The sequence below is a fragment of the Lissotriton helveticus genome, chromosome 11 (assembly GCF_964261635.1).
Source record: "Lissotriton helveticus chromosome 11, aLisHel1.1, whole genome shotgun sequence".
Classification (NCBI taxonomy): domain Eukaryota; kingdom Metazoa; phylum Chordata; class Amphibia; order Caudata; family Salamandridae; genus Lissotriton; species Lissotriton helveticus.
In genome coordinates this window covers 12,867,099-14,020,531 of record NC_136072.1, presented here as the reverse complement: position 1 = coordinate 14,020,531, position 1,153,433 = coordinate 12,867,099, and the positions used below count along the sequence as shown (strand labels likewise).

Sequence of the window (1,153,433 nt, the reverse complement as noted above, 5' to 3'; positions counted from 1 at the left end):
CCTAAACTTACTACTATTTTGGTATTCACAGAATGCATTTACTACTTTTGGCATTCACAGAATGAACTTACTACTTTTGGTATTCACAGAAGTTAGGATTTTGTCTTAAGTCTGTCTTAAGTCTGTCTTAAGTTTGTCTTAAGACAAACTTAAGACAAAATCCTAACTTCTGTGAATACCAAAAGTAGTACGTTCATTCTGTGAATACCAAAAGTAGTAAGTGCATTCTGTGAATACCAAAATAGTAGTAAGTTTAGGATTGAGTCTTAAGTTCATTCTGTGAATCGGGCCCTACGACATTACGTTTCAGTGGGGTGAAGAGCACCGGCAGTGAATAGGTTAACCCCCGATGCAGGGAGGGCTGGTGTTTTCCAAGCTGCACCATGCCGCCCCTGACACTCCCTGGAAGGCCAATCCGAAGGGCTGTCACAGCTGCTCCCAGCTGAGACAGACAACTCGCCAATGGCTGAAGTGGGTTCACACAGAGGCCAACTGTGGGGCGAGAAAAATGTGACTGACAGTTCAAGCCAGCAATTGTGGAAGAGGGCGGGCCTTGAGCTCCTCTGTGCATGTTATCTTTCTGATCTGGATTGACAGTGCAGCTGTGGCTAGACTATTATGTGTGAATAAGTACATTTTTATTTACATAGTTAATAACAACCATTGCAATACAAACATCAAGACTTAAAAGCAGACCTACATGCATTAATAAAACCAATATGTGAGGTTCAAGAGGAATTGTGGCGAGGGTATCAGAGTGCTTTACAAGACATAGTTGGGCTTATTTATAAGCCCTTGCGTCACTTTTGTGCCGTCGGTGCGTCACTTTCTGTGAGCCTCGTTGCGCCATATTTACAAAGTGACGCATCTAGGTAGATGCGTCACATTGCAACCTCCTGCGCCACATTATACCTGCCCCAGGTGTAATTTTTGCATGGGGGGTGTTCCAACGCAAGAAAGGGTCGTAATATTGCACTGCTCCACTTCTAGGACACAAATGCGTCAATATCTTACGCCTGTCTCATGGTAGGCGTAAGACTATGCAGGCCCTTTCACATGGAACTTGCCGTTCTTGCCCATGTGTAAATGACCCATTTGCTGGAGTTGCATCACTTTTGTAACACACTCCAGCAATGAGTCATTTTTGAACCTACAGATACGTCAGAAATACTGAGGTATCTGTAACTCCTTGCGACATGGTGCGTCATACTGTAAATATGACGCATCGTTGTAAATCAGCCCCTAGGTGTTCAATTTCATGAAAACCGATAATAGTGCAGCTTAACAAATTAGCCACTGGGTGGCAGTAAAACTGCACAAATTATACGAGATTGACTTTGTGACCATACTACATTAGTAATAACCGGATGCAGGTATTAATAATTATTTATTTGCCAGCCTAGGTTCGCTCAGACAAAATCACAGTAACGGTTGGAAGCTGTTTTGTGACTCATGACTCTGTGAGGCCACAACGATGATTATGCCCTATATAAATAGGTATAAACTAGTTAAAAGTTATGAGATTATTTACAGGTCTTCGGGCGGGAAGGTCTGGATTTTGGCTTCCCTCTGCTGCTTTTCCATATTTTTCTTTCCCCATTTTTATCGGGAGACCTCGGGGTACGCTGGGTGGTAGGAAATTTGTGTCAGCCCGATGATCCACAACTTTACCACACAGACACTTGAGAAATGTTTATTTTTTTCAGTTAAATTTGAGGGTTGCAAGGGATTCTGGGTAGGAAAATGTTGGGGGTCCACACAAAACATATCACCAAAGACTCCCCCGGATGTCTCATTTTCAGAAATGTGTGGGATTGGTAGGTTTCCCTTGATGGCCACTGAGCCCGGGGCCAAAAACGCAGGTGACCCCTCCATGCAAAACCAGGTCATTTTGTGATAGGTAATTTTGATGTCTCCAAAATATGTTTTGGGCCCTTTCCTATCATGGGTACTTGGTCCACCCACACAATTGAGGCACCACATTTATCAGGAGACCTGGGGAAATACTGGGTGGTGGAAAATGTGTGTCAGCCCAATGATCCCACAACTTTTCCACACAGAAATTTGGGAACATTTGATTTTTTTAGCTGAATTTGAGGTTTGCAAGGGATACTGGGTAAGAAAAAGTTGAGTGATCCACGCAAGTCATACCTCCTTGGACTCCCCCTGGTGTCTAGCTTTCAGAAATGTGTGGTTTTGGTATGTTTCCTTAGATGGCCCCTGAGTTCAGGGCCAAAAAGCCAGGTGAGCCCTCCTTGCAAAACCAGGTTGTTTTGTGATAGATAATTTTGATGTCTCCACAATATGTTTTAGGCCCTTCCTTGCCGCAGGCACTTGGCCCACAAACACAGGTGAGGTACCATTTTATTCAGGAGGCTTTGGGGAATGCGGGGTGGGTGTACGTTTGTTGATCCACGCAGAGTCCAGAACCTTCCAACACAGAAATATGAGAAAAATGTGGGTTTTTTTTACAAAGTTTGAGGTTTGCAAGGGATTCTGGGTAATATAACCTGGTTAAAGCCACACAAATCATCCCATACCGAATTCCCCTGGGTGTATAGTTTTAAAAAATGCATTGGTTTGTTATGTTTCCATAAGTGAAGCTAGGTTTGAAAAATCTACAGCTAGGCACATTGCAAAATAAAACGCCAGTTTTCCCTGGAAGAACGTGATGTGTCCACGTTGCGTTTTTGCCCATTTCCTGTTGCAAGCATTAGGCCTACCTACACAAGTGAGGTACCATTTTATTCAGGAGACTTGGGAGAATGCGTGGTCGGTGGAAGTTTGTGGCTCCACGCAGATTCCAGAACTTTCCATCACAGAAATATGACAAAAATGTTTTTATTTTCACAAAACTTGAGGTTTGCATGGGATTCTGGGTACCAGAACCTGGTGAGAGCCACATAAGTCGCCCCATCCTGGATTTTTCTAAAATGTATAGGTTGCTATGTTTCCCTAGTTGCTGGCTGAACTAGGGTTCAAAGTCCACAGCAAAGCTCATTGCAAAAAAGGGGTCCGTTTTCATTGGAAGAATGTGATGTGTCCACGTTGCGTTTTGGGCAGTTTCCTGTTGCGGACACTAGCATTTTTATTGGGAGACTTTGGGAAACTCAGAATAGTAGAACAAATGTTATTAGCAGTTGACTTTCTTTGCATTTCTGTCTTCAAATGTAAGACAATTTGTAAAAAAAGAATTCATTTTGAAAAATGACCTCTAATGCACATGCATGTAAGTGTTCCCACAGTTTTGGAGATGTGCAAATAACCACTGCTTGTAAACTCAATATTTTGTTCATATTTCGGAAATATATTGTTTTCCTCAGTTTGGGAGGGGTGAGATGGAGTGAATGGAAGCCTCTTAGAACATGCGTTTTACTCGCTCCCAATAGTTTATTCTATAAATAATTAGTGGCAAAGGCTTAGTGGATGATACAGGCTCTCTTAAACATTCATCTTCCTTCTGATTGCCAAGTACAACACTGCAAATATTATGTAAATCCGCCACTGAGACTCAAACCTGTGGTCTTTGTATTAATTTCATTATGCGGTCTCTGTCACACCGGTACTTCATCATCATTTGCTTTATTTCGATAAATGTTATCATTAACCCCTCCCATGCTGGTGACGGAACCGCTCCGTCACCAGCCTCGGTCGCGCTGTGCTGGTGACGGAGCGGTTCCGTTACGGCCCGCTCGGCGCACATGCGTGGGGCTGATTTCGCGCCTGTGCGGCACGTTCTACTGAGCGGGCGGGGCCGTGACGGAACCGCTCCGTCACAAGCACAGCGCGCCCGAGGCTCGTGACGGAGCGGTTCCGTCGCGAACATGGGAGCGCCGCGCGGCCCCCCTCCCCCCTAGCGCTGCGGCGGAATTGCCGCCGCAGCAAAGGGGTTAAAGCATCAAACCGCATTTTGAAACAATTTAAAAACATGCAAATTAACAAGCGATACAAAGATAGACCAAAGAATGTGACAGCCAGAACATAAAAGTGCACTATTTCACCGCAAAAGGTAAAACGGTTGTCAAAAACTACACAATAAAATTTTAAAAGTTCATTAATAAAACCGTAGATAATTGCGATAATAACAGTTAAAAAGTAAAATTATAACTGACCACCCAATATGGACATCTCACAAAAAAGCAAAATGTGGAACCCGCCGTGCTTTCCTAATGAATGGACATGTTTGGGCTCTTTTTCGGGGGGGCAGGTAGGCTAATATAAAGCGCCAGTGCATATGGTGAAGCTTTAATAATGGACTGGACATTCATCTTGGGCTGGAGTAATTTCTCAACAGCTCCTAAGATGTGGTGTTAAACCATCCCACCCAAGGCTTTTTGCCTACCTATCCAGGCGTGGCTAAGGAACTTGACTACACCGCAATCAAAGATCGCTTCTGCATAAGACGTCAGAATGCGCAGAGCAACCCGGTGATCCGGCATACCCAGTTGTCTGTAGATTGGTTTTAACCAGTTGGACCTAGCTGCTTTATACGCCGAAAAAACAAACATAACATGTTGGTACTTAAATCACCCACACAACACAACAACTCTATTCACAGCTACCCTACCTCTAAGCACTTTAAATTATTATTTTCCTGTTTCACTGGGTTTTCCCCTTGGTACGCTCCCCGGTACGCTCCCCGGTGCACGTACCGGGCGCTCCCCCCGCGAAAATCGAATTTTTTTGATGGCCCCCACATCAAACCTAGGGGCTCTCGGGTGTCTGTCAACATTCCAAACAGTCCGGAGCGGCCGCCATCTTGTGTCTCGGTAGGATCGAGACACAAGAGGTGGCAAAAACAAAGGGGAAAATTACCAATAGGGGGCAACGCACTCCAACGGGGCTCTGCAGCAAGGGCAGTCTTCTGTTGTCTGTTTGAAAGGATGCAATTCTTTGGTTAATGCAGGAAGCGTACCAAACCTAAAATGACAGCATCCTGTCTCGTGGTACCTGCATTATATCTAGCTATGGCTCAAGACTTCTGCTCTGCTTGAGGTAATATAATTCTTCCGTTAATCTTCCTACGTTTGGCTTGCTGAGCTCCTGGCTATCTACCCAGTCCCAGTACGATCGTTAAGCTCCACTTTGCTGAGGGGATTTTGCCTATTCCAGAATTCTTTGAGTCCCAGAGCTGTAAATTTTCTCCTGATGCTTGATATCCAGCTAACTCTGTGGTCAACATCTAAACTCACTGCCTCAGTTACTGCTTTGTCATATTTAGAAAGTTCAGAGGTCCACCTTATACGGGCCCAAAAAAGCAGTGGGCGCAACTTAGCAATGTCTCGTATTAAGGGTGTTAATGGGACATAACAGGGAAACATCACCAAGTACCTCAGAAACTTGTGCGCAGATCTACAAATGCCTTCCAAATTATCAGACCCCCATAACTCAGCTCTGTAGAGGGCTGAGCTAACTGCTTTAGCATCATAAACCATAAGGGCCGGGGCAACTGGTCTGCTTTGCGAGGAACGATGTTCTTTACCTAGTACCCAGACAACATATTTATGGCTCATAAGCATCTTAGCTAAATGGGGCCTCCGTGACATTTTATCGGAGAGTCGAATGCCAAGGTAGTCAAAGGTACTGACTCTCCAGGCGAGTCCCCTCCAGCATTCCTACCTGCCATGAAGGAAACGGCACTGTCCTGACCCAGCCCGCCGTGAGTGGAACGGCTTCTCTAGTCCTGCCATTGCCGTGAGGGGAACGGCCATGCCATTACCGCTATTGCCATGAGGGGAACGGCTTTCACAAAAACTACATCCCCCAGCAACCCCGGGCCGGCACACTGACATCACCTGCTGGCGCCGGAGCACCACATAAGCACTGTCAGTTCCCCACAGCGCGGGACGTGCACGGGTGGCGCCTGGGTGAAGCCCGGGCCAAGGGCGGACCCGTCCTTGCCCGTCATCACCAGGAAGAGGCAGGGCAGGGCCACCCCCTTTTCATCTACTATTGCGGTCCTTCCTACAGGTACTGTTGTCACTGTTCTGTGCTATTTGATCATTATTTCCGGGCAGTAGAGGTGCTAGCCGGAGCCTTGTAAATCTAGAACGTTCCTCGCCACGCTGGGTGAATCATGAACTGCCCATTTTACACTAAACTTTGTAAACTATATTGGGCTACAGACTTTGTCCTGAGTGCTTGGACTTTGCACTGTACTGTGCACTTTTGGGTTATTCTACTGATTAATTGTTTTTTATTAAATGCTGTTGCCTATTATATAAGCACTTTGGACTTTTCTGAGGATTGCACCTCCAGCTCTGAGGAGTCATTTTAGCATATTGTGTTTTAGCTTTGAATTGTATATTTGCACATTATCGGTTGCACTTTGCACTTTGAACGTTACATTAAGCAATTGCCCAATAATTGCAGATCTGTATTTCTTGAGGGATTGGTGTATTTTCTACAGGGTGTCCATAGATCAACAGTAATGAGTAAGCGGAAAGTAAATACGGGGAACAGTGTGGTCGGCACGTTAAATGCCTTCATTTTGAGGGCAGAATCTGCCCTCATTCATGACATACAATTGACAGAATGAAGTTTATCTCTTGATCCACAATCCCCGCTAGGTAGACTTTCCCTAACCCCTGCCTTTCCTGACTCTTCGTTGGCAATAAGCCAGGATGTTCCAACAGTCAGGTTGAGTTCATCCACACCTGTACCCTCAGCTATATTGATAAATTCTGGTTCTTGTCCCTCTAAGGAGCACAAACCCACTCCTGTGAAAATCAAGGTGACTACTAGAGTTAGACGGCCAAGCTTAAACCCGCCTGTAATAACGATTCTTCCACTACAAAAAGAAAGGGCTGAGGGTGTATAAAACCAAAATCTGTTCAGGGAACTCTTGGAGGGTCCGCTTTATCTGTCCTCCCCCAAGTGACGATAATGAGGGTAACCCAACTTCCATGAATCAGACTATGGCAGGGCAACCAATCGATAGTTCTGAGGAGGGGAACTTCTGGATAAGATTAGAAACCATGTTATCAACCCTATTAGACCCCATCTTCCAAAAAATAAGTATGATAGAAGCCAGGTTAGTTCAAGTAGAGGGGACCATTTGCTGTAACCCTTCAGCCATCCCGGCACTTAGTCCATCCATTAACACAGCTGACACAGTCATGAGGGGTAAAAGAGATGTGCGGGAGGGGATGGAGCGTGGGTCTACGGTAAGGTCTACAGTTAATGGTGAGGTACAAGACAAGAATAGTCTTATTAGCACTAGACCTAGAGGCCCAGATGCTAGGGCTACTCCCTGCCAGCCCCTCAGTAGAGCAGGATTACCGGGGTCCCATAGGGAAAGGGGCCTGGAGGGTAGGGACCACCAATCATTGAGCCTTCCGACTATAGACCTTCCACCTGAATCTACCTCATATGTAGTGGTACTGGGGAATGTACCTCTCCTCCCCACCGGGGAAAAGGAAGATTATGCGCAACTAAGAAACAAACTAATCCACTGGTTCTCACACAATGCCACCCTGGGCCATCGTGTATCTAAAAACATTTTAATGGCACGCAAGGTTAGCTGGAGAGGGAACTCACGCAAATCGGACAGTGGAGACTGTGTTATTGTAAATTTTGACAACCCCTTTACCGCCGGGCACATTTTAGCTAGAGACATCAGTCTCACCCCCAGACTTCAAGTGCTAAGGCCGTGAAGCTTGTAGATGTGAGGCCCAACAATTTCTTATCTTGGAATATTGCTGGGCTGGCTAACAATTTCCAAGATCCACGGTGGGTACGCTATGTGAAGCAATACACCGTAATTAGTCTACAAGAAATGTGGTCGGTGAACTGCAGTTTTTTCCAAGAAGGCTATAAGGCATTCTTTGTCCTGGCCACTCCATTGGTGAGTGGAAGACCAAGGGGTGGTTTAGTTACTTACATTTCTGTGGCCGTTGATTGTAAGATGCAGGGGATCACCAACTCCATATTGGGGAATTTTGGCATTGTCTGCAACTAGGGGGGATACTAGATGGGGAATTCTTAATTTTTATAACTCGTGGCTTGCTGCCCGCAAGAGGAGTGTAGTATCACCAATTTTGGAGGATTTATAAAAAACTCAATGGGCCCCGGATCTTATAACCTTCTGGTTTCTGGCGATTTTTATATACACCCCTGTGGTAATCCTTCAACATCCTGCATTTCAGAGTTGGGCTGCCCCCGGGTGACGGGTTTTCACTGTGAACACCATCCTCAAGGGGAATTGTTGAATAATATGCTGAATGAACTAGATATGGTGGTTATGATGTCTTTAACTGACCCATTCACCAAGTTCTCTGTACCAACATTTAAAGGAAACGGAAGAGGATCATCCATTGATTTTATTCTAATTTCTGTGTTGTTGCAATCCTTTTTTCAGTGACCATAATCCTGTAACAGTTAATATGTCTGGCTCTTTAGCGATAAAAATAGGTAAGGCCCCCAATAAAGGTACCCTGAAACTGACGGATGGAAAGCGCAGAATAAAGTGGTCCCAAGTATCTCCTGATAGTTTTTTTAACAACATGAAATCATCTTGTGCCCCTGAACTGGAATTATGTACGTCTGAGTGGTCTACCTCTAACGAGATTCTTGGTGCCTATGAAGCATTAGCGCAAAAAGTAGGGGAACTGTTAAGTGTTCCGGCTAGTGTCACCACTGCACAGGGCCCTAGATGGTTTGAGTCCCCTTGCTCCAAATCAGCTTAGCAGCTGAGGAAAGCTCTGTCAGCCAAACCAAGAAATCAACTTGAGGTCCGAACATGCCGATCGGAATATAAGTTAGCCCTGGCCAAACGTAAGGGAGCCCTGAAGGAAGACGCATGGAAGGAGTTATTATTATTATTATTATTATTATTAAAAGGCTCTTCTATAGCGCATGGCTACTCGGAAGCATCCCAGCGCTTAGGACTGACCAGATGGTTTTAAAGAATACAGAGGGCCTATGTTATCTAGATTTTGGGGAACAGGACATTTTTTAGTTTTTTTCGAAAAACGAGTAGGTTAGGTTCTTGTCGGAGAGATGGAGGAAGAGCATTCCATAGCCTAGCCGCATTATGCGAAAAAAGACGACCCCCTGTACGGGCCCTGTGGATCCTGCGAGTTACCAGAAGGTTTTGTTGATTCGAGCGAAGGTTCCTAGATGGTTTATATGGCCTGATCATGTCGTCTAAAATGGGGGGGCCTTTCCCAAAAAGTGTTTTATGGACCGTGCAAAGGGTTTTGAAGTGAACCCGCTCCTTTATGGGAAGCCAATGCAAGGTCTGGCTGATGTGCGATGGCTGATACCCATAAGTAGCCTTGCTGCAGAGTTCTGGGCAACCTGGAGTTGTCGAATAACCGAGACAGGGGCTCCAAGATAGAGTGCATTTCCATAGTCCAGCCTAGATAGAATAAGGGACTGGACTATGGTTTTCTTGGCTGTTTCGGGTAGCGTTGATTGACTCCAGTACCCTGAGGAACAGCTCGAGATTTTGGAGCATTGTAAATGGGTCCTTGCTTGACAAAGAAGGGTGGGCATGGTGGCTCACATAACAGAGGAGGATTGAGTACTCCACTTCAAAACCATGTTTGATTGCCCGTTTGATCTTAACTGTAGTGAACCCCGGAATAGGAAGGATGCTGTGATCAGCTTTGATAGGAGTGAGATTATGGAAGGGATTCTTGAGCTAACTATCAACAAAGCCCCTGGGCCCAGATAGGAACCCCCCTGATCTATTTAAGTCAGACCACTTGTTCTGGGTCCCAATTCTTGAGTCTCTATTTAACACTGCAGCAAAGATTGGGTGTCCCCAGTCCTGGGCTTCTTCTACTATAGTTCCAGTTTTTAAAAAGGGCAATAGAAATAGCACTCACTGCTACAGACCATTTTCGCTAATCGGCTCATTAGTCAAAGTGGTGGGTAGGGTCCTTTTACAAAGATTAACTACATGGGCAGATGAGAATAGGATCATGTCGGACGCCCAGTACGGCTTTCGGCCGGGGCGTTCCACTATTGCCCAGTGTCTCAATCTTTATATGATATTAAGCAAATACTCTGTTGCTCATCCTGGATCCATCCACCTTGCTTTCATGGATCTGTCATCCGCTTTTGATTGTGTCAATAGGGCAAAGCTGTGGCAGTCCATGGAGGCAATGGGGTGGAAGATAGCATCGTTAACTTTCTTGAGGACCTGCACTCATCGAACAAAGCTAATGTCAGGTTCTCACAGTATTTGCGGGCCACTAAGGATATTGAGATTAAGAAAGGAGTCCGGCAAGGCTGTATTCTGGTGCCGTTTTTATTTAATATTTATATTAATGAATTAGAAAGCGTGCTGCTGGCAACCGGAGCTGATTTCCTTTATGTAGGACGGTGGGGCATTCCTGTGTTGCTTTACGCAGATGACGCCATCCTAATTTCCAGAACTGAATTGGGTTTACAAACCCTTTTAACTGCTTTCCAGGGATTTATGACAGATTGGGACTTAACTATTAATAATTGAAAGTCCTATGTCATGAAAGTAGGGAAACACATGAAAAGAAGTTGTCAGTTTAGATCCGGTAATGATACAATTCCTCGTACGACTGTTTTTTTCTTATCTTGGGGTCTTATTTGACTATCAATTAAAATAGGACCCCCTGATTCAGAGGACAAATGGGGATGTGGCCAGGGTTAATCCAGCAAGTTTTTATTTTGCCTCTAAAGTGGGGAAGAATCCGACAGGAGCCATGTTACAAGTTTACCAAGCTCAAAGTTTAGCCGTAGCCACTTATGGTAGTGAGATCTGGGGGCACTCGGTTACACAACCCCTCCAGGTCGTGGAAAATGGTTTTTTAAAAAGATTATTGTGTCCCTCCCAGAAACCACCCTGTTCCCTCCATCAACCCCGTGCTCTACCGTGAGAGGGAAACAATGGTCTGCGGTGGAAAGACTTTCCCAGAAACCACAGTGTTCACTCCAACCCCCCCGTGCTTCACCCAGAGAGTCAAACAATGGTGTGGAGTGGGGAGACACTGCCCTGTTTTGGGGAAATCACATTTTGCAGTAAGGTTCAAGGGTTCAGATGTTGCAAAACACTTTCAAATATACGTCAGCAATGACGTCAGTCGGACTTGGCAACCTATAATTGGAAAGAAGGATGGCATTTCCTTTTCAATGCATCAGCTTCCCTGTAACTTCTTCCTTGACATAGGGAAGGATCCGGGCACTATCACCCTTGTAATAATCAGGGAAAAGACACATTCACATTGAAGTCAAAGCCCGCGCTGGCTAAAGGCCTTGTCCAGCTCTCTGCAGGGGTTCATAGATGTCTTTTGTCGTCTGATCACAGTCGATTCTTGCCATAATATCATGGGTGTCCGCTGGAAAGGGGGGAGGACATTTTCTTCCCCCAGGATTTTTAGGTCTCAGCCTGGCGAAAGCAGCGCATGCGCTCCACTGCCATGAGAGGCCTTTTGGAATCAATATGATTCCAGCGTGCATGCGGCGAGACAAACAAGACAGAAGATGTGCACGCGGGTATTGGCCCCTTTACTGGCGGCGCAATATACTGTGTTGACTTTTTTTTCTCACCGTCAATAAAGGCAGTCCCCGCGTGCCCATCTTCTGTCCCTGGCGGCACCACGTCCGTGACCTGTGGGCCCAAGCTTTCTGGTACGCTTTACAAGTGTGGACAAAATGAACATTCTTTTGTTGTCTTTATCAGGCGGGCTTGGTTTTAGAAGAGAGAGGCATTGGCACGCCGTACCAAACAGAGAAAAAGGAAATCACGTGCTTCAGAAACGCATGCCTCTTGTCACAATTGTTACCCTCCGAGACACTTCCCTCATCACATGTTGCTTTTTGGCAGCTACATCATTTCAGACTCTTAGCACCTTCGCGCCTGGCATGTGACTCTCTCACCCCTAGCTCTGCCGACCTGGTGAAGGTTCCAGATGGTCATGAAGTCTGTCGACGGTTTCCTACTATCGTCCCGCCTCGGGTTGTTTTCATGCTTCGTCACATTTTCGCAATGTATTTTGAATTTTTTTTAAATGAAAGTGTTTAGGGTTTCATAATTGTTCCTAAAATGATCTTGTAAAATGGATGCTTCTGTCGTAATATAAGTTAAATGGCAGCTCTTGGGGCTGGAGACTTTGAACACAGCTTTGAATTGGGAATATCAATGACGTCTCTCTTGTGCTCCGATGTTCTTGTCATGTTCTTGAGAGGTTTGGAGGTTGTGGTGAGGTTATCTGCGCGTTATGAGCTTTGTAGATTTTCTGGCGGTGAACTGCAAGCTTTGGTGACGTCACTGAATGTGGGTAAGTATTCGTGACAAACGATGGTTATCAGTGACACTTGTGTGTAATGACGTATTGGTGTTTGAAATTCCGGAACACTGTTTAATTGGAGCGTTGGTTGTGCCGGTTATGAAGAAGATCTCGTTATATATATGAATTGGAAATGTTGCTGATGCCACACAAGTAAACCGAAATTTTTTTTGAAAACACATTTGTGAATTTAAAGTATTTTGGGGCATATTTACATGGGCTTTATCTCTGTTTTTTTAACTTAAAAAGCCAGAAAAGCAGAGATTAAACCATCACCCTATTTACAAGAGAGTGCTAATATGCATAATTGCATGTTAGCACCCTTTTTCCCAACGCCTCCCTTTGCATCTCTAACGAGATGCAAAGTGGGCATCACAGGGTGTACCCCGGATGGACTAGCTTGCAAATATCGCTGCTGTTCACATTGCGATATTTACAAGGCAGCCCCAGCATTTTAGCACACGCTAGGTTTTGGAGAAAACAGTTGTTTTCTCCAAAAACTAACGTCTTCTAAAATGCAGACTTACCTATCCCTAACATTGGGGTGGATTATGCTGATACGACCCTCTGGGTCGTATCAGCAAGGTTATCGCCCTTTTGCAAGGAATATCGCTGGAAAACCAGCGATGTTCCCTGCAAAACAGTTTTAACCTTGCTATCTCTGGAATTTTTATCGCCCTGGTGTAACACGTTGTTAATAATGTGCTACCATGGTGATAAATTCCAGAGATAGCCTGAGAAAAATAAAATGATCACTAAGCACAGCCAACGATAATTATCGCTGGCCGTTGATAATATGCCCCTTGGTCTCACGCCTATGAAGTGAAAGCTTTTCAGATGGAAAGGAATTCGAAACTTTTGTGTTGTCACTCGAGTGAACTCGGATCTTACATGAAGTCACTCCTGTGCATTCAAAGCTCTTGTGATCTCACACGTAAGTAAACATTTTTTATAGATATCACTCATTTGAATTAGTAGATTTATTTAAAGTATTACGTGATTTCAATGCTTTTGCAATGTCAGACATATTAGATTTTTTTTATGCCACATGTCCGTGCAGGTAACAGTGGTGCGGCCGCATGGAGGGATTTTGAGGGACGATGCCGAGGCAAAATTAAATAAATAATGAACTTTCCCACAGCATCGTCCTCCGAAATCCCCCTCCACGGCGCCCCACCGCTGTTACCTGCACGGACCACGGTTGTAAGTTAGGAACAGAGGGGCTTATTAGCAAGAACTTTGTTAAAATTATCACAGTTTTAGCGGCAGGAAACTGCCGCTAAAACGGCGATAATGGGCTTGCTAATATGCGTTATAGAATTCCAATAGAAGCCCAGGTTAGATGTGCAGGACTTCTAACCTGGGCTTCTATTGAAATTCTATCATGCTTATTAGCAAGCCCAGTATCGCCGTTTAACTGCAGTTTCCTGCCGCTAAAATGGCGACAATTTTAACGAGGTTCTTGCTTATGTGCCCCACAATAAGTAAGGAGATACAACGCCTGTGGCATGGAAGTTTGAGGACACAATGGTGAGATAGAAGTTCGGGTTAAGTCACACCAGTGGTGTGAGTTGTGTGTGAATTGGGATCTTAAGGGGTGTTAATGCTGTGAATTAGAAGTCCTGGTGATGTGCCAGTCGTGAAAATGAACCTCTGGGGATAGAGTGCACGTGTAGTTAGCAGCTTGAGTGATGCTGGAGTAGGCTCTCCCTCGACCAATGAGAAGCGCTACGTTCCCACGCTTAGAGACAGAAAGCGCTATACAGCTGCTACAATGCAATACATAGTTGTGAATTGGGAGCTTGGAAGACCTCACCCTTGTGAATTGGGAGCTGTGGTTATAATGTCGCAACTCTGAGTTGAGAGCTCTGTTGCTGTCACGTTTGACAGAGGCCTGACCAGCCTTTGGTCTTAAGCCGCCGACACTTGGAGGCAGATTTACAAGCCCCTTGCGCCACTTTTGAGTCACTTTTAACATGGGGAAAGTGACGCAAAAGTGGTGCAAGGGGCTTGCAAATCTGCCTCTTGGAGTGCAGCTGCAAACTCTCCTGCAAGATTGCAAACATTTGTAATTCCTTTTTGTCCGTCCATTCCAAAGTGCTGCACATTTAATTGAAACCGACTTCAAGAGGCTCAGTGCCGGAGATGTACTTTGTTGATGGATTAACCTCGGAGGAGCTGCTGCTTGGCCACCCTGCCCTCCTGTCCTCTTGCATACAAATGTAATGTAATAAACGCCCTCTACTGGCAAAACGTTATATATGAAATTTAGATACATTGGGCCTCATTTATGAGGCCATGTGTCACTTTTACGACGCTGGTGCGTCACTTTTTGTGAAGCACCAGCAGCGTACAAAATGCGCCTTGTTGCACCATATTTACAAAGTGACGCATCTAGGTAGATGTGTCACTTTGTAAACCCCTGCGCTACATTATACCTACGCCAGGTATAATGTATGCAGGGGGGCGTTCTGACGCAAGAAAATGTCATAGAAGTGACGCAGTGAAATCTATAAGATTTCACTGCGCCACTTCTAGGACACAAATGCGTCAATTTCTTACGCCTGCCTCACAGCAGGCGTAAGACTGACGCAGGCCCTTTCACATCGGGCTTGCCCATGTGAAAGGACACATTGCTGGAGTTGCGTCACTTTTGTGACATACTCCAGCAGTGCGTCACTTTTGCGCCTACAGATACGTCAGAAATACTGACGTATCTGTAACTCCTTGCGACATGATGCGTCATAGTGTAAATATGATGCATCATTGGTGTCGCAAGGAGGGCGCAGTGAAAAGTGACGCATCGCTGTTTTCACGCAGCGGTGCGTCACTTTTCATAAATGAGGCCCAGTGTATTGAATACTAATACAACTACATCATGTTGGGACAGTAATTATGCTAGAAATGACATCGATCTGTGCTCTCTATGTCTAGACAAAGTTAAAGAAAACAATCTGCATATTCTATTTTTTTGTACTTCATATGCTAAGCTCAGGAAAAAATCGATTAAACCTCTTAGTTTAAATTTAGGAATAAGATCATGTAAAGAGGCGGAAAGAATATTAAAGACTGATACAGCACAAGTAATTGTTTTTGGTGTAAGTCAATTTTTATTAGCTGTAAACCTCTTAATGCCCAAAGCAGGATTGAAGTGATAGTGAACTCGTTCGAGTATTCCAGAGAAACTTTTTAAAGAATTTAGGGCTAGATGTAGGTAAATAGGTTTTACTGATTCTAAAATACCGAATTTTACCGATTCGGTGTTTTAGAATCGGTAAATCCTATGTAGGTAATTAATCGGTAAAAAATACCGAATCGTTAAGATTCGGTATATTACCGATTCGGTATTTGCCATTCATTCCTATGGGCCTGGAGGCCCATAGGAATGAATGTCAATTACCGAATCGGTAATTACCGATTCGGTAAAATTGGGAAAAATTCAAGGGTGGCAGGGTGTCATTTGACACCCTGTTGCACCCCTGATTAGTGCTGATGTGCACATGTGGCATACATACATGCCCTAAGGGCATGTATGTCTGTCACATGGCACATGTGTAAATGCACATTTATGCATTTACATAGGAATTCCTTATTTACCACCAACTAATAGTTGGTGGTAAATAACGAATTCCTAAAGCCCAGAAGCACTGTTTACAGTGCTTCCTACATCTCATTTACCGATTCGGTAAATACTGAATCGGTAAATGATGATTCGGTAAATACCTAATCGGTAAATACCGATTCATTATTTACCGAATCGGTAAAATAGCCTCCTACATTGGAAAAGGGTTTTACCGGTCGGTAACGGTCGATTTCGGCTGTTACCGACCGGTAAAAGCCTACCTACATCTGGCCCCAAGCAAGTTGTGTATGTTGAATGAAACACGGAATTTCATTGTACAATTTATTATTTAGGAAACGTTAATAACGGTTTTTATATCCTTTAAGTATGGAAGTACAATCAAATAGTTGCTGAATTAGGGTTTTAAACCCTGAGTTATCCTCTTATTAATTTTCGATGCTTTTTTAACATATTTATATATGTATTTATGTTCTTAACAAAAGGGCGATAGGAACATACAAACCCCTTTCCATTATATTCCTTATGTAAAATTGTTTGTAATGTTTTTACTGCACTGCTTGTATTTGGATTTGGAATTGTATGTGTTTTTATATATCTTTTGTGATTTAAAGGAACGGAAATAAAGATTTTGAAATGAAATAAAATATGCTAATTGTGCAGTTCAGTTGATACAGCCGTGTCAAACAAAATGACATATAAGCGCATTGACGCCTTGTTAGAGGTAGTAAGAGCTATATAAATGCAATTACAATTCAATAAGTGTGCTTGAACCTACTAGGTGGCATTGAGTCATGGCAGGGTTGCATTTAACCCTTTGTTGCTCGGACTCTATAGGGGAAGTTAATACCTCTACAGCTGGGTCCTATCTGGGCACTAGAGAGGCGTATCACTTACATAAATAAACAAGCATTGAAAATGCAATAGGCCTCGCCTTTTATTAAGTTAAATCCATTTGCTTTGCTATACAATACCATTAGCAAAGCAAATCAAAGGCGGGACCTGTTGCATTTTCAATGCTTGTTTCACTTGCCCTTGCCCTTTAATAAAAATTCAAGCAGTGCAAACGAGTCACTCCGATCTTCAAAGAGAGACAGAGAGAAGAGGTCAGAAATCAGAGAGCGCGGGTCCGCCCTTGGGTTATCCATCTCACAATTTCACACCAGTGAATCAAAGAACCCCACCCACATGACAGCCGCAGAGAAATCTAACATTGACTTTCTTTAATATTTGCTTGCAAGAATAATTCAATGTTTGACTAACTTCCTTGCATAATTAACAAGTGGGAAAGATGCAAACCGCAGGACCGGCTCCTTTGCTTTTGCGGAAATACAGGGGAAGGCACTTGGACTGATACACTGTGGCGCAGATCTACAAGAAAGTGCCGCAGCGCGGCACCGCTAGACCTTTTGCGGCTCCACGCTGCTGCACTTTCAGAGCACAGGAATGCGTATTCCTGTGCTCTCCCCTCCGCTAGCGCAGAAACAGCTGCCATCGGCCAGCGCAGGCACCCTTGCACCATGGCGCAAGGATGCCTGCGCCATGGGGAGATTGTTTTTGTGCAGGAAGGGGCACCTTCCTGCACAAAAGCAATCACTGCAGGTATTTTCCTATTTCAGTGCGCGCTGTAGAATGCAGCACGCATTGAAAGAGGAAAAGGAAAAATGAAAACATTTCTCCTCGCTTCGCTTGGCTACGCCACCCCTATGGTGGCGCGGCAAAGTGATGCATTTCCAGGTGTCACAGGGATTCTGCTCCGACACAGAACTGTGCAGAGAGACTTGGACCCTCAGTACATTAGGGTGTACCAAAACTCACCTTAGTATCCAAAATCCCCTACCAGACTAGCAATCAGTGTCTCATTGGTTCTTCCGTACCCCCAATGATTAGACAACCCAGAACATGGACTTAGAACACCTCAAGAAACATGGTACGCATGAACACTCTTTCATAAATGAAGACACGTGCAAGTTTGAAATATGTATTTCTAATGCCGTGTTCTCAGGCGCAGTATCGTAGCTAATACAAGCAGACATATTATAAGCAACAAGATTATCAGCATAGTTACTATTCCATAAAATACAAAGGGAGAAATCATGTTAGAATGCTAAATGGAAGAAGGCTAGATTACACCTAAATTACACCTTGATATTCTAATTGTTCAAGGATTTCCGCAACAGAAGCCTTAGCTTCACGTCGGATGGGATATTGATGTTGAGGCTGTGGCATAGACCGTAAGGGAATCTCGAGGTGTGGTGAAAATGTATCCCACCCACAGTGTGTACGGTACAGAGCCGGTGCAAGGGCTTTAGCTCACTCTTCTGCAAAATTCAGCGCATGCTCCTTGGAGAAAGTGTGCGCAAAACCAGGGAAGATCATCTCCTCTCCTCTCAGAGTTGCACGAACAAAAGGTGGGGGCCAGTCATAGGTAGTTGTAAGATTTTCCCAAAATACCCCTTTTATGGTACGTTGTATGTCACCTTCTATTAAAAGGACAATTTCATAAAGTCTATCAGGGGGAGCTACTCTGGTATCAGCTGTCTCCACAACAACATATTGGTTAGTCACTGTCACCATCAGTAGTGGACGCAGGGCCTCCCTCACTATGGTAATCTCTGCCGCGCTGTCCAAAGTCAGCGCCCATGTCTGATTCCGATGCTGCGTTCTCACTATCTGTGGCATATCCCGCTGTTAAAGCGGCAACTTTCTTTTTCTGAAACTGGGGTTTCTTCTGTGAAGAATCTCCCTGCTTGAATTTTCCGTCTTTCGGGCAGGGCTGGTCGCGACTCTGCTGGCCACCCTGACCTCTGCCGCCGCCTCCACCACCGGACGATGAAGCCGATGTGTCCTGTAAAGAACAAGGAGAGCGTTCATCGGGAACCTGAAACCTGTCTGGTGACTTAATCGTAGTGCGGTCGCGCAAATCATATACGAGCTCAGCAGATGCAGGCACAGGTGACGGGGGACGGGAATCCTGTTTCTTTTGTTGTTTCCCCTGTTTTTTGTTTCTGTTCCAATTTTTCTTTGGAGCTGAGGGTTGAAGGTCTGTTTCAGACTTCGCACCCTGGGTTTGCTTTTTATCTTTAGCAGTAAAGGGCTTGACACCTAAACTATTGCGGCCAATGGTTTTATACGCAGCCGTAATAATTCTCGGTAACTGTTGGGATTTGTCGGCATTGGGGACATCGTGTAAGGCATTAGCCACCAGAAAAATCACTGCATCTCCCTTTAAATTAGAAAGGACGAGATCAGCTACTACATCAAATGTGCCAACGAGTCTCATTCCCAATTCAACCGCAGCCTCAGGTCCGTGTTCGTCCTAAACATGCTTAATGTCTGTTGGAAGGACAGCCATTGACGGAGTGCCAAAGCACCTCATGTACACGGCCGCAAAAATTCTCCCCCATGACTCACAGTCACCGGCTTCTGGTACCAAGTATTTGGGTAAACTAATTGTAAGAATCCTGTGTTTTTCAACGGGAGTCGAATTGGGAAACACTGCTTCCAGCTGGTCAAACTTCTCGGCGAACCAAAAAGGCATATCATCCTTATCTTGGAGACGCTTGCCCATAACCGCATTAACCATCACGGGACTAAGCTTCATTCATGCTGGTCCAGCTGAAAGGGCCCCAACACCAGGGGTCCCGCCCTGGAAATTGCGGGTAATATATTGAAATAGGGCCCGAATAACACTAATAGAAGAGTTAAACAGGATCCGTAATTCAGCAATGGCAACTTGCCCCGAACGAGGGTGTGGGGTGAATCCAGCCAAAACTGGCCAAGAAGCGCCTGGAATGGACAAAGGACCCAATCTAGCAGCCGTTACCACGTGGGAAAGGGCACCATCAAACCAAACACATTGCAGCAATCGGAATCTCCTGTGTCTTATAAGGAAAATATTCCTGGGGCACAGCTGAGTGTGTAAGTGTGAAAAACCTGCATGTTCGCATCTGCCGCAGGAAACGTCACCTAAGAGTAGAAAATCTCAAACGGTTAAGCAACCTCAGCACTTACAACCAAAATCACTGCCATGCCCTCCAAACCAACATTATATGCTTGCAAATGATTGCGAACCGCAATACGACTATGTTGCGGTATAACAATGTCAGCCATAGCGACACAGAGAAGAAAAAGGTACAATGTAAAACGAAGTAGCACAACTGGGTAGTAATTCAAAAGGAAACCGTTTGAAAAGATTCAAGCTTGAAAGACCTATGTAACTATAGGTAGGTTTGTCCGACACTATTATTATCCGGAAACAAAAGTGAAGGGGTTAAGGACTGATAGAAGTACTACTCAAGTGTCATGTAATAAGACCACCATCGTTAGGGCGCCCTGTCACAGGGATTCTGCTCCTACACAGAACTGTGCATAGAGACTTGGAACTTCAGTAAATTAGGGTGTACCAAAACTCACCTTAGTATCCGAAATCCCCTACCAGACTAGCAATCAGTGTCTCATTGGTTCGTCCATACCCCCAATGATTAGACAACCCAGAACATGAAACTTAGAACACCTCAGGAAACGTGGAACACATGAACACTCTTTCGTTATACTCTCATAACAGTCCAAAACGAGGAGTAAATGAAGACACGTGCAAGTTTGAAATATTTATTTCTAATGCCGTGTTCTCAGGCGCAGTATCTTAGCTAATACAAGCAGACATATTATAAGCAACAAGATTATCAGCATAGTTACTATTCCGTAACATAAAAAGGGAGAAAGCATGTTAGAATGCTAAATGGAAAAAGGCTAGATTACACCTAAATGTTACCCTCCCTTGCTAGTATATTATTTTATATCTATAGAAGGTCTCTTGGGATTACAAGGGCAGCCCCATACCTCTGGTCCTAGTAGAAATGGATCACATCATTTTCTACACCAGCTCTCTGCATGTGAATGTTCTCCAAAGTGTGTTTGCATGCCCTGCGCAGTGAATTATTAAACGCACCAAAATCAGAGATGGCCACAGCTGCATATATGTTATGTCTAGAACGTGCGCTGATCAGACCAAACAACAACCACTGTGTTGAAATAACCTTGAAGGCCTCGGCACTCACTGTTCAGAAAAGGCTTACCAAGCAAGGCTGATACTATAGGAAAACATATTATTCTCGTGTGAAGCAAAACAGTCTGCTAGACTCTAAACATTTATAATAATGTGTGCCGTGTGCAGAAGCAGCAGAAAGGAAAAATGCTGTTTAAACTTCTAATAAGCTCATGCTACCTTAACACAGTGTAAAGGCAAGGCCCATCTCCATGACACAGGTTTCCGATGTCTCGTAAATCTGGAAATGCATCAGTGGACATGGGTGTTGCGTGGAACACCCACAGCAACAGGCATGTCCCGCCATGAACATGCAAAGTTTTGCGTGAACAGGGGCGATATTTACAAGCACAGGTTAAGTCACGCAGGGTGTCTTTACCTGTGCTTGTAAATATTCCTTAGCAGGCTGCGCCACCAGTGCGTCATGCAACGTGATGCACCGGCGGCGCATGGGGCTTGTAAATCTGCCCCTTTGACTTTTGAAACCCTGCCTGGAGCCACAGAAGCAAAGCCGAGGGTTGTGATTCTGGATTTGTGGAAACAGTTTGAGCCGCATTTGAAAAAAGCCTCCTATTAGCTCCATTCCTGGTCCCCTTCTACTTATTACATGAATGCGACTAATGCAACAATCATTTTGTGAGAGGATGGCAAGTGAATGACGTGAAAGTTATGCCCCCCCCAAAAAAACATTTCTACGATGCCCATGCATAGAATATATTATTTTCTTTAGTTAGACTCTTAAAGCCACTTCATTAGCTGAGTGGCACATTTCTAAGTTGTCTCCCACCACATAACTGAACTGGAAAGCAGGTCCTTGGGTATGCATACTTTCACCTCTTCATTGTACACTGATGGTATGCGGCCATCATTACTGCTGGACTCCACCTGCACAGCTTTAATGTTGAGATCTCTGAGACTTAGTACATGGGCCAGTCACTTTCTCAGAAAGCTTAGTACATGGGCCAGTCACTTTCTCAGAAAGCTTACTCTTTCTCCAATTTAGCAATCTCCAACTTAAGCATTCTTTATTACCTCCTGTTCTCCAACTCCTGGAAGACTCACTTCTCCCTACAGGGAGAGGGGTTTTTAGTCCTGGTAGTAGATTACCCCCTCCTCATTAGACTGCCTCCAAGGTTCTCCTGTTGGTCTTGCTCCAATTCCTCTTCATCCAACTCTTCCTCCTCATCAACTGTTGGGGTTCGATGGACCTCTGCCCTTAAGGTCTTTTGGTGCTGTGCCTTCTTAGTGCTCAGCTTAGCAGCCCACCCTCTCTGCTGATGAAACTCCTAGAGATGGGCCAGGGTGTAGCTCTCTAGGTTAGCCAGCTCAAACTCCATCTTTTTCTTCTGAGGTCACAGACTCAACAGTCAGATAGGGTGAGAGTAAATATGGAAAAAGGGAAAAGGCCATCCAGGGGGACCTTACTTGAATTGGTCTTTGATATGGGATGGTCGTGTACACCAAATAACTGCATGGCACTTCGCAAACACAAGTTCCATCCTCACTGCTGATCACCAAAGTTAGAAAATGGGTTACTGGTTGACTGTTGTGTGAGCCCTGGTCAAACAGCAACCACAATCCTAGTCACGGGAAGGCACCAGCAAACCCCAAATTAATCTGTGCTGTCCCTCTGGTATCTTGTAAAGTATTTGTGCAAACGTTAAACAGTAAAACCTTGAAAACATCCCAAAAAGTGATCCAATATAAGGTTTACACCACACCAGGTTTACAAAAATTGAACATATTTTAATAAATAAAACAGAGCTATCACGAAAAAAATCCAATCAGTGAAACCGGAGATATTGAATTTTAAAGTTTCAAGGTAAAATAGCTCCAAAAAGCACAAAGCTCTAACACTGGATATCTGTTAGAAGTGGGTGGGGACCAAGTTGCAAGCTCAGGACAACCGTGATTGCGCATGGGCTGGCTACAGGGAAAATGTTAGTCCAGCTTAACAAAGTACATTATATCCTGGTTGGGGAGCATCATCCGAGGCGAGGATGTGTTGCACAGTTGAAGTTATGCGTTATTTCTGAGTTGTGGTGAGGCTGTGGTTGAAGTCCTGTTGTATTATCGTCAAGCATCTTATCGACGGGGCTTAAAAAGCAAAGTCCGGACATCAAGAATGCAGCATGCAGCCAAGGTGATGCATCGGTTCTGATGGGCAGCGAGGCTGAGATACAGAGGCCTGCATCGTCGTCGAGCTGCAGTCGACGAGAGATGTGAGGACGCGGGACATAGATGTGCCACACCACCGACAAAGCATTGGTTCCAAAAATGTGAAGGTGATAAAGAAGACCTTCTGTGCTGGCCCAATCCTTGCAGCTGCAGAAGCAATGCATTGGTTCCACTCAAATATGCACCGCTCAGCAGAGAAAATGCATCTGTTCTGCTGGTAAGCATTTAATTGCCCACTAACAAGGGTACAGAACTGGGTTGGCACCACTTGGCAGGGTAGGCTCTCAGAGGGCAGAGTCCAGCTGTAGATGCCAGATTGTTGGTAGCCGGATATGCCGCTGAGGCTTCATATCTGGAGGCCAGCCTATTAGCCCTTGGGGACAATCTAGGATATAGGGCCAAGTGATGCAGATCCAGTCCTTCTCATTCAGGAAATAAGGTCAGCAGGTCAGCACAGAAGGGCAGCAGCTCTTCCAGAGCAGCAGTCCAGCAGCGTGGCAGTCGTTCGGCAGAGCAGCAGTCCTTCTTCCTGGCAGAGTATCCACAGGTCCCAAGGTGTACTGAACTGATGGTGTCTGAGGTACAGTACTTATACCCAGTAGGGCCTTTGAAGTGAGGGAGACATCAAAGACAAGTCTTCAATTGCACAGATGCCTTGCCAGCACTGGCTGCAGACTAACTACATGGGGTATGCAGCCTTTTGTGTGGGGACAGGACACAACCTATTCAAGTGCATGACAGTTGCAACTTATGTCCTAACAGCTTGGGTGTGGTAGCCATGAGGGTGAGGACAGCACTGGTAAAGGCCAGCAAACTGGTGAGTGTAGCTCTCCCCTGTCCAACCATGCTCCGTGGGCGCACCAAGGACATGAGCCTGATCAGGGTGACCCTTGGGGTGGAGCACGCCATTGTGCCATCTTTAGAGAAATGTAGGGCCGTATTTAATTTGTCCATTAAGTCTCTGCTCAAGAGGTTAGTCGGTGATGAGGGGTGATACAGCAGTTGCCCCTTCACTCTGCTCCCTCCCACATCTAATTCTAAGGGTTTTGTGAAGGGGACCCTTACAACCACACCTAAGAATCCTTGTGTGTCCATGCAGTCCATAGACAGGGGCACAAACCCTTCCTTTAGACAGGACTTTGTTGGGCTGGTGTTAATCAGGAAACTGTGAGGGGTGCCATTTATCAGGATGGTCACAGTGAGTTCCTCGTTGGATTGGCGTGCCACGGACAGCATGGGACACGTGAGAGTGGGGGTGTCTTTCTCGCCAGATAGGTGCGGGATTCGCCATTTGCCTGGGTTTGCGGGAATGAAGGAGGAGATGTCCTGGCCCTTGCTTGGTTGATTTTCTGTACAACTTCCTCATCCTTAGTGACTACAAGCTTCTTGAACCCCTCTGGCGGCATCCCCATTGGGACCCCTGCCTTCTGTGCCGTGACGGCTACAGCTGTCCCGACCGGTGTTGCCTTTCCCCTGTGCAGGATTTCAGTGGCAACCACGTATTGTCCCCTTTCTACTTGCTCTTCGCGCTACACATTTCTCTACCTGCGTCCGTTCCCATTTTGTGAGGTGTTGCTGCATGTAAGGGTAGGGCCAGGGTTTCCTTTCCTATATCTGACCCAATCCTCCACTATTGCCATGTCGTCTGACTCAAATGACCCCCCGTGGGACCAGGACAGATTAAACTGGCTCCCTTCTTCTATACATTACATTAGGAGGTCCCAAAAGGTTTGAGCAAGCCTTTCCCAATCTTTCCTGGCTATCATTTCTCTAGGGGTGAGCTGGCCTTATTCGCGGCTCTGGGGTCCATGAAAGTTAACTTGGTTATTGGCTTGTTTTTGTCCTCTGCATCTGACATGGGTGCGTTTGATGGTGTTGGTACCAAATGCCCCCCCACTCCGGCTAAGGAAATGTGTTTGTTTTGGTGTGGGCATGCCACTGGCAGCACTGTCTCTCTAGCCTCCTAGCATCGGTAGGGAACTTTCCTTGCATGTGGCCTAGTAGAGTCTCCATGATGGATTGGGAAGCTTGTCTGATTTAAGGTCTCTGCAGAGTTTTGATTCTCTCAAGATGTTTAAACAACCACACATTCTACTCTAACTTTGGGGATCTGTGTACACGGGGTGGTACTAAAAACCAATCTACTTGGTCTTGAGCTCGAAAAATATTGACACATCAAAAGAATTATTGTACATTAAATGGAGACAAAAAATGCAATTAAATGATAACAACCTAACTTCTTTTAGATGCTGTCAGCGTGGAGTCGATAGCACTAGGAAAATGTCTGTGATTAAAAAATAAGATTGAGATGTTAGCTCTCTATAGCAACAAGATCCATAAGTGTACCAACTTGCCTTATTGCCCAGCAGTCCAAGCTATCCCCTATTGTCACCCATAGACTAGGCGTATCCTCTGTTCCATGCCCAATTGTACAAGCTATCCCTTACTAACTCCAAGGAACAAGTCGTACCCTCTTCAACTCCCAATGGTACACGCAAATCCCTTACTAACTCCTAGGGATGGGGCGCACCTCGTGATCCATGCCCAAGGTCAGATACAAAACCATAGCTACATTTGCCTTCTTCTAGAGTGCTGACTATGAGAAAAAGTGATCTAGGCACTTGTTCTAGTTTCCAGTACACCAGATGCTGGGACTGAGGATCAGATGTAGCCTCTTACTCTACCATGGCTGTCGCCAGATGAACCTCCGTCATGTGGATTCAGCAGAACTTCTGCTCACCGACTTTTTGCGCAGTAGCAAATCGGTTTGGACTGGGGTCCTTCCTTCAACAGCAGTCAGACTCGATGAACCACTTGCTTGCCAAAATGTTGCTCAGATATGAGTTTACCTTAAATAAATGAAAAGACGAGGGGCATATTATCAAGTAAGGGCGTTACATTATCGCCGCTTTTATCGGCAGGAAACTGCCGATAAAGCGGCGATAATGGACTTGATAATATGCTCTATGAATTCCAATTGAAGCCCATGTTAGATGTGAAGACATCTAACATGGGCTTCGATTGGAATTCATAGAGCATATTATCAAGCCCATTATCGCCGCTTTATCTGCAGTTTCCTGCCGATAAAAGCGGCGATAATGTAATATGCCCCTCGTCTTTTCATTTATTTAAGGTAAACTCAAGTGTCTTCACATCTAACATGGGCTTCGATTGGAATTCATAGAGCATATTATCAAGTCCATTATAGCCGCTTTATGGACAGTTTCCTGCCGATAAAAGCGGCGATAATGTAACGCCCTTACTTGATAATATGCCCCAAGATGCATTTGGCAAAACAGGAACAAGTTGGTTAATTTGAAAGCTGCGCCCGGGAGAGCCTCCACAGAGTGAGTCTGCTCAAAGTCTCTCAGTGTACAAAGTTTTGGCCGCAGTTATATACAGTTCATGAGGTAAAATAAAGCAATTTCTACATTCCAAAAAGCATTTAAGTCATAAATCAACAAGTGCTGTCATCTGGTACGGACATAGGCGGCTCGGGTAGTTTATGCATGATTAGATAAGTGCAATCATGAGTAGTGCCTTGGTGATTCAATGAGTTCATGAGTAGGGCCTGGATGATTGGATGAGTGCATGAGTAGGGCCTGGATGATTGGATGAGTGTATGAGTAGTGGCTAGGTGATTGGATGAGTGCATGAGTAGGGCCTGGATGATTGGATGAGTGTATGAGTAGGGCCTGGATGATTGGATGAGTGTATGAGTAGTGGCTAGGTGATTGGATGAGTGCATGAGTAGGGCCTGGATGATTGGATGAGTGCATGAGTAGGGCCTGGATGATTGGATGAGTGCATGAGTAGGGCCTGGATGATTGGATGAGTGCATGAGTAGGGCCTGGATGATTGGATGAGTGTATGAGTAGGGCCTGGATGATTGGATGAGTGTATGAGTAGTGGCTAGGTGATTGGATGAGTGCATGAGTAGGGCCTGGATGATTGGATGAGTGCATGAGTAGGGCCTGGATGATTGGATGAGTGCATGAGTAGGGCCTGGATGATTGGATGAGTGCATGAGTAGTGCCTGGGTGATTGGAAGAGTGGATGGGTACTGCGTGAGTTATTGTACGAGTGCAAGTGCAGTGCCTGGATGATTGCATGGCAATTTAGGAATCGCAATTCCTTATGCATGTAGGAAGCGCAAAAAAAAATTGATTCCTACACATTCCTTAATTGCGACTCGCTAATTGCCATTCTCAATTAACAAAGGGCTTCCCATTCATTCCTATGAGCCTAGAGGCCTCTAGGAATGAATGGGATTGTGCATGTGCAATTTACGAGTACCAAATAGGTACTCGCAAATTGCGCATGCAATTTGAAGGGTGAAAGGGGGCTAAAAGGACCCCCTGATGCACCCCCAAAAAAGGCAGCTTTGCACTTGTGGTGCACACACATGCCCTAACCACAATGCACTTTGAGAATTCATTTTTTTGCATTTTTCAAAGGAATTGCAAATTACCACCAACTTGAAGTTGGTGGTAGTGTACGATTCCAAATTGTGAAAATGCACTTTGCAAATGGGGAACCACAAAAAATTGTGATTTCCTTAATTGCGAATTGCAAAAAAGGTACATGCATCGGAAAAGGCCATTTTGGGATCACAAACGGACACAGGTTGCAATTCTCACTGTTTGGAATCGCAAAATGGTTTGATGCATGTACCCCTAAAAGAGTACATATTCCTCACTAAAACTTATAAATACATGTGTTTGTGCTTGAGTACTTGAGTACACAAATACTCCCTGGATGATTGAATGAGTGCATAGGTAGTGGCTAGGTGATTCCCTGAGAATATAGGTAGAGCCGGGGTGATTCCCTGAGTATGTGGGAACTACATCAATAGTTCCATATCTCAATAGTTACTGCCTGTGTTTTTCCATGAGTATATTCTAATATCTCGGTGTTTGGATGAGTGCATGAGTACTGTCTGAATGATTAGATAAGTGCATAACTAATGCCTCATTGATTCAATACATGCAAAGATATTGGATAGATGATTAAATGAGTACTACTCTAGTCCCAGGTTATAACAGGAATACTTGTGTAGTATATATGTGATTTATTGAGTGCATGCATAGTGCATACATGATTGTTTAACCCCTTCGCTGCGGGGGTTATTCCCCCACTGTGCTGGGGGAGAGGGGCGCCCACGGCGCCCCCATGCTCATGACGAGCTCAGCTCGTCATGAGCTACGGCGCTCCTGTGCTCATGACCAGCTGAGCTCGTCACAGGTGTATTGCCTCCCGTGGAACGCTCAGCACAGCAGGGGAATTCTCCCCGCACCTGAGCGTTTCACGGGCCATGACGAGCTCATGAGCACCGGAGCGCAGTGGCTCATGACGAGATCAGCTCGTCATGAGCGTCCTAGGTGTTAAGGGCATGCATATCACCTGGCAGATTAAATGAGTACATGAGTGGTGTTCAGTGATTGGATGACTATATGGCTGCAGCTCATGTGTGTTTGGATCAGTGAACAGGTAGTGCCTGGGTGTTTAAATTACTACATGGGTAGTGCCTGGATAATTCAATGAGTACACCAGTAGTTCCAGGCTGATTGAATGGGCGCATGACTAGTGTCTGAGTGATTGCATGACTCCATTGTTAAAGCTTGTGTGAGTGGGTGAAAGAATGTGTACTGCTGGGGTGATTGTATTAGTGAAAGAATATTGCCTCTGTAATTGGATGACTGCATAGATACTAGATGGGTGATTGGTTCACTGCAACTGTACTTCCTGTGTAAGTGGTTGAGTGCATGACTTGTGCCTGAGTGTCTGGAGGGGTGCACGGTTTGTGCCTCAGAATTTGGATGAGTGACTGGGTTATAAGTGGGATTTTGAATGAGTGCATGGGTTGTGCCTGTATGTTGAATGATTGCGTAGGTACAGTTTTGGTGACTGTATATGTAAATGTTTAGTGCCTGGGTGTTTAGATGAATGCATAGATAGGGCCTTCATAGTTCAATGAGTACATAATTAGTGCCTGAGTGATTGGAAGTTTGCAGGTGGAGTGCCTGGGTGATGGAATAAGTGTGCAAATAGTGCATGACTGATTCGATAACTGCCTGAGTAGTGGCTGAGTGATATGATGAGTGCCTGAGTAGTGCCTGGGTGACTGTAAAGTATCTCTAGTGCTGTTAGATACATAACAGGTGTGGCTATATCTGTCACTCATTGTTTAACTCCTTCGATCTGTATCAAACTATCTGTTTTAGTGTATCTTTCATTTTCTAATGAGCTATGTGTCAGAAAAGTCTAGAGATCACACTTCATATATAATTGGATGCTTGCCTCTCTATGGGCATACATTGCTCTGTTACTCAACATGCACATGCATCAGTAAGCTTTTAAAACTGAAAACTATAATTCTCAGTACAAAACCTTTTCTTAATTGCATACCTACATCATTTCTCAAATATTTATTCTCTGTTTAAAACATATATTCAGCATTTCTTAAACAAAAGTTACACGCCAAGTGAAGCTAGGACAAGAACTCTCAACAAACATTCTGCACTATTAGCCCTCCTCAATTCTAAACAGAGCATATTCAAAGAAAGTCACCACCCGTTCCATATACATGAAATTTTCATTAACGTTAAAGAACTTAGATCACAATGTAAACATACAAGTGATTTCATAATGGATATACACCTTCAAGCCATCTTCCCAAAAGTATATAGCTCTCTGCATCTTCAAATAAACTCAAGAGTCCCACCGCACATATAACTAGTTGCAACCACCAAAAACATATCTCACCATCTAAGCATATGCAAACCGATCATAGCGCGGAGGTACCCCTTCGGGAGTGATTCCAGCGCTATATAAGCACATAATTAATTAATTAATATAAGTAAACAAGCATTTGCAATACAATAGGTCTCGCATTTGCAAGAGTTGGAGGTATTGACATTGTAAATGGCAATGCCTTTTATGTATGTGTTTTGAAAATCTGTATGCAGTGCGTAAACACGCACTTTGTACTTATAGTTGTTGCTTACGAGAAGCAATGCTGGCAGTAACTGTGCCTCTTTTAATGAAAGCTTTGCTTCTAATAAGCAAGGTCTATAAGTACAAAGTGCTTGTTTACGCACCGCTTGCAGGTTTTCAAAACATGTAAATAAAAGCCAGTGTCATTTAATATGCCAATAGCTCAAACTCTTACAAATGCGAGACCTATTGCATTGCAGATGCTTTTTTTGTGAAGCACACAACTCCAGTAACACCAAAACGTAATCATGGCTCTGAAAATGACGGCCGAGCCGTACCCCTCTTCGAGTTACACCGACACTGAGCATGTGGCTGATGAAAGAGCAACACCAGGGGGCAGGTGGAAACTGTGCACTCATGAGTGCTTGAATATTAAGAGAAGTAGTTCCTTAAAAGTGAACAGTTCAGGCTATGTTTAGGGGAAGGACCAACACGAGAAAGTAAAACAAGCTATTGAAGAAGTAAAAAGATGAGTGAAAAAGCCAACCAACAGTAGGGAATGGGTCAGCTTTCACTGCCTGGTAGGCACGACCTAAACAAAATACAAAAAAAAAAACAGTATCATTGTAGTGGTGAAAGCATCCCTATTTACACCAAGTGTGAATTGTAACTGATCACTGTTAAAAATATTGAAAAGGCCAATATACATTTTGACCCTTTGTATTACTTGCTTTTCTAATGCCATTAAAACTTATGCTTTTATCATAAGTTTTAGAGACATGGACCAATGAAGTAGAAATCATCATTCTGAGAAGCAGACAATATTCATAATCCATTTTGTTGTTGAAATGCCCAACAAATGCCTATTGTGTGCACACAAAAACATTCTGAAATTAACTGGCACAACCACTGAATTCTAAAATAATACAAGAAAAAAAAGCTTCATATCTGCTAATTTACTGACAGCATAGGGTTGTCTGTTGTTCTTCCGCAAGTTAGTTTGAACAAAAGTTCAAAATATCTGGATTAATATGAGCCTTGAACACAGTAGGCAAGGTGAAATTTTTTTCCCGATACCTTCCCCTTTGAAGAGGGGACAGGTGCAGGCCTGAAGGATAAAGAAATTCTGCATTAATTGAGCTCAGTGTATTAGGGATCCACGTAAACACTTTGGGGAAAATTTATAATAACTGGCGCATCCCTGCATATCAGCAGGGATGCGCCTTTCCCAGTTCGTACCCTCTTGCTGAAGGCAAGAGGGAACTAACTGCAAGATTCGTGCACCCAGCGTGAATTTCAGGGGCCAACTAGGCCTTCAGGTACCTCCAGTATGCGCCAGGGAGCTGTGTTGCAGAGAGGTGGTCTAGGCCATGCCCCTTTTTACACCTCTCTGCAACGCAGCTCTGCAACGCTTACTGGAGGAACCTAGTGGGCTATTTGGACCCTAGGGACCCTCAGGATTGAAGGGCACTTAATCTCCTAACTTAAAACAGCCACAGGGCATGTTTACACAGTGGTGAAGGGAGGGGACGGGGCTTGAGGTGACATGTGCAAACACGCCCTGTGACACGTTTTAAGTTGGGGTATTAAGTCCCCTTTAATCCTGAAAGTCCCTGGGTCCAACTAGTCCACCATGTACCTCCAGTAAGCACAACAGAGCTGTGTTGCAGAGAGGTGGTCCGAGGCCATGCCTCATTTTACATCTCTCTGCAGTGCAACTCTGTGGTACTTACTGGAACCTCAGGATTCAAGGGGACTTTATCCCCCGTACTTAAAACACCCACTGGGCGTGTTTGCAAACATGTTACCCCAGTCCCCCCTCCCTTCACCAGTGTGCAAACGCACCCTGTGGCACATTTTAATAGGTAGTTATAATCCCCCTGCCCTATTATGTACTAGGGGCTTACAGAGGAGGTCATGCTAATTACAGGGGTACCCCAACGCATAGTGTTCCCTAGTGTATGTAGGTATTTTCACTGTATTCTAAGTGTTTTTTAGCATAGCACTGGCTCTAGGCCTGGTTAGTCAGAGTCAGTTAACACCAGTACCCATCTGAAAAACTTGTGGGCACAGGATGATTTTGTAACAATGCCTCTTTTAGCTCCTCTGTTGGTTCTTTCAGCACATGTCTTGCTTCTTCCAGCACTTTTCTTCGTCTTTGAGGACTTCTGTTTCTTCTTTCTTCATTTCATTTGCTTCTTTCAGTGTGTTTTTTCTTCTTTCTTCACATGTCATACCTCTGTAGGCATGGTTATAAACTAGCATTTAAAAAACCTTAAAAATTCACTTAAAAAAACATTGGATTCACTGAACTTTATAGTTAGGAACTAGCATTTAAAAAACCTTGAAAATTCACTGAAAAAACATAGGTTTCAGGCACATTATAATTAGTAATTAGCATTCAAAAAACCTTAGAAATTCCCTGAAAAAAAACATAGGTTTCAGTGGGGTGATAGTTAGTTGGACATTGCACTCGTACAAAACGATAGAAATTCCCCCGTTATAGTTAGTTCAGCTAACTATAACTCTCGCGCCCGCACTGCACTGCTGATGATGTCACATATTACATCACTCATGACATGGTCAGTGACATCACTCATGACATCACTCATGACATCTCAAATGACATCACTGATGACATCACTAATGACATCATCCTTGTGATTGAGTGCTAGAACTCCTCTCACCCTAATATAACCTTTGATACACACACTCAAAAATAGAAACTAACATCTTCACAAAAATGGATATACCAATATCCATTACAACACACCTATGCAGTAATTCCAAGATCTACACGCATCCACTAATTCAGCAACAGTCCTATACAGTCACTCATACATGTACTCACTCATCATATGCACGCATACACCTATACATCCTGTTACACACCGGCACTCATCCATAGAGTTACTCACACACATAATCAACCATGCAAATAAAGTATCAAACATCCATTTACTTGCTTATACAGCTATTCACAGACCACAACATTTACTTCTACAGAAACTTACACATACTTACTCTCTTAAACAATCACTTATAGAAAGACATATTTCTTTATAAAGAAACTCTTCCAATCTCTCACTCTCACATATACTCACTTATATACACAAATACTCACATATACTAGTTTAAAACATATGTAGTTACTCAGAAAGACACTATTGAGACAGTCATTCACTCACTAACACACCCATAGACACACTCATCCACCCATACAGTCCTACACACATGCTGTCTTCAACTGTCTTCAACATATACAAACAATGAGTCACTCATTCATGCATCTATGCGCTAATACCCCCCACCGAACCATACAGACACTCACACACTCATACTGATACTAAAAAAAACAACTAAGAAACCATATAGACACTCATGTAGCTACTCATCAACCCATGCAGTAACTTATACACAAAGTGAGAGACTGATACAGATATGTACATATTAAACATTACTTGCTAACCCATGTATTCACCAAGATACGATACACTTAATCAGTCAGTTATACAATCAATACAAAAAATCATCCATTTAGGCACTTTTATACCCATTTATTTTTCCATCAACCTTGAGGTACACATATATAAAACATATATTTAGTTTTCAGAGAAACACACATTCACTTAATGATGTCATCAGTGATGTCATCAGTGATGTCATTTGAGATATCATTAGTGATATCATGAGTGATGTCACTGAACATGTCATGAGTGATGTAATATGTGACATCATCAGCAGTGCATTGCGGGCGCGCGAGTTATAGTTAGCTGAACTAACTATAACGGGAGAATTTCTATGGTTTTGTACGAGTGAAATGGCCAACTAACTATAACGACCCTGAAACCTATGTGTTTTTCAGTGAATATATATATATCTATATATATATCTCGCTCCACTGCCAAGAAATTGACCAGACCAGCACTCTCAGTAGATTAAATCTCCTTCGATTTATTGCACAGTGAACAAACGCATTTCAGCTTTTGCCTTCGTCAGTGTATATATATATATTACCTACTGGCGGTCGCCAGTAGGTATATATAGTTAGGATTTTTTCTCTATGGGTTTTTTGAAAATTCTATGTCTAATAACTTTGGCGTTTGTGGACGGAATTGGCTGAAATTTTCAGGAAAATGGCACATTTTGTTTCTGAGCAGCCCTTGAAAATTTGGGGGGGGTTCGTCCAGTGGGGGCCGAGAAAAAAGGGGGGTCCCAAAACGTGTTTTTAACATTGAGTTTTCCATAGGGCGGTTGGCCTCACTTTTAGCCCGAACGGCTGAATGGATTTGCACGAAACTTGGCAAAATTGTAGGGACTGGTAGCCCGATGTGCCTTTTGTAGGTCTCAATATATGTGCTCCAGTGGATTTTGAGAAATTAACGTTTAAAAAAAGATATATATCTGTAACAGCGGACCGGTTAGCGCTCTGGTTCGCGGACTTTTCGCGCAACGGAGCTTTGTGAAGCGAAGCTGATTGGTTCTCCGGCGTCTGTCAACATTCCAAACAGTCCGTAGCGGCCGCCATCTTGTCTCTCGGTAGGATCGAGAGACAAGAGGAGGTCAAAACAAAGGGGGAAATAACTATAAGGGGGCATAGTAGATCCTCGCTGACCCCCTAGGTTTGATGTGGAGGTTTTAAAAGGGCCCCGCGGGGCAAAAAAAAATAATAAAAATAATAATTGAACGGCTGAATGGATTTGCACGAAACTTGGCAAAATATTAGGGACTGGTAGGCCGATGTGCCTTTGCTAGGTCTCAATATATGTGCTCCAGTGGATTTTGAGAAATTAACGTTCAAAAAAAGATATATATCTGTAACAGCGCTCCGCTTCGCGTAACGGAGGTTTGCGAAGCTGATTGGTCATTCTGTCACTGGGCTATAGTTGGGCTACATCTGGCTGATATTTGGGCTACATTTGTTTTTTTGTGTGTCTGGTGGCCATCTTTGGGCTACATTGGGCTACATTGGGCTTCATTGGGCTACATTCGGCTAATTAGCAAATAGCTCATCGCAAACTAGGAATGGTAAAGAATCGCTATTTATTCCTTAAAGTTCGCTATTTAGGAAATGCAAATAACTTTGATGATACATATGGCGGTTCATCTCTAACAAGATAAGAAGCATAGGGATAGATTTATGATGACTGGCGCATCACCAGGGATGTGTTAGTCATTCTGTGCCACTGTTCCGTCACCTATGGTGTGCTGCATTTACAATGCGGCGCATCATGGGGCAAAAACAGCACAGATGCGTGATGTATCTGTGCCGTAAAGGTGGCGCATTGCTGGAGTTGTATCGCAAGTGTGATGAAGGTCCAGCAAGGGTCGGGGGTGCCCCTGTCGCAGGGTTTCTGTTCTCACACAGAACTGTGGACAGAGGATTGGAACCTCGGCGAATTAGGGTGTCCCAAAACTCACGTTAGTAATCAAAAACTATTTAGCAAGCTAGGTACAGTGTCACATTGGATATAACAAACTCTCAATGTTTAGACAATCCAGAATATGAACTTATAGTACCTCAGGATACGTGGAACTCATGAACAGTCGGTCGTTATATATTTCTTAGAAACAAGAACATGGAGTTAAGAAGAACACATGTGTATTTGAAATGTTTATTTACTAATGCCGTCTTCTCAGGCGTAGTACCTTAGATAATAAAAGTACACATATTATCAGTAGCAAAATTACCAGCATAGTTACTAGTACATAAAAAGTGAATGGTGATAGTATGTTAACATGCTGTAAATGAATAAGAGTTAGCAACACTTATAAGCAGCCGCTGGCCGTGGAGGGAGTTACGGTGAGGCAGGGAGGCGGGGAGGGGGAGAAGCAGGGTGGAGAATACAAGTACACATATTATCAGTAGCAAAATTACCAGCATAGTTACTAGTACATAAAAAGCGAATGGTGACAGTATGTTAACATGCTGTAAATGAATAAGAGTTAGCAACACTTATAAGCAGCCGCGGGCCGTGGAGGGAGTTACGGTGGGGCAGGGAGGCGGGGAGGGGGAGGGGCAAGGTAGAGAGGGCTCCACCCTGCTTCTCCCCCTCCCCGCCTCCCTGCCTCACCGTAACTCCCTCCACGGCCCGCGGCTGCTTATATCTCACCCTCCCTAATACACATATTATATTATTTGCTAAGAAGGTCTCTTTGTGTTGGTTTAGGGCGTGCCCATACTTTAGTGTCTTAGATTTGAAGGAATCACATCAGCATACACCAGCTCTCTCTTCATGTGAACCGCATCAACTGTTGTGTATGTGTGTTCGGCAAAGCAATATAAAACCCGCCTCATGCCCAGAATTGGCAGAAGTTGCACTTATGTTATGAGTATGAAGTCGTGGAGATCAGACCTCATAACAATTCTGTATCGTGTTGTTCTTGAAACTTTAGCACTCGCTGTACAGATATAGTTTAACAAGTAAAGCAGATAGTAGACCAATAACATATTATTCTCATGTAAACCACGATGAACTACTAGGTGGAAAGCTAAAGCAACAACTAAGTGTCGTGTGCAGAAGTTGCAAAAAAGGAAAAATGGCGTTTAAACCGGTAATGAGCCCATGCTAACTTAACACGGTGTAAAGATATCCAGGACCTAGATGACACCTCCTCATGATCCGGAAACGAACTGAATAAGATAATAGAAGTGCCATCTCATGAGAGCAGATTGCAAGTTTATATGTGGACGGTCCGCAAGGTAAAGCATTAAAAACTAGGAAAATTCAATGCTAAAGAAAAATAAAACAGCCAAGTACTTTATCGAGTCTTAAGCCAATAGGCAAGGTAAATAATAAAAACTTGACAAATAAGTCAATGAATTGTCAATGAAATGCTAGTACTCAGCATATGAAACATGAAAAAGGTCTATGACATAACTGTGTATGCAAAATAAGCTGCAACAGCCTCCAATAGGAAGTCACCGTCTTCATCCGAAAACAGTTCAGCCATCCAATTTAAAAGCGGAAAAGAACATACGTGCTCTCCCAGCACCGGATCCTCTATCACCATCAGAGGACAGCTCGGTGGGTTTTCAAGAAAGCTGTGTTCCAAGAAAGACTGTGCTGCCGCCAGTAAATTCCAGGGACCAAGTAGTCCATGCATCAATGCCACAGCCATAATCCTTTCGCCAGGACAAATCAACTCGTGAGTAATGATAGGAGTCATCAGCTGATTAAAGTCGACGTCAGGAGAAACCGGTCCGCAGAGACACAAATCAATGGCCCAATCGAAATCACAGGTCAGGCAGTGAAATACAGGTTGGACACAGGTGAAGTAGGAGAACCGAAAAGATAATCCATATGCCGTGCTTAATATCGCCAACGGCATTGTGCCATAATATTCTAGCATGCGATTGCGGAACAGTGTCAGCAGCTGCAGGGTCGGAGGTTGCATAGGAGGGACATCCATATTTAAAAATGTAAAAAAGCACAAGAGCGTCCGCTGGTAATGCAAGTAAAAATGCAATCCACGAACCAGAGTGGAGAAAATGGAATGAAAGGGAGCAGGGATGACTCCAAAGATTTTCTCAAATGAAGTCACGAGACCACTGGTAACAACTTTAAAAAAGTGTGCCAGGGATTTTGTGGAGGATGCGTTAAAGATAGTCGGAAACATGTTGCTGAAATTGAAAGGCAAACCTGTGTACGGGTGTTCGCTATGTGAAGTACGAAAGTTTCACGGGCCGAACTCAAGGCCACCTCTCTCTGAGACAAAAGAGCTCTTATTCTTGTCATGCCGTTGAAACGTGTCCCAAGGTTGGTATTTGTGGCCAGATTGAAAACTCCCTATGTTCATGTGTGGGAGGAAATAGAACATTTCTGCAGCAAATAACCCGTTCACTTACTGTTACGATAAAAGGAATACTTTTAATTAACTCAGAACAATCTTCATTATTGAGCATCAAATAACTACCATTTTCCAACAACTTGAACGTGGGGATGATAGCAGGAACTGGCGTGCCTTGCAACACGCAAGCCATATTTGGTCGGTGTTTGTTGCATGAATCGTGTAACTGTATGTGCCTACACATTAGTGAATGATCTGGCGTCTCAGTGCATTCCTCTCCATTCAGATAAACTTCTTGATCATCTTTGAAACATCTGTATGTGTATGGAAGCGACCAGACCTCATGAACAAAAGCACTACCTAAAGGTTCATAAAGACCTATTGGTATATATTTCATACAATTTGAAAACGTATATAAAGCAAAAGGCAGCGTTATTAAACCGTGGATAAGGCATGTTGCCAAAAAACCCGCAATCCTCTGCTGATGATGTCACTGAGCATGTCATGAATGATGTAATATGTGACATCATCAGTAGTGGATTATGGGTAATAGTATCTCTAGTTTACTCCCCTATAGCTGTCTTTCTTTTAACATAAGTGTGTGTTTCCTTCCCTTATACTTACTGTTTTTGGTTCGCTTCCAGTTCGCGTACCAGCGAGCGAACTAGGAAGCGAACTAAGAGAAATAGAGGTTGGCACAGTTCCAAATATTGTACCAATTTTTTAATAACGGGGAGGTAGTTCTGAAAAGAACTTTTTTTTTATTTTTCTGAACATTTTTTTACTGTTTTTGAATTTTTCGGAACAGTTTTATATTTTTTTGGGTTTTTCTTGGAGGGGGCAATGAAAACGATTCATTGTAAAGGGCTCAACAGGAGCAACAAAACAAAAAAAAGAAGTATTTATTATTTTGGGCGTTTCGGACAAACTTGCATATGATAGTCAATAGCTCTGTTGATCAGAGTGATGCTTCTTTCTCCGTAGGAAATGAATCCATCGCAAAATACGCAGGTGTGTTTTACTTCACCAAATCTCATTTGTATATTTGGCACCATCTCCCTGCCCTCTGGTCCCGTTACTTCCGGTACAACAGATCTTCTGGCCATAATAGGGAGATTATCTAGGTCGTTCCGAAACTGTGCAGCACTGTAGTTGTTAGGATGCCACCTAGTCATATGGCGATGCATTGTGTAGTTTCCGAAACTGTATTTTTTGTCGGTCCCTCTGGACAGTCTATCTTGACATATAAGGCAAGTTACGTATCTTGCATTTACTTTTTTCTGACCTTTGGGAATTTTAAAAAATTGCCAAATGAAGTTTTCTTTCCGGTGAGACGTCTTGGGCTGCTCAGGCAAAAACTGCCTCTCTTCGTGCTCGTCCTCCTGTTCCTCTTCTTCTTCTTCTTGTTGAATTACAACTTGAGCAGGTGGTCCACTCTTCCTTGGATGTGGTGGAGGTGGTGGGGAAGCACCAGCTGAAGCTACTAAAGAAGCCATTGCTCAGTGATCACAAAGGGTCTTTCTCTCACAATGATGAAAGTCAGAGTGAGGAAAGAAGGAGGTATTTTCATCATTTGGGAAAAACAAGAGTTCTCAACCAATCAAAAGTGTTCATTTTAGATTATATGACCTAGTCTTACATCATTAGGAAACCAAAAGTGAAATGAACCAATGAAAAGTGTTATTACCAAGTCACATGACTTGCTGTGTTTACGTTAAGCGCTTTGCAGGGCCTCCCTGTTTGCTTCCAGAAACCTGCGCTTTGGCACTCGCTTCGCGTACCAGTTCGCTAACGTAGCACGTCATATGACGTATCAAGCGACAACGTGGAACGTCATGCGGACGGGAGGCGTCACGATGTTGTTTTCTAACGCGGCACTTGCGGTAAAGAAACGTTTACCGGCTCGCGGTCTATTTCGCGGCATCAAGGTCAGCTAACGGGAAGCTTCCTGATTCGCGAAGCGGGAACGAAGAAAAAAAAATATTTAAAAAAAAAAATATTCATAAACATATAAAATATATTTTTGGATTTAAAGAAGAATACATTTTACAGCTACAGATATTAGCTGTTAAAAAACCAATGAAATTCACAGAAAAAACCATAGGTTATAGACCATATATAGTTAGGAATTAGCATTTACAAAACCTTGAAAATTCACTGAAAAAACCATAGGTTATAGACCATATATAGTTAGGAAATAGCATTTAGAAAACCTTATTTTACTCACACAAAACCATTGAAATTCCATATATAGTTAGTTGCACTAACTATATATGGCACACCTGCAATCCACTGCTGATGATGTCACATATTACATCATTCATGACATGGTCAGTGACATCACTGATGACATCACTGATGACATCTCAAATGACATCACTGATGACATCACTGATGACAACATCCAGTGACTGTATGCTTCTGTAAAGTTAAAATATGTCTTACATATTGAAGAATGAGTGGATGTATAAGTGTCTGGATGAAGGATTTAGTAGGTGCATGACTGACTGTATAAGTGAGTGATTAAATGTGTCTCACTGAGTGCATGGGTTAGTGACTAAACTGTTTTAAATTGTGCATCATTGTGTCTGTTGTTTTGTAATCTGATGCATGTGTTGATCATTAGCTATATGACTAACTATATGGGTTATTGATTAGTTGCCCAAGTATTTGTATGGGAGACTGAGTGTGTGTGTGGGTGTCTGGGAGGTGTATGACTCTGTGCATAGATGTGTGAGCAGTTGATTCACTAGATGTATGGGTTCAAAAGTGCATGTGGAAACATCTGTATGGGCGGTTGACTGTGTGCATGAGTGTATTGGTGAGTGAATGGATATCTCAGTGCTACATGTCAAAGTAAGTACATATGTAAAACACAGTACATGTGATAGTTGACATATATAAATAACTGTGCATAAGAGCCAGTGAATGTGTGAGTGGCTGTATGGATTATTGTGAACTTGTATCAGGGATTGTATAACAGAGTAAATATGTGTTATTATATGTTCCAATAAGTAAGGTGTGTATAACTATATAGTTGAGGAAATCGAGGTGTGATTGATTCTTTGCAAGACTGACTAGGTGTGTGAGTAACTCCATGGATGAGTGACAGTCTGTGAGTGTCTGTTTACACTGAGTGTATCTAAGGTTATATTAGAGTCTGAAGAGGTTCATTGTATCATCACATGAATGATGTCATCAGTGATGTGATCAGTAATGTCAAATGAGATGTCATCAGTGATGTCATCAGTGATGTCATTTGAGATGTCATCAGTGATGTCATCAGTGATGTCACTGACCATGTCATGAATGATGTAATATGTGACATCATCAGCAGTGGATTGCAGGTGCGCGATATATAGTTAGTGCAACTAACTATATATGGAATTTCAATGGTTTTGTGTGAGTAAAATAAGGTTTTCTAAATGCTATTTCCTAACTATATATGGTCTATAACCTATGGTTTTTTCAGTGAATTTTCAAGGTTTTGTAAATGCTAATTCCTAACTATATATGGTCTATAACCTATGGTTTTTTCTGTGAATATATATATATATGAACCAAACAATCCACCTCCCACAGTGACACCATGGAAGGAAGCACGGACACAAAGTGGTTCAGGATTCGGCCTCTATTTATTCGTTGATGTCGCCCACAATCCCGAGCACAAGGAGAGACGCGTTTCAGCCACAAAGTGGCCTTTGTCAATCTAGTTTGGCAGTACTTTTCACGTGTTATATAGCCTCACCCACTGGATTCGTAAATAAACATGGAAAACACACTATCGTGTATGCCCTCCTATTACAACAGAGTTACCTCATGTGCAAGCTATCTACAGCAAAAGGTCATCAATAGTGCAGGTAAATCAAAGCATCACAAGATCTTGCGCACAATGCTTGAATATAATTGTGCTCGCATGATATACCTTAGAACCTGCTCTAAGGGAGGCATCCCTGGACGTCCCGCGTTTCGGAGAAACTGTTATCCCGGTTCTCCTTTACGCGGACGACGCCGTCCTTCTGGCTCGCTCAGGGGTGGGCTTGAAAAAATTATTGGACTCTTTTGGCAATTTTATGGAGTCTTTGAACCTGAAATTTAATACACAAAAATATCAGGTGATGATTGTGGGGGATTACAGTAGAAAGAAAAGGGTGAAAACCTTTTTCTGCTGTGGAGATGAGGTTAAAAGGGTGCCCATTTTTACATACTTGGGGCTCCTCTTTGACGAAAGAGGGTCCTGGGGCCCCCAACAGAAATATAAAAGGAAAGCTCTGGCAAGATCCACCTCTGCCCTCATGGGTTTCACAAAACGACTGGGGGCCAGACCTATGGAGGCTATCTTAAAGGTGTATAAATCTAAGTGCATAGCAATCGGTACTTATGGATCGGCTATTTGGGGCTACACGTCACAAGAGCAAATTCAAATGGCCGAAAATAAATTTTTAAGATCTTTACTTTCTGTGCCACAGTCCTCCCCTACTTTTTCTATCCATATGGAGCTGGGGCTGGGGTATGTAACTGACACACTGAAAATTGCCCCAGTGACTTGTTGGCTTAAGACCTGGTTAAACCAGGAATTATCGTTCAATCATTTGATCCTAAAAGATTGCCTTATCCAGGATAGAGCCAAAAAAATCCCATGGCTGGCTTACATAAAATCCTCACTTTTAAAACTGGGTCGATCTGAGCTCTACTCCTCACCTGAGCTTATAAAGAAAGAAGACGTAAACCAGATAAAAATTGCTATGGTAAACCTCCTTTCACTCGAGAGGGAGGAAAGAGAAATGAGACAGCCTACTGCAAGAACTAACTATGTTCTAGCTAGTACCCCGGGACTTGAGCCCTATCTGAATCTAGTAACACGTCCCTTTCACCGGTACTTGTTAACCAGATTTCTTTTTAATCTAATCCATTTTTCTTTGGGTACCTTTGTAAAATGGGGCACACCTGATAATTCTGTCCCCTGCAACTGCGACAATTTCTCCGCACAAGACACCTTACATTTTTTTATGTTCTGCGAGCACTACTCATAAATTAGGAAAAGGTACTTATTGCCAATTTTAAGGGAGGCGAGGTTCATAGAGGTTAGGCCTGCCCTCTTGTTTCTGCAACCGCTGAGTAGTGCTCGTGTCACATTTCAAGTCGCTTGCTTTTTAGTAGGTGGAGTGCGAATCAATAAGAAGAGGTTAGGTGCCCCTAGTTTGTTAGTTTGATTAGGAGGGCACTTGAGGTGTTGTAAACGTATCTAGGACACTATTTAAATATTCCCGATTCATGCCCTTATGTGGTTATAACAAATCATATCCTTATAAAGGCATAAGAATCATATCCATATTTAGTCATAGCCAATGCAGTCCAAATACGGCAAGGCTACTCCCATAGACTCCTAGAAAGTACAACGCGTTCTTTAAACAAACCAAGCCTCCAGCAGCCCAGGTATTCCCCCTGCTTTTGTTTTGATTTGTACAAGAACTCCTGGAGTCCAGAAAGAACTGTAAGTTCTTAGTGACGTCTTATGTCCAACCTTACGTCAAACTCGGCACCTTCCAGGTATAAATATACCAGCATCTGCCTAAAGCAAACACACAGTGGTTTGGAGCAGATCGGCTATCTGCTTACCCGAAGCCCAGCTGTAGCGAGTGCCGAAGGAAGCCGACCCTCCCATTTACGCACTGATAGAGACGCTGTCTTTTCTCCTGCCGAGAAATCCAGCTACAGCGTTTCCAGTCACCCTTGCGGGTTGCTGGGAGATCGAGTCCTGAGAAAGAGATACAAGACCTCCTTCATTATATAACCAAGGTACGGATCTGATTAGATCCTTGGAGAATTCTTGATTCAGATTCTTGGCAAAAACGAACTTAACTTCAACTGCAGCTCACTTACTCCTTCCCACGTACTAGGCTTAGGTTAGGTACACCGGGGTAGGCGTATCGTAGAAGCACCTGTTGAGTACGTTTAGTCAATGATTTTATGTATGTATATATTTTATCCGTTTTAAGTATCATATGGCTTAGAAACCATATAAATGCTTTTACAGTATTATTTCATAATACTCCTTTTACTGTACGCACTTTACTCCATGATAATTATTGCAATTGTGGCAGTTCACTTCTCTTGCATGAGAAAGAGGACTGCTCAATAAATAACAACTTTTATTGAGAACGCCCGTCTCTCTATTTTTCTGCACTCTTGGTGAAACTAAGCATGCACGATTGACTGAGTGAAATAGGTGTCTATTGTTTTCACACGACTCTGGAGATATAGTCCTTGTTCTGAAGGGAGCAAAGTTGTCATGTTTATGCGGTTGTCAGAAACTAATCCCTTCTTGTCTAATCAGGAAAGTTAACTCCTTCCTGTTCATTCGAGAAAGTTTCTAGTGACCTCTGAGCTAGCTGGCATTCATAATTAAGTCTAACATATTCAGTAGAGACCTAGTCAACCTTAGTCCTACGTCTAAACTATCGTTTATGTTATTCCAATGCGCAGAGCCTATTGGGAACATAGGAACTACACTACATGGCGCCCAACGTTTGGTAAGGCGATAATCTAATACTAGATACTAGAGTAACTCAGTCGTGCTTTTCGCACAGACCCCTTTTTCCCGTAAAAACTCCAATAGACGTCTGGAGTGGGTAAAAGGTTAATATCCGCCAGAACTTAGTAGGATGAGAATCCTATGTATTAGTTTTTGGTTTAGTCAACGTTGAAGGATACAGTGTTCCAAAATATTGTGCACCTAATCTTTGTTTCCTTGAAACTTGCTCTGCAACAAAAAACTTTCTGTCAGTAAAATGGGAGAAAGTGAAGCCGAAAGGGAGAGAGCTAGAATAGCAGCTCAACTCCTAGCGGATGACATAAGTCTCCGAGAAGAAGACCCGAATGCTATAATCATTCCGGTAAATGTAAGAAAAACAATTACTAATAAACTTATAGGAAATGGACTATCATCAAGAGGTGGTACAGTCATATTTGTAGTAGAGGCCCATGAATATCGGCAGACTGAGGTATTCTATTCATGGATACATTTTCCTGAAGCAAATCCAATAACACACGATTTCCACTATTACAAAATAGAGGAATCTCCAATGGAATACGCCCATTTCGAGGATGTTGAAATTCCATTAACATACCAAGAGCACCTGCTCTGGTTTAATGGCGCCCTAAAACATCAAAATCACATTACCAGGCTCGGTCCACTAGGTAGACCAGGAGCCATATGGCCGGTTCTAGCCAGCTACACACCACATCCCGACATTGAAAAAATGTCAAGCGAAGAACTTTTAGTTAAACAAAAAAAATTAACAAAGGCATATAGAGAATTAGTTCAATTGGCAATTGACGGTACAAACTGCCGCCAGAAATTGAAAGAAACAGATATAGCAGAACAACGTTTTGAACTTGCCAGAATCATAGAAAAATCCTATGAAGAACTAGGTAGAGATAGTTTGGGTGGGAAACCACTAAAACCACAACTAACTGAAAATCCTGAAAAAACTTATTAAATAATCTGAATACTCCAAAAAAGAGATGGGAGGGTAATAAACAAACCACTCCCAGAGAAAAACTATTTCAGTCCAGAGGAATGTCTCCTCAACGGAGAGATATATCTCCAGAACGAGGGAGCAAGTCTCCCCAAAGGGAGCCCGCTGAGAAAAGATACAACCTTAGAGATAGGGATAAATTGAGAAAACCTAACAGATATCAAGATATTGATACACGTCCCTCTCGATCTTTTCGGACTTCCTCACAGAAATCGGAAAGAAGAGGACGGTCAGAACACAAAGGAGAGCACGTCAAGTCCAAAGACAAGGAACCTGCTCATCAAAGTAAAAAATTACAATTTACAAAAAAGAAGGTAGCCAGTATTAAAATAAAACATGCTGAGGATTCTGAGGACACAACTGAAAAACGGAGAGTGGGCTCAGACAATGCTAGACAGCGCAGCAGAAGTGACCAGAGCTCACAATATTCTAATGAATCTTCTGGAGACAGTGGACACGAATGAATACATTCAAGTGGAAACTGCAGACACCAGCGTTAGCAAACCCCATAAATTATATGAAATAACATTGCGTATAGAGGGGGACAAAACTAGGAAAATAAGAGGTCTCTTTTGGGATAACTTATCTAAAGGCTATGATATCCTGCTAGCTGAGAAAGACTGGCCACCAGAGTTTGTCATGGAGTGCCCACATGGCGAAGAAATGATTATGTCTGCCTTCTCAAATCAAATTCCAATTCATAAAAAATACACATTTGCTAGAAAATGGGCAGTGGCCCAAGCCCCTGCATTATATTAAAAATCATGTAGGATGGGATGAGGATTCTCCTCACCACAAAATTCAGTTAAAAAATCAACCTACTGCACATAGGCAGTATACTGTTAAGCAAGAAGCTAAAAAACAAGTCAGGGAGATCGTAGATCAACTTGAATACCAGGGGGTGATTGAAACAGGCACCTCACAAATGAACAATCCTTTGTTTCCTGTCTCCAAGCCAGACGATTCATATCGTCTAGTTTTGAACTACAGACACCTAAACTCCTGCTGCAAAACATTTGCAGTACAAAACTCACACAGTGCAGCACTAATGAATAACATCGTGCGCAAAAAATATAAAATGATATTAGATATCTCAAATGATTTCTTCTGTCAAAACATAGCACCAGAATGCAGGTATTTGACCGCTTTCTCCTGTATGGGGGCCAAAAAACAATTTTGTCGTCTCCCACAGGGATTCAAGAATAGCCCAGGATTATTCTCAGCAAGAGTAACAGAGTTACTACAAATGTATGATGATGAGGCATTATCTTATGTCGATGACATCTATCTTACAGACGAGGACCTGGAGACACACTTGAAAAGAGTGAACACCATAATAATTGGGTTCGCAGCTGACGGGTACAAATTCAACTTTAAAAATTCACGAATTGCTCACCTAACTGTCCTGTTTTTAGGATATGAATTATCAAGTGAAGGCAAAAGCCTAGCAGACAACTTCTTAGAGAAGTGTGCAGTACTCCAAGCACCAAAAACGCTGAAGAACTTCCAATCAATACTAGGTTTCCTGAATTTCGGAAGACCATATATTCTAAATTATGCAGAGAGGGTTAAACCTCTCTATGAATTAATAAAACCTGATTTCAAACCAATTAATTGGACTCAGAAACACACAGAAATTTTAAGATCATTACAAACAGACATGTTAACTAAAACAAAACTGCAAACACGCGCAAACGAACGCAACCTTGTAATCCGAGTCATCCCAGGAAGATGCGGATTCACATACCTGACCTCTAATGAGGGAGAAACGGTACCAATAGCTTATAAATCACACTTGTACGCACAAGCTGAAATAAAATTCAGTTCTACTGAAGAAATTCTGACAGCGGTTCAAACTGCTGTAGCAAAAGAAAGAGCCCTCGCCCAAGGCAAGAGCATATCTGTTTTAACAGCAGTATCAGCCCTTGAGGCAGTAACAAGACCACGCATTCTGAATGCTGTGGCATTAGATCCAAAATGGATACAATGGGAAAATTCTCTTGCTGCAGAAGACGTGAAACACACATTTGATCCGAAAATGAAAAAACTAGAAAATCTGGAATACGAAGATGAATGTCCTCTGCCGATCGAAATTCTGCCTCTCAAACAGTACACCTGTGTAATCTACACGGACAGATTTGCACAACACTACGTTGTGGATAAAAAATCTTACAATGCAGCGTGCGCGATTGTTAAAGGTCGCTGGCGCTTAGGTAAATTCAGACCGATAATCACCAAAACTGAATCACTCAGAAACTGTACAGCTCAGCGAGCTGAAATAAGATCTTTAAAGATGGCGCTTGAAAATACCGATCGCGAATTCCCCACACTAATAGTGTGCGATTTATATTACTGCGTCCAGTCTTACAATGAATACATGCAGACATGGATCAAAAACGGTTACAAAGATGAGACTGGTGCCACAATAAAGCATAAAAAGCTCTGGAAACAAGTAGTTCTTTTACAGAAAGAACTACGAAAGACTCACGTGATACATACACTGAGTCATCAACATGATGGCGTTCACGTTGCGGGGAATTCATTGGCTAACAGAGCCACGGCGGCAGCTGTTCAACCGGCTTCCGTAGCTACAAAAAAGCGTACTAAAAAACAAATAGACGGTGAAACGCTACTCGCAGTAAAAGCCTCAATGAAAGGCCACTATGCGGCGTTACCTCTAAATTATCCACTCGGAAATAAATACATAATTGATGCGAACTCCGTTCCTTTTGCTCAAATCCCTGAAGTGGGGGATAGAGTAATTCCAAACACGAACCGGAGAGCTTACTTGATTCAAGAAGCACACATGGAAATGGGTCTGAGGCACCAAGAGATCTTGAAATCTCTAATAGAATTACAATCACAATACTGGTGGCCGGGGATGAGCTGCAAATTTATAACTTTGCAACTGATTGTCAGAACTGCAATAGAGAATCGCAGTTTTGAACCGGACCAGACAATTTCCAGGACACCTTTATTAGAAAGTATTAGGCTATCTATACGCAGAAATCCCGTCGGAGAAATGCGGTCCCATAATTATTAAGATGAGATTCAATTAGATGTAGACCCCAGCGCTCGGCTGACGCCAGAACTGTTATAAAAGATTTGCGAGTCTTTATCGGCACATACGCAATTGACATGCTACATTCTGACCAGGGTCCTGCGTTTAGCTCTCGAGCTTACAAGGAGGCCATGGCCAGCATGGGCATTGCATTGCGGTAATCTAGTCCATTCCATCCCGAGGGAAATGCGGTAGTGGAGAGAAAAAACCGTGACATAAAGCAATCTATAACGGCGAGGGTATTAGGTTCGGGTGATGGGTGGGTCAAACATCTAACAAGTGTCCAACGTAGTCTTAACAATCTGCCAAGAAATTCTCTAAGAGGTATCACTCCATACGAACTATTGTTCGGTACTAGAATGATAATCCAGGATTTAGATTGTCAGACTTCAGTGGTGAAAGAAAAATCCTTTGATATCAAAGATTGTTTGGCTGTTTTACAGGACTTAAATGAAGCAAGAAGAAGTCTAAGTAACACAAAGTTAAAGCCAACAGCCACTGAAGAAAAACAACCTGTCCCGGCAAGACCTGTCTGGATTCCAAAGATTGGGGATCTAGTAAGAGAAAATATCGCTGTGAAGAAGGAATTTGGGCCTTCTTACAGAAAAGCAGTACCTGTCTTAGCTGTCAGCGGAACAAGATCAGTAGTACTACCGCCCCTTGCTGGTAAAAAGGAGAACAGAGTTGTATCAATCGACCTGGTAAAACCACAATCATGTGGCCAATAATAAGTAGTAGGCCCAGTGGACTCCCAAGAAGTAGCAGAAGACCAAACCTTGCTACAATCCAAGAGGTTCAAACTGAGAGACTAAACACTTTTGATAAACCTGCAGTAAATAAAAAAGGACTATACAACAAAGCCATGGAACTTGTGCCTCTTGAAACCCAAATTGCAACAAAGACTAAAGGAAATCCGGAAGCAATTCCAACAATTGACAGAACTGCATCTGTCTACTTCATCAATTTCGATGACTTTTCTGATCATCCAAGTGAACATGAAGAAATGCCAGCAACAAAAACTTTCAAAGAAAAAATGACTGAACTCTTTCATCAACTCAAAGAAACATATCTGATTTCACCATGGATTGAATTATGGATTGTGTTAGGTGTACTACTTTGGCTCATCTTGGTTTTATGTTTGGGTAGATTTATTGATGGAAAATATAGTACAATGGACACAGCAAGTCAGAACATCAACTTGGTCCTAAAGCCACACAGATCCTCTCACATCGAAAAAAGAGAACTGTCATCAGTGAACATCACAGCCATTCCAATGCCTGTCGGTGTAGCATGGGAAAAAACGGATTACGAAATCTATGGCCCGATTGAGCTCTTGAAATATCTACACCAGTTCAAGGTTAGGTTTCATTAACCACTTGGCTGCTAAGGCACCTCTGGCCCCTCAATGTAATTTCCATTGAAATCAATGGAAACTCCATGACGAGTTACCCTTGTCATTAGCACTGAAGGGGTTAAGTGACTTTGTAAAACCAAGTACTTTCTCTGATGATTGGAACTTTGAAAATATTATTAATATGATGTCAGATTTAGAATTGTCAGCAAAATTCAACAAACATGATTATTTGCAGGGTTCATCAAATTATGAAGAAATGTATTGCTATAATCATTATGGTCATCACTATTTGCATAAATCTGCTAATCCTAGAAATGCTTTTACTTACAACCAATGGGAACATTGTCCAACACTGCCAAAAGGCAGTTCAAAAACATTTTATGAGAAATTACCATACTTCTCAGGGTTTAACACAACTGATCCAGAAACGTTTTATTTCAAAATGTTAAAGAAGACAGGAATGAAAAATATGTTGACAAATACTAAATTGATTTATTCTGAAAAAGTTTATGAAAGAATGTCTACATTTGGTTTAGAATTTTGGAAAAACAACATTGAAACAAAAACCATCTGGGGTACAAAAGACTGGCAGGTACAAGGTTTAGAATCATTATTCAGAGCCTGCATGATCCCAGAACAGATAATATTCCTGAATGACACCATTCAACATAAAACCTGTCTCGGCCTAGCCAAGATAAAAGACTTAAACAAACCGTCTATTCCAAAGCACATACCTGATAGTAATAGCACTACAGATGTGGAGATAGACGTATCCCATATTTTACACCAAAACAGAACAAATCTTGATTGGAAAAAATGGTTGATCTGGCCCACAGACACAAATAACTGTCAAGATAGATTCCTGAACAAAACACAGGGATTCAAACAGACCAGGCCAGACCCAAGATATTCCCAGAGACAACATCCAGGATAGTTACAACATACAGTGTAGGGAAACTATGCCTCGATTGGCTACAGAAATCCACACTGGCTGAAATTAAGTAACACTTGACTTTACTTAAAGAAGGTGCTAACTTGCAAGATTTCATACTGGGAACTCGCAAACAGAGTCAAAAACGTTTTCATATACGCCGGTATATACGCTGCTTACAACGAAGCTTGGAAAGTAATGCAAATTGAAACTGCTGAAAAAATACGTGAAATTGATCGTATTAATATGGAAAAATCGCTGTCTGTAGTGGACAATGGGTTAACGACTCTGTCCTCCAGAATTTATTCACTGGACAGCATTGTATCCTCTGCTATTGATATAATAGAACAGGACCTGCTAATGTTGCAACATGGCCAGTCCCAATTGCGTTCTATTGTACAGCTAGGCTGGACGTTACAAAAACTGCGTTCAGGCTACGTGCCATGGCGTCTACTAAACATAACGTCATTATTTTCTATCTTTAACCTTACTGATAAACATATCAGTTTGGCACAAAAAGGAGCAGACTATGCGATTCTGAGCATTGAAAAACTTGAGAGATTACCATTGACAATGTCAGAGAGGCCTGTCATTGAATGGATAATACATGGTACAATTACAATTACAATAACAACTTTTCAGTTTCAGTATTGCCAAAAGTATATACCAGCAGGCCTATATGAAAGGTTGGGTAAAGGATACATCAAGTCAACCTGGAATTTACCTTATACACATAAATGTTACAGTGAAGGGAAAAAATAGGTATTTTTTAGTGGTAACAATTGTAAAAAATCACTAAGCGGTACACTTCTGTGTCAAGGTATTAACTTGCATGGAGCCTGCGAAGGTTCATCAAACAACCTTTCATGTCACCTGCACGGCACTCCTGCAACACAGACAGAGCCTTTTTTCGGGCAGCTTTCCAACGGCAGCTACGTTATAATAAGTGACCGCAGCTGTTGTGGCATGGTGCCAGGAAAAGCCTATCTCGTTAGCGTTACTTCCATGGTCACTTGTTGTATGCAAGTATTATATCCAAACAGCAATCCAGACATGGAGGCGGCAATACGGCCTTCTTTGAATATCTCTTCTATTCGAATTGATACTTTAAGTAGAATGAAGTCTATTCTTTTACAGACAACTGTGCCTTTAACCTCGTCCAAAGAGACGTATGATCTGCAAGTTGCAAGGACAGCAGCAGAGATACATACTCTATTATCGAAAAACTGCCCCGTGCATTTCGTAGAAATGTTAAGCCAAATCTTAAACATGTCAGATAGCAGTGGCATCGCACATGTATTTAAGACAATTTTTTCGGGACTGTTAGCACCCTTTGAGACAGTTCTTGGCATCTTCCCGAATTTTGTGCATTCTGTATTCGGTGGACTGCCTCATCTTTTGGGACTCGTAGCAGGAATTTTATTTTTGTTCCTTCTGCTCTGATATGGCAAGTCAAGCAACAGACAAAACTCAGGCTACAATGGAAGAAACGATCTTAGCTACACGATACCGAGAACGAATCACTAATGTCCTCGGCTTTGCCCGGCTAAGAGATCTGAATACTACCTGGTTTCTTTCATTCAGACCAATCTGTCAAAATTGAATCTTACCTGTGCTTCGATGTCTGCTATGCGGAGAAGAATGCGCGTTGGACCCGAAGCCCAGCTGTAGCGAGTGCCCAAGGAAGCCGACCCTCCCATTGACGCACTGAGAGAGACGCTGTCTTTTCTCCTGCAGAGAAATCCAGCTCCAGTGTTTCCAGTCACCCTTGCGGGTTGCTGGGAGATCGAGTACTGAGAAAGAGATACAAGACTTCCTTCATTCTATAACCAAGGTACGGAGCTGATTAGATCCTTAGAGAATTCTTGATTCAGATTCTTGGCAAAAACAAACTTAACTTAAACTGCAGCTCACTTACTCCTTCCCACGTACTAGGCTTAGGTTAGGTACACCGGGGTAGGCGTATCTTAGAAGCACCAGTTGAGTACGTTTAGTCAATGATTTTATGTATGTATATATTTTATCCGTTTTAAGTATCATATGGCTTAGAAACAATATAAATGCTTTTACAGTATTATTTCGTAATACTCCTTTTACTGTACGCACTTTACTTCATGATAAGTATTGCAATTGTGGCAATTCACTTCTCTTGCATGAGAAAGAGGACTGCTCAATAAATAACAACTTTTACTGAAAACGGCTGTCTCTCTATTTCTCTGCACCTCTGGTGAACCTAAGCATGCACGATTGACTTAGTGAAATAGGTGTCTATTGTTTTCACACAACTCTGGAGATATACTCCTTGTTCTGGAGGGAGCAAAGTTGTCATGTATATGCGGTTGTCAGAAACTAATCCCTTCTTGTCTAATCGGGAAAGTTAACTCCTTCCTGTTCATTCAAGAACGTTTCTAGTGACCTCTGAGTTAGCTGGCATTCATAATTAAGTCTAACATATTCAGTAGAGACCTAGTCGACCTCAGTCCTACGTCTAAACTATTGTTTATGTTATTCCAATGCGCAGAGCCTATTGGGAATATAGGAACTACACTACAGAGGGCTATTTTATGATGCACTATATAAATGAATTGGTAAACTATTTTATGTTTTAACTGATTTCTGAAGCTTTTTAAAAATCCTTAATTGAGGAAAATTTTAAATTCTGAAGTGTGTAATGGACTTTATTTACATATGTATTGTATTGTATCTGTGTCTTTTTAAGATATTTATTTATGGAATAAAAGCATGTTGACTGACTGACTGACTGGCATACCGTGCAGACGTTCATGCCCGAAAATCACTTCAGACATCTAGCACTGTGGGATTAAGTGTGGACATAATACATACTTAGCCAAACATTACATCCTGTGTTGCCTTAATAATATAAAATCATCAGTTTAAAAGTCAATGCTGCTAAACACTTCAATACGTGACTCATAGTTGCTGTCATTGTCCATGAAAGCTCACCCGAACTGAAGATAGATACGTATCAATCCACCTTCTCACCCCGACTCCCCATGTTCATAGACGCAATGTTAATGTCACATTACTAATATCACCTGGCATGGGGCCCGGGTAAACACATTCTGGCAGATGCATCAAGCAAAATACCTCCCAGTAAATTTGCGATTCGGTAAAACAGGCTGATACCAAACGCAAAACATGAAAATGCAATGCATCAACCCAAATCCCTTTAAAAATAAAGAATCGCTAAATAACCCCTGCGGTAAATTACCGATTAGCAAAATAGCCAATCGGTATTACCGAGAGAGGAATCAGCATCCGGAAATACCGAATCGCTATTAAATAATCGCAACGAAATGCATCAAAACTCGCAAATACCGAAAATTCCCAAAATCGCTATTTTGCATGAGCAAAATAAGGGGAATCATAAACTGGAGGTAAAGTTATTGGAAGGAAGAATTTTTTTTTTTTTTTTAACACAGGTGCAGATAATCAGAAACCCTTCAAATATGCCTCTGGAGACCCTGTATGTCTACCAAAATGGCTGCCCCCTACGTGCTTGTTAGGAGGAGGAGAATCAACGCCCTTGCACAGAGCAGGATAATGATCCCAGACAGAGTCTTCAGGGTGCGCATCACATTGCTGGGCCAGATAGAGGAACTGATCTACGACAAGTACAGGCTGAACCGGGCTATGATCATGCGCCTCATTGCCGACCTGGAACCAGTACTTCAGCACCAGACCCACAGGACCAACGCCATCCCAGCCCATGTCCAGGTCCTATGCAGCCTGCACGTGCTGGCGTCAGGAAGATTCCGGGGGATCATAGCAGAAGCTGGAGGCGTGTCGCAAAGCACACTTTCACGCTTCTTCCACAAATTCCTAGATGCCATGCTGACATTAATACATCACCACATCACCTTTCCCACAACCCCACAGCAGTTGAACCGCACCAAACAGGAGTTCTACCAGGTGGCACAATTTCCACATGTGATAGGATGCGTTAACTGCACCCATGTCCCCATCTGCCCCCCCTCAGCCAACGAATACATCTTCCGCAACCGGAAGTCATACCATTCCATCAACGTGCAGGTTGTGTGCAATGCCAACCACATCATAACGGACATCATAGCCCAATTTCCAGGAAGCACACCCAACACATACATATTCAGACACAGTGGCATTCCACAGGCGTCTGTTCAACATTGAATTTGGAGGGGGACACTTACTAGGTACATATAAATGCCTCAAAATAAACTCCATCCTCACATATGTATATGTATTCATGCAGCTAACCCTTTGCTCCCCACCCTGCAGGTGACAGCGCCTACGCCTTGCGTGAATATCTCCTCACTCCCTACCTCAACCCTGCAACACCTCATGAGCAGCGCTACAACACAGCACACATCAGCACCAGGAATGTGGTAGAGCGAACCTTTGGCATCCTCAAGAGTCGCTTCCGGATACTAAACAAGACAGGAGGAGCCTTGAGGTATGACCCAGTTACCTGCTGCCGGATAATAGCAGTCTGCGCCATGCTGCATAACATTGCCACAAGAAGGGGGATACCAACAGAGGTGGACGGAGAGGACGACTTACGTGTACAGCAACTCCCCCCCCAACACCAACAGGCACACATGCCTAACACAGCTGAGGGACAAAGGAGGCGGACATACATCACACAACATCACTTCTGAGACAGGTATGAATGAGCCATCACAACATGTTCTGGTTTGCAAATTTGTAATGCACATGAGCACCTGTCAGGTGCATATGAATGATACGACAAAATGACGCAGAATCAAAATAATAATGGGATACATGGCCGTTGTCATCACGGGTGTATCATGTTGCAGTATAGTTGGCCCATGGTTACGTCACCATGGCCAGGGAGCCAAAGGAACATGGCTATTTGCGCTTGCCCCGTACCCCTAGCCTCCTGTCCCGTGACTCATCCACATCGCCGCGATGTGTTTCTGTGGCTTTGGTGCTGCGCGCACTGCGCCTCCTCTCGCTGGTCTCCGGAACAGAGATGCTGCTCACGCTTGAAGCGGCCTCACTCCCTTCCTCCCCTCCCAAACTGCTGGCACTGAAAGTCCCAGACTGCAGATGCTCCACTGCAGTGGTCACTCTCTCTAAGGACTTTGCCACATCTCCGCAATAATAGCCCAGGTCGACCTGCAGGGACACAGACCTGCGCTAAAGCACAGCTGTGCTGTTGCACAGCTTAGTGATGGCCCTACTGGAAGCATTGGAACGGAGCATGTTCTGCCGATGCCTCCGGCGCTCGCTCTGTTGGCCTGCAATTACAGCACCTGTGAGTTCCTGCAGGCACTGTTTGATGTCCCTGTTGCCCTCAGCAACGGCTGTGGTCATCTCACACATAGCGTCAGTCATGGTGCCAATTTTGTTTGTCAATTTTGTGATGTTAATGTTAATAGCACCCATGTGTCTCCCCTGCAGGCGCTGGACACGCAGCATCCGTGTCTCAACTACTCCGTATCCGTGTGTTGGATCATCAGATCTCTCTGCAGCTCTACCCAGGGGCCTTGCCCGCTGTTGGACTCGGACACGTGCTGATGCTTGAGCGGTCGGAGTAACGACTGTCTGTTGTTTGACATTTGTGGCTGCTGGCCACTGCTCTGTCTCCATCACCTGCAGGGAGGGGACATTTGCCCTTCGGCTTTGTGTAGTTGTCCGCCGTGGTGGTGGTGGTGGGGTTGTCCGCGGTGCTGTTGGTGGTGGGGTTGTCTGTGGTGGTGGTGGTGGTGGTGGGGTTGGTGGTGATGGTTGTGGCGGTGGTGATGGTGGTGTTGTGGGTTCACGTCCCTGCGGGGTCTCAGCATCGGTCACCACTGGGGTTTCAGAGATGACGAGGCGTCCGCTGCTTCTCTGGCACCTTTAGGGACAGCTAGCCAAAAAGCCTGTCTTGTTTGCTGCTCACCCCCTCAATGAGCAGTTCAAGTTCTTTGTCCGAAAACGTTTGCTTTCTCTTCCTGGGCATATTCTTGTCCTGGGGTGCATCCTTCTCCATCCTGGTTGTCAGGTCAATAGCTGGTTTGTGCTGTCACTGTCTCACTCCTCAGCTCCTGTGCTCTGCCTCCTCCTCTGAGCTCCTCAGGGCACTGAATGAAGCATGGGCTGTGCTACTTCCTGGTTGTGATGTCATCAACCTGCTTCCGATGTGACTTTTCTTTTTTAGCGAATTCGCTAATACCGAAATCGCAAATACTGATTCGGTATTTGCTAATCTTTGATTTGGAGTCTCGCAAATGTGTTTTCCGAATTATTTAACGATTTTTACCGATTCGGTATTCAATACCGAATCTGTTGATGCATTGCGATATGCGACTCCTTATTAGCAATTCCTTATTTTTCGCTAATAAGAAGTTGTTTTACCGAATTTTGATGCATATACCCAATTGTCTTCTCTGGGTTATATTTCATGACTGAAAGTAAATGTAAAACCCAAAGTCAGAATCAGTTGAGCACTTGCTCCAACCCCCTCAGGACTACCGATCCCACATTGCCACTGAAAATGTTATTGCTTAGTAAACATAATCATTAGGAGTTTGTTGCTGCAGGGTAAATGTCACAGGTATTTCTTACCGGGGCAGAGACGCATGATTTTCAAATAACGTTAGCCGACAGCATTAAAAATAAAATCCAAACTTGGCACAACCTAGGGGTTGAGGGGGGCTCATCCTCAAAATCGATGACACCAAAACCACCTCACTGCTTCTGCATTTTGCGTCTGCGGTGCCCAATTACCACCTGGTGTCAGTCTTCGGGGAAAGGCATTTCTTGCTGGTAAAAACACAGATCCCATGCTGTATGGAAAAACACTTAAAGCACTTAAAACATAAAACCATTAATACATACATATTCTTACCTTTAAAAATGTTAGAACAAATATGCCTTTACCATGTATATGGTTTTCAGCGAAATTCTTTGTAAAGGCATACTTGGTAAAGGCATTTTTGTTGTAAAATCCTGTGTTGTAAAACTTGCATGGTAGTGTCGCCTGTGTGGTTAAGCCTGCATGTTAAAGGCATCAGGAGTTCCGGCATTGTGGTAAAGTCTGTTTCCCAAGTGCTGTTCCTGAAGTCCTGGGAGCCGCGATTGCATCTAGCTGGACTTTTCCTACCACCGTTGAAAACCTGTGAACCTTTCTGGCCATAGGAATTCCAGAGGACCAGGACAAACATTCCAAGCCGATCTGACGGAGAAGCATTGCTGCTGGGCTGAGGATTCATGGTTCTCCCACTCTGAGCTTTTCCACAGTAGAAAATGTAGGTCAATGAGACCTAACACAAAAGGAATCCACCCTCCTAGAGGCCTCTTCAGCTAGAGCCAGCAGCCTTTTTTGTGACGGATCCCAAGATCCCCAAAGTGAGTGCACCACCTCAGCATCAGTGCAGCACCACTTCAGCACCACTTCAGCACCACCCAGCACCACCTCAGAATGACTCAGAACCACCACAGTATCACTCAACCCCACCTCAGTATCACTCAACCCAACCTTATCACCCCTTCAGCACTAACTCAGCACCAGTACAGCACCATCTCAGCATCAGGGCAGCACCACTGCATCACCACCCCAGCATCTATCAGCACCACATCTGCACCACCTCTGCATCATTGCAGCACCAGTATGGAAAAGCAATGCCGGTTCACGCTGGAGGCTGGAAGCCGGCTGGGACCGTGGGGGCATTTGGGCTCTCCCCAAGGTCCCCAACGAAAGGCCAGGCCCCAGGGGATGGGGGTCCCTGGGGCAAGGAGTAGCCCAGGAAGGGTGCCACGCGGCCCCCCTCCCCATAGTTAAAATATTTTTTTTAAAAGTAAACATGCAAAGGCCGGCCTCAGTGGATGGGGTTCCCGGTGCCAGAAATAGCCTGAGGAGGGGGGCCATGCAGCCCCCCTCAAAAGATATTAAATAAATAATAAACACTGGCCCCGGGGGATGGGGTCCCCAGGGCATGATATGGCCTCGGGAAGGGGGTCACACTGCCCCCTTCCATTTTAAAAAAAAACAAAAAAAATAGGGGTCAGGCCCTGGGGGATGGGGTCCCCAGGGCCAATAAAATAGGAAAGGAAGGGGGACCACACATCTCCCCTTCTTAAACTTTTTTTTTTTTAAAAGACCAGCATCGCCGAGGGCCCGCCCCCTCTTGGCAACACTCTGCAAACACACCCAGTGGCGTGTTTCAAGTTGGGGAAATAATTCCCTTTAATACGGGGGGTCCCTGGGTGCCAACTAGCCCACCAGGTACCTCCAGTAAGCGCCACAGGGCTGCGTTGCAGAGAGGTGGTCCAGGTCACGCCCCTTTTTACACCTCTCTGCAACATAGCTCTGTGGTGCTTACTGGAGGTACCTGATTGGCTAGTTGGACCCCAGAGACCCTCAGGATTCAAGGGGACTTTATCCCCTACTTACAACACGCCACGGGGCACGTTTGCACAGTGGTGAAGGGAGGGGGAGGGGGCTGAGGTGACATGTGTGCAAACACGCCCTGTGGCGCGTTTTAAGTTGGGGGATTAAGTACCCTTGAATCCTGAGGGTCCCTGGGACCAACTAGCCCACCAGGTATCTCCAGTAAGCGCCACAGGCCTGCTTTGCAGAGAGGTGGTCCAGGCCACGCCCCTTTTTACACCTCTCTGAAACGCAGCTCTGTGGCGCTTACTGAAGGTACCTGGTGGGCTAGTTGGACCCCAGGCACCCTCAGGATTCAAGGGAACTTAATCCCCAAATTTAAACACGGGGTGCGTTTGCACAGTGGTGAAGTGAGGGGGTGGGGCCTAAGGTTTTAAGTTGGGGAATTCATTTATGTTCAATCCTGAGGGTCCCTGGGGGTCAACTAGCCATTACTATATATAATTTGTTTTCGCAGTGATTTGACATATTTGAGGAAGACCTTTCTTTCTTTCTTCACTTAGATTGTAGGAAATGTGTTGAGTCTGTGAAAGAATTGTTAAGTGGGGATGCCTCTGAGTTAACTGGCTGCTTCTTGAAACTCATGGATAGAGTTTTAAATAGGATAAACCTGGCCTAGAGGGCAAACAGGCAGTGCCCAATGAGCCCCTCTGTCAGGTCATATATGGGTGGTTTTGGACCTCTTTTTATGGTCTGCTGAGCGGTGTTTGTTGTTGATTTTCGTGATAATATTACAAACTTTGCCTGCAGCTAGACCAAGTCCATGCAGTCTTCCAAACCTTGCAAAACAAGTATACATCATGTTGTTTAATTAGGAAAGGCTTGCACTGCCGAACCATCACTTTTTCTGACGCTCCGTTTGTGCAAACCTCTCAACCATATCTAATGCCCACATGCATCAAACTGAATTGCATTCGCAAACGGTGCGAATCGCAAAATTCGGCCGTTTGCGAATGCAATTCATTGCTTTGGGATGCATTAAGCTTTTTTGCTTTTTTCGCAATTTAAGAAATCGCAATTTATTTGCGATTTCTTAAATTGCTATTGCATTTAAGAAATCGCAATTTTGCGATTTCTTAAACGCAATGCATGATTTTTTTAAAATTGCTAAATTGCAAATAGGAAGTGGTAAATTAACATGAAGTTAAACTTCATGGTGATTTACGAAAACTCAAAAATGCACAAAAGTGCATTTTTCAGTTTCATTTTACACACACACATGCCCTTGGGGCATGTGTGTGTGTGTAAAAAGTACTTGAAGGTACATTTCAGGGGTGCAGGGGGGGTCCTTTGGACCCCCCTGTACCCTTGAAATTGCATTCTCATTTTGCGATTCCTTAATTGCGAATCGCAAAATGAGAATGCCTTCACATTCATTCCTATGGGCCTCTAGACCCATAGGAATCAATGAAAAGGGTTTCCTTAATTGCAATTCGCAAATTGTGAATGGCAATTAAGGAAAATTAAGAAATCGCAAAAGAAATTGTGATTTCTTAATGCATAGCTGTTTGCGAATTCTTAATTGCGATTCCTTAATTTTCGCAATTAAGAATTCGCAAACGGGAACATTGATGCATGTGGCCGTAAGAGACCAAGCAAAAGCCCGCTTTGAATGACCGCATAGATCTGCAGCAAGACGAAGAAGCGCAGGTCGCTGCGTTGCCTGACTCTGTCCCAGGGAGGCGTTCCATGGGTGTAGCGGTGGGTTTTCCCGTGCGACACCTATGGATTTTGATGCTGCCCCATTTTTACCTAATCTCGTAAACCTGGGGAAGCGCAAAAATCTCTCGCCTCTCCAGAGCAGGCAGAACGAGTGCAGGAAATCTTTTCATTTCTCCTTGTTTATTCCTCTGGCCATGAGTGCTGCATTCTGCAGCACACATAGAAAGAAGCAACCCCTCTCTGGATTGTTTTTGTGCAGGAAGGCGTCCCTGCCTCGCAAAACAAATCCTGCATGCAACGCAGACACATTTGCACCTTACTGCGAGGGTGCCTACATTGGCGCTCGACTGCCATAAAGGTGCCAGCGCAGGCAGAAAGGACAGGAATGCATTGTATTGTTTAGGTGAGGTGAACTCCTTACCTTTCACTTTGGCATAGGGCAGCACAGCAGGGGGGCTTGCTGGGCTGCCCTAAGCACAATGCCATAAGTGAGGGCCTATGGGCCCGATTCACAGAACTAACTTGAGACAAAATCCTAAACGTACTACTTTTGGTATTCACAGAAGTTAGGATTTTGTCTTAAGTTTGTCTTAAGACAGACTTAAGAGACTTAAGACAGACTTAAGACAAAATCCTAACTTCTGTGAATACCAAAAGTAGTACGTTTAGGATTTTGTCTCAAGTTAGTTCTGTGAATCGGACCCTATGTGTTTACAGCCTCAAAACTGCCTCTATTTGTAAACATGGCCGCTTGTTTATCTATCTGATTTGCCAATATGGGACAGTTTCATTTTGGTGCTTGGGTCTATTTTCTTTTATAGTCCAGCCCTGGTTTTAAATAGAATATTTTTTTATCCGAGTTCTAGGGTTTGATTTCTGTTCTGGTGATTTCATCAGTTGCTTTATTCTTTGTGCCTTGGAACAGCAACGCTTTAAAAGAATTGTCCAATACAATGATTCGATTCTATTCCTACAGAATCTATACACTCCACCGAACCGGTGCCACAGGTTTTCGACCTTCCTGAGAAAGTGAACCAGGTCAGGGGTCAGGGGTCAAGGCCCTGCGGTGACGTGGAGATCAAGCAGTTTTCATTTTTTAATTCTAGTGCCTCCTTCAGTGTCTGGGGCGGTGCCCGCTGGTTCAGTCACATGCCACAACCACTGCAGGCACACAGGGCTGCGGACACAACCCCTGGAGGGGAGGGAGGGGTGTGCACGGGGCAGGGGGAGTGTCTGGGAGCAGCACGAGGCAGGGACAGTCACATCATACATTCCCCCTCACCTCAGCAGCACTCCAGAGCTCCCACTCGACTGCTGCAGGAGAGACAGGCAGCTGCAAGAAGAGACAGGCAGCTGCAGGAGAGGCAGGCAGCTGGAGGAGAGGCAGGCAGCTGCAGGAGAGGCAGGCAGCTGCAGGAGAGGCAGGCAGCTGGAGGAGAGGCAGGCAGCTGGAGGCGGCAGAGACAGGCAGCTGCAGGAGAGGCAGGCAGCTGGAGGAGGCAGATACAGGATGGACGAGACGGAGACAGGCAGATGAAGCAGGCAGAGACAGGCAGCTGGAGGAGGCAGAGACAGGCTGCTGCAGGAGAGACAGGCAGCTGCTGCAAGAAGAGACAGGCAGCTGCAGGCAGAGACAGGCAGCTGAATCAGGAAGAGACAGGCAGCTAAAGCAGGCAGAGACAGGATGGACGAGACGGAGACAGGCAGATGAAGCAGGCAGAGACAGGCAGCTGGAGGAGGCAGAGACAGGCAGCTGAAACAGTCAGAGACTGGCATTTTGCTACAGAAAGAGACTGGCAGCTGAAGCAGGCAGAGAAAGGCAGCTGCTGCAGGAAGAGGCAGGCAGCGACAGGCAGTGACAGGCAGCGACAGGCAGCTGAAGCAGGCAGAGACAGGCAGCTGAAGCAGGCAGAGACAGGTTTACCTGCTGCAGTAGACAGGCAGCTGCTGCAGGCAGAGAAAGGCAGCTGAAGCAGGCAGAGACAGGCTTACCTGCTGCAGGCAGAGACAGGCAGCTACTGCCGGAGAGACACGCAGCTGCTGCAGGAAGACAGGCAGCTGAAGCAGGCGTACAGTGATGGGCAAACCGAGGTCAAAGAAGGAGCGCCGGGCACTCCTCAGTGAAGGGGAGGAGAACGAGATGGTGAGTTTTAATTTCACTGCCACAAAGAAACTTTATTTGAATCTGTGTCGCGTGCTTGTGCAGTGAGCCCGTGCTTGTGCAGTGAGCCCGTGCTTGTGCAGTGAGCCTGTGCTCGTGCAGTGAGCCTGTGTTTGTGCAGTGAGCCCGTGCTTGTGCAGTGAGCCCGTGCGTGTGCAGTGAGCTCGTGCTTGTGCAGTGAGCCCGTGCTTGTGCAGTTAGCCCGTGCTTGTGCAATGAGCCCGTGCTTGTGCAGTGAGCCCGTGCTTGTGCAGTAAGCCTGTGCTTGTGCAGTGAGCCTGTGCTTGTGCAGTGATCCTGTGCTTGTGCAGTGAGCCCGTGCTTGTGCAGTGAGGCCGTGCTTGTGCAGTGAGCCTGTGCTTGTGCAGTGAGCCCGTGCTTGTGCAGTGAGCCAGTTCTTGTGCAGTGATCCTGTGCTTGTGCAGTGAGCCCGTGCTCATGCAGTGAGCCCGTGCTTTTACAGTGAGCCCGTGCTTGTGCAGTGAGCTCGTGCTTGTGCAGTGAGCCCGTGCTTGTGCAGTGAGCCCGTTCTTGTGCAGTGAGCCCATGCTCGTGCAGTGAGCCCGTGCTTGTGCAGTGAGCCCGTGCTTGTGCAGTGAGCCTGTGCTTGTGCAGTGACCCCGTGCTTGTGCAGTGAGCCGGTGCTTGTGCAGTGAGCCCGTGCTCGTGCAGTGAGCCTGTGCTTGTGCAGTGAACCCATGCTCGTGCAGTGAGCCCGTGCTTGTGCAGTGAGCCCGTGCTTGTGCAGTGAGCCCGTGCTTGTGCAGTGAACCCATGCTCGTGCAGTGAGCCCGTGCTTGTGCAGTGAGCCCGTGCTTGTGCAGTGAGCCCGTGCTTGTGCTGCTTTGGTAACACATTTGTATGTTTTTGTTCAGTAAGGACCTTGTGTTACAGATAAACCCTGCTGAAGCCTAAACTATCTCTAACCAGCTGTGTCCAGAGAGACCGTTTGGAAAGAAACCTTTAAGTACAATCTGCAGCAACAAGGAATCTGAGCAAATGACTCCTGGCCTGCACAGGAATGATCCCACACGCTTATAACCGTTTTATTTGTGGTTCTTCTTGTTTGTTAAAGTGACCCCCGTTGGAGAGGTCTCCGTTTCAAGTGTCTTTCCTCCCCAGGGTTTGTCATCCAGTGGCTGCCTGCAGGTGGACTGTGGGGAGGGAGCACCCAGGTGTGATCTGAAGACAAGAGTCAAGGTAGAGATTCACTAAAGAGACACAAACAATGACAGCAGGGTGCACTTTAAATGCCACCAGTCAGCAGTGACAAGGAATGATGGAATGTGATGAATCTTTTAAGTCTGTAAATAAACAAGATTTATAATAAGGATGGGGAAGTTTAAAATATGTGTAAAACCGAGGATGAGAGAGAAGTGGAAGCAGCAGTGATGGGGCGAGGTTTGGAAATAAAAGGTGGTCTGAAGCAAAACACATGCATAGTGAATAAAATAACAGTGTATTATACAGAATAAAGTATCCCGACATGTTGATAACCCGCTAGAAGGCCACCTTTTAAATGCGTAGGCATTGGTGGGGCGCTCTGCAGTTGGTGAGAAAGGGCAAATGTTGCCTGGTTAAAGGGGAATTGAAGTGCATGTCAAAGACACCACCCTGAGCCAGCATTCCTAGATGTATATAGGGGCAGATCTACAAGAAACGAACGCAGCGCGATGCAGCAAATCATTTTGCTGTGCCTCGCTGCGCTAGTCCCGAAGCACAGGGATGCAACATATTTACAACAATATGACACATCTCTAAGCTTCCCCCTGCGCTCGCGCACAAACTGCCGCCATTCGCCGGCGCAGGCACCCGTGCACCTTGGTGCAAGGATACATGCATCGTGGGGAGATTGTTTTTGTGCAGGAAGGGGCACCTTCCTGCACAAAAACAATCAATTGAGGTGATTTCCTCTTCCAATGTGTTTTGCAGAATGCAGCTCGCATTGAAAGAGGAAAAAACAAGGAGAAATGAAAACATTTCTCCTCGTTGTACCTTGCTACGCCACCCATAGGGTGGCGTAGCATTCTGACGCATTTCCAGATTTACGATTTCTCTTAAATCTGGAACTGCATCAGTGGACATGGGTGTTGCATGGGAACACCCACAGCAACACCCATGTCCCGCCGCTAACACGCAAAGTGTTTCGTGAACAGGGGCGATATTTACAAGCAAAGCTTAAGTCATACAGGGTGAATTTACCAGTGCTTGTAAATATCACTCAGCATGCTACGCCACCTTTGCGTCACACAACGTGATGCACCAGCGGCACAAGGGGCTTGTAATTCTGCCCCATTGTGTCTAAACTGGAGAAAGGGTACACATGGAAATTAGATTTAAATAAGTCTCTGGTGAAAAGGCCGATATTTATAAATTGCATTTTGTGCAACTACCTTTGGTAGCCCTGACCAGGTGGGTAGATAGACGCAGTTACTAAAGTAGCCGCAGGTGCTTGTATGTCCATGCCTGTGGGTGTGTGTGTGTGTGCATGTGTGCATATTTCCATCCATGCATTAGTGTGTTAGTATGAGAATGGTTAACCCCTTAGCTGCTGAGGATTTTCTACCCCCTAGTGCTGAGTCAATTCTCTGATATTTGGAGTACTCTCTGCTTAGCACTCCATAACATTTTTTCTTTATAAGGTATCCACGCCTACTTTGAGCCCTTTTTTCTAACATCCTGGGGATTATAAATGTACCTAGGGTATGTGAATTCCCTTGGAAGGGACAGAAAAAATGGGCTCAATATATTTAAAGTTACATTTTCAGGAGAAAAAAAGTGTGCTGTTTTCTTTTTTAAAATTGGCATCAACAAAAGTTTACAGAGTTAAAGTCACAACTTTCCAGCTTTCAATATCATGCAGAGTGGAATAAACACAAATATTGTTACCAGAGTTTTGGCATTTTTCAACGATGTAACCCATTTTTCATATTTTTTATACGTCTAACGTATTTCCAGGTTGTGGTAAAAACCAATGTGAAACCCAAGGGTGATCCTGGAAAACTATAGATTTTTTAATTCTGCAAGGGGTCATATGTGTAGATTTTTCCAGGAAACTAACTGTTGAAATAAAGAAATATTGAAAATGATGAGGAAAAAAAGCGATTTGTGTTAACTTTTTGATCTGTAACTTTTTGTGACACTGGACGATTTACAAATGCAATATAAAGAACATCTGCTAGACCCTTTTGGTGTAGATGATATATAGGGTTTGTAGGTTCACCAAGAACCTTAAAAAAACCTAGCTGCACTATCCAATGATTATTCATTATGTATGCACCAATTCATATAGTATGGTTTTGACTAGCCGTTGGGTTAGTCCAATCATGCACTTTTCACTCGGTGCTTTCCTACACCTGATCAGTTTCTAACAGATAATCAATTCTCAATACCATCAGAGTTCATTCTGTTTAATTTTCTTAGTTTAAACCATTTTTCATTTTTTGATTCGAGCACAATTACTTTTTCAAAGTTACATCAGCATTGTAAATTACGTGTTCATTCACAATTGTACATAGCTTTATATTCAATATTACATTTCAAAGATAAATCAACATTGAAATTTCACACGCCCGATGCATTTCGGTACTGAGTACCTTCCTCAGGGGCATAGACTACAAAACAAGAAAGATAATAATATGTACATTAATACATGTGCCCACAGTAGTTCTATGTTTATCAATTTCTTCATTGTATTTATGCATACCTTTTTGTGAGTGATGTTTATGATGAGTCCCTATGAAATGGAAGGATTGCTGAATGTTACTTGTGTATTTGGAAGGCCCTGGATAAGTGAAAAAGGTGCTATTGTTATTTATCTCTTACCTAAAGCTGATGTTAGAAAGACCGATTTTGCAATAAAATAATGGATGCATAATTTTTAGTTACTCATGTCTACTGGTGAGATTCCCATATGGGTGATAAAAAATGATGATAATAGTTCATCCTACCTGTATTGGGCGGTTACTACGACGACCTGTGTTGTTGTGAGATAAAAAGCAACGCGGAGTTACTTTAATGCTCAAATCTTATAATTGGTGTGTTCAGTAGAAACGCCACTAATCCTACCTTTAACTATATATATATATACTACTATATCTCATTCTGTCCCATTAGGGATTTCTCTCTGCTAGATATTGAGTCTCTTTTATAAGTAGCATGATAAATCATATCGACATGTGACTCGTGCTCTATGAAAAAAACACAGACATGCACAATTTAACCCGTGATACTCCACAGTTACACATAAGCTGGTGGTCATCATAGAGACCCATTCGCTTGTGCTGTTTGAACAGAGAAACGTACCTAATATTGAAGACGCTGTCGGCTCTAAACACGAACGCCAAATAATCCCGGATCGCCATCTTCCTAGAGTACTTAGTATAAGTACACGCCTGCAGCGTGATCATAAAAAACGGACTCGTCTGGGTGTATAATGGGCGCCATCTTTAAGTGTAGTACCGTATGTTAAATAGACTTTTGATGACTTAACCTATGTGTTTATAGTCTATGTATTTAGTCAATATGAACTTTGCCTATTTTGAAAAACGGAAGTATGCCGGATCTCGTAACAGGGTCAGATTATCTATGAACTCAATTATATAGATAATCGTAATTCGTAGTTCTCCATCATGGAGCTATATGGTATGCCTGTATAATCAGCACTCCGGTTTCCTGTTTAGTTTATAATTGATTATGTTGTACGTTTACGTGTTATTATGATAAGGAGCATAGCTTAATGTTATGCCTAAATGAGTACCAAAATATGGAGGTAGTGCGTTTGCATAAAATTAGTATCTCACTTTTGAGTGGTACTTGTAGCAGAAGCAATCCAATAGTACAATGAACAGTGCTAATATGCAATCTAACATCACTACTATATAATACATGACGCAATATACTAAAAATTACTAAAAATTATACATCGTTTGTTACTTAATGGTACTAGCTTGTGGCAGAAACATGAATTTCAACGAGACAATAAACAACGTTATTCTACCATCTAACCCTAGTGTGTAATACCTAAATACACGTTCCAACTTTATAGTTTTCAATTATATCTTCAGTGACTACTATATCTCATTCCGTCCCATTAGGGATTTCTCTCTGCTAGATATTGAGTCTCTTTTATAAGTAGCATGATAAATCATATCGATCATTTAACCCGATTGGAGACATTGTTTGTAATGTTTTGATCCAAAACAATTCTCGTTGCAGTAATTTTCGTCTATTGTCAACTCCTTGTTGGGTTTCAACCTTCTCTATCACAAAAAAACGTAGTTGGGATATAGAATGATGCGATTCCTGCCAGTGTTGTGCTAGAGGTGATGCTGTTGTGACATTTCTTATCTTGCTCTTATGTTCCATTATTCGTATTTTAAGTTTCCTTTCAGTCTTACCCACATACATCTTTCCGCATGGGCATTTGATCGCATAGACTACATTCTGAACGTTGCAATCACTTGTATGTCTCAATGGTATCTTTTTTCCTGTTGTTGGATGGTTAAACGTATCTCCTGTAATCACATTATTACAGTGTATACAATTCCGACAACGAGTTGTTCCTTTATGTACCCTTGCTTCAGTAGTTTGTGGTTTCCGATGCTTCAAAATCTCCTTTAGATTTCTCCCTCTGGTATATGCATGAAGTGGCACATCTTTAAACAGACCTTTGAAATCTGGTTCTGTAGCTAGTAGTTCCCATCTTTTGTTAATTATTGTTTTGATTTTTTTGGACTGTGTGGTATATTTAGAAACAAAAACCATTCTGTCCTTAGTTGTCTTTTCTTTAGTTTCTAGTAAAACCTTTCTCTCTATTTTCATGGCTTTTTCCTTGTTTTGTTGTAGCATGTTTGGTGGGTACCCTCTTTGTTTATATTTTGCCAGGTATTCATCCATCTTAATTACGCCTGTCTGCGTTTCTGAACATATCCGTTTTATCCTTAAGCATTGGGAGTATGGTAGATTGTCAATCAAGCTTCTCGGGTGGATGCTGTCGTATGCCAATGCATTATTCCGATCAGTGGGTTTGGAGTATAATTCAATTCGAAAACATGTTGCCCCCTTGATAATCCTTACATCCAGAAATTCTATACTTTGGTGATTGATTTTATGTGTCACTTTGATTCTGGGGTCTACGGTGTTCAATTCCATGATCATTCTTTCAAGTTCTTGGATAGGAGCCTTCCAAATCACAAAGATGTCGTCGATGAATCGACAGTACAACCTGATGTTTTGCCAATGAGATGTATTCATTAGATTTTCTGATTCAAACTGAGCCATAAAGATGTTTGCATATGATGGTGCCCCCGAAAATCTCATGGATGTCCCTGTTAGTTGGGCAAAATGTTGATCATTCCATTTGAAATAGCTGTTTTGTAAACAAAATTTTAACAATGTCAAAATCAAGATCTTTTCAGCATGTATTTCTCCCATCTGGAGCAGTGCCCATTCAACAGAGTCTAATCCAGCTGTGTGCGAAATGGAAGTATAATGAGCGACCACATCGATGGTGCATAGTATCCACGATTCATTGTAGTCCTTATCCAAACTGGCCAGTTTGTTTAAAAAATCGGTGGTGTCTTTGACGTATGAGCTCCATTTTTTAACAAATTGCTGTAAGAAATGATCAAGATATCTTCCAATAGGATCAAATATAGATCCACAACCCGAGACTATTGGTCTGAATGGTGGGTCCTGCTGATTCTTATGAATTTTCGGAATCATGTATAATTCGGGGCATCTGGGGTGTGTAGAGTACAAATAAGCCCGAGTTGTTGTGTCTATCCATTGTTGGTCTTCTGGTTCTTGTAATAATTGATTAAGCAATGATTGTACTTGCACCGTTGGTTCGCTGTTCAATGGCATATAGGTGTCACTGTCATTAACATGTGTGTTGACCTTATGTTTGTAATAGTGAGTGTCCATTACTACGATGGCTCCTCCTTTGTCTGCTGGGTGTATAGTCAGACGTTCATTGTTGGTCAAATTTTGTAGTGTATATCGTTCCTGTTTAGTTAAGTTTTGGTGTGGCATTCTTTTGGAGTCCAATGATTCAATATCCTTTTTTACCATAATCTCAAATGTGTCTAACATTTTGTGCGAAATCGGTGGTTGGTAAGTACTCCTAGGTTTGAATATTGTGCCCTGATCTGTCTTGTAGTGTAGTTCCTATTATCCCAATAGGCTCTGCGCATTGGAATAATACCTTCAATAGTATAGGCCTAGACCAGACGTTAACTAGGTCTTCTATTGTCGATATTAGACTTAAAGTTTTGGGTTTGCCAGCTAGCTCAGAGTTCACTAGAAACTTTCTCGAATAGGCAAGGAGGAGTTGAACCTCCCTGGATAGACAAGAAGGGATTTAGTTTCTGACAACCATAGAACATGACAACTTTGCTCTCCCCTAATCAAGAGTGTATCTCTAGAGTTGTGTGAAAACAAAAGACAACTTATTTTACTCAGTCAGTATGTGCATTCTTAGTCTCACCAGATTGTAGAGAAAAGGAAGAGACGGGCGTGTTCAATAAAAGATGTTATTTATTGATCAGTCTCTTTTCTCATACAAGAGAAATGGATCGATATTATCGCAATACTTATGGTTAAGTAAAGTGCATACAATAAAAGCAGAAGTATAAAATAATACTGTAAAAACATTTATATGGTTTCTAAGCCATAAGGTGGTTTAAAATGGATAAAATAGATACATACACATATACATTTGACTAATCGTACTTAACTGGTGTTTCTAACTACGCCTACCCCGGTGTACCTGACCTAAGCCTAATACGTGGGCGGGAATAGAAAGTAGCAGTTTAAGTTAAGTTTGTTTTGCCAAGTGACTGACTCAAGAATTCTCTGCAAGGGGTTATTCAGTTCTGTACCTTGAATCTAGGATGAATGAGGGATGGTATCTCTCGTCTCTGGTCTCGATATTCCAGGCTGCCTGCGAGGGCTACCCGGAAGCGCCGGAGCTGGATTTCTCGGCAGGAGAAAGCAGCATCTCGTTCTCAGCGCGTCAGGAAGGCGGGACTGCGCCAGCGGGGTCTGCTCTGCTCTGGGCTTCGGCAAGTCTGGCTGCTCCGATCTCGTCACCACCGCGTGTGTTTGCTTAAGGCAATACCGGTAATATTTATACCTGTAAGGTGCCGAGATTGACGTAAGGATGGACATAGATACGTCAATAAGGATGTCATACGACTTGGTCGTTAGCACATTCTTTTGCTGAAGTTCTCTATGAAATCAAAACAATGGCCGCAGGGTTTTTCCCAGGTTGTCATAGGTTTGATTAGTTTTGAGAACTCCGTATGCCTTATCAGGGGCTGGAGGAATATCGCTTGTCTAATTAGATGGCAAGCGTTATGACCTAATCAGATAACACGTTCCTGTGCCGTAGTGTGGCTTAATCAGATAACGGTTTCTGCATCATGGGATGGCTGCTAGTTAACTTGTTAACCAGAACAGGGTCAGGAATAGGGGGATCGATACAGAACCTATAAGAATACATCACACCCACTCCACGCTAACTATGGCCATGTTTACGAATCTAGGCATAGTAAAACATACTGTAGAGTATTGTGTATACCTTACCACCCCAAAATACATATAATGCATTTCGAATAATGTAATGTAATAATGTAATATACGGAAAAAAATATTCCCATGTACTATATGCACTCAAGCTGTAGAATAATGCTAAAGTAATCACGCATATGTATACATTATTGCTAATTGGTATATGAGAATTTACACATGAAATGGCTCTTAATACAGAAGAAAAAGGTTCGAGACCATTTCATCACAGAATAAAAATAATTATGAACATACCAGCGGGCAGCTAATGACTATAAAGTTTCTAAAAATAGAAATTTTAGTTCTCTAAGAATAGTTCTTACTTTAAGCAGAAGGTAAGTGCCCCGAAAAATCGTAAAAATATGTTGGGGCTGCTGAAAAAATCGCTGTCCGTGAACTGGAGGGAAAATTGTTCATGTTATTTTGCTATTAAGTTGAAGGCCAAATTCAGGGTGTTGGGAACGCCGTGTGCTAGCTTGCTAAAAAGTCTCTATTTCTGCTCTGGTGAGAACATCATATCATTTAGACTGTCAAAAAAGCTGTCAACAGCTTCCTGGGAGAGTTCCACTAACTCGGAAAAAGGTGTAACCATGCATTCGTGCGCATGATTGTCTCCATTGACGTTTTGATTAGTATTGCTGACAGAAGGTCGTACCTGATCGATGCTGCTTTCATCTTGAACTCCACTACCCCTTAATCGTAGTGGTGAAGTTTCCACGAATGCCGTCATCAGGATTGGCAGCCGTTGAGGGCAGCACAAAGCATGAGCCTTTATCGGACCCAACAATGTTTCTGCATCCATAGGCGCATCCGATTGTAGCGTCAGACAGGTGTCCAACACGCATTCTTCTCCACACAGCAGGCACCTTAATACAGGTAAAACACATCGATGCCACATTGGTCGAAATGAAAGAAACCAAGTCATGTTCAGGTCTCTAAGCCGGGATAGTCCCAGGATTTTTGATATCCGGTCCCGGTATCCAATGGCTCGGATTGTTTCTTCCCTTGTCGCAGGTGTTTTGTCTGTGACATGGTTTGCCATAACGAAATATTAGGACCAGGAATAGGATTCCTGCAATTAGTCCCAAAATGAGGGGAAGTCCGCCAAAAATCGAATGGACGAAATCTGGAAAAATACCCAGTATGGCTTTGAATGGTGTTAATGCCATCGAAAATACTGTCTTAAATACCTTTGAGACTCCACTGGTATCAGAAATATTTAAGATTTCATTCAGGATTTCCGCGAAATGTATGGGGGAATTAGTTGATAACAATGAGTGAATCTCTGCAGTCGTCCTTGCGACTAGGAGATCATACGTTTCTTTTGATGACGTGAGTCTGGTCGGCGTCTGAAGAAGCACTGTTTTCATTCTGCTTAAAGTATCTATTCGAATAGAAGTAATTTTCAAGTTAGGCCATGCCCTTGCCTCCCTGTCTGGAAAGGAGCTGGGGAACAATGAGTGTCCACAGCACATGACCTTCGCAGTCGTAGTTACGAGATAAGGAGTCCCGGGCATAAGACTACAACATCTGCGATCCACAATTAGAATGTAACTCCCGTTATAGAGTCTTTTAAGGAATGGTTCTATCTCTGTTGCAGGTGCGCCTAGCAGGTGACATGAAAGGTTATTTGAGTTCCCTTCACAGGCTCCATGCAAACTAATTCCATTACACAGAAGTGTACCGCTTAGTGACATCGCACAATTATTGCCACTAAGAAACATTTTCTGTCCCTTATTACTGACACATGCATGTGAATAGGGCAAGTTCCATGTTGTCTTAATGTACCCTTTTCCCAATTTTTCGTACATGCCAGCCTGTATATATTTTTGGCAGTATTGAAACCTGAAGGTTGATATTGGAATATTAATTATCCCATGTATTATCCATTCACTTACAGGTCGTTCTGACATTGTCATTGGTAATCTCTCTAGTTTCTCAATGCTCAGGATTGTATAATCAGCACCCTTCTGTGCCATACTGATTTGTTTATCAGTAAGGTTAAAGATATTGAATAGTGACGTTGTGTTGATTAAACGCCAAGGCACATAGCCTGAACGTAGATTTTGTAACGTCCAGCCAAGCTGTACAATAGAACGCAATTGAGACTGACCGTGTTGTAACAACAGTAAGTCTTGCGATATTATGTCGATTGCTGAAGACACAATGCTGTCCAAAGAAAAAATTCTGGAGGACAGAGTCATTAACCCATTGTCCACTACAGAAAGTGATTTTTCCAAATTAATACGGTCAATTTCCCGTATACTTTCTGCTGTCTCAATTTGAGTTACCTTCCAGGCCTCATTGTAAGCTGCATATACAGAGGCTGCTATGAAGCGTTTTTGACGCTATTTGCGCGGTCCCATAATGAAATCACGCAAGTCAGCACCATCAGTAAGTAAAGTTAGGTGTTGCTTAATTTCTGTCAGTGTGGAAGTTTGTAGCCATTGAAGGCATAATTTGCCCACACTGTAGGTGGTTATTATCCCTGGGTGTTGTCTTTGGGAATATCTAGGGTCTGGCCTGGTCAATTTGAACCCCTGTTTTTTGTTCAGGAATCTGTCTTGACAGTTATTAGTATCTTTGGGCCAGATCAACCACTGTTTCCAATCAGGATGTGTTCTGTTTTGGATTAATATATAGTTTACGTCTATCTCTTCATCTGTAGAGCTATTGCTGTCCATTGTTGGCTTTTGAATAGACGGTTTATTTAAGTCTTTGATTTTGGCTAAGCCAAGACAGGTGGTTTGTTGAACAGTGTCATTTAAAAATATAATTTGTTCTGGGATCATGCAGGCTCTAAACAATGATTCTATACCTTGTACTTGCCATTCTTTTGTACCCCAAACACTTTTAACTTCAACATTTTTGTCCCAATAATCAAAACCAAAAGTATTCATTTGTTCAAAAAATGAGTCTGAATATATCAATTTCGTGTTTGTTAGCATGGTCTTTGTCCCTGTCTTATTTGACAATTTGAAATAAAATGTTTTAGCATTACTTGTGTTGAACCCTGAAAAGTATGAATATTTGTCGTAAAAGGTTCTTGAGCTTCCTTTTGGAGGGGTTGCACAATGTTCCCATTGATTATAATTTAAAACATTTCTAGGTTGTACAGATTTATGTAGAAAATGGTTACCATAGTGGTTGTAACAGTACATACTATCATAATTAGTCGAACCCTGCAAATAATCATGTTTGGTAAATTTAGCAGACATCACTAAGTCAGACATCATATTATTTATACTTTCAAAGTCCCAATCATCAGCAAATGAGCTTGGTTTTACAAAGTCACTCAACGAGATCTTAATCTGGTGTAGATATTTCAGGATCTCAACCGGACCATAAATTTCGTAGTCAGTATTGTCCCATGCTACCCCACCCGGTATAGGATTGGCTGTGAAGTTGACTGAAGAAAGTTCTCTTTTCTCGACGTGTGAAGATGTGTGTGGCTTGAGGATCAAGTTGATTTTCTGACTTGCTGTGTCCATTTTAGCATATTTTCCCTCAATGAAGCGTCCCAAAGTTAGTACCATGATGAGCCAAAGTATGAGGATAAATGCACCAAAGCCCACCCAAAATTCAATCCATGGAGAAATCAGATAGGTTTCTTTCAGTTGTTTCAAAAGTTCTTTAGCTTTATCTTTAAAGGTTTTTGTTGATGGCTGTGTTTTTGATTCACTTAGGTCTTCAGAGGAATCATCGAAGTTTATGAAGTAGCCGGATGCAGTTCTGTCAATTGTTCCAATTGCTTCAGGATTACTGTTTCTTGCATATTCGTTTGTTACTTCATTGTAGGTTGGTGTGTCTCTACTAAATGTTTTTATTTGGGTTTTCAGAGGTTTAAGTTCCAATGCATTGTTGCATAGTCCTTGTTGTTCTTCTGTAGGCGTTTCGAATGTGATTAGCCTCTTAGTTTGGACCTCTGTATTATTAGCAAATCTTGGTGTTCTACTGTTATCGGCCACATGATTGTGGTTTTACCAGGTCGATGGATACAACTCGGTTCTCCTTTTTACCAGCAAGCGGCGGTAGTACAACTGATCTTGTCCCGTTGATAGACAAGACAGGAACTGCTTTTCTGTAAGAAGGCCCAAATTCCTTCTTTACCGCGATCTTTTCTCTGACTAGATCCCCGACTTTTGGAATCCAGACAGGTCTTGCTGGGACAGGTGGTGGTTCTTCAGTGGTTGTTGGCTGCTGTTTCAACTTTATGTTGCTCAGGTCTTTTCTTGTTTTGTTTAAGTCCTGCAAAATAGCCAAACGATCTTTGATATCAAAGCTTTTTTCCTTTACCACTGAAGTCTGACTGTCAAGATCTAAGATTAACATCCTAGTTCCAAACAATAATTCGTACGGACTGAATCCCTTCAGAGAATTTCTTGGCAGGTTATTTAGACTACGTTGGACACTTATTAGATGTTTGACCCACCCAGCTCCCGAACCTAATACCTTTGCTGTTATAGATTGCTTTATGTCACGGTTTTTTCTTTCTACAATTCCGTTCCCCTCAGGGTGAAATGGACAAGAGTACCGCAATGCAATGCCCATGCTGGTCATGGCCTCCTTATAAGCTCGAGAGCTAAAAGCAGGACCCTGGTCAGAATGCAGCATGCCAATTGCGTATGTGCCGATAAAGACCCGCAAATCTTTTATAACAGTTCTGGCGTCAGCCGAGCGCTGGGGCCACATCCATATGAATCTCGTGCATGAATCCACTGCGACCAGGATATATTTATAGTTACCATCCCTTTGTAAGGGACCACAGTGGTCCAGATAGACACAGGCTAATGGTTTATCTGAGATTAAAAGGGGCGTCTGCGCTGGTCGTCTCACCGTTGATACTTTCATTCTTTGACATATTTCCTTGTTTGTCTTCTCATTTGTGGCCACCAGTATCTCTGTTTTAACAATGATACTGTGGCTGAGACGCCAGCATGTACAGAAGCGAGCCCTTCGTGTGCCGCTATTATTAGTCCTAACCTATGTTCCATGTTTGGAATTGCCCTATTCCCCACTCCAGGGATTCGAGCAAAAGGAACATTGTTTGCATCAGTTATGTATGAGTATTTTACTGGAAAGCCTTTCGGGAGTGTTTCTATCGAATCCTTTTCTGTAGCGCTGACAGCCTGTAATATTTCGCTGTCTATTTTTGTTTTTGACCGTGTGATGGCAGCTACGGAAGCCGTTTGCACAGCTGCCTTCGCGGCCTCATCAGCCAATGAATTCCCTGCAACGTGAACGCCATCACGTTGATGACTCAGTGTATGTATCACGTGAGTCTTTGGTAGTTCTTTCTGTAAAAGAACTACTTGTTCCCAGAGCAATTTATGCTTGATTGTGCCTCCTTTTGCATCCTTAAAACCATTCTGAAGCCAGATCTGCAAGTATTCATTGTAAGACTGAACGCAATAATACGAATCGCACACTATGAGTGTGGGGAATTCTCGATCGGTATTTTCAAGCGCCATCTTGAATGCTAGCAGTTCAGCTCGCTGAGCTGTACAGTCTCCCAGAGATTGTGTTTTGGTGATAGCTGGTTTAAATTTTCCTTCGTGCCAGCGACCTTTAACAATCGCGCACGCAGCACTGTAAGCTTGTTTACCCCCCACTGCGGGTTGTGCTGATCCGTCTGTATATATTATACAGCCGTAATGATCTAGAGGCAGAATTTCGGTTGGCGGAGGACATTCGAATTCGTATTGGAGAAATTCTTGTGTTTTTAAATTGGGATCAAATTCGTATACCACGTCTGTTGCAGCAAGAGAATTAGCCCACTGTATCCACCTTGGATGTAGTGCTTTAGCATTCGGAATGCTTGCCTTTGTTACCGCCTCCAAGGCTGGTATCGGTGTCACGATTATTATTCGTTTACCTTGTGCCAGGGCTCGTTCTTTTGCTATAGCTGTCTGTGTTGCAGTAAGAATTTTTTCCGTTGGGCTAAATTTCATTTCAGCTTTAGTGTATAAGTGTGATTTGAATGCAATTGGTACCTTTTCTCCCTCGTTAAAGGTCAGGTATGTGAATCCGCATCTTCCTGGGATGACTCGAATCACAAGATTGCGTGTGTTATCACGTGTTTCTAATTTTGTTTTAATTAATATGTCTGTTTGTAAGGATCTCAAAATTTCTGTGTGTTTTTGAGTCCAATTTGTTCTTTTAAAATCTGGTTTTATTAGATCATAAAGGGGCTTGACCCTTTCTGCGTAATTTGCAATGTATGTTCTCCCGAAATTTAGGAAGCCTAGAATTGACTGTAAGTTTTTTAGTGTTCTAGGTGCTTGGAGTACGGCACATTTCTCTAGGAAATTGTCAGCCAGGCTTTTGCCTTCACTTGATAATTCATATCCTAAGAACAGGACTGTTAGATGGGCAATTCTAGATTTTTTAAAGTTGAATTTGTAACCCTCTGCTGCGAACCCAAGTATTATGGTGTTCACTCTCTTCAAGTGAGTATCCAAGTCATCATCTGTTAGGTATATGTCGTCGACATACGATAATGCTTCGTCATCATATGTTTGTAGTAACTCTGTTACTCTTGCTGAGAATAATCCTGGGCTGTTCTTGAACCCTTGGGGTAACCGACAGAATTGTTTTTGAGCGCCATTTATTGAGAACGCGGACAAATATCTGCTCTCTGGTGCTATATTTTGACAAAAGAATCCATTAGAGATGTCTAATGTTGTTTTGTATTTTTTGCGCACTATGTTATTCATTAGCGCTGCATTATGCGAGTTTTGCACTGCAAAAGTTTTGCAACATGAGTTAAGGTGTCTGTAATCCAAAACTAGACGATATGAATTGTCTGGTTTGGAGACAGGAAACAAAGGGTTGTTCATTTGTGAGGTGCAAGTTTCAATCACCCCCTGGTATTCTAATTGGTCTAGTATTTCTTTTACCTGTTTTTTAGCTTCTTGCTTAATTGGGTACTGTCTTTGTGCAGTAGGTTGTGATTTTAACTGGATTTTGTGAGGAGGAGAGTCCTCATCCCATCCTACGTGATTTTTATATAAAGCAGGAGCTTGAGCTACTGCCCACTTTCTGGCAAGTGTGTATTTTTTATGAATTGGGATATGATTTGAGAAGGCAGGCATAATTATTTCTTCGCCATGAGGGCAGTCCCTGGCAAACTCTGGTGGCCAGTCTTTTTCAGCTAGAAGGATGTCATAGCCCTTGGAGAGATTATCCCAAAATAGTCCCCTTATTTTTCTAGTCTTATCCCCTTCTATACGTAAAGTTATTTCATATATTTTGTGAGGTTTGCTAACTCAAGTGTCTGCAGTTTCCACTTGAAGATATTCATTCGTGTCCACTGTCTCCAGATGATTCATAAGGACTTTGCGAGCTATGCTCACTTCTGCTGCGCTGTCTAGCATTGTCTGAGCCCATTCTCCGTTTTTCAGTTGTGTCCTCAGTATTCTCGGCATTGTTAACTACTTTAATACTGGCTACCTTCTTTTTTGGAAATTGTAATTTCTTATTTGGATGAGCAGGTTCCTTGTCTTTGGACTTGACGTGCCCTTCCCTGGGTTCCGATCGTCCTCTTCTTTCCGATTTCTGCGAGGAAGTCTGAAAAGATTGAGAGGGACGTGTATCAAAATCTTGATATCTATCCGGTTTCTTTATATTATCCCTATTTCTAAGGTTGTATTTTTTCACAGAGGGCTCACTTTGGGGAGACTTGGGTCCTTGGTCCGGAGATCTTTCTCTCCGCCGAGGAGACCTTCCTCTGGACTGGAATCTCTTTTCTTTTGGATTGGATTGTTTGTTTCCATCCCAGTTCTTCTTTTGACTGTTTAGATGATTTTTAATAAATATTTTTTCAGGACTTTCAATCAGTTGGGGTTTTACTGGTATTCCACCCAAACTATCTCTACCTAGTTCCTCATAGGATTTTTCTATAATTCTGGCAATTTCAGCTGGTTGGTCTGCTATATCTGTTTCTTTTAACCTTTGGCGGATCGCCACGTTTGCTGCTTCTCCCTTTATATTGGCTAGTAATATAGCCGAGACCTGCTTGAAGTCTTTCAGTAATTTCATACCAAGAGTTAAAGCGGGTTCTGGACCGTATTCGTCTTGAATTTGTTTTAGCACATCTGGTATTACCGAAATGGATGGAACACCATGCGTTTTTGTGTAGATGGAAGCAAAGACTGTACCTCAAGTGTCACAGTCCTCCACGTGTGGTGCCATTCCCATTGGAAGACAGATAGTCAGAATCCTGTGTTTATCCACAGGGGTGGTGTCTGGAAACACCGCCTCTATTTGGGTGATTTTGTGTGCTAACCAGAATGGTATTTGTTCCCTTTTAGCTGGTACTTTACCTAGGCAGGACTGTATGTTCTGTGGTGTAATTTTATTTGTGTTCCCCTGATGAGGGGTCAGCTGTGGAATTTTAATTGCTGGTTGGATTGTTGAAGTCCGCATTACATATTGGACTAATTGTCTATGTACTTTTATTAATTGTTTTAGTTGTATTAGAAGATCTGCTGCAGACATTCTTTCGATGTCTGGATGTGGTGTGTATCCGGCTAGGACCGGCCACGTTGCTCCTGGTCTACCTAATGGACCGAGCCTGGTGATGTGATTGTTGTGTTTTAGGGCGCCATTAAACAAGAGCAGGTGCTCTTGAAATTTAAGTGGTACTTCCACCTCCTCGAAAGGAGTGTACTCTTCAGGAGGTTCCTCTGTTTTGTAATGGTGGAAGTGCTTTGTTACAGCGTTTGCTGCTGGAAAGTTTATCCATGAATAGAATACCTCTGTCTGCCGATATTCGTGTGCCTCTATTACGAATATGACTGTGCCACCTCTAGGTGTCAGTCCATTTTCTATAAGTTTTAAAGTTATAGATTTCCTTATGTTGACCGGGATGAGTATTAAATCCGGGTCTGCTTCTTGCATAGTATTATCAGCTGCTACGAGTTCAGCTGCTACTCTAGCTATCTCTCTTTCTTCTTCAGTGTCTGACATTCTACTGTCAGGAAGGTTATTTTGTTTGTTTGCCGATCAGGTTTCTTATGGGAACAAAGATTAGATGCACAATATTTTGGAACAGTGTATCCTTCAACGTTGACTATACCAAGAACCATACATAGGAGTTTCCTCCTGTGAGGTTTGGCGGATATGACCTTTCACCCACTCCAGACGTCTTTGGAGTATTATGGGAAAAAAGGGGTCTGAGTGAAAAAGCACGACTGAGTTACTCTAATGTCTTGCGTTAGTTTTATCGCCTTTCCAAACGTTGGGCGCCATGTAGTGTAGTTCCTATTATCCCAATAGGCTCTGCGCATTGGAATAATACCTTCAATAGTATAGGTCTAGACCAGACGTTAACTAGGTCTTCTATTGTCGATATTAGACTTAAAGTTTTGGGTTTGCCAGCTAGCTCAGAGTTCACTAGAAACTTTCTCGAATAGGCAAGGAGGAGTTGAACCTCCCTGGATAGACAAGAAGGGATTTAGTTTCTGACAACCATAGAACATGACAACTTTGCTCTCCCCTAATCAAGAGTGTATCTCTAGAGTCGTGTGAAAACAAAAGACAACTTATTTTACTCAGTCAGTACGTGCATTCTTAGTCTCACCAGATTGTAGAGAAAAGGAAGAGACGGGCGTGTTCAATAAAAGATGTTATTTATTGATCAGTCTCTTTTCTCATACAAGAGAAATGGATCGATATTATCGCAATACTTATGGTTAAGTAAAGTGCATACAATAAAAGCAGAAGTATAAAATAATACTGTAAAAACATTTATATGGTTTCTAAGCCATAAGGTGGTTTAAAATGGATAAAATAGATACATACACATATACATTTGACTAATCGTACTCAACTGGTGTTTCTAACTACGCCTACCCCGGTGTACCTGACCTAAGCCTAATACGTGGGCGGGAATAGAAAGTTTGTTTTGCCAAGTGACTGACTCAAGAATTCTCTGCAAGGGGTTATTCAGTTCTGTACCTTGAATCTAGGATGAATGAGGGATGGTATCTCTCGTCTCTGGTCTCGATATTCCAGGCTGCCTGCGAGGGCTACCCGGAAGCGCCGGAGCTGGATTTCTCGGCAGGAGAAAGCAGCGTCTCGTTCTCAGCGCATCAGGAAGGCGGGGCTGCGCCAGCGGGGTCTGCTCTGCTCTGGGCTTCGGCAAGTCTGGCTGCTCCGATCTCGTCACCACCGCGTGTGTTTGCTTAAGGCAATACCGGTAATATTTATACCTGTAAGGTGCCGAGATTGACGTAAGGATGGACATAGATACGTCAATAAGGATGTCATCCGACTTGGTCGTTAGCACATTCTTTTGCTGAAGTTCTCTATGAAATCAAAACAATGGCCGCAGGGTTTTTCCCAGGTTGTCATAGGTTTGATTTGTTTTGAGAACTCCGTATGCCTTATCAGGGGCTGGAGGAATATCGCTTGTCTAATTAGATGGCAAGCGTTATGACCTAATTAGATAACACGTTCCTGTGCCGTAGTGTGGCTTAATCAGATAACGGTTTCTGCATCATGGGATGGCTGCTAGTTAACTTGTTAACCAGAACAGGGTCAGGAATAGGGGGATCGATACAGAACCTATAAGAATACATCACAGTCTGAGTGGAAGTGTTAGGCTCCAACACATTTGTGAAGAAATGTCGTAATCTTAGTGTCCTCATGAATCGATATAGAGCTGCCTCAGTTTCTATTTCATTGGCTCTAGTCGTGGGGACAAATGACAGTCCATTATTCAATACTCTGATCTGAAGTTTGTTTAAGTTTACCGTTGAAATGTTGATGACTAAATCACTGTCCTCCCGCTTCTCAATGCTTTGCCCGCCCCTTCCTCGCCTGGTCGGGCTGTGTCGCTGGATCCTCCTGGCTGTGACGTCGGTTGTAATCCTTTGTTCTGGGTCTGTGACAAAAAAGCCACGCTGCTGGTTGAGGGTTGTGCATCCGTAGGTTGATTCAAAGGTCTGTTGGTATCTGATGGTATGTTGACTGGACCTCTATTAATTGTTGTTTCCTTATCAGTGACTAAACTTTCTTCAGAAGAGTGGGTTGTTGCTGTTGCTTTCTTAGGTTCAAATCTTCGACGAGTGTAAATGTCAGCCCATGTATACACTTCGTTTAGTTTATAATCTATGGTGTCACGTTTGTATTTGAGTAACTTTCCTTCCTGCAGCTCTTTGCTGTATTTGTCCAGTTTTTGTTTAATTCCCTCTAGATTCATTTGCCATGTGTCAGTTTCCAGTCTACTTTCCAGATCTGTTTTAAGCATGTTGATTTCCTCCTCAAGTTCTCTAATGGTCTTGGACAACTCTTCTACTATAAGAAGTATAAGATTCAGGGAGCATTTATTAAGTATACTATACCATTTCTCCATGAATTTGGCATTAAGGTTGAAACAAAATAACATCGGTTTAATAGCAAGTCTAAGTCCTCTGGGGATTCGTTGTGCTTTGTGATATTGCACTAGCGTGGAAGCATGCATTTTCTGATTAAGTTGACGACGAGTTAGGTATTCCAATTGCTTAAGTTGTTGGCTGATGGAACTGCCATGGGCATCTTGAGTGCGAACTTCTTGTATTAATGAGTATATTTTGTTAGCCTGATCCGCTGTGTATGCCAATGTTGCTGCTCTGTTGTCCGTAATTCCTGTGATTTGGTCGAACTGCATTTTCTCAATGGGTGCTACCTCGCTGTTTTGACAATTTATTGAAAGGTAAGAGATAAATAACAATAGCACCTTTTTCACTTATCCAGGGCCTTCCAAATACACAAGTAACATTCAGCAATCCTTCCATTTCATAGGGACTCATCATAAACATCACTCACAAAAAGGTATGCATAAATACAATGAAGAAATTGATAAACATGGAACTACTGTGGGCACATGTATTAATGTACATATTATTATCTTTCTTGTTTTGTAGTCTATGCCCCTGAGGAAGGTACTCAGTACCGAAATGCATCGGGCGTGTGAAATTTCAATGTTGATTTATCTTTGAAATGTAATATTGAATATAAAGCTATGTACAATTGTGAATGAACACGTAATTTACAATGCTGATGTAACTTTGAAAAAGTAATTGTGCTCGAATCAAAAATGAAAAATGGTTTAAACTAAGAAAATTAAACAGAATGAACTTTGATGGTATTGAGAATTGATTATCTGTTAGAAACTGATCAGGTGTAGGAAAGCACCGAGTGAAAAGTGCATGATTGGACTAACCCAACGGCTAGTCAAAACCATAGTTTGATTTAGGAGTGACTATCCTTACAATCATAGCACCAACCAAAGAGTGACTTTAATCTTTAAACAGAGAGTGCTCCCCGCGCACCCCACGCTAACTTTCCAATTCATATAGTGAAATATCTGGAGTGAAAAATGGTTATGAAGGAGACCCATGTATTTCCGAAATGGGCACAAGGTATGGAGTTTAGGAGCAGTGTTATTTGTGCATCTCCGAATTTGTGTGTACCTAAACTAACTTGATTCACCGGTCACTGTACCTAGATTTGGAGGGCAGAAATGCAGTGAAATCCAATCAGTAATAACAACTGTTCTACTATTCTGTGTTCCCACATGTCTTCCAATAAAAATGGTACCTCACGTGTGTCTAGTGCCTGCAACAGGAAATGGGACAAAATTCAACTTGGACACATACAATTTTTCCACTGAAGGGGAGATGGGAAAGCTCCCATACAATCTTCCAACTAACCCCTAACATGGAAGGACAAGCTGTAGTATTTATTCCCTGTCTGTACAGATAACTAACCCTGGGCGTAGTACTTCGCTACGCCCACGGAGTGGGCGTAGTGTTGCCTACTTCGCCATTTGCAAAGTAGGCGTAGCAGGCAACACTACGCCCACTCCGTGGGAGTAGCGAAGTTGCCCGCCACCCGCCTCCCTCCCGCCCTCCCTAAATACTTAAATAACCTTTTTAAAAAGAATCAAAAGCACTTACCTTGTCGGCTGCGTCCCCGGGGCTCCCTCTCGTAATCGCGCCGCCGTCTCGGACACTAATGCGGATGCGCGGCCGCCCGTGCATGCGCATTTCTCACGAGAAATGTGCATGCGCGGGCGGCCGCGCATGTGCATTAGTATCCAAGATGGCGGCGCGATTACAAGAGGGAGCCCCGGAGACGCAGCGGACAAGGTAAGTGGTTTTGATTCTTTTTATAAAGGTTATTTAAGTATTTAGGGAGGGCGGGAGGGAGGCAGGTAGTATTTAAGGAAGGCGGTAGGGAGGCGGGTGGCGCGTAGTGGGGCTACGCGAAGTGCGTAGGTGGACGTAGTTTCTTGCCCACTTCGCGTAGCTTCGCGTAGCTTCGCGTAGCCCCACTACGCCTACTACGCCCAGGGTTACAGATAACCAGTAGAGCTCTCACACAACATATATATCTTGATACCATAACAGCTCTTTTACTGGGTGGGAACTGCATGAAAATCAGTCAACCTTTGTACAATACCAATGACTTAACTACTATATTCTTTCCAGCTGTATACACCTCTTCAACTCTTTGGCCGCGGAGCTAATTCCCCCGCTGCGCTGGGGGGCGCACGCAGCGCCCCAGTGCTCATGACGAGCTGAGCTCATCATGCAGCACGGTGGTGCTGTGCTAATGACGAGCTGAGCTCATCATGACCACGCCCATTTTTTGGAATGCTCAGCACAGCGGGGGAATAAGCCCCGCGTGTGAACGCCGTGTGTGTCATGACTAGCTCAGCTCGTCATCAGCACACGGCTACCGTGGCTCATGACGAGCATGAGAGGGGTTAAACTTGGCAGACAAATGTTCAACGACAGGGGGTATTTAGAATAACCTGTCATGGTTTGGGTGGTCCCAGGGCAATGCACTTGAATGGTCATTAAACTGCAGCATATGCCGCAAAATCAAAAACTTGTCTCAGCTCATGACCGTCGACGGTGTGAAACAGGGTGTTACCCAAAGTTCACGTGCAAACCAGTAGGGCTGTACGGTTGGTTTGTGGACTATTGCCCTCTTCATCATTAGGCCCAGTAGGTTTTTCAGTTCCCACAGTGAAGTGGAAGCCTATAGCTGTGCCCTAAAGTGCAGTCCCACTGTTCCTCCATGCTCCCTCATAAACTGTTTAGTATACAAAAAAAGCTGGAAGTAGTCAATAGACAACATATTTGCTGTATATATCATACACCCAGCATCTCCAGTGAATGAGGCAACTACTGGCTGAACTAAATTAGGAGTCTGTTAAGCGGGTTTTTTGTCAGTGCTTTGCACCCTGTCTGCCTGCACTCCACACTGGTCTGCACAGTCACTGGCTCTTTGCCTAATAGTTAGTGCTTGTCAAGGGACCAAATACCGAATACCAGGGTCCTGTTTCTCTGAATCACTGGAAGAGGAGTCATCATCGGAAAGACTCCAACTGTAAAATCACTCCCAGATCCTGATCCTTGGCCCTGTCCTTTTGATGGCATCTCATTTTCAGACCCTGCCTCAAGGCTCCCCCTCATTATTCAAGCCTCAGAAGCAGTCATCCAACAAGATGCCATCTCTGTCTTCTAAAAAAAACTTTCTGTCCTAGGACTAATGCAGAAATATTTGTGGAAAGGGGCGTGAAAAGTTGTGCTTTGAAGTGAAAGACTATAATTCTGTGCGAGTGTAGTACAGTGTGATCACAGCAACAACAGTCTCAAACTCCCAGTCATCTGACACAACGAACATCTCCAAAGATTCAACCCTGCCAACATTTTCTCCAACGATCCAACATTGCCAAAACCTTCTCCAACAAAACAAGGAGAAGGCAATAAGAAAAAAAATTGTTCATGTTGCAACATAAACAATAAGACAAAAACTCATTATGGTACATTTGTCCCGGACGTCTGTAGAAAATTCTTTGTTGGACATGCTCCTTGTGAAAGAGCTGAATACGGGTGACTCACAGTGAAGTGACCCACGTGCACCATATGTCCCCCTGCTTCCACTGACCACAGCCCAGGTCAGGCCCTGATCAGTTCTTATGTCATTCATATTTGATCTTCCCCCTGCACAGCATATTTCATTGCAGAAATGTGTGAGCACTTTTTAGCCATTTATCAGTTATTGTGCTGGTCACATGGTAAGCCTAGCCATCATGGCGGCATCCACCTCAGCAGCTGCTCAGTTAATCTGCCGTACACATTTTGCTTCCACCCACAACAGCATAGGGCAATGCTTCAGCTTACCCTTCATGGCTTCCCAAAATACCTTGGCTGTGCTAAAATGAATGACTGAATAACTGGCCACTGTCTGAAGTGGGCTCACGACTTCCCCGTAATCTCTGCAGTATGGAAATAAAATGTGAATGTCGTTTATCAGAGAAGAGAGAGAGGACTAGGTAGCTAGTCCGTATCCCCAGGGTTTTATATGTTTAATCAATAAGGACTAGCCAATTTGTGAAGTACATTAGTAGGACTCAAAGCAGTATGGCGAGGTATAAACCATTGTTTTTTTTCTTGAAGCCCTCACCCACCAACCTAGTTGGTGGCATGCTTCATCATCGGGCCCACCCAGTGACACCGAGTGTGTCCCGGGTGTGCTTCTACGTCTGGATACAGCGGATCAGGTATGTTACTGAGTGTGCAGTGTAGTGACGTGAATAGTGAAAGTTAAAAGCTATACAGTGGTCCCAGTACCCGAATTTTAATTAAACTTTAATAACTGGGCCTCTGTTAGCGTTTAAAAAGGCTGATGGATGTGATAGGTGTATATATTAGGGCCTCCTGCATCCAGGTGTGGTCTACATGTTTCAGCCAGGCCTTTAGGTTTAAAACTGGCTTTCCTCAGGACCATGAAATAAGTGAAGCCGCAATCTTAAATTAAGTGAATGTATTGATTGGAAAATGTGAAGCACTCTCTAAGGTGCTCTACGTGTGCGAGGGGGATCCCTCACAGAGCATCAGCTGGCGTTTTGCCGCAATTGCCCCATGGAGTAGTTCGGCAGAGGTTTTGACCGATACTTGAGGTCGAGACCTGTGGTGAACCTGTTGTTCTGTTACGGTAACAGAGGATTAGCAGGGGATGAAAAACCCAGCAGACATGCAATGAGCCTAAGAGAGAGATTGTTTCACATGTGGGAAGTCCATCATTTCCTCTTACTGTAATCCTAAAATAGCTTGCACTAAAATATAGGTTTAATATTCTTCAAAGTCCATTTCACATGCTGATGTTCAAACTGTATCTTTTTTTTCTTTTTCACATGGAACAATAATGATGATATTGATCCTATCAGAACTTCTTGATTTTAATTGTCTTGCATTCAAACACTTCCAGTTAACCCATCCAAATTAGGCCCCATGTATCTATAAATATCAATTGTGTACCATATTTCATGTGGAAGGAATCTCATCAACCTACCTAAAATAGGCCTGAGTGAAACTTCTATTATACTTAAACAATAGGAGTAATTTTGGTAATCTTACATTACTCCTTTGACGTGAAATTACTGAAAATAATGTGATTAACCCGTTCACATAATTATATGTAATTTGGCACAAAAATGTGACCACAGAAACAAGCAACTTAGTAAGTTGGAGCCTGCTCGCTGTTTCTGTTTGTGTTCTCTTGCATTAAGCGCTATTTTCTTTGTTCAAAAAGCATGCTCAGGTACATTTTTGAATGCAAGAGTGCATTTTGCCCGGTATTCAGTCAAAATATCAAAGTTAAAATATCGTCATACCAAAATATTGTTTCCAAAATACGAGATATGGAAATATCTTCAAGAATATCGTTGTCAAGAATATCGATTTTAAGGTAAATAATATCAATTTTTAAAATATTGAAGTCAATATTATCGTTTACAAAAATATAGGTGTTTATACTATAGTTTTTTATTATTGCTATGTATTTTAGCTTAGATTTTAAATGTGTATGATGTGATTTGTGTTTACATTTATTGTTTATGTTTTGGAATATATACAAGCTATAGTACATTTTTAGTAGTTATGAAATGTAATTAAATTATTTTTTCAGATTTTTAGTACTGTAGTGGGTTGTGTGTTTATAGGGGTAAAGGGTGGGAAATAGTTTATCTATAACAAATCAATAATTCGTTTTTAATTAATAATATTTATTCAAATGGTAATTAATTATGTTAATTGCACCTTTGCATATTTTTTTCATTTTAGTAGCAGGAGCAGGTTTTAGGGTTTATAGGGGTACATGGTGGGGAATAATTGAAATGTAATTAATTAATAATTAGATGTTAATTAATTGCATTTATTTAATCGATAATTAATTATGCTAATTGTTTAATAACATTTTGTATTTTTTATTTTATGTGCAGGTTGTGAGGTTTATAGGGGTACAGGGTGGGAGGTAAATTAATTATAAGCTATTAATATTTAACTTTTTATTAATAATAATGATTTTATTGATAGTTATGTAAATTGTGCAATTACATTTTTTGTGTGGGTTGTGGGTTTTGTAGGGGCATAGGGTGGGAAGTAAAGTATTTATAAGTAATTATAAGTAAGTTATAATAACATTTTAATTGAGATTAATTATTAATTGAGATTAATTAATTGAAAATGATTATTACATTGATTACTAATTATGATAATTGCGTAATTCATTTTTAATAAGTTACATTTTAGGAGTGTATTGTTTGTTTTGGTGGGGTATGTGTGGAAAGTAAATTACTTATAATTAAGTTATATTTAATTGTTAACTACTGATACTTTTTATATTGATAAATATTTATGTTCATAGTGTAAAATATTCGTTTTTTAAAGTTACATTTTACGTTGCATATTAATAACTAATAATCACTAGGGGTTACTATTAAGTCAGATGCGCCAAAACTTTGTTATGATTTAATTAAGTATTTGGCACATATTTGTGACATAGAACTTTTCACTTTAATCAAGCCCAGTGGCCCCCAGCTAGGTTCACAGCATATCACTACCCAAATACATACAGGCATAGACAACCTCAAGAATTACTGCTTGGAAGGTGATGTAACCACAGCACCGAGACCACGGTCCTCGCCGCCAATGATGACATCCGCTCCATCCTCGACCGGGCCAAAACCACTGCCCTCATCCTACTGGACCGGCTACAACGTTGTCTCCCACCGCACCCTAATCATGAAACTCCATGACACTGACATCCACTACAAAGCCCTGGACTGGATTCACTCCTTCCTAACTGGCCGAACACAGTGAGCCACACTACCCCGGTTCCTACCAGAGCCTGCAGAGATCAGCTACTGAGTACCCCACAGCTCCTCCCTCAACCACACCCGCTTCAACATCTACATGTCCTCCCTTTCAGCCAATTTCAGAAGCCACAGACTCAATATCTTCTCCTACACTGCCGACCCTCAGCTGATCACCAATGAACTCGCAGCCACCAGAATCAACTTTCAAACAGAATGAAGGTCGTCGCTAACTGGATGAAAAACAGCTGCCTCAAGCGCACCAAGGAAAAGACCGAAGTACTCATCCTGGGACCCACTCGTTCAGGCTGGGATGACTCCTGGTGGCCCGCAGCGCTAGGAACCCCTCCCACCCCTTCAGACCACGCACGCAACCTCAGCATCACACTGGACTCCTTGCTCTCAATGAAACGCCAAATCAACGCAGTATCCTCATCCTATTTCCACACACTCCGCCTGCGTCAAAAGATTTTCAGATGGCTCCCCACAGAATCCAGAAGGAGGGTCCCCCAATTAACTCATCACTAGAAGAGATGACTATGGCAACACACTCTACTCCAGTGTCACCCAGAAACAGCTCAGGAAACTAAAGAACATCCATAACGCTGCAGCCCGACTGGTCCTCGCCATCTCCCGCCGCAGCCACATGCCCAAAAACCTCTGACAACTCTACTGGCTCCCAATCAACCACAGAATCACCTTTAAGCTCCTCACACATGCATGCAAGGCACTCCATAATGCAGTACCATAATATCTGAACCACCGCTTAGGTTTCCACACACCAGCCAGACAACTCCATTCCGCCCAACTCGCCCTGGCCTTCGTTCCATGGATCCACAAGACCAGAACCAGAGAAAGATCCTTCTCCTACCTCGCGGCTAAGACCTGAAACACCCTGCTCCTCCACAATCAGGCCATCTGCGTCATTGGCGCAATTCAGGAAGGACCTCAAGACGTGGCTCTTCGACTGAACTTCCACACCTAGACGGATCAGCAGTTCCCCCTTGAAAAAGCTTCCAAGGCACATCAAGGTTTTTTCAGATGACAAATCTCTCCAGAGAAATCAGTCATTGCATTGTGGCGTCTAGTGAAGTTTCAATGACACCATTCAGTGGGAGTAAATTATTTAATTTAAGAGCCCTGAACACCATTCAGATTCTCATAGAAACTGAGGTTCCTCTGACTGATGAAGCAGGATAGTTTTTGTTGTGTATGCTTGCTAGTTTCATAGGCTAATCTGTCACAGGTTTTACTAACTTTGACCTCCAAACTGGTTGAACACCAAACGCTGATTCAAATCAGTGCTTCACGGATACAGAGCAGGATTCTAGTAGAATATACCGAAGGTGCTGTTAGATGTGAAATGACCAGTGTGGTACATGGTGTCAGTGGATGCTGACAGGGTCATTATTTGACTGATCCTAGCAAACTGAGATTCCCAAAAGGCGACTTTAGCGTCATGCAAACAGGGTTTGCCGTCTGTCAGAATATCTTAGAAAACATTTCTTATAGGCTTTCTAATATTAGCTCCAATGGAGCAATTTTTTTTAGACACAATAATGAAATCAGATGAGATTCTGACAAAATTAATCTAGAACCACTTCCCCACATCTAGCCCTTTTTGGCAATCTCCACTTTGGTGACAGTTTCAAACTGTTTGTCCTGTGAAAATGTTAAAAGAGTCAATGTATTGACCAGTTTCAGCAAGAGCGATCCAATATCAGTCCTACCTAACATTTCCAGCAAGGTTAGAACCTTGATCAGATAGGGTGTATGATTCAATAACTTACCTTTGCATAGCGTTTGGACACCTTCATTACCCTGTACTCATAGGCTGTGCACCTACTACACCTTGTACATTGTGGCTCAAAGAGAAGAGTAGAGGGCATCAAGAGGAGACAGCATAGGTACAATGGCCTGAAGTAAATTAGAAAGCCAACTTTGCCAGATCTGGAAAGCTAAGCTTTAGTTTAGAGAGGATCCTAGTTTGGCTGGCTTCTTCAATGGAATATCTTTTCTCCCATGCACCTACACTGCTTGTTGGCATGATGGATGCTGTTGCTCAGTTAGGGATGGCTGTTAGTGGTCAGACAGGTTCAATTTAATTGGCTTGCATTGCACATTGAGCTTTCCTCAACCAGTCTTCCATTTATTAATGCAAAAAACAGCTGCTATGACCAATCAGGAGTCATTGATCCTCCTCTGACTCTTTCTCTTCTTCTCACTCATGAACATAGAAAGAGCTTCCAGTTCATCCTTCATTGTTCAGCCATTGGATTTATGTACAAGTTGCAGCTCTGGTCAGAAAATGACTGGACCTCTTGTGCATCCCCAAACCTTCACCTACCTGGATCTTCCAAACGCAAGTCCATTACCTCTGCATTCTTTGTCATTTGTCAAGAGGCCACAGTCCTAGTGTGTGTTTCGCCTGCAAACAACATTATTAATCAAATGAACTCTCTTTGTGGCACAAGGAAACTCCTTTCTTCGATTGTGGTTATTTCATGACAATTGTGAACACCTTTAATGCCTTACATTTATAGAATTATATATGAAAGCTGCCCAAGCATGTATGAGGAGTACAACCTACTCTTCCAAGTTGTGAGTTCCTAATCTGATTGATCTGTGCACTTTGGGCAAGATAATTCTGCTATCCTGTTTGAGAGTTCATCACCAACAATAATCCATAGTTTTATCACATAATGTTTAAAACTTGCTTTGGTTTTGCTTCAGTATCCCTTATTTTTCATCCTTAGGAGCTCTTCGGCTTCAGGACACAGACGTGCCGCAGCATCGCCTGCCTCCTTGGGTACCTCTTCTCTCTGGGGTTCCTGAAGCTCCCAACAGAAATATAAAAGGAACGCTCTGGCAAGATCCACCTCTGCCCTCATGGGTTTCACAAAACGACTGGGGGCCAGACCTATGGAGGCTATCTTAAAGGTGTATAAATCTAAGTGCATAGCAATCGCTGCTTATGGATCGGCTATTTGGGGCTACACGTCACAAGAGCAAATTCAAATGGCCGAAAATAAATTTTTAAGATCTTTACTTTCTGTGCCACAGTCCTCCCCTACTTTTTCTATCCATATGGAGCTGGGGCTGGGGTATGTAACTGACACACTGAAAATTGCCCCAGTGACTTGTTGGCTTAAGACCTGGTTAAACCAGGAATTATCGTTCAATCATTTGATCCTAAAAGATTGCCTTATCCAGGATAGAGCCAAAAAAATCCCATGGCTGGCTTACATAAAATCCTCACTTTTAAAACTGGGTCGATCTGAGCTCTACTCCTCACCTGAGCTTATAAAGAAAGAAGATGTAAACCAGATAAAAATTGCTATGGTAAACCTCCTTTCACTCGAGAGGGAGGAAAGAGAAATGAGAAAGCCTACTGTAAGAACTAACTATGTTCTAGCTAGTACCCCGGGACTTGAGCCCTATCTGAATCTAGTAACACGTCCCTTTCACCGGTACTTGTTAACCAGATTTCTTTTTAATCTAATCCATTTTTCTTTGGGTACCTTTGTAAAATGGGGCACACCTGATAATTCTGTCCCCTGCAACTGCGACAATTTCTCCGCACAAGACACCTTACATTTTTTTATGTTCTGCGAGCACTACTCATAAATTAGGAAAAGGTACTTATTGCCAATTTTAAGGGAGGCGAGGTTCATAGAGGTTAGGCCTGCCCTCTTGTTTCTGCAACCGCTGAGTAGTGCTCGTGTCACATTTCAAGTCGCTAGCTTTTTAGTAGGTGGAGTGCGAATCAATAGGAAGAGGTTAGGTGCCCCTAGTTTGTTAGTTTGATTAGGAGGGCACTTGAGGTGTTGTAAACGTATCTAGGACCCTATTTAAATATTCCCGATTCATGCCCTTATGTGGTTATAACAAATCATATCCTTATAAAGGCATAAGAATCATATCCATATTTAGTCATAGCCAATGCAGTCCAAATACGGCAAGGCTACTCCCATAGACTCCTAGAAAGTACAACGCGTTCTTTAAACAAACCAAGCCTCCAGCAGCCCAGGTATTCCCCCTGCTTTTGTTTTGATTTGTACAAGAACTCCTGGAGTCCAGAAAGAACTGTAAGTTCTTAGTGACGTCTTATGTCCAACCTTACGTCAATCTCGGCACCTTCCAGGTATAAATATACCAGCATCTGCCTAAAGCAAACACACAGTGGTTTGGAGCAGATCGGCTATCTGCTTACCCGAAGCCCAGCTGTAGCGAGTGCCGAAGGAAGCCGACCCTCCCATTTACGCACTGATAGAGACGCTGTCTTTTCTCCTGCCGAGAAATCCAGCTACAGCGTTTCCAGTCACCCTTGCGGGTTGCTGGGAGATCGAGTCCTGAGAAAGAGATACAAGACCTCCTTCATTATATAACCAAGGTACGGAGCTGATTAGATCCTTGGAGAATTCTTGATTCAGATTCTTGACAAAAACGACCTTAACTTCAACTGCAGCTCACTTACTCCTTCCCACGTACTAGGCTTAGGTTAGGTACACCGGGGTAGGCGTATCTTAGAAGCACCAGTTGAGTACGTTTAGTCAATGATTTTATGTATGTATATATTTTATCCGTTTTAAGTATCATATGGCTTAGAAACCATATAAATGCTTTTACAGTATTATTTCATAATACTCCTTTTACTGTACGCACTTTACTCCATGATAATTATTGCAATTGTGGCAGTTCACTTCTCTTGCATGAGAAAGAGGACTGCTCAATAAATAACAACTTTTATTGAGAACGCCCGTCTCTCTATTTTTCTGCACTCTTGGTGAAACTAAGCATGCACGATTGACTGAGTGAAATGGGTGTCTATTGTTTTCACACAATTCTGGAGATATAGTCCTTGTTCTGAAGGGAGGAAAGTTGTCATGTTTATGTGGTTGTCAGAAACTAATCCCTTCTTGTCTAATCAGGAAAGTTAACTCCTTCCTGTTCCTTCGAGAAAGTTTCTAGTGACCTCTGAGCTAGCTGGCATTCATAATTAAGTCTAACATATTCAGTAGAGACCTAGTCAACCTTAGTCCTACGTCTAAACTATCGTTTATGTTATTCCAATGCGCAGAGCCTATTGGGAACATAGGAACTACACTACATGGCGCCCAGCGTTTGGTAAGGCGATAATCTAATACTAGATACTAGAGTAACTCAGTCGTGCTTTTCGCACAGACCCCTTTTTCCCTTAAAAACTCCAATAGACGTCTGGAGTGGGTAAAAGGTTAATATCCGCCAGAACTTAGTAGGATGAGAATCCTATGTATTAGTTTTTGGTTTAGTCAACGTTGAAGGATACAGTGTTCCAAAATATTGTGCACCTAATCTTTGTTTCCTTGAAACTTGCTCTGCAACAAAAAACTTTCTGTCAGTAAAATGGGAGAAAGTGAAGACGAAAGGGAGAGAGCTAGAATAGCAGCTCAACTCCTAGCGGATGACATAAGTCTCCGAGAAGAAGACCCGAATGCTATAATCATTCCGGTAAATGTAAGAAAAACTATTACTAATAAACTTATAGGAAATGGACTATCATCAAGAGGTGGTACAGTCATATTTGTAGTAGAGGCCCATGAATATCGGCAGACTGAGGTATTCTATTCATGGATACATTTTCCTGAAGCAAATCCAATAACACACGATTTCCACTATTACAAAATAGAGGAATCTCCAATGGAATACGCCCATTTCGAGGATGTTGAAATTCCACTAACATACCAAGAGCACCTGCTCTGGTTTAATGGCGCCCTAAAACATCAAAATCACATTACCAGGCTCGGTCCACTAGGTAGACCAGGAGCCATATGGCCGGTTCTAGCCAGCTACACACCACATCCCGACATTGAAAAAATGTCAAGCGAAGAACTTTTAGTTAAACTAAAAAAATTAAAAAAGGCTTATAGAGAATTAGTTCAATTGGCAATTGACGGTACAAACTGCCGCCAGAAATTGAAAGAAACAGATATAGCAGAACAACGTTTTGAACTTGCCAGAATCATAGAAAAATCCTATGAAGAACTAGGTAGAGATAGTTTGGGTGGGAAACCACTAAAACCACAACTAACTGAAAATCCTGAAAAAACTTATTAAATAATCTGAATACTCCAAAAAAGAGATGGGAGGGTAATAAACAAACCACTCCCAGAGAAAAACAGTTTCAGTCCAGAGGAATGTCTCCTCAACGGAGAGATATATCTCCAGAACGAGGGAGCAAGTCTCCCCAAAGGGAGCCCGCTGAGAAAAGATACAACCTTAGAGATAGGGATAAATTGAGAAAACCTAACAGATATCAAGATATTGATACACGTCCCTCTCGATCTTTTCAGACTTCCTCACAGAAATCGGAAAGAAGAAGACGGTCAGAACACAAAGGAGAGCACGTCAAGTCCAAAGACAAGGAACCTGCTCATCAAAGTAAAAAATTACAATTTACAAAAAAGAAGGTAGCCAGTATTAAAATAAAACATGCTGAGGATTCTGAGGACACAACTGAAAAACGGAGAGTGGGCTCAGACAATGCTAGACAGCGCAGCAGAAGTGACCATAGCTCACAATATTCTAATGAATCTTCTGGAGACAGTGGACACGAATGAATACATTCAAGTGGAAACTGCAGACACCAGCGTTAGCAAACCCCATAAATTATATGAAATAACATTGCATATAGAGGGGGACAAAACTAGGAAAATAAGAGGTCTCTTTTGGGATAACTTATCTAAAGGCTATGATATCCTGCTAGCTGAGAAAGACTGGCCACCAGAGTTTGTCAGGGAGTGCCCACATGGCGAAGAAATGATTATGTCTGCCTTCTCAAATCAAATTCATAAAAAATACACATTTGCTAGAAAATGGGCAGTGGCCCAAACCCCTGCATTATATTAAAAATCATGTAGGATGGGATGAGGATTCTCCTCACCACAAAATTCAGTTAAAAAATCAACCTACTGCACATAGGCAGTATACTGTTAAGCAAGAAGCTAAAAAACAAGTCAGGGAGATCGTAGATCAACTTAAATACCAGGGGGTGATTGAAACAGGCACCTCACAAATGAACAATCCTTTGTTTCCTGTCTCCAAGCCAGACGATTCATATCGTCTAGTTTTGAACTACAGACACCTAAACTCCTGCTGCAAAACATTTGCAGTAAAAAACTCACACAGTGCAGCACTAATGAATAACATCGTGCGCAAAAAATATAAAACGATATTAGATATCTCAAATGATTTCTTCTGTCAAAACATAGCACCAGAATGCAGGTATTTGACCGCTTTCTCCTGTATGGGGGCCCAAAAACAATTTTGTCGTCTCCCACAGGGATTCAAGAATAGCCCAGGATTATTCTCAGCAAGGGTAACAGAGTTACTACAAATGTATGATGATGAGGCATTATCTTATGTCGATGACATCTATCTTACAGACGAGGACCTGGAGACACACTTGAAAAGAGTGAACACCATAATAATTGGGTTCGCAGCTGACGGGTACAAATTCAACTTTAAAAATTCACGAATTGCTCACCTAACTGTCCTGTTTTTAGGATATGAATTATCAAGTGAAGGCAAAAGCCTAGCAGACAACTTCTTAGAGAAGTGTGCAGTACTCCAAGCACCAAAAACGCTGAAGAACTTCCAATCAATACTAGGTTTCCTGAATTTCGGAAGACCATATATTCTAAATTATGCAGAGAGGGTTAAACCTCTCTATGAATTAATAAAACCTGATTTCAAACCAATGAATTGGACTCAGAAACACACAGAAATTTTAAGATCATTACAAACAGACATGTTAACTAAAACAAAACTGCAAACACGCGCAAACGAACGCAACCTTGTAATCCGAGTCATCCCAGGAAGATGCGGATTCACATACCTGACCTCTAATGAGGGAGAAACGGTACCAATAGCTTATAAATCACACTTGTACGCACAAGCTGAAATAAAATTCAGTTCTACTGAAAAAATTCTGACTGCGGTTCAAACTGCTGTAGCAAAAGAAAGAGCCCTCGCCCAAGGCAAGAGCATATCTGTTTTAACAGCAGTATCAGCCCTTGAGGCAGTAACAAGACCAGGCATTCTGAATGCTGTGGCATTAGATCCAAAATGGATACAATGGGAAAATTCTCTTGTTGCAGAAGACGTGAAACACACATTTGATCCGAAAATGAAAAAACTAGAAAATCTGGAATACGAAGATGAATGTCCTCTGCCGATCGAAATTCTGCCTCTCGAACAGTACACCTGTGTAATCTACACGGACAGATTTGCACAACACTACGTTGTGGATAAAAAATCTTACAATGCAGCGTGCGAGATTGTTAAAGGTCGCTGGCGCTTAGGTAAATTCAGACCGATAATCACCAAAACTGAATCACTCAGAAACTGTACAGCTCAGCGAGCTGAAATAAGATCTTTAAAGATGGCGCTTGAAAATACCGATCGCGAATCCCCCACACTAATAGTGTGCGATTTATATTACTGCGTCCAGTCTTACAATGAATACATGCAGACATGGATCAAAAACGGTTACAAAGATGAGACTGGTGCCACGATAAAGCATAAAAAGCTCTGGAAACAAGTAGTTCTTTTACAGAAAGAACTACGAAAGACTCATGTGATACATACACTGAGTCATCAACATGATGGCGTTCACGTTGCAGGGAATTCATTGGCTAACAGAGCCACGGCGGCAGCTGTTCAACCGGCTTCCGTAGCTACAAAAAAGCGTACTAAAAAACAAATAGACGGTGAAACGCTACTCGCAGTAAAAGCCTCAATGAAAGGCCACTATGCGGCGTTACCTCTAAATTATCCACTCGGAAATAAATACATAATTGATGCGAACTCCGTTCCTTTTGCTCAAATCCCTGAAGTGGGGTATAGAGTAATTCCAAACACGAACCGGAGAGCTTACTTGATTCAAGAAGCACACATGGAAATGGGTCTGAGGCACCAAGAGATCTTGAAATCTCTAATAGAATTACAATCACAATACTGGTGGCCGGGGATGAACTGCAAATCTATAACTTTGCAACTGATTGTCAGAACTGCAATAGAGAATCGCAGTTTTGAACCGGACCAGACAATTGCCAGGACACCTTTATTAGAAAGCATTAGGCTATCTATACGCAGAAATCCCGTCGGAGAAATGCGGTCCCATAATTATTAAGATGAGATTCAATTAGATGTAGACCTCAGCGCTCGGCTGACGCCAGAACTGTTATAAAAGATTTGCGAGTCTTTATCGGCACATACGCAATTGACATGCTACATTCTGACCAGGGTCCTGCGTTTAGCTCTCGAGCTTACAAGGAGGCCATGGCCATCATGGGCATTGCATTGCGGTACTCTAGTCCATTCCATCCCGAGGGAAATGCGGTAGTGGAGAGAAAAAAACGTGACATAAAGCAATCTATAACGGCGAGGGTATTAGGTTCGGGTGATGGGTGGGTCAAACATCTAACAAGTGTCCAACGTAGTCTTAACAATCTGCCAAGAAATTCTCTAAGAGGTATCACTCCATACGAACTATTGTTCGGTACTAGAATGATAATCCAGGATTTCGATTGTCAGACTTCAGTGGTGAAAGAAAAATCCTTTGATATCAAAGATTGTTTGGCTGTTTTACAGGACTTAAATGAAACAAGAAGAAGTCTAAGTAACACAAAGTTAAAGCCAACAGCCACTGAAGAAAAACAACCTGTCCCGGCAAGACCTGTCTGGATTCCAAAGATTGGGGATCTAATAAGAGAAAAGATCGCTGTGAAGAAGGAATTTGGGCCTTCTTACAGAAAAGCAGTACCTGTCTTAGCTGTCAGCGGAGCAAGATCAGTAGTACTACCGCCCCTTGCTGGTAAAAAGGAGAACAGAGTTGTATCAATCGACCTGGTAAAACCACAATCATGTGGCCAATAATAAGTAGTAGGCCCAGTGGACTCCCAAGAAGTAGCAGAAGACCAAACCTTGCCACAATCCAAGAGGTTCAAACTGAGAGACTAAACACTTTTGATAAACCTGCAGTAAATAAAAAAGGACTATACAACAAAGCCATGGAACTTGTGCCTCTTGAAACCCAAATTGCAACAGTTCGTCAAGAAAAACCTGTCTACAATGATGTAGCTTCAGACTATACTAATATAACAAATGAAGATCCAAAGACTAAAGGAAATCCGGAAGCAATTCCAACAATTGACAGAACTGCATCTCTCTACTTCATCAATTTCGATGACTTTTCTGATCATCCAAGTGAACATGAAGAAATGCCAGCAACAAAAACTTTCAAAGAAAAAATGACTGAACTCTTTCATCAACTCAAAGAAACATATCTGATTTCACCATGGATTGAATTATGGATTGTGTTAGGTGTACTACTTTGGCTCATCTTGGTTTTATGTTTGGGTAGATTTATTGATGGAAAATATAGTACAATGGACACAGCAAGTCAGAACATCAACTTGGTCCTAAAGCCACACAGATCCTCTCACATCGAAAAAAGAGAACTGTCATCAGTGAACATCACAGCCATTCCAATGCCTGTCGGTGTAGCATGGGAAAAAACGGATTACGAAATCTATGGCCCGATTGAGCTCTTGAAATATCTACACCAGTTCAAGGTTAGGTTTCATTAAGTGACTTTGTAAAACCAAGTACTTTCTCTGATGATTCGAACTTTGAAAATATTATTAATATGATGTCAGATTTAGAATTGTCAGCAAAATTCAACAAACATGATTATTTGCAGGGTTCATCAAATTATGAAGAAATGTATTGCTATAATCATTATGGTCATCACTATTTGCATAAATCTGCTAATCCTAGAAATGCTTTTACTTACAACCAATGGGAACATTGTCCAACACTGCCAAAAGGCAGTTCAAAAACATTTTATGAGAAATTACCATACTTCTCAGGGTTTAACACAACTGATCCAGAAACGTTTTATTTCAAAATGTTAAATAAGACAGGAATGAAAAATATGTTGACAAATACTAAATTGATTTATTCTGAAAAAGTTTATGAAAGAATGTCTACATTTGGTTTTGAATTTTGGAAAAACAACATTGAAATAAAAAACATCTGGGGTACAAAAGACTGGCAGGTACAAGGTTTAGAATCATTATTCAGAGCCTGCATGATCCCAGAACAGATAATATTCCTGAATGACACCATTCAACATAAAACCTGTCTTGGCCTAGCCAAGATAAAAGACTTAAACAAACCGTCTATTCCAAAGCACATACCTGATAGTAATAGCACTACAGATGTGGAGATAGACGTATCCCATATTTTACACCAAAACAGAACAAATCTTGATTGGAAAAAATGGTTGATCTGGCCCACAGACACAAATAACTGTCAAGATAGATTCCTGAACAAAACACCTGAATTCAAACAGACCAGGCCAGACCCAAGATATTCCCAGAGACAACATCCAGGATAGTTACAACATACAGTGTAGGGAAACTATGCCTCGATTGGCTACAGAAATCCACACTGGTTGAAATTAGGTAACACTTGACTTTACTTAAAGAAGGTGCTAACTTGCAATATTTCATACTGGGACCTCGCAAACAGCGTCAAAAACGTTTTCATATACGCCGGTATATACGCTGCTTACAACGAAGCTTGGAAAGTAATGCAAATTGAAACTGCTGAAAAAATACGTGAAATTGATCGTATTAATATGGAAAAATCGCTGTCTGTAGTGGACAATGGGTTAACGACTCTGTCCTCCAGAATTTATTCACTGGACAGCATTGTATCCTCTGCTATTGATATAATAGAACAGGACCTGCTAATGTTACAACATGGCCAGTCCCAATTGCGTTCTATTGTACAGCTAGGCTGGACGTTACAAAAACTGCGTTCAGGCTACGTGCCATGGCGTCTACTAAACATAACGTCATTATTTTCTATCTTTAACCTTACTGATAAACATATCAGTTTGGCACAAAAAGGAGCAGACTATGCGATTCTGAGCATTGAAAAACTTGAGAGATTACCATTGACAATGTCAGAGAGGTCTGTCATTGAATGGATAATACATGGTACAATTACAATTCCAATAACAACTTTTCAGTTTCAGTATTGCCAAAAGTATATACCAGCAGGCCTATATGAAAGGTTGGGTAACGGATACATCAAGTCAACCTGGAATTTACCTTATACACATAAATGTTATAGTGAAGGGAAAAAATAGGTATTTTTTAGTGGTAACAATTGTAAAAAATCACTAAGCGGTACACTTCTGTGTCAAGGTATTAACTTGCATGGAGCATGCGAAGGTTCATCAAACAACCTTTCATGTCACCTGCACGGCACTCCTGCAACACAGACAGAGCCTTTTTTCGGGCAGCTTTCCAACGGCAGCTACGTTATAATAAGTGACCGCAGCTGTTGTGGCATGGTGCCAGGAAAAGCCTATCTCGTTAGCGTTACTTCCATGGTCACTTGTTGTATGCAAGTATTATATCCAAACAGCAATCCAGACATGGAGGCGGCAATACGGCCTTCTTTGAATATCTCTTCTATTCGAATTGATACTTTAAGTAGAATGAAGTCTATTCTTTTACAGACAACTGTGCCTTTAACCTCGTCCAAAGAGACGTATGATCTGCAAGTTGCAAGGACAGCAGCAGAGATACATACCCTATTATCGAAAAACTGCCCCGTGCATTTCGTAGAAATGTTAAGCCAAATCTTAAACATGTCAGATAGCAGTGGCATCGCACATGTATTTAAGACAATTTTTTCGGGACTGTTAGCACCCTTTGAGACAGTTCTTGGCATCCTCCCGAATTTTGTGCATTCTGTATTCGGTGGACTGCCTCATCTTTTGGGACTCGTAGCAGGAATTTTATTTTTGTTCCTTCTGCTCCGATATGGCAAGTCAAGCAACAGACAAAACTCAGGCTACAATGGAAGAAACGATCTTAGCTACACGATACCGAGAACGAATCACTAATGTCCTCGGCTTTGCCCGGCTAAGAGATCTGAATACTACCTGGTTTCTTTCATTCAAACCAATCTGTCAAAATTGAATCTTACCTGTGCTTCGATGTCTGCTATGCGGAGAAGAATGCGTGTTGGACCCGAAGCCCAGCTGTAGCGAGTGCCCAAGGAAGCCGACCCTCCCATTGACACACTGAGAGAGACGCTGTCTTTTCTCCTGCCGAGAAATCCAGCTCCAGTGTTTTCAGTCACCCTTGCGGGTTGCTGGGAGATCGAGTACTGAGAAAGAGATACAAGACTTCCTTCATTCTATAACCAAGGTACGGAGCTGATTAGATCCTTAGAGAATTCTTGATTCAGATTCTTGGCAAAAACAAACTTAACTTAAACTGCAGCTCACTTACTCCTTCCCACGTACTAAGCTTAGGTTAGGTACACCGGGGTAGGCGTATCTTAGAAGCACCAGTTGAGTACGTTTAGTCAATGATTTTATGTATGTATATATTTTATCCGTTTTAAGTATCATATGGCTTAGAAACAATATAAATGCTTTTACAGTATTATTTCATAATACTCCTTTTACTGTTCGCACTTTACTTCATGATAAGTATTGCAATTGTGGCAATTCACTTCTCTTGCATGAGAAAGAGGACTGCTCAATAAATAACAACTTTTACTGAAAACGCCTGTCTCTCTATTTCTCTGCACCTCTGGTGAAACTAAGCATGCACGATTGACTTAGTGAAATAGGTGTCTATTGTTTTCACACAACTCTGGAGATATACTCCTTGTTCTGGAGGGAGCAAAGTTGTCATGTATATGCGGTTGTCAGAAACTAATCCCTTCTTGTCTAATCGGGAAAGTTAACTCCTTCCTGTTCATTCAAGAACGTTTCTAGTGACCTCTGAGTTAGCTGGCATTCATAATTAAGTCTAACATATTCAGTAGAGACCTAGTCGACCTCAGTCCTACGTCTAAACTATTGTTTATGTTATTCCAATGCGCAGAGCCTATTGGGAATATAGGAACTACACTACAGAGGGCTATTTTATGATGCACTATATAAATGAATTGGTAAACTATTTTATGTTTTAACTGATTTCTGAAGCTTTTTAAAAATCCTTAATTGAGGAAAATTTTAAATTCTGAAGTGTGTAATGGACTTTATTTACATATGTATTGTATTGTATCTGTATCTTTTTATGATATTTATTTATCGAATAAAAGCATGTTGACTGACTGACTGACTGGCATACCGTGCAGACGTTCAAGCCCGAAAATCACTTAAGACATCTAGCACTGTGGGATTAAGTGTGGACATAATACATACTTAGCCAAACATTACATCCTGTGTTGCCTTAATAATATAAAATCATCAGTTTAAAAGTCAATGCTGCTAAACACTTCAATACGTGACTCATAGTTGCTGTGATTGTCCATGAAAGCTCACCCGAACTGAAGATAGATACGTATCAATCCACCTTCTCACCCCGACTCCCCATGTTCATAGACGCAATGTTAATGTCACATTACTAATATCACCTGGCATGGGGCCCGGGTAAACACATTCTGGCAGATGCATCAAGCAAAATACCTCCCAGTAAATTTGCGATTCGGTAAAACAGGCTGATACCAAACGCAAAACATGAAAATGCAATGCATCAACCCAAATCCCTTTAAAAATAAAGAATCGCTAAATAACCCCTGCGGTAAATTACCGATTAGCAAAATAGCCAATTGGTAATACGAGAGAGGAATCAGCCTCCGGAAATACTGAATCGCTATTAAATAATCGCAACGCAATGCATCAAAACTCGCAAATACCAAAAATTCCCAAAATCGCTATTTTGCATGAGCAAAATAAGGGGAATCATAAACTGGAGGTAAAGTTATTGGAAGGAAGAATTTTTTTTTTTTTTAACACAGGTGCAGATAATCAGAAACCCTTCAAATATGCCTCTGGAGACCCTGTATGTCTACCAAAATGGCTGCCCCCTACGTGCTTGTTAGGAGGAGGAGAATCAACGCCCTTGCACAGCACAGGAGAATGATCCCAGACAGAGTCTTCAGGGTGCGCATCACATTGCTGGGCCAGACAGAGGAAGTGATCTACGACAAGTACAGGCTGAACCGGGCTATGATCATGCGCCTCATTGCCGACCTGGAACCAGTACTGCAGCACCAGACCCACAGGACCAACGCCATCCCAGCCCATGTCCAGGTCCTATGCAGCCTGCACGTGCTGGCGTCAGGAAGATTCCGGGGGATCATAGCAGAAGCTGGAGGCGTGTCGCAAAGCACACTTTCACGCTTCTTCCACAAATTCCTAGATGCCATGCTGACATTGATACATCACCACATCACCTTTCCCACAACCCCACAGCAGTTGAACCGCACCAAACAGGAGTTCTACCAGGTGGCACAATTTCCACATGTGATAGGATGCGTTGACTGCACCCATGTCCCCATCTGCCCCCCCTCAGCCAACGAATACATCTTCCGCAACCGGAAGTCATACCATTCCATCAACGTGCAGGTTGTGTGCAATGCCAACCACATCATAACGGACATCATAGCCCAATTTCCAGGAAGCACACCCAACACATACATATTCAGACACAGTGGCATCCACAGGCGTCTGTTCAGCAGTGAATTTGGAGGGGGACACTTACTAGGTACATATAAATGCCTCAAAATAAACTCCATCCTCACATATGTATATGTATTCATGCAGCTAACCCTTTGCTCCCCACCCTGCAGGTGACAGCGCCTACGCCTTGCGTGAATATCTCCTCACTCCCTACCTCAACCCTGCAACACCTCATGAGCAGCGCTACAACACAGCACACATCAGCACCAGGAATGTGGTAGAGCGAACCTTTGGCATCCTCAAGAGTCGCTTCCGGATACTAAACAAGACAGGAGGAGCCTTGAGGTATGACCCAGTTACCTGCTGCCGGATAATAGCAGTCTGCGCCATGCTGCACAACATTGCCACAAGAAGGGGGATACCAACAGAGGTGGACGGAGAGGACGACTTACGTGTACAGCAACTCCCCCCCCCAACACCAACAGGCACACATGCCTAACACAGCTGAGGGACAAAGGAGGCGGACATACATCACACAACATCACTTCTGAGACAGGTATGAATGAGCCATCACAACATGTTCTGGTTTGCAAATTTGTAATGCACATGAACACCTGTCAGGTGCATATGAATGATACGACAAAATGACGCAGAATCAAAATAATAATGGGATACATGGCCGTTGTCATCACGGGTGTATCATGTTGCAGTATAGTTGGCCCATGGTTACGTCACCATGGCCAGGGAGCCAAAGGAACATGGCTATTTGCGCTTGCCCCGTACCCCTAGCCTCCTGTCCCGTGACTCATCCACATCGCCGCGATGTGTTTCTGTGGCTTTGGTGCTGCGCGCACTGCGCCTCCTCTCGCTGGCCTCCGGAACAGAAATGCTGCTCACGCTTGAAGCAGCCTCACTCCCCTCCTCCCCTCCCAAACTGCTGGCACTGAAAGTCCCAGACTGCAGATGCTCCACTGCAGTGGTCACTCTCTCTAAGGACTTTGCCACATCTCCGCAATAATAGCCCAGGTCGACCTGCAGGGACACAGACCTGCGCTAAAGCACAGCTGTGCTGTTGCACAGCTTAGTGATGGCCCTACTGGAAGCATTGGAACGGAGCATGTTCTGCCGATGCCTCCGGCGCTCGCTCTGTTGGCCTGCAATTACAGCACGTGTGAGTTCCTGCAGGCACTGTTTGATGTCTCTGTTGCCCTCAGCAACAGCTGTGGTCATCTCACACATAGCGTCAGTCATGGTGCCAATTTTGTTTGTCAATTTTGTGATGTTAATGTTAATAGCACCCATGTGTCTCCCCTGCAGGCGCTGGACACGCAGCATCCGTGTCTCAACTACTCCGTATCCGTGTGTTGGATCATCAGATCTCTCTGCAGCTCTACCCAGGGGCCTTGCCCGCTGTTGGACTCGGACACGTGCTGATGCTTGAGCGGTCGGAGTAACGACTGTCTGTTGTTTGACATTTGTGGCTGCTGGCCACTGCTCTGTCTCCATCACCTGCAGGGAGGGGACATTTGCCCTTCGGCTTTGTGTAGTTGTCCGCCGTGGTGGTGGTGGTGGGGTTGTCCGCGGTGCTGTTGGTGGTGGGGTTGTCTGTGGTGGTGGTGGTGGTGGTGGGGTTGGTGGTGATGGTTGTGGCGGTGGTGATGGTGGTGTTGTGGGTTCACGTCCCTGCGGGGTCTCAGCATCGGTCACCACTGGGGTTTCAGAGATGACGAGGCGTCCGCTGCTTCTCTGGCACCTTTAGGGACAGCTAGCCAAAAAGCCTGTCTTGTTTGCTGCTCACCCCCTCAATGAGCAGTTCAAGTTCTTTGTCCGAAAACGTTTGCTTTCTCTTCCTGGGCGTCTCCTTGTCCTGGGGTGCATCCTTCTCCATCCTGGTTGTCAGGTCAATAGCTGGTTTGTGCTGTCACTGTCTCACTCCTCAGCTCCTGTGCTCTGCCTCCTCCTCTGAGCTCCTCAGGGCACTGAATGAAGCATGGGCTGTGCTACTTCCTGGTTGTGATGTCATCAACCTGCTTCCGATGTGACTTTTCTTTTTTAGCGGATTCGCTAATACCGAAATCGCAAATACTGATTCGGTATTTGCTACTTCGGTATTTGCTAATCTTTGATTTGGAGTCTCGCAAATGTGTTTTCCGAATTATTTAACGATTTTTACCGATTTGGTATTTAATACCGAATCTGTTGATGCATTGCGATATGCGACTCCTTATTAGCAATTCCTTATTTTTCGCTAATAAGAAGTTGTTTTACCGAATTTTGATGCATATACCCAATTGTCTTCTCTGAGTTATATTTCATGACTGAAAGTAAATGTAAAACCCAAAGTCAGAATCAGTTGAGCACTTGCTCCAACCCCCTCAGGACTACCGATCCCACATTGCCACTGAAAATGTTATTGCTTAGTAAACATAATCATTAGGAGTTTGTTGCTGCAGGGTAAATGTCACAGGTATTTCTTACCGGGGCAGAGACGCATGATTTTCAAATAACGTTAGACACCAGCATTAAAAATAAAATCCAAACTTGGCACAACCTAGGGGTTGAGGGGGGCTCATCCTCAAAATCGATGACACCAAAACCACCTCACTGCTTCTGCATTTTGCGTCTGCGGTGCCCAATTACCACCTGGTGTCAGTCTTCGGGGCAAGGCATTTCTTGCTGGTAAAAACACAGATCCCATGCTGTATGGAAAAACACTTAAAGCACTTAAATCATAAAACCATTAATACATACTCATTCTTACCTTTAAAAAATTTAGAACAAATATGCCTTTACCATATATGTGGTTTTCAACGAAATTCTTTGCAAAGGCTTGCTTGGTAAAGGCATTTTTGTTGTAAAATCCTGTGTTGTAAAACTTGCATGGTAGTGTTGCCTGTGTGGTTCAGCCAACATGGTAAAGGCATCAGGAGTTCCGATATTGTGGTAAAGTCTGTTTTCCGTCCTGGACCCTTCTCTTTGCCTCTGTTGCAGTAAATCTTGACCTTGACCATCCCACAGGGAAAGCCAGGACGGGTTCCCCAGTGGTATACCGCGCCAGGATACTCCGGTAGTAATTGAGCGCGTTACAAAACAGCCTAAAAAAAACAAGTGCTGTTCCTGAAGTCCTGGGAGCCGCGATTGCATCTAGCTGGACTTTTCCTACCAACGTTGAAAACCTGTGAACCTTTCTGGCCATAGGAATTCCAGAGGACCAGGACAAACATTCCAAGCTGATCTGACGGAGGAGCATTGCTGCTGGGCTGAGGATTCATGATTCTCCCACTCTGAACTTTTCCACAGTAGCAAATCTAGGTCAATGAGACCTAACGCAAAAGGAATCCACCCTCCTAGAGGCCTCTTCAGCTAGAGCCAGCAGCCTTTTTTTGGGAAGGATCCCAAGATCCCCAAAAGTTAGTGCACCACCTCAGCAGCATCATTTCAGCATCAGTGCAGCAACACTTCAGCATCACCCAGCACCTCCTCAGAATGACTCAGAACCACCACAGTATCACTCAACCCCACCTCAGTATCACTCAACCCAACCTTATCACCCCTTCAGCACTAACTCAGCACCAGTACAGCACCATCTCAGCATCAGGGCAGCACCACCGCATCACCACCCAAGCATCTATCAGCACCACATCCGCACCACCTCTGCGTCATTGCAGCACCAGTGTGGAAAAGCAATGCCGGCTCACGCTGGAGGCTGGAAGCCGGCTGGGACCGTGGGGGCATTTGGGCTCTCCCCAAGGTCCCCAACGAGAGGCCAGGCCCCAGGGGATGGGGGTCCCTGGGGCAAGGAGTAGCCCAGGAAGGGTGCCACGCGGCCCCCTCCCCATAATTAAAATTATTTTTAAAAAAGTAAACACGCAAAGGCCGGCCTCAGTGGATGGGGTTCCCAGGGCCAGAAATAGCCTGAGGAGAAGAGCAACGCATCCCCCTCCAAAGATATTAAATAAATAATAATAAGCACTGGCCCCGGGGGATGGGGTCCCCGGGGTAGGATGTGACCTCGGGAAGGGGGGCACACTGCCCCCTTCCATTTTAAAACAAAAAACAAAAATAGGGGTCAGGCCCTGGGGGATGGGGTCCCCAGGGCCAATAAAATAGGAAAGGAAGGGGGACCACACATTTCCCCTTCTTAAACTTTTTTTTTTTTTAAAGACCAGCATCGCCAAGACCCCGCCCCCTCTTGGCAACACTCTGCAAACACGCCCAGTGGCGGTTTCAAGTTGGTGAATTAATTCCCCTTTAATACGGGGGGTCCCTGGGTGCCAACTAGCCCACTAGGTACCTCCAGTAAGCGCCACAGGGCTGCGTTGCAGAGAGGTGGTCCAGGTCACGCCCCTTTTTACACCTCTCTGCAACACAGCTCTGTGGTGCTTACTGGAGGTACCTGATTGGCTAGTTGGACCCCAGAGACCCTCAGGATTCAAGGGGACTTTATCCCCAACTTACAACACGCCACGGGGCACGTTTGCACAGTGGTGAAGGGAGGGGGACGGGGCTGAGGTGACATGTGTGCAAACACGCCCTGTGGCGCGTTTTAAGTTGGGGGATAAAGTACCCTTGAATCTCGACGGTCCCTGGGATCAACTAGCCCACCAGGTACCTCCAATAAGCGCCACAGGCCTGCGTTGCAGAGAGGTGGTCCAGGCCACGCCCCTTTTTACACCTCTCTGAAACGCAGCTCTGTGGCGCTTACTGAAGGTACCTGGTGGGCTAGTTGGACCCCAGGCACCCTCAGGATTCAAGGGAACTTAATCCCCAAATTTAAACACGGGGTGCGTTTGCACAGTGGTGAAGTGAGGGGGTGGGGCCTAAGGTTTTAAGTTGGGGAATTCATTTATGTTCAATCCTGAGGGTCCCTGGGGGTCAACTAGCCATTACTATATATAATTTGTTTTCGCAGTGATTTGACATATTTGAGGAAGACCTTTCTTTCTTTCTTCACTTAGATTGTAGGAAATGTGTTGAGTCTGTGAAAGAATTGTTAAGTGGGGATGCCTCTGGGTTAACTGGCTGCTTCTTGAAACTCATGGATAGAGTTTTAAATAGGATAAACCTGGCCTAGAGGGCAAACAGGCAGTGCCCAATGAGCCCCTCTGTCAGGTCATATATGGGCGGTTTTGGACCTCTTTTTATGGTCTGCTGAGCGGTGTTTGTTGTTGATTTTCGTGATAATATTACAAACTTTGCCTGCAGCAAGACCAAGTTCATGCAGTCGTCCAAACCTTGCAAAACAAGTATACATCATGTTGTTTAATTAGGAAAGGCTCGCACTGCCGAACCATCAATTTTTCTGACGCTCCGTTTGTGCAAACCTCTCAACCATATCTAATGCCCACATGCATCAAACTGAATTGCATTCGCAAACGGTGCGAATCGCAAAATTCGGCCGTTTGCGAATGCAATTCATTGCTTTGGGATGCATTAAGCTTTTTTGCTTTTTTCGCAATTTAAGAAATCACAATTTATTTGCGATTTCTTAAATTGCTATTGCATTTAAGAAATCGCAATTTTGCGATTTCTTAAACGCAATGCATGATTTTTTTAAAATTGCTAAATTGCAAATAGGAAGTGGTAAATTAACATGAAGTTAAACTTCATGGTGATTTACGAAAACTCAAAAATGCACAAAAGTGCATTTTTCAGTTTCATTTTACACACACACATGCCCTTGGGGCATGTGTGTGTGTGTAAAAAGTACTTGAAGGTACATTTCAGGGGTGCAGGGGGGGTCCTTTGGACCCCCCTGTACCCTTGAAATTGCATTCTCATTTTGCGATTCCTTAATTGCGAATCGCAAAATGAGAATGCCTTCACATTCATTCCTATGGGCCTCTAGACCCATAGGAATCAATGAAAAGGGTTTCCTTAATTGCAATTCGCAAATTGTGAATGGCAATTAAGGAAAATTAAGAAATCGCAAAAGAAATTGTGATTTCTTAATGCAAAGCTGTTTGCGAATTCTTAATTGCGATTCCTTAATTTTCGCAATTAAGAATTCGCAAACGGGAACATTGATGCATGTGGCCGTAAGAGACCAAGCAAAAGCCCGCTTTGAATGACCGCATAGATCTGCAGCAAGACGAAGAAGCGCAGGTCGCTGCGTTGCCTGACTCTGTCCCAGGGAGGCGTTCCATGGGTGTGGCGGTGGGTTTTCCCGTGCGACACCTATGGATTTTGATGCTGCCCCATTTTTACCTAATCACGTAAACCTGGGGAAGCGCAAAAATCTCCCGCCTCCCCAGAGCAGGCAGAACGAGTGCAGGAAATCTTTTCATGTCTCCTTGTTTATTCCTCTTTCCATGAGTGCTGCATTCTGCAGCACACATAGAAAGAAACAACCCCTCTCTGGATTGTTTTTGTGCAGGAAGGCGTCCCTGCCTCGCAACAAATCCTGCAGGCACCGCAGACACATTTGCACCATACGGTGAGGGTGCCTACATTGACGCTCGGCTGGCATAAAGGTGCCAGCGCAGGCAGAAAGGACAGGAATGCATTGTATTGTTCAAGTGAGGTGGTCTCCTTCCCTTTCACTTTGGCATAGGGCAGCACAGCAGGGGGGCTTGCTGTGCTGCCCTGTGCACAGTGCCATGAATGAGGCCTATGTGTTTACTGCCTCAAAACTGCCTCTATTTGTAAACATGGCCGCTTGTTTATCTATCTGATTTGCCAACATGGGCCAATTTCATTTTGGTGCCTGGGTCTATTTTCTGTCCCAGTCCAACCCTTGTTTTAAATAGAATATTTTTTTATCCGAGTTCTAGGGTTTGATTTCTGTTCTGGTGATTTCATCAGTTGCTTTATTTTGTGTTCCTTGGAACAGCAACGCTTTAAAAGAATTGTCCAATACAATGATTCGATTCTATTCCTACAGAATCTATACACTCCACAGAACCGGTGCCACAGGTTTCCTGAGAAAGTGAACCGGGTCAGGGGTCAGGGGTCAAGGCCCTGCGGTGACGTGGAGATCAAGCAGTTTTCTTTTTTTTAATTCTAGTGCCTCCTTCAGTGTCTGGGGCGTTGCCTGCTGGTTCAGTCACATGCCACAACCACTGCAGGCACACAGGGCTGCGGACACAACCCCTGGAGGGGAGGGAGGGGTGTGCACGGGGCAGGGGGAGTGTCTGGGAGCAGCACGAGGCAGGGACAGTCACATCATACACTCACCCTCACCTCAGAATCAGTAGCACTCCCGAGCTCCCACTCGACTGCTGCAGGAGAGACAGGCAGCTGCAAGAAGAGACAGGCAGCTGGAGGAGAGGCAGGCATCTGGAGGAGGCAGAGACAGGCAGCTGCAGGAGAGACAGGCAGCTGCAGGAGAGGCAGGCAGCTGGAGGAGGCAGATACAGGCAGCTGCAGGAGAGACAGGCAGCTGGAGGAGAGGCAGGCATCTGGAGGAGGCAGAGACAGGCAGCTGCAGGAGAGACAGGCAGCTGCAGGAGAGGCAGGCAGCTGGAGGAGGCAGATACAGGCAGCTGCAGGAGAGACAGGCAGCTGCAGGAGAGGCAGGCAGCTGCAGGAGAGGCAGGCAGCTGGAGGAGAGGCAGGCAGCTGCAGCAGAGACAGGCAGCTGCAGGAGAGGCAGGCAGCTGCAGGAGAGGCAGGCAGCTGGAGGAGAGGCAGGCAGCTGCAGGAGAGGCAGGCAGCTGCAGGAGAGGCAGGCAGCTGCAGGAGAGGCAGGCAGCTGCAGGAGAGGCAGGCAGCTGCAGGAGAGGCAGGCAGCCGGAGGAGAGGCAGGCAGCTGGAGGAGAGGCAGGCAGCTGGAGGCGGCAGAGACAGGCAGCTGCAGGAGAGGCAGGCAGCTGGAGGAGGCAGATACAGGATGGACGAGACGGAGACAGGCAGATGAAGCAGGCAGAGACAGGCAGCTGGAGGAGGCAGAGACAGGCTGCTGCAGGAGAGACAGGCAGCTGCTGCAAGAAGAGACAGGCAGCTGCAGGCAGAGACAGGCAGCTGAATCAGGAAGAGACAGGCAGCTAAAGCAGGCAGAGACAGGATGGACGAGACGGAGACAGGCAGATGAAGCAGGCAGAGACAGGCAGCTGGAGGAGGCAGAGACAGGCAGCTGAAACAGTCAGAGACTGGCATTTTGCTACAGAAAGAGACTGGCAGCTGAAGCAGGCAGAGAAAGGCAGCTGCTGCAGGAAGAGGCAGGCAGCGACAGGCAGCGACAGGCAGCGACAGGCAGCTGAAGCAGGCAGAGACAGGCAGCTGAAGCAGGCAGAGACAGGTTTACCTGCTGCAGTAGACAGGCAGCTGCTGCAGGCAGAGAAAGGCAGCTGAAGCAGGCAGAGACAGGCTTACCTGCTGCAGGCAGAGACAGGCAGCTACTGCCGGAGAGACACGCAGCTGCTGCAGGAAGACAGGCAGCTGAAGCAGGCGTACAGTGATGGGCAAACCGAGGTCAAAGAAGGAGCGCCGGGCACTCCTCAGTGAAGGGGAGGAGAACGAGATGGTGAGTTTTAATTTCACTGCCACAAAGAAACTTTATTTGAATCTGTGTCGCGTGCTTGTGCAGTGAGCTTGTGCTTGTGCAGTGACCCCGTGCGTGTGCAGTGAGCCCGTGCTTGTGCAGTGAGCCCGTGCTTGTGCAGTGAGCCCGTGCTTGTGCAGTGAGCCTGTGCTTGTGCAGTGAGCCCGTGCTTGTGCAGTGAGCCCGTGCTTGTGCAGTGAGCCTGTGCTCGTGCAGTGAGCCTGTGTTTGTGCAGTGAGCCCGTGCTTGTGCAGTGAGCCCGTGCGTGTGCAGTGAGCTCGTGCTTGTGCAGTGAGCCCGTGCTTGTGCAGTTAGCCCGTGCTTGTGCAGTGAGCCCGTGCTTGTGCAGTGAGCCTGTGCTTGTGCAGTAAGCCTGTGCTTGTGCAGTGAGCCTGTGCTTGTGCAGTGATCCTGTGCTTGTGCAGTGAGCCCGTGCTTGTGCAGTGAGGCCATGCTTGTGCAGTGAGCCTGTGCTTGTGCAGTGAGCCCGTGCTTGTGCAGTGAGCCCGTTCTTGTGCAGTGATCCTGTGCTTGTGCAGTGATCCTGTGCTTGTGCAGTGAGCCCGTGCGTGTGCAGTGAGCTCGTGCTTGTGCAGTGAGCCCTTGCGTGTGCAGTTAGCCCGTGCTTGTGCAGTGAGCCCGTGCTTGTGCAGTGAGCCCGTGCTTGTGCAGTAAGCCTGTGCTTGTGCAGTGAGCCTGTGCTTGTGCAGTGATCCTGTGCTTGTGCAGTGAGCCCGTGCTTGTGCAGTGAGCCTGTGCTTGTGCAGTGAGCCTGTGCTTGTGCAGTGAGCCTGTGCTTGTGCAGTGAGCCCGTGCTTGTGCAGTGAGGCCGTGCTTGTGCAGTGAGCCTGTGCTTGTGCAGTGAGCCCGTGCTTGTGCAGTGAGCCCGTTCTTGTGCAGTGAACCCATGCTCGTGCAGTGAGCCCGTGCTTGTGCAGTGAGCCCGTGCTTGTGCAGTGAGCCCGTGCTTGTGCAGTGAGCCCGTGCTTGTGCTGCTTTGGTAACACATTTGTATGTTTTTGTTCAGTAAGGACCTTGTGTTACAGATAAACCCTGCTGAAGCCTAAACTATCTCTAACCAGCTGTGTCCAGAGAGACCGTTTGGAAAGAAACCTTTAAGTACAATCTGCAGCAACAAGGAATCTGAGCAAATGACTCCTGGCCTGCACAGGAATGATCCCACACGCTTATAACCGTTTTATTTGTGGTTCTTCTTGTTTGTTAAAGTGACCCCCGTTGGAGAGGTCTCCGTTTCAAGTGTCTTTCCTCCCCAGGGTTTGTCATCCAGTGGCTGTTTGCAGGTGGACTGTGGGGAGGGAGCACCCAGGTGTGATCTGAAGACAAGAGTCAAGGTAGAGATTCACTAAAGAGACACAAACAATGACAGCAGGGTGCACTTTAAATGCCACCAGTCAGCAGTGACAAGGAATGATGGAATGTGATGAATCTTTTAAGTCTGTAAATAAACAAGATTTATAATAAGGATGGGGAAGTTTAAAATATGTGTAAAACCGAGGATGAGAGAGAAGTGGAAGCAGCAGTGATGGGGCGAGTTTTGGAAATAAAAGGTGGTTTGAAGCAAAACACGTGCATAGTGAATGAAATAACAGTGTATTATACAGAATAAAGTATCCCAACATGTTCATAACCCGCTAGAAGGCCACCTTTTAAATGCGTAGGCATTGGTGGGGCGCTCTGCAGTTGGTGAGAAAGGCAAATGTTGCCTGGTTAAAGGGGAATTGAAGTGCATGTCAAAGATACCACCCTGAGCCAGCATTCCTAGATGTATATAGGGGCAGATCTACAAGAAACGAACGCAGCGCGAGGCAGCAAATCATTTTGCTGTGCCTCGCTGCGCTAGTCCCGAAGCACAGGGATGCAACATATTTACAGCAATAGGACGCATCTCTGAGCCTCCCCCTGCACTGGCGCACAAACTGCTGCCATTCGCCGGCGCAGGCCCCCGTGCACCATGGTGCAAGGATACATGCATCGTGGGGAGATTGTTTTTGTGCAGGAAGGGGCACCTTCCTGCACAAAAACAATCAATTGAGGTGATTTCCTCTTCCAATGTGTTTTGCAGAATGCAGCTCGCATTGAAAGAGGAAAAAACAAGGAGAAATGAAAACCTTTCTCCTCGTTGCACCTCGCTACGCCACCCCTGGTGCGGCATAGCATTCAGACGCATCTCCAGATTCACGATTTCGCTGAAATCTGGAACTGCATCAGTGGACATGGGTGTTGCGTGGGAACACCCACATTAACACCCATGTCCTTGCCCTAACACGTAAAGTGTTGCATGAACAGAAGCGATATTTACAAGCACAGGTTAAGTCATGCAGCGTGACATTACCTGTGGTTGTAAATATCACCCAGCAGGCTGTGCTACCGGTGCATCACGCAACGTGATGCACCGGCGGCGCATGGGGCTTGTAATTCTACCCCATTGAGTCTAAACTTGAGAAAGGGTACACATGGAAATTAGATTTAAAGACGTCTCTGCGGAAAAGGCTGATATTTATAAATTGCATTTTGTGCAACTACCTTTGGTAGATAGAAGCAGTTACTAAAGCAGCAGCAGGTGCTTGTATGTCCATGCATGTGGATGCACGGGTGTAAATGTGTGTGTATGTGTGCATATTTCCATCCATGCATTAGTGTGTTAGTGTGAGCATGGTTAACCCCTTACCTGCTGAGGATTTTCTACCCCCTCTGATATTTGGAGTAGTTTGTGCTTAGCACTCCATAAAATGTTTTCTTCATAAGGTATCCTACGCCTAATTTGCATCCTTTTTTCTAACATCCTGGGGATTCTAAATGTACCTAGGGTATGTGAATTCCCTTGGAAGGGACAGAAAAAATTGGCACAATATATTTAAGCTTCTTGAGGAGGGTGTTGACTTCGGCGTGCTTCCAGCTTTCCTGGAATGTCGCTGTTTCAAAGGAGATGTTGATGACCTTCAGTGATGGGGTGCGATAGCTGCGTCTGCTATGATGAATATGTGGTGTGGGCATGGGTCTAACTGAGAGCCTGAGTGGATGAAGTTCTTGACCTTGCGTGTCTCGTCGTCGTTGACATTAGACCAGGAGGTCAGGCGGTTAGCGCTGGTGGTGTTCACAGGGGAGGTGGCGTCTGGCGTAGTCGGGGCGGTCGTGGTGTTGAAGCTGTCGTGGATGTCAGCGATCTTGTGGTGGAAGAAGATGGCTAGTGAGTCGCACAGTTCTTGTGAGGGTGGGATGTCGTTGGCGCTGGGGTTGGAGAGTTCCTGTACAATGCTGAAGGACTCTTTGCTGTTGTGTGCATTGTTGTCCAAACGGTTTTTGAAGGAGGATCTCTTGGCTAATCTGATGAGGTGGTGATGTCTGTGGGTGGTGTCCTTGTGGGCTGCGTGGTTGTCCAGTGTGCGTTTGTAGAGCCATATCTTCTCCAGTTTCCAGCATGCGATTTTGGAGGTCTGGAGCTCTTCGGTGAACCAGGTGGCTCTCTTGCTGGCGTGGCTGTTGGAGGGTTTCTTGAGCGGGACGAGGGTGTTGGCGCAGCCGTCGATCCACTGTCTGAGGTTGCAGGCTGCGGCGTCTGGGTTGGTGGGGTTGGTGGGTGGGTTCTGGGCGAGGGTGGTGATCAGCTGGTCATCAGTGACTTTGCTCCAGCAGCGGCGAGGTAGCTGTTGGGTGCGGTGGTACGTGGTTGGTTTCTTGAAGGTGAAATGGATGCAGCGGTGGTGGGTTCTGTGGAGTTCGGTGGTGTGGTCGAAGGTGATGTGGGAGCCTGTGGAGAAGACGGGGTCCAGCGTGTGGCCAGCGGCGTGGGTGGGTGCGGTGACGAGTTGTCTAAGGCCGAGGCTGGCAGTCAGGGTGGTGGAGTTGGTGTCCTTGTAGTTCTAGAGGTGGAAGTTCAGGTCCCCGAGGAGGATGTAGTCCGTGGAGGCAAGTGCATGGGTGCTGGTGAGGTCGGTGATGTTGAGGGTGTCGTCTGCGTGGGTGGTCACAACTTTCCAGCTTTCAATATCATGCAGAGTGGAATAAAAAAACTATTTTTACCAGAGTTTTTGCCATTTTTTAAAGATGTAACCTATTTTTCATATTTTGTATAGTTCTAACCTATTTCCAGGTTGTGGTGAAAACCAATGTGAAACCCATGGGTGATCCTTGAAAACTATAGATTTTTTAATTCAGCAACGGGTCATATGTGTAGATCCCTTAAGGTTTTTCCAGGAAACTAACTGTTGAAAGAAAGAAATATTGAAAATGATTAGGAAGAAAAGCGATTTGTGTTAACGTTTTGATCTGTAACTTTTTGTCACACTCGGTGATTTACAAAAGCAATATAAAGCAACATAAAGAACATCTGCTAGACCCTTCTGGTGTAGATGATATATAGGGTTTGTAGGTTGAAATACCCAGACCCAACAATTAAGCTGCACTATACAATGATTTTTCATTATGTATGGACCAATTCATATAGCGAAATATCTATAGTGAAACATGGTTATCAAGGAGACCCATGTATTTACGAAATGGGCACAAGGTATGGAGTTTAGGAGCAGTGGTTATTTGTACATCTCCAAATATGTGTGTACCTAAACTAACTTGATTCACCGGGCAGTGTGCCTAGATTTGGAGGGCACAAATGCAGTGAAATCCAATCAGTAATAACAACTGTTCTACTATTCTGTGTTCCCACATGTCTTCCAATAAAAATGGTACCTCACTTGTGTGGGTAGGTTTAGTGCCTGCAACAGGAAACGGGACAAAATTCAACTTGGACACATAACATTTTTCCACTGAAGGGGAGATGGGAAAGCTCCCATACAATCTTCTCACTAACCCCTAACATGGAAGGACAAGCTGTAGTATGTATTCCCTGTCTGTACAGATAACCAGTAGAGCTCTCACACAACATGTACATCTTGATACCATAACAGCTCTTTTACTGGGTATGTACTGCATGAAAATCAGTCAACCTTTGTACAATACCAATGACTCAACTACTATATTCTTTCCAGGTGTATACACCTCTTTAACCCCTTGGCCGCGGGGCTAATTCCCCCGCGGCGCTGGGGGGCGCACGCAGCACCCCAGTGCTCATGACGAGCTCAGCTCATCATGCAGGACGGTGGCGCTGTGCTAATAACGAGCTGAGCTCATCATGACCACGCCCATTTTTCGGAACGCTCAGCACAGCTGGGGAATAAGCCCCGCGTGTGAACGCCGTGTGTGTCATGACTAGCTCAGCTCGTCATCAGCACACGGCTACCGTGGCTCATGACGAGCATGAGAGGGGTTAAACTTGGCAGACAAATGTTCAACGACAGGGGGAATTTAGAATAACCTGTCATGGTTTGGGTGGTCCCAGGGCAATGCACTTGAATTGTCATTAAAATGCAGCATATGCCGCAAAATCAAAAACTTGTCTCAGCGCATGACCGCCGACGGTGTGAAACAGGGTGTTACCCAAAGTTCACGTGCAAACTAGTAGGGCTTTACGGTTGGTTTGTGGACTATTGCCGTCTTCATCATTAGGCCCAGTAGGTTTTTCAGTTCCCACAGTGAAGTGGAAGCCTAAAGCTGTGCCCTAAAGTGCAGTCCCACTGTTCCTCCATGCTCCCTCATAAACTGTTTAGTATACAAAAAAAGCTGGAAGTAGTCAATAGACAACATATTTGCTGTATATATCATACACCCAGCATCTCCAGTGAATGAGGCAACTACTGGCTGAACTAAATTAGGAGTCTGATAAGCGGGTTTTTTGTCAGTGCTTTGCACCCTGTCTGCCTGCACTCCACACTGGTCTGCACAGTCACTGGCTCTTTGCCTAATAGTTAGTGCTTGTCAAGGGACCAAATACCGAATACCAGGGTCCTGTTTCTCTGAATCACTGGAAGAGGAGTCATCATCGGAAAGACTCCAACTGTAAAATCACTCCCAGATCCTGATCCTTGGCCCTGTCCTTTTGATGGCATCTCATTTTCAGACCCTGCCTCAAGGCTCCCCCTCATTATTCAAGCCTCAGAAGCAGTCATCCAACAAGATGCCATCTCTGTCTTCTAAAAAAAACTTTCTGTCCTAGGACTAATGCAGAAATATTTGTGGAAAGGGGCGTGAAAAGTTGTGCTTTGAAGTGAAAGAATGTAATTCTGTGCGAGTGTAGTACAGTGTGATCACAGCAACAACAGTCTCAAACTCCCAGTCATCTGACACAACGAACATCTCCAAAGATTCAACCCTGCCAACATTTTCTCCAACGATCCAACATTGCCAAAACCTTCTCCAACAAAACAAGGAGAAGGCAATAAGAAAAAAAATTGTTCATGTTGCAACATAAACAATAAGACAAAAACTCATTATGGTACATTTGTCCCGGACGTCTGTAGAAAATTATTTGTTGGACATGCTCCTTGTGAAAGAGCTGAATACGGGTGACTCACAGTGAAGTGACCCACGTGCACCATATGTCCCCCTGCTTCCACTGACCACAGCCCAGGTCAGGCCCTGATCAGTTCTTATGTCATTCATATTTGATCTTCCCCCTGCACAGCATATTTCATTGCAGAAATGTGTGAGCACTTTTTAGCCATTTATCAGTTATTGTGCTGGTCACATGGTAAGCCTAGCCATCATGGCGGCATCCACCTCAGCAGCTGCTCAGTTAATCTGCCGTACACATTTTGCTTCCACCCACAACAGCATAGGGCAATGCTTCAGCTTACCCTTCATGGCTTCCCAAAATACCTTGGCTGTGCTAAAATGAATGACTGAATAACTGGCCACTGTCTGAAGTGGGCTCACGACTTCCCCGTAATCTCTGCTGTATGGAAATAAAATGTGAATGTCGTTTATCAGAGAAGAGAGAGAGGACTAGGTAGCTAGTCCGTATCCCCAGGGTTTGATATGTTTAATCAATAAGGACTAGCCAATTTGTGAAGTACATTAGTAGGACTCAAAGCAGTATGGCGAGGTATAAACCATTGGCTTTTTTCTTGAAGCCCTCACCCACCAACCTAGTTGGTGGCATGCTTCATCATCGGGCCCACCCAGTGACACCGAGTGTGTCCCGGGTGTGCTTCTACGTCTGGATACAGCGGATCAGGTATGTTACTGAGTGTGCAGTGTAGTGACGTGAATAGTGAAAGTTAAAAGCTATACAGTGGTCCCAGTACCCGAGGATTAATTAAACTTTAATAACTGGGCATCTGCTAGTGTTTAAAAAGGCTGGTGGATGTGATAGGAGTATGTATTAGGGCCTCCTGCATCCAGGTGTGGTCTACATGTTTCAGCCAGGCCTTTAGGTTTAAAACTGGCTTTCCTCAGGACCATGAAATAAGTGAAGGTGCAATCTTAAATTAAGTGAGTGTATTGATTGGAAAATGTGAAGCACTCTCTAAGGTGCTCTATGTGTGCGAGGGGGATTCCCTCACAGAGCATCAGCTGGCGTTTTGCCGCAATTGCCCCATGGAGTAGTTCGGCAGAGGTTTTGACCGATACTTGAGGTCGAGACCTGTGATGAACCTGTTGTTCTGTTACGGTAACAGAGGATTAGCAGAGGATGAGAAAGCCAGCAGACATGCAAGGAGCTTAAGAGAGGGATTGTTTCACATGTGGGAAGTCCATCATATCCTCTTACTGTAATCCTAAAATAGCTTGCACTAAAATATAGGTTTAATATTCTTCAAAGTCCATTTCACATGCTGATGTTCAAACTGTATCTTTTTTTTCTTTTTCACATGGAACAATAATGATGATATTGATCCTATCAGAACTTCTTGATTTTAATTGTCTTGCATTCAAACACTTCCAGTTAACCCATCCAAATTAGGCCCCATGTATCTATAAATATCAATTGTGTACCATATTTCATGTGGAAGGAATCTCATCAACCTACCTAAAATAGGCCTGAGTGAAACTTCTATTATACTTAAACAATAGGAGTAATTTTGGTAATCTTACATTACTCCTTTGACGTGAAATTACTGAAAATAATGTGATTAACCCGTTCACATAATTATATGTAATTTGGCACAAAAATGTGACCACAGAAACAAGCAACTTAGTAAGTTGGAGCCTGCTCGCTGTTTCTGATGTGTTCTCTTGCATTAAGCGCTATTTTCTTTGTTCAAAAAGCATGCTCAGGTACATTTTTGAATGCAAGAGTGCATTTTGCCCGGTATTCAGTCAAAATATCAAAGTTAAAATATCGTCATACCAAAATATTGTTTCCAAAATACGAGATATGGAAATATCTTCAAGAATATCGTTGTCAAGAATATCGATTTTAAGGTAAATAATATCAATTTTTAAAATATTGAAGTCAATAATATCGTTTACAAAAATATAGGTGTTTATACTATAGTTTTTTATTATTGCTATGTATTTTAGCTTAGATTTTAAATGTGTATGATGTGATTTGTGTTTACATTTATTGTTTATGTTTTGGAATATATACAAGCTATAGTACATTTTTAGTAGTTATGAAATGTAATTAAATTATTTTTTCAGATTTTTAGTACTGTAGTGGGTTGTGTGTTTATAGGGGTAAAGGGTGGGAAATAGTTTATCTATAACAAATCAATAATTCGTTTTTAATTAATAATATTTATTCAAATGGTAATTAATTATGTTAATTGCACCTTTCCATATTTTTTTCATTTTAGGAGCAGGAGCAGGTTTTAGGGTTTATAGGGGTACATGGTGGGGAATAATTGAAATGTAATTAATTAATAATTAGATGTTAATGAATTGCATTTATTTAATCGATAATTAATTATGCTAATTGTTTAATAACATTTTGTATTTTTTATTTTATGTGCAGGTTGTGAGGTTTATAGGGGTACAGGGTGGGAGGTAAATTAATTATAAGCTATTAATATTTAACTTTTTATTAATAATAATGATTTTATTGATAGTTATGTAAATTGTGCAATTACATTTTTTGTGTGGGTTGTGGGTTTTGTAGGGGCATAGGGTGGGAAGTAAAGTATTTATAAGTAATTATAAGTAAGTTATAATAACATTTTAATTGAGATTAATTATTAATTGAGATTAATTAATTGAAAATGATTATTACATTGATTACTAATTATGATAATTGCGTAATTCATTTTTAATAAGTTACATTTTAGGAGTGTATTGTGTGTTTTGGTGGGGTATGTGTGAAAAGTAAATTACTTATAATTAAGTTATATTTAATTGTTAACTACTGATACTTTTTATATTGATAAATATTTATGTTCATAGTGTAAAATATTCGTTTTTTAAAGTTACATTTTACGTTGCATATTAATAACTAATAATCACTAGGGGTTACTATTAAGTCAGATGCGCCAAAACTTTGTTATGATTTAATTAAGTATTTGGCACATATTTGTGACATAGAACTTTTCACTTTAATCAAGCCCAGTGGCCCCCAGCTAGGTTCACAGCATATCACTACCCAAATACATACAGGCATAGACAACCTCAAGAATTACTGCTTGGAAGGTGATGTAACCACAGCACCGAGACCACGGTCCTCGCCGCCAATGATGACATCCGCTCCATCCTCGACCGGGCCAAAACCACTGCCCTCATCCTACTGGACCGGCTACAACGTTGTCTCCCACCGCACCCTAATCATGAAACTCCATGACACTGACATCCACTACAAAGCCCTGGACTGGATTCACTCCTTCCTAACTGGCCGAACACAGTGAGCCACACTACCCCGGTTCCTACCAGAGCCTGCAGAGATCAGCTACTGAGTACCCCACAGCTCCTCCCTCAACCACACCCGCTTCAACATCTACATGTCCTCCCTTTCAGCCAATTTCAGAAGCCACAGACTCAATATCTTCTCCTACACTGCCGACCCTCAGCTGATCACCAATGAACTCGCAGCCACCAGAATCAACTTTCAAACAGAATGAAGGTCGTCGCTAACTGGATGAAAAACAGCTGCCTCAAGCTCACCAAGGAAAAGACCGAAGTACTCATCCTGGGACCCACTCGTTCAGGCTGGGATGACTCCTGGTGGCCCGCAGCGCTAGGAACCCCTCCCACCCCTTCAGACCACGCACGCAACCTCAGCATCACACTGGACTCCTTGCTCTCAATGAAACACCAAATCAACGCAGTATCCTCATCCTATTTCCACACACTCCGCCTGCGTCAAAAGATTTTCAGATGGCTCCCCACAGAATCCAGAAGGAGGGTCCCCCAATTAACTCATCACTAGAAGAGATGACTATGGCAACACACTCTACTCCAGTGTCACCCAGAAACAGCTCAGGAAACTAAAGAACATCCATAACGCTGCAGCCCGACTGGTCCTCGCCATCTCCCGCCGCAGCCACATGCCCAAAAACCTCTGACAACTCTACTGGCTCCCAATCAACCACAGAATCACCTTTAAGCTCCTCACACATGCATGCAAGGCACTCCATAATGCAGTACCATAATATCTGAACCACCGCTTAGGTTTCCACACACCAGCCAGACAACTCCGTTCCGCCCAACTCGCCCTGGCCTTCGTTCCATGGATCCACAAGACCAGAACCAGAGAAAGATCCTTCTCCTACCTCGCGGCTAAGACCTGAAACACCCTGCTCCTCCACAATCAGGCCATCTGCGTCATTGGCGCAATTCAGGAAGGACCTCAAGACGTGGCTCTTCGACTGAACTTCCACACCTAGACGGATCAGCAGTTCCCCCTTGAAAAAGCTTCCAAGGCACATCAAGGTTTTTTCAGATGACAAATCTCTCCAGAGAAATCAGTCATTGCATTGTGGCGTCTAGTGAAGTTTCAATGACACCATTCAGTGGGAGTAAATTATTTAATTTAAGAGCCCTGAACACCATTCAGATTCTCATAGAAACTGAGGTTCCTCTGACTGATGAAGCAGGATAGTTTTTGTTGTGTATGCTTGCTAGTTTCATAGGCTAATCTGTCACAGGTTTTACTAACTTTGACCTCCAAACTGGTTGAACACCAAACGCTGATTCAAATCAGTGCTTCACGGATACAGAGCAGGATTCTAGTAGAATATACCGAAGGTGCTGTTAGATGTGAAATGACCAGTGTGGTACATGGTGTCAGTGGATGCTGACAGGGTCATTATTTGACTGATCCTAGCAAACTGAGATTCCCAAAAGGCGACTTTAGCGTCATGCAAACAGGGTTTGCCGTCTGTCAGAATATCTTAGAAAACATTTCTTATAGGCTTTCTAATATTAGCTCCAATGGAGCAATTTTTTTTAGACACAATAATGAAATCAGATGAGATTCTGACAAAATTAATCTAGAACCACTTCCCCACATCTAGCCCTTTTTGGCAATCTCCACTTTGGTGACAGTTTCAAACTGTTTGTCCTGTGAAAATGTTAAAAGAGTCAATGTATTGACCAGTTTCAGCAAGAGCGATCCAATATCAGTCCTACCTAACATTTCCAGCAAGGTTAGAACCTTGATCAGATAGGGTGTATGATTCAATAACTTACCTTTGCATAGCGTTTGGACACCTTCATTACCCTGTACTCATAGGCTGTGCACCTACTACACCTTGTACATTGTGGCTCAAAGAGAAGAGTAGAGGGCATCAAGAGGAGACAGCATAGGTACAATGGCCTGAAGTAAATTAGAAAGCCAACTTTGCCAGATCTGGAAAGCTAAGCTTTAGTTTAGAGAGGATCCTAGTTTGGCTGGCTTCTTCAATGGAATATCTTTTCTCCCATGCACCTACACTGCTTGTTGGCATGATGGATGCTGTTGCTCAGTTAGGGATGGCTGTTAGTGGTCAGACAGGTTCAATTTAATTGGCTTGCATTGCACATTGAGCTTTCCTCAACCAGTCTTCCATTTATTAATGCAAAAAAGAGCTGCTATGACCAATCAGGAGTCATTGATCCTCCTCTGACTCTTTCTCTTCTTCTCACTCATGAACATAGAAAGAGCTTCCAGTTCATCCTTCATTGTTCAGCCATTGGATTTATGTACAAGTTGCAGCTCTGGTCAGAAAATGACTGGACCTCTTGTGCATCCCCAAACCTTCACCTACCTGGATCTTCCAAACGCAAGTCCATTACCTCTGCATTCTTTGTCATTTGTCAAGAGGCCACAGTCCTAGTGTGTGTTTCGCCTGCAAACAACATTATTAATCAAATGAACTCTCTTTGTGGCACAAGGAAACTCCTTTCTTCGATTGTGGTTATTTCATGACAATTGTGAACACCTTTAATGCCTTACATTTATAGAATTATATATGAAAGCTGCCCAAGCATGTATGAGGAGTACAACCTACTCTTCCAAGTTGTGAGTTCCTAATCTGATTGATCTGTGCACTTTGGGCAAGATAATTCTGCTATCCTGTTTGAGAGTTCATCACCAACAATAATCCATAGTTTTATCACATAATGTTTAAAACTTGCTTTGGTTTTGCTTCAGTATCCCTTATTTTTCATCCTTAGGAGCTCTTCGGCTTCAGGACACAGACGTGCCGCAGCATCGCCTGCCTCCTTGGGTACCTCTTCTCTCTGGGGTTCCTGAAGCTGCTCTTCTATTGGAAGACGGAGTGGGATGTCTGGGCTCACTGCACCCCCTGCACCTTGGAAGAAGCTGAAGTTATTTTACTTCGAACCACAGTATGTTTGTTTTCATCTTAAACACTAATTTCTAAATTGTTGGGATGAGAGGTGAGGTGGCTTTTAAAAACTTGGTGGCGGCTTTGTAGATGATTCACCTAGGTGTGAAACATATTCAGAATTTGTAAGAACAACATTTTACTATGTCTATCTCAGTCTAGTCTGTTTGGTGTGTCCTGCACCAGCTGGAGCCAATAAAGGATGTTTACATTGGCAGCCACAGGTTACAGCTGGCTGGAGATGATTGGGCATACCTTAAGGGTGACCCACTTATAGTTGTGAGGACAGGGACATGGTCAGCTCCTTCAAGAACTGCAGTGTGTGCTGGTAAAAGTGTGACCTGTCTAGTTGAATGATTAAGTGTTTATCTTTATGAAGAGCAGTGATGTTGAGCCATGGATCTTAGACAACTCACAGAGGTTGGATGAAGAAACCATGGTAAACAAGGCATGTGTTAAGAGTCTTTGTGTAAGGATCTAATAGCATCAGGGGTCCAGTGGTACATTCACACATCCTGGTGCTCACCATCATGTTTGTAATATAATGAATAATATGGAATGGATGAGATTCCACAATTTGAGTGACCATGTCAAGTGCTGTGGTGGATGAGAGTTGGTTTTGTGATAGGCCTGCCCTATGTCCATTAAAGGGGCATTAGGCAACATTTAACATACTTATGGTGGCCCTTTGCACTCAGTCTTGAGGACCAGGTCAAGGAGGGTCTTGCAGGAAAGCAAGTGCTCTTTTGAATGATTGGGAAATATGAATGGATTGGCTGCAAGTGCCTAAGGGATTTGACATCCAAAAGTTGTTATGGGAGAGGTGGAGTGAATCAGTGTGTGATTGAGTTGTGTACTGTGCATGCATTGATATGTTAGAAGTACTGACCAGATTTACTGACGATGGCCAACTGATGAGTATAAACACTGGCAGCAGCACATGCCACCCTCACCTTCTCCGCCCTCCCTCCACCACCGCCATCCAAAACAAGGGGCCTTCAAAATCACCAGAACCAACTAATCACTTATTTACTTATTTTCTTTTTTATCTGGCATGGCTTCTAGTGTAGTAAAGGTAGAATACCTTATTAGGGGAAAAATGATTGCCATGGAGCAGTGAAGGTGTCTGTTCTGCCAAACCAGCGACTGGACGCGCAGCTGCCAAACCTTCAATCATCCCTGAGGGATATAACATAAAGCAAAGCTAAATAAAATTCTCACTGGTGTCCTGGAAAGGAAATTTATGGGAACTTCAAAAGACCATTAGGTTATGCATTTGTGTGTTTACTCTTATTTAAGAAAATAAAATCAGAACTAAGCTAAAATTAGCAAATGTTACTCAAAATATTGAACATACAAGCAAAAAAGCAGAAATATATTTATTTATTTAAGGTTATTTTTGCAAAATATTCTGTGTCACAATTTGTTAATTGTTAATTTCAGAGTGCCAAGGCTTTACATAAAATTCTAAATGAAGGAATACAGGAGGTAAACATGTTTCTTAATGGATAGGTTTATTTATTTATTTATTTAGATCAAGTTACTATAGTACAAACTTGGCCCGATGGCATCAGACCGGTTTGCAAGGGATGCATCAATAGTGATTACAGTAGATATAAAACAATAGGATGGATACAGGAGATATAATATAGGTAGCACACACGCATTTTATAATGGGTGAAATTTACAATGGGGAAGGAGAGGATTGCCAATATAGTTCTGAGGTATTTAAAAGTGATTGTGGCATGAGGCATAGCATCGTGGGTCAGGTAGGATAGCTTATTCCAAGGACGGCATGTGTAGCTTGTTTGGAAGATTTGATTTAGGGGGAACTGTTTGAGTATTTGTAGAGAAACGTCTGAGGTTTTTCCTGAGGTGTAGGTAGGATCGGTTGTCACATACTTCTTTTGGAAGGGCATTAAAAATTCTGGAAGAGTTCCTGGAGAATGAGAAGGCGAGTGATTTGTTAGTCGAGAATTTGAGTGGAATCAGAAGCTTCGTTGGGGTCTCTTTTAGACTAATCTTTATGGTTTGTTGGTGAGTTAGGTTTAGCTGTCCAGAATAGATGGCTTTGGTGGTTATGCAAGTGGTTTTCAATATATCTTGCTTCAATTTCTCTCTAGAGACAAGTCTCGCTGCTGTGTTGAGTATGGACTTCATTGGTAGGGGGCGGATCTTTAGGGTGCTGTTGATTGTTACGTTGCCATAGTGCGGTTTGGAGAGGTCTAGGATTGTGGGACTTTCTTCAATTCATGGAGGAGGATAAATAGTCTACTCTTTTAAAGTGTTTTAGTGTGTAGGATGTGCTTTTTGCTGAGGCGCTGATGTGGTCTTCCATGTTGTGGTTCTTGTCGAGAGTGATCCTAAGAGATTTAAGTGAATTGGAGGTGAATAGTTTACAGCTCAGTGCCATTATGTTCTCAAGCCAGTTATGAATAGGAAGCAGACTAATGTTTGGCTGGATAAGCAAAATTTCAGTATTGTTGGGGTTGAGCTTTAGGCGGTTGTTGGTCAGCCAGGTTTGTATCAGAGAGAGCAAGGTATTTAGGTCTATAGGTGACAAGATTTTGATGAATGGTTAAACCACTGGCAGTATTGAAAAGATCATTTGGTATGGATCGTACCTCTAATGCAGATAACACCCAAATTGTTGTCACTCTGTCCTTCCCCATAATTTTGCGGGTGCAAACTTCTATGACTATATGAAAGCAATTGCAAAGTGGATGGAATAATATTAATTGCAACTCAACTAGGGGAACACAGAAGTCATCTGGTTTGGAACTAACACTTCCCTGTGGTACCCATCGTGGTGGGCTGAGGAAACAGGCACCCTTCTGGCTTCAGTGAGGAAGGTGAAAATACTTGGTGTGTTATGGATAACAAGCTGACATTTGGGCTACTGGCTACACAATTACATCTTCTGCTTGTTTAAAACTCAGGATGCTTAAAAAAAGTATTTTGTTTCATTCTTTTAAGTTCCCCAAAAACTTTCATTACGGATTTAGTTTTAGCCACATTAGATTATTGAAATGCCATTTTCTTAATATGCAGCATTAAACATCTAAACGGGTAACAGGTATTATAGAATGTGCTGCCAGATCCCTGTTGGCACACATCCCTACACACAAGACACATTGCACAGATCGTCACTAAGCTCTACTGGTTTCCTGTCAGGCAACATAATACATTGAAGGCCCTATGCCTGGCCCATGTGGCCCTGACTTTCTGCAGCATTCCTTTAAATGGTATTGACTGGGGAGAAATCTCTGATCTATGGGTGCTCAGCAATTGGTGGTCAACAGATTTAGGCTCGCAAATTAGGGGGTGGGGTGAAAATGTATGACTTCAACTGCAAAAGATTGTAATCTACTCCCTCCCCACATCAGAACCATAATATAACATGCAGATTTGGGTGTCATTAGCTTAAAGTTGGTAGCGTATCTTGCCTTGTTTTAAGATCCCAGTAAGCGGTTTCATGTAGAGTTTCAGCAAGGTAGGAGGTAGGATTGAGCCTTGGGGAATTTCTTGTTTGACTAGTGCCACTGGTAATGTGGAATTATTTTTTTTTACTTGTTGTATAACTTTATTCGATATACAATATCATAAAAGTATAAAAGTGTTTTTTTTTAAAAAAAGGGTGAAGGGAAAGAACTTCTCCCGTTAAAAACATGACACAATATTTACCAAGGTACGATATATAGCAAAGTCCATATATAAAACATAGTACATGCATTGATAGACAAATTGGTCATATATTAAATTTGCGGTTAAAAATGGTTTATCATAAAAAGGCGAAATACACATTATTACATGGTGGCAAAAGGCAAACGGCAGTTCCACAGCCTGTGCTGGAATCGTCCTAGAAAGTTTCATCCTCCTCAGCCAGGCACAGCCTAGGAATTTGGCCACCCCACTGATTAGGCTGGAATTATTTATCTCGATTAGGTGGGATCTTTCATTTAAGTATGATGCAAACCATTGCAGGCAGTACCAATGATCCCAGCATGTTGTGAGAGGGTGTTTAGAAGAAAGTTGTGGTTGATGGTATCAAAGGACGATGAGAGGTCTAAGAGGATTAGGAGACAGGCATCGCCATCATCACGGAATCTATGCAGATCATCAATGATGTTCAGGATTGTGGTCTCCGTACTGCAGCCTTCCCGAATCCAGATTGGAAGGTGTCACGTAAGTTGAATTTTTTGATCTGCTTGTTTAGCTGAGAGAGCACACATTTTCCATAGTTTTGGCAAGGAGAGGGAGGTTGGTTATAGATCTGTAACTCTTGAGGTCACTGCCTTGTGTGACATCCTTTTTGAGAAGGGGTATGATTTGGCAGAGTTTAAGAGAACCTGGAATATAGCTGCTGGATAGGGAGGAGTCGATGATTTTGGTCCAAGTTGGAGAGATGATGTGTCTGAGATGTTTGACAAATCAGGAAGGAAAAAGTTTGGAAAGGTGGGAGGATGGCTTAAAGCATGATAGTATTTTGAGGACTTACTTTTCAGAGATGGTTTCAAAGTTGGACTACGTTGTGTAGTTTTTTAGATGTAAGTGATTGGTGATAGTGGGTTTGGGTTCTCTGCACGGGGGGAGTTGGGAGGTCCAGGGGCGCATATTTGGGAGAGGGTTTGCTTTAGTAGTACGACAGGGGTAAGAGGGTCCAGCTAGAGTTAAATTTTTGTTATTTTGTTGGAGAAGAATTTAGAGAACTCTTTACAGTGCTTGCTGGCACTATCAATAGGATATTTGGGGATCAAGGAAGTTTGGTGTATGATGATATTGAAGAGGTCCTTGGCTCTGTTTATTGACCAGTCCAGCTGGGTTCAGAATAAAGAAGTTTTTTTCAGCTGATGTGTTTTTTGAGAGCGATGCGCTAGTGAGGGTTTTTTCCAGTTTCTTTCAATCAGTCTAAGTTGTCGTCTCTCCTTGATAAGGTGTGAGTTGAACCAGGATCTGGTGGGGATGCTTCTTGATTTTCTGAGTTTAGGAGAGCGATGGTGTCAAGCAGTTCAGTAATTTTTGTGTTATAGTAGGATGTTGAGGTCGAAAAGAATTGGGTGGTGGTCGGTTCATTTGAAGGGAACGATAAAGTGGAGAGATATGCCATTGTGGTTGGAGATGATTGCATCAAGGGTAGAACCTTTATTGTGGGTTTGTTTTTTACAGTGTTGAGTTAGAACTTTCAGTTCAAGGAGGGTGGATAGGTCTTGTGCTGTTATCTAGTTGGCATCATTCAGGTGCAAGTTTGGGTTCCTAGGTCTGTGGAAACCTTCATGGAGTTTAGTGCCTTGAGACACTCACGGGTGAATGATCATGCTTTATAAACAATTGATTGATTGATTGATGTAGTGTTATAAGGCCTGCCAGTGCTTCAAGAAATAATTGCTTTTCACCTGGGGGTGATAGATGATGTGGAGTTTGATGGGATTAGAGTTTTCAGAGAGGACATCAACTCCTAGGTATACAAAAATTGAGTATTCAATTGTGTGGAAGGGTTTTATGCAGAGGTCCTTTTTGTTTATGAGAGCTGGTACACCACCAGTATTGTTTTTGTGGTTTCGAAGAATGATTGAGAAACCCGAGGGGTAGGAAGGTTGATAATGGCTGAGGAGCGGTTGTTTAGCCAGGTTTCAGTCAGGAAGCATAAGTTGATTTCATGGAGAACGATAGTCCCAACTACTTCAGTGGCGTGCTTGGCTGCTGACCGGCAGTTTAGAAGCATGCACTTTAATGTGGGTGAGGATTTCAGTTTACAATGTGTGGATTGGATTGATGTGAGTTGGGCTGTTGGTCTTGGAGCGATTGGAGGGAAGGAACCTGCTCATGCTGAGGATGACCAGGATCTTGTAGTGGGAGCATTCACTGGAGCCATTATTTGGTATTCTATAGTCATGCCCATTTATGTGCATTGAGTGTTAAGAATCTCAAGGTTTAGCTTCAACTGGTTCCACAGACTGGTGCTCCGGGCTCCTCTACCAGCATACTGCTTCTTGGTGGTAATATCCACTTTGCAGAGTTGACACTGGAGCAAAACCTTATCTGATAATAAATACTTAATCTCAGGAGTAATTGTATTACCTTATATCTGGTAATGAATTACTTAATTCTCGAGCATTAGCAGTACCACTATCAATCGCCACTGACCAAATCAGATAGAAATGCACCCCAAAACAAAATCCTCTTCAAACTAATCTTAAAAGAGGCACAACCTACAAGAAGCTCATGCACCCTGGAGCTTTGTGTTTTTTGTGGTCACAAAATACTGAAGCACAAGGGTTTTGCCTTACATGGAAAGTTTACCAGAGTTGTCACTGTCCTGCAGTAGGTTTTGTTTCTGGAGGTTTTTGTTTAGTAGCTGAAAGCTTGTGATTGTGTTCCTCAAGATATTTTTTTACAGCCCCTGGAGAATTATGCTAAGCATTATTTTTGCTCAGTTCTAATCCCTTCTGTCTTCCGTGTGCACATATGCAGTAATGGTAGGTTCTAATACCAATAGACGGTTATCTAACCAGAGGTGACAATTGTTGTTGATGGAATAAAGATTGAGATGTTATTAAAAAAAATAATTCCTTATGTTCTGATCCCTAACTGTTTTTGAGGCTCTAATCTTCCCTTACCCCCAATTAAATACATTGACCCAGATTTGGAGTTTGGCGGATAGGTTACTCCTTCACAAACATGACAGATATATCATCCGCCATATTACAAGCAACCCCGGGTGGGTAACTCTGCTCCGCCAGCAGAGTTTACAGAGTTTTGACTACTCTGCGCTCCGTTGCGAACTCGGAGTTTAGGAAAACTCTGACTCCGTGGTGGAGAGGAGTTAGCCAGCCCCTCCATCCTCCCTAATTAATTGTAATTTTTTTGAAAAAGGCACTTACCTGCTGTGGCTGCCTCCTGCTCACCGTGGCCACTCTCCTTCCTCGTCCTCACTGTCCTTGTCTATTTTAAACTACTAGGTTGTACATCTTGCTCGTGCACTTGCATATGTGCCAGACGTACAACATAGGGGTCTCCAATAGAAACAGACAGAGAAGACGAGGAAGGAGAGCGGCCACGGAGAGGAGGAAGCAGCCACAGCAAATAAGTGCCTTTAAAAAAAAATATATAATTAGTTATGAAGGAGGAGGGAGTGGAGTTTCACTGAGGCTTTTTCCAGCTCCGTGGAACTCCGCACAGAGGCACTACGCCAGCTCCACCCAGACTTAATTACAAATACCATTTATTTCTTTTGTCGGTTTTGTGTAGTGTGGGTCCACTGGCGGTTTTTTGTGTTTTACACAGAAGATAACCCTAAACTGGTGAGGGGCACTGACAACTTCACACCCTGTCTTTAAATAAGCAATAGTTTCTGGTGGGGATGCCAAGCTTCAAATAGGTGAGGCCACTGCTCCTCCTATCTTGAGTCTAATAATTGCTGCTGGAATAAAGTTTCTCAGGCACAGTGATTGCCTCCACCATGGCCTCTCATCCTGGTCAACACTCCCTTTCTGTAGAGGACCTTGAAGAGGGTGTTTTTAAAGGTAACAAAGACAGGAGAAAGTATTTCCAGTTAAATATGTCTTGGAGGTGTATAGCTGTGATACCTACATTGTTTTTACCCATATGTTTTTTTTTCAACAAAGGGGTCAAAGACAATATATAGGAAAATATAAGACCATTATGAAAAAATCCAACAGGCGTGTTATGGAAATATAGATTGATGCAAATTTTGTCTCAAAAATATTGTGATGTCAGAAATGTCGTGGGGCAGAATACTCCAGGTAAGAATGTCATTTTGTTTATAAATATTTTATATTGTTATTAAATATAGTTGAACATATCATTTGTTATTATTTTGTTGAGTTCTTTTTAGTTTTTGTATTGAGTTCTTTTTAGTTTTTGTATTGCAAAATGTTATTAATATATATATTGAAGTTTTATGTAGCAAACTCAACCCAAAGGCATTAAAGAGTTTTACACGAGCAGCAGTTACATTACATTATACTAGGATACATTTATTTTTGTAGGCAGAGGGAGATTAAGTGAACTACCCAGAATCACAGGATGTTGAGCCAACACTGAGACTAGAACCTGGTTCTCCAGTTCTAAATTTGGCAGCTCTGGCTGTTACCCCACATCCTCACCATCATTATATTAAAATTAATTATGTATTATTATTTTTTTGTCTTTGATTTGGTAATACATTAAAAGTTTAGCATTTGTTAATGCATTTTTTTTATTGGGAGTAATTGGGTTTGTAATGGGACTCTTAAATGTCACCCCTTCAAGTCCAACCCTTTACCCTTCTGTGGGTCAGGTTTTATTTTACAAGAATTTAAAAAAAGATAGTTCTTTGTGATTGAATTTTAAAAATTACTCTCATTTATATAGTTATTATTATATTTATTTGGATGTTTTTACTATTGTCTATGCATATTATTTTAATATTTTTAAATACTAGGGGTTTGTTATTCTAACTATAAATATTCATAATTTTATCTTATGATTTGTGTTTTATTAATAGATGATTTATTTAAATGTTGTAGGATATTGGGTTATTATTGGTTGTGCAGGATGTTGTACCTACTCAAATATTAGAACTGCAATTTCCCCTTACCAAGCACCCCATTGTCTTTTTTGATTCTTACAGGGTAGTGTAACATTCCAAGGCCTACTCATGGGAGGTGTTGTGAGCTAGTAATTACCATTTGCTGGCCAAAATAAATATCCAGTCAGTTCATTTATTATACACATACTACTAAATACTACACATTAGTTTGCAAATAAACACATCAGGGCGATTGAAAATACCTTAGATGACATTCTGCAATCAAATTTGATCCCTAAGGGGTCATGATCTCGAAAATCCCACTACCCCCTACCTATACTAGAGTGACATCAAAATATAGGAGTTGATTAGGATTGCGGTGAATCCGCATCCTCCGGGCCGGCGTGCGGATTCACCGCTGTGGTAATTGAAAAGACCCCCGCCACATTAGGATGGCTGGGGGTCATCGGCGGACGGGAAAACCGTCCGCCACTTTTCTGCCGCGGTCGACTTCCGACCGTGGCGGAAAAGCTCTAATATGGTGGCGGTGTCTAGCATATCGTGCATTTTTAACTTTGCGGCGGGTGCTGCTTAAAGCAGCACCCGCCGCAATGTAAAATATACGGCATGTGACCGCCAGGTTGGAGGTCACATCCTAATTCCACCGGAGGGACCGCCGCTGCCCCTGCGGACGGTCCCTCCACCTCAGGGGTGCATCCTAATAGGTGCCATAGGGAGGTTATCACTTTAAAAACAACAAGCCTATTACCATTATCAAGGGTCTTCACAATGTATAAAGTAAGCTTATTGGCAATATCAAAAGTACACCACAAAGCAATTGTCGAAACTCATCAACATTTCACTACAGTCATTAATCACGTGTCAATACAATCCTTAATGTCAAAACGCATTTCCACATTGATCAAAAAATCATTGTCAGTGTAATGAATAATAAAGTACTGAAAATAAACTATGTGGCTGTATCATTTTTTTATACTTTCAGGCCTCATAAAATGCAGCCAGAGAACCAGCCCTCTGAGATGGCTGCACTCCGAGCTGAAGAGCAACAGCTTCAAACTCGAGAGTGCTTTAAAAATATGCAAAAATCCTCGGGGTTCCCAAATGTTAGGACGTGAGTCACTTTTAAATTGTGTTCTGGGGGGTGCTGCAACTCTAGCTGCCCCTGCAGCACTTCCTTGTTGGTGGTGCTCCTGCCCTCCTGAGGTGACCACAAGAAGAAGAACAATATGGAAATGTGCATCCTTTGAGGCAGCTAGGGGCACTGAATATTTTAACAGTGGGTCTCCATTGTGGTCAGGATCCCTTCTGCCTTTTTCCTTGGTGTTTTTCCTCTTCATCCTGAGGTGTCTGGTCCCACCTGAGACACTCCCAAAGTAACAGGAGTGACGGGGGCTGTGGGGGTGGAGCAAGGCCCTGACACCCTGACCAGCCTCCTCAAACTCAGCCACCTCCCTAATCCCACATCGGGTCAGCATGGCCTTCTTTTCCCACTTGTGCTCAATGTGGACAAGACCCAGCCTGCTGTGTGGCCTCTGACCCACAGATACATGTATGGGATAGAGGGGGCACTCTCAGCCCTTTCCTTTGCTGGGGGACCCTGGACTGGGGTTCCTGACCCAAAAATGTTCTTTATGCTGGCCCCGGGGGAGATGGGGATCCCCAAGGACAAAGAGTGGAACACTCCTCCCTTGAAATTATTAATTAAACCTCATGCTGACCATCCAGTATTGCCCACCCTGGAGGTAATATCTAAGAACACTGCAAAACCCCTAGTCTTCCATTTTCAAAGGTGGTCAAAAGTCCTTTTTTATGCTGGTGGCGAGCTCTAACCAACAGGAGCAGATGTAGCAGACGCTCTCACCTCCAAAGGGGCACATTCCTTGACAGCTTTCCTCCTTTCCATTCTCTCTGGTGCTCCTGCCCTCCTGCTGGGACACAGAAGTACAGATCTTCATTCAATTGGTCCTTAGAGGAAGTAAGGGGTCCATCCTCACTGGCCCTTGGAGAATCCCACTGGTCTGGGGGTCAACTGGGGGTAGACTCCTTATTCCTTTAGGGCATCCTCCCAGCTGTCCATGCATACTGCTGCAGTCATGGAAAGTTCTAGAAGCCAGGCATGCCTGGCCAATTGTAGGATGCCACATCAACTCTCGACTTCTGCCGCATCCCTCCTGCACTGCATGCTGGGACAGTCCAAGATGGCACAGCTCAGAAGTCACTGGTCACATCTCCTCTGAGAGCATCAGCTCCACGCCTCACAGACATCTCTGCCAGGGCTTTTCCCAACAAAACATCAAACAGGTGTCCCCGCCTGTGTTGGCTCCAGTTGTCTGGGCTTCCTCCTTTGTTCAGTAGCCCTGGGCTGTTTTCAGCCCTGATATAGTGTGCCGGCTGATTAACACTAACAGATTTTATTCCCAAAGCCTTCCTCCTCAGGATCTGAGGATGCACTTTTAATGACTTCTTTTTGTGTAGGAGGCCTTTGTTCCTTCTGCTGGGGAGCAGCGTAATTCACTTGCACCAGCAGGGTAACAAAAACCCTGGGCTCTGATCATGAGCTGAGCCAGAGAAATATGAAAATTCTGTATGCCCCATAAAGTATACTTGTATGATCCTCACACTTATGTATTTGAACAGGATGCACACTTTTCACTCCTGTTTGATATCATGTTGGACTTTCTGAGCCAAAAATAAGTGACCCTGCACTCTAAGGAAGATTACCCCCTATGTGTGTAATACAGTGTCAGTTCAGAAAAACAGTTAACAATACTGACTTTACTTATGGGTGCCTACTAATATTTTAAGGTCTATCCCAGGTCACAACTAGCCTTGCAGAGTCTACGCAGTGTTTGGCTATATGTGTGTAGTTACAGAGCGGCGCATGATGGAAGTCTCATAGTCCCAGCCCTCACATGTGTGCACATGCATGTGCACATGTGTTGACATGTAACCAGCTAAGTACCCCTTACCCTAGATGCATTGCAGTGTCCTTATCTTAAAGGGTGGACACTGGCGGTAAACACATGCAGTCCATGAGCCAATTCATTGCTGTGGGTGAGACACATATAGTAAAACTCACCTACAATAAGTACAAAACCTTGTGATTCAAAAAGCAAAAAAATAAATCTGGGCGCACTGAATGGACAGAAACCAACAAGGAATATATCTTGTACAAACTCAGCATATTCAGTACATGATTCTGGTAAAAATATAACTAACCAATTCTGGTAAATCTATAACTAACCCATAATCAACAAATATATTTCTTTACAATAAGAATCCAACATCTGTAAACTAAATTTATATTATTGTGCCAGACCAAATGACAAGCCACTATTTTGGTGAACTGTTGATTCTACTTATGGTTGATTTCTGGACTGTTTATTGGAACTCTAGATCTAAATGGAACAGTTCAGTTTTTCTAAACTCTCTTTCTAAAACCAGAAGACTTTGAATGCCACTACACAAAGTAGGGTAAAAGTAAGGTAAAAGTCAGTGTTCCCGAATCGACCTAGGCCGTAGTACCTGTTGAACGTTGTCTAGGCACACTAGTCTGCAATAGTAAGAGTACTTACCTCATCCCTGTAGCATGCTAAGAAGAGGATGACCAGCGTGATGAACAAGTAAACCCTCCAAAGGGTGGGAACGCAGATGAGTCGTTGAAGAAAAAATTAACACCTTTGTATTAGTTTCCTACTGTGTCCATTTACCATGGTATTATCATGGGTGAGACGCAGGTAGTGAGACTCACCACGGTACAAAATCCAAACCGGTCTCACCCACGGTATTATCGTGGGTGAGACGCAGGTAGTGAGACTCACCCACGGTACAAAATCCAAACCGGTCTCACCCACGGTATTATCGTGGGTGAGACACAGGTAGTGAGACTCACCCACGGTACAAAATCCAAACCGGTCTCACCCACGGTATTATCGTGGGTGGGACGCAGGTAGTGAGACTCACCACGGTACAAAATCCAAACCGGTTGATCAAAAAGCAAATAATCTTGGTATACTAAATGGGGGGGGGGAATCCCTTTGGCAACAAATGTAATGTTTATTTTTGTATGTTTTCAAAAGTACATATTATTTGGTGAGTTATGATAATTTTTTTACATTATATATACTTTTTTTAAACTGTAATGTCTGTTTTAAACATGACATATATTTTGAAAGTTAATATAACATTTAACACTTAAAATTCAAAATAATTACCTAGTCAATATTTTTTACTGTAAGTGCAAAGTGTGTAAATTCTTCAATATTTTTTAATGATATTTTTGTTGTGAATAATCTGTCATACAACTGGTGTCATATGCGTAGAAACACACGTGTATAGCTTAACTGTCAACCAACAGAGGGACCTTTCTCTTTATCCTGTATTCTTCAATAATGTAGGGCAAGAATACTTCTTTATATCACACCATACCTACGTAATAACAATTATTAAAACAACAATAACAAAAATAACAATATTAATATTATTAATAATATTGATGATTGATTATTGTAATAGTAATAAGAATAATACATAAAAATAAGAATAATAGCAAAATAAAAATGAAAATGATAATGAGGAGAAGGAGAAGAAGAAAAAGGAGAAGACGAAAAAGAAGAAGAAGAGGAAGAAGAAGAAGATAAAGAAGAAGAAGAAGGAGAAGAAGAAGTTACTAGGGAGATGGGGTGTTGAAAATGTCTGTATTTGTTTTCACCTAATTACATTAAGGGGTCGATTCCGATTCGGGAAAAAAAACCGTCCGTACGGTTTGTATCCGGAGCCCTCTCCGTATGAATCGTACCCGTCCGTCCGAGTCTCGAAGTACGATTCATATTCTGTGAATCCGTCCGAATCGTCGCGATCCGTACGTATTGCAAGGCTGAAACCGTGAACCGTACGACTCGTACACATACCGTATGACTCGTACACATGCCGTACGACCCGTCGACCCCTAAATGTTATGGAAACTTTGCAAAACTATGTGTAAATATGTGAAATGTGAATCCATATTTTACCGCTATATTTCAGTATTAAATGAATCCTCACATCAATTTGGGCCCATTGTGAAGCCAATTACTTGTTAAGTGTGCCAATTCCAAATTTGAACTGTCATTATTTCGGGTGGGGTTGCAAGCAAATCAATATAGCCTGAATGGGACAACTAAATGGAAATGTCAAAAGTGAAGACCCAATGACCTTACACACATTATGGGGCATATTTATCAATGTGTGGCGTCGCCCTTGTGCCGCACAAGCGAGACACAACACTAAAGTCAGATTTATCAAGCCACAAAGGCCATCTTGCCTGGCCCCGCTTTGCTTGATAAATCTGGAGTAACCCAAGGTAGTATAAATCGCTGCATTGTAAAACTCTGCCCCAGGGAGACCTTCCATGGGTGGAGCGTGGGTGGAGCATGGGAGGAGCATGGGTGGAGCGTGGGTGGAGCATAGGTGGAGCATGGGTGGAGCATGGGTGGAGCATGGGTGGAGCGTGGGTGGAGCATGGGTGGAGCGTGGGTGGAGCATGGGTGGAGCGTAGGTGGAGCATGGGTGGAGCATGGGTGGAGCATGGGTGGAGCGTGGGTGGAGCATGGGTGGAACATGGGTGAAGCATGGGTGGAGCATGGGTGGAGCATGGGTGGAGCATGGGTGGAGCATGGGTGGAGCGTGGGTGGAGCATGAGTGGAGCATGGGTGGAGAGTGGGTGGAGCGTGGGTGGAGCGTGGGTGGAGCATGGGTGGAGCATGGGTGGAGCGTGGGTGGAGCATGGGTGGAGCATGGGTGGAGCGTGGGTGGAGCGTGGGTGGAGCTTGGGTGGAGCATGGGTGGAGCGTGGGTGGAGCATGGGTGGAGCGTGGGAGGAGCGTGGGTGGAGCGTGGGTGGAGCATGGGTGGAGCGTGGGTGGAGCATGGGTGGAGCATGGGTGGAGCGTGGGTGGAGCGTGGGTGGAGCATGGGTGGAGCATGGGTGGAGCTTGGGTGGAGCATGGGTGGAGCGTGGGTGGAGCATGGGTGGAGCATGGGTGGAGCATGGGTGGAGCATGGGTGGAGCATGGGTGGAGCATGGGTGGAGCGTGGGTGGAGCATGGGTGGAGCATGGGTGTTCCCACTCATCCAATCATGGATTTTGGTGCATTCACTTATTTACCAAAAGTGGTAAACCTGGGAAAGCATCAAAATGATACTCCTTCCCAGAGGGGATTTGCAACAAGAATAAATATATGTATTTATCCTCAGTGTTTCCAATTTTTCAGTGTCCTACATTCTGCAGCCCACATAGACAGAGGTTAATGCCTCTGTGGATTGTTTTTGTGCAGGAAGGTGCCCCTTCTTGCACAAAAACAAATCTGCCTGCAATGCCGGCACCCTTGCTCCATGATGCAAGGGTACCTGAGTTGGCTCAAGCAGCATATTGTGAGCCAGTGCAAGGAAAGGAAAGGACTGGTATGCAGCGTATTATGCTAAATATGGCGCATTACCGCCCTGTCACGCAGCACAGCAAGGTGGCCTGCTGCGCTGCATGGAATAATCATAATATTCCACTATGAATTTATGTCCGGTGAAAAAGGTAATGGTGATAAAATATATTAAAAATTGTGTTTGTTGAAGCCGGGCTAAATTATGTTATACGGGCAATAGCACTGGACCTACTGTCTGATCCAGAAGCAATTACTGTTGCTCTGTTTTTTATACTTGAAGGAAAATTAAATAGAGTCTTTTCTAAAGTCGACGTTTGACTAAGATGCATTTCTTTTAAGTAATATCCTTTTAAGGTATTGTTGTTAAAAAAAGGTTATACATATGCAAAAAGTTATTACCTAGTTTGCAATTTGTGTATAGGCTCAGTTTTGTTAATATGGACAGAAAAGTCTAAAACAGCGGATGTATTACTATTATTAATATTATTATTATTATTATTATTAATATTATTTTTACTAATAATAATATTATTATTATATTATTAGTGTCTTAGTTGAATACTTTAAAAATGACCCTAGGCCCAGCTGTTAGTGGCTTGGTCTGTCCTACACAAATACCACACCATACTTACACAGGATCTGGCACTCTGTGTCAATAATAATATTAATACGATTATTGTTATTATTATTATTAGTAATAGTAGTAGCAGTAGTAGTAGCATTAGATGTTGAATACTTTAAAAATGAACCTCAGCTCAGATGCTAGTGGCTCTGTCTGTTCTATACAAATACCACACCATACTTTCACTGGGTCTGGCACTCGGTGCCCTAAACTGGACACTGTAGCCTAGAGGATCCAGGGACAAGTGCTACTGCAGCCTTCTGAAGATGAGAAGAAGCAGATGAGTTACTCTTTCACCAGTTCTAACAAACACTGTATACTAGTAGGTAGTTAAGGTCTCCATGGATCTGTTCTATATCAAGCCTAGAGTATTCTCGAATGTTGGACATTCTCTGGCTATTTCACTATAAAAAAGATGGAGGTGTCTTCACAAGATTGAGAAGTTATGTCATAGAACAGGATGTCCATTGCTGTTACCACACCACCTTAAAAGACATAATATACATTCACAAGTACTCACGTGTCACAAAATGGAGCAGGCAAGCTGTGCCCAAAGATATGACTCTGAGTCAAGCCCCTCTGTGAGAAACAAGGTAGAAGGTCCAATTAGAGGTAGGACCAGGGGCCCTGCAGGATAAAAGGAGTCTGTACCTAAAAACTAACAGAATCTACACCTAGAAACTAAAGGAGAATATACCTAGAAACTAACATATTATACACCTAGAAACTAACAGAGTCTGCACCCAGAAACTAACAGACACTACACCTAGAAACTAACAGAGTGTAAACCTAGAAACTAAAGGAGACTATACCTAGAAACTAACAGAGTCTACACCTAGAAACTAACAGAGTCTACACCTAGAAGCTAACAGAGTCAGCACCTAGAAACTAACAGAATCTACACCTAGAAACTAACAGAGTCAGCACCTAGAAACTAACAGAATCTACACCTAGAAACTAACAGAGACTACACCTAGAAACAGAGTGTAAACCTAGAAACTAAAGGAGTCTACACCTAGAAACTAACAGAGTCTACACCTAGAAACTAACAGAGTTAGCACCTAGAAACTAACAGAATCTACACCTAGAAACTAACGGCGACTACACCTAGAAACAGAGTGTAAATCTAGAAACTAAAGGAGACTATACCTAGAAACTAACAGAGTCTACACCTAGAAACTAACAGAGTCAGCACCTAGAAACTAACAGAATCTACACCCAGAAACTAACAGAGACTACACCTAGCAACAGAGTGTAAACCTAGAAACTAAGGGAGACTATACCTAGAAATTGACAGATTCTACACCTCGAAACTAATGGAGTCTACACCTAGAAACTAACAGAGTCAGCACCTAGAAACTAACAGAATCTACACCCAGAAACTAACAGAGACTACACCTAGAAACAGAGTGTAAACTTAGAAACTAAGGGAGACTATACCTAGAAATTGACTGATTCTACACCTAGAAACTAATGGAGTCTACACCTACAAACTAACAGAACTAATGGAGTCTACACCTAGAAACTATCAGAAACTAATGGAGTCTACACCTAGAAACTAACAGGTGTACACCTAGAACCTAGAAGAAGAAAACCACTGCAATGAGTGGACAGTATAAAAAGAGGGACATTACAATCCACAGATCCAGCTATGGGTTACGAGGTATTTTGGTCTTGCCTTGTTTCGTTCTATTTTGGCATGCATTCATATTGCATTAGGATACTTTTGTTTTTGTTGTGTGGCCAAGATTTCCCATCATTCTTGGCACCAACATTTTCCAAGCCTTGATAGAGGCATTGAAAAATTGTCACCGCTCAAGGTCTGGTCAGAATGGACGAGCTGGTCAGAAGCTCAAATGTTTGTATTATTGTCTCATGTGAGTGCATGTAAAGTACATGGACTTAATAAGTTGCACGTATGTGAGTAGGAGGATTCATAAATATAGCTGCATATTGCCTTGGCTAAATGTAGGCGTATGTTAATAAAAAGGAATGAGAAATGTTGCTGCGCATTACTTTGGCTAAATGTACGTGTTCTGCCTTATTTTGTGTTAGGATACTTTCCAACAATACATCAAGAAGAAGGTCACCTGGACATACCTATATGAGCAGACATACATGAGCACCAGGGAACAAGGTCACATGATAAGAACGGATGAATCATGCATTGTAAACAGAGTGATCATGAAGCCAGAACTCAAAGTAAGTGGTATTGCAAGTCTACATTTGAGAAAGATAATTTTATAAAAGTATTAATCGATCTTCACTATTTCATAAACAATAAATAGCTTTTTAAGTGCACAGAAATCATTGTTTCTCGTACATGTAGTCAAATATTTCAAAAACAGGGACATGTGTCTAGTATGTGTTGCCTTTGAACCTTTAGCACTTGCTTCTCATGTTCTCTTGGGCACTTGACCCAAAGTGTGTGACTTTGCTGCATCTCTTTCCACCCTCACACCTGACATGACCTGCACTCACACACATATTGATGTTTGTGCAGCAGCTCACTTTGAAACACTGCAGTTGGAATAAAAATATTCTCTGTAAAGTGTTCTGTTACTTCTGGGTTATCAAATACCACGGTGAGATAACAAGCATTGGCACTGACGAGGCAGCTATAATTCACAGATAACTAACCACTGAACCTCTCCTAAGGTGTGGTAATTAAAGAAATACACCAAATCACTGACAGGTATCTCGCAAACTATTAAAAGGAAATCTGGAATATAGTTCACAAGTTACCCAACAACCATATGCCTCAAGAGTCAACAAAAGTGATCTTACTGTTCTTGGCTCAGCTTCAATAGAATGTCTTGAGGTTCATTCTCTGTGCAGACATGTTGAAAGACCAAAGTATTTAGGAAGCAATTCAGCCAGATCTAACTGCAATGGTTAAAATTAAAGAAGGAAACTAGATTCAAAATATAAACATTAAGGGGTGATACCCCCTATGCAGCAGTGAGTACAGCCCTCAGACACTCCTAAACAAGAGTAACCTTGGGCGTAGTTCGCGTAGCAGCGCTACGCATAGCTACGCGAAGTACACGACGCATGCTATGTGTAGCTACACGAGCTGCGTAGTGCGGTAGGGAAAATGCTGTTCGCAATGATTGCACAGTGCCAGATGCTTGTCCGCACTGTGCAATCATTGCAAACGGGTTCATGCACAGTGCAAGCGATCGTGTTTCTGGCGCTCAAGCAGATTAGTACTCGAGTGGCAGCTTTCTCAACGTGGACTGGTAGTTTCTCATCGTGAGTGGTCGCGAGCATACACAACCAATTGCAATGAGAAACCTGACCTCCCCTAATTGAGAATCTAGTCAGGAGGGTTATTTTCCACGCTCCTGATTGGCAACTTGATGTTGCCGATTGCGAAGGAGGATAAAGTCTCGCAAGGATGTTAATTTTCCTCGCTCGCGGTCACCAACTTGACGTTGAGGACCGCGAGCGAGTAAACAATGCCCGCTAAGCGTTTTTGCACTGTGCTAAGTGCAGTGCGCGTAGCGCATAATTGCGCAAACTCCGCGCACTCCGCGAGCATAGCGTAGTTTTCCACCCAGGCCTACACAAGTGTAAAATAATATCACCAAATCAAGTTTAGCTCAACTTTCTGGTATTGCCTAGAATGTGGGTGTGATAAATACATATTGATGTCAACAAGAAGCATTTAATCTTACCATTCAGTAACTGGTGGCAGCTTCTGGTTTTGAAGTTACAGGCAGTAAACTAGGGGCCATATTTACAAAGAGTTTTTGTGTTTTGCTAATTTGCCGATTCACAGAACTGGGAATCGCAAAATATGTTAAACACACATTTCTTCACAGGTGTTTGCAATTACAAAATAACAAATTGCAAAACAAATGCTATTTGGTAATCACAAACATTTACATTTGTACATGTTGCCGTAGGTGAGCATCAGCCTCAGAAAAAAACTATGTGACAGGTAATAATTAGTTTGACACTCAGCATAACTAAGATTCCACCCTTAGGTGTTTGAAGCGCAAGGGCCTGAATGAATGTATGACATATACCACCCAAAAACTGACTAACCTGTCAAATGAGGATGATTTGTCACCATGTTAAACAGGTTCCCATACTTGTGAGGCAAGAAATAGAGTAACCCACCATATGGGTGTGCTACATCTTGTGTTTAGAAGCTACTAGAGTCATGCTAAGCAGTAGGGAGGTTAAGACAATCTTGGATAAGAACTGATTCCTTCTCATCCAGAAAAGGAGTCTGTCCATATTTTAAAATTGTCCAGACACATACAGAGATGGAGCTCATAAACTTTATAAAATACAAGGAATAAGAGATCAGAGAGATAGATTGTTTAAGAGATGTGTCAAAAACATGAATTTGTAAATATTTAAAATTCAATGCCTTGGGAAAATTGCTGCATAGTGGAAGGGATAGACATAGGTTTATATAGACAACATAATTCATAAGTTATGACTTGGCAGGAGAAATTTGGAACTTCTTTTAGTATTAGCTCTAAAGTTCTTCTTGCTGGTATCTTTTCCAAAGCTAAGCTGGCTTACCCAATACTGTCACATTAACATACTGAGTTGAGTAACCAAATCTTTCTTGTATTTATACAAACTACAACAGCTTAGAATGAGAACCGCCCTGCATCCATTTTGTCTGTGGTCTCTCTGCATTTCAGTGGGCCTCCACTCCTAGCTCCTGGAAGTAGTCAGCCTGACCTCACCGCTGAGTTTGCAGTTTGTGACTGTTGCTGGTGTAATATCTGAGAGAGATGACACTACACGCCCTTTGCCTATAATGAAAGTACTGGTCGATTATTGTGATGGGTTTTTCAGGGGATCTGATGGTGTATGTTGCTGTTTATGTTCTGTAGCTCATCTAGATATGTGAGATAAAGTAGGGGTGCCTTAAGTGAAATTGTGACTGGTGCCTCCAGGAGGGTATCCTTTTGAGGCGCCGCAAAGTTAATCTATGGATTTGTGAGAGTGGGCTAGGGGTTTATGCAAAGGGTCTGCAGAGGCTAAAATGCATTGATACACTAGTTGTGTTTTTTGTTATTCCATTTGTAGGATTTGATGTAATCAGAGATTAATGTAAGTGGCTATGAATGATTGCCCTCATACCATCACCCTTCTCACATCATTTCATGTATTGCATTTAAACATTTATACAGTGTTTCAAGTGCCTAGGTGGGGGACTGAAGCACCTTCTTGAGCATGTGGCACGCTACACAATAGGGGTATTCTTACTTGGAAGGGTGCTACATTCATAGTGATCTCCAGTACTTTCATATCTTGCCCCTGAGTGGTTTGTTTCACTATCTTGGCAATGATATTCTGATGGTGGTCCTACCCTGCAGTGGTTTAGTTCTGGTATTGGAGCTTCATCTGGGCTGCTTAGGTTTGTGCTTACTCCACAGTCTGCACTGGTTAAAGTTGGCTGATGTGGTATCCAGTTGTAATGCCTCTTCTGCAATTTGTGCACCATTGCTGTCAACTGAAGAGGATCCTGGAGAGGGTGCCCAGAGAATATGGTCATTCATGGTCAAAAAGTGGTGTGTTACTCAGATCAGATCATACATGTAGTGATCATGAGACTTTGGCTGTTCTATTGCTGAGCGCTCCAAGTGGTTTAATGCTGAAATCAGAGGATCCAATTGTGCGGGTTCATTATTTTGGGAATAGACATGCTCATACTTCATCCCTTATTTTTGAGTGGTTGTGAATTTTCAGAGGTTGGATGGCAAGGATTTCCTATTGAACAATAGCTCAAGGCACTAATGTTAAAAAAAAGGTCCATGTTTTGCAATTTTAGAGGAATTGTTGCATTAGGTATTGCAGGATTTTCCCTTGAAAGACTTTGTAGATAATACAGTGCCTTAAAAATCAACAATCTTGCAACTGTTAGCCAAAGATATGCTTAAAGTACAGTGGTGTTGAGCAACAGTGAAGCAACAGTTTTGCTGCAGTGTCTTGGAACCTTTTTAGTTACTGTCATACAAAAGAAGAGGTGACAAGTAGCAGCCTATTGGCAGTGTTGGTTATTGATATTATAAGGGCGAGATTAGATTCTGGTCATGACATTACCCTAAATAGGGAAATATGTACCTTAGTGGGATTTTCATAATATTGCAGTTAAAACAAATCCATAATCAAGAGCCATGGGAAAGCATTGAAAAACTTTGGAATAAAACTTCTGGGATTTAATAATTGACTATCCTCTGGCTATTTATATGATTAACTACACATTATGTGTGCGTCTGTATCATTAATATTCTAATCTTGAATTGCATAACCTTGGTTTAAGATTGATCTACACCTTGCTGGGAGCAGGGTGTTTTGATACTATGAGATCCCTGGCTTCGATCTCTGTGGATCCCTACAGATACATGACCCAAGGTTTAAAGGTTTTAGATGTGAATATTCAAAGTACATAGTTAGATGGCTTTTAAACAATCCATCGATGATCCAAAGTGCTCAACAACAGTGATGAAGTTTTTGTGTCATGGCTCCATACCAGCAGTATGTTCACAGTCTGCAGTCACAGTCAGTGTCAAGACTCCATGCCAACATGCTGTCTTTCGGGGAAGCACCAATTCCCTTATTTAGGATTTTACTGGAACATTCCATACACCTCTACCTGTTGCCTGACACCAAAGTCAAAATTGACATACACCAGCCCTTGTTGGCCTTTAAGATGGCAGGAGATCCTTTTTGATGGATGCTCAGGAATTTTAAGTTTCTAAAGTCTCATTAAGAGACTTTGATGGTGGACGGTGTTGAGTGTAGTGGATATATCTAATAACGGTCATGATATTTCCTCATAGTTGGATAATGATAATGACTTTGTGCCTTTATTCTCCTCCTTCATTTGTTGGTAGTTTTGCAATTACGCTATTGCTTCTGTAATGTTGTGTAAGTGTATTGATATAAGGTGTCAGTGCCTCAGGGTTCTCTTTGTTGTCTGTCATTCAGAATGTTGCACTTTATGAAATTCCTAATCAAACAAACCTGTGATGCACTAAAGAAAACCTCAAGCAGCACAGATTCAGCACTAGGCCTAAGACCAACATTTTGTCCCATTTCTCCATCTTAACCAATGCTCAAGTTCTCTCATCTGAGATTCATTGGGCCTGCAGTAGGTTTATTAGGAGTATTCTTATCAGTCAATTCTTTATTTGCATACTTGAGCTTGTTTTACTCTGCAGGTGAGGTGCATCCAGGTACAGAAAATTCGCTACGTCTGGGACAGTTCCAAGAAGCAGTTCCAGAAAATTGGGTGAGTTAAACCTGCTGTTCATTCACATGTGTCTCCATAGTCAGACATCCTCTTACAAATGCTCTCTAACCTGGCAAATGTTACTTTACACATTGCAGGGTTCTGGAAGACAAATACTCCTGCTCAGAGATACACTCAAAATTTGGATCAGGATTTACAAGCAAAGAGCACCTCATCCGGTGAGCTCCTGCATGCAAAGCTGCTTTATAGTGGTCTTGTAAAACAAATCAGTGGTACCCTTTCACTAAGAACTTTTAAAACAATGTCGGCCCATACTCCTCTTGGTCTCACTCACATTTATTTTATTTATTTATGTATTTAAATTTATATACCAGCCCACAGCTACCCACAATGGTTTCCCGGAGCCATCAAGAAAACAGCAAAGGGAGGAGAGACTGTGTAGTAGGTGCTTTGTAACAGTTAAAAGTGATGAATGCAAACAATGAACTTCTGTATGCAATGTGAGTAAGTACTATGGAGGGGGACGAGTTAAGCAAAATGTTTTCTGCCCCTCTGCATATCTGCACATGTTGGTGTGAACTCCAGGCTTTCTATATAGGTCTTTAATAACTGCTCACTTACCTGCTTCAATTGGTTTTCTGACACTCACATAAACACCTTGATCCTTAATGTATGTGTTTAGATTTACTCATGTGTATATTTACCCTTACACTTTTCGGTAACTGTAAAGTAAAGTGTAAAGTTACTCCAAAATGTAGACTTACATTTCCCTACTCCCAGAAACAAGGGGCCTTATTTATGAAGAGTGACGCATCGCTGCGTGAAAACAGCGATGCGTCACTTTTCACTGTGCTCTCCCTGCAACATGATTGATACGTCATATTTATAATATGACGCATCATGTCGCAAGGAGTTACAGATAAATCAGTATTTCTGACGTATCTGTAAGCGCAAAAGACACGCATTGCTGGAGAGTGTCACAAAAGTGACGCAACTCCAGCAATGCGTCCTTTCACATGGGGAAAGCCCCATGTGAAAAGGCCTGCGTCAGTCTTACGCCTGCTGTGAGGCAGACGCTAGATTTTGACGCAACAGCGTCCTAAAAGTGACGCAGTGAAATCTCATAGATTTCACTGCGTCACTATTACGAGGCTACTTGCGGGGAACGCCCACTCTGCATACATTATACCTGACGCAGGTATAATGTAGCGCAGGGGTTTACAAAGTGACGCATCTACCTAGATGCGTCACTTTGTAAATATGGCGCAACAAGGCGCACCGGCAGCTTAAAAGGCACGCACGGCCTCATAAATGAGGCCCAAGGAAGTGAAGCCAAATGCGTGAGTAAATAGTACCTATTTACACATAGGTGAAGCCGTCTACCACATGGGCGGAGATCGCTGTCAGGCAAAGTACAGGGAAAACTCAAAATATAATGTAAAGTGAGAATACGCTCACTTTATTCTTTGATATATGGATATCACTGAGGAGACGAAGATCGTCTCCTTACAAGAAAGAATTTCTTCCTTTACCTTGCCCCAATTTTGTTTGAGCCTACATATCAAGCAGTTCATGTTCTAGATCAGATACTTTCTAATTTAATATTGGAAGTAGATACTCCCACACTGTTAGTTTGGACGGACCACTATCTGATTAAATTTAGGTGGACATGTGTAGGGAGGACCCAACCACTAGGTGGGTCAATGTCTCGGGTGTCGAGAGCTTTTCACAAGATTCAGTCAGAGGCCTTTTGTAAGGCTTTGGAAGGGTAAATGCCTGCTTTCTCGGTTGCTGTGGTTGGTGATGCTGGCCTCTTGGAGAATTGGATTGGCTCCTCTACCTGTGAACTTGTGGCCAAACGTTTGTGGCGGTTACGCCGACCTAAGTCTTCCTGTTCCACGCACTCAGACTCCCTCAAAGAGGTTAAGAGCAACTGTAAACATCTTGAAAGACTGTACAGGTTATCCTATAACCTGACTGCTAAAACTAGATCTAAAGCTGCAATAAAAAAATATTATTAAGAGGTCAAAATTACAAAAAAAAAATCTATTTTGATGACTCAATTATAAAAGCAGGCATCAACTCTAGAGAAATGTTAAAGTTGTGAATACCTCCACATCCCTGGCGGCCTGTGTAGGTGGTTAGGAACCCACTGTGGATTGGTGCGAACAATTGGCTCACTATTTTCAGAATAAGATTGTAAATATTCAAGCCGGTCTCCTCCCTTCTATGCAGGTGGAGGAGATTATGGGGGCCAATCTGCAGTCTAGCCTAATACATGATTTATGATTCATGGTTCAACCCTTTCACTTGATAGGTTTGATCAGATCTCATTGGAAAGATCACTATTAGCAATGTGTAGCCTTCAGTCTGGCTCTCTCTCTGATCCATGACCTGGGCCTTTTGGGTTAAGGGTAGGTGTCATTAATTAACTGGCCAATAAACTTTTGAATGCCTCTCTTTCATCAGCCATAGTACCCCGTGACTGGAAACAGGCTAACATCTTGCCTCTGGTGAAGCAACCCCAGCCTGACTCTGGTGATCCATCCAACCACAGACTTATTTCTCTGCTTCTTGTTCTCTCGAAAGTTCTGGAGACGCATGTCAACCAGCAGCTGTTCCATATATATATGTAAAGTGCAAAATAAAAAGTATAGCTCTATTATCTTATCTTGAAACTATTTTTTAAAATTATTTAATCAAAAATGTTTTTCTTAATAAACAATTATACATTTAAATATTGATTAAAATCCCTCCTACTGTAGAATGTTTACTTTTATTCAATCTGTGTTAAAACAGTCAGAACTAAGCTCATGCCTCCGTAAGGTGACCTTCAGGAATCCTCGGTTCTAACTGAACCTTTTCCTGGTCTCTTCCGGATTTCCTGCATCATCTAGGACTGGGGAACAGAAATCTTCCAAGATCCACCAGCTTGTCCTTTGGATACAGGGCCAATGAGCAGCACCTTAGGCCAGGGCAAGAACACCATCATTTTACATGTTCACGTTTTAAACTTGATGGGCCCGATTCACAGAACTAATTTAAGACAAAATCCTAAACTTACTACTTTTGGTATTCACAGAAGTTAGGATTTTGTCTTAAGTTTGTCTTAAAACAGACTTAAGACAAAATCCTAACTTAAGTCTGTCCTAAAGTCTGTCTCAAGTCTGTCTTAAGACAAACTTAAGACAAAATCCTAACTTCTGTGACTACCAAAAGTAGTAAGTTTAGGATTTTGTCTTAAATTAGTTCTGTGAATCAGGCCAGACATCTTTCTTGTACATAGACATTTGCTACACATTTACTTGCATGCCTTCATAGGATAATATTCTCTGAACTGGCTTCGCTTAGATTCACAATTCTTCATTGGCATTTTTATCATAAACCTTGAACATTCAGTACAAGGGCTAAGTTCAGTGTGCAAAATATTGTCATTTGTTCTTGTACGGATGGCGGACATATAATCAATAATGGCAGCCTAACTGGAGCTTCAGCATGGGAAATGGATGAGGTTTATTATATAAATGGCATCCCTCCTGTGTTTAGTTGGAGGAGCATTTTCCTGACACTTCTGGTGTTACCCATGTCGGAATTCCATCCCAGTCGATTTCTGTTTACCTCCTGAGAGGGACAGAACCCCTCTCTACACCAAGACAGGTTTCTTGATGACACTTACCCACAGATAACAGGGGAGTGAGATCACCCTTCAAAGATTCTGGCAGATTTACCCGCCGTAAGTACATTAGGTTAGGGAGCGCTAGGTACAAGCACAAATTATAAATGCCTTTACTTACAAGCATACAATCGATGTAATAGTACAATGGTTGAACTCGTTATCTTCTTCACCATTCTCGTAATGCTGATTACTCTATTCTGTTTCCTCCCATTAATAATCGCAGCACATGTGTTTCACCAAAGAATCATAATGCCTCAATAAATACTGAAATGCCACTTTGCGTTTTTCTTGTGTATCAATTTGAATATGCATGAGTTGCCAAATGAAAGAGTTCTAGATCAGTTACCATGATTTCTTTGTATAGTCAGGGTTGCCATATTCTTAGGTTACATATTCCATCTATCACCTTACCAGGTTAAGGGTACAGATGGTGCACAGCAAGCTAGTAGGACTAACGCAAACATATCCTGATGGTGTTTTTAAAATCGGTCTTGCACAGTTTTGGTGTTTATGTTCTCTGACAAATGCGCAGGTTTTACCTAAAAAGTATGAGCTCTATGACAGTTGATGATGTGTTGTGAAGCCAAGAGATGCATTGATTCTGAGATGTGGCAAGGCTGCAGTGCGAGGGCCTGCATTGTAATCGAGGATCCCGTTGACAAATCCTGAGATGTGAAGTCCAATTTTGAAGATACAGCGTGAAGTCGAGGTGATGCATTGGTTCCTAAGAACTGCAAGGTTGCGATGTGGAGTTCAGTGTTGGAGTCAAGGCTGCCATCAATGACAGATGCGAGGGCCTGCACTGAGATTGCATCACAGTCAGGGCAATGCTGCGATTCCAAAGAGCTGCAATGTGATGTGGGTCTTTGTGACGGATACAATCCATGGAGCAGTGACGATGCAGTGGTTCAGCTTGGGATTGTGACGTGCAGCAGAGGAGATGCATTGGTTTTGCTGTGTCCACAGAGACTGGCAGAGCACCTTCAGCTCAAGAATCTAGGACTAGGATCTACTTGACAGGGTAGCCTATTATGTCTCTGAGGCTTCAGATCAGGAGGCCAGCGAATTAGCCTTTGGAGTCGCTCTGAGTTCTGGGTTCAAGAGATGCAGGTCAATCCCAGGCAAGAGGGCAGGAGGTCAGTACAGCAAAGCAGCAGTTCCTTGAGAGCAGCAGTCCAGCAGAGTGGCAGTCCTTGTAGCAGCACAGCAGTCCTTCTTTTCTGATAGAGCATCTACAGGTCCAGAAGTGTACTGAAGTGGTGTTGTCCATTATTTAAACCCAGTCAGTTGTACCTTTTTTAAAGTTTGAAACACTCTTTAGGAGGAAAACATGAGCAAAACAAATAAAAAAACAGGTCATCGCAAAACAATGCAAACACACTAGGAGAACCATAAGGCAGTGTGGAGGGTTGGGCGTTCAACCAGAAGGGTGCATTCTCATGTCTTCGGCAAAGGTCAAGAGCTGGAGAAACCCTGGAAGGACCTGTCAGGCCTTTGAATCACCATGGCAGTAGGTGTGATCAGCTGGGGAAGGAAAAGGCTGGGGAGGGGAGGGAAGAATACGGGGAGGCGGGGGAGGAGTAATAGACCAGCCTCTACCTGGAATGAGCATGAAAAGGAAGGTAGAGAGGGGGAAAGAAAAGGGGAGGGGTGCATAATGTGGGCCGTCCATACTACTGTAGGGTATCCCTAAGGAGAAGGGAGTGGTGCCCAAGAGTAAAGAGTGGCGGCACAAGCAGGGGTTGGTGGAGGAAAGCCTGGGGGCACACAGAAAGGGGGGCAGTAGTCCAATCTGTGCATCAGCCATGAAGCAAAATGACATGGATTTATAAAGTTCACAATAACCACAAGACATCAAGGTGCTCAAGAAGGGAGAACTCCAACGAAAAAGACCAAAGAAAAACAAGTATCGCTAGGAAAATTGCTGGCCATAAATTAAATAATGAAAAGCCATAATTTCAATGCTTTCCGAGTACTCTGCCACTGCTGATCAGATTTAAAAGTACATATGTTTCTCCTCTAAACATGACAAAAGTGGTGTTTATCTGATTGGCATATTTTTGGTACTTGTAAGTCCCTTATAGAATGGTATACCATATACCCAGAGCCTGTACTTCACGTGCTACTAGTGGGCCTGCAGCACTCATTGTGCCACCCACACAAGTAGCCTTTCAAACCTGCCTCAGGCCTGCCACTGCAGTGCGTGTGTGTGCAGTTTGCATTGAAGAATTTTTTTTTACGAAAACATAAATATATGAATAAAGATATTTCTATGTAACTAATACATGAAGTCTGTGCGTCATGTCTAATAGTAAATTGAATTCTGTGAAATCATACAATTTGTACTTTTAAATGTTGTGCCGACCATGGAAGATTTATAGGAAGCTAACAACACTCATGAGCAATTATATGCCAACTGCAGGACTTAAGCTGAGCACCCCTCAAAGTCTCCATCCACTTCTAAAATCCTTAGGCACAACAGAGACTTGCACGGTTCAGACCACTGTTCAGGTCTATGGCTATTCCAGCACAAAGAGTTGAGCTTTACCAATTCCATAAAACAATGCACAGCTGCAACCATATTACAGAGGTGTGGAGCAAATTATGTAGGGGTAAGATGCAGTTTGGGAAAGGGAGAGGTGATTTGATAGCAAGCTACAAAGAGGGGTTCTCTCCATTGACAGAACTCAGAATAAGAAAGTATTTAGAAAAAGTAAGCAGTTTTTACAAATCTGAATTACATTGAGTGAGGAGTTCAACAGAGTAAAGTATAATCTATTAATTTACAAATACACATTGAACAATATATTTATTTAATTAGATTTATGTTTATTTATTTTAGTGAGAAGTCATCAGATAGGATATTTTAGTTGTGTTCTTGCACAATAGGGTGTAGCCATGCAATAGTTCATTTCTCAACTTAGCATAGTCCACAATAGTGCCTTCCTTGATCCCAATCATACATTCCGTGCCTTCACCGCATACCCCGCCTCTACTTGATGGTCTGGCTTTGGTTGTGTCCTCCTATCTACAGTTGCAGATGAGCCCACATGGCAGCATCATCATAGAAACTCAGGGCCTCCAAGCATCAGGACCACCACCATGCAAATGAGAAAATTCACTTATTTCTAAGCTCCCCGGGAGTTGTTGTGATACTTAACCCCTCCCATGCTTATGACGAGTTCAGCTCATCATGAGCCACGGTGCTCGTGTGCTCATGGCCATTAGAACGCTCACACACGGGGCTAATTCCCCTGCTGTGCTGAGCATTCTAAGGAAACGGGTGTGGCCGTGCACACGAGCACCGTGGCTCATGACGAGCTGAGCTCATCACGAGCACTGGGGCGCTGTGCGCGCCCCTCCGCCCGCCCAGCAGAGCAGGGGAATTAGCCCGCGCAGCCAAAGGGTTAATTTAGTACCATGTTAGTCAACGTACTGCCCTGTTTGTAATACCCAAAGGAGCCCTAAGCCCAAAAGATACCAGAAATCCAAAGCTTTGGCAGATATGCTCCACATGTGTTTCCTGCATCATATCTATCTTCTATCTATATATATATAAAAACAAATGTATGTCTGTCGGTCTGTCTGTCTGTCTGTTTGTCCTTTATGCATTACTACACCATTCATCCGATCGCCATGAAACTTTGGGAAGTTGTTGAGTACACTCCCGCAAAGGTTTCTGGTATAACATTTTTTGAAATATCGGCCCCCCAGGGCCCTCATAATCTTTCGAATACTGATATACGCACCAGAAGGAAAAACAACAAATCCAAATCGTGTATCCACAAGCAGTCAAATAAATAAATAGAATTAAATCGACACTTTGAAATGTTTTCCATATTAAAATGGATAAGTTTCAATAAAAATGACACAATGTAAATTGAATGTTATCATGACGAGTTTCCTTGAGTTTCCTTTCTTTGGAGATCGCAGCAAAGCTAGTGTGTAATAAGAAAGTGACCAAGTGTTAGTGAACCTGCCTGCATTAGCATATGAGTCTGTAATTGAAGGATTGGTTAACGAGAATAACACTGTCAATCAACAATCTATCTTAGGGAAAAGATCTGTGGACCAAATACCATTGAAGTGGACATCATCCCCATTTGGAAACTACTTTTCAAAGAGGTATGCTGGAGCTGGAGGGAAAGGGGTGTTATTTGGATGTTAAAACACATTGTATAATTACAAAGTATGCTGATGAATGTATACTTCATGAAAAGATAACACCTCTTGTGAAACTCCTTCTAAGAGGGGGTCTCTTTCTTGACATAATGACCGTAAGTGGAATTATACTTTTAAAAATCATGACCATGAACTAAGACGTCCACACTTACGCTAGGTTACACACTAAAGCCTGTGAAGATTGCCAAATGTAATAACTGTTTAAAATGTTGTCAGATTTCACTTTTATTTTTTCTGAGAAAAACCTGCATATGTGAAAATAACTTTACATACGTGCTTTTCTAGAAAATATCTTACCAGTAAAAAGTGAAATTTGATTAGGTTTTCTGATAAAGAAACTTTACCGTCTTCTCATCTGTGTTGTAAGGTACATTTAACATGGTCTGACAAATTTTCTGTCGCAAAGCCCTTCTCCGCCACTGAGACCCTTATGGGTGAGTAGCCACACTTTACGAACCCCTGATTGATTGATTGACAAATTCTGAACGGTACAAGGTGAGAAAGCAATCAAAGGTGAAGGCATAGTCAGTATGAGATATGCATTGATCACAGAAACGTAACCCATGTTATGCATTTGTTGCAGGTCCTAAATCCATTCTATTGGTTTCAAGCTGCCAGCATCAGCCTCTGGGTGGCCTATGCTTACTATGAATATTCATTTGCAATATTGACACTTACAATTATATCCATCGGTGTCACGGTGCATGATCTCAGGAAGGTGAGTGTCTTGGACAAGTGGATTTCATTCACATGTGGGTCCTATCTTTGGGAAATTTATTTTAAGCTAATGCCAATATGTTCATGACTACAGACAGCTTTAATACTCTGACACAGATCAGGTAACCCATACAGAAATAGCAATGTTAAAATTCTGGATTGTTACCTTGGAAATAATTGGAGATAAACTTCTCTCATGGCTTGAGAAATGGATATTTCCTATGGCAAGTATATTTTCTCAGTGGCAAATAACAGAAAAAAATTAATGGATCCAAATATGTTATCAGGTGCATTTGTACCTTCTGTACAATTAAGTATGCATAAACCCAACCATATGCATGCAAGCAGAAGTTCACAAAACATTTCATGAAGCACTAGTGGAAACGTGTCCTTGTTTCAGGTTTCCAAAAGTAGTTTACAACACATTTGTGAATTCTTAAAATTCAGAAAATTGCACTCTTACAAGCAAGTAAACTTGCAGGTTAAGATTTACTTTTTTTTTTAATGGGTCCTTCAACTTTTATGTATGATTACACATCTAACCTCTAAAAAGAGTATAAAGCACGTTTTATGACATAGTAATGTTTTGTCATTCAGACAAAACATTCTGAATGACATTCACTTTTTCCGGCAGCAAGTGATGTTCTGGTTCTAGAAAAACTGGATTTAACTGCAGTATATTTTTGCATCAATTATCCGAACTACCTGCTCTGGATCATAATCTGAAAATGCCCATATTTTATTCTGTTTGAAAAAATCTATGTGTAGGAAGTTGGGTCCCTATATTGTGTCCTAAAATGAAGAATACTGTGCAGAGAGTCGAGTGTTTCCCATATTGGTACACAGGGACAAAAGTAGATAATACTAATGATCTCGTTGTAGTAGTGTGGGTGAGAAGCTAGGCTTATCAGAGTGTAGTGCTAAGTATTTGCTGAACTCACAGAGGCAATAGAGGAAACATACACTCAAGAATAAATCTAAGAGCAGTTTGTAAAAATAACATTTATGTTTATATAATTTTTAAGACCAAGAACTTCCTTCACAAGTAAGTACATTTTAAGCTAGGAATATGATGTTTTAAACTATTTTTTAGGTGAAATAAGGTTAGGGAGAGTTAGTAGAGATGTATTAAGAGTACACAGTTTGTTATTTTAAATTTTATTGTGTAGTGTCGCGTAGTTTTGGTAGTGTAGTATTCAGTGTTAATATTGTAATTCGTTATTGATGGATAGTGTAGTAGTTTATTAGTTATGTGTTATCAATTATGTGGGAATGTTTTTGTTTTTACGGAAGGGCATTGTGTTAATTTTTTGCAGAATTAAGTTGTGGAGTTATGGTGGGGATGAAGATGCATTTTATTTTTTATTTTAAAAGGGAATAATATATCGTTTCATTGAAACTACTATTTTTGACTTCATTTTCTAGAGTGGGTCTTTTTTTTAATCTATTTTTCGTGTTTTTGGTGTTTCGACTAAAGAGAGAATTTCGTTGTTTGATCTCAATTTTTACTTTTGCATTTTTTTCAGGAATAATATTTGGATCGTTGTTGTTTGCGATTTCTACTGGTTTGAGGACAATCTATTGCAACACAATTGTCAGCTGTTTTAATTTTTTTTATATATGGGTGGGATATTATGTATTTTTTATGTGCTTTGCTGTTAATACATTTTGGGCCTAATTACAATGTGGCTTGGAAATCCTCCAACCGCTTGTTGGAGTCTTTCCGACCAACATTGTAATTTTAAACTCCAACCACCGCTTTAGGATGGTGGCGGGTGACTGCAACTTAGTTCCAACATGTTCAAGGAGCCAGTCGGTCAGTCAGAACTGCATCATAATTTCCTTAAGGACGGCGTTTCCGCCGTCTGGATTATGATGTTGGTTTCCGACAGCCAATCCATGTCAGCCTTTACAACATGAATTGGTTGTCATAAACTGACTATGGGGGCCCTTTGAATGGCCCCCTCCCCTCTGGCCCTCTGCATTTGGACCTGGGGGACACCTATAGTGTCCCCCCCTGTGAAGTGCCTGCAAAACTGTGCAGGGATGTTTACAAACTTCCATTTTTCAATGGAAGCTTGAGATGCATGCCGTTCTTTCCCCAAAACGATGTCAGTCAGTGGCAACTCCAACCAACATCGTAATTAGGCCCTTTATGTACTAATTTATGTGCAATGATTTATTTGATGGTTTATTAACTTTGTTTAATTTTTTCAGTTAATTGGTAGTAATATATTTTTGTTTACTTATATTATACGTCAAGTATTATGGTTAAAATATTATTTTATTTTTTACATAATAAATATATTCAAAATGTAAAAGAATTGTTGTTAGTGTATCTTGGTTATTGTTTTAGGTCATTTTTGTGTACGTAATAATGTTAAAGTATAGATCTTGCTATTGCTTGTAGGTATGCTTGTCCTTGGGTGTTTGGTATAGTATTATTCTATATTGCAAATGTTCATACATTGTGTTGGTTTGCTTATTTAGTTTAGGCCCATTTTAGTTACAGATTGGTCTAGTCTAGGTTCCTGGTAGCTTTGTTCTTTTTAAATAGTTTTCAGACGTTTGGCTATGGTTGGTTGTGTTCTTTGTAATGTGGATTGGAATGTGTTATGCCATCCTTCCAGTAGCTTGTTGGGCTAGGGCAATGAGGGCAACCTTTTTTTTTGGATATATTTTAATGTGTGTATTTTATTGTTAGAATATTATTTGATTTCTTAACAATATTTATGTTGTTGATATCGTGTGTTTCAATATTTTTTGTTACATTCTATGTTTTATTTTGTTTACAATATTTTTGTATTCCATATTAATTAAATTGAATTTTTAACAGCAATTTTTGTATTGGTATTTTTGTATTTTTGAATGGTAAGTATATGTTGTCGATACTTTTGTATGAGATATTACTGTCTCCATAAGTTTGTAAACCAATATTTTAGGTGTCAATATTGCATCAGTGACCCGAATAGTGATGGATCCTTCATTGAATACCTATAACAATGACAGTTCACCTGTCCTTACCTGTTGCCTCTTTGCACCCAAATCCTTCTAAATACACACTCACTTCTGGTAATGCATTATTCAGTAGAATTCTTGAATTGAGAGATGTAAGGATTTGGGCAGGTGACAGTACCAGGAGTGTGGAAATATTTGGCTTTACAATTTGCCAAGTGGTGTTATCCAGTGGTTGGGATTGGGACACTGTGGAGTTATGATCAAAACGAGGGCTCGACAGAGGTGTCTGTGCCATATGAGACGGGACAGACAAACCCCATTCTGTCACTTACCCTTCTGACATCCCAGGACTTCCCAGCTTAACCTCTGCTTCAGCAAAGGGAGGGTTCCATTGGTCGTAGGGGTGCCGTCTAGCAGAATCCTATTATTAGACCTGGCAACCTTACTATGGTCTTACTCCAACTTTTTGTGGTCTCCCTCCATTTTTCTGAACTTGTTTTTGCTAGTTTTAGAACTCTGCTCACTATATCACTGCTGACCAGTGATAAAGGGCTTCTGCTCTCTCCCCTAAACATGGTTACATTGGCTTAACCCAAATTGGAATATGTAATTTAGTTATAAGCCCCTAGTAAAGAACACTACATATGTCCAGGGCATGTAGTAGAAGTGTGGCTCAGGGGTTAGAGGTGGCAGACCCGGAAGCTGAGATCGGTCCTGGACCAGGGTTCAATTCCCCGCCTCGGCGGGTCTTGGGCTAAAAATTCCACGGACTCGATAATTCTCGCCCCGGTGCCTCCTCGACTCACAGGTTCACACTCTGCGACTCTGGGCAATAGCTTGCTTAATCTCCACAACGGCCCCTCGCGGCGGGATGCCTGACTTTCACCTTGTGGATACCCTGCAATCTCACAGGGGAATATCAGGAAGGGTTCCCTAAGCAAGCGCCGGGAAACCCACTGCGGGTAGCTGTGCGCTATATAAGCTCAACTACATTTACATACATACATACATACATGTAAATTAAATGCTCCTAGTGGGCCTGAAACACTCATTGTGCCAACCAATTAAGTATGCCCTTTAACCATGACTCAGGCCTGCCACTGCAGATCCTGTACGTGCAGTTTAAAATTGCCTCTTCGACCTGACAAGGTATCCCCCTTGCCAGGCCTAAACTTTCCCTTTTTTGTTATACATGTAAGTCACCCCTCAAGTAGGCCCTGTCTAACATACGGGGCAGGTTGCCATATATTTAATAGAGAAAGACATGTACTTTTAGTGTTTTTCATGTCCTGGTACTTTTCCAATACTGCAAGGCCTAGCTCTCCCATATGGTATAATTGGATTTAACATATTAAATCTTTTAGGTGTAATTTCCAATTGTAAAGAGATTGACATTTCAAATTTGGCCTCACTGAAGTTGCAATTTAAAATCACAACTTATGATGAAGTTAGATTTGAAATTCCAGTTCAGCAAATGCCACATCTACGAAGTTGATATTTGCTTACTTTAGCCATTTGGTGGCTTCTGCCTGTCTCTGGAATACATGTCTGAGGTGGGTGACAGCTGGCTTCCTGCATTCCCTCTAGACAACCACACACACTGGAAGGGTAGGTGTGACTGAGTGGCCATCTGCATACTGGTGGACCATTTTGAGCAGCATGGCAGGCAGGAGCTGACACTTACACATGAAAGAGCTCTGTCCTGTCCCCACACAAAGTATTGCATACCCCCCTGTAGGGAGTCTGAAGTCAGGTATGGATGGGAAGGGACTCCGTGCCCTGCAAAGCTTTCTTTGAAGTCTCCCCCACTTCAAGGGCACAACTGGGTACAAGTACTGTCCCTCTGACATCACCAAATCAGTACAATTCTGGACCTGTGACTACTCTATCTGGAGGATGAACTAATGTGCTACTGAAAGGACTGCTACTCTGCTGAACTGCTGCTTTAGTGGACTCTGCTTGCTGTGCTTTTGCTGAACTACCCTGCTGCCAGCTGTTGTCATGACTGGGTGAGAAGGACTGGGCCTGTATGACTTGAAGCCAGAGTGACTCCAAGGGCTTGCTGGCTTGCCTGCTGTTCCAAGTCTCATGGATATCAAAAAGTTAAACTACCTGCATGTGCTCCTTGACTCTGCAAAGTGTGAATCTGCTTCATGGTTGCAGCTTTTGTGGAGTGGTCCCGGCATCTCTCCCTTGGAACCAGTGCATTGGCTTTGGGATTGACGCATCACCTGCTTCATGAGTATCAGCTGCGCCTCTCATCAAGAGCAGTGCTCGCATCTGGAACTGAACCATCACGACAGTTGAGCGGAGAAAACTTATGCATTTCGTGCACTGTGTGACTCCACACTGACACATCGCCTATGCTTCACCTTGCATCCTTGTCAACGATAATGAATATTGAATAAAGGTACCATGGATCAGCGGGCCAAAGTGGGTCCCTATATCCAGCCTGCACTCCATCGCAGTTGGCCTGAACTTTTTACTTTGCCCAGGTCTAGCAGGACCGAATCACCCATATAAGCCCTTATTGCTTCTATGTGTTATTTTATCATTTATTCTTCATAAATTCAACTTCTACTTGTTGGAGTTTTGTTGTTTTGGTCTTGTTTTATTTATAAAATCCTAATATATTTTTCGAACCTGGTGTGGAGTCTTTTGTGGTGTTTTTACTGGGTTATTGTTCAATATGTTGCTCATATACTTTACAAATTGTCTCTTAAGTTAAGCCTGCCTGCTCTGTGACAAGCTACCAGAGCGTGAGCACAGGATAACTTAGGGTGTGTTGTGACGTGCCCTGACCAGGATTGTGGGTCCTGCTTGGATGGGATGCATACTTCTGCCAACCAGGAACACAGTTTCTAATACTTACGGTAGGTAGAGCTTTAGTAGGCTGAGTAGCCAGTACTTTATGAGATTTGTATTTGAATTTTGTATTTGGTATTTGTTAGGCGCGTGTATCACCCGTAGGTCTTGCAGCACCAGCGGATACTCAAAGAACCATGGCAGCTGTCTTTATCAGAGCTGGAAAAGCCAGGTTTTATGAGTTTTGCAGAACCTCTTATGATCTTGTTCCAATCAGAGATTAAGCGGTAGGGCGTTCCACGTTTCAGGGACTATTTTGGAGAAAGCTCTGCCTCCGTTCCTTACTGTGCGCATTTTAGGTACTGCTAGGAATTGTTTACTGGTGGAGCGCAGGATTCTAGCTGGTTGGTATTTTATTAGTTTTTTGGCTTGATATTTTGGCCCCTTGCCATTCAGGGTCTTGTGGACTGGGCAATATATTTTGAAGTTGATCCTCTTTTTTATGGGTAGCCAGTGGAGGGTCTTCAGGCTGGGCACGGAAGGGGTGCGGGGAGGGAGGTTTAGGACTAATCTTACTGCAGTATAATGAGGAGCAGTTTTGACAACTGCTCCTCGTTAATGGAGGCCAGCAGCGCATTTCCGTAATCTAAATGGTTAATCATTTGTCCCTGTACTAGGGGCATGCGGGACGACAGGGGAATCCATTTAAAGATTTTTCTGAGGGTTCGCATTAGACCATAGCTGGTGCGTACCACACTGTTTATGTCGTCCGCCATGGAAAGTTTATCATCTATTGTTATGTCCAGGTTTCATGATATGGATTTGGGTGGAGAGCAGGGTCCCAGAGACAGCGGCCACCAATCATCTGTCCATATTTTCTGAGTGTGCCAAAGAGCAAGATTTCAGTCTTGCTAGCGTTGACTAGTAGGTGGTTGCTCGCCATCCAGTTGTTAATGGACAACATGCACTGTTTAAACCTGGATTTGGTTTCGGTGGGATCTGATCCAAGGGTGATCAGTAACTACGTGTCATCGGCATATGCCACTGTGTCGAACCCATGTGCTCAGATTATCTTTGCCAATGGTGACACATACAAGTTAAAGAGTATGGGGCTCAGTATGGATCCCTGGGGAACTCCCTTGTCAATTATCTGATTTTTAGAGGAGAAGTCACCTATTTGAACCTTGGAGGACCTGTCAGTCAGGTAGCTCTTGATCCAGCCTAACGCTGGGCACCCGACACCATACTCCAACAGGCGCTCCAGGAGGACGCTCTGTGAGATGGCGTCGAAGGCCGCTGACGAATCAAGTAGGATCAGGATGGCAGATTGTCTTGCATCGAGAGAGAGCCTGATGTTGTCGACTATCTCGAGCTGGGCGGTTTTGATGCTGTGGAACGCCCGAAACTCTGACTGAGATGGATACAGCAGATTGTTGTTTTCTAGATGTTTATATAGCTGACCGTTGACCTGTGATTCTATGATTTTACCAAATAGGGCCAGGAGGGAAATTTGTCAGTAATTGGCAAGCTGTTTAGGGTCGGCTGTAGGTTTTTTCAGGATTGGTCTGAATATGGCCTCCTTCCAGTGTGTGGGAACAATAGATTGTGATAATGAGGGGTTACAAATTCAAGTTAAGTTTGGGAGGATGCTGGGTTGGCTGGAGATCATGATTTGATTTTGTTTAGGGTGAGGGCTACTTCTTCCTCTGTAACTGTGAAAAATTATTTGAGTGTGGTAAAGAGTGAGGGGGGATTTTGTTACACGCCTGTTTAGATGGTGTGTCGGCCGGAAAACGCTTGTATATGTCGTTTATTTTGTCTACAAAAAACACAGAAACGGAGTCGACCCACTCTTGAGAAGCAGTGAACCGTTGTTGGAACGAGGGAGGATTGGTAAATTCTTTTACTATTTTGTAAACTTATTTATGGGACTTGGAGGCCTGATTTATTCTGTTTGCTAAGTTTTTGGCTGTAGCTATTTGGTCCATATAGAGCTGATACATTGTTTTGTAGGACTGTTTGTCTATTTTGTTTTTTGTGTGTTGACATTTAGATTCCGCTTTTCTGGTGGTGAGTTTGTCAGTTTTTAAGTCTGAAGTGAACCAGTGGGAGAGTTTTTCCGGGCACCTAATGGCCTTTTTCAGCGCGATTGTGTCTAAGGTCTTACTGATGGTGAGTTCCAGATCTCTAGCTGCCTTGTTAGTATGAGTTATCTCAGGCGGGAAGCGGAGAGTGAAGTGAGTGGTGAAAGATTCTATTTTTATCTTGTTCCAAGATCTGCTTAGCTTTGTTTCTTTCTTGGGATGAGGTTTGGTCGGCATCCAGTGTATTAAGAACCTTATTACATGGTGATCGGACCATAGGACTGGGAGTAGCTGGTCGATCACTACATTGGGGGAGTTTTTTAATAAAAGGTTTAGGGAGTGGCCGGCGATGTGTGTGGGTCCCTTCACCAATTGCTTTAGGCCCAATGTACTCAATCTGGTGGTGAGATCTATTGTGTGGGGATCCATTGAGAGTTCAGCGTGGTAGTTAAAATCCCCTAATAGGAGGAAATTGTCTGTAGCCAGAACGTTTGGCGCGATTATTTCTGCTAGATTGTTGGTGAAACGCGCTTTGTTTCCGGGTGGTCTGCAGAGGAGGGCGCCTTTCCAGGATTCCTTGTTGGCATGCTTTATTTTGAAGATGCATATTTCGCCTCATTCTGCCAGATGGGTTTCTACAGTGTGCATTTTAATATTTTCCCCGAAGGCAATCACTATTCCGCCACCTCTTTTGTCTTTCCAGTCTAGTCTTATTAGTTGGTAGTCAAGGGGAAGTGCTGTAGCTAGGTCAGGTGAAGATGATTCTTGAAGCCAGGTTTCTGTGATGAAAAATAGATCAGGGTTTTCTGAGTCCAATAAGGACTAGATTTCTAGTGCGTGTTTTGGGAGGGAGAGTGCATTGCAGTATAGACTGGTCAGATGCTTGGGCTTTGATGTTGTGAAGTTGATTAGGGAGCATTTGCTGCTACTGAAGGTTGTTTATTGAGCGAAGAGTACTCGTGCGTTATGTGTCCCGTCATTATTGGCAGGGAGGTGGTGCTTTCAGGTTTCCCATGGGGTACTTTATTAAGAAGGTGAAGTTCAAGGCTGGTGTATTTAAGGATAACCATCCTATACTAGCAAGATGTGTTTTGCTGGTGGAAAAAGGGCAGAGTGTCGGGAGTCTGGCCGCGGTCGGGCGCGGACGTGCGCGGACGGGCTTGCCTTTAGCGCGCCTTCGGTATGCGTCCACTCAGCTCACTTCCTATTTTGCCAGGAAGTGGGCGGGACCGTGACAGCCTGTCGGGTGTGCTGACCGGCATCAGGGGGGAAGTGAGTGGCATCAAGAGGAATAGAGAATCAGAATTGCTGGTGGTGCTAATCCCACTGCACAAACGGCACAAGCTGCGGCGGACCAGGGGGACACAAAGTACACAGGTGAGCAAGCGAGAAATGAGCAATTTTAAAATATTAAAAAGATTTAGCAGCGTCAATTAAAGTCCTAACCAGCTTAGGTTTGCTTTCCTGAAGTTTATTAGGGATCCGCTGTGCGTCTGCTCGCCGCACTTCCTTTTATGCCAGGAAGTGGACGGGACCCCGATAGTGTGTCTGGTGCGCTGACTGGCGTCAGGGGAGAGTGAGTGGCGTCAAGAAAAACTGAGTATCAGGATTGTTGGTGGTGCTTATAATTTTTTGGGTTTTCACAAAGTATGAATTTAATTTCACTTATAGTAATTTTACTGCTGCAGAGACTTTAAAGTAGTGGCAGAGAACTCCGCACATAAAAAGAAAGGACAGGACTATCTTTTTATGTGTGGAGTCCCCACCACAAGTGCAAATTCTCTGAGTAATAACATTTCTATTAATAAAATTAAATTCATGCTTTGTTGTGCCAAAGTAAAAAGTAAACTTACTCAAAAGTGTAAGTTTACCAATGTGGATCAGGCCCTAGGACCATAGCAACTGTTTCCATTTTCCTCATGCTAATTTCATTGTCTGTTGATGATTGATAGTTTGTAAGGTATGCGTACATATGTAGCACTTCAGAATGCTGCTTTATGCAAAGGCTTCTCTTTATCTTCCATCTTGCCTTTGCATTACTTTAGGGCATATATACAACCCAGATCTTTTGACTGGGTGTGAGTGCTTGATTGATTCAGATGCTCCGTCCATCACCACACCCTTTTGTACCGCTTTTGGCCGCCATAAGTGTGGCAGGGTATGCTCAGACGTGAGTCCCTTGCTCACTTTGCCACTGGATTCAAGCAAGCTGGGCTGAAGACGGCTGGAATGCCAGAAACCGCTCCTCGGAAGCTTGTTTCCGGTCCAGGGAAGACTTGGCTTGGCAGTTCGGGCTGAACTGTTCCCATGAGGCACAGGGTCAGACTGATTTGCATATAGCCATGTCTGAACTGGGGTGGCAATGTGGACTAAAGAACGGTGATGGATTCAACCCAGATCTTTTTACTGGGTGTGAGTGTTTGATTGATTCAGATGCTCCGTCCATCACCACCCCCTTTTGTACCACTTTTGGCCGCCATAAGTGTGGCAGGGTATGCTCAGACGTGAGTCCCTTGCTCACCTTGCCACTGGATTCAAGCAAGCTGGGCTGAAGACGGCTGGAATGCCAGAAACCGGTCCTCGGAAGCTTGTTTCCGGTCCAGGGAAGACATGGCTTGGCAGTTCGGGCTGAACTGTTCCCATGAGGCACAGGGTCAGACTGATTTGCATATAGCCATGTCTGAACTGGGGCGGCAATGTGGACTAAAGAACGGTGATGGATTCAACCCAGATCTTTTTACTGGGTGTGAGTGTTTGATTGATTCAGATGCTCCGTCCATCACCACCCCCTTTTGTACCACTTTTGGCCGCCATAAGTGTGGCAGGGTATGCTCAGACGTGAGTCCCTTGCTCACCTTGCCACTGGATTCAAGCAAGCTGGGCTGAAGACGGCTGGAATGCCAGAAACCGGTCCTCGGAAGCTTGTTTCCGGTCCAGGGAAGACATGGCTTGGCAGTTCGGGCTGGACTGTTCCCATGAGGCACAGGGTCAGACTGATTTGCATACAGCCGTGTCTGAACTGGGGTGGCAGAGTGGGCTAAAGAACGGTGATGGATTCATCCCAGATATTTTGACTGGGTGTGAGTGTTTGATTGATTCAGATGCTCTGTCCATCACCACCCCCTTTTATACCGCTTTTGGCTGCCACAAGTGTGGCAGGGTATGCTCAGACGTGAGTCCCTTGCTCACTTTGCCACTGGATTAAAGCAAGCTGGGCTGAAGACGGCTGGAATGCCAGAAACCGGTCTTCGGAAGCTTGTTTCCGGTCCAGGGAAGACATGGCTTGGCAGTTCGGGCTGGACTGTTCCCATGAGGCACAGGGTCAGACTAATTTGCATATAGCCATGTCTGAACTGGGGTGGCAGAGTGGGCTAAAGAACGGTGATGGATTCAACCCAGATCTTTTGACTGGTTGTGAGTGTTAGATTGATTCAGATGCTCCGTCCATCACCACCCCATTTTGTACCCCTAATGTCACTGGAGCATCACTTTTTTTGACACTCAGGTGGCGTTGCGCGATTCCCCATATATACAAGGTAGGGCTAAGCTCCTTAACGTGGCTTAAGGCCACCTTGTAAATATGCCCCTTTTCATCGCAGTCCACTGAGGAAAAGGGTCTGGCAGTGGGTGTTGCTGTGGGCGTTTCTCTGCTACATCCATTGCTTTTTGACTTTGCCCCAGATTTACAAGACTGGGGCAGCACCAAAAACCAAGGCCTGGTAATACATTGTCTTAGGATGGCAATACAAAGAGAAATTATTAATATCTCCTTCCTTTTTGCTCTTTCTTTGTGTGTTGCTTTCTGCAGAACATATCGAAGTAGCAAATTGCCATTAAGGATTGATTATTCTAGGAAAGTGTCCCTTTCTGCACATAAACAACCACCCCTGCTGCACAGGCACCCTTGCCACAAGGCTAGGCAGCTTTTCTGGCACCACGCTGGGAGAAATGCAGGGCTGTGAAGTATTTTTGCAAATTCGCACAAACTTCCATTTTGAAAATGTCAGAGCGCAGTATTGCCAAATTTGGCATAATACCGCTCTCTGGCATTTTGTTGTAAATATTCCCCTTCATGTCTGTTTCACAAGAGGGTAACAGGCAAGTGTTTTCAGACATTAAATATTTCTATTGTTGTCTGAATGAACTGCCTGCAAGAATTCTCCGAAGTACAAAGATATTTACTTTGTTATGTCAGTTTAATACACAAGCTGCCCTTCCTGGCCCTATATCCTGGTCTAGATAGACACAACAACAACAACTCCTACAACTTGGTCCCTATATTAAATCTCTTTTTTTCAGATTGTTCATTCACACTCAAACCCAATGAGGTCTGCTGGCTCTTGAAATCTAGTATGGCAAAAACAACTAGGGGGGCGATTACGATGGCAGACAGACTTCATTCTGTTCTCCATTATATCGGGATGTGGGACCACCCGCCTACAAGGTGACGGTCCCACGGCAGTCGCACTTCCCATATTTTACATTGCGGTGGGTGCTGCTGGCCGCAATGTTAAAATGGCACATTTCACATTTCCTGCACCACATGGTGGGCACTATGTGGTGCCTGCCACATAGTGCAGGAAAATGTAGGGGGGCACAATAGGTGCCCCCAAACCCAAAACCAAGGTGCCCATGGGGAAGGGGGCCCACTACGGGCCCCCAAACTCCATCCCTGCCAGCCTTTCCATGGTGGGTGAACCGCTATGGAAAGGCTGACGGGGATGCACCATCGTAATCCCTATGGCAGTGCCTGGTAGGCCGCCATTTCAGGAATAGGACGGCCCTCCTATGTGTGATGGTTGGAGTTTCCGCCCGCCATAATAATATGACAGGCGGAAAATGGCCTCACAATGGCAGTGAATCCGCAACCGGCAGCCAGTTGCTAGTGGGTTCAGCGCCATTGTAATCATCCCCTAAATTCAGTAGTTAACTGCTCAGGGTCACAGTTGAAAAATATTTTATTGAAATGAAATGGTTTATTAATCTCTTAGAGACTTTGAAAGTGTATTTCACAACCCTAAAGGGGTTGGCAGCCTTAGACACAACCAGGAGTCTGTGGGAAGCTGAGAGTGTACAAAAACTCTTCTTGAAGGGAACTCAATACAATGATCTAATCCTATCAGTGTTGGATACTGTGGAGTCCAAAAAATGTGTTTACAGTAGGTGCTGATGTAAACCTCTTTACAATAATCAGTTCAAAGTGCACATAAGCACCTGTAGCTCACTCCATATTGACCATAGACAGAAGGTGAAGGCCTGTGATTACAGAAAGGAAGGCTCTATCAATCTTCTTCTGAGGCCCAGGAGAATTGTGTAGATGATTGAAATTTATTAAATCTGAGTTGGAGGGTTTGGGCCTTTTGAAACTGTGGTCTGATCCCTTATCTACCTGCCAACTATTCCCCAAAAAGACACTGGCAAAGGTATACTATGATAGCAAATTAATGACACTGTACCGTTGCCAAAATCAAGGGACATTGACAGAGACATTTTTAGGCACCAAGGATATCTACAGCTTTGAGCCAATGTTAGATAACTTATATCCCTCCTTGCTTAGGAAACTCTATCTACAATGGAGACATGGGTCCCTCCCACTCCGACTATTTACAAGTAAGTGGAGCAAACATGTGAATGGCCTTTGTCCAGCTTGTAAACTGGCCGAGGAGTCTGAGCTCCACATAATCTTTTTTTGTCCAGCTTATCGTGAGGCACGCAAGAAATGGATCGTCCCTTTGTGCAGAAACCTGGGATTTGTAGACTGTATAGTCGCTTTTAGAGTCCTCAAAACAGACTTGTCGAAACATATTGTATTTGCAGTAGCTAAGTACTTAGGAGCTCTGTGGTTTCTGAGGACAAAATGTATTAAGGCCGCCCAATGACCATAACATGTAATAACGTGATGGACTTCTTTGAATGAACTGAACGAATCTGTAAAGTATAATTATGTTATAATTATGTTTTAACTGTTTTAATGGATTATTGTACTGTCTTTTATGGTGATAACATTTTACCGAAATAAAGAATAAAAGAAAAAAGAAGATTGGACATTTGATAGATAGTGGATAAAACATTGAATATATCTAAATTTTTTCTTAATTTGAAAACCACCTGAATTGTGCATTCTTTACATTACAGAGGTCTTCCAGCCATGTTAGTTGAAGCTTTACAATAAATGTATGATATTTGGGGATACCACATGCAATGAACATGTTAGGTCCTGGTAGCACGGCTCATCCACACTGTGGTCAGGTTTCTGTAAATATGTGCTGGTTCCTGCAGTGTGTGGATGAAAGGGTTGAATGAGTCTGTTATTTTCAGTGAGTTGGGAAACTGGTGGACAAGTCCTGGTGCTGTGTAGTGTGAAGGTCTGTAACTCTGCTCCTTCTTACTCTTAACTCCACAGCAATCCATCAACCTTCATAACCTTGTTGAGGTCCACAACAGCGTCATTGTTACTGTGTGTCAAAAAGATGGAGGTGAGTTGCAATTAAGTTAGAGTTTATTAATTTATCTTGCAAGTTCATGTCCTAATTTGTAACTATTTGCAGCTGAAGGGAAGCAAACATTCAAACTCATGAAACAGAGGAGAGTGAAGTTATCTGTTACAACTCGTGGCAGGAAGCAGTGCATTCCTTAAAGAGAGGTTGTTTGACTTAATTTCTGAAGGTTTTGGATTCTAAACAGTGTCATTCTACCTGTCTTGTTTTTTTTGTGCTTGTCAGAGTGGAGTAGTAATACCAGAGGCCTCCCCCTGCAAGGCACACACTTAGCCCACTCCCCATCGGGGTCTCCTTTACCTCAATTAAATTCACATAAAGCAATCTAAAAATGAATTTCTGTGGCACTTAATGTTACAGCACTTAGAAAATTAAGAAGCTGCAACAGTAAGTGCTACTCAAAAGAAACAATGTATTATTAGAATTGCTTTGCAAATTAACAGTTAGGAGAATGACTGCATGCCCATTGTCTCACAGAAATCTATAGGGCAAATAATAATCTGTATATTTTCGAAGCAGAAATATTGAAATTTTCTGAGATATATACAATACTTTGATTATGTTAAAGCTCCTAATTCCAGACCATTTGTGTACAAATGAACACCCTCCATATACCCTCCACATACAAATACACCCCCACACACACACCCTATCTGTGCCATGGGTGTGCAAATAAATGTGGCCAAATATTATGTTATTTAGAGCAACTGAAGTAGTCAACACATATTCACACATGTGTTACAACAGTGCAAGGTTCAAACAGCACAGTGAAGCTACAGGAGAAAAACATTATTTGTTGCCTCACAGATGGTCTGGTTCAAATACTTTACACTGGGAAATAAAGCTAATAGTCATCAGGTCTCTTCAATGTGATTGTACACACATTTACCCCCTTGCATCCTGGTTTGGTTAAATGTATTTTATTAAATAAAATACTAATTTTAAATACCATTGCATAAATCATGTATGTGGTGTGGAGAGTCTGATCTTGACAGCAAGCTCACCATGAAAAATCAGACCAATGCAGTCTCTGCTGCATGTTTCTTCACTCTTTTCATGCTTCATTAGATTTTCAAAAGGCTCCCCATCAACAACAGACAAACCATCACTCAAGCCCTTGTCACTAGCCGCCTTGACCACGGCAATGCTCTCTACATAGGAATCACCCCTAACCTCCTGAAGAGACAGCAAACCATACAGAATTCAGTGTCCAGACTCAACATCACCTCCTGAAGTGGACAGACATCATCACCCCCACCTCATGAAGCTCCACTGGCTCCCTATCCAAAAGAGATATCAATTCAAGATGCTGATCCACACCTACTGAGCCCCATAATACCAGGGAACAGCATACATCAAGTACTGCCTGAACTTCCACCAACCCTCTAGACACCTGCTCTCTGCCTCCCTATGCCTCAATCACACACCCCGGATCTGAAGAAGCAACCATGGCGTGGTGAGATATAATTGCCTGCCAATACTTAAACCAAGAAGAGTTGGCAGCCATCTTGTGACTCAGACTCAGCCGGTCGTGGGTGTTGCACCTGCTTGATGGGTTAACTCTTCCTTTCCTTTCACGTAGCTCTGTGTGAGGGGTAACCGTGCCATCTAATATTGTTGATTTGAGACAAATTGATGTGATATAAAAGCCCACATTAGAATAGAGGAGCGTGGTTAAAACCAGGACTGGCACAGAATGGGGAAGGGAGGTTTTCAACACCGTTTAATCCACAAACCAAGGAGAGATATACTGTTACATTTTAGTTCTGCAAACATGCTGGTGCCCTTAAAAGCTTCTGCATTATATATCAAGGGCAGTGAGTTGTGCCTGACCACAGCTCTGTTGTTGAGAGCCTACCCACTGCAGGGGGCATTGGCTCTGAAATAAACATTAGAAAATACATAAATTCTCAGGGGCTTATTTACAATCCATGGCGCCCGCGGTGCATCAGTCTTATTGACACACCGGCAGGGCAATGGGCTTCCCCATATTTACAAGGCTATGCAAAGTCACCCTGCTTGACGTTTCATGGCCTTGTAAATCTGTTTCCCTTTCAAGCATCACTCTTCATGAAAGGGGCATTTACATGGATTTCGCTTTGGATGTTCCTAAGCAACATCCAAGGACTTTTTATACAGTGATGTCATTTGAGTTGTCATCAGTGATGTTATCAGTGATGTCACTGACCATGTCATGAGTGATGTAATATGAGACATCACCAGCAGTGCATTGCGGGGGCGAGAGTTATAGTTAGCTGAACTAACTATAACGGGGGAATTTTTCTGGTTTTGTATGAGTGAAATGTCCAACTAACTATAACTTCCCCTAACACCCATGTTTTTTTCGGTGAATTTCCCAGGTTTTTTAAATGCTAATTTTTAACTATAACATGCCTGAAACCTATGTTGCTTCCAGTAAGTGCCACTGCGCTGCATTGCAGAGAGGTGGTCCAGACAATGCCCCTTTTTACACCTTTCTGGAACGTCGCACTGTGGCGCCTAATGGAGGTGCCTGGTAGGCTAGATGGCCCCTATGGGCCCTCAGGATTGAAGGGGACTTTATCCTTCAAGTTAAAACGTGCCACAGGGTGCGTTTGCACAGTGGTGAAGGGAGGGGGGCCTGAGGTGACATATGTGCAAACACGCCCTGTGGCCATATTAAGTTGGGAGATTAAGTCTCCTTGAATCCAGACGGTCCCTGGGGGCCAACTAGTCTACCAGGTACTTCCAGTAATCGCCACAGAGCTAGGTTGCAGAGAGGTGTAAAAAGGGGCATGGCCTTGGCCACCTCTGTGCAGCACATCGCAGTGGCACTTACTGGAAGCATCTGGTGGGCTAGTTGGCCCCCAGGGGCCCTAAGGATTGAAAGGAAATTAATTCCCAAACATTAAACGCGCCACAGGGCGTGTTTGCAAACATGCAACCTCAGGCCCCAGACCTCTCCCTTCACCACTGTGCAAACGCACCCCCTGGTGCATTTTAAGTTGGGAGATTAGGTCCCCTTGAAACCTAAGGGTCCCTGGGGTCCAACTAGCCCACCAGCTACCTCCAGTAAGCGAAACAGAGCTTTGTTGCAGAGAGGTGTAAAAAGGGGTGTGGCCTCTGAACACCTCTCTGCAACGCAGCTCCCTGGCGCATACTGGAGGTACCAGGTGGGCTAGTTGGCCCCCAGGGACCCTCAGTATTCAAGGGGAATTAATTCCCCAACTTATAACGCATCAGGGGGTTGCGTTTGCACAGTGGTGAAGGAAAGGGGGCGAGCCTGAGGTGATATGTCTGCAAACACGCCCTGTGGCGTGTTTTAAGTTGGGGAAGTAATTCCTCTTCAATCCTGAGGGTCAACTAGCCCACCAGGTACCTCCAGTACGCGCCACTGCGCTGCGTTGCTGAGAAGTGGCCCTGGCCACGCCCCTTTTTATGTCGCTTTTGTGGTACAGGGCAGCACAGCAATTCACCTTGCTGCACTTTCCTGTGTCACATTTTGGCAGCCTAACACCAACACAGGCACCCTTGCACCATGGTGCAAGGGTGCCTGTGTTGTAGACAAGATTGTTTTTGTGCATGAAGGGGCACCTTCCTGAATCAAAACACTCCAGAGAGACTTTTTCTTCTTTGTATGTATGCTGCTGAATTCAGCACACATAGAAAGAGAAAAAAACTAGGAGAAATGAAGATCTTTGTGCTTGTTATGCCTCTCCTGGGGAGGTGTATCTTTTTTCGCCATTTCCACTTTTAACTGCTTTGTAGATTTGGGAATGTGTCAAAATCCTTGGATGTTGAGTGGGAACACGTATGCAACGCCCATGGAAATGTCTCCCTGGTGTACAGTAAAGCAAAGACACATTTTTTTGCTTTGTTACATTGCTCAAGATTTATGAAGTCTCGCAGGGTGGCTTTGCGTGGCTTCATAAATCTCATTTTACATTAGCTTCGCTCCTGCACCATGTTGCGTGGTGCAAGAGTGACTCAAAGAGGCTCATAAATATGGCCCTAAATCCTCACTAAAATTAAGTTGGTTTGTAGCTGTGACCTTTGGAAAATTTTGCAGATAATTCTATTTCATGACATACCTGATAATAATGTTTTAAATGAGCTTGAAAGCATTGATTTATGGTAAAAAAACATACATTTTCAGTTGGAAAAGAGGGGCAAGATTTAATGTCCAAAGCTGTACTCAAGGTGTAGCTCAGTTGGATCCCTGGCCATGCTTAACATAGCTTAAACCATACTATAAATATTTTCTATAAAACTATATATTTATCTAAACGTTTATCTGTTTTATTTATTTCTTACAAAGGATTTGAACTTTTATTTCAAGGCTTCTAACAATAATGTTGTCATTATTTGAATGTTAATGTATTAAAATATAATTGTGGTTCCATTTCCATATAAATATTTTGCTCACAGATTGCAAAGAGGTAGAATCACGCCATTTGGTCCCAGGAGATGTCATCCTATTACCTGGCAAGAAACTTTACCTTCCATGTGATGCCATACTCATTAATGGGAGCTGCATTGTCGACGAGGGCATGCTTACAGGTAATATGCTGATTAGGTACATCATTACAGATACTGTATTGTCACAGGGATTCTGCTCCGACACAGAACTGTGCACGGAGACTTGGAACCTCAGTGAATTAGGGTGTGCAAAACTCGCCTTAGTACCCAAAATCCCCTACCAGACTAGCAACAATTTCTCATTGGTTCTTACACACTTCCAATGTTTAGACAAACCAGAAGATGGACACCTCAGGTAACGTGGAACACATGAACACTCTTTCGTTATACAATCATATCAATCCAGAACAAGGAGTAAATGAGGACGCGTGCACATTTGAAATGTTTATTTTCTAATGCAGTGTTCTCAAGCTCAAGTAATCAGCATAGTTACTAGTCCTTAGAATACAAAGGGTGAAAGCATGTTAAAAGTCTAGAGGGAAGAAGGCTAAAAGACACCTAATTCTCACTCTCCCTTGCTAGCATATTATATTATATCTAAGAAGGTCTCTTTGGGTTTTAGCAGGGCGGCCCCATACCTCTGATCCTAGTGGTAAGGGATCACATCATCTTCCACCAGCTCTCTGCATGCGAAGCACCATCAAATGTATGTGTATGCTCTGTGCAGTGCAATATAAAATGCGCCTAAAGCCAGAATTTGGCCGCAGCTGCATGTATGTAATGTCTAGAACGTGCGAAGATCAAACCTCACAACAACCACTGTGTTGAACTAACCTTGAAGGCCTCGGCACTCACTGTACAGACATAGCTTACCAAGCAAAGCTGATACTAAGAGCAAAACAGTCAGTCAGTCAGTCAAAAATCTTTGTTTCGATAAATGAATATAAAAAAAAGGCACGGTACAGATAGAAATATGCAATACCATATAAAAACAGACTTTGTACAATATTAAAAAAAATGTAAAATCATATCTAATTTCATAAAAATTTCATAAAATGTTTAAAAATGTTCATTCCTCCAACAGCCAAATTCCTGATATAAAGTACAGTTTTAACCAGTATAGTGCAAAGTGTAAAACAGAACCATGTGACCAATTACCCGTTCCCCGTAAGTCTTTTCTTTGTGCGCACCGCACACACTAAATAATTGGCCACATGAGAGACAATGCTAGGGTTGTTTAATAACTGCAGATAGAGAAGTGCTGGTCTAACTTGCAGAAACCCTGCCTTATTAAGAATTGGCACAAGGTATTTCCTCCTTTCAACTATAAAGTGCCCACAAAACATAATAAAATGCATTGTATCTTGAGTAGAAAAACTATCACAAGAACAAGGTAAAAAATCATCTGGTTTACACCACGTAGTATACTGACCTAGTATCAGGTGGATCATGTTTAGGCGAAAACGAGTTAATAAAAACCTATGAAAAGGGTGATTAACCAAAGTAAGATAAAATTCTGGGCCAGGCGGGTTTGCAACCAAAAGGAGCGCTCTAGCAGATCGTTTTATAACCTCCTTTTCCTCTCTTGTTAAGGACAGCCTCATGTGCATGTCAGTTTTTTTTTTATGTTTGAAAGCTTTATTGAAGTAAATAATCAATCCAACAAGGTAACACCAGCATATATAAATGAGGAAGAGGGAATATGAGGAAAGGATAAAAATAAAGCTGATGGTACAAATGAGGAACAAAGCATTTTAAGCGTTTTAAAGAGGGGGAGGAAAGGAGGGAGGGAAAAAAGGGGGGGGGGGAGTAAGAAAAAATCCAGCAATAAGTCATAAACGGAAAATTGCAGTAATTATGAACAACAAGCATAAGAAAGTACAGTAAAAGCACCAATGACTATAAATAACGATAAATATATTGTCTAAAAGGCAGTTAATAACATATTATGAAGTATAAAACGGCATAAGCGAGAGAGTAAGTAAAGTGAGTAGGTATCGGAGTACACTTATTCAAGGGGGCTTAAAGTTGGCAGAGGAAAATGTACAGGGTTTTGTCTTGGCAGCTTGATCCAAATGTAAAGTTAAGGGCAACCAGTATAAATCAACATTACGAGAGGGTTTGCACAAGGCTGCGAAGGCTACGTCAAGCCTATGGGAGTGACAGAGTAAGTTCCACCAACAGGCCAGGGAAAGTTTGTGTAGAGACTTCCAGTTGGAAGAAATGTGTTGGAGGGCAAGGGCAAGCATGAGGTCAAAGAGACCTCTCGAGTGTGGTGGGAGGTCAAGAGAATCAGACAGACTGCCTAGAAACACCAAGGAAGCTGAGAAAGGGAGAGAGAAGTGAAAGATATGAGAAATACGGGTCCACACCTGTGTCCAAAAAAGGCGGACGGAAGGACAGAGAAAGAAAAGGTGAAAGGAATCTGCATTGGGGGCTTTGCAAGTCCAGCAAACAGCACTAGAAGAGGATATAAAACGGGATAAGGAAAGTGGAGAAAAGTAGAGTTTATGATAAAAGAAGAATAGAGATTGAGTCAGAGAGGCATTGCGGGAGGTTTTGAGAGATTTAGCCCAAATTTTATCCCAAAGAGAAATCGGCCATACAGAATCGAGATCTTTCTCCCAAGAAAGTTCTAATTTCGATTTGGGGCGATCAGGGTCAGAAGCAGAGAAAAATCGGTAGATAAGGGAGGCCTTAGGGACAGTAGAAAGAAGGGTAAGTAAAGAAGAAGATGACGGGGGTGAGGTGGCAGAATCAAGAGAGTAGTATCGTTCAAGGACGGTTTCCATAAGAATGAAGTATTTCTTCGCGAAGGAAGAAGGGCATTGGAAGGAGGACTGAAATTGAGGGAAGGAGCGAGGGGACAAGCCATCGAAAAGATGATGAACCCAGATAACACCCTTCGATCTCCAGGTAGGCCAGGCAATGGGTCTATTCCGTATGAGAATAAGTGAATTATACCAAATGGGCATAAGGAGAAAGAACTCACGAGAAATAGGAGCAGATGAGGTCAGGGGTCGCAAAAGAGATGAAGTGTGTCGAAAAATAGGGGAGACAAGACATGGAGCTTTAGCGGTGAAGAGGAGAACTTCTTTAAAGGAATGTGGAAGTAAGAGATCACGCTCAACAGAAAGCCAAAGTGGGGACAGAAAGGAAATGTCCTGTGATAACCAACGAGAAGCTTGACGGAGGGAAAAGGATTTGTGATAGAGACGGAAATCCGGAAAATTAGTACCACCATTCACTTTGGGTTTACGAAGGGATGAGAGTGAGATGCGCGCTTTTTTCTGTTTCCAGAGGAATTTGGACAAGACAGAGTCAATACGACGAAAGTAAAGAGTCGGAATATGAATCGGGAGCATGGAAAGTAAATAAATTAAGATTGGAGCAATCATCATTTTAATGGAGTCAAGACGCCCCCACCATGAGAGGAAAAGGGGATTCCAGGAGGAGAGGAGGGCATCTATTCTAGAAACAACGGCGTTCATAGTAAGACGAACAGATGATGAGGGAGAGTTGGAAAAAAGTACACCTAGATATTTAAGTTTCTTACTCTGCCAAGCAAAGCCAGTGGAAGAAAAGAAGTGCGGAAGACAGAATTTAGTGAGGGGAAGAATCTCAGTCTTATCTGAGTTGATTTTATACCCGGAGACCAAAGAAAAATGTTCAAATTCAGCCAATAGGGCGGGGACTGAGGTAATAGGGTCAGAAATAAAAAGAAGGATGTCATCAGCATATGCAGATAATTTAAGTTGATTGGATCCATATGGAAAGCCAGAGATGGAAGAATTATTACGGATAGAGGTCAAAAAGGGTTCAAGAGCTAGGATGAACAAAAGAGGGAAAAGAGGACAACCCTGGCGGACACCGCGTTTAAGAGTAAAGGATGAGGAAAGTTTACCATTGACTAAAACAGAGGCTTTGGGCATGGAATAGATTAAGGAGACATAGGAAATGAATTTTGGGCCAAAACCATGCCATTTCAGGGAAGCCATAAGAAACGACCAATCAACTCGGTCGAAAGCTTTTTCAGCATCCACTGAGATGGCCGCAAGAGGGATGGATAAGGAAGGGGCTTTACTGAGGACATTAAGGAACAGTCTAGAGTTGTCCGAAGTGAGGCGACCTTTAACAAAGCCACATTGCTCTTTCCCTATGAGGTGAGGTAGAAGGGGATCAAGGCGAAGAGCGAGAAGTTGTGCATGTCAGTTTTAACTTTAACAATATCGTTCCGGGTTATTAAGCCTGGTGAAGAAAAGAGGTCTGGTCTACCCAAGGCGCTAAAGCCATTTTTAATGTAATTTATCCACTTTATTTTGTGGGCATTGTCAAGTAAAAGACAGTCCTTCAGGATGGCCTGATTTAAAGATAGTTCATTATTCAGCCAAATTTTAAGCCACATAATTAAAGGTGCCACTCGAATTTTATCGGTTATAAAAGCTGCCCCAAGCTCAGAATGAACAGAGTAAGAAGGAGTAGACTGGGGCACAGACAGGACTGATCTGAAAAATTTATTTTCTGAAACTTGAAGACAGTCTATCGGTCCATATCCCCATAAGGAGCAGCCATAGGTGGCAACAGACAAGCACTTGGCATTTTAAATTGACATGAGGGCTGGAATTGGTCTTGCCCCAACCTTCTGCTAAAACTTAAGATGGCAGAGGATGATCTTACTAGGGCACTATTTCGATTTCTTATTTGAGGGCCCCAACTACCTTTGTCTTCAAAAATGACCCCCAAATATGGGAAAGTTGATGCTCTTTGCACTTCAGTTTTACTACAATAGAAGGTTTTAACTTTCTTAGAGCGTGCGCCTTTACCTACTACCATCACTTGTGACTTTTTGGCATTTATTTTAAGATCTAATGAGGTCATAAAGAGGCCAAATGCGTCTAATAAACGCTGAAGCCCTAGCCCTGTACGGGACAGAAGCACCGCGTCATTCGCGTATAGGAGTCCAGGTACACAAGTCTCCCCTACACGCGGTATGTCTGGTGTCGCTGTCTTTAATTCAGATTCGTGGGCGTTGATGTAAACTGTAAAGAGCAGGGGTGCCAAGATGCACCCCTGTCTCACCCCTCTCTTAGACTTAAAACGACTAGTTCGTTGCCCCCCTGTATCAACCCTAACGGATGCCTGGAGGTCCGAATGGAGATCAGCAAGAAGATTTACCAGTGTCAAATCAAGACCCAAATCGACCAAGATGTGCCATAATTTAGTGCGATTAACAAGGTCAAAGGCCGAAGATAGGTCCATGAACCCTAAATATAACGATCCATCTTTTGCCCTAGTATATTTATCTACTAACAGCTGCAGATTAAGGCACTGGTCCATAGTACCTCGTTTAGATCTGAAGCCGTATTGTAGATTAGATAGGACCCCCCTATCGTCAAGCCATGTCTGGAGTCTATGTAAAATGACCCTGCCCAAAATTTTTACTGAAGAATCAATAAGAGATATAGGGCGATAACAAGCTGGGTCAACCCTACTACCCTTCTTAAAGACGGGAATAATTACAGACTCCTTCCAGGATACAGGAATACTGTTCCTGGTTAGTGCATTAAAAACCCCACACAGCACCCTCGACCAGAGTTTTGGATCAGTTTTGAAAAAGCCCGCAGGGACTCCATCCGGCCCCGGGGCCTTGTTTTTTGAGGTCTGATCGATGGCCTTTTCAACTTCCCAGGCCTCAAAAACAATACCCTGCTGTTCCTGGAAAAAATGCAAACTGAGTGACAGATCATCCTCTAAACCACTTGAGTATATTACCTCAAAGTGATTAATCCAATCACTATCCGGAATGTTTAATTCAAGGGAGACTTGGTCCTTGTCTGAAAAGAAAGGCTGGTTAACTACCCTCCAGAAGTCAGCACTGTTTTTAACGACCTCAGGATCGGACAGTTGTAACCAGGCAATTTCCCTGATCTCCTTTTTTCTATTTTATATGGCTTTTTTATATAGGGATCTTAGTGATGTTATTAGTGCGCAATCTTTAGGGATCGCTTTAAGGGCCTTGAGCAAATCTGTATGTGCTCTTGAACAAACATGGTCAAACCATTTTTTCTCTTTGGGCCTTGACAATTTTTTATTGGTTGTTAAGGTAATGTCGATGGATTACAAATATTATCAAAAGCAGACATTACTTCAGGGTTTGATGCCCTTGTGTCCAAGCAAATTAATACATCATTTTCAGTGCTTTCAAGAACGTCATGAAGAACGTTCTCAGGGACAATGCTAGACCATTTCAGTCTGCGACCTTGGTCCTTTAAGACCACTTCTAGACTTCTATTCCCTCCTGGACCACCATGATTTAAAAAGACAGTTGACAAAATCTCTACAACTACGGGGTTATGGTCACTAAATACTGAGACCATAGTACCATAGTGAATCACCCTCTCTAAAATCTGATAAGACATAAATATGTAATCAATTACAGTACCGTCACCATTGCCCTTAAAGGTAGGAGTTCTACCATCAACTTCTCCACAACTAGATTCGTACAAATTCCATGCATCCAGGTAAGATTCGAGTGCCTCCCCCCTGTTTGAATACTCAAAGTGTGTAATTAATGAGTTGGGAAGCCCCTCTTCTGAGGGACTTGTGCATGGCTGGTTGCAGGGATGTATATTAAAATCACCTAGAAGGATGATTTCATACTCTTTTACCTTTTTTCTATAGACTGACAGAAAAGAATCAATAATAACCAAATTCTGCCTAGTATCATCATTAGGACTGGAATTGTAAAAATTAATGAACAAAATATTTGAAAAAGAAGGGGGACTGAATTCAATTATCATACAGTTTTGAGAGCCCACGTTATGTTGAATTAACACCCCTTTCAAGGATGTTTTAAACAAAGTTAACAAACCCCCATTTGGTCTACCAGTCCCACCACTGGTAGCAGGGACAAAGAAGTGGGTATAACCATCCAAGGAAAAACTGTCAGTTAAGTCCCAAGTTTCCTGGAACGCAAGAACATCAAAGGACTTCAGGAGTTTAATCCAATCATCATTCCCCGCTTTGGCCTTGATACCTGCAATGTTCCAGGTCATTATTCGACAGTATTGGTTTGATACGCCCTCAGTGGTAGATAGTCAATCATTCTCACTTAACGATGATAGCGGTGAGAACCTGTTAAACAAGGGCAAAATTGGAACAGATTGTGGATTAGGCCTACACAGGTTGTAGCTATATGAATCCATATTCACGGGCAGTTGATGTTCTTGTGGCATCCTAAGAAAGGGGGTCTGCCTTTGTATAGGATAGGTTGGAGTCAGATGGCCAGAATGAGGGCTTGGACTAGGGATCACACTGAGATGATTATAAAAATACCCCAGTGGGCGAACAGATATATTATCCTCAGTGGCCGGTAGGGAGGCTGCCCTTAATAATGTGGTTGCGACGTGCTGTGGGTGTCTTAGATTTACGATAACACAGTCACCTCCACATGATTTTCTTGAGGAGCCTATCCAATCAACCCTACGGACTGACACTATATCATTCCAGAAAGCAATGGGAAACCCACAGTATTTATTGAGCCATGCAATGACTTTGTTACCTAGAGAGCTACTTAGCTCTTCACGGCCTTCAAAGGAGTTTGGGTCAACCTTCGGGACATTAGTCAGCACTACCGTGTATGGAGCACAATCAGGGGGTAAGTTGACTACAGGTTTTTTCCTCCCCTCAACCCTTTTTTCACCTGGCTTATTGGCTACAATCTTCTCCTGTAAAATGGGGGCTATAGAATCAGGCTTTGACAGAGGTCGGGCAGTGCTAACAGATGACCCCATAGATGGCCCCATAGGTGGCCTCATAGTTTTTCCGTTAGCTACCCTGCTACTGTTTGAGCCCGAAGCTGCTACCAAAGCAGCTGTCCCAGGTTTGATTGTCTCCGGGGGTTTAGACCTAGACAGATGTGTAGATAAAAGGCACCCAAGTTTGGAGATTTCCTTAGAGACTTGGTTTAGTTTGTCCTCAACCCCCCTGCCATTAACTACGGCACCCTCAGAGGAATCCCTTAGATTTGTATTCATGCTATTATCTGCATCGACCTGTGCAGGAGGGGTAATAAATGTACTTAATCTAGCTACCTCTTCCATCACTTTATCAACTTTTGCCATTAGAGGTTTAATTATTGATTCCAATTTGATGGTCAACGTATCTACAAGTAGCTGAAAGTGATCCCTATTAACAGTTTCGGGGTCCCCCTCGTTGCTGTTCTCGTTTGTCGTCTCCGCCCGCATAGGCTGAGAGGTCACAGTTTTCTTTATTTTATGTTGCCCACGCTTATTTATCATTCTTCTGCATGCCCTAACTGGGCGGTGGACCAAAGATGGAACTGTCGTGGGAGAAGGTGGCGGTAAGTCTGAGCTAGAAATGTCCACTGGAGTAGAAACAATATCTAGGTTTAAATCCTCCACGGGAACAACAGGTGGGACAATCTCACTCACATTGTCAATATCATCCAGGTCAAGAAGATTAGTTGAAGATGAAGCAGGGGGGCTGGCCATGCCAAGTGACAGACGTCGTGCAGAATTAATTTTCGTGACCATTTTGACCATGTAGTTATCCAAGGGCCCAGGTAGGGCAGATGTTTTAGCTGAACGTAATTTGGCCATTATCACGGGGAGGGATTCAATTGGAAACAATGAGAACACACACTAAACAAGATATAGGGTACCCACTATGAAATGAATACGTCCAAAGGCAACACTGCAGAATATGAGGACCAGGGATCGTGGCCCTGCCCTGCCTCTCCCTGCCCCGGACGGCCACAGACGGCCCGCCCTCTGCCCGGGCTCAGCCCGCGCGCGTCCCGCGACGCGGGAGGTGTTCCGCGCTGTTAAGCGCTAGCGAGGGGTGGTGAGGGACAGAGTCTCTGAATTAAGCAGAATACTCTCACCCAGTCAAGAGATCAGGGCTAGATCCAACACCGTTTTTTAGCTCACTGCACCATCCCAGTTTCAGAACCTGGCTGTATGCAAATTAGTATGTTCCTCTCCCAGTGCATGATGGGAACAGGGCAAACCAAACTACAAAAGCCAATTCTTACACTGGGAAGGAAACAAGCTTCCGGGGACCGGTTTCTGGCATTACAGCGTCTTCGGCCCGGCTTTCTTGAATCCTGATGGTGCAATGAGCAAGGGACTCATGTCTGAGTATACCCTTCCACGCTTAGGGTGGACAAAAATATTTACAACAAGGGGTGGTGAGGGACAGAGTCTCTGAATTAAGCAGAATACTCTCACCCAGTCAAGAGATCAGGGCTAGATCCAACACCGTTTTTTAGCTTACTGCACCATCCCAGTTTCAGAACCTGGCTGTATGCAAATTAGTCTGTTCCTGTCCCAGTGCATGATGGGAACAGGGCAAACCAAACTACAAAAGCCAATTCTTACACTGGGAAGGAAACAAGCTTCCGGGGACCGGTTTCTGGCATTACAGCCGTCTTCGGCCCGGCTTTCTTGAATCCTGATGGTGCAATGAGCAAGGGACTCATGTCTGAGTATACCCTTCCACGCTTAGGGTGGACAAAAATATTTACAACAAGGGGTGGTGAGGGACAGAGTCTCTGAATTAAGCAGAATACTCTCACCCAGTCAAGAGATCAGGGCTAGATCCAACACCGTTTTTTAGCTCACTGCACCATCCCAGTTTCAGAATCTGGCTGTATGCAAATTAGTCTGTTCCTGTCCCAGTGCATGATGGGAACAGGGCAAACCAAACTACAAAAGCCAATTCTTACACTGGGAAGGAAACAAGCTTCCGAGGACCGGTTTCTGGCATTACAGCCGTCTTCGGCCCGGCTTTCTTGAATCCTGATGGTGCAATGAGCAAGGGACTCATGTCTGAGTATACCCTTCCACGCTTAGGGTGGACAAAAATATTTACAACAAGGGGTGGTGAGGGACAGAGTCTCTTAATTAAGCAGAATACTCTCACCCAGTCAAGAGATCAGGGCTAGATCCAACACCGTTTTTGGGATGGGATGGTGCAATGAGCTAAAAACGGTGTTGGATCTAGCCGGGCCGGGCCGAAGACGCCTGAAATGGCAGAAACCGGTCCCTGGAAGCTTGTTTCCTTCCCAGTGTAAGAATTGGCTTTTGTAGTCTGATCTGCCCTGTTCCCATGATGCACTGGGCCAGGGACAGACTAATTTGCATACAGCCAGGTTCTGAAACTGGGATGGTGCAATGAGCTAAAAAACGGTGTTGGATCTAGCCCTGATCTCTTGACTGGGTGAGAGTACTCTGCTTAATTCAGAGACTCTGTCCATCACCACCCCTTGTTGTAAATAATTTTGTCCACCCTAAGCGTGGAAGGGTATACTCAGATGTGAGTCCCTTGCTCATTGCACCATCAGGATTCAAGCAAGCCGGGCCGAAGACGCCTGAAATGGCAGAAACCGGTCCCCGGAAGCTTGTTTCCTTCCCAGTGTAAGAATGGGCTTTTGTAGTCTGGTTTGCCCTGTTCCCATGATGCACTGGGCCAGGGACAGACTAATTTGCATACAGCCAGGTTCTGAAACTGGGATGGTGCAATGAGCTAAAAAACGGTGTTGGATCTAGCCCTGATCTCTTGACTGGGTGAGAGTACTCTGCTTAATTCAGAGACTCTGTCCATCACCACCCCTTGTTGTAAATAATTTTGTCTACCCTAAGCGTGGAAGGGTATACTCAGATGTGAGTCCCTTGCTCATTGCACCATCAGGATTCAAGCAAGCTGGGCCGAAGACGCCTGAAATGGCAGAAACCGGTCCCCGGAAGCTTGTTTCCTTCCCAGTGTAAGAATTGGCTTTTGTAGTCTGGTCTGCCCTGTTCCCATGATGCACTGGGCCAGGGACAGACTAATTTGCATACAGCCAGGTTCTGAAACTGGGATGGTGCAATGAGCTAAAAAACGGTGTTGGATCTAGCCCTGATCTCTTGACTGGGTGAGAGTACTCTGCTTAATTCAGAGACTCTGTCCATCACCACCCCTTGTTGTAAATAGTTAAGCGCTAGCGGGCGCTGCAGGAGCGTCACAGGAGCGCAGAGGTGCCGGGGCTGCTGGGGAGTGTAGTGCAACGTTGGCCGTTCCCCTCACGGCAATGGAAAACTGATGCTGGCCGTTCCCCTCACGGCTGAAAAGACCTGGGCGTCGGCCGTTCCCCTCACGGCAAGCAGGTAAGTCTGTGTGGCGTCCCCAAACAAACATATTATTCTCGTGTGAAGCAAAATATTCCACTGAGCTAAAAGCTCTAATAACAATATGTGTTGTGTGCAGAAGCAGCAGAAAGGTAAAATTGTGTTTAAACCCCTAATAAGCTCATGCTAACTTAACACAGTGCAAAGGCAAAGCATATCAATATGACAGTATTAATGAGGGCATGACTACAGATATCCAAATGAATGGTAGCTGTATTGTCAACAAGTACCAAATCTTTAAGAATCATATTCTTATGCGGAAATTCCCAAGCATTCTCCAATTTTACACAATTTTTAATGCATCTATTGTTGTCAGGACAGTATCTTTATGCTTCTGTTAAAATGGAAAAAACAGTCACCTCATTACAGCAAAGCAGTTAGCAAGTATGAAGCCCAGTACATGGTGGACCTGTGCATATGGACATTAGCACATCTTATATCTTACAGTATTAACCATTCTTAGGATTGTTTGAATGGTAGGTGCCTCTCATTGTTTTGCAAAGGGTTAAAAAACTGTAGATTCAGTTTACACCAATCCAGACCACGCTGCTAAAATATACGCATTGAATAGCCAATCCCCAAAAAAGGAAGGAATACTCTAGTGTCTTGTTGCCACAAAATGGCTTCTTGCAATTTTGACAAGGAAACCAGATGGCAGGATTTGGAAAAAAGGAGATGTGCAGTCCTTTGTCTAACATTATTACATTTGTTCCCTTAGGTGAGAGTGTGCCGGTTAAAAAGATCCCCCTGCCAAACATCAACAACTCAGTTCCATGGAAAATCCATAGTAAAGAGGATTACAAAAAACACATCTTGTTCTGTGGGACTGAGCTCATACAGTCAAAAACATCAAGGATGGAACCCGCAAAAGCAGTTGTACTTCAGACCGGTGAGTTCTTATAGTCCATTAACATTACTTCAACCATATAACAATGGAAGACTGTACTACTCAATGTCACAAGACATTTTAGGTATTTTTAGAATGACAAGGTATACTATGGATACTACAGCAATCTAAATATGTTTCCTAAAATTTTTAAATCATCTACTCCATAAATAAATGGAAAAGTTTTGTCATTCTTTGTTGCAAGGATGAGTAAGTGGCAGGTTGAGTGGGTGTTTGGTTTGTGAGTGGCAATATTTGAGAGTGAGTGTCTGTGTGAATGGCTGTATGGGTGAGTGGGCAGATTTGTGAATGTTTGTATGGATGTGTGAATGGGTATGTAAGTGGCTGTGTTGTCATGTGAGTGAGTGTGTGAGTGCTTGTACGGGTGAGTAAGTGGGTGTGTGAGTAACTGTGTAGGTAAATAAAAGGTTGTGTGAGTAGCTGTGTGGGTATGTGACTTTGTGACTGGCTGTCTGCGTGAGAGACTTGCTGTATGAGTGGCTGTATGGATGAGTGAATGGTTGTTTGAGTGGTAGCACGAGTGAGTGAGTGGGTGTGTGAGTGGCTCTATGGAGGAGTGAGTGGATGTGTGAGTACTGGTATGTGTTTATGAATGGGTATGTGAGTGATTGTGTGGATATGTGAGTGGACATATGAGAGGTTGTATGTGGGTTTGTGAGTGGTTCTGTGGATTATGTCATCAGTGATGTAATTTGATATGTCATCAGTGATTTTACTAACCATGTCATGAGTGATGTAATAAGTGAGGTCATAAGCAGGGCAATTGCGGGGTTGTAAGTTATAGTTAGCTGCTTAATTTCTATGGTTTTATGCAAGTAAATTCTGAGCTTATCTATATTGTCCTTGTAACCTTTTTTTTGGTGTGAATTTCTAACTTTTTTATATTCCATTTCCTAACTATAAGGCCCCTGAACCTTTGGTTTTTCAGTAAATTTCAAATGTTTTTCAAATTCTCTAGCTTAACTATAACATCCCTGTAAATTGTGTGTTTTTAAGTGAATTTCCGTTTTTTAACTAGTAGTCATGTTTGGACAATAGCTCTCAGGAATCCTGCTGTGTCAGACTTACTGGAGATCTTCTTGGTCTCCATGGACCCTCAGCATCCAAGAGGACCTCATCCCCCAACCAGTAGTGTGCTAGGAGGTGCATTTGCAGAGTGGTGGAGAAAGGGGGTCGGGTTTTCGGCCAGCATACAGCAATCACTCTATGTGGGACTTAGTGAAGGTAGCAAGAGTAGTTCTTGGCCCCCAAAAGATGCTCAGCATCCAATTGTTCATCCCCAAACAATAGTACGCTAGGAGTGTTTGCAGAGTTATGGAGAAAGGGGTCAGGACCTCCGGCAACTTGCTAGGACTGGTTTTTTAAACATATTTTGTTGCTTTATTAGGGAAGGGGGGGCCATGCCACCATACTTCCCAGGCCTAGATTTTGGCCCCGGGGAGCCCATTCCCTGGGGTCCAGTTATTTTTTTTAACTATTTGGAGGAAGGGGGCGCTCAGCCCCCCTCCCCAGACTGATATGGGCCCTGGGGACCCCATCCCTCATGTTCCAGCAAACCTATAATAGGGGAGGGGGCACGGGGCCCCCATCATGGTCCAATTTCAGTCCCGTGGACCCCATTCCCTGAGGCCTTGCCATGTCTGCTGGTTGCCTCCACTGGGACCATATGGGAGCATCAATGCCCCTGCGGTCTTTGCCAGCTCCCATTATTTTTTATGATCTCACTTTTCAAAAACAGAGTGTTTGCTGTGGCTTGGCTGGTGTGGCAAACCTCCCGCCAAGCCACAGCAAACTTTGTGCCAGGGTTTGGCACCCTGGGACATAGCAGTAGGAAGGGGGTCCCCATTACTGTCTAAGACTCCAAGAGGGAAGACGCATGGCCCCTCCTTTCTTAATAGTGAGCCTCTCCTGGGGGGGGGGGGGTTCCCTGAGGGTCTCCCACGGCAAATTGATCATGGCCCCAGTAGGTGGTGTTCCCGGGGGCCAGGGTGGGGGGGGGTCCTTGAGGCCCTCCAAAAGAATGTATTTGTTGAACTATTACATTTTCATAATATTAATTAGAATGATTAGTTTAATAATATTTTTAAATTAAATGTATGTAAAAACATATATGCAAATCTTAATATATATATGTGTGTGTGTTTTATTTTTGTAAATAAGTATAATAGGTATGCATATTTTTAAATGAAATAAAGATATTTAATTTCTCTTATATTACTGTTACTTTTTAATATATCTATATTTACTATTTATGTTTATATATTAAAATAAAATATTTTTGACAACTATATTAGTGACAATATTATTATATTATCAATATTTTTGTCATTTACAACACAAGTATAGAAAATCAAAATTTTTGGTTAGATGTTTTTGATACAATATTTTTGTATCAGAATATTATTGTTGTTGATATTCTGTCAGTGAACCGGTTGATAAGGTCTAGCCTACCTACAAAAGCTAACCCCACAATGCATCTCTTTCACAAACCTTCAATCTGTCTCTCAACACCATATCAATAAATGTCCATGCAAGAGCCTGGAACATGGGGACCTACCCATGGCAGCATTGGGCTGCAAGCTGTGGCATAGCCTGGATACACAAATCAGAGCTGAATCCTCCTTTCAGGAAATATCTTAAAATGGAAGTTAAGTCTTCGAGAATTTGTTTGTCTAAATCCACTTCTCCTGGATCATGACGCAGGATGATGGACCCCACCTCTATCTTCTGAATCTTATGTCTTATTGCACGTTGGTCAGTTTGCTATTCCGCCTTAAGAAGAAAAGCATTTGAGAGTTATTAGAAGGTGATCACTGACACCAAAATACATTAAAAAGCAGTGAACAAAAATCACTGAAATTAAGGAAAATATGTGTATTGAGAACCTGTAAGCTAGAGACTTTTCAAACATGTTCTCAGACAAAACATGTACACAAGATAATGGTTCCTGAATGAATAGTCAGGGAACATCACCATGTCAAGAAAAGGTGAAGATATAGGGGAGGACAAATGACAAAAAGAAACACTTGCACATCTATCCAGAGAGTGGACCCACTCACAGGCTAACCTGCTAGTGGTCCTGATTTCAGCTTCACCCATCAATTGGGTGGATGGTGAAGACGCCTAATACGCCCAGCTGCCAGTAGGTTATTCTGGTGCTTTGTTAGGCCATCGACAGACCTCCATGTTTGGTCTGTGGATTAGAGCGAGAGAGTAAAAAAATGGTTATTTCACCTCATTCTTGAAGGAGGGAAAGGAAAGTGTGCAGACGAGCATATCAAAGCATTTGACACCTTGTGTGAATCAATGATTACCAGTATATTTGTATGGCCTGCACAGGCTAATTAATTCTACGTTAGTAACAAACAAAGGGCTGGCTCTAATCAGTAAGGCTGAGCCTAATATAATTAACCAACAAAAGAGAATGCCAATACTGATACTATATTCGAAACAAGTTAATTAACACAAATGCAAAAACCACAGTTCAATGCATCCGGGTGCTATTCAATAGCTGTTTATTTCAAAGATTTTTTAAGATAAATAGTTTGAGATTCAAAATACAGTTCCGACAAGATTATGTAACAACTATTAAAATGGACACAAAAATAAGCCAAAGGATCACATATGTCGTCATTCATAAATCTTCAATCATATCACAATCATACCTCACACATTCATTCAAACAGGTACTCAAACAAATGGAGAGTGTATAAACCAATTTGTAGAGTACTGGGTCTGCCAGCAAAGAAATAATGAATGAATTACAATGTGTACTGTTCGAAAAAATACACCATATGAAATTGAATTAAGTCACTAAATTCATTCAAAATGCAACACAATTCAGTGTGTTATTGCCAACAGAATTGCAAAAACAAATTAGCAAAAGGGCAAGAAAGGGGCAGACCCAAAGGCCTACGCGTTTCGAATCCCTATAGATCTTGGGATTTTCTTCAGGACCAACCAGAGTCTGTGGAAAGAATAAAAAGAGAGACTGTGTTTCTAGCCAATGTTAAATCAAAAACCGAAGAGCACCACAACACCATAAACGCACTCCAGCTTACCAGTGGATATCAATCCAGCCTTAGTAATGATAAGCAAAATTTGTCAAATCCTCCTGTAAAGAAATAGAGAAAAGGAAAGACAAAAGAAGAAATGGGAAAAACCAATGAGTGCACCCATATCAAAGCCTTCTATCAACTAAGTTCTCAAAATGGCCAACCAGAGCTTACCTAGTGGAAGTCAAAAAAGGTGTCATAGCAGGACAAAATATTCAAAAGGGCGCGGATTACTTGCCCACTAGGGGGTAGAGGTAGCCTGTCGACAAACAACAACAGGAAGGGAATATGATTTAAGATTGGCTAGAAGCACAGTCTCTCTTTTTATTCTTTCCACAGACTCTGGTTGGTCCTGAAGAGAATCCCAAGATCTATAGGGATTCGAAACGCATAGGCCTTTGGGTCTGCCCCTTTCTTGCCCTTTTGCTAATTTGTTTTTGCAATTCTGTTGGCAATAACACACTGAATTGTGTTGCATTTTGAATGAATTTAGTGACTTAATTCAATTTCATATGGTGTATTTTTTCGAACAGTACACATTGTAATTCATTCATTATTTCTTTGCTGGCAGACCCAGTACTCTACAAATTGGTTTATACACTCTCCATTTGTTTGAGTACCTGGTTGAATGAATGTGTGAGGTATGATTGTGATATGATTGAAGATTTATGAATGAAGGCATGTGTGATCCTTTGCTTATTTTTGTGTCCATTTTCATAGTTGTTACATAATCTTGTCGGAACTGTATTTTGAATCTGAAACTATTTATCTTAAAAAATCTTTGAAATAAACAGCTATTCAATAGCACCCGGATGCATTGAACTGTGGTTTTTGCATTTGTGTTAATTAACTTGTTTCGAATAGAGTATCAGTATTGACATTCTCTTTTGTTGGTTAATTAATCCTACAGCAACATATGGCAGAGCATGGGCTTCAACTTAATCTTAAGACAACAAATACTTTGTTTGCTACCAAATGACAAAGCCCTCCACACACGTTCTATCTAGAAGGTCCATCCTTGGGATAAGCGAAAGAGTAGAAGTACTTGGGGGTCATTTATGACTCAAGCGGTACATTCACCAGCCACTGCCCTTCAATCCTAAGGGAAAGTAATTCTCTAATGTCAGCTTTCTGCTCCCTGAGGGTCACCTCAAAGGGCAATCCTCACAGTGACAGGACACCACTTTTTTTGCTAATGTGCTGTGCCTATTCTTTAATTTGTAAGAACAATCAGTTTACTGTCAAAGCATTGATTTCACTGGGCTCTAGTGGCAAGATATCATCTTTTTATTGCTGCTACTCACCTTGTAGTTTGCAAAAACAAATAGTTTATTGACAAAGCCCTGATAGCACTTTCCTCTAGGTACAGGATATAATCTTTTTATACCAAAGCCCTGATAGCACTTTCCTCTATGTACAGGACATGATCTTTTTACACCAAAGCCCTGATAGCACTTTTCTCTAGGTACAGGACATAATCTTTTTACACCAAAACCCTGCTAGCACTTTCCTATATATACAGGGCATAATATTTATACAGCAAAGCCCTGAAAGCACTTTCCTCTAGATACAGGACATAATCATTATACACCAAAGCCCTGATAGCACTTTCATCTAGGTACAGGACATAATCTCTTTACACCAATGCACTGATTGCACTTTGCTTATCTTTGGACTTCATTATGCAACAGCAATCAGCGCTCTCCTATGTTATATTGCCAAATGGACTGACAGCACTTAGTTTAAGTTCACCTTTCTATTGAGACATTTCCAGTTGTATCCTGCGTTTTATTTATTTAGTCAGCTACAGACTGTGGGCCCGATTCACAGAACTAACTTAAGACAAAATCCTAAACTTACTACTTTTGGTATTCACAGAAGTTAGGATTTTGTCTTAAGTTCGTCTTAAGACAGACTTAAGACAAACTTAAGACAAAATCCTAACTTCTGTGAATACCAAAAGTAGTAAGTTTAGGATTTTGTCTTAAGTTAGTTCCTTGAATCGGGCCCATCATGAATGCAACAATACACAGTTAACTGCCAGCTCCCAGACAATACTTACCTTTTTATGCTGCGGACCATAACCAGGTCCTCTCAGGCAACAAACTACCAGGAGCCTACAACAAGTAACGCTAACAGGGTCACGGGTCCGGACACTTTTCAGTCAGTTGCTGTTGTTCCGTGTCCTAATACTTTAGCCTTTAAACACACTTTTATGTAATAATGTAATGATTGTGTACTCTCATTGTATATGGGTTTTAAATTGTAATTTTTAATTAACTGTACAATGAAGTTTCCTTCATTTATTCACAGTGCACTTGTTGTTGAGTTTTGCCTATGGAACCACAAAACAAACCCCATTATTAGAATTAGATATCAATCAGTTGAGAAACAATTGATGTGAGATTTGGCAATGGAAATGTTCTATTTAAGACAGTTAACACTCTCATAAGAAACACAAAATTACCCACACACAGCCCATGCATGCATAGTCCTCATACCAAGCGTCAAAGTACATAATGTGGGCCATGAATATGTAGTAACATACTCCATGAATTGTCCTACCATTTGTTTTAGATTGGTTAGCATGTCACTTCCTTGCACCTTTTTCATCGTCAACAAGGTTTATTTGGCTTTTAAAAATAAAACCATAAAAGTCAAACAACCTACAATATTCCATCATTCAGGTTACAGGTTGTCAAAAATGAAAAAATCCAGATAATCAAAATACAGCTTAAAAGTACATGATTTGCCATGCAAATGTTAGTTACAGCTTGTCCTAAGTCTGTTGGCGACCTGTAAAAAACTTAAGAGTGTACAAGACGGTATCACTAGTGAAAAGTTGTAAAAAGATAAATGTTGGTCCCACCCTCCTAAAACCCATTTTTTTTAAATGGGAATAATAAATAACTTTCTAGGTACAATATAAAAAGTACAAAAAATTAAAATGTGCAACATGTCCTGAGGAGACGCTCCGTCGCAGCCACAGGGCATGAGGCACTGGCCTCTATAGGAACCTTGGGGATGTACTAATAAGTAGTGAAAGCGTTTGATCCGAAACCTTGTCGATAAGAAATGGTCTTGAATACTTTTAAGCCCTAAAAGGTAAGGCTCAGTAGTAGGCACAGTTTTCAATACGGCATACTTTCGCACACTAGCTTTACACAGCTCTTTACCCTCTCTATCACAATGACGTTTTCTTAAATAAACCTCCTTGGCCCAAACAAGGTCCCTTTTTTGAATTCCCTCAGGTTTCATGTAAAGATCCGCTCTTCCTACCCTGGCGAGGCCAATTCTTATGTACTGGAGCCAGCAAATACGTGAGGCATGATCAAGAGAAAGACAATCCCGTATCACAGCTTTGCTAAGTGTATTCTTTTGCTTCGGCCAAATCTTAGGCCACAGGGTCAAAGGGCGGAAGGCCAGATCATCAGCAAGAAAAGACATCCCCAGTTCCTCATGGACAACATACAATGGCGTGCCTTGCGGGACAGAGAGAACTCTTCGCAAGAATGAGTTCTCAGTGCTCTGCACAACCCAAAGCTCGGTATGACCCCATATCTCACTCCTGTATCTAACGTTTGAGATACATTTTGCCTGATAAAACTTCAGGATGGCCTCTTAGTTTCCCTCCTACTCTACTGGCAAAGTTAAAAACAGCTGCAGAGGCTTTCACTAGGTCCACTTTCTTGCGCTTAAGCAAGGGGCGCCAGCTCAAGGAGTCCTCGAACACTATTCCCAAATAGGAGTAAATATTTACTTTAAGTATTGGAGAGCATCTCAATTTAAAAGTGGGCTGCTTTGCCTTTGCCTTGCCGGGGCCCACCTGCATAATATATGATTTAGAATGATTCACTAACAAGTCCAGTTCCTCAATGAATGAGGCAAAAGAATTGAGGAGAAGTTGTAAGCCCCTTGCAGTCCTTGGCAGGAGGACTGCGTCATCCGCATATAAGAGGACCAGGAGGCTGCGCTTGCCTACCTGAGAGGTGTCTGCTTTAGTTGCTTGTAGGGCCTTCTCTAAAGAATTGATGTATACATTAAAAAGGAAGGGTGTGAGTATACACCCCTGGCGCAAACCCCCTCTTAATGTTAAACTGGCGGGACACTTTCAAGTCCTTTGAGTAACGTACTACTGCCCTGGAATCTCGATGGAGATCCCTCAAAAACAAAATGAAGTTATTATTGATGCCGATGGATGACCTCAGCCGCCATAGCTTGGACTTTTTTACACAGTCAAAGGCTGAGGACAGGTCCATAAAGGCTAGAGATATAGGGCAGGCACGAGCCACCGTGTACTTATTCAGGGCAAGATACACATTGAGACACTGCTCCACTGCAGATCGACTGGGGCGAAAGCTGTATTGGATCTCAGATAAAAAATTGCTTTTATCCCCCCAGGATACCAGTCTATCAAGAATCATGCGACCCACCACCTTCACCACAGAGTCCAGGAGGGAGATGGGCCTATAACATGAAGTACAGTCGCAGTCACCCTTTTTAAATATCGGGACTGTAGTTGATAAAGCCCAATAATCAGGCAATGTAGAGGTCAGGCGGAATCCCTTCTGACCCCGGGGCCTTTCTATTGATCAGGCTTAGTATACCCACTCTCATCTCTGATTCGGAAAAAAGAAGATCCGCCTTACCTTCCACTCAGTCCTGCCCCTTATTAGGCAAGGAGTTTGCCTGAAAAATACCATTGAAATGATGGACCCAGTTATCCTCTATAATATAGGTGTGGGGTGAATGAGCATTCTCTTCTCAGAGGAATGGGCTATTAATAATAGCCCAAAACATGGAGCTGTTACGCAGTGTACTTGCCTCTACTAGGTCAGATCAGGCCTCCTTAAAAGTGAGCAGGTGAGATGCCAGTGCAGCCTTATAAGCTCTGCGAAGACCTTTAACAGCCACCGTGTCTCAAGGCTCGTCGCTCAAGCCTGTCTCAACTTCCTAGAGGCATGGGAACACACAGAATCAAACCATCTTGGACCTGCTGGCTCCCTGCCCCATCCGGGGCTTGCAGAAGCGTCCGTATGACTGTGGACATGGTGCCAAAAGCACCCAGGATGTCAGAGGCACTGGCCTCGCTGTCGAGACAGGTGGCAACCTCCCTACGACACTGCGTTTCAAGTGACTTGTGAAATAACTCTGGTTCTCCACACCCCCATTTTAAGCTCCTCCCTGCCTTGCCCACTTTAAGAGGGACTCCTCCCCCACCCACCTTGGAACGTCCATATGCACGGGACCAGCCTGTTATTATACAGCTAGGATTATGGTCACTGAATTCACTTGTCTGGAGAGAAAAATCTGTGACCAAGGAAAAGAAGGGGGTAGATACAAAGCTAAAATCTAAAAAAGTCTCACACCCTCTACTGATAAAAGTGGGATTCATGTCTGTTTTCCTTGGAGGCAGCTTATTCATGACTGGAGTTAAGTCCATTTCTAAAAGGAGTAAATTAAGCTCAATTCCCTGAGAGGTATGTTCCATATGCAGGCCTGATTGTCCTGCGCAACCCATAGCTTCCACTCCTCTTAATCTAATATCTCCACACATGTGGATATTAAAATCCCCTGTTAAGAAGATATGATGACAATTCTGGACATTCAGGATGCAACCCCGCAATACTGACCCCAACTGTGTTATAAATACACCCACTCTTGTGTGTAGCTCCTGCATTGTAAAATATTAACAAAAGGAGTCCACTCTAGCCACTAGGCAGCAACACCACTTGTACGTTGGGCGACGCATGGAGTACAGATGCTGAAAGGTCAAGGACGGCTAAAGAGACAAATATAATAAGCCCCCTTTTTGCTCTCCATGACAAGAACAGGATAGCTGGGACAAAGAGGGTTTTATAGTCATCCAGGTGGTATTTGTTCTCAATTGACCAGGTTTCCTGGAGACTTCTTACCGCAAATCTTTTCACAAGGGCCAGCCACCCAGGGTTGTCGATCTTACTTGCCAACCCGTGATGTTCCAAGAAAGGAACTTACCCCCACCGTTCTTACTCGTTACCTGCTCCGGGGGTGGGATCTTTCCCCTTTGTGACAAGGATCACGGGGTCCGAAGGACCTGCACGGAGTCAATCACAATCTTCCAACGTACTCAATGGAGCAAATCTGTTTACAGTGCTAACCCCTGTAATCCCTTCCACGTGACCCCGATAACCCTCCTCAAAAGGCCACTCACATTGGGGTCCCAAATAGGGAGTACTGAGTCGATAAAAAAAAGCAACAGGAATGCCAGAATTTCAGAGTTCCCACACCTATAATCAAACTGCACTACTGAGCTTAAAATGTGATTTACAATAGATGAATTGTTAAAATTAACAATGATACAATCCGCCTGCCAAGATTTGTTTGTGACACCAACCCACGATGTCTGGCATACCATACAAATTTGATTTTCCACCTTAGGACCAAGGGCAATGTTAGAATTGAACCAATGCACAACCCAGTTCTTTAGCTGAAAAACGTCTTCCTTGGTCCCGGGTTCAAGACGCAGTACGTTGGCTAGCACCACAACAAGTGGGGTGGACTCAGAAGGAAGGTGAACAGAGCCCACACTGCAGGAAGGGGGCATACCGTCAGGACCATTTTGCCTGTCAGCAAAACGAAACAGACCGCCAACATTTACACTCTGAGATTGGCGAGGTTGGGAGGAGGAAGAGCTTCGGATGTTGACCCCCTACTAGTAATTGGGCGATTGGGTGGTGCAGGCCTTGTTATGGTTGGTACTGTGGTAACTGCTTCCGCAAGGTTTGACCGCTGTGCTGCTGTAGACACCACTACGTTCCAACCCCCGTACCGCTGCCGCTGGAGCTGGGGATAGCAGTACAAGATAAAGGCCTTGCAGGGGGAAGATTTGCAGTAGGAGAAGCACGGTCCCCTTGCAAGGAGGCTGCTAGTTCACTGAGGTTCTTTTTCAGTGCAATGAGACTGTGTAGAATGGGGTCCAATTTGGTGTCCAGAGCTGACAATAAGACTGCTTGAAGCGTACATAGTGTAGTTGCATCCAAGATGGGCGTTGCTGGGTGTGCTACTGGAGTTGACAGGGGTCCTGTTTTCTTACTTCGGTTCCAAGGTACCCCCACTGATCGGCGCTTCCTCAGTGCGCCTCCTGCACTCAAGCCATTACCAGGAAGCTTTCCTGGTCTGGACTCAGAAGCTGGAATTAGAACTGGCGAGAGCGCGCCGCACAGGGCAATGACTGTTCGAGTGAGATGAACAGTGCCACCCACCTTAGATGGCGACAAAAAAACCCGGCCTACCAAAGAGTACTGGAGTTGGGATTGAGTGTCAACAAGATAGGCAATTTATGCTGTTCTTGGGAATGCAAATGTTGGATTATACTGCAAGCTCAATGAAATGTCTAGTACCTCTTTTTTAGAATTTAAATTGCATGGGGTAGTGGAGTCAAACAGTCAGGATTTACTCTCAAAGGAAGGTGTTGCTTAGGAATTCTGCATGTTTAAGGATGTTATAGAGCTGCCTATTTCTTTGGACCACATTGCAGGCTGTTATTTTTTGCGCTACTACAGAAATAGACCAACCATAAGTCCATATTGCCCCTTTTCCCACTAAAAGCATAAAATGCCACAGGATGGTTGGGGAGATCAGAGCAGAACGGTGAACTGGTGAACGAGATAGGCGTCAGACAACCAGTTCCATCTCCTTGTCCAGGACCCCAGCTGCATGCTGAAAAAAAGCATCCGTAGTGCTGCCAATGTGTGAAGGCTCTTTGCTTGTAGGGCCCGCCACCACCCTGCGTCTCCCCATTATGGGTATACCTGATGTTTTAGAAATAAGGGTAAGGGCGCCTGGGTCGATGCTGCACCTGGCACACGTGAAAGTAACATTTACAGGTTGGAAACAGTGAGCAGTTCTAACCACTAGAGGGATACAAATTCCAGACTGGTTTAATCAACTCCTTAGCCGGTAAGATGCTGCACTGCTCTGCTTCCTCCCAGTTTTCAGAGTGCTCTTTCCTGGTTTGCCTCATTTAAAAAAAAATGATTTCCCCTTCCTTTTCCCCCATTTGTCTGAGTGTCTTCTCTAGCTTTAGCTGTGTTTTCTACTGCTTGCTCCTTTCTTTCCCACATTTTTATGAGTGCTTTCGTCTGCTTTTGCCTTGGTTTTTTTACTGCTTTCTCCTTCCTCTCTGCCATTTGTCTTAGTGCCTTCTCTTCCCTGTTTTTTTACTGCTTTTTCCTTCTTTTCCCACATCTTTCTGGGTGCTTTCTCCTGCTATTGCCTCCTCCTTCACTGCTTTTTTGCCCAAGCAGCTAGCAACTCCACCGCATTGAAAGCCTCACAGGTGGTTTGCCATTCTTTATAAATCTTGTTGATTGATTCAATGAAATTCCCAATGTGCTGTTCATATTTGTGACAATCTGTTTCTCTAGGTTTCAACACAGCGAAGGGTGATTTGGTGAGGTCTATTCTTTATTCAAAGCCAGTTGATGCCAAGCTCTACAGGGATGCAGTCAGATTCATCCTTAGTCTTCTGATCGTTTCCCTTATAGGATTTTTCTATTCCGTGATTGTGCTTAAAAGTAATGGGGTAAGTAGGATCTCAGATGTACATGGAAACCATAACAACACTTACATGCAATTCTTTCTTTCGGTCTTGCTTTATTCTACCTTTATGCCCTACCTTTATCTCGGCTGATGGAATACTCCATCTAAAAAATGACGGATATCCCGTCCTCCGTATTACGACCTCCAAAGAATATAATGGAATTGTAATACACGGACGAGATACCCATCACGTTTGCACTGATTTATTCCCCTCTGCCAAGATCTAAATTGGGCCCTTTGTCTTCTTGATGGGCAACAACTGTTTGGTTCCTACTTGAATCATTCTTCCTTCTCCAACATTGCTATCAATAAGTACTGAGGAGTAGTCACCATGGAAAGGATCTCATCCTATCTATAAATAGTTTTTAGAAAGTGATATATCTTAGAACCTTGTTACAATCTGTCTGCTCTGGTTCTGACAAAGTAGATCATATAATAAGATCCCTATTTTCTACCACTCACCAACAAGTTAATTTGTCAATCCTTGACATTTCTAACTCGCCACTAAATTGGAACCCCAGACTGCAAGGGTCCTGATTTTATGCTACCTGCCTCACAACTAAGTCAATCAATAAATATGGGCCTTATAAAATGTGTGTGCAATCCTACCTTTATTTAAAAAACACTAATACCCCTATAACAAATATAACTCAGGAGACAAACACCCGACAGCACACAGGACAATAAACAATAATATACCACTAAAACACACACAAATGACTTAATTGACACAACTAGGACAGCAGACACAATGCAAAAACAACAAACACTCCAAAACAACTCTCCAGCTCATTCAATACACCACCACTGCAAAGCACAGACACTAAAACGTTGACTTATTGTGAAAGTAACTTTACAGTTCCTGATTTGCAGCATGCAGGATCCATTACATCACTTCCCCTCATCCATTACTTCACTTTCTGGGTGGATGTGGCACGTTTTCAGACTATGTGTTGTTATTTTTTGTACGCTATCGCTCAATGGGTCTATTTCACTGAAGGCCTAACAATGGAATGCTTTTTTAAGGGGGGTAAAGCACTATCTATCACCTATGCGGCGGCAGCAATATTTCATGCTGAATGGAGTAGCGCCATTTTTTGGGGATGCGAGAGATCTACATTGTGTTTTGTTATGTTTTGAGATGTGCAGTTCATGTAAATATTAACAGTGCATGTTGTTTTGTGTGTGATGGGTAGAGGTGAACTGTTTACACTGTTTGCACTTGTGGCATATGTGTTTATTTAAGTGTACATATGTGTGTGATCATCTGGTTCATGGATCACACTAAGGATAGTGCACAAACACCAGTGGTTGCATAATGGTGCACCTTCCCAGAGGTGCTCTGTGTGCTAGGTTATTAATGTCACCCATTTGCATTGCATCAGCTTCCCTCAGGGATGTCAGTGACTACCACTTCCATGGGGTCAGTGAAACCACATCAATGACAACTCAGCCTCCAGCCAAAAAACACAGTGGAGGCGTCAGGTTGTAGTCAATATGTTAAAGCGTGCAGCTATTGCCAGAACACACCTGGAAGGGGATGTATGGATTGTGCTATCCAATTGTTTACATAAGTGATATTTGTATCCCCGGCTCATACCATAAAGGACAATGTGATTGTGGTCTGGTAGGTCACCATTCATTGTTTGGTGTGTCCTTCAATATATTGCTGCATAAATTACTCCATACCTACACTATGCATCAAGACAGTGTTGCTTGTGCATAGCAGTGGGTGTACACATGCAGCACTGTGCCATTGGCAAAATATGATATGTAGATTTAGATTTTGTATGTGTTAATTGAGACAACTTTCTGAATGTGACATGGGGGTAAGTTAGTTGTTATAGCATATGTAGACTATAGTTTTGGTAGTGTGTTCCCATACTCATCCCATGTGGAACCCTGCTGATGCACCATACAAAGAGTGGCCTCTACTGTCAGGCACAAGTTTGAGGCCTAACACATGACTTGCATCAGGAGAGACACATACACAGCCTTTGCCCACCATCAACACTACCACACCAGGGCCATTGTAGCTGACAATGAAGGACTATCCGCTACAGGTAGTTGGCATGCACTCTATTTTACGTGTTCCAGAGGATGTTCAAGGCTGTTTTGTACACAGTGCTACATACATAATCTCTGTGACATATTAGAGGACAAATGTGGCATTTTAGTGGCTTAGTGTGAGTATGGAATTCAGGTGCTTACACAGTGTTAGTTCTCTGACATTTTATTTACAGATAGATGTACAATGTCTAATTTTTCATCAATGTTTCCTATGATGTTGGACAATCATGCTTCAGTAAAGACATCTATGATGATGTTGCCCCTTTGCCTTATTGCGGCAACTGATGCTCCAGGTTGTTGAGGCTCCTTATCGTCCTCCTCATCCTCATCCCCAGTATCATCTGGCCATGGCACATTGAAATGAGAGAAAATTAAAATGAAGAGTTAACTGTGCCTCTCGAGGCCGGGTCACCCCCTTGCTCCCTCGCCTGCTGACCTGATAGCCAGCCAGCCTCCTTGCCAGCCAGCCTCCTTGCCTGCCTGCCTGCCGACACCGTCGCCCCCCAGCACCCCCGAGCGGCCCAGCCTCTGCTGAGCCGCCCGCTCGCCACTTTTTCCCGCCGCTGGCCCCCTGCGGCCCCGCCCACCACCGGCCCATTGGCCCAGCCGATCGCCCAGACCAGCAGACCCGCCCTCCCGTCCCCCTTCTTATGATGCCCCCGGAGCGACCGCGCAGCGGACGCGCGCAGCGGGAGCACCGATTGAGCGCCGAAGGTGCGCCAAAGGTAAGCCCGTCTGCGACCATCCGCGCCTGGACCGCGCCCAGCGCCAGGACCCCTGGCCCCCACCGACGGAAGCCGCCCCGACGGACCTACGACGCCACCGAACTCAACGCACTCAACACCGGCCGAACCCCGGGCTGCTGCCGAGCCACACCGAGACGCACCCACGGACCCTTCAGCTGCCACTCCTGCAACTTCACCTGCAACCGGACCCACGCCACACCAGCACCCACCAAGCCGAACTCCAGCAGCACCCACCTGAGGTGCATCCTGCTCAACACCCGCTCCATCCACAGACACGCCGTCGAGCTCTGGAACCTGCTCGACACCACAGACCCAGACGTCGCCTTCCTCACGGAAACCTGGATGAACGCCTTCTCAGCGCCCGACATCGCCATCGCCATCCCGGACGGCTACAAGATCATCCGGAGGGACCGCGTCAACCAGACAGGAGGAGGCATCGCCATCATCCACAGGAACACCATCTGCATCACCACCAACACCGACGACAACCTCGCACCCGCCGAACACCTGCACTTCCAGATCCACGTCAACCCCAAGACCACCGTCAGAGGCACCCTCATCTACAGACCCCCGGGCCCACGCACACAATTCAGCGAGGACATCGCCGACTTCGTCAGCCCGCTCGCCCTCCCCTCCGCCGACTACATCCTCCTCGGGGACCTCAACTTCCACCTGGAGAACAACAACGACCGCAACACCACCACCCTGCTGGACAACCTCGCCAACCTCGGACTCAAGCAACTGGTGACCACCCCCACCCACTACGCCGGACACACACTCGACCCGATCTTCTCTTCCAGCAAGGACATCGCCTTCAGCCACGCCACGGGACTCCACTGGACGGACCACAGCTGCGTCCACTTCAGCTTCAGAAGAACCACGCTCCACCATCACCAGCAACAGGTTCCCCGCAGAAGCTGGAACAAGATCACTGCAGACCAGCTCGTTACCTCCCTGAGCAAGAACCCTCCCACCAGCACAACGAACCCCAGCCAAGCGGCCACCAACCTCACGAAATGGATCAGCGACTGCGCAGACGACCTCGCCCCTCTGAAGACCCAGCCGAGCAGACCCGGCAGCAAGAAAGCCCCATGGTTTAACGACGAACTCAAGAGCTCCAAGAAGAACTGCAGAGCACTCCAGAAAACCTGGCGCAGAGACCCAACACCGGACAACATGACTACCCTCAAGCTCGCCACCCGAAAACACCACCAACTGATCCGCGCCACCAAGAAAACCGCATTCAAGGAACGACTGGACAACAACGCACACAACAGCAAGGAACTCTTCAACATCGTGAAAGAGCTCTCCAACCCCAACGCCGGAAACAACGACATCACCCCTTCGCAAGACCTCTGCAACTCCCTCGCCTCCTACTTCCACAACAAGATCGTAGACATACACAACAGCTTCAGCACTCAACCGACGCACGCCACGACCGAACCACCGCCCCCCTCCACCACCCTCCGCGCCTGGACCCCGATCAGCACCGAAGACACCATCCGCACGATGAACTCCATTCACTCCGGATCTCCGACAGACCCCTGCCCTCACCACGTCTTCAACAAGGCCGACGCTGTCATCGCACCCCACCTGCGGGACATCATCAACACCTCCTTCGACATCGCCACCTTCCCGGAGAGCTGGAAGCACGCCGAACTCAGCGCTCTACTCAAGAAACCATCAGCAGACCCTACCGACCTCAAGAACTACCGCCCCATCTCGCTGCTCCCGTTTCCGGCCAAAGTCATCGAGAAGACCGTCAACAAGCAACTGGCCGCCTTCCTCGAGACGAACGGCTCCCTCGACCTCTCGCAGTCTGGCTTCCGGGCCAACCACAGCACCGAGACCGCCCTGATCGCAGCTACAGATGACATCCGAGCCCTGCTCGACAGCGGAGAAACAGCGGCCCTCATCCTCCTGGACCTCTCCGCGGCCTTCGACACTGTCTGCCACCGTACCCTAGTACAGCGCCTCAGCAACGTCGGAATCCAGGAGAAGGCACTGGAGTGGATCACCTCCTTCCTCGCCGGAAGGACACAGAGAGTCCGCCTCCCCCCGTTCAGATCAGAGGCCACCGAAGTCATCTGCGGCGTTCCTCAAGGCTCCTCGCTCAGCCCAACACTCTTCAACGTCTACATGAGCCCCCTCGCAGCCATCGCACGCCAGCACAACCGGAACATCATCTCCTACGCCGACGACACCCAGCTGATCCTCTCCCTCACTAACGACCCCGCCACCGCCAGAGCCAACCTGCACGAAGGGATGACAGACGTTGCCACATGAATGTCGAACAGCCGTCTTAAACTGAACTCGGACAAGACGGAAGTCCTCATCCTGGGATCCTCACCCTCCGCCTGGGACGACTCCTGGTGGCCCCCCGCCCTGGGCAGCGCACCCAAACCCACAGACCACGCACGCAACCTGGGCTTCATCCTGGACTCCTCCCTCTCCATGACCAGACAAGTCAACGCCGTCTCCTCGTCATGCTTCAACATCCTGCGCATGCTACGCAAGATCTTCCGTTGGATCCCCACCGAGACCAGGAAGACGGTCACCCAGGCCCTCGTCACCAGCCGTCTGGACTACGGCAACTCCCTCTACGCCGGAAACACCGCCAAACTCCAGAAGAGACTCCAGCGGATCCAGAACACCTCAGCACGACTCATCCTGGACATCCCCCGCCGCAGCCACATCTCCGGACACCTGAGAGACCTGCACTGGCTCCCGGTCAACAAGAGAATCACCTTCCGGCTCCTCACCCACGCACACAAAGCCCTACACAACCAAGGACCAGGATACCTAAACAGCCGTCTCAACTTCTACGCTCCCAAACGCAAGCTTCGATCGACCAGCCACGCCCTCGCCGCCGTCCCCCGCATCCGAAGAGCCACCACAGGAGGAAGGTCCTTCTCCTACCTGGCCGCCAAGACTTGGAACTCCCTTCCGACCCACCTCCGCCTCACCCAGGACCACCGCGCCTTCAGGAAGCAGCTCAAGACCTGGCTGTTCGAGCAGTAGCGGACTCCCTCCCCCCAGCGCCTTGAGACCCTCCGGGTGAGTAGTGCGCTATACAAATGCTCTGATTGATTGATTGATTGATTGATTGATTGAACTTAATCATTAAAGTACCTTTTCGTTTTCATTTTCTATGATTTAAAAGCATCCAGAAACATAATTTTGCTCTCACAATTCAATATTAATTTGACGAGGACTTATTTCAGAGTTAACCTCTTGGATGCTCATGATGAGCTGAGCTCGTCATGAGCGACGGCGCTCCGGTGCTCACGACGAGCTGAGCTCGTCATGACCGCGCCCGTTCCGTGGAACGCTCGCACGCTGGGCTGATTCCACTGCTGTGCTGAACGTTCCATTGGAATGGGAGCGGTCATGACGAGCTCATGAGCACCGGAGCACCGTGGCTCATGACGAGCTGACCTCGTCATGAGCATGGGGGCGCTGTCCCCCCCCACCCCGCCCCCCAGCACAGCGGGGGAATCCCCCCAGCTGCGAAAGGGGTTAAATACCTCAGTGCTTCATTTCTTCACCTCTGTATTCTGGGTCATAAATCTGACTGAGCACTGATCATCATCAGGCCTTGTGATCTGCAGTCTAAAGATAATAGTGTGAAATAAACACAGATTTCCCTTAACTTTAAAATACAAATATGACCCTGAACTTATTTAAAAATGAACTTAAGCCTGTGAGCTACTCTGAATGTGCCAATGAGCTTCGGATAGCTTGGTATCGACTGGCTGGAGGCATCTGTTCTAAAGTGTACTTCATCCACAACAAGTTAATGAATCACAAATCAAATTTCCTTTAGGGAAGAGAGCTGAATTAAAAAAGTATATTGGTCGTGACACATATATTATGCAAAGTGCAGCACACCAAGATAATTTTTCAGACCATAGGTGGGAGGTAAAGCGATCTGCCCCCAGTACAGCAAGGCTGCGGAAACATGATTTCAGTACTCCGAATGTCTGCTCAGTGATGGATCAGGTACAGTATAGGGCATGATTGTAGGTCTACTGGGCTTCTGTTTGCAGGATCTTTACAGGAATCATGCCCTTGGCATCAGAGAGTAACCTTGGTCTGCTGCAAAGAAAGGAGGTGTTGTATTAGTCAAGACTCATGATAAGGGTTAGCCCAACATTCATTTCCAATCTGGTCTATGTGCAGCTTGCATCAGACACCTTGAAAAACTGTCATGAACATGGTATGACATTGTGTGGAATACAGGCATGCTGGAATTGGCAATGGCTAACACTGAGCTAAACACACAAGTGTGATGTTCTCTGAGATACACTTCCTATTTGTCATTCACATGAGTGCCAATGCCATGCAGGTGAAGATTTGTCACCAGTGAGGTTAGTATCTTTGCGGTTGAGTAGGCACATGTCTCACAATCATCTATTCTGTCAATTTATGGCCACAAGTGTTAATAGACATATGGTAATGATGCACTCTACACTGCAACAGATTCACTGCGTACACTTCAGTGCCACACATCTTGAGGAGAATGTAAGCCATATCTTTCACATGATTCCGTGTCCATGGTTGTACTTCTGTGCCGAAGCCGTGCAGCATATCTCCATGACAGATACATTATGTTCCAGAAAAAAGTATTGGTGGCTGTTATGGGGATGTAGTTTGTGCATGAGGGGGCACCTTGCTGCACAATCTGCCACCTTCGATGACTGCTGTAGTGGTGGCTTCACCAAGAATGTATACATGTTGTGCACATTGGAGGTGATGTATGCATGTGATGTGTGATGTAGTGTAGCGAGGTTGAGTTGATCCCGTGAGGTTAATATATGCCTACCTATTCCAGTTTCAAATGTGTGGGATAGATCTTCATGCCGCCTGCCTGTGGAATTGACATGTGATACACAGATTCGAGACAAGGATTGCCTTGCTTCAAACATTTTTGGGAAAGCCTCATTTAACTATTGGTTTAGCTATGTGAGGGTCCTTGACATAATTGCTTACGCACTAGGCTTCATTTGGCATTTGTAGCCACTAGGCCTCACTGGATGAAACATCTTTTACAACGCAACTTTTACCACGCAGTGCCTTTACGACACATCTTTTACAATGCAAAGCATTACAACGCATTGCGCTGGGGGGCGCTCTAGGATAGGGAATACGTTTAATTTACTGTCCAACACCTTCCCTAGTGTCCACGGGGACTGGAGTTGGAATAGTAAATTAAACTATTCACTATCCAGCACCCCAAAGCGCTATGCGTTGTAAAGGTATGCGATGTAAAAACCGCGTTGTAAAGGCATGCGATGTAAAAGTACGCGTTGTAACGTCATACATCCCATCACTGGACATGAAAAGGTGGAGCTAACCTACATTCAACATCTAGTGACGGAATATGCCTTTCAGTTGACATGCAGCACATCCATGGTTTGTCCACATTCACAAACTCACACAATAGTGAATAGTGGCAACATGTCACCCTTGCACCATGGTGCACATGTGTCAGCTTAGTTTCCAGACGTGACGTATTGTTTTAAGGGACAGATTCCAGCACCAATTCCATACAAACTGTACTATTCCGTCCTTCAATGTGTCATGCAGAATGCTGAACACATTGCAATTAGACATGAGAATGAGACAAGTGATTATGTATCCTCTTTTCACCTATCCTTGGGATGTGTGTAAACGTGTATGATCTTCATTGATGTTGGATGGAAAAAGGCCAACGCAAGGCCCATGATAGAACTCCTGAACGTAGGGTGAATGAAAGATGCACGTAATTTTTGGCTTCCATCAGTGCATACCTGCGAGGCCTTGCAATGTCATGCAAACATACTTAGCCTTGTCACATTGACAGAGCATCATGATTGATGAACTCCATCAGCCCGTTTGACTTGTACATCTGGGCTACAGTGGTGTAGGCAGTGTCGGCTTGTGTGACTTGTAGGAAATGTGCTGCACATATGTCATGTAGTATGGGACAAGTATATGGGGCCACACCAACCATATATGGACTGTCTCATTCAACCCAAGACTGATATGTCATAGTAATCCTACATGATTGAGTGCCTTGTGGTCTGTCATTTTCATTAGATGTACTTACCGACAAGCAGTCCATTCTCATAGGTCCCATTATGGAAAAGCTCATTGATGGCGGAATGCCGGAAGATAAATGAGTCATGTGCACTGCCCGCGTACTTGGCAGGGACAAAATGCCCAGATGGTCAATGATTACCTGCATGTTCACTGAATAGGTGGTTTTCCTGTTGAAGTCAATATGGGATGTAGCAGTAGAAGGCTCAAGTTGCACATGTGTGCAGCCCATTGTCCCCAACACATGTGAACTGAGAACCATGTTCTGTTCAGCACCTCCAAAACGGAATTCCTGGTCATCTCCCCTCTGAACCACACCCCCAAGCTTGACCTCTGGTTGTATCACCTCACTGCCTTCAACTGCACTCCTCTCATCATAGACTCAGCCAAATCGCTCAGAGTCATCTTGGATAAGCACCTGAATGTGAAAAATCACATCAGTAAGGTATGCAAGGGTGCAAACCACTTGATGAGGACACTCAGAAACATCAAACCTTTCCTTCCACAAAACGATATCAAGCAGGTGGTGCAAGCGTTTGTCCTGCCTAGGCTGGACTACAGCAGTGCAACCCTTTGTGGCCTTCCCAAATACTCCCTGGCTCCACTAAGAGCATCACTGAATTCAGCGGCTCGACTGGTTAGAGGCACTAAGGGGAAAAAGCACATTTCCCCATCCTAAAATTTCTGAAATGGTTGCCCTATAAAGCACGTATTCAGTTAAAGATTATCGTTCTGGCGCACAAAGCCCTTCACTTCAATACTCCCACGTACCTGGCGCAAAAACTGGAGCTCTCTTGTGGTGTAAGAGCCTCAAGAAGCGCCAAGACATTCCTCTTGAAACCACTCATCTTTAGGAAAAAGAAAACCTGTCACAGAGCCTTTTTTGGCTCTGCCCCAAAGCTATGAAACTCTCTTCCACCGGAAGTACGCTGAATCTCTTCAACAACGGCATTCAAATTAGAAGCCAAAAAATTATTTATGAATAAATTCTTAACCTAATTGGGCTAGGCACACCCGCTCGAACACATCGTTCTTAGTTCCATTGGACTATCACTTGTTATGAGTTTTTGTGCAGTTGTCCCTGAATATTCGAAAATTCCTGTTTTTTTACTTGTACTTGATGTCGATTTTGCATCTATGTCCTTGCTCCCATCCTATTGCAAAGCGCTCTGATATCCCTCGGAGTCATGTTCATGCTTTATAAAACATTATAAATAAATAAATGTACAAATCCAGCAATGGCATACAAGCCTTGCTTGATGTACTGTTGTTGCTGCACTGTGTTGGGGAAGTGGAGCCACTGGGACGTGAGGCTTAAGATGGCCTCCTAGACAGTGGGGAGGAACCTGGGGAAGAATTCCTGGGATAATAGTGCTACTCTGTCAGTAGTGGGTTGAAAAGATCAAGCCGCAGCTTCATAAAAGTAACGCTGCAACAGCATAAGATCCTTGTAATATGTCCCAGAGTTCCTTAATCCTCTTTGGTGGAGAAATCAGAGGTTTTAAAAATATATTTGTTATAATTGATCCTTTTAATTTTAGAGGTTAGTGGAAATTAAAAAGATTAAGGGGCCAATTACGATGGCGGGCGGACTTTGTCCGCCCACCACTGCATCGGGGAACAAGACCGACCTCCCATGTCGTGGCGGTCCTGCCATGCGAATTAGGATGCGCCTGCCACAGCAGCTGTGGCATCGTGTATTTTTAACATTGTGGCGGGCTGTGCTGTAAGCAGCACCAGCCGCAAAGTCAAAAATACATGTTGCGCATTTGCATGCACAACAAGACAGGCACCGTGCGGTGTCACCCACCTCATGCATGCACCCCATGTGCACCCCCCACCACTGAACACCCAGGGGGCCCGCCACAGGCCCCCAACAGCAAAGACCACAAGCCTTTCCATGGCGGTAACGCTGCCATGGAAATGCTGCTCACCGCCCGCATCATAATATGGATGGCGGTGTCTTGCAGACATTGCCACCATATTGTTCCAGGTCTTGGTGGCGAGGTGGGAGAATGATGTGTAAAAGGCGGTCATTCTTCGGATGCGCTGGACGGTGGCGAGGGCGAGGTCAGCAGAGCAAAGCAGGTGGTTTGGGGTGTAGAAGGTGAGTTGTTTGTTGAGGTATGCTGGTCCAGTGTTGTAGAGTGCCTTGTGGGCATGCGTGAAGAGCTTGAAGGTGATCCTCTTGTTCACAGGGAGCCAGTGCAGGTCCCGCAGGTGATCTGTGATGTGGCTGTGGTGAGGGATGTCGAGGATGAGGCATGCCGAGGTGTTCTGTATGCTTTGAGTCGTTTCTGGAGTTTGGCGGTGGTTCCCGCGTAGAGGATGTTGCCGTTGTCCAGTCTGCTGCTGACGAGGGCCCGGGTGACTGTCTTTCTTGTTCCGGTGGGGATCCATCTGTAGATCTTGCTGAGGGTGTTGAAGCAGGAGGATGAAACGGCATTGACTTGCTGGGTCATTGATAGTGATGAGTCTAGGATGACTCCCAGGTTGAATGCGTGGTTGGTGGGTGTAGGTGCGGCTCCCAGCTTGGCCGGCCACCAGGAGTCATCTCAGGCGGAGGAGGTGGGGCCAAGGATGAGGACCTCCATCATGTCTGAGTTCAGTTTCAGCAGCTGTTCTTTGTCCATTCGGGGACGGCCATCATTCCTTCGTGGAGGCTGGTTTTGGCGGTGTTGGGGTCCTTGGTGATGGAGAGGATCAGCTGGGTGTCATCAGCGTATGAGATGATGTTGAGGTCGTGCGATCGTACGAGGTTGGTGAGCGGTACCATGTAGACGTTGAAGAGGTTCGGGTTGAGGGATGATCCTTGGGGAATGCCGCAGATGATCTAGGTGGCTTTATTTATTTATGGTTTTGTATAGCGCCTGATTCAATTCCCGAAGGGATATCTCTGCGCTTGTGCTTCTACTGGTAATCTCTAACAAAATATTGTGGTTGGTTGGTTATGGCTGTGGTATGGGGAGACTATTCCTATGGCATGGTGTAAAGGTAGGTTTTTAGATTTTTCCTAAAGGATTCAAGGCTTGTGATTTGTTTCAGCACAGGTGGTAGAGAGTTCCAGAGGGCAGGGCCCTTATAGGAGAGGGACCGTCCTCCCTGTCTGGCTCTTCTGTACTTTGGAACCAGGAGTAGGTGATGGCTGCTGGAACGTAGCGTGCGTCCGGGAGTGTATGGAATAAATTTTTCCTTTAAATATCTGGGACCAGAGCCAAACAGGCATTTATGTATAGTAACACATATCTTGAATTTTATGCGTTGCTTTACTGGGAGCCAGTGAAGTTGGTGAAGAAGGGGGCGGGAGGGGGTTCTGGGAGGGCCATTGAGAACTAACCTAGCTGCAGTGTTTTGCACTATTTGCAATTTCTTCAGTTGTTCCTCATTGGCTGATAAATAGAGGCCATTGCAATAATCCATCCTACTTATTATTAGGGTCTGTACAAGCGTTTTTCTGTGGTTGTCTGGTAGAAATGGGAAGACACGTCGGAGCAGCCCAACCACACGGAAACCTGCTCCTGTGACTTGGGTAGTGTGTTCCTTAAGCAGGAGAGCCTGATCCAGGCGGATGCCAAGATTTTTAACTGTTTGTTTCGGGGTTGGGACAGGTCCCAGCTCTAAAGGCCACCAGTCAGGGGACCACGTTAGAGTTGCCCCTCCAAACAGCATAACCTCAGTTTTGGACACGTTGCATTGTAGGTAGTTTTGTGCCATCCAATGTGCCACTGCTCTCATACCGTCCGCAAATGATTTTTGGACTTCAGGTGTGAGTGTGTGGAAAGGAAATAAAAGCTGTGTGTCATCAGCGTATGACACCGGGGTGAAACCATATTTTTTTTTTTTTTTTTTTTTTTTTTGAACTTTTACCGCACACAGCTACCCACAGTGGGTTTCCCGGCGCTAGGGACAGACTGGAGAAGAAGATGTCAAATAAGCCAGCATACTGGTACCAGCTACTTATGTGAACAACAGCGTTTTCAGTGCTCTACGAAAGCGAAGAAGACTGGTCTCTAATTTAATGGCTGTGGGCAGGGCATTCCAATATTTGGGACCAAGGTAGGAAAAAGAACGTCCCCCCATCCTTACCAACTTAAATCTTGGTATGATGAAGTTCCCAATTTCCGAAGATCTTAAGGTACGTTTGGGCCTGTAAGGTTGCACCAGCTTTTGTAGGTATGTGGGTGCAATGCCTTGCTTGATTCTAAACATGTAGCACAGTGTCTTAAACTTTATGCGGCTAAAGATCTTAAGCCAATGAAGATCATGCAAGTCAGATAATGCCGAAGTTCTTCTAGGAACATTCTTCAGAAGTCGCGCAGCTGCATTTTGTACAACCTGTAATACTTTAATAGTGGCTACATCAGCACCCAGATATAGTATATTGCCATAGTCCAGGCGAGATGTTATCAATGCCTGGACAACCGTCCTACGGGAGGAAATGGGAAGCATCCATAAGATCTTTTGTAGCCACCTAAGAGTAGAAAAACAGGTTGCTGCGACCTTAGTGGCTTGCTGCTTCATTGTTAGCTTGTCGTCAATTTGGACACCCAAATTACGTACAGCATGTGTGGGTACAGGGAGTGAACCCATCTCATTTGGCCAGTGCTGAGGGCCCCAGAGGTTCTTATTTTTACCCAGAATGACCACCTCTGTCTTCTCCCCATTCAGTTTGAGACAGTTCCTCTGCATCCAGTCAGCCACAAGAGTGAGGCCCGACTTTAGTGCAGAGGGGTTATTCTCTTCTCGCCCTGATAGGGAAAAGACGATCTGGGTGTCATCCGCGTAAGAGAACAGAGTCAGCCCCGCCTGCTCTACGATGTTAGCCAAGGGTTTTACATAAAGATTGAACAATAGGGGGCTGAGTATTGACCCTTGGGGGACACCCCGCGCTGATGGACAGACCGCTGATGCAGCCTTAGGGGAGAACACTTGAAAGGTTCGCTCACCAAGGAAGGAGGCCACCCAGGCTAAGGCCATACCAGTCACACCAAGAGACCGCAGAGAGTCGAGAAGGATGGAATGTGACACGGTGTCGAAAGCTGCGCTCAAATCCAACAGGATGAGCGCCATAGTTTCACCCTGATCGACACCGTGTCGGAGACTCTCTGTTACTCCAAGAAGGGCAGTCTCGGTCGAGTGGCGGGACCGGAAACCCGACTGGGATGAGTGTAAGAAGCCAGAACTTTCCACCAGTTCAGTAAGCTGGGTATTAATGTGTCTCTCTAACACTTTAGAAAAGATGGGTAACAAGGATATGGGGCGAAAGTTAGCAGGATTCAAAATATCAGCACCAGTCTTCTTTAACAGGGGCACTACCATAGCGTGTTTCCATGGCTGGGGGACATATGCCTCAGTAAGTGAGGTATTTAATAATTTGACAAAGATCTGATGGATGGAGGAATCTAGTTGTTTCAGTATTTTCACTGGAAGTGCATCGCACCGAGAACCAGACCGCACACTATTTAGACAAGAAGAAAAAGAAACATTGTCTAGTGGCTGCCATACAGAGAGTTTGGCGCCGTCATCGACACTAGCAGATGACTGAACAGAGCCAGATGCAGAAGATGTTACCACCGATGACGGGGTGAAAAGATCATAAATCATGTCGACTTTCTTGATGAAGAAGTCAGCTAAGGATTGACATTGAACCGCATCAAGCGCGGGGGGCGCAGGAATAGAGTCTGCTCCTGTCAGTTTTTTTACAACTGAGAAGAGCACCTTAGGGCAGTTTTGTGCATCTGCAACTATTTTTTTAGTAAAATCTGCTCTGGCTGTTTTGCAGCTTTTATGATAGCCCTTCAGAGCTTCTCTATATGCTACTATAATGTTTGCCAAGGGGGCCACATACACGTTGAAGAGCGTGGGGCTTAGGCATGAGCCCTGTGGCACTCCCTTGGTGAGCTCCCTGAAGATGGAGGAATGGGAGCCTAGCTTGACCCCTTGTGATAGACCCGAGAGAAAGCTTTCCAACCATGACATAGCCACCCCCCCTATGCCCACATCTTTCAGTCGGCCGAGAAGGAGTTCATGTGACACCGTGTCGAAGGCAGCGGATAGATCTAACAGCACCAGAATCATTGGGCCTCCTTCATCAAGTGACATCCTGATGTTATCAGTCACTGAGAGGAGGGCTGATTCGGTGCTGTGATTCGGCCTGAACCCAGATTTAGAATGGTCCAGGCCCTCCGCTGCCTCGATGTAGTTTGACAGGTGTGTGTTCACATGTTTCTCGGTTAATTTACTGAGGTATGGCAAAAGGGAGATGGGACGGAGATTGGAAAGGTCTGACCATGGTAGTGCGGCATTCTTTCGGATGGGGTTGACCACTGATTTTTTCCATTCTACTGGTACATGTCCTTCTCTGAGGGAGTGATTTATGACTGTTTGGATATGAGGTCCTAATAGGGTGCTCAAGGGGGCCATCATTTTTGCAGGTACTAGATCATTGGGGGAGCCTGATTTTATATGGCTGGTGAGGAGAGGGAGATCTGCAACAGTTACTGGTGGAAAAGTCAGCAGGGAGGTTTTCCTTTGGGTGGATGTTGAGGAGGGAATGATGTTGCAATTGAAGTTTGGGTTTTTCAGAATTTTTTCATAAATTGAGTTTATTTTGTTTTCGAAGAACAGTGACATTTCATTGCAAAGGGATGAAGAGAAGTCGTCTGGGCTAGCACAGACTGTGGGTTTAGTGAATGCTTCCAGTATTTTGTATAGTTCTTTCGAAGAGTTACCTGCGTCTGCAAGTTGCTGGGCAAGACTGTTCTTTCGGGCCTTTTTTATATTTTTATAATAGTTAGTCTGTGCTTCATAGTGTGCCTTCCTGTTCTCTTCAGTCCGTGTCTTTCTCCATATTTTTCTAACCTCCTACACCTCTGTTTCTCAGCTCTCAGTGCCTCGGTGTACCACTTCTCCTGTTTGTTTATAGGAAATTGTTTGTGTAGCTTCATGGGGGCAAGTCTGTCTATTGCCTCTGTTAGGGATTTGTTAAATTTAGCTAATGCGACCTCCATATTATCTTCGTCCGTTAGAGTGGGTGTTTCCCAAACCCTTTGCAGACCTTCCACAGTTAGCTTGTGCCACTGACGACGCCATATTGGTGGGAGTTTTTTTTTGTGAGGACGTATATTGATAATAGGTAAACAAAATTCCACCAAGTAATGGTCAGTCCAGTCCAGGCTTCCGAGAGGAAAGGAGGGAGGCGGACACTCTGCGTTCTGTCGGTGTGGAGGGAGGTGGTCCAGTCCAGGACTATGTAGCAGATCCCTGCATTGTGAGGGCATGTGCATAGGGTGTGGTGGCAGACGGTGTTGAAGGCGGCTGATAGATCTAGGAAGATGAGGGCCGCGGTTGCTCCGTTGTCTAGTAGGGTCCTGACATGGTCGGTGGCGGCGATGAGGGACGTTTTGGTGCTGTGGTTGCTGCAGAATCCCGATTGGGACGGGTCCAATGCATTGTACTCTTCGAGGAAGCATGTCATTTGCATGTTGACAATCTTCTCGATGACTTTCACCAGGAACGGGAGCAGGGTGATGGGCATGAAGTTCTTGCGGTCCTTAGGGTCCCCCTTGGGTTTCTTGAGTAGGGCGTTGAACTCGGTGTGCTTCCAGCTCTCTGGGAAGGTGGCCGCCTCGAAGAAGGTGTTGATGATCTTCCGTAGATGGGGTGCGATGATGGGGCTTGCTTTGTTGAAGATGTTGTGCGGGCAGGGGTCGGATGATGAGCTGGAGTGTATGGTGTTCATAGTTTTGATGGTGTCGTCGTCGTTGACGTGGGTCCAGGAGAGCAGGAGGTCAGTGTGCCTGGGGGGTGCTGAGTCTGAGGTGTCGGTGGCTGTGTGGGGGGTCTGGTTGTTGAAGCGTACATGGATGTCTGCGATCTTGCGGTGGAAGAAGGAGGCTAGAGAGTTGCAGAGTTCTTGCAATGGCGGGATGTTGTTGGAGTCCGCGCTGGAGTTGGAGAGTTCCTTCACGATGTTGAAGAGCTCTTTGCTGTGGGTAATGTAATGTGCTGAGGTGCAGAAGTAGGTGGTGCAGAATTTACTAAATTTACTTTTGCATGATTAATTAAAATGGCAGCAACATGAAAGTGCAAAATGGATCCTCATAACAATTTTTGGCACATGAGTGCATTGGAACAAAAGCATTGCGATCAACAGCTGCTCGCTTTTCATTGTTCCAGTGTGTCTGGGTAAACCTTTACAACAAAATTCTTTGTCACTGTAAAGTTTTACAGAGATTGGCATGTAGCTATAAAATGTGGAGTCGTGGTGTAAGTTTGGAGAACTTCATGTTCCAAATTTCACAAAAAATCCACACAATTAGCGAATTACGCTAGCGTAATTCAATTATTGGAAAGACCTATGCAGGTTATCTTCAACTGAGGATAATTTTAGGTAACTTCAGATTCCAATGGATAGAGACCCCCAACTTTCCTTCAAAATACTCATTCCTTCAAAATACTCATCCCTGGAGAAGTCGGACACAGTATCGAGGGACCTGACACTTCAAAACTGGTCTAAGGTGTCCTATCCCATCTTCTTTATGAATGGTGTTCTGTTGGACTAGAAGGAGCTGCTTGGGAGTGTCAAGAGCAAGAAAAGACTCCCACACTTTAAGGTTTCAATTACTGTGAAACCTAGCATTGGCAAAGCAATTAGGTCTCGTTTCATCATAGTATTGTAATGGGTAAATGTGTTTTCAAATATTTAATTGCAATAATATGCTAGGAAAATAAAATAAACAGACCGCCACCTAAATGTGAGCTCCAAATGCTTGTTGTGGCTGTTTAAAAGTGGAAACACAACACAAGCAAAATCCCTAACCAATTTGAGAAAAATAGGATGCATTTATATACATTATCTGACACCAAAACAACAGAAATCCTATCAGTAGAAGTAGAGTTATGAATTTTAAAAGTTTTTAGTAAAAACTAGTGCTTAAAAGATCAAAGCACCAACCACGGACATCCAGTTGCATGAGACCGGGCCCGAGTCGAAAAATATGGGCGAAAGCAATGGAGCATGGTTCGGATACATGAAGTGGATTGGGCCCGGTCAGCACTTACCTTCAGATTTAGAGAAAATAGTGAGTAAAAGAGTCTGAGAAGTTAAGTTCAGTGAGGCAAGGCTGCAGGAGGTGTCCGTGAAGGGAGTATTGGTGTTGGATAGCCCTTGGGATGAAGCCACAGTGAAGAGTTCTAAGTTTGGACTTTGTCTGTGAAATGGAAGTAAAAAATCTTCAGCTAGATGAGGCAGAGGGCGGTAGCTGAAGACAGTTAACACAAGGCTGGATACTCCTTGGCTGAAGGACTGCTAAAAAGGGATTTGCCACTGTGGAGAAGAATGTAGCAGGAGAAGCAGCAAATACAATCCAACCAGTGATACATCTTGTGTGGATAGGCGAGCAGGTTTCTCCCTGTCTCCTTTTGGTTCTTTGAGCACTTTTGGGCCAAAATGTGTTCGTCCTGAGCTTTAGATTTTGGCCATCCTGGCACCTTTTGCACCCCTCAAGGGTCTTCGTCTGGAGGGGCACCACTTGGGGGAGGGGGTCAAGACTCACAAAGACTGTGTTCAGATGTGGGCTCAAGATAGAGGAAACCTTTTGTGTCCCTTTGGCTCTTAACAGGAGGCCAGCAAACTAGCCCTTGTGAGTCACTCTGGAGGTCCTGCGACAGATGAAGATCCAGCCCATGTACCCGGGCAGAAGGTAGTAGAGCAGCAGTACAACAGGGTTGCAATCCAGAAGGGCAGCAGCCCTTCAGGGCAGCAGACCAGCGAGTGGCAGTCCTTCCAGCAGCACAGCAGGCCTTCTTCCCGGAAGAGTATCCATAGAACCAGAAGTGTACTGAAGAGATGGTGTCTTGAGGTCCCCTTTTTATAGCATGGTGTCCTCCTTCTGGATGGTAGGAGAAGCTTCTATACAGTGACTTTGAAAAGCATGGAATGGAATGACTCCCCAATCCTGGCTCCCAGCTAAATGCAATGACGGTGTGAGGTGTGAGACCCTTTATGTGAAGACAGAACATATGTTATTCTTTTGCAGGTGTAGCTATGCTCAGCTCCGCAACCACCCATCCTGCCAGCAGTTGGCTCATTGAGGCACACCTACTCCCCCCTATGTGTGACTCTCTGGTGGGAATTCATAAAGGCAAACTGTCAGTTACATACAGTCATGTGATCCAGGTCATGCTATAGGAACAAAAGCGCGAAGGGCAGACCAATGCCAACTTTCTGCCAACTGTAATATGTCAAAATTGATTTACTGGTCATGTTTATTAAGTAGAATCATCTTGTGAAAAAAAAATTAAAAAACAAAAAGAAACACAACCACCTATTATATTCAGTTTATTTGCTTGTAGATAGAGGCCCATTTTGGTTGTAGACAGGGGCCCAACCCCCAATTGTTGTCTTTTTCAACTTTAAAATTATACTAACAAATGTGAATTTTCCATTAAATGGGGCATTTCTCTTCAATTCAAAAGATATATAACTTCATGTAGCTACTTTCTCCCAATGTGGAAAGTACAGCTTATTAAATGAAATAAAGAATCCCCAATGTTATCCGGTGGGAGGGGTAAGCATCAGTAAAAGGCAACAAGTTTCGGGGTGAGCCTGCAGAGAGGGCCATGTCCAACACACCCATAGCCCTACATGCTTGCTGTAGCACAGGGACCCTTATAAAATACTACTCAGTTTACAGGCTTTGTAGCTTGAGAAGCTCTCCTAGTTTCAAAACAATGAAGGGTCAGGATTATTCACCTTCACCCACCCCCAGTGACACTTCAATTATGAACATTTTTAAAGATTTATTTATTTCTATTTTAATTATTTCATTTGTAGACCGCTTGGTTACACCAAACGGTGTCCCCCCGCGCTAAGGCTCAATTAGATGAGATACTGCTGTAGCACGAAGGTCTTACACTTTCCCCTCAAAAGTATTGGAGAACAGCCAAGTCTTTAGCTGTCATTTTCCTGTAAAACAATGTAAATAGAATGTCTGTTTCCATTTTCTGCTGTTCTGTTTTATTTCTAATCTCATACACACATTTCATTGCAGATAGTATAATTCTGTATAGCTGAGCTTAGGTCTGATGTTTACATCATATGAAGGTGTTTGAAAGTTATTTGCGGTAGTCGCAGTGTCTGAAATGAATGCTCTTTTCCCTAGGTATCTGTGGGGGACATAGTGGTACATGGACTTTTTATAGTGACCGGTATGGTTCCTCCTGCCCTCCCAGCCGGTCTGGCAGTGGGAATCATGTATGCCCAGAAGAGGCTGAAAAAGAGTGGAATTTTCTGCATCAGCCCTAAGAAGATAAGCCTTTTGGGCTGGTTCAATCTCGTCTGCTTTGACAAGGTATGTAGTTCTTTTCATCATGGTTTGTGTTCATCTACTCACATGGTTTAATATTCTCTGTGCCTGATTAAGCAGGCAATAGCCCTAGCCCCCGGGACGTACCTGTGGCCGTAGTTAATGACCTTGTGGCCACTGCTCCAGTTCCTCAAGGCTCCTGACTCCATCCTTTCTCTCTATGTTACCAAATCTCTCTCTCTCACGCTCCATCTCTCACGCTCTCTCTCTCACTCCTTTCACACTGCTCTCACTTTCTTTCTTGTGCCACTGTTCTGTTGTGACTTTGCCACTGTTTGCTCTTTTGCGCTTTTGCTTTACCACATTTTTCTGTTTCTCTTCATGACTTGTTAATGTTTTTGCAAAACACTTGCTTTGGAGCTTGGATCAAGTAGAGCGTCCTACCTGCGTCCAGTGTCCTTTTAATAACAGCAGACTCCTGTTGGTACTCTTTTTGCACTTTTTAACATGCACTCTAATAGAATGCATGTCTCCACAGTCCCTCCCATTTCCCTATACCCTCTGTTATTGCTCCTTTGTGTTGCTTTCAACTCCCTCCTCCTCTTCCTTTAAGTTTCTAATATCTTCTACCATACCCAGCTCGAAAATTAGCTCTCCACCAAGATCCTCTATGTGCTTCTCCATGTACTTTCATATAGCATTAAAGTGCTTGTAGGGTTTTTACTCAAGACCAAAGACTGCATACTTGAGCCCACATAGGTCCATATCTGTCTTTTGCAGCTAGTTGTAAAAAGTACTTAATTATCAGTTAGGTCTCCCTCTCCATAGATGGTTTGCAGAACACTACCAGTGCACTGTTGATTTCAATAAGCCTGGTCAGATCAGCCATCTTGGGCTCCTAGGGATCACTAGATATCTGACGCCCGCTGTACCGGTCGACATCTTAGGGAAGGCAATTGGAAAGTTCTTCATTTGTTCCAGTTTGAGATCCATAATATTACACAATGTTTTCCCTGTTTTCTACACATTTTTCACAAAGCTATTATCTTGAATAGATGCAGTTGTTGTTGTTTGGATTTTGGGGAACTCCTGAATCTCTTCCATTTTTGGGGGGAAAAAGAGCCTACAGGTGTGTAGTCCAACAATCAGAGAGAAGAGAAACATATTGGCCATGCTAAACAAGACCTCCTCTTGCGAACTGCTGCCATCATCTGAGGGTCCTATGTTTGGGTCTATTCCGGGATTCACCATTATCATCTGTGATACTTCAGTACTTGGCAGCAGCACTTATCTGCCTATCTTTTCTGTGGTCACTCCAGGCAGACCTCCTCCTGCGGTCCGTGAGTTATCTTCCCACTGCTCATGGTTTCCCAGACCCCACCCACCCCACATTGCCTTGCCCAGACCAACCATTACCCCGCTGCATTACTCCAAGACCTCAATCAATGCCGACACTTGCCACTGTGCTGCTGCTCCGCACAACACTGAAGGAGCCTTCGCTTGCACCATCACACCCACTTCTTCCAACACCACTACGACCACACAAACAGCAACAGACACTCCACTCACTCAAACACCATTGAACCAAAACCTACCTGCACAGCACTCCTTGTTTTCATGCTTGCTTCTCAACACAAGCTCACTCAATGAACACACCATGGAGATCTGGTACTTGATGGCTGATGCTGCATCAGACCTCCTGCTGACCACAACCACAACCTCAACACCAGACATCACCACAACCACCCCTGCTGGATACTCTGGGCCCGATTCACAAAACTAATCTGAGACAAAATTCTAACTTTACTTCTACTAAATGTCTTTTGTGAATACCGAAAGTTGTAAAGTTACTATTTTTTTCAGTTTAGTAGTAATAAAGTTAGGAATCCTAACTTTACTACTAATAAATGCTGTTTGTGAATTCCAAAAGTCATAAAGTTAGGATTTTTGTCTCAGATTAATTTTATGAATAAAGCCCAAGATTATCAGACAAGACAGCCAACACTGACCTGAGGAAGGAATCACCATCATCTTAAAGAACATCATTAGATGCACCAACTTGATTGAAACTGGAACTGACTTCATCGAAAGCTTCAACTTCAAATTGCAAATTACATCCAACTTTACCCTGGGTGGAACCCTGGTCTGCCGTCCCCCAAGACCCTGCTCTAACTTAACCAGCAATATAATGGACTTCATCACTTCATCAACAATACAAACCTAACAGAGCTCTACGATCAGCCACCCTCAATCAACTGGTCATTCCTCGCACTAAAACCGTCACCTGGGGCGACCGGCGCTTTTTGGTGGCCGCCCCAAGGCTCTGGAACACGCTTCCCCCAAACATCAGGGATAGCCCCTCTCTTCTCCAGTTCCGCAAACTTTTAAAGACCTGGCTGTTTGCCCAATGATCATCCCTTCCTTATGTTGACCGTCACAGATAAATGGTTTTTATCAGCGCCAAGACGCCCAAGGGTAAATGATGCGCTTTACAAATATCAAAAATAAATAAATAAATAAATCACTCCACTCCAGGGCGTCCATTTTTCTAGGAGACCTCAACTTTCACCGAGAAGACTGGACTGACTCCAACTCAGTTGCACTAACCCTGGCGTAGTACGCGAAGTAGCGCTATCTGTGTCTACGCGAAGTGCACTTTGCACTACGTAAGCTACGCTTAGCTACGCAAACTCCGTAGTGCGCTGTGCAAAAATGCTGTTTGCACTGATTGCACAGTGCCGGATGCTTGTCTGCACTGTGCAATCAGTGCAAACCGCATCTTAAACAGTGGCGCTCAAGTAGATTTGTACTCAAGCAGCAACTTTTTCAACGCGGACTGGTAGTTTCTCATCGGAGCGGTCGTGAGCATTCAAGACCACTCGCAATGAGAAACCTGACATCTCCACATTTAGAATCTCGCTGGGAAGTTTATTTTCCACGCTTGCGAGCAGCAACTTGATGTTGCTGATCGTGAATGAGAAAAAAGTCTCGCCGGGATGTTAGCTTGCTCGCTCGCGGTCGCCAACTTGACATTGAGGACCGCAGGCAAGCAAAAAATGCCTGTTACACGGGTTTGCACTGTGCTATGTGCAATTCTGCTAGCGCCTAGTTGCACAAACTACGCATGCTCCGTGAGCGTAGCGTACTCCTACGCCCAGGGTTAAGTCACACTACTCGAAAACCTCAAAAACCTTAGACTCACCCAACAGAATGCAGTGCCCAGTCATGCCACCAGACACAAATGGGCCTGTTGGCTTTACTTCATTTAACAACATCATGATCAACACACCCAGATCCATCACCTGGACAGACCATGCCATTGTCAGCCTCACAATCAATAGCCCTCACCAGAGAAGAACTACTTTGACAGCCCCAACTCACCAATGCTGGAACAACATAAGAGTAGATTGGGTTTTCACCCTCCACTAGAACCAGCCAGAGATCCCAGGCCACCTATCAAGCTACACTAACAAATTTAACGACTTGCTCTCAATGACCGCTAAAGGACTCAGTATTAATTATCAAAAGTACAGAAATCCATCCTGGTGAGCAGCCTTATGGAAATTATTCTAAAATTAAAGTATTGTATTTTAGAAAAACCTGGAAACAAACCTCATGGAACATTGGGAATGTGGTGATCAATAAAGGCAGCACATGCAAGTATATAGGTATTGTCATTAATGAGAAACTATCCTGGGCTCAGAATATCAATTAACTGCTTCGCTGCGGCCAGAATTCCCCAGTGGTGGTGAGGAATTTGACGCATGCGTGGAACGGACGGCCCGCGGCCGTCCTCCGCACACGCCCACCTGGGGCCGCCCGACGCATGGAAGAGGTTAAAGAAATAAAAGCCAGGGTATTTACCAAAGCCGTCAAAACATTTCCCAGGATGTATGGAGGAACAGCCACAGGACCCAACACCAAGGCTCTAAATGTAAAACTGATTCCTTCACTTTTTCATGCATCACATGTATTTTCAAATAGGATAATAACAAAAATTAGCACAATCTACATGCAGAATATTAGATCTCTGTTCAAACTTCAATCATCAATACCACACAGTAAACTTCATCTCAAACTAAACTTACTCACTAGTAGTTCTCCATATTTAAATTATGTCAATTGCAAGGCTAAATTGGTTCTCTCAGGGGCCCTCTTCTGTACTTGTAGTAAGGCTAATGCCAACACTCTAAAGTGGCTAATCCTGGAGGAGTTACAAGAAGCCCTTTAGTGAAGTTGGGCTTAATACTTAAGAACTTAAGAAGGAAAACATTACTGATTATCCATTGTCGAAAAGATCCCAATCCGTCTGAATTTTTAACTTGTTTTTATATTTATTGTAATCATTGATCAATACCGAAACATATTTTTACATAACTGAAGAGCAGCGTACATTTCCATCAACCCCTAAGACACATCCACTCCGCTATACTTTCACTAGCAAATGTCTTAGGCGTACACAAAAGCAGGTCAGGGGGTTGTGTTACATTGGTCCTGCAAATTGAATATGACTGTGGAGTGCATCAACAAAATATAGAGACAGAGGGCCCGATTCACAGAACTAACTTAAGACAAAATCCTAAACTTACTACTTTTGGTATTCACAGAAGTTAGGATTTTGTCTTAAGACAGACTTAAGACAGACTTAAGATAGACTTAAGACAGAATCCTAACTTAAGTCTGTCTTAAGTCTGTCTTAAGTCTGTCTTAAGTCTGTCTTAAGACAAAATCCTAACTTCTGTGAATACCAAAAGTAGTAAGTTTAGGATTTTGTCTTAAGTTAGTTCTGTGAATCGGGCCCCGGGTCTTCTTAGATCATCAGTAAATGTTGGTTAGGCTATCTCACAGTAACACATCTAATCCTCCAAAGTTATAGATGCTGTCTTCAATCTCTAACATGACCCCTCCTATTCCCAAGTAACATGTAAAAAAAAGATATAACCCTTTTTTTTCTCACTTTTGCATGTCCAAGGTTCCACAAAGAGAAGAGACAATAATATATTTTCAAATTTTTATTGAAAAGATCTAATCCTTCTAAGTAAAATATGAAGTGTGATAATTAGACAGACAAGACAAATCATTGTTATTCGCATTATTAGAATGGTGAAATATAGAGCCAATTCAACCATGTTGATTAGGCCTAATATTACACCCATCTATAACTAGTGCCCTAACACTAGAGAGCATGATGGGTGTACCCTTCTGCCAGAACCAGTTGGAATGATCTAACCCTGGTATAATGTCTCATGAATTCAACCTCAGTGCATTAATGAATGCACTTCATCTGTGAGCAAACTTACACACATTGGCCTAGGAATCTATCTTTCTTCATAGGATAATGGCAGGATCTGCGGAGAAGCCTCTCCTTCACAACTCTCAGCAGTTTTCATGATAACTCTGGTGTGAAGTGCCTCTCACTGAATTCAAAATGGACACTGTTTAAATGGTAGAACACCAGCCTTATCTCATTCTGCCAGAGGCAAAGAAAAACATATTTTCTTAGTCTGAGTTAAAGAGCCATCGTCTACGAACAGAAAATAAAGAAAGAGTGTTGCGTTCTAGCATGTGTACCCGAAACTATCAGAGCAGGTTTCAGAACAATGCCTAACCATAGTAAATGCATGCTTGGCATTTTGTTGTGCTAGTGAAATAACATGTTGAAACCACTATCTCAAGATGCTAAGTTAAGAAGGGAAAACTGGAATGTAGACAAAAATGAATCCATTTAACAGTGGAGCCTTCTCATACATCACTCCTAAAGTATGGAAGGACACCACATTAAACCCCCCTCCTTTTCTCTTCTTAGATTCCACAAGAAGCTGAAGATCTGTGTCTTCAAGTAAGTTCCTTTGAGGCTACCCTCACACCTGAAAAAGTAGCAGGATACACTCACAGGTGATAGGAGGCTATACAAATTACATAACATGACATGGCATGACATAACACTCAACCTTCATGCTTCCATGCATCCTTAGAACTACCCTTAACACTTTGGGCAGTATGACACAATTTCCTTTGCCATTTGACCTCATTATGCAACTCCACCATAAGAGCTAGAGCTGCACTGACATCAGGAAGTAGCTTACAGGAAATGGATACTTATAGTCAAGGGTCATTGCTGATATGGTGCACCAATCAGCATACTCACATCAGCCAATGACAGTCATTGAAATATACATGCTGACTCATTGAAAAATAGGTGTGAATTAAGATTAAATCTGTGTGTTTTCATTCAAGGGTCTTCTTCACACTGATGGTGATGCTGACAACTTTGGCTTAGCAGGGTTGTTAAAAGTTACAAAAGGCTATTGTGGATGTCTGCCACTCTTGAGCACGTGGATGTGGTATTCTTTCCTTGGGGTGGGTACTCATGCTGAAAACTAATTCTTGCTAATGGTAGGAGACGTGATAGGTAACCTCTTCTTAACATGAGATACTGCACACTTAGGCTCTGATTTTTAAAGCCTTTGCATCAGGTTTGGATTACTATTTTTAATGCAGACCTGATACAAAGTCTACTGATGGGATGTACAACTCAACGCAACTCATGATTTGTGTTTGATTGTAACCTGAGTAAAGCAATGCAGTGCAATGTAGTGCTTTGAATTATTTTGCATCAAGTTGGCATTACATTAGTGGGGTATGGGTGTTCCCATGAAGCCACCCATAAGTTTTGATGCAACACCCGGACTACAAAGAATTGTAGACAGGATTGTGTGTCAAAAATATGTGCCTCTGTAAGGCAGGTGTAACTAGAAGAAATGTTTTCAGTTCTCCTCCTTTTTATTTCTCTATGCATGATGCTAAATTCTAAGGAACACATACCTAAGAAAATGTCTTAAAGCATAGCATTTATGTTGCATCCAGTAAATAATCTGCAGAGATCCATTAAGTGGTAAAAGTGAACTTTTATTCTTATAAGAGATACAGGGCTCCTGATCAAACAGAGTGTATCCCTTGTTCAGCATTCACTCTCCAACTGCAGACTGGAGCTAACAAGAGAGTAACATTCTATGCTGCTAGGTAACAGATACAATAAAAAATGCAGACTTAACCTACTCAATGAATGACTAAACCTATATATATATATATATATATATATGTATATATATATATATATATATATCCAAAGCTCGCAGCTCCCAACTTCTGAAAGAACCAGTGGAGACCCAATTTGATGGCAGCAGATTTATTAGAAAGCGGTGGCCTGCCTGCAGAGGCTCCCTTGACAAACGAAAAAATATCACCATGAGTCCCAGCCAAACGCGTTTCGAGAGTTGATCTCTTCATTAGTGGCTTACTGGAATGGCGAGGGGAAAGCTGCTTACAGGCACCTCCTATGACTTCTACCTGCCCGAGTGGGCGTGGCCCTCGGGCCTTCTGGGAGATGTAGTTCGTGCCAAAATTCAAACCCCAGTGGGTGCGCTTTCACCTGGTCCAAAATGTCCTTGCAAATTCGGTGCATTGTCAAGGGATCCCTGCTCCGCTTTGATGCCGTCGCTCCCGCTGAGAGCAGAGACCTTACTGCATAGGTGTGTGCTCTGACTCCAACCGCTCGTGAGCTCCAACCGCGGGCGGCTCTTTCACCGACCTGGGCAGGCCGTTTTAAACATCCAAAGCTCGCAGCTCCCAACTTCTGAAAGAACCAGTGGAGACCCAATATATATATATATACACAAGGAATGTAATAATTTGGAGAAGAAAGGAGTCCATTCCTGCACAAAATCTATGCTGACAACAATGCAGACACCATTGAACAATAGAGCAAGGAAGCCTGCATTGGCTCTTGGCTGCCAAAATGCACCAGCGCAGGAAAGAGCAATTCTTCACCACTTCTTAGTAGATATGGTGCAGTTCTGCCCTCTCCAGGTTATGCATTGCAGCTACGCTTCATTGCTTGAACTCTTTGTACGTACTGGCCTTTTTGTACACCAATAGTCTCCCAGGATTCTGCATCATTAGCTATTAATTTTGAATCATATGTTTCTTTGAAAACCTGCTCGATAAACATGAACAAATTAATGTATAGGCCCAAAATAATTATTCACCTTTGCTGGTTCAATTAGAGGAGATGCTGTAAGCTAAGTGGAAAAGGGATCTGAAAAGGTTCAATCAGATGAGTGTGTGTGTCTGTGTGGGTGATCGTCTGTATATATATATAATAAGAGTTCCACGAGGATTAAGGGTTTTGGTTGCACCTACTTATGAGGACCCGGATCCAAAAATGCTTGAAATGTGGGCAGACAATAGTGCCAAATCCTCTGAAAATATGTTGAGAATCCTCATCCAGTTTGCAATAAGTGACAGAGAAAAAATGATCAATCGCATAGAGGAAATATTAAAAGAACTAGATACTAAAGAGAACATCGACTATATTGCAGAGCGAATGACAGAAATAAAAATCAGAGTGGAAAAACATGAAAATGAAATTAAAGAAAGGAAAGCGATAAAATTCCAGAGGGATCGGAATGATTACTTGAACGGTAGAATTTACACGTTTGCAAGGAAATTCGACCAAATCAGACGGCAACCATTGGTAACGGCGGGACAAGCAGTGCCAACAGAGCAAAGTGAAAATGAATTAAGCTCAGAATATGAGACGGATGAGAGTAATCAAAGCACGGAAAGATCTGGTCCGACACCAACTCCGGCTCAGGAATTGGCTTTTTTACGTACACAGCGCCTCAGAACATTGCGCCCACGGATTCCGCCAAATCAAGAAGATGGAGGGGGAAGGAATCGACCGAACGAAAAACGCCAACAAAAAGCAGGAGGAGAAAAAACAGGAGATGGGGGAAATCAAGTACAAAAAGCAAACAAGCAAACATACAGACGCAACAGACGCCGATGATAGACAAAACTAACAACAACACAGTTATAAATCTATCAGACTTGACATTATCACCAGAAGAAATGGAAATTTTATCGCTAGGTCTAACGTTCTGCAGAAACACGAACTTTGATTATGCGCAAACACGCATTGACCTGTTCTTATATATTCGCAAACTGAAACTACAAAAATATTTCACCAATTCTAATCAAAAAAGTCCTGAAATGCCGGAAACGACTAACACAGATCGAATGCTGAGTGTGGCACATATGGAAACCTTACAAGTCATGATAGACCTAGAAGACCTAACTGAGGACACGAATGATGCAGTCACACCAAGTGGGGCAGCCATGAGATCAGACATAAACATTTATCAAAAAATTGAAACAGATTTCAAACCGAAATCAACCTTTATGCCAGCAATGCCCAAAGATGGACTAGACCTGTTTTCAGAGTGCGTAACCAAAGATCTGAAAGACTTATCAATATTGAGCACAAAACAACGAAATCTCCAAAATCAAGACCACACACGGAAATACAGTGAAGTACTTACAAAAATTAAGGCAAGATCAGACATTGTAGTAAGGTGGTCCGATAAAGGGGGCAACGTGGTCCTGTGGCCCTTGGAAATGTATAACAAAGAAGCTCAAAACCAATTACAAGACCGCGAATGCTACGCAAGGATAACCCCAACGAACATGATAGGTATACAAGAGAAATACCATCACGAACTGTACAAGTGGCGTGGAAAAGGCTTGCTAAGCAAAAAAGAGTTTGAGTTCCTAAAAAACGATTACCCTGTGACAGCGCAATTGTACCTTATTCCCAAGATACACAAAAACGACAAAACACCCCCTGGAAGACCAATAATATCGGCGATTGGGAGTTTGTTTGAGAACACCAATATTTTTGTGGATCACTTTTTGCAACCGGAGGTTAAAAAACTTCCTGCATACATAAGGGATACAGGGGACTTCCTCCAAAAAGTATATGATGTCAAGTGGAAAGAACAGTATCTCTTCATGACTATGGATGTGCAATCCCTCTACACCAGCATTAGACACAGCGACGGCCTCAACGCTATCAAGTACTATCTGGGTAAAAGACCAATACATTTGTTTGAACATACAAGAATGATACTTGAAATGACTGAACAATACATTCATTTTTGATAGATTACACTACAAGCAGGTTCAAGGATCGGCCATGGGTACTTGCTTCTCCCCCAGCTATGCGAATCTACATATGGGCTGGTGGGAGGAGCAGGTACTATGGGCACTACACCCAGAAATTATGACCAACAATGTGATCATATACAAAAGATTTATTGATGACATTTTCATTTTGTGGGAGGGAAGTGTGGAGAGTGCGATGGAATTTGCTGAAAGCTTAAATGAAAATGCTTTGAATTTGAAGTTTACCTGCAGCAGTAGCAGAGATAGCATCCAGTTTTTAGACCTAGAACTGTATGTTGAAAATGATAAAATTCAAACCCGTACTTACCGTAAGCCAACAGCAGGTAATGCAATTTTGCACGCCCACAGTTTTCACCCAACTCCACTAAAACAATCAATCCCCTATGCAGAATGTCTGAGAATGACACGTAACTGTAGCACAAATGAGGGATTAAAGGAAGCCAAACAGAACCTGTTTTCGAGACTACTGCAAAGGGGATACACATCCAAAACGTGCAAGAGTGCAGAAGCTAAATGTAACAAAAAGACCCGAAATGAATTGTTGTTCCCGAAGGTAACGGAGAAAGTGCATGACAAACAAGAGAGGCAACCACCGAGGTTGATAACAGGATTCAACCGGTATCATGCTAATCTCCGCAAAATCTTAACTAGGCACTGGCCGCTTATCCGTAATGACCCTACAATAGGTCATATGGTGGGCAAAACACCCTTAGTATCATTCAGAAAAGCCAAGTCAATGCGTAGCGAATTAGTCTGTAATGCCCCTGCTGTAAAATCCAAAAAACCCAGGGACTGGTTCCAAGCACAGAAAGGATTCAGAAAATGCAGCAAGTGCAAAGCCTGCAACCATGGTAAAAACACGACGAGTGTAGATGTACCTTTTAGAAGTTTCCCTTACAAAATTAGGGAAGCCTACACATGCAAAACTGAGTATGCAGTATACGTGCTCACCTGTGAATGTGGGAAAAGATATGTGGGATCAACTATCCACCCTGCTCACGTAAGAATTCTGCAGCACTTGCGTGCAATTACAAATGAAGATCCAGCTTACCCAGTAGCTAGACACATACACGAGAACCATGGTGGCAATGCAACAGGCCTTACGTATTTTGTCATTGACAGCATACCCAGGAATGTCAGAGGCGGAAATCGCAAATTGGCTTTACGCCGCCTGGAGTCTAGGTACAGTATTCTCCTAAACTCAAAAATCCCGTCAGGTTTGAACGCGGATGAGGCTTTAAGTGTCCATATTTAATTAGTAAATCGATTTGTTCTTCCTTCTTTCCCTTCCCCCAGTACCACTCATACCCATCTGATGCTCTAAGCATTATACACTCACGTTCTATACTGTACATGTTAACAGTGCCAATGAGGGTACACATTCTACGGTACCACACCCAACAGCCTCCCGCCGCTATAGTTTTACATGTCCCCTTGTCTGTATAAGCACGACTCCGGTCAAATCCCAGCTAATATCCTCCCCCCTCCCGATTAGGACAGGTATTCCGCACGGTCTCATAATTGGGGCCTAAGGAAATATCACGGTGATAAATCGCTATAGGCACTTGTCTGGTAATACTTTAATACAATGAGTGACTCGCTAGGACGGCCATAAACAATGAATAGTGAGAGTATACAGGCCGCATGTCCGAGCGTTCATACCAGCAGACACGATGACACAAATCAAACACTCACCTCGAGTATACGTGTCATGGAAAGGTTCAGCGGTAAGGTTGTGAAAAGACTAATCACCGGCTTCCTAAACCAGAGAAACCTTTGTGTCAGGAGCGCGAATGTGCGCATCCAATTACAGAGCGACACATGTCGTATTGTGGGCTAAGGTTAACATGGGTGGATGGGATAGGCCCATGCAGTGACTCATGGGATGAGTATGCAGAAACGTAAAAATATATATAAAAAACAGACTCAGACTAGGAGGTATAACGTGAAAAATGACATCTTTTAAGGGGCAATATCAATTGTGTTTATTTGGTTAAAATTGTTTATTTTGAAAAATTGTGGCAATGGGAAGGTGTACTTTAATTTATTGTAATATATAATTTATAAATTTACAAAGGGTTGTTTTTTCAAATGTTAAATACAACTAGTGAAGAAAGACTAACATGCAACAATGAAATGTGCAAGTCATTAACTAAGTTATGGTAATTCACAGGGTGGGTCCATGTCTAACATAGTAACAGCCAGTCAAATGGCAGATAAATGTATCACATGACTTAATTAACATGTATAAAGAGGCTAAGATTTAGCAATACAGATGTTAGTGAGCAAGGCGGGAGCAAGCCGCCGAAACGCGTCTGAGCAGCAACTGAACATGGAATAAACGTTTTGAACTAAGATTCACGGAGTCAGCGCCTTCTTTGAATGGAAAAGTTTGGTGTGGTAAAGAATATATATATATATATATATAAATCAGGAATTTTTTTGTATCTGTGGGATTGCAAAGTGTGTAGTGAGACTGCTTTTGTCTCCATGTTTAATTTCTACTAATGGTGATGCTGTGTGTTTGTTGTGTATGTGTGTGTGTGTGTGTGTGTGTGTGTGTGTGTGTGTGAGGGAGTGTCAGTGTGTTTGTGGGTATTAAATGGTTCTGTAAGTGTTCCTGGAGAGTGTGTTATGTACACCTATGTAAGTGTTTGTACATTCATCCTGTGTGTGTAGTGCTTGTTGTTTGTGGGTATGTGTCTTTCAATGTTGTGTGTATGGTGTATGCTCTGTAAAGTGCAAGTGTGTGCTTGGTGTATGTTGTATATCTGCATGTGTACCTGTATAGTTTGTGGTTCCCATTGTATATGTAGGGTGTGTGCTTGGTGTGTACACTATTGAATGTGTGAACAATTTGTTGTCTGTCCTGTATAGTCAATGCTGTGTGTGCGTTATATGTTTGTGAGCGTTTGCATGTGCAAGTGTGTGTGCATGGGAATAGTGGTGTATTTGTATTGTGGGATTGTAAGTGTGTTGAATGTTTGTGTGTCTATGCAGTGTGTGTTAATGTTTGTGTGGGTGTTCAAAACATTTATGTTCATGGTATGGTTTTGTGTGTGTGGTTTGTATATGCATGCATTCATACCTGGTATGTGTGTCCTTTATGGTGTATTCAGTGGTTGAAGTGTATGTATGTTTATATGTGTTTCAATGTGTGTGTTACATGATCATAGCTGTGTTTGTGTGTTCTAGGAATAAAATGAGTCTCTGTCTTCATCTGTGTGAGTGTGGTCTATGGTTGTTGATATCACTGCAGCCAATGTAATGCTATCCCTGCAATCCCGAGTCCTTTTTGTATTTTGGTGTTTTGATTTGCTCAAATAAGTAATTTTAGGCATACCAGAAAAATTTGGGACTGATTTACAAAGGCAAATGTATACTTTTGTATAGGTTCACAAATTTCTGCAATTCACAAAGGAATTTTACCAGTATCATCTTTACGACTACGGAATCTGGGCACTCGCGACAGAGGATCCGCACATAAAAAGATTGGCAGTCATAAAGATTGTACTCGTAAAATCAGCACTGATTAACCATGAAGCTGCAGGTAGATGTTATATCAATTAACCATGACATCCAGGGGATGCAAGTGGCCTTTATCAGCTAGTAAATGCATTAAATGCAGTTGTAATGGTGATAATCATATTTTCAATGTATTCTAATGCGGTGTCATGAAATATACAAATGTTTAAAAGCCTCTATTAAAATACTGTTATTCAACATAACCATGCCCTAGGTTAAAACTAAATTGAATAGAAATGCTGATACTCTAACTGGGCACATTGGATACGCTGCTCATGACAGGAGGTGACGGCTCATGCTGACACTTGGCTAACTGCTTAAACTCCACTCCACCTCATGTGATATAATATAATGATTCAGGAGGACATTTGCACAAAGACAGGGTTAGGAGTGATGTGGAATGTCTGTTTCCAATGTCTGAATTATCAAACATCCCAGTATAGAACACTCAGTGCACTTTAACTGTTTGACTCTAAAGGAGATGGCTCACAGCGGAGACAAATGAACTGTCATGAGGCTCATGTCCAATATTTCACTACTTCTGGGTTTCTTTGATACAAGACCAACTCAGGTTTTATTCAGCCTCAATAGATTTGATGACTTTCTGAGGCTACTCCCAGATGTGGGTCTCCTCTGCATTCCCTCATCTGAAGTTCTCTTCCTTGGTACAACTCCATAGGAACTCCTCAACATTCCACTACATCAGGGTCCTTGATATTATCCTGCCTGATGGTCTTCTCTATACCCAATCACCTGAGGTTCTCAATATGCTGTTGCCTATGGTTCCCCTCCACTCCTCACCTGAGGGTCTTACGAGCTCTTCTGTATGCAACCACCTGTGGTTTTAATCAATATACCATCACCAAAGGATCTACCTAGAATTGTATTTAGTACTCCATTCTCACATGATAACTTCTTCAGTAACTCACTACATGAAGTGCTCTCATTATTCCATTTAAACCCTCAACACCACTTGAGGTTCTCTTCAGGAGGCCACCATCTGATGGCCTCCTCAATCTACCAGTTGAGCCCCCAGTCACGGTTTGAGGGTCTTCTCGATATCCAACAATAGATGTCCCACGGTTAGCATTTGTCTGAGTTTCGAGTTGCCTAAGAGGATTGTGGAAAAGTAAATTTTGCCATGTTCTGTGTCCCTACGTGTCATCCATCATATGTTATGTGTGCATGATCAATATGCATATGTACTCCTCATATCTGATTAATGACGCAATTATAGTTGTGTCCACCTCTGATCTGCCATTTCCAGGCCTCGTGAATACTACGAATATCAGGCCTATGTAAAGCTACGTTGCCACGTTTCTCAGTGTGCACGTTATTCCATTATAAAGTCCCCGTTTCCAGGCCTCAACAGGGCCCGGACACTAGATTCAGCTCCTGTCTCCTGAAGTCCTCGCTGAGGAGCGATACAGCCCCCACCTGTATCCTCGACCCTTCACTTACTTCCTGCCTCGCAGTGCCCGGTGCAGCTTGGCTCTGCCTCTGAGTCTGCCAAAAGTATGTTATAGTTCCAGTTATCAGTTCAGTCCTCCTTCTCTGCATTCCTAAGCTACTGAACTGCATCAATAGTTTCCGTCATTGTCTAGCCTTCAGGGCTCCATGTTAGAGAATACTGTATTTAATGGTCATTTAATATTCTTCATCACGCACTACATGTAGAATAAATGCATGCTCTAGACTTAGAGTCAGTTAGCCTCTCCCCTCCTGACTCTTAGTTTATATCAACATGTTCCCTAAACATTAGATACCAGATAGGGTTTAGGTACATGTCGCTCCGACCCTCCAGACTTCAGTCTCTGCTCCTAGCACAGAGTTCATAGCCCCCAGCTTCTCCTAGTAACACGTCATTGCCAGTTTGCGCGCACCATCAGGTTAGAGGTCCCGGCTCCTTAGGTAGCCCCCTCCTATGTTTCCGCCCCATTCATGACATATTCTGTTACGTCTGCACCACATGTCTATGTATACGCCCAGTTACACCTACTTTTACTCTTATCTTTCGCGACTGCTACGCGTCACGCCTTCTGCTCCACCCACTGCTACGCCTACTGCAATGTAATGCTATGTGTTCGCGCTATGTATATATGCTCGTGTATTGTTATCAAAAGTTAGCGCGCTCATCCCAGACCCAGCCCCGGCAGCTGCCGGGCCCTGCCATTCTATTCCCGTGCAGGTTGTCCTGTTCCTGTCCTTATGCTGTATTAAACCTGCAAAAACTCCTACTACCTCGAATCTTGACTCTTATTTATTGAGCTATCTGTTATGATATATGCCTAGTCAAAAATAGGGTATTATTTATTTATTTACCACATAATGGCGCCCGAACAGGGACTTGCCCTTTCCCCACGCGTCGGTGAAGCCACGCCGACCCCCTGACCCTCTGCAGCCGTGACGGAACCATACCGGCCACGTGCAGATATTTCTGCTTCAAGTATCCCTCAGGCCCACGGAGGAGACGGAGGAGGCGGTCCAGCATCCAAACGAGACGGTGGAGGAACGCGGCGAGTCCCGACCAGAGCCCAAGCCAAGAGTCCAAGGTCCGAGGTATCCGGAGGCCCACCCGTAACTGAAGTCCGAAGTTCGTCGTCCGCCCAGTCCAGTCCGAGGCCTTCCGTTCTTGCTGCCCGGTGAGTACCATTGCTGGGGTAGTATCTAGACAGGGTCAATCTAAATTGACTCTGGTCCGTGGGTAGGTGGTACCCAGGCCCACAAACGAAGTGTTCACCTAGGTGGATACGGGTCTTGATGCGTCCCTTTATGGGACCGGTATGTTCCGTACTGTTTCAGCAGTGCATCCAGTAACTCTAGTCTGTTCCGTTCTCGAGAAATTCTTGTGTTTCTGTTCTTAGTATTCCAGGTAATATTTCTGTCCGAACTGTAATGTTATGATGTTGTTCAATGTATTTCCAATGTCGTGGTATGCCTGAATTGTTCTCCCAATTGTTATTGTTCCTCGTCTATTGTATTGTGTTCCGATTCAAGTTTACAATGTCTCTCTTTTCGAGATTACGTCAGTTAAAAACTAGAAAGGGTCTGTTAGAAGAAGCAGTTCCTGTCCCGCCTAGGGACAGTCCAGGTCACTTTATGTATCAGAAACATGGCATAAGCGCCATATTATATCTAGATTTATGGGTAGATTATACCAAACAGTTAGAAGAAAAGTATAGATGGCCCGTATCGGGTACATGGGATGCCGAATGTATCATGCGAGTAGAAGAAGCATTATGGAAAAAGAAAGCCAGACAGTCACAGAAAGATGCCATCGAGTTATGGCGCAAGGAAGCTCATAAAAGAACCGAAAAAGAAATCAGAAAGTCAGAGTTAAGTAGAGAATCCCAAGAACGAGCTCAAGAAAGAGAATTAATCGAGATAGGTGAACAAGTCAAAGCCGAACAGTCAGACAGACAGAGGCATGCCCTTATTAAGGGTATGTATCCTCTTCTTGCTGAGGGCTTGCCAAAAGCGACCCCAGAGGCATCCAGTAATTTCCCGCCACCACTAGTTCCGACCAAGCTACGTCACAAACAGACCGCAGCTGATATTTTTATTTCGTCCTATCTGGACGACACAGTCCCCGAATATGCAAATCCTGTTCACGCTCCGCCAGTCCCTGTAAATCAGGTAATTCCTGCTCCTCCAGACACCGGGGTGCCCTTAACAGCCCCCCCGGGTCAGCCCGCAATACAAGTCCAGCCCACGTTACAATTACCGACCCTGCCAGGACGAAAAGCATCAGTTGATGATTCCAGTTTAGGGGCCGCAGGGGGAGGTCTTCCTCAAACCCCGCCGCCATACAAGCGTTTATCAGCACTCGAATTACATGCTCAAGCATCACAGCGTACTCCTAAAAGTAATAAGTCTGTTGCAGAAATCAGGCAAACCCTTGGCGAATGTGTCTATGACCCAGTTCCAGGCGAATTTAATATGGTTTTATATTCCGTACGCGTAAGGAGGGTGACCGAGTATCTAGTCACCTTGCCGAATATGAAAGAAGATCTAGACAGAATATATCGTTTCATCCGTACAGGGGATGATCCAGAAAGTATTAGTGATGCCATGTCTCAAAGGAAAGCCGAGATTCAGCGTATGATATTAAAATTCTTAATTAACTGTCTAATAAGAGAACAAGATTACCCGTCTAAAGATCCAGCCGAAATGAAAATTCTGACAAAGTGGAGTGATAATATAGCCGAAGGAAAGCACAATACTATTAGTGCCATGGAAAGTATGTACAAGAAAATTCGTAGAGAGATAATAAAGATACACGAACAGCGTAAAGCAGCACAAGTAAGTGAGAAAGAAAGTACCTCTGATCCTGAAGAGGAAGACGACGAGAATACCGCCAGAATAGCGTATGTAGGGAAACCTAGATTTCCAGATCGCCATTTACGTCTAGAACACAAGTCTATTTTCCATCATCCAGCACCAGAACAAGGTTCCCTAGAACAAGTATTCCAAGCTACCGATCACATTCTAAAATCACGAATTGGTTATAGTGAGTTAAGTACTATGCATGAACAAGAAATAGCCCGATCAGCAGTCAGATGGATTACTGATTCTACCACTTTTCCAGACGAAATAGTGGCACAAATGTTTCTGAAAATGCCCCCAACCGAACAGCGACTGGTGGGTATGTATATGATCCAGCATCTCATTACTCTGTATGAGGGTCAACATTCTGATCCAGGCCCGTTACATGATATCCTGAACGAGTTACTCCAGTATAAATGGAGAGGTCTAGGTACCGATTTAATTAGTGTCATTCTAGAACAGCGTCACAAATATAGAACGTTTTTGAACCCGCATTTTGTTCATGTCTCACCCCCAGAAAGTAAATCATTCTACATGGACAGACAGAATCCGCTACGAGAAGTCCACCCAGTCAGAGGAACGGGTGGCGAAATGCAACGAGTGTTTGTATACACTCCAATCACAAAGATGGAACTCCTTGAAATGAAGAAATTAATTCCCTGTCATGACAAAGATCCAGCAGGGTTCCATAGAGAATTAAAAGACATGCTCCGTATGGGAGAATACACTTACCCAGATATCATTAAAATGTTAAAGGTCCTGTTGCCTGCAGGGGTGTATGAAAAGCGAAAGGAAAAAGAATGGGAGGTGGGAGAGAAAAAGATCGATTGGACAGTTCTAGAAGCTGAAGACAAGGCACGAGTACCAGGTACCGGTCTTGGAGATAAATGTAAAGAATTACCAGAATTATTGATTCAAGTTTTACCCAGATTATTGACAACTAGAAAAGAAGACTGGGATGCAATCTCAGCCTGTAAACAGAAGCAAGATGAAGATATTAGTGATTTTTATTCTAGATTTGAAAAATGTTTCAGTATCAACAGTGGTCTCAAGACAAGTAGTGAGTCATACCCTCACCTTTTTGTTACTAAATTAGTCGAGAATTCAAGCCCACCAATTAAAAATCGAGTTTTGAAAGTCGAAAGCACCTGGCAAGCTAATACTCCGTCCCAGATGCTCCAGATGCTCCAGTATCACCAGAATAGAATCAGGGAAGAGCAAGAACACGAAAGAAAACGTATGAAAGATACGAAAATGAAAGTACTAGTTGCACAATCTGTTCCTCAAGACAGTCAGAAGAGGGGTCCGAATCAAGCCAGTCATCCTGCAGCTCCCGTTAAAGGGAACTGCAATTATTGTAAACAGCCAGGTCATTTTATATATGAGTGTGCAGTTCTGAAACACAACATAGCTACTGGTAAGACTAAAGAAAGACCACGCCCGCCTAGACAAGAACAAGTTTCACAGACTCCTCAGTCACAGAATGCACCACAGACAGTTACAGTACCGCAGCCTATTGCTGCAACGCAGCATGTCACATCACAGATGTACCAGTATGCGCAGTCTGAGTATCCAGAGTACCAGCCATATTCATGAAACAGCCTAGAGAGGGAGGTAGGCTTGCCTCTCATCGAGATACCTGTAGATCAAGAAGGTCCCTATGTTCACAGTCAAGTATTAGGGAAAGACAGAAAGTTTTTGATTGATACAGGGGCAAGTAGGACCACAATTAGTCATGCCGAGGTTCCAGGGGCTCCGCTCTCAGGCTCAAGAAATGTTTCCCTTGGATTTTCAGGAAAGCCTATCGTTAATGAGATTTCACAGCCAGTTACTCTAGAAGTAGGTCCATTGTCCCGCACTACTGATCTGTTACTTACTAAGTCATGTCCAGAAAATCTATTAGGCATTAAAACACTGAAAGAGTTAGGTGCAGTCATATGCTGTTCCCCAGAGGGAATACGTCTGTTCCTACGTGACTTTAAGGGTCACTATGTATTACGAGATTTTGATTCAAGACTGTCTAAAGTTCCGCAGCATCTATGGGCACAAGGTCCAACTGATGTAGGTTACATGCAAATCACACCCTATCGTGTGACTCTCAAGCCGGGTGTAGTGTTACCCCGAATCAGACAGTATAGATTGCCACCCGAGGCTGTAGCAGCCTTATCCAAAATTATTGACGAGCTCATCGCTCAAGGAGTAGTTGTAGAAACTGACTCCAACGTATGCAATTCTCCGATCATTCCAGTCATGAAACGTACTGATCCAAATGCACCCCCAGTATATCGATTAGTGATTGATTTACGAGAACTTAATAAATGTATTATTCCGCAGTACCCAGTTGTCCCAGACATCTCTTCCCTATTGACAGCCATTGATTCCGAAGCCACGTTCTTCACAGTCATAGACCTCAAGAACGCATTTTTTAGTGTTCCTATTCATCCAGACAGCCAGTTTCTTTTCGGATTTTGTTTAAATGGAAGGAGCTATATGTTCACACGCGCTCCTCAAGGTTTCACAGAAAGCCCTAGTATTTACAGTCAAGCACTTAAGAGACAACTAGACAATATTCACATGCCAATTGACACTGCCCTGCTCCAGTATGTCGATGATCTACTGATCACAGCCCGTTCTGAACGTGATTGCGAGCGAGCGTCACTGACGGTTCTGTATTTCCTAGCCGAGATGGGGCACAAGGTGTCCCCTTCGAAGCTTCAATTCTGTGTCCAGCAAGTGGTATACTTAGGACACTTGCTGTCCAAGAGGGGTAGGCAGTTGACACCAGACCGTATCCAGTTAATAGCGAGTCTTCCCCAGCCCAGAACCCAGAAGGAGGTACGTGCCTTTATCGGCCTTACTTCTTATTGTAGACAATGGATTCCTCAGTATGCATTTCTAGCCAAGCCACTGATACAGTTAACGACACAGGAGGCAGCCGTATCGACTGTTCTCCCTTGGACATCTGAACATACACTTAGTTTCAACGAGTTAAAGAAAGCCCTATGCCAAGCTCCAGTTCTAGCTACACCGAACTACAGTAAGCCTTTTACACTTTTCGTTACTGAACGCGAAGGTACAGCATTATCTGTTCTTACACAAGATCAAGCAGGACAATACAAGCCCTGTGCTTATTTTTCTAGCACATTAGATCCAGTCGCCCAGGCGTTGCCTGCGTGCCTCAAGTCAGTTGCCGCCACAGCATTAGCTATCAGACAAAGTGATTCTATAGTCTTAGGACATACCTTGACAGTACAAGTCCCACATTCAGTAGAAGTTCTTTTAAACCGAACACAAACACAGCACTTGACAATTGCACGTTTAACAGGTTATGAATTGACACTGTTCCAGCCACACATAGATATTAGACGCTGCAACGTCCTGAATCCTGCTACACTGTTACCATCAGTTAGTTCAAATTCTGCCACACACGACTGTGTGGAAGTAGTCAACATTACGACAAAGCCAAGACAAGACCTGACAGACATTCCGTTACCAGATCCTGACCTGACACTTTATGTGGATGGTTCATGTATGAGAACTAGTACAGGAGAACTAGTCGCCGCGTATGCAGTGACTACTGACACCGAAGTTATTGAAACACACCGTATTGATACCCTGTCCGCTCAAGCAGCAGAGCTAGTTGCTCTGACACAAGCCTGCATACATGCCAAGAACCTGAAAGTTAATGTTTACACAGATTCACGTTACGCATTTGGAGTTGTACACGACTTTGGAGTGCTCTGGCAGGAGAGAGGTTTCATGACTTCTCATGGAACCAAGATTCAGCATTGTCTCCTCATTCAAGCTCTGTTAGATGCCATACACTTACCGACATCCATTGCTATCATGAAATGCAAAGCACATACGAAAGTCACTGACATTATTTCTCAAGGTAATGATCTAGCAGATCGCACAGCCAAGCTTACAGCACAGACTCCAGACAGTCCAGTTAACCTGACACATACTCTAGATCCGGCTACATGTATGACAGTTAAGGACCCTACACAAGATGTCATAGATATCCAGTTACATGCTACTCCCGATGAAATCAAGAAATGGTCCGAACAAGGAGGGGTCCAGACAGATCAAGGATGGTTAACGAAGGGTAGAGCCACATGGTTTCTCCCCGACTCTATGGTTCAAGTCATCATTAATACCGCACATAGTCCAGCACATTTAGGAGAAAAAGCTATGTTAGACAGTATCCAGAACATTTGGTTCAACAAGCATTTACGAGCTGCAGCCAAGCAAAAAGTCCGTATCTGTATGATATGTTGTCAGTTTAATCCAGGTAAAAGTGTCCCGGTGGAACAAGGTGGTTTCCAGCCCCCTGACCACCCTTTTGAAGTCCTCCAGATGGATTATATTCAGATGGAGCGATGTCGAGGTTTCAAGTATGTCCTTGTAGTAGTATGCGCTTTGTCCAGATGGACAGAAGCATATCCAGTCCCAGATTACACAGCCGCGACCACTGCCAAGCAGTTGGTTCGTGAATTCTTCCCTCGATATGGACTCCCTAGAGTCGTATATTCTGATAACGGTCAGCCATTCTCCTCAGAACTCATGAAGCACGTTTCCCTGTTGTTGGGGTACCAGTGGAAGTTTCATTGTGTACGCCATCCTGAAGCAGCCGGTCTAGTCGAGAGACATAATCAGACTCTGAAAATCCGTATTGCCAAAGTATGCAAAGATAAGGGTGTGGACTGGCTAGTAGCTCTGCCAGTCGCTTTGTTTTACATGCGCATGGTCGCACATTCCAGATCAGGTCTGTCCCCGTATGAGGTCGTATTCGGCCGCCCCCCTAACATGTGGGGTACTCCTAGACCCCGAAGTATTACTGATGTTTCATGTAATATGTTGACAGATTACCTAGCTTCCTTGATGTCTGCCCTCAACTCATGTCGTTCACAGGTTGCTGCCGCATTTCCAGACAATACCGAGGTGGCACCGCATGAAATCGTTCCAGGTTCCATGGTGATGGTCCGGAACTTTGACAGATCAAGTCCGCTGGAGCCTCGATGGAAGGAGCCCCGTCAGGTCCTCCTCACCACCCGTACAGCCGTGAAATTGGAAGGCCGAAAAGGATGGATACACCTTTCTCACGTTAAACTTTTTAAAGGACTGAAACCTGTCTTTAAAAACATTTCCCAGGATATCAAGACTTGTCAAAACATTGTTCCTAAGGACTGTCCCGCAAAAGACATTGACACAACCCCTCCCTTGGTAGAGAAAACTCCACAGCAGGAGTATAAGCAAAAACTACGGTCTAGTAAAATAAGTCAGTCAGTTTGATTGTATAAGTCCTCCCCTAGGTGAAACGGTTAGACTGTTTCTGACATGTATAAAATAGACCCCCATAGTGAGAGAGTTAGCAAGAACTCAATTCAATGTATCGTTTTTCTAAGTTTCATACTATTCATCAGCATTTTGATTTCCTGCACCAGTTATGCCTTTTTCCTATATTTTCCAGTTCTTCATGTAAATAAGTCCTCTAATGTTACGGCAGAGCACACGTTTAGTGATCTGCCTCCTCATGAACTCTCTTACCGCCTCGCTATGCGTAATAATTCTTTCATCCGCATGTTACATTACTCACACCAGACCAGCAATGCCACTAATTGTTGGGTGTGTGGTCGACTCCCCCCTTTCCAGACACCGAAGGGAGTTCTGCCACTTTTTCCTTATCCATTCTCACATAATGGTTCATGTGGAGCATGGTCCACGTTAACGTCATCCTCAACAGATATGTCTTTTCTTAACAGTGCATGTTTCCCAGACAAGCAAGGTCTCCCCCACAGAACAGGTTTAGATCTAGAAAATGAAGTGTATAATTTAGGTAATTATTCGTCGAATTTTATGGTCCTGAATGTTCAGTCTGATACTACTCCAGACTTACCTGCTATTTCAGTACTACCAGTCAAAGGCGAATTATGTGTCCGAAATAAGGGTTCTGTACATGTAGGACATAGTGATTGTACTACTGTTGTCAAGTATAGTGACAGTGGGAAATCTATTTTCAAAGCTTCACGTCATTCATATTTTGTTTGTGGTCAGACCGCATATGTTCGTCTGCCCCTCGATTGGGAGGGAACCTGTTATATTGCTTTCCTACTGCCACCTGTTTTTCTAGCCCCACCTGACTACCATAGAAATACACATCTAGTACATACTAGACACAAGAGAAACCTCCCGATTGTCGATTATACTGAAACTGCTGCAGAACAATTCATTGATATTGATAAAGGTGTTTTCCCTTATTTAGGTACAGTTGTAAACAGTAAGCTAATCCGTAGGTTAACAAGAACCCTTGAAGCTGTAGTAGATGAGACTGCCTCTGCTCTAGGTAACTTAACCGAAGAGCAATCCTTTATGAGAATTGTCGTTTTACAGAATCGTCTCGTCCTTGACGTCATACTGGCAGATAGGGGCGGGGCCTGTAGAGTCATCGGATCTAGTTGCTGCATTTTCATTCCAAATAACGCGCCGTCTGTTTATTCAGCTATAACCAGACTCCATAAAATTGCCCATCTGTTACACCAAGATCCAGGCACCTGGACATGGTCCGGTTGGTTCTGGAATATAATTTCCGCCTGGGGATGGAAAGTCCTGTCCTTTCTAGGCATTGCAGTAGCGATCATATTTAGCTGCTGTCTCTGTATACAATGTGGCCCTGCGATTTGCGGCATTTGTGCTACCTCTTGTATTCCTAGTCCCAAGCCCCGTTCTAAATCCCGTTCCAAGACAATTCGAGACGAGCAAATGATACTGTATGAAATGATAGATGGTATCATGAATATTGATGTTTCCTGATGGAAACGTAGTGACAAGGAGGGAATGTGGAAAAGTAAATTTTGCCATGTTCTGTGTCCCTACGTGTCATCCATCATATGTTATGTGTGCATGATCAATATGCATATGTACTCCTCATGTCTGATTAATGACGCAATTATAGTTGTGTCCACCTCTGATCTGCCATTTCCAGGCCTCGTGAATACTACGAATATCAGGCCTATGTAAAGCTACGTTGCCACGTTTCTCAGTGTGCACGTTATTCCATTATAAAGTCCCCGTTTCCAGGCCTCAACAGGGCCCGGACACTAGATTCAGCTCCTGTCTCCTGAAGTCCTCGCTGAGGAGCGATACAGCCCCCACCTGTATCCTCGACCCTTCACTTACTTCCTGCCTCGCAGTGCCCGGTGCAGCTTGGCTCTGCCTCTGAGTCTGCCAAAAGTATGTTATAGTTCCAGTTATCAGTTCAGTCCTCCTTCTCTGCATTCCTAAGCTACTGAACTGCATCAATAGTTTCCGTCATTGTCTAGCCTTCAGGGCTCCATGTTAGAGAATACTGTATTTAATGGTCATTTAATATTCTTCATCACGCACTACATGTAGAATAAATGCATGCTCTAGACTTAGAGTCAGTTAGCCTCTCCCCTCCTGACTCTTAGTTTATATCAACATGTTCCCTAAACATTAGATACCAGATAGGGTTTAGGTACATGTCGCTCCGACCCTCCAGACTTCAGTCTCTGCTCCTAGCACAGAGTTCATAGCCCCCAGCTTCTCCTAGTAACACGTCATTGCCAGTTTGCGCGCACCATCAGGTTAGAGGTCCCGGCTCCTTAGGTAGCCCCCTCCTATGTTTCCGCCCCATTCATGACATATTCTGTTACGTCTGCACCACATGTCTATGTATACGCCCAGTTACACCTACTTTTACTCTTATCTTTCGCGACTGCTACGCGTCACGCCTTCTGCTCCACCCACTGCTACGCCTACTGCAATGTAATGCTATGTGTTCGCGCTATGTATATATGCTCGTGTATTGTTATCAAAAGTTAGCGCGCTCATCCCAGACCCAGCCCCGGCAGCTGCCGGGCCCTGCCATTCTATTCCCGTGCAGGTTGTCCTGTTCCTGTCCTTATGCTGTATTAAACCTGCAAAAACTCCTACTACCTCGAATCTTGACTCTTATTTATTGAGCTATCTGTTATGATATATGCCTAGTCAAAAATAGGGTATTATTTATTTATTTACCACAGGATACTCAGAACTACACTCGAGCTCTACCACACCGCCAGAATCCCTCAGTATCCCACCATCCTGAAAGTGTCCTTAGTATTTGACTTGAGCGCTCTAAGGGTGGTACACGAGGAGGACTTCATAAACACAAGGACTGGTGCAGACAAGCCTTAATAACACTCCATGAACTGCCAGGGTTAAATGGTCAATTAACACATTGTAGATAGGAAAATGCAAGTATTTAATTTGTTTGAGGCTTGAATATATTTATTGTTTCATACCATAATTACATGGTGACTTTAGAATGAGTTGTTGCTGTTTTTCATGTGTTGATGTCCATTTAAACCTAGACTGGCACCCTAACGGAAGAAGGCCTGGACCTCTGGGGGCTGATTCCATCCAAGGGGCAAAGGTATGACTGGGAAATAATTATATTGACACCTGTATTCAAAGGGTACATGTTTGTCCACGCAGATAATGACAATGAGAACTGAATATGTGTTATCAATGTACTAAGTTAAAGACAGTATTGGCACGTCCCATCATGCTTTCAGGTACAATACAAAGTTCAGGCTGATAAAGAAAAGTTGTCCAGAATGCCACATCCATCGTTAACAATCTGCTACTGAACAATCTTGACTAGTATAATATCTTGTTGTTGGCCCCCTGTGTACCTCTACCCCCTTTAACAGTCATAGATTTACAACAGCTTCCTAAATCAGACTCTCTGTACATATACCTGCTCCCCCTACCACCATCCATGCATCTGGTAGTCTGCTATGATATTAACTGGCAGTGTCACAGCTGTGTTGTTTGTACACTGCATGCAGGGTCAGAAGCAAGTGTGCTGCCATTGTCCTTTCAAGTCTCTACAAACACATAATGATCTCAAATATGTAGACACATAATGAGAATTTTAAGTTTTTTTAAATGTTGAATCCTAATATGTTCCTAAACCAAATCTAGTGAAAAAGCTGCAAATGATAAGTTTAGTTAAGGACAGGTAAGACAATGTGGCCAAACAAATTTAGGAGGGATGCCCCAGGGTCCCATTAGTGTTCCAAAACCTACAAAGATGATTTTATGTATTACAATGAGTCAAGAGTCTGGCACGATTGATAGCCAAAGGCATTTCATTTCTTTTAGTTCCGACTATTGGGCTTTTTCCAGTGATTTTGGGGAATGGTAGCAGGCACTGAAGCCTCAGCAAAGCATTCACTAGTTCACATATTTTCACCCTGTACAAAGCCGGTTAACAGGGAATATTTAACCAGTGACAAGTTCTCATCTTTGTGTAGGACCTTATCAACCTCCAGTACACAAATTTCAAGAAATCTTGTTTTCCAGCAGAGAATCCTGGCTGCCCAGTGCAGTCCACTGCCCATTTGTGCCTGGGGTCAGTCCAGAAAGAATGTATTTACAGTACTTAAAACATGTTCTTGAAGCATGTTCCAAGGGGTTTAGCAGCCATCCATGTTTCTTAACATCAGGAATGTTTTTACCTTCTCACTTTATCCTTTAAAATGGTCTCTGTTTCTTTCATTTCTCAGAGTATAAGCTCAGCATGCGTTTCATTTTCTATATCATAAATCAAACCTAGATGCCCACAGAATGTTCCCCCTTCCCATCTACCCAACAATATGATGTATTTTCTATTGCAGTGGAGTGCCTCATGGAAGAAAAAAATCCTCACGAGGCCTTTTCAAACAAAATCCAAAATGTGTGACTTATTACAAGTCACTTTTTGACTCTCCAGCAGTGCAAAGAGCAGACCCATATCTATGAGACCACACAAAGCCACCCTGTGTGGCTTTTCATTGCTTCTTAGATATGGTGTAAGGCAGCACAGTGCAATTCGCTGCGTTGCCTCACACTGCATCAGGGAGGTGTGCCATGGGCATTCGATGGGTGTTCCAAAGCAACGCCCATGAATTTTGACACATTTCCAGATTTACAACATAGTGGACATTTGTGAATGTGTAAAAAATGTGTGCATCCCCAGGGGTGGCGTAACAAAGAGACATACCTTTATTTCTCCTTGTTTTTTCCTCTCTCATTCTGCAGCACACATAGACAGAGGAACACACCTCCATTGATTGTTTTTGTGCAGGAAGGTGTCCCTTCCTGCACAAAAAACAATCAGTCCTACAACACGGATGCCCTTGTACAGTGGCGCAAGGGTGCTTGCATTGGAGCACGGTAGCCATCTGTGCCCCAGCGCAGTAAAAGAGGACAGGAATGCGCTGTATATCATAGATACATTGCATTCCTGCCTTTTTCTTTTGATGTAGAGCAGCACAGCATGAAGCCTTGCGATGCTGCCCTTTGCCAAAATGTTGTGAATGAGGCCCTGTCCAGGACAGAAACACTGCATCTTCAAGTACAACCATCACTAACAGAGAAGCAAGCCAGAGAAGCAAGCCAGAGTTTGAGTTTAAGTTTAAATTATTTTTAAAGCAAGCCAGAGAATCTGCAAAGACAATACAGGATGCATGACTAAATAAGGCACAATGGTAGATGTTCCTATGATTTACAATTTCAATTATTTTTGCCAACTATTAATTACAATTTAATTATACAAGAGTTTTAAACTCCAGGTTCATCTTAATGTAGTTCTGTTTCTTTCCTGCAAATTTCTTTTCACATCATTGGTTTACCAGATCACTAATTTCCAAAAGAACCGATTGTCCTTGCTTCATAGTGACAGGTTGGTCATTAGTTTCCTGCTTTCAGATATATTTAGTAAATAGAGTAATTTCAGTTTTTGACACACTTGCATACCTATGAAGGAGAAGCAACTTTGCAATTAATGGAAATGCAACAAGGGGGTAAGAGAGTTACACAAATAAAAAAAATGTATTACATTAATTTGAGTGCAGTCATTAATTCATTCTACACTGATTCCAAAAAGAACATGCTCTGGAAAGTATCTCATCTTGGAGGAAAGTAATTTCAGAATCATCCAATAAAATTACTTGTACTTGTCATACCATGACAATGAGAGACCCTGATGCATATTCAAAGCAGATTCAAAATACAATTTAAAAATGAGTTGTTAGTAGCGAGATATTGTTGATTTACTAATAGTCATCATTGCCAGTGAATGGTTTTACTTTTGCTATCTTGTAAAAGAACATGGTCACTGTAACTATAGTAATATTCACTGAGACTGAAAGAGATGCATCTTAAATTACATTTATGAAATTTAAGAAAAATATTAGTATTAAGTTAATTAAAATGTCACATATTCCATCATATTAGATATTCTTTTAGCATGTGTTGTAAAAGGAAAGCATAAATATAATTCTCAGATACATTTTTGAATATATTGATATTGGTATGAAGAGAGTAACTGATTTAGTTTAGAGGCTATTTTGTGATTCTATTTTAAATGGTTTAATTTCTTAATACTATGTAGAATATAGTACATTTGGAGGTGAAACATCTCATCCAACAAAGATTTACTAATTGTTCGATCAAGGTGACTATGACTAAAACGTCAGGGGTTCTCGGAGAGCCTTGAGATTGGTATATCTTTGTTTTTCAATAGAAGCATTAAATAACTCTGAAAAATCATTGATTTCATCAATTATTTGAATACAAGACTTTAAAAAAAAAAAAATTATCAAAGATTGCTTTTGCATTCAGTTTCACTTCTAGCAGGCACCTTTTAAATCACTAGACAGATGTTATAATTAGCAAGATTTTCAAGTGCATGTTTGCTCTTTGTTTCATGCTTTTTTGCAATGGATGCAAAGTTGTTAAACACATGCCTCTGGCTTCTTTTTTGTCTCAGTTTTCAGACTGTTCACAGGTTCACTCATAGTGATGCATTACCTTGGAGCCCACTATTAGCTGCCCTGGCCAGCTGTCACTCACTCATCTTTCTGGATGGTAAACTGCAGGGAGATCCACTGGACCTCAAGATGTTTGAAGGAACTGCCTGGGTAAAGCAGAATAATTAAATAATGGCTAGAAATATTGGGTAACAGTGTGATCACACATCTAACTATGACAAATAGTTGGACAGTGTGTCTGTGCTTTTTATGTACCTCATGAATGCAAGAGATTTAGCTAGGATACATCCTATTGCTTACATGCAGCAGGTATTTGGTGCAAATAAAAAAAGAAATGTACCTCACATTGCAAAAGTGGCATATAATTTCAGGAATTCTGATAAAAAATGCCATTATTCAGATGGAACCTAATTCTCTTTAGGATACCTCACTAATTGAGTAGGTGCAGGAAAAGAAGTGGACAGAGTTAGAAAAGTGGTGTGGTGGCCTAGCACAACAAAATGTTTCCATGAATCTTCCTCTTCTGCAATGGTCAAGAGATCAAAATATATTGCTTTCAAAATGCTTTGGTGAGCCTAAACCTAAAACTAGACAATTGAAAGCAAACAGACAATACACCAAGCATAAAGGAGGGAAGAACAATTCCTCCAGAAAAATTACAGTTCTTGTTTTTGATAGATTTGTCAAAAGCTGTTGGCAGTTTTGTGATTTGTCATTAATACATTGTGCAGTGTCAAATCTTGGCATCAATTTGGATAGTAAATTGTTTTTTTTTGCTTTTTTTGAAAATTGTACAAATTAAAAAAAAAAAAAAAATTGTACAAATTGAAGTGCCAATGACAGCTGGTAATATATATAAATTAGGCTTGGTTAGAGTTCACTGCACTCCGTGAAGTGCCAGAAAAACTCCGCCGTGCTGCTCACACTGATTTTTAGTGCTGGGACTTTGTCCCACATGGTAAAATGAGCCCGATCGGCACTACATGTCTCACCAGAGGGCACTGCTGCTTTCTGATGCGCCAATAGACATTCTACTTGACCGGCAGCTTCCTCAATGCGAATGGCAGAAATATGCCCAGGTAATCTAGGACTCACTTTTTTGTGAACTGCAAAACAAACACAATTTGATACAGACAACGTAAATTAACAACCACAAATTGCAATATGTTCTTAAAAATTGGGCCTCTTCATAGTTTCACCATCATGGAACGGTTTTCCTTATGTGCAATAACCAGGTATATATATCGGTAAAAGAACAAAGTCAAAGGTTCTGTTTTTAAAGTTTGTGGCCAGTAGTTCGAACTTCATATGTTTTATAGAAGATTTGCATTGATTTCACGAATAAGGTACTACTGTGGTAACACATGAGCCAAAACTGTGTTAAGTGTTTTTATAAACCTCAAAATAGCAAAATAATACTGACACAGAATGTAGTTCATTGGTTAGCACATTTTAGGCCATATGTATGCCAACTTCAAGTTGGTGGTAATTTGCTAATTCCTTGAAAAATACACATTTTTGCATTTTTCAAAGTGCCATGTGACACACATACTTGCCCTTAGGGCATGTATGTGCGCCACATGTGCACCCACACTTATTTCAGGGGTGCAACAGGGTGTCCTTTGGACACCCCTGCACCCTTGAAATTATTCTCAACTTGCAATTTTCAAATTGCGAATCGCAAAATTGAGAATACCTTCCCATTCATTCCTATGGGCCTCCTGGCCCATAGAAATGAATGGGAAAGTATTCCTTAACTGCGATTCACAATTTGCTAATCGCAATTAAGGAACACTTAGAATTCGCAAAAAAAATTGCGAATTTGTACATACATACCAATTTGCGATTCTGAAATAGCGATTTCTTAAAAATTTCTATTTCAGAATCGCAAATGGGTACCTTGATACATATGGCCCTTAGCCTTTTCTTGCCACATAATTTCGTCAACTTTTCCATCTGCCCTGTTTATGAGTGATCTGCTTGTCGGTGAATGTGTATGACCTTACCATTTATTTGATTGGCCTAGGAAGTCAGATGGCACAGCTGGTCGATAACTACATTGCTAGAACCAAATATCTTCATTCTCAATGAAGTTCTGCTGCATTTTTATATTCTATACATTGCTGAGTCTTTTTCATTTTTCCCAGATTATTGAGAACTGTTGTCTAGATAAACACATGGACACCCAATCCTCAAGCATGGCGATCAAACCAGGACCCGGAGCTGGAAAGGTATTCTGTTTTTTTACCAAATATGGATTTTGTTCCTCTTAGCACCCTCTGTGAAATGCAGTGGCTGGCTCAGCCAAACAGAGGGGCATATTATCAAGGGGGTTTATCTCCGCTTTTCTGGCTTTAAAAGCCAAGAAAGCGGAGATAAAATGATCTCCCTATTACCTAGCTGTCGCTAACACCAGTTAGTGACAGCTAGTAGGAGATAGCGACCATCTTGGGCCCCACTTTGCATGTCAGAGAAATTTATCACTAATGACATGCAAAGTGGGCGTGCCAAGATGTTAGCGACTGGAAACAGTCGCTAACATCGCTATCTCCTATTACCAACTTTTGGAGATATTCGCGCTAAGCGCGAATATCTCCAAAAGCTAACGCCTGCCCAGAGCTGTTCTTAGCCATGTTATCCAATGGGAGGTGGATAACATGGCTAAGAGCATTAGCTCGCTAATGCATGAATATCGCTGACTTTTCAGCGATATTCATGCATTGCGGCTGATTTTTATCGCATTTGCGATAAACCTTGGTAATACCAAGCTTTATCTGCGATAAAAATCACCGCAGGTTGGCGATACATTTTTGTATCTAACCAAGCAATAGCGATAATTATCGCTATTGCTTGGTAATATGCTCCAGAATGCCTTGGCACTGACTACCGATGTTTATCCACATTCAGCAGTTGTAATCAGTTGGATTACTCCATGCTTTATATTGTGAGTGAGCATTCATAGTGTAGGTCCGCAGTGCTCACTGAAAGGCAGCATTACACCTTCTGGGTAAAATTTGTGCCATTGCAAAACAATGCCATATTACTAAGACTGTGGATACCGGTTAGGTATGACTATTAGGGTAAATATAGACGGAAAGATCAGATCTGTTGTCACTGTTGTGATAGCTGTACTCCTTATTGCACTTTAAAAAAATTCATATTTCACTGTCTCAGCCATATTCAGATTCCAGGCCTTTGTCCCCCCTTCTAGGTCTGCTGGAAGCAGGAGGAACAAAGGGCTATCCACATAATAGAGCATTTAACAGTGGCTGGCCTAGCTTCTGGGAAAAGAATGGGTGGGAAGGAAATCTACCTGACGCTTTCCGTGGCTGAGAGGAGGAGTACCTTTGCACGCTGCTTTCCCTTGCTGGGCTTGCCTTTCTTTTGCTGAACTTTTTGTAACACCTCGCGGTCCCCGCTGCGCGGGTCCCGCTTCGCCTTCGTGTCAAGGCGCTAATCGTCTGGATTCCATCACCGGGGGCAGGAGGAGGAAGCACAGGGCTGCGAGCGCCAGGTGAGGAACAGGGACTCCATTGCCCAGGAGTCCCTGCGCTGTAATCACCTACACCTGGTCGCTCTCCCTGTTTGCCCCGCCCTGAACACCTCCCTTCTTTATTAGGAGTAGTCCCTGCCGCTTCGCGTGAGCGCGCGGGAGCGCGCCGGGAGAAGCCCGGGACAAGGGCGGGACCGTCTGTGGCCGTCCGGGGCCGCTGGAGGCCGGGCTGGGCCACCCCATTAACATCTACGGGCCAGGTATTGATCATACGCACTGTTGTTGGAAAGGCTTTGTGACCTATTTCCCTATAGGTGGGTAGAAAGGGGGTCCCTTGTATTATGGCTAGCTCAATAAGTACTTCTACTCTGCTGCCTCCCCTGGGGGAAGCTGAGCCTGCTATCATGGGCCCCCTTGACTCCTACTTCAAGCGTCTGCCGCAGGATATCGATAAAGAGATCGCCTTGGCAGAAAGGCGAGCCGGGCGTAGGCTTTCGATTGAGCTTCTGAAAAATCCACTGGAGAAAAACCAATGCTTGAACTATCCTGCGCTGGTTACACCATTATCATCCATTGTTTTACCAGCCCCCCAGGACTTATTACTTGACGTACCACTGCTTACTGAGTTAGTAGCTAACCCCCAATTAGACATTGTTACAACAAACTTATCTGTTGTGCATTCTGAGGCACCTAGCCAAATAGTAACAGGGGAAGGAGCCTCAGAAAATTACTGTGTACTAACAGAAGCGGGCAAACTTAAGCCTGGTGTCAAAAGGAAATGGGGAGCTACTGTAAAAAAACCACAACCAATAAAACCTGCTAGAAAACACAGGAAGCTAGGTACTAAATCGATTTTGACTCATGTCCCTCCAAAGCATGATGCATTAATGACAATAGGGGAGGCTGAAGTAGCTCCAGTTGTAGTGGAGCCTATAAGTATGGTGCACCCGACAATAAGGGCGGTGCCTGTCCCAGATCCATCTGTCATAGTTCCCCCTGGTTCGCAACCCTCCAACCACGATCTTCTGATAGAAGTGGAAAAAATAATGCGTTCCCTCCTTAATCCAGTGGAAATAAGACTTAAAAAGCTAGCTGAGCAACTTGACCATCTAGAACAAGCTAGCCTAGATAACTTTTTTTCTATTAAATCTTTAATTAAGTCTGGCAAAAAAATGGGTGAGGTTGGGAACAACCAACAGAAGGGTGATAAAGTACAAGGAGCCATGTTGGTTGACCTACAATCTCCGCCTGTAAGTGGTATTCCTGCACAGGTCAATAATGAAGGGGAGAATAGCAAGAATGTACCTGATCCAGTGTCTAGCAAAACTAGTAGTAATTGCGGGAAACCGAAGTCCAATAACACTAGAGACAAGGGAAGCAAGGACAGTGTAAAAAACCCACCTACATCAACTAGCAAAAATGCCACACCCTTGACGACCGGATCGGGAATAACTTTGGCCCAACGGCCAGGAAATGATAAAATTCACCCTAGTAATGGGCATGGGAATAATACCTGTGTGACAGTGGTAAAACCTCCCACACAGAGCCATGTTCCCCCACAACAAGTCCATACACAGGCAGTTAAAATTCACCCGAGTAATGGGAATGGGATTAATTCCTGTGTGACAGTGGCAAAACCTCCCTCACAGAGTTATGTTCCCCCACAACAAGTCCAAACAAAGACCCAAATAACCAAACTGCCAACTAGAATCCCGCCAGTACAGCTCACCCCTGACTCCTTCCCATATGTGGCCGTACTTACTAACGTCCCACCCCTAACGGAGGGCCAAAGAGAAACCTACGACATGTTAAAAAACAAGGCCATGCATTGGCTTTCAGTCAATAGACCGCTCCCAGGGGGGGTGGATGGCCTGATAATCGGGGCTAGAAGGGTCCTTTGGATAGGGAATACTATAAAAAAACAGGGGGGTGAGTGTATTATAATCAATTTCCAGGATCCAAGGGTTGTGGGGCTGATTACGGGACAGGGTTGGAACACTAACATTGGAGGTATTGGGGTTGTTGACCTCACTTTCTTTTACCCAAGACCGGCGATCTATCTAGGGGGCTCCAATGAGCAACCGAGACCCAGTTTTTGCACCTGGGTAGAGGCTGTCCCACCTGCTGCTCCTACATTTAGATCGACTAACTGTTATACTGAGGCATTTAACCCCTATAAAGGGCAGGGGCAGATGAGGTGGGGTTGCTGACAGAGACCAATTGAGCAATTACGACAGGATGAGGTCTTGGTTAGTGGGAAGTTCCCTGATGTAATATTAAGACCCCACGATGAAATGACCGGAAAACTCGTAGTGGAATATGTGAGGGATGTGGACAATATTGAATGCTCGGGGGGGTGTGTGGGTGAACCGAGTTTGCAAACTATTGACTGCTCCAAAGATGGTACAGATGTTAATTGTATAAATACTGCTCTAAGTGAGGTTTGTTATTGTGGGAAGCAGGATGATATTCCGCCTATGACACCTAATGACAAGGGGATTTGTGTAGAAAATATCCTGGAGAGATTTTTGTCATGGAATGTTGCGGGGTTGGGGGCAAGAATGATGTCGCAGGATTGGATTGACTTCGTAACCGGGTTTGAAATGTGCCTATTTCAGGAGACATGGGCATGTGAGCCAATCCACTTCCAGGGTTACTTAAACTTCTGCATACCGGCAACGAGAGGCCACAGGGGTAGACCTATGGGAGGCCTTGCAGTCTGGATTAAACAAAACTCAAATGTAAAGGCAAAAACGATTGATCTAGGTTGTAAGGATATCCAGTTACTGAGATTATCTGTAGCCAAGGGTTCAACAATAGATATCTATAATATATATGCCAGGGGCACGAGTCCAGGGAATTCTGTTACCCTGGAAGTACTATCCGCTTCCCTTGAATCCCGGTCACTTGGAAACAGTGTAATTTTGGCAGGTGACTTGAATAGGACATTCGAGCCCCTAGAACATACTGCATTCCCAATAGGACTAGAGGAAGATGCCCTTTGGGACATCCCCAATCTAGACCTCCTACCAGTGAAGCGGTGGACTAACGACATCTTGTTGTTGAATGCATTATGTTTGGAATACGGTTTGAGGGCCCTCAATGGCAGGACAAAAAGTGATCAAGGTGGTAGTTGCACATATGATAATGGACATAATAAAAGCAGGATTGACTATGTCATCTGCAGTCTTGAGTTATGGTGTGGCGTGGGTGACATGGAAATTGTGGCCAGAATAGAAAGCGACCACAATCCTCTCTGTGTCTCCCACTCATGGTGGAAGGCCGCACGAGCCAACTCAGTGTCAGGTAGTGGGAGCGTACCTGTTATGGCCAATGACTCAAGAAGGGTGAAATGGCCATATGTCCTGGCTAATTTGACCACCTTGGAGTCTATTAATTTGGAGGTTGACAATGCCATTGCCGCCATGGAAAGAGTAGACCCTGTACTACCAGGCTCTGTCCAAATAACTGACATACATGAGACATTTTTTTCTCTGTTAAAACCGCATTTCACTAAACCTTTGAAGGCTAATAGGAAAGTACCAATCACAATTCCAACCTGGTTCAACAAACAATGTAGGGTAGCTAGGCTGGAGTTGGGTAGAGCACTCAAAAGCAGGGACAAGGCCTCGATTAAAGCTACAAGGAAATGTTATAATGACAGTATTCGAAAGGCTAAGAAGCAGTGGGATGAGGAGTACTGGGAGGAGCTACTGGAGGCCTCAGGTCAAAGGGACTCCAGAATGTTCTGGAAAATCGTGAAATGGGGAAGAGGGGGCGCCCCCAATAATCCCGACAACAATGTCGATGAGACATTGTGGGTCGAGTATTTTAAACCCCAGTATGCTGAGTGTAGGGATATAGTGGCTAAAGAACCTATCCCTATGGTATTTTGCAAGGGTGATTTTTTTAACACTAAGGATGCGGAAATTGTAATCTCAACACTGCAGGGGGGAAAAGCCCCTGGGCTGGATGGAATCCCTTCAGACATTTTTAAGCATGACAAGGCTAAGTGGGCAAAGTATGCGACTTTGGTGGGAAATGGCTTGGCTAAAGGGGCAAAAATCCCCAATATATGGAAGGGGGCCATAATTATACCGATTTTTAAAAAAGGCGATCGGTCACTCCCAGCAAACTATAGACCAATAAGTTTGCTGGCTACTATACAAAAAGTAGTGGGGAAGATGCTTGTCGACAAACTTATGGCCTGGGTAGATGACAATAATGCCCTATCCCCTTACCAGGCAGGATTCAGACGTGCAACCAGTACGGTCGACCAAATTTTCCGCTTTACCATGCTGCGGTGGGGGACTGTACTCCTGGGTAAAGGCAGCCTTTATGTAGCATTTGTAGATCTAAGGGCTGCCTTTGACTTGGTGCCCAGGTGCACGCTGTGGGAGGTTTTATCCAAAATTGGGGTTCCCCTTGAATTGCTCTCGCTGATAATGCGTCTCCACGAGAGCAATTATGCCAAGGTCCAGTGGGGGAGGAATGGGGAATCCACTACTAATTTCCCGGTTGAGCGGGGAGTGCGGCAGGGTTGTGCAATGGCACCCCTGCTGTTCTCCCTGTTCATCAATGGCATCGTGGACAGGATGTTGGACGCAATGGTTGACGCACCTTCGTTAGCGGGCATCAGAGTCCCAATTCTGATGTTCGCGGACGATACCTTGATTGTGTCCAAGACTCCGTCAGGCCTGCAGAGAGCCCTGAACATTTTTGACGCATTTTGCAAAGAACGGGGTCTTGAGGTGAATGTAAATAAAACCAAGTTGATGGCCTTTGGGCATAAGCGTCAATCTCAACCTAGGGTATTTTTGAATAATGTTAAGTTGGAGCTAGTAAATGTTTTTACATACCTCGGGGTTGAGATCTCAAGCAAACTTGGTTGGGCAAGACACATAGAGAAGGCGCTGTTGAAGCATCGGCAAATTTCAGGAGCCCTCAGGCTTGAGCAAGTAAAATCTAAGACCAGGCCCATAAAACCAGTTCTTATGGTTTATGACGCCAAAGCCTTGGGCGCAACCCTTTATGGGGCCGAAGTCTGGGGCTTTGAGAGTCTTATCAACATTCAAAAATCTGAGAACAAGTTTTTGAGAGGGATAACTAGTCTTCCCCAAAGCACCCCCTTAATACCGCTTGTCCTTGATTTAGGTAGAAAACTTAGGCCAATCCTTTATTGGAGACGGCTTTGGACAACCATGGAAATAAGGCACTATGCCGAGGGCTTCCTAGCATTAGCCAAATTAGATGTTTTTCGCAAAATTAAATGGCTAAAAACGCTCAAGGACGTTCTTGCGGAACTTGGGCTCTCCAAATTATGGGAAAACCCTCTCGGGGAAGTATTCCCCAGTAAAACCAACATTAAAGAAATATATTGGGATTACATAGATCAGAAATTATGGAGGAGCGCAACCTCGGATTCAATGGGGGGAAGATTCCTGGAAATTAAACAAAGCCCATCCCTGGAAAAGTATTGGGACAGCATAACTGTCCCATTAGATAGGAAATTATTTTTCCAGCTAAGGGCGGGCTCTCTCCCCCTGAGGTGCCTGACATCCGGCTGGAGAACTAGTGGTGGTTTGTGCTGCCCGTCATGTGGGGCCCCCAATGAGAATATTGCACACTTCCTGTTTATATGTGAGTCCTATGCAATCCCAAGGAAATCATGGTTGGCTCCAGTATGTAGGAATCTTGGTGTCCGAAGCGGTGTGGAGGGGCTGAGAATTATCTGTTCCTCCACTGAAATGCCCATCGTAGTTGGAACAGCTAAATACCTGGGGTGGGCATGGTCCATAAGGAGGCGGGCTCTACTCCCCGATGTGTTTTGATTTTCACATTTTTATATTTGTTTGACTAAACCTTGCAAATATCTACTGGGTGTTGTATATGAATTTTAACTTCAAAAAATGCGGGCAATATGTATGGTATGAGTTTTAATTTGTCCAAACTTTGGGAATGGTCTGTAACGCGGAGGTTCCCATACCTCAGCATGCATTTAGTATTCGCATAGCATGAAAAAGCTTATTTTATTCCAATTGGTAAAAATTTTAATGCTTTGGTATTATGTATTTTCAATTATAAATTGTTGTTATAGAATGCTTGATGTTTTAAAATGTATGAATTTATATGCCAGTGCTTTTATGAGTGTATAACTCGAATAAAGCTTTTTCAATCAATCGAAATCTACCTGCATTAATTAGCCCTTACAAATAAACTTGGCCTTGGCAAGCCCACAGAAAACAAAATAGGAAGGTTGACCCCCAGGACTCAAAACAGAAGTTGCTTGCCTTTGCAGCTTTGGTGGGAATGGATAAGATAGCTGCATCACTTGGGGGGTATGGGTGAGGCTTCCAGGGAAGGCCTTTCCTTAGACCGCTTAAAGTCGCCCTCTATAAGTGTCCCAGACCGCTATGGAATAGAGGGACAAGGGCAGAGTGACCAAGATTGGGTATAGGTGCTCGTCTTCCAGACCATTTTATCCCTATTTAAAAACCACTACACGAGGGAGTAAGACGATTGAGAAGAATGGCACCTGGGGCTGTGATATCAGAATGATGGCCAGCCAGAAAGAAGAAGACACATGAACATCTATAAGGAAGGTCTTTGCTACTTTGACTTCAGCTGGCTCCCAGGATTAGGATGAGTCCCTTCAAGCCAGTCACACTGGCCTCCTTATGCCCCATGATGAGAAATGGGGGGAATGGATCTTCTGGGGAATGCTGGACAGTTTCCCTGAGACTTCTGTGGACTCGTCCTTGAATCCACTGACACAGGTGATCTGCAAGTATCCAGGAGACTGAGGAACCTGGGGAGTGTGGCAGTAAAGGTGTTCTGCTTGCTTGCCTCTGAGGGGCTATCGACGATGCGCTGTAAGCACATGAGAGCATCAGGAGTCCTGCCAGAGGGTGGCTATGGTGAAGGTTACAACAAAGATCATGTCCGCAACCAAAGTACTCTTTATAGACCAGGAGGCCTGATGGAAAAGCTCCTAAATCAAAAAGCTAGTCCCCAGGAGAAAACCAACACCTTCTTTGTGAAAGGTGGGCTAAGTGGGCTGGACAAAGCACCCTGAAAATGTTTGTTCCCCTGGGGGGACCAGGGCATCACCACAGCATACATTTTCAGTTTGTATGGGAAAGGTGTGTGTGGGGCCCTCTCCCCAAACAATCCTTGGCCTCAGGGATCCTATCTTCCTGCAATAGAAGCATAGATGAGTTTCACACCTGTCCAAGCAGCTGGCTGGGCTTCCTCTCAACTGTCTCAGGGAAGGGGGGCAGGGAGGCACATCCCTACTGGAACCCATCCCGCAGTCCACACGGGTAGGAGAGAGAATGCCAGTTCCCCCACAGGCACAGTAAGGTGTTTGTCACCACGGGTGCTGGCCAGTCAACATAGGAATGGCCTCTAAGGGCTGCCCCAATAAAAAGTCTTTGCTGGGAGCCTCTTTGAAGGGAAGGGGCACAAAGCCTAAAAATAATTAAGAAGTGCAGCGATGCCGCATATGAAAAAAAAAACATGAAAAGTAGCTGAAGCAATATTCACTGGTCTGATTAAGTGAGCTTTAGGAGCACCCCATACGCCTTTGCACAGGTTTAGAATGTGTATATTCCTCTCCTGATTAGTGCAGCAGTAAGGGAGGGTACTACCAATGGGTTTAGGGTGGTTTGGGTTGGATGAGGCAGCAAATACAGGTGCTCCTCAGAACATGGCCCAGAAAACTTACCCTTAGTCTCCCAGGGATTACGTTAATGCCCCAGAGAGATGAATGTCCCAATGAGATGCTTTGTGGATATTAAAACTCACCTGAGACCTGTAGTTTTGTACATGGGATGAGGAGTTTCGAAGCCCTAGCTGAGTCTGCTATGTGCTGCAGGGGCAGCACAGTGAAGGTCGAAGTAAGATTCTACGACTTTACTTTTTTATTTAAAGCTTTATCGACAATGTTGATAATTGACAATATAAGGTTTTAAAATCCATTCTATGGAATGGAAGGTTTATATTATCTCCATTGATTCCAGTGATGCTGTAATGGAGGACATGCTTTTCTCATTTACTTCATGTAACACAATTAGTGATTCTGAAAGTCAAAGTCATTCAAGATCAGAAAAAATAATAATCTCCCAAGAAAAAATCATTAGAAACTCCAATTGCTTTATGAAACGCTTTTTTCTTCTTTATTTCATACTAGCGGCCCGTCCTGACGTTGTCCGGGTATGACAGAAATGTCTGCAATTAGAAAGCGCCCCAGCGATATGTGCCTCTTGCCGTCCTGCCGTGCACATCGTGCCCTAGCTCTGCATCCGCTGATTAAGGCGCCGACGCGTGTGTACCTGCTCTGAAGTTCTGGCCTCACAATGCGGCACAGCCGTCCTGCCGTGCTCATCGTGCCTGGGTGTCTTGTGTTTGGCCTCTTCACGCACTTCACGGCGCATACTAAACAACACAGCATGGTGCACTGAGACGCCACACGCCGTGTCAACGTCATCCGATGGCGTACTCAGCCGCCACACATTTCTAATGCGATAGAACGGTATTCTCATGCTCCACGGCGTACTCAGCCGCCACACATTTCCAACGCGATAGAACGCTATTCTCACGCTCCAAACGTACGCACACGCTCACCTCAGAGCTGGTGCTACTTCCAACGGACTACTTTGTCCCACAACCTGCTTTGTCCCTTCCAAACTATATGTTACGCTGGTGTATAGCCTATGCCCATCTCCTTTGCCTCACCTTTCCAATGCTGTATGCGGTGTTCTGGTTGGCGCAGTGGTTCCGGAGCTTACCCGCCTCAAAGGTTTGGCCTCTCTCTTTATATTATTAGTATGGATTTGATAGATGATGATTCATTCGATTATTTTAAAAACACAGAACAGAATCATAGCCATCACTGCCGACGTGGCGTGTTTCGTCTCCACGAGACTTCTTTGCGTTTTTATTTATTCTTTAATCGAATCCGAATCAAGTTCAAAAAGCTAAAATCTCCAATGGTTAAATGAGATGTTCTTATTAAAAGTTAGATTGTGTCATCAAAAACACCACTTTATTTTCCTTTGTAGGTCTTATTATTAATTTGTAAATGTTCTCCCAAGGCGGTACAGTTGCCCCTAATTGTGATGTACAGGACGAGACGTTCGGTATGATATTCAAATATGTTGGGAAAATGAACCAAGCGTTTTCCCGAATGGCAGGCTTTAAGTTGGGGGATTTATTCCCCTTGAATCCTGAGGGTCCCTGGGGGCCAACTAGCCCACCAGGTACCTCCAGTAAGTGCCACTGAGCTGCGTTGCAGAGAGGTATAAAAAGGGCCATGGGCTTGGATCACCTCTCCGCAACGCAGCTCTGTCGCACTTACTGGAGGTACCTGGTGGACTAGTTGGACCCCAGTGACCCTCAGGATTCAAGGGGAATAAATCCTCCAACTTAAAACCTGCCAGGGGGCACATTTGCAGAGTGGTGAAGGGAGGGGAGGGGGCGTGACTGATGTGAAATGTGTGTACCAATGCACTCATGCAATGACCCATGCTCTGACTCCTGCACTGCTACACTATCCTGAGCACTACCCATGCAGTCCAGCCATCACCCTGTCAGTACCCATGCACTCCTTCAATCACCCAGCCAGCACCATGTACTTATCCAATCACTCCACCAAAACCCAAGCACTTATAAATTCACCATGCACTCTCCTTACAGTACTCTAATCTTCCAGTCAGTACCCATGTCCTCATGGAATGGCCCAGGCACTAACACATGCACTGCTACAATCACCTAAGCACTTCCTAATGCAGACCTCTAACCACCTACACACTACTGAATCACTCCTCCAATTACCCAGGTAGTACCCACGCACTCCAGAAATCCCTCTGTTACTACCCACGCACTCCTCCAATCATCCAGCCAGCACTATGTACTTTTCCAATCACTCCGCCAAAATCCAAGCAGTTATAAAATCACCATGTACTGTCCTTGCAGCACTCTAATCATCCAGTCACCACCCATGTAGTCATGCAATGACCCAGTCACTAACTCATACACTGCTGCAATCCATTGATGACTACCTATGCAGTCCAGTAATCTCCAAGGTACTACCTGTGCAGTCCTTCAATTACCCAGCCAGTCGTTTGTCCTTATCCAGTCAGTGGGCCAAAACCCAAGCATTTATAAATTTACCATGCACTCTCCTTGTAGCACTCTAATCGTCCAGTCACTACTCATGTACTCATGCAATGACCCAGGCATTAACTCATGACAAATACAGAGGAGGTCATGCTAATCACAGGGGTACCCCAAGGCATAGTGTTCCCTAGTGTATGTAGGTGTTTTTACTGTATTCTAAGTGTCTTTTAGCAGAGCACTGTCTCTAGGACTCATTAGTCTGAGTCAGTTATCACAAGTACCCATCAGCAAGTTGCTCCTCTGTTGGTTCTTTCTGAACATCTCTTCTTCTTCCTGTACTTTTCTTTGTCTTTCTGGTCTTCTGTTGCCTCTTTCTGCATTTGTCTTGCTTCTTTCTGTGCTTTTCTTCCTCTTTCTGCACATGTCCTACCTTTGCAGGCTTAGTTATAAATTAGCATTCAAAAAACCCTTAGAAATTCACTGAGAAAACCATAGGTTTCAGGGACGTTATAGTTAGAAATTAGCATTCAAAAAACCTTACAAATTCACTGGAAAAAACATAGGTTTCAGGGACGTTATAGTTAGTTGGGCATTTCACTCGTACAAAACCAGAGAAATGTGGCCATTATAGTTAGTTGAGCTAAATGTAACTTGTGCCCCCGCAATGCACTGCGGATGACTTCACATATTACATCATTCATGACATGGTCAGTGACATCACTGATGACATCACTGATGACAACTGAAATTACATCACTGATGACAAAATCTGTGTGATAATCTGATGCACCCCCTCACACCCTAATATAACCATTGATACACCCACTGTAAAATCCAGACTACCATTTTCGAATCCAGAGACACACCAATACCAGTTACTAAATACCCACTCACTGATTCCCAGGGCTACACACATATCCACACCTTCACCCATACAGTCACTCATTTATGCAGTCACTCATCAAATACAGCACTCTAATATGCACTCATACCTATACAGAGACTCACACACCGCCACTCATCCATAGAGTTCCTCACACACCTATTCAGTCAAGCAAAGAATCAATCACACTCCCATGTACTCAAGTATACACTGATACACACTCTACCTCAATGATTAATACAGATACTAACACATACTTATTCTCCTATACAATCACTGATAAAAGCTCACAATCATCCATACAGCCACTCACACAATCACTTACTCTCACATATAGTCATTTATATATTCCAACACTCACATATACTGCCTTTTACATGTGTAGTTACTCACACATGTAAAAGGCAGTCACCAACACACTCATACAAACACTCAACCTACCCATACAGGCCTTCACAGATGCAGTATTGAACCCATACACCCAGTGAATCACCCACTCACACGTCTATGCAGAGTCACTCAAACCCACCCTCCTACACAGACACTTAGGCACCCATACAGATACTCAGACAACCAATAAATAACCCATATAGACACGCATGTAGCTACTTACCAACCCATGCAGCCACTTACACACCAACTGACAGACTGATACAAACATTCACACAGTTTAGTCACTAATCCATGCATTCAGTAAGACACGTTTATTCACTCACTTATACAGTCACACACCTACTAAATCATCCATTCAGACACTTATACACCAACTCATTCCACAATACACCTTGGCATATATATATAAAACATATTTAAACTTTACAGAAACACACAGTCACTGGATGATGTCATCAGTGATGTCATTTGAGATGAGAATGGTCCGAGGCAACGCAGTTGCAAAACGTACAACTTAGTGTTTTTTCAATGAGGAAGGAACCGAGAGGATCAGTAAGGAGAGTGGCTAGACAGGGGAGACAGCAGAAACGCAGGCAAGTGCCTTTTATAATTTCTAAAGAATTTGGTAGGGGGGAGGGAGCAGCTCACTTCGCTCTGCCACAGAGGCGGAGTTTTGCCTACTCCGAGTTCGCAACAGAGCGTGGACTAGGCAAATCCCCACAAACTCTGCTGGCGGAGCGGAGTTACCCGCCTAGGGTTAATAATTATACAATTTAATATGCAATTTGATATGCTACAGATGTTTGTATTGCATCATAAGTTTTGTTTATGTGACATTTTATATGCAGTATTGACTATCTTTCAAATAAGTACTCTAAATAACTCTATGGGGCCGATTACGATGTTGGTCGGAAAACTCAGTCCGCTAGTCGGAAGCTTTCCGACCATGGTTGCAGGCTTTCTGACCAACACAGTCAATTTGCAGTCTGAACGCCCGATTACGATGTTGGCGGGCAGATCATAAACCGGACGGTCATTATGACTCGGTTCAGACTGGCTCTCTGAGTCTTTCAGCCAGTTGGAACTGTACCGTAATCCCCTACGGACAGCGTTTCCGCCGTCGTGATTACGGTGTCCATTTCCCACAGCCTGTTCATGCCAGGCTTTCGGCCAAGGAAAGGCTGCCAGAAAGCGTCTTTATGGACCCCTAGCAGTGCCCCATTCACCCTTCAGCCTACTGTTGGTAGATGAGAGGGTACCTAGGGTACCTTCCTGTAAAATCCTGTACTGTATGTAAGGCACCATGGGGTGCCCACTGTGTGCAAGGCACCATGGGGTGCCTTCCACAGGCACAGGGTTTTACACACACACGTGTTTCTCTATAAGAGCCTGTATTACGGTCGGTTAACAGCCATGACATAAGCTCCCATAGAGAAAAGTGAGTATGCGACCAAACTGTGATCGGTCGCATCGTAATCAGGCGGTCAGAACCGCATAACTGAAGTCGGTCCGAGCCGTGTCAGAGACAGAGGCAGTCGGAGGCAACTCCAACCGACATCGTGATAAGCCCCTTTATGTTTGTGAAAGGAATCATTGTTGTTTTCATTTCCTTATCTAGAATGTAGATGGATGTAAATGTTTACAGCTGCATGCATTCCACAATGCTCTGCATCCTCCGACATGCAGCATAAAAGGGAGAATCTAAACTACCTATTTGTATGAGAAATGTTTCACTGAAAGTAATCATGTCAGTTTTCGTTAGACTGCAAATTAACCAGACCGGCATTATATCTTTTTTATTAATGCTTCAATGTATTGTTTTATGCTTTCCTCAAAGGTGCCAGTTGATGGAGTTGTCGTTATGCAACAATTTCCATTCTCCTCCAGTCTGCAGCGGATGTCTGTCGTTACCCAGGTCATCGGATCGAATGAGTTGATGGGTTTTATGAAAGGAGCACCGGAAATGGTCGTCAGGTTTTGCCGGCCACAGACAGGTAGGTAGACTTTCTGTGATGCAACAGTCTGCATAAATGCCAAAACCATAGCAAGTTATGTGCTTTAGCCACAGGTTTAAACATATTGGTAATACATGGTCACCACTTAGTGAGGCTGACTAACGCAAAGGAATTGTGGGAGTAACACTGCCTCTGAGAAACCACATCTACAAAGTAAGTGAATTCTCCCTATTGGTGGCCATGAATACACCCCCACTTCATAAGAGAATCTACCCCCACTCTAGAAGAGAATACAGCCCCTACTCCAAGAGTAAATTCACCCATGCTCTAGAAGAGAATGTACCTGTGCTCCCGAAGAAAATACACCCCTTGCTTCAGAAGTGAATACACCCCACTCCAGAAAACATTCCACCCCTGCTCTAGAAGAGAATTCACCCCTGCTCCAGAAGAGAATATACACTTGCTTTAGAAGAGAATTAACCTCTGCTCCAGAAAAGAATACATCCCTGCTCTAAAAGAGAATGACACCCCCTGCCCCAGAAGAGAATTCACCACTACTCTAGAAGAGAATATAACCCTGCTCCAGAGGAGAATTCTTCCCTGCTCCAAAATACACTCCCACTCTAGAAGAGGATACCCTCCCTCCTCCAGAAAAACATTCACCTCCTGCTCCAGAAACTACTCTATTAAGAATTGTGAGGGAACTGCATATAGGGAGGAAACCACTTCCTTGTAGCGACTATCCTCAGGCAGTAGCCTGGTTACCTTGAGATGCAGAGTCATGGAGGTTAATTTATTAACAATGGCAGCAGGATTGGACAATGGTTGGGACTGAGAGGCCTAGTGCGAAGTATGACTATAATATTGCTGTGTTACCTGTATTGATATTTTCAAGACGTCACATGGTGCACAGGCCGTGCGGATCCTTGGGCACCAAAGTATTCAAGCCATACCTTGCTATAGAGATTGAAAGAAACGGAGGCCAATAAAATCTGCCACAACTCCCGTAAATTAGTGGACATTTCCTCCCTCTGCGTTGGGATTTGAGAGATGGTGCCTAGAAGAATAGGGGCAGATCACCCCTCACCGGCTACGAAAACGGTTTATACCCCAGGGTATCTGACCTGAGATTAATGTTCCTATTAATCAGAGACTGATGATCGAACTCCACAATGCGGCACTAAGCGGGCACATGCAGACTGGGACTTTTATGGTGAGATCCAAGTAATAACCAAAACAAAAGACTTATGGTGAAGCCATGGGGTCCCAAGGGGACAGCAGGCCCACCAAATATTGAAGAGGGCCCATCACAGGGCTCCACTATTAACATGGAAGCAACCCTTTCTGAACTTTCAGGTAAATGTGATGCTATCTTGCAGGCTATTCTCAATGTTGATCCTACACTTGAATCTGAAATTTAAGCTATGGCCCTATAGGCATGTCTGCTCAGAGCACATTGCTAAAAGCTCACGGAAAGGGTAGCAATAATTGAATTGACTTTAGTGATGAAGCACCCATCAGTCAAAGAGATGCAGAAACTTCTCACAGGTACCCTCATGCAGAAGCAATGTGCACATCATAGGTTTGCCAGAGCATGTGAACGGCTCCATTGGGGAATTGTTTCATGAGACATAGCTTGGTGGCTCGGTCCTAGATGGCAACCATTTAACTTTTCTTTCTGTGGAAGAATCTCATAGGGTCCTGAATAGATGGCAAAGCATATTATGAGTTCCCTCAATGCCCTCATTTTTATGGTGGCGAGACTGCCATGAAAAGGATGGCGGTGAGGAAACTTAGGGGGTTCTACAGGGCCCCCTGGTGACTCGGTGCAAGGGAAGTGTATGCATGGGGGGCACAGGGTGTGTCCCCTGTCTTTCTGCACCTCCAGTTCCAGCACAGCATTGACTTTACAGGCCATGCCATCCTGGAAAGTGCTGTGGTTATCCTTTCTAAGGCTCTCCTACAAGCTTTTGAAAGGCAGTGTGAGACAAGCAAAATTGTTGAAGGGCACAACCAGAGACTCCCCTGTCATTCAATCCCTGCAACTACTGCCAACCACCAAGCCCTGTTCAGAAAGAAAGGGAAGGAATGTAAGGTGTGCCAGTGAAGGGGTGGACTGTTGCCATCAGCAAGAAGAGTCCTTGTGGAGTTTTGAATTACAGGTAAGATGAATGAAAACAGCTATCCTCAGGCCAAGACTTACTGAAGACTACAAAGGAGAAAAGGCATCCGGACCTGCCCCACAAAAAAAAATTATCTTGGCTGTCCTGTTTCTTCTTTTGGTGATTCTTGTCGACCTTCTCAATGACTTGGTCTAAGACAGTTATCAGGAGTCCTTAAAGAGCTCAGTACACTGAGGTAGGACATTGTGGGTTGGGTGCAAACCACACATTTCGGAAGAAACGTTTCAGGAAAGTAAATGAAGGATCAAGCAGAGAGGTACAGAAACAAACTACAACTAAAATCTGAATGCAAATGTAATTTTTGAAGACTCTTTTTTTGTTCTGCAACTATTTAGACAGGTTCTCTATGTTTTTGGAATTGACATAGGAAGTATCTTCCAAATTATCTGCAGGGTTTTTAGCATTAGAAGCAAGAGAACGATGGAGCAAAGCACACCTTACCTCTCCGAAGACATGCTCTGCACAGTCGACTGCACATTATACTTCTGAACGACATCATCGCTAACAATCATTCAGACAGTACACTTGTAACTAAAGAAAGTACAAATCAATGTGTTGGAAGGTGCAGAGACCATAATAATAAGAGATGTGTGTGAGGAGGAAACAGGTATTGACATGAAGGCCCAATTCAAGTGACTGGGGAAGAGAGTATTTCTATAACTTTTTTCTATTTATTAATAAATACAGGAACTGTAGTTTGTTGTAGGATTACCTTTTTTAGGCATTAAATTAAGACTATTGTTTACATACATCTTTTCTTTTTTTCTACACAGATTTTGTTTTTACACCCAGAAAAAAAAAATATATATATATATATGTATGTTCATGTAGATTATCCTTATACCTCCCTGAAGATGTTTGGTCCCCTAGGTATAGGATGGACTTAGGACCTGACTACCATCTTGGCTGATAGGATACTCCGTCACAAACATAATGGATATCCCATTCGCCGTATTACAAGTTCCATAGGATGCAACGGAATAGTAATATGTTGGACGGTATATCCGTCGCTTTTGTGATGGAATATCCCTGTCCACCAAGATCCTAATAGGGCCCTTAGTCTGAACATGAGAACATTGACATTTTATAGAAATGCAGTGCTTCCTTGCAGTTACTGGGAAAACATGTTGAATTCCTTTTCATTACAAAAATTGCTTCTTAAACAACTTTAGCCACAAAGGACATGAAATATTTTAGCAACCATGAACTATTACAACATTGATGAACTTTGGGGAATTAAGTCGTTATACAACTGTGTACTTGCCTTTTGCCTTGTTTCATGAAGAATTGTTCTTGATAAAGATATTGCTTGCTATATTGATTATTGATTAATAAAACACAGAATGTAAATTGAATTCAGTGGTATACACTAGTGATTAGAATCTTGCTTATCCTTTCCCAAACAGTGCCTTTAAATTTCTTAAGTGAGCTTGAATATTACACTTTGCAAGGGTTCCGGGTGATCGGACTGGCATATAAAACACTGGCTCTGAGGATAGATGTTGGAGTGGACACTTTCCAGAGGTAAGCCACAGGGCTGTAACTATGATCTGATGGTTAAAATTGTCACTTACATGGAAATATATTCTAATACTGATCCTAAGTCAGCCTTCTTCATGGATCAGAAATAGAGAATGCCGTTTGTTTTAAACCTTCACCAACTTTGCAAACTTCACAAGATCTTTCTTCAAAAATTGTTGATAGGAAATCCTACAAATTGAGTGGATTTTTGTGATAAAGAAAGTGCAAAATTCACTTGTGAAATCTCCCAGAACAAAAGAGAAAATAATTGTGTTAAATTGTTAAACAGCAGCCTATCAGCACCCAAATCACCACAACCCAGTTCACCATTTCCGCATGAACCTGTCCTCCGTCACCATCATCCCAGGTTCTCCACCAACAAGGACCCTATCTGTCCAGCCACTCAGGGGCCAGGCTTCAGCCTGAGCTTGGGAAGACTGATTAACCCAAAGCAGACTAGGCAGGTTATGAAAGCCAACTAACCTCCAAACGCATACTACTCCCCCCATTAACAAGCACCAGTGTAAACTCCTCTGTGCTGATGAGGAAAATTGAGGTGTTAGTATTGTGTTTACCTAGATGAATGTAGTAGAGAGGTGTTGCAGCAAAGTCTATGGTGTGTAAAACTCTTGTTCAGCAATACCCTTTTATTTAGTCGCTGTTCTCAATGCTGAAAAGCACTTTGACTTGGTGAAGGCAAATATCACATACGTTTCTCCTGATGAGGGCCAAGGGATGGGTGGTGATCATATGCTTCGGTGAACTTTCTGGCCAGATGAGGACCAAGGGAGGGATGATGATCACGTGCTGTGATGCTTTCCTAAATTAATAGGGTGGAGGACCTGAAGGCAATTTAAAGAATAATCCTATCATGTAATTAATTTAAAGGTTTTCTGGACAGTCACCTCCTGCACATGCATCGACCCATATCATGAAGGTCATTGGCTTCGTATAATATTATTATAATTCTTTCTTTATTTAGAAGCAAAAACGTCCATAAAAGATATAGCCATACATAAAAAAAGAAATGCACTGTATGGGATAAAAGAAACAACTAAAACTAATGCATCATCAGTTTTAAAAATCATTCAAATAAAAAAAAAATAAAGAATCGTAAACAATACACACCATCAAACTAAAAGGAGCCTCATGTGTGCTGGCCATGCACAGATTAATCAATACTAGAGAGCCTGGATCTGTAAGCAGCCCGCCGAAAACCTGTCACTGCACATAGGGTATAAGCATTTGGCAGTAACTGTAAATACAAAAGTGCCACTTTAGCATGCCTAAACTTCAGGATCTTTGGAAGGGGTCGGAGAAACCACCTTTTTGGCAAGGGGAGAAATTAGCACAGTAGTACGAAGTGTAGAGTGTCCGAAGGGGATCTAGAATTGCACCCACAGGGTCCTATTTGATTTAGAGGGAAACATCCAGCCGGGGATGCAAAAAGAAAATGTAGATAGTTAATTCTAAAATGAGTGAGCGCTATTTAAGGAAAGAAGATAATGTTCCTTACCCAGAATGGACTTTAACATGACATAAGCCCTCACTGAGGGTTTTCTCTGCTTGAAAGTTTCACAATGAACAGTAGAGAATTCACAATTTGAGTCTTTTACAGTATTAGCATCCCGGGGCTTAAAGTGACTGTTTGCAGAGTGGTAGCGAAAGGGTGCATGGTCTCCTACGAAGTCTCAGCAATCTTGTTCTTTGGGACTTAATTTGAGGCAACAGGAGGGGTAGTTGGCCCCCAAGAACATCCTTCGGTGCCAAATACCCCTCTTGTTATCTCCAATAAGTTCCACAAAGCTGGATTGCTAAGAGGTCTTTGGGGGCCATGCCCCCTTTTGCCACCACTCTACAAACACTACTACTAATTTAAAAAAAACTTAGAAATACACTGGGAAAAACCAAAGTTTATACAGATGTTATAGTTAGGAATTAGCATTTAAAAAGACCTTGGAAATTCACTGAAGAAACTAAAGGTTACAGAGACGTTATAGTTAGGAAATGGGATTAAAGAAAAAGCCTAGAAATTCAGTGAAAAAAACAAAGGCTACAGAGACGTTATGATTAGACTCAGCTGTCACTCATACAAAACCAGAGCAATTCAGCTGTTATAGTTAGTGAGCTAAGTATACCTTGCGCCCCTGCAATGCCCTGCTTATAACCTCACATATTTCAACACTCATGACATGGTCAGAAAAATCACTGATGACATGTCAAATGACATCACTGATGACATCAACCAGTGACTGTGAGTGTTTTTCGCATTTTTATTACTGTTTTATATAAATATATATATATACAAAGGTGTATTGGTGAATAGATGTCATCCACTGTTGGGCTGCTCTGGTGTCACTGAACGTACTGCTTATTGGTTACACACCTGAATTTATTGCTGAGTTTCTTGATGTTTACAAACCGAATGATAATCTCTGTGAAGTGGGCTGCTCACCATCTTGGTCCCGCTCCAGTGTCACTGCATCTACTGCATCATGGTTATGCACCTGAATTTATTGCTGCTGTTACTTGATATTTGCAAAACTAATGCTAATGTCTGTGTTGTGGTCTGCTTGCCCTCTTCTTCCCACTCCAGTCTCACTGCACCTTCTGCACCATGGCCATGCATCTAAGTTTATTGGTGCGGTTGTTTCATATTAAGAGAATTTGCAGAATTTGCTTTTTATTATGTATTTTGAGAATTGCAAATCTATTGCGATCCACCCCAATATGTATAATCCAGTATCGCAGAAGTTCACAAAACCAGCGTGTTTTTTGACAGTACTTGAAAACATATATAGAGTATTTAAAATTAATGTTTTAGGTAAGTGATTAACACAAATATTAAAGAAATGTATATATTAATTAGGAAATGAAGTTTAAAACATTTGTTTAAATATATTTTCTGGACTCATGATGACGTTGCACTGTCATCGTGACAACATCCCAGGTAACACAGGAACAAATGGATTTTACTTGTTAAAACAGCTTTAAATCTTTTATACAGAAAGTCCCCTCCCAGTGTTCATCCTTTATGTGTTGCAGTAAAAATTCACACCTGTACATCCACATCAAGAGTTTTGTTTCATTGTTGGTGTTTTTTGCTTACTTATAAAAAACAATGGCGTCTCCTGCTCAAGATCCTACGTAGCAGCTTGGAAGATCCTCAAAAAAAATTATCATTGAGTGGAATTTTGTTACAATTCCCAGTGGAGAAAGAAGGTAGTGGCCCAGAAGGTAAAGTGCACTTCGTGCGGAACAACATAAACGTATTCTTATGTCACGACAAGCATGCTCAGGAATTTGTAAAAATCCACTCACACCATCTTGCTTGGTCAGAAAGGGAGCACAATGGAAGTACTCTGTCCACATCCTCATGTGTGCGTCATCTGGCACCAGGAGATACACTACCAAGTAAGGCTGCAGTACACCAATGATCCCGGCAGGAGCTCCATAGCTTGCGAGCATCAGCACTCATTGCACAATCTGCAATAAAGTACTGTTGGCCAACAATCCATCCCTGCCATTCTTGATCCTGCAAAAAATCACAAGTGCTAATTTGTTTTTGGTTGAAGACTTGCTGCACAAGTTTTGCAAATTCTCTTTCTATATTTTTTTAATAGTTTTTATTGTTGAAATGTTAACAATAAAAAGCAACAAAACCCCCTTTTTAAAAAAAAAAAAAAGCCACAAAACTAAAAAAAGGGGTCGCTGTTGGAACTACCTTTTCTGGTTAAAAGAATGGCAAACTATATGTTACATGTTTATTACTGCATGAGTGTCTTGTATGTGAGTGAGTGAGAGTCTCAATGAGTGTATCGGTAAGATATTGGGTGTGTGAGTGGGTGTATGACTGAGTGAGGGAGTGTGCTAATAGCTATATGGTTGAGTGACTGGGTGTCTGAGTGACTGTGTGGGTGAGTTAGTGGTTGTGTGAGTAGCTGTATGAGTGAGTGAGTGTCTCTGTGAGTATCCGTGTGGGTGAGTGAGGGGGTTTCAGTGGCAGTATAAGTGAGTGACTGGGTATGTGAGTGGATGTATAGAAGAGTAACTGGCTATGTGAGTGGAAGTATAGATGAGTTACCAGCTATGTGAGTGGCTCTATGAGTAAATGACTGGATGTGTGAGTGACTATATGAGTGAATTAGTGGATGTATTAGAGGCTGTATGGGAAAGTGAATGGATGTGTAAGTGCCTGTTTGGGTTAGTGACTGGCTGTGTGAGTGGCTGTATGGGTGAGTTAGTGGGTTTGTGAATGACTTCAAGTGAACACTCTTGCAGATGTTGCACAGTTGGGGGAAAATTGTGCTTTGCCATTCATTTATCTGCTAAAATACTTGTTGCACTTTACCTGACTCAACCTCCTCATTTCTTGGGAGCCAACACCATGCCACCATTTTCTTTTTGTGCATTCTAGTCTTTGTATTGGCCATCCACTATATTAACCGACCGATGCTGCCGATACACAGTAGATGTACAATTGGCAAAGGCAAGCCCATCTGTGCCCGCCTGCATACGGATTGCAGCTAGCGTCAGCTATGCTGCCGGTGAGCCAGCCATAATGCACTCTATTGTACTTACTCAGGGCCAAATTATTAGCTTTATGTACTGTATCATGTGGTCCTGCATGTGAGTTCACTGGAGATTACCCATGAGTGGGATTTAACTGTCCTGGGTGAGGTTTCTCAGTTGAAGCTCCTAGATCATGCAGCTCCTTAATAGACAAGGATTATGGATTATTGCCAAATGGTTTGCCTGGTGTTTCTGCTTTACACCAGGAGCCTCCTTCTCAACCTGCCTTATAAATTGTCACTCTCTACCCCGACATGCACCAGACATTTTCAATTTGCTAATGAAGAACCGCTGGGATTGGATGTTTCTTACAGAAATCTGGCTTAAAGACAGTTTGGCTACCGATATTGTTATGGCAATTCCCCCAGACTTCTCCATCAAGCAACTTTATAGAACTGACACACATGAGAGAGGGGCGGCTATTTTACACCTTTCCGCCTACTCCTGCTCTGTAACAAAACAAATAACATTGAAGGGATGTCCTTTGCCGTTATATTAGCCCGTACCTTCGGAGTATCTGGCATGCCCATCTTTCATCCTCCTGATGCTTTGACTGCCGCTCTGCAACTTTTTATTGACACATTAGGTCAAATAACCCATCTCCATGCCTACTATTTGGTATTGGGTGATTTTAACCTTAATGTGGGTGACCTTGTCAATAAACCTGCACAGCAATTTCTGACCTCCTTGGAAGTCTTTAACTTAGATCAGCTTATTAAGGTACCCTCTTAACACAAAGCAGGCCATACACTTGACCTTGTCTTAGAAAACCCCGCGCCTGTTGGGGTACAACCAGATCTGAAATTAATTTGTCTGACCATGTTCTGGTCTCTTTTTACATAGTTTGCCCAGATCCTAGCGGTTCACAAGGACCAACAGGACTGCATCCAGACAATTGCATAAAAATTCAGACTCCCTACTTATAGAGTCTTCTGTCCCCTACCTGTCATGGGTTAGGCGATTTAGAGAAGGATGCATCATGCTTTAATGACTGGGGACCAGATGCTATAGATACCATTGTGCCTTTGAAATCCTACTTTTTAAAGAGACTTAAACCTTCTGCGCCTTGATTCCCTTAAGTCAGAGAAATCAGCATGCATTGGAGATACAAATATGACAAGGGCACCAAAACTATTTACCAGGCTACCCTGAAAAAATACCATGCCACTGTTCAAACGGGCCAAAAAAACCTTTATTTCCTAATTCATCTTTGAGGCTGCAAACAAAACTTGAGTGTTGTTCAAACTCCCACAGCAACATAAACTACCCTCTCTTGGCACAATTAACCAAGGACCAATGTCTTACTTCTATTCCAGCCAATCACTTGCTAGATTCGTCTTTATAACTGTAGAAGAATCAGCAGCTGAACTTGCAAGTTGCAAATCTAGCTCCAATATGGGTCCCTGGTGCCAGCCAGCCACAACCTTGCTGCACCCATGGTGAATCCTATCTTGAACAGACTGCTAAAATGAATCCCTTGAACAGGCACTGGTTCCTTCCAGCTGGTAACAAACTCTACTTCTACCCCTGCTTAGGAAGCCATCAGCTGACCCTAAACTTTCAGTAAATTTTGATCAATTTCACTCCTTCCTACATTTGCTAAACTACTTGAGAAAAATATAAACTGGTAGATATCATATTTTCTGGAGTCTAATCAGCTGCTTGAAGTCTCAGAATATATTTTAAAAAATTGGGTTTCAGGCACATCAGTCATGTTAATGCTTCCAGGCCTCTCCTCTGCATTTGATATGGTCTCTCATGCTATTTTGCTTGAGAGACTTGAAACCATCGGTATTGAAGACCAAGCCTTGTTATGGTTGAAAGCCGTCATTATTGAATGATCCCAAGCTGTTTTCCTTCCACCTTTTATCTCAGTGTTGAAGCTGCTTGATTGTGGAGCCCCTCAGGGTTCGGCTCTTAGCCTCACCATTTTTAATGTATATCTGGAGCCTCTGGCGAAGTTAGTCGAGTCTTGGGGAGTGAGAGTTGTATCTTATGCAGATAACACACAGCTCGTCCTTATCTTCGAGGAAAAAAACACCCACTACCTTGGACTCTTTCAAACTCTTGCAAATCCGTTGTGGACTTGATGTAAGAAAAGCTGTCTAAAGCTTAGCTCAGATGAGACTGAGAATATTTTCTATTGAAGCCAAGACTTTCACTAAATCCAACCTTTGGTGGCCTTAAGAAGTGGGCTAATGCCCCCCCTCCTTCTGACTTCTGTGGTAAGAAACCTTGGGGCGAAATTTGACTCTGACCTTACATTTGAGCCCCAATTCCAGGCACTATCCTACACTTGCTTCTTCACTCTTAGATCCCTTAGGAGGATGCTGCATCTCATCCAAGTGGAGTTTGAATTACACCAACAGCTTGAATTAGAGTCTTCAAATCTTCCAGAATGCTGCTGTCCGGCAAATTCTCGATTTCCCCTCCGTGCATCGATGTCAAGTCATTTACATTATCGATACTATCTTCCAGTGAATAAAAGGATCTAATTCGAGGCACTGATCTTTGCCAATAGAACCTACTCCCATAAAGGTCCACTCTATCTCATGCACTGCTTTAAGCTGAATGTCCAGGAGAGATCATTGAAATCTAACAAACACAATCTCTTCCAAATCCCACAAATTCATAAGGCTAAAAGAGGAGGTAGATCATTTGTTTTCATGGCCTCCAAATTGTGGAATGCACTTCCTCTTGGTTTGAGAAGTAATCCGTTAGAAATGGTTTTTAGAAAGAGCCCAAAAACTTTACTCTTGCACTTCTGCCTTGGTGCCATTTAGAATCTTTCTGCTATGTTTTCTGTAGGTGATCCTTTCCGCTAGCGCCGGGACGCCTCTTGAGAGGTATTTGTGCTCTCTACAAATGCATTGTATTGTATGCTATTGCAAATCTTTCTAAAGAGTACTAAAATCAATCCCTCCAGACAACCACGCCCATCTGGGGTTGCCAAGCCCCTACTATGCACAATAATGGTCCTATGGACAGCTTTTGGTGGGGAGCCCACTACCTACACACTCATAATCCCGATTCAGAAAAGGGGGTGGTGATGAACAGAGTGCCTGAATTAAGCAGACCACTCTTACCCAGTCCAAAGATCAGGGCTTGATCCATCACCATTTTTTAGCTCACTGCACCATCCCAGCTCAGAACTTGGCTATATGCAAATTAGTCTGTTCCTGTCCCAGTGCATGATGGGCACAGGGCAAACCAAACTACCAAGCCAATTCTTGTACTGGGAAGGAAACAAGCTTCCGGGGACTCATGATCCCTGCTAGGTGGTGAAGGCTCTTTGCAGTTCTTTATAGGTTCCTGTAGGTTCTATACAAGATCTTTCAAAATGTCGGAAATGTTATCTATTTAAATTGTAATACGTTCAATAGAATTGTTGATAAAGCACCCCAATATTCTTTGGTGCAGTAATAGTATTTAAAACTGTAAATAAATACAAGAATAAGTAAATGATATCTTATAATAAATATAATGCATGCACCATGGCACATTATATATGATCATGTTCAAAAGACTGTTTCACAAAGCTGTACTCTGAGTGGTAATTTCTCTGTCTTTGATATTTTCTTTTTCCCTTGCCTTTTCTTCCAGGGAAGAAGTAGAATCAGATCTGGAATTTCTTGGACTTCTTGTAATGGAAAATAAAGTCAAGGCTGAGACCAAGCCGGCATTAAGGGAGCTAATGAATGCTCAAATTAGGGCGGTTATGATCACAGGTATATGAAGCAGTCATTACTTCATTATGCTGGCAGGTTAGGTATTGTGGTAGTCAGTTTTATGGTGGTGATAATGCTGAAGACATTCCAGCCGGTTGTGTAACTGAGCGCTTTTTTTTTTTAGAGAGTTTTATATAGTGCAAACTAGACCCGAGAAATTGGGTATCAGAGCACTTTACATGAGCACCAGTTTTGTTACAAATGGACACATTCTTTTTTGTTAGGCACGGGGAGATTAGGTGATTTGCCCAGAATCACAGGATGTTGAGCGTCGTTGTCGAGACTCAAACCCAGTTCTCCAGCTTCGAGGTCGATCGCTCGCGCCGTAAGGCTACATCCTCTCCCCAAGCTTGATTTACTTGATATGATCAGAGATATAAATATTAGTGCATGAAAAAGAACCACTGTTAGAGCTCAGTATTCTTTATCAGGGATTACTCAACACATTCATTTATGACTCTCATAAATATGAGCAATCCCCTTATGTGACTTAGTGGTGCTGGATTTTCAGGTGTGTAACTAGTAATACAAGTAGAAAAAAAGGTAACTGTTGCCAATAAGCTTTTGCAAAGTTGCTAAACTTTGTACTTTGAACTTTGTTTAATTTTGACTGCTTTTAACATGCCTACAATTGTTTTTTTGCAAGGGATTGATTCCAATAAAACTGGGTTTTTGTGTCGGGATCAAAACAATTCCACCTTGCCGGCATAGTTCGCAGAGTTTTGCCCACTCCACGTTCTGTTTAGAACGCGGAGTTCTGGCAAAACTCCGCTAACCGCTGTATGACAGAGTTTTTTCTTTTGCACAGCTCCCCAACCATAAGTTGACGAGTGCGAACGAGAATTTGCATCCCATAGCCCAATTTTCGGGTGCTAAAATGCCTCCTGATGAGATTTCTCAATGTAGGAAGTCACAGAAGTACACAACTGTTTGTGTTGAGAAAGCTACCTCTTAAGTAGAAAATCTGTTCGAGCGGCAGAAAGAAGCAGTGCCCTCTGGCACACCTTGTGGTGCTGTTCATGCTGATTTTTCACTGCTGAAAAAGCCCCCGGCTCTAAAAATCAGCATGAGCAGTGCGACATGCTGAAATCCACACACGTGTGGAACTCCGAAGAATCTCGCAGAGATTTTATGTAACGCTGTGAGTTCCACCCACCTCTATTCTTGTCTTGATTTTTCTGCGTAAGATAAAATTATCTACGTTTGATATTTTTGACAAGGACGATTGTGATAAAGCTGAAAGCTGCACCATTTGAGTGCGCCACAATGTCAGCTTGGCTTTGGGGTAGGCTAGAGCAAACTCCTTTTACATTAAAAGAAAAGCTGAGAGTGAGACAATCTGATGTAGCAATCTGATGAATTAGGTCCATTGCTGGATAGGTGTTTCTGCTTTTGCCCTGCAAATTATAAACATATCCTGCATACTGAAGTTTTATAAGTAAACTCATCTTTCTGTATATTTGCGATATTGTTTCTCCCTGAGTTGGCCTTAGGCATCCTTTTCCTCTTAGAATGAGATATTTATAGGACTCGCCTTACCACTAGTGCAGGCCTTCCTGCAAACTTGTGATTACTAAAGAGTCCCCTTTGCTGCTGGAGTTTGCAAAACCCTCTGAACTCTATGATCTATCTAAATGTTCTTTATGTTTTGAGATGTATCATGAACCTTATTCATGATATGTTGTTTGGGATAGCTTTAAACCATTGTTGCAGTTTTTGTTTTGGTTGGATGTTTCGTATTGCAATGTTCATTTGTAATATATTGTATGCATTCACCTCGGGTAAATTCTTCATATTCAGGGTAACACCTTTCAAGGTGGCACCCATCCTGGATAACAAATGTCCTCATTTCCTTTTTTTATTTTTTACTGCCTTCGATACTACTAATTAGGATTGGGCACTCAATTTGTGTCCATGTGTTGTTTTATGGATTTTCCTTCACACTTCCTTCTGGACACAGAGAACATGCTCTCTAATAACATTTAAGACACATGCACGCCAGGCACTCACAGAGAGTTCTATGAAGCTTATGCACATGAGGATTTCAAGTACCTTTCACTACCTTCCTAATTGTTTTACATATGCTGTATGTAGTAACTAATAATAATTGCGTATTGAGCAGGAGTGGATGGACCCTTGGTGACTGTTGACTACTGAAGACATTTTGTATGGGGATCTGTCACGGGCCAAAACCAGTATACAACCCCATACATTACTAGTTTCTTTGAGATTTGTGTTATGTTGTTGAGACTCACAGTATTTTGAACTGAGGCTCTTTGACTTTGATAGTGTTGAACACAATAGGCAGTGAGCTCAAGTAGTATTAGCCTAAGCATGATTGTTACCATTACATGCATCATGAGGTTGCATGATTAAAATTCGCTCATGTGTCTAGATACTTCTATCATGAGCGTGTTCTTACACAGTTGGTCAGATTGCTGTATTTGTAATCATGTTTCACGAGGTGTGGCACATAGTTTTCCAATACCTTGCATTGTTTTACTGGTAAAGTTTTGTAATTTTTGCCCCTAGCTTCCCTGATGAAGGGTCACTCTGACCCAAAATGCATTGGGATTTTGATCTTTGAACCGTGGAATGTATTTGAATTGCTTTGAACATTCATTTTCCACAATGAATTATGAACTTGAAGAGAATATATCACAGTGAGGCAATTATTTTATTATGCATTAAATAATTTATGTTTGGAATTTGGAAGTTATTATGTCTAATCTTGCTCAAATGGATTCAGCCTTCAGGCTCATCTGACACAGTGTGCCTTGGGACTGGTCAGCAGTTTTCTGCTAACATCATTATTTAAACTCTTGAAATATGAACATGACTTGAGTGGCAAATTGTTTAGTGAGTTTCCAGAATGGGCTCTGGTAAGCCTAAAAACTGGTGAATAAAAGGTCAATCTTCTCTGTCTAATATTGCCTGTAGTCCTGAGTATCGAATTCAAAACTATTGACCAAAATATAGGGATCAAATTATTGACTAAAATATTGTAGCCATATAATATAATTAAAAGAACAAAAATATTGATTGCATAATATATTTCTACAAAAACATGTCAAGTTAAACAAATCGTAATACAAAAATATAGATTACAATAATAGTCTTTTATAAAGGTAACACTAGAATTAACAAAAACGTTTAATGTCAAAATGCAGTGAAACATCAATAATATCATTTAACATGTGAAAACTATTTATTTACAATGTTTTTAACATTTTAAAAAATTACAATACTCTTAAAAACTATGTTTTAATAAATTAAAATGAATGTATTTTCTTGTTATGTAGATGTATTTTTATAGCGCACTCATGAAGCTGTCATGGTGCTAGCAAGAAAATAAGGCTAGCCTCCAGGGACTTACTTGAAGAGCTAAATCTTCAAGTTCTAGTAGAATGTAAGAAGAGATGAGGAGGATCTAATGTGTGAGAGGTCGTTATGTATTTTAAATGACATATAAAGTATAATATTTTTGTTCTAAAGCATATTTAATTGACAAAAGTATAGTTCAATAAAACAATTATAATAATATCTATAAACATCTATTTGCCTGAAAACAAAAATAGAACTAGATTTTGTCACAAATAAAGTTATTTTTGTAAGTTATCAATATTAATAAAATATTTCCTAAAAGATCAACACTAAATTCATACATTGAAAATTAATAATATAATCCTGTATTTAGGAAAGACTAACAACGCTTCAGTATATTTGTGTCAACCTGAATTCTTCATACACTTAAGTTTAGATTGTAAAGGATCGACACAAAATAACATTTGATATCTTACTTCAATTTTACTTTGTAAAGTCTATCTATTTTTAAGTGATTAAGGTATCAATTTAATGTTTAAACACATATTAAGAATAACATAGGTACCAGTCTTAGAAATTTACATTGATTAGTGAGGCTAAACCATTCTTGCTTCTACATATGTTTGAATCCCTTAAAGTATTACAGTTTGAATTGGAATTTTTTTATTTTATATTTAATACTTTAAATGTACATTTAACACTAAGGGCCTATTACGATGTCAGTCATCTGACCTTAGCGGGATGGAATCCGCCCGACTATTAGTCGGCTGCTCCACTCACCGAATTAGTATGCGACTACCGTAGGACGGGCAGAAACATCCACTTTTCCATTGCAGCTTGTGTGGTGGCCAGAAAAGGCCAGCAGCACAAGCTGCAATAGAAACATTTATGTTTTCAAACATTCATGCACCTTGTGCCAGGCACCATGGGGTGCCTGCCAAACACTGCATGGAGGATGGGGGGTATCAGAGGTGCCCCCCAGGCCCCATAATGGTTGGACCGCAATAGAAAGGCAGACGGAATGATACATTGTAATCCCTATAGCCTTTATTGAAGGTATTACATTTCCACCACTGCTTCCAACGAGACAGTCGGAACATCAGCAGTCAGTCCCCCAGATGCTTCATACCGCTGGATCATAATCCAGTGGTTGGATCGCTTCAATGGATGTTGGTGGGTCCGTCACCATTTACCTGCCGGTGCCGGGCCCATTCAATGTACCTGGACATGATGAACTGATCAGCAGTAAAAGAAAATAATTAATTTGTAGTTACTGAGAGGGAAAAAGGAAAGGAGGGAAAAAGGAAAGGAAAGAAAAATGGTTCCTATATGAGAGAGGAAATGGTGGAATATGTGTCAGGATGTGCACCAAAGACCTGTCAGCCCTCCCTGTTCTGTGATTCTATGAATATGGCCTGCATTTAACAATGGTGACATCGAAAAAAATATTGGATATAAAAACCTGCTATATAAGGAAGGACTTTGGAGAATATGGAGTTTTTGACCTTGTGCTGTTATAGGGGTAAGACATTTTTCTCAAATACTAAGATATCACAGTTTGAATGTACTTAAGATAAAAAAACTCAACAGTCAAATGAATCAAGCTTAAGAAAAAAGTGACCCATACATTTTTCTTTTTTGTTTTTTAACATGAATCAATGTGCCCAATTGCAGCTGACTGGACATCTGAGAAAGCTCAGACTTATTTTGAGAGATGTTTTAATATAGTTGTTGCAATTCACCCGAAAGACATAGATTATGAATAAAATGTAATGTAAATATGACTTATAATACGCAAACTCATGCCCTAAGGCATCTTGGCGCTGGTGGGTGCCTGATTTAGGCTGCAGCAATATCATTGTTGGATCAAGAAGGTGGGTCAATATCTTCTACTCCTCTGTGAAAAGCCAGGTCTTTAAGGCTTTTCTGAAGGAAAGTAGAGAGGGAGCAGCTTTTGGTGTCAGTGGGAGACAATTCCAGAGCATGGCAGTGGCCCTAAAGAAGCTCTTTCCACCCCAGGTAGTTTTCCTGAAAGGGGGGACAGTCAGGTACCTAGCAGAGCCTGGCGAAGTGTCCTTGCTGGGATATACCATTTTAATGTTTTCTTAAAATGGTCTGAAGCGAGTCCATGCAGTGATTTATAGGCCAGACAGAGAGCCTTCAAGCTACAGCGTTGCTTGACTGGCAACCGGTGTAATTTCCTAATGGCTCCACCGGCCGACTCATGTTTCTGAATTTTTAACAGAAAATGGGCCGCAATGTTTTGCAGTGTCTTAAGCCTCTTAAGAAGACCCATTGCTAAAGGAAGATACAGACTGTTGCAGTAATCAACCCTTGTGAGAACCGATGCCATTGTTACTGTTTTCAGAAGTTCAGGGGGCTAAACATTTGTAGTCTTTTTTATTAGTCTTAGACAGCAAAAAGAAGCTAGTGTTATTTTGTTTACTTGGTCCTTACATTTTAATTCTTTGTTTACCAAGAAACCTAAGTTTCTTACTTTATTTGAGGGTTCAGGTAATGAGTCCAGCTCTGGTGACCACCAGTCCAGTGTCCAGAAAGAAGGATTATTGCTGAAGATGATGAGTTCAGTTGTTTTGGCATTTCGTTTAAGACAATTGCGATTCATCCAGTTGCTCACCTTACTCATACATGAGCTGAAATCCGCACCCAGATTATTTTGAGACTTTGCGAATGATGCCACAAATTGGGTGTCATCAGCATATGATACCTGGGAGAGACCAACATTTTTAATAGTTGCCGCAAGTGGCGTAACGTATGGGTAAAACAGAGTTGGTCTCTGTGCTGAGCCCTGGGGAACACCGCAGGGCAGGGAGAAAGACCTGGAGACAAACTTTCCCATCATCAGGTTATTTTGTCTTTTTGCCAGGAAAGATTACAGGAGGTCAAAGGTTGTTCCCTCTATCCCTTGCCTATGCATACGGTCAGCCAAGATCTCATGGCTAACTGTATCAAAAGCTGCGGAAATTTCCAACAGAATCAACGTTATTGTTCCCCCCCCCTATCGAGTACTTCTCATATATCCTCTGCTGCTACCACCAGGGTAGACTCTATGCTGTGGTTTTTTTTTCTAAAACAATGCTGTGTGTTGTCCAGCAGAGAATTTTCCTCAAATTGTTCAGAGAATTGTTAGTTCATTACTTTTTTTACCAGATTGGTAGCAAAAGGAAGTCTTGATATTGGACGATAGTTATTCGGGTCCTGGATGTTCAAATTATCTTTTTTTAGGTAGGGGAGAATCAAGGCTAGTTTCCAGGGAGAGGGAAACAATCCTTCTGCAAACATATTATCAAATATCTGCCCTAAATATTGTGCTATTTGAGCAGGGATCATGTGCATTATATTAGGGGGGCAGGAGTCTTGTGGCACACCTGATTTGATAAGTGGGATTAACTCTATGAGTTGGTCTTCTGCTTCAAGCAATACACGTATTGCTATTTTTGAGGGGGTTGTTTATTTTCTGGTGCTCAATTGTTTTTTAATATTTTTATCTGTGTGGGAGAATTATGGGTTGACTTATTTGCTTTCTGTTAGTGAAACCATTACATTTAACTTAAACTAATGATTATGTGTTCAGAACACTGAAGTTATACATGCTGATGTGGATTTGCTGTGGTTATTTATTATTATTCTTGAACAACAATTTCAATGGCAAACACCAAGGCCATTAATACATCAATAAATTGATTAACATAGCTTAGAGTATTAATGCTACCTCGTACCTATTGATGCATGTTTGAACCCTGTCAAACTATATAATTTCCCGAAGTTGATACAAAGAGTACCCTTGATTAGCCCATTGCTGACCACCACCAGTTTGTAGGATTGTGATGCTCATTCCAACCTAGAAAATTGTATAATTTTAAACAATGTTTATGTAAGGCTAATTTCCTGTAGGCATTATTATGCTTAATGGCCCATCATTTCTTTGTATGGTAAATGGTTCACAGTGATGTATAACAGTAGTTTTCATTGTTCCACAACAAGTTTACTTAGATCAATCTTTTTCTTTTTCACAGGTGACAACCTCCAGACGGCTCTTACTGTTGCCAAACATTCAGGGATGGTCCCAAAAAGAAGCAAGGTGATTGTGGTCGAGGCCAATGAGCCAAAAGGATCCATACCCGCCTCGCTTACATTTCAAACCCAGAAGGATGGTGTGAGGAATGGGCAGGTGATCAATGTAACTATCTCTTCCTACTTTGTTTATCTTCTTTGGGATATATTAGGATGAATAACTTGGGAGAGACATTAGCAGTTAAGGGTGGACCTGATATGTTAAATGTAAGATGAAGTCAAACAGAATTTGGAATTCCAGAGGAATTTTAATCAAATGTTCTTGTACCCAAATTTACCTGCAATGAAATTCAGAAGCATCCATAACACGTCTTGGCCTGAAGCAATGTTCATGCCAGTCTGAGCAGAGCCACACAACTGTTTTAAACGTACTGTGCCAATTAACCGTTTGGGTTTTGGGTTAACTACATTGACTTACCCTATGTCGCTAACAATCTTAGAGGCTGATTTATATTGTGGCTCTATCAATACACCATCACAACAGAGTGTCTATACCACCAAGATAATGGTCTACCCGCCCAATCTTTATGTGGGCAGACCTTAGGTTTACTCACAGGGGAGACTACTACATCTCCAACAACCCTCCAGAGTAAGGGCCATCAGAGGCAGACCTCTAATTCCACCCACCTATATTAGATGGATGGAACTAGAGGTTAGATTTCACTGCCCATCACTGCTAGAAAAATCCTGGTGTTAATGGGAAGTGGAAACTGCTAAATGCTTCCCTCGCCATGGAAGAGGACTCCCATGGCTACGGGAGCATTTTCTATTTGCTTCTTCCACAGTAAACTAGAAAAGATTTACAGCAACATTGAACCACAATCAGACCTTAAGATCTCATCGCTAACCTGACCAACACCAAACGAGGCAAACACCTGACTTAATGCAAAAGACACATAGAAAACACCGCAGTGAACATGAAACCTGTTCACTCAGGAGCCCAAACGGACCCATGCCTCACCAAATCTACAACATGGGAAGACCACCAACCAGTACCACCCTCACCCACATCAACACCTACATGAAATCTACCACCTTCCCTGAAGACTGGAAACATGAAGCAGTCAACACGTCCTCATAAAGCCATCAGCTGACCCCAGAGAGCTGAGCAACTTCTGACCCATCTCTCTACACCCATACCCAGCCAAAGTGATAGAGAAGGCCATCAACAAACAACTCACCAACCCCCTTGAACTCCACAATCTACTGGACCACGCACAAGCAGGATTGTGGAGCAGCCACAGAACAGAAACTGCACTCATTGCGTCCTCCACCATACAGTACAATAGAGAAACTGCAGAGCTCATCCTATGCAACTTTTTTGCTGCCCTGGTACAGTCTCCCATCCCACCCTTGTCAGAAGACTGCACAACAGAGGCATCTAAGGACTGTTACCATACACATTTGAATACTAGAATGTGATCTGCTGAGCACTCCAGGAATCATCGCTTAGCTCAACCCTGTCCAACATCTACATGACACCAGTTGCCAAAATCATCAGATCACAAGACATTGTCATCATATTGTACACCATTAACCCACAACTCATCCTTTATCTGACCAGAAAATCCACCACCAACAGAACCTACTTCTCCATCTGCATGATCAACGTAGCAGACTGGATAAGATCATTGGGCCTCTTTTATGAAAAGTGATGCATTGCTGCGTGAAAACAGCGATGCGTCACTTTTCACTGCGCCCTCCTTGCGATACCAATGATGCGTCATATTTGCAGTATGACGCATCATTGCGCAAGGAATTACAGATACGTCAGTATTTCTGATGTATCTGTATGGCACAAAAGTGGCACATTGCTGGAGTGTGTCACAAAAGTGACGCAACTCCAGCAATGCGTCCTTTCACATGGGGCAAGCCCCATGTGAAAGGGCCCGCGTCAGTCTTACGCCTGCTGTGAGACAGGCATAAGAAATTGACGCATTTGTGTCCTAGAAGTAGCGCAATGAAATCTCATAGATTTCACTGCGTCACTTCTACGACCCTTTCTTGCGTCAAAACACCCTCCTTGCATACATTATACCTGGCGCAGGTATAATGTAGCGCAGGGGTTTACAAAGTGACACATCTACCTAGATGCGTCACTTTGTAAATATGGCACAACAAGGCGCATTTTGTACGCCACTGGTGCGTCACAAAAAGTGACGCACCAGCGGCGTAAAAGTGACGCACAGCCTCATAAATGAGGCCCCAAGTGTCTGAAACTCAACTCTGACAAGACAGAAGTGCTAATCTTAGGAAACCAGAACTCTCCTTCCGACTCCACCTGGTGGCCATCAGAGTTTGGACCCACACCAAATGACCACTCCAGAAACTTGGCAATCATTCTGGATGACAAGCTCAACATGCCAGCACAAGTCAATGCAATGAGCACCTCCCGTTTCATATTCTCTGCATGCTCGTTAAGATCTTCAAATGACTTCCCTTGAATGCTAGACACAGTGACATGCAAACCCTCATCACAAGCAGATTAGACTACTGCAATATACTTTACGAAGGGATCTCTGACCATCTCCCCCACTGTCTAAAGACCATCCAGAACGCTGCAGCAAGACTCATCTTTAACCTCTTATGATGCACCACAGCTCAGAGAACTTTATGGCTCCCCAGACTCAAATGCAGTCAATTCACACTACTCAAGCATGCATACAAAGCACTGTAGAACATCGAACCAACAACTGGCTTCCCTTTCACCATCCCACCAGACACCTATGCTCAGTTCCAATCTCACTTGTGCACCCCCTGCTTCCATAAAAGCTAAGCCAGAGGTTTGGAATTCTTCTACTTGAAGTCAAGACATGAAAGGACCTACCTCAACACATCAGGGTCTCCTCCTAACTTCCTGAATTTGGTAAGAAGCTACAGACCTGGCTCATTGACTAAGTATGTGGGACGGACACCGAACACCTTCAGTCTTAGAACTCCAAGTTTGCTCCATCACCTGGATAACCTCACATATGATTAGTTGCACTCCAGATTCCAGATTCCAGATTACATAACACAATATACCATTTTCAAAAAGAACATCCTGTTTTGGGACTCTCTATATGAAAATAAAAAGAAAACTGGTATAGGGCTCTGTCACATTGACAGAGTCCTGCACAAAATAATGGAACTGCCTTAAAAGTGGATCCTGCCAATACCACCAGCTTCATGGTCATTAATGAACCTAGCAAGTGGAACCGCTCCTAGGGCGATCAAGTAGCTTACTCAGTCACCCTGGCGGACAACAGGCGATTGGCCAGGTTATACATAATACCATTAATCCCTCATTGTAAAAGGCTGAGTCAATGCAGTTTTCCACACTACCTAAGTGACTATCATTTCTCACAACAGTTATACAAGTATAGTGTAGAGCCCAACTGTACTGTCCTGAAAGGGAAATTGTAAAAAGGTGAGTTACTAATTGGAATAGATCTGAGTCTACCCAAAAAAAGCCACAGGCCCTGATTCATTAGGGGCCCCCACGCTCATAGCGGAAGCCCCACAGCCAAGGGAGAGTCTGGACCAGGGACAGAATCTCCACAATGAGAATTCTCATTGTGGAGATTCCACTCCGAGTGCCGAGACCCCCCCACAACTGCAGGGCCTCCACCATGAGTGGGGAGGCCTTTTGTAAATCAGGCCCACACTCTTGTGGTAATTGTAAAATAGAGCCCTTGGCCATCTCCTTAAAAGGTGAATTTTGCTTGTTTAGAGGTTTTACTGCTAATTTCTCCCACACCTACAGTAATTTCCCACATTAATTCCATCAATTGTAAATTATGCATGCATCATTAATTTTGTGTATCCACCCCTGTCTATGATACAAGCTTTATGATATAAATAGACTCCCATATTTACAATGGTTTTGCATGTGTATTGCATTACTTTTGCAACACAGATTTGAAGCAACATTGTTTTTGGTTGCCACAAAGCAAAGCAAATGGCTGTTTATATTGCCTTGTAAAAATACAAAAAAACACATTACACTGCTTTTCATTACTTTGCATCTATGGGGCATTCAGTGGGGGTTGCACTGGCATTCCTGTGGGCCCAGACATGTATTGTGGTGCAAACCCACATGTACAATGACTTATAGGTCTTGATTCGCCCCACAATCTTGTGCCTTGCCGATGCTGGCATAACAAGAAGAAATATCTTTATTTATCCTTGCTATTTCCTCTTTGCATTCTGCAGCACACATACAAAAAAGAAATAGCCTCTGTTACACCTGCCAGCCTCAGGGTGGTCTTCCCTCTGAAAGTTTGCCATTCGCACCTCCAGTTTTGTGCTGTAATTCGTTTTTGTTGACCTTAGGACTGTGTACAATTTACCACTGGAACCAGTGATAAAGTGCTAAAGTGCATGTGCTCACGCCCTTAAACATTGTTTGATTAGCTTACACCTGATTGACATATCTAATTTACTTACAAGTCCCTTGTACAGTGGTGTACCATACACCCAGGGCCTGTAAACTAAATGCTACGAGTGATCCTGTGGCACTTATTGTGCCACCCACTTAAGTAGTTGTTTGTTTTGTTTGAAAAACTTTATTGTGGTTATTTATAACCATAAAAGCACATTTATTTACAACAATTAAGGATTTCTCAAAACATTAAGGTAGTATTTCGCTACATACATCGGAATTACAGGCATAGTACGATGGTGATAATTAAAAGTAGTAGTACTTTAAATCATTTCCCAGGCCTGCCATTCGAGTCAGAATGCAGTTTTAAACTGCCAATTTGACTGGCAAAATAACCCCTTTGCCACGCCTTAAACTCCCCTTTTATTGCATATCAAGTACCTCTAAGGTAAGCCCTAGGTAGCCCATAGGGCAGGGTGAATTGTAAATAAATGGTTGGATATACACTTTTACATTTTACATGTCCTGTTAGTGATAAACTCCTACACTAATTTTTCACTACTGTGATGCCTACCTGTCCCATAGGATAACATTGGGTTAATTTAATACATTCTATTGAGTGCTTGATTTTGATTGGGACCAGATCTACAGTTCATGTTTGGTATCTATGAACCCATAAGGAAAAAACCTCTCTAATGGTAAAGTCAGATGTTTAATTGCAATTTTTTAAAATGCCACTTTCAGAAAGTTAATAGAATAGATGATGGACAGAATGATGATCAAGCAAAACATTCACCCCAACACAATTCCATTGTTTCTTTGCTTGCCATGCCATTCCAGTTTGCACACAGCCATATGAAAACCTGTCTGGACCCTGCTTTCCATGATAACAGTCCAGCCCGGAGTGCTAGGCCCTCCCTGGGCAAGAAACAAGAATCCTGGGACCTGTTTCAGGATATTACCCCTAATCAGCCAGGCTAGTTTGAATCTGGTGGCAGGGGACCCACTTAGAGTGACAAATGCAAAAAGAACTGATGATGGGAGGAATGATGAATAAATCAAACATGCACCACCAGTCACGATATGAATTATATCATAGTTTATTTTGATTGCCATGCCATTCTAATTTGCACTCAGCCATATGCAAATCAATCTTGAACCTGCTCCCCAAGGGTATTCCCAGACATGGGCCCTTGCTTGCTGTGCCACCGGATTGAAACTAATCTGGCTGATGAGGGGTGATACCCCAAAACCGGTCCCAGGATGCTTTTTTCTGGTCCATGGAAGACCGACCTGACAGTTTAGGCTGGATTGTTCCAATGAGGAGCAGGGTCAAGATTGATTTGCATATGGCTGGGTCCAGACAGGGGTGACATAGTGAGCAAACAAAAAAAATGATGGATTAAATCCATATCTTTTGACTTGGGGTGAATGGTTGAAAGTTTCATCACAGTGTCCATCATCTTGTTGTGTTGCTACTTTCAGAAAGTAAGTATGTTCCTGTCCTTAGCCTTTTGTGCCTGAAGTCTGTCTTGGATTATATGACTGGGTGTAGCTGGCAGTTAGACTTTGTAAACTCCTTCCATACCGTCAGACATTAGAGGAATTAGGTGTGCCTCAGTGGGCCATTTGCTGGCAGGATATGTGCACAGCCTAACTTGCAACTGAATAGGGTGCGCTCTGTCTTCACATACAGGACCTAACACCTTCACATGTTCACTGAAAGCCAGGGCAGAGGAGGTAGGAAACTCCATGCTCTTTAAAGAACCTTTCTAGAAGTTTCTCCCACCGTCCACAAGAAGGGTACCATGGTATAAAAGTAGAACCTTCAGACACACTTTCTGTTTACTCCTGCACCTGCAGAAAGACTCTCAGTGGACTGCCTGCTTTTGTGGCCTTCTGAGTGCTCTTCACAACAGCTTTTCAGTAGCTGGAATGACTGCTTTTCTGCTTGGAGACTCCCTTAAGCCCTCAAAGCGTGGCCTACTGTTGAGCCCTGCATCTTCACCTGTACCCAGGACTACCGTAGTAACTTCAATGGATAGTTTGATGGCGTCTAGTTCAGAGTCACAGGGACACAAAAGTTTTTCACCCTCTTGAACCTGCAGCTGGACCCAGCCTGAGTAAGTCCTGAACCACCTGGAGGTGTCCTGCCAGTCCTAGACCCTTAGTTGTACGACTAAGGGTACCCAGGTGGCCAAATCCCATAACTAAGGATTTAGAAAATCTGTGGTCAAAAACTTCTCTGAGAACCAGTAGGAGAACAATACCAACCTGCTCACCTATCCTCCTGAGGTACATTACTGACTGGATGCGGCTTCTTCCGCTACATTCTTCGCAGCAAAAACAAATCCTTTTCAGCAGTCCTTCACTAAAGGGGTACAGTCCTCTGCCTCCCCCTGCTGGAGCTTTTTGACTTCCATTTCAGAGACTGCGTCCAAAAGTAGAGCTCTTCAATGTGGCTTCCAATCAAGGCTATCCGACGACTACACTTCATCCTCAGAATCCTCCTGGAGCCCTGCCCGCTAAATTGTACCTTCTCTGAACATTTTTCTCAGAAATTATGTTGTGTAATCTCTTAACAGACCCAATTCACTACTAGTTTCCGAACTATGCTCCATTGCGGTAGGCCTTATTTTTTTACTTTGATCCAGTCTGCGGTAGGTACTTTGATCTTTTAGGAGATGTTTTGTACAAAAAACTTAAAAATTAATATCTCCCATTCTAGTATGTGGAGTTCTGTCATTTTGGTGTCAAATGATTTATTAAAATGTACGCTATTTTCCAAAATTGGTGTGGGATTTTCTTGTATTATGTTTTTCTTTATTACTGTTTTAATGCTTCAAAAAGACTTTACACATTGCCTCTAAGTTAAGCATGACTGCTTTTTGTACCAAGCTTCGCCAGGGTTAATCACAGATTAATTTTGTGACTTTTTCAGGTTTATCTTACAAGGGATTGTGGCTGTTGTTTGACCAGGGTTCTCACCAAAGTCAGCCAACAACCTGATTTCTCACAGCCTCCATGGTTAGTTTATTGTAGAGGAAGATACTCCTTCCTGCACAAAAACTATCCTGATCACAACACAGCTACCCTTGTACTATGGTGCGAGGGTATCTGTGTTGGTGCTGAGCATCACAAACTGTGCCAACACATGGAGAGAAAAGAACTGCCCTGTTTCTTTGAAGATGTGACACAGTTCTGCCCTCTTCAGGTGACGCAGTGCTGCTCAGCAACTTTGTTTGCCGCACTGTTGTGCACCACTTGTTAGTACATTACCCCATTAACACAAGTGCAGCTGTTTCTACCACAATAATGAGTATTTTGCACATTTGCTGTTGCAATAGAAGCACCTGCCTGGGAGAGTGAATTAAGGGATGAGTGAGGTGTGAGAACTCTTGTTGGATTCTGTCAAAGGTCCCACCAAGATGTACTCCAACATGTGCCAAGGAAAAGCAAAACATGTTTTCTTGTTTTGTGCTTTGTTTGGGCTCTGAAAGTATCCTGCTTTTTTTCAACAAAATATTAAAATATTATTCTCTTTAACATATATGAAAATATCTCTTGCCTTGTTAACAGGACATATTCATAAAGATGGATGAAAAACCCACCCCTAAACAAGCAGCAAATGAAATTTATTTTGCCATGAGTGGGAAATCCTATCAGGTCATAATGCAGCATTTCTACATCATGCTACCAAAAGTAAGTGCTGCAGGTGAGCAATATATTCCAAAGTACAGTGTTGTGTCTTTATGTAAAGGATCATTTTTGGAATAGGTCATGCATTATTCTTTGTAAAGGTCTGTGATGACTGTCACAAAAATATGAATTCAATTTACTGATTGACTATATTAATCAGGTTTACCACAGAAACAATAAATGTAAATGTGATGATTTTTTGCCTTCAGAAGAGGGGAGGTTATACAATGTTGTCCCATATAAATGTACAGGTTAATAAAAGATTGTCAAAACTCATTGAGCCACCACTGGTCCCTTCCAAGGGATTCCAGGTGTTGTGTCCTCATCAGACCAAGGTCATGCCCAGAGGGTTGGTATGGACGGAAATCAGGAGGGGAAGCTGGCAGTGCCTAGTAGTGTCACCAAAGAAGCCAGTCATGACTAATGGAAGAGACAGTGAGAGTAAAATATATGTGGCACAGAAAGACCTTCATCCTTGAGCTCCAGGCTGGACACCTTGAAGGTGCATGTGTAGGTTAAACTAATTTATAGGGGTTCTGCTGTGCTGCTTACAGTTCCCTTATGCAGCTAGCATAAGAAAGGAAGACATAGGGCTAGATGTGGGTAATTCTATTTTACCACTTCTTAAATACAGAATTTTACCGATTCGGTATTTAAGAAGTGGTAAAATAGAGGGGGGGGATGTAGGTATTTCAGATTCGGTAAATACCGAATCGTTAAGATTCGGTATTTACCGATTCTGTAAATACCGACTCGGTAATGCCCATTGATTCCTATGGGCCCTGAAGCCCATAGGAATCAATGGGCATTACTGAATCGGTATTTACAGATTCGGTAAATACCGATTCCAGCAAGGGTGCAGGGGGTGTCACTTTGACACCCTCTAGCACCCCAAATACAGGCATGTGTGCCATGTGGCACACAGACATGCCCTAAGGGCATGTCTGTCTGTCACATGGCTAGGTGTGCATGCACACATGTGCATGCACACCTGGATTCGGTATTTTACCACCCAATTGGATTGGATGGTAAAATACCGAATCTGTAAGGCCTTTGGGACACAGAAGAGTCCCACCTACATCTGGCAGTTACCGATTCGGTAAATTTACCGAATCGGCCAAATTGGCCACCTACATCACAAATACCCATTTACCGGTCAGTAAATGGCCTCCTACATCTGGCCCTATAGATCTGTGCAACCTGTTGAGCAGGAAGGTGTGGGAGCCTGTGGGTCTAAGGCCTGGTGGAGTGAAGAAGGCAGCAAACTAGTCACTTAGCTTGAGCATGCCTGCTGATGCTTTTAGGTTTGAAATTGTTCTAGAGAGAAGGAAACAAGAGAGGGTGTGATGCATGTAGCCTTGGAAATGCCAGAGTTTACTCTCTAAAAGACATGACAGAGGGTGATTGCATCAATCAGGACAACACACTGAAATCATCTGAGTGGAAGAGAGGAACAATAATAAAGAGTGCCTTCCTGAGAAGAGTCCATTCCACAGAATGATGGGTCCCTGTCCTTCTCTAGTAAAGACCCAGCTGAGGAGTCCTTTGCTGGACAGACAGTGAATTACATCAGTGAAAAAATGCCTTAGAATACTCAAGGAGACTTGGGATCATAATTTGATATCAGTGCAACAACTGATCTGTGTTGGGGCACTTAAAGGAAAGTCTGGCGAGGAAGGGGCAGACATTAAAATCTCAAGGAGAAAGAGGTCAGGACTAGAAAAGGGAGTGGAAGATATTAGCATGGTCCAGTTCAAATATAGGACCTGATCTATACCTTGGCGGTCTTTACATTCGCCACCCTGACCCGCATGACCACCATGTATAGAGATCACCCCTGGCCCTAGCTGTGATCTCTGTGTCTTCAGAGCAAGTGGTGTCATGGTGGTTCCCCTGATGGCACTGCTAGTTTGGTGTGTTACTGCCAACTTTCAGGTAGCTGTGCTCCAAACATTGGTGTTTACTCCTAAAGTGGCAGTTTTATATAAAAAAAGAAAACACTAATGGCACCCACACCTGTGGAGTTTTCTCTGAGGATGTTGGGTCATTTTGTTCGGTTTCAGACTGCCAGGATTCATACAGAAACAAACACATCAGATCATTTGCTCAAATTAGTCCTTACTCTGACTGCTCCAACTCTTTTGGCTACTTGGAGGAAGCTTTCAGACAGCAGAACCAACAGGAGAAATATAGTCTGAAAGATTACAGGGCACTTGCCTGTATATAGAGCAGGTGTTCTGCCATTTTCATTTAGACACTGACTCCTGCCCTATCTAAGTCAGGCCCCAAATGTGGGGAGCTGCTAATGTGGTGGGTCCTTAGTAGACCCCCAAAGCAATGTCAAAAAGCTAGAGAAACTACATGTGGTGTTGCTTCCTGTGTGGTTTTTGGGACTAAAGGTATTTGATGTCACCTTTGCTCTACATGGCACTTTGATAAATATACATTCATGTGTGAATCAGCATGTACTCTCTTTGAGTCACACATATCCGAATATGTTATTGCCCAGCAGGAGGCAAATAGCAGAGCAACACATCATGGACTTAAAGGTGTATCAAAAGTACAATGAAAAGGTTTGCTCTTCTTCATTAATGTGCTGCAGATTTCCAGAGGATGGGATGTTTGTGAACCCCAGAACATTCTGAATTACAGTAAATATGGAAATGCATCTAAATGTGTAAATGTCAGACTTTTTCACAGGGCTTTGCTCAATGGACTAATGATGATGTAATTTTTAGTTTTGTGTCTGTAATCAAGGGAGTAAGTTGGATGTGTAACCAGGGGACCTGGGTTCTGGGCCTGCCTACTTTGTATTACCTAAATTGTGTGATCCATAACAAATCACTTTAGCCTCATTTCCCAGTGTTGCTTGAAGTTATTTTGAGGAGACTCAGTTCACAGATTCAAAACTGACTTCTCTGAGTCATAGCAAACCAGTTGACAAATATTACATTTGAATCGGTCATATAATTGAGTTCACATCAAGCATTACAATGATAAAATATAAAATCTGAATATGTCTTCTTCTGTAGAACCCTAGCTTTAATAATAGTTCAGGTTGTTTCCCTTTATTTCCTCCTGCTTTTGAGTCCCTGATGCAGTATGTATTGTTTTTGTCTTTGCAGTTACTTCTGAATGGGGTTGTTTTTGCCAGAATGTCCCCACAACAGAAAACCAGCCTGATTGAAGAATTCCAAAAACTAGAGTATGCTATGATTTTCTTCCTTTTAAGCTGAGTTGATTGTTATGTTGAAATAAAAATAATCCTTATGCCGCACAATCAATCAATCAATCAATTACGGTTGGTAAAGAGCAACTACTCACCTGTGTGGGTCGCAAGGTGCTATAGGGTAAGGGGTGGCTCATTTGAGTGCTGGGGTCTTTCAAAGAGCCAGGTCTTACAAAACTGGAGCAATGTGGGAGATTGCCTGAGGGGGTTGTTCGTTCCAAGCTTTGGCTGCGAGGTAGGAGAAGGACTTTGCTCCTGTTCTAGTCTTGTTGAGACATGGGATTGTGGCCAGAGAGAGCTGGGTGGATCGGAGGTGTCTTTTGGGTGCATGGAAGGAGAGAAGACTGTACAGGTAGGCAGGTCCAGTGTTGTCCAGTGAAGGGCCTTGTATGCATGGGTGAGGAGTTTTAAGGTTATTCTGCTTTCAGCTGGAAGCCAGTGGAGATCGCAGAGGTGTTGGGGTATGCGACTGCAAAGAGGATTGTCGAGGATCTACCAGGAATCGTCACATGCGGAGGGGTAAAGCCAAGGATGAGGATTTCTGTCTTTTCTGAGTTGTTCTTCATCCAGGTGGTGATGACTTTCATCCCTTCTTGGAAGTTGCATTTGGTGATTTTGGGTTTGTTGGTAAAGGAGAGGATCAGATGGGTGTTGTCGGCATAGCCCGTCATTCCTGATGATGGTTGCGAGGGGGACCATGTAGACGTTGAAAAGGGTGGGGCCGAGGGAGGAGTCCTGGGGCACTCCACAATTTGTCTCTGTCAGTTCTGAGAGGTAGGGAGTGAGTCTGACGTGCTGGGTTCTGTTGGTGAGGAAGTTGTGTATGCAGTAGAGGGGCTTGCAATGGATGCAGGCATCATGGAGTCTGGTGGTCAGGGTGCGGTGGGAGATGATGTTGAATGCAGGTGTGAAGTTCAGGAGGATGAGGGCTGCCACTTTGCCCTGGTCAAGGAAGGAGCGGATGTCATCAGTGGCGGTGAGTAGGGCAGTCTCAGTGTGATGTGTGCTTCAGAATCCGGTTCCTGAGATGCCAGGACGTTGTTAGCTTCAATTAAGTTTGCTAGCATGTATTGACGGTATTAACAGCCTTTTTAGATGACCTTGGCTGCGAGATTGGCCTGAAGTTCTTGAGGTCCGTGGGGTTTGCAGAGGGTTTCTTCAGGTGGGGATTGACTTTGGCATGCTCCCAGTCATCAGGGAAGTTGGCGGTCTCTAAGGAGCAGTTGATCATCCAACGTAGGTCAGGTGCGATGGCAGAGGTGGCTCTGTGGAAGATGTGGTGTGGACAGGGGTCTGATGGTGTTCGGGAGTGGATGCTTTTCATGGTCATGAGTGGGATCCATTTGAGCAGGGTTTGTTGGGTGGCATTGCATGAGGGGGAAGCTGGAGCAGAGTTTCAAAGGTCTTGGGAGGGTGGGACATCTGTTGTTTCTCTGCAGAGTTTGGCGAATTCCATGATGATGGAGAAGAGGTCTTGGAGGGATTTCTTCCGTGTGGATTTGATGAGTTGTTGGTGTGCAGTGGTGGATGATTTGTAGGCAGCGTGTGTTTCCGGGGATATGCTGTTCCTCCATGTCTTTTCGAGTTGTCTGCAGGAGCATCTGGATTCTTGTAGAGCAAGGGTGAACCAGCTTGCTTTCTTAATGTGTCTTCCGGTGGCTTATTTGAGGGGGGCAAGTGTGTCAGGACAGTTCATGATCCAGAGGTGGTTGTTACACGCTGCGGTGTTTGCGTCTGATGTAATCACTGATGGGGTGATTACATCAAGGCAAGGGCAGAGGTGAGCTGGTCTTCATTACTTTGTTCCAGATTCTGTGGGGGAGTTGGTGGGCGTGCTTGTATATCGTGTTTTTTTTAAGGAGAAGTGGATGCAGTGGTGTTCTGTACAGAGGTGTTCTGTGGCGTGGCTGTAGGAGATGCTGTTTCCTTCGGTGAAGATGGGGTCTTGTTTGTGTCCCAATGTGTGCATGGGAGCAGTGACTAGTTATTTCTTATGTTGGCGTGGCTCTCTAGGAGAGAAGCACTGTTTTAGTTGTCATGGTTGTCCAGGTGGAAGTGTAGGTCTCCCACTAGGATGCAGTCTGTGGATGAGAGGGAGTGGGGTGCAATGAGGTTGATGATGGCATTGGTAAATGGAGCGGGTTGGGTCACCTGTAGATGAGGGCTCTGCTGAGAGTTATTTTGGGGTTGGTCTGGATCAGGACTGGAGTTGCTGCATGAGGGCCATTGTGTCATCTGAGATGATGGTCATGCGGAGGGTGCTTGGGTAGATGACGGTGATGGACGGATGGGGTGGTCCTTGCGCAATCTTGTATCTGTCGGGAATGGTGGTGGTGATTTCGGGTGCAGAGTTGGCATTGGTCCAGGTTTCTATGAGGAATGAGACGTTGGGCGAGTAGGTGTTGAGAAGGTCCTAGATTTAGATTTCTGTGGCGTGCTTGTGTGGGGAACATACCTTGAGGAGGATGCAGTTGAGTTGTTTGTGAGCAATGATGTCCAGAAAGCTCAGAGATGCTTCCAGGGAGAGGTGGTGGGTGATGGTGCAGCGGCAGTGTAGACAGGAGAGAGTGCCGTGGGTGTTGGTTGGCATCAAGAGCTGGCAGTTCTTGTTGCTTTTGGGGTTGAAATCATGGGGGGTGCTTGAGTTGTAGCTGAGGCAGGTCAGAGCACCAGGGTCCCTGGGTCCCTGGTGCTGGTCGCAGTCGGTTCGCGGATAGATGCCTTTGGATCGCCGACAGAGAGCTCACTGTGTGCATCCACTGCGCAGCCATGCAGTGGCTGCCATTAAGTAGTGATCGGTTGAAGAGCGGGTCAGCTGAGAGGCAGGAGTGGGAAGGACACACTGGATGGGGGAGAGCCTGTGGCGACAGCAGCAGTGTGGAAAAGAAGGTAAAAACAAAGGAAAAACAAAGAAAAAGAGAAAAGTGACAGAAGGGCAACAAAGGAAGAGAAAGAAAGAGAAGGAAATGAAAGGAAAGAGCAAAGGAGGGAACAAAAGGAAAGAGTTAAGAGCGACAGAGGCAGGACAGCAGAAGAGAAGAGGGCTATCCCATTGAACCACCAGGGATGAGGCACAGGCAGGAGCCTGCGGTGGAGGAGGGGTTCAAACATCCTTCAACTGTGAGCTCAGAGGCCAAATTTAGTGATGGAGCTGCATGGGGTAGAGCAGTCAAACTGACCAGGTCACAGAGATGTACAGCATCAGTACAGGTAACTATTTTACAAGTATTTTGGGTGCACAAGTAGCAATGCAAGCATCTCATCTGAGCATTACCTCACCTCTAAGGACAAGGTATTATTGATGCCACTTGTAGCCATATGGAGCCATCATGTGGCCTCTTGTGGAAGTGTTGTATGGGTAGATGCCTCTAGTCACCTTAATTCTACACCTACCCTGACTCTGTCAGTGTGTCACATAGGTTCATGGTATGTGCTTGTATCCCACTCATATATATATATATTTTTTTACCTGTTTGTGGGCACCTTTGTTGACTCGAATATATCTGTAATTATCTGCTCTTCCAACCGATATTCTGGTTTTTTTTTACTTTTTCATATATTTAGGTATTATAATTTTTTGCACTTTTTGTAATCATTTTACACTTTGATTGGTACAGCGTGTTGATATGTATTTATTTGCGGAGATTTGCACATTTAATTGCACATGATTGCTATTTGCACATTGATTATAGCCCACTTGGGCCGTACAACTTAGGTAAATGCAATTAAATGAATGGACTGATGGGACACAACAGGCCTGATGGTGGAAAATGAACATAATAGGGTTCTTTTCATTTATCTAATTTGTGCGTGGTTTTTACAGTTGTCCTTGGCGAGCTTTTTTGTATGGGAATTTTTAGCAGTATCAATTTGAATGGACATGTGCATAGGAAGATGACTAAAGATCATTTTAATTCTTGTACTTATTTAAGATCTTTTTACATGTTTTTATTCATTGTACTGTTGGATATATACATTTTGCTCTGCTATTTATTGTATTTTACATTTATTTTTGTGGTCTATGCATTGCAATTATCCATATGTTTTTGACCGCAAACAAGGAGACATTAGTCTGTCTTCTGTGTTCATGTAACTTTGTCAGCACGCTAGCACTTTAAAAGGTCACTCCGCCTTCTCAGCGATGTCATGTGATCAAGGCCCTTCGCGGGCTGAAACGCGTCATGGCGCATTTGGTGTTTGGGTTTTAAATAAGTTAATATTTGCACCAGTTGCGGGTTCGTCTCGTCTTGTCCTATCGACCTTTGAAGACGTTGTATGCCATATATATATATATATATATATATATATCAGGAATGGATCCAGCTGTCTTACGCCCACCTTAACAAAATCAGAATCAAACTACAGATATTAAAATGCTGATACGTTCTGAGTATCATATGCTTACATACATTGAAGGGTCGCAATCATTGGTAAAATATTGGATTATAATTGCATTTATATAGCAAAAGGCTTTGAAGTACTATAGGGCATATCAGTGGCATCGCAGGCTGTGAGAAATTAGGTTACTGGCTGAGGGGGGTGAAACCCTTCTCAAGCAACAATCACAATTCTTCTCAGTATGAAGCCACAACGAAAACCCAAATTAACCGGTGCTCAAACCCCAGGTAGTTTGGAACAGAGTAGTCAGGCATACCGTAAAGGAAATGTGTAAAGTATTTGTGCAACACTTCAAACCGTAACACAGTAAAACAAGCATTGGCATAGCCAATAGGTCTCTCCTTTGGGACCTAATAAGTAAAAAGCGAGACCTATTGGCTATGCCAATGCTTGTTTGTTCCAGTGGTTACTGAAATGAGCCTGATGTTTTACTCGTCTGCAGTTTGCCCTGAGCTGGCGTGGGGAGAAGTCACGCCTGACCATGAAGCTTAATAAAGCCTTTTAATTACAAGCTTATTAGTCCCAGAGCTTCATATTACAACATAATTTTGGCAACGACTTGCAGGCTCATTGACAAAGTCGCAGCGTGAACTTCAAGATCCTGTGAAAGCAGTCAGGAAAACAAACCCATGAAGGAAGGTTGAGAGGAGCACTTGACACCCCCATGAGGATTGTCAAAGACAGTCTGTGGATTTGGTGTCAATGTGCAAGTGCAACAGAAACTGAATGTGGAGCATCGCTGAAAGAAAGAGGAACTAGCGTGATATGCTGTAAAGTGAAAGAGACACCATGTTTAAGTGTAGCAGGAGGATTGTTTTTTAATAGCGGAAAAAAGCAAACTTGTGAAAGCGATTAGTTGAGGCGAGCGCAAGATATCTCTAAAAGTACATTTTTGATATAAAGACCACTGTCACATTGACGCAGTTCGATATTGTGTGTTGCAGCGGAGGCACAGCGCAAGGTAATCAGATACAGTGGGGGAGAGATAAAACAAGAGCGGCCGGGAAACTGAAAGTACGGCCGGCCAGCCATGATTAATTAGGAGAGGAGAAGCCGCAGAGCGCACGCTGGGCGAAGCCCTTTGATGTGCTGTGCGGCCGTGAAAAAATGCAATTAGGAGGGAGGCTGATGCGCGTGCTTGTTTGGTCACATGATTCACGTGAACTCAAAGAAAACCGCAGCAAAAAGCCCTTGGTTTGATGAGCTTTTTGAGCACTTGAATTCTCGCTCCGCTCAATGTGCTTGCGCGCATTGATAGGTCGCGAGACCTAAAAAACAATACAGAAGATTCTCACTCCAGGTAAGAAAAATAGAGCAATTGTAAATAAATTTAATAAGACAAAAACGCGAACAATCTAATCAGTAGACCTGGAGATTTTCAGGTTTAAAGTGTTTAGTAAAAATAGCATGAAAAGGCACAAAGCACCAATTGTGGATATCTGGTCGCAGGGGACCAGAATAAAATCACAAGTTGAGTCTGAACACAATGGAGCATGAGCCGGCTACAGGGACCGAGTTAAATCCGCTCAACAAAGTTCCTTAAATCCTGGTTTGTGGAGCATTGCGCGGGTCCATGTCGAAGACGCACTGCATAGCTGAAGCAATGCATCGGATTTGAGATGTGGCGTTGTGAGGTCCTGCATCGTCATCGAGGATCCCCTTGATGAAGACTTGTGATGAGAATTTAAGAATGTGTAGTGCAGTCAGGGGGATTAGTCAGTTCCAAGGAGCTATGAGGCTGAGATGCAGAGTAAAGGCATCAGTGTTGAGGCTGCTGTCAATGAGGGATGCTAGGGCCTGTGGCAAGGAGGCATTGCACAACAGCGGTTCAGATGAGGCGACAGGCTGCGAACCATGCAGCTGCAGTGATTCGTTGATTTTGCTAAGGGTTGCACTGCGAAGCAGGGAAGATGCATCAGTTAAGCTGGATCAACTGAGGCTGGAAAAGTACCTTAGGCCCACTACTGTGGGTCCAGGACTGGGGTGGTATCACTTGGCAAGGTAGATTCACAGATGGCACAATCCAGGTGCAGAAGTAGGGTTGTTGCATTCTGTAGATTCATATCAGGAGGCCAACCAACTACCCATTGGAGTTACTATGGGGTTCTGGGTTCAAGAGACGCAGGTCCTGACCTTCTCACCCAGGAAAAAGAGCAGCAAGCAGCAGGTCAGCACAGCATGTCAGCATTCCCTTATGGTCTTCAGTCCAGCAGAGTGGAAGTTGTTTCAGTAGCACAGCAGTGCTATACCTGGCAGTGTAGCCACAGGTCCAGAAGTGTACGGCGGCAGTGTAGACAAGAGATTGTGTGGACAGTGTATTGAAGGGTTTGTGTTTGAGGTCCAATATTTATACCATTTGTGCCTTCTAGAGCCTTCCTTTGGAGGTGTACAGGTGCCCTGCCTCCACTGCACTGGCTCCTACTAACTACATAGTATATGCATCCTTTTGTGTGGAGGCAGGACATAGTCTATTCAAGTGAAGGTAGGGCTGTGCCCAGCTCCTCCCTCCCATCCTGTCAGCGATGGCCCATCCAGGTGCACCTAAGCTCTCTGTGGTGCGTGGCTGCCTGGAAGGGATACACAAAGGCCAACTGTCAACTACACCCAGTCATGTGACCCAGAGACAGGCTGCAGGCACTTAATGGCTTAGGCAGGAAAAAGCCATCTTTTTAAACGTAGCATTTAAAGAATGTGTAATTTAAAATCAGACTTCAACATAAGTTAGGATTTCTTGTTGCAATTCCAAAGAGACTAAACATGAACTGGTTACCTGTTTTAATTTGTAAATTACAGCTTAATAAATGTAATAAGGTAACCCCACTTTATCCTATGGGTGAAGTAAGCCTTGTAGTAGTGATTATCAGGACATGTAAAGCTCAAGTATACATGTCCTACTTTTTAAATACATTGCACCCTGCCATCTTCACTGTCCAGGGCCTACTCTATGGGTGCCTTACATGTATTACAATGGAAGATTTGGGCCAGGAATTATTTTTATTTTGTCATTGTTGAAATGGCAGTTTAAAGCTGCACATACAGGTTGCAAGGTCAGCATGGGGCATGTTTAAAGTGCTACTTAAGTGGGTGGCACAATTAGTGCTGCAGGACAACTAGTAGCATTTAATTTACAGTGAGTGCATGCACTTTAGCACTGGGTATCTGTGTAGCTGTGGTTGAGAGCCGAAAGTCCTAAGGCCAGCAAAAACACAATCTGCAAAAATAGTAAGGATGAAGGCAAAATGTTTGTGGGAAAACCACTATAAGGCTGATAGGTGTAACATTTTCCATATCACATAATGCTTTTCCACTTCACACTACACCACACAATGTCATTCCACACCATGCCACACTATGCCATTCTACCCTACTCCACTCCATGCCACACAATGTATACACTGCCCCACTCTACATCGTTCAACTCCACACACTTCCACTCTGCTCCATGCCACATAATTCCATTCCAAACCACACAGTTCATGCTGCACAATTTCACTCCACTCCAAGCCCCAAAATTCCACACCACATAATGCCGTTCAGTTCAATGCCACACAATTCTTCAGTCCATACCACAATTCAATGCCACAAAATTCCACCCCACAGCACTCCATGCCACACAATTCAACTTCACACCACACAATTCCACCTCACACCACCCAATTTCATGCCACACAATTCCACTGCATCTCAGACAATTTCACTCCACTCAATGCCTCACATTTCCACTCCACACCACAAAATTCTACTCCACAGACAATTGCACTTCAAAGCACTCCACTACATTCCACTTCATGCTACACAATTCTGCTCTGCTTCATGCCACATAATTCCTCTCCTCCATGCCAAACAATGCTATTCGATTCCACGCCGCACAATTCCAAGTCACTCCTCTCCACACAATTGCATGTCATGACACACAATTGCATTCCAGGCCAAACAATTCCAATCCACAACACGCAATTCCATACCACACAGTTCTACTGTACGCCACATAATTCTTCTCTACAGCACACAATTCCACTTCATTCCACTTCACACAATTCCACTCCATTCCACACTGTTCCATGCCGCAGACTTTCACTCAACACAATTTCACACCACTCCACTCAATTCAACTCCTCATAATGCCACACCTCACATTTCCACTCCGCACCACACAATTCACTACATCTCACCTTACACAATTCCACTCCATGCCACAGCACACAATTCCACTCCATTCTACACAATTGAACTCCATATCACACAATTCTACTCCACACCATGCCACAAAATTCAACTCCTCACTACACAAATTCAATCCATGCTACACAATTCCACGCCACTTCACACAATTTTACTCCTCTCCACTCTACTACCCCCACACCATGCCACTCCATTCCACATGATTCCATGCCACACAAATCCACTCTGCTCGACACAATTCCCCACCACACCACACAATTCCATTGCACAAAACCGAATTCCACTTTGCAGTTCCATCCCACCCCAGACAATTCAACTGCACTCCACACAAACCAATGTCACAAAATTCCACTGCATGACACCCAATTCTACCCTGTGCCACACAGTTTCACTTCAGCCCACACAATTCCACAACACTCCACTTCACACAATTCCACTCCATGCCACAGATTTCCATGCCACACATTTCTACACACCACCACACAACTCCACTCCACACCACACATTTGTACTCTACTGTACACTGTACATTTGCACTTCATGCCACAAATTTCCACATCAGGTAATTCCACTTCACACCACACAATTTCTCTCAACTGTGTTTTGTATGGCACCACTCCACTCCATTCAATGCCACTCCACTCTATTCCACAACGCTCCACTCGACTTCATGCCACCTAATGCCACTTCACTTCACTTTACTCCACTCCACTCAATTGCACTCCACTCCACATATGACACTCCACTCCACTCCATACCACACAATGCCACTATACTCCATGACATATGTCACTCTTCTCTACTCCACACAATGCCACTTTTATTTATTTATTTTATTTATCCATTTATAGAGTACATGGTTACCCCAATGGTGTGTCCCCGCACTAGTAGCAGACTTTCAGATGGCAGGAATTGAAAGTAAAGCATTTCCACTCAGCTGATCGGCAAATGACAGGAGGTATCCAGAGTATATTCTGATTTATTGCTGGGGAAAATCCATGTCTTCAACGGTTTGCGGAAGGTGGCCACTCAATGCTGCACAATGACACTGCAGGCCACACAATGTCACTTAACACCATGCCACACAATTCCACTTCATTCCACGCAATTCAACTCCATGACACACAATTCCATACCAAACAATTCCTCCCCACTCCGTGCCACACAATTCAACTCCTATCAGTTCCACTCCACTACACACAATTTAACTGCACTCCTCTCCATGCCACACAATTCCGCTTCCCTTTTCTTGACACCACACAATGCCAGTCCATGTCACACAATGAAAACTTCACTCCACAGTTCCCCATGCCACTCCATTCCACGCAGCAAAATGCCTCTCCTCTCCACGCAACCCAATGTCACTTCACGTCATGCTTTGCCACTCCACTACACTCCACTCCAATAAAAACAACAGATCTCATATACGCAAGACCTATTGGCTTTGTCAATGCTTTTTTATTCTGTCAGCATGACAAAAATATTTGTCTGCAGATATTTCTCTGTTGTGTGCTGATGTGAGTATGACTTTAAACCACTATGCAATTGATTGGGAATTATAATTCCAGGAGGTGCATCTAGTTCAAGCTCAGAGAAGGGTCAGAAGTGCTACCCACATATTCATTTATGTCTCCAGAATGCCTTTGCTTGTTTTTACCCTATTTCTTAACTTATCTTACAGTTGCACTCTATGCAGGAGTAGACAAACCCTTTTATGTTTAACTTCCAGTACCGCCACAGCAGTACTATCAGTGAAACCATGAGCAAACAGCCCTTCCATGGCAGGACATGTAGCTGTCTGATTTGAACAAGATCTTGTGGCAATACTCATTTGCAATGAAAGAATGTTAAACACAGTCATTCTTAATAAATCTAGCTTAGAGGCTGCTTGATGCATCAAAATATGTATATGTTTGTACATTTCTTGGAAGTGCACCACACACACCAAGATATCAGAGCAGTTAACAGAGACAGACTGAGTAATTAATGCACATTTGAGTACATATGGGCAAAGTGATGAAAAACTCACACATCAATTTTGAAAATGCCACTTTTAGAAAGTTGTTATTTTCCTATCCTTAGCCCTTTTCTGCCTGTCGCCTGTCTTGGGTCACATGATGGTTTGACTTTGCAAATTCCTCACAGACAGTCATACAATTGATGGATTAGGTGGTGTGCTTGAATGAGCAGGATAAGGATAAGGGACGGTGGTGAGGGAGCCCCACTTGCAACTGGATAGGGTGTTTTTTGCTTTCTCCCAGAAAGACTTTTCAACTCCACATTGTCACTGCAGCTAGCTTGGTGCCAGGGCGGGGGAGTCAGGAAATTCAATGAACTTCAAAGAACCTTTCTTGAAGCTTCCGACACCTTCCAGAGAGAGAGCACCAGGGTATAAAAAAAGGACCACCAAACTCACTCTTCAGTTCTGGACCCGCATAAGGACTCACAGAGGACTGCCTACTACTATGACCTCCTGTGCACTCTACAAGACTGATTTGCTGTACCTGGAAGGACTGTTTTGATGCCTGGAACCAGCCTTGAACCCTCAGATACCAGCTTCTTACCCAACGGCTCGGGACGCTTGGCTGCACCCTTGACTCTCGGGGCCACCATCTTGCCACTCTTGCTGCATTTCACCCTAGTTGGAATCCCAGTACCAGGGTGCACCAGTTGCCGGGTTTTGCTGGTGGCTTCACGGGGGAGGTGTGGCCAATGCCCTCAAAGCGCTGCCTCTTACCCTGCAGCATGGGATGTGCCCGGGCAAATCCCAGGCCAAGGGTGGGCCCAGCCTGCGACCATCATTGATAAGAGGAGGCGGAGCCACCCCCCTTGACTGTGGATTTTGACTCTCTGCACTGCTCTAGCTTTCGCTGGGCTTTGTACCTTATCAAAAGGTATTTTTCTGTTTTAGCCTTGATACCATTAAGCTCCTCCTCTATCCATGCCTCTAATTGCAACTGGTTGGAATGCTGCAAATCAAGGAGTTAACTAAACCACAGTAGTGAGACTTTGAATAAGCGAGAAGGTGAACAATCCTCTGGAACATTTTCGGAGCCCTTGAGGTCTTTTCCTGATTAAGAAAACTGTAAATGATTGGATTTGGTTCTGTGCATCAGTTATGTTTTTTTTGTGGTTGTTTTTATTGTCTAGTAATAGTTAACCCCTTGTGTGCTTCAGACGTCCCCAATCGTCCGACGTCACGGTGGGCGTGTGCAGACGACGGCTGGGGGCCGTCCGAATCCCGCTTACTCAATAAAACCCCTGCGTAGCGAGAAAATTCACACAGCGTGGAAGGGGTTAAAGGGAAAGTTCAGGATAAAGCTGAGGGTGCCTTACTTTCAAAGAAAATGTCCATTGGTGATATTTGCTCCATTGAGATAGATAGGATAGAGGCTTTACACATGGAATGCCAAGAAAGTGCTCACACAACGACCACCCCTCCTTCTGGTCTATTTGCTAACCCTGATAACCCTGATAGTTTTTCACCAGCAAAAGAGTTATTTCCTGTTCCTCCCCCTGCTAAGAAGGTTTAAAAACAAATTCCACAGATGATTAGTAAACCCCGAATGGGTAACAGGAATAGTCTATGAAGTAGAAATACAGAACCACCTGTGAGCAGCACTTGGACACTTTCGCAGAAGTTCAGGTAGATTAAGTTGACTATCACAATAGATACGCGGCTCTCTCAGAGGTGGTTGATGGAGCAAAAGTGTGTGTAAATTTTGGATTGGATGATACAAGTAATGAAGGCTTGTCCCTATTGCAGAGTGTAAAAGACACAATTAAGGGGCATATGTATGAAAATCAGTTTTTGCGATTCTCAAATAGTGATTTTTTGAGAATCGCTATTTGAGAATAGCAAAACAGGATGTATTTAAAAATTCGCAAATGTTTTGCGATTTCTTAGTATTCCTTAATTGCGATTAGCAAATTGCAAAATCGCAATTAAGAAATACCTTACCATTCATTCCTATGGGCTAGGAGGCCCATAGGAATGAATGGGAAGTCATTCTCAATTTGCGATTCGCAATTTGAGAATTGCAAATTGAGAATAATTTTAAGGGTGCAGGGTGTCATAAGGAACCCTGATGCACCCCTGAAATGAACATGTGTGTGCATATGGTGCACATACATGCCCTAAGGGCATGTATGTGCTCCACATGGCACCTTGACAAATGCCAAAAAGTGCATTTGTGAAAGAAATCTCAAATTACCACCAATTTGAAGTTGGTGGTAATTTGCGATTTCTTGAGGAGAAATCGCACAACTTGGGTGCTTGTTGCATAGCATTTAAGGAATTGCAATGTGCGATTCCTTAAATGCTTACGCAAAATTAAGGAATCGTAAATTTAGCGATTCCTTAATATTGCGATGCAATTTTCCTCATACATCACGTTTTGCGAATTTTTTGTTGCAAATGCTGCTTTTTTTTGATTCACAGTATTTGCGGCTAAAAATGTGTTTAATACATATGCCTCCTAGTGCCTAAGGGATGATTTTGCATCACCAAGAAAGGTGGTTCCTGATTTTGAAGGGAGGGTGAGGATTGGAAGGGCTGAATCCCCAGTGACTCAAACAAAAGTGCTATTTAACCCCTCCCCTGCTGGTGACGGAACCACTCCGTCATCAGCTGCGGTCGAGCTGTGCTGATGACGGAGCGGGTCCGTCATGGCCCGCTCGGCGAATTCCGCGCCTGAGCTGGACGTTCCATTAAGCGGGCGGGGCCGTGACGGAACCGCTCCGTCATGAGCACAGCTCAACCGCGGCTGGAGACGGAGCGGTTCCGTCACCAGCATGCGGCCTCCGCGCGGCCGCCCGCCCCTTTAGCACTGCGGCGGAATAGCCGCTGCAGTGAAGGGGTTAAAGACGCTGAGGGCCCTCCCCACGTCCAATCTGGCTCAGAAAGGACGCATGATAGTGATGCAGTTGTCCCCAATACTCAGCAGACTCACAGAATTCCCATCCAGCCATACGGTTGAGTTCCTACTAACCACTCAAGATGCCGCATGGGCTACAATGGCTATAGTGGTAGACGGGATATATATCGAGGTCCACCCCAGGGCACGGGGGTGGGATGAGAACACGATATAGGAGAGTAGGTATTCGATAAGGGGTGCTTCCTTATGACTAGCTTGGCTCGACCATTTATAAGAGGGGTAGTTAGAGATGGCTTTTACACTAAAACTTGTGTCCAGAGGAATGAAGTGGCAATCTATCTTGTGCAGGTCCCAAAACTCCCCAGTGATAGACGAGAGGACCCTGAATCACTGAATAAAATAACCTTTTTGTTGAGGGAAACACAACACTGCTACTCTATTATAAGGGAAGACATGAAGCATATGGAAAGGATAAACTTACCAGGGATGCAAAATGATTTACTGAAATTTAGCTTTTTCAATAGAGCCATAGTCGATGGCCTGATGGCAATTGTTTCTCGTACCATCCCCCTTGCTAATGCCTCTATTATTATGAAATATAGACTACCCTTTGACACGTGCCCTACGCTAAATGGTTCAACCCAGATGGGAGGGGAAATAGCAAAAATGGAAACTGTGGGGGGCAAGGGATGACTTCAGAAAGGAGGATTGTTGTGCCTAGAGGGCAATCAAATGACTCCTAGCTTGACTCGGGCAAAACCAAAACTAAGGCACTCTCCCTTGTCTTGGTCTCCTGCTAAACCCCAGGTCGCATGGGCTCCCACAGCTGTAGGTTTGGTAGGGGGTAAAGAGTGGTGGTGTTCATGAGGAGGATAGGGGTGTAACCTTAGAGCATAGGCTTGATTCTTTCCTCACTGCTGTACCCCATGAGCAATGAAGAGTTCTGGTATGAAATGTTGCGGGGATAGCTAGAATGCAAGTAGAACCAGAATGGGGCAACTTTGTGAATTCTTGAGATGTAATCCTATTCCAAGAGAACTGGAGTCTGTATACCCCCTATAGGCGTGGGTATTCCTCTTATAGTATCAATGCAATAAGGAAACGGAAGGGGAGGGGAGACCCTCAGGTGGTTTAGCAATTTGGGTGAAAATTGCACTTTGGTGCAAAGTCAAACTAGTCGCCATCAACTCCATGGACATCTTGGCAATTTATCTTGCTTTGCACACAGGCTTAAAAATCTGAATTTTTAATGTACATAATTGGGTGGGCCTGGGTACAGAGGGTACTAATACTACAGGAATTTTAGATCATGTCCTGACTGAACGCTCTGGAAATACCTCTCTCTTGGTAGCCAGGGATTTTAATTGTGCATGTGAACCCCTTGCACATGCCCCTTTAGATTTGACTGAGGATTGGGACATCTCTTGGCAAATGCTGCAGCTAGATCTCCCAATGGTTCGATGGACCAAGAGAGGAGGACAAGTGTTGGCCTTTACGCTGCAGTATGATTTAAGGGCCACAAATGGGAGAACGAAATCAGACCCTAATGTTGAAATGACCTTCAATAGACCTGGCCATGCCAGCAGAATTGATTACTGTTTGGTTGATCTTAGCGTGTGGCCCATTGTGTCTGATATGAGTGTGGTTGAAAGATCCAACAGTGACCACAATGCCTTGAGTCTTTACTTAACTAATCATGGAGAGTACAAACCCGATATTAGGGGCTGGACTTACTCAGGCAAGCTATCCATTACAAATAACCTGAGAGTAATTAGGTTGGATTGGGTGGAGGAACACCATGGGGTTTTGGAAGTTGTTCAGTCCAAAGTGCTTGAGGATGTGGCAGTGCTGTCCAAACTTTCCAGAGCGGAAAACACAGAGAAGTTGAGTAATCAGCATGAGATACTCTATACGTGGGGAAACACTGGGCCAATTGAAAAAAGTGAGGGATTCTCGTGGGAAAAAGGAGGGAAAAGGAGGGCCCTTATGGCAGACTGGTATATTCAGGAATGTAGAAAAGCCAAGGGTGAGCTCCTACAGGCAATTATATCTAAGATCCGCCGAGTTATGGTGGCTACAGAGCCAGATATAGAGAAGCATTAGATTATCCTAAAAAAAAAATGTGAATGTTCCCTCTGGTCTTTTCTACATAGTTTATTGGTAGCCAAAGAAAATAAGTCCTTCTGGAGGAAACCAGCCCTATGTTTCAATGGACCAAAGTCTACCTTAGTGTTTACAGTTTAGTTGGAAGAGTGGGTATCCCACTTTGGGGACCTGTGTGCTCTAGGAACCAAGGAGGAAGAGAAGATTATAGGCACAAGGGAAATTGTTCCATCTGGCACTGTAGAAGCTTTAGAAATATCTCTTGAGGAAGCCCAAGTAGCTATAAGCTCCTGTATTCCAGCCACAGCTCCCAGCCCTGATCAAATCCCTAATGACCTATAAAAAGAAGATTTAGAAGTGTGGGTCCCCTACATTAATAAGTTAACCAATGTTGGGGCATATTACCAAGCAATAGCGATAATTATCGCTATTGCTTGGTTAGAGACAAAATTTTACCGCTGAGCTGCGGCGATTTTTATCTTACCAAGCAAATGCGATAAAAAACGGCCGCAATGCATGAATATCGCTGAAAAGTCAGCGATATTCATGCATTACCGAGCTAATGCTCTTAGCCATGTTATCCACCTCCCATTGGATAACATGGCTAAGAACTGCTCAGGGCAGGCGTTAGCTTTTGGAGATATTGGCGCTTAGCGCGAATATCTCCAAAAGTTGGTAATAGGAGATAGCGATGTTAGCGACTGTTTCCAGTCGCTAACATCTTGGCACGCCCACTTTGCATGTCATTAGTGATGAATATCACTGACATGCAAAGTGGGGCCCAAGATGGTCGCTATCTCCTACTAGCTGTCGCTAACTGGGGTTAGCGACAGCTAGGTAATAGGGAGATAATTTTATCTCCGCTTTCTTGGCTTTTAAAGCCAAAAAAGCGGAGATAAACCCCCTTGATAATATGCCCCGTTGTTCTTTCGGCTATGGAAATCCCTCCTTCCTGGAATTTAACAGGGATGATGCCTATTTATAAGAAAGGAGATAGGGCTAACCCGGTCAGCTACAGACCTATTATTTCAATTGACTCTGTGTAGAAAATGTTCTGTAAGCAGTTATTGGCCCGTATCCAGGATTGGATTTTAGAAAAAAATATCCTGTCCAATTACCAGTTAGGTTTTTGTGCCAAAATTAGTACCCTGGATCAGGTCTTTTGCTTCCTCTGCATTTATTTGAAAGAAGTCTTTATTAAAGGAGGGAAGCTGAACATAGCCTTTGTGGATCTGTATATGGCCCTTGATTTGGTCCCCTTATCTAAACTTTGGAAGGGGGTGGCAGATATGGGACCTTGAGATTTTGAGATTAGCAGTATTTACCCCCATAGCATCTTTTTGTATGTTGGGAAAGCACAACAAGTGAGAATGTGGCATGAAGTGCTTACTGAGGTTAAGTTTAACATTAATAAGGTATAGTAAAGCGAAAATGAAGAAATTCCAAAATGTGCCTTGTGGATGATTATCTAATATCTGGAACCAGTCAATATGAAGACATCTAGCCAATCTTGCTCTCGCTCAGCCGTTATCTGATAGAGGTGCGAAGTCTTTTCAAATTTGTTTGCATTGTTCATGAGGTTAAACATGATATTTCAATGAATGAGTATGAGAGTGAGTATAGATGAGTGAAAGCGGGGTGTAAAGCACTTGACTGAATTAAGAGTGAGTGAGTGAGTGAGTGAGTGAGCGAGTGAGCGAGCGAGTGAGTTAGTGAGTGAGTGAGTGGGAGAATGTGAAAAGGAGTGTGAGTCAGGAGTGTCACTGTTAATGGTGCAGTAAGTGCAGTTGCACTAGGAAACAGACGCCTGAGGAGTTGCTGAAACTTATTTATTAAAGCAGATCATCTGTCCCCCCGGGAGTTCAAATCAGAGCCTCTGTACGCCAGCTGTTGGAGTCAGTGATTGTGAAAGAGTGAGTGTAAGTGAATGTGTGAGTCAAATTAGCAGTGCACATCAGTGAGTGTGAGTGTATGGGTACATGTGTGTGTGAATGAGTGAGTGGAAGTGAATATGAATCAGAATGTGTGAGAGAGTGTGAGTCAGCAGAAGAGAGAGTGAGTGAGACAGAGAGTAATTATGAGTGAGTGTGGGTAGGAGTGTGTGTTTGTTAGCATGTTTTCTAGTTGTGAGTCTGCTGCTGGTCAGGGCATACCCAAGATAATTCTTGGCTTATGGGGACACTCAATACAGCTTGTTTTCACTGACACATTTAATGTTATTCTTGGCATAAGAGTGGGCTCCTGTTGTAAAATGTGGGCCCTGGACATACTGGTTGTAATTCATGTATTGGGAGAAGGGGCAGCTAGGGCAAAATGAAGGTACTGGCATACTGGAGGTAGTACTTGGAGACCATGGCACATTGGGAGTGGAGGTCTGGCGGGGGTAAGCAAACCATGAGAAAATCCTTACTTTGACATTTGGGTAACATAAGAGATATGGGTCACCCATGCCATGTGGCTGGTATCAATGGCAACATTCTGCTACTGTGATCTTGCATGATACTCACTGCATAAGGGATTACCATTAAGGGTGGGCGTAGTTCGTGAAGTAGCGCAACACGAAGCTACGCGAAGTGCACTACGCGAACTTCACGTAGCACTACGCGAGCTGCGTAGTAGCATGTTCGCACTGTGCAAGATGCGTTTTCAATGATTGCACAGTGCGGACACTGTGCAAGCATTGAAAACGGCATCTTGCACAATGCGAGCTGTAGTTTTGTGCTGTTCGAGTAGATTATTACTCGAGCGGCATCTTTCTCAACGCGAACAGGTAGTTTCTCATTGAGAGCGGTCGCGAGCATGCGCAACCACTCACAATGAGAAACCTGTCCTCCTCGCGTTATCTCGCCGGGATGTCATTTTGCTTGCTTGCGGTCACGAACATGACGTTCAGGACCGCGAACAAGCAAAAAATGACTGCTGCACTACGCTACGCTGCACTACGCATGTTCGCACTGTGCTACGTGCAGCTCGCGTAGTGCGAAGTTGCGAAAACTTCGCAAACTCCGCGAACGTAGCGTAGTGCTTCGCCCAGGGTTAATTACCATGAAATTATTCTGGCAATGTCACACTGGAATAAAAGATATAGGGGACACAGAAGGCAAATGGGGAAAACAATAAGGTGAACCTGTGTCAAATATTATGTGCCACCACTTTATGGGATCACCAGCCACCAATGCCTTGAAGAAACCAACAACTCTGAACCAAACCTTATCATGGAGTGGTCAAAGAGCCTGAAATTTCATTTCACTCTCTATTAACATTCTTTTACTACCTTCAACAGGGGCTCAGTATCCTACTCTTTCAACACCATTTCTAACTGGAATATTTACAGGAGGGGCCACCTCCAACGTGAATAATGATTAAAGCCCAAAGCTCCACTGCTCTAACCTTGTGATATTTGTAGTACTTTGCCCATATTTGCTCAAATGTGCATTCATTACTCCGCCTGTCTTTGTAAGGTGTCCTGGTGGGTGTGGTCCACTTCCTAGAAAACTATAAATAAATGCTCTAGTGCCATCAAGTTATTTAAAGCAGCCTCTAAGCTACAAAACTTAATACACAGCTAAAGTTTATTTTACATGCTTTAATTAGAAGTTATATTCCCCCTTTCTTGATTAAATTAAAGAGCTGCATGTCCTGCCAAGGATAGGGCTGTTTGCACAAGGGCTCACTGCTGTGGCTGCACCCGGATGAAAGCATAGACTTTTGAAAGTGAAACATACAAGGGTTTGGATAATGCTACATATAGTGTAACCCTGAGATAAGTCAGGAAATAGGGTTAAAATAAGCAAAACATTCTGAGGAGCCATAATGGATAGGTGAATAGCAATATACCAAGGGGCATTGTTATGAAATCTTCACGCTGCGCAGCGAGTCAACTTGCTGCGCAGCGTGCTAGGGAAAGTGCAGGAATGCTCTGTCTTCAACCCCTTCCACGCTGATGACGAGCTGGGCTCGTCATGAGGTAGCCTCCTGCTACGCTGATGACGAGCCCAGCTCGTCACGTACAATGCGGTTTCGCAAAACTCCGCGTACGAGCGGAATTCCGCCCGCACGCATGCGGTTAACATAATATAGCGCATTCCTGTCTTTTCATAGCGCTGGCATACAATGTGCTGTCTAGCGCCAATGCAGTAGCCCTTGCACTATGGTGGAAGGGTGCCTGCATTTTATTTATTTATTTTTATTTTTTTAAACTCTTTTTATTAGCAAACATCGACTACAAATATGCATAGGAGTAATATTATCTTTCTGGTCAGGCATTTTCAAATTTGACAATAAAAGTAGTGCACATTATACACATTTGGAACATATCAGGGAGAAGGCAAGTCATCGTGGGCAAGATTTTGTGGTGGGGCACAAATGTTACCTCTGTAGGAGTTCCAGGGCCCCCATTTCCGGGACCACTTCTTAGGGCAGCCTCGAGTTACATATACAGATTTTTCACGGAACATGCACCAATCCATGCTCGTCCTCCATGCATCCAAAGTAGAAGGGGCAGCTGCTCCCCAGGTCTGGGCTATGTTCCTTTTTGCCACCATAAACCCAAGTGTGGCCCACTGTGTTTGGTGTGTGTTTAGGTCGGTTGGTTCCCATATATTCAATAAGCACCTGTGCGCCTCCAAGATTAGAGGCACTACCAGAACCATCCCCATAACTCCATGTATCTCCCTCCAGTATGACTGGAAGAGAGGGCATTCCCAAATGATGTGCAGGAATGTGCCCAGCTGTCCACATCGCCTTCGACAGTCCCCAGTAGTTGCCCTTCCCATTTGTACCAGTCTAGGCCCTGTCATGTATATCCTGTGGAGGATTTTAAGTTGGACCAGTCATAGTCTTGCTGGTATAGCTATCACCCTGGGAGATGACACAACCTCCTGCCAGTCTTCATCATACAATTCAATCCCGTCCGCCTCTCATTTGTGTTGTAGCTGTGTAAGCGGGTCGTCCATGTTATGAATTAGTTTATTGTAAATCAGGGAAATAGTCTTTTCTGGAAGGTGCCCATCCCAGTTTCTACTTTCCAGTGGAGAGGACTCAGGGGGGAGGAGCCTGAGGGGAAGACTGAGCGCAAGGCATGTCGTATTTGCATGTAGTGGAAGAGTTCCGTGTCAGCCAGTTCATGGTGATCCTGGAAGGGTGCTTGCATTTTAAGCAGGACTATGCAACTCCTACATAAATATGCCCACGATTGTTCTCTGAACGCAAATAGCTCCTCCTCCTTGGGTTACATTTGTCATTCAATAGCATAGAGGTTCAAGGGTATTCCTCATTCAGTACACAACAGAGAAATATCTTTGTGAGAAATTGGGTTGTTGGTTGACGGGGCTGGGAGCACTGGTCAAGCAGCGGACACAATACTTGGTAAGGTGAACCACAAAAAATCACTACATTAACCTGTGCTTAAGTTCTGAGTAGCTTGGCACACAAAACAGACAGGATAACATTATAAGCAATATGTAAAGTATTTATTCAGCACACAAACATTAATAGAGTAAAAACACAACACAAGAAAATCCCCACACTGACTTAGAACAATAGAGTACATTTTGATAAATTGTTTGACACCAAAATTACGATAATTCAATCAGTAGAACCAAAGATTTGAATTTATATAGTTTTTATTAAAAACTACTAACTAAAAGATCAAAACATCAACCGTTTTCAGCTAGTTGCGCAAGACAGCGTCAAAGTTAAACAATATGTCCAACAGCGGTGGAGTGCGGTTCATATACAGGAAGTGAATCGGGCCGGGTCAGCGCTTGCCTTCTTAGAAGAAATTTTGAGGAAAACTTTTCTGAGAAAGCAAGATCTGAGGCCAAGGATGTGTCAAGGAGGGAGTGTCAGAGGGCCATATGTATGAAACTTTGGTTTTGCGATTCTCAAATAGCGATTTTTTGCAAATCACTATTTGAGAATCGCAAAATGCTATGTATGTAGGATTTGCAAATAATTTTGCGAATCCTACATATTCCATAATTGCAAATTGCAAATTGCGATTTGCAATTAAAGAATACATCCCCATTCATTCCTATGGGCCTAGAGGCCCATAGGAATGAAAGGGAAGACATTCTCAATTTGCAATTCTGAATTAGAGAATCGCAAATTGAGAATGCAATTTCAAGGGTGCCAGGGTGTCAAAAGGACACTCTGTTGCATCCCTGAAATGTGCCATGTGTGCACATGTATGTGTGCCACATGGCACTTTGAGAAATGCAAAAAAGTGCATTTTTCAAAGAAATTACAAATTACCACCAACTTGAAGTTGGTGGTAACTTGTGATTTCTTATGGCCAAAGTGCACTTTGCCTCTTATATTGCATTTAAGGAATTGCAAATTTGCGATTCCTTATTTTGTGAGGCTGTTTTCCATTCATACATCCCACTTAGCTAAATTGCGATCGCAAACGCCGAAATTCCAGGAATTTCATTGTTTGCGATCACAATTTTGAATGATACATGTGGCCCAGAGTCTGTAAGCCTTGGGTCAATGCCATAGTAAAGGTTTCTTCATTCAGACTTGGGCCAGATTTAGTAGGGGATTGGGTTGCCCTTGCGTCATGTGCCTCAAAGGCAACACATTCCATAAGTAACATTTACCAAGCAAAGCAAAGTCACCTTGTATGGCCCTGTGTTGCTAAGTAAATCTAGAGTAGTGAAAGGCAGCACCATTTGCTGCCTTGCGGTACTCTACCCCAGGGAGGCATTTAATGGGTGTTGCGTAGGTGTTGCCAAACATTCACCCATCTATTTTGGCACATTCCCACACTTACCATTAGTGGTAGTCCTTGGAAAGAGACAAAATGCTAGGCAATTCCAGGGGAGGCATAATTAGTAGAAATATGTTTATTTCTCCTAGCGTGTTTCCTTTTCTATGTGTTTTGTAGCACACATGGAATGAGAATGAGAAAAAAAGCTGCAGCCGGTTTTCTTGTGCAAACAATACTGCCTACAATGCAGACACCCTTGCACCATGGTACAAGGGCACCAGAGTTGGCACTAGGCAACAGCTTGTTCACCAGTGCAGGCAGAGAGCAGAAAAGTGCTGTATAATGTTAAAATACAGCGCATTCCTGCCCTCTCCCTTTCATGCAGCATAGCAAGGTGTCCTGCTGTGTTGCGGTGTGTGAATGTGTGAAAAATCTGACCCTTAGTCTCTATTTTGAAAAGTCGAAAATCTCCACCGAGTTGAGGAAGAGGGCTGTAGCTGAAGACAGTTCCAGGGGCTGGGGTACTCTTTTGGCAAAGGACTCCTGAACAGGATTTGCTGCTGTGGAAAAGAACACAGCAGGAGAAGCCACAATCTGACCGGCCATTCACCCCGCGCTTCTTTGCAAGCAGGTTGGTCCTCGACTCCTCCTGGTTCTCAGAGAAGATTTTGCTCAAAAACCAACAGGCCCAGAACTGATGAGACACCACTCATTACAAAACATTCATACATACACGCACAAACGCACCAAATATTAACAAAAAAAACACTTACCTGCATCTCTGCCTCAGAGGTCCCGGGAGCTTGGAACTGCTGCCTTCCCTCATTGGCTGACCTAAGGTCAGGGTACTGCCAGAGGCACCCCCATATACTGGGACCATGTGATGACCTTTGACTACCATTGTTTTAATTGACTTTTGGTGTTTTACTTTTTCCTAGCTTGAATGTATGATATCATTTTTCCTGCATGTGCACTTTCCCTTGTGATTTCTTTCATGTCTCCTTGTAGCTGCAGAGAGGGAGTGCTTTCACAGAGTGGAACAGCCTTGCCAGGAACAGTCCGAGTGGGATGTGCATTTGAAAGCATGTGAAAGAGAGAGAGAGAGAAAGGAAGAGAAAAAAAGAGAGAGAGAGAGAGAGAGAGAGAGAGAGAGAGAGAGAGAGAGAGAGAGAGAGAGAGAGAGAGAGAGAGAGAGAGAGAGAGAGAAATGTACTTCTCGGTCTCGGAGTGAAGTGTTATAAGCTGTGGTGCTCAAATGTGCATTGTGTTGTACATTGGGAAGCATTATGAAATTCTTACTATTGCCTTTGATATGCCTTCATGCCATCATGAATTCTGAATCTGTCTAGCTTGAACTGTGTGCACACGACAGGCCCCCATATCACTCAAGTTGTTTAGGCTATTCACGTTTAAGGTTGTTTTCTGTACTATTGGAGATTGTTTTCTGTACTCTTGGAGACTTTCGTAAGTTTTGCAAAGATAAGGGGCTGGAAAATGTGGGAGCTCAGAAGGATACGTGAGAACTCCTTTGCCTTTGGAATGCTGGCATGGAGAGTGGCCAACTCCAGTATATTTCCTTGGCACAGACGAAGTCCTCTCGGAAACTTCTAGTGCTTTGAGATTATAAAACTGGGTTTGTTGACTTGGAAAGCGGGATTTGGACCTAAATGGAGGCGGATGCATCTACTTCAGTGTAGGAGTGCCCGGCTTGCTGAGTCTCTTGCCCCCGGCTGTGAATACCCCAGTCAGTATTGGGCTAAGGTGCAGTGTTTGAAGCCGGTGATGTGTCCTTTTTGAATGTAATGGTATTGTGAAGTATGAGTATGTCTGTGTGCACATTCAAGTCTCCAGTGCTTATAATTATCTGATGTATTTAGTGTATGTATCTTTCTGGTTTCCTACAGTGGACGTCCATTATTATTATCTGCTTATTTTGAAAACAGTGTTTTGAATGCATCATTTTATGAGAGTGAAATCCCTTTCCAGCTGTTTTTATTGCTTCGCCGTGTTTCTGCCTCCGTGAGGGAGGGTGGTATTTTGCATTATTTGGGAGGCCAAAGCCATACAGTCAGCCAATGAGGGAAGGCAGCAGTCCTAACATCATCACAGAGTGGGATGGGGTCAGTGAGACTGCTGACCTCATCCCACTCTGTGATGAAGTGTCACTGATTGACACTGAACTCTGGGCGCTTCAGGGCTTAAGACAATCAGTGACATTACCATTCATCACTGAGGGGAGGGCCTCAGAGACCTTTGCTGAGCTGAAGAGGTCACGCCCACAGGAGCTGTGACTTTCTCAGCCCAGTAAAGTTCAACTCTGGCAGCCAGGAGCCGGCACATTTAGCGCATGTCTAGCTCCTGACCTGAAAATGATCAGTGTCGGTCAGGCTGACCTTTAATCAGCCTGACAGACACTGTTTGTGAATGGGCAAAAGGTGAGGGGCATGGCCCTAAAAGACTAGCCACGGCTGTCCAAACCCTTGTATGTTTCAATTTCAAAAGGCTATGCTCTCCTCTTGGAGCAGCACTAGCAGTGCCAGCAGTGAGACCTTGTGCAAACATCCCTGTCCTTGGCAGGGCATGCAACCCTATGATTTGTTCAAGAAAGGGTGGGAAGAATAACTTCAAATTAAAACATGTAAAACACACTTTAGCTTTGTATTATGTTTTGTAGCTTAGAGGCTTCTTTTATTTGTAGTTTTCTAGGAAGTGAACCACACCCACCAGGACACCTTACGGAGACAGGTGGAGTAATTAATGCACATTTGAACAAATATGGACAAAGTATTACAAATATCACAAGTCTAAAGCAGTGGGTGACTAGGTTTAAATCATTATTCAAGTTGAAGGTGTCCCCCGTACATAATCCGGTTAGAAATGGTTTTGAGGGGGCGTGGCTTGGACGGCAATGTGGACGGTCGTCTGAGTCCGTCGGCTCCGCATCCCTGAGGGAAAACCAACCAGCCAAACTAGCCAGATCCTGTCCCAAAGCACACAAACAGGCAGGGGAAGCAACAGGCAACAGGAAACGGACGGAAGAAGAAGGAAGAGCAGCCACAACAACAAGAAATAAGCTCCTACACCCATCGCGGACTACAACAACAGAGAGTGCAAGATGGCGCCCTGAGGCCAGGGGTAACCACTGAGAGGGGAAGCAACGAAGAGCGACCAGAGGAGACACCCCCGCACCGCGCCGTCTCCCCCGACGAGTGGAGAGGAGACACACAACAAACGTGGTAAACTCACGCCACACCGGAATCCGGGGAGCAGTGCCGGGGATCGACACTGGTGCAGCGAGGCGCGGCAAGCAGACAACCGCAATACAGGAGACAGCTCAGCAATCCAGCGACCCAGTGACCCAGTGAGCCAAACGAAGGGGAGACCGACTAAACGGGCAAGTTTTAAAACCGGAAGGAGCTGCAGGAGAGAGCGCCATTGCCGGAAGTCTTCTCCAACTCCAGGCGGAAGCTGCAGACCGGAAACCCCAAAAGCGGAAGAGCGGCCATCACCGGAAGCTCCAACACGAACAAGGAAGGCTACGGGAATCGGTACCTGAGGCAAGTGCACAGGGGACCAGGCGGTAAAGCTAGCGGAAAGGAAGCGCATTGCGGAGCAGCAGAGCCACAGTCGCTTGAGCAAGAGGCCAAAGTGCAGAAAAGAGGTGCAGAGTTGGTACAGTCGAGAACAGGAGGCGGAAGCCGGAAGTCCGAAGGGGGTGTGCCAGGAGACCAACAATCTGACTAGCAATGAGATAAACCAAGCGAGCGCTGGCAATTGTAAGCAAACCCCACACACAGCCCCGAGCACCGGTGACCACCGCCGAGCATATCCGCACCCTCCTGGGGGGGTAAAAGGAACAACAACACACCACCCTCCGCCCAGACAGCAAGCAAGACACCGGAAGCTCCCGCACGAGCAAGAGGGCTGCAGGGGACCAACACAGGAGATTTGCGAGCAGATCCCCCTCCCGAGCGGAACCCAGCGGTGAGAGAGCGCGAACGCAGCTGAAGGCAGCACTGACCCAGCGGGTCGGAGGGGGCGGGATCAGAGCGGTGAGACGCGAGAGAGCGAGAGAGCCGGCAACAAAAGTCAGAGAGGTATGGGGCGAGCGCCTAAGGTATTCTGGGCAGCATAGGGAAGGCACGCACCCAACCCCGAGCAGCAGCCGGCCAGGTGACGAGAACTTGCACCCCAGCAACAATGCACCGCTCTCTGCTCAAGCGGTGCGCACGGCCATAAAACCCCACGACCGCAAGTAAGGCGGCAAGCTAAAGGCCGGCAGGAGACACAGACGCTGCATCACAAGGGCGAGCACTCAAGAAAAGAGCTAGCGCCAAGACCTACCACAACGTCAAACATCTCCTCACGAAAGACTGCTGAATAAAGGAGCAGCGGCCTGTAAAGCCGCGAACGAGACAAAGCACACGCTGGCAGGGCCTAAAGCAAAGACCAGAACAAGGCACATCAGAGAGCCAAGCAGATATAGATCGCAAGGCATCCACTCACCAGCGCCAAAGGCAATAAACCTACCAAAGGTGGTCCAAGCAGGGGGGCGGCTGGTCAACATTCTATAAAGAAGGGGCATCGGAACAATGCCAGGCAACGATGGGAAGATGGTGGGAGAGCAGAAAAAGCCCAAAATAGACAACCAAGGATCCCCATCGAAAACAAGGGGCGAAACAGTCACTCCGGAGACCATTTTAAGAAGAGTAAACGAAGGCAATGAAGTGGGGAGAGAGACGAAACTCAAGGTGGAGAACATGCAACTGGAGATGGCGGCTATAAGAGCGGACCTTCACAAAACAAACACAAGAATGGAAGCTGCAGAAAGCCAAATAAGCTCAGTGGAAGACGAAACAAGTAAGAACACCAGGGCCATCCCAGAACTGCGAACAGCCACAAAAGCCATACAAAAGCAGCTAGCGGAGAAGGACGACAGGGCAAGAAGAGGCAACGTAAGGATCCTGGGTGTACCGGAAGGGGCAGAGGACAAGGCGGGTTCGTGTGCCGCCATGCTAGAGGAGATGATCCCCCAACTCACAGGCATCACTTTCGAGAGAGGCTTCGAGGTACAAAAGGCCTACAGAGTACCATCAGGAAAACCAACTACAGGCAGGGGGCCGAGAGCAATATTATGCAACCCACTGAGACTAAGTCAAACGGAAGCCATCTTTGCCTTTGCCAGGTAAAACCAGAATCTGACGTGGGCTGGAAACAAGATAGTGCTGACCCAGGACTACTCGAAGCCAACGGTGGAGTTAAGAAAGGGATTTTTGGCCCTAAGAGAAACCCTGCGTAAAAGAGGCGCCACCTTCAGCTTCGTTAGTCCTACAAGGTTCAAAGTAACAGACAAATGGAAAACAATGTTTTTTGAATGCCCAGGTGATCTAAGGCGCTACCTGCAAGGACCACCGGTGGAAGAGATGGAGGAAAACAAAAGCCCTGGAGCAGCGAAAAGAAGCGCCTCACCAGACGTGAGCGAACAATCTGAGTAAGACGCACTACGAACTCCAGCAAACGAAACACAAGACATCATATCTACCTCAATACACGACACCCAGATAAAAGGAAGCTAGAGCAAGAACCAGACATAATAGCCAGGCAGCAGACCCAAGCAGAGGCTCACGCAGAGACAAACAAGGCTCACCAACAGCCAGGCGGAGATCGAGCCTTTTTTCTCTCCAGCCTCAAGGCTACACCAAAGGAAGGAAACAAACTCTACCTCAGGGATGATGCGGGCAGAGGAACTTTGTCATCGCACACCCACTCAGCAAGTAAGGGAGGGAGGGGGGTGGGAGGGGGGGAGGAGGGAGGGGGGCAGGGGGAGCGAGGGGGGGGCGGGGAGTATATACATGGGCTTACTTACTATCATCTTCTCTTCCACTACTATTTCTCTCTCTATACACTCATATCTAGAAGGAGCAAGCGCAGGCGTAGAGACATGGATCCACACACAACCCTGAGACCAGAAGCACACAGAGAAGGGCCACTTGTGCCGCGAAATACAAAGCAGCATAAATGACACACAGCAGCCAGAGCAGCATTGCGTCTGACATCAAGATAGTGTCCCTAAACGTCAAGGGTCTCAACAGCCCGGTGAAAAGGCGGAAGGTGCTCGAGCACCTTAAGAAACTTAAAAGTGACATATATGTGCTCCAAGAAACAAGACTAGAAGAAGCGGACATTAGACGCTTAAGTGCCAACTGGATAGGTGAGGTGGTGGGTTCACCAGCTCAGAATAAGAAAAACGGGGTAGTAACAATAATCAGCAAAAGCTCCAACCTAGCAGTGGTAGACTCTCAAGCTGACACCCAAGGAAGAACTCTTGTGACCACTCTTAGAAGAGCGGGAGAGACATATCACGTGGCAAACATATATGGTCCCAACAGCGAGGACAAACCATTCTGGGAGGGGGTAGGAGCCCAACTACACACCCTGCCGCTGGATGACCTGCTGATCGTTGCAGGAGATACGAACCAAGTTCTTGACCCAGCCATTGACAAGCACCCTAGTAGACAACGCCAATCAACAAACAACCCCAACATCCTGAAGAACCTCTGCTCCAAACTGAGACTGAGAGACCCATGGCGCCTAAGCAACCCAGATGCCAGGGAATACACATTCTACTCTAACCCACACAACTCATACAGCCGAATAGACTACATACTAATGTCAGGAACACACACCCACCTCATAGACCACACGGAGATAGGACCTAGATCAGTATCAGACCACGCGCACATAAGCCTAACCCTGTCAGGCAAGCACAACGAAAAGCCAACCCGCAGATGGCGGTTCGATGACAGCCTACTCCAACACACCTCTGCGAAAGCACAGATAGAGGGGGCGATTAAAGAATACCTGCTAATGAATGATGCACCAGAGACAAGCAGAGACAAGCAGGGAAGTGCTATGGGACGCCCTAAAAGTCACTATCCGGGGAACAGTCATGACAGTTAAGGGCAGGATGAACAAAGAAAGGAACAAGAAAATCGCAGATCTAGAAAAAGAGATTAAAAAGCTGGAGAACAGCCACATAGCCAGATTGGAAGATAATAACACACTCACGAATCTGACCAAACGGAATTACGAACTTAATAGAATACTGAGTGAGAGAGCAGGGACCTGGATTAATAAATACAAATCGATTAACCTATGCACTGCAAACAAAGCGGGCAAAAACCTAGCATCCTATCTAAGGGGGAAACAAAAACAGCACACGATAGGGGCCATCAAAGACAAACACAGCAAGTCCCAGACTGCCAACAAGGATATCCTAGAGGTCTTCAGAGACTTCTATGAGGACCTGTACACCAAGGATGATACGCTAAAGGAAGATGGGGGCGAAGAGCTGCTGGGAAGCATCACCACACCCACACTATCAGGCCGAGAATGTGACATCCTAGAGCTGACCATAACGGAAGATGAGATAGGGAAAGCCACAGCAAGCCTCAAGGACAATAGGGCACCGGGGCCGGATGGGTTCACAGCTGGCTTCTACAAGCAGTACCTTCACACTCTCAAACTCACAATGAAACAGCTATTCGAGGAATCTGTCCACACGGGACGCATGACTCCCTCAATGGCTGAGGCAAACATAATTGTCATACCAAAGGAAGGGAAGGATACAACAGAGGCGAAGAATTTTAGGCCGATCTCCCTCATAAATGTAGACTGTAAGATATACGCGAAAATACTTGCTAATAGACTCAACGCATACCTACCCAAGCTTATACACAACTCCCAGGTAGGCTACCTCAAAAACCATATGTCCCACGACAACACGAGACTACTATGCCATATAATTAACCACTCCTCCCGAAGTAGCAATGCAGCAGTCATGATAGCCCTGGACGCTGAGAAATCCTTCGACAGGGTCTCATGGCCCTTTTTAGATCGATGCATGGGGAAATTCGGGCTAGGGCCTAACTACAGGAGGATGGTGATGGCTCTATACAATAGCCCAAAAGCGCGGGTGGTAGTCAACGGAGGCACATCGAACATACTCAACCTGGGCAGGGGAACGAGACAAGGCTGCCCACTCTCACCAGCCCTTTTCCTATTAGCCATAGAACCGCTCCTGACGATGATCAGAACGAACGAAGACATAGCGGGGATACCAATAGGGGGGGAAACCTTCAAGCTAGCGGCATACGCGGACGACGTACTAATATTCACAGAAGATCCATTAAAGCACTGACGGACACCATCGAAAAATACGCCCAGGTCTCGGGGTACAAACTTAACAAAGATAAATCAGAGTGTAAACCCTTAAACATCCACACAACAAGAACGGTACTAGGGACGTTAGGCCTGTCATGGCAGCAGAAGCCCATAAAGTATTTAGGCATCCTCTTTGAGAGAGACCTAAGAACGACACTAGAACACAATGAACAAGCAACAATCCAGAAGATTAAGGATAAAGTAGATGGGTGGTCCCCCAAATTCACAACATGGTGGGGAAGGGTAGAAGCCATAAAAATGATGCTCACACCGATGGTCAACTATATGCTAACCATGCTCCCACTGACTAACACAGAAGACTTCCACAAGAGAGTAGACAAGATACTGAACAACTTCTTGTGGAGAGGGAAGAAGCCCAGAATAAGCCTACACAAGCTGAGACTCTCAAAAGAGCAGGGCGGTCTGAACATAACAAACTTCAAACGATTCCAGGTAGCGTGTATAGCCAGACAGGGGCTACATTGGCTGGACCCAAGACAGGAATACACCCCACCTTGGCTAACACTCGAGAGAGGGCTACTAAAAGGCATGAACCCCATCACCCTCCTCACTGCCACCCGACACCCAGCAGTCAAGGACAACCCCGTCCTGAGGAACACGAAAACAGCTCTCCTGAAGGTAGACAAACTACTGACAACAAGTATCAGGGGAAGTCAATTTGAATCCATCTGGCACAACCCCACTTTAAGATACAGGGATAAGGTTCTAGACATGCACGAATGGTACGGCCATGGTATCTCCATCGCCCAAGACCTTCAGAAACAGGGTGCAGACATAACCTTTGACACCCTAAAGGAAGCACACAACCTACACAGCATAGAACTCTACAACTTCCTGAAAATCAAAGTAGCAATAAGGAAGGCAAACCTCAACAGCCGGACACCATCGCTCATACAACTTGCAGCCAGTCTCAACACACTAGGACACCAAGTAGCACACCTATACAAAGCCCTCCGCCCCAAAAACACCAAACTCAACGATAAGGTCACAAATTTCTGGGGAGCTTTAGCAGGGAAGGAACTAAGTGAGGACGAGAAAGCAGAACTATGGAGATCTACCTCTAGGAAAAAGATAACGGCAACGCTAAACCAGACCAAATTTTGGCTAGTGCACAAGGCATACTGGACACCGGCCCGCCTGGCCTCCTTGGGAATCCGAGAGAGTGATGCATGCTGGAATTGTGACAAAGGGAGGGGAGACTTAGAACACCTTCTGTTCAGTTGCCCTAAGATTAGGGATTTCTGGGAAAGAATTGGAACACTCATCAATGAGATCACAGGAGTAGCCATACAAATAGACTTCCCAAGTCTAGCCCTAGGCTTTACATCCTCTTCCATCACAACGACAGAGGATCGTGACCTCATTGACCTATTGTTGACGGCCGCAGCCAAAATAGTCCTAAGTAATTGGAAGGACACGTCGAAAGCTGCGCCCCAGGCATGGCTCAACTGGGTCACGTTCCTAAGGGGGGCAGATAACATCACTGCGAAACACTCGCCGAAAACTCACAGGCAGTCAAACATGTGGGGACCCCTAGACCTCTACATATCATCGCACAAACCACCATAGGCGCAGAACCTAGACAACGACGAGGGGCACACTCTGCGGATCCACGCGCTAACAAAAAGGGAACCAGTTTGCAAGGCGCTTCACCTCTTTCATTTCTGACTTCTATGGTCCGGGGCGAGGACAGGAAACCAACCTAGCATCGAGAAGGGGGGCAGCAGGATACAACGACAAGCAGGACTTGGGAATCTGACATCCGAACTATTCGAACTCGACCTATCAAACTATCGAACTACCTCAAAGACACAGAAGACCAGCGGCCAAACAACCCCCCCCCCCCCACCCCCCCCCCCCCCCCCACGGCGCCCTTTTTTCCTTTCTTCTTTCCTTTTCCTTTTTCTCTTCCTTCTTCCTTCTTCCTCCACTCATGTATATTCCATGCTCCATGTAAATATATATTTTTATACACAATAAAGAAATACAGAAATCAAAAAAAAAAAAAAAGAAATGGTTTTGAAAGAGTAGTAAACTGAACCCCTCTTAAAAGGGTTAAAATAATTTGAATAGAGAGTGGAATGAATTTCAGACTCTTTGACTACTCCATGATAAAGCATGGTAAAGAGTTGTTGATTTCTTCAAGGCAGTGGCGACTCATGATCCCGTAAGGCTGTGTCATCTCCTAGGGTGATAGCTATACCAGCTAGACTATGACTGGTCCAACTTAAAATCCTCCACAGGATATACATGACAGGGCCTAGACTGGTACAAAGGGGAAGGGCAACTACTGGGGACTGTTGAAGGCGATGTGGACAGATGGGCACATTCCTGCACATCATTTGGGAACGCCCTCTCATCCAGTCATACTGGAGGGAGATACATGAGTTATGGGGATGGTTCTGGGAGTGCCTCTACTCTTGGAGGCGCACAGGTGCTTATTGAATATATGGGAACCAACCGACCTAAACACACACCAAACACAGTGGGCTACACTTGGGTTTATGGTGGAAAAAAGGAACATAGCCCAGACCTGGGGAGCAGCTGCCCCTCCTACTTTGGATGCATGGAGGACGAGCATGGATTGGTGCATGTTCCGTGAAAGATCTGTATATGTAACTCGAGGCTGCCCTAAGAAGTGGTCCCTGATATGGGGATCCTGGAACTCCTACAGAGGTAACAATTGTGCCCCACCACAAAATCTTGCCCACGATGACTTGCCTTCTCCCTGATATGTTCCAAATGTGTATAATGTGCATTACTTTTATTGTCAAATTTGAAAATGCCTGACCAGAAAGATAATATCACTCCTATGCATATTTGTAGTCGATGTTTGTTAATAAAAAGAGTTTAAAAATAAATAAATAAAATGCAGGCACCCTTCCACCATAATGCAAGGGCTACTGCATTGGCGCTAGACCGCACATTGTATGCCAGTGCTATGAGAAGACGGGAACGCGCTGTATTATGTTAAAGACAGAGCATTCCTGCCCTATTATGCAGCACAGCGAGTAGACTTGCTGCGCTGTGTGATGATTTCGTAAATATGCCCCTTGGTATATTGCTATTCACTTATCCCTTATGGCTCCCCAGAATGTTTTGCTTATTTTAACCCTATTTCCTGACTTATCTCAGGGTTACACTATATGTAGCATTATCCAAACCCTTGTATGTTTCACTTTCTAAAGTCTATGCTCTCATCCAGGTGCAGCCACAGCAGTGAGCCCTTGTGCAAACAGCCCTATCCTTGGCAGGACATGCAGCTCTTTAATTTAATCAAGAAAGGGGGAATGTAACTTCCAATTAAAGCATGTAAAATACACTGTAGCTGTGTATTAAGTTTTGTAGCTTAGAGGCTGCTTTAAATAACTTGATGGCACTAGATCATTTATTTGTAGTTTTCTAGGAAGTGGACCACACCCACCAGGACACCTTACAGAGACAGGCTGAGTAATGAATGCACATTTGAGCAAATATGGGCAAAGTACTACAAATATCACAAGGTTAGAGCAGTGGAGCTTTGGGCTTTAATCATTATTCACGTTGGAGGTGGCCCCTCCTGTAAATATTCCAGTTAGAAATGGTGTTGAAAGAGTAGGATACTGAGCCCCTGTTGAAGGTAGTAAAAGAATGTTAATAGAGAGTGAAATGAAATTTCAGGCTCTTTGACCACTCCATGATAAGGTTTGGTTGAGAGTTGTTGGTTTCTTCAAGGCATTGGTGGCTGGTGATCCTTTAAAGTGGGGCCACATAATATTTGACACAGGTTCAACTTATTGTTTTCCACATCTGCTTTCTGTGTCCCCTATATCTTAAGAATTCATACCAGTGTGACAATACCAGAATGTGTTCATGGTAATCTCTTATGCAATGAGCTACACGTAAAATCACTGTGCCAGAATTTTGCTATTGATGCCAGCCACATGGCATGGGTGAACCATATGTCTTATATCACCCACATGTCAAAGCCAGGATTTTCTGGTAGTTTGCTCCCCCTGCCAGACCTCCCCTCCCAAGTACTACCTCCAGTTTGCCAGCACAATCAGTTTGCACTAGAAACAATGGCATTAATTAAAACCAGTACGTCCAGGGCCCACATTTTAGAACAGGAGCCCACTCATATGCCAAGAATAACATTAAATCAATGAATTGTCAATGGAAGCAAGCTATCTTAAGTGTCCTCATAAGCCAAGAATTATCTTGAGTATGCCCTGACCAGCAGCAGACTTACTAGTAGAAAACATGTTAACAAACACACTGTTACCCACTCTCACTCATAAAAAGGAAGAGCAATAATGATCTATGCTTTTTAGTTGCTCTCACCTGATTAATAGGAGTTGTTGTTTTGTTATGAATTGTTTTGTTGAATCAATTTATACATTCTTTCATGACATTTTGCATTAGATTCAAGGAGATAATTTTTGTCTCTAACTTGTTTAGAGACAAAAATTATCGCCGCAAATCGGCGATTTTTATCGCAGATAAACCTTGCTATTAGCAAGGTTTATCGCAAATGCGATAAAAAACGGCCGCAATGCATGAATATCGCTGAAAAGTCAGCGATATTCATGCATTACCGAGCAAATGCTCTTAGCCATGTTATCCACCTCCCATTGGATAACATGGCTAAGAACTGCTCAGGGCAGGTGTTAGCTTTTGGAGATATTCGCGCTTAGCGTGAATATCTCCAAAAGTTGGTAATAGGAGATAGCGATGTTAGCGACTGTTTCCAGTCGCTAACATCTTGGCACGCCCACTTTGCATGTCATTAGTGATAAATATCACTGACATGCAAAGCGGGGCCCAAGATGGTCGCTATCTCCTATTAGCTGTCGCTAACTGGTGTTAGCGACAGCTTGGTAATAGGGAGATAATTTTATCTCCGCTTTCTTGGCTTTTAAAGCCAAAAAAGCGGAGATAAACCCCCTTGATAATATGCCCCAAGATTCTATGTATCCCCTTTATTGAATTTGTAATTAAATACAGAATATATATTTTTCATATACATAGGCTCTCCCGTGTGTTACTTTTGCTTTAAGAAATTCAAAAGTGTTGCATTTACAATGCAGCACGCTGTGGCGCACGGATAGGAAGATGCGTGTCGTATCTACTGGCGTAAGGTTGGTGCAATGCTAGAGTCGTGTCGCGGGCACGACGCCACTCCAGCACTGTTCCAACCCGGCCTATCTCCAACATGCTGCGTCTCGCCTTACGCCTGCTTCAAGCAGGCACAAGGTTTTGACGTAGCAGCGTTGTAAAAGTGACTGAGTGAAATCTTGTAGATTTCACACAGGCACTTTTCCGAGGCGTTACTGCGATGGCCCGCCCACACTGCAACAGTATGCCCACATTATACCTGATGCAGGCATAATGTGGCGTAGGGGGTTACGGCGTGATGCATCTCCCTAGATGCGTCACATTGTAATTTCGTTGCAGCATGGCGCTTGCTTTACGCCGCCGCTGCATCGCAGAAGTGACTCGGCAGTGGCGCAAATGCGTCGCAAGTGCCTCATAAATCTGCCCCTTAGTGTCTTACTTAACATGTGAAAGAGATAACATGGTTGCCGACACAAACAAAATTACAGAATCTGTATAGGTCACAATGTGTAGTAATACACAAGGAGATTCTTTCTTTCCAAAATTTTACTCTGTGGAGAAAAAATAAACAGATTGCCATAAACCTCTCCTTCTTTCCGATCACTTTTCATTTTACAAAAAAAGTGTCATATTGAGGAAATTCTGTTTTTGTTTTCACTGTGACTGCTGGCTCTAATGGTAGGCATTATGATTGCACAACTCAACTGTAATAAATTATTACCATTGAACAGCTGTATCATTTTCCAAATGCATATGAGTGGAGATGTCACAAAACAACTGTAATAAGGAAATTAGAGACAGGTTTTTATTCTGGTGTTGCAGGCTTTTTATATGTTATTTATGAGATAAAGTACCCTGTGCCGTACATTATTGAGATATTGGAAGAAACCAAGGAATATCATTTCCATATAGAATAATGTAACCAAAAACTGAGGGGTATATTATCAACAACTAGCGATAATTTTTGTCTCTAACTTGTTTAGAGACAAAAATTATCGCCGCACATCGGCGATTTTTATCGCAGATAAACCTTGCTATTAGCAAGGTTTATCGCAAATGCGATAAAAAACGCCCGCAATGCATGAATATCGCTGAAAAGTCAGCGATATTCATGCATTATCGAGCAAATGCTCTTAGCCATGTTATCCACCTCCCATTTGATAACATGGCTAAGAACTGCTCAGGGCAGGTGTTAGCTTTTGGAGATATTCGCCCTTAGCGCAAATATCTCCAAAAGTTGGTAATAGGAGATAGCGATGTTAGCGACTGTTTCCAGTCGCTAACATCTTGGCACGCCCACTTTGCATATCATTAGTGATAAATATCACTGACATGCAAAGTGGGGCCCATGATGGTCGCTATCTTCTATTAGCTGTCGCTAACTGGTGTTAGCGACAGCTTGGTAATAGGGAGATAATTTTATCTCCGCTTTCTTGGCTTTTACAGCCAAAAAAGCGGAGATAAAACCCCTTGATAATATACCCCAGAGTACCTTGATAAGATCATGAAACACCTATTGGCTTGCAATATTCTTTTAAAATATTGCAGAGAGTATTTTGGGGCATATTACCAACAACTAGCGATAATTTTTGTCTCTAACTTGTTTAGAGACAAAAATTATCGCCGCACATCGGCGATTTTTATCGCAGATAAACCTTGGGGCATATTACCAACAACTAGAGATAATTTTTGTCTCTAACTTGTTTAGAGACAAAAATTATCGCCGCACATCGGTGATTTTTATCGCAGATAAACCTTGCTATTAGCAAGGTTTATCGCAAATGCGATAAAAAACGGCCGCAATGCATGAATATCGCTGAAAAGTCAGCGATATTCATGCATTATCGAGCAAATGCTCTTAGCCATGTTATCCACCTCCCATTGGATAACATGGTGAAGAACTGCTCAGGGCAGGTGTTAGCTTTTGGAGATATTCGCGCTTAGCGCGAATATCTCCAAAAGTTGGTAATAGGAGATAGCGATGTTAGCGACTGTTTCCAGTCGCTAACATCTTGGCACGCCCACTTTGCATGTCATTAGTGATAAATATCACTGACATGCAAAGCGGGGCCCAAGATGGTCGCTATCTCCTATTAGCTGTCACTAACTGGTGTTAGCGACAGCTTGGTAATAGGGAGATAATTTTATCTCCGCTTTCTTGGCTTTTAAAGCCAAAAAAGCGGAGATAAACCCCTTGATAATATACCCCCTTGCTATTAGCAAGGTTTATCGCAAATGCGATAAAAAACGGCCGCAATGCATGAATATCGCTGAAAAGTCAGCGATATTCATGCATTATCGAGCAAATGCTCTTAGCCATGTTATCCACCTCCCATTGGATAACATGGTGAAGAACTGCTCAGGGCAGGTGTTAGCTTTTGGAGATATTCGCGCTTAGCGCGAATATCTCCAAAAGTTGGTAATAGGAGATAGCGATGTTAGCGACTGTTTCCAGTCGCTAACATCTTGGCACGCCCACTTTGCATGTCATTAGTGATAAATATCACTGACATGCAAAGCGGGGCCCAAGATGGTCGCTATCTCCTATTAGCTGTCACTAACTGGTGTTAGCGACAGCTTGGTAATAGGGAGATAATTTTATCTCCGCTTTCTTGGCTTTTAAAGCCAAAAAAGCGGAGATAAACCCCTTGATAATATACCCCCTTGCTATTAGCAAGGTTTATCGCAAATGCGATAAAAAACGGCCGCAATGCATGAATATCGCTGAAAAGTCAGCGATATTCATGCATTATCGAGCAAATGCTCTTAGCCATGTTATCCACCTCCCATTGGATAACATGGCTAAGAACTGCTCAGGGCAGGTGTTAGCTTTTGGAGATATTCGCGCTTAGCGCGAATATCTCCAAAAGTTGGTAATAGGAGATAGCGATGTTAGCGACTGTTTCCAGTCGCTAACATCTTGGCACGCCCACTTTGCATGTCATTAGTGATAAATATCACTGACATGCAAAGCGGGGCCCAAGATGGTCGCTATCTCCTATTAGCTGTCACTAACTGGTGTTAGCGACAGCTTGTTAATAGGGAGATAATTTTATCTCCGCTTTCTTGGCTTTTAAAGCCAAAAAAGCGGAGATAAACCCCTTGATAATATACCCCTTTATTCCTTAAAGTACATTATTACTCCATCGCCAGTCCCAAATTAAAGCGATAGTAAGGTTGGAGACTAAGAGAATAAAAGCGTAATCTGTAGTGTGAAATTAAACACAACAAAAAAGCGTTTGGAGATCACTGTTAATTAAAAAAAATATATATCACAAGAATAATCAGCCAGTTCTTTTTTGGTGGTTTAAACTGTAGCTGTGATTTTCCTCTGTGACCTACCTTTCAACTTGGCTACTGACAGGGAGCATTATGATGTCAAAGATCAACTGTAATAATCTTATTACAACTGAGCAGCTAAGCCATTTCATTATTACAGGTGACTGGAGACATCAAACCTGAACTGTAATTACAAAGTAGGAGACTGGCTTCCATATAAGGGATTGCAGGCTCCCATGTGTTATAATGTAAATGAACACATAAAGCAAACCTTGTTCCAGACAACAATGTCATTTATTTATTTTTTTACAGTTACTATGTTGGAATGTGTGGAGATGGAGCTAATGATTGTGGGGTGAGTAAAAGTACCTGTTTGTTTTTCTTTCTAATATATTATTTACTAGGGAACTTAAGGGTTATTTTAGTAGTGTACATTTAAGACTGCCTACTTACCTGCCTCTTGAGGTTAAACATATTTCACTGTTAAGAAAAATAGAACATTTTGTAGATACAGGATCAGTGGGTGGTATACCATTCGCTCCATTTTATATGAGGTGGCCACGCCCCTTTTGAGATAAGCCCTCCCTCTAAGCCTGGCCTTTGCCCACTGTCCCTTTATTAAACCAAACAATGAAACTGAGCTGGTGGTGCACCCAGTAGATGGATAGAGAGAGCACATGTTAGAAAACACAGCCCGCGGGCTCTATACTCATTGGCTGTGTTTAGACCCTACTGGTTTCTAGCCGACTAATTATCCGCAAGTGTCAATCAAAGCAGCAGCAGGTCAAATCCTCAACCATATTCACACAGACTACTATACAGTCCAGTCATGCTGACTTTTCCTAAGCAATGGTCCTTGAAAAAAAGGGGGTCCCATCTGATCCTTATGCCAATATACCATGTGGTGAAGGTGAACATGGCTGGGATGAGTACTTATCATCATGATGCTTTGATGCCAAGGTTCCTTTCATGGGTCTGTAGTGCAATGTTTTGAAGGGAAGATTAAGCTTTACATGGAGAGGGTCCAGAGCCTGCTAAGTTTAGCCCCCCATCTTTGCCTGCACAACAGCCCCCCCATCCTGGCTGTATCATGCAATATAGAGAACAGTTTTCATTGGTGCTCATCATTACAAGCCTTGACGTGCTGTACCACACATAATGACATGGATTGCTGCAAAATAAAAATGCATGTGCTATGCATGTTTTTTTGTTTCCATCCAATACAATTGTTCTTAACCGGGGTCCGGGACCCCTGGGGGTCTGCAAAGCCTACTCAGGGGTGGCGACTGCTTCAAAAATGACATAACATAAACCGATTAATAAAGGGAAGTAGCAAAATGTAAATGTCAAGGAATTTCAAATTAGAGGTTAAAAATGAGGGCAATATCCTCAGATTGAATAGTGGGAGCATAGCAAGAGCATTAAACAGAATACAGATTTGGATGATGAGTGGCCTAAATTGAATTTGAAAAAGTTTCAACCTTTCCATTAAAAAATTTATTATTTTAATTATTGTTTTTGAATTATATAAAATATTTCATCATTTGCATATTTGTTTGATGAAAGGTTGTGTCTGTATTTTTCTGTGTATTGTTTTGTCGTTGAAATAAAAAGCCAGGGTCCCTGGCACCCAGCAAGAACTCAGTGGGAGTCCCCGGATTCTAATAATTATTCAGTGAGGGTCCCCGTGTTTCCTTTATTGATTAATTGGGTGTGAGACATTGGGTTGTTGGTTGAGGTGGGTGAAAGCCCTTCTCATGCAACAGCCACAATCCTTGTAAGGGTGAACCAAAAAAGCCATTAAATAAACCTGTGCTTAACCCTCTGGTACGATGGCACAAAAGCAGTCAGACTTAATTTAGAGGCAATGTGTAATGTATTTATTCAGCATGTAAACAATAATAAAGTAATAACACAACACAAGAAAAATCCCACACCAATTTAGAAAAATAGAGTACATAATAATAAATAAAATGATGCCAGAATCCATTCAGTAGAATGATAGATATTGACATTTAACCGCTTAACTTCCGCGGCAATTCCGCCGCAGTGCGGCGGTTTAGCGCAGTGGGCGGGGCGACGCTGGCCAACGGACGTGGGAAGCACTACGGAGGTAGTGCGCACAACAGCCGTTGGCCGACGCACGCAGTGATGGGGCTAAAGCTTTTAGTGGAAATGGGGAAAAAATCAGAAAGCAACACTCATGGATATCTGTTTGCTCTGGGCTAGGGGAAAGACGTACCTTCAGGCAGTCCATGATGGAGTGCAGGCCAGAAACAGGATCCAGGTTAGTCCAGCTGAAAAGTAACCTTCTCAAGTCCAGTGCAAAGCTTTCTGTTCACATTAGGAGGGGGTTGTGAGGCGAAGCCTTTTAGCGTGAAGATGCGTGAAGATGGGGGTGACCAGGCCTCCTGGCCTGGCCTGGTCACCCCCACGCTCCTGTGCCTGCCTGCTCAGCCCCAGCCACCGAGGGCCGCCGAGCCCACCAGCCTCCCGCCACCCGAGGCCCGCCGAGGCCGCGCCAGATTTTCCCGACACCCCAGCCACCCGAGGCCCGCCGAGGCCGCGCCAGATTTTCCCGCCGCCCTAGCCCGCGGCCCCGCCCCCCCGCCAGCCGATTGGCTCCCGCTCCCGCCCTCCCGCAGACCCTCCCGACCGGCTCCCTTTTTAAGGGGAGCCCGACCAGAGCCAGGGAGTGACCACTGCGCCTCCAGGCCTGGTCACCCCCACGCTCCTGTGCCTGCCTGCTCAGCCCCAGCCACCGAGGGCCGCCGAGCCCACCAGCCTCCCGCCACCCGAGGCCCGCCGAGGCCGCGCCAGATTTTCCCGCCACCCCAGCCACCCGAGGCCCGCCGAGGCCGCGCCAGATTTTCCCGCCGCCCTAGCCCGCGGCCCCGCCCCCCCGCCAGCCGATTGGCTCCCGCTCCCGCCCTCCCGCAGACCCTCCCGACCGGCTCCCTTTTTAAGGGGAGCCCGACCAGAGCCAGGGAGTGACCACTGCGCCTCCTGGCCTGGTCACCCCCACGCTCCTGTGCCTGCCTGCTCAGTCCCAGCCACCGAGGGCCGCCGAGCCCACCAGCCTCCCGCCACCCGAGGCCCGCCGAGGCCGCGCCAGATTTTCCCGCCACCCCAGCCACCCGAGGCCCGCCGAGGCCGCGCCAGATTTTCCCGCCGCCCTAGCCCGCGGCCCCGCCCCCCCCGCCAGCCGATTGGCTCCCGCTCCCGCCCTCCCGCAGACCCTCCCGACCGGCTCCCTTTTTAAGGGGAGCCCGACCAGAGCCAGGGAGTGACCACTGCGCCTCCTGGCCTGGTCACCCCCACGCTCCTGTGCCTGCCTGCTCAGCCCCAGCCACCGAGGGCCGCCGAGCCCACCAGCCTCCCGCCACCCGAGGCCCGCCGAGGCCGCGCCAGATTTTCCCGCCACCCCAGCCACCCGAGGCCCGCCGAGGCCGCGCCAGATTTTCCCGCCGCCCTAGCCCGCGGCCCCGCCCCCCCGCCAGCCGATTGGCTCCCGCTCCCGCCCTCCCGCAGACCCTCCCGACCGGCTCCCTTTTTAAGGGGAGCCCGACCAGAGCCAGGGAGTGACCACTGCGCCTCCTGGCCTGGTCACCCCCACGCTCCTGTGCCTGCCTGCTCAGCCCCAGCCACCGAGGGCCGCCGAGCCCACCAGCCTCCCGCCACCCGAGGCCCGCCGAGGCCGCGCCAGATTTTCCCGCCACCCCAGCCACCCGAGGCCCGCCGAGGCCGCGCCAGATTTTCCCGCCGCCCTAGCCCGCGGCCCCGCCCCCCCGCCAGCCGATTGGCTCCCGCTCCCGCCCTCCCGCAGACCCTCCCGACCGGCTCCCTTTTTAAGGGGAGCCCGACCAGAGCCAGGGAGTGACCACTGCGCCTCCTGGCCTGGTCACCCCCACGCTCCTGTGCCTGCCTGCTCAGCCCCAGCCACCGAGGGCTGCCGAGCCCACCAGCCTCCCGCCACCCGAGGCCCGCCGAGGCCGCGCCAGATTTTCCCGCCACCCCAGCCACCCGAGGCCTGCCCAGGCCGCGCCAGATTTTCCCGCCGCCCTAGCCCGCGGCCCCGCCCCCCCCGCCAGCCGATTGGCTCCCGCCCTCCCGCAGACACTCCCGACCGGCTCCCTTTTTATGACGCCCCCAGAGCGACCGCGCAGCGGACGCGCGCAGCGGGAGCACCGACTGAGCGCCGAAGGTGCGCCAAAGGTAAGCCCGTCTGCGCCCGTCCGTGCCTGGACCGCGCCCAGGGCCAAGACCCCTGGCCCCCGCCGGACATACGACGCCGCCACCCTCAACGCACTCAACACCGGCCGAATCCCAGGATGCTACCGAGCCACCCCGAGACGAACCCACGGACCCTTCAGCTGCCACGCCTGCAAGTTCACCTGCATCCGGACCTGCCCCGCACCAGCGCCCGCCAAGCCGAACACCAGCAGCAACCACCTCAAGTGCATCCTACTCAACACCCGCTCCGTCCACAGACACGCCATCGAACTCTGGAACCTCCTCGACACCACAGCTCCTGACGTCGCCTTCCTCACGGAAACCTGGATGAACGACTCCTCAGCGCCCGACATCGCCATCGCCATCCCAGAGGGCTACAAGATCACCCGAAGAGACCGCGGCAACCAGACTGGAGGAGGCATCGCCATCATCTACAGAGACACCATCCGTATCGCGACCAACACCGACGACACCCTGACAACCGCCGAACACCTGCACTTCCAGATCTACACGGACCCCAAAACCACCCTCAGAGGCACCCTCATCTACCGACCCCCGGGACCACGCACACAATTCAGCGAAGACATCGCCGACTTCATCAGCCCGCACGCCCTCCCCTCCGCTGACTTCATCCTCCTGGGGGACATCAACTTCTACCTGGAGAACAACAATGACCGCAACACCACCACCCTGCTTGACAACCTCGCCATCCTCGGACTCAAGCAGCTGGTGACCACCCCCACCCACCTCGCCGGACACACACTCGACGCTGTCTTCTCTTCCAGCAAGGACATCGTCTTCAGCCACGCCACCGGACTCCACTGGACGGACCACAGCTGCGTCCACTTCACCTTCAGAAGATCCACGATCCACCACCACCAGCAACAGGTTGCTCGAAGAAACTGGAACAAGATCACAGCAAACCAGCTCAGCGAACCCCAGCCAGGCCGCCGACAACCTCACGAAGTGGATCAGCAACTGCGCAGATGACCTCGCCCCACTGAGGACCCAGCCTAGCAGACCCGGCAGCAAGAAGGCCCCATGGTTCACCGACGAACTCAAGAGCTCCAAGAAGAACTGCCGAGCCCTCGAGAAAGCCTGGAGAAGGGAGCCAACGACGTACAACATGACCACCCTCAAGCTCGCCACCCGGAAGCACCATCAACTGATCCACGCCACCAAGAAATCAGCATTCAAGGACCGGCTGGACAACAACGCACACAACTGCAAGGAACTCTTCAACATCGTGAAAGAGCTCTCCAACCCCAACGCCGGAATCAACGACATCACCCCGTCGCAAGACCTCTGCAACTCCCTCGCCTCCTACTTCCACAACAAGATCGCTGACATACACAACAGCTTCAGCCCACAAACAACGCTCCCCACGACCGCACCAACGCCCCCCACCACCACCCTCAGCGCCTGGACCCAGATCAACACAGAAGACACCATCTGCACGATGAACTCTATCCACTCCGGATCTCCGACAGACCCCTGCCCTCACCACGTCTTCAACAAGGCCGACGCTGTCATCGCACCCCACCTGCGGGACATCATCAACACCTCCTTCGACACCGCCACCTTCCCTGAGAGCTGGAAGCACGCCGAAATCAGCGCTCTACTAAAGAAACCAACAGCGGACCCCACCGAACTCAAGAATTACCGCCCCATCTCGCTCCTCCCGTTTCCAGCCAAAGTCATCGAGAAGACCGTCAACAAGCAGCTGGCCGCCTTCCTCGAGACGAATGGATCCCTCGACCCCTCACAGTCTGGCTTCCGAGCCAACCACAGCACCGAGACCGCCCTCATCGCTGCCACCGATGACATCCGAGCCCTGCTGGACAACGGCGAAACAGCAGCCCTCATCCTCCTAGACCTCTCCGCGGCGTTCGACACTGTTTGCCACCGCACCCTAGTGCAGCGCCTCAGCAACATCGGAATCCAGGAAAAGGCTCTGGAGTGGATCATCTCCTTCCTCGCTGGAAGGACACAGAGAGTACGCCTGCCATCTGCAGCCACGGAAGTCATCTGCGGCGTTCCTCAGGGCTCCTCGCTCAGCCCCACCCTCTTCAACGTCTACATGAGCCCCCTTGCGGCCATCGCACGCCAACACAACCTCAACATCATCTCCTACGCCGACGACACCCAGCTGATCCTCTCCCTGACCAACGACCCCGCCGCCGCCAGAACCAACCTCCACGAAGGGATGAAAGACGTAGCCGAGTGGATGACGACCAGCCGCCTGAAACTGAACTCAGACAAGACGGAAGTCCTCATCCTAGGCTCCTCGCCCTCCGCCTGGGACGACTCCTGGTGGCCCCCCGCCCTGGGCACCGCACCCAAACCGACAGACCACGCACGCAACCTGGGCTTCATCCTGGACTCCTCCCTCTCCATGACCAGACAACATCCTGCGCATGCTACGGAAGATCTTCCGGTGGATCCCCACCGAGACCAGGAAGACGGTCACCCAGGCCCTCGTCACCAGCCGACTGGACTACGGCAACGCCCTCTACGCCGGAACCACCGCCAAGCTCCAGAAGAGACTCCAGCGGATCCAGAACGCCTCAGCCAGACTCATCCTCGACATCCCCCGACGCAGCCACATCTCCGGACATCTGAGAGACCTGCACTGGCTCCCCGTCAACAAGAGAATCACCTTCCGTCTCCTCACCCACGCACACAAAGCCCTACACGACCATGGCCCGAGCTACCTCAACAACCGCCTCAACTTCTACGCTCCCAAACGCCACCTCCGATCGACCAACCACGCCCTCGCCGCCGTCCCCCGCATCCGAAGAGCGACAACAGGAGGAAGGTCCTTCTCCTACCTGACCGCCAAGACCTGGAACACCCTCCTGACCGACCTTCGCCTGACCCAAGACCACCTCTCCTTCAGGAAGAAGCTCAAGACCTGGCTGTTCGAGCAGTAGCGCCCCCCCCCCCCCCCCCCCAAGCGCCTTGAGACCCTCCGGGTGAGTAGTGCGCTCTATAAATGCCTTGATTGATTGATTGATGTTTGGACCGGTTTTTCCTTTAGCACAAAGAGCTGGTCATCACTGGACCTTCACTTTGGTGGGTCATTGCAGACAGTCACTGTCGGCACAAAATGCACAGCTTGTGTTGGCGGTCGTTGCGAGTGTCGCTGTTGGTGCAAAGAGCAGGTCCCACTGTTACCTCGCATGGGCAGCTCTCGCAGACTGCAGAATCTTGGTGCAAATGGGACCATTTGAGGTTGTGAAGAGCGAGCACTTACAGTATTTTCACCTTTTACTTCAGGAGGGGCTCTGACTGATGCCAGACCATGGTCAAGGACCTGTGGTACAACTCCTGGGGATCAAGACTCACTTCAGCAGAGGCTCAGGCAGGTCCATGCAGTTCCAGTTGGTGTTGGGCAGTTGCAGGGAGGCCTCTGGAAAGTTGTTGTTTCTCTGTAGCTCACACAGGAGGTCAGCCAACTGACCCTTTGGTCACCCTGGGTAGCCTGCATTCAAACCAATCAGGCCAAATCCTCAGGCCAAATCCTCCTTCTTCAGATATCAAGTGAGTCCTTCCAGTAGCACGGCAGCCCTTCTGGCAGTAGGACAGTTTTTTTCTGAATCTTCCACAGGCCCAGGAGCATTATGTGAAGTAGTGTGGCTCACTGGTTAGAGGCGGCAGACCCGAGAGCAGAGGACGGCCCGGGACCAGGGTTCGATTCCCGGCGCGGCAGGTTTCTGGACCAGGGTCAGCGGACTCGATAATTCTCTCGCCTCGGTGCCCACTCTGATCAGCGTTCACACTCGGCAACTCTGGGCATTAGCTTGCCTCATCTTCACTAACGGCCCCACCAGACCGCCGGGGATGCCTGGTCTCACCCTGGAGATACCCATTAAGGGACCATCTCTCAGGGAAGCCAGGAAGGGTTTCGCAGCGGTCGAAGCGCCTTGGGACCCTACGGGTAAGTAGTGCGCTATATAAATGCCTATACACATACATTTATGATGGTGGATTCTGAAGGTCCTACATGTATACTTGGTGCCTCTGTGTGGGAAATTCCGTGATCTACATCCAAAACACGTTCTGGTCAGTTCTTTCCCTACACCTGGTCCTGGATCCAAATTGTCTAGGGTGACAATAGTCAGGGAAGGCTTGTTGTCAAGGATGATTAAGTGTGCTGTAGGCAGAGCCCTTTGAAATGTAATCAGGGCAGGGGGCAGCTTTTCACAGGGATTGTTGTGGGGGATACAGCACCGGTAATCTATGCGGTCCTCAAGTACTGTTCTATTGTGTTGAATTACTTCAAGTCCACAAATCCTGTAGGCTGCTGTTCCAATGATTGAATAGTGTCATCAGTGATGCCATCAATGATGTCATTTGGGATGTCATATGTGATGTAATCAAATATGTATTTTAACATATCATGAGTGATGTAATATGTGATGTCATTCTCTGCAGAGTCAGGGGCATAATTTATTGTTAGTTCAGTTAACTATATCTCACAAATCTCAGAGTTTTTTCTTTTTTTAAACATTCATTTTTATCTCATTTTAACATCTAACTACAACCTGTGGCGGCACCTACGCTAAGGTGGAGGAGCATCGCCCCACTGCTCAAAAGGCAAAATAAAATGATGATAACTTAATGCTATTATCATTATTATCATTTATTTATTTATTTATTTATTTATTTGATTTATATAGCGCATTATAACCCAGGGGTCTCTAAGCGCTTTGTCAGGGTCCGCATGGCGGTTCAGAAAGATACAGCTGGTCATGAATCAGGGGCAACCCCACGCTTGCTGAAAGAGCACAGTTTTTAATTTCTTTCGGAAGGGCAGCAGCTTGGTTTCTTTCCGCAGTTCCAGTGGCAATTTATTCCAGAGAGCTGGGAGTGTGTAAGAGAAAGCACGACCTCCCACAGTAGCCAGCCTACAGCATGGTTGAACAAGGAGGGTAGCTTCTGCAGATCTTAACGCCCTACCCGGCCTGTAGAGAGTCAGGCGTGATTTCATGTAGCTTGGTGCCCTACCATAAAGGGCTTTATGGACTATGCACATTGTATTTTTCCCATTGAAGTCAGTGGCTCTTGGGGTGGGGCGGAGCTGGCCAGAGCAGGGGGAGGAGTGGTTTGCACTCCCTAAGTGCTCATGACTGTTTGGCCAGCCCTCTTGGGCCGGACAAACATTCATGCGCACTTTGCATGTTCCCCACAAGATTGCATTACACAGCCTGATGAGGAACATTCACAGACTCCCTGTCCCCATCTGAGCGCCAAACCACGGCACTCAGACCAATCACAACGCTGCATTGCAGTGTTGTGATTGGCTCAGGGGAGCCTGTGTGCCCGGGTGCTTCCTGCTGGAGACAGAATTAAGGAAGATGAAGAGTTCAAAGACGGAGGAGAGGCGGTGACAGGCTATTGCAGGTAAGTAATTTTCTTTTTTTTTCCATTCACCCCCTCCCCCATCGCCCCCCACCCTGTCCGGTTCCAGCCTGTACTGACTATAACAACACTTTAGCCCTTGGCTTTCCAGTGAACATCTTGTGTTTAAATGTAAGCTAAGATCTTATTATGATACCTAACTATAACATCAGTTTAACATTTTATTTTTCAGTTCATTTCTGTGGTGTATTTGATCACAATGAGTACACACCCAACTCCCCCATGCAACCAGCTGTGAATCATGGCACATGCTCAGCCTTTGATGTGAGCAGTGAGGGGGGACTGAACACAGGGCCTGGCCTCCCCCCAAGTTCTGAGGCCAGCCCCCCGCTGGCACTTTGGCCATTCACAAATGACGTTGTAGACGAGACCTCATCCCCCAGCACAGCCTTCAGCCGTGTTTAAAGGGTTGTGGGGAGACACAAACTCTACCAATGTAAGAAAGTGGGTTATTAGTTGAGAAAGATGCAAGCCCTCCTCAAGCAATAAATACACAACCTTCCATCTATTAGGAATCAAGTACTTTGTTGTAGCACTTGACTTTCTGAGTGTAGGGAATCAGGGCAGCCAAGGCATACTCAAGGGAGGTGGTGTGGGCTAGTGCCCCAGTTGCCAGGTAAACAACAAACCAGTATATCATTGTCCAGCCAGTGCTTTTACTTATAAAAAGGGAAAGTACTTTACTATGCATTAATTTACAAATATTTATAAGTAGGCGGGTTACACTCTCCTAACAGTGCACACCCCTAACGACCTGAACCCTCACGCCAAGATTTCTCCACATATACTAGACACAATATGAAGGGTAAAGTTATTGAAATATGGACCTACTGGCTTTGTCTGGGTGTCACCACATTCATAAAAGCAGATCGTATCCTCACAGATTGCTACAACACCATTCAAATGGGTATGGTCAATACCACCTTAAGAGGACATTCATTAAAGCTGGTATTGACTATTGATCTGGTGATAATCTAAACAATATCTTTCTGACTTTCATTAAAACATTGAATAAATCATTGTCACCTTTATTATTCATTACAATTTCAATAAAATAGGATGTAGTTCTTCCACTTTTAACATGCTGCAAGCACAGCATTAGTATCCACTAGCAAAGGTCCCTACACTCTAGCAAAATCCCAAGCTGTAGGAGTGCTTGAAAGTGTGTGGAAACTCTCATGTGGGTCACCCATTTAATACCCTAGGAGAGTTAGTGCAACTTTGAGAACACTTTAGTGGGGCTTTTGTGGGGACTGTCAAACACCTTGCAGCCCCACATACCTTTAGCAACACATTTGTAGTGTCTCTGCCCTTTGTCTGGGGATCATGGAGTGCTCCATTCCCCAGCCAATCAGGGCCCTGCGGCAGCTCTTTGATGCGACTGATGAGTGAAAAATTACTTTTGTCCTCCTTTTGATGTTATTATAATAGATATCCCTGTTTCACTCTGGGCACAAACTGCATTTTTGTCCATGCTGGGATACAGGGGGAGTCCCAAAGCCACTGTTGTCCCTTCCGGCTTCCTGCATCCATGGCACACCTCTGTGCCAGACGTGAGCCGCCAACCTTCCCTGCTCCTGCCGTGGTGACTTCAGGTGGAAACAGAAACACAGCACTCTTTCGGCCTGTGGTCAGTAAAAGTGGGAGACTCATGGCCGGGGTCTTCCCCCAAACCCCTTAGGAATTAATTGAACAAACTGATCTATTTGTTGAACATGGACAAGATATGCTGTGATCTCTGCTTCATTCTGGGCAGCCCTAGTGAGGTCTTCACACCTGAGAATTCCAAAACTCTAAGCTTTGGGAATAAGAAATATCAAAGCCAAAAGAAACAGTGGGGGCTTCTGGAGAAAGCAATTATGCAGATTTAGTCAAAGAACAGCTATACAAAGCTTTAGCCTGGTCTAGTTTACCAACCTGACCACTGGCTGGATGCCCCCCAGCACAGTGGTAAATCACATAGAAGACACTTACGCAAATGGCCTATAGAATAGGATCTGAAGTCCTCAAGATCTAAACAACTCCATGAGTGGTCCAACAATGGTCTGAAAATGGTGGAAATAATGCATGCCTTTCTTGAAAAGTTGCTTTAGTGACTCTTAGATGAGTTCCTCAAATTCCTCAAATATGTGCTTTTCTTTCAGGCCTTGAAAATGGCCCATGCTGGGATCTCCCTGTCGGAGCAGGAGGCGTCAGTGGCCTCACCCTTCACTTCCAAAACTCCCAACATTCAGTGTGTCCCAAAGTTAATCAAGTAAGTTTTCCAATCTGTTATCAATTAAAGTCTTCCCTATAATGTGGTCAAATTGTTTATGAGATGAAGGACCCCTGCTGCACAGGCTGAGGATATTACAAGTCACCAAGGAGATCCATGACCTTTCAAAAGAACACGGCCCTAGGTCTTGTTTCTCTATATGATAATGGAACTTCTCAATGACTTACAATACCCTTAGAAGGTACTGCAGGGGGTATTCTATCCCGTATATAGTGCAACTTTAATATCAGGGTGTATTGCACCTTCATTGAAAGAAAGTGCAAAACTGCATCCCCTTCATATGTAACAATAGATTCTGTTGTACATGTGAACTAATGCACTGTAAATGGATGAGCATTGCTTTACCGCTAAAGTATGGGTCAAATGTCCGCTGATAGCTTGAATATTGAGAAACGTTTAAATCCATGTTTTAATCTTTTTCAATCTGGTTATGTGCTTGCCTTCTATTCTTGAATTCACTTTGTAGTAGAATCAGTGTATAATCAAGAAGTGCTCAGTCCTGTTCTTCTAAAACACAACAGCAAACATGATTTCTCACAAAGTATGGCAAACACCTAATGCCAACACCATTCTAGCTTAACCTACAAACTTGTGTATTCTGTTTTCTAATATCTGACACACCAACCCCTCAGCTGACTCTTATTCTAAACTCAAGGTACCTTCAAAGTTTTTAAGAGTGGGGATATGTTTGCCTTCAGAGTATTCTGGCCTAGCAGTAGAGCACCCTCCTTGGTATTGGCCCAGTGTCAGCTTACCAGATCCAAATGACCAACTAAGGGCAGGAAGTCATGTGTCCCTTGTTAGATCTGGCTCGAGAGTCCATCTGAATTAGACTTTTTGTTACTGATTATTTAAAATAGACATAGAATGGGCTTTGGCTCTGCCCTGAGGACAATTCCCCCTAATCTAAAACTATTAGCTCCATCTTATGGAAATTGCCTCTATTGGTATATATGAGGAACTATTTTACAGTCAATCTGTTGTATTTCTATCTAGGACCCTAATCAATATTCCTAATTTATGCCCTTGTATGGCTATAATAAATAATATCCTTATAAAGGGCATAAGAATCATATCCATATTTAGTAATAGCCCATGCAGTCCAAATACGGCAAGGCTACTCCCCTAGACTCCTAGAAAGTACAACGCGTTCTTTAAACAAACCAAGCCTCCAGCAGCCCGGGAATTCCCCTTGCTTTTGTTTTGATTTGTCCAAGAACTCCTGTGAGCACTGAAAGAACGGCCAGTTCTTAGTGACATCTTTAATGACGTCTTATGTCCAACCTTACGTCAAACCCGGCACCTTTCAGGTATAAATATACCAACGTTGCCTTAAGCAAACACACGGTGGTTTGGAGCAGAGCGGCTATCTACTTACCCGAGAGCCCAGCTGATGCGAGAGCCCAAGGACGCCGCCCCTCCCTTTTGACGCACTGAGAAAGACGCTGTCTTTTTTCTCCAGCCGAGAAAATCCAGCTCTGGTGTTTTCAGCCGCCCTTACGGGTTGCTGGGATATCGAGTCCTGAGAGAGAGATACCAGACCTCCTGCTTTCTATTACCCAGGTACGGAGCTGACTAAACCCTTAAAGAGAATTCTTGATTCAGATTCTTGGCAAAACCAACTTAACTTAAACTGCTACTTACTTACTCCTTCCCATGTATTAGGCTTAGGTCAGGTACACCGGGGTAGGCGTATTTAGAAGCACCAGTTGAGTACGTTAGTCAATGTATTTATGTATGTATATATTTTATCTATTTTAAAGTATCATATGGCTAAGAAAATATATCAATGCTTTTACAGTATTATTTTATAATACTCCTTTTACTGTACACACTTTACTTTATACTAAGTATTGCAATTGTGGCAATTCATTTCTCTTGCATGAGAAAGAAGACTGCTCAATAAATAACACCTTTTATTGAAATTGCCGTCTCTATTCTCTGCACTCTGGTGAAACTAAGTATGCATGGTTGACTGAGTAAAATAGCTGTCTATTGTTTTTACACGACTCTAGAGATACATTCTTATTCTGAGGGAGCAAAGTTGTCATGTTTATGGTTGTCAGAAGCTAATCCCTTCTTGTCTATCCAGGGAAGTTAAACTCCTCCTTGTTTATTCGAGAAAGTTTCTAGTGACCTCTGAGCTAGCTGGCAAAACTAATTAAGTTTAATATAGTCAGTAGAGACCTAGTCGACCTCAGTCCTACGTCTACACTGCTGTTTATATTATTCCAATGCGCAGAGCCTATTGGGAATATAGGAACTACACTACAAATCATCACACTGTTTGACACATCAGTTCTTTATCTCCAATATTCTTTCCATACTGAAAGAAATGTTAATTAACTTTTTCCCAGCATAGGTGAGTGCAAGGAAAAGGGGTGCATTATATGGTGTGGTTGTGCCACCTTACTGTGTAGTGCACTTACCAATCCTTTTAGGGCCCTCGAGTTTCGGTTGTCAAACCTTCAGCTCAACTCTGTGTAGCGGTGGCTTTGAGAAGCAAGGTTTAAACAAAGGAACATGTGTGAAGCATTTAAACAGCACCAAAACTATTGAAGGAGAAATTGACAAGACAGCAAAGAAAGACGACACCAATTTATAAAAATATACACCACCATGAGAAAGATCCACTGGAGGGTTCCAGAGATAAAGAAACGGCAAAGAATAGTTGAATCAAAGCATTTCACTCAACTGTAAACATGCATTGTCAAATTCCACAAATGTAAAGCTTTTTCAGCAAAACGTTTGGGCTAGCTATAATGAAGTCACTTAGGGTCTGATTACGATGTCAGGCAAGCCGTCACTGACAGGTTGTCGGTGGCGGTCACAGCGACGTGGGCGGGGGAAGAGCGACATCTTTGTCATGCTCAAGGAGCCCGTTGATGCAGCATTTGGAGCCTAATCACTACAATGGAGGCCGAGCTCATGGACGGAACACTGTAGGGATTGGGGGCAGATGTACCACTCACCAATTAGTGGGTCGCAAATTGCGTCGCATTTGCAACTCACAATTTGCGACTCGCTAATTGGAATGCACAACAGTGTCTCAGACACTGTTTGCGATTCCTAATGGGGTCGCAAATTGCATGCCTCATTAATATTAAATTCCGACATTTATTTACATTTAATGAGGCAGGCGCAATTTGCGACCCCATTAGGAATGGCTAGCATTCACAGGGATGGTGGCCTGCTGGGGTCAGCAGAACACATAGGGACCGATTCACAGAACTAAATTAAGACAAAATCCTAAACTTACTACATTTGGTATTCACAGAAGTTGGGATTTTGTCTTAAGTCAGTCTTAAGTCTGTCTTAAGACAAACTTAAGACAAAATCCTAACTACTGTGAATACCAAAAGTAGTAAGTTTAGGATTTTGTCTTAAGTTAGTTCTGTGAATCGGATCCATAGTCTGTGACTGCTTTTTCAATAAAGAAGATTTGTTTTAAATGCAGCCTGTTTTTCTTAAAGAAAAACTGGATGCATTTAAGAAAGAAAAATGTAACTTTTCAATTTCATTTCTTAAAGCCAGGTCTCTGGGACCACTGCCTGCTCTTATAAAATATTTTCTCAGCCATTCACAAAGTTTTAAATGCTTAAAGGTGATAAACTGCAAGTGTTTTGTGGCAGGAAATGCGGTTGCAAAACATTGGTACATAGCATGGTGACTCGCTATTAGGAATGGATGCCCCTTCCTAATAGCAAGAGATGCAAATGCTATTTTGCGAGTCACTGATTCGCAAAATAGCATTTGTACATGCTATTACCCTTTTTTACAGAAGGATCTCCCATTTGTGGCCACAAAAAAGGGTCATACATCTGACCCTAGGATGTCAGTTTCCCACTGCCTATTCTTTTTTTTCAAAGCATTTTATTGGTTTTTCAAAGTGCCTGTGTTGCATCAACAAATTACATCCGTGTTTACATTCCTGTTTCATTTATGCAAGTTTTGTGTACAGTATTATGCAATAAAAACAGATCCGTCTAAGGGGCTAAGGCAATAGTCATACATTATAGGCAAGTATGTATTGTTACAAAGTGATAGAAACTTTCCCAAACAAGAAAACAAACTCCTTAACCCTCCCTCCTGAAATCAGTTTGTGCGGTTGTGTCTTAGGTAAGGGTGCATGCGGTTGGGGGCGCATGAGGGGCCTAGGTATGTCAATGCATTGGAAAGTGCCCAATGTGCTTGACTGTTAGCTGGGAAGAATAGTTGTTCCTTATACCTTTCAGGCTTTGGGTATGTAATGTGTGCACTGAATCACTCCAGCAGGAAAGCCCAATCTATTGATATTGGCTTCATATGGAGCCCTCTGTATTCCTCTTGCCTCAGTGCCGCACCCTCCGCGGCAACCCAAGACCCCCTCTTGAGGAGATCGTTGTGACTTCCAGCATTATGTTAACATTCTTTTCGCCAGTAGTAATGAAAGGTTAGTAAAGTGCCGGAGCACTTTAGTTGTTTTAGGCAGTAGGGTAAGACCCAATAGACAGGAGACCAAGGATGACCAGGAATTTATTCCCGACAGGTGCGAGAGGCCTTCCGAGACTTGCCCCAAAATCTTGACAGTTATGGGCATGACCAGATCATATGAAAGTACATCAGGTGGCTAGGTCTCGCCGCCAGGAGCAAGAGAAGCCATGGGCAGTCGAATTTGGACCAGCGGGACCCAAGATATCCTCATTAAAAGTGTTGTTATCTTTTGCCTTTTGTGGGACACCAGCGATGAAGCTAGGGCTCCCCAGCCATTTTCAGCAGCAGTGGCTCAGGGTGGGACAGGGCCCTGGGGCTGCCCCAAGAGTGAAGGAGTTGAAGGGGAAGAGCCGTTGTGCTTTCCCCCAACAGGGAGGAGGCACCCATAACCCCATGCCTGGGCCCTGAGAAGTTAAAGATGAGGGGAGTGCCAACACGCTTCCCCCTGCCAAAGTCAAATGGGGCCCAGGACCCCATCCCTGGGGCCCAGCAAAAAAACTGATCCAAGGGAGCGCCGTTGCACTCCCTAGGTTCAGAGAAAGGGGCTAGGACCCCATCGCTGAGCCCAGAGAAGCGCAGTGCTGCAGGAACCGCCATCACGCTCCCCCAGGAAAGCGGGTCACCACCAAAATGGTGCTACCCGATTGGGTGAGCTGCAGGAGCAGTGCAGCCTCCCCCTAAAAAGATTGCCAGAGTACCCATGGTAAGCTAGGTGGAACTCCAAGAGAATCATGAACCCCAGATTTGCAAATATTTTCAAGTCTTCCCTTGGCTGGAGTTCAGCCTCTACAGCTAGGTTGTCTGTGCACTCTAGGGGCAATGATTATGGTTGCAAAGTTAGTGACCAAAAGTTGCTCAATGTGAGCTTTCATATTCGATTGTTGACACCCTGTAGGGGTGAAGTCTTTAATTACATGTGTAGTAATTACAGATGTGGTATTATTTAAGGACTATGGGCCCGATTCACAGAACTAACTTAAGACAAAATCCTAAACTTACTACCATTTTGGTATTCACAGAAGGCACTCACTCATTTCGGTATTCACAGAAGTTATGAGTCCTCACTTTAGGACTCCTAAATGCCTTCTGTGAATACTGAAAGTCTTAAAATTAGGATTTTTCTCAGTTTAGGAGTCCTAAGGTTAGGAGTCCTAACTTTACTACTCCTAAACTGAGAAAATCCTAACTCTAAGACTTTCCGTATTCACAGAAGGCATTTAGGAGTCCTAAAGTTAGTAGTCCTAACTTTACTACTCCTAAACTGAGAAAAATCTCAACTGTAAGACTTTCGGTATTCACAGAAGGCATTTAGGAGTCCTAAAGTTAGGACTCATAACTTCTGAGAATACCGAAATGAGTAAGTGCCTTCTGTGAATACCAAAATGAGTAAGTGCCTTCTGTGAATACCAAAATGAGTAAGTGCCTTCTGTGAATACCACAATGGTAGAAAGTTTAGGATTTTGTCTTAAGTTAGTTCTGTGAATCAGGCCCTAAGTTTAAAATGCAGTATTATATGTTGAACATTTTCAAAGTGTATCCTGCAAGCGCCTTCTAGGTGACTAATTATAATTGCACAGTATTGTAATTATATGAGATCAACTTGTGTTATTCATATTGACAGTTATAATGAGTACATCGCACTTCCAGTCATGCATATACATTGATTCTTGCTAATGCTTTATTTGAACAATGACACCGACTGCCACTCAAGATTAAGGTTCGCACACTTTATCACCAGTATTAGGTGCCCTCAGTCATGGTTATATGTACTTATTGCATGTATTTCTATGGTGAAATGCTTATTGAAATATTGAGGTGGACAGCAACTCGCTTTGGTGCCAGTATTAAGTGCTCTTCCTCCAAGTTATTTTCAACTCGTGGCATTTAGGAACAAGTTATTGTTTAGACATGTGAGTTGTGGTACTAGCCCCCCCCCCCTTTGGGTAACATTATGCAATGTTAACCAAAAGTAATTTCATCAGCTTGTGTAAATTTGAAAATTCTTGCATAGTTGAGTAATGTGCGTGTAAAAAAATTAATTTTCCGTTTTCTAAAGAAAAAGTACAGTTTGCAGAATCATTTATTGAATGTTATTATTGTCTATCTGTGAATGGTGATTACTAGCCCACACCACCTCCCTTGAGTTGGTGTTAGACTGCCCTGAAGCGTTACTCTATGAGAGTCAAGTGCTCGAATTGGATGTTTGGTTTACAAAGGAGGACATATGTTGTCCCATTACTTTTGTGGGCCACTCAACTAATGCCTCATTTTCAACATCTACCTCAATATGTTTGGGCCAGGAAAGGCTTACAGTACCTGGGGGGCATGATTGTATGAAATGTAGAGGAACTGAATGTCTTGCCCTATCCTTTATTGTTTATAGGTCTAGATAAGTATCTTCAAAATTTAGTACAGCTCTTCATTTCATGGCTGGTAGGAAAGCAGCTGTCAAAATGAATATTTCTATCCAGGTGATAAATTGGCAATCAAGGTGCCGCAGGTAGATATTTCCACAAGTAAACATTGATCTAAGGGAAGACAAGACAGACTATCTAAGAGATTTTTAATGCTGTCCTAGTAAAAGGGAGGCTTTCCCTCTTATTCATCCGTGGGTTCATGAAACTGACAGATTATACAAACTCTAACTCCTACAATGGATAGCTTCCAATGTTTCTTCAACATTTTCCTTGGTTAGGTTTATCACTTCCCCCTCAGCTACTGTGGGTAAATGACCTAAACAAATAGACCAATTCAGAATTATGTGGCAAGATGTGTGCCAGAATCTATGTTTCATTAATCTGTGTACAATATGGAGAAGTGAGATGAGTTGGTTCTACTTGCCGTTTAGACTAAACAGCGATTTATCAGACATAAGAAATTATTTTTACATAGGGATGTTGATTAAAAAGGTTGATGTTTCATACACTTTGTAATGAATTACAGTCTAAGAAATATGGGAGATTGCTTGGTCATCAATTAAAGACATATTATGTTTCTCAATCATAAATAACCCATACTACATTTTAGGGTATTATGCTAATAGCTTTTAATGAACACCCAACTGGTGATTATTGCCAATTGGGGCACAGATGAGCTCCCCACATATAACATGTAGCTATAATTATGGAATCAAATGGCTATGGGATAAGTTAGATACTAAGTTAGAAATCACTACAGCGTATGTGGGAATGTCCATGAGCTCATGGTCAAATGCAACAGGCTAATGTTTCGCTCAAGATAACCACCGGATAATTAATCTCACATTGATTTACCTCCATAACGCGACCTATTAATGAACACATTTGAATAGGTACTGTAGAGCCTTATAACAACCCATTATGCTTTTTTACTATTACAGAAGGGTGATTATTCTGGATATGGGCAGTAATTATGTAGATGGTGGGCAGGCATACATTAATATTATGTTCTTTGAAGCCCCATTGATGTTATTTAAAAATAATTCTCCTTTGATAAAATCCAATGAAAAATGTTTCAATGAAATTATCGAAATGTGTCCTAACATATTGACCGAACTTCTTGCTTTTCACTTACAGAGAAGGACGTTGTGCTCTAGTTTCTTCCTTCTGTGTCATCAAATACATCATCATCACCAACCTAATTGCCTGCAATGGCCTTCTTTTGCTTTATTGGGTAAGGATAAAATTATTAAATAACTATGAGTTGAACACATTAATCAGTACCCACATATTAATTTACTCATTATGACACTTTTTAATAATGTATTTAAAAAAATTGATTTCTAGCACTTCCAATGATCAGTTTGATAGTGAATGGTTAACTAAATTATCTCTTTACATTTGCATATAGTTGTTTGTACTTTCACAATATATGTAGGACCAAATATGCCTCATGTTGTTCTTTTATGTGCCTTTCTTTACACATAGCTAAACATTATTCATAAATAAATTAGTATTTGAAATAATTTACTTCTTGGCGTAGCCTTGTTATTGCAAGTGGAGACTTGTTGAGCACTAATGCCAACACAGAATTATAGCAAGACAAAAATTGTGGATTAAAGAAATCTACATTGAATAAAATTATTTGGTCGACAAAAGTGAAAACAGTTTTATACTTAGCAGATCATCAATAATGAATTTGAACCAGTAACTACCCATATTAGGGCTTGATAGCAAGCTAGGGCAGTTCCTCTTCTACAAGTGTAAAAGAAGCCTGAGAAGCAGCTCAACAGAAAAAATTATTGAAAGATGACTGTATAAAAAGTCCCTAAAATTTGGTAAGAACTTATTGGAGAGGATAAATTGGCGGGATCCTTTATACGGAGCAAAACTCTGCTACCTAGAGAAGACAGATGATCCAGTAGAAAGGTTTAATGGTAAAAACCTTGAAATCAATGCTCAACATAATAAACGGTAACCCAAACTCCACACTGGACCCTAATATGACCACTAAATTGAATTTTGTGTTGTGTTATGTTGATTTGTACAGTGCTCTAGAAGTAGAGGGTGTTCAGGCACTGAGCAGGATTGTAAGAGTGCTGTCACAGCCAAATTATTCCACGAGCCAAGTCTTCAGCTTCTTGCAAAACTCAAGTAGCGAGGAGGAGGTTCTGATATGTTGTGGGAGGTTGTTTCATGTTTTTGGTGTGCAGTATGAGGACAAGTGACATTCTGTACTGCTTTTGTGAATGCAGTGAGTGTGTGCACTCAAGAGTGCGACAGAGCTAAGGTGTATGGGGTGATTGTTAAAGTGTATGGGTCTAATGTGGTGTAGGGCTTTGTTGATGTGCATGAAGAGCTTGAACTGGCTGTGCTTGTGATTGGGAGCCAGTGAAGCCCCCTGAGGTGAGGTGAGATGGTGGTGTAGCAGAGAAGGATGATCATGAGTCTAGCGGTGGCGTTCCAAATGGTCTGAAGTCTGTTCAGGACCTGCTTGGAGATTCTGTCAGAGAGAGTGTGCGTGCAGAAAGCGTCTGCATGAGCCTGACACAATAGATTTCTGTGCTTGATTTTAGTTGACAATTGCTGCTGAGACATAGACAATCCATTGGTCAGCTCATGTGGAAAAGAGACCTATGAAGATTGCTGCCCCGTTCAATATAAGAAAAATTACCCACCCCTCATCTGGATGGCTTGCTTTCAGAGAGGCTTTGTGGAGTGAGGCAGTAGCAAACACGAGGAAAAATAGCACATCTAAGGAGTAGAGGAACTAAAGAGCTTGAAGAGCTCAATGCTACAACTATGAAATTGTTATTAAAGGAGGCAGTGCAATAGAAACAAAGCCACGGGCCCTAATGTCAGCAAGACAATTGATCCTCTCTTCTTCCCGTCTGGGTAACAGATGACCGCTCTTATTGGGGTAAAAGGCTCAAATTCCCTTGAGCATCCTACTTTATACAACTTCAAATTACAATATATTTTAGCACCTTTTCTCACTAATTAGAATTGGGTAATCAATCCAGGACACAATAGTGTAAGGGTAGTTGAGTAAAATCAATTATCTATCCCACAGTGCTGCCATCACATTCTTCACTGGATTACAATCTCGGAATTTACCTCTGCTTTTGCCCAGCTGACCATGTGCCCCTGACACAATGGATCACTAACAATATCGAGGTAAACAATATTGGTTGACACGAATATCATGTCAAAACTATAGTTTCTCCAAATATTGTGTCCTTATACTTCTAATGGTAAGTACAGAATTATCAGAAATAAAATATAGCTTAACACTAATGTCACCCAAAAAGGTACAAAAATATTTGTTTTCTAGTATATAGTTCAAGTAGTAAATTGAAACTATTTTAGTATATAACAGTCATATAATGGATATTACGTACATTCCACTAATATTTAACACTATGAATAAACTGTGAAGGACAAGCAATGTGTGAGTTTGTTTTATTTGTTGCTCTGAGGTTAATTGCACTGTGGTATATACTAGCACATAAAATGGTACCTCACTATCAGTGAACAAATTTGCAAGACAGCCAAAATTAATCTGGTGGTACTTTGGTGGCATGTAAAAACATAAATTTCACAACTGAAGAACTAACCAGATTTCAAGTATCGCCTTGAATCTTCAACGCCTTTGCAGAAATGTGAAACGGATTGGAGGAGAGACACATATATATATATATATATATATAGCCCGAACTGCTGAGCGGAATTACACCAAATTTGACAAAAAGGTAGCCCTTGGTTCAGAGAGAGCCCTTTTTGTTAAATGGTGCAAATCCGTTCAGTAATTTTTCAACAATTGATGGAAAAAGAAATATATATATCTGGACGGAGACTAACCACACATCTCATCGTGAGATCTGATTGGCTGTCAGCACTTCATCCAAGAAGCGTTGGCAGCCACCTTGGGACCAATATACATTATAGCATCTCATTAAAAAGCATTGTAGTTAATAGAGGGTTTTAGGACTTTAGTTACATTATAAGTCATTTGTTGATTGTATTATACTCATTTTCAGAATTGTGTTGTGTTCTAAGGTGATTTTACCCTGTGAAAAACCTTCTGCTGGGATATCATGAATCATGTTTGAGAGAAAACTATTTTCTCATGCTTGTCCCATAGAGGTTTGGAAGGTGCTCCAGAAGCTAAAATGAGAGCATATTTTCTGTAAATTCACATTATCTTTCTCACCCATGTGAAAATGAAGTCTGACATTTTCAGTAAAACATGTACATCCAACAAAGGCAGAGACTGTCTGTTGATTCCTTTCTGTTCTACTGCAGCTTCCCAGAGTGTTCTAAAGAACAACTAGAACGCTAACAGTCCTGCTTATGACAAACGTATTGCACACCTGAAGCCATCTTGATTGGAATAAAGTGGTAACTCTTAAAAAATTTAATTTAAAAAGGAACAAAATGAGGGGGTTCATTTTGCCATAGAACGTATGATTAGTGCTGCAGAAAGGACAATTACGGCACATTTTGAGTGACTTCTCAAATCCTCTTCTATTTCTTAAAAAAATTCTGACATGCAGACTGAAACATGCACTTTCAATACCAGCAGCAGACTTCCCTGGTGAGCAGTAGCTTTACTACAGTGATCTAATAAGCAACTAGAGTGCTAACATTCTGAATTCATGGCAAATATGTGACACATCTGAATGCCTTCTTGATGGAATCAAAGTAAAACACTGAAAGTATTTCCTACTGAGGAGACTGTAGTAAATGAGGAAATTAGGAAACTTCATAACAAATAAGTTTCCCAAGATGGCCACCAGAGACAAAAGAGCCCAAATGTAGCACAAATATCACCCAGATGTAGCCCAAGTATAGTCCAATGACAGAATCTCCCAGGGTGTTCTAAAGAACAACTAGAGCGCTAACAGTCTTACTTATGACAAAAGTGTGGCACACCTGGAGCCATCTTGATTGGAATAAAGTGGTAACACTTAAAACATTTAATTTGCGAAGGAACAAAATGAGGGGGTTCATTTTGCAATAGAAATTATGATTAGTGCTGCAGAAAGAAAAATTAGGACACATTTTGACTTCTCAAATCCTCTTCTATTTCATTAAGAAATTCTGACATGCAGACTGAAACATGCACTTTGAATACCAGCAACAGGCTTCCCTGGTGAGCAGTAGCTTTACTACAGTGATCTAATGAGCAACTAGAGTGCTAATATTCACAATTTATGGGAAATGTGTGACACATCTGAATGCCTTCTTGATGGAACCAAAGTAAAACACTGAAAGTATGTCCTACTGAAGAGACTGTAGTAATTGAGGAAATAAGGAAACTTCATAACAAATAAGTCTCCTAAGATGGCCACCAGAGACAAAAGAGCCCAAATGTAGCACAAATATCAATCAGATGTAGCCCTCGTATAGCTCAATGACAGAATGTCCCTGGGTGTTCTTAAGAACAATTAGAGCGCTTACTGCCTTACTTATGACAAAAGTATGGCACACCTGAAGCCATCTTGGTTGGAATAAACTGGTAACACTTAAAACATTTAATTTAAAAAAGAACACAATAAGGGGGTTCATTTTGTCATAGAAATTATGATTAGTGCTGAAGAAAGAAAAATGGGGCACATTTTGAGTGACTTCTCAATTCCTCTTCTATTTCATTAAAAAATTCAGAAATGCATACTGAAACATGCACTTTCACTACCAGCAGCACACTTCCGTGGTGAGCAGTAGTTTTACTAAAGTGATCTAATGAGCAACTAGAGTGCTAACATGCATATTTTATGGCAAATGTGTGACATATCTAAATACCTTCTTGATGGAATCAAAGTAAAAAACTGAAAGCATTTCCTACTGGGGAGACTGCAATAAATGAGGAAATTAGGAAACTTCATAACAAATAAATCACCCAAGATGGCTACCGCGACAAAATAGCCCAAATGTAGCACAAACATCACCCATATGTAGCCCACATGTAGCCCAATGACAGAAGTGTGCAAAACACTTTTTATTTTTTGTGTTTTTGCAGTTTTATATAGTGCAGACTTATCAAGTAATGGAGTGCTTTACATGAGCATTGGTTACATCACAAAGGAACAAATTCATTTGGTTTTAGACATGGGGAGATGAAGTGATTTGACCAGAATCACAGAATGTCGAGCTGAAGCAGAAACTCCAACCTGGTTCCCCAGTTGCAAAACCTGCAGCTCGGGAAGTAACACCACATCCTCTCCCCTAAGTGCAACATTTAATCAAGTGGTCAACTGGATAAAAAAAACATAAAGATAATAAATAATTTAGAAGTGCTTTGTCGCTATTTGAAAACTCAGAAAATATGTCCTCATTTTAGTTTTTTAAAGCACTAACCGTAATTTTGATGCAAATAATACCCTCTCATATATGTAATTCCTAAAGGAAATGCTCTTGGTATTACAGTTTTGATTACATCAAGATGACGTCAGGCGTTCCACACTTTTGTAAAAATATAGAATGTTAGCAATCTAGTTGTTCATACTGTTGAGAGGCAGAGGCCAGGGGCACAGACTCTGAAAATTGAAGGCAGGTAGAAGGGTGCAGAGACAACAATCTGACCACACTGGGCATGCAGGAAGGTCAGTGGAAGCACAACAAACTATGGAGGGCAGTGGAAAGGGGGACAGGGCAACAAATCAACAATACAGGACTGGCAAGAGAGGCTGTGGCAATGTAATATACCATTGTGGGCAGAAGGAAGAGGCAGTGGTAGTATAGTCATACATGCCAACAGACCCGATTCAGCCAGGAAACCTCCAATGTTTTTAAGCCCAAATGGGCTTTATTTGATCTGTCTCCTGTCTACAATTTCCTCTTTTTCAATGTAAGTCAAAGGGGAAAATCAATATCCCGTGTTTTATCCTTCAAAATCTCCCTCTTATCAAGTTCAAAATGTTAGCAAGTATGGTAGATTGGATCATGGAAGGCAGGAGGAATTGGGGTAGGGACATAGACTCGGATAATAGAGGACAGTGGGACATGGAGAGGTGCACCAAACTGACCCTACAGGGCAGGCATCAGGGTTTGCAGCAGCACCATACTCCACACAGGGCATGCGGGATGGGAGTGCTGCACAACAATCCATAGAAAGCAACAGAGAGGGGACAGGACCATGCACATGGAAAACAGAGAACAGAGGGGAAAGAGGCAATGGTAGCTAGCTGACCACAATGGACAGACAGGAGAGAAAGCTGCAGCATAACGGATCATAAAGGGCAGGAGGAACGGATCAGGGGCATTACAATGGAACAGACAAGCCCGGAGGGAGGGACTAGGGGTCTGCACATGGAAGCAGGGCAGGGGGCAAGGGGGCAGGGCAAGAGCAGCAAGATGACCATGGAGGTCAGGCAGAATGGGCACTAGAAGCAAGACACACCATGGAGAGCAACAGTGAGACTATAATGGCATACACACAGACCATGGAGGGAAGATGGGAGGAGGTCAGGGGCAGCTAGCTGACCACACAGGGGAGATGGGAGGGGCCGTGGCAGCACAGAAGACCATGCATGGCAAGTAGGAGGGTTAGTGGCAGCACAATGGATTTGATGGGCAAGAAGGAGGGTGCAGGGGCATTCACAAAGGACCATGGAGGATAGAAGGGAGGGTCAGGACCTGGGCACAAACAAGAGAGTTCAGGGGAAGGGGCCTCACAACAGACCACGTGGGAAAGGCAGGAGGAGCATTTGCAGCACAACGGACCGGAGAGGGCAGACAGGTGTGGCAGTAAAATGGACCATGGGGGACAGGAGGAAGGGGATAGGGGCATGTAATGTGGACAGGCAGGGTGGAGGTGGCAGGGACAGGTTACAATCACCTGACAATGCGAGGCAGGTGGGAGGTGAGTGGCAGCTCAACAGAACACTCAGAGTAGATAGGAGTGGCAGGTCCATGGAACATGGTGGGCAAAAAGGATGGAGCAGGCGAATGCACACAGACATCGGAGGGCAGGGGGAAGGGGAATAGGGGCAGCAAGTTAAGAACAGAGGCTAAGCAGGAGGTCAATGATGGGGCATAGAATTGGGCAATGGGGGGCAGGAGGAGTGGACTGGTACATCATGCTAAACGGAGGGCAGTGGCAGCACATCAGACCATGCATGGCAGGAGGGAGGAGGCTAATCCATGGATTCAGACAACAGAGTATATGGAAGAGGTGGATGGGGCAGCAAGCTAACTGTTAAGAGAAGGCAGGAAGGCCAGTGGCAGAACAACGGCCACACAGGGCTGTAATAAGGGAGCGGGACATGGACTTGGACGATGGATGGCTTGGAGGAGGGGAGGCAGGAGCAACAAGCTTGGGTGGGGACAGCACAATGCCAGGCCCTGCTTCCAACCCCCCACCATCCATTGTGATATGCATCTTACTTAACGTTACAGAAAAACCTATAAATTTGCTGAGAAAAACAAAGATTACAGGGACGGTATAGTTAGATTCAGATCTCACTCATACACAACCAGTGAAATTCAGCCGTTATAGTTACCTGAGCTAACTATAACTTGTTATAACTCATTGTCGACACATTAAACTCTTCCTTGGAACTCTCTATAGTTCCCACACTTTGGAAACACGCCATGGTGAGCCCATTACTGAAGAAACCCACAGCAGACCCCGAAATATTGTTAAATTACAGACCCATCTCACTTCTCCCTGCCTTTTCGAAACTTCTGGAAAGACACGTTCACTCCGCCCTCACTCATTTCACTGAAGAAAATTCTCTCCTCCACCCGTCACAATCAGGCTTCCGAGCAGGTTTCTCCACGGAAACTGCTCTGCTGGGAGTCACCGAAACCATCCGGAAATTCCTTGACGACGGTCAAACGGTTGCCCTCATTCTCCTCGACTTGAGTGCGGCCTTCGATACCGTGTCGCACGAAAGGCTACTAACCACGCTAGGAAAAAATGGGATCTGTGGCGCTGCTCTTGAGTGGATCAGGTCCTTTCTGCAACAACGGACGTTTCAAATTACATCGTCCATAGCATGCTCTGGATTGTTCAGCACCCCCCACGGAGTGCCTCAGGGCTCTATCCTGAGCCCATTGTTCTTTAATCTTTATCTTAGACCGCTGGCCGACTTAGTGGATAGATCTGGACTTACCCTCATGACCTACGCTGACGACTCACAGATCATTTTCTCTCTGTCAGAATCCAGTCCACTATCCCCGTCTCTCCTTAAACAAGGTCTCCACAACATCTTCAGCTGGATGACCAACAACCAGCTAAAATTAAATGGAGAAAAGACAGAGATCCTCCTTCTGGGTAAACAACGAGACCTGTGGAACGCCTCACACTGGCCTTCCCAGATGGGAAACCTCCCAACACCAGTCACCCAAACACGTAACTTGGGGATCATTGTGGACAGCTCCCTCTCCATGAAACAACAGGCCAGTAAAGTCGTAGGCCTTTGTTTTACCATCTTGATGTGGCTTAAAAAAATCCTATGGATGCTGCCCATCTCCACCCAAAAAACCATAGTCAATGCCCTCATCACATCTCGGCTTGACTACGGGAACATCTTATACCTGGGTGCAAATAAAGCGGTCACACGGCGGTTACAGCTTGTCCAGAACTCAGCTGCCAGGCTTCTATGCAAAAATTCCCAAAACCGCCAGTGTTTCATCTCACCTGCGTGATCTGCACTGGCTCAGGGTAGAAAACCAGATCAGATTTAAAGCCCTGAGCTATATGTTCAGGATAAAAGCAGGCACCGCACCTAAATACCTGCAGGCATTAGTTCATCCCTACACTCCCAAAAGAAACCTACGGTCACAATCTACTGCCAACTTCTGTGTGCCTAGGTTCAAACTTTCTAGAATGGGAGGCAGATCCTTTTCACATCAGGATCCTACCCTTTGGAATGCACTCCCGCCCCACATTCGCAAGGAGGTCAGTTACTCTAGGTTCAGGAAAAACATTAAAACCTGGCTTTTCGAACAATAAACAAGAGCGACCCCGCGAACCCTTACCACTCTTCTGTGCTGTGTCTCGGCACCGGGAAACCCTTTTTGGGTAGCTGTTTGCGCCTTACAAGTTTAAAAAATAAAATAATAAAATAAATGACTTACGCCCCGCAATGTACTGCTAATGACCTCAGACATTACATCATTTATGACATGGTGAGTTACATCACTAATGACATCATTCATGACATCTCAAATTAGCTGTGAATGGAATGGAACTATAATCGCTAGAACTTTATTTAGAGATAGTGTGTGTATATTAACACCCCTTTTTTTTATATTTTCTTTCGTGTAAAAACCATTATAATACGCAACGTGCCCAGATTAATATCGCCGATAGCCTTTCACTTTAAAGTAATGTATAGTCCATTGTTTATGTTGATGTTTGCAATCCTTAGTATGTTTATTATGAATAAATCATGTTGACGAACATACAGGTATGGTGGTCACAGGGCAAGATTTGCTGAAATGACATTGTGTGCATATTAACACTTGTTTTCTTTTCTTTATTGTATCAATTCCCAAATTTTCACATCGTGACCAGGTCAATATGGCCACTAGCTTTTTGGATTAAAGTAATATGTAGTCCTTTGTTAATGTTGGCAACTTTAGGCATTTGTACATTTAAATAAGGATGCTACGATGATGTCTTGGATCGTTATCAAGGTTCGGACAAGCCGAAACGCGTGAATCACTTCCTTCGCCGATTAAATACTTCCAAACTACAACCTGAGTGATGATTCCTTCCTTGTAAGAGTGAGAGGAGATTAAATACATATATATAAAATTTACTGAAAAAACCACAAGTTTCAGGGACATTATAGTTAGAAATTAGCATTTAAAAAACCTCGGAAATTCATTGAAAAAACCACAGGTTTCAGGGACGTCATAGTTAGTTGGACATTTCACTCGTACAAAACAAGAGAAATTCGGCCGTTAAAGTTAGTTGTGCTAACTATAACTCGCACCCCCGCAATGCACTGCTGATGACGTCACATATTACATCACTCATGATATGGTCAGTGACATCACTCATGACATCACTGATGACATCTCAAATAACATCACTGATGACATCATCCAGTTGATTGACTAGGTGTATAGGTTTAAGAGTGCATGTGTAAACAGTTGTTTGGGTGACTGAGTGCATTTGTTTGTGTGTTGGTGAGCGAATATATGTTTTAGTTGTACATCTTCAACAAAGTAAAAGAATACAAGGCATTGTATGTGAGCGTGTGTGTATATAAATGAGTATATGTATGAGTCAGTGATTGTGCGAGTAACTATATGAATGAGTGTACAATTGTAAAGGTGATATTTTAACATATTACCTATGAGTTACTATGTTTTTGAATAAATGAGGTGCTGTGTGTATGATTGTGTAAGTGAGTAAATGTAAGTGTGATTAATTTTTTTCATGCGTGAGTAGGATGACTGCATAACTGACTAAGATTACTGCTGATGTGTCAATGTCTATATATGTGTATAAGTGCACTTGATAGTGTTCTATTAATTAGTAAGTATGGGCGAAATTTGCGAATTCGCGTTCTGCGTATTCACGCGAAATCGAATTCGCAATCCGCAAAATCGGCGAATTCGTGCGAATTTGCGGATTTTTTGTTATTGCGTGTTCGCGGCCCACTTGCATGGCGAAGTTACTCATGCGGTCGTGTATGGGCACATCACCCTCTGGTTCACCATTGCCTCCCTCTGTTTCATCACTGCCACCCTCTGGTTCACCACTGCCACCCTCTGGTTCACTCCTGCACCCTCTGGTTCACCCCTGCCACCCTCTGGTTCACCACTGCCACCCTCTGGTTCAGCACTGCCACTCTCTGGTTCACACCTGCCACCCTCTGGTTCACCACTGCCACCCTCTGGTTCAGCACTGCCACTCTCTGGTTCACACCTGCCACCCTCTGGTTCAGCACTGTCACCCTCTGGTTCACCACTGTCACCCTCTGGTTCACGACTGCCACCCTCTGGTTCATCACAGCACCTCTGGTTCACCACTGCCACCCTCTGGTTAACCACTGTCACCCTCTGGTTCAGCACAGCCACCCTCTGGTTCACCACTGCCACCTTCTGGTTCACCCCTGCCACCCTCTGGTTCACCACTGCCACCCTCTGGTTCATCACAGCACCCTCTGGTTCACCCCTGCCACCCTCTGGTACAGCACTGTCACCCTCTGGTTCACCACTGCCACCCTCTGGTTCACGACTGCCACCCTCTGGTTCATCACAGCACCTCTGGTTCACCCCTGCCACCCTCTGGTACAGCACTGTCACCCTCTGGTTCACCACTGCCACCCTCTGGTTCACGACTGCCACCCTCCGGTTCATCACAGCACCTCTGGTTCACCACTGCCACCCTCTGGTTAACCACTGTCACCCTTTGGTTCAGCACTGCCACCCTCTGGTTCACCACTGCCACCCTCTGGTTCACCCCTGCCATCCTCTGGTTCATCCCTGCCACCCTCTGGTTCACCACTGCCACCCTCTGGTTCATCATAGCATCCTCTGGTTCACCCCTGCCACCCTCTGGTACAGCACTGTCACCCTCTGGTTCACCACTGCCACCCTCTGGTTCACAACTGCCACCCTCTGGTTCATCACAGCACCTCTGGTTCACCACTGCCACCCTCTGGTTAACCACTGTCACCCTCTGGGTCAGCACTGCCACCCTCTGGTTCACCACTGCCACTCTCTGGTTCACTACTGCCACCCTCTGGTTCACCCATGCCACCCTCTGGTTCACCACTGCCACCCTCTGGTTCACCCCTGCCACCATCTGGTTCAGCACTGCCACCCTCTGGTTCAGCACTGTCACCCTCTGGTTCACCACTGCCACCCTCTGGTTCACCACTGCCACCCTCTACCGAGACCTCTTGTGACGCAGCAGCAGCACAAAAGATGTGCCATGGTGCTGGGTATTAACAACATGACGCATCTGAGAGATGCGTCACATTGTAAAGCCCTGCGCCACCAGGAGGCGTTCTGGGAGAACGCCTCCTAAAAGTGGCTGAGTGAAATCTACAAGATTTCACTCAGTCACTTTTAGGCCAATGCTGCGTCAAAACCATGCGCCTGCTTGAAGCAGGCGCAAGGTTTGATGCTTGATGCAGCATTGGGAAGATAGGGGCCCCCAGAGCATTGCTTTTACGGCACAGATGCGTGACACATCTGTGCGGTTTTTGCCACATGATGCACCGCATTGTAAATGCGGCGCGCCATGGGTGGCGGAGCTGTGGCGCACAATAACTGGCGCATTCCTGGGGATGCGCCAGTTATTGTAAATCTGCCCCTATATATTTAGCCAATGAGGGAGCACTTACTGATTAAACAGTAGAAGTACTCCAGTTGAGTAGAGGTATTGCACAAAAAGGTGGCATCTTCGAGACAGCCCTCCTGAAAGTGGTAGAGGAGGCCAGATGCATCTTCGATTCAGGGGGATCGGTCTTACTGATCCTCCTGGATCTAAGCGCTGCATTTGACACGGTGGACCACAAGATCCTAATACAGAGACTGTCTGAACTAGGAGTGAGAAGCACGGCACTAAGTTGGCTCTCCTCCTTCTTAGAAAACCGTAACTTCCAGGTCTGTGAAGGGAACGTCCGTTCAGATACCCTTTCCCTCCAGTGTGGGGTCCCCCAGGGCTCTTCATTGAGCCCTACTCTGTTTAATACATATATGGCCCCCCTGGAAGATGTGGTCACCCCATTTGGGATAAAAGCCGTCACCTACGCTGACGACACCCAAATGATCGTATCTTTTTCACTCGAGGAAGAAAAAATCAAAAACCTTTATGACTGCCTAGAAGGTATACATGCCTGGATGTCCAACTCAAGGCTTAAGCTCAATGGCTCAAAGACCGAGCTTATGCTTCTGGGACACCAACCACCATCCCTCCCCACTGCTATGTGGCCTTCTTGCCTAGGACCCATCCCCCAGCCTAAAACTGAAATCAAAAGTCTAGGCTTCTGGCTGGAACAGAATCTTTCCATGACGACACAAGCCAATAAAACAGCCGGCACCTGTGTTGGTCTACTCCGATCAACTAGGAAGGTTCTTCCACTACTCCCCGTATCCTCCCAAAAAATGCTTATGCAAGGTCTAATACTATCAAGATTAGACTATTGCAATGCCCTTTTTTTAGATGCCCCTGAAGCCACGCTCAATGTCCTGCAGCGAACACAAAATGCAGCTGCACGGATACTTACTGGCACCCCTCGTAGAGTTTCAGCCAAACCTGCTCTTAAGACACTGCACTGGTTGCCGATCCGCGAAAGGGTCAAATTCAAGTCCCTATGTACCACCCATAGAGCCATGCAAAACCAAGGACCCTCAATGCTCAAATCTATGCTCTACCCATACACACCGAACAGACCCTTACGATCAGCGCAAGGCAACCTGGCCAAGGTCCACCGAACTAAAAGAGCTCGTACTGGTGGACGCCGTTTCTCGGTGGTCGCCGCAACCCTCTGGAACTCCCTCCCAATCCAACTCCGGTCTGAAGCTAATCATATGAAATTCTGAAAGCTTCTCAAAACTCACCTCTTCCCACAATAATTTTTCCCTTCCCCCTCAGCTCCTATCCTCAGTTGTATGTCTGCAATCACAGCGCTGGGACGCTTCCGGGCAGCCATGCGCTATACAAATCCCAAATTCATAAAAAAAAAAGACAAACACGCAGGGCGGGATTCATTCTGCCCCCTGTTAGACTCGTTTTTTGTGCCCTTCTGCCCTCTGTTAGACTCGTTTTACCCTTGTTTTTGTGCCCTTCTGCCCTCTGTTAGACTTGTTTTTCTCTTGTTTTTCTGCCCTTCTGCCCCCTGTTAGACTCGTTTTTTGTGCCCTTCTGTCCTCTGTTAGACTCATTTTTCCCTTGTTTTTCTGCCCTTCTGCCCTCTGTTATTCCCTTGTTTTTGTGCCCTTCTGCCTTCTGTTAGACTCGTTTTTAGTGCCCTTCTGCCCTCTGTTAGACTCGTTTTTCCCTTGTATTTCTGCCCTTCTGTCCTCTGCTAGACTGGTTTTTTGTGCCCTTCTGCCCTCTGTTAGACTAGTTTTTCCCTTGTTTTTCTGCCCTTCTGCTCTTTGTTAGACTGCTTTTTGTGCCTTTGTGCCCTCTGCATCACCACATCATCACTCAGCGCTACCCCAGCATCACTCAGCACCACCACATTATCACTCAGCACCACCACATTATCACTCAGCACCACCACAGCACCACTCAGCACCACCACCACCACAACACCACTCAGCACCACCACAGCATCACTCAGCACCACCACAGCATCACTCAGCACCACCACAGCACCAATCAGCACCACCACAGTATCACTCAGCACCACCACAGCACTACTCAGCATCACCACAGCACCACTCAGCACCACTACAGCACCACTCAGCGCCACCCCAGCATCAATCTGCGCAACCATTCAACAACAACTGGTTCAAATATGTTCTCTCAATGTTTCAAACTTTATTACAAATGTCACAAAAATATGTTAATATTTCACTTCTGTTCTTGGATTTTCGTCACAATAAAATACACTGAACATAATCTTCACAAAAGTTATTTACAAAAGTTTAAGCTATTGCCATTATAAATTAAAATCACTTTTATTTAAGTATTAATTATTTTTAAAAAATTAAAAGCCATTGTAATTTGTAATATCAATACAGCTAAGTCACGTATATACAAAACATGTTGCATTACAAATGCTATTGGTGTCACATTTGCGAAAGTTATAACTATTGGCATTGTAAATGACAAAGCTATTAATTTAGCTATTTTCAAAACCAACACATAAATAAAAAAAATTGTCATTTACAAGATCAATAGCTCAAACTTTCCTAATGCGAGACCTATTGCATTGCAAATGCTTGTTTTTATATCTGTCAGTGCTTCCTGTTGAGGTTTAATTTTCGTGACAGGCGCCTCATTGCCTACTTGTAACTATTCTCTGACCCTGCTTTAAGGGTGAGAGCAGGGTCAGAGAATAGCTGCAAGTAGGCAACGAGGCGCCAGGAAGCACTTACAGGCTTACAGCAGCAGGTGCTCAAGTTGAAGTTAATTTCTTTGTAACCCTTTTGTAAAAGGTTACAAAAAATTAGCTTCAACGTTTGCACCTGCTGCTGTAACCCTGTAAGTGCTTGGCTGAAAATTCTTCCCCTCTGATTCGCGGATTTTACAGCGATTTCGCGAGATTCGCAGATCGTTAAATCGCAAAAAATCCACAAATTCCGCAAGCGGAACGAATTTTCAGCCCATGCTTAATAATTAGTGACTGCATGTATAAGTGTTCTATTGTTGAATGGGTAGTTGTGTGGGTAGACTTAGGAATCAGTGAGTGGGTATGTAGTAACTGGTATTGGTGTGTCAATGGTATCAAATATGGTACTATGTATTTTACAGTGAGTGATGAAAGGTTATACTAGTGTATGATGAGGTGTATCAGATTGTCACGTGGATGATGTCATCAGTGATGTGATCAGTGATGTCATTTGAGATGTCATCAGTGATGTCAGTGATCATGTCATGAATGATGTAATATGTGACATCATTAGCAGTGCATTGCGGGGGCGCGAGTTATAGTTAGCAGAACTAACTATAACAGAGGAATTTCTATGGTGTTGTATGAGTGAAATGTTCAGCTAACTATAACACCCCTGAAAACCAATGTTTTTTTCTGTAAATTTCTAAAGTTTTTTTAAATGCTAATTTCTAACTATAACGTCTCTGAAACCTATAGCTTTTCAGTGAATTTCAAAGGTTTTTTAAATTCTAACTTTGTAGTGTAATAGTAGTAATACCTGTGTTTTTGTACTGATTTTCTACAGTTTTTTAATAGTTTATTTATAAATATTTTATTCATCAAATACCATTATATATTTTTCAGAAAATTGCAAAAAAAAGATTTTTTAAATATTCAAACAAATATTGTTTAATTTTTTTGTTTTATTTTTTTATTTTACTATATTTATATTATTTTCTTTTTTCCCAATTTTTTTTAGAGTCGCGCACCCAAAACGTACACATCACGGTGGGTGCGTGGATACTAGCCGCCATTTTAGAAAAGTTGTGAAGGATCCGCGTATGGTGTGCGACGGCTGCGTGTTTTTCAGTTACATCATATACATTTAATATTCGTGATGTGCGCGATTGGTATGCGGCCAGTCCGCGACTCCTGCTCCCATGCATTTGCGACACATGCGCGTTACGGTACGCAAAGCTTTTGCGGTGGCAGGTCCTGCGTCACATCATATACGGGCTGGGGCATGCTGGGTGCACGAATCCCGCAAAAAACTTTTATGTTCTAAAATGATATGCATGTGTCTTTAATATAGATATTAGGGCAAGAGATTATCTAAGATATTCATAAAAATAATATATTTGTACTTATAATAAACGTATATTATTTTTAAATATATTTTCGCGAAGTCGCATCGGGTGCATGCTTCGGGAGCGCAGGGTGCGCGGATCCCATGTGACCTAAAATAAAAGATTTCATTGGTTCATAACATTTCCCACTGTAACTATTGAAGGACCCCACCCATTTTAATCATGCTTGTTGGAGCATCTTTAGAAAGACATCTCTTTTCCTACAAGAACGCTTTTTGCTTGTTTTTTGTGTTTTTCAAAAAACATCAAACAAAATAGCATCTGGACAGCAGCAGGAGGAAGTATCTTCTGGTCCAGCTTTGTTTGATAATTATCCTGAGGCTGAAATGGAGGTGTTGTGTTGTAAATGTTGATTTCCTTCTTTTGGTGTCTCTGGGTTACACAGAGGCTAATTATTGGTATGTGAATGAGGACTTAACAACAATATACTGACAACAGATCATGAGCATTCAGTCAACTTACAATAAAATGTGAGTTTTGCTAGTTCTATTATCTGTTTCTGGCTGGTTGGAAAGGAGGGATGCCATTTCCTTGTGGTCAGCCATGTGATCGAATTTAAAGATGGTGGCAGCAGCATTAGGAAACATTTTGTGCCATCATTGATAAATAAAGGCGTCCTAGTGCACACTGCATGGCACTGGTGGCATGGTGATGATGGTTTTGACTGGTTATGGTGTCATGACATGTCTTCTTTTGGATTGTTTGCACTCTTTTGTCACATATTCTACCTAAATTATGTCTTTACTTCATTGCTAAATTGACCATCTTATTTTTTCGGTATGTTTTTTAGGAAAACAGACTTTTTGGAAATTACCACTTTCTCCTTCAAGATATGGTCATCGCCTTTCCCACTTACTTGACAAGTAAGGCTCAATACCTGTGTGTTGTATTAAATTCAAAAGCATCCACTCAACACAGTGCAGCAACTTGCCTGGAGCATTGCATTATGTGAAATATAATCAATATGCCCCTTTATGTGTTTTCTGTGGATGTTGCAAGATCACATCTCAACTGGGTACTTTTCAATAATAATTCACAATCATCCATTATAAGACACTATCACAAGGTTTAATGAATACGTTTTATATTTAACAACATTTCATTCACTTCTTCACAGGTGACACCAGGGAAGTTGTGTTGACAATGACTGGAAATATATATGCATTCTACAGTGTGCGGCCTGGGGGCCAATTCATTTATTATATCTCATCAAACAATCCCCTTATAAAGAATACACTGTACAAAATGAACACTCCTCCTGCATGATGTTGTCTAACAAACCTCATACATCTATCAAACATTCTGCACATACATATGAACATACATACTTGTACATGTCTATTTATAAAAATCCTCGAAACATCTAAAACACTTTTTTGTTTACCCCCAATCTTCTCTCCCAGGGGGGAGAAAGACCACTAGACACCTGGGTAATTAATTGAAAAAAATAGACTAGGGTTGGTTGGGGTGTGAATCATCTTGGTCTCAGGAATGACTTCACAGTATACAGTCTTTTGCATTCCTGGGTGGCAGACTGCTGGATTAACCCCAGTCTGTCATGTTTTGGGGGGCATAAAGTACACTAAACACCATGGATTGACACTTATTCAAAATGTTAAAAACAATGATGGGAGCCTGCATCTCCTAGCACAATAGATGTATTTATTTATTTACAGAATGAGTTTGGGGTTGTCCCCTCATGGTACGTGACTGTACAGTCCACCCCTAAAGCACATGCAGACTCTCCTTCTCCTGGAGGTCATAGAGTTGGTGCACAGTTGGTTCCTGAGTGTGTCCCTTGGGCCAGTTGGCCTCCAGTGACAAACAAAGCTGGGGTTTCAACATGTTCCCATATGTGCTCTCTTAGCACTAGCATTAAATATCACAGTTCACTCCAGCAGTGAGGACTGGGGTCTTTTTCCTATCCAGTGCACTATGGAAAGTGCATGGTATGTCAAATTCAGGATCATATTTCTTTTTAAAAGTAGTGGGGGTTGGTTGAGCCACATTTCCCACTTCTGGAGCCCAAACAGTCATCTGCCACCTGGGGCTAGAATCTAAATATTGTAGCCATAAAATAGAACAAGCAATAGAACTTTGGATTCTTCTGGGCATAGTTTTGATATATAAGTTGACAGAGAGGCAGCAACTCGTCTCATTCTGCCACTCTGGGGCAACATAAAGACTAACTGGTGTCTGGGGATAGACCCCAAGTTCAAGACAAACTGACATCCCCCACTTTTTTTAAAGCAATTCCTGGTGCCTAGGATCTGCAGTTCAGTTCCAGGATGAGCAACACTTGCACCCCATTCTGTTTTTAACTTTTTTCCCTGATAGACTGGTAGGCCTCCTGGCCACACCTGAGGAAGGGCAGATAGTGGGTAAAAGCCCTAATCTGCCGACACAGAGGAGCTAAAACCTACCAAACTACATGTAAAAAGTATGCAAAAAGTATTAGGGTAGAGCACCGGAGCATGTGGCACAGACAGTATTTTTTGTCCTAGGGTGAACACGTAATAGTAGTTTACTCCTTCTATGCCAGCCAATATGTCAACAATACTGCCAAAGAAATCAATATTTCCTTTCACTTGCAATGGGGAATGGCTACAGTATTCAGGCAGTGGGTCAGCTGGCACCTGGGAAATCCTACTAAGCATGGGCATTTCCAAAAACCAGCAACACAGGGTGGTGTGACTTGTTTTAATGTGTTCTGGCCCAGCATGCCCTGCAAACCTCAGAAACATGCCAAATGCACCCTATTGTCCCTCTCTTTTCAGGGAGATCTCTGCAGCAGTTTGGCCTGGGTCTCAACACCCTGCGGTCTTACACCTGTCCTAACTGAAATTCCTGCACCTTGTGTTTATGGATCTCATACACATCATAGAAAAAGACCAAAACTGTAACCATATGAACCCCTCAATAACAAAACATTGCTCACCCACACAAGCAGGCTACGGATTTATCAGGAGACGGGTGTGGTCACGAGTAGTAGGGCATTTGTTTCTCACTGCAAATTCCAAAACTTTCCCAAAAGAAATGTGAAACAAAACTGTAATTTTATCCAAAATGTGATATTTATGGGACAGTCTGGGTGTCAACAAGTGGAGAGATCCATATAACAAACACAAATTTAGGGTTACTGTTCCTGGAGAGGGAGAGAATGCATAGGCAGGTTGTATGAGACTGAAGCAAGGACACGGGGGCAGTCAGCAAGACTGTCTCATGTTGCCCTCATATAACCCCAGGGGTATGTCTTACTTCATCATAGGGTATTTGCACCTCATTGGGCTGGCGCTGCAATGCCCAACGGGTCCCCCAAAGGGTCACTTTAACACTGATTTTATTGAAATGACATGTGATGAGTGTAAGGTAGAGTATAAGTAGGGTGTTTTTTTGAGTATAAAGAAGTGAGTTGAAACTGAAGAGGAAGGTCTCTAACTATTCTTTAATAACTGGACAGCCATGTCAGATTAAAACCCTTTATAGGTAAATGCTACCAATGGGGTCATAATGTACCCCAGTAGTCTGGACACTATGATGGGATCAGAAAGTACCCTAGTAGTTACATGTGAGTACCCTCCCTAAGGCCTCACTCTGAATCATCAGTAGTGAGTACCCACCCTATGGTCTCACTCTGAATCTTCAGTATTGAGTACCCCCCCTATGGTCTCACTCTGAATCATCAGTCAACATGTTCAGTGTCCAGTGGTCAGATCTACCATTGGCCTCTGCATTCCCAAGAGAACGAGGGTAGGTGCGACTGCACTCAACTTACCTCTAGCACAACAGAGCCCAACACATCTGCTAAATCCCAGGAGTTACCTAGATCTGGAATTTTAGGTTCGATAGTTAACCTCAGTAAAGTAGGTATCACTTATGGGGCACCACCTTTTGAGACACTTGTTGGGTTGAATAATTGCTCCTTTTCCTGTCCTTACGAAGAGCCATGTATTTTCCTGACCACTAGGGGCACAAAACATGTTGACTGACGATTCAAAGTGAGACCGTAGGGAGGGTACTCACAACTGACGATTCAGAGTGAGAGCTATGGAAGGTACTCAAATGTAACTACTAGGGTACTTTATGACCCCGTTGGTAGCATTTACCTATAAAGCCTTTCAATCTGACACAGCGGTCCAGTTATTAAAGAATAGTTGGAGACCTCCCTCATCAGTTTTAACTCACATCTTTACATTTAAGAAACCACCCCACTTATACTCTACCTTGCACTCAACATACAGAATTTCAATAAATGATCTCCATTAAAATGACCCTTTGGGGAAACCATTGGGCATTGCAGCGCCGGCCCAACAATGAGCAAATGCCATATGACGAAGCATGACAACCCCTGGGGATGTGTGAGGGCAACAAGAAACAGTTTTGCCGACTGCCCCTTAGTCCTTGTTCCCGACTAATACAAGCTGCCTATTTATTCTCTCCCTTTCCAGGAACAGTAGCCCTAAATTTATGTTTGTGGTATAAGCTAAGGAGCCCAGGCACTGGACCTTTAATTCAACTCCCAGTCCCCCCTTCCTCTACTCAGGAACTGTTTGAGGCAGGATCCATGTAAGCCACACCATCCTGGACCTATCTGGGTTTCTATTTTACAAAAATATCATTGATGGTCAACCTTGGGCTCAAATACTGCAGCTACCCACATTGCTGTTAAGAATATCATTCCAAAGGATAAAACTTGATGTCTCCATTTAACATTTGGGAGGCATTCATGTCGATGGTGTTTGGCCAAGTACACAAATAGGTTTACCAGTGTTATCTGGAGATCCCCCAGATTACAGTGCTTTCCCTCTTGGAAAGGTGGAAAATAGATAAATTACCCAACATAGAGGGCCCGATTCACAGAACTAACTTAAGACAAAATCCTAAACTTACTACTTTTGGTATTCACAGAAGTTAGGATTTTGTCTTAAGTTTGTCTTAAGACAAACTTAAGACAGACTTAAGACAGACTTAAGTTATGATTTTGTCTTAAGTCTGTCTTAAGTCTGTCTTAAGACAAACTTAAGACAAAATCCTAACTTCTGTGAATACCAAAAGTAGTACGTTTAGGATTTTGTCTTAAGTTAGTTCTGTGAATCGGTCCCTTAGTGTCTATGAAACATTTTTTTAAGAAATGTCGGTTGGATCCATGAAAGCCATAACATCTTGGATTACACTGCGTGTCTATTTATTTGAAATGCGGTTGGCAAGATTCCTTGGCAGCTTCATGTTCTGAGAAACAAATACTACAGATACTCACAGCTCCATTATGAGAGAAGTCCAAAGAAACATCCTGATGCCTCCATATCCCATTTTTTTTTTTTGCAGGTACTGGTGGTTGACATGTGTCATGCATGTACCACTTTGAGGGGTGTAAACGTGATGCAAGCCTCCCATAAATATGCCCCTAAGTGTCTTTAGCTCGACAACATTCCCTACAGGACAAAGTATCTTTATCTCAAGCTTGCCTTATTCTCTATGAGATATTTAATGTAGGTGACACGTTTATTTCAGTGTTACAAAATCTAGTACCTGCCACTTTCATTAAAGATTTAAAGGATGAGAAATGTACCCAAAGACTTGAAAATTGAGACCGTTCGAGATCTCCTAAACAATTTGAAAATTCAAAGGAGACAGGTGGCGGTCCATATTAATAAATTTCTATTATTAAGAGTCTATCAATGATTTTAAAGACATTGGTGTTCCATTAATTAAGGAGGCTAGTTTAGTAGACAGTAGAAATAGTTTATGGCCACTTTACAGTGTCAACACAACACTATAAGTAGTATTCTTACTCTCATTACTGCAAGCGCTTTCACCTATGGACACCCACAAACCCACTGATCCTGATACACTCACACACCAACACTCATCTGATGATGTTCACTCTTGTCATGGATAGCCAATCAATCAATCAATCAAATAAATTTGTAGAGCCCGCTACTCACCCGTTAGGGTCTCAAGGCGCTGGGAGGAGGGGGAGCCACTACTGCTCAAACAGCCAGGTCTTGAGTTGTTTCCTGAATGAGGGATGGTCCTGTGTCAGCCGTAGGTGGGTGGGGAGGAAGTTCCATGTCTTGGCCGCCAGGTAGGAGATGGATCTTCCTCCGGCGGTGGCTCTGCGAATTCTTGGGACGGTGGCGAGGGCGAGGCTGGCGGATTGGAGCTGGCGGGTGGGTGTGTAGAATGTGAGACGGCTGTTGAGGTATTTTGGGCCCATGTCGTGGAAAACCTTGTGCGCGTGGGTGAGGAGTCTGAACGTGATCCTCTTGCTGACGGGTAGCCAGTGCAGGTCTCTCAGATGGGCAGAGATGTGACTGTGACGGGGATGTCCAGGATGAGTCATGCAGAAGCGTTCTGTATGCGCTAGAGTCTTTTCTGGAGTTTGGCTGTGGTTCCCGTGTAGAGGGTGTTCCCGTAGTCCAGTACTTTTCAGATATTCAGTGGAGTTGGGATATGTTGTTTGGCATCACCTGTCACTTCGTTCATTTCATCTATGAGGGCAGGATTTGCAATGCAGGACTTTTTAACAAGAATATCCATTTATGAGACAGCACCATAACTGTGAATACTAATGTTCAACTAAACGTCATTGGCATATAAACACATGCATGTTTTACTTGCCTTTCAGTAACTTTAAACAGAGCATCCCCAGAGCTATCTCCCATCAGACCTATGAGGCACCTGGTGTCCCTTCCTGTTGTGATCTCCACTGTGGTTAATTCTCTTTGCAACCTGATCGCTGTGGTATGTGCCTATGTCCTGGTCCGGAAACAGTCATGGTACAGCAGCACTGATGTCTTCAGGTATATTTATTTTTAGATTATCTGTGTGGCATTCTTAAAAAATAACTCCTTAATGTGAAACCACCTTCTGAACACCCACAATCACCTCATGTACACACCGCTCAATGTGCATCTACCACCTGGTAGCTCTACATCACCTCATATACACTTCCACTTAATGTGCACCTACCGCTTGTAGTTGTGCATCTCCTCATATACAGTGCTAGTCATTGTGCACCTAAAACCTGGTAGTTATGCATCCCCTCATACACACTCCCATGAAAGGTGTACCTTCTGCCTGTAGTTCTGTGTCACCTCATATATACTTCGACTTAATGTGTACACACCACCTGGTAGTTCTGCATCACATCATATATGCTCCCACTTAATGTATACACACCACCTGGTAGCTCTGCATCACCTCATATACACTCCAAATCAATGTGCACCGACCAACTGGTAGTTCTGCATCTCCTCATATACACTCACACTCAATGTGCACACACTACCTGGTGGTTCTGCCAGTCCTCATACACACTCCCACTCAATGTGTAGACCTCGTCTGGTAGTTCTGCATCATCTCATACACATTCTCACTTTATGTGTACAGATCACCTGTTAGTTCTGCATCTGCTCATATACACTCCCACTCAATGTGTACACACCACCTGGTAGTTCTGCATGTCCTCATGTACACTCCCACTAAATGTGTACACCCGTCTGGTAGTTCTGCATCACCTAATATACACTCCCACTCAATGTGTGCACACCACTTGGTAGTTCTGCATGTCCTCATACACACTCCCACTCAATGTGTACACCCCGCTTGGTAGTTCTGCATGTCCTCATATACATTCCCACGCAATGTGTACACCCCGCCTGGTAGTTGTGCATCACCTCATAAATACTCCCACTCAATGTGTACACACCGCCTGGTAGTTGTGCATTACATCATATACAATCCCACTTAATTAATACATCCCCCTGGTAGTTCGGCATCACATAATATACATTCTGATTCAATGTGTACACCCTGCCTGGTAGTTCTGCAGCACCTCATATACACTCCCACTCAATGTGTACACCCTGTCTGGTAGTTCTTCATCACCTCATATGCACTCCCACTCAATGTGTACACCCCACCTGGTATTTCTGCATCACATTATATACACTCCCACTCAATGTGTACAAACCACCTGGTAGTTCTGCATCTCCTGATATACACTCCCAATCAAAGTGCACTTACCAACTGGTAGTTTTGCATCACCTCATATATACTCCCACTCAATGTGTACACCCTGTCTGGTAGTTATGCATCACTTCATATACACTCCCATTCAATGTGTATACCCCCCCCTGGTAGTTCTGCATCACCTCCTATACTCTCCCACTCAATGTGTACACACCACCTGGTAGTTTTGCATCACTTCATATACACTCCCACTCAATGTGTACACCCTGTCTGGTAGTTATGCATCACTTCATATACACTCCCATTCAATGTGTACACCCCACCTGGTAGTTTTGCATCACTTCATATACACTCCCACTCAATGGTTACACCCCGTCTGGTATTTATGCATCACTTCATTTACACTCCCAATCAATGCGCACACACCACCTGATAGTTTTGCATCACCTCATATATACTCCCACTCAATGTGTACACCCCGTCTGGTAGTTATGCATCACTTCATATACACTCCCATTCAATGTGTACACCCTCCCTGGTAGTTCTGCATCACCTCATATACACCCCCAATCAATGCGCACACACCACCTGGCAGTTCTGCATGTCCTCATATACACTCCCACTCAATGTGTATATACCACCTGGTAGTTCTGCATCACCTCATATACACTCCCACTCAATGTGTACACACCACCTGGTAGTTCTGCATGTCCTCATATACACTCCCACTCAATGTGTACACACCACCTGGTAGTTCTGCATCACCTGATGTACACTCCCACTCAATGTGTACACCCCACCTGGTAGTTCTGCATGTCCTCATATACACTCCCACTCAATGTGTACACCCTGTCTGGTAGATCTGCATCACCTGATATACACTCCCTCTCTATGTGTACACCCCACCTGGTAGTTCTGCATCAACCAGTGATTAGTTTGTAAAACACTAAGTGCCAGGGCCTTTGATATGAGGCCACTGCAGCTTGCACCACTCATTGTTCTTGGTAGGGCTACCAACAACAGTACAAACACAAGTGTTAACCATTACACTCCAACAAGCTTCAGACTACTACAGGGCCCCAAAGCTTCAAGAATGACATGGGAGGCAGCTACTAGTCATTTTAAATGGAGGATGAATTAATACACAGCTGTTGTTGTACTCAACAATATAAATTAGACAAGCAGCACCACCATATGGTAGACTGTTATAAGTGCCAGTGTTAACAGTTATGTGCCGGTGCTGGGCACTGGAAAACACCAGCTCAAATTAAGAACTGTGCATCACCTCATGAGCTTTCCTACTGGATGTGAACACGCCTGCTGGCGGCCATTCATCACCTCATTCACACCTATGTGGAATGTGCACCCGCCCAGGCTAATCTTCATTTATACCGGCATAATATTGTGTCGTTTCCAGCACTTCACTTTACAATTGTTACATGAAATGCTTAGAATATGCAGTTAGGCTCATCGCCTGGTTGCACTTCGTTCTGGTAAAGTTCCTACAGCGGGTGCACAGGAAGAGCATAAACAAACCAAATGTAAGCGTATGTTGTGTGTGTTATGTGCAATGTTGTGTTTTTTAAGCCCAAAATGTGTTTGTGTGCACAAAATGGAAAAAAGGATGCATTTCATGCTAAAACATTATGCAAAATACCAAATCCGGCATTTTGCATAATAATGAGTAATTTTGACAAAATTGTTTGCTCATTCCATGCATGTTCCACAAAGGAAATGAAGTGGATATCACCCAGACTTGGTGTGCACATATCAGGTGTTCTTTCTTCACCTCACTCACACTTACGTGTGGTGTGGACACACCTCCTGATGTTCATTCATCAATGCATTCACAGGTCTGGGTCCTTTGTCTGCACCTCCTGGAGGTCAATCACTTCCATATTCACAATCCTGATAAATGTGTACACACTGCCCGGCAGTCCAGCATCACTTCATTCACAATCATACTTGGTGTGTACCAACCTCATGGTGGCCATTCATTCCCTCATTCACATATATGGGGTGGGCACACACCTGCTGGTGGCCATTCCCCAGCTGGTTCACACTGTTGTGTAGTGTGCATGCACCTCCCGGTGTCAACACCACATTCACACTTCTGTATGGTTTACACACACCCCTGGTAGTAATTTAGTACCACATTCACACTCAGGAACGCTGCCAGTGCCGGCCAATATCTACGAGGCCAAGCAGAGCCACTTTGCGTGGCTTGTCATGGCCTCGTGCATATGGTGTAAGTCAATTAACATAAGAATGGGACCCCCTCTCTATTTACTTCAATGGTCAGGGAAAGAGAGGAAAGACAAAAAACACAATAAGAAATATTCCCCCACGACCTCTACAGTTCTGGCGGTAACAACTCCAATACTTTAACTGTTATACTTTAACACATAGTGACAACATCAATTTTTTTTTTTTTTTTTTGGTTTATAGTTTTATTATTTTTTTAGTTATATTTTATAGAACAAAATTATCACTTATCAATTTATCATTTCAATTTGTACATTCACAAAAGCTCATTTCATAAAACACATAGTACTACATTAAAGACAATAAAAAACATAACCATTCCATGCAGAGAAAACAATGTGAAAATAGACCATTCTTACAATTGCATACACCAAACTCTCATCATACATACTACATTCACTCCTTATTCTGCGTCTGAGGGATCGCAGATTGAAGTGCGAGTTTATACGCAAGGTCGACGCGTTTCGGTGGTATAAAACCACCTTCCTCAGGACCTTTCTTGCAGAATACTCAAATATTCAAAAAGATGCTTTATAACCCCTGCATGGTCGGGTATCTTAGATTTTTTGGTGGACTGGAACCCTGCTTCGTTCACAAATTCAAACCTTCTCAGATTTAACTTTGGGGAATTCCAAATATGTCAGTTAGCTATTCTTCGGGCGATTACTGATACGAGGGTTTTGTGTGGATATATTATCTTCCTTCAATAAAGTAAGGGTTTATCTTCCTTGGGTTCTTTAAAACCCTCCATGAGAGGGACTTCTGCTGTCGGATAGTTTGATAGAAATAAATCACATCCGCCTCCCGTAATATTTTGTTGCGAAGTAGTTTATCGTGAGTTTATCATCTTCACAATAGATTTTGTACGTCTCCCGTCAGTATACCTTCGTAACGCCCTGTTAGCCTGAGGCTAACAGGGCGTTACGAAGGTATACTGACGGGAGAAGTCCGCCCTGTTAGCCTGAGGCTAACAGGGCGTTACGAAGGTATACTGACGGGAGACGTACAAAATCTATTGTGAAGATGATAAACTCACGATAAACTACTTCGCAACAAAATATTACGGGAGGCGGATGTGATTTATTTCTATCAAACTATCCGACAGCAGAAGTCCCTCTCATGGAGGGTTTTAAAGAACCCAAGGAAGATAAACCCTTACTTTATTGAAGGAAGATAATATATCCACACAAAACCCTCGTATCAGTAATCGCCCGAAGAATAGCTAACTGACATATTTGGATATATATATTGTTCTGCATTCTGTCCATCAATTGTTGTTTTGTACAGGCTACAGACCAATGGGATTGAAAATAAGGGATGCAGGCATGACATGAGGTTGGTGCAGATCAAGCAGCATGGGAGGGAGAGTGAAACTTATCATGTGAAGGGTAGCACTGAGGTCCTGCCACTTTAAGAACAGTGAGTAGGAGTGAGAATGAAGTAATGCAGGAGACTGATGAGCTGAAATGTTGACCAAAATGAGTGCAAAATGAGGATATGCAGGGCCAGCATGAGGTGGGTTCACATGAGGAAGCTGATTATGATTCTGCAAGACAACCGAGTCATCAGTAAGCACTGAAGGCCTCATTTATGGGTGTCTGATGAAGGGCTGTGCGGCAAGTCGCCTTGCAGCCCCGCCCTGTTCAAAAGGAAAGGCAGGAATGCCCCATACTTATTAAATACAGTGCCTTCCTGTCCTTTCCCCGTGTGCCGGTGCGAACTTGGCAGCCACAGGCACCCTTGTGTTGTTGGCAGGATTGTTTTTGTGCAGTGAGGAACACCTGCCTGCACGAAAACAATAAATAGAGGAAAGAACGAGGAGAAACACACATATTTCTCCTTATTATGCCTGCCCTGGGGTGGCTGAGGCTAACAGGGCGTTACGAAGGTATACTGACGGGAGACGTACAAAATCTATTGTGAAGATGATAAACTCACGATAAACTACTTCGCAACAAAATATTACGGGAGGCGGATGTGATTTATTTCTATCAAACTATCCGACAGCAGAAGTCCCTCTCATGGAGGGTTTTAAAGAACCCAAGGAAGATAAACCCTTACTTTATTGAAGGAAGATAATATATCCACACAAAACCCTCGTATCAGTAATCGCCCGAAGAATAGCTAACTGACATATTTGGAATTCCCCAAAGTTAAATCTGAGAAGGTTTGAATTTGTGAACGAAGCAGGGTTCCAGTCCACCAAAAAATCTAAGATACCCGACCATGCAGGGGTTATAAAGCATCTTTTTGAATATTTGAGTATTCTGCAAGAAAGGTCCTGAGGAAGGTGGTTTTATACCACCGAAACGCGTCGACCTTGCGTATAAACTCGCACTTCAATCTGCGATCCCTCAGACGCAGAATAAGGAGTGAATGTAGTATGTATGATGAGAGTTTGGTGTATGCAATCGTAAGAATGGTCTATTTTCACATTGTTTTCTCTGCATGGAATGGTTATGTTTTTTATTGTCTTTAATGTAGTACTATGTGTTTTATGAAATGAGCTTTTGTGAATGTACAAATTGAAATGATAAATTGATAAGTGATAATTTTGTACTATAAAATATAACTAAAAAAATAATAAAACTATAAACCAAAAAAAAAAAATTGATGTTGTCACTATGGCCCACATGCATCATTGTGTCTTTTTGCATTTCTTAATTTGCGAAAAATAAGGAATCGCAAATTAAGAAATGCAAAATGATATGCATCAATATTTTCGGTATTCTTTTGGGATTCGGTAAAAATCGCAATTTTTACTGAATCCCAAAGAAATACCGATTTCTTAACTTAATTTTCGCAATTCCCATTGATTCCTATGGGCCAAAAGGCCCATAAGAGTCAATGGAAATTGCGAGTGGCACTTAGAAAATTTCATGGGTGCATGGCCCCCATGCACCCCTGAAATGTATTTTTCGCATCATGTTGCACACACACATGTCCTAAGGACATGTGTGTCCGTAACATGAATGTTGAAAAAAAAACATTTTACACATTTTACACACTTTTTCCAAATTTACCGAGTGGTTCAACCACTCGGTAAATTTGGCACCCTATTTGCGAATTTTCACTTTTTAAAAAAATGATGCATTGCTTTTAAGAAATCGCACATCTGCGACTTCTTAAAAGCACCCGCAATTTTAGAATTCGCACACATGTTACGAATTCTAAAATTGCTTCATGCATCCCAAAAAGCACTTTTGCATTCGCAAACGGCCGATTTTAAGGAATCGCACCGTTTGCGAATACAAAAATGGTTGATGCATGTGGGCCTATGTGTTAAAGTATAACAGTTAAAGTATTGGAGTTGTTACCGCCAGAACTGTAGAGGTCGTGGGGGAATATTTCTTATTATGGTGTAAGTCAAACCAGTGCACGTTGCTGCGTTGCCTTACACTGCGTCAGGGAGGCATTCCATGGGCACTGCGGTGGGTGCTCCCACGCAATACCCCTGGGTTTGGACGGTTCCCGAGATTCACAAGGATCTGTAAACCTGGGAATGCATCAAACTGTACGCCACCCCAGGGCAGGCATAATAAGGAGAAATATGTGTGTTTCTCCTCGTTCTTTCCTCTATTTATTGTTTTCGTGCAGGCAGGTGTTCCTCACTGCACAAAAACAATCCTGCCAACAACACAAGGGTGCCTGTGGCTGCCAAGTTCGCACCGGCACAGGGGGAAAGGACAGGAAGGCACTGTATTTAATAAGTATGGGGCATTCCTGCCTTTCCTTTTGAACAGGGCGGGGCTGCAAGGCGACTTGCCGCACAGCCCTTCATCAGACACCCATAAATGAGGCCTTCAGTGCTTACTGATGACTCGGTTGTCTTGCAGAATCAAAATCAGCTTCCTCATGTGAACCCACCTCATGCTGGCCCTGCATATCCTCATTTTGCACTCATTTTGGTCAACATTTCAGCTCATCAGTCTCCTGCATTACTTCATTCTCACTCCTACTCACTGTTCTTAAAGTGGCAGGACCTCAGTGCTACCCTTCACATGATAAGTTTCACTCTCCCTACCATGCTGCTTGATCTGCACCAACCTCTTGTCATGCCTGCATCCCTTATTTTCAATCCCATTGGTCTGTAGCCTGTACAAAACAACAATTGATGGACAGAATGCAGAACAATGTTATACATTCACCCCAGTACAGAGATCTGGGCCTAAACCCATCGTTTGTTTGCCCACCATGCCATCCCAGTTTGGACCCAGCCATATGCAAATCAGTCTTGACCCTGCGCCCAATGGGAGCAGTCCAGCCCGAACTGCCAGGCCAGGTCCTCCCTGGACTGGAAACAAGCATCCTAGGACCGGTTTCGGGGTTTCACCCTTCATCAGCCAGGCTAGCTTGAATCCAGTGGTATGGTGAGCACGGCACCCATGTCTGGGCATACCCCTCCCACTCGGGGTTACAAATGCAAAAAGAACAATTGATGGACAGAATGCAGAACAATGTCAAACACTCACCCCAGTACAGAGATCTGGGCCTAAATCCATCGTTTTTTTTTGCTCACCATGCCATTCCAGTTTGGCCCCAGCCATATGCAAATCAGTCTCGACCCTGCGCCCAATGGGAACAGTCCAGCCCAAAATGCTAGGCCAGGTCCTCCGTGGACTGGATCAAGCATCCTAGGACCGGTTTCTGACTGGAAATGGCATCCCAATGGACATCTTTCCCACTCGCTTCCATGTTTTGTTCACCCCTTGCCCACAACACCACCATCCTCAGCGTGCGTACACATCATAGCAGCTGTTAACTCTTTCTATACACTGTTACTTAGTTTGTAGTTCTACATCATGTCATTAGAACTGAATACAGTCTTTCTATAGATCGTTGAATGAACCTTAACTACGGAGAACTAAGCGGAGGAAAGGATCTTCTCCCTTCCACGGACCTGCTCTGCCCCGCTTGCCAAAACTCCTGAAAACTGTTTGCCGGACCCGCTCCGCGGGTCCAGCTTCACAGGGCACCTAGCAGGGGCTGCGGCGGCTCAACAGGGCTGCGAGCGTGACGGCAGGGACTCCATTGACCAGGAGTCCCTGCGAGGCCAATTCCTGACACCTGGCCCGCTCTCGCCGGAAGCCACGCCCACAGCGCACCGGACCAGTGAAAATCAGCCCTTCTCTCTCCAACTGGTGGGACTCTAACCTTAACTACGGAGAACTAAGCGGAGGAAAGGATCTTCTTCCTTCCACGACCTGCTCTGCCCCGCTTGCCAAAACACCTGAAAACTGTTCGCCGGACCCGCTCCGCGGGTCCCGCTTCACAGGCCACCTAGCAGGGGCTGTGGCGGCTCAACGGGGCTGCGAGCATGACGGCAGGGACTCCATTGACCAGGAGTCCCTGCGAGGCCAATTCCTGACACCTGGCCCGCTCTCCCCGGAAGCCACGCCCACAGCGCACACGTATATAGTCAGAATCATAACCACGCACGTGGGACGCACGCGGAACGAAGCCCAGGCAAAGGGCTGGCCCTCTGAGGCCCTCAGAGACCAAGTGAGGCCGGGCAGGGCCTACTCTCTTCCATCTATTGATTCCTACTGTTATTTGGTCCACTTATCTACAATGGCCCAAAGTCCGGGCCAACCACTTTCTGAGAAGGCTGGGTGTAGTTTTAACGGCCCCCTTGACAATTATTTCACAAAGGCTCTCACCGATCCAGATAGGGAGAAGACTCTGGCAGAGCGTAGGGCAGAGCGCCGTCACTCTGTCGAAAGTATGAAGAATAAGTTTTCCGCCAATTCCCAGCTCAACGCCCTTCCCCTTACTGTTGGATGTACTCCCAGCAATGAAGATCTTTTATCCTTGTAAAGTTTCCCATTTTTGTTACGAGACTGCACCCCAACACCCTTGGTCCATATAGACCAGCCCGCAAGTGAGATTCCTCCCTCTAGTCCGATACTGTTCGATGCTGACTTGACTACCCGGACCTTGGCCCAGGCTAAACATGCTCAAAATAAATTGAAAAAACCAGTGCAGGCAAAGATTCATGGCCCACCACCTGCAAAAAGAAAACCTTCTAAGCCAATCATGAGAACTGCTCTGGTCCCAGTGGCCGCTCAAGTTAACACGCCAAATCCGGCTCCTTTTCCACCATTGGTACCAGTTGTACAATTTGTGAACACTAATGTCCCAACTGATATTCCTGATGACCCCCCCCTAATGGATGTTTCTACCACCACCTCACTGGATAACATGGAACACCTAATAAGGTCTTTCATCTTACCCATTATAGAGAGGTTGAGGAGGGTGGAGAAAAAGCTTGAAGACATTGAGGCTGTAGTTAATAATCACCAGGGACCATCCAAGGCATTGGTGAGTGGGGTTCCTGTACCACCAGCCGTAGTGACTTTGTGCACTCTCGGCGCTTCTAAAGAAACTTCCCAATCCATTAAACTAATGAACCCCAAGCAACAGAAGGTTCCTTCCCCCAAGCAGAATAACAACTCAGTTTCCAAACCAGTTAGTGTAGCCATGACGGGACCTGGAAAATCTTCTGCTGGGAATCCACAGCAGACCACAAGGGGTTCCACCAGACATACCAGGTCACCCTCTCGCAAAAGCCCCTAAGCAGAATTGCCCCCCGAAGCTGCCCCGTATGTGGTTGTTCTGACGGGGGTCCCTAGCTTGCCAGTTAATAAGAGGGAGGGGTTTTTTCAGCTCAAAAACAAAATTATGCACTGGCTTGCCCAATTTAGACCATTCACATATAACATCAATGGTGATATTGTGCATGTTAGACGACTCTCTTGGCTGGGTAGTAGGGTCAAGGACATCGATGGAGATCTAGTTGTCGTAAATTTTAGAGACCCTCGAGCAGTCAATTATATATTAAAATGGCCCCAGGGTGGAGGCAGCAACTCCATTGTTCCGCGCCCCTTGACCTATTTCTACCCCAGATCCCTGGTGTTTCCCCCCACCAACGTCCCCCTGATGTCCTACAACACTGGGTATCCGTCACAAGCCCCACACTATCATCATGTTGCTGACCCCTTCGGGTGGAATACGGTACCTCCTAGGTCTAATAGAAACCCTAATAGGAGAATGGAACACCTGAGACCTTTCACACTACTGGAGTCAGTAAACAGGTTTGATGTCTTCTCTGGTCTGGACGACTGCGATTGAAGCTTACAGTCTGACCAGTGCACGGGTGGCCAAATAAATGTAATGGGCGAGGGTGTGATCGGTGGGGAAGTCCAATTTACTGAACCCCTTCCCGAGTTGTCAGCTATCACTGTGGCTGCGTTAACTGATTCCCCTGCGACGTCTTCCGGCAAGCGTATATCCTGTTTGTCTATTCTCTCCTGGAATTTAGCCGGACTCCAGGGCAAATTAGACTCCCCAGACTGGGGGTCTTTTATTGACACTCAGGATATATGCATGTTTCAGGAGACATGGGTGCGGGAAGACAAATGGCGGTCAGGCTATGCAACCCTCTCAATTCCAGCCAAATGGGAAGGGAGAGGACGGCCCTCGGGGCTCTTTGCATTTGGGTGGCATCCCATCTGGGATGCATGGCTAGGGCCCTTAAAACCAACTCACTGGATGTTCAGTGCGTGCTGTTGGAATGGTCGAACCATAGACAACTCGCCCTGATAAACGTATACTCCAGACCGGTGGGTATAACAAGGCCATCACCCACTTTTGATGAGCTCTCCTTATTCTTGCCCACACTACCCAAGGGTGCTAGGATCCTGGTGGGGGGAGATTTTAATTGCCAGTTCGAGCCGTTAACCCTGACTATTCAATTCAATTCAAAAAATTGATATAGCGCGCTACATACCCAGAGGGTCTCAAGGCGCTTGGAGAAGGGTGGGGAGTTATTTGTCGAATATCCAGGTTTTAAGTTGCTTTCTGAAAGCTAGGTGGTTCTGAGTAAGGCGAAGGTGAGTGGGGAGTGAGTTCCAGGTTTTAGCCGCCAGGTAGGAGAAGGATCTTCCACCCATGATGGTTTTGTTGATGCGAGGTACAGCAGCAAGGGCTTGGTTGGAGGAGCGTAGCTGGCGGGAGGGGGTGTAGAAGGAAAGTCGTGTATTTAGGCATTCGGGTACAAGTTCGTAAAGTGCTTTGTGTGCGTGGGTTAGGAGGCGGAATGTTATCCTCTTATTGACGGGGAGCCAGTGGAGGTTTTTCAGGTGGTCAGAAATGTGTTCATTACGCGGGATGTCTAGTATGAGTCTGGCTGAAGCGTTCTGGATGCGTTGGAGTTTTTTCTGAATTTTTGCGGTGGTGCCGGCGTATAGGGTGTTTCCGTAGTCCAGTCGGCTAGTGACCAGTGCGTGGGTGACCGTTTTTCTAGTTTCGGTGGGGATCCAGCTAAATGTTTTTTTGAGCATGCGAAGTGTGGTATATAAATAAATAATACCGGATCTAGGTTTGACTAGGCATAGCAATAACAGATAGCTCAATAAATAAGAGTCAAGATTCGAGGTAGTAGGAGTTTGCAGGTTTATTACAGCATAAAGGACAGGAACAGGACAACCTGCATAGGAATAGGATGGCAGGGCCCGGCAGCTGCCGGGGCTGGATCTGGGATGAGCGCGCTAGCATTTAATAACAATACACAAGTATATATAGTAAAACAGTTGCATTACAGTACATATGATAGGCGGAGCAGTGGGTGGAGCAAAGGGTGTGACGCGTAGCAGTCGCGAAAGATAAGGGTGAAAGTAGGTGTAACAGGGCGTATACATAGACATGTGATGCAAACGTAACAGAATATGTCATGAATGGGGCGGAAACATGGAGGGGGCTACCTAAGGAGCCGGGACCTCTAACCTAATGGTGCGCGCAAACTGGCAATGACGTGTTACTAGGAGAAGCTGGGGGCTACGAACTCTGTGCTAGGAGCAGAGACTGAAGTCTGGAGAGTCAGGGCGACATGTACCTAAGCAGTATCTAGTATCTGATGTTTAGAGAACATGTTGATAGAATCCAAAAGTTATCGGGGTAAAGGCTAACAGACTCTAAGACTGGAGCATGCATTATTCTACATGTAGTGCGTGATGAAGAATATTAAATGATCATTAATACAGTATTTCTCTTACATGGAGACGTAGAGGCTAGATAATGACGGAAACTATTGATGCGATTCAGTAGCTTTAGGAATGCAGAGATGGAGGGCTGGACTGATAACTAGAATCATAACATACTCTTGGCAGACTCAGAGGCAGAGCCAGGCTGAACCGGGCACTGCGAGGCAGGAAGTGAGTGAAGGGTCAGAAATACAGGTGGGGGCTGTATCGCTCCTCAGCGAAGCTCAGGAGACAGAAGCTGAATCTGGTGTCCGGGCCCTTTTGAGGCCTAGAAACGGGGACTTTATAATGAAATAACGTGCACACTGAGAAACGTGGCAATGTAGCTTTACATAGGCCTGATATTCGTAGTATTCGCGAGAACTGGAAATTGACATACTAGAGATGGACACAACTGTAATTGCGTCTTTTAATCGAACATGGGGAATACATATGCATATTAATCATGCACAGATAACATATGATGGAGGACGCGTAGGGACACAGAACATGGCAGAATTTACTTTTCCACATTCCCTCCTTGTCACTACGTTTCCATCAGGAAACATCAATATTCATGATACCATCTATCATTTCATACAGTATCATTTGCTCGTCTCGAATTTTCTTGGAACGGGATTTAGAACGGGGCTTGGGACTAGGAATACAAGAGGTAGCACAAATGCCGCAAATCGCAGGGCCACATTGTATACAGAGGCAGCAACTGAATATGATCGCTACTGCAATACCTAGAAAGGACAATACTTTCCATCCCCAGGCGGAAATTATATTCCAGAACCAACCGGACCATGTCCAGGTGCCTGGATCTTGGTGTAAAGGATGGGCAATTTTATGGAGTCTGGTTATAGCTGTCTTTTGCGGGACAGTCCTTAAGAATAGTACTTTGGCAGTCCTTTAAATCCTCGGAAATGTTCTTTGAAACTGGTTTCAATCCATAAAACTTTTTGATATGCGAAAGATGCACCCAGCCTTTGCGTCCCTCCAACTTCACGGCTGTGCGGGTGGCCAGGAGGACCTGTCGGGGCTCCTTCCAGCGAGGCTCCAGCGGACTTGAACGATCAAAATTTCTCACTAAGACCATGGATCCGGGAACGATTTCATGCGGTGCCACCTCGGTATTGTCTGGAAATGCGGCGGCAACCTGTGAACGACAAGAGTTGAGGGCAGACATCAAGGAAGCTAGGTAATCTGTCAGCATATTACTTGAAACATCGGTAATACTTCGAGGTCTAGGAGTACCCCACATGTTAGGGGGGCGGCCGAAAACGACCTCATATGGGGACAGACCTGATCTGGAATGTGCGACCATGCGCATATAGAACAGGGCGACCGGCAGAGCTACTAGCCAGTCCACACCTTTCTCTTGACATACTTTGGCGATGCGAATTTTCAGGGTCTGATTATGTCTCTCTACGAGACCGGCTGCTTCAGGATGGCGTACACAATGGAACTTCCACTGGTACCCTAACAACAGGGAAACGTGTTTCATCAACTCAGATGAGAATGGCTGGCCGTTATCAGAATATACGACTCTAGGGAGTCCATAACGGGGGAAGAACTCACGAACCAACTGCTTGGCAGTAGTCGTGGCTGTGTAATCTGGGACTGGATATGCTTCTGTCCACCTGGACAAAGCGCATACAACTACAAGGACATACTTGAAACCTCGACATCGCTCCATCTGAATGTAATCCATCTGGAGGACTTCAAAAGGGTGGTCAGGAGGCTGGAATCCACCTTGTTCCACCGGGACACTTTTACCTGGATTAAACTGGCAACATATCATACAGGTACGGACTTTCTGCTTGGCTGCAGCTCGTAAATGCTTGTTGAACCAAATGTTCTGGATACTGTCTAACATTGCTTTTTCCCCTAAATGTGCTGGACTATGTGCGGTATTGATAATGACTTGAACCATAGAGTCGGGGAGAAACCATGTGGCTCTACCCTTCGTTACCCATCCCTGATCTGTCTGGACCCCTCCTTGTTCGGACCATTTCTTGTATTCTTCAGGAGTAGCATGTAACTGTATGTCTATGACATCTTGTGTAGGGTCCTTAACTGTCATACAGGTAGTCGGATCTGGAGTAAGTGTCTGTGTTGGCTTAACTGAAATGTCTGGAGCCTGTGCTGTAAGCTTAGCTGTGCGATCTGCTAGATCATTACCCTGGGAAATAGTGTCAGTAACTTTCGTATGTGCTTTGCATTTCATGATAGCAATGGATGTCGGTAAATGTATTGCATCTAACAGAGCTTGAATAAGGAGACCATGCTGAATCTTGGTTCCATGAGAAGTCATGAAACCTCTCTCCTGCCAGAGCACTCCAAAGTCGTGTACGACTCCAAATGCGTAACGTGAATCTGTGTAAACATTAACTTTCAGGTTCTTGGCGTGTATGCAGGCTTGAGTCAGAGCAACTAGCTCTGCTGCTTGAGCAGACAGGGTGTCAATACGGTGTGTTTCAATAACTTCAGTGTCAGTAGTCACTGCATACGCGGCTACTAGTTCACCTGTACTTGTTCTCATGCATGAACCATCCACATAAAGAGTCAGGTGGGGATCTGGTAATGGAATATCTGTCAGATCTTGTCTTGGCTTTGTCATGATGTTAACTACTTCCACACAATCGTGTGTGGCAGGATTTGGATTAGCTGATGGTAACAGTGTAGCAGGATTTAGGACGTTGCAACGTCTGATTTCTATGTGTGGCTGAAACAGTGTCAATTCATAACCTGTTAAACGTGCAATTGTCAAGTGCTGAGTTTGTGTTCGGTTTAAAAGAACTTCCACGGAGTGTGGAACTTGTACTGTCAGAGAGTGTCATAACACTGTGGAATCACTTTGCCTGATAGCTAGTGCTGTGGCTGCAACTGACTTGAGGCACGCAGGCAGAGCCTGGGCTACAGGATCTAATGTGCTCGAAAAATAAGCACAGGGCTTGTATTGTCCTGCTTGATCTTGTGTGAGAACAGATAATGCTGTACCTTCACGTTCAGTGACGAAAAGTGTAAAAGGCTTACTGTAGTTCGGTGTAGCTAGAACTGGAGCTTGGCATAGAGCTGTCTTTAACTCATTGAAACTAAGTGTATGTTCAGATGTCCAAGGGAGGACAGTCGATACGGCTGCCTCCTGTGTCGTTAACTGTATCAGTGGTTTAGCTAGAAATGCATACTGAGGAATCCATTGTCTGCAATAAGAAGTAAGGCCGATAAAAGCACGTACCTCCTTCTGGGTCTTGGGCTGAGGAAGACTCGCTATTAACTGGATACGATCTGGTGTCAACTGCCTACCCCTCTTGGACAGTAAGTGGCCTAAATAGATCACTTGCTGGACACAGAATTGAAGCTTAGAAGGGGACACCTTGTGCCCCATCTCGGCAAGAAAATACAAGACTGTAAGTGAGGCTTGCTCGCAGGCACGTTCAGAACGGGCTGTGATCAGTAGATCATCGACATACTGGAGCAGGGCAGTGTCAGTTGGCATGTGAATGTTGTCTAGTTGTCTCTTGAGTGCTTGACTGTAAATACTAGGACTTTCTGTGAAACCTTGAGGAGCGCGTGTGAACATATAGCTCCTTCCATTTAAACAAAATCCGAAAAGAAACTGACTGTCTGGATGAATGGGGACACTGAAAAACGCGTTCTTGAGGTCTATGACCGTAAAAAATGAAGCTTCGGAATCAATGGCTGTCAATAGGGAAGAGATATCTGGGACAACTGGGTACTGGGGAATAATACATTTATTAAGTTCTCGGAGGTCAATTACTAATCGATATACTGGAGGTGCATTTGGATCAGTACGTTTCATGACTGGAATGATCGGAGAATTACATACATTGGAGTCGGTTTCTACCACTACTCCTTGAGCCATGAGCTCGTCAATAATTTTGGATAAGGCTGCTACAGCCTCAGGTGGCAATCTGTACTGTCTGATTCGTGGCAGGACTACACCTGGCTTGAGAGTCACACGATGGGGTGTGATTTGCATATAGCCAACATCAGTTGGGCCTTGCGCCCATAGATGCTGCGGGACATTAGACAATCTCGGATCAAAATCTCGTAATACATAGTGACCCTTGAAGTCACGTAGGAACAATCGTATTCCCTCGGGGGAACAGCATATAACTGCACCTAACTCTTTCAGTGTTTTAATGCCTAATAGATTTTCTGGACATGACTTAGTAAGTAACAGATCAGTAGTACGGGACAATGGACCTACTTCTAGAGTAACTGGCTTTGAAATTTCATTTACGATAGGTTTTCCTGAAAATCCAAGGGAAACATTTCTAGAGCCTGAGAGCGGAGCCCCTGGAACTTCGGCGTGACTTATAGTGGTCCTACTTGCCCCTGTATCAATCAGAAACTTTCTGTCTTTCCCTAGTATTTGACTGTGAACATAGGGACCCTCTTGATCTACAGGTATCTCGATGAGAGGCAAGCCTACCTCCCTCTCTAGGCTGTTTCATGAATATGGCTGATACTCTGGATACTCTGACTGAGCATACTGGTACATCTGCTGTGTAACATGCTGTGTTGCAGCGATGGGCTGCGGTACAGTAACTGTCTGTTGTGCATTCTGTGGCTGAGGAGTCTGTGAAACTTGCTCTTGTCTAGGCGGACGTGGTCTTTCTTTGGTCTTACCGGTAGCTATGTTGTGTTTCAGAACTGCACACTCGTTTATAAAATGACCTGGCTGTTTACAATAATTGCAGTTCCCTTTAACGGGAGCTGCGGGATGACTGGCTTGATTCGGACCCCTCTTCTGACTGTCTTGAGGAACAGATTGTGCAACTAGCACTTTCATTTTCGTGTCTTTCATACGTTTTCTCTCGTGCTCTTGCTCTTCTCTGATTCTATTCTGGTGATATTGAAGCATCTGTAACATCTGGGACGGGGTATTAGCTTGCCAGGTACTTTCGACTTTCAAAACTCGATTCTTAACTTGTGGACTTGAATTCTCGACTAATTTAGTAACAAAAAGATGAGGGTATGACTCGCTACTTGTCTTGAGGCCACTGTTGATGCTAAAACATTTCTCAAATCTAGAATAAAAATCACTAGTGTCTTCATCTTGTTTCTGTTTACAGGCTGAGATTGCATCCCAGTCTTCTTTTTTAGTTGCTAATAATCTGGGCAAAACTTGTATTAATAATTCTGGTAATTCTTTACATTTGTCTCCAAGACCGGTACCTGGTACTCGTGCCTTGTCTTCAGCTTCTAGAACTGCCCAATCGATCTTTTTCTCTCCCACCTCCCATTCTTTTTCTTTGAGTTTCTCATATACCCCTGCGGGCAATAGGACTTTTAACATTTTAATAATATCTGGATACGTGTATTCTCCCATACGGAGCATGTCTTTTAATTCTCGGTGGAACCCTGCTGGATCTTTATCATGACAGGGAATTCATTTCTTCATCTCTAAGAGTTCCATCTTTGTAATCGGGGTGTAAACAAACACTCGTTGCATTTCACCACCCTCTGTCTTAACTGGATGCACTTCTCGTAACGGATTCTGTCTGTCTATGTAAAAGGGTTTACTTTCTGGGGGTGAGACATGAACAAAATGCGGGTTCAAGAACGTTCTATATTTGTGGCGCTGTTCTAGAATGACACTAATTAAATCGGTACCTAAACCTTTCCATTTATACTGGAGTAACTCGTCCAGGACATCGTGTAACGGACCTGGATCAGAATGTTGACCCTCATACAAAGTAATGAGGTGTTGAATCATATACATACCCGCCAGTCGTTGCTCGGCTGGGGGCAATTTCAGAAACATTTGTGCCACTATTTCGTCTGGAAAAGTGGTAGAATCAGTAATCCATCGGACTGCTGATCGGACTAGTTTTTGTTCATGCATAGTACTTAACTCGCTATAACCGATTCGTGATTTCAGAATATGATCGGTAGCTTGGAATACTTGTTCTAGAGAACCTTGTTCTGGTGCCGGATGATGGAAAGTTGGCTTGTGTTCTAGGCGTAAATGGCGATATGGAAATCTAGATTTTCCTACATACGCTATTCTGGCGGGATTCTCGTCCTCTACCTCTTCCGCAGAGTCATTTTCTTTCTCGCTTACTTGTGCTGCCTTACGTTGATCATGTAACCTTATTATTTCCTTACGAATTTTCTTGTACATACTCTCTATACTACCGATAGTTCTATGCTTACCGTCGGCTATATTATCACTCCACCTTGTCAGGGTTCTCATTTCGGCTTGATCTTTGGTCGGATAATCTTGTTCTCTTATTAGACAATTAATCAGAAACTTTAATATCATGAGCTGAATTTCAGCTTTCCTTTGAGACATGGCGTCACTAATACTTTCTGGATCATTCCCTGTACGGATGAAACGATATATTCTGTCTAGATCTTCTTTCATATCTGGTAGGGTGTCTAAAAACCCGAGCACCCGTCTTACACGTATGGAATATAAAATCATACTATCATCACCTGTGACTGGGTCATAGCGACATTCTGTAAGGACTCGTCGGATATCTGCAGCGGACTGATATTTGGGCGTACGCTGTGACGCACATTCATGTAACTCGGCCAACGTTTTACGTTGGTGCGGTGGCGGGGTACCAGGAGGACCTCCTCCTGCGGCCCCTAAACTGGAATCATCGACTGATGCTCTTCGTACTAGCGCGGCGGGAAATTGAAATGCGGGCTGAACTTGTATGGCGGGCTGAACCTGGGGTACCGTAGCAGGTACTGCAAGGGGTGCCCCGGTGTCTGGAGGAGCAGGAAGTGCCTGATTTACAGGGACTGGCGGAGCGGGATTTGCATATTCTGGGACCGTGTCGTCCAAATAGGACGAAATGAAAATATCAGCTGCGGTCGGTTTGTGACGTAGCTTGGTCGGAACTAAGGGTGGCGGAAAATTACTGGATGCCTCCGGGGTCGCTTTTGGCAAGCCCTCGGCAAGAAGAGGATACATACCCTTAATGAGGGCGTTCCTCTGTCTATCTGACTGTTCGGTTTTAACTCGTTCACCTATCTCGATTAATTCCTTTTCCTGGGCTCGTTCTAAGGATTCTCGACTTATTTCTGACTTTCTGATTTCTTTTTCGGTTCTTTTATGAGATTCTTTGCGCCATAACTCGATGGCATCTTTCTGTGACTGTCTGGCCTTCTTTTTCCATAATGCCTCTTCTACTCTCATGATGCACTCGGCATCCCACGTACCTGATACGGGCCATCTATACTTTTCCTCTAACTCCTTGGTATACTCTACCCATAAATCTAGATACAATATGGCGCTTATGCCATGTTTCTGATACATAAAATGACCTGGACTGTCCCTAGGCGGGACAGGAACTGCTGCTTCTAGCAGACCTTTTCTAGTTTTTAACTGACGTAATTTCGAAAATAACGGCATGACTGAACTGTAACTTAGACACAATACGTAATTACAATACACAATGAACACGATAATTACTCCACATTCATACCACGACATTAAAATACATGAAGAACATTTAAAATAACAGTTCGAACAGAATACTACCTAGAATACGGAAAACAGAATACATGAATTTTCTCGAGAACAGAACTGACTAGAACAGAAACTGGATGCACTGCTGAAACAGTACGAAACTCACCGGTCTCATAAAGAGACACGTCAGGACCCGCATCCACCGAAGTGGACACTTCGTTTTGTGGGTCTGTGTACCACCAACCCACGGACCAGAGTCAATTAGATTGACCCTGTCTAGATACTACCCCAGCAACGGTACTCACCGGGCAGCAAGAACGGAAGGCCTCGAACTGGACTGGACTGCTTCGACGCCGGACGGACGAACTTCGGACTTCTGTTACGGGTGGGCCTCCGGATACCTCGGACCTTGGACTCTCGGCTTGGGCTCTGGTCGGGACTCGCCGCGTTCCTCCACCGTCTCGTCTGGATGCTGGACCGCCTCCTCCGTCTCCTCCGTGGGCCTGAGGGATACTTGAAGCAGAAATATCTGCCGGTGCGCAGAAGAGTTCCGTCACGACTGCAGAGGGTCAGGGGGCCGGCGTGGCTTCACCGACGCGTGGGGAAAGGGCAAGTCCCTATTCGGGCGCCATTATGTGGTATATAAATAAATAATACCGGATCTAGGTTTGACTAGGCATAGCAATAACAGATAGCTCAATAAATAAGAGTCAAGATTCGAGGTAGTAGGAGTTTGCAGGTTTATTACAGCATAAAGGACAGGAACAGGACAACCTGCATAGGAATAGGATGGCAGGGCCCGGCAGCTGCCGGGGCTGGATCTGGGATGAGCGCGCTAGCATTTAATAACAATACACAAGTATATATAGTAAAACAGTTGCATTACAGTACATATGATAGGCGGAGCAGTGGGTGGAGCAAAGGGTGTGACGCGTAGCAGTCGCGAAAGATAAGGGTGAAAGTAGGTGTAACAGGGCGTATACATAGACATGTGATGCAAACGTAACAGAATATGTCATGAATGGGGCGGAAACATGGAGGGGGCTACCTAAGGAGCCGGGACCTCTAACCTAATGGTGCGCGCAAACTGGCAATGACGTGTTACTAGGAGAAGCTGGGGGCTACGAACTCTGTGCTAGGAGCAGAGACTGAAGTCTGGAGAGTCAGGGCGACATGTACCTAAGCAGTATCTAGTATCTGATGTTTAGAGAACATGTTGATAGAATCCAAAAGTTATCGGGGTAAAGGCTAACAGACTCTAAGACTGGAGCATGCATTATTCTACATGTAGTGCGTGATGAAGAATATTAAATGATCATTAATACAGTATTTCTCTTACATGGAGACGTAGAGGCTAGATAATGACGGAAACTATTGATGCGATTCAGTAGCTTTAGGAATGCAGAGAAGGAGGGCTGGACTGATAACTAGAATCATAACATACTCTTATCAGACTCAGAGGCAGAGCCAGGCTGAACCGGGCACTGCGAGGCAGGAAGTGAGTGAAGGGTCAGAAATACAGGTGGGGGCTGTATCGCTCCTCAGCGAAGCTCAGGAGACAGAAGCTGAATCTGGTGTCCGGGCCCTTTTGAGGCCTAGAAACGGGGACTTTATAATGAAATAACGTGCACACTGAGAAACGTGGCAACGTAGCTTTATATAGGCCTGATATTCGTAGTATTCACGAGAACTGGAAATTGACATACTAGAGATGGACACAACTGTAATTGCGTCTTTTAATCGAACATGGGGAATACATATGCATATTAATCATGCACAGATAACATATGATGGAGGACGCGTAGGGACACAGAACATGGCAGAATTTACTTTTCCACAGAAGAATGTTGAAGCAAGAAGATGAAACGGCGTTGACTTGTTTGGTCATCGAGAGTGAGGAGTCCAGAATGACGCCCAGGTTCCGTGCGTGGTCTGTCGGGATGGGTGCTTTTCCAAGGGATACTGGCCACCAAGAGTCGTCCCAGGCAGAGGGGGAGGTGCCTAAGATAAGGACTTCTGTTTTGTCGGAATTCAGTTTCAGACGGCTGTGCTTCATCCACTCGGCTACTTCATTCATTCCTTCATGCAGGTTGGTTTTGGCGGTGTTAGGGTCTTTGGTGAGTGATAGGATCAGTTGAGTGTCATCAGAGTAGGAGATGATGTTGAGGTTGTGTTGGCGTGCGATGGCCGCGAGGGGGCTCATGTATACGTTGAAGAGAGTGGGACTGAGTGAGGATCCTTGTGGCACGCCGCAGATGACTTCATTGGCCTTTGACTTGAATGGTGGGAGGCGGACTCTCTGGGTTCTCCCGGCGAGGAACGAGATGATCCAGTCCAAGGCTTTCCCTTGTATTCCGACGTTGCTGAGGCGTTGTTTGAGGGTGCTATGACAGACTGTGTTGAAGGCTGCGGAGAGGTCGAGGAGGATAAGGGCGACTGTGTCTCCATTGTCCAGTAGAGTTCGGATGTCGTCCGTTGCTGCGATGAGTGCGGTCTCAGTGCTGTGTTTGGCTCGGAAGCCGGACTGTGAGAAGTCGAGGGATTTGTTGGTTTCGAGGAAGGCGGAGAGCTGGTTGTTGACAGCTTTCTCGTTGACTTTGGCCGGGAATGGAAGGAGCGAGATGGGGCGGTAGTTTTTGGGTTCGGTGGGGTCTGCTGTTGTTTTTTTTAGAAGGGCGCTGAGTTCGGCGTGTTTCCAGCTTTCCGGGAAGGTGGCGGAGTTGAGGGAGCAGTTGATGACGTCTCGGAGGTGTGGTGCTATGAAGGAATCTGCTTTGTTGAAGATGTGGTGAGGGCATGGGTCTGTGGGGGATCCTGAGTGGATGGAATTCATCAGGCGGATGGTGTCCTCAGTGGAGATTGGGTTCCAGTCATTAAGGATGTTCAAGGGGGGGTGAAGGTACGGCAGAAGGTTGGGTGGGTTGGTCTTCGGGTTGGTTGTCGAAACTGTTGTGGATGTCTGCGATTTTGTTGTGGAAGAACGAAGCTAGGGAGTCACAGAGGACTTGAGAGGGAGTGATGTTGTTGGAGTTGGCAGTGGGGTTGGTAAACTCTTTGACGATGTTGAATAATTCCTTGCTATTGTGGGCGTTGTTGTCAAGTCGGTCTTTGAAAGCGGCTTTCTTGGCAGTCCGGATCAGTTGGTGGTGTATGAGGGTGGCGTTTTTTAAGGCGTCCCTGGTGTTGGTGTTTGGGTCTTTTTTCCAGGCCTTCTCAAGTGAGCGACAGAGTTTCTTGGATTTCTTAAGTTCATCGTTGAACCAGGGGGCGTTTTTGTTGCTTAGTTTAATTTGACGTTTTTTCAGGGGTGCCAGGTTGTCGGCGCAGTTGGTTAGCCATTGAGTGAGGTTAAAGGCTGCTTTGTTGGGGTTCGAAGAGTGGGCAGGAGGGTTTTGAAGAAGCGATGAGGAGATCTGGTCGATGGTGATTTTGTTCCAGTTTCTTCGCAGGGTAGGTTGAGGGTGGTTGTTGGTTGTGGTTTTTTTGTAGATAAAGTGAACGCAGCTGTGGTCCGTCCAATGGAGGGCTGTGGTGTGACTGAAGGAAATATGTTTGCTGGAGGTGAAGATAGGGTCGAGTGTGTGACCTGCATTGTGGGTGGGGGTATTAACAAGTTGTTTGAGTCCGAGGTTGGCGAGATTGTCCAGAAGGGTGGTGGTGTTGCTGTCGTTGCTCTTTTCCAGGTGAAAATTGAGGTCTCCCAATAGAATGTAGTCCTCGGAGGGGAGGGCGTGAGGGGTGATAAAGTCAGTGATGTCTTCACAGAATTGTGCACGGGGTCCTGGTGGCCTGTAGAGGAGGGTGCCTCTGAGTGTGGTCTTAGGGTCGGTGTGGATCTGGAAGTGAAGGTGCTCGGCGGTAGCGAGGTTGACGTCTGGGCTGGTTGAGATGCGGATGGAGTTCTTGTGGACGATAGCGATGCCTCCTCCTGTTTGCTTGTAGCGGTCTTTTCGGATGATCTTGTAGCCTTCCGGGATGGCAATGGTGATGTCTGGGGCTGAGGAGGCATTCATCCATGTTTCAGTTAGGAAGGCGACGTCCGGAGAGATGGTGTCTAGTAGATTCCAGAGGTCGATGGCGTGTCTGTGGATCGAGCGGGTGTTGAGCAGGATGCATTTTAGGTGGTTGGTGACAGGTCTCTGTTTGGTGTTAGTGGGTGAGGAGTTGGTCTTGGTGACGTCAAATTTGCAGGAGATGCATGTGAAGGGTCCATGGGTGTGTCCAGGAGCGGCTTGTGCGCAGCTGGGGAGTCGGCCGGGGTTAAGGGCTAAGAGGGTGGATGATTTGTATGTAATGCGGGAGGGGTGGGGGCTGCGGGGACCAGGGGGTCTGGCACTTCTGGAGGAGGATGACCAGTGGGGAATTCCGCAATTAGTTGGCCCCCCAGCTAAACCATGGACTCCCCTAGCAACACAAATTCTGGCACTTACTCTCAGTAACTCTCTGAGGGCTTGTAATGGCCGATCTAGGAGTGACATCCCCTCAAAACCTACTTTTAACAAACCCGGGCAGGAGTCTCATTTGGATTACATCCTTGTTCAGACTTCGGACTGGAACAAGGTCTCGGACTTTGAAGTAGTCCAAAGAGTTGACAGCGACCACAATGCGCTGATTCTCTCGCTGGTTTTGCCCAGTGGTTCTACGGACTACCAGCCGGTTGAGGCACCTCCAGATCATAATTTAATTTTAACTAACGATAGGCGCAGAGTCTGATGGACTAAGCTCTTGGATAACCCTGCCCACATCTCCAAGCTTTATGCACGGATACTCCCCACATTTGAACGCGTAGGGGCCCTCATTAATCAATCCTCCTTAGAAGAACTCTTCCCCAAGTTGGGTACCCTCCATACGGATTTGGTGGATAACCTTGTGGAATTTTTAAATCCAGTTGCGAGGAAAGGGCCCCGTAGGGGGCAAAGACCCTCATGGTTCAATTCAGCTTGTAGGAAGTCAAAGGCCAAACTGCTCGCTGCATTGAAGCCCCCCAGGGATATAGAGGTAGTTAAGTTGAGGAGGGCGGAGCTGAAGCAAGCTATCCACCATGCAAAGGTGGATTGGGACTATTCCAACTGGGAAAATATGCTGGCCTCCCTTCAGGCTAGAGACGCTCGTAAATTTTGGCAGATAGTGAGAACAGGATCTGCCGAGCCGACTCAAGCTGTGGAGGCCAACATAGCGGCTTCGGTGTGGGAAGATCACTTCCGCAGTCTTTATGAAGAGGTTGGCCCGGGCCTGCACAAGCCCCAAGCTGGGTCATCGTTTGAACACCTTTTTTCCACCGGCGGGTCAACTGCGCAAGATTTAATTTTGGAAGGCGCGGAGCCATTGCAATTTTCTTTAGGGGAGGTCTCTAACGCAATATCTAAACTGCCATCAGGAAAAGCCCCCGGATTAGATAAGATCCCGGGTGATCTATTTAAGCACCAACCTAGGGTTTGGGCTCCCTACTTGTTAGTAGTTTTTAATGCAATCCTTGGGGGAATGGCGGTCCCCAGTACTTGCTGGGAGCAGAGATTGTACCTATCTTTAAGAAGGGCTCTCCTCTGCTCCCAGCCAACTACAGGCCAATCAGCCTCATTGGTGTTTCACAAAAAGTTTTTGTGAGGTTGATTCTTGACCGCCTGCAGGAACGGATGATGGACCACTCAATTTTAAGCACATTCCAGGCGGGGTTTAGGAGTAAGGTGTCAACCACGGATCAAATCTTTCGGCTGGCCCTTCTCTTCTGGAAGACGGTGCGGGTGGAGGGGGGGTATATTGTATACCGTCTTTGTCGACCTCCGTGCGGCATTTGACCTGGTTCCGCGGAGCAAACTTTGGACGGTACTTGCCGAACTCGGTATTCCCCCGCTCTCCTAGACATCATTGTTCGCCTACATACACATAATTATGCACAGGTTAGGTGCGGGAGGATGGGTTGCCTCTCTAAAAGATTTCCCGTTGGCAGAGGGGTAAGGCAGGGCTGTGTTCTTGCACCGACCCTGTTTTGCCTCTCTGTCAACGGGGTAATCGACTTTTTAAACAAAGTTACCAACACAGATGCACCTAGGCTCGGCGGCAACAGGGTGCCCGCAATCATGTTTGCGGACGACACCCTGCTGCTGTCGAAATCCCCTATGGGGATTCAGCGTATCCTGGAGGGGTTTGAGGCATTCTGTGGAGAGCACGGTCTCGAAATAAATGCCATGAAAACTAAGTATATGATCTTTAATCCCCCCCAAAAAACACGACCCAATCCATCTATAGGCCTGAATAGATTAGAAAGAGTTTTTACGTTTGAGTACCTTGGGCGTGACCATTAATGATAAACTGGAATGGGGTGCTCACCAGGTTAAGTCCCAGCTCAGATTGGCTCAATTAACAGGGGGAATATTCAGGCTAGTAAATTCTAATAGATCATCTGTTAGGCCGCTAGCCCCCTCGTTGGAGATTTATAGACTCCAGGCCAGAGTAGCCATCCTCTATGGTAGCGAACTCTGGGGATATGCCTGTAAAAAAGAGTTGGTCAGTCTAGAAAACAAGTTTCTTAGACAACTCCTAAAGTTACCAGTAAGCACACCACTCCTGCCTCCCAGGCTGGACCTAGATCTGAAGCCCTTGGACGAAGTGTGGGTGTGAAACCTTTAACTTTTTGGAGAAGACTATGGTCCATTCCAGAGTTAGCCAATTATAGGCAGGAATTGCAGGAAATCCTTTCTCTTCCTGCTATAGAGAACATCCTGTGGTTCAAATACATAAAAACTGAATCTGCCCGGCTGGGCCTTCCGTCCCTGTGGAGCGATCCTGAAGTGGCATGCCAAGGTTTGTCCCGTAAACATCTGGTGGCAACCTTTTATGCATGCAACCTGGCATCCCACACACAGGGTACACGTCCAGACTCTTTGGCTAACATTTTTCTCGGGGTGAAAGACTTCTATAAGTTCGAGTCAGTTTTCGATGACATCTTTCCAAATTTGGCCAGGAAGTTATACCTCCAATGGCGGTACAGTACTCTTCCGCTAAGAGCATTCACCAGTAAATGGAAGCAGCAGTCCCTGGAAAACTGTCCTGGTTGCAATTATAGGCTTGAAGATGAACTGCATCTAGTCTTCTTCTGTCCCGCCTACACTGCGGCCAGAAGGTGTTGGGTAATTCCTTTATGTAAAAATCTAGGGTTTCGCAAATGCTCTGAGGCCTTCAGAATTCTTAAAACTGACCTATCAAAAGTAACTGTTTTCGCAATGGCCAAATTTTTAGAAGCAGCATGGCATAAGAGATTGCTCCTAATTCCTAGGGTACCTTATTCCTGAGCCTCTGTTTGTGCTATTTTGTGCTAAAATTCTGTGTTAGATTACTATATGTAAGATTTTAGTTTTACTATTACATTGTTTTTTTGCTAATTTGTAATATTTTAGACTGTCCTAAAGAATCAGTAGTGGCTTACTGGATCGTTATATAGAATAGGTGACGCATTCTCGCTTTGTACTTATGTGCTATTTCGTTATTGATGTAACAATGATGTCTCATTTTGTTTGTATTCATTTTATGCTTATCTTTTATGGCAAATCGCCGAAATAAAGATCAATGATGATGATGAATGAAAGATACCCTTTGTTAGGCACACACTACCTTCAATGAGGTTTCTAGGTGCCAATCTTACTCTGAGTATTACAATTAATGGGTGTTTTGGCTGATGTGAAGCTTGTGAATGAGGGTAACACTCTGTTTTGCTGGAAGGAAATTCAGGAGAATGGGTGTGTGATTGAAAAGGTTCTACAGCCCCTGGCTTTGAGTGCATTCTTTGAGATGATTGGTAGAACTTGATCCTGACTATAAAAGTAAAACTCCCAGATTAAAGAGAGACTCTCTGTTTAAGATACCCAGGTCCTAAATGATGGTAGTGTTAGTACATACAGCATGCTAAATGTGATCTGATTCTTAAGCTTGGGCTGAAAATTCGTTTTGCTCGCGGAATTTGCCAATTTTTGGCAATTTCGCAGTCCGCGAATCGCGCAAAATTGCCAAACAATTGGCAATTTGCAAGTTCGCGAATTTTTTTTGCTTGTTCGCGCTTCAAAAATACAATCTCGCACGCGCTGCCTTGACTTACCTTGATTCTGAGTTTGCCAAGTTGTTTTCCTCCCGTGAACAAGATGGCCACGCCCAAAAACTATGGCATGGGTAAGTTTGCGGTAGCCGCGCTGAAATAAAACCCCGTGAACACGCAAAAATAAAAAAATCCACAAGTTCGCAGAAATTCGCGGATTTTGTGGACCGCAAATTCACTTTCGCACGAATTTGCGTACCTCGAATTCGCAAATTTTGCCCATACTTACTGATTCTGCCAGAGGATGGGAGCCAGTGTAATGTCTTCCTTGCCAGCGTGATGTGATCCCTTTTCTAGAGGCACCCGCTGCCCATACATGGCCTCTCTGTAGTTGTCCTACTGATGCTGCAGAAAGACCCCCATATGTACACTGCAGTATTCCAACCCAGCGGTATCCATGACACCTACCACCGGGTTTATATGTTCCTAAGACAGAAGAGGAAGAGTAGGGTTTAGGCTGTTCAGTTGGTGAAACCCATAACCCATTACCTTACCAATTTGGGGTTCCAGAGACTTTCTGCTGTTAAGAGTAAAGCATAGATGTTTTATCCTAGAAGCCCGCCTTGGGGTTGGGCCAAGGGAACGCTTGGATATGGGATATATATATAAAAAACATAAATTCACTGAAAAAAAGCAAAGGTCAAAGTGAAGTTATGTTTGGCTTTGATTACAACACTAGAACACATGCTTAAAAATACCACAGAAATTCGTCCCACAAAAATACACTTGGGGGTCGATTCCGATTCGGGAAAAAAACTGTCCGTACGATTTGTATCCGGAGCCCTCTCCGTACGAATTGTACCCGTCCTTCCGAGTCGCGAAGTACGATCCGTATTCCGTGAATCCGTCCGAATCGTCGCGATCCGTACGTATTGCAAGGCTGAAACCGTGAACCGTACGACTCGTACACATGCCGTACGACCCGACGAGTACGATCAGGACCGGGGTATGAGGACGCTATTCGTACGGTCCACATGTACGATCGGTGTACGAGCCGTACCCCCATTGTACGATCGGTGTGCGAGCCGTACCCCATGTACGATCGGTGTACGAGACGTACCCCATTTACGATCGGTGTACGAGCCGTACCCCCATTGTACGATCGGTGTACGAGCGGTGTACGAGCCGTACCCCATGTACGATCGGTGTACGAGCCGTATACCGATTGTACAATGGGGGTACGGCTCGTACACCGATTGTACAATGGGGGTATGGCTCATACACCCCATGATCGCAGGGGTACGCACCGTACCCCTGCGATCATGGGGGGTACGCACCGTACCCGGGGGGGCATTCCGTACCTGTTTTGGTGCGAACTCTGCTTTTACGGCTGTTTTCAGCTCCCGTAGAAAAAGGGTTGTACTGTGCGTACCCGACACGTATCGTACTTGCTGGGTCGTAAAAACCTGCCGCGAACTGTACAGATCTCACGTACAGCGGGTTCCGAGGGAGAATCGTACGGAGATTAGAGACGTACGGTGTCTTGTACGACTCGTACGGAGTACGGCTCCTGGTACGAATCGTACTTCGTCGTACGTGCGGGATGTTTACAGGTACGATTCGTACGGGGAAAAACGCTCCGTACGACGATTCGGAGCGCTTTTTACCGGATCGGAATCGACCCCTGAATGTGCAGTAATGGTTACGAATTAACAAAGGGACTTACGACTCGTAAAGTTATGAGTGAGGGGTCTCCGCACCCATGTGGGATTCTCCACATTCATTTAAATGAATCAAAACATTTGTAAGTCCAACAGTTTGATTAAGGGGAGAGGAGTTGGCCTAAGGACAAGGGCAGTCAACCTCGAATCTGGGGAACTGGGTTCGAGTCTCAGCACTGATCCTGAACATCCTGTGATTCTGGGCAAATCACTTAATCTCCCCGTGCCTAGAAAACAAAAATTAATGTGTCCTCATGTAATGCAACTGGTGCTATGTAAAGCGCTCTGAATCCCGATTTGGGTCAAGTTCGCGCTATATAAAACTCTGTAAAAAAAATCAAAAAGAAACAGTGAGGTTATGAGCATTGCATTTGGTGTGTAAGTTATGGTTTGCATGGCTACAGTGTGAGTTGCGGACTGTGGCGATAACTGTAATTGAGCTTGAAATTGAAAATGCTGAAAACTTTACAATGTTCTGCACTAAATTCACATCAAATATTTACTTTGGGGAATCCTGTACTAAAAACACTGATGCTTTTCTTGGCAGTGCTTGCATCTCTGAAAATGAAAGCATGTCCGGTTTACTAAATGGTACCCAGAGAGAAGCATCTTTACTGCAAAGTTTTGAAACAACATCTGTATGGGTGATTACTAGTTTCGGCTGCATCATAACTGCATTTGTGGTCTCAAAGGGGAAGCCCTTCAGGATGCCCCTGTACACAAACTGTGAGTATGTTTCCTATGTTTGAAGTATTGTTTATGTACACATTACATAGACGTAAGTAAATAAAGTTTATTCACGCATAGTTATTTAAGACCGTAGCAGTTAAATTACATTTGATAAAGACATTCTTATCATACAATAATTCCAAATATTGATTTTGAAACAAAAAATATATTACACTGTCAATGCAATTCTTTCTGTCTTGCTATGCACAGAGTTAAAAACACATTATATTTTAAAAATATTGATAAAATATGATACGTGCATTAAAGACAGGTCCAGAGCACTATTTCAAAACCGTAGAGTCCTGTATCTGATCCTAAAGTGCAGATGTGCTGTACAATGTTTCTTCATAAAGTGCACAAATTTCGCCATAGTATGTGCCAAAACAGTAGAGAGTTATATTAGAAAAGTTTATCTACAAATGTCACTTTTAATAGCTGTTAAGGTTGCTTTTTTGACAAGTAGTGCTCAGGAGTGGTTAACTGTTTTTTCCCTGCACTTTTTAAAAATGTGTGAATCAACAGTTTATCTTCGAGTCTGAGGGCCCGATTCACAGAACTAACTTAAGACAAAATCCTAAACTTACTACCATTTTGATATTCACAGAAGGCACTTACTCATTTTGGTATTCACAGAAGGCACTTACTCATTTCGGTATTCACAGAAGTTAGGAGTCCTAACTTTAGGACTCCTAAATGCCTTCTGTGAATACTGAAATTCTTAAAGTTAGGATGTTTTTCAGTTTAGGAGTAGTAAAGTTAGGACTCCTAACTTTAGGACTCCTAAATGCCTTCTGTGAATACCGAAAGTCTTAAAGTTACGATTTTTCTCAGTTTAGTAGTCCTAAAGTTAGGAGTCCTAACTTTACTACTCCTAAACTGATAAAAATCCTAACTATAAGACTTTTGGTATTCACAGAAGGCATTTAGGAGTCCTAAAGTTAGGAGTCCTAACTTTACTACTCCTAAACTGAGAAAAATCCTAACTTTAAGACTTTCGGTATTCACCGAAGCCATTTAGGAGTCCTAAAGTTAGGAGTCCTAACTTTGGGAATACCGAAATGAGTAAATGCCTTCTGTGAATACCAAAATGGTAGTACGTTTAGGATTTCGTCTTAAATTAGTTCTGTGAATCGGGTCCAGTGGCACTAAACCTTGTAATGACAGCCTGCCTTCGGGTATGTATTCCCCACTTGTTAAATGGAACTCTGAGCAAATGTCTTCTTTATTTCTTGTAATAACCCCAGGCATACACGTGTGATGTGTACTATATTTTCTACTCCCTTAATACACAGCCTACCAGGCACTTCCATGGGTGCCTTGTTCCAATTTTTCCTTATGTTTCTACAGTTCAAGCTTCCTGACCATCCAGGTTCCATATATGGTTGAGACTTTAGTATTTTTTATTCATTGACCATGGACCAGGCATGCGATCTACTGGCTAAGTTCTCTAATGACTATTTTTTTTTTAAGCAGCTGGAGAAGGGAATTTGCCCATATTGTTTGAATTCCAAGTTCTTTATTTGCTGATTCCAATTAGAGGTGTGCTGGTGCTATTTCATTCCTTTGCATCTCCTGCCACAGAGCTTGGCATAATTGGCTTTTGGAGGCTGACCTTATTCGGTTCCAGGTTTTTACATAGGCCCCTTGACTCACTGGCCCAAACTCCAGTCTTATCCGGACTGGGCATGCTTTTTCAGGAAGGTGGAACAGTGATCTAAATACTTTCAAAGAGATTAGATTTAAAAGTTCAGCATCTCTGCCCTGAAGTACTTCACTACCGTATGTAACGGTCGACAAGAGTCAAATCAAAACAAATCAAAATCAGCTTTATTCGGTGCAACACATCTCACCATAAAAGCATACTATTATGAAAACAGTCCTATATTTACATTGTCATCTCTAATTCATACAAATACAGGAAAGAGAATGTATCAAATACATTTTCAAGTGGTTGAAATCCATAAGGCAGTCATTAGACCTTTTTTTTGGGGGTTGCTAGATGCAATAATGCAAAAGTCTAGGCATCTGGCTCGACCAGGACCTTAACTTTAAAACCCAGGCCAGAAAAACCTCAGGGACCTGCTTTGGCCTCATTCGCATGACCCGAAAGATCCTACACCTGATCCCCCTCCAGTCCAGGAAACTACTGATGCAGGGGTTGGTTAACTCCAGGTTAGACTATGGTAACGTCCTGTACCTGGGAGCCCCAGCATCGGTCATTCAGAGACTTCAGGTGGCTCAGAACGCGACTGCCAGAGTACTTACAGGAACCAAAGCAAGATGCTCGGTGAAACCAGCCCTCAGGAGCCTACACTGGCTCCCAGTTAAGGAGCGCATCACCGTCAAGACGCTATGCATCTCGCACAAAATTTTGCATGACAAAGGCCCTCCAATCCCCAGACCCCTGATGAAGCCCCACCAGTCTATAAAAAACCTAAGATCCGACGCACTTGCCCTTGCCAGCATCCCAAGAATAAAAAAGTCAAGATCCGGCGGCCGTCTGTTCGCCTACAACGCGCCGAAACTCTGGAACACCCTCCCAGTAGCCATGAGGAGAGAACCTAACCTCCTCTACTTCCGGAAACAACTAAAAACCTGGCTCTTCCCTTAAAACCCTGTTTTTCCGATTGTCCCCCTCCCCTCTGGAAATACCAGGTCCTCTTAGAGCTGGGATGCCCAAGGGTAACTATGCGCTCTACAAATCCCTATCCAAATCCAAATCCAAATTATAAGCTAATCAAGGGACATTGCATTCATCTTAAGAGGTAAAGTGCTGGTGCGTAAAGATGCACTCTAATACCTAGAGCGCAGAGAGTCATATCTTATCAAGGGTATACGATTAAAAACAGTACTAAAAGTAGTCTTTAAGATTTTCATATATCAGTGCATTCACGTTTGAATAATCTTTTCTTTTCCTCATTGCAAGTTGTACAAAACAAATTACAGAATTTATGTTTTTCACATTTTCCAGACTACATACAAAGTTAAAAGCATATTTATAATTAAAAAGCATTTTAGATAAAAAGAGCAGTTTTAAAACTGATTTCCGGAAGCCTTGTAAAAACTACAAAAAAGAATAAAGTGCATGGCGGATTGTATAGATTTACCGTCACATGGGCAATTTGGCAGTTTGTGACACCATTTTTCCACCTGGGGGAAAGCAACTAAATAGTATAGTGTACCCATCCTTAACCTTGTTAGGTAAAATCTCTGTTGTACATTTCTCACCAATATTAAATATGGCTGTGTGCCCCTCACAAGCGGTCATTCACAATATGAAATAATGCTATGTTTTTGGCTAGCAGTCCGTTCTCTTTCATTTTCCATTCTTTTTAAATATTTCAACTTAACTTCATTTTTCCTGAACTCCTGTATATAGAGAGGGTCTTTCCCGTTAATGTAGATTTTACAATTTTTTAGAAGGTTGAAAATGTACTCCAGCCATGATATCTTTCTACTTAAATCGAGAGCTAAACAGTCCATGATTAAGTCTTACGTACACCATGCCAAAAGGTGAGGCCGGCAGCATTTATTATATCACTAATGTACGGGGCTGATAGTTCTTTATGGATTATATAGTTTGCAGTCGCACTGGGGACTGTCAACAATCTTTTTAAGAACTTGTTTACTTGAGTCTGTATGAAGACGGTGTTAGATCTCCCCCAAATTGCTGCCCCACAACAACCCCCTGAGATAGATTTGCTCTGGTAAAGTGCTAACATTTCTCGGATGGGTTTGTTACCTATTTTTCCTGAAAATCTGAAAATGCTCTCTATGGATCTTAAAAATGTCACATTGCTTAATTTGATATGGGTGTTCTATGTACCATTCTTGTTAAAAAGCATCCCCAGATAGTAGAAAGATGAGACTCTGTTAATTACAAATCCATCTACATGATGTTGTTTGTTTTTAGACCTGCAGCTCCCACATGACTTCACTGCACAGCCAAATTTCTGCAGATTGGCTGTAATCTTGAATTTATGCCCCTCTACGCCTTAATTCATGCTGGAGATGCCGCTATTGGTTCTGGGTCATTCATATTGGATTTGGCCCCTCCTCAGACCACCAATATTCAGGCAGGAGCAAAGGCTACTCCTTGTAAGTGCGCTGTTACTGCGCTTCTCGCACACTTCTGCCCATATCCTCTTGTTTCGGATCACCCTCACTCACTCGCGTATAGTCGGTTGCCCTTAGGTCAATTATCATGTTCACTTGGTTTTTAGACCACTTTGCTCCAAACACTTTCTTGTTCTGCTCCTACTTTTGATAAGTTTATAAAGAGCAACCCTCTATCCACTCTATCAGCACTTTGGTCTAGGCTCACTTGAGTTTTTCAATTCTCACATTGTGAAGTTCAATGTCATCATCACCTCACCCAACCACAGATTTGGGTTGTATAGCTACCCTTGACATATGCAAAACTTTAATCGCCGAACACGCCCTAACTTGTTCTTTTCTTTTTGTCCCCTTATCTTTCTTGTCCTTTTCCCTCTCCCCTTCCCCCACCCTTCCTTATTAATGTCTGGCCTTATACAGGCTAACTCTCAGGCATATACCTTGCTGTCCTCGTAATGATCCCCCTAATCTAGCCAGGATCGAAATGCTGCCGACAGCCAGATCTTTATACAGATTTATTTATGGGGAATCATGTGGAGCATAGGATGTTTTTTACAATTGTGACTGTTGTAAATATGTATGTGAAGTCACTATGGACGTAAATGCCTGAGGTCTGGAAATCTGGTGATTTCCAACCCCGTTCTCACCCACTGCACTTTATTTATACCTTGTTTTCTTTCGGATTATTTGATTAATAAACCTGTTTGTCCACTTGGAGAAAACGTACACAGTTCACAATGTAGTTCTGTGTAAACCTTACTTTATATATTTGTTTTTGTAAGGGACCAGTGTCTCTAAAAATATTTTATTTTGGAAGCAAAGAATCATCAATCTTGCTTTCAAACGTATGCATATATGTGCATCTAATCAGAGAGCATTCTGGGAGCATTATACATAGCCTTATATTGTTAAACTTTGCAAACGTGTGTGCACATTTTTATACTGGTACTACTGTCAGTAGTGCAGTCTGAGCTTACAGCATTTCCTTAGAGCACTCACCCTTATCATAACGCTTTGTATTAATGACCCATAAATACAAGTTCAAACAGTATTAACATTTGGACACAAATGTTATCATAACTGCAGACAGTGCCCTTCCCTGATCTATAATGTGGTGGTGTAATCTGGCAATCAAAAGCTTTGGGCTGCAGGGGGTTGGACCTGCTTGTCCCAAGGAGAAAATAAAAATGAAAACTTCTTGTCCTTGACCCCAAACAATATGTTCTGGGCGTTGGGCTATAGGAATTCCACACCCCTGTTAAACATAATGTAATAGTGTAAATAGGTGTTCACCTATGGAAGAGCCAGCCTTGCCACAGTGAAAAACATCATTGCAGCTTTTCCACTGCCAGGACATGTAAAACATTAAATAGACATGATCCACTTTTAAATGCCAAGGGGCTTATTTATGAGCCACCGCTGCGTCACTTTTTGTGACAGAGCAGTGGTGTAAAATATTTGACAACATTGCGCCCTATTTACAAAGTGACGCATCTAGGCAGATGGGTCACTTTGTAAATCCCTGCGCCACATTATACCTGCATCAGGTATAATGCATGCAGGGTGGGTGTTCCCATGCAGTAAAGCATCGTAGAAGTGACGCAGTGAAATCTACACGATTTCACTGTGCCACTTCTAGGACGCCACTGCGTCCAAACCTGACACCTGCTTGGAGCAGGCGTGAGGAGTGACTCAGCACAATAAGTATAGGCCTCAACAAGCATTGCTGGAGTTTCGTCATACTTGTGAGACAACTCCAGCAATGCGTGACCTTTGCACCAATAGGTGCGTCAGAATTTCTAACGTATCTGTCAATCCTTGCGCCATGGTGCACCGTACTGTAAATATAACACATCCATTGTAGCGCAAGAGGTTTGTGAGCAGGGAAACTGATGCATCTCTACTCTAATGCAGAGATCCGTCAGTTTCTTGTAAATCTGCCCCCATGCATCTGTTGATGGATTTTGAAGGCCTACCTTAGGGAGGACTTATAAGTATTAAAAAGGAAGGTTTAGGCCTGGGGAGAAGGGTTATTTCGCCAGGTCCAAAATACAGTTTTAAAGCTTCCCAGCCAGGCTGAAGTGCAGGCTGGAGACATGTTTTATAGTGAATGTTGTACAGTGCTACTTTAGTGAGTGGCACAACGGTGCTGCAACCCACAGGTAGAGTTACAGAGCCTGGTACATGTGGTACCATATACTAAGGACTTACAAGTAGATTTAAATTTGGAAAGGTGGGCAATTTTTATATGTTTATAAAGGAGAGCACAAGCAATATACCACTGGTTAGCAGGAGTGAAGTGTGCAGAGTCCTATGTTCAGCAGAAATGGGTTTAGCATAAGAAGGCAAAAAATGAGGCTGAATGCCATAGAAAAGATGGTGATCTCCTACACGTATGTAGGGTCAAACTATTGCAATCTTAAAAGACACATGTGTAGATAGGGTCGCAAGAGAACAATATTGTCAACAGAGACATGCATTTTTGCTGAAAGATCAATTTTCTTTTAACAGCCTAGCTCTTCAGAAAAGGATAAGGATTGCAAATAGAACTTCTGACTTGGAATGCTTTAAGCTGAAATTTACTATTTTGTTGCATCCGCTGTTATGTCAATATTACATTTTGAATACAAAATATGACATCCAGGCCTATCACAGTCAGCCACACAAAAGGTGGTGGGAGGATGCTTGTAATAAGTATAACCACTGGCACTCAGAGATGGATCCAACTTATTGTTCTTTTCCCACCCTGACACCTAAGAATGGACCCAGCCGTATGCCAAAGGGTCTTAGTTGAGTGATTGCAGAAGATTAGACTTATTGTAAAGCGGTTTTATTTGCTTTCACAATCTGTAATAAATATAAAAAATATATGAAGACACACAAAGCACAAGTTTCGCAAATGCAAGCTCACTTGATATACAAATCAGTTGTAGTATATGTAGTAAAAGTCAAATGCAACACTAAACTTGGGCTCTTAGTGCTGGGTGTGTTAGGGACTGTCATTGGGAAATAACTACTCTCCTCCCATATGTAACACTAACATTCAGTTTGAAGCAGGCGCAGCGTCCACAACAAACCAGGGCAAAGATGTCCGCTAGGACAAAAGCAGAGTCCTGTTGCACCCATACAGGGGAGACACAAGAATTGCACTGGCATCCTGTGTGCCACCTTTCTAGTGCACCAGTGTTTTACATGTGCTTCAGGCAGAGCTGTCAGTCAGGATTTGACACTGGTGTAACAACAGGATGACACAGTCCAACACGTGATATTTTGCCGCCCTCAGAAGTGTCCTCCCTGCCTATTCAGGTTGATCTGTTGATCAAGCTGACCTATTGTGTATTTCCTGAAGGAATCTCACACTTCGTTCACACCTCATCCAGGCCACGCACAGGCATGGAGTTGATAGAACCTAATGCTAACTAGCCCTCTGAAAGCTCAGGAAGGTAAAGGGTATAGTCCTAAAAGCTACTTTTCCAAAATATTTAATAAAAAACAGACTTCACTGTTAGGTTGGACTTTTATTAAATATAAAAATACATCTTTGAATGGCATCTATAGCTGCTACAGGCCAAATGTTGTAGATTAAAGTGTATAATCAATACTTACAATGTTCCTTTGTGTCAGTTTTAACCCGACCAGTGGCAAAGTCGTTTTGAGCTTAGTCCCTGGGGGAATCTACCTTTTGTGATGTCACACATGTTCCATTTTTAATTATTTTGCACCCTACCATGTGGGTAGCAAGGTTCACCTAGGGGAGACTTCCTTAGTATTTAAAATCAGGTTTTCCTACCCGTCAAAAGATTGATTTTAACAGGTCTGTGCAAGTTTAAGATCCTAAAATTAGGCTATACAGGGTAGGCCTTACGCCTTTCTTCTACGGCCACTGTATTGGATGGTACAGACCACAAGTAGTATTTAACTTTCAAGACCATAGATATTTTCAAAGAAGTATTCTTCGGTTACATGGACGGTAAATATGCCAATCATTCTTAAACCAATCTAACTAAACTTAAAGGAGGAGCAGGGTCAATTTACTCCTGTTCTGTAGGGTAACAGTGCATAGAGTTTTAAGTCTAGCAGAAAAAGGAAAGAATCTGCGCTGACCAATGCAGAAAAGGCAGATTTATTACAGGCGCATACTGGGGATTGCACATGCGTGTTTGCTAAAGCACATGTATGATGGATGGGTCAAGGTCTTGCTTTCAACACAAAAATCTCAACATGGACCAACTGAACGTTCTAAACTCACACAAGGAAATGTTGGCTTGTCATGTTCAAAGATTTTGGCATTCAGATTTGTGTGGTGAACATAACTCAATGCTGCAGGTTACCAGCAAATATAACAATCTGCAGCTCTGCATCCATGGTGCCTTTTTTGTTTCAGATGTACATTCCTTTCTGTTGGTCGCACAGATTGCAGTCTTCCTCTTCCTGACGTTTACGAACAGTGGAGATGTTGAGACTGCATTGGAGGTAAGAGAGGGTCTCTTACATGCTTTACTCTCATATGAGAAGGGGTGGTTCATTAATGCGTAACTCAGTGAGCGCCCTCTGGTGCTCAGAAATGTCATTACAACTTTGAATATGGAGTTCATAAAATATTATCAATGATCATAACAGACGCATTTCAGTTTCTTACGAAAAGTACACTTTTCAGTATTTCTTTCATTACTCTGTTACATTTTAGGACTACAGTTATGGAAACCTAAATTATTTAACAGAGGGCCGGGTTTAGCGCTTGTGGTGCCCAGTGCAACGGTCTTTGTTTTTGCTCCCCAAATCCTCCTTTTCTACGAATTGCCTCACTAGCACACAGGAGAGGCCTGTGCAGGTATGAGCGGTGAGGTGTGGTGGGGGGATTTTAAAAACAACGACAAGGAAACATTTTCAAAATGATTAATTTTCTCTCGTCGTCATCTGTTGAATCCCCACCGCACCCTGCCTCACCACCCCACTGCTCCTAACTACATGGGCCACTACTGCTACCCCATTCCACCAGTGACCCTCAACTCTCCATAGCTCCTCTTTGACATACATTGCATTTGTTTTATAGCGCTTCTAATACCATTATAGGGTGTCAGAGCACTTTACATCACACGCACTTTATACAGAGTCGAAAAATCCTACTTCTATAAATTAGTCCATAAGAAATCTTACATTAGACTTTGAATGCTACATGGTGTAGGAATCACAGATACTAGTGGGCAGGATATTTTAGGAGTGTTTGGTCTGGAGAAGCACAAACTCAGGATTTAAAATGTACCACAGTGATTGGCGTTACTAATTAAAATGGACCGAAATGAACCCTTTTTAGCAACATTAGGCTAATGAAAGACTGTGGTAAAAAAGGAAGGGTTGTAAATTATGCCATGCAGCTCTTTGATGACAGTTCATAGCTCAATGCGCTGTATTTGGGCTGTATCTTATGAACCGGAAAAAGGATCTCCGTGATAAAAGCAGTAACCTGCTAAGATAGCCGCATACAATGCAGTACCGTCAATTGCGTTGTACATGTTCTTTGCTGCAGGCACATTAACCCTCTGTGCTAATTTATCATGAGGGGAAACTGCCACTAGACAAAACTTCATGGCTCTCCAGCAGCAACATTAGTTATCAGTTATTTTGACATTTTTATTCTTGACTCGAAACCTACAGGATGCATAAGGAACTCCGAAGCAGGTGCTATTTCTAAACACTGCCCCCCAAAAGCTGGTGCCAGGTGCGGTTGCACTGTTCGCACTGCCCTAAGGCTGGCCCCGATTTGAAATAAAGAGGCTTATTTATGGGCCCTTGCGTCACTTTTGCACCGCTGGTGCGTCACTTTTTTGGATGCACCAGCGGTGTAGTAAATGAGCCATGTTGATCCATATGTACAAAGTGAAGCATCTAGGGAGATGCTTGACTTTGTAAACCCCTGCGCCACATTATACCTGTGCCACTTATAATGTATGCAGGGGGTGCATTCCGACGCAAGAAAGGGTCGTAGAAGTAACGCAGTGAAATCTATGAGATTTCACTGCGCCACTTCTAGGATGCAAATGTGTCAATATCTTACGCCTGCCTCATGGCAGGCGTAAGACTGACGCAGGCACATTTATCATTGAACTTGCCCATGTGTAAATGACCAATTGCTGGAGTTGCGTCACTTTTGTGACACACTCCAGCAGTGCGTCATTTTTGCATCTACAGATACGCAGGAATTCAGACGTATCTGTAACTCCTTGCGCCATGATGCGTCATACTGTAAATATGATGCATCATTGATGTCGCAAGGAGGGCGCAATGAAAAGTGACGCATATCTGTTTTCTCACAGTGATGCGTCACTTTTCATAAATGAGGGCCAAAGTTTTTACAAACTTATTTTTTCGAATAACTGTGGCAGAAAAACTGACTTTCCTTCAATAGGTTTAATGAAAAGTATGTCACCTTTATTGTCGCAAACCGTTAACCAGAGCTCTACCCTGGAGCAATGACAATCTATTGGCACTTTACAAAGTATTAGTGGTGCGACATGTAGAGTTCTTCTCCATGTGTGTATTCAAGAGCATAAATTGTAAAACACATATCACAGTATGTATGTAACAGAATGTATTGCCATAGCATGTTCCATTGTGGCATGTATTCGACGAACAAAATATTGAAATAGTGGGTCCTGTTTTAGAATACGTACTAAAGTAGCTTGTTGTAATATCATATATTGTAATAGTATGCATTGTAGTAGCATGCATTCTAATAGTGTGTATTCGTGAAATCTTTTTTGCAATCAAATGTATTGTTCTAACAGTTGTTGAAGTAGCTTTTATTGTAACATCATGTACTGTAGTAGCATATAATACAGAAGGATGTACTGTAGTAGCATGTACTCAAAGTACACGTATTGTCACATAATATATATTGTAGCAGCATGTTTTAAAATGGCATGGACTGTATGAACAAGTACACCACACAGCTGTGTGTTGTCCATTGCACTACAACCAGCCTAAACAAATATAGGATGTTAGATCCCCCTGGTTGGCAGGAGCTGCTGTTCAAAGACAGGAAACATGCAGTAACAGGGATTCCACTCCATCCAGCTGATCCCAAGAGATTCTTGGTGAAAGTATAAGAATCCTGAACATTCGTTGGCAGGAGAGTGCAATATGCATGCCTCCAGAGTGTTATATAACACTATGTTTAGACTTTTCCAATACCGTCATGAGGGGATGTGGAGGGGTAAGAGACAAAAGAATAGCAAAACACATGTGTAAAGTGCATCAAATGAGATGAGTTGTTTTATACTGAGATCTCAGTGCATGAAAAAGGGAGCACGTTCAAGACCATCTGTGGTGAGGTCATTGGTGGGATCAATGCCTTTGTGTTGGATCCACTTGGAACAGTCTTAAATCAGATGGAATGTTAGGGTTGTATGATGTCACAACACGATCTTTAAGATCGCGATACATCACAACGCATCTTTTACAACGCAAGTCGTTACCACAATTTGCGCTGTAGGGTGCTGGACTTAGGAATAGTAAGATTTACTATTCCAACTCCAGCCTATGTACAGTAGGGAAGGTGTTGGAATAGTAAATCTACTATTCCTTAGTCTAGAGCCCCCTCCCGCGCAAGTCGTGGTAACGAGTCGACTTGTGTTGTAAAAGACGCGTGGTAATGGCAGCGCGGTGTTTTGACCGCGTTGTCATGGATGTTCCCCAAATGTTAGATATAGCTTGCTGAGTCTTTGGGTATCTGATCAATTACTGTGATTTGGATAGAACAATGATTTGAAAAGTAGGCAATGGTTTGAATCTAATTCAGACCCAATCCTCTGAGGAGTCCTTTTAACATTTAGTTTAAAATTGTGCTCCTAAAAAGAAGACGCATACAATATAGTCTTAAATTCTATATTTGCCTGAGCTTCCCTTTATCCTAACTAAGATATTACAGGGTGCCTGGTCCAGGCTCATTCCTCAAACTTCTTGAATCATCAATAATTATTCCAGGTCCAGGTGGGGCCATCCCACTCCATGTCATTGTGGACAATGCTTGAAGTCCTGGGCATCGCTGAATGAACCTACTGCAATGTGTGTCGGTGTAGTGTTGGTTTGTTTCCATTGAACTAGTTAAACCAACACACTGTAGTTAAAAAAGATCAGGAATGAAAGCAGTGTCACAAATGACGTGGTGTGAGGTGGCCTCCCCATGTGGGGCTTATTCTACTACATGCCATTAAATCCACATAGTATATTCTCACACTGGATTTCGTTGTCATTCCTGATTCAAGCTTTATGAAAACACTGTAAAGTTCTGAGTTACTAGACCATTTTTGAAATGGTGAAATTCAATACTGTGTTGGTCCTTCTTATTTCTATCTAGTAATACATTATGAATTAAGTATTGTCTGTTTTTGTGGGGTTCAGGGGAGTCATCTCTGACCATTATGGTGAGCCTTCTGAGGCATTCCAGCACCCTTTCACACCTTTTCAAGGGTAATTAGTAGCTGGGAGAAGCCAATGCAAATTAGCCTTCAGGAACATCAGGCAGAGAAAAGGTAATGTTCTAAAAGTTGCTTTTGCCAAATATGTGTTGTGAATCTGACATCACTGACTTATCATTTAGCATTTTGACTGTTTTAGTACTGCATTCATACTTTACAAATTTCCCTAAATTAAGCCTATCATTTCCCTGACATGACTAGCACGGGCTTGAGATCAGATTAATTTAGTGATTTTGAGGGTTCATTCCGACAAGGGCTGAGTTTATCCCTTGAGGTGAGTTGTCATTTACCCCAAATAATAATCACATTTCTTAGAGTCAAGATCTGGTGAGAGCAGGGGGATCTGAATGACCCTTGTTCCACCCCTCATATATATTTGTGTATGTGTTCACCCCATTATTTACCCCTGAAGTTGAGCTCTGGCTCAATCAGTGCAGATCCCCTCCTCTGACCTCTAGCACTACTTCCTTATCAACATAAATATTTAATGTACTATGCCATAGCACACTTCTGCCATTTAAAAAGAGTGTCATTAACACATGTTATTATTGCCCATGTGAAAATATTTATCCACCTTGTGAGGCTGTCTTTATTACCAGGATTGGAACTCATGATCTCCAAAGCACAACATTTGTCAGTGTGCAAGCATTCACTCGGTGACCCATCCTCTCGACATTATCTGCAATGGAGAGAGTGAGCATGTCTAAATCCTGGAAGATACAGTAGGTCTAATGAGCTATCATAATAGGTAATACTTATTATGAAGGAACAGGATAGTTGATACCTAGTGGTTATCTAAGAAAACACAGGAGAGCAATCAGAACAGTCTCAACTCATGAGTGAAGAAACCCATCAGCACACCGATCGGTGGAGCCTCATCATCTGGGTTTTGTAGCTGCGAATGATGCCCGTAAGGCAACTCCTCAATTAGTTCAATGAGGGTTGTAAAGTGCGGATCATCAAACGCGCAAGGAACAAACCATCACACAGAAGACGGGTGTTATAGAGAGCTGATAGGGAAAATTGCAGTGCCCAAAAGAAAACAATAGTGGTGAAAAAGTTAAAAATACCTGTCGCGATGACTAAGAAATAATTTTATTAAGGGTGACCATCAGGACGGTATGTTTTAAAAGCAGCGTGGGTATAGTATTTTGAAAAATATTACTAACCATCAAAGATATACAGTGGTCAACATGTTTCAGCCCTTTCGGGCTTTCGTCAGGACCTATGAAGTACACTACTGCAATTGTAGAGAAGGACCTACCAGTGGTATGGTCTCTTCAGTCCAAGGACTCTCCCATCATTGAAGGGAGGAACAGCCTCACCTCTCCTGGCGCTCGCTCAGTTAAACGACCGAGGCAACGACGGACAGAGCGTGGCCTCTTTCTTCCTGAGCGAGCGCCAGGAGAGGTGAGGCTGTTCCTCCCTTCAAGTTTTGGGTGGGGAGCAAGATAGGGTAAAAAAAAAAAAAAAAAAAAATGTCCTCAAAAATACTTAGAAAACAAAAGAAGGAGAAATTGGGGGGGTGGCAATACAGAAAAGAAAAAAAAGAAATGATTCAGAAGATGAAAAAAATTAAGATAACCTCCTGGAATGTAAATGGGCTACGTACAAAGTGTAGACGGAGAAAGATCTTCGAATACCTAAAATCAATAGATAGTGAGATAATAATACTTCAGGAGACACACCTTTTGAAGAAAGAGTGGGAGGAGATAGCAAAAAATCTGAGGTGGGTGGATTCATATGTATGTACAAATCAAGATTGTGTAACAAAGGGAGTTGCTATTTTATTCAAGAATTCCTTAAAAGTTAGGTTAGAATCCGTAAAAACAGACCCTAAAGGAAGGTGGGCGATAGCTAACATCAGATTGCTCAATCATCTTCTGTCAGTGGTGGGTTATTATGGTCCGAACCTAGATGACCCTGATCCACTGCAGACCCTGTTTAACCATTTAATCTCTTTACCAGGTTCGCTTATTATGGGAGGGGATTTTAATATTATCCCAGACCCGAAAGCCAATAGGTACCCAAGGGGGAAACAAGCAAACCTGCCAAAAATGAGAGAATGGCTGAAAATGTATAAAAGGGATCTAAATCTGATTGACATTTGGAAAGAGAAGGGAGATAAGATAGAAAACTTTACTTTTAAGAACAAAAAACTAGGGATACAATCTAGAATAGACTTTTTTCTAGTAGACCAAGGCCTGTTGGAAAAGACCAAACAAGTGGCCCATCTACCAGCACATCTCTCAGACCACTCTGCGGTACAATTGACAATATCATTAGAAGAAGTAAGGAAACCCCCAAGGTGGACATTGGATCGTACGACTCTCCTAAATCTTGACATCGTCACAAAACTTGGGCAAGAAACAATAAGCTTCTTTGAGATAAATAACGAGAGGGCCCCACCCCACATAGTTTGGGACTCTTATAAAGCAATGATCAGAGGAGCAATTTTGGGTCTTGCTTCACATAAATCAAAAGAGCTTAACAAAGAGATCCAAAGGATAGAAGATAAGATTATAGCAATAGACCAACAGATCTTAAAAAACTCTGGAGGGAAAGATTTAGAATTAGAAAGAAGTAAGCTAAAAGATACACTTTCTGAGACCCTGGAAGTCAAAATTAGAGAAAGATGGGATTGTAGTAAGTTGGCTCATTATGAATACGGGGAAGGTTGCGGAAAACTACTAGCGTGGAAGACAAGAACAGAAAGGTCTAGAAATAAAATCGCCTATATAGACCCTAGTAACCCAGAGCAAAATGGAGCAGAAGAAGAAATAATAAGGCACGAATTTACAACTTTCTTCAGGGAACTCTACTCTGAGGAATGTAATCCAACAGAGGAAGAGATAAAAACATTTTTAGACACACAAAACCTTCCTAACTTATCACAAGCAATGAAAGATGAATTAAATACTAAAATCACAACTGAAGAAGTAAAGGGAATTATAAGAAATCTAAAAAGAGGCAAGGCTGCAGGTCCAGACGCCCTTCCGAATGAGCTATATATCAAACTTAAGGACATCTTAGTGATACCACTTACTTCATTATTTAATAAAATCTTCCTTGAAAACTGCTGTCTCCCAGAGTCATGGAATGATGCAAATATAACAGTCCTCCTAAAACCAGGCAAAAATCCCAAGAAATGCGAGTCATATCACCCCATCTCGATTTTAAATTGTGATTACAAAATTTTCACTCAAATAATGGCAAAGAGACTTGGGCGAGTAGTGGGCACTCTGATTAACTCTAATCAAAAAGGGTTTGTGGCAGGAAGGAGTTTACAAGAACTAACTCATGAGCTCATTGGAGCAGTGGACATAGCCACAAGTGAGAAATTACCCTTGTCCATAATTACTGTCGACGCAGCAAAAGCGTTCAACAGAGTTAATTGGTTTTATCTAAGTGAGGTGTTGAAAAAATTTGATGTAGGAACAAATTTCTCAAAGATGGTAGATAATATCTATAATGCACCTAAGGCCAGAATATTAATAAATGGGGACCTGACTGATCAAATATCGATCAAGAGAGGAACACGCCAGGGGTGTCCCTTATCCCCATTACTATTTAATCTATATATTGAGCCTGTACCGGAATGTCTTAGGAACCATCCAGATATTGCCCCATTTTCATACCAAGATTGGCATAAAAAAGTGTCTCTTTATGCCGACGACCTCATGATATTCACTTCTGATTTAAAGGAGGCCCTCAAAGCTACTGAGGAAACTCTAACGAAGTTTGGGAAAATCTCGGGCTATCTAATAAACAAGTCCAAGACTGAAACCATGACTTGGAACGAGAATTATCAAAAGTACTTATAATAAGGAAAAAATAAGATACTTGGGTATCGACGTTATTAAAGATCTAGATAAGGTAGCACAGGCTAATCTCCAGAGGGTACATGTGGAAGTTAAAAGATTGTTGAATGTATGGAAAGCCCTACCCCTGACGATTTTGTGGAAATCAAACATCTTAAAAATGTCAATCTTGCCTAAGTTTACTTTTATCTTTGGTGCGATCCCACTGGAATTCAATAGGGAGCACATAAAGAAAATCCAGGGAGAGTTATCAAGCTTTATCTGGTCTTCTAAAAAACCCAGAATTGCTTGGACTAAAATAAGGAGAAGGAAAATCCAGGGAGGGCTAGCTACCCCAGATATTCTAGAATATTGCAGAGCATTTCATTTTAAAAACATAAGAATTTTGCTAGGCCCATATGAAGAATACCCAATTTATCTACAGAAGCTAACCAAGAACACCAGCCACTTCCTTTTTAAATTCGGTCACCCAAAATGTTTCAAAAAAATTAAACTGAAGACCCTGAGGGCAGCTGCCAAAACGTGGTACTGTATTAGATCTACTGTGAATATCCCACTACACAGTGATAAAGCCCCAATTTGGAACTCCCCTTCTACACCTGAATGCCTCAAGGACTCCCTCTCAATTCCTCTAGAAACAGCAGGAATAACAACATGGGGACAACTGCTATATCAGAACAAAATGATGGAGTGGGAGATTCTAAATCAGACCATGAACTTTTCACTATCCAAATTTAAGTATTACCAACTTTTGAGCATGACAAAATCCGTAAAGGAAACCAAGACTGGTAATATACTCTTGGAAAAGAAAATGCTGGAAAAACCCTTTAAGAAGGAAATATCATTCTGGTACTGGGCTCTCATAACTGCAGGGGAAGAGGAATTTCAGATACCGGAGAGAATTTGGGGGAAAGATCTGCCAATGTTGGATACGACCACCTTATGGCAAGTATCAATGAACAAATGCTGGTCAATAGTAACATCTGCGGCATTAAAAAGAAACCACTTATATACCACCCACAGAGCTTACTGGACGCCAGAAAAATTATCCAAATTCAGCGGATCTACGGTGAAGTCCTGCCCAAAATGTGGTTTAATAAAGGCCAACCACCTGCATATGTTCTGGCAGTGCCCCCATCTCGACGGCTTCTGGAAGGAAGTGGGTAAGACTATCGAAGAGGTACTGGGAAAGCAGCTAACTGTGATTATTGATCTAGTTCTATTTGGGGTATTTGGCTCTCCATCAGTAGTCAAGCTAACAAAACACGAAGAAAATCTGGTGTTTATTTTGATTCTCGTGGCTAGGAGAGAGATTTGCTTAAAATGGATCAGCCCATCTCCACCGAATAGGGGTGAGTGGCTAAAGACAATTTTAAAAATATATAGCATGGATAAAAAGAAGAAACCCTTTCCTAAAAAATATAGATTTTGGGAGATATGGGAAAATCATCATATTGGCAGCTAAAGATCTTGGGGAAGTGGGGTTGTCCGCTCTGATCCGGTGGTGTGTGTGTGTTTTTTTTTCTTCTTTTTCCTCTCCTTAAGTCCGATGATTAGTGCAAGCAACAACCCAATTGGGTGAAGGCCAAATAGAGTAGCCAACATGGCTAGCTCAACCAACCCCGAAAAGTAACCTTCATAAATAAGTAATTGGAAGTAAGGGGCCCCACAATTTCCCGGAATGAAAATCTCTCGGGATCCATCGGGGGGAAAAGTGGGACCCTGATATCTCCTTACTTAAATGTTGCACAAATGAGGACTAAAAAAAAAAAAAAAAAAAAAAAAAAGATAACCACTAGGTATCAACTATCCTGTTCCTTCATAATAAGTATTACCTATTATGATAGCTCATTAGACCTACTGTATCTTCCGTGTTTTTTGATAATTGAGTTGGGGGACAAGATACCAATAGGTCTTTAAACTTTTCCCCTAGGACCCCCCTCACTTTTTTGTTTGTATTTTATCATGTCTAAATCCTGTCTTTTTGAAGTATTAGAGGCAGAATCTCTCCTGTACTCTTGGCACACAGAAGTTTGCCGTGATGAGGGATTATGTTTAATAATATTGAGAAGTACTGCGTTGAGTTCAGTTGACCAACATGTACATTGTGCGCTTTATGCCAGGGCAGTACGACAAGCAGGGAAGAACTTAGGTAAAGAAGATCCTGTTTATTGGAATTCTGAATGTTTTGTGAGATGTTTCCACTTCAGAGCTGGTGGAACAGAAGTCCAAGATAGTATCACAGTTAAACACCTGCTGCAGCCCATGGAGGGAAAGCGGGAAGGAGCTGAATGGAGTGGTCTAAAGCCTGTATGTATTAAGGTTCTGTTTGACTGGAGTCACTATTAAGTAAAGTCACATGAATTTGTGTATATTCCAGTATATTGTGATGGGCATTTTTAATGCACAGGGTCCTCTAGCCCAAGCCAGTAGAGGTATTTTCTGCCTGGAGACATGAGCCATGTCTTTTACGACTCAATATGAGGTCCTCTTATGCATATGATGCTGCTAGAAGGTTCTTTGTTACAGCCTGGGCATAGTGAATGTTTGTGGACAATCATTGCATGTCCTATAGATCCAAATGGTGAACAACCTTTACAACGAAACTATTACAACGCACTACCATTACAACGCGGTCATTACAACGCAAACCATTACCACGCATTGCGCTGGGGGCGCTCTAGGATAGGGAATAAGTTTAATTTTCTATCCAACACCTTCCCTAGTGTCCACGGGGACTGGAGTTGGAATAGAAAATTATACTTACCACTACCAGCACCTCTAAGCGCTATGCGTTGTAATGGTTTCCGATGTAAAAACCGTGTTGTAAAGGCAGGCGTTGTAATAGCCTGCGTTGTAACGTCATACATCCGATCCAAATGTCAAAGAATTCAGTGAATTATCCTCCTTAAGGATTAAAAACTCAACCAGTGTGTTTTTCTCTTGTAGCTTGTCTGCACTCCCACTTACTGGAGGATTTCACTGATCCTAATGGTGGTTGTGAGTTTCATTGCAGCCTACACTGTGGAGGTAAAGTATTTACCATTTTTCTGTTGCTGATCCAAAAAACATACCTGTGATGTAAGGTTATGAGATTTTAATGAGAAGGATCTTTCCCATCTTTTGGAACTATTGATGGTGCATTGAGGCAGTTTCATTATAATTGTTTGTGAAACCAAGGGGTTTCCAGAAGGCACAAGAACCTGCTGGGATGTTTCACCTCCTATGTTGGCACTGGAAAGGTGTAGCCTACCGCACATTTGGCCAGATTCACAAACTGAGTTTCCTTTGAGTTTTGTTTTACTTCTGTCTTTGGTGTAAAATACCCCTAAGTTCTGGACATGTTTCACTGTACATTTTTGGGAGTGGCTGTGCCTTCCCCATCGCATTGGTGTGAATTATTCCTTAGGATCAGAAGTATGATTGGCAGCTTTGTGAAACCGTTTTGGAAATTCTTGTGTAATTCACACTTAATTCAGATGAGGGACATAAATACACACCACATATTTGTGATTCAGGCATGTTATCCTCTATCCCACAGAATTCCAGATTATTGCTCCTTCTGTGAGTTAGGGGTTGTCAAGCAAAGGTAGAATAGGTATCAAGCATATAAACATCTAAGGTGGGCCTTGGGAAGGGAGTAACCTCCATTTTATCATGGACGATGCATAGTGACTGAAGACCAGTCACCAGGGCTAATTGACGCTAACTGCTGCAGCAAAAAAACCTACATATCAGATAGGCTGTCGCTGATACACGAGGATGTTCATGTCTGAGATTTGGTGAAACACAAACAGCAGCACATATATATATCACCTAGAGGCAGTGGGTTGAGCAAACAACAGTGCCTGCCCACCCAAGTGAACTTCTCAGGCAGGAGCAACTTCCAGGCATCACACATATTAAGCATTGACATGAGTACATCTGTGTATGAGACCCCCCCCTCCAAGAAGAAGCCATGCTCGAGATATGAGGAAGCCAGCACTCAACACAAACCTCTTCTGAATTCCAAGCTTGTGCATTTCTTCCATCTCTAGGCAGATTTCTGGAGACCTTGCTGATCACCTTTTCCCAGGATACCTCTTTTGAAGATCCTTAAACATGTTTTGTGCTAATTAGATCAGATAGCTACTTTTCAAATGTCCATGGACGGTCATCAGCCTATGTTTGTCTACATCTGTCACATCTATATCATGAGACATATTGTAATATTTATGAACTTGGGGTACTAGATTTCATCGTTTGGACTACTAGACTGTCAATGGCTATGATTGATAAGTTGATTCCTGTCTCAGAGGGGTTCATTTTAGGGCAGTTTCGCTGGCTTGGTGAAAACTGAAGTTTTGTAGGTTCACGTCTCATCCTTATATTGAAATTTAATTATTACGGAGGCTTTTATTTGGTGGCCTTTAGATAGGGTACTGGCCAAGGAATCTGAGGACTTTATGTCAATAAATATTACCCATTTATTTAAGAGAGCACACAGTTGAATATTAACGGCACATTTAATTCAAATGTATTTTTGATGCAGGATGTTTGCACTAATGGACAAGCTTGAGAGACTGTCAAGTGACTGGTAGATTGTACGTAAGATGTTTGGAGGCACAGACTCCTTCCCAAGCAGCTTTCGGTGACTTTTGTCCAAAGCTTCATGCTTTATGGGAAAATGTTTTTTAAAAAAAAATACTTTTATTAAGGGTCTAAGGGTAGGACGTGATGCTTGTCTTGTAATATTTAGGAAAAGTTCCAGAATGAGTTATGTTTCTTTTTGCTTTCACCCAAGCATGACCTTCATTTAAGTCTTGTTCACTCCCTAAAACTCAATTACTTACCTTACTAAAAAGTTTATTAATCAGTATTTCTCTTTGCTGTCTAACCGGATAATGTTGATTGCTACCACTTCATTCATTGAAAACAATAAAATAATAACACAACTTTTGTCCGGAAATGGAATTCAAGAACCAGAAAAATACATTTGTGTATTTATGGCTCTTGATATGCATCAATTGTGTTCTCCTGTGTGAGGAGTTTACTGTTACTGGGTCAGAACAAAGAAGCCCCCTCATTTTTGGAGGAAAACAAATTGACACTGTGACTTTGTTGGTGTCTGAACAAAGGTTACAGGTTTTTCAGAAGGCTTTTGGAAGTCTGGAAAACTCATTGTGCATGCAATTACATACAAATATTGTACTGACTTTATTAATAATCTGTCAAATTTGAATCTTAGTATCCAAATATTTTTAAAAGATGAGTATTAAATGTGTTTGATTTTGCTATTGCTTGATTGTAAACCTGTATTTTGTTTTTTAGCTAACGCTTGCTTTTTATCTTCTAGACATACATTGCTGATAATCGGAGGTTCTGGATCACCATGAAGACCTTATTTAAGTACAAATCTAAAAGTAAATATAGGATATTGCAGAAATCGTTGGAGAATGACCCAAACTGGCCACCGCTAAATGTCACACAATTTTCAGAGCCGATCAATGTCGATCTTGAAAGCAAAATAGGTCTGTTGGATCTCAATGTGTGAGAATAATGGAAGAAAGCTCAGCTTGACCCAGGGTCTCCTGGCATATCTGCCATCTGCACAACCTGCAGGGAATTACTGAGCAAAAGGACAATTTGTTTACATAGAACTCAAAGTTTCCAATATAAGTGTCATTGTCTTGGCTCCACCTACTCTGAAGGTTTATCTGCTGAACTCAAAGCTGCTGTTGAGCTACAATTCAACAGAGAAACAGAAAACAGCCTTATTACTATGAAACCATTTGGCCAAGTCATTTAATCTCAACCCCCTTGAACAGCCATCACTTCACTTCAGACCAACATGGAAACCCAACACCTGGCCACACTCAAGGTATGGAGAGATGGTGTTTCACTAGCCCCGGTGTTCATCTCTCAGATCACTTGCTCCCCGCCCTCGCCTACAGCTCCATGTTGAGTAGAATGTGTCTCACAGGGGCTGTGAACTAGAATGCTTTGGAGCTGCCCCACTAATGTTCAACATTAGGTTCTGTTGGAAAACAAACTGAGCAGTTCTATTGAAGAAATAACTTGCATACAGCTTCCATGTAGAGAACCGCCCAAACACATTTCAAGTACTACGCAATTTTGTTTTTAAAATTAGATGGAAAAAATAAAAAATAAATTCTACAAATCACAACCTAAGCTAGAACACAGTGCAAACTCTAAACTCCATGACGTAATTGCTTACTGGTGCTGGGAGACTACCCTCTCTCTTGTCAATGGGGTTCCCAACTCTCCACTTACCAAGCTTCTGTCCATCCATCAATCTCACATCACCTCTGGATTATCGATTACAATGGAAGATATACAAATGTACTCTGTAATTTTCAGACGTTGTGAAAGATCCATTAGCAGTCAAAGGCAACTGATGAACATGGTCACTCCACTGGCAGGAGTCTCCATGAGAGGTTTATATGAGTTGCAACCAGACTTCTCCCCAACTCAGGAAAATTTTATCAAAGATCGACCCAATATTGAATAAGTTTCCCCGTGTTCCAAAACATTCCACATTATTTAATACAATTTCTTGTTGCGGGAAAGATCTCAGAAGCAGACGTTTTCTCCAAGTGGAAGACTTTGACTTCAGGGAAACACTCAACCTCCTACTTTCAGAAGACATGTCAAAACCCACTTTTCTGTCAGTTCATTAACTGCTTTCCTTCTTCCGCCATTACTTTGACTTGCACTGTTCACTCCAAAGTAATATCTCTTCCTGTTAACATGGATCTTTGTTATATGTGTCTGATCTGTATTACAGGATATGGTTCTACATTGTTGTTAGATGTAAAGCACCCAAATGCCTCACAGTCTTTGTACACAACATAAAGATTTTAAATGAATAAAAAATAGATAAAAAACAGCACCTAATTATCTCCTTCAAGAAGAGTCGAGTCTGAGAAGAGAGAGTGAGACTATGGTGCGACTGTATGTGGAAACAATGGAAGGTTAAACAAACTCAGACTTGTTGGACTAGGTTAGAGAATTCACTGAGACCGACCTTTCATAATGATAAAAGTTATATCACAATCTGAAATCAAAGTGTATCTTTCAAGATATTGAGAATGAGAAATTCATTGACCTACAAAGTCATTAGTAATTTAGTTAACTATTCTCCACCAGTCAAACATAGAACCTGCCTGTTTTCTACTTGTCAATGTTGAGAGTTTACTGTGTTTGTGTATTTCTGTGTTCCCTTCTTCAGTCTGTAGAAAGTCAACTCTACTCTAGCTGTCACACACAGACTCTGCTGCTGTCATTAGAATCACTGATCAAGATAAAGATTCCACTGTGTTCGATTGTCAGGATGAATGTGTGAATAAGGTCTCCACCACCTTGTTCTCCAGGCAGCTTCACTTATGTGGGAGTCGTTCAGGCTTGTATGAGCAGAATTTTCTGGGAACTGTGAGTGGCCCCAGGGAACATCCATTACACAACTAGTTCACTAGAGTTAGGAATTCTATTAGGGAGAGTGCAGCTGCCACCTTCTCAGGGTGGCCAAGCTGACCTAAAACAGGATGCTAAAGACCATACACACACATCTGCTCAGAGTAATAAGCTATTTATTGAGTCAATTGAAGAAGGGTGGGTTATTGTGGCTCACACAAGGCTTTACCTCTTGTAAATCATTGCTCCACCAGGAACTCTGTTTCCACAACTTTTATTCGATTATAAAAATTTACATAATCATAAAAAGTACATTTGAGAAAAATTTTTGCACACAGATAACAATTTTAAAATAAAATGAAATTCTGTAAATATGAGATCATTGCAAAAGAGATACTTTGGGGTTATAAAATCATCTTTACAGTTCTTTGGCAAGACATGTTCATTTAGCTAACAATATTTCGACGAACTCTTACAGTTGCTTTAAGAAAAGACGCTATGAATTTGGCTTCATGTGGAGATTTTGGTGATTGTAAGTAGAAGAGAGCTGGATAAGATTGTCTAAGTCCGCTGTCCCGGAGGATCGGAATGATCCATCTTTTCCTTGCGAGATTATAGTACTTGCAAAAAAGGACAACGTGAATCGTGGACTGTGTAGAGACTCCATCACAGGGGCATTTCATCATATTAGAGGACCAGTTCTGTATTTCCGGGAATGTAACCAAACGGAAAAAAACATCAAAACGCAGCCTGGTAATTAAAAACTTTTCATAGTTTGATAAAAAGAATGTCAGATAAGGCTGGATTACTTTTCCTATCTGTAATGAACAGATTTTCTCGTTTTTTGGTTTAATGATCTCGGCCTGGTTTCGAAGATCTCTCAGATGGGCTAACGCCATCTGCTTTAGTTGTTTTCTTGAGATGTCTTCGACTGAAGGGGGATCAAGGAAGTATTGTTCACGGTCCAGATCTTTAAAGAAGTTGTATATGAATTTCAGCCACGGGATTTTTCGCCAATTTGTTAGTTTCAGACAATCAAGGATTAGGGAGCGGGTTAAATGGCTTTCAGGGTTACACCAAACTCGGTGCCACAATAAAATGGGCTGACATCGGATGGTATCGATGATGTACTCGATCCCAAGCTCCCTGTGTGAGGCCAATATCGGGGAGCTTTGGGGAAGACCCAAAATGTACTTGATGAACACATTTTCCGTGATCTGGAGCTGGTCAATACGGCTGTAACCCCAGATTTCCGCTCCATAGGTAGCCACACTGTGGCATTTAGCGTAGTATATGGATAGCAGGTCAGACGGGGCAGGTTTGCCAAGTTTCCTCGAAAAAGATTTTAAAGCTGAGGTAGCTCGGCGAAAATGTAGATTCCTCGCCTCCACTGCCTTATTCCAATTCATCTTGTCATCTACTAAAATGCCCAGGTATGGGTACACTGAAGTTTTGTCTAGTCTATGGTTGCTGATGGAAATGGTTTTAGAAACTTTCATCCTGGGGCCAATATTCATTGTGAACGTCTTTTTGGTGTTAACTTTAAGGCCAAGTGAGTCCATGAAAGATACATACTTATCAAGCTGAAGCTGGAGTTCGTTCAAAGTCCGTGCTATGATGACTGAATCGTCAGCATATAAGAGGGTAGGAATCGGGCGATGGTTTATCTGTGGTAGGTCCTGGCTCCCTCCCAACATCACCTGTTCGAGCCCGTTTGTGTAAAGGTTGAACAGGAAGGGAGCCAGTACACAGCCCTGCCTTACTCCTCTAGTTATCTGAAAAGAGCGCGAAAGTTCTCCACTGGTGCCAAATCGCACTCGACCTTCTGCATTTGTATACAGTTCTTTTAAAAACGTTAGTATTGGGGGGTCCACACCAAGGTCCGCTAAGATTTCCCAAAGCTTCGCGTGCTGAACACAGTCGAATGCCGCGCTTAAATCTACGTATACAAGGAAGATGTTTCCACCCTTGGCACGGACATATTTGTCAGTCAGGAGTACAAGATTGAGGGCCTGCTCCACAGTCCCAAGCCCCTTCTGGAACCCATATTGCAAGTCAGTTATGATTTTGTTCGCCCGGGCCCAAGATTGTAATCGGTCCAGGAGTAAGCGACCCGCAATTTTCCCCATGGAGTCCAGGAGGGAGATGGGTCTGTAACAAGATGGATCGTTACGGTCACCTTTCTTAAAAATGGGTAACAGTGTTGAGGTAGACCATGAGGGGAAGAGGCCCGTAGATGCTACTGCTGACATAACCCGCGTGATTATTTTAGACCAGTAGTCTACGTCATATAGAAACAAATCCATTGGGACTCCGTCCGGGCCAGGGGCCTTTCCACTTTTGGAGGCCTTGATTGCTTTTATGACTTCATTGAGAGAAAAGTGAATATTAATAGGGTAAATAGTGATTTTCGCCGGATCAGCTTCTTGACCTTGATTGTTTGGTATGACAGTTTTTGGCGTTCCAAATATTTTTGAAAAATGGGCGACCCAATCCTCTTCTGAGATCGCTACATCGAGGTGATTTGGGTCATTACTGTTGGCCAAGAAGGGTGATCTAACAGTCTGCCAGAATACGGTGCTGTTTTTGCTTAGAGCACTTTCACGTAGGCGCAGCCATAGATCGTGTTTGATCTGCTTCTTACGATCCTGGCGGACGGTGTTGTAGTGTTTCCTCAGTTGGGAGACTTCCTGTGGATCCCTTGGTTGTTTGCGAAGGGCTTCTTTAAGGGCGGTGAGAGCTTTTCGGCAAGAGATGTCAAACCATCTCTCCGAGGGGAGCTTGGGCTTGTTGTTTGGCTTGACGAATAGGTTGTCTCTAACCACTTGCTGTATGTTTTGAAAGGAATCAATGAGTGACTCTGGTGAGGTCTCAGAAGACATACATTTTTGAAGCCAAGGTTGGGCGCTTACAAGGATTCTCTGCGTTGTCTCTACTGGATCAATTTTAGCCCATTTGATTGAATACCCATTCTGTTTGTGCATGGAAATCAGGTGTTGGTCAAGGGTGCCGGACTTAGTAGGGTGCAGGCCGGTTTGTTTCATGATAATTGACACAGAAAGTGGGTAATGATCGCTTATTGGGTTAAGTCCGATCTCGTATTTCATTATTTCCCCTTTATAGCAATTCGAGGCCATTATGTAGTCAATGGTTGTGGAGCAGCCTCGCCCATGGAAGGTGGGTAGAAAGTCCTGCTGTGGGACAACTAATTCGTTCACGAAATCCATGTCTAGCGAGAAAAGCAGTTCATTTAGCTTATTGCCGCATGGTGTATGCACAAAGTGGGGTATCGAGTTCCCTGAGTCATCTAGTAGCCCGCATGTCCCATTTTTGTGCTTGGGGCACAGCGCAAGATTGAAGTCACCCCCCCAGATCAAATAGATTGGAATTTTACTATTCTCATTTTGAATACTTGTTAGGTATGCGCCTATTTCCTCTAGGTGTAGGCAACACTCCAGGGTGCCTGAGTTATTATAATAGTTAATAATTATGTGACTTCTTTCCTTGGTTGATATTAACTGGATAATTTGGTAAGTGGGTGACTCCTTTAGTAGCTTGACTCTGACGGGGAGAATGTTGGCAATGTAGGTCGTAAGCCCCCCCTTTGGCCTACCCATGTTTCCTGGTACTGCTGTAGTGAAAAGAGTTTTATATCCCGCCAGATGTAATGGGGCGGTGCACCAGGTTTCTTGCAAGCACAGTATTTGGTGAGGCTTCACTGTGTCTAGCCATGGGGAAGATGTTAGTTTTGACGTCAGGCCGGCAATGTTCCAAAAAATGATGGAAACGGTCAAGTTTTCAGAGTCCGTCGTGGGACAAGATAATTCTGCCCGGTGGACATTGGCCTCAGATGTTAATGGTTGTCGTAGACTGGCCTGCGGGGATCTGACTGGAGCGCTGATAGGAGCAGTTGATCGATAGCACTGACCGTGGGGATTTATTGCTTCTGATGACGGAATAAAAGGAGAAAGTGTTTTTGTAGCATTAAATGGGGAATGTGACATTTCTCGATGTGTCTCTTTGCGATTATCAGTGGGGGACTCTGGAAGTAATGAGTTTTGTGTGGAATTGACTGGTTGTGTTATTGTGTCAGGTCTTATATCTCTCGAGCTACTCTCTGGTGGTCAATCGACCATCTCCAGACAGTCGAATCGATTTTGCATTGGAATTCCCTGCCAGCTCTCATAGGTTGGGCAGGGTCTTTCGTGCCAGTAGTGTCTTGGTCGTTCTCTCGGACGTTCCCTCGGGCCGCTCCAGGCTGAGCGATCTCGTGAATACTCCACGTAGTTCCATGGTATTTGGTTCCATGGTTCTGTAGGGAATTGATGCCAAGACCATGGTGGAGTGTTGCGGTTCTGTCTCACTGGAGGGTAGAAATAGGAGAGATGCCGAGCATCAATCCCCCCTTTCTTTTCCAGTGAGGGCCACGCGCAGATGTAGTCCACCACAGTGGGATCTTTACATGTTACTACAATACAGTCTCCTCGTAATGATTTAGTTGTTTTACCTACCCAGGCTACCCTACGGACTGTATTGATACCCCCCGATAGATGGGACTCAAGGGGTCTATTGACACTTAGCCACTGCATGACCTTGTTTTTAAGCGACCATGCAGTTTCCGGGGTGTCGTCAGTTAGTTCTGGGACGCCTGTGAGAACTATCGTGTAGGGGGTAGCCTCCGGCGGCAAGTGAACCGGACGGCCAGTTGATGGCGTTTTTTGTTTGTCGGTGTTTTTAGAAGGAGGTTGAGAGGTCATGGGTTTCACGACGGTGGGTGCTGGATTTTTTTCCGGGTGGACTCTGGAAGTATCATTAGTTGGAGATAAACCTGGAGTATTGTTAGTAGACATTGGAGTATTGTCCCGCTGCTGCCTGGAGACAGCCGGGGTTTTATTCGACTGGATTTGGGGCACTTTGGTTGGAGGGTTCTGGTTTGGGACATTTTGCGTGCAGTTTTTTTGAGCTACGGATACTGGATTAGTGCGTGCATCAACTTTTTGGGGTTTTACTTGAGGTCGTTGTTTTGACGGCTGTGGTGGATTTCGTTGGCCCCTTGTTTCGATGCGCGTACTAGTATCGAGGAGAGTAGCAGAGATTATGTTAAGCTGAGCTTCTAAGTTTCTGATGGTAAGTTGAATGGGTTTTAGATGTTGGAACAAAAGATCTTTAATGGTAATGAGAACCTGCGATGTAATTTTACAGGTTTTGCAAAGGTGGTCGCTAGGCTCATTTAGTGTTGTCTGATGCGATATGGATACTATGGGGAGTAAAGTAGTTTGTGAAGTTGTGTTAGTCAGTTGAATTATGTCATGGTCAACGGGCTGGGCCGTGATTATTTCCCCAGCTGGCGGGATAAATCGTTTAGGGATTGCTCCTTCCCTTATGCCTTGCTGGGACGGGTTAACGGTCGTCAGCGATTCATCCTGTGTGTGACAAATCGCCAAATCAGGGGTTACTTCCAGATCCTCTGAGTTAAAAGATGGATCTGACTCAGACTGGGTTACAGAGAGATTTACTGTAGATGGCACAGTAATTGTGTCTGACGTTAGTAGAGACAGTGGGAGAGAACAGTTATGAGTGGTAAGGTGAATGGGAGAGGTGGCATTTGCAATAGGACCTAGTGAGGAGCGTTTAGCGTTCGCAATCATGAGGTCTAGAGACACTCTCTTTTCCATTAGTGCAATGCTCTGGTTTATTTTTTCGTGAGCCCGCGAGATAAAAAGGTCAATTGGACCCGTTATTTGGGCTACCTCTTGTGCGTGCTTAGATTTGGCCTTGGTATTGCTCCTAGTTTTAGCTGGCATGCTGGCAACTTACTTTAGTACCGTAGATGGAAAAGGGATGGCCCGGTCCGGTCCCTATCGGGCACTAACGGGCAACAACGGGCCCGCCCTTTGGCCCGGGCTTCGCCCCGGGCTCCGACCCGCGCGCGTCCCGCGATGCGCGTGGTGGGTAAAAGTTATGTAGTTCCGGGTGAAGGGAGGGCGTGGCACTGGGAGGGGGCGCGGCACTCACGGGAAGAGGACCAGCTGCAGGTGGTGAATGCTGGTCCTCGCAGTCCCGGGGCCGGCGCCTCTCCCTCCTCTGCGGCCACAGCAGCAAAGTAGTCCTTGGTGATTTGGTGAGCTGCAACAGCGCTGGGTACAGGCTACTCCAGTAGCGCGGTCAGGGGGAAAAACACTTCTCAGGGTTTGCGAGCGGCGCCCGCGAAGCGGGAGCCGCGAGTAGTTGAGCACTTTCTTGCAGGGCGTGGCACTGGGAGGGGGCGCGGCACTCACGGGAAGAGGACCAGCTGCAGGTGGTGAATGCTGGTCCTCGCAGTCCCGGGGCCGGCGCCTCTCCCTCCTCTGCGGCCACAGCAGCAAAGTAGTCCTTGGTGATTTGGTGAGCTGCAACAGCGCTGGGTACAGGCTACTCCAGTAGCGCGGTCAGGGGGAAAAACACTTCTCAGGGTTTGCGAGCGGCGCCCGCGAAGCGGGAGCCGCGAGTAGTTGAGCACTTTCTTGCAGGGCGTGGCACTGGGAGGGGGCGCGGCACTCACGGGAAGAGGACCAGCTGCAGGTGGTGAATGCTGGTCCTCGCAGTCCCGGGGCCGGCGCCTCTCCCTCCTCTGCGGCCACAGCAGCAAAGTAGTCCTTGGTGATTTGGTGAGCTGCAACAGCGCTGGGTACAGGCTACTCCAGTAGCGCGGTCAGGGGGAAAAACACTTCTCAGGGTTTGCGAGCGGCGCCCGCGAAGCGGGAGCCGCGAGTAGTTGAGCACTTTCTTGCAGGGCGTGGCACTGGGAGGGGGCGCGGCACTCACGGGAAGAGGACCAGCTGCAGGTGGTGAATGCTGGTCCTCGCAGTCCCGGGGCCGGCGCCTCTCCCTCCTCTGCGGCCACAGCAGCAAAGTAGTCCTTGGTGATTTGGTGAGCTGCAACAGCGCTGGGTACAGGCTACTCCAGTAGCGCGGTCAGGGGGAAAAACACTTCTCAGGGTTTGCGAGCGGCGCCCGCGAAGCGGGAGCCGCGAGTAGTTGAGCACTTTCTTGCAGGGCGTGGCACTGGGAGGGGGCGCGGCACTCACGGGAAGAGGACCAGCTGCAGGTGGTGAATGCTGGTCCTCGCAGTCCCGGGGCCGGCGCCTCTCCCTCCTCTGCGGCCACAGCAGCAAAGTAGTCCTTGGTGATTTGGTGAGCTGCAACAGCGCTGGGTACAGGCTACTCCAGTAGCGCGGTCAGGGGGAAAAACACTTCTCAGGGTTTGCGAGCGGCGCCCGCGAAGCGGGAGCCGCGAGTAGTTGAGCACTTTCTTGCAGGGCGTGGCACTGGGAGGGGGCGCGGCACTCACGGGAAGAGGACCAGCTGCAGGTGGTGAATGCTGGTCCTCGCAGTCCCGGGGCCGGCGCCTCTCCCTCCTCTGCGGCCACAGCAGCAAAGTAGTCCTTGGTGATTTGGTGAGCTGCAACAGCGCTGGGTACAGGCTACTCCAGTAGCGCGGTCAGGGGGAAAAACACTTCTCAGGGTTTGCGAGCGGCCAGGAACTCAACAGTGATAATAACTTGCATGTTACATTCTCTGAAAATCTTCACCCATGCTGGCATCTAGATGAATGATATGGGTAGCCAATGTTAGTGTCCAAAATCAAAAATAATCAATTACAAGTGGAGTGAGGACTTGTGCAGGATAATGCAAGAAGGGGGCAACTCAAAGTATAATGAAAAGGTCAAACATGATTTATTCATTAAGGATATTCACTCTTGCACTCCTCAGTCAAATCATTCCAGATTTATAAAGTGTGGCCAAATCCCTTGTGAGCGTCTCAAGGTGCTGGAGTTCGTGGTGCTCAGGTAATTAAAACAACCATGTCTTCAATCTTTTTACTATTAATATTAAACACTGAAAGAATCAAAACTGTAAATAAACTTTAAAATGATTGTTTTTGTTGCAGTGGGATGTGCTTTTGTGTTCCATTGGTACCTCCTCAATCACAATCCATGACTATTGTTGTCATGAATTGACCAGAAATAGCCATGGTAAAGCATGTGCTGCTTCTTGCAGGGAAAGAAAATTGACAGAATTTGGCCAACACATCCTTGCATTCTGAAATTAATAAGGCTAAAGGGCTAGCAGACTGATTTCCATGTAGTCAATTCTAATCCACAATCTTAAAAATCACAGAATATTATCAAGTGCTGTGTGCTCTGCTTCAAGAGGCCATCACAGGGGAAATGGATCATGTCTAGCAATCGTTTTTTCATTTTGGGGTAGGAGACCTGGGGACATATTAGCAAGAACCTCGTTAAAATGATCGCCGTTTTAGCGGCAGGAAACTGCCGCTAAAACGGGGATAATGGGCTTGCTAATATGTGTTATAGAATTCCAATAGAAGCCCAGGTTAGATGTGCTGGACATCTAACCTAGGCTTCTATTGGAATTCTATAACGCATATTAGCAAGCCCATTATCGTCGTTGTAGAGGCAGTTTGCTGCCGCTAAAACAGCGATAATTTTAACGAGGTTCTTGCTAATATGCTCATAAGTGATGTACCATGTCCAACCGTAACCTGGTCAAAACAAAAGAATGTTGGATATAAGTCACCAAGGACAAATAAAGTTGCCATCCCTCCTGCAAATCGTCCAACAAATATGAGATGACTGTAGGCTTCCTTGATTCTATGCTCATTCTATATTCCTGTCTATAATTATAAAAAGAAGCCTTAATTATTCTAAAGTTCTATGGAGGTCTTGCAGTACTGGTTTGTTGAAATAGAAATTTAAAGATTTCATTTATCTAGGAAAGGAATGGAAATTTAAGAAAGTTATCGAGAGCTAGCGTTCTAAAATAACAGATTTTGTACAGCATGTTTCGGCTTTCGGCCAAATAGAAAATCGAAGTAATAGAGGGTTCCCTTACCATATACCATTATGAAAACTTCTGATTCCAACAATACTATTTATGTGCACTGGTATATGCAGATTATGCCACCTTTATTCTCAGACATACCAGTTCACTCTTTAATGATCTTCCCTTCAGGTATATTCCTAGCCAAGATTTCCATCTTAAAGTCATTCACCAAAATGCTCTATGTATGGAGAGCAAATTGCAAATCTGCCTCATAAAGATATCTCAGGTCGTCCACAAATAAAACAATATTTTTTTCAAACCCCAAAAAAGAGAAACATATAATATTAATCTCTCATCTGATTTGTTGGGTGAGCAGTTGAATATACAAGTTAAATAACAAAGGAAATAATGGACATATTTTGTCTAGTCCCTCTCCTTATGTTGAATTGCGTGGTCAAATTTCCATTAATTAAGCTCTTGCTTCCTGAATGTACCACTCTATCAAGCTATTTTCCTAAACTATAATGAGTGAGAAAACTCTACCAAATGCTTTTGTTGAGTCGTGTGCTAATACCGCTAATAGTGCTTTAAGTGCCGCAGACAGATCTATAGCTCTAGAAGACTACATGTTAGCTTGTGAAGATATCTGCTCAGTAGAAAGCTATTTTGATTCTTGTGTATCAAAACTCATGCAGCCTTGCTTATCTGCCTGCTAGAATACTAGAAATCACTTTGTAGTCACAACTTAGCAACAAACAGATTTATATCATGTAGATAGCAGCTGGGTTACTTCCATAAAAATAGGATTGAATTGTTGTGTGGCGTTTTAGGTTCCGATTGAATTTTCCACATTCATGCCCTTCTATAGGAACAATTCACTTTGCCCTAATATAGGCATAGAAATCATTCCCTTATTTAGACATAGCCCATGCAGACCAAATACAGGCATGGCTACTTCCACTCTTATCAAACGTCACAACGATTTCTAGGAAAAACGGCTTAAGCAGTAAGGGACCTTCCCCTTGTTGAATATTGATTTGTCCAAGAAATCATGTACTTTGCAAAGAACTACTATTCCATAGGGGTTCTTTCCTGATGTTATCATGCCTGACTTTACGTCAAATTAGACCCCTTCAAGGTATAAATATGCCTTCACTTGCTCTAGCAAGACACAGTGGTTTGGAGCAGTTCAACTATCTAGTTGCCCGACGGAACTCGCTACAGCAAGTGCCGAAGGAAGCCGACCCTCCAGCTGACTCACTGATCGAGAAACGGTCCTTTCTCTCACCGAGAATCCAGCTCCAGTGTTTCCAAGCTTCCCTTGCGGGGTGTTGGGAAATCAAATCCCGAGACAGGGATATCAGACCTCCTTCATTCTAAACTAAAGGTACGGAGCTGATTAGAACCTAAGAGAAACCTTGGATAGATTCTTGGCAAAGAAAACTAAACCTATGCTACACCACACTTACTTCTTTCCTCGTACTAGACTTAGGTTAGGTACATTGGGGGAGGCATATTTTAGAAGCACCAGTTGAGTATTTTAGCTAATGTTATTTATGTATGTATTTGTATATGGTTTAGAAACCATACAATGCTTTTTACAGTATTATTTTATTATACTATTCTTGCTGTACGCATTATACTTTGCAGTCTGCCTAACAATTGTAGCAATTCACTTTACTTGCATGAGAAAGAAGACTGTTCAATAAACCCTCTATTTCTCTGCACCTCTGTAGAAACAAAGCATGCACGATTGACTGAGTGAAATACTTATCTATTGTGTCCGCGACTCTAGAGATACATTTCTTATTCTTGGGAAACAAAGTTGTCATGTTTATGCGGTTGTCAGAAACTAATTCCTTCTTGTGAATTCGAGAAAGTTTCTAGTGACCTCTGAGCTAGCTGGCATTCACTATTAAGTTTAATACATTCGATAGAGACCTAGTCGACCTCAGTCCTATGTCTAAACTATAGGATACATTATTCCAATGCGCAGAGCCTATTGGGAATATAGGACCTACACTACAGAATAGCTTTTTCCAAATTGAGATGATCTGATAACTTAATTTTAACTCATTTGTGTGCATTCTGGGTCTGGTGTTTCACCCTTCTTAATTTTCCTAACTACTGTCTTAATTGGGTCTCATATAACTTTGTTGACCCAATTGTAGCATCGGGAAACAAATGTTTTGTTTTCACCTATTTAGTTCTACTTTATCCAGTTTGTTTTCTTTTGTGTATAGCTTTTGATGGAATTTGAAAATAATGTCTTCAAGCTCTTTATCATCGCTTTACATTAAGCATGAATATTTGTTGCATACTTCTTTTATGATTGTCCTTGGTTTGTGTACCCTAAATTTCCAGGCCAACAACTTCTCACGCTTCTCACCATACTCAAAATGGCATATTCTGACATGTTCCCATTCTTTATGATCTTTTTCTTTCAAGTTAACTTTAAGGTCTTTCTGCAGACTCGATGGTGTGTGCACAAATGTATGTCTCTCTTCTTCTAATTCTTGACTTTTTAATAGTCTTTCAGTATCCACCATCTTTATTTCTATCTAGAGGCATTCCTTTCTCTTGTTCCTGCTACTGTACAAAAACATTCTGCTTATCCTTCCTCAGAAATGCCTTCTACAAGTCCCGTACTATAATAATCAGTGCTGACTCTTCATTCCTCTTGTGAGATCTGGAGCTTAGCTTGTTATAACAGCAGGTTGGTTCTGGTCTCCTCTCAATTCTCAAAGAAGTTTTTAACCTAATCATTTCCATCTAAAGTTTTAGATTTTCTCTATCTGGGCACCTTTATCACCACTTTCATAGGTCCAGGAATGGAGATGTACCATTCAGAGCATTAGAACTCACTCAGGCCTGGTCCAGGTGTGGGTGCTAGACGAGGAAGCCTATTGTGACCCAGAGGCTCAGATCAAGAGGCCAGTCAAGTAGCCTTGGAGTCACTCTGGTATTCTTAGATGCAAGACGTGGAGCATGGCTCAATCAGCAGGGAAGGTCTCTGAGGGTTCAAGGCAGGCTTCAGACAGCAGAGCAATACTTCCAGGTGTAGCAAAGCAGTCTTCTGAAGTACACCGCAGACCACAGCAGTAGGCAGTCCTCTGACAGCCCTTCTGCAGGTCCTGAAAATGAAGTCTTTTTGAAATTCTTGTAATTGTCTGCCTATAGCCTGGCTGCAGCCACAATGCGTATACACGAAGAGGGGTGTAGAGTACACATATAAAGACCACAAGACAAACGCAGGAAAATCCATAAATTGGAAAAAACTGCCCTCACTCACATACTGAAGTATGTGACATGCTTCATCATTGGGCCTGCTTACAATACGCCCTGGTGTAGCCACACTCAGGGCGGAGCATAAGGGAGGGGAAAAATAATAAATTCCACACAACACTACAAGTAACCATAAAACACAAACAACACGTAACATGTAATGTGATGAAGCCTATAAATAGTGCGACAATAGTGCAGTTAATAGGAAGTGCTAAAACTGATTTAGGGTGCCAACTGAAAGAATTACTTTATTAGACTTTACTTGGTACCCATATCAGGATTAAAACGTGGAAGAATAGGATGGGAAATGTCTTGCTAGAGACTAAAGGATCTCTCAATACTTCCCTCCAAACACTGCTGTGGTCAACATGTTTCGACCGATTTAATCGTGCCAAAAGTGGTCACCCCGGTCTTCGTCAGGACTGTCGCCTTTTATTTCACTTATGGCCCTACCGTAATCCGGTTTTGTGGGGCCCCCAGATATGAGCCGGTCAATTAAGATCCGCTCCCTTATCGTTGCGTGTTGAGGCTTGTCCCAAAGTACGGGAACACATTCACTGAGGGAAAAAAGAAAATGTTGTAGTGTAATATTATCCCATTAACACCTTCTCCTTCCCCCAATTTTCTCTGTCTGCCATCTCATTCTGTGCTATGGTCTCTGTGGTCACAACGTGGAAGCGCGTCACTCTGTGACTTCTGCTACGTGCTCCCACAGCGTATCCTGGGAATTGTAGTCGGATCTTCACCCCCCACGTCGGAGAATGTGTATTGGTGATAACTACCATAATTTTTCCGTAACGGGGTGTTCCTTATCCCCGAATTAGGGGAAGGAAGCAGTGGCATCCCAGTTCTTGTATCTTAATGGGGAATTATTATGTGATGTTACCGATCTGTGTGGCAGTGATACTGGGGTTCTGTTAACTTGGTTCTGCCCAGTTATCCGATGTCTCCAGTAATTACTAGGGGTCCCAGTATCATTTTCAGCGTGACTCGGGGACAAAAGCACTAAATTGCATCATTAAAAGAAACTTGCAATCAATGGATAAAATAAGCTAAGAACAGGTAGACCCATCTCCTCTATTGCAGGGAGACACTACCAACTGCCCTAGATGTAGCAAGATTCACAAATCCAATTACTAAATCAAATAATACATCAAATATTATTCTGTGATCTTATCAAGCCGAAACTATGAGAGCCTAATAATTGTCAGATGGGTACCCATGGGTCTATTGTCTAGCCAGAGCCTGCCATGGTATATCATCGTTCAATCCAAGTTGATGGCTCTTAAGACAGAAGACCCATATTTGTTCAAATTGTAGCAGGATTCTCTGTTCATCCCTTTGGTTCCTGGCTTCTGGTACTTTTTCTATGATAGTCCACGTGAGGTCCTCAACACTGTGGCCTTGTTCCAAAAAGTGTGCGGTAAGTTTGGTGTTTGATTTCCCGCACCTTATTGTACTACAGTGTTCTGTTATTCTCACAATGCACCATTGCCAAGTCCTTTGTGTGAAGGCAGGGCATAGCCTATCGAATTGCAAATGGGGCTCAGCCCAGCTACACCCTCTCATCCTGCCAGGGATGGCCCATCTGGGCACACCTAATCCCTCTATTATGTGTCTGTGCGAACTACACCCCCTCATATGACCCAGCAAGAGGCAGCAGTCACCAAATAGTGAGGGCAGGATATTGCCAACTTTGTAAAAGTGTAATTTTCAAAATTGCAACTTAAAATCCAACTGTACCATGAAAGTGGATTTTAAATCCCAATAAAAAGTTACCACTTATTAAATGAAATTAGGCAACCCAGTATTATCTAATGGGAGAGGTAGGCATCACTGCAGTGAAATACAAATGTGGGTGTTTTTCATTACCAGGACTTTTAAAACTTAGTAATACATGTCCAACCCTTTAATTACAGAGCATCCTGCCCTATGGGGTACCTCGGGCCTACCTTAGAGCTGACTTATATGTTTTAAAATGGGAGCTTAAGGCTTGGCAAGGGAGTTAGTTTGCCAAGTCAAATTGTCAGTTAAAAAAACTGAAATCAGGGTTCAATGGCATGCCTGGGCACGTTTTGAAGAGGGTACTTAAGTGGGTGGCACAATAAGTGCTGCAGTCCAACTAGTAGCATTTAATTTACCATCCCTGGTTATATCAATTTGCTAGAGACTTCCAAGTAAAATAAAGTTACCAATCAGATGTTAACCAATTTGCCATGTTTGAGGGAGTGAGCACAGCACATTAGCACTCTTTAGCAGTGGTAAAGTGCACAGAGCCATAAGGCCAACTAAACGGTTTCAGCACAAATAGGAGGGGTGAAGTCTAAATGTGTGGAGTGAAGGAAGTGACCCGCTTGGGGCCACCCTGGTCACTGATGACCACCTCTCCGCCTTCCGTACCAAAATGAAGAGTCGGTCAGACAGTGGAGAATATAAAAAAAAATAACTATTTTATTCATTGAGTGGTGCCCCATCTCTACAGTCGCTGGGACTGCTACAGAGGAAACTAAAAACAGCCAGAATAGAGATACTTTATGTACGTTTCATAGCTGGGCAAAGACAAGGCCATCCAAGCGGATGCAGCTGAACAGTGAAATACAAAAAGGTTTCACTTCTCGTATCTAGGACAAACTTGCAGAGTCCACAGCCGTTTCACCCTGTGCCCGCCACCAGACAAGTGGGAGAGGGCCTCTATCTAGAGAGAAAGCTATGGGCTATCCATTACCAAAACAAAACCTATTATTTCAGAAACAAAACTTAGCAAAGGGAAATTCTCAGAAATTGACGAGATCAGTTTCAAATAGCCTAAAATGGCGCCTGCAAAGAAAATGGCGTACCGAATGCTAACTAAAACATGACACTGCATGAGCACTTATGGGCCTAATCTAACAGGGGTGACTCTGCAGAGAGGGCCAGGTCCAGCAGCAGTGAAATAGTTTATCCCAGAGCACCAATCCTGTCATCAGTCAGAGATGTTTTAAGGAATGAGCGAAGTGAGCTCTGGCCAATATGCCCACATGTCAAGGGGTGTTCCCATCTCATCAGGATGGTCACACTGTAATAACTATTTGAAAAAGGTCACTTCTTTCTTTATGAACGTTGTGTTGTTTTAGAGTGATCAGACCCAGCCTCACCAAAACTTGAAAGTTGAGCAAGAGTTAATAATGACATTATGGAAGTTACGTCCTGAGTGGTTTTGGCAAGCATCTGTCAAGATACATGCCCATCTCAACCTCATGATCCTTTCATTGTCCCCACAAAGTCAACTGGAGGAAGGTTTGTGCAACAGGTTCCCTTGTGCCAACAATTCCAGCCCCCTAAAAAGTAACCCTGGGCGGTGAAGTCTGCTCGTGGAGTTTCCCGCACTCCGCATTGTGGAGCTCGCGGAGTACTGAAAAACATCGCTTCGCGGAGCGCAGTTTTTTTCCTTGCTCGCGTCCACCAACATCAAGTTGCTGAGCGTAAGTGTGGAAAATCCACCTGGAGTGATTTTTCCTCATTCCCGATTGCCAACATCAAGTTGTCCGCGAGCGTGGAAAATAAACCTCTCGTGAGATTTCTCAACGCGGGGGGGTCAGGTTTCTCACTGCGAGTGGGCGCGACCGATCGCATTGAGAAACTGACGGTTTGCGTTGAGAAAGCTTCTGCTGGAGTAAAATCTGCTCGAGCAGCAGAAAAGGTAAGCTTGCACCGTGCATGGTGCTGTTTGCAATGAATGCACAGTGCGGACAAGCATCCGGCACTCTGCAATCACCGCGAACAGCATTTTTCTAACGTACTCTGCCACTTGCGGAGTTTTTGCGTAGTGCGACAGAGTTTATTTTGCACTTCGCGTAGCTTCGCATAGTGCAACTCCGCGAACTCCGCCCAGTGTTATTAAAAAGTTGCCCAGTGCCATGTATTTGTAGTCTACAGCTAATAAACAAACTTATGTCCAAAAAAGGTGATGCAGGTAGGAGGGTATGTCGACTATCACTATTTGCGTTGCTCACTGGTTGGGATTTACCATACGATGAGGCTGTGCCCAGGCCAGTTTACACCACGGGGTGCTCCCTGTCCCACAAGTTATGGTATCGATGGGAGTGCAGACTGCCATCCTTTTCTCAAGTGGCTGTTAAGCTTCTCTCTCCGATCTGGTCCGTCCACACTGAGAGCCACTAGAGATGAAGCTTAAGGTGTTCTCATAAACACTGTTCTCTTCAAACTCCCCTTGATGCTCATGAGTTCTGCACCATTGTTCATCTGGTCTTCAGAATTCCTCATTTTAATCTGTGCACTGCAGTGTGGGGTTCGGATGAAGGGTGCACAGAGACGTGGCCACCTCAGCAGCCAGTGCATGTAATGGAAATATAAATGTGCAGGTACTCATTATCCCAGGCCATCTGGTCACTAGTGAGAAGTCTCTGTACTTTTGCATTAAAAGGATGAAGAATGCTGGTGCTCTCCCTTTCAAATTGCAGCAGTGCCACTAATCCGTACTGGACAGTGCCTGCCCATTAAACCACTGCCAGCAAGAAGTAAACTCTTCCCTGCTCCATACCTGGTACATCTCTGCAGCAGGGCAAAGCTTGCGGAGGAGACCAGGGACATCTGAGTGGGATCAACAAGACTTTAAAGATCTCGCTAAAGGGCATAGGTACAAGGGGCTTGTGCCACTCAAACATCACTTTTACTGACTGATTTGTAAACATGGTACCCTTTCATGCAGGTAACTATTTGAAAGGGGGTGCAATGGGTGTTGCTGTGAGTGTTCCACCACAACACTCATTGCTTTTTGACTCTGCACCAGATTTAAAAGGATCTGTAAATTTGAACCAGCCCCAAAAAATAACGCAGCTGAATCGCAGGTGTTATATTGGCGCAACAAGAAGAATTTTTTTTACTTCTCCTTGTTTCGCCTTTTCTATATGTGCCGCATTCTGCACACATAGACGTATCAAATCACCATTATTGATTGTTTATGTTCAAGATGGAACACCTTTCTGCACATAAAAAATCATCCCTGCAATGCATGCACCCTTGCACTATGGTGGAAGGGTGTCTGCGTAGGTGCTAGGCAGCTATTTTTAGTACCAGCGCTAGGGAAAAGACAGGGGTGCGTCGTAATCTTGTAAATATGGTGTATCCCTGTGTGTTGGAATTGCCACAGTGTTTAATTTCCTAGTACGTATGCCCCTGACTGAGAGCAAGAGGTGATAAGTCCTGTTCAGAAGTGCTGTAGAGAAGCCAACACAACACACTGACATGGCCTCACTGCCCAAAGCCCATGGCTGACTAAGCAAGGTGGGAAGGGGCAAAACAGAAGGGACAGTCAGTGACTGGCTGCCCAAAGCATGTGACAATCTTTCCAGCCACAAAACATATCTATAAACAGCATGGGGCAGATTTACAATCCCCCAGCTCCACCAGTACATCACTTTTCATGATGTGCTGGTGGCGCAGCGGGCTCCTCCATATTTACAAGCCACCCTGTGTGACTTTTCCTCTCCTTGTAAATAGGGCCCCTTCACACGCAGCATTTTGCGTTGAAGGTGCGTTCCATGGGTGTTGCTGTGGGTGTTACCACACAACACCCATGGAATAAGACACATCTCCAGATTTACGAGAAATCGTAAATCTGGAGATGCGCCTGAATGCTACACCAACCTAGAGGTGGCGTAGGGAGACGCAAGGAGGAGAAATGTGACAGTTTTTGCCACAAAAGTCTACGACTCACACTATCAAAAGCAGATTTAGGGGAAGATTTCCAAGCCCTTTGCGCTGCCAGTACGTCACTTTTTGTGATACACTGGCAGCGCATTTCTGTGCCCCATATTTACAAGGACAGGAATAGCCACCCTGCGTGGCTTTTTCTGTCCTTGTGAATATTGCCCCTTTGCACGCAGCACTTTGGGTTGAAGGTGCGTTCCATGGGTGTTGCTGTGGGTGTTCACACGCAACACCCATGGAACAAGACACATCTCCAGATTTATGAGAAATCATAAACCTGGAAACACATCAGTTTGCTACAACACCCTAGGGGTGGCACAGCCAGGCGCAACAAGGAGAAATGTTTTATTTCTTTCAATGTGTGCTGCATTCTACAGCACGCATTGAAAGAGGAACAAGCCTTTAGTGATTGTTTTTGTGCGGAAGGTGCCCCTTCCTGCACAAAAACAATCTCCCCATGATGCAGGCATCCTTGCAACATGGTGTATGGATGCTGCACTGTGCAACAGACATAAAAAGAGGCGGTGGTTTTAACCCCTCCCTTGCGGGTGACGGAACCGCTCCGTCACCAGCCTCGGTCGCGCTGTGCTGGCGACAGAGCGGTTCCGTCACGGCCCGCTAGGTGCGCCTGCGCGGTGCTGATTTCGTGCCTGCGCGGAGCGTTCTATTGAGCGGGCGGGGCCGTGACGGAACCGCTCCGTCACAAGCACAGCGCACCCGAGGCTCGTGACGGAGCGGTTCCGTCACCAGCATGGGAGCGCCACGCGCCCCCCCTAGCGCTGCGGCGGAATTGCCGCCGCAGCAAAGGGGTAAAATTGGGAATAAGAATAGTGTTTTGTACTGAATTGGACCCTTCCAGTACAAACCCTACCGTAGGCTTGCTCCACGATAAACTTCTGGTCATCTTTTTGGAATATCAAGACTTGATACGTGGACTCAGGACCACCAACCATACCTGCTTATTGCCCACTTTCACGAAAGCAGGAAGTTTGCCCACTTCATCCTCTTTGTCCTGAAGAAGACCCGCTCTGTAAGGGTTACTGTCCTTACCCTGTTTAGGGTCGAAACGTAGACTACCCACCTTCGCAATACCAGCTTCTAATTCTAGCCAGACTAACACAGCTGTACATAGAAGTCTGGACATCAAAGATTGTTGGTTTTTGTTTACCATAATTATGTGGCCCCTATGAGGGGTGCCACTGTGACATAGTACAAATTTGGTTTGTTAAAAAATGATGTTTTGTTTGTCTCGAATATCACCTTCCCCTCACTGCACATCCCCCCATCACTTATGTGGGCACAAATCTTTTTGATCTTTGTGATGTACAATTGGTATAACTAATAAGAAGTTTTTGAGTACTCAGTGAATAAAAAAAAGGTACTTTGATTCATCTCCTGTTCGTGATTTGATTTTGTAAAGTTAAAGATTTCTCTTTATCTGTCTGGGACCCCTATGTCCATACCTACCGTAGGCTCAGGCACACACACTAGCTCTGTTGTGCTAAGAACGTGGTTGAGGCTCAATCAGCACATTATAATATTCATTTTGTACTTATCAAGCAGAGTAACTGCTGGAGTGTGTAAGCGTTTACAATGTCAGCATCATTCAGTGGGGCTCTTCTGACATCCAGTGGTGATTTGAGGGAAGTGCAGTTGAAATCATGCAGAGGCAGGTTTGGATTCAATTTCATACTTCCAGACGCCAATGTTGTTGGTGATGAGGCTGTATTAGTGATTATGTATCTGTATTTTCTTGTGATACTTATCACATGGAGGGTGCAGGGATATTTAGAGGCTCCATTTAAAGGCTCCATTGAGATCCTCTGGAAGGAATGCTGGTGTTTTGCAAGTGCTTGAGCAAAAATTATTGGAAACAGTCACTAATCTTAATAGGTTGAACAACATTTATCTTGCTAATATGTTTTTATAAGGGGCATATTTTGCCCTGGGTGTGGTCTCGGAGTGCTAATGGGGGTCAGTCCCCTTTGCCCTGTTCTTAAGGTTTCCATCACTGACCAGCATCTGATTTTCTCTGTAAGTTGTAACTTGTAGAACGAAATATGAAAATGGATGATTTGAAATTCATAAATGTGTTGTAAGTTTGAGTTCTTTTTAAAAATTAAGGGTCGTATGTATCAAATAGTCATTTTGCGATTCTCAAATAGCGATTTTTTGGGAATCGCTATTTGAGAATCGCAAAATGCCATGTATGTAGGATTTGCAATACATTTTGCGAATCCTACATATTCCTTAATTGCGAATCGCAAATTGCGATTCACAATTAAGAAATACCTCCCCATTCATTCCTATATGCCTAGAGGCCCGTAGGAATGAATGGGAAGATATTCTCAATTTTTGATTAGTAATTTGCGAATTGCAAATTGAGAATGCGATTTCAAGGGTGCAGGGGTGTCCAAAGGACACCCTTTTGCACCCCTGAAATTAGCATGGGTGCACATGTGGCGCACATACATCCCCTAAGGGCATGTCTGTGCTTCACATAGCACTTTGAAAAATGCAAAAAATGCAAAAAAGTGCATTTTTCAAAGAAATTGCAAATTACCACCAACTTGGAGTTGGTGGTATTTTGCGATTCCTTATACCTTTTAGCAAAAATGCGCTCGCAAACGCCGAAATTCAGCGAATTTCGGCGTTTGTGCTTGATACATATGGCCCAATGTGAGTTCATCGTTAACCTTTACATTCTTCTTTTCTGGTGCTTGGAAAATCTGCCAGGCCTGTGCATTCTTCATGATAATATTTCTGCTCGATATATTGTCTGCAACTCCAAGGAGCTCAGCAGAAGATTAATTTAGCAGATCAATGGCAAAAGCTCATTTTAAAACTCTATGTAAAGGGTGTTAAATAAAAATCCCTTTTATGTGAAGGGAAAAATGCCAGAAAAAATGAAACAGGCTTTGGCTTTTGCTGGCAGTGCACACCTATTGGCTTTGTGTCTGTGTGTGTTTGTAGACACTTAAAAAGACTTATTCTGGACAGATCATTGAAACTGACTCCAAAAAGGCCTACTTTAATTTTTAATCAGGGAGGTCTGGGACAGAAAATTGTCTAGGGCACCAAAATAAAAGTAGCCCCTCTAGTGATTTAGATAGGTAACAAAGTGCACATTTGCAAATTATGGCCGTTTTGAACTTGTAAATAAAAGCTTCATTAGTGTTTTCCAAGGGATGGAAGACTGCATGGGTTTGAGCTTGCTGCTAGCAATGTTTGTTTTATTGTCAAGGAAATAAACAGTAAAAACCAGTTCAGGAGACCTTAAACCCAGCTCGCAAACAGCCAAAGAAGCAAACACACACTGGCCTGTCAGGCCATCCTATCAGGCACTGTCTGACTGCCCTGTAGGCCAGTCCAACCCTATGTAATGGCAGTAATGGAGATACCACGAGCAGTTTCTTACACACACACACACACACACCTTTAACCCCCCGAACAAGCTGCTCGCTGCAGCCAAGCGCCAGAAGTGCAGCTTAAACCAATCGCCTCAAATCCATTTGCCTGAGCGCCCACCCCCACCCCCTCCCCCCCAGAGACTCCATCTGCATGCTTCCCATATATTCTGGCCATGAGCACTAATGGTAAATTCGGTTGTATGTCAGCACAACGTGGGCTATTACCACGCGTGCCATTACAACGCTGTTTTTACAACGCAAGTCGTTACAACGACTTGCGCTGCAAGCGCTGGATAGTGGAATAGTTTAATTTTGTATTCCAACTCCAGCCCACGTTACAGTAGGGAAGGTGTTGGAATAGAAAATTAAACTATTCCTTGTCCAACAGCGCCCTCCAGCGCAAGTCGTTGAAACGACTTGTGTTGTAAAAGCAGCGTAGTAATGGCAGCGCGTGGTAATGCCCGCGTTGTAAAGGCTGTTCCCCGGAAAATTCATATGTTGGCGATATCAACGTTGCTCCATGACCCGGGACATGTCTGAGTAGTAAAAAGACACAAATATCGAAGTACAGGGGGCCCTTGGAGCCTGGTGCTACTGCACCTGCTGCACAAGCCATTTTACAGACAAAACACCACCACTACATACGCACTTATACAGGCTATCATTACCTCGACCAGGGATGCCCAATCTGCACACCCTGCTCAAAAACCTGACAATTCCCCCGGCAGACAACATAATATTAGATAACTCACGCCTAAACATAGGTGGTCCTAAGATGGCCGCCAGGTCTTATACAACAGGTTCAGGAGCTGCTTGTGAGACTCCCTTTTATTATCTCCTTTGGCGCGACTCCCGCACCCAGGGTAGGTACAATGTTGTGTCGGGGGGCACACTACACACACCATCAACTGTAATGCTGCTGCCATGCTTCCATGTTTAGCATTAGAAGGTTTTGAGTCTTAGAGATGGGTGAGGGCTGCATAATAAGCTATATTTCCCTCACCTCACCCAGCTCTTCAGGAGGAGTCATTTTGTGGGGTCTTCTGGATTACCTCTAGGGGCCGTGTTACACATGATCAATGTTTGTGCCCCATTATGGGGTATGTCCTGTCCCCATGGCAGCCGCGACCTCGCGCTGCCCTGAGGGCAATGTATTCATGTGAAAAGCTGCTCCGTGTTTTCACAGTACAGGCGGCACCCACCTGCACTTTCAAAGGGGTTTAGAGATCCCCTTGTAGGGGAGTTCAGTCAGTGACTGCACCCACCTGCAAGGGGACACCTGGGAGTCCATGGGACCCCCTTTGCCCCCTGCAGAGGATTGCTGTTAGGAGGTGCACTGACAGTGTGCCACCTTTTAAATGGTGCACCTCCTGAGGGCTTCTTTGACTCTACGCCCACTTCTGTAATATGGCGCGGGCGCAGAGTCAAAGGAATTCCCTCATTTGCATAGGGCACTCCACTATGCAAATGAGGGAACACCCTCTATTGACAGTGCTGACACTTTAACCCCTTCGCTGCAGCAGCAATTCTGCCGCAGCACTAGGGGGAGGGGGGGCCGCGCGGCGCTCCCATGCTCATGACGGAACCGCTCCGTCACGAGCCTCGGTGGGCTGTGCTTGTGGAGAAGTGTGGCTCACCGGTTAGAAGCGGCAGACCCTGAAACAGAGATCGGCCCAGGACCAGGGTTCAATTCCTGACACGGCAGGGTCTTGGGTCAATGTCCGCGGACTCGATAATTCTCGCCGAGGTGCCTACGCTAACCATGGGTCCCACTCTGCAACTTTGGGCAATAGCTTGCTTAATCTCCACTACGGCCCCATCAACGCCGGGGATGCCTGGCTTCACCTTGGAGGTGATTAGAAAAAAGGGGACCCCTATATGTAATCTTAGCACCTGCTATACATAGGGAACAAACAGAGTTAGGGAAAGTCTATAGCTAAGTGACACATACCAATTGTACTTAAGTTAATACAGTCTAGATATATAATTGAAAATAGAAAGTCCAACTGTATAATAATAGTCTCCAAACATTGGAAATTTCTGTTATAATTTTATTAGTATGTATTATTCATATCAATCAATTTTTTTGGGAGAAATTACATATTTTATATAGTTTTTTGGTGTATTTCTCTTTTGTTTTTGTTTTTTTAGGATTATATTTCAATATAACAAATAGTCAATTAAAAACATATTAGAAAAAGGACAAAACCAATAGACATAAAGCTGAATGCATTGTTGAAGGCAAAGCGGTAGATGTCACACAACGCGCGTTTCGGCTCTTGAGCCTTCCTCAGGTTACCGTCTACTGCTCTATGGATTATAAAAAACATATCTTAATATTTTTACATCACAAAACCAAAATATTTACAGTGGACTTAAATATATACACATAATATATACATTCTTGTTTAGCTAAGTGTCTTCATATGAACAGCAAGGAAAAGACATGAATTGGATAATATAACTTCATCTATATGGCAGAGGCAGAAGCATATAACACATTTGACTCGTGTATACATCTGTTGCACAAATTTCATACAATTATATCCTCAAGAGTGTTATTTCTCTTCTTAATTATTCAAACAGTCTATGCATCCGAGGAGGAAGGTTATATATTTCATAACTGTAGCAGGTACATAAGGATCTCAGGTTCTTATATGTTCAGATAACATTCAGTAATTTGATATTTGAAAAAAACCTTGTCATAGAAACTGTAACACTAGCGTTAAGGTCTCAATGTCTGTTATGTAACATAGACCCTCTATGATGTAACAGTTTGAATAATCACTGTCATAGACACTCAAAACACCCTCAAATATAATCTAATGACTGACTCGCTGTAGAGTAAGTTTTTGATACCCGTTGATATTCCAGTAGTGACATAGTTGCATAAGCATAGTATATTATTTTTAATTGGGTCTATAGTCGATTTTACATACTAAACTGTTGGTGTCATATGCAAAGCGCTGATCCAGATAACTAGGCGCTTATATATAGATGTCCAACTTTGGAATTCAACTTGTTACGAGATCTATACTATAGCTATTTTGAAAAAGACAGTACCATACTTATGGTTGTTGCTAATAATTTTATTCATACTTACAAAATAAGGGCGAACTCTGATCTGGTTGTTAACTCAGATGTAATTGGTGCATCTTTATTGAAAATCTCTGTTATCTATAAAATTAGAGTTGTAGCGTATTCATTAGTATATTAATAATTAGACATCCAAATTTGATATTACAATGAGCACTTGGTGATTAGTTACAGCCTATTCCATAAGCAGTTATCATGCCTATACTTAAATAAGGGAACATTTTATTGAAAAAGATTCCTTATACCTTGAGGAAATAGTAGATGTCATAAATCTAGTTGATGGATAACGATGATGGCTACAAATCACTAGTGTGGATCCTGTTCGTTTTATACAGTATTTATGATACTCAATATAGTGTAGATATGGACTGTCTGGATAGAAGAGAATAGAAATAAGAAGTATTTAGAAAGGCATTAATTTCAAGAACATAGGTCGATATAAAAATAAAAATATACAGCGTGTTTAAGTTGTAAATAAAGCTTACTAAAGGTTCTATACCTTATCTGGAGGTTTATAGTAAATGACGATAGTGATGATACATGATAAAATCAGCAAACAAGACCAGTCAAGTTCTGTAATTAAAGCATATATATACAAAAGTATATTAGCAGGGATGCTCAGACTAAGCGACATTTGTGTCTATGAAGTACGATGTTATAATGTTGATTCAAACCATAAACTTCTTCGTTTACCTGGTCTTATATGGAAAAACGATTTCCAGGAGTAGGATCTGTCTAACTGATGACATTCATGTAGTCATATCTAAAAATGAAGATATATACAAGGAGAGTTTAATAAACTACCCGTTTTCCATGATTCTGTGAAGAAAGAAGTGTCTCATTGTATGATGGACCGTTTAGTGTAACAAGAGCTTCTTAATCTCTAATTGCGTAATTTTCCTTTTACAAAAGGTCCCGGAATTGTAGTAGCTTAATCAGTATGGTACTCCCATTGTGTATTTAAGCACAATTGTATTTGGATATGCCCTTAGTAACATTAGATTGAAAGTTAGTAGGGCGCACCTTTGCAGGTTGAGACCAATACCATGAGTCAGCGAGATATGCGACCGTAGATGTTAGGCGTCTCCTAAGGGGAGGGGCTAGAGGTTTCTACCCCTCAATATATAATCATTTCTTTAAGCGTCCTAGATTGAAAGACGGAAACGCACCGTGCCGTGTTCAAGCCGGCATTACGAAACTGAGAAAACTCGGCCCCTTTAAAGTATTCTCTCACTTCTTTAAACGTCCCAGATTAAAAGAAGGAAGCGCACCGTGCCGTGTTAAAACCGGCATTACGAAACTAAGAAAACTCGGCCCCTTTATAGTATTCTCTCACCTGTGATGACACGCTGATAGTGTTCAACTCCCGGTATTTACACGAATTGGCCGTCTGTGCGTTAGATCGCTCAGAGTTATCAGCCGCTTCATCGGAGTTGGCTGCTTTATGTGGTCCAGCTGGCTTCAATTGGAGGGCATAGACCGATGGATATAAAGATAGGACTGAGAACTAAGTAGCAGAAATAGTAGATTCACTACGTTAGTATCTGGAGATGGAAATAGACATGGGACTCTAAATAACCCGAGGTAACGAGAATGGTGGACACATTTCGCTGGTATTTAGGAATATAACTGTTAAACTATATGTGATCAGCGATTGACGATAAATGAAAGAAAACTGAGAATTAGATTTGAATTAAAGTTTTAGTAAATGGGAAAATTGGAAAAGGATAAATAAATAAAAATAAGAAATATATATATATATATATATTAGCAATGTTATTGATATAAGATGTTTAAGGAATAGTGGATATTCGATATTCAGTATTACTTAAAGGAAACAAGTAACTTTCAAATAATTACTAACCCGGAATATAGAAAAAAATAATAACAGACATGAAAATCTTATGTAGGAATTGGTTAAAAGGTGATTAGATTACCCAGGGATAAGGTTACAGATGTAAGACAACCAGAGGTATGCTTCCAATGGAATCGCTGTTCTAGTATGTTTTTATTTAACACGAGTCCTATATTCCCAGTATGTCACCATGTTACTTGTGTGGTGTAGTTTTAGATATTTAGCTGAGCATGTGCTCTAAATTATTTATACCACAGGTAAAGATCTCTTAATATAGGGGCCATCATGTTCAATGTGTGAATAATCCATATTTAGAATTCCATTTTATTATATGATCGCTTGATCCCAAGGGATCTCAGAGTTTAATCCATTATTCACAGTATTAAGCATGAATATATGGTAGACTTCTCGCTTTTTTCTTATTTTGTCACAGCAGAGCCCTGCTGTGGATACACTTTTTTCCAGTATATACCAACGTATCTCATCTGGTGAGTGTCGTTTTTCTACATAGTGACTTACCAAAGGAGCAGTCATTTTTTGTGTGCGAATAGCTGATCTGTGCTCAGTTAATCTAGTATTCATACAACGAGAGGTTTCCCCTACATATGCCTTTTGGCATGGGCATAAGAGCACATAAATCAAGTTTTTGGTTTTACAGTTTGTCATGCCCTTATTTGCAACAGTAATTCCATTGTAGCAGAAAGAACTGCTCTCTATAGCGAGTGGGCACGACTTGCACATTCCGCATTTAAAATTTCCACTAACTGGCTGTGAATCAGTAATGCTTCGTTGGAGGAATGGTTTGTCTTGTGGCATTCGGGATTTCACTACTATGTCTTTGAGGTTTCTATTTTTGCGGTAGGCAAACATTGGTTTTTGTAAAGCTTCTGTAGTTTGTTTATTAATGTTTAGTAAGTACCAGTTAGAGCAGATAATTTGTCTTATCCTCTCATTAAGGACAGAATGTCTTGTTACAAACACCATATTTTGATCAGTGGTATTTGAGTTTCCCGCAAGTAGATGCTGCCTATCATAAAACCGTGCTCGCTTGTATGCATGTCGAATGATGCGATGAGGGTATCCACGGTTTTTAAATTTGATCTTCATATCTTCAGCTTGCCGATCATAATCTGAGATTTTTGTGCAATTTCTGCGCAATCTCAGAAATTGTCCGAAGGGGATTGCATTTTTTTGAGTGAGTGGGTGGAAGCTTGTATGGTGGAGAATGGTGTTACGTGCAGTAGGTTTTGTGTATAGATCTACATACAAATGTCTGTTCTCGTGTTTAATCATGATATCCAAAAATTCTATCTCTACATTACTGTGGCGAGATGTAAATTGCAGGTTATTATCACAAAGATTGAGCCATTGTATAAATTCTAATAGGACTGGTAGATCATCATTCCAAATAAAAATAATGTCATCGATATATCGTGACCAGCATTGGACTGTTTCAAAGAAAGGGGCTTCCTCTTTAAAGATGTATAAATGTTCAAAAAATGCTACATAAATATTAGCAATAGTGGGAGCACAAGAGGCTCCCATGCTTACTCCTTTAGATTGTTTATATAGGGTCCCCCGAAATTCAAAAATATTTTCTTTGAGTATAATAGATAAACAGTCAAGAATGAATCTGCTATCACAGTCCACTTGATAGGTTTCTACGAACCACTCTACTGCATGGAGAGCTCCTTCATATGGTATATTCGAATATAAGCTTTCCACGTCCAGGGTGACTAGCCATTGTGTTTCTGCATTGTAGGGCTTGTCTTCTAAAAGGCTAATTATTTGACTAGTATCTTTGATGTAGCCTGGTATCAATTGTATATAGGGGCGTAAAATGGCATCCAGATATTTTGAGATTGGCTCGGTGACAGAGCCAATAGTATTAACAATAGGTCTTAGCGGAGGATTTAGCGCGTCTTTATGAACCTTAGGGGTTCCATAGATGCATGCTAGTTTCGGCGATTCCACATTAAGGTATTCAAATTCTTTGCGGCAGATAATATTATCATTGTATGCTTTAGTAGTGAGACGTCCAATTTTAGATTTAATAGCACCAGTTGTATTTCTGGTTATTTTGGTGTAGTATCGTGTATCACTAAGCATACTTTCAATTTTGGCAATATAATTATCAGTATCTAGAATCGCTATCCCACCACCTTTATCACAACATTTCACAGTAACTTTGATGTTGTTTTTCAGTGTATCCATAGCTAAATGTTCATCATGAGTGATATTAAAAGGTGTTTTGGGAATATATTTAGTGGCCTTTATGAAGTTGTTATATACCACTTTTTCAAATATGCCCACTTCAGGTGGTACCTGGTCTAGTGTAGGGGTAAAGACTGATCTTGGAGCTAGCCCTGATTTATTATTTTCCTGATCAGTGGTATGGTTGTCTTGAAAAAAGAACTTTAATCTCACCTTACGTAGGAATGTCATGAGGTCAGTAAAAAGTTCAAATTTATTTATACCGGCATGGGGAACAAAAGATAATCCCCTTGATAGCAAAGATATAGTAGATGGATTCAATATACTTTTACTTAAGTTAAAGATGGGAATAGTCTCTATTGTCTCCAGTATTTTGCATTCCTTGTTTCCAGGAATTGATTGGAATTCCCTTGAGGTCCCTGGAATTGATTGGGATTCCCTTGAGGTCCCTGGAATTGATGGGGATATGATGCCTCTGGCTGGTATTGATTGGAGCTCCCTTGAGGTCCCTGAAATTGTTGAGGATACACAATTTGTGGTTGGTAAGATATTGGTTGTTGGAAGGGTTGTTGATATTGTTGTTGATTGTAACCCTGATATCGGGGCCTCCAATTGTTTCTGTAGTTGGAGCGTCTCCCTAAAAAAGGACGTCTATTTTGTCTTCCTGTATATCCATGACCTCTAAGATCAGGAGAGAACAGACCATCATCACTTCCAGAGCTAGATGTATTGGAGAATGTTGTGAATTTTCTATTGGGGTTAGGATTAGTTTGATTTGGAATAGGATCATTATTTTCATCTGTTTGTGTGTAAAACCCATCTGCAAGATAGGGATATACACGTTCTTTGCTAAAATATCGGATATCTTTTTGTAGCTTGTCTGCTTTACGTTTGATCAGATAGTCGCTATATGAATTTAGTTCTTTTTCAATTTCATCCAGTGCTTTTTTGGCGTCTGATAGTGCTGGAGAGGATTTAATTGTTGATTCTAGCTCTTCTATGTCTTTGAGTAACTCCAAGATAAGATGTTTTGCCGTCTCTACAATCAGCATCATTAGGTCTCTTGAGCATCGGTTCGCGATGCGAGACCACTTCTCTAAGAATTCCTTAACATGGGCAAATAGGCCAGGTATGTTTTTTATTTGAAGACCCTGTGGAATAATGCCAGCTTTTAGATAATGTAGCATGTATTCGCCATGAAGCTCAATGCGTTTAGTTTTTTTCTTCAAAGCAAGTAGTTTGATTAGTTCCGAGTTATTACCCATATCATTTGTTGATCTTTTATCGAATGAGGCCGATGATCCTACCATGGACATAAAGTCCGCATCAGTGAAACCAAAGGTTTCTAAAGATGCCATATTTTAGTAGATAATAAGATAGTATCAGATATATTTGACAGTGAATGAATCTATGACAGTGCTAAACTATAGTCTAAGCTATAGTGAGTGCAATACTTACATGTGCTGCCTTAAAATACCTTGCTGTAACATTAGACACAACATTTTATGTACTGTGAAACACACATAAAGTTAAAATACATATATTGTTACATACTTACTAGCACATCCCCTCATAGACCAGGCTATGAGTTTACAAATGATTAGAAAAAAGGGGACCCCTATATGTAATCTTAGCACCTGCTATACATAGGGAACAAACAGAGTTAGGGAAAGTCTATAGCTAAGTGACACATACCAATTGTACTTAAGTTAATACAGTCTAGATATATAATTGAAAATAGAAAGTCCAACTGTATAATAATAGTCTCCAAACATTGGAAATTTCTGTTATAATTTTATTAGTATGTATTATTCATATCAATCAATTTTTTGGGGAGAAATTACATATTTTATATAGTTTTTTGGTGTATTTCTCTTTTGTTTTTGTTTTTTTAGGATTATATTTCAATATAACAAATAGTCAATTAAAAACATATTAGAAAAAGGAGAAAACCAATAGACATAAAGCTGAATGCATTGTTGAAGGCAAAGCGGTAGATGTCACACAACGCGCGTTTCGGCTCTTGAGCCTTCCTCAGGTTACCGTCTACTGCTCTATGGATTATAAAAAACATATCTTAATATTTTTACATCACAAAACCAAAATATTTACAGTGGACTTAAATATATACACATAATATATACATTCTTGTTTAGCTAAGTGTCTTCATATGAACAGCAAGGAAAAGACATGAATTGGATAATATAACTTCATCTATATGGCAGAGGCAGAAGCATATAACACATTTGACTCGTGTATACATCTGTTGCACAAATTTCATACAATTATATCCTCAAGAGTGTTATTTCTCTTCTTAATTATTCAAACAGTCTATGCATCCGAGGAGGAAGGTTATATATTTCATAACTGTAGCAGGTACATAAGGATCTCAGGTTCTTATATGTTCAGATAACATTCAGTAATTTGATATTTGAAAAAAACCTTGTCATAGAAACTGTAACACTAGCGTTAAGGTCTCAATGTCTGTTATGTAACATAGACCCTCTATGATGTAACAGTTTGAATAATCACTGTCATAGACACTCAAAACACCCTCAAATATAATCTAATGACTGACTCGCTGTAGAGTAAGTTTTTGATACCCGTTGATATTCCAGTAGTGACATAGTTGCATAAGCATAGTATATTATTTTTAATTGGGTCTATAGTCGATTTTACATACTAAACTGTTGGTGTCATATGCAAAGCGCTGATCCAGATAACTAGGCGCTTATATATAGATGTCCAACTTTGGAATTCAACTTGTTACGAGATCTATACTATAGCTATTTTGAAAAAGACAGTACCATACTTATGGTTGTTGCTAATAATTTTATTCATACTTACAAAATAAGGGCGAACTCTGATCTGGTTGTTAACTCAGATGTAATTGGTGCATCTTTATTGAAAATCTCTGTTATCTATAAAATTAGAGTTGTAGCGTATTCATTAGTATATTAATAATTAGACATCCAAATTTGATATTACAATGAGCACTTGGTGATTAGTTACAGCCTATTCCATAAGCAGTTATCATGCCTATACTTAAATAAGGGAACATTTTATTGAAAAAGATTCCTTATACCTTGAGGAAATAGTAGATGTCATAAATCTAGTTGATGGATAACGATGATGGCTACAAATCACTAGTGTGGATCCTGTTCGTTTTATACAGTATTTATGATACTCAATATAGTGTAGATATGGACTGTCTGGATAGAAGAGAATAGAAATAAGAAGTATTTAGAAAGGCATTAATTTCAAGAACATAGGTCGATATAAAAATAAAAATATACAGCGTGTTTAAGTTGTAAATAAAGCTTACTAAAGGTTCTATACCTTATCTGGAGGTTTATAGTAAATGACGATAGTGATGATACATGATAAAATCAGCAAACAAGACCAGTCAAGTTCTGTAATTAAAGCATATATATACAAAAGTATATTAGCAGGGATGCTCAGACTAAGCGACATTTGTGTCTATGAAGTACGATTTTATAATGTTGATTCAAACCATAAACTTCTTCGTTTACCTGGTCTTATATGGAAAAACGATTTCCAGGAGTAGGATCTGTCTAACTGATGACATTCATGTAGTCATATCTAAAAATGAAGATATATACAAGGAGAGTTTAATAAACTACCCGTTTTCCATGATTCTGTGAAGAAAGAAGTGTCTCATTGTATGATGGACCGTTTAGTGTAACAAGAGCTTCTTAATCTCTAATTGCGTAATTTTCCTTTTACAAAAGGTCCCGGAATTGTAGTAGCTTAATCAGTATGGTACTCCCATTGTGTATTTAAGCACATTTGTATTTGGATATGCCCTTAGTAACATTAGATTGAAAGTTAGTAGGGCGCACCTTTGCAGGTTGAGACCAATACCATGAGTCAGCGAGATATGCGACCGTAGATGGAGGTGCCCAGGAGGGACCATCTCACAGGGAAAGCCAGGACGGGTTCCCCAGCGGTATACAGCGCCAGGACACTCCGAGTTGGAGTAACAGTGAGCTTTACAAGTATACTTACCTTACCTTACCTTACCTTGTGACGGAGCGGTTCCGTCACGGCCCCGCCCGCTCAATAGAACGTGCCGCGCAGGCGCGTAATCAGCGCCGCGCAGGTGCACTGAGCGGGCCGTGACGGAACCTCTCCATCACCAGCACAGCCCACCCCAGGCTCGTGACAGAGCGGTTCCATCACGAGCATGGGAGGGGTTCAGTGCATCCGCCCTATTGTTAATATAGAAGCGTCTGCGTCCCCTTCTATAATACCAAAGTGGCTCTGGGGTGTGCATAGAGGGGACATGTAATACAGTCCCAGGTTGGTTAGTTTGGCTAGCTGGAGGAGTTGCTGCTGGGGTCTTCAGCTGCTCATGACTCATCAACACACTCCAGGCATGGCCTCTGTTTGTGGCCCATCCCTGTATGGTTGGGTTATTTTCTTGCACGGTGACACATTTGGATTGTTGTGTCCATGGTGCCTCGGATGGCCACCACTTTCCGGGGATTGCATTCAGAAGGGACCCTGAATTTGCTTCTCAATGGCCTGTCTTATAGGAGCCCCATTCCCCCATATATATTTAGTTGTGTCTGACCCTTGGCACATAGCTGGCGCGTGCACTGTTGCGTAGCTTCCTCCAGTGTGGTCTCTGCACATTGAGCAGTCACTGCAAGAACTCCCCGTTCTGCTCTCCCAAACTAGAGGAATGCAGTAGGGGGACTCTGAGTATATACACTCCTAGGAATTTGTGTATCTCTCTTTCAATGTTAGCTTGTTGTTCTTTCCTTAATCCTATAGTTTAACTCAGGAAGCTTCTCTTCCGCGGATGCCTAGGTTAGCCTTGTTTGCTTTATGATCAACTTCTTATATAGATGGACTTTTATCTGTTTTTATTTTCCCCAGTATGCCATAAGCTGCAAATATTTCTCCCAGTTGTGGGTGGATATGCTCAAATGTATTTTAGTTTAAAATTTCTAGCACCAGATGTGTAGGGGCATCAATGACCATCACCAGGGGTCTCACCTCTGGAAGAGGAGCACAGTCTGCACCGGTTGGGAGCCAGAGATTGAAGAGGGCTTCTTCTGTGATTACAGGACTTGGTGGGTCTAGGCTCAGGCTGCTGAAAGTTTTGGACATGACATTCAATGGTGTGTCAGTGTCTATGAGTGTGTGTACTCTGCCTTACTGGATTTTGAGCCTCACATGTCCGCCCCAGTGACTTGCCTTTATTTGAACGATATATGAATGAAATTATAAAAATGTCTTTATCGTCTTCATAATCATCAACATATTTGGGGCCCCATTAGGATGACAGACGGACTTTGTCCGCCCGCCATCCCGTTGTGGAAATGGACCGCCCACCATAAGGGCGGGGGTCCCGTGGGTAGTATTAGGATGCACCCGCCACAGTGGGCGGCGCATCCTGCATCCCTAACATTGTGGCGGGCGGTCACAATGTTAGGGAGGCATGTTGTGCGCTTCTATGCACAGCATGGCAGGCACTGCGTGGTTCCTGCCATGTTGTGCATAGAACTGCAGGGGGGTACCATAGGTACCCCCCATGTGCCCCCCCACCCCCCAGAGTCCTTGGGGGCCCGCAACGGGCCCCCCTAGCAGACTCCGCATGCCTTTCCATAGTAATATGGCGGGGTCTTTTCTACTGGGATGGCGGGCGGATTGCCCCCGCCCGGGCCAGCGGTGTCCACCGCCAGCCCAGCGGGGGCAATACGCCCGCCATCCTAATAGGGTCCTTGGTATTTCACCTCCTTGTGCTTTTCCAGATCTGGGCCTGCTCTTGTTCAGGAAGACTGATTAATTTGCCTCTGGCCAGACCTAAACAGACCTCTTCGAAAGGGTGAGAGGTGTGATGTGCTGTATGTACGTTTGTTCTTCACTACAACACTCTAAAGCTTCCATCACTTTCCCATCCAGTAAATGGACTTACTGGCAGAGATGGAACATTTTACTTTTATATGGGAAAAATAGAAGAGGTATACCGACGTTGCAGATATGTGTTCGATTTATGAACTACTAACAATTTTTAGATGGTAGCACACAAGGGCTGTTACACATGCTGCTTTTCACCACAGCTTTGGGAAAAGGGGCTTCTTTAGGAAAGATGCACCTGTAAACTGAGGCATTTAAACAGTTTTCTGGCTCTGTGCTTGAGCTGAGGCCAACACAATATATCAGTATTCTGATGACTCCCAACTGCTAAAGACGCTTTTAGAATGCCAGTATCAGTCCGTGGAGTAATGGTGACACCCAGTGGTTATTTTATAGGACTGCAGGTGAAACCAAACAAGCCTTGATACAGCTGACAAGATATGTGTCAGAACACCTTTCATAGGGCTGTGGGTGTTGAAGCCTTTCATTCCTGACATCCCAGGGCCTGACCTACTATGGAACTTGAGCAACTGGGCCAAGTACCTCTTCTGCACTTGACTATCAGTGGTAGCTGTGGTCGAGCAGTCAAAGGCTCCCTCGGAGGGGAAGTGTACATAAAAGTAAGTGAACGCGACTCATAACCCAAAGTGCAAAAAGTATGAACAATAAATCAATATCCAGTCAAATACTTGTTTTTATATGAAAAAGAAGTATTTTCTTCCTAACTCTACACATGGTAAAGCATACAGCATTTACAAGAAACAACACGAGCCCCCTTGAGATTGGGACTTTAGTAGTTCCACCCTCTTTTGTTGAATGTTTTCAGGGTTATTCCACATTCAGTGGTGGCCCCATCCAGAGAATGCACATTATTAGGCCATACGCAAGAGTTCCCCTGTGATACTTCAGTATTTTAGTCAATTGTGTCTATATTGCTGCAGCACCATCAGCAGTAAGTCCCTCTGAGCCCAACGGGCCCAATGAATGTCTTATCACTCTGGCCGCACAGAGGTGATCTGCGAAGCAGTCAGTACCCTTGGAGCAAGAACTAATGAGTCCTGCTCAGTGTGGAGAATTAAGGATGCTCACAGTCCACAGGTCAGCACCCAGCAGCACAGGATCTCTCTCCTGAGTGAAGCTGCTGGAGTCCTTCCAGTTTTTGGAGCAGCCACCAGCTCAAGAAGACACAGTAAGTTTGCTTTGCCTTATCAGCCCCATCTCCCTTCCTGAGATGAGTCCAGCTCCTTCCTTGAGATCTACCACTGAATCTAAGACCACTCTTTAGAAGTGTAAAGGGAGTCTCTTGCCTTAAGTGTGTCCCACCCAACTCTTGCAGAAATACACAAATCTGCCTGAGGAAATCCTTTCCTCCTCATATTTTCACCAGGCACGCTTGAGCTTTCGAAAATGGATAAGTAGTTAGTAATGTACCTTTGGAGGCATCCTTAATCAGTGTACTTTCAAGCGCACTTATTGTCCAGCACTGGTACCTTCATGCATTGTACACTTACATGCACACATGATTTCAGCACACACACTAAGGGCCAGATTTTCAACAAATAGATGCAACACAAATGCATTGTGTGACGGGGGAATAATAGAGTGCAATATCTACAGAGATATCTCTCTTTCCTCTCCTCTCCCTTGCGCTGGCACTGATTTCAACTGCTGAGTGCCACACACACACCTTGGCACCATTGCACTAGGCTGTGTGCTTGAGTCTAGCATAGGTTTTGAACAGGAAGGCTACCCTTGCTGTACACTCTTCCATGCCTGGACAAGTTTAAAAGCTTTCCCAACTTTGCATGTTTGGGGCACAAAAGAAAAGAAAGGAGAAATAAAAACAAAAAGGCCTTGCTGATTTCATCATCGAAGAAAGTCGAGATTTTTTCACATAGTGCCAGAGAGGGTTTTGGAATCAATTAACAGTTCACGGAGTTAGAGGAAGGAGTTGACCACCTAGAAAGTAGCCTTGCCTGGCTCTTTGAAATATGATCTCTCCTGACCTCCTTCATGGATTTGTGCAGTGCCTTCAAAGAACTCTTATATGTCATTTTGGCAGAAGCATCATAATCCACCCTCCACTGTCATTCGAAGCGCTTACACTTGCTTTTCATATCCCTGAGTGCCTCGGAGAACCATGGAGCAAAGGGTGATTTTCTCAAGGATTTAGTAATTCTAGCTGGTGCTGTAGATTCTATGGCAGCAGCAATCCAATTATGTAGAGCCAAAGTATTAGCATTAGGGTCTAGAGATGGAGGCGCATGACAGGCTAACAAAATTGGACTCAAGCATTCAGCTGTCAGCATCTTCCAATTTCTCTTTAGGAAGCATCTGGCACTCTCATGCCACACAGGTTTTGCCAAGTTAAAAGTGAAAGGAATAAGAAAGTGGTCTGACCAAACCACCTGGTTTGGCACTTCTGTTTTCATGGACGATATATTTGAGAATATCAGGTCAAGTGTATGCCCTGCTTTGTGGGAATTTAACAAGTTGGAGCAGATTCGCGCCTTCCAGTGAGGAGACCATCTGCATAGCCTAAGCACAAGTGGAATCGTTTACATGCAGAGTAAAGTCCCCCAATGCAGTATAATTAGAGGATAGGAGGGATTTCTGTGCAATATAATTGCATAGTTCCAGGTGTATGTTGGGTAGGCAGTCTGGAGGCCTATATACCAACAGACCTGAGAAAGAAGTTGTACTGCTAGTCTTGATACAGAAATGTAGGCCCTCGATCACGCCCCTATTCAATAATACTGAGGATACTATGTCCCAGTAATCCTGGAAGATGATCCCTACCCCCCTCCTCTTTTGTCTCCCTCCCTATTTCCACAGCGTATTGTAAAGCCAGAAGGCATAGCTAATGCCACTGCGGCCAGGGTATCGTCCTTCAGCCAAGTTTCGGTCAGAAACATGACCTCATATTCATTTCCTGCCAATACCAACCACAGAACCTCTGCATGCTTTGACAAGGATCTGCAATCAATTAGGCATGCCCTAATCTGTTCAATTGGCTCACTCTGCTCCCTTTAACATCCCTTAAGCCAGGGACGCCTGGTGCCCAGTTGCAATCAGAGCAAAAACCAAGAGGGGTGTTTGTCATCGGGTCACAGCCGTGAGACTCTGGGCAGGTAGTGGCATTCAGGGCCAAGAGGTCCGCTCTAGACCATTGGGTTACCTTATTTGCCTGAAAACAGGCAGCATGGCTGGCGCTGGTTGCGATCCGGCCGCAGAGTAGCGCAGACTGGCTTGCCTTTGGCGTTCCTTCGGCTCGCCGGCGGTGCGTCTGCTGCGCAGCCGGTCACCCATACTGTTTAAGTAATGCCCCTGGTAGCGGAAATGAAGGGGAAAAGGGCAAAGCCACGTCCCTCCACTCAAACAGCACAAACTGCGGCGCAACGGGGACCGGTGGGAGAAGAAGTGTAAATCCGCAAGTAAGCTTTGTTTTCTTTAAAAAGTACTATTTTAAAATGCTCTACATTTAAAACACAGCTAAAAACACAGAGCAGCATAAAAGTAAGTACAGGCTGAGAAAAAAAAACAGTGGTGACCTTGCCGTGCGGTGTGCTGTCATCTGTCCCTACACGGACGGGCACCCATGCTGTTTATGTTATGCCCCCGGTAGCGGAAATGAAGGGGAAAAGGGTGGAGCCACGTCCCTCAACTCAAACAGCACAAGCTGTGGTGGAACGGGGACCGGCGGGAGAAGAAGTGCAAATGTGCAAGTAAGCTTTCCTTTCTTTAAAAAGTAATATGTTTAAAGTGCTCTACGTTTAAATCACAGCTAAAAACACATAGCATATGTGGTGCCCAATGTGAAGTAGGAAAAGTTTCTAGAGGTTTCCACCTCCTAGAATTGCTTGAAATTTCCTGCCACCTTGCCATGGTTGCAGCTTGTCTGGGGTCACAATAGACTAATGTCAAACTTCTTTTGTGAGAGTGCTCAGGCAGGGCCTTTGTGATGTGCAAGTGTGGTAGGTGACAGCCCTTCATCCGTGTTAACTCAGAGTCTCCAATTCTACTAAAACCCTGCTTCCCTTTAGCTCAGGGTCTAGGAGCATTCAAAAAGACCAACTGAAAACAACACTTTGTCATGTGACCCAAGATAGAGTCTGCAGGCACTAATGGTTGGGACAAAAATGGCAACTTTATAAAGGTGGCATTTTCAGAATTGGGACAAAAAACCTGACTTTATCATTGAAGAGGGCTTTTACTTACAATTAATTACAATTCTTTAGACACCAAACTCCAGATGTATCCCTGTTCCCAATTAAAAGTTATCACTTATTAAATGTAAAAAGGCAGCCCAAACGTATCCTATGGGAGAGTCAGGTCTTGCAGTAGGGGAAACAAATTAAGGAGTTTTTCGCCACCAGGACATGCACAACTTAATAATACATGCCCACTTTTTAAACACACAGTACCCTTTGATCTGGCTGTATTGGGCCTACCTTAGGGTTGAAAAGGAAGGTGTGGGCCTGGCAGGAGGCTTATCTTGCAAGCAGTGGCATAACGAAACTTGAGGGGGCACCCCTGCAAACTACATGAAAGGGCCCCCTCCCATCCTCTGTGCCAGTCTAGAGCTCTCAGGCCAGCGACCCACCATACTGCAGGGGATGCGGGGCTATTGTTACGCAATTGTCACCAATCCAGCCTTTATAAGTAACACTGGATGGTGGAGTCAAAGGTTGGGCTTAGTCTGCCCGCAGGGTATCATAGGTGGTGGTCCATTCATTACAGGCTCCCTGCCATCAGTAGGCCGGGGAAGTTTGCCTGAGTTTAGGTGGGTTTCCTGATGCAGACTCCAGTCATGATATACAACAGTGGGCCCACTCATCGTTCAGTTTTGACAAAAGTGCATCCACTGCTCCTTCTTGTTTCCGTTTTAAAACATTAGACAATGCGACAATGCAGTATTTCAAAAGCAGATGTAACTACAAAGAGCAAGAGTCAGTCTCTCTCTCTCTGTCAATCTCTCTATCTCTCTCTTTCTGTCAGTCTGTCAGTCTCTCTCTCTCAGTCAGTTTCTCAGCCAGTCAGTCTCTCGGTCAGTCAGTATTCAGTTTCTGAGTCAGTCAGTCTCTACTCTCTCTCCACTCTATCTCTCCATTCTCTCTCTCAACTCTGTCCACTCTATCTCCACTGTCTCTTTTCCACTTTCTCTCTCTCTCTACTCTCTCTCCACTCTCTCTCTCTGTCTACTCTCTCTCCACTCTCTCTTCACTGTCTCCCTCCACTATCTCTCCCCTCTATCTCTCTCTTCTCTCTCTCTACTCTCTCTCCACTCCCTCTCTCTCTCTCCACTCTCTCTCTCTCTCACTCTCTCTCTCTCTCTCTACTCTCTCTCCACTCTCTCTCCTCTCTCTCTCTTCTCTCTCTCCACTCTCCCTCCACTCTCTCTCTCTCTCCACCCTCTCTCTCCTCTCTCTCTCTCTCCACTCTCTCTCCACTCTCTCTCCTCTCTCTCTCCTCTCTCTCTCCTCTCCCTCTCCACTCTCTCTCCACTCTCCCTCTACTCTCCACTCTCTCCACTCTCTCCACTCTCTCTCCACTCTCTCTCCAAACTCTTTCTCTCTCTCTCCACTCTCTCTCTCCACTCTCTCTGCACTCTGTCTTCACTCTCTCCTCTCTCTCTCTCGACTGTCTCTTTCTATCCACTCTCTCTCCACTCTCTCTCTCCACTCTCTCTCCACTCTCTCTCTGTCTCTCTCCACTCTCTCTCCACTCTCTCTCCACTTTCTCTCCTCTCTCTCTCCACTCTCTCTCTCCACTCTCTCTCTCCACTCTCCCCTCTCTCTCCCCACTCTGTCTCCACTCTCCACTCTCTCTCCACTCTCTCTCCTCTCTCTCTCCTCACTCTCTCCACTCTATCTCCACTCTCTCTCCACTCTCACCACTCTCTCCACTCTCTCTCCACTCTCTCGCCACTCTCCAGTCTCTCTCCACTCTATCCACTCTATCCACTCTCTCTCTCCCTCTCTCTCCACTCTCTCCCCACTCTCGTTCTACTCTTTTCTCTCTCTCTCTCTCTCTACTCTCTCTCCACTCTCTCTCTGTCTACTCTCTCTCCACTCTCTCTCCACTGTCTCCCTCCACTATATCTCCCCTCTATCTGTCTCCTCTCTCTCTCTACTCTCTCTCCACTCCCTCTCTCTCTATCCACTCTCTCTCTCTCTCTCCACTCTCTCTCCACTCTCTATCCTCTCTTCTCTCTCTCCACTCTCTCTCTACCCTCTCTCTCCACTCTCTCTCTCTCTCCACTCTCTCTCCACTCTCTCTCCTCTCTCTCTCCTCTCTCTCTCACCTCTCCCTCTCCACTCTCTCTCCACTCTCTTTCCAAACACTCTCTCTATCTCTCCACTCTCTCTCTCCACTCTCTCTCCACTCTCTCTTCACTCTCTCTCCTCTCTCTTGACTGTCTCTTTCTATCCACTCTCTCTCTCCACTCTCTCTCCACTCTCTCTCCACTCTCTCTCTGTCTCTCTCCACTCTCTCTCTCCACTCTCTCTCCTCTCTCTCTCCTCTCTCTCTCCACTCTCTCTCTCCACTCTCTCCACTCTCCCGACTCTCTCTCCACTCTGTCTCCACTCTCCACTCTCTCTCCACTCTCTCTCCTCTCTCTCTCCTCTCTCTCTCCACTCTATCTCTACTCTCTCTCCACTCTCGCCACTCTCTCCACTCTCTCGCCACTCTCCACTCTCTTTCCACTCTATCCACTCTCTCCACTCTCTCCACTCTCTCTCTACTCTCTTCTCTCTCTCTCTTTCTCTACTCTCTCTCCACTCTCTTTCTCTCCAATCTCTCCACTCTCTCTCCACTCTCGCCACTCTTTCTCCACTCTCTCTCTCCACTCTCTCTCCACTCTCTCTCCACTGTCTCCCTCCACTCTCTCGCAACTCTCTCTCTCTCCACTCTCTCTTTCCACTTTCTCTCTCTCTACTCTCTCTACTCTCTCTCCACTCTCTCTCCACTCTCTCTCCACTCTCTCCACTCTTTCTCTCCACTCTCTCTCCACTCTCTCTCCACTCTCTCTCCTCTCCCTCTCCACTCTCACTCCTCTCTCTCTCCTGACTCTCTCCACTCTCTCTCCACTCTCTCCACTCTCTCTCCTCTCTCTCTTCTCTCTCTCTCCACTCTATCTCCACTCTCTCTCCACTCTCTCTACTCTTTCTCTCCACTCTCTCTCCACTCTCTCTACACTCTCTCTCCTCTCCCTCTCCACTCTCACTCCTCTCTCTCTCCATTCTCTCTCCACTCTCCCTCCACTCTCTCCACTCTCTCTCCTCTCTCTCTTCTCTCTCTCTCCACTCTATCTCCACTCTCTCTCCACTCTTTCCACCCTCTCCACTCTCTCTCCACTCTCTCTCTCATGAATAGACAAATAGCTGAATACATCGAACAAAATAACCTCCTGGACGACTCTCAGTTTGGGTTCCGGAAACTACATGGAACAGAGACTGCTCTTATAAAAGCTGCTGACGATATCAGGACCATCAGGGACCAGGGAGGAACAGCGATACTGGTCCTGCTGGATCTCTCTGCAGCCTTCGACACGGTCAATCATTCCATCTTGATTGACCGTGTCGAAGAAATGGGCATACACTCAAGGGCCAAGGATCTTCTGTCTTCTTTTCTGTCTAACAGAACACAGGCAGTGACCTGGGGATCAATACAATCTACTGATCTTGCCCTCCCATGTGGCGTTCCGCAAGGCTCATCCCTAAGTCCGACACTTTTTAACATCTATGTGTCGGACTTAGCTAGGGTGATTAAGTACTACCGGATGAGCCTGACCTCATACGCCGACGACACCCAGTTGGTGATCGCCATTAAGAACGATGGCGAGGAAGTATCCGCCCGGTTTCAGGAGGGTATGCTGGCAATCAAGGGATGGATGGCCGAGAACTGTCTACGTCTTAACTCGGATAAAACCGAGGTAATGATTTTTGGAAAACTATCTCCACAGTGGTCTACCACATGGTGGCCGACTGCACTTGGAGCTCCTCCAGAACCTGTGCAGAAGGTTAGGAATCTTGGAATCATCTTCGATGATAAACTCAACTTCTCTAGCCACGCCAATCAGGTAGCCTCATCGGCCTTTTACAAGCTTAAGATCATCAAAAAAATCCTGCCCTTTCTTCCTGAGAACACAAGGAAAACAGTGGTGAGCTCCTTGGTAATATCCTCCCTGGATTATTGCAATGGATTATTTGCAAATGCACAAGCACGGGTGGTGGCCAAACTGCAACTCATTCAAAATGCTGCGGCAAGGCTACTATCCGGTACTCCGAAATTCCAGTCTATCAAGCATGTAATCAGGAACTACCACTGGTTAACGGTGAGAAATCGCATTAGATTCAAGACCTTGTGCCTCACCTTCAAAGCCCTTAATGGTCATGGCCCGGCGTTTCTCAAACAGAAACTAGTCCACTATCTACCTAAAAGATCTTTAAGATCTGAACAGAGGCACCTATTAACAGTGCCGCGTACCAGGACGGTCACTTGGGGCGACATATGCTTCACTAACTCCGCGGCCGGACTCTGGAATACTCTTCCAGAGATAATCAAATCTTCACCCTCGTTATTTCAGTTTAGGAAACTGCTGAAAACATGGTTGTTTGACCAATAACTGTCCAGGGACCACTTCCTAAGGTAGATAAATGCTCAGTCAGAGAATTTTAGCAGAGTCACAGCGCCAAGACACCTACGGGTATATGCTGCGCTTTATAAATTTTTAAAATAAATAAAATAAAATAAAATAAATCTCACCACTCTCCACTCTCTCTCCACTCTCTCTCCACTCTCTCTCTACTCTCTTCTCCCTCTCTCTCTCTACTCTCTCTCCACACTCTCTCTCTCCAATCTCTCTACTCTCTCCACTCTTTCTCCCTCCACTCTCGCCACTCTCTCTCTCCACTCTCTCTCCACTCTCTCTCAACTCCCTCTCCACACTCTCTCCCTCTCTCACTATCCAATCTCTCGTTCCACTCTCTCTCTCCACTCTCTCCACTCTCTCTCCACTGTCTCTCCACTCACTCTCCACTCTCTCTCCTCTCCCTTTCCTCTCCCTCTCCAATCTCTCTCTCCTCTCTCTCTCCTGACTCTCTCCACTCTCTCCTGACTCTCTCTACTCTCTCTCCACTCTCCACTCTCTCTCCACTCTCTCTCCTCTCTCTCTCCACTCTATCTCCCCTCTCTCTCCACTCTTTCCAATCTCTCCACTCTCTCTCCACTCTCTCTCTACTCTCTCTCCACTCTCTTGCCACTCTCCACTCTCTCTCCACTCTCTCTCCACTATCTGTCTCTTCTCTCTCTCTACTCTCTTCTCTCTCTCTCTACTCTCTCTCCATTCCCTCTCTCTCCAATCTCTCCACTCTATCTCTCCACTGTCTCTCTCCACTGTCTCACCACTCTCTCTACTCACTCTCCACTCTCTCTCACTCTCTCTCCATTCTCTCTCCAATCTTTCTCCACTGTCTATCTCTTCTCTCTCTCCACTCTCTCTCTCTCCACTCTCTCTCTCCACTGTCTCTCCACTCTCTCCACTCTCTCTCCACTCTCTCACCACTGTCTCTCTCTACTCTCTCTCTCCACTCTCCCTCCACTCTATCCACTCTCTCCACTCTCTCCACTCTCTCTCTCTCCACTCTCTCTCCACTCTTGTTCTACTCTCTTCTCTCCCTCTCTCTCTCTCCACTCTCTCCACTCTCTCTCCACTCTCTCCACTCTCTCTCCACTCTCGCCACTCTCTCTCCACTCTCTCTCTCCACTTTCTCTCCACTCTCTCTCCACTGTCTCCCTGCACTCTCTCGCAACTCTCTCTCTCTCCATTCTCTCTTTCCACTCTCTCTCTCTCTACTCTCTCTACTCTCACTCCACTCTCTCTCCACTCTCTCACTCTCTCCACTTGTTCTCTCCACTCTCTCTCCACTCTCTCTCCACTCTCTCTCCTCTCCACTCTCTCTCCTCTCTCTCTCCTGACTCTCTCCACTCTCTCTCCACTCTCTCCACTCTCTCTCCATTCTCTCTCCACTCTCCACTCTCTCTCTTCTCTCTCTCCTCTCTCTCTCTCCACTCTATCTCTACTCTTTCCACCCTCTCCACTCTCTCTCCACTCTCTCTCCACTCTCTTGCCACTCTCCACTCTCTCCACTCTCTCTCCTCTCCCTCTCCTCTCCCTCTCCACTCTCTCTACTCTCTCTCTCCTCTCTCTCTCCACTCTATCTCCTCTCTCTCTCCACTCTCTCCACTCTCTCCACTCTCTCTCCACTCTCCACTCTCTCTCCACTCTCTCCACTCTCTCTACTCTCTCTCTCCACTCTCTCTCCACTCTCTCTCCACTCTCTCTCTACTCTCTTCTCCCTCTCTCTCTCTACTCTCTCTCCACACTCTCTCTCTCCAATCTCTCCACTCTCTCCACTCTCTCTCTCCACTCTCGCTACTCTCTCTCTCCACTCTCTCTCCACTGTCTCTCTCTACTCCCTCTCCACACTCTCTCTATCTCTCACTATCCAATCTCTCATTCCACTCTCTCTCTCCACTCTCTCCACTCTCTCTCCACTGTCTCTCCACTCACTCTCCACTCTCTCTCCTCACCCTCTCCTCTCCCTCTCCAATCTCTCCCTCCTCTCTCTCTCCTGACTCTCTCCACTCTCTCTCCACTCTCTCCTGACTCTCTCCACTCTGTCTCCACTCTCCACTCTCTCTCCACTCTCTCTCCACTCTATCTCCACTCTCTCTCCACTCTTTCTAATCTCTCCACTCTCTCTCCACTCTCTCTCTACTCCCTCTCTCTCCAATCGCTCTACTCTATCTCTCTACTGTCTATCTCCACTGTCTCACCACTCTCTCTGCTCACTCTCCACTCTCTCTCACTCTGTCTCCATTCTCTCTCCAATCTTTCTCCACTATCTGTCTCTTCTCTCTCTCTACTCTCTTCTCTCTCTCTCTACTCTCTCTCCACTCCCTCTCTCTCCAATCGCTCTACTCTATCTCTCTACTGTCTATCTCCACTGTCTCACCACTCTCTCTGCTCACTCTCCACTCTCTCTCACTCTGTCTCCATTCTCTCTCCAATCTTTCTCCACTGTCTATCTCTACTCTCTCTCCACTCTCTCTCTCTCCACTGTCTCTCTCCACTGTCTCTCCACTCTCTCTACTCTCTCTCCACTCTCTCTCCACTCTCTCACCACTGTCTCTCTCTACTCTCTCTCTCCACTCTCCCTCCACTCTCTCTCCACTCTCTCTCTCCCTCTACTCTCTCTCTCTCTCCACTCTCTCTCCACTGTCTCCCTGCACGCTCTCTCTCCACTGTCTCTCTCTACTATCTCTCTACTCTCTCTCTCTCTACTCTCTCTCCACTGTCTCTCTCCTCTCTCTCTCTGTCCACTCTCTCTCTCCACTCTCTCTGTCCACTCTCTCTCTCTCCACTCTCTCTCTCTCCACTCTCTCTCACTCCACTCTCTCTCACTCCACTCTTTCTCTCACTCCACTCTCTCTCTCTCACTCCACTCTCTCTCCACTCTCTCCCACTCTCTCTCACAAAGTAGTGTGCGTTGTCATGGGCGTCATCAGAAATATTTGCGGGGGGGCACATTTTTAACTTCATCACCATCCCCCTTGCACCCTTCTCCCCTCTGCCTTGATCCCTACTCGCCCTCCCCATGCACCCTTCTCCCACTTCCCCTTGCACCCTTCTCCCCCTCCGCCTTGCACCCTTTTCTACCTTGCACTATTGTCCCCTCTGCCTTGCACCATTCTCCCTCTGCCTTGCACTCTTTTCCCCTCTGCCTTGCACCCTTCTCTTTTCTGCCTTGCACCCTTCTCCCCTCTGCCTTGCACCCTTCTCCTCTCTGACTTGCACCCTTCTCTCCTCTGCCTTGCACCCTTCTCCCCCTTCGCCCTGCACCCTTCTCTACCTTGCACCCTTCTCCCCTCTGCCTTGTACCCTTCGCCCCTCTGCCGTGCACCCATCTCCCCTCTGCCGTGCACCCTTTTCCCCTCTGCCTTGCACCCTTCTCCCCTCTGCCATGCACCCTTTTCCTCTCTACCTTGCACCCTTCTCCCCTCTGCCTTGCACCCTTCTCCCCTCTGCCTTTCACCCTTCTCCTCTCTGCCTTGCACGCTTCTCTTCTCTGCCTCGCACCCTTCTCCCCCTCCGCCTTGCACCCTTCTCTACCTTGCACCCTTCTCCCCTCTGCCTTGCACCCTTCTCCCCTCTGCCGTGCACCCTTCTCCTCTCTACCTTGCACCCTTCTCCTCTCTGCCTTGCACCCTTCTCCCCTCTGCCTTGCACCCTTCTCCTCTCTGCCTTGCACCCTTCTCCCCTCTGCCTTGCACCCTTCTCCTCTCTGCCTAGCACCCTTCTCCCCTCTGCCTTGCACCCTTCTCCCCTCCGCCTTGCACCCTTCTCCCCTCTGCCTTGCACCGTTCTCCCCTCTGCCTTGCACCCTTCTCCCCTCTGAATTTCACCCTTCTCCTCTCTGCCTTGCACCCTTTTCCCCTCTGCCTTGCACCCTTCTCCCCTCTGCCTTGCACCCTACTCCACCTCCGCCTTGCACCCTTTTCTACCTTGCACCATTCTCCCCTCTACCTTGCACCATTCTCCCCTCTGCCTTGCACCTTTCTCCCCTCTGCTTTGCACCCTTCTCCCCTCTGTCTTGCACCCTTCTCCTCTCTCTCTTGCACCATTCTCCCCTCTGCCTTGTACCCTTCTCCCCTCTGCCTTGCACCCTTCTCCCCTCTGCCTTGCACCTTTCTCCCCTCTGCTTTGCACCCTTCTCCCCTCTGTCTTGCACCCTTCTCCTCTCTCTCTTGCACCATTCTCCCCTCTGCCTTACACCCTTTTCCTCTCTGCCTTGCACCCTTCTCCCCTCTGCCTTGCACCCTTCTACCCTCCGCCTTGCACCCTTCGCCTATCTAACTTGACCCCTTCTGCCCTCTGCCTTGCACCCTTCTCCCCTCCACCTTGCACCCTTCTCCTCTCCGCCTTGCACCCTTCTCCCCTCTGCCTGGCACCCTTCTCCCCTCCCCCTTGAACTCTTCTCCCCTCTGCCTTGCACCCTTCTCCTCTCTACCTTGCACCCTTCTCCCCTCTGCCTTGCACCCTTCTCCTCTCGACCTTGGACCCTTCTACTCTCTGTCTTGCACCCGTCTCCCCTCTGCCTTGCACCCTTCGCCCCTCTGCCTTGCACCCTTCTCTACCTTGCACCCTTCTCCTCTCTGCCTTGAACCCATCTCCTCTCTACCTTGCACCCATCTCCGCTCTACCTTGCACCCTTCTCCTCTCTACCTTGCGCCCTTCTCCCCTCTGCCTTGCACCCTTCTCCCCTCTGACTTACACCCTTCTCCTTTCTACCTTGCACCCTTCTCCCTCCACCTTGCACCCATCTCCTCTCTGCCTTGCACCCATCTCCTCTCTACCCTGCACTCTTCTCCTCTCTGCCTTGCACCCTTCTCTCCCTCTTTGCACCCTTCTCCCCTCTACATTGCACCCATCTCCCCTCCGCCTTGCACCCTTCTCCTCTCTGCCTTGCACCCTTCTCCCCTCTACCTTGCACCTTTCTCCCCACCGCCTTGCACCCTTCTCCTCTCTACCTTGCACCCTTCTCCCCTCCGCCTTGCACCCATCTCCTATCTGCCTTGCACCCATCTCCTCTCTGCCTTGCACCCATCTCCTCTCTACCTTGCACCCTTCTCCTCTCTACCGTGCACCCTTCTCCTCTCTACCTTGTACCCTTCTCCCCTCTAGCTTGCACCATTCTCCCCTCCGCCTTGCACCCTTCTCCTCTCTACTTTGCACCCTTCTCCCCTCTGCCTTGCACCCTTCTCCCCTCTGCCTTGCACCCTTCTCCTCCCTGCCTTGCACCCATCTCCTCTCTGCCTTGCACCCATCTCCTCTCTGCCTTGCACCCATCTCCTTTCTACCTTGCACCCTTCTCCTCTCTACCTTGCGCCCTTCTCCTCTTTACCTTGTGCCCTTCACCCCTCTACCTTGCGCCCTTCTCCCCTCCGCCTTGCACCCTTCTCCCCTCCGCCTTGCACCATTCTCCTCTCTGCCTTGCACCCTTCGCCCCTCTGCCTTGCACCCTTCTCCTCTCCGCCTTGCACCCTTCTCCCCTCTGCCTTGCACCCTTCTCCCCTCTGCCTAGCACCCTACTCCACCTCCACCTTGCACCCTTTTCTACCTTGCACCACTCTCCCCACTGCCTTGCACTATTCTACCCTCTACCTTACACCCTTCTCCCCTCTGCTTTGCACCCTTTTCCCCTCTGCCTTGCACCCTTCCCCCTCTGCCTTGCACTCTACTCCACCTCTGCCTTGCACCCTTTTCTACCTTGCACCATTCTCCCCTCTGCCTTGCACTATTCTCCCCTCTGCCTTGCACCCTTCTCCCCTCTGCCTTGCACCCTTCTCCCCTCTGCTTTGCACCCTTCTCCACTCTGCCTTGCACCCTTCTCCCCTCTGCCTTGCACCCTTCTCCCCTCTGCCTTGCACCCTCCTCCCCTCTGCTTTGGACCCTACTCCCCTTTGCCTTGCACCCTTCTCCTCTCTGCATTGCACCCTTCTCCCCTCTGACTTGCACCCTTCTCCCCTCCGCCTTGCACCCTTCTCCTCTCTTCCTTGAACCCTTCTGCCCTCAGCCTTGCACCCTTCTCCCCTCCACCTTGCACCCTTCTCCTCTCTGCCTTGCACCCTTCTCCCCTCTGCCTGGCACCCTTCTCCCCTCCCCCTTGAACTCTTCTCCCCTATGCCTTGCACCCTTCTGCTCTCTACCTTGCACCCTTTTCCCCTCTGCCTTGCACCCTTCTCCACTCTGCTTTGGACCGTTCTCCTCTCTGTCTTGCACCCTTCTCCCCTCTGCCGTGCACCCTTCTCCCCTCTGCCTTGCACCCTTCTCTACCTTGCACCCTTCTCCTCTCTGCCTTGCACCCATCTCCTCTCTGCCTTGCACCCATCTCCTCTCTACCTTGCACCCTTCTCCTCTCTACCTTGCGCCCTTCTCCCCTCTGCCTTTAATTCTTCTCCCCTCTGACTTACACCCTTCTCCTTTCTACCTTGCACCCTTTTCCCTCTACCATGCACCCATCTACTCTCTGCCTTGCATCCATCTCCTCTCTACCTTGCACCCTTCTCCTCTCTGCCTTGCACCCTTCTCTCCTCTACCTTGCACGCTTCTCCTCTCTACCTTGCACCCTTTTCCCCTCCGCCTTGCACCCATCTCCTATCTGCCTTGCACCCATTTCCTCTCTGCCTAGCACCCATATCCTCTCTACCTTGCACCCTTCTCCTCTCTACCGTGCACCCGTCTCCTCTCTACTTTGCGCCCTTCTCCCCTCTAGCTTGCACCCTTCTCCCCTCCGCCTTGCACCCTTCTCCTCTCTGCTTTGCACCCTTCTCCCCTCTGCCTTGCACCCTTCTCCCCTCTGCCTTGCACCCTTCTCCTCCCTGCCTTGCACACATCTCCTCTCTGCCTTGCACCCATCTCCTTTCTACCTTGCACATTTCTCCTCGCTACCTTGCACCCTTCTCCTCTCTGCCTTGCACCCTTCTCCCCTCTACCTTACACCCTTCTTCCCTCCCCCTTGCACCCTTCATCCCTCCGCCTTGCACCCTTCTCCCCTCCGCCTTGCACCATTCTCCTCTCTGCCTTGCACCCTTCGCCCCTCTGCCTTGCACCCTTTTCCCCTCTACTTTGCACCCTTCTCCCCTCCACCTTGCACCCTTCTACCATCCGCCTTGCACCCTTCTCCCCTCCGCCTTGCACCATTCTCCTCTCTGCCTTGCACCCTTCTCCCCTCCGCCTTGCACCCTTCTCCGCCTTGCACCCTTCTCCTCCCTACCTTGCACCCTTCTCCCCTCTGCCTTGCACCCTTCTCCCCTCCGCCTTGCACCCTTCTCCCCTCCGCCTTGCACCCTTCTCCTCTCTGCCTTGCACCCTTCTCCTCTGCCTTGCACCCTTCTCCCCTCCACCTTGCACCATTCTCCCCTCCGCCTTGCACCCTTCTCCCCTCCGCCTTGCACCCTTCTCCTCTCTACTTTGCCCCCTTCTCCCCTTTGCCTTGCACCCTTCTCGGCCCCCCTTGCCCCCCCTGCAGACGCCCATGGTGCGTTCTAACAAGAGTGCTTACCTGAGGACACCATTTTGCTGCCTCATCCCTTCTCATAAAAGAGCTTTGCCCTGGAAAATTCTCTCTGGGGGCCCCCACTCCCACCCTTGTCAGCGACCTGAGCAGTGGTCTGTGCTGCCTCCTACTCTCTGAGGCCCCCACCCCATCCTCTTTCCGGGTCTCCCGCACTCTGACTGAAGAGAAACAACGTAACTTCAGTCAGCCCGGAGCTCAGAGCAGGCTGCAGACAACCTGCACCTGCTTTGGAGGGAGAGAGGCTTGCTTTAGCGCAAGCCTCTCTCACAGCTCTCAGAAGAGCTGAGGTGGCCCGGGGTCCACTTCATTTACTGAAGAGAGTGCCCCCCCCCGCACAGCGGGGCCTGCGGGGGTGTTTGTTACACCCCTGCTTGCAAGGTCAAAATGGCAGTTTAAAAATGCACACATTTGCTGAAATGGCAGGCCTGAGACATGCTTAGAAAGGCTACTTAAGTGGGTGGCACAATCAAAGCTGCCGACCCACTAGTAGCATTTAGCATTTACAGGCCCTAGGTATAGGTGATACCAATTTACAGAGACCTATATGTGAATTAAATAAGCCAGTTGTGTATAGTCCAATTCTGCAGTGGTTAACAGTGGTAAAGTGAACAGTGTCCTAAAGCCCAAAAAAACAAGATTAACAAAAATAGGAGGGGTGAAGGCAAAACGTTTTGTGGGAAACCTCTCCAAGGCTGACAGGTCTGATAACAGTGAAGCCTCATCAGAACTCACTGACCCCGCTGCTGGATGACCACTGTAGTGAAATGCTTCACCGTAAAATGAATATATTATCGGAATAAGGTAATGTCCACAAGAATATAATTATTTATAAGTTTAATTATAAAGAAAGGAGCTTGTGCGGCAGTGACTGCGCAGAGTCACGGAATAACCATAGCACCGGGTGAAGTCAGATTTATACATACTTTGCATATCTATTAGCGCGTGCCTGACAACCAATGGGAGGGAATTCCTGATCACAACAACTAGACCATAACATCTCCTTTTCTTAAGGGAAAAACAAAGGTTGAACATCAGAAAGCTGTAGGAAACAATAATAAAGAGATGTCTAACCTAACTGGAAGTTAGGTTTACTGTACGAAATGAATTATGCACAACATATGGCAATTACTGTATAAGTATAATCAACAGAAATAAGAGCTGACACACTTCCTATTTGACAAAAAAATAAATATATATATATATATAATACTTCATTATAAGAAAGCTACATGTTAAAATCAATAATGACATACAATGGCAGTATGAATAAAAGGTAATGTAACGTTGAAAAGTTCCATGACTGTAAATAGTCCATAATATGAGTGGTAGACAGATGGTTCAACTGGAATGGAGCTCCACAAATTGGGATGGTAATAATGTCCTTGCAAAAAAATACATAAGAAGATACTGCGGAGTGGAAAACCGAAGACTGGAGTCACATACAAATGTATATTATTAATGGTAGCTTGAATGCTGATATATGAGTAATTACATGCTCGAAAAACACACTTCAATAGCTGCTATAAAATATATGTAAGAAAACTTAACATATTTTGCATAAAACTACTGTATGTGAGTAGTAACGATAATTGACACTTTATAGAATGACATACTATATTATGTAGAGCCAATCCAGTAAGCGAAATAAGTAACGATAGATGGATCCCGCCCTTATGTACCTAATTCTTTAGGTCGAACATTTGAACCGTGAACATACTTACTCAACAAAATGACTAATCCAGCTTCTAATAATAAAAAAAAAAATTAAATATTGTCAGAAATATGAGAACTTCAGAATTGAGATTCCCTTCAATACATTCTCGGATGAACTGCAAGTAAAATGAGGTTCAACTAAACCTAACTACCTATACAACAAAATAATATTAATGAAAGGGGAGGAAAATATGAAGTGACTTACTACTTATATGCAGGGGAAAGAGTTTAGATCACATGAACTTCAATAACTCACATTGAATATATATAACATGTATGCAACATCTGAACTGTATACTTACTATGTGATGGCTTCTAGTTGAAAATCCTATAGGAAAGAGATAAAAGACCAAGGAAACATACCCTACTACCCAATAGTACTGTGTAAGTCACCTTTAAATCCCTTTAATGACAGATGAAAGGTGTGAACTATGTAGATGAATATATTAGATAACAATATTAAAGCACGTATCCTCCTCTAACTCATCCACCATATTAATCCTTGCATCATCGTTACGCCACTTATAAAAATTTCCACAGACCTTAGGAAAATGCCCTATTTTTTTGCATTTGGTGCATCTATTTCCTATGGCTGGACAATATGTGGAATCGGCCTTATGATTCGGGGAACCACACCTGAAGCATATTACAGGGGAAGGATTAGAATCATAGTTAGGGTTATCATTTTTTCTAATATTACTATTTATCCTTCTTCTGTCATTTACCAACGCTATATTTGAATTGACTGATTGATTTGCTTTTGCCAATTCCCTTCTACTTTCGAGTGAACGTTCGATACCCTTGGCGATATCGACAACCTCTGCCAAAGTAGGTTTCTTGCAGGCCAATAAACGTTCCTGGATCTTGTGCTCAAAACAATGGAACACAAATTGATCTCGGATGTAGATATCTGTCATGTCACCAAAATCGCATTTCATTGCTAACACCCTTAGATTTCCTATGTACTCTTCAACACTCTCGGACTCTAATTGTTTTCTTAAGGCAAAACGATGTCTGCCCACCATAATGTTTTCGTCTTCATCAAATTGTCTCTCCAACCTCTTAACTGCCTCCTGGAATTCATCCAGCGGAATAAATTGACCGGGATCTGGTTCATATTCAGGAAGACTTACAAACATTTCCTGACCAGCCACTCCCAACAAACCAAACAGAATAGCTTTTTTTCTTTCTGCATCAAATTTCTTGCCATTGATGGCCACTATATAATTCTCGAATGCCATATACCAGCTCTTCCACTTCATACTTGGTTTACCAGGAATTTCCAGGAAGTGGGCAGGAGCATTGAATATATTTTCATTAGACATGACTTCAACTTTGACCTCCTCCTCTTTCTTAATATATAAATTAATGGTGATGCAGACACAACTAACAAAACTGAAATGAACCGACAAATGCCAGGCTCAATAATGTGAGATAATGTTAAAATGTTAAATATCGCACCTGAATCATAAAATAATCATAAAACACTCTCTATAACATACTTATAACATACTTGTGATATGAAAATTTAATTAAATAAAATCAATGTCGGAAGGTATTTCTACACGATAAGTTCATGTAAATTTCCTTAGTGATCCTGTGAACTGAACCGGCGCCAGAGAGCTCAGTGAATACACCGCTAATCAGTACTTGAGAGAATCTCTGACGAGAATTGAAAAAAACCTGTTGCACAAAATGGCGGCACGTACTTACGTCAATGACGTATCGACGCGCTATGACCAGCTGTACAAACTGAAGCGGATAACTGAATGCGGATGAGGTATGCGTCAACTCCAGCTGACAGTTGAAAGTAACTGTCAATTTCGCTTAACGAACGAATTCCCTCAAACGCCTCTCAAACTATTCTTGATGTTTTTTTCTGAAAAACACATCGAAATCTTTGTAATGCCGAAATTTTTAAACACAAAAACTTCACGAACATCCGCACTTGCCTTTTAGTTATCTTTCAGACGCCGCCCGACAATGACCTCATGTCAATATCACGAAACCGCTTTTCCTTCGGCAATCCTGTGATAACAACTCGAAATGTAGAAAAGAAGAATTACCGATCAGCCTTGAATTAGCTTAAGAAAGAAATGCCTTAACTTGCCTTGAAATGAAATGTAGAAATCCTGAAGAAATTCGAAACGAACTGTAGAACCTCTGAAGAACTTTCCACACAAGCTCCTAGTGAAATCGTATCCCGTACCTCGTCGCCATTGTGGTGAAATGCTTCACCGTAAAATGAATATATTATCGGAATAAGGTAATGTCCACAAGAATATAATTATTTATAAGTTTAATTATAAAGAAAGGAGCTTGTGCGGCAGTGACTGCGCAGAGTCACGGAATAACCATAGCACCGGGTGAAGTCAGCTTTATACATACTTTGCATATCTATTAGCGCGTGCCTGACAACCAATGGGAGGGAATTCCTGATCACAACAACTAGACCATAACAACCACCTTATGGCAGGGAAGGCAGTTTAATGGGATTATCCAATAAGCTAGCTTTGCTGAGATGGCACAATCTAAGGTGAGCAGGAGTATAAACAAACCCAAACTGGGGAGACCACTTTCAATCATCAAGGGCACTCAAGAAGATGATGTTGAGCCTAGTCACATACTGGCTTATTTTACTATACCCACTATATGCCCTGATGTAGGAGTGATCATGACCTGTCCTTATGACTAGGACTGGGAGGGCACACTCACGAGCCTGACATAAGAAGGCTCATCAAGTGAGGTGATGCTTGTGACAACGAAAGGCCATTCTGCCCACAGTGTTGAGTTTATCACAGGGTTTTGAAGCATGTGACCTGAGAATGACAAGGTCATAGGTCCTTGTAAACTTGTATCATAAGTTCCATTCTGTGGTGCTGCACCAGTGCTATTAAACTGGAAATGGCCTGAGGGAGCTCAGCTGGAACTCCCTAAAGTTCAATATGGTCTGGAAGAAAGTGGATCAGGTAATCAAATCAGTTTCTCAGTTAGCATTAGTCACAGAATGAACGTTTGGAAGAATCGACCATGGGGGCACAAAACCAAGGGCTGGGAAGATGAAGACCAACCAGGCACTGGATGGATATATTTTCAGAAAGGGGAATGTAAGAGGCACACATCCACTGTTGTCTTTCTTTTGGATTATTTAAGGGTGTTACAAAAAGGACATTGTGAACCTGGCATAGGCTTAAAGAAAGACTTTTGAATGAAGGTATAAAACAAACAATATTTAAACTGTACCTGGGTTGAATGTGCAGCTGGTGGAATTGAAAAGAATTATTTTAATGTATGTATTTATTTGAAGGTTTTGTAAAGGGCCAACATGTAGACTCCGCACACCACTTCGCAGTGCTGTAGGTCTGAGGCACCTTGTTCTCTCGGCCCAAGTTCAAAAGATTATTTTCTACAGCGGTTTGGGCCTCAGGGCCTGGTGCCTTCTTAAGGAGGAGGGTAGTCCTGACAGTTCAGTGACAGCCAAAGGCTTGCTGGAACATGTTGAACAAACATCTCATCTCCAATTCCATCTCAGACTGAAAAGACTTATTTGCAGTTTGAATCAAAAGGACCGTAGGGTGATGCCACGCTTTGCAAAGGTTCAGTTTCACAAGATCAGGATGTTGCATAAATGTTCTAGGCCTTACTCTGCTTGAGCAAATACTCTTTGTGCCTCTATTTGTGCTCTCTACTCATAGAAGAGCTGCCTTGTGACATTTATAATTAAATCTTCTCACAGTAGAAGTGTCTTATGTCACTTTTGAGGGCCCGGTTTCAGACAGCAGTCTGATGGCAAAGCTCTTGTTTCTGATACATAACATATACTTAGTGGGGCTTTGGGCCAGCCACTTGTCCCTGACTGGATGTCTATATTGGTCTACCTCAGTTGTCCGCTCCTGATGCAGTGGGTTTCCATCCAATTCTGTTTGTTTCAGCCTGGGGTATCTCTCACACAGCGTTCTACTGAGTTGCACCCTTCCAAGCAGACTTGGGGGCGTACTTTTATAATTTCTTAATAAGTACTCTGAGGGAGAGTCTGTTATTCTTTACTCTCTTCCCCTCTTTCCTCTTTATCCCCAACTCACATGTCCGTAAGATGTCATTTCATCCCCCCATCCCCAATGCTTCCCACATGTAGGAGAGTAGGATCTGCGTACTACGGTTACCCCCACTTTTTGCTGGTGTTTCACTGTTTCTTGACTTTAGTCTGGCTGGAGCCCTGCTAACCAGGACCCCAGCGTAGCTGCTTCCTCTCTAAATTGATTGCATGTACATTAGGTACCCTCCAGATTGTTTACTGATTTACCCTTGTGAGTCCCTAGTATGTGGTACCTTAAGTACCAAGGGCATGGGTACCCCAGAGGTCTCCCAGGGGCTGAAGCATGTATTATGCCACCCCTGGGAAGCCTTCCAAAATAGCACCACAGGTCTGCCACTGTAGCCTGGGTAAGGTGGTGCATGCATCCCTTTCTAAGCTATAGGCTACCCTTTCTATCTTTCACCTTCCTGCACCTCTGCTCTTTTGTGCCTTATTGTTGCCCATTTTCCCTTTCTCTCCCTCTGCTCCTTCACCCGTTTTCACTCGTTTTTTTACCCTTTCTATCTTTCTCCTTTCTGCTCTTTTCTGCATCTCTGCTCTTTTGTGCCTTATTTCTGCTTATTTTCCCTTTTTTCTTCATCCCTTCTTTCCTCCCTTTACCTTTCCCCGCCGCTGCTGCCCCCGCGGCCCCTCCCCCCCCCAGCACGACCGGCCCAATCCAGCTCCCCTCCCCGCTCCCGCCTCCCAGCTGTCCAGCCCTCCCCGACCCCTACTTAATGGCGGCCACTGCGGGGACAGGCGAGCAAGACCACTGACTCATTGTCAGTGAAATTGCTCTCCCACCCTCGCAGCTCCACCATTAAGTGAGGTGCCCCTGCCCCTGCACTCTTGAGTGTTGGTGATCGAGGCCCTCCTCCACCCGCAGGTTTCCCTGCGCCTCATCCCTGGTGGTCCAGTGGACCTCTGTCTCCTTTCTTTCTTTCTGCTCCTTCACTCCTTTTTCTCCCCTTTCTATCTTTCACCTTTCTGCACCTCTGCTCTTTTGCGCCTTATTTCTGCCCATTTCCCTTTCTCTCCCTCTGCTCCTTCACTCGTTTTCACTCGTTTTTTCCCTTTCTATCTTTCACCTTCCTGCACCTCTGCTCTTTTGTGCCTTATTTTTGCCCATTTTCCCTTTCTCTCCCTCTGCTCCTTCACCCGTTTTCACTCGTTTTTTTACCCTTTCTATCTTTCTCCTTTCTGCTCTTTTCTGCATCTCTGCTCTTTTGTGCCTTATTTCTGCTTATTTTCCCTTTTTTCTTCATCCCTTCTTTCCTCCCTTTACCTTTCCCCGCCGCTGCTGCCCCCGCGGCCCCTCCCCCCCCCAGCACGACCGGCCCAATCCAGCTCCCCTCCCCGCTCCCGCCTCCCAGCTGTCCAGCCCTCCCCGACCCCTACTTAATGGCGGCCACTGCGCGGCCGCTGCGCGGCCGCGGGCTGCGGGCGCGCCGCTGGTGCACCGAAGGCGCGTCAAAGGCAAGCACGTCTGCGCCCGTCTGCGACCCGTCCGCGACCAGCACCAGGAACCCTGGACCTCCGCCCCGCCAACGCTACGACCCAGCAGCACTCCACGCACTCAACCCAGGCTGCAACAACAACTGCAAGCTAGCATCACCAGCCGACACCCATGGACCCTTCAGCTGTCACCGCTGCCGGCACACCTGCAGCACCGCCAAGAACACGGATCCAGCACAACCCGCCCACAAGAACACAACCGAACCGAAGACCCTACAATGCATCCTCCTCAACGTCCGATCCCTCCACAAACACGCCACAGAAATCTGGGACCTCCTCGACAGCACAACCCCAGACGTAGCATTCTTCACCGAAACCTGGACCAACACCACCTCAGGACCGGACATCGCCATCGCCATCCCCCAAGGATACAAGATCTCCAGGAAGGACCGCCCCATCCACCCAGGAGGAGGAATCGCCATCGTCCACAAATCCAGCCTCCGCCTGAGCACACTCCCTGACGAGTCCACAGAACTGATGGAACACCTTCACTTCAAGATACTGGCCAGCCCCACCGCCGCCCTCCGAGGAACCCTCATCTACCGACCCCCTGGACCCCGCGGAGCCTTCGCCAACTCCATTACGGACATTATCTCCCCGCAGGCCATCGCATCCACCAACTACACCTTGCTGGGAGACCTCAACTTCCACCTCGACAATCAACTGGACCCCAACACCACATCCCTCCTGGACAACCTCCACAACATTGGACTCCGCCAGATCATGACCGAGCCCACGCACTCAGCAGGACACACCCTCGACCCCCTCTTCACTACAGGAAACTCCATCACCTTCAGCCACACCACCGAACTCCCATGGACCGACCATCGTTGCGTCCACTTCACCTTCAGAACACCCACCATCCACAGACACCAGCACCTGCTTCCACAAAGAAACTGGACCAAAATCACTGATGACCAGCTCACCTCCTCACTCAACAACTCCACCCCAACCATCGCGGAAAACGACGACCCCAACACCGCAGCCCGAACCCTGCATAGATGGATCTCGGACAGCACCAACACCATAGCCCCCCTCAAGAAAAACAACAATACCCGTGCCAAGAAAGCCAGATGGTTTACCACCGAACTTCGAGAGTCCAGGCGCACATGCCGCCGCCTCGAAAAGGCCTGGAGAAACACCAAATCCACAGAAGCCCACAACAACTTCAGAGCCGCCACCAACGCCCACCATCAACTCATCAGAGAAACGAGGAAAAAAGCGATTGAAGACAGAATCTCCACCCACGCACACAACAGCAAGGAACTCTTCAGCATCATCAAGGAGTTCGCCCAACCCACCAGCGAGTCTGCCGACATCCCTCCCTCACAAGACCTCTGCGACAAACTCAGCATCTTTTTCCACCACAAAATCAAGAGCATCTACGACAACTTCGACGAAGACAACCAACACACTGAACCCTCACCAACCACCCCCGACACCCGGAAACCAGCGATTGATGACTGGACAGCCCTCACCACCGAAGACACACTGAAGACAATGAAGTCAATCCACTCAGGGGCCCCCACGGACCCCTGCCCCCACCACATCTTCAACAGAGCCGCCAACACCATCGCACCCATGCTCCGCCAAACCATCAACCGCTCCCTGGCGACCGCCTCATTCCCCGACGACTGGAAACACGCCGAGGTCAACCCCCTCCTAAAGAAACCCTCAGCGGACCCCACCGACCTCAAAAACTACAGACCCATCTCCCTGCTCCCGTTCCCAGCGAAAGTCATCGAGAAAGCCATCAACAGCCAACTCGCCACATTCATTGAAGAACACAACATCCTCGACTCCTCCCAATCCGGCTTCAGAAAAAACCACAGTACGGAAACCGCCCTCCTCGCCGCAACAGACGACATCCGCACCTTACTGGACAAAGGAGAAACAGTAGCCCTCATCCTCCTCGACCTATCAGCGGCGTTCGACACAGTCTCCCACCGCACCCTAATACGCAGACTCTACGATGCAGGAATCCAGGACAAGGCCCCCGACTGGATCTGCTCCTTCCTCTCCAGCAGGACGCAGCGGGTCAGACTCCCCCCTTTCCTCTCGGACCCCACACCTATCATCTGCGGAGTCCCCCAGGGCTCCTCCCTCAGCCCGACGCTCTTCAACGTCTACATGGCTCCACTTGCCCCCATCGTCAGAACCTACGGACTCAACATCGTGTCATATGCAGACGACACCCAGCTCATCCTCTCCCTATCCAACAAGCCCAACACCGCCAGACGCAACTTTCGAGAAGGCATGGAAGCCGTCGCCAAATGGATGAAAAACAGCTGCCTACAACTAAACACCAACAAAACAGAAGTACTCATCATGGGCCCAAACCCCGACACCTGGAGTGACACCTGGTGGCCCACCGCCCTCGGAAACCCGCCAACCCCCACAGACCACGCACGCAACCTGGGAATCATCCTGGACTCCGAGCTCAAAATGGACCGCCAGATCAACTCTGTCTCATCTTCCTGCTTCCACACCCTCCGCCTCCTTCGTAAGACCTTCAAATGGATCCCCCTCGAACACCGAAAGACAGTCACTCACGCCCTGGTCACCAGCAGACTAGACTACGGCAACGCACTCTACGCCGGAATAAACAAAAACCTAATCCGCAAGCTACAGAACATCCAGAACGCCGCCGCAAGACTGGTCCTCAACCTGCCAAAACACTACCACATCTCCCAGCACCTGCGCACACTCCACTGGCTCCCCGTCGAGGCGAGAATCACCTTTAAGATGCTCACCCACGCACACAAGGCCCTCCACGGCACCGGACCAGCATACCTGAACAGCCGACTCAAATTCCACGCACCCCAAAGGACCCTACGATCAGCCCAGCTTTCCTACGCTGTGGTCCCCCGCACCAGAAAGACCAGATCGGGAGGCCGCTCCTTCTCCTTCCTCGCGGCCAGGGCATGGAACGCCCTTCCCTCCACCTCAGACAGACAACATCGCTCCCCATCTTCGCAAGAAACCTCAAAACCTGGCTCTTCGACAGACCCCCTCCTTGATGGAATGGAACCTGCACCCCCCTAATCCCCCCCCCACCCCTAGCGCCTTGAGACCCTTACGGGTGAGTAGTCGCGCTTTAACAAACTCCTGATTGATTGATTGACTATATCTACCTTCAATCACTGACACATATAAACCTTTAAGTCACTCCTATGGCGGACCTTATCAATCCTGAAGGCAGAGTGCTTGGTTTTGTGTGAGAGGGTGCCCATGCATGAGCTCTGCAGCTTTCAGAATCTATTCTCTGTAGCTGTTCTGTGATGCAGCCAGACCATATACTCTTAAGTGCATTATAATCTTGCGGTACATGCTAACTTTGGAATGGCTGCATGGAAACATGTTGTGTTTGGTGTTAAACACTTTGGAATACAACCCCCCCCCCTCTCCAGTCCTGGCGGCGGGGGTAGAATTCCACCCTTCTAGAGGGAGAAGACATGTTCACACTTAACTGACCGGTAATAGTTTAAAAAGCCCCAGCATCACAAAATGGATGCTGTAGCCACAGACACGATTCTGACCTCCTGCTGCTGGATGAAACTCCAGCAGGGAAGGCCTGGACAATAGTTTTCCTGTCACAGGGAGGTGTAACCGCCTCCCCAGACAGGCTTTAGTGTATTGGGGCTGGGTGGGTGCATTCAGTGAATGCTTTTCAGACAGTGCTGGGGGCACACTTAGTCTCCCTAGGCATATCCCAGTTCAAACCGGTTGCAGGAGCACTCGGCCCCTGCTCTGGTGTGAAACTGGACAAAGGGGAAGGGGTGTAACCACCCCCACCCTGGATCCACCCACAGGTGGGTCCCTAGAGTAAGTCCAACCCCTAAACTTAGTATAAGATTAGGAACCCAGTTCTTAGGACTTTAGATTACCCTGGACAAAACTCTGCAACATATATCCTGGAACTTCGACATTCTATTTCGACTAGAAGATGGAAGAATCTCCCTTGGGGTCAAGGAGTGACTCCCCTGTTCAAACAGGCACCAAAGAAGCATCTTGCCAGTCTCCATTTCCAAGGCTCCCACCGGATCCCGATGGATTTGTGACACAGTACACAGACTTCCAGACATCTCTGTGGCAAAACACCAGATCCCAACAAAGCTGGGACCCGCAGCCATCACAAGAGATGTGGGACCATAACTCCTGGACACCGTGCACATTTGCAAGTGCATTGACTTCCTGAGCATTCCCGAAGTTCTGCATTGGGCTACTCATAGTCCAAGCCCCGAGCACCATTTGCACTGAAGATTGTAGGCCTACACTCCATGAGTGTTCCGTGGGCCCGCTTCTAGCATTTCCGCTCGAGGCTCCTTCGTGATCCCTGGTCCATCAACTGGTGGGTCCCCACGAAGGTAACTCTTCTGTTTCTTGGGCTTTCCTGGTTGCTCCAGAAGTTCCCTGACGCACCTCCGAAGGGTGAGCATCTGAAACCTTGCTGGTCTGCACCGAAGCCAATCTCTGCTTTCTGCGTGGGTTGCTGTTGCCAAGGATTGTTGGGTACCATCCAGAATCCAACACAGCAGCACTCGACATCCTTCTTGGGACAGCTCGAATCCAGCTCCTGGTTGTCATCAACACCTCCTGCTCCTCGTGGCTGAAGAGTCAAGCTTCACCTTCTTCACCTGAAATCACCTTTGGTTGGCATCATCTCCTCCCCTTCCTGGTCACTGGCTAGTGACCCAGACTCTGTCCCCTCTGATTTTAAGTTCTTCTTGACTTCAATCCAGGCTTGGATCCATCCGGACACTTTCGACCTGGTCACCTGGAGCTTTTTTCTTCAGCTCACCATTGAAAACGACGACGAAACCCGACATCAAAAGACACCTATGCACCCGGCTTCCCTGGGTAAGGTAACTCGAGTACTCTGGTGCTCCCGTGGGTATTGACTCCAGAACTGCCTAGTTCTAAAGGGGTTTGCTCCAAGTCCTCTTCTAAGTGTCCTTCCTTTGTAATTTTCCAACCGCGACTTTCCACATAGAAGTTAATGGTGATTCGCGGCTGTGTTTAGACACTGCACGCGTCCCCGTGGGTCCACTGTGTCACTACCTTGGGTGGTTCCTGGTGGCCCCAGCAATTCTAAAGGCTCTAGGCATTGTATCTATGACAGTTGTGGTTCTTATACCACTTTCTTAGTATGTGGTTTGTGAGGCACCTAGGGCTAAACGTATACTGTGCTAATTTCCTGTGTGCTAAATAAGTTTAACTGATGTACTTTTGCCTCTAGCCTCATAAAGAGACTAGAGGAGTGTGTTTAGAATAAATACATATATTTTATATATGTATACCTGGTGTGGTTCTCCTTTCATTTGGTCATTCACAAGATTATAGATTGGTAAAACAAGCTGCTTTACTTTCCTTCAAGACTTAGCCTGAAGGCTGCTCTCCAGAGCTACCACTAGGATAGCTTTCTATAAGGTTGTCTTTAACCTACCATTAATAAGGGTAATTTGGACTGGTGCAAGGTGCCCACTAGAATAGTGGACAGAATATGCCAGGCCAATATCTCACACCACCATGCTCCCTGTTCTGCTCTGTCCCACTTCCCATACCGTGGACATGTAATTTATTTTTTCATTTAATTTTTAAGAGTGCTGAAAAATGCAAAAAGCTGCCGGGCCAATCACTACCTTTATAATTTAATACTGATGCCTGACATGTTAAAGCGGCAAATAAAAAATGCCCACCAAGCCCCTTGATTCATGTGTGTGGAGCAGCTAACAATGGTCCCTAGTCAATACATCAATCTATCATAGGTTTCTTAAGTGCAGCTGCTCACCCGAGTGGGTCTCAAGGCACTGAGGGGGTGCCAGTTACAGGATGTTCAAGGAGATCTATTGAAGAGCCAGGTCTTGATGTCCTTCCTGAGCTTGGAGAGTATTTGCGTTTGTCTGAGGTGGAGCGGGAGGGTTTTCCATTCCTTGGCCCCGAGGAGGGAGAAGGAACAACCTCCTGTTCTGGTCTTCTTGATGCAAGGCACCGAAGCAAGGGAGAGCTGGGCTGAGCGAAGTGTTCTTTGGGGTGCGTGGAATGTGAGGCAGTAGTTCAAGTATTCAGGTCTGGTGTTGTGGAAGGCTTTGTGGGCGTGGGTGAGAAGCTTTACGGTGATTCTCTTCTTGATGGGTAGCCAGTGTAGTGTACGTAGGTATTCGATGATGTGGCCGTGTAGTGGTAAGTTGAGTACTAGTCTGGCAGAAGTGTCCTGAACTTTCTGGAGTTGACGGTTGAGGTTCTTGTTGATTGCGGCACAGAGAGCGTTGCTGTAGTCGAGTCTGCTGCTGATGAGGGTGTGGGCGACAGTCTTTCTGTGTTCAAGGGGGATCCATTTGAAGGGCTTTTGTAAGAGTGAGAGGGTGTGAAAACAGAAGGATGAGATAGCGTTGATTTAGCGGTCCATCTTGAGTTAAGAGTTCAGGATGATTCTGTGGTTACATGCGTGGTCTGTGGGTTTGGGCGTATTCCCGAGGGTGGGGGACCACCAGGTGTAGTTCCAGGCGTCGGGGTATGGGCCCATGATGAGTACCTTGGTTTTGCCCGTGTTGAGTTGTAAGCAGCTGCTCTTCATCCAATTGGCGACTGCTTCCATTCCTTCTCGAAAGTTATGTTTGGAAATGTTGGGTTCGTGGGCTAGGAAGAGGATGAGTTGGGTGTTATCTGCGTAGGATAAAATGTTGAGTCCGTGGGATCTGGAGATGGGGGTGAGCGGGCCATGTAGAAATTGAACAAGGTGGGGCTGATGGAGGATCCTTGGGGAACTCTGCAGGTCTTCTCTGTAGGTTCCGAGAGGAAGGGTGGAAGTCTTACCCAGTGCGTTCTGGTGGAGAGGAATGAGCCAATCCAGTCGATGGCTTTGTCCCGGAACTCAGCGTCATGGAGTCTGCATGTTAGAGTGTGTTGAGAAACTGTGTAAAAGGCTGCAGAGAGGTCCAGGAGGATGTTGGTCACAGTCTCCCCTCTGACGAGGAGGGAGCGGTCATCTGTTGTGGCAAGGAGGGCAGTTTTAGTGCTGTGGTTTTTCCTGAAGCCAAAATGGGAGGTGCCGCGGATGTTGTTTTCTTCAATGAAGGAGAAGAGCTGGCTGTTTCGATTACTTTTGACAGAAACTGGAGTAAAAAGACGGGTCTGAAGTTTTTGAGGTCAGTGGGGTCCACAAAGGGTTTCTTCAGGAGAGGGTTGATCTCTGCGTGTTTCCAGTCGTCCGGGAAGGAGGCGGTCTTGAGGGAGTGGTTGATGGTTTGGCGAAGCTCAGGGGTGCTGGTGTCGACGGCTCTGTGGTAGATGTGATGAAGGCATGGGTCAATGGACACCCCAGAGTGGATTGACTTCATCGTCTTCAGGGTGTCTTCGGTGGTGAGAGCGGTCCAGCTGTCAGGTGTTGACTGCGTGGTGTCGGGAGTGGGAGGAGTAGGTTCCACATGTTGCCCCAACCATTTTGCCACATGAGCCGGTGGTGGGCGGTGGTGGCTGCTTTGATGTTGTCATGGGCTACTGTTGTTTTGGAGTTTCTCAAGATCTTTTCAAGGTGTTTGGAGGTTCATCTGGATTCTCTGGTTTCAGTGGAGAACCAGCTTACTCTCTTGGTGTGTGTGTGTTCGTGTTTTTCAGGAGAGTGGTGATGGTGTTGGCACAGTCAGTGATCCATTTGTGCAAGGTTTGAGCTGCAGTGTTTGGGTCGTTGTCCGTGGTGGTTGGAGGGGAGCTGTAGAGGGAGGTGGTGAGCTGGTCATTGGAGATCTTGTTCCAGTTTCAGCATGGGAGCTGGTGTGGAGGTTTACTGGTGATGGTTGTTATGAAGGTGAAGTGGATGCAACGATGGTCTGTCCATGGTAGTTCGGAGGTGTGGCTGAAGGTGATGGAGTTTCCAGCTGTGAAGATGGAGGCTAGGATGTGTCCTGCCTAGTGCATGGGTTCTGGAACAATCTGTTTGAGTCTGATGTTGAGGAGGTCACAAATGAAGTCCAATGAGGATTTCTAATTTAACAAATGTTTGAAACAAAATAGGAAGCGCAGTGAGTGCCAGTGCGAAACAACGTGCTTGGTGCACATAAGTGCAACACACATCTGTGGTGAAAGTGATCATCTCATCAGGGGCCATACTGAGAACCCAAAGCAGCCCTAGCAAATGTTTTCAGACCAGCCCCCATAAGGTGCATAGTGAGCGAATTATTGCAGCAAAGGACCCCGCCCACTATAAGGGGGTTTGAGGGGGTTCACGTCCAAGAAACTGTGAAGAAAAATTGCAAAAAAGGTGCATTTTACATCAAATTTGTTTATTATATATTCAATTGTATTTGTTTTTAAATCATAGTAAATGATGACCATACTGTGCACCAGGATACAACAATCTTTGTTGGGGCTGTTCAATGATTCCCTCACTATCACTCTCAAACAGTGCCTCTCATCTCTTCAAAGCCCCTCTCTGACATGTATTTAATTTGTTTTAAAGCACCTCTCATAACAGTGTAAGGTGTCACAGCATTTTACACCACAAACACATACAGAGACAATCACACATGCATGAATCATTGTATAGAAAATGTTACATGAAACAAAGGGGACTACCGGGTCTAGGATTCACATGTCATCCATACTGGTAGCATTTTTTGAGAGGGCTTGGTCTGGGGAAGCACAAACTCAGGATTCAAAACAGTGGTTATGCTTGACTTTACTAATAGGAACTTATTTCTACACAAACAAACTCTGTTTAGCAGAATTAAAATAATGAAAGACGGGGAAAAAACATAACTTTCTAACCTAGGTTATAATTGTAACTTATGAACTGCACATTAAAAAAAGGATCTTTGACACAAAAGTGATAAACCACTGAGCCATGCACATTAAATACTGTTCTGTATTCTGCATGCTCTTTGCAGCAGGCATACTATCCCTCTGTGCTACCTTAGATGAGCCAACACAGACACCAGACAAAACTCTGATCTCTCTCCATCAGGTACATTAATCATCAGAGTTATCTTGGCACTTTTATTGTTTGGGCTATTCAGTGCTGAAGCAAATATAATAACTAATACGGGTGATTTATAGGACCTAAATTTGACACATTCTACTTTTTGTCAGGCGATCAATAAAGCAGTTAAAACTAATTCGCTAGTCTAAGATAAAAACATACACCTAGATTCATCATCGGCATGTTTTGCGAGTCTGTAATAGCGATTATTAAGGAATCGCTATTACAGACTCGCAAAACGGGATTCAAGTAGAAATCGCAATATTTATTGCGATTCCTACAGCTTCCTTATTTGCAATTAGCTAATTGCTAATCGCAAATAAGGAATAACTCCCCATGGGAAGACATATCAATGTGCGATTCGCTATTAGCGAATCGCATGTTGATTTTGCCATTTCAAGGGTGCAGGGGTGTCCAAAGGACACCCTGTTTCACCCCTGAAATGATATTGGATGCTGGTGTTACGCACACACATGTCCCAAGGACATGTGTGTGTGTAACATACAACTTAGAAAAATGCACTTAAGAGCATTTTTCTTAGTTTCCGCTATTTACCACGATGTTTGACTTTGCGATAAATAGCGGCCCAAAATTGCGAATTCACAATTTTTAAATGTTTCATGAATTGCATTTAAGGAATCTCAAATAGAGATTCCTTAAACGCTATTCCTCGCAAATTTGCGAATTCTATAATTGCGATTTTTGCATTTGGGATGATGAATCACAAATGCAAAAATTGCACTCGCGAAGGGCCAGATTCTCAGAATCTGGCCCTTTGCGAGCCCATTTAACAATGATGAATCTAACTGTATATCTCTTGGCGATCCCATGCCTGGTGACAATTCAAACATACGTCACATTGTAAGCTGCAGTATATCTACAACTGACCTATCTGGCATATCTCAAGGAAAAGCTATTGGCTATACGCTTAGGTGAATTGCCATCCTTAGCAGATAAACCGCCATAGAGATATTAAGGCCCAAAAACGTGCAGGTTATGTGGCGATCCTGAAGAGGATCTCTTGTATTTGGTTTCCATATGACCCATACTAAATAATGTACGACTTATACTCCTAAAGCACCTATTTAACATGAGGGCGATTCGTACATGCAGAAGAGCTTTCATGAGGAGCCTCGGCTCCACAGACCCCTAACTAAATTGTAAACTTTTGAAGTTTTTACGATCACACGATAAAGCAATCATACAGAATTCCAAGGAGATTACATCAGTATAAGGAACTGCCTAAACTAACAGCTGACTGTGAGCAAAAGACACTAATACAACATCAACACACACAAGTATGGGACTTTGATACTCTCATGCTTTGATACTTTAATAAATAAAACTAGTATTTAATTTTATACCGATGCATATGCCACTTTACAACATTCAAGATGATTATGATTGGTTAGAATTAAAGGGAATGTTATAACAACATGCTGTGAAGAAGAACACTATATTATCCTGTATTCTTGCATTATCAACTAGGGCATATTAGAAAACTGATTATTTTAAAAAGTATTAATTTTAAACATGTCTTATTAACTTATAATAATTATAAAAAAATGTGCAGAGATCATTTACAAAGGCGATGCATCTCAAAGCAAGCACATTTATTTAGTGTTAATTGCAAAATGTGACGATATTTATTCATTTATAACAATAAATAAACATTATACAATGGACATTGGAAAATGTTAGAATATGTGCAAAGTTTGGTAAATTTCTTATTAAATTGGCCACTTATATCTTACTGACGATATCAGAGAATTGACAAGTCTAAGGGGCATATTATCAAGTGGGTTTATCTCCGCTTTTTTGGCTTTAAAAGCCAAGAAAGCGGAGATAAAATTATCTAACACCAGTTAGCGACAGCTAGTAGGAGATAGCGACCATCTTGGGCCCCACTTTGCATGTCAGTGATATTTATCACTAATGACATGCAAAGTGGGCGTGCCAAGATGTTAGCGACTGGAAACAGTCGCTAACATCGCTATCACCTATTACCAACTTTTGGAGATATTCGCGCTAAGCGCGAATATCTCCAAAAGCTAACACCTGCCCCTGAGCAGTTCTTAGCCATGTTATGCAATGGGAGGTGGATAACATGGCTAAGAGCATTAGCTCGGTAATGCATGAATATCGCAGACTTTTCAGCGATATTCATTCATTGGGGCCATTTTTTATCGCATTTGCGATAAACCTTGGTAATACCAAGGTTTATCTGCGGTAAAAATCGCCGCATCTTAGCGGTAAAATTTTCTCTCTAACCAAGCAATAGCGATAATTATCGCTATTGCTTGGTAATATGCCCCTAAGTTACTTACAACCACCTGACTTTAGAGATGAAAGCTTGCTTTCAGAGCTCGTAACGACTTCTACACTTGTTGAAACTGCTTGGATTGCCCACTGGGTTTTAAATGAAAAAGTTGAGTTTTGTTATAACCATAGGAAAGATGTTTCTTCAGACATTTCATTAATTTTCAGACAACATATTTAATCTATGCATTTATTTGTAGATATGAGAACATTTATATGGGAGCACAAGCAGACAATCAAGGCTTTGGATTTTGGAACATGCTAGAACCTGTCAAAGTGAAGAACAAACCTATCCTTAAGTCACACATATCTTCCCCAAAGCCAGTGACAATGAAACATTACTATTTCATGGAATTGGCCACATTTCCGCTATTCCCACAGGGTCAACCGGACCTCATCCTTATACTCATGGAAGCTAGGTGGATCTGCTGCCTTCAGGCGGCAGACAGAGGACAAAACAAGGAAAATGAGCGACAATATTTGTTACGTAGCCCGACATTTATCAGTCCATGGCTAGAGCATAACAACCACTTTAGGATGTGGAATGATGTCAGCGGGGTATAATATGTATTGGTCATGGATTCTTAGATATGGGTGGTTTAACATATCCAGTGCTTGTTATCTGCTCAATGTTATGTTATGCTAAAATTTACTTCTAAAGAACGCGTTCACCAGACAGTTTCTTGGCGCTATGGGCAGAACGGTCGCTGTACCAGGCAGTGAGTGGGTGTCAATTGTAAGCGTGGGAGAAGATCCAAGTTTTAAGTAATTTCCTAAATTGAGTAAAGGAATCTGCCGTGCGCAAATAGGAAGGGAGGGTGTTCCAGAATTGAGGGGCCAAGGTCGTGTATCTAAGGCCACCATGTTTCTTCCGTTTAAAAGAGTGGAAAACTAGCAAGTTCTTTTTGGAAGAGCGTAGATCGCGAGAGAGAAGATACCGCTGAATGTTTAGAGCGATAAAAGCAGGGCCACGTCCTGACAGGGCTTTGTGGATGGTACAGCCCAGCTTGAACAGACAGCGTTGAGGAATGGGGAGCCAATGAAGGCTATTCAGCAGTCGTTTCACGTGGGAGTGCTTAAACTGTCCAAGAATGAGTCTAGCTGCCTGGTTCTGGACCCGTTGCAAGAAATGTGCTTTGTACGCATGTATGCCTGCGTACAGCGAATTGGCATAATCAATACACAAGATGACCAGGGCGAGAACAACTTGGGTCAAGGCTTCGATGGAGAGTAATCTGCTGATTTTCCGGATTCTGCGCAGCTGGAAGAAGCATGCTGAGATCACCGAGCTAACCTGGACCTTCATGGTAAGATCGTTGCTAATCATGATTCCCAGGCTTTTTACTGACGAGACCGGGGCTGGGGAGCTCCCTAAAGATGGAGGCCAGAAGCTGGAATTCCACGGGTTAGCCACGCCACCAGTAAGAATCAACTCTGTTTTATCTGGATTTAGTTTGAGTTGGTTAGCATTCATCGAGTCACTAATGAAGTTCATTATAGATTGAAAGTTGGTGATAGATGAGGTTGATGGATCGATGTTAAAGATTAGCTGAAGGTCATTAGCATAATTAAACCCCACCACCTTTCTCTTACGCAAGGCTTGAATCAGGGGGAAAATGTACAGATTGGAAAAGTAGAGGTGATAGGGAGGAGCCCTGTGGGACCCCACAGGTCAGTTTTGTTTGTTCTGCCCTGAAGCTAGCGAGGCGAAAGGATTGGGGGCTATTACTAAGGAAGGAGGTAATCCATTTCAGTGGTAGATCCTGGAGCCAAGCGCTGCCGACACGATCAACCAAAATCTGATGGTCGACCGTATCGAAAGCAACCGACAGGTCAAGGAGCACCAGGGCCTGGGTGATACCCTAGTCCGCTTCCTTTATTAGTTCGTCCGAAACTGCCAGGACAACTGTTTTGGTGGAATGTTCAGGTCTAAATCCTGCTTGGTGAGGGTCCAGATAGTGGGTCTGTTCTACAAAGGAACTGAGGCTGTTGGCAACATGGGCTTCCATGACCTTGCTCAGGTAAGAATTTGAAGCAAGAACTGACAAGAGGGAATTTTATGCGCAATGAATAGTGTTTACTAATCTAATCCGACTTATTAGGTAATCTAGTTAATGCTCTAAGGTGGAGATACAACCCTTGTCAACAGTTGTAATTAAACAGGCATACAAAGTATGACTATTAAACTTATAATTCAACAATTCTCAACTTGAGCAAATCTAGTAAAAAAGTCAATAGAGTCCAATCAAGAAGTGCTGATTTGCAGTCAAGTATTTTCAAAAATATAATCTTCTTTATTTCTTCAATGGTTGATATGCAGTCACAACGCACAGTGGTATTTATCTACTCTAGATATTGTTCACATTAATGCATTTATTAATCAGTTGTTTGTGCAATATCTAGAATCTTCTCAGTGATAATAAAACCTATGATCTTTCTTATATTGTTTTGTACACTTAAGATGGCACATCTTTCAGTAGACTCTCAGTAAAGCCTATTCAGTGAATTGTAACACTGGTTTGTTCAATGCCACATGTATTAGGGATGGATTTTTGTATATGAAAGATTTAGCATGCTGAGTGCTTGGTATGAGCTCAGACCACGCTTACATTAATGATTTTATTTATCATTTGTTTGTGCACTGTACAGACTATCCTCAGTGATCATACAGTTCAATAACTTTGTTATACAAACCTATCCGACAAGCAGTAACTTTGTCCATCAGTGCTAAGAGCGTATTTGACCTGCACCTGGTTATTTGTTTCTGATTTTGGATTGGTTTGTTTGATTAACAGGTTATGAGGACAATAATAACTAGATTTTCTGGCTGTACTCTCTCAATTTGTGACCATTCTTACATCCTGAGAGTGACTGTCATATATTAACCTTGAAGGCGAAACTGAGAATTCTAAGAAGAATATAAACAAATGGAGTATAAGAAGTAGTAGCATATGAGTTAGTCATCAGATATCATTATTACTAGACAAAGTCTCTGTCTTTGGCTTTCTTTAAGTGAATTTCTCCTGATCGCTTTATCGAAACCAGACTGGGCTCGCTTATTTTGCACAAAAAAACAATGGGGCATATTACCAACGTTAAGCGATATTTATCGCTAACGATGCTTAGCAACGAATTTTTTAACGCTAAGCATCGTCAGAAATTATCGCAGATAAACCTTGCTATTATCAAGGTTTATCTCAAATGCGATAAAAAACAGCCGCAATGCATGAATATCGCTGAAAAGTCAGCGATATTCATGCATTACCGAGCTAATGCTCTTAGCCATGTTATCCACCTCCCATTGGATAACATGGCTAAGAACTGCTCAGGGCAGGTGTTAGTTTTTGGAGATATTCGCGCTTAGCGCGAATATCTCCAAAAGTTGGTAATAGGAGATAGCGATGTTAGCGACTGTTTCCAGTGGCTAACATCTTGGCACGCCCACTTTGCATGTCATTAGTGATAAATATCACTGACATGCAAAGTGGGGCCCAAGATGGTCGCTATCTCCTACTAGCTGTCGCTAACTGGTGTTAGCGACAGCTAGGTAATAGGGAGATAATTTTATCTCCGCTTTCTTGGCTTTTAAAGCCAAAAAAGCGGAGATAGACCCCCTTGATAATATGCCCCAATATTTTTCCTACTTCAGTCTCAGTATATTATGAAACTTGGCGTAATGAAAATCTAAAAACTGTACCAGGGTGTATAAACACGATGGAAATGCTTGCAGTATTATTTGTCACATGTGTGACTTATTTGTATTTAGGGTTATAAAGGACTGTTGTGAAAATGTGTTGGCAGTGTTTGGTCTGTGTGCTTTTAATATTTGTAATATGTAATTCATTTTAATTAAGATGCATTGTTTTGATTTACAGCCTTGAGGTACGAAACACGTTTGAAATGACTGCGTTTTGGATGTCTTTGATGAGACAAATAAAGAATAACTTTTAAGACTATTGAAATGTGTTGAAGAATTAATTACATTTATTCACATGAAGAGAAAATATATTTATGAAGACACTACTGAAGACAGCAATATTTAATGAGGGAATTCATAATGAGAGTGCCTCTCTCACACATTAGCAATAATATCATGAACATGTTGCCCTAGTGTCAGTAGGATATGACTACAATATGGGTGTTCCAGGTCTCTTTGATAAATAAACAATCCCCCATCAATATTTAGATTCACACTATCCTGAGTGTGGCATACAGCAGAGAGGACATTGTTCATAAAGCTTTCAATGTAGAAATTGGGCAACTTTCTGTCTTTATTGCCTGCACCCTCTGGAGAGGCTTCATTGTCACGCACTCACCTGGTCCCAAACATGGAGACGACACTGGAGCCGATGCTGGACCTCCTATCCCTCCCAGGCCCTCACAAAGCATGGTCCTCACTGACGAATGGGGGTTGGGATAAAATAAAATAAGAGAGTTTTGCAGTTGCTTCAAAGACCTTGTGCCTGCGAGGTAGAAACACACGGGACCAGAACCTCTGGTTTTACAGTGACACAATACACTGGAAATAACAAGAGGAAGCAGTTACCATCAGTACACTAACAGGTCACTATATACAGTGACCATACATTAACTTTTTTTTGGGGGGGAGGGACTTCAGTGACATACACTTACAGGTTTCATCAGCAGCATGACATGAGAGGAAAAATAAGCAAAATCACAGGTTGGAATTTGGAACTCTCCCAAGGATTAAACCCGAAACACAGATTTTGTTGCAAGTTTCATACATATATCAATGACTCTGAAGCGCTTTCTCTAGGCACTACTGTTCATCAGAGAAACAAGGAGCACAAGTCTTTAATCCTTTCACAAACAGTTCTAGCGCCAAGGTTGCAGGAAGAGTTTGGAGAATAAACACACAAGAAGCGCTGGAGTAAATCACAGAGAGGGCATGGAGGAAAAGGCAATAGTCTTTGGAGACGTGGATACTCAGTCCTGCTTACTACAATAGTAGGATTAGTGTGCCCTAGCCTGATTTCAAGTACTTAGTCTAGTTCTTCTACTTGACTGAAGTTCTAAGAAGATCTTGAGGCTTTAACTCAGGGTGTCGCAAGGGGTCCAGAACAGCTGTGCAGAAGGAGGAGAGGAGGAACACGCCAAGGGAGCTGGAGCCCTGGAAACCACAGGTTCAGATGGACTTGAAGGAGACTGGAGCGCTTCTAAGTTTTGGCAGGATGCTTCAGGTGAGTGGGAAAGGTGAAGCTTGTTACTCGGGGAGGGAGGCCAAGCCACTATCAGGGGTTAGGTAGACTTAATATACGCTCTTGAAGACTTAACAGATGCAGCTAGATCACGTGGGGCACATGGCTGTCTGGAAGGTTCTCAAACCTTGAAGCAAACATGTATTAATGCACTCGCTTTGACCTTAGAGAAAATTACCCTTCCCCCCCAAAACCCATACCGACCCTAAAACCTAAAATTGCCCTTGCTACCCCAAAGCTTCTACACACCCTAAAACCTAAAATTACTCCTGCCACCCCAAAACTAATACTCACCCTAAAATCTAAAATTACCCTAGTCACGCTCAAACCCATACCCACCCTAAACCCTAAAATTATCCTTGCCACTCCAAACCCCATACCCACCCTAAATCTTAAAATTACCTTTCGCACCTCAAAACCCATACCCACCCTGAAATCTAAAATTACCTTTGCCACTCCAAAACCCCTATCCACCCTGAACCCTAAAATTTCCATTGTCATCCCAAACCCCCTACCCAACCTGACCCCAAAATTTACCATTGCCACCCCAAAACCCCTACCCACCCATCCTAACCCTGAAATTACCCTTGCCACCCCAAAACCCATACCCACTCTAAACACTAAAATTACCCTTGCCACCCAAAAGCGCATTCCCACTCTAAACCCTAAAATTACCCTGGCCACCTTAAAAACCCTTTACACCCTAAACCCTAAAATTACCCTTGCCACCCCAAAACCCCTATCTACCCTAAACCCTCAAATTACCCTTTCCACGCCAAAACCCATACCCACCCTAAACCCTAAAGTTACCCTTGCCACCCCAAACCCATAACCACCCTAAACCCTAAAATTACCCTTGCCACCCCAAAGCCCATACCCACCATAAACCCTAAAGACCAAACTAGTACTTACATTTGAAATGCATATCCCTCTATATTCATGCCTTTACAATGAAATTCATCGTAAATGCATTCATTGTAAAGGCATAAGCGTGGTAAAAATGTGAGTTGTGATGGTCATGGGTTGTAACAGCATTTGTATTGTTACAACCACGTTGTAATGGTAACACGTTGTAAAGACTGCATTTTAATGGTTGTTTCCCATTTCTAGTCGAACAGCAAGAGAAAAAGGGTCAGATAGTCACTCTTATACCCCTTAAATAATGTTTATCAGACAACAAAAGAGTGACACACTAGGTGCAATATAACCCAAGGAAAAAAGGCTAATTAACCTTGTAACTCAAGTCCAAAGTGATTAGGTGATAAAACTATGATTCAAAAAGAACCCTCATGCACCAACAGAGTTGGTGACTAGCTTCATCATTGGGTTCATTTTTGAGGGCTTTGTGAATTCGTACCCAAGTGTGTAACAGTGAGTTAAAAGAAGAGTCAGCTATTCCCTGTACCCATTTTAATAAAGGGAAGGCGGCTTTCAATAAAAACAAAGTGCGAGCGGACAAAATAGTGGTTGAGTGAATTTGAACCACTGTGTCCTATATCCTTATCGTGGTCAACATGTTTCTGCTATAATGAGATATCTATGCTCAGCATTCATCAGGACCATAATCCAACCCCCAGTGGTGCACGCACACTAAGATGTGACCACTCTATAGGGATTGATTAATATTTCTATAAACTCACGGAATTCCCGTGTAGACTCTCCTTGTGTTGCCAAGGGTCTGTGATTATCCGAGTTGGTCGACGTTTTACCCTAGGCTCATGGTGGGTGAAACCTTCACGCCCAATTTTTTGTGGTCAGACGACTGCCCGCTGTGTACCTATTCTGAAACACATCCACGGCCCCATTTCTAACATCTGTCTGCACCTCACATTAGTTGTGCTCAGTCTCTACCTCGTACTGTTGCACTTTTTACCATATAAATGTTACGATACTCAATCAAACTTGACTCCAGGACTAAACTGTTTGTATTTGATGGATGCCCACCTTTGCATACAGTCAATGTATGCTGTATATGTTTGTGGGCCTTTTAATGGTTACTTTATTCTCTGAAATGATGAGGTAGTTTATAAAGTAATTTGAGCAGCAGTAGCTGGATGATACCATCAGAGATGCCAATCAATTATGTCATTTGTGATGCTATTAGCAATGTCATCAATAATGTCTTTTAAAATGTTATGAATTATCTACTATGCGAGGTGGTAAGCAGAGTATGGAGGAAGTTCAAGTTATAATTAGCTCACTAAAGTATAACTGGTGATTTTCAGTGTTTCAACACTTAACTATAACGTTACTTTAAGATATGTTTTTTCAGTGAATTTTATTTTAACGTGAGCTAATATCTTATTACCATACCTAAATATAATGTCACTTTATCCTTTGGTTTTTCAGTGAATTTCAGTTTTTTTTTTATGTTTAGGAAGATCATATTACCGTACCTGATTAGAACATCTATTTAACTTTTTTATTTTTGAGTTAACTTCTAGGGTTGTTGAACATATTCAATCAATATCACCACGACACATGGCCTTTGGCCATATGCAGCAGGTTGTTAGCACACGCCCACGCTATACGGGTGACCAACCCACTGCAGACTGCCCTCCATGGTCAGCTTGTTGTCCCTAACCCATGCTCCCCTCAGTTCTCCATGTCCCTGTTGCCATCACCCTCACTCCACTGTAAGCATGTTGCCCCTGCCCCCTCCTGCCTACCCTCTGTCCTCTGTCTGTAACGCTTGGGACCTTCTGTGCTCAACCTATTGCCCCTGTCCCTTCTCTCCTGCCTTCCGCAGTCTATTGTGCTGCCTTGCCTATGCCAGCTGGCTATCTGTGGTAATCTCCCTATCCCGGCCTCTGTCCCCCACCCTGCAACCCTCTGTTCGCAATGTGAATGCCCCTGTCACTCCCTCCTACCCTCCATTGTCCAGTGTGCTGACCCTGGTCATTCTGGCCTGCTTACGTAGTCAGATAGATGCTCTGCCCCTGACCCCTTTCTGCCTGCCTCTGTTCCTTATCTGCATGCCCCTGCCTGAGACCTGCCAGCCTTCTGTGGACGGCTGGCTTCCACAGCCCATGGCAGCCTGCCCTACATGGTCAGCGTCCTGCTCCTGTTATTACCTCTCTCCTCTCTGCCCTCCATTCTTCATGTGGTTATCCCTGCCCCTGCATGTTCAATTGTGCCACCACTGCCCTTTCTACCTGCCTGCATCGTTAGCTTGCTGCCCGCTCTCCCTGACCTCTGTTGCGTGAGTTTTTCTGCCCTCTTTCCTGACATGTATGGTCTGTTGCCTTGCTACATCCCCTCCAATTGCACTCTGTGATTATATAGCTGCCACCCTCTCTACTGCCCTCCGATGTATGAATCCTTGTCTCTGCCCTCTGCCTGCCCTGTATGTCCCTTTTTGCTGCTCCTGCTCCTCCCGCTTGTCCTCCATGGTTAGCTTGATGCCCTTGCCTTCCTTGCCCCCTGACTATATTGATGGTACACTGTACTGCAACTGCCTTTCCTGCTTGTACTCTGTGGTTAGTCTATTGCCCATACCCCTGCAACCTCCCCCTGCCCTATGATGTCCGAGTCCATGCCCCTACATGTATTAACTGATGTATATATTTCACAAACACCTCTTCCCTGTCCTTCACCCACACGTTATCACTTGACTACCAACCTTTCCCTTTTCCTCTCAAGAACACTGTAAATACGTACCGGACTGTGATATGCTTGAGCAACTGTGTTGCCATTAACAACTAATACTTTGAATTTAAATTTTATTAGATGCCTATGTTCCAGAAAATAAATTGGATTTATGCATTATATGAAAGGAAAGACTAGTGAATGCTACATTATTTACTTTCCACTACAAGTGTTGCTACCGCGACTAGGGGTGGGTGGAATTTGCATAATCACGTTACGCAAATCTCCGCGAAACAATAAAAAATATCAGCGAACGCGCAGAAATTCTGCAAACGTGCGGAATTTCTTGTTCGCGATGCTTTTTTCCTGTTTGCAATCTCTGTTTGCGTGCTCGGGGGGAAATATCTCGCAAACACGCATTTTGAGAACGCGAACAAGCAAAAAAGTTCGCGGAGTCGCGGAACGCTGAATTTTGGGCAATTTTGCATTCTCTGCGGAACGCAAAATTACCCAAATTCCGAGAGCGGAATGGAATTTACCGCCCAGGCCTAACCGCGACCACTTACCTATTTGTACTGCAATCCTGACCCAGGTTGGATAGTTTTTTGTTGGTTACCCCCTTAATATTTAATTCCCTGCGTGGTCAGCTTGCTATATAAGGGTAAATATACACATTTAGGAACAGAATAAATGAGGTGGACCTATAAATTTTGAACTAACAAATATGATAAGCACAAAACATCAGTTGCAACTTGAGGTGATAGATATATGAAAAAATCTTTTAATTCACTTTTTTATAAATATATTTCAAAGACAATAAATATACAATCATTCAGAAAAATGCATCAAGAGGATATTGGTACTAAAACAAATCAATGAATATCAGGTCAAGGGAATAACTGGTCAAAACAAAATACAGGATTATTAGGCCACAATGATAAAGGGCATGGCTAGGGAATGTGTTCCTACGCGCAATGCGGCTAAAAAGCCTTCATCAGGAAGCCATGTTTCCAAGGGCAAAGATATATGACCTAAGATAAATGAGCTACAATCCCAGTAGGTTGAACAGTCATGGCCATGAAGGTTGATTATAGGGTATTAATTAAAAATGTATCTTTTTGATGTAACAGATTATCTGTGCATGGGGCGCCAGGCAGATGAGCTGGGTCCCGTGGCTCTCATCAGGAGGAGCTGCGATGTCTCACAGAAGGATTTAAAAAGATACCAGCTCCAAATAATGTAGAGGGGCGGCCTATTCTGTGAAGCCTAGATGTACAACATAAAAAGACCTATAGTATCCGGGCAGGGGCGTGGATGTCATCAAGAGGGGTGACAGGCAGCTTATAACGCGGTCATGGGCACGGGCTGCTAGCGTGATTAATTTGTCAAAATAGAAGCATGAAGCGTCCTCTCATATCAGGGCAAAAATTCGGATATCATCCAATAGAGTGACCGGCAAATTGTAACGCGATCAGGGGCAAGGGCTGATGGCGTGCTTAATTTGTCACAAATATGATAGCGGCGTCAGGAAGAGGCGTGTAGTACGCTGACTGCTCGGTAGCCCTCTGCTGCACGACTGAACTCTTCCGATTTGAATGTTAAATAAGTGCCCAACCAACATTGGTAGTGCCATGTCTTGTAGTTCCTATAAACCTATGAAGGATCTGCACGTTTAGACAACAGGATTGGTGTCCGGACTGATTCTAGACAGCCCTACTGAGTATGTTAGCCTGTAGACCAGCTAGCTCACAGTGCCACTAGAAACCCCTCTTACCAAGGAGAGAATAGTTCTTGGCAACTATCGAACATGACAACCCTGATCCCTCAGAATCATGGAAACAGTGCAATACTTTTCGCTCAGTTACTCTTGCTCACTTTTATCTCAGAGAGACACACTGAATAAACAGTGGGGATGTTTTTCAATAAGCATTTATTGAGCCAGCGCCATTCTAGTGTTAAATAGGTGTGCTGAAACAACCATCAGACAGTAACAGATATAAATGACTATAAGCAATAACAGTAAAAGGATGGTATATTTCTACCATTGTGCTAAAACAATGAATACAGGCAAGTATATAAAATACATGACAGTAGTAAATGCGTACTCCTACGATACAGCCCGAAATGGATTGGTGTCACTATATCGCGGATTATTACAACGCATTCCGTTACATCGGAATTTTTACAACGCAGGATCTATTACATCGGATGCCATTACAACGCATGGCATTACATCGCAGATGCTATTACAACGCATGGCATTACATCGTAAGTATAGGTAAGTATACTTTTTAAAAAAAATGTAATTAATTTAATTTAATTAATTTAATTTATTTAATTTAATTAAAATACATTTTAAAATAGTAGTTAATTTAATTTAATAAATTTAAATCTATTTATTTAATTTAATTTTAATAAAAATTGTAATTAATTTTAATTAATTAATATAATGAAATTATTTTAATTTAAATATGTTTAAAATTGTAATGAAATTAAATTAATTAAAATAATTTTTTTAATTTAATTAATTTAATTAAAAATGTAATTAATATAATATAATTAAATTAATTAAATAAATATATTTTAATTAATTTATAAATGGTAACTATAATTTATTTAGCCCTAATCACAAACCCAACCCTTAACCCTAAAAACACCCCTGTACCCCAAAACCCAAACCCTACCCTGAAACCTAAAAACACCCCTGTACCCCAAAACCCAAACCCTACCCTGAAACCTAAAAACACCCCTGTACCCCAAAACCCAAACCCTACCCTGAAACCTAAAAACACCCCTGTACCCCAAAACCCAAACCCTACCCTGAAACCTAAAAACACCCCTGTACCTCAAAACCCAAACCCTACCCTGAAACCTAAAAACACCCCTTTACCCCAAAACCCAAACCCTACCCTGAAACCTAAAAACACCCCTGTACCCCAAAACCCAAACCCTACCCTGAAACCTAAAAACACCCCTGTACCCCAAAACCCAAACCCTACCCTGAAACCTAAAAACACCCTTGTACCCCAAAACCCAAACCCTACCCTGTAACCTAAAAACACCCCTGTACCCCAAAACCCAAACCTAGCCCTGAAACCTAAAAACACCCCTGTACCCCAAAACCCAAACCCTGCCCTAAAACCAAAAAATACCCAAACACCCCAAAACATATACCTCAGTACACCAAAACATATACTCCTATACTCATACTTATTTAAAAAATTACTTAAATTAATAAATTTAATTTATAATATTTAAAAACATAAATAAATATTTTTATTTATTTTTATTTATAATTAATAATAATTAAATCAATTATATAATATTAAATAAAATAAAAAAAATGTATATACTTACCAATACTTACGATGTAATGGTGTGCGTTGTAATAGCATATGCGATGTAATGCCATGCGTTGTAATGGCATCCGATGTAATGGATCCTGCGTTGTAATAGCTGCGTTGTAACAGCATTACGACGTAAAAGTTGCGTTGTAAGTGTGCATCACCCCCTAACTAGATGTACCTAAGCGTACCTAGCATGCATGAGTGTGTAAAGCCAAGAATCCCTCAAGGATAAAGTTAACGCCATTACCTGAAGTGAGAGACTGTGGGACCCCATCTTGGTCTTGAGATGGACACCCCGCAAGGGATGTCAGACCACTGCGAGCTGGAGTGTGTGCGTGCAGTAACCTCAGTGTCTCGCATCAGTGTGTCGGCATGGATGTCCTTTTATCCTCTTACTACCTCAGCAAGATAGGGTGTTTATATACGCAAAGTGGTACCCTCATGGGTACTACCTTGCTGTGTCATGTTGGACCTAGGATGACTGAAGGAATGACATTGATATGTAGTTATTATGCAGGAGATGGTAGTCCTGCTGAGTTTCCAAGAATCCTCATGCATCATAGATGAGGCTAGTTTTCAGGGAAAAGAAAGCAGTGAGCAGTACCATAACTGGGTAAAAGGTCAGTCCCAAGAGCAGTTATATAGTGTAATGGTAGGGGAGAATATAGGTGAAAGGTTAGGTGACAACTTGAGCCGATATTGTGGAACCTACATGGAACATAACACAGCTGTTGGACCCTGCGTCGAACCTGGCTGGTGCACCACATACACCAGCACCCTCTCCCAGTGCAGCCGATGCTCCCACAGGGGGTATCCACTGCCTGGTCCGCCACCTGCTACCAGCATGAAAGGGAGGTGTGGCACAAAAAAATAAGTACTGCCATCTCCTCCTTCCCAAAGATCACCCGTTATTGCACCCTTAGACGGGTGTGCAGCCCGCTAGGAAGTTGTCCATTTGCCATTGCATTGGTTGGAGTAAAAAAGAAGGAAAAGGAAGGGAAAGAATAAATAAGGAAGGAAGGAAGGTCCACCTCCTTAGCAAGCTCCCTGGGGTCAGAGAACTTACTATCAACAAGGTAGTGGCGCAGATTGGGAAAACAGAGACTAAACATGTCCTCCGATGCAAACTAATTAAACATCCCCTGGTAATCCTTTACCTCACTGTCCTGCAGCTAAGCATCCAGTGCCTTGCAAAATTATTCAACATAATCTACCCATGTCTATTGGGAAAGCTTTTAAGCGTCCCTAAACTTTGGTCTGTACATTTTTGGAGTCAAACCAAAATTCTTCGTTAACACTCCAACATGAAGGAATACTTCATCATGTCACTCGCCTTTAAGGCCAGTAGAGTGTCCCTCACCTCACTAGGGCTATACCTCCACAGAGTAGTTCCAATTTAAAGAGAAAATGAAATACAATTCTGAATGAGGATCAGAGACAATTAATTCAAATTGGTCTTAGATGTAGATAGTAGTCTACACCAAAATACAGGATGGTACTGCACGAACACAAGTCCTATCCTCACCTGCTGATCACCAATGTTAGAAATTGGGGGCCTCCTGTATGTTTTGTCTCTGTTCTTTCATTCATGACATTGAGGGGCTTATTTATGGGATTTTGGCAGAGGGCAGAACAGCAGGGCAACTTACGGCACTGCCCTATGGTAAAGTGAAAGGGCAGGAAGGCACCGTATTTAGGTAATATGGTGCATTCCTGTCCCTTCTGTCAGAGCAACCAACATAGGCACCCTTGACCCATGGCACTCTTGCAGATCTCACTCCCATCAGGAATGAAGCTTTGGTTGCAGTGCAGGAGATGCTCAGTGGTAAAGAAGTGGAAGAAGGTCCGTCAGGGGCGTAGCTATCAATAGTGCAGCATGTGCAGTTTCACCAGGACACAAGGGGCTTCATTTATGAAAAGTGACGCATCGCTGCGTGAAAACAGCGATGCGTCACTTTTCATTGCACCCTCCTTGCGACACCAATGATGCGTCATATTTACAGTATAACGCATCATTGCGCAAGGAGTTACAGATACATCAGTATTTCTGACGTATCTGTATGGTGCAAAAGTGACGCATTGCTGGAGTGTGTCACAAAAGTGACGCAACTCTAGCAATACGTCCTTTCACATGGGGCAAGCCCCATGTGAAAGAGCCTGCGTCAGTCTTACACCTGCTGTGAGGCAGGTGTAAGATATTGACGCAACAGCGTCCTAGAAGTGGCGCAGTGAAAACTTATAGATTTCACTGCGTCACTTCTACGACCCTTTCTTGCATCAATACACCCCCCTTGCATACATTATACCTGGCGCAGGTATAATGTGGTGCAGGGGTTTACAAAGTGACGCATCTACTTTATGCGTCACTTTGTAAATATGGCGCAACAAGGCGCATTTTTTTCGCCACTGGTGCGTCACAAAAAGTGACGCACCAGCGGCGTAAAAGTGACGCACAGCCTCATAAATGAGGCCCAAGGGCTTTAAGGGCCCACTGTGCCCTAACTCTGACTGACATTTACTTTCCAGCCAGAGGATGGAGGTCTCATCCTTCTTGCTTTCATTAGGGCCCGTGACACCCTTTGTACACCAGGTATTTTGGCGTTTATTTCGTTTTCTTGCTTCCTTAGATCATAAACACGCCGCCAAGGCAGACAAGAGAACGAGAAAAGTAAATAAACACCAGAGGGAGGCTCATTCTTTAATTTTTCAGCCTGGAGCATTAGTACCATACTACTACCTTCCAGTCGGCCTCTTACCTACCCGCGACGTCCTGTCTGGCACAGATGAGCGCAGCAGGTGTTGTCACAGGGTGATGGGGATGGCATGACCAGAAATGCCCTCTTATTAACCTCCTTCCCCACTGCTGGCTGTGGCTCTTTACATTATGAAATGATGAAAGGCGGAGAACTCGAGGCTTTTCTTTTTTTTAATCCTTGCAGTATATTTATTTACTTGGCAAGTTAAAATGCACATGTAAAATCCGAACAACCAACAGTTGTTTGCCACCGTGTCAAAGCGAGGTGAGGTGGCCTAACTGTTGAACTGGTATCAGGGACTGTCTGGGACTATGTCTGGAACACAGTCAGGTACCTGGGCATGGAATGGTGACTGGGTAGAAAACTGAAGCAGAAAGAGGAGTACAGTGCTGCCCAGGATCACACAGGAAGTCAGAGGAGAAAAGGGATCCAAAGGGGAAGTCTGTACAAGAGGACAAGATGGCTAAGACTCAGAAAGGACAGACACTCAATTTATCATTCATAGTAACTACACGCAGAACATATATGCAAGACCTATATATGCACATAGCAACAATAATAATAAAGGGAATGTGGGTAAAGCACTCAGGAAGTCCACAAGGTAAGACTGAAGCTCAGTAAGTTCCTCACCCACATTGCTGTTACAGATAGTGACTGCAAATAACCACATACAGGAAATACATGCAAAGGCAGGGTCTGTGGAGCTGATACCTGTGGTGGGGAAACAACCTTTACAACACAACTTTTACAACGCACTACCATTACAACGAAACTTTTACAACGCAAAAACTTTTACAACGCATGTATTTACAACGCATGTTTTTACAACGTAGGTACCTTTACAACGCATACCATTACAATGTAAGTATTGGTAAGTATATAATTATATTTAAAATGTTATATGTTTGGGTTTTTTGGTAAAGGGGTATTTTTAGGGTTCAGGGTCAGTTTTGGGTTTTTGGGTAAAGAGGTATTTTTAGGGTTCAGGGTCAGTTTTGGGTTTTTGGGTAAAGGGGTATTTTTAGGGTTCAGGGTCAGTTTTGGGTTTTTGGGTAAAGGGGTATTTTTAGGGTTCAGGGTCAGTTTTGGGTTTTTGGGTAAAGGGGTATTTTTAGGGTTCAGGGTCAGTTTTGAGTTTTTGGGTAAAGGGGTATTTTTAGGGTTCAGGGTCAGTTTTGGGTTTTTGGGTAAAGGGGTATTTTTAGGGTTCAGGGTCAGTTTTTGGGTAAAGGGGTATTTTTAGGGTTCAGGGTCAGTTTTGGGTTTTTGGGGTACAGGGTAAAAATAAAGTAAAATTAAATTTAAATTAAATTAATTAAATTAAATTAAATTATATTAATTTCAATTAATTTACATGAAAAAAATTAATATATACTTACCAATATTTACGTTGTAATGGCATGCGTTGTAAAGGTACCTGCGTTGTAAAAACATGCGTTGTAAATACATGCGTTGTAATCGTTTTTGCGTTGTAAAAATTTCGTTGTAAAGGTATGCATTGTAAAAGTATGCGTTGTAACGTCATACATCCCTGTGGTGATGTCATAAATGTAACTCAAAGACAATTGTCACAGTAGACAAGAAACACCAGGTAGGTTTTTAGGTATGCCCACGGATCGTGTCGATAGGATAGGATAGGATGAAGATTTATAAAGCACACTAATACCCGTAGGTGCCAAGGCACTGGGCAGTAGAGAAAATGAGAGAAGAGTGCAGAGCTGCGGACTAAACTGACAAAAGCCAAGTCTTCAGCAGCTTTTTGAACACCAGAAGCGATTCTACATGAGAGATCGAAGAAGTTAGGGTATTCCAGAGTTTTATGGCCACCACGGAGAAGGAGTGACCTCCCCATCTGGCTTTGTGGACTCTAGGGGGGATCAGCTTACTCTGGGAGGAAGATCTCAAGGCCCTCCCAGGCATGTACCATTTAAACATGGTTTTCAGCTGCTGTGAGCCTTTGTTATGCAAGGCCTTGTGAACGGTACAGAGGGCTTTGAAAGAGATTTGCTACCTAATAGGGAGCCAATGCAAAGTACGAAGCCCCTCCTTTGCTGAGTGCCATTTGGGGATATTAAGGATCAGCCTGGAAGCCGCATTTTGTACAACGTGAAGCCTGTTCAGGGAGGCTGTGCTGATGTTTATATACAGGGAATTGCAGTACTCAAGCCGGGAGGTGACTATGGTAATGATCGTGGGCGTTGCAGGGCTGATAGAATATACGGGAGCAGCTTTCTGAGAGTTTTAAGAATGTAGGAGCAAGTGCTGACAGTGCAGCTGACCTGACACTCAAAGGTCAGGCCCACGTCAAAAAAGATCCCCAGGTTTTTGCCTGTCTTAGCTGGAGCAGTAAGGTGACCGCAATCTACCGGCCACCATGCATTCAACCAGATTGAGGTCAGTGGACCAAAAACTAGGAACTCAGTTCTCTGCATTGATCATAAGGGAGTAATTCTGCATTCATCGGATAATGCTGGCCATGCACTGGTTAAATTTCCCTGCTACCGACTGCAGATCATGGGAGATAGAAACAATGATCTGTGTGTCATCAGCATAGGGAATCACCTGGACCAGCTTGGCCAGCGGGGACACATACAGGTTACAGAAGGTAGGACTCAGGGATGAGCCCTGGGGAACACCACAGGATAGGCTGAATGCCTTTGAACTAAAACCTCTACAGCTAACCATATTAGTTCTCTTTATCAGGTAGAAGTGGAGGAGCGGCAGGGCCTTACCCGAAATTCCCCCCTCTTGTAGAAGTTGAACCATCCGATTGGAGGAGACGGTGTCAAAAGCAGTCGACAGATCGAGCATAATCAGCACTACGGAGCAACCTTTGTCGACCTGCATGCAGATGTGATCAGTGGCAGCAATAATGGAGGACTCAGTGCTGTAGTCGGCGCGAAAACCATGTTCAGACTTATCTAAAATCTAACGAGAATCCAAATAGTTCATCAACTCAATGTTGATGAACTTCCCCAGGATTTTTGCGGGGGCAGGGAGAAGTGAGATGGGCGAATATTTTTCAAATCAGAGGGGTCAGCATTGGGTTTGTTAAGTAGAGAAGTAACAATAGCCTCTTTCCAAGTGTCCGGATAGCAGCCGTATCGGAGAATGTTGTTAAACACCTTGCATAGAAAGTCCGCCATCGGGTTGTGGACCAGCTTGAGGGTGAGGGGCATGCATGGGTCAGAGGAAGAGCCAGACTTAAGGCCCCTGAGAAGAGTCAGAGTTTGTTGAACAGTGATCTGCGGAAAAGTTACAAGGGTAGCAGGGGGACTCCCCATCACTTGGTTCTGCGTGACCACCTCAACCGCCAATTCTTCAGTTTTCATGTGGTCGAGCTCCCGCAAAATTTTAAGGACCTTGTCCTCGAAATAGGCAGCTATTCTGTCAAAGAGATCTTGAGAAGGGGGCAACAATTGTGTCCCAGAAGGTTTATAGATCTCCTTGATCACCTTGAAGAGCATGCTAGAAGAATTGTCTGCAGCGAGGATATTATTAGTAAGGAAGAGAGATTTAGCTTGAATGATGGCTAGTTTAGACCTTTCTGCTTGGTTTTCTCCCTAGTACAAGGATCCTGCTGCCATCTACGTTCCTGTCTATGACACGTCCTTCTAAGTGATCTGTGTTTGTCAGAAAACCAAGGTGATGCTGGTTTGGCTCTCTTAAAAATGCAGTCTTTGAAAGGGGCAGCTGTAGGAGAGTAGGATATGCTTACTATGGTTACCCCCACTTTTTGCTAGTGTTTCACAGTTTTTCGACTTTGGTCTGGCTGGGGCCCTGCTATCCAGGACCCCAGCCTAGCTGCTTCCTCTCTAAATTGATTCCATGTACAATAGGTACATTCCAGTTTGGTTTCTGGGGTACCCTTATGAGTCCCTAGTATATGGTACCTTAGGTACCTAGGGCAGAGGTACTCCAGAGGCCTACCAGGGGCTGAAGCATGTATTGTGCCATCCCTGGGAAGCCTTCCAAATTGACACCACAGGACTGCTATTGCAGCCTGGTAAGGTGGTGCATGCACCCCTTACTGAGATATAGGTTACCTATAGCTACCTTTATTCACTGACACATATAAACCTATCAGTCACTCCTATGGCAGGCCTTATCAATCCTGAAGGCAGAGTGCTTGGTTTTGTGTGAGAGGGTGCCCATGCATGAACTGGGCACCTTTGCAGCTTTTGGAGAATATTCTGTGAGGCTGTTCTGTAATGCAGCCAGACCATATACTCTTAAGGTGCAATATAACCTCGCGGTAAATGCTAACTTTGCAATGGCTGCATGGAAACATGTTGTGTTTGGGTTTGGTGTCAAACACTTTGGAATCCTACCCCCCCCCCCCGCTAGTCCTGGTGGCGGGGTTAGAATTCCACCCTTCTAGAGGGAGGGACATGTACACACTGGTGTAACCGGTAATAGTTTTAAAGAGCCCCGGCATCACAAAATGGATTCTGCAGCCACAGACACAAGTCTCACCTCCTGCTGCTGACCAAAACCAAAACTCCTGCAGGGGAGGACTGGACAATAGGTTTCCTGCCAGACAGGCATTAGTGTATTGGGGCTGGGTGGGTGCACTCTGACAGTGCTTTGAAGTCTGCACTGGGGGCACATTTGGTGTCCCTGTGCATGGTCCAGTTCAATCCGGTTGCAGGGGCTACCAGCCCCTGCTCTGGTGCGAAACTGGACAAAGGAAATGAGTGTAGCCACTGCTCTTTCCAGACCCTCCCATAGGTGGATCCCCAAAGTATGTCCAACCCCTTTTCTTAGTATAAGTAAGGGACCCCTGGCAACAGGACTTTAGATTACACCTGGACGAAATTCTGAAACTGAATCCTGGAACTTCGACGCTCCACTAAAGACTAGAGCATGGAAGAATCTCCCCTGGGGTCAAGGAGTGACTCCCTGCTCAAGCAGGCACCAATGAAGCATCTTGCCAGTCTGCATTTCCGAAGCTCCCGCCGGACTCCGAAGTATTTGCAACACAGGAACAGGATTCCCTGACTTCTCAGAGGCTGACCCGAGTCCCCAGCAAAGCTGAGACCAGCAGCCACCATGAGTGATGTGGAACCGGAACGCCTGGATACTTTTCACATTTGGCTGGCCCATTGACTTCTCGACGTCTCCTGAAGTAGTGCTTTGGGTTATTTCTAGCCCAAGCACCAATAACTATCTGCACTGAAGATTGTGGGCCTATACTCCAAGTGTTCCGTGAGCCCGCTTCTTGCATTTCAGCTTGAGCCTCCTTTGCAATCCCAGGTCCATCGACTGGTGGGTCCCTGTGAAGAAAACTCTGATTTTCCTTGGGCTTGCCTGATCGCTCCGGATGTGCACTGACTCTCTACTAAGTGGTGAGTCCCTTGGTCCTTGCTGGTCCTCACCAAAGCATTTCTTTGATTCCTGCGTGGGTTGCTGCTGCCAAGGCTTGTTGGGTCCAATCCGGGCGCCGATACCGCAGCACTCGACATCCTTTGTGGGAAAGCTCAATTCCAGCTCCTGGTCATCGTAGACACCTCCTGGTCCACCTGACTGAAGAGTCAAGCTTCACCTTCTTCACCTGATATCACCCGACATCGGTGGGTATTCGACTGTCGTACCCCTGGTCACTGGCTAGTGACCCAGACTCTGTCCCCTCTGCTTTCAGGTTCTTCTCATCTTTGATCCAGGCTTGAATCACCCTGGACACTTTCCACTTCTTCGGCAGCAGCACTTTGAAGCAGAACGCCATTGAAAATTACGACAAAACCCAACACCAAAAGACACCTATGCACCTGGCTGCCCTGGGTGAGGTAACTTGAGTTCTCCGATGCTCCAGTGGGTGTTGGCCCTAGAAACCCTTAAGTCTAAAGGGGTTGCTCAAAGTCATCTCCTAAGTGTCCTTAATCTTTAAACTTCCAACCGCGACTTTCCCCATAGAAGTTAATTGTGATTTGTGGCTGTGTTTAGACACTGCACGCGTCCCCCGTGGGTCCCCTGTGTCACTACCATGGGTGGTTCCTGGTGGCTCCAGCGGTTCTACAGGCTCTAGGCCTTGTGTCTATGCAAGTCGTGGTTCTTATACCACTTTCTTAATATATGGTTTGGTATGCCCCTAGGGCTCAACGTCTATTGTGCTAATTTACTGTGTGTTATTAAGTTTACTCAATGTACTTTTGCCTCTAGCGGCTAGCCTCATAAAGCGACTAGTGGGATGTGTTTAGAATAAATACATATATTTTGTATATATACCTGGTGTGGATCTCCTTTCATTTGGTCATTCATGAGATTATAGACTGGTAAAACAAGCTGCTTTACATTCGTCCAAGACTTAGCCTGAAGGCTGCTCTCCACAGCTACCACTAGGATAGCTTTCTATAAGGTTGTCTTTAACCTACCATCAATAAAAGGTCGGTTGGACTGGTGCAAGGTGCCCAGTAGAATAGTGGACAGCATATGCCAGGCCAACTTCCCACAGCAGCAATATCTAAGGCTTGAGTAATCCAGTTGCGAAAGCCCTCTGCAGTAGGGGGGAATGACTATGCCTCCCAACCACAGCTGAGGACAGAGCAGCCTCCCGTTTTGGGGGCTGATAGCTTGTTCAGTCCCCTGTAGTGGATAAGCCTTGGGGTGAAACTTTCCTCCACAATAGTGGGGGGATTCTGACCGACCTGAAACATAATCAGGGCTCCCGGTTTTATGGTATTTAGTTTTTTTAACATTTCCGTCTGTATTTATCCATATTTATTTTTATGTCATTTTATCTGTATATATCCGCATTTATTTTTGTCGCAAGCAAAAAAAGAGGTTGCAGCTAGTATTTTTCCACATTTATTTAAATAGACAGAGCACATGGGTGTTATAGGTTTAGCTATATGTTTATATACGCCAAATTAAGTAATCACAATACAGTCATCTGAAAACTTTGCCATTGTAATACTGGTCACAGTGGTGTCACAGAGATTACTTGCAGTAATATCAGTGAGCTGCCGCTGTGTGACAATATTGAAAACACTGTCACTAGCCATGATTATTAGATGTAAACACAATTTGAATTTAGACGAGTGCACCAGAGCACTTTCAGTGACCTGGCTAAGGAAGCCATGAAAGAGCTGTCACCTTTCCTGATATTGTAGTTCCACGCTCCTCCCTGCAGCATGCTTTGTAGTGCGTGTTGACTATCCACAACTGAGAGAGCAAACAACCTCCTCTGAAGCAGCTAGCTCTCATTTCAGAAATAAATTAAAGTTCCTTGCATTAGTCTTGCTTGGCGCCATTTCCCTCGCATGTTGGATATTCCAACAACACCCACGTGAGCTCGCAGCTTTTAACCCCTTCGCTGCTGCCGTCGGCCGTTGGACGTCACGCGAGCTACCTCCCTGGTGCTGCGCACGTGCAACGGCCGACGCGGCCGCACCCGTTTCTTCGAACGTTCATCACTGGCGCTGAACGTTCGAAGCAGCAAATGGGTTAATTCACATTTTTTTAAATTAAGTCCTTTGCTAAGGTAAAACACATTTGTAGAGTAGAACAATCATAGTTTCTGAGATCACGGAAAAAGTGAAATACTTCAGGTTGCCGAGGCTGGGAGTTTCAGGCCCCCTCTGAACACTTGCTCAGTTCCAGTTGACACAATACCGTTTTCTTTTTTGTTTTAGAGTTATTGTACTTTTTATTTAAGATTCTGGTTTTATCATTATTTTAGTAAAGGATAATTTGAATCAATCGCTTTGTATGAATGGTACAGTTTAAAGAATGAAGTTCAATCTCAATGGTGTGGAGATTTGTGAAAGCTTGAGCTTTGTAATAAAGGAACCGCCGGTATTGCTGACCTTTTTGGTTAACTCTCATTTTCCTGCCCCCTATCAAAGATTAATGGCCCAGCAGGTGTTAAAGTGGCCAGGTATACACTGCATCAGGAAGCGGGGCGAGGCGAGGCAACCATGGGCTGGAGCACGGATTGACAAACAATTCTCAGAATCCGAGAATCCGATTTGGTCGTATTTTTCCGTTTCTATTTATAAATACAGATGGAAGAAAAATATTTTTCCGCCTGTATTTATATGTAAAAATCTGTTTAAACGGAACACCGGGACCCTTAAACATAATCAACGAATGGTCAACCCAGCTAAGAGGCTGTACATCTTGAATCATTAAATTGCAGTCATTGGTAAAAATGCCGTCTAAGGTATGGCCGGCGATGTGGGTGGGGTATAGAACAAGTTGCTCAAAACCCAGGGATGACATAAATTTAAGGAAGTGCCGTGAGTCATTGTCCTGATCCTTCTCAAGGTGGTGGTTAAAATCCCTGAGAATAGTGGTATGAGAAGTAGTGACTAATGTCTCCAAAGTTTTGCACCATGATTCCAAAAACTTGGGTCTAGGGCCCGGCGGATGGTACACTGTGACTTTTGGACAATATAATCCTAAAAGAGGCAGCTTCCACTGGATGTATGACGTTACTACGCGATCAAAATGATCGCGGTACATCACAACGCGGGCTTTTACAATGCAAGTCGTTACCACGACTTGCGCTGTAGGGTGCTGGACTTAGGAATAGTATAATTTACTATTCCAACTCCAGCCTACGTACAGTAGGGAAGGTGTTGGAATAGTAAATCACACTATTCCTTAGTCTAGAGCGCCCTCCAGTGCAAGTCGTGGTAACGACTTGCGTTGTAAAATCTGCGTTGTGAAGGTATTGCGGTGTTTTGACCGCGTAGTAAAGGTTGTTTCCCTTTCCACTGGTTAAGCAAAGTCCTTTTCCACCATGGACAGGGTGCATTTAAGAGAGTCACGGGCCACCAAAACAGGACCAACCCCCTTCTCTCAGTGAGGGCACATCTGAGGATAGTATATCCAGGGGGGACAGCATCCACCAAGTCAGGGCCCGAGTTGTCATTGGCCGATGTCTCTGTGACAAAGAGACAATCCAGATTATGAGTCTGGATACTCAGTGCAATTTAGCCTTATGTTTAATCACGGAGCAGGCGTTCAGCAGCACCCCCCTAATAGACCTAGGTTTAGGACCAGGGGGGATGTTAGTCCTAATGCTAGACTTGTAACCACCTATTACTCGGGGCGCTATGTAGGGGCTGGAGCCAGCCACCAGACCATTGGTAAGACTGAGGTTACAATGATGACAATTCACTAGACCTCCAAAATAAGGGCCCAGTTTGGCTACACATTCCCTGGGATGACATTTGAGACGTAGCTCAAGGAGCTCTGACCTGGAGTAGGCTCTAACATGGTTGCCTTTGTTGCCTGGCCCCTGGCGTTGTTCAAACAGGAGCACACAAGGCAGTAACAACAAGGGTGTAGAACTAAATATACAGCCACAACAGCCACAATAGACAAGGAGCTAGCAAGGAGGAAGGGAACCAAGGACACGCCTGGTGTAACACAAGTAACAAGCATACAAGGAAACTAGAACTCGCTGATATGTGTAAGGGTTGTAAGAGATTAGAACAGATATGGAGAAGAGACTTCAGCCCAAGATATCTATCATGGGGCAATTAAAAGATATCATAAGGCCATATATCAGGCATGCGCAGTTTTTATCTCCAACCAAATACGCGAGAGTGCTAATCCCTCTAAGAGTACATTCTCTATTCTTGCCAGTCTGCAATCTCAGCAAACCTCTGCTGGGTCAACCATTAAGTCCAACAAACAGTGGGAGGACCTTGCCATCTTTTTCTTCGAAAACGTGGATGCCATCTGTAGGTCCTTCCCGACCACTCATAGTAACGTTCAGGAGTCATGCGGTTGTCAATAGGTTAATACCCTCTACACTTTTCCATCAATCACGGCAGATCAATTTTCTGCTCTCCGCTATAAGATCAAGTCAGGATCTCCTGTCGACCCACTAAAACAAGACCAATTTAAGAAAGTGCTGTTGACAATTTTACCTTCCCTGAATCAGCTGATAAATGGGTCCCTCAGAACAGTTACGGTGCCCAGGGCCTGGAAACAGGCTAAATTGATTCCATTACTCAAGAAACCTGCGCTCAACCCAGCCAAACCAGAGAACTACCGTCCTATTTCCTTGCTTCCGTGGGTGGCTAAGATTACAGAGGCTTATGTGAACTCCCTTTTATCGGATTTTGTGACCTTTAATAACCTACTGGATCCCTCTCAGAATGGTTTTAGACCTGTATATCACAAGATGAGAGGTACCCCTTGGAGAAATCAAGGGAAATGAGGTATCAAAGCCTAAAGAAATTAGATCCCCTTGATCAAATAACAATTATATGGTACATGTAATCATCAATCATACAATCACAACTGAATATAAAAAGACATCAAGTTTATTCAATATGTAATAAAAGTTAGAAGCCATATTAAAAGTGCAATAAATAAAAGGGCAGGAGTTCCTATTTTGATAATTCTATTTAATAACGGTTGTCCCCCTTTATATTCCTATTGTTGGTTGGTGGAAAAAAGGGCTCCCTTGGTGGTCCCCTTCATGCTAGAATGCCAGGAATTCTGGCTTTATCAATATTACGGCTCTACTAGTCCCCATTGGTACATGAATTAATGGTCCGCACGTCTCCAGTGAGACACAAAGGCCAGTGCGATGCGTCACTCACTTGGGCTGATAACTGGCCAGATAGTAAATGTAATGCGTCACCAGCTATCTACAATTTACATAAAAATAAAAATAAAATACCCGTCTGCTACTTGATTATCTATGGAGTCGACAGTAACTGCTATTTCTAAATTCTTACTCTGCTGTAGATTAGAGTTGTGTGGTGAAGTGGGCGCTCCCAATTTTGTGGTCTAAAATCAGGGATATTTGTGGTTTTAAAAGAGTCCAACACACAGGGGACCGGATCTGTTTAAAGAAGGAAAAATCTATGTAACCTAAATAGGCTCCATAGACATTAGTGGTCTAGGCCTACTGACGCCCACTCAGTGTTATATGGGGCCTTGACCAAAATGTACCTTTAAATTTTTGTATTAGCGTCCAGACTTATTAGTGTAGGTTTAAGATACTGTCCATTCCTTTCCCGGTTATGATTAGGCACAGGGAGGTGGATCCAAAAAGAATTTAAAATCTGCATGTGAGAACAGAACAGAAACCATGCCAGGGACACATTTTAGTTGTTTGGTCTCTTAGTGAAAAACGTATTGAATTTAAACAATAAGTATTGGTTAGACTGCACTAGATTGATAAATATAATTTACCAGAGATAACTGGAAAAAGATCCCTTCAAGTGATAGGGTCTGTGCTGGGTCTCTGCTTCCAATAAAATGTTCAGCTACAATAGTGATATGCAGGTCCAAGGTATCCCAATTGGTTTCTAAGTGTAACAAAAGGAGGCACATGGTATCAGTTTCTTAAGTGAAGTGCATGCTCCATAAAGTGAGCATGCCTACTAGACGCATGGCTCCTAGACCCCTGGCAGCCCTTACCTCCTTGTTCTGGATCTGACGTGCACGTGTTGGCTTCTGAGTAGAATCGCAATAGTTGCGTCTAACTCAGCGGTATTTAAACTTCCCCCCGCCTATTCTATTGGCTAATGTTACTTTTAGGGGCCTATCAGGCATCTCCTTTCTGACGCCGTATCTGAATATATTAACTAGCTGCAGCCTAGATTCCTATTGGTTTAATGCGTGCGAATGGGCGTAGCTAGGACGTGGTTTTCTATCTGGTCCGTGCGAGCAACTGTCCAGACAGAAGGAATTCCTAAGCCAGTTAAGGCTCGAGTTCATGCCGGTCGTGCTCTAATTGGAGCATGGGATGCCACCAATCCCCGTGCCTCTAGCCGTAAACTACCCTCACAGCGTGTCCTGAGTGCGTTTGTACCCGAAATCGGAAACACGCATAGCAGCTCTGTCGAAGCAAGTGGCCATTTAATCGGTTAACTGAGCAGATAAGTGCTCACGTCAACAAGTAAAGTTCAGATCAGAATTTGGTGTAACGATGGCACCTCCCCACACCCGCGTTCGTGAGGGGGGCGGTAACAACAAGAATCCTCCCATTCCTAACGACAAATAGGTGCGAACGTTGGATCGTGCAAGGGAGAAATATTTCCCTCACAAATGCAGCAACCCAGAAGATTGTATTGAGAAAAAAGCTGTGCTTCAACAATATTTTACCTAATATTTGTGGCAAAATGGGGGAGGAGAGGAGGAAAACACAGACAGGGTGTATATCGCAATCCTGCGCATTAAGTAATTTTAGTCCAGTCCTCCTTGGAATTTAGGCCCTTATTGACAGTGTTTGAGTAGCACATAAACCACTGTTCTCTCCTCTTTCTCAAATTGTCAATGTCACCGCCTTGTCTATTGATACTGATTTTCTCCAATATAAACCACCTGATATCATTACAGTCATGGTTATTGTTCTCATAATGTTCTCTGAGGGGGCATTGACCTTCTTAGTGAGTATGGCCGACTTATGTTCGAGAACCCGGGTATGTAGTTCTCTGCCTGTCTCGCCTACATACCCTAAATTGCATGGGCATATTAAAAGATACACCGCGTTTTTGCTGCGGCAGTTATTCAATGTATTGGTATTCAAATGTCTGCCGGCAAAAGTCAGTTCCTTACTCTCAATGCAATGTGGGCATGCTGAACAAGTCCCACATTTGTGGTTTCCTCTTGCTTCAGTACCCAACATAGTGGTTTGTATGTCTCTGGGATTTTTGTATGTATGTTCCAGGGCGTTTCTAACAGTTTTATTTCTTCAAAAAGAAAAGAGAAGTTTGTCTAACTTGGTCTCTACATCGTAATTAAGGATTTTCCAATTTCTATTTACAATGTTCTTCCCCTGATTGCTAATGTGCGAGTACTGCGTGACGAAAACTACTCTGTCCATGGCGTTATTCTTTCTGATTTTATTTTGGTTTAAAAGGCTGTCCCTATCGTAAAAACATGCCCTTTTTAATGAGTGCTTGATCAGTTTGTTCGGATACCCCCTCGCTTTAAGTTTCGTCTTGGTATTTACAGCATGCACATAAAAGTCCTTCAAATTGGTACAATTCCTTCGGAGCCTTAAAAATTCCCCGAATGGAATATTGTCCCTTTGTGCTTTGAGATGGTTACTTGTATAAAGGAGTAAAGAGTTCTTGTCCGTAGGCTTGGTGTACAGCTCTACTTTCAACTGACCCTCCTCATTCTTGATAGAAATGTCGAGAAACTCGACTCGCTCATTGCTATAGTGCCCCGTGAATTTCAAATTGGGGTCTCCCAAATTGAGCCATTCCAAGAAGGCATCAAGTTTACTGCTGGCATGGCTCCAGATGAAAATAATGTTATAATGAACAAAGGTCCTTAGCTTATTTGAGAATCAAAAACAATACTGTATAGGAACACAATGGAAAGCTATACGATATAAAGTTTCCAAACCCAGCCGGGAAAGGAGTTTATTATCAAGAAACAATGTTCAATCTTACAATACAAACGTAATAACAAGACACAAGCCTGTGCCGTACAAAAAAGAGGAATAGGATAAGGTGAAAGCGGTGTCTATCAGGCAAAGGAAGAGAGCAAGGACAGGGCACTGAAACTTAGTAAAAGATCACTAACAGTGTCGCCTGGAGTGGAGTATACACAATCTCATTTGACAATATTGTAAATGTAACCCCACTCATGGGTGTCGACGTTTCGATCCCTATTGCTCAACTAGATACATGGGATCATCATCAGGACTTTTGTAATGAACAAAGCATGCCTGAATGGGAGAAAGCCTGTTAGGAGAAACGAAGAGAAAAAGAATTTTTCAAACACTTAAGAGTAGTTTGCAGATGTAAGCCCACTATGTAACGGACTCGCAGTGTGTGACCAAGTGCACGGTGTTTGTGCCCTAATCAAACACATAATAACAACATTTACATATTCCTCGGAATCGCAGTGACGTGCGCGAAAAGCTGCGACAACAAGTTGTGCCGTGATAGTGAGCAATTCAGTTTATAGTATACTAGGGAACCGGGATTTCCATTGTGAAGTGACGGTGCAGGTTCAATAGTTGCGTGGCTAGGGGTGAATGTGTGATGGGGGATAGCCCTGTGGATTCTAGGTAACAATTAGTGTTATCATACCTCAGTAAATCTAAGCAGGAAGCCTCACATGGGAGGTATACTTCAATTCGAGGTTTTTGGCCGAAGAGGTCGTGCTAAAATAGAGGTAGATTTAAACAAGGAGGTTATGACTTCACTGGTTCACAACAACAGTGAAACGTGATGTTAATTTAAACACATACCACGTAATTAGGTGTCGTGGAGGTCTTATATGGGGGTCCAGACGAATTGTTAGTTAAGAAGATTCTTGGTACAATTCGTAGTTCGTTTCCAACTGCATCCGATGGCAGCACTGAAAACAAAAACGGGAATTCTGTGTCAAGGTGCAAGACCCGCGGGCTCCGAACTAAGGTGGTAAAATATAGAAGGACCTACCTTACTTAGCTCATCAGGGGAGCGGGGTAACGATTTTAACGTGTAGGCAGCAGTGGCCGTACACGGGGGTTGCCAACAATGTGGCGTTCGGACGCTGTAACAAAAACAAGGGGTGCATATCAGCACATAGCCTGAGAACGGGCCAGAACCGGACAGGACTGATATTTAAGGGTTACTTACAAAGTCAAGGTGAAGACTCGTCTCTCCCGTGGCTGCTCGGTCAATGCCGGTTGCAAGGCAGCGGTCTGAGAGTGCGCGCGGAGTTGTCTAAAACCACGCTGGTCACGTGACCGTCACTGCCGGGGCCATTGTCGAACGGCGAATTGTCTTGGTGGGGGCCATCTTGGAGTGGGTGGTTGCGCGGGCTAATGCTACCAGTGTGGGGGAGTGCACGGACAAATAGACAGTGATGGTGACAATGTGACATTAAAAACTGTGGAAGGTATAGAAAATAAATAACACACAACGTTTTGCTCCCAAATGTACAGTTTTCCGGTCTTCCAACCACTTATGCATTCCATCATAGTGTATTTCTCTGAGACCACAAACGTTTTTGAACAAAGCGCTCAATCCGTTACTGTTTCATGATATAGTCTCATCGGTCATAGGTTCAATCACAGTAGCGTAGTCCAGTCCTCACTGCGATTGAGCCCTGTGTGAATGGTATTGAATTGAATGATGGATTTCAATTCCTCACGGTTTAGTAACTGCTGTAAGTTGCCACCTCTCTGTGGTAATTTGATGGACTTCAGGACGGTCCACTGGAGGTCATCTGCTGTATGGTCCATGCTGGCAAAATGTTCAACCAAAGGGGCGTTGGGTGTTCCGCACCTTATGCGACTCCGATGTTGACTGATTCTAGTCCTTATTTTTTGTGTCGTCTGTCCCACATACATAAGAGGGCAAGGACATAGAATTGCATAAATCACATTGTGACTGTTACAGTTTGTGAAATCTCTCATATCAATTGTGATGTTATTGTGACTAAACGTGCGCCCCTCAAATGTCAGATCACACACAATACAATGTCCACATTTAACGTGACCTCTCAGCGGGGGCAAGCCCCAGTTTGACTCAATCGTATTTGCAGGAGGTGGTGCTGGTAGGGCAGCACGAACCAGATGGTCTTTTATATTTCTACTTTTTTTGAAAGCAAACAAGGGTTTGTCAAAAGTTAGTTGGCCTGAATTTAGGGTTGGCCAATGCCGTAAAATTGTTTTGCGGATTTTGTCAGAGATAGGGGAAAAGGTTGTGACACAGGCAATTCTCTCTGAGCTGGGCCTTGTCTTGGGTTGGAGCAGGACCTCCCTAGGACAATACCATGCCCGTTTCGAGGCATTCCTCACTATTCTACTTGGATAGCCTCTTGCTTTCAGTTTTGAACCCAAAATGCCTGCCTCTCTGAAATAATCAGTTTTCGAGGAGCAATTTCGTCTGATCCGTAGGTACTGCGAATAGGGAAGTGAATCCTTTAGAGCTTTGGGGTGGTTACTGTTGTATCTGAGTAGAGTATTACGCTCAGTCGGTTTCCTATATAGGCGAGTAAGTAACTCCCCTGACTCATGATAAATCATGAGATCCAAGAATGGTATCTCTGTTTTGTGATGCGAGAGAGTGAACTGTAGATTGTCACAGTTATTGTTCAGCCAATGTAGGAACGAATTCAGACTTTCTCTCTCTGAATTCCAAATTAGAAAAATATCATCTATGTACCGGCGCCAAACCCCTATGCTGGTTCTGAATGGATTTGTGTCAGCTAGGATTGTGCCGGTCTCAAGAGCATCCATGTACATAATGGCCAGATGGGGAGCAAAAATCGCTCCCATCGAGCAACCTTTTATCTGTTGGTAGAAGGTCCCGTCAAAGATAAAAAAGTTTTTCGTGAGACATAGCTCTAGTAATTGCAATATGAACAATGTCGGTACTCTATGCGGTCTGGGTCTGGAATCAAGTATTCTTTGAATGACTAGTAGAGCCGCTCCCTGGGGTATATTAGTGTAGAGCGACTCTACGTCCAGTGTACATAGTGTTTGAATGTTGGGATCAAAGGGCTGGTGTTCAACAAGATTGATCATTTCCATGCTGTCACGGACATAACAGCACGTGGAAGGCACAAAGTCCTTAATGAAAAAATCCACATAGGACCCTAATGGTTCCAAAATTGAACCACAAGCCGATACTATCGGTCGGCCTGGCGGGTTCTCACTGTTTTTATGAACCTTAGGGAGGGTGTAGATGACTGGAAGCCGAGGACACTTAACATTAAGGAAATTGTATTCCTTCTTGCTAAGAAAACCTTCGTCCCGGGCACTCGTGGTAATCTTTTTGATCAGGGCTTGGATTTCAATCGTTGGATTACGACCAAGTCTCAAGTAGTGTTCCCTGTTATTTAGCTGTCGGTTGATTTCGCTCTTGTAGGTGTCAATATTTTGCAGGACAATGCCCCCACCCTTATCCGCGCTCTTAATAATTAAGGCAGTGTTAGATTTGAGTGAGTCTATCGCCTCCTTTTCAATTTTGGAGATATTGTACGGAATATACAATCTCTTCTTTTCGAGAATCTCAAGTTCTTTGAGAATAAGTTTCTCAAACGTGATAATCTCTGGCGGAATCATGTTCGCCGTTGGTAGGAAAGTGGAAGGGGGGGCGAAAGGGGTGTTACGATTTAGTTCAGGCGCTGGGTGCAATTGGAAAAATGCTTTCAGCCGAACCAGTCTGAAAAAACGAAGTAACTCTGTTTGTAATTCCATATAATTTGGGCGCACCGTAGGGACAAAAGAAAGTCCTTTCTTCAAAAGTTCTAATTCAGAATGCTGTAAAATGTGGTTTGATAAATTAAAAATCGGTAATGTTTCAGTCAAATTCGCTGTTGTGGGTATTACCACTGATAAAAGTTGTTGCGGGTCCTCCGCTCCCCTGGGGCGTTGAACCATATCCTGGGTTTCTTGGCCCTCCCTCTCTGTGGGGTTCCTGGCTGGCCTCTGGCTAAAAAATTGCTTTGTGCTCCACCACGCCCTCTTCCCCGGTTGCTTCCTCCCTCACCTGGATCTGAGTTGTCAGATGAGTCTTCTGAGGTGTCTGAAAATCCCACTATGTTTTGTCGTTTGTTAAAACGACCCCAGGGTCTATTCTGTGGGTTGAAGTATGGTCTGTTAGTGTAAAAATCTTTATTCAGATATGGATAAGTAGTCTCGGCGCTATAATTTCTGATATCCTTTTTAATTTTATTGGACTTTTTGTTCTGTTCAATACGATAATAATCAGCTATTGTTTTCTCTACTTGTTCCAGTAATTTTTTACACTCAGCTGTGGGGTCGGAATCATTAATTTGTTTAAGCAAGTCAGCAATTTCTATCTCAAGTGTTTTTAATGTCTCTGTAGCAATATCAATGCCAAGTGCCAACCACTGCCTTGAGCATGTGGTCCCAATATGACTGAAGTTAGTGATATATTTGGGATTATCCGTAAAAATCCCGGGGATATTACGCACTTGTAAACCAAGTGGGATTACTCCGGATTTGAGATAATCAGTTAGCATTAATATCATCAGTTTTAATCTAACCTGTTTTTTCTGAAGCTTTTCTAACTGTTCTGGAAAACTGGACACTGCAGTTGTTGGAGCATCTGGGGTTTCTGATAAAAGTGACCGTAATGTGCATAAATGCTTAATATGGTCTATCGTATACAAAGGGGCATGGTCTGACATCTCCTAAGGCTAAAAAAAGAAGAGAAAAGTAATTTTGGGGAATATACAAGTGTGTGTACAGAGGCACTAGGAAGGTCGGCCTCGGTGCCGAGGTAAATTGAGTTTAGAACAACCCTGCAATCCTGGTGATTGCGCTAAAGCTTTTTTTAAGACACAAGGGGAACCCAACGGATAGCTAAGTACCATGGGTATAACAGCGTTATAATGAACAAAGGTCCTTAGCTTATTTGAGAATCAAAAACAATACTGTATAGGAACACAATGGAAAGCTATACGATATAAAGACAAGGCCCAGCTCAGAGAGAATTGCCTGTGTCACAACCTTTTCCCCTATCTCTGACAAAATCCGCAAAACAATTTTACGGCATTGGCCAACCCTAAATTCAGGCCAACTAACTTTTGACAAACCCTTGTTTGCTTTCAAAAAAAGTAGAAATATAAAAGACCATCTGGTTCGTGCTGCCCTACCAGCACCACCTCCTGCAAATACGATTGAGTCAAACTGGGGCTTGCCCCCGCTGAGAGGTCACGTTAAATGTGGACATTGTATTGTGTGTGATCTGACATTTGAGGGGCGCACGTTTAGTCACAATAACATCACAATTGATATGAGAGATTTCACAAACTGTAACAGTCACAATGTGATTTATGCAATTCTATGTCCTTGCCCTCTTATGTATGTGGGACAGACGACACAAAAAATAAGGACTAGAATCAGTCAACATCGGAGTCGCATAAGGTGCGGAACACCCAACGCCCCTTTGGTTGAACATTTTGCCAGCATGGACCATACAGCAGATGACCTCCAGTGGACCGTCCTGAAGTCCATCAAATTACCACAGAGAGGTGGCAACTTACAGCAGTTACTAAACCGTGAGGAATTGAAATCCATCATTCAATTCAATACCATTCACACAGGGCTCAATCGCAGTGAGGACTGGACTACGCTACTGTGATTGAACCTATGACCGATGAGACTATATCATGAAACAGTAACGGATTGAGCGCTTTGTTCAAAAACATTTGTGGTCTCAGAGAAATACACTATGATGGAATGCATAAGTGGTTGGAAGACCGGAAAACTGTACATTTGGGAGCAAAACGTTGTGTGTTATTTATTTTCTATACCTGCCACAGTTTTTAATGTCACATTGTCACCATCACTGTCTATTTGTCCGTGCACTCCCCCAAACTGGTAGCATTAGCCCGCGCAACCACCCACTCCAAGATGGCCCCCACCAAGACAATTCGCCGTTCGACAATGGCCCCGGCAGTGACGGTCACGTGACCAGCGTGGTTTTAGACAACTCCGCGCGCACTCTCAGACCGCTGCCTTGCAACCGGCATTGACCGAGCAGCCACGGGAGAGACGAGTCTTCACCTTGACTTTGTAAGTAACCCTTAAATATCAGTCCTGTCCGGTTCTGGCCCGTTCTCAGGCTATGTGCTGATATGCACCCCTTGTTTTTGTTACAGCGTCCGAACGCCACATTGTTGGCAACCCCCGTGTACGGCCACTGCTGCCTACACGTTAAAATCTTTACCCCGCTCCCCTGATGAGCTAAGTAAGGTAGGTCCTTCTATATTTTACCACCTTAGTTCGGAGCCCGCGGGTCTTGCACCTTGACACAGAATTCACGTTTTTGTTTTCAGTGCTGCCATCGGATGCAGTTGGAAACGAACTACGAATTGTACCAAGAATCTTCTTAACTAACAATTCGTCTGGACCCCCATATAAGACCTCCACGACACCTAATTACGTGGTATGTGTTTAAATTAACATCACGTTTCACTGTTGTTGTGAACCAGTGAAGTCATAACCTCCTTGTTTAAATCTACCTCTATTTTAGCACGACCTCTTCGGCCAAAAACATCGAATTGAAGTATACCTCCCATGTGAGGCTTCCTGCTTAGATTTACTGAGGTATGATAACACTAATTGTTACCTAGAATCCACAGGGCTATCCCCCATCACACATTCACCCCTAGCCACGCAACTATTGAACCTGCACCGTCACTTCACAATGGAAATCCCGGTTCCCTAGTATACTATAAACTGAATTGCTCACTATCACGGCACAACTTGTTGTCGCAGCTTTTCGCGCACGTCACTGCGATTCCGAGGAATATGTAAATGTTGTTATTATGTGTTTGATTAGGGCACAAACACCGTGCACTTGGTCACACACTGCGAGTCCGTTACATAGTGGGCTTACATCTGCAAACTACTCTTAAGTGTTTGAAAAATTCTTTTTCTCTTCGTTTCTCCTAACAGGCTTTCTCCCATTCAGGCATGCTTTGTTCATTACAAAAGTCCTGATGATGATCCCATGTATCTAGTTGAGCAATAGGGATCGAAACGTCGACACCCATGAGTGGGGTTACATTTACAATATTGTCAAATGAGATTGTGTATACTCCACTCCAGGCGACACTGTTAGTGATCTTTTACTAAGTTTCAGTGCCCTGTCCTTGCTCTCTTCCTTTGCCTGATAGACACCGCTTTCACCTTATCCTATTTTTCCTTTTCCTTTTTTTTTGTACGGCACAGGCTTGTGTCTTGTTATTACGTTTGTATTGTAAGATTGAACATTGTTTCTTGATAATAAACTCCTTTCCCGGCTGGGTTTGGAAACTTTATATCGTATAGCTTTCCATTGTGTTCCTATACAGTATTGTTTTTGATTCTCAAATAAGCTAAGGACCTTTGTTCATTATAACGCTGTTATACCCATGGTACTTAGCTATCCGTTGGGTTCCCCTTGTGTCTTAAAAAAAGCTTTAGCGCAATCACCAGGATTGCAGGGTTGTTCTAAACTCAATTTACCTCGGCACCGAGGCCGACCTTCCTAGTGCCTCTATACACACACTTGTATATTCCCCAAAATTACTTTTCTCTTCTTTTTTTAGCCTTAGGAGATGTCAGACCATGCCCCTTTGTATACGATAGACCATATTAAGCATTTATGCACATTACCGTCACTTTTATCAGAAACCCCAGATGCTCCAACAACTGCAGTGTCCAGTTTTCCAGAACAGTTAGAAAAGCTTCAGAAAAAACAGGTTAGATTAAAACTGATGATATTAATGCTAACTGATTATCTCAAATCCGGAGTAATCCCACTTGGTTTACAAGTGCGTAATATCCCCGGGATTTTTACGGATAATCCCAAATATATCACTAACTTCAGTCATATTGGGACCACATGCTCAAGGCAGTGGTTGGCACTTGGCATTGATATTGCTACAGAGACATTAAAAACACTTGAGATAGAAATTGCTGACTTGCTTAAACAAATTAATGATTCCGACCCCACAGCTGAGTGTAAAAAATTACTGGAACAAGTAGAGAAAACAATAGCTGATTATTATCGTATTGAACAGAACAAAAAGTCCAATAAAATTAAAAAGGATATCAGAAATTATAGCGCCGAGACTACTTATCCATATCTGAATAAAGATTTTTACACTAACAGACCATACTTCAACCCACAGAATAGACCCTGGGGTCGTTTTAACAAACGACAAAACATAGTGGGATTTTCAGACACCTCAGAAGACTCATCTGACAACTCAGATCCAGGTGAGGGAGGAAGCAACCGGGGAAGAGGGCGTGGTGGAGCACAAAGCAATTTTTTAGCCAGAGGCCAGCCAGGAACCCCACAGAGAGGGAGGGCCAAGAAACCCAGGATATGGTTCAACGCCCCAGGGGAGCGGAGGACCCGCAACAACTTTTATCAGTGGTAATACCCACAACAGCGAATTTGACTGAAACATTACCGATTTTTAATTTATCAAACCACATTTTACAGCATTCTGAATTAGAACTTTTGAAGAAAGGACTTTCTTTTGTCCCTACGGTGCGCCCAAATTATATGGAATTACAAACAGAGTTACTTCGTTTTTTCAGACTGGTTCGGCTGAAAGCATTTTTCCAATTGCACCCAGCGCCTGAACTAAATCGTAACACCCCTTTCGCCCCCCCTTCCACTTTCCTACCAACGGCGAACATGATTCCGCCAGAGATTATCACGTTTGAGAAACTTATTCTCAAAGAACTTGAGATTCTCGAAAAGAAGAGATTGTATATTCCGTACAATATCTCCAAAATTGAAAAGGAGGCGATAGACTCACTCAAATCTAACACTGCCTTAATTATTAAGAGCGCGGATAAGGGTGGGGGCATTGTCCTGCAAAATATTGACACCTACAAGAGCGAAATCAACCGACAGCTGAATAACAGGGAACACTACTTGAGACTTGGTCGTAATCCAACGATTGAAATCCAAGCCCTGATCAAAAAGATTACCACGAGTGCCCGGGACGAAGGTTTTCTTAGCAAGAAGGAATACAATTTCCTTAATGTTAAGTGTCCTCGGCTTCCAGTCATCTACACCCTCCCTAAGGTTCATAAAAACAGTGAGAACCCGCCAGGCCGACCGATAGTATCGGCTTGTGGTTCAATTTTGGAACCATTAGGGTCCTATGTGGATTTTTTCATTAAGGACTTTGTGCCTTCCACGTGCTGTTATGTCCGTGACAGCATGGAAATGATCAATCTTGTTGAACACCAGCCCTTTGATCCCAACATTCAAACACTATGTACACTGGACGTAGAGTCGCTCTACACTAATATACCCCAGGGAGCGGCTCTACTAGTCATTCAAAGAATACTTGATTCCAGACCCAGACCGCATAGAGTACCGACATTGTTCATATTGCAATTACTAGAGCTATGTCTCACGAAAAACTTTTTTATCTTTGACGGGACCTTCTACCAACAGATAAAAGGTTGCTCGATGGGAGCGATTTTTGCTCCCCATCTGGCCATTATGTACATGGATGCTCTTGAGACCGGCACAATCCTAGCTGACACAAATCCATTCAGAACCAGCATAGGGGTTTGGCGCCGGTACATAGATGATATTTTTCTAATTTGGAATTCAGAGAGAGAAAGTCTGAATTCGTTCCTACATTGGCTGAACAATAACTGTGACAATCTACAGTTCACTCTCTCGCATCACAAAACAGAGATACCATTCTTGGATCTCATGATTTATCATGAGTCAGGGGAGTTACTTACTCGCCTATATAGGAAACCGACTGAGCGTAATACTCTACTCAGATACAACAGTAACCACCCCAAAGCTCTAAAGGATTCACTTCCCTATTCGCAGTACCTACGGATCAGACGAAATTGCTCCTCGAAAACTGATTATTTCAGAGAGGCAGGCATTTTGGGTTCAAAACTGAAAGCAAGAGGCTATCCAAGTAGAATAGTGAGGAATGCCTCGAAACGGGCATGGTATTGTCCTAGGGAGGTCCTGCTCCAACCCAAGACAAGGCCCAGCTCAGAGAGAATTGCCTGTGTCACAACCTTTTCCCCTATCTCTGACAAAATCCGCAAAACAATTTTACGGCATTGGCCAACCCTAAATTCAGGCCAACTAACTTTTGACAAACCCTTGTTTGCTTTCAAAAAAAGTAGAAATATAAAAGACCATCTGGTTCGTGCTGCCCTACCAGCACCACCTCCTGCAAATACGATTGAGTCAAACTGGGGCTTGCCCCCGCTGAGAGGTCACGTTAAATGTGGACATTGTATTGTGTGTGATCTGACATTTGAGGGGCGCACGTTTAGTCACAATAACATCACAATTGATATGAGAGATTTCACAAACTGTAACAGTCACAATGTGATTTATGCAATTCTATGTCCTTGCCCTCTTATGTATGTGGGACAGACGACACAAAAAATAAGGACTAGAATCAGTCAACATCGGAGTCGCATAAGGTGCGGAACACCCAACGCCCCTTTGGTTGAACATTTTGCCAGCATGGACCATACAGCAGATGACCTCCAGTGGACCGTCCTGAAGTCCATCAAATTACCACAGAGAGGTGGCAACTTACAGCAGTTACTAAACCGTGTGGAATTGAAATCCATCATTCAATTCAATACCATTCACACAGGGCTCAATCGCAGTGAGGACTGGACTACGCTACTGTGATTGAACCTATGACCGATGAGACTATATCATGAAACAGTAACGGATTGAGCGCTTTGTTCAAAAACGTTTGTGGTCTCAGAGAAATACACTATGATGGAATGCATAAGTGGTTGGAAGACCGGAAAACTGTACATTTGGGAGCAAAACGTTGTGTGTTATTTATTTTCTATACCTGCCACAGTTTTTAATGTCACATTGTCACCATCACTGTCTATTTGTCCGTGCACTCCCCCACACTGGTAGCATTAGCCCGCGCAACCACCCACTCCAAGATGGCCCCCACCAAGACAATTCGCCGTTCGACAATGGCCCCGGCAGTGACGGTCACGTGACCAGCGTGGTTTTAGACAACTCCGCGCGCACTCTCAGACCGCTGCCTTGCAACCGGCATTGACCGAGCAGCCACGGGAGAGACGAGTCTTCACCTTGACTTTGTAAGTAACCCTTAAATATCAGTCCTGTCCGGTTCTGGCCCGTTCTCAGGCTATGTGCTGATATGCACCCCTTGTTTTTGTTACAGCGTCCGAACGCCACATTGTTGGCAACCCCCGTGTACGGCCACTGCTGCCTACACGTTAAAATCTTTACCCCGCTCCCCTGATGAGCTAAGTAAGGTAGGTCCTTCTATATTTTACCACCTTAGTTCGGAGCCCGCGGGTCTTGCACCTTGACACAGAATTCCCGTTTTTGTTTTCAGTGCTGCCATCGGATGCAGTTGGAAACGAACTACGAATTGTACCAAGAATCTTCTTAACTAACAATTCGTCTGGACCCCCATATAAGACCTCCACGACACCTAATTACGTGGTATGTGTTTAAATTAACATCACGTTTCACTGTTGTTGTGAACCAGTGAAGTCATAACCTCCTTGTTTAAATCTACCTCTATTTTAGCACGACCTCTTCGGCCAAAAACCTCGAATTGAAGTATACCTCCCATGTGAGGCTTCCTGCTTAGATTTACTGAGGTATGATAACACTAATTGTTACCTAGAATCCACAGGGCTATCCACCATCACACATTCACCCCTAGCCACGCAACTATTGAACCTGCACCGTCACTTCACAATGGAAATCCCGGTTCCCTAGTATACTATAAACTGAATTGCTCACTATCACGGCACAACTTGTTGTCGCAGCTTTTCGCGCACGTCACTGCGATTCCGAGGAATATGTAAATGTTGTTATTATGTGTTTGATTAGGGCACAAACACCGTGCACTTGGTCACACACTGCGAGTCCGTTACATAGTGGGCTTACATCTGCAAACTACTCTTAAGTGTTTGAAAAATTCTTTTTCTCTTCGTTTCTCCTAACAGGCTTTCTCCCATTCAGGCATGCTTTGTTCATTACAAAAGTCCTGATGATGATCCCATGTATCTAGTTGAGCAATAGGGATCGAAACGTCGACACCCATGAGTGGGGTTACATTTACAATATTGTCAAATGAGATTGTGTATACTCCACTCCAGGCGACACTGTTAGTGATCTTTTACTAAGTTTCAGTGCCCTGTCCTTGCTCTCTTCCTTTGCCTGATAGACACCGCTTTCACCTTATCCTATTTTTCCTTTTCCTTTTTTTTTGTACGGCACAGGCTTGTGTCTTGTTATTACGTTTGTATTGTAAGATTGAACATTGTTTCTTGATAATAAACTCCTTTCCCGGCTGGGTTTGGAAACTTTATATCGTATAGCTTTCCATTGTGTTCCTATACAGTATTGTTTTTGATTCTCAAATAAGCTAAGGACCTTTGTTCATTATAACGCTGTTATACCCATGGTACTTAGCTATCCGTTGGGTTCCCCTTGTGTCTTAAAAAAAACCAGATGAAAATAATATCATCAATATAGCGGTGCCAGCTCGTGATGTTCTCAAAAAAGGGGGCCATTTCATGAAATATATGTTTTGATTCAAACATACCTACATAAAGGCAGGCCAGACTGGGGGCTCATGTGGCCCCCATGCTGGTCCCCTTGATTTGCAGATATAGTTCATCTTTGAAGAGAAAGAAATTCCTCTTCAAGATGAGATGAATGCAGGATATAATGAATTGTTTATTGCCTCCTGCTAGGTCCACTGTATCTAGGATGGCAGAAATAACTTCAATAGTATCATTTTGGGGTATGTTGGTATACAGAGCTTCAATATCCAGGGTGACCCAAAATTGGGTCACCCTGTTGAAGCTCTGTCCCTCAAATGTGGCAATGGCGTAGGATGTGTCTTTTAAATAGGATCTTTGTTGTTGGACAATGGGTTTGAGAAAGAAGTCTACGTAGCGACTCAAAGGTTCTAACATTGACCCTATACTGCTGATAATTGGTCTCATAGGAGGGTCTTCCACATTCTTGTGGATCTTAGGTAGACCGAAAATTACGGGGATAACTGGGTGAGTGTTAAACAGGAATTTAAATTCATTATCGCAAATTAGTCCTTCTTCCTTACCTAATTTTAAGAGATTTCTCACTTCGGTTTTGAGTTTACCAATTTCTGAAAATTTGGAGCGTTGGTAATGTTCCCTTACATTGAGAAGTTGAAGTAGTTTATTATCATAGTTCAGGGTGTCAAATATGAGTACCCCGCCCGCCTTTATCAGCAGGTTTTATTGTTATTTCACTGTTTCCTTGCAAAGAAACCAGAGCTAGTCTTTGTTCCTTAGATAAGTTGTTCTTATGTATGATGGTGCTCTTATTATTATAGAGGGTTTTAATCTCCATATCAACCATACTTTCAAAGATTTCCAAATTTTTGTCCAGTTGGTATAGATTGGGAAGGAAAGTGGACTTGGGTTTAAAACCTGTTAAGTTCGGTTCTGGAGAATACTCTCTATTTTCGAAAAATTGAGTTAGTCGTATCTTTCTAAAGATTTTTTTTAGGTCACTCTCCAAATCAAAGAGACATTGGGGCAGATTTATGAAGGCCTTGCGCCGCCGGTGCGTCATTTTTAACATGGGAAAATGTGACGCACCGGCGGCGCAAGGCCTTCATAAATCTGCCCCTCTGTTTGTTCGTCGGGGCAAAACTAAAGCCCTTTTTAAGAACTTCTTGCTGGTCTGAAGAGAGTATCTTTTGGTAAAGATTGATGATAGGGAAATTATCTATCTCCAATATTGTTTACACAGTGTGTTGTATTTAGAGGGAGACTAGGATACAGAGTGTACCAGCTGTATTACACAAATTCTAATGTCTTACTTGTTTCTGTCCTTTCATGTGATTATGCGGGCCATAATCCTTGGTGTCTGTTATTGAATCGTATTTGAATTGTACAATTCTTTTGTATCTTTCAAGTGACTTGTGTCTATTTTATTTGCCCTTTTATTTATTGTACTTTTAATATGGCTTCTAACTTTTATTACATATTGAATAAACTTGATGTCTTTTTATATTCAGTTGTGATTGTATGATTGATGATTACATGTACCATATAATTGTTATTTGATCAAGGAGATCTAATTTCTTTTGGTTTTAGCCCTGGCCACAGCCCGGAGTCAGCACTCCTAGCAGTCACAGAACACCTCTGGTCAGCTGTGGATGAGGGTCAAACGTCGGCGCTGAATTAATTAGTTCTGAGCGCCGCGTTTGATGCAGTGTTGCATGATATACTGCTGAGACGTCTTGCGGAGGCTGGAATTACGGGCTTGGCTTTGGAGTGGCTGGGTTCATTTGTTCATGAGAGGTCATTTACGGTAATAGGCCCCCCGTTTTCCTCTGGCCAACATCAAGTTAAACAAGGGGTGCCTCACGGCTCCTCCCTTAGTCCCCTGTTGTTCAATATTTATGTCCAACCATTAGCGGCAGTTGCCAGCTTCAGGGGTTTGACCATGGTCTCCTACGCCGACGATACTCAGTTGGTAGTGGCACTCTCTAATAACATTGAGCGGGACACCCTTCAGTTTCAGGGCGACCTTGCGGCAGTGGACGAGTGGATGACCAGCAACTGCCTCCAACTGAATTTCAACAAATCAGAGGTACTGTAAGTAGGTAGGGACTAGGGTCGGTGGAGTGATCTCTGGTGGCCAACCAGCCTTGGTAAACCCCCTTCCCCCAAACAGGCAGTAAAAAACGTAGGGGTTTGGCTAGACTCTTCTTTAAGTTATCGAGTCCAAACAAAAAAAATAGCCAGAACCTGTCCTGGACTCCTCCGGGGGCTCAGACCCCTGTTGGGATTTTTTGATGCTTCCATGCATCAGGTCATCATTCAGGCGACAGTTCTGTCGAGAATCGACTGTGCCTGTTCCCTTTATCTAGGGTCCAATAAGGAGGAGGTCTCGAGGTTGCAAAGGGTACAGAATGCAGCTGCTAGAACACTCTTTTGCTCTGTGTTAAATAATGCTATTCACCGTCTGCACTGGTTACCAGTGGCCAGACCCATTGAATTCAAAACCTTATGCATCACTTTAAGGTTTTGAGGCTGGCCAGGCCTCCCATTCTGGCTGATCTCCTGTTGCCTTATGGCCCTACATGGTCCCTCCGCTCACAGGGTCAGCACTTGGTGGAGGTTCCCCGGCCCCGTAGAGTCCAGGCTGGTGGCCACTTCTTTTGCTACAGAGCCGCCACCCTTTTGAATTCACTCCCTGTGCAGATTCGTGACCTTGACAATTATCGTGTACTTAGAATGGCCATTAAGACCTATCTTTTCCCTGCATCCTAGTCTCCCACTTGCCTCTTGCTGTGTTTGTCTTTCCTGCATCAGCGCCGGGACGTCCCTTTGCTCGGGTAGCTATCGCGCTCTACAAGTCAAGATAACATAACATAACAAGCAGTGCTAGTCAGGGACATTAAAGAGCTACATCTTAGGAATTAAGAGAGAACTGCAAACTGTGAAAATCAGGAACGCGGAATAGCTGCAACTTAGGAACAGGAACAAGGAATAACTATAGCTCAGGAATGAAGGAATATCAAAAGCTCAGGAAACAAGGAGTGGTCTCAATGGAAAACAGCTACAATGACCAAAGTTGGACTGAATGGAGCATGATCTTAGAAGAGCTCACAGAAATCATGCGCATCAGGTGTGAGCAGGCTAGCAGTGCCAGCCACAGGTATGCTGAATTCCTCCACCCATCCTTGGCCTGCAGGGGTGTAAATGGAGCAGTGAGCAGGGGATTATAGGTATTGGAGTTTCCAGCATGAGCAGAATGGCTCCCACAAAACCCTGCATGGATTGGGAATGGATGTCATTTCCCAAATAGTGTCCAAATGGCTGGAGGTCAGGATATGCATGCAGGGTAGTGTCTGGAAGCTTATTAGAACACTGGAAAGTCCTACTATGTGTCCCCATGGTGGTGGGCATGAGAGTGAAGTGAGCGAATCGTGACAACTGGGGAACAAGGTTTGAGGTCCTAGCTTCAGCTCATTATATTGTCATTCTGGTAAAATCACTTAATCTCCCTGCGCCTAAAAAAATTAATCTGACCCTGTGTAATGTAATCTTGTGCTCATGTGAAGAACTCTAGCGCACTGGGGGTTAGTTGGCACTATATAGAACTGAGTGGATGTATTCTGGTGTTCATCCTCAGTTATGGCCCAGATGGGGGGCAGTGTGTGCAAGTGAAAGAAAGGGGCAGCTCAGCCAGGTAGGCTAAGGGCCAACCTGGGTGCTCGCCATCCATGAATGTGCACAGGGGTCAGAGAGGCATGAAGGACTTCACCAACCTGCACAAGTGTTAGAGAGACAGGAAACAAGGCTGGTGAAAGAACGACACACACACTTTAGAATCAAGATCAGGCAGATTGCTACTCAGCAACAGCATTAGTGGACTCCCACGAATACCCCCAAACCCATGTACTTATTTATTTATTTAGTTATTGCTGGTGGGTTTTTTTCTCGTCCCTCCCTTTCTTCAGCACAAACAACAACAGAACTAGACTATGCCACAGTAAGGGGTGGGTACCAATGGCATGCCCTGTTTGGCTCTCTGATTGTACAACTGCACCCAGCTTCCTGAATGTCCAAACACATGTGTGCTGTTTTACAGGGGCTACACCACATCCATCACCATAGCTGGCTCCGGCTGGTAGGTCTTGCCCTGCTTTTCCACCACTGTAACTGTGCGATTAGAATTGAACCAGAAATCTAGGGACACAATAGGACACCGCAGAGGTGGGCAAGCCAACAAATCAGCACGGGGAGGAGAGCCAGTGAACTGGCCTGGCTGCACCAGAGCAGGGAAAACATTTTACATTTAAATCCAGCAACACACATCATGTAAAAATATACTAATGCCTGTCCAAAATTTTTAAAAAAAGTGTCTTTCTTTAACCTGCTCAAACATTTCATCTTGAGGCAAAAAATTATATTAACAAGAATTTATTCAAAGTAATAGTTTTTAAACTTGAACTTAAACACATTGTAGCCTCCCCGCCAATGCCAAATATTGAGCTAAGAAGATTATGGAGAAACATTATAAGGTATTAAATCAAGCAGAAGACAGGTGATTATACAGCACACACCCTGCATTCACATATTTAAGTTGTTCTCATATGTGATAATGAATAAAAATGAGGTTCTGTGAAATAAAGTATTTGCCTAGAAACACAGAATTTGGAGAAGCCGCGGTAGCCACAACTGATCGCAGGTCTTCGGGTTTCGCACAGTGCTATTCCATCCACTATGTGAGTATCTCTTTCTCATATCAAGGGATAATGCTTTGTCTTTAAAGACAGATGCTACTTTTATATTTTGCAGTTATTCTTAGCTTGGACTTGTCTCAAGGACATAAGAGCATTCACAAATGGCCCAGACTACTTTATCCATTTTCAGCAAGGGGAGATTAAGAGATTTTCCTTTGATTCACAGGATGTTAGTTGAGCATGGCTGGGATTTGAACCTGGTTCTCAACATGGCTGGGTCAGTAGCTCTTACCCCTAGACCACATCTCATACAGTCAATGCTTGGCTCATTTTGTGCTTGAGGTTCCAAAGGGACATTGAGCTGCACCAAAGCCAGGCATCTGGCTCGCGTCTTAGTGACCCACCCGCCTCCAGGATGCTGTGCTTGCCGGTTTATTATTCTTACCTTCGCAGCATATCTCTGTGTCACGCTGGAATATCCTGTGGAGATGAAGCCCCAACACCAGTCCAACCTTTGGGTCCGCTTTAGATCTTGGCAGGTGGGTTCCTCCATCACACCAGTAACGGGTATCCTGCCCGTCGAAATATAAATCTCATTATATCCTATCGGATTTATATTTTGGCAGATGGCAAATTGGTCATCTTCAGGACAGAATAACCCATCTACCAAGATCTAAGTCAGGCCCTTTGTTAAATAGCTCAGCGGCTCAGCATATACTATGGGAAGGTGTTAAACTTTGTGTCCATGGCTTGTTCTGTTTTACTTGTGCTGTCACTCTCATCCTTCAAAATGGGTCATATTTTTTTTAACTACTAACCTGTGGCTGTTGACTTCAAACTGCATGTTTGCCTGATCTCGCAGTGAGGCTCTAAACAGTTTTTGTAAAGTGCCTGAGGAAGGCGATATGATATAGTCAGGATCACTAAAATTACGCAATTCTGTGGCAGCATCATTTTTCACAAATGTATGGATTTTCCGCTTGCAGCTAAGCATGCTGGCACTTTGCAAAGGTTGACTGTTCACCTTTCAGATGCATATTGCTGTAATTGGGTGTTAAACCAGTACTAATAAAATGAAACCTTGGCCCACTGATAATACTACCACAAAATGTGCCGCATAATTTGCATTGAGTGTCACATAATTTAGCAACTCCTGCCACATAATTTGGTCCGCCCTTAAGGCATAATTCCAGTGGTCCAGGGTAAAACTATCTTTTTTTTTTCAACGGTGATCAGAAATACGACGTGGGACACTGAGAAGATTGATTATATTTACCACAATTGATGTGGTTATCGAGATCCTGAGACTTTTGGAGGGCTGGTCAGACCCCAGCAAAACATCCCGGAATCGGACCTTAAATTCTAAAGATATATGTTTGTCTTATGTGATTTGTCTTTCCATTGGTAGAATACTGATAGTCCCATTGGAATTACGCTCTAGAGCGCAGGAGTGTAGGAGGGTGTGTCCATGTAATACTCTTGCAACAATCAAGTGTGACCTATCTATATTAACATTAGAAGGCCAGGCCTCCAGCATCTATGTGAACATCAAAATAAAAAAGAGTTTTATCTCAGCGAAGACCAGATTGCGTGACGGTCAATAGCTTGCCTCACCTGAATAATAACAAAAAGTTGACAAACACTGCATACTTGCTTTGAGAGATAAAGATTATCGTTGTCCCGAAGAAGGTGGTTCTATACTGTATATCCAACGTGATAGTTGATTTCTCCAAAAGATTTCATTTGTTGATACATTGTTGTATAAGGAACCCGGGGACATATTATCAAGAAAGGCAATAAAACGATCGCCATTTTAGCGGCATGTTGCTCTGAAGCTACACTGCACGTTGGCTACTACTTCTAGAAACAAACATGTTGTTCTGTAGCCACGCTGCACATCGCCTAAGTCTCCTTGAAGCAAACTTTGCCCTGAAGTCATGCTGCACATTGCCTAAGACTCCTAGAAACAAACATTTTGTTCTGAAGTCATGCTGCACATTGCCTAAGACTCCTAGAAGCAAACATTTTGTTCTGAAGTCATGCTGCACATTGCCTAAGACTCCTAGAAACAAACATTTTGTTCTGAAACCATTCTGCACATCGCCTGAGTCTCCTTGAGGCAAACATTGCCCTGAAATCATGCTGCACATTGCCTAATACTCCTAGAAACAAACATTTTGTGCTGAAGCTTTGCTGTACATCTCCTGAGTCTCCTTGTTGCAAATGTTGTTCTGACGCTACACAGAATGTCGCCTGAGTCTCCTTGTGTCAAATGTTGTTCTGTAGCCATGCTGCACATCACCTAAGTTTCCTTGAAGCAAACATTGCCCTGAAATCATGCTGCACATTGCAGGTGGTTCTATACTGTATATCCAACGTGATAGTTGATTTCTCCAAAAGATTTCTTTTGTTGATACATTATTGTATAAGGAACCCGGGGACATATTATCAAGAAAGGCAATAAAACGATCGCCATTTTAGCGGCGCATTGCCTAAGACTCCTAGAAACAAACATTTTGTTCTGAAACCATTCTGCACATCACCTGAGTCTCCTTGAGGCAAACATTGCCCTGAAATCATGCTGCACATTGCCTAATACTCCTAGAAACAAACATTTTGTTCTGAAGCTTTGCTGTACATCGCCTGAGTATCCTTGAGGCAAATGTTGTTCTGACGCTACACAGAATGTCGCCTGAGTCTCCTTGTATCAAATGTTGTTCTGTAGCCATGCTGCACATCGCCTAAGTTTCCTTGAAGCAAACATTGCCCTGAAATCATGCTGCACATTGCAGGTGGTTCTATACTGTATATCCAACGTGATAGTTGATTTCTCCAAAAGATTTCTTTTGTTGATACATTATTGTATAAGGAACCCGGGGACATATTATCAAGAAAGGCAATAAAACGATCGCCATTTTAGCGGCGCATTGCCTAAGACTCCTAGAAACAAACATTTTGTTCTGAAACCATTCTGCACATCACCTGAGTCTCCTAGAAACAAACATTTTGTTCTGAAGTCATGCTGCACATTGCCTAAGACTCCTAGAAACAAACATTTTGTTCTGAAGCCATGCTGCACATTACCTAAGACTCCTAGAAACAAACATTTTGTTCTGAAATCATGCTGCACATTGCCTAAGACTCCTAGAAACAAACATTTTGTTCTGAAGACATGCTACACATTGCCTAATACTCCTAGAAACAAACATTTTGTTCTGAAGCTTTGCTGTACATCGCCTGAGTCTCCTTGTTGCAAATGTTGTTCTGACGCTACACAGAATGTCGCCTGAGTCTCCTTGTATCAAATGTTGTTCTGTAGCTAAGCTGCACATCGCCTAAGTCTCCTTGAAGCAAACATTGCCCTGAAATCATGCTGCACATTGCAGGTGGTTCTATACTGTATTTCCAATGTGATAGTTGATTTCTCCAAAAGATTTCTTTTGTTGATACATTGTTGTATAAGGAACCCGGGGGCATATTATCAAGAAAGGCAATAAAATGATCGCCATTTTAGCGGCGAATTGCCTAAGACTCCTAGAAACAAACATTTTGTTCTGAAGTCATGCTGCACATTGCCTAAGACTCCTAGAAACAAACATTTTGTTCTGAAGCCATGCTGCACATTACCTAAGACTCCTAGAAACAAACATTTTGTTCTGAAATCATGCTGCACATTGCCTAAGACTCCTAGAAACAAACATTTTGTTCTGAAGCCATGCTACACATTGCCTAATACTCCTAGAAACAAACATTTTGTTCTGAAGCTTTGCTGTACATCGCCTGAGTCTCCTTGTTGCAAATGTTGTTCTGAAGCTACACAGAATGTCGCCTGAGTCTCCTTGTATCAAATGTTGTTCTGTAGCTAAGCTGCACATCGCCTAAGTCTCCTTGAAGCAAACATTGCCCTGAAATCATGCTGCACATTGCCTAAAACTTCTAGAAACAGACATTTTGTTCTGAAGCTTTGTTGTACATCGCCTGAGTCTCCTTGTATCAAATGTTGTTCTGTAGCCACGCTGCACGTCGCCTAAGTCTCCTTGAAGCAAACGTTGCCCTGAAATCATGCTGCACATTGCCTAAGACTCCTATAAACAAACATCTTGTTCTGTAGCCACGCTGCAAATCGCCTAAGTCTCCTTGCAGCAAACCTTGCCCTGAAATCATGCTGCACATTGCCTAAGACTCCTAGAAACAAACATGTTGTTCTGAAGCCATGCTGCACATCTCCTGAGTCTTCTTGTTGCAAATGTTGTTCTGTAGCCACGCTGCACATTGCCTAAGTCTCCTTGTATCAAATCTGTTGTGCTCTGTTCCATGTCAAGTGGTATCAAACAAGGATCAGCCATGTAACAACTCTTAACCCAGCTCCCATATCTCTTATGCCAACCCCACCAGGAGCAGCCTGCCTTGCTGCTCAGCCCATCTCCAACTGTCACCACTCATCCACACAGGCACCCTGGCATTCCACGCATCACAGTTAGGGGTGGGCGGAATTTGGGTAATTGCGTTACGCAAATCTCCGCGAAAAGGTAAAAAATCTCCACAAACACACAGAAATTCCACGAAATGAGGAATTGCTTGTTCACAATGCTTTTTTACTGTTCGCAATCGCTGTTTGCGTTCTCGGGGGAAATATCTCGCGAAGACGCATTTGAGAACGCGAACAAGCAAAAAATTTCGTAAAGTCGCGGATTGCAGATTTTGAGACAATTTTGCGTCCTCCGCGGAACTCGAACTTACACAAATTCCGCAAATTCCGCGAGTGGAACGGAATATACCCCCCAGGCCTAATCAGAGTCACATCAACATTCCGTCACCATCTCTCACTCTGGCTGAGCAGCTAGGAGGACCTAGGCTGATTCACATATGAATGTAAACCTTAGCATACAACAAAATGTTGCTCTGAATTCATTGTGCACTTCACATAAGTCTACTTGAAACTTTGTTCAGTCACATGCCACAACCACTGCAGGCACACAAGGCTGTGGACACAATCCCTGGAGGGGAGGGAGGGATGTACTGAGCTGTGCGGTGCAAGGGGCAGGGGGAGTGTCTGGGAGCAGCACGAGGCAGGGACAGTCACATCATACACTCACCCTCACCTCAGCAGCACTCCAGAGCTCCCACTCGACTGCTGCAGGAGAGACAGGCAGCTGCTACAAGAAGAGGCAGGCAGCCAGAGGTGGGCAGAGACAGGCTGCTGGTGCAGGCAGATACAAGCAGCTGAAGCAGGCAGAGACAGGCAGCTACTGCCGGAGAGACAGGCAGCTGCTGCAGGTAGATACAGGCAGCTGGAGCAGGCAGAGACAGGCAGCTGCTGTAGGACGAGACAATCAGCAGATGCAGGCATAGACAGGCAGCTGGAGGAGCCAGACAGGCAGCTGAAGCAGGTAGACAGGCAGCTAAAGTAGGCTGAGGCAGGCAGCTGGAGGAGGAAGAGACAGACAGCTGCTGCAGAAAGAAACAGGCAGCGGAAGCAGGCAGAGACAGGCAGTTGAAGCAGGCAGAGACAGGCAGCGGAAGCAGGCAGAGACAGGCAGCTGCTGCAGGAGGACACAGGCAGGAGCTGCAGGAAGAAACAGACAGCTGCTGCGGGAAGAGGCAGGTACTGAAGCAGGCAGAGACAGGATGGACGAGGCAGAGACAGGCAGCTGAAGCAGGCAGAGACTGGCATTTGCTACAGAAAGAGACAGGCAGCTGAAGCAGGGAAAGACGGGCAGCTGCTGCAGGAAGAGGCAAGCAGCGACAGGCAGCTGAAGCAGGCAGAGACTGGCAGCGGAAGCAGGCAGATACAGGCTTACCTGCTGCAGTAGAGACGGTCAGCTGCTGCAGGCAGAGACAAGCAGTTGAAGCGGGCAGAGAGAGGCAGCTGCTGCAGGCAGAGACAGAAACAGACAGGGAGCTGCTGCAGGCAGAGACAGGCGGCTGAAGCAGGCAGAGAAAGGCAGCTGCTGCAGGAAGAGGCAGGCAGCGACAGGCAGCTGAAGCAGGCAGAGACAGGCAGCTGAAGCAGGCAGAGACAGGCTTACCTGCTGCAGTAGACAGGCAGCTGCTGCAGGCAGAGACAGGCAGCTAAAGCAGGCAGAGACAGACAGCCACTGCAGGAAGACAGGCAGCTGAAGCAGGCATACAGTGATGGGCAAACTGAGGCCAAAGAAGGAGCGCCGGGCACTCATCAGTGAAGGGGAGGAGAACGAGATGGTGAGTTTTACTTTTACTGCCACAAAGAAACTTTATTTGAATTTGTGTGCGTGCTTGTGCAGTGAGCTTGTGCTTGTGCAGTGAGCCCGTGCTTGTGCAGGGAGCCTGTGCTTGTGCCTGTGCTTGAGCAGTGAGCCTGTGCTTGTGCTGTGAGCCTGTGCTTGTGCAGTGAGCCTGTGCTCTTGCAGTGAGCCCGTGCTTGTGCAGTGAGCCGTGCTTGTGCAGTGAGCCCGTGCTCGTGCAGTGAGCCTGTGCTCGTGCAGTTAGCCTGTGCCTGTGCAGTGAGCCTGTGCTTGTGCAGTGAGCCTGTGCTTGTGCAGTGAGCCCGTGCTTGTGCAGTGAGTTGGTGCTTGTGCAGTGAGCTTGTCCTTGTGCAGTGAGCCCGTGCTTGTGCAGTGAGCCGGTGCTTGTGCAGTGAGCCCGTGCTTGTGCAGTGAGCCCGTGCTTGTGCAGTGAGCCTGTGCTTGTGCAGTGAGCCCGTGCTTGTGCAGTGAGCCCGTGCTTGTGCAGTGAGCCCGTGCTTGTGCAGTGAGCCTGTGATTGTGCAGTGAGCCCCTGCTTGTGCAGTGAGCCCGTGCTTGTGCAGTGAGCCCGTGCTTGTGCAGTGAGCCTGTGCTTGTGCAGTGAGTCTGTGCTTGTGCAGTGAGCCTGTGCTTGTGCAATGAGCCCGTGCTTGTGCAGTGAGCCTGTGCTTGTGCAGTGAGCCCGTGCTTGTGCAGTGAGCCCGTGCTTGTGCAGTGAGCCTGTGCTTGTGCAGTGAGCCCGTGCTTGTGCAGTGAGCCCGTGCTTGTGCAGTGAGCCCGTGCTTGTGCAGTGAGCCTGTGCTTGTGTAGTGAGTCTGTGCTTGTGCCGTGACCCCGTGCTTGTGCAGTGAGCCTGTCCTTGTGCAGTGACCCCGTGCTTGTGCAGTGAGCCCTTGCTTGTGCAGTGAGCCCGTGCTCGTGCAGTGAGCCTGTGCTTGTGCAGTGAGCCCGTGCTCGTGCAGTGAGCCTGTGCTCGTGCAGTGAGCCCGTGCTTGTGCAGTGAGCCTGTGCTTGTGCAGTGAGCCCGTGCTTGTGCAGTGAGCCTGTGCTTGTGCAGTGAGCCCGTGCTTGTGCAGTGAGCCCGTGCTTGAGCAGTGAGCTCATGCTTGTGCAGTGAGCCTGTGCTTGTGTAGTGAGTCTGTGCTTGTGCCGTGACCCCGTGTTTGTGCAGTGAGCCTGTCCTTGTGCAGTGAGCCTGTGCTTGTGCAGTGAGACTGTGCTTGTGCAGTGAGCCTGTGCTTGTGCAGTGAGCCCGTGCTTGTGCAGTGAGCCCGTGCTTGTGCAGTGACCCCGTGCTTGTGCAGTGAGCCCTTGCTTGTGCAGTGAGCCCGTGCTCGTGCAGTGAGCCTGTGCTTGTGCAGTGAGCCCGTGCTCGTGCAGTGAGCCTGTGCTCGTGCAGTGAGCCCGTGCTTGTGCAGTGAGCCTGTGCTTGTGCAGTGAGCCTGTGCTTGTACAGTGAGCCCGTGCTTGTGCAGTGAGCCCGTGCTCGTGCAGTGAGCCCGTGCTTGTGCAGTGAGCCTGTGCTTGTGCAGTGAGCCTGTGCTTGTACAGTGAGCCCGTGCTTGTGCAGTGAGCCCGTGCTCGTGCAGTGAGCCTGTGCTCGTGCAGTGAGCCCGTGCTTGTGCAGTGAGCCTGTGCTTGTGCAGTGAGCCCGTGCTTGTGCAGTGAGCCCGTGCTTGTGCAGTGAGCCCGTGCTTGTGCAGTGAGCCTGTGATTGTGCAGTGAGCCTGTGCTTGTGCAGTGAGCCCATGATTGTGCAGTGAGCCCGTGCTTGTGCAGTGAGCCTGTGCTTGTGCAGTGAGTCTGTGCTTGTGCAGTGAGCCTGTGCTTGTGCAGTGAGCCTGTGCTTGTGCAGTGAGCCCGTGCTTGTGCAGTGAGCCCGTGCTTGTGCAGTGAGCCCGTGCTTGTGCAGTGAGCCCGTGCTTGTGCAGTGAGCCTGTGCTTGTGTAGTGAGTCTGTGCTTGTGCCGTGACCCCGTGCTTGTGCAGTGAGCCTGTCCTTGTGCAGTGAGCCTGTGCTTGTGCAGTGAGACTGTGCTTGTGCAGTGAGCCTGTGCTTGTGCAGTGAGCCTGTGCTTGTGCAGTGAGCCCGTGCTTGTGCAGTGACCCCGTGCTTGTGCAGTGAGCCCTTGCTTGTGCAGTGAGCCCGTGCTCGTGCAGTGAGCCTGTGCTTGTGCAGTGAGCCCGTGCTCGTGCAGTGAGCCTGTGCTCGTGCAGTGAGCCCGTGCTTGTGCAGTGAGCCTGTGCTTGTGCAGTGAGCCCGTGCTTGTGCAGTGAGCCTGTGCTTGTGCAGTGAGCCCGTGCTTGTGCAGTGAGCCCGTGCTTGAGCAGTGAGCTCATGCTTGTGCAGTGAGCCTGTGCTTGTATAGTGAGTCTGTGCTTGTGCCGTGACCCCGTGCTTGTGCAGTGAGCCTGTCCTTGTGCAGTGAGCCTGTGCTTGTGCAGTGAGACTGTGCTTGTGCAGTGAGCCTGTGCTTGTGCAGTGAGCCCGTGCTTGTGCAGTGAGCCCGTGCTTGTGCAGTGACCCCGTGCTTGTGCAGTGAGCCCTTGCTTGTGCAGTGAGCCCGTGCTCGTGCAGTGAGCCTGTGCTTGTGCAGTGAGCCCGTGCTCGTGCAGTGAGCCTGTGCTCGTGCAGTGAGCCCGTGCTTGTGCAGTGAGCCTGTGCTTGTGCAGTGAGCCTGTGCTTGTACAGTGAGCCCGTGCTTGTGCAGTGAGCCCGTGCTCGTGCAGTGAGCCCGTGCTTGTGCAGTGAGCCTGTGCTTGTGCAGTGAGCCTGTGCTTGTACAGTGAGCCCGTGCTTGTGCAGTGAGCCCGTGCTCGTGCAGTGAGCCTGTGCTCGTGCAGTGAGCCTGTGCTTGTACAGTGAGCCCGTGCTTGTGCAGTGAGCCCGTGCTCGTGCAGTGAGCCTGTGCTCGTGCAGTGAGCCCGTGCTTGTGCAGTGAGCCCGTGCTTGTGCAGTGAGCCCGTGCTTGTGCAGTGAGCCCGTGCTTGTGCAGTGAGTCCGTGCTTGTGCAGTGAGCCCATGCTTGTGCAGTGAGCCTGTGCACTTGTGTGTTCTTGCTGCTTTGGTAACACAATTGTATGTTTTTGTTCAGCAAGGACCTTGTGTTACAGATAAACCCTGCTGAAGCCTAAACTATCTCTAACCAGCTGTGTCCAGAGAGACCGTTTGGAAAGAAACCTTTAAATACAATCTGCAGCAACAAGGAATCTGAGCTAATGACTCCTGGCCTGCACAGGAATGACTCCACAGGCTTAGAATAGTTGTATTTGTGGTGCTTGTTTGTTAAAGTGACCCCGGTTGGAGAGGTCTCCGTTTCAAGGGTCTTTCCTCCCCAGGGTTTGTCATCCGGTGGCTGCTTGCAGGTGGACTCTGGGGAGTGAGCACCCAGGTGTGATCTGAAGACAAGAGTCAAGGTAGAGATTCACTAAAGAGACACAAACAATGACAGCAGGGTGCACTTTAAGGGGCAGATGACAATGGTGGATAACATCTTAATTAATAAAGTCCATATTACCATCAGGCAAAATGGGTTGATAAAAGGATTCGCCCACAAAAAAATCCAAATCCAAATACAGTCAAAAGTCCAAGTCTGTGGACTGTAGAATAAGACGAAACATATACAAATTGTTTTAAAAAAAAGATTACTAGGCTTTGATATTGTTAAGATAAATCCATCAGATAAAATCTCACTTTAAAACAGCATTTTATATTAGATAACCTTTTTACTAGAGCCATTCGACCTTATGAATGTAATCCTCAGGCAAGAGCCTCACTATGTTTGCATGGGCCTCACTATGTTTGCATGTGCCTCACTATGTTTGCATGGGCCTCACTATGTTTGCATAGGTCTCACTATGTTTGCATAGGTCTCACTATGTTTGCATGGGCCTCACTATGTTTGCTTGGGCCTCACTATGTTTGCATGGGCCTCACTATGTGTGCATGGGCCTCACTATGTGTGCATGGGCCTCACTATGTTTGCATGGGCCTCACTATGTTTGCTTGGGCCTCACTATGTTTGCTTGGGCCTCACTATGTGTGCATGGGCCTCACTATGTGTGCATGGGCCTCACTATGTTTGCATGGGCCTCACTATGTGTGCATGGGCCTCACTATGTTTGCATGGGCCTCACTATGTTTGCATGGGCCTCACTATGTTTGCATGGGCCTCACTATGTTTGCATAGGTCTCACTATGTTTGCATGGGCCTCACTATGTTTGCTTAGGCCTCACTATGTTTGCATGGGCCTCACTATGTTTGCATAGGCCTCACTATGTTTGCATGGGCGTCACTATGTTTGCTTGGGCCTCACTATGTTTGCTTGGGCCTCACTATGTGTGCATGGGCCTCACTATGTGTGCATGGGCCTCACTATGTTTGCATGGGCCTCACTATGTTTGCATGGGCCTCACTATGTTTGCATGGGCCTCACTATGTTTGCATGGGCCTCACTATGTTTGCATGGGCCTCACTATGTGTGCATGGGCCTCACTATGTGTGCATGGGCCTCACTATGTTTGCATGGGCCTCACTATGTTTGCATGGGCCTCACTATGTGTGCATGGGCCTCACTATGTTTGCATAGGTCTCACTATGTTTGCATAGGCCTCACTATGTTTGCATGGGCCTCACTATGTTTGCTTGGGCCTCACTATGTTTGCATGGGCCTCACTATGTTTGCATGGGCCTCACTATGTGTGCATGGGCCTCACTATGTGTGCATGGGCCTCACTATGTTTGCATGGGCCTCACTATGTTTGCATGGGCCTCACTATGTGTGCATGGGCCTCACTATGTGTGCATGGGCCTCACTATGTTTGCATGGGCCTCACTATGTTTGCATGGGCCACACTATGTTTGCATGGGCCTCACTATGTTTGCATGGGCCTCACTATGTTTGCATAGACCGCACTATGTTTGCATAGGCCGCACTATGTTTGCATGGGCCCCACTATGTTTGCATGGGCCGCACTATGTTTGCATAGACCGCACTATGTTTGCATAGGCCGCACTATGTTTGCATGGGCCCCACTATGTTTGCATGGGCCGCACTATGTTTGCATGGGCATCCTATGTTTGCATAGGCCTCACTATGTTTGCATGGGCCTCACTATGTTTGCATGGGCCTCACTATGTTTGCATGGGCCTCACTATGTTTGCTTGGGCCTCACTATGTTTGCATGGGCCTCACTATGTTTGCATGGGCCTCACTATGTTTGCATAGGCCGCACTATGTTTGCATAGGCCTCACTATGTTTGCATAGGCCGCACTATGTTTGCATAGGCCTCACTATGTTTGCATAGGTCTCACTATGTTTGCATAGGCCTCAATATGTTTGCATAGGCCTCACTATGTTTGCATAGGCCTCAATATGTTTGCATAGGCCTCACTATGTTTGCATGGGCCTCCTATGTGTGCATGGGCCTCACTATGTTTGCATAGACCGCACTATGTTTGCATAGGCCTCAATATGTTTGCATGGGCCTCACTACGTTTGCATAGGTCTCACTATGTTTGCATGGGCCTCACTATGTTTGCATGGGCCTCACTATGTTTGCATAGGTCTCACTATGTTTGCATAGGCCGCACTATGTTTGCATAGGCCTCACTATGTTTGCATAGGTCTCACTATGTTTGCATGGGCCTCACTATGTTTGCTTGGGCCTCACTATGTTTGCATGGGCCTCACCATGTTTGCATGGGCCTCACTATGTTTGCATGAGCCTCACTATGTTTGCATGGGCCTCACTATGTTTGCATGGGCCTCACTATGTTTGCATAGACCGCACTATGTTTGCATAGGCCGCACTATGTTTGCATGGGCCCCACTATGTTTGCATGGGCCGCACTATGTTTGCATAGACCGCACTATGTTTGCATAGGCCGCACTATGTTTGCATGGGCCCCACTATGTTTGCATGGGCCGCACTATGTTTGCATGGGCATCCTATGTTTGCATAGGCCTCACTATGTTTGCATGGGCCACACTATGTTTGCATGGGCCTCACTATGTTTGCATGGGCCTCACTATGTTTGCTTGGGCCTCACTATGTTTGCATGGGCCTCACTATGTTTGCATGGGCCTCACTATGTTTGCATAGGCCGCACTATGTTTGCATAGGCCTCACTATGTTTGCATAGGCCGCACTATGTTTGCATAGGCCTCACTATGTTTGCATAGGTCTCACTATGTTTGCATAGGCCTCAATATGTTTGCATAGGCCTCACTATGTTTGCATAGGCCTCAATATGTTTGCATAGGCCTCACTATGTTTGCATGGGCCTCCTATGTGTGCATGGGCCTCACTATGTTTGCATAGACCGCACTATGTTTGCATGGGCCTCAATATGTTTGCATGGGCCTCACTATGTTTGCATAGGTCTCACTATGTTTGCTTGGGCCTCACTATTTTTGCATGGGCCTCACTATGTTTGCATAGGTCTCACTATGTTTGCATAGGCCGCACTATGTTTGCATAGGCCGCACTATGTTTGCATAGGTCTCACTATGTTTGCATGGGCCTCACTATGTTTGCTTGGGCCTCACTATGTTTGCATGGGCCTCACTATGTTTGCATGGGCCTCACTATGTTTGCTTGGGCCTCACTATGTTTGCATGGGCCTCACTATGTTTGCATGGGCCTCACTATGTTTGCATGGGCCTCACTATGTTTGCTTGGGCCTCACTATGTTTGCATGGGCCTCACTATGTTTGCATGGGCCTCACTATGTTTGCATGGGCCTCACTATGTTTGCATAGACCGCACTATGTTTGCATAGGCCGCACTATGTTTGCATGGGCCCCACTATGTTTGCATGGGCTGCACTATGTCTGCATGGGCATCCTATGTTTGCATAGGCCTCACTATGTTTGCATAGGCCTCAATATGTTTGCATGGGCCTCACTATGTTTGCATGGGCCTCACTATGTTTGCATGGGCCTCACTATGTTTGCTTGGGCCTGACTATGTTTGCATGGGCCTCACTATGTTTGCATGGGCCTCACTATGTTTGCATAGGCCGCACTATGTTTGCATAGGCCTCACTATGTCTGCATAGGCCGCACTATGTTTGCATGGGCCTCACTATGTTTGCTTGGGCCTCACTATGTTTGCATGGGCCTCACTATGTTTGCATGGGCCTCACTATGTTTGCTTGGGCCTCACTATGTTTGCATGGGCCTCACTATGTTTGCATGGGCCTCACTATGTTTGCATGGGCCTCACTATGTTTGCATGGGCCTCACTATGTTTGCATGGGCCTCACTATGTTTGCATGGGCCTCACTATGTTTGCTTGGGCCTCACTATGTTTGCTTGGGCCTCACTATGTGTGCATGGGCCTCACTATGTGTGCATGGGCCTCACTATGTTTGCATGGGCCTCACTATGTTTGCATGGGCCTCACTATGTTTGCTTGGGCCTCACTATGTTTGCATGGGCCTCACTATGTTTGTATGGGCCTCACTATGTGTGCATGGGCCTCACTATGTGTGCATGGGCCTCACTATGTTTGCATGGGCCTCACTATGTTTGCATGGGCCTCACTATGTGTGCATGGGCCTCACTATGTGTGCATGGGCCTCACTATGTTTGCATGGGCCTCACTATGTTTGCATGGGCCTCACTATGTTTGCATGGGCCTCACTATGTTTGCATGGGCCTCACTATGTTTGCATAGACCGCACTATGTTTGCATAGGCCGCACTATGTTTGCATGGGCCCCACTATGTTTGCATGGGCCGCACTATGTTTGCATAGACCGCACTATGTTTGCATAGGCCGCACTATGTTTGCATGGGCCCCACTATGTTTGCATGGGCCGCACTATGTTTGCATGGGCATCCTATGTTTGCATAGGCCTCACTATGTTTGCATGGGCCTCACTATGTTTGCATGTGCCTCACTATGTTTGCATGGGCCTCACTATGTTTGCTTGGGCCTCACTATGTTTGCATGGGCCTCACTATGTTTGCATGGGCCTCACTATGTTTGCATAGGCCACACTATGTTTGCATAGGCCTCACTATGTTTGCATAGGCCGCACTATGTTTGCATAGGCCTCACTATGTTTGCATAGGTCTCACTATGTTTGCATAGGCCTCAATATATTTGCATAGGCCTCACTATGTTTGCATAGGCCTCAATATGTTTGCATAGGCCTCACTATGTTTGCATGGGCCTCCTATGTGTGCATGGGCCTCACTATGTTTGCATAGACCGCACTATGTTTGCATAGGCCTCAATATGTTTGCATGGGCCTCACTATGTTTGCATAGGTCTCACTATGTTTGCATGGGCCTCACTATGTTTGCATGGGCCTCACTATGTTTGCATAGGTCTCACTATGTTTGCATAGGCCGCACTATGTTTGCATAGGCCTCACTATGTTTGCATAGGTCTCACTATGTTTGCATGGGCCTCACTATGTTTGCTTGGGCCTCACTATGTTTGCATGGGCCTCACTATGTTTGCATGGGCCTCACTATGTTTGCATGGGCCTCACTATGTTTGCATGGGCCTCACTATGTTTGCATAGACCGCAATATGTTTGCATAGGCCGCACTATGTTTGCATGGGCCCCACTATGTTTGCATGGGCCGCACTATGTTTGCATAGACCGCACTATGTTTGCATAGGCCGCACTATGTTTGCATGGGCCCCACTATGTTTGCATGGGCCGCACTATGTTTGCATGGGCATCCTATGTTTGCATAGGCCTCACTATGTTTGCATGGGCCACACTATGTTTGCATGGGCCTCACTATGTTTGCATGGGCCTCACTATGTTTGCTTGGGCCTCACTATGTTTGCATGGGCCTCACTATGTTTGCATGGGCCTCACTATGTTTGCATAGGCCGCACTATGTTTGCATAGGCCTCACTATGTTTGCATAGGCCGCACTATGTTTGCATAGGCCTCACTATGTTTGCATAGGTCTCACTATGTTTGCATAGGCCTCAATATGTTTGCATAGGCCTCACTATGTTTGCATAGGCCTCAATATGTTTGCATAGGCCTCACTATGTTTGCATGGGCCTCCTATGTGTGCATGGGCCTCACTATGTTTGCATAGACCGCACTATGTTTGCATAGGCCTCAATATGTTTGCATGGGCCTCACTATGTTTGCATAGGTCTCACTATGTTTGCATGGGCCTCACTATGTTTGCATGGGCCTCACTATGTTTGCATAGGTCTCACTATGTTTGCATAGGCCGCACTATGTTTGCATAGGCCTCACTATGTTTGCATAGGTCTCACTATGTTTGCATGGGCCTCACTATGTTTGCTTGGGCCTCACTATGTTTGCATGGGCCTCACTATGTTTGCATGGGCCTCACTATGTTTGCTTGGGCCTCACTATGTTTGCATGGGCCTCACTATGTTTGCATGGGCCTCACTATGTTTGCATGGGCCTCACTATGTTTGCTTGGGCCTCACTATGTTTGCATGGGCCTCACTATGTTTGCATGGGCCTCACTATGTTTGCATGGGCCTCACTATGTTTGCATAGACCGCACTATGTTTGCATAGGCCGCACTATGTTTGCATGGGCCCCACTATGTTTGCATGGGCCGCACTATGTTTGCATGGGCATCCTATGTTTGCATAGGCCTCACTATGTTTGCATAGGCCTCAATATGTTTGCATGGGCCTCACTATGTTTGCATGGGCCTCACTATGTTTGCATGGGCCTCACTATGTTTGCTTGGGCCTCACTATGTTTGCATGGGCCTCACTATGTTTGCATGGGCCTCACTATGTTTGCATAGGCCGCACTATGTTTGCATAGGCCTCACTATGTTTGCATAGGCCGCACTATGTTTGCATAGGCCTCACTATGTTTGCATAGGTCTCACTATGTTTGCATAGGCCTCAATATGTTTGCATAGGCCTCACTATGTTTGCATAGGCCTCAATATGTTTGCATAGGCCTCACTATGTTTGCATGGGCCTCCTATGTGTGCATGGGCCTCACTATGTTTGCATAGACCGCACTATGTTTGCATAGGCCTCAATATGTTTGCATGGGCCTCACTATGTTTGCATAGGTCTCACTATGTTTGCATGGGCCTCACTATGTTTGCATGGGCCTCACTATGTTTGCATAGGTCTCACTATGTTTGCATAGGCCGCACTATGTTTGCATAGGCCTCACTATGTTTGCATAGGTCTCACTATGTTTGCATGGGCCTCACTATGTTTGCTTGGGCCTCACTATGTTTGCATGGGCCTCACTATGTTTGCATGGGCCTCACTATGTTTGCTTGGGCCTCACTATGTTTTCATGGGCCTCACTATGTTTGCATGGGCCTCACTATGTTTGCTTGGGCCTCACTATGTTTGCATGGGCCTCACTATGTTTGCATGGGCCTCACTATGTTTGCATGGGCCTCACTATGTTTGCATAGACCGCACTATGTTTGCATAGGCCTCACTATGTTTGCATAGGCCGCACTATGTTTGCATAGGCCTCAATATGTTTGCATGGGCCTCCTATGTGTGCATGGGCCTCACTATGTTTGCATAGACCGCACTATGTTTGCATAGGCCTCAATATGTTTGCATGGGCCTCACTATGTGTGCATGGGCCTCACTATGTTTGCATAGACCGCACTATGTTTGCATAGGCCTCACTATGTTTGCATAGGCCTCACCATGTTTGCATAGGTCTTACTATGTTTGCATGGGCCTCACTATGTTTGCATGGGCCTCACTATGTTTGCATAGGCCTCAATTTGTTTGCATGGGCCTCACTATGTTTGCATAGGCCTCACCATGTTTGCATAGGCCTCAATTTGTTTGCATGGGTCTCCTATGTTTGCATGGGCCTCACTGTGACGCACCTTTCCCTGAGAGGAACATTGGGATGCACTCTTAGGGACAGAACTGTAGAATTTAAACTATGAAGATAGATTCAAGTCCCAGCTTCTGCTCAACATCCTGTGATTGTGGGCAAATTACTTAATTGCCCAAGACCTAAAATAAAAATGAGTTTGATCTTCTAAAATAACCTTTTGCTAGCTCATATTTTAAGAGTCTGCAAAGGCTGAAACATAATAATCAAAGTAGATTCTTTATACTCTAATTAAAACGTCTGTATTCCTTCTTAACTAGGCTATTCTGCCTTAGTTTAGTTTAACTGCCATCCATGGATCATTTAGACCATATTTTAAACTGCTTTCACTTTACACATACTGATTAATGAACATATATTGATCAGAGGAGGACATACCAGCTTTAGGTGACTTTCTTCATTTTCATACCATCCAGGGCATTTAAATACCGATAATGCCAGTTACGAAAATAGCCTGGTGACAAGCACAGCCTGAGCAGGAGTAGTGGCCTTTGGCTAAAATGTAGTGCTTCTAGTTTTCACCTATGTTTCTGGTGCTATGAGCTTTAAAATTCATAATTTATTGAACATTTCCCTAAAAGTGAGCCCAGTGAGACTAGCCAAATGCTGTTTAATCAACGTACGTGATCGGGGAATGTGGGCCACCTATTTTGGGGGTGCCCGGGCCGAATTGTGCTCTCAATCCTTCCCTGTCCCAAATGAAGTCACCAGTGTGCCCACCCTAAGCCACAAAGACCAGGGGGGGTCAGATTTGAGAGATCCCACTGCACCCCAGGTATGCCTATCTTTTTGTTATTGAACCCAAGGGCATGAGAGCCCTTTTCCCTTGCTTGCATTTGGGTTGGTTCATTATTGGAAACTTCATGGAAACAGGCCATCACTGCAATTCCTTCAGCCCCTTCAGAGGCTCAGATTTAGGCCACATTCCTGCAACTGACCTTGTCTCATTAAACCCATCTTATGCCTTGGAAATGCCTTTGAGAACTGCTGCTATCTTGGCAGTTTCATGCACACAGTGGAAATAGGCAGAAGCAGCCTTTCAGACTCTCTGGGCCAAGTTCATGAAGATATTTAAATGTGTAGCTTGAATTTACACCTGCGACTGCCAGGACTGTATTAAGAAACCATCACTTTACAACTGCCCATCCACTCATGTACTATTAGCCACAGCACAGCCAAATATTAGTTTGAAGCATTAAAATGCGTTACTTATATCCTTGAGGCGTGGTGCCTGGCAGGGCTGCACATACTGCTTGTGTTCTGTGCATTTCAGAGTAGCATGTATTACCTTCTCAACCAAATTCCTTGTCCCATTCCTTACTAATGCAAATATCTCAGAGCAAACCAAATGTATACATGTGAACTAGTGAGGAGAATTTGTGCAACAATATAATTGGTAAATACCTAACAGCCAGATTCATGAAAGGAAATCCGGCTCACAAAGGGCCAGATTCTGAGAATCTGGCCCTTTGCGAGCGCAATTTTTGCATTTGGGATTCATCATCCCAAATGCAAAAATCGCAAAATGCGAAATCGCTATATTGCGAGGAATTGCATTTAAGGAATCTCTATTTGAGATTCCTTAAATGCAATTCATGAACCATTTCGGAATTGCGAATTCGCAATTTTTGGCCGCTATTTACCGCGAAGTCTGACTTCGTGGTAAATAGCAAAAACTTAGAAAAATGCACTTTAGTGCATTTTTATTAGTTGTATGTTACACACACACATGTCCTTTGGACATGTGTGTGCGCAACACCAGTGTACATGACCATTTCAGGGGTGCTACAGGGTGTCCTTTGGACACCCCTGGCACCCTTGAAATCGCATCCTTATTTACGATTAGCAAATTGCTAATCGCAAATAAGGAATGACTCCCCATTCATTCCTATGGGCCTTTAGGCCCATAGGAATGAATGGGGAGTTATTCCTTATTTGCGATTAGAAAATTGCTAATTGCAAATAAGGAAGCTGTAGGAAGCGCAATTTGTTTGCGATTTCTACATTAATCCCGTTTTGCGAGTCTTTAATAGCGATTCCTTAATAATCGCCTTTAAGGACTCGCAAAACAGGACTATGATGAATCTGGCCGTAAATCTCTTATCACTTCACAAAAATTCATGGCTGGCATGGTCTGTGAATACAAAACTTTTGTACCAAACTACAATCCATTCCCTTGGACTAAATTGAATCTGTAGTGTTTCACAAAGGTAGGGGTTTTACCCAAGCCGCTGCTCCACACGTGCCTGTAATGACCACTTCGTCCCATTTCACCCATGGGGCTGTCATCCTTTTGCAGTCAGAAAGTTTTGTAAAGATTCATCAATTGGCAACAAACTTATTAGTAAAATAAAGATATATAAACATGTATATTAACTACAAGCGGTCACCAGTAGGTAGTTCTAGTTAGGACTTAGTTTCCGTAGGAAAAACTTTTTTTGACTTGGCCATAACTTTGGCATTGTTTAATCAATATTCATGAAATGTTCCCAAAAGTGTCAAGGTGGGTTCTATTGTTATGGAAAGCTTTGGGGGGATGTGTGAAATGGGGACCAAAAATTTAGGGTTTGAAATAAGGATGCTTTTGTAATGATTATTCCCATAGGAGCATTTAGCCACAGCTACAGCCTGAACCGCTGAACGGACTTACACCAAATTTGGGAGGGAGGTAGATGTGGTTAAAGGAAATGCAGTTTGCTTTTTTGGTGTCAATCCGTTCAGTAGTTGTTGAGTAATAGAGGTTTAAAATTATAGTGATATCTCTGGCAGCGGATATTTCACAGTGGTTTCACGATGGATTGTCAATGCACGTGCAAACTGGAACGCTCTGATTGGCTGGACGCAACCTGAACAGGAAGTTGCTGGCCATTTTATCAATCAACATATTCCTGTGGCTGAAACTTTCTAAAAAAGATAACATAAGGGGTCAGAGTGGAGGTATTCTGATCCCATCTTTGAGAAATGGGGGTGTTAGTGACACAAATTATGTGTCCAAAATTGTTTTGTTTTTTTATTGTGTGCTATATTCATGTACCAACGCGGGCACATCGCGACTATCAATGTTGGTGCAAATATTGGTGAACAAAATATATCACCGAATGATTAATATGCATTTTTATAGAGTTATTTTTACAAATATTTTTATAGAGTTATTCATATAGTGAGTTCTCCACTGCGATGGTTAGAATTAATTAAGAAAGTTAAAAAAATGTTATGTGTTGGTGAATATTGAATTCCTGTTTTTGCTTTCCTCTTTCACGATGTAACCACGGGGTTCACGACAACCAACGTCATTGCGATCTCTGATAAAAAACGGAAAATAGGTTTTAGAGATGGTTGCTCTAGAAATACCATAGAGAAACATGAGTTTGATGTGCACAGTAAAAAAACCCTAGTGTTTAAAATTCTGTATTATGCATGCATATATGTGTTTTCACTTTATGGAAAAGACACAACTGTGGTGGTTAACAGCAACAATGCGATGTCCCAAGTAACCGCAAAAATGGAAAATCAGTCAGAAAGATAGAAAGAAACTTAGTAATAAAATATAAGTTTAAATATGTTTAAAAGTATGTGTATAGTAATATGTGTTGGGTAATGTTCAGGCATGGATGTTTTTACATATTATTTTTGGATGTATTAGGCATTATTGAATGTCTGATTTTGTCATGTTTTTTTGCGACATGCCCACGGGGATCGCAATGTCATCACAAATATATAAAACTTTAAAAAAAACAATGCTCACTAATCCAGCGAAGAAAATACAAGCTAATAAAAATACCTCTTATAGAGCCATTTTAGATGGAAAATACAATTGAAAAACCATAAAAATTAATTTTAAAAGTCATAAGTTACTTGGATGTTATAGTTGGGAAATAGAATTTGAAAAACCTCATAAATACACTGTAAAATCCAAAGAGTACAGGGATATAGTAATGAGGATTCAGCATGTAAAAGTCCTTAGAAATTTAGTTAAAAAAAAGGTTACAGGGACATTATAGTTAGGCTGACATTTCACTCGTAGCAAGACAGAGAAATTCAGCAACTCGCGCCCCCGCAATGTACTGCTTATGACCTCACATATTACATCACTCAGGACATGGTCAGTGACATCAGTGATGACATCTCAAATGACATCACTGATTACCTCAGCCACAGAATCTCTGATGCACCCACTGACACCCCATGTCATCTTTCATACACCCACTCCAACTCCCACACTACCATTCTGGAAACCATTGACACATCCATACCAGTACTTTCACATCCACTCACAGATTCATAGGCGTACACACACAGCCACTCAGTCACCCATACAGCCACTCACATACCAACTCCCTCACTAATACAGCCCCTGAAATATCTACTCACACACCCATACAGCCACTCTCACACTGTCAGTCACGTATAGAACTACTCACACAACTACTCACTCACCTAGAGAGTCACTCACACAACTATTTACTCACCTTTACAGTTATACACACTTATTCCAACAGCTGCTAATACATACTCACTCACCTATATAGTCACTGATGCAAGCATGCAATCAGCAATACAGCCACTATCACAATCCCTCATTCACACATACAGTCACTCGTATACTACAACACTTACCTATACTGGCTTTCACATATCCAATTACTCACCCATATACCACTTACACATTCATTCACTCACCGACACACCATACGCTCACCTATCTAGCCCCTCACTTATACTAACCCATTCGGCCACTGACTCACCCACTCACTCTTCCATGCAGGCAGTCACACACCCTCTCCCCCAGCCATACAGACACTCATTCACCCATACAGGTACTCAGACACCCATTCAATCACCCATTCAGCCACTCACATACCCACTCAGCAACTCATACATCCACTAGGACACCATCGGACAGACTGATACAGACATACTCAAAACCTAGTCACTCACCCATACATTCACTGAGACACCTAATCACTCACTTATACAGTTAGTCACTAACCCACTGAATCATCCATACAGGCACTCCTACAGCCACTGATTCATCACTACACCTTGTTGTATGTAGTTAACACATAAACATGTTATAAAAACTCACAGTCACTGGATGATGTCATCAGTGATGTCATTTGAGCTATCATGAGTGATGCCATCAGTGATGTTGCAGACTCTATCATGAGTGATGTAATATGTGAGGTCATAAGCACTGCATTGCAGTGACACAAGTTATAGTTGGCTAAGCTAACTATAACTGCGGAATTTCTCTCTCTGCTTCGCCAATTTGGTGATGAGCTGGTGGGAGAAGCAGGTCGCCTGGGTGGATGACAACCAAAGGTTTGTACAGAATGTTTTAATATGGACCCGCTATATTGATGATTTGTTTCTACTTTGGAATTGTACACCGGAAAGAGCATGCCAATATGCTCATAGACTAAACAACAATCCTTTTCATCTAAGGTTTACGGTCTCTATGAGTTCAGAAGAAAATATGTTCTTAGAAATAACATTGAAGAAGCAGGAAGGTAAGGTTCACAACTCTATACAGCGTAAGGACACGGCAGGAAATAGCACTCTGCACTTTAGAAGTCAACCCCCTAAGAGTCTCAGAGAAAGTATCCCTTATGAGGAAACCCTCAGATTGAAGAAAATATATAGCCAGGATGAAGAACTCTCTAAACATATATTATATGTGAGAGGGAGGTTTATGAAAAGAGGCTACACACGTAAAGTATTAAATACAGCAGCTAAGAAAGCAGAAATGTTGACTAGGGATCAACTGTACCTGCACTGTAAGCCAGATAAAGAGGACCAAAAGATACGATTCATGACAGGTTATAATTCTGTGTCATACAAAGTAAGGCATGTGATGGGCAAGCATTGGCTGATAGTAAAGAGTGACTTGGAGATAGGACAAGAAATGCTGATTATTCCCCCTATAACATACAGGAAAGAGAAGACTCTCAGTGATGAATTGACACATATCTATTTTACCACAGCCCAACAGCCAGAGACATGGCAATCCGAAACCAAAGTTTTTTTTTAAGTGAAGTCATTTTAAGGCTTGTAAGACAGTACCCAATACAATGGAATATACTACCTCAGATGGATACAAGAGGAGAATAAGCAGTTTATATAATTGTAGTTCCAATCACTGTGTGTATGTATTGACTTGCCTGTGTGTCTTCATTTATGTGGGGAGCCCTGTGGGGCTGATTACGATGATGGTGGGATCTTCGGTGGCAATCCCACGGACATAAGAACCATGTATTCCACCCACAATAATACCATGGTGGATGGATGGTTGGCAGTCAGGGATAATGATGTCCCTTTCCGCCCACCTTTTCATGGCTGTTAACCCGCCATTGAAAGGCAGGTGGAAAGGGAGTTTGGAGGCCTGTAGAGGGACCCCCTTACTCCTGGCCCTAAGCTGCACCATGCGGCAGACAGCACATGGTGCCTGCCACGTAGTGCAGGGATAACTAAAGAGTGCTCATTACAGCGTGTGCTGCAGCCAGCAGCACCTGCCACAATGCAAAACATAGGCATTGCGATGGCCGTGGTGGCGGTCGCATCCTAATGCTTCTGTCGGGACTGCTGATGGCCTGTCGGGCGGTCCCATTTACGATAGGCTGGCTCTTTTAATGAACTTCTACACCTAGAAGGATCAGCAGCTCCCCTCCCCCCAGCACCTTGAGACCCTCACAGGTGATTAGCCGTCATTTACAAATCCCTGATTAATAGATTGATTGATGTTGTCTGCAATTGTAATCATATAAAAAAGCCAGACAGTACATTTAATAAAAACAAGTGTATGAAAACAGTAGAAAAGTGTTACTATAGCTACAAAAAAAAAGGAAATGGTAAAATGTTAAATAGAGCCATTTTCAAGAGACCGCAATAGGGCCAATTGTGACCAGAGGAGTCACTAGGAGCAAATGCAAGCCCATGGGAAATGAGAAAGTTGTCAACAAAATCTATTTTTGTGAATGATTTTAGTGGAGTGGAATGAAAGGTAAGACAGGCTCATCAGTGTCAAGGTCAGACTCCTTTTGGGGAGGAGGCCTTTTTGAAAAAGCTTCTGAGGCACATCAAGGTTTTTTTAGAGGACAAATCTTCCCTGAGAAATCAGTCATTGGACTGTGGCATCTAGTGAAGTTTAAAGGACATCATTCAGTGGGAGTAAATTATTTCATTGAAGAGCCCTGAACACCAGGCAGATTCTCATGGAAACTGAGGTTCCTCTGACTGATGAAGCAGAACAGTTTTTGTTGTGTATGCTTGCTAGCTTCATAGGTTAATCTAACACTGGTTTTACAAACTTTGACCTCCTAACCAATTGAACACCTAACACTGATTCCAATCAGTGGTTCACGGATACAGAGCAGGATTCTAGTAGAATATGCTGAAGTCGCTGTGAGATTTGAAATGTACAGTGCAGGACATGGTGTCAGTGGATGCTGACAGGGTCATTATTTGACTGATCCTAGCAAACTTAGATCCCCAAAAGGCGACTTTAGCGTCATGCAAACTGGGTTTGCTGTCAATCCGAATATCTTAGAAAAAATATTTTCTAGCATGAATTTTTGTATCCTAAATTTCAATTACAAATGTATTGCCCCATTTATTATAGACTTTCTAATATTATCTCCACTGGAGCAATGTTTTTAGATAATGTTTAAGACACAATATGTAAATCAGATGAGATTCTGGCAAAATTACTCTAGAACCACTGTGAGAAGTTAGCCTGGCATATGATGTCCAATATTCTAGTGGGCACCTTGCACCAGTCTAAATTACCCTTATTGATGGTGGTTGTAAAGTCAACCTTATAGACAAGCTATCCTAGTGGTAGCATGGACCAGCAGTCTTAGGCTAAAACTTCAGAGAGCATGTGAAGCAAGTTGTTTTACAAATTATAATCCCTTGAATACCAAATGAAAGGACACCACACAAGGTATATATCAAATATATATATATATATATATATATATATATATATTTATTGCTAACACAACCCCTCTAAACTCTTTATGCGGTCAGAGATGGAAATCCATCACAAGTTACTCATTAAGCATACTATAAGTTGCACAAATACAGTTTTACCCTAGAGGCCTCACAAACCATATACTAAGTAAGTGGTATAAGAGCCACTTCAGGAATAGTGAATAGGTCTAGGGCCTAGGGAATCACTGGGGCTACACTACAGAACCAAAGGTTAGGAAGTAGGAGACCCACGGGACGCACGTGCAGTGTGGGAACACAGTCGCGAGTTACCATTGAGTTATAATGGAGAACGAAGAAGTTACAAACTTACTGTTTTAGGGCACTTCCGATTGGACTACGACAAAACCCCTTTAAACTAGGACACTTGGATAGTCAATACCCACGGAAGCACCGGAGTACTCGAGTTACCTCACCCAGGGAAGCCGGGTGCATAGGTGTCTTTTCGTGTCGGGTTTCATCGATGCTTTCAATGGAGACCTGCAAAAGAAGTGCTGCAGGCGGCCGAAGGAAGAGTGTCCGGGTGGATCCAAGGGTGGATCGAAGAACTGAAGAACCTGTAAGCAGAGGGGACAGAGTCTGGGTCACTAGGCAGTGACCAGGAAAGAACCAGGAAGGAACCAGGAAGGAACTAGGCGATGTCGTGATGTAATCAGGTGAAGAGGTGAAGCTTGTCTCTGCAACCACGAGGACCAAGAGGTGTCAACGACAACCAGCAGCTGGATTCGAGCTGTCCCACAAAGGATCTAGTTGACTGCAGTGTCGGTATCCAGATTGGACCCAACAAGACTTGGCAAACGCAATCCACGCAGAAGTTGAAGATTGGCTTCAGGTCAGACCAGCAAGGTATGGGGTGCTTCTCCTTTGTAGGGAAGCTGGGGCAAGCCTGAAGCAACCAGGCAAGCAGTGTAGATTCAAAGGTTCGTCTTCGGAGGGTTCACTAGCCAATGGGCTAGCAACCGGGAAGATGCGTCAAGCTGAAATGCAGGAGCAGGCCCCATGCGGCACTCGTGGAGTGTGGAGGGCTAAGCTTTGGTGCAAATGGCGCTCAGATCTGGGGCTTCTCGTACCCCAATGCACAACTGCGAGGGTCCCTCGATAGTTGCACAGTTAGCAAGATGCAGGATGTCCAGGGTGTCCGGTCCCACGTCTCTCGTGTCTGCCACGGGTCTCAGCTTTGCTGTGGATGTGGGTCGGAGTCAGAAAAGTCTGAGAGTGTAGTTCCTGAGTTGCTGAGTCTTCGGGATCCGTCAAGAGTGTCGACAAAACAGACTGGCAAGTTACTGGTGGTACCTGTTTGCACACGGTAGTCACTCCTTGACCACAAGGGAGATGTCTTCAGTCTTCTAGTCGGTATAAAATGTCGAAGGTCCAAGAGTTTCATTTAAGAGTTTTGTTCCAGGATAAACTGATGTCTCTAGACACAGCTCCTATCTTTATATTGATTCTAGGGGCTGGATTACCTGCTAGGTCTCTCCTATGGGTGGACCTGAGAAGGGGGAGGTTACACCCCTTTCTCTTTGTCCAGCTTCGCGCCAGAGCAGGGCTGGAGTGCCCCAGCAACTGGTTTGAACCGGGCTATGCATGGAGCACCTTGTGTGCCCCAGGCAGTGTCTGGAAAAGTATCTTCCCATTCAACCCACCCTGCGCAAAGTCCAGCCTACTCCAAGGAATTCATTGTTCAAACAGAGGCTTCTGAATGGGGTCTGGGTGCTGTTCTTTCACAATTGAATGAAGATGGTCAAGACCAGCCAATAGCTTTTATTAGCAGAAGGCTGAGCCCTAGAGCGAAACGTTGTATTGGGATGAAGGGCTCCTGTATTCAGAGGCTAGAGACCCCAAGCCTGGTGCTTCCAGGAGGATGGTCATACCTTTGGCATTCAGAGGCTTCCTTCTCACATTAGCCCATGATATTCCCTTAGCAGGACATCTTGGCCAGAAGAAGACTTAGGACATGCTTGTCCCTCACTTTCACTGGCCCCACATGTCAGAAGACACCAAGGAGGTTTGTCGCTCCTGTGTCACCTGCCAAGCCAGTGGCAAATCAGGTGGCACAACAAAGGCCCCCCTAATACCACTACCTGTGGTGGGGGTTCCCTTTGAGAGAGTTGGGATAGACATTGTTGGACCTATGGATCGCCAAACAGCATCTGGGCACACGTTTATTCTGGTGGTAGTGGATCATGCCACCAGATACCCAGAAGCTATTTTCCTAAGGACCATAACAGCACCTGTTGTGGCATGAGCCCTCCTGGGATTTTTCTCAAGAGTGGGTTTTTCGAAGGAGGTTGTCTCAGACAGAGGTGCAAACTTTATGTCTGGATATTTGACTGCTATGTGGAAGGAGTGTGGAGTGAACTACAAGTTCACCACACCTTATCATCCACAGTGCAATGGTCTGGTGGAGCGATTCAACAAGACCTTAAAGGGCATGATTAAGGGTTTACCTGAAAAGCTTAGGCAAAGATGGGACATCATTCTGCCTTGCCTTTTGTTTGCTTACATAGAGGTCCCACAGAAAGGGGTTGGCTACAGCCCTTTTGAACTTCTGTTTGGGCACCCTGTAAGACGGCCCCTTTGTCTGGTGAAGGAAGGATGGGAGTTACCTCTCAAAAAGCCTAAACAAGACATTGTGGATTATGTACTTGATCTCCGCTCCAGGATGGCTGAGTATATGAAAAATGCATCCAAAAACCTTGAGGCTAGCCAGTAACTCTAAAAAGCCTGGCATGACCAAAAGGCTGTGCTGACTGTTTACCAGCAAGGGCAGAAAGTGTGGATTTTGGAGCCAGTGGCCCCAGCAGCACTCCAAGACAAATGGTCTGGAGTGCTGAACAGAAGGGAGAGGTAACCTATTTGGTTGATCTTGGAACTCCCAGGAGCCCCCAAAGGGTGCTTCATGTCAACAGACTGAAACCATATGTTGACAGGGCAGACATGGGCTTGCTCATGGCTACAGATGAGGGACAGGAGGAGGAGAGTGATCCTCTCCCAGACCTGCTTTCTCAGAACCCTGATGATGGATCAGTTGATGGTGTAGCCTTGGCAAGCTGAGTGATAAGCCTGTGGTGTCAGTTTGGATGGCCAGCCAGGGGTGGCATAATACATGCTGCAGCCCCTGGTAGGCCTTGGATGCACCTGTGCCCTGGGTACCTATGATACACTGTACAGGGGCTCACAAAGGTGACCCAATACCCAATCAGTTATGTACCTAAAGTACATGGTGTCAATTTAGAGAGAGAACAGCTGGGCTGTGGGTCTGATTAGCAGGCCCAGAGCCACACTAAATTCGAAAAACCAGAGAATCACAGCAAAAACTGGGGGTGACCATAGGAAGCAGACCCTACTCTCCTACAACCACTTCCCCACATCTAGCCCTTTTTGGCTATCTCCACATTCATGAAAGTTTCAAACTGTCTGTCCTGTGAATATGTTAAAAGGTACAATGTATTGACCAGTTTCAGCAAGAGTTATCCAATATCAGTCCTTCCTAACATATCCAGCAAGGTTAGAACCTTGATCAGACAGGGTCAATGATTCAATAACTTATATTTGCCTCGCATTTGGACTCCATCATTACCCTGTACTCATAGACTGTGCAACTACAACACCTTGCATGTTGCGGCTCTAAGAGCAGGGGTGCAGGGCATCAACAGAAGACAGTATACCTACTATGGACTAAAGTAAATTAGGAAGCCATCTTTGGCAGATCTGAAAAGCAATGCTTTAGTGCAGAGACTATCCTAGTCTGGCCTGCTTCTTATATGGTTAATTTTCTCCCATGCAGCTGCAAGTCTTGTTGGCATTATGGATGTTGTTACTCAATTAGAGATGGCTGGTGGTGGTCAGACAGGTTCAATTTAATTGGCTTGCTTTGCACATTGAGCTTTCCTTAACCAGTCTTCCATTTAATACTGCAAAAACAGCTGCTATGACCTATCAGGAGTCATTGATCCTCCTCTGACTCTTTCTCTTCTCCTCACTCTTCAGCATAGAAAGAGCTTCCAGTTAATCCTTCAACTTTCAGCCTTGGATTATGGACCTGCTGCAGCTCTGGTCAGAAAACGACCGGACCTCGTGTGCGTCCCCAAACCTTCACCTACCTGAATCTTCCAAATGCAAGTCCCTTAACTGTGCATTATTCGTCATTTGCCAAGAGACCACAGTCCTAGTGTTTGTTTTGCCTGCAAACAGCATTAAAAATTAAATGAACTCTTTGTGGCACACGTTAACTCCTTTTGGTGATTTCATGATATGTGTGAACGCCTTTAATGCCTTACATTTATATAATTATATATGATAGCTGCCTGAGCCTGTGTGAGTAGCACAACCTACTCTTTCAAGTTGTGAGTTCTTATTCTGATTGACCTGAGCACTGTGGGCAAGAACATTCTGCCATCCTACTTGAGCATTAAACACCACCAATGATCCATTGTTTTATTAGATAATCTTAAATGACTTGCTTTGGTTTTGCTTCAGTATCTTTTATTTGTCATCCTCAGGAGCTCTTGGGCTTCAGGACACAGACGTGCCGCGTCATCGCCTGCCTCCTTGGGTACCTCTTCTCTCTGGGGTTCCTGAAGCTGCTCTTCTATTGGAAGCCAGAGTGGGATGTCTGGGCTCACTGCACCCCCTGCACCTTGGAAGATGCTGATGTCATTTTACTTCAAACCACAGTATGTTAGTTTTATTGTAAACGCTAACTTCAACTAATTGGATATTCGAGCTGCTCAGTGGGATCCTAGCCACTCGCTTGACTCGCGTTGTGCTCTGCGCCTCCTGCGCATTTTATTAACATTTTAATGTTTGTGTTTGTTAATAACTTTTTTGTTGTGCAGGTATTACCTCTACTGCGCGCTGGGCAGTATTAATTGCCGCATTTGCTGTCCACTGTCTTCTCGCCACTACTCGTCCCTTGCAGGAGATTAATTCCTGCCGGGACTCGCAGTTGGCCGCCATTTTGGGTGAGGAGGTTGAGTAGGTGAGCGGTCCAGCGCTCGGCCCCTCATGACCTCAGCCCTATAAAATGGCGCCCTTTTACAGGGAGCGCAGCGGACGGGCGCAGCGGGCACGCCGTCAGTGCGCCAAAGTCGCGCCAAAGTCCAGCCCGTCTGCGCCCGTCCGCGGCCAGACGGGCCCAGGGCCCAGAGATGCCGCCCCTTCCATCACTTACTCCTCTGCTTCGCTCAGAAGCCTCCAGTGCCCCCCTTGTTCCCTTCCATCCACAACTTGGGATCGTCTGGTGTCTCTTGGCATCTCCGCCGACCTGCCTTCTTCTAGACTCATCCGGGCATCCGTGTCTGTCCCCACCCCGCCCGAGACCTGCATTCGTATATTTTATCTTAATACACGGTCTCTTCCTCAACATCATGCCGATATCTTTCTTTTGTTGACAGCTGAGAATCTCGATATTCTGCTGCTCACTGAGACCTGGCTGTCTGATCTCTCCCTTCCTGACATCCTGGCTGCTCTACCCCCTAATTATTACATGCTGAACGCCAATCGGCCTATTGGCCGTCGTGGCGGTGGGGTGGCGGCAGTCATACACAAAGTTTTGCCTTTCATCGCGTCCTCCTCACTATGTCTCCCTGATGCCGAGAATCTCGTCATCAGCCTGGCAACTGAAGCTGGCGCTCTGACCCTCATTGTCTTATACCGTCCCCCTTCCCCCATGCCCCTGTTCCCTGCCGCTCTTTGCGAGCAGCTCTCTGCCTTGATGACTTCTTCAGCCCGCATTGCTATGTTCGGAGACTTTAACTATTGGTTTAATCACGCTGACGCTGGCCCTCATGCCATCGAATTGTTCGAGGCACTCCTTAGCCTCAACCTGACTCAGCACGTCACCTCCCCTACTCAAATCGGGGGTCATATCCTAGACCACATCTGGACACAGGGGGTGTCGCTTTCTTGTCCGATTATCTCCCCCTGTGTCTGGTCCGATCATTTATTGATCGAGTCTTCCATTCTTGTAAAGGGTCTGGTTAGGCCTCCTCCTTTGGAGGGAGGGACCGCTCGGAAATGGAAGGCCCTTGATTCATCTGCCTTCCTTTTCTCCCTTGCTGAGACCCAGCCTCTAACTACTGACATCTCAGACGTTAACATCATGGACGCTAATATCTCCCATTGGCTCACGACGGCTAGCGACCTATTTGCACCCCTGTCCTGCTTCCCTCGAACACGCCTCAACAACTCCCATAAATGGTACAACTCTGCTCTGAAACAACAACATCTTGAGCTGCGCCAACTGGAGCGTAGATGGAGGCGTAATTATCTTAGCTCCGACAGGGAGGCGTACGTGTCCGCACGGAAAGCTTATAAAAAAGCTATCATCACAACCAAGTCTGCTTTCGTCTCCGAGAGAATTTTAACAGCTCCCAACAAATCCAAAGAGATTTTCAAGGTCCTTGGCGAATTAACATCGGACGCCAGGACACTCCCGAATTTGCCTCCCTCTGCAGAGTCATGCAATGCTTTAAACTCCTTTTTTATTGACAAGATTGCCATAATTAAAAATTCTATTCCCCATTCCCCCTCTCTAGCCACAGCAGTATCCCCCCCCGCCAATACCTCTACTTTGTCCCGGTTTCCTACACTTGATCCGGATTCCCTTGCCAAATTGTCCACCCGTGTGAAATCTGGTTCCCCCAAGGACTGCTGTCCCCCCTCTGTGCTTCGCGACATCTGTCACACCCTTCCACATTGCATCCTACCCTTACTTAATTTTTCCCTCAACTCTGGCATAGTCCTCGGGTCATTTAAGGAGGCCGTACTGGTGCCCCTGTTAAAGAAACCCGGCGCGGACCCAGCGGTCCTCGCTAACTATCGGCCCATCTCCCTCTTGCCTTTCCTGTCTAAAATCTTGGAGGCACATGTCACTACTTGCCTGTCGCAATTCATTGAGGAGTCCAACTTCCTGGCAATCAACCAGGCCGGTTTCAGACCAGCCCATTCTACAGAGGCTGTGATTCTTGCCGTGTTGGACAACCTCAGAAGCAACGCCGACAGAGGACTACCCCAGGCATTAGTCCTACTTGACTTATCGGTGGCATTCGACACGGTGGACCACAACATCTTACTCCACCGTGTCGAGTCCGCCGGAGTCCATGGGCCTGCATTGTCCTGGGTTAAATCTTTTTTAGAGGGGAGATCTCAGGCAGTTAGTTTAGGTCCTTTCAGCGCCACCAGCGTTTCGTCATCTTGCGGGGTCCCTCAGGGATCTTCCTTGTCCCCCCTTCTTTTTAATTTGTACCTTCAACCCCATCTCCACTCTTTAGGTAGGTGGGACGTCACCGTGTTTAATTACGCGGATGATTTGCAAATTATTTTCCCCCTCACCTCCCCTGACGCTGTCACCAACTTTCAGAAGGCCATGACACACATCCAGCACTGGATGAACAAAATCAATTAAAGCTCAACCCTGGCAAGACTGAGCTTCTCCTCCCTGGGAGAAGTGCCCCTTATTGGGGCCCCCAGTACTGGCCCATTGAGCTTGGTACACCTCCCTCTCCTGCTGGCTGCGTAAAGAGCCTCGGAGTCATTATTGACTCTGGGCTCACTCTCAAGGCCCAGGTGAGTGCAGTAACATCCTCCTGTATGTTCCAGCTATACAGGATACGGAAAGTTGCCCACCTCCTGACTCCTGAAGCCTTGCTACAAGTCTTAATAGCCTTGGTGATGTCCCGTCTGGACTTCTCTAATTCGATATATCACGGCCTTCCCAAATCTCAGCTGTCCAGGCTACAGATTGTTCAGAACCAGGCTGCCAGACTTGCATTCAAAATCCCCAGATGGCAGTCGGCCCAACCTTTATTACATCAACTCCACTGGCTACCAGTCAGTGAAAGAATAGCTTTTAAGGTCCACTGCCTGGTCTTCAAGGCTCTCACTGGTCCTTCCCCTGCTTTCCTGAAGTCCCTGATCACTCCCTATTGTCCCTCTCGCACCCTGAGGTCCACCCACCTCCAGCTCCTAGTCGTTCCCCGTTTCAAACTTACTAAATCTGGTGGTCGCAGCTTCTCTCACCTGGCCCCTAAGCTGTGGAACTCTCTCCCACTCTCACTCAAGACCTCTTGTTCCCTTCTTTCTTTTAGGAAATCCTTAAAAACTCTGCTCTTCTCCCATCCCCACTAAATTCCTTCTGTCCAATCTCAGTATCCTATCAGCGCCAGGAAACTCATGGTGACAGTGCGCTAAATAAATGACTCTTAACATTAACATTAACATTAACAAAATTGTTGTGATAAGAGATGAGGTGAGGTGGCTTTTCAGTCAGGTGGCTTTTCAAACCTTGGTGGGGCTTTGCAGATGATTCATTTAAGTGTGAAAGGTATTCAGAATTTGTAAGCATAACATGTTGCTGTGTCTGTCTCAGTCTAGTCTGTTTTTGTGTCCTGCACCACCTGGAGCCAATAAAGGATGTTTACATTTGCAGCCATATGTTACAGCTGGCTGGAGATGATGGGGCAGATCCTGAAATCTAAAATTCACTTATAATTGTGAGGACAGGGACAAGGTCAGCTCCTCAACAGCCTCAGTGTGTGCTGGTAAACAGTGTGACCTTTCTGGTTGTGAGATTATGGGGGAGGTTTACAAGCCCCTTGCGTCATTTTTGCGCCGCTGATGCGTCACTGTTTGTAATGCAGAAGCAGCATAAAAACGCGGCCCATTTTAAACGTGACGGATCTAGGGAGATGCGTCACGTTGTAAAGCCCTGCGTCAAGTATAATGTATGCAGGGTGGGCGTTCCAACGCAAAAAAGCCTCGTAGAAGTGACGCAGTGAAATGTACAAGATTTCACTGCGCCACTTCTAGGACGCCACTGCGTCAAATTCTTACGCCTGCTTGAAGCAGACGTAAGGAGTGACGCAGTTCAATGAGGATAGGCCTCCCCCTGCATTGTTGGAGTTGCGTTGTGCTTGTGACACAACTCCAGCAATGCGTCAGAATTTTTGACGCATCTGTCAATCCTTGTGCCGTGGTGCGCCGTATTGTAAATATGGCGCATCCATAGTGACGCAAGGGTTTCTCACAGTGGCGCAGGGAAAGTGCCGCATCTTTGCCGAAGCATCACTTTCTTGTAAATCTGCCCCTAAGTGTTTATCTTTATGAAGAGCAGTGATGTTGTGCCATGGATCTTAGACAACTTACAGAGGTTGAAGGAAGGCACCGTGGTAAAAAAGGCATGTGTTAAGAGTCTTTGTGTGAGAATCAAATAGCATCAGGAGTCCAGTGGTGCATTCACACATCCAGGTGCTCACCATCCAGTTTGAAAGATTTGAATGGATGAGATTCCACAATTTGAGCGATCATGTTAAATGCTGTAGCGGGTTAGAGAATTCTGCTCTGTCCTTTGACAGAGTTGAGTTTGTGGTATCCCTGCCCTATGTCCATTAATGGGCATTAGGCAACATTTAATGTATTTATGGTGGCCCTCTGCACCAAGTCGTGAGGACCAGGTCAAGGAGGGTCTGGCAGGCGAGCGAGAGCTCCTTTGTATGACTGGGACATATGAATGGATTAGTTGCAAGTGCAGAAGAGATTTGACATCTACAAGTTGTGATGGGAGAGGTGGAGTGAATCAGTGTGTGACTGAGTTGTGTCCTGTGCATGCGTTGATATGTTAGAGGTACTGATCAGACTCACTGACGATGGACAACTGATGAGTATAGGAGTCAGGCAGCTCTGTCCAATCTGTATGGAGACAATGAAGAACAAAGGGTCTTTCCAGGGGTTGAGCAATAGAAGTCAATATGAAGATTTGCCCCCAGTGAAGATTATTTAGTTAGAAGGACAAGAACCTGTCAAGATCTTCAGCCCAGCATGGGCGTTGAGTCACTAAAATGGCAGAGGTAGCTGAAGTGACATCCTACACCCTTTTACTGTATTGACAACACAGGAAGTGATGTCACATAACCTTAGACCTGATAACCTCAAGAAATTTCTTCTCACTCTTTCTCTTACTCACTAATTCATACTCTCTTGCTCCCTCTGACTTTCTTCTTCTTTCTAGCACACACACACCCAATACCACTATCCCACATGCTAACATACATGCTCATATGTTTACATTGGGTCTGGGTGGCAAATTCCGTTCTGCTAGCAGAATTTGCGGAATTTTAGTAATTTCACATTCTGCGGAGAACGCGGAATTGGCAACAATTTTTTGCCTGTTCTCGCTTTCAAAATGCGTGTTTGCGAAGTATTTCTCCCCGAGCACGCAAACAGCATTCACGAACAGGAAAAAAGCATCGTGAACGGGCGGAACAAGCAATTCCGCGTGTTCGCTGAACTTTTGCGTGCTCGCTGAGATTTGTTACCGTTTCGCTGAGCTTAGCGTTGCGCGACTATGCAAATTCCGCTCACCCCTAGTTTACATGCACTCTTATGCACACTCTAACTCACCCACATGCACGCATATGCGATACATTGAAAAGTATTTTAGTTTATTTACCTAAGATGCCAGTGAAGGTCCCTCCCCAGACCCTGCTGCTATACTTTGTATTACATTAATAGTGAACTGCAGATTATTATTCAGTATCAGCGTAAAACAAAGTGAGTGGAAATACAGGTTGGAGCCTCATGCTGGGGACGTGAGACGCTAATGTGTTCTTGCCACTGACTTTGACAGCTTTAAGGTCAAAGGTCACAAAGGCAGTGCCAGGGGTTGCAAGGGGCAAACCAGGGGTCTCAGCTGTGACCCATACCTGATATGCATGCAGACCAATGCTCTGAGTATGTCCTAGGGAAGGTGTTCTCTTCAAACGAGCCAATGGATGCTCGGGGGCCCCTCACCAGTAACCTGGGATGGGCAGAAATATTAGTAGAAACTGGAAACTGGTACCTAGATGAACAAGATGATATTATTCTATTGGGCAAGGCATTTTGTAGGTTCATTAGAGTTATGATGGGACCCTTTTCAACATTTTGTTTGCATTTTTTAATTCTAGCCTGGGGAGGGGGTCTGAAAGGGCTCTGCTAAGACTTCACGGGTAAATTGAACGCTCTCAAATGATACTTTAAGAGCAAAATATGATTTGTCAATATCTTGCATTATATTTCATTTACCTAAGCAGTCTACCATAAAAAACAAACCTAGTGAGATACCGATCAGAAACTAGCTTTAGTAAATTATATGTCATGCCTAGTAGAAAATGTCTCTTACCATGACATTTTCTGTGTGAACCAGTCTTCCACTGGTATCTCTTGAGACTTTTGAGTCCAAGATGCACCCTCAAATAAAAAAAAAACTTTCAAAAACTGCATAATATAACAATTTCACATATTTTGAAATAATCAAGCAAGGTGACAGTTTTCTTGAAGCTTGTTTCGTAAGACACGTGTGATATCTCCTGATTGGAGATTGAAGGAATTAGCAGTGCAAATTTTTAATAGTTGATAAAAGCAATGACATTTTATAGCATGGTACAATGTAACAGCAGGAGCAAACAGCCAATGAATTATAATGTCATTAGCTATGGAGATGACAGATAACCTCAAAACCTAACAATAGTGGGAAATTGTTCCCACTATTGTTAGGTTTTGAGGTTATCTGTCAAATGTTGCTTGGAAGTTTATAGAATTGGCTGGCTATTTCAAAATCTTGAGTTGCTTTGCAGGATACTGAAAGTTGTCAGAAGAGTCTTTGGGTGTGATTTAAATCTCATTGGATGGGTTACGACGTCACAACGGTGATAGATAACCCCTCCACCATAATATAAATCCCATTATATCTTCTGGGATTTTTGGCAGATGGGATATCCGTCACCGTTGTGACGGAGTAACACGTCCGCCAAGATCTAAATCAGGCGTTCTGTTATGACAACTTTTATCCATTGACCTACTGATGGATCTCAAGAGATGTAGCCAATCATCTTGAGAAAGTGATTTGGGTAAGAAGGTTTAACATGTTGGTGATGTTGGAACATACACATGTAAATGTACCATTAATTGTTTTGAGGCTTTTCCATAAGGTATTTTGGAGCATATAAATTAGTCTTCCTGTACTACTCTTTTACGGATTTTTACAATCCTTTGTCAATTGGTTTCAGATCACAGAAAACAGGAATAAAATGGGAATATTCAGTGAATAATCTTATGCAAAGAGTAGTAATAGAAAGCGCTGTTCCTTTTTTGCATTATTACTTTTAAGGAGTTAGAAGTTTGGTGGTTGATCCACAAATTCACTATGAGTATTAATTAGTACACTTGAAGCATCCCATCCTGTACCCTGATTTGCCTTCGGGAACCGGTCCCAAAATGTAGAGACGGGCGGGACTTCTAATTTGCTAGTAGTGAGCACTGCTTTCTTATATCTGGATGTCAATGAAATAGGGAAGTTTGATTCAACCCATCATAATCCTATTCTGCAGTTTTGGGTGTTTATAAGTTATAAACCAACTCAAACAGAAATCATCACACTTTTCTCTTAACCCCGTTCATTAACTTGTTTAAACGCATTGGCCTCTGAATGCTGAGAAAATTCAAGAAAAACCTTATGTCGCAAATGACCAATTACATTAAATATACTGTGGACGTCCTGTCAAACAAACCACAGCAGAAACCCTGCCATACTGGGTACCATGTAACCACAAATGAGAGATGAATTCACCCTAACATTAAGAGAATGACACATAAACCAGCTATTCCCCTAATTATGAGTGGTCTGGAGATGCATTCACCCTACCACTCCACTCCTTCCAACATTCCTGGTGCCTCTGGGTCTGTTATTACTGAGTATGAACAGGTCTGAACTGATAAATACATAGTGAAGACACTTGGCCCAAAGTCTTGAGCTAAACACACAATGAAGGGAGGAGCACATCCCCTTACCTTCCGCGCCATCCCTCCACCACCGCCATCCACACCAGGGGCCTTCAAAATAATCAGGACCCACTAATCACTTATTTACTTATTCGCTTTTTTGTCTCGCACGGCTTTACCCTGGGAAAAAAGGTACCAGAGAACTTCTTCTATTGGTCCTTCATATTATTACAGTACAAGATATTGACCCAGGCAGGAGGTGAGAGGGTATGAGTCAGGAGCAAATCCGGGCCTTCTTCAATGTATGTTTCACAACAGCAAAGGCTTGAAGTCAGGAGGAGCATGTTTTTGATTTTCCAGGCTGATGCTAAACAATATGATGGAGACAGGTGGGTGCATCTTAGTTGGGCGGGAGTTCCAAATGTGCTAAAGAAATGCTTGCTTCACAGTGGAGGTTTGTCTAATATTGGGAGGTTTCATATGTAGGGAGTGCTTTCTGCTTAGGTCTTTTCTTTCTCCAGCTAAGGTCAGGTTCTTAAGTCTGGTGGTCCTATATGTCTGTCTAAAGAGGCAGGCAGTTCAATGATTTCCAAACTGGAGTAATGTGCTTGTTCTGGACATGTGAGAAGCCTAAATGGAGGCAAAGGAAATACAGTGATGGGGGACTATGAATAAAGCACTTCCATAATCCATTCTAGATAAGATCATGGCCTGCACTAAACTTCACTGATCAGATTTGGACAGGAAATGTCTGATCTTACAGTCTACTTGTGAGCACATCTCCAGTTTCCATGTCTATAATGGGGACACATGATGGCCATGGAGCAGAGAAGGAGTTTGTTCTGTCAAACCAGTGACTGTATGCTCAGCTGCCAAACTTTGAATCATCCCTAGGGGATATAACCTAAAGCAAAGCTAAATGAAATTCTTGGTGGCGCCCTGCCATAAAAATCTATGGGGACTTCAACAGTCCATTAGTTTATGCATTTGGTTGTTTACTCTTATTTAAAAACAAATGTAATCAGAACTAAGCCAAACTTAACTAATGTTAATCAAAAACTTGAACATACAACTGAAATAATGTTATTTACTTAAGGGTTTTTTTGCAAAATATTCTGTGTCGCATTTTGTTCATTTCAGAGTGCCAGGGCTTCACATAAAATTCTAAATGAAGGAATACACGGGGTAAAAATCTCTCCTAATGGATATGTTTATTTATTTAGATCAAGTTTGTATAGCACAAGAGCGCTTTATGAGGGATGCATAAATAGTGATTACAGGAGATATAAAACAATAGGATGCGTTCAGGAGATATAATACAGGTAGCAAGCATACAGTAAAACGCAAGATATAAGGAGAGAAATTTACAATGGGGAAGGAGAGGAATGACAATGTAGTTCTGATGTATTTAAAGTAGATAGTGGCATGGGGCATAGCATTGTGGGTCAGGTAGGATAGTTTATTCCAAGGACGGCATGAGTAGCTTGGTAGGAAGATTTGATTTAGGAGGAAGGGTTTAGGAATTTGTTAAGAAAAGATAGTCTGAAGTTTTTCCTGAGGTGTAGCCAGGATCAGTTGTCACTTAGTACTTTTGGAAGGGTGTTCCAAATTCTGGAAACATTCATGGAGAATGAACTGGTGAGAGATTTGTTAGTCTTGAAATTGGGTGGAATTAGAAGCAGTTTTGGCCCAATTTTGAGAGTTTGTTGGTGAGGTAGGTGTGGCTGTCCTGAGTAGATGGCTGTGTGGGTTATGCAAATTGTTTTGAATATACATCTTGCTTCAGTTGGTAGTCAATTGCGTTTTTAAGTGTGGGAGTGATTTGGTAGTATTATTTCTTTTCAGAGAGATGTCTGACTGTGGTGTTGAGTGTGGACTTCATTGGTAGGAGGTGTTTTTTTGGGGTGCCGTTGGTTGTTGTGTTGCTATAGTCCAGTTTGGAGAGGACTAGGGATTGTGTGACGGTCTTCAGGTCATTAAGGCGGATGAATGGTTTAATGATTTAACACCTCCCATGCTAGTGACGGAACTGCTCCGTCATCAGCCTCAGTCGCGCTGTGCTGATGACGGAGCGATTCCGTCATGGCCCGCTCGGCGCGCCTGCGCGGCGCTGATTTTGCGCCTGCGCTGCGCGTTCTATTGAGCAGGCAGGGCCGTGATGGAACTGCTCCGTCATCAGCAGAGCGCCCCCGAGGCTCGTGACGGAGCGGTTCCGTCACGAGCATGGGAGCGCCGCCGCAGCCAAGGGGTTAAGGTGTTTTAGCGTGTAGGATGCTCTTTCTGCTGATGCACTGATGTGGTCTTCCATGTTGTGGTTCTTATTGAGAGTGACCCTAAGAGATTTAACTGAATTGGAGACTAATAGTTTACAGCTCAGTGCCATTAGGTTGTCGAGCCAGTTATGGATAGGGAGCAGCCTAATGTTTGGCTGGATGAGGAGAAGTTCAGTTTTGTTGGGATTGAGCTTTAGGCGATTGTTGGTCAGCTAGGTTTGTATCAGAGAGAGCATGTTATTTAGGTGTTGGATGTCTATAGGTGACATGATTTTTACGAATGGTTAAACCACTAGCAGCTTTACACCCAAATTGTTGACTATGCACACGCCATGGTGGAGCGAAGTAGCCTGCCACCCGCCTCCCTCCCGCCCCCTTGTAAATGCCCTGGCAACTATTTAAAACATTGTTAAATAAATTAAGACGACTTACCTTACATGCGGCGTCCCGGGGCTCCCTCTTCCTAGTTTCTCGCCACGTCTTCCTGACAAATGCGCAATTTTTTTAATGATCTTTCTGTCGGGAATAATCTGTCATGTCATATGATTAGAAATTCACATGGATAGCTTAAATGTCAACCAACAGAGGGACCTTTCTTTTCATCCTGTGTTCGTTCAAGTAATGTAGGACTAGAATACGTCTCTATATCACACCATACCCACACAATGCTGCTCCTGAGTGCACCATCTACATAAAAGTAGTTATTACAACACCAAATAATAATATGAATATTATTAATGATTGAATATTGTAATCATTATAATAAGAATAAGAATAATAAATAAGAATACGAATATTAGAAAAGATAATAACAAAATAATAAAAAAATTGATGGAAATTGTGCAAAACTATGCATAAGTATATGAAATGCATATCCATAATTTAGCGCTATATCTCAGTATCAAATCCATCCTCACATAAAAAAAAATTGCAAGGACACCTTCTGAAGCCAATTACTTGTTAAGTGTACCAATTCCAAATTTGAACTTCCATTATTTTGGGTAGAGTTCCAAACAAATAAATATAGCCTGAATAGGGCCAGCTAAATGTAGATGACAACAGTGAAGACCCACTGACCTTGTACACATAATGGGGCATATTTATCATAGTGTTGCGTCGCCCTTGTGCCGCACAAGCGAGACACAACACTAAAGTCAGATTTATCAAGCCACGTAAGGCCATCTTGCGTGTCCCTGCATTGCTTGATACATATAGACTAACGTAAGGTTCTGCAAATCACTGCAATGTATTACTCTGCCCCAGGGAGACCTTCCATGGGTGGAGCTTGGCTGTTCCCACGCATCCAATCATGGATTTTGGTGCATTCGCAGATTTACCAACAGCAGTAAACATGTGAAAGCATCAAAATGCTACACCCTCTCAGAGGGGATTTGCAACCAGGATACATATCTTTACTTCTCCTCATTGTTTCCAATTTATCAGTGTCCTACATTCTGAGGCACACATAGAAGGAGGTAAATGCCTCTGAGTATTGTTTTTGTGGCAGACGGTGTCCCTTCCTGCACAAAAAAAATCCTGCCTGCAATGCCGGCATCCTTGATCCATGATGCAAGGGTACCTGAATTGGCTCAAGCAGCATATTGTGAGCCAGTGCAAGGAAAGGAAAGGTATGCAGTGTATTATGCTAAACATGGCTCATTACAGCCCTGTCACGTAGCACAGCAAGGTGGCTTGCTGCGCAACATGGAATAATGATAAATCTTCCACTATGTATTGATGTCCAGTGAAGAAGGCAATGGGGATAAAAGATCTGAATATTGTGGCTGTTAAAGCCAAGCTAATTATGTTATATGGGCAGTAGCATTGAACCTACAGCCTGATCTACTGAAACAGAGTCTACACCTAGAAAATAACAGAGTAAACACCTAGAAACTAATGGAGTCTACAGCTAAAAACTGACAGAGTCTACACCTAAAAACTAACAGAGTCCACACCTAGAAACTAACAGAGTCTACACCTAGAAACTAATGGAGTCTACAGCTAGAAACCAACCAAGTCTACACCTAAAAACTAACAGAGTCTACATCTAGAAAATAACAGAGTAAACACCTATAAACTAATGGAGTCTACAGCTAGAAACCGACAGAGTCTACACCTAAAAACTAACAGAGTCTACACCTAGAAACTAACAGAGTCTACACCTAGAAACTAATGGAGTCTACAGCTAGAAACCAACCAAGTCTACACCTAAAAACTAACAGACTCTACATCTAGATATTAACCGAGTCTACACCTAGAAACTTATGGAGTCTACACCAAGAAACTAACCGAGTCTACACCTAGAAAGTAAACGGGTCTTCACCTATAAACTAAAAGAGTCTACACCTAGAATCTAACGGAGTCTATACCTAGAAACTAACAGAGTCCATACCTAGAAAGTAACCAAGTCTACACCTAGAAACTAATGGAGTCTACACCTAGAAAGTAGCAGAGTATACACCAAGAAACTAACCAAGTCTACATCTAGAAACTAACGGAGTCTACACCTAGAAACTAACAGAGTCTGCACCTAGAAACTAACTGAGTCTACACCTAGAAACTAACAGAGTCTACACCTGGAAACTAACTAAGTGTACACCTAGAAAAGAAATCTACACCAAGAAACGAACAGAGTCTACATCTAGGAACTAACCGAGTCTACACTTAGAAACTAGAAGAAGAAAACCACACAGTGAGTGGGCAGTATAGAAAGCAAGACATTCCAATCCATGGATCCAGCTTTGGATTAAGGAGAAATTTTTGTTTTGCCTTGTTTTGTTCTATTTTGGCTTGCATTCATATTGCATTATGATACTTTTGTTTGTGTTGTGTGGCTATGATTTGTCATAATTTTTGGCACCACCAGTTTCCAAGCCTTGATAGAGGAATTGAGAATTGTCACCGCTCAAGGTCCTAACAGAATGGACAAGCTGGTCAGTAGTTCAAATGTATGTGTTCATGTCTCATGAAGGTTCAAATAAAATACACTGACTTCATGTGTTTCATGAATGTGTATGTCAGCAGGAGGATTCATTAAAGTTGCTGCACATTGACTTGACTACAAATATGTGTTTTGCCTTCTCTTTTCTTAGGATGCTTTCCAACAATACACCAAGAAGAAAGTCACCTGGATATACCTATATGAACCCATATACATGTGCACTCGGAAACAAGGTCCCTTGATCAGTACAGATGAATCATCGTTAGTAAACAGAGTGATCATGAAGCCAGAACTCAAAGTAAGTTCTTTTAAAAATGTACATTGGACAAGTGTCATTATATGAAAGAATTAATTGATCTTAATAATTTCATAAACAAGCATCTTAAGTGCACAGAAATCATTGTTTCTGTTACATATAGTCAAATGTGCCAAAAACAGGGACAGGTGTCTAGTATTTATTCCCTTTGAGCCTGTAGCACTTGCTTCTCATGTTCTCTTGGGCACTTGACCCAAAGTGTGTGATTTTGCTACATCTCTTTTCACCCTCATACCTGACCTGACATGACCTCCTTCACTCTCAACCATATGGATGTTTGTGCAGCACCTCACTTTGAAACACTGCTGTTGGAATTAAGACATTCTCTGCAAAGGGTTCAGTTACTTCTGGAACCAGGCTTTGGTTAGCAAATAACACAGAGAGATAACAAGCATTGGCACTGAAGAGGCAGAGAACTAACCTCTGAACCTCTTCTTAGGTGAGGTAATCAAAGTTATACATCAAATCACTGACAAGTATCTTACAAACTTGTTGTAAAATAGTAATGACGATGTTACACGGGATGTCAATTTAGTAAAGGAGTTTATTCAGTTAGAGCGCAGAAAGACCCGACCAACAGGACCGGGATCCAACGGGCAATAACAGCCGTTAGAATGGAACACTGGCCACGTAATGTAAGCGGGCAGCTCGAGCGCAGCACGAGATGCACGCTGAGGACAGGGGAAAATATAACACATCTCCTTTCCTTAAACAGTGGAAAGGGAAAGCACCTTAAAGTAAATTAAGCAAAACACAGCAGAACACAAAATGAAGATATTGCTTATAACACGTAGTTTTCAGTTTAAGAACAAAAGAAACAATTAAACCATGACCATGTAAATAGCATTGTAAATGGCACTGCTCAGAACATAAGCTTTTCAAGTAACATAAAGCTATGTAACCCCACACCCTTCCTTGGATGAGCAAAATGTACACAAAATCTTTTAAGTAAGCAGGAGCAACTCTTTTGCGAATTGGTCTGCAAGCCTCTTCAGCAATAACCTTTTTGGTGACAGGCACATGAGTGGTTGGCTTTTTCCCTTTTCTGGTAAAGCGCTACCCTGCGCAAATTCCAAGTTTGCCCATTCTGCAGCCTAACGTAATTACCAGCCACGGACTTCACCTGGTAAGGTCCTCTAAACTTGTTAAACATACTCTGATTCCCGCCAGGTTTTACCTTTACCAAATCCCCTTCAGCAATGTTAGTGGGGGCACAATTCCTTGACTTACAGTGACTATCTTTCTCTACTTTCCCATGTAGCCAAGTGGGAATCAATTTCGTACCCGCAGGCCTCCCTCTCATGAGTTCAAAAGGTGTAATAGACATGTTACTATGAACAGTTGTACGGTATGCCCACAACATTTCTTTAATCTCCTTCTGCACAGACCGACCAGCGGCCAAGGCAAGTTGCATAGTGCCTTTTACAAGTCTATTCACCCTCTCGCACAATCCGTTCCCTTGAGGGTTGTAGAGTGACGTGCGCAGGTGCTTTAAACCCAAAAACACAAAATAATTCTCCATGATTGCCGAGGTAAGTTGTGTGCCATTGTCTGTTAAAACTACCGAAGGGATCCCTTCACGCCTAAATATCTCATCTAGAACCTTAACCGTGGATTCAGCAGTGATGCTCTTCATAAAGGCAACCTCCACCCACCTTGAAGCCGAGTCCACTAACACCAAAGCAAACCTCTCTGAATCCAGCAGGTCATGAAAAGGTCCTATGAAGTCAACACAGACCTTCTGCCACGCACCATCGTCCGAGACGATCTGTCCCGTAGTACCCTTACTGGCACGGACCTGTAGCCTCTTTTCCGACTCTTTGCATGACTGACATTGCTCAACCCAACTCTTCACCTGTACATCAACTCCCGGCCACCAAAAGTCAGCCTTAACACGTTTGCCAGTAAGGGTCTGTCCTAGGTGGCCCTCATGCGCCAAAGCAATGATACGGGGTCTAAGGGAAACAGGTGGTATGTATTTCTCACCCCGCACAAGGATGAACTCAGTCAGTAAAGAAATTTCATCCTGTAACTGTACGTAGGGCCTGAGGGCGGGTGAGACCGTACTTTGCCTAGATACACCCTCCTTGCACATCCTGATCAAACCTTCCATCACAAGATCCTTTTTCATTTCCTGCATCCATTCTGCCTTGGATATGGAAGAAGGTAAGTCACTCTCTAGGTCATCTAAAAACGCGACCACACTCTCAGTCACCAACTCTCTAGGTAGTACCTTAGTGTCAGGTAACCTCGATAAGCAATCAGCAACACTGTTGCACCAACCTGGTAGATATTCCACATTGCACGTAAACTCTTGGACGCTGACAGCTAACCTCGCTAATTGCCCTGAGCAATTCCTAATACCCCCAGGGGCCAAAACTTTCAAGAGTGGCTTGTGGTCCGTTCTGAGTGTGAATGTGATCCCCCACAGATACACACGGAAGTACCGAGTGGCCCAAGCAGCCGCCAATGCTTCACGCTCTATGACCGAGTAGTTCCTTTCGGTCTCAGTCAAGGAACGCGAAGCAAACGCAACAGTGTTCTGTCTACCATTACCTTTTTGAGTAAGGACAGCTCCGATCCCAACCGAACTGGCGTCTACAGTGAGAATGGTGTGAAATGACTGTACAAAACTAGAGAGAATGTTAGCATCCACAATATTTTGTTTGATCATTAAAAAGGCGTTCTTTTGGTCAGCTCCCCATGTAAAACCTTTTCCTTTTCTCATGATGGCACGCAAGGGTTCTACTTTTTCTGCAAAATTTTTAACAAATTTAGCATAGTACTCTACCATGCCCATGAAGGATCTTAGCTTGTCTTTGTCATCAGGTTCAGCCACATTGCATATTGTGCTTACTAGATCCTTCTTTGGCTGAATCCCAAGGTCAGACACATGATACCCCAAATAGTCTACCTCCCCAACAGCAAAAACACATTTCTCCCTATGCAAGGTCATACCAGCCCTTGAAAGAGCAGTGAGAACTTTGTCAAGAATGGCATTATGATCATCAACGTCTAAACCATAAATCAGGATATCGTCCTGAAAAATTACCACTCTTTTAATGTCTTTCAGGACGTCAGTGATGATTCTTTGAAATGCGCTTGCCGCAGAGCAAAGGCCGAAGGGAAGTCTTTTGAATTGGTATGTTCCTTCCGGGGTGATGAACGATGTAAACTGCTTTGAGTCCGGGTGAAGTTTCACCTGGTGGTATGCACTGCGAAGATCCAACTTCGAAAAAACCTTGCCTCCACCCAAACTTAGAACAATTTCATTTATGTTGGGGAGTGGAAAGTTGTCCATTATCACAGCCTTGTTTAGACTTCGCATGTCCACACAGAAACGCAAAGAATTGTCCGGTTTCTGTGTGATAACTACAGGACTTAACCATTGTGTGGCCTCCACAGGTTCTATTATGTCATCATCCAATAGCTGTTTGATAATCTTTCTGACCTCATCTCTGGCGGACAAAGGTATTTTCCTCGCAGTGTGTTTTACAGGTGCAACACACCTCTTTGTTTTGATAATATGCTGATAGCCAACAGCTTCCCCCAATTTCTCACTGAAGATGCTCTCATGCCTTTTAAGAATAGCCTCTAAGTCTCCATGAACACTATTACACTCGTTGTCACTATCTATACACATCACAGGTGGGTCTGCTCTCGGGTTCACCCTTATGTTTAACTCGTACTGATGTAACCATCCCAATATAGCAGGGCCGTGTGGTGATACATAAACCTTCCCTCGGGTAATTCTTCCTTTAAACTTAATGGTGGCCTCAAAGAACCCAAGGACACCGATGCTCACCCCTTGATAACCTCTCAAGGTGATGTCGGATTTGACAAGAGTCGACTCTTTACAAGAGGAGTTAAACAAACTCTTTGGAATAATTGTGTATAATGACCCAGTATCCACCATCAAATTTATTACACACCCATTTAATTCAAAGTCTGCTTTTGGGCGAGATAAAATAACACCTTCCATCAATTCCTGGCTCCCAGCAGAAATCATCATTACCTCCGCCTCATCATCAGTGGTTTCACTCTCCACTATGGTAATCTTTTTTGAACTATTTGTTCTACACATGCGTGCATAATGTCCTTTCTTTCCACACTTCAAACAATCTCTGGACAAGGCTGTACAATTTTTTGAGTCAGCCAAGTGAAAAGGGCTACCACACCTGTTGCATGAGCGCGTGACCTGTCTGAATTTGTTTGGTTGCCCACCCCTATTAAACGAGGTTGTAGCCTTCCCCCCTCTATTTGTCTGTCTCCCTTGTAGTAGGTTAATGCTCTCTGAACTATCTGTTTGCAGGACTGCAACATCTTGCCCGCTGGCATGCCCATGTTGTATTCTTTTAAGCTCCCTCATACATCTGTCGCTCTCTTCAGCAACCTTAGCAATTGTAATTGCCTCGGTGAGAGTGGGGTTCTTAGCTGCCCACAGCTTTTCTTGTGTTTTTTTGCTAAGACACTGCACAATTAACTGATCACGGATCATTTCATCCTGAATATTGCCAAATTGGCACTTCACGGAAAGCTCCCTCAACCTAGACACGAATTCATCAATTGTCTCATTTTCTCTTTGGGGAGCAGTGTAAAACTTATGTCTGCGCATTACAACATTTTCTTGTTTTGCAAATCTAGTGTACAATCTAAACAAAGCATCCTTATATACATCATCAATATCTAAGGGGGGATTCGGTAAATATTTGAAAATTCTTTGCCCCTCCTTCCCTAAGGCACCCAGTAACAAAGCCTTTTTCCTGATGGCAGAAAACTTTGTGCCATCTAGGGCTATGATGTAATTTTCAAATGCTTCACACCAATCATCCCATTCCATGGATGGCTCACCCGGGGCACTAAAGAAAGGGACGGGGGCTTGGATGGTATTGCTTACATTCATGGCTAAACACAGGTTATATCAAGATAAACAATTTATACACTAAATGGTAGATGTTACCCCCATTTAAGTGTGTGTGCCACTGCAGTTTTCATTGGTAATGTGTATGACACACTGTGTTTTAAAGTGAGTGTGTCACTGTTGTCTGGATTTCATGCGATCTTTCGTATAAGTGTGTGTGTCACTGTTGTTTCAACCCGCAAATATATGACACACTGTATTTTAAAGTGAGTGTGTCACTGTTGTCTGTATTTTGCAAATGTCGTTTCAAATAGTTGTCTGTGTTGGTTCTAAATGCACTTCACCGCGAGTGCGCTATCCTTTCCTGTTAGCCAAAGTACTCCACTTCTTTGTGCTGGTTTTAAATGCACTTCATCTCGAGTGCGCTATCTTTTTTAATTTGTTATAAGTGCTCCACCTCCTTGAGCGCGTTGCCCTTTTAATTGGTCCCAGTGGTGGGGCTCACCAATGCTGCCTTTTGCTTCAGCAAGTGATTTCCCTTTTTAACCACGACGACACTGGGGCGCTGTTGCTTGCGTTGACGGGCTAAGAGCTTAAAGTTACTGCTCCGTCACGCTTCACCAAAAGCTGTATTCTTCCCCGGTGAGTTATTTTCCCACATACCTTCTAATGAGGCTTACGGTATTTTCAACACTTTGAGCGATCCCTCTCACCGGATCGCGGGGATTCTCCTTCGGTCGGGTCTTCCGTTATTTTTCTTCCTTAACATGGACGTCCGTCGTTGGTTGTCTCTCCCGTCTTCGTCCTCGATCACAAGTCGCCAAAATGTTGTAAAATAGTAATGACGATGTTACACGGGATGTCAATTTAGTAAAGGAGTTTATTCAGTTAGAGCGCAGAAAGACCCGACCAACAGGACCGGGATCCAACGGGCAATAACAGCCGTTAGAATGGAACACTGGCCACGTAATGTAAGCGGGCAGCTCGAGCGCAACACGAGATGCACGCTGAGGACAGGGGAAAATATAACAAAACTATTAGCAAGAAACCTGGAATATAGTTCACAAGTTATCCAACAAACCTTTACCTCAAGAGTCAACAAAAGTGATCTTACTGTCCTGGGCCCTGCTTGGCTGAGCTTCATTAAAATGTCTTGAGGATCATTCTCTGTGCAGACATGTAGAAAGACAGGAGCACATAAGAAGCATTTCAGCCAGATCTTACTCCAAAGGTTAAAAGTAAAGAAGGAAACGATATTCATAGAATGAAGAGTGAGGGGTGATACACCCCACCAAGCGGTTTGAGTACAGCCCTCACTAACATCTGCACAAGTGTGAAATAATAACACTAGATCAGGTGCAGCTCAACTTTCTGACATTAGCAAGAATGTGGGTGTGTTTAATACATATTGATGTCAACAGAGAAGCATTTCATGACACCATTCAGTAACTGCTGGCAGCTTCTGAGATTTAAAATACAGGAAGTGAACTAAGTGAGCAACAGCCTCAGCTAAAAACGAATTTACAGGTAACAATCTAGTTGACACTCAGCATAATTAAGATGCCATCTATAGGTGTTTGAAGAATAAGGGCCCGAATGAGAGTTTGAAGTATTCCACCACGAAAACTGTTCAACCTGTCACATGAGGAGGACATAAAAGCCATGGTTAGCAATTGTAACATCACACTGTGGATGATTTGTCACCACGTTAAACAGTCCCCCCCACTTGTGAGGCATGACATAGAAGTCACACAGCATCTGCTTATGTTTCATCTTGTGTTTAGAAACTGCTGGAGTCACACTAAGCAGCGAGAGGTGAAGAAAAGCTTGGATATGAGCTAATTCCTTCCCATCCAGAACAGTTTTATCATATTTGAAAACTTTCCAGACACACAGAGAGATGACATTCATACAGTTGATAAAATCCTAGGAATAAAATATCAAAGAGATGTGTTGATTAAGAGATTTATAGAGACTGTAGAACACATCTAAAAAAGGTGTGACAAAAAAATATTTAAAATTCAAGTTAGGGTAACATGTTTTTTGTGGAAGGGATAGAAATATGTTTATTTAGGTAACATAATTCATAAATTATGATTTGCCAGGAGAAATTTGGAACTTCTTTTAGGATTAGCTCTGTAGTTCTTGCTGGTAGGTTTTTCAAAGCTAAGCTGGCTTACCCTATACTGTCACATTAACATACTGAGTTGAGTAACCAAATCTTTCTTGTATTTATACAAACAACAACAGCTAAGAATGAGAACTGACATGCATCCATTGTGTCTGTGGTCTCTATGCATTTCAGTGAGCCTCCACGCCTAGCGCCTGGAAGTAGTCTGCCTGACCTCACCGCTGAGTTTGCAGTCTGTGACTGTTGCTGGTGTAGTCTCTGAGAGGGATGACACTACACACCCCTTGTCTATAATGAAAGTACTCGTCAATTATTGTGGTGGGGGTTTCAGGGGATCTGGTGGTGTATGTTGCAGTTTATGTTCTGTAGCTCATCTGGATATGTGAGATTAGGTAAGGGTGCCTTACGTGAAGTCACTGGCACCTCTATGGGTTTATCCTTTTTAGGCTATGCAAAGTTAATCTATGGATTTGTGCAAGCGGGCAGGGGTTATTGCAGAGGTTCTGCAGCGGCTGAAATGGATTGACGCACTGATTGTGTGTTTGTTATTCCTTTTTTATGATTTGATATAATAAGAGATTAGTGTAAATAGCAATGAATATATGCCCTCACACCATCACCCTTCTCACATCATTTCATGTATTGCATTGTAGCATTTATATAGTGCTTCTAGTGCCTAGGTGGGGCACTGAAGCACATGCTTTAGCGTGTGGCACGCTACCCGTTAGGGGTGTTTGTTCTTGGAAAACTGCTGCATTCATAGTTATCTCCAGTCCTTCAATGTCCTGCCCTTGAGTGGTCTGTTTCAGGATATTGGCAATGATTTTCTGATAGTGGACCTACCCTGCAGTGTTTTAGTTTTATTATTGGAGCTTCATCTGGACTGCTTAGGTGTGTGCTTGCTCCACAGTCTGCACTGGTTACAGTTGGCTGATGTGGTATCCAGTTGTAATGCCTCCTCTGCAATTTGTACCATTGCTGTCAACCGAAGAGGATCCTGGAGAGGGTGACCAGAGTATATAGTCATTCCTGGTCAGAAGGGGGGTGTGTTCCTCTGATCTGATCATGGACGTAGTGATCATGAGACTTTGGGCATTCTGTTGCTGAGCGCTCCAAGTGGTTTAATGCTGGAATCAGAGGATCCAACTGTGCGGATTCATTATCTTGGGAAGAGGCATGTTTGTACTTCTTTCCTGAATTTTAAGTGGTCTTGTGAATTTCAGAGGCAAGGATTTCTTCCTGAACAATAGCTCAAGGTGCTAACCTTAAGAAAAGATTCATGTTTTGCAATATCAGTGGAATTGTTGTAGGTCTTGCAGGATTTTTTTCCTGAATGCTTTTTGGATAATGCAGAGTTACTTAGAAATCAAGAGTCTTGCATCTAGTAGCCAAAGATATGCTTAAAGTACTGTGATAATGAGCCCACTGCAGTAGGTGAAGCAACAGTTTTGCTGCAGTGTTTTGGAACCTTTTTAGTTGCTGTCATAGGAAACAAGATGTGACATGTAACAGCCTATTGGAATTGTTGGTTATTGATATTATAAAGGTGAGATCAGCCTCTGTTCTTGACTTTAGGCTAAACAGGGATCAATATCCCTCAGTGTCATTTTCATAATATTGCTGTTGTAGACAAACCATAATCAAGAGTGAAAGCATGGAACAACTTTGGAGTCAAACATCTGGGATTTAAGAATTGGCTTTCCTCTGATTATTTATATAATGAACTGCAGATTATGTGTGCTTCTGTATCCTTTATCTTCTATTCTTGAATTGTATAACCTTGGTTTAAGATTGACCTACACCTTGCTGGTAGCAGTGTGTTTTAATACCATGTGAGTACTGTCTTCAATCAATGTGGACCACCACAGGTTTCAGAGTGTGATTATTCAACTACAGCTACCAATGTGTTATTGTTTGACACAAAACAAATATATTTTACACATTATCCTCTCAGATTACTAGGTTTGCCACTGCAGTTAGCCCCTCATCAGTAGTTCAAGGTTTTTATTTGATTTAATTTAAACCTCTACTGAGGCCAACAAATAAAAAAATACATGAATTTAAAACAATTCTTAGTACATACTTTAATGCAACTTTGAAAAACTCTTTAAAAACTTCATCAAATTATGACAGACAAATTCATCAGAAAGCGACTTGCATAACATGATTTAATCTTGAGCAGATGGGACATTGTTTCTAAAAGAAATGGGCTTTATAAACCGGCTGACAAAACATGAGTTAGATCTTGTACTCCTCCATTACACAAATCACAGATACCTGATATGTTTTTTGAAAGTAATTTTTAATTACGAACAGTCTTTACATCCAATTTGAGGCCTATTCTTGGTGTCAAGTTCTTAAGAAAGAGTTTCAAATGTGCTGGTGTCCAGGATTGTAACAGTGCTAGTGTGCAGTGAGAAGCATTAGAGCTATACTAAGATTCCTATTAAAAATTTACTGCGATTAACCATTTCTAAAAGTCTCCAATTTTGAAATTTGCCTTAGAGATCCTAGGTCAGCGTGTAAAAGGTTATTAGCCCATCTTATTATGTTAAAGATAGCTCTAGCATATGTACTTCCTAAAGAGAACTCTAAGTGTAATGTTTAGCCCTCCTCAATAGGCATCCATAAGGATTATGTGGTTGATTACGAGTCTGGCAGTAACAATCAATCCATTAAATGCTGTTTGGCATGCCCAAGATCAATATTAGCATTCCATACTAGTAGTGTAAAATTGTAAAAGTCCATAGTTAGAAGTTTTTTAAACAATCCATCAGTAATCCAAAGTGCTCAAAGTGCTTGACAACAGCAATCAAGTTTTTGTGTCACAGCTCCATACGTTTAGCATGTTCACAGTTTGCACTCACTGTCAGTGTGAAGACTCCATGCCAACATGCTGTGTTTCAGGAAGCAGCCATATCCTTATTCAGGGTATTACTGAAACATTAAATACATGTTTACTGGGAGGCTGACATCAAATTCAAGATTGACTTATACCGGCCATTGTCAGCCTTTAAGTTAGCAGGAGGCCCCTTTTGATGGTCGTTCAGGAATCTTGAGTTTTTTAAGTCTCCATAAAAGTCTTTGATGGTGGTCGGTGTTGAGTGTAGTGGATATAGGGGCTGTGATGCAACTACATTCCTACACACGGTTAGTTGTAGGTCATCCTAGTTGGATAATGGTGAAATTACCCTATTGCTTCATTTCATTGATGATGTAATATTGTATTGATGTGCATTTTCAGTGCCTCAGAGGGCTCTGTATTGTCTGTCATGCAGAATGTTGCAATTCCTAATCAAACAAACCTGTTCTGGACTGAGGGTCCATGAACTAAAGCAAACCTCGTGTGGCACAGGTACAGCACTAGGCCTAAGATCAACATTTTGCCCCATTGCTCCAACCTAACCAGTGCTCAAGTTCTCTCATATGCATACAGGGATTCATTGGACCTACAGCAGGATTATTAAGAATATCCTCAGTAGTCAAGACTTTATTTGCATACTTGAACTTGTTTTACTCTACAGGTGAGGTGCATCCAGGTACAGAAAATTTGCTATGGCTGACACAGTTCAGAGAAGCAGTTCCAGAAAATTGGGTGAGTTAAAGCTACTGTTTACCTGTGTCTCCATAGTTAGATATCCTCTTACAAATGCTCTCTAACCTGGCAGATGTTGCTTTACACATTGCAGGGTTCTGGAAGACAAATACTCCTGCTCAGAGATACATTCAAAGTTTGGATCAGGATTTACAAGCGAAGAACACATCATCCGGTGAGGTCCTGCATGCAAAGCTGCTTTGTAGTGGTCTTGTACAGCAAATCAGTGGTACCCTTTCATTAATCGCCTTTGAAACAAAGTCGGCCTATACTCCTCTTGGTCTCACTCACATTCATGTGTGGTAGGTGCTTTGCAACAGTTAAAAGTGGTGAATGCAAACACTGAATTTCTTGAAGCAATGTGAGCAGGTATTATGGAGGGAGACAAATTAAGCAAAATGTTTTCAGACTCTGCACATGTTGTGAACTCCAGGCTTTCTATTGAGATCTGAACAACCACTCACTTACCTGGTTGAACTGGTTTTCTGAAACTCACCACAACACCTTGATCCTTAATTTAAATATGTAGATTTATTCATGTGTATATTTATCCTCACACTTTTTGGTAACTTTACTGCTTTTGTCAATTCACCATTTCTGAGCATAACTTTACTCCATAATGTGGACTTACATGTCCCTACTCCCAGAAACCATTGGGTTAAGGCAAATTTGTGAGCATTTAGGGCCAGATGTAGGTAGCCCAATACCGGTCGGTAACCCGCCGAAATTATAGAATTTCGGTCGTTACCGACCTGTATTTAGGGTTTGAGATGTAGGAGGCAGGTTTAAGGATTCAGTAATTTACCGAATGGTAATTTAAATACCAATTCAGTAAATCTCCAAATCCTTAATGTAGGGAGCACTCAAGTGAGTGCATTTTTCATTTAAGGATTTGTTATTTACCACCAACTATAAGTTGGTGGTAAATACCGAATACGTTTCAAAAAGTAATTATTTGCTTTTTTGAAAGTGCCATGTGGCAGACATACATGCCCTTAGGGCATGTATGTGTGCCACATGTGCTCCCATGCACTATTTAGGGGTGCAACGGGGTGTCAATGTGACACCCTGCCACCCTTGAAAATTTTCCCACTATTACCGATTCAGTATTTACCGAATCGGTAATAGTGAACGGCTTCCCATTCATTCCTATGGGCCTCCAGGCCCATAGGAATGAATGGGAATTACCGAATCGGTAAATACCGATTCTTAAATATCGAATATTACCGATTCGGTAATATTTACCGAATTTTTATCTGCATACCATTTACCGATTCTGAAATACCAAATCGGTAAAATTCGGTATTTTAGAATCGGTAAATGTAGATTACCTACATATGGCCCTAAGTACCTATTTACACATAGGGTGAGACGCCTACTACCTGGGCAGAGATATCTGTGAGGCAAAGTACAGGGACAGCTAAAAACATGATGAAAAGCGAGAATATACTCACTATACTCTTTAGGGAGACTTTAATCTCCATATGGATATCACTGAGGAGAAGAAGGTAGTCTCCCCCCAGGAAAACATTTCTTCCTTCACCTTGTCCAAATTTGTGTTTGAGCCTATGTAACGAGCAGGTTATGTTTTAGATCCTATATTTTCTAATATAATATTGGAAGTGCATGCTCCCACCCGTTAGTCTGGTCAGACCACTATCTGATTACATTTAGGTGGACGTGTGTAGGGAGGACCCAAACACAAGGTGGATCAATGTCTCGGGTGTCGAGGGCTTTTCACAAGATTCAGTCAGAGGCCTCTTGTAGGGCACTGGAGAGAAGAATGCCTGCTCTCTCAGGTGATGTGGTTACTGATGCTCAATGGATTGGCTCCTCTACCTGTCAACTGGTGTCCAAACTATTGTGGCGGTCATGGTGAGCTAAGCGTGGATATATGTCATTACAATGCGGTCTTTACACCGCGCTACCATTGCAACACAGCCATCACAACGCAAGTTGTTACAACGACTTGCGCTAGTGGCGCTGGACTTAGGAATAGTATGATTTACTATTCTAACTCCACCCACGTAACAGTAGGGAAGGTGTTGGACTAGTAAATCATACTATTCCTTAGTTTATAGCCCACCCAGTGCAAGTAGTTGTAACGACTTGCGTTGTGATGACCGCGTCGTAATGGTAGCGCGGTGTAAAGACGGCGTTGTAATGGTCGTCTCCCGATAAGCGTTCCTGTCCCTGGTACACAGACTCCCTCTAAGAGGTTAATGGTCAGTGTAAACATCTTGAAAGGTGGTGGAAGTTATCATAAAAACTAACTGTCAAATTTAGGTATAGAGCTACTTTGAAAATATATCATAAAGAGATCAAAATTGCAAAAAAAGCCTATCTTGATGACATACTTATAAAAGCCATCAACAAGTCTTAAGAAAAGATTATAGTTGTGACAACCTTTACGTCCCGAGAGGCCTGTTTAGGGTTTTAGGAACACATTGTGGAATGGCGTAAACAATTGGCTCACTACTTTCAGAATAAGATTGTAAATATTCAAGCCTGTTTCTTCCCTTCTATGCAGGTGGAGGAGATTATGGGGGAAAATCAGCAGCCTAGCCTAATTCAGGATTCAATCCTTTCACTTGATAGGTTTGATCCGATCAAAGATTCTGTCCCTCTGATTGCAGCCCAGAGGAAAACACATCAGGTACGGCCGTCCAACGCAGTACAACGGTGTTTCCTAAAGACGCGGGTTCAGTTCCATGTATTTTTTATTTCATATGCACCAGGTGGTACAGACAACTGTCCGCCCCAGACGCGTTTCGATCACCACAGTGATCTTGATCGTATTGTGTATATATATATATATTACCTACTGGCGGTCGCCAGTAGGTAGTCATAGTTAGGATCTAGCTACCATAGGAAAATCGCAACATTCTATTCCCAATAACTTTTTTTTAAAACTTATTGCCCGTTCCGGTCAGCTCCTATCTTGAAAGTTTTGGGGTGATTCGTCAAGGGGGGCCTAGAAAAAAGGGGGTCCCAAAATGTGTTTTCCCCATGCAATTTCCCATAGCAAACTTTAGCCGCGGCTACAGCCCGAACTGCTGAACGGAATTCCATTAAATTTGGCAAAAAAGTAGCCCTTGGTTCAGAAAGAACTCTTTTTGTTAAAGGGTGTAAATCCGTTTAGCAGTTCCTGAAAAATATTGATATCTGGGCAGAGCCTAACCTCACATGTCATCGTGAGATCTGATTGGCTGTCAGAACTTCATCCTGGAATTGCTCGCAGCCATCTTGAGACCAATATACATGATAGTACCCCATTGAAATGCATTGTAGTGAATCGAAGATTTTGAGGGTTACCAAAAGGAGAACTATAAAGGTTGATAACAGACTTTAGTTACATTACAATTCATTTGTTGATGGTACCATACTAATTTCAGGAATTGTGGTGTGTTCTAAGGTGATTTTACCCTGTGAAAAACCTTCTGCTGGGATATCATGAATCATGTTTGAGAGAAAACTATTTTCAGATGCTTGTCCCATAGAGTTTTGGAAGGTGCTCCAGAAGCTAAAATAAGAGCATATTCTCTGTAAATTCACATTATCTTTCTCAGTCATGTGAGAATGAAGTCTGACATTCTCAGTAAAACATGTACATCCAACAAGGACAGAGACTGTCAGTCGATTCCTTTGTGTTCTACTGCAGCTTCCCAGAGTGTTCTAAAGAACAACTAGAGCGCTAACAGTCTTACTTATGACACAATTATGGCACACCTGAAGCTATCTTGATTGGAATAAACTGGTAACACTTAAAACATTAGACAATTTAGGACATGTTTTAAGTAAGAGCTCAAATCCTCTTATATTTCATTAGAAAATTCTGACATGCAGACTGAAACAATCACTGTCAATACCAGCAGTAGACTTCCAGTTAACTCCCTGGTGAGCAGTAGCTTTACTACAGTGATCTAATTAACAACTAACATTCTGAATTTATCGCAAATGTGTGACACATCTGAATGCCTTCTTGATGGAATCAGAAGTAAAAAACTGAAAGCATTTCCTACTGAGGAGACTGCAGTAAATGAGGAAATTAGGAAACGTCATAAAAAATAATTCTCCCAAGATGGCCACCAGAGAAAAAAGAGCCCAAAAGTAGCAAAAAAATCACCCAGATGTAGCCCACATATAGCCCAATGACAGAAGTGTGCAAAACACTTTTTATTTTTATTTTCATATAGTGCAGACTGGTCAGGTATTGGAGCGTTACATCTTACTTGGACCCCTTATTGCGTATTTTGCATGAAGTACATGAGATTGATCTTGCGAAACATTGAACTTTACGATTCTGTTAACCTGAAGTTGCTCTGAACTGGGCTTTGTAACACCCATTTTTACCTACTGGTTTTAATTAATTCTCACTGTATTTTATTACGTAAGAGGATTGACTGTTTTTATGTACACTTTTATGATCTATGTTTCAGAATACTATGGCAGGAAGGAGGCGAGGATTATGCATATCTTTCCTCACTTTATTTGCATAGCAGTTCAAAGAAAACGTAACACAACAATCATTAAACAAAAGACTACACGACCCATGAACAATTAGGGGGGTAGTCTCCAAGGCAACTATAGTCCAATCATATCACAGTCCATCGTATATAATATCACGACATCCCTGCCGCATCCTCTTTCTTCACTGCTTGTCAGTTAAGAGCATTCCTACATTCCTTGCTTAATCTGACGTTGTTGCTGTTTGTATAGCGGTTTCTTGTGCAGTTTATTAGCATTATTGCCTTGGTATTGTTTCATAATTCCTGCGCAGCAGGCTCTTGCCCGAGCACGTTCTCCCCCTCGCAGTTTCTCCCGCTGTGCGCTCTGGGCGCGGTGAGATCCTGTCAGGCGTGTCTGGTCCGAGCGAGGCAGCTCTGTCGAGCGCTCCCACTGGTCTTTACGCGCGATTGGAATCTGGTCACTCCTTTAGTGTCCGCTTGATTTCCGACCAACCCTCACCTAATTTTGACACAACTACGCAGTAATTTCCACACATGGCCATGTTAGTGATTGCGCCTCAGTCTATTCTTATTCGAAGCTGGGCTTCGGGGAAAGCAAGCTGTTGGAGCACCGACGAGGGGGCTGCCTTAATGATTTTAAGGCCTCAATCCCTCTGCTATCATGTCTTCTCCAGAAGACCATTTTTACTCCTCCTACCAGGAAATGAGAGGAGGAATGGCCCCCCAACTTCTCCCTCCAGCAGTGGACCAAGGCCTCTCTCTGGCTATTTCTTGGGCGCTGTTTCCTCTTAGGGATCAGGTTGATAAGCTGGCGAAAAGCATCCCATGGGTGTTCAGTGACCCTGATCTGGTGGTGGCGATCCCGGTTGCTCCCAGATGGGGAATAAAAGGGCCGTTAAGCATAATGCGAGGCACTTGGAAGGATTTGATAAACTTACGGAGACCTTCCTCAAGAGTGCGCAAACTCTAAAACATGTACCCTGCCGAGAGAAGGAGCCCGGAAAAAATTGTGACGCTGTCACCACTATTGTAGACCCCAATTGTGGGTTTCCCTTAGAGGGAGAGGTTGTATCAGAGGATAATTTCTCCTCCGTTGAAGATAAGGACTCGGATGTCCCTTGTGTCCAGAGTCCCACTCCTCCCAGTTCCCTGGTTGGGGACGGGGTCCACTCGGACATGTTCGAGGCTACGCAAATTTACCATACTGGGTCAGCGGAGTGGCCCCTGACGCCAAAGTGGCTGAGGATGTGGTGGGAAAATTCCATCAACCCCTTGAAAGGGAGGTCAGGAATAGGATGAGGGGAGAATGACCCAGGCCCTGACTGAAGGGGAAGGTGGCACACACGCCTGAAATTGATGAGAAACTATGTACTTTTTTCTCCAAGTATATGATGGATTCCAAGAAAGGAAGTGATAGGTCTTGGACGTGGTAGGGCCCTTGACCCAAATTATTCAGTTGGCGGAGCCTTTAAAAGAGTCAGGATCCCCTTTGTCCACGGATATTGTGGCTGGTTGGGCGCGCTACCCTAAACCTTAAAACACTACCCCCAGCATGACACCCTACACTACCCAAACATAACTGCACTACCCTAAACCCTAAAACACTACCACCAGCACGACTCCCTACACTACCCAAACACCACTGCACTACCCTAAACCCACCCCAGCACAACCCCCTACACTATACAAACACTACTGCACTACCCTATACCCTAAAACACGACCCCCTACACTGCACAAACATGACTGCACTACCCTAAACCCTAAAACACTACCCACAGCATGACCCCATACACTACACAAACACCACTGCACTACCCTAAACACCCCTACACTATACAAACACCACTGCACTATGCTTACCCTAAAACACTACCCCCAGCACAACCCCCTACACTATACAAACACTACTGCACTACCCTATACCCTAAAACACGACCCCCTACACTACACAAACACCACTGCACTGCCTTAAACCCTAAAACATTACCCCCAGCATTACCCCCTATACTACACAAACACCACTGCACTACCCTAAACCCTAAAACACTACCCCCAGCACGACCCCCTTCACTTCCTAAACACAACTGCACTACCCTAAACCCTAAAATACTACCCCCAGCACGACCTCCTTCACTACCCAAACACAACTGCACTACCTTAAACCCAAAAACACTACCCCCAGCATGACCCCTACACTATCCAAACACCACTGCACGACTCAAAACCCTAAAACACGACCCCCTACAGTACACAAACACCACTGCACTACCCTAAACCACTACCCCTACACTACACAAACACCACTGCACTACCCTATACCCTAAAACACAACCCCAACATGACCCCCTACACTACACAAACACCACTGCACTACCGTAAACCCAAAACACTACCCCAGCACTACCCCTACACAACCCAAACACCACTGCACTACCCTAAAACCTAAAACACTACCCCCAGCATGACTCCCTACACTACACAAACACCACTGGACTACCCTAAACCCTAAAGCTCTACACCCAGCACAACTCCCTACACTACCCAACTGTCATGCTTGTAGCAATCATCGGAAAACATTGCGCATAATGGTTGGCAAAAAGGCTCTTACAGAGAAGGGCGCATGCGCAATGGAGGAGTTGTGTATTTAGTCCCTCCTTAGTGTTTCCTCAACGCTTCGCGTTCGGTTCTGTTTCCGGGGCTTAGCTGTTTCCGACCGGGTCACGGTGGTGGCGAAAGCGGGCTCGTCGGGTTTTCGGCGTCTACGGTACGTTTAAAGGCAAGAAGTAATTGTCTCAGTTTTCTCATGTCCTATTAGGTTTCTTTTTGCCTAGTCTTGGAGGCATTGTCCCTTCCCTTCCTGATTAGTATTTGGTAGGCATTATTCAGAGTCAGACGAGTTAAGTCTTCATGATTCCTTAATTTTGTATGTAGAGAGATTACGAGGTCAGAAGGAAGTTGGCACATTGTGTGCAAGTGTGTTGTAGATTAATTACGCTGGCCGGCGCTTCCCCGGGTAACCAGCTAGCAGAAAGGAAAAGTCGTGCAGTAACTTTTCCTTCCATGTTTTTTGTAAACGGAGAATGGCTATATGAAGGTGCAGTGTTTTACACTATAAGCAGGGGCACAGTAAGACTTTCCTACCAATTCCCGGTATATGTGTTGTACGACGATATTAGGTAAAAAGATTACCTGTTATCATATAAGGACTTATCATTTGTTCAGTAAACAGTCTTTGCATGATCATTTCTGTGTTCAGATACAATATCCTAGGGTTGATGGTAGATGCGTGAAGAATACATGGATGATACAGAATAAAGCCAACCCTGCTTTCCTTCCAGGTAGTAAACATGAGAATTACTTCAGAATAAGCTGAGAGGCATGACTGTGCAGAACGTAGTAATTTATGTTGTTTATTTCCACTAATGCCCTGATATCCAGATCGTATGACCTCTTGAAAATACGTGTCAGATAAGAAGACGAATTATCTGCTGTATCTCTCTATTCCCCACCTATCCTTGTTTTGTTCCCCTGTTTTCCCTTTCGGGCACCACTCTATCTTACCAGTTGTAAGATTACTATCTGGTGTAGGGTGGACCTGGGAGGGGAAGTTGTGGGTCTGGCTTCGGATCCAGGATACTCCTGCGGCAACATTTGGTATTTCACGACACCAACCACCACTGCACTACACTGAACCCTAAATCTACCCCCAGCATGACCTCCCACACTACACAAACACCACTGCAATACCCTAAATCCTAAAACACTACCCCGCACGACCCCCTACACTACCAAAACACTACTGCACTACCCTATACCCTAAATTATGACACCCTACACTACACAAACATGACTCCACTACCCTAAACCACTGCCATACCCTAAACCCTAAAAGCCACCCCCAGCATCGACTCCTACACTACACAAACACCACTGCTCTACCCTAAACCCTAAAACACTACCCCCAGCAATACCCCCTATACTACACAAGCACCACTGCACTACCCTAAACCCTAAACACTACCTTAGCACTACCCCCTACACTACCCAAACACCACTGCTCTACCCTAAACCCTAAAACACTACCCCCAGCAAAACCCCCTACACTACACAAACACCACTGCACTACCCTAAACCCTAAAACACTACCTCAGCACTACCCCCTACACTACCCAAACACCACAGCACTACCATAAACCCTAAAAGACTACCCCATTACAACCCCCTACACTGCACAAACACCACTGCACTACCCTAAACCATAAAACACTACCCCAGCATGACCTCCTATACTACACAAAAGACAGCTGCACTACCCTAAACCCTAAAACATTACCACCAGCATGATCCTCTACACTACTCAAACAACACTGCACTACCCTAGACCCTAAAACACTTCCCCAGCCCGACCCACTACACTACCCATACACCACTCCACTACCCTAAACCCTAAAACACTACCACCAGCATGACCCCCTACACTACTGCACTACTCTAAACACTAAAACACTACCCCCAGCACGACCCCCTACACTACCTAAACACTACTGCACTACCCTAAACCCAGAAGAGAAACCCCCACCCCACCCCACGCCCAATCCCACTTACCTCTCACCCCTCATTGTTCCTCTCTCCTCATGGTTCCTGCTTCAAGTCGTCTCTGAGGGGTGGTGCCCGTTGTTGTGAGGAAACGTCTATATGTTTTTTAATACGCATTGTCATATACCATAACAATGTGTGTGTATCAAAGGTTATATTAGGGTGAGAGGAGGTCTGCCGCTCTATCACAAGGATGATGTCATCAGTGATGTAATGTGGGATGTCATAAGTGATGTCATGAGTGATGTCACTGACCATGTTATGAGTGATGTAATATGTGACGTCATCAGCAGTGCATTGCGGGCGCGCGAGTTATAGTTAGCTGAACTAACTATAACCAGGGGATTTCTATGGTTTTGTAAGAGTGAAGAGTCCAACTAACTATAACACACCTGAAACCTATGGATTTTTCAGTGAATATATATATATATATATATATATATATATATATATATATATATATATATATACACGCACGTTTCCGTATCCAAATGCTGGGTTCCAGAAAGAAGAATGGCTGGCACAAAAAAAAAAAAATATATATATATATATATATATTCACTGAAAAAACCACAGGTTATAGACCATATATAGTTAGGAATTAGCATTTAGAAAACCTTATTTTACTCACACAAAACCATTGAAATTCCATATATAGTTAGTTGCACTAACTATATATCGTGCACCCGCAATCCACTGCTGATGATGTCACATATTACATCATTCATGACATGGTCAGTGACATCACTGATGACATCACTGATGACATCATCCAGTGACTGTGTGTTTCTATAAAGTTTAAATATGTCTTACATATTGAAGAATGAGTGGATGTGTAAGTGTCTGGACGAAGGATTTAGTAGGTGCATGACTGACTGTATGAGTGAGTGATTAAATGTGTCTCACTGACTGCATGGGTTAGTGACTAAACTGTCTTAATTTGTGCATCATTATGTCTGTTGTTCTGTAAACTGCTGCATGTGTTGATCAGTAGCTATATGAGTAACTATATGGGTTATTGATTGATTGCCCAAGTATTTGTATGGGAGACTGAGTGTGTGTGTGGCTAGCTGGGAGGTGTGTGACTCTGTGCAGATCAATCTGTACTTGTATCAATGATTGTATAAGAAGGTAAGTATGTGTTAGTATATGTTTGAAAATGTAAGGTGCTCTATGTTTAACTGTATAGACAAGAAAATGGAAGTGTCATTGATTCTTTACAGGACTGACTAGGTGTGTGAGTAACTCCATGGATGAGTGGCAGACTGTGAGTGTCTGTATAGGTGTATGAGTGCATATGATAGTGTTGTAAAGATGAGTGATTGTATGTATGAATGATTGTATGGGTGAATGAGTGAAGGTGTGTGTAGACGTAGCAATCAGTGAGTGCGTATGTAGTAACTAGTATTGGTGTGTCAATGGTTTCAAAAATTATACTCTCTTTTTAACACTGGGTGAAACAGAGGTTATATTAAAATGTGAGGAGATGCATTGTATTGTCACATGAATGATATCATCAGTGATGTGGTCATTGATGTCAAATGAGATGTCATCAGTGATGTCATCAGTGATGTCATTTGAGATGTCATCAGTGATGTCATCAGTGATGTCACTGACCATGTCATGAATGATGTAATATGTGACATCATCAGCAGTGGATTGCGGGTGCACGATATATAGTTAGTGCAACTAACTATATATGGAATTTCAATGGTTTTGTGTGAGTAAAATAAGGTTTTCTAAATGCTAATTCCTAACTATATATGGTCTATAACCTGTGGTTTTTTCAGTGAATTTTCAAGGTTTTGTAAATGCTAATTCCTAACTATATATGGTCTATAACATATGGTTTTTTCTGTGAATTTCATTGGTTTTTTAACAGCTAATATCTGTAGCTGTAAAATGTATTCTTCTTTAAATCCAAAAATATATTTTATATGTTTATGAATAATTTTTTTTTTTAATATTTTTTTTTCTTCGTTCCCGCTTCGCGAATCGGGAAGCTTCCCGTTAGCTGACCTTGATGCCGCGAAATAGACCGCGAGCCGGTAAACGTTTCTTTACCGCAAGTGCCGCGTTAGAAAACAACACCGTGACGCCTCCCGTCCGCATGACGTTTCACGTTGTCGCGTGATACGTCATATGACGTGCTACGTTAGCGAGATGGTACGCGAAGCGAGTCGCAAAGCGCAGGTTTCTGGAAGCAAACCGGGAGGCCCTGCAAAGCGCTTAACGTAAACACAGCAAGTCATGTGACTTGGTAATAACACTTTTCATTGGTTCATTTCACTTTTGGTTTCCTAATGATGTAAGACTAGGTCATATAATCTAAAATGAACACTTTTGATTGGTTGAGAACTCTTGTTTTTCTCAAATGATGAAAATCCCTCCTTCTTTCCTCACTCTGACTTTCATCATTGTGAGAGAAAGACCCTTTGTGATCACTGAGCAATGGCTTCTTTAGTAGCTTCAGCTGGTGCTTCCCCACCACCTCCACCACATCCAAGGAAGAGTGGACCACCTGCTCAAGTTATAATTCAACAAGAAGAAGAAGAAGAGGAACAGGACGACGAGCACGAAGAGAGGCAGTTTTTGCCTGAGCAGCCCAGGACGTCTCACCGGAAAGAAAACTTCATTTGGCAATTTTTTAAAATTCCCAAAGGTCAGAAAAAAGTAAATGCAAGATACGTAACTTGCCTTATATGTCAAGATAGACTGTCCAGAGGAACCGAGAAAAAATACAGTTTCGGAAACTACACAATGCATCGCCATATGACTAGGTGGCATCCTAACAACTACAGTGCTGCACAGTTTCGGAACGACCTAGATAATCTCCCTATTATGGCCAGAAGATCTGTTGTACCGGAAGTAACGGGACCAGAGGGCAGGGAGATGGTGCCAAATATACAAATGAAATTTGGTGAAGTAAAACACACCTGCGTATTTTGCGATGGATTCATTTCCTATGGAGAAAAAAGCATCACTCTGATCAACAGAGCTATTGACTATCATATGCAAGTTTGTACGAAACGCCCAAAATAATAAATACTTCTTTTTTTGTTTTGTTGCTCCTGTTGAGCCCTTTACAATGAATCGTTTTCATTGCCCCCTCCAAGAAAAACCCAAAAAAATATAAAACTTCAGAAAAATTCAAAAAAAGTAAAAAAATGTTCCGAAAAATAATAAAAAAAATATAAAACAACAAAAACAATAAAAAAAAAAGTTCTTTTCAGAACTACCTCCCCGTTATTAAAAAATTGGTACAATATTTGGAACTGTGCCAACCTCTATTTCTCTTAGTTCGCTTCCCAGTTCGCTCGCCGGTACGCGAACTAGAAGCGAACCAAAAACAGTAAGTATAAGGGAAGGAAACAGACACTTATGTTAAAAGAAAGACAGCTATAGGGGAGTAAACTAGAGATACTATTACCCGTAATCCACTGCTGATGATGTCACATATTACATCATTCATGACATGCTCAGTGACATCATCAGCAGAGGATTGCGGGTTTTTTGGCAACGTGCCTTATCCACGGTTTAATAACGCTGCCTTTTGCTTTATATAAGTTTTCAAATTGTATGAAATATATACCAATAGGTCGTTATGAACCTTTAGGTAGTGCTTTTCTTCATGAGGTCTGGTCGCTTCCATACACATACAGATGTTTCAAAGATGATCAAGAAGTTTATCTGAATGGAGAGGAATGCACTGAGACGCCAGATCATTCACTAATGTGTAGGCACATACAGTTACACGGTTCATGCAACAAACACCGACCAAATATGGCTTGCGTGTTGCAAGGCACGCCAGTTCCTGCTATCATCCCCACGTTCAAGTTGTTGGAAAATGGTAGTTATTTGATGCTCAATAATGAAGATTGTTCTGAGTTAATTGAAAAGGGTCTGCACCTCTGTACGGGTGTTCGCTATGTGAAGCACGAAAGTTTCACGGGCCGAACTCAAGGCCACCTCTCTCTGAGACAAAAGAGCTCTTATTCTTGCCATGCCGTTGAAATCTGTCCCAAGGTTGGTATTTGTGGCCAGATTGAAAACTCCCTATGTTCATGTGTGGGAGGAAATAGAACATTTCTGCAGCAAATAACCCGTTCACTTACTGTTACGATAAAAGGAATACTTTTAATTCAGATTTGCCTTTCAATTTCAGCAAGATGGTTCCGACTATCTTTAACGCATCCTCCACAAAGACCCTGGCGCACTTTTTTAAAGTTGTTACCAGTGGTCTCGTGACTTCATTTGAGAAAATCTTTGGAGTCATCCCTGCTTCCTTTCATTCCATTTTCTCCACTCCGGTTCGTAGATTGGCATTTTTACTTGCATTACCAGCGGACGCTCTTGTGCTTTTTTACATTTTTAAATATGGATGTCCCTCCTATGCAACCTCACACCCTGCAGCTGCTGACACTGTTCCGCAATCGCATGCTAGAATATTATGGCACAATGCCGTTGGCGATATTAAGCACGGCATATGGATTATCTTTTCGATTCTCCTACTTCACCTGTGTCCAGCCTGTATTTCACTGCCTGACCTGTGATTTCGATTGGGCCATTGATTTGTGTCTCTGCGGACCGGTTTCTCCTGACGTCGACTTTAATCAGCTGATGACTCCTATCATTACTCACGAGTTGGTTTGTCCTGGCGAAAGGATTATGGCTGTGGCATTGATGCATGGACTACTTGGTCCCTGGAATTTACTGGCGGCAGCACAGTCTTTCTTGGAACAGAGCTTTCTTGAAAACCCACCGAGCTGTCCTCTGATGGTGATAGAGGATCCGGTGCTGGGAGAGCACGTATGTTCTTTTCCGCTTTTAAATTGGATGGCTGAACTGTTTTCGGATGAAGACGGTGACTTCCTATTGGAGGCTGTTGCAGCTTATTTTGCATACACAGTTATGTCATAGACCTTTTTCATGTTTGATATGCTGAGTACTAGCATTTCATTGACAATTCATTGACTTATTTGTCAAGTTTTTATTATTTACCTTGCCTATTGGCTTAAGACTCGATAAAGTACTTGGCTGTTTTATTTTTCTTTAGCATTAAATTTTCCTAGTTTTTAATGCTTTACCTTGCGGACCGTCCACATATAAACTTGCAATCTGCTCTCATGAGATGGCACTTCTATTATCTTATTCAGTTCGTTTCCGGATCATGGGGAGGTGTCATCTAGGTCCTGGATATCTTTACACCGTGTTAAGTTAGCATGGGCTCATTACCGGTTTAAACGCCATTTTTCCTTTTTTGCAACTTCTGCACACGACACTTAGTTGTTGCTTTAGCTTTCCACCTAGTAGTTCATCGTGGTTTACATGAGAATAATATGTTATTGCTCTACTATCTGCTTTGCTTGTTAAACTTTATCTGTACAGCGAGTGCTAAAGTTTCAAGAACAACACGATACAGAATTGTTATGAGGTCTGATCTCCACGACTTCATACTCATAACATAAGTGCAACTTCTGCCAATTCTGGGCATGAGGCGAGTTTTATATTGCTTTGCCGAACACACATACACAACAGTTGATGCGGTTCACATGAAGAGAGAGCTGGTGTATGCTGATGTGATTCCTTCAAATCTAAGACACTAAAGTATGGGCACGCCCTAAACCAACACAAAGAGACCTTCTTAGCAAATAATATAATATGTGTATTAGGGAGGGTGAGATATAAGCAGCCGCGGGCCGTGGAGGGAGTTACGGTGGGGCAGGGAGGCGGGGAGGGGGAGAAGCAGGGTGGAGCCCTCTCTACCTTGCCCCTCCCCCTCCCCGCCTCCCTGCCCCACCGTAACTCCCTCCACGGCCCGCGGCTGCTTATAAGTGTTGCTAACTCTTATTCATTTACTGCATGTTAACATACTGTCACCATTCGCTTTTTATGTACTAGTAACTATGCTGGTAATTTTGCTACTGATAATATGTGTACTTCTATTATCTAAGATACTACGCCTGAGAAGACGGCATTAGTAAATAAACATTTCAAATACACATGTGTTCTTCTTAACTCCATGTTCTGGTTTCTAAGAAATATATAACGACCGACTGTTCATGAGTTCCACGTATCCTGAGGTACTATAAGTTCATATTCTGGATTGTCTAAACATTGAGAGTTTGTTATATCCAATGTGACACTGTACCTAGCTTGCTAAGGAGTTTTTGATTACTAACGTGAGTTTTGGGACACCCTAATTCGCCGAGGTTCCAATCCTCTGTCCACAGTTCTGTGTGAGAACAGAAACCCTGCGACAGGGGCACCCCCGACCCTTGCTGGAGCTTCATCACACTTGCGATACAACTCCAGCAATGCGCCACCTTTACGGCACAGATACATCACGCATCTGTGCTGTTTTTGCCCCATGATGCGCCGCATTGTAAATGCAGCACACCATAGGTGACGGAACAGCGGCACAGAATGACTAACACATCCCTGGTGATGCGCCAGTCATCATAAATGTATCCCTATGCTTCTTATCTTGTTAGAGATGAACCGCCATATGTATCATCAAAGTTTTTTGCATTTCCTAAATAGCGAACTTTAAGGAATAAATAGCGATTCTTTACCATTCCTAGTTTGCGATTAGCTATTTGCTAATTACAAATTACCCATTCATTTCCTTCATTTCCATAGGGCGGTTGGACTCACTTTTAGCTCGAACGGCTGAATGGATTTCCACGAAACTTGGCAAAATTGTAGGGACTGGTAGCCCGATGTGCCTTTGCTATGTCTCAAGATATATGCTCCAGTGGTTTTTACGAAAATTAACTTTGAAAAATATATATTGGGCTACATTGGCCTATATATATGTTGGAGCCCAAATGTAGCCCAATGTAGCCCAATGAAGCCCAATGTAGCCCAATGTAGCCCAAAGATGGCCGCCAGACACACAAAAAAACAAATGTAGCCCAAATATCAGCCAGATGTAGCCCAACTATAGCCCAGTGACAGAATGACCAATCAGCTTCGCAAACCTCCGTTACGCGAAGCGGAGCGCTGTTACAGATATATATCTTTTTTTGAACGTTAATTTCTCAAAATCCACTGGAGCACATATATTGAGACCTAGCAAAGGCACATCGGGCTACCAGTCCCTAATATTTTGCCAAGTTTCGTGCAAATCCATTCAGCCGTTCGATTATTATTATTATTATTTTTTTTTGCCCCGCGGGGCCCTTTTAAAACCTCCACATCAAACCTAGGGGGTCAGCGTGGATCTACTATGCCCCCTTATAGTTATTTCCCCCTTTGTTTTGACCTCCTCTTGTCTCTCGATCCTACCGAGAGACAAGATGGCGGCCGCTACGGACTTTTTGGAATGTTGACAGACGCCGGAGAACCAATCAGCTTCGCTTCACAAAGCTCCGTTGCGCGTAAAGTACGCGAACCGGAGCGCTGCCTGGTCCGCTGTTACAGATATATATCTTTTTTTAAACGTTAATTTCTCAAAATCCACTGGAGCACATATATTGAGACCTACAAAAGGCACATCGGGCTACCAGTCCCTACAATTTTGCCAAGTTTCGTGCAAATCCATTCAGCCGTTCGGGCTAAAAGTGAGGCCAACCGCCCTATGGAAAACTCAATGTTAAAAACACGTTTTGGGACCCCCCTTTTTTCTCGGCCCCCCCTTGACGAACCCCCCCCAAATTTTCAAGGGCTGCTCAGAAACAAAATGTGCCATTTTCCTGAAAATTTCAGCCAATTCCGTCCACAAACGCCAAAGTTATTAGACATAGAATTTTCAAAAAACCCATAGAGAAAAAATCCTAACTATATATACCTACTGGCGACCGCCAGTAGGTAATGTATATATATATATATATATATATATAGACACACACACACACTCACACATATATATCTCGGGAAGGGACTCCAACGGGGGGATCCCAGATGGACACCCTAGCTTTCATAGATCTAGGATTTAAAAAATATATATATATTGGGTCACTGTCATTGTGGTACTCCTGTGGCACCCAGAGCAGACCTCCCATCAAGTTCCTCAGTAATCCTGCGGTACCAAGACTCACTGGGAGGAGAGGTTTGAGAGGCAGTACTTCAGAAGTATGTTGGTACTGGCAAACCTTTTTTAAAAAAGAAAAATTAATTAATGAAATATGGGGTAGAGGATGAGTGTCCATGGGGGTTTGGGAGCAAGGCCTGGCCTGAATCCAGCTCTGCAGGCCACCCCTGCTGCACGAGGCTGAAAGCAATACCCAGCAGGGGGTCTGCCATCCTTGAGGGTTGGCCGCATGCTGTGGGGTGGCTGGGTGGAAGTGGCCAGGCCCTTGCTTGGCCCAGTCAAAGGCAGAGTGCAGGAGGTGGTTGGCCGGCTTCACTTTCTCTCCATGCTTCTGTAAGGTGGTTGACCACATGGAGTGGGGAGGGCCTGGCTGTATGACCTGGCTGCAGGATAGCCCTGCTGTGAACCACTAGCTGCATACGTCCGAAGGCCACGAGCAGTGCGGGTTGGCCACCGAGGGGGAGATTGGGCACTTGCAGTCTATGGCTCTGTGCAGTAGGGTTGTGGCCACATGGGATGTATACTGGCCAGGCACTGTGGCCAAAAGCCCTTTCCCCCCGATGTACATGATGTCCGCGTTGGGGGTTATAATCATATAATATATGTGGACTCCAGCCGCCATTTTAGGTGTCAGGGATTCAAGAGCCGGAAATGGGACTTGTGAATCCTGTAACTTTTGTCAACAAAGGGGGGCCAACCGTGGGGTTTGGGGCAATGTGAGCCCACCCTGCCTCTTTATTGGACATTTATTAAACTGCTGGCCACTGGGGCTACTGCAGGAGACATGTCTGTTGTGTGTCAATCACACCTCAGAATGACCATTTCCGGTGACCAGGCCCCCTCGTCCAATTAATGGCATCGACAGATTCACAAACTATTTTTAAGTCCCAAAGGACTGAGGTATACCAAACTGTTAACTCTTTAACAGCTGCTCAGTAACTTTTGTAAATGATAATCTCTTACAGACAACGGATTATATTTACACCAAACCAGTGAAAGCTGATTTCTGAGCAATGTTCTAGGTTCCTGCCAAGGGAAATGCAAATCCCTTCAGCGGTTCAGTTTGTAGGGTTCAGCAAAATGTCCTATTGGATGTAAAATGGGAGAATTGTTTATTTTCAACTCCCCCTTAACTTGGCATGCCCAAGCTAAGCAGGGTACCCCAGCAAACTACCAAAAGTGCGACAATGCTTAGACAGGGTCACTAGAGCTCGTGCAGTTATGGTTAGGTCAGAGTTTTCATTAAAAAGGCATTATTTTTTGTTTTACTTATTACATGGTGTGGTTTGACGAATCAGCACCAACATTTCCCAATAAAGTATATCCATTTTGGGTTGTTCATGGTAAGTTTCATCAAACGGGGGCCAAAATAAAGGGGGGTCCCAAATGTGATCTCTCTCACTGTAAGGCGCTTCAGAAATAATGTTTAGATAGTTAGGTGTTTGGTTTACAGATGTTTTAATTCAGGCCCTCATGTGGTTTTCGAAGCTGTGGAACTGAGATGTGGTTTAGCATCAATTACAGACTACGGGGGTGGGTTAGAGATGGGTGCTAATGAAGACAGCGGGTGTGCCCAGGGGCTGGTCTGTGTTTACACACCATGAACCACCTGCAAGTCACAATACTACTTCTAAAGAGCTTTGTTTACAAAGCATTCATTATACATTCCTTTCTGCATCTGGCAATGGAAATCTGTGTGATGGAAACTGGGGAGGTTGTGTTTGCGGCTGCCTTAGGCCCTGTTGTGATGAGTGTGAGGTGCTCACAGATTTCAAAGCCGGACTGAGGCTGTGGCATAGCCAGGGAGCAATGGGCCCTAATGCAGGCAAGGAAGCACAGTCACTCACCATTCAAAGTAGACCATTCGCACCGCTGGCCCTGGTGCCACTGCACCTGCTGCACTCTTGATAGCTCCGCCCCTTTACTCAAGGCACTTCCATGGCACGCAGAGTGGTTGAAACATACCTTTGTGGAGGCGCTTTGTTCCATTCATGTTTGGGGTTGCGGGTGCTTAAGGGTCAGGCACACTTAAGAGTGAATGATAGCACACTACCAATGGATGCTTTCATTACATTAAAACAGTTCTCCTGCTTCATGTCCATTAAAGCCAGGTGTGGTGTGAAAGTTGTCATTCTACACATTGGGTTGTGGTTCTGAAAGGCTGGGGAAACCCTGATCAAGAGTCTAGCCAAGCCCAGCGTCCGAGTCAGGACTTTTGCCCGTTTTCAATGGTATGAGAGTTGAGCCAGACCTGGGGAATGACAACGCTCCAAGCTTGTTAGACTTGTCTGCAGCGTTAAACACTGTAGACTACAAATTCACTGGAACGGCTCAAAGCAGCAGGAATTAAGGGCTAGGCCTTGAAATGTTTTTTATCTTTCACAACGGACGTGACATCGAAGTTTAATTAAATACTTGGTACCTGAGGGTTCAGCCCCTTCCCTCAGCCAGTAACTAAGATGGGACAAGTGGAAGACAAGAAGAAATGGGGCCTACTCCATGGGAGGGAACATACAACAAAAAAGGAGGGACACATAGGAAAAATAACCAATTAGAAGCAAGGGTTTTTAAAGGACACTGAAACTAACAAATGAAAAGCAGTGGGTGGGCTGTAAGCACACAGAGTGAATACAGGATGTCCTGAAGTGACAGCGCAAGCGCTGTCCAGGCATGACCTAGAAATGAGTGCTCCGCTCCAGGACCTGCCTGCTCCCAGGTGCAGAATATGTTCAGGATAAGGGTCTCTGTACCCACAGTGCTTTCCGGTCAGCACCCAGGCCCACCCCGAGCATGTCCGTACATCCAACATGTAGTCACAATAGGGCGACCAGATGTCCCGGATTTAACCGAACAGTCCTACTTTTCGAAGGCTGTCCTGACACTTTTGGGTTAAAAAAATGCACGCCCTGTTTTTTGTGGGAGGGTCGGGTGAACACCCACGTTACATACAGGTTTCCACAACCCCCTCACGGCACCATGGACAGAAGCAGCATCTTCAAAGAGTCACCTGCTGCGAAGCCACACCTCATTTCCACAGTACCACAGGTTCAACAGGGGTAAGTACATGTCCCCCAAGGTTAGGCCTGCTCCGGGGCTCATCAGGGCATGGTGAAGGGAGAGGTTTTTATTTGTAGTTTCATCTAACAGAGCTTTGCACATCTCTCTTTATCAGCGGGGCACACATTTCTTTTTTAAACCCATTGCTGAATTCAAAATAAATCACAACATCCCTACGCCCTCCACACTCCTTGTAGAAACACCCATCAAAACCTCTCCAGTCCTCTTTTTCATGAGCTTTCTGCTACTTGTAATCTTGTTTTTACCATTATTATACTGTTTTTTGCCTTTGGTTGTAGTCATTTTATATATGTGTGGGGTGTGGCATTATAGTCCTGTGATGGTAGGTTCTGCATTGTTGCCCTCCTGCATCAGTCATCAAGGCCAACATTTAGTCCTACCTCTATGTCTGCAGACGCCTTAGTTTTTGGTACTAAAATTATGGTCACCCCAAGTCACTTGCATTTCATTTCAAGCTGAGCTTTTGATTGGACAGAAATTACTGCACAGATCATGTTATGTAGGATACGTTATGGGCCAGATCTTTTGGGGTTTTACCACAGATGCTGCCTTCTTCTCTATCAATTTGCTACACGTTCTGGGCGTACTCTACTTTTCAGCTTTAACTCTTTGCTGCTTCTGTTTTAAATGCCGAAGATCCATAATGTCAATTTCTGTGTCCTACGGTTGCCTTAGGGTTGATTTTGACTTCACTTTAATATTTTAATAATCCTTCACTGTTTTCATACTTTTCTGATCCTGAGCTCCTTTTGGAGGCAGTCTCAGTTACAGACTGTACTTTGAGATGCTGCTTTAAATCTAACCCTCAGGGTCACTTTACCTCATCTATTCTTGCAGACAGCGCGGTCCGGACCCCACAATGTGCGCTTCTATCAGGCAGATTATATAAGAGATTCTGGAGCAAATAAGAAGGCCTGAGTTCACAAAGATGGACAGTGAGATGGATTTTTATGGGCATCAACTACGTCCTCCCAGACTTAACTTAGACAAATAAGTAGCTCTTTATGATGTTACCCACTGTCAATATCCACTCACTGGCCTTCTGTATAGAAATCTCCTACCATGGGAGTTCTCCAACTGGTAAACCCAGGGAAAAATAAATAGCGGCAATGCCGTCCCCACTTACCTGGACATCAGACAGAGAATGGCATCTGACTGAAGACAGTCGAAGGACTTAAGGGAGCCTTCAGTCACTGACTTAACATTAGTCATTGAGTTAGCATAACATTAAGGGTTCCTGCCCCTTGGGAACCTTGAATTGTTGAGTTGTCGATAATTCAGTGGCTTTCACCCAATGGAAACCTAGAACATTTAGTTCTCATCAATTTAATGGCTCCCACCTGCTGGGAAACATCAACCATTGATTGGACATTCTTTGACTAAGCCTTGCCCCATTTGAAACTTGTCACTGATTTGACATCTCTTTAGAGGTTACCGTCCCCTGGGAATGTGCAATTATTGATGTGACATCACTCCATTAGCACAAACCTCAATACAGAGTTTCACTACTTGAAAGGGTGGTATTCCGGAAGGTGAAGGTCTCATGTCTGGTTTATTTTCACTTAGTAGGTTTATGTCTTTCTTCAAGAGACATTATTATTAAGTATGGACGAAATTTGCACGCAATCGTAACCGCGATTTGCAAATTTTGCAAATTCCGCAAACTCGCTGATTTTTTTTTGCCAGTTCGCGATCGTTTTTTACAAGTCCGGGAACGCGAACTTACTTGTGTGGTCGCAACGATCGTGACCATGTTGTTTCCACGTGTCCAGCCTGTTTGCGACCCTGTGGTTCATCACGGCCACCCTCTGGTTCACTACTGTCACCCTCTGGTTCATCACTGCCACCCTCTGGTTCATCACAGCACCCTCTGGTTCATCACAGCACCCTCTGGTTCACCACTGCCACCCTCTGGTTCATCACTGCCACCCTCTGGTTCACTACTGTCACCCTCTGGTTCATCACTGTCACCCTCTGGTTCATCACAGCACCCTGGTTCATCACAGCACCCCCTGGTTCACCACTGCCACCCTCTGGTTCATCACTGCCACCATCTGGTTCACCACTGCCACCCTCTGGTTCACCACTGTCACCCTCTGGCTCACCACTGCCACCCTCTGGTTCATCACTGCAACCCTCTGGTTCATCACAGCACCCTCTGGTTCATCACATCACCCTCTGCTTCACCACTGTCACCCTCTGGTTCATCACTGCCACCATCTGGTTCACCACTGTCACCCTCTGGTTCACCACTGTCACCCCCTGGCTCACCAATGCCACCCTCTGGTTCATCACTGCCACCCTCTGGTTCATCACAGCCCCCTCTGGTTCATCACAGCGCCGACTAGTTCATCACTGCCACCCTCTGGTTCATCAATGCCACCCCCTGGCTCACCAATGCCACCCTCTGGTTCATCACTGCCACCCTCTGGTTCATCACAGCCCCCTCTGGTTCATCACAGCGCCGTCTAGTTCACCACTGTCACCCTCTGGTTCATCACTGCCACCCTCTGGTTCATCACTGCCACCCTCTGGTTCACCACTGTCACCCTCTGGTTCATCACTGCCACACTCTGGTTCATCACTGCCACCCTCTGGTTCACCACTGCCACCCTCTGGTTCACCACTGCCACCCTCTGGTTCACCACTGTCACCCTCTGGTTCATCACTGCCACCCTCTGGTTCATCACAGCACCCGCTGGTTCATGACAGCACCCTCTGGTTCATCACTGCCACCCTCTGGTTCATCAATGTCACCCTCTGGTTCACCACTGTCACGCTCCGGTTCATCACTGCCATCCTCTGGTTCATTATAGCACCCTCTGGTACATCACAGCACCCTCTGGTTCATCACTGCCACCCTCGGATTCATCACTGCCACCCTCTGGTTCACCACTGCCACCCTCTGGTTCATCACTGCCACCCTCTGGTTCATCACAGCATCCTCTGGTTCATCACAGCACCCTCTGGTTCACCACTGCCACCCTCTGGTTCATCACTGCCACCCTCTAGTTCACCACTGTCATCCTCTGGTTCATCACTGCCACCCTCTGGTTCATCACAGACCCTCTGGTTCATCACAGTACCCTCTGGTTCACCACTGCCACCCTCTGGTTCATCACTGCCACCATCTGGTTCATCACTGCCACCCTCTGGTTCATCACTGCCACCCTCTGGTTCACCACTGTCACCCTCTGGTTCATCACTGCCACCCTCTGGTTCATCACTGCCATCCTCTGGTTCACAACTGCCACCCTCTGGTTCATCACAGCACCCACTGGTTCACCACTGCACCTTCTGGTTCATCACTGCCATCCTCTGGTTCATCACAGCACCCTCTGGTTCATCACAGCACCCTCTGGTTCACCACTGCCACCCTCTGGTTCACCACTGCCACCCTATGGTTAATCACAGCACCCTCTGGTTCACCACTGCCACCCTCTGGTTCATCACTGCCACTCTCTGGTTCACCACTGTCACCCTCTGGTTCATCACTGCCACCCTCTGGTTCATCACTGCCACACTCTGGTTTACCACTGCCACCCTCTGGTTCATCACAGCACCCACTGGTTCACCACTGCACCTTTTGGTTCATCACAGCACCCTCTGGTTCACCACTGCACCTTCTCGTTCATCACAGCACCCTCTGGTTCACCACTGTACATTATGGGGAGAAAGCACACCTGCCCAGCCTCAACCGAGACAAATTAATTTGGGGCTGGTTAATGTGTTACTGAATTTGAGCTTCAAGTCCGGCACCTGCTTCCTTATCTGTGAGTGCTTCCTGTTGTGGTTTAATTTTTGTGACAGGAGCATTGTGCCATACTTGTAACTATTCTCTGACCCTGCTTGGAGGGTCAGAGCAGGGTCAGAGAATAGTTTGAAGTAGGCAACTAACTCTGGAGGCGCCGCTCAGGAAGCACTTACAGGGTTACAGCAGGTGCCCAAGTTGAAGTTAATTTCTTTGTAACCATTTTGTAAATGGTTACAACGAAATTAGCTTCAACTTGGGCACCTGCTGTAACCCTGTAAATGCTTCTTGTACTTCAGTTTTGGAAAATCCGGTCCGCTCGCGGATTCGCGGATTTTTCTGCAATTTCGCGAGATTCGCGGATCGCGAAATCGCAGAAAATCCGCAAAGTCCGCGAGCGGAATGAATTTTCCGCCCAATGTTAATTATTATCAATTTACAATGGTGTTGCCACCTTCACACTAATACAAACCCTAGTTGTGCTACTAAAACTAGAAACACCAGGTAAACTGTAAAAGTGACTACACCCTGGTCACCTCAACTATATTGTCTTTCTTTGAACTAAGACAACTGCCAATATTCGGGGGTGGTAGTCTCAGTAGAAGCAGAGGATGAGAATTTGCTTTTTAAAGCACCACAAATGGCCAAATACATAATAATCTGTTATTTATATTTATGCAAAACACTTCAGATCTTAAATAAGTATACACTTGTTACCAATTAAATCAAATAAAAAAATTAACAGTACTTTGATTTTAAAGAATTGTACAAAATTCTTCTCTTTCTTCCATTAGAGCTGCGGAAAACAGGTATATTTGCCTTGGTAATATCCAAACTGGATTATTGTAATGCCTTACATATAGGCTCTCATATTCTGCAACAAAACAGACCGCAGTGCCTTCAAAACCCAGCAGCCTGTGTGTTGATGAATTTCCTTAAATATTCCGGAATTTCTCAAACAATCTACGACCTACATTGGCGACATAGCTAGGAGCGAATCTAGTTTAGTGCCGTCTCTCGGGCTCCTAAGGCTGTCCACCAGGAAGGCCCTCTCTCATTTTTTTTAGAAAATGAAACAGCATATACCAACGTGTACCCTGCGATCTAGTGCAACGAGGCCGGTAATCATTCCCAGAGTAAAGAAGCATTGGCATAGCCAATAGTTCCCGCCTTTGGGACCTTATAATTGTTTCGCCACACAACAGTTGATGTTGTTGCACCAAGGATATTGTGCTGCATAACTAAATACTTATAAGGTCCCAAAGGCGAGACCTATTGGCTATGCCAATGCTAGTTAAACTTGGTAACACTGCCTGGGCATTGGTTACACCTCAATAGTACAATTTTAATATCCAGATATAGCACTAAGGAACAAAAACATTAACTCCAGCACAACACAAAAACACTGCCCTCATAGGAGTAAAACAAAAGAAGCACACACCTTACAAGATGCAGCGTGCTACCCATGTAGGCAAGCGCTTTAAAGGCCCTCATACCTAGTAAGTGCTATACAAATATTGAAATCTGATCCAATCAATGTGAGGCAGAAACTGAAGTAATAGGTAGCAAAAGCAAGAGGAGATTGATGAAGATAAAGCAGGACAAGGAGAATAAAGGAGGAATCAAGTGATATGCATAAATGGGAATAGGTAGAGGAAATCTTAAGAATACAAGTGTTACAGAAATTGAAATGAAATTGAATAGACTAGCTTGGTGTGGCAGGGTATAGAGAAAGGTACAGAGTAATGGATGGATGGAAGGGCACAGAAGGGCATCGAAGGTACAAAAGAGGGGTATTTTATTTGTGAATGCCATACATTAAATGATTGTGCTATATGAATAATCTAGGTAGGAAATCAATTGCCAAAATAGACCTCAGTTAAGTATGAATAGCTGCGTATAGATTAAATATGCTTAATTCAAAATCCATACACTTTGAGACACCCTCCAATGAAGCCCCATAGTGATGGTTGCTCTCCCTCACTACGCTTGCTCGTACAGTCTAATTCAGGATTAAGCCTTCCGACTCACCACTTTCAAAATCCACCAGCCGCCACTGCAAGCTACCCAAAATAAGCTATTTCTCTTTGACAAAAACATACAAAGAGGTATCAAACTGACTTCCGACCATCCCCGCAAATTATATTATGCATTACCTACAACACAGTGAGAGTTAAGTAGAACCTCCAGATCAGTGAGAGTTGACGATTCTAAAAGAGTAGGCTATGGAAGCAAATTTGTGAAACAATCAAATATAAAACTTTACATTTATAGCTGCTCGTGGTTTACAGACAAAATATTTACAACAGGAGCAGCAACAAGCATGCAGAAGGAACACATGCAGAAACCCTAAAAAATGTATCAACATTTCAGGTTTACCACTCCAGTGTCAGCCAAAGAAAATAACAGAATCAGTTGCCGATCCAAAGAAAGGACTATTATGATAACGCTTGCGGAATTTAGCAATATGTCGAAAGTTCGGAGAGCAGCCATTTTGGAATGGATATATTTACAAAATCGTTGAATATTCTACTGCAATGCTTGTGATGTTATGGAGCTATCACTAAGCAAAATTTTGAAATCAAGTCGTGTCTACGTATTCAGATGTTCAGATAATTTTACTCTTATTGGTTTAATGTTCCAGGATGGCCACTTGGTATTCCAGTTATCGTGTGCTTCTTTTGCTACGAAGTGCTTGAAAACGTATTACTAGCAGTGGTGCACCTAGGCAAGGTGTTTCCAATGTTAGGTGGCAGAGTCAAACAACTGGCAATGCTAGGCGACAACAGTGTCGGTAAGTGCTTAAGTCGAACATCATGGCCTGATACACGTGGGGCTGAGACAGCGATGAGGCGGAAGAAAAGAGGGTGTCCGCACGTATCACATTAGCTGTGACACGCTGCCGGCTTTGCTACTGGAGTGCTGCTCTAAGCTGATGCAATGTGCTTTGAGTTCAGGGTTCGAGCTGTGCTGACAGTGAGTTAAGGGCCGGCGATCCACGTTGTTGCACTGCATATGGCATCACCAGGCAAAGAGCTGACCATTTCGTTGCCATCAGGCTGCTGATGATCCCAGTGAGCGTTGAAACGTCTTAAATAAGGTGAGTTTAAAGCTGTGCTATTTGTTACTGCTGTTTGTGTATCGACCATCTCCAAATGATGACTCTTAGTGTTTAACTTTGTCAGGGTGTGTACTGCCTCATTCTGTTTGAGAATTTCTAGAACTTGGATAACCACACAACCTAGGGTGTGCATGAATTTTGCTTCAAAGCTCGAGTAGGCTTAGCGAGGTGTACAGTTGTGTTTTGGTGTTGTGGGCAGAGCGTACAAGGAAGGGGTTCAACTGCCCTTGGAACAAGCACACGCCTCGCGCTGACGGGGGAAAAAAGATGAGAAGAGGAGGAGGAAGCAGGGGGAGGGGAGAGAGGAGGGGGTCTGCACCTGTTTCCCTTGCGGGAGTGAGCAGGAACCATATGTTTGTAATTAACACATGGTTTGAAAGCTCGCTCCCGCAAGAGAATCGCCAAACGTGCATGCGTTGCATTCAAAGCAATGCTAAAGGTCTTTTCCTAGGCAGCGCATGCAGGCTGCATAGGCGAGACCTAAAAAGGCATAATGGGGATAAAGACGCTTCTCTTACTCTACATGAAACTGGTGTAATAGATGCCTAACCACCCCAGTGGACAGCCAAACCTCCGAGGATTCAGGAAACATCTGAAAACCCGACTACCTCCAATGCTTAATTAGCTCCCTCTGTTCCCTCTTTTTAAGGTGTTTGCTTGTCACTAGTGCCAAGACACCGATTGGCATCCTCATGCATTATAAATACATTAACATGACAGATGAAACTGGTGGAACCTACTATAACAGGCAAATGTAATGATTGCCTCCACGCACATGTAGGTGTGAGTGGAAAATACATATATATATTTAATGAAATAACCATAGGTTTCAGAGACGTTATAGTTAGTTGGACATGTCACTCATACAAAAACAGTAAAATTCCCCCGTTATAGTTAGTTCATCTAACTATAACTTGCGCGCCCGCAATGCATTGCTGATGATGTCATATATTACATCACCCATGACATGGTCAGTGACATCACTCATAACATCATTGATGACATCTCAAATGACATCGCTGATGGTGGGGGTTTCTGTTTGATTTCGTACGGTTAAGCAAGGGTGGGGAAGGTGGGTATTTTGGTGATTAAAACACAGACTTTAGTAACATGCAGATGTCTAGCTACTAAAGGTGATGTAGTACCACTGGGACCATTTATAAAGCGCCATATGGCATGGTATATGTTTTACCGGCACATTTGCATATTTTAATACATTTTGTTGATAAGGTTAAGGTTAAACAAGGGCAGGGGTGGGGGTGGGGGAGGTGGGTATGTTGCTGATAATAACATGGACATTTGTAACATGCACATGTGTAGCTAGTAAAGGTGATGTAGTGCCACTGGAACTATTTATAAACCGCTCAATGGCATGGTGTATGTTTCATCTGGAAATTTGCATGTTTTAATAACTTTTGTTGCTGAGCGTTCCAGCAGACACTTGTTGAAATTAAGTTCCTGTAATGCTAAAGCGCTCTAACAGGTTTATTGGGGCTCTTTCTTTGATTTTGTAAGGTTAAGTGGCAGTGGGCCCATTTATAAACTGCTTTATGGTATGGTATATGTTTTACTCACATATTTGCTAAGCAGGGTACCCCAGCAAACTACCAAAAGTGCGACAATGCTTAGACAGGGTCACTAGAGCTCGTGCAGTTATGGTTAGGTCAGAGTTTTCATTAAAAAGGCATTATTTTTTGTTTTACTTATTACATGGTGTGGTTTGACGAATCAGCACCAACATTTCCCAATAAAGTATATCCATTTTGGGTTGTTCATGGTAAGTTTCATCAAACGGGGGCCAAAATAAAGGGGGGTCCCAAATGTGATCTCTCTCACTGTAAGGCGCTTCAGAAATAATGTTTAGATAGTTAGGTGTTTGGTTTACAGATGTTTTAATTCAGGCCCTCATGTGGTTTTCGAAGCTGTGGAACTGAGATGTGGTTTAGCATCAATTACAGACTACGGGGGTGGGTTAGAGATGGGTGCTAATGAAGACAGCGGGTGTGCCCAGGGGCTGGTCTGTGTTTACACACCATGAACCACCTGCAAGTCACAATACTACTTCTAAAGAGCTTTGTTTACAAAGCATTCATTATACATTCCTTTCTGCATCTGGCAATGGAAATCTGTGTGATGGAAACTGGGGAGGTTGTGTTTGCGGCTGCCTTAGGCCCTGTTGTGATGAGTGTGAGGTGCTCACAGATTTCAAAGCCGGACTGAGGCTGTGGCATAGCCAGGGAGCAATGGGCCCTAATGCAGGCAAGGAAGCACAGTCACTCACCATTCAAAGTAGACCATTCGCACCGCTGGCCCTGGTGCCACTGCACCTGCTGCACTCTTGATAGCTCCGCCCCTTTACTCAAGGCACTTCCATGGCACGCAGAGTGGTTGAAACATACCTTTGTGGAGGCGCTTTGTTCCATTCATGTTTGGGGTTGCGGGTGCTTAAGGGTCAGGCACACTTAAGAGTGAATGATAGCACACTACCAATGGATGCTTTCATTACATTAAAACAGTTCTCCTGCTTCATGTCCATTAAAGCCAGGTGTGGTGTGAAAGTTGTCATTCTACACATTGGGTTGTGGTTCTGAAAGGCTGGGGAAACCCTGATCAAGAGTCTAGCCAAGCCCAGCGTCCGAGTCAGGACTTTTGCCCGTTTTCAATGGTATGAGAGTTGAGCCAGACCTGGGGAATGACAACGCTCCAAGCTTGTTAGACTTGTCTGCAGCGTTAAACACTGTAGACTACAAATTCACTGGAACGGCTCAAAGCAGCAGGAATTAAGGGCTAGGCCTTGAAATGTTTTTTATCTTTCACAACGGACGTGACATCGAAGTTTAATTAAATACTTGGTACCTGAGGGTTCAGCCCCTTCCCTCAGCCAGTAACTAAGATGGGACAAGTGGAAGACAAGAAGAAATGGGGCCTACTCCATGGGAGGGAACATACAACAAAAAAGGAGGGACACATAGGAAAAATAACCAATTAGAAGCAAGGGTTTTTAAAGGACACTGAAACTAACAAATGAAAAGCAGTGGGTGGGCTGTAAGCACACAGAGTGAATACAGGATGTCCTGAAGTGACAGCGCAAGCGCTGTCCAGGCATGACCTAGAAATGAGTGCTCCGCTCCAGGACCTGCCTGCTCCCAGGTGCAGAATATGTTCAGGATAAGGGTCTCTGTACCCACAGTGCTTTCCGGTCAGCACCCAGGCCCACCCCGAGCATGTCCGTACATCCAACATGTAGTCACAATAGGGCGACCAGATGTCCCGGATTTAACCGAACAGTCCTACTTTTCGAAGGCTGTCCTGACACTTTTGGGTTAAAAAAATGCACGCCCTGTTTTTTGTGGGAGGGTCGGGTGAACACCCACGTTACATACAGGTTTCCACAACCCCCTCACGGCACCATGGACAGAAGCAGCATCTTCAAAGAGTCACCTGCTGCGAAGCCACACCTCATTTCCACAGTACCACAGGTTCAACAGGGGTAAGTACATGTCCCCCAAGGTTAGGCCTGCTCCGGGGCTCATCAGGGCATGGTGAAGGGAGAGGTTTTTATTTGTAGTTTCATCTAACAGAGCTTTGCACATCTCTCTTTATCAGCGGGGCACACATTTCTTTTTTAAACCCATTGCTGAATTCAAAATAAATCACAACATCCCTACGCCCTCCACACTCCTTGTAGAAACACCCATCAAAACCTCTCCAGTCCTCTTTTTCATGAGCTTTCTGCTACTTGTAATCTTGTTTTTACCATTATTATACTGTTTTTTGCCTTTGGTTGTAGTCATTTTATATATGTGTGGGGTGTGGCATTATAGTCCTGTGATGGTAGGTTCTGCATTGTTGCCCTCCTGCATCAGTCATCAAGGCCAACATTTAGTCCTACCTCTATGTCTGCAGACGCCTTAGTTTTTGGTACTAAAATTATGGTCACCCCAAGTCACTTGCATTTCATTTCAAGCTGAGCTTTTGATTGGACAGAAATTACTGCACAGATCATGTTATGTAGGATACGTTATGGGCCAGATCTTTTGGGGTTTTACCACAGATGCTGCCTTCTTCTCTATCAATTTGCTACACGTTCTGGGCGTACTCTACTTTTCAGCTTTAACTCTTTGCTGCTTCTGTTTTAAATGCCGAAGATCCATAATGTCAATTTCTGTGTCCTACGGTTGCCTTAGGGTTGATTTTGACTTCACTTTAATATTTTAATAATCCTTCACTGTTTTCATACTTTTCTGATCCTGAGCTCCTTTTGGAGGCAGTCTCAGTTACAGACTGTACTTTGAGATGCTGCTTTAAATCTAACCCTCAGGGTCACTTTACCTCATCTATTCTTGCAGACAGCGCGGTCCGGACCCCACAATGTGCGCTTCTATCAGGCAGATTATATAAGAGATTCTGGAGCAAATAAGAAGGCCTGAGTTCACAAAGATGGACAGTGAGATGGATTTTTATGGGCATCAACTACGTCCTCCCAGACTTAACTTAGACAAATAAGTAGCTCTTTATGATGTTACCCACTGTCAATATCCACTCACTGGCCTTCTGTATAGAAATCTCCTACCATGGGAGTTCTCCAACTGGTAAACCCAGGGAAAAATAAATAGCGGCAATGCCGTCCCCACTTACCTGGACATCAGACAGAGAATGGCATCTGACTGAAGACAGTCGAAGGACTTAAGGGAGCCTTCAGTCACTGACTTAACATTAGTCATTGAGTTAGCATAACATTAAGGGTTCCTGCCCCTTGGGAACCTTGAATTGTTGAGTTGTCGATAATTCAGTGGCTTTCACCCAATGGAAACCTAGAACATTTAGTTCTCATCAATTTAATGGCTCCCACCTGCTGGGAAACATCAACCATTGATTGGACATTCTTTGACTAAGCCTTGCCCCATTTGAAACTTGTCACTGATTTGACATCTCTTTAGAGGTTACCGTCCCCTGGGAATGTGCAATTATTGATGTGACATCACTCCATTAGCACAAACCTCAATACAGAGTTTCACTACTTGAAAGGGTGGTATTCCGGAAGGTGAAGGTCTCATGTCTGGTTTATTTTCACTTAGTAGGTTTATGTCTTTCTTCAAGAGACATTATTATTAAGTATGGACGAAATTTGCACGCAATCGTAACCGCGATTTGCAAATTTTGCAAATTCCGCAAACTCGCTGATTTTTTTTTGCCAGTTCGCGATCGTTTTTTACAAGTCCGGGAACGCGAACTTACTTGTGTGGTCGCAACGATCGTGACCATGTTGTTTCCACGTGTCCAGCCTGTTTGCGACCCTGTGGTTCATCACGGCCACCCTCTGGTTCACTACTGTCACCCTCTGGTTCATCACTGCCACCCTCTGGTTCATCACAGCACCCTCTGGTTCATCACAGCACCCTCTGGTTCACCACTGCCACCCTCTGGTTCATCACTGCCACCCTCTGGTTCACTACTGTCACCCTCTGGTTCATCACTGTCACCCTCTGGTTCATCACAGCACCCTGGTTCATCACAGCACCCCCTGGTTCACCACTGCCACCCTCTGGTTCATCACTGCCACCATCTGGTTCACCACTGCCACCCTCTGGTTCACCACTGTCACCCTCTGGCTCACCACTGCCACCCTCTGGTTCATCACAGCACCCTCTGGTTCATCACAGCACCCTCTGGTTCACCACTGCCACCCTCTGGTTCACCACTGCCACCCTATGGTTAATCACAGCACCCTCTGGTTCACCACTGCCACCCTCTGGTTCATCACTGCCACTCTCTGGTTCACCACTGTCACCCTCTGGTTCATCACTGCCACCCTCTGGTTCATCACTGCCACACTCTGGTTTACCACTGCCACCCTCTGGTTCATCACAGCACCCACTGGTTCACCACTGCACCTTTTGGTTCATCACAGCACCCTCTGGTTCACCACTGCACCTTCTCGTTCATCACAGCACCCTCTGGTTCACCACTGTACATTATGGGGAGAAAGCACACCTGCCCAGCCTCAACCGAGACAAATTAATTTGGGGCTGGTTAATGTGTTACTGAATTTGAGCTTCAAGTCCGGCACCTGCTTCCTTATCTGTGAGTGCTTCCTGTTGTGGTTTAATTTTTGTGACAGGAGCATTGTGCCATACTTGTAACTATTCTCTGACCCTGCTTGGAGGGTCAGAGCAGGGTCAGAGAATAGTTTGAAGTAGGCAACTAACTCTGGAGGCGCCGCTCAGGAAGCACTTACAGGGTTACAGCAGGTGCCCAAGTTGAAGTTAATTTCTTTGTAACCATTTTGTAAATGGTTACAACGAAATTAGCTTCAACTTGGGCACCTGCTGTAACCCTGTAAATGCTTCTTGTACTTCAGTTTTGGAAAATCCGGTCCGCTCGCGGATTCGCGGATTTTTCTGCAATTTCGCGAGATTCGCGGATCGCGAAATCGCAGAAAATCCGCAAAGTCCGCGAGCGGAATGAATTTTCCGCCCAATGTTAATTATTATCAATTTACAATGGTGTTGCCACCTTCACACTAATACAAACCCTAGTTGTGCTACTAAAACTAGAAACACCAGGTAAACTGTAAAAGTGACTACACCCTGGTCACCTCAACTATATTGTCTTTCTTTGAACTAAGACAACTGCCAATATTCGGGGGTGGTAGTCTCAGTAGAAGCAGAGGATGAGAATTTGCTTTTTAAAGCACCACAAATGGCCAAATACATAATAATCTGTTATTTATATTTATGCAAAACACTTCAGATCTTAAATAAGTATACACTTGTTACCAATTAAATCAAATAAAAAAATTAACAGTACTTTGATTTTAAAGAATTGTACAAAATTCTTCTCTTTCTTCCATTAGAGCTGCGGAAAACAGGTATATTTGCCTTGGTAATATCCAAACTGGATTATTGTAATGCCTTACATATAGGCTCTCATATTCTGCAACAAAACAGACCGCAGTGCCTTCAAAACCCAGCAGCCTGTGTGTTGATGAATTTCCTTAAATATTCCGGAATTTCTCAAACAATCTACGACCTACATTGGCGACATAGCTAGGAGCGAATCTAGTTTAGTGCCGTCTCTCGGGCTCCTAAGGCTGTCCACCAGGAAGGCCCTCTCTCATTTTTTTTAGAAAATGAAACAGCATATACCAACGTGTACCCTGCGATCTAGTGCAACGAGGCCGGTAATCATTCCCAGAGTAAAGAAGCATTGGCATAGCCAATAGTTCCCGCCTTTGGGACCTTATAATTGTTTCGCCACACAACAGTTGATGTTGTTGCACCAAGGATATTGTGCTGCATAACTAAATACTTATAAGGTCCCAAAGGCGAGACCTATTGGCTATGCCAATGCTAGTTAAACTTGGTAACACTGCCTGGGCATTGGTTACACCTCAATAGTACAATTTTAATATCCAGATATAGCACTAAGGAACAAAAACATTAACTCCAGCACAACACAAAAACACTGCCCTCATAGGAGTAAAACAAAAGAAGCACACACCTTACAAGATGCAGCGTGCTACCCATGTAGGCAAGCGCTTTAAAGGCCCTCATACCTAGTAAGTGCTATACAAATATTGAAATCTGATCCAATCAATGTGAGGCAGAAACTGAAGTAATAGGTAGCAAAAGCAAGAGGAGATTGATGAAGATAAAGCAGGACAAGGAGAATAAAGGAGGAATCAAGTGATATGCATAAATGGGAATAGGTAGAGGAAATCTTAAGAATACAAGTGTTACAGAAATTGAAATGAAATTGAATAGACTAGCTTGGTGTGGCAGGGTATAGAGAAAGGTACAGAGTAATGGATGGATGGAAGGGCACAGAAGGGCATCGAAGGTACAAAAGAGGGGTATTTTATTTGTGAATGCCATACATTAAATGATTGTGCTATATGAATAATCTAGGTAGGAAATCAATTGCCAAAATAGACCTCAGTTAAGTATGAATAGCTGCGTATAGATTAAATATGCTTAATTCAAAATCCATACACTTTGAGACACCCTCCAATGAAGCCCCATAGTGATGGTTGCTCTCCCTCACTACGCTTGCTCGTACAGTCTAATTCAGGATTAAGCCTTCCGACTCACCACTTTCAAAATCCACCAGCCGCCACTGCAAGCTACCCAAAATAAGCTATTTCTCTTTGACAAAAACATACAAAGAGGTATCAAACTGACTTCCGACCATCCCCGCAAATTATATTATGCATTACCTACAACACAGTGAGAGTTAAGTAGAACCTCCAGATCAGTGAGAGTTGACGATTCTAAAAGAGTAGGCTATGGAAGCAAATTTGTGAAACAATCAAATATAAAACTTTACATTTATAGCTGCTCGTGGTTTACAGACAAAATATTTACAACAGGAGCAGCAACAAGCATGCAGAAGGAACACATGCAGAAACCCTAAAAAATGTATCAACATTTCAGGTTTACCACTCCAGTGTCAGCCAAAGAAAATAACAGAATCAGTTGCCGATCCAAAGAAAGGACTATTATGATAACGCTTGCGGAATTTAGCAATATGTCGAAAGTTCGGAGAGCAGCCATTTTGGAATGGATATATTTACAAAATCGTTGAATATTCTACTGCAATGCTTGTGATGTTATGGAGCTATCACTAAGCAAAATTTTGAAATCAAGTCGTGTCTACGTATTCAGATGTTCAGATAATTTTACTCTTATTGGTTTAATGTTCCAGGATGGCCACTTGGTATTCCAGTTATCGTGTGCTTCTTTTGCTACGAAGTGCTTGAAAACGTATTACTAGCAGTGGTGCACCTAGGCAAGGTGTTTCCAATGTTAGGTGGCAGAGTCAAACAACTGGCAATGCTAGGCGACAACAGTGTCGGTAAGTGCTTAAGTCGAACATCATGGCCTGATACACGTGGGGCTGAGACAGCGATGAGGCGGAAGAAAAGAGGGTGTCCGCACGTATCACATTAGCTGTGACACGCTGCCGGCTTTGCTACTGGAGTGCTGCTCTAAGCTGATGCAATGTGCTTTGAGTTCAGGGTTCGAGCTGTGCTGACAGTGAGTTAAGGGCCGGCGATCCACGTTGTTGCACTGCATATGGCATCACCAGGCAAAGAGCTGACCATTTCGTTGCCATCAGGCTGCTGATGATCCCAGTGAGCGTTGAAACGTCTTAAATAAGGTGAGTTTAAAGCTGTGCTATTTGTTACTGCTGTTTGTGTATCGACCATCTCCAAATGATGACTCTTAGTGTTTAACTTTGTCAGGGTGTGTACTGCCTCATTCTGTTTGAGAATTTCTAGAACTTGGATAACCACACAACCTAGGGTGTGCATGAATTTTGCTTCAAAGCTCGAGTAGGCTTAGCGAGGTGTACAGTTGTGTTTTGGTGTTGTGGGCAGAGCGTACAAGGAAGGGGTTCAACTGCCCTTGGAACAAGCACACGCCTCGCGCTGACGGGGGAAAAAAGATGAGAAGAGGAGGAGGAAGCAGGGGGAGGGGAGAGAGGAGGGGGTCTGCACCTGTTTCCCTTGCGGGAGTGAGCAGGAACCATATGTTTGTAATTAACACATGGTTTGAAAGCTCGCTCCCGCAAGAGAATCGCCAAACGTGCATGCGTTGCATTCAAAGCAATGCTAAAGGTCTTTTCCTAGGCAGCGCATGCAGGCTGCATAGGCGAGACCTAAAAAGGCATAATGGGGATAAAGACGCTTCTCTTACTCTACATGAAACTGGTGTAATAGATGCCTAACCACCCCAGTGGACAGCCAAACCTCCGAGGATTCAGGAAACATCTGAAAACCCGACTACCTCCAATGCTTAATTAGCTCCCTCTGTTCCCTCTTTTTAAGGTGTTTGCTTGTCACTAGTGCCAAGACACCGATTGGCATCCTCATGCATTATAAATACATTAACATGACAGATGAAACTGGTGGAACCTACTATAACAGGCAAATGTAATGATTGCCTCCACGCACATGTAGGTGTGAGTGGAAAATACATATATATATTTAATGAAATAACCATAGGTTTCAGAGACGTTATAGTTAGTTGGACATGTCACTCATACAAAAACAGTAAAATTCCCCCGTTATAGTTAGTTCATCTAACTATAACTTGCGCGCCCGCAATGCATTGCTGATGATGTCATATATTACATCACCCATGACATGGTCAGTGACATCACTCATAACATCATTGATGACATCTCAAATGACATCGCTGATGGTGGGGGTTTCTGTTTGATTTCGTACGGTTAAGCAAGGGTGGGGAAGGTGGGTATTTTGGTGATTAAAACACAGACTTTAGTAACATGCAGATGTCTAGCTACTAAAGGTGATGTAGTACCACTGGGACCATTTATAAAGCGCCATATGGCATGGTATATGTTTTACCGGCACATTTGCATATTTTAATACATTTTGTTGATAAGGTTAAGGTTAAACAAGGGCAGGGGTGGGGGTGGGGGAGGTGGGTATGTTGCTGATAATAACATGGACATTTGTAACATGCACATGTGTAGCTAGTAAAGGTGATGTAGTGCCACTGGAACTATTTATAAACCGCTCAATGGCATGGTGTATGTTTCATCTGGAAATTTGCATGTTTTAATAACTTTTGTTGCTGAGCGTTCCAGCAGACACTTGTTGAAATTAAGTTCCTGTAATGCTAAAGCGCTCTAACAGGTTTATTGGGGCTCTTTCTTTGATTTTGTAAGGTTAAGTGGCAGTGGGCCCATTTATAAACTGCTTTATGGTATGGTATATGTTTTACTCACATATTTGCATGTTTTAATACCTTTTGGTGATGAGTGTTCCAGTAGACAGCTACACAAATCACACAACATTTTTGAGGATAACAAATCTTTGTGCTGATAGACACTCTCTCACTGTGGTAGAAGGCTGCCAGTGTTGATGGCAAATTAAGAAACTTGGTGCCATTGAAGAATTAAGTGGGAGCTTGGACCATATCTTTGTTACTATGGTGCAGCCAGGGTTTTAAGTGGGAAAAAAATAACTGTGGGTGCTCTAAAAGGGGCAGGGTAAACCTCTTAGAGGGGTATGGGCTATCCAAGTAGGAGCATGGTCTAAAACAAGATAAGTAGCATTGTGTGCTTAAGAAAATCCCCTCCAATTATCCTACGTTCAGAAAACACACTCTTTAAAGGATTTCTCTTCCTCCTACAATGTGGCTCACCTAGCTTGATGTCTCCACTTCTCAGTAGTGAGCAAAATGAGCATGCGTACATGCTCTCACTGCAGTCCAATAAAAAAAAAAAGAAAAGTGACTACCTTTACGAGGGCCGAAAATAGAGGCTGATAGAGACCCGTTTCGAGGCTCCCTGGAAAGAACTGTCTGTGCTCAGACCCGGCCCACTTAAAGCCCTGCATCCATCAATCCTAAGCACTGTGCCATCCAACCATCTTTCAATTCATCTATACATTTCTACCTACATACATACATCTGTCCCTGCACTTATCTTAAGCACCTATAAGCCAACTCGCCTATCGTAAGCACTGTGCCATCCATCCAGTAATACGCCCATATATCCATACATACATCTGTACCAGAACCAATCCTAAGCATCTATCAGCCCACCCGTCTATCCTAAGTACTGGTCCATGCATCCGTGCATCCTTCCATCCATCCATATATCCACACATCCATCCATTTAGCTATCCATTTATCCATCTGACCATCCATCCACTCGCCCTTTATTCAACTATCCATCCTTATTTCCGTGCACCCTCCACCCCGATCATAAATACCACGCATTATACTCATCCTCTCAGCCTCCTAAGGGGCTGAAAAGGCTGGTAATAAGCATTGACAGGCAGATGTTTCTCAAGAAAGCTTTGAGTTGCTCTTTGTGGAGCATAGTTCACCACCCTTCTCTGGTGGTGTTTTAAACAAAGGTAGATCCAGCGCAAACAATGTAAAGCAGCTTTTTAGTGTAATACGTTATTTTAGAAACATAACATTTTGTCCATTTCTATATAGGAACACTGCTTTAAACTGGCCATGACTGACATATTCTGAATACCTGTTGTTCTTCCATTTGAGAGAGTATACCAGACAGCTAATTTGGGGTGGTGGGAACCTGCACTTCTATATTTCCATGTGAAGCACAGTATAGGAATATCAAGGTAATTCCTAAGCTACTATCTTCATATTAAAGAGGGGTTGTGAGAACTAAGTGAGCCAGGCAAAGTGTATGTTTTCGTAGCTCTAAAACAAGACACTAAAAAAGGTCATAGCAGGGTCGTGCTGGAGTTCGCTGCCTGTGGTCGTCTCCAGAGGCACAACCATTGCAACATTTTGGGGGTGGCTATTTGTTTCAGCAAAAGGCAGAGTGAGGATGTAAGGGCTCTAAAAAGGGGTAAAAAAGAACAGAGCCTCATTTACAAGCAAATGGTCTTTTGAAGACCTGTCAAGTATTCGGGTGTGGCTTCCTGTGTGCGCCCAGGAAGCTGTCTCGGGGAGTCCGGGGCAATGGATGGTGAGCGCCTGGTGGTCTCTCTGCTAATCACCCCATGATGATGTTGCTCCTGCGCTGTAAAACGAGAAGAGAAAATGGCTCTCCTTAAAGGATTTCCCTTCTCCTACAACACAACTCACCTGACATGATGTCTGCACTTCTTAGTAATGAGCAATGTGCATGCTCTCACAGTCTCACTGCAGTGCAATGTAAAAAAAAAAAACAGACTACCTTTACGAGGTCCGAAAATAGAGCCCCATAGAGACTCGTTTTGTGGCCCCTAAAAATAATCTGCTGGTGCTCATACCCTCACAGACCCCTCCCACTTACAGTGTTATGTTTGCGAAGTTTTAGATAAAATAGTTAGGCTAATAATGGTCATTTTTGTCTGTGCCGTTTGGTTGATAATATGATCCTAAGTACATAGATTACAATTTAAAAAAATACTATCTACAAAGTTGTCTGCGGTGGGTTGCATAGGGAGTGTTGTGGGGTTGTGGGGTGCGGCAGAGAGGTGAAAAGTATGAGTTTTGCTGTTACATACAAATTATAAAGGTGTATGTAAATAAGTGAATACATACTTGCTGTATGTTCTATGGTACTACCCGTCATCCTACTGCTCCCGTGCCGTGCTCCATCACGTTGCAGCAGTGCCTCTGGAAGCCATCAGTAGAACGTATGTAATTGTATGTTATTATTTTAACATATTGAACAGATGTAAAAAATAATTGAATCTATTTTTTGTTTTTCAGAAAATGATTTCGTTTGGATTAAAATTTGAAAATGCCTAGAAGAACTGAAAAAAAGTAAAGAGAAAAAATATATATATATTTGAACAAAAGGAAATATTTTGAGTTAGAAAAAATGAGAGTACTTCATAACAGTTTCTTCTAGTAAAAATACTAGACAATTTCTGAAAATATTACGAACATTTAATGAAAAAAAATCACACAAAGCAAAAAGAAGTATTTTTCAAGTAAATGGAAGCAGACTTCAATTTCAAATAGCAGGAAAAGGAAACATGTTAAAGAAATAGTATATTTTACTCAGAGACAAAAACAATTTCAATAAATTAGTCAGAGACTTTTTCGATCTAGAGTGATTTAGAATTTAATGAAACATGCTGCATATATAAAAAGAAAGTGCTGCAATTCAAAGAAAAGCAGCATATTGAAAGTATAGTGGGTACTGCTTTCAATTTAAAACAGAAGTTATTAATTTTTATTTTGAAGAGAATCAAAGTGTTAGATAAAATAGTCAAAGTGTTGAAAGACAAAAGTAGAAGAAAAAGACTTGTGAACAGAACCAACTTTTGCAAAATCTTTAGTGGACATTGAAAACATACTTATACTAGTGAGCCTTTTTGTAATGAGGAATGTTACTTCCAAGAAAATAGTTTACCATTTGCAGTTGATACTGGAGGTCGTTGCTATGAAATTCAGAATGGTTGTCCTCTTCGAAAAGAGGAAATGGTTGGTAAAAGTGCAGAAGAGTTAACAGCTGAAGAAGTGCAAGGGAAACGTACACAAGCTCCTTTGTATAAGTGGGGTTGTAGCAGTATTTGTGGTATTCAACAGGAATCTATTGGTATAATGCAAAATTTGCTATGAGAATATATACAAAAAAGTATTAAACAGAAGATTAAGTTGTTACAAGGACTAGATCCATGTAATGTAAGAAAATGTACTGAGAAGTATGGGCATTCTCCAGCTTGTCTTTCAAGAAAAGTGTGTAAAAGTGTTTTTCATCACTTGAGGATGTTAGCAGTACACCATTCAGAAATGCGGAGGTTTGTAAGGAAACTACTATGTGAAATGCCCTGCATTATATTTAAGTGAACTGAATACAGGTCTTTTACATGGTTCTTTATCAGATGTTCAAAAAAAGAGTGATGATATTGAAATGCGATATTTTCGTTCAGAAGAGCAGTCCATAACAAGTAAAAGTTTGAAAACTGCAGATGTTGAAGGAGATGGGAACGTTATTAGCACTGATAAGATTGAAGAAGGAATTGGAAATTTAATGTAGTGTGCTCTGAAATACCAAACTATGCTTGTGTTTGTTGTCGACATACTCATTAAAAGTCAAACTAGGAATGTTGATTTGTATTTGAAAAGTGAAAAGGAGAACAATGGTAAGTGGGAAGAATTTGCAACTTAATTGTTGGTGGAAGGTCGATTTGAGATGGGTAGTGATCAACGTATATGTAAATATTGTTACAACAAATTAGAAGAGAACAAAATGCATGCTAGAGCAGTGCATAATAACCTAGAATTAGTAGCTATTCCAGAGGAACTGGCAGAATTGAATACATATGATTCTGTTCTAATTCAATCTGTTCATCCTTTTCAAACTATAATTCGTATGGAGCCTAAAACAGGTAAACTGCCGTCAAAAAGACTTGCAAAGAGGGCTGAAAGGAAGAGTGCTGTACTTACCTTTGTTGGAGGGAAAGAGGAAAATGAGGCAGTAGGCATTCTAGTAAATGGTGTACCAACAAAGAAAATATGACAAGAATTTGTAGATGCTAATAAAGTTGAAAAGGCTACCTTATATCTTATAGAGAACAATATTTATTACAAAACTGTAAATGTGGATGAATAGGTAATAAGTTTAGAAGATGAATCTGAAATTTCAAGTGGTCAAATAGAGAAAGTGGACAAGTCAAGGACTGAAGAGATTTATGAACATTACACAATATGTCCCTTGCATTCAAAAGAAGTGATAGGAAGTAGCATTGATTTATTTCAAATGAAAAAAGCACAGGGAACACCAATGAGTGTATGGGAGATAAGCTTGGAAGCTCGCTGTTTTCCACAGCTGTTTCCTACTGGAGAAGGTGGATGATATGATGACTGACCTGTACGGATTCCAGCTTCAGAATATCGGTCAACAAGATTATATTCTGAAGATTTTGACAGTGCATTCCATACATAATTTACCTTTTGTTTGAAAGTGATCTGTCTTCTCACTCGAATGCAGTGAACCACATACTTAAAACTGGAGTTCATCAATCACTTCTTTCTGCAAAAGAATTTGTGGAGAAAGTTTAAGAAACAGATGAAAATTTAGAAGCACAGTTAATCAATTTGATGGCTTGTCAACGGGGAACAAATGAGTATTGGTATTGTTGTCATTGAGAACTCAAGTGTATGTTACGGAACTTAGGTACACCAACATGGTTTGTCGGATGTATGACATTACAACGCATGCTTTTACAACGCGGTTTTTACAACTCATACCATTACAACGCATAGTGCTTTTAGGCGCTGGATAGTGAATTGTTTAATTTACTATTCCAACTCCAGTCCCCGTGGATAGTAGGGAAGGTGTTGGATAGTACATTAAACCTATTCCCTATCCTAGAGCGCCCCCCCCAGTGCAATGCATTGTAATAGTTTGCGTTGTAAAAGTTGCGTTGTAAAGGCACTGCGAGGTAAAAGTTGCGTTGTAAAGGTTGTTTACCTGGTTGGTCACACTTAGTTGTGCAGAACATGGATTGGAAGATTTGCTTGAGTTTCTAAGAGAAGCGAATTCCAATATAAAAAATGCTGAAAAAAGACTCCTGGTGAACTGTGTTCATTGGATCCTGTAAATGTGTGCATATATTTTAATCAAATGTTTCAAGCTATGATGTCTTTTATCTGCAATAAAAGAATCCACCTCTTGGAGAAGTTACCGATTACTTTTGGAGAAAGGAGTACCAAGCAAGAGGTTCACCTCATATACATATGTGACTATGGATCAAGGATGCCCCTAAATTTGGAACTGATTCTGATGAAACAGCATTGTCTTTCATCGTACAGTATGTGATATGTGAGACTCCAAGAGAAGAAGGAGATAAAAGTTTGAGATAGCAAGTTTTATGTTTTCAAACTCACCGTTGTGTAAAATACTGCAGAACAAAATACAAGTCTAAAGGAAAATTGTCGGTTTGGTTTTCCACGTCCAGTCATTTGTAAAGAAAGAGTACCTTCTTTTTTTTTCTTCTGTAAGGCTCACAATAACTCGGAAATCTCCAAAGAATACCTACAACTTAAAAAGAACAGAAGTGTAAAAGTATATCAATGACTACAATCCAGTCATTTTAAAAATGTAGAATGCGAACATGGACATCCAGTATGTTGCAGATAACTTAATTGATGTTGCATGTTATGTTACATCGTACATAACAAAATCAGAAAAAAAAGAAATGAAACAAATGTGGGAAGAAATTGCACAAGAGAAAAGCCTTGGCAAAACATTGTATAGCTTTACTTTGAAAATGCTTTCCCACTGAGAAATTGGATCGTATGAATGTTCAGACTGCTTGTGCTCTTCAAGTTCAATATTCAAAGTCACAAGGAATCATTTGGGCAAGTTTAGGTCTTGTCTGCAAACGAAATAGAGTGTTGAAATCATTTGAAGAAATTGAAGAATTAGCAGCAAATGAACCAGACAGTACAGACATTCTTAAAACAAATATGTTGGACTCATACTATCCGAAAAGGAGTCAACATCTGGAACAGCTATGTCTGTATGAAGAACTTCAACATTACAGTTTCAAAAGAAATGTTAAACAGAACTTAAAAGAAGGAAAATATGCAGTAGTTGGCTGTCATGATTGTTTAGTAAAACATGCAAAGGGTAATCCTATAAACCACAAGAAACTCAGTTGTGAAACTCCAGAAAAGCGAGAGTTTTACTATTTAGCACTTCTCCACCTATTTAAACGATGGCATAGCAAAAGTGAATTACTGGAAACTTTGAATGCTACGAAGATTCTTTTAATGCATGTAAAGATAACATTGCATGTACAATTTTCCCTACATATTTAAAAATGTTGAATGATGAAGTTGAACAGGAAAAGACTATTACAGCTGAAATAGCTAATGAAAGTTCTCAAGGTAGCCAAAGTAGTGGTCCATGTAGTCAAGATCCTCTTGGACAAACAATACTGGAAAATGAAGCAGCGATTGCTATGCATAAAGTCGAAATTACAATGCAACAAGCAGACAAGTAGAATATTACATTGAAAAGCTTATAAGAACAACTAAATGTTGAACAGAAAGAAATATATGTACAAGTGAGAGAACGGATAGAACATGGTTTGTTGCATGAAAAAAAAGAATGTGTGTGTTCATCTTTGAAAGCTCTTCTGATGTACATCAGTGGTCAAGATGGGACAGGTAAATGTTTTTTAATTAAAGTTTTGACCAGTTATCTTAAAAATACTACTGGTTCACATTTATGTTGGGTGGTAACAGCTCCAACTGGATTACACAATGTTAAATGAGTTACTTTGCATAGATTACTGATGTTACAAGTTGAGCATGATAATACATTAGAATATCAGAAGCTGTCTGGAGAAGCTTCTTATGAAGTGTCAAGAGTGCTGAAGAAAATGAAACTTTTAAATATTGATGAGGTGAGCATGGTCTTAAACTTAATGCTTGCTTTTGTACACTTAATAATGCAACAGGTATTAAAACAGATTACAACGTTCTCTTTGGAGGAAAACATTTCAATGTATTTGGAGATCTGCTACAACTAACCCCTGTAAAAGGAGAACCAGTGTTTAAAACTCTTCTACATAAAGACACTAAGAAATCTTTGGGAAGTATTGGAAATGTACAAGAAAATGAAAGAAAACAATTCTATTGTTTGCTTAATGCCTAGAGTCTAATAGAGAGCTTATGAAATTAGAAAATCAAGAAATAGTTCATATTGAAGCTATTGATAAAATAGAGCATCAAGGAATAAGAATTCTTCTTTTAGAAAATCTACAGACTAAATTGTATTCTTTAGAAAAGTCTGTATCAAAAACTGCTGGCTTAGAAAAAAAATTAGATGTATGTTTAATCTGTCGGGTAATTTTGAAGCGTAATCTGAATGTAGAAGAAGGTTTAGTGAATAGAGCAATGGGGAAAAATGTTGATTTTGTGAAAAATCAAAATAGAAATGGAATTGAATTCTTGAAATTTCAATTTGATCATATTACAGAGGTAAGATAGATTGCGTGTTCTGCTGCACGTTTCTTGCTTGTAAAAGACTCTTATGTTTGTAGAAAACAGTTTCCCTTCTGTTTAGCATATGCAATAACTATTCATAAATCATTAATCAAAAAGGATCAATGCTGCAGCCTGCCCTGTATCAACCACAGATCTGATATTATTGACAGCTGAGACTAATGCAGTTTCTGTCCCAAGATTGGTTCTGAAACCAAATTGAGATGGATCAAGCAGTTTATACTTCTCCAAATAAGCAACCTGTTATGAATTGAGGAGCTTCTCCAAGATTTTTTAGATTTGTGGGATTCACGTTTGGCATAATCTAGGGCAATAGCCCACAGGGTGTAGAAAATAGGGGAAAGGGAGCACAATGGGCATGTGACGAATATAGGGGGTGAAAGGAAGGGCCAAGACAGGTATGGGCAAAGAACGGCAGATTGTGCAAGTGTGTGGGGGTCATCTGTTAAAAAAAAGACCCTGGTGTAGAGGAGGCCATGTAGAGGTGGGTCATGGTCAGGTCTTTTGAAGAAAGAGCTCCCAAGTGTCTATGAAATTATGATAATGGTCGGAAAGTCTGGCTATGATTCGCTCACAGGCGGACACATGGAGCAACTCACAGAACTAGTCCTGCGGAGTAGGGCAAGTGGGAGTCCTCCAAAGCCTCAGGATGCATATCTTAGTAGTGGCCTGAGCCAAGGACATCTACCTGGATTCTTGGTTTGTGGAGGCCAGTCATGTAGCAGGACAGTGCCTCTGAGTTAGACCTATCATCCTTAGAATGGCATTTCCCCCAATGGTTAGCCTTTTGCCTTCCATTTCTGCTGATACTATTTGTTGGCCTTAGGACTTTGAGCACTCTACCACTGCTGATGAGAGCTAAAGTGGATGTGTTTCTCCCCATAACATGACACCATTGGTGTTTATCTGATTGGCATATTGTTGGGAGACTGGTGCCCCTTTTAAAATGGTATACCATATACCCAGGGCCTGTACTTCAAATGCTACTAGTGGGCCTGCAGCACTCATTGTGCCACCCACACAAGTAGCCTTTCAAAGCTGTTTCAGGCCTGCTACTGCAGGGCCTGTGTTTGCAGTTTGCCTTAAATGAAAGTGATTGCAGTTTGCATTAAATGAAAATCATTTTTAAGAAGACAGAAATAGATGAATAAAGAAATGTCTACGTAACTAATCCATGGAGTCTGTGCGTTGTGTTTATTAATTACTTGAATTGTGTGGAATTGTACAATTTGCGCTTCAAAATGTTGTACTGGACCACAGAATATGTATTGGAAGCTAACAACAACCATGAGCAATTCCATGCCACCTGTGGGACTTAAGCTTATTGAACTTTTGATTTTCCTTGACACGGGCACCGCTCAAAGTCTCACTCTGCTAAAAGAATCCTTGGGCACGCCAACTATCCATAGCCTCATCACAGAGGACAGGCCACAAGGATACTCAAAGGTCTGGAATTGCAGGTTCTCGATGCAGACCTGCAGTGTTCAGACCAGTGTCCGAATCTGTGTTTATTCCAGCGCAAAGAGTTGGGTGTTACCAATTCCATAAAGCAATGCACAGCAACAGCTATATTGCAGAGGTGTAGAGCAAATTATGTAGGGACAAGGAAGCAGTTTGGAAGAGGTCATTTGAAAGCAAGCTACAAAGCGTGTTTCTCCCCATTGACAGTACTCAGAATGACAATTTATTTAGAAAAATTAAGCAGTGTTTAAAAATCTGTATTACAAAGAGTAAGGATTTCAACAGAGTAAAGTATATTCCATTAATTTTCAAATACACATTAAATAATATATTTATTTTATTAGATTTTTCTTCATACATTTTAATGAGAGGCCATCAGATAGAATCTTCTAATCTTCTTCTTGCTCAATAGGCTGTAACAATATAATAGTTTGTTTCTCAACTTAGCATAGTCCACAACAGTGCCTTCCTCGAACCCAATCATACATTCTGTGTCTACTCCACGTGCCCCTCCTTGATGGTCTGGCTTGGATTGTGTCCTCCTACCTACAGTTGCAGATGAGCTCACATGGAAGCATCATCATAGAAAGTCAGGACCACCACCATGCAAATGAGAAAATTCACCTACTTCTACGCTCCCTGTGAATTGTTGTGATGGTTAATTGAGTACCACGTTAGTCAACGTAGTGCCCGTCTGTAATACCCAAAGGAGCCTTAAGCCCAAAAGATACAAAAAATCCAAAGCTTTGGCAGATTTGCTCCACATGTGTTACCTGCTTAAAACGTGTAATAGGAAAGTGTCTGAGTGTTAGTGGACCTGCCTTTGTTAGCATACTGAGTCTGGAATTGAAGAATTGGTTGAAGAGATTAACACTGTCAATCAACAATCTATTTTAGGGAAAAGATCTGTGGGCCAAATACCATTGAAGTGGACATCATCCCCATTTGGAAACTACTTTTCAAGGAGGTATGCTTGTGCTGGGGAGAAAGGGGTGTTATTTGAATGTTAAAGCACATTGTATAATTACAAAGTATACTGATGAATGTATACTGCATGAAAAGATAACACCTCTTGTGAAACTCCTTCTAAGAGGGGGTCTCTTTATTGACATAATGACCATAAGTGGAATTATACTTTTAAAAATCAAGACCATGCACTAAGACGTCCACACTTACGCTAGGTTACACACCAAAGCCTAAGAAGATTGTACAATGTAATAACTTCAGCGTGGTGCAATGTTAACAATTTTGTCAAATTTCACTTTAATTGTATCTGAGCAAAGCCTGCATATGTGAAAATAGCTGTGCATACTTGCTTTTCTAGGAAATATCACACCAGTAAAACAAGAGCACTGTGTCTAGTTTTTCTGATAAAGAAACTTGACGTTTTCCCATCTGTGCTGTAAGGGATTTTTAACATGATCCGACACATTTTTTTGTCACAAAGCTCAATGCCTTGAGGCCCTTACTGGCGAGTAGCCATGCTTTACAAACCCCTGATTGATTGATTGATTGATTGATTGACTAATTTATTGATTGATTAATTGACAAAATCAGAATGGTACAAGATGAGAGAGCAATCAAAGGTGGAGGCATAATTAATATGAGATATGCATTGATCACAGAAACTTAACCCATGTTATGCATTTGTTGCAGGTCTTAAATCCATTCTATTGGTTTCAAGCTGCCAGCACCATCCTCTGGGTGGCCTACGCTTACTATGAATATTCATTAGCAATATTGGCACTCACAATCATATCCATCGGTGTCACGGTGCATGATCTCAGAAAGGTGAGTGTCTTGGCCAAGTGGATTTCATTCACATGTGGGTCCTATCCTTGGGGAAATGTATTTTAAACTAATACCATTATGTTCATGACTACAGACAGCTTTAATACTCTGACACAGATCAGGTAACCCACAGGTAACACACACAGAAATAGCAATGTTAACATTCTGGATTGTTTATTTTGTTTTGAAGGTTTTATATAGCACGAACAAGACCCTTGGGGGTATCAGAGCGCTTTACAAGGTCAGTATAGGAAACAAACAGGCAAATAGGCATATAGCGAATAACAAAATGTTCCATACAATTCAAAAATCGTATAACCACATATAAACATAGCTCATGTGAATTTAGACATGAGAAGGGATCTCACTTCTTTTTTGAAAGATGCAGTAGAGGAATTCTGTCTAGTTTCTGGGGGTAGTGCATTCCAAATCCTGGGTGCCATCCCCGAGAATGCTCAGTTGTTTGTTTTATTCTTGATGAATCTTTGGGGTTTCAGTAAAAGGTTACTGGCACTTCTGGAGGATCTGTTACCACATGAAGGCACCAGTTTATGTGCCAGATAGCTAGGAGTGTTGTGATGTCTGGATTTATGCATCAAACATGCAATGCGATTTTTAGTTGAATTCCGGCTTCAAAAGCCATCTGAGGTCTGGGTAGATGTGAGAGTTTCTTTTGGAGTCAGTAATAAGTCTAGCTGCTGTGTTGATTCAAGCTCTTAGAGGGGCCGTCGAGGATCTGGGAAGACCACAAAGAGAGACACTCCCATATTCTACTCTGGGGATAACTAGTGCTTGAATTGCCACTTTAAAGTCCTTTGCGAGCAGGAAGGGTTTTAGTTTTCTCAAGGTGTTCATCTTAAAATGTGCTCCTTTTGTTGCGACGCTGATGTGTTCCTGCATATTTAGATTTCTGTCCAGAGTTACTGTCAGCGATTTAAATGAGTCGATAATAAGAGGTTGGCAGTTGAGTGCTGTTAGATGTTTCAGCCAGTCTTGGATCATGGTTACTTGGGAGGGAGGAGCGATTAGGAGGAATTCAGTTTTGAGGGTATTTAGTTTTAGATTGTTTTCGGGCAGCCAGGTCTGAGTTTTTCCTAGCATTGAGTTGAGAGATTTAAGGTCTTCTAGTGAGTGGATCTTTAAATATAGTTGTTTATTATCTGCGTACATATGATACTGTACGTTAGAGGAGTTGATAATTTTGGTGAGTGGTTCCATGAATACATTAAAAAGTGTAGGAGAGAGGGATGATCCCTGTGGGACTCCTAAAGTGACTGGGACGGGTTTGGACAGGGAATGATTAACCTTGAATCGTTTAGATCTGTTTTGCAGGAACAAGGTGAACCAATTTAGAACAGCTCTAGATAATCCCATTCTGTGTTTCAGTAGGTCTAGCAAGTTGTCATGTTTGACGGTGTCAAAAGCCGAAGAGAGGTCAAGCAAGATTACCAAACAGGCTTTTTTTGGTCAAGGATGTGTAGTGCATCATCTATTTTGTGGGTCATGGCTGATTCGGTACTGTGCCCTGCCCGGAAGCAGGATTGGTATTATTTGAGAAGGTTGAAATGATCTATGTGTTTGCAAAGCTGAATGTGTACACATTTATCTAAGAGATTGGCCACAGTAGGCATGTGGATATTGGGCGGTAATTATTTAAGTCTGCGGGGTCAACCGTTAGCTTCTTTAGGATGGGGATACCTTCCCAGATTTCAGGGATGATTCCTTGAAGGAGAGAGGTATTTATAATCTTGGTCCATAGAGGCCGTAGCAATGGAATGAAGTCTTTTATGCATGGTCTGTGAAGTGATTGGTGGGATTCAAAGCCATGAGCATTTTGAGTATAGAGTCTTCACCGTAAGCGATGAAGGAGGACCAGGACGCATTATTTGTAAGGTCGAACTTTGGTGAACCTCTGGTTGGGACTCCTGGGAGGGATGATTAAGTGTCCATGTGTGTGTCAGTGTGCGTTATTAAATAATTGAGTAGGTCCTTCATTATGTTTTGGTCTTCATAGTGAAGAAGGAGGCAAATGCTTCACAATTGGGTCGTGTGCCTGTGTTGGCGTGGGGGGGGGGGGTGATGTGCACCCTTACACTGAATAGTTTTTGGGACGATTCTTGGCTTGGTCTAATTGATTACTGAAAAAGTCTGCTTTAGATCATCTGATCTTTCTGTAGTAGGAGTTTCTCTTCGTTCTTAGCAGCTTGAGGTGGTTTGCGGATGGTGCGGATCTCCATCTTCGTTCAATTGATCTTAGGGATCATTTGTCCTTATTCAGTCTTCCATCGTACCAGGGTTTTGAGTCTTTCGTGGTGACTCTCTTCAATTGTAGGGGGGGCTACCTTGTCTAATATCATGCTCATGGAGTGGAAGTATTGGTTGGTAAGATCTTGAACATCAGATAGTCCCACTGGAGAAAGAAGGATGTTGGTGCTGGAGGTTGTGATTAGGTCAGCACCAATATTTTTTAGGTTCTTCTTCCATATTGAAGTTCTCGTGGGTTGAGCAGAGTTAACTTTTACTGTTTTGTTGATGAAGACGGTGATGATGTGATGGTCAGGCCAATCATATCGTAGGATCGTATAGAGTTAAATTGATTCGACCTTAGAAATGACTAGGTCAAGGATTGAGCCTCTATCATGTGTGGAGTAAACTGGGCGTAGTTTGTGTAGCAGCACTACACATAGTTTCACGTAGTATACTTTAAACTTCACGTAGTACACATAGTACTGCGTAGCGTAGCTGATGACACTGTGTACTTGGCTGCACTGTGAAAGACTTGCAAAATAATTGTTAATGGCATCCTGCTAAGTGCCAGTTATGATAAAATAAGTATCTCTATCTTTATATGCTAAAGAGCATATAGTACTTTCACAAAAGTGAAACTGGAAAATTAGCAAGCAGTGAGAGAGGTGATGGTTTTGGGATCCTCCCTAACCTAGGGGGAGTACCACACAGATGTCTTGAAAACAAAAAGCACATCTACTATTGGGTGGTAGTCCCATACTCTTAGGACCACCCCAAGCACAGTTATTGGCAAAAAAACTCCCAACCAAAGGCCCTGCATAGCATCATGGGATGAGATTAGCAGTAGGCAGTGAATATTATATAGTATCCAATATCAAAATACCTCTACAAAGAGCTACAGTTCAACAGGTGGTTACTATTTTTTAAATAAACTAAAATAAAAAAAAAAGCAAGGGGATGAGATCAGCCCTACCAACCTTCCAGGACCTACACAAAAAGAGAAATCCCTGTGACCAGGGCCTCAGCACTGCCAAGAAAGTTTCAGCACAGGCGGAGCACTTCTCTGTGTCTCTGACCTCTCCTACCCTCGAGCGATGGTCCCACGAGAGGGAGACAGCAACTGAGGCATTATATCCCTGTCGAGGATGTCTCCATTGACAAAGATCAACGATACGGTGGGTTCAACGAAATCAGCTTTCCTCCTCCCAAACCGTAGAGGAATGGGGGACCCAGCTCCAGGATCTGAGTCCAGCCCACCAAAGAGCAGAGCAGAGTGAGGTGAGAGACAGGATTGCCTCTGTTATTTGAGATCCAAGATGCGGGGGTAAATATACTAGTTGCTTCAGTGCGGCACAGAATTTCCTTTCTCTCATTCTGTGTTCGGTTCCGAGGCCGCTGTCGCTAACAGGGATATCTAGTAAATTCCGATCCCAAGCGCATGGACCTCCCTTTGTGAGCTCCTCACCAGTAGGCCTTGGAAATTTTTGGAGAATCACTTCTGTCATGGCTTGAGAAATGGGTATTCCCCAAAGCGAATATATTTTCTCAGTGGTGAGATCCAAATAACTTGTCCGGTGCATTTGTACCGTATGCACAATTAAGCATGCAGAAATCCCACCGTCTGCATGCGAGCAGAAGTTCTCAAAACATTTCTAGAAGCACTAGTGGAAACCTTTCCATGATCCAGGTTTTCAAGAGTACTTTACAACACTTTACAAATTCTTAAAATTAGGAAATCTGCACTCTTACAAGCAAGTAAATTTTCAGATTTAGATTTATTTATTTTTTTCAATGAGTTCTTCACATTTTATGTATTATTACAAATCTAATCTCTAAACAAAGAGAATAAATAAAGCTCTATGATTTAGTAATGTTTTGTGAATTCCATTCAGACTTCAGATCTTCTAGTCTATCAGTTTGTCTGGCAGGATGTGATGTTCTGTTTCTAGAAAAACTGGATCTGACTGCTGTATATTTTTGCACTTATTAGCAGAACTCTATGCTGTGGACGATGATCTGAAAATGCCAATATTTTATTATGTTTGAAAAAAACTATGAGTAGGAAGCTGGCTCTCAATATAGTGTACTAAAATGACGTACACTTTATAGAGAGTCCAGTGTGTCCTATATTGGTACACAGAGGCAAAAGCAGACAATACTAATGAGCTCTAGTTGTAGAAGTGTGGGTGAGGAGTTAGGCTTATCAGAGGATAGTGCGAAGCATTTGTTATGCTCACAGAGTCAATAAATGAGACAGACTCAAAAATAAATCCAAGAACAGTTTGTAAAAATATCATTGATTTTTATATCATTTTTAAGACCAAGAACTACATACACAGGTAAGTACTTTTTACATTAGGAAAATAACTCCTAGTTTTGTACAATAGAATTCTATGGGGGAAAAATAGAAAAAAACATTGAAAATCATACAGGTGGTTCTCTGAGTCTACCTGTACTCTTCGTCCCGGTTGCAGGTGGTCCGGTACCTCAGATATTGCTACAGCACGGCCCAGGAGGTCCTGGCATCCTCTCATTTGGTGGGGGAACAGATATGACCCTCTGAAACTGGTGTACCTCTTCTTGCTTGGCTGGTGTATCCGTGTTTTTGAATTGCCTTTTGGTTTTGTGGGCCATCCTTCACCTTTCCAGGTAATGAATGGCTGCTGAGGCTTCCCTTGTGACTTGCTAATTAACACAATGTGGCACAGATACCTTCCTGTTATTCATGTCCATTACAGACCAGGGCTTTACTTTCATGCTTGTTTCGAGGTAGGGAGATGGGGGAGTCTATTTAGGTGCCTTTTTATCATGTGAATAGTAAGGTGTTGAGACAGGCTATCAAATTGTTGAGTGACATTATGATCGAGTGAAGAATATTGTGATAGCAAACTATCGAGGTAAGTAATATTGATGTTTAAAATATCAAAAATAGGTTTAGATTAAAATATTGATTTTAAAAATATCAGTGTTAAAATTTGAGTTGTAAAAAATATGTATTTCTTTTTTCAATGGTATTTTAAATGTTTAAATATTTTTATTTTCATAAAAAATTGATGTAATTTAAATTATGTTTTAAAGTAATGTTTGTATTGTATTCTCACTAAAATGTTATTAATAATAATATAATTACTTTTTTTTAATATATTTTTAGTAGCGTGATATTGGTGGAGAGTATAATTAAAAACAACAAATATTTTGTATAATTAAATCTGTTATATTATTGTATTTATTAATGTATATACATTTTAAAATGGTAATAGTTTTAGTAGCGGGAAGTAATTTAAAAATGACTTTCATATTTCATATAATTTTTAAGGAATTTTTATTATTTATGTAAGATTTTTAGAATATGAAAATATTTAGTAGTCGAATATTGGATTCTGAGAGGTTATTGGTGGGGAGTAATTAAACAAAAATATATTTTTGTATCTGTTATAAAAAAAATATTTAATACATTTGTTCTGAAATGTTTAGTTTTTTACATATTTAAAAAAAAATTAAAGGTATAATTTTAATAATTTAAGATGATTTAATAAAATAGTAGAATTTAGAAATGCTAAGTACTTGGTTGTAGTATTTGTAGGAGATATTGTTGGGCAATGTATGAATATGTAAAATATTTAGAAAGTGTAAAACATTGCTACAAATAGTTTTTTTAATTTTGTTATTGTTTTTTATATTTTATATTTTTGTTTACATTCAGAAAAATTGTATGTATATGTTTGCCTTTGATACATTTGAGGAACATATTTTTTGTATTATTTTAATAAAATTAATGCTTTTTTTAAAAACGTCATATGTTTATAGTTGAATTTCAATAGTGTTTTTCTGTTGTGGAATTTGTAACTGAAATGTATTTTTGTATATATTTTTTTAAATCATAAAGTTATAATATCAGATTATTAATTTAGAATTTTAAGGGGTCCATTACGATGGCGGGTGGATTTTGTCGGCCCGCCATGTAACGGCAAACGGAACAGAACTCCAGGGGTGCGACGGTCCCGCCATGACAATTAAGATGCCGCAGTCACAGTGGTGGTGGCATCCCTCATATATTACATTGCGGCGGGCGGTGCTGTAAGCAGCACCCGCAACAATGCAATATATGCATGTTGTGCATTGGCATGCACAACTTGACAGGCACTGCGCGGTGCCTGCCACCTTGTGTCTTTCAATGTTGGGGGGTACCATGGGTACCCTCAAGTGCAGCCCCCCAACCCCCCCACCCCACTGGGGACCTGCAATGGGCCACCAAAGAGAACTCTGCATGGCTTTCCATGGCGGAGTCTCCGCCATGGAAAGGCCCTAAAAATGGCACTTCCTAATATGGATGCCGTTGCGTGAAAGGCACCGCCACCATATTGGAGGGCTTTTCCGCCTGGCCAGGATTCCGACTTGCAAAAAAGCTGCGGACAGTCTTTCCGTCCACTGCGGAGCCCCTTGCAATGCTAATATGGCGAGGGGAAAAGATGGGTCATTTGGCGAGCGGATAGCCACCGCCGGGATGGCAGTGGCGATCCGCCCGCTATGCTAATGGGCCCCTAAATCTTTAAGATATGTTTTTTAAAATTAAAATATTAAAGGCCCCATTACGATGTCGGGTGGAAAGCCACCGACCAGCTGTCAGAGGCTTTGCTCCTGACATCGTTGATTTCACTCTGACCGCTCTATTATGATGACGGAGGTTGGCGGGAAACCTGCGAGTGATTCTGCTGGGCTTCCTAAGGATCCAAGCCAACATTATCCCATAATGACGGCGGAGCCAGCCTCAGCTCTGCTGTCAGGATTATGATGGCACTTTCAGACAGCCTTTCTTTCCGAAATGCAAAGGGTGTAAGAAAGTGACTTACCTTGGCCCCCTTCCACACTGACCCTCTGCTACGTGCCTGGTGGGCACCTATGGTGCCACCCTAAACATCCCTGCACCATGTGGCAGGCACCGAAGATTAAATTTGTAGGGTTCAATGTCCAGCACTTTCCCTAAATATAGTTATATTGAAGTAGAAATATTTAATTTGTAGGGTTTAGCGTCCAACCCTCTCCCTGAATTTGGTGATATTGGAGAAAAAATAGTAATTTTTAAGGTTTAGTGTCTAGCACTTTCCCTGAATTTATTTAGATTGGGTTATGAATATTTAGTGTATAGGAATTTTTGTGAATGTAGTTTTAATTGTAGTGTGTTGAATTTTGTGTTACGTATGCTTTATTATAGTATATAATACAAAAGATTGGTGTATATAAAATGTTTATTTTTTTATTTTGAGGAGTTTTATATAACGCAAACTAGACCCGAGAAATTGGGTATCAGAGCGCTTTATATGAACACCAGTTTCAATACAGACGGACACATTCAATGTGATTAGGCACTGGGAGATTTAGAGACTTGCCCAGAATCACAGGATGTTGTGTGACCCTGCCGAGACTCGAACCCGGTAACCCACATTTGAGGTCAACCGCTCTAGCCGTAGGGTTACATATCTTTGTTAAACAAAGAGGAGCTGATTTGGATTTCGGTAGGAAAGCCTTCTACCACAGGTCGGAAACTTTCGGACCGACCTGCATGGTTTAAAGTCCGACCACTTTATTACAAAGAAGGCGGTCAGAGTTTAAACCGGCCGGTCAAACCGACTGGCTTCTGCTAGGCTCAAAGTGCCCGTCTACCACTCGGAATGCGTCACATAATGCCTTACGTACGGCATTTCCGCCATAGGGATTATGATGTCAGTTTCCGACAGGCTTTCGATGTTTGGCTTTTCGACAGAGAAAGCCTGTCAGTAAGCAACTTGGGGGCCCCTAGTAGGGCCCCCTTTCCTCCGCCGCCTAGGGTTAAATCCCTGCACCATGCCTGGCACACGGTGCAGGGATTTACACAAAGTCTCATTCCTCTCCGACCACCACTTTAGGATGACGGCGGGAGTTTAAACAGGCGGGGACTCCGACTCAGTTCCGATGGTCAGTCAGAACTGCACCATAATCCTTTAAGGATTGCATTTATGCCATTGGGATTATGATGTCTGTTACCAACAGTCAATCTATGATGGCCTTTCCAACATAAATTGGCTGTTGGAAACTAACTTTGGGGGCCCCTAGCAGTGCTACCTTCCCCCTGGCACTCTGCAGTTTGGCTTGGGGGGCACCTATGATGCCCCCTAAACATCCCTGCACCATGTTGCAGGCACCACACAATGTCTGCCAAATGGTGCAGGGATGTTTACAGACTTCTATTTTTCAATAGAAGCTGTTCTGGGGGTGGTTCCTTCCCTGAATCGGTGTCAGTCACAGGCAACTCCGAATTACATTGTAATTAGACCCTTTATGTACTAATTTATGTGACATTAATCTATTTGATGGTTTATTTACTTGGTTAAATTTTTTAGTTAGTTCAGTTCATTGATAGTAAAACATGTTTTAATTTTAGTTATATTACATGTCAATTATTATGGTTAAAATAGTATTTTATTTTTGACATAATAAATATATTCAAAATGTTTAAAAAAGTTGAGTATGTCTTCGATATTGTGGTAGATAGTTTCTGTGTACGTAATTAATTTAAAGTATTGATTTTGCTATTGTTTCAAGTTATTCCAGCACTTGGTGTTTGGGTATAGTCTTGTTTTATGTTGCAAATGTTCATACATTGTTTTGGTCTGTTTAGTAAGTTTGGGGCCCATTTTAGTTACAGATTGGTCTAGTGTATATTCCTGAGAGCTTTGTTCTTTTGGTATAGTTTTCAGTACTTTGTCTATGGTTGGCTGTGTTCTTTCTAAAGTAGATTGGAATGTGTTATGCCATCCTTTCAGTGCATATTTAGTTTTAGATTGTTGGGCTAGGGTACTGTCTTACATATTCTACTATGGAATGCGGACATTTGGTTGTCGTCTGTTTCCTGATCTGTGTAGTCTCCCTAACCATGTGTATTTCAGGGAAGGGGGTAATTTTATTTCATTTGTTTGATGGAAGAGGCTTTCTATTAGTAGTTTGTAGTGGTGTAAATAAAACCTAGAGCAAATTTTTTTATTTGATAGGCAAAACTACTATTTATTCTACACTAAAGGTAGACTTTTAGTAGCAGGCTTGTATTGCTATGTTTGGGTACATTTATAAAATAGCTTGTATCATTAGATGTTCGAAGTCGATGATTATTTTTTGAGGGTAGAAAATATTAGTTAATTCTTTAATTTGTGTAGGAGTATTCTTTAAGTTGTAGATTATTCATTAGTGTGCATAGTTGGTCAAAAGGTTGGGGCATATTTTAAATGTCTCATCCGTCATTCATGTTTCGCATTGTACCAGATTTTTTATATTAGTAGGGGTTACAAAGACAATAATGCTTTTTTCATGACTTTTGTTGTCATAAAGAAGGAATCGTTCTTTGTAATTATATATTTAGATAGTAGTTATACTACTCTAAGGGGCACATTAGGATGTCGTGATGTTCACCACTGCCGTGCCGGTGGTGGCAACCGCCACAACATTGTATCGAGTGAAACTCCCCGCCATATTACAATGCTGGGGTATTTTGCGGCGGATGCAAAGTGTGTCCACCCCTTTTCAGCTGGCTGGCAATTGTTCCGATTGCCGGCAGGGCAGAATTGGCCTCTAATATGGTGGCGGTGCCTAGCAGCCACGTCATCCATATTAGGATGGTGTGATGTGAAGGCCTTTCCATGGCGTCTTTGCCACCATGGAAAGGCTAGCGGAAATTGCTTTGTGGGCCCGTTGCTGGCCCCCTGGGGGTCTGGGGGGTCTGAGGATGGGGGGGCTATGCTTGGGGGGTAACTATGGTACCCCCCTCATTGCCATTCACATGGGGGCAGGAACCGCGTGGTGCCTGCCACGTTTTGCATGGCAGTGCGCAACATATATTTTGGGCATTGCTGCAGGTGCTGCGCCCACCAGGGTTGCGGTCGCATCCTAATTAGTGGTGCGAGACCGCGGCACCGCTGGCAGCTTGTCCCAACACCGCTAGGGTGGCGGGCGGACTGAAGATCGCCTGCCAGCCTAATGGGTCCCTTTAAGGGTCTATATGGATGGTGGGTGGATCGCTGCCACCGGGCTGGCAGTGGCGATCCACCTGCCAAATGACCCCGGTTCACCCTCGCCATATTAGTATGGCAAGGGGCACCGCAGTAGATGGAAAGACCGTGTGCCGCTTTTCCACCAGTCGGATTGCTGGCCGGGCGGAAAAGGGAGTCAATATGGTGGTGGTGCCTTGCAGGCACTGCCATCCATATTAGTATGCCTGGCTTTCCATGGCAGAGAATCCGCCATGGAAAGGCATGCAGTGTCATCTTTGGGGGCCCGTTGCGGATCCCCAGGGGGGAAGGGGGAGGGGGCTGCACTTTAAACATTGGCATGCACTAGATGGTAGGCACTGCACGGTGCCTGTCACGTTGTGCATGCCAATGCCCAACATACGTATGTTGCATTGTGGCTAGTGCTGCTTACAGCTCTGCCCGCTACAATGTAATATATGCAAGATTCCACCGCCACTGTGGCGGTGGCATCCTAATCACCATGGTGGGACCGCCGCATACCGTTACAATGGCGGTCCCATCGTAATGATGCCCTAAGTGTTTTTGCGGCTGCTGATGTTGGGCTGGTGGATTTTTGGGTTCAGACTATTAGTTATTTCAGTGTTGGGATGGCAGGGAACTGGCCAGTAACGTGCTCTGGAACATGGGTTAAGATATTTTTACATTTGAGTACTTGCTTGTTGGGAACTCGTGCTTATCACTGTAGTTTCCCTAGTTGTTGCCTCCCATTGCGGGAATTAGAGTAGTATTTGGTATATTTCCAATTAATATGGTTAGAAGATGTTCTTTCCTGGCTGTAAGTGCATAGCACATGTAACAGAGAAAAATATTCCCTTTTTGAGAGGATATGACTTTAGTCCCTTCTGTCATTTTCTGGGTTATACTGTAAATATAAATGTGTAAATGCAATGGCTGTACTTACACTGATACATTTGTATTTCTTTAAATACTTACAGATATGTTAGGCTTGTATTTTAATTAAAATTATTTGTTGATTTTTCTTGCTTTCACGTTGCTGTTTGGACCTGTTGGGCGGCGGAATATATGTATTATTCAGAGTTAAATGTTATTAAGGTTTAGTTTAGTTGAGGGCAGGTGGTGGTTAAATGCTTTTATTTTGTTTATTTTAAAAAATATTTACTATTTTAGGTGGATATTTCTGTTTATTTAAAGTAATTTGATTTTTTGCAGTTGATGAAGTCTGTAGAAGAATGGAAAAAGTCAGAAATTGTTTATTAGTTTTATTTGTTAAGACATTTTGTTTTGCAGATTAGTTAGCTACATTTCAAAATTAATTAGTGGTCATACTTTGTTTAATAAATGATTTGTTTATTTTCTTGTGTTGATAATATGATGTTTATTTTCTCTGCAGTGTTTCTCTATGGTTAGGTTTGTTAGTTTAAGGTGTTTATATCTGTAGAAACGAGAAAAAATGGGCATTTAGGGGCATATGTAGGTAATTCACATTTTGCGATTCTCAAATAGCGATTTTTAAGGACTCGCTATTTGAGAATCGCAAAATGAAATGTAGGTAAAAAATCTTAATTTTTTTGCGAATCTCTTAAATTCCTTAATTGCGATTAGTAAATTGCGAATCGCAATTAAGGAATGAGTGTTCCATTCATTCCTATGGGCCAAGAGGCACATAGGAATGAATAGGGATACATTCTCAAATTGTGATTTTCTATGAGAAAATCGCAATTTGAGAATCGCAATTCCAAGGATGCCAGGGTCTCCAAAGGACACCTTTTGCACCCCTGGAATGTGCCTGTAAGTACATGTGGCACACATACATGCCCTAAGGGCATGTCTGTGCGCCACATGGCACTTTGAATTTTTAAAAAAAATGCATTGTGACAGATAATCGCAAAATACCATCTACTTGGAGCAGGTGGTATTTTGCGATTCCTTAGGCCAAAATCGCAATGTCTAAGGCACCCCTACATAGCATTTAAGGAATCGCAAAATTGCGATTCCTTAAATGCTTGAACAAAATAAGCAATCGCAATTTTTGGGATTCCTTATTTTGATATGTGGCACCTACATACCAAAAGGCCGTTTGCGATTCGCAAACGCCGGAATTCTGCGAATCCCGACGATTTCGAACCGCAAAAGCCTTCCTACATATGCCTCTAGCTTATTTATATAATTTAGTACATTTCGCATTTTTTAAGTTCAGTAAGAGCGTTGTTTAGATATATTAGATTTTGTACTTCCTTTGTGTTCAGGTTTTTTTTGATGTAGAGTTTTTCATGATCTTCATTTGGGGAAGCAATCCTGCAGAGTTTTGTCTTTTTACAATCTTTTTAAGTTGTGAGGTAATTTTTTTGATAATTAATTGGCTTATTTTATATTGTTGTTTTAATTAGCTGAATGTTTCTCTTGGTTTTTGATGTTTATACTTTAATTTTATTGGTTGTTATGGCATCTGTTTAATTATTTTGGCAGGTATGTGTGTGTTTAGTGAACAAATCTATTATTTAATAAAAGGAGTATTTCATATTACATGTGTATATGTTAAGTCATATACATATTTTAATATGTTTGAACATTAGATATTTGTCTTTGATATATGTGTACTGTGTTTTTAATGGTAGTAAATGTTATTTGTAAAAAAGTTTTTAATTGATAAATATGGGTGTTTTTGCTTATTTGCTAATCATTTATATTTTAAAATATAAATGCGACACATTTTTTTATATGTTTTCTTTTGTTCAATTGAAATTATTTTATGTGTGGTATGTTTTAGTAGATTTCCATATATATTTGAAGCTGTGTATTTTATGTTTAGATATTTATTAGATTTTTTTACTAATATTTATGTTGTCGATATCGTGAGTTTCAATATGTTAAATTCAATGTATAAGTTTTGCAATATTTTGGTATTCGATATTCGTTACTTTGATTTTTTCAACAACGCTATTTTTTATTGATATTTGTGTACTTTTAATGGTAAATATATGTAGTTGATATTTTTGTATGAGATATTAGCGTCAAGAAAAAATTGAAGTCAATATTGTGTCAGTTAACCAAATAGGGATGGATCCTTCATTAAATACCTATAGCAATGACATTTCACCTGTTCTCACTGGTTACCACTTTGCACCCAAATGCTTCTAATACACACTCACTTCTGGTGAACCATTATTTGGCAGATTTCTTGAAATGAGTGGTGGAAGGATTTGTTCAGGTGACAGTGACAGGAGGGTCAAAATATTTGGGGGCACATTTAGCCAAGTGGTTTTATCCAGTGGTTGGGATCTAGACAATGTGGAGTTATGATCAAAACTATGGATAGACAGAGGTGTATGTGCCATATGAGATGGGACAGACAAACCCGTTCTGTCACTTCCCCTTCTGACATTCCGGTACTTCCCAGGTTAACTGGGTGTTCACTCTATTTAAATGCTTTAGCCAAGGGAGGGTTTTGATGGCCGTAGGGGTACCCTCTTGTATAATCTTATAGTTAGAAATGGCAGCCTTACGGTGGCCTTACTCCAGGTTTTTGCCTGTCTGACTCAATTTTTCTGAACTGGTTTTTGTTAGTTTTAGGACTCTGCACACTTTCCCACTGCTGACCAGTGATATAAGGCTTTTGCTCTCTCCCCTAAACATGGTTACATTGTCTTAACACCAATTGGCATTATATAATTTACTTATAAGCCCCTAGTAAAGAACACTACATGTGCACAGGTCATGTAAATTAAATGCTCCTAGTGGGACTGAAGCACTCATTGTGCCAACAACTTAGGTAGCGATCTAATCAAGGCTCAGGTCTGCCAATGCAGAGCCTGTCTGTACAGTTTTAACGCTGCCACTTTGACCTGACAAGGTAACCCTCTTGTCAGGCCTAAACCTTCCCTTTTTTGTAGTATACTTGTAAAGCGCACAGCTGCCCCAGCAACGGGGCGTCCCGGCGCTGTATAACTCTGGGGAACCCGTCCTGGCTTTTCCCTGTGGGATGGTCCCTTGCTGGGAGTCCCCAAGGTGGAGCCAGGCATCCCCGGAATTGGTGGGGCCGTTGTGGAGATTAGGCAAGCTAATGCCCAGAGTTGCCGAGTGGAACCCCTGATTAGAGTAAGCACCGAAGCGAGAATTATCGAGTCCGCTGACCAAGGACCACGACCCTGCCGCGTCGGGAATTGAACCCTGGTCCCAGGCTGACTTCTGCTCTCAGGCCTGCCGCCTCTAACCAGTGAGCCACACTACTCCACATACATGTAAGTCACCTCTCAAGTAGGCCCTTTCTAACCTACAAGGCAGGGCTACATGCATTTAGTAGAGAAGTACATGTAATTTTAGTGTACAACAACACTAAGCGATGAGAGTCATCTACTTGAATACTTGGAGGAATCAACATTTTTATATAATGGTCTAGTTCTATCTGGGACCAATTGTTCAGACACTCAACTTGGAATGGCCCACCGCCACAGCCACTAACACTACAAATTATATACACAACCCAAGGAGTATCTTATTTCATCACTATAATAATTCAATAGTCATAGGTTAGACATAATCAATCCAAACAACATAAACTCTTCAATGCAGGCTTGCTTCTTCCTTCTTTGGTTTATTTTCACAATTCAAGTGATTTCTTCAGTGATGTTTCAAAATATATCCATACAATTCAAATGATAGAAAAAATATATAACCACAGTTCAAATGATGGTCAAAATACAGCCAGTTCAAATGATGATCACAATACAGCCTACGCGTTTCGTCCCACATGGGACATCATCAGGGCGTTATGAAAAGTCAAGGCTAATTTGTCTTCTTGATTCAAACTGTCCTGTGTTTTATCTCTCCACTTCACTTCTATCAATTTATGGAAACGTATCTAGTTATTAAATGTAATTCCAATCAAAAAGTATTTCCTAGATGCGGAAGAAGGATCTCCCAATTAGTGATACTGTTCACTATGTAAGTAATTCAATCTCTTCAATTTGCCAATATTACTGTCTCAGTCAGCTTGCCACTTAGTTGCTAGGTGAATTGCCCACGCTTTCATCTGAAGAATATTGCTCAGTCCAATATTCCTTCATCAAAGTATAGTCTGATTCTGCTGCATCTCTCCTTCGGATGACCCGCTCGATAAACCGTCGAATTGCATACCCACCCGTAGTGGGTCTGGAGCCCGGTCTGGACGGGCAGGGACTCCGTTACCTTCAAAGCATTCATTGAAGTCTCCCCCAGTTCAAGGGCACAACTGTGTAAAAGTACGGGAGCTCTGTCAATACACAAACAAGTACACTTCTGGACCTGTGACTACTCTACCTGGAGGAAGCACTTCTGTGCTACTGAATGGACAGCCACTCTGCTGAACTACTGCTTTGCTGGACACTGCTTGCTGTGCCATTGCTGAACTGCCCTGCTGCCACCTGTTCTCATGACTGGGTGAGAAGGACTTGACCTGTATCTCTTGAACCTAGAGAGACACCATAGGCTTGCTGGCTTGCCTGCTGTTCCGAATCTCAGGGATAATCAAAAACGTACACTTCCTGCATCTGCTCCTTGACTCTGCAAACTGTGAGTCTGCTTCATGGTTGAAGTTGTGTGGAGCGGTCCCAACATCTCGCCCTTGGAACCCGTGCATTGGCTTCAGGATTTACGCATCGTCTACTTCATGAGCATCAGCCACACCTCTTATTAAGAGCAAGTGCTGGTACTCCGGGCAGACCCATTGCAGCAGTTGTGTGGAGAAAATGTACGCATTTCGTCCACTTCGTGGCTCGACACATTGCCTCGGCTTCACCTCGACAACAATAACGCATATTGGATAAAGATATCATAGAATAGATCAGTGGGTCAACGTGGGTTCCTATATCTAGCCTGCACTCCATTGCGGTTGGCCTAAACCTTTTACTTTGCCCCGGTCTAGCATGACCAAATCACCCATATGAGCCCTTATTGTTTCTAGGTGTTATTTTAACATTTATTCTTCAGAAGTTCAACTTCTACTTGTTGGAGTGTTGTTGTGTTGGTCTTGTTTTATTTATAAAATCATAATATATTTTTCTAACCTGATGTGGTGTCTTTTGCAGTGTTTTCACTGTGTTATTGTTCGAACAGTTGCACAAATACTTTACACATTGCTTCTTAAAATAAGATGGCCTGCTGTGTGCCAAGCCACCTGAGGGTGATCACAGGATAACGTAGGGGGTGTTGTGACTTACCCTGACCAGGATTGTGTTTCCTGCTTGAATGGGGTGCATACTTCTGCCAACCAGAAACCCAGTTTCTATAACATTTATGCTAGTTAGAGCTGAGCAGCCAGTGCTTTTTGCAATTTTAAATGAGGGAAGAATGACGCCTGAACCAGTGTGAAAATTTCAAAGAAGAAAGTTTGGGCATGATTCACAAAGTTAAACTTACACTTTTATATAAGTGTATATTTTTGGGGGTATTCACAAAGTATGAGTTTAATTTTACTTATAGTAATTTTAGGTCTGCAGAGACTTTGCAGTCAGGGCAGAAAAATCCACACATAAAAAGAGAGGACAGGGCGATCTTTTTATGTGATGAGTCTCCACCACAAGTGTAAATTCTCAGAGTCATAAAATTACTATTAGTAAAATTGAATTCATGATTTGGTATGCTAAAGTAAAAAGTAAACTAACTAAAAAAAATTATGTTTACCATTGTGGAGCAGGCCCTGGGACTGTAGCAGCTTATCTTCATGCTAATTTGATTGTCTGTTGATAATTGATAGCTCATTAGCTTTGTGTGCATCTGTGGCACTGCAGAATGCTTCTTTATGCAAAGGCTTATGTTTATCTTACATCTTGCCTTTGCAACAATTTAGGGCACGTATACAAGCCCTTAACACCACTGGAGTGACACTCCTGTGGTGTTTCAGCATTCCTCATATGCCCCTTTTCACTGCAGTCCACTGCAGAAAAGGAACTGGTAGTGGGTGTTGCTGTGGGTGTTCCGCTGCAACACCCATTGCTTTTTGACATTGCCCCAGTTTTACAAGACTGGGGCAGCACCAAAACCCAAGGCCAGGTAACCCCTAGATGGTGATACAAGGAGAAGTTATCAATTTCTCCTTGTTTTTTTGCTCTTTCTTTGTGTGCTGTATTCTGCAGCACATATCGAAGGAGCAAATTTCCATTAAGGATTGATTATTTTCAGGAGGGTGTCCCTTCCAGCACATAAACAATCACCCGTGCACCACAGGCACCTTTGCCACAAGGCTAGGCAGCTTTATTAGTGCCTGCGCTTGGGGAAATCCAGGGATGCACTGTGTTTGTGCAAACACAGTGTATCCCTGTGCTTTGGAAATGTCAGAGTGCAGCGTTGCAGAATTTGGCATAAAATTGTGGTCCGGCATGTTGTTTTAAATATCCCTCTTCATGACTGTTTCCTAAGAGGGTAACGGGCATTCTGAGGTTGTAGAAGAGAATTCTGACATGATATGTTTCTGTTGCCGTTTGAATGAACTTGCCTGCTAGAATTCTCCTAAGTGCAAAGATAGTTACTTTGCTATGCTAGTTTAATACACGTGCTAAACACACCCTGGTCCTAGATCCTGGTCTAGACAGAAACAACAGCAGCAAATCTTAGACATTTTGGAATATTTTTTTTTGTACATTTAAATCAGTCCTTATATTAAATCTCTGTTCTAGAGATTGTCAACCCTCACTCTTTACCTACATGGAAATTTATGAAGCATTTATCACAGAAACCCAATGAGGTCTCCTGGAATTGGTGAGCCGGTATGGCAAAAACACCTATAATCAGTAGCGAACTGCTCAGGTTCACCGTTGAAAAGCAAAATATTGACAGCTACGAGTGATTTTAAAATTGTATATCTTGTGTTTTTTATTATTTACCTGCTCCCTGCACTTTGCTACATTCTCTCCCAGCACATCTCCCCGCGCAGCCGATTTGGACGCTGCCGCGGGTCGCTCTAAGGATTGACGCCATTCGGGGGAATCCCTCTGTCCATGCCACGCCCCCTTTACGCTAGGCCACGCCCCTTCCCTTTTCCCCATTTAATCATGTGTCTTTCCCGGCCGCGCAGCGTACGGGCGCAGTGGGCGCGCCGGCGACGCGCCGTAGGCGCGCCAAAGGCAAGCCCGTCTGCGCCCGTCCACGCCAGGCCGGGCCCCGGGGCCCGTCACCCTGCCGGTCCCCTCTCCTACCTGCCTAACCAACTTTTGGCATACCGTGACGACTGGCCTATTAGCCCTTCAACTCAAACCTGTATTGTTTCTCTTGAAATCACCCGTAAAGATTACCCTGACCCCGCACGTTGTTATTCTAGCCCCCACAAGGAACTGCCTTGTTCAGCCTCTCCTTATATCTGCCCTAGACCTACGACCGACCTTCCTTCCATAGCCTCAGTCGCCCTTCTCAATACCCGATCCGTGGTCAAGCATCAACTGGAACTCTTCGACCTCCTTGATACTCTTAAACCTGAGATTTTATGTCTCACTGAAACCTGGTACACGGCCGCCTCTATGCCTGATATCCTCACCTCCCTTCCTGATGCTTATTACATCCTTCGCGCCGACTGTCCGGAAGGCAAGACCGGCGGCGGAGTAGCAATGATGTTACGCTCAAACCTTCAATTTCAAATTCTCCCTCACCACCCCATTATTTGAACTGATTTTTTAGTGGCTCGCTTCCCGAATTTAGTCTCCCCTCTCACTATTGTGCTTTTCTACCATCCCCCTCAACTCATGCCCAACTTCCTCCCAGCTATACAAGATCTGCTAGCCACCATGGTAGTCAATAACTCAGCGGTTCTCCTGTTGGGTGACTTCAATTTTTGGCCAGGTGATCCTTATGAGAACACCATGTCCAAGGATTTTTCTGATACCCTTCATTCCCTTAATTTCATGCCACATATACCTGTCCCCACCCATACTCACGGGCATACCCTTGACCAGGTTTGGTCAGCCAATCTGTTAATTTCCACACCCATTATATCCCCCTGCGCCTGGTCTGATCATTCACTGATCACATTCTCGGCCCCCTTGAGGGAGACCAACATCCCTCTTCGTCCCAAAAATATTTACGCCCGTAACTGGAACAGGGTCGACCTAGGTCATTCCTTAGCTTCCTCTGCCCCTACCCTGATAGATCTACCCCCTAATAGGCAGGTAGAAGCTCTGAATAACTGGCTTTCAGAGGCCTGTAACCCTGTCGCCCCACTCAGGCTAATCAGAACACGTCGTCCTTACGACGCAAATAGGTGGTTTACCAATGCCCTGAAAAACCAGAAGCTGGCATTGCGACAAGCTGAGCGCCACTGGCGCTGTAGATACTGCCCTGACCTCAAGATGTCCTATTTGATCCTCTTACGGGCCTACAAAAAAGCGATACTCACCGCCAAGCAAGAGTATTTCTCTCAGAAAATCAATCAGGCAGCAAATCACAACAAATCCAAAGAGATTTTTTCTATAGTACATGATCTGGCCGATTCTAATAGAGTGGTGTCCAGACCCATCCCTTCCCAATCCCTCTGTAACATTCTCAATGATTATTTCATTGAGAAAATCATTATCATAAAACAAAATATTTCTTCAGCACCCCCCCTGTTTGTTTGTCCTCCACTCCCTCCGTCCCCTTCCTCTCTTGCCCAATTTCCGCTGATTTCAGAAGAAGCGTTCCGCATCCTCCTGGGCAAAGTTAAGACGGGTTCTCCCGCTGACTTCTGCCCAGCACATGTCTTGAGGGAGCTCTTGTCTTGCTGCCCAGTCCTCCTATCACTTTGCTTAACACTTCTATCACTTCAGGAATTGTACCTGATGCTTTTAAATCAGCCACGGTCATCCCCATCATAAAGAAACCTGGTGCCGACCCTACTGTTTCTTCCAACTTTCGTCCTATCTCCCTCCTTTCTCTTCTGAGCAAGATCTTAGAAAGTCACATCACCTCCTCGTTCTCTACTTATGTTGAAGCTCATCACCTTCCGGCTGACCACCAGGCTGGCTTCCGTCCGGTACACTCGACGGAAATGGTGGTCCTCTCAGTGATTGATGAGCTCAGACGTGGGGCTGACACCAACTTCCCCCAGGCCTTAGTCTTACTTGATCTATCAGCGGCCTTTGACACGGTCGATCACTCCATCTTACTCGACCGTGTCAGGGGTGCCGGCCTACGGTGGACAGCCTTGTCCTGGCTCACCTCCTTTTTAACAGGCCGAACTCAGGCTGTTAGGCTGGAGGACTTTCTTGCACCTACCTGCCCTGTCACCTGTGGGGTACCCAAAGGTTCGTCCCTTTCCCCTCTTTTGTTTAACCTTTACATATATCCTATGATTGTTGCTCTACAGGATATGGAGGTCACAGCGTTTAATTACGCCGATGACCTCCAGCTCATCTTCAAACTCTCCCCCTCTTCTGATTCAGTCCCTAGGGTTCATTCCACTCTTACCTTCATTTATGATTGGATGAACCTCAATCATCTAAAATTGAACCCCGATAAAACGGAGTTGGTTCTTATCGGTGGTCCCTCCAACCCTTGGTCCCCTGTTTTTTGGCCCCCCATCCTTGTTTCCCCCCGTCTACCTCCACCTCTGTCAAAACCCTCGGCATCAAGGTCAGCCAGGACCTCTCGCTACATCCCCAGATAAGCGCAGTAGTTTCCTCTTGCTTCCTTTCCCTCAGAATTATCCGGAAAGTCTCACGCTACTTTTCGGCTGATGCTCTCAAACTTGTGATCTTGGCAATGATTCTTTCCCGACTAGATTATGGTAATGCCCTTAATGTGGGCATTCCAGCCTATGAATGTCGCCGGCTGCAGCTTATACAAAACCAGGCAGCGCGCCTCATTTTTAGGCTCCCCAAATCTAGTCACACCACCCCCCTACTTAAAACTCTCCACTGGCTCCCTATAAACGAGCGCTCACTCTTCAAGTTGGGTTGCCTGACCTACATGTCATTATCTGGCACCGCTCCTGCCTTCATTAGATCAAAGATCACTGCATATGTCCCGGCTAGACACCTGCGGTCTTCCACACAGTTTCTTCTTTTAGTTCCCCGATTTCGTAAGAAGAAATCGGGTGGCTCCACATTTTCGACACTTGCCCCCCTCTTTTGGAACTCACTTCCCCATGACACTCAGATCTATTTCTTCTTACCTGGATTTTCGGGCTGCTTTGAAAACCCATCTCTTTTCCTCTGCTTATACTCTCTAATTCCTACTCCTCTTCTTCTGAGGAAAATGAAATTTTACATGACCAATATGTCCCCTGCGTGTACCCTATGTTTAATGTATGTGCATGTCACCCATGCATTTTCCCTTAGTGGCCTGAATAACGAGGCCTCTGCATTTACGTCCTGCATTAGGATGCCAGTCATCAAGTCTCCCATGTAAGAAACGTTAATTTTGCATTGAGGCCCATGTGTTTGCATTTTGCACTCTTAAATCAAGATGAACCCATTTTTGTGGCTCAGCCTGAGCCAGTCTCTGAATTAGGGTTTCATGACTCCAGACACTCTGAGAGCTGCAGTTACGTATCCCTGACCTCGCATACTTCTGGCTCAGCCGAAAGAGGCCCAGCACGGGGTGCCAAGACAGTATTTTGCACAACAGTTATCTGCTTGCTCTACAGAATCACATTCCTGCCTGGTGAAGAAGGTAAACAGAACCCGTCTGCAGAGATAGGGCCTAGCCTTTCTGTCTCCGTTTAAGTGAATTACAGAGCTTGCATCCGTAGAAAGCCCACGGCCCCCACGCAATGAACGGAGAAATATATGCCCTCTCTGGCTCTTAGTGATGAGCGACCTTTGTTTCAGATAATACATCCCCGGACTCAAGATATCAGATAATACCAGACGTGCTGATCGCCCTGACACTGAAGGCCTCCCTACTAGACTGAATGTCAGCTCCCCCCAGTTACACGTCAGTTGCACCTCATGATCAAGTTACGCACACAAGTAGGGCAAAGTTCTAGCTGGCCATGCAACCCCCTCCATGTATCCACCCACCTATGACTCACCTATGACTCCTCAAATGCACGCCCACATGCTCTTATCTCTCTTTCTCTTGCTCTGCCTGGAGCGTTCCTCCCTATGTACGAGATTAAAAGTATAAATACTGTACTCAGTAAATAAGGTTTAGAAGACCCTTCCTGAACCTTAGTGGTGATGGAACTGATTCTCCCCTAACTCGAGTTATGGAAATAAAGCCCTTTTGAATTGGACACCACGGACTCTGCCTCTCATTTAATGCATGACACTTTGTTTATTTATAGAAATTATGACAGGGTAATATTTTATTTACCACATAAATCTGGTGCCCGAATAGGACTAATCCCTTTCCCCACGCGCCGGAGACGTAGGTCCAGCCTTTGCCCCCTTCTACAGCCGTGACGGACTTCAAAGTGTACACGCCAGCGGGACTTCCTGCTTACTCCCTCAGGCCCACGGAGGAGACGGACTGCGACCAGGCGTCCACACGAGGCGGTGAGGATCGCGGATCATCCCAACCAGAGCCCAACCCGTGAGAGAGCAAGGTCCGAGGTTTCCGAAGGCCCACCTGTTCCGAGGCCCATGCGCAGTATGAAGTTCCCGAGGCCTTCAAGTTCTGCTTCCCGGTGAGTACCACTATTGGGAACGCATAAAGTTCAAGACGGGTTCATTTATTTGAACACGGTCAAAACGGGTCCACGGTAAACATGGGCACGGTAAAGACGTGTCTCATTTCTGGGACCGGTATGGTTGTACTGTATTCCAGTGCATAAAGTTAACTGTTTTCAAGTGCATGTTTTATTCCATGTATCAGGTTAGACTGTATCTGTTTTAGTGTTTTAGTGTTGTAGTGTGAATGATTGTTTCAGTCAGTCTATTCTGTGTGTATTGTGTTTCCATTGTGTTGGTTTCAACATGCCACTGTTTTCGAAATTACGTCAGATAGGGACCAGGAAAGGTATACTAGAAGAGTCAGTTAACATCCCACCTAGAGACAGACCTGGTCATTATATGTATAATAAGCACGGGCTAGACGCTATTTTGTTTTTAGACTTATGGGTAGATTACACGAAGGATCTGTAGGAGAAATATAGATGGCCTGTCTCAGGAACATGGGATTCTGAATGCATTGTGAGAGTAGAGGAAGCGCTATGGAAAAGGAAATCAAGACCCTCTCAGAAAGATGCCATTGAGTTATGGCGCAAAGAGTCACATAGGAGAACAGAGAAAGAATTGAACAAAGCAGAGAGAAGTAAACAAGCAGCGGAAAAAGCCAAAGAAAAAGAACTGCGGGAGGAGGGGGAACGGGTCAAGGCAGAACAGGCTGATAGAGAAAGAAATGCCGTTGTTACTGGTATTTATCCCGTCCTCTCAGAAGAACTAGCTAGAGTGACCCCCTCAGAAACACCCTGTAGGTCGCGAACGCCACCACCTGTACCCTTTAGAGTATGTAGAAAGAAGCCGACAGCATCAGAGGCTTTTATTTCCTCCTATCTAGAAGAGTCCTCACCGGACTACGCAAACGCAGATTTCCCTCCGCCCCCACCAGCGGATCAGCTCCAGCAGCTCGTAAAAGAAGACGCGGGGCCCGGGGCAGTAGGAAGAGGGGTGTCTACTGTAGATGTAGCAATTCCACATTGTGTATATGATCCAGAACCAGGAAAGGGTTCAATGCTCGTGATTTCACTAAGACTAAGACAAGCCGTCTCATATTTAGACAAATTACCAGACATGAAAGAGCACCTAGATAAAATGTACCGTTTCATTAGAACAGGGGAGGAACCCGATTGTATAGTACAAGCCATGCTACACAGAAAGGCTGGGGTTAAGAATTATATCCTACGTTTTATTATTAACTGCCTGATCAGGGAACAAGACGAAGGAGACGGAGATGTAAAACCTGGTTTGATAGAATGGAGTGATCACATAGATGCCGGTCGGCATGATAAACAGGGACAGACAGATAGCATGTACAAGAAAATACGAAAGGAAATATTAGCAATACACAGAGTAGGGTCTGACGAGAAGAGTGAGTCATCAACGGAAGAGGTAGAGTCAGAAAACAAGGCAAAGGACAAAATGAATTATGTAGGCAATGCACGACAGTTTGACAGGCCCAAGTGCCTCGACTACCGTAAACAGGGGCCAGCTATAAAAGAAAGATATTCCCTTGAAAATCTGTTCCAAGCTACTGAAAAAGCCCTGAAACAACGGATAGGGAGCGAGCGATCTCACACCCCACACGAAATGGAGTTGGCCCGGTCAGCCACCCAGTGGGTGTCAAATTCTAATATATATAGCAGTGATATAGTGGCCCAGACTTTCTTGAGCCTTCCACCGAACGAACTGCGTTTGGCTGGTATTTACATGGTCCAACATTTAATAACGCTGTATGAGAATCAATATTCCGATCCCGGTCAATTGTATAAATTATTGGACGACATGCTTCTAGACAGATGGACAGGCCTGGGTACTGAATTAATTAATGTCATCCTGGATCAACGACATAAGTACCTGAATTCTCTGACCACGTGCATGCTTCCCGCCCCACACCACGACAGAAAGCACCTATACGTAGACAGACAGAACCCCCTACGAGAGGTACATCCCGTCAAAAATGCAAACAATGAGTTACAACGGGTGTATGTTTACACCCCCTTGACGAAATTAGAAATACTGGAAATGAAAAAGATGTTGCCCTGCCATGATAAAGACCCGGGGGGGTTTCACCGAGAATTAAAAGACATCCTCCGCATAGGAGATTATACGTACACTGACATTCTGAAATTATTGAACGTACTGTTGCCTGCAGGTATTTATGAAAAACTTAAGGAAAAAGACTGGGAGGTGGGCGAGAAAAAGTTAAGTTGGAATGCACTGGAAACAGAAGAAAAAGGCAGGCCCCCGGGGGTTGGTCTTGGGGACAAAGTTAGGGAACTGCCTGAACTCCTGATACAGGTTTTACCGAGACTATTGATTACTAAAAAGGAAGACTGGGATGCTATTTCAGCCTGTAAACAAAAACAAGAAGAGGACACAAGTGATTTCTATTCTAGATTTGAGAAATGCTTTACTATTAATAGTGGCCTTAAGCCAGGTAGCGAATCATATCCACATCTTTTCGTGAGCAAATTAGTAGAGAATTCCTTACCCCAGATCAAGAATAGAGTACTGAAGGTTGAGAGTACTTGGCAAGCAAACAGCCCTTCACAAATGTTACAGATGCTACAATATCACCAGAACAGGATTAGAGAAGAGCAGGATCAGGAAAAGAGACGCATGAAAGAGACAAAAATGAAGGTGCTGGTTGCCCAAACGGTACCGGCAAATACGAACAAAAATAGCACGACACCTGTCAAGGGGAACTGTAATTATTGCAAACAACCAGGTCACTATGTAAAGGAATGTGCTGTCCTGAAACACAATATAGCTACAGGCAAGACAAAAGAACGACAATACACTCCTAGGCAAAATAGCACCCAACAGAACACACAGCAGACAGTAGCGAATTTTCCACCTCCACCACCGCCTGTTCATGCCACACCACAAATGTATCAGTACACACAGTAAGACTATCCAGAATATCAACAGTTCTCATGAAACAGCCTTGAGAGGGAAGTTGGCTTGCCCCTTATTGAGGTTCCTGTAGATCAAGAGGGTCCGTATGTACATAGTCGTGTACTAGGACAGGACCGAAAGTTTCTGATTGACACAGGGGCGAGCAGAACTACCATCAGCCATGACGAGGTTCCAGGGGCACCTCTCTCGGGCTCACAGAATGTTTCCCTGGGATTTTCAGGAAAGCCTATTGTTAATGAAGTATCGAAACCAGTCTCCCTCGGGGTTGGTCCACTGTCACGTACCACAGACTTGCTACTTACTAAATCATGTCCAGAAAACTTACTTGCTATGAAGACATTAAAAGAACTAGGAGCAGTTATCTGTTGTTCTCCAGAGGGAGTGCGACTGTTCTTACGTGATTTTAAGGGACATTATGTGCTGACTGATTTTGACCACAGACTCCAGAATGTGCCACAGCTCCTATGGGCACAAGGACCGACTGACGTAGGTTACATGAACATAACACCACACCATGTCACTCTCAAAGCAGGAGTAGTACTACCACGTATTAGACAATACAAGTTACCACCTGATGCCGAAGTAGCCTTATTGAAAATCGTTGACGAGCTCATTTCACGAGGGGTAGTGGTGGAGACTGACTCGAATGTATGTAACTCACCTGTCATTCCTATCCTTAAACGATCAGACCCTAGTGTACTACCAGTGTACAGACTAGTTGTTGACCTTCGAGAATTGAATAAATGTGTAGTACCACAATATCCAGTGGTTCCAGACATTTCTTCATTACTGACTGCTATTGATTCTGAGGCAACGTTCTTTACTGTCATTGACTTGAAGAATGCTTTCTTTAGTGTTCCCATTCATCCAGATAGCCAATATCTTTTCGGATTTAGTTTAAAAGGACGAAGCTTTAAATTTACGAGAGCTCCACAAGGTTTTACAGAAAGCCCTAGCATTTACAGTCAGGCATTAAAAAGACAGCTGGACAGTATTAGCATGCCTACCAACACTGCACTACTCCAGTACGTAGACGACATCCTAATTACAGCACGATTAGAACCAGACTGCGAAAATGCATCACTGACAGTTTTACACTTTCTGGCAGACAAGGGGCACAAAGTGTCCCCTTCAAAGTTACAATTCTGTGAACAGCAAGTGGTGTACATTGGACACTTGCTGTCCAAGGAGGGTAGACAGCTAACACAAGAACGTATACAGCTCATTTCTAACCTTTCACAGCCCAAGACACAAAAGAAAGTACGGGCCTTCATTGGCCTCACTTCATACTGTAGGCAATGGATTCCCCAGTATGCCTATCTAGCCAAACCACTCATACAATTGACAACACAGGAGGCAGCGTCTTCAACTGTCCTCCCTTGGACATAAGAACATACCTTGGCATTTGAGGAATTAAAAAGAGCATTATGTCAAGCGCCAGTTCTAGCGACTCCTAGTTACAGTAAACCTTTTATGCTTTTCGTAACTGAACGGGATGGAACAGCGTTATCTGTCCTCACACAAGATCAAGCGGGAAAACACAAGCCTTGTGCCTATTTTTCTAGTACACTGGACCCAGTGGCCCAGGCTCTGCCTGCGTGCCTGAAATCGGTTGCGGCAACAGCCCTAGCCATAAGACAAAGTGACTCGATAGTGCTGGGACACCCCCTGACAGTACAGGTACCACATGCAGTGGAGGTTCTCTTAAACAGGACACAGACACAACATTTGACTGTAGCGAGACTGACAGGATATGAACTGACATTATTTCAACCACACATAGAGATCAGACGATGTAACATTCTGAGCCCTGCTACACTTTTGCCCTCAAGTACAGTAAATGCACCACCACATGACTGTGTGGAAGTAATGAATATAGTGACGAAACCGAGACAAGACCTGACAGATATTGCACTTCCAGACCCTGACCTAACACTCTATGTAGATGGATCATGCATGAGAACGAGTGCAGGAGAGTTAGTAGCAGCATATGCCGTGACCATTGCTACTGAAGTCATAGAGACACAAAGAATAGACACACTGTCAGCACAAGCAGCAGAGCTCATCGCTCTGACACAAGCCTGCATAAGAGCTAAGTACTTGAGAGTGAACATTTATACAGATTCACAATATGCTTTTGGCGTAGTTCATGATTTCGGAGTACTGTGGAGGGAGAGAGGTTTCTTGACCTCTCATGGGGCCAAAATTCAGCACGGCCCGCTTATTCAGGCCCTGTTGGAAGCAATACATTTACCTACAGCCATAGCTATCCTGAAATGCAAAGCTCACACCAAAGTTACAGACACCATTTCCCAGGGTAATGACCTGGCAGACCGAACTGCTAAACTTACAGCCCAGACACCAACAGACACGACAAGGACAGAGGTACCATTACTGACAAAAAGTATGACAGTCAGGGATCCTTCTCAAGATGTACTCGACATACAGACACATGCCACTACAGATGAAATAAAGAAATGGACTGAACAAGGAGGGGTCCAGACTGACCAAGGTTGGATGACTAAGGGAAAAGGCACATGGTTTCTTCCAGATTCCATGGTACAAGTAATCATAAACACAACACATAGTCCAGCACACTTGGGAGAGAAGGCAATGATAGACAGCTTACAGAATATCTGGTTAAACAAGCACCTGCGTGCAGCAGCGAAACAGAAAGTACGAACATGTATGATCTGTTGCCAGTTCAATCCAGGTAAAGGCATCCCGGTGAAACAAGGCGGATTTCATCCTCCTGACCACCCTTTTGAGGTCCTCCAGATGGATTATATCCAAATGGACAGATGTAGAGGTTACAAGTATGTCTTGGTAGTTGTGTGTGCACTAACTAGATGGACAGAAGCGTATCCAGTTCCAGATTATACTGCTGTGACAACCGGCAGGCAATTGGTGCGCAAATTCTTTCCCAGATACGGATTGCCCCGTGTCGTCTACTCAGACAATGGTCAGCCATTTTCCTCTGAATTAATGAAACAAGTGTCTCTTCTGTTGGGATATAATTGGAAGTTCCATTGTGTACGACATCCTGAAGCAGCAGGCCTTGTAGAAAGACATAATCAGACAATCAAGACGAAACTAGCAAAGATCTGTGCAGAAAAGGGCGTGGATTGGATGGTAGCCTTGCCGGTTGCCCTCTTTTACATGCGTATGGTAGCTCATTCCAGAACAGGCCTATCTCCGTATGAAGTAGTTTTCGGTAGACCGCCAAATATGTGGGGTACGCCTATGCCTAAGAAAATAACTGATATTGACAGTAACATGCTGACAGATTACCTGGCTTCCTTGATGTCTGCACTACTCTCTTGTCATTCACAGGTTGCTGCCGCCTTCCCTGACAACACTCAGGTCAAGGAACACGCCATAGTCCCTGGTGATTTCGTCTTCGTGCGGAACTTTGATCGATCAAGCCCCCTTGAGCCGCGTTGGAAGGCGCCGAAGTTAGTGTTACTGACGACGAGGACAGCTATCAAGGTCGAAGGAAGAAAGGGATGGCTTCATGCCCATCATTGTAAACGGTACTTTGGACAATCTGGAACTTTGGTAAAGAATAAAGACATTAAAGACATTACAGACTTTGCGCCGCCTTTGCTAGAAAAGACTCCACAGCAAGAGTATAGGTCTAAGTTATGATCTAGTAAGTCAGACGAAGTTTAATTGTTTAAGTCCACTAGGTGGTGAATCGGTTAGACTAGATTTCTGACATGTATAAGATCACATACGAGAATAGTAAGAAGAGGAAAATGAAAGAGAAATACTGCAAGATATTACGTAGTAGATGTATAGTTTCTTTGATTATTCTTTTTTTCTGTGCATCGTTATTATCTGTGTTAGTTTAATACTACATGTTTTCTTTCCTCCTATTGCCTCACATATGCACTCTTCCATTAACAACACCGTAGAGCATACATTCAGTGAACTGCCACCCCATGAACTGTCATATCGACTTGCCCTGCGTAACAATACTTTCATTCGAATGTTACACCGTTCTCATCAGACCAGCAATGCGACTGATTGCTGGGTATGTGGCCAACTCCCACCTTATCAAAAGACGAAGGGAGTTCTGCCCTTCTTCCCTTTACCGTTCTCCCACAATGGTTCGTGCGGAGCATGATTTGCCTTAATGACTTCACTAGACAGAAAGTCCATAGTTTACCAGGGTGACTGGATATATGGAAACTTGAATAAAGTAATGAATGAGGCATGTTTTCCAGACGAAGACGGACTTCCCCAAAGGAAGGGAACCGATCTAGAAAATGAAGAGTACGAGCAAGGAAATGCATCCGTTAGTTCTATAATGCTGAATGTTCAGCCCATGCAAAATATAGGTCCACCGTTTATTTCAGTCCTACCGGTAAAAGGTGATTTGTGTGTTAGAAAGAAAGGCTCAGTACATATGGGACACAGCGAGTGTAAAGCTGTAGTAGAGTTTAACGATAAAGGACAGTCTTCTTTCAAAGCATCACGCCATACCTATTTCATTTGCGGTCAGACAGCCTATGTACATCTGCCCTCAGACTGGGGTGGGATGTGTTATATAGCGTTCCTGCTGCCACCCGTCTTTCTGGCCCCATCCCATTACCATCGAGATTCACAACTAGAGCATGTTAGACAAAGGAGAGAGACCGATGTCTCAGAGATCGATCAGACTGAAACAGCTTGGGAGCAATATACATATTTCAACAAAGGATTCTTTTTCTTCATTGGTCCCGTCCAAAACAGTAAACTGATACGCAAGTTAACAAGAACTCTGGAAGCAGTTGTGAATGTGACTGCTTCTGCTCTGGCGAACTTGACCCAGGAGCAGTCTGCCATGAGACATGTTGTTCTTCAGAACCGCCTTGTTCTTGACGTCATCCTGGCGGATAGGGGCGGGGCCTGTAGAGTGATCGGCTCCAGTTGCTGCGTTTTCATTCCTAATAACGCGCCATCTGTGTACGCAGCAATAACAAGGCTCCACAAGATTGCTCATGATATACATCAAGACCCAGGCACATGGACTTGGTCCAGTTGGCTCTGGGGTGTAATATCGGCTTGGGGATGGAAAGTGTTGTCGTTCCTAGGAATGATACTGCTTATGATATTCGGCTGCTGTCTCTGTCTGCAGTGTGGCCTGGCCATTTGCGGCCTGTGTGCGACTGCCTGTGTTCCACATCCACGTATACAAAGGATCAAAGATGAACAAATGATGCTGTATGATCAAATATACGGTCTCATGAATATAGATGTGTCCTGAAGGGTAAAGTAGGGGACAAGGAGGGAATGAGGAAAATTAAATTTTACATGACCAATATGTCCCCTGCGTGTACCCTATGTTTAATGTATATGCATGTCACCCATGCATTTCCCCTTAGTGGCCTGAATAACGAGGCCTCTGCATTTACGTCCTGCATTAGGATGCCAGTCATCAAGTCTCCCATGTAAGAAACGTTAATTTTGCATTGAGGCCCATGTGTTTGCATTTTGCACTCTTAAATCAAGATGAACCCATTTTTGTGGCTCAGCCTGAGCCAGTCTCTGAATTAGGGTTTCATGACTCCAGACACTCTGAGAGCTGCAGTTACGTATCCCTGACCTCGCAAACTTCTGGCTCAGCTGAAAGAGGCCCAGCACGGGGTGCCAAGACAGTATTTTGCACAACAGTTATCTGCTTGCTCTACAGAACCACATTCCTGCCTGGTGAAGAAGGTAAACAGAACCCGTCTGCAGAGATAGGGCCTAGCCTTTCTGTCTCCGTTTAAGTGAATTACAGAGCTTGCATCCGTAGAAAGCCCACGGCCCCCACGCAATGAACGAAGAAATATATGCCCTCTCTGGCTCTTAGTGATGAGCGACCTTTGTTTCGTATAATACATCCCCGGACTCAAGATATCAGATAATACCAGACGTGCTGATCGCCCTGACACTGAAGGCCTCCCTACTAGACTGAATGTCAGCTCCCCCCAGTTACACATCAGTTGCACGTCATGATCAAGTTACGCACACAAGTAGGGCAAAGTTCCAGCTGGCCATGCAACCCCCTCCATGTATCCACCCACCTATGACTCACCTATGACTCCTCAAATGCACGCCCACATGCTCTTATCTCTCTTTCTCTTGCTCTGCCTGGAGCGTTCCTCCCTATGTACGAGATTAAAAGTATAAATACTATACTCAGTAAATAAGGTTTAGAAGACCCTTCCTGAACCTTAGTGGTGATGGAACTGATTCTCCCCTAACTCGAGTTATGGAAATAAAGCCCTTTTGAATTGGACACCATGGACTCTGCCTCTCATTTAATGCATGACACTTTGTTTATTTATAGAAATTATGACAGGGTAATATTTTATTTACCACACTTCCTCAGTTTTAGTTTCTGTCTTCAGCGCCAAGAAACCGTTTGGTAGTAGAGCGCTATACAAATCCTTTTCAACTTTTCAACTTTCAACTTTACATTCAATCGTTTATTAATCTCTGAGAGACTTTGAAAGTTTATTTTAAAAACTTTAAGGTCCTGGCTCCCTTAGAGACAACCAGGAGTCTGTGGAAGGCTGAGAGTTATTTAGGAGTAGAGTTATTGGGGTTAAAGTCTACAGAGCTCTATTTGAAGGGACACCACTAGAATGATCTAACCCCATCAGTGATATGGTATGTTGGATACTCTGGAGTGTAGACAATGTCTTTAGATTAGGTGCTGATCTAAATAGCTTCTCAGTAATCAATGCCATAGTGCATTGAAGCATCTGTAGCTCACTCCATACAGACCATGGAGAGAAGGTGAAGGCCTGTGATTAGGGAAATGAAAGATTTATCAATGTGCTGAGGCCCAGGAGGATTGAACAGGTGATTGGACATTTGATAGACAGTGGATACAGCAGGGAATATGTCTAATTCTTTTCCTAATGTGAAACTCTCCTGCATTGTTGTATTCTTAACATAGTAGAGGTCTTCCAACCATGTTAGTTCAAGCTTTATAATAAATGTATGATATTTGGGGAGACCACATGCATTGCACATGTTAGGTCCTGGTAGCACGGCTGGTCCGTCACACCGTGGTCAGGTGTTTGGAAATATGTGCTGGTTGCGGTAGTGTTTGAGTGACCGGGAGGAATGAGTTGGGATACTGGTGGACATGTCCTGGTGCTGTGTAGTTTTCAGGTCTGTAACTCAACTCCTTCTAACTCTTACTTCCACAGCAATCCATCAACCTACATAACCTCGTTGAGGCCCACAACAGCGTCATCGTTACTGTGTGTCAAAAAGATGGAGGTGAGTTACAATGAAGTTACAGTTTATGAATTCAGCTTGTATGTTCATGTCCTAATTTGTAACCATTTGCAGCTGAAGAGAAACATTCAAACTCATGAAACATAAGGGGAGTGAAGTTATCCGCATCAACGTTTGGCAGCAAGCGGTGCATTCCCTAAGGAGTGGGGGTTTGGCTTAATTTCTGAAGGTTTTGGATTCTAAACAATGTCCTTCTGCCTGACTTGGGTTTCTTTGTGCTTGTCACAGTGGAATCCTAATACCAGAGGGGTCCCCGTGCCCGGCACACAGTTAGGGTCCCCCCAATCCAGGTCCCCTTTACTTCAATTAAGTTCACAAAAAGCAATCTAAAAATGAATTGTTTCTTTTCTGTGGCACTTAATGTTCCAGCACTTAGAAATTAGGAAAGTGTAACAATAAGTGCTACTCAATAGTAACAATGCACTATTTGATCTGCTTTGCACATTAACGGTTAGGAGAATGACTGCATACCCCTCGCCTCACAGACATCTGCAAGGCAAACCATAATCTGTATAAATTTGAAGCAGAAATATTGCAATTAACATAATTTTCTGAGATATATACAATTCTTTGATTATCTAAAAGCTCCTAATTGCAGACTGTTTGTGCACAAATAAACACCCTCCATCTACCCTCCACACACACACACACACTATCTGTGCCATGGGTGTGAAAGTAAATGTGGCCAAATATTATGTTATTTAGAGCAACTTTACTAATAAAAACACATTCACACATTTGTTACAACAGTGCAGTGCAAGGTTCAAACAGTACAGTGAAGCAGACAGGAGATAAACACTTTTTTTGCCTTACAGGTGGTCTGGTTCAATTACTTTACTAGTGAAACAAAACTAATAGTCACCAGGACTCTTCAATGTGATTTTACCACACTGCATTCATTTACCCTCTTGCATCCTTGTTCAGTCAAATGTATTTTGTTAAATAAAATACTAATTATAAATACCATTGCATAAACCATGTATGTGGTGTGGAGAGTGGGATCTTGACAGCAAGCTCACCATGAAAAATCAGATCAATGCAGTCTTCCCTGCCTGTTTCTTCACCCTTTGCATGCTCCATAAGATTTTCAAATCGGTCCCCATTAACACCAGTCAAACTATTACTCGAGTCCTTGTCACCAGCCGGCTGGTCTAGGGCAATGTAATCTTCATTGGAATCAACTCTCACCTCCTGAAGAGACTACAAACCATACAGAGTTCAGTGGCCAGACTCAACATCACCTCCTGAAATGGACAGATGTCACCCCCCACCTCATGAAGCTCCACTGGCTCCCTATCCGGGAGAGTTGTCAATTAACCCCTCCCATGCTCGTGACGGAACCGTTCCGTCATGAGCCTCGGGTGGGCTGTGCTGGTGACGGAACATTTCTGTCACGGCCCGCTCGTCGCGCCTGCGCTGACGTTCTAATGGCCGGGCGGGTCCGTGACGGAACCGTTCCGTCACAAGCACAGCTCACCTTAGGGCCGTGACGGAGCGGTTCCGTCACGAGCACGGGACCGCTGCGCAGCCCCGCCACCCCCTTAGCGCTGCGGCGGAATAGCCACCGCAGCAAAGGGGTTAAAGATGCTGTTCCACACCTAGAGAGCCCTACACTGCCAGGCAACAGCATACATCAACTACTGCCTGAACTTCCACCAACCGTCCAGACACCTGCTCTCCCTATCTCTCAATCACACACCCCACATCTGCCGAACTGTGGATGATGCTTCATCTCCTACCAGGCCATGGTGAGATCTAATTGGCTGCCAACACTTCAACCAGGAAGTGTTGGCCATGTAAAGTCACCCTTTGTGACCTTTCATGGCATTATAAATATAGTTCCCTTTCACACACAACTCTTCGTGAAAGGGGCGTTCCATGGGTGTTGCTCTGGGTGTTTCTATGAATCATCCATGGAACTTGACACATTCCCGGATTTACAACATTCTGTAAACCTGGGACTGCATCAGAGTCCTACGGAGGCACAATGAGGAGAAATACCTTTATTTCCCCTTTTTGTTTCCTCTTTCTGTGAGTAGTGTATTTTGCATCATGCATAGAAAGAGGAAAATGCCTTCAATGATTGTTTTTGTGCAGGAAGGTGTCCCTTCCCAGACAAAAAAATGTATCCCCTCAGTCCAGGCACTCTTGCAAAATGATGTAAGGGTGCCTGTGCCATGCATGACTGATGCTTGTGCGCCGGCACAGGGGAGAAGCACAGGAATGTGCCATATCTTGTAGATACAAAAGGAACAATTGATGGACAAGTTCAGAACAATGTAAATTCAATCTTTATTTGGATATAAGACATCCATAAAAGAACACGTCAAAAGTACCAGCAAAAATACAGATTATTATAAAAGAAGCAAAACATAAAAACAGTGAATAGATAAGAACTTCCAAATTACATTAGGGGACTTCAATAGCATACATATGTTAAAAAGGCATGATGTGCAAAACAACAGTGTCAACAATGGCATTAAAAATTAGAGAGTTTGTGGCCCTGACAAATAGCAATATAGTGCTGGTAGATACAATCAAGACTTCGACGAATAGCAGCGGGTTATGGTAAAGTGCAGTTCGAGGGTGACGTAGGTGGACTACGGGTGCCGAGCGTCAAGGGCGGTGTGCCGAATACGCTTCCACCCCCCTCCTGAGACCCATGGTGTTTATTCACAACACCCAAAAAGTGCAGAAACGATCAGTAGAAGCCTCCTAAACCAGGAGTAATTAGGAATAAGTCTCTATTCCTAATTTTTTTGCACTTTTTCACCTTTTTAAATTTTTCACACTCACGTCCCCAGGTAAGGGTGGGCCTTAGCGTGCCCATACCGCCGGGGTTTTTTCACACCCAGTCCTGATGAATTGCCGGGTAAATTAACACCGTTTCAATGGCAAGAAACATGTCGACCACTCTGTAGGAACCCACCACTCAATTATAGTGGACTGGTCCCTCACATTTTTTAAATCCATTGTCTTTAGTGATCATTTAATAAAGTATTATCTCAGATACACTACTGACATTTTTAAACCTCCATCACTCACTAATTTTCATTTGCACGCAACACGCCCTCTACTCACCATCCCGCTCCGCAGTAATTTTGGCGTTGCAGCACACCAAAGAGACACTCGGTCTCTTTGGTGGGGCCCGATGATGAAGCATGTCATCACTAGGTGGTGAGTGAGGGCCTTCCTTAACATCCCAGTGTGGTTGTTCTGGTGCTCCCGTGAACGGCTCAGTCCTTTCTTCATGGACACTCTTCTTTTTGTTTATTGAATATGGTAAAGTGCAATCAGATGTAAACAGTTTTAGCAGCATAAAATAAAGTGCGATTTGATATAGACTGTTTCTTTAAGACAAAAAGCATTGACAGGCCCTTCCTGTTACTGACTAAAATTACGGTATGCATAGCGTATAAAAATTGCAAGGCCTATATTTAAAGCTGTATTTTCAGGAGTCAGAGCTGCGATAATTGCCTGTCTACGGGTCCGGATTCCCAGCCTATTCCACTCAGTTTTCAGTTTTCGTCTGCGCTGTGGCATAAGAGCGGGGCAAAGACATACTACATGCTCCAATGTTTCAGCCATCTTGCCACACCCTCTGCACAGTAAATCCTCTGACGTTCGATGCCAGGAGGGTACATCTTTTAAAATTTGCCAGTCACCCAATCTAAGAGCCATAAAGCTAAGTTTTAAATACAAGGGATAAGTGCAGGACAGATAAGAGGAAGGAGAGGCCAGCCAATAAGAATTCATTATTGCCCATGCGTGTCTACGTTTAGCGAAATGAGCTTTATCAATGATTAGGGACCTCACTCAAATACCTTTCTTAATGCTGATTTTAAAAACTGCCTTGCTGGGGTTGAGATCCCATAGCTCGCCTGCAGACATTTGCTGAACGGAGTCCTTAAAAAATCGGCCATAAAAGCCACCTGGGTTTTTCTGAGAAATGTCTCACCAAAGTAATGACTCCAATGAACCAGGATCTGCTTGCCTAAGTTTGTGGCACAGAACAATGTCATACATTCACCCCAGTACAGAGATCTGGGCCTTAATCCATCATTTTTTTTACTCCCCATGCCATTCCAGTTTGAACCCCGACATATGCAAATCAGTCTTGACTCTGCACTCAATGGGAACAGTCCAGTCCGAACTGCCAGGCCAGAACATCCCTGGACTGGAAACAAGCATCCTCGGACCAGTTTCAGGGTTTCACCCCTCATCAGCCAGGTTAGCTTGACTCCAGTGGCACGAAGAGCACGGTACCCACGCCTGGGCATACCCGACCTACTTGGGGTGACAAATGCAAAAAGAACAATTGATGGGCAGAATGTGGAACAATGTCATACATTCACCCCAGTATAGAGATCTGGGCCTAAATCTGTTGTTTTTCATTTTTTTTCAAGCTAGCCTGGTTGATGAGAGGTGTTACCCCAAAACCATTCCCAGGAGGCTTGTTTCGAGTCCAGGGAAGAACTGGCATGGCACTTCGGCTGGACTGTCCCCAGAGGTACAGGGTCAAGACTGATTTGCATATAGCTGGGTCTGAACTGGGTGGTAAAGTGAGCTAAAGAACAATGATGTTTTCAACCCAGATCTGTGACTGGGGTGAGTGTCTGAAAGCTTTAACCCTCTGTCCATCATCTCCTTGCGTTTGCTTTCTATCTTGTAGATACAGCGCATTCCAGTCCTTTTATTTTGACACATGGCAGCATTGCAGGAAGGCCTGCTGTGCTGCTGTTCATCAACAAATGAGGCCCTCAGTGTCCTGGGGTTAGCTGATGGATGCAGCAGTAGGGAGGGACTGTGCAAGAATTCCGGCCCTCACACAACAATGTGATGAATTCTCCTCCATGAGTGAGGTATGGGGAGAGGGGTTTGAGACTGAGGAGTAAAGTAGGGGAGAAAGAAAAAGATAGTTGCATGCTTTGTGCTGTTGCAAATTGAATAAAAGTCTCTCATGGAGTAGCTGGGCATAGAGAATTACTTGAAACATCGGTTCCCTGGGAGCACACGCCAATAAAATAGCTCAGTGGGTTGCACACCTGCTGCAGAAACGGGAAATAACCTTTACAACGCAACTTTTACAACGCACTACCATTACAACAAAACTTTTACAACGCAACAACCATTACAACGCATGCATTTACAACGCAACAATTACAACGCATGACACTACAACGCACACCACTACAACGCATGTCATTACAACGCAGTCTTTACAACGCATACCATTACAACGCATAGCATTACAACACATAGTACCCCTACACTATCCAACACTTACCCTACTGTTGCACCCTCTGGAGTTAGAATAGTAATTTTTACCCCTACACTATCCAACACTTACCCTACTGTTGCACCCCCTGGAGTTAGAATAGTAATTATTACCCCTACACTATCCAATACTTACTTTACATGCAAAGTCATATTATGCGTTGTAATGGTATGCGTTGTAAAGGTAGTATTGGATGTAAGGGAATGCGTTGTAAAGGTAGTTTTTAAAAGTTCGTTGTAAATGCATGCGTTGTAATGGAATGCGTTGTAAAGGATGTTGCGTTGTAAAAAATGCGTTGTAAATGTAGGCATTGTAAAAGTATGCGTTGTAACGTCATACATCCGCAGAAACATGTGTTTCTAATACACTGGTCACATGCTTGATTCCCACCAGGCCTGCCTAAGACGTTCATTCTTTCTAGGTCTATCCTTGTGAAGTTAGAACATCCGTTATTCAGAGTGCCAGGAGGCCATTCACTTTACTGCTGTGTGCTGTGTCAAAAGGCCAGAACAGTACCATCTCTAATGCGGGGTTAGGGTCTGAAAGACTGGTTCTGCTGAGCATAAGTTGTGGTTGTGGACGTTCATATAAACAGCTGTTGCATTGTGGGAGTTGTAGTTTCAATGCTTCAAAAATGAACGACCTGCAGTACATGTGTGGTGTGATACAAATTAAAATCTGAGTCTGGCAATGGGCAGTGGAGTGGTGTGGCTCACTGGTTAGAGGTGGCAGACCCGGAAGCAGAGAGCGGCCCAGGACCAGGGTTCAATTCCCGACGCGGCAGAGTCGTGGACCAGGGTCAGCGGACAGGATAATTCTCGCCTCGGAGCCTACTCTAACCAGGGATCACACTCGGCAACTCTGGGCATTAGCTTGCCTCATCTCTACAACGCCCCCCACATTCGCCGGGGATGCCTGGTTTCACCTTGGAGATACCCAGTAGGGACCATCTCACAGGGATAGCCAGGACGGGTTCCCCAGCGGTCTACAGCGCCACGACGCCTCAGGGCAGCAGTGCGCTTTACAAGACACATACATTACATTACATTAAACCGTTATTGTAATTGAGCAGTTGATGTGGCTGCAGATTCCTGTGAAACTCTTGAATGCGGCGGGAGGGTTGAGGGCGGAGACAGCAGGTCACCGCCAGGGGGCACCTGATGCTCAGGTGTCCAGAAGCAGGCACTCTCTATGACAGGTAAGGGTTAGAGGGACACAGGGACATTCTCAGAGCAAGGACCTGATATAGAAATGGGTGGTAATGAAAAATGCTCTAATGTCTAGAGAAAATACTAATTATGAAGTTGATGTTACTGGTGGTTTATCCTCCACCATAACCATGCAACTTTTAAACAGGCCCAGTGTGGGAAAGGGTCAAGCAGAGTCTGTTATGGGATTGAATATGCCCCAATGCCCATCTCCCATCATAGGCATCCCCAGAGTTTTTCAGAGATACCTGCCTGAATGTTGTCTACCTGAACAAGTTCTTTGCCTGTATCTGCTCCAGCCTGACTGGTCTTTCAGATGCAGTGGTGTAGCACAAGATGAAGTCCTCCCCCACCCCCTGCAGGATGTGATGAGGGGGCTCTGAGTCTACTGTGTCTTGCAGATTTGATTGAGTAGGAGCAGCATTGAAGGTTTGGAGACTGCCTGGAAGGGTCAGGCCCCCCTGTGCTGCAAGGGCCTGTGTTATGCCCTCATTCAGATGTACTGTTCTAACATGTGACTGTCTGCCCCAGCTGTAAAGCTGGTCAGAAGAACTGGTCAGAATGTGACTGACTTTACCTAAGCCTATCTCATCTTTAAGTGGGCCTGGCACATGGATACCAATGGGGGGCAGAGACAGATGACACCTGAAGGAATGAATCAAGGTTTTTGTTTTGTGCATGATATTCACTTCCTTTGGTGTCTCTTGTCTCAGGAGACAAGGGTTCAACTCTATGGTGTCATGTGGGAAGGGGTGAGTGCTGGCACGTCCACTAAGGCAGGTATTTTGGTGACTTGATGCCCATCCACTGCCCTGACATGCCCAACCACTATCAGAGGCACTTTAGCCTGACTCTTTGCCACAGACCTACCATCCTCTTTGTAATCCATCTTATTTACATATAGACCAATATAGCAAATGTTTAACTGCATCCCTGTGCAAGGCTGATGCGATGAAGTGGGCATCACACCTGGCTTCCAGGTATTTTGTGTCAGGCCTATCAAGTGTCTATTCAAAGCAACACTGTTCAAAATTGTATCATGTGAGTTTCCACCCAGCCAGTAACACTAGGACCAGTCATCCTTGTGAAAACAGCTTCAAGAAAGTGGGTATTTGGAAGTTTGGGCATCAAGCTATCCCACACCCAGTCCTGGGGTTCATGTTGCATTCTGGTATTTGCCAACCCACATTTATAAAAGAGGAAGTAAAATGACAAACTGTAGTGCAAACACTAAGGGGCAGATTTATGTTGGACTTGCGCCACGTTTACGCCGCCGTTGCGTCACGCAACAGTGCGGAAACGTGGCGCATCCCTGCGACCTATTTACAACATGACGCATCTAGGCAGATGCGTCGCGTTGTAAAGCCCTGCGCCACATGAAACCTGTGTCAGGTTTCATGTGGGCGTTCTGTCGCAGGGTGGGCGTTCCCTCGTAGGAAAGCCCCGTAAAACTGACGCAGTGAAATCTACAAGATTTCACTGAGTCAGTTTTACGACGCTGCTGGGTCAAATCCTTACGCCTGCTTGAAGCAGGCGTAAGGAGTGACGCACCATGTTATGTATGGTTGGCCTCTGTACATTGCAGGAGTTGCGTCGCACTTGCGACGCTACTCCAGTAATGCGCCACCCGTACACCACAAGATGCGTCACGCATCTGCCCTTCCTTGCACCATGGTGAATGTAAATGCGGCGCATCTGTGGTGCCGCAAGGAGGAAATGCGTGACGCATCAGTTCTGGGGCATCCCTGCTGATTTGCAGAGATGCGCCAGAACTCATAAATATGGCCCTGAGTTTGACTGGATAACATGGAGTACATGGCGTGCAGTTTTGGGGTGATTCGTCAAGCAGGGACTGAGAAAATGGAGGGGGGAGGTCCCAAAATGCATTTTTCCTATTCAACTTACCAGAGGGCTTTTAGACATGACTACAGCCCAAATGACTGAACTGACTTTCGACAAATTAGGCAGAAAGGTAGATTTTGGTCCTGAAAGATCTTTGTTTGTAATTTAGTATAAATCTTTCCAGTAGTTTTGGAGATTTTTAAGGAAAAATATTTATATATATCTATATATCTAGGGATTGTGGATCAGCAGGTCCATGTGCCAAAATGCCGAAATTGGTTCCCGGAGGCAAAAATACCTCAGAAAATTGAGGGCCAAATGTAGGTATCCAAATACCAGTCGGTAACGGCCGAAAATACCGATTTTTGGGCGTTACCGACCGGTATTTGGATACTGAGATGTAGGGCATTTCAAAATACAGATTCGTTAATTTTACCGAATCGGTAATTTTACCGATTCTGTAAATTTACTGATTCGGTAAAATTACCGAATCGGTATTTTGAAATGTAGGTAGCACTGTAAACAGTGCCACAGGGCTTTAAGGATTCATTATTTACCACCAACTACAAGTTGGTGGTAAATAATGAAAACCTTGGAAAAAGCATTTTTTTTGCTTTTCCAACAGTGCCATGTTGCAGAAATACATCCCCTAAGGGCATGTATGTCCGCAACATGTGCACCCATACACAATTGAGGGGTGCAACAGGGTGTCAAAGAGACACCCTGCCACCCTTCAATGTTTCCCCCTTTTACCGAATTGGTAAATAACGATTCGGTAATTGGCATTCATTTCTATGGGCCTCCAGGCCCATTGGAATGAATGGCAATTACCGAAGCAGTATTTACAGATTCAGTAATTACCGAATCTTAACGATTCGGTAATTTTTTACCTACATACCAATTCTGGTTTTAAAATACCGAATCGGTATGATTCGGTATTTTAGAGTCGTAAAATGGAATTACCTACATCTGGCCCTGAATGACTGGTTCAGGGTAGAAGCACCCTGACTTCATTGGAGTGATGAGGGATCTATGAGAGACCACACATAGGCAAGAATTGCACATTTTCTTTTTACGCATGTGAGGATTTACTGCAGTGCTCAGTGTGGCCTGCATGTGAATCCACAATGGATCCATGGATCTAAAACCATGACAAATCTGTGGATCCAGACCCAAATTAAAATAAAATACACCCACTCACACATTCTCACACCCCCGTACAACCACTCCAACACCTACTCACACATCCATATACCCACTCACACACCTATAAGGTCACTCACACACCCTCTCACACATCCATATGCCCTTTTTATATATCCACTCAGAGACCCAGAGAACCATAAAACCACTGGCTCAGCCATGCACACACCTATACAGCCACTCACACATCACATATCACACCCTCACATGCTTGCTTTCATACCCACACAACCACTCACACATCTATACAACCACTCCCACACCCACTCAGAGACCCAGAAAACCACTCACATGCCCATTCACACACTCATACAGCCACTCACATACATTTCCATACACCAACACAGTCACTGATACATCCTCTCAGAGAACCACTCACACACCCACTCACAGACCTACACAGGCACTCACACAACCACACAACCACTGACACTCATGCACACAACCATGCTGCCATTCCCACACCCACACAGCGAGTCACAAACACACTGACACACACACACATTGACTCATACATTCATATAATCATACAGGCACTTACACACCCACTCAGACATGCATAAACCACTGATACCACACTCACATACTAACACAGCAACTCATACACCCACCCGCACACAACCACTGACATACCAGCTCAAACACCTATATAGCCACTGACACAGCCATTCACAGACACAGAAGCCCACTCACACACCCACTCACAGATTTACTCAGGCCCTCACATACACACTCACACACATACAGTAACTCACACACACATATATAGACCCACAAAATACTAACAAACCCACTCACAGACCAGCACAGCTACTCCCACACCCACTTAGAGACTCAGTTACACACCCACACAGACATTTTCATCCCTAACACACCCATACAGTCACTCCCACTGCTGCTGACACACTCAGACAGCTGCTCAGACACCCAGTCACATAGTCATACTACCACTCCACACTCACAAACCAACCCACACAGCCACTCACACACCCAGTCACACACTGACACATCCACTTACAGACATTTGCATCCCCACTAACACCCTCATAGAGTCACTCACACAGGTATTGAGAAACCCACACAAGCATTCAAATACCCACCCATACTTCCATACAGTCACTCACACACCCTTTTAAGCATGCAGAGGCCCACTCATGAAGACGCATACACCCATTCCCACATTCAGACACTCCCACACATTTACATGTACATACATCCACTTGATCTCAATGCATTTCGAGCTGAGAAAAGCCCTTCATTATGGGAATATTCAGCATCAGCATCCGTGGGTAAATCAAAACTACAACATTGTGGTTGTAACGGACCAGGCAACGAGCTCGGCTGTGATATAGAAAAAAGTAATAACCACGACGTTGTACTTTTGATGCATTGGGATCAATGATCCATCAATAACTCAGGAGTTGAATGAAAAAATTCTTGACATCACAAACAGAACAATGTAAATCAAACCCAGGATATCAGTAATATTGCTAAGAATAATTTATGATGATACTATAAATTCCAACCAATGAGGAATGGGAATGGACAACTTTTTTTAAATTATGAATGAAGTTGAATTACTCCATTTTATTGGGAACCCTGTGGTGCATTCATGGGACACCGCCCCTGGACTGGTGCTTCAGCAAATAAATCCTACAATTTTACCCAGAGCCTTTTTTCTTATGATGGTTTGGAGAAATGCTTCTAAACCTTGGACTCCTTTTACAGAGGTGGAAAGTATTCCTCCTCTTCATCACAGTGTTCTCATTCTGCTCTGCTTTCCAAACAAAACATGTTGGTTTTGAACATATCCTTCTTTGCACGAAGGCGAAAAGATCAATGGAACTCCGGTTTTCATTGTTCTCTAAAGAGAGGTGAAAGCTAAGAAACTGACTCGGTGTAGTGTGCAATGTGAGTGGGTGGGAACTTACTATAGCCAATAAGAAACTGATGTTTGGGTGTATCCCTGGAATCATGTCAGATCTGCAGTAGCATTCAATCAATCAATCATAGGCATTTATACCGCGCACTACTCACCCGGAGGGTCTCAAGGCGCTAGGGGGGGGGTCCGCTACTGCTCGAACAGCCAGGTCTTGAGCTTCTTCCTGAAGGAGAGGTGGTCTTGGGTCAAGCGTAGGTCGGTCGGGAGGGAGTTCCAGGACTTGGCGGCCAGGTGGGAGAAGGACCTTCCTCCTGTTGTCGCTCTTCGGATGCGGGGGACGGCGGCAAGGGCGTGACTGGTCGAGCGGAGATGGCGTTTGGGAGCGTAGAAGTTGAGGCGGCTGTTGAGGTAAGTCGGGCCTTGGTTGTGCAGGGCTTTGTGTGCATGGGTGAGGAGCCGGAAGGTGATTCTCTTGTTGTCTCTCAGGTGTCTGGAGATGTGGCTTCGTCTGGGGACGTCGAGGATGAGTCTCGCCGAGGCGTTCTGGATATGCTGGAGTCTCTTCTGGAGCTTGGCGGTGGTTCCGGCGTAGAGGGCGTTGCCGTAGTCCAGACGGCTGGTGACGAGGGCCTGGGTGACCATTGGGGCAGATCCGCAGAATCACTGAACTCATAAAATAAATAAAAAAGTTGTTGTAAAACACAAAGAGCCCTATTACGATGTTAGACAGACCTGAGTCCGTCCGACATCGTTTGGGAACTCGGACCGACCGACCATCTGTCGGCAGTCCCAACTGAGCAAGTAGGATGGGACCGAACACTGTTCGGTCGCTCTCCTGTTCTTTACAATGGGAGCATGCATTCCATCCCAAATGCATGCTTTCAGTATAAGGATAAGAGGTGAAGTTCATTCCTGCTGGCGGCACGTAAGTCAATTTCCAATAGATTTTCTTTGTCAGAAAAGCCGGCACAGAAAGGCTGTCAGAATCCAACAATGTAATCTTCTAGCAGAAAAAACTGCCTCGGAATTACAGGTGGCTTTCCAAGTGGCAGACAGGCTTTTTGAGCCCGTCGGAAGCCATGCAGAAATCCGGTTCGGATTAATTTCCAACTAACTCAATCCAAATGGGTCAGTCTGAGATGAATCTGAACAGGAGATTACGATGCCATAGGAATGTCTCCAACCGCTACGCATCGTAATCGGGCCCTTAGAGTATACTAAATATCCGTGTATAGATATGGATTTTTTGATGTCAAGTTTAACATTTGAAGAGCATGTATATGACATATGTTTTTATTTTTAAAACACTTTATAGAATCCACTGATTCGCTGGGATTGCGTCGGAAGAACTAGTAAGCATTGAGTGCTTCATGCGGGCTCCCCTTCAAAAGTCGAGGTGGATCGCGGTTCCATAAAATGATTTTAAAATAATACAAAAATTTGGTGCAATGAATTTATGAAAAGATACGTTACCTTACCTTAATTTATTAATTGTTACTTTAAAAATATCCAACTTAAATAAAAGTTTGAACCAAAATGTATTTTTAAACTTCTGAAAATGTATATTGTTAATTTGTACTTATGAGTGAAGTTGTAGTATGATTTATATTGCAAAAAACCCTGTGAAATTCACTAAAAAACCAAAGGTTACAGCGACGTTATAATTAAGAGATGCATTAAAAAACATAGAAATTTCCTGAAAAACCCTCAAAGTTTCAGGGAGGGTATAGTCAGGGCCCCTTGAATCATGTGATTGTGCGGCTGTGGCTATTTTTGCATAAATATATATTTGCCGCATTTACTACATTGTTAATCATCTGCCACATGATCTGCAGATTATAACTCCCAAAAAATTGTTTCAAGTTCAAATGGGTCAATAGTTGTGAAACATGCAGTGACACATGTTGCAGTGTAGTGGAACACCCTTTCCAAAGCTGGACTTGTCACCTTTCAGTGCTTTCTGCTATATTTGGGTGTTAAACAGGTACTAATGAAGTGCAACCAATGCCTACGCAGTGTTACCAAGTTTAAAAATGGCAAAATAATGAAGTAACACTATTATGAAATGTGTTGCATTAGACCACATAATTTAGCTTTTCTTTTCACATAATTTACCCAACCCTGCCACATAATTTGGTCATCTAATGCCACATAATTCCAGTGCCCTAGTTATGCTTAGGAAATAGAATTGAAAAATGTTAGAAATTCACAGAAAAAAAACAAAGGTTACAGGACCTTATAATTAGGCTCAGATTTTACACACAAAAAAACATACAAATTTAACAGTTATGGTTACCTGACCTAACTATAATTTATGCGGCCTGCAATGCATTGCTTATGAGCTCACATATGAACTCACTCACAACATGGGTAGTGACATCACTCATGACATCACTGATGATGTTTGTATGTATATATATATATATATATATTACCTACTGGCGGTCGCCAGTAGGTATATATAGTTAGGATTTTTTCTCTATGGGATTTTTGAAAATTCTATATCTAATAACTTTGGCGTTTGTGGATGGAATTGTTTCTGAGCAGCCCCTGAAAATTTGGGGGGAGTTCGTCAAAGGGGGGCCGAGAAAAAAGGAGGGTCCCAAAACGTGTTTTTCCCATGCAATTTTCCATAGGGCGGTTGGACTCACTTTTAGCTCGAACGGCTGAATGGATTTCCACGAAACTTGGCAAAATTGGAGATATTGTTTGCCCGATGTGCCTTTGCTAGGTCTCAATATATGTGCTTCAGTGGATTTTGAGAAATTAACATTCCAAAAAATATATATATCTGTAACAGCGCTCCGGTTAGCGCTCCGGTTCGCGTACCTGACGCGTAACGGAACTTCGCGAAGCGAAGCTGATTGGCTCTCCGGTGTCTGTCAACATTCTAAACAGTCCGGAGCGGCCGCCATCTTGTCTCTCGGTAGGATCGAGAGACAAGAGGAGGCCAAAACTAAGGGGGGAAATGACCATAAGGGGGTATAGTAGATACTCCCTGACCCCCTAAGTTTGATGTAGAGGCTTTAAAAGGGCCCCGCGGGGCAAAAAATAAATAAATAAATAATTTCGTTTTTTTTGCGTGGGGAGCGCCCGGTACGCACACCGGGAAGCGGTCCGGGGAGCGTACTATGAGGAAAAAAGAATGATAGACTTTTGAAATATTGTATCTTTATTGATTGTTCTTTTTGTTGTTCTTTTGTTGTTTTTTTTATTTAAGTAGCAGTATTTATGATTATTAAATATAAATTTATTTTTGTGATTGTTTTTCAAAATTTAATAGAATGTCTAACATTTGACTGTCCGAAATGTCGTCATTTTCAGTGTCCGAAATGTCATTATTTTGAGTGAACATAACTTGCAACATGTGAGTGTCTGAAATGTTATTATTATTATTATTAAATGGGTTTTGTTAAGCGCAGACTACCCGGAGGCCTCGTAGCGCTGAGTATGACTGGGGGGCAAGTGAGGCAAATGTCCTCATTTTGAAGGAGTAAATCTACAGATTGTACACATTGTAGTAGTTCATGGTCCCGTGATTCATCCATGAATTCAATGTCATTTGGTTCAATGTTTTCTTGATTGGTGTCAGCAAGGACAATTTCAAATGATACTTTTTGTTCTCCTTCCATTTTGCCTGAAAATTGCATAAAAAAATATATATATCAGTAGAGATAGGGCACTGTTGGGATTAATTTTAGATAGGTAGTTTTTAACAGTGAATTTATCTTTGGGCAGTGTATGGCATCAGACTAGAAGCAGAAATTTAAAAAAGTGTATGTGATGAAACCTAAGTAAATTCATAATTATACAAGAGAAGCCTAAATCCATCCATAACTATAACAGAAGTCTATCTAAATCACTTTACTTTAATTAGTCTTTATTCGATATATTTCAATCATCAAAGACATTTTACAAAATAAAAATGTGTTGTTTTTTGTCCCACCCCTCCCCCCCACCCCACAGGAATACAGGATCCACATGAGTTAATACAATAAATAAACAAAAAATAATAAAGATCTTCCTATCTCATACTATTTACACTATTACACAATCTTAAAATATCCTACTTACATCTTTACACAATCTTAAAATATCCTATTTACATCTTTATATAATCTTAAGATATCCAGCTAAGTTCATTAGATTCCAATCGAAAGAAAATAAAAAGTAACAACTACTTGTTGTGGTTTGCATAGTTTATCACATAAAAATATATACTAAAAAGAAATTTAAATAAATGCAAACTGTACGACATGAAATAACAATCCTAAACTTATTCCAAACAGATTTTGCGTGCCCGAATTATCCACATCCAGTGGAGGAATTTTGCCATAGCTATAACAACAGGCTGAGAGGAATCTGTTCTTAAGATCCTAACAGCCTCGTTTGACGTCTTTAAACCTAACTGGATGCAAATTGGTTTAAGCCATGATTGTCTAGGTATTCTATATTCAGGGCAAGCAAATAACACATGTCCGATGTTTTCGTTATGGTCCGGACAGAAGGGGCACCTAGGAGTTTGTACCTTATTCCATTTCACTATTAGGGCATTTAACGGAAGTGTCCCCACCCTCAACTGATGGTACCTCTTCCGGTCCCCTGGGACCGTGATCCAATCCCAGTAGGATTCGAGGGCCGGTGAGTGCTTGAGCTCCAAATAATCATATGTAAAGGAACGGTCAATATGATTCCTAAAGCACTTAATCTCCACCATACTCCAGTAGAGTTCACGAAGTGTCTTTTTCGGTGGAAAAACACTATTTAAGGGATCATCCCACATTTGGGATAAACCCAGTGCCCTATATAGAAGTTTAGCCTCTTTCAACCAGACTATCTTATTAGCAGTATCTAGGGTTCTCACCTCCAGGAAGCCTTGGGCATACTGGAAGAGTTCAGGAGTTACCCATAACCTTCTCCAGTAGGCCACAATTCTATACCTGGCTATGTCCCTAAAGCTATAGAATCCCAAATCATACTTTAAAGGTATCAATGGGGTTGACATTGGTAACCCAGTAATGTTGCGGAGAAATTTGTTCTGTGCTACCGTCAACTTGTTAAGATTACTGGACCCCCAGAGTTCTGCTCCGTAAAGAACAGCTGCTCCGACCTTAGCATTGTAGATTTTTAAGACAGGTCTAATTGGTTTGGTATAAGATGAAAAAAGCTCCTTTGTGAGAACTCCTGCAAGTTGAGCATGTTTTGTGTCTAATTCATTTATATGATGTTTCCAATCTAGATTGTATGACAGATTGATACCAAGGTACTTGAAGACCTGGGTCTGCTCGAGCTGGACCCCATCCATAATGACTCTACCTCTAATGTGTTTCCGTTTGTGCATAACCATAAATTTAGTTTTGCTGGTGTTGATTACAAGACCATGATCAGTGCAAAATCCTTCAAACACCCTAATGGCCTTTTGAAGTCCCTGCTGGGTCTTTGATATCAGCAAGGTATCGTCCGCAAACATCAACAGGGGGATCGGCCTTCCTGCCAACCTTGGGGCATCCGTGGGCTGATGTTCAAAATAACTAAATCTATAACTATTATAGAGGGATAGTATATAACTATCAGAATAAGTTTTTCATATTAACTTAAAGTGCACAATATACTTCAGTTTTCAAAATAACGTCTTACCTTTTAAAAACAAGTTTAAGTTGTCAGTGAAAATGCTCTTGCAATGTACTTCAGGAAGTAGTAGTCAACATGGCTGTGTTTCTCTCTCTTTCTTTATATATATTCAGGTACATAACCAATCAAATGTCAGGTAAAAAAAGTAGAAAATGAAGGTAACATTTTAATTGGTTGTCAATTCCAACACTTCAGATGTGTTTTGTGAAGTAATTTACCTCAGGGTATTTAGAGAGGTGTACAGGCTAAATGGCTAAATGGAATTCCAACCAAATTTGTGAAAATGGTAGGGATTGGTATGCAGTATGAGCTCATCTATATTTGGTGAAATTGTCTCCAGTGGTTTTTCTGTAAATTACTTTCCCACCTTTTTTAATTGAGCGCTTCCCGGTGAGTGCCCCGGTACGCGAACCGGCAGTCCTCAATTTTGTGTTTCGGTAGAATTGAGATACAAGATGGAGGGCAAATAATGTTCAGAATGGGTAGAAGGGGGCACGGTAGACGTATCCTGACCCCCTAGGTTTTCTGAGGGTTGCTGAGGAGGCCCATATGTGCGAAAAAAAACATTTTTTTTCATATTTTCGCGCGGTTAGCGTCCGGTGCGCGTACCGGGTAGCGCTCCGGAAAGCGTAAATTGTGAAAATTAGTTAAAAAAAAGTTACATTTAAAATTTGTTTATAGTGATCATAGTTAGGGTAGCTCTGAGAGGAGCTTTTGGGTCTGTGGTAGATTTAGGTACTTATAAGTAGGTACCAATACATAGTCTTAAATTCAGGATGAAAATTCTGTTCCCCTCATCTGAGAAGTGAACTCCATCTCCTCTGTAGATATCTTGCATGTAGTAACGCAAGTTATTGTTGTACATGGAGCCCATTCCATGGTCTCTCATGTAAGCTGAAACAGACTTATTTACATGCTTCCTCGATTTCTCAATTTGTGGACAAAATTGGTTCGACCACCTCCATTTTTGTCTTTGGCATATATTTGAATATACGAAGGCAGTTTGAGGAAAAAGTGCCATCAATTGGCCAAAGGTGTCCTTTAAAAGCATTTCCAGACCTACCCCAGTCAAAGTGCCCAAGTCATTTCCTCCACAGTGCACAATTAACAGGTCAGGTTTTGGCAAATGCAAAAAGGTTTTCACCAATGGTATCAATTGGTGACATCTTAATCCTCTGTGGCCAATCCACTTGATTTCCACATTTTGTAAATTGAGGTTGTGTAAATTTCTGTTATCAGCATACCTTTCAGCCCAGTGGATGTAACTATGTCCAACAATCCAGACAGAAAACATGGTGAGAGGAGGTTCTGCTGCAGTCAGATGAAGTGTGGGTATGAAATGGCAGTTGAAAATATAAGAGTTTATAATGAAAAAAAATGTGGAGTTTCTGTGCTAATGATTCAGTAGCAGTGATTGGTGGATTTTGATTGCTGAAAACAGAAAGTTAGGGTGCATGGATAAGTCTTTGAAAGATGTAATTTGAATGGTCAAGAAAAAATCATTTTATGAAAGATTGCACTGGATACGCAGGTGTACTGAGAGTTCAGAGTTCAATTGAAACATTGTTGTGTGAGCTTGTAAACATGAGAGGTCTTTCAGGAGGTGGTTGCTATGGAAAAAAAGCAGAAAGGGCAGAGGGGGGAAGGGTGTTGATTTGAAAAAAGTGAGGGAAGAGTTTTGATTGGGTGACATGAGAGATATGTGTGATGAATTACAGCATTTCTGTGCCATTGTTGGTTGCAGCCTCTGGAGTGCATACCTTTTGCTCTGCTAAAGAAAGATTGGTGTGTGTCTGAGACTGTTTTGAAACTCAAAAAGTATTTGCTAAGGTGAGAAAAGATTCATGTAATTTAGATAGAGAATAGTATGCTTTAGGGAGAAAATTATGAAGAAAGTTGTGTATTTAAAATGTTGCTTTGTGTCAAGTGTTTTACAAATAGATTTTGTTTCTTTGAGTTACATAGCCATGTTAAAAGTGACGCAAAAATGATGCAAGGGCCTTAAAAATATGCTTTCATGTGTGTTAGGGCATTTTAAGTAACTTCCCCATGAATGTGGGTAATTAATTGTTTTATTTGATGTGTTTAAAAACGTTTTTTGAAATCAAGTAGGTTTCTTCATATGTAGTGCTAGAGTGTCATAGGTTGCTTGGGGCATATTTACAAGGCCTTTGAGTCCCTTTGATGTTATTTTCCCCATTTTAATTTAAGACATTTACCCTTGGTGCAAGGTCCTTGTAAATACGCCCCCATGTGTGTTTGACAAATTTAGATTTTGTTTCTTTGAGTTACATAGCCATGTTAAAAGTGATACAAAAATGGTGCTAGGGCCTTAAAAATACGCTTTAATGTGTGATAGGGCATTTTAAGTCACTTCCCCATGAATGTGGTTGAATAATTAATTTACTTGATGTGTTTAAGAACAATTCTTGAAGTCATTTAGGTTTTCTTGATATGTACTGCTAAAGTTTCATAGGTTGTTTAGGGCATATTTACAAGGCCTTTGAGTACCTTTGATGTTATTTTCCCCATTTTAATTTAAGTCATTTCCCCGTGGTGCAAGGTCCTTGTAAATACGCCCCCATGTGTGCTTAGCAAATTTAGATTTTGTTTCTTTGAGTTACATGCCCATGTTAAAAGTGATGCAAAAATGGTGCAAGGGCTTTAAAAATACGCTTTCATGTGTGTTAGGGCATTTTAAGTCACTTCCTCATGAATGTGGTTGAATAATTAATTTATTTGATGTGTTTAAAAACGTTTCTTGAAATCATTTAGCTTTCTTGATATGTACTGCTAGAGTTTCATAGGCTGCTTGGGGCATATTTACAAGGCCTTTGAGTCCCTTTGATGTTATTTTCCTCATTTTAATTTAAGTCATCTCCCGGTGGTGCATGGTCCTTGTAAATACGCCCCCATGTGTGCTTGGCTAATTTAAGTACTGACAGGGTGTGCTTCTACATAGGACCTGTGTTGTGTTTTCAAATTATGACCAGAAAATCGTTTTTTTTTTAAAAACGCTTTTCACATTTATGAGAAGGTCATATTGGTGTCTGTTTCTTTAAATAAATATTTCAGTTTCCACCATGAATCTGTGAGAATAATATTCCTTGTTTGCCGGTTTAATTACACGTTTCTTGAACTCATTAAGGTTTCACAATATGTTGTGCAAGAGTTTCATAGTCACTATGATGATAATGATATATATTTAGAACTGTGTAGGAGGCATGGAGAATCTGAGGCTTCTGTAAGTGTCAAGGGAGGTGAGTAATGTACATTGCTCTGTTGCATACATTCCTCATCTTCTGCGTACTCTTGGATATGCTAGACTACATCTGCGCAATGAGATACCTAAGCAAAGGAAACACAAGTGATGTAATTGTGAAATGAGCAAAAAAAATTCCACGTTTTTCAATTACATCACCTGTGTTTGCTAACATTACGAATCACATTGTGCAGATGAGGTTTTGGCGTGTCCAGGGAGACAGAGGAGGTCTGGCCTTTGTTCAAGAGTGCAGTGAACATGACTCACTTCATTGGTAGGGCTGCACATGTATTATCTCCTTTGTACTCTTTAACAAGCCTAAATTTCATCTGCATCCCTGAGTATGCCTCACCTCAAACAAACCTCTGGATAGGCCACACCTTATCGTCATCCTGAATCAATCATTTAAAATGTTAGGGGCAGATTTATGATGGCCGTGCGCCTCTTTTGTGCCACTCTTGCGTCAGTTTTGTGACGCAGCAGTGATGCAAAAGATGCACCATGTTGCAAGATAGGCCTCACTTCATCTGCAACAACATACTGTCAGTTTAAACTGTAAACATTTAGGACTGTGTAGGGGGCATGGAGAAGCTGAATCATCTGTTAGTGTCAAAATTGATGCATACCGTGGTCACCTTCTGCGTACTCTTTGATATGGTAGACTACATCTGCACAATGAGATACCTAAGCAAAGGAAAGACAAGTGATGTGATTGTGAAATGAGGAAAAGAAATTGCATATTTTTCAATTACATCACCTGTGTTTCCTAACATTACAAATCACATTGTGCAGATGAGGTTTAGGCCTGGTCAGGGACACAGAGGAGGTCTGGCCTTTGTTCAAGAGTGTAGTGGACATGACTCACTTCATTGGTAGGCCTGCACATGTACTATCTCCTCTGTACTGTTTAACAAGCCTAAATTTCATCTGTAAACCTGAGTAGGCCTCACCTCAAACAAACCTCTGGATAGGCCACACCTTATCGTCATCCTGAATCAATCATTTAAAATGTTAGGGGCAGATTTATGATGACCGTGCGCCTCTTTTGTGCCACTCTTGCGTCAGTTTTGTGACGCAGCAGTGATGCAAAAGATGCACCATGTTGCAAGATAGGCCTCACTTCATGTGCAACAAGATACTGTCAGTTTAAACTGTAAACATTTAGGACTGTGTAGGGGGCATGGAGAAGCTGAATCTTCTGTTAGTGTCAAAATTGATGCATAACGTGCTCACCTTCTGCGTACACTTTGATATGCTAGACTACATCTGCACAATGAGATACCTAAGCAAAGGAAACACAAGTGATGTGATTGTGAAATGAGCAAAAGAAATTGCATATTTTTCAATTACATCATCTGTGTTTCCTAACATTACAAATCACATTGTGCAGATGAGGTTTAGGCCTGGTCAGGGACACAGAGGAGGTCTGGCCTTTGTTCAAGAGTGCAGTGAACATGACTCACTTCATTGGTAGGCCTCCACATGTATTATCTCCTTTGTACTCTTCAACAAGCCTAAATTTCATCTGTAAACCTGAGTAGGCCTCACCTCAAACAAACCTCTGGATAGGCCACACCTTATCGTCATCCTGAATCAATCATTTAAAATGTTAGGGGCAGATTTATGATGGCCGTGCGCCTCTTTTGTGCCGCTCTTGCATCAGTTTTGTGACGCAGCAGTGATGCAAAAGATGCACCATGTTGCAAGATAGGCCTCACTTCATCTGCAACAACATATTGTCAGTTTAAACTGTAAACAATTAGGACTGTGTAGGGGGCATGGAGAAGCTGAATCTTCTGTTAGTGTCAAAATTGATGCATACCGTGCTCACCTTCTGCGTACTCTTTGATATGCTAAACTACATCTGCACAATAAGATACCTAAGCAAAGGAAACACAAGTGATGTGATTGTGAAATGAGTAAAAGAAATTGCATATTTTTCAATTACATCACCTGTGTTTCCTAACATTACAAATCACATTGTGCAGATGAGGTTTAGGCCTGGTCAGGGACACAGAGGAGGTGTGGCTTTTGTTCAAGAGTGTAGTGGACATGACTCACTTCATTGGTAGGCCTGCACATGTACTATCTCCTCTGTACTGTTTAACAAGCCTAAATTTCATCTGTAAACCTGAGTAGGCCTTACCTCAAACAAACCTCTGGATAGGCTACACCTTATCGGCATCCTGAATCAATCATTTAAAATGTTAGGGGCAGATTTATGATGGCCATGCAACTCTTTTGCGCCGCTGTGCGTCACTTTTGTGACGCAGCGGCGGCACAAAAGATGTGCTATGTTGCGACATATTTACAACTTGATGCATCTAGGCAGATGTGTCACGCTGTAAAGTCCTGTGCCACATGAAACCTGCGTTAGGTTTCATGTGGGTGTTTTGTTGCAGGGTGGGCAGTCATTTGCATGAAAGCCCTGTAAAAGTAACACAGTAAAATTAAGAAGATTTCACTGAGTCAGCTTTATGGCATTGCTGAATCAAATCCTTACGCCTGTTTGAAACAGGCATAAGGAGTGATGCACCATGCAATGTGTGGCTTGCCCCTGTGCATTGCAGTAGATATGTCGCGCTTATGACGTGATTCCTGCTATGCGCCGCTTTTGTGGAACAGATGCGTGACGCATATGTGCTGTTTTTGCTCAATGGTGCTCCGCATTGTAAATGCGGCACATCATGGGTGGCAGAGCAGTGGCGCACATTAACTGGTGCATCCCTGGGGAATGAAAAGTAACCATGTAAACCGTTTCATTTAAAATTAAATACAACTTCAAAAACAGCTTGTGTGAAGTGTGTTTAATAAAATAGTGAAATATGCTCATAAAATTAGTTCAGATTCACATATAAAAGAGCACAGGTCAAATGTAGAAGCATTCCATTTATTTGCTACTATTTGTGAGTTTTAAATTTGTAAATGCACTAAAAATTATTGTATTTAGAATTGACAACTAGTATGTTAATTTTTTGACTACTGTTATTGATTTACTGTTTGGTAATAGTGGTTAATAACATTTTTTATTATATTTTACCACAGATTCAACTGCAGATAATTTGAAAACTACAATATGCCATCTAAAGAGAGAACAAGAAAGGCTACAAAATGTCAAAGACAGCAGCTTAGTACATGCTTGCAGCAGTCCTCTACAATAAAAACTCGTCAAGTCACCAAGAAAGCTCCGGGTAAGAGAACGAAATCATTCCTAAGAAATATTTTCAGAAAAAAAAATATTACTACAGAACATGTTTTAGTCCAGAAAAAGAGAGCCAATTTAAACGGAAAGGAAAGGCCAATCAAAAATGTTACTGCTAGAGCAGGAGACTCTGCATGGTAGTAGAAGGAAAAATCAGTTTAGGGACATTCGTAGACGAATGTTCCGCAACAGGATAATTGGCAATTTGTTAAAAAATATTAAGAAAGGTCAACAGAAAGTGGCTTTTATAAAAGAAAAAAAAATATTGAGAAAGGTATTGATGAGGCATTCGAAATTAAGCGAAAGTTATTTATTTTGATAAACAATAGAATTAGGAAACTAAACAAGGCAATTTATGATTTCAAATCAAATAGTAGATAGAAGAAAACAGTTAATCGTAGTAATTTTTGTGAAGTATTTTCAGGAGAATGGATGCATAGTTCAAGTTGTGAGGCATTTTTTAATGAGGAGAGTTATTTCCAGGATAATGATTTGGTGCATGCAGTTGACACCAGTGGTCGAGCTTATGAGGTGAAAGATGGTAGTCCGGTTGAAAAAGAAAAACTTATGACAACAGAGGCAGAAGAGATGTTAGGTAATGAGGTTTTAGGAAAACATCCTAAGGGACCAGTGTATACCTGGAAGTGTAGTAGTATTTGCGTGTGCAACAGGATTCCATCAATTTGCTTTGTGATTTTGTATGGACATTTAATAGGAAAAGTTTGAAACAGAAGATGAAGTTGTTGCAAGAATTAGATCCTTGCAGAGTGAGAGAAGTGACAGGTTTGCATGGTCATTCATTGGCTTGTCTTTCCAGGAGAGTATGCCAGAGTGTTTTTCATCATTTCAGGATGCTAGCAGTGCATCATAATAAAGTGAGGAAATTAGTTAGAATGTTGTATTATGCTAAGAGTCCAGCAATTATGCTTAAACAATTATGCACTGCTCTTTTGCATGGTTCAGAAGTAGATGTGAAGAATATTTGTGCAGAAATTGAGTTTTGTTACTTTACAAGTAAAGAGGAGAATGTTGAAATTAACCCAGAAAAAGAAGGTAATGTGGAAGAGAGTGTACTGGTTTCCAGTACAGATAATTTTCAGAAGGAAATTGCCACGTTTGAGGTGAAATCAAGTGAGAGGCCTAATTTCACTTGTGTGTGTTGTCGACGCACTTATTATAAGAATCAGACTAAGTTAGTGGATTTATATGCAAAAAGTGAAAGGGAAAATAATAGTGAATGGAAGGATTTCGCAACATACTTGATGGTAGAAAATTGTTTTGATTTGGGATTGGATCAACGTGTGTGTACTTATTGTTGTAACAAATTAAATCAAAACCAGATGCCTGCTAGAGCGGTTCATAATAATCTGGAATTGGTTGACATTCCTTTTGAATTGAAGGATTTAAATACTTATGAATCTATTTTGATTCAAAGTGTCCATCCCTTTCAGGCGATTGTACGATTGGAGCCAAAGACTGGGAAATTGCCTCCATCAGATTTACAGAGAAGATTAAAGGGAAGAGTTGTTTATTTGCCTCTAGATTTGAAGAAAAACATTAATACAATTGGAGTAGAGAAAGTGGAAGAGGAACCTCTGGTTATCTTAGTTAATGGGGTTCCGACAAAGAGTAAGAAAATCTGGCAAGATTTATTGGATGTTAGGAAAGTCAAAAAGGCAACATTGTATTTGAAGAAAAACAATAAGTACTACAAGAATGTATATGTAGCAGAAGAGGAAGTAAGTGAAGAAGAGGATAGCGATTTGTGTGCTGGTCAAATTGAGAAAGTAGAAGCCTCTAAAAATGAAGAAATATATGAACATTATAGTGTTCATCCTTTGCATTCCAAGGAAGTCATGGGGAATGCTATTGAGTTGTTTCAAATGAAACAAGCCAAAGGGAGTCCCATTAGTGTTTGGGAGGAAAGTTTGGAAGCTCGGTGTTTCCCACAACTATTTCCAACAGGTCAAGGAGGAAGATATGATGAGCTACCTGATCAAATTCCTGCTTCTGAATACCGGACTTTACGATTGCATGCAGAAGATCCTAGGTTTCGTCAATGCATTCCCTATTTGTTTCATCTACTGTTTGAAAGCGATCTGTCTGGACTGTCATATGCAGTGAACCACATCTTGAAAAGTGGTGTACAGATGCAAAATATCTCGGCAAGGGACTTTATGGATAAAGTCAATGTGCAAGACAGTATTTTGGATTCTCACCTGATTAATCTCATGGCGTGTCAGCGTGGTACTAATGAGTACTGGTACCGTCGTCATGGCGATTTAAAATGTATGCTGAGGTGTAGTGAATGAGCCACTTTAGTGGTCTGATGATCTGTGATGACCGTCGATCACCACCATTGTGTACTGACTTTAGTGTGCTATGTTCCTTTAGCCCTAATGTAGGGTGGTCTTGCAATAGAATAATCTTGCCAAAGAATAGAAGGTGTGGGATGTCGAGGTGCAGTGTTGTTGGTGATGGTGCACACATGTGCTCCATAGGGGATACTGAGGGATTAAGTGCATAGTGTTATTTGAGTTAGGTGAATTATGACTTTAGCCTATTGGCTTTGACAGGGTATAATATCATTCTGCTTTCCAAGTAGTAGAGGCCTATGCTTGAGCAACTCCATTTTCTAAACTGCAGCCATCTTCTGAGCCTCTGTAGGTGAGAGGTGATATTTGAGATTACATGTGTTGTTCACCGGCAGTGAACCAGAGCAGACCAGTTCTTATCAGGAGGAATGTGCCTTCTTCGCATTGGCGCCATAACAAACGGCTTGGCCAGCTGCTGTTGGGTGCCTGGTGTGGAAGGGTACAGGAATCTTGTGAGAAAGGTAGGCGGGTTCTTCCAGAAGCTTCGATAGAGGATAGAGTTCTATATTAGAGAAAGGGGGTCCGAGAGATTCAGAGAGATTCAGAGAGTTTCTGAGAGGCAGAGATGCTGAGATGCTGGTCTGGTGTTTTGGCGGTCTGATGATACATCGCGGTGCAGACGTGCAGATGTGTGTGTACCACAGAGAGTCCGGACACAACCAGAGAGAGGGAAAGAGAGACGGACCCTTCTTCAGATGACAAGACGCCTAAGATTATGGTGAGGTGTTCGATGTATATCTAACTTTATCTAACTATGCTTTTATTTTCAGGCTCTATGGATATCTATGATTGCTGCTAATGTTTACTGTGATGTTTAGTTATTTCTTTCTTTTGTCATCCTATTATCATGTAATAAAGAAACCCTAGAGCATATCATTTGTTGGTATTCCTTGTGAGGGATGGTTGAGACCCCTTTTTTACCAAGTACTTACAGAGGGATGGGCGATTCCCCTCTAATGGGTAATTGTTGATACGGAAGGGAAATGCCTCCCATCAGGGATGTCTAAATTACATTGCTAGGAGGAGCATGCGCTGTGTACCCTCTTAGATTAGGAGGTGTTGTGAATTTCTGCGTACTCTCTTGGATTGGGAGGTGTTGTGACTTGTTGTTATTTGCGAGCTCCTCAGCAATGGTCTTATATGTTGTTAGTGTTTATTCCTTTCTTGGGTAAGTATTGTGAAATGTGGTGTCTTTCTGTAACCTGAGAAAGGGTGTGGTAAGTAATGACCTGGTGACTGACAGAAGCACCAAAACATAAGGAGAAACACGTCATTACATGAGGAACTTAGGAACTCCCACATGGTTCCTCACTCTCAGCTGTGCCGAGTATGGCTGGGAAGACTTACTTGAATTTCTACGAGAGGCAAATGGAAACATTGAAAATATCGAACTCAAGACACCCGGAGAACTGTGCTCTTTGCATCCAGTGAATGTATACAGGTACTTCAATCATAGATTTGAAGCTATGATGTCTTTCATCATGAACAAGAAGAATCCACCTCTTGGAGAGGTGTTGGATTTCTTCTGGAGAAAGGAGTACCCAACAAGAGGTGCTCCTCATATACATATGCTGCTATGGATCAAAGATGCACCCAAATTTGGAACAGATCCAGATGAATTAGTGATGAGTTTAATAGAACAGTATTCTACATGTGCTGTTCCAAAGACAAAGGAAGACAAAAGCCTAGGAGAACAAGTTTTACGCTTCCAAAGCCATCGTTATGGAAAGTACTGTCGTCGTAAATTCAGAAACAAGGACAAGTTCTACACAAAATGTCGTTTCGCCTTTCCACGACCGGTGATTTCCAAAGGAAGAGTGAACAGTTTGATGTCTTCGCTGCGACATAATATGATGAGGAAATCACCCAAAAATACATACAATTTGAAAAGAAACGAAGAGTCCAAGTACATCAACGACTACAACCCAGTGATTTTGTCCATGTAGAATGCTAACATGGATATACAGTTTGTGGCTGATAACTGTATGGCTGTGGCTCGGTATGTGACATCTTACATCACCAAAAAAGAAAAGACAGAATTGAAGGATATGTGGGAGGACATTTCCCATGAAAAGAGCCTCAGTAAGAAGTTGTACAGTTTCAGTCTGAAAATGTTGTCGCATCGAGAAATCGGAGCTTACGAATGTTCTGACCGGTTGTCTTCAGCAAGTCTCTATGCCAAATCTAGGAGTATCATTTGGGCGAGTCTTGGTCTTGCTGCAACGCGTAATCGAGTTCTGAAACCTGTGCGGGAAATTGAGTATTTGGCGGAAAAGGAGCCAAACAGTACCGATATTTTGAAGACCAACATGTTGGATACATATTATCCAAATAGAAGCAGTCACCTCGAGAATGTTTGTCTGTATGAGGTTCTACAAAATTACATATTCAAGAGGAACATCAAAGAAGATATTGATAAAGGAGTGTATGCTGTAATTGGAAGTGAGGGATGTCTGGTCAAGCAAAGAAAATGCCACTTGGTAAACCATCGAAAATTGAGTGGCGAATCTCCTGAAAGAAAAGAGTTTTTCTATTTAGCACTTTTGCAACTTTTCAAGCCTTGGCGTGGAGAAGAGGAACTGCTTGGAGATTTCCTCTGTTACGAAGATTCTTTCAATGCCGCCAAGGAGACCGTAGAATGTCCTGTTTTTCCCAAATATCTAGAAATGTTGAATGCGGAAATCGAGCAGGAAGCAACGATTGCAGCAGAGATTGCTAGAGACAGTTCTCAGGACAGTCAGAGTTCTGTTTCATTGAGTCAGGATCCACTAGGAGGACCAGTTATCGAAAATGAAGCTGCCACTGCCATGATTGAAGTGGAAAGAGCCATGGCACATGCTCAGGAGGATGCGGTTAACTTAGAAGACTAGGAAAGACAACTCAACGTTGAGCAGGGGAAAATATATGACGAAGTTACCAACCAAATTGATCATGGATTAAGTCATGAGAAGAAAGAGTGCTCATGTACGTCGTTGAAGCCTGTCCGACTGTACGCGAGTGGAGAAGCGGGAACTGGAAAAAGTTTCCTCATTAAAGCAATTTCATGTTATTTGCAGAAAAGGACTGAGTCATCGCTGTCTTGTGTTGTCACCACTCCAACTGGACTGGCAGCACATAACATTAAAGGTATTACTTTGCATCGTCTACTGATGCTGCCAGTGGAGCATGATAACAAATTACAATACCACAAGTTATCTGGAGATGCTTGTTGTGAAGTTTCCAGAGTCCTGAAGAAGATGAAACTTCTTATCATTGATGAAGTAAGCATGGTTTCCAATGTCATGCTTGCCTTTGTGCATTTGAGAATGCAAGAAGTTCTCAAAACAGAGTATGATGTGTTATTTGGTGGCAAACACATCATTGTTTTCGGTGATCTTCTGCAGCTGAAACCAGTGAAAGGACAACCTGTGTTCAAAATGCTCACGCATGAAGATACCAGGAAGTGCCTAGGGAGCATTGGCAACGTTAATATATGGTTAAACTTGAATTATGCTGAACTGCGTGAAAATATGCGTCAAGCGAAGGATGAAGATTATAAGAATATTCTACAAGATGTTAGAATCGGAAAAGTGACCGAGCATGGGAAAGAAGCTTTACATGCACGATTACTGTCAAATTTGTATCCAGAAGAAGACGTTGTGCCTGAGAATATTTTTCGGAAAATTACTGAGAAGAAATCTGGAATATGTTTGATGCCAACTCTTGCAGAATGTGCCATCTTCAACAACAAAATGTTGAATTTAGAAAACCAAGAGATTGTGAAACTTGAAGCTATTGACAGAATAGAGCATATAGGAGCAACAATTATTTTGTCTGAGAATTTGAAATCAAAATTGGATTAATTAGAGAAGACTATATCTAAAACTGCTGGTTTTGAAAAGACTCTGAATGTGTGCTTAAATTGCCGTATAATTTTAAGAAGGAATTTACATGTTGAAAGAGGTCTGGTAAATGGATCAATGGGTAATGTTGTCGATTTTGAGAAATACAGAAATAGAGATGGAATTGAATTTTAAAAAATTAAATTTGATGGCATTGAGGAAGTACAGCTAATTGGTCGTTGCTCTGCTAGGTTTTTGCTTGTAAAAGACTTATGTGTTCGCCGTAAGCAGTTTCCTGTTTGCTTGGCATATGCGGTGACAATCCATAAATCGCAATGTTTAAGTGTAGACAGTGCATTGGTGAATATTGGCAGTTCTGTGTTCAAGGAGGGTATGGCATATGTGGCATTGTCACGAGTCAGAACTTTATCGGGATTGTACTTGATTGAGTGTGATGTCACAAACATTTGTGCGGATCTAGATTGTGTTAAGGAATACAATAGGTTAAGAAGAGAGTATGCGCCACATTTGCCTCAATATCCTTTGTTTGAGAAACTTGTGGTAGGCCGGAAACGAAGAAATGTGACCAATAGTAGGGAGGTTGTAGCAAAAAGATGAAAAGTTGATGAACCCAAAATTATAAGCAGTAAAAAAATAGATTCTGTTGAAGATGTTGTTGGTTTTCAATTTGAAAATAGTTCTGGTGTCAACTGCTATGCTAATGTAGTGGTTAATGTTGTCTTTTCTCTAGAAAGTTTAAAAGAAGAGATTGTGGTCAATTCGGATCAAAGATTTTGCAGTTTGTTGAATTCTGTGTTAGAGAAATGTAGCACTGATAGAACAAAAATAGAAAGTGTGTCTGAAGTTCGAAATCTGTTAGACAAATGTTCAGGTCAAACACAATTCTCTCAAAATATTCAGCAAGATTGTCAGGAGTTTTTAATGTATATGCTTGATGTATTGCAAGATGAAGGTGTAGATGTAGATCATCTGTTTGGCCTTTCTTATCAATGGCAGCATGACTGCGAGAACTGTAGGGTATCAAGTACTACTAGTGTAGACTCAGAAAGATATATATATATTTAACTTTGCCAGACAGTAAATCAGTGTCCTTTAATAAGCTAGTAAAAGCAGCTGATCACAACATGGAGTGTAGCCAATGTAAGTCTGCAATGTTGTTTACATTATTTATACAAACATATGGCCAGTATGTCATTTTAATGTTCCAACGATGTAGGCCTGATGGAACAAAATTGACAACTTTAATTAAAAATGTTGTGGCTTCGCAGTTGTCAATATCAGGAAGGACTTTTGTAACTGCAGCAATTATATATCATGACGGTCCTTCAACAACATCAGGACATTACACAGCTTATTTGAAGTCTAGAAACGGCTGGTCATTCTGCAAGGATTCTGTTTTAACTTTTTTTAAAAATTGCCTTTTGACCTTAAAAATTCTTACCTGGTGTTTTTACAACCAAAGTTTTAGGGAAAGAATCTCGGGATTTGCTCTGAGGAATTTCAAGAGGTTCTAATGGCTCCTACACTATTTGGCCTTGAGGATAAGTGTAGTACAGAGTAAAAAGTTATTTTTGAGTTTTAAGTATTTCCTGAAAAAATAGAAGGTTTTCTTACAGAAAGTGGTGGGCACGGATTAGTTAAAGGACAACAGAGTATTTCCCAAAGCAAACGGTGTTCTTACCATAACACTTGACGTCATGGAAAAATAACTGCACTTTCAATGAGTTCAGAAAAACTGTTTCTTTTAATAAGCTAATTCAAGCAGCCAATCAAAACATGGAGTAGAGGTAATGTAAGTCTGCAATGCTGTCGACATATTTTGAACAAACTTTTGGTTATAATGTCATTTAAAAATTCCAACTATATAAACCTGATGAAAATAAGTTTTCAACTTTAATTACAAATGTTGTGGCTACACAGTCGTTGATTTTAGGAAGAACATTTCTAACTGCAGCTATTATATGACATGATGGTCCTTTGACAACATCCACTTATTACACAGCTTATTAAAAATGTAAAAAAAAGCTGCTGTTCCGGAAATGATTCAGATTTGACTATGAAACAATGTTGCCTTTTTTTAAAAAAAATATTCTTACTTTCTGTTTTTAGAAGAAATAATTTTGGGTAGGTAACTTGCTTATAATGATTCTAGGAGTTGATATAATTTTATGTACTGTTTTAAATTGCTTTGTGATTAAAAGTGATGTAGAGAATTAAATAATTGTAGTAGTCATAGAGGTAGTGTAAGTCTGCCTCATAGTAAGCAGTATCAGTGTCATAGGAAATGTGGAACATGAGTCAGCAAGAAGGGTAAAATATTACTAGTACAGGATTGTGAAAGTGATCTTGAATGTTTTCTTTCTGAAAGTTGCGGAAAAAGAACATGACGGAATTTGCTTAGAAGAATTCCAAGAGTTATAAATGGCTCTTACACGATTTGGCCTTGAGGAAAAGTGCGGTAGAGAGCGAGAAGTCATTTATTGTATGTAACATATTTGTCAAAACGATGGAGCTTTTCTTTCAGAAAGTGGCGGGCTGAAAATAATAACAGCACAACAGAGTGTAAGCTGTTCATAGGACATCCTTTGACGACATGGAAAGTAAGTTACTTTTAAGGTGTTCTGATTTTTGATTGGTTATTTTATATGGGTTTTTTAAACACAATCATTTTTTTCCCCGCTGTTATATGATGAATACCTTCAAGTCACTGTTTTTAGTGAAATTTCTCTGAGAACAGCAAAAATAAACCATTTAACATGTATAATTAATTCTGTACTTTTGTATTTATGATATACATTTAGAACTGTGTAGGAGGCATGGAGAAGCTGAGGCTTCTGTAAGTGTCAAAGTTGTTACATACAGTGCTCACCTTCTGCGTAGTCTTTCATATGATAGACTACATCTGCACAATGAGATACCTAAGCAAAGGAAACACAGGTGATGTGATTGTGGAATGAGCAAACACGTTTTTCAATTACATTACTTGTGTTTCCTAACATTACGAATCACATTGTGTAGATGAGGTTTAGGCCTGTCCCAGGAGACAGAGGAGGTCTGACGTTTGTTCAAGAGTGCAGTGGACATGACTCACTTCGTTGGTAGGCCTGCATATGTATTATCTCCTCTGTACTCATCAACAACTTAAATTTCATCTGTAACCCTGAGTAGGACTCACCTGAAACAAATCTGTGGATAGGCCACACCTTATCAGCATCTAGAAACAATCATTTAAAATGTTAGGGGCAGATTTATGATGGCCGTGCGCCTCTTTTGCGCCGCTGTTCCGTCACTTTTGTGACGCAGCAGCAGTGCAAAAAATGCACCATGTTGCAAGATAGGCCTCACTTCATCTGCAACAAGATACCGTAAGTTTAAAATGTATATAATTAGGACTGTGTAGGGGGCATGGAGAAGCTGAGGCTTCAGTAAGTGTCAAAGTTGTTGCATACAGTGCTGACCTTCTGCGTACTCTTTCATATGCTGGACTACATCTGCACAATGAGATATCTAAGCAAAGGAAACACAGGTAATGTGATTGTGAAATGAGGGAAAAAAATACAGGTTTTTCAATTACATCACCTGTGTTTTCTAACATTACGAATCACATTGTGCAGATGAGGTTTAGGCCTGTCCAGGGAGACAGAGGAGGTCTGGCCTTTGTTCAAGAGTGCAGTGGACATGACTCACTTCGTTGGTAGGCTTGCACATGTATTATCTCCTCTGTACTCTTCAACAAGCCTAAATTTAATCTGTAACTCTGAGTAGACCTCACCTCAAACAAATCTCTGGATAGGTAAGGCCACACCTTATCGGCATCCTGAAACAATCATTTAAAATGTTAGGGGTAATTTTATGATGGCCGTGCACCTCTTTTGCGCTGCCGTTGCGTCACTTTTGTGACACAGCAGCAGTGCAAAAGATGCACCATGTTGCAAGATAGGCCTCATTTCATCTGCAACAAGATACTGTTAGTTTAAAATGTATATATTTAGGACTGTGTAGGGGGCATGGAGAAGCAGAGGCTTCTGTAAGTGTCAAAGTTGTTGCATACAGTGGTCACCTTCTGCGTAGTCTGCGTAATCACAAGTGATGTGATTGTGGAATGAGCAAAAAAAATTTAACGTTTTTCAATTACATTACCTGTGTTTCCTAACATTATGAATCACATTGTGTAGATGCCTCACTCAGTCTGTATCTGACACTCTTTCCTTCACTTCCTCTGTCTCCTCTCTCCCTCACTCTCTTTTCCTTATTCATCCTTTCTTATATAGTTTACCTTACTCAGTTTCTTTTAGTAGCTTTCACAACTTCAATTTAGTTTTCTCTTCTATCCTTCTTTTCTGTCACTGAAAGTATCTTCTCTTTTTTCTCTTAGTAATTTACTCTATTTCAATTTCTTTTTGTCTCTGACTGTCTATCACCGTTTCTTTCTCTTTTTTTCTGCATGTTTATCTGTAACTTTATTTCTTTGTAAAATTGGATGATTGTCAATCTTTTCCCTTGTCTTTTCTAATTTTTAAATACATGTTTTAATATTTTTCAAATTTTTGTTCTTTCTTTCACAGATTGAAAGTATAAAAATAACAAGTGACTAAGTTAACGACAATTATAAGGTAAATGTTTTGTACTCTTTTCGTTACATTTCTATCACATTTAACTTCTATTAGTTCCACTGCTTCATTTCTTTAACCCTCAGTTTCCTGCCTTTGCTACATCCCTCATTCCTTTCTCTATTACTTACTTACTCTACTCCTTCCACTCCTTTTCTCAGTCCCTCTGTTCTCATAGTTCCTCACTCCTGTTCACTCACTCCGTCTCTATTACTCTCACTGTCTCTGACTGATCACTCTTTCACTACTTGTTCATTATGCTTTCTCCCTGTAGTTCAAGCACACTAAGGGGCATATTATCAACACTGGCGATAAAATTATCGCTGCTTTTATCGGCAGAAAACTGCCGCAAAAGCGGCTTTAGCGGCAGTTTTCTTTACATTTCTTGCTGTTTCAATCATTCCTTTTCTGTTACTTCTTCTTTTCTGCTTTCTGTTTTTTCTCTCTGTTATTCCACATGTTTTAATCTTATTTTGAACATTCACTCACATTCTCTAAGAAACTCTTGTTTATTATTCTTCTACTCTCCTTTTTTTCTTTCACTTCCTTATCTATTTTGTTTTTCACAATTATACCCTCTTCCATCTTTTCTTCGGTAAATAGATCTATTAAACAGTATCTCTGTGTTACTCCCTATAGCTGTCTTTCTTTTAACATTACTCTCTGTTTCCTTCCCTTATACTTACTCTTCTTTTTTTTTTGGGGTTTGCTTCCGGTTCGCGTACCGGCGCGCGAACCAGGAAGCGAATCAAAATAAATAGAGGTTGCCAGAGTGCTAAACATTCTAGCATTTTTTTATAAAGGGGCGGTAGTTCTGAAAAGAACTTTTTTTTAATTATTTTTGTTGTTTTATATATTTTTTATTTTTTTTCAGAATTTTTTTTAACTTTTTTTGTATTTTTTTAACGGTTTTATGTTTTTTTTGGGGGGGGAAACGAAAATGATTCATTGTAAAGGGCTCAACAGGAGCAACAAAAAAAAAAGATAATTTATTTTTGGGGCGTTTTGGACAATCATGATTGTCAATTGCTACGTTGATTAAATTGATGCTACTTTCCCTGTAGCAAATCAACTGACCGCAATGCACGCACACTTGTTTGACTGTCCCGAACTTCATCTGTATATTTGGGACTGTCTCCCTCGCCTCTGGTCCAGTCACTGCCTCTACATTTGATCTTCTGGCCACAAGAGGAGGGTTATCCTGCAGGTCACGTACCTGCGCAGCACTATAATTAATAGGGTGCCACCTCTCCATATGGCGATGCATGGTGTAATTGCCATACTATATTTCTTGTCTGTCCCTCTGGACAGATCTTTCTTACAGATAAGGCAAGTTACATAGCGGGCATTAACTTTTTTTTGGCCCCGGGGATATTTGAAAAATTGCCAAATGAAATGTTCCTTGACATGGGACCTCCTAGGCTCTTCAGGCAAAAACTGCCTCTCTTGCTGCTCTTCCTCTTCTTCGTCTTCTTCCTCCTCTTGCTGAATGATAACCTGAGCAGGTGGTCCTCTCTTCCTAGGAGATGGTGGTGGTGGTGGGGGTGCACCAGCTGCAGCTACAAGACTTGCCATTTCTAAGTAATGAAAAAGGGTCTTCCTCTCACAAAGTTGAAAGTCAGAGTGAGGAAAGAAGGAGGGGTTTTCATCAATTGGGAAAAACAATAGTTCTAAACCAACGAAAAGTGTTATTTTTAGGTCACATGACCTAGCCTTACATCATTAGGAAACCAAAAGTGAAATGAACCAATGAAAAGTTTTATTAAGAAGTCACATGACCTGTTGTGCTTACGTTACGCGCTCTGCGCCGCGTCCCGGATCGCTTCAGGGAAGCTGTGCTTCGCGCCTCGCTTCGCGTACCGGAGCACTTCCGGGTGCGCTAACGCGACAACGCGATACGTCGCGCTTACGCGGCGCATCACGATGTTGTTTTCTAACGCGACAGTTGCGCAAACGGAACGTTTACTGGTTCGCGGACCGGATCGCGGCACCAAATTGAGCTAACGGGAAGCTAACGGGTTCGCGGACCGGGAGCGAAACAAAAATGTTTTTTTTTTTTTAAATGTATTAATAAACATATAAAATATATTTTTTGATTTAAAGAAGAATACATTTTAAAGCTTTTGATATTTGCTATTAAAAAACCATTGTCATTTGAGATGTCATCAGTGATGTCATCAGTGATGTCATTTGAGATGTCATCAGTGATATCATCAGTGATGTCACTGACCATGTCATGAATGATGTAATATGTGACATGATCAGCAGTGGATTGCGGGTGCGCGATATATAGTTAGTACAACTAACTATATATGCAAATTTCAATGGTTTTGTGTGAGTAAAATAAGGTTTTTTAAATGCTAATTCCTAACTATATATGGTCTATAACCTATGGTTTTTTCAGTGAATTTTCAAGGTTTTGTAAATGCTAATTCCTAACTATATATGGTCTATAACCTATGGTTTTTTCAGTGAATATATATATATTCACTGAAAAAACCATAGGTTATAGACCATATATAGTTAGGAATTAGCATTTACAAAACCTTTTTTTACTCACACAAAACCATTGAAATTCCATATATAGTTAGTAGTACTAACTATATATCGCGCACCCGCAATCCACTGCTGATCATGTCACATATTACATCATTCATGACATGGTCAGTGACATCACTGATGACATCACTGATGACATCTCAAATGACATCACTGATGACATCACTGATGACATCATCCAGTGACTGTGTGTTTCTGTAAAGTTAAAATATGTCTTACATATTGAAGAATGAGTGGATGTAGAAGTGTCTGGATGAAGGATTTAGTAGGTGCATGACTGACTGTATGAGTGAGTGGTTAAATGTGTGTCACTGAGTGCATGGGTTAGTGACTGAACTGTGTTAATTTGTGCATCATTATGTTTGTTGTTCTGTAAACTGCTGCATGTGTTGATCAGTAGCTATATGAGTAAGTATATGGGTTATTGATTGGTTGCTCAAGTATTTGTATGGGAGACTGAGTGTGTGTGTGGGTGGCTGGGAGGTGTATGACTCTGTGCATTGGTGAGTGAATGGTTATCTCAGTGCTACATGTCAAAGTAAGTACATATGTAAAACACAGTACATGTGAGAGTTGGCATATATAAATAACTGTGCATAAGAGCCAGTGAATGTGTGAGTGGCTGTATGGATGATTGTGAACTTGTATCAGGGATTGTAAAAGAGAGTAAATATGTGTTAGTATATGTTTGAATAAGTAAGGTGTGTATAACGGTATAGTTGAGGAAATGGAGGTGTGATTGATTCTTTGCATGACTGACTAGGTGTGTAAGTAACTCCATGGATGAGTGACAGTCTGTGAGTGTCTGTTTAAACTGAGTGTATCTAAGGTTATATTAGAGTCTGAAGAGGTTCATCGTATTATCACATGAATGATGTCATCAGTGATGTGATCAGTAATGTCAAATGAGATGTCATCAGTGATGTCATCAGTGATGTCATTTGAGATGTCATCAGTGATGTCATCAGTGATGTCATTTGAGATGTCATCAGTGATGTCATCAGTGATGTCATTTGAGATGTCATCAGTGATGTCATCAGTGATGTCACTGACCATGTCATGAATGATGTAATATGTGACATGATCAGCAGTGGATTGCGGGTGCGCGATATATAGTTAGTACTACTAACTATATATGGAATTTCAATGGTTTTGTGTGAGTAAAAAAAGGTTTTGTAAATGCTAATTCCTAACTATATATGGTCTATAACCTATGGTTTTTTCAGTGAATTTCAATGGTTTTTTAATAGCAAATATCATAAGCTGTCGAAAGTCAAGTACGTGGTAAGAAAAAACATTTTCGTGTTTATGCACACTGATCTGCTTTGAATGCTGCCCCCCCCTTCATTTCTATTAGGAGTACTCTCTCTTTGCAGATAGTGAAGGGTAGTTAACGCAGGCCTTTGCCCCCGTTGTAATCCGTCGTGCCTGCTTCTCTCTCCATTTGATTGATTGTTATCCAAGCATTTACTGTTTTAGAATTGGTTCTCTTTGGTTCATTCTCTATTTACAAACAAGCACAGAGTCGCAATACTCTGTTTAGTCTTTGCAGATAGCGAAAAATCGTGTAAAAAAACAAAAGGAATCGAGCAAAATCAGTAGGCCACTAATGGGATCTCTTTTTGACCTCGCTAAAATAGAAACATTAGGAACAACCCCTCATGACAAATACGAAACTAGTGAGATGAACTGAACTCCACACCATGATGGCTGCAAGACAGCTCGGCTCCGCCACCCACCCCGCCCAAAATAATGATAAACTCTATGCAAATATATACAACACACCAGCAAAGTAACAGGGTAAAACATTTTATTAAACAACTATTTACATAACTATTTTAAACTTTTTGTTGCCCGATCGGGCTAGCTCAATCGATCGAGCATGAAACTCATGCACTCTGATGATTCAAAGTTTTGAAGAGTGCTTGTAACACTGTCTGAAGCCTATTTGCACTTGCTTCATCTTCACTATTCTAAAAGTAAGTGGGGGCTGTTTGAGTACGTTACTGCATTTGTAAACAATGTGATGCGGTGCCACCCTGAACCGCTTAACGGAGGCCCCCGAGGGACGGTGTGATGGCGCGGACTCGGAGGGGGCGCTTGGCTCCGGCCCCCTCCCCAAGTCGTGTTCTCCTGGTGTGGCCTGAGATCGCCCCCGACATAGGTGGCCGGCTCCCGGGATCAAGCGGAACTTTTTGCCTTTTGGTAACTCTTCCATTCTTGACCTTGTCCCACAATCCGTTTCACCTAAAGACACGCTGTAGTGGGGCGCCCCTTTACCATTTCAGTTGCCATTCCGCCCTCTTTTGCTACACTGTGCCTCTTCCGCTATTCAGCTGTTTACCGCCCGCTCTTTCGACTACAACGTCTCGCTCACCATGTAGTTGAGTTGCTCCCGCTCTTGTGGTGCAGCGATAGGCGGCTGCCACAGGACTCTCAAAATGGCGGCCGGCTCTTCAGATTTGGGCGTGGTCCACTAAAATGGCCCTGCGACACCTTGGAACTCGGACGCTTGTCTGCTAGAGCTTGGGCTCCATTCTCGAAAGCGTCCCCTCAGCCTTGAAGATTCTACAAAAGTCTTGGGGGCCCCCGACTCCCGCAGGCTTCTGGTGGGGAGTGGCTAGCATGATTGCTCGTGGAATGGCCACGACGGAGCTACGAAATGGTGGTGCTCTCATGCTACTGCCAGCTTCAGTCTGAAACATCCAGAAACTCTGTAGACTACCAATTCGATCAGTTCCGGTAGCGCCCCAACGTGACCCGGTAGAGAAGAACTTGCCCTCCCCTCTTTGACTGATGGTTCTTGTTGCCTGTCCCTTCTGTTGTCATTTAACAGAACTATTTAGCCTGCTGAAAGGGGTTGTGTTCCGACGCTGGTTGGTGGAGACATTTTGACTATATTCTGGACCTGCGTTGTCGCGTAATGCGTCATATGACGCGCCGCGTTAGCGCATCCGGAAGTGATCCGGGGCGCGGCGCGCAGCGCGTAACGTAAGCATAACAGATCATGTAACTTGTTAATAAAACTTTTCATTGGTTCATTTTACTTTTCTTATTCTAATGATGAAAGGCTTGGTCATATGACCTAAAAATTACGCTTTTTATTACTTTCGAACATTATTTTTTCTTAAACATATCTTATAATGTTCCAGGCTAATGTACTTTCCCGGAAAATTTACAACTGTCCTGCAAGTAAAATATATTCCTTTTTCGAGAAAAAGGGCGTTTCTTCGTCCCATGACGGAGCCGTTGAGCAAAAGAGGGTCGGCCTGCTGTCTTAGTCGCCGATACGCCAGAATATCAGATTCTTATCGATCACTTTATGTTGCAGGAGTAGAAAACACAACAACCCTTGACCATTTATCTTTACTGCGTTCCTGCGTATTATACCTTTTACCCTTCATGTAATTTGAATGCTTTATTTCACTTGCCTTTTACTGGTTCTAAAACAGTGACTATTATTAAAAACTTTACCAATGTAAATACTACTACCATGTTTTCTTTTAAAAACCTTTATTGTGAAAATGTCAGTATACAAATACGGGTCTATAACCACGTGGGCCGGCCACGGAGCAAACTGTAATCGTATATAATGAGTAGACATTTACACTGTAGAGGAACGTAACGGGTGGGCCATTAGGTTGCAAGAACTAAGGTGTCTAACAGTTGCGGAATCGTGGACGTACATTTTATAATTAAAATACGACAGGGCCAGTTACAATAAAATTATCTAGATATACATTTGCGGGCAAGTACCATGGGTGACGTTAATTCGAACTTTCAATAGTACAGTAATCAATAACACATCAGAACTTAATATCAATAGGGATGTCGAAATATTCAATCAATTCTCGTCCCCGCACGCCATGTGCTTCAAAACTGCATACGTATCTCGTGATTTCAATGTTCTGCAACCAGTACACAACAAGGAGTTACGACTCCCATTTATTCTGGCGCCATTTTGGGCGAGGACGGGCAGGTCCATGATATAGTCAAAATGTCTCTACCAACCATCGACTATGATGATGTTCATATGCTGTATTTATTAGAGTAACACTCATCTGTCCACATGAAATTAATTTGCCACAATCTAAACATGTCATTTTAATCTTTCCAAAGTTCTTCTAAATATTTGGGACCGTTTCCCTTGCCTCTAATGCTGTCAGTGCCAGTTCTTTGATGAATGTACTGGCAGGTCGGGGGTTCTCCTCCAAATCTCTCTTTTATGCAGCACTATAATTAATCGGTGCCACCTCTCCATATGACGATGCATGGTATAGTTACCATAACTATATTTTTTTCGGTTCCTCTGGAGAGTACATCGTGGCAGATGAAGCGCGTAACGTACCGGGAATTTACCTTTTTTGCATGTAGAGGAAAGGAAAACAAAATTCGAGCGTCCGAGTTCTAAGGTGTCCCAGGGCCATTTTAGTGGACCAGGCCCAAATCCAAAGGACAGGCCGCCATTTTGAGAGTCCTGTTGCAGCCGCCTGTCGCTGTAGCATCAAGAGCGGCCGAAACTCAGCTGAATGGCAACTGAAACGGTAAAGGGGCGCCCCACTACAGCAGACGAGCCTCCACCTGGGAAGGCCCGTTCACGCCGCCTCCCCCCCCCCCTTCGGGCACCCCACGCCGTTATTCGGAGCAGGATTGTAGGATGGCCAAACCAATGCGGCAACTTGCTAGACACCACCTCGGTGCCAACCGAATCTCAGCGCCTTGTGGTGTCTTCTATTCAGAAAACATTGTTGTGCTGCCTTCGACCTATTCGCCGCAAGTGCGCACGCAACTCAGCTGCATAGCTTGCTAGACACCACCTCGGTGCCATCCGGATCTTGGCGCGTTGCGCTGCCTTTGGCCCCATTCGCACATCGGTCCGCTACTGACGCCACCTCACAGGCCAACGAGGCGCCCCACGCCGACTTTCAGCATTGTAGGATGGCCACACCAGTGCGGCAACTTGCTAGACACCACCTCGGTGCCATCCAGATCTTGGCGCGTAGTGAAGCTGCAGCAGCTGCAAATAAGCTTCAGACAGTGTTACAACCGCTGCTCAGAACTCTCAACTATGACACCACCTCGGTGCCATCCGGATCTTGGCGCGTTGCGCTGCCTTTGGCCCCATTCGCACATCGGTCCGCTACTGACGCCACCTCACAGGCCAACGGGGCGCCCCACGCACACTTTCAGCATTGTACGATGGCCACACCAGTGTGGCAACTTGCTAGACACCACCTCGGTGCCATCCGGATCTTGGCGCGTTGTGCTGCCTTCGGCCTATTCGCACATCGGTCCGCTACTGACGCTGCCTCACGTGCCAACGGATTTTCTACGCTTTTTATACCCTATGCCGCATAACAGGTCATGTGACTTGTTTATAAAACTTTTCATTGGTTCATTTTACTTTTGGTTTCCTAATGATGGAAGGCTTGATCATATGACCTAAAAATAACACTTTTCATTGGATGAAAACTTTTTTTTTTCCCAAACGATGAAAGCCCCACATTGTTTCTGGATGTTTCAGACTGAAGCTGGCGTCAGCATGAAAGCACCACCATCTCGTGGCTCCGTCGTGGTCATTCCGCGAGCAATCATGGCAGCCGCTCCCCACCGGAAGCCTGCAGGAGTCGGGGCCCCCAAGACTTTTGTACAATCCTCAAGGCTGAGGGAACGCTTTCGAGAATGGGGTCCAAGACCTAGCAGACTAGCGTCCGATTTCCAAGGTGTCCCAGGGCCATTTCAGTGGACCAGGCCCAAAAAGGAAAGAGCCTGCCGCCATTTTGAGAGTCCTGTGGCAGCCGCCTATCGCTGCACCGCAAGAGTGGGCGCAACTCAGCTGAATGGCGGATTTTGACACAGTGGACCAAAAGCGGACGGAATAGCAACTGAAACGGTAAAGGGGCGCCCCACTACAGCAGACGAGCCTCCACCTGGGGAGGCCCGTTCATGCCGCCTCACCCCCCCGCCCCCGGGGCGCCCCACGCCGTTATTCGGAGGGCGGCAACTTACTGGACATCACCTTGGTGCCATCGTTCTGCTGCCTTGAAACTATTCGCACAACAGACCGCTACTGATGACCCACCCCCCGCGACGCCCCACGCCGGATACCGAAATCAGTGCGGCACCCAGGCAACATCACCTGGGTGCCGTCCAGAAATCTGGACGTTGTGCTGCGTTGGGACTATTCGCACAACCGACCGCTACTTCCTTCTTTTTCCCTAAAAATGTTTAAATGTTTTCACTGTTTTTGTTTTGTTGTATATATTTATAAGTTATTAAAGTTTTATAATCCTACTACTTTGTTGGAGTGCTATATATTTTTAATGTGACACATAATTGTAAAAACTTTGATGTACAAAGAGGCATCCCTGGAATCTTCCGCTTCAGGCTCGGTCCCCTCCCCAATCACAATACAGAATGGTTTTCAGATAGTAGGAACGCGTGTGGTGTGACGGATCTCATCGGGTGTGGGCCTTGATCTACTATAACTCCTTTGAAGAGGGGTGAATCTTTACAGCTGGGACCATAAACTACATCTGCAGGGCAAGCTGATAGCCTGGGACCGGCCTGGACAATCGGACACAGAGGAAGAGGAGTGTCAGAGGGTGCGGTAGTGAATAGGGCGAAAGGGAGGTGTCGGACAGGCACAGGGTGTGATTCTCAGGGAAGAGCAGCGCAGATGGGGGGAGGTTTATTGCCCATGCGTAAGACAGAGAGCGGGGGTGACCAGTGCCTGGGGGAGATGCTTGCGAGGGTGGGGAGCCATGCTAAGGATCGACAGCGTGCAGAGAGTGGGTCTGGTCAAGGCATCTAAAATGGCTGCCGTGCACGACAAAAGTGTGGCATTTGAAAAAAGGCAAGATGGCGCAAACAATGTTTATCAACACTTCCTGATTTCCTTCGAATCGAACGTTAACAGACGTTATCTCTACCACACACCCGGTCCCCTGGGCTTAAACGCCGAGATGGTAGGGACTGCATTTTATACTACAATCACTTCGCTACAACCTCATAAATTAAAAATAAAAAAATGAATAATGTCTCAAACAATTTTTGATTTCTAAATATAAATTTATTCTTCTGAATTTTCATAATTTGAAAGAACTAGTAACATGTCCCCATCAGGAATTTCCTCTTCAATCATCTCATCAGGAATCTCCTCATGAAAAGTCTGCAATGATGATTCTTGTAACTCTATGGTCTCCAAACATTCGATAAATTCGCCGTCAAGAGATTGATCAAAAAAATCATTCAAGTCATCTCCTCCTTGTGAGAATATTTCATTATTGGTGCTGTCAATTTCAATAAATGTAGTGGATAATTCAAAAGAAATTGCCACGGTCTCTTCATTGTGATCCATTTTATTTTTAAATTTCTTGCTTTAAATTGCAGAAAAAAATAATCACTTTCATTTATCGTTTTTAGTAATACATAATATAAAACTAACTTTATCAAGTATTTAGTATAACAGAAGGACTGTAAATAAATAACAGAAAACATTTTTCAAATTATCTTAAAGTGTACAACATTGTTCCCCTTACAAATTAACAACTCACCTTTTTGAAAGTAGGAGAAGCGTTAGTACTGTGTAAATCAAACACCAGAAATTGAGCACCAAAAATTCCTCACAAATGTACCTCAGACAGTAGTATCACAAAATGGCTGTGGTTTCCTCTCATTTTAGATATATACATAACCAATTAACTTTCATCACACACAAATACAAAACCAAAGTAACATTTTAATTGGTTCTAAATTTCAACACTTTCAAATGTGTTTTCCCCATGCAATTTTCCATAGGACATTTAGATACATCTACAGCCTGAATGGCTGAACGGAATTACACCAAACTTGGCAAAATGGTACATCAAACCTAGGGGGTCAGGGAGGATCTACTATGCCCCCTTATGGTCATTTGCCCCTTCGCTTTGGCCTCCTCTTGTCTCTCGATCCTACCGAGAGACAAGATGGCGGCCGCTACGGACTGTTTGGAATGTTTACAGACGCCGGAGAACCAATCAGCTTCGCTTCACAAAGCTCCGTAACGCGAAAAGTACATGAAGCGGAGCGCTGCCCGGTCCGCTGTCACAGATATATATCTTTTTTTGAACGTTAATTTCTCAAAATCCACTGGAGCACATATATTGAGACATAGCAAAGGCACATCGGGCTACCAGTACCTACAATTTTGCCAAGTTTCGTGCAAATCCATTCAGCCGTTCGATTATTATTTTTTTTTTGCCCCGCGGGGCCCTTTTAAAACCTCCACATCAAACCTAGGGGGTCAGGGAGGATCTACTATGCCCCCTTATGGTCATTTGCACCTTCGCTTTGGCCTCCTCTTGTCTCTCGATCCTACCGAGAGACAAGATGGCGGCCGCTACGGACTGTTTGGAATGTTTACAGACGCCGGAGAACCAATCAGCTTCGCTTCACAAAGCTCCGTAACGCGAAAAGTACGCGAACCGGAGCACTGCCCGGTCCGCTGTTACAGATATATATCTTTTTTTGAACGTTAATTTCTCAAAATCCACTGGAGCACATATATTGAGACCTAGCAAAGGCACATCGGGCTACCAGTCCCTACAATTTTGCCAAGTTTCGTGCAAATCCATTCAGCCGTTCGGGCTAAAAGTGAGGCCAACCGCCCTATGGAAATTAACATTGGAAAAACGCGTTTTGGGACCCCCCTTTTTTCTCGGCCCCCCCTTGACGAACCCCCCCCAAATTTCCAGGGGCTGCTCAGAAACAAAATGTTCCATTTTCCTGAAAATTTCTGCCAATTCCGTCCACAAACGCCAAAGTTATTAGACATAGAATTTTCAAAAATCCCATTGAGAAAAAATCCTAACTATATATACCTACTGGCGACCGCCAGTAGGTAATATATATATATATATTCACTGAAAAAACCATAGGTTATAGACCATATATAGTTAGGAATTAGCATTTACAAAACCTTATTTTACTCACACAAAACCATTGAAATTCCATATATAGTTAGTTGCACTAACTATATATCGCGCACCCGCAATCCACTGCTGATGATGTCACATATTACATCATTCATGACATGGTCAGTGACATCACTGATGACATCACTGATGACATCTCAAATGACATCACTGATGACATCACTGACGACATCTCAAATGACATCACTGATAACATCTCAAATGACATCACTGATGACATCACTGATGACATCTCAAATGACATCACTGATGACATCACTGATGACATCATCCAGTGACTGTGTGTTTCTGTAAAGTTAAAATGTGTCTTACATATTGAAGAATGAGTGGAAGTATAAGTGTCTGGACAAAGGATTTAGTAGGTGCATGACTGAATGTATGAGTGAGTGATTAAATGTGTCTCACTGAGTGCATGGGTTAGTGACTAAACTATCTTAATTTGAGCATCATTATGTCTGTTGTTCTGTAAACTGCTGCACGTGTTGATCAGTAGCTATATGATTAACTATATGGGTTACTGATTGATTGTCCAAGTATTTGTATGGGAGACTGAGTGTGTGTGTGGCTGGCTGGCTGGGAGGTGTGTGACTCTGTGCAGATCAATGTGTACTTGTATCAATGATTCTATAAGAAGGTAAGTATGTGTTAGTATATGTTTGAAAATGTAAGGTGCTCTATGTTTAACTGTATAGACAAGAAAATGGAAGTGTCATTGATTCTTTAACAGGACTGACTACGTGTGTGAGTAACTCCATGGATGAGTGGCAGACTGTGAGTGTCTGTATAGGTGTATGAGTGCATATGATAGTGTTGTAAAGATGAGTGATTGTATGTATGAATGATTGTATGGGTGAATGAGTGAATGTGTGTGTAGACATAGGAATCAGTGAGTGCGTATGTAGTAACTAGTATTGGTGTGTCAATGGTTTCAAAAATTATACTCTGTATTTAACACTGGGTGAAACAGAGGTTATATTAAAATTTGAGGAGATGCATTGTATTGTCACATGAATGATATCATCAGTGATGTGGTCATTGATGTCAAATCACATGTCATCAGTGATGTCATCAGTGATGTCATTTGAGATGTCATCAGTGATGTCATCAGTGATGTCACTGACCATGTCATGAATGATGTAATATGTGACATCATCAGCAGTGGATTGCGGGTGCGCGATATATAGTTAGTGCAACTAACTATATATGGAATTTCAATGGTTTTGTGTGAGTAAAATAAGGTTTTGTAAATGCTAATTCCTAACTATATATGGTCTATAACCTATGGTTTTTTCAGTGAATTTTCAAGGTTTTGTAAATGCTAATTCCTAACTATATATGGTCTATAACCTATGGTTTTTTCAGTGAATTTCATTGGTTTTTTAACAGCTAATATCTGTAGCTGTAAAATGTATTCTTCTTTAAATCCAAAAATATATTTTATATGTTTATGAATAATTTTTTTTTTAAATATTTTTTTTTCTTCGTTCCCGCTTCGCGAATCGGGAAGCTTCCCGTTAGCTGACCTTGATGCCGCGAAATAGACCGCGAGCCGGTAAACGTTTCTTTACCGCAACTGCCGCGTTACAAAACAACATCGTGACGCCTCCCGTCCGCATGACGTTTCACGTTGTCGCGTGATACGTCATATGACGTGCTACGTTAGCGAACTGGTACGCGAAGCGAGTCGCAAAGCGCAGGTTTCTGGAAGCAAACCGGGAGGCCCTGCAAAGCGCTTAACGTAAACACAGCAGGTCATGTGACTTGGTAATAACACTTTTCATTGGTTCATTTCACTTTTGGTTTCCTAATGATGTAAGACTAGGTCATATAATCTAAAATGAACACTTTTCATTGGTTGAGAACTCTTGTTTTTCCCAAATGATGAAAATCCCTCCTTCTTTCCTCACTCTGACTTTCATCATTGTGAGAGAAAGACCCTTTGTGATCACTGAGCAATGGCTTCTTTAGTAGCTTTAATAGAGCGCGCGAGGCCACCCGACCAATAGTTTTCGCCGTTTCCGGCTTCAGGGCCCATATACTTTCAAATCACCATATACATCGATCAGGTGACTTCACGAGCTCTACCAATTTGTGTGTGTGTTCCCTACTATTATTTCTCAGTGCACCCGACTTACCATCCACCGATGCGAGTACCTAATGAGCACAATGAATCAGGGAGCTAGCTGTAAAAAGAAAGGCAGCAAAATACAAACCCAACCAATAACATTCAAAATACTGTTGAAATGACCACGGACAACTGGAAGTTTTAAAAATGTTTATCTAAAGTTCATTTGCTTCGTGCATAAGGTACAGTAAAATAAGGCAATCAATAACCAAGATAACGTAAATGATATAACTGTAAAGAAAACAATGACAGAGTAATCATTGAAATACTGATATAAAGTATAACGAGAAGATACTATGCTAATCAGAATTATTTGAGCAGGGGCAGACTATGTAGGTATAACTACAGGAGGGCCTATAAAGAGTAACACGCTTCACTTAAGGTGAACGGGCCTTTGAACAATCTAGGCAATGAGGTTCTAGACCATATCAGAAAATGACAAACTGCAATGCAAAATATAATTTCTAACAAGTGTGAAGACATAGGAACAAACTTATGGGAAAAATGCAAATGACTTTCAATATTTGTGGAAAGACATGGAAAAATAACATATGCAATGGTGAACTTTATTAAAGCAAAAGTTAGAAATTCAGAAGGTGCAAGATTTTAAGAGGTTCAGAGCAATATTTACCTAGAAAGGTGTGGAAACCAAACCCTGGCCACGGGTCAGTTAAGGACAGGAAACCCTCAAGGAAGGATACCCTTCAAAGGACAGCAGGTGCAGAATGGACACCCCGGATAGGACAGGATACCCTCGGATTAGGAATCAGGACAGGACCTCAGGACAGGACAGCAAACCCTCAGGACAGGACCGCTCAGGACAGGACCGGAACCCACAGTTCGGAAGCAACGCCTGCGCTCCACCCGCTCTGCAGCTATCGATCAAGACCCCGATTGGGTCAGCGAACTCCCAGCAAAGTGCTTCGCCAGCACTTTAAGGTTCAGTAGAACCTTAGTCTATGGTCAATTTCGGACAGAGTGCTCCGCAGCGCTCTGTATCTTCAGTCACCTATTGAGTACGATGGGTCAGTGACAGGTCAGCTAAACCAGACAAGTCGGACGGCTCCCTAGGTGAACCCAGGGTAGATATACAGTTTGGGGACAGTGTACCACCCCCCAATGTTGCAAAGTGTCAGAATCCCTCAATTTCGATTGGTCTTAAAGTAGGATTTGGGTAACACACCAATCACAATACAAGATTTTAAGCCTTCATTAGCATACTTGGGTACCGCCTAGCAAGTTTGGGGTTCCCAGGAGAAACTGTGCAGAAACACAATGACAATTTAACAATGTAACATAGTAGGGTCATGTGACTCCGTTCAGCCGAGCTTGCAGGTCAGTTCTCAGGAGCATCTTGCCCACTACTGCCAGCTGGCTAAGTTCCATCAGCCAAGGTTGTCAGGTCCCCGGAAAGTCGCATCTGCGCAGAAGGGACCTCCAAGATGGCTCTCAGTACAGACAGACCCCCATTCCCCGCGGTACATGAAAAGTAAGCGAAAACAAATTAATACATAATAATGTCATCATGAAAACACATCACAGGGTTTGTACTTTTAACTCATCATCAAGAAATAAACTTATGCATTCTAAATGTTAGCTACATTGATACGGGCACAAGAGCAGTGGCACGAGCAGTACCACATGATGAGCACAGCTATGAATTACGCATGCGCATAAATTTCCCTCCACTTCTGCAGACGCGTCAGGACACGTGAGTGTGGCTGACGCATGCGCAGTAACTAAAATACAAGCGACGGCCATGTTAAAGTACACGGGGTAAGTGTATTAGAAATACACGTAGGCAAGCTTCATAAACTTTGCCTAAACAAAAATAAACGTTAGTAAAACATACTTATGTTACCTTATTACACATAAACGAGGTTTTTGACTTCGGCAAGCCGCAAAATATGCGAAGCTTTGCTTCATCAATCCCCTCTTTGATGATATTTACTATCATCACAAAAAATGGAACCAGATGCCAACTTTCTTTCACACCTTATAAAGTTCTATCTCTTCCAGCAATCGTTCTAACTTTTCTCTCTCAGTTCTAGTAGGGTGAGAAGTCTTCACCTTTTTGTATATCTGATCATTCACTTCCTCCAATTCAATCTCATCCACACTCCGTTTCAACCCTCTTGCATTTACCTCGTGCTTCTTGGTGCGCTTGCGGCATTTACAACAGATAAAAATGAGAAATATAATAAGACCTATAATACCAATTGGCATCAGTATCTTGAACAATAAGCTTTTACCTACGCTAGCAAGCCAATGACCTACATTTGAGAGACCATCTACCAGTCTCTTCCAGGCACTATCAACCTCGAGTGGTTTGAGTTCCTTTGTCAAATTAGTAATGTTTTTCACATATCTTTTGATCTGTACACTTTTATCCGGAATATAAGTGCAACAATGTTGCGCCTTCAACATCCGGCAGACTCCGCCCTCTTTCGCTAATAAGGTGTCAAGAGCAAGTCGATTCTGTAAAACCATCGATCTGATCGCAACCATTTCGGTATTGACCAGCAGAAATCCATGAGCTGTTTCAGTAGACAGCACATCCACTATAGTAGACAATTTGCAAATTCTGTGAGTGTTCAGAACCACTCCCACTCCAGGTATCAGTGCACTGAAAATACTACCCATAATTTCACCTATACTTTCTCTTTTACTACGCACTAAGCCATTAGTATCTTCATTGCTTCCAGCTTTTCCATTCACATGGTATATTTTCGGGAAGACAATGCCAAAATAGCAGCTTCCATACCAGTGATCCGGCAATTTGAAATAAGCCTTGTCCCCACAAATATAATAAATTCCAGGAAACACAGGCTCTGACCCATTTTTGAAACCCCAACCTCCAATTACCTTGTAATTATGTTCGCATTCACTGGAACCAATGAAAACATTATTATAATAGCTAGTCTTCTCGCGGTGAAGACATAGCTTGCCTCTCTTTTCAAAATCCAGCAACAGAGCAGGTCCCGGCCCACCATTTGAGGTGCCTTCCATGTTCTCTGCCCATTTTGGCTTTTTCTGACTTTCGTCATTAGCCTTCTTTTGTATTTTAATTCTTCTTTTCTCTGCCATGTTCAGGAACATCTTTTCCTGTTCACGCAAAGAACAAGTCAAGTTATCTCTGTGTGCATCAGCTATGTCAATGTTACCTATAGTCAAGAAGTAGTCTCCCATATATCTTATGGTGTCACTTTTGGTATGTACAGGATTCAAGTTCCCACGTATAGGAAGTTCAGAAAAGATTACGTCATTATTAGAGTAATAGTACTGTAACGGTCCTCTTTTGTAAAATAAACTAGCTAAAATGCTACAGGAGATTCCATATGTTAATGGCAAGTGATGGTATGTCACGCCTTCAGCCACAGAAGTAGGTAGCTTCATGCAGACATAGCAATCTTCAATTTCCATAGTCTCTACATAGTGTATTAACAAGTTTGCAAAAACATTTAAGTGTGTCCTGTTCTTCATTCCATGATAATGTAGTCCTCCCTCATCTGATGCTTCTAAGTCTCGTTTTGTTTGTCTCAGTGCTCTCTCATGTCTCGCTACACTCTGGGTTGTCAACTCCTCACTGTCAGTATTTACAATTTCAGTAGGGACAATGTTAGTATCTTTACTTACAGTAAAGGGTATAAAGATTGTTAGTCCTATCCAGATTACTATCAGTACTACTATACTACATATACACACCTTGCAGCACGTCTTGAAACGACTGCAACTAGGTCTACCATTCACAGTTGAATCAGACATTTCGGCTCAGAAGAAGTTTCTCGACCCCTCTTTGTGTCTTTACACAGCTAGCTTACTTTGTGCAAATTCACGGTGGTTCGTCTTCTTCTTCAGCAGAGTACTCAGGGACGGGCTCTCCGTCGCTTACGTCAGTTATATCAAGATCTTCAAGTTCTTCCAAAACGAGTGTCCATTCAGGAGACTTGTACTTCTTGTTTTGTCTTTTTATTCGTTCACTCCTTCTTTTGGAAGAGTTTTCTTCTTGCTCTGCTATCCGTGCACTTCTCCTTGCTTCTGCACGTTTTTCTTCCACTGTCTTTATCCTTATCCTCAATCTCTTTACGAACCTAGGCTCAAGGTTGTTTCTTTTCTTTAGTCTCTTAGTTGGTACTTGGACTTTGCTTTCTTCTCTTATCCTCTTATTCTCTTTAGCTTGTGGCAATTCTGCTTCACTTTCTTCTTCTTCTTCTCTTATCTCGCTAGTTCCAGGGCTAGCATCAAATTCTTCTTCCTGGTTACTAATCTGGCCCTGTTCAGGAATATTTTGTTTTTGGCTTTCGATTGTCTCTGTTTCTGTTTCTGTTTCTGTTTCTGTTTCCTGAACCCGTTCTTCTAACCCTATCTGATCCTGTTCAAGCACTTCGATCTCTTGATTTTCTTCTGCTCGAACTATTACTCTATTTCTAAGCTGTCCCTTATCCACATCAGGAGTTAGTGGAGGTGTATCGAACACCTGTTCTGTCCCTGTCTGACCTTCTCCTTCCTCAGTTTTGATGTGAATCTCAGGCGGCTGAGGTTCTTCGCCTGTGCCTTGCTTTTCCTGACTAGTCCACTCTCTACCTTCACTAAGTCGCTCTCTTGTTCTGATAGGATCTTCGGTCAGATCAATCATCGGTATCCATTCTTCTGGCCATATGCTTGGCAGCTCGTCATCAGCTACTCCTGGCTCAGCTTCCTGGACCTCTTCAGCAGGCTGGATTCTTGGCAGTTCGTAGTCAACTACTCCTGGGCCAACATCTGCTGTTCCTGCAGCCTGACTGGTGCTGGGCTGTTCGTTGTCAGCTGCTTCTGGTCTGGCTCCTGCAGAGTCCTCTGCTGGATGCCCTTCTTCTGCAAATTCTTTGTCTGGTAATACCTTCTGGGTGTGGCCAGCGTGGATCCACTGGGGAATACCTGCGACCTTCACTGCAGTGGTTGTTACCAGGATTACTTGGCGTTTCTTTCCCCACCTTGGTGCCAGACAGCTTGATCGAGTGTGCTTCTTTATTTTGACCCAGTCTCCTGGAACCAAGCTGTGGAGAGGAGTCGTTGGATTGAGGATGCCGTCGTCTCCAATCTGGCGAGAGATAGAACGCACTTGGTCACCCAATCTTCTGCAGTATTCAAGCACCAAATCATCAGTAATACTCAACAGTTTGCTTCCTGGCACCCATGCTTGTCTCATCACTCTTCCCATAATGATTTCATGGGGACTTAGGCCTGTCTTGCGGTCAGGAACACTACTCAGTCCCATCAGGACCAGGGGCAGGGCCTTCACCCAGGTCATGCCAGTTGCATCAGTCAGCTTTGCTAGTCTGTTTTTGATAGTTCCATTTACTTGTTCCACTATTCCAGAAGCCTCTGGGTGGTATGCACAATGAAGTTTCTGCCTTATTCCAAAGGCCTTACAGAGTTCAGCCAGTATTTCATTCTGGAAATGTCCACCCTTATCTGATTCAATAATGAATGGCACCCCGAATCTAGGTATCAGTTCTTTTAGTAAACACTTCGCTACTGTCAGTGCTTCACTTTGGGGAGTAGGGTAAGCTTCTACCCATTTTGAAAATACGCAAACAATGACAAGGACATATCGCTTCCCTTCACAACGGGGCATGGTGATGAAATCAATCTGTATCCTTACAAAGGGACCCCCTGATCTCCCAATTTTGCTCAGTTCAACCATTGTCCTCTTGCCTGGGTTCATCTGTTGACATGACAGGCACCTCTGGCAGAGGGACTCTGCTACCTTCCTGAACTTTTTACTGTACCAAGTCTGTTGAAATACCAGAATCATGGCATCCCTACCAATGTGTGACCCTTCGTGTATTAATCTTGCCATTGTGCCAAGCAAGTGTCGGGGTAATACAGGCATACCAGTTGGGCCCAAGATGACACCATCCACACGTCTCGGTCTACACCCATCTTCCTTCCATTTCTCTCTTTCTTGCCAAGGAGCCGACTCCTGCCACTCTCTCACTTCATCCCAAGTAGGCACTTCCTCAAACACCTGAAGTTGGCAGCTGGTTCCTGGCCCCCCTCGTTTTGGATTTACGATATACCGATCTCTGGCGCACCATTGGGCCACTCGATCAGCATAATCGTTTCCCAGTGATACTTTGTCCATGCTCTTCTTATGAGCACCGCATTTTACCACTGCCAGTTCCTTGGGTAACTGGATGGCCTTTAAAAGGTCATGAACAACTTTTGCATTCCGAATGGGAGTACCTGAGGAAGTCAGGAATTCCCTCTGTAGCCACAATTGGCCAAAGTCATGCACAACTCCATAACAGTACTGACTGTCAGTATACACTGTTATGCGTATGTTCTTCCCAATTTTGCAAGCTTTTATCATAGCAATCAATTCGGCTACTTGTGCAGACTTGATGTTGTATAGGTAACCTGCTTCTTCAATTTTTGTTAAAGAGACTACTGCATAAGCAGCACTCAGGCCTCCTAGTTCATGTCTTAGACAGGAACCATCTACAAACAGCTCTTTATCATGCTCAGGCAATGGCGTTTCTTTTATGTCTGGGCGTGGTTTGGTGCTGAACTCTGTCAGATCAATGCAATCATGTTCATCATCATCCCCACCTTCCATGTCCATGGGGTCGGGGAGTAAAGTGGCAGGGTTCAGAATACCGCACCTAACAATGCTTACATTTGCTGCACCCACAAGAATCCTCTTGTATTTAGTCAGCCGACTAGGGGTGAGATACTGCGTTTTAGTTCTGGTCAATAGAATTACCACTCCATGTGAAACATACACAGTCACAGGATGTCCCATGACTATGGACTCACTCTGTTCCAAACTTGCACAGGTAACAGCTACTGCTTTCAGACAGCCTGGTAACCCAGCAGCTACTGGGTCCAAGGTGGCAGAGAAATAGGCCACAGGCCTTCTGGTCGTGCCATGTTCTTGAGTCAGGACTGACAATGCGCAATTATCGCGAGTGTCACAGAATAGGGCAAACTCTTTGGAATAATCTGGCATTCCCAGCGCAGGGGCTGTACACAGACAGTTTTTCAGTCTTGTGAAAGCCATTAGGCTTTCATCGTCCCATTCTACAATGTCTGGCATTCCTTTCGTGGTCATTTTTATCAAAGGCCTGGCTAAGACTGCAAATCCCAGAATCCACTGCCTGCATTATCCTAGTACACCCAGGAACATTCTGACGTCTTTTTGAGTGCGGGGCAACTGCATCTTTTGAATTATTCTCACTCTTTCTGATGTGACTTTTCTGACACCCTTTTCTATCTGGTGTCCTAGATATTTCACTGATTTTGCACAGAACTGTAGTTTGTCAGGGGCCACTTTATGCCCTTTCTCACACAGATGATTTAGGAGGGCAATGGTGTCAACTACACAGTCCCTATGACTTTTAGACGCCAGTAGAAGGTCGTCTATGTACTGCACCAAGACAGAATTCCCAGGTAAGATCAAAGTCTCTAGACATTTTTTCAAGATCTGATTAAAGATAGAGGGGCTCTCTGTATACCCCTGAGGGACCCGGTTCCAGCAATACACGTGACCTTCGAAGGCAAACGAGAAAAGAAATTTGCTGTCGGGATGCAGGGGTATCGAAAAGAATGCATGACACAAATCAATCACAGTGAACCACTCAGCATCCCAAGGAATCTGGTACAATATCACTGCTGGGTTCGGGACAATAGGGCAGCAAGGAACTACAATTTTGTTTACCTTTCTCAGGTCTTGCACTACCCTATACTTGCCACTAGGCTTCTTGATGCCCATAATCGGTGAGTTGCATGGGCTGCTCATCACTTCCTGTATGATGTCTCCTTCTAATAATTTTTGTATTTCCAGAGTGACACCTGCTTTCACTTCAGCATTCATTCGATAGGGCTTAGTGTTAGGATATACTGCATTGTCCTTGATGGCTATCTGTATGGGGTCCACATCTTTCATTAGTCCCACATCTTTTCCAGTGAAATCCCACACCTCTGGCTTTACCGCTTCCTGGAGTTCTTGGGGCAAGTCCTGCAGGGTCAATCTCTTAATTTCTGAGTCAGGTCTAAGTAACAATAGTTTATAAATGCCATCTTCATCCGGGGTCTGTATTTCAACACCTTTTGGTGTGCAAAAGATGGTACAGTTCATTTTGCACAGCAAATCACGACCCAGTAGATTCACTGGACTGGTGTCACAGACGACAAACCTATGCATTTGTTTAAAATTTCCAATTGAAATCTCCATTGGTTCGGTAACAGGAGTACTAATCAATTGATTAGATACACCCACTACTTGGATATTTTCTCCCGAGAGGGGTAGGTTTGGAACGTCCACTGTTCTTACAGTAGAACGGGTAGCTCCAGTGTCCAACAGAAAGGTGACATCATTTCCGTCAACCTTTCCTTCAATGTATGGTCCAGACTGGTCTACCGGCAAGGAAGCGCCAAGTACGCACTCCTCGTCCTCCCCTCTCAGGCCCCGTCAGTCCTGATCATTACAAAGGAAGGTATCGTTTAGCAGATACTGCGAAGTTGCTGTATTTCTGTTCTCACCGCTTTCCCAAACTTCTATTTCCTCACCCTCTCCCTGTTTTCCTCTGTATACCTGCTTGGGTGCTCGAGGCACCTGAACTGTTTTTACCTGAGGTTGAGTCTTTCTTGGTCTTTCTTTCTGCGTCTGTGGATTTAAATCAGGTGTTTTTGCATTATCATCTATTAATTGGGGACACTCGTTTCGCCAGTGTCCAATTTCGCCGCACTGATGGCAGGGAAATTTCTTCATAGCTTCTTCCCTGCTAAATTTTGTCCGGGGCTTTCCTCCACCCCCTCCCCCAGGACTTTTGTTCTCAGCATTTTTAACCATGTTACTCAATTGTTTTTCCTGCTGTTCTGCGAGCTTCACTTGAGCCCACATCACTTTTTCCTTAAGGGCCTTTTTCTTTTCTGCCATCTCGTCCTCGCAGTACTTAGCGTACCGCAGGACCTCATCCATTTTCTTGGTATGCCAACAGATTTTATTATCCTTTATCCACTGACAAATTTCAGGTCTTAACCCATTTACAAACCTGTAAATATAGTGCGTCATGTCCTTCAAATCGATGTTATCAATACCACTGTATGTTTTAAATACCTGCAATAACCTCTCATAGAAGGAGTGCACTGTCTCGTCCCTTTCCTGTGTTGTTCTATCTATTTTTGTCCAATCAGTTTCCTTTGCGGGCACCTTTTCTTTCAAATGCTGAATTACCTGCTCATATTTTCGCATGACATCTTTTGAAGGCTCCCCTGTTTCCTTATTTCTTGGGTACTCTTCACTGGGCCAGTCTATGGCTATTTTACACTGGGTCCATAAATCTACCGGAACCACAATGTCGAAAAACCCATCCAGGCCTTTCCACAGACATTTCTGCACCTTCACGAACCTTTCCACCTGCCTGTACCAGTCTACTGGTTTCTCTCGTAATTTTGGAAAATCGTTCGTAAAGGACACAATATCCTGTCTAGACCATGGGACATGCACATATTTCCCTCCAGGTACTTCGCGCATGGGGCATAACTGTTCAGGTTTCTCCACCTCCCTTAAAGCAAATTCAGGAGTCACTTGTCGGGAGCGAGCCTCTTCCCTCTTTTTCGCCCACCTGCTTCTCCATCTTTCCACATCTCCCCATTTCTGCAGTACTCCCAATAATTCTTTAATCTGCAGCTTTTTCCCTGCCACATTCAAGTGCTCTATATCTTTGTCTGAGAAGTCTGCTCTGTACGGTTTCTGTAAGGGCTTGGATTTTGAGATATCTACCCCCATACTAACTGCTGTTTCGGTCAGTTTTTCGTGGAGCACTCTGGTGTTCCTTGTAAAGCTTTTACATATAAACGACAATTCTTCTTCAGAGTAGGTATTCAATCGATCCAACCCCACATTTCCTGCCATTAATTCTTCTATTTCTACCCTCAGCTTGTAGAGGTCTAAAGGTTTCGTTTGCGGAGTCTGTTTCTCTAATTCACGACTCCAACTCTCAATTTCATCTGGAGTTACCAGAGAGACATTCCTAGTGCCTGTTGCTGATTCTAATTTAATCTCTTTCGTATTAAAAGGGTTATGCCTCTGCTGCATTCCCTTTCCGGTCGGTTTGTTTGGCAAGTCCAAGAACGCAACTTCAGACTCGCACTCACTGGACTGATCGTCTATGATTATCGGTTCCTGTCTCGGGGTTGCCATGACTGGGGTCATAACTGGAGTAATCGGATTTCCCTGACCATTTCCATATAACGGGACTACTGGTCCAATAGTTACTGGAATAGTCAATGCCTCAGGACTGGTATTTAACTGGGAGATTTTCTGAATTATTTCTGTCCTTTGTCTAGCTAGAGCCTCTTGCTCCTTTTCCACTAGTATCCTTCTTATAGTTGTATCATGTAATATCTGTGGGGTCAAGGGAGGAGTAAAACTCGGGGCAGTAGGATGCGTTTCACTTGGTCCCCCACCATAATTTGGTTTCGGGAATAAAGTTCCAGTGTTAAAGGACCTGCGTTCTTCCTCATATGGAGGTTGAACAAAAGGCAGTCCTGAATTCGATGGTTTCTCTTCTTTTTCATACAGGGGTCTGGGAAAGAAAACTTTCGTACGTGAATATTTTTCTTCCTGGCTTGCGGGCACTTTGGGATATATATCCCTTGTTTCCGCCGGTTCGGGTTTCTCAGAATAGGGCAATACTTGACCACCCCCTCCCAGTCCTAGGAATCTGTCTTCTTCCTTGAGGAAGTGGCGTCGGGGAGCATCTCCTACACTGGAAGGTCGGGTTCCCTCATTATAAGGTGGCGGACTTCTGGTACAGATGTCATCTATCAATTCATCATCTGACTCCCCAGGGGCCCCCCAATGCTTACACTTTTCGGTATTTTTCTCACCCGCTGCAGGGTTATGACATGCCGGCATCATGGGAAACAGACCCTCAACAATCATGCTCTGCCTCCACTGTTTCATCCTTTTATCCCTGGACTCCTGTTTCAGCCTGGGGTACCACTTGGTCAAACCCTTGTCCATTCGGGGTCTTTCTCTTTCAAAAGCCTCAATCTCCCATTCCTCTAATGCCTCATACTGCGTTAGTCTCGGTCTGGGATGCAGTTCATTCATCCGAGTTCTTAAATTAAATAAGATCCTACCATTGAAAGTACCATCTAACGGAAAAGCCAATACTCCGTCATCTTTTGTGTACTTCACCCAATTCTCCAACCACACACAGGTATTGTACCCTCGGTCAAACATCATGAATGAGGCAGGAGTATTGGGTGGTGGGACAAGAACACCTTCTCTAGATTTAATCGGTTTGTCCGTTTTAAAATTATTTTTCACCTTACTTACAAGAGACATTTTTCTCTTGGTTCCGTACATAATATCGTATCTATTAGTCTTCCACTGATCCCTTTCAAACCCTAGGTGCCTTGGATCAGGTCGAGGGCCTGTAGTCTGCGAGTGCCACATACGACTTTGCGCTAAACTTTGTTTACAAACTACCTCCAATCAGAACGCGCTTCAAAAATCCGTGCAACCAATGGGTGCGCGATTCTGAATAATCTCCGCCAATGGGTGCGCGGCCCCTTCGTGAGACAGTTCCCACGCTCTGGCGCTCACCCTTCCTTTACAATTCCAGCTCCGCTACCCGCCCGCTGCTTCTACCAATCCCAGCGCGGCACAGAGTGACGTCAGAGGCGCTTCGCGACTGACTCCCTCCCTTCACAAGGTAACGGAAACTTTCTTTCTTTTAAAGTGCTCAGTGCTTGGTTATTTTACAACAAATACACATTCGCCACAGTGCTCAAGTGTCTAGACAGAGAAAGAATTATCTTACTGCAAGTAAACTACTTCCATTTACTTTTCACTCGCTGCGGGTAGATCTCTTCCGCCTACCCTTCACTTTAGCATCGGTGAACCTGTTATTCCCCTAAACTCATCCACTTCTTTCCGGGATATATTCCGAGTTTAAGGTTTCCCAGCGGACCCCTCTGCTTTCACGCTAGCTCCGAGGAACCTGCTACTTTTCCAATGTGACCCTTACTAGGTTACGCCACTATGGGAATTTTGCCAATGAACCTCGTTACTGACATTTATTCACACATGTATTCAGAAAACCCTAGTTAGTGCTTCCCGGTTATCTTAACCTGCACCTAACTTTCCTCGAGCCTGTGACCTCAGGACAATGGATTCTATTCACCACTTGCCCTTTCAATTCCCCGGGGAGTTCGGACAACAAGAAACAATACGGTTTACAAATGCATGGATTAGTACATATAACAATATAAGAACAAGAATAATAACAATACAGCAATTCATGAATTCCAAAACAGCGTATTCACAAGAGAATGATCAGGTCTCTTAGAACAGCCGCTCTTCTAGCAGCATCAATACACTAGCAGCTTCCGACTCAACTAGTCCAACTAATCCCTGCCTTACTCTCAACTAGTCCCTAACCATCCTCTGCCTACCAGTAAAACTGATAGAGCGCGCGAGGCCACCCGACCAATAGTTTTCGCCGTTTCCGGCTTCAGGGCCCATATACTTTCAAATCACCATATACATCGATCAGGTGACTTCACGAGCTCTACCAATTTGTGTGTGTGTTCCCTACTATTATTTCTCAGTGCACCCGACTTACCATCCACCGATGCGAGTACCTAATGACCACAATGAATCAGGGAGCTAGCTGTAAAAAGAAAGGCAGCAAAATACAAACCCAACCAATAACATTCAAAATACTGTTGAAATGACCACGGACAACTGGAAGTTTTAAAAATGTTTATGTAAAGTTCATTTGCTTCGTGCATAAGGTACAGTAAAATAAGGCAATCAATAACCAAGATAACGTAAATGATATAACTGTAAAGAAAACAATGACAGAGTAATCATTGAAATACTGATATAAAGTATAACGAGAAGATACTATGCTAATCAGAATTATTTGAGCAGGGGCAGACTATGTAGGTATAACTACAGGAGGGCCTATAAAGAGTAACACGCTTCACTTAAGGTGAACGGGCCTTTGAACAATCTAGGCAATGAGGTTCTAGACCATATCAGAAAATGACAAACTGCAATGCAAAATATAATTTCTAACAAGTGTGAAGACATAGGAACAAACTTATGGGAAAAATGCAAATGACTTTCAATATTTGCGGAAAGACATGGAAAAATAACATATGCAATGGTGAACTTTATTAAAGCAAAAGTTAGAAATTCAGAAGGTGCAAGATTTTAAGAGGTTCAGAGCAATATTTACCTAGAAAGGTGTGGAAACCAAACCCTGGCCACGGGTCAGTTAAGGACAGGAAACCCTCAAGGAAGGATACCCTTCAAAGGACAGCAGGTGCAGAATGGACACCCCGGATAGGACAGGATACCCTCGGATTAGGAATCAGGACAGGACCTCAGGACAGGACAGCAAACCCTCAGGACAGGACCGCTCAGGACAGGACCGGAACCCACAGTTCGGAAGCAACGCCTGCGCTCCACCCGCTCTGCAGCTATCGATCAAGACCCCGATTGGGTCAGCGAACTCCCAGCAAAGTGCTTCGCCAGCACTTTAAGGTTCAGTAGAACCTTAGTCTATGGTCAATTTCGGACAGAGTGCTCCGCAGCGCTCTGTATCTTCAGTCACCTATTGAGTACGATGGTTCAGTGACAGGTCAGCTAAACCAGACAAGTCGGACGGCTCCCTAGGTGAACCCAGGGTAGATATACAGTTTGGGGACAGTGTACCACCCCCCAATGTTGCAAAGTGTCAGAATCCCTCAATTTCGATTGGTCTTAAAGTAGGATTTGGGTAACACACCAATCACAATACAAGATTTTAAGCCTTCATTAGCATACTTGGGTACCGCCTAGCAAGTTTGGGGTTCCCAGGAGAAACTGTGCAGAAACACAATGACAATTTAACAATGTAACATAGTAGGGTCATGTGACTCCGTTCAGCCGAGCTTGCAGGTCAGTTCTCAGGAGCATCTTGCCCACTACTGCCAGCTGGCTAAGTTCCATCAGCCAAGGTTGTCAGGTCCCCGGAAAGTCGCATCTGCGCAGAAGGGACCTCCAAGATGGCTCTCAGTACAGACAGACCCCCATTCCCCGCGGTACATGAAAAGTAAGCGAAAACAAATTAATACATAATAATGTCATCATGAAAACACATCACAGGGTTTGTACTTTTAACTCATCATCAAGAAATAAACTTATGCATTCTAAATGTTAGCTACATTGATACGGGCACAAGAGCAGTGGCACGAGCAGTACCACATGATGAGCACAGCTATGAATTACGCATGCGCATAAATTTCCCTCCACTTCTGCAGACGCGTCAGGACACGTGAGTGTGGCTGACGCATGCGCAGTAACTAAAATACAAGCGACGGCCATGTTAAAGTACACGGGGTAAGTGTATTAGAAATACACGTGGGCAAGCTTCATAAACTTTGCCTAAACAAAAATAAACGTTAGTAAAACATACTTATGTTACCTTATTACACATAAACGAGGTTTTTGACTTCGGCAAGCCGCAAAATATGCGAAGCTTTGCTTCATCAGCTTCAGCTGGTGCTTCCCCACCACCTCCACCACATCCAAGGAAGAGTGGACCACCTGCTCAAGTTATAATTCAACAAGAAGAGGAAGAAGAGGAACAGGACGACGAGCACGAAGAGAGGCAGTTTTTGCCTGAGGAGCCCAGGACGTCTCACCGGAAAGAAAACTTCATTTGGCAATTTTTTTAAATTCCCAAAGGTCAGAAAAAAGTAAATGCAAGAAACGTAACTTGCCTTATATGTCAAGATAGACTGTCCAGAGGAACCGAGAAAAAATACAGTTTCGGAAACTACACAATGCATCGCCATATGACTAGGTGGCATCCTAACAACTACAGTGCTGCACAGTTTCGGAACGACCTAGATAATCTCCCTATTATGGCCAGAAGATCTGTTGTACCGGAAGTAACGGGACCAGAGGGCAGGGAGATGGTGCCAAATATACAAATGAGATTTGGTGAAGTAAAACACATCTGCGTATTTTGCGATGGATTCATTTGCTACGGAGAAAGAAGCATCACTCTGATCAACAGAGCTATTGACTATCATATGCAAGTTTGTACGAAACGCCCAAAATAATAAATACTTTTTTTTTGTTTTGTTGCTCCTGTTGAGCCCTTTACAATGAATCGTTTTCATTGCCCCCTCCAAGAAAAACCCAAAAAAATATAAAACTGTTCAGAAAAATTCAAAAAAAGTAAAAAAATGTTCCGAAAAATAATAAAAAAAATATAAAACAACAAAAACAATAAAAAAAAAGTTCTTTTCAGAACTACCTCCCCGTTATTAAAAAATTGGTACAATATTTGGAACTGTGCCAACCTCTATTTCTCTTAGTTCGCTTCCCAGTTCGCTCGCGGGTACGCGAACCGGAAGCGAACCAAAAACAGTAAGTATAAGGGAAGGAAACAGACACTGATGTTAAAAGAAAGACAGCTATAGGGGAGTAAACTAGAGATACTATTACCCGTAATCCACTGCTGATGATGTCACATATTACATCATTCATGACATGCTCAGTGACATCATCAGCAGAGGATTGCGGGTTTTTTGGCAACGTGCCTTATCCACGGTTTAATAACGCTGCCTTTTGCTTTATATAAGTTTTCAAATTGTATGAAATATATACCAATAGGTCGTTATCAACCTTTAGGTAGTGCTTTTCTTCATGAGGTCTGGTCGCTTCCATACACATACAGATGTTTCAAAGATGATCAAGAAGTTTATCTGAATGGAGAGGAATGCACTGAGACGCCAGATCATTCACTAATGTGTAGGCACATACAGTTACACGGTTCATGCAACAAACACCGACCAAATATGGCTTGCGTGTTGCAAGGCACGCCAGTTCCTGCTATCATCCCCACGTTCAAGTTGTTGGAAAATGGTAGTTATTTGATGCTCAATAATGAAGATTGTTCTGGGTTAATTAAAAGTATTCCTTTTATCGTAACAGTAAGTGAACGGGTTATTTGCTGCAGAAATGTTCTATTTCCTCCCACACATGAACATAGGGAGTTTTCAATCTCGCCACAAATACCAACCTTGGGAGCAGATTTCAACGGCATGGCAAGAATAAGAGCTCTTTTGTCTCAGAGAGAGGTGGCCTTGAGTTCGGCCCGTGAAACTTTCGTGCTTCACATAGCGAACACCCGTACAGAGGTGCAGACCCTTTTCAATTCAGATTTGCCTTTCCATTTCAGCAAGATGGTTCGGACTATCTTTAACGCATCCTCCACAAAGGCCCTGGCGCACTTTTTTAAAGTTGTTACCAGTGGTCTCGTGACTTCATTTGAGAAAATCTTTGGAGTCATCCCTGCTTTCTTTCATTCTATTTTTTCCACTCTGCTTCGTGGATTGCCATTTTTACTTGCATTACCAGCGGACGCTCTTGTGCTTTTTTACATTTTTAAATATGGATGTCCCTCCTATGCAACCTCCCGCCCTGCAGCTGCTGACACTGTTCCGCAATCGCATGCTAGAATATTATGGCACAATGCCGTTGGCGATATTAAGCACGGCATATGGATTATCTTTTCGATTCTCCTACTTCACCTGTGTCCAGCCTGTATTTCACTGCCTGACCTGTGATTTCGATTGGGCCATTGATTTGTGTCTCTGCGGACCGGTTTCTCCTGACGTCGACTTTAATCAGCTGATGACTCCTATCATTACTCACAAGTTGGTTTGTCCTGGCGAAAGGATTATGGCTGTGGCATTGATGCATGGACTAATTGGTCCCTGGAATTTACTGGCGGCAACACAGTCTTTCTTGGAACAGAGCTTTCTTGAAAACCCACCGAGCTGTCCTCTGATGGTGATAGAGGATCCGGTGCTGGGAGAGCACGTATGTTCTTTTCCGCTTTTAAATTGGATGGCTGAACTGTTTTCGGATGAAGACGGTGACTTCCTATTGGAGGCTGTTGCAGCTTATTTTGCATACACAGTTATGTCATAGACCTTTTTCATGTTTGATATGCTGAGTACTAGCATTTAATTGACAATTCATTGACTTATTTGTCAAGTTTTTATTATTTACCTTGCCTATTGGCTTAAGACTCGATAAAGTACTTGGCTGTTTTATTTTTCTTTAGCATTAAATTTTCCTAGTTTTTAATGCTTTACCTTGCGGACCGTCCACATATAAACTTGCAATCTGCTCTCATGAGATGGCACTTCTATTATCTTATTCAGTTCGTTTCCGGATCATGGGGAGGTGTCATCTAGGTCCTGGATATCTTTACACCGTGTTAAGTTAGCATGGGCTCATTACCGGTTTAAACGCCATTTTTCCTTTTTTGCAACTTCTGCACACGACACTTAGTTGTTGCTTTAGCTTTCAACCTAGTAGTTCATCGTGGTTTACATGAGAATAATATGTTATTGCTCTACTATCTGCTTTGCTTGTTAAACTATATCTGTACAGCGAGTGCTAAAGTTTCAAGAACAACACAATACAGAATTGTTATGAGGTCTGATCTCCACGACTTCATACTCATAACATAAGTGCAACTTCTGCCAATTCTGGGCATGAGGCGGGTTTTATATTGCTTTGCCGAACACACATACACAACACTTGATGCGGTTCACATGAAGAGAGAGCTGGTGTATGCTGATGTGATTCCTTCAAATCTAAGACACTAAAGTATGGGCACGCCCTAAACCAACACAAAGAGACCTTCTTAGCAAATAATATAATATGTGTATTAGGGAGGGTGAGATATAAGCAGCCGCGGGCCGTGGAGGGAGTTACAGTGAGGCAGGGAGGCGGGGAGGGGGAGAAGCAGGGTGGAGCCCTCTCCACCCTGCCCCTCCCCCTCCCCGCCTCCCTGCCCCACCGTAACTCCCTCCACGGCCCGCGGCTGCTTATAAGTGTTGCTAACTCTTATTCATTTACAGCATGTTAACATACTGTCACCATTCGCTTTTTATGTACTAGTAACTATGCTGGTAATTTTGCTACTGATAATATGTGTACTTGTATTATCTAAGATACTACGCCTGAGAAGACGGCATTAGTAAATAAACATTACAAATACACATGTGTTCTTCTTAACTCCATGTTCTGGTTTCTAAGAAATATATAACGACCGACTGTTCATGAGTTCCACGTATCCTGAGGTACTATAAGTTCATATTCTGGATTGTCTAAACATTGAGAGTTTGTTATATCCAATGTGACACTGTACCTAGCTTGCTAAGGGGTTTTTGATTACTAAGGTGAGTTTTGGGACACCCTAATTCGCCAAGGTTCCAATCCTCTGTCCACAGTTCTGTGTGAGAACAGAAACCCTGCGACAGGGGCACCCCCGACCCTTGCTGGAGCTTCATCACACTTGCGATACAACTCCAGCAATGCGCCACCTTTACGGCACAGATACATCACGCATCTGTGCTGTTTTTGCCCCATGATGCGCCGCATTGTAAATGCAGCACACCATAGGTGACGGAACAGCGGCACAGAATGACTAACACATCCCTGGTGATGCGCCAGTCATCATAAATCTATCCCTATGCTTCTTATCTTGTTAGAGATGAACCGCCATATGTATCATCAAAGTTTTTTGCATTTCCTAAATAGCGAACTTTAAGGAATAAATAGCGATTCTTTACCATTCCTAGTTTGCGATGAGCTATTTGCTAATTACAAATTACCCATTCATTTCCTTCATTTCCATAGGGCGGTTGGACTCACTTTTAGCTCGAACGGCTGAATGGATTTCCACGAAACTTGGCAAAATTGTAGGGACTGGTAGCCCGATGTGCCTTTGCTATGTCTCAAGATATATGCTCCAGTGGTTTTTACGAAAATTAACTTTGAAAAATATATATTGGGCTACATTGGCCTATATATATGTTGGAGCCCAAATGTAGCCCAATGTAGCCCAATGAAGCCCAATGTAGCCCAAAGATGGCCGCCAGAGACGAAAAAAAACAAATGTAGCCCAAATATCAGCCAGATGTAGCCCAACTATAGCCCAGTGACAGAATGACCAATCAGCTTCGCAAACCTCCGTTACGCGAAGCGGAGCGCTGTTACAGATATATATCTTTTTTTGAACGTTAATTTCTCAAAATCCACTGGAGCACATATATTGAGACCTAGCAAAGGCACATCGGGCTACCAGTCCCTAATATTTTACCAAGTTTCGTGCAAATCCATTCAGCCGTTCGATTATTATTATTATTTTTTTTTTTTGCCCCGCGGGGCCCTTTTAAAACCTCCACATCAAACCTAGGGGGTCAGCGAGGATCTACTATTCCCCCTTATGGTCATTTGCCCCTTCGCTTTCGCCTCCTCTTGTCTCTCGATCCTACCGAGAGACAAGATGGCGGCCGCTACGGACTGTTTGGAATGTTGACAGACGCCGGAGAACCAATCAGCTTCGCTTCACAAAGCTCCGTTGCGCGAAAAGTACGCGTCCTGGAGCGCTGCCCGGTCCGCTGTTACAGATATATATCTTTTTTTAAACGTTAATTTCTCAAAATCCACTGTAGCACATATATTGAGACCTACAAAAGGCACATCGGGCTACCAGTCCCTACAATTTTGCCAAGTTTCGTGCAAATCCATTCAGCCGTTCGGGCTAAAAGTGAGGCCAACCGCCCTATGGAAAACTCAATGTTAAAAACACGTTTTGGGACCCCCCTTTTTTCTCGGCCCCCCCTTGACGAACCCCCCCCCAAATTTTCAAGGGCTGCTCAGAAACAAAATGTGCCATTTTCCTGAAAATTTCAGCCAATTCCGTCCACAAACGCCAAAGTTATTAGACATAGAATTTTCAAAAATCCCATAGAGAAAAAATCCTAACTATATATACCTACTGGCGACCGCCAGTAGGTAATATATATATATACACACACACACACACACATATATTTACATGTATATATATCTACTTATATATTTTTTAATTTTTGCTAATAACTTTGGGGCTGTTTGATAAATCTTCATGAAATTTAATTTACCACTCACTTCAGCTGCTGTCTTGAACGTTTCAGACTGATTCCTAAAGCGGGGATTGAGAAAAAAGTGGGGTTCCAAAACGCACTTTCCCCATCTTAATTCTCAAAGGGACTTTCGGTATGACTACAGCCCAAACTGTTAGACGGATTTGCACAACATGTAGCAGACAGCTAGATCTTTATCCAGAGTAGTGCCTTTTGGTAGTTTGGTGTAAATATGTTCATTAGTTTTAGAGATTTTAACAAACATCCAAATTTGCATAGTGCAGATCCAACAGTCCCTGTGCTGAAATCTAATTGGCTTCCAACACACTTCAACCAGGAAGTGTTGGCAGCCACCTTGGGACTCAGCTTTAACCAAGTCCCACTAAAAATATATAAAAGGGGGCAGGGTAGGAATACCCTAACCCTCTAGATGTTGCTTGGGGTTTACAGACTTTTTTTTTACTAACAAATTGCAGTTGGGTTGGCAAATTCACTGCAAATTCTTTTAAAAACCACAAGTGTGGTCTTCGGTCATTGTTTTGAAATGGGCCCCCTAGGTGGCCAGGTTCCTGGGGCATTGTTTTAATAAAGGAAGGGGGGCTTTATTTACATAATGGAGGAGGGATGCCAGGACCCTCTCCTTAGATTTTCTAGAGCCCTGTGAACCACCACCTCCCTGAGGGCTTCCATTTTAATTATGGACCGGGCTGCGCAGACCCCCCTCCTGGGCTTATTACAAGCTTTGAGACCACTGCCTCCCTGGTGCTAAACTTAAAAGGAATGGGGGGACAATGTGAGCCCCTCCGGGCCCTAGGGACCTCCACCCCCCAGGGCCAAATCACTTAACTAACTAGAAGGGGCTGGGGCGCCCCCTCCTGGGCCATGTACAGCCCTGGGGGCCACCACCTTCCTGGGGTCAGCCCAAGCAAACAGAAGGAGGGGGCCATCTTGAAGGACGGGGCCCTCTAGGGCCACGCAGGTTACTCACAACCACCTGCTATGCCTTCCCAAAATGAAGAGTCGCTCAGACAGTAGAAAATGCAAACTTACATGCTTATTGCCAATACTCTGCAGAGGAGCCCATTCAGACCTGCACACTAGGTTGTCTGCCGAGAGACTGACCCCCCAACCGACAGTGGTGGATAATCATTCCTATCATGAGGCCCTCAGCCATGCCCATAATGGAAAACTACCGGCCAGAGCCGAACATGTACAAAGAGGCACAGTAGAATGAGCTCACACCTGCCAGTTGGGTAGATGCTATCCAGGCCTCAAGGCCACTGTGCTGGGTCTCAGCATCTCCTAACGTGGGAGCAGAAGCTACACATTCAGATAAGCATTGTCAGGGCAAAATGGCCGATTCATTAGCTGGTTAGAAAACAGCCCTAAGCAACAGAGAAAAATAATAATGAAATACAGTATTCTGCTGATGCAAGCAATATGAGAAACAGCGCCTAACTCAGGCCCAGTTTAAGCAGCCAAATAGGAATCACAAAATACAAAATGGAGTCACACTTGCTAACTGAAGCCTACACATTACGGGGATAACTCAGCGGATTGTAGAAGGTGAATGCAAATGGCGTCTATTTAGCCACCACTGCTAACCTGATATGGAATATAACAAGTGCATTGCTAAAATGGGGATTTCAAATCTAACAGACCCTCCTTTTAGCACAAGTGGCTAAATGCTTCATTTTGCTATCCGGTAGGGTCTTTACAATTCTAAGGGACGAAAGAAAATGCATAGATACTCATATGATGAACATGCAACAATGCAGGAAACAATATATTCAATTGTGTAACCTATCTAATACTTCATCAATGAGCATTAGGATCTGGATACCCTGCATCATCATAGTGGAGACTTTAATATCATGTCCTGAGAATCTAGGAGGAGGGGTAAGCTTAGTCACACATTAAGTACAGCACACCAGGAGCAATGAATACATAGACAAAAGGTAAAGCTGACACCTGCAATACCTATTAAGACAAGTAGTATCTTCCAACCCCATGATGTCCATAGACCCCAGAGCGATCCTGTGAGGGACCATGACCCGTTGTCTCTGTGAATTTCTGAGGCAAGGTTGTGTAAATTTTGTATTGCTGAGTAGACAGTGGGGCATTATGAGGTGTTTAAACACAGCAGCGGCTGCCGATGATGTGACAGGCGCCACCCCAATCAGCCAAGATGATGTCTAAAACCACCCAATTTTGAAGAGCAACGAGCCTCGTAGCCTGAAGCTCGACTGTAATATTTGTCAGTATACCTGCAGTAGCAATAATAACTAGATTACTCTGGCCAGACGTGGAATATTGCGGCTATTGAACATGGGACCCCAGAACGGCAGGATGCCCTTCATTATGTCGGTAAACTGCTGCAGGTAAGTATCTGTTTGATCAATATTGTCTGGATTGATAACACTCTTAACCCGGGAAACTGGGACATCCCAACACAGCAATCAATGAGTTTTGTGGTAGTTGGATGGAGCTATAGATACTAGGGGAAGGAGGTAATAAAAGTAGCATCACCCAGACCATCCCTCAGAGAGCCACACATAGCCACGAGCACCACAAACAATATAAACATTGGGTGGCGGGATCAGTGGTGGACTCTTGGGCTTTCTCATTATGGAAGTGTGTGTTGCATCTACTGTCCCCCACCTCTATGTCCCCTGTCCCTTGAACACAGAAGGGAGCGGGTACATCTACCACTACGCGGGGTATGGGCTTATCTTCAGTGATGTTGCGGGCTTGGAAGGATTGGTAATATTCAGATACATTGCACTGCGAAAAGCTTTCTCTATCCATCCCTATTCTGTTTACCTGTCTACCTCTAATTACTGCTGTGAGGCAAGAACTCAAAAACACTCGTTACAAAATATAATTCTTTTAAAAAGCTGGGATGCAGCATGTGGGTGACTGTTCATCTTCTTTGAGTCAATGGGGATGGATCTTGACTGTCCAAGGTTGGTGAGAAGTTTTCAAGAAAGTCTTGGGACTGGTATAGTACAGGAAATTGGACCTGACTTTAGATAAGGTTGATAGAGCAAATAATCCTTCAAAGATTATGTTGGTCATTAATTGAATTAGCAAGACTAGGTATACTAGATTCAGTACATTTTGGGTGATTAGTAATTGAGCAGGCCCTGCTGATTTATTTCACCCCCTTGCATCTTTTATCTTGTTAAATCTTTAAGGCACTAAGGGGCTTATTTATGGCTTTTGTGGTACAGGCAGCACATCAGGTCACCTTGCTGTGATTTCCTGTGCCACAGAGAAAGGGTAGGAAAGCACCATATGTCGTGTATTTCTATAGGTTCTGAATCGATCCCCCTATTCCTGACCCTATTCTGGTTAAACTACCTAGCTAGTTAACTAACAGTCAGCCCATGAGGCAAGAAAACCCCCATGATGCAGATACCGTTATCTGACGCAGTCACACTACGGCACAGGAACGTGTTATCTGATTAGGTCATAACGCTTGAGATCTAATTAGACAAGCGACATTCCTCCAGCCCCTGATAAGGCATACGACGTTCTCATAACAAATCAAACCTATGACAACCTGGATAATCCGTGCGGCCATTGTTTTGATTTCACAGAGAACTTTAGTAAAGAATGTGCTAACGAGCAAGTCGTATGACATCTTTATTGACGTACCTATGTCCATCCTTACGTCAATCCCGGCACCTTTAAGGTATAAATATTGCCGACCTTGCCCTATGCAAACACACGCGTGGTGACAAGACGGAGCAGCCATACTTGCCGAAGCCGAGAGCAGAAGCAGACCCCGCAGGCAACAGCCCTGCCTTCCTGACGCGCTGAGAGACGCGCTGCTATCTCAAGCCGAGAGACCCAGCACCGGCGCTTCTGGGCAGCCCTCGCAGGCAGCCTGGAATATCGAGAGCAGAGAAAGAGATACCATTCCTCATTCATCCTAAATTCCAGGTACAGAACTGAATAACCCCTCACAGAGAATTCTTTAGTTATTCACTTGGCAAAAACAAACTTAACTTAAACTGTAACTTTCTATTCCCGCCCACGCATTAGACTTAGGTCAGGTACACGGGGTAGGCGTATTTAGAAACACCAGTTGAGTACGTTTAGTCAAATGTATATGTGTATGTAAATATATTTTAATCATTTTAAACATCATATGGCTCAGAAACCATATCAATGTTTTTACAGTATTATTTTATACTATTGCTTCTAATTTATGCACTTTACTTAACAATAAGTATTGCAATAATATCGATCCATTTCTCTTGTACGAGAAAAGAGACTGATCAATAAATAATACCTTTTATTGAACACGCCCGTCTCTTCCTTTTCTCTACATTCTGATGAGACTAAGAATGCACGTACTGACTGAGTAAAATAATTGCCTTGTGCTCACACGACTCTTGAGATTGACTCTTGATTAGGGGAGAGCAAAGTTGTCATGTTCTATGGTTGTCAGAAACTAAATCCCTTCTTGTCTAATCAGGGGAGTTAATCCTTCCTTGAACATTCGAGAAAGTTTCTAGCGAACTCTGAGCTTAGCTGGCAAACCCAAAAATTAAGTCTAGTATCGACAGTAGTAGACCTAGTTAACGTCTGGCCTAGGCCTTTACTGCTGTAGGTACTATTCCAATGCGCAGAGCCTATTGGGAAAATAGGAGCTACACTACATGGCGCCCAACGCGTTTGGAAAGGGCGATAAAACTAACGTAAGACATTTAGAGTAACTCAGTCGTGCTTTCTCACTCAGACCCCTTTTCCCAAATACTCCAAAGACGTCTGGAGTGGGTGAAAGGTTATTATATCCTCCAAAACCTTGCAGGAGGGAACTCCTATGTATGGTTCTTGGTCTAGTCAACGTTGAAGGATAAAACAGTTCCAGAATATTGTGCATCTAATCTCTGTTTCCATAAAGAAACCTGATCTGCAAATAAAAATATTACCATCCTGTCAGTAAAATGGGAGACAGTGATGGAGAAAGAGAGGCAATTAGATTAGCTACTGAAATAGCAGATGCTGATGCTACCATGCAAACAGCAGACCCGGATATAATACTCATCCAGGTCGCCAAAAGGAGATCTATAACCTTAAAACTTATAGAAAATGGACTGACACCTAGAGGTGGCACAGTCATATTCGTAATTGAGGCACACGAATATCGGCAGACAGAGGTATACTATACATGGATACATTTTCCAGCAGCAAATGCTGTAACAAAGTACTTCCACTATTACAAAGTAGAGGAACCTCCTGAAACGTACACTCCTTTCGAGGAGGTGGAAGTACCACTCAAATTCCAAGAGCATTTGCTCTTATTTGATGGCGCCCTAATACATAACAATCACATTACAAGGCTCGGTCCTTTAGGAAGACCAGGAGCAACGTGGCCGGTCTTAGCCGGATACACACCACATCCAGACATCGAAAGAATGCCTGCAGCAGAGCTATTAATACAGCTAAAACAACTACTAAAAATTCACAGACAATTAGTTCAGTATGTAATGCGGACTTCAACAATTCAGCCAGCGATTAAACTTCCACAGCTGACCCCTCACCAGGGGAACACAAATAAAATTACACCACAGAACATCCAATCCTGCCTAGGTAAAGTTCCAGCTAAACGGGAACAGATACCATTCTGGTTGGCACAGAAAATTACCCAAATAGAGGCGGTGTTTCCTGACACCACCCCGCTGGAAAAACACAGGATTCTGACTATATGTCTCCCAATGGGAATCGCACCACACATTGAGGACTGTGACACTTGGGGTACAGTCTTTGCTTCCATCTATACAAAAACGCACGGTGTTCCATCCATTTCGGTAATACCAGATGTGCTAAAACAAATTCAAGATGAATACGGTCCAGAACCTGCTTTAACTCTTGGTATGAAATTACTGAAAGACTTCAAGCACGTCTCGGCTATATTATTAGCCAACATAAAAGGTGAAGCAGCAAACGTGGCGATCCGCCAGAGGTTAAAAGAGACAGATATAGCAGACCAACCAGCTGAAATTGCCAGAATCATAGAAAAATCCTATGAAGAACTAGGCAGAGATAGTCTAGGTGGAATACCAGTAAAACCGCAACTGACTACAAGTCCAGAAAAAATGTTTTTTAATAATAATAATAATTCACCAAAAAAGAACTGGGATGGAAATAAACAATCCAATCCTAAAGAAAAGAAATTCCAGTCCAGAGGAAGGTCTCCTAGGCGAAGAGAGAAATCTCCAAACCCGAGACAAAGGTCACCCCAGAGGGACCCCTCTGGGAATAGATATAACCTTAGAAATAGGGATAATATTAAAAAACCTGATAGATATCAAGACATTGATACACGTCCCTCTCAATCTTTCCAGAATTCCTCGCAGAAATCGGAAAGAAGAGGACGATCAGAAGAGCACGCCAAGTCCAAAGACAAGGAACCTGCTCAACTGAAAAAGAAATCACAATTTCCAAAAAAGAAGGTAGCCAGTATCAAGGTAGTTAAAAATGCCGAGAATACTGAGGACACAACTGAAAAACGGAGAGTGGGCTCAGACAATGCTAGACAGCGCAGCAGAGGTGAGCATAGCTCGCAAAGTCCTTATGAATCATCTGGAGACAGTGGACACGAATGAATACCTTCAAGTGGAAACTGCAGATACCAGAGTTAGCAAGCCCCACAAAATATACGAGATAACATTACGTATAGAGGGAGATAAGACTAGGAAAATTAGGGGACTATTTTGGGATAACCTCTCCAAAGGCTATGACATCCTTCTAGCTGAAAAAGACTGGCCACCAGAGTTTGTCAGGGAGTGCCCTCATGGCGAAGAAGTAATTATGCCTGTCTTCTCGAATCAAATACCGATTAATAAAAAATATACACTTGCTAGAAAGTGGGCAGTGGCCTTAGCACCTGCTTTATATAAAAATCATGTAGGATGGGATGAGGATTCTCCTCCTCACAAAGTCCAGTTAAAATCACAACCAACTGCACAAAGGCAGTACCCAATTAAGCAAGAAGCTAAAAAACAAGTAAATGAAATACTAGATCAGCTAGAATACCAGGGGGTGATTGAAACTTGCACCTCACAAATGAACAATCCTTTGTTTCCGGTCGCCAAACCAGACAACTCATATCGTCTAGTTTTGGATTACCGACACCTTAACACATGTTGCAAAACCTTTGCAGTGCAAAACTCACACAGTGCTGCACTAATGAATAACATAGTGCGCAAAAAATACAAAACAACCTTGGACATCTCCAATGGATTCTTTTGTCAAAACATAGCACCAGAGAGCAGATATTTAACAGCTTTCTCAGTAAATGGCACTCAAAAACAATTCTGTCGGTTAGCCCAGGGGTACAAGAACAGCCCGGGGGTATTCTCAGCGAGAGTAACAGAATTACTACAACTATATGATGATGAAGCATTATCTTATGTCGATGACATTTACTTAACAGATGATGACTTGGAGACTCACTTGAAAAGAGTGAACACCATAATACTTGGTTTCGCTGCAGAGGGTTACAAATTCAACTTCAAAAAGTCCAGAATTGCCCATCTGACGGTCCTATTCTTAGGATATGAGTTATCAAGTGAAGGTAAAAGCCTGGCAGACAATTTCCTAGAGAAATGTGCCGTAATCCAAGCTCCTAAAACACTAAAAAACCTACAGTCAATTCTAGGCTTCCTAAATTTCGGAAGAACATATATTGCAAATTACGCAGAAAGGGTCAAACCCCTTTATGATCTAATTAAACCAGACTTTAAAAGATCCAGTTGGACTCAAGCACACACAGAAATTTTGAGATCCTTACAAACAGACATGCTAATTAAAACAAAATTAGAAACCCGTGATAATACACGCAACCTTGTGATCCGAGTCATCCCAGGGAGATGCGGATTCACATACCTAACCTCTAATGAGGGAGATAAGGTACCAATTGCATTCAAATCACACTTGTACACTAAGGCTGAAATGAAATTTAGCCCAACGGAAATAATTCTTACAGCAACACAGACAGCTATAGCAAAAGAACGAGCCCTGGCACAAGGTAAACGAATAGTAATCGTGACACCAATACCAGCCTTAGAGGCGGTAACAAAGGCAAGCATTCCAAATGCTAAAGCACTCCATCCAAGATGGATACAATGGGCTAACTCTCTTGCTGCAACAGACGTGGTGTACGAATTTGATCCTTACTTAAAAACACAAGAATTTCTCCAATATGAATTTGAATGTCCTCCGCCAACCGAAATTCTGCCTCTAGAGCACTACGGCTGTATAATATATACAGACGGATCAGCACAACCCGCAGTAGGGGGTAAACAAGCTTACAGTGCTGCGTGCGCGATTGTTAAAGGTCGTTGGCACGAAGGGAAATTTAAACCAACCCTCACTAAAACACAATCTCTAGGAGATTGCACAGCTCAGCGAGCTGAACTACTAGCATTCAAGATGGCGCTTGAAAATACCGATCGAGAATTCCCCACACTTATAGTGTGCGATTCGTATTATTGCGTTCAGTCTTATAATGAATACTTGCAGATCTGGCTTCAGAACGGTTTCAAGGATGCGAAAGGTGGCACAATCAAGCATAAAATGCTCTGGGAACAAGTAGCTCTTTTACAAAAAGAACTACCAAAGACTCACGTGATACATACACTGAGTCATCAACGTGATGGCGTTCACGTTGCAGGGAATTCATTGGCTGATGAGGCCGCGAAAGCAGCTGTGCAAACGGCTTCCGTAGCAGCCGTCACCCGGTCAAAAACAAAAATAGACAGCGAAATATTACAAGCTGTCAGCGCTTCAGAAAAGGATTCGATAGAACCACTCCCTAAAGGCTTTCCAGTAAAATACTCATACATAACTGATGAAAACAATGTTCCTTTTGCTCGAATCCCTGGAGTGGGGGATAGGGCAATTCCAAACATGGAACACAGATTAGGACTAATAATAGCGGCACACGAAGGGCTTGCTTCTACCCATGCTGGCGTCTCAGCCACAGTATCATTATTAAAACAGAGATACTGGTGGCCACAAATGAGAAGACAAACAAGGAACTATGTTCTAGCATGTGAAATATGTCAAAAAATGAAAGTATCAACTGTGAGACGTCCAGCACAGACGCCCCTTCTAATCTCGGATAAACCATTAGCATGTGTTTATCTAGACCACTGCGGTCCCTTACAAAGGGATGGTAACTATAAATATATCTTGGTCGCAGTGGACTCATGCACGAGATTCATATGGATGTGGCCCCAGCGAACGGCTGACGCCAGAACTGTTATAAAAGATTTGCGGGTCTTTATCGGCACATACGCAATTGGCATTCTGCATTCGGACAATGGTCCTGCTTTTAGCTCTCGGGCTTATAAGGAGGCCATGGTCAGCATGGGCGTGCAATTGCGGTACTCTTGTCCATTTCACCCTGAGGGGAACGGAATTGTTGAAAGAAAAAACCGTGACATAAAGCAATCTATAACGGCAAAGGTATTAGGTTCGGGAGCTGGGTGGGTCAAACATCTAATAAGTGTCCAACGTAGTCTAAATAACTTGCCAAGAAATTCTCTGAAGGGATTCAGTCCGTACGAATTATTATTCGGAACTAGGATGTTGATCTCTGACCTTGATAGTCAGACTTCAGTGGTAATAGAAAAAACCTTTGATGTCAAAGACCGTTTGGCTATTTTGCAGGACTTAAACAAAACAAGAAAAGACCTGAGCAACATACAGTTGAAACAACAGCCAACGACCACTGAAGATTCACCACCTGTCCCAGCAAGACCTGTCTGGATTCCAAAAGTCGGGGATCTAGTCAGGGAGAAGATCGCGGTAAAGAAGGAATTTGGGCCTTCTTACAGAAAAGCAGTTCCTGTCTTGTCTGTCAACGGGACAAGATCAGTTGTACTACCGCCACTTGCTGGAAAAAAGGAGAACCGAGTTGTATCCATCGACCTGGTAAAACCACAACATGTGGCCGATAACAAACAGTAGGCCAAGTGGACTCCCAATAAGTAGCAGAACACCAAGGTTTGCTACCAGTACAGAGGTCCTAACAAAGAGGCTCATCACATTCGAAACGCCTAAAGAAGAACAACAAGGACTATGCAACAATGCAATAGAACTCAGACCTCTGAAAACCCAAATAAAGACATTTAGCAGAGACACACCAATCTACAATGAAGTTCCAAGTGAAAATGCAAGAAACAAAAATCCTGAACCAATTGGAACAATTGACAGAACTGCATCTGGTTACTTCATCAACTTCGATGATTCCTCTGAAGGTTTCAGCGAACAAAAGACACAGCCATCATCAAAATCCTTTAAAGACAAAGCTAAAGAACTTTTGAAACAACTGAAAGAAACATATCTGATTTCTCCATGGATTGAATTTTGGGTGGGTTTTGGTGCATTTATCCTCATACTTTGGCTCATCATGGTATTTACCTTGGGACGCTTTATTGAGGGAAAATATGCTAAAATGGACACAGCAAGTCAGAACATCAACTTGGTCCTCAAACCACACACATCTTCACACGTCAAGAAACGAGAACTTTCTTCAGAACTTTCTTCAGCCAACTTCACAGCAATTCCAATACCTGGTGGGGTAGCCTGGGACAACACTGACTATGAAATTTATGGTCCGGTCGAGATCCTGAAATATCCACACCAAATCAAGATCTCCTTGAGTGATTTTGCAAAACCAAACTCATTTGCTGATGATTGGGACTTTGAAAGTATAAATAATATGATGTCTGACTTAGTAATGTCTGCTAAATTTACAAAACATGATTATTTGCAGGGTTCTACAAATTATGATAGTATGTATTGCTATAACCATTATGGTAACCATTTCTTGCATAAATCTGCACAACCTAGAAATGTTTTAAATTATAATCAATGGGAACATTGTGCTACACCTCCAAAAGGGAGCTCTAGAACCGTTTATGACAAATATTCATATTTTTCAGGTTTTAACATAACTAATGCTGAAACATTTTATTACAAATTGTCAAACAAGACAGGGATGAAAACCATGATAACCAACACAAAATTGATTTATTCTGATTCGTTCTTTGAAAAAATGAATACTTTTGGATTTGATTATTGGGACAAAAATGTTGATTTGAAAAGTGTTTGGGGTACAAAAGAATGGCAAGTACAGGGTTTAGAAGCTTTGTTTAGAGCCTGCATGATCCCAGAACAAATGATATTTTTAAATGACACTGTTCAACAAACCACCTGTCTTGGCTTAGCCAAAATCAAAGATTTAAATAACCTGTCTATTCCAAAGCCAACAATGTTTAGCAATAGCTCTGAAACAGATGAAGAAATAGACATAAACCATATACTTAACCAAAACAGAACACATCCTGATTGGAAACAATGGTTGATCTGGCCCACAGATACAAATAACTGTCAAGATAGATTCCTGAATAAAACACAGGGTTTCAAAATGACCAGGCCAGACCCTAGATATCCCCAAAGACATCACCCAGGGATAATAACAACCTACAGTGTGGGCAAATTATGCCTTCAATGGCTACAAACTTCCACACTGCCTGAAATTAAGCAACACCTAACTTTACTTACTGATGGTGCTGACTTGCGTGATTTCATACTGGGACCACGCAAACAGCGTCATAAGCGTTTCATAGCAGCCTCTGTATATGCAGCATACAATGAGGCCTGGAAGGTTACTCAAATTGAGACAGCAGAGAGAATACGTGAAATTGATCGTATTAATTTGGAAAAATCACTTTCTATAGTGGACAATGGGTTAATGACTCTGTCCTCCAGAATTTTTTCATTGGACAGCATTGTGTCTTCAGCAATCGATATATTATCGCAAGACTTACTGTTATTACAACATGGACAGTCACAATTGCGTTCTATTGTACAGCTTGGCTGGACGTTACAAAATCTGCGTTCAGGCTACGTGCCTTGGCGTTTAATCAACACAACGTCACTATTCCAAATCTTTAACCTTACTGATAGACAAATCGGTATGGCGCAGAAGGGTGCTGATTATACAATCTTGAGCATTGAAAAACTAGAAAGATTACCAATGACAATGTCAGAACGACCTGTCAGTGAATGGATAATCCACGGAATCATAAATATTCCAATCTCAACCTTCAGGTTTCAATACTGCCAAAAATATATACAGGCTGGCATGTACGAGAAATTGGGAAAGGGGTACCTTAAAACAACTTGGAACCTGCCCTATTCACATGCATGTGTCAGTAACAAAGGACAGAAAGTGTTTCTTAGTGGCAACAATTGTGCTATGTCACTAAGCGGCACACTTCTGTGTAATGGTATTAGTTTGCACGGAGCCTGTGAAGGGAATTCATACAACCTTTCATGTCACCAGCAAGGCGCACCTGCAACTGAAATAGAACCATTCTTTCAAAGACTCTATAATGGGAGTTACATTCTTATTGTAGACCGCAGATGTTGTAGTCTTATGCCCGGGACTCCTTATCTCGTCACTACGACGGCGAAGGTCAAGTGCTGTGGACGTTCTTTGTTCCCCAGCTCCTTTCCAGACAGGGAGGCAAGGGCATGGCCCGGTTTGAAAATTACTTCTATTCGAATAGATACTTTAAGCAGAATGAAAACAGTGCTTCTTCAGACGCCTACAAGGCTCACGTCATCTAAAGAAACGTATGATCTACAAGTCGCAAGGACGACTGCAGAGATACATACATTATTATCAACTAATTCCCCCGTACATTTCGCGGAAATCCTGAGCGAAATCTTAAATATTTCTGATACCACTGGGGTCTCAAAGGTATTTAAGACAGTATTTTCGATGGCATTAACACCATTCAAAGCCATACTGGGTATTTTTCCAGATTTCGTCCATTCGATTTTTGGCGGACTTCCCCTGATCCTAGGACTAATTGCAGGAATCCTATTCCTAGTCCTTATTTTCCGTTATGGCAACCCATGTCACAGATCAAACTCTCGCGACAATGGAAGATACGATCCTAGCCATTGGATACCGGGACCGGATATAAAAAATCCTGGGACTCTCCCGGCTTAGAGACCTAAACATGACTTGGTTTCTATCATTTCGACCAATGTGGCAAAGGTGTGTTTTACCTGTACTAAGGTGTCTGCTATGCGGAGAAGAATGCGTGTTAGACACCTGTCTGACGCTACAATCGGATGCGCCGGTGGATGCAGATACACTGTTGGTTCCTACCAAGGTTCACGCACTGTGCTGCCCTCAAAGGCTGCCAATTCTGATGACGGCATTCCTGGAATCTTCACCACTGCGATTGAAGAGTAGTGAAGTTCAAGATGAAAGCAGCATCGAACAGGTACGACCTTCTGTCAGCAATGCAAATCAGAATGTCAATGGAGACAATCATGCGCACGAATGCATGGTTACCCCTATTTCCGACTTAGAGGAACTTTCCCATGAAGCTGTTGACAGTTTTTTCGAAAGCCTGAATGATATGATGTTCTCTCCGGAACAGAAATAGAGACTTTTGGGGAAACTCGCACACGGCGTTCCCTGAATTCGGCCTTCAACTTTAAAAATAAAGTCACATGAACAATTACAATCCAGTTCACGGACAGCAACCTTTTTCAGCAAGCCCTTAAAAAAAATTTCTATATATTTTTTCCCCGGGACACTGATCTTCTGCTTAAAGTAAGAAACTATTCCTAGAGAACTAAGATTTCTATTTTTAGATACTTTATATAGACTTTAGCTGCCCGCTGGTATGTTCACAAAATATATTATGTGATGAAATGGTTTCGACTTTTCTTTCTGTATAGCCATATTAAGAGCCATTTCATGTGTATTTCTCATATACCAACAAGCAATAATGCATAAAATGCGTGCTTACTTTTGCATTTAATTCATAGCTTAAGTGCATACAATATATGACTGCAATTTTTCAGTATATTTGAAAATTTCAAAATGCATTTATGTATTTTGGGGTGGTAAGGTATACACTATACTCTATAGTATGTTGTACTATGTTATACTATGCATAGATTAGTAGATATGACCATAGTTAGCGTGGAGTGGGTGTCGTGTATTTCTAAAGGTTCTGAATCGATCCCCCTATTCCTGACCCTATTCTGGTTAAACTACCTAGCTAGTTAACTAACAGTCAGCCCATGAGGCAAGAAAACCCCCATGATGCAGATACCGTTATCTGACGCAGTCACACTACGGCACAGGAACGTGTTATCTGATTAGGTCATAACGCTTGAGATCTAATTAGACAAGCGACATTCCTCCAGCCCCTGATAAGGCATACGACGTTCTCATAACAAATCAAACCTATGACAACCTGGATAATCCGTGCGGCCATTGTTTTGATTTCACAGAGAACTTTAGTAAAGAAAGTGCTAACGAGCAAGTCGTATGACATCTTTATTGACGTACCTATGTCCATCCTTACGTCAATCCCGGCACCTTTAAGGTATAAATATTGCCGACCTTGCCCTATGCATACACACGCGTGGTGACAAGACGGAGCAGCCATACTTGCCGAAGCCGAGAGCAGAAGCAGACCCCGCAGGCAACAGCCCCGCCTTCCTGACGCGCTGAGAGACGCGCTGCTATCTCAAGCCGAGAGACCCAGCACCGGCGCTTCTGGGCAGCCCTCGCAGGCAGCCTGGAATATCGAGAGCAGAGAAAGAGATACCATTCCTCATTCATCCTAAATTCCAGGTACAGAACTGAATAACCCCTCACAGAGAATTCTTTAGTTATTCACTTGGCAAAAACAAACTTAACTTAAACTGTAACTTTCTATTCCCGCCCACGCATTAGACTTAGGTCAGGTACACGGGGTAGGCGTATTTAGAAACACCAGTTGAGTACGTTTAGTCAAATGTATATGTGTATGTAAATATATTTTAATCATTTTAAACATCATATGGCTCAGAAACCATATCAATGTTTTTACAGTATTATTTTATACTATTGCTTCTAATGTATGCACTTTACTTAACAATAAGTATTGCAATAATATCGATCCATTTCTCTTGTACGAGAAAAGAGACTGATCAATAAATAACACCTTTTATTGAACACGCCCGTCTCTTCCTTTTCTCTACATTCTGATGAGACTAAGAATGCACGTACTGACTGAGTAAAATAATTGCCTTGTGCTCACACGATTCTTGAGATTGACTCTTGATTAGGGGAGAGCAAAGTTGTCATGTTCTATGGTTGTCAGAAACTAAATCCCTTCTTGTCTAATCAGGGGAGTTAATCCTTCCTTGAACATTCGAGAAAGTTTCTAGCGAACTCTGAGCTTAGCTGGCAAACCCAAAAATTAAGTCTAGTATCGACAGTAGTAGACCTAGTTAACGTCTGGCCTAGGCCTTTACTGCTGTAGGTACTATTCCAATGCGCAGAGCCTATTGGGAAAATAGGAGCTACACTACACATATTTATCCAATACAGTGCATTCCTGTCCTTATCCCTTGAACTAGTGCCATTTTGGCAGCCGAACGCCAACACATGCACCCTTGCACCATGGTGTAAGGGTGCCTGTGTTGTAGGCAAGATTGTTTTGTGAAGGAAGGGGCACTTTGCTGCACAAAAACAGTCCTGAGAGGCTTTTTTCTCTTTGTATGTGTGCTGCAGAGTGCAACACTCATAGAAAGAGAAATAAACTAGGAGAAATCAAGATATTTCTCCTTGGTACGCCTCTCCTGTGAAGGTGCATTTCCAGTTTAACCAGTTTTTGTAAATTTGGGAATGGGTCAAAATCTTTAGATGTTGCGTGGGAACACCCGAGCAACACCCATGTGCATGCCTCCCTGATGCAGAGTAATGCAATGCGGCAGTTTTTGCTACTCGAAATTCATGAAGCTTTGCACGGCTAAATCAATCTCATTTTACATTAGCTTCGCTCTTGCACCACGGTGGTGCAAGAGTGAATCAAAGGGGTTCATACATATTTCCCTAAATCTTTACTAAAATGAACTTGGTCTGTAATTTTGAGCTTTGGAACATTTTTGCTGATACTTCTTTTTTATGACACACCTAACATTAATGTTTAAATTAAACATAAAAGCATTGCTTTAAGGTAAAAAAACTTGTTGTTTTCACTTGGAAAACTAGGACAAGATTTAATATCCAAAGCTGGACTTAAGGTGTAGCTCAGTTGGATCCATGGCCATGCTCAACTAAGCTTAAACCATTGTATAAATATTTTCTATAAAAATATATATTTATCTGAACGTTTATGTGTTTTATTTATTTCTTACAAAGGATTTGCACTTTCATTTCTAGTCTTTTTATAACAATTTTGTCATTATTTGAATGTTAATTTAATAAAAGAGAAATGTGGTTCCATTTCCATATAAATATTTTGCTCACAGATTGCAAAGAGGTAGAATCACGCCATTTGGTCCCAGGAGATGTCATCCTATTACCTGGAAAGAAGCTTTACCTTCCATGTGATGCCATACTCATTAATGGGAGCTGTAGTGTCAACGAGGGCACGCTTACAGGTAATATGCTGATTAGGGAATCATTGCAGATACTGTATTATTGAGGGCATGACTACAAGTATCCAAGTGAATAGGTAATAATAATAATAAAAACCTTTTATATAGCCCCTAGTTACACTAGGGAAACAGTGTGTCCCCGCGCTTTTTGAACAAGGACTGTGTTGATGGTCGTAAACTGGGGGAGACATTTATGGAGGGAAACTGAAAAGAGGCTCATACTTTCGGGAACAGGTGGGTTTTTAATTTTTGACGAAAGATTTTTTCTGAAGGTTCCATTCTGAGCTCAGAGGGAAGTGAATTCCATTGTTTGCTGGCCAGGTATTTGAAGGATCAACCCCCCATGCGTGCCCGAAAGATTCTGGGCACTTGGAATAGCATACATCCCTGAGATCTTAAGAGTCGTCTGGGTTGATACTTGGTCAGTAATTTTTGAAGGTATTTTGGTCCTTTTCCTTGTGCGATACGGTGAGTCATACACATTGTTTTGAATGTAATGCGCTCACGTATAGGGAGCCAGTGAAGAGTGGCTAGAGCAATTTTCCCTGACGATCTTCTTGATAGATTGAGTGCCAGGCGGGCAGCTGCGTTTTGGACACATTGCAAACGCTGAAGACCTTTTTTACTCAAGCCCATGTACAGTGAGTTACTGTAATCAAGGTGGGGTGTTACTAGAGCATGGATTAGGGTTTTCCTATTTGTAGCAGGAATGGAATCCAGAGTTTTACGTATGGTTTTAAGTATTCCGTAGCATTTGCCAGCAATCCCCCTAGTGTGGTGTTTGCGGGATAGAGTAGAATCTAGTCTGACTCCTAGGTTTTTCACCTGTTCAGATTGCTTTGGTATAGCACCCAGTTCAAGTGGCCACCATGCAGACGACCAGATTGATGGAGTTTTCCCCAACACAAGGAGCTCTGTTTTATTTGCATTGAGGCATAGGTAGCCGTATTGTCAAGTACCAGATCTTTAAAAATTGCATTTTAATGCGGAAATTCCCAATCATTCTCCAATGTTTAAATCATTTTTAATGCATCTATATTTGTCAGGACAGTATCTTTATGCTTCTGTTAAAATATAAAAAACCAATCACTTCATTACAGTAAAGCTAATAGCAAGTATGAATTCCAGTACATGGCAGACTTGTGCATATGGACATCAGAACATCTTATATCTAACAATGTTACACATTCTGTGGATTGGTGGTATGCTAGGTGCTTCTCATTGTTTTGCAAAGGGTACAAAAACAGTAGATTCAGTTTACATCAATCCAGACCATGCTCCTAAAATATATTTATTGAATAGCCAATCCCAAATAAAATGTCTAAATACTCTAGTGTTTCTTTGCCACAAAGTGGCTTCTAGCAGTTTTGACGAGGAGACCAGCATCACAGGGTATGGAAAAAAGGTGATATGCAGTACTCTGTCTAACATTATAATAATTGTTCCCTTAGGTGAGAGTGTGCCGGTTAAAAAGATCCCCCTGCCAAACATCAACAACTCAGTTCCATGGAAAATCCATAGTGAAGAGGATTACAAAAAACACATCTTGTTCTGTGGGACTGAGCTCATACAGTCAAAACCATCAAGGATGGAACCAGCAAAAGCAGTTGTACTTCAGACTGGTGAGTTCATACAGTTTATTAACATTCCTTCATCCATATTGCTATAAAAGACTACTACTGAATGTCACTAGACATTTTAGGTTTGTTTAGAAAGAAAAGGTATACAATGGATACTAAAGCAATCAAAACATGTTTGCTAAAATTTAAAGTCATCTACTCCATAAAGGTATGGAACATTTACTTCATTTTTTACTGTATGGGTGAATAAGTAGCTGGGTGAGTGGGTGCTTGGTTAAGGGAGGGGGTGTGTGAATGGCTGTATTGGAGAGTAAGTGTATGTGTGAATGACTGTATGGGTGAGTGCATGAGCAGATGTGTGAGTGCTTGTATGGATGTGTGAATGGCTATATAAGTGGTTTATGGTCATGTGAGTGAGTGTGCGAGTGCTTGTATGGGTGAGTGAGTGGCAGTGGTGAAAGTCTGTATGGGTGAGTGAGTGGGTGAGTGACTGTGTAGGTAAATAAGAGGGTATGCTAGTAGCTGTGTATATGAGTGTGTGGCTGTGTGAGTGGCTGTACGAGTGGCTGTATGAGTGAGTGGCTGGTCTTATGAGTGGCTGTGTGGGTGAGGAGCGGATGTGTGTGTACTGATATGTGTTTGTGAATGGGTATATGAGTGTTTGTGAGGCTATGTGATTGGACGTGCAAGAGGGTGTATGTGGGTGTGAGTAGATTTGTGAGTGGTTCTGTATATGATGACATCAGTGATGTAATTTGATATGTCATCAGTGATGTCATCAGTGGTGTCACTGACCATGTAATCAGTGATGAAATATTTGAGGTCATAAACAGTGGATTGCGGGTGCGTAAGATATAGTAAGCTCAGGTAACTATAACAGCTGAATTTTTATGGTTTTATACAAGTAAAATCTGAGCTATAATGTCCCTGTAAGATTTTTTTAGTGATTTTCCAAGTTTTTCTTAATTCCATTTCCTAACTATAAAGTCCCACTGACCTTTGATTTTTTCAGTGAATTTCTAAGGTTTTTCAAATCCTATATCTTAACTATAACGGGGCCGATTCACAGAACTAATTTAAGACAAAATCCTAAACGTACTACTTTTGGTATTCACAGAAGTTAGGATTTTGTCTTAAGTTTGTCTTAAGACAGACTTAAGACAGACTTAAGACAAAATCCTAACTTAAGTCTGTCTTAAGTCTGTCTTAAGACAAAATCCTAACTTCTGTGAATACCAAAAGTAGTAAGTTTAGGATTTTGTCTTAAGTTAGTTCTGTGAATCGGGCCCAACATCCCTGTAACATTTGTTTTTTTAAAGTGAATTTCCAGGGTTTTTTAACTAATTGTCATGTTTGCACAGTGCTGGAGAAAGGTGGCATGGCCTCAACCAGCTCGCAGGAATCCTGCTGTGGTGGACTTACTGGAGGTAGCAGGAGAGCTTCTTGGCCCCCAAGAACCCTCAGCATCCTAGAGTACTTCATCCCCAAACCAGATGTGTGACAGGAGGTGCATTTGTAGAGTGATGGAAAAAGGGGACGGGGCTTGCGACCAGCTCTCAGAAATCAAGCTGTGTGGGACTTAGTGAAGGTAATAGGAGAGGTTTTTGACCCCAAAAGACCCTCAGCACCCAAGGGGACTTCATCCCCCAAACCGTAGTGCGCTCTGAGGAGCGTTTGCAGAGTGATGGAGAAAAGGGGCGGAACCTCAGAGAACTACCCAAGGCTGGCTTTTAAAAAAAAAGTCCTATTAGGGAAGGGGAGCCGTGCAGCCGTACTTCCCTTGGCCAATTTTGGCCCTAGGCACCCCATACCCCGGGCCCAGTCTTTTTTTATTAATGTTTTGAATTAGAGGAGTTTCAAATTGGGTTCCTGCGTCGATGGATGTGTAGCGGCCACTCCTGGTCGCGAACCGAGCTCACCGCTGTGCTGCGGGTCATTGGCGGCTCCACGATGGGGCTGCTTAACATGAACGAGGAAGAAGTTGTTCCCTTGCAGGGAGGGACCCATTTCCATTAGCTCAGCTGGCAACCACAAAGCGGGGCAGGTCCCGCCTCGGAAATGCATATTAACATTTTGCATATTAAAGACAGTGAAAGCGAGCCCACTGGGGACTACAAATAAAGAACACTACATCGCCCGTAATTCCATGTGAGAGGCCACGCCCACCGAAGCAGGTGATGTAATCACGGAGTGTATCTTTAAACAACGCTCACACTGTTAGTTTGCAAATTTCGCCACTGAAGAGAGGAGTACCTTGAAACGTGTCTGGCGGTTTTTATTTGAACACTGCTGTTCCTTGGAAGGGTCCTGCTGGCAGGTTGCTTCCTCCACTCATGAGCTTTCATTTGACCCTCGTGAGGCTCAGTTTCAAATTGGGTTCCTGAGTCGATGGATATATATATATATATATATATATATATATATATATATATATATATATATATATATATATATATATATATATATATATATATATATATATATATATATATATATAATATATATATATATATATATTACCTACTGGCGGTCGCCAGTAGGTATATATAGTTAGAATTTTTTCCCTATGGGTTTTTTGAAAATTCTATGTCTAATAACTTTGGCGTTTGTGGACGGAATTGGCTGAAATTTTCAGCAAAATGGAACATTTTGTTTCTGAGCAGCCACTGGAAATTTGGGGGGAGTTGGTCCAGGGGGGGCCGAGAAAAAAGGGGGGTCCCAAAACGTGTTTTTAACATTGAGTTTTCCATAGGGCGGTTAGCCTCATTTTTAGCCCGAACGGCTGAATGGATTTGCACGAAACTTGGCAAAATTGTAGGGACTGGTAGCCCGATGTGCCTTTTGTAGGTCTCAATATATGTGCTGCAGTGGATTTTGAGAAAATAACGTTCAAAAAAAGATATATATCTGTAAGCGCGGACCAGGCAGCGCCCCGGTACGCGTACTTGACGCGTAACGGAACTTCGCGTAGCGAAGTTGATTGGCTCTCCGGTGTCTGTCAACATTCTAAACAGTCCGGAGCGGCCGCCATCTTGTCTCTCGGTAGGATCGAGAGACAAGAGGAGGCAAAAGCGAAGGGGCAAATGACCATAAGGGGGCATAGTAGATACTCCCTGACCCCCTAGGTTTGATATGGAGGCTTTAAAGGGGCCCCGCTGAGCAAAAAAAAAAAAATTTTTTTTAGTTTTTTTTCGTGGTTAGCGCCCGGTACGCGAACCGGGAAGCGTACTGGGGAGCGTATCACAATAAAAAAGCTGTCTTTCTTTTAACATAACTGTGTATTTCCTTCCCTTATAGTTACTGTTCTTTTTTAAAAAATATTTTTTTGGTTAGCTTCCGGTACGCGTACCGGGTAGCGCTCCGGGAGCGAACTAAGAGAAATAGAGGTTGGCAGAGTTCCAAATATTCTACCAATTTTTTTATAATGGGGAGTTAGTTCTGAAAAGAACTTTTTTTTTTATGTTTTTGTTGTTTTATATTTTTTTTAGTATTTTTTGAACATTTTTTTACTTTTTTTGTATTTTCTGAACGTTTTTAAAAATTTTTTGGTTTTTTTGGGGGGGGGGGAAACAAAAACGATCCATTATAAAGGGCTCAACAGGAGCAAAAAAAAAAAAAGAATTTATTTTTTGGTGCGTCTTGTGCAAACATTAATATGATTTTGAATTGCTCGCAAAATCAAAGTGATGCTACTTTCTCTGTAGCAGATGAAAGCGCCACATTCCACGCACACTTGTTTTACGTGCCCAAACAACATTTGGATGTTTGCAATCACCTCCCTCGCCTCTGGTCCCGACACCTCTGGAACCACCGATCTTCTTGCCATTTGTAGGGGATTTTGTTGTTGGTCACGTAGCTGGGCAGCACTATAGTTATTTGGGTGCCACCTACTCATATGCCGATGCATAGTATGATTGCCATAACTATATTTTTTATCAGTGCCCCTTGACAATCTATCACCGCATATGCGGCAAAACACGTAACGAGCATTCACTTTCTTTTGCCCCTCAGGAATTCTGTAGAATTGCCAGATATAATTCTCCTGTCGATTGTACCTCCTGGGCTCCTCTGGCAAAAACTCATGCTCTTCCTCCTCTTCCTCCTCTTCCTGTTCTTCCTCTTCTTGCAGAATTACTTCTGCAGGTGGTCCTCTCTTTCTTGGATTTGGTGGAGGTGGTGGGCTAGCACCAGCTGAAGCTACTAATGAAGCCATCACAAAGTCTCAATAAAGGGTCTTTCTCTCACCAAGATGAAAGTCAGAGTGATGAAAGAAGGAGGGGTTTTCATCATTTGGGAAAAACAAAAGTTCTAAACCAATGAAAAGTGTCCATTTTAGATCACATGACCTTGTATTACATCATTAGGAAACCAAAAGTGAAATGAACCAATGAAAAGTGTTATTATCGAGTCACATGACCTGCTATGTTTACATTACGCGGTCGGCGCCGCGCCGCGGATCGCTTCCGGTTCGCGTACCGCTCCGCTTCCGGGTACGCGAACGTAGCACGTAATATGACGTATTACGCGAGAACGCGAAACGTCATGCTGACGCGAAGCGTCGCGATGTTGTTTTGTAACGCGAGAGGTGCGCTAAAGGAACGTTTACCAGTTCGCGTACCGGGTCGCGCCTCCGGATTGAGCTAACGGGAAGCTAACCGGTACGCGTACTGGGAGCGAAACAAAAAAAAATAAAAAAAAAATTGTATAAAAAACATGTAAAAAATATTTTTCTTTTTAAAGAATAATACATTGTAAAGGTTTTGATATTAGCTATTAAAAAACCAATGAAATTCACTGAAAAAACCATAGGTTATAGACCATATATAGTTAGGAATTAGCATTTACAAAACCTTAAAAATTCACTGAAAAAACCATAGGTTATAGACCATATATAGTTAGGGATTAGCATTTAAAAAACCTTATTTTACTCACACAAAACCATTGAAATTCCATATATAGTTAGTTGTACTAACTATATATCACGCACCCGCAATCCACTGCTGATGATGTCACATATTACATCATTCATGACATGGTCAGTGACATCACTGATGACATCACTGATGACATCTCAAATGACATCACTGATGACATCACTGATGACATCTCAAATGACATCACTGATGACATCACTGATGACATCTCAAATGACATTACTGATGACATCACTGTTGTGATAATACGATGAACCTCTTCAGACTCTAATATAACCTTAGATACACTCAGTGTAAACACAGACTCACAGATTGTCACTCATCCATGAAGTTACACACACACCTAGACAGTCATGCAAACAATCAATCACACCTCCATTTCCTTAACTATACAGTTAAACACACCTTACTTACTTATTCAAACAAATACTAAAACATATTTACTCACTTATACAATCCTGGATACAAGTTCACAATGATCCATACAGCCACTCACACATTCACTGGCTCTTATGCACAGTTATTTATATATGTCAACTCTCACATGTACTGTATTTTACATATGTACTTATTTTGACATGTAGCACTGAGATATCTATTCACTCACCAATACAGTCATGCACACAGTCAACCGCCCATACAGCTGTTTCCAACATGCACTTTTGAACCCATACATCTATGCACAGAGTCATACACTTCCCAGCCACTCACACACACACTCAGTCTCCCATACAAATGCTTGGGCAACCAATCAATAACCTATATAGTTACTCATATAGCTACTGATCAACACATGCAGCAGTTTACAGAACAACAGACATAATGATGCACAAATTAAGACAGTTTAGTCACTAACCCATGCACTCAGTGAGACACATTTAATCACTCACTCATACAGTCAGTCACGCACCTACTAAATCCTTCATCCAGACACTTCTACATCTACTCATTCTTCAATATGTAAAACATATTTAAACTTTACAGAAACACACAGTCACTGGATGATGTCATCAGTGATGTCATCAGTGATGTAATTTGAGATGTCATCAGTGATGTCATCAGTGATGTCACTGACCATGTCATGAATGATGTAATATGTGACATCATCAGCAGTGGATTGCGGGTGCGTGATATATAGTTAGTACAACTAACTATATATGGAATTTCAATGGTTTTGTGTGAGTAAAATAAGGTTTTTTAAATGCTAATCCCTAACTATATATGGTCTATAACCTATGGTTTTTTCAGTGAATATATATATATACAACAACGTTTCCAGAAGCACACAATTAAGCCGCAACACCAGCGATTTTCCTTTGGGTTAATTTATTCTCAAATCCATTAGTCAACCAGCACAGTTTGACCCACGCCTTCCGGTAGTCCTGTCTACATTGCTCACGGTCAATATGCTCAAGATATATATATATATATATATATATATATATATATATATATATATATATATATATATCTTTACTAAAACACAATATTTTTGACAATGATATTACAGCCAATCACTTTTATTTTTTATATTTTTGTCAATTACATTATAAATATAGGAAAAGAAAATTTTTGGTTTGATATTCCACCTTAAGACGAAAATCATTTCAGAGTTATTAGAAGGTACCAAAAGAAATAAAAAAGCAGTGAACAAAAATAAATGAAATAAAGGATATCATAATCGTATTGAATACAAAGCATTACTTCAATGCTCATTGTGCTTCTGGTTGAAAACCTGTAAGCTAGGGCCTTTTTAAACATGTTCTCAGACAAAACATGTGTACAATACAGGGTTTCATGAATGAATAGGCAGGGCACATCAACAAGTAGAAAAAAGGTGAAGACATAGGGGAGGATAGAAGACAAATAGAAAACACTTGCACATCTATCCTGAGAGTGAACCCACTCCCAGACTAATCAGCTAGTGGTCTTGATTTCAGCTTCACCCAACACTAGGGGGGATGGTGAAGTTGGGGGAGAAGTCCCCCTACCAGACGGTTATTCTGGTGCAACAAAGGGACCGGATACTTAACTCAAGTAACACTAACAGGAAGTTGCTGTTTCCTGTCCTAATACTTTAGCCTTTAACAGCAGTTTGATATGCAATAGGCAATTATATGTAATAATGTGATGATTTTTTTAATTTGTTTTAATTGTAAGTTTTAATTAACTGAACAATGAAGTTCCCTTCATTCACTCACAGTACATTGGTTGTTGAGATTTGCCCACAGAACCACAAAACAAGCCCCATTATTAGACTTAAATATCACTCAGCTGAGAAACAATTGCTGTAAGATATGGCAATGGAAATGTTCTTTATGAGACACTTAACACTCTCATAAGAAACACAAGATTACCTACAAGCAGGTCATGTGATAGTCCTCTTACCAAGCGTCAAATTGGATAATATGGGCCATGAAAATGTAGCAACATACTCCAGGAATTTTCATACCAGGGGCCTCATTTATGAGGCCTTGCGTGAGTTTTGCGCTTCCGATGCGTCACTTTTTGTGACGCATCGGCGGCGTAAAACATGCCTCCTGTTGCGCACTATTTACAAAGTGACGCATCTAGGCAGATGCGTCACTTTGTAAACCCCTGCGCTATGCAGGGGGGGTGTTCCCCCGCAAAAAGCCTCGTAGAAGTGACGCAGTGAAATCTATGAGATTTCACTGCGTCACTTCTAAGACGCCCTTGCGTCAAAATCTTGCGCCTGACTGACAGCAGGCATAAGACTGACGCAGGCCCTTTCACATGGGGCTTTCCCCATGTGAAAGGAAGCATTGCTGGAGTTGCGTCACTTTTGTGACAAACTCCAGCAATGCGTCACTTTTGCGCTTACAGATACGTCAGAAATTCTGACGTATCTGTAATTCCTTGCGACATGATGCGTCATACTGTAAATATGACGCATCTGGTATGTCGCAAGGAGTGCGCACTGAGAAGTGACGCATCGCTGCTTTCACGCAGCGATGCGTCATTTCTCATAAATGAGGCCCCATGTGTTTTAGATTGGTTAGCATGTAATTTAATTACAGCTGATTTTGATGTTCTCAGTCTGGATATACTAAAAGAAGTACTGTGCAGCAACAAATGGAAGTATTTAAAATGATAGTTAAGCTTTCAAAGCAGATTTTACATATGAAATGTATTCCCTATGCCCAGCTTACCCAGCTCTGCCGTCCCTTGCTGTTGCAACTGCTCTGCTTCATCTCTGTTTTTCCTAGTTTTTTCTCTTGCTTTTGCTTTATTTCTTTACTGATTTCTCATTCCTTTCCCCCGCTTTCTCCTGCTTTTCCTCATTTTTCACTGCTTTCTCCTTGCTTTCCCTGTTTTTGAGAGCCTTCTACCGCATTTGTGTGATTTTTTGTGTTTTATCTTTCCGCGCCCACATTTTTTTGAGTGCTTTCTCCTGCTTTATCTCCATTTTGTACTGCCTTCTCCTTCCTCTTCACCAATTTCTGAGTGCTTTCTCCTGCTTTTCCCTTGATTTTCAATGCTTCTCCTTGTTTTTCCCCTCATTTGATGCTCTCACCTGCTCCATGTTTTCCCACCTACCCCCTAGGTCTACCAAGCACCTCCCAGCACCCCTAACTCATCCCAGGACCTACTTAATGGAGGCCGCAGTGCGACCTATTGAGCAGGATCCAAGCCCAGCTCTCCTGGACTGCTGCACTGGTTTTGCTTCCCCCAGTTTCAGAGGGCTTTCTCCTGGTTTCCCTCATTTTTTTAAATTGCTTTCCCCCCATTTTCTTCTGAGTGTTTTCTCCTGCTTTAGCTCTGTTTTTTACTGCTTTCTCCTTCCATTCTCTCATTTGTCTGAGTGCTTTCTCTTGCCTCTTTTTTTTACTGCTTTATCATTTTTCTCCCTTTTTTCTGGGTGCTTTCTCCTGATTTTCCCTCGTCTTTCAGTCCTTTTTTTTCGAAGCAGCTAGCAACTCCATCGCCTTGAGACTCCAAATGTGATATATGTCATATTCATGACAATCTGTCCCTCTAGGTTTCAACACAGCGAAGGGTGATTTGGTGAGGTCTATTCTTTACTCAAAGCCGGTTGATGCCAAGCTCTACAGAGATGCACTCAGATTCATCTTCGGTCTTCTGGTCATTTCCCTTATAGGATTTACCTATTTGGCAATTGTGCTCACAAGTAATGGGGTAAGTAGGATCTCAGATGTACATGGAATCCATAACAACACACACATGCAGTTCTTTCTTTTGGTCTTGCTTTATGCTACCTGTATGCCCTACCTTTATCTCGGCTGATGGAATACTCCATCACAAAAATGACGGATATCCCGTCTGCCGTATTACGACCTCCAAAGAATATAATGGAATTATAATACATGGACGGGTTATCAACAATGTTTCAGATTAAGTATTCCCCTCTACCGAGATCTAAATTGGGCCCTTAGTCTTCTTGACGGGCAACACCTGTTTGGTTCCTACTTGAATCATTGTTCCTTTTCCAATATCAGAAAAACTCAAAAAATGCATGAAGCATCCTGTTGTACAACCCAGGTCAAAGCACTCAAAAAGCAAATTCCAAATAGAGGGTATCCAAATAATCAATTATCAATTTGTTACCCCACAATTTAATGCTGTAAGCAGCCATCATTTTTACAGAGAAATCCTGCACATTCTTAGTATGAACATTGCTATCAATAAGTACAATGGAGTAGTCACCATAGAAAAGATCTTACCCTATCTCTAAGTACTTAGAAAGTGATATATCTTGGAACCGTGTTACAATATGTCATCTCTGGTTGTGACAATGTAGATCCGATAAGAGATACCTATTTTCCACCAATCACCAATAAGTTAATTTGTCAACCCTTGACATTTTTAACTGGCCACGAAGTTGGAACCCCAGACTTCAAGGGTCCTGGTTTTATGCTACCTGGTTCACAGCTCAGTCAATCAATTAATCAATCAGGGGCTTATGAAACGTGGCTACTCACCCATGTGGGTCTCAAGGGGCGGAAGGCTGCTGGTCCCTCTGGGTGGAGGATCATTCGAAGAGCCAGGTCTCGGTGTGGTTCATGGCACCTGCCTACACAGCGGACTGCTCAGTTTCAAGAGAGATGGGTGAAATGGTTGAATTAATCATAGCCATGTGTTATTAGAAGAGAATGTGACCAGGCAATCTAGGCATCTAGGGCCAGATGTAGGTAGCCCAATACCGGTCGGTAACGGCCGAAAATCGATATTTTCGGCCGTTACCGACCGGTATTGAGCATTTGGGATGTAGGAGTCGAAAATCGTCCGAATCGGTAAATTTACCGAATCGGTAAAGTTACCGAATCGGATAATTTACCGAATCGGTAAATTTACTGAATCGCAATGGTTTGCGAATCGGTAAATTTACCGAATCGGTATATTTCCGAATTGGTAAAAAATACAGATTTTTTCCCTGCATCTCATTTACCGATTTTTGAATACCGAATCGGTAAAATTCGGTATTTAAGAATCGGTAAATTACATTTACCTACATCTGGCCCCTAGTGGGAAATGGGGCAATATGGACTTATGGTTGATCTATTTCTGTAATAGCACAGTGAGAAGAAATGACAGACTGCATTGTGGCCTAAAGAAATAGGTAGTTCTATAAAAAGAGATGCATCCTTACACTTGCTAAATTCCTATGCCATACCCCCTTTTGAGAGTAAATCCTGACTGTTTGACTCTACTAGTCTATGACATTTAGGACCAGATTTACAAGCTCCCTCCTCCACCAGTTTGTCACTTTTCATGACGTACTGGTGGCTCAGGGGGCTCCTCCATATTTACAAGGAGAGGAAAAGCCACCCTGCGTGACTTTTCCTCTCCTTGTCAATACGGCCCCTTTTAACGCAGCACTTTGCGTTAGAGGGGCGTTCCATGGGTGTTGCTGTGGGTGTACCCACGCCACACCCATGGAACAAGACACATCTCCACATTTACGAGAAATCATAAATCTGGAGATGCGTCTGAATGCTACGCCACCCTAGAGGTCGTGTAGTGAGGCGCAACAAGGAGAAATGTTTTAATTTCTCCTGGTTTTTTCCACTTTCAATGCGTGCTGCGTTCTATAGCACTCATTGAAAAAGGAAAATGCCTCTAATGATTATATTTGTGCAGGAAGGTGCCCCTTCCTGCACAAAACAATCTCCCCACGATGCAGGCATCATTGCACCATGGAGATAACTGTGCTGGAAGGTCAGCAGTGTTATCCTTACTGTTTAGATTAGAAATGTAGTCTTACTGACTTCTCGACATTTTAGGATTGCATAATGCATAATTATGACCCTGCTGACAAATATGTTTTTTTTTACAGCAATGTCAAATGTGCATTATTTGATTTATGTTTTATATCATGGCATTTTTATACTGTAATTTTATCTGACGTTTATGGGGAATTTTTTTATGATTTTAATTAACTATAATAAACTTACTTGTGTACGATGCATTAATTGAATTGTGTTTTATATCATGACATTTTTATACTGTTATTTTCTCTGACGCTTATGGGGAATTTGTTATGGTTTTAATTCACTAAACAATAAACTTACTTGTGTGTGAAGGGTAGAGTTGAACTGTTTACACTGTTCGCACATGTGGCATATGTGTTTACTTAAGTGTACACATGTATGAGATCATCAGGTTCATAGATCATACTATGCACAGTGCACAAACACTGGTGGTAGCACAAAGGTGCACCTTCCCAGAGGTTCTCTCTGTGCTAGGTTATTAATGTCAACCATTAGCATTGCATCAGCTTCCCCCAGGGATGCCAGAGACTACCACTTCCATGGGGTCAGTGAAACCACATCAATGACAACTCAGCATCTAGCCAAATAACACTGAGTCGCAAAGTGGAGGCATCAGGTTGTAGTCAAAATGTTAAAGTCTGCAGCTATTGCCTGAACACACCTGGAAGAGGATGAATGGATTGTGCTATTCACTTGTTTGGATAACTGCTATTCATATCCAAAGGTCATAACACACAGGACAATGACAGTTTCATGATTTGTGCCCACCATGTTTCTCATTCATGGTGTTTGGGGTATGGTAGGTCACCATTTATCCCTTGGTGTGTCCTCCAACTTATTGCTGCATATGTGACTCTCTACCGACACTATGCATCAAGACAGTATTGTTTGGGTATAGTAATAGGTGTACACATGCAACAATGTGGCACTAGCTAACATATTATATGTAGATTTAGACTTTGTATGTGCTAATTGAGTAAGCCTGGGCAGAGTTCGCGGAGTGCCGCTACGCAGAACTCAGTGAAGTGCAAAAGAAACTCTGTCCCGCTAAGCGGCGCTCCGCAAGCAGCGGAGTGCATTATATAAATGCCGTCCGCTGTGATTTTCATTGCCAGGTATTTGTCTGCACTGTGCAATCATTGCGAACGGCATCCATGTGCAGCGCAAGCAGGTGCTTCTTCCTTTCTGCCGCTCGAGTAGAATTTTACTCGAGCAGCAGCCTTCTGAACACAAACTGACAGTTTCTCAACGCGAGCGGTCGCAAGCTTATGCGACCACTCGCAATGAGAGATCTGACCGCCCGTGTTGAGAAATTTCGCCAGTATGGTGCTATTCCATGCTCAAGCTCGCCAACTTGAATTGGATGATCACAAATGAGGAAAATCTCACTGGGAAGTGGATTTTCATCGCTCATGCTTGCCAACTTTACAAATGCGAGCAAGGAAAAAAATTCCTCCACGCTGAGTGGAGTTTTTCAGAACGCAGCGAGTTCCACGTGATGCGGAAAACTCTGCAAACTCCCCGAGGGGAGCGGAGTTCACCGCCCAGAATGGTAATTACGGCAACTTTCTGAATGTAACATGTGGGTAAGTTAGTTGTTATAGCATATGTAGACTGTAGTTTTTATAGTGTTTTCCCATACACATCCTATGTGAACACTGCAGAGTCATCATACAAAGAGTGGCCTCTACTGTCAGCCACAAGTATAAGACCTAAAACATGGCTTGCAGCAGGAGAGACACACACACAGCCTTTGGCCCCCTTCTACACTACCACACCATGATCATTGTGGCTGGCATTAAAGGACTATCTGCTACAGGTAGTTGGCAGGCACTCTATTTTACTTCTACCAGATGATGTTCAAGGCTGTTTCGCACACCTTGCTACATACATAATCTTTGTGGCATATATTAGTGGACCGAGCGTGGAATTTTAGAGGTTCACAGTGAGTATGGAATACTGATGCTTACACAGTATTGCAATGGAATTTTACTTACAGATAGATTTACAGTGTGTAATTTTTCATTAATGTTTCCTATGATGTGGGACAATCATGCTTCAGTAAAGACATTTTTCCCTCTGTTCCAAGTTGCTGAGACTCCCCATCCTCCTCTGCATCTTCATCTGGCATTTCCCATCCCTAATTTAAATATTGAAAGACCTATGCAGCATATCTTTAACTGAGGATAATTTTAGGTACCTTCAGATAATAATGGATAGGGACCCCCAATTTCCCATCAAGATTCTCAAATGCTCCCTGGAGAAGTTGAACAACAAAGCGACAGACCAGACACTTCACAAACCGGTCTAAGGTGTCCTATCCCATCTTCTTTATGAACAGTTTTCTGTTGGACTAGAAGGAGCTGCTTGTGAGTGTCAAGAACAAGAAAAGGCTCCCAAACTTTAAAGTTTCAATGACTGTGAAACCAAGCATTGGCAAAGCCATCACGTCTAGCTTCATCATATTGTTGTAATGATTACATGTGTTTTAAAATATTCAATTACGTTAATATGCTAGGAAAATAAAATAGAACAGACCGCCACCTAAATGTGGGCACAGGAAGCTTGTTGTGGTTGTTTTAAAGAGAGGTTTTGATTCTAACAAAAAAGCATTGTAGTTGTGTTGTGCATTTTACCAATATGTTTGTGCTGGTGACAAGATGAAATCATCACTGGAAGTAGAAGATGGTTTCTGTAAATCAAGAAAATGAATGGACCTGGGAGACCAGGAATTTCATCAGATGTGGGGGTCATGTTTTATTTTGTTCTCATTGGGACTGCCAGACTTTTATTGGCACACGTACTAGAAACATGGTTCACATGGGGCTCGGTTACAGTGCAATAGCATTGTTGAGTGGAATATAACACTGAAGACATCAAATGAGACAAAAGATGTATTTGATTTAACCTTAAAAACTAAATATTAGTACATTCCTCAAACCACAAAAGGGTTTCTATTCTTACAGAAAACATTTCATATTTGCCATGGAGAAAATGACAACAGCAGTGACTTGTAAACACACAGATAAAAGAGAAAAGAATGTACTTAAAGAACACACATTACAAAGCTATTATTTATTTTGTTGACAATCTTTCAAAACTTGTTTGAATTGTTAAGGTTTCATCAGGCCAAACAAGATCTGGAACCCCTTGAGTCAACTGGGCGAGTATTCTCTGTGGAACGCTGCGATTGGCTCACTGAATTAGAGGGTTTAGAGTGTAGGCATTAACTACTGCATTTGTATACCAGCATTCACATTTATGTTTCAATGGACATAAAGCAGACAGGAAGTCTTTCTGCCCCTTGAAGATGAGATAGGGTGGACAAAGCTAATAGATATATTGTTCTCATGTACTTCAACAGGAGTTTGAAAGTTATTGCAGTTTCTGAAATGAATGCTCTTTCCCCTAGGTATCTGTTGGGGACATAGTGGTACATGGACTTTTTTTAGTGACCAGTATGGTTCCTCCTTCCCTCCCGGCTGCTCTGGCAGTTGGAACCATGTATGCCCAGAAGAGGCTGAAAAAGAGTGGAATTTTCTGTACCAGCCCTAAGAAGATCAGTGTTTTAGGCTGGTTCAATCTCGTCTGCTTTGACAAGGTACGTAGATGGTTTCATCATGGGTTGTGTTCATCTGCTCACTTGGTTTACTTTACTGTGCTTTTTTTTTTACTCCCACGCTATTGGTCTTTGCATGCTTCTTTCTAAGAAAATTGGCCAAAGGAGGAAGCATGTCCCGCCTTCTCTCTCCCCTGGACTTGGGACCTCGGGAGCGAGCAGCAGTGTGGCCGAGTGTCAGCTGCATACCTCACATTACTTGCAGTGTGCGCGCACCTCGCTTGTTTTTCTATTGCCATGGAGGCCTACAGATTTCAAAGGGAAAGGCAAAACCAGGAGTCGGTGAGCAACTCAAGCATGAAATGTGACAACTGGAAATATCTAATTAGAATGGAGCATGCATCGTTCATGCATACCCTACCTATCTAAAAAGTTATTCACATTGTCTAGAAACAGAAACTATATCCAGACACGCTCACTTAAGAAATTCTCCATCCGTGTTACGCGGAAATATAGCTCAGTGGGTTAGAGCATCTACCGAAGCGATCCTTATGCTACCTCCTTGCCACGTGTGGTTTTGAAACCTTGTAGGGCTGATTTAGTCTTTAATTTTTCCAAGGTTAATACATTTAACCAGATAAAAGAAACAATTGATATTAACAGGTCTGTGATGTTTCAAGACTTTGGCTACAATCGCTACAGAAATTCAAATTAGAAGGATCAACTGTTTTTCGAAAATGTCACAGCTATACATTACATAGTCCACGAAAAAATTGTAGGACGTGCCATGTTCCTGAAATGTCCATGCGATATGTCAGATGTGAAAACATCCTACATTTTATTAAACAACTGTAATTTTCAGTTATGATTAGGCCTGGGCGGTAAATTCCGTTCCGCATACGTAATTTGCGGTATTGGGTAATTCCGCGTTCCGCTGAGAAAGCAAAATTGCCCAAAATGCAGCGTTCCGCAATTTCGCGAAATTGTTTGCTTGTTCCCGTTCTCAAATGTGTGTTCGCAAGATATTTCCCCCCGAGCACGCAAACAGCAATTGTAAACAGTAAAAAAGCATTGCAAACAAGCGATTCCGCGTGTTCGCGGAATTTCTGTGTGTTTGCGGAGACTTTTTTACCATTTCGCGGAGATTTGCGTAACGCGATTACGCAAATTCCGCCCACCCCTAGTTATGATGGAAATGAGCGAAGGCTGTCTCCTGCAGCCAGAATGTTTGTTTCAGAGACTGCGAGTAGGGTCTCAGAGCACAGACTGAGGGGGTGTGCATATTTAAGTAACCGTCTCCTGAAGCACGCCATACACTCTTGCTGTGCCGGGCTGAGTGAATGAAGGAATGTGTGCTACCTGTTTCCCGCCATCCCCCGGGAAGTGCTGCTTTCATGAATAAACTATAATCTCCCCTGCTTGAAATTGCGAAAGGATAAAGCCGCTGCCAGCTGGTCACACCACATCTTTATTTGCTCTGGTCAGCAGACCCTCCGCCTCCAGATTAAAAATAACCCCTAGAATTCGGAGGATGAACTTCATCGACATTCAATTCGGACATCAAATAAGCATTGTTTCGGTAATCTTAAATTGTCCCATGCCAAGTGCGATGTAGCTGCCCCCGTTCTAGTGACTACCTTGCTATTGCATTTATAATACTGCTTTTTATATGGGAAACACACACAAGTTAGTACTTGTCTGCAAAGAAAATACCAGGACTGGGCGAACTGGCAAGAGCAATTTAAGATTAGTTCAATGTGTCTCCTGAATATTTTTTGCCCTTCTTCCCACTTTCTCCCCCACCCATAAACAGAATATTGCAACCACGCTCTGCCCCCGCTAAAAAACAGAATTATCAGCCAGATTCATGAAACAAGAATCGGCTCGCAAAGCGCTTTTGTTGCATTTGGGATTCATCATCCCAAATGCAAAAATCGCTAGTTTTAAAATTGCTAAATTGCGAGGAATTGCATTTAAGGAATCTCTATTTGAGATTCCTTAATTGCAATTCATGAACCAATTTAGAATTGCGAATTTGCAATTTTTGGCCGCTATTTGCCGCGAAGTCTGACTTCGTTGTAAATAGCCAAAACTTAGAAAAATGCACTTTAGTGCATTTTTCCAAGTTGTACGTTACACACACACATGTCCTTTGGACATGTGTGTGCGCAACATCAGTCTACATTTACATTTCAGGGGTGCTACAGGGTGTCCTTTGGACACCCCTGGCACCCTTGAAATCGCATCCTTATTTGCGATTAGCAAATTACTAATCGCAAATAAGGAATGACTCCCCATTCATTCCTATGGGCCTTTAGGCCCATAGGAATGAATGGGGAGTTATTCCTTATTTGCGATTAGCAATTTGCTAATCGCAAATAAGGAAGCTGTAGGAATCATGAACATGAATCCTGTTTTGCGAGTCTTTAATAGCGATTCCTTAATAATCGCTATTAAGGACTCGCAAAACGGGACATTGATGAATCTGGCTGAATGAAACTAGAAGTGGCAGCACAGTCGGTAGCCCTGAAAAGGTTAGGCTTGAACACCAGATTAACTCCATGTCACCAGGACACTGTGTTCCAGTCCTAACACCAGAACACATCCTGACATTTGTAGTAGTGGTTTACTTCCATGGAAGCAGTTGAACGAAGCTCCAGTGTAATACTACAATCAGGGCACCAATCATAAAAAAGTGGGGGGGCTAATTAATCTAAGCAGTATGCAAGTGACATCATAGCGCATGACATCACGGCGCGTGAGATCATGCATGGCATCACATGAAGTGACATCAGATCTCAACAGACATGTGTTTAGCAGTTCTATCATGAGTATATTGGAGTGCATTGCAAGATTTAGCAACTGTGATTTTGCGTCTGCGTTGTGCGCAAAAACGTGACGCAGCCCTGACACAAAGTTTGGGCCTCAATGTATGCATTTTGTTTAGCAAACTCTTCCACAGAGAAATAGGCAGCAAGGAGAAATATGTTTATGTTCATGGTGCATGTCTGTGTGTGTGGTTTGTATATGCATACATGCATACCTGGTGTGTGTGTCCTTTATGTTGTATTCAGTGTTTGAAGTGTGTGCATTTATGTGTTTCACTGTGTGTGTAATATGACCACAGCTGTGTTTGTGTGTTCTAGGAATACAATGTGTCTTAGTCATTATCTGTGTGAGTGTGTTCTATGGTTGTCGATATCACTGCAACCATTGTAATGCTATCCCTGCAATCCTGAGTCCTTTTTGGTGTTTTGACTTTCTCAAAAAAGATATTTTAAGCATAACTATAACAATTTGGGACTGATTCACAAAGTCAAACTTACACTTTTGTGTGAGTTTACAATTTTTTGCAATTTACAAAGGAATATTGCCAGTATTTTCTTTATGATTGTGGAATCTGTGGGCTTGTGGCGGTGGATCCACACATAAAAATAAAGGTAGTCTTAAAGATACTACGTAAAGATACTACTCATAATATAAGGCACTGAGTAACCATGAAATTACATGTAGATGTTGTATCAATCAGCCATGTCCAGGGGATACAAGTTTGCAAGTGGATAGTATTAGCTAGTAAATGCATTTGTAATGGTCATAATGATATTTTCAATGTGTTGTATTGAAGGTGTAATGAAATATGCAAATGTTTGGAAGCATCTGTTTAAATACTTTTATTCAACATACCCACACACTACATGAAAACATAATTGAAGAGAAAGATGATACTCTAACTAGGCACAGTGGATACGCTGCTCATGACAGGAGGTGACGGCTCCGCTGACACACTTTACTGACTGCTTAAACTCTACTCCACCTCATGAGATGTAATATAATGATGCAGGATGGCATTTGCACAAACATCATTTTTAGGATTTTTGTGGAATGGCGGTTTCCATTGTTTGATGCTAAAAATGTGGACCATGGCACACACATGAATTGTCAAACATCCCAGAATACAACACTCAGTGCACTTTAACTGTTTGACTCTAAAGGAGATGACACACAGTGGAGACAAATGAACTGTAATGAGGCTCATGTTAAATATTTCACTACTTTTAAATTTCCTTGATACCAGACCACCTCAGGGTTTTTTCAGCCTCAATGGATTTGAAGCCCTTTTGAGGATACTCCCAGATGTGGGTCTCCTCTGTATTACCTCATCTTAAGTTCTCTTCATTCGTGCACCACCTGGGGAACTTCTCAATATTCCCAGACATCAGCGTCCTTAATATTCCGCTTCCTGATGGTCTTCTCTATACCCAATCACCTGAGGTTCTCAATATCCTGTTGCCTAAAGTTCCCTTCAACTCCCCACCTAAGGGTCTTCCGTGCTCTTCTGTATGCAACAACCTGTGGTTTTCTTCACTATCCCATCACCAAAGGATCTACCTAGAGTTCTAATTTAGCTCTCCGTTCTCACCTGATAATTTCTTCAGTACCTCACTACATGAAGTGCTTTTATTATTCAATGTCAATGATCTTTATTTCGATTCAAAAATACATAAAGGATTTCATTCAATTGATATAAAAGACATCATATAATTTTCAAAGGGTACCCCACCTGACAGATATGCATTTGTTAAGAATCAATGTCCCAATACTAGACCTTTCTTAAATATTAAAAAGACCAATAAATATAAATAAAATCCAGTCAATAGATACATGTATTAATAGGATGGCATTTTAACAATAATTAAATTCATACATTCATACAACAAGTACATATTATGATCTAATATATCAATGGCTCTGCCAAAAATATGCAAGGTTCCATGGCATACACCTCAGATAATACATAATAGGGAATTGCCCCTCTCGTGCAAAACCAGCAAAGTATAAGGCTAAGTATGAATTCAAATAAAACACACAGGTTCCTACAAATTTCTATAATTTCAGTCCTATTCTCTTTCTTGTTAAGTCAACCCCAAAGAGGTATCTACTCACACTAAAAACTACTGCTTGTGTCGTATCTGATCACAGTATTCTTGCCGCTTCATAACAGGATCGAATGCCCAGAAGCTGACAAATGGGTTTAATCCATTTCTTCCTGGAATATATATAAGCTGGGCAGGAGAATAACACATGCACTTTGTTCTCTTTTGCACCTGTGTGGCAAATAGCACAACAACCATTGCTTACATCCCCATCGCTACGTGCCCATTTTACTGTATTTGCATTTATCTGTAGAACACCGTAGCGGAATTTCAGATAAAGAGGTTTAGCAAGCTGTGGTTGTACCTCATCTAAAAAAGGACTCAAATTTCCCATGTGGTTTTATCAAAAGAAACCTTGTAGATAAAATGCCTATTTTTAGGCTGTGGGATGAAGTATCTTGATTAAAAGCCTAAAAAGTCTGTTTCAACAGTTTTTTTGAGCCCATCGGCAATCCCCGAAGGTCGTCCCAGAAGTGCTTTAGTCTTAGTTTATAAAACCAATCACGAACATGGTTTAACCATGGCAGCCTTGTACCATTTTTAATTCTAAAAACTTCCTCCAGGCCTTCTCTATAATGAACAAGTTCATCTGTTGACCACAGGCGGACCCAAAACAGTAGTAGCCGTAAAATTGCCTGCACATCAGTGCGACGGATATTTAAATCCATCACTACTGGCAGTAATGGTGTACGCATAGGTAAGCTTGGCAGTTTCCTAAAGAATTTATTCTCGACCACCATAAAAGTATTCTTTGTTACCTGGCCCCACAGTTCAGCCCCATAAAGGCATGCAGATTGCACCCTATATTTATTTAACTCAAGTGCAGGCGAGACGCTTTTTACAAACTATTCTCATGCTTCCTTATTATTGGTACTGAGTTTTGGATTAATATAGTTTTGTTTTTTCAACTTTGATCTCCAATTCATTTTAGAATCCAATGTAATGACCAAGTCATTAAAATGTAGCACATATTCTATTTTCTCATTTTTGACAGTTAAGTTTATTAAAAAGATTTGTGTGGATTAACTGCCATATAGTTCGTTTTGGTAGAATTTATTTCCAAGCCCTTAGTTTCACAGTAAATTTTGAAAGTATTTAATTGGCTTTGCAGACCTTTGGGGGTTTGTGATATTAAAATTGTATCATCGGCGAATAAAATTGCCGGTACTGGCACCCCCCCCTAACTTGGAGAGAATCATGTTCACAGCTCAAGAAATATTCAGGGATGTCATTAACATACATTGAAAATAAGGTAGGGGCCAACACACATCCCTGCCTTACCCCCCTTTTTACTTGTATGCGATCTGTAAGTTCACCATTTAGACCCCATCGAACCCTTGCAAAGTTATACTCATGTAGTCTTATGATCTGCACGAGGATTTCCCAAGGAACACCCTGTTCTCTTAGTGATTTCCACAGGAGGTTTCTGGGGATGAGTTCAAAGGCTGCCTTAAGGTCCACAAAGGCAATATACAAATGGGCTTTCTTAACTGTGATATACTTCCAAATTATACAAAGAAATCAAAAAACCTGGTCAATTGTGCTAGTTTTGACTCTAAATCCTGCCTGATAGTTGGATAAAATACTATACTCCTCAATCCAGTGTCTCAGTTTATTTAAAAGTTGATGTGCATATATCTTTTGTAAAACATCAATTAAACTAATCAGTCAATAATGCGGCAGGTCATGGCGGTAACCCTTTTTAAAAATAGATGCAATCTCTGCCCCTCCACATTTCAGAAATCAGTGCACCTGCTGCAACTGAATTACATACAAGAATAATATAAGGAGGCCAAACCTCTTTTTCATGCCTCCATATGTCACCTGGTATCTTGTCTGGTCTAGGTGCCTTGCCTGCTTTTACTGCGTCTAATGCTAGTATAGTTTACTTCCTTCTGAAATATAATGGGGCACTCTTTGGACAAATTTCATAGTCTTCTTGATTATAATCAGAATCATTGTTAGAGGATGAATAGAGTTGTGAAAAATGGGTTACCCAGGTGTTTGCATCTAAGGAAAGGTCCTTGTTACATTTTCCCTTTTTATTACCCTTAGATATCAAACGTCAAAAGGTTGATTGATCATTTGTTTTGCCTCCAATAATTAGCTTAGTAGAAATGTTATCTGCCCAGTTCTTTCTAGCCTGGGTTAGTACCCTCTTGTAACAGATCGTTTTATCCCTTAGGGTTGGTATATCTTTGACATTTGTTGCCTGGATTAAATCTTTTTTTGCATCACAGCATTCATTATTATACCATGGGATCCGTAATGTGGCTACCTCAGAAATTCCTTTTTTGGATTCCTTTGGAGCCTTACTTAGTATTGGTCCTAATTCTTCCATCAGTCTGTCATGCATCTCCATAGTTGGAATCTCTGATATTGGTAGGTTTACGTACTGGGAAACTATTTCTACATAAATATCATAGATCTTTTTATTCGTCATTTCATTTCCCATTACCAAGGGCCATCTAAGTGCTCTACGATTATTCGTTAATAATGGCCCAATTGGACTAGAACTGGAATCGCTTTTCCTTTAGAGAGCTCAACTGAAAGAAGGAGGCTGCAAGTGTCAGACATAATAGATAGTGATCACTCTCTGTTCTATCCTCAATTACTAGGTCACATACCATGGGCCAGAAGGGGATGGATACCAATATATAGTCTACACAGCTTTTAAATCTACCCTGTGTGAATATCAGAAGGCAATCACCCATTACAGCCATGTAGACCGTGGCCTGAGACCAGCCTTAACAACTGTGCAACGGCACATGTGCAAGATAATACCGGGCTACTGTCCAGTTGTGGAATGGTATTGGCCGAGTCCTCATCCTCAAAAATATTTAAAAATCCAACCACAGGTTCAAATTTGCGGTTGAAGTCACCCCCCACAATTATCAAAGTACTCTGGTTAACCATGGTTAAAAGTTGATCCAGATGTTCAATAACTTCAGATTCCCTACTTGCTACTTTCGGTCTACTATATATGTTAAAAATGTAGACTTCCCTTTTATCACATGCTAAAAACTGTATTCCCAAGATATCTTGGCAAGGGGAGTCAATTTGCTTAATATCGACACCTAGAGTAGTTTTTATCCAAATAAAAGACCTCCTGAGGGCCTTCCTCTTACTGAGGGAATAGCAGCTATACTAAAGGTTTTATGACGTACGCTGTGAAGGCTTTCCAAGGCCCAAGTTTCTTGGAATAGGACTATTTCGCAGTATCCAATATAATCCTGCCATGCTGCATCTCTTAGGTTTCTCCTTATCCCTGCAATGTTCCATGAAATCAGTTTTATCTCTGTTTTACATTCTTCCATATTTTGATCACAGTTTATTCCCTCAGCTTCATTTTCTAATCTTGGGACTTCCTCACAGTCATTAACAAAGTTACAGGTAAAATTACCAATTATGAAATCCTCCTCGCTACACTGAGCTATTGGATCTGTCTCAGTGTGCAGACTACTTGTGTCTGCCCTGTATATCAATATTCCTTCAGAGTTCCTACACACTGTGTCATTCTGACTATTATTATTAAAGTTGCCTATCTGATCCCTTTGGCAGATATTCATGCTTTGCTTTCCTGGCTCTCTTTTTAGAATACTAGTGAGAGTTCCTACGGCTACCTTGTCAGTAACTATAGGTCCCAAATCACTAGGGGCAGTTATAATACTGGTGTGAGTTCCTGCAGCTACCTTATCAGTAACTCTAGGTCCCAAATCTTTGGGGACAGTTAACATTATCCTTCCCTGCTGGACTTTATGTAATTGTCAGTCCAGGAAATCCAAATCTGACAATGCTTGAAACCTATTAGATGTCATAATTGGTGGAAATCTAATAACTTTGTCCTAGAGGGAGTTCACTGATCCCAGTGTTAGGGGAAGAATTTGAATCACGGTGATGTAAAAGATAATGAACCATCTTTGGCCTACGGAAATTAACCACAATGCAGTCACCCCTTATGCTCTTAGTAGATTGCCCTATCCACCCTACCCTACGAACCATTAGAAACTCCTCAATGTCCGAAGGATGAAAGTTCTATTTTTCGTCAACCAGTCTACAGTTTTATTCCTTAAGTCATTCCATTTCTCTTTCTACCCAACCCTTAGTGCAGTGACCACAGCCAAAATCAAAACATAAGGACACAAAGCCGGAGGAAGAAGTAGTAGCTTCATATTAGAAACCGAAGTGCCGCTGGGTGCCTCGTCTCTCGGGCTCCCAACAGGGGCACTCACACCTTCTCCCCCGACTTGAGGTGTTAGGCTTCCACTTTGAGGACCCTGCAAACCTGCCAGATTCAGTCCTTCAGATAATGCCCCCAAGCAATGTTTTCCCTATTGTTAGGAGTGGGGCTATTCACATAATTTTTGGCAATTTTCCCATCATGCATAAGCGATGGGCGACTACCCACCATTAACCTTGTATCATCCCTTTCCAATCTAGGCAGTTGGTAACCCACATTAGTGCAGCTTAAGGTTTTTATTGCAGACTTTAGAAGGCTAATTTTTCCCCAAAGTAAAGCAACATTTTTTTCAAGCAAATCACGGCCACAAGCTAGAGGTGCTCCCAGCCCTTGGTCATTTAACCCTGCACATTACCCGGTCATGACTCCCTTGGTGTTAATAACGTTTGATGCTAGTAAAGGCGGGATCATCTTGGTTTGTGTGCCAACTGAAGTGGTTTTCGCAGGGGAAGGAGTACCATTATGGTTACAATTAGCACAGGCTTTACCTTGATCGACCTTACCACCATTGCCACCCTTATCCTTAGTTTTTCTTATCCCAACCCCCCGCTCTCCTTTATCTGAAAGGGCCTTGGTTTTTCCAGTCCCCACATTTTTTGAGTCTCTAGTCTTAGTAGCTCTGCTCGATACTACTGGAGAGTTTAAGGCTCTTCTGAGAGAGGTGGCGAAGGGGTAAGTGGGACACTTGTCACAGTGCTGGACACACTCTCTTGAACAGTAACCCCCAGTGCAGGTGAAGGAGTACCGGGTATTAAATGTCTCTGCAATGTAGATGGGTCCAAGGAAAGGCATCGCTCAGTCAGTTGGATTTCATGGGTTAGAAGTGACTCTGCCCTAACCAAGAAAGCGTCTAACGTGCCAGCAACCCCCTTACGTTTTTCCATTCTAACACTACTTGATGAATTCAACAAACCAGGTGTTCTCAATATGTTAACACAGTACCTTGGGTCTTCAATAGGTTGCAGAGTTTTGCAGAAACGAAAAATAGGATCCACGCTTTTCAGGGGGATGGCCCAGCCCAGCCTTTTCCTGTCTCTGACGGGTTCAGACAGGCCAGCCCTTGGCCCGGGCTTTGCCCGGGCAGGTCCGCGAGCGTCCAGCCTCTCGGGAGGCCAGTGCCCCTTTTGAGCGCCTCCTGGCGAGCTCGTGACAGTACGCGGAATGGAGCGCCACAAGGGTTGCTTGGAATCGTGGTTTCGGGCCTCCGGTCAGCAAGAACAGCAACAGGCATCCCCGGCTCTCCCCAGGTCTCCACGGTGACAGTGGTGTCAGGCAGGCAGGTTGGAGGTACAAAGATACTGGGCTTTCAAACCCTCTGCCATCATTTGAGGCTCTCCTCAGGAGGCCACCAACTGATGATCTCCTCAATCTACCAGTTGAGCCCCCGTCATGGTTTGAGGGTCTTCTGTATATACAGCAATATCTCGCCTACAGTGCCTGTCTGTCTGAGTTGCTAGCTGCCTAAGAGAATTCACAGAACTACACTTGAGTTCTACCACACCGCCAGAATCCCTCAGTATCCCACCATCCTGAAAGTGTCCTATGCGTTTGACTTGAGCTCTTTAAGGGTGGTGCAGGAGGAGGCCTTTTAAAGATGAGGACTGGTGCAGCCAAGCCTTTAGAGCACTCCATACACTGTCTTCCTTAAATGGTCAATGAATACATTGTAATTCGGAAGTTAATGCATTTTATTTGTTTGAGGCTTGAATACATCATACCACAATTACATGGTGACTTTATAATGAGTTGTTGCTGTTTTTCATGTGCTGATGTCCATTTAAACCTAGACTGGCACCCTAACAGAAGAAGGCCTGGACCTCTGGGGGCTGATTCCATGCAAGGGGCAAAGGTATGACTGGGAAATAATTAAATTGACACCTGCATTCAAAGGGTACATGTTTGTCCATGCAGATAATGGCAATGAGAACTGAATATGTGTTATCAATGTACTAAGTTAAAGGCAGTATTGGCACCTCACATCAGGCTTTCAGGTACAATACAAAGTTCAGGCTGATAAAGAAAAGTTGTCCAGAATGCCACATCCATGCTTAACAATCTGGTATTGAGCAATCTTGACTAGTAAAACAGCTCCTTGTTGGCCCCTATGTATCTCTGTCCCTTTACAAAGTCATAGATTTGCAACAGTTTCTTAATTCAGCCTCTTTGTACACATACCTACCATCCCCACCACCATCGAGCCACCTGTTTTTCTGCTATGATATTAACTCACAGTGTTACAGCCATGTTGTTTGTACAATGCATGCAGGGTCAGAAGGACACCAAGGTTGCTGTTGTTGTCCTTTCAAGCCTATACAGGCACATAAATATCTCTAAGATGTAGATTTGCAATGAGTATTTAAAGTTTTTTTTAAAATGCTGAACCCTAATATGTTCCTAAACCAAATTCATTGAAAAAGCTGTAAAGTTAAGTTTGTTTCAGTAAAGTTGCAGGGGCCTCAGTAAAGCTTGCACAGGTTCACATATGTTATTATATACATATACACAGCTGGTAAACAGGGAATATGTAACCAGTGATCAGTTTTCTTCATGTTATAGGACCTTTTCAACTTCTAGTACTCACATTTCAAGGGATAATGTTTTCCAGCAGGCAAAGCTGGCTGTCCATTACAGTCCAATGTCCATTGGTGCCTGGGGGTCTTTCTAGAAAGCATTTCTTCACTGTACTTAGAACCTGTCCTTGAAGCATGTACTAAGGGGCTTAGTGGCTGTCCCTGTTTCTCAACAGCAGGAATACTTTTACCTTCCACTTTATCTCTGTTTTTTTCATTTCTCAAAGTATAAGCTAGCATGCCATGGTAAATCAAACCGAGCTCTCTATAGAGTGTTCCCTCTCCCACTCAGCCCAACAATATGATGTATTCTCTATTGCAGTAGAGTGCCTCATTCAAAAAAAGATCTTCAGGAGACCATTTCAAACAGAATCCAAAGTGTGGCACTTATTTACAAGCCGTGTGCATTGCTGGAGCATCACTTTGTTGACGCTCCACAGATGCAAACAGTATACCCATATCTATGAGGCAATACAAAGCCACCCTGTGTGCCTTTTCATAGCTTCATAGATATGCAGTAAAGTAATGCTGCATAATTCGCTGCTTTGCCTCACTTCGTCATGGTGGCGTGTCATGGGCGTTGCGGTGGGTGCTCCCACGCAACGCATATGGATTCTGACACATTCCCAGATTTACAACAGAGCGTAGCTCAGGGAGTGTGTCAAAATGCCTCACTTATCTCCTTAGGGACAGATTAACAAGGACAAATAACTTTATTTTTCCTTTCTTTTCCTCTTTCTATCTGTGATGCATTCTGCAGCACACATAGAAACAGGAAAAGACCTCCATTGTTTGTCCCTTCCTACACAGAAACAATCATTCCTACAACGCGGACACCCTTATATCTTGCCGCAAGGCAGCCATTTGTGCACCAGCGCAGTAAAAGAGGACCGGAATGTGCCATATTTCATAGATACAGCACATCACTGCCCTTTTCTTTTTATGCAGGGCAGTGCAGCAAGAAGCCTTGCTGTTCTGCCCTGAATGAAGCCCTGGGTTTCCAAAGAAGGCAGAAATTATCAGCCAGGACAAAAAATCAGCACCTTCAAGTAAAACCATCACTAACCGGCCATTCAACAGAGACACACGCCAGAGATTCAATAAAGCCTGTACGGGATGCGTGACTGAATAAGGCACAATGGTAGATGTTCCTATGATTTATATTTTCAATTATTGTACTACCAAGCCCTGGGCACTCACATACAAGAGTAATTAGAACAATTCACTGAATGTAAGTCCATGGGAAAAATCTATTAAATAAAAATTGCAGAGGAGTTTTCTTGTTTCCATTTATTTTCCTTGGTTTGTCAATCAATCAGCATAAAACAACCAGCTGACACGTGTTTCGTCAGGGTAAGGTGGACCCCAACTCTTCAGGGCTGGGAATGATACAAAAGTGGCGTGAACACAACATACGGGGTGATGGTAACAGGAGAGGATGCAAACTCCTCTATCAGATGACATTGGTGCATATCACCCATTAAAAGTGGAAACCCTAAAAATCAACCAAACCGTTTCATAGGTGAAAAAGGGAAGGTGGAAATATCCGCGCCTAAACCAAAATAAATTTAAATGGCGCCGTGCACAGTGACTCAGAGTGCTATGTTTACAAATTGCTGGCAGTAAAAATGACAATGCCTAGTTTCAGAGCCTTGATTGACAGTATATTTGGAGAATTTAATCTAGATATCATTGACAATAATAAGGACAAGAAGTGACTGTTGGTAGTGTGCTAATAATCACATGGGTTATTCACAGTACTGAATGGAACAAAGAAATACCTCAAGAGGAACTAACTAGAGTGCGGGGTGACAAAAGTACAGAGTACTAGAGTATCAGGGAACAAGGCACAAGAAAAGGATGGTCGTGCGGGGAGATAAGATTTAGGACCACAGTAAGGGAGCAGGACCACCAGGTGTAAGAATCAAGGAAAACTAGGCACACAACAAGACCTGTGCTGGTGTAAGCAAGGCGGCGTAATCTGAAAGGGATACAATTGGAAGGAGGTATCAGTACTCATGATACAGACCACAACTGTCCAGTCCGGTCAAGTAAAAAAGGTAAAATGATGATCGGGGCATTGTATATCGTGAAGCGACACTCACCGAGGTGACGGTGATAATTCCAACCCGGCAGGTCTGTACCGCTGGGTGTGTGGGAACTGGCCGAATCCGTAGGGTGATCTATAGTAGCGACAGAAGGGAATATTGAAACCATATGTGCCAGGAAATGAAAAGCTCACACTCTTAAAAGCACCATGTCATACCTGAATCCACTGTTGCAGGATTTATATGGAGCCAAGGTAGTACACACAGGTATGTGTTCCAAAGTGTTAAATCTGAAAAGAAGTAATGAATACTCAGCGGACAATTCTGCTAGAACGGTCAGATGTTGTGCTGGGTAATGAAGGGGAACAGATACAGGATTAGGAGACTGTTCCTGCTTCCATCCAGACCTTGGTTAACATGGAGACAAAACAAATGCAGATAATGCAGGTAACGCTGGGGGACGGGGAGGTACACTATAATGCAGAGTTAGTATTAGAGGGTATGGAGGAGTTAGGAGCTACAATACAAGTGAATAATGATACGATCCTTGTAGAAGAAACTATTGGGATAGAGGAACAAGACAAAATGGGGGTGATAACGACCATATCAACAGGGTCACAGATTGATAAACCGGTATTGGTTTTGGTCTCTAATCCTAGGAGTGTTAATTTACAGTCTCCTATACACCCAGGTTCACCAAGTGACGATTGTTTCTTTTCACTTAACCCCTTCCACGCTCATGACGAGCTGGGCTCGTCATGGTGTAGCCTCCTCGCACGCTCATGACGAGCCCAGCTCGTCATGAATAATGGAAAATGGGCAATCCCAGCACCGGGGGGGAAAACGCATAGCAGCCAAGTGGTTAATGAGGGCGGTGATGAAGAGGAAGAAGGAGCGGTGGGAGGGACTGAACTTGGCTCAAGCTCAGAGTCAACTAATGCCTCAAAAGATTCTGATACTGATGTTGAAGTGGAACTACACCCATCCGGATTAGAATCTGATCTCTCAGATAGTTCGGAATTGAGGGAAGAAACAGCTCATAAACCCCCCTCCAGACGTATATCAAAGACCCTAGCGAGAAAAAGGAGGAGTAGATCTAAAAGTGGTGTAAGTCAAGTAAAGGTTGTAAAAAGACTTGATTGGGACTACTCTGCGACATCACAGTTGTACCAAGAGACAACGGGTATTGCACCAGCTCAAGATATGCCACAGAGGCAGACTCCAGGTCAAGGCCAAGACCCGCTTGGATTTGAAACAATGTACTCTATGTTGAAACAGATTCAAGTGGAGGCTAGAGTGGAGAGCCGCAGAGCGAGACAAGAGAGTAAGAAGATACAAGGCTCTCTAAGGAAAGTTAATAAACTATATACAGACCTTGTGGGGAGGGTTACTGAAGTTGAGGAGAGAACCGGAAATTTGGAAGATGAGGTTAACAAGTGGCAAGATTTTAAACAAGATCAAGAAAAAACTACGCCAGATGTGTTGTGGAAACTCGAGGATTTTGAGAATAGACAGAGAAGAAATAACATACGATTACTGGGTGCGGCAGAGGGGAAGGAGGGCCAAGACGTGAGGGCATATGTAATTGAATTGCTTAGAGGTGCACTGCCGGATATAACAGGTTGGAACTGGGAAAGTGAAATACAACGTGCACATAGATTCCCGTTTGTACAGAGTAAGGGCAATATGTCTGCTAAACCTAGGGCAATACTTATATGTGTTGGGAACTATTTACTAAGGGAAGAAATCATGGCAAAGGCAAAACCCCAGGCTAAATGCAGATATAAAGATGTCGAATTTTTTGCGAGGCCTGATTTCTGCCACACAACAGTTGAGAGGAGATGGAGGATGAGAGAGTTAATAACTCCATTTCAAAAATTAGGATATGAGGCATATTTGATGTTTCCTAGTAGACTAAAGGTAGTTAAAAATGGACAATTTAAAGTATTTTACTCGGAGATAAAGGCCCAAGAATACCTGGTGTGGTTGAGAGAAAACAGAACTCAGGATGGTACAGTGGCTTTGATTTCTCATGGAAACCAGAAAATTTAAATAATAGAATCTGAAAAGAGGACTACGAGACTGATATATTCAAGAGTCCGAGGGAAAAACACATGAAGAAGGGTAGTGCAGGGGGGTAATGAAGGGGATAGTGGTGTGCTTTATGGGTGGTATAGGGGAAATGGAGATGGGAGAGAGAGTGCGCCACCCTTGGGGGTCACAGTCGCCACATATAGGTCTCATGGACCTATTTGCCAGTAGGGGGGGAGGGATAGACGGGGGGCTCTCAGGGGGGGAAGGGTTTGGGGGTAAGAGGCACAGTACGGAAAAACTATATATAAAAAAGCAAAGAAATCAAAGGAAAATAAACAATAAGAAAAGGTGGAGGCTATATTTGTTGAAACAAGCATTTGATTTGAAATGGCTAAAAAGGATTGGATATGTGCTTGATGTTTATTAATGGCTGTACGAATAATGACATGGAATATATGCGGCCTGAATGATAGGCAGAAGAGGCAGAAGGTATCTCTTTTGTTAAAAAATACGAGAGTTGATTTTTTACTTTTACAAGAAACACACATTATGGCATCTGAAATATATTTATTGGAACAACTGGGGTTCGTAACCTTAGCTTTCTCGAGACAAGGATCTAGAAATAGGGGGGTGGCAATACTATCAAGGCGCAGGGATATTGTCACGAGGAAGAAATTAGAGGATGTTTGGGGGAGATGGGCATTGGTAGAGTGTATGGTTGGGGGGGAAAGGATAACTTTAGGCTCTATCTATGGTTCTACAGGGGATGATCCTGAAACTTTTTAATACCTGGACATAGAGCTAGCTGCATGGGGACCTTGTATTATTCTTGGAGGTGACTTTAATATCAATGGTGCAGGGGGATTAGGATTAAGGGCAGGATCTTATACAGGATTTTATACAACATATAAAGGTAGGAAGAAAAGAGTTTTCCGAGCAATTTGCTCTTTGGCTAAGAACAATGCCTTAATAGATCTATGGGATAGTTTAAACCCGCAAGACAAGGGATTTACATATTATTCTGCCCCACATAGGGTCAGTGTAAGGCTAGATTACTTCTTGATATCAAGTAACTGTTTATCTAAATCTCAGATTGAGAGGATGCCACGCTTACTGTCTGATCATAATCCGTTAATTTTAAATTACACTGCCAAGTTGAGTTCTAGGGGGGGTACAAGATGGACGTTTGAAAGAGTGCTTTTGGAGGATGAGGTTTATATTCAACATATGATGCAATGGATTGGGGAGTATTTGTCAATAAATAGAGGCACTGCATCAGATGGTATTGTATGGGATAGCTTCAAGGCGGGGGTAAGGGGGGAGACTCTCAGTTATAGTGCGAATAAACGTAAACAGGAACAACATAGAATTCAAATAGTAAAATCACAAATGCTCCTTGCTGAGGTAGAGCTAAATGAATGTATAGTAACAGGAAAATCACTGGAGGCTTCGCTTATTAAATTAGCAAAGATAAGGAGTGAGGCAGAGGAAAATATAGCAACCAAGGCGGCAAAAATATACGTAGCAAATAGAGAGAAGTGCTATGAAGCTAGTGAAAGGGTGGGACGAACGTTAGCAGTACGAGCAAGGCAAAAAAGAGCGATAGGAGAGATTAGGGCAATTAAAGATAGTTTAGGGATTGAGGTAACAGATACGCAGGAGATTAGAGAAGTTTTTAGACATTTCTATATGAAATTATACGAAGAGCAGCAAGAAAAAGATCCTGGGGAAATTGCACTTTATTTAGTGAGTATTGAAAAAGTGATGTTAGTAGAGGAAGAACGACAGAGATTAGACTTGCCATTAGATTCTAAGGAGATTGAAGCCGGCCTCATGAGTTTACCCTCTGGAAAGGCAGCAGGGCCTGATCAAATACCTATGGAGTTCTTTAACCACTTGGCTGCTAAGGGGTGTGGGAGTGGGTCCATTGACTTTCCATTGAAATCAATGGAAACTCCATGACGAGTTACCCTTGTCATTAGCACTGAAGGGGTTAAAGTATTTTGGAAAGCACTAGGAAAGGATATGGTGAAGACCCTGCAACAAGCACAGATAGGGGTATCTGTACCAGGCTCCTGGTCAGGTGCTGAAATTGTGGTTATATTAAAAAAAGGTAAATCATCAAGTGAACCTGGCTCCTACAGACCTATCTCACTCATGAATGCTGATACAAAGGTCTATTCTAAGGCACTAGCGGTAAGGTTTGCAAATGTGATAACACCATTAGTCTCCATTAATCAACATGGATTCATACCAGGACGCGGAACGACCCACCATACTCGGAAACTTATTACTTTATTGGACACCATGGAAGTCTCAGGGGGCCCGATGGCGGCATTGTTTCTAGATGCCGAGAAGGCTTTTGATCGGGTTTCCTGGGACTATCTATGGTGTGTTTTAAAAAGAGTGGGGTTTGGCGAGGGATTCGTGAATGCAATAAAAACACTCTATAGGAATCCGGTAGCTGCTGTAAGGGTAAATTTGGGGTTAACTAGGGAGATCCAAATTAAGAGGGGGACAAGACAGGGGTGCCCGTGCTCTCCTTTATTGTTTGCTATGTACTTGGACCCCTTGATTCGGAGAATGGATGGAAATGAAGACATAGTTCCACTGAATACGCATAGGGGGAATGCAAGATACTTGCTTATGCTGACGATGTGGCAGTTCTTACATCATCACCCACGGAGGCTATTCGACATGTGGAAATAGAGGCAAAAAGTTTTGGAAGGGTCTCAGGCTATTCCCTTAATACTAATAAAACGCAAATAGTTAAGAACAATAATGTAGTCTGTCAGGATCATAGGGTAGTACAAACAGGCGTTTATCTCGGTATAACAATTACCTCAGAATTGGACAAGGTAGTGGAATTGAATATTGCCCCTATTATAGCTAAGGTTCGAAGGGACCTAGACAGGTTGCACAATCTCCACCTATCAATAGTTGGCAGAATAAATATTATAAAGATGTTAGTGGTACCAAAGTTTTTATATATATTTAGGGCGATCCCATTGATGTTTGACAATTCCTGGTTCAAAAAGTTAGAAGTTTTGATTAATAGGTTTATATGGTCTAAAGGAAAGACTAGAAGAGCACTACGTTTTATGGCACTACCAAGAGAACGAGGAGGCTGGGCATTACCTGATTTGAAACTTTATTATTGGGCAGCTGCCCTGCAATACATGGTGGGGCTAATTGGTGGTGCAGAGAGGGAGGGGGATGATGAACTAGAAACCCTGGCAATATATGGTCTCCTGTTGGGAGAAGATGTCAATAATGTACTCCTTAGATATTTTGATTCAGTATACTATAAGAGGACACGTTTTAAGACACTGATGGCAGCATATAATATCTGGAAGGCTTTTAGTAAGAGATATGGCTTGGGTAAAAATAATAGATACACAAGAATGAAGAATAATTCTAATGTTCCTAATGAAATCTTTTCCGATCTAGTATTTACGGATTGGGTTAAAAAAGGAATTATTAAAATTGGTGATTTGATGGGAACTGAGGGCCTCATGCAGTTCTCAGAGATACAAGCAAAATATGGGATAGAAACAAGGTCTTTTTTTAAGTACTTGCAAGTGAGAAGTTTTTTGTTAAACAAAAGAGGGGGAACTGCTGCGTTTGAGAAAAATAATATTTTGGAGTTGGTACAGGAAGGAACTGATTGTAGTATTAAAAGGTTTTACTATGAACTAATAGAATCAAAACAAGATGATTTGGAAAAATGGGGGGAAAGTTGGGTAACTAAATTAAATGTTGAAATGGATTGCTTTAATATATCAGTAGAGTTGGGTCAGAATGTTTTGTGTTCTGCAGCCTTACAGGCGCAACATTATAAGACATTGTATCGGCTATATTACACCCCGGCAAAAATTGCACAGTGGGGGGCTACAACAGGTATTAACTGTGCAAGATGTGGAAGTTTACAAGCAGATATTGTACATGTATTCGCAATATGCCCACAATTATGCACAACTTTGAGTGAAATAGAGACCTATATGCAAAGGGCATTGAAACTAACAGTTACTTTAACCCCCTCTTCAATCTTATTGGGTGTAAAATCAGATGGTACTCAGGGGGAAGAATGTTATTTTATTTTTGTGGCTATGGCGATTTTTAGGTTATGTATTGCTTCAGCCTGGCTCGACCCAACTCCACCGACATTTCAACATTGGCTGGCAAGGATTTTGAATGTATATAATTTGGAAAAAGCAATCTATGCTAGAAGGGGAAAGAAAGGGAGGAAACTGGGACTGAAAATATGGGGACCAATAACTAGATGGAAGGAAGAGATGTAGGATAATAGAATTACATATAGAGGTGTATCGATTTATTAACCATTGAGATAAGATGAAGTATTTATGATGTATTTAAGTTATCACCTTTTGATTTTCTAATATTTTTTTTTTCTTTTCTTTTTTTTTTGAATTATTTATATTATATGCCTTTTGGATTCATGTATGCTATACTTTACCTGTACAAAGAAAATTTTATTTTATGATATGTTGTGCCTCTTACCCTCGGTTAGGGGGTAAAATATTCTAAAATAATAAAAAATATTTAAGATTTTGCATATTTTTTTAGAAGATATCTTCCTTGCATTAGACTTTTTATTAGCATATGTTGGAAAAGGAAACCATAACTATTATTCTCAGATATATGAAAGGAAATATTGATATTTGTATGAATAGTGTAACTGATTTAGTTTAGACGCTGGGTTATTATTCTATTTTAGATAGTTTAATTTATTAATACTATGCAGAATATATTACATTTGTAAGTGAAACATCTCTTCCAATAAACATTTCCTAATTGTTCAATTCCAGGTGACTATGGGCCCGATTCACAGAATGAACTTAAGACTAAATCCTAAACTTACTACTTTTGGGATTCACAGAATGAACTTACTGCTTTCGGTATTCACAGAATAGATTTAAGACTACTAACTTTACATCCGCACTCGGGCCGGAAATTCCGGCCCGGAGGTGGAGTTTCCGGCCCGGAGGCGGAGCTGCGGCTTGGGGGCGGAGTTTGCTGTCCCGAGGTGGAGCTCCGCCTCTGGGCTGCAAGTTCCGCCCCTGTTGGAAATGGGATCCCCGGCTGGCCAGGGCTTTCGCCAAAGTCAGTCAGAGACCACCACTCCCAAGTCAGGGCAAGGGAGTTACACGCCAAGATAACCCCTGCTCACCCTCTAGGTAACGTGGCGCGAGCAGCAAGGCTAAACTTGGAGGCGATGTAAGTTAAGTATTTGCGCACGAACCCCAGCAACAACACCCAGGCCCACCACAAAGGAAACTCCACACAAGGTTATATAAAAATAGCCTTTGTATTACACCAAAACACATTAGATAAAACACACACTTTACAATGTGCCAGAGGCACGGGCAGAATTTACAGGGGATATTTACAAGACAGGGCCACCTGGACCACTGTCAGGAATCAGAAGTAGCACTTTCAAAAATAGCACTTTGAATATAAAATTACTTTAGCACAAAATAGCACACAACCAGTAATCACTGGTAACCAGGACCTCACTAGCACCACCTGTACTAGGGAGAAAACAACCACCTACACATCACAATACCTGTGGGGGTGGAAGCACATAACACATGATGCAATGCATAACATTCATTCAGAGGTGTAAGGGAGGAAAACACATGATGCATCACAATACATTCAGAGGTGTAAGGCACATGACGCATAAAAACACATTCAGAGGTGCAGAAAAAGTACAGTTGCGCCAAACTCACGTAAGTCACCACCTGTGACTGTCCCTAGGCCAACTGGCCTCTCTGGGGCTAGGACGCCCTGTGTCCAGTGTCCAGGGTCCTAAACGTGGCAGCTGCCCACAAAGTGCTGGGCAGCTGGGTGAAGATGGGGCAACACGATGGAGCCTTGTGGGCTCAAGCACAACAGTGGGGCCAATGGGGGAGCCTCTCTGGGCTCTTCAACACAACTTTGGCGCCTGGAGCCTCTCTCCGGGCCCTAAGAAATGACTGTGGCCCTCCAGAGCCTCACTGGGCTCTAAGAACAAATGGACTGCCCCTAAACCTCTCTGGGCTCCTTAACACTGGGGCGCCTTGAGCCTCTCAGGGCTCGTGAAATAATTGCTCCCTTTGAGCCTCGGGGCTCGCAACCAGAAAATGCCCCCGAGCCTCTCCGGGCTCAAAGCAACAATGGCCCTCCCAGAGCCTCTCAGGGCTCAAAGAAGGAATGCCCCCGGGGCCCCACTCACCGGCTTCCTGTGGCGGAGGGAGGGGCTCCTCCTCTTCACTGGGGACACACGAGAGCTCCCGCTCCTCGGGGCTCTCTCCTTGCACTTCGCTTGGACTCCTCTGAGTCCAGGGTGTCCCTCGAGGCGGCGGTCTTCTTTCACGAGAGCTCCCGCTCCTAGGGGCTCTCTGCAGACTTCTCCCTTCTCTCCTGGGCTCTCCCTCGCTTTGGGAGCCTGGGGGGAACAAGGAAAGACGCCGGCTTCTCCTCTTACCGGAGCACAGGGTGGCCTCCTGTCTGCTTCCGGTTGTCTCTCTGTCCTGCCCCCGGCCTGCCTGACTTCCGGGTCGTGGCTGCGGGGGCGGGACTTCCGTCGGGCCGCTCACTGATTGGCCGGCCGGCCAACCACTTCCGGGTCGCACTTGGCAGCGGCCCGGCAACGTTTTAAAAACACTCCGGGCTGCGGCGGTGAATCTCGAGGGGCAATGCCGGGTGGGCACCGGCCTTAATTACCATAAAGCCCGGTGGGCACGCGCTCGAAAGGCGGCAATGTCCCCGGCAGAGTGGGCACCTGCCAGGGGGCTCAAGACTCGTCACGGAGCGGGGCCAACGCCGGGTGGGCTCCGGCTTCCAAAAGTAAAGCGCCCCTCAGCGCTAAATGCAAAATAAAGCGCTCTTAGCGCTAGGAGGGAAAAGAAAAGCGCTCCCAGCACTATCAATCCAATTCAGCGCCCCCAGGCGCTATAGGACAACAGAGTCCAGCAAAGGTCCTTCAGCAAGGCAGGGGGGGCAAGGCTGGGCCCAGAGCCAGCTCACTGGGTCTCCAGGCAGGGAGACAGCCCAAGTGGCGGTCCTCTGGACCAGCAGCAGCAACAGTCCCCTCAGGATCCTGGAAGAGAACAACTTCTGTGGGGACACAGCCCCATCTTTATACACCATTTCCCTTTGTCTGAAGGTGCAGGGTGGGGCGGAACCAGTCGCAGCTGGTTCTTGAGTACTCTGTTTACCTCAACCACCCTCTCTATTCACTGGCAGGGCTAGGGTCGTTAGACACACCACAGGGGGGCGGAGCCAGCATTGTGTGGGGAAAACCCAGCCCATCCAGGACACAGGTACACTCCTCCCACACATCACTCATGCTAATCTCCCACTCACCACCGGGCAGACCCATCCAGACTTCCTGGAGCCTGGCATGCCAGCCAGCTCCAGCCAATCACACTCCAGCACCCTCACTGCACACGTACAGCCATGTCTAGAAATGGCGCTTCCCTACTAGACACATACATGCTGCATACACCATCTCGCAGCATTCACTCTCACGAGTTCACACATACCAGACTCAAGCCTGTACACCCCACGCATCAGGAACTACCAGGGACACATACATTCCCCATGCATTCCTATGGGCGGGCAGGCCTAGCTCAGCACATGCACTCAGAGAGCGCACGCACTTTCCACTGGGACACAGTGAAAGTGCGCAGAACCCAAAAAATCACCATTGCCAGGTCACCATTTCAAGCAAAAAGTCTCGGGTGAACCTGCCCTAAGGCCCAAGTCCAACAGCCCACAAGCCGGAAGCTCCGCCCCTGGGCGGAATTTCCGTCCCGAGTGCGGACGTAAAGTTAGTAGTCTTAAATCTATTCTGTGAATACGGAAAGTAGTAAGTTCATTCTGTGAATCCCAAAAGTAGTAAGTTCACTCTGTGAACCCCGAAAGTAGTAAGTGCATTCTGTGAATATCAAATAGTAGTAAGTTTAGGATTTAGTCTTAAGTTCATTCTGTGAATCGGGCCCACTGACTTTAAAATGTCAGGTGCTCTTGGAGAGCCTTGAAATTGGAATATCTTTTATTTTCATTAGGAGCAATAAAAAACTCTGATAAAATATTGATCTCATTGTAGTATTTGGAAACCAGACTTTAAAAAAAATAAGATTATCAAAGACTGCTTTCGAGCAGACTAGCCTTTAGATCACTGGCCAGATGTTATAAATAGCAAGATTTTCAAGTGAATGTTTGCTCTTTGTTTCATGCTTTTTTGCAATGGATAAAACATTGTTAAATCTCATGCCTCTGGCTTCTTTTTTGTCTCAGTTTTCAGACTGTTCACAGGTTCACTCATGCTGATGCATTACCTTGGACTCCACTATTAGCTGCCCTGGCCAGCTGTCACTCACTCATCTTTCTGGATGGTAAACTGCAGGGAGATCCACTGGACCTGACAATGTTTGAAGGAACCAATTGGGTAATGCAGAATAATTAACTAATGGCTAGAAATAATTTGGTAACAGTGTGATCATACATCCAACCATGACAACTAGTTGGGCAGTGTTTCCGCGATTTTTATGTGCCTCATGAAGGCAACCAATTGAGTAAGGATAAATCGTATTGCTTACATAGAGCAGGCAAAAGGCACAACTAAAAGAAGAAGTGTTCTTCAATTTGTAAAAGTGTCATACAATTTTTGGAATTCAGATCAAACATGCCCATATTCAGATGGAACCTGGTCCTCTCTGGCATACCTCAGTAATTGAGTAAGTGCAGGAAAAGAAGTGGAAGATGTAGAAAAGTGGGGCCCGATTCACAGAACTAACTTAAGACAAAATCTTAAACTTACTACTTTTGGTATTCACAGAAGTTAGAATTTTGTCTTACATCTGTCTTAAGACAAACTTAAGACAAAATCCTAACTTCTGTGAATACCAAAAGTAGTAAGTTTAGGATTTTGTCTTAAGTTATTTCTGTGAATCGGGCCCAAAGTATGTGGTTGCCTAGCACAACAAATGTTGGTTTGAAGGTTCCTGCATGTTAGAAAGGGGAATCATCCTCTTCCCCAAGGTTCAATAAGCGATGAGGCATATCCATAAGGAAATCACTTTCTCTGTGAAGAGATCAGGATATATTGCAATGAAAATGCTTTGGTGCGCCTAGACCTAAAACCAGAGGATTGTAAGCAAGTAGACAACACACCAAGCCCAGGGAGGGAAGGACACTTGTCAGTGATAAAAGCTGTAATAAGGGAACACCTGAGCTGAAACATTGTTAGGTGTTTTGTTAAATATTCATTGGTTACCATATTTTGTCTTTTTTTGCCACATAATTTAGTCACATTTTTCATCTTCCCGGTTTACGGTTGTGCATGCCCTCACCACTTAGTTCCTTGGCTTGGGAAGTCAGATAGCACAGCTGTTCTATAACTACATTCTTAGAAGCAAATATCTTCCTTATCAAAGCACTTCTGCTGCAATTGTATAGTCTGTACATTGCTGAGTCTCTTTTTTTATTTTTCCTAGACCATTGAGAACTGCAACCCTGATAAACACAAGGACGACCAATCCTCAAGCATGGTGATCAAACCAGGACCCAGAGCTGGAAAGGTATTCTGCTTTTACCAAATATGGATTTTGCTCCTCTTAGCACCCTCTGTGGAATGCAGTGGCTGGCTCAGCCAATCAGAATGCCTTGGCAGTGACTACTGATTTTTGTTCACTTTCAGCGGTTGGATTATACCACGGTGTAGGCCTTTTATTGTGAGTGAGTACTGACAGTGTAGGTCTGCAGTGCTTACTGAAAGGCTGTGTGACCACTGCATTTTACCTTATGGGTGATATCTGTACCATTGCAGACCAGTGCCATATTACTAAGACATGGGGCCAGATGTAGGAGCCTAAATACCGGTCGGTAACGGACGATTTCGGCCGTTACCAACCGGTACTTAAGAATTGGCATGTAGGGGCCCTATTTTACCGATTCGGTAAAATTACCGAATCGGTAAATTTACCGAATCGGTAAAATATCGAATCGGTATTTTTACCAAATCGGTAACTTCCCGATGTCGGTGGGACTCTTCTGAGTCTCAAAGGCCTTACAGATTCGGTATTTTACCACCCAATCCAATTGGGTGGTAAAATACCGAATCCAGGTGTTCATGCACATGTGTGTATGCACACCTATGCCATGTGACAGACAGACATGCCCTTAGGGCATGTCTGTTTGCCACATGGTACACATGCCTGTATTTGGGGTGCTAGAAGGTGTCAAAGTGACACCCCATAATTACCGAATCGGTATTTCCCATTGATTCCTATGGGCTTCACAGCCCATAGGAATCAATAGGAAATACCGATTCGGTATTTACCGAATCGGTATATACCGAATTTTCTAGAATCGGTAATTCAATAACCGATTCTTCCTAAATCTCCCTCCTTCATATTTACCGATTCATAAACACCGAATCGGTAAAATTCGGTATTTATGAATCGGTAAATACGATTTTCCTACATCTGGCCCTAGATATATTAATCAGGTATGAATGTAAGGGAAAAATGCACACAAGGAGTAGATCCTTTGTCACTGTCGCGATAGCTGTACTCCTTATTGCACTTTAAAAAAAAATCATATTTCCCGGTCTCATCCATATTGAGTCCAGGCCTTTATCCTACCCCTTCTAGGTCAAGCAAATTATTCTGCTGGAAGCTGTAGGAGCAAAGGGCTATCCACACAATAGCGCCATTAACAGTGCCTGGTCTAGTTTCTGGGAAAAGAATGGGTGGGAAGGAGATCTGCATGTGTTAATTAGCCCTTATCAATGCACCTGGCCTGGCAAGCCCAAGCCCACAGAAACAAAATAGGAGGGCAAACCTCCAGTACCAAAGACAGAATTTACTCCCCTTTGCTGCTTTGGTGGGAAGGGTTCAGATAGCTGTGTCACTTGGGGATTTGGCTGAGGCTCAGAGAAAAGGACTTTCCATAGACCACTTGAAATTAAATGAAAAATTGCATTTGTATAGCGCATAACTGCCCTGGGGCCTCGCAGCGCTTGAAGATAAAATGGTTTTAGCGCAGGCTCGGGGCAGATCAGCGAGATTTAGCAAACAAATGCGTTTTTAGGGCCTTTCTGAACGAGAGGAGGTTGCTGTTACCCCGGATGGCAAAGGGGAGGGCGTTCCAGAGTCTGGTCGCCGAATGGGAAAAAGAGCGGCCACCCCAACGGGCTTTGTTAATTTTAGAGGAGGTGGCCAGCTGCAGGGTACCAGACCGAAGGGGGCGTGTTGGGACATAAGGCGTAACCAGAGGGTGCAGAATCGCTGGGCCTACACGGTGGAAGGATTTGTGCATGATGCACAGAGCTTTGAACTGTACTCTGGCAGCCATTGGGAGCCAATGGAGGTCTTTCAGAGCCTTCCTCGCCGACTGCCGACGGGACAGATTGAACAATAGGCGGGCCGCACTGTTTTGTGTGACCTGAAGCCTCTGAAGAACCGAAGCCGGTGCTCCCAGGTAGAGAGCGTTCCCGTAATCCAGGCGGGAGAGAATGAGGGCCTGGACCATGATCCTCCTCGCCTGGAAAGGGAGCAAAGGGAGCACCCGCCGGAGCATCCTCATTAGTCCAAAGCAAGTGGCGGCGGTCTTAGTGGCCTGGACCGAGAAATCAAGAGCGGTGTCAAGCCAGATCCCGAGGCTCTTTATCTGGGACTTGGGCGCAGGAGGAGCGCCAAGACATGGTGGCCAGACGGGTGCAAGAGCAGACGGGGAGGGATTTCCAAGGAGAATGATGTCTGTCTTCTCCCCGTTAAGCTTGAGACAGGAGGCTTGCATCCAACTGGCAACAGCCTCTAGACAGGGGCCTAAGGTGTTGGATGATCCATCTGCGTGGTCTAACGAGACCACCAGCTGCGTATCATCCGCGTAGGTGACTATACGCACACCAAAGGGATGGACTATCCTGTCCAGAGGTTCCATGTAGGCGTTAAAGAGGGTCGGGCTCAGGGAGGAGCCCTGAGGGACCCCACACCTGAGAGGATGTTTAGGAGAGACTGTCTCACCCTCAAAGACCCGGAAAAAGCGCTCACTCAAAAAGGAGGTGAGCCAGTCCAGAGCCGCGCCCGACACGCCCATGCCCGCCAGTCGGTATACTAGCGTGGCATGGTTCACCGTGTCGAACGCGGCACTAAGGTCTAACAGGATAATGGCCACCTTTCCTCCCCGATCCAAAGTCGTTCTTGCTTCCTCTGTGACCGCCAACATGGCAGTTTCTGTGCCATGTTGAGGGCGAAAACCTGTCTGGGAGGCACGCAACAGACAGTTGGACTCCAGATAGTCTGTTAAGATATTGTTGGTGTGCCTCTCCAGCAGTTTACTCAACCAGGGAAGCAACGAAATGGGGCGGTAGTTGGACAGGTTGTTCTGGTCCAGGGAGGGTTTCTTGAGAAGCGCCCTCACCATGGCACACTTCCAAGCGAGTGGGACCGACCTGGACACAATGGAGGTGAAGTCGCCCACTATTAGTTTACAGAATGCTTTACAGGAGGTTGGGACAGATGTGACACCCTAAGATTAGGTAGAGGTGCTTATGTTCCAGAACATTCTACTGCTATTTAAAATCCCCTGCACAAGGGGGAGACACATGATCAGAAAGGCGCCTGGGGTGGTGATACCAGAATAATGGCCAGCTAGAAAAAGAAGACCCTGAACCTCTACACGGATGGACTTTAGGCCTTGCTGGCACCCAGGATTAGGATGAGTCTTTCCAAGCCAGTGGCACTGACCTGCTTATGCCCCATGAAGAGCAATTGGGGAATGGACCTGCTGGGGAATGCTGGACAGTTTCCCTGAGACTTTCTTGGACTCACGCTTCCATAATGACAAAGGTGACCTGCAAGTATCCAGGAGCCTGAGGAACCTGCAGAGTGTGCAGTAAAGGTGTTCAGCTTGCAGGCCATTGAGGAGCTGTGGAGAATGCTCTCCAAGCAGATGAGAGCATCAGGAGCCCAGCCACAGGGTGGGTATGGTGAAGGTGGCAACAAAGATCATGTCCTCAACCAAAGTACACTTTAGAGGTCAGATGAAAAAGGGCCTGAAGCAAAAAGCTGGTCCCCACAGCAAAACAACACCTTGTTTGTGTAAGTTGGGCCAAGTGAGCTGGAGAAATTACCCTCAAAATGTTGGTACCGCGGTGGAGACCAGGTGGAGAAAAAAAAGGCCAAGCCCCCCGTGGGTCACCACAACATTCATTTTCAGTTTTTTTGGGGAAGGGTCTGTGTGGGGTTCTCTCTCCAAACAATCCTTTGCTCCAGGGATCCCATCTGCCTAGGATAGGAGAAGCAAAGATGACTGTCAAACCTGTCTGGCCAGCTGTCTGCGCTGCATTCCTCTCCACTGTCTGTTGCGGAAGGTACTTAGGAGTGTTAAGGTGAAGGGCTTTGTGTGTCAGAACAGCAATCTTCAATTGAATTCGTGCTGCGAAGGGCAAATAATTAAGGGATTTGAGGACTGCGGATATATGATATTTTCGCATGGTATCTGTAACCAGTCTAGCAGCTGCGTTAAATGAAGTCCTTAGTGGAGCCAGGGCGTATTTGGGAAGGCCACAGAGGGTAGCACTGCAGTAGTTTAACCTAGGCAAGACAATAACTTGGACCACTTGCTTGAAATCATTTAGAGGAAGGAAAGGTTTGATATTTCTGAGTGATTGCATCAAGTGGTTAGCTCCTTTGCATACATTGCTGATATGACCTTTCATGTTCAAGTGCTTGTCCATGGTGATACCGAGAAACTTGGCTGCATCTACGATGAGAGGAGTACAGTTGAAAGCAGTGAGGTGACTCAGCCAGAGGTCTAGCTTGGGGATGAGGTTTGGAGGGGAGATGAGCAGGAATTCCATTTTAGAAGCGTTGAGCAGGAAATGGTTCTCCATTAACCAGTTTTGAGTAAACATTAGGGTAGTATTGAGTGAGTTGATGTTTTCTGAGGATGAGGTTTTCAGATATAGTTGTGTGACATCCGCAAACATGTGGAAGAGAATGTCCATGAAATTTAGAGAATGTGTAAGAGGTTCCAAGAAAAGGTTGAGGAGGATAGGAGATAAAGCTGATCCTTGGGGGACCCCCATGAGTACGGGAGAGGGCTGGGAGAGAGAGTGGCTTGCCTTGACTCTTTGAGTTCTGTGCTGAAGGAAGGATGAGAACCATTGTAACACCTGATCAGAAAACCATTCAACTTTGCAGGATGGATAGCAAGTTGTCATTATTAACAGTGTCTCAGGTGGAGAAAAGGTCAAGGAGTATCAGGAGGCAGGATTCATTTTGGTCGAGCATTATTAAAATGTCATCAAAAACTTGAGTGGGAGGCGATTCGGTGCTGTGCCCCTTCCTAAAGCCCGATTGATGCTGGTCGAGGAGTTGGTAATTCTCTATGTGAGCACAGAGTTGGGATTGCACACATTTTTCTAGTAGTTTCGCTAAAGTGGGGATGTTGGAAATGGGGCGGAAGTTATTGAGATCAGCTTTGTCAGTGTTAGTTTTTTTTAGTATGGGTGTTACCTGAGCTGCTATTAGGCATTCTGAGATCATGCCTTGTGATAGGGAAGCACTTACAATCCTAGTCGATGAGGGGATCAGTGCAGTCTTGATTTCTTTAAAGACAGAAGGGTGCAGCGGGCCGCTGAAGTGGTTGGAAGGATTGATATTCTGAAGAATCTTGAAGATATCATATTCATTAACAGACACATGCATCAAAGCCTTTTGCGCGCGCAAACGGTGCGATTCGCAAAAATCAGCCGTTTGCGAGCGCAAAATTAACTTTTGCGATGCATCAAGGGTCAAGGCCCTCGCAATTCGAGAATTTGCAATTAATTGCGGGTTCTCAAATTGCGATTGCATTTAAGGAATCGCATTTTGCGATTCCTTAAATGCAATGCATGAAAGTAAAAAATTCAGCTATTTCGCTATTTGGGGGAGCACATTACCATGAAGTTGAACTTCATGGTAATTTGCTAAAACATTGAAAAATGCACTTTTGTGCATTTTTCAAAGTTTCATGTTGCGCACACACATGACCTTAGGGCTTATGTGTGCGCAACATATGTGCACAGATCAAATTCAGGGGTGCAACAGGGTGTCATTTTGACACCCTGGCACCCTTGAAATTGCATTCTCAATTTGCAATTCTCTAATTGAGATTCGCAAATTGAGAATGGGGAGGTATTCCTTAATTGTGACTCGCAATTTGCGAGTCACATTTAAGGAACGTTTAGAAATCGCTATTTTTTTAATGCGATTTCTACATACCTAGGCTTTTGCGATTCCCTAATTGCGATTCCTTCAAAATTGCAATTAAGGAATTGCAAAAGCCAACAATGATGCATGTGCCTGTAAATGTGGTAAAGGTGCCCCATGATGCATTGTTCTTGGAGTTCGTGGAGGTCGGTTTCGTCTTACAGAGGAGTCAATGGGTGAAGATAGTAGAGCCTTCTTAGAGGCGAGGTCAATGGAGATGATTCATGATTTCTCCATGAAGAAGGCGGCAAGATGATCACAAGAGGGTGGGTTACCACCAGGATCAGATTAGTTAGACCCAATGACTGATTGTTGTTTGACCAATTTGAAGAGTTTCTCGGGGTTGTTTGCCGATTGATCCAGTTGGTATCTGAAGTAGGTCACCTTAGCACTCTTTATTTGTTTTTTGTAGTGGCTCCTGGCATCTCCAAGGAGTTTTAGTAGGTCTGAGGAGGGATTGACACGCCAGGACTGCTCAAATGCCCTAAGGTTGCGGCGTTCTGAGTTTTAGTTTCCATCATATCAAGGTTTAGATATTTTTGTTGAAGCATTTTTTTGTTGGAGTGGAGCAATATTCTCTATGATGTTGGAGATGGTCGAATTGTAGGCGCGGGTGAGTGATTGAACCTCAACCATGTCAGCTTGGAAGGAGAGGGCTGATTTATAATGGGCAGCTAGTTCGTCAGAGTTTATTGCTTTTATTTCCCTCTCCTAATCTTAGATTTTAGTGGTTGTGCTTTTCTCATCAATACCTCCCAGTTGATATAAAAGAGGATGCAGTGGTGGTTGGACCAGTCACAAGGGGTAATGGAATCTATGGAGATAGACTGCTCTTAAGAAATAATGAGGTCTAATGTTTCTCTTTTGATATGAGTTGGTTGGTCACAGTGCTAAGTCAGTTCTTGATCAATTAAGAAAGATTTAATGCAAGATACATCGTTGTTGTTGGGGTTAGACCAATGAAGGTTGAAATCACCAGGGAAGATTTGAGACACCGCTGAGTCGACATTGCTTGAGATGATTTCCATTAGCTGCTCAGTGAAAGGGAGATTGTCACTCAGGGGGGTGGTAAAAGGTGTGAAGTTTGCAAACCGGTAGGTTCATACTTGATATAGTGAGACAGAGGTATTCACTGGAGGTGGGCGTCGAGGAATCTGAGTGACAAACCGAGAGTGTGTTTCTGTGAATATATGCTTGTCCTTCACCCAGCTTCAAAACTCTGTCAAGCCTAATTATGTCATGAGTGGAGGGGTACTAGGAGGTCTAAGATAAGAGTGGAAGCCGGATTTAGCCAAGTTTCAGTGAGGATGATAATGTCTAAATCATTGTGTTGGATGAGGTCGAATATGTCGGTATTGTGTTTACTGGCTGACCTGCAATTAAGTAGTACACATTTAAGACAGGGTGGATTGGGTGGGAGCCGTCTGGGTGACGTTCAAACAGGTGAGGTTGTCAGTATTGCTGCATCTAAGATTGTGATGGGGTTCTAGGTTCGGGTTAGAACGGATGGAAAGAATTTGTCTCGGGGGTTGAGGTTAGGATTCGGTTGTGCTAGAGTTGTGAGAGTCATGTGGATCAGTGGTCGAAGGGTGGGACTCAGATACTCTGTGACTGGCGTTGGCCTTGCGTAGTGGGATAGATTTCGGGGTGGAGGGAGCTAAAGGCTGGACCATGTGATCAGTAGTCCTAGAGGCCTCTCTAGGTCAATTCGCAGAAGTGAGGAGAGAAATGATCATTAGCGAAGAGATCATTTGAGAGGGCTTTTAGCTCATGTAGTTCGGAGGAGAGAAGGTGTAGCTGTAGAGCTAAATCATCAAGGGGCGCAGAAAAAAGTGAAAACAGGGAACGATGCAATGCAGCCTCATGCTAAAGTTGAAGAAGTAGTATTCGTTGCTTGAAATTTTCACTGGATTACTCACAAATGATTGCATTATTATTTACTGAGTGCACAATTGCAGTGGCTGCGGCAGTCTTTACCAGACTGATTTCAAGTACTCATACATCTTGTGATTTGACTATGCTGAGTTTACTCTCCAACAATGAATCTGAGACGCTGACGTTTTCTTTAGCTACCGTTGCATAGTACAGTCTTTCTAATTGGAAGCAAAACTTAGGAACTCAAAGTGACCCTTGCTACACAGCTTTGGTGATGTTATTTATATTCTTGTGTTCCTGATGATGGCTCTGTGGCTAATGCCGATGTGTTGAAATGTCAACGGTGACACGCGGCTCTGATCATATAGATTATTTTTGCACTAATATACAATGTTTGGCCCGGTGCTAAATCTAAAATTGCCACTTGTATTTTTTGGATGCAACCTAAACCATCATCTATACGTGAAATTGCATTAATTGGTGTTTCTGTTTTCACTCATCAGTGCAAAACATGCACCTTATTCATAATTATACAATTTAATATACAGTTTGATATGCTACAGATGTTGGTGTTGCATCATAAGTTTTTTGTCTGTGACATTTGATATGCAACATTGAGTATCTGGCGATTTAAGTACTCTGAAAAACACTATGGGGCCGATTATGATGTTGGCCAGGAAACTCCGACAACTAGTCGGAAGCTTTCCGACCGCCACTGTCAGTTTTTGGTCTGACCGCAGATTACAATGTTGGTAGTCAGAATGTGGTAAATAAATAATTAGTTACCGGTACTATTTTTGAATACATTAATATTAACAGATAGCTCAATAAATAAGAGGCAGGACCCGAGGAATCTGAGTCTAACAGGCTTTAATCAGGCACAAGGGAAGGGACAGGATCGGAACAGCCTGAAATAGAATGGCATAGAAGGCAGCTGCAACGTCTCATTAACAGTACAAGGTATATATAGTAAAACATCACAATTACATTACATACAGTAGGCGTAACAAGTGACAAGCGTAAGATAAGAACACATGGGCGTGGAAAGAAGGCGTGCACAGGGCGTGCACGTAGACATGTGATGAGAACGTCACAGAAGTGTCATGAAGTGGGTGGATACATGGAGGGGGCTACCTGAGCAGCTGGAACCTTTAACCTAGTGGTGCGCGCAAACGGACAATGACGTGTTACCGGGGAGAACTGGGGGCTATGACTTCTGCACTAGAAGAGGAGACTAAAGTCTGCGGTGTCAGGGCGACATGTACCTATAGCATATCTGGTATCTGGTGTTTGGAGTACATGTTGATAGAATCTAAAAGTTATCAGGGCAAAGGCTACTTGATACTAAGGCTGGTGCATGCATATATTCTACATGTATTGCGTGTGCTATGAATCTTCCATGAATATTAATACAGTAATTCACTTGCATGGAGACAGGAAGACTAGACTATAGCTGAAGCTGTTTATGTGGTTCGCTAGCTTAGGAATGTGAAGACGAAGAGCTGAACTGATAACTGGAGGCATAACATATTCTTTGGCAGACAGGCAGGCAGAGCCAGGCCGGGCACCGCGCTGCGCGGCAGGAAGTAAGTGAAGGGTCAGGGATGCAGGTGGGGGCTGCATTGCTCCTCGGAGTGGATTCAGGAGACAGGAGCTTGAATCTGGTGTCCGGGCCCTTTGAGGCCTAGAAACGGGGACAATTCAATGAATTAACGTGCACACTGTAAAACGTGGCAACATAGGCCTAATACTCGTTGCTTTCACGAGAACTGGAAACTGGCATACTAGAGTTGGACACAACTATAATTGCGTCTTTAATCGATCATAGGGGGATATATGCATATCGATCATGCACATATAACATAGGATGGGGAACACGTAGGCACACATGACAAGGCAAAATTCAATTTTCCTCATTCCCTCCTTGTGCCCTACGTTTCCATCAGGAAACATCAATATTCATGATACCCTCTATCTGTTCATATAGCATCATTTGCTCGTCTCGAATTGTCTTGGAACGGGACTTAGGACCAGGAATACAAGAGGTAGCACACAAGCCGCAAATCGCAGGGCCACATTGTAAACAGAGACAGCAACTGAATATAATCATTACGTGTACTAGATGTGTGTTTCTGTGATAATCGGACGGGGCTAGGAAAACTGGTGGCAGTAGGAAGGCAATGTAACATGTTCCATCCCAATCTAGGGGCAGACGAACATATGCGGTCTGACCACACACAAAATAAGAATGACGTGAGGCTTTGAAAATAGATTTCCCACTATACTCGACCACAGTAGTACAATCACTATGACCTACATGTGCGAAACCATTCTTTCTGACACATAATTCGCCTTTCACGGGTAGAACTGAAATAGCAGGCAGATCTGGAGTAGTCTCGGACTGAACATTCAAAACCATAAAATTCGAGGAATAATTACCTAGATCATATACTTCATTTTCTAGATCTAACCCTGTTCTATGGGAAAGACCCTCCTTGTCTGGGAAACATGTTCTATTCAGAAGGGACATATCATTTGAGGATGACGTTAACGTGGACCATGCTCCACACGAACCATTATGTGAAAACGGATAGGGAAAGAGTGGCAGAACTCCTTTCGGTGTCTGGAAAGGGGGAAGTCGACCACACACCCAACAATTAGTGGCATTGCTAGTCTGGTGTGAATAGTGTAACATACGGATTAAAGTATTATTGCGCATGGCAAGACGATAGGATAACTCGTGAGGAGGCAGGTCACTAAAAGTGTGCTCTACTGTAACATTAGAAGAAAAATGTACATGTGATTTAATAGGAAAACATAAATGTAAGGCATAAGTTATGCAGGTAACCATAAGACTCAGGAACGTCATAAATAACAGAGTAATAATGCATCTACTTCGAAGATTTTTACAATAACGTATTCTCTTAGAGTTTTGACTAACTCTCTCACTGTGTGGGTCTATCTCATACATGTCAGGAACCTGTCTAACCGTTTCCCCCGAGAGGGACTTAGACAATTAAACTGGCTGACTTACTAGACCTTAACTTTTCTTTATACTCCTGCTGCGGAGTTTTCTCTAACAGGGGAAGTTTAGATTCAGTATCTGGACAGTCCTTGAGAACGGGGCAGTCTTTGAAAAAAGTTTTTGGCCGAAGTCCATGGAATCGCTTCACATGACTGGAGTGCAACCACCCCTTTCGCCCCTCGATCTTGATGGCCGTCCTTGTTGTTAGTAATACAAGTCTTGGCTCCTTCCAGCGGGGCTCCAGCGGACTTGAACGATCAAAATTCCTCACGAGGACTAGGTCGCCTGGTATGACCTCGTGCGGTTTCACTTGAGTGTTGTCTGGAAAAGCAGCGGCAACCTGTGAACGACAAGAGAGTAGTGCAGACATCAAGGAAGCCAGGTAATCTTTCAGCATATTACTGTCAACATCTGTAATTGTACGTGGTCTAGGTGTACCCCACATGTTTGGGGGACGACCGAACACTACCTCATAAGGGGACAGACCCGAACGGAGTGAGCGACCATTCTCATATAAAAAAGGGCGACTGGCAGTGCTACTATCCAATCTACGCCTTTCTCTGCGCATACTTTGGCGTGGCGGATTTTCAGAGTCTGATTATGTCTCTCTACGAGACCGGCTGCTTCAGGATGTCGTACACAATGGAACTTCCACTGGTACCCTAACAGAAGGGATACTTGTTTCATGAGCTCGGATGAGAATGGCTGGCCGTTATCTGAATACACGACCCTTGGTAATCCATAGCGGGGGAAAAACTCACGAACCAACTGCCTGGCAGTGGTCGCAGCAGTGTAATCTGGAACTTGTGGTATATAAATAAATAATACCGGATCTATTTTTGGGTTAAATAAATGAATAACAGATAGCTCAATAAATAAGAGTCAAGATTCGAGGTAGTAGGAGTTTTTGCAGGTTTAATACAGCATAAGGACAGGAACAGGACAACCTGCATAGGAATAGGATGGCAGGGCCCAGCAGCTGCTGGGGCTGGATCTGGAATGAGCGCGCTAGGAAGGATAACTTTTTAATAACAGTACATGAGCATATATACATAACGCAAACACATAGCATTACATCGCAATAGGCGTAGCAGTGGGAGGAGCAATAGGCGTGACGCGTTGCAGTCGCGAAAGATAAGGGTGAAAAGAGGTGTAACAGAGGCGTATACATAGACATGTGATGCAAACGTAACAGAATATGTCATGAATGGGGCGGAAACCATGGAGGGGGCTACATGAGGAGCCGGGACCTCTAACCTGATGGTGCGCGCAAACTGGCAATGACGTATCACTAGGAGAAGCTGGGGCTATGAACTCTGTGTTAGGAGCAGAGACTGAAGTCTGGAGAGTCAGGGCGACATGTACCTAAGCAGTATCTAGTATCTGATGTTTAGAGAACATGTTGATAGAATCCAAATGTTATTGGAATAAAGGCGAACAGACTCTAAGACTGGAGCATGCATTATTCTACATGTAGTGCGTGATGAAGAATATTAAATGACCATTAATACAGTATTTCTCTAACGTGGAGACGTGAAGGCTAGACAATGACGGAAACTATTGATGCGATTCAGTAGCTTTAGGAATGCAGAGAAGGAGGGCTGGACTGATAGCTAGAATCATAACATACTCTTGGCAGACTCAGAGGCAGAGCCAAGCTGAGCCGGGCACTGCGAGGCAGGAAGTAAGTGAAGGGTCGAGGACACAGGTGGGGGCTGTATCGCTCCTCAGCGAGGGCTTCAGGAGACAGGAGCTGAATCTGGTGTCCGGGCCCTTTTGAGGCCTAGAAACGGGGACTTTACAATGGAATAACGTGCACACTGAGAAACGTGGCAACGTAACTTTACATAGGCCTGATATTCGTAGTATTCACGAGAACTGGAAACTGACATACTAAAGGTGGACACAACTGTAATTGCGTCTTTAATCGAACATGGGGAATAACATATGCATATTAATCATGCACAGATAACATATGATGGAGGACTCGTAGGGACACAGAACATGGCAAAATTTACTTTTCCACATTCCCTCCTTGTCACTACGTTTCCATCAGGAAACATCAATATTCATGATACCATCTATCATTTCATACAGTATCATTTGCTCGTCTCGAATTTTCTGGGAACGTGTTTTAGAACGGGGCTTGGGACTAGGAATACAAGATGTAGCACAAATGCCGCAAATCGCAGGGCCACATTGTATACAGAGGCAGCAGCTAAATATGATCGCTACTGTAATACCTAGAAAAGACAAGACTTTCCATCCCCAAGCGGAAAGTATATTCCAGAACCAACCGGACCATGTCCAGGTGCCTGGATCTTGGTGTAACAGATGGGCAATTTTATGGAGTCTGGTTATAGCTGAATAAACAGACGGCGCGTTATTTGGGATGAAAATGCAGCAACTAGATCCGATGACTCTACAGGCCCCGCCCCTATCGGCCAGTATGACGTCAAGGACGAGACGATTCTGTAAAACGACAAATCTCATAGCAGATTGCTCTTCGGTTAAGTTACCTAGAGCAGAGGCAGTCTCATTGACTACTGCCTCAAGGGTTCTTGTTAACCTACGGATTAGCTTACTATTCTGGATAGGTCCTATAAAGAAGAAGAAACCTCTGTTGAAATCTGTATACTGTTCTAGGGCAGTTTCAGTATAATCGACAATGGGGGACTCCCTTCTATGTCTAATGTGTACTAGATGTGTGTTTCTATGATAATCAGGTGGGGCTAGGAAAACTGGTGGCAGTAGGAAGGCTATGTAACAGGTTCCCTCCCAATCGAGGGGCAGACGAACATATGCGGTCTGACCACAAATAAAATAAGAATGACGTGAAGCTTTGAAAATAGATTTCCCACTGTCACTATACTTGACAATAGTAGTACAATCACTATGTCCTACATGTACGGAACCATTATTTCGGACACATAATTCGCCTTTAACTGGTAGTACTGAAATAGCAGGTAAGTCTGGAGTAGAATCAGACTGAACATTCAAGACCATGAAATTCGAAGAATAGTTACCTAAATTGTACACTTCATTTTCTAGATCTAACCCGGTTCTGTGGGGGAGACCTTGCTTGTCTGGAAAACATGTACTGTTAAGAAAAGACATATCTGTTGAGGATGACGTTAACGTGGACCATGCTCCACACGAACCATTATGTGAAAATGGATAATGAAAAAGTGGCAGAACTCCCTTCGGTGTCTGGAAAGGGGGGAGTCGACCACACACCCAACAATTAGTGGCATTGCTGGTCTGGTGTGAATAATGTAACATGCGGATGAAAGAATTATTTCGCATAGCGAGGCGGTAAGAGAGTTCATGAGGAGGCAGATCACTAAACGTGTGTTCTACTGTAACATTAGCAGACTTATTTACATGAGAAACTGGAAAATACAGGTAAAATGCATAACTGGTGCAGGAAATCATAATGCTGAGAAATAATATGAAACATAGAAAAACGATACATCGGATTGAGTTTTGACTAACTCTCTCACTATGGGGGTCTATTTTATACATGTCAGAAACAGTCTAACCGTTTCACCTAGGGGAGGACTTAGACAATCAAACTGGCTGACTTATTTTACTAGACCGGAGTTTGAGTTTATACTCCTGTTGCGGAGTTTTCTCTAACTGGGAAGGGTTCGTAGCAATGTCTTTTGCGGGACAGTCCTTAAAAATAGTACTTTGGCAGTCCTTTGAATCCTGGGAAATGTTCTTTGAGACTGGTTTCAGTCCATAAAACTTCTTTATATGTGAAAGGTGCACCCAGCCTTTGCGACCCTCCAACTTCACGGCTGTACGGGTGGCGAGGAGGACCTGTCGGGGCTCCTTCCAGCGTGGCTCCAGCGGACTTGAGCGGTCAAAATTCCGGACCAAGACCATAGATCCTGGAACGATTTCATGCGGTGCCACCTCGGTATTGTCTGGAAATGCGGCGGCAACCTGTGAACGACAAGAGTTGAGGGCAGACATCAAGGAAGCTAGGTAATCTGTCAGCATATTACTTGAAACATCGGTAATACTTCGGGGTCTAGGAGTACCCCACATGTTAGGGGGGCGTCCGAAAACGACCTCATACGGGGACAGACCTGATCTGGAATGTGCGACCATGCGCATATAGAACAAAGCAACTGGCAGAGCTACTAGCCAGTCCACACCTTTCTCTTTACATACTTTGGCGATGCGAATTTTCAGGGTCTGGTTATGTCTCTCTACGAGACCTGCTGCTTCAGGATGGCGTACACAATGAAACTTCCACTGGTACCCTAACAAAAGGGAAACATGCTTCATTAACTCTGAGGAGAATGGCTGGCCGTTGTCAGAATATACGACCCTAGGGAGTCCATAACGGGGGAAGAACTCACGAACCAACTGCTTGGCAGTGGTCGCGGCTGTGTAATCTGGGACTGGATATGCTTCTGTCCACCTGGACAAAGCGCATACAACTACAAGGACATACTTGAAACCTCGACATCGCTCCATCTGAATGTAATCCATCTGGAGGACTTCAAAAGGGTGGTCAGGGGGCTGGAATCCACCTTGTTCCACCGGGACACTTTTACCTGGATTAAACTGGCAACATATCATACAGGTACGGACTTTCTGCTTGGCGGCAGCTCGTAAATGCTTGTTGAACCAAATATTCTGGATACTGTCTAACATAGCTTTTTCTCCTAAATGTGCTGGACTATGTGCGGTATTGATAATGACTTGAACCATAGAGTCGGGGAGAAACCAAGTGGCTTTTCCTTTCGTTAACCATCCCTGATCTGTCTGGACCCCTCCTTGTTCGGACCATTTCTTGATTTCCTCGGGAGTAGCATGTAACTGGATATCTATGACATCTTGAGTAGGGTCTTTAACTGTCATACATGTAGTCGGATCTGGAGTGTGTGTCATGTTAACTGGAATGTCTGGAGTCTGTGCTGTAAGCTTGGCTGTGCGATCTGCTAGATCGTTACCCTGGGAAATAATGTCAGTAACTTTTGTATGTGCTTTGCATTTCATGATAGCAATGGATGTCGGTAAATGTATGGCATCTAACAGAGCTTGAATAAGGAGACCATGCTGAATCTTGGTTCCATGAGAAGTCATGAAACCTCTCTCCTGCCAGAGCACTCCAAAGTCGTGTACGACTCCAAATGCGTAGCGCGAATCTGTGTAAACATTAACTTTCAGGTTCTTGGCGTGTATGCAGGCTTGAGTCAGAGCAACTAGCTCTGCTGCTTGAGTGGACAGGGTGTCAATACGGTGTGTTTCAATAACTTCGGTGTCGGTAGTCACTGCATACGCGGTGACTAGTTCTCCTGTACTTGTTCTCATGCATGAACCATCCACATAAAGTGTCAGGTCGGGATCTGGTAATGGAATATCTGTCAGATCTTGTCTTGGTTTTGTCGTAATATTAACTACTTCCACACAGTCGTGTGTGTCCGGACTTAAAGTAACTGATGGTAACAGTGTAGCAGGGTTCAGGATGTTGCAGCGTCTGATTTCTATGTGTGGCTGAAACAGTGTCAATTCATAACCTGTTAAACGTGCAATTGTCAAGTGCTGAGTCTGTGTTCGGTTTAAAAGAACTTCCACGGAATGTGGAACTTGTACTGTCAGGGAGTGTCCTAAGACTATGGAATCACTTTGTCTGATAGCTAGTGCTGTGGCTGCAACTGACTTGAGGCACGCAGGCAGAGCCTGGGCTACAGGATCTAATGTGCTCGAAAAATAAGCACAAGGCTTGTACTGTCCTGCTTGATCTTGTGTGAGAACAGATAATGCTGTACCTTCACGTTCAGTGACGAAAAGTGTAAAAGGCTTACTGTAGTTTGGTGTAGCTAGAACTGGAGCTTGACATAGGGCTTTCTTTAACTCATTTAAACTAAGTGTATGTTCAGATGTCCAAGGGAGGACAGTCGATACGGCTGTCTCCTGTGTCGTTAACTGTATCAGTGGCTTGGCTAGAAATGCATACTGAGGAATCCATTGTCGGCAGTAAGAAGTGAGGCCGATAAAGGCACGTACCTCCTTCTGGGTCTTGGGCTGAGGAAGACTCACTATTAACTGGATACGGTCTGGTGTCAACTGCCTACCCCTCTTGGACCGTAAGTGTCCTAAGTAGACCACTTGCTGGACACAGAATTGAAGCTTCGAAGGGGACACCTTGTGTCCCATCTCGGCTAGGAAATACAGAACTGTGAGTGATGCTCGCTCGCAAGCACGTTCAGAACGGGCTGTGATCAGGAGGTCATCGACATACTGGAGCAGGGCAGTGTCAGTTGGCATGTGAATGTTGTCTAGTTGTCTCTTAAGTGCTTGACTGTAAATACTAGGACTTTCTGTGAAACCTTGAGGAGCTCGTGTGAACATATAGCTCCTTCCATTTAAACAAAATCCGAAAAGGAACTGGCTGTCTGGATGAATGGGGACACTGAAAAATGCGTTCTTGAGGTCTATGACTGTAAAAAATGAGGCTTCTGAATCAATGGCTGTCAATAGGGAAGAGATATCTGGGACAACTGGGTACTGGGGAATAATACATTTATTAAGCTCTCGTAGGTCAATCACTAATCGATATACTGGGGGTGCATTTGGATCAGTACGTTTCATGACTGGAATGATCGGAGAATTGCATACATTGGAGTCAGTTTCTACAACCACTCCTTGAGCGATGAGCTCGTCAATAATTTTGGATAAGGCTGCTACAGCCTCAGGTGGCAATCTGTACTGTCTGATTCGTGGTAACACTACACCTGGCTTGAGAGTCACACGATGGGGTGTGATTTGCATGTAACCTACATCAGTTGGACCTTGCGCCCATAGATGCTGTGGAACATTAGACAATCTAGGATCAAAATCTCGTAATACATAGTGACCCTTGAAGTCACGTAGGAACAATCGTATTCCCTCTGGGGAACAGCATATAACTGCACCTAATTCTTTCAGTGTTTTAATGCCTAACAGATTTTCTGGACATGACTTAGTAAGTAACAGATCAGTAGTGCGGGACAATGGACCTACTTCTAGAGTAACTGGCTTTGATATCTCATTTACGATAGGTTTTCCTGAAAATCCAAGGGAAACATTTCTTGAGCCTGAGAGCGGAGCCCCTGGAACTTCGGCATGGCTAATTGTGGTCCTACTTGCCCCTGTATCAATCAGAAACTTTCTATCTTTCCCTAGTACTTGACTGTGAACATAGGGACCTTCTTGATCTACAGGTATCTCGATGAGAGGCAAGCCTACCTCCCTCTCTAGGCTGTTTCATGAATATGGCTGATACTCTGGATAATCAGACTGTGCATACTGGTACATCTGCTGTGTAAAATGCTGTGTTGCAGCGATAGGCTGCGGAGCTGTAACTGTCTGTGGTGCATTCTGTGGCTGAGGAGTCTGTGAAACTTGTTCTTGTCTAGGCGGACGTGGTCTTTCTTTAGTCTTACCAGTAGCTATGTTGTGTTTCAGAACTGCACACTCGTTTATAAAATGACCTGGCTGTTTACAATAATTGCAGTTCCCTTTAACGGGAGCTGCAGGATGACTGGCTTGATTCGGACCCCTCTTCTGACTGTCTTGAGGAACAGATTGTGCAACTAGTACTTTCATTTTCGTGTCTTTCATACGCTTTCTCTCGTGTTCTTGCTCTTCCCTGATTCTATTCTGGTGGTATTGGAGCATCTGCAACATCTGGGACGGGGTATTAGCTTGCCAGGTACTTTCGACTTTCAAAACTCGATTTTTAATTTGTGGGCTTGAATTCTCGACTAATTTAGTAACAAAAAGATGAGGGTATGACTCACTACTTGTCTTGAGGCCACTGTTGATGCTAAAACATTTCTCAAATCTAGAATAAAAATCACTAATGTCTTCGTCTTGTTTCTGTTTACAGGCTGAGATTGCATCCCAGTCTTCTTTTCTAGTTGTCAATAATCTGGGTAAAACTTGAATCAATAATTCAGGTAATTCTTTACATTTCGCTCCAAGACCGGTACCTGGTACTCGTGCCTTGTCTTCAGCTTCTAGAACTGCCCAATCGATCTTTTTCTCTCCCACCTCCCATTCTTTTTCCTTGAGCTTTTCATACACCCCTGCGGGCAACAGGACCTTTAACATTTTAATTATATCTGGATACGTGTATTCTCCCATACGGAGCATGTCTTTTAATTCTCGATGGAACCCTGCTGGATCTTTATCATGACAGGGGATTAATTTTTTCATCTCTAAGAGTTCCATCTTTGTGATCGGGGTATAAACAAACACTCGTTCTAATTCGCCACCCGTTCCTCTAACTGGGTGGACTTCTCGTAACGGATTCTGTCTGTCTATGTAAAATGGTTTATTTTCTGGGGGTGAGACATGAACAAAATGCGGGTTCAAAAACGTTCTATATTTGTGACGCTGTTCTAGAATGACACTAATTAAATCGGTACCTAAACCTTTCCATCTATACTGGAGTAACTCGTTCAGGATATCATGTAACGGGCCTGGATCAGAGTGTTGACCCTCATACAATGTAATGAGGTGCTGAATCATATACATACCCGCCAGTCGTTGCTCGGCTGGGGGCATTTTCAGGAACATTTGTGCCACTATTTCATCTGGAAAAGTGGTAGAATCAGTAATCCATCGGACTGCTGATCGGACTAGTTCTTGTTCATGCATGGTACTCAACTCACTGTAACCGATTCGTGATTTCAGAATGTGATCGGTAGCTTGAAATACTTGTTCTAGAGAACCTTGTTCTGGTGCTGGATGATGGAAAGTAGACTTGTGTTCTAGGCGTAAATGGCGATCTGGAAATCTAGATTTTCCTACATACGCTATTCTGTCGGGATTCTCGTCCTCAACCTCTTCTGTAGAAGAGTCATTTTCTTTCTCGCTTACTTGTGCTGCTTTACGTTGATCGTGTAACCTTATTATTTCTTTACGAATCTTCTTATACATACTCTCTATAGCACCGATAGTCTTGTGCTTACCCTCGGCTATATTATCACTCCACTTTGTCAGGGTTCTCATTTCGGCTTGATCTTTGGACGGGTAATCTTGTTCTCTTATTAGACAATTAATCAGAAACTTTAATATCATGAGCTGGGTCTCAGCTTTCCTTTGAGACATGGCCTCGCCAATGCTTTCTGGATCATCCCCGGTACGGATGAAACGATATATTCTGTCTAGATCTTCTTTCATATTCGGTAGGGTGACTAGATACTCGGTCACCTTTCTTACGCGTAATGAATATAAAACCATATTATCCTCGCCTGGGACTGGATCATAGCCGCATTCATTAAGGGCTTTTCTTATTTCTGCTACAGACTGATGTCTGGGCGTACGCTGTGAAGCTTGCATATGTAATTCGGCTGTCGTTAAACGCTTATGTGGCGGCGGGGTTTGAGGAGTACCTCCTCCTGCGGCCCCTAAACTAGAATCATCGACTGATCCTCTTCGTCCTGGCAGAGTGGGAAATGGAAATGCAGGCTGGACTTGTATGGCGGGCTGGACCGGGGGTACCGTAACAGGTACTCCCGTGTCTGGAGGAGCGGGAAGTGCCTGATTTATAGGGACTGGCGGAGCGCGAACAGGATTTGCATATTCTGGGACTGTGTCGTCCAAATAGGACGAAATGAAAATATCAGCTGCGGTCTGTTTGTGACGTAGCTTGGTCGGAACTAATGGTGGCGGAAAGTTACCGGATGCCTCCGGGGTCGCTTTTGGCAAGCCCTCGGCAAGAAGAGGATACATACCCTTAATAAGGGCATGCCTCTGTCTATCTGACTGTTCGGTTTTAACTCGTTCACCAATCTCGATTAATTCCCTTTCTTGGGCTCGTTCCAAGGATTCTCTACTTAATTCTGACTTTCTGATTTCTTTTTCGGTTCTTTTATGAGATTCTTTGCGCCATAACTCGATGGCATCTTTCTGTGACTGTCTGGCTTTCTTTTTCCATAATGCTTCTTCTACTCTCATGATGCACTCGGCATCCCATGTGCCTGATACAGGCCATCTATACTTTTCCTCTAACTGTTTGGTATACTCGACCCATAAATCTAGATACAATATGGCGCTTATGCCATGCTTCTGATACATGAAATGACCTGGACTGTCCCTAGGCGGAACAGGAACTGCTGCTTCCAGCAGACCCTTTCTAGTTTTCAACTGACGCAGTTTTGAAAAGAGCGGCATGACTGAACTATAATCTGGACACAATACGATACACAATAAACACGATAACTACTTCACACTCATTCCACGACATCAAGATACATGAAGAACATTCAGAATAACAGTTCGAACAGAATACTACCTGGAATACGGAAAACAGAATACATGAATTTTCTCGAGAACAGAACTGACTAGAACAGGAACTAGATGCACTGCTGAAACAGTACGAAACTTACCGGTCTCATACAGAGACACGTCAGGACCCGCATCCACCGAAGTGGACACTTCGTTTGTGGGACTGTGTACCACCAACCCACGGACCAGAGTCAATTAGATTGACCCTGTCTAGATACTACCCCAGTAACGGTACTCACCGGGCAGTAAGAACGGAAGGCCTCAGACTGGACGGGACTGCTTGGACGCCGGACGGACGAACTTCGGACTTCTGTTACGGGTGGGCCTCCGGATACCTCGGACCTTGGACTCTTGGCTTGGGCTCTGGTCGGGACTCGCCGCGTTCCTCCACCGTCTCGTCTGGATGCTGGACCGCCTCCTCCGTCTCCTCCGTGGGCCTGAGGGATACTTGAAGCAGAAATATCTGCCGGTGCGCAGAAGAGTTCCGTCACGACTGCAGAGGGTCAGGGGGTCGGCGTGGCTTCACCGACGCGTGGGGAAAGGGCAAGTCCCTATTCGGGCGCCATTATGTGGTATATAAATAAATAATACCGGATCTATTTTTGGGTTAAATAAATGAATAACAGATAGCTCAATAAATAAGAGTCAAGATTCGAGGTAGTAGGAGTTTTTGCAGGTTTAATACAGCATAAGGACAGGAACAGGACAACCTGCATAGGAATAGGATGGCAGGGCCCAGCAGCTGCTGGGGCTGGATCTGGAATGAGCGCGCTAGGAAGGATAACTTTTTAATAACAGTACATGAGCATATATACATAACGCAAACACATAGCATTACATCGCAATAGGCGTAGCAGTGGGAGGAGCAATAGGCGTGACGCGTTGCAGTCGCGAAAGATAAGGGTGAAAAGAGGTGTAACAGAGGCGTATACATAGACATGTGATGCAAACGTAACAGAATATGTCATGAATGGGGCGGAAACCATGGAGGGGGCTACCTGAGGAGCCGGGACCTCTAACCTGATGGTGCGCGCAAACTGGCAATGACGTATCACTAGGAGAAGCTGGGGCTATGAACTCTGTGTTAGGAGCAGAGACTGAAGTCTGGAGAGTCAGGGCGACATGTACCTAAGCAGTATCTAGTATCTGATGTTTAGAGAACATGTTGATAGAATCCAAATGTTATTGGAATAAAGGCGAACAGACTCTAAGACTGGAGCATGCATTATTCTACATGTAGTGCGTGATGAAGAATATTAAATGACCATTAATACAGTATTTCTCTTACGTGGAGACGTGAAGGCTAGACAATGACGGAAACTATTGATGCAATTCAGTAGCTTTAGGAATGCAGAGAAGGAGGGCTGGACTGATAGCTAGAATCATAACATACTCTTGGCAGACTCAGAGGCAGAGCCAAGCTGAGCCGGGCACTGCGAGGCAGGAAGTAAGTGAAGGGTCGAGGACACAGGTGGGGGCTGTATCGCTCCTCAGCGAGGGCTTCAGGAGACAGGAGCTGAATCTGGTGTCCGGGCCCTTTTGAGGCCTAGAAACGGGGACTTTACAATGGAATAACGTGCACACTGAGAAACGTGGCAACGTAACTTTACATAGGCCTGATATTCGTAGTATTCACGAGAACTGGAAACTGACATACTAAAGGTGGACACAACTGTAATTGCGTCTTTAATCGAACATGGGGAATAACATATGCATATTAATCATGCACAGATAACATATGATGGAGGACTCGTAGGGACACAGAACATGGCAAAATTTACTTTTCCACAAACTGGTTATGCTTCTGTCCACCTGGACAAAGCGCATATAACTACGAGGACATACTTGAAACCTCGACATCGCTCCATCTGAATATAATCCATCTGGAGGAATTCAAAAGGGTGGTCAGGAGGATGGAATCCACCTTGTTCCACCGGGACTCCTTTACCTGGATTGAACTGACAACAGATCATGCAGGTACGCACTTTCTGCTTGGCTGCTTCTCGTAAATGCTTGTTAAACCAGAGGTTCTGAATACTGTCTAGCATGGCTTTTTCTCCTAAGTGTGCTGGACTATGTGCGGTGTTAATAATGACTTGAACCATAGAGTCGGGGAGAAACCATGTGGCTTTTCCCTTCGTCAACCATCCTTGATCTGTCTGGACCCCTCCTTGTTCAGACCATTTCTTGATTTCATCGGGAGTAGCATGTGACTGTATATCTAGTACGTCTTGTGTAGGGTCCTTAACTGTCATACAAGTAGTCTGATCTGGAATGTCTGTCTGTGTCGGGTTAACTGGAATGTCTGGAGTCTGAGCTGTGAGCTTGGCCGTTCGGTCTGCTAGATCGTTACCCTGGGAAATGATGTCAGTGATTTTCGTATGTGCCTTGCACTTCATGATAGCGATAGCTGTCGGTAAATGTATTGCATCTAACAGAGCTTGAATGAGGGGGCCATGCTGAATCTTGGTTCCATGAGAAGTCATAAAACCTCTTTCTTGCCAGAGTACTCCAAAGTCGTGTACGACTCCGAATGCATAACGTGAATCTGTGTATATGTTTACTTTCAGGTTCTTAGCTCGTATGCAGGCTTGAGTCAGAGCGACGAGCTCTGCTGCTTGAGCAGACAGGGTGTCAATACGATGTGTTTCTATAACTTCAGTGTCAGTAGTCACTGCATACGCGGCTACTAGCTCTCCTGTACTTGTTCTCATACATGAACCATCCACATAAAGTGTCAGGTCGGGATCAGGTAATGCAATGTCTGTCAAGTCTTGTCTTGGCTTTGTCATGGTGTTAACAATTTCCACACAGTCATGTGTGGCAGGATTTGGAGTAACTGAGGGTAGCAGTGTAGCGGGATTTAAAATGTTGCAGCGTCTGATTTCTATGTGTGGCTGAAACAGTGTCAGTTCATAACCTGTTAAACGTGCAATTGTCAAGTGCTGAGTCTGTGTTCGGTTTAAAAGAACTTCCACGGAGTGTGGAACTTGTACTGTCAGGGAATGTCCTAACACTATGGAATCACTTTGTCTGATAGCTAGAGCTGTGGCTGCAACTGACTTGAGGCACGCAGGCAGAGCCTGGGCCACCGGATCTAATATGCTAGAAAAATAAGCACAAGGCTTGTATTGTCCTGCTTGATCTTGTGTGAGAACAGATAATGCAGTACCATCACGTTCGGTGACAAAAAGTGTAAAAGACTTACTGTAGTTGGGCGTTGCTAGAACAGGTGCTTGGCATAAAGCTTTCTTTAACTCATTGAAAACAAGTGTATGTTCCTGGGTCCAAGGGAGGACAGTCGATACGGCTGCCTCCTGTGTCGTTAACTGTATCAGTGGCTTGGCTAGATATGCGTACTGAGGAATCCATTGTCTGCAGTAAGAAGTGAGGCCGATAAAAGCTCGTACCTCCTTCTGAGTCTTGGGCTGTGGAAGATGTGCCATTAACTGGATACGGTCAGGTGTCAACTGCCTACCCCTCTTGGACAGTAAGTGTCCAAGGTAGACCACTTGCTGGACACAGAATTGCAATTTAGAAGGGGACACCTTGTGCCCCATCTCGGCCAGGAAATACAAAACTGTAAGTGACGCACGTTCGCAGTCACGTTCAGAACGGGCTGTGATCAATAGATCATCGACATACTGGAGCAGAGCAGTGTCAGTTGGCATGTGAATATTGTCTAGTTGTCTTTTAAGGGTTTGACTATAAATGCTAGGGCTTTCTGTGAAACCTTGAGGAGCTCGTGTGAATTTATAGCTTCTTCCATTTAAACAGAATCCGAAAAGGAACTGGCTGTCTGGATGAATGGGGACACTAAAGAATGCGTTCTTGAGATCGATAACAGTAAAGAACGTAGCTTCAGAATCAATGGCTGTCAATAGGGAAGAAATATCTGGAACCACTGGGTACTGGGGTATGATACATTTATTAAGTTCTCGAAGGTCAATCACTAATCGATAAACTGGAGGTGCATTTGGATCAGTACGTTTTAGAATCGGAATGATAGGAGAATTACATACATTGGAGTCAGTTTCTACAACTACTCCTTGAGCAATGAGCTCGTCAATAATTTTCGATAAGGCTGCTACAGCCTCAGGTGGCAATTTGTACTGTCGGATTCGTGGTAATACAACACCTTGCTTCAGAGTGACACGATGGGGTGTAATGTGCATACAACCTACATCAGTTGGACCTTGCGCCCATAAATGCTGAGGTACATTCAATAATCGTGGATCAAAATCACGTAACACATAATGACCTTTAAAATCTCGTAAGAACAGTCGTACTCCTTCTGGGGAGCAGCAGATGACTGCTCCTAATTCTTTCAGGGTCTTAATGCCTAATAAATTCTCTGGACAAGATTTCGTGAGTAACAAGTCAGTAGTTCGGGACAATGGACCAACTTCTAGAGTAACTGGTTTCGATATCTCATTAACAATAGGCTTTCCTGAAAATCCAAGGGAAACATTTCTAGAGCCTGAGAGTGGAGCCCCTGGAACCTCGTCATGACTGATGGTAGTCCTACTTGCCCCTGTATCAATCAGAAACTTTCTGTCTTTCCCTAATACTTGACTGTGTACATAGGGACCCTCTTGATCTACAGGAATCTCGATGAGAGGCAAGCCAACCTCCCTCTCTAGGCTGTTTCATGAATACGGCTGATAATCTGGATACTCTGACTGTGCGTACTGGTACATCTGCTGTGTAACGTGTTGTGTTGCAGCTATAGGCTGCTGTACTGTAACTGTCTGTGATGCATTCTGCGGAGGCTGGGAAGTCTGTGAAACTTGTTCTTGTCTAGGCGGACGTGGTCTCTCTTTCGTTTTACCAGTAGCTATGTTGTGTTTCAGAACTGCACATTCATGTATATAATGACCTGGCTGTTTACAGTAATTGCATGTCCCCTTAACGGGAGCTGTAGGATGACTAGTTTGATTCGGACCCCTCTTTTGACTATCTGCTGGAACAGACTGTGCCACTAGTACTTTCATTTTCGTGTCTTTCATACGTCTCCTTTCGTGTTCTTGCTCTTCCCTGATTCGGTTCTGGTGGTACTGTAACATCTGTAGCATTTGGGACGGGGTATTAGCTTGCCAGGTACTCTCGACTTTCAGTACTCGATTTTTAACTTGTGGTAAAGAATTCTCAACTAGTTTGGTAACAAAAAGATGTGGATACGATTCACTACTTGTTTTCAGACCACTATTAATAATGAAACATTTCTCAAATCTAGAATAAAAATCACTAGTGTCTTCGTCTTGTTTCTGTTTACAGGCTGAGATAGCATCCCAGTCTTCCTTTTTCGTGGCTAGTAATCTTGGCAAGACTTGTATTAACAATTCGGGCAAAGCTTTAGCTTTTTCCCCAAGACCGGTACCTGGAACTCGTGTGTTATCTTCAGTTTCTAATGCGGTCCAATCTATCTTTTTCTCTCCCACCTCCCATTCTTTTTCTTTGAGATTTTCATATATGCCCGCAGGCAACAGGACCTTTAACATTTTAATGATATCGGGATACGTGTATTCTCCCATACGGAGCATGTCCTTTAATTCACGGTGGAACCCTGCTGGATCTTTATCGTGACAGGGTATTAACTTTTTCATTTCCAGAAGTTCTATTTTCGTGATAGGGGTGTAAACAAATACTTGTTCTAGATCACCCCCCTCTCCTCTAACTGGATGTACTTCTCGTAACGGATTCTGTCTGTCTATGTAGAATGACTTTCTTTCTGGGGGTGAAACGGAAACAAAATGTGGATTCAGGAACGTTCTGTATTTGTGGCGCTGTTCTAATATGACACTAATTAAATCGGTACCTAGACCTTTCCATCTGTTTAGGAGTAACTCGTTTAATACATCATGTAAAGGACCTGGATCAGAATGCTGATCCTCATACAGTGTAATGAGGTGCTGGATCATATATGTACCCACCAGACGCTGCTCGGCTGGGGGCAGTTTCAGAAACGTTTGGGCCACTATTTCATCTGGAAACGTGGTAGAATCACTAGTCCATTGGACTGCTGATCGGGCTAGTTCTTGTTCATGCATTGTACTAAGCTCGCTATAACCTATTCGTGATTTCAGAATTTGATCGGTGGCCTGGAATACTTGTTCAAGAGAACACTGTTCTGGTACTGGAGGAGGAAAAACTTTCTTGTAATCTAGGCATGAATGTCTGTCGGAAAATCTAGTTCTACCTACATACGCTATTCTGGAGGGATTCTCGCTGTCTACCTCTTCACTAGAAGAGTCATTCTCTTTCTCGGTTCCTCTTTTTGCTTCTTCTTTCTGGTGTATACTTATAATTTCCTTACGAATTTTCTTGTACATACTTTCTACACTACCTTGTGTCTTGTGTTTTCCCTCGGCTATATTGTCACTCCACCTGATCAGGCCTTTCATCTCGTCTTTGTCTTTATCAGGATAATCTTGTTCTCTGATTAAACAGTTAATCAAGAACTGTAAAATCATATGTTGAATCTCGGCTTTTCTGTGTGCCATAGCTTCGTGAATACTTCCTGGATTCTCCCCTGTACGGACAAAATGATATATTCTGTCTAGATGTTCCTTCATGTCGGGCAGGGTGATCAAAAAGTTGGCAACCCGTCTTAAACGTACTGAATATAATACCATGTAATCTTCGCCTGGAACTGGATCATATACACAGTCAGTAAGAAGTCGCTTGAGGTCTGTGTATGTAGCCACTTTTGGCGTACGCTGTAACGCTGCTTCTCGCGGCGTCAGTCGTCTTACTTGAGGCGGGGTGATAGGAGCACCTCCCCCCGCTGCTCCTGAACTAGAATCGTCAGTTAATACTGTACGTGCTGGTAAAGTGACTGGCAAAACGGGTGCATTTAATGTGGGCTGGTCCGGGGGTACTGGCACATTAACTTGGTCCCCGGGACCAGTGGCTGGAGGAGCAGGAATTACATTATTTACAGGATGCTGAGGGTGAGCAGGCGGAATACGATTTGCATATGCTGGGACTGTGTCGTCCAAGTAGGACGAAAGAAAAATTTCAGCTGCGGTCGGTTTATGACGTAGCTTAATCGGGACCAGTGGTGGCGGTAAATTACAGGGTGCTTCCGGGGTTGCCTTCGGCAAGCCCTCGGCAAGAAGAGGATACATACCTTTAATAAGGGCATTTCTCTGTCTGTCTGACTGTTCTGCTCTAACTCGTTCACCTTCTTCTATTAATTCCCTTTCTTGGGCTTTTTCTGAGGATTCCCTACTTAATTCTGTTTTTCTGAATTCTTTTTCGGTTCTTCTATGAGATTCTTTGCGCCATAACTCGATGGCATCTTTCTGGGATTGTCTGGCTTTCTTTTTCCATAATGCTTCTTCTACTCGCATGATGCACTCGCCATCCCATGTACCTGATACAGGCCATCTATATTTCTCTTCAAGATTCTTCGTGTAATCCACCCATAAGTCTAGATATAATATGGCATCTAAGCCATGCTTGTGATACATAAAGTGTCCAGGACTGTCCCTAGGAGGGACAGGAACTGCTTCTTCGAGTAACCCTTTTCTAGTTTTTATCTGACGTAACTTCGAAAACAGAGGCATGTCTGAGTTGTACTTGCGAACACAATACACAATAATCACAGTAATGGAATGGCAAACAAATCACTCATACCACGACATAGAAATACATTAATAACAGTTCGAACAGAATACTACCTGATACACTGAAAACATAACACTTGAATTTCTCGAGAACGGACTTACTAGAATTACTGGATGCACTGCTAAAACAGTACAGAACATACCGGTCTCGTAAAGAGACACGTCATACCGTATCCACCTAGGTGAATACTTCGGACTGGATCTGTGTACCCAAACCCATCGGACCAGGAACAAACTAATGAACCTGTCTAGATACTTCCCCCGCAACGGTACTCACCGGGAAGCAGAAACTGAAGGCCTCGGACTGGACTGGACTGCTACGACGTCTGGTTACTACGAACTTCGGACTTCAGAAACAGGTGGGCCTCCGGATACCTCGGACCTTGCTCTCTCGGCTTGGGCTCTGGTCGGGACGAACCGCATTCCTCACCGCCTCGTCTGGATGCCGGACCGCAGGTTCCGTCTCCTCCGTGGGCCTGAGGGAGACTTGATGAAGCAGAAATATCTGCACGTGCACGGTAGAGTTCCGTCACGGCTGTAGAAGGGTCAGGGGGCCTGCGTTACATCGCCGGCGCGTGGGGAAGGGGCACGTCCCTATTCGGGCGTCATTTATGTGGTAAATAAATAATTAATTACCTGTACTATTTTTGAATACATTAATAATAACAGATAGCTCAATAAATAAGAGGCAGGACCCGAGGAATCTGAGTCTAACAGGCTTTAATCAGGCACAAGGGAAGGGACAGGATCGGAACAGCCTGAAATAGAATGGCATAGAAGGCAGCTGCAACGTCTCATTAACAGTACAAGGTATATATAGTAAAACATCACAATTACATTACATACAGTAGGCGTAACAAGTGACAAGCGTAAGATAAGAACACATGGGCGTGAAAAGAAGGCGTGCACAGGGCGTGCACGTAGACATGTGATGAGAACGTCACAGAAGTGTCATGAAGTGGGTGGATACATGGAGGGGGCTACCTGAGCAGCTGGAACCTTTAACCTAGTGGTGCGCGCAAAAGGACAATGACGTGTTACCGGGGAGAACTGGGGGCTATGACTTCTGCACTAGAAGAGGAGACTAAAGTCTGCGGTGTCAGGGCGACATGTACCTATAGCATATCTGGTATCTGGTGTTTGGAGTACATGTTGATAGAATCTAAAAGTTATCAGGGCAAAGGCTACTTGATACTAAGGCTGGTGCATGCATATATTCTACATGTATTGCGTGTGCTATGAATCTTCCATGAATATTAATACAGTAATTCACTTGCATGGAGACAGGAAGACTAGACTATAGCTGAAGCTGTTTATGTGGTTCGCTAGCTTAGGAATGTGAAGACGAAGAGCTGAACTGATAACTGGAGGCATAACATATTCTTTGGCAGACAGGCAGGCAGAGCCAGGCCGGGCACCGCGCTGCGCGGCAGGAAGTAAGTGAAGGGTCAGGGATGCAGGTGGGGGCTGCATCGCTCCTCGGAGTGGATTCAGGAGTCAGGAGCTTGAATCTGGTGTCCGGGCCCTTTGAGGCCTAGAAACGGGGACAATTCAATGAATTAACGTGCACACTGTAAAACGTGGCAACATAGGCCTAATACTCGTTGCTTTCACGAGAACTGGAAACTGGCATACTAGAGTTGGACACAACTATAATTGCGTCTTTAATCGATCATAGGGGGATATATGCATATCGATCATGCACATATAACATAGGATGGGGAACACGTAGGCACACATGACAAGGCAAAATTCAATTTTCCTCAAGAACGTAAACCAGCCGGTCATTCTGACTAGGTTCTGACCTGCTCTCGGGGTATTTCAGCCCATCGGAACTATACCGTAATTCCCAATGAACAGCATTTCTGCCGTCTGGATTATGGTGTTGGTTTCCCATAGCCTTTCCATGCCAGCATTCTCACAAGGAAAGGCTGTTGGAAAGTGATTTTATGGACCCTTAGCAGGGCCCTATTCAGCCTGCGGCTTACTGTTGGTAGTTGAGGGGGTACCTAGGTTAACCCCCTGTAAAACCCTGTACTGTGTGACAGGCACCATGGGGTGCCGTCCACAGGGGGCTGGGTTTTGCATCCCTCTGTTTCTCTATAGGAGCCAGTATTATGGCTGGTTTACAGCTGTGAAATAAGCTCCTATAGAGAAAAGTGTGTATGGGACCGAACAGTGTTTGGTCGCACTGTAACCATTGTGGACCTAAAGTCTGTTGGGCCCAAGAAGGTGGCGGTCTGACGCAACTCCAACCGACATCGTGATAAGCCCCTTTATGTTAGTGAAACGAACCATTGTTGTTTTTATTTACCTTAACTAGACTGTAGATGGATGTAAATATATACAGCCGCATGCATCCCACAACACCCTCGACCCTTCTACATGTAGCATAAAAGGGAGAATCTAAGCTGTACCTATTTGTATGGGAAATGTTTCACTAGAAGTACTCGCGTCACTTTTAGTTTTCTTTAGACCGAAGATTAACCAGATCTGCATTAGATCATTTTATTAATGCTTCAATTGTAATGTTTTATGCTTTCATCAAAGGTGCCAGTTGATGGAGTTGTCGTTATGCACCAATTTCCATTCTCCTCCAGTCTGCAGCGGATGTCTGTCGTTACCCAGGTCATTGGATCGAATGAGTTGATGGGTTTTATGAAAGGAGCACCGGAAATGGTCGTCAGGTTTTGCCGGCCACAGACAGGTAGGTAGAGTTTCTGTGATGCCACAGTCTGTAAAAATGCCGAAAGCAAAGCAAGTTATGTACTTTTATCCACAGGTTTAAACATATTGACAACACATGGTCGCCACTTTTTGAGGCTGACTGACGAAGAGGAATTGGGGGAGTATGAACTCTGTCCCTGAGAAGCCACATCTACCAGGTAAGTGAAATCCCCTTATTCATGGTCCTGAATACACCCCCACTCCAGAGGAGAAAACACCCTGCTGTAGAAGAAAATACATCCCTACTCCAGAAGAGAATTCACCCTTGCTCCAGATGAGAATACACCCATCACTTCAGAGGAGAATACACTCCCCTCCAGGAAACTCTTCTTCTAATTGTTTCCGCTGTGGTTTCTCTTTCACCACACTACCCTGCAGGCAATCGACCCCCAGGAACCACAGTAAACTGACACTGCCCTCTGCTAATAATGATGCAGCCTTTCCTGCATGAATTTCCCTTCTTTTGTATCAATTGTAGGTCACTTCCCAAACATAAGGAAGACATCTATGACATCCTATTAAATACACAATCTGACACCATTTTCCTTATGGAAACTTGGCTAAATGCCAGTTCTGGACCTGACATTGCGATCGCTCTACCTCTTAACTACACGATCCTTGGAAAGGATCGCGTTGACAAAGTTGGAGGGGGTATAGGAATAATTTTCAAAATGGCTTAGACCTGCAAATGGGAGGATCTATCCTTTAAGGGCTGTGAAGCCAGTCTTTTTAAACTCTCGCTTACTTGACAATTCACCTTTTCTGGGATCCTGATCTAGCGCCCTCCAGGTCCAGCAGGTGTTTGGCAGCTGCGCTCCCAGATCTTATCGCCCCTCTATTGTTAGAAGCCACTAATTTTTACATACATTTTAATGAACCCACTTGCACTATCAGTTCCACTCTCACTACTGATTTGGCTGCCATGAATGTCCTTCTATGTAACTCAGGCCCCAGGCATAAGGCAGGTTATCTATTGGACCCTAGTTTTTCTAACTTAGTTAACATCTCATGTGATGGAGCCCTCCCTATAATATGGTCAGATCATTTTGTGGTTAGCTTTAAGGTGAAACAGGAAATGTGGTGTGAGAACTCCTCTATCTCCTCCTTCAAAGCGGGTTTTGAAATTGGAAAAAGCTAGATGCTGATCGCTTTAATCTTCACCTACAGAATACCATTCCTGCTATCACTACAGTCAATACTGCAGATGCTGACCCTATTCAAAACTGGCTGACGTTTGTGATGGAATATCCCTGTTTACCAAGATCCTAATAAGGCCCATAGTCTGAACATGGGAAAATTCAGATTTTATACCAATGCAGTGCTTTCTTGCTGTTACTAGGAAAACATATAGTATTTCGTTTTATTACAAAAAAGGCGTATTAATCAACTTTAGCTACAAGGGACATGAAGTATTTTAACAACCATGAACTATTACAACATCGATGAGCTCTGGAGAATTAAGTCAGTTCCACAACAGTGTACCTGCGTTTTGCCTTGTTTCATAAAGAATTGTTCTTGATTGCTACATTGATTAAGAGAACACAGTATGTAACTATAATGCAGTGTTATACACTAGTGATTAGAATCTTATTTATCCTTTCCCTAACAGTGCCTTTAAATTTCTTAAGTGAGCTTGAACATTACACTTTGCAAGGTTTCCGGGTCATCGGGCTGGCATATAAAACCCTGGCTACAAAGACAGATGTTGGAGTGGAAACTTTCACAAGGTAAGCCAGAGGGCTGTAACTCCAATCTGATGATTAAAATTGTCACTTACAGGAAAATATATTCTATTGCTGATCCTAAATCAGCCTTCTTCATGGATCAAAAATAGAGAATGCAGTTTGTTTTAAACCTTCACCAACTTTCCAAACTTCACAAGAATTTTCTTCAGAAATTGTTGATAGAAAATCTTCCAAATTAAGTGGATTTTCTGTGAGAAAGAAAGTGCAAAATTAAATTGTGAAATCTCCCAGAACATAAAAGAAAACGATTATGTTAAATTTTTTAACAGCAACTTATCAGCACATCTCCCAAATCACCACATCCCAGGTCATTGTTTCCCCATGAACCAGCCCTCAGTCAACATCATCCCAGGTTCTCCACCAACAGCGACCCTGTAAACTCTTCTTTGCCTCTTGTGCTGATGAGGAAAAATAAGGTATTAGTATTTTGTTTACCTAGATGAATGTGGTGGAGAGGTGCTGGAGCAAAGGCCCTGCTGTGCAAAACTCTTGTTCCGCAACACCCTTGTCTTTAGTCGTTGTTATAAATGCTGAAAAGCCCTCTGACTTGGTTTAGGCAAATGAAAAGTTAAGGGTCACATATGTCTGTCCTGATGAGGGCCAAGGCATGGTTGGTGATCATATGCTGCGGTGAACCCTCCGGCCAGATGAGGACCAGTGAAGCTATGGTGATCATGTGCTATGATACTTTCCTAAGTTAATAGCGTAGAGGACCTGAAGGCAATTTAAACAATAGCCTATCACATATTTAATTTAAAGGGTTACCGGATGGTCAGCTCCTGCACATAGACCCAAATCCTCATGGTCTTTGGCTTCCTATTACATGCTTCCACTATCTGGAAAAGAGAAAAGATAGGGCTCTCCCATTAAGAACCCAAACACAAGAGACATAAAGTTTGTGCATGTTCCTGCATGACATTCTGAGAATGTGTTACACAAAAAAAACATTTAAAGGGATTTGAGATGACCTAATAAATATAGACATACATTTGGAAGATTATATTTGCAGAAGAAAAAAAGACATGATCATTTCAGTAGTTTGTGATTTTTCTACACTACACTATAACCATGATATTGGAAGTCCTGCTTTACCTACTACTAATCAAGCCATTCCAGCTACCCCTACCACTGTCCCTGCGCTACCCCTTTACCTTGTTCTCCCCTACACTTTCCCCAAAACTTGGAAACAAAATTCCATTTGGAATATTTTGCAACTGGATCCGACATTAGTAAAAAAATAATGGGCAGGCATCCAAACATTACTTTTCAAAGGGGAAAGGAATTTAAATGACTATTTAATGCACAGCCACTTTAAAAAGAAGAACAGAAATAAATTGTTTTTCACATGTAGGATTTCATAAATGCAACAAATATAAGTGGGCAAACAATAAATAATTTTGGCAACTAAGAACAAATGGAAAATTGAACAATATATCACCTGCAAAAGCCAATTTGAGATATATGTAATTCAATGCTCATGCAATCTAAAATAGGCGAGGAGTACTATTTGTGAACTGAAGAACCGAATATTAGAACAATTAAATTCAATTTCAAAGCTTTATTCGACAGCAGTCATAAAAGCAATTTTACATTCTTACTTACACAATAGATATTAAAACAAGGTTAATATCGACATCTTTTAAGAAACTTATTAAACATAATGCTGCTATTTGCGAAATTAGCTACATAAAAACATAACTATCAACCATATCAATGATATCTTTAGAGAGTGCCTAGCTGTTGTAAAGTGCGGGTGCGTATAATCCATGACCAACCTAGGAATTTTGCGACAGCAACCGCCAGATAGGGTGTGCAGTCTGATTCCAATATTCTTAGTGCCTTTATGCACCTACGTGTTCCTAGATTTAGGCACACTGGTTTTATCCATATGCGTCGTGGATTAACATATAAGGGACAAACAAACAATATATGGGCCATATTCTCTGTTAAATCAATGCAATGAGGACATTTATCGTCCTGGTTTGTCGACCATTTGCAAGTAAACGCCTTTATGGGAAGCGTCCCAATTCTAAATTGAAAATATAATTTTCTGTCAAGTGGTCTTTCAATAATGTCCCAATAAAGTTCACAAGAAGGTACGGATTTAATATTCAAATAACGTTCGGTTAAATTGGTATTGAGGCCTGTACATTGGGTAGACGTCCATACCATTTCCCAATACATGTTCTTTAACATAGCCTTTGGTGGGAAACTTTCAACATTGGGAGAATTCCATAAGTGATCTAATTCCAGCTTGCTGAGCAATCCTCTTATTTCTTTTAACCACAAGATCGAATGAAAGCAATCTGCCCTTATAATATCCTTTAGGGCATTTGCGAAATGTGCTAGTTCAGGGGTGGTCATACGACTTCTCCAGTATAGTAACGGACGAAGCCGTGCCAAATCCTTAATATTTTTCCTGCCCAGATCATAGGCCAGTGGGAGTACTTTGGGGGACCCCAACCAAGTGGCGGAGAAAGCTATTTTCCGCCAATATTAACTGTTTCAGGTTGGAGAAACCCCAAAGTTCCGAACCGTATAGGGAGGCACTGACTACCTTCATGTTGTAAATTTCTAGGGCAGGGGTAATGGGCTTGGTCAGTGAAATTTTATGTTTGTGAGCCACTATACCTGCCAATTGATGGAACTTTAACACAGCCATATCAATATGTTTTTCCAACTCAGATTACTTTGGAGGCTTATTCCCAGGTATGTGAAGGCTTCACCCTGTTCAAATGGGATACCCTCAAAATGTATTGAACCCCTAAAGGTATTCCATTGGTTTAAGCACATGAACTTGGTCTTAGATGTATTTATCTCTAGTCCATGTGCTTTACAGAACTCTCCGAAGGCATTAACTGCCTTCTGAAGCCCACTTGGTGTGCGGGAAACTATGAGCGTGTCGTCCGCAAACATGAGAACAGGTACACGAGCTCCAGCCAAAATCGGTGCATTGGTGGGGGAACGGCTTAGATGGTTTACAATCCCGTTGATGTAGATGGAAAACAATGTCGGTGCCAGGACACACCCCTGCCGAACCCCACGCTTGACAGGGAATGTGTTCGTCCCCTCGCCCTGAGCACCCCACCTGATTCTTGCATAATTGTTCTCATGTAAGCGGACGAGAAGCGTCAATAGTTCCGGGGCATCCCAGCTTCAGCAAGTACCCCCCGGAGTTTGGAACGAGGGACTAAATCAAAAGCTGATTTTAGGTCTACGAATACAGCGTAGAGGGTTCCATTGGTGAGCAACACATTCCTCCAGTACAGAGCTATAAAGAAAAAAACCTTATCAATTGAGCTTGTGCAAGGACGGAACCCAGTTTGATATGGAGATAAAATATCATTTTCATCGATCCAGGATTGTAATTTGTTTTGTATTAGGCAACCTATTATTTTTTGAGCAGAGTCTATAAGACTAATAGGTCTATAGTTACTGGGTAGTGATTTGTTTCCCTCTTTAAAAACTGGTATTATTTCTGCGCCCTTCCAAGAGGTAGGTATAGGTGCACCTCTAGCCACAGAGTTTGCTAGCCACTCAAAGTACTGGCACCAGGATGGGCGATCACTTAAGAACACATCTGCTGGTATGGCATCCATTCCTGGAGCACGACCCCTTGTCACACAATCTAACGCTATACTGACATCTTTTATGCTGAATAGCTGACATTGGTAGAAGATTGTGGGGGGGGTAAAGTATATTCCCCTACAATTGGCACAGAAGCATATTGTGGTCTAAAAAAATCTACCCATTGGTTTTGAGCTACATTGTTTTGTGGGGGTTGAGCCACCCCTCCTCTATCCCATTTAACCAGAGCCCAAAATTGACTCTGATTCCTTGCATCACAGGCAATTTTCAGATCACGCCAATGGGCCTCGTCCCACTTCTTATTAGCCTCTTTTTGTACCTTCCTATAGTTGTCCCTTGCTTTTCTCACCCCTAAGGTATTCTTATTTATGAGTTCTAAACTAAGGTTCTCGCGAGCTTCTCTACAGGTCTTATCATACCATCCTTGTATGGGCTTTTTATTCTGGGCATATCCTGGTTTATTCTCCTTCTTAAAAAACTCCTGAAGCTTTGTAAAAAAGGCTGTATGAGCTTCAAGCATAATTTCAGGGAAATTCTGCTTGTTAACATTTGAATTAATCTCGGCCACTTCTTCTAACACTACTTTTTTTAGGTCCTCTAATCTCTCCATGTTCTCAATAAGTCTACTCCATTTAATATGGCGCTGGTTGTTCGAAGATACAATATCCAGGGTAGTTTTACCTCCTCCTAGATTTGGTTTTCTTGATCCTACAGTTACTTTGAGAACCATGCAGAGAGGATTGTGATCACTCTCCATTTGGGTTTTAACTACCATATCAATCAACCTGTGCCATAATCTAACATCCACTAGGATGTAATCTATTCGGCTGGAGAACCTCCCATTGTTAAATGTTTTGTTCCCCTGTCGATCAGATGGAGTTCTTCCATTTGCTGCTCTGAGTCCTCTTCCAGACATAGGGCTTTCAATTTGATAGCCGCCTCTGTCCATCTGTTAACTGCAGGGAGTTCTAACTGTGAGATACCCCACTTACTATCCTCTTCTTCTGATAAGGTTTGGTCTTCATGGCCAAGCAGTTCGAAAGTGGTATTAACATCACCCCCAACAATGAAAGGCAAATATGTTGGGAGAAGTTCAAGCTCATGATCCAGAGCGGTTATTATTTCTGATGCTTTACCACCCTCTAATCCCCTGGCGTAAATATTAAATATGACCATCCCATAACCATTGGCCCAGGTAAGAGTGATTGGCAATATATCTGCTAGTGGGGAACTCCTTTGATGAATACTGCAGCATAGATTTTGGCGAACCCAGATTATTAATCCCCCTACTGGTCGATCCCTAGGGTTTTTTGTAGCTGGGATATAAAAGTTAAGGTACCCTTGATGGAGTATTGGGGTCACAGACCATGTTTCCTGGAACAATAAGATGTCAAATTGTTCTATAAATACACACCAATCAGGAGATGTCAGCTTGTTGGTGATGCCAGCAATGTTCCAGGAAAGAAAGGACAATCCTTTCTCTTCTATACTATCTACCATTACATCCGGTGTAACATGTGGAAGCGAAGAACCTTGGAGATCATCCCCCCACCCCATTTCTAGATCTAGATTGGTATTATTGTGACATGGGGGTTCAAGCATAGGTACAAGTAAGTCGGGAGCTAGTTCCGCTGTAATTGGGTCTAACTGTGGCTCCAGAGGTCTATTCATTATTCCAGTTCTGGTGGTAAGTGTTTCCTCTACCCTTTTCCCCGAGAACGAGGAAATAACATATGTCAAACTGTGCTCCTTCTCTGTGGGGGTATCTTTATGGGTTGAATCCGCTGTCTCATTTGACACTGCTCTATCAGCCAATTTGAGTCAATGGCATTCATTCAGGTTTGATAACACCCCAAATCGATTTTCTAGATTAATTTCCCATTCACTGGGTTGGGGGACCATACCCCACTTGTGTGATACCAGGTTCCACTTGGTCTTTAGAATACTCAGGTTCCCTATTTTACTACTATGGTAGAAAAAATCCAAAGTTAACGGGACAATATCAGTGCTCCTACGTCGTGGAGGAAAAAGATTCCTCAGAACCTCAGGAAGTACTTCTGGTTTTAGAAAATGCAAGACTACACAATCACCATTCCCTATCCAATCCACCCTTCTTGCCATGGTGATTTCCTCTGCTAATTGCTGTTTACCCCAAGGGGATATTACCATGTTGTTGGATAACCAGTGAAAAGCTTTGCTAATCAAAGAAGCAGTGGATTCTACTTGGCCCGGCTTTAAAGGAGGTACATTGGCTGGGGCCAAAACTAGAGGAGAAGCCTCTACTATAAGTTGGACCGGGCCTTTCTCAATACCTGTGCTCGTGAATTTAGATGGCTGGGTTTCTATATTAATTCCCTGGTTGTTATTGGGTACACAGTAATCGGGTGTATGGGGAATTGGGGCAGTTTTTTCCCTGCTCTCTATCCCAGCACCTGGTGCATTTACTACGGGATCGGCTCTACTAGGGCTGATGTTTGTGTGTTGCCCACCTTTTCTACTGTCTGGTTTATGATACCCCCAAGCCTAGATACCTCTGCTGTTAAGTGATCAATTTTGGCTATCAACGGTTTGACAATATTTTTAATCTTAGAGTCAGTCATGCTCACAAGTGTTTTAATTTGCTCATCCTCCATTGTCACCTTCTCACCAAGCTCCCCAATTGTATCTTTTATGGGCATAATTTTAGGAGGCGAGGCAGTCCTTTTCCTGTTAGAGCGCAGCCCACGTGTTTATTCGTGCCCTTTCTACGTTCTCTAACTGCTCTAGCTACTGGGACAGACACAGGGGAGGGTGGGAGTGATTTTTCTTGGGTCATATTGAATTGATCTAAGGAATCATTTACCAAGTTAATTGCAGTGGAGGTAGTTTGGTCGGGGTTATCTTCCTGGGTAAATACATTGTCAAAGGAATCACTATGATGTACCTCTTTCGGAACTTCAACCTGATTCGGTTCTAATAGGGAGTTCTCTGTGGGGATTGAGGGAGTGGAGCTCAAACCCAATGATATCCTTCTAGAATTATTAATTTTACTGACTACCTGCACTAGGTAGTTATCTATAGTGTTAGTAGCAGAAGAAGACTTCTGTTTAGACATATTACACTCAATAGGTTGGTACCACTGTTATACAGGAAGCTCTACTGGCACCAAGTATGACAATTAGCAATAGAACACAATACCAACAATACGTAGAGGTGACAACAATAAAAAGTCTTACTATCGAGGTACCGCGGGAAAGCAACGAAAGTAACAGATAAGAACCCTGGCCCAGTCCAGTCACGGTCAGTCTCGGACTGTCTCAGACTTTCCGCCCTTTGTCCGGGCTTCGTCCGGCGTCCCGCTAAGCGTTGGGGGCGTGACTACATAGGAGGAGTAGGGGGCGGGAAGAGACACCAGGTGCGCTGCGTTGGTCGTGCGCGGAGCCCTGGGCTCGCAGTCCTGGCCCCTGTGTGTTAAGCGGCAGTGAATCCACAAAGTTTGTTTTCCCTCTGTTGAACTGGCTCCCAAACGAAGAATGCGACAGGATCAAACTCAGCGTCCCAAAGCAACAGCTGCGAGCGGCTCCCGCGAAGCGGGGGCCGTGAGCTGTATGTAGCCGGTGAAGGAGGGAGGAGCAGGGGGCAGGAAGAGACACCAGGTGCGCTGCGTTGGTCGTGCGCAGAACCCTGGGTCTCGCAGTCCCGGCCCCTGTGTGTTAAGCGGCAGTGAATCCACAAAGTTTGTTTTCCCTCTGTAGAACTGGCTCCCAAACGAAGAATGCGACAGGATCAAACTCAGCGTCCCAAAGCAACAGCTGCGAGCGGCTCCTGCGAAGCGGGGGCCGCGAGCTGTATAAAGCCGGTGAAGGAGGGAGGAGCAGAGGGCGGGAAGAGACACCAGGTGCGCTGCGTTGGTCGTGTGCGGAACCCTGGGTCTCGCAGTCCCGGACCCTGTGTGTTAAGCGGCAGTGAATCCACAAAGTTTGTTATCCCTCTGTAGAACTGGCTCCCAAACGAAGAATGCGACAGGATCAAACTCAGCGTCCCAAAGCAACAGCTGCGAGCGGCACCATTTAATATTAGAACATTTAAGAGCACCACACATAATGATTAGAGTAGTGCAGTGGCAAACGATATAGAGATAAATCATCAGAATGACTGGAAGAAATAAAAATAAATTCTATGCACTTGAACAAATTGAACAAAATGATTGAGGAGAAAATCGGGAACTAAAGCTAAAACAATGAGAATTTTGCCACTTATTGAACTTAAGAACATCAGCACCTTATGGACTGATTCAGGATGAGGAACCATACATACATTCATAGATGAGAAATTACTTATTTGGTTCAACCACCTGATATTTAATTTTTATTGTAAGGTTTTTCAAAATTTCGGATGTTAATGAAAAAATTGTACGGTTTGCACAAACAATGAGCACTTTAAGTTGGGTTTGGTTAGACTGATTAAATTGATCAAGCATACTGTAAGTGATATAATTGAGATCAATTTCTAGACATATGTGTATTAATGTTGATACAAATCATAGAATATATGGATGATAAGCCCCCGAGAGGGCATAAATGATGATATAAATTTTAAGTGGACTTCATTATAAATGTGTTTATAAATATTTATGGAAAATGAAGGCCATTAATACATGCATCATGAAGAGAGAGAGGGACCCCACCATAAAAACTAGGTATCCCAGAATGCAACTTCAATGAATAGAACACTGATGAATGTTATAGGTACCTGCATTATTAGAAAATGCCAAAGGATTATCAATAGGTATAACAAATAACTATTTATACAGTATTGATTTTAAATATTAGACTTTTGCGCTGATTTTGTGATGTTTTATCGCACATTCATATATGCGTTCGAACGAAAGTGATCAAAAAATGAGGAATGGGTGGTAAGATATTGTATCTTGTGATCAAGGTGCTTGCAGCGTTAAAATGCATAGGGGCATTGTTCGTATTGAAAGTTTAGCAATATGAGGAATTGATTAAATCTGTAACGCCTCATCTGTGAGTTTGGTTAATCTTTAACACATTGGTAAAATTCTGGACTCGTTAGCGGCAAGGCTCTGCCACCATCAAGGATCGTACCACTGGAGAGCACCAGCAGCACCCGCCAAACCGGGCCAAGGTAGAAGGGTATATATATATGCACACCAAAACCCCATTCCTCAAAAGAACAAAAGGGGGGTCTGACACATGCTCAGAGTTTTGACAGCAGCTCTTTATTCCAAAAGTTTAAGGCGCTCGAGTTACAGGGTGATGGAAACGCTTGGCAGACGCGTTTCAGCCTGTCGGCATTCTTCAGTGCCTCGTTCTATGAAGTGAGCGCTGTTACACCTGGGGGCTGGTTTCAAAGCGTCATGTCGCACTCTGATTGGCCTTAGATGTCAGTCCACCCTCCTCAATCACTCAGGCGCTGCTCCATGCCGGGGTTTCATGCACACGATGTCGAGTGAAAAATACAGTGAAGCTTCAACTCGAAAAAGCCCAGTGGCTCCCCAGTCATGCTGGTCACGTTAGGCACTTTTGCCCCGCATCACAGTAGAATGTTCACTAAGGGCAAAGAGTCTCTTCTGGCAAACTCCTAATGCAGCACTCGACTGCAACCTCTCTCCCCTTCTGGTTTTCGTCACTCAGGTGAGTTTCCTTGCCAAAAGGGGGGGCACCGCCCTGTACTTTCATACCATACCAAAGTTTTAGTAGGGTGCGCGGAGCTCTAGACCGAGAGGGCGTGTCAGAAAGACGGTTCCTGCTTCACCGCCTAAACATGCACACCAAAACCCCTTTCCTAAAAAAAGAACAAAAGGGGGGTCCGACACATGCTCAGAGTTTTGACAGCAGCTCTTTATTCCCAAAGTTTAAGGCGCATGAGTTACAGGGTGATGGAAACGCTTGGCAGACGCGTTTCAGTCTGTCGGCTTTCTTCAGTGCCTTGTTCCATGAAGTGATCGCTGTTACACCTGGGGGCTGGTTTCAAAGCTTCATGTCGCACTCTGATTGGCCTTAGATGTTAGTCCAGCCTCCTCAATCACTCAGGCGCTGCTCCATGCCGGTGTTTCATGCACACGATGTCGATTGAAAAATACAGTGAAGCTTCAACTCGAAAAAGCCCAGTGGCTCCCCAGTCATGCTGGTCACGTTATGCACTTATCCCCCGCATCACAGTAGAATGTTCATTAAGGGCAAAGAGTCTCTTCTGGCAAACTTCTAATGCAGCAGTCGACTGCAACCTCTCTCCCCTTCTGGTTTTTGTCACTCAGGTGAGTTTCCTTGCCAAACGGGGGGGGGGGCGCCGCGCTGTACTTTCATACCATACCAAAGTTTTAGTAGGGTGCGCGGAGCTCTAGACCGAGAGGGCGTGTCAGAAAGACGGTTCCTGCTTCACCGCCTAAACATGCTCACCAAAACCAGGATGTTATGGTTAGAAATTAGCATTTAAAAAACCACAAAAATTCACACAAAAAACACAGGTTTCAGGGACGTTATAGTTAGTTGGACATTTCACTCATACAAAACCAGAGAAATTCGGCAATTATCGTTAGTTTAGCTAACTATAACTCGCGCACCTGCAATGCACTGCTGATGATATCACATATTACATCATTCATGACATGGTCAGTGACATCACTGATGACACTGAATTTCAATGTTTTTTTAAATGCTAATTCCTAGCTATAACGTGCCTGAAACCTATGTGTTTTTTTTCAGTGAATTTCAATGTTTTTTTTAAATGCTAATTTCTAACTATACCTACAAAATTAGGACATATGAAGAAAGAGGAAAAAAAGTGCAGCAAGAAGCAAAACAAAAGCAGAAAGAGGCAACAGAAGTCCAGAGAGACAGAGAAAACGCAGGAAGAAGCAAGAGATGTGCAGAAAGAACCAACAGAGAAGCATATATATATATATATATATATATATATATATATATATATTACCTACTGGCGGTCGCCAGTAGATATATATAGTTAGGATTTTTTCTCTATGGGATTTTTGAAAATTCTATGTCTAATAACTTTGGCGTTTGTGGACGGAATTGGCTGAAATTTTCAGGAAAATGGCACATTTTGTTTCTGAGCAGCCCTTGAAAAGTTGGGGGGGGTTCATCAAGGGGGGGCCAAGAAAAAAGGGGGGTCCCAAAACGTGTTTTTAACATTGAGTTTTCCATAGGGCGGTTGGCCTCACTTTTAGCCCGAACGGCTGAATGGATTTGCACGAAACTTGGCAAAATTGTAGGGACTGGTAGCCCGATGTGCCTTTGCTAGGTCTCAATATATGTGCTTCAGTGGATTTTGAGAAATTAACGTTCAAAAAAAGATATATATCTGTAACAGCGGACCGGGCAGCGCTCCGGTTCGTGGACTTTTCGCGGTACGGAGCTTTGTGAAGCGAAGCTGATTGGTTCTCCGGCGTCTGTGAACATTCCAAACAGTCCGTAGCGGCCGCCATCTTGTCTCTCGGTAGGATCGAGAGACAAGAGGAGGCCAAAGCGAAGGGGCAAATGACCATAAGGGGGCATAGTAGATCCTCGCTGACCCCCTAGGTTTGATGTGGAGGTTTTAAAAGGGCCCCGCGGGGCAAAAAAAAATAATAATAATAATAATCGAACGGCTGAATGGATTTGCACGAAACTTGGTAAAATATTAGGGACTGGTAGCCCGATGTGCCTTTGCTAGGTCTCAATATATGTGCTCCAGTGGATTTTGAGAAATTAACGTTCAAAAAAAGATATATATCTGTAACAGCGCTCCGCTTCGCGTAACGGAGGTTTGCGAAGCTGATTGGTTCTCCGGCGTCTGTAAACATTGCAAACAGCTTAATTCAGACCTGTGGTGACGCGCTGCGAGGGGGCTCGCAGCTTACCTGATCTTCCTTTATCACCGAACTTATTGGGCATTTGGGCACAGCTGGGCTCCTGACGCTGTGGTCTCCCCCGACGGCGAGCTGCTGACATCGCTCGGCCGCGGAGCGGGGTCGAGACTACAGCTCCCAGCCTGCCCTGGGAGATCGCCGCCCACTTCCTGCTTGGCGCGAACGGAGGCGCATAAAAACAGACAGCCTCCTCCGCATCGCGGACGCGCGCGGGCGGCACCGGGCGGAGCCCGGGCAGAGGGCGGGCCGTCTGTGGCCGTCAGTGGACTGCAGTGGTCGGGCGGGCCACCCCCCTAACATTGTATACCAAAGGTGAGCTCACTATCAGATCATTAAAATGGGCGATTGTCCTGATACCCAGGGTGCTGATACCTTCGTTTCCCTTTGCACATCTTTTGAGACACTGATAGATACAGCCTTTAATGAGATTGTGGAGACCGAGAGGAGGTTCTCCATGGGTCCGCTTACTTTCAATACTAAATCGAGTGATACAAGCAGCATTAGCTGCACAAATGGGAATATACACATAACCCCTGCAGTTATTGTGGTCAAACCGTCTTATCCTCCTGTTAATGTGCCTACCGTCTTGGACGACGAAAATACTGTCACTTATATAGCACCAGACTCTGCCTCCTTAACACCAGCTGTTGTTATCCCAAACACGGTAGCGATACCAACACCTCCTGTATCTTCATTGATTGATATCGTTCCTACTAGTACTATTGCTTCCCAGGCCGACGTTATCATCGTGGATAGTATGGAAGAAAGCAACAATCAGGGAGGGGGAAAACGCAAAAGAGGTTCTACTAAGCATGGTGCCAATAAAAGGAAACAACCTATAACCCATAAGAACCAGCCGACACCACAAAGCCTGTGGAATAAACAAAAAATCTCGGGGGCTGAAACTGGTGTTATTACGGAGGACAAAGATTTATCAGACACGGACAGCACTGCTGCAGTTTCCATTATCCACTCGAGTGGGAACTATAATTCCGTATGGACCCAAACTACAATAATGGGAGATAATTATAATCTCTCAAAACAAAATGTGAATCTCATAGAAACTATAGTGGACACTGTTTTTAATCGGTTAGAAAAGCAAATGATCGGTAAATGTAATGACGTTTTTAAAAGACTTGACAGACTAGATAACCTGGTTAAAAATGGAGAAACAAAAAGGAAGGGGTCCGTCATTCTGGATCAAATTAGAGCCGACCGTCTCCTAAAAGAATTGGAATCTGTAAATAACATACTGTCATTAAAGAAACAGGAAACTACCACCATTTTGGGTGGGGCTATGAGTAATTTTGGAACTTTACCGCCGCCTATTGCTTCATCTACTACTCAACCCCGACCCTCTAATGGAGGGTTAAACAAGACAATATCCAATTTACCTATTAAACCTACACCTACACCTGCACCAAGGAAAAATATCACCCCCACTATTAGCAACAACATTGCTGCCAACCGTAGTAATGGTCCAACTCAACCTACTATAGCATTAAGACCAAAGGTTGCAAATAACAATGAGGGTAACGGCCAACAAGGGTCAAGTAAACCTCTTAAACACCAAGGGCCTGCCTTACATCTGCCCCCGGATGCATGCCCTTTTGTTTTGGTCCTTGCAGGTGTACCGCCTTTGAGGGAGGACCAGGGGGAATCATGGGTGCAACTGCGCAATAAAAGCATAGACTGGCTGACTAAGCATAAAGGCGTTGGATATGAGATCTCCAGAGAGATTCTATCAGTCCGCAGGGTGTCGTGGGTCGGGCCCCTGATTAAAGATAAAGAAGGTGATTGTATAGTCCTCAATTTTCAAAATCCAGGGACTGTGAGAAACCTCCTTAGCAGGGATAGTAATTGTTCCGCCATTTCTACTGTTTTACTATGTTACCTCTGAGTTATTTCTACAGACAAATGGCAATACAATCCCGGCCCCCTTTCATGCGACCTCAACCTTACCCAAAGCAGTTTCAACCATCACCTATGTACTGTCAGCAACCGCCCATGCAATTTCAACCTGCTCCTTTCCAGTTTAAGATGTTCAACAGATTTGCACCCTTGTCGTATCTGGATATGCAAGATTGACCTTCCCTGACTAACCTTGCTGCATCACTCTTGTTACCAAACCCTGAACCGCAGGTTGCTCCACAAGCTTTGCCATGGACTGTTCCGAGTCAAAAACTTTCGACTCATAGACAACCGTCCTTGGATTCGGAACTATCCCTTGTCAGCTGGAATATAGCAGGACTAAAATCCAAGCTGAAAATTGGAGAATGGATAAATTGGGTTGATAGTAATTGTGACATACTAATGCTACAAGAAACTTGGTGTTTAACGGAACCAATAATGGAGGGATTTTGTTGTTACAACGTAAAGGCTTCCCCCTCTAATATGGGTCGGCCTAGTGGAGGCCTATCCATTTGGTCCAAAATAAAATCCGGGGTGCAAACTAAATTGATCCCCACACCGGGTAACTATTTTATGGCTATGAAGTACATTAACAGAATGAAATTGTGCATTATCAATTTTTATAATAATGATTTTGTAACTAGGCCTAATGTTAATTTTATTTTATTGTTTACTTTTATTGACGATATTATGGAAGGCCATAAGTACGGGCCTTTTGATGGTATCTGCATCGGAGGGGATTTCAACGCCCATATGTATCGCAGGAGCCCACCGTGTAAAAACGGTGAGGAGCTGAAAAACCATCTAGCATCCCGTGACCTAGTAAACATAATGGAAATTGCAGGTTCCAGTGCAAATAGCATAATAACACCTACTTTTATAGGTCAGGGTTGTGCCTCTACGATAGACTACATTTTCACATGCCCAACATTAAGTGATATAATCATAAAGGCAGAAGTCATCTGTTCCGCTTACAGCGATCATTATCCGCTCAGAATATACCTACATATTCCACAGACCTTGAAGGTTGTAGACTGGACTACAAAATCTGGCATTGTCCACTGACAGGTTAAGATTAGTATGGAAAGGGGTGGATAACAAAGATATTCTAGCAAGAGTAATCAAAAAACAACCGGAGATAGTAGAGACCTGTCTGTCACACACGAGTTCTGGTAGAGATGTGGTTGGTGCTTTTGGTAACCTATGTGGGGCAATTAAAAGAGAATCTTCAAAACCATTTAGGCAGAACACAGCTCTTGGTCCCCGCTGGTTTGATTTGTCCTGTTCTAAGGCCAATAGGGACCTGAGGGCTGCTTTAAAAACTAATCCTAGGGATGTTTTAATCGTGAGGGAACTAAGATTAAAATACAAAACCGCCCTACATATTAGATCTGAGGCTTTAGTGATTAATCACTGGGAATCTCTCACGCGTACTGCCTCATTAAAGGATACCACAGGTTTTTGGAGAGAGGTTAAGTCCTTAAGATCTTTTGGCTCTAGCATCAACCCAATTAATTGTAACATAACGGGTGAGGCATGGGTAGAACACTTTTCTCAAATTTATACTACATCAGATACTCTTTTAGACATCGTTCCCCTACCCAATAGCGCTGAACCTCTGGCCTTCACACTAATGGAGGTCGAGGATGCTATAACTGATAGCGCCAGCAACAAAGCCCCGGGCCCTGATGGTCTTTCTATTGACCAGATTAAATCAGAAATAAACTTTTGGGCCCCCCTGTTATGTAACCTATTCAATAAGTTGTGTGACAGCTCAATCCCCGAATCTTGGTCTAACAGTGTCATCGTTCCGATATTAAAAAAAGGCGACAGGTCGGACCCCGCCTGTTATCGTCCGATCTCATTGATCGATAACACGTTAAAGGTTCTTGGAAGGGTAATTTTTAAACGGATAAGGAATTGGGCAGAGGACAATAATGTGCTCCATTGTAGTCAATTGGGTTTTAGAAGCCAAGAAGGCACAGTCGAACAATGCCTAAACTTAAATCTAATCATGGCCAAATACATTATTGTAAAAAAATCCCCTCTTTATCTAGGTTTTATGGATTTGAGTTCCGCTTTTGATTTTGTTAATCGTTCTAGGTTGTGGTCACTTTTGCTTGATTATGGTTTGGATGACTCACTGGTGTATTTTCTTTCTGACTTACATCTCGATTTAAAGGCGAGAGTACGAATTAATAATGATGGCGATTTGTCCAATTGTGTTTTAATTAGCAGAGGAGTTAGACAGGGCTGCGTACTCGCCCTACTGCTTTTTATTTTATATATTAACGGGCTGAGTAGCACTCTGTGTAAGATCTGTAAGGATGTCCCAATTATAAATGGCTCCCCCATTACTACCTTACTTTATGCGGATGACGCAGTATTAATGGGGCGCACACCGAATGCTTTACGCATTTTAATATCTGGGTTTGTAGCCTTTATGTCAGATCTTGGTTTAAATACCAATTTTAAAAAATCTTTTAGCATGAATTGCGGACCAAAAAAGTACAATATTACTTCAATTAAATCTGGCAATAATATTTTAAAATGTACCAACACTTTCCCCTATTTAGGGCTGTTGTTTTCCAACTCAGGCTCATGGCAGCCCCATGCTGCCCACGCGAGGAATAAAATTAGTAAGTCAATTAATTCAATCTTATCCCTCAGACAACCTAAATTGTGGATGTTGTGACTCCCTTGCTTAACATTTACCGTACCCAATGCCAGCCAACTGGGACATATGGAGCAGAAGTGTGGGGTTATTCTAATACCTCGACTCTCCAGTTGGAGGAAAATAGATTTTGCAGGAGGGTGTTGGGGGGAGTTCCCAGCGCCTCTACATTTATTTGTCACAACGAACTGAGGTTGCCATATATTATTGATTTCATAAGGTCCAGGCCTGCTCTTTTCTGGATCAAAATATGGTTAAATCCGGCAGCATCCTTAACGCGCAGCATTATATCTGACTGTTTGTTAAGTGATAGATCCCATCACATTCCTTGGTTAAATGCAGTCAAAACCAGCCTGCAGAGTGTGGGTCAAGGTTCTTTATTTAGTACCCCCAATTCTATTGTACCCGCCCACAAGAATAATATCAAACGGGCATTGTTTGCCTCATATAAAGAGGAACGTATGAGCTTAGAATCCAGTAAACCTGTTGTCATTAGATATCTGCGTATTATTGACCCAGGTAGTGATAATCTGGATAGTTTTTATAGATACCTATCAACACCATTAGGGAAGTGGAATCGGAGCCTTTTGTTTAGGTTTCGGGATGGAAGCATAGTAAATTTGCTTAGCTTCCCCCTTGGCTATAACAAAGGACTCGAAGAATTGAAATGCCCCTGTCCTCATGGTGGAAAACAAAGTCTGTTGCATTATTTCTTCTTCTGCGGCCATTACAAACTGTATACCTGTAAATATTTAATCCCGATTCTCCGCAAATATAACCTCAGAGATTACAATCCTGCATTAAAATTTTTCCAAACGTTGCACATTGATGATGTTATATACACTGTAAGCTGCTTTATAAAAGCTTGTGTGAGATCGAGGGCCACTATGGAATATGGATAATGGATAATAGTATTGTGTAACCTGACGCATCCCTTGCACTTTATTAATCTGCTGCTAATTGACTTTAGATTTAATTGTATATGTGTTTGCATATAAACGATCATTTTTGGAAAACATAAACTGAATTTGGTTATTATGTATCCTAGAGATTATTGTCCCTATTTTTACTATGTATTTTGCACTTTATATTGGTACATTGCACTTTATGATATTATGCTGCTTAGGCCCTATTTTATAATCTTTTTTTAATAATTTTTTAAACATGTTTTTAATTTGTTTTTAATTGTATTCATTCTGTATGTACTGTTATGGATGTACTAAAATCCGAATAAAGATCATTTGAACTTGAACATTGCAAACAGTCCGTAGCGGCCGCCATCTTGTCTCTCGGTAGGATCGAGAGACAAGAGGAGGCCAAAGCGAAGGGGCAAATGACCATAAGGGGGCATAGTAGATCCTCCTTGACCTCTTAGGTTTGATGTGGAGGTTTTAAAAGGGCCCCGCGGGGCAAAAAAAAAAATAATAATAATAATCGAACGGCTGAATGGATTTGCACGAAACTTGGCAAAATTGTAGGGACTGGTAGCTCGATGTGCCTTTGCTAGGTCTCAATATATGTGCTTCAGTGGATTTTGAGAAATTAACATTCAAAAACAAGATATATATCTGTAACAGCGCTCCGCTTCGCGGAGATAAAATTATCTCTGTATTACCTAGCTGTTGCTAACACCAGTTAGCGACGGCTAGTAGGAGATAGCGACCATCTTGGGCCCCACTTTGCATGTGAGTGATATTTATCACTAATGACATGCAAAGTGGGCATGCCAAGATGTTAGCGACTGGAAACAGTCGCTAACATCACTATCTCCTATTACCAACTTTTGGAAATATTCGCGCTAAGCGCGAATATCTCCAAAAGCTACCACCTGCCCTGAGCAGTTCTTAGCCATGTTATCCAATGGGAGGTGGATAACATGGCTAAGAGCATTAGCTCGGTAATGCATGAATATCGCTGAGTTTTCAGCGATATTAATGCATTGCGGTCGTTTTTTATCGTATTTGCGATAAACCTTGATAATAGCAAGGTTTATCTGCGATAATTTCTGAAGATGCTTAGCGGTAAAAAATTTGTTGCTAAGCATCGTTAGGGATAAATATCGCTTAACTTTGGTAATATGCCCCAACGTCTGTTAACGTTCGATTCGAAGGAAATCAGGAAGTGTTGAAAAACATTGTCTGCGCCATCTTGCCTTTTTTCAAATGCCACACTTTTGTCGTGCACGGCAGTAATTTTAGATGCCTTGACCAGACCCACTCTCTGCACGCTGTCGATCCTTAGCATGACTCCCCACCCTCGCAAGCATCTCCCCCAGGCAGTGGTCACCCCCGCTCTCTGTCTTATGCATGGGTAATAAACCACCCCCCATCTGCGCTGCTCTTCACTGAGAATCACACCCTGTGCCCGCCCGACACCTCCCTTTCACCCTATTCACTACCGCACCCTCTGACACTCCTTTTCCTCTGTGTCCGATTGTCCAGGCCGGTGCTAGGGTATCAGCTAGCCCTGCAGATGTAGTTCATGGCCCCAGCTGTAAAGAATCACCCCTCTTCAAAGGAGTTATAGTAGATCAAGGCCCACACTCGATGAGATCCGTCACAGCAGACGCGTTCCTATTATCTGAAAACCATCCTGTATTGTGATTGGGGAGGGGACCGAGCCTGAAGCGGAAGATTCCAGGGATGACTCTTTGTACATCAAAGTTTTTACAATTATGTGTCACATTAAAAATATATAGCACTCCAACAAAGTAGTAAGATTATAAAACTTTAATAACTTATAAATATATACAAGAAAACAAAAACAGTAATAACATATAAACATTTTTAGGGAAAAACAACGAAGTAGCGGTCGGCTGTGCGAATAGTCCCTACGCAGCACAACGTCCAGATTTCACTGATTTCGGCATCCGGCGTCGCGGGGGGTGGGTCATCAGTAGGAAACTGTTGTGCGAATAGTTCCAAGGCAGCAGAACGATGGCACCAAGGTGATGTCCAGTAAGTTGCCGCACTGGTTTTGGTATCCTACAATGCTGCTCCGAATAACGGCGTGGGGCGCCCCGGGGGAGGGGGCGTGAACGGGCCTCTCCAGGTGGAGTCTCGTCTGTTGTAGTGGGGCGCCCCTTTACCGTTTCAGTTGCCATTCCGTCCGCTTTTGGTCCACTGTGTCAAAAGCCGCAATTCAGCTGAGTTGCGCCCACTCTTGCGGTGCAGCGATAGGCGGCTGTCACAGGACTCTCAAAATGGCGGCAGGCTGTTTCCTTTTTGGGCCTGGTCCACTGAAATAGCCCTGGGACACCTTGGAAATCGGACGCTTGTCTGCTAGGTCTTGGACCCCATTCTCGAAAGCGTCCCCTCCGCCTTGAGGATTCATCAAAAGTTTTGGGGGCCCCCGACTCCTGCAGGCTTCTGGTGGGGAGCGGCTGCCATGATTGCTCGCGGAATGACTACGACGGAGCCACGAGATGGTGGTGCTTTCATGGTGACGCCAGCTTCAGTCTGAAACATCCAGAAACAAGGTGGGGCTTTCATCGTTTGGGAAAAAAAAAAGTTTTCATCCAATGAAAAGTGTTGTTTTTAGGTCATATGATCAAGCCTTCCATCATTAGGAAACCAAAAGTAAAATGAACCAATGAAAAGTTTTATAAACAAGTCACATGACCTGTTATGCGGCATAGGGTATAAAATGCGGAGAAAATACGTTGGCACGTGAGGCGGCGTCAGTAGCGGACCGATGTGCGAATAGGCCGAAGGCAACACAACGCGCCAAGATCCGGATGGCACCGAGGTGGTGTCCAGCAAGTTGCAGCACTGGTGTGGCCATCCTACAATGCTGAAAGTCGGCGTGGGGCGCCCTGTTGGCCTGTGAGTTCGCGTCAGTAGCGGACCGATGTGCGAATAGGCCGAAGGCAGCACAACGCGCCAAGATCCGGATGGCACCGAGGTGGTGTCTAGCAAGTTGTCGCACTGGTGTGGCCATCCTACAATGTTGAAAGTCGGCGTGGGGCGCCCCGTTGGCCTGTGAGATGGCGTCAGTAGCGGACCGATGTGCGAATGGGGCCAAAGGCAGCGCAACAATATTTTCTGAATAGAAGACACCACAAGGCGCTGAGATGCCAAGATCCGGATGGCACCGAGGTGGTGTCTAGCAAGTTGTGGCACTGGTGTGGCCATCCTACAATGCTGCGCCCAAAGTCGGCGTGGGGTGCCCCGTTGGCCTGTGAGGTGGCGTCAGTAGCGGACCGATGTGTGAATAGGCCGGAAACAGCACAAGGCGCCAAGATCCGGATGGCACCGTGGTGGTTTCATAGTTGAGAGGCACTTCATCTGCAGTGGGGCGCCGAGATCCGGATGGCACCGAGGTGATGTCTAGCAAGTTGCCGCACTGGTGTGGCCATCCTACAATGCTGCTCCGAATAACGGCGTGGGGTGCCCGAAGGGGGGGGGGGGAGGCGGCGTGAACGGGCCTTCCTAGGTGGAGGCTCGTCTGCTGTAGTGGGGCGTTACCGTTTCAGTTGCCATTCAGCTGAGTTTCGGCTGCTCTTGATGCTACAGCGACAGGCGGCTGCAACAGGACTCTCAAAATGGCGGCTTGTTCTTTGGATTTGGGCCTGGTCTACTAAAATGGCCCTGGGACACTTTAGAACTCGGACGCTCGATTTTTTTTTTTCCTTTCCTGTACATGCAAAAAAAGGTAAATTCCCGGTACGTTACACGCTTCATCTGCCATGATGTACTCTCCAGAGGAACCGAAAAAATATATAGTTATGGTAATATAGTTATGGTAACTATACCATGCATCGTCATATGGAGAGGTGGCACCAATTAATTATAGTGCTGCATAAAAGAGAGATTTGGAGGAGAACCCCCGACCTGCCAGTACATTCATCAAAGAAGTGGCACTGACAGCATCAGAGGCAAGGGAAATGGTCCCAAATATTTAGAACTTTGGAAAGATTAAAATGACATGTTTAGATTGTGGCAAATTAATTTCATGTGGACAGATGAGTGTTACTCTAATAAATACAGCATATGAACATCATCATAGTCGATGGTTGGTAGAGACATTTTGACTATATCCTGGACCTGCCCGTCCTCGCCCAAAAAGGCGCCGGAATAAATGGGACTCGTAACTCCTTGTTGTGTACTGGTTGCAGAACCTTGAAATCAAGAGATACGTATGCAGTTTTGAAGCATATGGCGGGCGGGGACGAGAATTGATTGAATATTTCGACATCCCTATTGATATTAAGTTCTGATGTGTTATTGATTACTGTACTATTGAAAGTTCGAATTAACGTCACCCATGGTACTTGCCCGCAAATGTATATCTAGATAATTTTATTGTAACTGGCCCTGTCGTATTTTAATTATAAAATGTACGTCCACCGATTCCGCAACTGTTAGACACCTTAGTTCTTGCAACCTAATGGCCCGCCCGTTACGTTCCTCTACAGTGTAAATGTCTACTCATCATATACGATTACAGTTTGCTCCGTGGCCGGCCCACGTGGTTATAGGCTCGTATTTGTATAATGAAATTTTCACAATAAAGGTTTTTAAAAGAAAACATGGTAGTAATATATACATTGGTAAAGTTTTCAATAATAGTCACTGTTTTAGAATCATTAAAAGGCAAGTGAAATAAAGCAGACCAATTACATGAAGGGTAAAAGGTATAATACGCAGGATCGCAGTAAAGATAAATGGTCAAGGGCTGTTGTGTTTTCTACTCCTGCAACATAAAGTGATCGATAAGAATCTCATATTCAGGCGTATCGGCGACTAAGACAGCAGGTCGACCCTCTTTTGCTCAACGGCTCCGTCATGGGACGAAGAAACGCTCTTTTTCTCGAAAAAAGAATATATTTTACTTGCAGGACAGTTGTAAATTTTCCGGGAAAGTACATTAGCCTGGAACATTATAACATATATTTAAGAAAAAATAATGTTCGGAAGTAATAAAAAGCGTAATTTTTAGGTCATATGACCAAGCCTTTCATCATTAGAATAAGAAAAGTAAAATGAACCAATGAAAAGTTTTATTAACAAGTCACATGACTTGTTATGCTTACGTTACGCACTGCGCGTCGCGCCCCGGATGACTTCCGGATGCGCTAACGCGGCGCGTCATATGACGCATTACGCGACAACGCAGGTCCAGAATATAGTCAAAATGTCTCCACCAACCAGCGGTCGGAACACAACCCCTTTCAGCAGGCTAAATAGTTCTGTTAAATGACAACAGAAGGGACAGGCAACAAGAACCATCAGTCAAAGAGGGGAGGGCTGGTTCTTCTCTACCGGGTTACATTGGGGCGCTACCGGAACTGATCGAATTGGTAGTCTACAGTGTTTCTGGATGTTTCAGACTGAAGCTGGGGTTAGCATGAGAGCACCACCATTTCGTAGCTCCGTCGTGGCCATTCCGCAACCAATCATGGCAGCCGCTCTTTATCGTTATTTTGGGCGGGGTGGGTGGCGGAGCCGAGCTGTTTTGCAGCCATCATTGTGTGGAGTTCAGTTCATCTCATTAGTTTTGTATTTGTCATGAGGGGTTGTTCCTAATGTTTCTATTTTAGCGAGGTCAAAAAGAGATCCCATTAGTGGCCTACTGATTTTGCTCGATTCCTTTTCTTTTTTTTTACACGATTTTTCGTTATCTGCAAAGACTAAACAGAGTATTGCGACTCTGTGTTTGTTTGTAAATAGAGAATGAACCAAAGAGAACCAATTCTAAAACAGTAAATGCTTGGATAACAATCAATCAAATGGAGAGAGAAGCAGGCACGACGTATTACAACGGGGGCAAAGGCCTGCGTTAACTACCTTTCACTATCTGCAAAGAGAGAGTACTCCTAATAGAAATGAGGGGGGGGCACCATTCAAAGCAGATCAGTGTGCATAAACACGAAAATGTTTTCACTTACCACGTACTTGACATTCGACAGCTTATGATATTTGCTATTAAAAAACCATTGAAATTCACTGAAAAAACCATAGGTTATAGACCATATATAGTTAGGAATTAGCATTTACAAAACCTTGAAAATTCACTGAAAAAACCATAGGTTATAGACCATATATAGTTAGGAATTAGCATTTAAAAAACCTTATTTTACTCACACAAAACCATTGAAATTCCATATATAGTTAGTTGCACTAACTATATATCGCGCACCCGCAATCCACTGCTGATGATGTCACATATTACATCATTCATGACATGGTCAGTGACATCACTGATGACATCACTGATGACATCTCAAATGACATCACTGATGACATCACTGATGACATCTCATTTGACATCAATGACCACATCACTGATGATATCATTCATGTGACAATACAATGCATCTCCTCACATTTTAATATAACCTCTGTTTCACCCAGTGTTAAATAGAGTATAATTTTTGAAACCATTGACACACCAATACTAGTTACTACATACGCACTCACTGATTCCTACGTCTACACACACATTCACTCATTCACCAATACAATCATTCATACATACAATCACTCATCTTTACAACACTATCATATGCACTCATACACCTATACAGACACTCACACTCTGCCACTCATCCATGGAGTTACTCACACACCTAGTCAGTCCTGTAAAGAATCAATCACACTTCCATTTTCTTGTCTATACAGTTAAACATAGAGCACCTTACATTTTCAAACATATACTAACACATACTTACTTTCTTATACAATCATTGATACAAGTACACATTGATCTGCACAGAGTCACACACCTCCCAGCCAGCCACACACACACTCAGTCTCCCATACAAATACTTGGACAATCAATCAATAACCCATATAGTTAATCATATAGCTACTGATCAACACATGCAGCAGTTTACAGAACAACAGACATAATGATGCACAAATTAAGACAGTTTAGTCACTAACCCATGCACTCAGTGAGACACATTTAATCACTCACTCATACATTCAGTCATGCACCTACTAAATCCTTCGTCCAGACACTTATACATCTACTCATTCTTCAATATGTAAAACATATTTAAACTTTACAGAAACACACAGTCACTGGATGATGTCATCAGTGATGTCATCAGTGATGTCATTTGAGATGTCATCAGTGATGTCATCAGTGATGTCATTTGAGATGTCATCAGTGATGTCATCAGTGATGTCACTGACCATGTCATGAATGATGTAATATGTGACATCCTCAGCAGTGGATTGCGGGTGCGCGATATATAGTTAGTGCAACTAACTATATATGGAATTTCAATGGTTTTGTGTGAGTAAAATAAGGTTTTTTAAATGCTAATTCCTAACTATATATGGTCTATAACCTATGGTTTTTTCAGTGAATTTTCAAGGTTTTGTAAATGCTAATTCCTAACTATATATGGTCTATAACCTATGGTTTTTTCAGTGAATATATATATATATATATATATATATATATGCCACCATGGAAAGGCTGGCGGGGATGTGCTTTGGGGGACCGTTGCGTGCCCCCAGGGAGGTAGGGGGTGAACTTGGGGGATAAACATGGTTCCCGCCTACATTCCCACGCACAAGGTGGCAGGCACCGTGCAGTGCTTGCCACGTTGTGCATGGGAATGCACAACATGCCAATTTGGCATTGCGGCAGTTGCTGTTGTAAGCAGCACCCGCCACAATGTCAAATATGCAGAATGCAACTGCCAGGGTGGCGGTCACATCCTAATCAGCGGTGCAGGACCATCGCATGTTTAGCGGCTGGTCCCAGCACCGGGAGGATCCTAATGGACCCCATAGTTTCCTTGTCAATGGGGGGGGGCACTTTTATCGATGGTGCCTTCATAGGCAGCCATTGGTGTCCGTTAAATAAAAGACACAGATTGAGAGCCCTTGCACTGCCTAACATTATTAACTGCCACATTTTCCCCAAAAAGTCCATTTACTCTTGCCAATCAGGCAACAATTTTAAGAGTGGTCCAATATTCATCCAGTTTCAATCTCTAAAGTAGGCTCTTTATAGCACACAGCCATGGTATTTTCCATTCATACTCTGGGACCAACAGATCTTTAATACTCTCGCAGTAAGACTCAAGAATAGATGTTGTCTTAAGCCTGTGCAAAAAAGTCAGCATTCTGCATTCTATCTTGTTGGTGATTTTCTTTTCGGCCAAATCTAAGTACAGAGAGGCTGAATGGTCTGATTATGGGGAGATTCAATACGTTTCTTAAAAACTTTTGCTCCACTATGGATAGACACTCGATCTGAGAATATCTCAACTATTCAGCCCTGAAGAGGACCAGCCCTAGGAACTTCAGATTATAGATTTCCAGTGCTGAAGTCACCCTTTTTGGTATTGTTTTCCTATGTTATTTTCTATATATGCTCTATGCTTTTTCCACCTGTGGTGCCCAGCATAGATCCTTGGTCAATTTGATCACCAAGCACTCAAAACTGGACATTATATCTAAAATTGTATCACCCACTAACATCCTCCTCTTGCAGATAGTCAACATCTGTCTGGTGAAGTTCATCAGTTGGTTTTGGAGCTATGGAGCTCCAAGCCCTGATCCACCCAAAACAATTGGAAAGAATTCACAAGCTGTTGCAGATCCTGATTTGGAAATTATTAAGGAATCATCCACAAAGAGAAGTGCAGGAACCCTCTGCCCACCTATCTTAGATGCATCACAACCATCTCCGGCTAAAAATCCATTTACACTTTTTATACATAACATAAAAAGAGTGGGCGCCAAACACACCCCTGCTGGAAGCCCCGATTGATATGGATCGGCTCCCTCAAGGCCCCATCCTGCCTCACAATGATGTCCAACAGGGGGATTAGTAGTCCCATCTCTTCAAGAACCTTCCATAATCTAACTTGTGGCACTAGTTCAAAAGCTGCATGAAGATCGACAAAGGCAACATATAGTTTGCCCTTGCCGATGATCTAGTACAAACTCACAAAGCAGAAAATCAGATCCACAGTGCTTACATTTTGTCTAAAACCTACCTGCCAATCCGTACGTATGCTCTCATCCCTAATCCACTCCTGTACGCGACCCAGTACCTACATATATGTGTATACAAGTGATTTATCCGCAGATAATGGGAGCTTGAGCAGCATGATTGAGTAGGGTCATACACGCATTTTGAGACAACGGCATCAAAAGAAGAGAACAGAGCCAGAAAGAATGCAAGAAGAAGGGAAAGGCGCAAGACATGGAAACATAAAACCAAAAAGAGCATATTGGCGCAAGAAGTAATGGTTGATGACAATATCATTATTAACCTTTCATCTTTGGCTCTATCTGAGGCCGAAAAGCAGCTATTATCATTGGGTCTGTCTTTCTGTCCCATCAGTGATTTTAATTATGCACGCAACAGGGTTGATGTTTTCTGTTTTATTCGTAAGTTGAAATTAAGGTAGTTCTTCGTCATAAAGGATGGCCTGAAAGAAGTTCATGGGAAGGGAAAATTGGCAAAAGGAGGAACAGATTTATACAAATTTTCACAATAGATGACAGTAAATTCTCCTATTGGTCTTGTGGCAAAAGTCCACCGTACAATTATTCAAATGTTTTCAAATATCATCACACCCACAGGAGGATAAGATTACACATTTCTATTTATTGTAATCCAGTCAAAATATACTTATCTCATTTCTTTTATATATATCACAAAACAAAAGCGAAAAATCCTCTCAAAGCAAATATATGCACTATACACAGCAAATTAGCATACCTATGTACATACCTATATACAAGTCTTCACATGTGTCCAGTGGTGTATCTTTCACAAATTAATTGAAAACAGAAAGACTCCTCCAATTGGAAAGTGCAAGAAGTTCAAGCACAAATATCAGTGAGACAGATTCAAGCATGGATATGCTTGCATCGAATGTGTCCACTTTTCTTGCTTTACATGAACTGAGTAATGAGGCCAATAATAGCAGTCAAGTTACGACTGAATTACAATCAACTCAAGACAGATTGTCAGCTGCCAACATCAAACAAGTAGGAGCGGGCATGAGTCCCTTCATACCAAAATCTAGCTTCATTCCGAATATGCCAATGGATGCGATCGATATCTACCATGAGGTGGTGATTGAAGATAATAAAAAAATACATCATCAAGTCATATCATATATTTACTTTCTTCGGTTTCATTAGGAAAAACCATAAAAGTATCACACATATTAAATTACGTTACATTTCCAATAGTAAAAAGTTGCATTAAAATGATATTTAAAAAAACGTTACAAAAAATACATTTTAGTTGAGTAAAACTGTTTCATTCAGAGTTTTGCAAACTGTAAGCATCATAGTTTAAAAGGTGCAAGGTGCATCGGATCTCAAGTTATAAGTTAGTCCTATGACGAATACAACATTTTAAAAACCTCGCTATGTTTATGGCTATGAGGTCTGATTCAAGAAATTGAAGAATCATGAATGCTGGTCGGCATTGCCGAAGACCTATACTTTTTAAGATCGGAATCAGCCATCGCTTTCTGGGTTCAGTATACAATTTGCAAAATAAGGTTACATGAAGAAGCGATTGTTGGGATATCTCGTCACAGGGACAATGACTTAACTGGTTAGACCAATTGTTTGTCGATGGAAAAGTGACAAAATGGTGAAAAGTGTTTAATCTAAATCGGGTCAGTAGGAATCTATTGTAATTAGATAGTTTCCACGTTAAGTAGGGCTGGATCGTCACGGTCAATTGTATTGACAGGGAATGTTGTACAGAAATTTTATTTGCTTTGTTTGCCAAGTGGAGACCAGCTAAATGCATTAAATTTTTGTTCTTTAGCACTTTTCGTGATATCCGAACCATTTCGAGTGGGTGGTGATAATAATTTTCCATGCCTAAGTCAGTTAAGAACCTCCTGACATATTGTAACCATGGTATCTTTTTCACGTGTTCAAGCTTAAGACAATCCTGGACGATTGCTTGAGTGAGCATTAACTTGTTAGACGTCCAAAGACGGTGCCATAATAGTACTGGTTGGATCCCTATAACGTCCGAAATATAGGACACTCCCAGTTCTAAATGGCACGTGAATGTGGACCCGCTTTGTGGTACAGCAAGTAGGAATCTTAAGGAGCTGTTTTCTACTTTTTGAATAGACTCGACCTGAACGTACCCCCAGACCCCCGCCCCATTAATGGCTGTACTAACGCACTTGGCCTGATAGATACGTAGCATCTCCTCCGGGGGGCGTTTACCGAGCCTCCGGGTAAATGCTACTAAGGCCATTGTCTATGACAACTCCTAGATAAGGATAAGCGGGAGTGTGGTCGACCCTAGATTTATTTATATAGATATCATTTCCTTTTCTCAGTTTACGCCCGGATGTCATAATGAAGGTCTTTTTTATATTTATTTTTAAATCTAAGTTCGACATAAATTGGTTATATCGAGTCAAGGCGCACTGCAGTTCGCGAGGAGTACGACCAATAATAACAGCGTCGTCCGCGTATAGGAGGGCGGGGATTGGTCTATTCTGGACGAAGGGAAGGTCCTGGCTCCCGTCCAGCATGGCTAATTCTAGTCCGTTAGTATACAGAGTAAAAAGGAATGGGGCCAAGACACAGCCCTGTCTTACTCCCCGCTTCACCCTAAAGGGTGCGGATAACTGCCCGCCCATGCCGTATCTCACTCTCGCGTTTGCTTTTGCATACATTTCCCGCAGGTAGTTGAACAACAGACTGTCGGTCCCCATTACTGTTAATATGACCCAAAGTTTTGCATGATCCACGCAGTCAAACGCTGCGGTACGGTCTACATAGGCCATGTGCAACCTTCCACTCTTTGCATCTACATATTTACTTCTAATTAACAACAGGTTTAGGACCTGCTCGATCATACAGAGACCTTCCCTGAAGCCGTACTGGAGGTCAGATATGATGTTGTTATCTTCCGTCCAGTACCGTAGGCATTCTAATAGGATACGGCCCACCACCTTTCCCAACGAGTCCAGTAAGAAGATGGGGAGATAGCATGTTGGACTATTGCGATCCCCCTTTTTGAAAATCGGTACCAGGATGGACTTTGACCAGGAGGGCAAAAGGCCAACTTTTCCCGTGACTTCTAGGACCCTGAGTAACAATGGAGCCCACATGTTCATTTTGAATTTATATAGATCCACGGGGACCCCATCAGGGCCCGGGGTCTTTCCTCCTCTACTGGCATGCAACGCTTGCTCAACCTCGGTCAGTGTAAAGTCTAAAGCTAGTGAGCTAGGTAGAGCGCTTGAGCTACTAGACCTTATCCCCGGGTTAATGTGGGTTTGGGTAGAATCCTCTATTTAGTCAAATATCTGCGAGAAATGTTCTATCCGTTCCGATTCGATGATGGTGACTTCTATGTTGCTATTCTCACTTGTACCAGAGAGAAAAGGTGTTTTTATAACGTTCCAGAACTCTGTGGAAACGTTATTTTTGCAGCTATTATGCAGGGTGACCCATAATTCCTCTTTTAGTTCCCTCTCTCTCAACAGAAGAATTTTGTTATAAGTTTTCCTTAGGTGGTTTACCTCACTCCTGTCTCTATTGGATTTTTTAAGAGCTAATTTAAGGGCGGAGTGTGCCTTAGTGCAGGCTGTATTGACCCAAGTAGATTGTTTTTTCTTTTCCCTTTATGAATAATAGTTAGGGCGTCTTTTGTGGATTTGGTTACAGCTTTGAAATTCTCAATTATTTCCTGAGGGGTAGAGCTCTCCGCCAGACATAACATAATTGCTGGCAGGGAAGTTTTAACAATCTTTTCGGTGATTAGATCAGGGTCTGAACGTGTCCATTTTATTGCGTAACCATTTAGTCTGTTCATGGTAAGACTTTCATCCCGGTACAAGGTCGTTGGCTTGATGGTGCCTCGAACCAGATGTAAGGAGATGGAAATTGGAAAATGGTCGCTAAATGGGCAATCGTGCGTTGTGTAATTAGTTACGAGATGAGAGGCCCTGGATTCCATTAAAATGAAATCGATACAACTAGAGGCTCCTCTACCATAGAAAGTTGGACTAAAGGGAACGGCGGGTATTAGCAACTCATTTGCAAAGGCCAGTTGAAGTAGTGTGATCGTCTCATTCATGCATGCCCCAGCTGAGGAGTGGAGAAAATGCGTGATATTGTTTTCTTGGGTGTCCACGTAGCCACACGTTATGTTATTATTCCTTTCACAAAGGGATATACATTAAAATCGCCACCCAAGATAATGTGAGAATTTATCTCTTGGTGATTATTATTAAATTCTAGGAGAAATTGGCGTATTTCCTTCAGTGTCTCTAGTAATTTTATTGTTGGAGGTTGTTATAAAAATGAACTAACACGATATAGGTTGACTTATTTAAGGCTATTAGAATTATCTGGTAATTCTCCTTGTTTTTAAGTGGTCTGGATTCTCTCACTTGGAGTAAGTTTGATAAATACACCACTAGCCCACCTTTCGCTCGCCCTGATGCAGAGCTAAGTGCCGGGGAGAAGAAAGTTTTGTAACCGCTTAGATGGATTGGTTGTACTGCCCATGTCTCCTGGAGACACAGGATATCATGAGACCGCACAAATGTTATCCACCCCTCTAGGTTAAACTTTGATCCTAGGCCAGCAATATTCCTGAGTACGAGACTAGTGGAGATCCCTCCTGATGTTTTGGAAACTGTCTTGGCAGTTATGCTTGAACGATTTTGTTCTTCCAAGGGACTACCAATCACTAAAGAAATTGGAAGTAGATCTACATCATTTGTTGTTCGGGACTAGGTTGGTTAGTTAGAGGGGGTTCTTGGGTCTGTTCAGAAGGGGACCTACTGGAGTTAAGAGTCGGGATAGAATTCTTTTTAGATTGTACTATTTCCTGGGATGGAATGCATACTAGGAGCGGTTGTCCGTTACAACTTTGTCTCTCTGATGTAGGAAGAACTGAGCCCAGGGAGGAGGTTGGTTGTCAGTCCAATTCCTCTAGTTGGGAGAGTAGCTCAAACCTATTCTGCGATAGGATAGAGCCGTTTGTTTTGGAGGTGGGCTTAATTGGCGGCCTGTAGAAAAAACCAAGTGGGAGAGGCAGGATTGCAGTGTCTGTTATAAGCGGTTCCTCTTTGGCTGCTAAAAGGGAGCGGACGATTCTGGGCGTCTTGAAGTTTATAACAATACAGTCGCCCTGGATAGTTTTTTGTGAAGGACCCAACCAAACTACTCTTCTAACCATCAGTATTTGATTTACATTCTGAGGCTGAATTGCTTATATTTGACCAGCCAGTCCATCGTTTTGTTACGAAGAGAGAACCAGGATTCTGACGTTCCTTGTTTTAAGGGAGGAACCCCCGTTAGAACCAAACCATAGGGACAAGAAGCAGGAGGTAAGTTTAAATTATCTGTATTGGGGCGGTCTGTGGTGTTGGAGGAGATAGGATTCATGTTTTTCTGACCCTGATTGCTAATGTTTTGTGCTAGCCTCGCTATGCCCATCGGTTTGGTACCCTCAGTGAAATGATTTGTATTCTCTATTTGCGGTGCATTAGATGGACCGAGCTGAAGCTCTTGGCTGGGTAAGTTAATACTAATGAGGTTGTCTCTGCGTGTGAGTGGAGTATGGGATTTGGGAGTTTCCAGTCGGGCCTTAATTGAATCAACATCCTCTTTTATTTGTGTCAGTTTGTTCTCTATGCGAGCAAATCTGTCATCAAAGTGAGAGGTCAAGTGTGAAGTCATTTCGCCGAGTTTTACTTCCAGAATGTTTTTTGTAAAGCCTTCTAAGTGGTTCCCTAGTTCTTGTAATGTTGCATTGGAATTAGTAGTGGGAGAGACTGATTTGGCTTCAGCTGTGCTCACATTCTCGTCCATTTGTAAGGAAACTGTTTCCCGCGGACGGAGTTCTGCTGTAGTTTTTTCCTTTCCCTCTTTACCCTGCTTACCTCCCTTCTGTCTCGTGCCCATAGTTCGGCCTTTCTTTTGTTTAGTTTGTTCTCAAGTTTGGGGGCCTTTCCCTCTTGGGCTCGGAGTATCGATCGCTTTGTCCCGTGCGTTAGGAGATTGTGGTTGGGGATTATTTGGAGGGGGTAGGGATAATAGGGGAGCGGTTTTATTCACCTGAGGAGTACTACTATGTTCCTTCTCCCTGGTCAGAGGGAATTGTGAGGGGTCGAGAGAGAGTCTACGCTCGGTTAATTGGATCTTGTGGATGAGCAGGGATTCTGCTCTTATCAGGAAGGCATCCAGAGTACCCACAGTGCTCTTGCATTTCTCCATCGGTGTTAAGCCTTTACAGAGGATCAGTATAGTTAAATAACACTTTATAGTTGGAGTTTCAAGTCACGTATTGAGTGTTCACTTAGTCAGCCAGGTTAACAAGTTTGTTCGGAGCTACTTTCAACAAAAATATAAACTGAGCTACTGGCGCAAGGTCCATATTTCAATATTTCTTACCAGCTTCAGTCCTCTTGTTTATTCGAGTCCTAAGAAGGTGCCAAGGGACCGGGCCCAGCCCTGCCCCTGTCTGCCCCAGACGGCCGACGCTTTGCCTGGGCTTAGCCCGGCGCCCGTCCACGCGCGTCCCGCGGGGCGGGAGGGGCTGATTGCTTTTGGGACTGCCGGTTGCAAGGGTGAGGGGCGAGATGACTGGTTACCCCACGGCATCCTGGTCACTGTGGTCCTTTGCGGCAATCCGAAGCATCTCCCGCGGAGCGGGAGGCGCGAGGGGCAGATGAATCCCCCAGTTGCAAGGGGGAGGGGCAAGATGACTGGTGCCCCATGGCGTCCTGGTCACTGTGGTCCTTTGTGGCAATCCGAAGCGTCTCCCGCAGAGCGGGAGGCGCGAGGGGCAGATGAATTCCCCGGTTGCAAGGGGGAGGGGCGAGATGACTGGTGCCCCACGGCGTCCTGGTCACTGTGGTCCTTTGCGGCAATCCAAAGCGTCTCCCGCAAAGCGGGAGGCGCGAGGGGCAGATGAATCCCCTGGTTGCAAGGGGGAGGGGCGAGATGACTGGTGCCCCACGGCGTCCTGGTCACTGTGGTCCTTTGTGGCAATCCGAAGCGTCTCCCGCGGAGTGGGAGGCGCGAGGGGCAGATGAATCCCCTGATTGCTAGGGGGAGGGGCGAGATGACTGGTGCCCCACGGCGTCCTGGTCACTGCAGTCCTTTGCGGCAATCCGAAGTGTCTCCCGTGGAGCGGGAGGAGCGAGGGGCAGATGAATCCCCCGATTGCTAGGGGGAGGGGCGAGATGACTGGTGCCCCACGGCGTCCTGGTCACTGCACTCCTTTGCGGCAATCCGAAGTGTCTCCCGTGGAGCGGGAGGAGCGAGGGGCAGATGAATCCCGCGGTTGCAAGGGGGAGGGGCAAGATGACTGGTGCCCCACGGCGTCCTGGTCACTGTGGTCCTTTGCGGCAATCCGAAGCGTCTCATCATCAAGTCAAACATAGGAAGTGCTATAAGAGTAAAGATGAAATGAAATACTCAAAGTTGGGGAAAAAGCTGAGCAGTAATCATGAAGTCATCGTTGCAAAATCAGACAAGGGTGGTAATATAGTATTATGGCCAAAAAAAGATTACTAATTGGAAGCTCACAGGCACCTAGATGATCCTAAATGTTATAAGAATACAAACAGCAAACAATACAATTGGGCAAAGGACATTTTAAAAAAGATGTTTCTAGAATGGAAGCAAGAAGAAATAATTTCCTCAGAAGAGTACAAATTTCTGCACGTGGAACACCCGGTCTTGCCTAGGCTTTATTTTATCTGGAGGGACCTGCTCACAGGCAGTCGTGCACCACTTGCGCTTGCTCTACCCTTCTGGACCCGGATTCGTTCCGGGTCCAGAAGGGTAGAGCAAGCACAAGTGGTGCACGACTGCCGACGAGCAGGTCCCTCCCCTCTGGCGACCCGACTAAGTTTTTAGAATAAACTCCAACAAGGTACTGATAGACCTCAATACAGGTCAGGAAAATATACCTAGACCTACTCTGACAACAAACAGGTTTATCCACATTCATTTAAACTTTCACTAGTTTCTAGGTCCTGAACAAAGCCTACTTGACCCCCCTGGGCAGACCAAGGCTGAAACATGTCGACCTTTTTATGGACTCTTAACAGTGTGGAAGCCCCATAACGTCCCTTCCTACGCACGTAAATATATCTTTTTAACAAGCCTGACGCCAAGGCTTAATAAAATTGGACTTTTCTAGGTTATCCAAGCTTTTTAGCAAGAACAGCTTTCTTTTTCTTTAATGCACTATTTCTTTTTTTCATATCTAAATCACTACTGTACTAACCAGTGGTTCACCTCTGGGTGGAGGAAGAACACCAATTAACCCAATGAGGATGCTGTCATGTAGCTAGAATCCAAAGAACGGCAGAGAACCAAGATATACGGCCATTCGACCCTAAGTACGTGAATGAGGGTTTTTTATCGGTACGAGTACGAAAACTTAAGAAACCCTTGTTACTCAGGACAAGTGATCCATTCCAATCTTGATTATTTAATTTGAAATTTACCTCACATATCAGCAGGGGATCCAGATGTGAAAGTGTACGTGAAAGAAGGATGGCTGGCAACCACCTTACTCAGAAAAGCCACGGATGGAAATGTAACACTTCACGCGGGCAGTGCACATCCATAGCATTTGATTAAAAATATCCCTTACGGAGAATTCTTACGTGTAAAAAGAATCTGCAGCACACCTCCATGCCTACTATTTGATATTAGGCTATTTTAACCTTCATGCGTGTTAACTTAACAATAAACCTGCACATCAATTTCTGACCTCCTTGGCCACTCACAAATCAGATAATACACTGGACCTTGTCTTAGCAAATCCTGTTACTGTCATTCTGGTCTATTTTTACATAGTTTCCCCATCTCCTAGTGGTTTGCAAGGACCAGCCAAGACCGCATCAAGACAATTGCATAAAAATTCAGACTCCCTACATATAGAGTAGTCTGTCCACTCCCTGTCACGGGTTATGGGATTTAGAGCAGGTTGCATCATGCTTCAATGACTGGTTGCCAGATGCTATAGATACCTCTGTGCCTCTAAAATCCAACTTCTCAAAGAGTCTTAAGCCATCCGTGCCTTGGTTTTCAGACGCCATTAAGTCAGAAAAATCAGCATGCAAAAGGTTGGATAGGCTTTGGAGATCCAATTATGACATAGACACAGAAACTATTTACCAGGCTGCTCTGAAAAAACACCATGCCACTGTTCATACGGGAAAAAAAACCTTTATTGCCTCATCCACCTCTGAGGCTGTAAAACAAACCTCGAGAGTTGTTCAAACTCCCACTGAAACACAAACCACCCTCTCTCCTTTTATGGAGTTCTGTGAGGACCTCTCTGACTTCTCTTTTAGAAAAATCCAAGTCACATATGATTAATTGTTGGCACAATTAATCAAGGACCAATGTCTTACTTCTATTCCATTCCATCACTTGCTAGATTCGTCCATATAACCTTAGAAGAATCAGCAGCTGAATTTTGTAAATTGCATATCCAGCTCCCCTCTGGGTCCCTGGTCCCAGCCATTCACAACCTTGCTGCACCCATGGTGAATCCTATCTTGAACAGACTGCTAAATGAATCTCTTGAACAGGCACTGGTTCCTTCCAGCTGGTAACAAGCTCTGCTGCTATCCCTTCTTAAGAAGCCATCAGCTGACCCTAAAACTTTTAGATAATGTAGACCAATTTTACTCCTTCCTACGGTGCTAAACTACTTGAGAAAAATATAAACAGGCAGATATAATATTTTTTCGAGTCTAATCAGCTGCTTGAAGTCTCAGAATATATGAAAAAATTGGGATTCAAGCACACCAGTCATGTTTATGCTTCCGGACCTCTTCTCTGCATTTGATATGGTCTTTCACTCTATTTTGATTGAAATGAATGAATGAAATGAAATTAGATTTGTAACGCGCATGGCTGCCCGAAAGCGTCCCAGCGCTGCAGAACAAAAAGCAACCTAAAGTGGACAACGTTAGTTAGAGGTCAGTGGGAAAAGAAAAGTTTTGAGAAGTTTCCGAAACTTCCCATGATTGGGTTCCGTTCGGATCGTCACAGGAAGGGAATTCCACAGTGAAGCCGCGTTGACTGAGAAGCGGCGCCCCCCCCCCGAACGTGCCCTCCTCACTCTGGGGACAATGGCGAGGTTTCCCTGGTCAGATCGTAAAGACCGAGAGGACTTGTAAGGATGGATCAGAGTCCTTAAGATTGGAGCTCCCTTATCCTGGAGAGACTTGTGTGTTATGCACAGAGATTTAAATTGTATTCTTTCCCGTATCGGGAGCCAGTGAAGAGATCTTAAGGCTGGCTTGGCTGAAGTTCATAATGAGGAGCCCGTAAGCAGCCTAGCTGCTGAATTCTGGACACGCTGAAGGGTGTTAATGGTTGCTTCGGGTGCCGCCAAAAACAGTGCATTGCTGTAGTCCAGTGTAGATAGTATTAGACCTTGGACTAACAGCTTCCTGGACTGAAAGGGCAGAAGTGGAAGAACCTTTCGAACAGATTCAGAGACTTGAAACGATTAGTATTGCAGATCAAGCCTTTTTATGGTTGAAAGCCTTCATTATTGAATGTCCCAAAGCTGTTTAGCTTCCTCCTTTTATCTCAACTTCAAAGCTGCTAGAGTATGGAGTCCCTCACGGTCCGGCTTTTAGCCCCACCATTTTTATTGTTTATCTGGAGCCTATGGTGAAGTTGGTCTTGGGGAGTCAGGGTTGTACCCTACACAGATGACACACAACTCCTCCTTATCTTCCAGGAAAAAATACCCACTACCTTGGACTCTTTCAAACTCTGTCCCAAATCCATTGTGGACTAGATGTAAGAAAAACTGTCTAAGGCTTAGCTCAGATGAGACTGAGAATAATTTCTTTGGCACCAAAACATTTACTAAATCCAACCTTTGGTGGCCTTAGGAAACGAGCTAACCCCCGTCCTTCTGACTTCTGTGGTAGGAAACCTTGGGGTGAAATTCAGCTCTTACTTTACATTTGAGCCCCAATTCAAGGCACTATCCCCCACTTGCTTCTTCACTCTTAGGTCCCTTAGGAGGATGCTGCATCTCATCCTTGTGGAGGTTGAGTTACACCAACAGCTTGAATCAGTGTCTTCAAATCTTCCAGAATGCTGCTGTTTGGCTAATTCTTGATTTCCACTCAGGCATCGGTGGCAGGTCATTTACATTATCTATACTATCTTCCAGTAAATAAAATGAGTCAGTTCAAAGCTCTGATCTTTGCCATTAGAACCTACTCCGATAAAGGTCCACTCTATCTCATGCACCACGTTAAGCTGTATGTCCAGGAGAGATCATTGCAATCTAGCAAACTCAATCTCTTCCAAATCCCACAAATTCATAAGGCCAGAAGAGGAAGTAGATCATTTCTTTTCCTGGCCTCCAAGTTGTGGAATGCACTTCCTCTTGGTTTGAGAAGTAATCCGTTAGAGATGTTTTTAGACAGAGCCCAACAACTTTACTCTTGGACTTCTCCTTGGTGCCATTTAGAATCTTTTTTCTGCTGGGGTTCCTGCACATGGTCCTTTACACTAGCCCCAGGACACCTCTTCAGGGGTAGCTGCACTCCCTACAAATGCATTGTATTGTTTGTTATTGCATATCTTTATAAAGATTCCTACAATGTCTCCTTAAGACAACCAAGCCCATTACGTTGCCCAGGCCCTACTACGCACAATCATGGTCCAATGTACAGCTTTTGTTGGGGAGCACACTACCTACACACTCATAATCCCTGTTAGGTGATGAAGGCTCTTTGGTATTCTTTATAGGTTCCTGTAGGTTCCATAAAGAACTGTGAAAATGTTGGAAATGTTATTTTTCCAAATTGTAATATGTTCAATAGAATTGTTGATAGAGCACCCCAATATTCGTTGGTGCAGTAATAGTATTAAAACTGTAAATAAATACAAGAATAAGTAAATGATCTCTAGCAATGAATAAGATGCATGCACCATGGCACATTATATATGATCATGTTCAAAAGACTGTTTCACAAAGCTGCACTCTGAGGGGTAATTTCTCCCTCTTTGATATTTTCTTTTTCCCTTGCCTGCTCTTCTAGGGAAGAAGTAGAATCAGACCTGGAATTTCTTGGACTTCTTGTAATGGGAAATAAAGTCAAGGCGGAGACCAAGCCTGCATTACGGGAGCTAATGGATGCTCAAATTAGGGCGGTTATGATCACAGGTATGTGAAGCAGTCATTACTTCATTATGCTAGCAGGTTAGGTCATTTGGTAGTCAGTTCCATGGTGGTGATAATGCTGAAGACATTGCAGACGGTTTTATAAGTGAGAGCTTGTTTTACTTCATGTGACTGGAGATACAAATGATAGTGCATGGAAAGAGCACCACTGTTAGAGCACAGTATTCATTGTCAGGGATCACTCAACACATTTATGCCTGACTCTCATAAATATGAGCAATCCCCTTATGTCACTTAGTGGTGCTGGATTTTCAGGTGTGGAGCTAGTGTAGAAGCTGAAATAGAAATGATAAATGATTCCACACACACGACTCTCTGTCAGCACATAAGGTAGCAAAGTTTATTGGAGACCAACAAACAGCAAATTAACGTGCAGCACGGAAACATCAGCAAAGCCACTGAATGTCCAAAGAGGTGACGGGTCTGACAGTTTATATAGGCCAAAACCGCAGAAGTATGTAGCATCATAACATACGTAGCACAAATTAAGCATAGTTCATTTGACCAATTAACGAGAGTTTAAGCTGTCGTATACCATACAAGGTCCGAAATATACTGTTGCAGACCACGTGCCCCACGTGGGCAGCTTCTGGGACTTTATACTGTCATGTAAGATATAAGTCTGGTGCTTTTCCAGCTAATAATTGCAACATAATACTAATGACCAGAAAGATATTGCAAAATGGGATATGCTGAAAATATACGTGTACATGCCTAAGCGAGCATCTTCCCTGGTGCCACGTATCTTGCTTTCAAGCAAGCCTTGCGTTACCCAAGCTGTTTCTCTGAAGCTAAGAAAAAGTGCACGATCCTGTTTAATGTTTATTATGTCAACTTAACAGGGCCTAGAAGCTTACTGCATTTGGTATCAAAAGAAAATGGCTTCTTCACTAGTAATACCAGTAGATAAAAAGGTAACTGTTGCCCATTAGGTTTTGCAAAGTTGCCAAACTGTGTATTTTGAACTTTGTTTGATTTTAACTGCTTTAAACATTCTTACAAATTTGTTTTGCACGGGATTGATTCCAATGAAACTTGTGTAGGGATTGCAAACAATTCCACTCTGCCGGCATAGTTCGCATCCGTTTGCCCACTCCACGTTCTCCTTTGAATGCGGAGTTCTGGCAAACCTCGGCTAACCGCTGCATGATGGAATTTATTCTTGTGCACAGCTCCCTAACGATAAGTTGGCGTTGGAAACAAGAATTTGCATCTCGTAGCCCACTTTTTGGGTGTTAAAATGCCTCCCGATGAGATTTCTCAACGTAGGTGGTTACGGAATGTCGCAACCCTTTGCGTTGAGAAAGCTGGTGCTTAATGTAGAAAATCTACTTGAGCGGCAGAAAGAAGCAGTGCCCTCTGGCACACCCTGTTGTGCTGTTCATGCTGATTTAACACCACAGAACAAGCTCCCGGGTCTAACAATCCGCTTGAGTAGCTCGACATGCTGAAATCCACCCACTTGACTCGCAGAGATTTATGTAAGTCTGTAGAATTCCACGGAGTGAAACTGCACGAGTTCCGCTCACCTCTATTCTTGTCTGGATTTTTCTGCATCAAATTATCTACATTTTGATATTTTTGACAAGGACAATTGTGATGAGGCTGAAGGCTGCATCAGTTGAGTGTGCCACAATGTTGGGAAAGCTGAGAGTGAGACAGTGTGATGTGGCTATCTGATGAAATAGCTCAATTGCTGGACAGGTGTTTCTGCTTTCATCCTGCAAGTTATAAACATATCCTGCATAACAAAGTTTTAAAAGTAAAGTCATCGTGACCAAGATTTGCAATATTGTTTCCCATTGAGATGGCCTCAGACATCCCTGTCCTCTTGAAATGAGATAGAGGAGTCTGCCTGCCACTAGGGCAAGCCTTCCTGACAATTACTAAACAATCCCCTTTCCTGCTGGAATTTCCAGAACCCTCTTTCCAAATGTTCTCCAGATCAAACTAGCTTTGTGAATTAAGGGGCAGATTTATGAGTTCTGGCGCATCTCTGCAGATCAGCAGGGATGCGCCAGAACTGATGCGTCACGCAATTCCCTCCTTGCGGCACCACAGATGCGCAGCATTTACAATGCGGCGCACCATGGTGCAAGGAAGGGCAGATGCGTGACGCATCTTGTGGCAAGTGCGACGCAACTCCTGCAATGTACAGAGGCCACCCATACATAACGTGGTGCGTCACTCCTTATGCCTGCTTCAAGCAGGCGTAAGGATTTGACCCAGCAGCGTCGTAAAACTGACTCAGTGAAATCTTGTAGATTTGCCGGCGTCAGTTTTATAGGGCTTTCCTACGAGGGAACGCCCACCCTGCGACAGAACGCCCACATGAAACCTGACTCAGGTTTCATGTGGCGCAGGGCTTTACAACGTGACGCATCTGCCTAGATGCGTCACGTTGTAAATAGGTCGCAGGGATGCGTCACGTTTCCACGCCGTTGCGTGACGCAACGGCGGCGTAAACGTGGCGCAAGTCCGACATAAATCTGCCCCTAAGTCTTTGGACCCTGCAGCTCTTCAGGACCGTCCTTGGAGGGAAATTCAGGTAAAGGTAGAAACAACTGTCTCATCATACTTAAAGATGGATTCAGGGATTTTCTGGCACATTAGACAGGGAAATCCTCTTCCTTCTTCTTATGCACTGATCGTTTTCATGGGACGATGAGCCAAGCATGGGCTTTCAAATTAAAAGTTATCCACAGTCTACACTCTACACTACAGTGTGATATAATTCCAGTTCTATGAGGCTGATTATTGTTGAAGGACCCACCGGAAGGTAGACATCCTACCTTGCTGTTGTTTTTCTAGTAGCTGAGTAGCTTGATCCTATTGTTGTATATTTTAAATATTTACTAATGCACATTTTGACCGCAAGGTGACAATTTTGCTTTAAGAAGTAGTGCTAAATGCAGAATTACGCTTCTAGTGTAATCTCTGGTAATTCTTAGATAATACGGTTTGATTTCTATACTGATTTCCAAGCCATTCTATTAACTTCTGCAAATAAAACCTCATCCAGTAGTCAGTTTACACACATTTGGATTAATACTCATTCTTTTTGTAAGAGAGTGAATGGCTATTTATGGAGCTGTTTTTCATATCTGCCTAGTAACATGAGTCATTTGGAATTAAAAGCTAATGCAGTGACGTACAAAACTGTTTTCCTGGGGTACGCTAAGCTAGGCCTTAACTTGGCCTTCAATACATTTTGTGTGTTGTCATTTCTCAATGACATCACACATAACTAAATGTGCAATGATGCATTGTGATGACATGCTATTTGACATTTTTTATATTATCTTTAGGGACACATTTCCTCATCCATTCTCGAGGACAGAATCTTTCTCTACCCACATAGGTTATAGGAGTATCTTATAGATAGATTATCTGAGAGATAATGCTGACGCTATCAATAAATTATAAACCACCTTTAAAAATCAGGCATATGTAATGTTTTTAATGCACAGCACTAGAATGCACATAGTTGTAAATATTGCTTTTTCCTGAATGCACTTCTCATTACCTATTGATGTGTCGCACTGCACAGGCGCTCAGCAATGTATTTGATACCTTTGTGGAGTTTTCATCTCATATACTTATTGAGGCCAATTAAACAATCCTAGATTGATTAATGTACTCATTCACTCACATGACACATTAAGGACACCATCGGGGCTACTCATAAAGGTAACTTACACTTTTGATTATTTTACACATGTAATTTACTCTTACACTTTGAAGTTACTTTACTTCTTTTGGCTATTCACAGAGTGCATTTTTACTACCTGCAAATAGGGTGGGGCCATCTTTAATAGGTTCCTATTGTTAACAAGCATTTACAATGCAACGGTTTCGCCTTTGTAAAAGTTATAGCTATTGGCATTGTAAATGACAATTTTTTTATTTATGTGTTGGTTTTGAAAACAGATAAATAAATGGCATTGTCATTTACAAAGCCAATAGCTTAATCTCTCGCAAATGCGAGACCTATTGCATTTGCACCCACACGCACACAGAGAAACATGTGCAAAAGCGTGCATGCCTACAAAATGAAGTGGTTGAGTAACTGCACTTTTTTTTAAGTTTGTCATGTTGCACAGGGCCTTTTTGATGCCTACTGGCTTAGCCAATTATTATCTCCTGCAATTCAATAATTAAGGTGGATTCGTTAAAGTCAATTCAACCTAAAAAGAGTCACATTGCAATCAAGTTTCAGGTAATCATCAACTTTCTAAGCGAAATATATGTTCTTTCTCCGTTAATACAATGTATACATGGGAGATACTGGGTGAAAGAAATGTTGCCCACTGCGTTGGCCTTCAGCCTACAAAACCCAGACTGGCTTCACGGGAAATTAAATCTGGCCAAACTCAAAAGGATGCTGATGCGTAGGAAACGCAGACAAACAATGAACCGCGCCAGGGCATGAACTTCAACTTAATCCCAGATGTAGGTCTATTTTCTGCAATGCCAGTCTAAACTGTATTTACAAAGCACTGACTGTCTACCCAGAAGGGGCAAATGCTTCATTTATTCTACAAAACGATTTTCGAATAAAACAAACGGGGGGAAATAAAGAAATGTAGATTTGTCTTTATGACCATAAAACAAAACAGCGTTATTAACCAATGACGAGTTTACTGAAACAGGTAGTTGTAATGCTTTAAGAGTAATTAAAACTGTTAATTAGTCACGTGATCCCTCGTGGAAGACAGTCCTACAAACACCTTACTGAAGACCTACAACAGTAAGCAATGTGCATGCATGGTACTGCAGTGCACGAGAAACCACTGCTCCATTAAACACCAACCTCAATAGTACACTAGATGGCCTACCAAGACCTCAGTTTCTTTTCAAAATAGGGTGACAATGGCGGAGTAATCTGAACTCGAGCAAGCTGTGTGGAGACCAAGAAATACAAATGAATTACAATAAACAAAAGGGTCTGTAACCCATATACGTACACTTGGGGCCGAGACCACTTTCCTGAAGATTGAAGGTAGTTTTTCATTAAGCCCACAGGGAGGAAAGAACAAAAATCACTTCAGAAACAGACGTCAACAGCTAACTATTTCTGCGAGTAGTTTGGCAAATCTGGGCATTTTGCTCTGGCATGGACATTCATAGAGCAATACTTTTCCTCAGCACATAATGAAACAACGGTTGTTCCCAAATACCATACCTTAACCGCTCTCTCGTTCTCACATCAACATAAACACACACTTGCTGAATGTATCATTTGCCTTTTATTGCTCTGAAAATATCACATTCACTTAGACTTCAATTGGTCGTCCACTACAACAGCTGTGGTGCGTGTCCTCTTTACATCAAAGAGAAACAAAGTGTCTAATATAACAAAGTTCGATCCACCTTCCGATAGATTATTCGGTCTCTGCGATATAACTTAATGTCACTTTCACATTTTCTTCAACAGAAACCGTTGCCAAACGTGCTTGAATTCGAGAAGAGTACAGGCCTACCGGGCAAGCATGTGCGCATGCTCAAATTTCACAGACACAATGTTACAAATATGTGCTTCTGCAAATTAACACATGTACTCCGGCTATTTGCCCAACCTACTCCTACCTGCGTGCACTTGGTGGGGTGCGGTATTATCATGGGTGACAAGACATGCAGGTCTGCAATTCTTGTTGAAGGAGGAGCGTCGCAATAAAGGAGCTTTTTTTTTGGGGGGGGGGGAGCATGCGCTATATTGTTCAGTAATAAAGGTATGAAAGGCCGTCAGACCAGGAATCCGAAACAAGCCACATGAAACAATGAAAGGTGCTTAAAACTTACGTAAATTATGCCATACGAAAAAAATAAAGACTCATAATTGCTAGCTCGTTTGGACAGCGAGTGCCTTAAACAAAGGCCCTTCAAAGTTAGCAGCGATTGGTATGTACCCACTTTTAACACAAATAACCGCGCACTAGACACATAAAAACGAACAGAGCAATACAAAGAATCATCGTATCCCTGAACGTAGAAAAAGCAGTTCTCAGTAATGTTTGCGAATGCAGAAGCACTTTAGGACTAATTTCCACACAGTAAGGCAGCCTACTTTAAACGAACGCCCTTCGAGGCGTGAGCGCCCTGGATTATGTCACCGAAGCGGGCAGATCGCCTCTCCATCTATAGTAGTCAATGGTCTACGGACCCCGCCCTGAACCTATTTTAGGAAAGGCTACTACATTTCAGGGATGCGCAGTTCAGAGCGATAGAATAACATCGGCTCCTGTGCCCAAGTCCAAGCTGTTTACAACTGCACTCCGTACAACCAATGTACGCCAGGGATTGGCTGCGTCATGAAGGTCGTGTATAAAGCAATGACTTCAATCCTGCTTGCTTCGCGCAGAATTAAAAGTAAATCCCTGAGATGTTCGAGTTCTTGCAACATTATAAAAAACGAAAGGATTACATAAGAGGGTTTAAAACAAGATCGTTCGAAGGCAGGACACCACCTACAGTTTCAAGATCGCGGAAATACAGAAGTAGGAGTAAAACAGTACGTCTCCTTGAAATGGCCAATCGTGGTCTATTAAACATTTCCGCAAAACACCCGTCTTTCACCCGGGAACTGTGCAGCACTTCCGAGCGATGATCAACATTGCAGGATGCAAAGTGTCCTGGCCTTTCACCCACGTGACCTAGACCAGTCTCCTTTGCGTGGGAGAAGCCTGGAAGCAGCGTAGGGGGGGCGTCCGAACAACGCTCCCCTGCAGCCGGCATCATTAGTGATCCAAACAAACACCGGTAAAACCAATAAGTCTCTCCTCGGGGACCGACCGGCTTTGCCAATGGTTTCAAGCCATACTGCACGCCTCCCCGAAGCTTTGCATTGAAAATTAAAGGGTCATTTTGCATATGTGCGCCGACTAAATTAAGCAAGTGCTTTTTTCCCGCTTTAATTATTCAAGTTGCGTCTGTAAACAAAACGAAAAAACAAAACAGCACAATCCTTTAAACGACAGCATTCACCCGTTCAGGTTGCATAAGAAATAAGAATTTCAAATGGAACCTCCTGTGTGTGCCAAATCCTTTAGTTTTTGTACGACAACTGCGTAAGTCAAAAAGAAAATACAAACAAGTCAGGTCCCGGGCCGTGCTGTGATTGGCTGACGTCACGGGGGTGTCCCGGGCCAGCAGCCAATCACAGCGCGGCCCGGGAATGACGTCACGGGGGTGTCCCGGGCCGGCAGCCAATCGCAGCGCTGCCCGGGACAAAGGGGCGGGGCTTAAAAAAAGCACCAGAAACGCCCCCGAATCGCGTTTTCGAGAGAAAGCGCGATTGACAGCCTCTGCCTCCCAATGGCTAGCCTCCATTTATGGAGCTAGCCAATGAGAGGCAGAGGCGGTTCTAACATCACTACTGAAAACAAAAGATTTCGAGCTGGGAGGGGCTTCGCCCCTCGCCAAGTCGAAACCTAAAAAAGAAAGAGTAGGTTGTCCAGCACCACACATGGTCAATATCAATGATTAGATGGTGGACCACGGGTTCAGCAGGAGATGATTTTCTCTTGTTTGTTGGTGGTGCACAGCTGAGATTGAACTATGAAGGAAAGGTAGAGATTTTTAGCATCAATATTAATCTCTTCATCTCAAAGATTGGCAGAGGCAGATGTTAAATAGGATACTTTAAATTCTTGATCGCAAGGGATCCACTAACTAAGTCAAATTTGTAGAAAAAAAGTGATATACTGTTAATTCCTGGTACTCTACCATCTGTATGACTAAACAGGTCAACGCCGTTTCCTCATCTTGCTTCAACACCCTCCGAATGCTCCGCAGGATCTTCAAGTGGATCCCCACTGAGACGAGAAGAACAGTCCCCCAGGCCCTCGTAACCAGCAGGCTGGACTACGGAAAAGCCCTCTACACAGGAACGTCGGGCAAGCTCCTGAGACGATTGCAATGCATCCAGACCGCCTCGGTTCGTCTGATCCTCAACATACCCCGCCGCAGCCACATTACACCCCACCTGAGAGACCTGCACTGGCTCCCCGTCAACAAGAGGATAACCTTCAAATTCCTCATCCACGCACACAAAGCTCTCCACAAGACCGGCCCAGTACACCTCAACAGACAACTCAACTTCTACTCCCCCACCTACCAGGTCTGCTCTGCCAGCCTTTCCCTTCCCGCAGCCGAAGAATGACTGCCGGTGGCAGATCCTTCTCCCACCTTGCCGCCAAGACCTGGAACACCCTCCCCACCAACCTACGGCAGACCCAAGACCGGCCTTCAGAAGACTCCTCAAGATCTGGCTCTTCGATCACTGGCAGCACCTCCTCCCCCCCCCCCCTAGCGCCTTGAGACCCTCATGTGCTTTATAAATGTCATGATTGATTGATTGATTGACTTCAAAAAGGTGACATAGAAGACCTCATTGTGTGGATTCATAAGGATTTTCATGAAAAATATGTATACTTAAGACAGGATCTGGCAGCATGAAATGTGAGGATAAACAGACCACATTAGCTAAAATTCCAATTTCCCGTACAAAGCAGTTCTCATGTGCAAACATCTAAACTCTTTAGTTGCTTTCTGGAACCTGATTCATGATATATTATTTGGGATAGCTGTAAACTATTCTTGTGGTTTTCGTTGGATGTTTTGTATTGCAATGTTACTTTGTAATATAATGTATGCATTCACCTCGGATCATTTCTTCATCTTCAGGGTAGCACCTTTCAAGGTGGCACCCGTCTTGGATTTCAAATTTCCTCATTTCTTTTTTTTATTTTGTACACCCTTTGATACTTCTGATTGGGATTGGGCAATGGATTTGTGTTCATGTGTTGTTTTATTGATTTTTCTTCACACTTGCAACAATAATCTTTGCTTGTTTCTGGGAATTTCATTGTTGTCCACTTTCAGCTGTACTGTAGACATTTTACTTCTGAACACAGATCTCACACTCTAATAACTCTTAAGACACATGCATGCCAGGCACTCACAGAGAGTTCCATGAAGCTTATGGGCATGAGGATTTCAGTTCACTTTTACTACCTTCCTAATTGTATTGTTTTACATATGCTGTATGTAGTAAAAACAACGTGAGCAGGAGTGGATGGACACTTGGTGACTGTTGACTACTGAATTATTAATTATTACAAAGAACAGTGGTCCCTATGTGCATTTAATATACAGTACAAAATAATCATATACTCAATCAGTAATATGTCTTCTGTCCGTCCGGACAGGATTTAATAAGTTCTAAATCCAAAGATGAAGTATTTTAAGAAAAAGAATGTCAAGTGGGCACAGCCATGACCCTCAATATACAAGACAAAACAACAGAAAAGCAATGTAAACAAGGCAAGGGAATAAGTCTGCGTACTTGTACTTCAGTAAGGCAGGCATAAGTTACAGAAAAACACTCCATTGCATCTCTGACCCAACCGAAAACCCTTCCATTCCCAGCACTTCTCTTTCTGATGAGCTAGAGAAATTAAAGAAGAAAGAGGTTCGTCTACTCCTGATGATCAGACTCTTGACCGACTACCTAAAATCAAACATTATCCCCCTTGGCCTACAAGTACGTAACGTACCAGGGGTTTTCACCACCAATCCAAAATATCTAAAGGGGTTCAGTTACATCAGTACAACTTGCTCACGACACTGGATGGTCCTTGGAATTGAAATAGCGACAGAAGAGCTTAAACAACTGAACATCGAAATAACAGATCTAGAAAAACAAATTAAAGACAGTAATACTAGCTCAGAAACAAGTAAACTCCTAGAAAAAATAAACAAAACTATAGAAGAGTTTCACAAATTTGAGCTGAATAAAAAACAAACTAAGGTTAAAAAAGATATCAAGAACTACAACGAGGAAAGAACATATCCCTACCTTAATAAAGATTACTATACTAATCGCCCCTATAACGGTCCACAACAACAAAGACCCTGGGGTAGATTTAATAGGCGACAACAATACGTAGGATTTACAGACAGCTCAGCCGATTCATCTGGCCACTCTGATCAGAGCGACAGCCCGGGTCCCTCCAATAGGAATTTTTTAGAAGGAGGCCGAGGCCAACCCAGGGGCAGAGGAAAAACATGGTCCAAACCACCGAACCCCCCGGGAGAACGGTTCACACGCCGCCAACACTACAGGTGGTAGATACACTAAATAATTCCTCTACTAACACCTCAGTGACTGGTCTCCTACCAATCTTTAACCTTACTGACCATATTCTATCCAGTAACGAAATATCTCTTCTCAGTAGAGGCTTGTCCTTCGTACCCATGGTACGCCCTAATTTTCAAGAAGCTCAGACAGAACTATTAAGGTTCTTCAGAAAAATCCGTCTGAAAAGCTTTTTCAGCCTCAACCCATCCATACCTAAACATTCTAACACCCCGTTCAGACCTCCCTCAAAATTCTCTCCCTCAGCTGGCATGATCCCAGTTGAAATTCCGACATTTGAGAAACTGGTACTGAAGGATCTAACAGACCTTGAAAATAAAAAGTCCTTCGTCCCATACAATATCTCTCTTGATGAGAAAAAGGCAATTTCATCCTTGAAAAATAACCAGGCCCTGGTAATAAAACCGGCTGATAAAGGGGGAGGAATAGTTATTCAAAACAGCGAATCCTATAAAACTGAAGTGCTACGACAGCTTACCAACACCGAGCACTATTGTAAACTCCCCAGAAATCCTACCAGTGAAATCCAAGGCCTTATTACCACTGTCACTACAAGGGCACTTGACTCGGGATTCCTGACCAAAAATGAGTATGACTTTTTGAATACTAAATCTCCCCGCATCCCGGTGATATACTGTTTGCCTAAGATTCACAAAGACCCCCAATCACCACCCGGCCGCCCAATCGTTTCAGGCTGTGGATCAATTCTTGAGCCACTAGGCCACTACATAGATTTTTTCATCAAGCCTTTTGTTCCTGAAACGATCTGCTACATTAGAGATAGCATGGCCATGATTAATTTCATTGAAGAATATCCCTTTGATCCCACATCCAGCACCATGTGCACGCTGGATGTGGAATCACTGTACACCAACATCCCTCAATTTGAATCCTTAAGAGTGATTGAGCAGGTCCTTGAGTCCAGAGCACGTCCACATAATGTACCCTCGCTATTTATCCTTGAACTTCTCGAAATTTGCCTCACCAGAAACTTCTTCCTGTTTGAGGGACAATTCTATGGTCAAGTCAAGGGGACCTCCATGGGAGCCATTTTTGCTCCGAACCTGGCCATTCTGTACATGGACCATCTTGAAACCAGCACCATCCTTCATACGTCTAATCCTTTCCATGAGGGAATCACCTTGTGGAAAAGATATATTGACGATATTTTTATGGTATGGAATGAGTCCCATGATAACCTCCTGGCTTTTGGACATTGGCTCAATAATAACAGTGGAGGCCTCCGCTTCACTACTGCCACTAGTAAAGATTCTATCCCATTTCTGGACTTACAGATAAAACACACTGAAGGCCGTCTAACCACTACACTGCACCGCAAGCCCACTGAGCGAAACACCTTGCTCCAATACTCTAGCCATCACCCTAGGGCCCTACGAGACTCTTTACCCTTCTCCCAGTTCCTCCGCATTAGGCGGAATTGTTACTTCAGGGATGATTATTTTTCTGAAGCCAAGACTCTGAGTAAAAAGCTGAGAAGCAGAGGGTACCCACGCAAACTGGTGCGCAGATCACTTAAAAGAGCTTGGTATTGCCCACGGGAAGCCCTCCTAGAGCCCAAGGAAAAAACTGAACAGGACAAGCTTATATGTGTCACCACGTTCTCACCTGTTTCCAATGCTATAAGAAAAAGTGTTTTGAAACATTGGCCAGTATTGAATGCCGGAAATCTATCACTAGACAAACCCATGTTTGCTTTCAAACGTGCAAAAAATATCAGAGACCATTTAGTAAGGGCAACACTTCCATCACCTACATTGAAAACTACCATAAATGATGCCTGGGGCCTCCCGCCAGTTGTGGGTCACAATAAATGCGGTGGTTGTATTTACTGTGACACCACAATTGAAGGTAAAACGTTCACATATGCTAACATCAAATATGAACGCAAATCTTTCTCCAACTGTAACTCTGTAAATCTAGTTTATGCCATCTTTTGCCCGTGTGGGCTTATTTACATTGGACAAACGAGCCAGAAGATCAAACTCCGTATTGGACAACATCGGAGTAGGATCAAATGTAAGACTGCAAATGCGCCCCTCGTAGAACATTATTCTGCCAAAGGACATAGCGAAAATGATCTACAATGGACAGTGATCACATTGATCAAACCGCCCCCTCGGGGAGCAGACATGGCTCAACTGTTGAATAAAGAGGAACTACAATGGATCTTGCGCTGCAACAGCATACAGAATGGGCTAAACCGGATTGAGGATTGGACTTCCCTGCTCTAAATTGTAATGGTCTTCCCTGCTGCAAATTGTAATGTTTTTATATATTTCTGTAATACACTGATGTAAAATTACTTTTGCCATTAACACTTTGCATGTTCACATCACTTTATTTTCACCGCTTTGAAATGGCCGCCGTTTTCACCTCCCTAACTGGTACAGCCTCAGTAAGTCCCTTTACGCTGTTTACCGCTTCCAGGTCCCAGTAAAAGCCCGGGAACCTGAGATTACTGACCATCAGATCGCCACTCCCGCCATAGTGCCGTCGCACTCCCCAAGTAAGTAAGCAGCCGCCTCCCGCCTCTATTTGGCTTTAATATCAGAGATGCCTATGTGTAATCCACACCTCCGTTTTGTACTTGTCAGGTAGCTATTACGCTACGCCGCCATTGATGCGTCAAAGTCCCGGCAATACTTTCTTACCCACGAATATTGCTGTGAACCATCGGGTTATCAGGTAAACAGCCACTCCCCCTGTTTTCTGTAAATGCCGAGCACATGCATCTCTGCTTTTAACTGGCCGCACTTTATGTTTTCAGACCCGCCGACCAAACCCTTGCGCACCGCCAGATCTATTGATCAGATTTTACGGGGAGCGTTTTCAGTTGATTGAAGTATGTATTAGAATACCTCTTGCCCACTCACGCCAGCATGCCCTTGCATCATAGCCCACCATGCGTTATCGTGCACTTCCACTGCCCGTTTTTGAACGCTGTACCACCAAGAACGAAAATACCGCTGTGCATGCAGATTGACAACCCACTTCTCACAGCCGGTCTCACTGTGATTTTCGCCCGGTTTAAATTTCCAAACTGCTATTTTTCGCTCGCTTTGACTGAACTCTAAACATCAGAGCAATTTATTACTAAACTAATTCAGGGTCACTACGACGAACAAGTCATCACGACGGCAATATTTTAACCTTTTTCACTTTCTTCACTTTTTATCCTTGCTTCACTCACAAGCACTGACTTTGCTCACTACTTAAGGATCACTAAGACATGCCTTCATTTTTATGTAATGAACCTAACTCTTGGTCTCTATGTTTTTTTCCCCCCTTTTTCTCCATTGTAACCATTAATGTATACGTAAATGTAATTGAAAGGCATTTTATATTTGCTCTTGTTCAAGACAACAATAGTGCCAACTCTTGTCCTGATGATGATGCCTCTATTTCTATAGGCATCGAAACGTCGTCGACTTTTAAACCCCATATGCGCATTATCTATGTCAAAATTTACGAAATGCAATGGAGTGTTTTTCTGTAACTTATGCCTGCCTTACTGAAGTACAAGTACGCAGACTTATTCCCTTGCCTTGTTTACATTGCTTTTCTGTTGTTTTGTCTTGTATGTTGAGGGTCACGGCTGTGCCCACTTGACATTCTTTTTCTTAAAATACTTCATCTTTGGATTTAGAACTTATTAAATCCTGTCCGGACGGACAGAAGACATATTACTGATTGAGTATATGATTATTTTGTACTGTATATTAAATGCACATAGGGACCACTGTTCTTTGTAATATGTAATGCCCAAGGTCCCTACGCTATACCTTTAGGGTTCCCTTGGTCTTTTGAAACAATGTTGACTACTGAAGACATTTTTTATGGGGAAATGTCACGTGACAAAACCAGTATACCATCCCATACATTGCTAGCTTCTTTGAGATTGGTGTTATGTTGTTGAGAATAACAGTTTTCTGAAGAGAGACTTGTTGACTTTGATAGTCTTGAAAACAGGTCAGTGAGCTCACGTGGTATTATTCTAAGCATGTTTGTTAGCCTGCAACAACACCATTACATGCATCATGGGGTTGCAAGATTGAAATTATGTCATGTGTCTTGATACTTCTAACATAAGCTTGTTGTGACACAATTGGTCAGCTCGCTGTATTTTTTTTTTAAGAACTTTTTTTTTATTGAGGACAAGATTAGACATGATAGACATCATACCATCATGTATACTGGCAAGAGGTGAATGACACATCTGAGATCACATGCATTTTCAAACACATTTGCATTAAACTCTCTTATGGCAGGTTATCTGGCTCAGTGTCCTGTCTGGGTTGTGGGGGAACACAGAGTCCTCCCCTATAATCATTCCATTTTTCCCCAGATATGCGTCCATTTAGTGTGACACTCCCTGGATTCATATATAGCCAGTTCTGACACCATGTACCACTCCATGTCTTTCTCCCACTCATTCAATGTGGGTTGTTTCTGCGCCCTCCATTTTCTTGCTATGTTTCTTTTACCAATCATCATTCCGTGTGTCACCCATATTCTCTCATAAGTACTCAGATCCGATGGTCCCCAGATATTCAGGAGACTAAGGGCCATATTATCAAGAACGGCGATAACATTATCGTCGCTTTAGCGGCAGAAAACTGCTGTGAAAGCGGTGATAAGGCGCTTGATAATATGCCCTTGAGGATTCCCATTCAAGCCCAGGTTTGATGTCCTTCACACCAGAACCTGGGCTTCTATGGGAATTCTCAAGGGCATATTATCAAGCCCCTTATCGCCGCTTTAGCGATTAGAATGTTATCGCCGTTCTTGATAATATGGCCCCTAATTTGATGTTACAGTCAGTTTTTATAGCCCATTTTGGCCCCTAATTTGATGTTACAGTCAGTTTTTATAGCCCATTTCTCGTTCTATACATTTCTTTATTGTGGACCAGTATCTCTGGATGACCGCACATTCCCAGAGTGCATGTATAAACGTGTCCTCTTGTCCACCTCTCCTAAGGCATTCGGCCTCAGTGCCATACCCCATCCTCACTATTGTCAGTGCGACTAGGTATATTCTGTGGAGTATCTTCAATTGTACGAGTCTGAGCCTGGTGGAGATGGCAGTCTCACTGGAAGAGACCAGAGCCTCGAGCCACTCCTCATCCTCCAACCCAGCGACGTCTTATTCCCATTTTGTTCGAAGTCGAAATAGGGGGTCAGCCATATTGTTAAATTTTTTTTTATATATCAGCTATGTAGTGTTTTCTGTGAGATCCCCATCTAAGAGCCTATCTTCCAGGGGGGAGGATTCTGGCGGTGTCTCTCCCTTTTTTAGCACCCCTAGTAAAGCGTGTCGGATCTGCAGGTACCTGGAATACTCAGATTTAGCCAAATCATACTCCAGTTGTAATTGAAGGAAGGGAATCACTCCACCCCCTTTCCATAGATCTCCCACCTCAGAGATACCCATTAAGTCCAGACGGTCAAATCCATGGGTGTGTCTTAAATTGCGAAGTAGGTTGGAGTACCAAAGTGGGGTAGCCAGTGTTATCTTGCCCGCCCAACTCAAGCTCCTTATGGCTGCCCGCCACACTTGGACAGCATGTCCCGTGAGTGTCAACAGCTTCAGCTTGGCTGGGTTAGTGTATAGTGCCCCCTGCAAAACCACCCCCCAGGAGGAGCCATCTATCCATGTGAAATCCAGGATCTTCCAATGATCTTCCAATGATCTATATGTACACTGGTTTATCACGGTAAGTTGTGTCACCCAATAATATTTCTTGATATCCGGGAGGAAAATTCATCCATCGTGCCACCCTAATGTTAACTTCTGAGTGGCAATCCTAGGTGGCTTCCCGTCCCACAAATTCTCCCTTAAGGCACTGTTTATGGCTTTGAAGTAACCTGATCCTACCGGGTGTGGCATCTTCTGCAATACATATCAAAACCGAGAGAGGGACATCATTTTAAGTATGGCTGCATGCCCCAATAGGGACAGTGGGAGTTAATTCCAGTGTGGGGCATCACTCGTAAGCCGCTGTAGTGGAGGCAGCAAATTATTGTCAGGGTTCACGGGAAGTTTCCTCCTCGTGGCCCTGCTGTAGCCATTGTCTCTGCCTTCCAACCCCACCGGCCAAGCTTTGGATCCTGCTATGCCCTTAGTTGGCGAGCATGCTGGCAGCGCTGGACTTCCAGCATGGCCGCTAGCATGCCAGCTGTTCAGCGGTCTAGTTTCTTCTAGGAATCCCCTGGTCTGGTGAAGTGCGCACCAACGTTCCATGATGCGCTTCACCAGAGATTCAACGCAAACAACAGTTCACCTGAACCTCCGTAATGTCAGTTAGTAAAAATAGTGTAAAATAGTTGAGCATGCTAAAAAACTTGTATTACGAGTTCTGCGCACTTAATCACAGAGAGACGTTTAAAGTGATACTTTGAGTCTGATAATGTGGGCTCGAATTTCTCTTCACGCCATATATAACCTTGGCTGGAGCATTTGGTGATTCTATTTATTTATTTATTTATTTATTTTGAAAGTTTTATAGAGCTCGAACAAGACCCTTGCGGATATCAGAGCGCTTTACAGTCAATGAAAGATAATTATGCAACCAAATAGCAACAGGTAAATCCAGTATACATAGCATAATGTGGAACGTAAATCAAAACAATAACAGGTAGATGAAGTATAAATAACATAACATTGTGCAGAGTAGATCTAAACAAAGAGGTGCCGAATAAGGAGGCAACTGTGGGGCATAGGTTGTCTGTTTGTACCCATGTGATAAAAGAAATATCGGTAGAGGTACTAGTGAACTCGTAGTTTCCTTATATAGTGTTCATGTGAATTTTTCCATGAGAATCGCTTTTACTTCCTTTTTGAAAAATGCCTTAGATGTGATAAGTCTGGTTTCTGGGGGTAGTGCGTTCCAAATCCTAGGAGCCATCCCTGAGAAGGAACGTTTATAAGTTTTCTGCTGGTTGAATCTGTGTGGCTTCAGTAATAGGTTTTCCGCACTTCTTGTGGATCTATTACCACCAGAGATAGTCAGTTTCTGGGGGAGATAGCTGGGTGCATTATGGTGTATGGCTTTGTGAGTCATGCAGGCAATTTTCAGGTGAATTCTGGCTTGCAATGGTAGCCAATTCAAAGCGTTTAAGTCAGGGGAGATGTGGGACCTTCTTTTTGAGCCTGTGATGAGTCTGGCTGCAGCACTGATTGAGGCTCCTAGTGGAGCTGTGGTCGCTTTGGTGAGGCCACAAAGAGAGACACTTCCATAGTCCACTCTAGGGATGACTAGAGCTTGAACTGCCATCTTGAAATCATTGAATGGTATGAAGGGTTTCAGCTTCCTCACTGTATTAATCTGGAAATGTCCCCCTTTGTAGAGTTGCTAATATGTTTATGCATGTTGAGGTTGCAATCAAGGGTTATACCTAATGACTTTGGTGAGTCAATGAGGGCTGGTTGAACTTTGAATGCCGTTGGGTGTTTGAACCAGTCATGCAAGAGGGGTATTTTGGCGGGTGGAGCTATTAGGAGAAATTCTGTTTTTAGTGCGTTTAGCTTGAGATGGTTCTCAGCTAACCATGACTGGGTGTTCAAAAGCATTTTGTTGAGCAGTTTGATGTCATCTGGTGTTTGTATCTTCAGGTAAAGTTGTGTATCATCAGAGTACATGTGAGATTGTACGTTGGATGCTTGCGAAAGGACAGTGAGCAGTTCCATAAATAAGTTAAACAGTGTCGGGGATAGTGCGAACCCTTGTGGGACTCCCAAAGTTACTGGCACAGATTTGGACAGGGAGTTGTTGGCCTTGAATTTTTGAGTCTGGTTTTGAAGAAAGGAGGTGTCATATAGCTACTGTTTATCTTTATAATGTGTTAAGTTAGCATAGGCTTATTAAATGTTTAAGCGCCATTTTTCCATTTGCTGCTTCTGCACACGACACTTAATTGTTGATTTAGCTTTCAACCTAGTAGCCCGTTATGGTTTACATGAGAATAATATGTTATTGCTCTGATATCAGCTTTGCTTAATAAACTATGTCTGTACAGAGAGTGCTGAAGCTTCACGATACAGAATTGTTATGAGGTCTGATCTCCGCACCTTCATAGACATAACATAAGTGCAGCTTCTGCCAACTTTAGGCGGGATTTATATTGCTTTGCTTAGAGCACAGATACACACTTGATGCGGTTCGCATGCAGAGAGAGCTGGTGGAAGCAGATGTGATCTCTTCATACTAGGATCTTGAGGTATGGGCCCGCCCTGCTAAAACCCAAAGAGACCTTCTTAGCTATTAATATAATATGCGAGTTAGGGAGGGTGAGAAATAGGTGTTGTTAACCCTTATTCATTACAGCATGTCAACATGCTGTCACCTTTTGCTTTCTATGGACTAGTAACTATGCTGATAACTTTGCTTCTGATAATATGTTTCCTTGTATTATCTAAGATACTGCGTTTGAGAAAACGGCATTAGTAAATAAATATTTCAAATGTGCACGTGTCCTCATTTACTCCACGTTCTGGTTTGAAATGATTGTATAGCGAAAGAGTGCTCATGTGTTCCACGTAACCTGAGGTATTGTAAGTTCATGTTCTGGTTTGTCTAAACATTGGGAGTTCGTTATGACCAATTAGACACTGTAGCTAGCCTGGTAAGGGGTTTTGGGTACTGAGGTGAGTTTTGGGTCACCCTAAGTCACTGAGGTTCCAAATCTCTATGCACAGTTCTGTGGGAGAACGGAAACCCTGCTACATGGCGCCCATACGTTGGTGGTCTTATATCATGACACTCGAGTAGTATATCATTCAAACCTTAACCCCTTCACTATCATTTCCGGAAAACGGTGGTGTCGGATAAACCTACCTATTTTTGAAATAGGTCTTTTCAAGCTTGATTCTATCTAAAACGGTTTCTTTGAATTACTACCCAGTTGTGTTACAAAGTTTCCTTTGTTTTTCAGTAGTTCCGGTGTTGTCATGGCGCAGGCTGTGAACATCCTGCAGCATAGTCGCATTGCGGTGCGCAACCATTTACAGACTTTCCAGGTCCCAGTGGATGGCTTAGCTGTGATTTTAGTGGTGTGTGCAGATCCGGCGTACCCTTACGAACTGTTTTATTCGTGGGTAACGTTTCCGGCAGTGGACGCAAATTCTGGTGTGTTCCACACCTACACACCCTCACCTGTACCGGCTGAATATACACCGTACAGGGCACTGGAAATACCTATTGATCATTGGCAGCATCGCGTTTGATTTGATGGCGCCCTACCCCACTCTTTGTCCGCTGCGAAGTTGGGTCCTTTGTCCATTCCAGGCACAAATTGGCCTGCATTGGGTGGATTCACCCCGCATCCGAATCACAGCGCTTGTCCCCTAGCGGATATTCACAGACTACATGTTGTTTCGATTGCCGTGATTCGTGCGTTAGTGCAATACATAGGTCATCATCTCCCGGGCGGTCCCCCGGGGGGTCCGACTGTTCAGACGGAACATGGCGGTTTAAAGCTCAATCCGGTTATGGTCAATTCGGTTTTTGGTAATCACCCAGATGATAAAGATGAGTTCCCTTTCTAGCTTGCCGAGATATTTGACCAACTGGAAGCTGTGTTTCCAAATTCTACTCCTGCTGATAAACATAGAATGATTACTTTGCCTAAGGATTTAACTCCTGAACTAGTTGACTGTGAAAGTTGGGGAAAAACTTTTGCGGCTGTTTATGCGAGGTGTTTCGGCACCCCATCTATGTCCGTACTGCCTACGATCGTTAAACGTATTCAGGATGATCACGGACTGGAAGCAGCGGTTGAATTGGGTATGTGCCTGTGTGGTTCTTTTGAGATTGTTAGCGATCTCATACTCTCCAATATAAAGGGAGATGCAGTGAACTTTCAGGTGTCGAATGCTTTGGCTGCTCTACCCGATGCCGAAAAACCCCGACAGTTGGCGAAGATAGTTGTGGCCGCATATAAAACTATAGGTCGCACAAGTAAAGGTCTGAAATATTTTGCTATCAAGGAGAAAAAATAACCACAAGGGCAGTCTGCTGAGGCAGATGTCCAGCCCAAGTCCAAAAAACAAAATTGGCCTAAAAAACAGAAACAGGGGAAGCAACAACAGCAGACTCAGGATTCTTATCCTGCGCCACAAGTTTCTGCGCCGACAGAGAGAGTTTATGACTTGCGCGATCGCGCGATGATTAAATCACCTGATCGATTTCAGGTTTCTGATCAACGCTCTCCTCGTTCCTTTCAGGACTCATCGGCCCCGAAGACTGGTGGAGGAGGAGGCGGAAGGGGACGTGGTGACCAACAAGGACGTGGCCAGCCCCGCCAGACAGAAGGCGCTGGGAAGCAAGAGGATTCAACCCCAAAGAGACCGCAGTTTGCGAAAAAGAAAGTCGCAGCCTTAACAGCGCATCGATATGCCACAGATAGTAAGAACGCGGCTTCGGAATCTGACGCGGCGGAGATTACCATAGTGAGAGAGGCGCTGCGTCCACTACTGAGGGTGACAGCGACTGATGTCTACGTTGTAATAGAAACAGCCGATACAAGACTTGCTCCCCCTGATAGACTTTATGAAATTGTCCTGTTGATAGAAGGTGACATACAACGTACCATTAAAGGGGTATTTTGGGAAAATCTTTCGTCTACGTATGACATTTTGCTTTCGGAGGCTGAATGGCCCCCACCTTTTGTGCTTGCGGCGCCGCGAGGGGAGGAGGTGATCCTCCCCAGTTTCGCGAACACTGTCTCGAAAGAGCATGCGCAGCATTTTGCAGAAGAGTGGGCTCGGGCTCTCGCACCGACTCTGTACCGTAACCAATGTGGTTGGGATAAATTATCCCCGTGCCACGAAATACCCTTGCGGTCTCAGCCGCAGCCTCAACCTGAGTATCCCATTCGGCGTGAAGCCAAGGCTTCCGTCGCGGAAATCCTTGAACAATTGGAATATCAGGGAGTTATTGAAACTTGTGTGTCATCAATGAATAATCCTCTTTTTACTATGACCAAGCCTGACGGATCATATCGTTTGGTATTGGATTACTGGCATTTGAACTCGCATTGCCGTAACTGTGCAGTACAGAATACTCACGGCTCTGCCCTAGTGGATAGTCTGGTGCGTAAGCGTTTTAAAACAACGCTTGACATTTCCAACGGTTTCTATGCCCACAGATTGGATAGCTTTAGCTCCCAATGGACCAGTTTTACGTGCGCTGGGGTCCAAAAACAATTCCGGCGTCTCCCAATGGGCTATAAGAATAGTCCTGGTATATTTACCGCCCGCATAGTCTCTCTTTTGGAGAGAATCTACCCAGATGCTTGCTCGTATGTGGATGAAATATATCTCATGGACGACAAAATTTGGGAGCATCTGTGTCGTGTTAATTCGATTATTTGTACCTTTGCTGACATGGGTTACAAATTTTACTTTGCAAAATCGCACATTGCGGAGTACACAGTGTTGTTCCTGGGCTATGAGCTCAATATTGAAGGTAGAGGTTTGGCTCCTCACTTCTTGGAAAAATGCGCACAGTTGCGCGCTCCTACAACACTGAAGAAATTACAGTCTTTACTGGGCTTTTTAAATTTCGGGAGAACTTACATTCCGGAATATGCCCAGCGTATCAAGCCTTTGTATGCTTTGATACAACCAACTTTTTCCAAATCATGCTGGCTGCCTGAGCACTCAGCCATCTTGCAATCCTTGCAGGCTGATCTGCTCGCTTCTAAATTCTTACTGACTCGTGATAACCACACCAACCTGGTGATAAGAATAATTCCAGGCACAGTGGGTTTCACGTACCTCACTTTTAATGAAGGAGACACAGTACCTGTTGCTTACAAGTCACACTTGTACACTTCGGCTGAAATGCGGTTTCCCACTGTGGAAAAGGTTTTAACAGCTGTGCAGATGGCGATTCTTAAGGAACGAGCTCTGTCACAGGGGAAACGCATGTTGGTTGTTACACCCTGTCTTCATTTGGAAGCAGTCACGAAAGCCAGTGTACCAAATTCAAAAGCTTTGCACCCTCGGTGGATTCAATGGGCTGCGTCCTTGACTTCCACGGATGTCACGTTTATTTTTGACGCCTCATTACGGTCGCAAGAGTACTTGCAGTATGAGTTCGTTCATCCTGCTCCTCTAGCTATGCGACCTTTGGAGGACTTCCATTGCATCATTTACACTGATGGTTCGGCGCAGGTTGCGCATGGCTCAAAACATCCCTATGTTTCCGCATGCGCCATTGTGGTCGGTGCCATGGTGAACGATGAGTTCATATCCAAGGCAGTACACACGCAGCCTCTGGGGGACTGCACCGCGCAATTGGCAGAGCTTCGTGCTCTTTTACTAGCGTTGGAGTACGCTGATCCTAGTGTTACTACTCTTATTGTGAGTGATTCTTACTACTGTGTCCAGTCTTACAATGAAAACTTGTACTTTTGGTTTCAGAATGATTTTCGTGATTCCAAGGGTAGCACAATAAAACACAAGATGATATGGTTCGAGTGGCGGAGCTTAAAGCTACGTTGCCACTCGTTTTTGTGATTCATACTCTTGGCCATCAGCGTGTTGGAGTCCACGCTGTCGGTAACTCGCTTGCTGATGAAGCAGCGAAATCAGCGGTTTCTACATACTTAGTTGCAGCGGTTACTAGGTCCAAAACTAAAATTGATGGTGACATCTTGGCGGCTGTTGCTGCCACTGAGAAGGGAGGTAAGCATCCTACGGGGTTCCCTTCGAAGTACACATACCACTTAAGTCCCGAAAAGGTTCCTTTTGTGAAAATTCCTGATGTTGGAGAACGTTTGATTCCCAACTCGGATCGCAGGGCTGACTTGATTACAGCAGCACATGAAGGTGTGGCGTCTGCGCATGCGGGCGTCTCGGCCACTGTAACTCAATTACAACAACGTTTCTGGTGGCGGGGACTGTACAAACAGACGCGTGATTATGTCCTTCTTTGTGACATTTGCCAGCAGATTAAACCTTCGACTGCTCCGCGTCCGCCACAGACACAGTTGTACATTTCCAATAAACCGCTAGGTTGTGTTTATTTGGATCACTGCGGTCCTTTTTCCTCTGATACTGCGTATAAGTACATCTTAGTAGCAGTGGATTCATGCACACGCTTTGTGTGGGTCTGGCCCCATCGCAGCGCTGATTCACGGACTGTCATTAGAGATTTGCGTATCTTTGAAGGGATTTTTGCCTGTGGTACCTTCCATTTGGATCAGGGTCCGGCTTTCGCCTCTAAGGCGTATAAGGATGCCATGACTTCGATGGGGGTCCAAGTCAAGTTTTCGTCTCCCTACAGACCTGAGGGTAATAGTGTAGTGGAGCGAATGAACCGTGATTTAAAGCAATCTTTGACAGCTCGAGTTATAGGCACTGGCAGAAACTGGCTGGCCCACCTCAATGGCGTGCAGCGTGCTCTTAATAATCTCCCTAGAAGGTCTCTGGGTGGGCGGACCCCATACGAAATGCTCGGCATCAAGAAGTACTTCCCTGACCTTGACGGTCTAGACTGCGTGACTCGCGCCACAACCTTTGACGTAGATGAACATTGCAATGTTTTACATGATCTACAAAAGACCAGAGATAGTCTTGCAAAGGAACATTTGCCCTCCACATCGGATGTTGCGTTGCAGATCCCGGTAGTCGGCTGGCTACCCCAAGTTGGAGAACCGGTTCGAGAAAAGATCGATAACAAGAAAGAATTTGGTCCTTCCTATCGAGCTCTGGTTCCAGTGCTTGGCGTGAAGGGCACAAGAACAGTCATTTTACCACCGCTTCCTGGTCGTATGGAAAACAGGTTTATCTCAATTGACAATGTCAAGATACACAGAGTGGCCGATTCTTCTTAGTATGACACCGGCGGTTTCCTGTCCTTCCATTGTGAGAAATTCAGTTTTGCCCACTGCTTCTAATCATGAACCTGAAGTGGCCATCGAATTATCTATGATTTCCAGTCCTTTATTAAGTACTTTGCCCGGTACAGACCATGATGAAATAGACTATACTTACCCCACTGACTTATCCATGCCTGACCTGCAAGCACGTTTGGCCACAGAATCAAGATTTTCATTTGACACTGTTTCCAATGCTTCGAAAATCCCATCCCGTTTTGCAGTTTATGCCAGCTTATTTAAAAAACATTTTTTGATTCCCCCTTGGACATATATTTGGCCGATGCTTTTTTCAGTTTACCTTTTTATGTCAATTGGGTTTGTGTTTTATTTTTTTCCGAATTATGAATGGACACTATGTCGAGGAAAGAACATGCATACGACATCTAAATGGAACTTTGGCCCCCCTTTCCTCTTCGCATTCTGCACACAGATGGAAAAGAGACTTGACATTTGTTAACATCACTGCTTGGCCTGTCCTTGATGGGATAGTGTGGGATGCCGTTCGATTTCAAATTCATGGCCCTACCGAGGTTGTTAATGTCCCTAATGTGCTTAGAGTTAACATGGGGGATGTAGTGAAACAGAACATACGTTCTGATGATTGGATGTTCAGGCCGTAGAGTCTTTGTTTTCTGATTTGAAATATTATGCTGCCTTTGATGCGGAAGATTTGTACTTAAAATCTGCTAATTATGGTGATTTGTTTTGCTTTCAACATTTTGGCAATCACTTCTTACATAAAACAACATCCAGAAGGAATACTGTAAATTATACACAATGGGAGCATTGCCCAGCTCCTAAACAAGGCAGTTCAAGTACTTTTTTGAAAAAGTACACTTATTTTACTGACTTCAAGCAGTCTAATCCCGAGTCCTTTTATTTCAAAATGACACAGAAGCCTATGTCCAAGGTTAGACTTACCGATACCAAATTTTTGTACTCGAAGTCCTTTCTTGATCAGCTGGCTGTTGGCGGCTATGAGTTATGGAAGGAAACTATTGACTTAAAATCTGTTTGGGGTTCTAAAAGCTGGCAGGTACAAGGCACTGAGGCTTTGCACCGTGCTTGTCTCATCCCGAATCAAATGTTGTTTTTGAATTCCTCTATTTCACAAACAACATCCTTTGGATTGGCTACTTCTAAAAAATTTAATTCTCCAACCATCCCGGAGTTAGAGGAATATTCTGGCTGGAGTAATTATACTCAGTTTTCGATTAGGGACTTACAGTCTCTATTGCTGAATTCATCCTTTAACATATTCAGTATGGATCCAAAAGGTTGGCTGATGTGGCACAGAAGTGCTGATTCATGCCAGCGCCGTTTTCTGTGTTTGTCTGATGGCTTTACACAGGTCAGACCTGATCCACGTTTTGAATCTGAACATTCTGTTACGACTTACTCAGTGGGCAAATTATGTCAAAATTGGCTGACACATTCTAAATTGTCTGCAGTAAAATTACATCTTGCGAAGCTACATGATGATGTAGATTTAAATGATTTCATAAAAGGCCCGGATAGTGGTAGGTCAAAAAGGTGGATATATGCTGTTTACAATGAAATCTGGAAGACATCACAGATTGAGGCAGCGACACGCCTTAGAGCTATAGATCAAGCCAATCTAGAAAAGGTGCTTGCTGTGGTGTTATTATTACTATTATTATTATTATGTTAAAAAAAAATATTATTTTGTAAGTGTGAATTTAGAAGTGTTGTTTAAACATGTACCTAATAACAGCACAGTAGGAAGACGAGGCAGAACAGGCAGAAAACCACCGGGCTGACTCTTCTCTATTCCCAATCCTCATTCCCTCCTTGGTACTTACCTGTGAAAGACTACTAAAACCTAGCAGGGAGGTTCTGAGAGGGGCATTGGGAATTTGATGTTGTTCTGCTCCTGTGTTTTCAAGAGTGCTAGCGACCAGGATCTTGACAATCATATTCATAAAAGGGAGCCAGGTCTTTGAAGACTCAGATTCCTAAGTATTTGAAATCCATAGCCGCTTCTGTGATATTAAAGCCCCTAGGCAATGACTGCATCACCCCACTAAGTACATAGATGACTGACTTAGACCAATTAATCCTGTATCCAGCAAATCTACCAAACACTATGAAATTGAGCAATATCCTATTCAGGGAATCCGCCGGTGAAGCCTAGTACGAATATCATCGGCATACAATAAAATACGGTCTTCCTAGTTCTCAGTCCACCTGAGACCTCTGATAACGAGATCTTTCCAAATCCACATTGCTAATGGTTTAAGTGTCAAGGCAAAAAGCAATGGGTAAAGGGGGCAGCCCTGCCTGGTAACTCTGCTGAGTGTAAAAGTATGAGATTTCCTTTTATTGAGTACTATTTGGGCGAGCGGTTTCATGTAAAGAAGGCAAACCTTCCCCACCAAACCGAGGCCGAAACCCAGTTTCTTTAACAATGAGAACAAATAGGGCCATTTAATCATGTCTTCTCCATCTCTGTCCCCCAGCAGCTGGCCAGACTGTCTGGGTCCGATGCCTCCCCCCAAGCAGGAGATCAAGAGCTTGGGGGTATGGCTGGAGCAGGACCTATCGTTTAAAACCCACGCCAAAAAGACTGCTGGCGTGTGCTTTGGCCTGCTCCGCTCAGCCCAGAAGATCTTGCCCTTGCTCCCAGTGGCCACTCGAAGGCTCCTCATCCAGGGACTTATCATCTCGCGGCTGGATTTCAGCAATGCGCTATTCCTGGGCGCACCCGAATCTACCCTGAACAGACTGCAGCATGTGCAGAACGCGGCTGCTAGGCTTTTGACGGGTCTCCCTAGGCGCCAATCTGCCCGTCCAGCGTTGAGGGCTTTGCACTGGCTCCCTGTGAGGGACAGGGTGAAATTCAAGTCACTCTGCATTGCCCACAAAGTTCTGCACGGAGTCGGTCCACCCATTCTGGATGAGATGGTCCAGCCCTATAAGGCCTCTCGTTCACTTCGCTCTGACCACCAACATCTCCTTCAGGTTGGCAGGGTGAAAAAGGCAAGAACTGGTGGCAGAAGGTTCTCAATAAATGTGGCTTCCTTGTGGAACTCATTGCCCTTACATCTGCGCTCGGAGGCTAGTCTTCTTCGCTTCCGTAAGCTTTTAAAAACTTTCTTGTTTTCCGTTTAATCCTTGCATCTTTTAGTAGTGTTATGTTCTGGTAAGCGCTGGGATGCCTATTGGTAACCAGGCGCTATACAAAACTCAGAATAATAATAATAATAATGTCGAAAGTCATGGCTGCGTCAAGGGACACCACTAACCCATCTTCGCCAATCGTTTTATCTTAGGCTTGCACTCTGTGGAGCCTCCGCAAATAAGAGAGGTATTTCTGGCTGGCATGAAGCCAGATTGATCCGGTTGTACAAATTTTGTGATTACATGTAGTAAGCGAGTAGCTAGTATTTTCGACAATATCTTGGCTTCCGCATTAAGCAGTGATATTGGTCTAAACCATGGACATATGTTCTTAGCTTTCCCTGTCTTATAGATGACCACTATCGTTGCCAACCTTTGATCGATGGGGAGCAAGCCCACTTTCTTTCTTTCTTGGAACATTTTAATTAAATAAGGTGCAATTTTACTGTGGGCAAGTTTATTTAGTTCGATGGGCAAGCCATTTGGTCCTGTTGCTTTACCTGCTCGTAAGTCATGTATGGCCTTTTCTACCTCAGCCCCTGTTAATTCTAGTTCCATGTCCAACTGCTCTTCGTCAGTGAGCTTCGGCAGCGAGATGTTCCTCAAAAAGGAGTGTGCCTCCTCCTCTGTGTGTGGCATCTGGGCGCATAGATATTTTGAAAATAATGACCAAATGCATCTGCGATAGCCTGGGGTTCGGTGAGTCTCTTACCAGACTCCACCACCAACTCCACTACAACTCTGTTTGCCTGTTCCCTCAGGTCTAGCCAGGCTAGAAATGTCCCAGCTTTATCCCCAACTGTATACATTTTGATGAGTGTTGCCCTATGCTGTGTCTTGGTCGCATCGTTGGCCAAGTCGATGTACTCCTTTGTTTTTAACTGCAAGGCATGCTTCGTCTCATCTGAGTTGTCATCTTGGAGGTTTCCTTCCAACTGTAATATATCTGTTTCTAAACGCACTACTACTTTAGACCCTGCGATATGGGCTATAGCTGTACCCCGAATAACAACATTGTACGCCTCCCACAAAGTCAAGGCAGAGTCCACCGAACCTTCGTTCTCCTGAAAGTAAAGATCTGTTTTGCGTATTTTTTTATTTTTTATCGGGGAGTTCTTAAGACACCACGAGTTGACCGGGACCACCCTACCTATTTTAGGTTCCCCCACTTCCAACTTGCACCAGATGGTCGAGTGATCTGATATACAAGGTGATTCACCTCTTTAATTGTTTCCAACTGATCTGCCGGCGTTACAAGGTAGTCTATTCTAGACATGCTTTGATGAACACCAGAGTAGAATGTATACTGTTGCTCCATTGGGTGGAGAATCCTCCATGAATCCACTAGACCCATTGCTCCCATCAAATTAGGGGTTTGTGTACAGGCAGGTGGCAAATCTCTAGGGGGCCACCGATGTAGTGAATCAGAGACAATTGAGTTAAAGTCTCCCCCGATCACTAGCCTTCCCTCTGGTAGGTCGAGAAGGAAGTTGCCAAGATCTCTAAAGGCAGGGGCCTGAAGACCTGGCGGATTGTAGGTTGAGACTAGGTTCATGGTGCTTCCCTCCCATGTCCCTGAGGTTGCCACAAATCTACCCAGGTTATCTGTCCATATGCGGTCGATCATCATTTGAAAGGTTTTCTGAGTCATTATACCCACACCCCTTGATCTGGAACCAAATGCAGAGTGTGCCACAAGTTTGATCCCCCATCTTGACAGTGCATTGAATGTATTCCCTAGTAATTGTGTTTGTTGTAGAGAAATCATGTCAGGGGAATGTCGCTTTATGAATCAGAGGACTACTCCCCTTTTTATCTTGTCCACCAGCCTATTTACGCTCCAGGACAGCAACTTAAGTCTTTGTTTGTTTAAGTGCCGACCCCATAGTCGCCTAAGGTATTAATACGCTTTCTCAGGGGGAACCCCCTGCGTGTCCCAGTGTTTTGCTAAGCGCCCATTGACCACCCATCCCTGCCATCCGCCAGTATCACCTTGTCAATTTTGCCAAGCGTGTTCTCTCCAGTTTTCAGTCTGTTGTCAACCATGTCCAAATTACTCTTAAACTGCATTAAACTTTCCTTCCCCCCTTTCTGTCATGAGAAATGTCCCACTGTTTTGTAGTGATGTCGCTATAGAGTGTGTTGGAGATTTTCTGTGACTAGGGCCCCACACCCACTTGTTATAGTCAACTTCACCCTCCTCCCCGCCTCCCTGCATGGCAGTATCGGAACCTTCTGCCACCACAAAATTGCAGAGTGCCTTTCGCCCACCCTTTAACTTTAGTGTGTGTGCCAATCCCACACCCGTTCAACAGTTGCTTTAAAGAATTACTGATTCAATATTATGGTGCTCCCATCAACATCATACTTAAATAACATTAATAAGTCTCGCTCCTTCAATGAAGCTTCACACTTCATGCCTCACCCTCCCGTGTTTCTTATCTGGAAGGTTGAGTGCGAACCGGGCCCACGGAGTGAGTGTCTATGGGACCCTTGCAATTAAATGAATCATACAGACCAGTCCTCATTTGCCACCTTCAGCCGACGTGTTTTCGCCCGTTGGAGATCTTACCCTCGGTTCCTCTTGAAGCCACCCTTGTCTGTTCAGTTGGGTTCGTTGATTCTTCTTTCAGGCCAGTCTCCACGTATCCAGCCAGTCCCATGCCTCTTCAGGGGTAGCAAAAAACCAAGTCCTTCCCTCTGATTCCACTCTTAACTTGGCTGGGAAGAACATCGCATATTTAATGTCTTTTTCCCGCAGTGCTCTTTTGATTTCGAGGAAGCTACGTCTCTGACGTTGCACAGGGAGCATAAAATCTGGAAGGAAGGTCGCTTTAATGTTTTTAAATTCAATTGGAGGTGTTGTACAGGCAGTTTGAAGTATGATATATCTGTCCCTGAGGTTGAATATATTCGCCCCTATAGTCCTCCCGGGGGGCACTAGGTTTTGGCTTGCCTCTGGGCACTCTGTGCGCCCTATCAACTGTAAACAATTTTGACAATTACGTAGTCTTTAGGTGGGTCAGGAACAGATCCTCCACAAACAAGTCCATTGCCTGCCTTCCGCGCGTTCTGGAACCCCAAGTATTCGCACATTAATGCACCTCGAGCACCCTTCATATTCATCAAGCTGGGCCTCCATCCTTTCGCCAAGGGCCTGAAGCTTGTCCACTCTCTGCTGAATGGTGGACGTGTCCTTGACTAGGAAACCTGCAGTTGAGTCAACGTCCTTGAGTCTAGTGTTCATAGAATGCATATCTGCTCTGATATCCCGAGGACACAGAGTCAATACTGGACTCCAGAGCTGTTCTAACCGTCGTGATGGCCATCATTATATCTTGAAGAGTCAACTCCTGAGCACCAGCAACTTCCTGTTGATTCTTAGGCCAGTCGTCTGGTTCCCTGTCTTTGTGGCCTGCACCTTTACTCTAAGCGTACTTATCCAGTCTGGACTGCATAGAGGACTTGGGGCCCGATGTAGGTAAATCCCATTTACCGATTTTGAAATACCGAATTTTACCGATTCGGTATTTCAAAATCGGTAAATGGGATGTAGGTCCCAACATCTGGATTCGTTACCGAATCCTTAACAATTCTTTAATTACCGATTCGGTATGCCCATTCATTCCTATGGGCTTTGAAGCCCATAGGAATGATTAGGCATTACCGATTCGGTATTTACCGAATCGGTAATTAAAGAATTCACAAGGGTGCAGGGGGTGTCACTTTGACACCCTCTAGCACCCCCAAAACGGGCATGTGTGCAATGTGGCACACAGACATGCCCTAAGGGCACGTCTGTCTGTCACATGGCACATGTGTACATGCACAGATGTGCATGTACACAGGAATCGGTTTTTTACCATGGATTTGTATTCCATGGTAAAATACCGATTCTGTAAGCCATGTGCTGATGGAACATAGGCTACCTACATTGCATTTTCGGTAATTTTACCGAATCGTTATCATTACCGAATCGGTAAATATTACCGAATCGGTAAATTTACCGATTCGGTAATGATAACGAATCGGTAAAATTACCGAAAATGTGCCCCTACATCTCGATAGCCCTTTACCGATCGGAAACGGCCGAAAATCGGTATTTTCGGCCGATTCCGATCGGTAAAGGGCTACCTACATCGGGCCCTTGGTGTTTAAAACTCAGGCCATATTAGGTCTCTGCCAATCCCGGGTCAAGAGGACAAAACTGGCTTGTTAGTTCTTTTATTTCACTGACTTTTTATTTCACTGACTTAGTTCTATGAGATTACAGCCTCCAACCAGGACGACTCGGACTGTTGTGCTGGTCACCACTTTCTGCTTTAGGTCTTTTGAGCAAATCCACTACCACTCTACGTGTGGTTACCTTCAGTGATTGACCGGCTATTCTTCAAACAGCGGGCTGCTGGGATAACTCCGAGACTCCTATTAACCCCTGGTTCCTCTTTTCAAGCAGTAGGCCACCTCCCAGGCCCACAGCGGCCTTTGTAGCCCCGGGACAAGAAAGCCATTCAGTCAATACAACCACTCTGCTTCCTTATGAATGCGACAAAGAGGGCAGACTTTTCCCTGATTGGCAGAGCAGCCCTGATTTTGTCGCAAGGCTGGACAAGCAGAACCACAAACGTCAGGTAGCGGGAGTCATCTACTCCAGTATCCTCTATCTATATCCCACTGGCTTTCCTGCTAGTGAGGGTCATTGATCAGACCGCTGGGATCGGCCACCAGATACACCTTTCTGCCTGCGGTGCACACACATGACCTTTGGAAGCAATTTGTTATGTTGTGGTTCACTGACCTTTAGTGAACGCCAGGGCCTCTTTGCTGCGACCAGGGTAGCCAGTCCTGTATCCTCTCTGGGAGTATGCAGAAGGGATCAAATTTGGTGTTTTCAACTCAACCAACTGATGCATAGTTACTTCTTCGGAGCCCAGGGGTACATGCAGGCAAAATGCAGGCCTTCCACCACCCCTTCACATCCGAAACAGATGCTGGTGGAAGGAGTCTTATGGCACTGGTAACGATCTGGCGTACTAAGCCAAGTCACACGCTCTCTGAGCCGATCACCTTCCGGAGCTATGCTCACCGGGTCTAATTGTAAATCTTCCTTTTTTCAGCTCTTCTGTCAGTCTATTACCCCTCCAGAAATCTTTGATCTGCCTCACACCTCTGAAGAGGAAGCAAGAGAACATTAATTAGACTCTAAAAGAGCATTGAGTTACTAGATCTAACGAGCCGGGGCCACTGAGGAGATGAACAGCTCATTGGTATGTTTTTTATTTATTTTATTTTTTAGGAACAAAGCACTACAAAAGCCGACAATCTCCTGTTGGATGGTTCTCTGCATGAAAATCTATAAAGTACTGGTGACACAACCAATCTCCAGACGTCTTGTGGTCTCATTCCACCAAGCCACAGCTGCTTTCACTGTTTTAATACGTGTTGTGCTGTCCTGGGCACCTGTCAGGTGGCTACCTAGGCTTCAATGCTCACCTTTACGTAGCACTACAGCCATGAAACTCCGGTCTGTCAAGGTGTATCTTGCACGCTCTGTCCTGCAGGACATTTTGGTGTTAACCAGTTCAGAGTTCCACCACCTTGGGATGCACTTCTTTGTTATCTATTCACAAGGTGAGGAGTTAGTGATTAGAAGTATCCGTCAGAAGAGCAAGTTACTTACTGTCAAGTAATGATCTTTCTGGTGGATACACTGCCTAACCCCAGATTCCTCAGACTCTCCTACCTTCCTGTTCTGTGCACTGGAATCCTTAATATGTAAGAAGGTTCCAATCTAGAGATCTGCACACTGGTCATACCAATTAGCTGATGGGCTTTGCGTCTGAGGGCAAGGACACCTTATACAGCAACTGTCAGCGCACATGGACAGTGAATATATGCAGCTCTGCATCTGTGCAGAGCCACCCAACCCCACCTAGTGGTGCATGGGAGAAGTGCTTTAAGGATTCCGGATCAAGTCTGTCGCCTGGGGAGTATTCACAAGAATCTGCAGTTAGCCAGAGAATCCACAGGAAAGATTGTTGGGGAGAGGAGTTGGCCTAACAGCTAGGGCTGTCGACCTCAAATCTGGGGAACTGGGTTCGAGTCTCGGCATTGACGCTGAACATCCTGTGATTCTTGGCAAATCATTTAATCTCCCTGTGCCTAACAAAAAAAAATGTGTCCTCATGTAACGTAACTGGTGCTATGTGAAGCGCTCTGATACCCGATACCGGGTCAAGTTTGCGCTTTATAAAACTCCGTAAAATATGATAAACAATTAAATAAATGCATCCACAGGGTCCAGCAGCACTCAAGAGAACCTGCTTGTTTCCCATACAGGGAAGACATGGCTTGACAGTTCGGGCTGGACTGCTCCCATGAGTCATAGGGTGAAGAATGATTTGCATATAGCTGGGTCTGAACAGGGGTGGCGAAGTGAGCTAAAGAGCGATGATGGCTTCAACCCAGATCTGTGACTGGGGGTGAGTGTCTGAAAAGTTTCAGTGCTCCGTCCATCATCTCCTTTTGTTTGCCTTTTACAGTGGTAAGGTACCCCCTCAGGCAGCAACTGTAGGCCGCCGGTGCTAGGGGCCCTGCCAGAGGCCCCCAAAGTCATCTTCCGACAGCCTTTCTGTGGAAGAAAGCTAACTTGGAAAGGCTGTTGGAAACCGAAAACATAATCCCGATGGCGAAAACTCCATCCATAGAGGGTTACGGTACGATTCAGACCGATAGGAATACTCAGTGAGTCAGTTGGAACTGAGTCTGAATGACTGGCCAGTTTACGTACCCAGCCGTGAACATTGTAATCCTGCGATTGGACTGTAAACCGAATGAGTCGTCAGAAGGGCTCTCATGTGGTCAGGAAGATTCCGACTGTCAGGCAGAGGCTTTCTACTCAACATCCTGATTTAAGACTACGCGGCCTATTACGATGTTTGTCATCCGATCTGCAATAGAAAAATTGATGTTTTCAAACATCCTTGCACCTTGTGCCAGGCACCAGAGGTGCCCCCCAGGCCTCATAGATGAGGCCTACGGGAGATAGGGACCCTGCAAGAGGCCCCAAAATTCCCTTTCCGTCTGCCTTTTTATGTCAGTCGGAAAGCCATGGAAAGGCAGACGGAAAAAGTAATCGAAATCCGTATGGCTGTGCCTGAGTAGGCACAGACCGTATTGTAGGGATTACATTTACACCGCTGCCCGACAAGCTCAAGGAGTCTGTCAGAACAGCGACAGTCAGACCCTCCCCCGATACCTCCGACCGCAGGATCGTGATCCGGTACTCAGACCACTTCAATTGATGTTTGTGGTTCACCACCGACGACCTGTCGGTGGCGGGCTCACCAACATTGGAATAAGAACCTCAGACTCAATGTATGTGGGCATGACAAATTGAACAGCAGTTAAATAATATATGAAATTTGTAGTAAATGAGAGGTAAAGGAAAGGAAAGAACCATGGTTCCAATAGGAGAGAGGAAATGGTGGAATGTGTGTCAGAATATGCACTAAAGACTTTTCAGCCCTCACCTTCTCCCTGTTCTGTGCATCTGTGAATATGGTCTGCATTTAACACCGGTACCATCAAATAAAATATTGGATTTAAAATCCTGCTATACAAGGTAGGGCTTTGAAGACTATGGAGTGTTTGACCTTCTACTGTTGTAGGGGTAAGATATTTTACTGAATTGCTAAGATATCGCAGTTTGAAAGTTCTTAAGATAAAAAAACTAAACAGTTAAATGAATTAAGCTTAATAAAAAAAAGTGGACCCATACATTTATTAATTTTTTGAAAAACATAAATCAATGTGCCCAATTGCTGCTGATTGGACATGTGAGAAAGCTCAGACTTATATTAAGAGCTACATTATTGGAACTACTCTAATTCACCGGAAAGGCATAAATTATGATTAAAATGATTCTAGCAATAAATATATTGCTATTTTCAAGGTACTTATTTATTTTCTTGTTCTCAATTATGTTTTTAATATTTGTATATGTGTGGAAGAATTGTGATTTGGCTTATTTGCTTTCTGTGTCTGAAATCATTACATTTAACCTAAACTAATGATTATTTGTTTAAAACACTGTAGTTTTACATGCTGGAATGGATCTGCTCTGTTTATTTATTATTAATCTTGAAGAAAATATTCACTGGCAAACATCAAGGTCTTTAAGACATCAATAAATTGATTAACAGAGCTTAGAGGATTAATGCTACTTCCTACCAATTGATGCATGTTTGAACCCTGTCAAACCATATCATTTCCTGAAGTTAATACAAAGAGTACCATTGATTATCCATTGCTGACCACCACCAGTTTGTAGGATTGTGATGTTTATTGCAAATGAGAGAATGGTATCACTGTAAACAATATTTATGTTAGGCTAAGTTTCTGTAGGTATTATTATGCTTAATGCCCATCATTTCCTTGTATGGTAAATAGTTCACAGTGATGTATAACAGGTGTTTTTCATTGTTCCACAACACAGTTTCTTAGATCAATCTTGTTCTCCTCCACAGGTGACAACCTCCAGACCGCTCTTACTGTTGCCAAACATTCAGGGATGGTCCCAAAAAGAAGCAAGGTGATTGTGGTCGAGGCCAATGAACCAAACGAATCCATACCCGCCTCGCTGACATTTGAAACTCAGGAAGATGATGTTAGGGATGAACAGGTGATCAATGGAACTATCTCTTCCTACTTAGGTTATCTACTTTGGGATATATTAGGATGAATCGTTTAGAAGAGACATATTAGCAGTTAGGTGTGCACCTGATATGTTAAATGTAAGATGAAGTCAAATAGAATTTACAATTCCAGGAAATGTTAATCAAATGTTCTTGTTCCCATATTTACCTGCAATGATATCCAGAGGCATTCATAGCACTTCTTGGCCTGAAGCAGTGTTCCAACCTGCCTGAGGAGAACCACAAAACGGGTTTAAACCTTCTGTGCCAATAAACCTTTTGGGTTTGTAGATATTGATTACATTGATTTACCCTATGTCACTAACAATCTTGGAGGCTGATTTATATTGTGGCTCTAACGATACGCTATCACCACAGAGTATCCATACCACCAAGAAAATTGTTTCCCTGACCAATTTTTATGTGGGCAGACTGTAATAATCCAGGAAAGCTTGTAGTAATTAGATGGTTTATTGAACAGCACAGCATCCAGTCCTGACACAGCAGGATACAGGTGACAACTGACAAACAGTAGAGAATGCTGTATGAGCAAAGCTCTGTTAGGAATGTAGAATCAAAAGGTAACATAACATAGCACATGCAATTAAAGGAGTAGATGCATGAATAATCTAGATACTTAAATGTGCGGGATATAACACAGACCTTAGGTTTGCACACGGAGGAGGCTACTCCACCTCCAACAGTCCAGCAGAGAAGGGCCATCATAGGCAGAACTTAAAGTCCATACACATAGATTAGATGGTTAGAATTAAAGGTTAGCTTTCACTGCCAGTCTCTGCTAGGAAAACCCTTGTGTTAATGGGAAGTGAAAACTGCTGCATGCTCCCCTCCCATTGCTTTAGGAGCATTTTGTTTTTGCTTCTTCCGCAGTAAAATAGAAAAGATCTACAGCAACTTCGAACAACAATCAGACCTTAAGATCTCACAGCTAACCTAATGACCACCAAATAGACAAACACCTGACTTAGTACAAAACACATATAGAAGACTCCTCAGTGATCATGAAACCGGTACACTCAGGAGCCCCAACAGACCCATGCCCCCACAACATCTACAACATGGGAAGACCACCAATCAGTAACATCCTCACCCACATCATCAAAACCTACAAATCACCTTCCCTGAAGACTGGAAACATGCAGCAGTAAACGTGTCCTCAAAACACCATCAGTTGACCCCAGTGAGCTGAGCAACTTCCGATCCATCTCTCTTCACCCATACCCAGCCAAAGTGATAGAGAAGGCAATCAACAAACAACTAACCAATCCCCTTGGGCTCTACAACCTACTGGACCACACTCAATCAGGGTTGTGGAGCAACCACAGAACAGAAACTGCACTCATTGCGGCCACAGACAACATCTGCTTGATCTCTCTGCTGCCTTGGTACAGTCTCCCACCCCACCCTTGTCAAAAGATTGCACAACAGAGGCATCCAAGGAAGTTCTCTCCACTTGATAAGCTCCTTCCTCACTAGAAGAACACAGAGAGCCAGACTACCACCCTGCACATTGGAATCCTACAATCTGATCTGTTGAGACCTCCAGGTTTCATTGCTTAGCCCAACCCTATCCAACATATACATGATACCAGTGACCAACATCATCAGATCACAAGTCATCTTTATCATATTCTACACCATTGACACCCAACTCATCATTTATCTGACCAGCACATCCACCACCAACAAAACCAACTTCACAAACTGCATGATCAATGTATCATACTGGACGAAACCCAAGTGTCTGCAACTCAACTCTGACAAGACAGAAGTGCTAATCTTTGGGAAAAGGATATTTCTTTCGGGCGTCCACTTGGTGGACATCAGAGTTTTGTCCCACACCACCTGACCATACCAGAAACTTGGGAATCATTCTGAACGACTAGCTGAACATATCAGCACAAGTCAATTCAATCAGCTCCTCCTGTTTTCGTATTCTCTGCATGCTCCAGAAGGTCTTTAAATGCCTAACCCTGAACACCAGAGACACTGTCATACAAGCCCTCATTACAAGCAGATTAGACTTCCACAATGTACTCTGCGCAGGGATCTCTGACCATCTCCCCCACTGTCCACAGACCATCCAGAACGCTGCAGCAAGACTCATCCTTGACCTCTTATGATGCACCACACCTCAGAGAACGTTATAGCTCCCCAACACAAATGCAGTCAATTCAAACTACTCAAGCATGCATACAAAGCACTGTAGAACATCGAACCAGCAACTGGCTTCCCTTTCATCAATCCACCAGACACCTTCGCTCAGTCCAATCTCACTTGCACACACCCCTGCATCCACAAAAGCTAAGCCAGAGGTTGGGAATTCTTCCACATCACACTCAAGACAGAAAAGGACCAGCCTCAACACATCAGGGTCTCCTCCTCACTTCTTGAATTTGGTAAGAAGACAACGACCTGGCTCACTGACTAAGTCTGTGGTGCAGACACCCAACACCTTCAGTCATAGACCTACAAGCTTGCTCAAGCACCTGGATAACCTCACACATGATTAGTGGCACTCCACAATTCCACATAACATTTTCAAAAAGAACATCCTGTTTTGAGACTCTCTTTATGAAAAGAACACTGTTTTGTGTTGGGCTCTGTCATATTGAAGGGAGCCCTGCACCAAATATAAAAAGCATTGACAGGTACAGCCGTAACAGTGGATCCTGCCAATGCTTTATAAATTACCACCAGCTTGACGGTCATTTATGAATCCGGCAAGAGGGACACCTCCCAGGGCGATTGAGTAACTTCCTCCATCATCCTGGCAGGACAACAGACCATCGGTCAGGTTATACATAAGGCCATTATTCACTCACTGTAAAAGGCTGAGCCAAGACAGTTTTCTTAAGTGACTATCATTTCTCTCCACAGTTTGTTATTAGACTATAGCGTGGAGCCGAACTGGTTCCAAACTGGGGTGGCATAGTGAGCAAAAGAACAATGGTTTAAATCCATATCTTTTGACTGGGGGTGAACGGTTGACAGTTTCATCACTCTGTCCATCATCTTGTTGTGTTATCAGAAAGTTAGCATTTTTCACTCCTTAGCCTTTTGTGCCTGAAGTCTGTCTTGTGTTACATGACTGGGTGTAGCTGGAGTTAGTCTTTGTAAATTCCTCCCTTACTGTCACACATTAGAGGGATGTGCCTCAGCGGGCCATTTGCTGGCAGGATGGGGAAGCGGTACTGTGCACAGCCCCACTTGCAAATGAATGGGGTACGCTCCTCCTTCCCAAACAGGACTAAGATCTTCACATTTTCACTGCTTTCCACTTGAAGCCAGGCCAGAGGAGGCAGGAAACTCCATGCACTTCAAAGAAAATTTCTAGAAATGTCTCCCACCTTCCAGAAGAAGGGTACCAGGATATAATATTAGGACCTTCAGACCCACTTTCTGTTTACTCCTGGACCTGCTAAAACACTCTCAGTTGCCTGTCTGCTGCTGTGGCCTTCTGTTTTGTTTTCAGACTGCTTTTCAGTAGCTGGAATTACAGCTTTTCTGCTTGTAGCCTGCCTTGTACCCTCAAAGGCATGCCCTGCTGTTCAGCTATGCATCTTCACCTATACCCAGGAATACCAGAGTAGCCACAAGAACTGGTTTCCTGGGCTTCAGTTCAGAGCAACAGGGACACAAAAGGTTCCCCTCTTCTTGAACCTGCACATTGGACCCAGCTTGAGTGAGTCTTGAAACGCCTGGAGGTGTCCCCCCAGTCCTAGATCCTTAGTTGTGCTACGAAAGGTGCCCAGGTCTCCAAATCCCATGCCTAAAGATTTAGAAAATGGGTGGTCAAAAACTTCTGAGAGAAATAGTAGGAGAACAAGACTAACCTGTTCACCTATCCTCCTGAGGTACATCGCTGATTGGACTGACTTTGCGGCTTCTTCCTCTATATTCTTCTCAGCAGCGATACATCATTTTCAGCTGTCCTTCACCAAAGGGGTATATAGCCTGGTGACGCTGTCTTTGGCTACAGCCCTCTACCTCCCCCTGCGGGAGCTTTTTCACTTGCATTTCAGAGACTACATCCAAAAGTAAAGATCTTCACTACCATTTTATGTTTCTGCTTCTCGCACTGGTTGTGGGCGGGCAGGTGGGTGGGTCTGCTGGAAAGCAGGGGAGGCATGGCTAGCCCACTGTTGTGGGCCCTGACTGTTTAAGACAGCCCTCTGGAGCCGACCAAAGCAGTCTTGCACACTCTCCCTTTTCTCTACGTAGGCTGTATTCACCCTACATAGAGAATATGGCCTCTGATTAGGCGCCCGGCTGGGTGCTGTCCACACCAATCACAATACTGCCATTGCAGCACTGTGATTGGCGGAGGGCAGAGGAGGGAGGCTGCCTGTGGGTGGCTGCTTCCTGAGGAGAGCTGCGGCAGCAGGAAAACGCAGGACCCGGGGGAAGGTATGTTTTATTTTAATTAAACCCCTCCCTCCTCCTCCCCCAATGTACGTCCCCCCACACGATCCCCTCACCTGCTGTGTGGAAAGTCTCTTCCCTTTCCAGTCAATTCCGCTGCCACGAGGCAACTAGTAAATTTTGATTCAGTCACCTGCAGGCTTGACTTCAATGAAACCGCGCAGCAGGCATGGGGGAAGGCAGCTGTTGTGGTCTGACTGGCAAACTACTGGTTGACGATAGAAAGGGCGCAGCCGGAGGGGTGGGCGAGGCTGCCTTGAGCGTTGCCCTGGCCCTTAATCGATAACTCAAGACTAAGAGCATTGCTAGGGTGCTGGCCTGTGATCCCATCTCTAGGTGATAGTCTCCTCTGGCCTTTCTGCAGACTGCAGGCCCACTGACACTCCTGCGAGAGATGACATTGGCAGTGGTACTGGCCTGTAAGCTAGCGTGCTGGAGCTGATAACAGTAGTACCAGTAATGCTGCTGCGAAAGATGACCATGGTGTTACTGGAAGTGATGGTGTTGGTACTGGCAGTGACGCTTTTGGCAGCGATAATAGTGGTAGCGGTGCCTGCATGATGGCGGCTGTACTGCTGAGAGAGATCGTAAGGGCAGTGGTCCTGGCAGTGACGCTTTTGGCAGCAAGAGTAGTGCCAGCGCTGCTGCTGGCAGTGATGGGGATGACTCGGATGCCAGTAATGATACCGACATCAATTGCAATATTGAAAACCCATGGCATCACCATCCATGAATATTATAGACGTAAACACATTTAGAATTTTGGAGGGATGGCTGTGCACTGTCAGTGACCTGGTCAAAGAGGGCATGAAACAGCTGAAACTGGACCATATATTCAAAGCTCTTCCTAACAGGGCCCCTCTAGATATGTTTTGGCACAGGGCCCCCAAAACCCTTAAGATGTCCCATTATTTTTGTTTTTTAAATCTTGCGGTGAGAACCCCCCCCCCCACCCCCCCCCCCCCACCCCCCCCCGAATCCCCTTTGGGTTGTTCAGGCTTACTTGCTACGCCGGCTCGCTGCGGTGCACTCCCACACAACTTTTACGCAGCACGACTTTCAAATGTCACCAGCCGCCTCTGTTTTTTTTTGAGGAGATACTCCTTCCGGCACAACAATCACAACACAGCCACCCTTGCACTATGGTGTGAAAATTTCAGCATTGGCACTGGGCAGCACAAAATGTGCCAACTCATGGAGAGAGAAGAACTGCCCTATGTATGTGTTGCAACACAGTTCTGCCCTCTTCACGTGACACAAGAGTGGAGAAGTGTGGCTCAATGGTTAGAGCGGCAGACCCTGATGCAGATGTCTGGCCCGGGACCAGGGTTCAATTCCCCGCCTCGGCGGGTCTTGAGCTCAAAATTCCACGGACCTGATAATTCTCGCCTCGGTGCCTATTCCAATCATGGAGTCCCACTCTGCAACTCTGGGCAATAGCTTGCTTAATCTTCACAACGGCCCCCACAACGCTAAGCATGCCTGACCTCCACCTTGGAGGTGCCCAGGAGTGGACACCTCACAGGGAAAGCCAAGATGGGTTCCACAGCGGTATTCGTACAAGCGCCTTGAGACGCTTGCGGGTGAGTAGTGCGCTATACAAGCATCAATTTACATTTACATTTACAATTTACACAATGCAGTGCAGTCACTTTGCTTGATGCAGTCTGGTGCACTACTTGTTGGTATATCTGGCCCCTTTAAACCATGGCAACTGTTTCTATCACAATAATGAGTGTTTGGAGCATTTGCTGCTCTCATACAAGCATCTGGGAGAGTGAGTGAGGTGAGAGAACTCTTAAATGATTTTGTGAAAAGTCCTACGAAGATTCACTCCAAGATGCGTGTTTTATGCTTTGTTTTGGCTCTGAAGATATCCTGATTTGTTTCAACAAAATATTAAAATATTATCTATTCAAATATCTGATACTACCTCTTTGTCAACAGGACATGTCCATTAAGATGGATGAAAATCCCCCCCTTAAGTGTGCAGCAAATGAATTCTCTTTTGCCATGAGTGGGAACTCCTATCAGGTCATAATGCAGCATTTCTACAGCATGCTTCCAAAGGTAAGTGTTGCAGGCGATGAATATATTCCAAAGTACAGTGATGTGTCTTTCGTTTTCATTTTTGGAATAGTTTATGCATTATTCTTTATAAAGGTCTGTGAAAACATGGAACTGTCAAAGGAATCTGAATTTGATCTATTGATACACTATATTAATCAGGTACAATTTTAGCCAATATAGAAAGTGCAGGTTGATAAAAGATTATGAAAATCCACTGAGCCCCTGCTGCTCTCTATCATGGGTGCTCCAAGTTTTGTGTCCTCAGCGAACTGCGGACATGCCCGGATGGTGGGTATAGGTGGAAGTTAGGAAGGGGCCGTTGGCGGTGCCTAGTAGAGTCGCGGAATAAGCCAGTAATGACCAATGGAAGAGAGTGTGAGAGTAAAAGAGTAACAGTTATCTGGCACATCCTTTAGCTCCAGGCTGGTGACCTTGAAGGTGCATGTGTAGGTAAAACCAATGTATAGGGGTTCTGCTGTGCTGCTTACATGTCCCTGATGCAGCAAGCATAAGAAAGGAAGACAGATCTGTGCAACCTGCTAATCAGGAAGGTGGGTGAGCCTGTGGGTCCAAGGCCTGGTGGAGGGAAGAAGGCAGCAAACCAGTCACTTACCAGGACCATGCCTGCTGATGCTGTTTAGGTTTGAAATTGTTCTGTAAAGAATGACACAAGAGAGGGTGTGATGCACATAGCAGTGGAGGTACCAATGTTTACTCTTTGACAGATGTGACAGGGTGTGATTGCATCAAATAGGAGAACACACTGACATCTTCAGAGAGAGAGAGAGAGACAAAAATAAAGAGAGCATTCATGAGAAGAGTTCATTCCACTGAATGGTGGGTCCCTGACATTCAGTAAGAGAGATCCAGCTCAGGAGACCTCTGCTGGACTGACAGAGAAGGACATCAGTGAGAGAATCCCTTACAGTGCTCTTCAAGACAGGGGATCATAATTTGAAATCAGTGCAACCACTGACCTGCATTGGAGACCCTTGAAGGAGCATCTAGTGGGAAAGGGGCAGACATTAAGAACTCAAGGAGAAAGATGCAAGCACTAGACAAGTGAGTGGAAGACATTAGCATGGTTCACTTGGTGGGCAGTCATAATATCGAGTCTTTTATTTCGACTGGACAGAATATCGAGTAAAAAATATAGAATGGACATAATATCGACTAGACATAATATAGACAACAAAAATATTGACTAGAAAAAATTAATATCGAATAGAATGGACATAATATCGAATCAAAAATATAGAATGGACATAATATCGACTAGACATAATATAGCCAACAAAAATATCGAATTTAAGGTAAGTTAATATTAATTTTTATTTTTTGTGTAATATAAGTCTGTAGCGGGTTGTGGGTTTATAGGGGAATAGGGTGGGAAGTAATTTAATTATAATTAATTAAATATGTTAATTTATTTATTGATATTTATTTAGAATTAATTGTTAATTAATTATTAATTGGTAATTAATTAAAATATAATTGGTAATTAATTATAATTGATTAATTGATAAATATTTTAATTTTAGTAATTTATTTTCTGTAGCGGGTTGTGGGTTTATAGGGGAATAGGGTGGGAAGTAATTTAATTATAATTAATTAAATATGTTAATTTATTTATTGATATTTATTTAGAATTAATTGTTAATTAATTATTAATTGGTAATTAATTAAAATATAATTGGTAATTAATTATAATTGATTAATTGATAAATATTTTAATTTTAGTAATTTATTTTCTGTAGCGGGTTGTGGGTTTATAGGGGAATAGGGTGGGAAGTAATTTAATTATAATTAATTACATTTTTTAAATTATTTATTGATATTTATTTATAATTAATTGTTAATTATGTATTAATTGGTAATTAATTAAAATATAATTGGTAATTAATTATAATTGATTAATTGATAAATATGTTAATTTTATTAAATTATTTTCTGTAGCGGGTTGTGGGTTTATAGGGGAATAGGGTGGGAAGTAATTTAAGTATAATTAATTAAATATGTTAATTTATTTATTCTTAATTATTTGGAATACATTGTTAATTAAATAATAATTGGTAATTAATAAAAATATGATTGGTAAATAATTTTAATTGATTAATTGATAAATATGTTAATTTCATTCATTTATTTTCTGTAGCGGGTTGTGGGTTTATAGGGGAATAGGGTGGGAAATAATTTAATTCTCATTAATTAAATATGTCATTTAAATTATTGGTATTTATTTTGAATTAATTGTTAATTAATTTTTAATAGGTAATTAATTAAAATATAATTGGTAATTAAAATTAATTTATTAATTTTGAAATTGTAAATTAATTTATTGTTAATAGGTAATTAATTAGTATGAGTAGGCATTTTTTATAATTAAATAATTTTATTTTGTATTTATAAATAAATATGTAATATTTTTTATACACAAGTACAATAATTTATTTATTTGTAATTGGTATTACTATTTATGTTATTTATATCTATTTGTGAAGTATTTACTTTCCCTATTATTGCACTCTCTGAAGTTGGAATAGTAATTTTAACCCCTACGCTATACAACACTTTCCCTAATTTTGCACCCACTGGAGTGGGTATGCAACGTTTACAACGCAACTTTTACTATGCACTACCATTACAATGAAACTTTTACAACGCAAAAACTTTTACAACGCATACATTTACAAAGCATGTTTTTACAACGCAGATACCTTTACAACGCATACCATTACAACGTAAGTATTGCTAAGTATATAATTATTTTTAAAATGTTATATGTTTGGGTTTTTGGGTAAAGGGGTATTTTTAGGGTTCAGGGTCAGTTTTCAGTTTTTGGGTAAAGGGGTATTTTTAGAGTTCATGGTCAGTTTTCAGTTTTTGGGTAAAGGGGTATTTTTAGTGTTCAGGGTCAGTTTTCAGTTTCAGGGGTAAAGGGGTATTTTTAGGGTTCAGGGTCAGTTTTCAGCTTTTGGGTAAAGGGGTATTTTTAGGGTTCACGGTCACTTTTCAGTTTTTGGGTTAAGGGGTATTTTTAGGGTTCAGGGTCAGTTTTCAGTTTCTGGGGTAAAGGGGTATTTTTGGGGTTCAGGGTCAGTTTTCAGTTTTTGGGTAAAGGGGTATTTGTAGGGTTCAGGGTCAGTTTTCAGTTTTTGGGTAAAGGGGTATTTTTAGGGTTCAGGGTCGGTTTTCAGTTTTTGGGGTAAAGGGGTATATTTAGGGTTCAGGGTCAGTTTTCAGTTTTTGGGTAAAGGGGTATTTTTAGGGTTCAGGGTCAGTTTTCAGTTTCTGGGGTAAAGGGGTATTTTTAGGGTTCAGGGTCAGTTTTCAGTTTTTGGGTAAAGGGGTATTTTTAGGGTTCAGGGTCAGTTTTCCGTTTTTGGGGTAAAGGGGTATTTTTAGGGTTCAGGGTCAGTTTTTAGTTTTTGGGTAAAGGGGTATTTGTAGGATTCAGGGTCAGTTTTCAGTTTTTGGGTAAAGGGGTATTTTTAGGGTTCAGGGTCAGTTTAGGGTTTTTGGGGTACAGGGGTACTTTGTAAAAATAAAGTAAAATTACATTTAAATTACATTAATTAAATACAATTAAATAAAATTAAATTATATTATAATATTTTAAATTAATTTATATTAAAAAAATATTATATACTTACCAATACTTACGTTGTAATGCTATGCGTTGTAAAGGTATATGCGTTGTAAAATCTTGCGTTGTAAATGTATGAGTTGTAAAAGTTTTTGTGTTGTAAAAGTTTTGATGTAATGGTAGGTGTTGTAAAAGTATGCGTTGTAACGTCATACATCCCTGGAGTAGGAATAGTAATTTTAACCCCTACGCTATCCAGCGCTTTCCCTACTGTTGCACCCACTGGAGTGGGAATAGTAAATTTTACCTCTACGCTATCCAACACTTTTGCTAATGTTGAACTCACTATAGTTGTTACAATAAATTTTAACCATTTTCTATGCTACGCTAAAAATGTTATATATGTTTATTTAATAATATGTTTTTATATATATATATATATATATATATATATATATATATATATGTATATATATATATATATATATATATATATATACACAAACCACTTCCCTTAAAAAGAGAAGCGCGGAGGCCAGAGGGGGGTCATGTGGAAGCCCTTTATTTCTCGGTGGTATCAGTTGGCAGCAGCAAATGCATTTCGGCTTAACACAAGCCTTCCTCAGTGCTTACGCCCCAACACAAAGTCACGCATATCTCCATCAAGGCTGTTTTGCGAGTGCTGCAGTCGACATTGTACTCCTCCCCTTAAGCGTTGGCTCACCTGTTGGAAGTCACGTGGGTATGTAGAGACTTCAACTCCCAGCATGCAACATGGTCTTGCAGCTGGGCCGGTGGTGTGGGTGCAGACAATGTCCGCTCCAATGTCCTTTACAGCCTCGTATGGTGGGACTTATAAATGAAACCTCCGTGTCCCAAAGTTCCTCCTCAAGTCCCCTCGGACTGCTGGACCAAATCACAGAGAGATTCTGGCTATGCGAGGACAGCAGTGTAAGCACACAGCGTCCCGGGGTAAGTACCACCTTTTGCACTCCTTCTCCTGTTGCTTTGGTGGACAACAAACTATCTCGATCCCTCGAGCAAAAAACTGCACTGCAAGCAGCGCGGTGCCAGTCTCGTTCGTGTCTTCTTGTCAGCAGGGCCATCCGTAAGCGCTCCTGGCTTGGCGCGAAAATATACACAAACCACTTCCCTTAAAAAGAGAAGCGCGGAGGCCAGAGGGGGGTCATGTGGAAGCCCTTTATTTCTCGGTGGTATCAGTTGGCAGCAGCAAATGCATTTCGGCTTAACACAAGCCTTCCTCAGTGCTTACGCCCCAACACAAAGTCACGCATATCTCCATCAAGGCTGTTTTGCGAGTGCTGCAGTCGACATTGTACTCCTCCCCTTAAGCGTTGGCTCACCTGTTGGAAGTCACGTGGGTATGTAGAGACTTCAACTCCCAGCATGCAACATGGTCTTGCAGCTGGGCCGGTGGTGTGGGTGCAGACAATGTCCGCTCCAATGTCCTTTACAGCCTCGTATGGTGGGACTTATAAATGAAACCTCCGTGTCCCAAAGTTCCTCCTCAAGTCCCCTCGGACTGCTGGACCAAATCACAGAGAGATTCTGGCTATGCGAGGACAGCAGTGTAAGCACACAGCGTCCCGGGGTAAGTACCACCTTTTGCACTCCTTCTCCTGTTGCTTTGGTGGACAACAAACTATCTCGATCCCTCGAGCAAAAAACTGCACTGCAAGCAGCGCGGTGCCAGTCTCGTTCGTGTCTTCTTGTCAGCAGGGCCATCCGTAAGCGCTCCTGGCTTGGCGCGAAAATATACACAAACCACTTCCCTTAAAAAGAGAAGCGCGGAGGCCAGAGGGGGGTCATGTGGAAGCCCTTTATTTCTCGGTGGTATCAGTTGGCAGCAGCAAATGCATTTCGGCTTAACACAAGCCTTCCTCAGTGCTTACGCCCCAACACAAAGTCACGCATATCTCCATCAAGGCTGTTTTGCGAGTGCTGCAGTCGACATTGTACTCCTCCCCTTAAGCGTTGGCTCACCTGTTGGAAGTCACGTGGGTATGTAGAGACTTCAACTCCCAGCATGCAACATGGTCTTGCAGCTGGGCCGGTGGTGTGGGTGCAGACAATGTCCGCTCCAATGTCCTTTACAGCCTCGTATGGTGGGACTTATAAATGAAACCTCCGTGTCCCAAAGTTCCTCCTCAAGTCCCCTCGGACTGCTGGACCAAATCACAGAGAGATTCTGGCTATGCGAGGACAGCAGTGTAAGCACACAGCGTCCCGGGGTAAGTACCACCTTTTGCACTCCTTCTCCTGTTGCTTTGGTGGACAACAAACTATCTCGATCCCTCGAGCAAAAAACTGCACTGCAAGCAGCGCGGTGCCAGTCTCGTTCGTGTCTTCTTGTCAGCAGGGCCATCCGTAAGCGCTCCTGGCTTGGCGCGAAAATATACACAAACCACTTCCCTTAAAAAGAGAAGCGCGGAGGCCAGAGGGGGGTCATGTGGAAGCCCTTTATTTCTCGGTGGTATCAGTTGGCAGCAGCAAATGCATTTCGGCTTAACACAAGCCTTCCTCAGTGCTTACGCCCCAACACAAAGTCACGCATATCTCCATCAAGGCTGTTTTGCGAGTGCTGCAGTCGACATTGTACTCCTCCCCTTAAGCGTTGGCTCACCTGTTGGAAGTCACGTGGGTATGTAGAGACTTCAACTCCCAGCATGCAACATGGTCTTGCAGCTGGGCCGGTGGTGTGGGTGCAGACAATGTCCGCTCCAATGTCCTTTACAGCCTCGTATGGTGGGACTTATAAATGAAACCTCCGTGTCCCAAAGTTCCTCCTCAAGTCCCCTCGGACTGCTGGACCAAATCACAGAGAGATTCTGGCTATGCGAGGACAGCAGTGTAAGCACACAGCGTCCCGGGGTAAGTACCACCTTTTGCACTCCTTCTCCTGTTGCTTTGGTGGACAACAAACTATCTCGATCCCTCGAGCAAAAAACTGCACTGCAAGCAGCGCGGTGCCAGTCTCGTTCGTGTCTTCTTGTCAGCAGGGCCATCCGTAAGCGCTCCTGGCTTGGCGCGAAAATATACACAAACCACTTCCCTTAAAAAATATATCACTTTGTAATATATATATATGTATTATTTTTGGTGATATAATTTTTTTAATTATAGAAATTATTTATTAAAATTAAAATTTTAAAATAATTATTTCTAAGTTTATATTAAATATATTTATTACTATATTAGTTTTAACTTAATTTTAAGACATTTAAAAAAAATCGATATTTTGACAGTCTATATTTTTGTAAGTCGATATTTTGGAGTCGATATTTTGGTACTTACCTGTTTGTAGATAGGGAGTCGATATTTTGTCACTCGATATTTTTCACTCGATATTTGTGTATCTCGATATTTGTGACATCGATATTATGTCAGTGATCCGGTTCACTTCAAATATAGGACATGATCTATACATTGGCGGTCTTTACTCTGTCCAACAGGGTGGAGAAGGATATTGCATTCGCCACCCTGACACACAAGACCACCATGTGTGGAGATCACCCCGGTCCACACACACTAACCCCAGCAATGTTGCTGAGGGTGGGAACCAGAGGCACGGGGCCAAAGGGCGAGCCAGCCTCCACTATCTCATGAATACACAAAAGTGGGCTGCCCCTTGAATCAATTCCTATGTGTATCTACTGCGTTCTGAAGAGATGCACTGCCAGTGGGGGCACCTCATAAAAAGTTACGGACTGGCCTCACACACGGCCTGGTGTCATGCTTCATCATCGGCTGTCCTCGCCCTCTAAAAACTTGGTTTGATCGAGGGCGGGCATACACCTGGAGACAGGGATGCACTTCTAAATCTAAGTGATGGCCGTGGGGGAGTGATAAGTGATTTAAAAACCATTGCATTAGTCCATGTGCTATGTTTATTCAAATGGTAAATGTATGATGGTTAAAAACTACGTGGACGGTGGTATGGGATATTATTCCCCCTTCACCGTATTAAATGCGGTCGACATGTTTCTGCTGATGTGTCCCGAAGGGTACGTAGCATTCTTCAGGACCTAAAAAAAGAGGGGGTGGAAGGGGGGGGGGTATACCCTCTGTGTCCACTTCCTTTTAATTAGGGAAAATGGAATGAAAATCCTGTCCCTAGATCAGGGGAGGGGTTTGTGGTTAAAAACACTATGTAAATTGATATTTCCCTCTTGGTGTAGTACCACTAAGAGTAACTCCTGTATTCCTACCCTAAACGCTCCATGGGAGGGCGGAGGTGGAAGGACCTACTTAGACTTTTGTCTAGTTTCAGTGCTTCCAGCCGATCTTCATGGAGACGTCCTCTCTGTCTCCCCGGTGAGGACAGAGGACGCCTCCGGGAAGAACGTCGACCTCAGCAGAAACATGTCGACCGCATTCAATATGGTGAAGGGAGAATAATATCCCATACCACCGCCCACTTAGTTTTTAACCGCTTCCGTGCGGCGCCGATTCCGCCCCTGTGCTGGACATTCCAGAACAGGGTGCGGTCGTGATGGAACCGTTCCGTCATCAGCACAGCTCAGCCGTGACTGATGACGGAACCGTTCTGTCACAAGCATCGAAGGGGCTATCCACCATACATTTACCATTTGAATAAACATAGCACATGGACTAATGTAATGGTTTTTAAATCACGTATCCCTCCCCCAAGGCCATCACTTAGATTTACAGGTGCATCCCTGTCTCCAGGTGTATGCCCGCCCTCTATCAAACAAGTTTTTAGAGGGCGAGGACAGCCGATGATGAAGCATGACACCGGGCGGTGTGTGAGGCCAGTCCCACTGGTAGTGCATCTCCTCAGAACTCTGTAGATACACATAGGAATTGATTCAAGGGGCAGCCCACTTTTGTGAGATCACCCCTGTCCCAACTGTGATCTCTGAATCGTCAGAGGAATAGTGGTCATCCTGGGTCCCCCGATGGCACTGCAAGTTTGGTGTGTTACCGCCATCTTTCAGGTGGCGGTAACACACCAAACGTTTGCATTTTCTCCCAAAGTGGTAGTTCATTTGCTCTGCCTGCCAAATGTCTAAGTCTGGGGAGGCTAATGATGAGGTGATTTTCTGTTCTGTTTCTGTGACCAAAGGGGTAGTTTGGGTCAGCGAATGAATGAAAAGTTTTATTGCACCTTTACTTAAAACCATTTGCAATATTTCTTACATTTGTAAACTGAAAACTTGAGTAAAATTCAGCCGAATGGCATGATTAAACTGGTTAGAAATACGTGCTCATCTTAAAAAAGCGAAAGGAATTATTTTTGCAGCAATTATAAAAGAAATGTCCAATTCAATGTCTTGAAGCCATGGGGGGGGAGTGAGAAACAGAAGTGACATCTGTGTCGACCACCGTGTGTCTAAGCATTGCTAGATTTAAGATGACTGAGTGCCTGATGTCGTGTGGAAGTTAGATATTAAAATTGAAATGCAAATCTATATCCTCCTGTTTATTTACTTTGCTGCTATACAAGCTCTTCAGATGTCGACCAAAGCGTCTTTCTCGGATAACCGAACACACAACTCAGCCATATATTTCCCAAACTTGGCCAGATCTACTGGCGCGGTGCAGGCAAACAGAACTGCTAGCGCTTCTTTGCATGGCTGAACCCCTTTAGCTAGGCACATTGGGCCTCATTTATGGGGCCTTGCGTCAGTTTTGCGCTTCCGATGTGTCACTTTTTGTGACGCCTCAGCGGCGTAAACATGCCCCCTGTTGCGCACTATTTACAAAGTGACGCATCTAAGCAGATGCGTCACTTTGTAAACCCCTGCGCCACATTATACCTGCGTCAGGTATAATGTATGCAGGGGGGGGGTTTCCCCGCAAAAAGCTTCGTAGAAGTGATGCAGTGAAATCTATGAGATTTCACTGCGTCACTTCTAGGACACCGTTGCGTCAAAATCTTGCGCCTGCCTCACAGCAGGCGTAAGACTGACGCAAGCCCTTTCACATGAGAATGCCCCATGTGAAAGGACGCATTGCTGGAGTTGCGTCACTTTTGTGACACACTCCAGCAATGCGTCACTTTTGCGCTTACAGATACGTCAGAAATACTGACGTATCTGTAACTCCTTGCGACATGATGCGTCATACTGTAAATATGACGCATCATTGGTGTCGCAAGGAGGGCGCAATGAAAAGTGACGCATCGCTGCTTTCACACAGCGAATCGTCATTGATCATAAATGAGGCCCATTGCTTTTAGGCGCTTCCGGGGTTGTTGTACCTATCCGGGGCAGCAACAGCCTAATGTAGCAGAGACTTACTTTTGCAATTACATATTCTGCACCTGGTTATAGAGGCCCGGGATTTCCATCCAGGGTTTTTTTTGGGTTGGAAGGGGCACTAGCCTGGCCCATTGGGTGTTTTTTAAAGCCTTCGACCCACTGCTTGCTTCAGGTAGGGCTGTAATTCATGCTCCTTATATGACGGTATCAGATCCAGGAGCCCTCCCTTGCTGTGTCCTTTGCTAGGTCTGCTTCCCGTGACAATTGGTGGATGTGTTTGCTGAGGGCGTGTTTGATTGCAACGTACCTTAGGCCTCTTTTCCCCAGTTTTCTGTTGCAAGGCCCAATGTTTCCACCGCTTCCTGCATATACGTTTTCCATGGATTGGTTGTCTCTTCATAAATGGGCTTTAACACGCTCTTCAGGCATCCAATTGGTACATTTGAAACCTGGTAAAAAATTAGTTTGGGTGTGTAAACAGGGGGCTGTGTCTAGGCCCTGCATACCATAATTGACCTGAATTGTGTGATCCAAGGCAACTCATTTTACCTCCATTTCCTGGTGCTGCTTGAAGTTATTTTGAGTTGCCTCAGTTCACAGATTTGAAACTGACTTCTCAGAGTCATAGCAAACCAGCTGCAAATGCTACATTTGATATAAAGTCACATGATTGGGTCCATACAAGTATTCCAATGCCCAAAAAGCCCAGCCAGAATGTGTATTCTCTGATGAACCCCAGATTTAATAATAGTCCACTTTGTGTCCCCTAATTTCCTCCTGCTTTTGAGTCCCTGAGTCAAAAAGTCAAATCGAGCTTTATTCGATCATATACATATAATCATAAAAGCAAGCATCAAAATCGATACAAAAGACAAATCACAATATATAAAAATACAGATGTCAAGAGAATTATAAAACTGTACATTTTAAATTTTTTATACAAAACAGGTTTAAAAGGGGAAAAGCCCAGCAAGGATCAGAGCACATACTTTTTCTCAGCCTCACAGCTTTCTTCAAGAAGCTAGAAACCCTCCAAGCCACAGGTTCATTCTCTAAATATTGCAATCGAATGAGGGCTGAGTCCCTGAGTCTTCATGTATTGCTTTTGTCTTTGCAGCTGCTTCTGAACGGGGTTGTTTTTGCCAGAATGTCTCCACAACAGAAAACCAGCCTGATCGAAGAATTCCGAAAACTAGAGTATGTTGTGCTTTTGTTCCTTACATGTAGAGTTTATTATGTTGAAATCAAATTGATACTACTGCAGCACAGTGATGTACAGCATCACTACAGGTAACTCATGTGCAAGTATTTTTGGGGTCCAACTGCTATGCGAGTATCCCGTCTGAGCATTCCCTCACCTCTATGAACAAGGCATTAATGAGGCCACTTGTAACAATGTGGAATGATCATGTGGCCTCTTGTGGTAGTCTTGTGAAGCACTATAGGGCCTATCTGTGGCATCTCAGGCTGTAAAACAATTGGGTTACTGGTTGAGCGGAGTGAAACCCTTCTCAAGCAACAATCACAAGTCTTCTCAGGATTTTGTCACAAGGAAACTCCAAATTGACCTGCTCTCAACCCCCTAGTAGCTTGGAACAGAGTAGCCAGGCTTACCTTAGAGGCTTTGTGTAAAGTATTTTGCAACACTTCAAACAGTAACACAGTAAAAACACACCACAAACGATTCTCACTCCAGGTTAGAAAAATAGAGCAATTGTAAATAAATAAAATAAGGCCAAAACAACAAAAATGTAATCAGTAGACTTGGAGATTAGCAGGTTTAAAGGATTTAGTAAACATTTAGTGAAAAGGCACAAAGTGCCAACTGTGGACATCTGTTAGTGGGGGACCGGAACACAATCACAAGTTAAGTCTAACCGCAATGGAGCGTATACCAGCTACAGGGACCAAATTAAGCCTGCTGAACAAATTACCTTAAATCCAGGTTTGTGGAGCATTGTGGAGCTCCACGTCAAAGTTGTGCCACACAGCCGGAGCGATGTATCTGTTTTGAGATGTGACGAGGCTGAAGTGGGAGGTCCTGCATCATCATCAAGGAACCCCTTAATGAAGACTTGTGATGAGGAGTTAAGGATGCGCAATGCAGTCAGGGAGATGCGTCAGTTCCGAGCAACCACGAGTCTGCAATGCAGAATCCAGCCATCGTAGGCTGCTGTCAACGAAGGATGTGAGGGCCTGTGGCGAGGAGGCATTGTGCAATGAGACAACAGGCTGCGAAGTGATGCAGGTCTTTGCAACATTTTGAATCCATGCAGCAGCTGTGGTCTGTCGATTTTGCTTCTGGTTGCGCTGCACAGCAGAGACGATGCATCAGTTAAGCTAGACATCAGTTCATCTAGATCAGCAGAGTCTGGCAGAGCACCTTAGTCTGACTACTGAGGGTCAAGGACTGGGGTGGTATCACTGGGCAGGGTAGATACACATATGGCAGAGTCCAGTAGTAGAGGTAGGGTTGTTGCAAGCCTGTTATTTCCCTACAGAATCAGGTCAGGAGGCCAGTCAACAAGCGATTGGAGTTATTATGGGGTTCTGAGTACAAGAGATGCAGGTCCAGTCCTACTCACCGGTTCAAAAGGGCAGCAAGCAGCATGTCAGCACAGCAGGGCAGCATTCCCTTATGGTCAGCAGTCCAGCAGAGTTGCATTTGTTTCAGCAGCAAATCAGTGCTTCTTACTGGCAGAGTAGCCACAGGTCTAGAAGTGTACTAAAGCCTCGTTCTTCCACCGCAAGATCGCCGACATACACAACAGCTTTGGCGCACAGACCACACACCCTACCACCCAACCAACGCCCTCCACCACCACCCTCTGCACCTGGACCCCTGTCAGCACCGAAGACACCACCTGCCTGATGAACACCATCCACTCCGGCTCCCCAACCGACCCCTGCCCACACCACATCTTCAACAAAGCCGACTCCATCATCACCCCCCAGCTCCGGAACATCGTCAACAGCTCCTTCGCAACCACCACCTTCCCGGAGAGTTGGAGACATGCCGAGCTGAGCGCCCTCCTGAAGAAACCCACAGCGGACCCCACGGACCTCAAGAACGTCCGCCCCATCTCACTCCTCCCCTTCCCAGCCAAAGTCATCGAGAAGACCGTCAACAGGCAACTCTCCGCCTTCCTTGAGACCAACGGATCCCTCGACCCATCACAGTCCGGTTTCCGAGCAAACCACCGCACCGAGACCATTCTCATCGCAGCTACCGACAACATCAGATCCCTGCTGCGACAACGGGGAAACTGCTGCCCTCATCCTCCTAGACCTCTCAGCAGCCTTCAACACCGTATGCCACCGCACCCTGATCCAGCGCCTCAGCAACACCAGAATCCAAGGAGCGGCCCTGGAGTGGATCATCTCGTTCCCCGCCGGAAGAACCCAGAGATACCGCCTCCCCCCGTTCCGATCCGCGGCCACCGAAGTTACCTGCGGCGTCCCGCAAGGATCCTCATTCAGCCCCACCCTCTTCAACATCTACATGAGCCCTCTCGCTGCCATTGCACGGCAACACAACACAACCTTAACATCATCTCCTACGCCGATGACACCCAGCTGATCCTCTCCCTCACCAACGACCCCGCCACCGCCAAAGCCAGCCTCCAGGAAGGAATGAAAGACGTCGCAGAATGGATGAAGATCAGCCGTCTGAAACTGAACTCAGACAAGACGGAAGTCCTCATCCTCGGACCATCCCCTTCCGCCTGGGACGACTCCTGTTGGGCCCCTGCTCTGGGCACTGTACCCAAGCCAACGGACCATGCACGTAACCTGGGCTTCATCCTGGACTCCTCCCTCACTATGACCAAGCAAGTCAACGCCGTCTCGTCTTCCTGCTTCAACATCCTGCGCATGCTCCGGAAGACGGTTACCCAGGCCCTCGTCACCAGCCGTCTGGACTACGGGAACACCCTCTACGCCGGAACCACAGCCAAACTCCAGAAAATACTCCAGCACATACAGAACGCTTCTGCATGAGTCATCCTGGACATCCCTTGCCACAGCCACATCTCTGCCCATCTGAAAGACCTGCACTGGCTCCCCGTCACCAAGAGGATCACGTTCAGACTCCTCACCCACGCACACAAGGCTCTCCACGACATGGGCCTGAAATACCTCAAAAGCCACCTCACATTCTACACACCCACCCACCAGCTCTGATCCTCCAGCCACGCCCTCGCCTCCGTCCCACGAATCCCCAAATCCACCGCCGGAGGAAGATCCTTCTCCTACCTGGCGGCCAAGACATGGAACTCCCTCCCCACCCACCTTCGGACGACCCAGGACCATCTCTCCTTCAGAAAGCAACTCAAGACCTGGCTGTTCGAGCAGTAGCGATTCCCCCCCCTCCAAGCGCCTTGAGACCCTAGCGGGTGAGAAGCGCACTCTACAAATTTGCTGATTGATTGATTGATTGTTTGAGATCCAATATGTATACCTAGTTGTGCCTTTTAAGTGGGGTAGAAGCTTCTGGAGCCTTCCTTTTGAAGTGCATAGGTACCCTGCTTCCCCTGCCCTGGCTCCCGGCTAAGTACATGGCATTTGCAGCCCTTTGTGTGGAGGCAGGACATTACCTATTCAAGTGTAGATTGTGCTGCGCCCAGGTTCTCCCTCCCATCCTGTCAGCGATGGCCCATCAAGGTGCACCTAAGCTCTCTATGGTTTGTGGCTGTCTGGGAGGAATACACAAAGCCCAGCTGTCAACAATTAAAACCAATTCATGTGACCCAGAGACAGGCTGTGGGCACTTAATGGCAGTGGCAGGAAAAAGACATCTTTTTTAAAAGTAGAATTTTTTAAATGTGAAATATATAATCAGTCTTAAACATGAGTTAGGATTTTTTGTTGAAATTTCAAAGAAACCAAACATGAACTGGTTACCTGTTTTCATTTGGAAATGACAGCTTCTTAAATGTAACAAGGTAACCCCAATGTATCCTATGAAATGACAGCTTCTTAAATGTAACAAGGTAACCCCAATGTATCCTATTGGAGAAGTAGGCCTTGCAGTAGTGACTATCAGGATATGTAAAACTTAAGAGTACATGTTCTACTTTTTAAATACATTGCACCCTGCCACCTGGACAGTCCAGGGCCTATTCTAGAGGTGACTTACATGTATTAAAAAGGAATATTTGGGTCTGGAAAAATGGTTATTTTGCCATGTCGAAATGCCAGTTTAAAGCTGCACACACTGGTTGCAAGGCTAGCCTGAAGCATGTTTAAAGTGCTACCTAAGTGGGTGGCAAATTCAGTGCTACAGGCTAACTAGTAGCATTTAATTTGCAAAAAGCACATGCCCTTTAGCACTGGGTAGCTGTGGTAAAGTGTCCAAATTCTAACACTACACAACATGTGCATTGCATCCCCTCTAATCCATTCCACTCCACTCCACACACTTTCACTCTACTCCATGCCACACGCTTCCTCTCTAAACCACACAATTCATACTGCACAATTTCACTACACTTCAAGCCCCACAATTCCACATCAAACAATACTATTCCACTCCACTCAGTTCAATGCCAAACAACTCTTGATTCCATGCCACAATTTGACACCACACAATTCCACCCCATAGCACTCCATACCACACAATTCAACTTCATACCACACAGCTCCACCTCACACCACACAATTGTATGTCACGCAATCCCACTGCATGCCACAACATTCCACTCCACTCACTGCCTCAGATTTCCATTCCACACCACAATATTCTACTCCACTCTATACAGTTGCACTGCACCAGACTCCATTAAATTCATCTACACTCCATGCTGCACAATTCTGCTCTACTTCATGCCACATAATTCCTGTCCACTCCATACCACACAATTCCATGCCACATAATACTATTCCATTCCATGCCACACAATTATAATTCACTGCACTTCACACAATTACACAACATGACACACAATTCCATTCCATGGCAAACAATTCCATACCACCCAGTTCTACTGCATGCCACATAATTCTACTCTATGGCACACAATCCCACTTCACCCAATTCCACTCCATGCCACACAGTTCAATGCCACAGAATTCCACTCAACACAATTTCACAGCATTCCACTCAATTCAACCCCTCACAACACCACTTCACAGCATACATTTCCACTCCACACCACACAATTAAACTCCATCCCACCTTACACAATTCCACCTCCACACCTCACCACACAATTACACTTCATATCACACAATTCTACAACACTCCGTGCCACAAAATTCAAATTCACACCACACAAATCAACTCCATGCCAAGCAATTACACTGAACTTCATACAATTCTATTACACTCCACTCTGCTCCACCCCATATAATTCCACTCCATTCCGCACAATTCCATGCCACACAAATCCACTCCACTTCACTACTAACAATTCCACACAACACCACACAATTACACTGCATAACACCCAATTCTACTTCACAGCATGAAATTCCACTTCACACCACACAATTCCACTGCACTCCTCTCCACAAACTTCAACGCCACAAAATTCCACTGCACAGAACCCAATTCCACTCTAAGCCACACATATCTACTCCACCATACACCATTCCACTGCACTCCACTCCACACAGTTCCACTCCATGCCACAGATTTCCATTCCACACAATTCCACACCACACCACATAATTTCACTCCACGCCACACAGTTGCACTCCACTCTATACTGTAAATTTCCACTCCATGTCATAAAATTCCACACCAAATAATTCAACTCCACACCACACCACACAATTTCTCTGAACTGCTGTCCACTACACACAACATAACGCCACTCCACACCATGCCTGTCTACTCCTCACAATGCCACGTCATTCTACCCTACTACACACAATTCCTCTTCACTACCCAACTCGCCATGTAATGCCACTTCACACAATTCATTGTCACACAACAAACTCCACACCCCAAAATGATGTTCTATTCTACATCATACACTATCACTTTACACCACACAGTTCCACTCCCTGCAGTAAATTCCACTCACCTTCACTCAATTTCACTCCATGCCACTCTACTCCACAGAACAACATACAGTTCCACTCCACTCCATGCCACACAAATCCACTCCATACCACTCAACTCATCCCCATAATTCCACTTTACTGCATGCCATACAATCCTACTCCACTTCAGTTATACAATGCCACTCTACACCACACAATGCTACTCAACTCCACTCCAAGCCAAACAATGCCACTCCATTCCAATTTGCACAGTGCTACTCCATCTAACTCCATGCCACACAATGCCACTCTACTTGATACATTGTCATTCCCTGCCACTCAATGTCACTCCACACAATTCCTCTCCACTCCATACCACACGATTCCATGCCACATAATACTATTCCATTCCATCCCAAACAATTCCACTCCACAACACACAATTACATACCACACAGTTCTACTGCATGCCACACGATTCTACTCTATGGCACACAATTCCATGTTCACTCAATTCCACTCTATGCCACACAGTTCCATGCCACATAATTCCAATCTACACAATTTTACACCATTCCACTCAATTCAACCCCTCACAATGCCACTTCACTGCATACATTTCCACTCCACACCACACAATTGAACTCAATCCTACTTACACAATTCCACCTCAGCGCCACACCACACAATTACACTCCATATCACACAATTCTACTACACTCCATGCCACCAAATTCAACTTCACACCACACAAATCAACTCCATGCCACGCAATTCCACTGCACTTCACACAATTCTAATACGCTCCAATCTGCTCCACTGCAACCCATATAATTCCACTCCATTCCACACAATTCTATGCCACACAAATCCACTCCACTTCACTAGACACAATTCCCCGAAACACCACACAATTCCACTGCATACCACTCAATTCTACTTCACACCATGAAGTTCCACTCCACACCACACAATTCCACTGCACTCCTCTCCACAAAATTCAGCACCACAAAATTCCACTGCACAACCCCCAATTCCACTCTAAGCCACACAGATCTACTCCACTGCACACCTTTCCACTGCACTCCATTCCACACAGTTCCACTCTATGCCACAGATTTCCATGCCACACAAATTCACACCACGCCACATAATTCCACTCCACGCCACACAGTTGCACTCTACTCTACACTGTAAATTTCCACTCCATGTCATTCAACTCCACACCTCACAATTTCTCTGAACTGCTCTCCACAACACATAACACAATGCCACTCCACACCATGCCACTCTACTCTTAACAATACCACTCCACTCTACTTCACTACACACAATTCCTCTCCACTACCCAACTTGCCATATACTGCCACTTCACCCAAATCATTGCCACACACCACACTCCACACCCCAAAATGATGTTCTATTCCACATCAAAGACTAACACTTTACACCACACAGTTCCACTCCCTCTAGTCAATTCCACTCACTTTCACTCAATTTCACTCCATGCCACTCCACTCCACAGCACAACATACAATTTCACTCCACTCCATGCCACACAAATCATCTCCATACCACTCCATTCATCCCAAAAATTGCACTTTACTGCATGCCACACAATTCTACTCCACTTCAATTATACAATGACAATCTACACCACACAATGCTACTCAACTCCGCTCCAAGCCACACAATGCCACTCCGTTCCAATTTGCACAGTGCTACTCCACCTAACTCCATGCCACACAATGCCACTCTACTCAATACATTGCCATTCCCTGTCACTTAATGTCACTCCACACAATGCCACTCCCCTCTACGCAGTGCCACTCCATTACACTCAGTGCTTCCCCACTAAACTCGTTGCCACACAACGCCACTCCAATCCACACTACACAATGCCTCTTTACTGTACTCAACGCCACACAATGCCACTCTATGCCAGACAATGCCACTCTACTCAGTGCTACCACTCCACTCAATGCCACTCCACTCCCACTTAGTAAAACTCCACTCAATTCAGTGCCAAATCACTCTAATCAATGCCACACAGTGCCACTTCACACCAGACATTGCCTCTCCACTCTATTCTACATCACACAACGTCACTCCACTCAATGCCACACAATGCCACTCCATTCTAGACAATGCCACACCCTCAATGCCAGTATACTTTACTCAATAACGCTTCTCTTCAATCAGTGATGCTCCACTTCACTCAGTGTCACACAATGTCAATCCACACCATGCCACAAAATGCCACTCCACTCCATTCAACCCCACTCCATGCACACAATGCTACTCCATCAATAGCACACAATGCCACTCCATATCACACACTGCCATTATACTACATGCCACACAATATCACTCTACTCCAGTTGACTCCACTCCCCACAATGCCGTTCCATTCAATGACGCAATGCTACTTCACATTGCGCACTGCCATTACACTACATGACACACAAAGTTGCTCTACACCATTATACTCCAGTCAACTCTACTCCACACAATGCCATGCCACTCCCCACAGTGCCAGTCCACTCCACTCCACTCAGTGCTACTTCACTCCACTTCACTTCATGCAACACAGTACCACTGTACTCCATTCAGCCCCACACAATGACACTCCATACAGTATCACTCTACTCACTACCACTTCACTCCACTCTATTGTAATTGTATTTATACAATACTTGCTACTCCTGACAATGTATTGGAGTTTTTTGCATAACACCACTTCACTCCATTCAATGTCACTGTACTCCACTCAATGCCACAACACTCCACTTCATGCCACACAATGCCACTCCACTCCACTCAGTGTTACTCCACTCCACTCAATTGCACTCCACTCCACATATGACACTTTGCTCCACTTCACTCCATACTACACAATGCCACCACACTTCATGACACATAATGTAACTCTTCTCTACTCAACACAATGCCACTCCACGCCACACAATGCCACTACAGTGCACAGAATGCCACTCCATCTCACACAATGTCACTTAACACCATGCTCTTAACTCCATGCCACACAATTTGACTCCATGACACACAATTCAACTCCTCTCAGTTCCACTCCACTCTACACAATTTAACTGCACTTTACTCCATGCCACAAAATTCCACTTTACTGCACTCTACACCACACAATGCCACTCCATGTCACAAAATGTAACTTCACTCCACAGTGCACCATGGCACTCCACTCCACCCAAAACAATGCCTCTCCTCCCCATGCAGCCCAATGCCACTCCACATTATGCTATACCACTCCAGTGCACTCCACTCCAACAAATCCAATAGACATCATATACACAAAACCTAATGGCTTTGCCAATGCTTGTTTATTCTTTGAACATCACAAGCATATTTGTTTGCAGACATTTCTCTGTTGTGTGCTGAATGTAGTGTGACTTTAAACCACTTTACAATTGACTGGGAAAGGTAACTCCAGGAGATGCAGCTAGTTTAAGCTCAGAGAAGGGTCAGGAGAAGTGCTACCCACATATCCATTTATGCCTCTAGAATGCTTTTGCTTATTTTAACGCCATTTCTTAACTGATCTTAGAGCTGCACTCTTTGCAGTATTATTCAAACGCTTTAATGTTTCCCTTTGAAAAGTATATTCCTGACTTCCGGTACAGCCACAGCAGTACCATCAGTGACCCCTTGAGCAAACAGCCCTGTCCGCAACAGTGCATGTGGCTGTCTGATTTGAACAAGAAGTTGTGGGAATGGTCACTTGTGTGCAATTAAAAAATGTAAAACACACTTTTGTTTTGGATTTCAACCATAGTCACTGTCATTAAATCTAACATAGAGGCTGCTTGATGTATCAAAATATGTATTTGTTTGTAGTTTTCTAGGAAGTGAACCACACCCACTAGGATAGCAAGGCAGTTTACAGAAACTGACTGAGTAAGTAATGCACATTCGAGTAAATATGGGCAAAATGTTGAAAAACCTCAATTTTGAAAATGCTACTTTTGGAAAGCTGGCATTTTCCTGTCATTAGTCCTTTTCGGCCTGCAGCCAGTCTTCGGTCACATGACTAGATACAGCTGATGGTTCAACTTTGCAAAGTCCTCCCAGAGAGTCACACAATAGAGGGAGGAAGTGTGCCGAAAGGGCCATCTGCTGGCAGTATGAGGGGGTGGTGCTGAGCACAGCCCCACTTGCAACTGAATTGGGTGTGCTCTGCTTTCACACAAACGACTTTTCACCTCCGCATTGTCACTCCAGCCAGCTTGGTGCCAGGGCAGGAGAGTCAGGAAATGTAATGCACTTCAAAGAACATTTCTAGAAGCTTCCCCCACTTCTAGAAAAATGGCACCAGGGTATTGAAAAGGACAACTAGACCCACTTTTCAGTTCACATCTGGACCTGCATTAGGACTTTCAGAGGACTGCCTACTGCTGTGACCTTCTGTGTACTCTTTAAGACTGCTTTGTTGTACCAAGAAAGACTGCTTTGCTGCCTGGATCCTGCCTTGACCCCTCAGATGCCAGCCATTCTGTTGAGCCCTGCATTTTCACCCTAATCCAGCACTCACAGACTCTAAGGCTATTTTTCTAGCCTCCAGTTCAGAGTCACAGCGACACGAAAGGCTCTCACCTGCTTGAACCCACACCTGCAGCAAGTCCTGACCCCCAAGTGGTGTCACACCAGTTCTTGACCCTTGGCTTTTGGCCAAAAACTGCTCTGAGAAACAGGAGGAGTCTGAGGCGAACCTGCTTGACTTGCCGCCTGAGGTGAATCACTAGTCGGAGTGACTTTGTGGCTTCTTCTGCTACGTTCTTTTCCGCAGCAGCCACCCCTTTTGAGCAGTCCTTTGCCAAAAGGGTATTGCAACCCCTGGCACTGTCTTCAGCTACAGCCCTCTACCTCATCTCAATGGAGATGTTAGACTTCCAAATTAGAGGCTAAGGGCCATATTTATCACATTGTCATTCAATGCAACATTGAGAGACACATTGCTGTGCTGCATGAAAGGGAGAGGGCAGGAATGTGCTGTTTCTTTTGTCAAAAATATGTTTATTGGCATTTTTATCACATATTACAATGCAAACTGACAAATGGTGTATCTTAATAGGGGTAGAAGACGTGGCATTGGAAGAAGACCAAAAAGTGGTGCACATCACTAGCTGTATACTCTGCTCCGATTCCCAGAGCAACCTAAAGGAGTAAGTGCAGTTTCCTCAAAAGCAAGGGTACGTTAGATGTGGGTCAGTGTTTAATTTCTTCAGATGAAGAGATTTTCTCAAAAATACAAAAGACACTTTCAAAATCCAAAAATTCAAAAGTTCACCACAATGCTATTTCACAATTCATATTTAAGAAGCATAAAGTTATGGAGACTCAAAAACCATTTTCGTGGCTCCAAACGTATAATTCAAAAAAATTCAGGTTCAGAAAATCCAAAATACATAATAAATACACCACCTTCACCCAGTCCCTCACTTACCTCATCACCCCCATCTTACCCGAATACCCTTCTCTTCCTCTTCACTGAGAGCACGTTCAAATTTTATTGTGCTACAGATGACTTTGACTAATAAGAGTTATTTATGTATTTTGGATTTTCTGAACCTGATTTGTTTTAATTATACGTTTGGAGCCACGAAAATGGTTTTTGAGTCTCCATAACTTTATGCTTATTAAATATGAATTGTGAAATAGCATTGTGGTGAACTTTTGAATTTTTGGATTTTGAAAGTGTCTTTTGTATTTTTGAGAAAATCTCTTCATCTGAAGAAATTAAACACTGACCCATATCTAACGTACCCATTCTATGACCCAGGTCAGGCAGTTTTTAGGGTATACCCCATTGAAACTCAACATCCTCAAAAGCAAGAGCGGGGAGTAGGCCTACACCGCGATAAAACATACCATTCGGACGTCTTTCTTTTGTGACGGTTTTAACCCAAAACCTTCTAACAGGGAAGGTGGCCTTCAGAGGGAGCAAGCCCCAACAAATGAACTCCCAGAAATTAAGAATATAAAAAATATAACCCCCCCTTCCAAACCAGTACTGGTGGCGGCTGTCCAGGCACAGCGAGGTTTCAAGTCATGGTAAAATTGAAAAATATGCATATCTCTGACTAAGGCAGGGCAGACGGCTAACGGTAATCCCCGTGTAAGGAAGGCCACCAGTGGCCCCCATCTATTTTCAAAGTTCGTATAATCATCACCTTTCAAGTCACAGTAGTTTCCAGAGTCTGGAGTGCCATAATGAGATAGCGGGAGCCTCCTTCTTCTTCCATGCAGCCGCCTTGGATACTTTCTCAGCTCCAATGCAAGTCCACATAATGGCCTTATCTGCTTTTGTTTGATGTTTGAGGGAGGGGAAGCGAAGGCCTAGGAGAATCTCTGCCATAGTGGTCAGAATAGGGTACCCCAACATAACTTCAATTTGTGCAAGAATTTCCTCCCATAAGGGTTGTATCACCGGACAGTCCCACCAGATATGTTGGAAATCACCCAATACCCCACAGCCTCTCCAACACATATCAGACGAATCGGGAAATATTCCTTTGATCTTAGTAGGGTGTAGGTACCAGTCCATCATTGTGCTCTATGGAGTGATTGAATTTCGTGATGTCTGACCATAGCCCGACCACTCTCTATCTTGAATATCGCGTTGTAAAATCCACTCCCACATGTGCATGTAGTGGGGTCTCGGGTGTGCATAGAAGTAAGAAGATAGTTATACAGATAGGAAATCACTCCTTTCATAGAGTCTACATTCTGCACATAGGTGTTAAATTTCATGAGGGGGCAGGTGGCTGCTTCGTGAATGTGAGGTGTAAGTGCCCACTGTTTCAGTTGAAGATAATGAAAATATTCGGTAGGCCCCAACCAGTAGTCCCTCTTGCAATTGTCAAAGGTGGAATATCGTAATTGTGGTGGAGGTGTGTCAGGACTCTGAAGCCCCCCTCCCTCCACTGATCCAAAGGGTCCTTCCTGTAGGGTCGAAGGAATGGAAAGGTGGTCCACTGGTCATTACTTGATTTAGAGTCTTATACTTTTAGGGTAGTCCAGGTAGGTGTGCTAAAGTAGGCATTCTCAGGTCTCTCCCTCATGGGTCTCCATATGAGGTCCCAAATGGTCCTCCCTGCCCCTGCCCTATCCATATGGAGCCAGCGCTTCTCCGATTCCCTCTTGGCCCATGTGGTCACCATTCGTTGCTGAGCTGCCTTGTAATACAGGCCAAAGTCCGGGAGGCCCGCCCCTCCCTTCCCTTGTGGTCTCCTCAAGATTAAGAAGGAGAAACATGCTCGCTCCCCTTGCCAGACGAACTACAGAACCATAGATTTTATTTTAAGGAGAAAGTCCTTGTCAACCTCAACGAAGAGAGCCTGAAAGACGTAAAAGTGTTTAGGAAGCACTGTCATTTTAACCACACGTATGCGGCCAAGCCAGGAGATAAAGAGCAGTTTCCATCGTGTAAGATCCGCTTGGAGTCCCAAGGGAGGGTGCGAAGTTAGCTCCATATAGCTCCTCCACCCGGGACGTCAATTGGACCCCCAGATATTGAAGAGGGCAGGAAGTCCATTGTAATTGAGTGCATGTTCGGAGTTCCATAACTTCGGCATCTAGGATTGTGAGGTTAAGAATATAGGATTTTTCTGTATTCACCTTGAAGCCCGCCATCGCTTCAAAGCATGTGAGTTCCATTTGAAGCGCAGGGAGAGAGGTGGCCGGTTCCGTGAGTGACAGGAGCACATCGTCTGCGAAAAGTGATATCTTATGCATTTCTCCACTAAAAGGAATGCCCTTTATCTCTGGAGTGATGTGGATGGCCGTGGCCAGCGGCTCCATACTGAGGGCAAATAGAAGAGGTGACAAATGGCACCCCTGGCGGGTACCCCTAGTCAGCGGGAAGAGAGCAGATAAAATCCCATTCACCTGTACTCTCGAGCAGGGTTGGACATAGTAAGCCTGTATCATATTAATACATTTATCTGGAAACCCAAAGGATGTGAGTGTAGTAAAAAGGAATGTTCAATCAACCCTATTGAATGCCTTCTCTGCATCTAACCACACCAGCAATGCCAGGATGTGTTTCTAGTTAGCTTTTTTGATTAGGCGAATGATACTTCTGGTGTTGTCATGAGTTTGGCGGCCTTTAATATATTCAGACTGGTCTGGGTAGATGAGATCCAGGATAAGGTCTTTCAGTCGAGTCACAAGGATAGCTGAATATAATTTTGCATCTAGATTGAGAAGAGCGATAGGACAGTATGAGGCGCACATCTGTGGATTCTTCCCTTGTTTCAGAATAACTGTGATCATAGCTTCCGCCATCGAAGGAGTGACCGCACCTGTCTCTGATATAACATTAAAAAGGTGGGTAAGATGAGGTAGGAGGTCAGGAGTGAAGGTTTTGTATAATTGGGCCGTAAACCCATCGGAGCCTGGGGCTTTCTGTGGTTTGAGGGATTTGATGGCTAGGGCCACCTCCCTGGATGTTATGGGAGCCGAAAGTCTGTCATTGCAGTCTTGTGAGACCTGGGGGACATGTCATGCCCGCAGATAGTCTGTGGGTCCCGAGGTTCCCCCGTATACAGATTTCCATAAAAGGCGCCAAAAATATCAGCTTTCTTTGCGTCTTTATGAGCTAGCCCTCCTCGCCCATTTTGTATGCCGCCTATATATTCTCGCTCTCGCTTTTGCTTCAACTGCCGGGCTAAGTGTCTACCGATCTTATTCCATTGTGAATAGGAAAGGTGGCGAAGATTCAGGAGAGTTTACTCTGCCCGATTGTTGTATATGGCCCTGAGTTTCCCCCGCAGTGCAGTGAGAGTGCAAAGAGACTCTTGACTGGATTTGGTTTTATGGGTCATTTCCTCTAAGGACAGTTCAACCTCTAAATCTACTAGTTCCTTGATCTGGCGCTTAGTCAACTCAGAGTTAAGAGCAATACATCATCCTCTAAAAACTGCCTTAAGGCCGTCCCAGTTATTGAACACAGAGGTGTCTACAGGCACATTCCTGGTGAAAAAGTCTGTGAGCGTATCTCTCAGTTCTGTAAAGAGTACCCTGTCTCTCGTGAGGGAAGCCGGAAAATACTACTTGGGAGATGTAGATGCTAGATTGCCCCATGACAGACAGATCGAGACAAGGCAGGGGTCAGACACAGAGAGTGGGAAAATCTTTGCCTCTCGGAGGGCTCCCAGTAAGTTTTGGCTGACGAGTACGTGCGGTGCACATGTGAATAAAAAGTATAGTCTCACGTCTGGGGATAGAGGGTCCGCCAGGCATCTCTAAGGCCCATGTCATGTATCGGTTGTTTAGCCTCTATGGAGAAGTTGCTAGATTCCTGTCGATGGGTGTGGCTGCTATCAAGGTCTGCCTGCCAGTTTAGGTTTAAGTCCCCTAGTAGGAGTGTCAGTCCTTCTCTCCAAGGTAGCCTAACACAATTCACCGCTCTGAATGAAGAGCAAGTGGTAGACATACTCTCACTAACTAGTGTGGGTCTCCACTTGACCCCTGTCCCTCACACATTGTACATCTACCTATGGATGAGGTTGGTGCATCGCTGAACCCTCTTCTCTGTTTAATCTAGTTATTAGAACATGGCCTGTATCAGACCTATTCTAAAAAAAACTTCATTGGAACCCTTGGAGGCTAAAAACTACCACACTATCTCCTGTCTACCTCTACCCTCTAAAATTCTGGAGAAAGCCATAAATCATGGCTAGTTGAGGAGATTCGTAGGGTGATGGTTGAGGGCGGTAGGGCAGCCTTAATACTGCTAGACCTCACAGCAGCTTTTGATACTGTGAATCATACAGTGTTAATAAATAGGCTGGAGTCCGTGGGAGTCAGTGGCAAGGCCTTGACCCTTCTTACATCTTTCCTTGACTCCAGGGAAAAAATAATGTACTGGGAGGGTATAAGGTCAGAACATTTCACCCTCCCGGGTGGAGTCCCCCAGGGCTCTGCCCTCTCCCCTACCCTGTTCAATATTTATGTAACCCCGTTGGCAAGACTAATTAAAAGTCATGGGCTAGCGCTCGTGTCTTACGCTGATGACACGCAGCTGGTGGGGTCTGTCAACCAAAGTGACAGTATGTCAGCTGAGCGGTTCTGTAACTGTCTCTCCTTGGTGATGTCATGGATGAATGTCAATTTTCTAAAACTCAATACTGAAAAAAATGAGAATCTGGAATTCTTCAATCTGGAGCCAACGTTGGTGGCCCCCTGAAGCCGAACATGTCAGCTGCGGGTGTCTAAGGCCAGAAATCTCAGTTTTCTCATTGACAATGCTCTCACTTATGCCCCCAAAATAAACCAAGTGGTCTCAGCCTGCTTTTTCATATTAAAGGTACTGCGTAAGATTCTTCCTTTTATCCTGTTTTCCCTGAGGAAAATGGTGATCGGTGCCCTTATTCTATCAAGGATAGATTACTGTAATGCCCTTTATGTAGGTGCTGGAGTGAAACAACTCAACAACCTTCAGTCACTTCAAAATGCTGCAGCGCAAGTCTTGTATGGTCTACCCAAGCATCACTCCACTTCGGGCAGCATTAAACAACTACACTGGCTTCCGATGAGACATCGGGTGGAGTTTAAAGCTCTATGCCTAGTGCATAAAGCCCTCTATGGAGGTGGGGCGGAAGACATACAATCATTATTCCCCTGATACATCCCATTGCGCTGTTTATGGTCTATGGACTGGCTGTTTCTTCCTCCCAGAATGAAAGGGTGAGTTGGGGAGGGAAACGCTTTTCATTACCAGCAGCCAAATTATGGAACTCCCTCCCCATCTTGCTGCGCCTTCAGCCCTCACGCACCATCTTCAGGAAAGGCATTAAAACCAGGCTCTTTACGCAATGCTAATCATGGTGTGACTCTTTGATCACTCTACCTAGCACTAAGACGCCACAGCATAAATGCACTCTACAAATACCCTCAGTCAGTCAGTCAGTCCCTCCGCAAAGTCCAGCATCCTCCCTAAAAGCATTTGAAGTTAGGCTGCCTGTCCTTGTGTTGGGTGCATATGCCGAAACGAAAGTGCATAGTCTACTTTTCAGGACACCTTTGACCATTACCAATTGTCGCTCCTTGTCTGATTTAGTATTGGTGGGTTGAAATTTCTTGGATGTGTGAAAAAGGATTGCGGTCTCCCGATGTTTAGTGAGTACTGATGCTCTATAAATTAAGGGGAATTTTTTGTGACGGAAGAGGGTCTCCTCCGTTCGGGGTAGATGTGTCTCTTGTACTGCTATTATATCTAGGTGGTGATCAGAAATATATTTCCAGATGTTTTTGCCTTTTTTTGTGGGAAGTTAAGGCCTTTCACATTCAAGGAGCCTTCTCTGAGTACCATTGGTTCCGTGCCACACCCCTCCGCCCTCCCAGGGACCTGTATAGCAATCTCCTGTTCCCTGCAGCAAAGTCCTTACGTGGGAAGAAACCTGGGTGCATCTGCTGCGTATAGCCCAACTCAATCAAGGCGCGTTAATTGGGAGAACCATTAAAAAGTCGCCAGAAGTCTCCCTCCCTCCAGCAACAACATACACAAAACCAGAACCCCAAAACATAACAGAATTAACTTCCCTAAGTGTCAGATCGGTGATAAGTCTCTAAGCACAGGTTAAGGAACCCACGTATGCTTGACGGAGGGACGAGAGGACCGAGGTCCCGGTTCGCTCCTCCCCCAGACATTCTGAAGAACTGTGGTAACCCTACATGCTCAGTCTGGTGGAATCGCCCGGGCCAAATGTTCGAGTCTCCCCTAAGAGCACAAGGACAGTATCAAGTGTGTGTGTGTAGCAAGCCTCATGTCGCGGTATAGCAGAGGTCTTGTCGTACAGTAACTTTGGGTCTCAATAGGCCCCATTCTCATCCATAGACCAAGTGGGTGTCATCACCTGCCACCGGTAAAGTCATAAAGAGCCAATTTACAGAGTCAGAGTCATCCCCCATAGATCGCCTCCAAAATACTAGGCGTCGCTGATGCATTTGAGAAGTCCAAATCATTTGTGGTTTCCTTGTGAGCATGTGGACCCCTGCGAATTGGGGGAGCTGGTGCTCTGTGTGCCTTATGCAGTGCTTTGTGGGAGTTCAGGGTCATCCATGGAGAGACCCAGCAGATCCAGCCCCTCTTTCAGGTCTTCCACATGTCTCTGTTTGTTATGGTATTCAAAGCTCAAGCCAAAGGGATAGGTCCATCTGTACCTGATCCTGTCTTCGCCTAGCATGGAGGTAATGGGCCAAAATTGTTGCTGTCTTGCCAGAGTTGCCAGTGCCAAATCTTGGTAGATGCTGCAGGAATGGTCCTGGAAGGATATTATGTCTTTGTTTTGGGCCGCCAGAAATACCGCCTCTTTCACCTTGTAGGAGTGGAATTTCGCAAGGACATACCTTGGCCTTTGTCTTCCTCCTGCTGCTAGGTTTCCAACTCGGTACAATCTCTCGAGCTTGATCTTGAGTGTCTGTGGGCTGACGATCTCTGCAAAAAGGCCCTCCAGGAAGGCCTATAGATCTGGCCCTTCTGCCCCCTCCTCAAGGTCACAGATCCTTATGTTTCCCGCCTGGCTCTGTTTTCCAGATCTTCCACTTTTAACTGGGTTGGGCGGAGCTGGTCCTGGAGGGTGAGAATAGTGTTGTTCATCTCAGACATGCACATGTTCGCTTCCTGGGTGTGCGTTTCTAGATCGACCACCCTAGTGCCCACTGAGTCCACATCGTGTTGGAGATCTGCCATCCATGTCGTCAGGTCTGACTTCAGTTGATTAATTGAGATTTGGATGTCGTGGCTCCGCTCTCTCCGCAATTCCACTTTAAAGGAGGACATAAGATCATCCTTTGTGAGGACCATGGCGGGCGTCTCTCCATCGCGATCTGGAGCCCGATGTTTGTCTGCTGGCGGAAAGAAGCTTGAGACCTTAGTTGTCGCTCTGGTTACTGTCTTCTTTAGCGGCATAGGGGCTGACCCCGCCTGCTCTCTTCGGTCCTGGGGTGGAAGGGTGTGAGCAGTAGGCCCTGGTGGTATTGTGACCTGAGGGAGCTCCGCAGCTGAGATTAACCGCGGTCCATGCTGAGATGGGCCCTCCAGGGTGTCTACCTTGAATGAAACCGGTAGGAGGCAAGCAGCGAGTCATGTGCAGTAGAGCCCCATTGCAGGCTTCTGGACTTCAATGGATGGCTGGCTCTAGGTGCTCCCTGGTTCGGATGGCCAGCCAGGGCGTACTCCAGGTGGGAATAGCAGAAACCCCGCTAAATACGCTGCACGATCAAGCAGCTGCAGGTTTAGGCTTCACATGAGGGACGCCAGGTAGGTCTGCAGCCAGAGCAGGCAGTGTGTTTCTTGTGGCGGTCCAGGTCCCTACCCCGCCCCCAAATGCCTCCTCCGCGATCAGTAGAAGTATTCTAAATGTCCGCTTCTGGGGCCCAAGAGTAGAATACTTGCTGCACAGTATCTCCAGTGTCATGGCTCGGTCAGCAGGGGAGGTAGACATGGAGATGGCACCTATTCCAGTTTCGGTCACCATCTTAAAGTCAGGCGCGGCATGTAAGGTGATCGTGAAAGTCAGACTGCCACATTTCTAGCTCAAAATGGGGCACCTTCAAAGTCTATCGCCCCTGCTCATGTGCGCACACCCCTGGGGGGGTCGTCCTTTCACTCGCTCCGCCCCACCCACTCAGCCTCCCGGGAGACGGTAGGTCAAAGTAGCGCCACACCGCTCATCAGACTGCAAAGTGGACCGCTCACCTCCACTCTCCGAGCGTCGCAGCTGGTGTACGGACACGTCTGTGGTTGGTGGCGGCGGGGTCTCCACTTCTAAGTCTCTTCACAACCCTCAGTCCAACACGATCGAGGGAATGGCGGATGACATTTTTATTCTGCGCCCAGGCCTCCCCGGCAGGGATACCTCACGGCTCACAGGGGCAATCCCCGCGGTCGATCAACGATTTCTCATCCGCTCCAGTCCCTGGGCTGTCATGGGACCACTTTCAGTGCAGGTATGGTGATGATTTGTAGTGATTTCAGGTCCGGAACTGCAGCAGAGCCCGGGAGCTGAAACGGATTACGTCCATTCGGCCATCTTGCCCGGCCACCGAAAATGTTAACATTAGTACAACGCAGTACTGCTCTCTGCCTGCACGGGTGCACAAACTGTTGCCTATTGCCAATGTTGGTGTCCTTGTAACATCGTGCAAGGGTGTCTACATTGTAGGAAGTATTGTTTTTGTGCAGGAAGTAACCCCTTCCTGCACACAAACAACCCTCTTAGGCTTTTTTCTGATTCTCTGTGTGCTACAAAATGCAGCACTCATAGAAAAGGAAAGAAACTAGGAAAAATAAAAGTATTCCTACTAGTTATGCCTTCTCTGGAGAGGCATAGCATTTTGTCTCATTCCAAGGCTACCACTAATGGAAAGTGTGGGAATGCACCAAAATCAATCGGTGAATACTTGGGAACACCCACAGTACACCCAGGGACTACCTCCATTGGGCAGAGTACCACAATGCAGCAGATTTTGCAGCCTTGCACAACTCAAGATTTACTTAGCAACACAGGGCCATGCGGGGTGGCCTTGCTTTTCTTGGTAAATCTTACTTAGGGAATGTGTTGTTCTTGGGGTGCCCTGCATGATTTAAGGGCAACTCCATCCCTTAATATATCTGGCCCAAGTCCGAATGTAGAACTCTTCACTGTGGCATTGACACAAGGCTTCTTGATTCTGGCACTCCCTTCTCAGACACAGCCTTGGCCTCAGAACTTGCTTTCTCTGAACATTTCTCCCAAAGTCTAAGTCCAAAGGTAAGCGCTGACCCGGTCAAATCCACTTCTTGTATCTGAACCTCACTCCATGACTCTCTGACATTTTTTTGAACTTTGACCCTTTCTTTCGCAACTAGCTGTTCACGGTTGCTGCTTTGATCCTTAGTTAGTAGCTTTTAATAAAAACTTTAAAGATTCAGGACTTTGGTTCTACTGATTGAAATATTGTCATTTTAGTGTCAAACAATGTATTAATTTGTGCTCTATTGTTCTGAATTGTTGTGAGATTTTTCTTGTGTTGTGTTTTCACTTTATTACTGTTTGTGTGCTGCATAAACATGTTACACATTGCCTCTAAGTTTAGCCTGTCTGCTTTTTGTGCCAAGCTACTCAAGGCTTAAGCACAGGTTAATGTAGTGACTTTTTGTGGTTCACCTTGCCAGGGATTGTGGCTGTTGCTTGACCAGTGCTCCCACCCCAGTCTACCAACAATCCGATTTCTCACAAAATATTTTTCTGTTGTGCGCAAAATTGAGAATAACCTTGAACCTGGGGTGTTTGATTTTACATTTGCCATTCAAACCTCTTGCGATTGAATGGCAAATGTAAACCAAGGAGGAGGAGCTAGTCAAGTTCAGTGAACTATTGGGGGCATAATTATGTAGAAGTTGCGTTGCCCTAGCACTGATCAACAGGGCGCAAGGAAGACACGACTCCTAAGTTTGATTTATCAAGCTACGCAAGGCTACCTCGCGTCATTTGATAAATCCAGAATCACACAACACAGAGCAAATCGCTGTGTTGTTTTACTCTGCCCCCATGAGGCTTTCCATGGGTGGAGTGTGGGTGTTTCCTACAGGGAGACAGAAGCTTCCACACACATAAACAGGAAAAAAGTTGCTTTATTCAAGATAAATCCAAACCCCTTGCAGGCAACCACTTGCTTACACCTCCAGCTCACAGAAACCTCCAAATGTTGTCTTGCACCTCTACATTTCAAATGAACGTTGGAGCAGTGACGCAGAGTAGAGGTTGCATGAGCCGGACAGACCACAAACCAACTCACCTAACATTAGTGCATTATATACATTGAATATAATTTGTGTCCCACTTTTCCCAATACACACAAATAAATTGTAAATAAAAACCCAGATACATTACCCAAAAGGAAAGCTACAAAATACGAGTATGTCATCAAATACTCTATGACTATTCCGGGAAATTTGCAGACACGGTTCTCCAAAGTAGATGAAGAAGTACCAGTCATCATTTTGTACCCCATAAGTTCATTACACGTCTGTAGGTAGCCATTCACCATGACTAATTTCAAGCAAATCCACTATTGTCCATTTTGCAATTCCACAGCACAATCGTCTTTGCTTTCTTCATCCACACAACAAGCAGAACCAAACCTCAATTTACCCTTGGCACATTTGGCATCAGGTAACTTCACACACCCATAATCAAACCTTCTCAAAAACCGCATCTGTGCCGTTTTTGCCCTATGTTGCGCCGCATTATAAATGCGGCGCATCTATGGTGGCGGAGCCGTTTCGCACAATAAGTTGCGCATTCCTGCTGATAGCAGGGATGTTGCAGTTATTGTATATCTGCCCCCAAATTTTTAGTTCCTTTAATGATGGCCTACCTTTCACTACTTCTTGTTTGACTATCCTTAATTCTTTTTGCAGACAGCTCATTATCATGTGCATTGACACTACTGGAATTGATGATGTGTCAACCAAGCTAGCCTCAACAAATCCCGAGTACCCCTCTCCCTCAATGCTGCAAAAGGTGCAATACCAGTCACACAATGAGGAGTAATGCGAAACAACTAGAGCATGGCACACACAGCAATCCCCACACCAACATCTTCTAGTACAGCTCCAATCCTCGTCGCCAAAGCAACAGGGAAACAGAAGCTTTCGGACACATCAACTTGAAGTAAGTTACTTTATTCAAGATAAATCCAAACCCCTTGCAGGCGGCCACTCGCCGACACCTCCAGCTCGCAGTCACTTCCAACTGCCACCTCTCCCCACAACAGTCCAAATAAATGTCTGAGTGATGACACAGAGCAGAGGTGTCACAAACTGGAGAGACTACAAGCCAACCCCCTTAACCCCTGCGGCGCTTATGATGAGCTTAGCCCGTAATGAGGCACAGTGGAGCTGTGCTCATGACGAGCTGAGGTTGTCATAACGGCTGCGTAACGCCCACGCGGGGCTAACTCCCCTCCTGCATGGGCGTTCGACAGGAGTGAGCAGAGTCGTGAAGAGTTCAGCTCGTCATGAGCACAGCTCCGCTGTATAGCATGACGAGCTGGGCTCGTCACAAGCACAGTAGCGCCACGCACGCCCCACCTCCCCCCACACCGCGGGGGAATTAGCCCCGCATGGAAGGTGTTAACAGTAGAACATTGAGTATAACAGTACTCCCACGCACCGTCCATGGAGCTTTACTCATTTCCAGATTTACAATCAGTGGCTCATCTGGAAATGAATCAAAATCCTGCAGTGCACCTTGTGAGGTGTATCTAGAAGAAATATCTTCATTTCTTCTTGTTACCTCCTCCTTCAGTGTGTGCTTCATTCTGCAGCAGATATAGAAAGAGGAAAAGGACTCAGAGGATTGTTTTAGTGCAGGAAGGTGCGCCTTCCTGCATAGAAACCCTCTGCTTACAATGCAGGCACGCTTGCATCATAGTTCAAGGGTTAATACGTTGGCGCTAGACAACATATTGTATGCCAGCGCTATGGAAAGACAGGAATAAGCTCTGGAATGTTAAGTACAGCGCATTCCTGCCCTTTCTTCATCACGCAGCTGCGCTGTGCGATGATTCCATAAGTATGCCCCTTGGTGTATTGATATTCACATGTCCATTATTGGTCCCCAGCATGTTTTGCTTATTTTAACCCAATTTCTTAACATATTGTTGGGTTACACTCTTTGCAGCATTATCCAAACCCTTGTATGTTTCATTTTTAAAGCTATGCTCTCCTTCTGGCAGTGCCAGTAGGGCCAGCAGTGAGCCCTTGAGCAAACAGCCATGTCCTTGGCAGGACATGCAGCTCTCTGATTTAAACAAGAAAGGGTGTGAAGTATTACTTTTATTTAAAGCAGGTCAACACGCTTTAGCTGTGTATAAGGTGTTGTAGCTTAGAGGCTGCTTTGCATCACCTGATGACATTAGCTCATTAATTTGTAGTTTTCCAGGAAGTGGACCACACCCTCCAGGATACCCTTATGGAGACAGGTGGAGTAATTAATGCACATTTGAGCAAATATGGACAAAGTACTCCAAATATCACGAGTCTTAAGCAGTGGGAGATTATCTGTAATCATTATTCAAGTTGAAGGTGGCCCCTCCTGTACATATTCCGGTTAGAACTGGTGTTGAAAGAGTCGTACCCTGAGCTCCCTCTTGAAGGGGTTGAAATAATTGTAATAGAGAGTGGAATGAAGTTTCAGACTCTCTGACCACTCCGTAATAAAGCTTGGTTGAGTTGTTGATTTCTTCAAGGCAGTGGTGGCTGGTGGGCCCTTAATGTGGTGGTGCCTAACATTTGACAAAGGTCCACCTCATTGTTTTCCAGATTTGCCTTGGGTACCCCCTATATCTTAAGAATTAATTCCAGTGTGACATTGCCAGAATGATTTCATAGTGATCCCTTATGCAATGAATTACATGCAAAATCACAGTTCCAGAATGTTGCCATTGATCCCAGCCACATGGCATGGGTGACCCATATGTCTTAATCACCCACATGTCAAAGTCAGGATTTTCTTGTGGTTTGCTTCCCAAGCCAGACCTCCCCTCCCAATGTGCCGTGGTCTCTATGTACTACCTCCAGTGTCCCAGCACCATCATTTTGCCCTAGGTGCCCCTTCCCCAATACATGAATTACAACCAGTAAGTCCAGACCCACATTTTACAACAGGAGCCCACACTTGTGCCAAGAGTAACATGAAAGGTGCCAGTGAAAGGAAGCTCTCTTGAGTGTCCCCATAAGCCAAGAATTAACACAAGTATGCACTGACCAGCAGCAGACTCACACACAGAAAACATGCTAACAAACACACTCTTACTCACTCTCACTCATAATCACTCTCTGTCTCATTATCTCTCTCTCTGACTCACACTCCCTCATTTACATTCTGATTCATACTCACTTTCACTCACTGTCACTCACACACACATGTAACTATACATTCACACTCACTGATTTGCACTATTAATTTCACTCAAAAATCCACTCACACTACACTCACTGATTTGCACTGTTAATTACACTCACAAATCCACTCACACTCACTCTATCACAACCATTGACCCTTACTCCCAACTACTGGTGTACAGGGGCTCTGATATGAAATCCTGGGGGGAAAAGGAGCTCTGCTTTAATAAATAGGTTTCAGAAGGCCCCTCAGTCCTCCAGGTCCTGGTGCATCTGCACTTACTGCACCATTCATAGTGACACTCCTGACTCACTTACACTCCCTCTCACATTCTCTCACTCACTCACTCACTCACTCACTCACTCACTCTAACTCACTCACAGTGCTTTACTACCCCACATTCACTCATCTATACTCACTCTCACTCTCATACTCATTCATTGAATTCTCATGTATATCCTCATAAACAATGCAAGCTAACTTGAAAAGACTTCTCAACTTTATAAGATAACAGCTGAGAGAGAGCAAGTATTGTGAGATGTCTTCTTATTGACTGGTTCCAGATATTAAACAGGCATCCACATGCAAATGATGGCATTTCTTCAACATTTTTACTTTGCTTTGACTTTATCAATGTTAAATTTAACATCAGTCAGCAAGTCATGTCACATTCCCACCTGTTGTGCTTTCCCAACATACAAGATTTGCTATGGTGGCATATCCTGCTTATCTCAGAATCTCAAGGCTTGATACTGTAAAATGTTAGTTTTTAAATGTCTTTCCAACTCCTTAAAAGGGTTTGTGACCCAGTACATACCACTGATGACTGAAGACATTACAATTCAACTGTAATTACAAAATAGGACAGTGGCTTCCATAAAGGGATTGCAGGCTCCTATGTGATATATTGTAAATGAACACTTAAAGCAAACCTTGTTTCAAGCAATAATGTCCCCTTTTTCTTATCACAGTTACTATGTTGGAATGTGTGGAGATGGAGCTAATGATTGTGGGGTGAGTAAAAGTACATATGTGCCTATTCTTTCTAATATATTATTTACTGAGAATGTAAGAGTTGTTTCTATACTGTACACTTAGGACTAGCTACCTGCCTGCCTCTTGAGGTTAAAAGTATTTCACTGTTCAGGGAACAGAACATATTTATGATACAGGATCAGTGGGTGGTATATCATCTGCCCCCTTTTATACTCCTGATGTGGCCATCCCCCTTCTGCAATAAGCCCTGCCTCTAAACCTGGCCTTTGCCCATTGTCCCTTTATTAAGCCAACCAATGAAACACGTAGAGTAAACTGATCTGGTGGTGCACGTGGTCAATGAATAGAGAGACCACTGGCTTAATACGCATTACCCGTCTCCAGACCCCACTGGTTTCCAGCCGACGTAGGGGCATATTTTGAAGAAACAGCGTTAAAATTATCGCCGCTTTAGTGGCAGGAAACTGCCGCTAAAACGGCAATAATGGGCTTGATAATATGCGCAGGAGAATTCCAATAGAAGCCCCCGTTCACACCAGAACATGGGCTTCTATTGGAATTCTCCAGCCAATATTATCAAGCCCATTATCGCTGCTTTAGCTGCAGTTTCCTGCCGCTAAAGCGGCGATAATGTTAACGCCGTTCTTGATAATAAGGCCTCTAATTTGACCACACTTGGAGTCACCTAAGAGCTGCAGCAAGGGAAAATGCTTGACTCTATTCACACAGTCATGCTGGTGTTGTCTATGCAATGGTCCTTGAAAAAAGGGGGAACTATCTGATCCTTATTGCTATGTACCATGTGGTGAAGGTGGACATGACTGGGATGAGTAGTTATCATCATGATGCTTTGATGCCCAGGTTCCTTGCATCGGGGCTGTAGTGCGAAATATTTGAGGGAAGATTAAGCTTCAAATGGAGAGGGTCCAGAATCTGGTACCTTTAGCCCCCCACTTTTGCCTGTACAACAGCCCCCTCCTTCTGGCTGTATCATACAATGTAGGGAGAAGATCATTGGTGCTCAGCAGAAGCCTTGAAGTGGTGATCGACATTTTTTTAAATGGTTTGTTAAAAAAAAATGCATGTGCCAAATATTTTATTTTACCATCCAATACAATGGTTCTTAACCTGTGATGTGATTGCTTAGAAAATGACATAATCTTAACAGTTTAATAAAGGGGATCTAAATAAATAAGCAAAATGTAAAATAGAATATTGTGAAAAGGTCTATAAATGTGAAGAATTAGACATTAAAAAGTAAGGTAATATCCACAGATTGATTAGTGGGAGAATACCAAGTAAGTATGGGCGTAAAATCCGCTCCGCTCGCGGATTTTTCGGATTTTCGGCAAATTCGCAATCCGCGAACTCTCGCGAATTTGTCGAAAATCCGTGAATCCGCTCGCGGCGGATTTTTTGCTTGTTTGCGGCGCGCGGCGTGGTGCACGGCGTTCACTTTCCGTCATTAAGCGTTTGCCGAGTTGTTTTTCTCGATCATATTTTGCGAGTGCCGCGCCATTTTGGATCTTGCTGCGTGATCCCGCGGGAGTTTGGCGCCCGCGAATACGTAATCGCGGCTTGCCACCTTGCACAGCACACCTCGCGAGAGTTCGCAATTGCGAACACGTAGTTGCGGCGGAAAGGAACAATCTCGCACTCGCGAAATAGAGATTTTGCAATTCTGCACAAGAAATCCACCAGCAAACAGGCCTTTTTTTTTGCAAGGAGTCCATTTTTTGGGGGGGGGAGGGAAGGAAGTGCCCCACAGTCTCCAACTTCCTGTTCCTGTCCAGCAGGCTCCTCCCAGTGCTTTGTCCATCTCCTGGTCACTTTCATTTGGATCTGGAGCTGGAAGGATTACTTTTTGTGGGTGCTGCTGGATATTGGATTTGAGGCCTTTTTGACTTTCTTTGGATCACTTTTGGATTAGAAATCAACTTTCACAAGTAAGTTTGTTTGGGGCATTACAGTTGCTGCAACTACAATTTTTGAACTTTTTCAGAACATTAAATAAATTATATTGTGGGTAGCCACAGTATCCAGTAGGACCAGGGTTGGTTATGGGTGCATGATACAACTGTTTTGTTGAATTTAAACACCATTGAGGCCATGGATGGGCTGGGATTGTGCTGGTTTTTGTTGTTTTTTTGGGGCTGCTGGTGGGGCCCTTTGCCCAGGGGTGGTGAGTGTTGCATGGGCCTAGTCTTTCTGTGGGGTGTCTTCTTGAATTTAAACATCATTGAGGCTATGGATGGGCTGGGATTGTGCTTATTTTATTGTTTTTTGTCGTTTTTTGGGGGCTGCTGGTGTGGCCTTTTGCCCAGGGGTGGTGGTGCATGGACTGAGTGTGCCTGTGGTGTGGTCTCACTCTCTTTAATGTAAACATCATGGATGGCATTGGATTGTGGTGATTTCTGGCTGTTTTTCTGTTTTTTGGGGGTGTACTGTTGATGTGGACTGGCCATGTGGGTGGTGGTGGTGGCCATCTTGAGTGCTGGCTGGTACAAGCAACATGTGCTTGGGGTGCAAGGGGCCATTTTGAAGAGAGGCAGTGTCTGAGGCCTGCACTTATTTTGCCTACTTTTCATCCATTATGCCCAGGGGTAGTGAGTGTTGCATGGGCCTAGTGTTTCTGAGGGGTGTCTTCTTGAATTTAAACACCATTGAGGCCATGGATGGGCTGGGATTGTGCTGATTTTATTGTTTTTTGTCGTTTTTTTGGGGCTGCTGGTGGGGCCCTTTGCCCAGGGGTGGTGAGTGTTGCATGGGCCTAGTCTTTCTGTGGGGTGTCCTCTTGAATTTAAACACCATTGAGGCCATGGATGGGCTGGGATTATGCTGTTTTTTGTTGTTTTTGTCTTTTTTTTGGGGCTGCTGGTGTGGCCTTTTGCCCAGGGGTAGTGGTGCATGGACTGAGTGTGCCTGTAGTGTGGTCTCACTCTCTTTAATGTAAACATCCTGGATGGCATTGGATTGTGGTGATTTTTGGATGTTGTTCTGTTTTTTTGGGGTGTACTGTTGATGTGGACTGGCTTGGGGTGTAAGGGGCCATTTTGAAGAGAGGCAGTGTCTGAGGCCTGCACTTATTTTGCCTACTTTTCATCCATTATTCCCAGGGGTAGTGAGTGTTGCATGGGCCTAGTCTTTCTGTGGGGTGTCTTCTTGAATTTAAACACCATTGAGGCCATGGATGGGCTGGGATTGTGCTGAATTTTGTCGTTTTTGTCGTTTTTTTGGGGCTGCTGGTGGGGCCCTTTGACCAGGGGTGGTGAGTGTTGCATGGGCCTAGTCTTTCTGTGGGGTGTCCTCTTGAAGTTAAACACCATTGAGGCCATGGATGGGCTGGGATTGTGCTGTTTTTTGTGTTTTTTGTCGTTTTTTTGGGGCTGCTGGTTTGGCGTTTTGTCAAGGGGTAGTGATGCATGGACTGAGTGTGCCTGTGGGGTCTCACTCTCTTTAATGCAAACATCCTGGATGGCATTGGATTGTGGTGATTTTTGGCTGTTTTTCTGTTTTTTTGGGGTGTACTGTTGATGTGGACTGGCTTGGGGTGTAAGGGGCCATTTTGAAGAGAGGCAGTGTCTGAGGCCTGCACTTATTTTGCCTACTTTTCATCCATTAGGCCCAGGGGTAGTGAGTGTTGCATGGGCCTAGTCTTTCTGTGGGGTGTCTTCTTGAATTTAAACACCATTGAGGCCATGGATGGGCTGGGATTGTGCTGAATTTTGTCGTTTTTGTCATTTTTTGGGGCTGCTGGTGGGGCCCTTTGACCAGGGGTGGTGAGTGTTGCATGGGCCTAGTCTTTCTGTGGGGTGTCCTCTTGAAGTTAAACACCATTGAGGCCATGGATGGGCTGGGGTTGTGCTGTTTTTTGTCGTTTTTTTGGGGCTGCTGGTGTGGCCTTTTGCCAAGGGGTAGTGATGCATGGACTGAGTGTGCCTGTGGGGTCTCACTCTCTTTAATGTAAACATCCTGGATGGCATTGGATTGTGGTGATTTTTGGCTGTTTTTCTGTTTTTTTGGGGTGTACTGTTGATGTGGACTGGCTTGGGGTGTAAGGGGCCATTTTGAAGAGAGGCAGTGTCTGAGGCCTGCACTTATTTTGCCTACTTTTCATCCATTATGCCCAGGGGTAGTGAGTGTTGCATACTTGCATGGCCCTAGTCTTTCTGTGGGGTGTCTTCAATGTAAACATCATGGATGGCATGGGATTGTGCTGATTTTTCTGTGTTTTGTCGATTTTTTGGGGTGTATAACTGAACTGATGTTCCTCTGTCTTCCATTGCTTTTAGGTGCACAAGACTCAAGAGAACCACCAGTGCCAGGAAGAAGTCCTGCAGCGGTGTGTGTGTGCAGCATAACGTCACGCGACGTCACGTCTGGACACAGACAACTCTGCAACTCGTGCAACTGCTGCCTGCTGTTCTGACCTGCTCTGAAGAAGATGGCCCCAAAAAAAGTTACCCGTAGCTCCTCTAGCAAGAAAGGTGCCAATAAGGAGCAGAAGAAGCAAGTTACCAAGGAGACTGGTGTGCCGGCCGCCCCTTTTTTTGGGAGTAAAAAAAAAAGTATGCCTGCAGCAGCAGCGGGATCTGCTGGGGACCAAGCTGGGAGCAGCACCCCCGCTCCATTGGGCTCAGTGCCACCACCACCACCACGCCAACTTAAGTCCAAGCCCTTGAGTGCTGCAGAGGCAGCCAGTATAGTTGTTCAATCACCATCGACCAGTGATGTTGGCTCATCGCAAGAAAGCAGCAGCAATGTCCCTCAATCAACACAGGTTGTTGTAGCTCATCTGACGAGTGTTGAACAACCACAGCCGCAACAACTATCACATGTGCAAGTACAAGCCCAAGTACATGTGGAAGGAGAGGCAGCGCAAGGAGATGCGCAAGCAGAGGTGCATGGAGGGTCACAAGTGCCCACAATAGTTGTTCCTTCCGAAGTAGGGGCACATCAGGAAATCGACAATCAAGGCGAGGTATCATTAGAGGAAGACACTCCTCCTGATGATCATTCATTGTGTTCCACACCCCTAGCAAGGAAGAGATCAAGGGTGGTGTCTACATCTTCTTCAAGCACACCTCCTTCTGATGATACGGATCATAATTGGGAACCAGCACCACTGCCGTCTGAGAGTGAGGCACACCATGATCTGACAAAGGTAGTTAAGCGTAAAAGGAAGCTCGTCCAAAGTCTCAGAGTTATGGAGTGTGATGATGAGGCTCAGCAAGAAGTGGCGGATACTGCTGCTGATGAAGACTCTGACAACGACGACCCAGTCATCATAAAGGTAACTGCAGCCCCAGCGGGCATGCAGCAAACAGACATTTTGACCCTAGCCCGAAAAGGTGCTGAGCGTGATGATGATGATGATGTTGTCGACGAGGAGGCAGTGGAAACACCACCACAATCATTGGAGTTAAGTAGTACACCAACTCGTACCGCTTCCATATTTCTTTCTGGCAAGAAGGGACCTCCATCCACCTCGACCTTAATTAGTGGCGGTGAAAGTGCACAACGTACAAAAGTTGGGCAATCCAGATCCTCCACTTCATCTGGCATTAGCAGCATGACCACCACCACCAGTATCGCCACCTCCTCCAGGCCCCACAGACACTTCAAGTCACCAGTTTGGGACTTCTTTACTGTTTGCCCAAAAAGGGAAAAGTTCGCCATTTGTACCCTTTGTAAGGTTGCAGTTAGTCGTGGTAAGTCAGGTACCAACTATGGTACCGGAGGCCAGAGAGGTCATCTTAAGAGACAGCACACTGTCCAATGGTTTGCGCACCTAAAGGCGATCAAGGAAGCCCGAATTGGAAGTCAAGAAAACGTTGATGTTTCATCTGATGATGACGAGGAGTAAGAAGACGTGTCAAACACTTCACTTACACCCAGTACCCCTGTCAGCAGCACACCCCATGAGAGGCACACTAAGAGTGTTGGAGCGAGTGAGACACCAAAGCGCAAAAGTTCACCAGCGAGCATAATTGCGTCAACAAAGTCATTATCATCCCGTAAATGCTTGGTCCAGGGCAACATTAGAACCATGTTTTCTTCAGACGCGCCATATGAACGCAACCACCCACTGACGCGTCTGTATAACACTAAGCTGGCTAAAATGCTAGCTGTGGACCTTCTCCCTTTTTCTTTTGTAGAAGCGGTAGGTTTTCTAGAATTAGTGGCAACGCTCTGCCCTAAATGGAAGGTTCCTAGCCGGTTCTATTTTGCCAGAGTTGCGGTTCCAGCACTACATGAAGATTAAGCATGGGCGGATTTTGCGGATCCACGATTCACGGATTTGCGTATTCACGGATCGTGGATCCGCAAAATCCGCAGATTTTGCGGATCGGCGGATTTGGGGCGGGGCTTCCATGCCAGGACCATCGTGCCAGATTGAACCCTGCCCTTCATATTTATTCAAGAAGACGCCACCGTTTTGTGCCATACCTCTACTCAACTGGAGTACTTTCTACTAGATAATCAGTAAGTGCTACCTCGTTGGGTAAATGTATAGTGCTTTTACTACACTACAGCTGCCTAAAGTGCCAGAGAGTTGTCTACAGCGACCAGGTGTGTGTTACTATGCAATCGCGCCAAAGGGCGCAGGGGTCCCTTGAGTTAGCTGTCCATCATAGTGGGTAAATGGTGGGAAGACGGTGCACACCGTGAGTGTGTGGGCGGGGCCAAACGGACGGGGCTTCCATGCGAGTGCACATGCCTCTTGTGTGCATTAAAGGTCAGAGACCGATCAGAGCAGCAGATGAAGATACAGAAGCTCCCGGCCACAGGAACAGCACGAGGATTGCGCTCGTGAAAGTCAAGGATGCAAAGGCCTCTGTCCAGCATCACAGCTGATTTTCGATGGTATATTTGGGAAGAAGGCACATCTGCCCAGCCTTGACAACGCTCACGATTGTTTTTTGGGCCGATGAATGAGTCACTGAATTTAAGCTTCAACTAGGGCACATGCTTAATTGATATCTGTAAGTGCTTGCGGTTGAGGTTTAATTTTTGTGCCAGGACCGTCGTGCCAGAATGAACCCTGCCCTTCATATTTATTCAAGAAGACGCCACCATTTTGTGCCTGTTGTAACTAATTTACGATGGCGGCGGCAAGCTGCCAGCGCCATCCTAAAATAGTTACTAAATTAGCTTCAACAGGAAGCTCTAATAGATAAAATAAAGCAGGCGCTCGAGCACCTGCTTTATCTTATCTATTAGAGCTTCCTGTTGAAGCTAATTTAGTAACTATCTTAGGATGGCGCTGGCAGCTTGCCGGCGCCATCGTAAATTAGTTAAAACAGGCCAGCAAGGCTTGAACTTTTGCCCCCGGAATCCGCCGCTCGCGGATTTGCGAATTCGCGGTAAATTCGCGGGAGTTCGCGGATCGTGAATTTACCGAAAATTCGCAAAATCCGCGAGCGTAACGGATTTTGCGCTCATGCTTAATGAAGATGTGCTGGAGGCGATTGGGGCAGCTTTGCAGAAGAGTGCTGTTCACACTATACATCTGACAACAGACATGTGGACCAGTGGCGCAGGCGCTGATTACATGTGCATCACTGCACACTGGGTCTCTTTTTCAGGTGTTAAAGCAAAGCTAAATGCAGGTGTTGACCCGGACCAAGTTTTTAAAGCTGCTCGGAAACATGCAACACTAGCCATGTTTGGCTTGGAGAAAAGTCACACAGCACAAAACATTTTGGACGAGTTTAACAAAAAGGTCTTTCACTGGCTGTCCCCAAAAAAACGCCGGATTGGTTATGTTTCCACGGATAATGGCGCCAATGTAGTTAAGGCCATGGCGCTGGGTGACTATTTCAGAGTGCCGTGTTTGGCGCACTGTATCAACCTGGTAGTTCAAAAATTCTTGAGTGATAGAGACAGTACAGCGTTCGAGGTAATGGCCACCTGCCGCAAAATGTGCAACCATTTCAGCCATTCTTTTAAGGCCCGGAAGCATCTGAGGAGGCTGCTACTTGAACGTCGAATGCCAGTGAAAGCACTCATCCAGGAGGTGGCAACACGTTGGAACTCAACCTTCTACATGCTTGAGCGTCTGTATGAGCAGTATACGGTACTCGATCACTATTTCTTAACAGAGGGTACAGCTCAGATGGACCTGCGGATGGGTGCGGCGCAATGGGACATAGTTAAAAGCCTGACAGACATGCTTCGTCCTTTTGAGTTCTTCACGCGTGCAGTCAGCCAGGAGGACTGTAATTTGGGAAAAGCTATCCCATTGTTGTGCATGCTGGAGCACCAACTGAAGGCGGTGTCTTCTGAGTTTGAAAAAGATGCCAAAAAAAAAGACCCTTTTATTTTGTCGGAGAAATTATTAGAGCGCCTACGTGGTGATGAACGTCTTAAAAAGATCAACTCAGAACAGCATTACATTTGTGCTACTATTCTGGATCCACGCTACAAAAAGGCGCTGGCAGGCCAAGCATTCTTTCCTTTTGCTGATGAAGATGTTAAAAAGTACAAACGTTGGCTAGCCTGGTCAGCCAAGAGGTTTGAAAAAGAACGGCAGGATATTGAAGGAGAAGAAGGCAGTACATCAGCATCAGCATCAGCAGGCCATCCCCAGTCAAAAAAATCCACTTCTGCACCTGTGGCTGTGACACAAGTGACCTCTCAGCCGTTAAAGACACCGGCAACCGGATCATCTGCACCAGACACAACAATAACAGTGGCTGCTGTAGAGGATTAGCTAACTTTGCTTGGGTATGGTTCTCGAAAAAAATGTCACAGGCACAGCAAAAAGTAAGCAAAGTAGAGGAACCGCTGAGGACCTTGAGTCGATGGTGCAGGACTATCTGAATGACTCAACAGAGGTCTTTCTTAATGATGAGCCATTGCAGTATTGGCATGGGAAAAAACAATTGTGGCCACAGCTCTCCAACCTGGCTATAAACTATTTGTCTTGCCCACTCGCAAGTGTGTCTTCTGAACGGGTTTTCAGTGCTGCTGGTGGCATTGTAACTCCCAAACGGAGCCGCCTCTCGCCCAAAAATGTGGAGCGGCTGACAATGATCAAGATGAATCAGCACCATATACCACCAGATTACAAAGTACGAGAAAGCACGCCGCATGAAGACCAGGAGGACGGCAACGTAGATGAGGGGATTTGTTCTCTGTTCGGTCACACTGACCTCATCCTGCCTGAATTCGCAGAGTATGATGACGAAATCTTCTTCTTATTCCCTGACACCGAGCCCTGAAAATGAGACAATGAATCAATAACTTTCTTTATAGTCCTTATTCACTTTTATTCCTGTGTGTCTGTCTTTCTTTGTTTTGCACAGTTAATTTAATTCAAACTTTAATCACCTAATCCCAAAAGCAAGCCCATCAGCAGAACTGTCTTCACTTGTTTGCTTATTGATTTGAAGGTGCCGCAGTCTACATTCCTCAGGTTCACAAGTTCTGAAGAACATGCTCCTCTATCCTCCTCCTCCAGACTCCTATTTCCCTCAAAGCAGAGGGCTGGATTACGCCCAATGAAGAAAGACTCAGCACTTTTGGAGGTGTTCTACTTCTTTGCGGGTGAGTTGACGGCTCTGGGCCCATTGCTGTGAAGCTCTAATAACGGATAAAAGTGTTTTGGACCAAATATGACGCGGAAATTTCTTGCCGTTTTTGCTGACTTGCTTGCCTTTGAGGTGCTCTTTGGCGGGGTTCCGGGTGTTTGTGGGTGAGTTTTGGGGTCTGGGAGCACTGCTGCGACAGTCTAATCTTGATTGCATTTGCTTTTCAGGAAATCCGTGCTGGAAAACAGGAGTTATGATGATGACCTAGCTGCACAGCGCGTTTGGACCGAAGGCCGAGAGATATTGTAAGTATGAGATTTTGCTTTTTGGCTGTTTGGGGGTGTTGTCGTGTGCTTTTTGGCGGGTGGGTTGGCGGGTCTCTTGTGGCATTCCTGTGAAGGTCTAATAACGGATAGAAGTGTCTAGGACAAAATCCATGCAGATTTTTTTTTTGCTATTTCTTCTGACATCTTGCTCAATGTAACGTTTGCGGGGACCTGTTTGAGGGGCTTCCTGGTGTTTGTTGGTGGGTTTTGGTGTCTCTGTCAGAGCACTGCTGCGACAGTCTAAACTTGATTGCATTTGCTTTTCAGGAAATCCGTGGTGGAAAACAGGAGTTATGATGATGACCTAGCTGCACAGCGCGTTTGGACCGAAGGCCGAGAGATATTGTAAGTATGAGATTTAGCTTTTTGGCTGTTTGGGGGTGTTGTCGTGTGCTTTTTGGCGGGTGGGTTGGCGGGTCTCTTGGGGCATTCCTGTGAAGGTCTAATAACAGATAGAAGTGTCTAGGACAAAATCCATGCAGATTTTTTTTTTGCTATTTCTTCTGACATCTTGCTCAATGTAGCGTTTGCGGGGACCTGTTTGAGGGGCTTCCTGGTGTTTGTTGGTGGGTTTTGGTGTCTCTGTCGGAGCACTGCTGCGACAGTCTAAACTTGATTACATTTGCTTTTCAGGAAATCCGTGGTGGAAAACAGGAGTTATGATGATGACCTAGCTGCACAGCGCGTTTGGACCGAAGGCCGAGAGATATTGTAAGTATGAGATTTTGCTTTTTGGCTGTTTGGGGGTGTTGTCGTGTGCTTTTTGGCGGGTGGGTTGGCGGGTCTCTTGGGGCATTCCTGTGAAGGTCTAATAACGGATAGAAGTGTTTAGGACAAAATCCATAAGGAAAAACCTTTTGGCACTTTTTGTAACTTAGGGTTCGTTAGGGTTAGCTAACTATTATTTTGGCCATACTTATTTATCCTTAAAAAGGTGACTCAGACAGAGTACGCAATTTCAACAATATTGTACTGTCTTAGGGAAATCAAAGTGTGACTTTTTGCACACACAGCGTACATACCTTATATTTATTTATCAGTGGTATTGTAATAGCACTTCCTGTTTTACGTTCAATAATTACAGGCCGGGTTTCAGTCAACATCCGCCAGGCAGGCAGTGGACAGGGTGTCTTCTGTCAGTGGTCACCAACATTGATGGACGAAGCATCAGCTGGAATGGAGGAGTGCCGCTAATAAGAGGAATTGTTTGCTGCATGCAACTTACTTACCAAATTCAACAGGACAACTCCAACAACATACAGAATACAGATACAGTATCCATTGTTTTCTTCTATGAGTGTGACTGCATGTGGTTAGCTTTAGTTTGTACCCAAAGATTTCTTTATCTTCAATTATTGTTTGTCCATGCTGTGCTTTTTTTTTCTTCTCTCAACAAAACCTACCCAAAAAGAAACCCCCATTCCCATCCATTTTCCAAACCCTAACCCTCTTCCACCGGGCTGTGTGGTTTTGCTTGATGACTGACTAAATGACATCAATAATTCCACACACTTGCTGGGGAGGATATGGTCAAAGCAACAGGCTGGTGAAGGAATACGAGGATATATTCTAGCCTTACTCAGCTTCAGTACTATTTCTTGTTGTAGTAGGAGCCAATGTCAAATAAATTCAACGCAAGTACTAGTTATACTTGCAATACTTTACCATTTGTTAGGCTACATTGTGGCACTGTTCTAGTGTACTGTCACCTGCTATATTCTCGATCCTGCCGTAACCGTTGTAATGCTACAGTAAGGACAAACCAGGTTTCGTTTTATTTTTTTCCATAGGCATGCAACTGCCACTGTGTCACACCACTAGTACCACCGCAATGAGGAAATTTCATCCGCCCAGGATTGCCAACCTTAATCCCCATTTCACGTGGAGCCAGCCCTGGGCCTAGCCCTAATTTCTAACACAAATTACAGGTAAGATAAGCGTTTGGTGGGAGGTAGTATAATGGAGTATTAGGACTAGACGAGAGATTGACGGTAGTACTACTAAAGTCCTAGGACTCTTCAGGAAAACAAACTTACTGTTACACCCCCACCCACCAGACTGAAAAGCAGTAAAAAACAGGTATGGTCAGATAAAGTTTAAAAAAGTATATTTATGTAGCCCTAACAAAATAATCTCCCTCAAGACCCTCCCTAACCCCAACGATTGTCTTTGAAAAGTCCCAAAAAGCACCCAACTCCCAAATCCCACCCCCCAAAAGTCTCTAAAAAAAGGGCAAGGGACACTCCACTACTGGAGGGTGCTGGTGAATTTTGCGGCCAGGGCATCATACTCCTTGCGGAGGGTGGCATGCTCGAAGCGGAGGCCCTCCACCAAGTTCTTGTACCTATGGACCTCCTGCTCCAGGTAGGACATTCTCACTCCTAAGCGGCGCGGGCGTGCCTTGCAGCTCCTGTGGGGGGCAGCTGGTCTTTTTGCTGCTTGGCGGTGGCGGTTGGCTTTGTTAGCCCGGCTCCGTACCGCTGGAGCACTGCGCTGGCTGGCAGCCCGTGGGTTCACGGAGGAGGATGCAGCTGTCCCAGTCGAGGATGTTGTGGTTGCACCGGTCGACTGCGTGTCCTCCGACTCCTCCAGGGCCACCAGCCGCCGATATTCCGCGACAGTGGCATCCAGCCTCCGTTGCCGGGCCATTCGAGCCTGCTCCCTCCGTGATGTCGATTTGGAAGGAGCAACTATATGAAGAAAGAAAGACATAGTCTGTAACCATTGCTCCTTAACATTAATAACACAAAGTGATTGAGCCGAAAGTTGTGTCACAGTACAAGTAGCAAATTGAAAGCACAGTACATAACCATTGAGGACAGTATCTATCTAACCTCCCACTTCTGCATCCTTGCTCTAACATTAGTGGTAGTTTAATGAACAAATTCTACGACCACTATGGACTTCCATTACAGTCGACTATGACAGTACACCAGTTTTATTCTTCTTCTTCTCTCTTGTTTCGGAAAATTGGTACGTTATCTTATGCAAGCCGGCAGAATGCCAGCGCAGTGAACTTGCACCCGAGAAAAACAGACGCACACCATGATGAGTGAGACAAACATGCGTTACTGTACCGGTCCAGTACATGCAGGTGGTGAAGCTATTACTTTTCTATTACGGGTGGCACTGAGAATACTCTGTTACAAGGGCTACTGCTTAATTAATTTACCTTTCACCCTACAGTGCAAATAAGTACTAGAAAAGGAAAATGAAGAAGCTAAATAATTAGATTATCTATCACTTCACATGGGATGTATTTGATGACATATGGGATGACTTTAGGTGCTTTGCTTATTATTGAGTGAACAGTGATACACCCACACATGAATGACGTACTACTACTAAACTAAAGTTATTAAGAGAGGTACGGAGTGTCCACCGTAATAACCGGATATATGCTGTGCTTGCAGTTGCAATACAAACTATTGCTACTATTCATGGTAGTATTGGACAAATTTACAATTTCTTTTCCTTGCCTTCCCTACACTGGAACGGACGTGCGGGTGCGGTGTTACATGCTCTTCAAGGTAACACTTAGTTCATCCAGTGACCATCTACTCTCTCTAGATACACATGTGCTATCTAAGAGTCAGATAATACCATGCTCCAGGCATCCATCCATTCAAAGTATATGCACACATACAGTTTATGTTTCACCCACCCAGGCTGTTGTCCTTCCACCCATCCTTGCTTCATCATTGACCCAGCCATGCACCATACCATATTCTTTCCTTCCCAGCCACCTCGGGGGTCAAGCAAACACATATCATTCTTCTTTGCCAGCCATCATAAAATTTCTCGTCCTTCCACACTTACTTACACCCTTCTTTCGCTTTTCGAATATATAGCTTACCTGTGCCCGCCACCACCGTGTCAACCCTCACAGGCACATTGGTGTTGTCCAGCACTCGCACCGCCTCCTCCCCAGAAGAGTTGTCCTCCTCATCCACCACCTCCACACTGGCCCCGCCACCAGATGTTCCACCTACAAAGTAAATTTTTAGAATGTTAGAATACACCACTCACTACTGTATAATATTTGGTCGAGGAGGAATAAAGAAAGTTAAAAAAAACGAAATACAATGTAATAATTTGTAACTGTATACTCTACAGTAAAAATGTCCCTTTTTTCAGGGAAGGCTGTGGTCTTGCTGCACTTTTTGTCACAACTGATGAATGCTTGCTTTTTTTTTTTTAACACACAACACTTTTTCTCCTAACAGAAGCTTGACTTCTAAGAACACGATCAGGGTCAAGCTCAAGTTCAAACCAGGTGAGAGCTCAGCTCGACCACAAGAAATGTGTCCAATTAATCGTTAGCACTAAGCACTTTTCCATTTTCAGTTAAACGTTTACTTTTATGACAAAGTTGATTTTAATAAATGTGTTTAGTTTTAATAAAGCTTTTAAACTTAAATAGACTCTGTGGTTTTTGGTCCTCCAGACTAGAGTGGATGAGCTAAAGGTTTTGGAATTTTTGCAAGCATGAGTGCCTCTGACACTTCTTGACTGTGACTCCGTACTCTTGCCCTGCGTAGGATAATCTAATGATCATTGGGGATCAATTATCGGTGACTTAGGGAGCTAAATGACTCTGCCACACTATCTAGTCAGTAAGGAGATTGGGGGTTCTTCAAATTCTGATATCACTGAGGTACCTGCGCCTATTATAATTGATAAACAATGCACTATTTAGTGTTCATAGTTCGGTTTGTGCAGATTTGTCCCTGCAACAGTGGTAGAATGGATTGTCCTTCTATCCAAAACAAAAGTAAAGTAGTATCTTATTCTTTCTTGGTGGTCATTCACCTTTTTATTGTTGGCAATTGTCAAAGCATAAACATTTAGAAGACTTGAAAAGACATTATGGACAATCCCAGAGGACTGCACTCAGTGCATAGAGCTATTGCTGACTAGAATGGGAGTCCAATGGAATTGCCAAATGTGCAATCTTAGTTAGCTATACAGACAGACTAATAAGAATAATCTAGTAATACCACAGGGAGTCATAGTCGAGGCAGGATAAGAATTTATATCCAGTCTACAAGAAGATCAAAGACGATTTAGAAAAAATCGAATGAGGAACGCTAGGAAAAAATAGGTACTCTTTATTAAAATTAAAACTTACTGGGGCCAGCAAAGGAGCCCTCGCCTGCCCGATCCTGGCCTGCATCCTCCTGCACAGCACCCTCCTCCTGTGTCCTCTTGCCCTTGGGGGGAGCTGATGTACAACATGAAAGAAAGAAAGACCAGAAAACATGGATGAGATTTGTCAACCAAATCAAACATTTCAAAAGAACTATAACAAAATATTTTTTAGAAATAGCAAATAGATAGACAACTATTCCACGGGATATATTGACCTATCTCATGTGGTATACTACGTTATTCGTATTGCCTGATTTGCGGACCGTTGACTTTCAAAGTTCCTATGTAACTCAATAAACAGACTACTAAAAAGGTTTGCCTAGGCCTGGCAGGCAGCAGTCCGCAGCACGCAAAGTGACAGACAAAGTCCATCCTGCTTGCAGATCAGTGAATACTCAAACTATCAATCCACCGACCACCACCACTATTTCTTTTTATAGCCATGTGTCTAAAGGAAGGACTGGACTTCAGTCTGTTGGGGCTGATTTAGAAGTCCCTTGCGGCTCATTTTCCTCCATTGTTGCGTGACTTTTGTGACGCAGCGGCAGAACAAAAGAGTCGCCATGGTGCGACGTATATATAAAAAAAACGCATATGGGAGATGCATCACGTTGTAAAGCCCTGCGCCATCAGGGGGCGTTCCGGCGCAAGGGAGGGCGTTCCTGCGCAGGAACGAATCCTAAAAGTGGGTGAGGGAAATCTACAAGATGTCAATCAGTCACTTTTAGGACAATGATGCGTGACTCAAACCCTGCGCCTGCTTGAAGCCGACGTACGGCTTGATGCAGCATTGGGGAGATAGGGCACCCCAGAGCATTGCTGGAGCTGCGCCATCGTTGGCACGCAACTCCAGCAATGCGCCTCCTTTACGGCACAGATGCGTAAGGCTTCTGTGACGTTTTGGGCCAATGGGTGGTGGTGGCATGGCGCACAATTACTGCTGCATCCCTGCTACTTTGCAGGGATGCGCCGGTAATTGAAAATATGACCCTTAGTGTCTAGCATTACGCAGTTCTTATCTTTACACTACACTCATACATAATTTCTCAGGCCAATGAAATGAACACAAAATACAAAATAAATAAGCATAGTAGCAAGCAAGGCTACTGAGAAGGAGAGCAGTGCACCTGAAATGCATAGAAGATTTTGAAATATAATTTACCTACAATGTAATCGGCAGCATTATTGCACTTGGTAAAGAACAAAGATTTGCAAACAACAGAGTCGGATAAAACAGAGTAGTGATGAATAGCTACTACTACTCACCAAGCCCGGGGACCTCTACGCCGAGCGCGTCCAGCAAGTCCCGTTCCCGGTCCATGACATCCGTCCAGCGGTGGGTGGCCTGGTTATAGGTGCGCCGGACCCCAGAGAGCTTAAACATGGCCCGGCACACCTTCTCCCACCGCTTCCGGCGCTCCCGGATGCCATAGCCGGTTGTGATCTTGCCGCCTCCCAGGATGGTCTTGGGGAGGCGGCGCTGGACGTAGAAGATTAGTGCGGCCACCTCCTCCGCGCTAAAGATCTCCCGTGGCACCACTTGCTCCCCCCTCAAACGCCCGCACGGGAGCCGGGCACGGGGTGCGGGACCCTTCCCCTTCTCAGGGTGCTTCCCGGCTCCCTTTACCATGGTCTGGGCAGAAATAAAGTTAAATTATAAAGAAGAAATAGAATAGTGAAGAAGAAAAGAAAAGAGTTTAAAAAAGTAGTTTAAAATTAACTAAAAGTAGCAGAAAACACAAAAATATAGAGCTAGAAAAATAGAGGGATAGATAATAAGTAAAATAGATCAAATAAACTTCAAACAAGCAAAGGATGGCAGAGATTCAGAGAGGATACAGAAAGCATGCCCAGAACCATAGCAATGAATGAGAAACAAGATGGCCGCGCCCATTCACGACCGCGTGGGTAAGTTCGCGCGAGATTTTCCTCGCGATCACGTGCGAAATTGTACTAGCGAGCAGCACACTTTGCGAGATTACACATAGCGGCCGGAAACGGAATTACGTCACGCAAACAAGATGGCCGCGCCCGTGTACGACCGCGTGGGTAAGTTCGCAAACGTATCACTACAAGCGCCTTGCGAACATGCAAAAAATCACGCGAACATACACGCCGCAAACAAAAAATTAATGTATTCGCACGCATTCGCGGCTTCCGAAATCGATCTCGCACGGATTCGCACCCCGCGAATAGCGCGAAATTGCAGAAATACGATTTTTGCTAAACTGAAAGCAATCACCAGGTGCAAAAGTTCAAACTTAACATTAGTAACCATTCACTCTAGTGCTTCCTGAGGGGCCCCTCCAGAGTTCAGTTGCCTATTTGCAACTATTCTATGACCCTGCTATGACCCAAACAGCAGGCTCATAGAATAGCTACAAGTAGACCATAAAGGTCCTGTGAAAAAAAATAGCACTGCAACAGAAAGCAAATTACAGATAAGGAAGGAAGCAGGTGCCAGCCAGACTGAAAGTTTCAAAATTACTGACACATTAATCACCCCCAAATTAATTCATGGCAGTTGAAGAAGGGCAGGTGTGCTTGCTTTCACTGCAACAGAAAGCAAATTACAGATAAGGAAGGAAGCAGGTGCCAGCCAGACTGGAAGTTTCAAAATTACTGACACATTAATCAACACCAAATTAATTCATGGCAGTTGAAGCAGGGCAGGTGTGGTTGCTTTTTTTCACCCCCATAATATACAGTGATAAACAAACCTAATGGGTGGCAGTGAGGATGTACCAGAGGGTGGCATGGGTGTACCAGAGGGTGGCAGTGGTGAAACAGAGGGTGCTGTGAACCTGTGATGATAAACCAGACGTAGAAACAACATAGTCGCGGCTGTTGCGAGCCGAAAAGTAAGTTCGCAATTGCAAAATGGTCCACAAATCCTCGCGAACGCGCGCCAACACAAAAAACGTAAAAATCCGCAAATCCGCGAGAGTTCGCGTATTTTTGCGGATTGCGAATCTGTAAATACGCAAATTCGCGTACGCGAGATCCGCTAGATCCGCCCATGCTTAATACCAAGCACATTGAACAGAATACAGATCTGAATGATGAGTGGCCTCAATTACATTTAGAAAAGTTTCAACATTCCCATTAAAATTTGGATTATTGTTTTTGAATTAAATAAAATATTCCATCATTTGCATATTTGTTTGATGAGTGATTGTTACTGTATTTTTATGTGTATTGTTTTGTGGATGAAACTATCGGTAATGCTTGAGTCGGGGTCCCTGGCTCACAGTGATAACTCAATGGGAGTCCCCCGATTCCAATTATGATACAGTGGGGGTCCCCAGTTTTCCAGAAAAGATTAATTGGGTGTGAGAAATTGGGTTGTTGGTTGAGGGAGGTGTGAGACACTCTCTAGCAACAACCATAGTCCTTGCTACAATGAACTACAAACAGTCATTAAATAGACCTGTGCTTAACCTTCTGGAAGCTTGGCACAATTACAAAAGCAGACAGATTTAACTTAGAGGTAATGTCATGTGTAAGGTATTTATTAAGCATGTAAATAGCAATAAAGTAAAAAGACAAAATAAGAAAAATCCAATACCCATCTAGAAAAATAGAACGCATTTTAATAAATAATGTTATAGCAGAATGGCAATAATCCAATCTTTAGAACCGGAGAAATTGAAATGTAAAGTCTTCTGTGAAAATGGGGCCAAGAAGCAGAAAGCAGCACTCAAGGCTATCTGTTTGCCCTGTGCCCCCCGCACAGGGCAAACAGAAAGTCATGCGTCCTGGAAAATCGTGATGGCCTGCAGGCCAGAAACACGGACCAGGCTAGTCCAGCTGAAAAGTAACCTTCTAAAGTCCAATGAAAGAGTTTTTTTCACGTTGGAGGGGGTCATATGGATAAGCTTTTCGCTGTGAAGAGTTGGCCGGGAGTTGGGGACCTTTGTTGCCGTAGCACAAAGAGCTGGACTGGACCTTAAGCTTGGTGGATCACTGCGACAGTCACTGTTGGCACACGGTGCAGAGCTCTTGTTGGCGGATTTTGCCAGGGTCACTGTTGGTGTGAAGAGCAGATCACACTGACACTTCTCTTTGGCAGCTCTTGTACGCTGCAGAATCTTGGTGCACATGGTACCATAAGCTGTTGTGAAGAGCCCAAGCATTCAGGATTTTCCCCTTTTACAACAGGAGGGGCTCTGACTTGATCACACCTCATGGGGACCAAGACTCTCTTAAGCAGAGGCCAGTGGGAAGGCTCAAGCATGACCATGCCAATGCAGTTGGTGCTGGGCAGTGGCAGGGAGGCCTTTGCAGGCTTGTTGCGTCTCTGTAGCTCACACAGGAGGTCAGCCAACTGACCATTGGATCACTCTGGGTAGCCTGGGTTCAGACCAAGGAGGCCATATGTTCCTTCTTCAGGCAGCATGTGAGTCCTTCCAGTAGCACAGCAGTCCTTCTGGCAGCAGTGCCGTTCTTCTTCGGAATCTTCCACAGGTCCAGTAGTGTTCTGATGGTGGGTTCTGTAGGTTCCTTCTGTATATCTGGTGTCAGCCTGTGTGTGGGGAATTCTAAGACCTATGTCCAAAACCGGTTCTGATCAGTTGTTCCCCGTGACCTGGTTCTTGCTCTAAATTGTCTACGGTGACAATAGGCAGGTTAGGCTTGGAGTCAAGTTTGTTTGATTTTGCTGTATACAGAGCCCTTTGAAATGTACTCATGGCAGGGAGAAGCTTCTCACAGATGCTGATAGGGGGTACAGCATTGACACTCTACGCTGTCCTCAAGTACTGTTCTATTGTGTTGAATTTGTTCAGGTCCACACATCCTGTAGGACACTATCACAATGATTGAACGGTGTCATCAGTAATGCAATCAATTATGTAATTTTCCATATCATGAGTGATGTAATATCTGACATCACTCTGTGTAAAATGGGGGCACAAGTTATTGTTAGTTCACTTAACTATAACTCGCAAATGTCCGAGTTTTTTCATTTTTTAAACATTAGTTGTTATCTCATTTTAACCTCTAACTATCAATTTAACCCTCAGTTTTCCAGTGAAATTCTTGGGTTTAAATGTAAGCTAAGATCTTACTGCCATACCTAACTATAACATCAGTTTAAGCATTGGATTTTTCAGTTAATTTCTGTGGTTTATTTCATCAGAATTCAAATTGAGCATACGCCCAACTCCCGAAGGCAACATGCAGTCACTGTGCTAAGCCTTTGGCTGTGATCAGTGGGTGGGTATTGAACACTGGGCCTGGTCTCCCATCAAGTTCTGACGCCAACCCCAACAAGTGCTTTGGCTATGCACACATAGGGCTGTAGATAAGGCCTGCCCTTTAGCCAGGCCCTGAGCTCATCCCCCCCGCACAGCCTCCAGCTGTGTTTAGAGGGACTTGAAGAGACACACATCCTAGAAATGAAGAAAGTGGGCTATTAGTTGGGAAAGATGTGAGCCTTTCCCAAGGAATAGGCACACAAACTTCCATCTGTTAGGAATCAAGTACTCCACTGTAGCACTTGACTCTATGAGGGTAGGGAGGCAGAGCAACCAAGGCGCACTCAGGGGAGGTGGTGTGGGCTAGTGACCCAGTTGGCAGGTACACAACAAACATCACCCAGTACATCTTTGTCCAGAGAGTGTTTTACTTATAAAAAGGAAAATTATTTTATTATGCACATGCTACAGTGACACTCTCATAACAGTCCACACCCCTAGTGACCTGAACGCTAAGACTATGAAACCTCCACTTATTCTAGACACAATATAAGGAGTGTCTTTAACGAAATATGGGCATACTGCCTTTGTCTGGGTGTCATCACATTCATAAAAGCCATTAAAATGGCTATGTGCAATACCACTTCATGATGACTACTAATCTGATAATAATGTCATCAAAATATTTCTAATTTTCATTAAAACATTGAATACATCATTGTCAGTTTTTGTATTCATTACAATTTCAGCAAAAATATTAGTTTTTCTTCCACTTTTAACATGCTGCTAGAACAGAATTAGAATCCACTAATAGAAATCCCTACACACCAGGGCCTCTGAGCAAAATCCCAAGCTGTAGGAATGCTTAAATTTTTAAAGACAACAAAGGTCCTAAGGAAAACAGAAATAAACAAGAATAATGAATTTACAGACCACGATCGGTACTATAATCAAGCTTCCAGACCCAGCCGGGTAAGGAATTGTTTAATTTGGAGGTAACACATTTTTTGGTTGACCTAGAGGTGGTCAGTTATACACATTTTAGATAGGGCACAGTCCTGTACCTATCCTTCAGAGAAGAAAGTGTAATAGAAACAAAGCAAAAGTAAGAGAAGTTTTTTCAGGCAAGAAGTTTGGAGCCAAATGTCGCTTGTAGATTAGTGATCAATACACACAAGTTTCGACATACAGTATTTACAGAATGGTATACAAATAAATTTTCCGCAATACTGTTCAACCGTCAACGTTTCGATCCCCTGGCTCCTAATGAACCGGGATCATCATCAGGACTTTTTGAATCATTGCCTGTGTTCTAAGAATGCCTGTGAAAATAATGAAAACAAAAGGGAAAAGAATAGAGAGCATAAGGCATCCGCCTAAAAGGTAAGAAATTGTGCACACATATATATACAGTTTGCGTGGCGAGGATTACTTACACTATGCATGCTTGTGTTATTGGTCTGCGGTGTGGTAATTATAATCAAGGAGCAGTTCCGTAAGTTGAGAACAATAAATTGATTAGTTATGACGCAAATTATATAAACGTCGGGAGGTGTGAGCTAGTGAATAGAGCAGGTGTTTGAAAAGTTATGATATTTACCGTAGTTTCGTGCCGGTGGACGCATAACGTGCACGTGGAGTGCTTGTCATTGCGAGCAATGTCTATTCTTAATTCCGCTTTACCGCGACCGCGCAGTGAACGTGGTGGCCCGTGAGCTAGGTGATACTTGGTATAGGAAAAACGGTGGTCACGCGAATAGATAAGTCCCATGCAGGGTGGGTGTCTGGTCTAGATCAGAAGGATCGTGTTCATGCATATCTAGTGGTCTATGTATATCTTGTGATATATGTATACATAGCACTGACCTGCCGGACTATTTTAATACTTTATTCTGGTCAGGCACTGGATAGGAGTGCTTAAAAGCATGTGAAAACTCTCAGGGGGTTGCACCTTTAACCCCATAGGAGGGGTTAGTTCTATTTTGAAAACACTTTAATGGGGCTCCTGGGGGACTGTCAAACACCTGGCAGCCCCTCAAACATTTAGCAATCACTTTGTAGTGTCCGTGTCCTTTCTCTGTGGCTTATAGGGTTCTTCATTCCATAGCTGATCAGAGACCTGCAGCAGCGCTTTGAAGTGGATGCTACGTGAAGAACTGTTTATTTGTTGTCCTCTTTATTTTATTTATAATAGGTTCCCCTGTTTCACTGTTGGCACACACAACATTTTTTTCCATGCTGGCCTACCAGGGGAGTCCCAAAGCACCTGTGGTTCCTTCCAGCTTCCTGCATCTGTGGCACAGCGGCGTGCCAGACGTTACTTGGCATTCTTACCTGCCCCTACTGACTGCAAGTGGCCACAGAAACACAGCACTTTGTATGGCCATAGTGAGTGCAAATGGGAGACTCGAGGCTGGGATCTCCCCCAAACCCCTTGGGATTGAATGGAACAATCTGCTCTCATTGGTGAACATGTACAATATATGCTGTGATCTCTGCTTTCATTCTGAGCAATCCTGGTGATGTCTTCACAAAAGAGAATTCCAAGACCCTAAGCTTTGGGAATAAGAGATATCAAAGCTGAAGGAAAGAGTGGGGGATTCTGTAGAAAGCAATTACACAGAGTTGGTCCGAGTTAAACTATGTTAAGCCATAGCCTGGTCTAGTTTATCAACCTGGCCCCTGGCTGGATGCCCCGCAGCACAATGGTGAATCCCATCGCAGACACTTACTTTCAAAAGGCCTATACAATAGTGTTGACTTGACCCTTTTTGCAGGGTCATCCCTAAACTTTTTGCCTTCCTCCTGTATTTTGTCTGACCTGTTGTTGGATGTTTTATGACTGTGGGCACTTTACCAGTGCTGATCAGTTCTAAAGTTCATATGCTCTCTATGTTAAATTGATGTAGGGATTAATGACTCTATGATTGGCTGGTCTGGTTTACTTGCAGGACATTGTACAGTGCACCGAGTGTGCCCAGGGTTTGTAAACTAAATGCTGCTGGTGGGCTTGCAGCACTGGTTGTGCCACCCACAGAAGCAGCCTGTAAAGCGTGTCTCAGACCTGCCATTGCAGAGCCTGTGTGCAGTCTGGTACTGCCATGTTGACTGGGCAAGTTCACCCACTTGCCAGTCCCTAAACCTTCCCTTTTCTGCATATTAGTCACCCCTACGGTACGCCCAAGGGCAGGGTGCATTGTAGGTAAAAGGTAGGGAATGCCCTGGTGTGTGTGGTGTGTGCTAATAGTTATGTTATGTTATGTTATGTTATTATATTGTTATAAAGCGCCTTATCACCCCGAGGTATCCAAGCGCTAGCAGTGGACACACAACATCGGTAGGAACACCAAGCCTCCCACTAGAGTGGCCCCCATGCTTCCAAGAAGAGCTCCGTCTTCAGATTCTTTCTGAAGATAAGAAGATTAGTTTCTTTCCTCAGTTTAACTGGAAGCAAATTCCATGCTCGGGGAACCGTGCTTGAAAAAGCTCTGCCGCCCTTGGATACCAGGTTGAACCTAGGGCACATCAAATTACATGCCTCAGCAGACCGAAGGGTCCTGTTTGGTGCATATTTAGTCAGCCGATCCTTAATATAGGTAGGGGCTGAACCATGGACCACTTTATGCGCAATACAAAGGCTCTTGAATTTAACTCTCTGAGCAATTGGCAGCCAGTGTGGGTCCTGAAGTAAGGGCGTTGCCCTAGCACGCCGAGGCTTATTAAAAATAAGCCTGGCCGCATCATTCATTACTACCTGGAGTCTGGCTAGAAGGTTGTTAGGTAGACCCAGATATTAGGAGTTACCGTAGTTCAGCTCCACGAAAATTAAAGCGGAAACAGCCAGCCTAAGAGTGGAGACGAACAGCAGTAGGGAAAATTTCCAGAGCTGGCGTAGTAGACAGACACAGGTGCCTACCACTGCCGACACCTGCTGTGTCATGGATAACAGGGCATCAATTTTGATTCCCAGACTTTTTACTGCTACCGGTGGTTCTGGACATGGCCCCAATTCAGCTGGCCAGAACAGATCGTTCCATGGGTTGGTTGCTGTGGTAACTGCCAGGACTTCCGTTTTGTCCGGGTTGATTTTCAAAAAATTATCCGACATCCAGTTAATCGTAAATTTGAGAATGTCTTGCATTCTCAAATAAGCCACCGAAGAGTGTTCGATCTGGATCAAAATGTGCGTGTTGTCGGCATAATTATAGACCCTACAGTCCAACTTATACAAGGCTGTAATCAAAGTCTGTAGATATATATTAAAAAGCAAGGGCGAAAGGACTGAACCCTGGGGCACTCCCCATGTCAATTTAGCTGGGCTTGACATGAGGTCAGACAGTTGGACTCGCTGTGAGCGATCTTTCAGAAAGGAGGTCAGCCAGGCCAGGGCTGTACCCCGAATCCCTAAGTCCTCAACCCGCGACATAAGTTGACAGTGGTTCACGGTATCAAATGCCACGGATAAGTCCAGAAGGACCAAGGCACATGGATTTCTTTTGTCAGCCTTCAGTCTCAGGTCATCCAGCACGGAAAGTATCACCAGTTCCGTGCTGTGATGAGCTCTGAAACCTGCCTGATTAGACTCAAGAAGATGGTTGCTTTCTACGAAGTATGTAAGAGAGTGCAGAACATGTTAATAGTGAATTACAATTCAAAAGAGGGTTGTGGATGACCACAACCTGAAGCCATAGCACAGCATGAATGGACGACACTAATCGTCTCAATTAATTTAAACATGAAATTAGTACTCTTAATTCAGAAGCTCAAAGGCATATGATTTTAATCACACCCTTGTTCATATCATATCAGTGACAGCTTCGTGTAAAACATAATTCAGTTCATAGAAATCTCACTGTGTATTTACAATATAAAGCTTACTTTATAAATCATACAGCAATATCCAATATCAATGAACCGTGGATATACAATGTCATGAAAACTCAAACATGGATCCCAATGCATTTCGGGTTCCAAGAGCGAACCCTTCTACAGGGGTAATATTTATGTGCTCGTAAAGAACAGGTGATGTCCAAATGTAATGTCCACAGGAACCTACAACACAATGATAACATATTGGTATATAGTACAGATATGTACATCCACTTGAACATGTATTTACATCAATGTCAATGCCAATATAGAATTTGCACTCTGAAGAATAACAATCAAAAGTAAAAGTAAAAGAGAAAGTAAGAATTTGCAAAAAGGTATCTCAGACCTAACATACGTAGTCCAAAGACCTTAAAACTTCTGCCTATGCTTTACCACATATTTTGCCATTGCTCTCCCTTAAGAAGATGTTCAAGTGCTTTACTATCTGAAAGAATGCTTGACTATCTCAAAAATAATAATAATAACTCAACCGTAAAAAGCAACCTTCATGTCGCTAAACCCTCTTACCAATGCAATCAGATTTGAAATGCAGAAGCTTGCCGAACGTGACAATATCCAATTATACCAATCACCAAATGTCGTTCACTCTTACACATAGATTTCTCATTGATCAAACCTCGCTTCTTATGTGATCTGCAACAAAATATGTAAACGGTTGGTTGTGCTGTCCTAAGTACACAGAGAGTTCCCTGTCAGTTTGTGTAAAGATTAAAAAGGCTTACCAAGAGAATTTTTATTGTGTGCATGCGGCCTGAGTAACGATCAGTTATAACTGCGATACCTTCCCAAAGGGTGTAGGTTTCGTGTCTGTGAAAGACAAGATTACAGGAAAGCTTGAAAGCAAGTCTTCTCAGTATGTAAAAATAAAAATAAACGTGTAATATGCTCAAGTGTGTTGTTGCTCACCAAGTTTCCAGATTCCTCGCGCTACCAGTGTAATTGACCAGCGTGTATCTCCAACTTCCGCATTCGAACACAAGCTATCCCTTCCTGCTTTGCATTTAAAGGCACCGAGTGCCGCTTCCGTGTATGTTCCCCTCTGCTTTGCAGGGTTCGAGGCGGTACTCAATCTATTACGTGAAATGCCACAAAATGCTCACAACAAAATAAAACTGATGCATTTATGCATCTGGTGAAATGAGAACTCGTCAATTATCTAAATCGGTCCTGACAAAAACGTACGGGTGCTTTTTTTAAAAAAAAGAGCTTTAACTTTATTGTTCATCATGTCCCATACTTAGTATGTACCAACCCCTCTGTGGGACAGTACTAGATAACAAGGTGTATACACCAAGTATCCTCAATTCAAGGTTTTGATGCTCCTGATCACACTTTCTTTACTTCAGAGAGTGTTTATGTACCCGTGAAAATGAAAAATAAGGAAATGAAGAAAAAAATATAAGATTGAAATTAGAAAGAGTGCAAATTCTGTACATAAGAATAAGTCAGAACAATACATTTCACAGGAAGCAAATCATTTCATAATGGTCATTTAATCCTCCCGGAGTCACAGTACCTAAAGTTTTAATCCAATGTGTTTCTCTGCGTGCTAATGCAGTGTTCATGTCAATCCCTGACCTTTGAATGATGTGCTCAAGTACTGTGAAGCGCAATTGTGGTATAGTGTGTGCTGCCTGCAACCAATGTGCAGCGAGTGGTGATGTGGTATTCTGATTACGGATTCTGCTCTTATGCTCCACTATTCTGGTTTTTATTTTACGACTCGTTCTGCCAACATAAACTAAGCCACATGGGCATTTAATGGCATATATGACTTGTTCTGTATTGCAATCTGATGTGTGTCGCAATTTCAGCTGTTTGTCTGTGTGTGGATGTGTGAACAAGTCCCTCAAGATTACATTACTACATAGTCCATAGTTATAACATTTACGCATGCCCTTGTGACTACCTAAATGTTTCTCTCTTGGTTTCAACAATTCTCGTAAATTGCGTGGTCTAGTGTGAGCAAAAAGAGGTGGACCATTAAAGAGATTTACAAAATCATGTACTTGATCAATAATTTCCCACCTATCTCTTATGGTTTTTTTGATCTGTGTTGCTTGAGAGGAATGTTTCAGTACACACACTTCACGTTTTTGCTCTACTTTCTTACTGGGCTGTAAAAGATCCACCCTCTCCTTGGAAGTGATTTGTTTTACTGCTTTCTCCAATACTTCAGAGGGGTATCCTCTTTCCTTGAATCTAATACATTGTGCTTGAATCTCATTTCCACAGGTGTTGTTATCTGAACTGATTCTTTTAATTCTCATGAACTGTGAAAAAGAAAGATGTTCTTTTAGTGCCATGGGATGGGCACTGGAGTAATGCAAAGCGTTATTCACATCAGTGGGTTTCCTGTAAACCGATGTAACTAACCAAATCGGTGATTTAATAATCTCTATGTCCAAGAACTGAATTTTTTCTCTCTGTATATTGTAGGTAAATTGAATTCTGGGGTTCTGTGAGTTCAATTCTGTAATACAATCTTCAAGTTCAGTTTGAGAACCTCTCCAGATGACAAGAATGTCATCCTTATATCTCAAAAAGGTTGCTATTCGCGATTGCCAATGTTGGTTTGTCAAAATGTATCTATGTTCACAAAATGCCATGAAATTATTTGCATAGGAAGAGGCTCCGGGAAAACCCATGGATGTTCCGGTGCGCTGTAAATAAAAATTCTCCTTCCAACTGACATAACTGTGATATAAGGCAAAGTGTAAATGTTCAAGTAGAAAAATCAATTGGTCTGTACTCAAAGTAGAATCAAGTAATCTCCACTGGACAGCCTCAATGCCCTCATTGTGGGCTATGGATGTGTACAAGGCTACCACATCAATTGTACATAATAGAACCTCTTCGTGGAACACTGTCCGAATATTCTCCAATTTCAATAGGCAATCCGTAATATCTTTTACATAAGTGGTCCATGACTGGACTAAAGGTTGTAAGAAGTGATCTAAATAGTGTCCAACTGCCTCATGAATGGAATTACACCCGGCCACAATGGGTCCAAATGGTGGTTGTAGACTATCCTTATGCATCTTTGGAAGCATATAGATTTTAGGAATTTTAGGTATCTCATTTATGAGAAATTTACCAATCTTTTCATCAAATATTCCATCCTGAACTGTGAAGAACTGGGATTTCAAGTACCCAGCTGCGCCAGGGACACGCCCGAAGTCCTCTGGGTTCCCTTGCCTTGGTATACAGAGACACCGAATACTTCTAGGTGGCGTCAGAGATCAAATTTATTAGCTGCAGCTAGTAGCAGAAATCCCAGCAATACAACACGGTGTACAACTCAAGAAACTGCTCAATTTTCATAGAGCAAGACATCATTATTTATACACATTTTATTCATTATAAATGCACACCCACTGGGACAAATTCTGACGTATAGAATACATTTTACATACATCATCACATTCCAAAAAGCTCACTTTACATCATTCCAACCCACAGGTTAATTATTAGGACTGTCCCAAATTCGATCTTTGCAAGCCGTACAAAACCCATAATTAAAAGCATTCCCCATGAAATGAAAAGTCATAAGAAACGAAACAATTTAGATGCTGAGTGAGATAAGACATGTGCAAGGAAATTAAAAGTTAATGATCTCCTGAACATTGATTGCCATTTTCAGACAACGATCAGCTACTGAAACTGGTTTTGCAAAAGGTCGGTTTCAGGTGAAAGGGTCAGTCTCTCTGCAGTTCATTCAGAGTCAGAAAAACCCAAGTTAATATATGCACGAACTCAGGAGGCCAGGCCACTTGTTGGTTGGGCCTACTTCACAGGCCTACGTGAGGGCAAGACTAAAATGGAGTCACGAACAAAATGGAGTCAGGTTTGAGAATTACAGAACCACAGACCTTCCTTTTTCCGTTACGTAGGCAATGACCTAAACTCATGTCAATATGAATCCAGGTCTATATCTATTCTCATCAGGCCATCAAGGTGTTGCTGTATCCTATTATCCTCTACTTCTCTCGGGACGGGTCTCCTCACACACATTGTAGCACAAAGACTACCAATGGCGGGACCACACTGGATACAAAGACAACAAGAGAAGAGGATAGCAAAAACCATGCCAAGGAATGTCAAAATCTTCCATCCCCATTTAGACAGTACTTCCCAAAACCATCCCGTCAATGACCAATCTCCTTCGTCCACATGAATAGACTCAGAGATCTTATGTAACCTAGAGATGGCTTGGTACACTGTAGGGGCATTATCTGGCACGTAAATACAACAAGTAGATCCGATCAATTTGAATACTCCACCTCAATATGCAAGTATGACATCTAGAACTACACGGTTCTGCAACGTCATAAGGTGGTCCGCTTGAAGCTCAGCTGTCACATTACTAAGAGCACCTGCTGTCTCATTAATAGTAGCTTCAACAACGCGGACAAGCTGTCGAATATGCCCACTATTGATCATTGGACCCCAAAAGGGCAGGAAACCCTTGAAGAAATCTCCTGCTTCTTGACCTGCAGTATCTTCCTTATCGAAGACACCTCTACCATATCTTGTCTTGTGGTAATTCGGAACCGTAGTATATGTAGGGGGAAGCAAAAACGCCACATAACATGTACCTGAAAAGTCAGGAGGCAACCATGTATATGCTCTGTCGTAACATACAAAATACGTGCCTTTGGCTGGCACAAACGGTGGAGATTTCTGGGACGAATAGACATAGATGTGATCACACATACTCTTCCCTAGTTGAGCTTTCGAATTTCGACCAGTACCTTGCAAACAAAAATAACCTCGGTGGGGCACGATCCAAATCGGGGGAGACATTTTTCGTCTCTCCTTCTCAGTCAAGCTGGTACTATATCCGGTCAAATTCCAACAAACATAAGCCTGCATTTCATCCTTAGGGATAGCATTATACGCATCGATATCTCTGATCATATCTACTATTCCCTTTATCAAGGCATTATTGCTCGCATTGTCTTTGGTGGAACGTATAGGAGATGCTTCATTCGCATAAATAAACATAGTCTGTAAAGCCCACACAGACCCATTAAAAGAAAAAGGCAAAACCAAATATGGCATTCCTTTATCTGTCGTATGCGGCATAAGACCTCACACCCAACAATTCGTGGTGTTTACTACTAGCTGATGCAATATCTGTATAAATGAGTTATTAACAAATTCAGATCTTCGTGTCTGTTCATGTTCCGGCAACGTGTAAAGTTCATGCGGAGAAATAGTAGAAAAAGAAATGGTAGGTTGGGGCGTAGATGTAAGCGTCTGTTGTGTGAGATAAACATCCCAACCCACACAAGCCAATATCATATTCAAAAACATTAAAAAACACAATATCAAAAAACATTTGCTATAAACCAATGTACACATTTTTACTTTAAAATCACTTTTCACAATACCACCCTAATCAGAAAAATACTCCATCCTCTAACGTGCTGCTCACGGCAATTTTCCCTCTTCACTTAAGTGTGCGTCAAGGTTCCACTAACGACCAAGAACCACAGACCTTGTGTCAATAGGCGGCTCACCCCTTAAAATCTTATACCGTGACCCTGCAGCGGAGTCCGGATGGTGACTCGAAAAAGAAAAAAGAAAAAAAGTCTTTTAATCTGACAAGGGGTAACTTATACCATAAAAAACATTCAAGTTTATTTGTCCGTTTATTTCTCTTTTGATCTTAAGTTATAGTGTTCTTTGCCAGGCACGGTTTGCTCCTCAAAAAGCCTCTCTGGATTCGTTGTGTCGAGTTTCAAATGTGGTGGCACAGCAGCTTGTAAAAAGTCGTCGTCTTCACGTTCAGATTGAGTCCATACTAAATTAGCATCACTAAAGGGCACAAATCTAGGGACTTTCTCACAATCTGTGTCAGCTATACCATCCCTCACCCACTTGTCATACGGTAGGGGTAATGGGACTTTTCTACAATGGGTAGCATGTACCCAATTCTTTTTACCAGCTACTCTAACAGCAGTTCGAGTCACTAACAATACCCAGCGAGGTCCAGTCCATCTGGACTCCAAGTTCTTAGTCCGTTGGAAGTTCTTGGTGAGTATGTAGTCGCCAGGTTGGATTGCGTGACCTGGATCTGCAGAAGCTGTCGGCAATGTATCATAGACCTGTTGGTGAAGAACACGCAATTTAGCAGTCAAGTCATGTAAGTAATCCACCAACATAGGGTACTCAACACTGCTATATCCTCTAGGCCTCGGCACACCCCAAACATTGGCCGGGCGACCAAAAACAATCTTGTATGGGCTAAGTCCCACACGAGAATGTACTGTCGTCCTTGTTGACAATAGGGCCAATGGCAAGGCATCTGGCCATTTAAGTCCAGTGCTCGCTTGAATCTTAGCTCATTTCAGCTTTATCATGCCATTATAGCGCTCGACAAGTCCAGCAGACTGGGGGTGATTCGCTGCATGGAACTTCTGACTGATTCCCAAACCCATACACACTTTCTTCATGATCTGACCCACAAATTCACTCCCATTGTCCGACCATACAATTCTCGGCAAACCATACCTCGGGAAATACTCCTTGAGCAAAACCTTGGCTGTAGACAAGGCAGTATTATCCTTTAGGGGGTAGGTCTCTATCCATCTGGAAAAGGCACAAACAACCACAAGGACATACTTCAAGTTATTACATCGCTCCATGTGAATGTAATCTAGCTGTATAACCTCAAACGGATAATTTGGAGGAGCAAAATGACCAGCTGGAGTTGGAGTTCCCTTTCCAGGATTATACATCAGACAAATCATACAGTGCTTCACCACATTCTCAGCACATTTAGGAATTCCAGCATTCTGCCATACTGGAGCCAACAACTTGCATATTCCTTTTGAGCTAATGTGAGCCATTCCATGAGCCATAGTAACCACTGGGAGCACATACGCATCAGGCAACAACCATCGCTGGTGCTCCGACAACTCAATCCAACAACCTGTCGAATCCAACATTCCTGTACTCTCTCTCCACGTACTCAATTCTTTCTCCGTAGCTTCAGCCTGAATCAACTTCACACTTTCCAATGTGTCTTCACACATTCCTCCAGCCATAACCCAATTAGCAGGGCCTGCAACATACATACGGCTCATCATGTCTTTCGCCGTTTCCTTCGCAACTTCATCCGCAAACGCATTCCCTCGTACCTACATCATCCACAACCTTTCTATGCACACTGCACTTCACAATTGCAATCTGTGTTGGGAGAGTAAGTGATTCAAGAAGTTCATTCACTAATTGCCCATTCTGTATCTTCGTGCCATGAGAAGTAAAGAATCCTCTTTCTCTCCACAAACGTCCGTAACAATGGGCAACACCAAGCGCATACTGGCTATCAGTATAAACATTCACTCGCTTCCCTTCTGACAACACACACGCTCTCGTCAACGCTATCAACTCTGCTGCTTGAGCTGAATTCTGTATCACACGTGCCGTTTCAACAACCGTATATAAAGTCGTGACAGCATATGCCGCAGTCGTCTCACTATTCGGAAGCTTGAAACACGAACCATCTACATCAACATTCGGAAGAGGAGTGTCTTTTAAATCAACTCTAGCCTTTGTTTCTTCCTCTGTCCGAAGAAAACAATCATGCTGTTCTTGAGCATCCGTCTCTGTAGAGATCGGCAACAGCGTAGCTGGATTTAACACATTACATCTTCTAATGTGAACATGGCTAGCCAACAATGTCAACTCATAACCTGAAAGACGTGCACTAGTAAGGTGATGTGTCTTTGTCCTATTCAATAAAGTATCCACTGCATGTGGGACCATCACAATCAACGTGTTATCTAATACCAAACCAGCAGACTGTCGGATAGAAACAGCCGCTGCCGCTGTAGCTCTCAGACAACTCGGCAACGCCCTAGCTACCGGATATAAAGTGCTGAAAAATACGCACATGGACGCTGCTTATCTCCGAATGGTTGTGTCAAAACTGACAACGCACAACCTTCTCTCTCGTGGACATACAACATGAAAGGCTTACTGTAGTCCGGGGTACCCAATACCGGAGCAGAACACAATGCATCACGTAATTCAGAAAAACTTTTCTGACATTCATCAGACCAAGGGAGAGGATACGGAGTATCTTTAAGAGTCAGTGCCAAAAGAGGTTTCGCCAACAGAGAGAAATTTGGAATCCACTGACGACAATACGAAGTGATACCTAAGAACGCACGCACTTCTCTCTGTGTGGATGGTACAGTCATTTGAGCAATCGCTTGAATTCGTTCTGGGGTCAACCTTCTTCCCTCCTTCGACAAGAGTTGACCTAAGTAGGTTACTTCTTGGCGACAATACTGTAACTTTGAAGGTGACACTTTATGATGAAGGTCAGACAAATATCATAACAAAGAAAGAGTAGCCTTTTTACAGATCTCTTCGTCCTCAGCAGTAATCAGTAGATCATCAACATACTGAATAAGAGTAGCACCAGAAGGCAATACAAAACCATCAAGTTGAGTTTTCCACGCCTGACTATAGATGGAGGAACTTTCACAATAACCTTGAGGAGCTCTCTTAAACAGGAAGCTTCAGCCTCCTAATGAGAAGCCGAAAAGATCTCTACTCTCCTCAGCAATCGGAATACTGAAGAAAGCATTCTTCAAGTTGATGACAGAAAACCAGGCTGCCGAAGCAGGAATCAGAGTCAACAAAGCAGTGATATCAGGGACAACAGGAAACTGTGGCACAACAATCTTATTCACTTCTCGAAGATCGATCACAAACCGATACACAGGTGGATGAGAAGCATCAGTACGCTTAAGGACAGGCAAAACAGGACTGTTACACACATTGCCTCTCGTTTCTTCAAATACACCCTTCTCAATCAAATCATAAATGATCGCCAAAAGAGCTCTCTCGCCAGCACTTGAGATTTTATATAGGGGACTACAAGGTAGCCTAGCATTTGACTTAAGGGTAACAACATAAGGTGCAATCTGCAAAAGACCAACATCATTGGGACCCGTAGCCTAAAGCGTATCAGGAAGAGAACGCAATTCCAGTGGAAGGCAATCTTTAGACAAATACATCGGAGAAGTCACTTTCTTACCCAAGGTCAGATGTACTCCTGAAGGAGAACAATGTAATGTTGCATACAATCTTTTCAGCAAGTCCAAACCCAACAGATTCTCACCACAACCAGTCGTTAGGATAATGGGGGCTTCCAATTCACAAGGACCAATAGAAAGAGGCAAAGGATTAGAAACCGGGTTACAAACTGGGGCGCCAGAAAATCCTACGGAAACATTGGTCAAGCCAGACAAAGGTGCGCCAGGAAGTTTAGAGTGCATGATAGAACTCTTCGTCGCACCAGTATCCAAAAGAAAAGGTTCTGCCACACCTGATGTAATGACTTCAACATAAGGTCCACTCTGGTCTACTGGAACTGACACTACTCCCTCTCCTGGCCCATGGCTGTCCTACCTATCATTATAACCAGCACTCTCACCTTCAACACAGTAATCCTCAACATAGTACTGGGCAGACTGACCGCTCGGCACATTCTGTCTGTCAAAATAATTCGCAGAATTCTGAAGGGAAGAGGAACGCTCATTCTGGGGTAACACACCACGTCCCCTACCCCTAGGAGCTTGCTGGAAACCACCACGACCTCTCTGACCAAATGTGCCATGCGCACGCTGCAACAAAGCCGGGCAACTATTCTTGAAATTACCTTCCTCTCTGCAATAGGCACACTGATTAGGACCAGGAAAGAATTGCGGAGCATAAGGCTCAGGCCTCTGTAACAATCTCTGAAACTGTGGAGGTTGCTGAAACTGAGGCTGATTCGTACGAGGCGGATAAGCTTGTTGCAAAAGAACTTTAGTCTTTAGAACTTTAGTTTTCTTCTCTACTTTATCCTTCTCATCTTTATCCCTATTCTCATAATATTGTGCAGTAGCCAATATCTGGGCCGACGAAGAAACTGCCCATGAACTCTCAGAGACTTTTAACTTATTACAAAGTTCGGGAAGCAAGTTAAAAACAAATTTGTCCACGAACAACCTTTGACCACCTTCAGTACTCATGTCCTGACCACTATGACCGATAAACGTCTCCTCAAACCTAGCGAAGAAATCAGACACACTCTCATCTTTCTTTTGTTTGCATGCTGCCAACTTATCCCAATTCACTCGTAGAGGAGGCATTATAGTTTTCATCAAATTAATAATCCTACCTGGTAATTCTGCAACTAAAGGTTCAGGTTTAGCACCTCCTACCTGCCGACCATCTGCAGCAACAATATTAGCCCATGTATCTCCTAATTCTGCTGCATGGTTCTCATGACGAATCTTCACACACAAAGGTTGAGGGACTACATTACCCATCAACATATCGATGTCAGCTAAATTCATAATACACGCTTCAATTGTCTGAGACAAGTCCTTGTAATAACCAGCAGGATTTTTACGGGGGTCAGGCAAGGTCTGCTTAGGAGCCAAGACCTCTGCTCTTTTCCAAGGGACATGTACCCATACGCGCTGGAAATGTGCCGGTACACCCTGAATACCCTGATTAACATCAGCAGCAACTGCCTCTCTCCATACAGGGGGAACTTCTCTCATAGGATACTGCTTCACTTTTCTCCTAACAGAGGAATCAGGTTTGTACAATGTCTGAGGCGGAAATCTAGACCTAAAAGCAAGTATCGTCTCTACGGCGTCTACAACATCAGACTCCACTATCGTCCCTTTAGCAAACTCAGACTGAACATCAAGTACTTCCTGCGGAATGGGACCCAACTCATTATTTTCCCATTCCGGACGGAGAAAAGTACACATTACATCAAAAACATACCTTTGCTTAGGCGGCTCCCACTGAAAGAAAACATCCATAACTGCTTGTAAATCGTACCTAGAAGCATTTAAAACCCATCTACGAGCCAATAGATCCAACACTGTCCGCTCCTCGGAACTAGGAAGCTGACTACGACTGTGCTTTCGTTCCGAAACAGGGGTCATATTCAGTGACCCAAAGAGTGGAGACAAAAGACTAGCAACAGTCTCAGTCATACGTTTTCGAGCAGAAGGAGAAGAAGCAGACATAAGAACAGGAGACAAAGTAGTCTGAGGAGTAGGAGTCATAGGAACAGAAGTAAGAGAAGACGGAGACAAGGCAGTGTAAGGCAAAGGAGTTTGAGGCAAAGCTGGTAGCAAAGCTTGCGACCCTAGAGTGGGTTGCGCAGTAGGAGGCAAAACCATCTGTGGAACAACTGGTGGCTGAACAACAGCAGGAGGTTGAACAACAAGGGGTGCAACAACCGGAGGTAATGGAGGTGCAGTAGCACCCTGCACATAAGGGGGTGGCAATCTCAGCAAATGAGAGATCAAAGGATCTTTTTCAAGATCTTCAGTCACTTTTGGAAGGGAAGGTGACAAGGCCGGGTAACATTTATCGATGGCCATGCAACGCTGTCTATCTAAGACTTCACTTGCACGATCTTTCTCATCTGACTTAAACTGCCTAGCAGCTTGTCGTACTGACATATCCTTATCTTTCCTATCTCTCTTTGCTTGCTTAATTTCTCGCTGTTTGGCTTCCTTACGCCAAAGGCGGAAAGAGTCAAACATTGCCGGCCGGGCTTTCTTCCTAAATAGCCTAACTTCTAGATTGTCTAAAATCTCTGTTTCAAAACTACCATGTGGGGGCCATTGTAAAACACCATCTTTATTAGTATAGCGAACCCATACTTCGTTATAAGTAATAGGGCCCACTCCGTGTTTAGAATAGAGCTCATAAGTCGGAGTTCCAATCGGAGGTATCGGACATGAATCCTCCAATCGGGAATCCCTGTTACAACCACAAACAAACCAATTACCAAATTTACCAAGACCAGGCATCTTGCTCACTAGTCTGGTTTCAAACTTCAAAGGGAATCAAAAAATGATACACTCGTAAATATACAAGCCCTTCGGCTTTGGGTACTGCAGCAACCAAATCAAAACCAAGGAACCAAACAAAATATCTGTCACGTCACCAGAAGACCGTCTATCGTCTCGCTTTACAAACATCAATCGGAGGGTCCAAGACAAGGTGACAGTCAGGGCAGCAGTCCTTCGTAGCCGTTGGAAAGCGGGAAGCCTCGCAGAAAAGACCTTCGGTCCACGTCGACATGCAGGGGTCGATGAAGTGGGGGCCCTCCTCCAGAGTTTCCTCACATGGCTCCTCGCAATCTTCGGGCTTGGACTGGTACCACTGAAGTCGCCCTACGTTGGCCGCGCCAACTGAAGAACTGGGATTTCAAGTACCCAGCTGCTCCAGGGACACGCCCAAAGTCCTCTGGGTGCCCTTGCCTTGGTATACAGAGACACAGAATACTTCTAGGTGGCGTCAGAGATCAAATTTATTAGCTGCAGCTAGTAGCAGAAATCCCAGCAATACAACACGGTGTACAACTCAAGAAACTGCTCAATTTTCAGAGAGCAAGACATCATTATTTATACACATTTTACTCATTATAAATGCACACCCACTGGGACAAATTCTGACGAAAAGAATACATTTTACATACATCATCACATTCCAAAAAGCTCACTTTACATCATTCCAACCCACAGGTTAAATATTAGGACTGTCCCAAATTCGATCGTTGCAAGCCGGACAAAACCCATAATTAAAAGCATTCCCCATGAAATGAAAAGTCGTAAGAAAAGAAACAATTTAGATGCTGAGTGAGATAAGACATGTGCAAGGAAACTAAAAGTTAATGATCTCCTGAACATTGATTGCCATTTTCAGACAACGATCAGCTAGTGAAACTGGTTTTGCAAAAGGTCGGTTTCAGGTGAAAGGGTCAGTCTCTCTGCAGTTCATTCAGAGTCAGAAAAACACAAGTTAATATATGCACAAACTCAGAAGGCCAGGCCACTTGTTCGCTGGGCCTACTTCACAGGCCTACGTGAGGGCAAGACTAAAATGGAGTCACGAACAAAATGGAGTCAGGTTTGAGAATTACAGAACCACAACTGCTTTGGTAACAATATTAGTTAGTAGAGTAATTAACTCTTTCGTAGAGCCTTGATCCAATAAAATGTAAGTATCAGAATCAGAAACATGTTGGTCCACATTTCGTTCATAAAAATCTCTGTCAAGGACTACTAAGGCCCCTCCTTTATCCGCCGGTTGAAAAACAATGGACTCATCTTGTTGTAATGAGTTTAAAATCTGTAGTTCCGTGGGTTTCATGTTCAAACGTACTGTCTTTTTGTAATCGATATTTTGTAGATCCTTCTTGACAAGGTGTTCAAAAATGTCAAGTGATTTGTGAGTAATTCGTGACAAGAATTTACTTTTTGGGCGAAACGTACTAGATTTCTCACTCTTCTCTTCATTGGTTGGTAAAGTTGGAAAAAACAACTTCAAGCATAATTTATGCATGAATTTGAATAAAGAAATCTCAGTTTCCGAAGCATTAGATGAAAACGTAGGCACGAAAGACGTGCCTTTATTCAGAACTTGTATTTCCTCTGCACTTTAAAATTCTTCTCGATATATTTATCACTAAGGAATCTGTTTGCTTACATTCCTTGATGGCCTGGCCTCTGGCCTTTTTTGCTTTTCCCCTTCTAGTACGGCTTCTGGGACTATTGCGGTTTTGTCGGGTGGTGCTTTTGACGATGGGCCCTCCGCTAAAAAAGAGGGTTGTTTTGTGGATGTAGAGGCAGAACTTTCAGAGGGTGTACTTTTCTGTGTTTGTACTAGAGTAGGTTTAGGATGTTGTGCAGTGAGATCTTGATCAGTCACTAAACTCTCCTCAGAAGAGTTAGGATTGGTGTTAGGTTTATTAAAGAAATGTTTCTGGGTGTAACTCTCTGCCCAAGAATAAACCTCATCTAACTTGTAATCGATGGTGTCCCTTCGAAATTTACGAATCTTCCTTTCATGGACCTTTTTAGCATATTTATCTAATTTACAATTGATATCTTCTAATAGTTTGCTCCAATCCTCACTGTCCATGTTCTGAGAAATTTCATCATTCAGCCTATTAATATCTGAGGTTAATTCAATAAGTATAGATGAGATTTAATTAAAGTGTGCAGTCACACTTTCCTTATTTGTATTAATTCTAACAGACCTAACAGTGTCTAGCACAGAGATTTTTACGAACGAAATGTGGACCAACATGTTTCTGATTCTGATACTTACATTTTATTGGATCAAGACCCTACAAAAGAGTTAATTACTCTACTAACTAATATTGTTACCAAAGCAGTTGAGAATGGAATAATTGATGAAAAGACTGGTACATTTCTAATAAATGAGACACCTAAAATTCCTAAAATCGATATGCTTCCAAAGATGCATAAGGATAGTCTACAATCACCGATTAGACCCATTGTGGCCGGGTGTAATTCCATTCATGAGGCAGTTGGACACTATTTAGATCACTTCTTACAACCTTTAGTCCAGTCATGGACCACTAATGTAAAAGATACTACGGATTGTCTATTGAAATTGGAGAATATTTGGACAGTGTTCCACGAAGAGGTTCTATTATGTACAATTGATGTGGTAGCCTTGTACACATCTATAGCCCACAATGAGGGCATAGAGGCTGTCGAGTGGAGATTACTTGATTCTACTTTGAGTACAGACCAATCGATTTTTCTACTTGAACTTTTACACTTTGCCTTATATCACAGTTATTTCAGTTGGAAGGAGAATATTTATTTACAGTGCACCGGCACGTCCATGGGTTTTCCCGGAGCCCCTTCCAATGCAAATACTTTCATGGAATTTTTTAAACATAGATATTTTGACAAACCAACATTGGCAATCGCGAATAGCAACCTTTTTGAGATATAAGGATGACATTCTTGTCATCTGGAGAGGTTCTCAAACTGAACTTGAAGATTGTATTACAGAATTGAACTCACAGAACCCCAGAATTCAATTTACCTACAATTTACAGAGAGAAAAAATTCAGATCTTGGACATAGAGATTATTAAATCACCGATTGGGTTAGTTACATCGGTTTACAGGAAACCCACTGATGTGAATAACGCTTTGCATTTCTCCAGTGCCCATCCCATGGCACTAAAAGAACATCTTCCTTTTTTACAGTTAATGAGAATTAAAAGAATCAGTTCAGATAACAACAACTGTGGAAATGGGATTCAAGCACAATGTATTAGATTCAAGGAAAGAGGATACCCCTCTGAAGTATTGGAGAAAGCAGTAAAACAAATCACATCCAAGCAGAGGGTGGATCGTTTACAGCCCAGTAAGAAAGTAGAGCAAAAACATGAAGTGTTTGTACCGAAACATTACTCTCAAGCAACACAGATCAAAAAAACCATAAGAGATAGGTTGGAAACTATTAATCAAGAACTTGATTTTGTAAATTTCTTTAATGGTCCACCTCTTTTTGCTCACACTAGACCACGCAATTTACGAGAATTGTTGAAACCAAGAGAGAAACATTTAGGTAGTCACAAGGGCATGCGTAAATGTTATAACTGTGGACAATGTAGTAATGTAATCTTGGGGGGACTTGTTTACACATCCACACACAGGCAAACAGCTGAAATTGCGACACACATCAGATTGCAATAGAGAACAAGTCATATATGCCATTAAATGCCCATGTGGCTTAGTTTATGTTGGTAGAACTAGTCGTAAAATAAAAACCAGAATAGTGGAGCATAAGAGCAGAATCCATAATCAGAATACCAGACCACATCACCACTAGATGCACATTGGTTGCAGGCAGCACACACTATACCACAATTGCGCTTCACAGTACTTGAGCACATCATTCAAAGGTCAGGGATTGACATGAACACTGCGTTAGCACGCAGAGAAACACATTGGATTAAAACTTTAGGTACCGTGCATCCGGGAGGATTAAATTACCATTATGAAATGATTTACTTCCTGTGAAATGTATTGTTCTGAATTATTCTTATGTACAGAATGTGCACTCTTTCTAATTTCAATCTTATATTTTTTTCTTCAATTCCTTATTTTTCATTTTCACGGGTACATAAAAACTCTCTAAAGTATAGAAAGTGTGATCAGCAGCATCACAACCTTGAATTGAGGATACTTGGTGTATACACCTTGTTATCTAGTACTGTCCCACAGAGGGGTTGGTACATACTAAGTATGGGAGATGATGAACAATAAAGTTAAAGCTCTTTTTTAAACAAAAAAGCACCCGTACGTTTTTGTCAGGACCGATTTAGATAATTGACGAGTTCTGATTTCACCAGATGCATATCTGCACCCGTTTTATTTTGTTGTGAGCATTTTGTGGCATTTCACGTAATAGATTGAGTACAGTCTCGAACCCTGCAAAGCGGAGGGGAATATACACGGAAGCGGCACTCGGTGCCTTTAAATGCAAAGCATGAAGGGATAGCTTGTGTTTGAATGTGGAAGTTGGAGATACACGCTGGTCAATTACGCTGGTAGCGCAAGGAAAGTTGGTAACTTGGTGAGCAACAACACGCTTGGACATATTACACGTTTATTTTTATTTTTACATACTGAGAAGACTTGATTTCAAGCTTTTCTGTAATCTTGTCTTTCACAGACACGAAACCTACACCCTTTGGGAAGCTATCGCAGTTATAACTGATCGTTACTCAGGCCGCAGGCACACAATAAAGATTCTCTTGGTAAGCCTTATTAATCTTTGCACAAACTGACAGGGAACTCTCTGTGCACTTAGGACAGCACAACCAACCGTTTACGTATTTTGTTGCAGATCACATAAGAAGCGAGGTTTGATCAATGAGAAATCTATGTGTAAGAGTGAACGACATTCGGTGATTGGTATAATTGGATATTGGCACGTTCGGCAAGCTTCTGCATTTCAAATCTGATTGCATTGGTAAGAGGGTTTAAAGACATGACGGTTGCTTTTTACCGTTGAGTTATTATTATTATTTTTGAGATAGTCAAGCATTCTTTCAGATAGTAAAGCACTTTGGACATCTTCTTAAGGGAGAGCAATGGCAAAATATGTGGTAAAGCATAGGCAGTAGTTTTAAAGTCTTTCGACTACATATGTTAGGTCTGAGATACCTTTTTGCAAATTCTTACTTTCTTTTTCACTTTTACTTTTGATTGTTATTCTTCAGAGTGACATTGATGTAAATACATATTCAAGTGGATGTACATATCTGTACTATATACCAATATGTTATCATTGTGCTGTAGGTTCCTGTGGACATAACATTTGGACATCTCCTGTTCTTTACGAGCACATAAATATATAAATATCCCCTGAAGAAGGGTACGCTCTTGGAACCCGAAATGCATTGGGATCCATATTTGAGTTTTTTTGACATTGTATATCCATGATTCATTGATATTGGATATTGCTGTATGATTTATAAAGTAAGCTTTACATTGTAAATGCACAGTGAGATTTCTATGAACTGAATTACAAAAAGCTGTCACTGATATGATATGGACAAGGGTGTGATTAAAATCATATGCCTTTGAGCTTCTGAATTAAGAGTACTAATTTCATGTTTAAATTAATTGAGACGATTAGTGTCGTCCATTCATGCTGTGCTATGGCTTCAGGTTGTGGTCATTCACAACCCTCTTTTGAATTGTTCTAGTACACAGAGATTGATTGGGGTCTGATCTCTCTCCACAGCAGTAGCACGCTCAACAGCTTAAAGATTCTTCTATGTTTAATATATTTGGTTTAAACTTATTTAATTAAGGTGTGCAGTCAAACTTTCCTTATTTGTAATAGTGAATTACAGCCATTTTCGTTTTTCACTATCTGTTCCCCATAGGCCAGAATGGGCGGTTTGATTATTACATCTTATACTCCTAACTGACTCAGGGAACTAGGTAGAAATTCAAATTTAGTATGCCTGAACTCAGAATGATAAAATGCATCATTTAGTGAATTTGGTTTTAACATTCTGTGTTTGTAAATACCACTATTAGAAAGTAGGTGTTTTCTTGCTAACCCTCCAAGCCTGCCTCTGCTAGGTTGTGTATTCCTTGTCTGGAGTTTAAGTGACAGGGGCTGGGGGATTCCAGGAGATAGGGTGAGTCAGCACAGGGCTGAATAGAGAGATCTGAATGCAGATGAGAGGAAGGAATTGCAACTAGGACCTGAATAGGGCTGTGCCTTCCCTTCACAATGCTGGCTCCACCTCCTGTGGTGCGTCTGATGTCCCTGGCCTGCCTTCAGAGAACAAAGGGGACGATTCACAGAACTAACTTAAGACAAAATCCTAAACGTACTACTTTTGGTATTCACAGAAGACATTTAGTAGTAGTAAAGTTAGGATGTTGTCTTAAGTTTGACATAAGACATACTTAAGACATACTTAGGACATACTTAAGACAGACTTTATACAAACTTAAGACAAACTTAAGACCGACTTAAAACAGACTTAAGACAGACTTAAGACAGACTTAAGACAAACTTAAGACAAAATCCTAACTTAAGTCTGTCTTAAGTCTGTCTTAAGCCTGTCTTAAGTTTGTCTTAAGTTTGTCTTAAGTCTGTCTTAAGTCTGTCTCAAGTTTGTCTTAAGTCAAACTTAAGACAAAATCCTAACTTTACTACTACTAAATGCCTTCTGTGAATACCAAATGTAATAAGTTTAGGATTTTGTCTTAAGTTAGTTCTGTGAATCGGGCCCAAAGAGAAAATGAATATAAAGGGGGGATCCAGACCCCGGAAACTTTCGATCACTTTTGGGAAACAAGAAGAAACCTTTGCTGAGGAGAAGAACCAAAGAGACTGAGGAGAGACTATCCCTAAGCGTAAGGGATTGGCCTGCAGTGGTTGCCTGACTGCCAAAGAGAGGAGAAAGGACTGTGTGCTACTTTCATTGAAGTATCTCCAAAGGTTTGAGATAGAGCCTGCCTCCTGCTGAAGTATCAGGGACAACAGACTTCACCCACCAGATCCCCAAGAGTTCTTTGGAAGTGCCTGCAGTTGTGTTGGGTTTTCTGAGGGACTGCGTGTCGCAAGGAGCTGGAAGCGCGACTCACAAAGAAGAAGCGTGTCACCGCCGCTGCCACTTCTCAACACAACAGAGAATCGACGTCGCACCCGACGTCACCGCATCATCGGAGAAGTGTGTCGCCGACGCAGCTGCCGTCGTCGCATCGCTGGGAAAGATTGTCGCCGCTGCAGGTGTCGCATCGTTGCCAAAGTGCCTCACATTGCCGGAGAAGAGGATTGACGACGCATCAGACGCGCCTTATCACCGGGAAGCATGTTGCAGGGCCTGTCGCGGCTCAGAAGAATCGATGAGTCACCGCACGGCAATCGTTCATGCCCGCATCGTGTCGCATCAAGGAGAAGACACCATTTTTTTTCATTGCACTGGATCCTCATCGAATCACGGCGTTGCGGGCCGCATCGTCACGGAAGCGCAGTAAGAAACTGATGCATCACCTCCCCGATGCATCCCCTACATATCAATAGGGACCCAACGCATCACCGTTCTTGTGAGTAAGGAACCGACGCAACACCTTCCCTGCAACAATTTCGTTGTATAGCGTTACGCATCCAAAGGTACATTGAACTTAAAGTGTCACATTTTTCATCTAAAGAGAACTAAGCTATTTCTACCATTTTTAAAGTACAGTATTGTGGATTTTTGTCGTTTGTGGTCTTGTGTTAAGTCTATGTAAAAATACTTATTCTTATACTGCAACTTGTGTGGTGTCCATCTGTAGTGTTGTCACTGGTTTACTGTATGTGTTCACAAGTGCTTTACACACTGCCTCTGAGATAAGCCTGTCTGCTCGTGCCAAGCTACCAAGGGGATTAGCAGGGGTTATTTTAGGAGTGTACCCCCTTACCCTGACAAGACACAAGTGTCCCTATTTGGGCAAAGGTACCTACCTCTGCCAACTAGAGACCCCCAAATCTAACAAATAGTATATATAAGTCCTCAGGATCTAAACAACTTTGAGAGTGGTCCAACAATGATTTCATAATGGTGCAGATGAGGTGTACCTTTGTTTATGAGCTGCTTTTTGAAGGCTTTAGGTAAGTTCCTCAAATGCACATGTGGTTTTCTTCCAGGCTCTGAAAATGGCCCACGCTGGGATCGCCCTGTCAGAGCAGGAGGCATCAGTGGCCTCCCCTTTCACTTCCAAAACTCCCAACATTCAGTGTGTCCCAAAGTTAATCAAGTAAGTTTGTCAATCTGTTATCAATTAAAGTCTTCCCTATAATGTGATCAAATTGCTTATGAGATGAAGGACCCCTGCTGCACAGGCTGAGGATATTACAAGTAACCGAAGAGATCAATGACCTTACAAAGCAACACAGCCTTAGACCTTGTTTGTCTATATGATAGTGGAACTTCTCGATGACTTACAATATCCTTAGAATGTATTGCGAGGTACAGTCAGTGAAAGATTGTGCAAAACTGCATCCCTTTCATTTGAAACACTAGATTCTGTTGTACATGTAAACTATTACCCTGTAAATGGATGAACATTGATTTACTGCTAAAGTATGGGTCAAATGTATTCTGAGAGCTAGAATATTGCTGAAACATTTAAATCCATGTTTTAATTTTTCTCAATCTATTTATTTGCTTGTCTTCTAGTCTTGGGTTGACTTTGTATCAGAATCAGTGTATAATCAAGAAGTGCTCCATCCTGTTTCTACATTTAGGTTTATTCTCATAAAACACAACAGCAATCATGATTTCTCACAAAGTATGGCAAACACCCAATGCCGACTGCATACCAGCTTAACCTAAAAACGTGTGCATTGTGTTGTTTAATATCTGACACACCAACCCCTCAGCTGACTCTTATTCTAAACACAAAGTACCTTTAAACATTGTGGGGATACTGGTGCCTTCAGAGTCATTGGGTCAATCAGTAAAGCACCCACTTTGGTATTGGCCCGGTGTCAGCTTACCAGCAGGTGAAATCCACATGGCAAAGTAAGGGCAGGAAGTCATGTGTCCTTTGTTCGATCTGGCTCAACAGTGCAGGTGTAGGAGACATATTGTTACTGATTCTTTATGATATACATAGAATGAGCTTTGGCTCTGCCCTGAGGACTATTTCCCACTAACCTTAAGCTAATGGCTCCATCTTATAGAAAGTGCTTCTATTGGTATACACAAGGAACTATTTTACAGTCAATCAGCACACTATTAGCCCAATTCATTTCTTTATCTCCAATATTCTTTCCCTACTGAAAAAAATCTTTGTTGACTTTTTCCAACATTAGTGAGTGCAAGGAAATGAGGTGCATTATGTGGTGTGGTTGTCCCAACTTACTGTGTAATACACTTACCAATCCTTTTAGGACCCTCAAGTTTCTTTTGTCAAACCTTCAGCTCAACTCTGGGTAGCTGTGGCTCTGAGCAACAAGGTTTACACAAAGGAACATGTGCAAAGCATTTAAACAGCACCAAAACTATTGATGATGAAATTGAGAAGACACCAAAGAAATCCAACAACAATTTATACAAAATATACTGTATTTTTATGTATTATTGGGCACCATAATGTGAAAGATCCACTGCATGGTCCCAGAGATAACAAAAATACAAAGTGTAGTTAAATCAAAGCACTTTACTCAACTGCAAAACGTTTGGGTTAGCTGTAATGCAGTCACTTAGGGTCTGATTAGGATGTTGGGAAGACTGCCACTGACCGACTGCTAGTGGCAGTCCACATGACAGCTAGGGAATGGGTCCGACTGCCAGGGTATGATGCCGACAGTCAGACTGATTTGGGCGGGGCATGAAAGATTGCCACCTCTGACAGGCTCAAGCAGCCCATCGATGTGGCAGTCAGAGCCTAATCCCTACAACAGGGGGGGGTGCCCGTTGAGGCACCGCCGTAGGGATTAGGATGTCAGTTTTCCACAGCCTTTTCATGGAGGTCCCATCACCATTAAAAGATTGTCGGTAAGTGACTTTTGGGGCCCCTAGCAAGGCCTGCATCACCTATGGGACTCCGCAATGTGCCCAGATCACATGTGGTGCCCCCTCCCAAACTTCCATGCACCCTCTGCCAGGCACCTCATGGTTTCTGGCACATGGTGCATGGGTCTTTGTGAACATGCATTTTACTATTGTGGCTTGTTTATAAGTCGCAAAAATAAAATGCATGTTTCTAACCTCCATCCTGGTGGTTGGATCGTAATATGATGGATGGACCAGTCGACTACATGACGAGCGGTTTCCATCTCGCAGCAATGGCAGTCGGATGCTCATCCGACCCCTATCATAATAAGGGTCTTTGAGTCAGTTTAGTTGACCAACTCCAGTAGGAAGTGAGTGAAGAGAAGGTCCTCAAGGCCTTCAAGGGTGGCACAACCAGTGATGTAAACCCTGGGGAACCCTCATACATACATACCATTGGGTACACAGGGTGTCCTTTACTAGGGCCTTACATGTGAGTTAGTTTAGCCAACTGGGTATGAGCTAATTTTATATACCAGATTTAGGGTAAGGGTACATGCACTAAGGTCTGGATAGCAGGCCTCAGCTCAATCTCAGAGTCAAAAAACCAGCAGCATCAGTCCAAAAACCTGGGGAGACCATAGAAAAGGAGACATTTCCTTACAGTGAGTCCAATAAATCTAGTTTTACTGTGCTAACACAGCATGTATGCATGCATGACACTGAAAACAGCTTGTGTTAATGCCCGTAAATAAATGCCTTAGCAATTTAAATCCAGACCTATTGGCTAAGCCTTCGCCTGTTATAGTACTTAATTCGGATGATACTTCAAGAGGTTAATGTTACGTCCCTGAGTAAAGAAGACAGCTGTGAAGTGACAACATATTTAGTGGTTCATACCAGTCAATAACTACCAATTTCTGCTCAACTAGAGATTTAGGTTTCGGGGCCTCGGAGCACCCTGTCTTAGTTTGACCTTTTGGGTTCGTTGCAACGGGTCACAGACTACATAGACAGGATTGAAAAGCTTAAGGCAGCAAAGCAATGGGTTAGTACCACTTGTCAGACATCTTCATATCAGTGCACTTCATAGAAGGAGGAGCTGATGCCAAATGGTTAAGTCACAGCTCCTGTTGGAGTCCCTGTATGGACTATGCCTATGGTAAGAGGCTACTGGAGGCCTTTTTGTTTTTCACCAAGGTAAGAGTGTCTACAGAAGCTACACAAAAACCTTACTAATATCCAAAAATTAATAAATCACATGATATGAACTGGTTGACACTGACCTTATAAGCAATAGAAAGATAAGCATTGGCAAAGCCAATAGGCATAGGCTGCCAGCTTTTAGGCTTTAGGTTGGTTTTATTTTGCAGAGATTTTGCATAATGTTATATACCCCAGAACATTTAACACAGCAGCTGAACTCAGCTGCACACCTTGTTTTGAAACATTTGTGAAGATTTGTGAAACAGAAAAAAAGTACTGACAAAGCAAAAATGCTTTTCTTATGGAAACTAGTCCTAACTATAACAACCTACTGACGATCTCTCTCTATATATATATGTTTATATTAGTGGATGTCACCATTTTGGAATATGAATTGTACTACAATTCAACCCATAAATTCAATTTACTAATATAGATTTTCACAAGTAAATGTTATTCACACATTCATTCCTATTATATATTTTTTTAAATTACAAATTAAACAACTGAAGGTAAGGTAACTTTTGCAGTCTTTCTATAAATACAATGCAGCAAGTAGTTTTAAAAAAAAAAAAATTATGGATCTGCAGATCCAAAGCACATATTCAATACTAAAACAACAGCATATTCAATATAAACATAAGCTATTGCAATTTCTATAAGTGGATCAACCACTGCACCAACACTTTCGCCCCGATCAAGAAACCCTCAAACAGACACACCGACTGAAGGGCCATCTGGTTCACCAGGACCTCCAGGCATCCAAGCAGACTTGCCGAAGACTCGAGAAGAAGTGGCGCCACAAACAGACACTGGACAACCACACAATAAAAACACACCTTTTCTGTTAACATCTCCCTCCCCTCCTACTTTCCTATCCTCTGTCCCCTTTCATACAGTAAGCGCCGGGACGCCCCTTTGCTGGGGCAGCTGCGCGCTATACAAGCACATACAAGCACATATAACCCTCAAGAACACCAGTCGCAAGCACCACCAACTCATTCGAACCGCCAAAAGGACCTCCTCCAAGGAACGCATCAACAACTACGCGCACAAAAGCAAAGAGCTCTTCAACATCGTGAAGGCACTTGCCAACCCCAGCTCCAGCTCTAACAACATCCCGCCATCCCAAGACCTTTGCGACTCCCTAATCACCTTCTTCGATCTCAAGATCGCAGACATCCACAACAGCTTCATCACCAAGACCCCCCTATACAGCCGCTGACACCTCAGACTCACACCCCCCAAGCCACACCGGCCTCCTGCTCTCCTGGAACCACGTCAATGACGACGACACCATCAAAATCATGAACACCATCCACTCCAGCTCACCATCTGACCCCTGCCCTCACCACATCTCAACAAAGCGAGCTCCATCATCGCACTCCAACTCCGGAAGATCGTCGGCTCCTTCAAAACCGCCACCTTCCAGGAGAGCTGGAAACACGCCGAGATCAACCCCCTACTCAAGAAACCCAAGGTCCACCCAAAGGACCTCAAGAACTTCCTGCCCATCTCCCTGCTCCTGGCGAAGGTTATCAAGAAGATTGTCAACAGGCAACTGACCCACTTCCTCAAGTAGAACAACACCTGGACTTCTCATGATCCCCACCAGTTCCAAAAGTACGGTCACCCAAGCCCTCATCAGCAGCAGGCTGGACTATGGCAATGCACTTTACGCGGGAACAAGAGGATCACCTTCAAGCTCCTTACCCACGCTCACAAAGCACTCCACAACGCCGGACCCACATACCTCAACAAATGACTCACCTTCTACACCCAGAACCGCCAGCTTCGCTCCACTGACCTCTCCCTCGCCACCGTTCCTCTCATCCACCAAACGACCACCGGCAGCAGATCATTATCCCACCTCGCCGCCTAGACATGTAACACCCTCCCCATCCAACTGCGATGGACCCAGGACCTGCTGACCTTGAGGAGACTTCTCAAGAACTGGCTGTTCGAGCAGTAGCAGCACCCCCCTTAGTGCCTTGAGACCCTCACAGGTGAGTAGTGTGCTCTACAAATGTTTGATTGATTGATTTCTGCTGTGCCCAGTATTCTTATCAATAATTTCATTGCAAATTTTGCAGTGATAATATTAATGAGGTCATAGAAGAAGTGATGAGTGAAGTAATATTTTAATATCATACTTAAAGCCAATGCCCTGCCATGCACAGCCTCTGTCCGTGAGCGGCTGGTGAGCGGCGGCAGGTGTGGGCGGCGGCCAGGCCCGTCTGCTAACCCCCGCAGACAACTAGCCTTACACCTTTCATTAAAGCTAGATTTTCTTTTCGAAAATAAAGACCAAAATGCTCCCCTCACCATGGGAGTCCACTCTGATTGCAATGGGAGCATTTAGCAGTTTTCACTGCCCATTATTGCCGCATTTTACTGGCAGTGACAGGCAGTGAAAACTGACCTCTAATTCCAGGCATCTAAGTTAGGTGGATGGAATTAGAGGTCTGTCTCAAACAGCTCTTGTCTGGGTTGACGGAAGGGTCGTGATTAAACCTAAGGTATGCCCGCTTTTAAAGTAAAGTAGGTGAGCAAACTTTTATCTTAGCAGTATGTATACTCTGCTACAACAGAGTATATAAACCCCCAAGATATAAATCAGGCCTTTTGTCTATTCCTGATTTTGAATATTATTTGTACTATTCCTTATACTGAGAGCATACATGGCAATAATTCCTATGTACTTTATGGGGATTTCTGCAGCATTTTCATTTTCTAAATTTTTGTACTGCACTTTAATTTTGTTACTAAACCTTTATAGTTTTTTAAAAATCACTGTAGAACTCACTTATTGAGTTGGTCCTTTTCTTATTCACTGTATTTTGAAATGCGATTTTGAAACTTGTCTCTTGGACACATTCTTTCATAAAATCAAGGATAACATGTTCCCGGATCCACCCAACACCTGGGTTTTCATTGAGATGTGATTTAATCAGGGATACAGTACACCTACACATTTAAGGACTAACATTCCTGTGTTAACTATTATAAATATTTATATACCCCAATTCTATTTGATAGAATGCACAGATTGCTGAACACTGTTGTCTCTTCATAAAAAACAATGGAGTGTGGTAAACTTTAATCAATCCCTCCACCTACAAGAGGTATCTGAAAAGTAATTTTTTCTTAAGTTATTGGAAAATACACCCAAAGTACTGATGAGTACTGTTAACAGCGGGTCTTGTCGAGAAACAACTAAGATAGTGCTGTCTCATTTCAAACACTTGGGCCCTTGATCTTAATAACAAAAATCTTCCTTGAATTCATCAGACACTTCTTGAATCAAGAAAGAATAATCAGGTTTGCCAAATCCTTGTAAAGTTAGTAACTGAAAGAGGAGAATGACAACCACTCCTAACTGCAAGGCCAGGGAGGAGTTACACTATAGACAAATAATGTGCAAGAAATTCTGCATGACTGAATAATATTGGGAAATATTAAGAAATGATAGGAAGATGAAACAACGGTAACAGAGAGGTTATTAAAAATGTTCTAATTGATAAGAAAGTTCTTCTTAAAGGGTGCGGTAGATAGGGAGGCCTATGACCATGATTCTCTTCCTGTACTGTCACCGATGCCACCATCAAGCAGTATAGTCTTCACAACGCTTCATTTGCCAATCTTACACAAGATCCAACCAAAGGTCAAGACCAGGACTTGAATAAGAAAATCTAGTGGTGAGACACAATAGCATGTTACCTATGGACCAGCAGCAATTCTACCTGAACTGGACCCTGCTGTTGGCCTCTGTCTGACACCCTGTGAGTCTCTAAGTACCTTCCTGTGCACTCCCGGAGGTCTTAGAAGCATAGTCCTGTGGTTGCTTTGGCACAAGAAGAAAGTTTGAAGCTACTGAGAAAAAGGATTAAACCAGCAGTTTCAAGCAGCCAGATTCAATTTCCGCTTTGTCTCACCCAAGGCTCCGAGCACCTTAAAAAAACAACTGAGCCTTAGTCTGTATCGGGACCCACAAACTTTTCAGAACAAAATGAAATCTCCAAAGATTCAGAGCTCCATTCCATTGGAACCACTTACTTGAGGTATCTGGTCTTTGGTTCCATGGTGTTGAATACAATTTCAGTAGCAAGACACTCAGGGAAGAATTTTCCTCTAAAAAAGTGACACATTTCCTTAGTAGCAAAGTCACTTTCTGAAGATGGACTGAGAAACTTTTTCAAGCTTCTTTATTTCCAGACATTTCACTGGACCAGTCCACTTGGTGTATCTATCTAGTGCTCCATTGCAGTATGCCTCAAAATGTGTCTAGGCATAGGTCTAGTACTTTCATATACTACCCTCAGTGTTTTGTGACTTTTGGCGCTATTTCTACTTAAAACTGTCAAATTTCATATCTCCGGTTCCCCTTACCAAATGATTGTCTTTTTGGGATTTAATTTGTTAATACATTTTTCTCTATTTTCCAATTTGGTATGAGATTTTTGTTGTTGTTGTTTTGACTTTATTACTATTTTGGTACTGCATAAACATTTTATACATAACCCTAACATCAACCTGTCTGCTCTATTCCATAGCTACCATGGGCTGAGCTCGGATTAATTCAGTGACTTTGATAGTTCTCCTTGAGAATTATTATTAAATGTTATTATTCCTTGAGGTTGGCATACACCCACCCAAAAGATAATAAACCCATTTTGCAATTCAGTATTACGTTACAGAATTGGAAAATGGGTTCAGTATGTAATAAAACGCCATTTCACAATTACAAGCCTTGGTATTTTGCTACTGAGTGGCATATTATATCAAGCCCAGTTCTGATTGAAGCAAATCCAGTGTCTCATATTTATCAGCTTCCAATTATTGTGAAGAAACAGTTTCAACGATCATAATAGTACCTGAAAGATGTAATATCCAGAGCTGACATGGGCTGATCACAATGAAAAGCCACCCAGAAGGAGGAGATTAGCAACCTTGAACTAGGCCTCTCACAAGAATTTTAAGAACTTTGATGCCTACTTCCACCATTTAAACCCAGTAAGGAGGACATTGCAAACTAAATCCTCACTGCCTGACTCCATGCTACAAACTCCAATATAACCAAAATCTGTGAGAAAATGACACAAACAGAGGATCTGAACAAAATACAGCTCAATTAATCTACTGCAGAAGCCAATGTACAAAAAATAAAAAAACAGCAACTTTACAAATATTATGAGAAGATCCTAATGCCAAATAGCCACCTGGGATAGCCTTTACATTCTGCAGGAATCTTGCTGACTAAACTGGTTTAGAAAACACCAATCCAAGTTTTACCCAGTCCTCTCAAAATGAAAATGATTAATGCTCATTCAGAAACTAAACCACTCTTGAAGATTGCAACTAGTGTAGAGAGCTGTGAAATGCTGTACTAAGAATATAGATTGGTGGATGATACCATGTGAATGACTTCAGGTATCATGAAATATGTGGGAGGCCTCTCTCTTGCTGAAAATGTTTCTTCTTCATGTTCCCTGGAGAATAAAACCACGTATATCTTCAGCAAATGTAACAGCCATTTCCTAATGGCTTGATTTCTTCAGGGCTTAAGATTGGTTACATTTGAAGGAACAGAGCATAGCATTTCTTTGTCTCTACAGGTTCGTACGCCATTGCTTTCTGTTTCATGTAGGAAGAATGCAACGTTCTCTGGGTTTAAGGTCATTGTTCTCCAATCATAAATGTAATAATTATTGTCTTAAATGAAGAGGCGACAATACTCAGGGGTCTAACGTGAGAAGGCAGTTCTGACCATCTAACCCCTGTGACTTTGGCCTATTATTGCGGGAGAGCCTCATAACCTGGGACTCGCCCACTGTAAATGGACTGCTGTGTTTACCGCCAGTATCTGGGGTAAGGCCACTGAGATGCAGCCAGGGTAAATGGCTTTGGTCTGGTTTCCTTTTGACGTGTGCACAGATGTGTGCACCCATGTGAGGGCTGGTCGTCGGAGACTCCTGTCGTGTGCAGCCCAGCACTACACATAGGTAACTGTGTGCAAAAGGGACTAAGCAGAGTAGGGTGGTGACCTGGAATAGTCCTTAGAATGGGGGTACACATATAAGGAAATCAGTGTGCTTTACTGTCTTAAATGTAGTAACTCTCCATTATACTCCTATGGGAAGGAACGCCTTAAGGCACAGCTTCAGTTCTCTTTGGTCCACAGGTGCCAGAATCACACCAATGTACACTGTGACCTGTGTCAAAAGAACAATTATGTAAAGTCCAAAAGCATATCTGTATCGCTTATGGGTCATTTAGCAACATCGTGTTTCTCTGTCTCAGCTCAGGATAAGAGCTGAGGCCTTTTTGTGACCCCCCTGGGCTCGGTTAATTACTTTTCACCCCAGCTGCAGGAACAAAGGCCTCACTCTTCAAAGCAAGCATTTGACAGTGCTTAGGTCAACTCTCCCGGAGGAGTGGACTGGGCAAAATTGCTCTGCATCAATGAGCCAGCTGTCACCCAGGAGGAGGGCCTTCCCCAGGCCCTTCAATCAGGGAGGAGGTCAAAGCAGAGGGGGGCTCCTTCAAAGATTTTCTGCGGGAAGGCCCTGGCAGTGATGGCAGCAAGGGAGAGATGAGACCCTCAGAGCCAAGTGGCCAGTAACTCCTGGGTGAAGTCATCTGGCAGAATCACAGAAGCCTGTGCATGAAGGTTGAAACTAAGTATGGGCGAAATGTGCGGAATTTTTTTTTGCGTGTTCACGGGGCTTTTTGCGTGTTTGCGGGATATTTTCAGCGCGGCTACCGCGAGGTTACCCATGCGGTCGTACATGGGCTAGTTGCATGCTCGCGTTGTGCAATTGCGTGTTCGCGTCTGTTTTTGCATGCTCGCGGACAAAAAGTCTCGCGACCAAGCAAATAAATCCGCAAGCTTGCGAATTGTTTGACAAATTTGCGTGATTCGCAGAACGCGAATTTTTCAAAAAATCGCAAATTCCGCGTGTGTAACGGATTTTATGCCCATGCTTAGTTGAAACATGAGTGATGGGGGTGATGTGACTCCTCAGGATAGGTGCATTCCTGCTCACACTTCCTGCCCCCCCCCCCCTCTTAAAAGGTCTTGAACAGGGGGAAGAGTTCTCTCTTGGATTAGCTTTTTCTGAGGAACACTGATACTGGAGGCTGAAGCCATGGACGATTGGAAGGAGAAGCCCCCTGACTGTCCCCAGGACTAAGCACTCTGTGTTCTTTTGACTCCAGGACCAGTGAGGGAAAGACTGAGCTTCTACACAGGGAGGCGAGAGGCCCAGAAGAAGATCAAGGTGAAATCCTGGTGCAGGGAGCCTGTGAAACTAGCTCCTTGAAAAATTGGTTACTCTTTTAGTCCAGAAAGCCTGATGAAAGTACTACAGGTGGCTAGGGATTGCCACAAAGGAGCAAGAGGATCCAAAGACCATCTAAATTGGACCGGGGGGGCTGAAGATATCCTCATTAAAAGTTCAGTGATCTTTTTCCTTTTTGCGGGACACCAGCGACGAAGCTAGGGCTCGGCTGCCTTTTTCAGCTATGTCCCAGGGTGGAATAGGGCCGGGGGCTGCCCCAGGAATGAAGGAGTTGAAGGGGAATAGCTGTTGTGCTTTCCCGGATCAGGGTGGATGGGCCTAGGACTCCATCCCTGGGGCAGATGAGGGTAATGCCAACACACTCCCCCATGCCAAAATCAAAGGGGGCCCACAACCCAATCCCCGGGCCTGGCCAAAAATACTGAGGAGGGGCCTAGGACCCCATCCCAGAGCCCAGAAAAGCCCAATGCTGCAGGCGCTGCCATCATGCTCCCCGGGGAAGGGGCCCAGTACTCCATCCCTGGGCCCTGGAAAGGCCGGCACCACTGCAAGCAGGAGCCGGCAGACCACAGTGTACTGCCATCTCCAGCTGCAGCATGCAACTGTGCTGACCGGGTGGGAGCCGCCGAATGTAGCCGGGGGTGGGCTTCCTGAGCTGCTTTTCAGCACTGCAAAAGACATGGGGTGCCTCGGTGGGTTTTGGCCCCCCAGAGAATAACTACGGCATGGCGTGACAGCATGGTTGCAAAAGAAAAGTAAAGGAATCTGACTCAGATCTCCCAAATACAGCAGGGGTGCCACTGTTTAAAAATGCACAAAAGAGCATGAGAAGTGCCCCATAATGCATAGTGTTTCTCGACTATTTAGTGCGCATTGGGAAGAATGAAAACCACTCATTAGTGACTTGTGATGACCCCATGAAATTGGGTCAACACCTCAATGGTGCTACCAGATGGGGTGAGTTGCAGGAGCAGTGAAGCCTCCACCCCCAAAAAGATGGCCAGAGTACCCCCACTAAGCTAGGTGGGACTCTAAGAGAATCATGAACCCCATATTTGCAAATGTTTTCAAGTCTTCCCTAGGCTGGAGATTGGCCTCTACAGCTGGGTTGTCTGTGCACTCTAGGGGCAATGATTATGGTTGCAAGGTTAGTGACCAATAGTTGCTCAATGTGACGTTTCATGTCAGATTGTTGACACCCTGTGGAGTGAAGTCTGTAATTACATGTGTAGTGATTACAGGTGTGGTCTAATTTAAGGAATATGTTTAAAATGCAGTATAGTATGTTTACCTTTTTCAAAGTGTATCCTGCAATCACCTTCTAGGTAACTAATTGTAATTGCACAGTATTGTAAGTATATGGGAATAAATTGTGTTATTCATATTGACAGTTATAATGAGTACACTGAACTCCTAGTCATGCTTAGACATTTATTCTTGCTCTTGTTTTATTTGAATAATGAGACCGACAGCCACTCATGATTAGGGTTTGCTTGATTTATTGCCAGTATTGGGTGCCCTCAGCCATGGTTAAATGCACTTATTGCATTTATTTCTATGGTGGAGTGCTTATTGTTGGAGAGCAACTTACTTTGGTGCCAGTATTAAATGCTCGTACTTCAAGTTATGTTCGACCAGGGGCATTTAGGGAGAAGATAATATTTAGAAAAGTGAGTTTTGGTACTAGGCCCCTCCTTTTTTCGGGTAACATTATGCAATGTTACCCAAAAGTAAAACCATCAGCTTATGTAAATTTGTAAATTGTTGCATAGTATTGTGTAATTGTGATAAATGTACTTTTCCTTTTTTCAAAAGAAAAAGCACAGACTGGACTGTCATTTATTGAGTATCATCATTGTCTATCTGTGAATGGTGATTACTAGCCCACACCACTTCCCTTGAGTAGGTCTTGGACTGCTCTAAAGCATGACCCTATGAGAGTTAAGTGCTATAATGGGGTATTTGGTTTGCAGTGGAGGACAGATGTAGACCCATTGCTTTTGCAGGCAACACAACTAATGCCTCATTTTCCAATATCTACCTCAATTTATTTGGCCCAGGAAAGGCGTACAGTACCTAGGGGGCATGATTGTAAGAAATGTGGGAGAACTGAGGGGCATATTACCAACAACTAGCGATAATTATCGCTAAGTTGGCTCAGCGGGAATATTTATATCGCCGCCCTTCACCTGTTTTTATCGCTGAGATACCTTGCTATTAGCAAGGTTTATCTCAGAAGCGATAAAAAACGGGCAAAATGCGTGAATATCGCTGTCAATACAGCGATATTCAGGCATTACCGTGACAATGCTCTTAGCCATGTTATCCACCTCTCATTGGATAACATGGCTAAGAACTGGTCAGGGCAGGTGTTAGCGTTTGGAGATATTCGCGCTTAGCGCGAATATTTCCAAAACTACGCATGTGTTGATCATAGGAGATAGCGATTGCAGCGACTGTTTTCAGTCGCTGACATTTTGGCACGCCCACTTTGCATGTCATTAGCGATAATTATCGCTGACATGCAAAGCGGGCCCCAAAAATGCCCGCTATCGCCTACAAGCTGTTGCTAACTGGTGTCAGTGACAGCTTGGTAATAGGACGATAAAATTATCGCCGCTTTAGCGGGGAAAAATAGCCCTTGGTAATATGCCCCTGAATGGGATGTACGTTGTTACAACGCATGCTTTTACCACGCATGCCGTTACAACGCAAGCCATTAAAATGCATTGCTTTGGGGGGTGCTGGATAGTGAATAGTTTAATTTACTATTCCAACTCCAGTCCCCGTGGATAGTAGGGAAGGTGTTGGATAGTAAATTAAAACTATTCCCTATCCTAGAGCGCCCCCCAGTGCAATGTGTTGTAATGGTTTTCGTTGTAAAACCTGCGTTGTAAAAGCACTGCGTGGCAAAAGTTGCGTCATAAAGGATGTTTCCCCCCTGAATGTCTTTCCCTGTCCTTTATTCTTCATATATCTAGAGACATATCTTCGAAATTTAGTACAGCTCTTCGTTTCAAGGCTGGTAGGAAAGCAGCTGTCAAAATTAATATTTCTATCCAGGTGATATTTCTCTCCTGGAAGTTGGCAATCAAGGCACCTAAGGTAGATATTCCCAGAATCAAACCTTCATCACAGGCAAGAAAAGCTGGACTAGCTCAAAGATTTTTTATACAGTCCAAGTAAAAGGGAGGCTTTCTCTTTTATCAGTCATGACAATGAACACTTACAATAGATCCAACTCACACAATGGACACATTCACATGTCTCCTCAAAGTTTTCCTTGGTTAGATTTATCCCTTCCCCTTGAGGTACTGTGGGTAAAGGACCTCAACAAATAGATACATTCAGATTCACGTGGCAAGCTGTGCGCCAACATCCATGTTTCATTAATTTGTGTACAATATGGAGAAGTCCTTTTGAGTTGGTTCTTCTTGCCGTTTAGACTAAACAGCGATTTATCAGACGTAAGAAATTATTTTTGCATGCAGATGTTGATTAAAAAGGTTGATGTTTCATACACTTTGTAGTGACTTACAATCTAAGAGATGGCTGGGTCATTAATTGAAGAAATATTATGTTTCTCAATCATAAATGACCTGTATTACATTCTACTGAGGGAAGCATCCACAAATACCCAGCGAAATGGGCAAATAGGGTATTATGCTAAAAGCTTTTAATGAACACCAATTTGGTGATAATGGCCAATTATGGCCAATGGATAATGGCCAATTGAAACACAGATAAACTCCCCAACTGTAACATGTAGCTGGAATTCTGGAATAGCTGGAATCAATGGGTATGGGATAAGTTAGAAAATAAGTTAGAAATCACATTTACACATTCTATGGCAAATCTTCTCTTCTAAATAGTAAGTAGGGGGTTTCTCCCTTTACGGAGCACAAGGGCACTTGGTCAAATGCAACAGGCTAATGTTTCTTCTCACATTCATTCACCTCCATAAGTTGATCTATAAATGAACACATCTAAATCAATACTGAAGTGCCTTAGAACAACCCATTATGCTTTTTATTATTATTACAGAAGCGTTATTCTTCTGGATATGGGCAGTATTTATATAGATGGTGGACATGCATACATTGATAATATGTCCTTTGGAGCACCATTGATGGTTATTTAAAAAATAATTATCCTTTTGGTAAAAACCAATGAAAAATGTTTCAATGAAATTATCGAAATGTGTCCTAACATGTTGACCAAGCGTCTTGCTTTTCACTTACAGAGAAGGACGTTGTGCTCTAGATTCTTCCTTCTGTGTCATCAAATACATCATCATTATCAACCTAATGGTCTGCAACTGTGCATTTTTGCTTTTTTGGGTAAGGATACAGATATTAACTAACTAGAAGTTGAACACATTAGTCAGTAACCACATATTAATGTGACACTGTTAAATAATGTATTTTAAAACAAAATGGAGCACTGTTTGCTAGTCAATGATTAATTAAATTATCTCTTTACATATTTATAGAGTTGTTTGTACTTTCACAATATATATAGGAACAAATATGCCTCATTTTGTTCTTTTATGTGCCCTTCTTTACACATAGCTAAACATTAATAATCAACAAATTAGCATTAGAAATAAGTTACTTCTTGGGTAGACTTGTGATTGCAAGAGGAGACTTGTTGAGCAGTAATGCCAACACAGAACTTTAGCAAGACAAATATTGTGGATTAAAGAAATCCACATTGGATAATAATATTTTGCGGACAAAAGTGTAAAAAAAGGTTTATACTTAGCAGATCATCAATAAGGAACTTGAACCAGTAACTACCCATATTAGGTGTTGATAGCAAGTTAGGGCAATTTCTCTTCTACAAGTGTAAAAGAAGCATGAGAAGAAGCTCAACAGAACAAAGAATTGAAAGATGTTTGGATAAAAAGGCCCCAAAATTTGCAAAGAACATTTTGGAGAGCAATAAATTGGCGGGATCCTTTACACCAAGCAAAATTCTAGTACCCAGAGAAGACCGATGATCCAGTAGAAATGTTTGAAGGTAAAACCTTGAAATCAATGCTCAACATAAAAAATGGTAACCCAAACTTCACACTGGAACCTAATTTGACCACTAAATTGAATGTTGTGTTGGGTCATATTGATTTGTACAGTGCTCTAGAAGTAGAGGGTGTTCAGGCACTGAGCAGGATTGTAAGAGTGTGGTCATGGCCAAATTATTCCAAGAGCCAAGTCTTCAGCTCCTTGCAAAACTCAAGTAGCGAGGAGGAGGTTCTGATTTGTTGTGGGAGGTTGTTTCATGTTTTTGGTGTGCAGTATGAGGACAAGTGACATTCTGTGCTGCTTTTGTGAATGCAGTGAGTGTGTGAAATCAAGAGTGAGACAGAGCTAAGGTGTCTGGGTGGATTGTTAAAGTGTATGGGTCTAATGTGGTGTAGGGCTTTGTTGATGTGCATGAAGAGCTTGAACTGGCTGTGTTTGTGATTAGGAGCCCGTGAAGCCCCTGGCGTGAGGCGAGATGGTGGTGCAGCAGAGAAGGTTGATCATGAGTCTAGCGGTTGCATTCTAAATGGTCAGAAGTCTGTTCAGGACCTACTCTTGGAGATTCGGGCAGAGAGAGTGTGCATGCAGAAAGCATTTGCATGAGCCTGACACAATACAGTTCTGTGCTTGATTTTAGTTGACAATTGCTGCTGAGACATAGACGAACCATTGGACATCGCATGTCGAAAAGAGATCAATGAATATTGCTCTCCCGTTCAATATAAGAAAAATTACCCACCCCTCATCTGGATGGCTTTTCTTTAAAAGGGCTTCGTGGAGTGAGGCAGTAGCAAACAGGAGGAAACATAACACATCTAAGGAGTAGAGGAACTAAAGAGCCTGAAGAGCTCAATGCTACAGCTATGAATTTGTTAATAAAGGAGGCAGTAAAATAGAAACAAAGACATGTGCCCTAATGTCAGCAAGACAATTGATCCTCTCTGCTTCCCCTCATTGTAATAGATGACACCTCTTGTCGGGGTAAAATGCCCATATTCCCATGAGCATCGTACTTTATATAACTTCAAATTACATTATATTTTTGCACCTTTTCTCACTAATTAGAATTGGGTAATCATTCCAGAAAAAGATAGCATAAGTGTAATTGAGTAAAATCCATAATCTATCCCACAGTGCTGCAATCACATTCTTCACTGTATTACAATCTCTGAATTTACCTCTGCTATTGCCCAGCTGACCATGTGCCCTTGACACAATGGATCGCTAACACTATATTGAGGTAAACAATATTTCTTGACACAAATATCATGTCAAAAATAGAGTTTCCCAAAATGTTGTGTCCTTATACTTATAATGGTAAGTATAGATATATCTGGAATAAACTATCATTTACCACTAATGGCATCCAAAAAGGTACAAATATACGTTTTTTCTAATATATAGTTCAAGTAGTAAATCCTAAATATTTTTGTTTATGACATTCTCACAATGTATATTATATACATTTCACTAATATTTAATACCATATATAAATATATACTTATATAAACATACACACAAACACACACACACATATGCGTATATATGTATGACAATATAGTATTAGTTTTGCTTTATCTAGCATTGATCAAATATGCTTTTTTCAACAACAACTGCAAGGAATACACAAAGTGTGAGTCTGGTTCCTTTGTTGCTGTAAGGTTAATTGAACTGTGGTATATATGAGCACATAAAATGCTGCCTCAGTATCAGTGAACAAGGTTGTAGGACAGCCAAAATGCATATGGTGTTCTTCCATTTAGAGCTCGTAGATCAAACTCAGTGGTCAGGGCATTTATTTGAATCGCCCTGGGTGACCACTTTTTTATTGGGGGCAGGGACAGCAGGGGTATAGAATATTTTACATCCTCCTCATTGGTACCTAGAAGATCGCCCTCACTCAGGGGCTCAAAGGTAATGTATAGGTCTCCTCCCACGAACACTTTAGCTCGTGGCTGGATACCTGCAAGTGCTGATTCTAGGAGCGAAATGGTACCCGATATTTGGGCCCCCGGCGTGCCTCGGGCGTACACATTAAAAAGCTCCACCTTAAACTTATTCTTGGGTCCTTTAATTGATAAGTGTAAAATATCTACAGAGCCAGAATCATTCATTTTAATGGACCAATTAAGTGCCACTTTAACCCAAATAATAAGGCCACCTGCTGGTCGGCCTTTACCTGAGCTCGTCGCCGAGATAAAAAAGGTAGTATACCCTGACTTATATAAGGGGGACCTGCTCCATGTTTCCTGAAACATGCAAACATCGTATTTGGAAATGAAATCATTCCATTCCGGGATTACCATCTTTTTCTCGAGGCCTGCAATATTCCAGGAGAGAAGTTTGATGACTTTAGCAGTCCCCCTCCTCACAAGAGGGGTGCCCTTGGGAACTTTATCGTAGGATACCTCACCCAAGGTACCTGGGGTCCACTGCACTATGGGGGGCAAGGTATCTTGCCTCTCAGGTACAGATGTTTCTGCAGCGGGGGCGGGACAATGTCGCTATCGCTAGCCAGTCAATCAACCCTATTGAGGCCAGAATCGGCCTGTTCCCCAATAAAAGACCAGAGTGGCGTGTGTCTAATTTGAATGTTTGAATGGTTGGGGGGGCAGGACCGAAACTCAAGGGCCAGCAGATTCTCCGCGATTTCCCTGTTGTGTAACTCAATTTTAATACAATCAGTCAAGGATCTGGAGAGGGTCATTCTTTCCACCTTGGCCATATCTTCTCTGATGATAGAATGACACCCCCTCACATACCGCAACCAGTGTATTGCTTTGTTGTGAACCGCTTCCCTATCCTCTATGGAAGCACCTACACCTAACTTTGACACTTTAGTCATGTAAATAACTAGAGGGTTGTTTCTAGAGGGAAGGTGGTAGTTTGGTGGGATAACCTGCCTGATTCCTGCATTCAGTCCTCCTAGGGTGCTTCCTTTGGTTAAATTGGAACCCCTGCGCATGTCTTCACCTGGTCTTGATTTCACCATTCCCTCATAAGTACTCGGTTTGGGTTGTTTTGTTACTCTGTTTTCATTGGGGAGTTTCTGCACCAAACTCCATCCCTACTTTGTAGTTGTATTGTGGTATATAAATAAATAATACCGGATCTATTTTTGAATGAATAAATGAATAACAGATAGCTCAATAAATAAGAGTCAAGATTCGAGGTAGTAGGAGTTTTGCAGGTTTAATACAGCATAAGGACAGGAACAGGACAACCTGCACAGGAATAGGATGGCAGCGCTGCCGGGGGCAGGATCGGAATCGGCGTAATCGGCGTGCTAACATTTAATAACAATACACGATCATATATACTAAAACAGTTGCATTATAATACATACGATAGGCGGAGCAGTGGGTGTGGCGTGTAGCAGTCGCGAAAGATAAGGGTGAAAGTAGGTGTAACAGGGCGTATACATAGACATGTGATGCAAACGTAACAGAATATGTCATAAATGGGGCGGAAACATGGAGGGGGCTACCTAAGGAGCCGGGACCTCTGACCTGATGGTGCGCGCAAACTGGCAATGACGTGTTACTAGGAGAAACTGGGGGCTACGAACTCTGTGCTAGGAGCAGAGACTGAAGTCTGGAGAGTCAGGGCGACATGTACCTAAGCAGTATCTAGTATCTGATGTTTAGAGAACATGTTGATAGAATCCAAAAGTTATCGGGGTAAAGGCGAACAGACTCTAAGACTAGAGCATGCATTATTCTACATGTAGTGCGTGATGAAGAATATTAAATGACCATTAAATGCAGTATTTCTCTTACATGGAGACGTAAAGGCTAGACAATGACGGAAACTATTGATGCAGTTCAGTAGCTTAGGAATGCAGAGAAGGAGGGCTGAACTGATAACTGGAATCATAACATACTCTTGGCAGACTCAGAGGCAGAGCCAGGCTGAGCCGGGCACTGCGAGGCAGGAAGTAAGTGAAGGGTCGAGGATACAGGTGGGGGCTGTATCGCTCCTCAGCGAGGCTTCAGGAGACAGGAGCTGAATCTGGTGTCCGGGCCCTTTTGAGGCCTAGAAACGGGGACTTTACAATGGAATAACGTGCACACTGAGAAACGTGGCAACGTAGCTTTACATAGGCCTGATATTCGTAGTATTCACGAGAACTGGAAACTGACATACTAGAGGTGGACACAACTGTAATTGCGTCTTTAATCAAACATGGGGAATACATATGCATATTAATCATGCACAGATAACATATGATGGAGGACGCGTAGGGACACAGAACATGGCAAAATTTACTTTTCCACATTCCCTCCTTGTCACTACGTTTCCTTCAGGAAACATCAATATTCATGATACCATCTATCATTTCATACAGTATCATTTGCTCGTCTCGAATTTTCTTGGAACGGGTTTTAGAACGGGGCTGGGGACTAGGAATACAAGAGGTAGCACAAATGCCGCAAATCGCAGGGCCACATTGTATACAGAGGCAGCAGCTGAATATGATCGCTACTGTAATACCTAGAAAGGACAAGACTTTCCATCCCCAAGCGGAAATTATAGTCCAGAACCAACCGGACCATGTCCAGGTGCCTGGATCTTGGTGTAACAGATGGGCAATTTTATGGAGTCTGGTTATAGCTGAATAAACAGACGGCGCGTTATTTGGAATAAAAATGCAGCAACTAGATCCGATGACTCTACAGGCCCCGCCCCTATCGGCCAATATGACGTCAAGGACGAGACGATTCTGGAGCACGACAATTCTCATAAAGGATTGTTCTTCGGTTAAATTACTTAGAGCAGAAGTAGTCTCAATTACTACTGCTTCGAGTATTCTGGTTAATCTACGTATCAGTTTACTATTCACGACTGTACCTAAATAAGGGAAGACACCTTTATTGATATCTATATATTGTTCTAGAGCAGTTTCAGTATAATCGACAATCGGGAGGTTTCTCTTGTGTCTAGTATGTACAAGGTGGGAATTCCTATGGTAGTCGGGTGGGGCTAGAAAAACCGGTGGCAGTAGGAAGGCAATGTAACAGGTTCCCTCCCAATCGAGGGGCAGACGAACATATGCGGTCTGACCACAAATAAAATAAGAATGACGTGAAGCTTTGAAAATAGATTTCCCACTGTCACTATACTTGACAATAGTAGTACAATCACTATGTCCTACATGTACGGAACCATTATTTCGGACACATAATTCACCTTTGACTGGTAGTACTGAAATAGTAGGTAAGTCTGGAGTAGTATCAGACTGAACATTCAGGACCATGAAATTCGAAGAATAATTACCTAAATTGTAAACTTCGTTTTCTAGATCTAACCCTGTTCTGTGGGGAAGACCTTGCTTGTCTGGGAAACATGTACTGTTAAGAAGAGACATATCTGTTGAGGATGACGTTAACGTGGACCATGCTCCACACGAACCATTATGTGAAAATGGATAAGGAAAGAGTGGCAGAACTCCCTTCAGTGTCTGAAAAGGGGGGAGTCGACCACACACCCAACAATTAGTGGCATTGCTGGTCTGGTGTGAATAATGTAACATGCGGATAAAAGAATTATTACGCATAGCGAGGCGGTAAGAGAGTTCATGAGGAGGCAGATCACTAAACGTGTGCTCTACTGTAACATTAGAAGACTTATTTACATGAGAAACTGGAAAATACAGGTAAAATGCATAACTGGTGCAGGAAATCATAATACTGAGAAATAATATGAAACATAGAAAAACGATACATCGGATTGAGTTTTGACTAACTCTCTCACTATGGGGGTCTATTTTATACATGTCAGAAACCGGTCTAACCGTTTCACCTAGGGGAGGACTTAGACAATCAAACTGGCTGACTTATTTTACTAGACCTTAACTTGAGCTTATACTCCTGTTGCGGAGTTGTCTCTAACTGGGAAGGGTTCGTAGCAATGTCTTTTGCGGGACAGTCCTTAAGAATAGTACTTTGGCAGTCTTTAGAATCCTGGGAAATGTTCTTTGAGACTGGCTTCAATCCATAAAAATTTTTAATATGCGAAAGATGCACCCAGCCTTTGCGTCCCTCCAACTTCACGGCTGTACGGGTGGCGAGGAGGACCTGTCGGGGCTCCTTCCAGCGAGGCTCCAGTGGACTTGAGCGATCGAAATTTCGCACTAGGACCATGGATCCGGGAACGATTTCATGCGGTGCCACCTCAGTATTGTCTGGAAATGCGGCGGCAACCTGTGAACGACAAGAGTTGAGGGCAGACATCAAGGAAGCTAGGTAATCTGTCAGCATATTACTTGAAACATCGGTAATACTTCGAGGTCTAGGTGTACCCCACATGTTAGGGGGACGGCCGAAAACGACCTCATACGGGGACAGACCTGATCTGGAATGTGCGACCATGCGCATATAGAACAAAGCGACTGGCAGAGCTACTAGCCAGTCCACACCTTTCTCTTGACAAACCTTTGCAATTCGGATTTTCAGGGTCTGATTATGTCTCTCTACGAGACCGGCTGCTTCAGGATGGCGTACACAATGGAACTTCCACTGGTACCCTAACAATAGGGAAACATGCTTCATGAGTTCAGATGAGAATGGCTGGCCGTTGTCAGAATAGACGACTCTAGGGAGTCCATAACGGGGGAAGAACTCACGAAACAACTGCCTGGCAGTGGTCGCAGCTGTGTAATCTGGAACTGGATATGCTTCTGTCCACCTGGACAAAGCGCATACAACTACAAGGACATACTTGAAACCTCGACATCGCTCCATCTGAATATAATCCATCTGGAGGACTTCAAAAGGGTGGTCAGGGGGCTGGAATCCACCTTGTTCCACCGGGACACTTTTACCTGGATTGAACTGACAACATATCATACAGGTACGGACTTTCTGCTTGGCTGCAGCTCGTAGATGCTTGTTGAACCAAATATTCTGGATACTGTCTAACATTGCTTTTTCTCCTAGATGTGCTGGACTATGTGCGGTATTGATAATGACTTGAACCATAGAGTCGGGGAGAAACCATGTGGCTTTACCCTTCGTTACCCATCCCTGATCTGTCTGGACCCCTCCTTGTTCGGACCATTTCTTGATTTCATCGGGAGTAGCGTGTAACTGGATATCTATGACATCTTGAGTAGGGTCCTTAACTGTCATACAGGTAGTCAGATCTGGAGTGTATGTCGGTGTACTATTAACTGGAATGTCTGGAGTCTGAGCTGTAAGCTTGGCTGTGCGATCTGCTAGATCATTACCCTGGGAAATAGTGTCAGTAACTTTCGTATGTGCTTTGCACTTCATGATAGCAATGGATGTCGGTAAATGTATTGCATCTAACAGAGCCTGAATGAGGAGACCATGCTGAATCTTGGTTCCGTGAGAAGTCATGAAACCTCTCTCCTGCCAGAGCACTCCAAAGTCGTGTACGACTCCAAATGCGTAACGTGAATCTGTGTAAACATTAACTTTCAGGTTCTTGGCGTGAATGCAGGCTTGTGTCAGAGCAACTAGCTCTGCTGCTTGAGCAGACAGGGTGTCAATACGGTGTGTTTCAATAACTTCAGTGTCAGTAGTCACTGCATACGCGGCTACTAGTTCTCTTGTACTTGTTCTCATGCATGAACCATCCACATAAAGTGTCAGGTCGGGATCTGGTAATGGAATATCTGTCAGATCTTGTCTTGGCTTTGTCATGATGTTAACTACTTCCACACAGTCGTGTGTGGCAGGATTTGGATTAACTGATGGTAACAGTGTAGCAGGATTTAAAACGTTGCAGCGTCTGATTTCTATGTGTGGCTGAAACAGTGTCAATTCATAACCTGTTAAACGTGCAATTGTCAAGTGCTGAGTTTGTGTTCGGTTTAAAAGAACTTCCACGGAGTGTGGGACTTGTACTGTCAGGGAGTGTCCTAAGACTATGGAATCACTTTGTCTGATAGCTAGGGCTGTGGCTGCAACTGACTTGAGGCACGCAGGCAGAGCCTGGGCTACAGGATCTAATGTGCTCGAAAAATAAGCACAGGGCTTGTATTGTCCTGCTTGGTCTTGTGTGAGGACAGATAATGCTGTACCTTCGCGTTCAGTGACAAAAAGTGTAAAAGGCTTACTGTAGTTCGGTGTAGCTAGAACCGGAGCTTGGCATAGGGCTTTCTTTAACTCATTGAAACTAAGTGTATGTTCAGATGTCCAAGGGAGGACAGTCGATACGGCTAACCTCCTGTGTCGTTAACTGTATCAGTGGTTTAGCTAGAAATGCATACTGAGGAATCCATTGTCTGCAATAAGAAGTAAGGCCAATAAAAGCACGTACCTCCTTCTGGGTCTTGGGCTGAGGAAGACTCGCTATTAACTGGATACGGTCAGGTGTCAACTGCCTACCCCTCTTGGACAGTAAGTGTCCTAAGTAGACCACTTGCTGGACACAGAATTGAAGCTTAGAAGGGGACACCTTGTGCCCCATCTCGGCAAGGAAATACAATACTGTAAGTGAGGCTCGCTCGCAAGCACGTTCAGAACGGGCTGTGATCAGTAGATCATCGACATACTGGAGCAGGGCAGTGTCAGTTGGCATGTGAATATTGTCTAGTTGTCTCTTAAGTGCTTGACTGTAAATACTAGGACTTTCTGTGAAACCTTGAGGAGCTCGTGTGAACATATAGCTCCTTCCATTTAAACAAAATCCGAAAAGAAACTGGCTGTCTGGATGAATGGGAACACTAAAAAATGCGTTCTTGAGGTCTATGACTGTAAAAAATGAAGCTTCGGAATCAATGGCTGTCAATAGGGAAGAGATATCTGGGACAACTGGGTACTGGGGAATAATACATTTATTAAGCTCTCGGAGATCAATCACTAATCGATATACTGGAGGTGCATTTGGATCAGTACGTTTCATAACAGGAATGATCGGAGAATTGCATACATTGGAGTCAGTTTCTACAACTACTCCTTGAGCCATGAGCTCGTCAATAATTTTGGATAAGGCTGCTACAGCCTCAGGTGGCAATCTGTACTGTCTGATTCGTGGCAGGACTACACCTGGCTTGAGAGTCACACGATGGGGTGTGATTTGCATATAACCAACATCAGTTGGACCTTGCGCCCATAGATGCTGCGGGACATTGGACAATTTTGGATCAAAATCTCGTAATACATAGTGACCCTTGAAGTCACGTAGGAACAATCGTATTCCCTCTGGGGAACAGCATATAACTGCACCTAATTCTTTCAGTGTTTTAATGCCTAATAGATTTTCTGGACATGACTTAGTAAGTAACAGGTCAGTAGTGCGGGACAATGGACCTACTTCTAGAGTAACTGGCTTTGAAATTTCATTTACAATAGGTTTTCCTGAAAATCCAAGGGAAACATTTCTAGAGCCTGAGAGCGGAGCCCCTGGAACTTCGGCGTGACTTATAGTGGTCCTACTTGCCCCTGTATCAATCAGAAACTTTCTGTCTTTCCCTAGTACTTGACTATGAACATAGGGACCTTCTTGATCTACAGGTATCTCGATGAGAGGCAAGCCTACCTCCCTCTCTAGGCTGTTTCATGAATACGGTTGATACTCTGGATACTCGGACTGTGCATACTGATACATCTGCTGTGTAACATGCTGTGTTGCAGCAATAGGCTGCGGTACAGTAACTGTCTGTGGTGCATTCTGTGGCTGAGAAGTCTGTGTAACTTGTTCTTGTCTAGGCGGACGTGGTCTTTCTTTAGTCTTACCGGTAGCTATGTTGTGTTTCAGAACTGCACACTTGTTTATAAAATGACCTGGCTGTTTACAATAATTGCATGTCCCTTTAACGGGAACTGCAGGATGACTGGCTTGATTCGGACCCCTCTTCTGACTGTCTTGAGGAACAGATTGTGCAACTAGTACTTTCATTTTCGTGTCTTTCATACGTTTCCTTTCATGTTCTTGCTCTTCTCTGATTCTATTCTGGTGATATTGAAGCATCTGTAACATCTGGGACGGGGTATTAGCTTGCCAGGTACTTTCGACCTTCAAAACTCGGTTTTTAATTTGTGGACTTGAATTCTCGACTAATTTAGTAACAAAAAGATGAGGGTATGACTCACTACTCGTCTTGAGGCCACTGTTTATGATAAAACATTTTTCAAATCTAGAATAAAAATCACTAGTGTCTTCATCTTGTTTCTGTTTACAGGCTGAGATTGCATCCCAGTCTTCCTTTTTAGTTGCTAATAGTCTGGGCAAAACTTGTATTAATAGTTCAGGTAATTCTTTACATTTATCTCCAAGACCGGTACCTGGTACTCGTGCCTTGTCTTCAGCTTCTAGGACTGCCCAATCGATCTTTTTCTCTCCCACCTCCCATTCTTTTTCCTTGAGTTTCTCATATACCCCTGCGGGCAACAGGACTTTTAACATTTTAATAATATCTGGATACGTGTATTCTCCCATACGGAGCATGTCTTTTAATTCTCGGTGGAACCCTGCTGGATCTTTGTCATGACAGGGAATTAACTTTTTCATCTCTAAGAGTTCCATCTTTGTGATCGGGGTGTAAACAAACACTCGTTGCATTTCACCACCGTCTGTCTTAACTGGATGCACTTCTCGTAACGGATTCTGTCTGTCTATGTAAAAGGGTTTACTTTCTGGGGGTGAGACATGAACAAAATGCGGGTTCAAAAACATACTATATTTGTGGCGCTGTTCTAGAATGACACTAATTAAATCGGTACCTAAACCTTTCCATTTATACTGGAGTAACTCGTTCAGGACATCATGTAACGGACCTGGATCAGAATGTTGACCCTCATACAATGTAATGAGGTGCTGAATCATATACATACCCGCCAGTCGCTGCTCGGCTGGGGGCATTTTCAGAAACATTTGTGCCACTATTTCGTCTGGAAAAGTGGTAGAATCAGTAGTCCATCGGACTGCTGATCGGACTAGTTCTTGTTCATGCATGGTACTTAACTCGCTATAACCGATTCGTGATTTCAGAATGTGATCGGTGGCTTGAAATACTTGTTCTAGAGAACCTTGTTCTGGTGCTGAATGGTGAAAAACTGGCTTGTGTTCTAGACGTAAATGGCGATCTGGGAATCTAGATTTTCCTACATACGCTATTCTGTCGGGATTCTCGTCCTCTACCTCTTCTGTAGAAGAGTCATTTTCTTTCTCGCTTACTTGTGCTGCTTTACGTTGATCGTGTAACCTTATTATTTCTTTACGAATTTTCTTGTACATACTCTCTATACTACCGATAGTCTTGTGCTTACCCTCGGCTATATTATCACTCCACCTTGTCAGGACTTTCATTTCGGCTCGATCTTTGGTCGGATAATCTTGTTCCCTTATTAGACAATTAATCAGAAACTTTAATAGCATGAGCTGGACTTCAACTTTTCTTTGGCACATGACGTCACTAATACTTTCTGGATCATTCCCTGTACGGATAAAACGATATATTCTGTCTAGATCTTCTTTCATATCTGGTAGGGTAACTAGATACTCGGTCACCTTTCTTACGCGTAATGAATATAAAACCATACTATCCTCGCCTGGGACTGGATCATAGCCACATTCGTTAAGGGCTTTTCTTATTTCTGCAACAGACTGATATCTGGGCGTACGCTGTGACGCTTGTGCATGTAATTCGGCTAACGTTAAGCGCTTGTGTGGCGGCGGGGTTTGAGGAGGACCTCCCCCTGCGGCCCCTAAACTAGAGTCGTCTACTGATGCTCTTCGTCCTGGCAGAGTGGGAAATGGAAATGCAGACTGGACTTGTATGGCGGGATGGACCGGGGGTACCGTAACAGGTACTCCGGTGTCTGGAGGAGCGGGAAGTGCCTGATTTACAGGGACTGGCGGAGTAGTAACAGGATTTGCATATTCTGGGACTGTGTCGTCCAAATAGGACGAGATGAAAATATCAGCTGCGGTCGGTTTGTGACGTAGCTTGGTCGGAACTAATGGTGGCGGAAAGTTACTGGATGCCTCCGGGGTCGCTTTTGGCAAGCCCTCGGCAAGAAGAGGATACATACCCTTAATAGGAGCATGCCTCTGTCTGTCTGACTGTTCGGTTTTAACTCGTTCACCAATCTCGATTAATTCCCTTTCTTGGGCTCGTTCCAAGGATTCTCTACTTAATTCTGACTTTCTGATTTCTTTTTCGGTTCTTTTATGAGATTCTTTGCGCCATAACTCGATGGCATCTTTCTGTGACTGTCTGGCTTTCTTTTTCCATAATGCTTCTTCTACTCGCATGATGCACTCGGCATCCCATGTGCCTGACACAGGCCATCTATACTTTTCCTCTAACTGTTTGGTATACTCGACCCATAAATCTAGATACAATATGGCGCTTATGCCATGCTTCTGATACATAAAATGACCTGGACTGTCCCTAGGCGGGACAGGAACTGCTGCTTCTAGCAGACCTTTTCTAGTTCTCAACTGACGCAGTTTTGAAAAGAGCGGCATGACTGAACTATAATCTGGACACAATACAATACATAATAAACACGATAACTACTTCACACTCATACCACGACATCAAAGTACGTGAAGAACATTTAAAATAACAGTTCGAACAGAATACCACCTGGAATACGAAAAACAGAATACATGAATTTTCTCGAGAACAGAACTGACTAGAACAGAAACTAGATGCACTGCTGAAACAGTACGAAACTTACCGGTCTCATAAAGAGACACGTCAGGACCCGCATCCACCGAAGTGGACACTTCGTTTTGTGGGTCTGTGTACCACCAACCCACGGACCAGAGTCAATTGGATCGACCCTGTCTAGATACTACCCCAGTAATGGTACTCACCGGGCAGCAAGAACGGAAGGCCTCAGACTGGACGGGACTGCTTGGACGCCGGACGGACGAACTTCGGACTTCTGTTACGGGTGGGCCTCCGGATACCTCGGACCTTGGACTCTCGGCTTGGGCTCTGGTCGGGACTCGCCGCGTTCCTCCACCGTCTCGTCTGGATGCTGGACCGCCTCCTCCGTCTCCTCCGTGGGCCTGAGGGATACTTGAAGCAGAAATATCTGCCGGTGCGCAGAAGAGTTCCGTCACGACTGCAGAGGGTCAGGGGGTCGGCGTGGCTTCACCGACGCGTGGGGAAAGGGCAAGTCCCTATTCGGGCGCCATTATGTGGTATATAAATAAATAATACCGGATCTATTTTTGAATGAATAAATGAATAACAGATAGCTCAATAAATAAGAGTCAAGATTCGAGGTAGTAGGAGTTTTGCAGGTTTAATACAGCATAAGGACAGGAACAGGACAACCTGCACAGGAATAGGATGGCAGCGCTGCCGGGGGCAGGATCGGAATCGGCGTAATCGGCGTGCTAACATTTAATAACAATACACGATCATATATACTAAAACAGTTGCATTATAATACATACGATAGGCGGAGCAGTGGGTGTGGCGCGTAGCAGTCGCGAAAGATAAGGGTGAAAGTAGGTGTAACAGGGCGTATACATAGACATGTGATGCAAACGTAACAGAATATGTCATAAATGGGGCGGAAACATGGAGGGGGCTACCTAAGGAGCCGGGACCTCTGACCTGATGGTGCGCGCAAACTGGCAATGACGTGTTACTAGGAGAAACTGGGGGCTACGAACTCTGTGCTAGGAGCAGAGACTGAAGTCTGGAGAGTCAGGGCGACATGTACCTAAGCAGTATCTAGTATCTGATGTTTAGAGAACATGTTGATAGAATCCAAAAGTTATCGGGGTAAAGGCGAACAGACTCTAAGACTAGAGCATGCATTATTCTACATGTAGTGCGTGATGAAGAATATTAAATGACCATTAAATGCAGTATTTCTCTTACATGGAGACGTAAAGGCTAGACAATGACGGAAACTATTGATGCAGTTCAGTAGCTTAGGAATGCAGAGAAGGAGGGCTGAACTGATAACTGGAATCATAACATACTCTTGGCAGACTCAGAGGCAGAGCCAGGCTGAGCCGGGCACTGCGAGGCAGGAAGTAAGTGAAGGGTCGAGGATACAGGTGGGGGCTGTATCGCTCCTCAGCGAGGCTCAGGAGACAGGAGCTGAATCTGGTGTCCGGGCCCTTTTGAGGCCTAGAAACGGGGACTTTACAATGGAATAACGTGCACACTGAGAAACGTGGCAACGTAGCTTTACATAGGCCTGATATTCGTAGTATTCACGAGAACTGGAAACTGACATACTAGAGGTGGACACAACTGTAATTGCGTCTTTAATCAAACATGGGGAATACATATGCATATTAATCATGCACAGATAACATATGATGGAGGACGCGTAGGGACACAGAACATGGCAAAATTTACTTTTCCACAGTATAGTGGGAGCAGTAAATCCCTTTTTAATAACCCGTATTGGAGGTAAGGGTACTTTAACCTGGTGGTCATTAATCATGGTCGGATTCTGGATGTCAACAACCCCCTTTAAGATGTCTTTAATAAGCTCCATATCATTATCTAATTTCTCTAATTTCTTCATTAGTAACCTGATGAAGAGCAATTCATACAATCCCCCCCCAGCAATAGAAAACTCCCGGGCCTTAGTACCAACTATTGGGACTTCAGCGTGATTACCCGAAAGGCCTTCTAGGACTGCAAATGTATTGGAACAGTCGATGCCCAAACTGTGAGATGACTCAGCCTCCTCCCCTTCGGGCCTAAGCTCTAGTGGTACATTCACGGTGGATTGAGTGGCCGGGGGGTTTGGTGGCCCTTCCAGGGGGTTATGTACTTCACAGGTGGGGGGCATGTAGGGAGTTTTTTTGTTGGAAAATTGCAGGAATTACTTTTTTGCGGTGTAAAATTAAGGCATCAGAAAGAGGGTCAGATGGTCCCGCAAGATTCGTATTTGGACCCCCAGCCAGAATCTCCTCACAGTCACTTACAATGCCTTCAATTCTGCTAATGGCACAGTTAGTGGCCGCAAGTGCGGTCTTTTGGGATTTTTTACCCTTTTTTGCCTGAACTTGGGAAAGGCCCCCCTCAGTTGCCTTCCTCTTGCCCATTTTCCACTACGGAAGATAGTCACTCTTCAGCAGTAAGTTACAGCAGTGATATAGATCCGGCTGACAATGTCTTAACCGCATGCGTGCGGGCGGAATTCCGCCCGTACGCTGAGATTTTGAAAAGCGCATGTTACGTGACGAGCTGGGCTCGTCATCAGCGTGCGAGGAGGCTACCTGATGACGAGCCCAGCTCGTCATCAGCGTGGAAGGGGTTAAGGACCGCTTCCCCCTTAGGAGCCCCACAGTACCTTGATCTCAGCAATTATGTTGACTTTAGTCAGCACTTGGGGAGGGGGCCCTGCCCTGCCTTGTCCTGCCCCGGACGGCCACAGACGGCCCGCCCTTTGTCCGGGCTTCGTCTGGCTCGTCCCGCGCTCGTCCCGCGCTGTGGGTACCGGATTGGTTATATTCGCCGGTGAGCAGTGGGGCGTGTCTCCTCTCAGGTAGAGTCACGCACGGGCTCCTGGACTCTGGAGTCCCGTGCGGCATGTGCTTTCTCCGGCTCTGGCCCCCTCAGCAGTAGGACGGTGATTTTGCCTTTGATTAATGCCTCTCCGGCTGCAGTATCAGCTCCGAGCAGGGAGCTCTTCTGGCGATGCGAGACCATTTTACTGCTGAAGACCTAACCTGATTTCAAGTCTCTCCTTGAAGCTTCAACACCTTTGCAGTAATTGCAAAAAAGATTGGAGGATATATATGTGTGTGTGCGGTTGTATGAGTGTGTGTATGGGTGTGCTTGTGTGTGTGTGTGTGTGTGTGTATATATATATATATATATTTATATATATATACACATTTATATATGTGTGCAGGCACCGACCGTGTCTAGTGTGCTGGAAGTGGAGCCATATATGTAATGTAACCCAATTATTAAAAATATATATATTGCACCCTTACAAGAAATGAGACATTCCTAATTGTCCTACAAAGTTTTTTCGGACTGGCAAGCTTCTATCATCACCTTTCTTATGGAAATTGCAAAAATGAGAAGTCTAATCTCCCAGACTCTTGCAAAGGAAAATCTGCCAGGGGGCTTCCTTTTGATTGAGAAGACCGAGGAACCCTCCACGAATTGAAGAGAACCTTTACCCAAGCACCTATCCTTCAGCATCAAGATTCAACTTGCATACTTATTGAGGAAAATTATGCCTCTGAGACTTCAGTGGGTACTGTTTTTCTTCATCATGGCATACACAAGACAAAATAGGTGCAGTGGAGAGATTTTACCCTGGATGAATGCGTGGCCACAGGGAAGTGCACCCCTTCCAAGCCATTGACGCAGAAAAATTCCCCAACAAGGTTAAATATGTGCTGAAAATACAGGTATGATAGCTGTATGTCTCTATTATGATTGGATGAGATTCTACATTTACTAGGTGGGGATCTTTCAAGCCATGAAGAAATACAATGATCCCTCAGGGCAGGGAAGATGGCTGAAATGTTGCTTTAAGTAGACATTCAAACAAATCACTTTTTAATCTTGGCCAGGTTACCCAATGAATGAAAATGAAATCCTTTAGGTATATCATGAGACATTATTCTAAAAATCATCAGGATCCCTGCTTCTATCCAGATAAAACATTTTATCACGAATGCCCAACTGTGGTTGAATCTCTGCGAGTGAAATTCACCTACTCGGGCGTTGAGGTAACACCAATGATGAAGGTTGGGGAAAGGTAGGCGTGATGCATATATTTGAATTAAGGTAGGCATGATGCAGATATTTGAATTAAGGTAGGCGTGATGCCGATATTTGAATTAAGGTAGGCGTGATGCCGATATTTGTATTAAGGTAAGTGTGATGCAGATATTTAAATTAACTGAATTTAATTTGTGTTTTCTCATGAATCCTTATGTGTATTCTACTGTGTTAATCCATTCTTTCTCAGTTAGTGTCCTACGCTAACTGAGAACTACCGACCTGAAACACTGGGGTTAGTGCTATTTGTAGTATAGGGGTCCATTAGGATGGCGGGCGGACTTTTCCCGCCTGCCATCCCCGTGCAAAACGGGACCGCCCGCCATAGGAGTGGCGATCCCACCTTGGCCATTAGGATGCACCCGCCACACTGGCGGGCGCATCCTGTATTTTTACCATTGCGGCGGGCAGTGCTGAAAGTGCCGCCCACCGCAATGGTAAAAATGCACATTGTGCATTTCAAAGCACAACATGACAGGCACCGCGCGGTGCCTGCCATGTTGCACTTTGAAATGCGGGGGGGTACCATAGGTACCACCCATGTGCACCCCCCCACCCCCGGAGTCCCAGGGGGCCCGCAACTGGCCCCCGCAGGGAGTCTCCGCCTTGCCGCCACGGAAAGGTATGTCTGCAAGCCCATCATAATATGGCTGGTGGTGTCTAATAGACACGCCACCATATTAAACATTTTCCGCCCCGGCCGCAAGGCGACCGGGGTGGAAAAGCGGATGACGGTGTTTACTCCGCCGCGGTCCCCCCCGCCATAGTAATATGGCAGGGGGAAAATGCTTGGCGGCCGGGAAGGAATGTCGTGCGGATCGCCACCGTCACCATGGTGGTGGTGATCCACCCAACATCGTATTGGGCCTCAGAGTGTCTGCAGGGACGTTATTTTAGTAATTTAGGGCCCGATGTAGGTAAATTAGTTTTACCGATTCATAAATACCAAATTTTACCGATTCGGTATTCGTGAATCGGTAAATCTAATGTAGGTAACTTTTCGGTAAAAAATACCGAATCGGTAGGATTCGGTATTTACCGATTCTGTAATTACAGAATCAGTATTTGTCATTGATTCCTATGGGCCTTGAAGCCCATAGGATTCAATGGCAAATACCGATTCTGTAACTACAGAATCGGTAAAATTACCGAATTGCCAAGGGGGACAGGGTGTCACTTTGACACCCTGTTGCACCCCTGTTTGTGGCTTGTGGCTCCCAACTGGAGTCAATCCAACTTCTGACTGTGACAATCTACCATTTTCATTATATCTTGAAATCTGTGTAGGCACTGAAGTGGGATTTCTGGAGCATATAGTGTTATAATATTTAATTTCTTTAATTATCATAATCAGTAGTTTCCTGCAGTTCTCAAAGTGTTAGGATGTGTTCAGGTTCGCTTTATGTTCCGCAGTATTATCCCCCTAAATCTGCTCACCTTGGGGCTTGGCCCATCATCTATCCATATCAGTAGCCACTGTGACTGATCCAAGAGGTGATATAGCTCATTGTTTGGCATCCCCAGCACTCCTTCATGCCACTCACACATGGGTTTCACAACAATTCTGAAAGGATTCTGTTCAATTCCTTAAATGATGCTGATTTATAAACTGAACCATTTTTTCAATCCTGTATGTTCTAGAAAAGCCACCAATTTCAGAGGGAAATTTACAAAAAAAGTCGCGCAACGCAATGCAGCCCCCAGTGACGCTGCGTTGCGCAACAGGGAGAGAGCAGGGGAGCGCCAAAACTTCAAAGATATGGCTCTCTCCTCCCCTTTCCCTTGCACCAGCGCTGATTTCAGCTGCTGTGCGTCATGCACACACACCTTAGCGCCGCAGGGCTAGGTTGTGTGCATGACTGTAGAATAGGCTTTTTACAGGAAGGGTACTCTTCCTGTACAAAATAATATACTAGACACGAGAGGAAGCGCAGCACGCATGCAAAGTCGGAAAAGGAAGGCAAACTGAAAGCATTTCTCCTTCCTTACGCCTAGTTGCAAAGACCCTATCTACTGTTTTTAGTAAATTGGGTTTAGCATGAGAAACCTTGGGTGGTTGCACGGGAACGCTCATGCACCACCCTTGGCACGCCCCTTGGCGCAAAGTACTACAAAGTAGCCAATTACGTTATTTCTAGTGCTGGAAAGTTCAAGTTCAGTGCTGGAAAGTTAATGAGGAAAAAAGGATTTCATGCAGTTTTGCGTCACTTTTGTGACTTAGTAACTCTCCCCCTAAGTGTCTTTGAATGTGGGTGTGGAGCTCATCTAACAAGTTGTTGGTCCAGCTTTGTTTGATATTTATCCTGAGGCTGAAATGGAGGTGTTGTGATGTAAATGTTGATTTCTTTCTTTCTTTTGGTGCCTCTGGGTTACACAGAGGCTAATTCTTGGAATGTGAATGAGGACTTAACAAAAATATACTGACAACAGATCATGAGCATTCAGTCAGCTTAGATAAAAATTGGAGTTTTGCTAGTTCTATGATCTGTTTCTGGCTGGTTGGAAAGGAGGGATGCCATTTCCTTGTGGTCAGCCATGTGAACGAATTAAAAGATGGTGGCAGCAGCATTAGGAAACATTTTGTGCCGTCATCGATAAAGAAAGACGTCCTAGTGCACACTGCATGGCACTGGTGGCATGGTGGTGATGGTTTTGACTGGTTATGGTGTCATGACAAGTCTTCTTTTGGATTGTTTGCACTCTTTTGTCACACATTCTACCTTAATCATGTCTTTACTTCATTGCTAAATTGACTGTCTTATTTTTTCGGTATGTTTTTTAGGAAAACAGACTTTTTGGAAATTACCACTTTCTCTTTCAAGATATGGTCATCGCCTTTCCCACTTACTTGACAAGTAAGACTCAAATAATGTGTGTTGGATTACATTCAAAAGCATTGGATATCCCTGCTGAACTTGAAACTGGCACTGAACACTAAGGCCAGATTTAGTAAAATGTTGCGACAAGGTTACATCACTTTTGTGGTGAAGCCACGATGCAAAATCCATTTTGGCATTTACTAAGCTACGTAAAGTCAAGTTGAGTGACATTGCGAGGCTTAGTAAAGACAAATTCACATCAAGGCAGCACATAGTGCTGTCTTGCATTACTTTGCGTTGGGTAGGTGTTACTTGGGTGGCACATGGCTTTTCCCATGCATCCACCCAAGTATTTTGACACACACCTAGATTTACAAAGAGTTGTGAACCTGTGTTTGATCCCTTATGGTGTGCATACCCAACAGAGGCGTAACAGGGAAACATATTTTCCTTTCTCCTTCTTACTTTCTCTTTCTATGTAGAAAGAGGGATATGCCTCTAGGGATTGTTTTTGTGCAAGAAAGTATTCCTTCCTACACAAAAAACATGTCTGCCTGTGATGCAGGGATCTTTGCACCATGGTACAAGGGCACCTGCAATAGTGCCAGGCAGTCATAACTGTACCAGTGCACATAGGGAGGTGAACAGTGTCCTGGTAAATATGGCACTGTTCAGCTCTCTCCCATCCACTCAACACAGTGCAGCAACTTGCTTGGAGCATTGCATTATGTGAAATATAATAATTATGCCCCTATAGGTGTTTTAGAAATGTTCTGTGGATGTTGCAAGATCACATCTCAACTGGGTACTTTTCAATAATAATTCACAATCATCCATTATAAGACACTATCACAAAGTTTCATGAATATGTTTTATATTTAACAGCATTTCATTCACTTCTTCACAGGTGACACCAAAGAAGTTGTGTTGACAATGACTGTAAATATATATGCATTCTACAGAGTGTGGACTGGGTGCCAATTCATTTATTATATCACATAAAACAATCCTCTTATAAAGAATACACTGTACAAAATGAACACTCCTCCTGCATGACGTTATCAAACAAACCTCATACATCTATCAAACACCCTGCACATATATATGAACCTACATACTTGTACAGGTCTTTTTTAAAGAATCCTAGAAATATCTAACACACGTTTTGAGTCCCTCTATCACACAACCACAGAAATCATTTTATCAGCTTATTAGGCATCTATATGAGTGTATGCACTATACACCTCTATCACAACTCATGTACCTCTATCAAACATCTCACTTGTGTTTGCTTCTTCAGAAACTCCTTGTAGCCTGAGATGCATTTTTTATTTGCTGTGAAGTGCAGCATGACATGTGCCTTGAGGCTCTGGCTGCTTTCAGTGTGATCCTATCACAGGGTCCTACATCAGCATCTCAAGCACAATGGGAGAGGTCTTGTTGCAAAGGAGAGAATGTACCCTTCCAATGGCACTGCTTCCTAGTGCATCCCACCTGCAGGACCTCCAGGACTATGAAAGGTCGATGAAGTGGCCCTACAAGCATGGACAATTGCTCTGCAAACCAACCGACTGTATCAAAAGTCTTTTTGTTTACCCCCAATCTGCTCTCCCAGGGGGGAGAAAGACCACTAGACACCTGGGTAATTCATACAAAAAAATGGAATAGGGTTAGTTGGGGTGTGAACCATCTTGGTCTCAGGAATGACTTCACCACAGTATACAGTCTTTTGCATACCTGGGTGGCAGACTGTAGGGTTAACCCAAATCTGTCATTTCTTGGGGGGAATAAAGTACACTAAACACCATGGATTGACATTTATTTAACATTTAAAAAAATTATGGGAGCCTGCATCTCTTAGCACAATAGATGTATTAATTTATTTATTCACAGAATGAGTTTGGGGTTGTCCCCTTATGGTATGGGGCTGTAAAGTCCACCCCTAAAGTACATACAGACTCTCCTACTCCTGGAGGACATAGAGTTGGTGCGTAGTTGGTTCCTGAGTGTGTTCCTTAGGAAGAGGCCAGTTTGTCACCAGTGACAAACAGAGCCGGGGTTTCAACATGTTGTCATGTGCACTCTCCTTAGTGCCTGCATTGAATATCTCAGTTCACTCCAGCAGTGAGGACTGTGGTCTCTTTTTGTACCCAGTGCACTATGGGAAGATCATGCTATGTCAAATTCAGGTCCACATTTCTTATTAAAAAGAGTGGGCGTTGGTCCGTCCTGGCACCGGGGCACATTCCCCACTTCTGGAGCCCAAACAGGCTTCTGCCACATGGGGATTTAATCTAAATATTGTAGCCACACAATAGAACAAGCAATAGAACTTTGGATTCTTCTAGGCATAGTTTTGATATATGAGTCGACAAAGAGGGAGAAACTCTTCTCATTCTGCCACCCTGGGGCAACATAAAGACTAACTGGTGTCTGGGGATAGACCCCAAGGTCAAGACGGAATGACATCCCACACTTTTTTTTTAAGCAATCCGTGGTGCCTAGGGTCTGCAGTCCAATTCCAGGATCAGCAACACTTGCACCCCATTCTGTTTTTCACAAAAGCCCTAATCTGCCAACACAGAGGAGCTAAAACCTACCAAACTACCAGTAATAAATATGGGGAAAGTAATAGGGTAGAGTACTGGAGCATTTGGCACAGGTAGTATTTCTTGTCCTAGGGTGAAGGCGTAATGGTAGTTTACCTTTCTTTGGCCAGCTGATATGTAAACAATACTCCCAAACCAATCAAAAGTTCCTCTCACTTGCAATGGGGAATGGCTACAGTATTCATGCAGTGGGTCAGCTGGCATCTAGGAAAACTTATCAAGCAAGGGCGTTTCTAAAGGCTAGCAACACAGGGTGGTGTGACTTGTTTTAATGTGTTCTGGCCCAGCATGCCCTGCAAACCTTAGAAACATGCCAAATGCACCCAATTGTCTGTGACTTTTCAGGGGGATCCCTGCAGCAGTTTGGCCTGGGTCTCAACACCCTGCATTCTTATACCTCTCCTGACTGAAATTCTTGCCCCTTGTGTTTTTGGATCTAATGCACGTCATAGGAAAAGACAAAAACTGTAACCATATGCAGACCTAAATAAAAAAACATTGACCCACCCACTCAAGCAGGTTACTGATTTTTCAGGAGAAGGGTGTGGTCACCAGTAGTAGGGCATTTGTTTAACACTGCAAATTCCAAAGCTTTCCAAAAAGAAATGTGAGAGAAAACTGTATTTTATCCAAAATATGATATTTACTGGATAGTCTGGGTGTCAACAGGTGGGGAGATCCATGTAACAAACACAAAGTTAGGGCTACTGTTCCTGTAGAAGTAGAGAATATATAGGCAGGTTGTATGAGACTGGAGCAATGACATGGGGGCAGTCAGCAAGACTGTCTCATGTTGTCCTCACACAACCCCAGTGGGATATCATGCTTCATCATAGGGTGTTTGCACCTCATTGGGCTGGAGCTGCAATGCAACGGGTCCCCCACAAGGTCATATTTTATTGAAATGCCATATGATGAGTGTAAGGTAGAGTATAAGTGGGGTGGTTTCTTGAGATGTGAGTTAAAACTGATGAGGGAGGTCTCCAACTATTCTTTAATAACTGGACTGCCCCCGCATCCTTGTTCCAGTCTCATACAAACTGCCTGTATATTCTCTCCCTCTCCAGGAACAGTAGCCCCAAATGTGTGTTTGTTACATGGATAAATGTGTTTGGGATATCAGCTAAGGATCACCGGCACTGGACCTCTAATCCATCTCCCACTCCCCCAACTTCCTCTACTTAGGAAACTGTTTGGGGTTGGAATCCATGTAAGCCACACCATCCTGGACGTATCTGGGTTTCTATGTTACAAAAATGTCAGTGATGGTCAACCCTGGGCCCAAATACTGCAGCTACCCACATTGCCGTTAAGAATATAATTCTAAAGGATAAAACTTGATGTCTCCATTTAACATTTGGAAGGCATTCATGTGGATGGTTTTTGGCAAAGTACACACGTGGGTTTACCATTGTTATCTGGAGATCCCCCAGATTACAGTACTTTTCCTCTTGGAAAGGTGAGGAAAATAGGTAAATTACCCAACATTTGGTGTCTATAGAACATTTTTGTTGAGAAAAGTCGGTTGGATCCATGAAAGCCATACCATCTTGGATTACACTGGGTGTTTATTTATTCGAAATGTTTGCGGTTGGCAAAATCCAATGGGAACTCCATGTTTTTTTGCAGGTACTGGTGGTTGGCATGTGTCATGCATGTACCACTTTGAGGGGTGTAAACGTGATGCAAGCCTCCCATAAATATGCCCCTAAGTGTCTTTAGCTCGACAACATTCCCTACAGGACAAAGTATCTTTATCTCAAGCTTGCCTTATTCTCCGTGAGATATTTAATGTAGGTGCCACATTCATTTCTGTGTTACAACATCTAGTACCTGCCACATTCATTAAAGATTTAAAGGATGAGAAATGTACCCAAAGACTTGAAAAGTGGGACTGTTAGAGATCTCCTAAACAATTTGAAAATACAAGGGAGACAGTTGGGGTCCATTTTAATGAATTTCTATTGTGAAGAGTCTATCAATGATTTAAAGACATTGGTGTTCCATTAAATAAGGGGGCTAGTTTAGTAGACAGTAGAATTAATGTATGGCCACTTTACAGTGTCAACACGACACCATAAGTAGTATCCTTACTCTCATTACTGCAAACACTTTCCCCTGGGGACACCCACAAACCCACTGATCCTGATACACTCACACACCAACACTCATCTGATGACGTTCACTCCTTCAGATATCTTGTCATGAATAGCCATGTACTTTTCAGATATTCAGTGGAGTAGGCATGTGCTGTTTGGCATCACTTGTTTCTTTCATTGCTTCTATGTGGATAGGATTGGCAACGCAGGACTTTTTAACAAGAACATCCATGTATGAGACAGCACCATAACTTTGTATACTAATTTTCAATGAACTTTATTGGCATATAAACACATGCATGTTTTACTTGCCTTTCAGTAACTTTAAACAGAGCATCCCCAGAGCTATCTCCCATCAGACCTCTGAGGCACCTGGTGTCCTTTCCTGTTGTGATCTCCACTGTGGTTAATTCTCTTTGCAACCTGATCGCCGCGGGTTGTACCTATCTCCTGGTGCAGCGGCAGCCATGGTACAGCAACACTGATGTGTTCAGGTATATTTATTTCTAGATTATTTGTGTGTCATACTTAAAATAATAACTCCTTGATGTGAAACCACCTTTTGACCACCCGCATTCACGTCATATACACTCCCACTCAATGTGCACCTACCTCCTGGTAGTTCTGCATCACCTCATATACACTTCCACTTAACCTGCACCTACCTATTGTAGTTCTGCATTGCCCTATCTACACTCCCAGTCAATGTGTGCACCCCGCTTGTAATTCTGCCTCACCTCATATACACTTCCACTTAATGTGCACCTACTGCTTGTAGTTTTGCATCACCTCATATACAGTGCCACTCATTGTTTACCTACCACCTGATATTTCTGCAACTCCACATATACACTCCCACTCAATGTGTACACCCCGCCTGTAGTTCTGCCTCACCTCATATACATTTCCACTTAATGTGCACCTACCACTTGTAGTTTTGCATCACCTCATATACACTTCCACTTTATGAGTACACCCCATTTGGTAATTCTGCATCATCTCATAAACACTCCCACTCAATGTGTACACCCCACCTGGTAGTTCTGCATCACCTTATATACACTTCCAATCAATGTGCACCTACCAACTGGTAGTTCTGCATCACTTCATATACACTCCCACTCAAGGTGTACACCCCAACTGGTAGTTCTGCAAGACCTCCTATACACTCCCAATCAATGTGCACACCCCGCCTGGAAGTTCTGCATCACCTCATATACACTCCCACTCAATGTGTACACACCACCTGGTAGTTCTGCATGTCCTCATACACACTCCCACTCAATGTGTACACCCCGCCTGGTAGTTCTACATCAACCAGTGCTTAGTTTGTAAAAAATTAAGTGCCAGGGCCTTTGATATGAGGCCACTGCAGCTTGCACCACTCATTGCTCTTGGCAGCACTTCCAACTGCAGTACCAACACAACTGTTAACCATCACACTCCCACAAGCTTCAGACTACTACAGGGCCCCAAATCTTCAGAAATAACATGAGAGGCAGGTACTAGTCATTTTAAATGTAGGATGAATTAATACACAGCTGTTGTTGTACTCAACAATAAATTAGACTAGAAGCATCACCATATGTAGACTGTTATAAGTGCTAGTCTCGAAAGTAATGTGCCTGTGCTGGGCACTGGAAAATACCGGCTCAAATTAAGTACTGTGCATAACCTCATGAGCTCTCCTACTGGATGTGCCCGCACCTGCTGACGGCCATTCATCACCTCATTCACACCTATGTGGAATGTGCACCAACCCAGGCTAATCTTCAAATATACGGGCATCATCTTGTGTAATTTCCAGCACTTCACTTTACAATTGTTACATGAAATGCTTAGAATATGCAGTTAGGCGCATCGCATGGTTGCACTTCCTTCTAGTAAAGGTCCTAAAACGGGAATCCGCGAAGAGCATAAACAAACCAAATGTAAGCGTATGTTGTGTGTGTCATGTGCACTGTTGTATTTTTAAGCCCAAAATGTGTTCTTGTGCTGAAAATGGAGACAAGGATGCATTTCATGCTAAAACATTATGCAAAACACCAAATCCGGTATTTTGCATAATAATGAGTAATTTTGACAATTTTTTTTGCTCATTCCATGCATGTTCCACAACAGAAATTATGTGGTAGTCACCCAGACTTGGTGTGCACATATCAGGTGTTCTTTCTTCACCTCACTCACACTTATGTGTGGTGTGCACACACCCCCTGATGTTCATTTCTCAATGCATTCACAGGTCTGTGTCATTTGTCTGCACCTCCTGGAGGCCAATCACTTCCACATTCACATACCTGTTAAAATGTATACACATTCCCTGGCAGTCCTGCATCCCTTCATCCATACTCATACTTGATGAGTACCTCATGGTGGCCATTCATTACCTCATTCACTCTCATATGGGGTGTGCACACCTGCTGGTGGGAATTCCCCAGCTCATTCACCTATGTGGGGTGTTCACACACCTGCTGGTGGCCATTCACCTGCTCATTCACACTGTTGTGTGGTGTGCATGCACCTCCTGGTGTCAACACCACATTCACACTTCTGCTTGGTTTACACACACCCGTTGGTAGCAATTTAGTACCACATTCACACTCAGGAATGTATTTATAAGCCCCATATGTTGCCAGTTTAGACCCAAGGCTAGGCAAAGCCACTTTGCGTGGCTTTCAATGGCCTCGTACATATTGTGTAAGGTAAACCAGTGCACGTTGCTGCGTTGCCTTACACTGCGTCAGGGAGGCGTTCCATGGGCACTGCAGTGGGTGCTCCCACGCAAGACCCATGGGTTTGGACGGTTTCCCAGACTCACAAGGATCTGTAAACCTGGGGATGCATCAAACTGTACCCCTCCCCAGGGCAGGCATAACAAGGAGAAATATGTGTATTTCTCCTCGTTCTTTCCTCTATTTATTGTTTTCGTGCAAGCAGGTGTTCCTCACTGCACAAAAACAATCCTGCCAACAACACAAGGGTGCAAAGCAGCACCAGCATAGGCCGAAAGGACAGGAAGGCACTGTATTTAATAAGTAGGGGGCATTCCTGCCCTTTCCATTTGACAAAGGGCAGGGCTGCTAGGCGACTTGCTGCACTGCCCTTCATCAGAAGCCCATAAATGAGGTCCTCGGTGCTTACTGATGACTCGGTTGCTCTGCAGAATTTAAATCAATTTCCTTATGTGAACCCACCTCATGCTGGCCCTGCATATCCTCATTTTGGTCAATAGTGCATCTCGTCAGTCTCCAGCATGAACTCATTCTCACTCCTACTCACTCTTCCTAAAGTGGCAGGATCTCAGTGCTACCCGTCACATAATCAGTCTCACTCTCCACAGTGTAGTCCTTCATGCCCCTACCTCCCATTCTGCTCGATCTGCACCAACCTCATCTCATGCCTGCATCCCATTGGTCTGTAGCCTGTACATGGCATCCCAAAGGACATCCTTCCCACTCTCCTCCATGTTTTGTTCACCCCTTGCCAACATCACCACCATCCTCAGCACGCGCACACATCATAGCGGCTGTTAACTCTTTTTTCACACTGACTTACCAATTTGGGGTTCCAGAGACATTCTGCAGTTAAGGGTAAAGCCCATAGTTTTTATCCTAGAAGCCAGCCTTGGGGATCATGGGTTGGGCCAAGGGAACGCTTAGAGGTGTAAATTGTAAATTGTAAATTGATACTTGTATAGCGCACTACTCACCCGCAAGGGTCTCAAGGCGCTTGTACGAATACCGCTGTGGAACCCATCCTGGCTTTCCCTGTGAGGTGTCCACTCCTGGGCACCCCCAAGGTGGAGGCCAGGCATCCTTAGCGTTGTGGGGGCCGTTGTGGAGATTAAGCAAGCTATTGCCCAGAGTCGCAGAGTGGGACTCCATGATTGGAATAGGCACCGAGGCGAGAATTATCAGGTCCGTGGAATTTTTGAGCCCAAGACCCGCCGAGGCGGGGAATTGAACCCTGGTCCCGGGCTAGACCTCTGCATCAGGGTCTGCCACTCTAACCATTGAGCCACATTTCTGGGACATATTAAACAAAACATAAATTCACAGAAAAAACCAAAGGTCAAAGTGAAGTTTTGTTTGGCTTTCGTTACAACACATGAAGTTGAAGTTGAAGTTGGGGGAATTTATAAACACATGGACATACAACACTTGAACATATGCTTAAAAATACCTCAGAAATTGGTCCCCAAAAAGACATTTAATGTGCAGTAATGGTTGTGAATTAACACAAAACTCAGAGGGTCTGATTCACAAAGGAACTTACGGCTCGTAAAGTTATGAGTGAGGAGTCACCGCACCCATGGGGGAATCGCCACGTTCATTTAAATGAAAAAAAAACATTTGTAAGTCTATCAGCTTAATTAAGGGTGAGACCATGAACCTTGCATTTGGTGTGTAAGTTATGGTTTGCATGGCTGTAGTGCAAGTTATGAACTGTGGTGATAACCGCAATTGAGCTTGAAATTGAAATGTGATGAAAACTTTACAATGTTCTGCACTGAATTTACATCAAATATTTTTGGGGGGAATTATGTACTAAAAACACTGATGTTTTTCTTGGCAGTGCTTGCATCTTTCAAAATGAAAGCATGTCCCCTTTACTAAATGGTACCCAGAGAGAAGCTTCTTTTGGGCAAAGTTTTGAAACAACGTCTTTATGGGTGATTATTAATTTCGGCTTCATCATAGCTGCATTTGTCGTCTCAAAAGGGAAGCCCTTCAGAATGCCCATGTACACAAACTGTGAGTGTGTTTTTTATGTTTGTAGTACTTTGGCTATTTATGTAATCATTACATAGATGTAAGTAAGTAAAGTTTATTCATGCATAGTTACTTAAAACCGTAGCATTTAAATTACATTTGATTTTACCATACAATAATTCCAAATATTGATTTTAAAACAAAAACTATGTATCACTGACTGTGCAATTCTTCCTGTCTTGCAATGTTGCAGAGTTTAAAAGGCTTTATATTAAAAAAACATTTTTTAAATTTGAACTATAGATATGTGTATAAAAGACAGGAGTCCTGTATCTCGTCCTAAAGTTCAGATGTGCTGTGCTATGTTTTTTTCATAAAGTGCACACATGTAGCCATGGTATGTGCAAAAAAAGCAGAGAGTTATATTAGAACAGGACATCATTAAATGTCACTTTTAAGGTTCCTCATTTGACAAGTAGTGCTCAGGAGTAGTTAACAGTTTTTTTTCCCTGCACGTATTTAAAGATTTGTGAATCAACAGTTAATTATAGATTCAGTGGATCTAACGCTTGTAATGACAGCCTGCCTACAGGTATGTATTCCCCACTCGTTAAATGGAACTCTTTGCAAACTTCTTCTGTGAAATATTCATAGGCATGGGATGTGTATTATATTTTCTGCCCCTTTATTACACAGCCTACCAGGCACTTCCATGGGTGCCTTGTTCTATTTTTTATTTTCTCTTTTTAAGGGATACTGTCACAATGGAAATGCATAAAACAAAATGTTCAAGTTTCTTGACCATCCACCTTATGGTTGAGACGTGAGTATTTTTTATTTATTGATCATGAACCAGGCATGCGATCTACTGGCTTAACTTCTGCTTTATCATTGAGATGTGATAGTTACGTTTTAAAAGCAGCTGAAGAAGGGGAATTTGCGCATACTGTTTGGATTCCCAGTTCTTTGATTGCTGAATCCAAGTGAAGGCTGGCTGGTGCTAGTTCATTCCTTTGTATCTCCTGCCACAGAGCTTGGCAATATTGGCACCAAGGCTGACCTTTCAGAGGTTTTTACATAGGCCCCTTGCCTCACTGTTAATTTATTATGGAGCCCAGACTCCAGTCTGATCTGGGCTGGCCATGCTTTTGCAGTAAGGTGGAACAGTGATCGAAATACATTCGAAGAGATTAGATTTAAGAGTGCAGCATTTCTGCCCCGAACTACTCCACTACCATATAAAACTGTCAGCACGACTCTTGCTGCGGTGACTTACAATAGTGGTGCAGGCCTTGGACCGTCTAAAGTTCATTGTCGGTTATGGAAGGCCTGGGTCAAGGAAACAGCTTTTTTTTTCCTACAATCCTTCCTATGCTATTTGAAAGTGGCCATATCGAGGAGGGGGGCGGCTAACACTGCGACTCCGCACTTCGTCGGACCATTTTACGGCCCCTGAGTGGCTCCAGCGCGTCCTGCAATTAATTAAATATACATTTATGCATCGGATCATCACTGCTCTGAAATGATGTGTTCTGTGCTATCAACAATTCCCTGAACACGGAGCAATGTGACATCCATAGCTTGTTTAGCGGCCGCCATTTTCTCTTTTTATTGCCGTTTTTCCCTCACCTCAACCTTTGCATTTTGTTGAATGGTGCTTCTATAAACTTTTCTAGGTGCTTATTCTGGAGAAACTGCCTTTTCTTTCCACAATCAACAATTACTCAGAGAAATGCAGTTTTAAATTCTGATGTTTTGTAGAATGAGGCTTCTTCTGTGGTGATTTTATGAATTACGGTTGTGGCGGCCGCCATTTTGCAACTTGATGTTTTTCCTGCCAACTTTCTCCTCATGAAATTGCCAGCGACGCCCCCTATTTATAATGTTTGAATGCCTTTACATCATTTGTTGATGTCTTTCTCTCTGTGATGCCAGCTTTCCTTGGAGAGTTCGCTATTGCTGTGGAATACTTGTTTCCTTGAATTACTTCATCTTTTTCTGTGTGGCACTTTTCCTCTTACAAGCATCTTCCACGGCGCTTCTTGGGTAGGGGCAGACGTCTCTTGCATCAGCATAAATTGACAACGAACACTCCTGCCACTTCTACTTCAAAAGTAGCTAAGTTTAATACATTTTCCTGCCTATCGCAATTACCTTCAAACTGTGATTTTCTTGAACATTCAGGATATTTTTCCAATATGTCATCTAAAGGGTCGTTATCCGCCAATACTGGCAAGAGACTCAAGCAGGACCCTCCTTCTCCCCCTAAATCTGCCTCTCCGGTCTCCTCGGAAATGGTCTGGGAGGAATTACGTGCTCATCGCCAATTCATTGAGGAAACTAGTTCTCGCCTGGAAATGCTGGATGATCAATGGTCTTCCATGGATTCCTGCATCACGGCTGTGTAGCAACAACTGGATGATGTTCAAGCCTTATCCACCAAGGTATCCTCATTGGAGTTAGAGGTCACGAACCTGAAAGAGCATCCGAGGATTTGGAAAACAGGAAATCGTCATAATAATCAGCGTATTTATGGACTTCCTGAGGGACTTGAGGGGGAGGATCCCGTCACATACTTTACGTCTTTTTCGTCTCCGTTTTTGGACCTACCTGCTACCACCAATTTAAACATTCAACGTGCCCATAGATTAGGCCCTCGTCTCTCCTCCTCATCTGCACCTGCTAAGCCTGTGGCATAATTATTCTATTTTTGCAATTTACTGACCTTTTTTTGGTTCTTAATGCAGCTAAAACCAAAAAGAACTTATCGTGGCATGGCACCAAAGTTTTTATTTCCCAGAATGTCTCTACATTGACTGCTATACTTTGTAAGGAATTTCTGGATCTTCATCCTCCTCTTCGCTCCTTAGGTGCAAGATATGGTTTATTCCTCCTGTGTCTCTTCAAAGTCACATTTCTCAACAAGACTTCCACTTTTGAGGACCCAGCTTAACTACAAAAATGTATTCAATCCCACTCAACTATTCAACGGAGGCCTCTCCCTCTTCATCTGGTTCTTGACTTTTATATTATGTCTTGATTGCATTATTCCATTGGATTAACTAGCTCTTTTTTATATTTTCAAAATGATATTGTTTCTTTTAGGTCCGATTTATTTAACTCTGTATTTCTTTTGCTGCTACATTGGGGTTATTTCTATCCTTGTTTTCTATATGTTTTCATCTTCATTTTATTTCTTTAAGTGCTCTATTGTTGTATATGCATCCTTGCATCTGATGTAATTTATGTTTCTTTGTTCCTATTTCCAGTCCTAATATACTCTTCAAATTCCATTTGTGTCCCGTGTTCCCGCTCCTGCTTCTAGTCATTTTATGCATGTCCTGATGTGTTGTGTTGCCCCTTGTTGGGTGTGCTGTCTTTATTGTCCCTTGCCCCCTTTCATTCTCTTTCTGTTCCTTAAGGTACGTACTGCAGTTGTCATTTGACATGTCCTGTCTTCTTTTGTTTCTATTCTTTGTTCCCTGCCCTTCTTTTCCCCCTTCCTTTCTTATTTTCATAGTCTATCGCACGGTTTGTGTCTTTCTTTGGCTTTCTATTGGTGTTTCTATTTCTTCGATATGTTTTTTTTTGTCTACTTCTTTCTTGCATTTTGCATATATGTTTTATATGTTTTCTTGATGCCTTAAATTCAGGGTTATTTCATGGAATGTGAAAGGTTTCATTAATCCCATCGAAAGACAGATATTACTGTCTCATCTTACCTCCTACAACCCTGACTTGGTCCTTTTACAAGAGACCCATCTTACAGAACTCATGGCATTGAAGTGGTTGGGTGAGCTCAGTTTTATACTCCCCTTCATTGAACACATTTTTTTTAATAATTTTATGTCACAAAAAATTAAATTGCAAAGTTATATCACAAGAGATTGATTCTGAAGGGAGATGGTTGCTAGCTAAGTTGTTAATAAATATCATTTCTTTAACAGTTTTTAATGTTTATGGGCCTACACATCCAGATTCTTCTTTCTGGTCTCTAATTACTCAGAAATGTATTCAATTCGGAGTTGATTATTTTATTTTAGGAGTTGATTGTAATCACGTTGTTGACCCCTTTGTTGACCGTCAATCTCAAGTTCGATTCACTCCTCACAAAGCACATAACACATTTTTTGATACTATTTCTCAAGCTCATCTTGTGGACTCTTAGATACTCTCCCAACCTGATTCTTTTGATTTCTCCTTCTTTTCACCTCCTCACAATTCACTCTCTTGTCTAGACTATATCTTCCTTTCTCAATCCTTGTCTCAAAATCTCTTATCCACCTCTCTGGAACCTATTGTTATCTCTGATCATGCTCCAATTATAACTGATCTTGATTTACTTCCACCACACCCCAGATCCTCCCGTTGGCATTTTAATAATTCTCTCCTTCTTGATCCTATTTTCTCCTCCTCCTTTATTGCCTTTGTTAATGATTTTTTTTAATTAAATACCAATAAGTCTTCTCCTCATATGTTGTGGGATTCCTTTAAAGCCACTGCAAGAGGCTTCATTATAGACTTTGTTTCGGGAAAAAAGAAACGCTTCACTCAGCAACATAAAGATACCCTAGCCTACATCAAATCTTTAAAACATGAGTTCCGTACGTCATCGGCAGATTCCGTACTTCCAGCCTTGATACATGCCAAGTTAGCGTTTGACAAAACCTCAACGGATAATGCTTCTTCTATTCTCTTACGCAGCAGCGCTCGTTATTACGGAGGTCGGAATAAAGTTGGGAAGCTTTTAGCGAATTATTTGAAAACGCGTAAGGATCGAACTCTGATTGATTATATTTACTCTCCAGACTCTCGAGAGGGTTCTCTGCTGCACAAAGTTGAAGATATTCTTGACACATTCAAATTGTTCTATATGGATCTATATACCCCGGAATCACCTCCCCCTAACTCCCTTGTTTAATCCTATCTAGCTAATATACATCACCATCTGTGGAGAATTGTGGCTCACTGGTTAGAAGCGTCAGACCCTGAAGCAGAGGTCAGCCCGGGACCAGGGTTCAATTCCTGACGCGGCAGGGTCTTGGGTCAATGTCCGCGGACACGATAATTCTCGCTTAGGTGCCTACGCTAACCATGGGTCCCACTCTGCAACTCTGGGATATAGCTTGCTTAATCTCCACAATGGCCCCAGCAACGCCGGGGATGCCTGGCTTCACCTTGGGGTGCCCTCTCACAAGGAAAGCCATGCCGGTTCCCCAGCGGTATACAGCGCCAGGACGCCACGTAACGAGGTAACAGTGCGCTTTACAAGTATACATACAATACAATACAATCTACCTCCCATCTTAACCTAACAGATCTTGAGACGGATGTATCCTTAGCGGAGCTATCGTCTGCTCTAAGAGTTTTAAAAAAAGGGAAAACTCCTGGACCAGATGGTTTCTCTGTTCAATTTTATTTACATTCTTCAACATTGTTACTCCCTAAACTTTTAAATCTTTTTCATTCCTTTTATCTTTCTGGGAAAACGGAGGGCACTTTTCAGGAAGCCATCATATGCCTTATTCACAAGGAAGGAGGGGATCCCTAGTTTTGTAAAAATGATCGGCCAATCTCTCTGGTTAATGTAGATTATAAGCTCTATGCCAAAATACTTGCACTGCGTTTAGATCCTCTTATGCCACACTTGGTCGGTAATTCTTGCCTCTTTCTAAATGTTATAAATAAGGTTCCTTCTCTCCCTGCATCTTTAGCGGCTATTTCTGTTGATGCGGAAAAGGCATTTGATAGAGTGGATTGGTATTTTTTATTTGCGGCTCTCAAATGGCATGGTTTCGGTCCCAAATTAATCTCGCTTATTTCCCTATTATATTCAGCCCTTAGAGCGTCGGTATTAATCAATGGTTCCATTTCCTCCTACTTTCCCCTTTGGAATGGAGTACGTCAAGGTTGTCCCCTTTCCCCTCTGCTTTTTGTTCTTACTCTTGAACCTTTCTTATCTTCCATTCGCAATAATACTTCTATTTCTGGTTTTTCTTACGGCGATCAACATTTAAAACTATATTTCACTTTTTATTTCTGACCCGGATTTCTCTATTCCCTCGCTATTGAGTGAATTCACTTCTTTCTCCCTTGTCTCTGGGTATAAAATTAACTTGGATAAGACAGAAATACTCCCTCTCACCAACATGTGCCTTCCACATTCCTATTCTTCTACTGGTTTTGATTGGAGTAGTTCCAAAATCAAATACTTAGGTATGTGGTTCTCTAATTCCATCACTTCTACCGTCAAATTAAATATGTCTGGGATTTTATCCCGAATTGATCAACTACTGTCTTCCTGTAATCCTCTTTTTCTTTCATGGTGGGGCCATTTTTGATTCAATCAAGATGATGATTACTCCTATCTTAATCTAAGCCCTCTCTATGCTTCCTGCCCATATCCCTACTTGCTATTTTAAAAAAATGGATTCCCTTTTATCTAAATTCCTTTGTGAAGGTAAAAGGGACAGAATATCTTTATCTTCCTTACGTAAAGCAAAATCTAATGGTGGTTAATTTTCCTGACTTCCTTCTCTGTCACAAATCAGTTACCCTTAGTCAAGCCTCAAAATGGCTAATCTCAGAAACCTACCCCTTCACTCCCCTATGTTTATCCATCGAACGTGCCTCTTGTTGACTTTTTCCTTTAAGGAAGTTCTCTCTTTTTCTTCAAAAACCTCTCACACTTCTCCCTTGTTTAAACATACGTGTTCTTTATTACAACCTTTCATTTCTCCAAAACCTATATCCAGGGAAGCTTTTTTGAAATCATCTATTTGGCTTTATTCCCTTGTTACTGTAAATAATAGACCTATTTTCTGGAAGGCATGGTGACTGAAAGGTATAATTTGGGTCAAACATATTTTTGATGGCACATCTCCTTTCTCTTTTCCTCAATTCCAATCTACTTTTCATTGTCCTCGATCATTCCTACCGAAATTTTCTATTCTGATGACGGTGATTCTAGACACTTTATTCTCCCCCGTCTCTCTCTCTCCCCTGCTGCTCCCAATCCTCTTTTACGTATCCTCTTTTGCTCCCCAAGGCTTCTCTTATTTATAAATACCTTTCCGCTCCCAATCCAGAACATACTAAGACTAAATTGGAAGTCTCATGGGAATACGATCTGAGTTGTGAGTGGAATATTTCCTTTTTTTGATCAACTTTGGTCTTGTTCCCTTAAAATTTCTCGCTCTGCTTCTGTTACTCAATCAATGTTCTTTCTTTATCACAGACTTTATCTTACTCCTCTCTCCTTGGCTTGTTTTTCTTTGTCCACTGATACTAATTGCTGGTCTTGTGGCTCCTCTAATGCTGTTCTCAAGCACCTTCTTTTCCTTTGTTCTTCAGTTTCTATTTTTTGGGAGAAAGTTTGGTCCTATATTTCTCATATATTTAACAACTCTATTCCTTATTCTATTCCTCTCCTTTTTTCTAGTAGTCTGTCGGATTCTCTAGATCTTTCCCCTCACACACAAGGTCTCTCTGATCTCATGCTTGCTTTAACCTTCCAACATATTACACTTAACTGGAAAACACTCAACAAACTTTCTATACAACATTGGTGGACCAGTCTCTGTCACTTTCATAATCTTGATATTGCTTTTGCCTCTTCTTGCAAACCAACTCTAAATAGGGATCTCTACTGGTTACCTCTGACTACTTATTTAGACAGCTTAATGTCGACACTTAATTGCTGCTCAAATGTTGCAAATTTTAAACCTCCTTGAATGTCCTCTCTGTTCTTTTGATTTCTATAGTTTAGTGATTTAGTAGTTGCATTAAGTCGTTTGCGATTACTTCTCTTTTCCCCTGAAGTGTGCACATATTATTCATCTCAAGTTATATGCCTTATTGGTTTACGAATTCCCCCCTCTACCTCCCTTCCCCTCTCTCCCTGTTATTTTCCCTTAAAAATATTTAAATAGCTTTCTCTTCTGTTTTAAATTCCAATCTGTTATCGTTATAATGCTTGTTTTGCATTTTTTCTCCGTATTACTGGTTTGTTGTTACATTTGTAATTCTTCTACTAAAGATTTTTCTAAACTTAAAAAAGAAAGTGGCCATATCACCGACAAGAACTCCCACATATCTGTAAGTTGTTGTCTACTCAAGTAGGTCGCCTCCCAAAAACCATGGATGCCTTTAATTAATCTGCCACTTCCTTCCATGATCTTTGAGATTAAATAAATATGGAGCAAGAACACAGCCCTGCTTTAGGCTCTGAGTCATCATTATTTTCCTTGATAGCATAGATCCATCCCTAATTCTCACCCTTGCCCAAGTGTTCGTATATAACAGCTGGGCAGCTTTTAAGAGTGGGTCCTGGATACCCCAGAGCGGCAGTTTTTGCCACAAAAGGTTACAGCCCACACTATCAAAATTAGATTTAGAATCCATGTAGCAGAAGTAAAGTGCCTGTTTCTTGTGTGTAAGTTTTTTTATTATCTATACTACTATAATAAAGTAAGAACTTTCAGGCTTTGAGGTGGGTAAACTCTGGAACCACGGCGCCAATCTACACACCCGATACACCGTTCAAATCGTCAGGGTGTGTAGATGGTTATAGGCTATATAAATATAAAAAATAAACGTTATTTAAAAAATGTATATAAAAAAAAAAAATAGTCCCTCCAAAGTAGCGCCGGCCGCCACGTGTGTGCTCACGTCAGGAGCACGGGGCGGAGCGCCGTCCTAGGAGCGGCGGACATGGCGCGGGGGAGGAGCGGTGACATGAGGAGCTGCGGACAGGCCAGCGGCGGTGCGAGCAGTGGAGAGGCGGACAAGGCGTGGGCAAGGAGCGGCAGCGGACAGGCAGTGAGCAGCAGAGCGGCCAGGAGCGGTGAACTGAGGAGCGGCGGATGAGGTAAGGCTCCGGGGACAATGTCGGGGCAGGTGGGTATCGGGCCAGGCAGGGGACAGGGAGTTAATGTCGGGGCAGGCGGGTGTCGGGCCAGGCGGGGGACGGGGAGTTACAACACAGAGCGGCCAGGAGCGGTGAACTGAGGAGCGGCGGATGAGGTAAGGCTCCGGGGACAATGTTGGGGCCGGCGGGTGTCAGGCCAGGCGGGGGACGGGGAGTTAATGTCGGGACAGGTGGATGTCAGGCCAGGCGGGGGACGTGGAGTTACAACACAACAGACTACAAGGCAGGCGGGGGTCGGGGCAGGCGGGGGACGGGGCAGGCGGGGGCACGGGCTGCTGGGCAATGTCGGGGGAGGCAGGGGTAGGGGAAGCCTGAATGCTCCTGGACAAGGTCGAGACGGGCTGCTAGTTAGTGATAAAGTCAATAAGTTGGTTTATGTGCCTGTTTTTTGAGAGGATCAAGTTTGGTTTGGGGGTACGTTCTTGTTATCCTTTGCCCATTGCAGCAGCTCACTAACTAACTCCTGCACCAATGACCCATCGTCCTGCCAGCCTATTGTGCCCAGCCGCCGCCTGCATACCCCCCTAAGGGCTTCGACTGCAGTTCTTCCTATCCCCCCAGCATGCCTACTGACCCCGATTACGGACGCTCCCCTATACCCTTGATCCCCTCCCTCCCAGCACCCCCCACCAACAGGGAGACTGATACGCTCCTAATGACCCCGGACTCAGCTCAAACTAGCCCTCCAATGGCTCCCAACACTGATCACCCTTACCGTTATAGCTCAACCACTGGCACCTCCAACAGAGCCGCCCTCAGACCTCCGACCTCCTCCCCGCCAGCCATCCACCAAAATCGCGAGCTAGATACTCCTCCAAAGACCCTGGAGTCTGCTTAAACCAACCAATCTCCCCTTCCACCTTTAAATGCTCCCTGGACTGCTCCTGAACCTTTGTCCCCCTGCCCTGTAGCACCCCAGCTTATATTGATCTTGAAACTCCACACTCCACAGTGACTTAATTAACCCAGAGCATCCAAAGCTCCATTCTGGACCTCATGAACCTCCTTCACCTTGCCGAGCTCTCCCTTGCTAACCTCAAGCCACCTCATACCTCCCCCCCACGATCACCGAACCTCCCAAGCACCCACTCCCACTACCTCTGAGACATCTTCGCCCGCGCAAACAACCTTGCCACCTCTCAGAGGAGGAATCCCGGGCTCTCGCACTCTCTTATAACTCTACCACCGCCACCTCTAATCCTCTATACCTCATGGGAAACAAAATCCTAGCCATCCTCCAAGACCACAACTCTGTCCAAGCCATCCCTTGTCCACTAAATACGAGTCCTGGACACCACATCAGCACGGTCACCATCAACCCCAACTGGCCACTTACTATCCATAACAGAAGTGTGGTGAAAAGCAACCTTGCGCCTATAGTCCTGTCCGTCCAGACCCCTGACACTCCCCCAGACCACCCCTATCTGGTCTCTTAATCAATAGCAATTCAGCAGTCAAGCATGCTGCTGATATTGCTGACTTCATCCTGAACAAAAATTTAGACCTAACTATACTAACAGAAACTTGGCTCAATGAATACTCCTCCCCTTGCCTGGACTTATTAGTCCTTCCCAATTACAACATCGCCAGACTGGATAGGCATTTCAACAGGAAAGGAGGAGGCATTGCCTGCATCTATCGATCCTCCCTGCTTGTCACAGAACTCTTGGTGGACACCACTGACTCCTGCGAATACCTCGCACTCTCCATTTGCAGTAACTCATTACATCTTTGCAACTTGCACATTTTCTACCACCCTCCTGGTTCTAACGACTCTTTCACCGATCACCTCTTGGAAATCATCGCAACTAAGATTTTCTCCAATGCCAAAAAGATTTTCCTGGGTGATTTCAACCTGCACTGGAATGACATTAAAGATCCCTACGTCAACACCTTCAAAGACCTCCTAACCGACCAAGCCCTGACTCAAGCCTGCTCTCTGCAAACCCACTCAATAGGGGCCACCATTGACTGGCTCATTTTTAAGGAATCCTCAGTCAAGCTTATCTCCATAGACCCATGTGACTGGTCTGAGCACCACTCCATCTCCTTCATTTTACCGGGGACCTGCAAGACAAAGACACCGCAAGCAGTGATTCCCAAACGCTGGACCAGAGACACTAAGAACCTCGACCTTAGGAAACTGGATGCTCGCTGCAAATCTGACCTCCCCCCCTCGCACATAACCACTGTCAGCGATGTCAATGAACATTACTCGTCATCTATATCAAACATTCTTGACGACCTTGCCCCTCTAAAACTAAAAAGAACACAAATCAAAGACAGAAACCCCTGGTTCACTGGTTCCCTCAACATGGAGAAGAGATGCCTACGGCAATCTGAAAGAAACTGGAGACAATACCCCTCTGCTACGCATCTAAATCTTCTCTGCCAGGTGAGAAACCCCTACAACAAGCACATCCTCAATTCCAAAAAAGAATATTTCAGATCGGAATTGGGGAACACCAAGAATAGACCCCGTCAGCTCTTTGAGCTGGTCAAACACCAATCTAATAAACTGGCTAAAACACTAAAAGAATTCCCCAAATCTCTTATATTGTGAGAGGAATTCTCCTCTTTCTTCGCTGATAAAATCACGGCATTAGGAATTGAACTCAATACCTCCACCTACTCTCAACCCCATCAGGACCTACCCGCTTTTTCCGCACTACCCCCTCAGGCCTCACCTAAAAACCAAGCCCCCTGGACTGACTTCGAATACTATGACATAGACTCCATCTCCAAAATCCTCTCTACTTTTAAACCCAAATACCCAATTTAATGACCCGCTACCTTCCAACTGCCTTGCTGGTGCCTCCCAATCCATTGTTCCTTGCTGGACTGCAATAATCATCGCCTCTCTCCAGCAGGGTTCGATTCCGGACACCTTGAAAACCGGCCAAGTCCTCCCTATTTTAAAAAAAAACATCACTGGATCCAGCCTCCTCCGACAATGTGAGACCTATCTCCGATATCCCGCTATTAGCCAAAGTATTGGAGAAGTGTGTACAACAGCGACTAAGTCAGCACATCAATAACTTCCACCTACTTGATCACTTCCAATCTGGATTCAGACCTAGGCACAGCACTAAAGCTACTATGCTCTACATCGTGGCGATGCCCTCCAAGCCCCAGACCAAGGCAAAACCTGCCTTCTAATCCTCTTAGATCTATCTTCCGCCTTCGATACGGTCAACAATGAAAAACTACTTGAACGCCTCAAGCTCAGCATGGGTCTGGATGGTGTGGTCCTAGAATGGTTCAGGTCCTTCCTCCACAACGGATCTTAGAGATTCCTCATTAACAGCAACCTATCAGTTCCCATCCGGGTCACGGTTGGAGTCCCCCAAGGATCAACCCTGTCCCCCACCCTCTTTAATCTTTACTTAGAGCCACTCACCGAATTTCTTAGTACCGCCAACATCTCCTACCATATGTATGCGGAAAATACCCAAATATACATCAATATCTCTTTGCTCGAGGAGATCCTCTCCCTGAATGAGACCCTGAAACTGACTGTCCAATGGCTAGCTGCTAACCAACTCAAACTCAACGCAAAGAAAACTGAATGTATCCTAATCTCCCCTTCAAAAGCCAACCCAGAGATTCAGATGTGGATCAGGGCCATCACAGACCTAAACAGCCCACCGACCATTGTGGACTCTGCCAAATCCTGGGCATAATCCTCGATGTAAACTGAACATGCGGGACCACATTAACTCGATGGCTAAAGCAGCCAGATTCCACCTGAGCTGCCTATGGAAGCTGAAACCTTTCATCAATGCTCCTGACTTAAAAATGGCAGTTCAAGTGCTAGTCATCTCTAGACTGGAATATGGTTGTTCCACCCTTACAGGACTACCCAAGATATCCTTAGCACCTCTAAAAGCCTGCCTCAACGCGGCCGCCAGACTACTCACCGGCACCAGGAAATTCGACCACATCTCTCCACATATGAAAGCGCTGAACTGGTTCCCTCTAGAGGCCAGAATTCAGTTGAAACTGACATGCATTACACACACGGCTCTTTACGCAAACTTCCCTGCTTATCTGGCACAAAAACTAGTGGTATCTTCAGGAAGCATGAACTCCAAGTCCGCTAGAAACCTCTTACTCCAACCTGCCTTTTTTCAGAAAAAAAGAACCTACAATAGGGTGATCACCGGGGCAGCACCAAAAATTTGGAACTCTTTCCCACCCGCCATAAGAAGAATCCCTTCTCTTGCATGTTTCAAGAAGGAGGCCAATACTTTCCTCGTGGGTAAATTCCTCGTCTAAGGCCTGCCCTCAACCACCACATTGTGCCTGATGAATCAAAGACTATTGCTTCTTTCCCAGATCACCGATTTTCCCCGCGGAGAATATGTGGGGCCTTTGTTTTTACTGACTCTAACTATGATTGCAATCCCCTTTTTCCCCTATGTTCTCAGCACCCCTGCCCATCGCCAACCTTTTTGAATATTTCTGTATATTTCTGCACTGTAGACTTTTTGTTTGTTCATCTCTGTATACCGTGTAAAGCGCTCTGATACCCTCATGGGTCAAGTTTGCGCTGTATAAAACACTAAAATAAATAAGTTAATAAAATAAATAGTAGCAGACTGGCAAAATATTTAGCCTTAACGTCTTGGACGGTAATTAGGCTATAGTTTACCAGCTGTTGCCATCCTCGATTGATTATTGATTAACTTCATGAGTCGGAGATCATCTGTTGCTGGAGTGCACAGTTACCGGTTTTAATATACTTGCCCAAAACACTGCATTTTAATTTGAAAGGACCTTGCATAAGCCATACGGACCAGGGGCCCCATCCTTCTTACCTCTTGGTATTATTTACTGGTTTGATTTTCCGAGAACTGATACGGGGCCTGCTCCTGTTAACACAGCTGATTCCTTATTACATGACTCTGTGAGTTTGGTTTCAATGTGATTAAATTGCTGGAGTGCTTAAAGTGCTCCAACAAGAACTTTACCCAGATTGCTTCCGTTAGATTTGAGCTTAATATTCGAGCTGGTGCTTGCTTTAAACCATTAACATAGCGCCAGAAACTTCTTGAGTTTTTCTTCTTGCAGAGAAATAGGACCTTCACCCAAAAAGTTTGTTTGACCAGACTGTATTTCCGTAATTTTTGTTTAAACTATTGAAAACTCTGCAAAACACTAGGGGGCATATTATCAAGGACAGGCGATACATTATCGCCGCTTTTATCGGCAGGAAACTGCCGATAAAGTGGTGATAATGGCCTTGATAATATGCTCTATGAATTCCAATCGAAACCCATGTTAGATGTGAAGACATCTAACATGGGCTTCGATTGGAATTCATAGAACATATTATCAAGGCCATTATCGCCGCTTTATCGGCAGTTTCCTGCCGATAAAAGCGGCGATAATGTATCGCCTGTCCTTGATAATATGCCCTAGGTTTTCTGGAAATTTCTGACCAGTCCTCAATACTGATTTCACTCCATTCTCATTGCACATCAATGTGCCATAATTATTATCTTCATTTGTTCATCTGAGTTAGATTTATTTTAGATTGGCCTGGTACGTCTGATAATGTGGTGATTGTCAGGGCCGGGCTCGCTGTAGTGGGCATCGGGCATTTTCCGGGTGGTAAATATCCCATTGAGAATTTGTAGGCCCAGGGATTCTAAATCTTGTATTAGTGGGATTGACTATGCATCACTTGAGCATTTATGTGTATCTCTCATAGCCTGTGTTGGTTCTGACCACATATAGTCCTGCTGATTTATTTGCCCATCTCACTGAAATGGTTTTAATAGGTTCATATTAACGTCCGCTGTTAATATAATAACTGGAAGTCAACCATCTGAGGAGCTTTCAAGAATTATTTTCAGGAGCTCCGATAGCATTGATGTCCTTGTTCTTATACTCAGTGGAACATAGAGATTAATCAGAAAAAGAGGATTTTGTGTTTCATGTCACTTTATAAGTTTTACTATTGAGATGATTTCATCTTCCGTATCAATCAGTTCTATTTCTCTCTGTTGGGCAAATGTGGCCAAACCTACTTTTGGGCATCGGGCTTTGTTCACTTTCCTTGCCGGTGGGAAATAAACTATGGGTGTTTATTGTAAAGAGTTGTAATGCCCATGTCTCTTGTAAGTATATAACATTTTTAGTAGTCCTATTTTTTACTGGGAGATTCTTCTATTTTGTGGAGCTTTTGAGATCATGAGCGATTCTTCCTATGCAAGGCGTTGGTTAGCCAACCTATATTGAGATTCACATTTTCCTTTATATCTAGCGTTATCTTGTTTTATTGAAGCGAGATTATATGCTAGATGTTCTCCGTACCAGGTTTACCAGAATTGAGTATGGTTGTCTTGTGTTTCCATGATTATTTATTTTTGATACCGGATTTACTGGGGCAACAGGGGCTAGATATGCCAGTTGAGGGGCCATTTCAACTTGGATATCCTGGGGCAGTAAGCGGTCTTTTTCCTGAAGTGCTCTCTCAGCCATAGGGCTACTTAACCAAGTGACAAGTATTGATTCCTATATTCTGATAGCTCCACAAGTTCAATAAATTCTACGTTCACTGAAAAGATTTCCACTAGAGATGGCACTGCATGAAAAAGTTTAAGAATCTTGCCTGTATTCAGAATACCATGCTTACTTACCTCTTGGTTGGTATTTAGGCGAAGACATCTTTTTTAATGGTAAATTCCATCACATTTTGGACTGATTCTCTTGTGGTCTTCCATATCCCCCATTTTTGTCAGCAGAATTATCCATATGGATTTTAGGTTTTGGGTCGTTCCCATCTCTGCCTGCCAGTACTTGCAATGCCTGTGGCTTCACTTCGGGGTTGGTTGTCTACCACCCCTGTGCCTGTGACCTTATGTATTATTGCATTTTATTTATTTTAACACAGACCTCTTTGTGTGGGGATGATATTACTTGATCTCTCTCAGATACCAGCTTTTTTACATTATTATCCATCTCTTTTTGTTCCTCTGGAATTTTGCCAAATGTTGGGAAAGGCTTAATAGTTTTTTAACAAGGCTTTGTCATTGTTTTCGGGTTTTGCACCATCTTGATTTTTATGGTTTTAGTACACCTCATTACTCTATTTGGTCTTTGTTTATTTCTTGCTTTATGCAATTTTTTTTGGTTATTAGATTTTTGGGGTTCTGAGAAAGTTAAACATGCTGTTTGAGATTCATTGATTTCTTGCAGTGGTTGTGAGGAAAGCAAAGAAACAGCTTTTTGAGGAAAATTGTTTTACATATTATTTGTACTTTGGAGAGGAAATCCACCCATATTGGTTATGTGTTTGAGTGGTGAGTTGTCCTTTATGGAGGGTTACAGTTTTTCTTCAATTTTATCTACTTAAATTTCCTGGGGAGATCTACCAGGTTCTGTTGCATGGTTTTGTTGCCTATCCTGTGGATGGGCTATTGTGTTCCTTGGAGATTTTAAATAGTTTTTTAAATCTTCTATCAAAGCAGTCATTGCCTCGGAAATTGTGAAAGGTTTGTTTACAACTGGAGCAAATGTATAGTCTATAGTGACTGAGGCCACCTACTTTTGTGCACAATTGATCAAAATATTTAATTCGGTCATTTTTTGGTCAATTCCAGATACTGTAGCTGCCTTTATGTTCAATAGATCAATTTGAACACCCTTTTTCTCTGACTGACATGAGAGGGCATCCAGTATTAGCTGGTATGTCCTAAACTAAATGTCCCATACGGAGGCTAGATCTTCCATCTCTGATGGATCTTGTTGTGAGGGGGATCCTCTAGTGTTTTCTCTGCTCTTCTCAATGATCTTGGAATTCTGAAGGAGCATCTCATACAGGTTTTTAATTTGCACATTCAAGATCTGTTGGTTCCGGACCTTCGTAGGTTGTTAGTTTTGACACTTCTGGATATATTCCTCTATTCATTTCTACTTTACCTTCCATTGGAAGTGGGTTTCCATTCATTAGAAGCTATGTCAACAAATTGTGCTCTTGTTCCTGTTCTTGATGTTGCTGATTTGGTGATACTGGAATTTGCGACAAGAATTACAGATCACTAACTGGGGCCACACGGCTCTCGATATTTTCCCCTAGTTCAGACTTTGAACTTCCCTCAGTTATGTCTTATTGGGGCGATTTTAGTCCTAGAACAATTGGTGTTTTTTATTGGTAGTATAGGCTCTTCCAAGGTATCTGAGTCGTGTGGCATAGAAAAAAGAATAATATGTTGTTATTTTAGGAAATCAAATTTTCTGAGATCTCTCCAACATACGGGCAATTGGAGAAATTAATGGATGATTATCTTTTGCTTATTTTGCTTTTATATTTGTTGTTGATTTTGAGAACTGGCAGCTTTTCTTTCTTTTTTTTATAATATGTGGGAGACTTTCCCTTCCTGACCTCATGACGTGGTATTTGTAATGTCAAGTGGAGTGTAGCTGATTTGTCCCTTAGCCACAATAGAGGTACTTGAAGGTGGGATATTACTTTTCTATGCTTTTCTGGGCTCTACACACCCAACTGCCTCCAATTTCTTTGTTTCAGTGTATTTCTGCTCTTCTCCTGGGCACAGATTTCCAGTTTATATGGATCTGCTGGTAGGTGAAAAAAGTTTTACTGGGGGAGGTTTGATAATAGGCAGAACTGCCTAGGTGCCTCCTTCTCTTGTAGGAGACCTTAGGAGGGCACAAGTTCACCTGCACCCTTGCTTTGTCACCTGGTTTTGACTACTGCTGTGCTGCCCAAGAGCTTTTTGGAGTTTGCAGGGTCACAATAACTGCTGTCTGGCCACCTACTTGCCAGATCTGTTGCAACGTCACAACTGGAGTGTATGTCCTCCTATTGCTGCGCTGCCCAAGGCTTGAGGGTTCAAATGACTGCTGCCTGGCCACCTCCAGGTGGGATCTGCAGCAGCGTAGAAACTGAGGTCTGCTGCAGGGAGGTAACTAGGGCATTTTTGCTGGTCTCATGTGGTATCTTGTGACCCGCAGCATTCGAGAGGGTTAAGGTCAAGTTAGCTGGACTGAGGGGTAAGAGGAATACATTTGGAAAAGAAGAGGCTGCTGTGGTGCCGCCTTCTCCTATATGGCAAGTTTGGAGATTATGCTGCGACGACCTCTGATGCATCAATTTGTATACTGCCCATGGCCTGCGGAGTTGGATGATTGCTGCCTCTGCCTGACTCTTGCTAGCTCGTAGCAGATCAGCAGGTTGGAGCTCAGGGGTCCCACTCCTAGGGGCAAACCACAGTTTCAAATGCCTGGCTTAGATGTTTAACACTGGCTGCCTTTGAATAAGAGGATCCTGTATTCAAATGGCCTTTTTTCAGGACTGACCCCTTTTATCCTTAGCACAAGTTTGAACATTACCCACCTGTTTGCATGCTGTGCTCTTCTGAGACAGTCCTCATCATCTCAAAGTTTAGATATGAACATTTATGGTTCATATCCTTTTAGGTTAGGGAGGCCGGTTCATGGCAAACTCTTCCCTTATCTTGGCAAACATAACGTTATAAACTTACACAAGTGCTTTTTATTTACAAAAGCTAATGAATGAATCTTCCTCTTTACCTATTTATCTATTAAAAGTAATTGGAGTATTATTTAAAGGGGGGAGAACCCCCTTAAACTAATAGTCACATTCTTTGTCTAGATGAACAACTGGAGTCACTATATATGCCTGTGCTTAACCCTCTGGTAGCATGCCACAAAGCAGTCAGGCTTAACTTGGAGGTAAGGCATAAAGTAGTTATGTAGTACCCAAACAGTATTAAGGTGAAAACACCACAGAAGGAAAATCCCAAAGCTACTTAAACATACTTTTTTAATTAATGCAATGATATTAAGATGGCAAACATTAAATGAGTAGAAACACAGATATGAATTTTTGAATCCTAAATTAAAAATGGTACCAAAAAATGCAAAGTGCCAACCACAGGTATCTGGTCATGGTAGTCAGGGTCAAAGTCAAAAGTTAAGACTGCTGCAATGAGCTACCAGTCAGATACAGGGACCAGGTTTGTCTTGATGGAAAGGGTACCTTCTAACATAAACGTTTATGGAGAAACGTGGTCATCAATGAGTTCTTGGCAGGGCAAACTCCAAGCTGGATCTGAAGCGAGGCTGAAGACCAGAGTCCCAGTGTTTCTCAGAGCAGCCGAAGTTCATGATAAGGACATCTCAACATTGATTGGATGTTGCTCAGGTCAGTCTTGGTGAAGCCCGCTACGTTCGGACTTTGAAACTTTTCTTGAATTACATTCTTCTTCAGCAGGGTAAGCCGGCAAGTACAGGCTGAAGGATGATTCAAGCCTGCAGCTTTGATAGAGATCCTGGTCTCTGTCCGTTCTCCAGGCAGCAAGTTAGTAAAATGTTTCTTGTATTTAGGGGAAGGAGGAGTACACTCTAAATACCAGGTAAAGATCCTGGAGCTGTGAAGCACCACTTGGGATTCAGGACTCACTCCAATTGTGGCCAGCAGCAGGGACCAGGGCAGGCATCATTGGAACTCAAAAACTGGGCAGTTGCAAGGATAGCGGCCTGTGGAAGCTTGTTATAGACCTCTAGCTGAAATAGGAGGTCAGCCCACTGATCCTGGAGTGACATCTGAGGTTCTGAGTTCAAACAAAGCAGGTTCAATTTTCCTTCCGGTTCTTCAGACTTCAGGACAGTTCTTCTTCTAGTTCTTCTCAGGGCCAGATGTGCTCTGAGGAGAGGTCTGTGGAGTCCACATTTATGCCGAGTGTCAGCTTGTCGGTGGAAGGCATTCCTTTATCCAGACCCTAAACTGCTTTTGGTCAGTTTCTCCCCACCCACTGGGTTTGAAGCCAGCATGACTAGGGAAAAACGTGGGGCAGACCCAGGTTTGAGCTTCATCTGCCAGTGACAGGGTAGGTCTCCTTTGAAGCTCAGGAGTGGTTGGGCACAGCCCCCAGGCCTTCCTGTCCAGCAAGAAAACTCCATTGCCCTTTGTTCACTGTTAAGAATATTTTGCATTTCAGCACAAAGGGAGCCATCAGGGTCAAGTGATAGCTGGACAATAGCACTAAAGAATGTTTGTGTTAGGCAGGAAAATGACGACTCTCTGAAAAAGTCATTTACAAAACAGTAATATAAAGTCTGATTTGAGCATTAAGTTGGATTTTACAATGTTGTTAGAATGAGTCTTTGAATTATTTTTCTATAATCCCCCTTCTGGAAGTAGCACTTATGCAGAGGTGTGGAATTTAGTCAAATATCAACTTGTCAGTGGGACAGTTTGCTTCATAAATCTACTTGTCCTGTAACAAAACCCATTTGTCCTTTTGATGCCATGTAGTGCAGCAACATATTATGGCAGCAATCTCATTATATAGGAAACTCTGATAATAGCCTCTTTGAATATGCCAGAGATTGTATTATAGTATGGTATGATTACTAGCAATTCCCTTATTTTGAAACCTTTCCACAGATCTACATACCTGGGCTGGAGCTAGCGGAAAGAAAAAGTTCCCCATGGTTGGAATGCCCTTTTGAGTCTGTGCAAGCCTACTAGCTTGCACGTTTTATAGAGTTTCGTCAGCTTGTCTCTAATATATTTCCATATAGAGAAAGGTTGGAAATGTAATCCTGACAAGGGCAGAAGTAAAACTTCTTTCAGGGTTGGGGAAAAAAGTGGTTGGTGGGAAAGTGAACATGTTACCGCACAACAGATTTTCACTTGAGGAAATCTACACATGATTATTTGTCAGTACTGAAATGCACGATTTTCTGTATACTGCTTCTGTAAATTCTTGTGAATTCACGAAAGCCGTACATCTGCATTACTGCGAGGACATATACCTGGGTGGACTTTTGTGACTTTCTTCAAGAATTGGGCCCCTATTTAAGTCAGGCATTTTCTTTTTATGGAAATTCTATCTCTATATCTACCGGATGGCTTCACTTTGAGTGTCTACATTCTGTTCTTTCATGAGGATCATATTGGCATGCAAAGTAGTTTTGTTCAGTGTCAGAAACTGATGTGGCAATGAGTGTGTTTCAGGCAAAAAATATTTTCGCCAATGTTTGTTATAATGATGATAGCCTGACAGCTCACACAACAATAAAGTTTCACAAAACCCATGTTAAAAAAGACACACATCAACATAACCAAAAGACAGACCACCAATATCATACATGTTGGCTTTGCCAGTGCTTGTTTATTTTCATGTTTCCTATAATTATGTTGCAACTGGTTACACTTATTTTCCATTATTAATATTTGTTGGAAATACTAGCATGCATCAACATGCTGCTAAATGATGTTTCAAAGAAATGGCAATTGAAATTTCCTAGTAGTCTAGCAAAACCTTTTTTTTCCTAGTTGCAGTTTTTTTTATAATTATCTTATTTTGAAATTAGAGAATCCTCAACGTTGCTTTCAAGCTTTTGCATATATTTGCATCTAATCAGACAGCATCCTGAAAGCATTGTACGTAGCCTTATAGTGTTAAAATTTGCAAACGTGTGAACACATTTTTATACTGGAACCACTGTCAGCAGTGCGGTCTGAGTTTACAACATTTCCTTAGAGCGCTCACCTTATAATAAAGCTTTGTAATGAACCAACTTTTACAAGTTCAAACAGGTTTAACATTTGGGTACAAATATTATTTTAACTGCAGAAGCATAGGGTGGTAGCGTGATCTGGCAGCCAAAGGTTTTGTGCTGCAGGGCGTTGTACCTATCTGTCCCAAGGACAAAATAAAAATTAAAACTTCTTGTCCTGGGCGTTGGGCTATAGGAATTCCACACCCCTGTTAAATGTAATGTAATAGTGTAAACAAGTGTTAACATTTTGAAGAGCCAGCCTTGCAATAGTGAAAAACATCTTTAAAGCTTTTTCACTTCCAAGACATGTAAAAAATTAAATATACATGTTCCACTTTAAAATACCAAGCACCTTATTTATGGATTTTGCATGCCTAACTTAGGGAGAACTCATAAGTATTAAAAAGGAATGTTTAGGCCTGGGGGAAATGGTTATTTCTCCAGGTCAAAAACACACTTTTAAAGCTTCCCAGCTAGGTTGAAGTGCAGACTGGAGACATGTTTTATAGTGCATGTTGTATAGTGGTACTTTTGTGATACCATATACTAAGGACTTACAGGTAAGTTAAATTTGGCAATGGGGCAATTTATACATGTTTTAAAAGGAGATCACGAGCACTTTGCCACTGGTTAGCTGGAGTGAAGTGTACAGAGTCTTCTCTTCAGCAGAAATGGGTTTAGCATAGGAAGGCAAACATCAGGGGGAATGCCATACAAAAGATGGTAATCTCCAACACGTATGTAGGTTCAAACTTTAGGAATCAAAAGAGCCACATGTATACACACAGATCGCAAGAGCACAATATTGTCTATCAGCCTAAAATATCAGTTTTCCTTTAACAGCCTAGCTCTTTAGAAAAGGATAAGGATTACTAGTAGAACTTCTGGCTTGTAATGTTTTAAGCTCAACTTTACTATTTTGTTATGTTAATTTTGAATGCAAAAATTAACGTCCAGGCCTATCAAAATCAGCCACACAAAAGGTGGTGGGAGGATGTTTGCAAGAAGTCTAACCACTGGCACTCAGGGATGGATCCAACCTATTGTTCTTTTCCCCTCAAGCCAACTAAGAATAGACGTAGCCGTATGCAAATGAGTCTTAGTCGCGTGATTGCAGAAGATTAGACTTATCGCAAAGCGATTATATTTAGTATCACAATCAGTAATACATATAAAAAAAATATGATGACACACCAAGCAAAAGTTTCACAAATGCAAGATCACTTGATTTAAAGATTAGTTGCTGTTTAAAAACAGACTCAAAATCCCATAGAAAAGGTAAAATGCCACACTAAACTTGGACTCTTAGTGCTGAGTGTGTGTGGGACTGTCATTGGTCAATCACCACTCTCCTCACACATTTAACACTAAAATCCAGTTTGAAGCAGGCCCAGTGCCCATAACAAACCAGGGCAAAGATGTGTGGTGGGACAAAAGCAGTGTGTAGCACCCATACAAGGGAGACACAAAAATTGCCCTGCCTTTCTGTTTTCCACCATTCAAGTGCATTAGTGTTTTACATGTGCTTCAGGCAGAGCTGTCGGTCAGGAGTTGACACTGGTGTACCAACAGGATGCCCAGAGTCCCACACTTGATATTCTGATGTGCTCAAAAGTGTCATCCCTGCCCATTCAGGTTTATCTGTTCATCAAGCTGACCTATTGTGAAGCTCCTGGGAGGAATTTCACACTTCGTTCACACCTCATTCAGGCCACGCACAGGCATGGAGTTGATAGAGCCTAATGCTAACTAGCCATCTGAAAGCTCAGGAAGGTTAAAGGTAAATTCCTAAAAATTACTTCTTCAATATATTTATTAAAAAGTAGACTTCACTGTTAGATTGGATTTTAATGAAATAAAAATGAGTCTTTAAATGGCATCTGTAGCAGCTACAGGCCAAACTTTGTACATTAACGTGTATAATCAATGCTTAAAATTTGTATTTGTGCCAGGTTCAACCCGACCAGTAGCAATGTCGTTGGGTTCTAGTCCCAGCAGGAATCTGGCTTTTCTGATGTCACACATGTTCCACTCTTAAATATTTTGCACCCTACCATGTGGGTAGCAAGGTTTACCTAGGGGTAGCTAACTTAATAATAAAAATCAGGTTCACCTACCTGTTAAAAGATTGATTTTAACAGATCTGTGCAGGTTTAAGTTCCTCAAATCAAGCTATGCAGGGAAGGCCTAAATCCTTGCTTTTACTGCAACTGTATTGGATGGCAAAGACCACAAGTATTTAACTTTGAAGGCCACAGATATTTTTTAAGAAATATTCTACGGCGTTACATGGATTTTATATATGCCAATCATTGCTAAGCTTATCTAATCATACTTAAAGGAAGAACACAGCCAATTTACTCCTGTTTATATCAAAGGTAACAGTGCACAGAGTTCTAAGTTCAGCAGAAAAAGGAAAAATCTGCGTTGATCATGCAGAAAAAGTGGATTTCATACATGTGCCTACTGGGAACTGCACAGATGTTTGCTAAAGCACATGTATGTTGGGTGGGTCAAAATCTTGTTTTCAAACTAAAAATCTCAACATGGACTAATTGAACATTCTAAGATGTTGGCTTGTCATGTTCAGTGTATATTGACAATATTTCAGAGATTCTGCCAATTCAGATTTGTGTTGTGAACATTACTAAATGCTGCAGGTTCATGACAAATGTAAATATCTGCAGACCTGCATCTTTTGAGTCTTTCTTTTTATTTCAGATGTGTATTCCTTTTTGATGGTCGCACAGATTGCAGTCTGCCTCTTTCTGACGTTTACAAAGAATGAAGACATTGAGACTGCACTGGAGGTAAGAGAGGGGCTCTCAATGTTTGAGTCTCAAAGGACACTGAATGCTTCATTAATGGTGGCTCAGTGGACTCATGCATCCACTGCAGGAGCCTGTGTTTGACCTCATGGTCACAGGTCCAAATCCTGGTGGGTCCACTCAGCCTTTCATCCATTTGAGGTTGATAAAATGAGTACCATTGAGTAACAATAAGCATCTGTTATACACCGCCTTGAGACCCATGGGTGATAAGTGCGCTATACAAGTGTTATGTTATTGATGCATAACTCAGTGTGCACCCTTTGAAGTTCAGGAATGTCTAGTTGAATATGGCGTTTCTAAAATATTATCAATGATCATAACACCCGCCTTTCAGAAGTTTAGGAAAAGTACTCTCTTTGGTATGTTTTTCATTACTGTGTTACATTTCAGGACTACACTTCCAGAAACTTCAACTATTTAAAAACAGGGCTTTAGCGCTTGTCATGCCCAGTGCTGCGGTATTTGTTTGTGTCCCCCAAAACCTCCCTCTCTACAAATTCCCTTACTACCACATTCCACTAGTCACCCTCAACTCGCCTTAGCTCCTCTTTCACATGCATTTCATTTGCTTTATAGTGCTTCAGAACCAGTATAGGGTGTAAGAGCCCTTTACTTCATACACACACACACACACACACACACACACACCCTCACACACACACACACACACACACACATTATGCAGAGGCAAAGAATCCTACTTCTGTAAATGAGTCCAAAGGAAAACTTACATTAGACAATGAATACTACAAGGTGAAGGAATCACAGATACTAGCAGGCAATGTATGGTCTGGAGAATCACAAACTCATGATTTAAAACGTACACAGTGATTTGCTTTATAATTAAGAATGTACCAAAATTAACCCTTTTTAACAACATTAGGATAATGAGAGACTGGAGGAAAAAAAGCAAGGTTCCAAGCTATGCCATTCAGCCTTCATGCAGCTCTTTGGCAACAGCTCATAGCTCAAGACGCTATATTTGGGTTGTATGTTATGAACTGGAAAAGGATCTCTGTGACAAAAGCAGTAACCAACTAAGATAGCGGCATATAACACAAAACGGTGATTTGCTTTGCACATATTCTTTGCAGCAGGCACATTAACCCTCTGTGCTAATTTGCCATAAGTGGAAAATGCCACTAGACATTAGAACTCATGACCTCCAAAGTACCACATTTGTCAGTGTGAAGCATTGCATTCAGTGACCCATCCTCCCAGCATTATCTGCAACGGGGCGTGTGAGCATGTCTAAATCTTGTCTGTTTGAAGTATTAGAGGCAGAATCTCTCCTCTTCTCTTGGCACACAGGGGTTTCCTGTGATGAGCGATTATATTCAATAATATTGAGCTCAATGAAGTTGAGTTCAGCTGTCCGGAGACATGATTCATGCCTTCTAAGACTCAACGCAAGGTCTTCCGGTGCATGTGGTGCTGATAGAAGGTTCTTCATTACAGTCCAGGCCCAGTGAATGTTTGTGGACAATCATCGAATGCCCTAAAGATCCAAATGCTAAGGAATTTGGTGAATGATCCACCTCGAGAATAAGAAGCTCAGTCAGTGTGTTCTTCTCTTGCAGCTTGTCTGCACTCCCACTTACTGGAGGACCTCACTGATCCTAATGCTGCTTGTGAGTTTCATTGCAGCCTACACTGTGGAGGTAAGGTATTTATTATTTTTCTGTTGTTGCTCCAAAAACATACCTGTGATGTAAGGTAATGAGATTTTAATGAGAAGGATCTGTCCCATCTTTTGGAACTAGTATTGGTGCATTGGAGGCAGTTTCATGCTTGTTGATTGTGGAAACAACATGTTTCCAGGAGGCACCAGAACCTGCTGGGATTGTTTACTTCCTGTGTAGGCACTGAAAGGGTGAACTCCTGCCACACATAGGGCAAGATTCACAAACTGATTCCTTGTTTATTTGTGTCTTCTTTGGTGTAAAATACTCCTGATGTTCTGGACCTGTTTTACTGTGCATTTTTTAGAGTTGCTTGGCCTTACCCTGCCATTGGTGTGGATTACTCCTTAGGATCAGAAGTACGAAGGCAGCTTTGTGAATCTGTTTTGGAAATTCTTCAGTAATTCACACTTAAGTCAGACATGAGCCATAAGTACACACCACACGTTTATGATTCAGGCATGTTAGCCGCAGTCCCACGGAATTCCAGATTATTACTCCTGCGGTGAGCAAGGGGTTGTCAAGCAAAGGTAGGGTAGGTGTTGTACAGTGCTTTGCTCTTCCTTGAGCCTGCACTCTAGATTCCTTCTTGTGTTCTGTATTCTGGAGCGCTCTCCCTGCCTTCTTGGCAGTTGGAGCCCTGGTCGGACTTGGAGCTGACCTACTGTCTCTGTGCTGCAATAAAGCTCAATTTAAGCTTACCTGTGCCTGTGGACCTTACTTGCATATTACATCATTTGGCGACTTGATGTGGTGTGAACTCCGATCACTGTCTCCTGTGTCCGCTGCAGCCTTAACTCGCTTTCCAGAGAAGTAGTGCCTCAACTCCATCAAGAATCTGCGCGTGTGATTCAGCGTTGATGAAGAAGTGTGGCCTCCGTTTCTTCGGCGATAGCGACTTCGTGGTGATCCTCTTCTGGTAATTTCTCCCATTTCCTGCTTTCCGCGCAGCGTTGACGTCATCTTCACCAACGTCTACTCTGCTGCAACGCGTATCCTGGCAACGCGATCTCCTCAAGCAGCGACGTCACCCGAACCAACCTCCTTTGTTGGTGAGTTGCTAAGCAACGCTTTGCCTCTGAGCGCGTTCGTCAAGGGCGCAGAAGCTATTGACTTGCAACGTCGGCGTGTGACGCGGGACGCTCACGCACGACGCCACGACGTTGTCGGCCATTTTGGACAGCTTTACCGTTACCCTGGTAACGCGCCGATGTAACACGCCGAGGTGCACAAGACCTTCGCGTTCAACGCGTAATCTTCAGCAAGTGCCACCCAGCTCCGTTTTAAGGCATTTAACGCTACATAAGGTGATCTGTACTGTCAAAAACGAGCATTTCAAAGCGCTTGAAACGAGTGTGACAAAGCTGACAAAGCTGTAACCAGACCATCAGCTGCATTAACAGTAAGCATTTGCTTCATACTTTTGTTTGCTCCACTGTTAGGTGTACTTAATTCTCTATACCTGCTGACATTTGCTAAAAGTCATGTCACAATCAATCAATGTTGCCCTTCCTCCTCAATTCTTGTCGGAACCAGGCAATCCTCCTATAGCATGGGAAGACTGGATAGTTATGTTCCATAACTATATAGAGGCTCTAGATGGTGAGGATTATTCGCCTAAACGTAAAAAAGCACTGTTGATGACCACGTTGGGCAAAGAGGGGCAGCGTTTGTTTAGATACCTACCACAAGTACTACCTGCAGGTTCACAAGCCGATTTTGACGAATTTAAAGAAGCTGTCACAAGACTTGAAACTCGGTTTGGCAAAGAAGAGAATCTCATTCTTCAGAGATATAAATTTTATAAGAATAAGCAATTGGCTGAGGAAAGCATTGACGAATTCGTAGCAAGACTGCGTGAATTATCTATTAAATGTAACTTTGGGCAGATGGCAGACGAGCTAATAAGAGACCAATTGGTGGTGCAAGCCAACAATAGGAAGGTGCAAGAACGCCTATGGGCGGCTAAGAACCCAACATTGAAAGACGCAATAGAGCTGGCTAAAATTGTTGAGGAAAGTGAAAAATGCATGAGAGAACTGCAAAAAAGTGGGTTAGAGTCCAAGGTGACTGAAGTCTCTCATAAAAGTATTGTAAGTGACAATAGCGATGAGGAATCTGCTGCCATCGCAATTGTCAGAAAAAAAGGTTACATTCTTCAAAGAAAGAATGTGCAAGCAACATCTCTCAACAAGAATTATCATAAAATGTGTTCAAGATGTGGTACTTCTTCTCATCCTTTAGATGGGAAGTTTTGTTATGCTAATAACAAAGAGTGTCTAAAGTGTGGTAAAACGGGACACTTTGCTAAAATGTGTAAGAATAGGAATTACTCTAAAGTTACAGTTGTTGATGAATGCGATGTTTTAAGACGTGATGTGAACAAAATTTTAGTTTTGACTGACACTGTGTGTGCGTGTGATAACCAGAGGGGTAATCCTTTCAAGGATGATTTCATAATTGATGGCAAAACTGTTACACTCATGGTTGATACAGGGTCGAAGTGGACTATAATTCCCTTTTCCCTTTTGAAAAATGTTTGGGGAAAAAGAGCTTTGAAAGAGTGCGACATCTTCCCGTCTGGTTACCAGGGGGAGAGAATAGACATGCTGGGTTTCTTTGAAGCTAAAATTGTATTCAAAGGCAGATCAGCATATGGGAAAATTTATATATCAGCTGACGGTCCAGCAATCTTGGGCCGTCATCACCAATACGATCTCCATATAGTAGTTAATCCCAGGTCAGATAACCCAGTTTCCATAGTTGAGACTTCATCTGTAGAAGACATTTTGGCCAGATTTAAAAATGTGTTTAGAGACCAGTTAGGTGAGCTTATTGGATACTCTCATCGCATAATTCTCAAAGAGGGAAGTTTGCCTGTACAGCACAAGGTTAGAAGAGTGCCCTTTGCTTTGAGGGATGAGGTCAAGGCCACTCTGGAGGAAATGCTCCAAGGGGGGATTATTGAGCCCATTGAAGCATCCCCTTGGATTTCGCCTGTTGTGATCTCGCAGAAACCGGACAACAAGATCAGGTTCTGTGTGGATCTTCGTTCCCTCAATAAGTGTGTGGTAGCGGACGTGTTTCCCCTCCCCAACATTGGCGAATTGGTGTCAACCCTTAGAGGTGCAAGGTTCTTTAGTAAGTTGGACCTTAAGCACGCCTACCACCAAATTTGCCTGGACGATAGCTCAAAGCATTTAACTGCTTTTATCACTAGTGAGGGCACCTTCCAATTTACCAGACTACCTTTTGGGCTAGTCTCAGCTGCCAGCGTGTTCCAGAGACTTGTCTCTGAAGTTTTTAAAGGTCTTGACAAGGTGCTATTTTTTCAAGATGATATTTTGATTTATGGTAGTTCTTTACAGGAACACAATAAAATTCTACAGGATGTCTTACATAGAGTAGACGAGGCTGGGTTGACTTTAAGGAAAGAGAAGTGTGCTTTTCTCTTGAAAGAGATAGAATACCTTGGTTTTTGTTTGTCAGAGGATGGCATTAAACCCAAAAAGAATTTGATTGAGGCTATTGAACTTGCACCCCCCCCGGTTGATAAGGATCAACTTCGGTCCTTTATGGGCTTAATCGAGTTCTACTCGAAATTCGTAAGAGATTTTGCCTCTAAAACAGCTTCTCTTCGATCCTTGCTCAAAAAGGGTGTCAAGTTTAACTGGACCTCTGATCACCAATCCTGTTTCAATTTGATTAAGAAGGAACTCAAATCTGCCAATGTTCTCACCCCTTTTGACACTACTCGGTCCTCCATCTTGATGGTAGATGCAAGTGCCATTGGGCTGGGCGCTGTTCTTCTACAGAAACATGGCGGTGTCGAAAAGACAATCGCATTCGCTTCTAGACCCTTGTCCTCTTCTGAGTCTAACTACTCAGTAATTGAGCGCGAAGCTCTTGCTGCGGTCTGGGGTACAAGTTACTTTCGAACCTACTTATGGGGTTATAAATTTGTGTTACGTACCGACCACAAACCCCTTGTCAACATCCTTGCTCCTGGTGGAGCTGGTAAAGGTTCTCCCAGGTTGGCGAGACTGGCTTCTCGGCTACAGGACTTCCAGTGTGAGGTTGAATTCATTCATGGGTGGAAAAACATCCAAGCGGATTGTCTGTCTAGGCTCCCCATGCCTTCCACTGACTGTAGTTCTGGGACCAAGTCCGATGATCTCGCAGTTGCTGTAATAGAGGATGTCTTGTCTGTGTGTGGGGGCACATTTACTCGTGATGACTGGTCCAAAGGTATGGAGGAGGATCTGACCTTGAAGGCCGTCATCAGTCTCATTTCTAATGGTCCCAGGAGAGAAAGTGCAGTAAATCCCTCAGTCAGGCCCTTTTTAAAAATTTTGGACGAACTTTCCTTAGAAGGTAAAGATATTCTCATGAGGGGTGATCGTTTTGTTCCCCCTGTTTTGTTGAGAAAGAAAATTCTAGACTTGGCCCATGAGGGACACCTGGGTCAAAGTCTCACGCAACGTCGTGTCAAATTGAACTTCTGGTGGCCCTCTATTGATAATGACGCTGTGGATTGTGTTTTGAAATGCAATTTCTGTAAGGAGGGTGAGAAGCGCCTCAAAGTTTTAGGCTCCCACTCCTCTCACAAGATTTCTTTTGCTAATACTCCCTGGCATAGTGTATGCATTGACTTCATAGGCCCCATGTGTGAGCTTCCTACCGATCACAGGTTTGCAATTGTCCTTATCGACTGTTTTTCAAAATGGTTATGTGTGCAGTTTGTAAAGGAAATCACTACAGATGCTACTATTAAGTTTTTGAAGGGTATTTTCAACAACGAGGGGTATCCTTCTGTTCTCATTTCTGACAACGGGACGCAACTCACGTCCTCTAAAATGACTTCTTTTGTTAATGATTGTGGCATCAGGCATCAGAAGACGAGCCTTTACAACCCACAGGGCAATGGCATTTGCGAAAGGGTGAATCGCCTGGTTAAGGGCGTGATTCAAATGTTTGTGGATTCTGGCTCTTTTTCTAATGAGCGTGTCCAGGAATTGGTTTGGGCTTACCGCTCCACACCCCACAAGTCTGGTGAAAAGTCTCCCTTTGAGTTAATGCGGGGTCGGTCACCAACGAGCAAATTGACCCCTTCTTGGCTGAGTTCCAGCCATGAAATTCCTTTGGTCCATGACAGTGCCTCCTCACCCATTTCCGTGGGTGACTTGGTCAAAGTTAAGCCGGGCAGACTTGCTAAGGGCCTTAGTAAATTTAGAGGTCCTTACAAAGTTAGGAGAGTTTTTCCCAACTTCATTGTTCTATCCAATGGTGAGAGCTGGAATTACCGGAGAGTAGCTCTCTACCAGAAATGTAAAGCTTCTTCTTTTGATGACCTGCCTCCTGCCAATGTAGATGGTTGTAATGGCTACTTATTGTCCTCTGGTTCTCCTGCTGCTCCCATTCCACTGTCAGCTAGTCGGAGGGAGGTGGGTGGTGGTGATGCTTCCACTTCCTCGGGTACCTACCTCAATAGGTCTGTTCTTGATTTCAGTTCTACTACTCCTGATGCTCCTTCCTTACCTTGTACTCCTGCTCCTCCTTCCTCTTCCTTATCTGATGTCTGCTTGAGGAGCCCTCGCTCCCGACGCCCTCCTTTGTATTTGAATGACTATGTACATTAGCATTTCCTTTTCTGTTGCTCTTTGTCTCTTATTTTTATTGCAAGGAGAGGAGATATGTTGTACAGTGCTTTGCTCTTCCTTGAGCCTGCACTCTAGATTCCTTCTTGTGTTCTGTATTCTGGAGCGCTCTCCCTGCCTTCTTGGCAGTTGGAGCCCTGGTCGGACTTGGAGCTGACCTACTGTCTCTGTGCTGCAATAAAGCTCAATTTAAGCTTACCTGTGCCTGTGGACCTTACTTGCATATTACATCAGTAGGTTTCAAGCAAAGAAAAATCTCAGGATGCTTGGCGAAGTGAGTAACCTCCTTTTTTTATGGTGGATGCATAGTGACTGAAGGCCAGTCACCAGGGCTATTTGAAGAGAACTGCTGCAGCAAAAAAGCATACATGTCAGATAGGCTTTAACTGACACACGGGGGTGTTTATATCTGAGATTTGGTGAAACACAAACATCAGGACATATATATCACCTAGAGAAAGTGGGTTGCGCAAACAACAGTACCTGCCCATCCAAGTGAACTTCTCAGCCAGGACCAGCCTCCAGGCATCACACATATCAAGCATTGACAGGAGTACATCTCCATTTGAGACCAACCCTCCAAGAAGAAGCCACGCTAGCAACATTAGAAAGCAAGCGTTCAACACAAGAGCATCTATTCAGAAAAATCTGTTCTAAATGCTAAGATTGTGCATCTCTTCCATCTCTAGACATATTTCTGGAGACCTTGATGATCACCTCTTCTCTGGATAGCTCTCTTGAAGATCCTTAAACGTGAATTGTGCTGATTAGATTAGATCTCTACTTTTCAAATGCCCATATAGGGACATCATCCTATGCTTATCTACATCTTCCACATGCATGAAACATATTGTAATATTTATGGACCTGGGGCACGAGAGTTCATCTTTTGGACTACCAGACTGTCACCAGCTATGTTTAATAAGTTGCTTCCTGTCTCAGAGGGGTTTAATTTAGGTCAGTTCTTGTCTGCTTGGTTGAAACTGAGGTTTTTCAATTTGGTGTCTCATTATTCTATTGAATTATTATGAATATGGAGGCCTTTATTTAGTGGCATCTGGATGGGTCACTATCTAGGGAATATGAGGACTGTATGCCAATAAATATTACTCTTTTATCTAACAGAGCTTACTGTTGATTATTAACAGCACATTTAATTAAAATGTATTTTCTATTCAGGGTGTTTGCAGTAAAGGACAAGCTTGAAAGATTGTCAATGGTCAATTAGATGAAATGTAAGATATTTTGGAGGCAGAGACTTCTTCCCAAGCATCTTTGGTTGGTTTTTGTATGAAGCTACATGCTTTGTGGGCAAATGCTTTTAAAATTACTTTTATTAAGGGTGGAAGGCTAGGACCTGATGCTGCTCTGGTGATATTTAGGGGTAGTCCCAGGATTAGTTATGTTTCATGTTGCTTTCACCCAAGCATGGCCTTAATGTATGACTTTTCACTCCCTGCCACTCAATTATACTTACCTTATTGAAATGTTTTTTAATCAGTGGTTCTCTTTACTGACTAACCGGAAAATGTTTATTGTTACCATGTTATCCGTAGAAAACAATAAAATAATAATAAAACTTGTGTCCAGAAATGGAATTCTAGATCCAGAAAAAATACAATGTATTTTTGACTGATTCAATTGTGTTCTCTTGTGTGAGGATTTTACTGTTACCGGGTCCAGGACAATTAACTTTCCTCATTTGTCAAGGAGAACAAATGTACACTGTGACTTTGTGGCATCCAAAAAGGGGTTCCAGGGTTTTTCAGAAGGCTTTTAGAAGCTTGGAAAACACATTGTGTAAACAATGAAATAAAAATATTGTATTGATTTTATCAATAATTAGCGACATGTTTATGTTTAATATCTAAACATTTTAAAAACATGAGTATTACATTTGTTTGCTTTTGCTATTAATTGATTGTAAATATGTACAGTTTTTTTTATCTAACAGTTGCTTTTTTATTTTTTAGACATACATTGTTGATAATCGCAGGTTCTGGACCATCATGAAGACCTTATTTAAGTACAAATCTAAAAGTAAATATAGGATTTTGCAGAGATCGTTGGAGAAGGACCCAAACTGGCCACCGCTAAATGTCACACAATTATCTGAGCCAATCAGTGCCGATCTCGAAAGCAAAATAAGTCTGTTGGAGCTCAGTGTGTGAGAATAATGGAAGAAAGCTCAGCTTGACCCAGGTTCTCCTGACATGTCTGCCATCTGTACAACCTCCAGAGATGTACTGAGCAACATGACACTTTTTTACATAGAACTCAAAGTTTCCAATATAAGTGTTACTGTCTTGGCTCCACCTTCTCTGAAGTTTATCTGCTGTACTCACACCAGGTGTAGTGCTACAATTCAACCGAGAAGCAGAAAGCAGCCTTATTTGTATGCAACCACTGGGCAAAGTCATTAAATCTCAAACCCCCTGAACAGCCATCACTTCACTTCAGACCTGCATGGAAACCCTAACACTTGTGCACACTCAAGGTATGGAGAGATGGTGTTTCATTAACCCCTTTGTTCATATCTCAGATCACTTTCTCTTCATCCTGGCCCACAGCTCCTTGTAACTTGAGTAGAATGTGTCTCACAGCAGCTGTCAACTAGAATGCGTGGAGCTGCCCATTAATGTTCAACATTAGAAGGTGTATTAATCTGGAGCGTATACATAATGAGTGCAAGAAGTTAATGAACTCATGGTATCACCTCCCACTAACAATCTTGGGAAGGTGATCAACCTGATCAACATGTCTATCCTGCCTAAATTTATTTTTATTTTCAACACCATCCCTCTGGCCTTTGATGTTAAATTACTGGATAAAAGTCAGCGAGAAATTAGCTCCTTTGTATGGAATTATAAATCCACCCGACTAGCGTGGAAAAAGGTTGAGGAGGATGAGGGAGAAAGGGGGGCTTGCTTTGCCGGACCTTCAGTATTATGCATGGGCTTTTCAACTGTCCCACACAAGAATTGTGGGGGGAAGAGATAGGGTTCCCATGTGAGGAGATTTGGGTAAATTCTTTCACCCTCCTTTATAAAATCGTGAAACCAGCCTGGCTTAGGCGAAACCATCTTTTCACGGCACATCGGGCCTACATTTCACCCTTAAGACTCTCTAAATTCCTCCCAGGAAAGAAGTGTATTAAATGCAATTATAGCAAAGCATCTGATGTGCATATGTTTATGGACTGCCCCTATGTTGCAAGTTTTGGGGATAAGGTAAAAAGGACTTTGGATTCCATCCTAAACATCTTGTTGTCTTTTTCGTTGCCACTAATCATCTTTGGCTTCGAGGCAGGAATAACCGGCCAGGCGAGGTCCTTTTTGTTCTATGCGATTTTGCTGGCCAGGAGGCAAATTTGTAAAGTTTGGGTGGAGAACACGACCCCTTCACATTCGGGATGGTTAACATCGTTATATGAAACCTCTAAGATGGATCTTGCTAGACCCGGTAACAAAAGAAACTTGGCTTTTTGGGACTTGTTGGTTCAGTGGAGATAAAAGTCCCGTTTTTTTTTTTTTTTTTTTGTTCCCCGGGTCCAATGATTATGCCTTAAATACTCCATGGACCAAGAACAAGAGCCCCCTCTGAATAACTGTTGGTCCGGCAGGTTCGAAATACCGAGATGGAGAAAGAGCCAAAGTGCGTATGCACTCTACTCTCCTCCCTCCATATGTTTAGAATTCTCCTTCCGCCAGTAATCTAAATTCGTGTCTTAATACGGGAGACGGTAAAGATCTGAATGTCTTCCGGCGGGCGACACGCAAGGTGGTTGGCGATCCTAAAAGGGGGGCAAGGCAAATGAAGACAAAAGAAAAAAAAACATTAGAAGGTGTATTGAAACAAACTGAGCAGTTCTAATGTAAGAATAACTAGCAAACAGCTTGATTGTAGAGAACCAACCAAGCACATTTCAAGTACTACGCACATTTTTTTTTATTTCAATGCAGAAAATACAAACTTCCTTCTACAAAGCACATCACCAGCTAGAGCACAGTGCAACCTCTCAACTCCAAGACCCAATTGCTTACTGATTCGGCAGTCTATCCCCTCTCTTCAACGGGGTTCCAAAATCCCCACTTATCTAGCTTTTGTCCATTGATATATTTCACACCACCTCTGGATTATCTAGTACAATTGAAGTTATACAAATGCACTCTATAATTTCCAGATGTAAAAGATCCATTAGCAGTCAAAAGCAACTGATGAACATGATCACCAACTCAGGCAAATGTATTCAGTCCAGCTCAATATTGAATAAGTTCACCAGTGTTTGTAAAAAATGCTAGAATATAGTACGAACATTGCCACCTGACTTACAACGCCATGTACCAAAACATTCCACCTTATTTAATAGAATTGTACGCAATTTATTGCTGGTTGGCAGGTCTCAGGACTAAATGTTTTCTCCAAGTGGAAGACCCCAAATTCTGCCTCAAAGCAATCTTTCACTGGTGCCTGCTAGAAATCAATTAACCTTTGACATCAGGGAATTATCCAACCTCCTACTTTCAGAAGACATGTCAACCACAACGTTTCTATTGGTTCATTAACTGCCTTCCTTCGGATGCCAATACGTTGACCTGCACTGCTCACTCCAATGTCATAGTTCTTGCTGTTAACATGTAACTTTGTTATATGTTTCTGATTTGTATTACAGGATATGGTTCTATGTTTTCAGGTTTGAGTTAGATGTAAAGCACCCACATACCTCACAGTCTTTGTGCACTACATAAAGGTTTTAAATTAACAAACAATAGATAAACTACTGCACCTAAGCATGTCCTTCTTGAGGAGTCTGAGGAGAGAGAGGGAAGATGGTGAGACTGTGAGTGGAAACAATGGAAGGCGAAAGTGACTCAGCCTTGTTAGACTAGGTTTGAGGATTCCCTGAGACCGACTTTACATAATAATAAAAGTTGTATCACCATCCAAAATCAAAGTGTATCTTTCAAGATATTGAGAATAAGAAATTCATTGGTCTACAAAGTCATTAGCAATTTAGTTAACTATTCTCCACCAGTCAAATTTAGAACCTGCCTGTTTTCTACTCGGCAATGTGGAGAGTTTACTGTGTTTGTATAGTTCTGTGTTCCCTACTTCAGTCTGTAGAGAGAAAACTCCACTCTAGCTGCTGTCATTAGAATCACGGATCAGGACGAGAAGTCCACTGTATTCAGCTGTCATGATGAATGTGTGAATAAAGTCTCCGCCACCTTGTGTTCCAGGCAGCATAAAATAAATGGGAGTTGTTAAGGCTTGTATGAGCAGAATTTTCTGGGAACTGTGGAAGGCCTCAGGGAACATCCATTACACAACTAGTTAACTTGAGTTAGCAATGTTATTAGGGAGAGTGCAACTGCCACCTTATCTGGGTGGAGAAGCTGACCTAAAACAGGATGCTATAGTCCATACACACCCTCTGCTCAGAGTAATAAACTATTTGTTGTGTCAATTGAGGGAGGGTGGGTTATTGTGACTCACACAAGGCTTTACCTCTCGTAAATCATTGCTCCGCCATGCACTCAACAGAGATAATAACTTGCATGTTACATACCCTGAAAACCTTCCCCCTTGCTGGCACCTAGATGAATGATATCGGTAGCCAATGATACAGTGTACAAAATCAAAAAGAATGAATTACAAGTGGAGTGAGCTCTTGTGCAGGTTAATGCTAGAAGAGGGGCAACACAAGGTATACTGAAAAGGGCAAACATGATTCAATCATTAGGGGTATTCACTCTTGCACTCCTTAATCAGTCATTCAGGATTTAAAAGTGTGGCAAATCCCTTGTGAGCGTCTCAAGGTGCTGGAGTTGAGAGCTGCTTTGTGGTGCTCAGTTAATTCAAACAACCATGTCTTCAATCCTTTTACTATTAATATTAAACACTGATAGAATCAAACCAGTAAATAGACTTCAAAATAATTTTTCTTTTTGCAGTGGGATGTGCTTCTGTGTTCTATCAGTACGTCTTCAATCTCAATCCATGACTATCTATGTCATGGATTGACCAGAAATAGACATGGTAAAGCATGTGCTAAAGACAATTGACAAAATTTGGCCAAGACGTCCTTGCATTCTGAAACTGATGAGGCTAAAGGGCTAGCAGACGGATTTTCATGTAGTCAATTTGAATAAAAAATCTTTATTTGGCACAGTCACAGTGGCCATAAAATTACATTAAACACATTATCAATGCACATGAAACTTAAAAACTCATCAATGAGAAACTAAAAATAATGTATATAAAAGCTTCAGAGCCTCGGCTAAAACTGTTCGCTACAATATAATACTTTCCCTGCTATAGGATCAGGCACTATAGGGAAGAGGTGGCGCAAATGGAGTCTGCCATGAAGGAAGTAGAGCGGACATTGAACAGGGAGATCGTCCCTGAAAATTGTCAAGAGCATATGGTGGAATTAAAGATTTTGAAAGGTCAGTTAGACACCACCATTCAACTAAGGACCACAAAAAGATGGGAGGCCAGCAAGATGGCCCATTGTGAACATGGAGAATGAGCCAGTAAACTCCTGGCATAAAAAGTCAAGTTGGATAGGACACACAATGTGATAAAACAAATTGACAGCGAGGATAACTCCTCTTCGGTATCCACTGACGAAAAGAATGGGGAAGCCTTTTTTGCCTTTTTTAGGAGCTTTACAAAGAAGATAACGTAGTAGAGAGAACTTGTGTGAGGGAGTGGTTAAGTAGAAACATGCTTGCCTCCCTAAATCCCTCCCAGTGGTAAAATCTGGAGCTGGATATATCCCAGCAGGAGGTCAGGATGGCCATCACCGCTTGTAAGAGGGGTAAGGCTGCAGGGCCTGATGGGCTCCCAGCGGAACTGTATAGATCTCTGGGGGAGGCAATATTACCGACCATGACTGCACTTTTTAACAACATACTATCTGAAGGTGCTAGACCTCCTGCTTCATGGGGAGAAGCTACCATCTCAATAATCCTGAAAGCAAAAAGAATCTGGCTAACTGTGCGTCATGCAGGCCCATCTCCCTCTTAAATACTGACTGTAACGTTTTTACAAGGATCCTCGCAGATAGGTTGAGAGCAGTAGTGGGTAGACTGTTGCATCCTGATCAGAAGGGTTTTGTAAGAGGCAGAAACCTATTTGATCTTACTCATGATTTTATCTGAGCTATCGATTTGCCTCCACCTTTTCTCTACCTCTGGCAGCAATGGCACAAGACGCCACCAAGGCATTTGACAGGGTCAACTGGATATTTCTCTCTGCAGTGATGGAAACGTTCAATTGTGGAGAGAAATGTTGCCGAGTCATACAGGTTATATATCGAGATCCTTCCGCAAGACTTCTAGTTAATGGCAAATTGAGGTACCCCTTTTATGATTACTAGGGGTACCAGATAGGGCTGCCCACTTTCCCTGTACCTCTTTGACCTGGACATGGAGCCTTTTGCTCAGCGCCTAAGAGACGAGCCAAGTATCACATCAATTAAGTTTGGAGCGTGGGAGAGGAAGGTAGCCCTGTTTTCAGATGACGTTTTGATCCTGTCATCTGAGCTGGAGGCGTCCTTACCTCAGCTCATCAGCCTGGCACAAGATTTTGAGCGGGTCTCTGGCTATGAGGTGAATGCAGAGAAAACAGGAATCATGGTGTGGAACCTGTCGGGTGCCGGCACCAGACCAAGAGTGACATGAGATATCTGGGGGTTAGGATTGCAAAGAATGTAGATAAGATCGCTGGGACTAATCTTGCAAACATCTCCAGGGAATGGCAGAAACTCAAGAAGTCCTGGCCCATCTTTCACTGACTATTTTGTGCAGGATCAATCTGACTAAAATGATTATACTACCGAAAATTACATTCCTCTTTAATGCCATTCGACTACGTTTTGAAAAACAGGCTCTTGATAAATTACAGCGAGCTATTAATTCATTTGCATGGGCATATAGGGCCACGAGGATACCGTGGAAGAAGCTAAGGTGTAGGAGGGGGAAAGGGAGCTTTACAATCCCTGACTTTCAGTACTATGCCTGTGTGGGCTTTTCAATTATCACACTCAAGGATGCTGTTAAAATCCCCAGACAAGTCAAAGAGGGGGGTCATGTTCTCGGCTATGTTAAAAGGCATGGGGCTGCCGCTTGAAGGGTTTCTCTTTAAATATGGCGATCAAAAGTACTTCAAGAAGATCAGGCAGAAAGTTATTTTGTCAGTAGCCAGAATATGGGCTAGAATTAGGTAACGCCAACGCACTGGCCTACACTACTACTCAAGCTTAGCTCCCCTGTGGGACTCTCCAGGGGCTCCAGACTGCTGAAAGACAAGTTAGCCACACCACCTAGAGCAGCAGGGTTTATGGTATGGAGGGATCTGACTCCTGACGGGTCACTTTTATCAAGGGTGTCTTTCCATAATAGGCCTGAAGAGGGCATGTCTAGGTTTCAGTACTTACAACTGCAGAGTTGGTCACAGAATCTCAATAAAACGATAGGCATAGGGATCACTCAAGACGAGCAACTGGTATCAAAGCCTGAGCAAAGAGGTCTCTTTCTTCTATTGGTCTATAGAAGAAACTGTTGATGGAGACTTTAAATTGGCGGAAGAATTGTGGGGAGCTTCTATGCCAGACGAGCCCTGGGAAGACCTGTGACAGACTTCCTTTCATACCTTGTTTGCTACCATAAAAACAGCCTGGCTTAGGAGGAATCATTATTTTACTACCCACAGTGCCTATTTATGTCCAGCAAGACTCTCTAAAATAGTGAAGGGCCCCCCAGTCAGTTATAAAAAGTGTGACCAAGTAAATGCCTCAGATATACCCAGGTTTAAAGATTGCCCAGTGATAACAGAATTCTGGGAGGAAGTAGGGGCAACTCTAGCTGACACTGTGGGTACCCCAGTCCAAATGTGTCTCGCCCTGATCATCTTTGGCACAACTAGTGAAGTTATAGGACCTGTTAGGGGGTTTCTATTCTATGCTATTCTGTTGGCTAGGAGAGAAATTTGTAGGAGATGTGTGGAGGCTACACTTCCCACGTATTCTGAATGGCTGTCCTCCCTATTTAAGATTTCCAAGATAGATTTGGGTAGACTGCAAAATAGCAAGAAGAAAGTATTATAGAATTATTTGCTTAATTGGTTTCAGCGTTAGTCTTTTTGGGGCTAGTCTTCTTTGGGGTGGGTGAAGTTTAGGGGTTTAAGTTGTTTAAGTTTAAAACTACTTTTGGATCCTATGAATATGCCTTTCTGGAAACTCTCAGACTGTGTCGGGACCTGCTCTTCCACCCAGTTTCCATTTCGAGCGGTCCCGGACCAACCGTCGTCGGTCACATTGCACCAGAAGAGAGTGAGACCACCCCTTTTCTCAGAATGGGGCTAGCGGCATTCTGTGGGATTGTTGTATACCGGTAGGCGGGCGTTGTCTCTGGATTCCAATTTGATTGCATACGTTTCTTTGAAACCGAGCAATGGTATTGACATTCTACTTTCTGTCAACTGCGGTCTGAGGCGGATGAGGTTTATAAAAAAAAAAAAATTATAATAATTATAATACTTTTCCTGAGATGTATTGCCCCCATATAAAAAGTACAGTCTTAATCATATAGTAGGGCCCTTCATGTGCAAATTAATAACATAGAACACATTTATAGTCCCCTATATTCTGTGCAAATAAAATTGGTCTGAGTTAATATCGTCTTACATTCCTCATAAAAATCACAGGATATTATCAAGTGCTGTGTGCTTCACTTCAATAGGCCATTCCAGGGGCAAAAAATTGTGTCTAGCGATCGTTTTTTCATTTTGGGGCAGGAGACTAAGTGGTGTACTATGCCCAGCCATAACCTGGGTAAAACAAAAGAATGCTGTATATTAGTCAACCAGGACAAATAAAGTTGCCATCCCTCCTGCAAATCATCCATGTTCTATGGTGGTCTCGCAATACTGGTATGTCCTCCTACTTCTGATGAGCTGGTATCATTCCACACACCCAAAAGTTGGTAATGTTCGTAGCATTATGAGTGTGGTGCAACATTTGAATGAACGTATTGTTGAGATAAGACTGTCTATGCTTTTGCTCATGATAAGGGAGGGTGAAGTAGTGGTGCTCTATGGGGACAGGAGTAGTAGCAGTCAGCAGATTTTGAGCAGAAGCTACTCCCTCTACAACCCATGTTTTCGTAGCAATGATGATAACAATGGAAGTAAGCCAAATGATAAACACAATCTTTCCATCACAAACTTTTGCAGCAGTCAATGTCTTCTCCATAGGCATATTTATCTGGACGTTGAACAACAAAGCAGATGGAACCCTAAAGTCCTGGGCAGCCATAGATTTCATCACTGAGTTTGAGACGAGTGTCCCTAGCAGAGCCTTGTAGCTCAGACTTCACTAACCCCGGACGGTGACTCAACCAGTCTCCTTCAACAATGAACTTTCTCTTTTCTGGGTTTGCAGCTGATATCGAGATGCACCAGGGATCGTGTGGTCCGGAAAGACTTCCTCAGGTTCTTCAGGTGACGTTGCTTGGCCTCTCTCTGTGTCCAGAATTTCCCAATAGTCCTTCAGCACAGAAGGCTTCACCAAGGTGGACGGTACTTTCTAGCAGTGGGTGGAATGGACCCAGTTCTTCTGACTGGTCACTCATACTGCAGTTCTGGTAGTCAAGAGCACCTGCTCAGGGGTGTGCCACCTCAGTTCTAGGGAACTGGATCTCTGGAAGGACTTTGTCATGACAAAGTCACCTGGCCACAGACCATGGGCCTCACCCTTTGACCTGTCAGGAAGAGCTTCTCAAACATGTTGATAAATAGAAGACAAGCTGTCAGTTAACTGAGACAGGTAGTCTCTCATCAATACACAAAGCATATAATGCATAGGACGTGGCTTAGGAATCCCCCAAATATTCATTGACCTCCCAAAACCACCTCATACGGTGTGAGGCCAGATCGTGTATGCGGCACAGATCTAATGGATAGCAAAGTCAAGGGCAGTGCATCAGGCCATTTCAAAGATGTGGAAGCCAGTATTTTAGCCAACTTAAGCTCGAGGGTAGAATTGTATTGTTCCACTAACCCTGTTGATTGTGGATGGAAAGCTGCATGGAACTTCTGCTTAATTCCGAATCCTTTCATAAGGTACTCAACAACTTGCCCAATGAAATGGGGTCCGTTGTCACTCCACAAGACTCGACAAACACCGAATCTGGGGAAAAACTCCTTTAGAAGCACCTTTGCTGTAGTAAGAGCTGTATTATCTTTCAGAGCGTATGCCTCTATCCATTTACGAAAGGCACATACCACTACTACGACATATTTTAGGTTATTACAGCGTTCCAGCTGCATATAATCTATTTTCAGAACCTCAAAACTTGCAGTTGATATTGCAAACCCTCCTGTTGGAGTTTGTGTTCCCATTCCAGGATTATACTGAAGACAAATAAGACAAGATTGGACTATCTTTTTAGCCATGCCGGCATTATCTGGATGATCCCAAACTTGCGTAAGTAACTTCTCTATGGAGGATGCTCCAATATGTGCCGGCCCATGTGCCATGTGAATCATAGGGTGTATATAGGCTGTGGGTAGTCTCCACTTGGTCATGTATTTATTTTTCCAACAGCCCTCATTATCCAATGTTCCCTCCTTGGGCCATTGGTCTAGTTCATTAGCAGAGGCAGATTGCTGCATGTCCAGCTAACGCAAAGCCTGGGACTTAACCACATACATGGATGTAGTACTTTGCTGCATTGCATTCTCACAGGCTGTGTGATCTGCAAAGGCATTGCCCTGTCCTATTTTATCAGTCACTTTCTTAAGCACGCTACACTTAACAATCGTTACTTTCTTAGGGTAGGTCAAGGCAGTAAGGAGAGTATGTACTAATTCCCCATGCACTATTTGTGTCCCTTCCAGAGTAGCCCAAAATCATGAGCCACTCCAAAGGCATATCTGCTATCAGTGTAGATGTTAACAGACAAGTCTGTGCTAAGCTCACATGCTCTTGTCAGTGCTATCAACTCAGCTGCCTGAGCGGACTTCCGTGGGATGTTAGCTGTCTCAACAACCGTCTGCAGTGTCATAATTGCATAAGCAGCTGATGTTGTGCCACCGGGCAACTTCAAGCAAGACCCGTCAACCCACAATTCCCCATCAACTTCAAAAAGAGGCATATCTTGTAGGTCAACCCGACCCTTTGTCTGTCCCTCAGTAAGAAATATACAATCATGAGACTCTTGTGACTGAATAGCTGGCAATGGCAAATGGCGGGATTTAAAGTCAAACATCTTTTCAGTGTGATATGAGGGGGCAAAAGTTTCAATCCATATCCTGTCAAGCGAGCACTAGTTAAATGATGCGTTTTCGTCTGGTTCAACAGGGCATCGACTGAAAGAGGTACTAACACAAGCAATCTGTGTGATAAGAGTATTCCCTCACTTTGACGTATTGACAGAGCTGTTGCCGCCACTGCTCAAAAACACCCAGGCAACACAAGGGTGACTTGATCATGGACAGCTGAGAAATATGCACAAGGACGCAGCTTATCTCTGTGTGTCTGTATTAAAACTGAGAGAGAGCAAACATCCCTCTCGTGTACATAAAGTGGGAAGGGCTTAGTGTAGTCTGGTGTTCCTCATACTGGTGCAGAACAAAGAGCTTGACATAACTGCTGGAAAGCATTCTGACATTCAGTAGTTCATGGGAGGGGCATCGGAGTGTCTTTAGTCAAAAGGGCCAACAAGTGTTTAACAATGTAAGGAAAACTAGGAATCCACTGCCTACAAAAGGAAGTAAGACCAATCAGTGCACGAAAATCCTTCTGAGTACGGGGCACAGGTGTGTTTAAAAAGGCTTGAATGCAGGCTGATGTGAGTGCATGTCCCTCCTTAGAGAGGAGGTGACCTAAATAGGTAACCTGCTGTCTACAATATAGCAATTTTGTCCGAGAGACCTTGTGGTGATGAGATGCAAGGAATGATAGCAATGATAGTGTACCTTCTTCACACTGTTCAGGGGTATCAGCAGCCAAAAAGATATCATCAACATATTGTATGAGAGCCACCCCTTTTGGTACAGGAAAAGAATCAAGCTGTCTTTTCAATGCCTGGCTATAGATGCTAGGACTCTCCGAATACCCCTGTGGAGCTCTACAAAATCTGAAGGAACGATTGTTCAAAGTGAAGCTGAACAAATAATGGATGGCAGGATGAATAGGTATCGAGAAGAAAGCATTCTTCAAGTCGATCACACTAAATGTAGTTGCAGTCGGAGGAACCATAGTAAGAAGTGTTGTGATGTCAGAAACTACTGGGTATTGGGGCACAACAATCTTATTAACCTCTCGTAAGTCAAAGATAAACCTGTATATTTTAGTATCAGCGTCTTTTTTCAAGATGGGAAGGATAGGACTATTACAGATATTGTAAGGGACTTCTTCCACAACCCCTACTCTAATCAGATCTTGAACAATACATATCAGTGCCACTTCACCTTCTCCAGATATTTTATATTGAGGTAGTTGAGGCAATGAAGCTCCCTCTTTTACTTGAATATGGACTGGTGTGATAACCATTTGTCCCACATCGGTATCTGATGTAGCCCACAATGTACTAGGTAGGGATGCCAAAGCAATATCTTCTCTAATGAGATAAGACTTCTCAACCATAGGATAGTTATCATTCAAAATAACATGCACACCTTCTGGGGAACAATGTATTGTAGTACGAAAATGTTTGAGCATATTGAGACCCACAATATTGTCCGGCGTGTTAGGGGAAAGCAGAAAAGGACATGCAGCAGTGACTTTATCAACAATGAATGCAAGTGGCTGTGACAGTGGGCTAAGGGAAGGTGTCCAATCGAATCTTATTGATGTTATTGTTAGGCCAGACAGGGGGCCCTAGGAACCAATTGTTTAGACAGAATGATGCGAGTAGCTCCTGTATCAACCAGAAACTGATCAGTAGAACCCAAGATGTTTGAATCGACATAGGGACCCTTCTCATCTACTGAGACTTCAACTGGTTCCTTACCCCCTTCTAGGCATTCCTATGCATAATTAGAGTCCTTTAAATCCTCGGTCGGATAATCGGACATTTGATATTTAATTCGCCTGTCAACAGTATTAGAGGAATTTTGAGTATGCTCAACTGTCTCAAACCTAGTACGATCATCCTTACCTCCGCTATTTCCTAAGTTCCCTGGGCGGCTTCTCACATGTCCTCTACCACATTGATACTGCTGTCCTTGCAAAAGGGGGCACTCAAAACGCCAATTTCCTTAAAATTAGCACACTGATCAGAAGACAAAATTGCTCAAGGACGATATATCACACGTCTGCCTCTACCACCACCTTTATAAGATGGACCATAAACCTGAGCTAACATAACCATCATCTTTAAATCTTTAGCCTATTTAACCTCATTGCCCTTTGCTTACAATTCCTGCCATTCATAATACTGAGCCATAGTTAAAAGAGAGACTGAAGAAGACATAGTCCATATATTCTTGCTGGCCTTTAGGCGACTCGCTATTCCTTGCAACATTTTTGCGACAAATTTGTAAACAAACAGATGCTTGCCCGTGTCATCTGTCAATGACTGCCCACTAAAATCATGGAATGTCTCCTCAAAACGTGTAAAGAAATCAAAAAATGATTCATCCATTTTCTGCTTTCAAGATGCTAACATAGTCCAATCTATCTTTTTAAGAGGTATAAGAGTTTTCAACTTAGTTATTCTAGCCTTTGGGAGGTCTAATATCTCTTGTTGCCATTTCTGTGCAGGTTCTCGTTCAGCGTCTAGTCTCTCTATTTCTACCCAAATATCTCCGAAAGCTGTACGATCGTCTACTTTAGGAATCAATTTCCACATATCAGGGGGTAAGATAAGCCCAAAAAACATATCAATATCAGTAAAAGTCATAGAGCAAGAACTAATAGCTCCTTCAACTTCCTCATAAAAAGCAACCAGATTTTGCCGTGCGTCAGGCAAAGCAGCTTTAAGAGCCATGGCATCCGCTCTACTCCAAGGAGTATACCCAATAATAAATAAAATATCCCTTTGCATCAGTTGAATCTTTATTATCACTTGTACACGCACCCCTAGGAGGAACATATAAAGGCAGAGCTTCATGCATTGGTTTCCCATGAACTACAGAAATACTGGTTAACTTATCTGTCCCTGGATCTTCATCACGTGACACGGGGTCTGATCTGTTTGTTCAGCTGGAACTGTACCAGCTATCTTTTTCTCCACTCGCAAATGGAATGCATCAGTTCACAGTTTAACTGCTCTTCTAATTAAATCGGCCACCTGGGAAGGGATTGAAAGACCATCATTCAGATAGTGTACAGAATTTTAAAAACAGATGTATCTGAACCTGTAGTTTTTTCTGTCAGTCGTTTTTTATTTGCTTTCTGGATATCCCGACAGAAGCTTTTATCATAGTTTGTACTGTATTATGAATTGTCTTGTAGAATATGCACCTTATGTACCCACATCTGCCTCTTAATGTATTTTGATGTATGTTTGACTGTCCATCTCTATCGCCCCTTTCAAATAAGCTATACGAAAATGTACTTGCTTTTATATTTTTTAACTTGTGATTTGTCAATGTTTTTATCCTTTGTATACTTTGATGGTTTTGTGCAAACAAACGGAATAAAGTTATTTGACTGAATGACTGACTGACTGAGAGACCATCATTCAAATTGTTTATGATTGGATTTTATATCAGCAGGGTCTAATTCATCGGAATGTTTCCTAAAATTAAGTATTAATTCCCCAGTAAACGACTCTGCAAAATATACCTGCTCTGATTCTGACCATTGCTGAACCATCGCTAAAAGGTCTGGAGCAGAGGCGGTAGCACAAGCTGCATTATGAGCAGCAAATCTGAGAGCGGCTGCACGGACAGCAGAGAGCGAGTCTGCCGTCTACCTTCTGCTTCTGTCCCTTTATGAACTGAGAAAGATGTACCAATACCTAAATCATCCTCTGCGGCAGAGGGAAAAGTATATGGAGGCGGAGATCGATCTAACAAAATTGAATCATCCTGAGGTTTATTAGGTACAGGATAAAGGGGCATTGGACAGGCTATGGGCCATTTACTTCTATCCTCTTTCTCTTGTATTTCCTTCATCTATTGATTTTTCAATTTCAGAGCTTTCATATAGATATTTTTGCGCAGTTCTTTATCTGCTATAGCTTGCTCTTTTCCCACTCTCATGCGCTTCTTTCTCCTACATTCGTACACAATCAAATATATCTTGTTTGCTTCTATGCTTGAACACAGATTGTTCCACAAACTGAATCTTTCTAAGATCAAATGACTCATTCAGTGGCCATCGTTAATCAGGATCCTTATTTTAGTATTTATTCCACAATGCACTATACATTATGGAAGAAATACCGTGTTTAACATACATGTACCTATTCGCTGTCCCTTCAGGGGTAGCTGGCTGACTCCGTTCTAAATCCATTTTGGTACCTCCAAGAAAGTAACACATCTTACGAAGCATGCTAGAAACAGGCATGCCAAAAATATAATAGTAAATATAATATTATAACAAAATGGTACTAATCACAAATACAGCACCGTTCCAAAATTCAAAAGTTACAGAACAATCTCCTCATTGCCTGCCTATGTATGTTGCAATGTAATCTGCTTAAAAATAAGTTTTTTTTAGATCAGGGATTATTTCAGGCACTCAGCTACTCTACACAATTGGGTACAATTCAACAGAACAATAAAAGTATGGTGCAAGCTAGGCAAGGAGATAAGCCCTATGACCCCTTAATTAAGTGTGGGTTACCCCACACTGAGCAAACAGAAAGCAAGCGCCTAGGCACACATTTGAGAGAATCAAGTCAATGTAAACAATAGTGTGAGGAGAATCAAAAAATCTTGTCCAGATGGAAGGAAAATCTTGCAGTGATGGGAGTAGGAAGTTCAATCTTTTAATTACTTGTCAAAATAAATGCACATAGAACAAGCCAGCCGACACGTGTTTCGTCGGATTAAGGAGAATTGCTCCGCGACTTCTTCAGGGCGCTCAGCCGGTGAAAATTCCAACCCGGCCGGGCTGATGCAATCAAGGTAAAACACTCCGGACAATCAGTGTTACAAACAGTTGCAGAAATTATATTGTTGAATGGTCAATCATGCGTAGTATCTGGTCTTGTGCTAATCATGTAGCAAAACACTAGGTCGTGGGGAGTCTTCCAAGTTGTAAAACTTTTTTCCAATTAGTTCTGAAGTGAAGTATCCATTCTTAGTACCGTAAGCAAAACGTAGCCCCCACGACGAGACACTCGGATCCTCCTTGAGACAGGTATAAAGTAGAATATACATATTTAGTGCAAGTCTGTTTGGGTTGGTGCTAGGCAGCCTGCTTGTGCCCAATGTAGAGGAAAATAGAAGCAAAAGATCATATTTAGTAAAGATGGCTCTGTGTTTCTCCCTCCTCCTGCAAAATGGAGAACAGCAACTTTGCTGTGTTGTGCTATCTTTTAATAAATCTACTCTTTAAAGTCTTGTGATCAGTCAAGACTGCAATGAAATGTAATGACACTTCCAAGTAATATTTACAGTTTGTAAATACACCCTTGATTGCTAACGGTTTACAGTCATAAATGGTGTATTCCCTTTCTGGAGAAAAGTAAAAGAAAAATAGGGTGATTGGTGAATATCTTGCTTTGCACGATGCTTCTAATGTAAAATGGATTGGTTTGAATATGCATTTTCCCAACCTTTGCATATAAAAAGTGGTGTCAGTCTCTGAATAACTTCCCTAAGATATTCAAAATGTTCTTCTGTGTTTTGTGATAAGAACACCATTTCTACAAACTATGGGGCATATTATCAAGACAGGCTATAAAATTATCGCCGTTTTAGCGGCAGAAAACTGATGCTAAAAAGGCGATAATGGGCTTGATAATATGCACTAAGGAATTCCAATTGAAGCTCATGTTAAATGTGAAGGGCGTCTAACATGGGCTTCAATTGGAATTCCATTGAGCATATTACCAAGCCCATTATCGCCGTTTTAGCGGCAGTTTTCTGCTGCTATAGCGGCAATAATTTTATCGCCTTTCTTGATAAAATGCCCCTCTATTACCACATAGGCATCTAAAATATCTCTAAACACATCATTCAAAGGTTTTGAGAAGCAGCAGCTGTGTTACAGAGATCATATGGCATTGCCAAGTATTTGTAGTGAGTGTACTTAACATTGAATGCTGTCTTTCAATCTTGGTTCAACAGTTTGGAGTTGAGGAGGAGAGGATGTCTATTGCAGACAGTGATTGTATCCAACTTCCTATATTAAATACCTTGGGGCATATTACCAAGTAATATCGATAATTATCGATGGTTAGAGACAAAATTTTACCGCTGAGCTGCGGCGATTTTTATCGCAGATAAACCTTGGTATTACCAAGGTTTATCGCAAATGCGATAAAAAACGGCCGCAATGCATGAATATCAGCGATATTCATGCATTACCGAGCTAATGCTCTTAGCCATGTAATCCACCTCCCAATGGATAACATGGCTAAGAACTGCTCAGGACAGGTGTTAGCTTTTGGAGATATTCGCGCTTAGCGCGAATATCTCCAAAAGTTGGTAATAGGAGATAGCGATGTTAGCGACTGTTTCCAGTCACTAACATCTTGGCACGCCCACTTTGCATGTCATTAGCGATAAATATCACTGACATGCAAAGTGGGGCCCAAGATGGTCGCTATCTCCTACTAGCTGTCGCTAACTGGTGTTAGCGACAGCTAGGTAATAGGGAGATAATTTTCCTCCGCATTCTTGGCTTTTAAAGCCAAAAAAGCGGAGATAAACCACCTTGATAATATGCCCCTTGTCTCTACTCAATATTTGGTTAAAGAAAAAAAAAATTGGTGCCCCACCCAGGGACACAGACTTATGAATGAATCCCTTGGATACATTATTTGTGAGGTATTCTTTCAATACTAAATAATATTCTTTGGGAATTAAAGGCTTTATCCTTTCAGTGGTGGTCTAGGATCCAGGCTGAACAGCTACTTCACAATAATGTTCCCTATGCAGTGATAATGTGTTTTCTCCTTTCTTGCAGAACACATCTTTAAAGTCTTGATGAGTTAAATGTAAATCTTCAGTTTCTTCTTGTATGGCAAAACATGTAAACGGCTTTTCAACCTGAGTCATCGGTCAAACACTACATCATATCATCAACATATATTCTTCTTTTCAGTTAATCACTGGTTTATGTAATAATTATCATGTTGGTATTTACACAATGTGAAGCATGGGAGATGAGATAAAGTCTAATCTTATAGTCTCTATAGGCATCATGTAGCAAGGTAATCCTTTGCATTAACCAAATAGTGAATTTTTGCAATTCACCATTAAGTAATCGCAAAAACCAATGTACAAATGTGTTTTTGACACAGTTTGTGATTCCCAGTGGGTCGCAAATAAAGCTACCTCATGAATATTAATTTGGAGTAGTTATTATCGGATTCCTGTTTTGAACTTTCCCTTTTATAGATGGTAGACTCAACTGTACAATCTCTATATTTCTTATGTATATACTTGATAGCATCATTTGGGAGCGTTTTATTTGTTATTCATATTTTCTTGTAAGAGACCATTTATGATGTACACTACTATGTCACTGTGGTAGGTCTTGGTTTGTGACTCATTGGGAATCTTTTAACTTTAACTTTAACTTTATTCGGCTTCCAGTAAAAACCATCAAAGTTACATTTACACAATTAAACATACACTTTAAAAAGTAGGCATAACAAGTCAGGTTCCGTAAATTAATGGGTGAATAAGAGTATAAAAACCACATAAAAACCATTCAAAGTAGTACATTATTATCCAAGTCAGTTTCAGTCCAGACTTTTTCTGTATCTAATTGAACATTTTAGGAACCCTAAAATCAACGGTATGCAATCGGGTTTTAACAGTTGCAGGTAACTGGGCGTGCCTGTGTAAAATTTAGTTTTTTTTAAAAGAGGTTTTAAAAACAGTCTGTGGGGGGCCACATAAAAATCACAGAAAATGACAAAGTGTAGCAGATCCTGTGGAGACAGGTTGTCGCAGCCACTGGGTGCTAACACCTGTCCTTTATGGCTCCCTTTAGGTACTGCCAGTAAGAGGTGGAAATAGTCCAATCTAAACCTTACTAGCAGGAATCTTTCGTGCATTGAGAGAGGGCATGCAAGGTACTGCTCCATTCCTGGGGAGGTTTTAAGCATTAGGTATCTACGCACTCCAGATTTTTAGAGTTCCTGTTCCTCCCGCTTGATCTGCTGACACACTAGATAGGATCCCTTAACAAAGGCCACATCTTCCTTGGTTATGCACTTAGGGGTTAAAAAAAGATCCGCGCGTCCCAGCTCGTTGAAAGAAATCTTTAGGTATTTGGCCCAAGGTATTGCGGACATATGGTCCAATTTCAGCAAATCCCTGTAGATTTTGTGTGTGAGACCGAGATCTTTGTTCAGCCAGCTTTTTAGCCAGAAGAGCAGGGGGCGCAATCCAATAGTGTCGCTAATATATTGAACACCAGTTTCTCCATAAATGGAGAAATTTGATGTCTCTTGTGGGACCCCCAGCAGATGTTTTAAGAAAATATTTTTAGCCACGCCACCTGTACACCTTCAACTCTGGCGTACCCCCACAGCTCACTCCCGTATGTGGCTATGGCGACGCTCCTGGCTTGATACATTTTTAACATTGCTGCCACTGGCCGATTACCCATCTTACTCGCAAAATTAAGAATTGCTGCATTACTCCTGGTCACCTCCCCCTGCTTCTTCTTAAACAGAGGGGCCCAGTTTTGTCTCTCGTCTAGGAGAACGCCCAAGTACGAAAAGGTGGAGGTTGTTGGCACTCTCGTTCCATTTACCATTAATGGATAATGACTCTTGGATCTAGACCCTACCTGCATTATAAAAGATTTTGCATTGTTTATGGTCATGTCTTTTTCTGCCATAAACCCCGAAATGTATTTAGCAAGACTTGTAGTCTTTTAAGTGTCCGTGCTAGGAGAACTGCGTCGTCCGCATATAGCAGAACGGTCAGCCCCCTATCTCCCACGTGTGGGTAATCCACCCCAGTTGCCTGCAGCGTTCGGTCCAGATCATTTATCTAAAAATTAAAAAGAAAGGGGGCTAGGATACATCCCTGACGTACCCCCCTTTCTATACTAAAAACCCTCGAGACCCTTAAGTCCTGTGAGTACCTGACGTTTGTCTTGGTCTCTTTATGGAGATCTCTCAGGAAATCCACCAGATTAGGGTCAACCCCCATGGCGTTCATGGTCCCCCACACCCCCTCCCGATTTACACAATCAAAGGCTGGGGATAGGTCCATGAACGCCATGTATATTGATCCCCCTCGGGCTACGGTGTATTTTACACTAATTTACACTATCTAATATATCAGCTTTTGATAGAGCTATGATCTTTAAGCATATCTTCTCACCCTAAATAAATACAAATATTGATCTGTTGGATCTGCCATCCATTGGGCCTAGATGTCTCTTCACAAATATGGATATTGTGGCATCCTTCCATGCTCCCGAAGTTATGCCTTTGGCAGTAGCTTCATGTAATTTCTACAAGGGGGAAGATTATGTTCCATAAGTCTGTAAAGTTGGGCATGCTGAGAATCATACGCTGCAACGTTCGGTGAGGCCTATTCCTTGTTACTTTTACTTTGGCATATTTCCTTCATAATCACTACAGTTCTGTTTAACTTAAGTGACATTTCTCTAGGTAATACTTTACACTACTCATCCAAAATCCATTCAGAGGACTAAGTTGTGTACATCTGAGAGTAGCATTGTGATTCAAGGTATGTCAGATGTTTGAGGGAATTCCTGATCTTCTAACTCCTTATTGTCTATATCAATTATTTTATGAATTTCCTTGTAGGCCGTAAAATGGCCAGATTTTATCATGTGTGAGAAGTTTCAAAATACCTGGGCAGCAACCACTCTTATGATAGAGGCTAGGTGCAGAGCTTTTCTTTGTTCAATAATTTTATTTATATGTAGAGTAAGGGCATTAGGGTAAAATATATCTCATGGGGGAATGACAGAACGTGCCTTAGTAGTTGGGCCAATTAACTAATTAAATTGTTCAAGTATCTGTCTTCTGATTTGTTATTATAAATAGTAAATGCTCTACTTATTCCCCTTAGAAAAGCATTACCACATTTGTTACCATTCCCTCAATAGTATAATATAGATTTCTACATGGGCACATAAGTAATCCATCAATCACTAATTCCATGTGGGTGTCCACCATCCCACCTAAATGTGTTTTAATATTATCTTTAAACTCCAATATCATGGCAGAATGATTGAAATGGACCAGAGGTTAAATAATCGGCCAATGCTTTATATTAATGTCCATCCACAACAACATTATCTCAGTAGGTGAGTGTACAGTATGTGGAGCGGAATGGAAAGTATTATCCCATGTATAGGCTGTCCGGATTTAGGTTTACACCTATAATAACGGATACAATCCCACGAAAGGCAAATAGCCCTCACCAGTGTTAACATATAAACACTAAAAAAAACACCTGCACAACCACAAACTAAATGCCATTAACAGAAAGGAAAAGGAGAGTGAAAGCGTTATTTTATTTCTTTCCGAAGCGGCCAATGCAATGTAACTTTGTTTTACAAGCTAGCAGCAAGAACTACTGGGCTGAAATTATTCTGCTTGAGTTTTGTTGTTTAGGGATGTCACTAAAATATTGTGTCTTCTTCCTTTAGTTTTTTTCAATTTTGTGGTCTTTAGTCTAAAGATGGAGGGTCTAGAAGCATGTTTTAGGTCTTGTTTAATTATTTTAGAAATTGAAGTGAATCAGGAAATATCAAAATCAGATTTGATATTTTAGCTGCGTTTGCATCTTTCACTGATAGGTAAAATGACTGGTTTCATAAAAATCTTTCCCAATATGAGCCATCACATTTACTCACAGAGAATGGATAAAAACTCTTGCTGAGTGATAATGCCAAAGGCACGACATGTAAGGATCTTTGGCCGCATATTGATAGTGAGGTGAAAAATAGTACACTGTACTGCATTTTTTTTTTACAGGAAAACATAACTGCTGGAATGTACATAATGTAAATGTCCAGTATTTTTAAAGCGCAAACAATTACCCAGGGGTGTGAAGGGCCATCAGGAAGATTAAGTGAGCTATGGCCCAGAGTTACAAGGTGCTGGGCTAATCTGTCGCCATCACAGGGGATCAAACTGTGAGACACTGGGTTCCGGAGTCTGGTGCCTTGGCCACTGCACTACACCTCTTCCCTAGAGTCTGAAAACACCCTTGTCTTCAAAGTGTTCAACATAATTGGTGTAGCTGTGAAACATCACCTTGAGGAGGAGGCTGAGCGACAACTTTAGTGACTGTTGCACTGCAACATGTTCCGTGTTAGAGTGCTTGCCATTTTGTAAGGAACGATTCAGAAAAGGGGGTGGTGATGAACAGAGTGTCTGAATTAAGCAGACCACTCTTACCCAGTCCAAAGATCAGGGCTTGATCCATCACCGTTATTTAGCTCACTGCCCCATCACAGCTCAGAACCTGGCTATATGCAAATTAGTCTGTCCCTGGCCCAGTGCATCATGGGAACAGGGCAGACCAAACTACTGTCCATCACCACCCCCTTTCTGAATCATTTTGTAAGGAAAGCAATGTTGAAGAGCAATTCAGGAACTTTTATTTGACAATGTATGAGAAATGGCTTGCAATGATGCATAGACATGTCCCTTCACCAACCATGGCATTTGAAGTCAATGAAACCTCACTGTGGAACTCTGTACAACTTCTAGACCCCTTTTGTACGGGGGAATTTTCTCCATAGTTTCAAAGTGCTGCTTCATTTATGACTGCCAAAATAACTCTGAGTGTATAAGCGTCAAGGTTTAACGCAAAAGTTGCAGAACCTGCTAGGATAATTACAGTCTTCAAGTGCAACAATATTAGCATGGAAGCTATGTCAGTGGCCAGAGTTAGAAAATTGTGTACTGGCTGTTTTGGCGTTGCCCCTCTCAAGTACCAATGTTGAGAGGGCCTTTTCACAAAAAAAAGTTTACATGGGAAAGAAAAAGCGAGTGCGCATGACCAAAGACTCACTGAAGAAGTATTGTATGATGTACTACATTAGGTTTGATTTGCAAAACTGTATTTGGACCTCATATTCGCTGAACATAAACTGTCTATGTACCATGCACTATAAGTGCAGAAATCAAGCAATATTAAAAGCAAAACATTCCATAAACACCAGAAAAACACTGTTTCTGTTGTTTTTAAATGCCCGAAAATGTGTAACCACTGACAACCACTGTTTCTTTAAGGTATTGAAATCACTTCAAAACACTGAAAATACCCCACCAGAATTTACCAAAAATAGAAACTGAAAACAGGAAAGCCTACTTATGTAGTAGGGTGATACCTCCTCTAGCTCTTAGTCTTTCATTGTACATATATATATCGTCACCTATTCTTCCGGGCCCTGTTCTTCTTCCTCTAGTGCTAGGTATGTCCCTCGACTCAAACCTCACTCCAAGAAATCATTGGACTATGGTTAATGGCAAGTCCATGAATAATGTAAACAATGGCATCCATGTCTGTTCAAAGATGTTAAAGAAAACATTTTCCCATTTATGGTTTCCTAGTACTTCAGCAGATGGCCATAAGGAGCCTCTACATGGATAAGACAAAGAGTTTGGGGTATCTACCTTCCACAACCACTTTCTCAGTTTGAAGCAGAGGCAGTCATCTATAATTTGACAGGCAGATGCACATTTGCCTAATATGTGGATCACTGTTCTTCTGATGTTTTGAAGAGCACTTAAATTGTGTTTTGCTCTCTTCAGATGAGACAAGTCAACAAAATCGAAAAGTCTTCTCAATTATTAGTCTAGTTAGAACAGTATCATCAGCCATACTTGTTTTCTTACTCATGCCTTTTCACCTTTAGAGGTGGAGAAGAACTTACATTCCAAAGCCATGTCATATCAATGACAAATATAATATAACCTGTGTGAACAACATGCTCAGGGAGTACCAATGTTGCTGCAGTTGGTAGATTAAAATGTCTGAATGTGCAAGTGCCGCCGGGCCTTATATTCTTTGCACTCTAGGGAGGTTGTTGGAAGTTTAATACATAAATGTTTTGAATGTAAGTGTCTGAATTAGGCCTGTGGGACATTCAGTTTCTGCCTCCAGAATTCATTACATTTTCAAAAACTAATTTTTGGGGGGGACTTTCTTTGAAGCGAGAAGGCACCTCTCACAAAGTAGTCTCCTGAGATACTAGTGGGAGTCTGGTTAGCCCAGGGAACATCTCCACAAGAGATATTTCTGTTAAAAGTAGTCTTCTGGTGGAGTGGTGTGGCTCACTGGTTTGAGGCAGCAGACCCGGAGGCAGAGGTCGACCCGGAACCAGGGTTCGATTCCCGACGTGGCAGGGTCTTGGGCCATGGTCACCGGACTCGATAATTCTCGCCTCAGTGCCTACTCTAACCATGGGTCCCACTCAGCAACTCTGGGCAATAGCTTGCTTAATGTGTACTAACGGCCCCATCAGCACCGGGGATGCTTGTCTTCACCTTGGAGATGCCCAGGAGGGATCATCTCACAGGGAAAGCCAGGATGGGTTCCCCAGCGGTATACAGCGCCGGGACACCCCTTTGCTGGGGCAGCTGTGCGCTTTACAAGTATACAACATTTAACATTTAACATTCTGGTGGAACCTCACACAACTTTCTTGCACAAAGTACATAACCAATTAAGAAAGGTCATGCAAGACGCGAAACACATATGAAACTGTAATTTTGCAAAGTTTTAATTGAGCATCATTTAGTCTCACAAGAAAAAAATATGCTTTTTTGCTCACACTGCTAGTCTGAATCTCTCTGATTGATCCACGAAGATCTTAAAACTTGCTCATTTATATTTTCTACTTACCAGTGCTACAAGTATGTCTGTGATGTTACCATGGGTTTGACTTCGGATTTGTAATGAAGATGTAAATATGTGAATTGTAATTGTGTAACTCAAAAATATGTTAATTTCCCTGCATCCCATCCCCAAAGTCTATGGTGCTCGGTTGCTCCCCAGATAGCTCCATAATTAATAAATACTGATATGTATATGTAAGACCATACATCCCTACAACATCAAGAGCCTACCTATCATGATGGACGGACAAATACACCAATGGAGGGTGAAATAGTGACAACTACAGCAGGAGATTACACAAATGTAATTCTTCCCCCAACTCACAATTCAATGGTCATATTCCCATACAATTGACAAGGTAACAAGTAAACCCCTAGATCTGTGAATAATCCCCCCTTTTGGTTTTTCTACCATGTATTATGGCCACGTCATCGGCTCCACTTAGGCAGTACACTCTTACTTAATGACAGGAGCCCTGATGTATGAATGAGGCTAAGATTAGGAGGACAGCCAACGACCTCTACCTTCTTCACTGACCCAAGTCGTGTTCCTATATCTGCCCAGGTTCTGCTCCTGCTCCTCTGGCTCATAGTCATCATTATTTTAGAATGTCCCCTGCATTGGATTAAAAAAGTAAATTGATATTCAATGTGAATTGTTTCTACATCTCTTCACCCTCCGGCAATGGGAGATTCAAGTACTTTCAAGAAGGGCAAAAGCAAAGAATTGATGGACAGTCAGAAAATGCCAACTTAATTTTACTTTAGAATGTATAAATGATATACTAATCTGAAATTAAACCATGCTCATCAGAAATTAAACTGAGCAGCAAATTTCACCTTAAAATTGATCCTTATATTTTATAAGTTTTGAATTTGAAGGAGGATTCTCTTGTTTTGCATGCCACAAGGTGCTGTTGCTCATATATTAGTTTACCTTAAATAAATGACATGACAAGAGGCATTTTACAAAATAGGAACAAGTTGGTTTATTTAAAAGCTGCGGCTGGAGAGCTTCGACAAAGTGCGTCCGCTCAAAGTCTCTCTGTGTACAAAGTTTTGGCTGCGGTTATACAAAGTTCTTTAGGTACAATAAAGGAATTTTGAGGTTATGACATACATTAACATTCCATTGAATGGTATGGTTGTGCAGGCACAGGTTATGGCATACATTGACATTGCATTTATTGGTTTTGCTTTTATCGGGCCCGCACACATCACAGTAATTACTGACATCATATTCACCCATTTCAACAGTGCTGATTAGATCAAACAAGGACATCTTTCGACAGATGGCCCCATGTGTATGAGATACTGATTAGGAAAATGTAGCGTTCAGCTGACTCCTTAAGAAGCTATTACAAAGGTAGACATTTTTGTCCTTTGACAGCTCGTCTGCATTTCCATCCTTTGGCGAATTTATTTTTTCATCACTGTGGTCATCCTCTTCTTTGTATCCTATTGGGTTGAGGTAAGTACTCTTACTATGGCAGATCAATATGGTTTACACCGTTCAATAGGAAATACAGTCTATATCGATTCGGAAGAGATTGTCTTTTACCTTACTTTGTGAAGCAACATTCAAAGTTTTTTGGTTTGTAGAAAGGAAGATTTGTAAAACTGTGAGCTTTAGCAATTAGGTCTAGAGTTCCAAAAACAGTCAACCCTAATAAAAATCAGCAAGTCATCAAAAATAGTGACTTTGGTATTACACAAGACTTCAAATCTAGTTTACAACTATTGTATTTTACTGCATATCAATGTGTTCTATAATTACTGAATTATAAGTTTAGCCCAATAATCTACTTGATATTCAAGATATATTCTGTATTCAAACATGAATTAGCTTGTACCTAAAACTGGTAGTTACAGCATGCCTAAGTATATCGTAAATGAGTATTATTTTCAAAAGCAGTAATGGAATGGAATGAATGCAGTTCAATGTTATGAAAAGTGGTATATTGTTGAGTGGAACAAAATTCAACTGAAAAGTGGTCTTGGTGATCTGGGAGGTATTGATTTCACATTAATATTAAATTCAATAGCTGATTCAAACTGTATAGTAAGTTTTATTTCCTTTGAGATTCATTTTGGAAGATTAATTTCAGAGTAGTTATTGTTTGGTTCCTATTTTGAATTTTCCCTTTTATAGGAGGGAGACTCAACTGTACCACCTCTATATTTTCTATGTATATACAAGATATCACTTTTTGGGAGCCGCGTATTTGTTATTTATAATTTATTTGTAAGAACGCTTATGCTGTACACTAATATGTCACTGTGAGATTTTTAAAAGTTTTGTTTTTAATTCTGAAATATTTGACCTGATGTTCTTTGCATCCAATGTTTAAAAAACATATAATGATATCACCTTTCTTGGTTTTACCCTGAGGTCAATGTGAAGAGAACTAAAATATATATATATTTTAATTCCTTAGTTCTGCAGGAGGGCATTATTCAGAACCAAGCATTTTGGGTATGGATGAAGAAGACTGTTAACTAGAATCTAGAAGTCAATGGGGCATATTACCAAGGGTGGCGATAGGCAATTATCGCCAGTGACCGCTAAGCGGCGATAATTCTATCGCTCTATTAGCAAGCTGTCGCTAACTGATGTTAGCGACAGCTTTCAGGCGATAGCGAGTGGTTTGGGGGCCTCTTTGCATGTCAGCGATATTTACCGCTAATGACATGCAAAGTGGGCGTACCCAACCTGTTAGCGACTGAAAGCAGTCGCTAACGTCGCTATTGAGTATTAGCAAGGCAGGCGTAGCAATGGAAATATTCCCGCTATCACCAAAAACCAACACCTGCTCAGACCAGTTCTTAGCCATGTTATCCAATGGGAGGTGGATAACATGGCTAAGAGCATTTCGCCGCTAATGCGTGAATATCGCTGTATTCTCAGTGATATTCACGCAATTCGCCGCTATCGCATGAAAATGTATCGCTTTGGAGATAAACGTTGCTAATAGCAAGTTTTCTCAGCGATAAATTCCGGCGATGCTCAACGATAAAAAAATCGGCGCTAAGCCTATTTAGCGATAAATATTGCTACTTGTTGGTAATATGCCGCAATATCAGAAGCTGCAACAACTACTACTACACCAGGATCCACTGTGGTCACCACTGAACCAAACAATTTATCCTGATCCAACCATTATTGAGACAGACCCTGAAAGGGAATTTCATAACAACCCTGCATTTAACAACAATGAGCATGCACTGACCAAGAAATAACCTAGCTTCATATAAAACTGAAAAGGGACTCATTTGTCCATTATTAAAACTATGTATTTGTAAATATTTGAACGGTATTCTATGTTGAAGTTGCTTTGTGATTTTAGAGTCCATCCTGACCTCCTACAGTCGCCTTTTAAAAAATCCTCCAAGAACATTGTAGAACTGGATGGTCCAATAGAAATGCTAGCATGCTGCTCAGAGCTGTGGCTACCAGGATAGACCACGTGCCTGCTCCGTGGATGGTTCTACTCATTCCACTCCTACAAGCCCACAGTAGGAGCTCAGACCACATCTGCATGCTATGACTTGCAACACGCCAGGATGTTGCTCATCAGGACAGGTTGTGTTTTTATGTTACCAATCACTTGTGCATTGTACAGCTATATTAGCCAGAGAAACAAAGGGGCATATTATCAAGGGGGTTTATCCCCGCTTTTTTGGCTTTAAAAGCCAAGAAAGCGGAGATAAAATTATCTCCCTATTACCTAGCTGTGGCTAACACCAGCTAGCGACAGCTAGTAGGAGATAGCGACCATCTTGGGCCCCACTTTGCATGTCAGTGATATTTATCACTAATGACATGCAAAGTGGGCGTGCCTAGATGTTAGTGACTGGAAACAGTCGCTAACATCGCTATCTCCTATTACCAACTTTTGGAGATATTCGCGCTAAGCGCGAATATCTCCAAAAGCTAACACCTGCCCTGAGCAGTTCTTAGCCATGTTATCCAATGAGAGGTGGATAACATGGCTAAGAGCATTAGCTCGGTAATGCATGAATTATCGCTGACTTTTCAGCGATATTCATGCATTGCGGCCGTTTTTTTATCGCATTTGCGATAAACCTTGGTAATACCAAGGTTTATCTGCGGTAAAAATCGCCGCAGCTCAGCGGTAAAATTTTTTTCTCTAACCAAGCAATAGCGATAAATATTGCTATTGCTTGGTAATATGCCCCACAGTGCGAAATCTGCCCAAAATGTGCCGAACTCAAACTTCAGGATAGGACTTTTGGAACAATGAGCATATTGATGCTTGTCTAATACTGTAGTCCACCTGCTCAATGTTTTACATCTCAGGCACTGCAGATAGCACAACCACTGGGTCACACAAGTCCTTCAGGATGCAAAACCATGAAATGCATTTGTGCATTCTAGCCACTCAAGAGGCGAGGGGATGAATTGACCGGAACATATTGCAGTGTCCCCAATACCAATTTCTTTTAGTTATTTTTTACACTTTTGACTCAGGAAATGACAGAAGACTTGAGCCCTTAGATACAGTTTCACAACTTTATGCAGCACAAGCCTAGGTATAAAGCAAGAGAGCTCAGTACAAAGGTGGTGTGAATAACAGAAGGACAGAGGAGATCAGGATGGGGGTTGAACAAGGGGGGTTACGAGATGGTGTCCACAATCAGATACTTATACATGGAAGAGGCCGGTCTTCAGCTCTGTGTGGAGTGTGAGGGGAGTCTCAGATCATAAGAACAAGAGGGGGCACAGGCTGGAACCAGGGTATTACAAGCTGGGGTCCATTAACAGAGAGTCACATGGATGAAGTGTTGCTTAAAGTGTAGGGTTTTAAGTTCCTTTCCAAAGAGCAAGGGTGACTGAACTGCAGGATCTGAATGTGTAAGGAATTCCAGGTCCCAGGAACATAGCATGACAGGACTGGGCATCGTGTTTTTATTCTTCCTGTACATAACATGTGTCGATGATGTTGGTGTCGTCATATGTAACTCCTGTTAATCTTTCTCTTGGTTGCCAGATATACGTTGTGCTCAAGTTTACCACTTTCACTGTGATTTCAGCTTGTAGAGGGAGTCAGTAAAGTTTGTACATATGATTCTGTCACACTTGTTGAGAACCCTTGAGCAGTTTGACATTGGAGTTAAAATGCTCCTGAGCTGAGGGTCAAGTGTGATTCTGCGATAGGTCGTTGCTCTCATCGATGTGGGTGAGATCTGTGGCGATACTGTTTTCATGCAGGGGAGTGGAATTCATACTGTCCGGTGCTATATTATCCATGTGGTGACCATTTACAGAAATTTTGCTTAGTTATGATGCCAAACCCAAGAAATGTGAGGATCTTTGGTCGCATATTGGTAGTGATGTGAAAAAAAGTACACGCTACTGCATTCTTTGATTTTTTTCCAGGTAAACATGACTGCTGTTGAAAACTAGAGTCTGAAAGCACCCTTGTCTTCCAAGTGTTCAGCTGAATTAGTATAGATGTGAAACATCTCCTTGCGAGTAGGCTGGGTGACACTTTTAGTGACTTAGGCACTGCAACATGTTTCATGTTAGAATGCTTGCCACTTGGTAGGCAAAGAATTGTGGAGGGGCAATTTAGTAAATTTTATTTTACCATGCATGAGAAATGGCTTGCAATGATCAATAGATAAGTCCCTTCTCCAACCAAGGCGTTTGAAGTAATTGAAGCCTCACTATGGTACTCTGCACAAGTTATCGACCCCTTCCGTAAAGGGACGTTTTCTCAGGACGATGAAAATTATTGCTTCATTTTTGACCGCTTCAATAATTCTGTGGGTATATGCGCCCAGTTCAATGAATATGTTGCAGAATCTGTCCCAGAGAATCGCAATCTTTAGGTGCATCATTATTGGCATTGAAAGCTATGTCATTGGCCAGAGTTAGCAAATTGTGTAATGGCGGTTTTGTTGTTGCCTGTCTCAAGTGCAAATGTTGGGAGGGAATTTTCACAGATAAAAGTTTACATGGGAAAGAAAGAGCGAGCACGCATGACCAAAGGTTCACTGAAAAAGTATTGTATGGTGCTCTACAATAATAAAAGCAAAACGTTCCATAAACACCAGAAAAACACTGTTTCTGTTGTTTTTAATGGCACAAAAATGTGTAACCACTGATAGCCACTGTTTTTGAGGTTTTTAAATCACTGGGAAACACTGAAAAAAGACAACAGAATTTACCAAAATTAGAAGATGTAAACAGGAAAGCCTAAATATATATCACAGCACAGTGTAGAGTATCAACCTTCGTACCTAGTAGATGCGTGATCTCCACTAGTACGCTGACAAGTGCACACTGATGTTTTGTGTTTCTCCTCATATGATAGCACCAGATTGCACAAAATATAGAGTTCCTAAGGTAGTTGAAAGAGAACACAATATACACAGTAAACAACAAATTAAGCTGGGCAGCTAAATAACTCTAGCATAACTGTTTTTAGAATGTTAAGAAGCCTGAATGCACAGAGGTTTCGCTGGCAGTGAGCGGTACCAAGTTTTCCTTTATCCTGGTTCGCGTCCAGAGGTCCAAGCATGTGACCAAGCCCGACCAATGAGCATTGTGGCCGCTGGAATGATATCAAAGTGGGAGGGCTCTAAATAGAGTTCTTATCGTAGCTAGATGAAGACGTGTGATTCCATTTTGGAGGCTGGGCAGGAGATGTGTCAAGTCTCGATTCCTTGATGCAAAGCATCAAATGTTCAGGAGCCAGGCTACTTATAGTTCAGAGTTTTAACATGACCACTGGGACTTTGAGGTCACTAGAGATCTTGGTTGGCCATCACATGTTGTTTTTGTGGATGACTCAGCAGCTGAGAATGACTGTTGGTGTGGATGGCTCACCAACTGTGGATGACTCACCAGTATTCAGACCTCCTTCCAAGGCGTGGGGCAAAATCTGAGACAGAGTTCAATTAAAGCATAAACCCGCCATGCATGTAGGTGAAGAGATACCCTAACGATCTTCCCAAAGGTGACCTAAGGTGTCAAGCTCTATACCCTTCATACCCAAGACCATGATGAACTGAAAGTGTGCGCAGAAGGTCACATGGTTGTAAGTGCTTAAGATGTGCATGAGAGCACAGAATATCAAAGAAGTCATCAAGAGAACGGCAGGTTTGTAGGCAAAGGCCACCAGCGCGATTCTCCTATGGCAAATACGGTGGCTATCCGTGAATCCCTGACAGTACTTTGTTATAAATAGTGAAACCCTAGGTTGTGTGTGGGGTTTAAAACACTTCAGATATTTCATTTGGGGAACTAAGGTGGTAGTGAGAAGTGACCACAAACCCCTGACCAAGGTTCTCACTTCACAGGGGCTCAGTAATGTTTCACCTAGGATAACCAGGTTGTCCATGCGACTGTTGGACTATGTGTTTGAAGTTCAATATGTCCCAGGAGCTTGCAATCAAATTGCAGATTTTTTAAGCAGGTTACCATTGCCGATAAAAGAAGACATGAGATTGCATGTTACTGAAGGTCAAGTTGAAAAGTGTGGCTCAATGGTTAGAGCGGCAGACCTTGATGCAGAGCTCTGGCCCGGGACCAGGGTTCAATTCCCGCCTCGGCGGGTCTTGGGCTCAAAATTCCTCTGACCTGATAATTCTCGCCTCGGTGACTAGTCTAATCATGGGTCCCACTCTGCAACTCTGGGCAATAGCTTGCTTAATCTTCACAACGGCCCCAACAGCACTGGGATGCCTGACTTCACCTTGGGAGTGCCCAGGAGTGGACACCTCACAAGGAAAGCCAGGAAGGGTTCCTTAGCGGTATGAGTACAAGCGCCGGGAGACCGGGTCCAGGTAGCTGCGCGCTATACAAGTACAAAAACATTTACATTTACATTTACATGAAGAAAGTTAAAGAAGGCTGACCAGAGAAAAAAACCTTTAGACAAGGATTGGACTGCATTCTGGGAAGTGAAGAATGAGTAGTCTGTGAGGGAATGTTTCTTATTGAGAGGTGCTAAACTGATTCCGTCCAGGGATCTTTGTGATAGAATCATTAACCTATGTCACAAAGGTCATCTGTGTATTGTAAAAAAATAAAAGAAGAGTCAAACAATCCTATTGGTGGCAAGAAGCGGACAGGAAATTGAAAAAATGTGGTAAGGGAATGCATGAAATGTGTAAACTCAGATAAGGCAATAGTCCCATTCGAACCACATCTACATCTCACAGAATTTCCTCAAATGCCGTGAGACAGGATAGGGGTGGATTACTTTGGTCAAATCCAGGATCTTTATGGGATATTCATACACAGCCTGGCGGCTGTGGATCATTTCTCAAAATGGCCAGAAATCAAAACATTACAAAAAGCTTGTATCTGAAAGGTGGTGAAATATTTTGAAGAGATATTCTGTAGAAAAGAACTGTGCAAAGTTGTGGTCAGTGATAATGTTTTCAGGAAATTCATGGAAAACACCAGAATAATACACAAAACAACAGCTCTTTGACATCCAAAGGGAATGGAAACGTTGAATGATTTAATAGAGTGATAAAAGGGATCATTGAGTTGGTTATTAGTAACAATATGAGGTGGGAGAACAAATTCATGAAAAGTGTAGGGGCTTACAGGTTGGCATGGTATGAGTTAACTGAGTTTAGTCATTTTGAACGTATCAGAGGGAAAACACCCAGCATTAAAGATAACATGGGTTTGCTAACCAAAACTTAGAAAGTTGATTGTTCACCCATGGGACTGAGAAACCAAATGGAAATGAGCCAAGTGAAATATAAGAGTAGTTCATTGCATAAAGTGAAGGTGGTTAACCTCAAGGTGGTGGATTTGTAATGGTGAAGAAGGGAAGACTTGTTAAGAAGGGGGAGAGTAGATATTCTGAAAGTTTATGAGTTGTTAAATTCTTTGCAACTCAGCGTTGCTGAGTGATGGGAAAATTTGGCATGCTAATTGATTGTCATTGTTTAAATACGACAAATTCAATGTTGAACCCGGAGTAAGGAAGAATAATTGGGTCGATGATACATCCCCGAACGGGGAGCCCGAACAAACCCTTTTGTTTAAAACTTGCCATTTGTCCGTGCTGCCAGGGGACTTGAGGACCGGGGAACAAGACCTGCAGCAGGAGCCGAGTCTCCCCCGCCGCCGTATTTCTCCACCTGAACGGCCGCCGAGCGGGGGGACTTCAACCCCCAGGAGCCTTTGCGGGGGGCGCTCCCCAGTGACGCTGCTACAGGCGCCCGGAGGCGCATAAAACAGCTGCGCTCCCGGAGCGCTGTGGGAGCCCAAACAAACCCTTTTGTTTAAAACTTGCCATTTGTCCGTGCTGCCAGGGGACTTGAGGACCGGGGAACAAGACCTGCAGCAGGAGCCGAGTCCCCCCCCGCACACCACTTTGGTCGATATTAGGGATTCCTCTCCTAGCCTTCAGCCTGGAACAGTTGGTCTTGGCCCATCTGTACTGTCCTCTATCCCAGAGATTAGTTTGGATGATGTTAATTCACTGATTGGGACTATTAAATCAGGCAGCCCGGCGGACCTCGTCCCCGCCCGAGTGATGCATCTCATAGGGAATGTTCTTAGTCCCACTATTCAGATGGTGATTAATTGCTCGCTCTCTGAAGGATTAGTCCCACTGGAGTGGAAAAAGGCTCTGGTCAAGCCTATAAGGAAAAACACCACCATCCCTTGGTCTGATATGACCAACTTGAGGCCTATCTCCCTTTTGCCGTTTGTCGGCAAATTGATGGAGAAACACGACAATCTCCACCTCTCCAGCTTCATTGAGCAGACCGGCTGTCTTGACCGCTCTCAATCAGGGTTCAGACCTAGGTATAGTACCGAGACGGCTCTCCTTTCTGTCACGGATACTATACGTATGTCTCTGGACAGGGGTCTATCTGTGGTGTTGGTGCTGCTGGACTTGTCCGCAGCATTCGACACCATATCTCACACCATTCTTCTAAGAAGATTAAAGGAGATTGGCTTACAAAGATCTGCCCTGGCGTGGTTCACCAGTTTTCTTGCAGAGCGTACCCAGCAGGTTAATATGGGCACCTTTAGTTCCATCTCTACCAAAATTACCAGAGGTGTCCCGCAGGGCTCCTGTCTCAGCCCTACGTTGTTTAACGTTTATGTCTCCTCCTTGGCTGATATCATGAGGTCTTTCGGGTTTTTACCCATCTCATACGCTGATGATACTCAGCTGCTGTTCACTTTTAAAACCTTTACTCCCGAGGTAAGGCAAGCTTTCTCGAATGGCATGACCGCGGCCGCCAGCTGGATGGCCAGGAACTTTCTCCAGCGCAATGTGGGAAAGTCAGAAGTCATGCTGTTCGGGGAAGCAAAAATCTTGTGTACCCCTGACTGGTGGCCTACTAGTCTGGGAGAGGCCCCCTCCCCTAAACAGGTGGTGAAAAATCTGGGGGTCCGTCTTGACCACGACCTCACTCTTGTACATCATGCCAACACCACGGTGGGGTCTTGTTTCTATGTCATCAGCCTCCTTCGGAAAGTGTTTCCTCTTCTCCCTGACAGCACAAGGAAGACCCTGGTCCAGGCCCTCGTATTGAGTCGCCTGGACTACTGCAATGGTCTGCTCTTAGCGGCCAATGAAGGCGTGCTAAACAAACTTCAAGTGGTACAGAATACCGCGGCACGCCTGGTGACAAATGCCCCCCCCAGAACACCATCCCGGCCCCTTCTTAAACTGCTCCACTGGCTCCCTATCCGGAAACGGGTAGAATTTAAGACCTGCTGTGTGGTGCACAAAAGTCTCCATAACCTAGGGCCACCCTATCTGGCCGAAAAATTTGTCCATCATCGCCCCTCTCGCAACCTGCGCTCTAGTAACCAGCTGTTACTGCAGATTCCCCGACATAACAAGACCAGACAGGGAGGACGCGCACTTTCTGTTATCGGTCCACGCCTGTGGAACAACCTTCCCCTTCCCCTTAGACAGTGCTCTAGTCACTTAGCCTTCAAGAAGAGTCTTAAGACTACTCTGTTTCAGTATTAGCGCCGCCTCGACCTGTATCCCCTTACAGCACTGCGCGGAGATACACCTTCGGGTGTGATTCCGGCGCATTACAAACCCATAAATAAATAAATACATTTCTCCACCTGAACGGCCGCCGAGCGGGGAGACTTCTACCCCCAGGAGCCGTTGCGGGGGCGCTCCCCAGTGACGCTGCTACAGGCGCCCGGAGGCGCATAAAACAGCTGCGCTCTCGGAGCGCTGTGGGAGCCCAAACAAACCCTTTTGTTTAAAACTTGCCATTTGTCTGTGCTGCCAGGGGACTTGAGGACCGGGGAACAAGACCTGCAGCAGGAGCCGAGTCCCCCCCGCCGCCGTATTTCTCCACCTGAACGGCCGCCGAGCGGGGGGACTTCAACCCCCAGGAGCCTTTGCGGGGGCGCTCCCCAGTGACGCTGCTACAGGCGCCCGGAGGCGCATAAAACAGCTGCGCTCCCGGAGCGCTGTGGGAGCCCAAACAAACCCTTTTGTTTAAAACTTGCCATTTGTCCGTGCTGCCAGGGGACCTGAGGACCGGGGAACAAGACCTGCAGCAGGAGCCGAGTCCCCCCCGCCGCCGTATTTCTCCACCTGAACGGCCGCCGAGCGGGGTGACTTCAACCCCCAGGAGCCTTTGCGGGGGCGCCCCCCAGTGACGCTGCTACAGGCGCCCGGAGGCGCATAAAACAGCTGCGCTCCCGGAGCGCTGTGGGAGCCCAAACAAACCCTTTTGCTTAAAACTTGCCATTTGTCCGTGCTGCCAGGGGACTTGAGGACCGGGGAACAAGACCTGCAGCAGGAGCAGAGTCCCCCCCGCCGCCGTATTTCTCCACCTGAACGGCCGCCGAGCGGGGGGACTTCAACCCCCAGGAGCCTTTGCGGGGGCGCTCCCCAGTGACGCTGCTACAGGCGCCCGGAGGCGCATAAAACACCAACGCCCCCATAATTTATGAATCATATGTACCATCCAGCAGCAGCCCCTGTTTTACCTGGGTGGAATACCATACCCCCAAGATACAACACAAGCGAATATAAAAGAATGTCTCACATATTGCCATTCACGCCATTGGAAACATCGAACAGGTTTGATGTTTTCAGTGGTTTGGATGAATGTGATTGAAGTTTAAGGAATAGGGAGGTAGATAGTGGTGGTGCAAACAACTATAATACTGATGGAGCAAAGGAGGAAGATGGAAGTAGATCCCTGAGGGCAGACAATTCTGTTACTGTAATTGGCACTGGGATTAATTGTAGCTTGTCTTCACCCACAATAGTTGGTAACTGTGGGTCAAATGAGGGGCCCTCTTTGATTACATTAGTTTCATGGAATGTGGCGGGGGTGCGTGCAAAAATATGTGACCCAGATTGGAACAAATACATGAACACCTTTGATATCTGTATGCTGCAGGAGACATGGGCTACGGACCAGGTCCATAGAGTGGGATACAAAACATATCAAATAGAAGCAGTCCCTTCACCAAGAGGTCGAGCCGCAGGAGGCCTACTAATATGGATCAGTGTATCTATTAATATCGGTATAAAGATATTAAATACTGACTCCCTAGATATATTAGGCCTGGAAATAACTGTAGAGGACAAAAGGGTGATTAACCTTATAAATGTGTATAATAGTCCTCATCCATCTCATAAGGTGTCGCCATGTATTGAAAAACTGGAGAGTTTTATGGACACCCTAGAGCCTGACGCAAGTGTAATTTTATGCGGGGACATGAATTGTAATTTCGAACCGATCATGGGCATGGTCAATTTGTATGAAGAAGAGGATGTGGCTAATAGGATACCTCTTCTGATTGATAATGGAACCGTTGCTGGGACTACACTAGCCCTTCAGATCACTAGGTTGCTTACAAGCCATGGTCTGAGGGCATGTAATGGGCGTATGCCTTCTGATAGCCCGAAAGCACCCACCTTTAGGAGGCGAAATTACAAAAGCAACCTTGATTATGTTATCATTTCGTTTGACTTGTGGCAATATACAATTGATTTAAAAGTCAATGAGAGATTTGATAGTGACCATTACCCCCTTGAAACCAGCTTTCTTAAAAACGTATTAAATGGGCAGGGAAATATAGAGGGAGGTGTTACATATGCACAGTTACCAACACTAGATAACATCATTGTTAGCAACAATAGAAGGGCTGTCAAATGGGCATATATATTGGAGAGAGAGGACCTCCTATCTAATATTTATTGCACCTTAGCAAATACATTTGAATCGTATTGTCCGCTCGGAAGTGAACATGGGGAATTTATCAACCTACACAAATCCTTTTGTAGCCAATTACTAGACCTTTTAACAAAAAAAACAAAAAAAGGGGCTGGTATTGCAAATGCTAAACCAGTTGGGAAACCATGGTATAACAAGGAATGCCGTGTTGCCAAAACCGCTCTGATTGAGGCAATTAAAAGAAAAAGTCCCGTAGAAATTAAAGATAAAAGGAAATTATATAATACAACATTGGTAAAAGTAAAATCCTCTTGGGACGACGGAATATGGTCCAGTATGTTACAAGCAGCTAAAACCAAGGACCAGAGGCACTTCTGGGAATTAGTGGCCAAGGGGAATAAACGTGAGAAAGGCTCTAGAGAGGTTTTTTTAGACGAGGCCACGTGGGTAAAACATTTTACAAACTTGTACGCAGCTAAAATAAGCGAGGTTGCTCCCTTGGAAGAACCGACTCTTTTTCAGCCAGCGAACCCACACCCACTGGTAGTCTTTGATTTACACGAAACCGAGTTAGCAATTGCTTCAGTCAAACAAGGGAAGGCACCTGGACTTGACAAAATTCCAGGCGATCTTTATTTGCATAACACTGATGTTTGGGCACCATATTTAAACCATTTATTCAATACCATTGCGGCCGGTGACCATATGCCAGAAACTTGGGATGGTGCAGAAATTATCACTATTTTTAAAAAGGGGGATAGAGGCGATCCAGCCAATTATCGCCCCATCAGTCTTTTAGACATAACTCAAAAAATATATGCCAGGCATATATTAAATCGTATAAATATGTGGTTAGACGAAGAATTAGTTTTATCAAAATATCAGGCGGGGTTTAGGGAAAAAACTGGGACCATAGATCAGGTTCTAAGGTTATGCTGTTTGTATTGGAAATATGTCATCATCCGCAAGGGCCACTTGTATGTGACCTTTGTAGATTTACGAGCAGCATTTGACCTAATACCTCGTGACCTGCTTTGGAAGTCCTTGAAAAGGCAGGGACTTTCTGGGGAACTTTTAAAACTGGTGATGGGCCTTCACCAGGAAAACTATGCTAAGGTCAGGTGGGGCCCTAATGGGGAACTTACAGACTCAATCCCAATAAAAAGGGGAGTACGCCAGGGATGCGTACTTGCTCCCACACTCTTTTCCCTTTTTGTCAATGATATTGCGGCTTATATGGAGGATTGTGATAATGACTCGCCTCGATTGGGAGGGGAACGTGTACCGTCCCTCCTTTTCGCGGACGACACGATCCTCATCTCACAGACTCCTAGGGGCCTTCAGATCTTATTAGATAGGTTCCAGCAATATTGTACATTAAAAGGGTTAGAGATTAACACAAAAAAAAACTAAATACATGGCACTAAACCCTCATAAAAGTTTTAAAAAAAACTAATGTTAAATGGTCATAAGCTTGACTATGAACAGAGTTTTACATACTTAGGGGTATTATTAGATTCGACTATGGGATGGAGACCTCAGCTAGAAAAATCTAAAATAGTGTTAAAAAAAACTGTCTCCCAATATTAAAAAGACACAATAAATGTGTGAACAAGGCAGTAACCCCAGCAATAGAGATTTTTAGGTACAAGGTCCAATCAGCTGTTTTGTACGGGGCGGAACTTTGGGGACCAGTATGAAGGAAGACCTTCGAAACACTGGAAAACAAGTTTATTAGGGGATTATTAAAAGTTCCCACTAACACCCCATTGGTACCATTATTCTTAGATCTAAATATTAAGCATACTGACCATCATGCAATGTTGAGACCATTATTATTATGGGTTAGATTATGGACAACCCCTGAATTGATTGACTACAAAAGTGGGTTGAAAGAAGTACTGGACCTAGATAGTGGTAACCGAATTTATTGGTTTAAGCATTTAAGAGTGTGGTTATCCAAACTAGGACTAGCGCACTTTTGGAGTGAGCCGGAGTCCCTAAATATGGCTTCCAAGAAAATCGTAAAGTTATCTTTCTGGTCTTATGTGAGCCACGATTCTGCGTATGTTAGGACACACGGCCCTTTAACCGAAACATTCTTAATGGTCAAAAATGTGGCGTGTTTTGAAACATTTCTTGATGAGGTTCAGCCGCCGTTGGCCAAAACCCTGTACCTAAAATTCAGATATGGAACACTGAGAACAAAAGTAACAGAGAAAAGCTAGGGGAAGACAAATAGTGACTACTGCACTTTATGTTCTAATAATATAAGGGAAGACGTTTTACACATATTGTTTTTTGCCATAGCTATAGCATACCAAGGAAAAAATGGATAAAGCCATTATGTTATATTATTGGCTCTAGACCCCACAAGGAAGCTGGCAGAATTTTAAAAACGGACACCAGCCAAGCAATTGTGTTTGGAATTAGTAGATTTCTTCTGGCTGTAAATTTCATTAGATTAAAAATGTCTCTCCCTTTTTAAAATGTATACCATTTAGACCTGTTCAAACCACGGATTATGTTTTTTAGTTTTATAGGTTTGTAATTTTAAAAATTCTATGCCTTGGATGTTATAAATTTTGACTCGATTTAATTACTTTTTAACATTGTATAATGTGTTTTAATCTATTTATTTAAACCCTGTGATAATTCTAAACCATGACAGATTGTTTTAAAATGATGACGCGTAGTATTGATTACTGGTTTTTTGGTATTGTATAATGAATTTTCTTTTTTTTTATTATGTATTATTGTATATCTTTTATGTTGCAATGCAACGAAATAAAGATTATTGAATTGACATCCCCGAACAGGTGATTTATCAGCCAATTGTTACTGTTCTGCAGGAGAATCACAGGATAGATTATGCTGGTAAGAATGTGGACATAAAGAGGAATGAGGAGAGTTCAGAAGCAGAGCATAGTGTAACAAGGTCAGGCAGAAGGATTGTTAAGCCTAGACACTACAATGACTATGTAGCAGCAAATACCATCATGCAATGTATGTAGTTGCTAACAGCATAATGGTGCTGTCTATCTGTGCATGTGTTGAATTTATTTGTAATCTAGAGTCCTGTGCTAGCCATGCCACTGGAGTCAAGCTATCCTGGCTGATGAGTGGTAATACCCCAAAACCAGTCCTATGATGCTTGTTTCTGGTCCAGGGAGGACCTGGACTGGCAGTCCGAGCTGGATTGTTTCCATGGGGAGCAGGGTCAAGACTGAATGCTCAGCATTCTGACTACCAATTCTTCTTTTTGCACTGATCAGGGGCCAGGCATGCCTAAATTATTAGTGGTACTTAATACACAGATGTAATGCATGTCTGTTTAATTAACATTCTAAAGAAAACTTCAACCATGGTACGTGATTATTTTACTAGGAAAATTTCACGTACACATTGGTAAAATTTGGATTCTGTTTTTTGTCTCGGTGTCGCAAGGGATGCATGCCGTCCTACACATTTACACCTGATTAATAGGGAAATATAAACGACAACGGTTTCTTTCAAAAGAATGTAAAGTTTCTTAGACCGCTAAATTTCCAGATACTCAGGGGCATATTACCAAGGGGGTTTATCTCCGCTTTTTTTGGCTTTAAAAGCCAAGAAAGCGGAGATAAAATGATCTCCCTATTACCTAGCTGTCGCTAACACCAGTTAGCGACAGCTAGTAGGAGATAGCGACCATCTTGGGCCCCACTTTGCATGTCAGTGAAATTTATCACTAATGACATGCAAAGTGGGCGTGCCAAGATGTTAGCGACTGGAAACAGTCGCTAACATCGCTATCTCCTATTACCAACTTTTGGAGATATTCGCGCTAAGCACGAATATCTCCTAAAGCTAACACCTGCCCTGAGCAGTTCTTAGCCATGTTATCCAATGGGAGGTGGATAACATGGCTAAGAGCATTAGCTCGGTAATGCATGAATATCGCTGACTTTTCAGCGATATTCATGCATTGCGGCCGTTTTTTTATCGCATTTGCGATAAACCTTGGTAATACCAAGGTTTATTTGCGATAAAAATCGCCGCAGCTCAGCGGTAAATTTTTGTCTCTAACCAAGCAATAGCGATAAATAGCGCTATTGCTTGCTAATATGCCCCACAGTCTTTGACAGGATAACTCACTGTGTTATGTATTTATGTGAGATCTTGAGTAAGGTGGGATTAGCCCTTCTTCGTGGCGAGGTCTTTAGTTAATTTCGTGACTATTTTTTATGCACTCAGAAGCCATGCACTGATATGTATCCGCATGAATGCCCCTGGATGATTTGTCAGCTCCCCTGTGATGACACTTAGGTGTGCATACTGCTCTAGGATTGTGTGCACATATGGCATGATGCCGCAGCCATTTTTTTAATTTATCGTCTCAAGATGGCGGCTTCCCTTGGAGCTGTATATTAAAAAAATCCAATAAAGTTTGTTATGAGAAATGAGCAGCACCGGTAGCAAATTCTAACTGCCAGGCCCTCCGAAATGGTTACAGAAATAAAGAAATAAAGCAAAAAATGAACTGGTGGGATGGATGGCAAAGGGAAGGCAGAGAATGGGGGAAGTAAATGCTGCTGATGAGCGGTGACAGTTATTATCAAGGGGTAAGTAAACAATAAAAGGTGATATGGCAATAATGAGGGGGGAGGGGTCAGGAAATCACCAACAAGCTGGGGTAAAAAACAATATAAAGAGTGCAGGAGGCAAAGCTGTAAATGGGGAAGCGGTATACAGGGGAGATGGAGTTAGAGCAATGAAAGACATGCCCTCCCATAGAGAGCTAAAAGAAAAAGTAGTTCCATGAATGTGAGCAGCGAGAGGATGCAGGTCACCTAAACAAGAGGATGGCAAACGAGCAATGCTCTCGAGGAGGGGCAAACAAGAAGAGGAAGGAAAGCCATTGAATGAAAAACAACTAAATAAGAGTGACAAGAAATCCAACCAATGATAAGCAATGAGCTGGCTCAAAGTCCAAGGGAAATATTGTTTTTGTGCCCAATAGGTTTTTCAACAACAGTTCCTGTAGGACAGAGCTTAACATTATGGCCGTTCAATGAAAAAGTTGACATGTTTTTGTTGTTTTTAGTTTTAGAAGCATATCATCTTTATGAAAATTGAGGTGACACATTTGCCATCATGTTTGTTTAGTCTTGTGGATACTTTAGTGTCTGCAAGTGCAGTTTTGTTTCATAAATATAGAGATAAGACTGGGCATCTGATATTATAAAATACGAGGGGGCATATTATCAAGGACGGCGTTAAAAGTATAGCCAGTTTAGCGGCAGAAAACTGCAGCTAAAGCGGCGATAATGGGCTTGATAATATACCCTGGAGAATTCTGATTGAAGCCCAGGCTAACACCAGAACATGGACTTCTATTGTAATTCTCAAGGCCATTATCACCGATTCAGCTGCAGTTTTCTGCCGCTAGACTAGTGATCATTTTTAACGCTGTTCTTGATAATATGCCCTGAGATATTTAACCATAAGTGGGAGGGACTTACCGCTAGAACTTTCAAGCCAGAGGTCACGCTGGTGTACAGCGCCAAGCAGGTTCAGCGGTGGTGCTGGGTAGCAGTGCAGTGACCTTCAATGTCACACTGTTTCTCCTCCCCAGACAAAGCTGTGATAGAGAAAAACCGAGTTGCTCTGCTCCTAATGAAGACAGGTATGCTGTGAGATCCACCCTAAGAAACTCGAACCACAGGCATGCTATTTACTGCTTCAGCTAAAACTTAGCATCGTGCTTAGAAATATCTTTAGGGTGTTAGGATGTTGAGAACTCTTTAACCATAATGTTCTTGCTGTTTTCGCGGATCATGGAATGAATGTGTGGTTTCTTCTCATATTTTATTATTTAGACTTGGATTTAATAATAAACATTTTAAAGTGTCTCTCCTGTTTCTTAGTGCTATTTTGAGTGTGGTATTCATTGACAAAAGAGGGTTTGGTGTTCTACCATGCCCCTGACCTAATCTTCTGTGGTTAATCAGTAACAGAAACACTTCCTACACAGTACTGCTCAGCAAGTCCTTGTGCCAAGAGGTTAGAAAGCATACCCCTGTGGCTCTGGTGGCGAGAGGGGGCCCAGATCACATTAGAATCGGTAAACCAGTTGAACTGCAGGATTTGCATTTGGATGTTTCAGGCAACCTACAGCCTCAAGAGACACAAGACAAGGGCAAATAGTGGAACACCAAATCCTCTTTCACAAATGAACAATGTATTCAAGGATAACTATAACATGGTAAACACGTACTGAGAGTGCATATGGGGCACACGCAGAACCACTTTCATCATATCACCTACAATGGCTGCCTACCACCGCGATGTTGAAGCTGTGTTGAAAAACCAGCAGACCCGCATCAGTGCTCTGCTGCCTTACCTGTTGGCACAGGGAAATGCTGCTGCAGGCACACCCTCAGCCCCTGATACCTGTGTACCTCTTCCAGCTATGGCACCAACAACAGCCACCACACGGGAGGCGCCAATTCCAGTGTAAGTCGCCCCGAGCATTTCTCTGTGTCACATGCCCAGTTAGTCCTTTGGACTGTACTTATGACCATGCCAGTGTATTCAACATCTGGCGCTGTTCTCTACTTGGTTTGTCCACATGTTGAACTTTATCATTTATGGACTGTTGATATGGCTGAACTTCTATAGGGGCACTGCAGTCCACCTCCTCACTGGAATGCTCCTCTCCTTCACATGTATCATCCAGGCCTGGGCGTGGTTTGCAGAGTTTTGCTACGTGGAACTCTGCAAAGTTAAACAGAACTCTACGAAGTTTCGCGAGTGGCAGGGTGCAGTGCGAATGGCAGTTTGTGATGGTATTCCTGCCGCTCAGGTAGAAATTCTACCCAAGCGGCTGCTCGCGCTTGCAAATTTACTGTTCACGATCGTGAGCGGGGGAAAAACTCCACTGCACGTCTGAACCGGGTGGCTCATGGCAGCAGGAAACTCCCTGCGTTGTGTTGACTGCTCCGGTTTTCATCTCCTGTGCCACGCACCCTCCTGTAAATCTCAGGCTCGAGAGGGGTCAGGGGCAGAAGGCAGTGAGAGCGGGTTCACCTGAGGACAGTCACCCTGCCTGTGTTAGGTGTGAGGAGGAAGCGGTCAGCAGCTGTCTGTAGCAGTCTGTGGAACATGGAGCGTGTGGACCCAGCTTTGTCACTGCACTAGGCACCAGGCAATCAGGCACCATTCAGGCATTTTCTGGGAGAGCAGGGCTTGGCTCTTCATCCTGCCAAGGTGTTTCCACAAGCACCCAGTGCCTGCGAGTGCAGAAGCAGTGCTCAGCCCAGTCGGATCGGAGCAATTGGAGACGGTCTGTGCCGGGTTTGTCCACCGACGGCAGCGAGGAGCGGCGCTGAAGGACTCCTGTCTTGCGCCCTGTGGCACCCAGAAGTTAGCCCCCCTGGCTCTCAACTCTGCTTGAAGGGGCTGTGCGCCCGAGGTTTACGACGTCCTGCGATCGGCGGACGGAATGTACTCTGATCAGAGGCCGACATGTGGCGGAACTGTCCCGGGGCGGTTCGCGCAATAACCACTCCACGCATCAGTTGGCGTAAAAGGCCATTTATTAGGACAGGCATGACATTCTGAAATAAACATAACATCATTAACTTAAACAATCCCCCCAACATCCTGCCATTCACCCATCATCCACTCACGTGCTCCACCAGCCACTCCCAATTCACACCACAACCTCTTTGTATCTCATTCACTTCCCCTTTCACTTTCCAACTCCTCCGTCATCTCCATCCATCGCACTCCCGTCTACCACTCCCCCATCCTGCACCTGTAACCCCCTCCCTGAAAGGGAGATTCTGCCCGTCATGGACTCCCCACTCCTCCCAGTTCCCGTCAACGCCCCTATCTTGCCATCCTGTCCTAAACTGGCATGTTGCCCAACTTGGCAATTTCAACAAAAAACGCCCACGTCCCCTCTTTTCAGCTGTGTAGGGTGGGTGGGTGGTAAAACTAACTTCTTCCCTGAGGCACCGGGGACAGGAAGAGGAAGTCCTTCCCCTCCTGTCCCCCTAAATAGCCTCCTAAACCCCTCCCACCCCTAACCTAATCCCCTACCTAACTTCCTGCCTGTCCCTCTCGGGCGAACACCCCGGGGAAAAGACTGGTCTGCCGACCTGCTTTCCCCCAGGGGCCGCATCGCGCAATAACCACTCCACGCATCAGTTGGCGTAAAAGGCCATTTATTAGGACAGGCATGACATTCAGAAATAAACATAACATCATTAACTTACTGCCATTCACCCCATCATCCACTCACGTGCTCCACCAGCCACTCCCAATTCACACCACAACCTCTTTGCATCTCATTCACTTCCCCCTTTCACTTTCCAACTCCTCCGTCATCTCCATCCATCGCACTCCCGTCTACCACTCCCCCCATCCTGCACCTGTAACCCCCTCCCTGAAAGGGTGATTCTGCCCGTCATGGACTCCCCACCCCTCCCAGTTCCCGCCACCCAGGGAACCCCCGGAGGTCGGTTACCTGCCCCACCAAGCGTGCACCTTTCGAGCTCAGTCTCTCTTACACCGGATCAATTCGTTCCACAGACAACTAATCAGATCCCGCAACTCCATCAGGTAAAATGCATTTCCCATGTGAGAAAGGTGCACGCCGTCATCTCGGAAAAGAAGTGGCTGCTCCAGCTGAAGCCCGACATGAGCCAGCACTTTGATACCCTTATCCGCGCAGAAGAGTCTCATTGCCCTGTTCAGTTTCCTGAGGGCCCCTTCCACAGCCGCAGGCTTGAGTGCACACCTCCAAATCCTTCGTGGAATAAACTCAGTCCACACAATACAGGCGCCAGCCAGATTGCGTTTCATCGCCTCCAAATCCCTCTGCATCAAATGCAATAGTGACACCCCCGATTGCTTCACCAAGTAATTTTCCCCCAAGTGGATGATAAGCATGTCCGGGCAGCCCAGCTGCGACACTTTTCTTGTTAGCCATGGTAACAGTTCTCCCCAACGCATTCCGCTCTTACCCCACCATTGTACTTCGTGATGGCTGCTCCTCAGGCCCAGGTTACGGCCGTACACCTGCCTGGCAGCGTATTTCTCCCCCCAGTGCACAAAAGAGTGCCCAACGACCCAGGTGACCGTCTTGGCCCCCGGTCCACGAACACAACCTATGAAGAGAAAGAGATTAGTACCCCAGCATAACAAGAAAAACGACAATAATCTGTGCAGCCGGCAAAGCAGCACGCCCCACCCCTTCATTTACGCACGTAACGCTCACAGCACCGTGACCGCCATCGACCAATCCTCCGGATCTCCTCCCATGACCAACCCAAACCCGCCGCTGCAGTGGCTGCCCCAATCCGAAACGAATGCGCGCCAAACCGCGCCGGAACCCTGCCCAGCCTCTGCAAAGCCAGCCGTAGAACCGCCAGCAACTGAGATGACGTCAAGCGCTTCCGCAACACGTGCACAAAAATCTCCCCTTCCAACCTCCGCACTCGACCACAAAACCCCAGCCACTCTCGCACCGGGCACACACCCGCACACCCACTCTCCGACAGCCATACCCACTTGCCCCGACCCATCTGGTCTGTCTTGGAACGCCCCAACCATATACCCAACCGAAACCCATCCACACGCACATCCGCAAACATCCGACCCGGCGCCCCATGTGTCCCCAGCTACTCTGACACCCGAAATGTCCCAAAAAACATCCAGATCATGTACAGGCGAAACAGCGCCCCCTCTTCCCCGTCATAACAACAGAAATGCAACTCCCTTAAAACCTTCTCCAACAAGTCAAACGTGACCGCCTCACGTGGCAATCCCCCCATCCATTTCCGCCCTCACCCGTCCCCAACCCTTCAACATTCGACTCAGCAGATCCGTCCTAGCCGGATCAAAACCCAAATACACCATGCTGTAGAAAGAAACTCCCGCCAATTTGCCAGCAATCGTCGCCCTTTATCCATGCAGTCCAACACAAATTGCACCACCCCTCGCTCACACACTTCTCTGGGCAGCCTTCCCACTCCCATTTCCCCCCCACAAAGGACCCAAACTCAGCCCATGCCAACCTGTACGCCCGCCTAGTGGACTCCGCTATCGACCTCTCAACCAACCCAACCACTCTCACTCCCCCCAGGCCCAGATACCCTCCGGGCACCTTGGTCTTGCAAGCTTCCGCTCCCGGCACCAGCTCCCCGAAGCGCTGCCACTGCGAACGAGATAAAGCATCCGCAATTTCGTTACTCACGCCAGGCACATGTTTTGCGCGAAACAGCACATTGAAACGCAGACACAGCAGCATGAAACTTCGCAGCAAGTGCAGCACTCGCAGGTCCCTCGCCTTTTGGTTGTTCACCAAGTCCACTACAGTCATATTGTCCACATGAAACAACACTGACCTGTTCCAGAACTCCGGGCCCCACACCAACAATGCGACCAACAAGGGGAAAAACTCCAAAAACGCAATGCTCCTGCCCTGGCGCAGCTAATTAGCTGGCCACTGTTCCGCACACCAGCGGCCGTCCCAGAAAATCCCGAAACCAGCTGCACCCGCCGCGTCCGAGTAGAGTTGAACCTGCCACACCATCCTGTCGCGCGCAAAATCCAAGGACACACCATTGAAATCCTCCAGGAAAACCAGCCACACTCGCAAGTTCGACCGGGCCCCAGTGTGATCCTGATCCTGTGGTGTGGGAGGGCCGCCCCCGACATGGCCATGCCGAGCCGCCTACAAAACGTCCTCCCAGCCCTCACAACCCTGCAAGCAAAGGTCAACAACCCCAACAAGCGCTGCACAGACCTCAACTCAAGCTTCCGGACCTCGATCGCACCTCTCAAAGCTTCCTGCATCTATGCCACCTTCCGTACCGGTAAACGCGCATGCCATGCCACCGAATCCAACTCAATCCCAAGGAAAGTCAGGCAACAACTAGGCCCTTCCGTCTTCTCCGGCGCCAACGGCACCCCAAAATCCTGCGCCAACAGCTGAAACTGCTGCAAAGCCTCTCGACAGGCGCCAGAGCGACCCGCGCCCGCAAACAGAAAGTCATCCAAATAGTGGGACACCAGCCGGTGTCCACTGCAGTCCACAAAGGCCCACTGCTAAAAGGAGCTGAAAGTCTAGAAAAGCGCGCAGGAAATCGCACAACCCATCGGCAGAACCATATCCACGAAGATGGACCCGTCAAACTGCATGCCCAACAGGGGGAAATCCGCCGGATGAATGGGGAGAAGGCGAAAGGCCAACTTGATGTCACACTTGGCCAACTCAGCCCCCTTCCCACAGGACCTCACCAAGCCTATGGCATCATCCACCAACGCATACAGCACTCTGGAGTCCTCCTCTGCAATATAATCATTCACAGACCCTCTTTCCGGCCAGGACAAGTGATGAATCAAACGAAACTCCCCAGGCTCTTTTTTGGGCACCACCCCAAGAGGTGAAACAGTGAGATCCGACATCGGCCAATCTGCAGAGGGACCCGCGATCCTGCCCTCCGAAACCTCCTTCTCCAATTTACGCGCCACCACCTCCGGCAACTCCTTGGCGGACCGCAAGTTCTCAGCCCAACGTCTCTCCGTCGGCCCCTGATATCCAATCCGAAAACCTTCCATGAAACCCCAATACAAACGCGACGCTGCTTCCCTATCAGGGTACCAGGAGAGCCATGGACACATGGCCTCCACCTTAACCAGAGTATGGGCCCTTCGGCCCAGGCTGCCCCCTACCCTTGGCAAGTTTCCACTGCTCTGACGGCAAAGCCAACGTGAGGCACTGTGTGACTGCGTGCCGCCCCCCGCACTTTGAACACTCATGCTTGAACTTACAAGAGGGGCGGTTGCAGAAACCTTTATTGAACCCCCAACAGGCCCCTGAAGACACTGGTTTGTACTGTTGTCCCGCTGCCCCTGACCACACAGCCTGGTTCCCCAGACCACCTGAACCTCCTTGACTGCCCACCCCAGACTGGGCGGGGCGCGACTGAAAAGACCGATAAGTAACCGGAAGACCGCTAACCGTATGAGTGGAAGCCACCGCCTGCGTCGAAGACATCCATTGGATCCAGAGCTCCTGGTCCACCTCCCCCCACGGCTTGTCTGGATTAACGCTGACCCTGGCCCTAAACTCCTCGTCGTAGCTCAGCCAAGCAAAACCCCCGAAATGCAGCTGCGCCTTCCTGATCACGTCCATTTACTTGAACAGAGCAATCGCCCGATCCCCATGCTTCTCGCAATAGATACTTGCGTAAATCAAGAAGGCCGACGACCAATTCTCCATCGTTACCGGCACCCTCGGCCGCCTAGTCAACTCCCACTCCTCCTCCTTAGACCCTTCCTTTGCCTGAATCTCTCTATGCAGCAGCTTAAACACATCCACATATTCATGCCTCCAAATCCTCCCCCTCGTCTTTTCGGACAAATGAGAACCTAGGGGCATCGCCAACCCCATGTATGGCAATTTCTTCCGGAGCTTCTCAACTCCATCCTCCTTACCCCCCAAGTCCTCCACCTCGTCAGTCTGCGCACTGGCCGTCGTGACCTGCTTCCCCCCATCAGCCGCTACCGGCTCCACCCCAACAGGGGACACCGCCCGCACAGACCCATCCCCCACCCCCACCGACCGGCAGGGCTTCTTCCTCCCCCCTTTCACCCCCTCCGTCCAGGTGTCCCACCAAGCGCCCTCACCTGACAAGGTTGCAGGAGCGTCCATCTCCCGTCGCCGTGCGTCCGCCGGCTTCATGGTCCCTTTGCTGGCCCAACTGGCGCCATCCCGTGCCTCTTCAAAAGCACCAACCGTGGCAGGTGCCACCCTAGCCTTGCCCACACTCCCAGACTCATGCAACTCACCCTCTTCCAAGTCATCCTCCTCATCCTCATAATCCAACCACTCATCCTGAACATCCAGCGGCACCACTTCCGTCACCACTCTCTTAGCACTCTTCCCTTTCACTCCAGGTATGAACTCGCACTCCAACATCGCCGGTGCCCGCTCCCTCGATGGAGGGCAGGCCGCCGCGGACCCCCCTGCTTCTTCGTCCTGTTGTTTGGAGGCCGTTTTGCGCCCTGCCGGTCCACCTCGGCCTCTGCCAGCTGTCCTTGCTGGCTTGCTCCCACCCCCCCCCCGAGCCGTATGCGCTCGGGGAGGCCCCGGTGCCAACAGGTCTCTGATCCGTCAAGGCAGTTCCTGAACCTTCCACCCAGACCCACTGCCCTTGGGCCCCAGGGGCCCCCCTGCCTCTACCTCCAGTTGACCCCTTGCCACGCGAAGGTGCCTGGGCCCCATCGCCCTTGAGTACCCCACCCGCCTTCGCCTCCCTGGCCTCGCATAAGCGCTGCCACTCCCTCTCATATTCGGCAATGACGCGACGCTGATCGCGGGCCCTCTCCTCCTCGGTCATGTGCTCCCACCTGTCGTACATGGAAGACCGCTCGGACTCCCCCAGGCCTCCCCGTCCGGGCGCGGGTGCCGCAGCACTCCCCGCCGCCTGCCCCGCCCCACTCTGCTGCTTCGCCTTCAGAGGGCCTTTGCCCTTGGAACCCTGCGGCTTAACAACCCCTTTCCGGCCCCCCGAATGGTCGACCGGCTTCTCCAGGATGGTGAACCCCTCCTCCCCCCCAGACACCCCCCCAGACAGCGTGAGAGCAAAATCCTCTCCAGCCGCCACCTCCCACTCGCCCAGGTCCTCCCCCCACTGCTCTCGCTGCTCTCATCATACACCACCAGCTGGCCCATGCTCCCGACCCCCCGGCATGTAATGCCAGTAAAGTCTGGCCCTTGCGCCCTACCCCTTCGGCCCCACCCTCCTCTCCGGGCACCGCTTCCCCGACCTCAATCTTGGCCGGGAGGCTCAGCCGCCTCCCCCCTTTCTTGGGCGCCTCCTGCTGTTTTTTACCCCTCCCCTTCTTAGGCACACCTTCCCGAGCCCCAGCGGGCTCATCCATGCAAGCAGCGACAACCGCAGCAACCCCCGCTGATGCTGACCTAGGCGTGCGGGTCATCCCGACCCACGCCTGGTCCAGGACACCGGGCTGGAGGAGGTCCGTCCTCCCAGCCCGGCCAAGCACAAGGAGCGCAGCCCTTACTGCCTCTGCATCAGGCGTTGCCATGAAGAGTCCTGAGCTCTCGGTCCGTCCGCGAGATGCGTGAGGTTTGGCACCCTCGATCCAGTCCCGTCCGCGAGATGCGTGAGGTTTGGCACCTGCCCGTTCCGTCCGCGAGATGCGTGAGGTTTAGCACCTACGCTCGCCATACCGCGGCACCAGTGGCGACACGATGAGTGTAACGCTAATTAGCACCCGCCTAACTACAGCCACCAATAACTAAGCTAATCGCCACACTGGGGCACCAGTTGCGACGTCCACAACCCAAATAGTCACTCCGCCTACCTAAATCACACTCCGCCTGCACGCTAAAACTAACTACTTCCCTGAGGCACCGGGGACAGGAAGAGGAAGTCCTTCCCCTCCTGTCCCCCTAAATAGCCTCCTAAACCCCTCCCACCCCTAACCTAATCCCCTACCTAACTTCCTGCCTGTCCCTCTCGCGCGAACACCCCGGGGAAAAGACTGGTCTGCCGACCTGCTTTCCCCCGGGGGCCGCATTCGAGTGCAAGGTACGTCGGTGTGCGTGAACAAGTGACGAATGGTGCAACAGGGCAGAAACCGAGAGCACCAGAGCACCAGGAGATACCTGTGCCCACGGCTGCACGGCTACAAGGAGGTGAGCGCGGCCACCCTAAGCTGGGCTAGCACTGATGCTGGGCCAGCCCGGATTCCTCTGAACGCTAAGGAGCGTTATCCCGGCCGGGACCGAAGGGCCCGTGACTTGCAGGCGGGGAGAGGTTAGGTTGCTTGCCTGCTTGCCTGTTTGGGGCCACTGGGGAGCTTCCGCCTGCCATAAGCCTAGAGCTTGATCTACCGGAGGCGTCAAGAGCATCCCGAGTGCCCTGAGTGCCACACGAAGCAAGTGTTGCAACCACACAGCGAAGCTGTGCACAATGGTTTGCGTGCCGGGACAAGGACTTGAACATTGGTCGACGCCTCCCTGGATATCAGGGGGCAGGGACAGCCCCCTAGGTGGAAGCATTGAGTGAACTCAAAACACTAGACTCTGATTCCCGCCTCGAAGGGGGGGAAAACCCGCCCTGTCTGAGTGCGAAGAGAGTGTGAAGGGAGCAATCCAGTAACAGTGTCATTTGGTCTGGAAGGTGCAGGTCTTTGAGAGCAGATCAGAGAGAAGAAACCAGTGGGAGCAGCAGTAGCAGCAGCAACTGACAGCAAATAGGCAGTGAGTAGGGAACCACTAGGGAGCAGGCAGCAGCCAGCAGGCACAGGAGCAAAGAAAAGGAAAGAGAGTGCGGTCACACTCAAGCTGACTGCGAAGTGCTAGCCCAGTGAGCATCCGGAGCGACCCAGCTAGGCTGGGAGCGGCTTGCAGCTCAGCAGTGAGCCCTGCTCTCACCCTTATTCCTCCTGCATTCCAGTTGTCTGCAACACTCGTGTCTCCTACGCCTCCTACAGGGACTATTTCGCTCGCCTAAGACGGAGTATTTTTGCTTTCTGTAACTTACCTGGACACAGCTAAGGATGCGATCAGGGAAGCAGAGGGGCACAGCCCCACAAAAGAAAAAGAAGCAGAGAGATATGCATGAGATATTGACTGTACACACCGTTCGGATACTTGACCTGTCGCCAAGCGTAACTGGAAGCACTGCAATCAACACCTTCCATTCGCTCTCACAGGATCCTGGACCCGTTGGCTTCAAATCATCTGGTACACAACCAATATTAACGTCCAAATTTGACTTTCTGAAAGACGAAGGGTCAGCTGTCTTCTCTATTCTCTAGCAATATGAGAATCAAGGGCTTACCTGTTCCTTTGAGCCCCACAGTGACCATCTTGAAAGGCAGCCAAGGCAGCAACATTGAGTTCAGCAAGCTGCATAACAACACAGTCACAGACACTAGCAATTTCGAAGAGCCAGACACATCCCACCTGCTGCCTCGACCCTAGAGTGTATTCAAACCATGTCCACATCAACTCACTTAGAGACAATGAGCAACTTTGCAGACCTCATGTCCGAGCTCACCAATTCACCAACAAAGCTCGGCACACAGGATAGCAACAGCGACACAACAGAAGGGGAGGGGATACTTTTGCAAACACACCATACGTACTGGAAGTGCATTCACCTCAATGCGGGGAGTGGGAGAGAGCTCGCCCAGAGCTCACTCCAGGGGCAGGGCCGGACTATGCCTTTGCCATATGTGGAGGATGCTTGCGCTGTGGAGAGAGATCTCTCCTTTTTATAATCAAAAGAACGGGAAAACGTGCTTTCATCATATGGCAGAGACTCTCCCAACCATCCCACGCCCTCCCCGGTCCCTAATGGGAGGAAAGAGGAGGAATTCAAACAACAGACTGCATGGGCCATTGCTTTGGATATTTTCCCCCCAAGCAAAAGAGATGGTACCACAATCCCTGCTGATAAAGTCAAGGTGGCAGCAAACTCATGTCAAGAGGGGCAGAAGCCAGGGATACGTCATCCCCCCCGGAAACACTAGCCACAAGCAGCAAAATGACTGACCAACAAAATCCCTTAGCTGTGGGTAACACAGAGTCCATTTCACCACCTCAATTAGATCAGGATATGGAGGACTTCAACTTCAAGGGGAAAAGATAAAGAAAGCAAAAGGGCCGTAATAAGGTCTGCCGTATCAAGCAAGACCTGAGTCTCTACCCACTGTTTAACATCCAAACATGAGCAGCCTCAACTGGGCATAACAACTCAATAAGAACAGATGATGTAGCTAAGGATTTAGAGAACCCAAGAACCCCAACTGGCAACGCCAAAAACCACCAGATGTGTTCTCCATCCCTTAAGAAGGAGAAGGCTGCCGCCTTGGTAGACCCTGAGCTCATGGGAAAAAGGGAAAAAATAGGGCCAACTGCCAACATCCAACTGGATTGTGACCAACCAGACAAAATCATTGTAAACATTTTTAGAACTGTCTTCCAGCTACCGTCACACACTTCACCGGCACAAATTAGGCTGGAGCTGGGCATCTGCAAACAATCAATGGGCAGAATGATGACTTTTCCAATGAGCTGCCACAAGCTGAGGTCATCAAAGCAGGGCAGCCTAGCGCAACATTTATGGTCCAATCTGAACACAAAACGATGGCTGGCGGGGTACCGCTATTTGTCCAGCGGGCTAAACACCCTCAGCCTGAGAGAAGTCTGGGACCCACATGTAAGCCAAAATGAGCTCAAGAGGCTAGCAAAAATAAGTGCAAAAAAGCTCTCCTCAGTGGAAGACAGGGCAAGTCTCGAAGTTAGATGCCATGGTGGGATGACCCTTAGGACATATGATCTGCTGAAACCTCAGTTATTTAACTCACCCCTCAGCACACGAACCAAGCTCTGCTTTTTAAAATTAAGAATGGGGGTGTTCCATCTCTTGCCATCTCCCCAAATGGAAAAGAGACTGTACATCAAAGGGAGCACCGTAACATGCCCACATTACAACCTGTTTGTGCCACTTCACACACATTACAACTTGGCCACAGTGAAAGAAAGCTATCATATCTGAATTCTTGGTGCATGCAAAGTAGTAAGGAGTGACTCCAGGACTCATTAATGCCCAGCAAAATGTACTAAACAGTCATTGGTAAGAATGATTGAAGTTACCATCCATGTGGTGGACACTTCCATGGAGAGCATGAATTCTATGCAACCATCTAAAACAATAATCCATACGATACCTGCTGCAACAAGTACACATGCACTAACAATTGTAGGGGAACACTATATTGGGCCGTGCAAAAAATCCCCCCAAGAGTATGACTTACAGTGCAAACACAAACACAAGGAAATGCCAGCGCTCTGAAACGATTCAGGCTGGAGGTGGTTGTGGTCTTCTCCGTCCAACTCCTAGTTGCAAAATGAGGAAGTCCATGTTGTCAATGCAGTTACCAGACTGTTCTGTCAGGTTTCTCATTTATTGCAAAAGCTGATGTGAGGCACAGGAATTTTGACAAAATGGAAAATCTGCACCACACTTCCTGGAGATCGTCATTTCCCAAAATACTTGTAAATATCCCTGTATCAGATTTGCGGGAAAACTTTTGCAGGAAGACCTACCTTGCATATAATAAAACGTACGTGGCGCATAAAAATCTGGCGCAGATCCATTCTTTCGCAGGTCTCTTATAAGTGACACTTCTCCCTAAATGCATCAGTTTGTAAATATGGCTCAAAAAAAGCCGCCGATGCACCCAAAAATACGATGCACTGGTGGGACAAGGAGCTTGTAAATAACCCCCATAGTTCAGAGAACCAAGTATTAATGCAAAGCGTATGTAAACTCAAAGATGTCTCATGTGTTTGTTTGCTGATAGTATTTTCACCCTTGAGGCGGAAGCCGGGGGTTCTCTGCGCTACCTACGCGCTCTTAACTTACTTTGCAGAGCATTTCGTTATTACTTTGAAAAATAGCGATATTTTTATATTTCAGCTTTTTTAAAAGCTAAATTACCTAGCATTGGCCCCCACCTTGGCGCGAGACTAGCGTCGCCCAAGGCTCCTTCACCATCGCCTTGTGGACATCGTCACGCCGATTCCAGCCGCATTTCAGGCGCCATCTTGGAATGGGGAAGGTGGCGGTCTAGCTGCTCGCTGGTCCCGCCCTCCCCGGATACAAAAGGGTGCTTGCCTCCACCCTCGAGGTGTTTGTTTGCTGATAGTATTTTCACCCTTGAGGCGGAAGCCGGGGGTTCTCTGCGCTACCTACGCGCTCTTAACTTACTTTGCAGAGCATTTCGTTATTACTTTGAAAAATAGCGATATTTTCATATTTCAGCTTTTTTAAAAGCTAAATTACCTAGCATTGGCCCCCACCTTGGCGCGAGACTAGCGTCGCCCAAGGCTCCTTCACCATCGCCTTGTGGACATCGTCACGCCGATTCCAGCCGCATTTCAGGCGCCATCTTGGAATGGGGAAGGTGGCGGTCTAGCTGCTCGCTGGTCCCGCCCTCCCCGGATACAAAAGGGTGCTTGCCTCCACCCTCGAGGTGTTTGTTTGCTGATAGCAGTTTCACCCTTGAGGCGGAAGCCGGGGGTTCTCTGCGCTACCTACGCGCTCTTAACTTACTTTGCAGAGCATTTCGTTATTACTTTGAAAAATAGCGATATTTTTATATTTCAGCTTTTTTAAAAGCTAAATTACCTAGCATTGGCCCCCACCTTGGCGCGAGACTAGCGTCGCCCAAGGCTCCTTCACCATCGCCTTGTGGACATCGTCACGCCGATTCCAGCCGCATTTCAGGCGCCATCTTGGAATGGGGAAGGTGGCGGTCTAGCTGCTCGTTGGTTCCGCCCTCTCCTCTCCCATTCTAAATGGCGGATATAAACAAGAGGCCCCATCGTCCGCGCAGCGGGCGGGCGCAGCGGGCGCGCCGGCGGCGCGCCAAAGGCGGGCCCGTCTGCGCCCGTCCGCGCCTGGCCCGGGCCGAGGGCCAGTCCCCCTGGTCCTTTGGACTTGTATGATTCTGTCCGCCCAGGTCCATACACGCCAAGTACGCTTATGGGTCTACGACCTTCAATACAGCAGTCTTGTATTATCCTAGACCCGACACATCTTGATGCAGCCTCACCCCTAACTTGTCCATGCTGCCAAATGGAGATACTTAGTCCTCAAATACCCCACCCTAACAAACCTAAGACTCGGCCCTCCAAACCTTTTCAATTGGCACTCATAAATGTCCGTTCACTGGGCAAACATCGCCAGGACATATTCGATCTAATGGAGGATAACAACTTAGATATGCTGTTCATGACAGAAACATGGATGGACAATTCATCTGACCCAGATATTGCTATCGCGGTCCCAAAGGGATTCTCTATCCACAGATTGGATAGGCCACGAGGGAGAGGTGGGGGAATAGCCTGTGTTGTGCGTGACTCCTTCACGGTTGCAGCCAGCACCATTCCCTTGCCATCATGCGAAGCTCTGCAATTCTCTGTCAAATTGACTCCATCTGACAACTTCAAAGGGATCCTTCTGTATCGTCCTCCGGGATCAAGAACAGGATTTATTACTGAGCTAAGATCCATTCTGGAATCATACGCTCTTGATAGCTCCTTTACTGTCCTTGGAGATTTTAATTTTCATTTCGAAAACCTAGATGACAAGGATACTGCCATGTTCCTTGGGGATATGACTATGTTTGGTCTATCCCTTATGGTTAAATCTCCCACGCATGATAGGGGCCATACTTTGGATGGCATATTTTCCAATTCCAATGACCTCTCTATAACCCAAACCTTTCCGGTCACTTGGTCAGACCATTATGTCATCATGGCATCACTCAACCCGTATCAATCAGCTGTCCCTGCGAAACTTATCCATACTGATCAAACTTTTAAGGCTTGGAATGATATAGATAGCCTTAATTTTAAAACCTCTTTGGTAGCCTCCATGCCTTCCCTGTCACAGGACCCAAATACAGCTACTTCTCAATTTTATGATTGGGTTGATACAGCTGCGTCTTCGCTGGTTCCCACTAAGCAAATATCCCGGAACAGATCTACTCCCTCAGCTCCCTGGTACTCAGCTGCCTTAAGACAGCAGAAACAAAGATGTAGACAAAATGAAAGGCTCTGGCGGAAAGATTATGCCGAAGATGCCAAAACCAAATATAAGATAACGGTGGCTAAATACAAACAAATGATTGACGAAGCCAAGAAATCATTTTTTAGTCATAAAATTGAAACTGCAAAAAATTCACATAAAATTCTGTATGAGACTGCAAAACAACTAGCCGGTCAATCTCCTAACTTGACCCCACCTCCATCGCAACTCCTTTGTGACACATTGGCCAAGTTTTTCTTTAGTAAAGTTAATGACATATATGTTGCATTTGCCACCAAAATCAAAAACTCTTCTGAAAGCACTCTCAAAACACAGGCTGGTTCTATGCTTACTCAATTTGTTGAAATTTCAGAAGTTCAGGCAAGGGACATAATTATTACAATCAGATCAGGTTCAGCACTTGATCCCTGTCCTGTTAAAGTTCTAATGCCAGTCTTAGAGGAAATTACTCCAGCCATAACCTCTATATGCAACGCCATGTTTAAAACAGGTATCTACCCTAAAAGTCTAAAAAGAACCATCATAAAACCTCTGCTAAAGAAATCATATCTGGACAAGGCTGAACCCAAAATCTACCGACCTATAGCCAACCTCCCGGTCCTGGCCAAAATAGCTGAAAAAGCTATGAATAAACAACTATCTGCGTTTCTAGAACAACACCAGCTACTTGACGAAACTCAGTTTGGGTTCCGCCAATGTCATGGGACTGAGACAGCTCTAATTAAAGCAGCTGATGACATCAGACTCATCCGTGACACTGGGGGTACAGCGGTTCTGATATTACTTGATCTGTCAGCAGCCTTCGACACGGTTGATCATACCACCCTGATTGACCGTGTCGAGGGCCTGGGTGTACAAGGGATGGCCAGTAAACTTCTGGCCTCCTTTCTAGCTGACAGAACTCAGGTGGTCACAACGGGACCATTTCAATCGTCCACTATGTCACTACCATGTGGAGTACCCCAAGGCTCATCCCTAAGCCCGACACTCTTTAACATCTATGTGTCGGGCTTAGCCAATGTCATTCGGGCTTATGGGATGAGCCTCACGTCCTATGCTGATGATACCCAGCTGGTTCTAGCCATTAAGAACAATGGCCATAAAGTAGCAGGTGACCTTAGGGCTGGTATGACGGCAATAGGAAATTGGATGGCCTCCAATTGTTTAAAGTTAAACTCAGAAAAAACAGAGGTAGTTATCTTTGGACAATTAACACCAGAGTGGTCATCTAATTGGTGGCCTTCCTCTTTAGGCCCCCCCCCTGAGCCTGTTAGCAAAGTAAGGAATCTGGGAGTCATCTTTGATGACCGACTCACGTTCCATCCACATGCCAACCAGATTACCTCCTCAGCTTTTTATAAGCTGAAGCTAATTAAAAAAATCCTCCCTTTTCTTCCTGATAAAGCCGGAAAAACTCTTGTCACATCCCTTGTGCTGTCCACCTTGGACTACTGCAACGCTCTGTTTCTCAGTGCACAGGAAGGAGTCTTGAATAAACTACAATCCATACAAAACTCTGCAGCGAGGCTTTTGGGAAATATCCCTAAACATCACTCTGCCTCTAAGACCATCAAAGAGCTGCATTGGTTATCCATCAGAAATAGGATAAAGTTCAAGACCCTGTGTATTGTGTATAAGGCGTTGCACAACCAAGGACCAGCACATCTTGTCCGTAATCTGACCCTCTATCGCCCGCTCAGAACATTACGGTCATCTTGTTCAGGAGATCTTGTTATACCCCGGACAAAAACGGTCTCATGGGGCGATAGAAGATTCTTGGTTTCAGCCCCTAAGCTATGGAACACTCTGCCACCAACGATTAAAGCCAGTTCATCTCTATGGTTCTTTCGGAAACAACTTAAGACCTGGCTCTTTAGTCAATAAATCATTCATTTTCCAGGGTAAACACTCAGACACTTAGCGCCGAGACGCCCTTGGGCCATTGTATGCGCTCTACAAATATCATAAATAAATAAATAAATAAATCTAAAGGAGATAAACTCACTACAAAGTAATAGAAAGTGAGTTAGAATCAGAGTGCTCATTGTTCCAGACCAAATAAACCACTGTTGTGATTTCATCATCATCATCATATTCTTTATTCGGCATTTCAATAACACCATAAAAGTACAATATTAAAAATATACCAACATTTCTTTAGAGGGAACATCCACTATAATACATCTCACTTAGTTCATCAGTCATATATAAAAGCAATGTTTTCTCTCCGCCCTTTAAATCAAAGTGTTATGGTATCATTTCTACCGTTCCAATGGTAGCCCTTAATCTAACTGAGGTTCTTAAAAAATGTGTCGCACAAAATAGAGTCAGGGGATCTCTGGACACTTTTAAAAATACAAGGGCATCCTTCACAAGTCTGAGGTTGGCCTTTTTAAATAGATCTACTAAAAAGCGACGCCTGGGCATTTGATAAAATGGGCATAATAATACAAAATGAAGGGTGTCCTGCGGAGATCGATGATCGCAGCCGCAGGGACCCTTTGACTCAACTAAATTAGTGAAACCCGCAGGCTCAGCTAATACATGATGGAAGAGGTTGTCCCTAAAACGTGTTAATAAAATCCTATCCTGGGGATTATATACTGACTGCTTATTTCTCACTTCCACTTCCCTTGCTGTAGCTTTATGTTTGAGGAGCATCTCATTTACTCTGGCTTGATCCTGTTTAGTAATACGAAGTGGGTTTAAAAAAAGATTGGCACAACCAATACTCTCAAGGCCCACCTTCACATATTTCAGCCAGGGAATAGACATTCCTTTCTCCCTACCCATACAGTCTGTGATTATCCGCTGAGTCAAATTGGCTTCCTGATTGACCCATATCTTTAACCAGGCAACAAAGGGCCTGTTCCTCACCCTATCCTCCAGAGGCTTACAGCATAGTTCCTCGTGTACAATGTGTGATGATACGCATTGGGGGACTTTAAGGAGCCTCCTCAGGTATTTATTTTCCTTTATCTGTAATTTAGTTACATCCACCATCCCCCACAGTTCTGCCCCATATGCAACTTTGGCGAAAGTGATCGAGTTATACATAGTCAGCATTTGCTCAGGGGACCATCGTCCCAATCTGCAGCCGAAATTCATTACAGCTCCTGAGCTAGATGCTAACTTATTACAGTGTTCCTCAATCAACGGTTTAAAACTCAGATTCCTATCAAATAAAATGCCAAATATAAAAAAGTCTGTACCTTTCCCAAGCTTGCTGAGCCTATTCTATAATTAAAAATTTTCCCAGAGTGTTTTGGACCCACCTCCATGACATATGATTTAGTCAGATTAGCAGATAAATCTAGACTATTCATAAACTCTACAAACCCATCTATCAAACGCTGCAGTCCCAATGATGTGCGAGCCAGCAGGACCGCGTCATCCGCGTAGAGCAAAACAGGGACTAATCTACTTCCAATTCTTGGAGAGTCCACTTTTAAATTGGTTAAAAAACTTTCTAGACCATTAATATAATTGGAGAACAGGAAGGGTGCCAATACGCATCCTTGCCTGACCCCACTCGTACATTTAAAAGACTCAGTTTGACCTCCCTCCAAGTTATACCTCACTTTTGCAGTTGTGTTTTGGTGGAGGGCTCTCAGGATATTAATGACACCAGCATCGACCCCTAGACAAGACATTATGGCCCACAGCCTTACCCTATTCACACAATTGAATGCTGTTGCCAGGTCCATGAAAGCTAGATATACTTTTTCATTACTAGCTACTGTATACTTTGTGACCAATAAATATAAATTTAAACACTGGTCTGTCGTGGATCTACCATCCCGGAAACCATACTGAACATCTGTAATGATACAGTTTTCCTCTTCCCAGCTCATGAGACGGTTCAGGATAGCCCTACCCATTACTTTAGCTGTTACATCTATCAAAGAGATGGGCCTATAACATTGGGGGCTATCCCTACTACCCTTCTTAAATATTGGTACAATTGTGGCCGTCGACCATGAGCGGGGTAGGCCCGAAACTGTGGCCGCATTTATTACTCTAGTTTATACCGGACCCCATAGTTCTACATTACTTAGAAAGAGGTCTGGTGGAATCCCATCTGGACCTGGGGCTTTATTTTGAGTGAAGCCCTTTATACCCCCTCAATCTTCTTAAATGTGAATACTGTCACCACTGAGCCACACTCCCTGCTAACATCCTGTTCCCCATCCATCAGGGTCCCTCTATTATATAGGCCACTGAAATGTTCCACCCACTCTTCGGGGAGCACGTTTGATGCTAACCGAGGGCTATTTCCGTCTTGGAAGCAAGGTCTATTGATTATTGACCAGAAAGTGAAAAGATCCCTTCTTTCAGCTGCCTCTCATAAATCTTCCCGCGTTTGGGTTTGGAGGGCTTTCTTCCGGCGTCTTACTTCTTGTTTATACTGTAATCTACAGTGGATAACCCTTAGACCATCTCTGGGTTTATGTTTAAGGGCTGCTCTAAGATTTCTTTGGGCTAGGGAGCATCCTTCATCAAACCATTTAGGGTTGGTTATTTTCTGTCCTTTCCCTGTCGTGTGCATTAGGCTATCTACTAGCCGTCCTATTTCTTCAAATGCCTCGACCAGTGGGAGCCCATTAATCTCTAAATGTAAACACACCTCTAGGTGCTGTTTCCCCTCTACCAATAATGATTTGTAAAAACTATCTCCGTCCAATTTAGCCCATTTTAGACGTCGGCCCTGGTCCGTGACCGTCTCCCTAACATCTACTGTTCTCATCCTTATTTCACTACTAACCCGTGACACTGCCACTGTCACTGTTAGAGGGTTATGGTCACTGAAACCACTACAGTCAATATTAAATCCCAGAATTCGTTGTTTTAGCAGGTGAGATACAATTACAAAATCAATGTAAGAACAGTACCCTCTTCCTTTAAAGGTAGGGTTGACCTGTCTATTAGAATTAATAGATAACAGGTCCATTGAATGTTCTAAATCAAAATTTTTCATCATCCTACTGATTTTGACCCCTTCTACCGTATGGTCAAAATGGGCTCCCTCCTCTATATTACAAGATGTCCAATTTTCCGTGAAAGGTATCAACTGAGGGCACAAGTGGCAATTAAAATACCCTGCTATTAAAATCAGTGGAGCCGAAGCATCCATCACCCGCTCTCTCTATATCCCTAATCTTTCCTCCAGCTCTCCCACTCTACAACCACCTGCATTGTAAAAATTAACTGTAATTAAGTTAAGATCCTTAGTTTTATACTGTACTGCTAACATAAAGTCAGACTTCCAGTTAAGATCCTTCCAGGTCCCTTCCAGAGTCAGACGGACCCACAGAAGGAGGCCCCCCCTTAGCTCTACCTGCCGTGGATCTAACAGCTGGGATTCCGAACGCTTCATACCCGATCAGATTAAAATTAGTCGGTTCGACTTCCCAGTATTCTTGGGCACAAATTACATTATATATATTTACATATTCCAGCCACTCTGTATTTTGAAATTGGGCTGAAAGCCCCGCCACGTTCCAGGACAGTAATTCTAGGGTGTTCCATTCGCTCATAAATATAGAACCTGTAGCAAAACTGGGTCCATTAACTATATTAGTATCAGTTGCTTTCCATCGTGGTATGTTACCGTGTGCCCCCTGTGTCTTATTTGGGAGAGCTCCCTTTGTTATCTCTTCATCTTGTTTTCTTAACTCTGGGTCACTTTTCTTAACCGTTGTAATCTTGGATAGTCAGTCTACTTCGCTGAGGTGTGAACCCCGACTCAGTGGAGCATATTTATTATATAGTGATATGGCACATCCTTCCCTGTTTTGAGCTTCCCAACTCTCAAGTGTTTGTAACCCCTTGGTTTGATAAACCGGGTTCTCATTCCTTACTCTATGTGTCTAGCCCCTCCCTCTATTAGACTGCTGTGTCCACCCCTCGAAATCTCCCCATTGCCCTCCGATGGTCCCAAGCTGATGAGGCTTATAAAAGTAACTTAGGTCTTGCACCTCTATACTTGTACGCATATCCTTCTGTTGGGCGGTTGTAACATGCTGGCCTGCCCTGGGATCATTAATATTTACCACAATATAGTCACCAGCTTTATTTTTCTTGTTATTTCCCACCCAGACCACTCTCCTTACGTGCAAGATCTTACATTTAGCTTCTAGGGGCAGAGGCCTATTACAATTTAACCAATGTATTGTTTTGTTTTTTAATTGGTCATAGGATTCCTCCACTTCTGCATTCATCTCCGGGACTCCCATTAAGACCGCGACATTGGGGCACAATCTGGGGGTAGATTTAAATTAGGCCGCGTTTTTTTTACACTGATCTTTCCTAACCCTTCCTTACCAAGGTACTTCTGTGAGCCATTATCATCAGTGTTCAGTCTCTTGCCTTCCACCAACCCCCCTGTTTTTTCCTTCAATGGAGATTTCACTGCAATGGGAGGTCTAGGTGTTTCAGTAAGTGTTTGGTCTATTTCTCCCTCTCTTACATTCATTCTTCCACTATTTTTCATAAGGTCACCCCTCAGTAGCTTATCGTTTAGACTTCCTAAGGTGTCCTTTATCACCTCCTCTGACTTCCCAAGTCTATATTCAATCACGTTAAGTCTGTCCGCCAAAGGTTCTAAATGAGCTAAAAGAACAGCCTCCAGCTTCCTCCAGAATGAATCCTCCTTTCCCGCAGAGGCCACCGCCGTCTCTAGAGCAGTTCCTTTATCCTGTATGGCCTGCAGATTGTCCCCAATTACATTGTCCTCAATGACGGTTTCTTTCTGAGGACTTTTCCGGCCTTTTTGCGCCTTTTTCTCTTTCTGTTCGGGACCTACTCGGGCAGCACCACGCTTTCTTTTGGTGGTAGCCCCCCGCAAACGCTCAACTAATGAGCAAGGTTCCTCATCGGTTTCCTCCTCCGGCAGTGATGAATTTGCCTCCCAACTCTGAGGGGTTTCAGGGTCCTGAGCGGTCTGTGAGACTATATTCTCCTCCTGCGGGGCGGTTATTGTGTCACTTTGTCCTTGTTTGACCGGTGTACAGGCACGCTCAATGGCCCCCAAAGAAGATCTTTTTGTAAATACTGGGTCCATTGATAGACTACGCTCTGTCAGCTCAATCTCGTGTGCAAGGACTGAGGAAGCTCTTATAATAAATTGATCAAGAGTCCCTGCGACACTTCCTGTTGCTACGCCCTTCCTTCCGATACCAGTTCTCAGCGGCATGTTACCCAGCGATTATTTCAGTAACACAACTTCAGTAATAATAGAGCCAACAATCAAATACACCTATACAATACCAAGGGCTTGGGGGAGGGGCCCAGCCCTGCCTCAACCTGGCTCGAATGGGCTAAAACGGGCCCGCCCTGGCTTGTCCTGCGCGCGTCCGGCGTAGCGGGAGAGAGGACTTAACTAAATACTCCCGCTTTGCAGGTGGGAGGGGTGGGTGGTGCGCGGCTGACCCTTGTCCTCCTGGGTCCTGTGGTCCAGTACAAAGTGCCCCCAACAGCCTCGGCACCCGATGTTAGCAATGTGCAGCGTCTCCCGTGGAGCGGGAGATGCAAGAAGTTTTTGTAGCCCCCGCTTCGCTGGTGGGAGGGGCGGGTGAGGCGCGGCTGACCCTTGGCCTCCTGGGTCCTGTGATCCGGTACAAAGTGCCCCCCAACAGCCTCGGCACCCGGTGTGAGCAATGTGCAGCGTCTCTCGTGGAACGGGAGACACAAGAAGTTTTTGTAGCCCCCGCTTCGCTGGTGGGAGGGGTGGGTGGTGCGCGGCAGACCCTTGGCCTCCTGGGTCCTGTGGTCCGGTACAAAGTGCCCCCAATTGGTTTGATTCCCATGGAGAGGAGGAGTTTGGATTGGTGGAGAGAGAAGCCGAAAAGCAACAATAAGGGCCTTATTACGATGCGCCCCAGAAAGCCTCAGGCCTGCTGTCACAGGCGTTCCGGGTCACAATTCGGTTTCAATTCCGACCACCACATTATGATGCTGGTGGTGGGAATTAAAACTGGCTGGTCATTCCGGCTGGATTCTGGTGGGCGCCCGTAGTTCAGCTGGAGACCGTCCCATAATCCCAATGGTTAGCGTTTCTGCCCTTGGAATTATGATGCTCGCTTTATGACAGGCTTTCCATGCCAGGCTTTCCGACATAGAATGCCTGGAAGAGAGTGAGTTTGGGGCCCCTAGCAGGGCCCCTTTCTCCTTGCAGCCTCCAGTTGGGACCTGAGGGTTCATCGCTCTAAAAAAGTATTTTTGATTCTGTTGCTTGGATATGAATTTACCTTAAATAAATGAAAAGACAGGAGGCGTTTAGCAAAACAGGAGTAAATTGGTTTAATTAAGCACTGAGGCCAAAAGAGCCCTGACAGAGTGTGTATGCTCAAAGTCTATCAGTGTACAAAGTTTTGGCTGTTGGTACATACAGTTCAAGAGGTACAATAAAGCATCTCAGTCATAAATCAAAAAGTGTGGTCATCTGATAAGGACTCAGATGGCTCTCAACCTCTGGGAGATCTAGTGTGGGCCAGTATGTATGTGTCCAGATGTACAGCATGAGGAGCGCATGATCACTACCAGTGGTGTGCATGTTGAGTGTTTCTATCTCCATGTGGCATCTACCTTTTTGGTATTTTTGGGGAATGTGAGACCTTGGCCAAATGTGTTTTATCGGGGCCAATTTCCTCATAACTGTTTGTGGTGCAACTATTTATCTAACACAGACCCCATCTGTAACCTGGGATTCGATAGGCATGGGTGAGGGTCATGGGACTTCTCTAACCATGTATCTCTGACTCGGGGTTGATGGGGAGGTCACCTTGTGTAAATGTGACAGCAATGATAATTATAACCCCAGAAAGTAATATCGCAAAGTAATAGAGCAGTCACTCGTATCATTTATATCGACATCCTTAACATTGTGCGTACAGTTGTCATGATATACATTGATATTGTTATAAATGGTATTGACACTGTTATGTTTGCATAGGGCATAACGTACATTGAAATTGTTCTTAACAGTATCGTCATTTGTGCATGGATTATGACATACAATGATATTGTCATTGCTGGTGTCAGTGATGCGAGTGCAGGTTATGACTTACATTGGCATTGCATTGACGGGTATTAGCAAGGTCATGCGCAGTTCATGGCATACGTTGATACTGCCTTTATTGGTATTGCCATTGTTGGGCCTGCACACATCATGGTAATCACTGACATCGTATTGACCCATTCCACAAATTATACTAATTCAATTGATGTTAGTGGAACCTACCTGCCTAGAGGAAAAGCTGCATTTATTTGGGTGAAAGTTCACCAGTCAAGATTTTATTCAGTGGATGAGAAATTTGTTTTAATGGAAACAAGTTGCAGGGTGACAAAAATCGTAACATTTTGAATCATATCTACTCTCTTTAGAAGAGCAGGCAAAGTGTTTAGCTACATGTATTTTTTGCAGTTGTGAAATATTACATGTATGAGAGAAAACTGTAAAGGAGGGAACTGCTACTAAGGGTGAGTTCATACATCATAGTGTGCCACACTGGGATTGGTCGGTTGCTGTGCTGCTTCGCTGGTATTGGTTGATGACGAAATCGGGTGTTGGTCTGTTGAGCTTCTTTGTAGTTGGTGAAAGTATCTTTATTTTGAAAGCTTTACTAACATTGGAGGAAGGAAACTGACATTTTCAGGAAATGATCAAAACATTGGGGACTTTAACTGTCATTAATATTGATTGCTGATTTATAAGTTGTAACCATGAAATGTTTAAAGAGCATTACAAATGTTCCTGTACAGAAGGACGCAGAAGGCCACTTGAGGGCACGCTTGCACATTATATGACAACAACTGCAGGATTACCCATGTTTTTGGCTTCGTCAATGGTGGTAGATCACTGAGGATGAAGGTCCCTTGATTTTCCCTAAATAGGTACCTTTGAGTTAAGAATAACTGAGAGATTAAGGGAAAAATTATATGAGATGAAGCCACCTCCCAGATCTACACAATATGATGCAGTGAATTTATTGGATACAGCTGCACATTCAAAGAAGAGGGAGAACTATCAAAAACTGATTTAGAAAGCAGTGCACAATTATGCAGATGCTAGAAGGGATGAACAACAACAGAAATGGAGGAAAGCCATAATTGAAGGGACTAGGGGCCAGATGTACGAAATTGCATGTTTAGCAATTTGCTATTAGGAAATGGCAAACTACAAGGTACCACATTGCCCTTGACGCTATTTGTGATTCGCAGTGGGTCGCAAATGGACCTGCCTCATGAATATTCATGAGGATGAGGCAGGTTGCAATTTGCGACTCACTGTGAATGGCTTCAATCACAGGGATGGTGGCCTGCTGGGGCCACCATGTCTGGGATTGTTTTTTAAATAAAGCATTTTTTTGTCATGCAGCCTGTTTTCTTAAAAGAAAATGAGATGCATTTCAATAATAAAAATGGAAAGCTACCTTTTCATGTTTTAAGAGTAGGCAGTGGTCTGGGGGCACTGGCGCTACCCAATGTACTGTTAGAACAGCGGATATCCCTACCCCTTTTGGGAAGAAGTTCCAAGTTGTACGACTTTCAAATAAACAGAGCACAGACCCATTTTCAGAAAAGGTCCCCATAAAAATGTGTTAATTGGAAGAAGTTTATCAGATTGTTGTTTGTGGCATTAGTACTGTAAACGTATTAAGGAGAGACTTAGGGGCCGATTACGATCTGTGTCGGAAGGCCTCGACTTTATGTCTAGGAGCCCATATGCCAGTCGGAAGTCAGCTGGTAATCTCCAAGGACGACCTTTCCACCCTTGGGATTACAATGTCGAGTTCCGCAGGCCTTTCCGTGCCGGCCTTT

The 1,153,433-nt window shown here is 43.8% G+C and overlaps 2 protein-coding genes and 2 long non-coding RNA genes across 4 annotated transcripts; 2 read left to right on the top strand and 2 right to left on the bottom strand.

The window, feature by feature from the left end:
* Positions 1 to 125,910: 125,910 nt before the first annotated feature.
* On the top strand, positions 125,911 to 433,349 carry LOC144792100 (putative cation-transporting ATPase 13A4). Its single transcript, XM_078666970.1, has 30 exons — positions 125,911 to 125,943; positions 126,099 to 126,272; positions 143,916 to 144,062; positions 149,057 to 149,127; positions 149,226 to 149,306; positions 156,820 to 156,889; positions 157,530 to 157,664; positions 171,914 to 171,986; positions 176,415 to 176,546; positions 188,313 to 188,483; positions 200,965 to 201,122; positions 221,202 to 221,390; positions 247,595 to 247,656; positions 251,041 to 251,191; positions 253,189 to 253,272; positions 267,767 to 267,923; positions 271,474 to 271,591; positions 279,764 to 279,888; positions 287,250 to 287,413; positions 295,250 to 295,372; positions 298,495 to 298,574; positions 337,803 to 337,845; positions 349,292 to 349,401; positions 357,450 to 357,546; positions 374,489 to 374,561; positions 380,327 to 380,501; positions 410,711 to 410,889; positions 419,393 to 419,481; positions 430,256 to 430,336; positions 432,642 to 433,349. Exons 1-30 carry the CDS (start codon positions 125,911 to 125,913, stop codon positions 432,837 to 432,839), a joined length of 3,543 nt encoding a protein of 1,180 aa, XP_078523096.1. The 3' UTR covers positions 432,840 to 433,349.
* A 24,654-nt stretch (positions 433,350 to 458,003) lies between these two features.
* Positions 458,004 to 460,512, bottom strand: LOC144791303 (uncharacterized). Its single transcript, XR_013602355.1, has 5 exons — positions 460,382 to 460,512; positions 459,739 to 459,808; positions 459,545 to 459,618; positions 459,291 to 459,417; positions 458,004 to 458,259 (listed from the first exon to the last, which is right to left on the bottom strand). It is a non-coding gene; the product is annotated as an uncharacterized LOC144791303 (long non-coding RNA).
* A 4,560-nt stretch (positions 460,513 to 465,072) lies between these two features.
* LOC144791761 (uncharacterized) lies at positions 465,073 to 466,530 on the bottom strand. The gene is made up of 3 exons (XR_013602464.1): positions 466,454 to 466,530; positions 466,200 to 466,326; positions 465,073 to 465,168 (listed from the first exon to the last, which is right to left on the bottom strand). It is a non-coding gene; the product is annotated as an uncharacterized LOC144791761 (long non-coding RNA).
* Positions 466,531 to 578,845: 112,315 nt separating this feature from the next.
* LOC144792094 (putative cation-transporting ATPase 13A4) lies at positions 578,846 to 1,085,476 on the top strand. Its single transcript, XM_078666960.1, is given in 29 exon segments — positions 578,846 to 579,067; positions 592,516 to 592,662; positions 603,197 to 603,267; positions 603,362 to 603,442; positions 651,146 to 651,215; positions 651,905 to 652,039; positions 685,019 to 685,091; positions 769,455 to 769,586; positions 771,035 to 771,205; positions 780,098 to 780,255; positions 785,761 to 785,949; positions 796,869 to 796,930; positions 810,041 to 810,191; positions 811,240 to 811,323; positions 842,380 to 842,536; positions 844,166 to 844,283; positions 882,375 to 882,499; positions 918,253 to 918,407; positions 924,814 to 924,936; positions 935,885 to 935,964; positions 961,655 to 961,697; positions 1,006,817 to 1,006,926; positions 1,021,419 to 1,021,515; positions 1,041,687 to 1,041,759; positions 1,046,751 to 1,046,925; positions 1,051,007 to 1,051,185; positions 1,075,355 to 1,075,443; positions 1,077,045 to 1,077,125; positions 1,084,777 to 1,085,476. Coding segments are annotated over 29 exon segments (3,549 nt in total). The 3' UTR covers positions 1,084,975 to 1,085,476.
* The last annotated feature ends 67,957 nt before the right edge of the window (positions 1,085,477 to 1,153,433 follow it).

Bases quoted from the DNA above. Each gene is read 5' to 3' on its own strand.
- LOC144792100 (XM_078666970.1), top strand. From the start codon at position 125,911: ATGTATGAGGAGTACAACCTACTCTTCCAAGTT. The intron at 171,987-176,414 runs GTGAGTTGCAAT...TTTTGCTCACAG, and splicing joins TGTGTGTCAAAAAGATGGAG to ATTGCAAAGAGGTAGAATCA. The intron at 267,924-271,473 runs GTAGGTAGACTT...TTTCCCAAACAG, and splicing joins GTTTTGCCGGCCACAGACAG to TGCCTTTAAATTTCTTAAGT.